Source organism: Panthera tigris, chromosome A3, assembly GCF_018350195.1.
Source record: "Panthera tigris isolate Pti1 chromosome A3, P.tigris_Pti1_mat1.1, whole genome shotgun sequence".
NCBI lineage: Eukaryota > Metazoa > Chordata > Mammalia > Carnivora > Felidae > Panthera > Panthera tigris.
Window position 1 is genome coordinate 44,413,356 of NC_056662.1, and position 1,153,433 is coordinate 45,566,788.

Consider the following 1,153,433-nt stretch of genomic DNA (forward strand, 5'->3'; position numbering starts at 1 on the left):
TCAGACTCCAAGGACCCTGGGGTAGGAAATCAAACCTGCCAAATGTGAGATAAGTCCATGAGAGGGTCCAAAGTTTTTGTCTTAATTTTTTTTTCTTGTTTTCTCTGACCACCTCTTTTATTTTTTTAAATTTTCTTTTTTTTTAATGTTTATTTATTTCTTTTGAGAGAGAGAGAGAGAGGAAGGGGAGGCAGAGAGAGACGGAGACAGAGTATCCCAAGCAGGCTCCGCACTGTCAGTGCAGAGCCAGACCTGGGGCTCGATCCCACGAACCGTGAGACCATGACCTGAGCAGAGATCAAGACTAGGATGCTTAACCAACTGAGCCACTCAGGTGCCCCTGACCACCTGTTTTAAATTGTAGCCTCCCCACCACCCTCTTTCTCTTTTTGAGTTAATTTTTCACCATGGCAGGTATCATCAACCTTGTTTGGTTTATTGTCTCTGTCTCCCCATTAGAATGTGAGTTCCATGAGAGCACAGCAGTTTGTGTGTTCAGTTTACTGCTCTAGCCCCACCGCCTACAATAGAACTTGGCACATAGTAGCTACTCAGTAGATAGTTTTGAGTGAATAATCTCCAAATCCATCTCTACAGTAAAAGAGGTTTTCCTGAGGGAGGACAGAGCCAAATGAGCTCCAAGTTTTAAAACAGATTGGGCCTGTAGGGCCATCCATGGGGTAATGTACACAAGATGAAGAAACTTTTCAAGAGGTTGAGTGAAACAGAGACAGGGGGAGAATATTTACTTGGGGAGCTTTGTATATAAAATTGAATCCTTTGGGGGCAGAAGGGACTGAAGAGGGAGCAATATGAAGCCAGGTGCGCCTTGGCCCACCTCTCCCTTTTGCCAACATATTCAACCTCTTAGGAATTTCTGACAGTTCTACCTTCAAAATAAATAAGAGTCCAAGTACTTCTCTATGTGTGCACTCTGTAACTCTGCTCTGTGTAACCTTTCTCTCAAGCCTAGAGTATGTCAATAGCTCCTAACTTGCAATTAACTTTGTGCACACAGCCGGCTCTCCATACAGCATCAAACTAAGTCTTCCAACAATATAGATCAGATCCTGTCACCGCCTGCTCAGACCCTCATGGGTGTCCACCTACCACCTCAGAGCCTTTGACCTTAATGCACCTCCTCCAGGTCCTTGCTGAAATCCCACCTTCCCAACCAGGCCTACTCTGACCACCCCACTATTCAATTCTACCCTCCACACCAGACACCAGCACTCCTTGGCCTCCTTATTTTACTTTTTCTTTTTTCCCCTATTGCTGACTTCTTCTAACATTCCAGGTAAGTGACTTACCGATGTTCACAATTTACCCTTTCTCCCACTCCTGCTTCCCAGAATGTCAGCTCCAACAGGGCAGGGAGATCTGTTTTGTTCCCCCAGGAACACTGAGCTAACATTATTAGCTCAGTGCCTGGTGCATATCAGGTGCTCAATCATTTATTGAATGGGTGACTTAGAACATTAAGAGAAGTGCAGCGGGTAATGATTTCCTGGGAGCTGAGCTGATTATGAAACAAATCTTTAGAAAGCAGGAATCGCAAGAACGAACACCAATGCTATTCTCCTCTTTGGCTACTTGTCTGAAGCAGACCTTGAATAAAAATAAGGACTTTGTTTCCTTTTCCTGCTTCTGTCCCAAACAGGTGCCTGAGGCTCCTTTTGCGACACCAGCTACTTCGGTAACTCTAACACTGTTAGCAATTTCCCCACAAAGGTGCTCTCCTTGGCAGGCAAGTGGAAAAGCACAGCCGCTCACCAGGGACGGGCCTGACTCGCAAGAAAAGACGACTGCAGATTTCTGGCAGGGCCGCTCCCAGCTCCCCGTCAGCCCTCTTCTCCATCCCTAGGCGTTACGAGGGTGGCTTACAGCTGAGCTAAACCACATCCCGCCTCCCCGCGGCTCTGGCTCCCTGGGGCCGGGGCGGGGCTGGGCAGCTCTGCACACTTAGGAACTGCTCCCGGTCGCCCGCTTCCCAGCGGGGATGCAACGAAACACCCGGGCCCCTGCAGCGCGTCCGTGCACAGGACAAAGGGCCGGAGCCCACGCGTGCCTCCCTGACAGGGGCTTCCCAGCACGCGCGGCTGATCCCGGGGTCTGCAGCCGGGTGGCGGGGCTGGCGGGGCTGGCTTGGGGGAGAGGTGTGCGTGCGGTTGAACTGCTCAGCAGTGAGCGCAAAGAAAGGAGACAGAGAAGAATATCCGAGAACAGAACTCCAGTCCTCCCCGGGGAGTGCAGAGGAGCAGGGCGGGGGCGCCGAGGCGCGTCGGGAGCTGATCCAGCCAAGTTTGCTCCGGGTTAGATCAACTTTCTCGGTCTCGGCTCGCCTGGTTGCAGCTAGGGTTCCAGGTCACCCGCAGGCTCCTAGACTGCAAGTCCCGAGGGGCGGAGGGTGCGCTGCACGAGAGGAGGGGGCGGACGGACCCGGGGTCGCGCAGGCGCCGTCCTCGCCCCCTCATCTCACCCCCGCCCCGTCCGTTCCTCGGGCGCCGGAGGGTGACTGGGGGAGGGGGATGGCTAGCGCCGGAGCCGTGGGAGGGCCGGAGGCAGACACAAAGCCTGCCCCTCCCCTCCGCTCCCTACTCCTCTTCCTCCTCCACCTCCCGCTCCGCCCCAGTGGGGAAACCCGCCCCGCGCTAGTCCGCGGGCCACCGCTCGCCCCCGCCTCCGAGACCTGCGGGGAGGGCCTGCGCGAGGTAAGGGGCGGTGGCCGCGGAGACCCCACCCCCGGTGTCCGCACCCAGCACCCGGGGAGGCTCCGGGGTGCCGGCGGGGGCTGTGCGGGGTTCGAGGCCCTGGGTGCTGCTGCTTGCACTGTCTTCCCCTCCGCAGGGGACCTGGGGGTAGAGAGAGAGAGCGAGTGTCCTCGAGGGGTTGTGGGAACGGGTGGGGGAGGAGGTGCTAGGGAGTGGGACGCCGGGACCCGGGTAGGGTGACCTTCCGGCGCCCTGAGGCGACTGCAGGTCCAGTCGGTGTCTTGGAGTATCCTTAGCCGACCTCTGCGGGGGTGGGGTGAGGGACAGCCGGAGGGTGCGGGCGCGGTGGCTCCAGGTGCCGTGTGTGTGAGTGCTCGCGTAAGGAGGGGGGGGGGGCACCTTTGTTGAGTTCTACCTTCCGGGCCGCCTACGGGGTGTCAAGTGCGCCTGGTGCCTGGGAGCGCGGGCGGGACTGGGGGTCGCACAGCCCGGGTGCCCAGCGCAGCTCCAGTCTATGCGCCCATTCCGTGCACCGGCAGACGCCCCCTTCCGAGGCTTCCTCCTCCGGGGGCACAAGACCCCGTGGGAGGGTCCGTGAGTCTGGCCCCGGGGCGCTGGGCTGTCGCGCTGATTGATGGCTGCGCTGCGGGAGGAGGAGGAGCCCGGGGTTCCTGCCGGGAAGGGACGGGGCCACTTTCCCACCCTCAGGCCTCTCCGCCCCCTTCTGGGCTCGGCCTCCACCCTTGGCCTGGGCTTCCACCCGCGCAGCGTCCGCCCACCCGGCACCGGGCGCCCGTGCATGGTCGGGGGACGGCAGCGTTTGCAGAATTCTGCTTTAAAGCCTGTGATTTGTTGCCAAGAAATACAGGGCAAGACCCGGCCCCCTGGGCCCTAAGAGGCGCCTTTCTTCTCGAAGATCTCGAATCCTTTGGGTTTTCCTAATTGAGCAGAGGAGGCTGCATACCGTAGAGCCGCACTTTGTTGCAGGCCTGAGGGTTTCGGGCACATTGGGGGTTCTTAGGAACGTGCTGTCATCAATAAGGAAACCTCAGAGCACTCTCCCACCGACAGGACTTTGTAAATAGTGAGCAAAAATAAACACTGGCAGTACTCCGTAATTATTTTAAGGCACTGTTTTAAAAAATAAAGTTTAATATAAAAAATCAACGATGAACAAAATACCAACATTTAACATAAAGACAGCTTTTGTTAGGCCCCTGCATTATTGTGCAATGGGAACAGTGGTTTCCAGTCACCCTCAGTTTGTCCGGTCCCCACCTGGAGGTTTATGAGGGTTGACAGTGGCCTGCAACAGATTAGGCAATGCTGGCTTTATATATAGTCTTTTTTTTTTTTTTTTTTTTTTTTTTTTTTTTTTTTTTTTTTTTACGGTGGAGCTTTTATTAACTTTTTACCCAGATCAAATATGGGGGGATATTTTGATAGGTGTATAGAGAAGTGTGCATTTTCCTTTTGGCCTCAGCTTCCAGTGTGTCTCTAGAGAACCCTTGCATTCCCTGTGCTGGGGTACTGGAGTAGTTCTATAGAGGGCGTCAGGGGTCAGGTGGGGCCTGGGACAGTGAGGGGTCCTTGCATCTGGGTCTAGAGAAGAAGGCTGGTGGTTGACAGGAGTTAAGAGGTTTACAGACTCTGCTCTCAGTAGTTGGAGACTGAGGACATGAGAGCAAAGCAACCAGGACCTCTTTTGTCTGGCCACTTTCTGCAGGTAGAGAAGGTTAGCTAGGTAGAGAAGGAGACCTAAAATGACCCACACCTGCTGCCCTTGCAGGGGTGGATGGGAGGAGCTTGACTCCCTCTGGGGCTCTGGGATGTGCTTGTTCACTAGAGCTTCCCAGCAGCCCTTCTGTCCTCACTTGAGGCCTTTCCTCCCCTTCACCAAAGTCAAGGGCTACTACCTACTCCAAAGAGGAGTTCGGTTCTCCAGAATCAACCTCTTTACTGGACTGAATCTACTTCCTCTGCATGGAGGAGACTGAGAAATCATTTCTATGTGCAGGGGCGTGCAGCCCTGGGAGGCCAGCCTTAATGGGACCCATTCTTCACATACTCCCCAGGCTATGTCATCTTGGTATTATGTCCCACTCCCCCCCCCCCCCCCCCCCCCCCCCCCGCAATGTATGTCCAGCCCTCCTAATGGTCTTTCACAGTTCTGGTGGTTTCAGCTGGGAAGGTTCCCCTGACATCCCTCCTCCTTTCCCTGATGAGACGTCAGGGCCACCACAGGTGTGGACTCCACTTGCCCACTGTCTGTGAACAAAATCAAAAGCCAGATCATAGCTCTTCCTGCCTCACCTCCAACACCAGGGACAGGACATTGAAAAGAATGAACAAAAGTATCCCTTGGTATATCCTTAGTAGATAGATGTATATCCTTAGCAGATAATCATTATTTTTATAGCACTTTGCAAAATGCTTTTACAGATAATACCTCAGTTGTTTTTCACCAAAGTACTGTTAATTCCACTTGGTAAGTGAGAAACAGAGGCCTGGAGAGGTCAAAACACCAAAGCTGGGACCAGAGCTCCAGGCTCAATACACATCTCCCTGAACCACAGCTGAGTTGCTAGAGGTGTCTGTGCTCAGAGGTACACCCTGGGCAGTGTCTGTCTGCAGCAGAATTTAACCAAGTTGTGTTTTAGGGTGCAACTTTACTAAAGAAAAAATTACTAAAGAGTTATAGTGGTAGAACACATTAGGACAAATGCCAATGTTAAACAGGGTTTCCTCTGCAGGACTTTTTAGTGCCTTTATTATTATAACGTGCGCTGGGTCTCTTTAGGGTGATGCCATAATATGGACTGTTTGCCAACTTCATTTGGCCACAGAACACTCTTTCTCATGAAGCATCTTTAGTATCCAGTGTTCTAAGGAGTCCGCTTTGGGGATTGTTTAGTTCACCCAAATGTTTTTTTAGTTCACCTCTGACATCTGGGCAGTTTCCAAGGACCATTAGTGCTTAGGACAGCAAAAAATCTAAATTCTGGACATTAAAAAGGCACAGTAATCCCCCATTGTAAATTGTTGGTTTGCAGCTGCTGTGGGCCAGACTAACAGGAGTCCATTCTCCAGGGCTTGGTCAGATTTGAGGGAACCAAAGGAGTCGAGTAAACAATGCAAACAGGCTCTAGGGAGCATGTCTTCAGGCAGATGTCAACCAGAGGCTTCCCTGAGCATGCCTCCCATGCGGCTGTGTATGTGGGATGGCAAGGTAGGGGTTCTTGGGCTGGCACACATCTTGTTTGATCACCTCCACTGAGTGAGAAGGTGCACCCCGGAGGTTTCAGTTGTCTCCCTGGGAGCTGGCAGTGTGGATTCTGTAGTGGGTCAAGGGCTACATTTCCTCCTGAAAAGGTAGCTACTGGATCTGGAACAAAGGGCTGCTGATGGCAGGGGCCACTTCACAGGCATCCATTGTTTGAAATCTGGTGTTTTTTTAAATAAGAGTTTGCCAGCATCCAACTATTCTGCGCTTTTTTCACAGATGGGTAACCCTGGCTGTTCAGCCTCTTTTGCATTTAAGACAGGAGATCAATGGGGGAAGCCAGGGTTTGAATTTCAGAGTTTGAGAGGACTCTGGCAGGCTAGTGGAGGAGCCTTGGGAAAGGTGATACTGACATCAGAGGGGGCGTGGCCACAAGCAGACAGTAACTTCTGCCTACTCGAATTTCTGGGTCTCCAGTGCTGAGGGAATTTATCTCCAGATTTTTTTCGGAGATTTTTCCAAAGCATGGAAAGGAAGTAGTCTCTGGGATTTGAATGCAATAGGACGGTATCACAGAAGTCAAGGAAACTAGTGTTTTGAGAAAAATGGACCTATCAGGTGTGTGCGTGCGTGTGTGTGTGTGTGTGTGTGTGTGTGTATTCACTCCTGCATTTGTGGCCAAGGAAGAAAGTGGGAGGGAAATAGTGTGATTTTTTTTAATTTTTAATATTTTGAACTTAAAAGTGTTGCAGAGGAAGAACTTCCTCTGCCCTTCAAGGTCCTTCTAAGGACTTGAATCGAATAAATGGGATTCTTGTGAGCCAGATTAACAGGAAAAAATCAAATTTAATGACATACGGGGAATCCACACAGACGTGGGATTCCAAGGACAGTCAGGCAACATAAGGATAAGGAGAGGGTTAGGGGTCTGAGGTTGCCCTATTATGCAGATAAGTTTCTTAGGTACAGAGACATCTCTGGTAGTAGCTCTCTTCCTGGTATGGACAGGCAGTTGAGGGAGAGGTAAAGAGCTTTTCCTCGAATCTGCTGGGTTTGATTGCTTTGAAGTCAAAATAATCTTCATGCCATGAAGATGGCATCTTGACCCATCTTAGGGTGGGCTGCCCTTGGCCCCTACAAAAGTTCTGGATGTTACCAAGATAGAAATTTTCAATAAGCAGCTGGAAACAAGGTGTCATTGGGGCACACTGGGGACTGAAAACAGGGAAGCTGTTTTACACAGGGAGAGACCACAGGCCAAGCAGGAAGGGGTCAAAGCAGAACCAGGAAGCCCACATCCAGGAGCAGAGATGGAGATTGTGAAGCCAGACACAGGGAAGGAAGAGGAAGAACCGATGAGCGGATAGTCCAGAGTTTTCAACCTGCTAGTTTGTGGCCAGCGTCTGTTCTGATTGGTCAGGGCCCAGGCTATCCCATGTCATTAAGTATTTTTAATATTCTTTTTTCAATGTTTATTTATTTTTGAGAGAGCACTAGCAGGGTGTGAGCAGAGGGAGAGGGAGACACAGAATCCGAAACAGGCTCCAGGCTCTGAGTTGTCAGGACAGAGCCCGACATGGGGCTCGATCCCATGAACCTCGAGATCATGACCTGAGCCGAAGTTGGATGCTTAACCGACTGAGCCACTCAGGGCCCCTGTATTTTACAATTTTTAATGAATTAACTATTTTAATTGAGTAGGATAACATAGTAAATGAAATAAACAAACACTTTGGTTTTCACATATATGATAGCATGTTCTAGGTCAGGAATACTAAATACAAAAATCAAAACACTTAACTAGTTTAAATAGGAAGCTAAATAAACTTTATTTGCTTTATAAGACATTTTTTTCTTTATTATGAAATCACCAGAGGTGTTTTTTATTTTTTTTCTCAAATAGCTAATGTCCAACTGCATTTAACTGCTTTGATTACAAAAATACTTCTTAAAAATGAATCAAGACAGGGGCACCTGAGTGGCTCAGTCGTTTAAGCTTCTGACTTCAACTCAGGTCATGATCTCATGGTCCGTGAGTTCAAGCCCCTTGTCAGGCTCTGTGCTGACAACTCAGAGCCGGGAGGGAGCCTGCTTCGGATTCTGTGTTTCCCTCTCTCTCTGTTCCTCCTCTGCTCATGCTCTGTCTCTCAAAAATAAATAAATATTTTAAAAAATGAATCAAGACAGATATTTCTCCTTTGTGGTAAGCAAAAGGCACCTTCACGGGTCGGGTTGCACAGGAACTTTTGAGTCCCCAGAAATGAGCCAAGATCCCACACTGGCAGGCAGGGCTGAAACCAGCAGCGGTGTCTTGGAAGGCACGGGGTTTGTCACTTGGACACATGGCGCCAGAGTGAGGTGGCATCCAAACAATACCCCTCATCTCACTATCCAGACTTTTCTTGTCTAAGTGCTGAGTGTTCATGACTTTTTTTTTTGTCCTACAAACACTTCAGTGTTTTGTAGAGTCAAATGCTTGTACTTTTCTTTTGGATTTCCTTAACGGTTCTTGTGCCTGGGAAGCCCTTCTGCATCCTCAAACAACTAACCATTTATGTTTCCTTCTAACTTTGATGGTGTCCATTTTACAGATTTAAAGAGAATCAGCTTAACTCTTAGTTTACCGAGCATCGTTTGGTGAATAGATCAACCTCTCCCCAGCTCTGTAATCTGTACTGTTTGGCAGAAAAGTCCTACTCTATCTGCCATGCTTTCATCTTTCTTTTTTTTTTTTTCCAAATTCTTTTGGTTATGCTATTAATTCTTCCAATCAAATTTCATTCTGTGGGGTTTGTCTGGAATTGCATTAAGCCGGGACACTGATACATTAAGACTTGATGAAAATTTTTGATCTTCCTCTAGTAAATTACAAATTGAATGCAACCCGCAGGCCTCGGTTATGCATATTCAGGCCACTCTGGTGTCTGGTTTCTGTGCTGCTGAGAGGTGTGGAATCCTGGCTGACTTCAGGGACTTCAGAGTTCCTTTGAGATCTGAGATCTGACTGGTGCAGATGCAGGTGTGTCTGTGTAATTGCTGGTCCTTTGGGCCCCCCAGCTTAGCAGGGGGTGCTTACAGATGCTGCTGAGGACAGGGCAGTGTGGTCAGTGCTTGATTCCGGAGACAGACTTGTGCTGAATTTGAACCCAAAAACTCCTAATTAAAGTGCTTTATTATTTTCCCATGCAGTTTTTCCCCCTGGCAGTTTAGGGATCTGAATGGGAACTAAGACAGAGGCCCTGTCTTTTTAAAGAAGATGTTTTCTTTTTTATTAGGACTTCTCTTTATTAATCAAACACACAGGTGGTGGGGGTGTATTTCAGAGGCTTCTCTGGATCAACACCCTGAAGGAAGGAGACTCCACCCCCAACAGTTTAGTGGCTTCTCAGAAAAGGAGCAGAAGGAGGGAGGGAGGAGGAGAGGGAGGGGCCAATGAGATGAGCAGACAGGAAGGCCCCCCCACCCAGGTTGATGAAGATATCCATGTAGGGTTCTTTTCTCAAAGCTTCTACCCCTTGGTAGGGTGAGGTCTGATGTATGAAGTGGCAGTCATATTCCACAGCAACCTGTCCCTCCCTTTTCCTGGCCATCTGTCCTTGGGGCCTCCTACCCATTCTCTCTGCATTCCTGTCCTGACACATACTTAACACATACTTGGCATTACACATAGTTTTCCCGTGGGCCTGTCTCATACCCCAATTATGCCTAATATTTTTAGCTAATGTCTTTCCCTAAACAGTGTACAGGGTGACCTTAGGCCATAATGTATTGTAAAGGATATAGATAGTCTACATTGTAATGTTGGCTTGAGCCAGCCCCTTCTCTTACACTGAATTTTCACAGGACTCTGGTACCTACTAGGGGTGGAGTCATATCAAAGAGCAGGGGTGAGGACAGGGCACAGTGACCTCTTTCTATTCAAGCGTGCCATTGGTTGCATATAGAAGGGGCACTTTATCTTGTCCCAGGCATCAGAAAAGGATTCACAGTGGAAGGGATTAGCTCTGAAAGGTAGATTATTTGGTGGACGACTAGTAATCATTGGGTTTCAGATAGAGGAATGTCAGGTGCAAAGAATGAGAATCAGTGTATGGGACCTGTGGAGGACAGTGTCATGTCCTAAAGATCAGACTGGAGAGATGGGGAGAGTCTGGGAGGGAAACCTATCATCCACTGCCCTAGCAGCACAGTCCTGTCACAAAGCCATGCTCAGGCTCTGTGGGGGATTGTGCCTTATTTCTGATTTAAGGAGAATCTCATCCTCCTTTGTCTACCAGGAAATAAGGGGAGGTCTTCACAGGAAAGTTCTGGAGACTGGCTAGGGCCCACCAGAGTGGCTAGAACAGAGGCCAGCCAACTGGAGTAGTTCTCCCCCTGCGTGGGTCAGCTTTTGGCCAAGGGCCACCCCCAGCACTTCTGCTGTCTCTGCGTGCAGGCACAGCAGGTCCTGTCAGCCTGAAGCCCTCCTCCCACAGAGACAGGTGCTGGCCTAGGCCAGGAAAATGGTAGAGGAGTCTGAGGGGAGATGGGCAGACCACTGGCAGCATCTGCCTGGGTCTGGGGAATGCTTGTTCTCAGCCTCACAGAAGCCGGCAGGGCAGATGGTCAGGAAGAATTAGCCCCCCTTCATTTCTCACTAACCCTCTGCCAGGGTTAGATCAAGAGTTCCTCACTAACCCTCTGCCAGGAGGGTTATGCCTTCATGCCTGTGAGCAGTCACCCTGGCCCCCCAAAGACCATCCCAGATGTTTCCCAACAGTGTTATTTCCCACAGTTTTACCGCAGACATTTATGCCTTCAGACCTTATTGGAAGCATTCATGGTAATCACAGGATGCTTGTAACTGTGTAAATGTCCTTCTTGGACATAGTTAACTCTTTGTTTCTATAATCGATCATTGGCTCTTGGTTCCTTGAAGACTGATGAGGTGTAGAATGGAGGACACCGAGAACCATGGGTCGAGGAGACGAGAACATCTGAAGGAGAATTTCTTAATCATGTCAGGTAATGGCAGTCTATACCCCTGACTGTCCAGGCCAGTCATTTGTCAAATTCTTCCTCTATAAATACATATAAGCATCTGAGAGCATATGCACCTCTTGCCTCCATCATTTCTGCCCCATAACCACCATCATCCCCTCCTCCTGTTTCTGGTGGGTGCAGCCCCCCCCCCCCAATGGAAGCACAAGACGGTGGGACATGTGATTTGTTTCAAACTAGCCAATCACAGGCAGCCTCATGGAGGGAGTAAGCTGTTACCAGGGGGTTGCAATCTAACATGTGGATCCCACCAGTGATGTCCCACCAGTAAGAACTCTATGCATCTGCTCTTCTGAGCATACAACACCTGGAATAATGGTTGAGACAGAGAAATCAGAATAACAGGCAGGACCATGTGGAATTTGATGAGATTTTAAGCATTGTGTTTCAAGATCTCAAGAGAGATACCTTGACAAAGTCTGATTTGGATGACTGATATGAGGTAGAAATCAATCTCTTTTGGTTTTTTCTTTTTTTTAAGTGTATTTATTTAGTTTGAGAGAGAGAGAGCTTGAGTGGAGAAGGTAGAGAGAGATGAACAGAGAAAATCCCAAGCAGGCTCCACACCCAGTGCAGAGCCCGACTGGGGCAAGATCGCACGACCATGAGATCTTGACCTAGAGCCAGTTGCTTAACTGACTGAGCCACCCAGGTGTCCCTCTTTTAGTTTCTCTAAGACATTTTTCATTTAGTGTAAGAATCAAGAAACCATTAAAATTGTAATTGCAAGAGGAAAAATATGATCAGCTATAAGAAGGAAAGAAAATGAATGGCACAAAAGTGTAACATTGTAGTGGCTCTTTTACCATGAATCCATTTAAACTTGTGGCTTTTAGTTCGTCTTTAGTATGGAGGGATTCTTTTTTTTTTTTAAGTTTTTTTTTCTTAACATTTGTTTATTATTGAGAGACAGAGAGACAGAGCATGAGCATGGGAGGGGCAGAGAGAGGAGGAGACACAGAATCTGAAGCAGGCTCCAGGCTCTGAGCTGTCCGCACAGAGCCCGACGCGGGACTCGAACTCACAAACTGCAAGATCATGACCTGAGCCGAAGTTGGACACTCAACCGACTGAGCCATACAGGTGCCCCAGTATGGAGGGATTCTTAACACATCCCATGAAAGACTATATAGTGAAGTTGTGAAAGGCTTTTAGGGAAAGCTATATTCAATTCTTCCAGAGAGGAAAGGGGTCTGGTGTAAGAACCAAGACTTCAGGAGTGCCTGAGTGGCTCAGTCGGTTGAGCATCTGACTCTTGGTTTTAGCTTAGGTTATGATCTCATGGCTGTGAGATCAAGCCCTGAATTAGGCTGTGTTCTGGGTGTGGAGCCTGCTTGGGATTCTGTCTCTCCCTTTCCCTCTGCCTCTCGAAAGAAAGAAAGAAAGAAAGAGAGAGAAAGAGAGAAAGAAAGAAAAGAAAACATAACCAAAACACATAAGACTTCATAGCTCTTAAGAATTATGATGCTTTTCTAAAATAAATATCATTCTAGAAATAGAAATAATAACTGATGAACATAGCAGAATAGTTGTTGAAGGTTGATTGAACTGAAAGTACCTTACAATGGGATGGTGAAGTATTATTTAATTCAACAAAACTGCCTTTGAGAGAAATTTCCTTTTGGTGAATGCTGGGAAAAGTGACCAAAATACGATACCATTTGACCTCAGATTTTTTACACACCATACCAAAGCCCAACACAGACACAAGGAGAGTGCTCTCTGACTCATAAAGCATTTTATGATAAGCCATTCAACAGAAAACCTCTGCAAATGAACATTGGTGAAGGAACACAATTTGCCTTGCCCTCAGTCTTGAGGAGGAATTAGGAAATCTTGTTTTTCTTGTAGAGTTGCTTTGGCTCAGCCACTACCATGCTCTACAATTCACCAACCATGCACCCTGCTCACTGTCCCTCTGCCTCATGTCTACATCTGCCTCCTTTCCAGTGGGGATTCCATGGTTTGGGAGTAGAACCCTTCCTTTGCATAACTGTCTTGACTGCCTCTCTCAAGTGACTCCCCTGACTAAACTCAACCCTGAGCCACACCTTCCCTAGTCTGTGCCTGCACCAGGCAGGTGGATGTGGATGTGGGTGCTCCATTTTTATTAACTCATCCATTCTCTTGCTCTGATCAGTCTTTGACAAACTTAAAAATAAAAAAAAAAATCACATCCATATATACAGGAATGAAATAAAGATTGGGGAACTAACACTGTGATGTTTTCCTTTTTCTCTGATCCTGTCCTGTTTCGTTTACTTAAAATGTGCCAAGGGCAACCTTCAAAATCAATTTTACAACCTATTAATAGGTTTTGAAAAAATATGTCTTGGATTATTTTTTTATTTGGATTCCTCCCTTCTCAAACCTCCCACACCCTCCTCACTCTCAGTTGATGATTTTACTTCTTATTTCACTGAGAAACTAGAATTAATCAGAACTTCCATCACTCCCAGCTTAAAACTGCCACCAGACCTGTACCTGTGCCCACATGCGCTACCCCACCTCTGCCACAAAGCATAAAACATTTGTGCTCCTCTAGGGGGTCCACCCCCTGCTTGTACAGTAGATTTCAACTTCTCTCACATTCTCAAGAACATTACTCCAGCAGTGTGGGGGATAAGCTTAGGAATCCCCCAGGCTTACACCAATGGGTTAACAAGGCATAAAGAAATGCAAAGTCATAAAATGCTTACATCCAAGTTTGGGTAAACCAGATTGGCACCCCAAGAATAAGGAGGCACAAAGGTGCCAGGAATAGGGAGGTGCAAAGGCACCCCAAAATAGAGAGGGCATACAGAACCCCCAGAATAGAGAGGGAGAGGCAAAGGCCTAAAGTAGGAACGGGCGCAAAGGTGCCCAATACATAGGTATATGAAATAAACAAGATTAGATATTCAGGGGGGAAGCACCCCCAATTTAGTACTACAGCAGAAAAGCTGTTTTCACAGAAGGATAGGGCCAGGCTAGGTAAACTGGTAAATTGGACTATGGACTGCCCAGAGTGGAGATGGTTAACAAAAGAAAAGTTGCCTTATTAACCCTGAGGTTATTCCCTCTCTCTGTCTTATCCCCTAGGCTAGCAAAGATAAACAGGCATGGCACCTCCTGTCTGCCATTGACAAGCATCTACCCATCTGCCTGGCACCAGGATTTTGTTTTATATTGACCTAAAGCCCAAACACTGTATATCTTCAAAATCCCCCTTTTCCTTCATGTCCCCAAGTTAATGTTCCTAGTTTCTTTGTCTCTTTGTACATGCCCATCACATTTGTAAGCCTTCTGATCTGAATAAATATGGGGCAAGGACCCTTACTCAGGGCTCTTGTCTTTTCCTGGACATTAACCATCTCTTGCTTTCAATCCCGAATCCTCTTTTTTGCTGGCCAAAAGAGAACTTTAGACTTAGAATCTATGACACAGCAATCACCCCCTCTCTGTCCTGGATCACCAAGTCTCCCCCTTCCCCTGTCTTGGGTGATTTCCATCCAGGCACAAGCATTCTGCCCATCTTTGGAGAACCTACCTTCATCCCACATCCACTACCAGCTCCTGCCTCCACAACTTGGCCCTACAATAGGGCCTTGCATTCTTTCCTACATTCACTCCGTCAAGACATTGCCCACTGAACTGATCTTGTCAAGGTCCCCCATGACCTCCATGTTGGCAGATCCAATGATCAATTTTTCTTCCCCATCTCCTTCAATTTTCCAGCAGCATTTGACACAGGTACCTGTCCTTCCTTCTTACAAATACTTGACTATGAAGACCACATCTTCTCTTGCTTCTCCTATTTCATTGGGGTCTCCTTCTTGGCCTCCTTTGCTAGCCTCTTCTCATTTCCTCGATCCCTAAACATCAGAGTGCCTGGCTCTGTCCCTAGGCCTCTTCTCTTCCCTACTGATACCTGTGCTAGGTGACCTCATCCAGTCCCACTGCTTTAAGTACATGCTGTGTGCAGAAGGTCTCCCCTGAATGGCAGTCTCTGCTGCATATCCAGTGGCCTTCTTGATATCTCTACTTGGTGGTCTCATAGCAATCACAAACTGAACATGTCTCAGACAGGTTCCTTGTCCTGCTCCCCATCGTGTCCCCATCAGGAAATGGCACTATTCTTCCAGGTTTTCATGCTCAGCACCTTGGACTGCCTCAACCCCCCGCCAACACCCCACATCCAGTCCATTGGCAGTGCTGTCAGTCCTGCCTTCAAAATAGATGCCTATCTGACCACCTCTCACCATCCCACTCCTGCCACCTCCAGGTCCCTGTCATCTCCCATCTGGAGTCTTGCAGTGTCCACCTAACTGATCTCTTGCTTTGTTCTTGCCTCCTGTCCATGTTTTGTTAGCAAGTTCACAGCCATCAGGACATTTCCTTTCCCTCCAATTTCCATCTCATTCAGAGTAAAATCCACAGTTTTCTTCACAACCTGCCAGTCCCCCTGAGCCAGGGGCTCTCCTTACCACACTCACCTGTCTGCCTCTCACCGGTCCAGCCACACCAGTATCCTTGCTTTAGTAAATAGGCCTAAACCCTCCTGTGCCTCCACACTGGCTCTTCCTTGGCTTAGAAAGCTCCTTCCACATACCCACATGACCCTCCCTTCCTTTCCTTCTGGTCTCCCCCGAAATGTCCTGAGAGAAGCTGGTCCTGACCACCCCCTATAAAATAGCAAACCTCAGTCCCACCCTCCTGACCCACTGCATCTACATTCCCTGCCTTATTTTTCATCAAGCTTTTATTTTTGCCTGATATAAATGAGGAAATTCAGATTTTGTCTGTTTTGTTCCATGTTGCCTCCCCAATACCTGGAGTAGCGCTGGCATATAAATACTTATTAATAAATATTTGTTGAATGCAACATTTAAGGAGAGAGATGCCTGAAGGCTGGGGCAGCGTGGCTAAAGAGGCCAAAATCTCCCTTTGGGCTAAAAATAAAAGTGTGCCTTGTTCTGAGGGAGCCTTCACAAGTGCCAGTGGGACACGTTTCATACTCAGGTACACCATGCAAGGCCCCAGGGTGCACGCCGAAGAATCAGGATGGAAATGGGCTATGAAAGTCCTTCCTCTTTATCCTTTTCTCCAAACCCCAGGAAAAATTCTTCAAGGGAGCTTTTTTTTTTTTTTTTTTAAGTACCTGTCGTATTCAAATTAAGTCTGAGACAAATTTGAAAATTTAAATGCAACCCACGTCTGACGGATGGCACTGGGGGACAGTAATGCTCTGAAGCTAGTAAAGAAGCTAGACTCCTGAGAGTCCCTTAACTTCTGAAGAGAAATTGCTCTTGCAAATTCTGGTGACAGATTTTTCAGCCCATGTGCATGGCTGGTGGAGCAAGGCAGGACCAGCTACATAATTTGTGGGCTCAGTGCAAATGAAAATGGGAGCCCCTTGTTTAAAAATTAATAATGGGGTGCCAGGGTGGCTCAGTCGGTTGAGCATCTGACTCTTGGTTTCAGCTCAAGTCATGATCTCTCTGTTCTGTTCATGAGATTGAGCCCTGCATCAGGCTCTGTGCTGGTGGTGTGGAGCCTGCTTGGGATTCTCTCTCCCTCTCCCTGTCTCTCTCTGCCCCTCCCCTGCTCACATGCCCTCTCTCTCTCTCTCTCTCTCTCTTTATCTCTCTCTCAAAAAAAATTATTAATAATTTCAAGGTGGTGTCAGCAGAGCATTAAACTAAGGGTGGAGCTCTTGTGAACGCAGGGCCCATGTGGCTACATGGGTCATGCACCTTAGAGCCAGCCCTGGAGCCATGCAGAGCTCATGTTGCATGAGTCATAAGCTTCCACTGACAGGGGGTCCAAGGTCCCTGTTAATAATCACATCAGCTGAGGGTTCCAAGTGCCCCCCATGTGGCAGCCCTGTGCTCAGTTCACACTTGCTGACCTCCTATCAGAATCTTAACAAGCCTGTGAGGTGATCACCTCATGCATCATACCCTGGTATCCATGAAATATTCTAATTTTTCCTCTTTTCTTCATATTGTAGAAACTGAGGCACAGACAGGTTAAGTAACTAATCTGTGGTCACAAAGCATGAAGTGGAAGAACCACAGTTCAAGCTAGGTCTATCAAATACCAGGATCTAAGCTCTTAGCAGCTACCCTATGATATCTTTCTAGGTATCCCCATGCAGAAATATGAAGGTGTATTAGTTTCCTAGGGCTGCCCTAACAAAGTGCCACAAACTGAGTGGCTTGGAACAACAGAAATTAATTGCCTCATAGTTCTGGAGGCCAGAAGTGGAAAGCTAGGTGTCTGCAGGGCCAAGCTCCCTCTGAAGGCACCAGGGAAGAAACTGTTCCTTCCTTGCCTCTCCTAGCTACTGGTGGCCTCGGGCATTGCTTGGCCTGTAGACCTAGGACTCCAGTCTCTGATCCTCACAGGGCCTTCCCCCTACATGTCTTCAGGTTGCTTTCCCCACCCACATGTCTCTGTCTAGATTTCCCCTTTTAGATAAAAGGGTCACATTGGAATTGTGAGCAAATGCACACAAAATTCCTAATGATACGGTGATTATGATCACAGTGACTGTAAAAAATAATGTCACGGGGTGGGTAAAAATAAACTAATAAAATATATTCTATAATAATGAATATAATTAAAAAGGAAGAAATCTAGCTTTATGTAAAACTCACAGTCATGCCCTTGCTTTCTGCTGAACAGCAAGCACCAGTCTCCATGGCCTTGGGGGTTCCTTCATTCTAACCCTAGGTTCTGTTTGTGGAATAACTCCTCTCACACACAGGCAGGGGTTGGAGACCTTCACAGGTTCCCTCTGTTTTTTCACAGAGAATTGGTAAAGACAAAGCTTGAATTCCTGAACTCAGGTTCCATAATGCATCTAAGCCAACTCAAGTGTCAGTTCTCCCTTCCTGAGCCCAGCACCCAGCACAGTTCACCGAAGCAGGAAGGGGAGCCTGGGGGTCCCTTGAGAGGACAGGGCCATAGGGCAACACATGGTGCTCTGCGGAACCAGCCCTGACTTCTGTTTCCAAAGGAAGTCAGATAGGAATGTGGGCTGGGCACATTGTATTTTTCTTGGAGCAGCAAGTGATAAAAGCAGTATTTTTGCAACTAGAGAAGAAGTGAGGCATCTAGAGCCATGGATTGCAGAAGATGGGAGAGGAATATTCAGTCAAGAAGAGTTGTGATTCCCACCTTGTCTTCTGCCTCTGTGGCATGTGAAGGAATTGAAAATGCCTCCAGAAAATCATTTTATTTTATTTTTACCCACTCCATGACGTTATTTTTTACAGTGACTGTGATCACAATCATGGTAACATTAGGAATTTTGAGGTTCTATTACTCATCTCCCAAATAACTGTCCTCTGGCCTCTAGCACACCCCAGGCCAGCAGGGGGCAAAGCTGTGGTTCATTTAGCACCCCCCCTCCAGAGGCCCCAGCACCTCCCAGGGCCGACAGGAGGTCACTGAAACCAGCTGAAGAGGCTGAATGGACAGAGCTTCTCCAAATCAATGGTCAGGAACCACCCACTCAGCCTGCCCATGTTTTTAAGCCGTCAGTGACCATGCTTGGCATTCACCCACTCCTGAGAGGGTGCTCAGGGCTCTGTGCCCTGGCACAACAGAGCAGGAGACAGGACATTCCTGTCGGGCACTCTGGCCGTGCACTTAACAATTTACTGCTGAACATGCCCATTCTGATTGTGTGCCTTGGTCACAATTCCCGGATACATGATCAGTCTCTTTACACCCTGTTACGGGTTGAATGATGCCCCCCTCCCACCCCACCGAAAAGACCTATGGGAGCCCTAATCCCCAGTACTGCAGATGTGCCCATATTTGGAAATGGGGTCTGTGCAGATTCAGTCAAGAGGATGAAGTCATGAGGGGGGTCTCTCATCCGATGACTGCTGTTCTTATAAAAAGGGGTAATCTGGGGGCACCTGGGTGGCTTCGTAGGTTAAGCATCTGACTTCAGCTCAGGTCATGATCTCATGGTTCATGGGTTCGAGCCCCACATTAGGCTCTGTGCTGACAGCTCAAAGCCTAGAGCCTGCTTCAGATTCTGTGTCTCCTTCCCTCTCTGCCTCTCCCCTGCTCATGCTCTGTCTCTCTCTGTCTCTGAAAAATAAATAAACATTAAAAAGGGGGGGGGAAATCTGGACAGAGACATGCAGGTAGGGAAGGTGACCTGAAAACAGATGGGGGGAAAGCCCTGTGAGGATCAGAGACTGGAATCCTAGGTCTGCAGGCCAAACAGTGCCCGTGGCCACCAGAAGCTGGGAAAGGCAAAGAAGGAACAGTTCCTTCCCTGGCGCCTTCAGAGGGAGCTTGGCCCTACAGACATCTAGCTTTCCACTTCTGGCCTCCGGAACTATGAGGCAATTGATTTCTGTTGTTCCAAGCCACTCAGTTTGTGGCACTTTGTTAGACAAGTCAGCCATCTATCAGATACAGCGACGGTATCACGTGACCCACCATTGTTTAGGTGAGTGTGGAGCTCTGTGCACAGGAGCCCATCCTCCGCATGTTCTCCAAGACTCCAGCTCTGCTCCTGCCCCAGCTGTAGAGAAATACTTGGGAAATCTGGCTTTACAGTTTCCCTCTAAAATAGAAATACTAAGTAGTAAGTATTTCTGTGATGTTTATATTTCATTAAAGACTTTACCAGGCATTCTCAAGTCTCTTCCTTTCTGCATCCTAAATTCTACCAGTAATTTCTTTGCAGTTAATTGGTGACATAGGAAAAGGGGTGTGGGAAGAAGACAGAGGTGTTAGGGGAAGGTCAGGGAGGGAATGTCCCCCTGCAATCTTTTATTTGTAAATTTTATTTTAGAGAGAGCGCACGCATGCACGTGCAGGAGTGGGGGAGACTGGTAGAGGGAGAGAGGAAGAGAATCTTAAGCAGGCTCCATGCTCAGTGCAGAGCCTGATGCAGGGCTCGGTCCCATTACCCTGGGATCATGACCTGAGCCAAAATCAAGAGTCAGAGGCTCAACTGACTGAGCCCCCCAGATGCCCCTATTTGTAAAGTCCTATTGCTAGTGGACTACCATATTCTCATCTTTTATTAACAAAGAATTTCAAATAAAAGATTGGTTAAAGTTTTTTTCTTTTTTTATTATTTTTAATAGTGGTAAAATATAACAAAATTTACCATCTTAACCACTTTTGAGTGTATGGTTCAGTGGCATTAAGAACATTCATACTGCTGGGGCACCTGGCTGACTTAGTCTGTGGAGCATGCGACTCTTGATCTCAGGGTTGTGAATTCAAGCCCCACGTTGGATGTAGACATTACTTAAAAAAAAAAAAAAAGCATCTTTAAAAAAAAAAAAGAACATTCAAATTGCTTTACAACCATCACCACCATCCATCCATTGAACTCTCTTCACCTTCTAAAACTGAAACTCTGTACTCCTTAAACTTAATTCTCCACCTCCTCTCCCAGCTCCTTGAAACCACCATCCCACTTTCTGTCTCTATGAATTAGATTACTCTAAGTTCCTCATCTAAGTGGAATCATAGAGTATTTGTCTCATTGTGACTGGCTTATTTCACTTAGCATAATGTCCTTAGGATTCAGCCATATTGTAGTGGGTGTTAAAATATCCATCCTTTTTAAGGCTGTATAATATTCCAATATATCTGTATCTATATGTCTATGTCTATATCTATATCTATATCTATATCTATATCTATATCTATATCTGTATCTATATCTATATCTATCTATATCTGTGTCTGCCACATTTTATTTATTCATTCATCCGTCGATTGGCACTTGGGGTGCTTTCACCTTTCAGCTGTTGTAAATGATGTTGCTGTGACCCTAAGTATTCAAATACCTTTTTGAGACGTGGTTTTCACTTCTTTGGAGAGCATACCCAGAAGTGGAATTATTGGGTCATATGGTGATTCTGCTTTTAATCTTTTGGAGGACTGCCATGCCATTTTCCACAGCAGCTTGCATAGTTTTACATTTCTACCAACAGTTTACAAGGGTTTCAGTTTTCTCCATGTCCTCACTAACACTCGTTATTTTGGTTTTTATTTACTTATTTTATTTTGAGGAGTGAGCAGAGGAGGGGCAGAGATAGAGGGTGAGAGAGAATTCCAAGCAGGCTCCATGCTGTCAGTACAGAGCCTGATGTGGGGCTCGATCCCATGAACCATGAAATCATGACCTGACCTGAAGTCAGACACATAGCTGACTGAGCCACCCTAGCATGCCACTTTGGTTTTTTAATAGGAGTCATCCTAATGGATGTGACGTGGTGTCTCATTGTGGTTTTGATTTGAATTTCCTTAGTGATTAGTGATGTTGAGCATCTTTTCATCTGTGTGTTGGCCATTTGTGTATCTTCTTTGGAGAAATATTTATTCAAGTTCTTTGCCCATTTTTAAATCCAGTTGTTTGTTTTTGTTGTTGGGCTATAGGCATTCTCTCTGTATTTTGGATATTAATCCTTTATCAGATATATGATTTGCAAATATTTTCTCCATTCTCTGGGTTGCCTTTTCACTCTATGGCTTGTGTCCTTTGAGGCACAGATATTTTTAATTCTGATGTAGTCCAATTTATTATTTTTTTTCTTTTGTTGCTTGTGCTTTTGGTGTTATATCCAAGAACTCACTGCTAGATCCAACTTGTATTTTCTTTGAAGAGTTTTGTGATTCTAGCTCTTATGCTTAGGTCTTTGATCCACTTGGAGTTAATTTTTGTTGTGTGGTGTAAGGTAAGCACCAACCTCATTCTTTTGCATGTGATATCCAGTTTTCCTAACACCATTTGTTGAAAAGACTATCCGTTGCCCATTGAATAGTCTTGGCACACTTGTTGAAAATCATTTCACTGTTTATGCATGGGTTCATTTCTGGGCTTTTTATTCTATTTGAGGGTCTATAAAGGACAGACAAATGTATGGCACTGTTTTGATTACTGTAGCTTTGTAGTAAGTTTTGAAATCAGGAAGTCCCAAGGCTTTTATAAATTGTTGATTCGATCTGACCCCACATAGCCTAGAGGTTCCAGGAAATGACTGTTTAAAACCAAATCCTCAAGTAAACTGGAGCTGTCTTCACTCACAGCAGAAACATTCACCAATATTCTTCTCTAACTTTATTAGTTTCTGACTGAGAACTGACCTTCTTTACCATAAGGAGGATTTTCCTGGTCATGTAAAATCTTTCATTTCTTTGGTGCAGTTTTCATTCCATGTGAGTTCAGGTGGAGTACAGTCTATTTTGTGACATCCTTGGGCTTTTATTTTGCTTTTTTTTAAAGTAAAATCTCACTCTTTTAGAAACAAAACCTTAATTGGATGTTGGGAGACTTGAGACCTACAATTACAATCAACATGTGCTACAATCCAGTTCTACAAGGTGTGATTTTCCTCTAAATCTAATGAAATTCTCAGAAAGGCAAATAATGCTACAGAAGCTATATTTACAATAGAAAAAAAAATCATGTCTCTGATATGGGATCTACCTGAATATATTTTCATTTATTGGGGAAGAAATATAAAGTCTCCTGATATAGAAGGGATTAATTTCAGAAATGCAAAGGGTATTACCTCTGGGCATTTATAAATTTACAAATTGTCTACATGAATGTGCTTCAGTGCCAGGTGCTATAAAAAAGGGACAGCATTCAGTGACCAAACAAGATGGTGAATTAAAGTTGCATGAGCGTCTATATAGACAAAGAGCTTTAGATAGCAGAAACATCCTACACCTCATTGAATCCTACCACCTACCTTTCCAGAAGGGGAGTCCTAGAAAAGTTAAAAGTATGTATCCAAGATCTTGTAACTAGCACACATAACATTTTGGGGCTGTTACCTATGTGCTGACACTGTGCTGTGTGGGTCATTTATTTAGATGTTGCTGAGGTGAATAACAGTATGTTTGACCTTAACCTCAGATCATTAGTTGCCTTTTGTTTTCTTTCTGAGGAGAAATCAGTCTGATGTAGAAGGAAATACATTTTGTGTTTTTTATTTATTGTTCTGAGATGCGTGATACTGTATAGTATACTTGTACTTTTATGACTGAGTTATTTTTAGACATTTGTTGCCCCCAGTGTGTTAGCTGCTCTACTTTTAAACTGATGATTTTCTAATTTTTTCAAATTAAACAAGTAAAATTTAAGTTAAGAAAAACCCCCATCATTTATGCTTTTTTCCTCTTGATGTCACAGAGGATGATTTCATATGAATAAAACCTGGCCATAAACCACTCCCAGTACGAGAATGCTCCAGAAGGGTTGGATTCTGAATGTGAGGAAGTTTTTTAAAGACATTAAACAATTAACTTGGCTTATATGTTTCTTTCTATGTGTTTCTGTTTATGTGTTTCTTTTCATGCCCAAGAGTGATATGCTTTTTAAAACTGTCTAATTAAGTTGAATAGAGCTTTTCTGATTAGAATAACATGAAAATGTAAGTTCCCACTGTGTTGAGAACTTCATCCATTTTATTCCATTTGGGGTCCCTGTACAGTTTTGTGAATTAAGTACCATGGTCTCCATTTTGTAGATAGGTAAACTAAGGCTCTGAAAAGTTAAGTGAACTTATCCCAAGTTGCAAAATTAGTAAGTGGTGCCAGAGCCAGGATTGCATACAGGAGCAGCAGATTGTAAAGCTCATCAGGGACTTTCCAGGACAAATCCCAAACGTGGCAGATGCTGGGCAGGGAGACCAGAGACCCAGGAAATATCCAGACTGGAGGCCAGTGTTTGGGCCACACCTAGCAATGCAGTGTGTGTGCTGTGGACATTTAGAGGAAGGGCATCTATTCAGAGAGCTGGGACCTCAGAGGACCCCTTGAGATGCAAGGGAAACTGAGGGTCAGAGAAGCCACAGGCATTGCCTGTTCGTGTCTGGGATTGTGTCTCAGGCCTCCTGACTTTTCTGTGACCCTAGGGGTTTCCCTTCTCCTCTCTTCACAGCCAAAGACCAGCAGTGGAGAATCTGGATCTTGGATTGAGGGAAAATTACAAAGTCAGAAGGTAGAAACAGCCAAAAGAAAATTATAAGTAACTTAAAAGAGAAAACCATGCCATGCAGCTGATCAGGTGAGGGTGCTAATGGGAATATTTTGGAGGATCCCTCCACTTGGATCACAGCCAAGCTGTAAAAGGAGACCTGGCGATATTTTTTTTTTTTTTTTTTTTTTTTTTTTTTGCAATTCCAGGTCTAGAGAAACAGTGTCTTGCCCAGGAGGACATTATAGCGAGGATCGGAGAGTCTTATTTCTGGCTTAATTCTCACTGAAATTCACTCAGTCCTAGTCAACAAATGCCGCATCCTGTGTGTCAGGCATCCAAAGCGCAGATAGAAATAACAATAATAGTGATAGTAATAATAATAGTAACAAGAGTTAGTCTTTATTGAGTGTTACCACACACAGAGTATTACCAGGCATGCATTTAAGGGCTTTTCTTATTATACTGTGAAGGATTGTGATAGATTTGAAAAAAGAAAACAGTCCGCAAAATCAGATGCTGAAGAGCAGTGTTCAAGGAAACTCCCAGTTTGTTTTTTCAGATTTGTTTCTGAGTACAGCCTGGCCCACAGTTCATGGGTCAGTAGAACTGAACCTCAGACCGGTATAATTAACTTGCTCAGGATCCCAGGATTAAAAGACTTGGAAGCTGGGATTTGAGTAAGGAATGTAATCCCAAATTCCAGGACCCATGTTTCCTCCCAGGATGAAAACCATTCATTGTGGGCCACACTTGTCAGAACTGTAGCCAAGCAGGGAGCCTCAGAGAAGTGTTCTCAGACCCAAACATGAGAAATATGAGTATTTTTACATACCGAAACATTTAGAGATTTTCTAAAATAAAGTCTTCACTGGCGAGATAATCCAGCGACACCATACTCTCAAAAGTGAATTGTGGACAGAACTCAAGTGAATGTGATTGATTTGGTTTTTTATTGGTACCTCTAGGGAAAGAATGCACCAAATCTGAAGTCTGCTGAAGCATAACAAAACCAGCCCACTGTGGAAGCCAGGGTGTTTGTCCTAAAGAGGCAATGTTATGGCTTCTGTATTAGTAATTGTATCATTAGTAGGTAACACCTTTTGTTTCTGATTATAAAGGTAATAGCCACTTGTATACAATTTGAACAATTTAGAAACATACAAAAACGAAAGGACAAAACACCAAAGCTCATTGATTGATTCTCTGGGCCCGAGTATAATGTGATTCAGAGCACGAATTGTTAATAGGAAAGATGTTTCTTGAGAAATGTCATCCATCACGCAGGTGGCTACATCACTTTAAAGCTACCTATGCCTAGAATTCTGTTAAAAGGAAAGCATTAAAATAGCCCAGACGGAGTCCTAACCTAGGGCTCTGGCGGAGACTGCTTCCCATAATGGTCATCAATTCGTGGCTTTGAAGAAGCATTGCCTCCCTGAAAATACTCTCACAAGGGGAGATGCTGCTTCATTCTCTGCTGGGATGTCACATGTCCTGCCGTGCTCAGAGCTCTGCATGTGATCTCTCTTACAGCAGAGCAGACCCAGTGTGAATGAGGGCTGTCACCACGAGGCCACCACGAATCAATGTGCTGTTAGGTGAGGTTTGCAGTGCTCCAGGGGGTGGCAGGTGTTGAAACCAAAGGCCAGTGGGAAAGACAGTTTGGTGTGGTGACTAAGCATGTGTTCTAGAGTTGTGGTACCTCCACTTAACAGCTGGGGATCTCTAGGCAAATTAATTAACTAACTTCTCGGAGCCTCAGTTTCTTTGCATGTGAAGTGGGGATAAGAACAGCCCTGCCACAAAGGAGAGTATCGAGAGAGTTATGCACTTCAGACTTCACTTTGATTGACATGTTCTTATGACCTGCCCATGCAATAAGGATGATAATAGGGGTCCTGAATAGGACAGGGCCTTTGTTCATTTTATTTTACATTTGCTCCTGATAGGGAAGAGTGGCTGCAACTTGGTTAGATGGTTGCATTTCTTATGAGAGATGAGCCAATAAACCTCCAACATTCAGGAGCTTACCACAAAAATAAACGTCTAGCCAGTGTGGGTCTGGTGGTTCTCCTCCAGGTGGTGACGCAGGGAACCAGCCTGTTCCCACCTTGTAGCATGTCATCTGGAAGGCACAGTTTACAGGGTCATTGCAAAAGGGGAGAGGGGGCCGGGGATGGCAGGGGGTGGTTTTAAACGACATGTTGGAGGGTGGAATACATTGCTTTCCACCCATATGTAGCTAGACAGAACCCAGTTACATGGGTGATTCCCAAATGCAAGAACCTCCAAAATAAAAGGCACATAGGGAGGCTTGGTGACCTCTACCACAGGGACTGCTATGTTATAAGTAGTGATGTAGAAATTGCTTATTATATCATTGCCAAGAGAGAACGTTGATCATGATTTTGATTAGGTGACTTTCTGGAGGTTAGGAAAAGTGGCATCCTGGCTTTGGGGATCTGTTTTTTTTTTTTTTTTAATTAACATTTATTCATTTTTGAAAGACCGAGCACCAGTGGGGGAGGGGCAGAGACAGAGGGAGACACAGAATCTGAAGCAGGCTCCAGGCTCTGAGCTGACAGCACAGAGCCTGATGTGGGACTCGAACTCATGAACCACGAGATCATGACCTGACCCGAAGTTGGATGCTTAACCGACTCAACCACCCAGGTACCCTTGGGATCTGTTTAAACAGCAGTAAGGTTGCAACACCCTGGTCATCTCACATCTATCTGCATACCCTTCACTGTGCTTTTAGCAGAGGCAGATGCCTACAGAAGATGATGTGCTGTTTTGTTTTGTTTTGTTTTGTTTTTTCTAGGTACTCATCTACAGCCAATCTTCCTTAACTCTGTGCTCACACTTAGAATGCTACTTACAGTTAAAACATATTCACTAAAGGTTATTGCTGACCCAGATCATCAAAGACAGGTTATGTTTCTCCTGATAGGCTGGTTTCTAAGGTAGGGCGATAGAACACATTTTTTTAAGCTTATTTATTTTGAGGGAGAGAGAGAGAGGGAGAGAGAGAATCCCAAGCAGGCTCTGCACCACTAGTGCAGAACCAAACATGGGGCTTGAACTCATGAACCGTGGGATCATGACCTGAGCCGAAACCAACAGTCAGACGCTTAACTGACTGAGCCACCCAGATGCCCTGATAGAACACACTTTAAATAAAGCCCTAGGGTACCTGGGAGGTTCAGTCAGTTAAGCGTTCTCTCTTGACTTCAGCTCAAGGGTCATGGTCTCAAGGTCATGGGATTGAGTCCTACATTGGACTCCGAACTGGGTGTGGAGCCTTCTTGGGATTCTCTCTCTCCCTCTTTCTTAAAATAAAATAAAATAAAATAAAATAAAATAAAATAAAATAAAATAAAGCAAGCCCTGTAAAAAACTTGTTTGATTCTTGAGGTTTTAATGCTTAAATGGTTAGCCATTCTTTATCTGGCCTCTGCATGTGACCAGAACCCATAGGCCCACATAAGACAAAATAGATATCTACAGGAGAATTATTCATAAAATATCCCATCACACCAGATTGGCTCATCTTTCTCACTAAACATCTTGAGGAAGGGTCCAGATGGAGCCTGCCTGTTCCTTGCCATGGGCCCAGCACCTAATCCAATGCCAGGCATGAAATGTGTATTTTAAAATGGTGATTATATAAAATAATGGAGTTTAAAAATAGCTGTTAATTTGGTTAACTGATCTCTCCAAGAATTCAAAAAAGCAGTGATCCCACTGTAAATATTTATATTTTTCTCCTGCATCCTAAATACTTCCCTGGTTTGTAGTAGGGATGAGCTTTGCCTGGCTTCTTCTAAAACATGACCCAGGTTGGCCACTCTTGTCTTAATCATTAAGGTGGGCCCCAGCTGGTGCAGAGGTGCATTTCCTTCATGGCCACTCAACAAGTATTTCATAAGACCTGCCACATGCATGGCTGCTGGGATGGAAGCTTCCAGGGCTGTCACAGGAGGGAAGCCTGGAATGCCCCCCTAGCTTTGTGACAAGGTGAGGGGATGAGAAGATAACCTTAAATCATTCCCACCCCTCCACGTATGACCACTACTTCTGTGTGCAACCTCACCATGAATTCACAGCTAAAGGTCGCCTGGGTGGCTCAGTTGTTTAAGTGTCCAATTCTTTATCTCTGCTCAGGTCATGATCTCACAGTTCATGGGATTGAGCCCTGCATTGAGTTCTGTGCTGACATCATGGAGCCTGCTTGGGATTCTGTCTCTCCTTCTCTCTGCCTCTCCCCTAGTCACTCTCTTGGTCTCTCTCTCAATAATAAATTTAAAAAAATCACAGCAAAGAGGCTGCAGTGCTTCAGTGTTCAGTAGTCTAGAACTCCCATGGTAGCAAAAGGGGGATGGGATTTTACAGAATTCAACTCATCCTGTGTCATAGACTCTGGGTCTAAAGTTCTCTCTTGTCTAGCAAAACAGTGGGATGCGGGATTGAAAGCAAGAGATGGCTAATGTCTGCAAAAATACGAGCCCTGAATAAGGGTCCTTGCCCCATTTTTATTAGGATCAGAAAGCTTACAAACATGGCGATGGACGTGCACAAAGGGGCGATGAATCTGTGAATATTAACTTGTGGATGGGAGGGAAAGGGGGTCTTGAGGATATTCGGGGTTAAGGGTTTTGGTTAATACAAAATGAAATCTGGGCACTGGGCAGTCAGGAAGAAGGTTGTTTACAGCAGACATGAGGAAGCACCTCTGTTTATCTTAGCTAGCCTAGGGGATGAGACAGGGGGAATAACCTGAGGGTTGACAAGGCACCCTTTCTTTTGCTAACCACCTCTGCTCTGGGCTGCTTTGCCTGTATAGTCCATAGTCCAATTCACCAGTTTACCTAACCTGGCCCTATCCTCCCGTGAAAGCAGCTTTTCTGCTACAGTAGTAAATTGGGGGTGCTTCCCCCTGAATATCTAATCTTGTGTATTTCATATACCTATGTATTGGGCACCTTTGCGCCTATTCCTATTTTAGACCTTTGCCTCTCCCTATTTTGGGGGTTCTGCACCCCCTCTCTATTTTGGGGTGCATTTGCACCTCCCTATTCCTGGCACCGTGTGCCTCCCTATTCTTGGGGTGCCTTTGCACCCCCCTATTCTTGGGATGCCAGTCCGGTTTACCCAAACTCAGGTGTGAGCATGTTATGGCTTTGTATTTCTTTATGCCTTATTAACCCATTGGTGTAAGCCTGGGGAATTCCTAAACTTATCCCCCACAATCGTGGTGGTCTTATTTCTTTATCACATCATGAAACAACAAGTTATAGCAGAGTTATATCAGAGTAAGAGTTAAACCTCCCCACTTCCTTCCTGTTTAACAGGGTTTACAATAGTGTGGTTTCCTCAAACTGAATTCCAACTCGTTCATTCATCCGCAAATATTTACAGAGACGTTATTATGTACACAGGTTTGGCCATGGAATGCAGAGGGGCCACCTCACCACTGTCCCTTTAAATAATTGGCCATGGCCACATCAGTGGTCCTGGGGACGAGGAGTACTCCAGGCTGTGCCCTGCACACTCCCACTAGGACCTTCTTCTGTGCATCCCTGGACTCTTACACCCAAGACCCTTCTCCTCCTTACTCTGTTTGGATCAGCGACCTGGTCTGGGGCTGTCTTCCTGGCTCTGAACCGTCTTATGTGGAGGCTCTGAGAGCCTGGAGAAGACAACCAAGCTAGGGGGCTGTCTCAGTCTGGGTTCCCCTAGAAGCAGGCCCTGAGCAAAGATTCAAATGTAAGTAGTTTGTTTGGGGGGTGGCCCTGGGAAGCACTGGTAGGGGAGTAGGGAGGTGAGTTGGGAGGGAGGCAGCTGATTGAGGGTGCATTATCAATCAAATCAGCCCTGTGGATAAGAACGTAACCTTGCCAGAGCATGAACTCTGACTCAGTTGTCCTGCCCATTAGGTGGGGTGGAGGCGGCTGAATCTTCCTAGCCAACTCTCAGAAGTCATAGATGAGGACTGTTGGGGCGTGGGGAGATTAATTCCCAGCACTTCAGGCTTGCTCTGCTCCTAGGAAGAGTCTGCTCCCATAGCCAGAGCAATCTTCGGCCAGAGCAGGCACAGGTGGCCTCTACTGTCTACCACAGGGGCCTGCAGTGAAAAGCCAGATGGATCTGATTAAAGCTGGCACCTGGAGCCAGGAAAACTCTGCTAGAACTCAGCGAATTACCTGCATTGCAAATGGGAAAGTCTCAAGGCAACTTAAAACACAAGTACAGCTTTTCTAGTGACTTATACTACCTACAGTTTCATTCTGGATGGCAGGTGCTGTCAAGAGCTCTACCCTTTGCCAATGTAGTTGGGGCAGGTTTGGCTGTTTTGGTGATGGCTGATGATATATAAGAATAAGAATTAGCTTTGGGTATGTATTATGTCATCAGAAAGTATTTTAAACAATCAGTTTTGTGTGTGTTAATTTTTTGCTTGCTTGTTAGTTATTACAAAGTTCCTTGTTTACAAAATTATATATAGCATTGTGCTGAGACATTCCTGTATGGTGAAGAGTAATCAGGTTTGGGTAAAGTGGATATATTTAATGCAGTAAATGGTATTATCATGTAAACATAGGGGCGCCTGGGTGGTTCAGTCGGTTGAGTGTTGACTTCGGCTCAGGTCATGATCTCATAGTTCATAAGTTCGAGCCCCGCATCAGGCTCCGTGCTGACAGCTCAGAGCCTGAAGCTTGCTTCGGATTCTGTGTCTTCCTCTTTCTCTACCCCTCCCCCACTTGTGCGTGTGCACTCTCTCTCTCTCTCTTTCTCTCTCAGAAATAAATGAACATTAAAAAATTAAAAAAAAATAAAGAGAGCTCTGAGTTGCAGTAGAATAATGGTGATTGCCTAGATCCAAATCACTTCGAATAACTTCTTCCCCAAATCACTCAAATCAATAAACAGAGCAAATAAAAGCAAAAAGAAGCACATGCATTCAATATTACTGGGAGACATCATTCTACCAACTTCAAGTTCCCTGTAAGGAGCGACAAACACCCAGGTCCAGCGAGGCTGCTCTGGAGCCCACCCGTGTCAGGAGTGCTGGGCAGACCACAGAGAACAAGTGGGGAAGAGGACAAGAGATGGGAGAGCCTGTGGTGACACAGCCCAGGCAACATCACCCCTAGAAAGTCAAGCCCCATCCCAACTGGAAATACTTGAATGCCTGTAGGACCCGCAGTGATAGTCTTGGGAATGATGAGGCTTCAGGACAGAAGGAGGACCTTGGAAGGGCACTTACCCCTTGGACACCGGGAGATGTGGAGAAAGAAAAGCGAAAGGGGTAAAATTAAGAACTTGCAGAGATAAAAGAATCACAAAATCAAAGGAGACCCTCTTGTCCCCTCTCTGAAAAGCAGCACTATTCACCAAGGAGAGTGCACTTCACTAAGTCAACAGCAGAGGGTGTGTTTGAATCAAGAAACCTAGTTAGCCACCCCAAGCCCAGTCCCTTGTCTGCATCAACTCATTGCTGGTCCAGAAAAGAAAATATTGTAGGAGGAGCGGAAAGCAGCAGACAACTGGCAAGCAAAGCTGCGGTCAGAAGAAAACCGTTTGAGAATCAAAACATTCCAGGGGATGAATGTTCTTACCCCCACCTCCCAAACACACACACACACACACACACACACACACACACACACACCCTGCCCCAAAGCAGAAGAAAAAACAATAGTTTCCAACATTAATTATACTAAGATTAAGCATTTTCACATACATACATACATACATACATATGCAATACATATACTAATATATATTTACATGTATATATGTGTATATGTATACACCCCAAACCAAGAATTCCAAAAATCAGAACTAAAATGGACAAAACCCTGGAAGATATGGCATGGGAGTTGGCTGAACTTGGGAGAGGAGATGAAGATTTTCAATTTGCAGATGCTAATTGGACAGCAGACTGGCTGATAACCTGGCATCTTTTGCAAGTTGCCTTTTCCATCCATGGTTCTTTCTTTTCCTGAGCTCCAGGCCAAAGCAAGTATTCCTTGCCCATAACTGTACTCTTTTGCAATGGGAAACATTTTGTGAGGCCAGTCTTGTTGAGAGTTTTAACTTTTCAAGTTCTCCATTAAATACAACTCTAGGAAATACCCAAATACTTTCCCAGGGCAAGTCAAGTGGTACTTGTTAAGTAGATAAAACATTCCAAGGAGAGCTTCTTCTGCCTTGATAAAATGTCAGATTTTCAGAGATAACAGGCTTTTCAGAGATATTTGCACGTTGCAATGAATGACCACAATAAAATAAACCATATTTTATAGGTCACAAAGTAATTTCTATATATTATGTTTATCTTTAAAGTTGCATGTTTAAACAGATGTGATAGTTTCTTCCCCTCTTCTGTGTAACCAGAAGTGGCTTAGTCCCCTTGGTTTATATATCTGAAACATGAGAATGGCATGGGCTCCCTCATATGTGACATTTGCAGTACATGGCTAACTTGGGACTGTGGGACAGATTGTATTTTTCCAAAGATGGCTACATCATTGCCCAAACTCATGTGTTAGCTCCCCATCAAGAGAGAAATCTAATCCCTTCCCTATGTATCTGGATACATTTGTGTCTCACTTGTAACAATAGAATGTGGCAGAAAAAAAATACTACCTTACTTCTGAGGATAATTTGGAAGAGGTAACAGAGTTTCAACTTTGCTTTCTGGAACATTCTTGTTGGAGCCCTGAGCTGCCATATAAGCAGTTATACCTGTCCAAGGCCACCACGCTGTGAGGAAGCCCAAAGTAGTCTGTGAGAAGAGACTGAATAGTCTGGAACTATAGGAAGTTAGAGAAAGATCCCCTACCAGTCTCCAAATGTGCCAGCTGTGCATCCTCCTCCTCCTCCCCTCCCCCCGCCCCAGGCTCTTTGTTCCAGCTCCAGCTAACATCGGGCTGCAACCACATTCAGGACTCTCAGCCAGACACCCAGCCAAACCCTTCCTGAATTCCAGACCCTCAGAAACCAAAAAGATAATAAAATGATTATTGTTTTAAGTCACTATGTCTTGTGGTGATTTATTATGATGTAGTTAAATAACTAGAATGAATGAAGCCTCGATATATAAGGAATAAGGATTCTTTGTATGCCTAATACCTTTTGCAGTAGTTTTGTTTTGGATAATTTTTAAAGAAACAGTTGATAGAACAGAACGTGTCTCTTTTGAGAAGAATTATGTACCTCTCTAGATTGAGCGTATAAACTAACATTTCCACTGGGAAACAGTTGAGTTATTTTCGGGTAATTTTCTTTCGTAGTTGCAGAGCTTTACCTATTGCTTTTGGCAAAAGTAAGTGATGGGACAGAATGCTGGAGAACTGTTTACTTTGTTCTTAAATGGGATAAAGCTTTAAAAACGCAGAAATTAAGAACATGGCTGCTATTTTCAAGGCCTTCTGAGGAAGTCCATGAAGTTCAGTAGCTTCCCTGTTGGCTATATAGTGAAGAGATGCGTCCAATGGTCTAGGCCTTAATTAAGAGAAGTGACCTCAAACAAAGAGTTGGGCAAGAAGATTTGATTCCTAATGGCATAGTGGCTATGTTATGGAGTCAGACTGCCTGCCTTGGTTGCTGGCTCCCTTGCATAATGGGAGCGTGACCATGGATTAGTAAATCCATTTCACTATGCTCTCATTGCTTCATCTGTTGTTACAAAAGTTGTCACAAGATTGAGTGATAATACCTGGGAATGGCTTAATACAATGTCAAGCATGTAGAGATTATTCAGTGCTGTCAGGATTTTAAGCTCAAGATCCAGAGACCTAGATCTAGTAAAAGGGAGGATAAAACACAGGAACTAAGAACCATCCAGAGATTAAAGTGTCTGACTCAGATGTGTGGTTAGTGGCTGTCCAAGGTGACAGCCTTGTCTTCCCCAAATAGAGAGGGGACAGTTCTTCAGTCAACAGAGTACTATGCTCCCTTCCTGAAATGTCCAAATAAGTTATCAAGATTCCTTTGTAGAATTTAACATCTAAATTTAAAATACTGAAAGCAAACTAGGATTAAAAGGCAACTGCCTTACTCTGATATATGTTATGTACCAGCCACATTTAATGGTAGAATCCTGATGCTTTCACTCTGGCGTAAGGAACAAGACAAGGATGCCCTACCCATAGTCACTCCCATCTTATATCACGTGTCATCCTATCACTTATTCCACATTGTCCTGGCTATTTTACCAGACATTAAGGCAAGGAAAAAGAAATGAAAATTATTAAAATTAGAAAATAACAATTAAAAGTGTCTCATTCAGAGATTAATATACTAGTAACAATTAGAAAAGTTAAAAAATATACATGGTTTACCATATAAAAATACCATAAAAAATACCTAGGAAAAAATTAACAGCAGGTGTGCAAGAATGCCACACCAAAAATTACCAAACATTGGGAGAAATTAATTAAGATCTTAAAAAATAGAAGCATGCACTCTGTTCATGGATTGGAATACTCAATATTTTAAAGATGTCATTTGTCCCTTAAATGACTTATAGATTCTTTGAAATTCCAATTAGAGTCCCAGTGTTTTGTCCTGTATAAGTTGACAAGTTGATTACAAAATTTAAATGGGAATGAAAACTAATTATAATATCCAAGGCAATATTTAAGAATCACAACAAATCTGGAAGTTTCATACTAGTTTTAAGACTTGCTCTAAAGCTAAATAATTGATATTGTAGCATTGAAAAAAGGATAGTCTAATAATAGATCAATGGATAAGGAATGAGAATCCAGAGACAGACCTACAGATATACACTCACTTGACTTACACGGAAGGCTACCCTACAATTAAAAGGAAGAGAGGAGAGTCTTTTCCATAGCTGATACTAGGTCAGTTGTATATTTGTAAGGAAAAAAAAAATTAAACTTGATCCCTGTGTCATACACAAAAATTATCTCAAGATGAACCATAGACTTAAATGTTAAAACTAAAACTTAATATTCTAGAAAAAAACAAGAATATCTTTGGGATCTTGTAGTATGCAAAAAGTTTTAAAAACAGAACTGGTAATAAATGAAAAAGCTAGATAAATTTGACGGAATAAAAATTAAGATTTTATTGATCCAAAGATGCTCTTAAAAGAAAAAAGCAAGCCACAAACTTTGAAAAGATATTTGCAATATCTTTTGCATATGCATCCAACCAAGGACTCACATTCAGAAGTGTGTATATATCAGGCAACCCACTTTAAGAATGGACAAGAGACTTGAGCAGACACTTTATAAAGGAGGGCATTACCATGGTTACCAAATACATGATAATATGATGTTCAACCACAGATGGCCTCATCTCTAGCAAAAGCTGTTCTCACCAGAGAAATTAAAATTAATAGCACAATAGTATATCGTGATACACCCCACAAAGATGGCTAAAATGAAAATGACTGACAGCATACAAAGTGTTAATGAAGATGTAGAGAAATTGTAACTCTCTTACATTGCTGGAGAAAATATATATTGGCACAAGATTTTGGAAAAAAATGGCTGTATTGATTAAAGCAAAATATATATATGTCCTATGACACAGAGATTACACTGTACAGATTACCCAACAGAAATGAGTGCTTATGTCCACATGTACAAGACTGTTTATAACAGCTTTATTCATAATAGCCAAAAGCTGGAAACTTCCATTGTCTACATAATGATGGGAAAGGATGAGCTACTCACACGTAACATCATGAATGAATCTCATGGACATAATGTTGACTTAAAGAAATCAAAGAGTACATATTGCATGCTTCTGTTTATATAAAGTTCAAAAACAGGCTAATCTAATCTATGCCACAAGTCAAAACAGTGATTATTCTTTGGGCTTATTGAATAGGGAAGGCTTGAGAGAACCTTCTGGAATGGTGTGAAAAATAATCAACCTTAACAGTAGTGCACTTTACTATATATAAGCTATGCCTCAATAATGTTTCCTCTTCCTTGTCTTTTGTTATGTGACAGTCTTTGAATTTCTTCCTACTCTTTTATGATGTTTCTGTCCGCACTAGCTTCTTTTGTCTCGTTCTGTACCAGATTCTTTTCCAGTTCACTTATTTTCTCTTGCTGCAATCTGTGTCTTGGGCATCCTACTTGTAGCTTCACCTGTCTGCTCTCTGTAAGTGACCCTTACCCATGCATCTGTTGCTCCAATCTGCCTCTTCCTATGGGGTCATAGGACTGATGGGGACATCTGTTATCGAGCTCTCCACCATATTGTTCAGCCCCCTCACTAGCATCCTCTGGAGCTGTTGTATAGTCTAAGCTTTAGTTTCCTTAAGGATGAGGAAATCACCCCATCCCAAAGTGCTGGCCAGGGAGTCCTTACCTTGACTTGGAATGAGCTTTCCCCTAGTATCTGTCCTTTGGTTCCTAGATCTACCACTTTGCTGTTGCTGGTCACGTCTGATTCCTCTTTCACATGACTGAAGAAGTCTTTCCTGCTTTTCCTTTTCTTCATGTCACACATTCAAAGCTCCTTCAAGCTTTTCCCCCAAGCCATGGCCACACATTTCATTTCTCTCCCCTTCTGGAGAGGCCCCAATTTTGTCACCGAAGTGTGGTACCCCGAATTAAATAGAAGACTTCAGCATGACCTGGCTTCTAGAGACCATTACCTCCTTCATTGTGGATACTCTTTTCTGGACATAGAGTTATCCATTTATCTGTGTTAGTGCTATAACTGCCTGTTGGATTTCTTAATCAGGATCTTCCCCAGAACCTCAGAGTCATCTCATCCAAAAATGAAATAATCATACACCTACTCACAGCAGCAATTCCTCTATCTTAATAAGCCCAGCAAGTCAGGTTGCTTCCTTCCCACATAGGCAATTTGACCTTGGCTTTATCAATCACAAGGGCAGCTGTCATACCACTTCCATATATTCTGTATTTGCATATGTGGGTTGGGGGAGGGGACTGTTTGTCCTGATGGAGATTATGCATTTAGCCCTATTCACTTTTCAATTAGTGTTGGACTTCTCCACTTAGACTCAACTTATCCAAACATAAAAAAATCATCCACCTGCCCGCACCAGCCCCTTCTCCTGACTTCCTCATCTTCTTGGTGTCCATAATGGATGCTTCCTCCTTGTATCTGGTGTAAGAGCTCTTGTGTCTGACATCTTCTTTCTGAGCAAGGTTATAGTTCCCTAGCTCAGCTCTTCATTAACTTCCCTAAGTTATCCTTCCACCTCCAGCACCCCTCCCCCAGACAGATTTCAGTGGCTCCCATCATACAATGGCAGCCCTCCCCTGAGTTCATGCCTTTCTCCTCCAAGGCCAGCCAGTATTCTCATGCCTCTGCCTTGGCACGTCTGCTTTTAGCCAGGTGGTTCTGTATAAACTAAATGCCTTGTCTCGTGCTCCCCTAGTTGAACCTGCACCCATCTTTGCCTCCCCTTCAGATGCTTACATCTAAAAATAGGACCCTGTTTGTGTCCCTACAGTGTCCATCTTAGACCTGGAACAAAATCCAGCAAATGTTTGTAAAATTGAATAAACACAGAATTACTTACCCCTTTCTTTAACTGGCAGAATAGAAATAGAAAGTGGTTGAAAAATCACTACAGATAGATATATGTTCCTAGAAATACTAGTCATTTCTGAAAATAAGGGGTTTCCAAAATAGTGAACATATTGATGAGAAAATTATTCAAAATAATCTTGTGGATCTTATTTCATTTAATCAAATGTATTTTTCATATTAGTACTACTTTATGTTCATCAATATTGTTATTTTTTTAAATTTAAATCCAAGTTAGTTACCGTACAGTGTAGTATTGGTTTCAGGATTAGAACCCAGTGATTCATCTCTTACATGTGACACCCAGTACTCATCCCAACAAGTGTCCCCTTAATGCCCATCACCCATTTAGCCCACCCACCTCCCTCCACCAACCCTCAGTTCTCTGTATTTAAGAGTCTCTTATGGTTTGTCTAATCAAATGTATTTAAATTTTTTTAATGTTTTTTTTTTTTGAGAGAGAGACAGAGACAGTGTGAACGGGGTGGGGGAGGGGCAGAGAGAGAGAGAGAGGGAGACACAGAATCTGAAGCAGGCTCCAGGCTCAGAGCTGTCAGCACAGAGCCCAAAGTGGGGCTCGAACTCACAAAATGTGAGAGAATGACCTGAGCTGAAGTCTTAACTGACTGAGCCACCCAGGAGTTCCTAATCAAATGTATTTAAACAAAGGTCAAAGAATTTAATTTGGAGATCCCGTGCTAAGGTTTAGATTGTTGAAGGTCAATAAATTCTGTAGCTTGTCCTTTGAAAGAAAACATTGCAGAGAAAAAAATGGTCAAACTGGAGAGAAGGTATGCCTCACGCTTGGATGTGAGTACGCTGAAGTGAGGAAAACTTCATAAGGACCCAGCAACCTGGCTTCTGAGGGAAAAATCCAGATTATTGGTTAAGGAAAATTAACCAGTATGTCCATTTTGAAGTGATCTGAGGTAACCTAAATTTTCTCCATAACACAAAAATCTTTGTGAGGAGAATGAAAAATAAATCAAATTGAATCCTTGTTTTTCATAGGTACTATATTTTTCTATTACCAAAAAAATATTTCTTTGAATATTGATGTTCCTAGAACTGTTACTAGGAGATGTTTTGTTGGGAAATGTTACTATTTTCATGCAAATACCAGCATTTGGAATGACTTATCAGTACAATTAGGGGTCTTTAGTCTGCTTTTATTGTGCCCTTTTCAGACAACAAATGGGGAAGGGATGAGAAGTCTTCTAAACTTACTAGAAATGTTGAAGTTTTGGAATTACCCCTAATTACTATAGTAATTCCTTCTCTCCCACCCCTATCAGTTTTTTTCTCAGGCACTGTTCTATGGTGGGGGTAGGTGGAGGGAGGATCTCTTTTAGAACGAGACCAGAGCAGAGGACAGGGTCAGCTTGACAGTATGAGCTGAGAGAGCAACTACTGTTTGTAGAGGAACCGCCCTGGGAAGGTCTTCAGAGGTTTACCCCACCAGAGGGGAGACCAGACTTCCAGCTAGTCTCTTGTTTTGCTTTTAAATTCCACCTGTCAGTAATGGCCATCCACATCCATATAACCAGTTCTTTTGTCAACAGCAAGATTTACATTTGTAAACGGCGTGAGAGGAGTGTACGATGTGTTTAAATACATAATATGCTGTACATTAATCAAATATTGACAGGTTTCAAAGTGTTATTTGCCATAAAGATTTAAATGAGCAAAATTCTTCTTGGTCTTCAGAGACAATCATGTGGATCACACACATTAATAATAGTTATAATACAATGCAGTAATCCATGCACTGAAAAAGATATATAAATTAAGATGCATTAGCTAAGGGCAGTAAGGATTCCAGGGAGTGAGGGATACATGTGTTCAGGAACTCAGAGCGGACTTAGGGCATGATGGCAAGGACCACCAGGTGGGGCAGTGGTGATTGATGAAGCAAAGATGAATCTGGGCTTTGCCACGGACAAGCTGATGGTGCACACCATGAGCACGAGCTATAAAATGAGAATCAAATGCTGTCCATTTCAGAAAGCAACTATAATGGCTTAAGAAAGTCACATGAAATGTACTTAACACGATGCCTTGCATGTAATCAATTCTTAATAAATGTCAGCAGTTGCCTGCTATATAGTTCGAGATGGATTTAAAGGATGGGCAGGATTATAGCCAAGAGGTGGCAGTAGAGGGTAAGGCGTTTAGGCTGAGCAGCCACTGTGTGTGTGTGTGTGTGTGTGTGTGTGTGTGTGTGTGCGCGCGTGTGTTGCACACCAGCCATGGGGAAGGGGATATCCATGTGGTGTGGTGACCCGTAAGGCGTTGAGGTCTATTCCATAAGGAAATGCTGTTCAGTAGTGAACCACATATGTCATTTTAAGTTTTCTAGTAGTTTTGTTTTAAAATGCTCTTAAAAATGAGGTAAAATTAATTTTAATAATGTAATAAATTCAATATGTCCATTTCAATATGTGACCAATGTAAAGATTTTTTAATGAAGTGATTTACATTTTTTTAACTAAGTCTTCAAAACCTGGTGGATATTTTCTACTTACAGCACAACTCAATTCAGACTCCCCACATTTCAAGCCATAAGTAGTCATGTAGGGCTATTGGCAGCTGTATTAGACATCCCAGCCATACAGGGTCTTATTCTGATAATAGCAGCACAGTTTTCTTTGAGCTCTTTCTTTCTGTCCTTCCCCCTAAAGAAATAGATGACAGTGCCTTTCTCTGACACAGTTACTTTAAAGGAAATGGAAAAGAGAGAGAAAACATGCTCCAGGTCACCATCTTTCACAGCTGGCCTAATCCTGAGATATTGACTTATGTTAAAGAATGTTGGGAGATATTGGAACATAACCCTTCCAGAGGCTCTAGAAATCTTGTAACAAAGAAACCTGTTTTACTTTGTGTAACTCCACATTTCCCAATTCATTAGGATTATGGAACAATGTTTTCTTTTAACACTTAACTAACTTTGGTAACATTGATTGGCAGCCTGTTTTCTTCAATCTGCTTTTACCTTGAGGGTTTCAGTTTTTAAATATTTTATAAGGGCTTTAGAGCTTCCGATGAGTATTTCCCACAGTGCAATCACACCTAATAGATGCTTCATCTATATTTGTTTAATTAACAAATAGTTGTGATCAAGACACTTCCTCACAAATTTAGCTTTTCTCCACAGAGAAATGAGATTAAAAAAAAAATTTAAGATGATTTAAAGTTGTCAAGGTGAGAAACACTTTAGTATTCCCTCGAGAAAGTCTGGTTTGCTAGGCAACCAATGCAAGTTTGAAATGAATTTGCATTTGTCTTAGGAACACCACCATGTTGAAGTTCAATAACCAAGTGAAAACAGATACCCTTTGCTGAGGAAATGCCTCTTATGTGCATACTCTGTAAAACCAACACAGCAATGCTGGGACAGCTTCCCAGATCCTTCCAGCTGCTTCGCTCCGACTGATGGGAAGCCTGAGTCAGCCTGCTGCTCTTTTTAATGTGCAGTTACATTTTTCTTACATAAAAATGATCTTTATGTAGCTGGTGTTTTACGTTTCTGTATGTAGGATTTTATAACATGTCATATAAGTCCACTGTTCATTCAGTTTAATATTTATACTTCCAAGATTTATTTGGGCTTGGTAAGTTAATTGTATTTTTCTAAGTTCAAAACCCCTTCGGAAGCTGGCTAATAGCATTTTGCCTGGTGGGTTTTTTTTCCCCTCAGGGGCTCAAAAAACATCTTAAGCACTTAGGGCTGCTGCTGCAGCAACATTAGTGAAAACTGAATATTGGCAGCAATACTTAATTCTATTTTGCTCATGTAGTAAGAGCACCAGCCACCTAAAACTCTAGTCTGATGTAAGAAGCACGGTAACTATTAAGATACGGTAGTGACAACATATCCCCATCTCCAGATGGCCAGATATCTTTTTCAGCCTCCCTGGTGTATTATTTTGTTAAATCAAAATTAGAAATAGATGCCAGAATGCTAGAACAACAGTATTAATGCAAATACTACTTCAGGCTCCATATTGTGTGATGCACCGTGGTGCATGAGCAAAGGAAGAATTAAGACCAGCAGCCCTGAGCTACACACATTGAAGCAACATAATAATTGAGCCCAAAGAACTGTAAATTTGGGGGTCCACAATGCAACTGTTTTAAGATTTTTCAAATAGATGAATACACAGGCATATGTGCATACTGGAGAGAATGTACGTATGAGTGTGACCTTTCCTGTTTTGTCAAATGAAAGATTTGGATTATAAAATCCAAAATTATAATTTGAAATATAACTTTCAAAATGGGCATCTGTAAATATGGACTTATTCTTAGGGCTTCACACATCCTCTTTGGGAAATTCTGAAATATATCTTTATCCTGAGGACAGCGTTTACTAGTTAAATATTCTGGATCATCTAAGGGATTGTGAAGTCGGAATTTGGGGCACATCCAGCCTTGTTTTAAGACAAGTTTAAAATACAAGTGAGTGGAATAGAAAACATCAGAATGTAAGAGCTAAGTATTGTTTTATAAAATGTTTGTTTCTGTTTTGTATGTATGTGTATGGTATAAGTCATGATGTGAAATGTATTTATTACTATGGGCAAAAGTCAAAAGAGTTTGAAAGCCATTAATTGCTAGATCACTGGTCCTTAACCTTCACTGCCCATTGTAATTTCCCAGTGAACTTTGAAAATAGGGCTGCATAGGTCCAATCCTCAGGTATTCTGTCATTGATTTGGGGTGTGACCAAAGCATGTTTGAGACTTCTTAGATGTGTAGCTGGGGACAAGAGCCTTGGAAGAGCCAAGCCTTCTAGCCAAGTTCTGTCAAATAATTCCACTGCCTGCCTTTGGGTTTGCATTTATTTAATTTGCCTTGGGACCAAGTTGTCCTACAAATTGGAATTGTGGCAGAGTACGGTGAAGGAGCAGAGAGGGCTTACAACGTAGATAACGTCTGCCCCAAGTGAAGGACAAGGGCGGTCTAGTGGGGTTAAAAAAAAAAAAAAGGAAAGCTTCACAGTAGTTCAGAACACAGAAATGTGGAGGGAGAATGTAGAGAGTGGAAAAGAGACTGGAAAAATTTGAATTGTGTGAGCATTCCACCTACCATTCCGCTCTGTGAGTGAACAGCCTGGAGTCAGCATGATATGGGCCCCCAGAGTCTGCTGTTTCCCCAGGTGGTCTGTTTATGGGTCGCTTCTCACTACTGCGAGCCTCTCCACACAGCAAACTGCATTTAAAGGTAATTTCTTTTTTAACTTTTTATTTATTTCTTGGTGAAGTAAGTTCTATTCCCAGTGTGGGGTTTGAACTCATGACTCTGAGATCAAGAGTCACATGTTCTACCCACTGAGCCAACCAGGCACCCCCTTTTTATTTTTTATTTTATTTTAATTCCAGTATAGCTAACATACAGTGTTATATTATTTTCAGGTGTACAGTATAGTGATGCAACAATTCTATACATTACTCAGTCCTCATCTCTTGTGTTTTTTATTTTAGCCATTCTGACAGGTGTGAGATAATACCTCATTGTAGTTTTGATTTGCATTTCCCTGATGATCAGTGATGGTGAGCATCTTTTCACGTGTCTGTTGGTCATCTCTATGTCTTCTTTGGAAATATATCTGTTCATGTCTTCAGCCCATTTTTTAATGGATTATTTGCTTTTTGGTTGTTGAGTTTTATAAGTTCTTTATATATTTTGGGTACTAACCCTTTATCAGATTTGTTATTTGCAAATATCTTCTCCCATTTCATTTTTAGTTTTCTTAATTGTTTCCTTTATTGTGCAGAAGCTTTTTATTTTGATGTAGTCCCAAATGTTTATGTTTGCTTTTGTTTCCCTGGCTTCAAGAGACCTATCTAGAAAAAAAGTTGCTATGGCCTATGTCAGAGAAGTTGCTAAGTGTGCTCTCTTCTAAGATACTTATGGTTTCAAGTCTCACACTTAAGTCTTTAATACATTTTGAATTTATTTTTGTGTATAGTGTAAGAAAGTGGTCCAGTTTCATTCTTTTGCATGTAGTTGTCAAGTTTTCCTAACACCATTTGTTGAAGTGACTTTTTCCCTTTGCATATTCTTGCCTCTGTCAGAGATTAAGTGACCGTATATATATGGGTTTATTTCTGGGATTTCTATCCTATTCCATGGATCTATGTGTCTGGTTTCGCTCCAGTACCATACTGTTTTGATTACTACAGCTTTATAGTATAGCTTGAAATCTGGAATTGTGATACCTCCACCTTTATTTTTCTTTTTCAAGATTGCTTTGGCTATTTTGTGTCTTTTGTGGTTCCATACAAATTTCAGGATTGTTTTTTCCAGTTCTGTGAAAAAATGTTGTGGGTATTTTGATACAGATTGCATTAAATCTGTAGATTGTTTTGGGTAGTATGGACATTTTAACAATATTTGTTCTTCCAGTCCATCAGCATGGAATATTTTTGTATTTCTTTGTGTCATCTTCAATTTCTTACATCATTTTTTTTTATAGTTTTCAGAGTACAAGTCTTGATTAAGTACCTCCTTGATTAAGTTTAGTCCTAGGTATCTTATTATTTTTGATGTAATTGTAAATGGGATTGTTTTCTTAATTTCTCTTTCTGTTGCTTCATTATTAGTGTATAGAAATGTGACGGATTTCTATACATTTATTTTGTACCCTGCAACCTTACTGAATTCATTTATCAGTTCTAGTAGTTTTTTGGTGGAGTCTTCAGACTTTTCTATATATAGTGTCATGTCATCTGAAAATAGTGAAAACTTTACTTCTTCCTTACCAATTTGGATGCCTTTTACTCCTTCTTCTCGTCTGATTGCTGTGGCTAGGACTTTCAATACTATGTTGAATAACAGCGGTGGGAGTGGACATCTTGTTCCTGACTATTGGGGAAAAGCTCTCAGTTTTTCACCATCAACTATGATGTTAGCTGTGGGTTTCTCATAAATGACCTTTATTATGTTGAGGTGTGTTACCTCTAAACCTACTTTGTTGAGTGTTGAGGGTCTTTATCATGAATGGATGTTATACTTTGTCAAATGCTTTCTCTGCACCTATTGAAATGATCAAATGGCTTTTATTCTTTCTCTTAATGATGTAATGTATCACCTTGATTGATTTCCAAATACTGAACCATCTTTGCAACTGGGAATAAATCCCACTTGATTGCGGTGAATGATTTTTTTTTAACATAGTGTTGGATTCAGTTTGCTAGTATTTTATTGAGAATTTTTGCATCTATGTTCATCAGGGATATTGGCTTGTAGTTTTCTTTTTTAGTGGTGTCTTCATCTGGTTTTGATATCAGGGTAATGCTGGCCTCATAGAATAAATGTGGAAGTTTTCCTTTCTTTTCTATTTTTTGGAATAGTTTGAGAAGGATAGGTATTGACTCTTCTTTAAATGTTGGGTTCTCTTTTCAAACCATCTGGTCCTGGACTTTGATTTGTTGTGAGTCTTGATTACTGATTTAACATCATTGCTGGTAATCAGTCTGTTAAAATTTTATATTTCTTCCTGATTCACTTTTGGGAGGTTATATGTTTCTAGGAATTTATCCATTTCTTCCAGGTTGTCCAATTTGTTGGCATATAATTTTTTATAATATTATCTTATAATCCTTTGCATTTCTGTGGTGTTGGTTGTTCTTTCTCTTTTTCATTTCTAATTTTATTTATTTGAGTCCTTATTTATTTGAATCCTCTCTCTCTCTCTCTCTCTCTCTCTCTCTCTCTGTCTCTCTGTTTTTATAAATGAGGCTAAAGGTTTTTCAATTTTGCTGATCTTTTCAAAGAGCCAGCTTCTGGTTTCATTGATTTTGTTTGTTTGTTTGTTTCTGTTTCATGTATCTCTGCTCTAATCTTTATTATTTCCTTCCTTCTGCTAGTTTTAGGTTTTGTTTGTTGTTTTTCTAGCTCCTTTAGGTTTAAGGTTGGGTTGACTTCTCTTGCTTCTTGAGGTAGACCTGTATTGCTGTAAATTTCCCTTTTCAAACAGCTCTTGCTGAACCCCAAAGATTTTGGATTATTTTGTTTTCATTTGTCTCCATGAATATTTTTATGTCTTCTTTGATTTCTTGGTTGACCCATTCATTCATTGGTTAGTAGCCTGCAATTTAAACTCCATGTATTTGTGCTCTTTTTTGATTTTTTCTCTCATAGTTTCATATGAAATTTCTAGTTTCATAGCATTGTGGTCAGAAAAGATGCATGGTATGACTTTGATCTTTTTAAATTTTTTAAGACTTATTTTGTGGCTTAATATATGATTTATCCTGGAGAATGTTCCATGCCTACTTGAAAAAAATGTGTATATACTACTGTTGTAGGATTGAATGTTCTGAATATATCTGTTAAATCCATTTGGTCCAATGTGTCATTCAAAGCCACTGTTTCCTTGTTGATTTTCTGTTTGGATGATCTATCCATTGATGTAAGTGGGGTGTTAAAGTCCCTTACTATTATTGTATTACTATTAATTACTTCCTTTGTTATTTTGTTAGTTTGTTATTAACTGTTTTCTATATTTGAGAGCTTCCATGTTGGGTGTATGTTTACAATTGCTATATCTTCTTGGTGGATTATTCCTTTTGTGATTCTATAGTATCCTTCTTTGTCTCTTATTACAATTTTTCTTTTAAAATTTTAAGGCAAGTTGATTTATTCTCTTATGTTAGTCTTATGTTAGCAGAAGATGAATCTCTGCTGTATTTATGTTAGAAAGAGTGAGTTTTAGCAAAACGACATCATCAAATTAACATTAAATTAATCTTGTTACTTTGAATTGTATTGGTTTACATTCGTGTTCTTACATGACTGATAATTGTATATGGGTTTTATAATTATGTAGGATCATGATAATCAGGTATTTATACCTAGTTATTTTATGTTTACATACTTAATATTATAATATAAATAATATAATGGAGGAAGCACTTGAATTTCTGTCCCTTATAAGGATAACCTTTTTTAACTCACTGGCTTCCTCTGCTGTGTGTGACTGTGTGGCTCACTGTGAGTACAGTGGGCCAGTAAATTAACCCCCTATTTCTTGCATATCTATTAGCAAAGATTAGGAGACATTGTGATGTGATGTGAATGGCCCTTAAAACTTATTGGGACTATTTATCAATAATCTTATCTAAGTGTGAAATAAGAGTCAGGGGAAAAACCTGAATTAAAAAAGAAAGTGAGATTTAAATTGTTACCCAAAAAACATGATGATGACCATTGATATTGGTAATGGTAGCAGCAAACATTTATTGAGCATTCACTAAGTAACCTGCAATGGGCCAGTGCTTTCCATGGATTACTTTACAAGCATACCCCTTTGAAGTAGGTGCTATTCCAGTCACCCCACTTTACATAGAAGGAACCCAAGTTAAGTGAATTGCCTGAGAAACACAGCTGGGATTCAAGATCAAATGTGTTGCCCTGAGGCCTGAGAGCTGAAACTTCTCAAGTGTGAGAAGAGGGTCAGGGAGGCTGTTCCGGGCTAGAGCCTAACTCACATCCAGAGAACGAAGACATGCATGTGGCATCTGCACAGGAGTGTCCTGGAGGACGTGCTGGCAAGGGAGTCTGTCCAGTTACACAGCCTGATGGAGAAGCTGAAACTATGAAATATTATCAAAGTGTAAAAAACAAAAAGAGAGAGAAAGAGTCTTCTTATACTGATGTAGGGAGTTTTATAGGACATCTGGAGCATGGAATAAGTGGATGTAGGATGACACACAATGAACATTTATTTAGAAAAGAAATATATATGTGTAAGTATGTGTGTGGGAGAGAGAGAGAAAGAGAGAGAGAGAGAGATTAAATCTTTGAATGCACAGAAGTGATCTGGAAAGATTTAATCCCAAACTTATAACAGTGTCTACCCCTGCTGAGGATGTGGGCTCCAGTTGTTAGTGGTGATGGTCAAAGGGACTTGAGCTTTGATCTAATATTTGTGTTTTGTTTCTATTTGTTTGTGAGCAGTTTGACTACATTTGTGTGCTTGGGTGATTTTGGAAAGATTAAGGCATTGATACAAAAAATGAGATATGGAGATAATTTGGAATTTCATATTCAGGCTGGTCCCATCTTCAAAGTCCCAGACTGGAAGATTGCATGACTCTGTATAAGCTGATATGATGCAAGGGATAATAGAAAACAAAATGACACTTAACTGAAAGAGAAGACAGCTTGGTTGGTAATTAGCTCCATTTTTTAAAGTGAGAGTATTTTGGAGTTCTAGCATTGGCATAGGGATTTAAAGAACATTCTGGTAAAGTCCTTTTTTTATGTCTATTTAGAGACGGGGGAGAGAGAGAATGTGAGCAGGAGAGGGGCAGAAATAGAGGGAGAGAGAGAATCCCAAGCAGGCTCTGCACTGTCAGCACAGATCCTGACACAGATTCTATGAACCATGAGATCATGACCTGAGATGAAATCGAGAGTCTATGCTTCACTGACTGAGCCACCCAGGTGCACCAGAAAGTCCTTCTTTAGGCCCAGGAGTAGGACTGAGTGTCAGAAAAGGAAGGAAAAGCCATTTGCTGGGCTCCCAGCTATGAGTGCATCCTTCCAGAACCAATGAGGCAAATCCGCTGTGCAGTTTTTCATGGTATTTTTTTAATGCTTCCAACCCTCTAAATGGCCAGTTCTGTGTGTTGTAGATGGAGATAAGAGATCCGGACTTCTGAACTTCTACTGGAAGAGATAAAATGTGCAAGCCCTTCGGGATGTTGGGGAGGCTGGGGTTGAACTGAAGAGGAAGACAGAGGCATGCTGATGTGAAGGGTATGTAATATCGAGATTATAAAACCCAGTGCATGGCACCCCAGGGATTTTTCTGGCTTCCGAGGTTCTACAATGCAGTTGGAGAGGTTGTGTGCTCTAGCTCTGATATGCTGGTATGGGTGTGACTTCTCTGACAGGGGCAGCTGCTTACCTGTTTCCAGGAATCTTAGGGATTCGGTGTATGATGCATTGGCCACAGGACCAAACCAACACCAAGGTGGTTGAGGAGAACATAAACTGTAGCCACTTACTTTATGGAGCACAAAATACATGCCAGGCAAGGCTCTAAGCCCTTTAATGGATTAATCCTTTTAATTTTCACAATACCACCATGAGCCAGGTACAGTTGTTGTCATTTTAGAAATGGGCCACCAGGGAGCACAAAGAAGCTGGTTACTCACTGAGAGTACATCGCGATGGTGGAGCTCCATCCCAGCATAAAAGCCTTACTCTGCTCCCTCTCTTCCTTTCTCATACATTTCCCACAACCTCTCTTCCTATCCCTGCTTTTCATCTATTTTTTTTTTTCATAGTATCTTAGGTTTCCATATGACAGAGAGTTAGCATCAGAGAAATGTCAGCATATGTCACTGGCAGATCGTATTTCCCCCAACTGGCCACAACAATATTGCTTAGAACCTTGCCATGCTCCCTCAGGCACAGAAGTTACTTTCCTTCTCCTGGAGTCTGGATGGAACTCAGTGACAGAGAGAGGGTGGTGGGAGTGACACTGAGTGACTTCAAAGCCAGATCATCAAAGATGACGTGGCTTGCACCTGGATCACTCATTCTCTAGGAACGCTTGCTTTGAGACCAGCCACCATTTTGTGAGGAAGCCCATTGGAATGGTGGCACTTGTGTCTTTCACCTTATATCTAGTCATACACATACCACTGCAGCTGCTTGACAACTATGAATAAATCTTATCTCTACATTGTCCAGAATGTGCACCATTTTACCCTACGCTTAGTAGGTGCAGAGCTCCAATAATAATGGAGGCGGCAGCAGGACCAAAATAGGAGGGTTTTTTTTTATTATGATTAAGGATAAATAAATGCATGTAAAATGTTAGACAAGTTTAATTTTTTAATTGTATTTTTTATTGCCTAATCCATCAGTTAACTTTTGCTGCCTGAAAAAACCACCCCGAGGGGCGCCTGGGTGGCTCAGTCGGTTAAGCATCTGACTCCTGGTTTCAGCTCAGGTCATGATCTTATGGTTCATGGGTTCGAGCCCCACATCGGGCTCTGTGCTGACAGTGCAGAGCCTGCTTCAGATCCTCTTCTCTCTCTCTCTCTGCTCCTTCCCAGATGATGTGCTCTCTCTCAAAACTAAACATTAAAAATTTTTAACAAACAGCCCCAAGATGTAGTAGCTTAAAATAGTAGCCTTTTTTTTTTTTTTTAGTTTGGGACTCTGCAGGTTGACAGCTGAGGTGGGGTTCTGCTGGTCTGGCTGGCTCAGCTGGGCTGACATGAGCATCTTCAGTCAGCTGCCAGGTTGGTGATGGTGGCCTCCCCTGGGATGGCTCCCCTCTGCTCTGCATGTCTCTCATCCTCCTGCATGTTAGGGCTCCGAGAGAGTGAGCATGCGTGGCTTCTTGAGTCTGGGGCTTGAAATGACACAGTGTGCATCTGCCAGATTCTTTTGGCCAAAGCAGGTCACAGACCAATCCAGGTTCAAGAAGAGAGAACTAGACTGCAGCCATTGGTGGGAGGAACTGCAAAGCTGTCTTGCAAAGAGCAGGCCTATAGGAAGGGTGGAGAACTGTGGCTGTCTTTGCAACCCACAATACCACGTGAAATGCTAATATTGTACTGCGGGTATTAACAGCATTACGATAGAGAATGGTAGAAAGGAACCCACGTGTATGGTTGATAATTTACGAGAAAAATGGAACTAGGCTGAGAAGAGAGGACAGCAAGAAGAAGCCGAGATGGGGAGAGAATAGAAGAGCCATGGGCCATTCTGTCCGTTCCCTTCCTGCCTAACTCTGTAAAAGGGGAATTGAGATGGGACGGGCATAGTAGAGCACAGGGAGAATAGTTGGTAGTAAAGACTTTCTTTTCTTTTGCTGTGCTCTTCTCCCCCATTGCCAGCTGGGGGTGGCAGGTGATGAAGGTGTGACTCTCATGTCTAACTTGGGGGAGCCAGCAGGGCTCCCCAGAGGAAGAAGAAGGGTCAAATGATCTGTCTACCTAATCGCTTTGTTCCCATGGGATTTCAGGAAGGCTTCAGCTTATGAACACTTGGCCCCTTGAAACTACCACAACATTTATTGTCGTATTTCATCATCATAATAGCCCTATAAGGGTGGGCTCATTATTATCCTTGCTTTACAGATTGGGAAACTGAGTGCTAAGAGGTCAAGTAGCTTGCCCTTAATCACAGTTGGGCAGTGGCAAAGGCTGGGTTCAAATCCGGGCTGTGCAATGGCTTCTCTAGCACACTTGGCTGAATCCTGTGATGCCAATGTGGCCTGAAGGTTTGACAGAAATGGTGGCCCCCATGCAGGTGTGATCAGAGAACATGGGGCTTACTCCTTTCCCTTCCCTTGGCCTGGCCTTCATTTGGATCCAGGTCTGAGGAGCATGCTACAGAAGGGCAGGGCTGGTGGGATGACATCACCAGAGGAGAATTTGTCAAGGAGCAAGTAAGCAGCTATCTTTGGGATGACCCCCACCTTCCCCTGGGTAAGCAGGAGTGGGTCATTTTCAATCCTACCTGGGTGATCCATTTCCTTCCACCCCCTCTCCACCCCCCCGGCTGAGTCCTGAGGCCCCAGGGGCTGGGATTGAGTGCCCTATTTCATGGCACCTAGAGGGTGCTTTGGAAGGGTCTAGAACAAACCTAGGTCTCTGCTCACCAGATCAAAATCCTCAGTCTACTACTGGGCCCATCCTAAATAGTTCCTCTGGAAATGCCTCCCATGCCTTAGCCAAGCACACCGAGGGCACAACCTGACTGGTGTCTTCCCCTGGACTCTTGTATCTTCTCTGATTCTTGGGTTTCTCCTCCATGTGACAGAGTCTCACTAATTACATATAATCAGTGGAGAATGCTTCATTCTTTCTGTTGCTCTCCCTGCTCACCGTTTAAAGGCTCATGCTGCCATCAGCTGGCTGAGAAATTTAAAGTGGTTTGTGAAGAATTTATCTCTTCTTGTCATTCTTTTTTCCTAGGTATTTTCCTCAGTCCTCCCTGTTCTTTCCAACATGCAGATGCAGCTTAGAAGCCCGATAGTAATAAAGAAAAGCGAGTCTTGCTTGAAAATAGTAACATTTCTTTATGGCTTACTGTGAATCATGTCCTGTTCTAGGCACGTAACACATTCTTTCCTCACACAGTCCTGAGAGGTAGAGAGGCACTGTTTTTGTCCCCGCTTTACAAAGGAGAAAACTGAAAGCAGTGAAGTCATCTGTGTATCATGGTCTCTGGGACATTCAAGTGCTTGATGAATGTTAGTTTTTATTTGTAAAAATGAGCCGTGCTTAGCTTGAGTCAAGAATTCATGTGCTGGGGCACCTGGGTGGCTCAGTCCATTAAGCATCTGACTGTGGCTCAGGTCATGATCTCATGGTTCGTGAGTTCAAACCCCGCATCAGGCTCTGTGCTGCCATCTGGGAGCCTGGAGCCTGATTCAGATTCTCTCTCTCTCCCCCCTCCCGCCCCTCCCCTGCTCACACTGTCTCTCTTTCTTTCTCAAAAATAAACATTTAAAAAATTATATATAAAAAAGAATCATGTGCAAATATTTATATGGGCATTGATGCTCAGACAGGGAAGGAGAGGGGTGGAACTGAGAAGGGGGAAGGCCATCAAGATGGACCATGAGTGGGTGACACTGAGAAACTGGGGCTTAATCCCGCTGGGGATCTGTGGGAGACAGTGTAGGATAGATCTTGGAATCATCCCACCAAAGGACATGGAAGCTGGGGTATTCTTGGAGAAATCATGGGGATCTTTTTAAAGTAATTGTGAATTTCATCACTCTATCCTGTGTGTTGCCACCCATTTGTCCAGGGAAGGAAACCGGGAAAAGCTATTGTGCATTACTCCCCTTGGCTTCCTATACTTCCCCTGTGTTCTCCGCATCAGCTGTCCCAGTCACAGTGCAGCATACCGCCCCCAACCTCAGTGGAAAATTCATAATAAGCATTTATTTAGCTCATACAACTGAAAGTTGGCTGGGGTTTGGCTGATCTGGGTTGAGCTCAGCTGGGTGGCTCTGCTTCTGGCATAGGTCCAGCTGGGCTTGGCCTCTCTTGGCTGAGGTCTAGGCTCAGGCCTGCTGCACCTGAGCATATTCTATGTCAGGCTTGTGGGCAGCTGGTACTCAATGGAAACTCTGTGTGTGACCGTGACAGAAGCATAGGGGTGCAGGTGGAAACCCAAGAGGCCTCTTAATAGACCTTTCTATATTACCTTATTGACTAAAGCAAGTCACACAGCCAAACCCAAGGTCAGAGGCAGAGAGGTATATTCTGCTTTTACTGGAGAAGCTTCTGCTACTGGCCGTGGCTTAGGATCAGTAAGGCACTCTACTGTGTTTCCTCTGTCAGGTGCTAAAGTGTGCAAATACAATGTGAAATTTAAAAGTTTTACCAATGCCAGTTTTCGTTATCACTTTGGGCAAAGTCCCAAATCTTTAACAATATTCTAATTTCCAATTAATGGGAGATGAAATGGTTCTTTAAAACTGCACACCCTCAGGTTCCAGAAACCTCTTTGCTGTCTCAGACCTCAGCTGGAGATTGTTGCCTTATCTCCTACGATGAAGTCTCAGTGTGGACTCACAAAGTGTCTGGAGCTGTTGAGCTCTGCTGTCCCACCGTGACAACTTGTTACCACCTGGGCAGCTGCCTAAATGGCATCTGCCCCTGCCAGTTGCTCAAGCTTGTCAGAATGAGATAAGAGCAGCAAGTGGAATGAATAAATTGTCAATTATATTGATGGGTGTATTTTCCTGCATTTCAGGAGAAGGATTGAATCCTGTAAAAATCTCATTTCTCTGCTTTTCTCAGTGCCTTGGCTCTCTCATCTGGCACGACTGCAGCTTGGCTGGAAGGAGAGGAGGCAGAGCTTTTATGTTGGTTGGAATTTGCAGCCATAAATTTGCAGGACTTTTTCCAAGTTAGCATGGAAAAGACTTGCCGTTTTATGCTTTTTGTGAGTTGTAAGTCATAAAGCATATGCTCAGGGTGGCTTGACTGTTGTGTTCTTGGCCCTGTAAAGGAGGTCTACTGAAAAAATAACCTAAGCCTTGAACGATTAAACGTCTTTGCAAATGCTCATAAGTTATTTTTACTGTGTCCATGTAGCAGCCGAGCAATCAAGTGAACACAGACCTTGATGCTAACGTCTTGACGATGGCACCTTCTTTGTCCCAACAGAGCATTCTAATTAGCCCATGAAATCATATGCTTCATTAATACTAAATCAAAATGCCTGTGAACTTAGTGGTTTGTTTCTGTTTTTATAAATGCACAAGGGTGGAGCAGAAAGTGCCGGATGTGTGAGCCAATTACTAAGTGTCACTTCTTGGTGGGAAGGATGGTGGGGGTGGGTAATTGAGACAGGGAAGGGAAAGCAGTTGTGTTAATGGGCAGATTACCACTGTGGGCAAGTGGGGCTCCATCCTGCAGGCGAGCTCTGGGAGAGTATTCGACCTCAACTCAGAGTTGCTTCACCAAGGAGTGAGGTTGCTGGGGTATTTTATTCACCAATTCCCATCCATCACTGGTGAGAAACATTTCAAGGGCCAGTGACTCACTGGTCTTCTGGTCCACTCATGGGTGAGTCAAGCCTGCTGCTGTCAGAGTCTTCAGAAAGAGTGCCACTGGTACTTGCTGTGAAAACCCTAGACAGCTGTGGAAGTGGTAGGTGCTGAGGGGACATGGTGAGGCGCTATTGGCATCTGCTATAGGGCACTCCAGAGATTTGGGGGAATGGAAGGAAGGAATTTGTAGCTTTTGAAACTGAGCACAGCAGAGGCTAAATACCGTGAAGGCCTTTAGACTGAATGGTGAGCATTCGTTTGGATGGTTATTTAATTTATTTACATTTGGCACAGACATACAATGAAACACTATACAACCATTACCAAAAGAGGGAGAGTTAATGTGCTGACATGAAACTCTATTCAAGTTATAGTTTTGGCTAGAAAGAAAGCACAGTGCAGAACAATATGTGTAGAATATGCTACCTTTTTTTGTTTTTTAATTTGACAGAGAGAGAAAGCTAGAGTGGGGGAGAGGGGCAGAGGGAGAGAGAGAGAATCTGAAGCAGACTCCATGTTCGGCACGGAGCCCAACATGGGGATCAGTTCCCACGACTGCAAGATCATGACCTGAACCAAAATCAAGAGTTGGATGCTTAACCAACTAAGCCACTCAGGTGCCCCTAGAATATGCTTTCATGAAAACATTGGTTTATAATTTACATGTCATAAAATTCACCCATTTTAAGTCTACAAATATGAGTGTTTGGGTAAATACATACAATTTTCTAGAAATTTCATGTAAATGGAACCATATAATATTTGGACTTTGTGTCTGACTACTTTCACTTAGCATATGTTATTAAAATTATTCACATCATAGCATATGTCAATAGTTTGTTCCCTTTTTTACTGTGGAATAGTATTTCATTGTATGGATATATCACCTTTTTGTTTATCCATTCTACAGTTGATAGAAATTTGGTTTGTTTTTTTGTTTTATTATTGCAAATAATGCAGTAATGAACATCCACATGCAGTCTTTATGTGGACATATATTTTAATTTCTCTTGGGTAGGTACTTAACCAGTGAAATTTCTGGGTTATATGGTAAGAATATGTTTAGTTTTTTAAGAAACTGCCACACTGTTTTCCAAAGAGACTGTATCATTTTATTGCATTCCCACAATGTATGAGGGATCCAGTTTTTCTATATCCTTACCAACAACTGGTATTGTCCATCTTTCTGAGGTTAGTCATTCTTTTTTTTTTAATTAAAAAATTGTAATATTCATTTATTTTTGAGAATGAGAGAGAGAGAGTCTGGGGGAGGGGCAGACAGAAGGGCAGAGGATCTGAAGCAGGTTCTGTGCTGACAGCAGAGAGCCCAATGTGGGGCTGGGACTCACAAACTGTGAGATCATGATCTGAGCCGAAGTTAGATGCTTAAGCAACTGAGCCACCCAAGTGCCCCGAGGTTAGTCATTTTGATAGAAGTGTAATGGTGTTTTATCGTTTCCTAATGAAACTTTATTTGCCATACTTTATTTGCCATTCATATATCTTCTCTGGGGAAATGTCTATTCAAATCTTTTCTCATTTTTCTTTGTTTTCTTATTGATTAAGAAGGGTTCTGGACTGTTGTAATTTTTTTCTGTAAGGTCAAAATTATTTCCAAAGAGAAAGTTAAAAAAAAAAAATCCCTGCCTCCATCATTGTCCCCGTGTCCCGTCAGAATGGTACACTCAGGAATTGTCTTGTGGTGTTACATCCTCAGTAAAAGAAATAAAAGGAAGGGCGAGATCAGATTTTTGATCTTTTGCCAAGAAGTGTCATTGGTAAGGACACAGTGGATCTTTATTTATTTTTTATTTTTAAAAATTTGTTTAAATGTTTATTTTTTTTGAGACAGAGAGAGGCAGAGCATGAACGGGGGAGGGTCAGAGAGAAGGAGACACAGAATCTGAAACAGGCTCCAGGCTCTGAGCTGTCAGCACAGAGCCCAACACGGGGCTGGAACTCACAGACCCCTACATCATGACCTCAGGGGAAGTCTGACGCTTAACCGACTGAGCCACCCAGGCGCCCCTAGGACACAGTGGATCTTTATTAAATCAAAATATACTTCCTCAACTACTTTTTCTCTGTGAATGGGAAATTGGTGATTTAAAAAATGTCCAGATGTTGGATAAAGCAAAACATGAAAGGGCTCGTTATAATCTTTCTTTTTTTCAGTCCCTGCAGAGGTCATCTTCCTCAGCCTTTTCCCTCCGCATATGGTAAGGTCAGGCACTTGGCTGTGTGTCCTACTGCCAATGTAGATAGATTCAGACCTGGGGAGCAGAGGAGTGAGCCGAGCTGGTTCGCCCATGGGCACAAGCACTTGCTTCAGGGCGCCAGCGTGTTCCCCAGTGGCGCCCCCATTCACATCTTCTCCGCGTTGACACTGTGCACAGCCAGCGGGTCTGTGGAGTTGCCTCTCTTTCACTTCCTGCCAAATCTGCTATTTCTTCTACATTTTCTCATATAACGAAAGTGAACTAAATATATGCCTGTAGCTAAATTTACAAAGTTCAAGCAGAAATGAATAAGCTAGTTACCTAATAGCAGATGGAGTATAAAGAACAATGAGATGGAACAGAGATAACGGCGGTCCGCATGCCATCTCCTTGACTTAATGGCTTTCAGGTTTTCAAATATTTAATGCGTACCAATTATTCATTCTTTCATTCATTCATCGAATCTTTAGGAAATCCTACAATGCATCAGACACTTTGTGAGGCCAGAGGGTGTTGGTAGTGAACCAGTGTGACAAAGTCCTCTGCTCTGAGATTCTCACACTCCTGGGAGAATTAGACAATATATAAGCAAGTAAATACACAACATATTCCAGGTTATACTAAACATTACAAAATGAAACAAAATACAGTGAGGAGGTAGAGACGGATGGAGTCATGAAAATTCTGGAAGGATGGACTACAGAGGATTAATAGATCTAATTGTTTAAATCTATTTATTCATTTTAGAATTTATTTTCAAATTTTCCTATAACAAACTTGTATTGCTTTTGTAATAAAAAGGTTATTCTAAATTTACAGTAAAACAGTAGATTTGAATTTTACTTGGTTAATCAGATCACTTGTTTGTATCCTAGTTTTTAACCAAAAATATTGAAAAAAATCAACTGGAAAATAAAACATAGTCTTTATTATCTGGGGGTGTGGTTTCTTAACATGTTAGGAATTTTGATATTTGGAAATACAAGATAAACAAATTACAAAAAACCAGGAGTGTTTATAAAATGCTTTCCTGATTGGTAATTTGAAATGATTAATAATCCCTTCGAGTCTTGGTAAATTGTAAATTTTGCTACTAGTTAGATCAAAGTAAACAATGGTAGCATTAAATGAAAGATGCAGGGACCAAAACATCTGAGCCCAAAATGCTGTTTCTGACCTTGTTTTGTTTTGTTTTTACTGGCAAATGGGAGCACAAAGGTGTTTCTAGGAGTTCACACAACAAAACATAAAGTGGAGATTTCAGCCACTTAGTTAGCTTGGCCCAAGAAAACTCCCAAACTTGGAAAATTCAGACAACGATAACGGATTTGAAGGCATGACCCAGGCTATTTCCTGGAGGCCCAGCTCCCCAGAACAGATGCCTGTGTGTATGGTATGTGAGGGGTGATCCTTCCTGCCCTCTGCCCTTCTCCCACCTCGGTGCTCCTTTTCACTGATTGGTGCCACTTTCCGAAAGAGGTGACATTTTATTTCGTAATACCACCACTTAGATCATAACAAATAACTAGTGGGGTCACACAACACCCCCACTCAAGACCCTTACCCCAAATCTTCCTGCCTCATACTGTCAAGTTGTTCAGTTTCTGGCTCATACTGATTTCAAAATCTATTTGGCCATCTCTGGTGCTGGAATAAACCAAATCTTATCCAAATATGATCTCCATTTTATGTTTTGTAAACTTGGTCATGTTTTCTTGTAACTAACCAATTCAGATGCATACTTATCCAGTTAAGCACCGACAAAGAAACTCAAAATTTGTGCCCGCATGGATTAGTCATTGGCTTGTACATTAAATCAAAGCTCTATGGCCCTACTCATTGTTTCTAATAATTTCCATTGTTTCAAAGTGATTGATTTCAACAGCTTCGAGGCTTGTTTTTTGTTTGTTTATTTTTTTACTTGCTTATTGATTGGATTCTTAAGGAGCCCAACTTCTACTCCCTTATTTTGTATTCCTAGGTAACTCATTACTGAAAAATTGAATGATGCTACTCCAGAGAATGCTTATAGTAATGAGGTAGGAATTTTATCTACAGAGATAAAGAATGCTCTAAGCAAAAGTTAACATTTTAGAGTTTTATAGTATTCAACAAAAAATAAAGAAGGTGTCTAAAGGACTATTTGTGATGGAATAAAAAATAACATATTGGCTCCTTTTTTCTTATAACAAATACCAACTTCACTAAAAATAATCCATTTATTTTCATGTAACTACTTTATGCACTATACTAGTTCCGTTTTTCCCCAAGTAGATGTATTGGGCTTTGTTTTGAAAATGTGCCCTCTTCTGCCTTCTTTGGACTTTGAAAAAGCAGAAGTTATACTGACATGCTCAGCGTGGTATTTGCTGATGTGTGAGTGTGTGTGTGGTTTTAATTTTTAGTTGTTTTTTTCTCCCTCAACCTTTTCTTTTAGTTAATGGGAATCACATTACATTTTCCACTCCTGAGCACTGTGATTCATTGCCATCTATTTCCTCCGGAGCTCACTACCCCACAGAGTCTTCTGGGAAATTGATTAGTCACCATCGAGCAAGGCACCTTGCGTGCCCGTGGTCAGCATCTACTCCAACAACTGTGTCATATGGAGGAAGATTAAAGTTTCTGTAGCATCTTCCTTTGGGGAAGTAATAGGGCGTCAGTTTGCGGGTCTGTGGTTTCATCTTTACAATGTAATATACAAGCAAGTTGGATATTACAAAAGACAGATGCCTCATTAGGTTCAGAAAATTATCAGGCACACTTCTGTCTCAGGAAACAGACATTAAGAGTTGGTCACAGCCCCTTGCACTGTGGCACACATATAGTGTTTGTGGATGGGTTGAATCTTAATATATTGATGCAGTTTTGAAAAAGCTGGAACTGATTCATTTATCTCAAATATATTCTTGTCTAACCCACTTGGGTCTAATGGCAGAAAGTTTCAAGCCAAAAGATTTTTCTTCATAGGTCAGACTTACAAAGACATTTCTAAAGTCCTACCTTAATCATATCAATTATGGTCTTTAGGTTTCAACTTGCATTTAGCATTGCTGATCGACAGCTTGTAATCACCTATCCATAAAATACAGTTGTGATCTTACCTCCATCTGAATACCACCTAATCTTAGGGTGCTTAGCTTGCTATCTATGCAGTCAGAAGAACTCTTTAACTTTTTTTAATCAGAGTAGCCTCTTCAAGTTTAAGGAACTAGACCAGTTGAAGAGCAGGGACAAATGGTTAACCAGGTAGATAGGCTGAGCAAGGTGTCAGAAAGTCAATTTCTGGGCTGAGCCCTGGGTAGCATTGGGAAACTACTTTTGCCTTGCTAGGACTTAGGCTTCTTATAAGTCTGTTAGCATGGAGAAGTAGAAGTGGACATACAGCAGAAAACAGTGCACCCACATAAGGGTTAGACATGGTTGACCTGTAATCAGAACTGGGTCACACAAACAAAAATCCTGACCAAATATTAGATGAACACAGAGAACTATAACTCCTTAACCTTTGCTATAAAAAAGTATTGCCAGTTCTATCTCACTGAGACGACAGAGTTCTTGTTTGGATATTCCACTCTTCCCTGTCATGTTGATCATCTGGAAGCTCTGGGAGAATACAGAACATAGTGACCTTCCAACTTGGAATTAGAAGGTGAGTGTTGACATGCTGTTGAGACAGTCAAGGAGAGCCATGTTCAACACCAGCTCTGACACTGGCCAGCTGCAAGACCTTGGAGAGGTTACTTAGCCTTTGAAAAGCCTCACTTTTTTCACTGACAGAATCAGTTTGGAGTAACCTCTACCTGAAGGCTTGGGGTGCTGCGTTGGAAAGGGTTCTGAGGTACCCCATTGGGATATATCACCACACCTGATCACCAGTGTCTGTGATGTCAGGAAGAGAGGAAGTCTGCCATGTGCCATCCACACAGTGATCTCTTTCTTCACTTCCCCCTCATACTAACAGCACTCTGAGATGTTGCGACTTACGACAAGTCCAGAGAGCCATATTTGTTGGTCCGGAGGGCCTATTTGTTGCTAATGTCATGGATAAACTAGCTAGCCTGAACGTTGCTCAGAAATCTTTCACAGGCACAAAAACTCAGTCAGCCACAAGGGGAGGCCCAGGCCATAGGTTGTTTCTCCTAATTGGATTCAGAGCGTGGTTTCCTGTAAACCACGGTGCCCGGATACTGCTCCACCCTGGGAGCTAGTGCCTGGTGGAGAAACTGGAATACTCCCTGCTGTTTTGGAATGTGAAGGCCAAGGAAAATATACTACTTTTTCAAAAGGTGCCTTTGATGAGCCTAGAGCTAGAAAGAAATTGAGTGGTTTCAGTGGTGATCCCCATGGATCACTATTCTGCAGTTGGAGGTAGTGGGGACCTGACAGGTCCCCTCCACCAACAACCAAGCAATCCAGGGCAGCTCTGATAAACTGATATTCATAAACCCTTTTTGTTTCTGTTTCCATTCCTGCTGCAGTGTTTAGTTTTAATTGTCTTGTCCCTTCTGGCTCTTACGATGAGGAAGAATTTGTTTCCATGTGAGTCAAATAATGTTTATTTTCTCTACCCTTTTATTTATTTCACATTTTACACATTTCATAGAACTTAATTTCGGGGACTAATTGGACATGGTGTGAGCTGGTCCCAGAATGTTGCTGCAGGCGGTATGGGCAGTGCTTGTCTAGAGGAATCTTCTGGCTTTATACCTCAGATTTCATCCATTTCATCCATTGGCCATGCTGCACACTCACTACAGTGTCTCTACTTCCTGACTGTGTGTCTGAGCTCCAAACTCGTATCTCTAACTCTCTCTTGGTCATCTCAGCTTGGGGACCCACTTCTCAAACTCAGATCGTCCAAAGGTGAGCTGTTTTGTTTCTCCTACTACACCTGCTATTTTTCTAGATGCTGTATTTTGGTAAATTTTACCACCTCTACCCAAGTTTCCCATTGCTGAAATCTGAATGTTGTCTCAGATACTTTTTCCTCTTCCTACCTCATACATGTATCAAATCCTATACCCTTTAAATAGATCTCACATGTATATATCTTCCACCCTTTATATTTGTCTCACATATGTACTAGCCCCACCTCCCACCTGATTGGCCCACCACATTGTCACTCTTCTATTAAGAAATATTCAGTGGTACCTCAACATGACCCATAGAGTCAAACCTAAATTTGTTTGCATGGCCTACAAGATAATCTGTTCTGTCCAACCTCAATTTCCCTTCCCCAGGATACTTCCTTTTCCCCAGGATACTCCCTCTCTAGAAATAGCAGTACTGGATTTGCAGTTTCTCCAAAGCACATCACCTCTCACTTCTATATGGCATTTCTCGTGCTTTTCTCTCTGCCTGGAACCCGTTCCACTGCCTACTTCCCCTTCCAGGCTCAGCTCAGATTGCCTTCCTCGTAAAGTTCTTCTGGTCTCCCTCGGAAGAACTTACACTTCTTACCATATGTTCCTATTGCATGGGTCACAAATCTCAATTTTAGCAGTGGTCTTGTGAGTGTCTGGATGCAGAGGGCAGCATTTTAATACATCTGCTATCTGCCTGGTACATTGTAGATGCCCACTCATGCTGGTTAAATAAAATGGTTGAATGACTTGTGGGCCAAGATACACCCATTCTCAGTGCCTAGGTTGGGAAAGTGAGACCTGGAAAGATGAAAATCAGGATTAGAGCTGGCTCATTCTTCTCCCACATGTTTTTGGAGGATGTTTCTGCACTACCCAGGAACATGGTCTCCAGAACCTTCAGGCCCACAAAGTCCATTCTTGTCTGTGTTCCATCCTTTAAGGTGGACCCAAGTGTATTTTATACCTATGTGGCCCAGAGGTCTGAGCTTCCTGGAAGCTTTGCAGGCTAGAAATGCTGCAGGACAGGTGTGGGACAGGCTGACCAGTTCTCCAGGACTGACAAAGAGGATGAGAACTGCCTAGACCTGATCAGTAGAAGTGGCAGCACTCATTTTTCCTTCTTGCATTTTATCAGAGCTTTTAGATAAATTTCCTATCATGAATCCAAAGAATGGGAAGAATTTTTAGGGGCTGGACCAGTGGAATAAATGGAAGAGCCCATATCTGTATGAAGTAAGGGACTCTAAAAGCCTCCAATAGATTCTAAACTGATATCCTAATTTCATCTTTCAAACTCTATTGTTCAGGTCCTATCCTTACTCCTATCCTGATCCTCACTAAGTACCTGTATTCTGTCAGGTGTTAGAATTATATTAATTTACTGTGATGAGCACAGGGTGATGTATGGAATTGCTGCTGAATCCCTGTATTGTACAGCTGAAACTAATATTACACTGTATGTTAACTAACTGGAATTTAAATAAAGACTAAAAAAAAAAAAAGAGTTACATTAACTTAGAGCACAAGTAATGGCTCAGCTAATGATGCTTATTCTCCCAGGCACAATAGGTGCTTGCTGAATTACACTAATGAGAGAGAGAAAGAGAGAGACATACACACAATTATAAATCCCAAATGCTAAAACACTGTATACATCTATTTGGATGAGCATAATGAATTTTTAATTATTTATGGCCACTCTTTATTGCTCATGCTAATATATACATTAATATGGTTATTTAATCTTGACAGCAAGTAAATAATTCCATTTAATAATTGAAAAGTGCTTTGCATGCATTTAACATATTATTTCTTCACAATGTGTCCTGTAAAAGGAGGTGGCTGTTTTCATAAATACGTCTTATCTTGGCCTAGCAACTTAGTAAACCAAACTTAAAAAAAATCTTTTAAATAATTTCTGGTGGTTCATAATAATCATTAGAAAACTAGCATATATTAAAGACTTACTATATTCCAGGCATTGTGCTAAGAAGTGCTTTTCCATAGATTTTTACATTGAATACTCATTTTACAGTTGAGGAAACTAAGGGATAGGGGGACCAACTGCTCAAAGTATCCCTCTTAGTGAATCCCTGTTTTAGCAGTTACAGAGCCATAGCAAGAAGATGTTGCCAGGAGATTTCTTACCTTAAAATCAAAGCTAACTGATAGTGAACGTGGTAAGAAAGCAGAAGGTAGTGAAAATATTTATGCTCTGAAATCTGAAGGCTGAGTTAAGTTCGATTTCACTGTTTAGTAGCTGTTTGCCCTTCTCTGAACACAAGTAAGAGAATGGTAATAACATCTTCTTTGTTCCCTGCTACAACCACCCGGAGACTAGTCTAAGCATTAGCAGAGTTATTAAAGTCCCTTAAAAGCTGGGCCTGAGTAAGATCCTACTTTGGGACCCTGAACTAGGCCTCCTTCCAGATGACACTTCCCTTCCTGGAAGAGGTCTAAGGCAGAGAAGGAAGCTTTCAGGACTCTTTCCTACCACCAGTTATCAAGGTGGGGGTGGTGGGGAACATCTGCCCTTGACTGAATGTAACTTGATTTTAGACTGACCAAAAATAAATAATCTTTTTTGAACATAGGGATTCATTATAAAATTATTTAAAATATATTAACTACCACATCCAATTATGATATCACCATGATTATTACTTGGGATGAGTTAGATTTGTCTTTAAATGAATTGGTTTTTTAAAGTAAATAACAGTACAGTATTACATGTATATGGCAAAAATTAATACAGGCAGACATAGATTTATGGTATATCTAGTTACTCAAGTGTTCTTCAAGGCCCTCCCGGTGCCCAGAGCCCTTCCAGGGGCCTGCAGGCATTTTGCATTAGTAATTTTGTATTCTTTCATATAAAGGGGGCTTCCAAAATAGAATAAACTTCATGCCCAGTGAAACTTGGATCTACCCCTGCATGACTTGGACTTTTTAACGGTTGTAGGACCTTCTTAGAATTTCAGGAAGAGTTTTGTTGTTGTTGTTGTTGTTATTGTTTGCAAGTTCTGGCTGTCAGAGACACAATAGGAGCCAAGAAGAAAAATGGTCTTGAGCAGTTTTTAAGCAACAACCTCAAGACATAAGGTACAAGAGCTCAGGTGTCATCAATCATTTCCCGATAGGAAGGAACACTCAAAGGCCAGCCTCTTAAACCACTGGATAGAAGCTATCCACCAAGGATCACCAGGCTAGTACACCCCTCTCCAGGAGGCCATGTGTGTTGAAGTCTAATTACATCTCAGTAGCCTCCTTCTCCAGAGACCTGCTCTCGGCTGAGAGGAACCTCCTTACCTGGGAAGATATACCCAGTAGGGCAGCCCAAGCCATTGACTGGCTGATACACAGATGTAAAAGGGAGGCCTTATGCCTCAAGTGGGATAAGTATGGTTTAGTTCATGCTACCACAGCTCCCTGTGGAGTCGGACTAGGGCTAGACTTTACCTGTGTTCACACAGACTTGCTGTCTCTGTTTTCCTCACTCCCTGACAAGACACTCCCAATAAGCTGTGTGCATCTGAATCCCCATTTCAGGCTCTGCATCTGGAGAGTCTGATCTAGGACCAAGTCTTCCTCACCCACCCCTCCAAATGCTTGAGCAGCCTATGCTTGGCTCTAGCACCAGCAAACAGGGGCTCTGTGCTTTCCAGGACATCCTTCTCAGTTGTAGGCAACTCTGATCATAGGTGTGTCATAGGCTGAGCCCAGCAGGTTGAGCCTAGTTTTATGAAGACAGCTCCCCTTCCTATTCTTTTCTTTACTCTGAACCTTACCAGGCCATTCAGCTAATCCTTTTGTGGGCAGGTTTCTGTTCTTCTCTCACTTCCTGGCTTCCCTTCTCACTGTAGTCCAGCATGGCAGAGTACCAGTGTTGGTGCTCACTAAAACTGAGCCCTATGAACTGAACAGCCATGTTCTCACTGAGAGCTGAGGACTCACAGCAGGGCTTCCCTCAGCGGAGAAACTGCTTTCAATGGGCCCACACAGGATAGGCATCAGTGATTCAGGCAATGTCAACATCCATCGTGGCGCTAACATTCAACTTTGATCCAGAGACCCTTACCCATGTGTTCTTGGTAGACCATACCTTCCTCTGGTAGGTGCTGTAGCAATGTGTTTTGTACCCCTACTCACAGGATTTCACATTTATTTCTGCCAAATTTCATTTTGTGATCCTACTATCTCAGCCACTTGAATTGTATTTTGTATACCAAATGTGTCATCAGGTCCTATTTTTCCAAAGCATGTTACAAATGCTGCTAGAGGTAACCCAGAAGATTCTTAGATGGTACTCAAATGAGCATTTTCTAAACTTTTATTTCATTGTTTCTTTTAATTCTTATGAACTTAATTTATACTGTAAAATATAATTAGCACATCAAATACGTGGATTCTTTTAATATAAATTTAAGTTAAAAATGAGTCAACTTAAAGAGAGTCCTTAAGCCCATGTGGTACATGGTAATGGGAACCGTGAGGGCAGTACGTGAATGACTGATGTTCAGGAAACACTGCTTAGAAGATTTGACATTTCTCTATACTTTAACCCATTTGTCAACTTCACCTTCACTCAACCCTTATCCTAGTTCAACTTACTAATAAACATCCGGAACAGGAAAGGCCTGGAGAGAGACTTGGGGCCTGCTCCACTTGTTGCAATCCATCAAGTAGGGCTCAATGTGTGTGGGCATTTAACTATCATACTGTCCTCCTCTTATGCACAATTTCTATCTTACTCAAAAGGTGTCATTATTTGTTGGCTCCTTTTATGAAATTCAGCCCCATTGGTAACAGGTTCTTACTAATTTCCTAGTCTAATAGCCCTGCCAAAAACATAACAAGTGTGGTTAAGCTGACGCAGCTTGCCTTTGAAAACCCAAGCTGACCCCTGGGGATGAACACTTTTTGCCAAACCATTTTGCCAATAATCCCAACTATAGTCATGAGTAAGGTGGCCCTCCAGCCCACAGCTGCATAGCTGGAAGAGTCCACTGCCTTCTCTGTTTTTTGAAGCCAGGGGTCAAAATTATTCACCAGCCTTGACCCAGCCCCTCTTCAATTTCCTATGAATGCTTGAAGATGACCACAAATAATCTCACGTGTGTTTTATTTTTAACTGTAGCCTGGCATGTGATCCTACCATATTGGGAAATGGAAATGCCTATGGAATATCCAGATCCTTGAGGATTCAGTCCTGCATATTAATGCTGGCTTCCTCTCCCCAGGCTTACAGTCTTACTTCTTTCTCTATTTGTTCGTATTATGGGTATTAAATACTCCAGTGGACAAGGATTTGAGTACGTTTGCTCCTCCCTTATTCTGCTGCCAGTCAACCTTACCTTGTTCCAAAAATACCTTTTAAAAGTTCCTTTATGGTTTTATTTAGCTGTGTTTTATTTGAAAGACATCTCTTCCTGGGTTTTAAGGCTTCTAGACGGTATTCACATAGATCCACCTCAGTGTGGGACTCAACCAGGCCTCTGGGACCTGTACCCATATTTTGTCCTTTCTGTCTGTGAGCTCACTATAGAGCTGTCTGCCAACACATCAGCTTGTTGTGTTTCTTCTCCTTCTAGCTGTGTAGTTGTGTTTGTGGTGTCAGAACCCCATTGCCAAGGATGTCTCACCCTGCTTGATGAGAAGGAAGACATTTTTTTATAAACCCCAACTCACCTGTAAACATTTTAAAACTCTCTGCTCATAACTACAAAATTCCTGGCCAGACTAGGTGTCTCACTCCGAACAGATGCAAATGTAAGGATGATGTGAGAATTCTTGCTCTTGGTGCTCATCACTGCCCCTTCTCCAACCAATTCCTCCTTTTGATTGGAAGTAAGATGAGAACAGTACCGCCTCTCACTGCTTGCTCAATCTTCTTAGGGTTGAGTCTGCCAGCGTGGTAGGTCAGGGGTGTGTCATATGCAATTTCTATCACAACGATACTGTGAGAATGTGGGTGCACAGTTGAATTTCCCATCAGTTCGGTCTTCCATCTTTCTTCCTGATTTCTGTGACAGAAATGAATCCCTCATTTCCTGTGTTTGCCAGGGGCTGTGGTATCCCGCCATTACAGAAGCACTTCTTTTTTTTTTTTTTCATTCATCTCCATTATTTCCCAACATGAAAACTCATGCATGGCTGCATAGATTTGCTAGCTTACTGACTCTCCAAAACAAATGAACAAAATCCACTTCTTATGAGCAAAATGTGACAAAGTTTGTCTTTCATTTGTTACGTTCTAATGAGGCCCACTCATGATCCTGTGAGGTTCTGTTGAGCCAACCATTTCCTCCTCTCCCTCTAGATCCAGTTTTGCTTCTCCCTGACTCTGCCCTCTATTGTACCTGGACTGGCCCAGCTACACTTTCTCAGGCCCCCTTTGTTAACTGGCTTCCTGCCAGGTTTGGCCAATGTAAAGCCCTGATGGATGGAAAGAAGGGAAGAGCCAGGGCAATTTGCCAGCCTTGGTGTATTAGTGATTCAGATTTGTGCTGCAGCAAAAATCACTCGTCACCTGGGGTCATCACTGGAGAATACTTACTTACATCAGAAAATGGTAGGCCCATGAATGGTAAGGACTAGTGAAATGACTAATTGCTGGATGAAAAGAAGCATTGGTGGGAGGTTCATGGAGGTTATGGTTGATCTGGGTCTTAAAGAGCACATGGATGTTTTCCTGGCAGTCACGACAGACATGCTCAGAAGAGGAACAAGTAGATGACTGGTTATGGAGAAAATGGGGAACAATCAGGTAGGACTGTAGAACAGAAGGCATCAATCATGAGAGATGAAACAGAAGAAAATATGTTGGTTTCAGTGCATGAAGGACCCTCTGGAATAACCTTGCTAAGGAGTTTGTACTTTCTCCTATAGTTGAGTTCACTGTAACCCTAGAGATCTAGAATTGGGAGGAGCAAGAAGACCAACTTATATTAGCACAACTTATATTAGCACAACTCCATTCATAGTCTACTTTGTCTACCGGGCTTCTGCAGAATATTGTATTTGATGAAAGTGTGCTGTGGCTTAGAAAGTTCCAATTAGCGCTGTTGTGGGTGATAGGAATGGATTGTTCAAGGTATTTTGATACATACAACTGAATCGCCTCTAACTGGCTTATGAAGGAAGGGATATTGAGGAACAGAGTTCTCAGAAGCATAAAAGGGTTCAAGAAAAGGGCTCTAGGCTGAGCTTCCCAAGTGACTTGCAGAGTGACACAACAGAGTCAGCCTGCCAAGTGTCAGTCAGCTGGTGAATCGGGAGATTCCCTCCCCAGCTGTCTCAGAGCCACACTAACTCTGCCACAGCCACTGGCCCCGCCTCTGTCCCTGCCTCACTCAGTTCCCAGAAAAGCCCTTCTGCTTGGCAGAAGCTAAGTCACGTGACTGAGTCCCAGCCGCAAGGAGGCCAGGAAATGAAGATTTTGCTTTATCTTCACATTCTATGTTACAAAAAGAGGGAATTATCCTGTAAGACATTAGCAAAGTGTGGGGAGTATGGTCAAAAGATTTGGGGCATACCCAAATGACAAGTGTCCACTTTGAGAAGGCACTAGTTTTTTGTTTTTGTTTTTGCTTTTGTTTTAAGGGAGAGCATACAAAATGATGTCTGTTCAAACTGCTGTAATGTAATACCACAGTTATTATAAATAATGGAAATTCATTTCTCACGGTTCTGGAGGCTGAAAGTCTGAGATCGGGTGCCAGCGTAGTAGGGTAAGGCCCTCTTCTGGGTGGCTGACTTCTGTTGTATCCTTACATGGTGGGAAGCACGAGGGAGTTCTGTGAAGCCTCTTTTATAAGGACACTAAACCCATTTATGAGGGCTCCACTCTAATGATCTATCACCTCCCACCTGCTAATACCATCACCTTGGGCATTAGGTTTTCAATATATGAGTTTAGGGGGACACAAATATTCAGACCATAGGAGATGAATTTTTCATTTAAAAATATCATTTTGATGAAATCACTCGGTTTTTCAGCCAAGGCCAATCCTGATGACTGTGTATAAGGTCTGTGACCACTGGTGTCTTTAGTTAGCCTCACATTTTATTTTACCAGGTTTTCAGAACGCAAGTTAGTTCCTTAACTTTTATGCCAGGTCACAAGTCCTTTCATCCTTATATGGCAAAACCCTGGAATCCTTTCCTGGACCCTTTCTAACTTGTCATTCTATTTTTTGTTTTGTTTTGTTTTGTTAAGTTCATATATTTGTTTTGTGGGAGAGCCTCGGAAAGAAGGAGGAAGGAAGAGAGAGATTCCCAAGCAGGCTCTGTACTGTCAGCGCAGAGCCTGACCCAGGGTTCTATCTCACAGACTGTGAGATCATGACCTGAGCCAAAATGAAGAGTTGGACGCTTAACCAACTGAGCCAACCAGGCGCCCTCTCTCATGTGTCATTCTTGTGCAGTTTGGTGAGGACCCTCTGCTACCCAAGATACAGAGCTCTCCTGTGTCACATGAGGAATACCCTCATAATATATCAGTCATCAATCCCAGCCCTTTGCAATATTGTTTCCCATTGGCTGTAACATACAAACAAATGTTTATCACAACCTATTCAGGCCACTAATTCAGTCTCCAGGACCCTAAACATGGTTTGGATGGAATTTCATATTCCTGTGGAATAAAGCATGTGCAGTTGCCGTATGATGTGTCTCTGAAGGAAGCCTTAAGGCAGCCTTAAATGTCGGCCCTTTGGTGCTTCAGCTGCAGAGAGCTGCCTGCCTGGTCCAAGGTCATTGTCATTCTTGGAGGCACCCACATCCAGTGACTGATGGCAGGGAGAATACAAAACCCAGCTATCTCAGCCCAACTCAGGACAACTCTGACCGTATTCTAGCTTCCTGTGGGGCTGGCTGCATCTGTCCCTCAACTCCACTTCTCCCTCTGCCTCTCCTGCTTCCTCCACTTCCATTCCACAGACGTCTATCTCATGGGTGCTCCTTAATAAACCTGCACAATGTGTCTCTGAGTCTGTTTCCTGGGGGCCCTAATGTACAATAGTTAGCATCTGCCTGTGAGAAGCACATAACGTGCCATGTGCCAAGCAAATGCTCCACCCACCAAGGGCATTCAATTCCCCAGAGAAATATGCAGCTGCCAACTGCTCTCAACCAGGTGACGTCCTGGTGCTCAGAACTGGTTACACTCATTCAAAAACTCAGTGTAAATTTTACATTAAAAGAAAAAATAACCTGGAAAATTTTTGAGCTCTAGTTAATGATACACATGATAAAATATTTAGGGAAAAGAATAGGGAAAAGAATAGGTGTCTGTAGTTTTCTTTGTAATGCACCCAAAATCAGATGGATGGATGACTGAGTAGAGAGATGGATAGATGGACAAATAGGTGATAAAACAAGCATTGTAAAATGTTAATGGTAGAATCTAGATGGTGTGTATGTGGGTATTCACTGAAAAAAATCTATTTTGCTCTGTTTGAAATTTTTATTATAGAGTATTGGAAAAACGACTTGGTATGGTTTTCCTAGGAAGGGTAGACTGGCAACCTTTTATGAATTTATTTCCAAAGTAAGGATACTATCTACTATTGAAGATCCTATCAGTGTAATTTCCCTGATAACTGAATCCATCATTTATTCAACAGACATTTATTGAGCATGTACTATGAGAATGTGTATACAGTAGATGTTCCAGGAAAGATAAAGGAATATAAAAGGTTTATTCTGCAATTTTGTTACAGTAGATAAAACAAATACATACAAAATGTTAAATAATAATAGTTTATATCACATTACTGTTAACATAGACTTTTAAAATGTATTTATTGGTTCTAATGGTTCTAATTGGTTCTAATCGGTTATGTTTCAAGCAATTAATAACAATAATAATAGCAGCCACTTACATTGTGCTCACTTTGTGCCTGGCCATGTTCCAGGGGCTTCATATGTTTTGATACATTTCATCCTTATACTTGTGTGGCAGAGTTCCAACTAAAGGGGGCGTGATTGACCAAGGAGCCAACTGCTGTACTTTGTAATCCATCCCTGAATTTCCCAGCTAGGGACCATGCCCCACAGGGATATTAAGACCGGCCCATTCCTAAGAGACACATAACTCCTACGACAGCTGTCGCTCCCTCCATGATTCTCTGGCGGCCTCCTCAGACTGCATGGTGGTCAAGGATGCTCCATCCTTCCCCATGCCTCTCCCAGCCTCCCCAGACTCCCTTCCCATCTCCCCCACAGGCATATCCCCTAATAAAATCTTCACACAATTGCTCCTGTCTTGGTGTCTACATCTCAAAGGCCCCAGACTAACACAATACTGTCCTATGAGCAGTACTATTATCATCCATTTTGCAGGTGCAGAAACTGAGACACAAGGAAGTAACTTGCACAGGGTCACACAGCTGAGGTGGAATGCTGACCTGTGTCTCTGGTAATTTATTTCTAACAAGAGGATACTCTAGGGCAGGTCTTGAATATTCTGAGTTGGGCAGGCAGTCTCTAGGGTTTATAATTAATAATGATAAAAATAATAATATTGACAACTCCTGCATGTTATTAGTGCAGGCATGGTACATTGCATACTTCAGCCAATTTAATCCACACATCCTTATGGTAGGTGCTAATATCTCCACCCACATCACATACCCACTAAAAGTATGGGTCCTCCTCACTGGAACTCTGCTTCAGGGTCTTGCTGTCTACCTGAGATGCAAACAATAGATATTCATTTTAGAGGAATGGAAAGATATTGGGCATCATGGCCGCCCCACCATTATTATTACCATTTATTGCTTGTCATATGCAGATATTTTTCTTAAAGCTTTATTTGTCCCCATTTTACAGATGTGGAAACTGAGCCTTAGAGAAGTTAAGTAATACTGAACATAAACCCTACGTGTGCACACATATACACACAAACATGCACACAAACACATGTGCACAAACGGTAAATTACAGAGCTGGAGTTTTAACCAGCTGGGGTTGCTGAGTCCAAAGCCTTTACATGTAACAGCAGCAAAAAAGGAGATGCTTGAGAATGAATTTAACTCAAAAACCATGAGGAACTATTCAAAGAAAATTAAAATGCCTCAGGGGAAAATAGAGGCACTGAGATATCAACAAATTTTAGCATTATCTCTTCCCTAACCTTTGTTAATTTCGTAAGTGAGAAACAGCTTTTCACTGTCAGTTCAATTTGCATTTTTATTAGTAGGAAATTTCAACAGCTTCAAATTAACCACATATCTTTTCTATCCTGTGGCGTGTGTGTGTGTGTGTGTGTGTGTGTGTGTGTGTGTGTGTGTGTTCCTGTTCATAACTTCTGCAGATTTAACTGTTGGGATTTTAGAATTTTTTATTGATTTATCTGAATTAATTATAAATTATTTGTATTTTGTCAAACTCCTAGTAAATGTTAAACCATCCTTTTACTTTGCCTTTTAATTGTGTTTATATGTGTGTTGATGTACGAATACTTAATTTTTCAGTGTAATTAAATTTATCAACCTTTTCCTTTTGATTCTTTTTTTTTTTTTTTTTTTTGCATGGAAGGGAGTGTATGCTGACAGCGATATTTCCTATTCAGAGATGAGAGAGATATATGCCAATATTTTCATCTGGTTTAATTATTTATATATTTAATTCTGTAATATCTGAAATGTATATCGAGTTGGACTGGGGGAAGAAAAAGAAAGGCTTTATTCAGCAGACTGAAACAATAGCTTTACAAAAAATCAAGTTTTGGTTTGGCTTTGTTTTGCCAAAAAACCTTCAGAGATTTTTGAAAATAAAATCACACAATGAGGCGCCTGGGTGGCTCAGTTGGTTAAGCGTCCAACTTTGGCTCAGGTCATGATCTCATGGTTCTTGAATTTGAGCCTTGTGTCAGGCTCTGTGCTGACATCTCAAAGCCTGGAGCCTACCTGCTTCAGATTCTGTGCCTTCCTCTTTCTCTGCCCCTCCCCTCCTCCTCATGGTCTGTCTCTCTCTCAAAAATAAATAAACATTAAAAAAAAGAAGAAAATCACACCTTCTCTCATTGGGAGGCTATTTTGTTCTTCTTTTAATATGAAGTAACTTTTGCTAGCTACCTTCTAACTTATTTTTAAAATAACAGATTCTGCATGGTCAGTCTTAGTCTTATCATACTACAGGGAGCTGTCTTTGCTCTATGTCTTAAAGAATAGAGGGATGCCCTGGGGGAATAGATGCTATGATTACTTACCTAATTTACTCAGTCAAGGGTAAGTCATTTCCTCAATCAAATCCAGTGACCTTAATAAGACCATAACTTTTTTTTTCCTTTCAAAAAATTGAGATATGATCCTCATGGCATAAAATTCACCTTTTGAAAGCATACAATTTAGTGGTTTTCAGTATATACACTAAGTTTTGCAACATTACCACTGTCTAATCACAGAACATTTCCATCACCCCAGAAAGAACCCCCATAACCATTAGCAGTCACTTCCTATTCCTCTTTTCTCCCAGCCACTGGAAACCATTAATCTACTATTTTTCCCTGTGGATTCACCTATTCCGGACACTTTATATAAATGGAATCATATAATATGTGGCTTTTAGTATCTGTCCTCTTTTGCGTAATGTTTTTTGAAGGTTCATCTATGTTGTAGCATATATTATTGCTTCATTCTTCTTTATAGCTAAATAATATTTCATTGTATGAATATACAGTAGTCCTCTCTTATCTATGTGTGATACATTCCAAGACTCCCAGTGGATGCCTAAAACTGTGGATAGTTCTGAACTTTATATGTACTACGTTTTCTCTATACATACATACCTATGATAAAGTTTAATTTATAAATTAGGCACAGTAAGAGATTAGTGACAATAATCAATAATAAAATTGAACAGTTCTAGAAATGTACTGTAATAAAAGTTATGTGAATGTAGTCTCTCTCTTAAAATATCTTAGAGTACTGTACTCACTCTTCTTGTGATGATGTGAGGTGATAATAAGCCTTCGTGATGAGCTGAATGAGGTGAATGACATAGGCATTGTGTCATAGCATTAAGCTGCTGTTGACCTGATGATAAGTCACAAGGAGGATCATCTGCTTCTAGACCATGGTAGACTTAAGTTAGTTGAAACCACAGAAAGTTAACCAAGGATGGGGGTGGGGGGAGGATGCTGTACCCCATTTTATTTATCCGCTCATTGACTGATGGATATTCAGATTATTTCCTCTTTTTGGCTATTATGAATAATGTTGGTATCAACATTCCTGTGCCTGCCAGCTTCTGTGTGGCCATGTGTTTTCAGTTCTCTTGGGTATATACCTCAGAGTGGAATTGATGGATCAATAGGGGAAATTTATGCATAATTTTTTGAGGAATTACCAAACTGGTTAACATTTGCACCATTTTATGATCCCACCAGAAATGTGTGAGGGTTCCAGTTTCTCCAGATCCTCAGCAACACTTATCATACCTCAGTTTTATTGTGGCCATCCTGGTGGGTGTGAAGTAGTATCTCATTGTGGCATGGATTTTCATTTCCCTAATGACTAATGATACCGAACATCTTTTCATGTGCCTATTAACTATTTGTATATCTTCTTTGGAGAAAGGTTTATTCAGATCCTTTCCCCATTTTTAAATTGGTTTATTTGTCCTTTTATTGTTAGAGTTGTGCAAACTTTTAAATAAATTCTGGATACATGTCTGTAATCAGAGATGTACTTTGTATTGTAGCTTTGCAGTAATTTTTTAAACCAGGAAGTTTCAAATTCAAAGTTGAGTCCTCCAAATTTGTTCTTTTTCAAGATTGTTTTGGCTATTCTGCATCCCTTGCATTTTGGTGATTTCTACAAAAAGCATTTTGAAAGGGATTGTGTTGAATATGTAGATCAATTTAGAGAGTAGGGGCCATCTTACTGTCTTACAACCCATGAACATGGACTGTCTTTCCTTTTGTTTCCATCTTCCTAAATTTCCTTCAAGGATGTTATGCAGTTTTCACCATATGAATCTTACACTTCTTTTGTTCAGTTTATTCCTAAGTAGTTTATTCTCTTTGATGCTATTCTAAGTGGATTTGTTTTCTTCATTTCAATTGTTAATATATAGAAATACAGTTACTTTCTGTGTATTGATACTCTATCCTGCAACCTTGCTAAACTTCTTTATTGGTTCTGATCTGTTTTATAGGTTCCTTAGGATTTTTTTATATACAAGATGTTCTCTGTGAATATAGTTTTACTTCTTTCTTTCCAGTCTGCATGCTTTTTATTTCCTTTTCTTGCCTAATTGTCCTTGCTAGAACCTCCTCTACAATGTTGGATAGAAGTTGCAAGAACAGAAATCCTTGTCTTGTTTTTGGTCTTAAGGGGAAAACTTTTAGTCTTCCACTATTAAGTATGCTGTTAGCTGTGGATTTTTTATGGATGCTCTTAATGAGGTTGAGGAAATCCCCTTTTATTCCGAGTTTGTTGAGTATTTTTATCATGGATTAAATTTTGTTGGTTGCTTTTTCTACAACTCTTGAGATGATCATATATTTTTGTCATATAATTGATAAGTAGAACTGTAAGATATTTAAAGTATACATATATGATTGGATATATGTATACATTCTGAAAGGATTCCTTCTATTTAATTAACACATCCATCACCTTAATTTTATCTTTTTTTCTTTTTTGAGGTGAGAACATTTAAGTTCTGTCTCTTAGCAAATTTCAGTTATCAATACAGTGTTATCAACCATAGTCATCGTGTTATATATTAGATCCTCAGATCTTACTCATCTTATAGCTGAAAGTTTATACTCTCTTACCAAATTTCCCCCTAATTTCTCCAATCCCCAGTCTCTGGCAACCACTTTTGTACTCTCTGTTTCTATGACTTTGGCCTTTTTTTTTTTTTTTTTTTAAGAAATCACATATAAGTGATATCATGTAGTATTTGTCTTTTTTTCATTCATCTCACTTAGTGTAATGTCCTCAAGGTCTGTCTGTGCTGTTGCAAGTGGCAGAATTTCCTGTTTTCCATGACTAATATTTCTTTTCATAAGCATACAAAATCGTCTTTATCCATTCATCCACTGATGGAACTTAGGTTGTTTCTATGTTGGCTATTGTGAATAATTCTGCAATTAGTACAGATATCTCTTTAATATCCTGTTTTCATTTCCTTTGGATATATACCCATAAGTTGGATTGCTGGATAATGTGGTGGTTCTGTTTTTCACTTTTTTGAAGAACATCCATAGTTTTTTCCATAGTGACTGCATCAATTTACATTGCCATCAACAATGCACAAGGGTTCCCTTTTCTCCCATATCCTTGTCAACACTTGTACATTGATTGATTTTTGTATGTTGAACTAACCTTGCATTTTGGAGATGAATCCTCCTTGGTCATGGTATTTAAACCCTTTTATGTGTTGCTATATTTAAATATAAAATTTTAAATATAAAATGATTTTATAGTTGCTATTATTTTGTTGAGGATTTTTACAGCTATATTCATAAAGGATAATGACCTGTAGTTTTCTTGTGATAACTTTGTCTGGTATTGGTATCACATAATGCAACCTCCTAGAATGAGTTAGATAGTGTTCCTCCTCTATTTTTGGCAGAGTTTATGAAGGATTGGTGTTAATTCTTCTTTAAAAAGTTAGTAGAATTCATCAGCGAAGTCATCAAGTCCTAGGCTTTATATTGTGTGTAGTTTTGGGTTGTTGTTTGTTTTTACTAATTCAGTGTCTTTTTGTTATAGGTCTATTCAGATTTTCTATTTCTTCTTGAGTCAGTTTCAGTAGTTTGTATCTTCCTGGGAATTTGTCCTTCCATCTACATTATCTAATTTGTTGGTAAATGTTCATAGTAATTCTTATTTCTGTAAAGTAAATGGTGAAGTCTCCTCTTTCATTCCTGATGTTAGTAATTTGAGACTTCTTTCTTTTTCCTAGTTTAGTCTAACTAAAGATTTGTCAATTTTACTTATCTTCTTAAACAACTTTTGTTTTTGTTGATTGTTCTCAATTTTTCTATTCTCTAATTCATTTATTTCCATTCTAATCTTTCTTTCTTTCCTTCCACTTGTTTTGGGTTTAGTTTACTATTAAAAAAAATTCTTGGGGTGCCTGTGTGGCTCATTTAATTAGGCGTCCAACTTGATTTCAGCTCAGGTCATGATCTCATGGTCAGGAGATCAAGCCCTGCATCTGTCTCTGTGCTTGGCATGGAGCCTGATTAAGGTTGTCTTTCTCCCTCTCCCTCTGCCACATCCCCACTTATGAGTGCTCTCACTCTCTCTTCAAAGAAAAATGCTTAAGGTGAAGTGTTATGTTTAGGATTTGAAATCTTTTATCTATTTTAATATAGCCATTTTATAGCTATAAATGTCTTGCTAAGCACTGCCTTAGCTGCATCTCACAAGTTTTATTATGTTGTGGGTTTTTTTCATTCATTTCCAAGTATTTTCTAATTTGCTTTATGATGTCTTCTTTGATCCATTGGGTAGTTGAATGTATTGTTTAATTTAATTGTTTAATTAAATTGTCAATTTAATATATAGGAATTTCCCAATTCTCTTTCCGCAATTGATTTCTAACTTATCTATTATGGACAGGTATTTGTACGATTTTAATAATTTTGAATTTCTTGAGGCTTCTTTTATGGCCTAGGATATCATCTGTCTTGGAGAATGTTCACTGTGCACTTAAGAAGAATGTGTATTCTGCTATTGTTGGATGGAGTGTTCTATAGCTATCTGTTAGGTCTGCTTGGTTCATAGTGTTGTTCAAGTCTTCTATTTTTTTATCTTCCAATTCTTCTACTTATTAAAAGTAGGTATTGAAATCTGCAACTGTTTTTTTGCTACTTGTATTTTGGGGCTCTGTTGTTTGGTGCATATTGTATGTCTTCTTGATGGATTGACCATATTATCTTTATAAAATTTTCTTTGCTTCTAGCAGTAATTTTTGTCTTAAATCCCACTTTGTCTGATATCAGTATAGCTCCTCCAGCTTTCTTTTGGGCACTGTTTGCATAGTACAATTTTTTTTCCATTTTTTTACTTTCAAGCTATTTGTGTCTTTTAATCTAAAGTGTATGTCTTATAGAGAGCATATTAGTCAGGGTTCTCCAGAGAGAAACAGAAATAATAAGGGATAGATAGATAGATAGATAGATAGATAGATAGAGACACATATTATTTTAGGAATTGGCTCATGTGATTTTAGAAGCTTAGAAGTCTCATAGTCTTCTCTATACAAAGTAGAAAACCAGAAAAACTGGTGGTGTAATTTAGTCTCAGTCTGAAGGCCTGAAAACCAGGGGAGCCAATGATGTAAATCCAAGTCCAAAGGCCTTAGAACTGGGGGGCTAGGAGTAGGGGTAACAGTTTAAATCCCAGTCTGAGTCTGGAGGCCCAAGAATCAGAAGTACCAGTGTCTAAGTGCAGGAGACGATGAATGTCTTGATTTAAACTGGAAAAGCATATTTGTTCTTCCTTCACTTTTTTGTTCTATTAAAGCCCTCAGTGGATTGGATGATGCCCACCCACATTGGTGAAGGTGATCTTCTTTATTCAGTCTTCTGGTTCCAATACTAATCTCTTCTGGAGGTATACACATAGACACATCCAGAAATAATACTTTGCCAGCTATCTGAGCACTTATTTGCCCATTCAAGTTTCATACAAAATTAGTCATTACAGAGAACATATATATTGATCTTTAAACAAAATGAGGGTTGGAGGCTGACCCCTCATCTAGTTAATAATCTGCTTGTAACTTTTGACTCTCCAAAAACTTAACTGCTAATAGACTACTGTTGACCTTGATGATAACATAAATAGTCAATTAACACATATTTTGTATGTGTATTAGATACTGCATTCTTACAACAAAGTAAGCTAGAGAAAAGAAAATGTTATTAAGAAAATCATAAGGAAGGGAAAATACATTTACAGAACTGTACTGTATTTATTTTTTAAAAAATCTGTGTATAAATGGATCAACACAGTCCAAAGCTGTGCTGTTCAAGGGTCAACTGTACTTGGATTTATGAATTTCTTCTGCCATTCTGTTTTATTGGAGTGAGTGCATTTACATTTAAAGTAATTACTGGTAAGGTCGGATTTACATCTGTCATTTTGCTATTTGTTTTCTACATGTCTTATGCCTTTTTGTTTCTCTCTTCCTCCATTACTTCCTTTGTTTGTGTTAAATAGATATTTTCTAATTTTTTAAATGTTTATGTATTTATTTTATTATTTTTATATGAAATTTTTTGTCAAATTGGTTTCCATACAACACCCAGTGCTCATTATTTATTTATTTTTTGATAGAAGGAGAGCGCAAGCAAGGGAGGGCAGAGAGAGAGAGGGAGACACAGAATCTGAAGCAGGCTCTAGGCACTGAGCTGTCAGCACAGAGACCGATGTGGGGCTTGAACTCACAAACCGTGAGATTATGACCTGTGCTGAATTCAGACGCTTAACTGACTGAGCCACCCAGGCACCCCCTAAACAGATATTTTCTAGCATACCAGTTTAACTCCCTTCTTGGTTCTCTTTTTTAGTTACATTCTTAATGTTTGTCCTGGGAATTACAATGAACATATTAATTTATAATAGTCTAGTTTGGATTAATGCCAACTTAATTTTAGTAATATGTAAAAACTGCTTCTATATAGCTCTGTTTTCTCTGTGTTAATATTGTCAGACATATTATATCCTTATGCTGTAAACCCATTGACACAGTTTTACAATTAGTGTTTTATGCAATTGTCTTCTAAATCAGATAGGAGAAAAAAGCTATTTCAAACAAAAAGACATTTGTATGGCTCTTTACATTTTTCTATGTAGTTACTTCTCCTGGTGCTCATTACTTCTTCATGTGGATTCAAGTGGCCATCTAGTGTCCTTTCATTTCAGCCAGAGGACTCCCCTTAGTAGTTTTTGTAGGGCAGTTCTGGTAGCAAAAGTTCTCTCAGTTTTCATTTATCTGGAAGTATTTTGACTTTTCCTTAATTCTTGAAGGACAGTGTTATTGGATATAGAATTCTTGGATGACAGAGCTTTTCTTTTGGAACTTTGAATATGTTATCCCCCTGCCTTCTGACCTGCATGGCTTCTGATGAGATCATATATCCAGGTCAACAGACAAGATAGGAGGTAGCAGAGCTTGCTACTTTTCACTTCTTCACCTTTCACAGAGAAAGGGCATGTTCCCTAGTAGTGACAAGAGTCTGGGGCTGCTCTTAAACGTTAGATACCTGAGGATCCCTGAGTCCTGGAAGAGCTTGCAAGTCTACTAGGGGGAAAATATGAGGCAGGGAGGGAGGGAAGGAGAGAAAGAGAGAGAGAGAATTTTATATATTAAGGATCCTGCAAAGAGGGATAAATTAATAGAAAGGATAATGTCTACCTCTTTAAGTATATTTAAGAAAGAAAAAAAAATGAAGAGGGAGAAAGAAAGAGAAGGAAAGAAAGAAGGAGAAGGAAAGGAAAAGAAAAGTTGGACACCCAAAGAGTACATACCATATGGTTGCATTAAATGCAATTCAAACAGGTAAAACTAAATATGAGGATAGAAGTCAGGATAGTGGTTCTCTTTGGTGGTGTAACTGGGAAAAGACAAGATAGAGGCTTCTGGGAGGCAGGGAGTTTTTAAATCTTGGTGTGCAGGCGTAAACATGTTTACAAATTTATAGAGAGCTGTTCACTTAAGACCTGTGCATATGTGTCACATCAATCCCCCAAATTCAGGGAAAAAATAATTTTGGAAAGATATATTCCAAACTATAAATAGTGAGGGGGCAGGAAAAGTAGAATTATGGGTGGAAACAGGATGGAGAATGTTACTATGTGTATCTGTTTGGAAAAAAAATTTTTCCTGCAATGATTGTGTATTAGATTAAAGGGATTTCTGTTTTGAAAAAAATATTAAATGAATAAATAAGTGCGGGGGGAAGGAATGCATTTAATGGGCAATTTGGTGCTGGGAGAATATGAAGAGGGAATGGGGGTCTTTGGGGCAGTGGATGTTGTGAAGAGCAGGGAAATTTCACAGGACTTTGGGGAGGACTGTGGTTGTAGCCACTCCCTTCCCCACTGGGCATCATCCGGGGGCCTGGAGCTGACTGTTTCCATTCAAGTCTCTTTCCCCTTATGACTAGGGGAAATCACACTCCCAAACATGGAAAAATGTAGAATGATGGCCTGGATAAGTCCATTGCAGACAGGTTTGACACTGTTTGTGGCCTGGGGGATTGTATAGCCCAGCATGTTTTGGCACACCCACATTCCAACATCCGTTTTTCCAAGGTGGGGTATGGCTCTGGGTTCAAGGCTGATGCTGGGGTGTCACCCCACCCACTCCATAAACTAGGTCCCTGGGGATCTCACCCAAGCCTTCTCCTTTTGTCCTGTAACTCCACTCAGTGACCTGACGACACAAGCTGGTCAGCTTGGTGGGCCTGTGAGGCCTCTGCCATCAGTTTTGATCTAAACATGAGTGGGACCAACCTGTTTATTAAGAGCAGGATTCCAGCAGGAACTGTTGGATGAGATTGTTTTCCCAGTGGGATGGACCCAATTCTGATTGAGTGCACGTGCCCACACCCATCACCTCATGATGTACCTGACATTTGTTCTTATGCCCTTGTCTGCTTTAACCTATGCCTTACCACCATGTGATTTTCAAGGGAGGAACAAGATAACAGGTGAGGAAAGCTGCTGTGTGCAGAGTCCCTTTTGTCAGTATATAACTGCCCTGATACTTATGAAGGAAATACAATAAAGGCAAGGATGGGGAGGGGCCTCCTTTCTCATGACATTGACAATAATGGCCCTTATACATGCTTTCGAGCTTGCCTACAGCTTTCATGATCCCTTTTACTGTCCCAACCCTGCTTTGTTTACCTGTTACAGATGAAGAAATGGAAACTCAGGGAGGTTCAGTCACCTGCTCAAAGTCACAAAACCAGTTCAGTGATGAAGTAGGACATGTCTCCTGGCTCTTGGCCTAATGCTCTTCCTCCAGTCGACCTTCTCAGAGTCTGCTGTGCCATAAGGAATTGTTTGAAGAGACACTATTCTGTCTCATCCTTCCAGTCAGCTGCTGGAGGATCTAGTTCAACCCTCACACCTGACTTCTCTCCTAGGCCTTTCATTTCATGCTTCAGACACCCATCCCTCCCATGCCTCCCACTTCTCCTGGTGTGATGGGACTTCCCCTTTGCCATTCATCCTCTGAATGAATCGTGTTGTTACAATGAATGTGTATTATTTCTATAATCAAGGGAGGGGAAAAATACCACAAGCTAATATAATATTTCAAGACCATCAATTTCAAGACCTCAAATTTCATAAACGAAGGCACTGAAACTCAGAGAACATGCCTGGTCCAAAGTCACACTATATTTTACCAGTAGAACTGACCGAGTCCAGATCTCATGGCTTTTGTCCCCATGGCTCTTCCTCTAGTGCCGTGCCCCGGTAAGAGAGCAATCAGGCTTGGCAGTTTTACCTGAGCAGGAGTTTGGAGTTGGTTGTTTCTCCATCCTTCATAAGGTGCCTGGGTTTCCCCTATGTAACAGGGAGCAGGCAATGTCTGGGAAGACACAAAATGAAGCAAATAAGTACTCCTGATTTGTTAGGTTTTTAATATACAAAGACACATCATCATTCCCTTTCCATCCTTTCCTTCCCTCCAGTTTCCGGGAATGTTTTAAAATTGTTGACGCAGCCCATTCATAGGTTCCTTTCAAGGCTAAGTTGCCGTGCTCCTTGGTCCAACCCAAAAATATTTATGAAAATTAAGGAGATGTTTTTACATATCTGGTCACACCCTGAATTGCTGGGAGAGAGTCTCCATCTGGGATGGCTAGCAGGTGGTCAAGCCTCAGACCCATACAATTGCATTCCCTGGGCCCAACAGACACGCCCTTCCATGCAGGTTTCTCAAGGTCCCCTTGGGCGTCTCACCGTGCTTGGGCTTTTCCAAAGTAACCCATCAGTAGATGCCTTTTTTTTTTTTCTAGAAACCTACAGATTTAAAGTCTTAAAATGTGGTTACAGTATTTTTGTTGTTGAGAGTTGACACATAAGTCAGATTCCAAAGAGTTCCCATCATCTCCAACATGGGACTTTTGTACCACTTTCTTCTTCTCTGGCTCCACCCATTCCCCAGGAGTTTTGTCCTTTGGGGGCATTTGGTCATATGGGCCATATTGAAGCTTTCATGCATACCAGGCAAGGACTTTTTCAAAAGGACTTTAATAGGTTTTTTGGCATTGCTGCCTTGAACATGAGTTGACTTTTGTTCTTTCAGTTCTGTTGAAATGAATTGACTCCATCCCTTCACCTGGATCTGGGGGCACAGATGCTGGCCCATAGGTTTTGCTGACATCTGGAATAAAAATGAAATGATTATTTGAACCATAAAGGTGAAGTTTCTTTTTCTCTACCAGTAAATGTTTATATTTATTTTGGAAGATGATCGAGTTATCCTCATTGTGAAGTGGCTTATCGTGTGATGAAGATGACCTATTGAAAGATCAGAACATTTGGGAGCCTCCCACACTGGAAAATCTGGGGGACACCCTGCGCCTCACGTGGAAAGCGAGGGTCTCAGAATGACAGGAGGCCATGGAACTCAGCTGGTGTTTGTCAGGAGCTCCTCTGTCCCTCCACCGAGGGAGGGTCCTGTCAGGAGTGTTTGTCAATTTGCTAATAAGGCCCTTGTGATGTAAGTGCTGGCAATGGAGAAGGGTACCAGGGAGACATAGGATCGGATGGCACAGTGTTTGGGAAAGCTTTCTGGAGGGAGGCAGGGCTGGAGAAGGCTCTTGACTGAGCGAGGTTCAAAAAAGCAGAAAGCAGTTGGGGAGAGTGGCACAAAGCATAGTCGAAGGCTGTGGAGGCTCCCATCAGAGGTATATGGAGCATTTTTGTGAGGAGAGTGAGCACGGTCTGTATCGTTCTGGAAGACATTCCAGGATACCCTAGGGTAAGTTTAATGATTGCTTCAGATACTCTGCCACCTGGAAAAGGATTGAGTGTGTCACTTGGCCAGTTGTGTTCAGACCAGTCAGGGCTGCCTTGTGAGTGGACCAAGGGGGTATTCCAGCTGAGTGCCTCACACTCACCCCCTTCAGCCAAAGCAGCTTTGCCCATATCTGGTGAACTTCCACATAGAATTTCACTTGAAAAAAGAGATGAGCTGCAACTGAAAAGGTTGGAATTCACCAAGCCAGCCTACTCATCATAGCTTAAATATAGGGAAACTGAGGTTCAGAGGAAGGAAGCAACTCCTTCCTAGATTATATAGCGAACCCAACACAGCTTCTCAATTAACAGAGCTTCTATGCTGTCCAGCTAGTCAAAGACAGCTTCTCTTACAACTGATCCAAGAATCTCATACTACCACACCCCACCGGCATGTTAAAAAATGAAATGGTAAGCAATATTAAAGAAGAGAATCACTTTCTTTGAGTTTCTTTTGAGAAGAACTAGTCTTAGAAGTAGAAAGTTATTCTGACAAAATCACTTTCAGTTTTCAAAATATTTTCAAACACAAGGTTTTGACTTCATAAAAAATTTTTTTAATGTTTATTTTTGAGAGAGAGCAGAGTGCGAGTGGGGGAGGGGCAGAGAGAGGAAGACACAGAATCTGAAGCAGGCTCCGAGCTGTCAGCACAGAGCCTGATGCGGGGCTCAAGCCCACATACTGTGAGATCATGACCTGAGCCGAAGTCAGATGCTCAACCGCCTGAGCCACCCAGGTGCCCCAAGGTGTTGACTTTATAAAGAATACATTTTTTAGGGCCATAAAACATTGCAATGGAGTGTCATGGCTCATTTATAATTTTCTGTACGACATGGTTCAGGTAAATTAACAAGAATCAGGGTACAGATAGCGTAAATGGGGATGCTGAAAGAATAAACTTAGTTTCCTGATTGTCAATCAGAGTTAAATCCTCAAGTATGTCAGGTTCCAAAGCCACAATAATTTAAGAGAGAATAACTCCAGAAGTGATGTCGATGGAGTATTTTTCCAGTTTGGCTGGTAAGACTGGAAATAGTTTGTAATTACAGTCCTGTGCTCTTGGGAGCTACCCATTAAACACTTCATCATCCCAGATATTTAAAGGATAAAAAATATTGCTTGCCTCTGAATCTGGGGTCAACTATTCTACCAAGATATACACTAAAGGATCAAAGCCTGTCAATAGTGAACTGAAAACAGTAGAACACAAGCTGAAACGTAATCGTTTTTACTTCTGCTGAATTCTTTTTCTATTGCCAATGGTGTGTAATTATGACATTCAACATTAGCCTGTCACAATTCCGCAGTTATCTTGGTGACTTAACGTTATGTCTACTGCAGGCGGCACAGGCTCCAAACCCAGGTAGGCATGTAAACAGGCACACAACTGGTGTATGACAACTGGGAATGGCAGAGACTGGCCAACTGGGAACATCCATCCCCTTCTGTGGGGGAGGGGATGTCTACTGTTCCATCCAGCTGACTGTTTGTCACTTGGGGGGTGTAGGACCTGTGTTCCCAGCCCTTGTAATTTTTCAGAAGTTACCAGAAATTCGGATTTGTCGATATTGGCAACGATTCGGTTTTTCTTTTGTTTCTTTGTTTTTGTATCACTGGGCAGACCAGAATTAGTATTTGGCCCTGCAGCCAACCTTCTTTTCTTGCTAACTAGAACAATGACATTGCTGAGTTGCCCAAGATATTCTGAAGGCAATTCTCACCAATCCCTCTTTTTTTTTCTTTCCTCCTTCATCTCAAGTGTTGTTTGCCATTTGTTTTTTAGCTTGTTTGTTAGTATCACTTTCCCCCCCTCACAAAAGTCCAGAGAGTCCTTCCAACTTATTCTGCTCTATCTCGTGAAGCTGTGAGTTTAGGTAGTTAGTTCTGTGCTTTCTGTCCTAGGGATAAGTTATAAGCAACAGTTGCACGATTTCTGAATGCAATTTTTCATTTCACATGTTAAAGAATCAGGGAAGCTGATGTAGAAAAATACCTCTGCATTTGAGGGAGAGGAACCCAGGCTAGCAGCAGGATCAGCAAGGGGTAAAGTTGCTGGAGCTCCAGCTTTGGAGAGCCTGAGGGTGTTCTAGAACTGTGCTGTCCCACACTGTAACCCTTGGCTACATGGGACTGTTGAGCACCTGGAGTGTGGCTTGCACAAATTGAGATGTGTTGTAAGTGTAAAATGCACACTGTATTTGGAAGCAGTATGAACAAAAGAGAACATATTTCATTCTTTATATTGGTTACATGTTAACATGATAATATTCTAGATATATTAGGCAAATAGAATATTAAAATTAATTTTACTTCTTTATTTTTATTTTTTATTCTGGCTGCTAGAATCTTGTAAATGACATCGGTGACCCTCATTGTATTCTACTGGGTAGTGGTACCCTAGAACAGGGGTCTGCAAACCTTTTCTGCAAAGGCCCAGGTAGTAAATATTTTAGGTTCGTCAGGCCATAAGGTCTTTCTTGTAACCGCCCACTCTGCCATTCTAGTGCAGAAGCAACCACAGTGTGTACATGAATACATGTGGCTGTGTTGCAATAAATTATAATTTACCAAAATAGGCAGAGGCAGATGTATAGATTTGCTGACTCCTGCTTGATGAGAAGATAAAGACCAGTGGGAAGGAAGAGATGGGGTTGCTTCTGAGGGTCTAGTGGCATTCTGCTTGTTGGTTTTGATGTGGGAAACAAAGGCAGAGAAAAAAATTAAATTTCCTTACAACTTACAGCCCATTGATAAGTCCTTGAGACAGGCAGAGTGACATTCCTCTAGGAACTCAGCTACCTGGATGATGACATTTTGCTAAGGGCAAAAGGCAATCTTAGTTTCACATTATCCTGACCTCCAGGATCCTGTAAGTCTTCTTTAACGAAACTTCCTTTATCTCTACTCCTCCAAGATGTATGTTGGCATTCATACTCCAAGCTTATGGCCCCCGGATATACATCTGAAGTGTCTTGTGACTAAGTTTTTACTAAACAGTAATAAATGACCTTTTCGTAACAGCAGCCCTTCAAGGTCTTGGAAGCCTTGTTTCCAAAATGTCTTAGAGACTTATGCTGTCCCTAACTCCCTCCCAACCTGAAGGTATATTATCAGTCACTCTTCACAACCCCAGTACAGCTCTTTCTGCCCATAGCCCCTATGCCCGTGTTTTAATAAAATCACCTTTTTGCACCAGATTGTCCCAAGAATTCTTCCTTGGCCATCAGCTCTGAACCCCACTTCAAACCATATCAGTCTGGGTACTGGTTAAATGGGTATGCTAAGTTTTTGAAAGTTCATCAAGCTGTTTCTGTGTCATGTGTTTATTTTTCCATATGCACATATAATGCTTCAATAAAAAGCTGACTTTAAAAAAGCCAGAGATGTGTATCTGCTCTTGTCAATCAGTGACAGTCCTGTTCCCACTTTAAGAGCGATGCTATTTTTCCTGTTTTCCACTGGTAGTCAACCATTAAGTTGTCCCACACAATTGGCTTTTCCCCCAAGCATCTGTAACTCCTGTCTTACTGTAACATTCCTTCTGTACCATGGTCGCTACCTTTGGGAGAATTGTATAGGGACAATAGTCAAGCCCCTGGCCATTTGGGGAGGCATAAGGGAACAGAATTCACTGGATTGCAAAAGCTTAAGCTTTTAGAGCTGCATATGCTTAAGCCACCAGATTTCACCAATTAAAAAAAAACAACAACAAAAAACCAAAAACTTCTGTTTCCCTATGAGCTCATCCTGTCTGCAGAATGAATAAATGGGTTTAATATTTTGTCATTTAAATATAGGCAGTCAGCAAAGTATGACTTTTCCTTCTGGACCTCGATGCTGACCAATGATCAAGGCTCTTGTGCATGCCTGCTCAGATCTAAGGAGAGAGCCTAAAAGATGGGGGCTGAGGCCTGGGCACAGGAGCTCCATACAGGTTCAGTAGCTGAGACAATGTCTTTCTACCCCTAGCGCTTTGCTCCTTGCTTCATCGAAGTCACAGAGAGAGAGCTTCCAGAAGTGGAAACATTTTTAAATAAATCTTTTAACTTTTCGCCTGTGGATACAGCTGCGTTGACACAAAGCCACGTTTGAGGCATGATGTCTCGGAAGCCTGGCACCACGGAGTGTTTTTCTACTGGGACCCATAATGGCTGGCTTTTAAGAGTGGTCCTGTGTTCAGTTTTATCAATGTGGTGCTTGAACTGGGCCTTCAGCTGACCTCCAAAAGGAAATAGTTTTAAAAGGAAGAATTTTAAGTCTGCCAAGAGTCAGATAATGGCACAGCACAGAAAAAAGCAAGGGTTTGTGTTTTATATTAAAATACAAGTCTCTTAATGGCTCAAAAACAGCAGCCTCTAGAAAATGTGCAGCTTAATATACGAAGCTAGAAAATACAGTTTTAAAGATCGAAAATTTCCCTCTTTTTTCCTTGTGATTTATTGGAAAGAAGCAAGTTCTTTCCTCCTGAACCTTCTCCTACCTTTATTTTTGGTTTTATACAAGCTGACTGTTCTCTTTAAAGTAAATTTCAGAGTACTCTGAAAAAGTCCATGCTGGGTTCATAGCCTCGTGCCTGATGAGTTTTCAGCCCAAGCTCTACAAAAATGTGCTTTGAGGACAAAGGCCATTAATATTTGGTTAATTCTGTATGATCAACTTCTTTCCCACCTGCACATCCCTCTTTTTCACCCAAAGAGTGATACAGTGAGGACCCTGGGAGACGAGGGGGTGGGTTTGCTCACTGTCTCAGTACATCAGGCGTGCCTTGGTGGAAGTTGTCGTCTCTCAGAGTGATCATTTATGAAGAGAAATAGTGTGTGTCCCCCTCACTATTGGTGTGGACTCTGGCTGGATGCTAGACAGGGGACATAAGCCGACATTATAAATCACTTCCGGGGAGATGTGATCTAGAGTTCTCAGAAACCAGTTGGCCTTGTTGGTCACCTTACTTTCTGTTTGTGGCAGTCCCATAAATAAGTGGAGCTGCAAAGAACAGCTTAGGCTACAAAAGGAGGTCTGGGAACCCTGAAATCAGTGGAATTGTCACCTACGTTTTATCATCCAACATGTGCCTCATGTGCTATATGTCCAGTTACAAGCAGTTCTTTTTTTTTTTTTTTTTTTTTTTTGATGTTTTTATTTACTTTTGAGACAGAGAAAAAGCAGGAGCTGAGGAGGGGCAAAGAGAGAGGGAGACAAGAACCAAAGCATACTCTGGGCTGTCAGCAGAGAGCCTCCATGTGGGGCTTGAGCTCATGAGCTGTGAGATCATGACCTGAGCCGAAGTGGGACGCTCAGCCACGTGAGCTACCCAGGTGACTTGCCTTTTTTTTTTAACTTTACTTATTTTGAAAGAGAGAGATGGAGAGCGAGAGGGAGAATGTGGGGGAGGGGCAGAGAAAAGGAGACACAGAATCCCAAGCAGGCTCCGAGCCAAGCCATCAGCATAAAGCGTGATGTGGGGCTCGAACTCACAAACTATGAGATCATGACCTGAGCTGAGATCATGACCGGAGCCGAGATCAAGAGTCAGATGCTCAACTGACTGTGCCACCCAGGTGCCCCTAATTGGCAATGCTTGTCCCACTAGATGGTATGTAAAATAATGGTGCTCTTACTATCATTGGTGACTTAGATGCTGTAAAATTTAGTATTTTTTCACTAGAGCATTCTATCGATTGGTCATCAAAAATGGAACTAGAATTATGAATGGAGTAACTCTAGATTTGCAGGGTGGCTAATAATGAAGAAACAGGAAGAGAAACCACTCTTTGGCTTTTTAAAGCCTTTATGTACAGTGGGGTATTTTAGCCTCTATCCACCCTCATTTAAAAAAAATGTTAACATATAATTTTCATACAGCAAACATAAAATCTTAGATGTACAGCTCCATAGACTTTATGCAGACAGAGCTCTGTAGCAGACCACCACTGTAACTAACACTCAGATCAAGGTAGAAAGCATCTGTATCACCCCAGGTAGTTTCTTTGTCAATAACACTCCCAAATGAGAATAGCCATTATTCTGACATCATCAATTCACTTCGGCTGATCTATGTCATAAAATACATACACTTTTGTGACTGGCTCCTTTTGCTCAACGTGTTTTTGCAATTCACTCATGTTATGGTATATATCAATATCAATATTGTTCCTTTTAATTCCTGGGTACTTACCCATTCTATGAATGTGCACAATTTTTTAATCCATTTTCCTGTTAATGGATATTTAAGTTGTTTCTAGTTTGAGCTATTGTGGAACTAAATTGTCATGAATATTCTTGTACTTATGTCTTTTTGTAGACACATGCACTCATTTATCGTGAAGTAGCATTCCTTGTGACAGGGTAGGCATAGATATTAGTAAATATTCCAGTTTGCAGAAGTAGCTGGACCCAATTTTACTCCCACTGGCAGTGTGTGAGAGTTCCAGTTGCCCCACATCCTTGCCAACACCTGACGTGGACAGTCTTTGAAATTTTATCTGTTCAACTGGTTATGTAGATATATCTCATTATGGTTTCAGTTGACATTTTCCTGATGAACAGCAATATTGAACACCTTTTCATATGCTTTAGACGTGTATATTCTCTTCAGTGAAGAGCTCATTCATGTCTTTTGCTCCTTTTAAACATTTCTTTTGTCTTTTTCGTATTGTTTTTCAGGCTTAAAAAATACATATTCTGACCATAGGTTCTTTGTTGGGTGTATGTATTTAGAATATCTTATCCCATTCTATGACTTGTCCATTCACTTTTTAATGATGTGTTTTCTTGAATAGTTTTTAATGTTAATGAAGTCTGATTTGTCTTTTTTGCATGGTATATCCTTTTAAACTGTTCTTGTTGTCATTGTTGAGATGGTTCTTGCTTTTTATGTCCTATTTAAAGAAATCTTTGCCTATCCCTTAGTCCCCTGGTCTGATAACCTGTTTCTCAGGCCAGTTCAGCTGCATGCCAGAGTCAATGTATTTTCTTGAATAGGGAGAATAGAAATCAGTCCAGGCTAAATCTGGGTGAAGCCCAAAATGTGCCAGAGGTTAAGTTAGGAAGGTGAAATCAGCAGATGTGCAGAATAGATTGAAGCAGAAAGAGGCCCGACACAGTTAGGTTTTTGGTCCAAGGAAAGAGGAATTCTAGAGACTTTGTGGTTGGGTTGAGCAGATAATTAATTATATTGCTTTCCAGCCCACATTGTATCTCTAAGAGTATTTTGAGAATCTTGTCAGACTCCTTCCTAAAATTAAACTCTTTGATGTTCACAGCTTCTAATTTATTGTCCAGAAACATTGAAAAGTTGACAAATTTCTGTTTTAGGGACATGTTAATGTCCGGTGGCCATCATTTTTCTTCTAAGTGCTCAAAACCCATTATCTTAATAATCCTTTTTTGGCCATATTCAGGGAGTAAAACCTCCACTTAGAATAACATTTATCCATCCAAAATCCTCTCACTCTCCCCCCATTTTTTATAAGTTTTCCTAAAAAAAGATCAATGTCGATAATTCCGTGATCTCATCTGTTTTCCTACAGTCCTGGGTAAATGTTTGGGTTTGCTTGTCATAATGAGACCCTGGCAGGTCCTGGACAGCACTGCCCAGGCAGAGGGGACTGGTGCCAAGTGGGAGTTAGCAGGAAGCATAGGACATGCAGAAGGAGGGTGGGCAGCTGTAAACTCTGTGAGAGACAGAAACCTATGTCCCAAACAAAGTAGGATTGGGATCATGTAGCAGCAGCTGAGCTGAGACCCAATGGCTCAGGAGATGAGCTCTGGAGGCCATGGGTCTGTGTGGTTTTCCTGGGAAGGGAGAATAGCTGTATACTGCGAATGTACCTCCCTGCCAGGCTATTCCAAGTGTTTTATCCTTGAAATGTTGGGACAACAGAAATGGAGCTGAATTTCCTAAATGACCGTAATTGGCAGGAACAAGATGGGAGTAGCCACTCAACATCCAAGAAGGTGAGCTGGATGAGGCTGCAGAGATGCCCTCGGCCGTGCACTCTGAAGAACAGAGTAGGTACGCACGGTATAGTAGAAAAAGAGGACTCTTGGGACTCAAACATACCTGGTTCTAATACTGGCTCTATGACCTATTAACTGTAGGACACTAGGCAAGATGATACCTGCATCCTGAGATCAATAAGAGGATCAAATAAGGTTGTATAAAAAAGTATAAAATGCGAATTTTCCCATTTTCCTCCTATTTCTTCCCTATGCTCCACCCAGGGGATAGCTTTCAGTCCTTGTCTTTCTTGCCCACTTTGCAGCACTGGCCCAATTGAACAGTCACAATATTTTGAAACAAAACCTTCCTTTGGCTCCCAGTTAGACCCCCCCTATTCCATGACAACAGTTACCATGTTGTATAAATCTGCTAGGCCTGCAATAACATGACACCACAGACTGGGTGGTTTAAACAACGTAAATTTATCTTCTCACAGTTCTGGAAGCTGAAAGTCCAAGTTCAGGATTCTGGCAAGATTGGATTCTTCTGAAGCCTCTCTCCTGGGTTTGCAGATGGCCATCCTCTTGCTCCCTCTTCACTTAGTCTTTCCTCTGTGTGCGTGCATCCCTGCTGTCTCTCCCTGTATGCTCTAATCTCTTCTTCCTATAAGGACCTTCTTTTTTTTTTTAATTTTTTTAACGTTTATTCATTTTTGAGAGACAGAGAGAGACAGAGTATGAGCAGGGAAGGGAAAAAGAGAGAGGGAGACACAGAATCTAAAGCAGGCTCCAGGCTCTGAGCTGTCAGCACAGAGCCCGACTCGGGGCTTGAACTCACAAACTGTGAGATCATGACCTGAGCCGAAGTCGGACGCTCAACCGACTGAGCCACCCAGGCCCCCCAAGGGACCTTCTTATCAGACCAGATGGATTAGGGCCCGACCTAACAGCCTTAGTTTAAGCCTCTTTAAAGGCACTATCTCTTAAATACAGTCACATTCTGAGGTTTGGGGGTTAGGGCTTTAATATATGAATTCTGAGGGACAAAATTCAGTCCATAACACATGGGTGTGCTGACAACTCCCACACTTGTTTCTCTAGCATGTTCCTACCCATCCTTAAAAGCCAGATCCATTGATGTACCTGCCTATACTATACTTCTACTATACTATACTACCCTGATCTTTCCTCCTGAATGTCCTGGCAACTCAAACTCAACAATTCCAAAATCCAATTCATTATGTTTTCCCTAAATCCTTCCATTTCTTGCTAACTTGTGGATTCATATAGGAGGAGCTGTATCTCATATGAGTCTTACCAATTTGCTGAATCTGTTTGAATAGGAAAAACCAAGAAGAGCAGCCTGGATGTCCCAGGAGAGGGTAGTACAAAATATAGCATGGTTTAGGCATGTAGCCTTTGGAGTCCTCTGTTATCTCTACCACTTACTCCTTGTTGACTTGGAGAACATTATTTTACATTTTTGTACCCCATTTCAGGCTGATTCGAATGGCAACCTCACCTGGATGCTGTGATAATTATATGAATCTGTATATGTGGTGCCCAGTTTGGTACCTTGGGCCTTATCTGTTCAGTTCTTACCAGCCTTACTTCTGGCTCCCAGCACTTGCATCTCTGACAAAAGAGAGCAGGAGCAGCCCTCAATCAATGACTGATGAGTGTTGGTGTATAAATACCCCAGCTCCCTCACCTTTCAGATGGGATTACTCTAAGGTTTGTGTTTGATGCTGTTTGCAAGAGTTTCCCTATGAAATTAAACTCCAGTGAAATTGGCTTGAAATCTATCCTGTCCTTCTGTGTGTCACTCCCCATTCACCTACCAGCATTTCCTGGCATCATCTCTCCTAGAAATTACCTGCTCTGGAATCCCTGACTCAGGATTTGTTTCTGGGGGAACCCAAGCTGTGACAGTGTGCTATGGTATGGATGTGTCCCCTCAAAAATCGTATGTTGAAATCCTGTTGCTTAAGGTGATGGTATTAGGAGATGGGGCCTTCAGGAATTGCTTAGGTCATGAGAGTGGAGCCCTCACAATTGGGATTAGTGCTCTTATAAAAGAAACCCCACAGAGCTCCTTAACCTTGTTGTCTATGTGAGGATACAACAGAAAGTCTGAAACCAGGAGATGTCCCTTTCCCAACCTAGCTGGCAGCCTGATCTAGCACTTCCAGCCTCCAGAACTGTGAGCAGCAAATTTTTGTTGCTTGATTTAGTGCCTAGCATCTAGCAAATGCTCAGAACTGTCATTTCTGCCATTAGTTAAGTTTTTTTTTAACCGGTAGAAAGCAAAGATGCCCCTGGGTGGGAATGCAGTCTTCTTCACGCTGCAAAGAGAGGCCCTGTGTGGCCATCATAAGCCCGCGAGAGCCCAGTTAATGATGGTCAGTTTATAACACGCATTCTCATTGGGGGCTCTCATGGCCCCAAGGAAGCAAAAATTGCTTTGGGGTTGGGTGCTGGGGAATGACAACAAATCTTAATCTTCCTGTTCAAATTACAGATGTCTGTGACCTATACATAAATATACTGTATATTTATAATATTAAAATTGAATGGAGGGGGTCATTAAGAAAAAAATGTGGAAAAAACCTCCTGGGAGAGGAGCAAGAACCTCGCTGGTTTATAATAGGCAAAAAAGTTACTATTGACATTACCCTGGCTTTGGACCATCCTGGGTGGCACTGTTTAGTGTGCTGGGTTCATGTCCTCTTTTCTGGAATGGGGATTTAGCAGTTGAACTTGAATAAAGTTGTTTAGTTCAGTTTGCCCAGGGAGGCACCAGGCTTTTTGGCAAAACATTCATCTGTTTGTGGTTAAGATTTTCCTGGTTCTTATTACAACCAGACTTGGTTACATTTTGAGAACCATGAGGCTTGGCTCTCAGAAACAAGACGACCGGTTCATCCAACATGGTGTGCTTTGAATCTTTCCTTCTGACTTCTCCAAAGCTTCTCCTCTTGGCTGACAGCACTGAATTTGGCAAGAAGAAAAAAAGGACCAAATTCCTTCGTTCCCACCCACGTTTCTTTTGCCAAAGTATTATTATTAAAGGGTTTTAAAAATATAGCTCTCCTGCAGGCGTATAATGAGCCTGGCTTAAAGATTTATTTTCATTCATTAGGAAGGCATCAGAAGGATGGTCAGGCTAGTTCAAAGTAGGCTACAGGAGACGAATATGGATTTATGATCAGTTCAAAGCAAGACTGCTGAAATATGCTCACCTAATTTAGGTACAAAACTAGTCGCCACTGTACAGGGCAATCAAGCCATAATCTTTGGAGTTATTCTCTGCTGGGAAAATGTAATTTCTGAATTATATTTGCATGATTCTATCTGAGTATTTGGGGAGTTTTTTAAAAATTATCATCTAGATTCACCTTGACGTTTACTATACCACTCTGTGTGGTCTATGAAATCTTAACAAGCTTTAATTCTACTTTCCTTTCAAGTATCTGAAAGGCTACCTGAAGAACTTGAATTAACTTGTCCCTTTTACATCAAAGGCACCTGGGAGCTAGGTACATTCAACAGTTTGCTGTGTTTACAACACCTTTATATGCCTAGACATCTGCTTATTTCCATGGTGTAAATGCTCCAGCTGTCATGAATTTCCATCTACCGATGCAATGTCATTGAAGGTGGAGTTGAGAAGAAGCATATAGTCATTATTGTGAGCCAGTATTCTCTAGTTCCAGAACATCATTGAGTGTGTGCTGCTACCTTTTATGGATTGTGGTCATGATGTTCAAATTACGTGCTAAGAATGTAGAATTGTGGTCACTAAGTATCTCTGAAGGGCTTGAAAGATCAGCTGAAACTATAGTCCCTGGAGCCCTGATATTCCTTGAGGGTTCTTCACAGGTTACACAAACTTTAATTCAATTTTCTTTTCCAGGGCCATTTGGGTGGCTCAGTTGAGCGTTCAGCTCTTGGTTTCAGCTGAGGTCATGATCCCAGAGTCGTGGGATGGAACCCCAGGCTCTGCACTGAGCTGCACTCCGCTGAGCATGGAGCCTGCTTAAGATTCTCTCTTTTTTCCCTCTACCCTTCCCTTCTGCTCACACATGCTTTCTCTCCCTCTCTAAAAAATAAATAAATACATTTCTTTTTCAAAGTTACATTTTAAAAAATACAATGAAAGAATACATATGTAGCAAACATATAGAGAGGTATGTGGGACTGATGAACACTGAGTGTAGAATTTTTGTGACTCCTGAGATAGAAAAGAGGCTATGGTGGGTGAGGAATTTAAAGGGGTTGTGAGTACAGAGGTGTGCCATACTATCTTTAAACTTTGTTGTAGATCTTAAATACTGCATAACAGATTAACAAGACATAAACCCACAAATACATTTTATATCAAATTTCAAACCTCTAAAATACGCTAATGTCAAATTTGCTGCCAGACTAAACTTATTTTGTACAAGTGATGGAATAAAGTTTTCTCTTGTCTTCTCTGTGTAATTACACATTTCCCAATGTTTCTTGGGGGAGTTTTAATGTGCAAAAGCATTAAACTGTTGCTGAGAATCTTGTTTTATTTTATTTTGTATAACGAGACAATGGAATCTGTTTTTAAAATTTGAAGCAATTTCATACTTAATAAATGTTGCAGGGGCACCTGGGTGGCTCAGTCGGTTAAGCATCCGACTCTTGGTTTCAGCTCCGGTCATGATTCAGATCAGGTCACGGTTTTGTGGGTTTGAGCCCCACATCAGGCTCCATGCAGAGCCTGTTGGCATTCTCTGTCTCCCTCTCTCTCTGCCCCTCCCCGCTCACATTGTCTCTGTGTCTCTCAAAATAAATAAACTTAAAAAAAATGTTGCAAATAGTTCAAAGAATCAAGTATGCCTTTCATTTATACAGATTAGTAAATTGTTAACATATTATCACATTTACTTTATCATTCTCTCTCTCTCCCCTACACACACACACACACACACACACACACGCACACACACGCACACACACACACCTTTTTCTAAATGGTTTGAGAAGAAGTTGCATGGATCATGTCTCTTAGTGCTTCAGTGTTTTTTGTTTGTTTTTCAGTAGGCTTCATGCCCAGCATGGAGCCCAGTGTGGGGCTTGAACTCATGACCGTGAGATCAAGACCTGACCTGAGATCAAGAATTGGACACTTAACCAACTGAGCCACGCAGATACCTCAATACTTCAGTGTTTACTTCTTAAAACAAGGACATATTCTTATGTCACTACAGTACAGTTGTCAAATTCAGGACATTTAATAATACTTTAATCTACAGTCCATATTCCAGTTTCCCCAAGAATGCCATTCCCCAAGAATGCCATTTGTAGCAAGTTTACTTTTTATTTTTTGGACTCAGCATCCAGTCCAGGATCGTGAGTTGCATTTAGCTGTCATTTCTTTTTTGAGTCTTTCAATCTGAAATGGATCCTCTGCCTTTCTTTGTCTTTCAAGACCTTGACATTTTTGAAGAGTTCAGGCCTATTGTTTTTGTAGAGTGACCCTCAGTCTGGCATGTCTGATGTTCCTCACAGATGGATTCAGGTTATGTGCTTTTGGTGGGAATGCTACAGAAGTAATGTGTCCTCCCCAGTGCCTGATATCAGGAGGCACACGTGGCAGGTAACTCTGCTGGCTGGTTATGGCGGTGTCATCCGGGTTTCTCTGCAGTGGGAGATTTTTTAGAGCCATGATTTGACTAAAAATGAGGGATGAATCCAGGGGGGCTTATTGAGACCCTCCTGGGCCATAGCTCCAGAGTTTGCTCTGAAAATGTCAGGCAGCTGGGTGAGCCAGCCTGCTTTCTAAGCTGCAAAACATTTTTGTGGCCCCAGGAAAGGGCAGCATCAGCAGCCTGAAGTGTCTGCATGTCTGGCATGAGGCATCCTTGTGCTCAAAGAGCTGAACTAAGTTCTGCGATAGGAACCTACACCAAGCTGGGCCTCCAGGATGGTTGCTGAGTGTGGTTGTTCCCCTGTTTGGTGATGTAATATTTGTGCAGTGTGGGTTTTCTGAGTTTTCCCCACTTACCCGTGCAAGATAAAGACAGTCTTTTCTCTGAGCCAGGGCTGCTGAAGTGCCAGGCCACAAACCATGCATTGCCTGACCCAGGCTGGAACAGTGGCCTCTCACAGAAAAACAGGAAATTAGAACATATGCACTTTCCACGTACTGGCTAAATTATGAGTTTCTCAGTGGTTCCATGTGGCTTGAATAACAGGGTAATTTTCTTTCACAGAGTAAAATATTCTAATTAAGATGTATTTTATTGAATAACATTTTATTTTAGTGACTTCTTTTTCGTGTCTAGTGCCATTTTAAGTTCTATCACAGATAGATTTTCCATAGATTTTCAGTAGGCCAAGGAAGCATGGTGTTAGCAGGGCAGATGTTATGTGCTTGTCCGTGTTTTATAGATATACTGGGCACACTCTAAATGTTAGGGAACATGCAGGGCCCTCTGGTGGCAAATAGAAACATGGAATTAGAATGTCATGGGAGCCTGTTCCCTGTGGCACCCAGAGAAGGAAAGGCTTAATGGTGGGGGCCAGAGAAGGTGGCACAAGAGGAGGTGATCTTTGGGCTGAGTCTTGAGTGGTAGAGAGTGTTTTAAACAGAGAGACTGTTACAGACATACAAAGGTGTGGCAGATGAGAGTGGGCTTGTGGGAGGGGCCAGAAATGGGAATAAAGGTTTGAGTCAGGTTGGGGAAGACTGTGTAGTATATGTTACATCAAAGAGCTTGGACTTCACATCCTAAATGTCAGGGTTGGTGTCTCATCCCGATTAGATTTTGTGCGTCAGAGCAAGAAGGGCTTCTCAAACTTGAGGGAAGCATTTCTGGGAAAGAAGACCCTCATTCACTCTTCCGAGGGAGCTTGACCTATCTCTGGATGTGTGGGTGTGGGGCTGTGAAGACAGGAGCTGATGCTGTCTTTCCACCACGGGGCACACTGAGCATGGACAGCACTGACCCCAGGAAGCTAGAACCTGGAAGCAGAAGAAAGCCAGGGAAACAGGGCCTTGTCAAAATCATGGGGCCATGGGACTGGCCTGTGCCTCCTGAAGCAGGACTTCAGTACCTCCCTTAATCACTTGTACTGCCTAGTGATTTTTAAGTTTTTATTTTGAAATGGGCCAAACTTCCTAAAAGTTGCAAGGAGAGTTCAGAGGACTCGTGTTTACCATTCATGCAGATTCACCAATTTGTACCTTTTTGCCCCTTTGGCTGTATCAGTACCTGAGATCAGGTTGTATACATCACACACCTTTACCACTTACTACTTCTGTATGCTGTTTTTAAGAACAGGGTGTTCTCTTCGTCCCCACAGTCCTATCAGCCAAGACTGAGGCTTAGTCATTGATCGAAATTACAGATACTAATTTTTTACTTATTTGAGAGAGAGAGAGAAAGATAAAGAGAAAGTGTGAGTGGGGAGAGGCAGAGAGAGAGGGAGAGAGAGAGAATCCCAAGCAGGCTCTACACTTAGCATGGAGCCCAACACAGGACTCAAATCCACAAACCATGAGATCATGACCAGAGCCGAAGTTGGACACTTAGCTGACTGAGCCACCCAGGCTAAGATACTAATTTTTAAATGTTCCCAATAATGGCCTCTATATATAGTTTGTTTCTTTCTCCAATCAAAGATCATGTGTTTTTTTAGAGGTTCAGGTCTTTTTAACCTGGAACAACTTTTCAGCCTTTCTCTGTCTTGCATGACATTGATATTTGTGCAGAATCTGGGTTTTTTATGTAGTGTCCCTCAGTTGGTGGGGTGTGTGTGATGTTTCCTTATGACTGGATTCAGGTTCCACACCTTCTGTTGGAATACGCTATAACTGACATTGTATCCCTGGGGCATCGGGTCAGGACGAATGTAGCATCTGTCTACCCGCACTGGGGATCTGAACTTTGATCAGCCGGTCAAAGTCTTATGTAGTTTCTCCACTGTACAGTTACTATCATTTCTTACGCAGTTAATGAGCAATCTGTAAGGAGACATTACTGTTTATTTTTAAATCAATTTGAATTGGATTTTCTGTTACTTATAACATGAAAGCTCCTCACTGATTCAAGAGCCCATTTATATTGCTGGGTTAATTGCTGGTGACCACGGGGAAAAAAGCAAGGGATTAGGATGAGAAAAATAGGAGTTTCTTAAAAGCTTTAATTGTGGTCAGGTGGTAGCAGAGCCAGACCAAGGTACATGGGGATCTCGAGAGGATAAATCATTTGGTGACACTTCTTAGTCTTTGAATGTATTTTGGAAAAAAAAAAGAAAGAAAGATTTTTGTATCGATAAAAATCACACCCTCTGTAACAAGTCTTTTAATTGTTGGAAATTTGCAACAATTTAAAAATAAGCCTTTCATTTTTTTATTACTCTTTTTAAAGTTCTATTTATTTATTTTGAGAGAGAGAGAGAGAGAGAGAGAGAGAGAGAGAGAGAGAGGAGAGGGTGAGAAGAGAATGAGAATGAATGAGCAGGAGAAGGGCAGAGAGAGAGAGAGAATCCCAAGCAGGCTCCATGCTATCAGCACGGAGCCCAATGCAGGCTCAATCTCATGAACTGTGAGCTCATGACCTGAGCTGAAAAGTTGGTCACTTAACCAACTGAGCCACCCAGGCGCCCCTTTTTTTCATTACTCTTAACTGGATAATGTTAGTTATGTTCACAAAGGATAGTGGTTGTTTACAGGGACACACAACATTTATTCAAAATATGTTTATGCATTTTTTCCTGGATTTTATATTGACAAAAATGTTCCCATTAATTATAAATTCAGTACTAGTTGAGCAGGATTCTTTAGACAAGCAGTGAACCAGGCTCACAAACAGAAATTCCATACCATTTACTGGGAGATGATCTCAGGGAATGCCAGTAGAAAAGTAGGGACAGGAGAGAGGGGAGGGAAAGCAGCCCTTAAAGTGTGTTATTTAGCAAATGTGTGCATGTTTTTTGTCTGCGTGGTGTGTGTGTGTGTGTGTGTGTGTGTGTGTGTGTGTGTGTGTGTTCATGTTTGCATCAGTCCATGATTGTCCATGATTATCCTGCTGTCCACACTAGGTGTGTGTACCCAGACCCTGAGATAAGGCTTCAAGTGCAAATAGTTTTTTGGGAGGTAAGGGGCATGCTGTTGGCAGGTTTGGAAGTGAGAAGAAAAGGCAGCCACTAACTGATAAGCCAGCCCCCACTGGGGCATCTGAAACCCCATCTCATGAGATAGTCCTGGGAAACAGTGTAGAGCGGGCACCTCGGAGTTCTCCCACCTGACAGATAAGGGAGCAGGGTCAAAGTGAGGCAAGTCACTATTGCTGGTGAGTATCGGTGCACCGTGCATGATGTGGCTTCAGAATCTTACCTACCTGGGATTGCCAATTTAGGCCACTTTCAGCTCACTGGTCTAGGTTGGGCAGTGTGGTGGGCAGTGACAGAATGCCTGGAAAAATACTCACCCAGGGTAGGCCGAAACTAGTCAGGAATGTTCTCTGTCTCCACTCGGGTGGGATCTCTGAGATCTGTGCTCTGGAGGGGGCAGTGCCAACCTACACACATGTCACTGCTGAGATTGGAAAATTGGATTGGAAACAGATCAAAAAGGGACCCTGAATACCTAACCAGGAATATGGATATTCAATTCTAAAAACTGTGCTGCGAGCAGGGAAGCAGGAAGCTGGGAAAGGACGGTCCCTTTGGTGTGGCATGTTTGGGCCGCGTGAATTGGAGCAGACGCAGCAGCGGGGGCGCACAGACATTAGGGAGCTGCTGAAACCATTAAGGCTGCCGCCGCCCAAGGTCTGAGTGGTTGTGGAGAATGGGAAGGGAGATGACAGCCGTTTCGGCCAGAAGACTCTGCAAAACTGTGCAGTGATTGATGGGTCGAGTCAAGCAAGTTTTCAAGCCTGGTGCCCTCATTAGCAGAGGGGAGCGGGGACTTCAGAGGAAAGGAATGTTAAGTGGAAAGTCAGCATTCAATATTCAGAGCTGCATTTCAGAGAAAGAAACCAAGAATGAGTGATTCTTTCTTTACTTTTTTGTAGACAAGTATTTTGGAGTTCAGAAAAACAGGTAGGAAAGCAGGAAGAAGACTCAAGATTGGGTTTTGTTTTGCTTTGTTTTGTTTCTAAATTGGAACCATACGAAATACATAGCTGCAATCCAGAAATCATGCACAAGTCTGCCAACTGAATGATTTGACTTCTGTCTACTCTCTTTGTACACCTCCCTGAACTAATAAAGGGGATAGAAATTAATCAGAAACAGGGAGCAGGAAAGAAAAGTAAACACTCAAGCCCTAAATGAGAAAACAAAGCCTTTGGTTCCTGGAGAAAGCTTTGGTTTTGGCTCAGGTCATGATCTCACGATTCGTGGATTTGAGACCCAGTGCGGTGTTTGCTTGGGATTCTCTCTCTCTCTCTCTCTCTCTCTCTCTCTGCTCCTCACCCTCTCTTTCCCTTTCTCTCTCAAAATAAATAAATAAACTTAAAAAAAATAGAAGTGGGGTACCTGGGTGGCTCAGTCGTTTAAGCATCCTTCTCTTGGTTTCAGCTCAGGTCATGATGTCATGGTTTTTGAGTTCAAGCCCCACATTAGGTTCTGTGCTGACAGCACGGAGCCTGCTTGGGATTCTGTCTCCCTTTTTCTCTGCCCATCCCCTGCTTGCTCTCTAGCTTTCTCTCTCAAAAATAAATAAACATTAAAAAAAATAGAACCTTCCAGCTGTAGGGGAGCCTCACATTTGTACATAGAAGTGCCATTTAGGGTGCCTGGGTAGCTCAGTCACTTAAGCATCTGACTCTTCTTTTCCGCTCAGGTCATGGTCTCATGGTATGTGAGTTCGAGCCCTGTATCTGGCTCTATACTGACAGTGTGGAGCCTGCTTGGGATTCTCTCTCTGTCCCTCCCCTGCTCTCTCTCTCCTTCAAAAATAAATAATAAATAAATAAATACTTCAAAAAAAATGCCATGTAACATAAGATGCTCTAACAGGCAAAGAAAATAGGGATATACAAGTAAAAGCCTTTTGAAAATCAAAATGCCATATGCCAACTGGGTCACTATCTCCATGATCATGGGGCATTAGCTCTGTTATATCCAGACCCTACCATTTGGGTTAGGCCAATGGAGACTATGAGAACGATGGTTTGGCCCAGCATTGAAGCAGGATAAAAGCATTAACCTCTAGTCTCCTTTTTTTGCTGGAGACCTATTACAGACACCCAAAAGATGGAGACCTTGTTTTGCCAAGATAATCAGCTTTGGGGTGATTCTAAGGCATGTTATGCAGTTTCCTATTATCTGCAGTAACTTGAGGTCAGTAGAAGCTGATTGGAGAAGGTCATAATATATCCTCAGACCTAAAACAAACATGCATTTGGGGGCTTGATCTAAGACACAGGGCTGAAGTGTTTTTCAGTGCTTACTCAGTGTGTTTTGACCTCTAAGATGATGGTGCTGGCAGGGTAAAGGCAGCTGGTTTAGGATTGAGATAGGATTGGAGGAGGAGTCCAAGACGGCAGACCCAGAGTGAGGGGCTGTAGTGTTTTCGAAGAGCCAAAGGAGGAGAGAAGGTGGAGGAAGGAGTACAATAGCCAGAATGCTTTTAAGGAGAGAGCATGGCCTCTTGAACTGGAATTAAGAGCTCGAGAGGAATTAGGACGTCTTAGGGCTGTTGGATCCAAGCCTGTCTCTCTTCCCCAGTACCACCAGGGTATAACTAGGGCCACTTGGGACTGAACCTTACACTTCTGCAAACCAAGTCCAGGTGAGGATGGGAGAAAACCAAACCAGTAGTGGAACCTTTGTCTATTCTCTCATGGGCCCTAAGATGATCCAACCTGCCCTAAGACCTAGGCAAGAGAGGCCACTGCCCTGGGCTATGTACTTCATCCCACTCAGCCTCATCACTCCCCATGGAAGAAGAGGTCCATGGAGGCAGGGGTTATGCCATTCTGGACCCTGCATTTCTCTTCCCTTATTGTTCCAGATGCACAGCACTCTGGAATCCCTGCCCACATACCCCAGGCCTGGTGGCATAGCCCACACAGGCTGGAAGTTTTGTGGGCGGAATCCGAGGTGACAGTTGGACAGGAAGGCTGGGGTGTCCACAGAGCTGTCAAGACAGAAGAGTAGAGTGACAAGCCATGGGATAGGTTCTGGATGCCCCATGTGTTCCGTTCAGCGCAGAACACTGAAGAGTCTGAATATTTAGACACTTTTTTTAATGTTTATTTATTTTTGACAGAGTGAAAAGGGATTCCTCTCTCCCTCCTTCTCTGCCCCTCCTCCACTTGTGCATGCACATACTCTCTCTCTCTCAAAATAAATAAACACTTTAAAAAGAGAGAGAAAGAGAATGAAAGAGAGACAGAGCAAGAGCAGGGGAGAGGCAGAGAGAGAGGGAGACACAGAATCCTAAGCAGGTTCCAGGCTCTGAGCTGTCAGCACAGGGTCTGATGCAGGGCTCGAGCCCACAGACCGTGAGATCAAGACCTGAGCTGAAGTCAGATGCTTAACTGACTGAGCCACGCAGGTGGCCCAAGAGTGAAAATTTTAAATGGAAACCTGACCTTCCAAGTCCTTGGAAAGAGAATAGAACACAGTTTGTCTTGGTAAGAGAATAGAACACAGTTTGTAATCTTGATTTATAATTAAAAAAAATTCAGACATAAATAATGTCAGCCTCCATTTGTCTTCTTGCCCCAGGCCCTGAAAGTATTCATGCCTACCTAGCATCCCCTTGTGAGGCATGAGAGTCCAGACAAGGTCAATGGCTCAGTGCCTCCACTATCCACTAAGGTGGATCCACAGGCTTATTTGACCCTGCATCCTTTGATCTTCTTTTTCTAGAAGTCGGACTCCAAGATCATCATTATTATGACCCAAAGCAGTCTCCCTCAGATGTGTGTTTGTGCTACCCTCAAATACTCCCAATGGAAAAGGGGAAATCCAACTGCTTCCCTTCCCCTCTTGGCCCCCATAATAACCATGGCTGCCATAAGCATGGGTCAGACACCTGCACAAGAGGATAGGATTTGGGTAGACCATAGTGAGGAAAACCCTGTGTTTCAAAGGGAGCCTGCAGAGCCTAGCAGAAACTACTTGGTAGTTTGGTAGTAATATGAGATTGGATTTGTAAAATGCCCCAGTCATATGTACTTGTCTCTCCCAGCAAAAGACATGAATGCTGTTGGTCAACCAAGAGAGACTAAAACATGCCTGAACTGCAAAGGCACTGTTTTCTGACACAAACCACCTCATTGGTGATGGCAACAGATATCATTGACAGCCTTACTATGAGAGCTTATGTGAGTTTCCACAACTCTTTTGTAGACACATAAAATATTAACTATTTTGGAGAGCAGCTGTTTCTTTATGCATCATCCTTGATAATTTCTGGATAGTGGCTGTAAGATGGTATTCATACATGGTAATTGGGCATTCACAATGTATAGAGGTGTTGTGGTATTTTTTTTTATTTTGATATTGGATGTTGTGCTTCTGCTGACCATCCCACATGGAATCTGCAAGCATAGAAGGATAATATTCTCCAGAGGAGGCTCAACTGTTCTCCAATGCACTTAAAAGCAAGGATGGGAATTTTCAGACTCTAATCCCCATAACACATGGATGTAGGTACATGCACAAACACAGAGAAGTCCATTTGCTCAGCCAGTTATATTTCATTGGGAGTTTTGCATCTGTTCTGGTGAATTTTTTGTTTTGTGGTCTCCAATGAAGATACAATGGTGTGGACACACACCTGGAGACCTCTAGAATTCTGATTTGTGCAAAAATGAAAGAGCCAAGAAACATTGCAGAGAACAAAGTGAGTCTCTATATGATAGAGAGGAAAGGCCTCCAGATCATAGACCCTATAGGAGAAATCCAACAGCAGAAAGAAAATGTGGATTAAACGTCCTTGTGTTTCAAAGTGGTATAAAGAATGTTTTTTCCCAGCATGTTATGTGGATTGACAGCAAGCTATCTTGTCATTCTCAAAGTTACAGTTCTTGTCATTCTTGAAGTTTATATCTTATTTTGTCATTCTCGAAGTTATAGTTCTTCCTATTATCTTACACTTTTGATGAAGCCATTCCTTAAAAGCCCTTCCTTTCAGCCTTGATGCCTTCTCTGTAAAATCTCATGCACTTACTTATCCCAGAGACACTTACTGAGCACAGATGTGCCAGGCACTGTGTTGAGTATTGGAGCTACTCCTCTGAATAAGGCAGATGGGATCCCCAATGTCTGATGGGCAAAAGGAAGATCTTTTCTTCTCCTCCTCTTCAACCTGTAAAGAAATAGAACCTACGGAGTCTCAAATAATAGACTGAACATGTGGCTTCCTTCAGGTTTTCCTGATGGGATCACTCAACTTGGTTGAGATGATAGCCAAACATATTTCAGGTCTTACTAGGAACAAATAATGTGGTTTCATGGCTAAAGCATTGCTTTCAGTCTAGAGATCTAGTTTCTTACTTTGCTATCTTGTATTACCTCGGTGTAAAAAGAATCAAATCAAAGCAACCTCTTCAGAGACGTTGGGGTTTCGAATGGGTAGATTAAATGAGTCGTGAACTGGAGTCACCCCTACCCTCACTCAGTAGAGCTGATAGTTAGATTTTCATCAATTTTGCAAATATGTTGATGTCCTGTTGGTAGCCTGAAATTATTCATGATGAGAGTATTTATCCCATAAAATAGGCAACTGCTAAAATTTGGGGCTTTTATTCCCCAGAAAGCCAGTTGTTAAGTATTTTCTAGCACATCCCTGTTTAAAGGGAAGGTAGATATCCTAATGGTGAAGTGGAAAATTTGGAAAGATGTCAACACATACAGGATCAAAATGAAGGGAAAAGAAGCAAATTAGTACATGAAATTCTAGGCAATTATTCCCTAGGGGCTAGTTTAATCTCTGTAGGGATGGTGTCCCACTTTTTGTGCTTCAGAGGTGGTTGTAATGACGTTTTAATCTAGGACTATTTTATTTTATTGTGACAAGAACACAAGATGAGACTTACTTTCTTTTAAAAAATTTTTTATATTAAATATAATTTATTGTCAAATTCGTTTACATACCACACCCAGTAGTCTTCCCAACAGGTGCCCTCCTCAATGCCCATCACCCACTTTCTCCTCTCCCCCACCCCCATCAACCCTCAGTTTGTTCTCAGTTTTTAAGAATCTCTTATTGTTTGTCTCTCTCCCTCTCTAACTTTTTTTTTCCCCTTCTCCTCCCCCATGGTCTTCTGTTAAGTTTCTCAGGATCCACATAAGAGTGAAAACATATGGTATCTGTCTTTCTCTGTATGACTTATTTCACTTAGCATAACACTCTCCAGTTCCATCCACGTTGCTACAAAAGGCCAGATTTCATTCTTTCTCATTGCCAAGTAGTATTCCATTGTGTATATAAACCACAATTTCTTTATCCATTCATCAGTTGATGGACATTTAGGCTCTTTGCATAATTTGGCTATTGTTGAAAGTACTGCTATAAACATTGGGGTACAAGTGCCCCTGTGCATCAGCATTGCTCTATCCCTTGCGTAAATTCCTAGCAGTGCTATTGCTGGGTCATAGGGTAATCTAGTTTTAATTTTTTGAGGAACCTCCACACTGTTTTCCAGAGTGGCTGCACCAGTTTGCATTCCCACCAACAGTGCGAGAGGGTTCCCATTTCTCCACATCCTCTCCAGCATCTACAATCTTCTGATTTGTTCATTTTAGTTTCTCTGACCGGCGTAAGGTGGTATCTCAGTGTGGTTTTGATTTGTATTTCCCTGATGAGGAGTGACATTGAGCATCTTTTCATGATGTTTATTTATTTTTGAGAGAGAGAGAGAGACAGAGTGTGAGCTGGGGAGGCACAGAGAGAGAGGGAGACACAGAATCCGAAGCAGGCTCCAGGCTCTGAGCTGTCAGCACAGAGCCTGACGCAGGCTTCGAACTCACAAACCGCGAGATCATGACCTGAGCTGAAGTCGGAAGCTTAACCAACTGAGCCACCCAGGTGCCCCCGAGACTACTTTCTTAAAGAGGACATTATGTAACCATTTAGACTGTGTGTATGTTCTTCTCTTTGGTCCCCTAACCACGGAAGCTGCTAGTGAACAAAACAAAACATATTAGAAGAATAAAGAACATTGAGTTTGGAATGACAGTAGTCGATTGCTGAGCAACAGAGTATTCCATGAGTGCCTGAGGATTATTGCTTCCACTTTTCTCACTGATTATCTAAGAAATACAAAACATCAGTATTGTAACCAATTCATAATGAAATAGGTGAAGCCTCACTGAACATCATTTGTGATTGATCCAAACCTGACTGGTGAATTGCATTTGTTTGGAATTTTTGAAAGTGGAAAGAAAAAACCTTGGTCTGAGAAAAATTGCACTGGCAGAAGAAAACTTTATTGTCTAAAAATGTGCAGACTCATCAAATAATCTTGCAGAAAGTATAGTCAAAATTTAATACGGAAAATTTAGTACTTGATAGAAATAATGAAAACAATTACCACCACCTTACAGGGCAGGAATGTTACACAGTAGTTTCATGAAGACAAAATTCTGTTTACTCAATCACATCTTTGATGTAAAGTTTACAAAGAGCAGAATTCATCTCTAAAAACTATTTTCTTTAAAATTAAAATTAAATGTGTATCTGTATGGAGAAATAAAGACTCCCAACCCCTTACCTCAAGCCGTACACAAAAATTAATTTCAGATGGGTCATAGATCCAGGCATAAAAACTAAGATGATAAATCTTTGGAACAAAACATATAATATTTACTAGCTTTAAATTCTTACATCCGGAAAGAAAAAAGGTACAAAATTAAAAAGAACTAAAGAAAGTTTGAAAACAGTTTAACTGCACTGTGTAAGAAACTAACCAAGGACTTGAGATGGTTTAACGAAGTATGCTCCAGAAAATATTTTCTCCATGAAAATGATCAATATTGGTATAATTCCAATGGAAATATTTGTGTGTGTTAAACATTGAGTTAAAACTTCCTTGAAGACACAAAGTCTGGATTAAAATAACAGGGTAAAAACATCTTTACAACAATCCACAACTCTCTCTCATGAGCAGAAAGCTGCATCCATTCCATTTTATTCAACTGAGGAACATAAATTAAAAAAAAAATAGAGGTAAACACCCAGCAAAGCTTCCATGCAACTTTGCAGTGTTGATGAAAGAAGTAGAAATGTACCTTTTGTTTGTCCTTTTCACCCCGAAATTGAAGCATCTTCCTTTAGATGGCCAAAGGTGTCCCTCTCCTATATTCATATAAAAAATCCCCATTGGGTCACCTGGGTAGCTCCGTTGGTTAAGTGTCTGACTTTGGCTCAGGTCATGATCTCGTGGTTCATGGGTTTGAACCCCACGTCAGGCTCTGTGCTGACAGCTCAGAGCCTGGAGCCTGCTCTGGATTCTGTGCCTCCCTCTCTCTCTGCCCCTGCCCCACTCGTGCTCTCTCTCTCTCTCTCTCTCTCTCAAAAAATAAAAAAAATAAACATTAAAAAAAATCAATCCCCATCAGATGTGACATCATTAAGTTCTGCTGTGGTTTGACAGGAGTTTGTCTTTATCGGCGTGTGCTTTATTCCAAGATCTTTGAATTAAACATTTGGTAAGATGCTAAAAAATATTTTAAAACTATACTTGCTTCTGAGAACTCGTGATTGTCTTTCTGAAGCATGCTGGTCAAAACATATTTGATGGAAAGGAACATAAATCCACCCAAACTACTAAAAGAAAAAAAAGGAATATTTATTGTCAGGATACAAGATGAGTTGAACCTTGGCCTGGTGGAAGCTCTAAGGCCAGCGGTCTGAGGCCAAGACTCAAGATGCTCCTTTACACATGTGCATTCACCCCTCCTGGCTCACTGTGGACCAGTAGCCCCTCGTATCTGCTCACTCAGGATGTATGTTTCCCATAAATTATTTTCATTATTTCTATCAAGTTTCCCATATGGCTCCAAAACCAGCTCTCAGGCATGAGCACCTACCTTGTGACTCTCAGCTCAAAATCTTGAAGTAGAGGATTCTACTTCATCTTAGAATGGTCAATTTTAACTTTGCTGGTCCAATCAGCTGAGGGGATGGCATGGGCAGAATCACTCACGTTGCATATCAGGCACAACGTGGGCAGGGCAGGCGTTCTACAAGGGGTGTGGGTGGCTCAAGCAGGGTATCTGAATGACGTGAGCAGATTCATGGGCACTGGTGAACTGGAAGAGCTTATATCTCATCTGAAGAGAACACTCAGAGTCAACCAGTTTGGGTTATGCTGGAATGATAGCCCGGTGTGACCAGAGAAGCTACATATCTACATTTTATGCAAAATGTCCTGATTTTTAAAAAGTTGCCAGTTGTAGCAGCCGCTGTCAAGCCCTTCCCAAATCCCTTGGGTACTTAACATTTCCATGGGTGCTGGCCTGATTTTCCACTGCCAACTTTGCCTAAGGCTCTCTTTGGCCACTGGAGCCCATTCTACACACACTAGTGGCATGATGGAAATGCTGGTGAATTAAGGCTTCCTGCGGGCAGTTGGACATTTCCTCAGCTCCCTTGTGCTTCTGTTGGAACTACTCTGGGGCATGGTCTATACTGACTTCCAGAGCTCCCCAGAAGAGTTGAAGTCCAGTTGCCCAGTAGTTGGTCATGCACTTTGTATTGGCTGCCCTTCTTCCCCATATCACTTCCCGTCCCCAACCAGTGTTTCTTAAAGGCACCTCTAATAAACGACATGGCCATAGATTCTTGACTCAGCATCTCTGGAGAGAGTTAATTCAAAATTTTTTAAAAAGTGTATCACTTAATCTATTGTATCTGCAGTGTTGACTCAATTCAAGAGCTGTCAGGTTATCAAATTAAAATTAACCACCTACACAAAATTCACCACCATATACTTTTTAGCATCATGGCCAGAGAGGCTTAGAAAAGAAAGGTTTAAGCTCAGGTGCTCACAGGTTGACAGGTAAACCCTGAGGAAGACCTGGAGTGTGTGGCTCCCTGTCCATGGCCTCCTTTGTCTTAGGAGCTAATGCAGCTTACAAGGCTTCCTCATTGTAGGTGTGAAATCACTGCAGGGTGTTACCACTTAACATGTGGAGCTTTTCAAGTAAGGAGGCTGAGAAGACACATACTTTTTAAAAAAAATTTTTTTTTCAAGTTTATTTTTGAGAGAGAGAGAGCACAAGGGGAGAGGGGAGAGGGATAGAGAGAGAGGGAGACATAGAATCTGAAGCAGGCTCCAGGCGCTGAACTGTCAACACAGAGCCAGATGTGGGGCTTGAACCCATGAACCTTGAGATCATGACCTGAGCTGAAGTTGGTTGCTTAACTGGCTGAGCCACCCAGGTGCCCCAAGACACATACTTTTGAAATGTCAAAAGAGACTGGCCTGGGAGGTAGCCACCCTCTCTCCCTTCACAGCCATGTTTCCAGGTGGGCAGAGTGCACCAGCCTTGAGGACTGAGCCATGCTTAAGAGAAGTGGTTACCTAGGGAAAAAATAGGGATGTCTGTAGGGAAATGCAAGCTGGAGAAGCAGGAAGCTAATCCTTGAATGGCCCAAGGAGTAAAATGAGGGTGATGGGTGGGAGGTGACAGAGGCAGTTTCCCATCCAAGAAAAGGAGGAGTTTCTTGACAGCTGAGCTTCCCGCCTGTTGCCCAAGGTGGCGTGCATTGCCCTTGGTGGAAGTGTTCACACCTTCACCATGGGGGCACCAGCATGTCGTAGACTCTGGGTCTAACGTTCTCTCTTGTCTAGCAAAAGAGCGGGACGCAGGATTGAAAGCGAGAGATGGCTAATGTCCGGGAAAAGACAAGAGCCCCAAATAAGGGTCCTTGCCCCATTTTTATTAGGATCAGAAGGCTTACAAACATGGTGATGGACGTGCACAAAGGGACAATGAATTTGTGAACATTAACTTGTGGATCTGAGGGAAAGGGGGTCTTGAGGATATTCGGGGTTAGGGGTTTGGGTTAATACAAAAGGAAATCTGGGCGCCAGGCAGTCGGGAGGAGAGTTGTTTACAGCGGACATTAGGCAGCACCTCTGTTTATCTTAGCTAGCCTAGGGACCAGACAGACAGGGGAAATAACCTGAGGGTTGACAAGGCACCTTTTCTTTTTTTAACCATCTCTGCTTTGCCTGCAGCGCAGCCATCCATAGTCCAATTCACCAGTTTACCTAACCTGGCTCTATCCTCCCGTGAAAGCAGCTTTTCTGCTACAGTACTAAATTGGGGGTGCTTCCCCCTGAATATCTAATCTTGTTTGTTTCATATACCTATGTATTGGGCACATTTGCGCCTGTTCCTATTTTAGGCCTTTGCCTCTCCCTCTCTATTTTGGGGGTTCTGCACCCCCTCTCTATTTTGGGGTGCCTTTGCACCTCCCTATTCTTGGGGTGTCTTTGCACCCCCTATTCTTGGGGTGTCTTTGCACCCCCCTATTCTTGGGGTGCTAGTCTGGTTTACCCAAACTTGGGTGTGAGCATTTTATGGCTTTGTATTTCTTTATGCTTTGTTAACCCATTGGTGTAAGCCCGGGGAATTCCTAGGCTTATCTCTCACACCAGCAAAGCTAATGCAGCGTGGATATGGCGAGAGTCTCTGGGAGGCACCAGTTTTCCAAGGATGCAAGGGGTGGACCTCCAGTGCAATTAACCCCATTGTCGGGCCGGTCCTAGGAGTGGCAGAAATGCTCCTTGATTAAAAAAAAAAAAATTATTTGATGGTCCTGGGAAATTACTCCTGGGAAAATTGAGGTACTGAATGTTGTTTCCAATTCTATTTAAAAATACACTTATTAGTAAGAGGGCTGGGAATACAGTTCTTTGCTTCTCATTTCTTCCAATAAACTAGTTTCTCTTTTCAATGAAAAAATTGCATAATCTTAAAACTTAAGAGAAAAAAAAACATTCACTATCAACTGAGGGAAAATCAGTGCTGGACAGTGATACAAAATGCTTAAAGAAAAAAATTTTAAAAATTCATGTAATTTGAATTGTCAAGCCAGAGCCTGGAATCGAGTTTTTCTGTCCAGCTTGTAAAATCCCTGGTAATACAAAGATAATTATGGAAATATTCAGAGACTTTCCCTGGATCCAGACACAGAGCCGCCCCACTGGCTTTTACCTCTTAGTAAAGAGGAAAAGCATTCAAAAGACAGACCTGCCGTCATTGGAGCCACTTAAAGAACCAGCAAAAAGGTGACGTGCATGTCTCAGGATTGGCCTTGACCTGACAGGTCCCCAGGGGTGAGTCATTTTCTCCTTCTTCAGTCAGTTTGGCTGTAAAATAATTATAATAACGAGATCTTGTTTACTAAGAGCTGAAGTCCACTTCGCCTTGTCTCATTCAGCTGCCAGAAAGGAGAGGAAGAGAGGTAGTGATTAGAAGGCTTTTGTGGCTAACTAACTGTCGTAGCAGCTCGGTGTTGAGAACCCATGCCTTGAATAAGCGAAGTCTCTTGTAAATTGGACTTGTGAGTAGTGGGTGCCCGTGTAAGTGTCCTTCTGCTTCTCCTGTGGGTCTGCACTTGTGACCTGAAGCAAACAAATAGGAAGGGTAGTTTGACTAAATAAATGGAGGGGGGACAGGGTAGGGGGGAAGGGGAGGAAGGAGCCTCCATCTCGGACCCTCCATCTTGCCAAGATCTGGCCTGTGGCCAAGTAGAGCAAAAGCTGCGAGAGTGCCAGTGGCTCAACCAAGCCCCACTGATCAGTGGCCTGGAAGCTGGGCACTCGGTGTCTCTCTCCCTGCAGCCAGTCTTCAGCCAGGGTCCGGGCAGTGGTGCCTCAGTACCTGTCCTCAGTGGCTCTCAGTTGAACGAGCTGGACAGTGAGCCTGGAGCCTGGACTGACCACTCAGTGAGTCCTTTACGCTGAAAATTCAGAACAGACCTTCACCTCAGCAGTGGCTCTTGGGGCCACCTGAGAAGCCACGGCTAGGTTTATTCTCCAGTGGCAGAGCCTGGTGTTTGTGTGAGAGAGGAATACTCACTTCCTGTCTTTGTCCCTTAGCTGACTGGAGCAGCCGGCTTCGTTTACATTCCTCTAGTGGTGTTATTGAAAAGCCTTGGCAGCTCCCAAATGTCCCACTAGGGCTTTTCCCCACCCCACCCCACTCCCCACTATCTTTTTTTTTAATTTATTTTTTTCTAGCTTTTAGTTAGCATCTGGAAAGGTCCACTGGATGCGATGGGCTCATTTTTCAAGAATCCGCTTTACCTTCAGGGAAATCAGGAAAGGAGCAAGCTCTCAATGTATAAATGTGGAGGAATTTTACAACCTCTCAAACTACTGCACCTTTTTTGTTTCAGTCCAGCATGTTACTGGAATGGTTTTAGGACGGAACTGCTAGTGTAACCCCTTGGGGTAGGGAGGGGTGAGGAGCCATGAATGGAAAGAAGTTATCCATTTTAAATTGTATTACAATCTGTCCTTATTGAGTTAAAGTCTTAGAGGTTATGGTTTGGGAAGGAAACTTGTTACAATGGTAAGGAACTTAAACCAGAACTTTTGGGGGGGATCTTAAGAACTATATATATATATATATATATATATATATATATATATATATAGTTGTTTTTTTTTTTTTTCAATGAGAATAATCTATGATGTGCTGCTGTCCGCTTGGATTTCATTCAACTGGAAGGACCCGTGGTCGTGCTTGGCAGCCTGCTCTTATCACCTGCTGTCATCTTCCTCCTGGAGCAGCCTTTTGAAGAAGGAGAGAGGCAACCTGCATTTTCCTGAAGAAATGTGATAGGTCTGCCTGCCTGGCACGCATGGAATCTACACTGGATGGTTCCCTGAGGACCGCTTGAGGTTGAAGTGCATGCATGCAATTTTCAGGCAGCTAATTAAACTAGTAAACTTCTGGAATCCAGACTGCTCCCTGGCTATAGGCGAAATGCTCTGCCTGTCGTGGCTCATCAGAAGGGGTTTGTCTATGGAAATCTTAGGAACAGAACAAAGAGACTTCGATCTGCATGAGGAATGAAGTCTTGGCTCTTGCCAGCAGCTCCTTAACTGCTGCATGATGTCAAATCCCTCGCCTAGAAAACGTCTGAAAGGAAAAGAATTGCACATTAGGCTTGGTTTCAGGAAGTGTTCTTTCTTTATGTGTGTGCTTCTGCATGGAAACAGTTAATCATGTGCTCCCCAGGGTTACGGTGTGGCTCCCTGTCTCCTCTTAGTTCTGAACACAGCCCTGTGTTTTCATTCTGGAGTCGCTCCAATCTGTGGACTTTGCTAGTAAGTGATGAACTTCAAAGGCCTTGGAGCTGGGGTTCTGTTCAGCTGCTGAGCCTGACAACCTGAAGATCCAGAGTCAGCAGAATTGCAAAGAAGAGCTCCCGTCTTCTCGGGAGGTTTTGGAATGCTCAGCTCCATCCCAGCAAGTGGAAAGCAACACAGGGAAGTCACCTCTGAACCTTTACAGAGAGGGAGCCATGGAGGAAGGACTAAATTGGCAAGGGTTCCCGAAGGAGGGATGGGTAGCACTGCGTTACTGTCTTCCTATAGATGAGATTCTACAGATCAACGGAGTCCCCTATGAATGTGAACATAGAGGCAAATCTTGAGGCCAAAATGAGCCTCTTGCCAAAAAGTGTTCTTCGCTAATGCACATGTAGCTCTCTGCTAAGTAATTATGCTTTTCCACTTGTTGAAATGTCCCTTTGGTGCTATTGGCTCTCTGCCCACCCCCCCACCCCCTCACCCCCCCCCCCGGCAATAATGAAATTGCTTTTGCAAATTGGCAGCAGCTACTGTGGCTTTGGCTTTGGTGCCTCCCGACCCCACCCCTGCAGCTCAACCCCCTTTAATATTCCTTAATGTGGCATGACCTGTTTTCACTTTATTGTCCTTATACCATGTTGGTGATGGTCAGGACGAGCTTCGTCTTGAGCATGTCATGGCAAACAGAAGAGATTGTGAGCAGGAGAACAGTTTTATACTTGCTCCTGGCCCAGCCTCCCTGGGTAAGGAAGGTTTAGGGATGCCCCCCTCCCCAGGTCTGCACTGCACGCTGGCTGGGGTAAGGCCAGTTGCCTGGGTGTGCGTGTGTTTTACTTAGGAGTGGACACTGAAGGCTTTGTAGCCAAGAGGGAAGATTATCGAGTTTTGATGCTCAAGTGAGGGAAATTCCAAGCTGAAATGACCACAGTTATGATTCAGAATCATATCATGCCTTTAAATTTTTCTCTGCATTCCGAAGTGCACTGCCCCCTCCCCTTGGGTTATCATGGAGCTGTTTCCGTGTTGTTTCTTATACAAACTTATCTCTGTAAACAGGGACGTAGGATTTCATCTCAAACTTTGATTTCTAAGGAGAAAAAAGAGGGATTTATTCCCAGTGCCCTTGTGTTGACCTTGCCTGGGGGAGAGGGCTAGCAGAGCTGATGATGACCTCATCTCATTCCGGCAGGATTTCCTGGGACATGCAGGGCCTCATTCTTCTGCTGTCCCTCTGTGTTCAGCCACATTAAGTCCATAAACTTCAGAGCAGATTACGGTGACATCTAATATCGGTCCCTTTAGGACTTGAGCATGAGGTCAAGCAAACATACAAAGCAATCATTATACTTTCCGCAGTCCCAGAGACCTTCTGCGTCAGCTGGAGAAACAGGAGGTGGGGCAGTGAGGTGGGGCACAGACTAGGAACTGAGCTGTCTGGAGCAGGAAATCAGCCTGAAAGGGGATGGAAGGGCTTTGGTGGGAAATAAATGGCACTGTGTTGTTGACGGAAAAAGATCTTGGCAGGACTGTTGTTGTGAGTGTTCTGTGGCTTAGAAAGGAATTTCCTACAGGCTGGACTAACCATTAAAAATATCTCTACCTTCAGGAGTCCCGGGCGTGCAATAGAGCATCGCTGGGGGAGATGTCAGCTTGGACCATGGGTGCCCGCAGTCTGGACAAGCGAGGAAGTTTCTTTAAGGTAAAAGGAAGCCTTGATTGGGATTTCTAATGGGCAGGCTTTCTCACTTTGCTGGGCTGCTTGAGGAGCTGCGGAGTGAACCCTGTTCTGAGCCAGCTCTGGAGGGGTGGGCGGGGGGGAGGCTTGCCTGATCCCAGCTGCAAGCTGTTACTGGGTTTACAGTAGGTTGGAGTTTTTGTGACCTAGTGATTCCAGACAGGCCCGGGATCTAGGGCCTGCGAGATGCAACCTTGTATAAAACAGTTGAGGCAATCTTTATCTGTTCCTTTTTCAACTGGATGGTTTTATGATAGAAGCTGGATTTTGCATTCCAGTCAATCGATGCTGTAGGCAAGTGTGTTTTGCACTTTACTTGACTGTATGAATCACGTAGGTCCTCTTTAAAGAACAACAACAACAACAACAACAAAAAACAGATTCCTGGGTCTCATCCTAGACTGATTGTTATTTGCTGGTGTATTTTATCAAATACCTAGAGGCCTCTTATGATCAGGCAAGAGAGAACCAAGGCATGATTAAAACTGTGCCACTCTCCATATGCATATAGATGTTAATGGGTTGAAATTACCTTGCTAGTTTAATAAGATTCTAAATGGGTATTTTATATACTCTGTGTGTATGTTGTAAATTAAGACTTGGTGGTCATTTCAAATTTGCACTTGGGAATTCATTTCCTTCTTATGGCTTTTGCTTTGTATAAAAAACAAGATCATGTAAAGGAGTAGAAAAACGGAGGTAAAATGTGCATTTGAAATCTGTCATAGGAAAGTGTTCAAACATCCTTTTTCCTCAAAGGAGGAATAACACAGGAGCCTCCTAATTACCGAGGAAAACGGACAATGTTTACTAATTCTCCCATCTTGATGGGTTGCAAGTGTGTATTAACTTGCATGTATATGCTTCCCATTTGCAAAAGACTAAACCTGATTTACTGTGTCAATTTTGGACTCCATAAAAATCTATCAGAAGAGCCTTGTTGATACAGCAAAGCTAAATTCAACAAGCCAACCACAGTAAGGAAGGACGTCACCAGGACACAGACCCAGTGGTGTACAAGTGGGAGGACGGGAGACATCTTCATAGGGTTCAGAGGTCTGGGCTTGGGTCCCTTAAGCTGTATTTTCCAAGGCAGAGAATTGATCGGATTTCAGCAGAGTATGTGGCATAATAGTTCCGGATTGGTGGATTCAGCAAGACAATGGTCTTGAATAGAATCTTGGCAAGTTAACTATTGTTTGATGAGCAAGCTTTTCCCAGGTGAGCAAACTGTTTGCCAGGACAAATTGTCTTGTAGGAATTTCCTGCAGCAAATAGCAAAGTGATTTGTTGGTTTAAAGCCTTAACATCCTGGGTACGAATATCCTGGAAGAAATAGTTATGTTGACACAGATGGTCTCGATTCTCCGTCCTCATAGTTATGTGATGTGGATGTATCCAGCTCTGTTCTTCATTCGTTTACTCAACTTGGAATAAAGCTGTACAACATCCACCCACTTGAGGCAGACGAGGGGCTTTTCAAGTCTCTTATAGACCAGGCACTAACCCACCAGGCTCCTGACTCATCTCCAGTTCCTGGATCCTCTGTTATGTGGAGATACTTACTTCATCCTGGTAGAGGGGACAAACCCACCCCCCTCCTTAGCCCAAGGCGCTGCCTACATCAGCCTAACTATTGGTTAGTCTGTAATTACCACCTTATGCTCAGGAAGTATGGGGCGGGGAGGGGGGTGGAATCTTACATAGCAGTTAGACTTTATAGTCAAAGCAAAAGAAGAAAATCAAGTATGGTCAAAATTGCCTTTGAAAATTCCTGAGGGAGGGTCCATATTGGACTCAATACCACCTGTTGATTTCATGGTAGCCAGTGTGTCCTGAAGTCCTGGCGAGAAAAAAATTTTTTTTCAGTTGGACAGCAGGTAAAGCAGTTAACTTGTATTTCTGGGCTATGTCCTATGAAAGAATCAATCAGGCAAGAAGTGAGAGGCCTGCCTGACCCCAATGAAGACAAGTCTTGCTCATCTCTCCTGCGTCACATGTCCTGGAAGAAAATGTTGGCCAAGATGTCTGCACTGTTTAACTTGGTATCATCTTTCTTTTTTTTCTTCTTCTTTTCTTCCCCAGAGCTTAAATTGTTTAAGTTACATACTCCAAGGTAATGGTACATTTTATACTTCTTTTCTTTCTTTTCTCTTCTTCATAGATAATATTATTCTTTACGATGACTATTCCATAATTAATGATGGAGTAGTATTAGTTATTATAACATTAAGTAAATAAATATGATTGTTAGTTATTATTAATGATTTCACAATTTAGGCATGTAGTTATCCGCAAGGATGAAGTCAACTGCCCTTTGGACACAGGTCAGGTGGGTTAAGGCACCTTTGTGTCTTGCAACTTATCTGAGTCATTTCCATGAGCCAGGATAGATAGAAAACCACAAACCGAAGCTTACCAGTTGGTTAGCAATTCTGATTTTAAAAATACAAATTGAATAAGGGAAGATAATGATGAAAAAGAGGCCTGGTGATTGTCTTTCAATTATCTACACTTTACACAAAATCACATGAGCCCTAATAGCTGAGAAATGTGTATGGAATTCATCTGTGAGCCAAGAATGTAACCAAGTATTCTTACACTTCATGAAATTGTCCTGTCTGGTTATAGGGCATCACTGATGTTTGGGAAGCACAGCATGGCAGTAAGAGTCATTCCAAAATTTAGCCCTCCCCCCACCTCCCTAGGTATATGGAGTCAACCTCAGGTCTCAAAGTCCACTTCTTCAGGAAAGATTTTTCGGGAACACCACATTGGGGTATATATTCTCAGAGCCCCATTTACTTCTCACATGAAACATTATTTTCTTTTATAACTTGTAATGTGTTTAGTATTGTGAATATTTGATTGGCTACTGAAGATTGTCTGAGCATTCTGGGGTGGTTGACAATGCCCCATGGTTATTATTCATGCGGAATCACATCCTGGAAGCCTGGCCACAGAAATCCTATCCTGGACAAACACATTTTCCACAGTCCTTCCCATCGTGAAGCACCATCGTGAATTTTTTCAGAAATGTGTCTTCCTGGTCTACAAGGTGTCCATTAAAACATATACGGGGAAGCAGGTGATGCCCTGGACAAAGCAACCAGAGTTATCTGCACGTCAATATAGAAGTGAACACCTGTTACTATACATTTCAGGATGTATTGTGTGAAAGAGCTCGTGTAAGAGAGACATCATCTAGGCTAGAAAAGCTCTAGGTGGTTCTGCACTAGCAGACAAACTCAAAGTTAGCTTTGATCCCTCCTTTCCTGAATAGCAAAGCTTCCTCCAAGCCACCCACACCCCTTCCCCATCCAGAGGCCCAGTTCTGGCAGATTCCTCTCAAGTCACCAAACTGCCCACTGTCCTCCTTCCTCTACAGACACTTTCCCATTTCTGTTCTCATTCTTTCATTTCTGGGCACTACAGATGATGCCTTTAATGTGTCTGCACTACCACCAGGCGTGTTTATTTCCAAACCATCCCATCATCCACTTTGCCTGCTTGCAGACTCTGGCTTTATGCTGGGCCCAGGACTGGTCTGTATTCTTGACCTTGACAGTTGAGGTCTTCTGGCTCTCCTTTCCCTGCTTCTTCCTCCACTGGTCCTACCACTGTGCCCTCTTGGGTCTGCTGCTGTGGTCCAAACCTGCAGGTGCCCAGATTCCAGGCTTGGCCCATCCTTCCTCCTCCCCCTCACCTTCCACCTCTCCCCACCAGGCTCCTAACTACCCTTCCAGGCTGACATAGACACACTGTATCCATTGACAAAGGAACTCCCATGGTCTGAGCTGATATCTACCTTTATTTTTGTCTGAAGATAAAATTGTGGTAGATGGCCTAGCTATGGCTCCAGCATGGTACCAGGAAGTAAACTTCAATTCATACATAACGTTAGCTCTGCCATGAGTGATTTCCTCTGTCCTTTTGTTGTTGTTTCCTTGTCCCTGAGGGGGCAGCCTCTTATGGCAGAGAACAATTCCAGAAGAGGACCAGTGTGTATTGCCCACTTAACAATCCAGTTTCTTCCAGGAGTGCCTGGGGAGCCTGCCCTGTGCCATGTACAAGTTTGTAGAGTTCTCTGTTTCTCAGTGACTGCTTCCCAGCCTCCTTTGCCTCCAGGACAGGAGAACAGTTGGGCTTAACTGACCAGGAAAAAAATACGTTTGGACTCCAGGGATCCTGCCCTCCTGTGTTTCCCAACTGCTCCCTTCTGCGGGGACATGCTCTGAGCCTGGGCTCACAAACCAGCTGGGAAGTTTGAGGGCATAGTTCAGCAGCAGAGGCTAAGTTTGAGAAATCCTTTTTTGGTCATTTTGAATGGTTTGGATAACAGGTGCATCATGTTTCAGACCTTTCAGAGAAGCCATAGAAGAGAGCTCTCTGGCACCATAAAGAATAGAGTGTGACTAGTTTTGAGTGTGACTAGTTTTGAAGAAACCTGATTGCTAAAATGTGACTGTACAAAATAGATAAACCAGAGGTGATGATTCACTTCACCCTGACTGCCTTCCCTTAACTATCAGTCTTTCCTCAGCATTTGAAATGTTATTCTGTTTTCAAAAATTCTGTCTGCAGGCAGATTTTCAATCATCCAGAAGTGGTGCAATCGCACACCTTGGGTGATTCCCAGCATTCAAACTTCCAGACTATTCTTGGTGTGGAGAGTCATTTCTTTCAGGCACAGTCCAGTACAGCAATTCACTGTTGCGTGACCGTGGACAGAGATGGCAGGGGCTTGAAAAGTAATGAATGGAACCAAAATCACATTTTAGTCAGTAATTTCATTGGACAAATCCTTATGTGGCTCTGTGGACACTTAAAAGCCAAAGATATGAGCGCCACACCCTTAATCTTTTAGCATGACCCCTGGACAGTGAATGGACATCACCTCACATGCCAGACAGCCAGGGAGGCACCATGTACCAATCTAAACCCAAGAAAGGACTAAGCACCCTGCAGTGAGAACAAAATAGAGATTAGAGATTTGGTCAGAGCAGATGACATATTGATAATTATTCATAATAATGTTGCAAAGTATAGCTGACGTCAGTATTTGGTGTATCTTTTGTTTTCCATAAATAAATTCTTCCCAGACGCTTAAACCTGGAGAGGGCTTAGAGAGGTGCTGTCCCCTGGAAATATGAAGTCAGCTACAGGGGTCATTTTAAATGTTCTAGTAGCCACATTTTAAAAAAAAGTGAAATTGATTTTAATAATATGTTTTATTTAACTTAGTATATCTAAAATATTGTCATGTAAATGTGTAATCGATATGAAAGTATGAATCAGATATTCTATATACTTTTTTTTTTGTACCATGACTTTGAAATCTGGTTTGTACTTTACACTGAGCACATCTCAATTCAGACTAGCCACATTTCAAGTGCTCGGTTGCCACATGTGGCTGGTGGCTGCCGTTTTGGACAGTTGGAGGGCTACATTTTATGTTGTCTAAACCACCTCCTGTTACAGATGGGTAAACTGAGGTCCAGGGTAAACTGAAGTGCCAGGACTGGTTCATCTATAGGACTGACGGGAACTGGACCTGACTTTTTCCTGAGGCACCCTACCCTATGTAGCCCACCCAAGGGGTCCACTCTGATCCCTTTCCCCTTCTTCCAGTGGGGTTTCCCAGGAAACTCCATCCAGAGAGGTCATGAGGACAGTGATGTCTCTTTGGAAGAGAGGTTGGCTTTTGGATGTACATGCTTGTCTCTCACCATCTACTCCAGATCCCTCCAGGACACATATCAGTCCCCCAGGGCATGACTTTCTAGGAATGCCATCAACTTATTAGACAGCAGTTCCCAGTTGTGTTTTCAAAAAGCGATGGATTTCATGGTTTTATTGGATAGCTTTTCTAGCACATTTTGGCCATTCATTTCTTTCTTCTTCTTTTTTTTTAAAGATTTTTTTAAATGTTTATTTTTTTGAGAGAGAGAGAGAGAGCACACAGACATGTGAGTGGGGGAGGGGCAGAGGTGGGGGACAGAAGATTAGTAGCAGGCTCTGTGCTGACAGTGAGCCCAATGCAGGGCTCATGAACCATGAGATCATGAGATCATGACCTGAGCTGAAGCTGGACGCTCAACCGAGCCACCCAGTTGTCCTTGGCCATTCATTTCTGATATTAAATATTACATTTTGGGCTGCAACACATTCTCACTTGCTTTAAGGAACTTTTTTTTTTTAAAGAACAAAATCAGAAGTAAAATAGATTTCCTTGGTTCCCCTCAACCACATATTTCTCCAGGATTACATATAACTCTGAGTTTTCATTATCAGTGGGATACCAAGGAGGGAGATGTAGATTTGAAGGAGTATTAAAGGACTATTATGTCAATATATAATTGTCAGAAAGTTAAAACATAACTCTCATACAATATGGAATGAACATCTGTCAAACCTTTATTCACCCCGTGCATGAAACCAGGAAACCAGCATAAATCTGGTTCAAAGAACACTTTGACAAGTGTCATATCTGTAGTGTATACTTGTTAAAAAGGTCCTTCTGTAATAATTTTACCAAGTTAAAAATCAAAACTGGTTAAAGTCCTACAGGCAATAAAACTCTAACCTTTGGGATAATCTTTTTTTTTTTTTTTTTGAACAGAAATCTCCAGGCTGACATGTAACCATCCAGTACCCAAGCTGTTCATTAGTTCCATGTAGCAAAGTCAAACATAGGTACATCCCCCTAGGTAATTAAATAATCTTTAGGTGATTTTGTTAAATAATGCTCAAGCACAGTGCTCAAAAACAAAAGGGCTCTTCTACCTGGAAACTTTAAAACCTTCTAATAAACAACTCTTGGGCAAAAGGGGAAATGCAAAATAGAATTACAGAATTTCTAAAAAATAATCAGAACACTATGGCAAAATGGAATTACATAATTTCTAAAAAGTAATTAAAACACTACCTGTTAGAATCCATGTCATATATTTAAAGCAGAGGTCAGAGGAAAATTCATAGCATTAAACATGTCAAAAAAGACATGTCCCACCCACCTTTTGGCCTTATTTTCAAGTTTTAAATAGTGTTCCTTATTAACACTGAAATGGCTTATTCCCTGCCTCTTCTATGACCCTCCCCTTTCCTCGTCCCCATCTTTCTCCAACCAGGGATTGTGCCTTTAAAGAGTGCATTTCTTCAGTGAGGTCATAGAACCATGGGAAATCTTGTTCTGACTTTGATTTAGAGGCGATTTCTCCTTAGAGGAGAAACTTCCTGTTCACTGGGGAATCAAAGATATATTAATAGCATTAATTTCTGGACTCTTTTTCATAATGGAAAAGCCTCACAATGATATTTTGGATATTGCTCTGATATCTAAAGTCAAATACCAGAGGCTGATAAAATCCTTGCGTGTAAGTTTTCCGGACTGAGGTGTCAATGTATGTGGAGCCTAATTTCCCAGGATAGATTTTCTTTCAAACATCTTTACATGGTAAGCAAAAACTATTTTCATAAAAAATTTGAAGCTCTATTATCTATTGCTATATAACTAATTGCCCCCACACCTTAGTGACTTAAAACAAGTGTCTGTACCTCACTGTTTCTGGAGGTCAGAAACCTAGGCTTGTTTAATGGAGTGCCTCTGGTGCTGGGTCACTACGAGATCACCGCCGAGTTGTTGGCTGGGCTGTATTCTCATCAGGTGGCTCAAACGGAGAGCCTACTTCAAACTCACTTGGGAGGTGTCTATCCCTCTCCACAGGGCTGGCCTCAGGACAAGGCAGATGGCTTCCCCCCAAGGTGAGCCATATAAGAGAAAACAAGAGCGACAAAAGCTAGAGTCTGTTTATAACCTGATCTTGATAGTGATGCCCCATTACTTCTGCCGTGTTCTGTTTGTTAGAAGCCAGTCAGGTAGTCCAGCCCTAACTCAAGGGGGCATCACTCAAAGGTGTGACTACAAGGATGTCTAGAGTTTACCAGCCATCTTAGAGACAAAGACATAGGCAAATGGTTTAGTTACAAAGTCAAAAACCTACAGGGCCAGACAGAATGATGGGAGTGAAATGAATAAGTGGGCCTGTCTGGTGTTGGGCAGGTAGTTTTGGTGGGAACACAACTGGCGGGAGGGCACCAGACCCTACCAGGAAGGGGATGCTGCTAACTCAGTTCCAGCCAGATGCTGTCACAAAAGAATGAATCTGGGTCCTCTGATGTTTTTCAAGAGAGGCCAGAAATCTAGATTTTTATGAAACCCAATTTGTTTCAAATTTTAAAGATTTTATTTTTTTTAAAGTAATCTCTATACTCAACATGGGACTCAAACTCACAACCCTGAGATCAAGAGTCACATGCTCTATGACTGAGCCAGCCAGGTGTCCCAAGAACCTTTAAAAGTACAGTGAGGATGGAAGAAAATGCTTCTGAGGGCAGGCTCTGATCTGGGGTCTATCAGTTTGAACTCCTACTTAGTTAGCTGGAAGAAAGATCAGGCATGTGGAAAGTTCAGTCTCCTAACACTCCACTCTTGACCCCCCAGGAGGCTCGGGGGGGTGTGCAAAGGATGCAGAGGCCCCAGCTGCTATTTCTCTTGGGGACCTCACATCCAGCAGTGACAGAGCCTGTGAGTTCTGACTGAACCCTGAGATACAGAGGATCATCCATGGATGGACTGAGGGAAACTTAGGCAAAGAGGCAGCAAGTTTCTCCAGGCCTTGAGTGCCTTGGATCAGCCCATGGTCACCAAGGTCTGTAGGGATCATAAGTTGTAGAAACTCCTCCTCCCACCATCAAGAGCAGCTTCTCATGTTTAGCTGACAGGGCACCAAGAGCCCACTATCCCAGATGTTAAAGGTGTCAAGGTGTCAAGGAAGGAGCTAGTTTGGGATACAGAGTCTTCTTTCTGCTTTGTCTTATCTTATAAAAAGGAGAATGGCTTGCCAAAAATATCTCTCCTTCCTTCCTTCCTGTAATTCCACGTGGAGACTCATTTTGAGTTAATAAGTAGCACTTAACTGGCAGAATGTCAGATGATAACATTAGTCATTCACAACTTAGTATAAAGTAGGGCTTTATGAACCACTAGCTGAGATCAGCCTAGAGAAGAAATTTGAGTTCATGTGCATTGAGGAGAAGGGGATAGAATACGGCAAATCGGGATTCCTGAGGGGAAGAATGGACCTCAGGGACCCACTGTGGGTGGGCCAGGCAGCATGGGCACCAGTCACCCAGAGTGGAGAGGATGTCAGGAAGTAATAGGTTGAGATACAAATAATCATATCTTTTGGATAGTCTCCAAACACCATTGCCCTGAACCTGGAGGCTGAGTGGTTCTACATGGGCCCTTTATTTAGGACACATCTTTTACCACCAAAAGAAAAGTGTCTCCATTCACAGCACACTGACACAAAATGTGTGAGCTTTCGCACATCAACCAATTTATTCCCCAATTCTCTGTGGACACTAGCTGGGCATTCAAGTCTGACACTAAATAAACAGAGTTAGCCTAGATGTCACAGGTTAAGGGCTCATTCCCAGAAGACTGCTCCCACTTCAGATACCAATCACAAGCAGTGAGTTCCCAGATTATCCCCACTTCTGTCCAACCTGACTATAAATCAGTGGCTCCCACAACCCCTCTTTAGGTACAGTAATTACCTAGAATGGCTCCCAGAACTCAGGGAGACGAGTCACTTACTATTACCAGTGTCTTATAAAGGATACAGATGAATAACTAGATGAAGAGATACATAGAGGAGGTTCTGGAAGGGTCTTGAGCACAGGAGCTTTTGTCCCCATAGAGTTTGGGATGTGCCTCTCTTGGCTTCAGCAATCAGAAGCTCTTCAAACCCCTGCATTCAGAGTTTTTATGGAGACTCATTATGTAGGCACAGTTGATTTAATCATAGGCCATTAGTGATTAGCTTCATCCCCAGCCCCACTTTCTTCCCCAGTGGTGGGGTCAGGGGTGGGGCTGAAAATTCCAGCTCTGTAATCACAGGGTTGGTTACCCTAGCTATGAGCCCCCATTCTAAAGCTATCCAGGGGCTACCTGCCACCAGTCATCTCATTACTATAAACCCAGGTATGAACCAAGGGGTCTTGCAGTGAATAACAAAAGATGCTCCTATCACTTCTATCATTTAGGAAATTCCAAGGGTTTTAGAGCTATGTGTCAGGAGGCCCAAGGAGAGTGAGAACCATTACAAAGACAAACCCTATAAGCACAAACCATTCCCCTTCAGGTGGCACCGTTAATGGACAGATGGGAGTTTTTGATGACAAATCCAGCCAGTCTGAAAGGCAAAGCACAACCCCATTAGCAATGTCCTGGGAGATACAGATGCTGACATTATCTTCCCAAGCCAGTGTCAGAGTAAAGGGAAGAAAGTGAAGAACAAAGGGTTTTATGTTTAGTTAAAATATGAGGTCTTGCTCTGAGGTCTTGGGAGGAAGAGTCTACCTCAATGTCAGCTTCTTCTCTTCCTTGTCAGTTTGAATTGGAGATTTGCATCATCTGTGCAGGACCAGATGTCGGGTGGAGGCTTCTTTAGCTATGAGATGCATATCCAAGGTTTAAGTTCCTGAAGTTTGGCTGTCATCTGAGTAGTAAGGGGGGCCTTGTTTAGTTCCTTCCAAGGAGATTCAAGGGCAGTCTCTGTTTTTACTGATTCCAAATCAGAAGAGTGGGAGAAAATTGGATACATTAGTTTGGAGAGTTGTAACCAGATTTTCGAGTAAACTAGAAGAAATCAGGATCCAGTCCAAATTATAGGTCTATAACAGAGCCTCAAGAAAATTAACAAGCTTGGAATCTAATATAGATAACAGTGTAAACATAATTTATTTTCTCTGCAATTACCCGCATTTTTAATAGGAAAACTAACTTGTTACATTCAACTTTGCCTGATTATTTATATAAGTGTAGCAGAGACTAGTGATTGAGAAAGTTTTTTTAAAGACTGCTTTGCTGGAACCTTGTAAATATGTTACCAGGAAGATTTTTACCTCTGTCTCAAATGTGACAATCCAGTCAGAGCCTTGGTAATATAGCCAATATTTCCAACTGTGTCCTTTTATAAGAACAGGTTCTCATTGAACTTACATAAATAATTATTTTGTCACAAAAAGAACACTCGAGTTTTTGAATTCTGGAGGAATCAGGTAGGGAGAAAGTACATGTTTCATCTTTCTTCACAAAGGTATATCTCAAGAAATTGTTAATAACTTGAGAGAAAAGAGAAAGGGATTTCCTAAAATCTGGAAGAGCAACACAATAGAAAACCAGTGATATTTTAAACAAGAAATCATAAAAACATAATCAGAATCCTCAGTTTATTTCTTGTTCTGCTTGAATTATTTCCACGCATTCTGGAAATTCTTACCCAGTTTAGTTGTATGATCTGAAAGTTATCTTGTATTCTAGGGTATAAGTCAGATTCCTTTCCATGGAATTTCTCTGAAGATGAAACACATTTGCAGGAATTTTGTAAAAGCCTCTGACTATAGCAATAACTGTAAATGACAAAAATTTAAACATGCCCATTATTAAATATTTGATGAGAATTCATTATAATGGAATTGACAAGGAAATTTGATTACTTCTGTGACATACCACATCTTGAAATAATAAATGACAAGTGATATCATATGAGGACATATCAGAGTTTTGGAACATTCATATTAATAACATTTACCCACATAATGTGACCTAAGAAGGTTTATCATTACTTATTTGACAATGCTTCCCTTGCATTTTAACACATGAAATAAACCTAATTAGCTTAACATCTCTTTTTGTAAGGAGAGAGAACAAATCCTTTGAAATATTCTAGTTGTTCTCTGGAAATTTTCAAAGTGAATTCAAGGTCAAGAAGACTTCATTTAGAATTTGACTTTAGAGAAGTTTGTCAAAAATATTAAAAGGTTTGGACACTTGGCCAAATAGGATCATAGGTCACCATGAAACAATACATAGTTATCCATTTAACCAAAATGACAAAGACTTCACAGGCAAATACAGAGAGTTAAATAGTCATAAAAAGCCTTAACTTTTTTTTAATATTGAAAAGACTTGGGTTTTTTTTTTTTCAAAGTAATCAAAGACCTGATAAAGACACAACAGAATCTTTGTTTTTCTAGCAAATTATGTTAAAGGTAAAGAAAACCTTTGTTTACAATTCCTTATTAAAAGCAGAGCAACAATCTAAGAAAACTGTGTCCCTTTAACAGAGAGAAAGACCAAATTCTAATTTTGTACCAGAGTACTTTTGGTATTAAAGCTCATTGTTAGATATATTTTCATCTTAGCCAGCTTGATCACATTTAAAAATTCCTTTTCAAAGATTTCTTTTCCACAAAACCTTTTTAAGTATTTTTTTAATGTTTATTTATTTTTGAGAGACAGAGCACTAGATGGGGAGGAGCAGAGACAGGAAGACACAGAATCCGAAGCAGGCTCCAGGCTCTGACCTGTCAGCACAGAGCCCGACGCAGGGCTCGAATCCACAAACCATGAGATCATGACCTGAGCCGAAGTCAGATGTTTAACCAACTGAGCCACCCAGGCTCCCCTTTCCACAAAACTCCTATAACATTTTTTTCTGTATTCAGAATGTTGTCTTAAGTTTTCCCTATGTAAATAACAAGCCTCACTTTAGGACAAAATTGCTTTTTTTCCCTCAACAAAAATGTATTTCCATTCCTCATACCTCCTCCCCCCTCCTCCTCCTTCTTCTCCTCCTCCTTCTTCTTCTTCTTCTTCTTCTTTTTCTTCTTCTTCTTCTTCTTCTTCTTCTTCTTCTTCTTCTTCTTCTTCTTCTTTTTTTTTTTTTCCAGCCCTCCTCCTTTCTGGCAGCTATCAGTTTGTCCTCTGCTGTTTCTGCTGGGCCTGTTTCTGCTATTTGTTTGTTTGTTTGTTTTAGATTTCACACATAAGTGAAATCATACAACATTTGTATTTCTCTGCCTGACTTATTTCACTTAGCATAATACCCCTTTAGGTCCATCCACATTGCTGCAAATAGTAAGCTCTCATTCTTTTTTATGGCTGAGTAATAGTCCATTACATATACATATATATATGCACACACACACACACACACACATACACACACACACACACACATACACACACACACACACACACATTTGTGGATGGACACTTGGGTTACTTCTATATCTTGGTTATTGTAAATAATGCTGCAATAAACATAACGGTGAATATTATCTTTCTTAAATTAGTAGAGGATTTTTTCTTGGGGGGGGGTGGGTAAATACCCAATGGTGGAATTACTGCATCATCTGGCATTTCTATTTTTTTGGGGGGGAACCTCCATACTTTTTTCCACAGTGGTTGCACCAATTCACATTCCCACCAACAGTGAACTAAAGGGTTCCTTTTTTGCCACATCCTTGCCAACACTTGTTATTTCTAGTCTTTTTGATTTTAGCCATTCTGATAGGTGTGAGGTGATATCTCATTGTGGTTTTGATTTGCATTTTCCTGATGATGAATGATTTTGAGCATCTTTTCATGTATCTGTTGGCCATCTGTCTGTCTTTGGAGAAATGTCTGCCCATTTTCAATCAGATTGTTTTTTCCTCGTACTTTCTTTTACTGACAGCAAACATCCTACTTTTCTTGCATATAGACATGTTTCCTTTATTTTTAGTAGCTTCAACTGAATCTATCAATTAGAATTCTTAACCCTTAGGAGCCTGAACTAAGAAGTAAATGGTTGTGAACTGTCTTTTAAACTAGCATTCTATAAATTGGCAAATTAATGCATACTTTTTATGATTTTTAGAAATATGTGCTTTTTTAAAAAAATTTTTTTAAATTTATTTTTGAGACAGAGAGAGACAGAGCATGAGCAGACAAGGGGCAGAGATAGAGGAGACACAGAATCTGAAGCAGGCTCCAGGTTCTGAGCTATCAGCACAGAGCCCAATGCGGGGCTTGAACTCACAGACTGTGAGACTGTGACCTGAGCTCAAGTTGGATGTTTAACCAACATCCAGCTACTGAGGTGCCCCGAAATATGTGCTTTTTATAGTACATTTTTTTAAAAAAAAGCATGAAACATGTTTACTAATGAATCCAAATTTATCTTTTAGTTTCTCTCTATTAAGGAAGCCAAAAGTAGATAAACTTCTGTTTGGTATTTAGTGTTTCATTATTTTATCTTACTTGGAAATGATGTAGATATTGAATGAATTTAACTTAACTCATCACTTAACATAGCAAAACTAAGATTCCAGGTTATCAGAAAGATTTGGGGAAACTATTTTAAAAGTTTACCTAAAAACTTCATCGTATTTACATCTATCCAATTTACTTATTCCTAACAATTATGTTTAGATTACCCACAAAACCTTTCATGAAACATTAGACAAATGTTTCATGAAACATTATTTCAAGTTATTTTTTGCTGGCAAATTTTGTAACGGGATAACAAGAACTTAGGAAACCTAAGGTGAGATAAAAGCCTTATATTCAACGTCGATAACTCTAAGACATGTCTTTATTAATTAACAAAGTTAAACTAGCTTTTATTTACTGAAAATTATCCTAGATCACATGAACTTGAAAAACATTTGTATTAGTTTCTATTGTATTTCTGAGATTTAGAAATGCTTTATTTATGAGTGTTTGTGTTTAAGTCAATTAAATAGAGTCATTTACAAATTAATTTTAACAATGCCATTCAGGTGTAAAAAAATGTCACACATCTGCAATAAACACACCTAAACATATAAAGGGAGACCTTATAGTGATTGTTTTAAAGTGTTTAGACATGAAACAGGTATGGTATTAAAAACTCACTAGTTTAAAAAGGAAAGTTGGATCCAAACTGTCTTCTGGTCAATGGAATAAGCTAAGGTTACCTGCTCAGATGGCTAATTTTTGTTTTTTGGTTTTTTGCTAATATTTATGGACAAGATATAGGATTTTTCATTCATCTAAATTTTAAATGACCTTTCCCATTTTGTTTCACCTCTGGTAAGAATTACTTCACTGAGGGTTATGCTTTTAATATTTTCATCTCAAAGTCAGAGGGAAGATGCAGTTTCCTCCAAGAAGAACCTTGGTTTCCTAAGGCCAATAACTTACAAACATTTTGAGATTAAAAAACAAAAGGGAGAGGTTTTGGAATTGGTAAAAGGAATAGGTGAACCTTGAATTACCTAAAGCTACATTTCTAGTTTTGTAAAGATTTGTAAGAGAAGGACAGTTGCTTTTAATTTCTCAGAGAACTGGGTTGTAGCTTGGACATTAAGGACTGTGATACCTATCCACCTATGTTGGAATGTTTTATTGTTGTGGTTTTGGTTTTGGTTTTGGTTTCTCTTAGCTATTTACGGGGAAAATGTAGCCGTTTCTCAGTAAATCTGAGTCATATCAATTCTGGGAGGGGCTCACAGAGGGCCCTCCTTCAAAGGTAGATATGGGGTATCTATAAGGTCATTACCTTGCTGGACTTTTGTTTATGATCCTGTAAAGGCAATTCAGACAGAGGATAGCTAGAATGAGTATTCAAATAAAGGAGGATATAGGGAAGTAGTAAGAATTAAGCTAGTCTTATAGTCTTTTTGTGTTAGGTAACTTTTGTGTCTTTTTAATTTTTTATCAGCATTTTGCAACAATTCAGTGAAGCTAGTTTTGGAATTTTTAAGCTTTTGCTTTAAGTGCATTTCTTAAATGATCTAGTCTAATTGGAATGTTTCCCATTATGGCCACTGTAATTCTAGGTTGTAATTCCCCTGAGGGCTGGCAGCAGTTTGGTAGGACCCTAGCCACAAATGGGATTTAATTCACATTTCTGTCCAGCTAAATCTAACCTCAAATGGAGGTGCAACTCACACTTCTGTCCAGTCTTATTTTGGGGTTCCCAACCTGACAGTTACCAATCCAAGTTCATTAGGACACAGAACAAGCTTAGTAAGATTTTACCATTTTTATAGATATTTATAGCTTCCAGGGCTATAGTTCTTAGATATAAAGTCAGCAGGTGTGCTGGAAGGTGGGACATGTAACTCTTTGGATTTTAAAGGATCTCATGTAAGCAAATTTTATTGACCTCATGCCTTCTGCTGGACCCAGTCCAGCTCAGATCAGAACCAGTCAGATCCTGGACCCAGTTCGGTTTTTAAATTAGACCCAGTTCAAGTCCTGTTGGTAACCACCACCAATTCCCAAAGTGGAAAGGGCTGGGGCTTTCCACTCTAAAACCTGGGAATGGCGGTCTGAAAAGCTAGGGACTTGGCTCTGGGCAGAAGCTTTCACCAGTTCAGACTGATCTGCCTTGTACTGGACCGGGAGCTCCACACAAAAAGAGAGGAGGAACTTACTCATGGTCTTCTTCAGAAGTCATGAGAGACACCATGAACTGAAAGATCAAGGCTACCACACCATGTTTATCATTGTCCACAGGGCATTCCCTTCTGATCCTATATCTGCCACCAAATCTGTTAAGCAATAAAAATTCAACTGAGTAATCTAAAAGACCAAATTGGCTGTATTGAATGATTCATGAATTGGGCAGCATCCCATGTAGCAAATAGAAAGGGGTCCTGTAGAGCTGCAGCAAAGGAAAGGTTTTGAAAGGTAGAGGGAGGGAAAAGGGAAATTATTAGCAAAGAATCCATTTTTTCAGGCAAGGTTGCCCTCCCAAGGGGAACACAGGGGATCCATCAGTGAATTTCTTAGTGCCGACCAGGAAAAATTCCATGTTGATTAGTTGAAGGTTACATTCCACCAGGGGTAGGGGTACAGGTCGCTGAAACTGAACTTAGGTATTAAGTCTTGGTTTTACTGATGTGGGCCCTTAACATAAATGACTCCATTTTGGACCTGTGGGTTGTTTTTTTTTTATTTTTTTTGGTAATGTTTTATTTATTATTGAGAGACAGAGAGAGACAGAGCATGAACAGGGGAGGGGCAGAGAGAGAGGGAGACACAGAATCCGAAGCAAGCTCCAGGCTCCGAGCTGTCAGCACAGAGCCCAACGTGGGGCTTGAACCCACAAACTGCGAGATCATGACCCGAGCCGAAGTCGGACTCTTAACCGACTGAGCCACCCAGGCGCCCCATGTGGTTTTTATTTTAATAGCATGTGTATTAGGTTAGGGAGGAGTTGATACTCTAAATGTGGTCCCTGGACCGGCAGCATTGGCATGGCCCAGAGTTTGTTAGCAAGGCAGTCTCGACTACTAGTTCTTGAGGTGTGGTGTCAGCTTCCAACATTGGCCTCACCTGGAAACTTCTTAGAAATGTAGATCGTTGGATTCCACCCCAGACCTCGTGATTCACACACAGGGGCGTCCAGCCGTCTGTGTTTTAATAAGACCGCCAGGGGATTCATGTTTGGGCACTGCCATACTCTATTTGAATGAATAGACAGGATGGTACAAAAAGCATGGAAATGTCTGCGTTCTAGAGCTGATTTCATGTTCTTGTCTGGAAAATGGATTTTATCACCTTCCCAGCTGGGTTGTGAGCATCAATCTGTTCAGAGGTAGTATTTTGATTCTTTCAGTCATTACCCCCTTTACAGGTGTGGGTGTGATTGCCCCTGTCTGATACGATGTTCTATTTTGTTTTCTGTTGCTTCCTCAAGACACCTCCACGTTTCATTTTCTCTCTCAAGAGTGGCTGCACACAGACACACTAGTGGAGACCCTCGGAGGCAGGATGACTCAGCTGCTCAGAGCTTTGTAATGGACAGAAGCAAAATCGCCCCACTGAGCCCCTGGTTGTTGCAACACCTGATGTTGCCACTTACCCTCAGGTGCTCGAACTTTCTCTGTTGTAAGGATCAGAGATGTGGGCCCCTCCCCTCCTCAGCAAAAGCTTGGGGAAATGAATTCAGACTCTACTGTTGGTATGCACTGCCATTTACCAGAGGAACAGAAGAACAAGCAGAAGCAACATGTCCTTTACTAAATGCCCAGCATTTTGGTGAAAACTACTGTTTTGGTGCCACTCCATAGGCACAACCCAACCTTTCTGCTTACTCAATGACTTTTTAAATTTTATGTTTAATTTCAGAAACAGTATTCCAGGCATTGTTCTAAGCACTTTAAACCCGTTTACTTATTTAATCCTCATGTTATCATTATGCCCATTTTACAGAGGAGAAAACTGAGACATGGAGAGCTTATGAAACTTGCCCAGGGTCACACAGTTAGTGGATTTTGTAGTGGTTCCATGGTTATTGTGCTTTAACTTGGAAGGAATTTCATAGAGATGCGACCTATCACCCTTGGGGCTTTAAAATTCTGAGTCTGTGCCTTGGCCACCTTTGAAATGAAAAACGGGTTCCCCTCCTTCCCCTACTTTCCATGTCATTGTCCCTGTGTTTGACGCTTATTCATGGAGATGTGAGGCTCACCCAACTTTCCCTGCTCCACACCCATAGCTGTCCCTTTCAAATAGCCACCACTCAGATTTTCTGCCTCTGAAAGTGGGCCTTGTTCTTCTCAAAGACCACCCCGAATACATACTTCATCAGAATTGGGTTTACTAACTTGCTGAAGCCAGAGAGGACACACCAGAAGGAGCATGGGGCAGGTGGGGTGGGGGTGGGGGGGTGGAGGATGTCTCAGTAAGAGGGACTTGGGAGGGGCTTATTATAGGATTTGGGCTTGTGCTGGCTAATTCTAAAGAAGGAAGGGTTGCAGATTTAGGGAAGAAAAATACAGGACATGCAGCTGAATTTGAATTTCAGATATAGCATAAATATATAATGCATTCGATGCAATATTGGGGACATACTTATGCTAAAAATTATTCATTGTTTATCTAAAATTGAAATTTAACTGGACACTCTGTGTTTTATCTGGCCACCCTGAGGAGAATTTGAGTGTTTTCAGGAAGCTAGGGCAATTCAGGGACCGAGTAGCTAAATAATTTTTATCTAGAAGGCAGGAGGAAGAAAGAGAGCCCAGGGTAGCTGTGGTAAAGCAGCTGACACTCAGTGTCGGAAGAGGGGGCCGTTTAGTCATTTTTGTGGTTTGGGCACCCTGCGTTCTGCCTTGTTCCAGACCTGGTGGCCAGTGGCCTTGTTGAATCCATTTGTTGACGTTCTGTGTACCTTATTGATGCTCACTTGGGAACCAGCCAGGAGCATTGCTTACTTTCACATTCCACTTCCAGATTCTGGGCTTGTTTCAGAGTCTCTCGAGATGCTAATGTCTCAAAGATGCAGGTCACTTGGGGTTCTGGTCCAGGACAGCCAGTTCGGTCTAGGCCACTGGTTCTCTGGAAATATTTTTGGTTGTTACACCATGTGGCTGGAGGTGTGACTGGCTGGCTTCCTACAATGCACAGGCTGCTGCCACAACAAAGAATGATCTGATCCCAAAATGCCATCGTGTGGAAGCGGAGAAATCCTGGTGTGCAATGTAAATTAGGAAATAACCCATTTCTGAGGTCTCCCTAACTATCTCTGGGGCATGCCTTCCAGAACTAAAGGAAATAAAAGCAAGAAAAGTGTGTGTGTGTGTGTGTGTGTGTGTGTGTGTGTGTGTGAGATTAGCACCTGCTGTCCTGAACTGGTATCATGTGGGACTAGTTCAGTGCCTGGTGTTTAATAGTATGTGTTCAGTAAACATGCTGACTGCATGAAAAAAAAAACATGTAATGCATATGTGTGTGTATTATACATGTATTGTTCATTTATTCAACCTGTATTGTTCCAGCACCTACAGTGGCAGGGCCAGTCCTGGGCACTATGTGTGTGGTGATGGGGGAAACAAGATAATACTTAGAGAAATCTGAGCTTCAAGGATGTGGAGGAGGGGCAGGGCTGCCTGTGTGGATGATCGGGGAGGACTGGAGTGCTGGCTGAGTGAGGAGTTGGCATTCCATTCTTAGTGCTGTTGGACCCCATGATGGGTTTTGAAGAAGGGAGCACCATGATCCAACATACATGCAACCCTCAGAAAGCTCACTTAGTCTTAACTCCCTGTCTACATTCCATCAACTAAGAAAACTGAAGTGCAGCTTGGATCCTGCCTGGGTTCCCTCAAAGGACCCAGAACCTCCTCCCACCCAGTCCACTTGCGGCCAGCTTGTTAGCCCTTCCCTGCACTTGTCCATATGTCCAGGAGCCCTCTCCCCACATCACTCTCTTAAAACTCCTCAGTGAGTCTCGTGGTCCCCTTCAGGTTTCTGTGCCTGGACAAAACATAACTGAGTGTGTCCAGAGGCCACCAGGGACTGCTGATATCTGACATTGGATATGACCATCAGAGCTTCTTTGCAGCTCTCAATGAGGCAGCAAGGAGTTTTCCTGTGCCCTCACCAGGAAAAGCTCATACCAGTCAAGCCTTCAACTGGACACTAAGCAGCCTCAGACTCCACTTATCTGCAGAGAGAAGTGCCCAGGAGTCAGAGAGGATACAGAGATACAGGAATGCTGAATTCTCAGAGGAGGGAGGTGGGTTTTAGGAGAACCCCAGGATCTGAGAGGAAGCTGCTAAGTTCATCCTGGGTACAGCCAGCAGAGGCTTTCCAGGGATGCACATGTCAACCTTTTCAGATGTAATAAAGCCCAATTTTACCTTTAGTACATCAAAGATATGTGCCCCCTAAATGCAAATCAAAACTACAATGAGATGTCACCTCATGCATTTTAGAGAGGCTAAAATCAAAAACACAAGAAACAAAGGGTGTTGGTGAGAATGTGGAGAAAAAGTAACCCTCTTGCACTCTTGATGGGAATGCAAACTGGTGCAGCCACTGTGGAAAACAGTATGGAAGTTCATTAAAAATTTAAAAATAGAACTACCTTATGATCCAGCAATTGCACTCCTGGGTATTTATAGCAGCATTACTTATAATAGTCAAGATATGGGAGCAGCCCAAGTGTCCATTGATTGATGAATGGATAAAGAAGGTGTGTTATATGTATATACAATGGAATATTATTCAGCCACAAAAAGAATGAAATCTTGCCATTTGCAGAAACATGGGTGGATCTACAGTATAGTATGCTAAGAGATGTAAGTCAGAGAAAGACAACCATATGGTTTCACTCATATATGGAATTTAAGAAACAAAACAAATGAATAAATGGGGAAGAAGAGAGAGAGACAAACCAAGAAACAGACTCTTGAGGCACATGGCTGACTCAGCAGAGCATGCCACTCTTGATCTCAGGGTCATCAGTTCAAGCCCCACGTTGGGTGTAGAGCTTACATTAATGGAAAGAGGGGGGCACCTGGGTGGCTCAGTCAGTTGAGCGTCCGACTTCGGCTCAGGTCATGATCTCACAGTTTGTGGGTTCAAGCCCTTCATTGGGCTTCATGCTGACCACTTGCTCAGATCCTGGAGTCTGCTTCAGATTCTGTCTCCTTCTCTCTCTGCCCCTCCCCCGCTCACACTTTGTCTCACTCTGTTTCTCACAAATAAATAAATGTAAAAAAAATTTTTTTGAAGGAAGGAAGGAGGAGAGGAAGGAAGGACAGAAGGAAGGACAAAAAGAAATGGAGTCTTAACTATAGAGAAAAAAACAGAGGGAAGGTGAGGGGGGGGGATGGGTGAAATAGGAATGCACTTACTATGATGAGCACCCAGTGATTAAAATAAAAACTTAAAAAAAAAAAGTGAGGGAAATACTGTGGAAAGGTCATGGGTTTGTAAGTCTGAGAATCCCAGCTGCCAATCCCTTCCTGCAAACATTACCAGCTACTTGACATGGAAAAAATGCTCAGAGCTTCAGTTTCTTCATCTGCAAAATGGGGTCACTAAAAGTCCCTGCCTGTTGCACCAGGACAATGTGAGGATTAAATGATATGAGGGAACCTACTTGCTGCAAAGAAGGCCACTGGTTATGTGATAGCTATCATTGGCTAAAGCTAACAAAGTGTATTTTTTTTTCTTCTCAAATTTTTATTTAAATTCTAGTTAGTTAACATACAGTGCAGTATTTGTTTTCAGGAGTAGAATTCAGTGATTCATCGCTTGCATACCACACCCAATGCTCATCATAACAAGTGCCCTCCTTAATACCCATCACCCATCTAGCCCATTCCTCACTCACTTCCCCCCATCAACCCTCACTTTGCTCTCTAAGAGTCTCTTATGGTGGGGCGCCTGGGTGGCTCAGTCGGTTAAGTGTTAGACTCTTGACTTCAGCTCAGGTTGTGATCTCATGGTTGGTGAGATTGAGCCCCAAGTCAGGCTCCATGCTGTGAGCTCTCTCTCCCTCTCTCTCTCTGCCCCTCCCTCCCTCACACGCTGTCTCTCAAAGTAAATGAATAAACTTAAAAAAAAAGAGCATCTTATAGTTTGTTTCCTTTTCTCTTTTTTTCCTCCCCTTTCATGCGTTCATCTATTTTGTTTCTTAAATTTGACATATGAGTGAAATCATATGGTATTTGTCTTTCTCTGACTAACTTATTTCATTTAGTATAATACATTCTAGCTCAATTTATGTTGTTGTAAATGGCAAGATTTTATTCTTTTTAATGGCTGAGTAATACTCCATTGTATATTTATACCACATTTTCCATTTGGAGAGATTTGTAGTCATTTGTGAGTACCTACTACTGTTGACCCTTGAATAACACAGTTTTGAACTGTATGGGTCCACTTACATGTGGATGTTTTTCGAAAAATATAGTATAGTGCTGTAAATGTATTTGCTCTTCCTTATGATTTTCATAATAACATTTCTTTTCTCTAGCTTACTGTATTGTAAGAATATAGTATATAATACAAAATATGTGTTAATTGACTGTTTATGTTAAGGCTTCTGATCAACAATAGGCAATTAGTTTAAGTTTTGGGGGAGTCCAAAGTTATACTTGGATTTTCAATTGTTCAGGGGGGTCAGTGCACCCACCCTTGTGTTGTTCAAGGGTCAAGTGTATTTGAAGGAGCTGGACTTAGGGCCTGGGAGACAGAAAAAAATACACACAGGGAACATCATGCCTGCTGTCACGTTTTTGCTAGGAATCTGCCAAAGGACATAAAACAAATACACCTGTCACCAGAGCAGCCCATTCAGTAATCTCCTCTGGGCCCCCTTCACTGTCTCCTCTAACCCTTCCACTCACCCCCACAGTCCTTTCCTGCCTGACCCCCAAGACCATATTAAATGCACTTAGAGTTTCCTAAATACTGAAAAGTTTTGATCCACCACCATTTATACATAATTAAAAATAATTTTTTATTTTTCCCAAGTGACACATAAGTTAACTCTGACAAAATTTAAATTGTTTCCTTTCCGGGGCGCCTGCGTGGCTCAGTTCGCTGAACGTCTGACTTTGGCTCAGGTCATGATCTCCCGGTTCATGAGTTCAAACCCCACATGGGGCTCGCCGCTGTCAGCCTGTCAGCAAAGAGCCCTCTTCGGATCCTCTGTCTCCCCCTCTTTCTCTGCCCCTCCCCTGCTCATGCTCTCTTTCTCAAAAAATAAAGAAAATATTTAAAAAAATAAATAAAAATAGATTGTTTTCTTTCTGGAAACAGAAAGATGGGTGGGCCCATCAAAGATGAGCATTTTTGTGTACGTGTGTGCTGCCAGGTGTGGGTACCGAAGCACATGTGCGGCAGCCCCATGCACTCCTGGTGTGGGCTGATTGTGGTTGGAGCTCTAATGCCCATGGCACCTTCTTTATGCTATTTCCCCACCATCCTCCCACCAAGTTACCCCTACCCCTTTTACAAATGAGGAAATACAGTCTGGGCCCCTTGCAGGAGGGAGGATCCCAAGCTGGCCTTCCAACCAGGCTTATGTGGTTCCAGGCCTCATCAGTAAGCTCAGCAGGCCTACTACAGCCCACGGTGGGCCACTGAGTGCTGGCTGTGCTGGGGGCTCTACTGGGTGCGGCCAGCAGGTGCAGTGGCCATGGCTCAGCCAGGTGTCACAGTCCAGCAGCCTTTGGGGGGAAGAGGTGCCAACTGCCTCAGCCAGCGCTTCCTTTGGCTTGTGTTCCAAGGGCACATCAACACAGAGTTTGAGGACAAGGAACATCGCTTACTGAGCTTTCCAAAGAGATTTCCCAACAGTAAAAATGTGATAGTGAGCTTTGGAGATGTGCTGACAGAAATTAGGGAAGTGGTTCCTGGCAGCTGGGTTTTCATTCTTGTGTGCATCGTTTTAACTTTTTCCCCCTTGGGGCTGGGGATAGAGGAGGGAGGTTATTGATATACTTTACAGAAGAGTTGCAAGAATAGTAGCACGAGAGATTCTTCATATTACATACTCTCATGTATGTATGTATAATAGGCTTTCATGTATATATATGTACTATATAATTTTAAATTTCCATAGAAGTTGCAAGAATAATTGTCTATACCCATTGCCCCGTTTCCAGATTCCTTAGCTGTTTACACTTTGCCCCATTTGCCTGATGGCTCTCTTTCTTTCTGCGCACACACATACACAAGCAATTGTATAAATCTGTAACTATTCCATAAATATATAAATTTTGCCTCTTTATATGCAATCACATATATTTTCTTATATATTTAAGAATGCAGTGGAGAAATCACACCCATTTAGACCCTTCTGTGTGTATTTCCTAGAAGCAAGGATATCCTCTTACATAGTCACAGTAAATCACAAAAGTCAAGAAATTGAACATGGCTATGACACTGCTGTAGCCCACAGTCCATCTTCAATGTTTGGTAATCACCCCAAGTTATGACCTTTTGTAATTTCTTCTCCCCTCATTCTAGATCCAACCCAGGCTCACTTCTGCATTTCAGACGTCATGATTTTTGAATCTTCAAATGGCACCATTTTATTCATTTTATTATATTTTTAACTTTTTATTGAAGTGTAACATCCATACAGAAGGTGCTCTCATCAGTATCCAGCTTGATGAATTCTCACAAAGTCAACCTACTTGATACTCATTCTAATTGGTGGTTTATCTATGATGTCAAAAACATCAGTCCCTTGGTTATCAGAATAGATAATTCTCAGCATGTGAACCCAGTGCATGGATGTGCAGCCAGCCACAGCCATGGGGCAGGTGATGTGGGCTGGCAGTGGCATTGATCAAAGGACCCACAGGGCTCTCTCTTTGGCTCTTCCTTCCTTACCTTTGGATGCCTGTGGCCCCCGGCACCCTTTACAGAGCATCCACTCATTGTGTCTTGATGATTAAATTAAACTGAACATTAAAAGCAGATTCTGAAATTCCAGACTCAACTCCAGAAGTCTTCCCCACACACTCATTAACTGGACTCAAACAGAAGTCTAGCCATAGACAACAGTGCTACCTATTTAGTGATCCGAATGGCTTTACTGAGAGTCAGGTGATTTATGTTGAGCAAATACAAGTTGTCGGTATTACTTCTGTCTGTGAGCACTCACCAGACATGTGTTCCTTGTTACTTATCCCTGTCTTACCTTTCCAATCACATTGTAAGCCCATTGAATCTTCAGGGACATAGGCCAGGGACAATGTCCTATACCTCTTTTGGTTTCCATTTAGCTCAGCACCCTAATAGGAACAGGTCTCCAATAAATGAGTTGACAGTGACTCTCATTCCAAGTTTACTTACCTACCTACCCATACTGTGCATTGACATCACTGGTGTCCCAGCATGTAATTTCCCACCACGAGAAAGATTTTTCTTTGCGAATTTGCACTAAACAGTTGTTGTTTTCTTGTCTGCTGGGCAGCTGAATTTTTAATTTTTAATTAGTGAACTGAATTATTAATAAAACAATTGCAAGAGTTTACTTCAACAATATATATTAGGCATCCACTATGTGGCCAGTTGGGTAAGATACTGAATATACTGACATCAAAAGCATTGATCCTGTCCTCTGGGCTCTTACAGGCCACTAGAACCTTGCTCCACATGTGGGCTGTCAATCAGCCGAGGAATTTGTTAGAAATGCAGAATCTCAGGCCCTACCCCAGACCTAGGAGTCAGAACCTGCGTTTTAACAAGCTCCCCAGGTGGTGCGTGGGCACATTCCAGTTTGAGAAACATTAGTCTGGTGGATATTATTCTGTTAGTTTTATTCTTAATGATAATCAGAGTTGAAAGCATCTTTTTTTAAAAAAAATATTTTTTTAATGTTTATTATTTTTGAGAGAGAGAGCCAGAGCATGAGCAGGGGAGGGGCAGAGAGCAAGAGGGAGACACAGAATCTGAAACAGGCTCCAGGCTCTCTGAGCTGTCAGCACAGAGCCTGATGCGGGGCTTAAACTCAGGGATGGAGAGATCGTGACCTGAGCCAAAGTCAGACACTTAACTGACAGAGCCACCCAGACACCCCAGAGTTGTAAGCGTCTTTATCACAGTGTGTGTGTGTGTGTGTGTGTGTGTGTGTGTGTGTGCATTGTGTGTGTGTGTGTGTGTGTGTGTGTGTGGAGGAAATGAGGCCAGGCTAGCACTGGAACACTGTGCCCAATTCTGGTCACATGACCTAAACCAAAGCAGAGTTTCAAGAATACTCTAAGATTCCCCCATATACCCATTACCTGGGAACACTAGGGAGGAGCAAAGGCTGTAAGGGGTATTGAAGGCACCTAAATGCTTGAGCTGGAGTAGATAGCCTGTGAGGTCTTGCTCTGAATTTATAGCAAAAAAGAAAAACATTGGTTCGGTTCCCCAGTAGCAGATTCAGAGACAGGATGTGAATGCCAGAAGTCTGTTTGATAGGTGATCACAGGGGGCTCAGGTACGAGAGTAGGGGAGTGAGACAAAGTAGGGAAGGCAGACTCTTGGTCCTGGGAGACTGAGTAGTGAGTGTCCATGTTGTCCCTCCAATGGGGAGGAAGCTGGGGTATTTATGCACCAGATCTCATCCTACTCTGAGCTCTTCTGAGCATCCACAAACCTTGGGGGGAGACTTCTAGGTGCTCGCAGTAGAAAGCCATTACAGCCTACGGGGGCGGTGGCCTCCATGGGTTAGGGGCAAGGCACTACCCACACCTGCTACACATATTACGCATATCCTATATGAAATCATGAGGTCAGGGTGCCTCTGAAGACTCATGCATCAGAGATTCAGTTCCTGATCAGGAGCAAACCCTTTGCATTTTAACAAGTTTCAAAGCCTCAGTGATTCATCCCCTCAGAGTTACTAATCGTCTTCACAAGACTGAAATGACCGACGTTCACATTTTCTTAAAATCCAAATTCCCTTTTCATAATCCCTCTGCCTTCTTCCTTCCCTAAACTAAATATATGTGCTCAGAAGACATTATCATACTCAACTTACAGAAAATAAGATTTTAATGGTCTGTTTCAAAATTCTTGCTTTCATGTTGCAAGTTGTAGATTCATGCTTCCTCTTCAGTTTGTTTCCTTTGAATCTATACTCTGTTCATATCTGGTGGGTTTTTCTTGGTTTTGTTTTTGTTTTAATTAAGACAGAGATTCTACATGCAGCAGTTGTTGTCCCCAGAGGCCATGTCAGTGTCCCCTTAGGTCAGCATTTCTTTGAGTTTCTCCAGAATGCCGCTTGGCTGAAATGGTCATCAGCGAAGAGTTGTAGGGCAGTAGTGGAATCCTGTGCACCCTGTTATCATCCTGGGGACCGACCCCGCACACCAGCATCTTAAAGATTCTGAGGAGCACACAATGACTTTGTTTGACTGAATGTTTATTCCAGTGTCATCAACTGTTTCCAGTGTTACTGGAACAGTAACCCTGTTTGGAAATCCCACCTGCTCACATCTTACATTGCTGTTGTTGGGCAAAAAACATTTGGGGAAATGCTAATTTGAACACATCTCCCAGCTTGTGCATTTGAACTCAGTAGGCACTTGGAGTGGGTTCAGTAGAAGCAGTGGTGCATAGGAAAATTACAGCTCAGAGCTTACTTCATTTTTTATAACTAGAAGAAAAGAGAGAACACTTCCCTATATATAACTGATGGTTTGGAATGAGGAATGCCTTCTGTTCCATATTGAGGTCAATGCCTGGCTTGTAGCTGAGTAGATCTGTCAAAAAAAAAAAGGTGCACTGTATAGGTGAGGTGCCACTTGTACTTGGCAAGGTCCTGACTTCAGGGAGTGAGGAACCTCATTCCACAGCTCCACCATGGCAAATGGCAGGCCATCTTATTTCCTTTGTTTTATCAAGACTTGCACCAGCCAGGTGATATATCATGGGCACTTAGGTTTAGCAAATATCAGCACCTATTGGCAGAGTAGTATACCACAGAGTCCATGTGCTCTCAAGAAAACATGGGGCACCTGTGTGGCTCAGTTGGTTAAGTGTCCCACTTTGGCTCAGTTCATGATCTCATGGTTCTTGGATTCGAGCCCCACATCAGGCTCTGTGCTGACAGCTCAGAGCCTGGAGCCTGCTTCAGATTCTTTATCTGCCTCTCTCTGCCTCTTCCTGCTCTCATTCTGTCTCTCTCTCAAAAAAAAAAATAATAATAAACATTAAAAACAGTTAAAGAAAAGACTTGTCTAATTGCTGTTCTGTTAACTCCAGGCTCTATGTGAATTCCACCCTTCAAATTACTCTTTCCCTTCTATTTTTCCCAAAATTAAGATAGCTATATTTCCTATGGAAAAAAATATGCTTATTGCAGAAAAATTTCAAAATGCAAAGAAGGAAGAGAATATTACCTATATTTTACCACCACTAAATGCTCCATCTGGAAATGGGCCCTGTGAGTATCTACATGCAAAGGCATCCAGAATTTTGCTGTTTTTCCTTTATAGTACATAAATCCACAGATAAATATATTGCACAAATGGGCTCAGAGAATACATGCCATTTTGCATCTTTTCTTTCACTAATTTATCACTATATTGATATATTGATGTATGTTGCACATATCAATTGATATATAACAGGATTACCGTTTTAAAATTTATTATTGAGATATAGTTGACATACAATGTTATGTTATTTCAGGTGTACAGCATAGTGATTTGACAATTCTATACAGTACTCAGTGCCTACCACAATAAGTGTAGTTACCATCTCTTCATATATCACATTATTAAATATTATTGACTGTATTTCCTATGCTGTGCTTTTATCTTCAGCACCTCTTTATTTTACAACTGGAAGTTTGTACCTCTTAACCCTCTTCCCCTGTGCCACCCATCTCCCCGCCCACCTCCCCTCTGACAACCATCAGTTTGTTTTCTGTGTTTTAAGAGTAACAGAATCACTATTTCCGTGGCCGTGTAGTAGTCCAGTATATTGCTGTACCATATTTTAACCAGTCCACTGTTGTTAGACATTTAGTTCTTGTTCACTATCATAAACGATGCAGCCAAGAACATTCTTTGATATATATCTAATTATTTCTTTGGGGCAGTTCCTAGAATTAAAAGTGCTGAATTCAATAGTTTTCATATATAAATTGATGGTATACATTCAGCTTGGCTTCCAGAAAGGGTGAGTCATTCTTTCTCCTCCAGTGCTTGTAGAAAGCCCAGCAAAGCTAAGTAGGAAGCTGGAAGTGGTAAAAGGGAAGTGAATGTGACAACAACATTCATGCCACTGCATTCTGAAAGGCACAGAAGGACAGCTAGGGATCAACAAGAGTTGGAGCCAGAAGAGGCATTAGAAATCCATTGATCTATTTAATGCTTGAGAAAACTGAAGTCCAAAGAGGTTAAGGACCCCCTGCCCAGCATACCCACATACATATACATGCACGAGTCCTGGGGCCCACAGTCGGCAAGTGTCTTAGGATGGATGGCCCTAAACCTCAGAGATAATTTTCAAAAATGAAAACCACTGTACAGTTCTCATATAAGTACTTAGTGAGTGTGTGTCAAAGATTGATTTCACTCATTAAAGAGAAAAGCAACAGGATGTTAAAACCAACTCTGGATGTCAGAGACTGGCTAATAGTCACTGGACAAAAGAATCCCATGTTGAACCAGCGATAACACCCACTGTTAGCCAGCTTTGTGTGTCTAACTTTGAAAGGTTAGATATAAGCTTGATACTGCTAATATTCAATAATGTTTTGACCTTCAAACAATTGCAATTTCATATGGTTAAACCTAATACAAAAGTGGATGAAGATGTCCAGGGCAAAAAAATTAAAACCTTTTTTTTTTTCTAATCTTTTCTGCCAAACAAGTATCATTTGCCATTTACCAGTTTTCTACATGTTCTGCATCTGACTTTATACACTCTGGGCTTTAATCAAAGGACAAGAGTCAAACAAAATGACATTCCAGACGACCCTTAGGTAGGCTTGGTATACAGTGTTCAACTATGATTTGAAAGGCAACTTTTTTTTGCATCAAGCTTTGCATAGTTTTGTTAACTGTAGGAATAAACCACTTGTGGTTGAACTGATCGATGGATGGATAAGGTTGATCTCAGTGGTGAATCTACCAAAGCTCCATTGGCCTTAGCATTCCTCTGAATGCTCGAAGGCCAGAAGGGCACCATACTCAGGTCTTAGTGCATATTTCCTATGGCAGTGGGCTTCAGGTTTCATGTTTCCCAGGGACCTGGGGCCAAAGTACCTGCTCAGGGTGCAGGAATCTGTTCTTGCCAGGCTTCCAGTCATGGTCAAGGTAGAATGCTTTCCATGAGAGCCATCACACCTAGTGAGGGTGCCAGGTGAAGCCCAACACCAAGCCTGCTGGTCATCTTGCCACTCCCTGTTTTACAAACTCCAGGATGCTAGTCCTCACACAGCAGATTTGCCACTGACAAGACAGCAAAACAAGCCACCAACAACCTCAGGCTTCTTGGTCCATGCAACCTTTGGCCTCTCCAACTTGAGCTCCATGAAGACGTAGATCAGTGCATTTCAATTCCAAGATTTACTGATTTCAAATATTTATCATGTCTGAAATCATTTGTATCCTATAGTCAGTGGTGTGTTATAATTTTAATTGGTAGCTCTTTTTTTTTGGTGGCATATAAAGTAAGAGTGTGCCTTATAATTATAGTATCAAAAATTTGATGGAGCTCACTGTGTTTGTGTTTTTCTTCCCTATTACAGACCCAGAGCCTGGTGCTTAATACATACTTTATAAACATTTCTTAAAAATATAAAGAAACAAATGTAATATCAGATTTAAAGCAAAAATGCTGAAACTAACCAGGGCTGCAGAAGATATCAGTGCCAACTCTTGGAAAGAGAAACTCTGTTCTTTGTGGCCCTTCTACCATTTATCTTGTTACTTAACCTTAAAACTCAAAGCCACAAGTAGTAATGTGGTGATAATGTGTGACTTCTGAGGTCATTGAAGAATTGAGCACAATACTGGCCTCAGACAACTGACCAAGTAAATTGGGACCTCAGCAGAATGACTGTTTTAAGATGCAGCCCCACAAGTTGTTTCCACATTTCACATATTGAACTACAGACACTGTGTATATCTGAAAAACTTTCTGTACCCCAAGGATACACTAAATTTGAAGTTATATCAGTGTTTGTAGAATCATTTCAAATATAGTGAAAAACAAAACCCAAAAAACTCTGGGCTTGTTTTCTAGAAGTTGCACGGAACTGGCAGCCCCTAGCCATCCTGGTCCCCCCAGGCCCTCACAGCCTGCACATACTTGCTATTGATTTTCTGGCAAGGTAGAGCCTACTTGGACCTCTGTTACTTTTTAGTAGAAGTAGTTTACAACTTAGTCATTGAAGGGATCATGTCTTAAAGCCAATGGCTTCTGCTCCATGACAACCTAACCATGCGTTCTGGATGTGCAACCACATGAATGGTTGTTGGTGGTAAATAGTTGACAAATCTCGAGCAGTGTCTTTTAGTGGCTACCACTGTGTCAGTCACTTCCCCACCATGTCCAGCTGAGCATGGACTGGTTGGAGCTCCACCTCCTCCATGTCCTGATTTAGCCCTGATCTAGGAGGAAAATGAACAGGGAAGTTACCAAGAGGAAGGCAGAGGAGGAAGAGCACTGGTTCATTCAACAATTCATGTGTGCCAGGGACAGCCTGAGCTCTGAAGATATGGTAGTGAGTAAAAAAACATAGTTCCTACCCTGTGGAATTTATACCCAGGTCTGGGCATTTGAGAGAGCCTCTGGCTCCAGGAATAACCCACAGGCAGGACCATCAACCTCAAATGGTGAAAGAGGGGAGCCAAGAGTGAAGGTTGGGGGCTGTCTTATGTTCTCCAGAAACAGGTCCAGAGCTAAAGACTTTTATGGAAGTGGCTTTTCAGGAAGTGCTCTCAAGAGAAACTCATAGTGGGACAGGGAAGGAGGTCAGACAAGAGTCCAGTTTCAAGCAAAGTCCCTTGAAGAAACTTTGGCTCCATCTCAAAGAGAACTCAGGGACAGTGTAGATCTTGCTTCTGAGTTGTCTTTACCAGAGAAAAGGGAGCTGGGGCATTTATACCTCAGTACCCATCTGGCATTGGCCAGGAATAGACCCTGAGAGCGCTTCTGGGTCTTGGTGCACCAGACAAAGCTCGTTCTAGCTACTTGAAAGCTGTGCTTTGACAAGGACATTGGGGATGGCTGTGTATGGCCAGGTTCTCTTCTCCTGGCCACTTTGGGAAGCATTAGAGGCCCCGTCTGGTGGAAGGACTGGTCTCAGGGGAGGCCACTGTGCTGCCTGATGTTTGCAGGGGTTTTCAGATCTGAGGAAGGTCCAAGAGGCTAAGAGGTATGAAATCCTGGTCCATCAGCATCTTGAGGTGTACCCAAGGGGTACCCAAGGGGGCCAAGAAGCCCCATGGAATTCAAGTCCCTATAGGGACATAGCATGTGGAAGTCTCTCTCAGGTGCATTGTTACAAAGACCCATGTCCCTCAACAGATATAATTAGCCAACGTATCCTGCTATCTTAATCCCACTCCACACTTCTAGCACCCTCTGAACCAGACCTCTGACTTTTTTGTTATGGATAGGTGATGTAAATTGGTGGGCACGCTCCCCACCAGCAAATACTAAAAGTGTACATCTGCTGTAGGCTTTGCCTGCTTTCACTTAAAGTGGAACCTTATGCAGCTCCAAGAAGCAGGCCTTAGTGTATCTTCAGTCCACAGATGAGGAGATTTAAGGAATCACATCATTTACTCAAGGACGCACTGTTGAAGCTGCATAGCCAAAGGAATTCCAAGTTGGTCATTTAGCCAAATTCTGCTCTTAAATATTAGATCTGTTCACTTGTGTTGGTTTCCTCTAAATACGGCTATTTAGGAAGCACAATTCAGCTCAGTAAACTTGAAGGTCTACTTGGCCATTGATTCATGAATGGGGCAGTGTCTTGTCCAGCAAGTAAAACGGAGCTCCAAGGAGCAGTTACAAAATGGAAGACCTGCATAGGCAGAAGGGAGTGAGGACAAGAAGTCATAAATGAAAGAAAGGTTTGTGTTAGGCTGGGTCACCTTCCTCTGGGGGAAGGGCCCAGGTCTGTCCTGCAGTTTATATTACTAGTGTTGATTAGGAAATTGCAGACTGGTTGAAAATGCCACTCCTGGGAGAGGCTGGAACTGCAATTAGGTTAGGCATTAAGTCCTAGTTTGCCGACACGGGGGTTTGCACAAGTGATTCTTTTTGGGACCTATTATTTCTATTTTTGACACCATTCTTTTCCACTTTGAGGTAAAGACAGAAAGTTATTCACACATCAAACCATTCATTTCACTTTACTCAGAAGAGGGTACAGGGGCAGGTTGCTTATTACCTTTTTCTCTATGTATGTGTGTGGTGTGGAGATTTTTTTTTCTTTCCACTCCAAAATAGAAAATGGAATAAAAATACAGTAAATGTTGTATTTTAGTAAACAGTAAGGTTCTGGCTATTACTAGAGGATGTTTTGAATCAGCAGGGCTAAGATGGGCCATTGCAAAAATGCTGTTGAGTTCATTTGCTCCCCATTTGGAATAAAAAAAAATCAAGGGCAGAGTTCTACCTCCTGCCTCATAGGCCACCCCCAGCCTTTGGGCATATTTTTAAATGGCAGCCCTCTGGTACATTCCTTGGCCTGCAGAAGGCAGGCAGATATAGCCTTGGGGCAGATATAGCCATCCCAGAGTGTAGGGTATAGGGGTTTGGGGAACCTAGCTTCGGCCATATTAGAGTTATCCCTCCCCTCCTTGTCCTGATTTCATACCACACATAAAATTTTGTGTGAATGAATGAAAGGACTACTAATAAAAAAGTACATTATATGGAAATTGGCAACACTATGTGTAAGTCTCAGCAGAAAATAGAGGAAACTGTTTTATAACCTCAAGATAAAGAATGTCTTCCTAGACAAGGGTCAATAAACAAGAGCTATAATGAAAACATTTTGATTCTATCAACATTAAAAGCTTAGGGAAATTAAAAGACAAAAAAAAGCATGAGAGAAAATCTTTTAAATATTTGAGACAAGAGATGCATATTCACAACTCATACAATTTAATAAGAAAAACCAAGAAATCCCAAGATAGGCAACAGATAAATGAACAGGCAATTCCTCAAAGGAAGAAATACAAATGGACAACAAACATATAACCCGAGCAAAGCACATTGAGACAATTAAAAGTCACTTCTATTCATCAGATTGGCCAAAGTTTAAAAGTTTGATAAAATGACACAATGACAAGTGAGAGGGAGACTTTCAAAGATGGCAGAGGGAGTACAGCTGGGCACAGCCACCTGAAGAGCAATGTAGCACCATCTCAGAACTTTGTATGTGAATGGAGCCCAGCATTTTCTGTGCGGTTTCACACAGTACACAAGGATGTTTAACAGAGTACTGTTTATGCCACAAAACACTGGAAATGACCCAAGTGTCTGTCAAAATAGAATGGCTACAGGGTGTATCCTATGTATTATCTCCATGTGGTATATCCGTAGGGTGGAAAACCATTGCCACTTAAAACGAATGAACTAGGGCTTCATGTATCAATGTGGATAAATCTTACATTTCATTGTGGGAAATAAGGGAATTATAGGACAATACATCGGTATAATTCCATTTGATAGAAAAAGCACAGAATGACACCATTCAAGAATGGTACACAGGAAACTGATAAAAGTGGTTACCTTTGGGTAGGTGAAAAGGATTATGGATGAAGGATTAAAGGTCAGGGAAGATTAGATTTAACTACAATAATTTGTTCAATGAGAATCTATTCATGTATGATGTCTGCAATTATAATTAAATTTCAAAAATATAAATGCAAACACCCTTGAGAGATGTAACACATAAAGTTTAGAAAACAAAAACAAACAAACAAACAACGGACAAGGTTTTGAGATGCTCCATCATCATTTTCTAGATACTCCTCTGCAAATGGAAGGAAGAACCCTTCATTATTTTGTTTGTTTCCACAGTGATAGATCCTGGGGGCAAAGATCATCTGAAAGCTGATAAGGAACCCATTTCCAGACTACTTTATTTATTTTTTATTTTTTAATTTTTTCTTTAATGTTTATTTACTTTTGAGAGAAAGAGAGCATGAGCAGGGACGGGGCAGAGAGAGATGGAGACACAGAATCCAAAGCAGGCTTCAGGCTCTGAGCTGTCAACACAGAGCCCAATGCAGGGCTTGAACTCGTGAACTGTGAGATCATGACCTGAGCCGAAGTCTGACGCTCAACCGGCTGAGCCACTCAGGTACCCCCAGACTACTCTAAAAGAGCCCCAACATGGGATGTACCCACCAGACCATGAGGCTCCCCCAGCTTGGCAGAAACAGACAGGAGAAAGATTATTTGGGTCATGTGGTTTTTCATGACCTGGAGGTAGGTCTCATCCCACAGGGCTGATGGGACTATAAAGGCCCATCACACCCCAAGGCCAAGTTGATGCACTGGGCAAATAGAAATTCCATAGCTGAGAGCTAAACACTTGACTTTTCCCACACCCTAGGTTTCAAGTCTTCACCATATCAGTAACACATCCCTTTTCAAACCACAATAACATTCCTGAGTTCTACTTGCCATTTGAAGAGCACTGTATCAGAACTTGCTTTATAAACACTTTCTCCTTTTAATTCCGCTTGGCCTTCAACAGACTTTTTTTCTCCTTTTATCTAACCCTAAAAGAAAGAACACAAGATTTGGAGTCCCTCCCTTTTCCCTCCTCCCGCCCCCAGCCTCCCATGTGTGAGCACGGATGGCATCAAGACTTCTGTCCCCAGTCGGGGAAAATAGGCATCTAGTGGGCAGATCTTGAGATTAGAGACTTCTGGGCAGCCGTCAAAGGAAGATTGGACTCCACAAACACTGTTCTTTTGTAGATCCAGGTCTGCCTCTGGTAATGAAATGGCCTCTTTCCAGGCCAGGAGGTGTATATGCCTATTTGAAGTGTTTTTTAGTATCACTCTGCTTCATGGTAATGCTCACAATTAATAAAAAGAGAGAATTTAAATAGGACGAGAAATGGGAAGCATTTAGATGCTTGTTGCAGTGTTTTAATCTCATTGTCTGTTTTTAACCCCCCAAGAGAGCTTCCCCTCAGTAGCACAAGCCTTTAGCATCAGGGATCCAACTGTGTGCCCAGACAGGTTCAGGACATAGCCAACAGGGGGGCAGTATGGGATTTGAAGGCAGGTCTTTCTGAGCCCAAAGCTGGTGCACTTACCACTGGTCCATGCTGCCAGATTACCAGGTAGTTGTCACAACTAGACATCCTTTAAACTGGACAGAGCTGCTTGAAGTGTGCCTTCTCAAATGAGGTCCCCGCCTGCGGAGAGATTACCAGAGTGATTACAGAATGGTACAAATTAGTGTAGGCTCCTGCTCTAAACTGGGGTGCTACAGGCCCAGCTTAGTCCCGGCAGAGCCCTGGGTATGATCTCATAGGGAAAGAACTTGGGCCTTCCTGAATTCTTCTCCTTGGCCTGAATGCCAGTTAGCATGAAAATCACCCAGGTGAACAGTTCAGGCTTTCCGTGCTTTGTTATGCATGAATGCTCATGTGTGAAGATATGAGTACCTTGGGTTCTGAGTAGAATGAGGGAGGAACCCAGAGACAGAAGCCCTGGCTTGACTTCCTCTCTTCTGTCTTTTACAGCAGCCCCCTCTCTCCCTGTATGGGAAGGTAGGCACACCACCCTTTCTTTTTCCCTGTGGTAGATAACAAACACAGGCAATGCCCTGGCTTTATCAGGTTAGACTCTGTGATGCCCAGTGCTTTTTGGTGTCTGTCTCTTGGGTTTGGGTCCTTCCTCACAACTTGAAGCTTTCTAGAAATGAGACAGATGCTGTATTTTTGGTAGAACCACTGTCTCCCTAGCTTCGTGCCCTGGAACCTAGTGTCCTGTCTTCCTCTCTGACTGCACTGAATAGTAGCCACTTGGCTCTGTGGCCACCTTCCCGGGTATCCACACACATCCTGGGCAGACAAATAGGGTTGTGAAGAGCAGTGCTTGCTTGGCAGATGCTTAAGCAGCCCCTTCCCCGTCTTGTAGGAATTCTGGACAGTTACAGAGATGTGGTGGGGTCTTGGGTTGCATAAGTGGATATGCAGAAATTTTGATTAGCAACACCAACTTTGATAAAGCACTTAAGCTGAAACTGCTATTGTCTGTAACCTGGGAAAGGTTAGCTGAGAACTGCCCCCCTTTAGTGGGTGGCAGGTTATCTGTGTTTGTCCTCAAAGAATTAAATTGGGAAGAGATGAGATAAGATCAAACATCTACAGGAATTAAACACACACACACACACACACGTACCTGGGAACAATGTGGGGAAGCTCACAAATCCAATCGTTGACACCAGGACAGACCTCAGGGAGGAGGAGATGAATGGGGATGACTTTGGCTGGGGGAGGGGTGTGGTGGGTGTAAAAATAGATCATTCAATGAGTCAGGCTTGACTCTGGAATGCTAAACTCTGGTCCCTTTCTTTGTCAGGTACAACCCCCTGCGACATCAGATGCATGAGCTAGGGCAGAAAGGAGGGTGAGGGGAGAGGTGGAGGCTGAGAAAACCCTCATGCAGCTGGGAAGGGTACCATAGCCACCCAGCCAAGTGCACCCTATGTCCTTGTCCACCTTTGTGTCTTAGGGTCACTGCACTTCTGCATTACAGATAAATCTGAGTGCTACTAAGTGAGAACCACAAATTCTAGGTTCTTTGTGTTTGGTCAGGGACAGAGAAGGAAACAAGTGTGGCATGTGGAGGTCTGGAGATGCTACCAAAGGTGTCAGCAAGACCAGTATCAGGAGGAACAATCTGGTAGGAGAAGATCAAGGGCTTCTCCTGGGGAAGGCTATTTTTACGTTCAAATTAATATGGTGGCTGTGAAGGTGACTGAGGGTGGAGACAGTGGTTGTGCCTAGTGACCTGCCTCTTTGCTAGGGATGGGAATTCTGTCTCCTAGGTTTGCCTGAGACTGTGGGTGACCCTCCTGTGTGTGACTCTCTTGTCCAGGACCATAGCCATGGCCCAGAATGGGACACTGACCCAGCCCAGATTGAGGAGCTTCAGGACAGACACTCAGATTGCCTTCATCACCCCACTCACTCCCACCTTCTCTGACCTTCCATCTCCCTCCATTTTCATACACTTTTTATTTTCCTAATAATTTTGATTATGAATAAACATACTGAAAATCACACATCCTGCTAAACACATATCATTCAGCTCTGTCAATCTTACCATTTTGCCCTTTCATTTTAAGAAATAAAATCTCGGGGCACCTGGGTGGCTCATGGGTTGAGCATCTGCCTCTTGATTTTGGCTCAGGTCATGATCCCAGGGTTGTGGGATCCAGCCCTGCATCCGGTTCCAAGCTGAGCATGGAGCCTGATTAAGATTCCCTCTCTCCCTCTGCCCCCTTCCCCCGCTTACTCTCTCTGGGTGGGGGGTGGGGGGGAAGGAAAGAAAGAAAATCTCACAGATGGTTGAAACACTGACCTGTGAACATCTCCATCCATTTCTCTTCCAGAGGTGACCACTATCCTGGATTAAGATTATAACCCCCATATTACACATTGGAGTAGTCTATCTATGTGTGTATTTATAAACACTATAGTATAGTACAGTTTTGAATGGTTTTAAACTTTTTATACTGGATATAACCCTTTTCAACTTTTTTTCTTGCTTTTATGAAAAAATTTTGAGCATTTGTGTTTGTATATGTGTTAATACTGATAACTCTGGTTCATTAACGTTAACTGCTATGTAGTATTCTATACCTCATTCTACCCATTCTCTTATTAATGGACATTTAAGTCCTTGTAATTTGGTATTCTTACAAATAATGATGCAGCAAATATTTTTATAAAGGTCTCCTTGCACCCATGGGCATGAATTTCTCTAGAGCACATACCTAGGAATCTGGGTGTCTTTGACTCTACCAGACATTCCCAAATTGCTCTTCAAAGTGGCTCTACAAATCCTACTCCTCTAGCAGCATTTGGGGAATTACTGTTTTCCCACATTCTCAAATATTTGGGATTGTCAGACTTGTATTTATTTATTTATTTTAATGTTTACTTATTTTTGAGAGAAAGAGTGTGAGCGGGGGAAGGGCAGAGAGAGAGAGAGAGAGAGAGAGAGAGAGAGAGAGAGAGGCAGAATCTGAAGTGGCCTCAAGCTCTGAGCTGTCAGCACAGAGCCCAATGTGGGGCTTGAACCCACAAACCATGAGATCATGACCTGAGCTGAATTCAGACACTTAACTGACTGAGCCACCCAGGTGCCCCGGGATTGTCAGACTTTTAAATTTTTGCCGCTGGGATATGTGTAAAAGGGATCTCCTAGTCATTTTCTCTCCCAAGTCCCCAGTGCTTCTAGAATGTTCACCTACCGCTTGCATCCCAGAACACACAATAGGGATGGATCAAGCATGGAGGACCTGGCTGGCTCCCTTCTTCTGACCGCCAGATATTGGGAGTGTACAGAGTGTCCCTATTTGCAGGGAGCCCTTCTCTATCTCCACTTTCCCCTCAGGTAATCTCTCCCTGTCACAGGGCTTTAGAATGCTAACACATATGCCAATGACTTCCAAATGTGTAAATCTCTCCATACTGACTGTCAAAAGCCACTTACCAAATTTGTTGATGGCCAATAAGAAAATCAAATAAGGCTTAACCTACCCAATATCCAACTCGATTTTTTCCTCAAACCTAACCCTTCCCCATGTCAGTCAAGGGCACTGCCATCTGTCTGATTTTTCAAGCCAAAAACATAGGAGTTGTCCTTGATTCTTCTCTTCTTACCCCTCCTACATTGAGTCCGTCAACTTCTATCAATTGCTGTATTAAATTGTTCCCCCCCACCCACCTTGTTTCTAAGTCCACTGCTAGCACCTTGCTGTAAGCCAGCTGGACCACTCTTGCCTGAATCACTGTAGTTGCCTCAAAACTGGTCTTGCTGCTTCTCCTCTTGTCCTTACAAACCATCTTTAGCCAGCAGCCAAAGTGATCTTTTTAGAACATAAAACAAAGAAAATGTCTTTCCATCCTAAAGCCCTTTGATGGTTCTTAGTGTAGAAATCTCAAATTTATGGATACATGATCTAGAATGCCAGTAGACCTGGTCCCTGCCTGCCTCTCTGCCACATGCCTCCCCACATGCCACATGCCACAAGACTCTGGGACTTTCTTTGTATGGAGGGGTCTTCCCATGATCTTTTCATGGTTCCCATCTCATTCAGGTCTCCATCACTTCCTCAAGATCTACCCTCACCATCACAACCTAGCTAGAGTAGTGGCCACTTAGCTGCCCCCTATGGCATCACCCTGTTCCATTTTCATCCTGGAACTTCTCAGTGCTCAGGGCTGTGGTCTGTGCTCCACCAGAGTATCATCTCCATCAGAACTGTCAACCTTATTCTGTGCTTGTATAACCTGGCATGAAGTGGGTGCCCATAAAAGTTTGTTGAATTAATGAATGAACAGATGAGGTCAACATTTTAGAACAGCCTATAAACTCAAAAGAAGTTTCTCCCAGAGTCTGGGTGGGATAAAAACTGCTTGAGGCAAGACAATACCTGTCTTTGGCTATAACAGCAATTGTCAAACTTTTTAGTCCTTAGATCCCTTTATACTATTAAAAATTATGGAGAACCCCAAAGAACTAGTGTTCATGTGGATTATATGTACAGATACTTGCTGTATTAGGAGTTAAAATGGAGAAATTTTTAAAATACTTATTTCAAAACAAGGATAAATCTATTATATTATGACATAAATAATGTTTATATAAAAAACAACTATATATTTTTAAAAATAAGTGAGAACAGCTGCTCTACACATATAATGCCTAGATAGCACCAGGAAGGATTCTGTTAGATAACTGATTAGGTGGCCTCAAGAGTTTAGACCAGCCTTCAGGTTCAGCTGGAGCCTCTTCCCAGGTGTATGGGTAGAGGATCTAAGCCCGCATAAGCCTTCTGCAAGAAGAAGATACTTTTCCCTCTCCAGTCCCCCGCTGCACATTCCATGCAGCTCTCTCTCTTCCTTTTTCCCAGTCTACTGTATTAAAAAGAATAAATAAAAAGCAAAGAATAGGATGAGTAGTAAACTTAAGGTCTGGAAATTGATTACAAACTATACAGGTCCTTTAAATATGCTTATTTCTGTAATCAGAACCATGATTCTATAAATTTTAATGCAGGGAATTCCTCTTGAGTTTTGACTTTGACAAAATGAATGTGGAAGCCTGGTTTTACAGGATTTGTTTATTCCTTTTTGTATTCATGTTGAGAAACCAAACTGGGTGTCATATCCTTTTTCTTAGGGCTGTACCGAAACCTAAGTTCTTCCTCTTTTTTTTTATTTTAGAAAAATCTGCTCCCACCCTCTTTATTTTTTTCCTCTGGCTAGAGGAAATTCACACAGCCAGGATTTAAAAAAAAAAAAAAAAAAAAAAAAAAGGTGGTCTCTGTGCTATTGAAGTGGCAGAGGCTCCTCTGGCTCTGGGCACGCCTCTTCCACTGTTGACGTCACACTATTTTTGTCTTTGAATAGCTCATTGACACAATCGCCTCGGAGATCGGAGAACTGAAACAGGAGATGGTGCAGACAGATGTCAGCCTGGAAAATGGCCTGGAACCCAGCGAAGCCCACAGGTGACCAAGACGATCAGGTGCCGGGCATCAGATGGGGGCTAAGCGAACCCTAGCGGCTAGGAGGACTGCCATCTCGGCTCGTCAGAAGTTTGGGAACTGGGAGTGTGGTGGCCTCTCCAGATGAAGCTCTCTGTAGGAGGTGGGAGTGGCCTAGGAACCACTTGTGTGTTTATTTTAATCACTTCGAAGGCACTTGAACTTTACAACCTCTCAATGCCTGCTGGCACCAGAACCCGGAAACCTAAAGTTCTAGCTGCCCTATCCACCTACTCACAGTGATGGAAACAATAACGCAGCAGGATCCTCCGCGTGCAAAATAGAATTCAGTGTAGCCGGTGTCAGTCTCCAGAAGGTTTAAAGGGGAGCCCTAAAGAGGATGGACTCGTTTTGCGTTCTCAGGTCAGAAAAAAACCCCTAGCACTTGTCATAGCTATTAACCTAAAATGTGACCCAGTGTACTGTAGTGCGGATGTGGTTGTAAATGATTAAGGAAAGGGGGGGGCATTTTGCTATGCTGGTTAATCGTGATGTGTTGTGCACGTATCGCACCTGATCTGAGTAATTTGTAAGGGAGTGGTCTTTATCAGGAGAATGGGAGTACAGAGGCCAGGGTTGCAGTGGCAGGTTGGAGGAGGTCACTAAAACCTCATCTTAGCTCTTGGATGCTGTCATTCATTGCTAGCAAAGGTAACAGAATATAATCACTACAAAATGACACAGACACTTGGTGCCTTGGAGCCCAGACTATTAGGTTTCCCCTCTTTCCCAGGAAATGGGTTGAGGCAGCCTGGTGTAGTGTAGGGGTGAGATTCCCCGGGGTAGGCTTTACTTACAAGTCATGAGACAGGCAGGAATCCTGCAACAGCAGGCGAACCAGGTGGTGCTGGTTGCCCAGGCAAGTTTCAAACCAGCCCAACTTGTTCCCTGCCATAGACTGCAGGGAGAGCAGGCAATTTGCAAAGAGGCACTTTGCAGCTGGAAGGGGGTGCTTTAACTCTCCTGTGTCTCTGGAGGAACTGTATTCCCTCATAGCTGTGGAAATGCTACATGCCCTCCATTTCCTTTCCTTCTCTACAAAATGTGGGGAGTAGACCACAGCTACTTGCCCAAGCTTCTTGCACAGCACCCTGGCATTCCATGATTTCCCTTGACCTTGGTGGCTAATTTTTTCCCCCATAAACTAAACGAATGCACAGTGATTTTTAATTAAACTCTCCACCTCACAGTCAGAATAGTGCCAAACTCTGTGGAACTTTAGCCAGAGATTTCTCTTTACCCTTTGCATTATTGAGCAAAAATTAAATTGGAAGTCCAGGTTGGTGACAGAAAGGCAAAGAAGAGAGGTTGAGGAGCTGACTTGTCCTACATCCAGGAAACGCAGTACTGCAAGATAGTCCCAAACTCTGCAGATGACAGACACCAACGGCAGAAACCAGCCCTCCGTGTGTGTAAGGCACAGGGATGTTAGGTTAGCTAGAAGACATGATAGTATGTCAGGTGCCATCAGAATCTTGATGTCTGACTGCAGTAGGTATCGGGGTGGGAGAGCTGGGCTGCCATTTACTCTTTAACATCTCTATGTTTTTCTTTTCAAGTTTGAGAATGACTGTAAGCATTCCACAAAAGCTATGTTTTACAAATTAATGTCACTTACTCTTGAATGCTGTGTTGGTTAACACTGAATTTGTGAAATTTCAGAGGCATTTTATTATTGGTGCTTTTTTTAGTGAGAAAGAAAGAGAAAAGGCAAGATTGTCTTTGGTGAACAATGCCTACGGTGTTTACCATGTGCCAGCCACTGTTGTAAGTGCGTCACAGCTGCTGGCTCATTGAATCTCTTAACCACCCTACGAGGTAAAGCTCCAGTATGGCCTTCATTCTACTAACGTGTGACCTGTGTGATCTGGAAAAAAGCCAGACTAATGAGGCTGTGGCTTCTGTGCTGGGGTCTTTCCCAGATTTTGTAGAAGTGTGGAGTGGTGACTTTGCTGTTAGTTCCTCTATTTTTCCCGATGATGTTAAGGTGGTCAGATATCAGAGAGGTAGGGCAAAGAGGACCTTACCTCAAGTGAAAACCCTGTAGAGAGAAGAAGCATCACCCCCCACCCCAGGGGCCTTGACTGGGCACATCCCAGTGGCTACACAGATGTACTGAAGTCACCTTCCTCTGTGGCATCCTCGGTGAGTGTGAGCTGTGATAATAGCCTCATCTACCCCAGCCACAATCACCATGAAGTGTCTATGGTCTCTTAGTTTGTTGGATGGCCGGTTAAGTGCCAAGCTGGTGCCCTAGGTGAGGAATGCTGTTCCTCTACTTGTGTTGGCTTTTGGTTGCTCCTTTGTGGTTAATATTGACGTGAGCTTGAAATTTTTAACTTTTTTGTGTGTCATGGATCCCCTTCTCAGAATCATATTTTAAATGCACAAAATAAAATAAAATATGTAGGATGACATAGGGAAAACAATTCTATCGCAGTAGAATGATCAGAATTCTTAAAATGCATGCTTTCATAGCACAGGTACTTCTTTATTAACACATTAAATAACAAGGTCTATCGGGCACCTGGGTGGCTCAGTCAGTTAAGCATCTGACTTCAGCTCAGATCATGATCTCACGGCTCATGGGTTCGAGCCCCATGTTGACCTCTGTGCTGACAGCTCAGAGCCTGGAGCCTGCTTCGGATTCTGTGTCTCCCTCTCTCTCTGCCGCTCCCTTGCTCGTTTTATGTCTCTCTCTCTCTCTTAAAAATAAATAAACATTAAAAAAAATAAATAAAAATAAATAGCAAGGTCTAGGAACTACTTTCATCTAGAAGCCAAGATAAGCAGAAATAGTACTTAGGTACCAGCAATGAAGATGTTTCGGGGTTTCTGTTGGTGACAGAGTCTCAGCTACTGTGGGAACCACTGGCATTTGTTGCCTGCATTCGAAATGGGAGGAGGTTAATTTCAAAACCAGGTTAGTGAAGGTAAAGATGTCATTTTCCTATCCAGTGGTATGTTTTCACCTATCAGCATCATCTGACCTATCAGCATCATCTGACATGGTTGATCTATCTTCCCTTCCAGGGACACTTGATTAGCTTGGCTTTGGGGACACCATACTCCCTCGTTTCCTCTCATCTTGCCTACTGCTGCTTCTGGTCGCCTAGCTGGTTTCTCCTCATCTCCCTCACCTCCTAACTCCAGAGCACCCAGAGCTGAAGCCTTCAGCCTCTCTTCTCCTCCCCACCCCCTGCTCATTCCCACTAACCTTGAGCAAGATGCTTAAAAGTCTCTGCACCGGGGCGCCTGGGTGGCTCGGTCGGTTAAGCGTCCGACTTCAGCTCAGGTCATGATCTCGCGGTCTGTGAGTTCGAGCCCCGCGTCGGGCTCTGGGCTGATGGCTCAGAGCCTGGAGCCTGTTTCCGATTCTGTGTCCCTCTCTCTCTGCCCTTCCCCCGTTCATACTCTGTCTCTCTCTGTCTCAAAAATAAATAAACGTTAAAAAAAAAAAAAAAAAGTCTCTGCACCTTGGAGCACCTGGGTGGCTCAATCAGTTAAGTGTCTGACTTCAGCTTAGGTCATGATCTCATGGTTCATGAGTTCAAGCCCTACATCGGGCTCTGCTGACAGCTCAGAGCCTGGAGCCTGCTTTGGATTCTGTGTCTCCCTCTCTCTCTGCCCCTCCCCTGTTCATGCTCTGTCTCTCTCTCTCTCTCTCTCTCTCTCTCTCTCTCACAATAAACATTAAAAATATTTTTTAAAAAAAGTCACTGTGCCTTGGTGTGCACATCAGTGAAATGAGGATAATAATAGAGATTGACTTCAGGGTGGCTGGAAAGATTTAGTGAGTTAATAGCTGTAAAACGACTTTGTACCATGTCGGCAGCAGGTGAACACAATATGTTGTTCATTTATTAAAAAGAGATCTCTAGTGTAATTTCATAGTTAATCCCATTCAGTTTTGTAGCTTTGATGCCCTGCATATACTGATGATTCCCAGCCTAGATCCCTAGATTGGTCTTCTTTTAAATCCAGATATTTGCATCCAGCTGTCCATTCAGCCCAACTTCTGGCATCTCAGACTCACAAAGACCAACACTGAGCCCTTGGTTTCCTTTCATGAATCTGCTTCCTCCCTGGTCTCCCCCATCCCAGTGACCATGCCTGCAGGTGCTTGGGCCTCACAGCCATCCCTCATGCCTGTCCGTCTCTTATCTCTGTGCTCCCATCTGTCTCCAAACCCTGGCAGCCCTACCTGTAAGAATCCCAATCGGACTACTTGTTCTTAGCACCGCTGCAGGACACACCTTCCCGGTGCCTCGGCTTTTACCTGTCCTGCCTTCCCTGGGCTGTTTTCTAAGCAGCATAGAGAAGGATCTGACTTTTGTCAACCTAGATCCAAGTCATGTCACTTCTGTTCAAAGCCCTTCAATATTTTTCATTTAAAGTTTATTTATTTATTTTTGAAAGAGAAAAAGAGCATGCAGGAGGGGCAGAGAGAGAGGGATGAGAGAGAGAATCCCAAGCAGGCTCTGCTCAGTGCAGAGCCCAATGTGGGACTCGAAGTCACAAACCATGAGGTCACGGCCTAAGCCAAAACCAAGAGTCTGATGCTTAACCGACTGAGCCACCCAGGTGCCCCCAGTATTTTTCATTTAAAACCAAAATCAGGGGCGCCTGGGTGGCGCAGTCGGTTGAGCGTCCGACTTCAGCCAGGTCACGATCTCGTGGTCCGTGAGTTCGAGCCCCGCGTCAGGCTCTGGGCTGATGGCTCGGAGCCTGGAGCCTGCTTCCGATTCTGTGTCTCCCTCTCTCTCTGCCCCTCCCCGTTCATGCTCTGTCTCTCTCTGTCCCAAAAATAAATAAAAAACGTTGAAAAAAAAATTAAAAAAAAATAAATAAAATAAAACCAAAATCATCGCCATGTCTTTTGAGATGCTCCAGGCTCTGACTCCTCACATCCCCTCACTGTCTTCTCTTACGACCTCTGCCCTCTTCATCCCTCTGCTCCAGACCCACCAGCTCCTTGCCTAGAAGGTTCCTACCTCTTGGCCTTTGCACTTACTATTCCCTCTGCCTGGAATGCCCTTCCTCCAGGAAGCATTCACCTTTGGACCCTCATTTCTTCTGTCACCTTAGCTGACTGTATTTTTTTTTCATAGTACTTGTACAGAGTTGACATATATGTCCACTTGCTTAAATTGTGCCTCCCAGTATGAGGAGGGAAGCTCATTGAGAGCAGAGGTTTGGTCTGTGTTCATTGTTTTTTGTTTTTGTTTTTTTTTTTTTTTCAGTGCCCTAGAATAGTGTCTGGCATGTAGCATACACTCAGTAAACATTTGAATGAATGAATGAAAAATGCCAGCCCTTTGGATATTCTATAGGTATTAAAGTATCAGAAGCCTCTTGCAGAAACAAGACATTACCCTGTAAAGCAGTTAGCGGACCCCAGCTGGTGCATAAAAAAATACGAAGTTGAAAATGTGTGATGAGCCTTAACCTTGCTCCCTAGCAAAGAAGAAGGACCAGGGCACCTTCCCACTATGTGCCAGCCATGCTTCCTCCATCATATCTGGGTTATGGGCTGTTGTAAATGTCTGCTAGTAGAGGAGCATCTGATTAAATCAACTGTGTGCCCTCTGCTAGCTTTGTACCAAAAAAGAAGCTAGGAAGCCAGGAAAGAGATCAAGGATTTCTTGTTCCTGCACTCTCTAAATGCTATTTCTTATTTCCTCTTTTTCTCCACTTCATTGCCCAGAGACCAGAGTGTGGGAAAATGAAGGCCTTGTACTTTCCTCTCCCTTCCCTATGAGTTCACAGTCCATTTTCAGTTGGGGGCAAGTACATCAGGCCTGATGTAGGCCAGTGCTCCACCCTCATTGCCATCTGGACCCATCACCTCTAGGCTAAGATAAGTCTCTAAAGTTTCCTTTGTCTTCAAGTAGAATAAAGGGATCAAACAAAGCAACTTTATGAGATGAGGCTCAGGCTGGCTTTGCAGGATACCGAGGGTTCTGGCTGGACCAGGTCATTGAAGGCAGTTGTTGCCTTTGTTTTCTCTCTTCCTCTCCTTTCCCTCCCTCACTCCTATTGTCACCTTGCAGGTACACTCCAGACTAAATGGATCACTGGGGATCACTGGGTCTTGAAACTCTACCCCCAACCCCACCCCACCCCAGAACCAAACACACAGAACTCAAAAATTCCTTGGCCAGCTCTGCCCAATATTGTAGTGTAGCAGTTGGTCACCTCCACTGACTTCTTCTGGAAGGGGCTAAGTGCCCCAGGAAGTTCTGAGCTTCCCAGCGCTATGCAGTGGCATTGATACCAAAACCAAAAGAAGCTCAGACTGCCAGTCCCTGGTACAACCCTTCACTTTTTCCACTTGACCAATGTTAGAACACGAGGTCAGAAGACAAGCTCGGTGGCTTACAGGGTGGGGAAGACATGCCCAACGTTTCACTGCATTAACTCCCCTGACAACAGTGACCATAGCTAGCTGCTCTGTGGCCATCCGGAGCAACCCATTTTCACTCAGTGCTGCTTTATCAAAAAACCTTTCCACTGAAATAAAACATGAATAAGAAAAAGAAATAAGAACACAGCTAGATGAATTTTCAGTGGTAAACATATACTACATAGGAGCACCCAGATCAAGAAACAGAACATTCTCAGCACCCCCGAAGTGCTGTGCACCCTGAGGATAACTACTCTCTTGACTTCTGTTGCCATAGATTAGCTTTGCCTGTTTTTGAAATTCATATAACTGGAATCGTACAGCATATGCTCTTCTAACCCTGACTTCTTTCGTTCAACATTTTGTATAGTATTCCATTGCATGAACCCAACACGATTGGCTTATCAATTCTACTGTTGATGGATATTTGAGTTGTTTCCCATTTGGGGCTATTTTGAATAATGCTGCTATACATTCTTGTGCATGTTTTTTGGGGACATGCCTCAGTTAGGAATATAGGAGTGGAATTGTTGGGTTGTAGGATGGTTAAATAATTCAAAACCAGTAAGTGGTGCCCCAAATTTTCCAGTCCTCCTATTCATTCACACTTCCACCAACAGTATATGAGATTTCTGAATTCTCTATTCTCCTGGTCTACACTTGGTATTGAGTGCTTTTTTATTTTATCCATTTGGGTGGGTGTGTGGATTTAGAACTTCTGGAAACATGATGGATGAAGACAGGTAAGGATACCTGTGTGTCGTGACTCAAGTACTGATGTTAATTCTGTGGGAGTCAGGAATGGGAACTCCTTAGTTTTAGCAGGGCGTCATTTTATAATTCTTACAGGTTTAAGCTCAAGGGTAAAGTCATGGGGCATTCTGAGCCCACAGTGAGTTCATTGGATGATATCTATGGAAAGGATTATTTGGGGGAAGGAGATAAAAACAGAAGACAATCCAGAAATTATGAGAAAAGTGTAAATATGTATGTACCTTTTATTATTTATATTTTTGCATATAATCTTAGATCATAAACCTGTAGCAGAAAAAACTGCCAATGAATTTCTCCCTGTGTCTTGGATTCTTTTGCTTTATGCTTTACTTTGTTCAGTACCTACATGTAGATATATTCAGCATCTCATGAATTGTTTTGGTCAAGACCATTAGCTGCTGCATCATAAAACTAAAAATGTATGTGCATAAATCTAATACAGCTATACTTACTTGGAGTTTTAATTCTTACATCTGCAGCCAATGCAATTTTCCATATTTTAAAAAAATGTACGTTCTTTTCTTTTTAAATATATGTTTTCAACTACAGTGAATTCAGACATGGAATTTGATATCAGTCCATATTATTCCTTTCCATCTTTTCCTCTTGAAAAGCCAGATACAAAGTGATCATTCTTCATTAATTTATACCCGCTTTCTTCTGAAGATGTCGGAGAGTGTATTCACAAGGTTGTCAGGAAAAAAGGTTAAGTCATCGGATGCAGAAATCAGTTTGTATTTTGTCTTCTCACACAGTGTCTGTGTCATAGGCACTGTTATCCAGCAAAATAAATATTTCCTCCTTTGCCATATTAGAATGCTCCTTGTACCATAGGCCATTAGTTCAGGGTTGAGGGCTCATCTTTAGGTTCCACAGCATCTGACAACAGGCCACTCTTCTAGAACACATGTGTCACAAAGGTTGGTTTTCCTCCTTTCCCGTGAGCTCCTGTCTGGTTCAGCAGAACATGGGAAGCTCACAATAATCTTTGGCTACAGAATATTGGGTATATCTTACAGTATCTTAGGTACCATGAAAAGAGTGTTTGGTGTTATCAAATTCTTTGGGTTGCCTGGCTGGCTTAGTCTGAAGAACGTGTGAATCCTGATCTTGAGGTCATGAGTTTGAGTCCCATGTTGGGTGTAGAGATTACAAACATACATACTTACATACATAAATATTTTTTAAAAGTTTATGGTTTCTTCTCACACATTATCTATTTCTAAGGATTGTAAACACACATTTCCACTAACTCTTGGATATTTCAGTGCCTACTTTTCACATTCTTTTCTTTTTTAATGTTTTTTTTTTTTTGAGAGAGAGAGAGTATGCATGTACACATGTGCACAAGCCAGGGAGGGTCAAAGAGAGAGGGAGAGAGAATCCCAAGCAGGTTCTGCACTGTCAGTATGGAGCCTGACATGTGTCTCCATCTCATGAACTGACCTGACCAGAAATCAAGCATCAGTCAGATGCTTACCTGACTGATCTACCCAGGTGCCCCTACCTTTCACATTCTTAAAGAATATCTGATGGCAGGGGTGCCTAGGTGGCTCAGTCAGTTGAGCATCTAACTTTGGCTCAGGTCATGATCTCATGGTTTGTGAGTTCAAGCCCTATGTTGGGCTCTGTGTTGACAGCTCAGAGCCTGGAGCCTGCTTCGGATTCGGTGTGTCCCTCTCTCTCTGCCCCTCCCCCACTCACGCTCAGTCTATCTCTTAAAAATAAATAAGCATTAAGAATATCTGATGGGAGATAGGAAAGATAAGCTCTTTGACTTGAGTTTACATTGCATTCTGAAAGTCAAGAATCCTTTCATCTGAAACTCCCAAGTGATACCATAGACATAGCTACTCTTTCCTTCAGTGGAGGAAGACCAGGTAGAGTGCTTTGGGGTCATGGCTTTGTTCATAGTTAGAGGAGATCACATAGTGATAACAGTTTTTGCAGTAAGACATTTTCCTATCATGCCCATTGAAGACATTCTGCTATGACTAGCTTGATTCATTTCCTCTGCTAATCCCTTAAACAGTTTCTTGATTTGAAGCCACTTCCAGGTCTTTGGAATATGGTTTCAAGGAATTCTATGAGGATTGACCAACTCTTTACTTGTACTGTTATCAGTGTAGCAACACTTAAGTCCAACTTCAAGACAATTTCTTGAAATTTATTATTGAAATAATTTATTTATTTGAAATACCTGGACAGTAGAGCCCGCAAGGAGCACGAATTATAAACGAGTATCATATAATGGAATGAGAATATAATAGTGGAGTATACTAGATGTTCCAGGACCTGAAGGAGGAAGCAGGTAAGTCCAGGTAAGATGTGGTTTTAGGAAAGATGAGCTCCCACATTAACCTTAAAAAATTAGCTAAGCCTCCAGGTCAAAAATTCCCCAAACAGCTGTTTAGTTTGTTTAGACTGGTGATATCTATTATATTGAGGAAGGTTTTTAAAAAAAAAAAAACATGTAAGAGTTATTTTTTTGATGTATGTTGCGGAAAAAAACACAATGCAAAATATAAAAATATTACCATGAACCCACTCCTAGAGATAGAACTGGTTTTGATTGTTTGTTGACTAGTGTATTTCTTTTCCTTGGTATGTATCCCTCCAATATTTTTCTGTGCATTTAAATGGCAGATCATGCATGATTTTCACAGACTTACAAGGGGTTTCTGATCATCCTGAAAATGCACAGTGTGTCCTAGATATTTATTCCATTTTTGTTGAGGGACAGTGCCTTCCAATTTAGCGGCTGGCTTCCCAATCCACGGTACCCTTGGGCACATAATTTTATCAACGGCATACTCTAGAGTTAGATATGCTTTACCCTTTACAGACCTTGCCTCACTATTACATTGGTAATAGTTGATTCGACCACAAAATATCTTATTGGTCACAATGCAGTTGTGATTTAGTCCATGAAATAGCACTAGTGTAACCAAAAGCACTTAAACACTAAGAACAGCAAATCCATGAAATGCTTGCCTTTCTGTGAAGACTCGTGCATGCTACTGCTCAGGGTCAAAGGTCAGTGGGCCAAGACTGAGAGCCTGCCTGGCTCCTTCTCCTGTTTTCAACTCCAAGAGCAGCCAGGACAACAGTTTCTTTGTTTCTGTTTCTTAGTTTTACAGGACTCAATAAAGGCCCCTGCCAGTATTGTCTCCATATCTGCCCTTTTCATCTCTAGTTGGAGACTCAATGACAGGAAGTTCGTAGGCCACAGAAGTCACCAGATCTTTCTCCTCTATGAAAATGGCAATCCCTCCTCCTCCCTGGAGGCAGATGTGTGTTTTTGTTCCCGTTTCTGCCTTGTTCATTCTTTCCTCCTAGTCCTCAGTAGGTAGAGTGGAAAAATCACCGAAGGCCCTGGAAGTTTTTCACAAAAATCCTCTGTGGATGTGCTTTTAGAATCCTTTTGAGGAAGCTCAGGCCCCCTCGCTCAGAGAGCAGCAGCCCTTCTTCATGTGAGGGAACAAAACCCAGAACCCAAAATATATTAGCCTTTTTCCTTTTGGAGTTTTAGGGGACAAAAAGAGGCCTCGAGGAATTAAAATATCAACTTGTATGCTTAGGGAGATGGCATGATTCAGAGAGCTGGACCCAGTTCTATCAGTTTCTAGTGTTTTCCCTCAAGTGGGGAGCTAAGCTAGACAGTCTCTAATACCCCTTGGACTCAGGTAAACACACAATTATCCTTACAGGGATATCCCTTCCTCCAGGCCTCCCCCATACTTTTGCCATCTTGAATGGTGGGTAAAATTTCCTCAGCTCCCCTGGCAATTTTTCTATCAACTGAGAGATTAGCCAGGGCCCTGTGCGGAACCAGAATCAATTTGAGCCTCCCTTTCTCTCCAGATTTAAATATTGCAGAGGGGTTTAATTCAGCTTCACAGACTCTAAAGAAATGTTTTAGATTTCAAATGATTGAAAGTAAGATATCATTGGACATCAACTACTAGTTATTTTTGAAATAGATTTTTCTGGGAATTTTTCATTTGCTCTATGTGGGTATGTGTGTGTGTATATGTGTGTGTGTATGTGTGTGTATATGTGTGTATATATATGTGTGTGTGTATCTGTGTGTATAACAGAAATTGGTTCCTGTGCCAACAAGTTTTATCAGATGGATCTTTTCAGTACAAGCAATTGTTTTTTCTGTCTCTCCACATGAGAGGCCTCTTCTACTAATATATTTTCAGAAACCATTGATGACAGATTCCTCACTTCTCTTCACCAAAGATTAAGGAAGCCCTTGATTCAGTTCCCACCAAGCTTGGCATGTTGGCCACGGTGTGGCTTTTGGGGTGTATTTGCTTCCCTTTTGATATATACACAAGGATCTAATGCTCCAAGAGAAAGACCATGTAGATGCAGGACTCTGACTTCAGTCTGGTCCTTAACTCTTTTTTTTTTTTTAATGTTTATTTATTTATTTTGAGAGAGAGAGAGAGAGAGAAAGAGAAAGAGAGAGAGCACAAGCAGGGGGAGGAGCAGAGAGAGAGAGAGGGAGAGAGAGAATCCCAAGCAGTCTCCACACTCAGAGTGTGGGGCTTGATCTCACGAGCATGAAATCATGATCTAAGCCGTAACCAAGAGTCAGATGCTCTACCACCTGAGCCACCCAGGTGCCCCCATGGTCCTTGATTCTTCAGATGATTCCTGCATCGGCCTCATGTAGCTAGAAGCCTGAGCCTTTGGGCAGTGCCATGCCCCGAATTGCACATTTCTTGCCATTGAGGCCCATTGAAGCAACATCATGTGAAGAGGCTTTGTTAAGGCTGAAGTCTTCACATGGGCAGAATGAGGAAGGGAGGACCCTTGAGAGACAGCATACACACGGAAAGGCCAATACAGAAATGTCAAGAGCAGAAGCTTTTCATCCTTTCTTTTTCCTATCTGTAAGTGGAGGATGGCAAGCACCAGAGTCCAGGTTGGGACTAGGCCCTAATGGTCAATGGAGAACATTCCAGCCACGAGGACCTGCCAGGGACCATCTGTTGAGCTGTGCTCAAACAGCTAGTACATGTCAACCTCTTTTGTTGGAATTAAATCTCATTCCCCATGTTGGAATAAGGCTTTCTGTATTTGAGAACCTTGAATGGAGCATGTATCACTAATGCCCTGCATCAGTGGGTGTCAGCTAAAACTCAGTGTTGGCTTTTATATCCAAAGCCCACCCCTTGCCAGCTGGTGGGAGGTTGGAGGGGCTGTCCAATGAAGGAAATTCATGAGCAGTGAGGAAGGAGCTGCTAACACTTTGGATTTGTTGTTCTGGAAGAATTTGGACTGCTTCCTTTTCTTACCCAGGCCTTAAGATGGCCAAAGGCCAGAGGGATCTTGGTAGCTGTGGTGATTTTTGCCACCCATTTCCTGATAAACACAGAGACAAGAACCTTTTGTCTCTTAAACTGGAGCTGAGCAGCCGGATTCTATTGTTGGGCCTGGCTGAGGAAAGGCCTGGATCAGAGGTTACGCATGGAGGACCCAGAAAGAAGCTAATGGAGAGACCCCAGTGTCTATGATGTTTCTTGTTGCCCACTGAGCTTTTCCTCTTCCTCACTCACAAGGATTAGACATGTTGTTTGCAGATGACCTCCTACCCAATCCCCCATCATGCGTACAGCAGGCATGAGGTCAATGCCTGCCTGGGGTAGAGCTAGGCTAGTAAGAGAAGTAAGTATAATGCAGAGTCAAATGGGCTAAGTGCCCCAGAGATGCATACACAGTGGGCTAAGGAATTCAGTGTGCTGAAAGATTACTTGCAGCTGCAGGATGTAGGGGAAGGGACAGGATCTGACCTTGGTTTTGACATGGGGGTTGGAGCCAGTGTCCAATGGGCACTCCAGAGTAGCTTGATCCCAGGCAAGGAAAGAGCTGAGTAATGGCAAATAGATGCTTTTTGGGGGATCATATTTTCCCTTGAGTCCAAGAGCAAGGTGTATAAACATTAATATGGGGGAAATATCCTTATGTTTTAGTCCATATTGTCTCAGCTCAAATCCCACCTGCTGCGGCCACATTTTTTTTTTTCTCTTATTCTTGCACCATCTTGCCTATTCTTGATTTGCCTAACACTTTTTCTTTAAATTTACTGATCTTTTACATATATTTTAAAAAGTAAACTTAGTAAGCCAGTCATGAAAAGACAAATAGTGTATGATTCCACTTACGTAAGGTACTTAGAGGAGCCAAAATCATAGAGACAGAAAGTAGAATGGTGGTTTCCCAGGGTCAGGGGAGTTACTTTATACTAGGGATAGATTTCAGTTTTGCAAGAGGAAAAGAGTTCTGGAGATGGATGGTAGTGATGGTTGTACAATATGGATTTACATAACACCATTGAACTGTACATTTAAAAATGGTTACGATGGTGAATTTTATGCTGTGTATATTTTACCACAATAAGAAGAATTGGGGGGAAAAAAGTAAACTTAACATCTCTGCCATAATTGGGAACTGCACTAAATAGATGTGATGTAGCTATTAAAATAAGAACTGGGCATTCAAAATTATGCCCCCATGGACTGCCTTGGTATACCCAACATTCTTTGGGAAATGTTGTCAATTTTAATAAGCCATAGAGAATTTATAAAGTATCAGAATTAATCTACACTATCCCATCAAGTATGGTTTTGTTTTGTTTTTTAGTTCTTTGCTTTGTAGCAGGACTACAGCTCTTTGTTAGGGAAACAGGCAGTATGACTCTTAAGCCATAATTAAGTCCTGGACAAAAGCATCTTTGGAAGCCAAGGCTCTGCTTTTGCTGTTTATTTTCATTTTCTTGTGTTTTATTGATGGGATCAGCATCCTGTTATTATAATTAACTCCATCGACTTGTCATGATTCATTCTATGACTGTTTATTAGATATCATGTAAACAAGGAAAAACTATTAGTTTTCTTAAAAGCTGGGAAGGTCCACCAAAGCTCAGTCTTCAGAAAGAGCATTGAGTCTTCCTAAAGTTTGAGTTATCAGGGAGCACTTTGCTGGAAATCCAGGTAAGACCTGGATGGAGCCTGCCACTCACCACTTCAGATCCAAACCTGAGGTAGCCCTTATGGGTTACTTAGCTCTAAGTGCATGACCAGGATTGGCATGGAAGCAAGCAGTGAGTCCCCTGCCAAGAGAGAATCACCTTCCATACCTTTGTAAAGCCTGATATAGGAGACCAGGGGTGGAATCTGGGTCCAGGAATTGGGGAGTAGAGAAGAAGCAGGCAAAAGCCAAAAGCCAAGCTGTATTTTAGAAGGTCCTGATAGTCCTTCCTTCAACCTCTCCTGCTGACTTGGTCATCTAAATGCCTCCAGATGTCCCAGTTTACAGGGCCCATTAATTCTGTAAGTGGAAGCAAAACAGAGTACCTAGATAAAATATAAGAGTGGCTTTTCCACGCAGGTAGATCTCACCTGTACCAAATTCCATGGCAGACGGGACAGTGTTTGTGCAGAGGCATATATTCTCACACATGCAAAAATGCAGAAGGGAGCCAGAGAGAACCATAAGAAGTGGTGTATGAGATCCTTGCTCGATTAGAGTCACTGCCTGCTTTACTTAATTCTGGAGGACTTGCCATTGATTCTATGAGATGTTTTTAGAAGTTGTTAATTCACTAAAGCCATCCCCTTTTTAGTTGAATTATGATCTACTGGTCTGCTTTAGAAAGAAAAATTCATAGCACATTTTGAAGTATTTAATTGTAACAGCTTTTTTCTTTAAAAAATAATCAAGGATAGCTTACAACAGATGTTGATGTAAATTGTCCATTTCAAAAATATAATTGTTTAGCTTAATGAAGGTGTGTTTTCAACGCACACAGAGGGGGGTTGGCTTTTCTTTTTTCTTTGCATTTTTATTTATCTTTGAGAGACAGAGCACAAGTTGGGGAGGGGCAGAGAGAGAATGAGACACAGAATCCGAAGCAGGCTCCAGGCTCTGAGCTGTCAGCACAGAGCCTGATGCGGGGCTCGAACTCACAAACTATAAGATCATGACCTGAGCTGAAGTCGGATGCTTAAACAACTGAGCCACCCAGGCACCCCAGCTTTTTGGTTTTTGTGTATACTTGTTTTGTCCCCATATCCTGAGGACAGAGCCATCCAGGAGGACACTGCACCTGTGCTGAGACCCTCTAGTCAAATGGAATGTACCACCTTGTTGATAGTAATAACTTGACATTATGCCTCGTACCTAGTCCCTTTAGGCTTCATTTTTGCTATTCAACAGCTGAATTAGGATTCTTATGTATAGAAGGTTGTTGACTATATTTACTGCCCCAGTATTTTTTTCCAGAGACAACCTACATCAAAATCTTATGTACTTTATATATTGCTTTGTTCTCTATGTCATTTACTTGAAAAGAGACTGGACTGTAAAGTCAAAGTAAACACACCTCCTATGTGGTGGTTGGGAGCCTGGTCATTAGAAGCTGCATTGATAGGTTATGCCACCCGCTGGAGTTCTGGATTGAGACAGGAAAGGACATCATTTGGAAATTCTGCTGCAAATTATTCGTTTCCCTTAGTTGAATCTGAGATCTGTGCAACTTAATAAAACTACACGTCGTGTCTTTCTGCCTGTCCTACATTAGAATGTGCTTTCTGGAGTCATTTATTCTTGCTCCTGTCTAGGTTACTAACGCTTGGCCCTGGGAATGAAGGGAATACAGCCAAGTAGAAAGGCGCTCTCATCCCACACTCAGAAGAGCTTTAAATTGGGTGTGACCACAATGTAGCTAGTGCTGGAGAGTCCTGTCTCCCAAGTGGGTGTAATATCCACTGGGCTGCTTCAGAACCATGAGGTCCCAGTCAGTTGGATTGAGGGCAGATATAGTATAGGCGTTTCCCAGAGTTTGTTCTCTGCCGCCAGAGGCACCTTACGTTTGTGGGGCATTCTGGGGTTTGCCCAGTATTTTCACACGTGGCTGTGGGTCTCACTGAATCCATACCTGAGATCTCTCTCCCCGTGAAAGCAAGCCTAGATGCTTGGAAATAGTAGTAAGAGTTGAATACATGAATTTTATACTCAAAATCCCAGGGAGATGGTAAATATTTTCCCTAATCTATTATTTTGAGAAATTTCAAACATTATAGGCAAGTTAAGAATAGTACTGTTCACCTGAATGCACCAATTATTGAAATTTTGCCACAATTTCCTTATTTCTATATCCCCCCTTTTTTGGAGGGGAATGGGGTGCTGACCATTTGACACTTACTTTCCAAAATTTTCATGCTTTGACCCTAAATTCTGCAGTTTGCATCTCTTAAGAGCAAGAACATTTTCCTACATAAATAAAATTACCACAGTCGGGAAATTAGACATTAATACAATATTATCTGTTATATACCCTTATTCAAATATCTCCAGTTGTTCTTTATAGCTGTTTTTTATTGATGCCATATGTGATCAATTCTGTGTACTCAATAGTTATCATGTCCCTTTATTCTCCTTTTATTTATAATAATCCCACAGTCTTTAAGAAAAAAATTTTTGTGACATTGATATTTTGAGGAGTTTAGGCCAGTGGTTTTGAAGAAAGTCCCTGACTTTGGATTTGTCTGATAGTTTTCTCTTGTGTAGATTCTGAACACATTTGGGGGCAGGGAGATGACCCAGGGGGTACTGTACCTTCTCAGAGTATAACATCTGAGGCTCATGATGTCAGGTGTCTCATTGTTGGAGGTGTTCATACTGATCACTTGATTAAGATGGTGTCTCCCAGGGGTGCCTGGGTGACTCAGTCGGTTAAGCGTCCGACTTCGGCTCAGGTCCGTGGTCCGTGAGTCTGTGAGTTTGAGCCCTGCATCAGGTTCTGTGCTGACAGCTCAGAGCCTGGAGCCTGCATCAGATTCTGTGACTCCCTCTCTCTCTGCCCCTCCCCAGCTCATGCTCTGTCTCTCTGTGTGTCTCAAAAAATAAATAAAAGTTAAAAAAAACATTTTTTTAAAGATGGTGTCTCCCAGATTTCTCTATTGTCAGAGTACCTTTCCTCTTCATGATAAGTAATCTGTGGGGTGATATTTTAGGACTGTGAATGTTCTGTCCCCTAATAATCTTTCACGTACTGATGTTAGCATCAGTTTTATACCTATACTGTGATGGAGAGGTTATTTACCACTTGCAGGTTAGAAAGACAAAGCTTAAAAGGGGAGGTGGGTCTTGTTTGCTGGCCATCCCACCGTGACCATGCCATATGAGAATCTCCTGGATTATATCATACTGGTTTATCTTTTATAAACCGCTCATTCTTTGCCACCTCCCCACCCACCCCTTACCCCTACCCCCACCCCTGATACATGCAGGCAGACATCTGTTTTAGGAATCAGTAGTTTCTATTCATATCTTCAGTTTCTGTTTCAGACTGAATTCCCTAAAAGCAGAGCCTGAGATGCAGATTCTTGTGTTGTGATTTATTGAGACAGGGTCTCAGGAGCAGCCTGTAAAGGAGTGAGGGGTGCAGTCTGGGACGAGCAGGAAACCAGGCAAAGATATGGAGGCAGCTGGAGTCTAGCCTCAGCCTGATCCCACAGGGAGTTCTGCAACATGAATAGCAACCCCAGAGTTGTCCCTCCTACAGGCAAGAAGGCCATTCCTCTATGACCTGCATCAGCATGTCATTAGCAGAGCGTCTCTCCCTGAGGAGGAAGTGACTTTCTGGGTATGCCCAGAAGAAGGGAGAAAGCTGTGAGCTTTCGGCAGCCAGTGCTCATGGCAGCAGGGACATGGGTACCTGGTCTTGTAAAGGGGGACTGGGCAGGACACCAACAGCGTGCAGTGCAGATTCAACATTTCCCACATTAGTTCTTCCCTAAAGGTTGTCTCTGATAAAAGCTAATGTCTTTTTTTCTTTCTTTCTTTTAATCTCTCTTATTTTTTTAAGTTTATTTATTTTTATTTTGAGAGAGAAAAAGAGCAGGGGAGGGGCAGAGAGAACATTCCAAGCAGGCTCTGTGCTGTCAATGTAGAACCCAACGTGGGGCTTGAACCCATGAACCATAAGATGAAATCAAGAGTTGGACACTTAACCAACTGAGCCACCCAGGCGCCCCTCTTTCAACCTGTTTTATAATAATATACTATAAATCTCAAAAGGCTGTTAAAGAAAAGTGTTAGCTTAGTCATAGGCAAAGACAAGATCTAATTAATGGTTGCTCCTTTATGAAGCCCCATGAATCTTATTCACTGTCTTCCTGACTGGACCCTAGATTTTTAGGCTGAGGTTGGTTGTCAAAACAAAGGCTCTTTAGCTTCTTGAACAGCTGAGGTATCACAGGATGTGCCCTTCTAAGGAAGATAAAAGCACCAACATATTTACTCACAGCACATGTGAGCGTTAGGATTGCCGTGCTAGAGACTGTAGAAATTTGCTCTTGGTAAAATATTGCCAACCCGAGATGGCAGGGATGTAGGGTTTATTTGGGTTTGGAGAATTCTTTCAGTGGCATGTTACCACCCTCCTCCAAACCCCAGTCCCCCCTCCCCCAAAAACCCACCCCACCTAATTGGATCTGGGTTCAAGTGCACATTTTGCTCTTAGGTCTCAAGCAAGTGTTCCTCAGACTGCAGCATCAGTGTCTCCTGGAGCTTGTTAGAAATGCAGAGCTCCAGCCCCCAAGCTACAGAATCAGACCCTCTGGGGCTGGAACCAGGAATCTGTAGCTTTACAAACCCTAGGAGATTTCTCTCTTAGGCTCCAGTGCCAATCCAATGCCATGGTTGTAAACTTGCCTTCAAGTTGGGTTTGCCTGGGGAAATTTTTTAAATTGTGATTCCTGGGTCCCACCCCAAAAGGTCTGATTTATTTGATCTGGGGTGCAGTCTGGCCATCAAAACATGTTGAAGCTCCCCAGGCAATTTTAATAGTCAGCCAGCGTTGAGAATCTCTGCTCTAAAGTGGCCTCATTTACCTCATGTGAAAGGAATTTTAACACCAACTTCATTTTGAAGAGGGTGTTCTTATAGCTGCAAAGATTCACTTCAAAATACCTGGAGGCCCTGAAATGGCATTTGCAGAATGGGAAATTGCTCTTTTTTGGCCCATACTCTCCCATCTGGAAAGTTGTAGCAAAGGTATAGGAAAACTTTCTGGGGAAACAAAATGTAAATCTTGAATGGAAGTATGATATTCTTTAGATCTGTACAAAGTCAAGAATGTGCAGAGAAGACATTAGCATGGCAGTCTCTGGCCAGCCCACACGCTGTCCTTGTGGGTATGTTACTGAGCCTGCTCACCCCAAAATGATTGCCTTAGGTTGGCTTCTTCTATATTCAATCCTGCCTCTTAGGAGTGGTATGCCCAAAAAAGCACATTTTTTTAAAACATTTTTTCACTCTTGCCTACAATGTGGCTTTATCTCCATCATTCGCAATGTTGAAGATTTCATTCAGGCCACACATTTAGGTTTCTTGGGGTTTAGATGTTTGAAGACCATTTGAACCCCAACCTGAATTTGGCCCTTCAAATGTGAGTGATCAGCTCTGATATTTTCCACCAGCCACTTCTAGACTGGTGTTGATGACCAGCTCATTGAGAGGCAGGGCGTGATAGAGGGAAAGAGAGCCCAGAGCCAAGCACCCTTGGACTGGAATTTCTACTTTCTCACTCTCAGAGGCACATCCTTGCCTTGTACAAGTTACTTAAGCTGTCTGGGCTTCCCTGTCCCCTTTATTTAAAAACACTGGATTCCTGGTACCTGCCTTTTGGGGCTGTTTTACAGGAAATGAGAGAATTTTTGTAAAGGGATGGCAGACAGTAGAAACCACATAGATAAAGCTCTCCTGTGTTCATGATCTTACTTGTTACCTGCAAAGTTGGAGGAACACCAGACCTCTTGAATTTCTGGCTCTGCCATTTCATGGCAATTTATAACTCTGGACATCCCAATACCTTCTTGGATGGGCCTCTGTTTTCTCATTCATAAAATGGGGATTAAACACTCAGTCACAGGATTAGTGTTGGGGCTCAAGGCAACTATGGAAATCAATATGACATCTTTTTATTGAGATTTCATTCACATATCATACTTTAAAGTGTATAATTCAGTGGTTTTCAGCATATTCACAAAGTTGTACAGCCATCCATACATCTTGGTCCAGAACATTTTCTTTACTTCAAAAAGAAACTCCATACCTATTAGCAATCACTACCCATCCCATCCCTGCCCCCGATCCCAGGCAACACTAATCTTTCCGTTTCTCTATTTTTGTCTAGTCTAGATATTTTGTATAAATGGAATTGTACCGTATTTGTGTCTAGCTTCTTTCACTTAGCATGAAGTCTTCACAGTTCATTCCATTTTGGAGCGCAGATCAGTACTCCATTCATAAAAAAGAATGAATATTATGGCTGAATAAAGTTCCATTGTATGGATATACCACATTTTATTTCTCCATTCATTAGTTGATGGAAATTTGGTCCATTTCCACTTTATGGCAATTATGAATAATGTTAGTATGAATAATTTTATGAATAGCACAGCATTCGTCAACTGTGAAGTTTTATTACAAATAATATTAGTAATAAAAATGCCTAGATGTGTGAAAAGAAATGAAATCCAATTCATTCGGGTGGAAAATGAGTGTGCATGAGTGAGTGTGAATGTTTTATCTTTGCTTTTAAATTTTTTTAATGTTTATTTTTGAGAGAGAGAGAGAGAGAGAGAGAGAGAGAGCGCACAAACAGGGGAGGGGCAGAGAGAGAGGGAGACACAGAATTCAAAGCAGGCTCCAGGCTCCAAGGTGTCAGCACAGAGCCCGATGCGGGACTCAAACTCACAAACCATGAGATCATGATCTGAACCAAAGTTGGATGCTTAATCAACTGAGCTGCCCAGGCACCCCATTTTTGTCTGTGCTTTTAGAGCATGTCATGCTTGTGCTTGTGATAAATCTTTTGGGGCTTTAGGACCTCATGCTACCATATGAAATTCAGCATTGAGGGTTCTGTGCTCAAATTGTGAAATGGTTTATGCCAGAAGACAGACCCAACAGCATTCAGGATGTTTAGAAGCTTTTGAAAACTGTGTTAGAAATAGAAGGTCTGTTGGATCTGTTGAGTATTCTGTTTAATACTGTAGATACGGAGTGAAAGCTAATATGGCATCTGCCCTCAGAAAGCTTTCTGGCTGGAAGGAAGACACGTGAGGTGGAGATGAAAAGATGGGGTATGTGCTACGACAGGCGTAGCCTAGAGACTGCACAATGATCTCCTTGGCAGAGAAACAGGGCAGCAGCCATTTGACACCTGCCAATTCTCTTTCTCCTAGCATGGTAAGACACAAGGACGATGGCTATTCTGAAGAAAAGGATGTGAAGACTTGTCCCTGGGACTCTGGCTATGACAGCCTCTCCAACAGACTCAGCATTTTGGACCGGCTTCTCCACACCCACCCAATATGGCTGCAGCTGAGTCTGAGTGAGGAGGGGGCAGCCGAAGTCCTTCGGTCCCAACCTCCAGGGGTAAGACTCAGAATCTCAAGGAAACAGTTTGAGACAAGTAGGGCTGCTGCTTTCTTAAAGAGAAAGACTTGGAGTTCCAGAAAGTTATTTCCCAGGCTTTATGGAGCATGGTGTCTGGTGCATACCTGGGTTGCAATGCAAGGAGATTGTGGAAAGTATGGAGGCAGCTCCAAGGAAAAGAGCCCCTTCATGGTTTGTCTTTCTGTCTTCATCAGCTCAGTTACCCAGGGAGGTCTAGGACTCAGCAGGATAAGAGGGCATCTGGGCTGACTTCTTGGGCCTCAACACTGAGAATGAGCCTGGTTATAGGGTCTTCAGTTGCCCCTGCTGTTTTCATTCTGAGCCTGGGAACACTGCCAGGACCTAGCCATCCAACTTGGGACCCAAAGTTCAAAAGTTCTGTGTCCATAGACTTGCCTACTCTGGCTGCTGATGTGTAATTCTCTTTCTCTTTGGGCTTCCTCAGTGGCTTCTCATGGGGCTCACTTTCCAATTATGTTTCTTCTGCTACTTCCTACCGAATACCAATCTCTTAATCAAGACCACTCCATGACTCTATAGTGGTTCCCCCCAAAATGTCACTTGGTGATTGATGTATCTGGTGCTGTTCAATGTGGTTGCCACTTGCCCTGTGTGGCTGTTTAACTTTACATTAATAAAATAAAATTAAATTTAAAAACTCAGTTGCTCAGTTGCACTAGCCACATTTTAAGTGCTCATAGCCACAGATGGCTGGAGGCTACCATATGGTAGGATGGTGCAGAATATAGGATGTTTCCACCATCACAGAGATTATATTGGAGGTCACCTGTGTACAATGTCTACTTCCCAAAAAAGGGCAAATACAATAAGTCACAGATAAAGTAAGACTTGGAACAACTCAGGACAAGAGATAGAAACTAAGAAATATATGGAGAAGCAAGAAAAAGAAACTCCATGGTAGCTGGTTGACAATATTGTAGCAATTGAGCACAAAAACAAACTTTTGAGTTTCCTATCAGCAAGAGCCTGTCTGTTACCATTTTTTGACCTCTAAGTGAGTCTTTGTTTCAACAGACAGAAACAGACAGGACTGTTGGAACATGCTCAGGGTGACTAGGCGCAATAGTTGATCATCTTTGTGGAAAATTCCTTGGCCAGCATACCAGGTTGTTGCCTGTAATCTGGGTCTGTATGATCAGACCTACGTCTGTGGGGCCCTCTCTTTTGGAGGTTGAGTTGTCTGCTCCTGCATTTCTGCACAGAAATTCTGGAGAGGGAGGTTGCCCTGTTGTTAGGCAACAATTCCCTACTCTGCCCAGCTTCCCTCCCAGTGTTGGGCACGTCCATTCCTGCTGAGACCTTGTGGGGAACAAGTCAGGCAGGATGTTCTATCTGTCCACCTACTTGATCCCTAGACAGGACCTGCCTGATGAGATGGGGCAGGCTGATGACAGGCTGAGGACAGGAGAAACACAGATCAGGAGAGGCCACAGTGCACCAGGAGCAAGAATGCTGAAGAGAAGGAAAAGCAGGTGTGAGAGGAAAGGACATTTGAAAGTCTGTCCATGGAGGCATGGGTCCTTGGGGTGCTGCCACCCTTATTCCTATGATAGAAATTAGCAAAGTTTCTGTAAAGGGCCAGAGTATAAATATTTTTGGCTTTGTGGGCCATACTGTCTGTCACAACCTCTCACAATCTCTCACAACCTCTGCCTTGTAGTGCAGACACACCCATCGACAGCATATAAATGAATGACTGGGATTTTGTTTCAATAAAACTTTATCTACAAAAACAGGTGGCCCAGGATAGATTGGGTCTACAGGCCGACTTTACCAACCCCTGCTCTAAAGCTGCAGACATTCAGGAAATAAGGTTGTACTCTCCCTGAACCCCAAGGCTCAAGGAGATTCCCAGCTGCACGAGGGAATAATACTTCGATTCCACCAATGATCAGCGCCCTCCCAGCCATGCTTTGGGCTTTTTTTTAAACCCCCTAATGTTTAGGAAATATCTGTTTCAGTTTTAGGGTGTCCCAGAAACATTGACTCCCAAAAGTGACTATTACATGTATTCTATTCTATGACTGCCTCCCCATGGGTGCTGGGGGACCAGAGAGAACTCAAAGGTCTTCCCAACTCCCTCCTTAAAAGACGCCCAATCCCCATAGCCACCCTCTCAACCCCCACCCCCCACCCCCCACCCAGATAAAGTTTCTTAGGAGCTATTGACTAGATATACAGAAGGAAGCGAAGATAAGGTTAAATAATAATAATAATAATAATAATAATAATAATAATAATAATAATAATAGTCAGGGAGCAGAGACCATGGTGTCCAAATGCAGAGGAAGAAGTGGCTAAAGAAGTAAGACAGGATAGAATCCTTGGAGAAGGACTGTGTACTACAGAAGGGAACCAGAACTCAGCCGGCTGCCCCACTGCATGCTCCAGGGAGCACTATTTGATTTGTAGCCTAGGTAATCGGTGCCCCCTGGAGTTGTGCAGTGCATAGAAGTACATGGTGTACTTGCCTCTGCAGTGTTGGAAGCCAAGATGGTGGCCCGAGATCAGCACTGGGATTTGGGCTGGTTTAAAGCACGCATCTGAAACTGTTGGTGGGAATGCTAACTGGAAAACAGAGTGTTTTCCAGCCACTCTGGAAAACAGTGTGGAGGTGCTTCAAAAAATTAAAAATAGGACTACCCTATGACCCAGCAATAGCACTGCTAGGAATTTACCCAAGGGATACAGGAGTGCTGATGCATAGGGGCACTTGTATCCCAATGTTTATAGCAGTACTTTCAACAATAGCCAAATTATGGAAAGAGCCTAAATGTCCATCAACTGATGAATGGATAAAGAAGATGTGGTTTATATACACAATAGAATACTACTTGGCAATCAGAAAGAATGAAATCATGCCATTTACAGCAACGTGGATGGAACTGGCGGGTATTGTGCTAAGTGAAATAAGTCAGATATCATGTTTTCACTCATATATGGAACTTGAGAAACTTAACAGAAAACCATGGGGGGGAGGAAAGGGGAAAAAATAGTTACAGAGAGGGAGGGAGGCAAACCATAAAAGACTCTTGAATACAGAACACAAACTGAGGGTTGATGGGAGGGGGGTGGAAATGGATGACGGGCATTGAGGAGGACACTTGTTGGGATGAGCACTGGGTGTTGTATGTAAGTGATGAATCACAGGAATCTACCACCAAAACCAAGAGCACACTGTACACATTGTATGTTAGCCAATTTGACAATAAATTATTTAAAAATAAATGAATAAAATAAAGCATGCATCCGAAGGCAGTATTAGAACCGGGAGCGAGATTGTCACAAAATGGGGTGAGTCAGGAGTAAACAGGCCTGCAGCTCCAGTGTTGGCTGTAGTGACGCTCGAGCACACCTTCCTGCTCCCTAATGGGGCAGCCGTTTTAATCTCCGGCAATTGTCACCATACCTGGCCTTGCCATATCATCCTGTTTTCCAAGAGAAGCTAGAAATTCTGGTTTTAATGTGAAAAACAACCAAAACTGCTTTTTCACTCTTAGAAACAAATTTAATTTTCTATCACAAACACACCCACGAGCCAAATTAGTCAGTGAACTCCCTGTTCACCACCTGTGGTTTAGTCATGTTACCCGTGTTTAGAATCTGGGTGTCATCAACCATGATGCCCAAATAAGACACGGGCTAGAGAACACTTAACATGCGCTATAAAACAATTACCAAACTGAAAATGCTTCTGTAGACCAAGGGGGCCCATAGCCTCATGGAGAAGGTTCTGTCAAAGGGAAAGTAGGATTCTTTTGAAGCCAGTTATCAAAGGAAGTCATCTGGGGCATGCTCTTTGATAGTCCCTTTTGCTGTCAGTAGAGCGTTCTGGGTTGAATCTTGCAGGACATGTTCGTTATGAAGGGCATTCTAGTCATGGACATTAGGTGTGCAGGAAATCATATGTCCAGGTTCTGACCTTCCAGATATTTCCTAAGCTTGAATTTCTTTTCCCTCTGTTAGATCTTCCTGGTTCGTAAATCTACCAAAATGCAGAAGAAAGTCCTCTCACTTCGCCTGCCCTGTGAATTTGGAGCCCCACTCAAGGAATTTGCCATAAAGGAAAGCACATACAGTGAGTAGTCACCTGATGGCTAAGTCCTGGTTGATGGGAGGGCCTCGGGTCTCCCCAACAAGTGGAAGTGGAAGGAGATTACCCTTTGAGACAGACAGACATGAGTCTGCATCCTGTTGCTGTTACTTACTCACTCGATGCCTGGGCAGGTAGCCTACCTTAGGAGCCTTGGTTTTCTTATCAGTATATTGGGGTGATCATAACATCAGAGAGCTATTAACAGTTTAATTAAACAACCTATGTACAAATTATGCAGCCTACTGGTTGGCATATGGCAGGTTGTCTTTCTTGCCCCCCTTCCAGTTAAGTAGAGCATGGATTTGATTCCTAGGTTTGCTGATGATTAACCTGTAGGACAGGCTGCAGCGATTCGGCCTTTTTATGGGTTCTCATGCTACAGCACGTGTCTGCACATCTTGTGAATAATCCTTGAGTGGACGTGTTCCCTCCAGACGATCACTGTTCAGTCGTCTATGAAATGCAGCTAATCAGAGGCAGAATCCAGCCCTCTGAAAAAATCAACTGGCAGAAGTTTTGAAGGGAGAGTGGTGTTCAATAGAATTGGTTTTCTTTTTGCTATTCTGCAATCATTGAAAATGTGAAGTCTTGGGAAGACACGTTTCACTTTATTTATTTATTTATTTATTTATTTATTTATTTATTTATTTAATCCTGAGAAAGAGAGAAAGCACAAGTCGGGAGGGGGTGGGTAGTGGCAGAGAGACAGAGGGAAAGAGAGAGAATTCCAAGCAGGCTTCACACCGTCAGCACAGAGCCTGACACAGGGCTTGAACCCATAAACTGAGATCATGACCTGAGCTGAAGTCAGACACTTAACCAACTGAGCCACCCAGGCGCCCCTGGACACATTTTAAATATAAAAGGGAACACACAATGCTGATGTATTGCCAACTTCCAAGGAAGGATCCATAGTGAATCTGTGCTCCAAAGGGGAAGGTTTCATTGAAATCACAGGTTAGCAAGTTGAGGAGTGAAGGCCAGGAGAAATAAGTTTGGAAGCATGTTGACTCTCTCAATAGTTAGACTGAAACTGGTTTGGGGGTGACGGGGTGGTGGTGCCTAGGTGGCTCAGTTGGTTAAGTCTCCTGACTTCGGCTCAGGTCATGATCTCACGGCTCATGGGTTCAAGCCCTGCTTCGGGCTCTGTGCTGTCAGCTCAGGCTCTGAAGCCTGCATCAGATTCTGTGTGTGTGTCTCTCTCTCTGCCCCTCTCTCACTCATTCTCTGTCTCTCTCTCAAAAACAAATAAACGTTAAGACTGAGACTAGGATTTTTGCTTGCTTCTTGATTTACACCTAAGCAAGCCTCAGTCTCTGCATTTGAAAAACCAAAGGTACTGAGGTCATTTTAAGGGCAAATAAGGGATTATACTCAACCTGGAGTTCATAGTCTCACTGAGCCAAATGGCCTTAATGGAAGTCTAGAGGACACATTTCTAGCAGAAGTGAAACCTGTCAGCCTCTTTGTGGTCAACCTCAGGTTCTTCTGTAAACCTGGACCTGGTAATGTCTTTCCTCCAGGCTTCACAAGGGCACTGATGCCAGGAAAGACTTCCACAGTCAGTGACCTGTGCATAGTTCATACCAGTTTATTTGCATTAGGAGGTAATCACAAGATAGATTTCAAGCCCTCCATTTTAAAGATGATTAAATATTAAGTAAAGAAAGGCCATGCTGAGGTGGCTTTTGAAAGTCAGCTTGCCAACAAGTGATAGATCTGTTTTTTTTTTAATTTAAAAAAATCTTTTTTAATGTTTATTAATTTTTTTTGAGAGAGAGACAAAGCATGAGCGGGGGAGCGGCAGAAAGAGAGGGAGACACAGAATCTGAAGCAGGCTCCAGGCTCTAAGCTGTCAGCACAGAGCCTGACGTGGGGCTCAAACCCACAAACTGGGAGATCATGACCGGAGCCAAAGTCAGACACTTAACCAACTGAGCCACCCAGGGGCCCTTTAATTTTTTTTTAAGTTTATTTATTTTGAAAGAGAGAGAGAGAGTGTGTGTGTGCAAGCAAGATAGGGGCAGAGAGAGAGAGAATTCCAAGTAGGCTCTGCACTGTCAGCACACATCCCAATACAGGGCTCAAACTCATGAACCGTGAAATCATGACCTGAGCAGAAACCAAGGGTCAAACGCTTAACCAACTGAGCCACTCAGGCGCCCCAGATCTAACTGGTTTTTAAATCCCTTCTAATATCCAAAGTGAAGCATGATAAGTTAGCCTGGAAGCCCCTTCTTTGCTCCCCTACAATAAGTACAGTTAATGTTTGTACTTTCCTGCTTTCTGGGTGTTCATCTTAGATTCCTCCTGGCTGAAGATTTTTCTTCTCTATTGTGTCAAGACTCAGATCAATTCCCTATTCCTATCTGGGGGACTTAAAGTGGTTGAAAGAGCTGGTCTGAGCAAAGCATTAACCTGACTGTAACTAATTACCACAGGTCTTGGTCTCACCATGATGGCCCCTTCCTGGCCAGGGCCTTGCTTCTCTATGAACGGAGGTAGATTGAGAAAGGAAGGACTTGCTCTGAAAACATAGATATTTTGTCATAACATCTGGACAATATGGTTTAATAATAAATATCAGCTCATATTTGTATAGACTGCTTTCACATGAATTACTCCATTTTTTTAAATTTCCCTTTCCACTCCTACCCTTTGGGGAGACAGGGAAAGTACTATTATTGTCCACTGTACAGAGGAGAAAACCAAGGCTCAGACAAGTTAACCTACCCCAAATCGGTTTCTTCCTACTTAACTTGCTAAATTGTGGTGCACATTTTGTGTGTATTTTTTTGTTTCTGTCTATGTCATGGTATGTGTGTAGAGGCATAGGTATATTTTGGGGGTGCTATAGAAATACTAAACAATCAAAATAATACAACATAAGCAAATAGCAAGCAACATAAATGAGGACATGAAGTGTGGCAATTGGGAGAAAAACTCATCTGACTGAGGAAATGAGGAAATCTTCACAAAGCTGAGGATGTTTGGAATATTTTTGAAAGACTGTCTGAATGGCATTTCAGCCAGCCTGGCATGAGGAGTGGTTGGCAAATACACAAGTATTTGAAGTTATCCACTCACTGCCCTGCCATTTGGAAGATGTGCAATATGGTACACCATCTTGCCAGAACATCTTCCCTAGGAGGCTTGTGCCCTTGGTGGTGACAGTGGTAGTGGGTGGGGGCATTCTAAGTAAGTGAGTTTTTGAAACTTTCACATTGAATTTAAAAACTAATTTACTGGAACCTTCTGTTTTCCTCCAAGCTGCCTTGTGTCTTAACCAAAGGTGGCCTGTTTTGGCAAAGAGGAGTGTGTCCCAGGAGGGCCAACCTAGGAAGGTCAAGGGTGGTGGGGGCTTGGGTGTTTACCAAGCTGTGTTGTGTGCCAATGGCCTCTCCCTCCAGCCTCACTGGCCCCTGCCCCCTGACCAACTTTGTGTTTGAATTTAAAAAAGAAAAAAGATAGTTGTAACTTTGAGCCTGCGCCGGTCTGTTTACCAAGCACTGGAGCACGTGCTCCCAGTGAGTCAGGGGCTGAACTTCTAGGCCGTGGACTCTACTGGCCTGTTTCTGGCTGACACACATCCTCCTCACAGCTGGATCTGATAAGCCACACGGTAGTTGGTTTGAGAGCTCAGAGATGGTCCTATGCACGCAGCAGATAACACCAGAGGGCCTTTCCTTTCCCAGAACAGTGCTCTAGGACACTCAGCTGGTTTCCAAATTCTCTCTTTTCCAGCCTTTTCCCTGGAAGGCTCAGGAATCAGTTTTGCAGATTTATTCCGGCTCATTGCTTTCTACTGCATCAGCAGGTAAGGCCTCTTTTCCTCTTAGGAGTTCGAGTGCCTGCTTGGTGTGTACCATATAAACAGCCCTGGGGTTTCTAGATTAAAGCAGGGTGGAGGGGTCTGGGAGGCTTGCCGCTGACTAGATGTCCCTGGAAGGATTGGTTACTGATCAAAATAACTACGCGAGTCCCTCCAAATTAATATGTCTGTGTCTTTAAACTGTCCCTATGGTTCGTTTCACCTCGACCCAGCAAGCAGGGGAACAAACACACATACACATACATGTACATACATGCAAACATGCACACACAGAAAGGGACCCATGGTAAAAACCTGGTCCCTGATAATGTGTGGTGCCTGGGTGGTTCAGTCAGTTAAGCATCTTTGGCTCAGGTCATGAGCTCACAGTTCATGAGTTCCAGTCCTGCATTAGGTGAGCACAAGCCCCGCATCAGGTGAGCCCTGCTTCTCTCTGTCTTTCTCTCCCTCCCCCCCCCGCCGACTCTGCCCCTCATGGGATTCTTTCTGTCTGTCTCCACTCACTTGTGCCCTCTTCTCTCTCTCTCTCTCTCTCTCTCTCTGAAAAAAATAAAAATAAATAAATGTCCCTGATACTGTTTCTGAAAATCCTCAAAGGATGTAGTTCATTCTAGAAATACGGGAGCCTTAAACCAGCCCATAAACCTTGCATCACTGTCCTACAGGCCCATTTGGTTCTCATGTCCTTTTCATAACTAAAGCAACTGTGTTAGACTACAAGTAGTTAAGCCAAAAATCATCATGTTAATAAGTGTGGGGAGCGTGTGAGTTGTTAAAGTCTTTCTCTCTTTTTTCTTCCTAGCCATAATAATTTTTCAAACTAACTATTCTTTTTTTTTAATGGTTATTTATTTAATTTTGAGAGAGGGTATATGCATGCACACATGAATGGGGGAGGGGCAGAGAGAGGGGGAGAGAGAGAATCCTAAGCAGGCTCTTTGCTGTCAGCATGGACACTTACGAACTGTGAGATCATGACCTGAGCTGAAATCAAGAGTCCGACGCTTAACTGACTGAGCCAGCCAGGTGCCCTCAAATTGAGTATTCTTTTGGTGATTAAGAATCCATACTCTTCATCTGCAGAGATTGACACTGCCCCCATGTAGGCAGTGGAGCTCAGTTGGCCTCTATGCCTTCTCTGTATGTCTGTTGCAGCCAATAGAACACAGACAGGCATGCATTACTAGGTTGTTTCCAAAGATCATGTCTTACAGCCATCATACTTTGAGACTGAGAGGCTTATTTGGGGTTCATTTCCTTTATGTTAATTTAAGGGTAAAGTTATTTCTCATGTGAGACATTTATTGTACCTGTTGGACTAGACCCTCCCAGGGGAAGGCACTGAGCTATTGACCCCTAGAAGTCACCAGGTTGGCAATGCCACATAATTAATGGCCTGAGATGGGGAAGCACTTCAGGGGGTTGATTACCAGGAGGAAGAAACCAGGGGATTTCATCTAGAATTGGACACAGCTCTATGAGGGGACACCACCAACAGCCCTTGGCCTGTGCAAGGATGGAGATCTGCTGCCCAAAGAAAAGAAGAGGACGGTGCAGATGTCCCCACCTTCCCCAGGGACCCACACCTGAACTGGTTTGAGGCCATCTAGTTCCCGAAAGTGAATTTCAACACTAACATGTTAGTCAGAGGTGAAGTTGGCCAATGCTTACTCTTCATAGTTAGCTTGTTGATTTTCCTGTCGTGAAAGATCATTACACCTATAAAACAGTATTTGGCATCAGCACACAAAAGATACCATCTCTCCTCTCAGTGTTCATAATAGGCTGGAGTACCTGCTGTCCAGGGCTGTTTGATGGTTGAAGGAGATAAAGCACATGAAAACCTTCTTTAATCTACAAAGCATGATACCGATATAAGGTGCTTATGGAAAAATCCCAACATTGACATTTTATGATCAGGGTGACCTGAGATTCATTTCTCTATTTTTTTCCCTCAAAATGCAAAGGTTCTTGGTGTTTCTGTTTCTCTTTTAATGTTCTATGTTACTCGTTTTACCCAAGTCAATGTTCTTAGTAATCAGTAATTGATTTGACCCAGTCTTAACCAAATGTTTTTGAAATGTTCTAGTTGGTTATTAGTACATGAGTATATTCATGTAGAGAAAGTGGTTGGATTGTCAGCCCTGGTATTCACCCAGAATTCATCTGCACAGGTGAACTAGACTAGAGAATTCATGAATCAATCAGCATGTGGTTTGCCACATCAGAGGGACACACTGAAGACTAGAGCTGCGGATATAAATGAGAGCAAACCTTGGTCACCAATGTCTAGTAGCTCCCTGTCAGTTTGTCATAATCAGTGTCATGGAGAGCACTTCCTTGTAAACTTTCATGCACACTGGAATCACCTGCAATCTTGTTAGAATGCAGACTCTGATTTGGGGGGTCTGGGGCAGCATCTGATGGTCTGTGTTTCCAACTGTCTCTAGGTGGTGAGACCAATGCTGCTGGTCCTACAACTGCATTTTGAGTAGCAAAGGGCTAGAGGAAATAATAATTATTAATTATTACTTATTAAGTATGATTATAATTTCAGGGGCTTTCTATATCTGTGCTAGGGACCATATATACATTATTTCTAATCCTCATGGCAACCCTGAAATTAGGATCATGAAGATACCATGGCTCAGAGAGTGAGATAGTTGTCTACAATCAGTCATTCAATAAATATGTAGCAAATATTGGATTTGAACCCAGGCCTGCCTTGATGCTAGAGCCCATATTTTGCCACTGTATGGCACAGCTCCACAGACTTTGGGATCCAGTGCAGCCGGGTTGCTTAATTCCACATTAGCTCTGTGAGTGGGTACAGGGACCTCCCCCTCTGTGCTCTCCTGTGCTCCTGATCCATGGAATGGGGGATATCAGAGCTTCTTCCAACGGCCTGTGTGGGTCCCACATGAGTTACAGAGCTTGGTGCACTGGAGGTGCTCAATAAAGTTAGTCTCCTGCCGTTTAGAAATACAACATATAGAGCAAGGGTCAAAAGTAGATTACGTGTGTACTAAAACTCTTGGGTGAAACATTTATACCTAAGATGGCTGTATTTTCTCTGTTATACAAGTTTTAGAATTAGGGTTCCTTTCCTTAATGAGAGGGAAGTGACCCTGTGGGGAGGGGGGATGGTGGTGAGATGCTATGTTATACCCTTAGATAGTGCAGTGGAAGAGGGCTCTAATTTTCCAGGAGATCAAAGTCTAAGACTACCCATTAGGCAATGACAGGTGTGGCTTCCTGTCATAGATGCCATTAAGAAAAACCAAAACCAGCTATGTGATGTTTAGGCTCCAGGTACTGGTTTGGGTAAGGTGAAATGCTTAAGGTAAACATAGGTTGGTTTTGTCATATGTGTCTTTCCCCAAATTGTCTAAAGAAAGAAGATTTTAATAAGTTTGTATAGCCGTAGAAACATATATTTATATGCTGCTTTGACATTACAAAGTTCTGCTTCCCATTAATCTTCATTTAAGATTATAATCTGAGTCATCACCTCTCCGGGGTCAGGCAGCAGCTATAACCAACACTGCCATCCCCTGAGGCTCCGCCTGCTTCATCCACGACAGATGCAAGTGAACAAGTAGAAGAAGGTACTCGCAACATTTGGAGGCAGACGATAGGGTCCTTGGAAGCAGGGGGTGACCCATCCTTGACACCTCGGGAAAGAGTAGCATCCTGACTGCCAATTACTAGTATTTATGTGAGCAGTATATTACAGCCCATGCCAAGAATCACATTCTATTCATATTTTGCTCTTTTCATTGACCTTACTAATTTGTTATTCATTGTCAACAGCTTCAGGGGTTTCCAAAATTCTCAAGTCATCCAGATTTAATCTGATTCAGTTAGAATGTTGCCTAATCTTATGGTAAACAACTAGTTGTTTGAGATAGTTATTCTCTTCAATGGAGATTTTCACAACATCTTGAGTAGACAAAATACAGGCAGAAGCTCTAGGTTTTGTCCCTCACTTACTCCACCCTAGGCATCATGGCCTCCTTGCTATTCTTCATGCATGCCAGACCCTCTCCCAGGGCCTGGAAAGTTCTTTCAGCTCCTTCCTGTTGGGCCTGTTAGTCTGTGATGTTGGATGCGTGTGTTTGCTGGTCTACACACGGTGCCGTGCTGCTTGAGGGCAGGGTTGTTCCATGAAGTCCTTTAGATTTGCTTCCCTACTCAGCGCTTGGTGCAGGGGCAGCAGCAGCAACATCGCCTGGGAGCATGGCGGAAAAGCCGAACTTCTGGCCTCACCCAGACCTCCTGAATCAGAGTGTGCAGTCAAACGAGACTCCGAGGGATTCACATGTGCACGTTACAGATAGGGAAGCACTACCTTAAAACACAAGAGGAAGTTTTGTCTTCAGCACAGAAAGCAGGTTGCATGGACTCTAGCTAGAAAATGTCAAAGTAGGGGCGCCTGGGTGGCTCGGTCGGTTGAGCGTCCGACTTCGGCTCAGGTCATGATCTCACGGTCAGTGAGTTCGAGCCCCGCGTCAGGCTCTGTGCTGACCGCTCAGAGCCTGGAGACTGTTTCGGATTCTGTGTCTCCCTCTCTCTCTGCCCCTCCCCTGTTCATGCTCTGTCTCTCTCTGTCTCAAAAATAAATAAACGTTTAAAAAAAAATTAAAAAAAAAAAAAAAGAAAATGTCAAAGTAAAACCAACAGATGGTGGTTGAAAACCTGCCCTGTGTAAGGACTTGGAATAATAAATCATGGTTTAGGATGACACATTCCTGCCCAATGAATTGGGGCCCAGTTTTCAGAACATGTAACAAGTTAGTGTATAATGTTTTACATGTATATATGTAAGATCCACCAGTGTAGCGATTCTGATATTAACACTAGATACATAACAGCCACCCAGGAAGGAAATTTGGTCCTCACTACAGATACTGAAGCCAGGCAGCCTTATCTCTCAGCCTGTCCTGACTGTGTTACTACAGGAAAGAATAGTCATCTTGCAGTCCTGTCACCAGTAAAGACAAGTTCTGGTTAGGTATGAGGTATGATGTAGCGTCTACTTAGGACGTTTCAGTCTAAGCCAAAACATCTCTAGGATGGACATGCTAGATATAGAAAGCAGACATGTAATTACAAATACTCTCTTTTTGAAAAACCAGGGACGTTTTGCCGTTCACCTTGAAGTTGCCTTACGCCATTTCAACAGCCAAGACGGAGGCTCAACTTGAAGAACTAGCCCAACTGGGACTAAGTAAGTGGGTCCCCCTGCCCAGGTCTCTCTTGGAATGAATCTATGGAACAGAGTCAGTGTTAGGCTGGCTGATGATACATTGTTGAAAAATAATCCCTATCTCCATGGCAAAACTTGGCCCTGAATCACACCTGCTGAGATTCTTTTTTCTAAGTCAGACATTTTACTGACTCTCAGAGGGGAGCGCTCAGTTTATCTGGGTAACCCCCACACCTCCCCAGCAGCTCCCATCAATGAGTTTCAGCTACCCTAAGTGTCCCGGTCCTAATGGAACATAAACTTCTCTAATGGGTCATGTCTTTCCTTTCTGTGGCATCTTGCTGGGGAAAGGCTGTGCTTGACAGAAAAGGAAATAGCACAGTACATCTCACGTGCATGAGTTTTGTTCCGGAGAAACACACGGGCATTGATGGCACGTCTGTGCTTTGAGGAATTTGACCGTGCAGACATCTAGACTAACATCTGTCTCACTTCCTCTCTTGTTCAATTTTGGTCCTGGTGTTCTGGGCCATGTCCCTTATCCTGCCATGCATCCTTGCCCTGGCCAGCTGGACATTTGCTTCCCTCTCCTGCCCCTTTGCCAATGCCCCTGAACACAATACCGTGCTTCTGGACAGTGGTTGATGATGGATCAGGATGTACAGTTCACCCAGTTTCACTTCCTCGTCCCATTGCCATGAGGAATTTGTGTGGGTTTAACTTTTGCCAAAAAAAAAAAAAAAAAAAAAGTTTCCCCCCTAGATTGGGAGGGGAAATTCTCTTAAGATTTTAGGGCTTCAGTCTTCCAAAAGATTGACAACCAGGCCATAATATTTGAATGGAAATTTGAGATTCCGAAATGCAACTCCTGGGACTCCTGGAGCCTATGAGGAGCCTGGAGGGAGATTCAGATTCCCTTCTCAAACTTAGATTCTTTTGAAAGAATTGCTACACGTGTCTGAGGCCTGTCTGATGTGTCCCTTCTGAAAAGTTATGCCATCTCTTGCAATGGTGTTTCACACACCTTTTGGAGAGAGTTTAAAACTTTTCCCGAATTTCAGTTAATATAACCAGCTAGACTGTAAGCCTCTTGAAGACCTGTACCAGGTGTCAGTTTTCGCTGGTGACCTCCACCCACTTAACTCCTGGTGCTGTGGTCAGTGTGCAGTGTATACTCTGTGGCAGGCCTGAAGGACTGAAGTATCCTGGTCAGCTTCCTGCACAGACAAATTTAAGAACACCTTGTTCCATGGCCACTGACCATAGAAGCAAATGATGTCCAATTAATATATACTCAATTCATAACGGCCAATGTATACATTATTCATTTTGGGAAGAGACAGCACTTTGTAAAACTCTGTGCCTCATTTATTTGTTCTTCCAACAAATGTTTCTGGAGGATCTGCTATGTGGCAGGCCAGGCTCCACACTGAGGGGTCAAAGGTTAATAATGTCCATAGCTGCCCTCCCCCACTACCCAGGTTTATAGTCCATGTGGAAGCTAAGTGTACTATGCCTTATAAAGTCTACCGGTGGTGTCAGTAGAAGCCTAAGAAGGACCCAAAGGTGGTGGAAACCATTCCACCAAGACCCAAACTGGGCAATAGAACTGCATATAAGGTGAGCCAATGAGTAATTTAAAATTTTCTAGTAGCTCTGTTAAAGACAATGAAAAAGACACAGGTGAAAATTAATTTTTATGATTTATTTTAATGTAATATATATGAAATGTTACTTCAACATAGAATCAATATATTTTACAAGTATTAATGAGATATTTTGCATTCCTTTTTTTCATACTAAATGTTTGAATCCAGCCTGTGTTATCCTTATCTCTTTTGGGGCATTAAAATTTCATCAGAAACACACAATCTGTATTTAGAACTGATTAAATTTATAGTTGAGAAACTGCATTCACATACCCAAGTTCCAAAACGATTGAACAGTTTTCCAGTGATTGAATTGCATGTCTGTTTTTAAACTTAAATGGACTGACGTGATTTAAAATTGAAGCCCTCTGTCGCGTTGGCTCACTAGCCACAGGTGACCATTGGCTCTTGCGCTGGACGACACAGAGCAAAGAGGAGAGGAAGGGCAGGTCACTGGGCCACAATATCAAGCATGTTTATAACAGAGAGGGCAGGGCAAGGGCTCCCAACGTCAGCCTTCTCGCTGTCCGCCATGATCAGCCATTCTGGGCCCATAGGGAAAAAAAATACATTTTAGGCAAACACCACAGGGCAGAGCTATAGAGAGAGAATAAACCTGTTCCAAATGGAAATTAGCAGCAGATAACATTTATCACCACCACTGCCTCCCTGGATTCGTGCGGAAAACTGAGCCCCGTGTGTAGGCGACATGGGCCATACAGTCAGATGCAGTAAGCCATGTGTGCTATGCCAAAGAGTGTTGGGTGTGTAAGCCACGGTGAGAAGGGCTAGGATTTGCAGAGTACGGGCAGCTAACCGCTAAGATAAACGGTTGAACTTGCACTTAGCATTTGCATCGGCCTGCTGTCCTTTTTTTTCTGCTGATGGGTTCCATGAGTGTATTTTTCCTCTGTTTGGGGTTTTAATGCTGAACGTGTAAAACCCTAAGCAGATTGTGTAACATCCCCCAGGCCCAGCTGCTGGTCCTGCCCATTAAAGGGGAACTGCCAGGTCCTCCACGGAGGGCACCTCCAGGAGAAGTAGATTGGGAAGGGTGGCTTGCTTTGCGAGGAGACTCAGTTTTTGTTAAGCGTGTCCGGGAGCCCCGTGGTCCTTTCCAGGCTTACACTGTAACAATTCCAATGCTTTCTTTCCTTACCTGTGCAAAGGCTGGGCTGGCTCTGTATGTTGGCCAAGCCATTTCTCAAGGGCTTTGAAGGTGAAAAGCCCCTTGAGCCTTCCTGTGAGCCCACAGCTGGGCCTGGCAGCATTTCCACCCTTTCCAGTAAAGGGAATGCAGTCCAAGCAAAAAAGAAAAAGAAAAAAAAAAACACTCAAGTGTGGCACCTCCCCCTTGAAAGACATGTGTTGTCATGCAAGTGTGCTTTTTTTAATTTGTGAAGGAATGGCCCAAGAGTACTGTATTTACATTCTTGTGTTCACTGATAATGACTTTCAGATTTTTGGAGCTCTCCAGCTGACAACAAACCCCCAAACCCTCCACCTCCCCATAGGCCTCTCTCCTCAGACGGTGTTTGTCCTGCCTCTCGTCAGCTCTGCCTTATAAATGGAGTGCATTCTATAAAAACCAGGACGCCTTCGGAGCTGGAGTGCAGCCAGACCAACGGAGCCCTGTGTTTTATTAATCCTCTTTTCTTGAAAGTGCACAGCCAGGACCTCAGTGGAGGCCTGAAACGGCCCTGCACAAGGACTCCCAACGCGAATGGCACCGAGAGGCCTCGGTCCCCCCCACCCAGGCCCCCGCCACCCGCTATTAATAGTCTCCACACAAGCCCTCAGCTGTCCAGGACTGAAACCCAGGCGAGCATGCCAGAAACAGTCAACCATAACAAACATGGGAACGTAGCTCTGCTTGGAACGAAACCAACCCCCATCCCTCCACCCCGGCTGAAGAAGCAGGCTTCTTTTCTAGAGGCAGAAGGCAGCGCAAAGACCTTGACCGGCGGCCGGCCTCGTCCCGGCCAGGAGCAGGAGCCGGAGGAGCCGGGGCCGGGCACAGCTGGCGGGCCAGGTGGGGCCCCGCCTGCGGAGCCTCCGGAGGATTGCACAAGGGCCGCCGGCCCTGAATCACGGCCCCCGTGGCATGGAGGCAGACAGAGGCTGAGCGACATGAGCATTTCCACTTCCTCCTCCGACTCGCTGGAGTTCGACCGCAGCATGCCCCTGTTTGGCTACGAGGCGGACACCAACAGCAGCCTGGAAGACTGCGAAGAGGAGAGTGACCAGGAGACCATGGCCCCCCCTGTCAAGTCCAAAAAGAAGAGGAACAGCTCCTTCGTGCTGCCCAAGCTCGTCAAGTCCCAGCTGCGCAAGATGAGTGGGGTGTTCAGCTCCTTCATGACCCCCGAGAAGCGCATGGTCAGGAGGATCGCCGAGCTGTCCCGGGACAAGTGCACCTATTTCGGCTGCCTGGTGCAGGACTACGTGAGCTTTCTGCAGGAGAACAAGGAGTGCCACGTGTCCAGCACGGACATGCTGCAGACCATCCGGCAGTTCATGACCCAGGTGAAGAACTATCTGTCTCAGAGCTCAGAGCTGGACCCCCCCATCGAGTCGCTGATCCCCGAAGACCAAATCGGTAAGTCCCCACTTTGCCTTTTTTTTCCTTTTTAAACATAAAAACTACTGTAACCTCACAGGACACTGTGTCCGATGGCAGTGATCTTGGATGAAGTTTTCTCTGGAGTTCAAAACAACACACTCCACCCCCTCCACCCATTTGAATGGGACCTGAGCTTCTCAAAGCAGACCTCACCTTATACCTGACTCCTGCTACCTGCCTGCTTACCTGCCGGGCTAGTTTTCAAGGAGCCCCTGATGGGAACCTCAGAGCAGTTCTGCTCAGGGGTAGAATTTGCCTTCCGAGGGTCCGATTGCCCACCTGGTCTTGTGCTGTGTGTGCTGAGTGTTTCCTGAAAGGGCATCTCTGCAGGCAGTGCATGCCTGGAAAGGTATGTGTGCTGTCTTCTGAGAGAGTGTTTTCTTCTGCTTTGTTTGGGAAGTACACTTTTCATTGAGGTACAGTGTATGTTCAGAAGAGTGCAGACATCACGGGTGTGCAGCTGGAGGAGTGTCCACAGTGAACACACCTTGTGACAAGTGAGAGCTCAGTAAGCACGACAGAACCCACAACCAGAAGCCCCCCTGGGACCACCACCCTGTCACCCTTCTCCCAAAAGGGTAACCGCCTTGCTGGCTTCTGATGCCAGCGAATTCCTTAAGTGGCACGGTTTGGGAGTAACTTAAAAAAAAAAAAAAAAGACAAGTTTGTGTACCTTTCAAATAAGTAACATATTTGGAGGTCACATGAAAGGTGTTTTCTCCGAAGTCAAGGGGAAATATTTTCTTTATAACCTCATCGAAGGGCTGAATTGTTAATAGTTACTTTGGCCAAGAAAAATTTGAATTTGGCAAGGACATCTTTTTTCCAGGGTAAGAGTGTTGCAAGGATTTTTTTTTTTTTCTTTTTTAATTTCAGAAGATTCTTTCTAAAGGGCTAATTTCAGTGTGGCTCATTCACTGGGCAGCCACAGCCGAAAGAGCTACCAAATTATTTCCAGGCAGTTCATAAAGCTAAACCCAGATTTCTTCTTTCTGATTGGGTCTGTTTGTTGAAAGTAGTAAACAGTATGTGGTAGAGAGTGGACTCTCTCTCTGTCTCTGTCTCTGTCTCTGTCTCTTTCTCCTTTAAGTGAGTTTCAGCAGCTCTTTGATTTTCTCACAAAGGAATCAAAGCCTTGTTTGTTTTCTCGGGGTTTGAGCCTGGTTGATGGGGCGGGGTTAGAGCTGGGTGTTGCTGAGGAGAGAGGCTGGAAGGAATGTGCCCTTGTGGTGTGCTTGGAACTGAAAAAGGTTTCTAGGGGAAGGCAGAATAGCCACCCAGGCCATCCTGTCCCATCCTACCAGAGCCCACCTCTCAGGGGAGACCAGTTCAGATGCAATATTAACAGGGACTCTGAACCTTCATGAGAAGCTTCCTCTGGGGGGTGTCCAGTGGGGGGAGCCAGGCAGGCGCTGATGTCAGCCCTGAGTTATGTGGCCCCAGCGCCAACCAGCCCACAGAGACAAGGCTCCCCAGGGAACAAGGGCCATCCCTTCCTTCCCTTCCTCTCTTTCCTTCCCTGCTGAGATTGTAAGCACCAACCAAAGTACTGGTCCCCAGTGGCTTCTTTTGAAGTGAAGTTCGGATATGATATTTGCTCCCAGAGCACAAGCGTTCATTTTCTTCAAAAACAAACATACGCTTTGCTGCTCTGGACGGATGCAGCTTTTAATTTAAAATCTAAAGTCATGACAAGAAGGGATGTTGACATCTATGGAAGCTCTAATAGGAGCCAGGATTCTGTCCAAGTGATGTAAGCGTGTCCTGACCTCGCCCTGGTGAAACAGGCACCAGCATCCCCTGTGGAGTGGAGAATGCAGGACTTTGCCAGGGGGAGCCCTTTGTCCCAGGGGCCACACCAGCTAGTAACCAGCAGGTGCGGCATTTGGAAGAGTAGGCTAGCCCTTTGTTGAGGCAGCTCAGACTAAAATTTTGTATGGAGGTGTGGGTGTGGCCAACTAAGCATTGCCCCACTTTTTTATTGGCTTGTTTGTTTTGGTTTTTTAAACTTTTGCATTAAAGCAGGAACTTCATCACATGTTGCTTCCCCAATGAAAGCATCATTCAGTTTTGAAAGTACAATAAATGTGTTGTTGGCCTTTTAAAATTAAGAGAAAGGTAAACCAGAGCAGAGGTTAACCTGAGAAACTCAACACTAGTTCAAATGCAGAGAAAGCGGTGACCCTAAGGATCAGAAAACTGATCCCTTTAAATGTGTAAGTTACTAGTTTAGGACTCTGACAAAAAAGTGGACTTATCTAATTGTCTGTTTTACATAGTCATAAATGAAGTGCTCATTGGTTTACTATAATCACTCCTTTGAGCCTTGTAACCAAATCAAGGTTGGTACATTTATGTAGATATTGTTCATGTTTTGCAAATTCAAGAGCAGAGGCCATGATGTAAAAAGTGACTTGTAGTGACTGCTGGTAAGTAGGGTAGCTTGGATTCAACCCAGATCTTTCCTCCATTGTTTGCTTATTCCCACCATATCTCACTTTCTGGAGGGAAGTAATTCACTTTTAATGTATTCATGGATTCACTTTGAATGCCATCTCTGGAATACCAAGCCTCAAGATTGTTCTGAACAGGTGTCTACTAACACTCCTAAGGCTTTTCAAGAATGCCAGTCTGGTCCTGTCCTCCTTTCCCACAACTTCTGAAGATGATAGCTCTATACTAGGAGGTGAGAATTTACATTTAAAACCTGCATTTACAGAATGACCATCCCAGAATCAAGGAAGCTGGAGGAGGCATTTCACTGGCTTAACCCATGTAGAATTAGAGCTGTCGTTCATATGTGAAAAATGACCATACGAATGCATGCGTGTATACACGTAGTATATGGAGATGTTGCTAATCTGTCTTCTTCAGAGAGTGGTTCTTCAGTTGCCTAGAGAAAAGCCAAGGAAGACACTAAGTAGCTCTCACCCAGTGCCACTTTATCCATATATTCTTGTCCCAACCCTTTAAGTCAGCACTTTCTAGATAAGGATAAAATAATAAATAAGTCAGTCTCAAAACACACACACACACACACACACACACACACACACACACACACAACCTGCCACTCTAAATGCTTGTGTCCTATTATGGAAAAGTTGCATCCTGTTTAGACTACTCTTTAAAGTTCTCTCACCCAAAAGCCCTGACTTTTAGAGGTTCTTGGATAAATATTGGTTGATTGACATCAGCTTTGCTCTCCTGGTTGGAGAACGAAGACAATGAGGGGGAGATGTGGTGGGCTCCCAGGGAAGTCAGGTCTCTGTTCATTCCAGGGCCACATATGGTTTCCCTTCTGGATAGCTCTCCACTCACCCTCACTCCCCCACCCCCACAAAGCGGTACATGAAAGGACAAACAGATGCTTTAACAAAAAGTGCACATAGTTTCAGGTCTTACTAGAAAGCCCTGGGATCAGTAACTTCATTGACAGTGAGATATACTCATTACTGGTGTGTCAAGTGTAGATAGGGTATGACATTACTCATTACTCCAACATGTGTTCCTCATTGGTGAGCTCCCACATGGTACCACTCTTGCTTCAGTCGTTTTCAACCAATGGGAGAGATTAGTTCAGAATTTCTGATCGTGAAATCTCCACTCTGCAGAACTTGTTGCATTTTTGTGGTTAGCATTTTGATTTTATTCAAGTAAAAGAACTTTTATATCTGATTTGATGTTAATCTTGGGAAAGCCCTCTGTTTTCAAGTTTTGTGTCAAGAAAAACAAAGTTTGTCCAACTCCAAAAATCTCAGTAATCCCAAATTTGTTATTTCATTCAAACAATCCACCACCAACTGTCAACAACAAAAACACCCCAGGTGTTTGTATTCCTAAGTCAATAACAAAAAAAAAAAAAAAAAAAACAAACAGGACAATAATGCTTATGCTTTATTTAATTGCTATATAGTAAAACATGTATTTTCTCTAAAGAGCATTTTAATTGTTTGAAGAAAAAGTATCTTTAAATTCAATTTATATTCATGTGATTTTTTTTAATAGAGAAACAATACTGAAAAGTGAGCATAGCAGAATAAGAAAGGGGGTTTGAAGTAACTCTCTAGGAGTTAAACAATTACAACTACTTTGCTTCATGAATCTGTCTCAAGCTTCAATATCTAGTGTGATTTGTTTTTTAATTTTTATTTTATTTATTTTGAGAGAGACAGAGATAGTGGGGAGGGGCAGAGAGAGAGAGAGAGTGAGAGAGAGAGAGAGAGAGAGAGAGAGAGAGAGAGAGAATCCCAAGCAGGCTCCACACTGTCAGTGCAGAGCCTGATGTGAGACTTGAACTCATGAACCATGAGGTCATGACCTGAGCTGAAACCAAGAGTTGGATGCTTAACCAACTGAGCTACCCAGGTGCCTCTTGTGTTTTTAATTTTTAATTCACAGTTTGGTTCAAGCCCTTGAGTTATTATCTGCTCTTTTTAATTTTTTAATTTTAATTCTTATGCTTTTATTTTAGAGAGGGAAAGCACAAGTGAGGGAGAGGGGCAAAGGAAGAGAGAGAGAATCCTAAGCAGGCTCCCCCCTTATCATGGAGCCAGACGCGATGCTCAATTCCACGACCCTGGGATCATGACCTGAGTCAAAATCAAGAACCAGATGCTCAGCTGACAGCGCCACCCAGGTGCCCCTCTTTTTCGGTTGAAGAGTCGCCAGAGTGGCATATTGGTGCCAAGTTGATTAGAACCTCAAGTCTGACTTCTGATCTAGACCATGTGACCATATCTCCTGCATGGAGTGAATGTCCTTGCACAGTTAGCAAAGGGTAGAGAGAAAGGAGAAAGGTTGACCTCTTACAACATGTAAAAAGAATATATTAGTTTTGAAAATTAGTTTAAATGTAAGACCCCAGCAGGAAGTACCTCTTTTTTCCATGGGGCATATTTTGTTGTACATTTTTTACCTTAGGGCATCGAAAATTGGGTTAATTATATCAACTAAGAGAAGGGTCACAACTCTGGAGTTAAGGATCTGTGTCAGGAGTCTCCAACTCCATAATACTCTGTGCAGGGGTACTGATAGCTCCGTAATTCCCACCGTTAGCAACATGGGAACTGAGATGGCATCACAAAATAAGGTTCATGGAGATATCTGTGCTGGAGTGTTTTCTGACTATGTCCTGAGAATCTTCCAGAGAGAGATCAGTACTTCCCAGGCAGGAAACATCACCAGGCAAAAGAATCTTACAGTAATTGAGTGCATGAACAAGGGGACACTTGAGAGGCTACATTGATTGAAATGGAGGCATCAGAATCTTTGAGGCTTGGACATGTCTTCCACTACTCCACTCCCACCAACAGCATGCCCTGATTGGCTGTCTTACTATGTAGACTGAGCCCTCACCATCCGGGGACCCACCCCCAGGCTAGCCTCGCTTACCCAGTCTGTCTACAGGGAACAGGCCAGTACAGTAGCACGCTCCACCTTACCTCTCAGAGGACGGTGTCCACTTTGGAGACTCTTACTTACCGTCCAAGCCCTGGGGCTTCTTTTTAGAAACCAGAACTCATAGCCTGCCTCCTTTTGTCAAATCCAAGAGTATGTGTTAAATGCATACTGTGTTTTTAATAGAAGCAAGTGAAAGTCCCCCTAATCCCTCGCTGGTGTGTGGTTCTTGAGGGTTTATGGAGCACTTTTATGCAGAGATTCCCCTTAATTCCCCTTAATGCCTTGGGGTCCCATTTATTAACCTCATTTTTAGAGATGAGGAAACAAAAGCTTAGCAAGGTCAAGCAGGGGTACAAGTGGGAGTGAACCAACTCATCTGGAGAGCTTTTCACACCACCCAGGGTGGCAACACTGCCTTTTGGGGCCATTTTATGAGGAGAGAAGAAGACCACAGTGGTGAAGTCACCCTACCAAGGGGTGCCTGCTTTCCACAAGACTTACCCTAGATCAAGTTCTGCTCTGTAAAATTAAGTGCAAGCCCTTCCCCTTCCCTCCATACTCTATTCTGCAGGAGCAGGACACTAAGCACTGTCCACACCCAAGGGATGAGGTTAGAATTCAGCTCTACCTCCCCAAGGCCAGAGGAGCTGCATCAATTATTTAGAATTTTTTAGTAAGGAAGATTGGGCTCTTCTCCACTGCTTTTGTTTTTGCTGGCCCTTTACTAGAAGGTACCGAAATCAGTCGGACAGATTCTATGCATAAACCATTACCTATACTTTTGCATAATGCCTTTCCTTCAAGCCCATCAAAATGAACAAACACCTGGGGCACCTGGGTGGCTCAGTCGGTTGAGCGCCCAACTTCGGCTCAGGTCATGATCTCGTGGTTCGTGAGTTTCAACCCCACATCCGTCTCTGTGCTGACAGCTCAGAGCCTGGAGCCTGCTTCGAATTCTGTGTCTCCTTCTCTCTATGCTCCTCCCCTGCTCACACCCTGTCTCTCTCTCAAGAATAAATAAAGAAAAAAATTTTTTTTTTTTAAAAATGAACAAAAACCTAAGTGAATCACCACCCCAGAGCTTGCCATCTTTATTTTGGTGCCATCTCTGCTGGGCTGGGGGGACCTTCCTGAAAATGATAAAACATCCTTTATTATTTATTGTTTATGGGCTGAAGCATGCATTGCTCACATATGTAAAGCAAACCCAGATTAGAGAACACCCCTGCAGGGCAACAGGAGACCCCTGCAGGGATGGGGCTGGCTGCCCCACACCTGGGGGATGGCTTCTTTGCCAGAGTCATGCTTCCTATATTCTGCAGGGGTAAGGAGAAAAGAAGCATAATTTTCATGTAGCCACCCAAAGGAAGGGTGAATTCAGTTCAATTCAGTGAATTCAATTCAATTCAGAAGTCACTTTTGGAGCACCTGCTACCTGTGGGCCTCTAGCTAGGGACTGCAGCTGGCTCACCTGACAACCAACCGTCAGGTCTGGTGTTCACAGGAGAGAGGTCTAGTTTGCTCTATGCCACAGTAGAGGCAACAGAGAACTCCAAGGACCCAGGGTGTGGGGAGGAGGTGGACAGGCAAGGCTGCATGGGAATCCATCCATGTTGGGAAAGGCGAGGAGCCCACCGGCCACAGGGAACAGCATGTGGAGAGGCACAGAGGCACAGAGGGCTGCAGTACTGTTGTCTTCAGTGAGAACATGGAACGAAGAAGGGAGGGCAAAGCAGGGGCGCTCCCACGGAAGCTGCTTGAGTCTTTAAGGTGGTAAAAAGCATTTTAGAAAACTCATCCCAAGCAGGGTAAGAGTCAAACTCTCTAACGATCTCTGGAGCCCAAGTACCAACCAATCGAATCAGACCTGTCCATAAACACCTGTAGGCCAGTGTGACAAGCTAGGATGTCAGAGACCTGGATAGACAGACACAGAGTAGGGACAGCAGTGTGACACAGGCCTTCACAATTAGTAGACCAGAACCTGTCAGCAATGAACCGAATCCACCCTTCATCCCTCATGATTCCTCATCTGAAATGGGGCTGTGGGGGCTCTCCACCTCTCACTTCCTCTTGCTCTGAAAGACATACCACTGCCCAAGATGTTCAGCTTATCTGTGAGTTTGAGCTGTTAGGTGGGGACACAGTGGGGCTGTGACAAAACACCAGCAAATTCAGGGCAGGAAAACCCAGGGGCTTCAGATCTTCTGCCTTTGTACCTACGGGTGGGAGGGTCTGAGGAAAAGTAAGAAGGCACAAGAGAGAGAAAGATGTACAGGAAACCAGGCAGCTTCTCAATTAATTTATCAAAGCACTTTTGGTTCTCATTTCAAACCAAGTAAACCACAGTTAACACAGAAGAAAACAAACCCAAATGGGCATGAATCACTAAACCTGGTGTCCCTATTCCAAGGCCACATTCAAAAGGAAAGAGGGAGCCAATGATTCTTGCCCATTTATGAGGTGACAGGTGCATGTGAAGTGCTCACCGAGTGGGATCTCACCTTACCCTCACAACAATCCCACTGGGAGGCTGTGAGTGATCCCATTTTGCAGATGAGGAAGCTGAGGCCCTGAAAGGTCACCTTCTCTCAAGGTCACAAAGTAGAAATGGCTCATTTGGACTTCACATGTAACCCAAGAGACACTTGGACACCAGGTGGTCTGCTTTTTATGAGTAGTTTGTACAGAGGATTAGCAAAGTTCTCTTGTGGCTATGGGGCATCACATCCCAGCTCTGCTAAGACAGGATGGATAAATTTCTCAGCCGAAAGGCAGAAGGCATGTGGTGGTTCAGAGCACATGCTCAGGCTGGACTATAGGGTTTGAAGTCCCAGCTCTACTGCTGCTGAGCTGTGCATACTTGATCATGTGTCTTAACATCTCTGTGCCTCTGTTTCTTCATATGTAACATGAACCAGACATCACTCTGCCTGCCCCACTGACACTCACTTACCTGTTTGATTTCCAACTCCTGGTGCCTGTGACATTTTGCCTGACACTTTCTCATGCCACCAGAGCCCTTGTCCAGGGCAGTTGGAAAGACTGGGAAATTAATTCCCTCTCTGCTGTCCAGGAGCCTGATAGGAACAGGTGTATAAATACCCCAGCTGCCTCCCCTCTGGTGGGACAGCCCTGAGGCTTGCTCTACACCATGCCTTGGACGTCCAGCAGGGTTGAGCTGGTGGAGCTCCAGCTGCCCCCAGTAATAACTGGATTACAATTACTAATAAAGCACATAATGTTGGCTGCCTCCTCTCCCATCTCATTCCCCTTGTCTGCTGCCAGTGCTTCCTGGGCTCACCTCCCAGATGAACCACTCATACTTGAGTCCTTGTCTCAAGGTTGGCTTCTGGGAGAACCCAAGCTAAAACAAATACGGATTCTATACTCATTTCAGCTAAACAGTTGTTTAAATCCATAGGAAGTGTGTAACAGTGCTTGGAACACTCCAGTACCCAGTCAATGTCAGCTCTAATCTTTAATCCAATTAAACAGTCAAAGGAAGATATGTTAGCACATAAAGAAAATATCAAACTCGTCTTGCCGTTCTCGATGGAGGGAGGCCCGTTGTGCCACCTGGCTTGTTGGCAACAGCGACAGGCTTGCATTTCGTCCCCACGACTCTGGGAGAGTCATTTGACTTCTAAGCCACCTGTGCATCTGCACGATGAGGGTGTCACTGGCTCCTGATTCTTGGGGCTGGGATGGGGGTTAACATTACAGCAGGGACACACATAGAGCCCCCTGGGAATAAGAACAGCACAGAGGAAACTCGGCACACTTTGGCAATTATGTATGTGTAACTTCACAATTTGAGATTTCAAACATTAGCTTCTCTTTCTGTCACTTTCCTTTTAAAGAAATAAATAATCAGAATGCTAGAAACCAAGTAAACCAAGAGGCCATGTGACCTCATCTTCTATCTTTGTCAACTAACTATAGGTTGCAACCTATTTTGTTTAGATTCTGGATACTGTTAGAATCCCCCAGAGAATGTCAGTTATTATTTTGTTTTGTTTTGGCCATCACTCAGGGTGCTAGTTCCGTCTTGCCTCCCACGGGCAGTGATTTGGATGGCAGTTCAGAAGTTCGAGGCAATGGCAGAGAGGTGAACCAACTTGGCCAAAGTTGCTTAGAAAGATAGAGCCAGGCTGGCTGCCAGGCTTCATGTTCCTAGTGTTCTTTCTAAGACATGTGCCTTCTCTGGACTTTACCTTAACCTCCCAGACTCTCACTTCCCCTTAGGCAGCAGTGGGTAAGCAGAAAGTACTCAAACCAAGCTGATGCATGAGCCAGTCTTGTGATGGTTCCCTGTCTGATCTCTGGCCTTCTCTGGAATCTGTGCTGTTGGCCAGAGTGAAGCAACAGAGACAGGGCTTCTGTCTTCCATTCCTAATAGAGGAGTGATCCCTTCACAGCACTAGAGGCCAATACATTGAATGCTTCCTATAAATGACTGCATCAGCTCACCCTAAGGCAAGGAGCATCTAAGCCCCTGCCATTCTCTTTACCATTTCCCACTTGTGCCCTGACCTTTGGGAACAATTGAAAGGATCTGTCTATAAATATTTTCAAAAAATTTGCTTCCAGTTTTGATCATTCACCTAACAATTGGTTTTGAATATTCAAAACATTGTAGCTCAAACATTTCTCTAGTATTGTTGTTTATATGCTCGTTTCTTCGCTTGTGGATACATGCAATTGACATAACCAGATCCCTTGGGTTCAAATCTTGGCTCCCTTTCTTGCTAGCTATGAGGGACTGAGCTCTTTGGGTTTGTTTCCTGATATATAAAATGAACAAATAATAGTCCTGCCTCCATGAGGTTTGTTTGAACATTTGAAAAATCAGTGCATATGAAGTATCTAGAATAGTATCATTTGTTCTTATGGTTTAAGAGATTTTGTTTTCTTGGATCTTAAACAACCACAGACAGTAGAAAACAACAGATAGTAGTAATTTATGAGAGATGTTACCAATCTGTTCTTTCCTTTTTTAAATTTTTTTTATTTTTGAGCTAACCATATTCTATAAGATTTTCTGTTCCTTTTGTTTTCCCAAATCATTTTTCCCTCTTGCTTTGTGCACAGAACCTGTTACCCGTTGGACGCCAGTGGGTTCCAAGTCTCATTTGACTTTATTTTTTCTATTCTTTATGCTTGTTAAGGATTGCAGGAGGGTGGGAGTTAGGAGTAAAGTCCTGGAAAAGAATGCAAAGAGACCAGTCTGATTTCTAAACTATGGCCGCTAAAAAATGTACTTAAAAAAAAAAAAACTAACACCGGTATTTTTTTTTTTTATCTTTTCATTTTGGATTTTAAGAGAATGGGCACTTGGCAATGAATCCCAGGTTTCAAGCCTCCTAACAAAAGATTTCTGCAGCACCATTTATTCCTAAGGGTGGGAGTCTGTGGCACAAAGACCAGTGTCTCTTCCTTGGTGGCAAAGATGAGTTGCATAAGGGTCCCTCTCAGCTCACTGGTAATGGTATTTCTGCTGTTGTCCCCCAGGAACAGCACAGAATCTTGTGTAGATGATTCATGTTAATGCTCTGCCTCAGAGATGACCAGGCTCACCCTGAAGTTAGAAGTTGCCCTTGGGGTTCAAGGTGAAAATCTCAGGCTGGTCTCCAGTTGTTTTCCATTGGCTTGACTTAAACATGGTTACTGTAACTTACATTCATAAAATGTGTAAACCTTACATGCTCAGCTCAACAGATTTTCACGTATGAGCTCATACATGTAGTCTCCACCCAGATCCAGAAACAGAACATTTCCATTCCCCCAGAGGGTCCCCCCACAGCTTCATTTATTCCTAGGAGTAATTGCCATCCTGACTTCTGTCATCATAGATGCACTGTGCCTGCTTTTGAACTTTATATAAGTGAAATGTTAAAGGAGATACTGTTTTATGCCTGGCTTCTTTCACACAGCATCGTATCTATGAGATTCATCCAGTTGTGTCTGGAGCTGCAGTGTGCTCTTTTTCATGGACTGAAATCTCCCGTTTCTGAATTCCATTTTCTGGATTCCACTGTATGAATATATCCTGGTCTCCATTCCGTTGGGATGGGCCTTTGGGTGGTCTCCAGTTTGAGGCTATTATGAATCATACCTCTATCCATATTCATGTACCGTCCCAATTAATGATTGGCAGGACTTCTGCCCCCATTGGTGACCTCATCCTAACAAAGTGGTGGTCACTTATAACCATGAATGGAGCTTGTGTAACCTTTAGACAGAGAGGATTAAACTGGTGAATGTTTATAAAACACCTTGAACTTTAGAATTAAGAGGCCATTTACTTTGGAAAGCAATGTGATTGTTGAAAACAGTTGTGCAGCCTCAAGCAAGCCATTAGACATCTCCAAATCTCTGCTTCCTCATTTGTAAAATAACATTAGTATTATGCAAAAATAAGAGAGTTGTTGGAAGAATTAGATGAGCTAATAAAATAAAGCACTTAGAGCCTAGCCCAACTGAATGCTTGGTGTCAGTTGCTATTATCGGCTTTTCAACGTAATGGTCATTTAGGGTAAAGTCAAAGATGCTATTAGGTCACACAAGTTTATTAACACAGAATAGCCAATGAAGACCAAGTAATTTGTTTCAATGCCAGATGTCAAGTGAAAATGTTCTGTTTTTCTTCTTACTTTATAAACTCTTTTGTTTCAATCTTGATTCCTATAGATATATAAAGCTCTACATTTAAACAAAGATCTCCTGGGGTGCCTGGGTGGTGCAGTTGGCTAAGCATCCGACTCTTGATCTGAGGTCAGGTCATGATCTCACAGTTTGTGAGTTTGAGCCCCACATCAGGCTGTGCACTGACAGTGCGGAGCCTGTTTGAGATTCTCTCTCCCTCTCTCTGTCCCTCCCCTGCTTGTGCTCTCTCTCTCTCTCTCTCTCTCAAAATAAATAAACTTCTTAAAAAAATAAAATAAACAAAGATCTCCTGGATAGGATATCGACTTGGAGGAACAACAACAACAACAAACTTGGGCTAGGGAAGCAGCTCATTAACTTTATCATGAGCTCTAATTCTGTATGGGAAAATTGTTTTTGGTGTTTGTGCATCCGGCCTAGATTTCTAATAATAGGTGATAATTTGGATGCAGTGTGATTTGATCCAGTGTCAGGAATCCCCAACGCCAGAGAGATAATGGTTTCCAATTTCATAAGGAAATTGGGCTTCCAAAATGGAATCACCTTAAAGTCTCATAAATGAAGTCTGGCTACCCAGGTGGCTTTGATGAAAATGTACAAACATTTGAGATTGGAAAACTGATGTTGCAAAAGCAGAGAGATTATTACTGTATAAATCATCTTTAGGCTGGATCTCCAGATTTATGGTCATTTTACTGTCAGCCAAGAAAGCGACTTCATTGGGCAACCATTCAAAGAGGGGGAAAATAACGCCTTCCACACCTAATGGTATTTCCAAACTCTGACCAGAAACACATTTCAGCGTTTTTAAAATTTTTATTTTGAAATCATGTCAGACATACAGAAAAGTTGCAAAAATAATGCAAAGAAATCATGTCTACCCTTTACTCTAATACCCTGCACGTTAGCCCCTTGTCACATGTTTGCTCTCCTTTCTCTGCTTACACGCACATGCAGACACACACATACACCCTCCCTTCCCCCGCTGAACCATTTCAGAGTTAGTTGCAGACATGGTGTCCCTTTACCCCTGAATGCTCAGTGCATATTTCCTAAAAGCAGAGACATCTTGTTACAAAAATACAGTAAAATTAACACAGATTGAGTGTTCACAGTATTACCTAACCTGCAGATTTTATTCAGATCTCATCTGGTGTCCCACCAATGCTCTTTGTAGCAGACAAAGAATTTTTGGTCCAGGGGCGCCTGGGTAGCTCAGTCGGCTGAGTGTCCGACTTCGGCTCTGGTCATGATTCTTGCAGTTGACGAGTTAGAGCCCCGAGTCGGGCTCTGTGCTGACAGCTCAGAGCCTGGAGCCTACTTGTGATTCTGTGTCTCCCTGCCTCTCCCCCGCTCATGCTCTGTCTCTCTCTGTCTCAAAAATAAAGATAAACACTGAAAATAATTTAAAGAATTTTTGGTCCAGAATTCAATCTAAGATTACACATGTATTTAGGTGAATTTATTTCCTCAGGAAATATTTTGAGAAATCTTGAATCTTTCCTTTTATTGTATTGTATTGTATTGTATTTTTATTTTATTTTATTTTTATTTGCGAGAGAGAGCAAGTGGGGGAGAGGGACAGAGGGAACGAGAGAGAATCTTAAGCAGGTTCCATGTTCAGCATGGAGCCTGATGTGGGGCTCGATCCCATGATCCTGGGATCATGACCTGAGCCAAAATCAAGAGTCAGACTCTCAACCAACTGAGCCACTCAAGCGCCCCTTGAACCTTCCCTATTAACAAATCTGTCCTTTAAAATAACATATTTACTAACCTGTCAACTGGATTATCAGTGGAGGACTGGGTCAAAAGAATGTCTTCTTGAATATTCACCTGTGCTCATGGAGGAGGAGTGTAAAAGTGGTTAAAACAAATATGTTTTGTTGTATTGACTGTCTGCAAAAGGAACTGTAAGACTTTATTAGGGAAGATTCACTTTCCCTGGCTTTACAGAAAACACGTTGGAGTGTGGGGGGCAGTAGCACTGCTAAGCTTTGTTGGTGGGCAGGTATGAAGTTATAACTTGTCTGCCCTATAACCAATGCAGAGTTCCAGGTGTCCATTCCGAGAAAGCAGACCTTGCATTTCTTCTTCCTTCAGACAATGGTTACAGTAGCTGCACTTTCTTTGGCAGATGTGGTGCTGGAAAAAGCCATGCACAAGTGCATCTTAAAGCCCCTGAAGGGGCATGTGGAGGCCATGCTGAGGGACTTCCATATGGCCGACGGCTCATGGAAACAGCTCAAGGAGAATCTGCAGCTTGTGCGGCAGAGGAACCCACAGGAGCTGGGGGTGTTCGCCCCAACCCCTGATTTCGTGGATGTGGAGAAAATCAAAGTCAAATTCATGACTATGCAGAAGATGTATTCGCCGGAAAAGAAAGTCATGCTGCTGTTGAGGGTCTGCAAGCTTATTTACACTGTCATGGAGAACAACTCAGGTGAGACTACCCGAAGTCCAGGCTTCTTGTACTCCCCACCACGGCCAGTGACGTGGCTGGTGATGTGGCCAGTGACACATCAGGCTTTCTGATTCCCAATTTCTCTTTCTTTCAACCTCTTGATTTCACCAAACAGCCCACAGTATTAGGCTGGTATCTGGCAAATTGGTCACTTGCAATAGATTGGTAACACCAAGAAAAGTAAGCGGTTGAGGAAACAAGATTCTTGTATGATACCAATTTGTTAAAGGTTTAGTTCAAGGCAGTGGATACAGATTCAGTCTCTGGAGACTGAATTCACATCCTCACTCTGTGAATGAGTTAATTAACTATGGGCTTTGGCTACCTTAATCTACTTCTAAGATGCAGTTTCTATACCTGTCACTGAATATGACCCTGTCCTTCATAAGATGGGGGTTATCTAAGTTGAGGCATTGCACATGTAGCCCCGAGCATGATGGAAATATTAGCAATTACTTATCATTACATTTAGGCCAATGAGGGTTTGTGTCCATGATCTACATCCAGCATGTGTCAAACATAGAGTATTCAGTAACCATGTGGGTTCATTACAGCTGTTTCATTGGTTCTTCCTTCTTTGCTACAAGTTGACATAATGTAATTGAATTCACAAAAGAATTACATAGTTCGAAAGTAAGCCCTCAGATTTCGTCAGTTTACTTCTTCCAGATGCAGAAGTAACCATATTCATGGCTAGTGACTGGACCCTGCATAGTTCCAGGGCTTCAGTGAGCTTGTTGTAATTCCATGGATGATTATCAACTTTTCCTCTAAGTAAAATTGCTTCATGGAGAAGCAGCAGAGAGAACACACAGGATATATTAACCACTGCTTGGGTAGATAGGAATGTGTGTGCGCTTTGCACATTGTTGGGCAGAGACATTAAAATGTGAGCCCCTCAGCTGGTCATGATAGCATATGAACATGACCTCTGAAATTTGCAAACATAGTTCACATACAGGAAGTATATTTTCTGTAGTTCAGACAATCACTTATGTAAGTTCAAAAATAGTGTCTTCACAGGATTATGTTCTTCCAAAGCACAGTGTCTCAACCTTAGCACTAATGACATTTAAAATGGATAATTCTCTGTTGTGGGGGCTGCTTCCTGTATGGAGTTCTTCAGCATCCCAGATGTCATTTGCACCCCACCCTCTATTCATGACAATGAAGAATGTCTCCAGACAATGCCAAGTCTCCCTGGATGGTGTCGGCACAATCACCCTGAGTTGAGACTCACTTTTGTAATGAAAAGTAGCAATAAGGACTGCATTTTTTTTGCTATATGTTAATCATATGTATCTATTCGACATATACTGAATTTTTACATTTAAATAAATTAACTGTGTGCTCATGTTGAATGCAAAGCAAAGCTTGTTCCTGGTCCGAGTTTGGTCCTGTCATTATGTTGATGATTGATTTGCACAGAAAATAACAGGGAACATAGTAGAATTCACAAAGGATTAAACAGAGTAGATACTTAGTAAATGTTTTATAACATTACTTGCTGAAAGTTAAACTGTTTACAGGTACTCTGTTCTATTGTATAACCTGTTGCATAGCATGAAAGCATGGAGGAAATCTTTCTTGTGTTCCTTGAGTCATAGATATTTCATTCTGAAATTGTGCGTTAGGGTTGGTCTCTAACATGAGCAGCCAGGAGGGTCACAGGCTGCACAGGATTCCAGAAACACCCACCTCTGTTTATGAATAGCACATTTCCCCAGATGACTCTTAGCTATCTAAAAAAAGCAGTCTGCGTAGGATATGAAAGAAAGAAGTGTTGGTAAAAATATTCCCATCTTCCCCTTTCTTCTGATTCCAGGGAGGATGTATGGAGCTGATGACTTTTTGCCAGTCCTGACCTACGTCATAGCTCAGTGTGACATGTTGGAACTGGACACTGAAATTGAGTACATGATGGAGCTCTTAGACCCATCACTGTTACATGGAGAAGGTAACAATTGCTTGAAGATATGGGAGGAAATGGGGTGTCTTTTTTCAGTTTTGTTTTCATGTTTTTCTTGAGGTGAAATTCACATAACATTAGATTAGCTGTTTTAAAATTTTTTAATGTTTTTTTTTTTTTTTTGAGCGAGAGAGAGAGAGACAGACAGACAGAGTGTGAGCAGGGGAGGGGCAGAGAGAGAGGGAGACACAGAGTCCCAAGCAGGATCCAGGCTCCAGGCTCCAAGGTGTCAACACAGTGCCTGCCTTGGGGCTTGAACCCACGAACCGCGAGATCATGACCTGAGCCAAAGTTGGATTCTTAACCGATTGAGCCACCCAGGTGCCACAGATTAGCTGTTTTATGAATGGTTCATCAGCATTTAGTACCTTCACAGTCTTGTGCCATCTACCACGACTATTTAGCCCCAAACTTTTTTTATCACCCCAAGATAAAACCCCATACACACTTGGCAGTCACGTGAGAGCTTTTTTGCATTCTTAAGGGTTAAGTATAGTTTTAATTTCTTTGTTGATTTAAAAGAATGTGCTAACTTTTTCCTGATTAGAAAAGTAATGCATATTCATTGTAGAAAATATGGAAAAGTCAGAAAACCACTAAAAATGTAACCCGGCCATAATTATACTTTGCCGAGATTGGTTAATTGCAATTAAAAAAAAAAATCATTCAATAGGAAAAGATGCCATTTTTAAAAAGAAGTGGTTTCCTTGAGGAAGAAGGAAGGTATAAACTTTTGTCAGGGAATATTTTCACCACCAGAAAAATATCCTGCTGTTCTATCAGTAAGGCGGATGAAGGCTGGCCTTTTGTTTTTCATCTTTTTAAAAAATTTTGTTCTCAAGATGAAAACAGCATTGATTTTATTTTCTCTATAACAAATTATATTGGCACATTGTTAGCATAAAATGCAGTGGAGTAAAACTGGGCAGTTTGCTTTCAACTTACCTTGTCAGTTCAGTCTCTTTCTTGCGACTGCCCGACCCCAACATGTCTTCGCAGAAATTCCTTCTCCTTACACATCAGTTAGGTATTTTATCCTGGAAATAATTGGGATGTTTGTCATTGTGGTGCCCAGCCTTGAAGGGCAGAAATAACTGGGACTCTTATGTGAGTTCGTTTTTTTAAAGGAGAATAAATCAGGGCCTGTGCATTGTGAATCCCATTAATCCATTTCCATGTGTCCCAGTGAGAGTCCAGATAGACCCTGAGTAGTGAATTGTTGCACAGAATTTTTTTAAGTCTTTTCTCCACTGAGTTTTAGTCTGGCCTTCAGTAGGAAGGTCCACGTGCTGATAGGATTCTGCAGGGAATGTGTCATACTGGCATTTGCAGAGTGTCTGTCCTCCCTGAAAAGAAAGCCAAGGTGTACCTCATACCTCGGGGTACACTTTCCCACCCCTCGAGGGATAGTGCTGACTCAGGATTAGTGATGGATATCTTTTCATCCTGTCCCCGCACCCCAGAGAGGTATGAATGAGCCCCTTTCATCCCTTTCAAATTTTTTTTTTTAACGTTTATTTATTTTTGAGACAGAGAGAGACAGAGCATGAACGGGGGAGGGTCAGAGAGAGACGGAGACACAGAATCTGAAACAGGCTCCAGGCTCTGAGCAGTCAGCCCAGAGCCCGACGTGGGGCTCGAACTCACGGACCGCAAGATCGTGACCTGAGCCGAAGTCGGACGCTTAACCGACTGAGCCACCCAGGCGCCCCTCCTTTCATCCCTTTCAACCTCTCCCTCATTTACCCCGCCCCACACCCCCCCACACACTAATATTCACTACCCTGCAACCAGACATCCCATGATGAGCCACCAAGATCCCGCCTGAAACTTTCCTCATTTGCTCTGCCCTTGGATTTAACGGGAGAGGGGAAAGTGTGTGGTTTTGTCCGAGGACCAACAGGAGCACACATTAGTCTCCATGCCCTGCTTTCTTTTCTTCTCTGCATTATCATTATAATTTCATAGATATCTGAGCTTTCTTCTAGTTTTAGTTGTTTTGAGCTCTGATCCTGCTTAATTCTAGAAATGACTATGTCAGACTCTTGGGGCTTTTAGGGAAAGGGCATGTCAGTCCCTCTCAGAAAATTACCATTCTGTTGCTGACAATGTATACTTAGGACAAACATATGCTTACATCGTGTGGCCTGGGGATTGAGACAGCCACTTCCTGCCACCTTTCCCAGTGTTTCCCCAGAGCAAGGCACTGCCCTGGGCACCGTGTTGGTGACAGATGGGCAGGTGGCTATCCTCACCTCCAGGAATCATACGTCAAAGAAAGCCAAGGATCCAGATAAAGTATAGGGCAACTGGTGAGCTTGTACTTAAACTAGAGCCTGCCTCTGGTTAGCTGTCTCGGGCTTGTTGGCTTCTTTCCTTGGGAAAGCAGGCTGGCCCAGTCGGGTTGGCTGTGGGTACAGACCAGGCCTACACATCAGGGAGCTGAAGCTTTGCAGACTGAGGGGAAGACATACCTTACCAATCCAGCCCTCTGTGGCCTGCCCAAAGCCCTCTTTGGTTTTGGGGGCAGCATCCCACAACTCTTTTCTGCTGTTTAAGCAGGTAGTTTCATTTACAGAAAAGGCGTCATAGAATCCCTCTTGAGTGCACAGCTCTTGTGGCAAAGTTATAGTTTTGCTGAAATGTAACCCTTTCTCTAATTGCATCCACATGTTTCAAAGTGTGGTCAACTTGGTGCTTCCAGCATTTTGACTTTTCTCCTCAGCGCCCTGAACATTTCAGAGCTGCGGAGTCTAAAATATGACATCCAAAGGAAAACCCCTCCCTCCCAAATTTGCCTAAAACTGTGCCTCCAAGTCCCAGCTCCAGTACTGACACCTCCACACAGCCTTTCTCGAATGCTTAAGTCCCTGCTGATTGCTGTTGAAATCCTCTGTGCGGCATTTGAATTCTGTACCACCGAGTTTCACACGCAGCCATGTGCTCATTTGTTCATGGGGAAAATGTTTAGTAAAAATCAGCTACTCAGAACTCTGTACCAACATGTGGGAGATTCCATAGGGAATTTAAACTCAGGTGGTGGGGCCCTAAGCAAAAATCCTGTTGTGTGCATAGAACCTGTATTACCCAGAGGGGGCTAGATGATGCTACAGTGAAACATAACCCCCCATATCTCGGTCAGTGACCTGAAAACCACAAAGGTGTGTTTCTTTGTAAGTTACATGTCCAATGCAGTTTGCAGGGGACTGTGCTCCTTTCTCAGATGGTGGACCAGCTGCCATTTCGAATGTTGTCACTTGTTGACCAGAGAGAGAGTTCTTCAGACACCCTGACTTTGTACCATGAAAAAACTCATTTGACCACAACTAACTTCTAGTCCTGCATGAATAAACCTGCCAATACCTGTTTTCTTTAATAAATTCATAAACTTCTATAAAGCAGGGACTCAGATACCATTTCTTACAAATCTAGCCCCCGCTATATACTTCCTTGGGCTCACAGTAGAAATTCAATATTTTGACAAGATTATCTCTCAAGTTAAAATATGCTGTGCCCAGGGGCGCCTGGGTGGTTCAGTTGGTTGGGCATCCAACTTTGGCTCAGGTCATGATCTCACGGTTTGTGAATTCGAGCCCTGCGTCGGGCTCTGTGCTGACAGCTCAGAGCCTGGAGCCTGCTTCAGATTCTGTGTCTCCCCCTCTCTCTGCCCTTCCCCTGCTTATGCTCTGTCTCTCTCTCTCCCTCAATAATGAATAAACGTTAAAAAAAAATTTTTTTTAATGCTATGCCCAGCTAGGGAATTTTTATTTCTTTTTCTTCCCAGTTTTTATTTAAATTCCAGTTAGTTAACATACAGTGTGATATTAGCTTCAAGTATGGGATTTAGTGATTCATCACTGATATGCATCACCCAGTGATCATCACAAGTGCCCTCCTTATTACCCATCCCTAATTACGGAATTTTTATACACATATTGGGCCCCCACTAGTGGTCTGCTAGCAAGGAGCTTACAAGTTCCACCAAAAGCACCTAATTCTAGTTTAGGACAAAGCTATGAACCCACTTCTAGGCATCTCACGGTGTTGCAAGTCTTTTAACAATCCTCAAATGTAAGAAATCATTCGTAAATGCACCATTAAAGAGACATCACTTGCTTTTCCTTGTGAGTTATTTCTTCCTAAGTGTCGTGTTACATTAGTCCCCGAGTAAAAGTAAAAAGGGGAATGAGGAAAGAAAAAGTTACTGTGAAGAATCCGTGTTATCGTGAACATATGTGTAGACTGTGCAGTTCTTTCAAAGTGTGTAGTTTACTCAAAATTTAGAAAATACTAATTCCTAAAAGAAAAGCCTAAAAGTAAGTATTGCCAAGAGATGTGTGGACCCCTGGTCGTGAAGTAAATGATTCTGGCTGGGAGTGGTCGACCCCACTAACCCTCATATGTCTCCCTGCCTCCATCAGGACTCAGTGCCCTGACCTTTCCCAGCAAAGCAGTTTCACAATTGCACTGAAATAATTTAGAGATTTTATACGTTTCACCCGTTGGAATGGAAATTCCATCAATGAAACCGGGGCGCTGTCAGCCTGGCCCGACGGCGCCCCCTAGCGCCGGCACAGGCCGGGGTCACTCAGTGCATCCATAGGATGAATGCATAAATGGTCGGAGAAAGGTAGGAAGGACGTGTTCTTGGACGCGAGCTTCTGGTCCCACAAGGAAATGCCTATGGAGAAAATAGGAAGCATGACCTCTGATTCCATTGTCCCCACCTGTTATCACTAGAGTATAAACCCCTGGAGAACTCATTCTTTCTGCCCCTTTCCAGGAGGTTATTACTTGACAAGCGCCTATGGGGCACTTTCTCTGATCAAGAATTTCCAAGAAGAACAAGCCGCAAGACTGCTCAGCTCAGAGACCAGGGACACCCTGAGGCAGTGGCACAAACGGAGAACCGCCAACCGGTCCATCCCCTCGGTGGATGACTTTCAGGTATGTGGCTGGCCGTGGCGACTTGGGGCCATGTGCTGCTTTGCCCTCCAGGGAGGCAGCGCTGGCTCACACTGTGGTGCCTGAGGTTCCCCCCTTTGTCAGGTCATCCAGTGGAAAAGGGATATTTTAAACCACCCTCTGACCTTGTTGTTTCGCTTCTCTGTTTTCTTTGAATTAAAAAAATTTACATATATAATATATAATTATTATATATATATACAATTATAATTATATATATATATATGATAATAATTATATATGGGTTTGGCCCAAGCTTTGCTGCCCTTTAGAAAACAAAGTCAGATAAAGTGGAGAATTTCCCAGAATATTCAGCATGGATGTGGAGCACCTGAGCAGACAGGACCTGTGCCTCTTGGCACAGGCAGTGGGTACTGTATTTCATCTGGAGACTGGCCTACTGGGAGTAGCGGTGTTAGGCACTACGGTTGACCTGGTGTCCCTGAGAAGAGGGAGAGGTGCAGTGATGTCTTCCCCACTCTCCTTTCTTTTTCTCTCCCCACCACCTCAAAACAGAAGACACCACAGCCTCATTGGCAGCCGGTCGGGGCCAGAGTTTCAGAGTCAGCATCTGAATCCAATCCTGCCCAGATCCCCATCCAGAGTTTTCTGTGGCCATGAGCGGGTGTCCGGAAGTGTGGGGTTCCCAAATTGCTGGTTTCTCGGGGAGGAAAGGCAGCTTAAGGCTGTAGACATCTTTACCCAATACAACACCTCTTGATTTGCTCACAGTCCATGACATGAATAAGTCTGCAACCGTCTTTGAGTAGTATTTTCAAAGTTTCAAACCGGATTCTAAAACCTGTGTTTTGTTTCTGTGTGTCACATGGTGAATTTCCAAGCAGGGTATATTAGTCTCTGTGTCCAGATTCACCTTTCCTGCCTTTTTGTCTTTTCGATGCTCTGAAAATACTCGGAGGTATGTCTGGTTCAAAGTCAGCCCATCGTGGAAAGGCAAGATCAGCAAGTTTTTCTTCAAGATAGCAATATTCTCAGAAATAGGTTCCCAAGTGCACAAATCTAAAAAAAACAAGAATGCCTACTATGTCCCCCTCCCCGACTCCTTTGGGTTGTTGAAGAACTATCCAGTGTTAAGTGATTTAGCATACGCAGGCTCTTGGATACTGTGATATTGGCTGGGTGCTGAGAGGTTTCCAAAAGTCAGTCCTACAGCCTCTGAAGAGGAGAACAGAGGAAATGAGAAAAGCTCATGTTTCCATCTCCCCGCCTGCCGCCAGCTCCTCCCTCCATCTGAAGCTTCTAACCCGGAGACCCCCAGATTCTGCAGAGCCCTTCCCCACTGGCCTCTCTTATCTTGGAGAAGCACACCTTCTTAGAATACAATCCAAGAGAGGAATTGTCAGTGCTTGGCTTGGTGGTAAAAGTGAAAGCTCAGAAGCAAAGCTCCACTTGGAACTCCTAAATCAGGGGTCACAGACACACACAATGGTCTCCTCACATTGGAGAGATGGCACACCACAGTGGTGAAAGTGCTAGAACACTGGCTCTCCCACTCACAAGCTGTGTGGCCTTAGGCAAGTTACTTAGCATTTCTGTGCTTCAGTTTCTTCACTGGTCCAGTGGGCATGGTGTAGACTTCCTTACATAGTTCTCATCAGGGGCACGTGGGTCCTCAGTCAGTTAAGCCTCCAACTCTTGGTTTCAGCTCAGGTCATGATCCTGGGGTTGTGAATTTGAGCCCCACATCAGTCTCTGTGCTGACTGCAGGGCCTGCTTGGGATTCTCTTTCTCTCCTCTCTCTCTGCCCCTCCCCCACTTGCACAGTCTCTGTGTCTCTCAAAAATAAATAAACTTCAAAAAAATGTTCTCTTCAGGAGTCATGGGTTAATGCATACCAAGAGTGTGAGCCAAGTGTTGGCAGTGGGATGGGAGAGGAGAGGGTTGGTAAAATGGAACATGTGTGTTGTCTCAGGTATTCACATTCAAGACTTATCTTCCACATGCAGAGCTCCTGTCCTTCCCAAGGGCCTTTCCTTCCATCAGCCCAGTAAGCCCTCAAGGTAGCCATGTGGGGCCCTGGGCCGAGAGCCCACTTCCCTTTGCTCCTGAGCAGGGGTGCCAGATTTAGAAAAGGGAAACATTTGTTTTCCATCTGGGCATGCTCTGTTTTATCTGGTAACCTCATTCCTGCTGAAGTGGAAAATTGAAGAAAGATCCCAAAGAGCCTAATATGAGCACGGGAGTCTCTACAGCCTGTCTGGGCTTTGTGTGAGGTCACGGGTTTACTGTACTTCACGATGGCATGTGCCTGGTGCCATTCGCAGACCCAAGCCTGCAAGCATGCCCTTCTATTTCCCTGAAACCGCACCCTGCACTTAACCAGAGCCATCCTCAAGGCCTTGTGCCAGAATGAACATTCTCCTCCTGCTGACCCTTTCCACATTGTTCTCGGAGCCGCTGGGAACCTCGGATCAGGTTGAACCACATGAAATTAACTGTCACTTGGGGATGTGCAAAATGGTTAAACATCAGCAGTATCTTGTGGTCCCTTGTAACATTCTTGCCTTTGCTTAGGCTTCATTAAAAGTAGTCCAGGGGCACTTGGGTGGCTCAGTCGGTTAAGCGTTTGACTCTTGATTTTGGCTCATGATTTCGAGGTTCGTGAGCTCAAGCCCTGCATCAGGCTCTGCACTGACAGTGCAGGTGCGGAGGAGCCTGCTTGGGATTCTCTGTCTCCTCTCTCTCTGCCCCTGTCCCGCTCATGCGCGCTCTCTCTCTCTCTCTCTCTCTCTCTCTCTCTCTCTCTCAAAATTAAATAAACTTAAAAAAAATCCTTAAAAAAATTTTTTTAAAGTAGTCCAAAGTGAGTACAGTACCTGCTCTTGTGTCTAAATATTTTAAATGTCTCTTCCTGCCAACTCCTGGTGCAGCCTCTTCTGCTGTTTGGTTTACTCTTTAAGCTGGGAATAAACCCAGCGGGGATTCCTTAACCAGACTTCATGAGGGACACTGAAAGATCAGAGCAGGGCTGACTGGACCTCCTGCTTCTTGTACTTATGGTGCATCGGTCCATATAGTTGTTCTCTCCACTGTCCAAATTCAGATCAGCCTCTCTCCTCACACTTGAGGCCTCAGGTCCTGACAGCACCATCCTGATGGGCCAGTGCCTGGAACGGCTCACAGGTTAGACCTCTCCTTAGTATTACTGTGCTTGCTTATTGCTCTGTCTCGTTTCCTCTTCTGATTTGTCTCCATCATCTCTCTTTCCCACCTGCAGAATTACCTCCGAGTTGCATTCCAGGAGGTCAACAGTGGCTGCACGGGAAAGACCCTCCTCGTGAGACCTTATGTTACCACCGAGGATGTGTGCCAGCTCTGTGCTGAGAAGTTTAAGGTGGGGGACCCTGAGGAGTACAGCCTCTTCCTCTTTGTTGACGAAACATGGCAGCAGCTGGCAGAGGACACTTACCCTCAAAAAATCAAGGCTGAGCTGCACAGCCGGCCACAACCCCACATCTTCCACTTTGTCTACAAGCGCATCAAGAATGATCCTTACGGTGTCATTTTCCAGAATGGGGAAGAAGATCTTACCACCTCATAGAAGACGTGAGACTTCCCAGTGGTGCATCCAAAGGGGGGTCTAGGAACCTTGCCTTCTGGCTTCCACGTGCTTGTGCTTGAAAAGCAGTCACCTCCTTGGGGACCCCTTGGTTCAGTGACTAAGCCATCCACAGGCTGACTTGGGCAAAGGCATCTTCAGCCACATTGCCCAAGCAAGGTAGCTGAGGTTCATGAAACGGTAGGATTCTCCTTCAGATATGGGAGAATTTCATTTGATAGTTTAGGTGTCCTGAGACTGTTTGTTTGCTACCTACCCCCAGCCAGGTTCTAGGTTGGCTCACATGTACGTATATGTCCTGAATAAACATTTAGGGTATAAGCTCTTCTCTTGAATTCGACAGCAGGTATTTGACAAGACTGTCCGATGCAGTGCGTCAGGTGCTTCTCCGTTCTGTGGATGGCTCCATCCTTTCCTTTTCTCTCTTTTGTTCTCTCTTTCTCCCTTTCTCTCTCTCTCCCTTTGTTTCTTTCTTTCAAAGAGCCTTTGTGTTTTTATATATTTCATAGAAATTTTTATAGCAGTTGCAGGTAAACTGTCAGGATTGGTTTTTAAAATATTTTTGTAACTTTAAAATATTCTATAATTATGCATGTGATTTTAACGTTTAATATTTTCAAAAAGAAATCTCTTGCTGGATTTGAGAGTATCTCACTTTTAAAATGTCTCTCTTCTATAACTGGATGTTTCAGCAACTTTTGTGGGGAAAGACTGCTGGAGTTCTTAAAGTGATGCATTATTGACACTGGCCACAGAATGCCTTGGAAATCTGATGTACTGTTGTTACCTTGTTCATGCTTAGTGGTATTGTGCTCTTTTGTGTTTTAACCAAGTGATGCTGAGGATCAGGAGAGAAATGAATGTAGAGAGAGGTCGAGAGAGAAAAACAGACTCTGACAAAGGACTAAGGAATGTAGTCTGCTGGTTCAGACTCCTTGAAGGAAGTGGTAAAAGGGAATGGAAGGATCCACTTACGCTGAAAATACTGTAAATACACAGTGACATTAGGCAAAAATATATCCAATGTTATTTGCTTTTGGAAATAATTTTGGAAACCCCCATGAGGAGAAAAAAAATAAGGATAATACTACCCCCTTTCCACATAAATCAAAACTAAGAGCATCAAATTATTTGCGGGCAGAAACCATGTATGTGTAATGTGACTTTCGTTGAGTTAAATAAGATGCTGTTTGGAAAAGAGTTTGCAATACCACCAAAAAGCCCTTCTGTGTTATAAGAATGTATGGTGAAGTTAACTTCATGTTTTATGAAACCTGTTTTGGGGGTGCACAAAGTATGAGGGTCTTGTATCCATGTGACACAGTTACCAGAACATGTGATTGTACTGTGTAGAGATGCGTAGTCATCTAATTTGGTTGGCTTTGTACCTTGTACCTTTTTTTAGCTTTTGCTGTCCATCTAGAACCCTCATCACATACTGTGTTGTACTTCCTTTTGTAAATGATTTTTTAAATGGAATTTTGCACATAATACATTGTAATACTGTATGATAATCATGTGTGAAGAGTTTTGAAATATCGAGTTGTCCTTTTTTTATTCAAGGAGCAGAGTACAATTATGCACCACACCACGTTATGCAAATCTGAAATGCACACCAGTGTTTGTGGTTAGATAATCCATGGAGAGGAAATGGCAAAGTTTGCATTTTTTCAGAAGACCGTATACACATAAGAGGCAAAAATCCAGGAGTAGAAGGAAAAGATAGTGTTCCAATCTGAAAGGATTTCCAGTGTTATCTAGGACAGAACACGACTTTGTTGGACATAGAGAAAAATCACTGTTAATCAGAAGGGCCCTGAAGACACCTCCCACCATTCTACCTCTGAAGTGCCCTGTCCGAAAGTTGAACACTCTTTCAAAACCAACAGGGCAGGCACTCTTTTTTGCGTCCATATTCCTGGTGCTTGGAGCTGTGCCTGGCAGATAGCAAGTCCTTGACCAGTCCTTGTTGACTGAATGAACTTTCTAACCCATCAGTAAGATGGATACTTAAGGATCAGAACTACAGCTAGATGAGCTGCCTGCTTTTTATATTCACAATGAACTAAACATGGGGCCAGTTCAATCCATATAGCCCTCCTCCTCACCCTCCAAATTCAGGTCATCGTCTTCCTTGTCCTTAGAAGTCAGTACACAGTGATTTAAAGCAAGCCCTAACGTCTGAATGGGAGGCAGCCTTCAGTGAGATGAGAGAGAGATCAAAACAGGAAAATTTCCGTGTGAGCAGAAGAAAACATCACAAGACAGCCCCTGGTTTTGTCATTGGGCAATGTTTCCCTGCTAAAATTACAACATAACATGTGTCTTGACTTTTTTCCCCCCACGCAGACATTCTCACTTCTCAAATTGCCAGGAAACAGATTTTGGCGAAGTTTGGAAGGAATAAGGGGAGAGTAAAAATATACATGATGGGTGGAGGGAGAAGATAATGTATTTCCAAATCTAAAATTATGTTATAAAAGTTGAATGCCGGCCAGAGGAAAAGATTTCTTTTTTTTTTTTAATGTAGGCACTGCCAAATATTCCCCCTCAGGGACACAGAATAGAAATAGAAACTTAATAAAGTAGTTCAGTATCATGTGGAAGTTACAACTTTAGATGTATAAGAAAACAAAAGGCAGGAACCCTAACCATGAATGTGTTCATTCATAAATGTGGCTTTGCCTCCATTGGGCATCTCTTACCTTCATCTTCTTAAAGAGACTAGAAATGAGAGCATCCTGGTTAACAGCACTGCCTGGTTACCCCTCAAAAGTCAGAGAGAAATGGCACAGTACATGGGCCATGGTTATTTTAATCACCTGGCCATATCTGATAGTAAACTCCCAAAAATCATTTTTCAGACCATGTTTGCGATGGTGAATTTCAAACCAAAAGTGTTATTGGTTATTTAGTTAACCCAAATCAAGTTGGAGATGTGAAAAATTTATATAACATTGCAGATTCATAAGCAGACAAGAAGGAAAAATGGAAGAGGTGGTGGGAGGGAGGAGGCCAATATCTGGTAGTTGTGTCAGAGAACAGGATTTATTTGAAAAAGATCTATTTGTCTCAAAGGATGGGTGGCTGATGGCCCAAACTTTTCCCACACAAACACCAGCTTTTCCAGGAAGATGGACACAGGAAGTTTTAAAATGATTCAGAAAGATCTGTTAGAGATTTAATGGAGCGGTACCCGAGGTCTGCCCTCAAACCCCCAACCCAGCAGGAAAATCAGGTTTGATAGAAGTGAGGCAGTTGAGCAGGGAATGGGGGCCACTTCTTGTCTGGATTGTAAGAAACTCTTCCACAGTGGAATATGCCCGAATTCTGAGACACTCCACATAACAGACCTTTATAATTGCATTACAGAAATGAATCTGAGAATTTCCCTTGACCAAACACAGCCCCCCTCTCTCTCGCCAGTCTGAAGGGGAAGGAGTCCAGAGCCCACAGCCCAGGGTGGTCGAGCCTGAGCCAGACTCTACTCAGGGCTACGGTTTTCCTCAGGGGTGTGCAATAGAGATGAGGAGGGCCTATACCTCTGTAATCAGCTCCCTGGGAAGCTTCACCTCCCACAAGTGAAGGCAATTCCTCTCATTCAGCTCTGTTCCTCTCCTTTCCTCCCACCGCCCCCACCACGGCTCTGGAAGGCGGGGCTTCTCTCCAGTAGGTTTCAATGAGGGCCATTTACAAGGCTCTTTGCCAACAGGCGGGCTCTGGGCATGTCCTTTCCTCAGCTCCTTCCCTACTTCCTACCAGAGACTCAGAGTGTGAATGAGGCCCCAGTGCAAACGCTGTCCTCCCACCCCGTCTGTCACCGAGACTCAGGGTCCACTGGTCCTATTTGGATCAGGTTCCCAGCTTTGGCTGCTTCTTCAAATCACCTGCAGGCCTTTAAAACTCTTAATGCCCTGGCTTCCCAGACCATGAGTCTCTGCAGATGGGGCCCAGACAGCCATTCTCACTAAAACTTCCAAGGTGAGTGTACTGTGAAGTTGGGCCTGATAAACACCAGTTTAGGTCAAGACACAGGTCTGAAGATACAAACACACCCAGGAGAATGAAGACCTTGTCTACAGCCACTAACACCTAACCAAGTACAGGTTCTCGATCTTCTTCGGCCGGCAGAAGACCATGGAACAGGGTACTTCTAGTATGGCATCATCCTATAGAAATATGAAGCAAACCACATAGGTAATGTTAAATTTTCTAGTAGCCACATAAAAAAAAGGAAAAAGAAATAGGTAAAATTAATAGTAATATATTACCATACTCCTAATTTATTTAAGTAACAGATTTGTGATATATTTTAGCTCATGATATTCCAAGTATCATACCTCAACAATTAACTTCAATATTAAAGATGTGTTTTATTTTTACACTGTCTTCAAAATCTTGTGTGTCTTTTGCACTCATTCCACAGTTCACAGTTCATTTCACAAATGTTCAAAAGCTACACGTGGCTAGTGGCTACCGTGTTGGACAGTGCAGTCCTAGCATATTAACTGAGAATAATTTAGAAAGCTAAAAATGACTATATGCGTATATAAAATTTAAAAAGCATCCACCACTTACATCCATTAAAAACCACATATACACACTGTCAAACACATACTTCTCACTGGCCGAGGTCATAACAGCATTTTGGCTCACAAGAGTGCCACTGGGCCTGCAGGAATTTATCCGCGCAAAGTCAGAACAGTGTCCAGCACCCCACGAGCATATTAAATATTAGTTGCTATTATCATTAGATAAGCAACTTCTTCGAAATTTTTCCACTACTGTTTATTCATACTTATCTGCTTCTGTTATTACCCACTGGCAAGTTTCTTATGAAATAGAAGAAAGGCAGTAACAGGTATTGAAGGTTTAAGCAAATATACTGGGGTGGGATGCCCAGTGTGGGAGGATTAAAACTAGAGTGAATGCCATCCTGTAACTTTGTCTTTGCTGATGAGCGTGGTGGTGGTGGCCGTGTGTGTGTGTGTGTGTGTGTCTGTGTATGAACTGGCAGGATTTTCTCAGTGTTCCCTACAGGCCAAGAGTATCGACAGGGCCCATAGCCAGTAGGGACTTTTGCCAAGAAGGGAGAAGGGGAGGAAGGAAGGTTGCAAGGACAAGTTTTGTCCGCTCCCCAGTCATGGTCTGAGTGAGATCCTGAGAGGAACCATCTCTGCAACCATGGAGTCTGCTGTAAACCTTCCCAGAAAGAAATTATTACTTAAGTAGAAGTGTAACTCTGGTCAGCAATTGTTTCAACAGCTTTTCCACTTTTTATTGTGTTTATTATATTCCCTTGTATATTTAGATATATTTATAGAAGCATGCATAATTATTTAACAGGATTGCGCTGAAAAGCATGATGCTTTACCCAAAAGAAAAAGGTGTTTGATGTGATCTTCTTTATCTCTGCTGGCCACAATTCTAATGTCTTGCCAGTTTTACAGATTATGAGAAAATGGACTCATTTATCAGATTGCGCTCTGAGTTAATTTTATCTTCCTCACTTGCTTTCACCTTTGCGGTCAGTAGACATGCATCTACCCTGAACAGAAAGATGAAAACCTGCCAAAAGCAATAAAGTGACAAAGACTCTTTAACCAATCAAAAGTAAATATATATGTGAACTTGCTAGGACATTGGAAAGGTTGGTTTTTTACCAGCATGATACCTGGCAAACTGCAAAATCTCATTACACAGATAGTTGGACATTCGGCTACAAAATACAGTCCCCGGGCCAAGAGTTGCATCTCCTTGGTGTGAATCTTGAGCCCCTCCCAGACCTGCTGAATCAGAGCCTGCGTTTTGGCAGAATCTGCAGATTATCTGTTGCACTTTGATTGAGAAGTATCAGTTTCAGACATACATGGGGTAATGGCATTTGTGCAGCCAATACAGTTACACAAGTGTAGGTGTGCTGCTGTTATAAGACTGGAGAAAGGAGAAGAAAATGGCTGTGAGGCTTACTTAAAAAAAGGAGGGTGGATAACCTCACTTAAAACCACCTGCATTATCACAGAAGGTTTAAAATACAGGTATTGGGAAATAAGGATTTACCTCAAGTTTTTATGTTATGTTCTTGCTTCTGTAGGAAAGAAAGGAGACCTGAAGGGTATGGGGAAAGCCTGGAAATGAGGTGGGTTTTGCTCGTTTTGTTGGGTGTTGTCTTCTTTTACCTCTTACTGTGTGAGAGTGAACAAAAACTGGAAAGGTTTCTTTCTGTCTGGGCCAGCTGCTCACAGACGTGTGTGTTTGTGTGTGTGTGTGTGTGTGTGTGTGTGTGCGCACAGACATCATCATGTAGTCTGGAGAATTAATTAGTTACACTGCACATGATGTAGGAAGTTCATGAGCTTTTTTATTATCTGAAAGGACAGACAACATTCTTTTAAAGACATTTTCTTCCCTGAGGATGCATTCATCAGAGGGCCATTTTACTCATCAATTTTGAAAAACGTGGAAGATACATTTAAGTGTTTTTGGTGACCAAGGAGTGAATTGTTCAAAATGGAAGAGAGTGGGCTCCCTTGGCCTTGCCAGCTGATTGCCGAGGGAAAGGATCAGAAGAATTGAAGGTGAAATATTTGAGGTGAAATGTCATCCTGGGAATTCTCCTTACCATTCTACAGAGTTAAATATCCTATTTCCTATAGCCTGTGTGCCCGCCACCTTTTTTTGCTTAGTTTTTTCACTTACCTCTTTGTCTTCTTGAAGCACACCATTAGGAAGAATTAAAGGTGAAATATTTGAGGCCTTACATATTCTTCTGACTTTTCTATCCTTACTGGTGCTTGATAGTTTGGCTGGATAGAGAATTCTATGTTAGAAATGGTCTCTTAGAATTTTGCAGGTTAGAAATCATTTTCCTTCATTTGACTTCTGGCTTTCAGAGATGCCGTTGAGAAGTCTGATACCATTTGATTTCTAATCCTTGCTTCTATCAACATATACCTTGTGTGTATCTTATATAGTTGACATAATGGCCCCCAAAGAATCGTATTTCACTTTATCTATAACATTGGATAATCTCTTTCCACTTTGACCAAGGGCCCAGCCATATGACCTACCTTGGTCAAAAACACGAGGCAAGTAAATGTTTGAAAAGTGCATTGGGCTAGCCCTGTCTTGCTGCTGAGAGTCCTCTCATCACCCTTGTGAACAAATACAGACTGGTTTTCTGGAAGACAAGAGATCACCATTCCAGGAAGTCTCAGACATGTGAGTGAGGCGGTCTAAGGCCATGCATCCAGTTCAGACCTGAACAATTACCCAACCAACCCACAAATTATTTTTAAGTCACTAAGTTTGAGTGGTTCGCTAATTAGTGAAAGTGAACTAATACACCTTCCTTACATTTCCCAGATCTTTTTAGAAACTTTTAGAATTGTATCTTTATCCATACTGTTTGGAATTGTCAGTGATGTACCTTGCTGTGGGTTTTTTTAAATCAATTGGAAGAGACTCCATGGTCTCTTTCACTCTGGAAATTCATATTTTTAAATTCTGAAGACATTTCTTATATTTTTAAAATGACCATTTCTTCCTCTCCATTTTCTTTTTCACTTTCTTGAATTCCTATTATTTGGATATTGGACCTATTAGATTGAGCTGCCTCTCTCTCTCTCTCTCTCTCTCTCTCTCTTTTTCTTTACCTTTGATCCTTACTTTCTGTCTGTCTATATTTCTTACACTTGGGGGCATTGCTTCAATTATTGATTTTTTATTTATAATAACATATTTGCAATTTCCCAGAATTTTTTTTGTCTCGGGATGTAATTTTTATAACAATTTGTTCTTTCTTTCTGTGGATGCAGTATCTTCTTACCTCTCTGTGGATATTATAAGATGATCTGGTTTAGTGTTTTTCTGTTCATCCAGTTCTATTTTTGTTTGATTGTTTTGATCTCTGTCTTTTGGGTTAGAGGCTCTCTTCAAATGCTCAGTGACTTTTAGCTATTCATAATTAAATATAAAGCACCACAAAGCTTGTTGGAAATCATGTATATGGGGTAGAGTTTGTGAATTGGTGGCCTAGAGTACCTATGTGGCAGTCTGTTCCTTTTGTCAGAGGACTGAGAAAACGTGAATATCTTTGGGACTTTTCTCCTGGGTCAGGAAGTTTCCCCACAAAAAAAATTCCCTAATGTCCGACTGGGGTCAATTTAGCTCCCAGCATTTGGAGGGAAAAGCAGGCAAAGGGTTTGCAGGAGGTCATTATTCAGGATGCCAGCTTTCAAATAATCCTCACTGTCAGTAGGATGTCTTACCCTCACCCTTCATGATTGTGTTCTGAACTCAGGCACACAACTTCTTGTGCCTCTCCAGGGAGTAAGGGTCTCATATTCTCCCTTTCTCATACCTGACTTGTCTATTTCCCCAAGCTTCCCCAGATTCTGCCCCATGAATTAATTGCCTTGCCTCTTGGCCTTTCCTCCTGCAGTCACTGACCTTTTGGCTTTATTCTATCTGCTAAATTAGTTTATTAGCATCAATAATTTTGTTGCCAGTTCTCGCTGGCTATTGTCTCTTCCTTCATTCTCTTTGTTCTTATGGATGTATACCTTGAAAAAAAATTTTTTTTAATACTTCTTTTAGTGAGGTATTGGTAAGGAGTAGATGTATGCAGTGTCCCTTGCTTAAATGGAACCCTGCAGTCACCTCTTAGTATGAACGGTGAGCGCACCCGTAAAACTTGCTTAGCAAAACCGAACATAATTACACTGATGGTCAGAGTCAATGCATCTACCCTGCTCAGTTATTATTTTATAAAAAATAAATTTGTTATCTGAAGGCAACCACCCACCCAAGTTCCTTTATTGTCAAGCACATTGCCTAGGATTTGTCAAAATATACATATGCACTGTGCTTTTTGTCCTTTTCACATGATCTGAAGGAAAAGAAACGGAACAACAACAGATGAAACACCAAGCCGTTTGCTTGTTTAAATGTGGAATTCTGCCATGGTGGATGTGAACCTGGGTCAGCACTGTTTACAGAAGAGCACATGGTGTTTTGTTTCAATGAGCAGGAAAATGTTTTGTGATAAAATGTGGTAAAAGCTTGTAGTTTTTTTTTTTTTTCTAACTAAGCAGTAAAAGGAATTACACAATGTAAAATAATAAATAAAAAGGTCTATGAGTCATCTTTAATGTGGGGAGAAACAGTGTTTTTCCTGCATGTTAAAAATAAAATTGAAACAGGAATCAATAACAGCATGTCCTAGAAGCCCCCCCAAAACTGTAAGACTTGATAGGGTTTAAAGTAGTTCATGCTTTTTATTGAAATGGTGGGGACAATAATGTAAGAACTATTGATTTTATTTTTTTTAAGTCATGTTTATTAAGATATAACTTACAGACAGTAAATTTTCACTCTCTTTAGTGTATGTTCTATGAATTTTGACAGAAACACTCAGTAATGATCAATCCCATGAAACTCTCCCATAATTCCCTTCTGCTCCCCCAACCCCAGCCCCTGGCAACCACTGATCTGTTTTCTGTTTCTATAATTCTGCCTTTTCCAGAATGTCACATAAATGGAATCACACAGCACACAGAATTTTGACTCTGGCTTCAACAATTGTATACAGGTTTTTTTGTGAATATAAGTTTTCATCTCTCTGGGATAAATACCCAGGAGTGCAATTGCCAGGTTAAATGGTAGTTGCATATTTAGGTTTTAAAGAAATCACCAAACTGTTTTCCAGAGAGGCTGCACCATTTTACATTCCCACTGGCTATGTGGGAGTGATCCAGCTTTGATTTTTTTGGTGTTTGTTGTAAATTTCATCATTTAAACTGCTGAAATGCATTAGGACATGTGCTACAGAGATTCACTAGGTTTAAAATGTATGTGCCGTTAAGAATGTTTTATTTCTGGGGGCACCTGGGTGGCTCAGTTGGTTAAGTGTCTGACTTCAGCTCAGGTCATGATCTCACAGTCCGTGAGTTCAAGCCCCATGTTGGGCTCTGTGCTGACAGATCAGAGCCTGGAGCCTGCTTCAAATTCTGTGTCTCCCTCTCTCTCTGCCCCTCTCCTGCTCATGCTCTGTTCTCTGTCTCAAGAATAAATAAAAATATTTAAAAAAAAGAATGTTTTATTTCTGGAAGTGTTATGACTAATGACACTCCAACATAAACTAAGTCACCCACGAAAGGGAAAACAAAAATCATGCTGGCCTACTCTTTTCCCCCAGAAATTAAACACCAGAAAACAATGAAGTAACGATGTTTACAAAGTCTTAAGCTTTAAAGGAAACCTTTAAGTACCCATATTTCTACAGTACTCTGTCATTTCTTTAGTTTCAATGCAGTGTTAAATCACACACACACACACACACACACACACACACACACAAGATGACTAGGTGTTTGGTACACCCTTCCAAGGTTAACTCTGTAAGCTGCAGAAAACTGATAGTAAAGACAATGACTCTAGTCCACAGAAACAGAAGTGCACTATGTGTGTCCAGAAGATGCAGTAGACTACCACTCTGTGGGTATCAACCAGTTTTACATCTTCCTGATTGCCTTGTGCACTTTAAATTCTCCTTTGAAGTGGTTGTAACAACTTACTGTTTTTTTCATTAATTAGTGAATTAAAATCTTTGTCATGTGCTCATCTTACATTTATTTGAAAATCAAATTTTACCTTTCCTAAAAATGATCCTTTAACAGTCATTTAAAATGGTGCATTAGGTTTTCCTGATAGGAAATTGCCTCTAAAATATGGCCCCGTTTAAATGCCTGGCAGGCAGTAGCTGAGATCATGAGCTCATATTCTGCCCTCCTAGTACATTTATAGAACCTGTGGATATGAGTTTGCATGCTCCAGGAACTATTACATGTGTGTTTACACTCACCTGTATTGTTGAGGTTTTTGGAAACAATGCCTGGAGATAAGCTTGGACCTAGGGAAAGAAACCCTTCTTTTTCTTTTCTTTTTTTTTTTTTTTGAAGTTTATTTCTTTATTTAGAGAGAGAGTGTGAATGGGGTAAGGGCAGAGAGAGAGGGAGAGAGAGAATCCCAAGCAGGCTCTGTGCTGTCAGCATGGAGCCTAAAGAATGGTGACATCATGACCTGAGTGGAAACCAAGAGTCTGATACTCAATGGACTGAGCCACCCACATGCCCTGGGAGATCATTCTTATGGGCTTACCTACTTCCTCAGCCATCTGCTCTCCTTCCATGCCTGGCCCACAAGTCTGGGCAATGGGCTGCTGAGCATCCCTGTGGAGCCTTGGGCTCCAGGGCAGTTAGATGTGAAGACCTAGGAATTCAGACTTATTGAGGAGTGGTATGGGTTAGTTTGACCTCTGCAATACGTCCCTCAAGACCAACTCAGTAATTGCTTAACAAAGGAGAGAGGGGTGAGAACCTCCATAAGTAGGCAGGACATTTCTTAGCCTTTGGACCTGTACTATCCAATATGGTGGCAGCCACTACCTATGAGGCTACTGAGTGCTAGAAATGTAGCTTATGCTACTGAAGAATGAAGTGTTTAACTTCGTTTAACTTTAATGTAAATTTAAATTTGAAAACTGATTATTCCTTTAGGTTATTTGAAAACTTAGTATGATTGGCACAGTTTGAGTATGAGAATCTGCTTTTTAACCATACATTTTATGTATACATTTGATGAAATCTAAACACAGAACAAGTATTTCCGATTTCAGTTCAGCTCCCAGATTGAAATATACTGCAAATGTAAAATACACACCAGATTTCAAAGACTTAGTCCAACAACAACAAAAAAGTAAAACATTTCATTAATAATTTTTTTTATTAATTACATGTAAAATGACAATATTTTTTATATGCTGGGTAAAATAACATCTACTATTACAACTCATTTCACCTTTCTCTTTATGTTCCTAAACGTGGTAGTAGAAGATTTGAGATTACACATCACTGGGACAGGCAGCGCTGAATCATGCATGAATTCTCCCATTTGGCTCCACTTCCATTCTCATTTATTACCGGGCACCCAAGTGGTCCTGAACCCCGCTTTTCAGTGGTGGCTTCCTAGCCCCGGTCAGCTTTTCGTTTCCTTCCTAGGAGATCACACTACCTATTTCTTTCACTCACTCCCGCGGAGTTTTGAGGTTCCAAAAGAGGAGAACCCGGCGACTTTACAAGAATGACACTGCAATTCCAGACGCCGGCCGCCAGAGGGAGCGGTGTTGCCACCTTGGTTGCCAAGCAACTCGTGGCCCGGAAGCAATTCCCTGCCCCGCCCCACGGTGACCCGCGCAAAGCGACTACCGGCAGGGCGGGCGGGGCTCGCGGCAAGCCGGCCTCGGCGGCGGCGGCGGCGTGATGACCACGCTCCGGGCTTTCACGTGCGATGACCTGTTCCGCTTCAACAACATGTGAGTGAGGCCCCCGGGGCTGACGCTGGTGGCTGCATCCCCTCTCCCGGGCCAGGGCCCGCGCCCGCGGGAGCCACCCCCGCCGGCCGCCATTGGCGCCTCCCTAGGGGCCGCGGGGTCAGAGCCGGGGCGGGGACGGACGTGCGGAGCTCCCCGCTGACCTTGGCTGAGGTGCTGAGACTTCATCCTGCATCCTTGCGTGCTCGTTGGGGCCGGGGCAGTGCGCGGGCTTCCTGTCGCGATGGCTGTCCCGACGCGCCCGCGCGAGTGGTAGGAGGTGGGGGGGCGGCCCGAGCCCAGCTCTAGTTCTGCCGCCTGCAGCCAACATCCGGCCAGCTGACTCGGCTTCGTCTTCTGTGCAGCGGACAGCACCGAGGCGCCCGCCGCGGAGGTCGTTGCGAGGTCAACAGCTAAGTGTTTTTTTGGGAATACGGACGTTGTGCAGCCCACCTGGTGATGGTTAATCAGTACCCGAGTGAAACCTTGTGATGGTGGCATCGACCGCCGCCGTTCCTTTCTCGGTCCGGGTTGGTTTTTGTGCGTTTTGTTACCAAAGCGGCGCATCCAGCCTGGAAAACTTTGTGTTGTGAGGAGTCGGGGCATAGGGCACATGCTGGTGGAGACCCTCTGTGTGTACTTTCTTTTAGTCCGTGTTAAGGCAGGACCTGTGACTTGCAGGCACATTTTTTTTTTTTTTTAAGAAAAGATTTTATTGTGGAAGTTTCTGAACATTTAAAACGTCGACAGAATTTTACCTTGAACATCTAAAGACACATCTGCTGGATTCTACAGTTAAGCGTTTTGTTAATGTTGACTTTCTCATACATCTATCTGTCCATCCACCCACCTACCTACCTACCTACCTACCAACCAACCAACCAATCCCAGATCCACTTTCAAGACAGCTGGGTGGGTCAGATTCAAGTGTCAAGAGAATGGCAAGAAGTTGAGAGGAGTTGGCTAGAAACCTTTCAAAGAGGGAGTGAGCCTTGAAGGATGGATAAAATGTTGGCAGTGATGAGGAAGTTCTGGAGAAGGAAGCAGGTGTGAAGGTGAGAAAACCTAGAGTGTGGCCAGACAACTGAGAGACAAGTGTAACTGTGGTAGGGGGTTTCTCTGAGCGGCCAGAGGAACTGGTGAAACTGGACTTTTGCTCCGTCGCTGGAGGGTTCAGACTTGTTTGTTAGTTGGGAAGAATTTTCTAATGAGCCTCTCCCACAAAGCAGTGTAACTCAGGTGAGTTGTGTTGAGCTCCCGCTGTGCCTGATGGGTGCTGGCACTTGTAATAACCCATGTAATCCTCACAGTTCTCTGAAGAAGGTGCTCTCAGTATCCGCATTTTTTTGTATGAGTCAACTAAGGTACTGAGAGTTCAAGTCAGTTGCCCCAGGTGATAGAGCCCTGTGGTGGGAGTGGGTGAAGCAGGGAATCTAATCCAGGAGATCGGCTGTAGAACAGTGGTTCTTTCAGAGTGGTCCCCGACCACCAGGGAACCCTTGGAAAATGCAAATCGTCGGCTGTTTAAGGGCCAGTGCTCTGGAGCCCTAGCTCTTCACCACAGAGCTGTGTGGAATGTGAGGCGATTAGAGGGGGTATACCAGGCAGGTGAGCCACTTAGGATGTCCTGGCAAGGGACTAGAGATGATGACTTGGCAGAGGTTTGGGTCTGGGAGGTGCCGTTGGTGGGGGGGGGGGGGGGGGGGGGGCAAGGCGCCTTGAAGCTTCAAGAGTGTACAGGGCAAAACCTTGTTTTAACTGTAGATCTGGGGAGGCTTAGCCCTAATTTTATATGAAAATGAATACAGAAGAAAGAAAATAAGCACGAACACTTACAATAAAACTTTAGATGTCAAAGAACTGTCTAGTTTGTTAAGGCCCCTTCAGAATATGCCATTGGGAACTCCTCTTCCCATGTCCTCCAACTGCACACTTTGATTAGGGCACTTTCACAGAGAACACTGAGAATCACTGGATGAGGGTGCTGCAGTAGGAAGTGAAGATGCCGTGGATGTAGAAGCACTGCGGTTAACTCAACAGGTGTTTTACTCATTTTTGGATAGATATCTTCATGCCTACTGTGCATCAGTGCTAGAGACACAGCAATGAACAAAGCAAAAAAATGTTACCTTTATGGAATTTACATTTTGGAGGGGGGGGGGGAAAGGAAGTACGACTGTAGAACTTATTATTCAGTCCAAAGAAAAACATGAAAACAGGGAAGGGAAATAGGGAGTGAGTGGGGATTCAGCTTTAGGGAAGTGTTTAGGGTAGGTGTCACTGCAGAAAGACCTAGGGAGATGAGGGAGTGAGTCCGGTGGATATTGGGGGCAGGAGAACTTCCAGGCAGAGGGATTGGTAAGGGCATAGGTACCTGTTTCTGACTGGAGGAGGCAGCCAGGGTGGCTGGAACAGAGTGAGAGTGGGAGCATGAGGAGATGAGGTCAGAGTCACAGGGCTAGATCTTGGAGAGGCTCTCCTAGGAGTTGGGCTCCTCTGCGAAGTGCATTGAGATACCCAGGTGGGGAAGTTTGGGCTAAACATAGAAATTTGGGTGGAGGGAGGCAACATTATGTAGATGGTATTAAAACCAGGAGATTAGGGGCCCCTGACTGGCCCAGTCAGAAGAGCGTGTGACTCTTGATGTCGGGGTTGTGAGTTCAAGCCCCATGCTGAGTGTAGGGATGACTTAAATAAATAAATGTTAAAACAGAAAACAAAAACTGAGAGGAGAGGTGACATCAGTGGTGGAATGACTGTGGATAGGAAAAAAGAGGCTCCAGGACGGTGCCTTAGGTGTCAAGTGTTGAAGGAGACCTGGTGGCCCGGTGAGTTGGGAGAAAAAGCCAGTACTGGGTCTGAGAAGCTGAGCAAGGAGAGCATTTCAAGTGGAGGGAGTGAGGAGCCATGTAAAGAGCTGCTGACGGCTAAATGTGCAGTGTGTGTGTACGATTATCCCAGGAGAGGAGAACTGTGGGAGCAGGAACCTGGGCACTGAGGGGGTGGATCTGCTCACCAGCAGTCCAGGCATGGGCACAGGAGAGCGAGTAGAGAGGGGCACAGACGCTTGAGGTACAGGTGGGTGGGTTTGGTGGTGGGATCTTGGTGAAGCTTTGTGCCTGCTGTTGTGTATTCTCTGTGTGAAACAGGAAGCAGCCGAGATTGGAAAGGGGTGGCCTTGGAGAGTTGAGGCAAGATGAGAGGCTTATAAAGTAGTCGTTGAGAGGTGTGGGAGAGTGTATTCCCACACTGTGTGGAGCAGTGATCAGCTGTGGCTGGGGCTTTTCAAGCTTCTGCAGGGTCAAAGTGATTTTCGGGATAACACTAAGATGGGTTTTTTGCCTTTTTCATTGTCTCACAAGTGCACAGTGGAGTTTCCAGTTGTGTGACTTGCAGTACCAAGCAATACAGACACAGATGAGAATCCATCTGCCTTCTCTTAAGCTAGACATTAAGAAGATCTGTAAAATTGTTAAAACCATGCCACTCTTGTCGCTAAATTTTGTACTTAAAAAAAAATTTTTTTTTAAGTGTTTATTTTTGAGAGACACAGCATGAGCGGGGGAGGGGTGGAGACAGAGGGAGACACACAGTCCGGTAGCAGGCTTGCTCCATGCTCCCAGCTGTCAGCACAGAGTGGGCACAGCACACCTGGGGCTCAAATTCACGAACCCCAAGATCATGACCTGAGCCGAAGTCGGATGCTTAACCGACTGAGCCACCCAGGTGCCCCTAAATTTTGCTCTTGAAAGTAGGATGACTTTTCAGTTAAAAAAAAAAAAAAAAGGTTTTATTAACATGTAATTGATTTATTATTTTAAAATGAATATTAAAAATTTAAATATCAATAGATATAATCCACATAAACAGAAGTTCTTTGGGGATCCTTATTAGTTTTTGAGTGTAAATTGGTTCTGAAACCGAAAAGCTTGAGAACTGCTGGCCTAGAGAAGTGCATTGGTAAGGGTCCCAAGAAAGAATCTGACTGGGTACACAAGAGGTAGATTTTCAGGTGGCTGGTTTTGAGTCTGGCAAAATAGTGGTTCCATTAACTGAATAGGAAAGTGAGGGGCAGAGCTCTTTGTAGACAGACCATAGGTGCATTGTAAGAACTGCTGATTTGGGACTGTTGTGATCTGATACACTAGAGAAACAAGTGCTGAGCGCACCAGAGTCAGATCCAGGAGTCTCCCTCCAAAAGTTTAGGGATGGGGTGATGGGAAGAGGAGGTGAGAATGTAGAAGAGAGGGGAGCAAACACCTAGTGGTGAGAGGCCCACACTGAGTAGATGGAATAAAGGAGAAAGGAGTTGTCAGGGAAGGCCTAGAGACTGGCTGGAGGGACCCCTGCCAGATGCTGCAGGAGCTGGTTTTACCTTCTGTTTGTGATTTACATGTCTGGTTGGGCTCCAGTTCCATTAATGATTTATTGTCATTTAGAAAATGGAAGGTTTTGATCAGATGTATTAAATAGAAAGTAATTTGTAAAGGAAGAAACAGTTAAATGAAAACGTATAGGTATCTTTATAGTGGCTGTGATGGCTCAGTTTGGCCATTAGGTAGCTTACACCATCCTCCTTACCCCTAAATTTGGTTTTAAAGTTGTGGATTTGGCATGTTTTGTGTTCCTTGTGCATGTTTTCAGTTTCAGTGTCTTATTTAAACTGGTTTTGTCAACACTGCTTACTATTGACATTTCTTTTGTTTCTTTTAGTAACTTGGATCCACTTACAGAAACTGTATCCTTTAAAAAAAAAAAAAAGTTAAATGAAGGCTTACTAGGAGTAAGGAACATGGAGGAACAAAGGAAAAAACAGGCTTGAGTATAGAAAAACTTTAAAACTTGTAATCCTGGAAACATAAGCAATAGTGAAAGCACTTAAAAAAAACAAACTGGGAACAAGAGTTGTCTTAAATCTGCCTGACAAGATGCTAGTATAATGACCTCCTAAATCTTCAGCAGTGCAGCAACACTGCCTACCTTGCCCCTGGGTAGGAAGAATGGCTCCATGCAACAGAAAGCAGTGACTTCAGCAAGATGGGTTATTACTCTCTGATGTGAATGAAGTCTGGAGGTGATGAGTGGTCTGTGGTGGTTTCATGAAGTCACCAGTGACCCAGCTGTGCATTTTAACCACTGTACCACTCCCAGGGTGGCCTTGGCATTCCTGTCTCAGCTGCCAGAGCAAATGGCATCACATCCATGTTCCTGGCAGGAGGATCAACAGAGGGGAAGGTGAGAGACACCTTCCCTTTCAGGAGTACCTTTGGGAAGTACCACACAGGACTTTCTGTATCCCATTGACTAGAACTTGCTTCATGCCACACTTACTAGCTGTAACAGTCTGGGAATGAGCCCAGCTTTAAACTAGGGCTTGTTACTAAAACAAAGAGAAGATCTGGGGTAATAATTAGCAATATCTAACATGTTCCCCAATAGAAGAATGGGCAAAAATGTGTGAAGTTGGGGTGCTCTGGGTTATGTCTCATTAGCAGACAACCCCACATTCTCAGTGGCTTAAAACAAAGTTGGATTTCTAGCTTATGCTCCATATCCATTGCAGGGTAGGAGGGTAATATTGACTGATAATTTAACAAAAGAGGGCACAGTTCAGGCTCACAGTTCGGTCAAAAGACATGGAAATTAAAACCAAAATGAGATGCCATGTTTTATTTTGTTGTTTAAATCTCAGTCCTCTGTGTAACGTTTATTCATTTCTGAGAGAGAGAGAGAGAGAGAGCGAGCGCATGCGTGAGCAGGTAAGGGGCACAGAGAGGGGGATGGGACAGAGGATCTGAAGAGTGGGCTTTGCGCTGACAGCAGCAAGCCTCACGTGGGGCTGGAACTCACCAACTGTGACATCATGACCTGAGCTTAAGTCGGACGCTCAACCATCTGAGCCACCCAGGTGCCTCTGATGCCATGTTTCATCTATCAAATTATCAAGGATTTAAAGAAATGATAAAACTCAGTGCTGATGAGGGTAAGAGCAACATTTTCATAAACTGCTAGTGACAGTATAAACTGCTTGCTGCAGTCTTTCTGGAAGGTGCTTTGGCAGTGTAATTAATACACAGTAATTCCATTTCCCGGAAGCTGAAAATAATAGTAGAGTCAATTATGTCAGGAATTGACAAACTAGGTGCATAGGCCAGATGTGGTCCACTGCCTATTTTTATTTTTGTAAATAAAATTTTATTGGACACAGCCATGCCAAATAATTTACAACCTGTCTGTAGCTTTGTCGAGACTGTCCAGTTTGAGTAGATGCAACAGAGAGCATATGGTCCACACGGCCTTGAATATTTAACTATCTCTCCCTTTATAGAAAATGTTTGTTAACCCCTGAGTTATGTGTTACAGAATTATAATATTAAAAATTTGCAATAACATTCATACATAACAATAAGGAAATGGTTAAATGAATTATACTATATTCATGAAGGAATTTAAAAAGATTTTTTGAGAAACTGAAAGTAACCCAGATGTCTCTTTCAAGAGATAGGATATTTAAAGTGTTCACACAGCGGAGTGCTATACAGCACTTATACACTATACAGCACTATACAGCTATTAACAATTAACTATAGGTATAGGCAACAACAAAGCTACATATCAGAAACAAAGTTGAGTGAAAAAGCAAAAATATCAAGAATTTCATTTGTATTTCAAAAATTATGACCTTTTAAAGACCCCTCCAGAGGTGCCTGGGTGGCTCAGTCAGGTAAGTGTCCAACTCTGGATTTCGGCTTAGGTCATGATTTCAGCGTTCATGAGATTGAGCCCTGAATCATGCTCCATGCAGTTCGGAGCCTGCTTGGGATTCTCTCTTTCCCACTTTCTCTGCTCCTCCCCTGCATGCACTTTCTCTCAAATAAATAAGTTTAAAAAAATAAAGACCCTCTCCGTGTTTAAAAAAAATTTTGTTTTGAATGGCCGAAAAACTTCCACTGTATAGTAAGGTAAAGTATTAGGATGCGAATCAACTTGCATGGTATGTGTCTAGTTACACTTAAAACTTACAGTAAAAGTCCCATTATCCAGGTGAGGCCATGTTTGAAAATAATCTGCCAGGTCTTCATGATTGATGAACAGCATCTGGGCTCCTCCCCTAGGAGAGGCAGTTATGGTGTGAGTCAGTGGCTGCATGGTGAGAAGACTGGCTGGCCTGCTGTGTTAAGGGTTATGTTTGAAGAGTGCTGAAAATAACAGCTGTCCTTCAGAGAAGTTTGAAGAATATATTGCTGAACAGGTTTTATGGGAACTTAAAAATGTGATTGGTGGTGGCCCCTCAGAATTGCATCAGCAAGCTTACACTAAGAAGAAATATAAGAATGAGCACATATCAGTAAGGACGCCAGGGTTGAAGAGTTACATAATGAGCAAATTATTCAGGCATTCACTCTTAGGTCAGCTTTTATTTGTAGTACCAGAAAATGAGAATTTGAGTCAATGGAGGGGAAACACAACAGGGTAACTGTTAAGTTGACTCTAGAAGTGATTAACTTTTAAAGTTATTTTCACAGTCACACAGCTGAAGCTAAAATAGGAACTAATCCCTAATTTTCTAGTGCAATTATGGAAAAGTAAATGTATTGAGTATCTACTTTGTGCCAAGCACCAGGGATGGAGTGAATGTGACATTCATATTCAAAAGGGAGAGAGATAGTAACAAATACCAGGTGATGGTAAGTGCTGTGCAGAGATTTATACTGTCACTAGCACACTGTGTACAGTGTGATCTGTATGGACACAGAAGAACTTGGGAGTCTAGGTTCTCTGCTTCGTATTACATGGTGTTGTCTCCATTCACGTTTGAAGTTATATATTCAGTCAATTTTGTTATAAATTATTAGTGCTAACCTAAATATTTAATGTACTGACATGGTTATGGTTATCAAAATTATACATATATAGGACTGGGGATAAAGTAATATATTTTTTAAAGGAAACTTTCTTCATAACACTCCTTTTATTAAGAATACTTCTTACTGTCAATTACTTTCCACACTCCTTAACAAGACTCTAGTATGGGATTCCTTTTTATTTACAGTACCTCGCCCACTGGCCAGAGTATTTCATTGTTGCAGAGGCACCTGGTGGAGAGTTAATGGGTTACAGTAAGTATAATACCAACCACTAGAACATTTTTGGATAGGCAGTTGAGATTTTAGTATAGGTTTCAACTGATTTAGATTGATTGCAGAATTGCAAGTATAATCATGATGCCTAGAATTCTATTTTTCAACCATTTGACAGCTTGGTGATGCCTTCTATGTTTGAAGCATTGTGCTAGGTAGGCCCCAGGGGGATACAGCACTGAACCAGACAGACATGGTCTCAGGCTTTTTAGATCTATGTTTATGTTACATTTCTACATGGTTTGTTTGGTACATAATATAGGGATGGTAGCATCTTCATTGAATTAGTAGGGTTACTAGTGAAAATTTGAGCTGTGCATTATCTATTGGTGTGTACATAACCTACCCACCTACGTAAAATGTAGATATTTTAAAAATATATGTTCTGATTCTGAAATGCAGATATTTTTAAAATGTATGTTCAGTTAGTTGTGTTTTTAGTGTTACTCTTTTTAAAGAAAAAAAACCTTTTTCTAATTCTCATTCTACAACTAGATTCAGCATTATAAGTGAGATTTAGATAAAAGCACCAATAACCATTAGCTAGATGACTTTCAATGTTACTTAAAAACTAAAATTTGTCATTAGTTTCCTTTATAATAATAATGTACCAACAGTCATTCTGTATTTTTGTGTAAATCCATGTGTTTAATTACTGAATGCAATCTTTTGTTGGCAGTTATGGGTAAAGCAGAAGGCTCTGTAGCTAGGGAAGAATGGCACGGACATGTCACAGCTCTCTCTGTTGCCCCAGAATTTCGACGCCTTGGTTTGGCTGCAAAACTTATGGAGTTATTAGAGGAGATTTCAGAACGGTGAGATCTTGCTTTTTAATTAATAATTTGACTATTTTTCTCATAGTGAACATTTATAAGATTTTTTCCATTCAGGCTGAATATTGTACTTTACAGTTTACAGGATTTTCATTTTCAGTCTTCAGTAGTCAAATATTCATAGTAGTAGTACAGTCCCTATTTTGCCACTGAGGAAGATTCAGGCAAAGTGAGTGACCTACCATAGGCTTATATGCTTGGCAATTGGTGCAAAGACTAGCTCTCAAGATTTCTTTTAGTGGCAGAATGTGGCAGATGTTCCTGAATTCGGTTAACATCATCCTTGGCGTCTCAGTTATTTTTTTCCACAGTGCCCCTAAGGCCAAAAAAATCCTCTAGTTTAATTTTGAGTTATGTCCTAACTGCTTAGTAAGTATTTATAGCCTGATAACCTAGTAGCTATTTGGAAAAAAATAAACAAATTGAAAGAAAAAATATTTTTATTTCATTGTTAAATAACTGGTTATCTATAGCCTTTTGAGCATTGAAGGACTTCTCATACCTTGGAAACCGATTTGACACAACCACCTGCATTCTTCTTTCATACTGATTTTCTGGTTGTATTGGGTTCTTTTAATCATAGGAACTGCTAAAACCTGGCTTCATAAAGATACTTTGTCACCAAAAGGAATGTAACACCATGTAATGCTGCATTTGTGAGTTATATCAAACTAGTAGTTTAGTTTGCCAGTGTCTAACATGAAAGATTTGTCTGTGTTTTCCCCAAACATCTGAAATATCCTACAGCACCTCTAAGAGTTCGGGCCACCTTAGAGCACAGTTTGGGGACTGCCAGCATTAGGGCTTTTTAAAAAAAAAAAGACCTGTTGTGTATGTGAAACACCTTCATTATACGAGATAAAACTAATGTAATTAAAAGACTCCTACCAGCTCCCATTGTAAAAAAGAGGTAAAAGATGTATATACGAGTTTAATCAGTTGTCAAGCTGCCATTTATTTTTTTCTCTTAATGCCTAGAAATATATAGGGAAATATAGGGAAGGGAACATTTGCTGAGAAAGGCTCTTGAGGCTTTCCACTTAATGGACTTAATAAAGGGAAGTTTTAAAGGAATAACCATGGCCTGAAAATGCTCTGGGCCAAGTTGGGGACAAGAGGAACTTGAGATCATTCAGGGAAGAGATAGCATTAGCTGAAAAAGAAGTCAATTGTAGTCCTTAAGAATTTAAAGAATTCTCCCTGGACTGAACAAGGAAGAAGAGAAAATTTTTAGTTTACACACATTTGTTAATGGCGTTAAAGTATTTGGCATTATTGTATGGTGGACAAGGAGTTAAGAAATGGGTTCTAATTAGCTATCCACTCTATGCATATGATTAATGTATTTATGGGATAGAATCTCTCTCAGAGTGGAAAACCACCAAGCTCCCTTCTTTTCTAGGTTCTAAATCTTCATTACTTTGGAATAGTTCAGATTTGTGCGTGTATGTGTGTGTACCTAGCTACATACACACATGTATTTTTAAATATATACATTAAAACAGAAACTATAATTTCCAAACAGAAAAAGTGGAATGAGAAAAATCAGTCCGTAAGGAGAGAAAAAGGAGATTAAAGTGGTAAAACAAAAAGCATGAAATAAGATGGTAGCTATGAATCCAGATATAATCAGTAAATACAACACTAAATGGACTAATTACTCTAGTTAAAAGACAAAGGAAGACATGCTAAGTAAAGCCAGTCACAGAAAGACAAGTACTGTGTGATTCCACCTATTGGAGATATTTAATACAGGTAAATTCAGAGAATCAGAGTGGAATGGTGGTAGCCAGAGACTGGGGGGCAGGGGCAAAATCAGTAAGCATAAAGTTGTAGCTAAAGAGGATGAATAAACTCTGTAATCTGTTGTACATTTACCTATAGTAAAAAATGTACATTTAAAATTTATTAAGGGAAAACTTCATGTTAAAGTCGTCTTACAACAGTAAAACCATATAAAATTGAAAAGACAAAGACTGTCAGAACTATATTCTATTTACAGGAAATATGTGTAAAAATTAAATATACAGGAAGATTGAAAGAAATTTTTTAAATTGTCATGTAAAATTCTAACCAAAAGACAGTTGGTGTACTTAAATTAACAATAGTCACATAGTTCAATAATTAACGGAGAAAAAAAGGGTCACTGGATAACAGGTAAAAGATTTCATGTATCAGGAAGATGTAATAATTATTAATTTTATGTACACGGTGACAAGGTAAAAATGAGAAAATTGATAAAAATACAAGGAGAAAGAATATAAAGCAAATCATTACTATAATGAGAAATTTGAAACATGCTTTCTGCTAGAATGATTAGAAATTAAGGGTATAGAGCAAGTGTCAGCACTTTTTCTGAGCCAGATAGATACCTAGACTTTACAGGCCAGCTAATATCTCATGTGTGTGTATGTGTATGTATCAAACACTCTTTGAAAATTTTAAAAACTGTTCTTAGTTTGAGAAGTCTACCAAAATAGGTTGCAGGCAGACCCCCTTCCTTAACAGATTACAATCAGTACCTAAAAATCTTTGCAGAATGTTAGGCTTCTCTGGTAAATTTTACCAACTATTTAAGAAATAAGTTCAGTTTTACACAAAGAAGGAACATTCTTCAGTGTTTGTTTTTTTTTTAAGACTAGAATAACCATGATAATAAAACCTGACAAATATGAGGAAAGAAAATTTGAAAAAAAATCACTCATTATAGATGCAAAAATCCCAGAAAAATCTTAGCAAAATGGATTCAGCAATTCATAAAAAAGGATGATTTATCAGGGGAAGGTTGTTTTTAACGTGAAAATCTGTAGATCTGTTGGACCATATTAATTAAGAACATTTGTTATTTCAGTAAATGCAGAAAATGCTTTGATAAAATCCAATTGATTAAAAACTGTTAGTATAGAAGGGGAGAACTTTCATAACCTAAAAAAAGAGTATCTACCAAAAACCTGTAGTAAATATTATTAATGATGCATTGAATGCTTTCTCTTTGAAATTTGGGACAAGGAAGGATGCCTATAGTTACTCCCTTTTTGGTAATTTACTGGAAATCCTAGTCAACACAGTAAAAGCAAGAAAAATATATGAGAACTGAGAAAAACCAAAACTCTTATTTTTATACATCTAAGATTGTACAAACAAAAACCACAAGAAGCTACAAATAAATGTTTAGAATAAAAGTTAAAGTTGTTGGATAGTCAGTATAAAATTCAATTTCATTTCTATAAAAACAGTAAAATTTAGGAAAAGATGCCAGTTATAATGGCATCAATACATTAAGCCCTTTGGAAGAATCTAACAAAAGCTCTGTTAGAGGTCTCTGAACTTTCTAACACGTTACCAAGAGACCGTAAAGATGACCTAAGTGTAGAGATAACCACCTGTAGTAACATGGAAGGCTAAACTGGTATTGATCCACAGAGCCAATGTAACGGCAATCAAAATCTCAAGTCCTTTTTGTGGGACTTGTTGATTCTGACACTTACCAGGGGAATGGAAGGAGTCAAGATTGCCTTGAGCAACAAAATGGGCGGGTTTGCCCCTCCAGGTATCAAGCTGTAATGAGTAAGCTGTGTGTTAGTGCTGGAGTACTAGTTTAGACTAGTGTAAAGAACTGGCAGACAGATGCAGGAATGTATGGATTGACATACCTCAGAGGAGGCAACTGAAGATCAGCAACGAAGGGATACACTTCAGTAAAGATGGTGGCACAATTAGCCACATGGGAAAAAATTTTCCCAGATTACTACTACCTTACAATACACAATTCCAGATTTTTTGAAAACCTAGATTTGAAAAGCAAACTATTACCCATTTTAAGATAATAGAGAGTTCATCCATGACCTCAGGGTAAAAAGAACTTAAACCATAAAAAGGCTAACTGTAAAGGAGGTTCATATTGCAACTTCATTGAAGTGAAAGAACTTTGTTCATCAAAAGATATATAATAACAAGTCAGGCCACAAATTGGGAAAAATTTTGCAGCAATCATTTATACAATGTCAACTATTCAGAATACATGGAGAACTACAGCTGGGGGGGGAGAGAGAAAAAATGTGTGAAAGACCAGTAAGGACAGTACGAAATGAGAAATCTAAATGGCCTACAAAAATACAGTTAGCCTTATTAGTAACGAGAACTGCCAATTAAAATTGCCCCGTGATACTTAAGAGATTTTCAAAAATAAAAGTGTCTGATAAACCAAGCCTTGGTACTGTGGGAATGGAGTCTTCCCCTCCTCTGGGAGTATAAGCTGATTGGGAAATGGGCATTAACTAAAGCAACTGAAGACGCCCCCATGAGCCAGTGACCACACCCCTAGTTGTAGACTGTACTGTACCATGAGACATACAATAAAAATACAGCAGCATAGTTTGTAATAGTAAAAACCGGATTATCTGTGGGGAATGGGCAACCTGTAGTATATATCCATCCATGCAATGGAATGCTAAACAAAGGGAAGATAAGTAAGATCCCAGCTACACCAAGGCTGACTCCTACTTACTGAGAGGCAAATCACCAAAGGATAAAAGTTCAAAATAGGAAAAGCTATAGTAGGTGGTGAATCTACAGCAAAAACCAAGGAGCTAATGAGCACAAGAGTCAGGACCTCTGGGTAAAGGAGGTGGCTGTCACTGACAGAGAAAACTGAGGGCTTCATGGCTGCCAGTGTCAGGCAACCAGTGTCCCGTATTTACACTTGGGCCATGGCCACATGGGTGCTTGTTCAATACCTTTAATTTGCACATATGGGTGAAAGTATTGTATCGCTAGTTGATAAAATGAGCATGTCAATTACTATGATATAAAATACACAGTAATTTAAGACAGAATTGTGGCTTAAAGATGCTTTTAAAGTTTGTCTTTTAAGAAAATCTAGGTTTTAAAATGTTAGTATGCAAAAGAAACTCATCTCTTTGTACTGCGAGATAATTGTCATAAATCCTCAGAAGTAAAAATTGGTATGAGGTAATCAGCTGCAAGGTTCTATTACTACTATTTTATGAATGGTAGTCAAAGCAAACTAAAAACAAGTGTTGTTTTTAAAAATAAGTATTTTCTAGGATTTCTCACATTCTAACATTTTCCTTTTTTTTTTTTTTTTTTTTTAATTAAAGAAAGGGTGGATTTTTTGTTGATCTCTTTGTAAGAGTATCTAACCAGGTTGCAGTCAACATGTACAAGCAGCTGGGCTACAGCGTATACAGGACAGTCATAGAGTACTATTCAGCCAGCAATGGGGAGCCTGACGAGGACGCTTATGGTGAGCTCCCTTCCGTGGCAGTATCCCCAAGAAGCCACCAGAACATTTACATTCATTCTACAGACTGAAAATTATTTTAGTAAATTTAAAAGAATATTTGTTGGACTTAATATTTTAAATTTGAGCATTATCTAATATTTAAATCTCCCTTAACTCCTTTATGAACCTATCACTGGTTAGCTTACATTGACTAACCAATGATTAATTACTGTCAATTGTTTTATTATGTTACAGGGATGTTAATTTTACTGAGATTCTCACAAAAGAACATTCGTTTGAAGAGCTGAGTACTTGTGACTAAGAGTCTCATTTAAATACATTTCTCTCAGGGTCTAGGGGACAAACCTTTTATGGGAACTTTACATATGTATACCCTTCAGATTTCATATATTTTGATATTTGGGTATTTACATTAAGTTTTGCTTCCTAACAGATATGAGGAAAGCACTTTCCAGAGACACTGAGAAGAAATCCATCATACCATTACCTCATCCTGTGAGGCCTGAAGACATTGAATAACCATGGGCAGTGGTTCTTAGGCTGAGGCTCCAGATATTTTATGGACAATATTGTTTTCATTGGATGATCCCGGAGCGCTATTAGGAGAAAAGTAATTATTTAGGTCTTGCAGATTTCAAGAAAATACAGGTTATAAATTTGAGTCTTACTGTTTCCAGTTAGCAATATCATAACTATTAAAGCTGTTCACTGTAATAAAATTCAGTCAAAAAGGCAGCTAGGTCAGATGGAAACATTTTAGTATTTTGGTTCATAATATTCACTATATGTTAAGGGGAAAAACTTGCTCCAGTCTCCTCCTAAATTCTGTGCCTGAGAACCACTGCTGCATACATATTTTTTATTTTGTATTATCTGTTAATTGAAGCTTTAAAAGCATATATGAAATGTATAAATCTAAAATGTATAATAAAACGCATTGTTGACCCTATGAATGTGTTCTGGAAACTTGGTCATTTATAAAATTCAATCTGGATTGAGAAAGGCCATCATTTAGGATATGATGTTTCTTTTGTTCCATAAGCCTTATTTTTTAAAAATTTTATTAAAAAAATTTTTTTAATGTTTATTTTTGAGAGAGATAGAGCATAAGGAGGAGAGGGGCAGAGAGGGAGACACAGAATCTGAAGCAGGCTCCAGGCTCTGAGCTGTCAGCATAGAGCCTGACATGGGGCTTAAACTCACGGACTGCAAGATCATGACCAGAGCTGAAGTTGGATGTTTTTAAAAGCAAACATGAAAATCCCTGCCCAGTGTACGTACGCATCCTTCTTATTGCATAGTAAATTCTTCCCAGATACTTGATAGTGTTAGCCCCACATCTTTTGTCTCCTCTCCTACTACTTTCCTTAAATCCTGCCTTTTCAAAATATAAAATGACATCGCAGTTTCTAATTCTTAAAGGCCATGAAACTATGTAATGGGCCAACCACTTACCTTCAGGTATAGTTTTCTTCAGCTGTAATATCTGAAAATATCCAGTGAACATTAGTAAAACCCCACAGAAATGATTACTAAACAGTTTTTCCCTCTGAAAGGACTTACTCTGGTGGAGTTGAGAGTAAGAGAAATGAATCTTTTATGTTTCTCCCATGAGAAGGTAACTTTTTCCTTCATGCATGACACTAATCAGAAAGTGGTATTATGAGCTGACGTTGGAAACATGACCAATTTTTGTTCTTACGTAGCATAAGAACAGGAAGCATAAGAACAGCGTATGTTCTAACAGCTTATGTAAGCATAAGAACAGCATGCAGCATAAACAGGAAAGAATTGTAGGAAGACTCTAGTCACTTATATTAGCATCTTGACCTGCTTTCATCTTACCCCTTGACTCTGCACTTAGCCAAAGGGTATTAAAATCACAAATGTTCCTCCTCACCAAGTAGACCTCAGGACTCCATAGTCAGAATCCATCTGATACCCAGCAGCTGGGGTGACACTGGTGCAGTGACTGAAGCAGTGAGGCTGAACACACGTTTGTCTTTTACCCTGACAGTCCTACGTTCTCCCTTCAAACACTAGCTTATTTTCAAGATAAAATTTAGTAATACACAGACTAGCTTTTTTATTCCTTTGGGTGAAATTTTTGCAAATTTAATAGGTTTACCCAATTAAACAAGTAAATAAATTTGCCAATTGCCTTTACCGGTGACAAAATATTCTTGAAGATAACAATTCTAGTCAGATAGCTCAGGCACTGAACAAAACAAAAAGCAGGCTTGAGAAATCAGGCCAGATTAAAGAAAATAAGATCAGTTAATTAAGGCACATATTATTTGCTTGAGGATATGAGCAATGTGTCCGCAAATATGTTACCATCTCTGCTTTTTCTTTTTTAGAATTATAGTTGGTTATCTACCTTGTTTCTCACATGTTCTAAACCAAGAGTAAATCACATGCATCAGGTTTTACAGTAGCTACTTTCTATAATAGCATACTAGAAATTGTGGTATTCTAGGCAGACGTGATTGCCTTGTCCAGTAAGGTTGGGGAACATGCCAGCATTGCTACTGGGGATTCAAAAGGTATAGTAGTATTTACAAGGCTCTGGGAAGCTGAACTACAAAAAGATTTGATTAATAAGACCTAACCCTTAATCTAGGATTTCCCAAACTTATTGGAGCAGGGGACACTTTTTCACAGCACGTTTTACTGTTCCTTAAGCCAATACAGAGCTCAACCAGTTTGGGAAAACAGATTACAGTTTAACTGAAATCTGACTAAAACGTTCTTGGTAAAGAGCCCTTGTTCAGAAATACACGAACTATAAATTATTTCCCAACTAGTGTTTTCAAAAGTAGGTAGCAAAAATGGCCACTGTTAAGAAGCTAAGGGCGTTTAGATGTTAAATTCAAGCACATTCAATTCTACAAGGACATAAGGAAGGGATTTAGGAAAGTGGCTTGGAATGAACACTTAACACTCACTATGTACCAGGTATATTCCTTTTCTAATTTAATCTTCAAAATGAGTAGCAGAAGCTCATTTTATGAGTAAAGAAACTAAAAATAAAGGTTCAGTTATTTATCACTAAGTGGCAGAGCTGGGAATGGAACTCAAGTCTGTGTAACTCTGAAGACAGGAAAAAGTTACAGGTTTCAGATGAGTGCATGAAATATATTTATGAAGACAAGCATGAAAAAACCATACAAGTTACTGTAGAACATAACTTAAAAACTAGAAAAAGACTTTCAAAAGTCTGCAGGTCCATCTAAAATAGATGCTAAGCATTACCTCAATTAGATTTCCTAATGCATGATGTAGACAAATGTTTGGACTGATAAATCCAGCAGTTACAAAAATTACTTGCAACCCCTAAGCCAAGAGCATTTTAAAAATTATTCAAAAAGTAGCTATCAAAGATTCCAATCAATTCATTACTGGTGAAATATACAAAAACTTACAGGAGTCACAACAGTTCCAAACTATTAATTTATAAAAATAGTAACACACTTCTCAATATGAACAAGAACATCAGGATTCACTCTCATCAATGTCCTTATCTGGGTCTTGCTCAGCAGCCTCCTTTTCCTGTTGCTGTTTCTTCCAAAGTTTGGCCATGGCCAGGAGCTTGAGGTTGGGTTGGTTGGCAGCATCTTCGGGAAAGATGTAATCATAATACTCTTCCCAGCCTGCATCAGACTACAGACAAAAAGTAAAACAATGAAAAGATAAGCCAACACATGGCTGAAATACTCAACTGCAGTTACTTTAAAGTGGAGAATTTTCACTGCCAAACCCAGAGTTCAAATTCATCTCATGTTCATCTTATGAAACAACATCAAAGCCCATCACAGCAAGAACAAGGGCTGGGCCTGCAAGATCGGGAGTGAACGAGTAGCTGTGGGGTTGGTATTGCCGCAAGGGGAGCTCGTGGAGAGCTAAAAACCAGTGGAAGAAGAGCCTAAAAATCAAAGCACAGCTCCTCTGTAGTCAATCAAGAAGATACTCTGTGTCTCCTCCTCCATCTTTCAGTCTTCTAAGATTTTAAATTTTTAAAGACTTACTTCATGTTTACCTGGTAGTGAGAGCTATAAATCTGTGCACTATTCCGACTCCCTGTCCTTACTGCCCATCTCCAGTCAGTCACTGATTTGGCTTCCTAAAGGTCACTGTAGTTCCAGCCTGTACCATCACTTGCTTACAACAGCCTCCCGACAGATTTCCTCTAATCTAAGCTCCTCGAGTATGCCTGCGGGAGATGCCAACTACTGGGGCATGTCATTTTGTGCAAAAGCGTCTGCGTACAGCTTACAAAGCCTCTGGATTAGGTCCGACTTAGAAGTTGAATTTCATTTCCCTCCACTCTGACCTCCTGCTTAATGTTCCAGAAATACCACACTACATGCAGTTCCTCGAATCAACCACCTCCAAGAGGCCTTTGCCAACTGTCTCCTATTCTCTAGCCTTGGGTGGACCATACACCCTGCTCTCTCCTTCCATGGTAGCCAGACTGCAACTGTCTTCTACTCCAGGCTGTCTCTTCCCATGGTCACATTGTAAATGGTACATAAAAGTACAAATTCAAAGTCAGATGCATTTTCGCTCATCTGACATGAGATGACCAGCTCCGAGGGCTCAGTTCTTACCCCATCATCAGCCTGGACCTTTCTTCTTTTCTTGACTTTCTCTGGCATGAGTTTGTCTACTCTCTCCTTATCTGATACTGTTCCAAATTCATCTTCAAAGCTTCGCCATGATTCTAGCAACATAAGTCTCTCTTCCTTTTCTTCGCAGTTTCTCATGGTTTTGTTAGCCTCTTCATAAATTTGTCTGCATTTAGCCAAACTTCCTTCTTTCCCTGAAGACAGCTCAAACTGGGCAAAGCTGATCCATACCTTATGAAAAATTATTATAGAACCAAATTAATAACCATGTCACCCAGAAAACATTCATGTAGTAACAATAACATGAATCTCTAGTTAATGATATCTGAACATACTAATAGTATTCCAAAGAACACACTGATTATATGTTTCAATAATGCTGAAGCAGTCTGCTTCTATATCCAAGTAAGTTTGAAAGAGTCTTAAAATCCTGAAAAGAGCTGAACTTTTTATTAAATCCTGTGATACTGAAGTTATTCCCATGCAGTATAAATACTGACTTGGTATAAGCTTTATATTGCAAAGTCCTCTGAGACTCACGGGCACCTTCTAAAAGCAAGGAAATCATTAAAAACAAAACCAAAACAGAACACTTAAAACACAGAAATAAAATATCTCCTTCAGGACTGCTGATTTAAGCAAAATCAAAGATCATTGACAGAGTGCAGGATACCTTGACATGCTGTGTTCGCTGAAGCAATCGTCGGTAAAGATTTCGTGTTCTCTCAGTTTCTTCCTGCTCAATTTCAAAGTCAATATATGATTTCCAAAGCACCTAATAAAGAGAACTTAGTCAGTCTTGACATTTAAAGAGCAACATGTCCCTAGCCAAAGCTGAGCTTAACTGCCACTCCAACCTAGGACATCCAGAAACCCAGGATTTCTATGAACAATTAAAGACTAGGCAGCATGTGGACACAATAAAAATACTGGCATTTACAAGCTGGCCAAAATTTGGCTACAATTCTACATTATGAGATAAAAGGCTTTGGATTCATTTGTGGATTCTCTTTCAGAGTTTTTCAAATGCTGGACTTACCACAAGAAGCTCAGAGACTTGCCAAGTCTCCCAGACATTGCCAAGATCCTGTCACATACAACCGACGTTGCCAGGGACATGCCTAGGCCAGGATATACTGTTCTTACCTCCACTGTAAATTCCTTCATATATCTGAATTCACTTCAACAACTATTCAGTAAGCAGCAGCCCACCTGCTAGGTACGGCCTGTCAGGGAACAAGGATGTAGTCACATGTGGCCTGGATGCCTGGGAGCTGAGGCCAACCGATGGAACCAATAACACATAAGGCCCTGACCTAGTGCGGCTGGTGGAGCCCAAGCCAAAAAATGCAGAGTCACATTAGGGCAAGACTAATAAAAGGGCTGGGTGATTTCAGTGGCTCCTGGGAGATTCACAGGGTGCTAGCTGTGGTTTGGCGCCACCTCGTGGCTCAAGTTTAAATACGGAAGGGATGATTTCAGGTCCTGGGGCAGGCCAGGACAGTGGCAGTAGTAATTCCAGGAATATCCTGCTTTACATACAGCTTCTTTTGCTGGCCCGATCTGGGCAAAACTGTGCTAGGAGAATCTGGGGATGTGCAGTCTCAACTTCCAGTTCTCCAGATGGGGCTGCCTGCTGCCTGTTTCCATCCCTTTAGTTAGCTTTCTGTTTGAGGAAAGGAGGCAGAGAGCCAGTCACAAACCCTATTATATCCCAACTCATCCTGGTGTCACAATGGGGTTCTGGGCCCTGGTATCCTACTTGAGGGTCCCCTCACCCCCATCCTTCTTCTGCTATCTCCCACACAGAAAGAACTAATCTGAGCAGACAAGACTACAAGTAAATTTACCTTTATAATGTGAAATGCACACACATTTAGATGGTTATCTAAAGCAATGCTGGAGAAGTATCTAAAACAAGATTATATTCAACTCGAGATCCTCACCTCCGGCATGTCTAAGCGTGGCTGACTGATGGCTAACTCATAGATTGCCCGGGCTCTCTCAATATCACCAAGGATTGTCTCTAACTCTGCAAACTTAATCCAAGAGGTACAATTTTCAGGTCCAAATTCCAAGAACTTCTCATAAAGCTTCCGGCATCTGTCAAATTCTCGAAGCTGCAGCTCCAATTCTATGTAACCTTTAAATAACTTGTTCTTTGGGCATTTGCCTATGGAAGTTCCCTGGAAAACAAAATGACCAAATCACTGGGATATGTGGGTTCAATCTGTGCACAGACATCACCAACCTATCCCAACAACTGTTCTCTGTTGCGGAAGAACATGACAAGCCACTCTTTCCCTCTGTGGTATCACAATGTCCACACTGGTTCTTGACAGAAGGCCAATGGAAACCCTCTACTTCCCCCACCAGTCAAGAGGGCCTATGCCCATTGGGGCCTGTTCAGCAAGAGAGTGTTTCAGAACTGTCTACATAAGTACTCTGGATTTTACTTAGTATCTCAGGAGCATGTAGGGAATATGGACGTCAAATGGATAAAACGTCCCATAAATGAAGTGGTAATCATAGAATGAAATCTGCCTTGCTGCCCACAGCCAGGGCAAGAGTGGCTAGTAGAAGGATAACTGCATTTATACACAGTATTTAATCTTATCAAGACACTTCAGAATAACTGTTAAGAGGAAGGTGCATGTAACACCCCTGAATTTTGCACATCAGTCTATTAAAGAGCTGATTTAAGACCTAATGTGAACTAAGATCAGATCTTTCCAGTCTGAGTAAAAAACTGGGAGCTACAGATAAAGCTTCCAATATTAATTTACATTTTCACCCAATCCTTCTTCAAAGGCCATGCATTTTCTGACATGTCTCAGGCTATAAAGGCAGAACAATTCTGTGGCATTCTTAGTAGGAACTGTCCAACTTGTAGGCACTGAAATTTAATTTTCTTCTCATAGAAGTCAATGATGCATCTCGATCCTTTCTTTACTCACCAAAGCTCTTCTGGCAAATGGTAAATTTTTCTGTCTTATTTCAAATTGTGCGTATAGTAACCACATCTTGGCAAATGTGAACTAGAAAACAAAAGCACAAAACACCTAAGAGAGTCATTTCAATGACACTGAAGTATGTTAAAAATTTAATAAAAGGCCACATGCGATTAGATTTCCCTACATATTCAGAGTGAAGACAGACGTGTTTTCTTGTTTTTAAGCAAATAGGATGTTTATTTCATAAAAGTTACAAACAGGAATCCAGGTACTTTATTGCACTGCATGGTCCTGCAGCCCCTGCTGTTTTGTGCGTATGCTGGTGAGCAGAGAGAACACACCACCTCTATTCTAGAAGGTAACTCGGCCAACATCTCTACTTGTTTCTCATGCTGGGAAGTAGGGCAGAGATAATGTCTCAACCGTTTCCAAAACATGCACGAGGTGTTCACCCAGGCATGCATGTGTCCACTCGGATGCCAACAAACACCTGTTTGTTGTTTCCTGCACGTGCTGTGTGCTCTCTGGATGTGCATCTTCCTCCATCCTCCTATGAATTTCTACATTATCTGTATTATTCATCACTTAACACAGGCTGTCCTCTCAACTAGACTGTAAGGTGTTTTCTGAGGCAAGGAGCATACCCAGTTCTCACTTGAGCCTAGCACAGCAAACTATTCAAACAGTAAGTATTACTCGCAAGAAACAGAAGTAGGATTTCGACAGTTTGGAATAGAACACTTAAAGCAAACATACCTTTTTATGAGGGATTAATTCCAAAGAAGCTTGATATACCTGTCTCGTCCTCTCAGGATCCTGTATTAGGATAAGAAATTTTCACAAAATATTGAAGTCTGTTACTAATACTTTCTACTGATATTAGTAAAAATGTATACCCCCAACACTGAATATGTTTTTGCAAGTTGCTATTTTCAAACTCTGATTTAATCATTTATGATCAAAAGCGAACTACCTTTAGCCATCAAACTTTGGTTAAAGAATCACCAACAATATAGCCATCAAACTCTGAGGCTTCTCTGTAGAAAGGCTTTTCGCCTGAGAGCACAAAGAAACAAAGATGTTTTATAGTCTCCACAGTAGAAAGCTAGTCTTTCCCAATTAACTTACACAACTGATTTCTGAAAATCCCACTTGATCTTTACTAAAAACAAAGATGTGCAATCTAGCTGTGATCCCTACTGATGAGACAATACAGGGTATGATATGAAATTAAGCTAAGGACTGGTTCATTGTTCCCTTTCAAGTCCAAGTACTAATCTTCTTGTGCCTCAGGTTTAAAACACAAAATACGACGGAACAACAACAACAAAAACCTTACCTGTGCCCACAACAGGTATACAGAGTTTAAAAGGTTACAGGGAGAATACGTAACTGTATGGCTGAGAACCTAAAACTAAATTCCTGTTTCTGGGACTGTACGTATCAGTTACCACCCATGGTGGCTGAGCTGTGGCCAAGCTGTACGCGCAGGGCTGAGACAGCCATCAACAGCTGATGTGGGATTCCGTTTTTTACCTTTGCCTCCAATTCCTCATAGAGCGCATAGTTGACCCACAGATAGATGTAGCGCTTCCAGTGCCGCTTCTCTTGAATGGGTGGCACATTGGCAATGGCTCTTTCATACACTTCTCGAACAGTTTCTGCTTCGGCATCACTTTCCACCAAGCGCAAGTAGTCAAACCACGCATCGTAATTGTGTGGATTAGCCTAGAAAGATGCCAAGTTTAATGAATAAAAATCAAACCAAGAGCTACACTTGCTGGACTCCATGAGGGTAAAAGACACTAGATTGCCTTCTTATATTTTAGCAACTGTTTTTCTAGATTCCTCATCCTATCTCATTAAAACAAACAAACAAAAATGACTGAGATTTTATAAATAGAAAAGAAAAAGGAATATAGAGGAGAGATTAGCCAGGTGTCTCAGAGCAAGGTTGCTTTCATATACAAACACCAGCCCTAAGATAAGTACTCAATAATTAGATGCCTATTATAAATGTTTTTGTTCACACATGTGACTGCATATCATTATGTCTAGATTTAAAATTACAGGGGAATTAAAGTTTATTTATTTATTTTGAGAGAGAGTGAGCATGAGTGAGGGAGGGGCAGAGAGAAGAGAGACAGAATCCCAAGCAGGCTCTGAGCTCTCAGTGAGGAGCCCGAGGAGGGCTCGATGCCATGAATTGTGAGATCATGACCTGAGCTGAAACCTGGAGTTGGACGCTTAACTGACTGAGCCACCCAGGTGTCCCAAAATTACAGTGGAATTATAACCATGGTCACAATTGTGACACCTGCTCTTTTCAGTTAATAATCATTTATCTTGAACATATCTTGCTGACCTCATTTAACACCAGATTCAGCCTTTTGTTTGGCCATATCCTAATTAATTTGACTAAGCAAAATATTTTAGATATACAGCAGACCGGTAAAGGAAAATGCTACGATCTTGAATTCAAATCAAAACAGTACATTACATGTGAAGAGATGAGAATGGAACTTTATCTATCTACATTTTTTGTTCAAGCAGTTAAGCTAAAAGGGAGTGTACAAAAACTCAAATCTCTGAGTTTGGCTAAATCTCTGAGTCTTCCTTCTTCAGAAAGGAGTTCAAATGGATTCCCAATTTTAATGTTTATTTAATTTGAATGAGAGAGAGAAAGAGAAAGAGGGAGAGAGAGAGGGAGGGAAGGAGAGAGAGAGAGAGAGAGGGAGGGAGGGAGAGAGAGAGGGAGGGAGGGAGAGAGAGAGGGAGGGAGGGAGAGAGAGAGGGAGGGAGGGAGGGAGAGAGAGAGGGAGGGAGGGAGAGAGAGAGAGAGGGAGGGAGGGAGGGAGAGAGGGAGAAAGGGAGTCAGAGTGTGAGTAGGCGAGGGACAGAGAGAAGGAGACACAGAATCCAAAGTAGGCTCCAGGCTCCAAGCTGTCAGCACAGAGCCTGGCACAGGGCTCGAACAAACCCACGAACTATGAGATCATGACCTGAGCTGAAGTCAGATGCTTAACCAACTGAGCCACCCAGACTCCCCAAATGGATTCTCAATTTCTGCTCAGGTTCTATAGTGCACAACCAGCAATCAACATGTGAGTGGCAGAGCAAACCTGAGTTGTGCTTGCTGGCCTTTTCCATCAGTCCTGCTTATTCCTACTGAAAGAGCTGCCAATTACTGGGGACACATCACCAAGGGCATGATTCCTGGAAGCTCTCCCTCGCTAGCCCTCGCTTTACTGTAGCTGCTATAGTTACCCACATAGTTCAGCATCCACGCCAGCACTCACCTTCACCTCTTCCTCATACTGGAATCTTCGTTTGCTCACAATGATGTCTTCAATACCCCGCCTATCACCAAATTTCTTCTCGAAGATGGTATAATTTTTAAAGAGTTCTTGGGCCTCCTGCTTTGAAATCCTATCCAGGGCATACTTGTAGATGACCCGTACCCTTTCAAACTAAAAGCAGACAGGATGATTATTTCTACAACACAGTATCCTCACTTTACTCACAACATGGAAAGTAATTATGACAGAATACATTACTTGGTGGATTCTGAGGTCTCCAAGTGTCCAAAATAAAGACTTTTCTTCTCCCTCTTGTTGAGAGTATTCATTTCAGTCAGGACAGACTGGCACCCTCCTTTGAGCTCCGTATTTAATACTGTCTACCTAAGGTTGTCGGTCGGATGTCAGCGTGCATCTCAGAATAAACAGGTCCAAAACTGACCTCCCGTTTCTCAAACCAAACCTGGATACCTCTGTCTTCCCAGTCCTGGTAAGCAACACCTACGGTCATGCACTTGCTCAAGCCCCAAACCTCCTGGGTCCTCCTTGATTCTTCTCCTTTCCTCATTCCCCACATTCACTACTTCAACGAGCCCTGCCACATCTGCCTCTGCAACAGAGCCCTTCGCTTCCTCCCTACACCCAAGCCATCTGCATTTCTTCCCTGGACCACTTCAAATGCCTCCTCACTTCCCCTTCTGCCACCTTCTTCCCAATATGATCTCCACAAATAAGCTAGAGACTTTCCTTCGAATATAAATCCTGTCCTACCACTCTTCTGCTTAACACCCTTCACACTTCCCACTGGCCCTGGGACAGGATCTGAAGTCCTTATCACGATAAGTGTTAAGACCCTGCATTTGGACCTCAGTGCATCTCACTCGATTGTAGTATTTAAGTTACTTTAAAGGATTATTTCCATATATAAGAATAGAACTGACTTATTTGTGGGGCAATCTTTGTTTTCATTTCAACTTCTGTTCTCTAAGCGCTCTGGGCTTTTGTTTTCCAGGTTTATTACCTGTAGAGCCCTTTAGTGTGGAGACCAAATGACGAACTCTCAGTTTACACATAATATTCTTATCATAGATACAAAAGCTTAATTTTCAAGCAAAGCACAACACAATTAGGACAGTTTAATACGATTTATAATCGCTTGGCTCCCAATCTGCAGCTAAGCCACAAACATATATTGTTTTCTTTTAGAGATTTGAAAACATTTTTTCCAAGGGTAAGATGGATGTGAACTCAGCGTGCACAATAAGTCATCTTTCCTAGGCTGTTATGCAATGTAATTGAGTTCTTCAAGTGTACTTACTTCTTTCTGATTTTCTTCAAATTTGGCAAAGGCAACATAAAGGTGTTCATCCATATGTTCATCTCCAAAGAATTCAACGGCTCTCTCGTACACTTTCCGTGCATGGGCAAAATAACCATGTTTTTCTTCAAAGCGGGCATACTTGATCCAATTCTTAACATCAGGGTGCACGAGAACAAGTTCAGGGGACTTAAGGAAATACCACGCAAGACAATGAGGCTTAAAAAAAAAAAAAGCCACCAAACCCAAACCCCCAACAATGCTAACTACAATGATAGGGTTGATAAAACATGGGCAAAGGCAAAGAAACACTAATCTGTACCTCTAGGAGTGGGCCGTGTCTTGTTCACCCGACTTCCTCTAGTGCTGATTCAGTACTTCAGTAATGGGTACAAGTGAGTGTGGAGAAGTGAAAAACCTGAAGCCTGTTTATCAATGCCATCCTGAATAAGTCATTAAATTGTCCAAGACTTAAGCATTATCATCTGTAAATAGAGAAAAAGACCACCAACCAACCTCACTAGATGACTGTTGGCCTTAAAGGAGGAAATGGGTATAAAGCTCTTAGCAGATTTGGACCAAAAGAATGTGCTCAATGAATGGCACCTACTGTATTATATACTCAGTAATGTTAATGTTTGAATTAATGATTAAGAAAAAAAAAGCACAAAAACAAAACTGCTAACTAGAGTCAGAAGAGAAAGGTTTTGCTTTATTTTTTAACTGAAATGTAGTTGACATTAAAAAAGTTTTGAATTACCATTTTATTTAATAGGATGTATCTATTTTTCTTCTACCTTGCTTGAGGAAATCGTGACTTCCAAAGTAGTAACACCTTCAAATGTGACAATGATGTTAAGAGCAAAGGCTCAGAAGCTGCGGCTGGGCTCTGAGCCCACCTCTACCACCACCTGCGAGACCCTGACCTCGCTGCTTAGCCACTTCTGCCTGGATTTCCCATCCTGCACACTCAAGTAGATCCTGTGCTCAGGGCTGTCCTGAGGACTGAATGGTGATATTTGTAAAGTGCTTCCAGCAAGGCCTGGCACATAACAAGTGTCATAAAAGCTTCCGTTAAACTGATGATATTAAAATGTGCAGAGGTAATGGAGACCTTAAAATTACATATTAAAGTTGATTTTTGTTTATCCTGGTATTTATGTTCATCGAAGTCACACTTACCACTTAATTTGCAAATACCAAATCACTGTTCCTAAGCAAAATATGTACACGGGCGCACATGCATGCACGTACCCACACACAAACCAGGCACATGCACACACGCTACCCACCACACTATACAGATTATAATCTTAACCTGAAACACAGCTAATCTTGGCAGATTCTATTTCATTTTCATTCTTGTTTCAGAGAAAACAAGGTTCAGAAGTGTTAACTGACTCATCCGAGGCTGCCCCACTAACACATGCCAGAGAAGGGACTCGAACCCATCCCGCTGGCCCCGGAGCAGAGCTTCTTGCAATACACTCTGTTTCCCTCTGGTCTCCATCCTTTGGCGGGGCCTCCGGTAGTGCTGCTAATGACCAACACCCTAGAAAAACCTAGGAAAAAAACCCTGGAGAAACAGCACTGGCTACAGGAGCCAGAGCCTTGGTGTGTCACTTTCCACAAGGAACCACAGCATTAACGCCAAAATACAAACAAACCCAAAGTTTCACTGGAAAAAAGCTCAATTACCCAGACTACGAACTTTTATTCTGACTGTCCTGTGTCTCTAGAAAATATATATGTAGCTTACGAAGCTGGCTGAACTTGCATCTTTCATTCCCGGCCCACGTTAATGACCGTCCATGCGCCCACACCATGACCACATTAACGACTGTCCCTATGTCCAGACCGTGACTGCACCTCCATGGGACGAGTGGCACCCAGGACAGTAACGGCGCCACTCGGACTGGCTGGAAGGATATATCGCTCGTAAATGGTGCGGGCCCGATCCACCTCTTTGTATCGTAGCTCAAAGTTGATGTAGGAGTGCCAGGCTTGCTCCTCAGGCTGCCACTCCATCCAGCGCTCAAACACCTGCCGGGCGCCAGCAATGTTCCCCAACATCTCTTCCATGTACGTGTACTTGTACCTTCAATAAAACCATCCCAAAATATGGGTCATCGTCAAAATGACTTAGGGAAAGAAAATAATCTCCAGCATTTGTAGTTTTAACTCTGTTAAATGTGAAGAAGACTTAGGCCTTTATGTTCCCCAACAGCTAAACCAAACATGTTTTCTTATCAAAATACAGATCTGCAAGGATGAACCATAGGAAAAAAAGGTAATTTTTTCTTAAAAAATTGCTTAGGTCAACAAGATATTTCTTACATATAAAAGATTACAACCCAAATTTTAGTTTTGATTACACAAGCTTTATACATTGTGATTATGACTACATACTACATACTACAAACATGAAAAAGCACTTACAGCATGTTTAAAGAAAAAGGACGTAAACTAAATATATACGATTACAACTACAGAAATAAAATAAATGCACAGAAAGGCAGAACTTTTCTAGCTTACAAAAAGCTGCTTCAGTAGATGAGAAACCTACCAGAACTGGTTGACTCGAGGCAGAGTTGTTATGGCCCGGTCCCAGATATTTCGGGCATGGTTGACCTGGCGATTCTTCATTTCCATTTCTGCGTATTTCAGCCAGAGTGTAATATTTCGGTAGTCTACATCTAAAGCACGTTCGTATATGGATCGAGCCCTTAAGAAGCCAGATTTGGAGAATGTCAAAGTAGCACACACAACATATGTGGCAACTATTTCAAACCACTTGTGGTGCCCTGCTATTTTATCAGGTGTCCACCATGAGCCAGGTTTTGGGCATATAAAAGTGAAAAGACAGGTTTTCAGGAAGCTACAGACTCTTAGAGAAAGACAGACATGAATGTAATTACAATACAATATAGTAAATGTTATAATCAAGCTTTACATCAGGAAGCAAAAGAGAATAAAAATATCTAGTGCAAAAGGCTAAATAATAGGTAACGCCAGAGTTGAGAAGTTGAGGAAAGCTCCAGAAGCCAAGGTAGGCGAGGAGGGGTGCTCGTCCCAGGCAGAGAGAAGAGCCTAGTGTAGGGCAAAGAGACACTGTGTCCTCAGGAGTGGCGAGTACACAGGCACAGCGGGGGCAGTGGGTGTGCCATGCCGGGAGAGTGCAGAAAGGCTGGGCAATAGGAAGAGCCAGGTGGTGACTTGTATTTTGTTGCCCAGCAGTTTTTGGAGGAACGATTTTTATTTAAAAGAATCCGAATACAGAGAAAGCAGAAGAAACTGCATTTCTCTGACTGTAGAGTGTGTGCTGGTGGTGACACCCACCTACAGCATCTCCTCTGTGGTCCCCCCAGGACTCTCCTACCATAGTGCCTCTGAGGCCCCTCAAAGGACCCCAGGGTTCCACGGAACAATTTAGAAAATTACTACCAGAGGTACACTCTTTTTCACTCATGCTTTACCTTTTCCTATTTCTTTTCTGTCTCTTAACTTACATCTTTATATATGAAACTATACACTCAGTAATTTTACCTTTGAATCTCCTTTAGACTCTCTTCCCATTGTGCATATTTTATCCAGTTACTAATCACAGTTCTGTTTTTTCTTATGTTATCTTCAAAAGTCTAGAGGAAGGGATAAAAGGGCAAATTGAAGGGAAAAATAAGTAAAAATGACATCTTCATTTGTCCATTAATTCTGTTCTTTTTTAAAAATGCTTATTTATTTGTTTGAGAGAGAGAAAGAAGGGGGGCAGAGAGAAAATCCCAAGCAGGCTCCATGCTGTCAACACAGAGCCTGACATGGGGCTTGATCCCACAAACTGTGAGATCATGACGTGAGCCGAAATCAAGAGCCCGACGCTTAACCAACTGAGCCACCCAAGCAACTCCATTAATTCTGTTCTAAAAAGATTTATTCATTTTGTTGTTATTTAGGAGAAATTACATCCTGGAATCCTTGGGAAATAAGAAACTCATAATGCAGGTTATAATCTTAAGTGTTTCTTTAAAGTCTTACATGCAAACAAAGAGAAAAACTTTAGATGTACAGAATTATTAGCAAAGTTGTTGATATCTTCTCTTATTACTGATAATAACTAACTGATCCTTTAATATACTCTATACTTGTTCCTAGTATAAAAATGTTTTTGACTATTTCACTCCTCTCAGTAACATCTCCAAATTTTCATACATCACTCTTTAAACATCACTAATAAGTAAATACAACAGGGTTAGTGGTTTAAAACTACTCTCTAGAGTGAGGATTCTAGGGTAAGGAGGTCAGATCCCCAAGTCTTTTCATGGCTCTTTCCCAGGTCTTAAATCCTACTGCAGAAAGTGGTAGAGTACACAACGCGGCCTTGGTTAAGTCCAGCCCCTTACAGCTGTCACATGCTTCACTTGTTAAACTACCACCTCTTTGGTTAAACTACCAAAAATTATGTCTCTGGTGGATTTAATTTCTTTCTACTTTTAAAGATAATTCATGGTATATTTTATAAAGTTAAGCAAAATGCAATTATCTGGTAACCAGAAGTCACACTACTCATGGGGCTAGAAACGATAAACTATTCTTATGCTATTGCCTCTCTAACCAATGAGGAACTCTGCAAACTCTGACAATGTTATTAACAGACTGGAAGGTATCACCTTGACTGACCTTCCGTTTCCTTAGTTTGTAATCATTTAACTCTTCTTCATCTGTGATCTTCTGTTGAGGTGGAGGCGGAAGAAGTTCAAGTTCTCTTTCTTTAGCTTCTCTTAAGAGTTGTTCGGCAGTTATCTGTACCTCAGCCGGGGCTTTGTTTTTCACCTTTTAAGACAGAAAACGTTTCCATTTTTTAATAGATGCTCATCACACAAGGTTAGGAAAACAGACATTTTTGGGGGTGTGAACTTTTTAAGTATTATTACCAGATGCTCTCTTCGTACAACATGTTTTCATTTCTCTATGAAAGTAAACACAATGTTTTCTTTCTTATGCATGGGATCTATTACAAAGCCACAGGTAAGTCTTAAGAGAAAAGATAGCAAGAATACCAAGTGTCCCCTTTTAGATTAGTATAATAATAAACTTTGAGGCTCCTTAGGTAAAATTCTCACTAGAGGTTTTATCAAGATGTGTGCCACATCTTATCTAGTGTTACAACCTCTATTTAAAAAATTTTTCTATTAATGCCCCAGGTGAACGATAATGTCTCAAGTTGCGTTTGGTTTTTCATGGCATTTCAAATCAAAGATAATATTCAGTAACTTCCCATCATTAGACTGTAAGTTTCTTGAGGTCTTAGAGCTGCCCAACACAACAGCCATGAGCTAATGCAGTGAGTCCAAACAGAGATGGGCTGTGAGGGTAAAATATAAACTGGATTTTGAAGACTTAGCACGAAAAAAAACAAAACTATCGAAATAAATTTTCCATATTGACTACATAATGAAACAGCAATATCTTGGAGATATAGAGTTAAAGATAATACACAGTTAAATTAATGTCACCTGTTTTGGCTGTTTTTTTTAATTTTTTAAAAATATTTATTTTTGAGAGAGAGCGAGCGCGCGAGCAAGGGAGGAGCAGAGAGAGGGAGACACAGAATCTGAAGCAGGCTCTGAGCTGAGCTGTTAAGCACAGAGCCCAATGCGGGTCTTGAACTCATAGACCATGAGATCATGACCTGAGCTAAGTCGGATGCTTAATCAACTGAGCCACCCAGGTGCCCCTTAACTGTTTAGTGTAGCTGTAGGAAAAGTTAAATTACAAACGTACCTCACATTATATTTCTATTGGACCACTGGTGACGAATCAAATTTTATGGAATTGAATTATAAGACACATTAATTGTTTAATGCCACATGAGGAATCTCAAAATGATGCTAGCTCATATGTAATCACAGATAATGTGCTATGTGATTTATACGCATTATCTCGGGGAATTGTCTAAATGAGTATGTAAAGGACAAGCTCAAGAGAGCCATCTGGGCTGGAGAAACAGACTAGAGTGAGGGCATCTGCAAAGGCTCAGGACAAAGCCTGTCACGTATTAAGCACTAAGTATCAGCCACCCATGGAAATACCAGATAACATCAAATTTATTGTTTAATTAACTTAATGCCGCTACACAACGCATGCCCTCTGTTTCCTTCAACAATCAGCTGGGCTAACTCCTTGTCAGCCACCAAGTGTCAGCTTAAATATCACTTCCCCAGCAAAGTTTACTCTGCAGACCCCTCACACAACTATTCCATGGCATATTCTACGCTGCAGCAGAGCATTTGGCAAGGCTGCAATTTTACACTAACTCGTGTCTTATTTGAGCACTGCTCGTCGCCCGCGTTAGATCATAGCTTCCCAGCTCCTAGCGCACTAATTTCTGCCAAATGACCCCACTCCTTCCCCAACAAAAACACCTCCCAGGACGAAGGCCACGACGGCTGGGGAATGCTCAGGAGTGACAAAAGTCTGTCCCCAACCACCGGCTGACCCCTCCTGGGGTAGGCCTGCTCCTGGCACCACACCCTCTCCCGCCGCAGGCCCCACGGAGGTTGAAACAGCCCCTCTCCCGGGCCTCCTCCCACAAAGCCCCTCGCGGTCGCCTACCTTGGCCACTTTGGGAATCCTCTGTTTCCCGGCTGCGGTGGAGGCCGCCATGGCTGCAGCAGCAGACCTCAGGCCAACCTGGACCCCCAAAATAGGCCCGAAGCTGGCCGGAACCCCAAAGCGTTCCGACAACAACCGGGATCCCGGAACAGGAAGCGGAACTAGCTGGTATGACCTTTGACTTCCCGCACGCATCGTGACGCAGTTGTAACTTCGTTTCTGTGGTAACCAGGCTGAGCGTCCTTCTCTGAGCGCCGCATCGCAGAGTTGCAGGTGAGATGGGTAGCGCTGGCCACCCAGCGGGATCGGGATTCAGGGCGTCAGGGACGCACCCCAAATCAGTCTCCGAGACTGGGATGACTGTGCGAGGACGGGTGGGTCTGTCGAACCGTGGCGCCAGGGAAGGGGAATGGGAACAAAGCTCGGGTCCGGACGCTTGGGGGCGGAGGGAGAGAGGCCGGCCAGAAAACTACCATTCCCAGCATGCTAAGGGGGCGAGCTGCTGGGTTCCTAAGTAGCCCGGCGCCGCGTTGCCTTCTAGGCTTTGTAGTCTCTGAGGTCCAGTCCTCTTCCTTTCTGGACAGTTGTGCACAAATAAACTTTAAGGCTTGTAATAAAAAATAACTGAAGGTATTTTAAAACCAGATAATAGAAAAAATTAAAATGAATCATCAGAGTACTGACAAATAAGCCATCCTTGTGGTCAGATAAACAGATGCTTAAATTTTCTGTGAATATGCCATAATTACGTAAATTCTCTTAGCCTCAGTGTCCTTAACCATGAGACTAAAATAATAGTATATATTTTATCAGCATTAAGGAGAAAATCTATGTAAAGTGCTCGGTAAATGATAGGTGGCATAATTCTTGACCTGTCTTCAAAACAGAAAAATTATATGCAAGAAAATGGTTGAGAATTAACAAAAAAAAAAAAAAAAGACTTTATCTTTTACAGTAGTTTTAGGTTCACAGAAAAGTTAGATGAAGGTACAGAGAATCCTATTTCTCACGCCTGCCATCCCTCCTCCCCCCACTGTCAGTATTCCCCACCAGAGTGGTACATTTGTTACAGCTGATGAACCTGCACTGACACATCATTATCACCAAAGTTCACAGTTAACATTAGGGTTCACCCTTGGTGTTGTAGATTCTATGGGATTTAATGCCCTATATTTACCATCATAGCATGGTAAAGAACAGTTTCACTATCCTAAAAATCCTTTGTGTTCCATCTATTTATCTCTCCCTCCCCCTTTGCCTCCTGCAACCACTGATTTTTTAAAAATTGTCTCCTTAGTTTTGCCTTTTCGAGAATGTCATATCATTGGAGTTGTGTAGAATGTAGCCTTTCCAGATTGGTTTCTTTCACTTGGTAGTATGCATTTAGGATTACTCCATGTGATTTCATGGCATGAAAAACTCATTGGCTAAGGAATTTTGACAGTTGCAAATCTCCTTTGGTGTTTAGGAAAAATATTTTTAAATATGTGTGTGTGTGTATATGTGTGTGTGTGTTTTATGTATCTAGAAAAATCATGTCTACCTCTATAAGAAGTGATTCTGGAAAAAAAAAAAAAAACAACTAGGCTGATTTCCCAAACTGAAGTCATTTGTAACCAATATAAAAATATTTTCCATAGCTTTGTACTACCTACATTATTATTTAAATATTTATAAGTAATCTCACTTTTCAAATTCTAAATGAACTGAATGTGATTTTATATCACTATAATAAAGTCACCTAACAAAATAAACAAATAGCTTTTAGGACAAAAAGATGTTTCCCTTAAGTAATTTCCCTTCAATTTGTAATTATGCATAACTGATTTAACAAAGTTTAATGTTAATCATCTCTAGCCTCCTCTCAGAGACATAAACACCTTAGAATGTTTTATTTCTGATTGCCCTCCTTGCATCCTACAAGTTTTTATTGTCTGGTAATTTAACGCAGTTTTTTGTTTTAATTTTTTTAATGTTTTATTTATTTATTTATTTATTTATTTATTTATTTATTTAGAGACAGAGGGACAGAGCACGAACGGGGGTGGGGGAGGTGAGGTGGGCAGAGAGAGAGACACAGAATCGGAAGCAGGCTCCAGGCTCTGAGATGTCAGCACAGAGCCGGACGCAGGGCTCTGACTGTGAACTGCGAGATCATGACCTGAGCAGAAGTTGGACGCTCAACCGACTGAGCCACCCTGGGCGCCCCTGCAGTTTTTGTTTTTTAAGCAAAATTTATCATTTTTACTTTTCTTGTTGCCATCAATGCTTCTTTAGATACACCTGCATGTTTACTTTTCTCTCTCCAGCCTTTTATCTTACGTTTCATTCCTCTCTGATTTTAATTTTATTCTTCCCAGTACATCTTATAGGAGTTCTTTCAATCAGATTCTTTGGTAATTTCTTTCTATCTGTAGTAGATTTTCTTTTTTTAACCTCCATCTTTTAATGATTGTTTAGCTAGGCATAGAATTCTAGGTTAATAGCTGTTTTTACCTTTGCTTGCACGTGCATATGCACATGTGTGCACACACGTGTGACCAGAGGAGGGGCAGAAAGAGAGAGAGAATCCCAAGCATACTCCACGCTGTCGGCATGGAGCCCAGCTCAGGGCTCCATCTCATGAACCATGATACGATGACCTGAGCTGAAATCAAGAGTCAGACACTTAATGAGCTGAGCCACCCAGGCGCCCCTACCCTTACCTTTACGGTTTTTTTTAATGTTTGTTTTTGAGAGTCTGCAAGTGGGGGAGGGGCAGAGGTAGGGGGACAGAAGATCCAAAGTGGGCTCTGCACTGAAAGTGGAGAGCCCGATACGGCGCTTTAACTCACGAACCATGAGATCATGACCTGAGCTGAACTTGGACACTCAACTGACTGAGCCATCCAGGTGCTCTCCCCTGCTCCCCGGCTTATCTTTACCTTTTTAAAGATACTATTCTGGTGGTTGGGAAGCTCTAGCCCATAAGGCAAATTCAGTCCATCGGCTATTTTGTATGGCCCATAAGCTAAGAATTTTTTAAAAGACATTTTTAAACAATTGAAAAAAAACCAGAAGAATATTTTAGGACACACTAAAATTATAGAAAAGTCAAACTGCAGTGTCCATGAGTAGAATTTTATTGGAATACAATCATGCTCATATTGTGTTCATATTGTCTCTGGCTGTTATCATGCTGTAATAGCAGAGCTGCATAGTTGCACAAAGAACATGTGGCTCATGAAGCCTAAAATATATATCATCTGGCCTTTTGCAGAGGGAGTTTGCCAACCCATGTACTACTGGCTCCTATTGTTGCTGATGAGAAATATACTCTTAGTCTAATTATTATTCTTGCATAGGCAGTTTTTCTTTTATCCAGTCATTTTCAGGCTTTCTCTATTTTTAGTGTTTTGTAATTCCACTACTATATATTCAGGATTTATTTTTATTTTCCTGCTCAGACTGAGGATTCAGGTCTTTCATCAATTCTAAAAAAAAAAAAAAATTAGCCAGTATTTTCAAACAATATTTTATTTCTTTATTTTTTGAATTCCTATAAGACATTAATGGAATTCCTCTAAGACACAGATAATCTTTTTCTTCTGTCTTACATGTCTCTTAACTGCTTTCCATATTCTCTATTTCTCTGTGCTTCGTTCTAGATAATTTCTTCATAACTGCCTTCCAGTTCATTAATTTTCTTCAATCTTGTCTAATATGTTTTTAACCCATCCAGTTAGCTTAAAGTTTAATGATCATATTTTCCATTTTTAAAGTTTCTGTTATTTTTCATAATTACCTGTTCTCATGACTTTTCTCTATATGTATTTCTAATAATTATAAAGATACTTACTTCATTGTGTCTTCCACAGTCTATTATCTGAAGTTCTTGGGGACTTGCACACTACACAGGTAGTGTGGATTGGGGTGCACACCTACTTTGATCTAGGATTTGGATTCCTCACAGCATTTTTGTTTTCTTCTGTTTTCTATCCAGAGCTATCAGTAGAGAAAGCTTCTTTGTCACTTCTGTAGGCTAGTAAAGTTCGTTTTTTTAGTCTTCTCATTTACCGAGAGGTCCGCCCCTCCAAAGTCCAGGTTGTATACATGGTTTGACTTTCAGTTCTCAGTTTTGAACGAGGCACCTGCTCTCCCCATGGGGGAAATTGAGACTCTTGCCCCTAGGGCCTGTATCACATTTGATCGCTCCCTGAGTCACTGCACACAAAGTCATTGACATCTGGGTGGAGGATTTCCCTTTACTCTCTCTTCCTTCTTTCCATGTTTCCTTTTCCCCCAAAGCTCAGCTCTGTAATTATACTTTCTTATTTTATTCAAATTTTTTGTATATTTGTAGCATCAACTAATGACATCATGTTTCACAAACAGGATGTCTCTTTCCGGTTTTTCTTTTAAGTTCAAACCAAAACCAGGAATGACAACATTTATGGCTAGCTTTACAAGAGTCTAGACATTATTAAGGTCTGTTTCCACCCAAAGTAGGTAAAAGATATTTGCAAATATGAAAATCTGTTGTCTCTACTAATGTCATGTCTTTGTAGGAGGCACCTAATTTCACATTCACAGGGGCTATGGAAAATATTACTGAGTGTTTAATTGCTCACATGGTAGTCAGTCAGGTTCTGATTGCCTCCTTTGAAATAATACCATCATTTTATTCCTTGGTAATGCTTCTCCCAGATTTGGAGTGAGAAGGCCTTCTGTTGAGACACCCTCCATGGATTATCTTCCTACTGGTCTATGGTGCCCATCCAATGTGTACTGTGTGTGTCTGATCCCTTAACGTAGAAGGTACTATCTGAAATTATACACATGCCAAACCCCAAAGAGAGGAGACTTCAGCTGGGAAAAAAGGATTTCACACCAGGATATCAGATGAAAAAGTTCTGGAGATGGATAATGGTGATGATTGCACAAAAATGTGAACTTACATCATGCCCCTGAACGGTACACTTAAAATGGCAAAAATGACAAATTTTTGGTTATGTGTATTTTGCCACAATAAAAACAATCATTATTTCAGTCATATTTTTATATATGTGTGTATATATATGTATGTGTGTGTGTGTGTGTATGTGTATATATACATATAATGTTTTTCATAGTGAGAAGGTATTATGCATTGAGAAGGTATAATGAAGAATGCATTGCTGTATTTCAAAATAATTTTTTAAAGTTAAATGTTAAGAAAGATTGACATTAGAGTTAGAACATGAAGTCAGGAGCACCTGGGTGGCTCAGTCAGTTAAGCATCCAACTTCGGCTCAGGTCATGATCTTGCAGTTTCTGAGTTTGAGCCACGCATTGGGCTCTGTGCTGAGCTTGGAGCCTGGAGTCTGCTTTGGATTCTGTTTCTCCCTCTCTCTCTGCCCCTCCCTGCTCACACTCTTCTCTGTCTCTCTCAAACATTAAAAAAAAAACAAAACAAAAAAAAACAAAAAAAAAACCCATGAAATCAGCTCATAATGGCAGCTGGGCTATGTAAAGCCCTCTTAGAAAGGAAATGTTGTCAGGTCATTAAAATTTAGCTGCCACTTTATTAAAGGTGTGTTCATTTATTTAAGAAAGAATGTGTCTTTGCAAAGGGGATCAATTGGTCCTGTGGGTGTCAACAATGTAGAGATGCCCAGGCAAACTGGGAAGATGCCACCTAAGCATTACCCATCTCTAGTTTCCTTGGCTTTAAATCTCTGCAGTAGATGAAGTTCCCCCAGACCTTAGGAGCTTTGAGTGACTTCTTTTTTTTTTTTTTTTTTTTACGTTTTTTTTTAATTTTATTTATTTTTGAGACAGAGAGAGACAGAGCATGAATGGGGGAGGGGCAGAGAGAGAGGGAGACACAGAATCGGAAGCAGGCTCCAGGCTCTGAGCCATCAGCCCAGAGCCCGATGCGGGGCTCGAACTCACGGACCGCGAGATCGTGACTTGAGCTGAAGTCGGCCGCTTAACCGACTGAGCCACCCAGGCGCCCCTTTGAGTGACTTCTTGATGTCCACTATTTTGAATCCTGAGAATGTCCATGCTCAATAGTAATAATGATGATATGGCTAATATTTACCAAGCACTTAACTACATGTCAAACACTACTTTCAGTGTTTTGTATATAATAACTCATTTATAAAACCCTTTACAGTATGTATAGTATCTCTGATTTACAGATAAGAAAACTGAGGCACAGAGAGTTTTAGTAACTTGCTCAAGGTTACACAGCTAATAGGCGATAGAAACTGGGTCTCATCCCTGGTACTCTGATTCCACAGACTGTGTTCTTGGCCTTAGCCCCATGTAAACCACCTTCCAATAACTGGGCTTTCCATGTGGTGGTCTGTGAGGACAGAGTGCATGGATGGCCTTGCCATGGCACAGGTGGAGGCTAAACCAGCTTAAAAGAAATGTTTATTTATTTCTATCTTCAGAGTATGAAGAAAATTTTGAGCCAATCTTTCTGATTTTGGACATGTTATATAAATATCAAGGTTTTCTTCCCTTGCAAATGTGAAGATCTGCCATTCTGAGCTCACATTTTCACAAGGCTGGAGCTGAGAGTACATGTGCCCCCAGTTCATCTCAGCCACCCTGATACCAAGGCTGCAAGAAAGTGGCCAGATAGCACACCTTGTTCTCTCAAAGGAGAGGAAATCAGACTTGTATTTAGCTTACATGACTTGTTTGTTAACTGTCTGGGCTGCAGAAACATCTAGACTGCTTGGCTGTTGACTTTCCCATTGTAAATGAATAAATTGGCATTTTGGACTCTTTTCAGTTTCAGTGAGCTTGGACAATGTAGGGCATCTGGGTTTGCTTTGCGGGTGCTAATGGAGGCCCCTGCGAGTTGAGGGTGGTATGAATTCACCAAGGAGAAAGCCACTGGGTAAGGATTCTTGGCTGCTACCTGCTATCTTTCTAAGTTCCCTTGCATGACCCCACACCTTGCACCCTTACCCATCTGAGTGTTGATGGTTAAGAGCAGTCAAACTGCAGTTAATGTGAGCACCAGTGGACCGTGAGGGCAGGGGGACCCTCACCCATAGAGACAGCCTGCAAGCTAGTTAAACAGGGGGAATGACAGGGAGTTGGACTAGAAGCACATGCCAAAGGTTCTGTTTCTGACCAAACATGCGTGTCCTGAGGCAAGTCACTTCACTTCATGGGCCTCAGTTCCCTCATCTGACGAAGGAGGAGCTGTCTCAGACCCCTGCAGTGCTCAAGTTCTTTGGTACCTTGGCACATTAAAAACTGCAAGGACATCTCTAAACAACAGCAATAACAAAAAGCCACATGATGTAACATTGTGTTTTGAAAGAAAACCATACACACTATGTAATCCCACTTAATGTGATGTACAACAATTGGCCAAGATCATCTATGTGATCGAAGTCCGAATTATGGTTACCTTTAGAGGGGCAAGTGAAATGGGGGCTGCCATGAGGTATTGGGAGTGCTCTATATTGTTCCTAGGGTCCTAGGGTGAAAATTAATGTGCCTGTTTTGAGCATACTGGCCAGTATCTAATAAAATTATTTTCCCTAGGAGAAAAGAAAGGAGGAGAAAGGAAGGAATGGAGGGACAGACAGAAGGAGGAAGGAAATAGACACACACACACACACACACACACACACACACACATATTGAGACATTAAGAGAATCAGTTTGTGGCCTGCTGTTCCTGTCAGCAGCATTCCCCAAAGTGTCCCTCTGGAACATTAAACTCTCCAATGTTGCTGTCATTAGAAATTTTTCTCAGAAAGGGTGTGGGAAAGTCTGGGAAAGGAGATACTTTATTATGGAACTTCTCAAAGACTTTTATGGGCATAGTGGTCTCTCAGGAAGGCCATCATAAACAGCATTTCCTACACTTAATTGACCAAAGAACTTTTTTTGTCTCAAAATATCTCTCAGGACTGTTGCTTTTCAGGGCTACAGTTTGGGGAACTCTATTTGGAACATGGGCAGAAGCTGTCAGTATTTCCCCTGTAACTCTTGACCACATGCCATGGGGGCCAATTAAATAAAGAGGATTCTGAATCAGTAATAACTCCTTTCAATGTTTTTCAATCCTATTGTTAGAATATTTTAAAGCAGCTTTGTTGGAAACAAAGAGTACAGTTGCAGACATTTCTAGATGGGCCAATTCTCAGAAACATCATTCTCCTGGAGAGACACACATTGGCTGGTTTGCAATGGCAGTCGTTCGTCATATCCAACCCCCAGGGGAAACTGTCCCATCAGTACTGAAATACCATGTTCATTCTGACCATACGGAAATTGAATTCACATCTAGTTTTGTAAGTACTGTAACTGGATGGGCTTGTCATCTCAGATTAACAGTGGACTGTTTTCTGTTTTTTTTGGGACAGGATAAAAAATGTCAGTACTCACTTCACCGAGAGGAAAGGTAGAAGTGGTTCATTGCCGAAGAACAGAATCACAGGATATTTATTGTATCAAAAACCTCATTAGAAAATTTACCCAGAAGCTGTTTGGGAGGCTAAATATCATCTATCTTCTGTAAGTATGTAGCTAAGTAACCTAGGAATATTTATCAATTTTATCACGCACTAGAAGGGACCCAACTCCTTTGTCTTTATGGGGCTTATGATCAGGAAGTGAGCAGCAAGAAAATCTATTCCTGTGGAGCAGAAGATCTCCAGGAACAACCAACCTCTAAGTTCCATAACAGCCTGCAAAATGAAAGGGTTTCTCGTGGGCTTTGGATTCAGGCAAACTTGGGTTCAAATCTCAACTGCCTGTCCCACTAGTAGAATCTTGGGGTAAGTTAATAATATCAGCTGCCAGTTTTGAGAATTTATTTTCTGTCAGGTTCTGTGTTTTGCCAATATTGTCTTATTTGCAACGCTGAGGTAGACACTATCCTGCCCATTTTACAGATCAGAAAATGGAGGCCTGCCGAAAGTCAAGCAGTTAGTAACAAAGCCCATATTTGCTCTTAACCATTGTTATTAAGTGTTCCTTTAAACTTCAAAATACACATAGATTTTTTTTCTGTTTTTTTTTTGGGGGGTGGGTGGGGAGGAAACACCAGAATATAAATATCCTATAATCTATTCCTTATTATTTTTATTGAAAAAGATGAAAAAAAGCTCAAGTATTTTGAATTTTATAAAGCTTCATATTAAATACAACTGAAATGTTTAAACAAAGGCCAGCCTAAGACATTAAAATTTGTAGTTTCTGGTGATCACACTGATGAATGTAATGTAAATTGACACAGTTTTGTGGTAGAGCATTAGGGCAACATGTATAAAATGCTTTAAAAAATATCTATATATCAATGAAATTATTCCATTTTTTGGCACTTTGGTGGATTGAAAACCTTAACAATGTCCTCTGGAGGGAAACAACATGTCGATACACCCCACACATGCCAACCCAAAAGTTAAGGACTGTGCAGAGAACATTATCAAAATGAAATCAGAAACTGTAGGAAAATAGCAGGAATCAATGCCACCCTCTCCTTGAGGATTTTTGCTACATTCTAGAAATCTCCTGCTTCTGTTTTGACAGCTTTGCAAAGAATGTAAGATAAATACTCCCTCTACCTAAGGAGGGAAGTATTAGATCCTTTTGTATAAAATTGGGTTGTTCATTGTAAGGATGAATGAGACATCAACTCACTCCTGAAGTGCGAAAGTTAGGAAACTAGCCTTTTCAACTTCAGCATGGAATGAAGGGGGACAAATCCTTCAAGAATTTGTAAGCATGTGTTGATTTGAGTTCCATGCTAATTATCTGTGTGGCTTGAAAAGCTTCAAAACTTCCTAAATAATGAGTCCATTTTCAGACAAAGACTATGTTCATTTACCGATAGACTGAATAAAGGGAATAAAGTGGTGAATTAGATTAAAAGTGGTCACAGATTAGTAGTGTGTCCAGGAAACTGGTTGAAATAATGAAAATCAGGTCTGAAGGATGGAGCTTCAACTCAGACTTTAAATAATGCTCATAGATGGAGTTGTAAGTGATACACGCTCGCAGTCAAAAATCACAAATATACGAGGTAACAGGCACCGTTAGTGAGAATCAACAATATACAGCAGAATCAGACTCTCAAAGACTTCAGATGTGAGTTCAGTCAATGAATATAAAATAACTATGTTTACTACATCTAAAGTGAAAAGATACGTTTAAAAAGACCAAAAAAGTGAATAATGAGATTTGAAAAAAAAGTCAAACCATCTAGAATAGTATAGTTAAAATTAAAAGCTCATTGGATGACTTAAACATTGTAAAAGACACAGGTGAAGACAGAAGTAGCAAATGGGGCGGGGAGGGGGGGCAAATACCAATAAAATATCCAGATTCAGTGCAAAGAGACAGACAAAAAAGTAAGAATGGAACAGTTAACAGTTGGATCTATTCAGACGTCTAGAAGGACATGATGGGCAGTGGAAAAGGCCAATATTTGAAAAGATAATGGCTGACAGCTGTAACTTTCCAAAATTGTTGAAAAGCACCAATTCTTAGATCCAGAAAACTGGATCCCGAACAAGATAAATACACAGAGAATTCCTCAGCTCATCATAATGAAACAGCAACACATCAAATCTGAAGAGAAGATCTGAAAAGTTATCAGGGAGAGAAGATAAATTGCCTGTAAACAATTGAAAATTAGGCTAATGGTGATTTCTTACTAGCAAGCACGGTAGCCAGAAGATAGTAGAATGTCTTCAGTATTGGAAGAAAATAGCATCAAAGTAAATTGTGTACCTAGTGAAACAATTTTTCAATACGTAGGAGAAAATGAATGCATTTTCAGACAAGCAAAATACTGAGTTAGTTTACCAGTGAAATCTGTATAAAGGAAATTCCTCAGAATATACTCTAGGCAAAAGGAATAATTTCTTAGCTGGAAGGCCAAGATATAAGAAGGAAAGTAAACAAATATATGTGTAAATATGTTGGTAAATCTAAGAAGAAACTCTAACTTGTATAAAGCAATAACAATAATGACTAATCTAATATAGATATTAAATATAAATAGTTATATGATATAAATAAGTTAGGTAAAATACACAACAAAAATAGATGAATTGGTTGGTGCGTGATTAGAATGAAAGTACTCTTAAGGTATTATTCAGAAGGAGGGTAGTATTCAGAGGTTCTCCCCCTCCCTCCCAGGAAGCACACATCCAAGCATGTTATGGGGTAAATTATCAAACTTTATTAAAAGACATCAAAGAAGACCTAAGTAAATGAAGAAGTATACCATGTTTTTGGACAGGAATATTCAATACTGTAAAGAAGTCAATTCTTCTCCAGTCAAAATCCTACTAGGATTGTTTGTTACAGTTGACAAAGTGTGTGAATTTATATGAGAGAGCAAAGGGCCGGAGCCATTTGAAAGAAGAAAAATAAGGTGAGGAGATTAGCCCAACTAAAGACTCATGGTAGGCATAGTAATCGGGACAGTGTGGTAATGGCCAAGGAATCAGAGCTCCCAGAGACAGACCCATGCATACATGAAAACTGGATGACCAAACCAGTGGGGAAAGAATGTGCCAGTCAATTAATGGTGCTGGGACAATTTGTTACCCATATGGAAAAGAGAATAAATGTAAATACGAATCTCATGTCATACAAAAAAAGGAAAAAAGCAATTCTGGGTGAATTTATGACTTAAATGTGGAAAGCAGCTAACATTGTTGAGAGAATCTTCTAGATTCCAAATTCATGTATCCAGCTTCTTGGTGGATGTCACCCCTTGGATACCTAGTAGGTACTTCACCGTTAGTTTGATCATCACCTGCCTCCAAACTACCCCATGTTTTCCCCATCTCGGTAACTCTAGCAACTCCAACCTTTCACTTTCTTGGACCAAAACCTTGGTGTCACCTTCATACTTGCTCCTACATCCCACACCAGCAAAGCTGTCTGCTCCACCTACAGAATATATCCAGAAGCTGGGCTCTTCTTTCTACCTCGCTTCTCTTGCCAAGGTCCGATCCGAGCCTGGTGCACTTGAGTGTTACTATTGCCCCTTTCTGGTTTCTGCTTCCACCTTGGCATCAGCCCTCACCCATTCCCCCTCCTGCCCCAGCAAATTATTCTCAACATAATAACCAGAGCGGCACCATTCACATCAACTGGTTCCTGTCGTGCTTCTGCTCAAAACCCTCCACTGGTCTGCCACGTCCCTGCCAGGATGTGGTGTGGAACCCACCCTTTTCCTTTCTGACCTCACCTCCCTTGAGCTCCACTGAATTCCTTTATTTTTCCTGGAGCACCCCAGGTACATCTGTGCCTCATCCTACAGTTATGGAGTAGTCCCCGTTGCATTTGACATACTTGCACGGTTCATCCTCTTTCCCCTATTTTTCTTCACAGCACTTGTCCCCACCTGACATTTTGTGCATCTTGGTTTAGTGGGTTTTTTTTTTTTTAATTGGCCTGCCTCCATCCGTTAGAACATCAGCTCCATGAGGGCAGGGATCTTGGCCTGTTCTCTGCTGTATCCATGGAATCAGAAAAAGCTTGGCACTTGGTATGTATTCAGTGAGTGTTTTTTGCATTAATGAATAAATCCACTACTAGGCATGTGATTGTGCAAAACCTCCCTAAGCCTGGAGGTTTTGCACAATCAGTTAGTAACCTCATCTGTGAAATGGACAGTTGTACTTCATTTATAGGGTGAGTGGGAGAGTGAAAAAAAGTTATTAAATACAGTGCAGTGCCTAGCTCATAGGAGGTGCTCATAGCTGCTGTATCCCCTTCCCTCTGGCTCTGCCTATAAGAGAGCAGGGACCAGGGTCAGATAGAGGCAAGCTTTTCTATTATTCTCCTGCCCTTCCTTTCTCAGCAACTCAGCAACCATAGAACAGGATGAGGCATTGCTTTATGAGTACAATGCAATTCTCTTCCATATATACATTAAAAGAAAGCAACAAGCATTAGAACATGGTACAAAAGGAGGTGTAATTGCCTCTGAGATGGAAAAACAAGTGTTAGGGGCCACTGTATGCCTTAATGAGTCTTGAATCTTTACCACGTGAATAAACTTCTGCATGTGAATAAATTATAATCCCCCAGCTTGGTAGCAGGTGTGCACGTCTGACTTGCCCCTCCTGGGGTGAAGTGTGTTACAGTTGGCCTGAGCAGGAGGGGATGTAATTTGGCTGTCCACGTGACCACCAGTGACCCATGTGATCAATTGCCAAGGGCCCATCCTTTTATGGGGTATTCAGAACATGGCATATGGGATGTGGGTGGGATTACAATTGAGGCCTTTCTACAGATTTTTTTTTTCAAGAACCTTCCACAAGTCTGTTTTCTCAAATCCTACACACAAACACATACTAATTACCTGAAAGTTTTTGATAGCCAGTTGTTTTCAAAGAGTTTGTACCCCTACTTAGAGTATAAGGTCTTGGAGTAGCTGTCAGAGTACCTCAAATTTACATGTCTAATGTGTTTGTATCTTTTCTGAATTGGCAGATAAGAAAAGCATAACTTACACCATGTGGGATGGAGTAGTGAAAGATTTTTTTTTTTTTAAGGTTAAAATCGTATCCTAATAACTAAAAAGGTTGTGACTTACCTCAGAAGCCAGCATATCTTTAGAAGTAAAAGTAAATTTACATTAAGGGTGCCTGGGTGGCTCAGTCGGTTAAGCATCTGTCTCGATCTCAGCTCAGGTCTTGATCTCAGGGATGTGAGTTCAAGCCCCGCATTGTGCTCCACACTGGGTGTGAAGCCTACTTAAAAAAAAAAAAAAAAAAAAGAGGGGCGCCTGGGTGGCTCAGTCGGTTGGGCGGCTGACTTCGGCTCAGGTCATGATCTCACAGTCCGTGGGTTCAAGCCCCGCGTTGGGCTCTGTGCTGACTGCTCAGAGCCTGGAGCCTGTTTCGGATTCTGTGTCTCCCTCTCTCTCTGACCCTCCCCTGTTCATGCTCTCTCTCTGTCTCAAAAATAAATAAACGTTAAAAAAATTTTTAAAAAAGGTAAATTTACATTTTCATCAGTGTCCTGGAGCTCGCCAAATAGCTGCTATCCAACCCATGCAGTCTTTCATTTTTCATGTTAGGTAAGGCCCATCACCTTTTGCCAGGCCAACCTCAAGGCTTAGAGCAGGTGGTTTCTTTTCTAGTTTATTGAATTTTGTTATATTAGCTGCCAGCTCAGTCACAGATACAGGAATGAATACAACTGACCTCACCTAAAAACCCTGCTAAGTGTTAGAGGAGAAAATGAGAAGATTCGGCATAGCAGATGAGTGGGGAAAAGGGCCAAAAGAATTGTCCACATCAAGTGCACATGTCACAGGACAGGGGGGCGTGGGGGCGGGCGGGTGGCAGAAACCACGATAGGCTTGGGGAACACGTGATGTTTAATAAAGTGGAAAATGGGGGTACAGTTTCACCAAGATTTCCATCAAGTGTAGTTAAATAAAATGAATTTTGGCTGAACTTGGAAAATTCTCTAAAGTGAACAAATGAGACATTAATGAAAAAAAAAAACTCTGATTTCACTTGCTGGATAATATCCTTGAGCTTTAATGTATTTTGTGTGAAATATATACGTGTGTGGGTGTATTTTTTTAATTTGGCATATTTCAAAGAATAATTCTAAATCCAACTTTTAAAAACAAGCCTCCCTCTACCTTTTTCCTCATCTCTCTTTGCTCTCACAATAATTTTGTCTGTCCCATAGAGGACTAATGTTAAGAGGTAATAAGAACTGGAAATTATGTATACAAAAGGATAATGCTACAAAAGTTACTTTCTTGCACTTGGCCATTTGGAAATTGAAGTGCATTTTCCCATTGAAACGAAGTTATTCATGTCTGGCTTCCCAGGCAGACCCACAAAAGTCTATTTAATCTACAATGTCTGTGTGGTATAGTACTGTGCTAATTGTACTATGGAGCCCAACCACCACCCTAGGTTCCCATGGATAAATGTGTTTCAAGTTCAAATTGGGATTCCAAGAACACATTTCCCTTGTTGCCTGAGGGGATGGCAGCTGCCTTGTCCCAGCTCTTGCCCACTTCCTCCTTCATCATCATTGTCAGGTCCCATTCCCTGGGCATTTTCTTATCTGGATTAGAGTGAGGACTATCACTGTGGAGTAGTAGGTCATGGCTCTGGGAGCCTCCGGCAGAGGAACCCTGAGGACCAGGAACTGGAGGGAGACACTGCAGGAGTGGGAAGAAGGGTAGGGCTTCAGCGAATCAGAATGGAGAGGTTGGGAGGCTGCATCCTTTTGCTAATGAACCCCCTGTATGGATAGTATATTCTTGGGACCTGAGGGCAGTCTACTGTCTTCTCTGCATGATAGCCAGGGCTACGGTGGGGTCTTTGGGGCAGGTGCACCCTGAGGGAGTCCCCCATGGCTGAAGAGTGGGCTTCCTATGAGAGAGGACAGTGGCTGTAAGTGCTGAGATTGACATCTCCAGCACAGTGTTTCCCAAAGATGCCTATGCCTCTGATAGTGCCGAAGGCGATTTGTCTCGATACACGCAAGAACAATTTTTGTTCTAAATGTTGTATATTTTTATAGTTTTATTTATGGCAAGGGATACTGGTTTTCCATTTGTGATTTTGTTGTACATTTCCTATTGAAATAGTCTTATTTAAGCCAAAGTGAACTGATTTGAAGAAAATAAGTATAGGAAGTGCACAAATGTGAGAGACTGCAGTTTGGTGATTGGATCTAGTAAAATGATATGCTGTCAAGTGGGGGAGAAAAGCAGACTACAAACAGTATGGGTTGTGTGCCTCCATTTTTAAAAACTCACAAAATACATTTCATTTGATAATTACTCTCAAAAAAGAGAGAAGTCTGCTGAGATAGAAACTAAAATACTGACACTGTTTGGTCATCTACAGGAGGTGGTATTAAGGATGATTTTTCCAATTGTTTTTCTCTTCTTGTGAGTACTTACTGGTTTTGATTGTAGTCACAATTCATTGCTTTTATGATGAAAATATAACTGGAAACCATATAGCACTTTCTACTCTGTCCATTATCTTTTCTCCTCTTCCTTCAATTACATGCTGTCTTCTTAGTTTTGAAGGAACATTTTACATCTTTTTCCTCCAACTTAAGATACCAGTAGATTTCACTCAGTTGAAAAAGTGAAAACTGCATCTCAATTTGTATACAATTGGTTCTCTGTGTAGTAAATCATATGCTGTCTCTAAGTCAGCACTCTTTCTGTCATGCCGGGCCACATGACAGGGTAGCAGTTGGGAAGGACCTGATCTCAAGATGTCCCTTTGGGATAGCCACCAGAATAAGAGTTGGAAGACCCTCGCTTCCCCTTCCTTGTGTTTACTAAACTTCCTCTGTGGCCTTAGCTTAAACCAGACCCCTCAGGGTCTCCATTTCTACAGCTGGGTCAGGTGATAGATTTTCATATCCCATAAGAATCCATTGGCCCAGGGGCATGGGCTTAGGGTTTGGAAAAATTGGCTTAGATGGCTGACAGAGGTGGGGCTGAACTCTCAGCCTCACTGTTTTGCACAGGTGACCAACTCATCCCAGTTTGCTCAGGATTTGTAGCCCTAATGGTCCCATGTTTGGGGACCTTCTCAGCCGCAGGCAATCATGGACAGTGGGCCACTCTAACTGTATATGTTTAGGCCAACACAGTGGAATTGGCAACATGGAGGATAAGGAAAACTGCAGTCAGTTTCCCCAATCTCAAAGGGAAGGGTATTGGACACTTCATGTAAGTATAACACCTTTATAATGAAATGTAGTTTTCAATAAAAATGTAGTTAGTAGCACAGATGTCCTGAAAGATCTGTTCTCAAAGTTGCTGCCATGTTGTACCTACCTCTTCCAGAGGTTTCATACCTTATGTAGTGGTTGCTAGGCTTCAGTAGCCAAAGAAGGGGGAAAAATGACACCTTTTTGTCTCCCTTTTGGTAATCTTAGTCATGTGTGCACTTTTAATCATTTCTACAGGGAAAAGGCAAACCTTGCTGTTACCCTCTGCAATGACAAGGAGGAGATAATGGCCCAGGCTACCTTTGTGGACTATCCCAACTGGAATGTCTCCAGTCAGGACAACTGGGTATCCGTGTTCCGGGAGCTCGACCCTGAAATCCCATGCACGGTAAGCAGTTACACACAATGCTTATTAGAACAGCCTTAATTTTGAAGGGAAGTTCTATGTTTGCATATATGTCTTTCCAGTTTTGAGACTAAGTAGTTGAAAACTCACAACAGAAGGTATGTGACATTATGACAGAAATGAAGTTAGCTGGCAGGGAGGAAAGATGAGTCCAAGAGCATCCCAAGAGGGGATAGGAAAAGGGAGGTAATAGATCAGTCAGCTGGTAGCAAGGCCGAGGTCATGCTGTGCTGGGAGGACTAGGAGGGAGCAAGGAATCAGTGGCAGCGTTAGATATGTACCTCTCAGTTCTCCACACTGCTCCCAACATCAGTGTCCAAATTCTTTGTTTTTTTAATTGTCTTTTTATTGAAGTATAGTTGATACCCGGTGTTACATTACTTTCAAGTGTACAGTATAGAGATTGGACAAGTCTATATGTTGTGCTGTGCTCACCCCAAGTGTAGCTACCACCTGTCGCCATGCAACTCTATTAACAGTACCATTGACTGTATTCCCTATGCTGTACCTTTCATCCTTATGACTTGTTCATTCCATAACTGAAAGTTTATACCTCACACTCCCCCTCACCCATTTTGTCCATCCCCTACCGCCTTCCCCTTTGGTAACTACCAATTTGTCGTCTGTTTCTGTTTTGTTTGTTTGTCCATTTGTTTTTTATATTCCACATATAAGTGAAATCATTTGCTATTTATCTTTCTCTGTCTGACTTATTTGACCTAGCATAATACCTCCTAGGTCCATCTGTGTTGTCACAAATGGCAAGATCTCGTTTTTTATGGGTGAGTAATATTCCACCATATATATGTACCACATCTTCTTTATCCATCCATCTATATCAATGGCCACTTCGGTTCAGTGTGTGAAGTCTTTGGAATGCTGGGAGGGTACCTGCCTTTACACTTTTTACACCGTGTAATGGTGATAGTAGAGCTTCAGGTTCCTGTTGCATTCTGTAACTTTTAAGGTGTTATTCTGGACTCTAGCTCATTCGATGTCTTCTAGCTGTGGGCACGTTACAACTTGTTGGCAACCCGACTTGGTAGCTGGTGCCAAGTCTGAGCTTTCCCTGCCCTCAGCCCGCCAGAGCCAAGCCAGCATGTGGCCCCAGTTCTGCGGAGAGCCAGAGGCCACGACTGTGGGTAGCATGTTTGCCTGTTAGTGGAATTCAAGAATGTGGCCCCAGAGCCCTAGGGAATGCCAGTTGTGTGAATGAGTGAGTTTTCCCCCCATATACACCTGTGTGCATGCACAGTACATCCCCCATGTGCACCCCAACACATTATCCAGCATTTATTCAGCTACATGATGTCTCCCCCTTGTCCTCTACTCCTCCTGTTCCTCACCACCCCAAACACCCAGTTATCATATTCACAAAAATTATCTCAAACTTGTAAATAAGCCAAATGATGCTTTCAATCCAAGGCTTGTATCTTTGACTTTCTGTTAACTGAGCTATTGTACATTGTACAGTTCTATAGGAACAGTGATTAGCTTTGTAGATTTTTGTCCATTTGAGGTGTAAATGATTTCTGTTTGGTGGAAGAGATAACCTCAAAGGCTATGGTTTATGGCCTCATAAGACATTAACCATTTTATATCTAGCCTAGCAACCTTATTCTAACATTCCCTCATTAAAATACCTAAAGTAGCCAGCTCCTCAAGTGCAACGAATTGTTTTTATCATCTTACTGGTTGCCTCATTAAATGATGGGTTGAATAAATCTCAGACATGTGCTCATTGTATGTTTGCATTAGAATCATGATTTTACCATTTTGAAAATTATTATAAATTAATACCATTATTCATAAATATTTCCTCTTTTGTCCCTTTGTTCTCTTAAGATAGTTTCTCTTTCAACTACTTTTAAATTCCGGGGTGCCTGAGTGGCTCAGTTGGTTGGGTGACCAACTTCAGCTTAGATCATGATCTCGCAGTTTGTGAGTTCGAGCCCTGCGTCGGGCTCTGTGCTGACAGCTCAGAGCCTGGAGCCTACTTCGGGTTCTGTGTCTCCCTCTCTCTCTACCCCTCCCCTGCTCGTGCTCTGTGTCTCTCTCTCTCTGTCTCTTAATAATAAACAAACATTAAAAATTTTTTTTTAAAAACTACTTTCAAATTCCTACAACAGTATAGAGCTTAGCTATCCAGTATGGTGGCCGTCAGCCATGTGTAGCTGTTGAGCACCTGAAATGTGCTAGTGTGATTGAGATGTGCTAGAAGTGTAAAACATACACTGAATTTTAAGTATTTAGGAGGAAAAAAAGAGTGTAAAACACTTCATTAACAATGTTTATATTGATAACTTGTTAAAATGATAATTTGAGTCTGTTAGGTTAAATAAAATATATTGAAAATTAATCTTACATGTTTATTCTTTTTCTATATGTCTACTGGGAAATTACATATGTGACCTGTATTTGTGGCTCAAGTTATTTTGTTATTGGACAGCATAGATATAGAGCCTTAAGGCCTAATGTATTACTAATCCCAGGGGTATTTGCAACAGAAGTAACTAATGATTTTTATCTTAAATCTAAAAAATAAATCTTGAATTGTAATATTCTTGGTGGAAGAGAGAATTTGGAAGATAAATCAGCCAAGTAATAAGCCATGTACTCCTAAGGCTGGTCCTATTCAGCATGTAAAGCAGATGTTAAGTAAGGTGTTGTGGGATTAGCTGATAACACATGGAAAATGCATACAGTGGTGTTGTGGCTGTTCCCATCTGGACTGTAGGGTTTGTGTTATTGGCCTTTTGGGAGTTTTCAACTCCTGAACCAAACTCATGATTCTTCTCTTCCCATTTTATGTTTGATATTCCTTCCAAGTATTTCTATTTTATTTATTCGTTCATTTATTTTGAGAGAGAGCACACACATGAGTAAGGGAGGGGCAGAAAGAGAGGGAGACAGAGAATCCCATGCAGGCAGGTTCTATGCTGTCGGCACAGAGCCTTACTTGCCTGACTCGGGGCTCAAACTCATGAACTGTGAGGTCATGACCTGAGCCAAAATCAAGAGTCAGATGCTTAACCAACTGAGCCACCCAGGTGGCCCTCCTTCTGAGTATTTCTAAGGCATGCGCTATCCAACAGGAGGGAGACCAAGGCACGGATGTGCAGGTGGTAACCCAAGGCTGTCTATAAAATTGCTCAGAAAACAGGAGGCACTTTCAAGCATTCCTGTCATCCTGATCTAGGTGCAACACCACCCTCACCAGTTAACTAGCCTCACATTTGTAGTATCTCTAGAATTTGAAGATTTTCCCATAAACACAGGGGTACTGAGTTGAGCGGACCAATGTGTGGCTGTATGGAACAGCTGCTCATTATTGAGGCTACTTAAAATGTCTTCAGAATTTAGGGGACAAAGTTCTTTAAAAACTTGAAAGATTTAGCCTGACAGTCATCTTCGAATCTTGCTACTTTGAGTTTCCAGCTCTCAGGTTTTCTGGATCCCAAGAGTAATATTTGATTCTGACTCTGGGAATGTTGAACAAAACAAGTCATTGGATTCATAACGTGGCATCTGCCTTCCATCCTTCAAATTCATAAGAGAATCTTTCTCTTGTGTCACTTGAATAGAGCAGCAGCTGCTGACTCAAGAGCCCTGGGGAAAGGGTGATTGTCTTTCACTTGGCATAGACACCCCCGAGGACAAGACTACTGAGTTAATAATCGATTTCACTCCCCTGCAGGCACTTCCCTGCCCATAGCCCGTTTGTGAGGGCAGGAAGATGGGCTGGGTGCATTGGACTCATTTACAGTCCCTGTTTCCTTGAATAATTCTAAGCTAGGAGGACAGAAGGCAGGGAATGGAGTCAGGGAGAAAGCTTGAATGCTGCCTGAGTGTCTCATCACTTCAGACATAAAATATCACCCACAAAAGGGGGCAGCTCTGAGTTTGCGGCCGCCCCCAAATCCTCCCCCCCATTTCCCAACCCTGTTCTGACATAGCCTGAATGGTGACTCAGCTTTTAATCATGTGCTCTTTTCTTGTGCAGCCTTTGAACACGTTGTTCATGCACCTCTTTGTGGCCGTGGATGAATATTCTGTTGGCTGCTGCAGAGAGATTATTCGGTGAGTGGCTGGGGTCTTGCAGATGGTGACATCAGGGGGCTGGCAGGCAGCACCATAGACAAGACACGTTAATGCCAAAATGACACAAAAGAGATTGTGTGCATAGTTTAAAAGTATTTCCAAAGGACGTGAAATTCTTTGAGGTGCTTAATTATCTTGTAATTCATGGCTGTATTAAAGCATCAATGTGGAATAACAGTGACATTTCTGAAAGAAAACAGTTTATTTCTTTGAATCGACACTCCCTCTGACACACATCTTTACTATCATTTGAGGCAAATAGTGCAGTCATTTAAAAAAATGGATTGGGGGGGAAATAAGGGAAGAATAAAGCATCACAGGTTTGGATTTTTCTAAAAATAGTTTTCTTCAGTCTTCTCTTTAGAGATGTTTATTAACCTGACAGAATGCAGAAGCATCCTGAATAATATGGTGCATCGAAATATGATCAGTTGGGCTACTGGGTGATGGCGATGTGTCTCTGACAGCCTGCACAGACATTTGGGGGTGGTGGCCTCAGCTTTCAAGGCACTTTGTAATGTCACACCAGACCATCCAGATGCCAGGTCAAAGGTTAATGTCAGCAGAAATCTGGTGTGCCACATGAATATGGCACTCTTTATTCTCTCTACCTCTGTGGAACAGACAGAAAAGAGGCCATTTGGATTATAAGGAAAAGTAGAGAAGGAAAGGACATTGCCCTGAAGATGTTCTTGCCATTACAGGCAAGGAGCAAAGAAGCCCATGTGGATCTATGAACATCTGATGTGTTTAGTGAAGGCATTTGCCTCAAACAGGTGCCAGCTAATGGGATTACTTTATTATTAACACCTGTCCCACCCTCTCTTCCCCTTGCCAGGGCTGTGTTTAAGGCCGTGCCAGAACTACACTTCATATTTCTCGTAGTGCCATCCTACATGAGCCTAGGTAAGGTCTGCTCAATTACCTCCTGTCCCCAGTCTCCAGAATGGGAAATTCATGCTTAAAATGGTGCTTTTTGGAATGGGAATAAGAATGGTCTCTAGGTCCTGAATGTATAATGTGACTATTTGATTATAATAATTAAAATACAATTTCGAATGGAAGTCACAGTTTGTTCTGAAGCCCTAAAAGTTATTCCTTGGTAAAGTGAGGCCACATTTCTTCATCTCTGTGGTTTAGGCTCGACTCTCATAACAGTGTTTGAACAAGTGGGGAACATTCCGAGTCTGATGTATGATGAGGACTTTGCCGTGCACATATGTTGCAGAGAAAATCATTACCCTCAGCTGCACATTCGCAATGCCAGGTAAGGCTGAAGCAGTGCCTTTTCCTACCTGAGTTTTACACGGACACTTACCTTATGCAGAGTTGCTAAAATGCCATTTCTTACTGTAAGTGATTAGAGCTTGGATTAAATTGTTTTATAATACCCATAAGTATTACTTCATTTGGAGATGTTTACAGTTCCCCTTGATGACATAATTTACAGGCATGAATATCTGATGAGACTCATTTGGTGCTATGTGGCCAGCAAAGTTGTGCATTTACTACTTACGGGTTTCTGAGAACACACGATCCTTGGCCCCACACTGAGTCAAATAATTTTCAAATAAACATAAAAATGAATCCGCCTATTTAGTTGTCCCAATAGACCCCACCTATTTTCCAACAGTCAGTGAAAGAGGATTCTTTAACATTCAGTGGGCTCCATGACATGCCCCAAAGTTTAGCAGTCTTAAGGAGATGGCAGTGGCAGAGAGTATTTTCCAAAGATGGCTACAACACCATCTTCTATCCTTCAAGCTCTCCTCCAATGTGGCCTTGGAGACTGGTGTGCCAGAGAGGCTATATGTTGGCCCTGGGGTCGACAGCCCCAGCTAGGCTCCCGCTGACAGTCAGCATTGCCTGCTGGCCTTGTGAATGAGCCATTGTGGACACCCAGCCAGGAAGACCCCCCCCGCCTTCCCCAGTAACTGGAGCCCAGCTGACATGTGACTGCAGCCACAGGAGAGACCCTAAGCAAGGACTGACCAACTGAGTCCTCCTAGATTTCTGACTCACAAAATTGTGGGCAAAATAAAAGGGTCTTTTTGAAATAAAAATGCATATGAAATCATTTCACAAAGGTGGTTGCTTGGTTTTATCAGTGGGGAATAAATTGCATCTTGTTGGGTCAATTGTTGCCATAAATTGTGGACTTCTTTAGAAAGTATTACATTTAAATTTTTAAAAGGTGAGAGCCTACTATTTACCAGGCATATACTATTATGGCATATTAAGAATTTATGGCATATTAAGAATGGCATCAGATCTCTATCTTTTAAAAAAATTTTTTTTAATGTTTATTTATTTTTGAGAGAGTGAGAGAGACAGAGCATGAGCAGGGGAGGGGCAGAGAGAGAGGGAGACACAGAATCGAAAGCAGACTCCAGGCTCCGAGCTGTCAGCACAGAGCCCAACATGGGGCTTGAACTCACGAACTGTGAGATCATGACCTGACCTGAAGTCGGACGCTCAGCTGACTGAGCCACCCATGTGCCCTGATAGATCTCTATTCTGATCTTGATTAGACCACTCACCAGATGCGTTATCTGAAAAGGAGAACTTGGCCTCTTCAGGCCTCAGTTTCCTGCCTGTCAGTGGGTGTGAGGGTATTGTCTACTGCCTGGGATTGTTGCAATGAACAGATGACCTGAGGAGAATCTAGTGCTTAGCACTTCCAGTCACATATAAGTGCCCAATGAAATGAAATATTATTCTTACTGATATTATTAAGTGGCTTGGAAGAGGAAAGGACAGAGAAGGATGAAGACAGCTTCATATAAAACCTCTCTGCCCCTGCCCCCAATCTAAATATCCATCAAGGAGTAAATGTTTACATTACAAATTGTGGTGCAGTATCAGCAGTGAAATGAAATGAACTACTTATAGATGCAATAAGGTGGGTCAATCTCAGTTCATGCTGAGTAAAAGAAGGCAGACATAGACACAAAGACCATATGCTGTTGACTCCACTTATATGATGTGCAAATGGCTCATCTGTAGAGACAGAGCAGATCAGTGGTTGCCTTTGGTGGAGGAAAGAGTGAGACTGGAATTCTGGGGTAATGGTAGTGCTCTGTGTATTGATTGGTGGCTTTGCAGTTGCCAAAACTCACCCAACTTAATACTTGGGCATTTTACTATATGTTATTATACCTCAATTAAAAAAATAATTTAAAATAAAAAAGTCTTCACAGAGAAGGTAGCCTCTGAATCTGGTCAGAAGGGACGAGCCGGAGCTTGGTCAGAGGGACAGATTGGGCAAAGGTGTAGAGGCAGGAAGGCACCTGGAGTGTCTATTACCAGGCAGTAGGCAGTTGTGGCTGCTGTTCAAGGTGTGCAGAGCAAGAGTAGGCCACTGGATGGCCAAGGAAGAATCACAACAAGAAGCCTTTACCCTGAAGCCGGCATGGAGCACTATATGGGCTGTGTGTGAAGGATAACTGACTTTCATGTGTTCAGTGGCTTATAAGGGAGGAACAGAACAGTATGGCCAAGAAATGATTCTAGCTGGAATTCAGGCAGTGACAAGTCAAAGAGATCTGGTTGGGGCAGGTGCATGGATGCAAAGAAATGTTTGAGGGGGAAAGTTGAAAGATGAGAATGAGTTCACGGTCACTCAGGTTTTCAAGTATGGGGGGATTCACTAGCTAAAAGTAGAAATAATAGCATTAGATGGACAGTTGGGAGGTAGAAATATAGGTCCTCTCATGAGTGAGGAGGTCAGGAAAATAAAGGAGATTGTTTAGTTGTGGAGATTTTATTTTATTTTATTTTTAAATGTTTATTTTGAGACAGACAGAGAGAGAGCAGACAAGGGGCAAAGAGAGAGGGAGAGACGGAAAATCCCAAGCAAGCTCTGCCCTGTCAGCCCGATGTGGGGCTCAGACTCATGAACCATGAGATCATGACCTGAGCCAAAACCAAGAGTCTGCCACTCAACCAAGTGATCCACCCAGGCACCCCAGGAAGAGATTTTAAAGTGAAAAAGCAGAGGCCTATGGCAGAATTTTGAATGGTGAAAATGAGCGTGAATAAGGAAGAGAACTAGAAGAGAGGGAGAGGAGTCTTGTAGAAGTCAGACTCTTATAGTGGCAAAAGATGTAGGGAAATCAAATAATTTGAGTCCAAAAAGAGGCCATTGCATTTGGAAATGTAAAAAGATACAGATGAGTTGAATAAAATTGATAAACTTCTAGCCAAACTGACCAAGAAAAAAGAGAAAATTACCACTATCAGAAATGAAAGAGGTGATATCACTACAGATCTTACAGACATAAAGGGATAAGGGAATACAGCTCTGTAAATTCATCAACTTAGATAAAATGGGCCAATTCCTTCAAAAACACAACCTACCAAAACTTATTTAAGGAAAAAAATTGTAAAAACTTGGAGAATTCTTCATCTATTAAAGACCAGTTGAATGAACTTTGGGTAAGAGGGAGGTGGCTCCCTGCCTTAACACTGCCCTTACCCAAGCCTCCAGCCTTAATCTTCCCCCATCCTCATTTGCTTCTCTTCTTCTCTTGTCCTTATGGCTCTGAACTCTGTCTTCCGAGGACCTGGGCCATTTCTCTCAAGCTCATCTCTTTGGTTCCTCTGTGCCGACAGTGGCCACTTAGTCACCAGTGCCTACCTCCATCCCCTTGCTTTGGGATCTGGCCTTGTCTGTCCTTGAAGGGCAGAGTTGAGTTTTGGAAATCACAATGCAGTGAACCAAATAAATGAGAGGTAAGGAAGTGAAGGCAAGGGGATATCCACTTTTCTCTAGAGAAGTTTGGTGATGAAGGAAAGCAGAGAAGGAGGCAGAACGTTATGCAAACAATGGAAAGTGATTCCATTTTTACTTTCCACATAGAGCATTTACTTTGCATTCTGAGATCCAGACAGCACTTGTCTAAAAAAAATATTACCAAGGAGCAAAATAAATTCAGATACACATTATCCCCTAATTTAGGACAAGAGAAAGAAAATTCCCCGTAGAAAACCATTTTTATTTACTTTTTGTATTCATAGCTAAATCGTCAACATTATAATTCTCTTTATAAAAAACCCCTTTGGTCATGAAACGAATGCTAATACAAGCCAAACACATTCTAAAGAGAAGGAATTCTGTGAGTGAAATCTTTTTTTTTTTTTTTAAATAACATTAAAAACATTTTTTTTAAATATTTATTTATTTTTGAGAGAGACAGAGACAGAATGTTGGTGGGTTAGGGGCAGAGAGAGAGGGAGACACAGAATCCGAAGCAGGCCCCAGGCTCTGAGCTGTCAGCACAGAGCCCGACACGGGGCTCGAACTTGCGAGCTGTGAGATCATGACCTGAGCCAAAGTCGGACGCCTAACCGACTGAGCCACCCAGGTGCCCCTAAAATAACATTTTTAATTGATTCTCTCACACCTCTCCAATCCTCCTTCCTGATTTATGAAGTTTCTCTTATAATCAGCGCAGGAAAATAGGTCCTCCTGCCCTTTAGGAAATTACATTCTTTAAATGTAAAAGTATTCACAGGTAGGCAGTTTTTTAATTATGTCATGAGAAATTTACATAAACTGGTTGCTTAAGTTCTCATAAGTAGTCTAATAATTGCTAAACTTTTGTCTTCATTCCATTTAAAAATCTCTCATTTTATTCTGCCATTTGCTAATTAGTTTGGGGGATGGGTTCACTTAATAAAACGAATTATATTTTCAAATTACAACATCTTTTCAAATGTTTATTTATTTTGAGGGGGGAGGATGTGAGGAGGGGGAGGAGCAGAGAGACAGAGAGAGATAATGCCAAGCCAGCTCCACACTGCCAGCGCAGAGCCCAACAGAGAGCTGGAACCCATGAACCATGAGATCATGACCCAAACCAAAATCAAGAGTTGGATGCTTAACTGACTAAGCCACCCAGGTGCCCTTAGAACATTTTTGCCAAATAAAGTTACTGGTCGCAATTTTCTATGTGAGTATGTAACTATACACACATATGTGTATAAATAGTTTTGTGGGGGAGGGTAGAGGAGAACAGCAGTTGAGAGAGGCGTATTTCCAAAAGTATTTTCTTGCCTTGTTTCTTTCTTTCTTTCTTTCTTTCTTTCTTTCTTTCTTTCTTTCTTTCTTTCTTTCTTTCTTTCCTTCCTTCCTTCCTTCCTTCCTTCCTTCCTTCCTTCCTTCCTTCCCTCCTTCCTTCCTTCCTTCTTTTCTTGCTAGGTCACCAGTCTATTATAAGAGGATGTAAGTCAGGAACAGTCAGATAGAAGAGAAGCACAGGGCAAGGTGTGAGGGAAGGGAGCGGGGCCCCTGTTCCCAAATTTCCATGCGTTTACCAACCTAGAAGCTCCGTATTGTCTTAAAGTGTGTAGGCAGCATACCAAATTTGGATCTTGTCATTTTCTTGAGGAATTTTAAAGCTTAAGTACTCCAGCATAGATATTCAGCAAGATGTTTTTCTATTATTATTTACTATTGTAATAGATAATTCTATAGAATTAATTAGAACATAAAATATCTACAGATAATTCTATATAATCTACTATTGTAATAATTGTATATGTATCCAATACCACATCTGACATGTACAGAGGGCATATCTAAAAATCACCAGTTTCTTTCACCTTTTAGTAAGGCAACATCTTTGTTAATCTACTCACTAACGCCCCACTTGTGATTCAGGGTGTAGGCTGCTCGAGAAAAGGTGTGGGCTGTGCCCTGCCCAGTGCTGGCTCCTAGTAAGCATGTGGAACTGGTAGTTTAGAGTTAGTCTCTCTCCTCTTCTTTCCAACCCGCGCCTTTATTCCTTTCCTTCTTTTACCCTTGAAAACTTTAGGGTTACGGACTACAACCTTCCAGGGGATGAGGCTGTCCCAGCCTGAACTAAACCTTCCCGATCCCTGACCCTGAGGTCTTGCTCATTCAGCCTCTGATGGTGAAATGTCCTGCTTGCCCAGCCTACAGAAAATCTGCCAGTAGCAGATCAGAGGAGGAATGTGGTCCTCATGGCAAAAAGATGACAGTGGATACTTTGTAAGGAGGAAGGGACATTTATAAAAGACAATTTAGCATATAGTGGTGAACTCATGAGGAATGGTGACATTATGATGGTTGATATTTTTGCTTGTTGGAAGGCAGAGAAATGTGATACATTTTAAGAAGCCCTCTGTCCAAAATGTTCACATTCGAGTTTTGGTACTAGCAGGTGTAGAATTTTAGGTAGCCAGAAAATGCACTTATGTGGATCATTTCCCTCCTTAAGGATGCAGGAAAAAAGCCTTTTCAGAAGGTCAGATGGGCGTGGCTGTACGTGTCCTCTTAGGCTGCTTCATTTCTCTTATTTCTCCCACATTGATTTTTTGACATCTGTTTTCATCAACAGTTACTTGCACTGATAATTAATGGTGAAGAACATAGCTCTTAAGACAGTAGACCAGGGAAGGGTTTGGGATGTAATTATCCTTCTGCCGTTTACCTAGCAACATGTTCAGAACCAGGGAATTAACACTGTAATCCCCAGTCCTGGTTCTTTGATTTACCCATGTGGAAAATTGTGCTGTAATCTTCCCCTCTACTTAGACACTAATTATTGACGTTACTGTTCTGTGATTTGCACAATGTTTGAAATAAAGCATGACTGCTTCTGGACATACCTTTATAATCTATAGTGGGCTTGATTAATACTCAGTGGTGGATTTGAGATGTTCTCAGACTGAGAAACTATTGGAATAGTACTTTTGTGGGAAAACCTACCTTTTTCAAGTCTTTTGGGGAGGGGGTAGGAAAGGGCTTGCCAGGGAATGATTATGTGCTGTCAGTCCGTGTTGTAGAATAACTAAAATGGAGTACTGCTTTTTTTGCTGATAATAAAGGCTAACCAAATTGTGTGAGCATTATTGCTATGTAAAATAGATGAAGAAAATTTAGGACTTTAAAACATAAGATTGGTGATTTTTTAAATACTAACTTTACACCTCTTAAAGCAATTATTTTTATTAAGCATTTGACAGCCTTATGCTTTTTTGGAATTCACTTAAGTGAACTTCTGAGTACTTTCATACAAATGAATTTTCTGATGCTTAGGTCATGAGAATCAAAGCACTCCAAGAGAAGGGACAGTGAAATTAGGAATTTCACCATTGCTCTTCTTGAGTCTTGGTAAGTGACCCAGCAAATAAGATCTGGTTAACAATTCAACTGGAGTGACAGCGTGCCAAGATAGACTTTTGGATCAGATCCTGGTGGTATAAACGGCAAGGGCCTCTTATTGGCCTTGAATATGCTTTGAAGTCATTTAGGGTTTAAAATCCTCCATAATTTAAAAAATCATGACATTTTCCAAGGAGTAGAAACTAAATGGTTCTAAAATCCATCCTAAAATTCTAAAATGGAATAGGTGATTGAGAAATGATGGACTTGATTTTCTTAAAGAGACCACTAGAGGTCGCAAGAGATCTTGGAAAGAAAAAGGTGCTTTGTTTCTACATATGGGAAGAAAAAGACTGACTTTGGGTTCCCCTGCCCCAAATTGACACAATGTTCATGGTAAAAGGTTGGTGTAACCAAAATACACTGCTTTCTTTAGGATTACCACTGAATTAGATTCTCTGTGAGAATCTTCATTCAGTGATTTCTTAAAACATAGGCACAGATACTCTCAGGTTTGAAGAAATACAATATTTATGGCATTTAATGTAACATCAGAATCACTTTTTCAATGGTACATTTTTAAGTCTAGCTAATGAAATGCAACTCCTCTCTGGATATGGAAAATACCATCAGACAGGAGAGAAGAAGCCATGCCAATATCCTGAATAGAAAGGTGGCTCAGCCCTGCTGCCGCTGCCGTTCCAGACCTTAAGTGTGAACTTTCCATCTGTGAATTTGCAATACTTTCTTTGTGGGCAAAGAAACAATCTCCCACACTCAAAGGAAGCTAGCCTGTAGATTTTCCTCTAGGATCGTAATTTTGCAGAAGAATGGTCTGGATGCTAAAGCTCTGAAGCAATCTGAGGGTCTAGCCATCACCAAGAGACCATGCCAATCAGCTGGGAAAGTTCTGTGGGTTCTAGGCATCATGATGTTCATTCAAAGCCCAGCTAACTGACATAGCAGAAATGATTAGAGTTTGTCCTCCCAGGAAGCCAGAGAGAGCCACCAGGTTCCTGTCATCCTCCACCTTGCCTTCTCTTGGGTTTAGAGGACATCCATACCCCAAGTGATGTGTCCTGAGAGGCTGTTGATTTTCTTGCATTTTGGATGCTACTCCATTTTCATATGGCACATTTTTCAGAGTCTGGTGGACATTTAGGTACCTGAGCAATCAATCAGTCTCTATGGGATGGACCTTTTGTTTCCTCCAAACTAGTTAAAATAAAATATTCTAGGGGCGCCTGAGTGGCTCAGTCGGTTGAGTGTCTGACTTCGGCTCAGGCCATGATCTCATGGTTCGTGAGTTCAGGCCCCGCGTCGGGCTCTGTGCTGACAGCTCAGGGCCTGGAGCCTGCTTCAGATTCTGTGTCTCCCTCTCTCTCTGCTCCTCCCCTGCTCACACTCTGTCTCTCTCTCAAAAATAAATAAAGATTAAAAAAAAGAATAAAATATTCTACACTAATTACATTAACAAGTACATTGTTGCCTCCTCCAAGCCACTTCCTGAATGGAAGATATAAAAGAATGTTGGTTTTTACCCAGAAAATGGTGTCATTCCCATTGCATTTTAAGTTGATAAATTATAACCTTACATAATCATAACTCCTGACATGCTCTGGGTCACAGAGGTGCTGGACATGTGGCTGTACCGTGCTAAATGAATTCATGTGAAGTCGTGGCTCTCCTATTTTCCCAGAGGCAGACAGTGCTCATTGCCTCAGAGTGCTCGAATTTAAGCATTTTACTGGATGGATTGTTTTTGGTAGCTGGGGTGTTTTGTTTCTGTAGGGCTAGACTTTGTCATATGCCATTTGAGACTCTGCAAGGCTGATGTCATACTTTATCATTAGCACTGGGGCTGATGCAAGATCATAAATTATCGATTACCCCAAGGAATGCATTTAGCAGAACAAGTTCCTCTTTATCCATTTTGGGGAGGAGCTGAAGCGAGAGACTCTTTAGAACTGCACAATTTTGTTATTTTCTTCCTATTTTCCCCAGAAGAATTAGTATTGAGGTATGATCAGGGATAACTTTGTTCATAGGCTGCAGAGGGCTCATGCATAGGTGTACAGCCCTGGGGCTCTCTGAGCCTTTATTTCTGATTTTTGTATCCATGGAGTATTATTTTTGTGTCCATCCTATGTAGATAAAAGCCCATCGTACACAGTTGATCTTAGAATTTTCTATATGACCGGTGCCTCGATTCTCTTTAAGTGACTAGGATATTGAATTATTTTTGTATTATTTACAAGTTACCTCTTTTAATATCAATGTGGAGTTTTATTTTTGGCAAAGCATTTGAAAATGGATTTCTTGGCTATTCTCTCCTAGAATCTTTTTTATTTTTTTTCAAACAAGTATCACTCAGGACTCTCTTTACAGAGAAAAGCTCCCCTCTGTTAGCAGCACTTCTTTGGCAGGTTAAGTAGGGAGATGGGTCCTGGAATGCAGTGGGGTGTGCTAGTAGGCTCTTTCAGCAGAGGTCCTGAGTGCTTGGAGGCAGGGAGCCAGCCAGCGGGTGTTTCCAGGTGGTGTGGGACATGGGGGCCGCATGTGAAGTCTCTCCAGAGTAGATTGTGCTGAGGGCTTACTGTCTACCAGAGTGTACCTTGTATCACTACATTGTACCCTCCCTGCTGTCCTTGTCCCTGCCTGCTTAGTAGATGAGAAACCAAGGCTTAGTATTGAAGTGACTGGGCAGGTGTCTCTGTCAGTTAGGGCTGTGGTCTCACTCTCCACATGAGTCCCCTCAGGCCACACATTGCTCACCTGGAAAACAGGCTTAGCAGTGGCACCCCTCGGTGCTGTGTGTACATGTGTCATACTGGATGAGGTCCTAGAATACGGTACGGAACCTATTCTGTGTCGCCTATCACTGTTGCACCTGTACTGCAGTCTACAGGGTATGCAAATGTCCAAAAGTTCAACAAAGCCAGTCTCTGGTTAAAGTGCTAAAGACAGATTTTAGTCAATAGTGACTATTATATAGGGAAAAGCATACGGTGTAAACTGAACTCAACTTTGGTTGAGTTAATTAAAGAGAAAATTAGAGAATTGAGAGGGGGCGAGGGGAGTCTCAGTAGAGTCAAGGAAGTGAAAAATGACAAGAAGTAGGAAGTGGGTTTGTTCCTTGTGAAACCTATCTGAGTTTGCTAGCTGGAGCTTATTGAAGTTAGGCTCCTACCCTTCCACAGAGACTGAGAGACAGGGGCTCTACCTTTAGGTGTTGGCTAGAACAAACAGGAAATTCTTTTGGCAGCCTTGCTTTCTCAGAAAGGCACTTCAAGGGGGACTGGGGTCATCCTAGGGATGTGGCCTTGGGCTATGAGAAACTATGTCGGTGTTTGTTCAAGTCTTTGCAAGCCAAGGTTGAAGTCTAGTTGAAAAGAAGGTTCAGAGTATCTTGGCTAACCTTTGTCATGGAGAAGCACAGAACTCCCTCTCTGTCCCCAAAGAGCATAATCCTTGGTTGGAAACATGCCCTGCTTTGACATTAACATCAAAAGTGGACAATAGATATCCAGTTTTGATCCTGTCATTAGTTCCTGGGAAAGGAGGCTGGGATGATGAGCCACTGGAGGGTATGGGGTGGAAGGATGCTGGAATTTGGAATAAGTGAGTGGGTCACAGTGCTGGATAGGGACAGAGGCAGAAGGAGGGAAGATGGTGAGGTCCCCTTCTAGGGAGAATGAGTAAATCACCTTGTGTGTCATTGTTGGTGATGATTATGAAAAGAGGCCTTAAAGATGAGGCTAAAGGGCTCTGACCCAGAAACAGCGGGGGCTAGCAAAAGTTTTTGAGTAAGAGAGTGAGGTGAAGAAAGCAGGGTTTTAAACAGATTAGTGATAGTGGATGGAATGGGACAATAGGCAACTAGCACAGCTATTCAGGCTTCTATAGTGATAACCTCTTCCATTCCATGCATTGATTATAAATATTCTTCGGTTGTCCTTATGGACCCTTCCTACCTAAGTAGTAGTAATGTTAATAATAATAGCACATCACACGCTATTATCTCAACATTAAATTTACTGTCTTTATGACAGATGAGAAAACTATGGGATGAGGGTTTGAGTGATATGCCCGAGGTCACAGTTATTAAATCCAGATTTAGGCATTCTGGCTTCCAGCCCAGACTTTGACCACTACACTGTATCATTTATCCTCCAATCTTTTCAGAAGAGCACCATGAGCCTTCAATGCATTTATTATGGAGCTTTGGTACACCCAATCACACCCAGCCACTGGTAGCTCTCAAAGTGATTGTGGACACACAAAAATAGATGGGCAAGTAGTCAAAGACTACTTAAAAAATTTAGTGCAGAGCTGAAACAGCTTGTGAAGTGGCTATGGTGTGAGAGTACAGTCAAGTCCATCCTAAAAACACAGTTGGTGTTTGTTTTTGGATCCATGTCATGAATATATTTTAAGTGTATTTGTTTATTTAGTTAGTCATTATTTTAATAATTCCAACATAATGAACACACAGTGTTATATTAGTTTCAGGTGTGTAATGTAGTGACTCAACAGTTCTATACATTTCTCAGTTCTGGCTCCATGTTTTAGACTCCCTACTAGACAGTCTCTCTGACGTGCTGGCATGTGGAATGAGACCGTTGGTTGGTGATGACATCATACCCAGGTTTACAGTATAATAAGCAAATATCCTGGTTGTCTGGATAAGGACCCTCTGCTGTCTCTCCTTCCAGAGAGTGCTGACAGGTTAAGAATAAGAGTCAACCTGGGGAGTTATGTTTAATCCCTGATGGTTGTCATCTTCTTTTTGTTTTTTCCTTCCTGTATCGTGGTCTGTTAGCTAGCTTTCCCCTTACTTCTGAGTTTTATATAGCAGAGATGAAGTTTTTCAAGTGTGTATTTCTCCCATCAAGATGTTTATTACTGATGAAAAAACAACATTCCAACAGATGAGGCTCACCAGAGGTAAAGCTTTCATCATTGGAACAAAGTGGGGATTTTCATCCAGAGTGCATGGAGCTGTCCAGTTTAAAGCGTTTAGACGTGGAGAGTGGAGCTGTTGCAGGATTGGGGGAATCCAGTCCGGGAGTTGGGGCAGGGCTGGGTGGATGAGCCATGGTGTTGACCCCTGTCCCTTGAGCCAGTCTCCTCTCAACTGTTTAGCTTGTGCTCATGCTTCTTGCTGCCCACTTTCAAAAGGAATGTTGAAGTAAAGGGAAATTTTTGAAGTGCATTGGTGACTTAGTGTAGTATGTGATGGCAGCGTCTAAGCTGACCTGAGTTTATAACATGGCTCTGTTGCCAACTATTGCTGTCATTTCAGGCAAAGCATTTCATCCTCCCTTTGAGCCTTGCTCTCCACCATCTATAGAGTGAAGATCGCAATCCCTACCTTTTGGGGTAGCTATGAGAAGTATACCAGCGGAGATAATCTGGATAAAGCCCTGAGCTTTATATACATACAGATCACTCATATGAGCCTACTGTTAATGTCAAAGAGAACATATTAAAAGATCAAATAGGATGATGAAGATGGCACAGTAATGAAGTAAAGGGGAGAAGAGATAAAATTTAGTAGCCAAATCAGATATAGCACAGAAAAACAACAACAAAAAAAACTCAAATGTGGAACATTTTAATGAGAAAAGTACTGGGGCACCTGGGTGGCTCAGTCAGTTAAGCGTCTGACTTCAGCTCAGGTCACGATCTCGCAGTCCGCGAGTTTGAGCCCCGCGTCGGGCTCTGGGCTGATGGCTCAGAGCCTGGAGCCTGCTTCCAATTCTGTGTCTCCCTCTCTCTCTGCCCCTCCCCCATTCATGCTGTGTCTCTCTCTGTCTCAAAAATAAATAAACGTTAAAAAAAATTAAAAAAAAAAAAAAAAAAGAAAAGTACCAGGAAAAAAAAGTATAAGAACATCCTAGGCAGGTAAAATAGAGTACTAAATATAACCAATAATGTACTAAAAAGAATAAAAGAATGTTAGATAATGTCAGAAAAATGGAGTCTAAGAGCCAGCATCACTGTGCAACCATAAACCTGGTTCTTGGTTCTCCCTCTCCTCCCATGCTGGTTGTCAAGATCACTGTGTAGGGTCCTGACAAAGGAAGTCTGAGGTGAATGTTTCCAAGGTGGTGAGCAGAGCTTCATTATTTTTAAAAATATTTTTTAACGTTTATTTATTTTTGAGAGAGAGACAGAGAGACAGAGTGTGAGCTGGGGAGGGGCAGAGAGAGGGAGAGACAGAATCCAAAGCAGGCTCCAGGCTCTGAGCTGTCAGCACAGAGCCCGATGCGGGGCTCGAACTCTTGAGCTGTGAGATCGTGACCTGCGCCGAAGTCAGACGCTTAACCCACTGAGCCACCCAGGTGCCCCAGAGCTTCATTATTTTTAAAGTAGCATTTCCTTCTTTATGGGAAATGTAGCGATGTGTCAGGAGTAAAGGGTAGACTTCTGGTCCAAGATGGCAATGTGGGAAGAACCTGAACTCACCTCCTCCATGGACACACCAAGTCAATTGCTGTTTTGGAGCAATTCCTCTTGAAGAACTGAGGACTGACTGAACAGCTTCTGAACCGCATAACAGAGGACAGAGTCACCGCATAAAGAATGGCAAGAGAGGCAGAGACCCAGGAATGAAGGGAACCCCCACTCTGGATGCTGTATACTGCAGTGGTCAGGGATATTACCTAGGGACCATGTGCAGACTCATCTGCTGTGGGGCACTGAAAAAAAAGCCTCGATTTAAAAGGGCAACTAGAGGGGGGTGCCTGGGTGGCTCAGTTGGTTGAGCATCCGACTTCAGCTCAGGTCATAATCTCGTGGTCCATGGGTTCAAGCCCCATGTCGGGCTCTGTGCTGACAGCTCAGAGCCTGGAACCTGCTTCGGATTCTGTGTCTCCCTTTTTCTGCCCCTCCCCCACTTGAGTCTCTCTCTCTCAAAAATAAACATTAAAAAAATTTTTTTAAGGGCAACTAGAATATAAAGGAACCAGCCCTAGAACCCTGCCAAATGGTGGGGGAGCTGCTGGAACTTCCTCTGTGTCAGAAGGGCTGGTGAGTACCATGGTTTCTGTTCCCCATTGATAAGCGTAAAGGGTACCATGGGTCCATGTTGGGTAAATGCATAAACAAGGTTAAATATTCATATTTATTCTAGTACTTCTCAGTCTCTAATATATAATTGTGACACTCCAGAGGGCACCTATACTAGGAAATTGTCTTTAGACAGTTGAATTCTTTTGGGAGGAAGAAGGGGATGCTAGGGACAATGTCATAGAAGTAGTGTCCTTTGGAACACATGTAGGAAATGCTGTTCCTAGCTTTTTGTCCTTTGTCTCAGAACAAATGATGCCCCACATTCCATACCCAAATATGCTGAGTGTGTTCCCTCTGACTAGAATTTTCCACCCTCAGTTCTCTTGACATAGCTCTCTTCCCTTTTCTTTATCCAGGTCTCAGCGCAGATGTCCCTCCTTGGAGAGGTCTTCCCTGACCACTTAACCTTTCACTCTCCCTCCCAGAGCAGTTACCATTGTTTGAAATCTTTGAAGTGTTGTATTTGCTATAGTTTCATTCTGTTTCTCCTGTAAGAATGCAAGTTCATGTCATGAGCATGTTGCTGTGTCCCTGGCATTTAGAACACGGTCTGGCACATAGTAGGTGCTCCGCTGAAGGAAGGAACACTGAAATTAATTAAGCCTTTTCATTAAACAGGGTAGAAGATCATGATGATCTCATGCCGATATTTTTGCGCCATGACACCATTCTGAAGGAAACTTACGGCGAGTACTTCCTGGCTGAACTAATCGAGGCCCAAGATGAAGAGAATCATGCTGTTGTGTGTGAGGTTGGTGATTTATCTGCCTGGGTTACGCTTACTAAGAGAAATGAGAGAAATAAGCACATTGCTTCTGGTTTTGCCCCACACCCCTACAGCTACCATCCCCTCCCTGCTTCCAAGGCCAGGCTCGCTTCTGAGCTGTGACATCACCCTCCTTCCCAGTGTGACCTAGCTTTAGTTTTAGGTTTTTGTGAGATGCTTCCAGATGCCAGGCTGCTGTGGGTTCTTTGCCCTGCTCCTGAAGGTAGAGATGGGAGTTAGGGTGAAAGGGAGAGATTCTTGAGGGTGTCTGAGGGGGATTTCTGAGACCCCAAGATCCTAGAGGCCAGAGATCACAGACCAGCATCCTGCTGACACATGGATTTTGTTTGACTTGGAAAGTAATATTTTTTTTAACTTTTTGTTCTGGCAAAATTTCACACTTACAGAAAACTTGTAAGCACCCAAGTTCCCTAAATGGTAACATTTTACCACATTTGCTTTATCATTCTCTTTGCTTGCTTTTTCTATATATTTCTCTCTTTTAATATATAAACATATATATTTGTATTACTTATGTTATATTATAAATATAATTATATAAAAATATAAATATTATACACATATATTATTTAAGAACTCTTTACGTTTATGTTTTTCTGAAACTTTTAAAAATAAGTTGTGGATGTAATGCCCCTTTACCACTAAATACTTCCATGGTTATTTCCTAAAAACAAGAATGTTCTCTTATGTAACTGTAGTACAGAGGTCAGGATTGAACATGATTCCTACACTCCTATTATCTAATCTACAGACCTTATTCAGATTTTACGGACAGTCCTTTAGAGCAGAAGTAAATCCATATCATTTTTTGCATTCAGGTGTCCCGTGTCTTCGGTCTCTTGTAATCTGGAACTCTCTAGTTTGCCTTTGTTTTTCATGACAGTGACAGTTATGAAGAGCACACATCAGTTATTTTGTGCAACATCTCTCAATTTGGATTTGTCCAGTGTTTTCTCATGATTTGATTTAGGTTGTAGATGAGTAAGTTTTGTTTTATTAGTGGCTAGCATTTACAAATTAAGAAAGTGTACATAACAGTTGGAATTTCTAGCTTCTCTAGAAAAATCAGAAGGCCTGCTGTTGGGCCTGCTCTTCTGCAGGTCCCCAGTGAGATGGAGCTTTGGAGCAGCTTTGGAGCAGCTGCTGTAGACAACGCAGGTGTCCTCGAGCCCACCATTGTACCAGCCTGGCCCTGTGAGCACGTCAGTGGTGACCACTGATTCAGAACATGCTCCACAAATGTCCTAATTCCATAGCATCCATCCTGGAAGGCTTTACTGAGATGGGAGGTAGGAATGGGAGTAAAGGAAGATGGAACCCACCCCCTGTGGTTTGCCAGCTGTAGACCTGAAGTCTACACCCAACAGAAGTGAGAAGAGACACAGAAGAGAGCTGGCAAGCTAGCTAGCTTTAGCACATCTCAGCTCAAAGTGGAGAGCAGGCTGACCTGGTGCCTGGGGCAGCTGCCGTGAGCAACCCTGCACCTTGTGAGATTGTCCCTCATCCTTGCCCTGACGCTGGAGGCATTCGTGGAGGGACACTCCGCCCTTACAGAAATTTAGCTAGTTGTGGCTTTCTTCTCTGAATCTGCACCCACAAGATTTGATAATTAGGATTTAAATCCTAGTTCTGATAGCGAAACATTAAGTGTATTGAGGTATCTTTAGGCCTTCATGTTGGTGCGAGCCTGTTGAAAATAGGCCTTCCTGAAAAATATTGAAACATTTAGGCCTTCCTAAAGCCAAAAATATTGTGATAGCTTTCTACCTCATGCCACTCCATCTGAAGCTTTGGACATTCTTAGGAGCTGAAAGTGCTGAAATTGGGATATTCATGGGGTCTGCTCTGTGCTATGGAGAAATTGACACAACAAAATTGGGACTCTGAGTGCCTCAGGGTAATTAGGGAGTGTGTGGTGACTGTTCAGCTTTAGGAAGGATAGGGTCTTAACCAATGGCAGCCGCTTTATGTGTGTATGAGAAATGTGAGGAAAGTATTCTAAAGAAGTAAGTACTCAAGCTTGAGCATGCATTGAAATAACTCTTGGGGTGATTAGAACACAGATTACTGGGACTCACGCTCAACATGATCTAGTAGATTTGGGATGGGCCTGGGAATGTGTACATCTCAGTAGTTCATGGGTGATACTGATGCTGCCGGTTTAGGGACCATGTTTGAGAAGTCTGTTTTAAAGGAATGGAGCTCCCCTGCAAATGTCTCATTATTGACTTGTGTACAGGGATCTCACAAGGTCAGGCTTTTGTTGCTAGTTTTAGGAATCAAGAAAAGAAAGCAATTCAAATGTGAGCTAAAATGTTCCCTTTGTATCGCATGAGAAATCTAGAGGACAATTTTTGTAAAGGCCTGTAAACGTGGTTTATGTAAGCTTGGACTGAAGATTGCTTTTGACAACAAGATAATCTTAGTCTGAATGAGTTTTTGTGTTCTCTTTTGCATATCGTAATTAGCAGACATGGATAAAACCCTTGCATGTCCAGCTCTATAACTGAATATTTCATTCATAGAATCCCAAGTTTCAGGCAAAGATGACCACAAATTAGCTTTTTTTTCAAGTGGCCAGTTTATGGAAAAGCATTCGAAGGTGGGAATTTAGCAGTTTTACTTCTAGGATGATTGTTCAGGGATTCTTCATACATTAATTTCTCTATTTGACAAAACTTAAGAGCTATTTAAAGAATATTACTTTTCTTAGAAAACTTGGAATCAAAAATTCTTTTATTCTGATAACATGATCTGTTGGAGGCTTGTTTCTGCATCAGTAGTTCTCAAGCTCAGTTTGTATGAAAATCACCTGATCAGAATCAGGTGATCCTGATGGGGATGCTTTTAGACTGTTCACATGACAATAAACTTATATCCAGAATATATAAAGAACTCATATGGCAATAAAGAGACAAATAATCCAAATAAAATGTGGGCAAAGGATTTGAATAGCCATTTCTCCAACAAAGATATACAAATGGCCAATAAGCTCATGAAATGACACTCATTAGTCATTAGGAAACTACAAATCAAAACCACAATGAGATACCATTTCACACTTGCTGGGATGGTTATAATAAAAGAGAAGGACAATAACAAGCGTTGGTGAGGATGTGGAGAAGGTGCCATCTCATACATTGCTGGTGGCATTATAAAATGGTGTAGCCACTTTGGAAAATAATCTGGCGTTTTCTCAAAAAGTTAAACATAGAATTACCATTTGACCCAGCAGTTCCACTCCTAGAACTGAAAATACATGTCCACACAAAAACATGTACATAAACATTCATAGCAGCATTATGCATAATAACCAAAAAAGTGGAAACAACCCAAATGTCCATTTGCTTGTTGATGAATGAATAAACAGACAAAAGGTGGTATAGCCATACAATGGAATATTATTAGGAAATCAAAGGGAATGAAGTACTGATGCATGCTATAACATGTTTGAACCTTGAAAACATTACACTAGGTAAAAGCAGCCAGATATCAAAGAGCACTATTATATGATTCCATTTATATGAAAGCCTAGAATAAGCAAGTCCCTAGAGACAGAAACTAGATTAGTGGCTGGAGAAGGAGGTAGATGGGGAATAACTAATAAAGGGTATGGAGTTTTTTGCAGGGGTGCAGGAGATGAAAATATTTTGGAATTAGTGGGTGAAGGTGTGCACATTTGTGAATATACTAAAAGCCACCAAATATATATACTGATTTAAGGTTTATTTTTATGGTAGGTGAATTATATCTCAATTAAAAATCCTGATGCTACCATGTACTTAGACGAAGTAGACCAATCTTTTGGGGTCTTTCTAAAAAGCTCCCCATGTGGTTCCAGTGTGCAGTCAAGGTGGTGAAACATTTATCTACATGATGGAAAACAGGATGACCTTCGAGAGATAAAGGCATTAGTTTCTTAAGGTGAGAACTGGCCCTAAAGTTAGATTCTGAGGTAGTAGTCCCTAATATTTATTTCTTCCCCATTGAAAAGGTTTTTGTGTTTTTTTTTTTCCATCTTTAGTTTTTTGCATTTTCCTTTAAGGACTTGCTTTTGTATATTTTCATTCAACCTATAGCTTCAGGCTAATGGAAAAAGGAAGAGTCAGGGAATATTTGGGCACAGCAGCACCATTTTGAAAACTACATCTTTACATGATGAGAACAAACTACTGAGAAGTAATGATTCACGCAGACCCCAGTCAGGTCTTAGAATGACCAAAATGGACAAACCCAGTTTAGTCAGGGATTTGTTTTTTGGAGGTTTTTATTTATTTGTTCCAGCTTTATTGAGATATAATTGACATATACCACTGTGTAAGTTTAAGATGTACACCATTTTTGGGCACCTGGGTGGCTTAGTCAGTTAAGCATCCGACTTTAGCTCAGGTCATGATCTCATAGTTCATGAATTAGAACCCCATATCAGGCTCTCTGCTGTCAGCACAGAGCCCACTTTGGATCTTCCGTCCCCCCCCCCCACCCTCCTGCCCCACTCTCTCTGCCCCTCCGTGGCATGTGTATGTGACCTCTCTCTCTCAAAAATAAATAAACATTAAAAAAAAAAAAGATGTACACCATGTCGAGTTGATACACTTATATACTGCAAAACAGTTGCCACCATAGCATTAGCTAACACCTCCTTATTGTCACATAATTACCAGTACTTTCTTGTGGTGAAAATGTTTAAGATCCACTCTTTTAGCAACTTTCAAGTATATAATACAATATTGTTAATTATAATCATCATGCTGTCCATTAGATCCCTAGAACTTATTTATCTTATAACTGGAAATTTTGTGCCCTTTGACTGACTTCTTTCCATTTCACTTACCACCTAACCCCTGGTAACCACAGTTCTGCCGTTTTTATGTGTTCTCCTTTTTTAGATTCCATATTTTTTTTTTAACGTTTATTTATTTTTGAGACAGAGAGAGACAGAGCATGAACAGGGGAGGGGCAGAGAGAGAGGGAGACACAGAATCTGAAACAGGCTCCAGGCTCTGAACTGTCCGCACAGAGCCCGACGCGGGGCTCGAACTCACAGACCGTGAGAACATGACCTGAGCTGAAGTCAGACGCTTAACCGACCAAGCCACCCAGGCGCCCCTAGATTCCATATTAAGTGATATCGTGTAATATATTGCCTTTCTCTGACTTGGCTTAGCATAATACCTTCACGGTCCACCCATGTTCTTGCAAATGGCAGGGTTTCCTACTTTCTTGTGGCCGAATAATATTCCATTGTATGCATATATACCACATTTTAAAATTCATTCATCTGTTGAAGGAAACTTAAGTTGTTTCCATATTTTGGCTATTGTGAATAATGCTACAATGAACATGGGAGTGCAGATATCTGTTCAAGATCCTGTTTTTGTTTCTTTTGGATATACCCCCAAAAGTGGGATTGCTAGGTCATATGGCAGTTCTATTTTTACTTTTTTGAGAAACCTGCACACTGTTTTCCATTCTGGCTGTAGCAATTTACATTACCACCAACAGTGCATGGGGATTACATTTTTTTTTAAAGATTTTGTTTTTAAGTGACCTCTGCACCCAACATAGGGCTTGAGCTCACAAACCTTGAGATCAAGTCACATACTCTACCTACTGAGCCATCCAGGTGGTCCAGGAGGGTTACTTTTTCTCCACATTCTTGCCAACACCTGCTATCTCTTGTCTTTTTGATGATAGCCTTCCTAATAGGTGTAAGGGGTATCTCATTGTGGTTTTGACTTTCATCTCCTGATGATTAGTGAGGTTGAGCCTCTTTTCATGTACCTGTTGGCCATTTGTATTTATTCTTTGGAATAAATGTCTATTTAGATTCTCTGTCCATTTTTAAATTGGGTCATTTTTCCCCTGTTGAGTTGTATGAGTTCTTTATGTATTTTGGATATTAACCCCTTATCTGATATTCCAGTATATGATTTAAAATACTTTCTCCCATTGTATAGATCACCTTTTTATTGTGTTGATTTTTCCTTTTGCTGTGCATAAGCTTTTTTAGTTTGGTGTAGTCTTTCTTACTAATTTTTGTTTTTATTGCTTATTAATATTTTTTATTAGTGATTTTGATGTCATATCCAAAAAATTATTGCCAAGAACAGTGTCAAGGAGCTTCTTCCCTATGTTTTCTTCTAGGAGTTATACAGTTTCAGGTGTTGTGTTTAAGTATTTGATACATTGGGAGTGGTCTGAGATAGGGGTCCAATTTCACTCTTTGGCATGTAGATACCAGTTTTCCCAACAGTGTTTGTCGAAGAGACAATCATTTCTGCATTGAGTACTCTTGGCTCCCTTATTAAATATTAGTTGCCTGTATATGCAAGTGTTTATTTCTGGGCTCTTGATTCTGTTCCACTTGCTTTTGTGTCTGTTTTTATCCTGGTATTATACTGTTTGATTATTACAGCTTTGTAATATGATTTGAAATCAGAAAGTGTGATGCCTCCAGCTTTGTTCTTCTTTCTCAGGATTGCTCTGGCTACTTGGTGTCTTTTGTGGTTCAATATACATTTTCGGACTGTTTGTTCTATTTCTGTGAAAAGTGCCATTGGAATTTTGATAGGGATTGCACTGAATCTAGAGATGGCTTTGGGTAGTATGGACATTTTAACAACATTAATTCTAATACTATTGCAAATGGGTTTATTTTCTTTGTTTCTTTTTCAGGTATATTATTGTTAGTGTATAGAAATGTAACTGATTTCTGTACATTGGTTTTGTATCCTGCAACTTTCCTGCATTTGTTTATCAGTTCTAACGGTTTTTTTGGTGGAGTCTTTAGGATTTTCTCTATATAAGATCATATCATTTTCAAACAGACGGTTTTACTACTTCCTTTCTAATTTACATGCCTTTTATTTATTTTTCTTGCTTGATTTCTCTGGCAAGGACTTCCAGTTTTATGTTGAATAGGAGTGGCACCCTTGTCCTGTGCCTGATCTTCAAGGAAAAGCTTTTAACCATTCACTGTTGAGTATGATATTAGTTATGGGCTTGTCATAAATGGCCTTTATTTAATTGAAACATTTTTCTACTGTATTCTATTTTTTGAGCATTCTTATCATGAAGGGATGTGATATTTTGTCAGATGCTTTCTCTGCATCTATTGAGATGATCATATGATTTTTATTTTTCTATTAGTGTGGTTTATCACAATTACTGATTAGTGTATGTTGAACCATCCTTGCCTCACAGGAATAAGTCCTGCTTGATCATGGTGTATGTTCCTTTTAATGTGCTGTTGAGTCCAGTTTGCTAATATTTTGTTGAGAATTTCGTATCTGTATCCATCAGGGATATTGGTCTATAGTTTTCTTTTCTTGTAATGTCCTTACCTGGCTATGGTATAAGGGTAATGCTTGGTTCATAAAATGAGTTTGGGAGTATTCCCTCATCTTAATTTTTTGGAAAAGTTTGAGAAGGATCAGTGTCAATTCTTCTTTAAATATTTGGTAGAATTTACCAGTGAAACCATTTGGTCTGGGGCTTTTCTTTGTCAGGAGGTTTTTGATTGCTGATTCAATCTCTTGTTATTGGTCTGTTCATATTTTCTATTTCTTCATGATTCAGTCTAGGTAAGTTGTATGTTTCTAAGAATTTATCCATTTATTCTAGGTTGTCCAATTTGTTGCCACACTATTGTTCATAGTAATCCTTATGATCCTTTGTATTTCTTTGTTACCAGTTGTAATGTCTCCTGTTTCATTTCTGTTTTCCTTAATGTTTGTTTGTTTGTTTGTTTATTTATTTATTTATTTATTTATTTATTTATTTATAGAGAGAGAGTGCACATGTGCACACAGGTGGAAAGGGGGCAGGAAGAGAGGCAGAGAAAGAGAGAATCCCAAGCAGGATCCACACTGTCAGTGCAGAGTCTGATGTGGGGCTCAAACCCATGAACTGTGAGATCATGAGCTGAGCTGAAATCAAGAGTGGGACACTTAACCAACTGAGCCACCTACGTGCCCTCATTTCTGACTTTGAGTCCTCTTTTTTTTTCTTAGTCTAGCTGAAGGTTTGTCAATTTTGTTTAACTTTTCAAAAATCAACTCTTAGTTTCATTGAAATTTTCTACTCTTTTTCTAGCCTATTTCATTTATTTCTGCTGATATTTGTATTTCCTACCTTCTACTAACTTTGGACTTAATTTGATCTCCTTTTCCAAGTTTCTTGAGGTATAAATTTAATTGTTTATTTGCAATCTTTTTTTCTTGATATAGCCATTTATTGCTATAAAGCTACCTCCTAGAATGGCTTTTTCAACATCCGATAGGTTTTGGTATATTGTCTTTCCATTTTTGTTTGTTTGAAGATATTTTTTATTTCCTTTTTAACTTCTTCTTTGGAACAACTGCACGGTTGTTCAGGAATGTTTCGTTTTGTTTTTTAATTTATACTTATTTGTGAATTGTCCAAAATGCTATGGACTTTTAGTTTTATAACATGTGGTCAGAAAAGATACTTGGTGTGATTTCAGTCTTCTTAAATGTGCTAAGACTTGTTTTGTGAACTAACTTATGATCATCAATCCTGGAGAATGTTCTATGTGTGCTGGAGAAGAATGTATAGTCTGCTGCTGTTGGATGGCATGTTCTGTGCATGTCTGTTAGGTCCATTGGGCTAAAGTATTGTTTAAGTCCAACATTTCCTTGTAGATTTTCTGTCCGGATGTTCCATCCATTTTTGAAAGTGGGGGTGTTGAAGTCCCCTACTGTTATTATTGTCACCTATTTTCCCCTTCTTATCTTTTAGTATTCGCATAATATGTTTAGGTGGTCTGATGTTGAATTTTTATATATGTATGATTGTTATATCTTCTTGATAAATTAACCCCTTTATCATTTATATAATGACCTTCTTGGTCTCTTGTTACTCTTTTTTGGCATAAAGTCTTTTTGTCTGGTGTAAGTATAGCTACCCCTGGTCTCTCTTGGTTTCCACTTGCATGGAATATCTTTTTCCTTCTTTTCACTTTGAGCCTGTATGTTTTCTTAAGCTGAAGTGAGTCTCTTTTAGGCAGCATGTAGTTGAGTCTTTCTTATTCATTCAACCACTTTATGTCTTTTGATTGGAGACTACAATTCATTTATATTTCGAGTAATTATTGATAGCTTAAGGACTTACTGATGCATCTTCTTGATTATTTTCTGGCTTTTTTTTTTTTTTTGTAGTATCCTTGTTCCTTTCTTTCTCTCTTGCTGTCTTCCTTTATAAGTTGATGAATTTTTGTAGTGATATACTTAGATTCCCTTTTGTTTGTCTTTTGTGAATCTACCATAGGTTTTTGCTTTGTGGTTACCATGAGACTTACCTAAAATGCCTCCTGGCTCTAGCAGTATATTTTACATTATTAACAACTTAACTTTGATCATATGTAACACTTTACCCTTTAACTCCCCCACTTTATGTTTTTGATATCACAGCTTACCTCTTTTTACATTGTGTACTCATTTTTTTTAATTGAAGTATAGTTGACACATGTTACATTAGTTTCAGGTGTGCAACATAATGATTGGACAAGTCTGTATGTTATGCTATGGTGACAGCAAGTGTAGTTATCATCTGTCACCATACTATGCTATCATAATACCATTGACTATATATTCCCTGGCTATACCTTTTATCCCTATGTCTAAATCATTCCATAACTGGAAGCCTGTACCTCCCACTCCCCTTCACCCATTTTGTTCATTACCCCCACTCTGGCAACCCTCAGTTTGTTGTCTGTATTTATGGGTCTGTTTTTGCTTTTTGTTTGTTTATTCATTTATCTTGTTTTTTAGATTCCCCATTTAAGTGAAATTGTACAGTATTTATCTTTGTCTGTGTGACTTATTTCACTTAGCATAATATAATCTCTAGTTTCATCCATGTCACAAATGGCAAGATCTCATTCTTTTTTATGGCAGAGTAATATTCCATTGTATATATATACCATATATTCTTTATCCATTTGTCTATTGATGGACACTCAGGTTGCTTCCATACCTTGGCTGTTATAAATAATGCTGTAATAAACGTAGTGATGCGTACATCTTTTTGAATTAGTGTTTTCATTTTCTTTGGGTAAATGCCCAGTAGTGGAATTACTGGATCATATGGTATTTCTGTTTTTCATTTTTTGAGGAACCTCCATACTATTTTCCTTGGTGGCTGTACCAATCTGCACTTCAGTCAACAGTGCACGAGGGCTCCTTTTTCTCCACATCCTCACCAACACTTGTTATTTCTTCTTTTTTTTTAATTTTAATTTTTTATTTTTTTAAATTTACATCCAAATTAGCATATGGTGCAATGATGATTTCAGGAATAGATTCCTTAGTGCCCCTTATCCATTTAGCCCATCCCCCCTCCTGCAACCCCTCCAGTAACCCTCAGTTTGTTCTCCATATTTATGAGCCTCTTGTGTTTTGTCCCCCTATTTTTACTTGTCTTTTTGATTCTAGCCATTCTGACAGGCATAAAGTGATAGTTCACTGTGGTTTTGATTTGCTGTTCCCTGATGACTAGTGAGGTTGGACATCTTTTCATGTGTCTGTTTGCCAGCTGTATGTGTGTATATTGTATATTCGTTAATAAATTATTAGAGCTATAGTTAGTTTTAGTACTTTCTCCTTTAACCTTTTTACTGGAGTTAAATGGTTCACATTCCACTATATTACAGTATGAGTATTCTGAATATGACAACATACTTACTTTTACCAGTGTGTTGTTTATTTCCATATGGTTTCATGCAACTAATTCGTGTTCGTTTCAGCTTTGAAGAACTCCTTTCAGTATTGTTATAAAGCAGGTCTAGTGGTGAACTCCCTCGTGTTTTGTCCATCTGAATAAGTCTCCTTTTAGCCTTCATTTCTGAAGGACAGCTTTGAAGGCAAAGTATTCTGGTTGGCAGTTTTTTTTTCTTTCAGCACTTTTAATATATCATCTCCCTCTCCCCTGGCTGTAAGGCTTCTGCTAAGAAGTCCTCTGGTAGCTTTAGGGGGGTTTCCTTGTAAGTTATAAGCTTTTTATCTCTTGCTACATCTTTGTCTTTGATTTTTGAGAGGTTTATTTTGGATATCCAAATCTTTACTCAAATTTGGCATGTTTTCAGCCATCACTTCTTAAAAAATCTTTCTGTCCCCTCTCCCTCTTTCTCCTTCTAGAACTGAAGTGATTTGCCAATTGGTCCCTTTAATGATATCCTACAGATTATATAGGCTTTCCTTTTTTCTTTCATTCTTTTTTCTTTGTTTTTCTCTGAACTGATAATTTCAGAGATCCTGTCTTCAATCTCATGGGTTCTTTCCTCTCCTTCGCCAAGTCTGGTGCTGATGATCTCTGTTGCATATTGTTCTTTTCTTTGTTTCATTCTCCAGCTCTAGAGTTTGTTTGGTTCTTTTCTATGATTTCTGTCTCTTTGTTAAACTTCTTATTTTGTTTGTGTATCATTTTCCTGACTTCATTGAATTCTCTTTTTGTGTTTTGTTTTCTTCCTTTTTTGCTGCTCTTTGAGTTTCCTTAAAACAGCTATTTTGAATTCTTTATCTGGTAAGTTAGAGACCTCCATGTCTTTGAGTTTGGTTCAGGAAAATTATTGTGATCCTTTGGTGATGTCACTTTCTTGATTTCCTCATGTTTCTTGGAGTTTTGCATTACTGTTTTCACATTTGAAGTAGTGGTTACCTCCTCCAGTGTTTGCTTTCTTCAGAGGAGACATACCTCTGTCAGCCCTGCTAGAGATCCTGAGGGGTTCTTAGATCTTCTATGGATACATCTGCTCCACCCATCTTGCTCCCTTTTGTGGCACATTTCTTAAGTTTGTATGCATTCTCTGGATCTTGCAAAGTACCAGGCTTGAGTGCTGACAGTCTTTCTTTTACTTTGCCAAAGGTAGCAGCTCAAGTTTGTCATCTCTCTCTGGCCACAGATATGACTGCTTTTCTGTGGTCCTCACCAGCCATCTGCTAATGTCTGCTCATGGTGCTGTCAGGAGCATGCACAGGAACTGGCCATGGGGTGGGATGACATGTGGGTGAGGCACAAGGGGAGCTGGGAGTGCTTGTGAGCCAGTTGAGGGGTTTTGCGGGAAGGGTATTCCCAGAAGTTTGTGGGCAGGCTTCTTGATGGAATTCACAGTGCAGTTAGGAACCGTGTCTCTTTATTGCCCTCCAAGAGTACTATTTGCTGCTCTCCCCAGCCTCTTTCTGCCCCCCAACCCACCCCAGTCATGGAGCTCCCGATTAAGTACTCTGGATGAGGTGAAAGAGAAATGAGCCCCTTTGGAAGCATCCCACACAGCTGGGGAGGCTGGGTGCTTACTCACACTTACTCCCTTTTTCTCATTGGATAAACCATGGGCCAAGGAAGATCTTTAATGCCCCTAAGCTGTGCCTCATTGGGGGATGGGTGACATGGGTAAGGTCAAACTGTTCCTCTTTTTCACTCCGGCACATCCAAACTCATACTTTTTTGCTTCAGTGGAGTCCTGGAACTTCTCTGGAAATTGTACTTTTACAAAGACGCTCTCCTCTGTAAGTGATTGTCTAAGTCCCTATTCTCCAAGGGCTTCTGGACCATGGCCAAGATGGGCTGGAGCCAGTTTGCAGTTTACAGGGTTCACAGTGAACACCGAGGTGTGTCTGCCTATTTCCTCATGAACAGTGGGCAAGACTCTTCCAGGTCCCTGGGGTATGGTGCTGGATCCCAGAGCTCCCTCAAAGGCCCTTTTGTTCATGGATGGATGCCAAGTGTTTGCTATTGAGCTTGGGGACAAAAATGATGGACATCCTTATGCCACTGTGATGGTGACATCACTCTGGAGAAGGCTTTTAATTCTTTGGTTTTAAGGTGCCAGTTTCAACCCAAATAATTTGTTTTGTTGTTGTTGTTGTTGTTGTTGTTGTTTTTAATATAATTTATTGTCAAGTTAGCTAAGATACAGTGTATACAGTGTGCTCTTGGCCTCGGGAGTAGATTCCCATGATTCATCACTTACATGCAACACCAGTGCTCATCCCAACAAGTGCCCTCCTCCATGCCCATCACCCACCCCGCACCTCCCTGTCAACCCTTAGTTTGTTCTCTGTATTTAAGAGTCTCTTATGATTTGTCTCCCTCTCTGTTTGAAACTATTTTTTCCCCCTTCCCTTCCCCTATGGTCTTCTGTTAAGCTTCTCAAGATCCACATATGAGTGAAAGCATATGGTATCTGTCTTTCTCTGCCTGACTTATTTCACTTAGCATAGCACTCTCCAGCTCCATCCATGTTGCTGCAAATGGCCAGATTTCATTCTTTCTCATCGCCAAGTAGTATTCCACTGTATATATAAACCACATCTTCTTCATCCATTCATCAGTTGATGGACATTTGGGCTCTTTCCATACTTTGGCTCTTGTTGATTTGTGTAAGGGCTTGTGAAGAGCAGCTGCAGCAACTACCCCCACATTCTTTCCCTCTCTAGTCACATGTCACACATTTGCAGTGCATGTAAACATCAGAGCAAAGTTTCAGGCTGAAAACTGCAGTCCCAACCCTGCAAGGATCCTTTGGTGTCTCTAAAGAGGCAAATGGAGTCCAGCCCAGTTTCTGAGAGGCCATATTATATCAGACATCAGACACTTCATGTTCTGTGGAGATTAGACCATGGACCTCGATCTTTAAATGGAAGGGCAGAAGCAGGACTCTCACAAGGAGGAAGCCAGCCTAGGATCTGGGAGCACATCCCTAGTCTCTACTGAGCCATATCTGGTGTCTTAAGCTTTTCTGAGTTCAAGATTAGTGCTGTTACTCCCTGCCCACCTGCTTCCTGGACCCTTCTCCCAACCACCTGGACTTCCTTCTGCTGGCCCTGCAGGCAGTGGTATATGGGAACTAGTTCATTCTGGCTTACAAGAGCCAAGTGTTAAATCTTCAAGAAATTTTTTTAAACTGGTTGTTAAACACAGGCATTATTAAAAATTAAATAATATAAAATTTCAATGTAATAAGTTACACTAAAAAACAAAGTTAATAACTACTCAACACTCACCACTTCCTAATTATTTTATTGTCTTTGGTCTTGAGATTACTTATGTCTAGGGTCTCTCTGGTAGAAATACTATATAATAGTGGCTACTGAGCATCTTTTCCCAACTTCCTGTTCAGTGACATCACATTGGTGGCTTAAAATTGGCCACAATGGAGGCGGGGGTTGGGGGGGGGGGGACGGTGCCTGGGTGGCTCAGTTGGTTAAGCATCCAGCTCTTGATTTCAGCTTAGGTCGTGATCTCACAGTTGAGAATTCGAGCTCCACATCAGGCTCTACAATGATAGTGTGGAGCCTGCTTGGGATTCTCTCTCTCTGCCCCTCCCTGTCTCTCTCTCTCCCCCTCTCAAAAGAAAGAGAGAGGAAGGAAGGAAGGAAGGAAGGAAGGAAGGAAGGAAGGAAGGAAGGAAAGAGGGAGGGAAGGAAGGAAGGAAGGAAGGAAGGAAGGAAGGAAGGAAGAGAGAAAACATTTTAAAAATTGGCCACCATGGGAATATTTGCACCACAGAGATTGGCAAATGATAAATTGGGGCTTTTGCCCCTGGTTGCTAATTGAGAATTTACGAGCAGCACAGCATGCTTGTGTGTGACTACAATTGACTAGAGTTAACAGAACAGAGTGCATCAAGTCTGTCCCTTTCCACACCAGCCCATGGTGGTTACAGGCCATGTGCATAGAATACCTGGGAGCTATGGTTGTGCCATGTAGGAAACTCTGGACTAAAGGTTTTTAACTGTGCAGCTTTCTTTGGCTTGATAGCTACTTTCGAGGAGTTTTGAGTTCACTTTGCTGCAAGTTGCCTTTCATAACTTTATCCTGGCTTACCTTGACATCTGGTGTTTACTCCAAACTGAGATTTCAGGGAAGGGTGGTTGGAGGCCAAGGGCGGCTCCTAGAGACAGATGGGCAGAACGTCTGCTTTGGCATCATCCACAGCATGGACAGCAGTGGTCCGAGTAGGCGCCACTGACCTGCAGGTGGGCAGAGCCTGCCAGCTCAGCCCTGCCGTTGGCATCAGGCAGAGGAGATCAAAGCTGGCAGTGGTCACAGTAAGGGCACCCTCCCTCTGAAGTACTGTCACCCAAAAGGGATGAGTGACCATAGGGCTTTTTAGAAGCAAGCATGAATGGTACAGTGCACACATGTCTCTAATGGACTTGCTTGTGAAGAGAAGGCCACTGCACATTGGAGTTTCTAGAAGTCAGAGCTTCATGTATCATCGTGTATATCCTCACAGGAAAAACAAAAACAATAAACAAAACTTTCAGTTTTTCTCCCTTCGTATGAGATAATCGAAGACACCTTTGTGGTGGAAAGTAACCTCTGTCACCGGGAGGATTGATAGCAGTCAATAATCAATGGCTTTTCATGGTTCAAGTAAAGAAAGTTCGCTGAATCTATTTTTCCAGAAAACACACACTCACAAAGATGCATTTGAATACTCCCACAAATTCATATTTGAGAATGGTGTTTATCATATCTGACTAGTTATTTGAAAGAAACTCAAAGGAAAGAGCAGACATTTCCACAATATGTCCTTGCTCGGTTGTGGTTCATAATTGTGAACTTTTGTGAATTGTCACAACCCGGGATGAATGATGGGAGTATAACAGGTTGTAGAATTGGAGAACGTTACATCTTTGTTCCTAATGGCAAAACATGTTTTTTCTCATTTTCATCAGAATGTGTGATCCATGCCATTTGAAATCAAATTCCAAACACAATGAGCCATTAGTGTAATAGCTCATTACTAACAGCAGTCTTATAAATAATACATTCTTATCATGCACATGCAGCTCGCCGTGAAGCCAGCAAAAGGTATTTTAGGCCATCGAAGTTTCGTTGCGCCAGCGTGGCTGTAGATTAGAAGGACATCTCCATGTGAACCAAGATGGATGCCAATTTTCCCTGCCGAGAGTGAGGCTGGCCGTCTCTTTCTGCACATATGGTAGATGGATTGGTTAATCAGCGTCTGCTGAGTCTTGGGCCTAAAATTACAGAGAAGCCAGACAACTGTGGCTACGCAGCCTTTGTTCATGAGTGCAAACAAGACAAACAATCACTTGTTATTTGGGAAAAAAATTAAAATGTTTATTTTGGACTTTTATTAAAGTGTCGATGGCTTTATAAGACAGCTGTGTAAATCCAGCCTTGTACAGCTAGTATCATTGTGGGGGGGGGGCAGCTCTAAAGAAAGGAGTATGCATGGAAAAATTAATTTTTAAGAATTTCTCTTGTATTTCAGCATTAGGGAGAAAACAAAGGCAGTCACATTTATTTTTCAAACACAAGTTTGAAAACAAATGACTTTCAACTAGAAGACACATTTGAGAACAAATAGTTTAATGCCTAATTTTTTCTGTGCGTCATGTAGAAGACTGAGCATTGTTGTAGCTTACTTTTGTGCTTCAGTAGGTTAAAATATTAACCATTTTCTCTGACATTTATGGGAAGATGCTACATTCTTGGGACTAGGGAATGCCTATGATGAGTTCTTCTGCTTCCTGCCTGGAATGGTTGTCTCAAGAAATACAGCCTAAGTGCTTGAAGGGTAGGACCTAATAATGCTGGTTTCTACAAGACCTGTCAGTCTCATCAGTCAGCCAGAATTTGCTTAAAACCCACATAATAGTTAATAGGAGGAGTTATTTATGTACAATTTAGTTTTCTCTTTTTTCTAATTTTATTGAGATATAATTGATACATAACATTGTATAAGTTTAAGACGTAAAACATGGCAATTTGATATATATATATATGTTTATGTATGTGTGTGTATGTGTGTGTGTATATATATATATATATATATATATATATATATATATATATAAAACACAATAATTATCATAGAAGGATTAGTTAACTAAAGAACTATGCATTCTCTCTTGTTTTCTTTTAAAATTTTAAATGCTTTTCTTGCAGGGAAGTATGACATTCAGAATTATCGAAGGGACCTCGTAAAGAATTTCAGTCATATATCTGAATGCAGACTGTGATAGAATTAAATTTCTTTAATTTGTATCTGTACCAATAATAGGTGCAGATCAGCTAATTACTCATTAGGAGATAACTTGTTTTCTCAGGGCACCTGGGTGGCTCAGTCGGTTAAGGGGCTGACTTCTGCTCAGGTCATGATCTCGCAGTTAGTTTGTGGGTTTGAGCCCTGTATTGGGCTCTGTGCTGACAACTCAGAGCCTGGAGCCTGCTTTGGATTCCGTGTCTCCCTCTCTCTCTGCCCCTCCCCTACTCGTGCTGTCTCTCTCTCAAAAAATGAATAAACATTTTAAAAAATTTTGTAAAAAGGAGATAACTTGTTTTCTCGACTCATAACACTTCGAATACCAAATATGTAGGGTTTTGCTTACACCAACCAATTTTTCATCTCCCTAGATACTGAGTGGGTGTCCTATAATTCAATTCTGACATTATGTGGAGTTGGTGTGGACCTCACGGGGTAAGGTCTCAGGCCCGCAAGACTGCCTCCACTTCAGATGCCAGTCACAAGTCCCGGGGTGTCACCTGGACTTCTAACTGTCTGGCTATTAATTAGGGGTTCCCACACCCCCTTCCTTGGGGTCAGTAATTTGCTAGAATGGCTCAAAGAACTCAGGGAAAGACTTTACTTACTATTTCCAGTTTGTTATAAAGGATACAGCTCAGGAACAGCCAGATGGAAGAGACGCATACAGCAAGGTGCAAGGGAAAGAGCCCTGAGTTTCTATGTCATCTCTGAGCATGTCAACTCCCAGCACTTCTATGTGTTCACCAGCCCAGAAACTCCTGATTCCCACTGTGTAGGGGTTTTTATGGCGGTTCCCTTAATGATTGATTATATATACCATTGGCCATTGGTGACTGAACTCAATCTGGAGCCACTCTCCCCTCTCCAGAGGTCAGAGGGTGGGGCTGAAAGTTCCAACCCTCTAATCAGTCACATACTTGTTTTTTCTGACAATCAGCTCCTGGTCTCCAGGAGTCACCTCATTAGCATAAACAGGTATTACTGAAAGGAGCTTATTAGGAAAAACAAAAGACCCTTCTCTCAGGAAATTACAAGTGTTTTAGGAGCTTTGTACCAGGAACCAGGGATGAAGACCAAATATGTATTTCTTGTTATATCACATTGTCACACTTATCTTCCCATCTGTATACTCCTTATCAGAGGCCTAAAATCATGAGACCAAGGTTAAGAACTAGTTATCTGTTAGGATGCTAGGAGGTGATGTATTTGCAAATCAGACCCACACGGTGAACCAGTGTTGCAAGTTTACCTCACTTAAACATCCCCACCAAACCTCTGGCCTTGAGTCTCCTCCCCATGAGACCATCGAGCCAAATAAATGAATAAATTCAAGAAAATCAAAGTTCCAGTCTGATAAAGAGTAGGTGACCATGAACATCTCTAAATCAAGGGTCAATTGGATGGACACTGGAACGATGGCTAATCTTACCAAGACTGTGCATTGTGGAGGGGAAGAAAGTGGACAGGAAGGCTGGGCTTGCAGTGGCATAATAAAAAGGATATGGGGCAGGTTGGGGGCACTCCCTAGGCAAAGAGGGTACATGTTCTTTCCCTCAAGAACTCTAGCAACTTCCTGAAGTTACGTATCCATTCTACGATTGTCCACAGTGGTCATTCATTGGATGTTTTTTTGGAGCACGTTGTGGGGGCCATGCATTGTTCTAGACACTAGAGCTTCTAAAGAAAGATACTTCTCGCTTCCTTAAATATTTCAAAGTGCCTGCCAAGTTACCAACTGTCCCGATGTGCTGTGGGCTCATGGCAGTTTCATGATGAGAATTCATTTGCAGTCTGATAGAGTAATGAGATGTTTTGGATGTTTCAGGTGGAAGGTGTAGCTGTCGGGTTCATGAGTGTGTGCTCAAGAGTGAACATGCAGCTTCTGCATGAGTGCTTTGACTTGGGGCCCTTCCATGGACTCTGCGTTCCACATCCTGATGATGTTCTGCAACCACCTCCAGAGCTAAGCACTAAAGGAAGTGAAGGTACAGTGGCTATCACAGTAACAGGTCAGGAATTAAATCCATGCCTTCTACACAACTGTGCCTTTTGATGAGTGATGGGACTAGATGGCTTCTTTGATATCTCCTTTTCCAGTCCCCTTTAAGGTATGGTTCCCATGGTTAATGAAATCCAGTGCACATATCTGTGAGCACAGATGGTCAGAAGTGCACAGGTATAGTTTGACATGATGGCCCTATAGCTTAAGGTTCCCTAAATTCAGAATGTTCGTTGTGAAATAATTGGTAGTATTTCAGCATTTTACACACACACACACACACACACACACACACACACACACCAAAATATAATGTTTTTTTCAAGTCAATAACTTGAGAAGTTCCATATGCTTTTAAGTTTTAATCCCACCCATCAGTGCTTTTGTGTTTGTGTCTTTGACAAACTATTATATATTATGGGTCTATTGCAAGTAGTCATTTTTAACTTGCTTAAATTATTTCTAGCCATACGATTTAATTTTTTTAACGTTTATTTATTTTTGAGACAGAGAGAAACAGAGCATGAGTGGGGGAGGGGCAGAGAGAGAGACACAGAATCTGAAGCAGGCTCCAGGCTCTGAGCTATCAGCACAGAACCCGGCGTGGGGCTCGAACTCACAGATCGCGAGATCATGACATGAGCCAAAGTCAGACGCTTAACCGACTGGGCCACTTGGGCACCCCGAGCCATATGATTTAAAATGATTTTAAAATATTGTTGTATCAAGTTCTTCACGAAGTAAAGTTAAGTAATCTCAGACTTTGGTATTTTGATGAGGTCTTGCTGCATCTTTGGGTATCTTTGCAGGTAAAGTGTTTCCATTCTTAAATCAGATAGATGCAGAGTATGTTAATTCATTTCTCTAAGCCTGGGTTTCTTCCTTCGTAAAATAGGAATAACATTAATACTTGCCACATAGGTGAGTTGTGAAGTTTCACTGAGATTACCCATGTCAAGGGCTTTACTCTGTCTTGAGCAGACTCTGCTCAGTAAATGTTGACCATCATTGTTAGTGATAGTTATTTCTTTGCAACTGGACTTTCACCTACTTGAGTCTTCCAAGATTAAAATCAGGGCATTTTGAATTGCTCTGCTTTGTCATGTCTGAAAGATGATACTAAGATTGTTTAAAAATAGGAAGAAGAACACACTGGGTGGTGGCAAAGGACTTGTCAGTGTACAACAATGGCAGTTGTCTCTCAGGCTGATCTTTTGCCCTCGATGGGAAACCAAGCACATGGATGTATGGAGCTTATCTGAATGTTCACACTCATTACAGAGAACTTACAGAGCCACAGATGGAGAGGTGTTTCCTCTTTGTACTGACAACAACACTCTTCCCAAAAGAAAGATTTGAGGCCATTATTTTTTAATAGTGAAGGCTGGCTTGCCTGTGCTTCTCAGCAAAGAGATACTGGAGTGTTCTGATGAACTTTGCTGCATGAGACAATGCTGAACCATAAGTTGTCTTTCACTTTCAAGTGCATAAATTCTTCTCAAAGGCAGCATTAAATAGGCTTTATAGCTCGATTTTTTCATTTATAAAATGTAGATATAAATAGTATCTAACCTAAAAAGTTGTTGGGAGGATTAAATGTTAGAATCTACATTATGTGCTTAGCTCAGTGCCAAGCAGAGTAAATCCTCAAAAAAATTTGTTGTTTTTATGTATGCCTGTGACTATTATTGTTATAAAAAACAAGTTAAAAAGATAAAGTCCTTTCCAGTGTTTTCCTGAATAGCCCTGAGGCTACCGATATTCTATACATAGAATGAATGAAAAATTCTTATTTTAGAAACTTTATGGGGAGAACAGAATTTAAAATTTAGGCTGAACCCCAGACTTTATTTTTTTAAATATTTATTTATTTTTGAGAGAGAGAGAGAGAGAGAGAGAGAGAGAGAGAGACAAAAAGCGTGAGTGGGGGAGGGGCAGAGAGAGAGGGAGACACGGAATCTAAAGCAGACTCCAGGGTCTGAGCTGTCAGCACAGAGCTGGATGCAGGGTTTGACCCCACAAACCGCAAGATCATGACCTCTGCTGAAGTCAGACGCTTAACCGACTGAGCCACCCAGGTGCCCCAAACCCTGGACTTTAAAACATACACCATAAAGCCCACAGAGAGATGGAAGCTAAAGGAAGTCCTACTCCTCTCTACCACCTTTAATATTTTTACTTAAATTTATTTATCTAAAAGAAATAGGAAAACTTCTCTTGTTATCTTCTGCACCTTGTTTATTTTTGAAAATCCAGCTTTATGTTCACTGATACAAAGATGATTATGAAATTGTCATCAGGGAGCATTATTATAGGCTTCCAAATAACTCAGGGATGGATTCACAAATCATCAGCAGCCTATTATATGTAAGAAAAGAGTCATCAACACATTTTGCTGCCATCATCCTTCAACAACAACAAAGAATGAGGCTCCAGAGAAAATTCTAAATGTGCTATGATCTATACTGTTCATTGTTTCTCTGATGAAAGTCTCAAGTTAAAAGAAATATAATTTCTCTAAAATATGAACTAAAATTCTTGTTTCAAATGAGCACACATCATTGTGCCTTATATGTTGTATTTTGTTTAGTACTTTTTACTTTTCAAAGGATTGTCAAATATATTATCTCATTTTATCCCCATAACTTGACATAGGAGACTAGGACGGGTGACAATGTTTCCTTTTTATACCTGTCCAAGCTCATGCAAGGTTGTAAAGCTCATCAGGGGCAGATGGACCCAGAACCCAGCCCTAGCGCACTCTCCTTGGCAAGGTGTCTTTTTATCTTGGATGGCTTTGACTGTAAACTCCAATGGTGTGTCTATGACACTGGATACATGATCAGTTTTCTTCACTTTAACACATTATGTAATGAGTTATCACTTTAATGAGTTCTCAGTGGCCCATCCATTTACCTCAGGGGTGTGTGTGTGTGTGTGTGTGTGTGTGTGTGCGTGCATGTGTGTGTGATTATGCTCTGGACAACTTCCATGTGCTGCAGTCTTCACCTGTGTGTCTGTAGGATTTGCCAGAACTGTCGGAGGCCACTCTGCCCCATGCAAGAGGCAGGCTGGAAGTGCCAGGAAATTAGCACTCCTGGAGCAGCTTCTGCTTCCCTGTCTTACATCCCTACCCCCTGTACCTCTTTTCTCATTCAACTTCCAAGTAAATAATTATACTGGAATCCTTGACTCAAGGTCTGCGTCTGAGGGAGTCCACACCAGGACGCTGCTTGTCTAGTCTTTTCCCACCAGCTGTGGAAACATTTATTTTTATACAACTGCCAGGAGTCGGGGTATAAATACCCCAGTTCTCTCATTTCTCAGGTGGGATAACTCTGAGACGTTAGTTTTATACTGTTTCCCAAAGTTGTTCCATGGGATTCAGTTCCAGCATTCCACAGTGGTAATCTGTGTAATGACATGTGTTTACTAACTGCCTTTTCTTCCCTTTCTCTCTTCCTTACCACCCTACTGGTGCTTCCTGTCATCACCTCCCCAAATAAAGCACTTGTTCTCAAATCCTTGACCCAAGGTCTACTCTTTCCCCACCAGCTGTGAAACTTGCAGTATCACACCAACCTCAACCCTTCTCAGCAGATTAATGTCAAGTCTCAATATTCTTAAGTTAGTATAGTGGCCCTCCCTGTTTAGAGGCTTACATACATTATAATCAGCCTCCCAGTCCTTACTTCAGCGGTATCACAAGTTTCTGTTGGTTCTGAAAAGTTTAACCATGCACATTCAATTTGCATTTTACTTGAATAGCTTGTATATGTGTCCATTTCTCAGCTGCTCATTTTGCTTGCATAACCTATTACATGTACTTGTAAATTTTGGTTTTTATGTACTAAACCTTGGGACTAAACTGGGACCATAGGAACAAAGTCTAAGGATGCAGATTTTCTCCCAATATGAGGAAACTCTAGTAAAAGTTTGTTTGTTTACTGAAAATTGTAGTTTAGGAGTAGCAAGCTCCCCCAATATTGGACGAATTCATAAAGAAACAGTCATAGGTGTTTACAAAAAGGTTTTCTTCTTGTGTGAGAAACTGTACTAAATGAAATTTAAGATTCCCCCCAAATGCTAATAAGACTCTCCGAAAGCTTAGTGAACATGCATTAGGACATTGTATATGCCTGATAGCTTACATGTATTTCCTTTCAGTAACAATAAAATGGCTCAAAACAATATTATTTTCCAGTTGGCCCCACCACTGGCCCTGCCCAGCATTTGAAAATCAAGCTGTGTCTTTTATTCACTGCATCGTTACAGTAAAAACTTTGGATCAGAATTGAGGTGGCAGTCTTCTTGGTGACGCATAAAGCAAAAGAGGGCACAGCCTGCATTTCCACAGCTGTATTGGCATTGCCACATTTACTAGTTAAAATTTAAAAAAAATAAATAAATAAGCAGAAGGCCAAACTTTTGTTTGTCATGTAGGCTGGTGTGACCTGGGGAGCAGGAGTCTCTGTTTTGAAAGAACCCTTATGAGAGACGCCCGGCTGGCTCAAGTGGAAGAGCATGTGACTCTTGATCTCAGTGTTGTTAAGTTTGAGCTCCACCTTGGGTGTATAGATTGCTTTTAAAAAATGAAATTTTGAAAAAAAATGAAAGAACCCTTGCGAGGTTCAGATCTGTGAATCTCATTATGCACCCAGGGCCCACTGGACCAAATCTCTGTGGAACTGATATGCTCTTGGCAGGGAGAAACTTAGTTGTATATAGCAGATTTGTGGCCTTTCAAAAGAATAATCTGTGTAGCCCCTTGTAACCAAACCACCCAGCAAGAGTGTTGCCTACTTTATATTTAAAAGGTCCTTCAAAATATGATTTTCATAACATCTGCATATAAAATATAGCAATGTTGTCTTAAGTTTTTTGTTGTTGCTATTAAGTAGGCTCCATGCCTAGCATAGAGCTCAGTGCTGAGCTTGAACTCATGACTCTGAGATCAAGAGTCAGATGCTTAGCTGACTAAGCCACCCAGGCACCTCACCTTTTAAATGTTTTAAAAATATTTAGGAAATGTTAGGAAATGTTTCTTTATGTCTTTTAAAAATATTTTTTAATTAATTTATTTTGAGAGAGAGCATGCACGTGTGCATACAAGTGGGGGAAGGGCAGAGAGAAGGGGATACAGAATCCCAAGCAGGCTCTGGGCCATCAGTGCACAGCCTGATGCTGGGCTTGAACTCACAAACCATGAGATCATGACCTGAGCCGAGATCAAGAATTGAACACTTAGCTGACTGTACCACTCAGGCATCCCTGTTTCTTTATGTCTTATTTAAATTTCTTTTCATTAGACTTACCTGAGATTCTCTCTATAGGAGGAGGAAATACCTGAAACCAGTTTCCAGTGCCAAAGCTAAGAAACAATGGCTAAATCAAATCTTCATGGTGTATCAAATAGCTTTGTAGCTTGTCTTCCTAATGTTCTGTTTCATATGCTTGGGTTGCCTTCTATTTTACTTTATTTTTCTTTTAACATGGATTCCAAAAATGGATGAAACACTTATGTTTACAGCATAACAGTATTCCTGCCAAAATATTTGCATTATATATTTCAGAACAGTATTTAAACACCCAATACATTCTGTAGTTATTTAGTGACCCACTAGGACTGTATTAGTTTGCTGGGGCTGTCCTAACAAACTACCATAGACTGGGGATCTTAAACATTAGAAATTAATTTTCTCACAGTTCTGGAAACTAGAAGTCCAACCAAGATCAAGACGTAGGCAAGGTTAGTTTCTTCTATGTCCTGTCTCCTTGGCTTGTAGATGCTGTGTCTTTTCCCCATGTCTCTACATGTTCATCCCTTTGTCCCTGTTTGTGTCCCAATTTTCTTATAAGGACTCCAGTCATGTTGGATTAGGGCCCACCTATAGGACCTCATTTTACTTTAACTATCTCTTTAAAGACACTATCTTCAAATATAGTCACATTCTGAGGTACTGGGGGTGAATACTTCAGTATATGAAATTTGTGGGGACACAATTCAGCCATAACACTTAGGGTCCTATGTTAATAGTTCCCTGGAGCCAAGTCTATAAGGCCAAGTCCCCGGCCAAGACTATAAGCTATGGCAATAATGCAGATAATGGCAGCAAAGTCTGTTCTACTTGATGCTCATACAAAGCTTGATATACCAATTCATATTTATCACAATTGACTTTTGTCTTTTTGTAACCACTTAATATGTGTTTGATATATGAAGATAACAAAATTACATTTTTTCAAAGCTTTAGACACTCTTACCAACTTTGGTTTTCTACAGTTAACCATGTGAGTTCTGATGCTTTGATAGAGATGTTGATAATACAGATATATAATAGCAGACTTATGCCCAGCTCATGTGATTATCTCCAAGGTTGACAGCATATACTCTTACAGGGGTTCTTAAGGTGGAGCCCCTGGACTGGTAACACACCAGGAAGAAGATGATCCAAACTTGAAGCCCAGTTTTATTGTCAGGAACACTGACTTAAAAGTCTTGCTTGGCTAGCCTTTTGATTACAGCTGACCCTTGAATGACATGGTGGTTAGGGGCTCTGTCTGCTCCTCCAGGGAAAACTTTTGATTCTCCAGAAATGTAGCCATAATACCTTACTGTTGACCAGAAGCCTTTCCAATCACATAAACAGTCAATAAACACATAGTTTGTATGTTGTGTGTATTATATACCACATTCTTACAATAAAGTAAGCAGGAGAAAACAAAGTATTAAAATCGTAAGGAAGAGGGGCACCAGGTGGCTCAATCATTTGAGTGTCCTACTTTGGCTCATATCAGATCTTGCAGTTCGTGAGTTCAAGCCCCGCATCGGACTCTGTGCTGTCAACTCAGAGCCTAGAGCCTGCTTCAGATTCTGTGTCTCCCTCTCTCTCTGCCCCTTCCCTGCTTACACTACAATTGTCTTTCTCTCTTTCAAAAATAAATAAACATTAAAATAAATAAATAAATGTAAGGAAGAGAAAATATATTTATAAGCACTGTGCAGTATAATATATATATATATATGAACCACGTATACATAGACCCATGTGATTCAAACCCCTGTTGTTCAAGGGTCAACTGTACTTAACAAAATCTGTTGCTGATTTTTCATCTTAATTCAAATACTGGTTTCTGTGTCCTTTTGAATGCCTTTAGAAACAGCAGCAACAAATGATGGCACCCAGTTAAGAATGTTATTTTGCAGAGAGCACGATGACTGGGCACTGCATTCATACCCTCCTCTTCAGCACTGGGAAGGACTTGTATTATGACTGGCATGCTCACCGCCAGTCAGATTCATTTCATGATGGTGGAAATGCAAACACATTTTCATATAGGGCCTTGCGGTCTTTGAAAGAAAAGTGGCTTTATTTATGTTCGTTATGATCATTATGTGCTGGGATTATTTTCTCAGTAGGTGATGTCTGTTTTGCCCATATTTATGATGCAGGGGAGAAGGCATTTAATGAATTTCAAGAGTGTATTTGACTGTAAAACACATCTCTGTTAGTATATTCACATGTAAATAGCCCTTTTATTTGTTCTCTTTGGTGACCTTTTTTCTTTCGGGGGTAGATCACAGTTTGTTGTTGTTTGCCATTTCCAAATGGGAGGATGAATGATAATAATGAAAGATTATGCAAAAAATCCACGTTTAAAATAATGTTGATATGCCACTTGTGTTGCAGGATAATTATAGTAATTTGGCTATTACACTATATGGAGTCAGGAGTTAGTTGCTAGAAAACACGGTGATAGGGGTGATTCAGGGGATTTTCATCCCAACAGGCTGTTTGATCCTGCTGACTTTTCTCTTGAAAATCAATTGCTTGCGGTGAATACTCTGAATTCCCCCTTGATTAAATTGGCTGCCGGTGGGCTGCACCCATTGCACTGGGGTCACTGTGAGTTCTGTGTCTGTTTACACAGGGTTTTTGACGACTCTTAAAGTATCATGGACCAAATTTAATCTGAGCAAAGCAACTAAGGAAGCAATTACTAAAAATCACAGTCTTTGCCCATGACAACAAACAAAGGAAAGTGTACTAATTCTAAACCCAATGCGAAGACAGTTATTTTGCTACTGGTTTGCAAGCCTTTTCTCCACCGCATATTGCTGTGGCTTTGCTGTTTTCAGTCTTCAGGAATACATAGCTAGCTTAGTGGAAAACCTGAAACAGTCCTTCTGGAAGCTGACTCCCACTTGAGGTTTATCTTTGACAATGTTCCATTTCCCCCTCAAAGATAGTAGTAAATTCAGATTTTCTATTTCTTTTGAATCAACTTTAGGAGATTAGATTTTTCTAGAAAAGCATCATTTCATATACAAAGATTTAAAAATTATTGGAATACAGTTATGTGTATATATATATATATATATTCAGTGTGTATGTACATATGTATATACACACATACATATATACTATTAAAAATGATTAAAGAAGACAAAGTTTATTTGACACTTCATGAAGTGGATTGTCCCCTTTTGGAGAACTGTAAAATAGGGCAGAAGCTTTTATAGAATAAACAGTAAAGAACAAGGAAAAGAAAAACAAAATAGATCTGATGGGCTGGGGCCACACAGTTAGCCTTGTTTGGGGCGAGAAGGCCCCACAGTTGGTTTGGCTTTTGGGGACTGATTGACTGCATATACTGCCTCTGTGGTCAAGTGGAACACTTAACAGGAACATGAAGGTTATATAAGTTTCAGTTAGCTAGCTGATGGGGCACCTCAGGCAGGAGCAATTCCATCTTGGGCCTAGAAAATTTTATATGTATATGTGTGTGTGTGTGTATAGACATATACTTATATAATATTCTATATTATATATAATAATTATTATTAAATTATAAATAACTTATTTATATTTACTTGGTTTTGTTTCTATAATACATCTAACTCTATGTGGAAAAAGACTTCTTTTTCTTATTGAGTGCTTATTTCATTCTTGAAATATTTTAGAGAAAAGAAAAGCATCACAAAACTATGCAAAAAGTATTATTTATAGTAAATATGAGAAAATATTCAGCTTCCCTAAAACTGAAAGGCACGTTAAAACCCAATATCTGTTTCTCCCCCTTTTTGTGTACTTAGTTATAGGTATGTATTGTAATTAAGATGCTTCGTCCTGGGCAAGGACCTTGGTAACTAGCACTATGAGTTTCTGACAGACATGAAGGTTAGCTGATACAATACAGTGTAGAAATGGTTTCTATTCTTTGATTTCAGCTGTAGCAAGTCTGAAGAAATAACCCTAAATCTGTAAGGAGATACGTATTCAATACTATTCACTAAGCTTAATCATAATACTAAAAATGAACACATAAAATGATATATAAATCAATAAATTAAAAAAAAAAACAAATCTCCCACAAGAGAGGGATGGCTAAACTTGTGGCTATCCATGGGATGCCTGTGCAGAAACATTTTAAAAGGTTACAAAGAGTGAAGAGAAGTGGTTATGATATAATTTATTGTGAAAAAAATCAATGCAAAACGAATAGAACTGTGAGTAAAACTACCTAAGAGACATGTGCTATGAAGAGCACTGGGAGGTAATGAATTAAAACAACGGAATTAATGGAGTCACAGAAGTAACACTAGGGCAATGCTTTTATTTCCCCCCTCTATTTTTTAAAATGGAAAAACAATCTTAAATTTACATAGAAGTTGCAGGTACTTTTTTTCTTCCTGAACTATCTGAAAATAAGATGCTGATGTCCTGTGGAGCCACTTGTGAATACTTTAGTGTGTGTTTCCTACAGAGGGACACTCTCCTTTACAAACCTAAACATACATCAGTATCAAAGAATTCCTTGAATATGTTACCTCCAACTAATCCACAGGTCATAAACCTCATTCAGGTTTCTTCATCTGTCCCAGTAATACCCTTTACAGTGGAAAGATCCAGTCCAGAATGACGAACTGCATTTAGTTGCCCTGTTATCTTTCATTTTAGGACAGTTCCTCCGTCTTTCCTTGAATACGATGTCTAAACATTTTTGAAGGTGATAGGCCCATGCTTCTGTAGTTTTTCCTTGAATTTATGTTTGTCTGATGTCTCCTCCCAATGAGATTCAAGTTCTGCACTCTTGGCAGGACTATCAGAGAAGGGACTGGGTTCTCATTGCATCCATTCTGGTATTACACACTTTCAGTCTGTCCCATTACTGATGATGTGTGGTCACTTTGATCACTTGATTAAAGTGACTCTTGTAGGTAAAAAATTAAAATTATTTTAGCTTATTCCAGTCAGTGCAGAGATCTATAATAATTTCTCCATTCCTGACCTTTATATTGATTCTGTCCTGATTCTTGGAATCTACAGCTTCACTGATGCTATTTTAACCCCCTCATAGAGTTTTAGCTTCACTCTACCCAGCTTCCCAGCAGGCATCTGCCATTGCTGCAGATGTCTCCTTGGGTAGATAATGCTCCGGGTTTCCCAGTGAGTCGGTCCTGTGCACTGTCTGTCTTTAGCCTCCAGTAATGGCTACTATGTGGTCCATTGCAGGGAAATTGTTACTGACTCTGCTTGTAACCAAACTAGACTTCACCCTGGTGGGCACTACTGTCACCTCTAACTAGGACACTTGAGATCTACATGGACCCAGCTTCCACGTGCCCAGTCTGGAGCTTCACCTGTAATTTCTTCTCTACTGTACCTGGTTATAGTTCCTTCTTCCCCTTTGCTTTTTTGCCCTCTCTTAAAAAAAAAAAAAAGAATCTTGGGGCACCTGGGTGGCTCAGTCCATTAAGCATCTGACTCTTGGTTTCAGCTAAGATCATGATCTCACAGTTAGGGGGATCAAGCCCCATGTCATGCTCTGCACTGACAGCATGGAGACTGATTGGAATTCTGTTTCCCTCTCTCTCTGCCCCTCCCCTACTTGCACGTGTGTGCTCTCTCTCTCTCTCTCTCTCAAATAAAGTTAAAAAAATTAGCTTCTTTTGTTTGATTGATCTTTTCAAAGAGCTAGCTCTTAGATTTATCTACCAAGTCTGTGGCCTTCTTTTTGAATTTATTTCAAAAAATTTATTTGCTTTTATTTCTATGACCTTTTTCTTAAAAATTTTTGGATTTGTTTCGATGTTCCTATTCTAGTTGCTTGATTAATTTATTTATTTTTCTTGTTTGATATAAAAAGTATTTGTTGAGAAGAAAAACTTTTTCTCTACCAACTGAAGTTTGAGTGGTCAGGGACCTGCAAATTTATTGACAATTGACAGGTTGACCGGAGAAAAGTTTATTTTGCATGCAGAAATGCTCTATAGCCAGATATATCGAATAGCCAGATATAAAGATGTGTATACCAATTTAACAGTGGGGAAAGGGTTAGGGTTTCAATGGGAAAATATGGAAGGTTCTACTGGTTTTTTAATGCTAATCAGATTGTACCATTGAACTAGCCATTGATAGAATCATACTGCAACATGTAGGCTTTGTAATTGAAGTCAATGAAAGAGTCATTGATGGTGATAATATCCACTTTGCCAGAGTTGAAAAGAGCTCTGGCAACCAGGTACCCAAAATGGCTGAGAAATCTGTTTTCTCTAATCTTCACCACTGTGTCTTAGGAGTGCTGCTGGCATTGCAGAAAAAGATGCATCTTTTTGACTTGGGAGAAGTAGAGAGCCTCTTTGCTAGAATTTTATAAGAAAGTTAGACCTTTAAATGCTTCTTGAGGCTAGAATGCCAAGCCAAGAAGTCACCACCATGTTTCAGTTGAAGTACCTATAGATTTGGGTGAATTTCTTTCTTCCTGAAGAATATCCAAAATATCTTTTCTTACTCACCTGTAATGCTGGAAACTTTATAATCCAGGTGCCAAATACCTAAGAGGGCTTTATAAGCATTAGCTCTGTAAAATCAACCTTATTTCCTTAAAACTGTCTAGTTGTATTTGATTCTATACATGTCATTCTTAAATATGACATTTCAGTCAAAGCCTTGGTCATATAACCAATGTTTCCAATTATGTCTTGTTTACAAAGAGGAAAGATTCTTATTGAACCTTTGAAAATAGCTATATTGCCATGAAAATTAGAATATTCAATAAGTTAACAAATTCTAGAGGGATGAGGGAGGGAGAAAAAGATAAATGTTTTCAAAGGTATAATCTACTAAATTTTGTAAGTTAAAAATAGCTTAAGAAGGAAAAATAAAGGGGCACCTGGGTGGCTCAGTCAAGTAAGCATGCAACTCTTGATTTCACCTCAGGTGATGGTCTCACCTGATCAAGGTAAGATCGAGCCCCACATCGGGCTCTGCGCTGAGCATGGAGCCTGCTTGGGATTCTCTCTCTCCCTGTCTCTCTCTGCCTTTCTCTCTCTCTCCTCTCTCTCTCTCTCTCTCTCTCTCTCTCTCTCAAAATAAATAAATAAACATTTTAAAAACAGAAGCAAAAATAAAGTGGTTCCTTAAATCCAGGAGCAATATTTTAAACAAATGATGTAATTATCCTTCATTAATTCATTTAGTACCATGTAATTAATTTTTGTTCTGCTTGATCTTGGATTAGCAGTTTCATGAACCCATCAGTTTGCCCATTGGAGATTTGTGACTCCTTGTTCAGTCCACTGGTATGGTGTCAATGTTACTTTGTCAATGCTACCAGAAGCCTAAGCTCTAGGGTCCCTTGCATAGTCCCTTTTCCATGGGTCTTTGACACAGTTTCTCTTGTTGAAGACACACGTTCTGGCTTGTAGCTGAATGCAAGAAGAGCTTCCATGGAAGCATCAGGGCAACCAATTCCTGTCTGTGGAGGGCAAAAGACTTAACTGGCTGTGGCTGAAGATCTTATGAGCGTTTGTTATGAAATTAATACAGTTGACAAGGAAATGTTGTTGTTTCTGTGGCACACTGCATTTGCAAGTAATAACTGGAATGTTGATAACATTATATTATTGTTGTGTCTAATATCAGGCAAAGCAGTACCAGGACACATATGGACAGTGAGGACATTGACACATTTCTAGGACCTTCATATAATCCCTGAAATATTTGTATTAATAACATTCACCCACACAAATATAACCTAGGGAAAGTTAAACATCTCTTCTTATTTGACAGTTCTTCTTATGCAGTTCAATGTATTTAATGAATTTTAGATATCTCTCATTTTACAAGGAAAAGAACAAATCCTTAGAGATTTTCCAGGGACCCCCTGGGAAGTCAGTTAAGGATCACGATTTTACTTAGGATTTTATTTTGGGAAGGCAAAATACCAAAAGTTGTCAAATATCTTAAAAGGTTTGAACCTCTGATTTTAATAGGATCACAGATTACTCTGAAAAAATACTTAACTATCTATTTAATCAAAGTAACCATAAAGAACTCAGAAGTTAAACTACAGGAAGTAACATAGTCATAACAAACAAACAAACAAATAAACAAACTTACCTTAAAACATTTTGAAACCAGTTTCTCTGTGGGGCACCTGGCTGGCTCAGTCCCTGGAGCTTTGCACTCTTGATCTCAGTGTTGTGGGTTTAAGCCCTACATTGAGTACAGAGATTACTTAAAAAATTCTTTAAAAAAAAAATTAAAAACATAGCTTATCTGATTTCTCACATAAACTTGAGAGCTCAAAAATAATAACTTGAGGGGTCATTGGGTGGCTCAGTCGGTTAAGTGTCTAACTCTTGATTTCAGCTCAGGTCATGATCACGTGGTTGTGAGATCAAGCCCTGCATGGAGCCTGTTTAAGATTCTCTCCCTCCCTCTCCCTTTGCCCCTTCTGTGCTTGTGTGAGCACGTACTCTCTCTCTTCCTCTATAAATAAATAAATAAATAAATAAATAAATAACCAAGAAATAATTTTTAAAAATAATAATTTCAGATCTTGAATGGGATTGATTTGAATCTATAGATCAGTGTAGGGTGAATTGACATCTTTACAATGTATTGAGCCCTCTAATCTATGAATATACTATATTCCTCAATTTATTTATGTCCACTTTCCACAATGTTTTATACTTGTTGCAACAGATTTTTTTTCACATCTGTTATTAGATTTATTCCTAGGTGTTTGATATTTTCACACTTTTGGAAATTTTATCTTTAAAAATTTTGGCTTTCAAATTATTTATTGCTGTTATATAGAAATGCAGCTGGTTTTGGATATTGACCTTATATCCAATGATCTTTCTACACTGATTTATTAATTCTATGATCTGCAGATTTTTTTGGACTTTCTCTGCATAATGTAAATTTTTATTTTTTATTTTCAAATCCTTATTCTTTTTATTTCTTTTTCATGTACTAGCTAATACCTTGGGTAGAAATGGTGTTAGCAGGCATCCTTTTGTTGTTCTTAATATTAAATGGAAAGTTCTGAATACATTATCAGTAAGGATGACTTTGTGAATACCCATGACCAGTATAAGGAAGTCTCTGTATTTATAGTTTGCTAAGAAATTTATCAATAATGGTTGTTGTTTTTTTAAAATTGAATTTAATTCTATAAAATGCTTTTTTTCTGTACTTGCTGAGATGATCATATGATTCTTCATTATTCTGTTAATGAGGTGAATTACATTGATTAATTTTTGTATGTTAACTATTTTGTTAATAATATATTTTTCTTTATAGGCAGTACTGGATTCTTTGCTAATGTTTTGTGGAGGATTTTTGCAGCTACATTCATGAGTGAAATTGGTCTGTAATTTTCCCTTCTTGAAACATCTTTGCCAGACTTTGGAAATGAGGTTCTGTTGGCCTCATAAAGCAATTTGAAGAGTATTCTTCCTTCTTCTATTTTTGGAAGTTTATGCAAGGATAGAGATGTTTATTCTTTAAATGTTTTATAGAATTTACCAGGGAAGCTATCTGAACCTGGTGGACTTTTTGGAGGAAGGTTTTTGATTGCAATTTCAAATAAATTGTAGTAGAACTATTCTTCTTTGTCTCTGGTTAAGTTTGTAATTTTTTATAAGAATTTGTACATTTCTTTACATTTCCAAATGCATTAGGATAAAGTTGAAGGTATTCTTCATTTTTTCTATTATGCTTTTACTGTTCATAAGCTCTGTAGCAATGTTGCCTTTTTCAAAATTCCTGACCTTGGTTATTTGTATTTTCTCTCTTGAATAGTCTTGCTAGTGGCTTATCAATTTTTTTAGTCTTTTCAAAGAACCAATTATTAGCTTGTTTGGTGCTCCCTATTTTATGTTTGTTACTTATTTTATTTTTGCTCTTTTATTATTTCCTCCTTTTTATTTTTAGGCTTAATTTTTTTTTTAACTTATTTTTGAGACAGAGGCAGAGCATGAACAGGGGAGGGGCATAGAGAGAGGGAGACACAGAATCCGAAGCAGGCTCCAGGCTCTGAGCTGTCAGCACAGAGCCCGATGCGGGGCTCGAACTCACAGACTGACCTGAGCTGAACTCATGACCTGAGCTGAAGTCGGACCGACTGAGCCACCCAGGCACCCCTAGGCTTAATTTGATGTTTGTTTTCCTATATCTTAAGATGGATTCTTAGCTCATTGATTTTCAGTTTTCTTCCTTTTTTCTATGAGTTTTTAAACTAGAAATATTATTCTCTGCCTGGAATTAGCTGCAACTCACAAGTTATGTAATATATTCATTGTCAATATATTTTTTTAAGTTTATTCATTTTGGAGAAGAGAGAGAGACAGGCAGACAGACAGAACATGTGGGGAGGGGCAAAGGTAAAGAATCTGAAGCAGGCTCCACACTGTCAATGCAGGGCCCTACATGGGGCTTGAACTCACGGTTCAAGCTGTGAGGTCAATGATCTGAGCTGAAATCAAGAGTCAGACACTTAACTGACTGAGCCACTCAGGTGCCCCTCGTTATCAATATTTTTGAAATTTCACTTCATTTATTCTTTGGCCCATAAATTATTTAAAAGAATATTTATTCTCAAACATATGGGGATATCTGTTATGTATGTATGTATGTATGTATGTATGTATGTATTTAATGCTTATTTATTTATTTTGAGAGAGAGAGAGAACACAAGTGTGGGGAAGGGGTGGAGAAAGGGTGAGAGAGAGAATCCCAAGCAGGCTCCACACCATCAGTGCAGAGCCTGACACAGGGCTCCATTCCATGAACCATGACCATGACCTGAGCTGGAATCAAGAGTCGGATGCATAACTGACTGAGCCACCCAGGCACCCCGAACAGTCTTATTTTTGAAGGGGTTGTATGTTGGCCCTAATCATTTCTGGAGAGCGACCTATCTCCCTTTGTTTTTCTTTTTTGTAGTGTCTTTCTTTTGGGTCTTCTTTCACTTCCTAAACAGGGGTGGTTTAGGTCCAGTTACCCGTATTGATTGAAGGCCTTTGGAAGATTTTTAAAATGTGAATTCCACTGGTTCTTCTTCTTTTAAGCTTCTAAATCCTTCCATGAATAATTTGCTTTGGTGCACAAACACATTGACTGGAATATCCAAGGGGCTTCCCTCTCGGTTTATCATGGAGATGAATCCAAATCCCATTTGCACATTGAACCACTTACAGTGGCCAGTTCCGTGCAAAACCTGGGATTCCTCCTCTACCTGCTCTGGCAGCTTCCCAGGCCCTTCACCACCACCTTTGTCTGCCCTGCCTTCGGCCATGTTGCCCATGGACCCTTTGCTCCAAACTCGTGGGATGAAAACTTTCCCTTTGGAATGGAGTGATCTTCTGAATCAATCTAACATCTTGATTTTGTGTGATCACAAATTTAGCTTGCATGGTCTAATGTGCTTTCCCTCTTTTTCTGTTATGTATTTATTTTATTTTATTGTGTTAAGAATACTTAACATGAAAACTACCTTCTTAAATTTTTTAAGTGTACAATACAGTTTTGTTAACTGTAGCTACAGTGTTGTTCAGCAGATCTCTTGCATGTATTCATCTTGGATAACTGAAACTTTATACCTGTTGAATAGCAGCCAACCTGCCCCCCCCATTATCCTTTCCTCCCAGCCCCTGGCTTCACCATTCTGCTTTATGCTTCTATGAGTAGGACTGTTTTAGGTACCTCATATAAGTGCAATCATGCAGTATTTGTCCTTCTGTTACTGGCTTATTTCACTTGACATAATGTCCTCAAGGTTCATCCATGTTGTTAACATATTGTAGGATTTCCTTCTTTTTCAAGGTTGAATAATTTTCCATTGGATGTATATACCACATTTTCTTTATCTATTTGGGATGTTCTAGTTATCTTTTTATTACTGTGTGTTAGTTTAATTGCATTGAAGTCACAGAACCTACTCTGATCTTAATCTTTTAAACTTTGTTGAACATATGGTCAATTTTTGAAAATGTTCCTTGGGTCCATGAAAAGACTATCCTGTAGTTGTTAGATGCAGGGTTCTATATGAATCAGTCACATTTGATAATAATGTTGTCAAATATTTTATCCTTATTGACTTCATCACTTATTTGATCAATTAATGAGATGTGTCTTAAAATCCCCTGCTTTGATTGTGGATATACTGATTTCTCCTCAGAGTCTAACATTTTTCATTATATATATTGAATCTGTGTTATTAGGTGCATAATTTTTAAATAATTATATCTTCTTTGAATTAAAAAAATCAGTTATAACGTGTCCTCTTCATCTCTAGTGATATTATTTTGCCTTAGAATTACTTTTTCGTTTTTTCTTTTTTTAAGAGACAGAGAAAGAGAGAGAGAGAGAGAGAGCACTTGAGTGGGGGAGGGGGCAAAGGGAGAGAGAAGATGAACATTAAGCAGGCTCCATGCTCAGTGCGGAGCCTGACATGGGCCTCAATCCTATGGCCCTGGGATCATGACCTGAGGCGAAATCAAGAGTCGGACACTTAACCAAATGAGCTACTCAGGTGCCCCTAAAGTCTACTTTTTCTGATTTTAATATGGCCATACATGCTTTCTTTGATTCATATTTGCATACCGTATCTTTTTTCCATCCTTTTATTTTTGTTCTTCCTATTTCATTACATTTTAGATGTGCCCTTTATAAACAGCATAGAGTTTAAGTGTTATTTTTTTAATGTTTATTTTTGAGACAGAGAGAACATGCAGGGGAGGGGCAGAGAGGGGGGGGCAGAGGATCCAAAATAGGCTCCACGCTGACAGCAGTGAGCCCGATTCAGAGCTCAAACTCACAAACTACACAATCATGACCCGAGCCGAAGTCAGACACTCAAACAACTGAGCCACCCGGGTGCCCCAAGTGTTCTTTTTTTTTTTTAATTTTTTAAATTTTTATTTATTTTTGAGAGAGACAGACAGAGAACAAGCAGGGAAAGTGCACAGAGAGAGACACAGAATCTGAAGGGAGCTCCAGGCTCTAAGATGACAGCACAGAGCCTGACATGGGGCTCGAACTTACAAACTGTGAGATCGTGACCTGAGCCGAAGTTGGACACTTAACTGACTGAGCCACCCAGGTGTAATAATCTAGAGTGACAACTGTTATCTTTTAATTTGAATATTTAGTCCATTTATATTTAATGTTCTTATGGATTTATATCTACCACCTTACTTAATAGATGTCACCTGTATTTTTATGTTTCATTACTAGTACTATTTATTTGTGTCTTTTCCTTTCTTAATCTCACCAGTGTCAATTTAATTAGTATTTTCAAAGAACCAGCTTCACGATTTGGTTAATTCTATTATCTTTCATGGTTACATCAATAACCCATTACCACACTAGTGCTGCCAGCAAACAGCTACCAAACCACAGTGGCATACCACAATAAGGATGTTTTGCTGATACAACTGGGGTTATTTAGGCAGCTTTCTTGATCTTGGCTGGGTCTTCTCACATGACTTGGGGTTGGTTGCCTGTTGGCTGATCTAGGCTGGCCTTGGCTCTGCTCTATGTGCCTCTCATCCTTTCAGTGGGCTAGATTGGGCAAGTTCTTATGGTGACCACAAAGGTGCAGGAGACCAAGTGGAAACACACAAAGCCTCTTGAAGTCTAGGCTTTGAACTAATACACATTATTTTATCTAAAGCAGATCACACAGCTGACCCCAGAATCAGAGGGAGAGGAAATTACATAGCAAGGGCCTAAATACAGGGAGGGTAAAAAACCAGCATCATCATTTCAACCCTTATTCCCACAAAAAAGAATAATGCTAATGATTTTGATCATGACCTCTTTCTCCTCTTCTATTGGAGACACAAACTCCAATTTAGCCTGGAGGAGGCTAAAACCTATGGTCTCATCTCAAGACAATGACATGGGAGGGGTGCCTGGGTAGCTCAGTCAGTTAAGCATCCCGCTTCAGCTCAGATCATGATCTCACGGGTCCGTGAGTTTGAGCCCTGCATCTGATTCTGTGCTGACAGCTCAGAGGCTGGAGCCTGCTTCAGATTCTGTCTCCCTCTCTCTCTGCCTCTCCCCTGCTCACAGGCTGTCTCTCTCACTCTCAAAAATGAATAAATGTTAAAAAAGTAAAAAAAAAAAAAAAAAGACAATGATATAGGGATTACCAGGGAATTAAGCTCAAGTTCGTCATATTATATGGTGTGGAGTCTGCACTGCAGTCCAGTTGGGAAAAGTTTCCTTGAAAAGTAAGAAAAAAGTCCTTTCTTTTCCTTTAATGCAGCCTGCCTAGTGTTTTTCTTTGTATCATTGTGAACTTTATCATCAGCCTCTTGCTGTTCATTCAGCCATTCAGTAAACACTGAGTACTTCCCATATAGTAGACATTAGGAACCTAGTCTATAGTCTAGTACATGGTGAGTCTAGTACTGTCTAATGGCAGGATAAATATGCAGGACAAATTAATTTGCAAAAAGTGAAGTGTTTTGAAGGCTAGAAAATTGTGGTGGGACTATAGCAGAATTACACCTAAGTCATCTTGAGAGCATCAGCATAGAATTCACACACAAAAAGCTTTTGAGTCAAAACTTCAAAAACTAATTGGAGCTTTCTAGGTGAATAAGCAGAAAGATTTTCCTAGTAGAGGGAACAAAATGTACAAAATAAGGAGGTATTAGAAACCATGGCTTATTAGGGGAAAGTACAATTTCAGTGTTTCTAGAGCTTTAAGTGAGGTAGTGACAGGAGATGGAGCAGGACAGGAGATTGAGGGGAGACAAGGCTTTACATGCCTTGCAAAGGAGATTAGATTGTATCTATTCACAACATACCTGAAGCTGATCCATGAGGAATTTTCAACTAGAAAGAAATCCATGGTCAACTTCTGGTTCACAGGAAGACTTTCCAAGGGTCACTGGAGTGTCCAGGAAAGAGATGAGGAGGGACTGAACCAGAACATTGATTATGGATGAAGCCTGGGACATATTTTGGAGAATTAATTGAATTTGATGTTTTACTACATATGGAGAGGGCAGGTTATGGAAAAGGGAAAAATCAAGGATGACTGCAGAAACTAGGTAGATGGTGGAACCACTTTGCAATATGGGAATAGTAAGAGTGAATTAATTATTTGATGGAGATGCTGTGATTTTGATTTGGACAAGTTGAGTTTGACCTTCCTAGTAAGTATTTGGATGGTCACAGTACTCCTTCAGCAACAGGTGCCCATTGAGGTACACTGAAACATTACCTCCCCAAAGATGCTCGCATTCTGATCCCTGGAACCTGTAAATATTACTTTAGTTTTGGGGAAAAGGTATTTGTAGGTGTGATTAAGGATCTCTAGATAAGGAGTTTGTTTTAGAGTATCTCAGGGGCCTGACATCCCATCACGAGTGTCCTTTTGAGAGAAAGAGACAGGGGGAGATAATACAGACAGAGAGGAAGAGGCATTGTGACCATAGAGACAGAGATTGGAGTGATGTGGTCACATGGCAAGGGATGCTGACAGCCGCTATGAGCTGGAAGCGGCAGGAAGAGCTTCTTCCCAAATCTCTGGAGGGAGTGTGTCCCTGCTGGCACCTTGATTTCTGCCCACGGATACTGATTTTGGACTCTATCTTCCAGAATTGTGAGAGAATACATTTCTATCATTAAGCTACCAGGTGACTGTAATTTGTCACAGCAGCCCCAGGAAAGTAACATAATTACAAAGAAGATCACAGGATCAGAGGCAAATCAAGGAAGGAAAACTGTCAAGAAATAAGGAAGTCTTTGCTCTTCAGCAAAACTCCTAGAAAGAGTTGTCTACTCATTGTTTCCATTCTCTGTCTCTCTTTTTTTTTTAATGTTTTTATTTATTTTTGAGATATAGAGAGACAGAGCATGAGCAGGGGAGGGGCAGAGGGAGAGGGAGACACAGAATCTGAAGCAGGCTCCAGGCTCTGAGCTGTCAGCACAGAGCCTGATGTGGGGCTCAAACTCATGGACTGTGAGATCATGACCTGAGCTGAAGTCAGACGCTCAACCGACTGAGCCACCCAGGCTCCCCGTTTCCATTCTCTTTTACTGTCTCAAGGCTACTTCTTAGCCTTCGGGTCTCAGCTTAAATGTTTGGAAGGACTTCTCCAACCACTCAATCTAAAGCAGCACCTGGGGTCTCATTTTCTACATGTCATCTATCATAACTTAATGTTTTCTCATTCACTAACTAACTTGCTTTGGCAGTGCAAGTTAGTCTTGTTCATTGCTGAAACCCCTAGAATGTTAATGTCTAACAGATGGTAGGTGTGAAATATAAATTTTTAAATGAATGAATAAATAAATGAACACTGCGTGCTTTATTCATATGCCTTCTTTAGCAGCTTTCACACAGAGAGATAAGGGTGTGTGTGTGTATGTGTGTGTGTATGTGATCGCTTGTGAGCCTTGTAGAATATGAGGGCCTACATCTTATTCATTACTCTGAGAATCTCAAAGTGCTTGCAACTCGTCGAAGTTTAGTGGAATGATTTAACTTGAACCTCTAATCTTTCCCCTTCTTAAAATTAAATGATTTAAATTCATGTGGCAGGCTTTTTTGAAACCATTTGTAATATTATAATAATAAATAAAAATGGCTATTTTGTAACACATTGGACAAATATTTTGGACATTTAATAATTTAATTGGACATTTAAAAAATCTTGATTGCATTAGTAACACATGAAACTGTCCTTCTTTGAAAAATTAAAATAATGCAATTGAAGCTGAGTTCCCATTGAACCACCTCCAAGTCTGGTTCTTCCTTTCCTCCCCAGAAATAGCCATTATAAAAAATTTAGTGTGTGTTCACCCGGACCTCTTTTTTATACTTAAAAAAAAAAACATTTATTTATTTATTTTGAGAAAAAGAGAGCTTATGAGCAGGGGAGGGGTGCAGAGAGAGAGAGAGAGAGAGAGAGAGAGAATCCCAAACAAACTCTGTGCTGTCAGCGCAGAGTCCACTGCAGGGCTCTCTCCCACCATGAGATCATGATGTGAGCCAAAATCAAGAATCGGACACTTAACCGACTGAGCCACCCAGGGGCCCCACTCTCTTATACTTTTATATGAAGTCCATATATTGATAGAAGAAACACTACCCTTTTGTGGCAGTGGTTTTTTTTTTTTTTTATATAAATGGTGTCTTTGGGGTACGTGATATTTTGATATTTGCTTCTTCACTCTTTGAGATCTAATAATGTTGGTACACATAGGTATAAGACACTCCTTTTACCTTCGGGGTAGTATTCCATCCACTGCATGGAATGTGCCATATTTGTTCTTAGATGGACACTTAAATTGTTTCTGCTCTTTTGTTATTGCAAAGGGTGCTGCAGTGAACATCCCAGCGCATGTCTCCTTGGATCCCTTGCAAGTTTTCACAGGCTCTGTTTCTGGAGTTCTTCTTGCTGGGCTTGGAAGTACTCACATGGCCACCAAACATGGCCAAACCAGTGGTCTTTCTCCAGACCCTTTCACAGTTCTTCATACTCAGTGTCAGCCTTTTAAACCTTTGACAATCTGATAAGTGTGAAAGGAGAGATCATTGTTTTAATTTTATTTCTCTGAACAATATTGAGAATGAACACTTTTATGTGTTTATTGGTCATTTAAATTTCCTGGACATTCATTGCCTTTCCTAATGGGTTGTTTCTCCTTTCTGTAATTCAGTTATTCCATGAGGTGTGTTGCAAATATTTTCTCTATGTATCTACTTTGGGGGAAAGAGGAGAGAGCGAGCATGTGCATGTGTACATGCGAGCAAGGGAGGGGCAGAGGGAAAAGAAGAGAATCTTAAACAGCCTCCATGCCCAGTGCAGAGCCCAATGCATGGCTTGATTTCATAACTGTGAGATCATGATCTGAGCCAAAACCAAGAATTGAATGCTTAACTGACTGAGCCACTTAGGTACCGCTCCCTGTATCTACTTTTTAAAAAAACTTCTTTTTAGGGTACTTTTGACAGACCTTTTAGATTTTGATGTGGTCAAGTATATATGTTAACTAACTAGAATTAAAATAAAAACTTAAAGTAAAATAAAAATGCCTGGCATACACACAAAAATAAATAAATAAAAAGTAATTTGCTTTTCATGACTTCCACCCTTTTGCAGAAGGATTTTTAAGGAAGAATTTCTCCACCACTGAGATCACAGATTATTCTCCTATAACTCAAACATATTTTTAAAAAAATTAAGGGGGCACCTTGGTGGCTCAGTCGGTTGAGCATCTGACTTCAGCTCAGTCATGATCTCACAGTTCGTGAGTTTGAACCCCACTGCGCAGTCAGCATAGAGCCCACTTCAGATCCTCTGTCCCCTCTCCTTAGCCCCTCCCCCACTTTTGTGCATGCGCGCTCTCTCTCTCTCTCTCTCTCAAAATAATAATAATAATAATAATAAACCTATTAATGTATTGGAAGTGATTTTTATGTATAAAATGAAATAGGGGCTCAAATTAATTTTTTCCCATATGGTGAGCCAGTACTATTTATTATATAGTTTATTCTTTCTTCACCAATTTGAAATGCCACCTTTAACATATGTCAACATTTTATAATTGTCTGGCTCTTTTCTGAATTCCATTCAGTTCTGTTCCTACTTGAATAACACATTAACTATGGCTTTATAACATGTCTTAATATTCATTAGGAAATTTGGCCTACTTTTTGTTCTTATTTCTTAAAATTTTGTTGTTGACTATTTCTTAAAATGTCTTAAAAACTATTTCTCCATATTTATTCTTTATTTTTCATATTTACTCTGTTAGAATCCGTTTGTTTCATTTCACTAAAAAATTTTTCTTGGGAGTTTTGGTCTATATTTTAAAAAATGTTAAAAACCACCAGATTTTTTACTATTATTTATTCCTGCAGCCATCAAAATGTACTAGTTAGCTTTCCACGTGTACTATCACTATTGGGTAAAGAGCTGGGCAGATCCAGGTCTCGTGGGACCCAAAGTCTATACAATTTGAGAGCCCTCTTTGAGAAAACAAATGTAAAATTATGAATGCAATAGTAGATGCTGTGCCACGGGAGGGGCCTTTACTGGGAGAGGAGGCCTGAACCTCCAGCTTTATTAGCTCCATGGTAAACCCATCCCATTTTAGCAATCTCAAGAGCAGGAACATAGAAAATGGTGCCTCTACTCTCACTAGTTTGTAGTTTCTAAGCTGCATAGGTAGTGGAAGCAATAAAATAATGGTTAAATTTGCAGCCTCAGTGGTGGTGTTAGTTGAGTGTTATGTAATACGAGTGCCTTGACTTTTCCCTGGGATAGTACCTCACATTTGAGAATCTCAGGACACATAATCAACATTAACTAATTAAACCTCACAAAACTCTGGAGACACAAGAACGAGAGATATTGCCTCACCTCACCCAGTTCTGAAATGCAGCCGTGTCTGGGGACGGTGCGGCTACTGCTTGCTAATAAGTTGCAATACCCCACGACAGTTTAGCCAAGACAGTTAGCTGTTGTAGTTGGTAATTGTCTCATGAACATTAGACTATAAAACACTGAAGTCACTGGGATTATCAGCTCATAGCGAATCTAATCCATTCTTTAAGGTTTCTTACTTTTTGGTAATTTTGTCCTAATTATAAAAGAAATATAGGGGGGGCACCTGGGTGGCTCAGTTGGTTAAGCATCCGACTTCGGCTCAGGTCATGATCTCACAGTTTGTGAGTTCAAGCCCCGCATCGGGCTCTGTGCTGACAGCTCAGAGCCTGAAGCCTGCTTCAGATTCTGTGTCTCCCTTTCTGTCTGCCCCTCCCCTGCTTGTGCTCTGTCTCTGTCTCTCAAAAATAAATAAACGTTAAAAAAAATTTTTTTAAAGAAATATAGGCACAGCAAAGATCTGGTATGTTGTTTTTTAGGGGGGTAGTTCTTCAAATTTAAAACAAAATAGAAAAAAGCTGTCTTTTAAAAAATAAAGTAGAACTTAAGAATAGGGAGTTATTGATATATATGTTTTTTAATTCCAAAAGTTTGCTGCTGAACAAAACAGATCGAGGGTATAAGACGGAAGAGCATCTGCCTTTAGGTACTATATTGCTGGACAGGGGGATCAGGGAAACTTCTGGGTGCTGGGAATGCTTTAGGTATTTATTTAAGTGATTGTTACATGGGAGTAGGTATATGTAGACGTTCATGCATTTTTACCGTACGCACATTATATCTCAACTACAAAGTAAATTAACATAAAAAGCATGTGACTTGTCATCATGAGAATGCCGTATAGACTTTCTGAAAAGCTTTGCAGGGAGTAGCACATATTCAGGAGTTAGAGACTTGAGACATTCCCCATGGCATGTTTCTTCAGAAGAGGGATTCTAGGTCCTTTGCTCCTCTTTCCAGATTTTCTCTCCATGCCAAGAGAGCTACCCCTAATGCTGGGATATGATTCTCAGTCATCCTACCTTCAATATTATGTACCTCTTTATCTATATCCTTTACACTTCCCTGGGCATCTAATTTTTCTCTTAGAATTTCATTTTGTTTCACTCAGCTACATCTTTGCCAGAAGTAAGTAAAAGGTGTGCCATAATCTGGGGACTGGGGGTTGAGAGGTATCTACAGGGGCCATTGCCCTGACTGGCACTGGAAGAGCAGAGTGGGAGAGGAGGGAGCAGAGAGGAGAGGCTACCTCTGGCCCCACGAGGTCTGATGTGACCATTAGAAACAAGAAAACGGAGGGGCAGGCCCATGCTGGCAGCGTGGAGGGGCAGCCCTTGGGCACAACCTCCCAGGGCGTCTGTGAACAGCTGTCAGAGCTGAGAGTCTCCAGCGAAGCAGACACAGGGCAAACCAGAAAGGAGGAGGTGGGAGAACGGAGGGAGGAGGAGGGGGAAGAGAAGAAAGATCAACAAGAGAGTGGTTGAGAGAAAGGGGCAGAGAGACAGGAAGAGAAATTCAAAGGATGAGAAGGAAGATGGGCAGGAAGAAAGACAAGAATGCAGAAGGAGGAGGGAGGGAAAGGATGGGGATAAAAGCTCTGTAGACAAAATGGGAAAGTTTTTTTCCTACTGTAATTTTTAGTGAAGGTTAAATACACAAACACTACCCTGATTATTGACTTTCCAGAACAGTTAAAACAGTACTTTCTTCCTTAGAAAGTAGAGAAGTGAAAATAGTGGCCACTGTCCGACTGCATGCTATAATATTTTCAAACAAACAGAAAGCAGCCCTTATGCTAATTTTCAGCGCCCATGTTTCCAAATCATTTCAAAGCCTGCTGCCCAGAAAGTTGCTAATCGATTGTTTGTAAACTTGAAAGGGGGTTCCCATGAAAAGACCAGTGGTTCAGGAACCTCAAGGGTGAGGGGCCCCTGTGGGCAAGGCCAGGCCTACAAGGCCAGGCCTATCGCTGCCATCACTTTGCTCCCACAGCTCCTATAGGGGCAGGTATCATTTTATCTCCATCACATGCATAAGGGCACCGTGAGGTCAGAATTGGGGTGGGCTATGCTTCCCACCTCATGGTACTTCCCTCTGCACTACAGTTCTTCAGATGTGCTGCATTTTAGAAACACATTAATTACCATGCTGTCTTCAACGTCCTGTGACTGTGCAGATATTTATTGTCTATTTTCTGTCCTCATGCCACTCTTTCTGTCAAAGATGCTAAGCTCAGTAGTAGCAGCCACAGTTTCCTGAAAATAGCGGAGGAGCCACAGGAACAAGTCATTCCAGAGACCAAGGAAAGCATTCAGGTAATGGAGGTCATTCACCCACGCCTGGGGCCCCGGGGTGGGCCTAGGAGCTGTCTGTGTTGTGGGGTCAGGGGCGTTCTTGGTGCTAGGCTCATCATCAAGAAGTTGTGATCTGATGTGGAAAAGGTCTCACTATCACTAAGAGCAGGGAGACAGCAGGCAGGAGGAAATACTGGGTGCATGTTTATAACAGACAAATCAGAGCCTCACCGCTAGCTTCAAGAATACAGGTCAGAATGGAGTTTCATCCTTGCTCTTCCTCCCTTCTCACCCATTCCCTAACTTCAGGAGGCTGAGGCAGATGAAGCTGCTCATTTAAAGCCAGGTGGAAAATCCAGACATACTGAAGAGACTTATACACTGCCCACATAGTCAGATGAGGCCCTGTTTTCTTTCCTGGAAGCTATAGAGATGCCCAACACAGCTTCCTGGAGAGCCACTGGCTCCACTTGTCTTTGGCCTCAGCAGGAGCCCCACCACCACCTGCACCCTCCTGCTTCCAGGATGACCTGCACCCTACTGCTGCCAGAGTTCTGCATGTGCTGCTGCCACCCTAACCTAAAGAAGGAGTTAGACCCACACCAAAGGAGGCCAGTCAGCCACGTAATAGATTACATAGGAAATGGCGGACAAGCCAACAGATCCAGCCATTGGCTGGATTTATACTGGATTTTATATATATATATATATATATATATATATACACACACACACACACACACACACATATATATTATACATATAATTATTATATATTATATTTATTATAATTATAGTAATACAAAACAATATATTAATATCAATTAATATTAATTAATATATAATAATTGTATATTATAAATATACAATTATATTTATCATAATTATATATATTATATAATTATTATATATTTATATGTAATATATATTATATATTTATATATTACTGGATTATATTTATACTGGATTATACTACTGTGGTATAAATGGCCAAATTTATCGGGCCCTGGGTCCTCACATACTCCTGCAGGACCTCAGGGCATGTCTCTTGTGTCCTTAGGAATAAGGCCTCACCTAGTGGGTGGGACAGGAAAATGGTCTCCCTTTTAAACAGGCTAATGTTGCTGGCCTAGTCCTACATTGGCACTGTGTGTGGCCAGAATCCCAAGGCGTGTTTCCCTACACACTCCTTCAGCTTCTGGTCTGCCTGACTTCTCCGTCCAGCTGGGCCCAGAACCCCTCCTGAGCCCAGGATTGGGGGCAGGTGCTAAGCCATTGTTTCTGGACTTCAGCCTCCAACTCTCTTTTTTTTCCTCCTTTTCAGCCTTGGGTGAAACAGTATTCCCCCTTGCCCATCAACTTGTGCAAAGAAAATCTTGGGAACAGGAGGATGGAGGGAGGACTTTTATCTTAGCACTAGGCCACCTGGCTTGTCCTCCCAGATTTCCACATTGTCTCTGCAGAAAATGCATTCTTATGCCCCAGACCACAAAAGGACCCAACCTGTAGCTGGTTGGCTGTTATATTTCAAGTGCTGGTTTATTTTCTGAATGGAGGTTGGGCATGCACAATGGTCAGGCACTCTGCTATGTCTGAGTGTACTCAGTGGGGGAGATGAAAGCCCTAATTCACTATGTGGGAAGGAGGATGGGAAGCATCCCAGAGGAGGGGAATGAGGGACACCTGAACCTTTTTAAAGAAGGTTGTATGACATGGATTAAGTTGAGGGAAATGAAGCTGATGAATAGAATTAATAATAAAAAAAGAAAAAGAAACTTAGTACAAAGAACTTTTAATTTTGGCAAAAATGGAGTAACAGAGACCAGATTTATTCTCCTATCGAAACAACCAAAAAGTGGCCAAAATGTATGAAATAACAGTTCTTAAGACACTGCTTATCAGGTAACCAAAGAAAGTGATGGCCGAGAGATGGAAAATAATCCAGGTGAGCTCTCTGATTGCCCCAGCCTCCTGTCTTGGGAGAGTTTGAGGCCACGGCACAGGGCAGAAGAACCCAGTGGGAACCTGATGGACTCTCTGAGTTGAGGAGGCAGATCTGTAAATCCATGGAGACTAAAGCCACTAAGGTTTGCAGGACAGAGTACCAGAGAGGAGAGAGCTGCACAGAGACGTTAGACACCAGCAGAGGGTCACCCCTGTGTATTCAGTTGAGGACTGATCAGCACAGTCATGTAAGGAAATAGTGAAGGTCAGGCTGAGGATAGAACCTCCCCAAAGGAGTAGAGTTCACAGTGCCAGTGCTCATCCAAAGCTGGAGCTAGTGCCTGTTCCCATCAGCTAGACTGGAGAACCTTAGGACCCACAAGGCACTGGGAGAGTGCACAGAAGAGTCTTGCCTGCATCCGTAGTAGGGAATAATTAGTTCTAGACAGAGCACTGCTCCAGTCATGTCTAACCTATCTTTAGAGCAAGAACTGAAAGCATCAAACTGCTCCCAAGTGACTGAATCCCAGAGCAAAGTTCAAGAATAGGTGTAGGAGTACAAAGTTATCTAACACCCAACTAATCTAAGTGACTGTGTTTGGAATCCAACAAAAAATTAGCAGGCACTCAAAAAACTGGGAATATATGATGCGTAAGGTGGAGATAACTCATCCAATTGAAATTAACCCAGATCTGAAGCAGATGTTAGAATTAGTGGACAAGAACATTAAAGCAGTTATTCTAACTATCTAAGTTTCAAAGGTCATCAAGAGACATAGAAGATATAAAAAACACCCCAAATAAAACCTCTAGACATAAAAACTACAATTCATGAGATGAAAAATACACTGGATTAACCATAGATTAAACATCGCAGAAAAAAAGGTTACTAAACTTGAGATAGAAATGGGAATTAAAAAATAAAAAAGATCATTGTATCAGTAGGCTTTGGGTTAATAAGTAGCTAATATGTGTGCAATCAGAGTCCATAAAGAAGAAGAGAGAGCAGTTGGAACAGAAAAAAATATTTGAAGAAATGAGGACTAAACACATTCTAGATTCTATGAAAACAGTAAACCCATAGACACAAGCTCAGTAAACAGCAGGCACAAGAAATACTAAGACAACTAGACCAAAACTTATCATAATCAAATCATGGAAAACCAGTGAAAAAGAGAAAATCTTAAAAGCAAGCAGAATGCGGGGGTGGGGAGACAAGTTGGGAAAAGAGGAACCAAGATAATGATTACAGCAGATTTCTTATTGGAAACAGTGCAAGCAGGAAGACCATGCATTGCATCTTTAAAGAACTGGCAGAAAATAAACTTTCAACCTAGAATTATATGTCTATGAGTATCTTTCAAAAATAAAGATAAAATAAAGATTTTCATCTACACACAAAAAGTGGAAAAATTCATTAACAGCAGACGCATACTACAAGAAATGTTGAAGTCCTTCAGACAGAAGAAAAATGATACCAGATGGAACTCTGGATCTACACAGAGGAATGGCTAGCCCTGGAAATCATAACGGTAAATGTGTAAGATTTTGTTCTTCTTATTTGTATCTCTTTAAAAGATAATTGATTATTTAAATAAAATAAAAACAACACAGTGTGGAGCTTATATAGAAAATGTAAAAAATGAAATGTATGGCAAGACTAATACAAAGACCAAGAGGGGAGAAATGTAAATATATTATTTGAAGGCTTTTCTACCATACCTGAAGTGGTATAATATCACCTAAAGGTAGATGTGATAAACTAAAGATGTATACCATAAATTCGAAAAAAATATTGACGTTACAAATCAAAATCAGAGAGTTATACTTAATAAGCCTACTGAAGAGAGAAAGTGGAATCGTAAAAATATACAACTGGGGCACCTGGCTGACCCAGTTGGTAGTGCATGTGACTCTTGATTGCAGGGATGTGAGTTTGAGCCCCATGTTGGATGTAGAGATTACTTAAAAATAAAATTCTTAAAAAGATATATACAACTAATACAAGGAAGGCAAAAATATCGAAAAAGGACACCTAGTAAACAAATAGCAAGTTGGCAGACTTAAACCTAACCATATTGATAACTACATTAAATATAGTGTACATTGACTATCCCAAAGATCATAAAAGGCAGAAATAGATTAGATGAAAAAGGAAGACTCAGTTATATGCAGACTACAAAAATACAAACTACAAATACAAAGATACAATAGGTTGAATACAAAGATACAAATAGGTTTAAATTTAAAAGATACAAAAAGACACAGCATGCTAACACTAATTAAAAGACAGCAAGACAGCTAGTAGCTTTATTCACTTCAGACAAGGTGGATTTCAGAACAGGGAATATTACCAGAAATAACAAAGGTCAAAAAGACATAATAATCCTAAATATTTATGCATCTAATAGAATTTCAGAACACATGAAGCAAAAATTGATGGAACTGCAAATGCAAATGAGTAAATGACCATATTTGAAGATTTCAGTATCCTTCCCTTAGTAATTGATGGAACAAGTAGAAAATCAAGAAGAATATAGATCCTAAGAACACCATCAACAAATTTGACCTAATTGACACTTAAGAACACTCTACCCCCAAAACAGCAGAATACACATTCTTCTCATGTGCACGTGGAACATTTACCAAGATAGACTGTATTTTGGGCCACAAAATAAATCTCAATAAATGTAAAAGGATTTAAGTCATCTAAAGTATGTTTTCTGACAACAGAAGACATTACAAGAAGGCAAAACTCCAGATTAATAGCTCTAATGAACATCAGTGGAAAAATCCTAATAAAAATTTTAGTGATTTGAATCAATATATAAAAAGATAGTATATCATGACCAAGTAGACTTTATTCTGGGAATGCAAAGTTGGTTTCACAGAAAAAATCAGTCTATGTAACTCACCCTATAAACAAGCTAAAAAAGATAACCTATATGGTTCTCTCAAAAATACAGGGAAGCCGTTTGAAAATTCGACTTTGAAACTCTCAGAAAATGAGGAATCAGAAAGAATTTCAATTCCCTAGACTTTATTTTTGAAAAACCTGTATGCTAACATCACACTTAATGGTAGAAGACTGAATTTTTTTACACCATGGCCAGGAACAATGGTCTGCTCCCACCACTTCTATTCAAAATTATACTGGAAGCTCAAGCCAGTGTAAAAAGACAGCAAATAAAAGGCATCCAGATTGGAAAAGGAGAATTAAAACTGTTCTTTATTTGCCAATAACATAATCATCTAGAATCTACAACACAGCTACTAGAACTAGTAAATAATTTAGCAAGTTGCATTTAAAATTAATATTCAAAGTTCAATTTTATTTCTATATAATAGTAATTGACAATCAGAAATGGAAATAAATACCATTTACAACAGTACAAATATACAAAATACTAAGAGATAAATCTGACAAGAGATGTTCAAGACCCGTACACCAAAAACTACAAAACATTTCTGAGAGAAATAGGACCTAAATAAATGGAGAGATGCCCCACGTTCCTGGTTTTGAAGACTTGATGTTGTCAAGATGTCAACTCTTCCCAAATTGACCAATGCATTCCCAGTCAAAATTTCAGAAATTTTACAGAAATTGAAAAATTGATAAATGGAAAGGACCTAGAATAGCCAGAACAACTTTGGAGAAGAACAGTTGTTGGATGAATACCACAGATTTCAAGATTTACTGCATAGTTCTTGTAGTTAAGCCAGTGTGATGATGATGCCAAGGACAACAAGTAGATTAATGGGACAGAATAGAAGATCCAGAAATAGACTCAGCCTATAATCTGTAGTGACCAAAAGCAGATCATTGTTTGCCTATGGTTGGCCAAATAGCACAGGGTGGGTGGGAGGGGCGTCTAGAAACACGGAAGCTTTTGGGAGTGCTGTACATATTCATTGTTTTTATTGTGGTGATATTTTTATGGATGCATATATAGGTTACAACTTTTCAAAAGTTATTGTCAATAAAGCATTTGAAAAAAACAGTGTAGCTTTCAAGGTACACAGAAGAATAAGAATAACGAAGTAATAACTACCATCTACAGGGAATTCGGAGGAGCCAGCACTGAGCTGGCACCTATCTCCTTGTTCTTATTTTATCCTCATAACAACCCTGTGAGGTAGGCACTGCTCTTAGCCCCTTTTTACGGATGAGGCCTCAGAGGTTCCATGACTTTCCCAAGCTAGTAAGCCATGGATCCAGGATCTGAACCGAGGCAGCTGGTCCCAGAGCTTGGGTGCTGAACCACTGCAGGTGTTGATTAAATGTCTTGCCTTTGTCACCTGCAGGGGGAAGTCATAGAAGAAGCCCCAGCTGAGGAGATGTCATCAACAGTCCGAAGCGGAAATGCTAGTGAACTGGAGGTAGGGCTTGCCCAGGGCCTTGCGCGCCTGCTGCTTGGCTCCCCACAAGGTTCGCTGCTCTGTGCTGAGTGTTGGTGTGCCCGTTCCTCCTCCAGGCCTCCCTGCGTCTCTCTACCAGTTCATATCTGCCACCTTCTTTAACACCTGCTCCACAAAGCCTTCCTCAATGAGGCCTTCCTCCACGGTGATGAATCCTTTATATCCCATGTACAGCTTAGTCCTAGAAACTATACTCTCTATATTAATTATTGGCAACGATTTCAGTAAATACAGTTTTTCCTCTTCTTCCCATTGTCCAGCAAGAAAGCATTTTGGAGGGGCAACACATTTGTAAGAGTTTTCTCTAACTATGTGTGTCACCTGCCCACAAACATGCTCATCCACACACCTGTATGTATTTTGTATTGTTGATATATGTATATGTGTATATATATGTATATGTATATATACATATGTGTGTATATATGTATATATACATGTATGTATATATGTGTGTATATATACGTATACACATACACGTATATATACACATATATATATATACACATATACATATATATACACGTATATATACACACACATATATATATACACACACATGTGTATGTGTGTATATATATATATATGGTTCCAGGTTCCAGGAACTGCTCCCGCCTGTTACTGATTCAGGCCAAAGGGTGGTAGCATCTTCCACCAGCTGCCATCCCTGGGACACTTCCTCATCCTTTGTTGGTTTCCCTTCACCCTGCCCACACCTTCACCCATTGTCCTTTGTTAAACCTCCTGTGTCTGCTCCATTGGAGTGAGCCCTCTGTTTCCTAGTAGAAACCTAAGGATTCACATAGTTTGGCAGGGCTCTGTGGACCCTACTCAGGATTTTGAATTTTTCCTAAGGAGCAAAGGAAGGCTTTGAAAGTTTTAAGTGGGAGAGTGCCATAAAATCAGACACGCTTCATTTTCCAGTGCGGAGCATAGTTGTGAGCTTTCAGTGGATTCCCTGGCATGTCTTATGGACTCATGAGTCAACCTGAGAAGTCTGGAGAGCCCTTGAAGAGGGGACAGGAAGTTGAGTCATCTCCATGGAGGTTCTGGGACACATTAACACTAAGACAGGGGAATTCTGAGAGACCGCCAGCTTTTGATACCCCTTTCTCCTCCAGATTCTGAGCAATTAGGAAGTCTACACAGAAGACAGCTGGGGATTAAAGTACCATTTTATAATGGCTAAAGCTGAACTGGAGAACAAAGCTTGGACCTGTAACAAGTGGATTTCCTATTTCCCCCTCCTGAATTCAGTGTACACAGCCAGCTGGAGGCAGACTTCACCCTTGGATCAGGGTCTGCCCTCCTGGGCAAGTGTGGAAGACTGGAGAAAGCAGGTCAGGAGCAGGATGTACTGTTAGGAAGAGAGCGCACCAGGCAGGCACAGGTCCATTTTCTGAATCTCACTTTAGCGTATGCCATGGGATCCCACCCGTATCCTTCCAGCTCTGCTCATTCCTCAGCACCCAAGGATGAGGACTTCAGGTACCTGGTCATTCTCCAGTGCTGTGCCTGCAGGCAGGTCAGAATCCTTGGGGAGCAGCCATCAGACAATGACTGAAGGCAGTTGGAGAATCAGCACCCCAGTTTCTTTGCCTTTTAGGTGGGACAGCTCTGAGGTGTGTTCTCCCGAGTCTCCCAGGGATCTCAGTGGGATGGAGTGGGACACTCTGTATTGGTGTCTTTCCCTTCCTTGCCTCACTTCCCTACTCCTCTTGCAAAATTTCCTGACATCACTCCCCAAATAAACTTAGCTCAGAGTTTGCTTCTGGGGAAACCCACACCAGAGCACTGACTCCTTGGGCCCCAGGGAGGAAAGAGTGAGGCATACAATAGGGGGTGAGGCATGCTCTATTTCCAAGAGGGCAGCTATTCCTGCAGGGATCCAAACAAGCATGTGCAGGAGGGGACAGGATGGTCCCACTGCGTTAGACATACTGGAACCTCAGAAGGCATCTGGGTCAACAAGGTAGATTGATGTCTCATGTTTATCTCCTCTCCCTTCTGGAAAAAGACACGGAAATGACTGTAAAGCAATAAGAAGACTGCAAATCCACAAAGACAACAAGAGTAGGAGAGGAGATATTGGAAGGTGAGCCCTTTCAAAATGTTTACAATAAGAAAATCGATGGAGGAGTTTACACTGGCTTAGCACAGCAGAGAAAGAAGAAAGTCCAGCACCACTGTGAGGGGAGGGACTAGCAGAAAGCAAGTCCCTTCTCCTCCTGTGTCCACAAAAGTCCCAGGGCCTGGGCCTTCTGGAAGGCAGAGCGAGGACCAGACTGAAACAAGGGGTCTGACAGTCTCCTATGCAGTGTTGGGGACGCTAAAGTCCTTGCAGACAGCACTTGGCTCATCAACCGTATTCAAGTGAAGCAGCTAGATGACTGTTCTCTGGACAGATGAAACAGAAACAGCTCCCAATTTAGGTTCAGCCCACACCGTGTGAGACTGTGTAATGGGGAAAGACAAAATACATGAGTAAGTGGAACTCTTCATCAAATGGAGAAACCCTTGCCCTCTCCTCCCACCATCTTCTCCAAATACTGGAAGCCAGGTCTTTGTATTAGTTCTTTTTTTTTTTATCACTATTGTAACAAATTACCACAAACTTAGTGTCTTAAAACAACATAAATTTATTATTTTACAGTTCTGGAGGTCAGAAACCCCAAACTGGTCTTCTGTGCTAAGATCCAGGTTCAGGCAGGACTCTGTTCCTTCTGGAGGCTCTAGGAAAGAAACCATTCCCATGCCTTTTCCAGCTTCTGGAAGCCATTTGCATTCCTTGGCACGTGGCGCCTTCCTCCATCTTCAGAGCTGGTAGTGTAGCATCTTTCAGTCTCTGACTCTGACTCTCCGGCCTCTATTTTATGAGGACCCTTCTGATTATATTGGGCCTACCCAGATAATCCAAGAATCTCCTTGCTCAAAATCCTTCACTCAGTGACCTCTGCACAGTCTCTTTTGCCCTGTAGAGTAACATTCTCAGGCTCTGGGGGTTGGGCCATGCACATTTTGGGGAGCCACTCTTCTGCCTATCACAGTTTCTCATGCAAGAGATTGGAGAACTTAATTCCTCCCCAAACCTGACAGCCCCAAGGAAAAGGCCTCCAGGTAATGTTCCTGGAGGTGGCTACCCCATAAAATGCCAGGTCTGTGTCTGATCACCCCATGAAGTGCCCCAGTTAGCCAATGGCTGTTGAGTTTTGCTACCTACATAGCACTGTTTATTTTATGGAGCTAGAAATGTGCTCCAGTGATAAAAAGGCATGACCATGAACAAAGAAGGGATTGAAAAGACCAGAACTTAGGAAACAAGAGCTGGAAAACAAAAAGGCAGGTAGGGCAGCAGACAGATAGAACAAGGCTCAATCAAGGTGGCAGGTAGGGGGGTGGGGGAGAAGAAATGAAGTTATAGATTATTTCAAATGCCTGGTTGTTTAGAAAATAATACTGACAAACACTTAGCAAATCTGATAAAGTGTGTGAAAAAAATAGAAAACTAAGTGAATTAAAGCAAAGTACACAAATAACAAGTCCTGTTATACATCTTTGCTCAAAAGCAACCATGATATCTACATAATCATAACAATGTAAGTACTTACTGATTGAGCCCTGAATTGTGCTCTAATTATATTGAGACACAAGGAGATAGGATATGGGGAAGAGGGTAGCGCAAGGTTACATCTACCTACCACATCAGTGTCCAGTAGGGAGTTTCAAAAACTGAGGAATTAAGAAAGTGCATTTAACACACATTCAGAAACATGGGGGTAAATGCCAAAGAAATGAGAAAGTTGAAAGGGCTACCCAATGGGAAGAGCAATGGGAAGGACAGGGGACTCCTGATTTTCATTATAGGTTTTTAGTGCTGATATTATGTTAATGTTTAATGTATTGCTTTGATTTAAAAGAACTCCAAGAAGGCTCTCAGAATGAATCATTTTCCTCTAACTGAACTATAACATCTTCTTGGGTGCCCCTAAAACAAGGCTGGAAGGTCCAATGCTAACTTTCTGGGTGGGTCCCAGCAAGGGGCTGGGCTCCACCTCATCATGAAACCACCCAAAGAGTCCGCAGATCCAAAGTTCTTGTAGCACAAAATCACAGTGAAAACACTTTGGTGGACAGAGGTATTTTGCTTGTGGAATTAATATATATATATTACTACCACACTCTAACTTCTAGCCAGTGTTGTAGTTAAAATACAGATCCTATATGAAAGACCAATGGAAACCATTCGTTTTCTGATCTTCATATGAGGACTTCTTTCAATCCCTTTATAAATCTTGAACATCTCGTTGAGAACATCTCCTTAAAACTATGCCTGGCTCAGGATGATTCGATTCAGGTGAGATTGTCACATTTGTCCTAGGGAGATGGTATAATGTAGAGATGATGTAACCACTAGCCCATTAAATTGCAGAAAATGAATAGAATTCCTATTTGGTTCCTCCTGTCTCCTTGCTCTAGGACACAGAAAAATTCAGTCAGCAGTCCAGTGTCGGTGACACAGATTACTGCATCAGCAGTTTGAGCTTGGGATCCCTTTCGCTGCCTGAGGAGAGCAGTTCCTTCCGCCCCATCTACAAGGGAGCCTCAGACGCTTTTTGTATTCAGCTCTTTTGTATTGAGGAGAAGTATGAAGCAAGGTAAGTACCAATCCCAGGTTGTCTATTATGGTAAGACTTCTTACAGCATTGGTGGCCTCACGTTTTACTCTTGTGGAGCCCATCATGTCCAAATCTGGCCTCACATTCTAATTTCCTGGGGATTTTTTTGTTTGTTTTTTGTTTGTTTTTTTAAGCACAGGTTTCTGGGCCCTATTTCTAGAGATTTCTGTCCCTAAAATTTGGGTAAGGGCTACAGAACTGGGCCAAATCTACAGCGCAGATTTTGGCTCACCTGTGTAAGAGGAAAATCTTCACTTATGAAACTGTATGCTACCCTCCATTCTCTAATGTTTGCATTTTGAAGGGGGCTTTAGATTTAGGTTGCTGCTTGTCTGGAGTCTTTTGGTTGCACATAACAGAAAATCCAACCCAAACTGGATTTGAAAAAAATGGGATAATTGCCTTATATAACAAAGGATAAGTCCAGTGGTAGGATTCATTTTTCAATGTGGCTTGATCCCAGATAACCCTGTCACATATGAAGTTTCTCTCTCTACCTCCTAACTCGTTCTCTGCTGCTGGTCCCCATTCTCAGAGGACTGTCCCTACCTGGGGCCAAAAGAATGGACAGTGGGCTCAGGCTATGTGCCCAAAGCTAGTGAGGAGGACATTTTGGTTTGAGCCTGGCTTCCTAGCGACAGCCCCATCGGGCCTGATCGGACTGTGTGCTCATTCAAGCTGATGGATGGGGCCAGGCCAGGATATGATGGTAGCTTACTCCCTGGCCTCATGCTCCCCACCCCAAATTTGGGGCTGGAGCCTTACCCAAATGTAATCTGAGAGGGGGGTTAGTAAACAACAATCCAGGGCAGCTGCTAGGAGGGGGAGGCATTGTGGCAGACAAAGTCGGGGTACCCACCAGACCACTCAGCCACCCGACTTCCTGTCCCCATGTGTTCAGTGCTCGCTGCCACCTGTAGTCTGGAAGTGGACCTCTGTCCTTGGTGCTAGATTCCACATCTTCTTTAGAATCCCCACCTACTCCACCATTTTATCCACAGAACAATCTTGAAGAGGAAAGGATTGGCCCATTCTTATAGACTGGAAAGTTCTGGAGTATCCTTTAGATGACCAAGAGTGTTGCTGGACATTTCCTTTTTAGAAGATGTATTGAAACACATTCCCAGTCTCCCAGCCTCACTTAGAACCATGTTTTACTTGTACTTTTTTTCCTCTTAAGTTTTCGATTTATTTGGAAATCTTGGGAGTTGAAAGGGGAAATCTTTTTTTTTTTTTATATTGAAGACATCTAAAAAGCCTATAAACCCTTCTAGAGTTGTGTATATTTATTTTTCCCTGTGCATTCAGATATGAGTGTGCTTAAATGAGGCTTTTGAATTTTCAAACAAATTCAGTGACCCATTATGGTTTGCCTGTGACTATAGCTCTGCAGCTGGTCAGAAAATCTTTTACATGTAAAAGAGAGAAAGATCAGAGTTGCTTGTAATATACCCACGTCTCCCCCACAGCTCTAACAAAAAGGAAGGGAGGGATTACAGTCACAGAATGACTATGTTGCTTTTTGCATGCGCAGATTATTAGTTACTATAATAATGTCTTTAGTTCTAGAAAAAGACTTTGTTACTGACATCTGAAGCTTATGACTTTCTGCAGCTGATTAATGTTCAGTCAGACCCAAGTTCTAACTGGTGGTTGCCTATCACTGCCTGACAGGAAGAGAACCATAAATCTCCTTAAATATACACTGATGCTGCACCTGCTTGCAGGTCAGTGACCGTGCTTACTGTTTTGTTTATAGGTCACTGGACTTTATGAATTTTGTCTTCAGTCTTTTCCCTGTAAGTACATACTGAATTTTGAGTAATATAATTGGTTCTGTAAGCTAGAAAAGTTATAAAAAAAAATGAAATGCCATATACACTGTCCAAACATTTACACTGCTATGAATGTTGAGGTTTGAACTGCTTCTGTGTTCTGAAAATAAGGTTGAATGACATATCATGAACTCTTAAAAATAGAAAATATTGTCATTGCTGTTTTAATAGTTTCAAGGTACATTTTTTTTAGAGATAGAATCAAATCATTAATAGAATGCAGGTAGTACATTACAATGTCAAAAATTACACTAATGTGGATTGGACTGCTGTATCACTTTATAGCTTACATTGGTTCAAAGAATTCTGAAACCATTACGTTGCTTTTCTGAGAGTAGGTAAGCAGGAACTTGTGGTTGATTTCCTGGTTGGCATTGCCTGACACAGTGCCTGACACATAGGAGGCGCTCAACCCACTACAACACATTTGGTGAATGAGTGCCAGGTAAACAGGCCAGTGCAAACAAGACACTCTACTCCTGTCCTCTTCCTCCATTTTTGTTTCATTGTTTTCAAGGGATGGAGATTCTGATCAACCTCTTATCACTTTATTGGAGGGAAGAAAGTGGTGATGGAAGACAATTGAGGAACAAATTGGATTTTTATAAAGACTTTTTCTGTGGCCCACCTATCAGTTAAGTCAAGTCAATAACTAGACTTCTTCAGTTGGCTAATTACAAGGAAAACATCTATTGTTTTATTTTTCCTTGATACCCTTTCCACTGAGGCAAGAAACCAATATGATTTAATGAGGTTTCCTGAAACTTATGTAATCATAGATTGTATTTCCTCATTTTGTTAATATAATGCAGCCTTGCAATAATGTTCTGCATCATAATTTTTTTCGGATTAATTTTAAGGTATTTTGAAGCTCATAAAGCAATATAGATACCCTAAGGTAAGATTTTACAAAGCCAGTTTCCCTTAGGGATGCCTCAAAGTAATTTCCCTAAATTTAAATTCACTCCTGTTTTGAAATCCCTGTGAAGGCAGATCTTCAGCATTACAAAAGCAATGCCACCTTTAGAAAGTCAAAAGACACCTTTACTGTTTAATTTTACTTCATTTCAGGGAATGAGGAGAGAGGAACAAAATACCTTTATTATTCACCCTTAAATCCTTCAAATCTAAGTCAAAGCAATTCATTACAGTGTCCTCCTCCCAGAGGAAGCCCACTGGGACTAGGTACCCATTTCTTATTTTCAGCTTGAGTATTTTAACAACTTGACTTTCAAGTTCCCCAAAAGGAACTGCGTTATTTTGCTAGAAAGAAGGAAGATAAGGTCAAACAACAATTCACTCCTTCGGTTTGCACAAATGTCCCCAGGGTTTTGGATTAACACAAGTAATGCCTTCACAGGGTTCAGGAGGAGGGGAGATCCCAGAGGGACAAATTAGCTCTGGGAAGAGCAGGCTGCTCCTGCAGGCACCTGGCAGAGGGTCAATCAGGATGTATGGAACATAGATAGTGTAGGACAGCAATGTCCGAGAGAACACAGATTCGAGCCACATAATGAATTCTAAATATCCTAGCAGCCACATTTAAAAGAAAAGTAAAAAAGACACAGGTGAAATCAATTTTAATAATATACTTTAACTGAATATGTCCAAATTTAATCATTTAAACATGTAATCAGTATGAAACATTATTAATGAGATCTGTTACATTTTTTTCCCAGTGTTTGAAATCCAATATGTATTTTACACCTGTAGCACTCTATATTTTCATCAGAAATACTTGATTTGCCTTTAGATTTCATAAAACTTAGAGTTGAATACATAGATTCCTATACCCAAGTTGTTCCAACATACATAAAACTTCTCCAGTAACTGAATTGAGTATCAGTTTCAAATTTAAATGTAAATTAACTTAAATGAAATAAAATAAAAAATTCAGCTCCCCAGTCACACTAGCCACATTCCAAATGCTTAGTGGCCAGACACAGCTGCTGGTTACCATATTGGGCAGCGCAGATCTCAGAGGTCAGCGGTAGGTGTCAGGACATGTGGACCCTCCTATGCCTGCTAACTAAACCCACTTCTCAGGTGAAACATGTCTTCCTTAGATCTGTTCACCTCAATGGGATCATGTCATGATAAAATACAGACATCCATTAATGTGTAACCACAGGATTTTAGAGAAGAAAAGCCTGGAGTACCACCACCCTCTTATCTCAGAGGAGGGGACCACAGCTGGTGCAGTGTCACTTAGTAAGCATAGGGCCTTTGCTATCACACAGTGATTTACTTCTGGATGCAAGTGAATTTGCAAACACAAATGACCTTACTTTAAAAACCTACTTCCATCAAAGACCTATAATGAATGGGTCCCATTGCTCACAATATTCATTTGTTTAGGTTGGCCAGACTCTCAGAGATTTTTCTCTGTGTTCTTACAGTTCCTCATCTTCTTGAACTTATGATTACTTTCCAAATTATAGGAAAGTTGAACTTGAATACTCTGTCCTTTATACATTTTGCTCCTTTTTTTCTGTAGTGTTTTGCAGCAGGAATTTGTTCAGTGATAAATGGGTTCTAATTCTCTTCCTGTGTGCCTGGTTGCCAATCATGTTAGGACAAGAACTTCTGCATCATCTCTCTGCCGCACCTCACCCCTGAGTTTGTCCTCATCCAGAACTTCGTGAAGATTGTCCCCTTCAACAACTGCACCCTAGAGCAGGATCTCTATGTCTTCCATCGGGCTGGATTGCTCAAGTAGGTGGACATATGTTTGGCCAAAAGACAATCTATGAAATTAAGAAAAGAGAATGGAGCAAGGAGCTTGCTACCATTTTAACTTGTCTCACTAGTGGTGGGCTTGATCAGTGATTTTAACCAATACATTTAGGGAAAAAGTTATATTGAGAAGTTACTTGTCCAGGCAGATATTAAAACATAATATAACTCCACAACAATGAAAACAATGCCAGTAGAACAGTGTAACACAAGAAGGGAGTTCCAGTATACTCCCAATATAGAATACTCCCAATATAGAAACTCCCAATATAGAAAGAATGAAGTGTGTGTGTATAAAGGTGTGTATAAATGTACATATATGATATATGATAAAATTTGTGTCATAACACCAGGAAAAGGAAGAATGATTGTAAATGGTGGGACAAAATAAAGATAGAAGCATTTCTCATATTCTGCAGTAAAAGAGATTCCCAGATGATTGAAGAGTTAAATGTGAATATTGAAAATAAAAAAATTAGAAAATGTGTAAGTGTTCTCTGCCAGATTCTGAGAATACAATGGCGAAAGACATACAGATGTATTTCCTCTCCTTTCAAAGCTTATAAACGTTCATACAGAAATGTAAAGCTGTAGCTGTGAAGGGCATACCAGCAGCAATGGGCATGTGGTACTATGAACAGGTATCACCGGGACATTCAGCCCAGGCAGGGAGAACCTTCCTCAGGAAGAACACTGAGTGATAGACAAGGAGTGTCAGTGAAGATTGATCTTCAGTAAAGACACAGTGAAGACCAATTGTGTCTCAGGATGGGGAAGGTCTTTTTAGAGCATGGAAAAGAATATTAAGATTTTTTTCTTTTACTATCTAAAGTTTCTGAAACACCCTAATTTAAGTAAAATGCAACTGAGTAACAGAGAGATATTTTAACAAATATGGCAGACAGAAGATTGGTATGTTTACTATATAAAGAGCTTTAATAAATCAGTAAAAGACCATCTGATACCAAAGTAAAAAAACTGAGAAAAAAAAAAAGGCCAACTATTTGCATATGAAAAAACAAACAAACAAAAATCAATAGATATTTTAAAATCTTCAAACTTATCATTCATGGGGGAAAAGAAACTAAAACAAGAATGAGACATTGTTTTTGATCAGTTGGCAAGATGTGAAATAGAGAAATGTTCAGTTCTAATGAGACCTATGTAGCAATAGTCTGAATGTAATTGACATGAAATTTCAAAGGGCAATTGGCCAGAATGCTACAGTAGTTCATATCCTTCAATCCTTTAATTCCACTCCTAGAAATATATCCTAAAAACTGGTTGCAGAGGTGCAAATAGAAATTTATGTATAAGGATTAAAGATACTGGAAATACTCTAAATGTCTGATAGTAAGAGAATGACTAAATACTTTATGATAACTATGTGAAAGAATTATAACTTGTTTGCAATTCATTAAATAATGATTGGAAAGGGGCACCTGGGTGGCTCAGTTGGTTGAGCATCTGATTCTTGATTTCAGCTCAGGTCATGATCCCAGGGTAGTAGGATTGAGCCCTGCATCAGGTTCTGCACCGAGTGTGGAGCCTACTTACAATTCTCTCTCTCCTGGCACCTGGGTGGCTCAGTTGGTTAAGCATCTGACTGCTGCTCAGGTCATGATCTCACGGTTTGTGGGTTTGAGCTCTGCATCAGGCTCTCTGCTGTCAGCGCAGAGCCCGCTTCAGATCCAGATCCTCTCTGTCTACCTCTCTCTCTGCCCCTCCCCTGTTCTCTCTCAAAAATAATAAATAAACATTTAAAAAAATGTTTTAAAAAAGATTCTCTCTCTCCCTCTGCCCCTCTCCCCTATTCACACACACACTCTCTCTCTTCCTCTGTCTTTGAAAAAAAAAAAAAAAAAGATTGGAAAATGCTCAGAATGTAATGCTAGGCTCATACCAATATATAAAACAGCATTTAAATATGACCTAAACCTCTAAAGAAAGAAAAAAACATATGAATAAAATAAAGTAAAAGGAGACATGCAGATGTGATGGGGGCTGTGCCACACAGACCCTTCTTGTTCAGGACTAAAGAACTCATTTTCTGACTGTGGAATGTGTGAGTACCACCAGCTGGAAGCTGGGTCTCCCTTGAAAGAGATTACCCTGGACTGAAGAGAAGGGCTTTGCCTAAAGTCTGCCCCTCCCAAGGCAGTCTGCATCCAACGACTAGTCTTGTGTGTGGGGAGGGGAGGAGAAGCAATTTAAAAGGCCAGCAGCTCTCTACCTCAAGGAGAGGCAACTCTAAAGGGTCTTCCCAGGGCCAGAACTCCCCATGGGATCAGCTGGGTGTTTGTTGTGACCCTATTGCTTGCAGCTTAACTTCTCCCTCTGCCCTGTCCTGCTTCTGTCACTGCTCATGGGGGTGGAGGGTCCCAAGAGCTCACCCTAACAAACGCCAGCAGGTAGAGCTCTGTGTGAGGCTGCCTCCCAGGGAACCTGGCCTACAACTCTAGAGGTGGTCAGTGTTTGCCCTGGGTGGTAGGAAGAGCATCAGAGATGATTTTTAATTCCCTTCTTTACATTGCCTAAAATTTGGAATTCTTCTACACCCAGCTTGAGTAGTGGCTAGACTTCATTTGCTGGCAAGTAGTAAAAACCCATCTAATTGGCTTAAGTAACTGGAGAATCTATTACTACGCAGAGTGAAGTGAAGAATCGTGGGGATGCTGGTTTCATACAGGGTTTAGTCTGTATTAATCTGTCTCTTTCAGGTTGACCTTTCTCAGACCATTGCTTCCCCTGTGGTTACAGGACGGGTGAGGTAGTTTTCGACCTTATATCACTTTAAGTCCAATGGGAAGAGTGGTAGTTATGCTTTTTTTCGAAAGCCCTATCACAGAAATCTATTTGCATCTCATTGGCTCAGATTGTGTCCTGTGCAGACCCATCACTGGGCCAGAGGCTGCTAGTTGGCATTACTTAGGGATGTTCTGGAAGCTCAAGGGTTGGAGGGGTGCATTGTCAGACACAAATCTGGGGGCATCACTGAAGAAAAGGGCAGTTGAGCTGTTCCCCACAGCTGTGTTTCAGGACAGGACCATCTCAATCAATAGAAAGTAAATGGTATATGTGTGATAGGAATAATATCAATACCTTGCATTTTCTATAATTTACCTTTCTCAAGCTGTCTTATACATGTAGTCTTATTCTTACAAGATATTACAGAGTTCATCAAACTGCATTTAAAATGGGTGCATTTTACAGAATGTAAGTGAGACCTCAGTAAAGTTGCTGCAGAATCTGTGATAAAGGGCATGGTGGAGTAGCTTCAGAGAGCTTTCTCTGTAATTGATATATTAACCTTTTAAGTGAAACTTTGAGAAACATCCTAAATGATCACTGTATTTGGGGGCTGGCTACATGAATTTTGGCATATTCATTCAGCACATTACTATGCAGATTTTGAGGAAATAGAAACAGATTTCTATATCCTATATGGAATGATGTCTGGGATGGTGAGAAAAGTGTGGAGTCAAACACTAATAGTAGTAGTAATAAAATGTTGTATAGTTGGGATCACACAGTATGCAGCCTTTGCAGATTGGCCTTTTTCACTAGTGATACACATTTTAAAGTTCCTCCGTGGCTTGATAGTTCATTTCTTTTTAGTGCTGAATAATATTCCATTGTCTGGGTGTACCATAGTTTATCCATGTACTTACTGAAGTACATCTTGATTACTCTTAAGTTTGGGAAGTTATGAATAAAGCTGCTATAAATATTCGTGTGCAGGTTTTTGTGTGGATGTACGTTTTCAGCTCATTCGAGTAAATGCCAAGGAGCACAAGTTTGGGTTGTATGGTAAGAGTGTTTAGTTTTGTAAGAAACTACCAAACTGTCTTCCAAAGTGGCTATACCATTCCACATTCCCACCAGCAATGAATGAGAGTTCCTGCCGCTCCACATCCTCGCTAGCATTTGGTGTTGTCAGTGTTTTGAATTTTCACCATTCGAACTGGTGTGTAGTGGTGCCTTGTTCTGATTTGTAATTCCATAATGGTGGATGGTGTGGAGCGCCTTTTCATATGCTATTTGCCATCTGTATATCTACTTTGGTGACCTTTCTGTTCAGATCTTTTGCCCATTTTTAATTGCCTTGTTTGATTTTTTTTGAAAATCATGGGCACGCGTTACTTCTATAATAGAAAAGCTAGTTATTTTTGCATATACTGAGATTTAAGATTTTTATTATGATTCAAATGGAATTTTTATTAAAATATACTTTACACTCATTGCATTCTTAAGTAGAGTGTGTTGGTGGCATTTTCTTATGACTTGGGATTCTCTTTATAAATAAATATATACTGGAGATGGAGAGCAACCAGATGACACGGGATCAGGAATGGGTCATGGGTCTGGCTGGAGTAGTGGCCTCGTTCTCAGTGGCTTCATATTCTTTTTCTCTCACACTCTCTCTTTTTACTATGAACATATTTTGCTTTTATTAAAAGTTAAATCTCATTGTTTTAAATAATGAGACTTTCAACGCCTGTCTGGAAATTAGTCATGGTTTGTAGCAGGGCCCTCGTTTCCCCTCGTACACTCTACTCATTTGCAGTGTCAGCTTCATTTTTTTTTATCACCCACATATAATGTTGGGGAAAATCACGTACATCTGGGTTCCTCTCTGAAAAATTAAAGGCTCGCATGCCAAGTAGTATTTGCTGCCCTAGAAAATCATCTTTTGCCACTGTTCCCATCTCAGCCCTCATCAGGAACCTTCCTCTGTTCTTCTGTGAAGAACAACCACTCTACACTGCTTCTCAGCTTGTCTGCACATGTAGCCCCTTTTTGCTGTTCCTCTTGTTCCCATACCCCCTTCCATGAAGAACCTGTTCTTGCTTGTGCAGGGAAAGACACCCCTCAAAACCCACATGTTTGTTACCACCAGGGGATGTCCCTTTTGTGAACATGGCAGCAGGCCAATGTTTTCTAGAAAAAACTCAGATTACTTATTTAATTTTAACTTTAATTCCAGTTAATTAACATACGGTGTCATGTTATTTTCAGGTATACAATATAGTGATTCAACACTTCCATACATCACCCAGTGCTCATCACAACAGGTGCACTCCTTCATCCCCATCACCTACTTAACCCATCCCCCCATCCACTTCCTCTCTGGTAGCCATCAGTTTGTTCTCTGTAGTTAAGAATCTGTTTCTTGGTTTCTTTCTCTCTCTTTTCCCTTTGCATGTTCATTTTGTTTGTTAAATTCCACATGAGTGAAATTATATGGTATTTGTCTTTCTCTGGCTGACTTATTTCAGTTAGCATAATACTCACTAGTTCTGTCCATATCATTGCAAATGGCAAGATTTCATTCTTTTTTATGACTGAATAATATTCCATTGCATCTTCCTTGTCCATTCATCAATCGGTGGACACTTGGGGTGCTTCCATAGTTTGGCTATTGTAAGTAATGTTGCAATAAATACAGGGGTGCACCTATCCTTTCAAATTAGTGTTTTTGTGTTCTTTGCACAAAGATGATGATGCAATTCCTGGATCATAGAGTAGTGCTATTTTAAAATTTTGGAGAAACCTCCACACTGTTTTCCATCACGGCTGCACCAGTTTGCATTCCCGCCAACAGTGCATGAGTGTTCCTTTTTCTCCACATCCTTGCCAACATGTGTTATTTCTTGTACTGTTGACTTTAGGTATTTAGATGTTTTCTTTAATTCTTTAACTAAATTGTAAACGCAAAGAGCTTTTTAGAGAAACTATACATTTAATGTTAGAGGTGGTAGTTTGGCCTGTCAGGATTGCTCAGCTTCTACAGGGAATATGATCTCGAGAACTGCCTTCTTCCCTCTGCTCTTTTAAAAAAAGCCCTGTACTTCAGGCAGCTGAGCTTGGCTGGATGAAAAGGAGGAGGCCAGCTGGCTTGAAGTTATTTCTCCAAAAATGTGAAAGAAAGACGAACTCACACTCTTACCTTCCAGAGATATTTGTATTTTTGAAATATGATTGGTGTTAAAGACTAACTTTGGAGGAATTTCATATTTTATAAAATGAAGTTCAGAAATGTGAGTATAGCAGTGAACTCCAAGAAGTCCAACTGTCACCTCAAATTGACCTCTGACTGAAATCTTGCCCTTTGCAACAACGTGGATGGAACTGGAGGGTATTGTGCTAAGAGAAATAAGGCAGTTAGAGAAAGACAGATATCATATGATTTCACTCATATGTGGGATTTAACAAACACAACTGATGAACATGGGGCGGGGGAAGGAAAAATAAGATAAAAACAGAGAGGGAAGCAAACCAGAAGAGACTTTTTTTTTTAAACTTTTTTTTAATGTTTATTTTTGAGTGAGAGAGAGAGAGACATAGCACGAGCACAGGAGGGGCAGAGAGAAAGAGGGAGACACAGAATCCAAAACAGACTCCAGGCTCTGAGCTATCAGCACAGAGCCCAACACAGGGCTCAAATTCAGGAACAGTGAGATCATGACCTGAGCCAAAGTTGGATGCTTAACTGACTGAGCCACCCAGGCGCCCTTGAAGAGACTCTTAAATACAGAGAACAAACTGAGGGTTGATGGGGGTGGGGGATTGGCTAAATGGGTGATGGGCATTAAGGAGGGCACTTGTTGGGATGAGCACTGTAAGTGAATGTAACTGATGAATTACTGGAATCTACTCCTGAAGCCAAGACTACACTGTATGTTAGCTACTTTGAGAATAAATAAAATAATAAAAATAAATTTCTCTGGCTTTGATTTTCCTGAAGTAACACTGCCTTTACAGGGCCCCTGTCTCCCCACAGCATTCTCTAAAAGTTCTGGGATGATTTCATAGTCACTCCTCTGCTCCTGTGCGCTAACACCTGCATCTTAGCCAAGAGTGCAGGAGGGGTCCAGGTGCAGCACTGGTGTCCTCTGTAAGCCTGGGTCTGTGCAGTGAAGCTCTGGGACACAAACCCCTCGTAGTTGTGACAGGGACACTCAGCTTTTAGCGAGTAAGGGTTTATAAGGGTTTGTTTGTCCCTATTGTCAAGGAAGACCATCCAGGGGTGCCTGGCAGCTCTCCAAGGCCATCGCGGACGCAGCATCTTGTACCTTCCTGCCCCAGAGCACCTGGCTTCCCCTCTCAAGTTCACCTCTGTTTACTCAAGGGGAACTCTGTTTTTCCTACACTGTTCAGTTCGACTCCAAGCATGGCCCCTAGATCAGCAGCATCAGCATCCATGAGAACTTGCTGAAATGCAGAATCTCGGGCCCTGCCCCAGGCCTTTGGATTGTGTTGTTCACAGAACAATCTGTGTTGTTCACAAGTGTGCCATAAGCGTGCATAAAGTTGATTTTATGCATGTTGAAGTTTGAGGAGTGCTGGAGGTGCTTGTTTTTTAATACAGCTTTCCCCCCTTATCCAAAAGTAAATTGTTGTTATGAAACATCTCATACAGTTAGAGCCAAAAGTATCCCCACACTTTCTGGAAGTTCACATTAGGGCCACTTCCCTTCCCTGAAAGACCTACATTAGTGTGATAATGACTTTCTTTGTAAAAGTAAACATCTTCAGATTTATTTCTGTTAGCAAAACATGAAGTGGTATAATGCAAACTTTCAGAAAGTGGGGGGGTCCCTGTATGTCTCTTGGTATGAAATGATAATGATTCTGTCTCCTCTCCAAAGACAGATTTTCTAGAACCATGTAAGCCACATCTACTTTAAACCTTTTTTTATCTGGTAATTTCTGGTTCTGTTGAGGTGTGAAGACTTCTTTATATCATGTAAATAGACCTTTGGGCTAGATCTTACAAGAATACATGAACTATGACAGTCTTAGGGATTTTTGTCCACTTATACCAAGTAATGTTCATTTCTCTTATCTCTAATTCTTGTCTTTTCATACACACCCTTCCCCTTAACCTGTGTTTCCCTAAAGCTATCTTCTCAAATTTCAAAACATAGATTATCAGTGGGAATGCTTTCTGTTAGAAATTAAAGAAAACACAACTCAAAATGGCTTCAACCATAGGGCATTTATTGGCTCATAGAACTGGGAGGTCTGGAGACAGGCCGGGCTCTAGGGTTTGAATCTTTGGGGTTTGGGTTTCTTTCCCTTTTCCACTCTGTTTTTCCTGGTGTCAGCTCCAGCCTGAAGCTGGCTTATATCCCATTGGCAGAATGGCTGCTGCTGTTCTGGGCTGACATCCGTGCACCACTGTGGAGAAGGGGGAGCTGGCTGCAGGCGCGTGTTTTCTTCCCAGATGCCCCAGCAGGCCTGCCCTATTCATCCAATACATCATGTTGACTGTGTAGTATGCTCAGCCCCCATTCCAGGTACTGGGCAAGCAGAAGTGACTCAAACAGACAAAAATCCTCGCCCTCATGGGGCCTGCATTCTAGTTAGAGGAGAAAGACACAAAGGGAAGAGATAAAAATAAGTGTGTAAGTGATGAGGGTGAATGTGAAGAATAAAGCAGACAAGGGGATGAAGACATGCTGGGCTTTGGGGTGTGGAGGGAGCCCTCTTAGGGAAGGAGGTGATGGGGGAGCCACGTGGGCACAGGTCCATGACATCTACTCTTTTTTATACCATGGTCTTACAATTTATCGTATTCTTCCATTTTTTGCTTCACTTCTCTTGACATTTGGGATGGATCATTCTTGCTCTTAAGTTTGGTTACTTTAAATTTCATGACCTCATGTTCTGGTCTCCCACCCAATCTCGTTCTTCTTCCCTTGGGAAATTATATTTGTGTCTGTCATCTGCCCTCCGGCCATGCTCGTGAGCCCTGGAACAAATCATTCATTCAATTGTTAGCGATGTCTACCTCTTCTGTCAACAGATTCCACACTAAGGTTCCCTCTCATTTGACTTATGACTGCTGGTCTTTGAAAAGAACATAATATTTATGTTAACTTCCAGTATAAATGTATATAAACTAAATGCTTTTTAACACTTGTTACTTTATACAGTGATCTCTAGGATGTTTCCAAACTTAATATGGGGTTAGAATGTAGTATAAATGATTCTTTTTCCTTTCGTTCCTGCTCGCCCATTCTTAACCTTCACACTGGCTTTCCTTCCTCTTGTTTATTCATGAGTGGAGACCACGTTTGGCTGAACTTGCCACTCATTCCATCTTCCTTCTCTTCCAAACCACGTTTTTCTGAAATTTGCCATTTTTAATTTGGAGAAATATGTTTCAAACTTATTTATTGTGCTAGAAATTATTTTCTACACATGAATATTTACTACTAAATTAAATCATACCACCAATTGTCAACTTTGCTCAATAAGTGAAAATGCCTCTGGGTAGTTGTCTTTTAAATGATTCATCCCCTTGACATTTTTCTTTTATTTGCTTCTCTGTGGGTGATTCATGCATGCCTGGTCGTCATTTTTTCTAGCATGTCACTTATACCTATTTCTGGCCCGTATATCATCAAGAGTGTTGTAGTGATATCAGTCCTGATGCTCTTAATCAGCCTCCTTGAATAGAACCTAATAGAAAACTTGATTTTGTGGTTATTGTTTTATTTTGTTTGTTTTTGGTTTAAGCTGAAATATTGATGACTGTCAAGTTGTTTTAGGTTTCTACTACATAGATCACTCCTTTGGAATTCAGAAAGACTCAACTTACTTTTTCTTCTTTCTGTCATTTTGTTTTAATTTAGTGGCATCAAAAAGTTGCCGGGTATTCTGCAAGGCACATACTCTTGCAGGTGTCTAAAACATTCATTCAATTTGGGATTGAAAAATTAACTATTAAATCTTTTTCCTTCTAATTTTATATATGATTTTCTATTTTGTTATGTGTACAGTCTGATTAAGTCCTATCAATTCCGACCTTTGAGGTCAGAGTCTGCCAAAAATGGGGCAAAAATAAAAACTCACTGGGAAGCAGGTGACCATGGCTGCCAAACTTTCAAGACCCAAGAAGGAACCAATGAGCAGGGACTTCATCATTTCTTCATGGAGAGGTGACATTTCTTAGGGAATCATGGGCCTGGGCATTCAAGTAAATCAGAGAGAGAAAGTATAAGAGAGAGGTGACCTGAGAGCTTGAAGGCCTATGGAGAAGGGTTAAGAAACAAGATAGACCCATGTAGGACCCCCTTACCTACGGGATGGAGGAAGCCATGAGGATAGGTAAGGAGAACCACAGCTGATCTCTCTGATTCAAGGTGACTTTAGAACCATGCTGAACCCTTGGGAAAAGAATGGTTAAACTGTCCCAGTTACTGAGTATAAGTTCACTTCTGGGAAGGTTGGGCAAGATGACAGAACAAGTAGAGGGAGGTGGGAGTTCCCTTTCTGGTTAGACACCATATGACAGCAGGAAAGGCCTAGCCTAGAGATGACAATGAAAAAATGAAGATCAGAAACTCTTTGTTTGAGACTTACGAGGAGTTTAAGAAGTGGGCCCACATTTAGATACCTACAGTGAACTCATCATCTTTTGCAATCCTTCCAGGCCCAATTCTGACATGTAAACATCAAAATAGACTTTGTATTTTTGGATGTTGATTTAGCCTGTTAAAAGTTCATTCCACAGAAGGTCTTAGCATCATTTTGTAAAACCTCAATTAATTTTCTTAATCTTTAGATTTATCTGAAAATATGGCAAGGAATAAAGATGGCTTCTTGCTAATTCAACAGTAAATACAATCTCCCTTTGGTGTGTGCATGTGTATATGACACCCATACATATTTTTAGATAATTTCATTTAATTAAGGATCACACATGTTGGGAATAAAACACTAAGCATCCTTACAACTTTGTTTTGAAGCTGGTTTTATTTTTCAAGGGCTTTCTACTGAAACACAGGCCAAGAAACACAGGCCAAGTTCTCCATAACTCCTGGTCCATCTCTAACCTCATATACATTATCTAAAACCTTAAGGAATTTCACAATTATTTCTCAGAAGATGGTTCTGGAATCAATAGATCAGCTCCATAAGAGCAGGAGGTGTGGACTGTCTTGTTCTCTGAAGGATCCCCAATACCCAGAACACACACCGGGCATTCAGTAGGTGTTTAATCAGTATTTGTTACTGACTGAATGCACCATTCTCAATAAAGCCACTTTAATAATTGATTTTTTAAGGAATACATTTTAAGTAAGAATCTGCCTCTTATATATATTCATTTTTTACTTTTTCTGGAGTTCCTGTCAGTTGCTGTATAAAAGCAATTAGGCCATGTGAGTATTGCCCCATTTGTATTTCCTATCAGGTGGCCACAGGTCCCTGTCCCCTTATACCATTAAAGGCAAAACGAACAAGCAGCCATTCCAATCTGTAAGCAGTCATATGCACACTGGCCACTTGCCTCAAAACGCCTGCTGAAAAGGTCACCTGTGGAGGAAACCTACATTGGCTTTTTGAGCTGAGCAAAAAAACAATGGAAAAATTGCTCTCAGAGTCAAACACTAGGCAACAGAGAGTAGCCTTGCCCAATAAAAATACAGGGTGAGCCACAGGGGTAATTTTAAATGTTCTGATAGCCCTATTAATTAAAAAGCTTAAATATTGAGTGAAGTTAATGGTGATATTTATCATTTAACCCCTTATATCCAAATATTATTGTTTCAACATATCATCACTATAAAAGAAGTATCAGTGAGATACTTTATTTACATTCTTTTTTTTGTACCAAGTCTTCAGAATTCAGTGGGTATTTTACGCATATAGCACATCTCAATTTGGAGATGCCCCCTTTCTTTTTTATTTTTTTAATTTTTTAAATGTTTGTTTATTTTTGAAAGAGAGAGAAACAGAGTGCGGTGGGGGAGGGGCAGAGAGGAAGAGACACAAAATCCGAAATAGGCCCTAGGCTCTGAGCTGTCAGCACAGAGCCCAATGCTGGGCTTGAACTCATGAACTGTAAGATCATGACCTGAGCCAAAGTTGTATGCCTAACCAACTGAGCCACCCAGGCGCCCCAGAGATGCTACCTTTCAATTGCTCAGTAGCCATGTGTGGTTTACGGCTGCCATATTGGACAGTGTACCATTAGATTAGAGTAGTGCACAAACATACTGCTATTGCCCATTCCTCTCCATGGAAGTCTGGGAACACATGAAGGTTGTGAAGTGTTCCTCTTTGGCAAACTTAAATAGCAGAGATGAGAGCCTCACAATGCAACAAAATGGTTGTGTCCTCTAATCAACAATACATTTTCATGGACAAACTGGTGAAATTATGTTCGTGTTTTTGTGATACTTGGCAGTAAAACAGCCTCATATTCCATTAAACATTATTGAGAAATTCTGTGGGCTAGGAAAAACCCTGGCCTTTCAGAGTGGACCACCAATAGAAACGTGGAAAAAAATGTCACATGCTCACTCACCTCCTGGTTCCACAATACTCTTTGTTTGTTTGTTTGTTTGTTTGTTTGTTTGTTTGTTTGTTTTGAGAGAGAGAGCACGAGCAGGGTAGGGGCAGAGAGAGAGGGAGAATTCTAAGCAGGCTTTGCGCAGTCAGCACAGAGCCTGACGTGGGGCTTGAACTCACAAAACCGCAAGATCATGACCTGAGCCCAAATCAAGAGTCAGATGCTTAACCAACTGAGCCACCCAGGCGCCCCTCCACAACACTCAGCAATGCTACTGTAGCACTGACCATATACGGAAGCATGGGGGAAACTCTCTGGTCATCTGCATGAAAGCTTCATCGTTCATTCCTTTAGTGGATGTTTATTGAGCTCCTCTCTGGTTCCAAAACATTTTCATCACCCAAATTAGCAGTCACTCCTATTCTCTCCTGCCACCCCAGCCTCTGGTGGAAGCAAGTCTACTTTCTGTCTCTATAAATTTGCCTGTTCTGAACATTTCATATAAATGGAATTGTACAATATATGGCCTTTTCTATATGGCTTCTTTCACTTAGCATAATGTTTTCTAGTTCATCCATGTTGTGGCATGTGTCAGTACTTCATTTCTTTCTGTGGCTGAATTATAGATTCCATTACAGATAGATCACATTTTGTTTATCCCTTCAGAAGTGGATAGAGATTTGGGCTCTTTCCATCTTTGGGGCTATTGTGAATAATGCTGCCATAAAAATTCAAGTACAAGGTTTTGTGTGGCCATATGGTCTTCATTTCCTTGAGTATTTTCCTGTATTTTTGTCGTGTTGTTTTTTACATAATCCTTCTGAATTAGATCTTGGCATAAGGTGGCCATATCAGAACAAAGTTCTTATCCTTCACTTAAAAATTGCTCAAAATATTTATATTATTAAGGTTATATTAATTGATCATCTTTATATCAGTTAATTATAGATGTAGATTGTTCTTTGTAAATATGCTACCTGTCATGCTATATGGAAGCATGCATTAAAATTTAAGCACAAAATATTCACTGTAATTGACAACTAAGTGGGTTAGAATATGTCACTTTATTAATGGGAGGAGGAACAGCACTCCTTCATTTAGTAATAACACCCTAGTGACTGGAGAGCATTCAGTGCCAGGCCAGCTATATAATATGCAGCACATCTTTAGATGGAGAAGTCGTCTTCCCATGGGCTCGCCACTCCAACCTGAGGCAAGTAGGCATTCTCCAGTGGCCTGCAACCTCTGCACTTGGCTGCACAAAGTACTTGGGTCAGGGGCAGGCAAGATCCACACTGAGTTGCCAGCTGAGGACCCATGGCACTGCCTGCCCTGGGTGGTCATGGCCACTAGCTTGCTCTAACTAGAGACTCAATGGGGCTTGTACCTGATACTCCACCCTCCCCATGCCTGTGTCCAGGACCCCATGAAGGTAGAGCATAATGGCTGCATGTGGGCCTCCCCCACCAATGCAATCCAGTTGTCACTTCTGTCAGAGGGCCACAGTAGTCATGGGGCAGGGATGGGGAGGCCCTGCAGGGCCCAAAGTTCTGGAGGCAGGAAACAAGTGGGAGAGAAGCCATGGAGCTATGGTGGGAGGTAGGTACCATGCATGAGCTGTGGCATCAAACCCCTGGACACGCTCCATTGTCTTCTTGACTTCATGTAAAAACACAAAATCAAAGATTAAATCATTAGGAATTTAAAGACTCATGAAGCCAGCCCAGGTTCAATGTCATCTCTTAAGTTTTTAACACACTTTATTTTGTTTTAATTTTTTTAAATTTATATATTTATTTTGAGAGAGAGTCAGCACAAGTGGGGGAGGGGCAGAGAGAGAGAGAATCCCAAGCAGGCTCCACACCACCAACGCAGAGCCCAATGTGGATCTTCAACCCATGAAGCTGTGAGATCATGACCTGAGCCAAAACCAAGAGTCAGGTGCTTAACTGAATGAGCCACCCAGGCACCCGCTTCTTAACATACTTTCAACATTTGGGGAAGAATTTGACTTTACACATGAAGTAAATATGAAATAAAGCATGATCTCAACTATTATTATTTTTATGTCTGTCATCTTTTTTTTTGAGGTATAGTTGATGCAACATTATATTAATTTCAAGTGTACAACATAATGATTCGGTATTTGTATGCACTGTGAAATGATCACCACAGTAAGTCCAATTACCATCCATCAGCATGCAGAATTATACTTTTTGTTTTCTTGTGATGAGAACTTTTAAGATTTACCCTCTGGCAGCTTTTAAATATGCACTGCAGTCTTGTTGAGTATGGTCACAGTGCTGTGTTCATTACATGCCCATGACTTTTATTTTGTAACTAGAAGTTTGTGCCTTTTGACACACTTCACCCATTTTACCAACTCCCAACCCCTTCCCCTCCGGCAACCACTTTTCAGTTCTCTGTATCTTTGAGTTTTGTTTCTTTGTTTTGGTTTTTAGATTCCACAAATAAGTGAAAGCATACAATATTTGTCTTTCTCTGACTTATTGCACTTAACATAACACCCTCAAGATCCATCCATGCTGTTGCAAGTGGCCAGATTACATTATTCTTCATGGCTAAGTAGTATTCCATTGTATATACACACCACATCCTCTTTATCCATCCATCCATCAATAGATACTTGTTTCCATATCCTGACCATTATAAATAATGCTGCAGTGAACATAGGGTGCATATATCCCTTTGAGTTAGTGTCCCCATTTTCTTTGAATAAGCACCCGGAGGTAGAATTGCTGGATTATATGTAGTTTTATTTGTAATTTTTTTGAGGCACCTCTACAATGTTTTCCATAGCAGCTGCATCAATTAACATTCCCATCAATAGTGCATGAGTGATCCCTTTTCTCTGCAACCTCATCAACACTTGTTATTTATTTTTCTTTTCTTTTCTCTTTTCTTTCTTTTCTTTTTTTTTCTTTTCTTCTTTTTTCTTTCCTTTTCTTTCTTTCTTTCTTTCTTTCTTTCTTTCTTTCTTTCTTTCTTTCTTTCTTTCTTTCTTTCTTTCTTTTATAATAGGCCTCCTAATAGGTGTGAGGTGATATCTTACTATGGTTTTGATTTGCATGTATCTGTTGATCATCTGTCTTCTTTGGAAAAATGTATGTTCAGATCATCTGCCCATTTTTAAATCAGATGATTATTTTTTTGCTATTGAGTTGCATGAATTCTTTATATATTTTGAATATTCACCCCTCATCAGATATATAATTTCCTATCAGATATATATTTTCTCCCTTCAGTAGATTGCCTGTCATTTTGTTGGTGATTTCCTTTGCTCTGCAGAAGATTTTTAATTTCACGTATTCCCACTTGTTTATTCTTTGACTTTGTTGCCTTTCCTTTTGTATTCAGTTCCAATATATCATTGCCAAGTCCAGTGTCGAGGAGCTTACCATGTATGTTCTCTTCTAGGAGTTTTATGGCTTCGTCTTACACATTAAAGCCTTTAATGCGTTTTGTGTTGATTTTTGTGTGTTCTTGCCTCCTTTGTCACATATTAATTGATCATGTAAGCATGTCTTTATTTCTGGGAAATCAATTCTGTTCCATTAATCTATGTGTCTGTTTTATGCCAATACTATACTTTTGTGATTACTGTTACTTTGTAATACAGTTTGAAATCAGGGAGCATGATGCTTCTGGCTTTGTTCTTTCTCAAGGTTGCTTTGGCTATTTAGGGCCTTTTGTGATTCCATACAAATTTTAAGAATATTTGTTCTATTTCTATGAAAAATGCCATTGTAATTTTCTTAGGGATTGCATTGAATCCGTATATTTCTCTGGGTAATAAAGACGTTTTAACAATATTGATTCTTCCAATTCATGAGCATGGGAATACTTCCCATTTATTTGTGACTTCAATTTCTTTCATCTATGTATTATAATTCTCAGTGTGCTGGTATTTCACTTCCTTGGTTAAATTTATTCTTAGGTATTTTATTCTTTTGATGCAATTGTAAATTGGATAGTTTTCTTAATTTTTCTGATAGTTCATTGTTAGTGTATAGAAATGCAATAGATTTTTGTGTAGCGAATTTGTATCCTGTAACTTTACTGAATTTGTTTATTAGTTCTAGCAGTTTTGGGGGGAAGTCTTTAGGATTTTCCATATGTAAAATAATGTCACCTGCAAATAGTGAGTTTCACTTCTTCCTTTCCAATTTGGATGTCTTTTATTTCTTCTTCTTGCCTAATTGCTCTGCCTAGGACTTATAGCAATGTATTTAATAAAAATGGTGAATGTAGGCATTCTTGTCTTGTTCCTGATCTTAGAGGACAGTTTTACGCCACTGAGTATGATCTTAGCTGTGGGTTTGTCATTTATGGCCTTTATTATGTTGAGGTATGCTCCCTCTATGCCTACTTTGTTGAGAGTTTATCATGAATGGATATTGAATTTTGTTACACGCTTTTTCTGCATCTATTGAAATGACTGTATGATTTTTGTCTTTCATTTTGTTAATGTGGTGTATCACATTGATTGATTTGATTTGTGGACATTGAACTATTCTTGCCTCCCTGGAGTAAGTCCCCCTTGATCATGGTGTGTGGTCCTCTTAATGTATTGTTGAATTCAGTTTGCTAATAGTTTGTTGAGGATTTTTGCATCTATGTTTATCAAGGATATTGGCCCTTAATTTTCTCTTTTTGTGGTGTCTTTGTCTAGTTTTGGTACCAGGTAATGCTTGCCTCCTAAAATGAGTTTGCAAATATCCCCTTCTCTTTAATTTTTTGGAAGAGTTTGAGGATTGGTATTAAATCTTCTTTGCATGTTTGGTAGAATTCACAGTGAAACTGTCTGGCCCTTGACTTTTTGTTTGTTGGGAAGTTTTTTATTACTAATTCATTTTCCTCACTACTGATCTAGTAAGATTTTCTATTTCTTCATGATCCAGTCTTGGAAGAGTATATGTTTCCTGTAATTTATCCATTTCTTCTAGGTTGTCCAATTTGTTGGCATATAATTATTCATATTCTTTCATTTCTGATTTTATTTACTTGAGCCCTCTCTTTTTTTCTTGGTAGGCCGAGCTAAAGGTTTATCTTTTTAAAGAATCAGCTCTTCATTTCATTGATGTTTTCTATTGTCTTTTTAGTCTCCATTTCATTTATTTCTGCTCTGATCTTTGTGACTTCCTTTCTTCTATTAACTTCGGGCTTCATATGTTCTTCTTCTAGTTCCTTTAGGTGTAAGTTAGATAGATTGTTTATTTGAGATTTTTCTTGTTTTTTGAGGTAGGCCTATATCACCATGAACTTCCTCTAAGAACTGTTTTTGCTGCATTCAGTAGATTTTGGTATGATGTATTTTAATTTTCATTTCTCTCAAGGTATTTTTAAACTTGCCTTTTGATCTGTTTGTTGACTCATTTGTTGTCCAGCAGCATGTTGTTTAATCTCCACATATTAGTGATTTTTCCAGTTTTTTTATTGTAATAGCTTTGTTCTTTCATACCAGTGTGGTTGGAAAGATGCTTGATATGATTTCAGTCTTCTTACATTTATTTAAATTTGTTTTGTAGCCTAACATATGATCCATTCTGGAGAGTGTTCCAGATCCACTTGAGAAGAATGGATATTCTGCTGCTTTTGGATGAAATGTTTTGTATATCTGTATGTTAAGTCCACATGGTCTAATAAGTCACTTAAGGCTGATGTTTCCTTTTTTATTTTCTGTCTGGATGATCTATCCAGTGATGTAGTAGGATATTAAAGTCCCCTGCTATTGTTTTGCTATAAATCTCTCCCATTTAGGTGCTCCTATACTGTACACATAAATATTTACCTCTTTATCATTATTTAATGCCTGTCTTTATCTTTTTTATTAAATTTTTTAATGTTTATTTATTTTTGAGACAGAGAGACACAGAGCATGAACAGGGAGGGTCAGAGAGAGAGGGAGGCACAGAAATTCTTAGCAGGCTGCAGGCTCTGAGCTGTCAGCACAGATCCCAATGCGAGACTCAAACCCACAAACCATGAGATCATGACCTGAGCTGTAGTCTGACGCTTAACTGACTGAGCCACCCAGGCACCCCCATGTCTTTGTCTTTTAGTTTAGTCTTTGTTTTAAAGCCTGTTTTGTGTGATATAGCTATAGCCTTGTCTGATATAACCCTAGCTTTCTTTTAGCTTCTATTTGCATGGAATATCTTTTTCTATCCCTTCACTTTCAGTCTGTATGTCTTTATGTCTGAAGTGACTTTCTTATAGACAAGATGTAAACAGATTCCTTTAAGCTGAAAAGAAGGGGCACTATTTATATATATGCATATATATAATATAAAATAGTCTATTTTAAGTTGATAGCAATTTAAGTTTGAACACATTCTAAAGGACTACATTTTTACTCACTCCACCCCCATGTTTTGTGTTTTTGAGGTCACATTTTACATCTTATTTTGTGTATCCCTTAACTAATAATGAAGCTATAGTTATTTTTACTACTTTTTTTTTGTTTTTTAACTTTCATACTAGCTTTGCAAGTGATTAATTCACTACCTTTACTATATATTTACTTTTACCAGTGAGATTTATACTTTCATATGTTTTCTAGTTTCTAATTAGTGCCCTTTCTGACATTTCTTGTAAGGCCAGTTTAGTGGTGATGAACTCCTTTAGTTTTTACTTGTCTGGGAAACTCTTCATCTCTTAATTCTGAGTAACAGCGTTGGTGGGCAGAGTCTTCTTGGTTGGAAGTGTGTTCCTTTCATTACTTTGTATGTATCCTGCCACTGCCTTCCAGCCTGTAAAGACTCTGCTGAAAATTCTGCTAATAGTCTTAGGGTGGTTCCCTTCTACAGAACAAGTTGTTGTTTTCTTCCTGCTCTTAAGATTCTCTCGTTATCTTTAACTTTTGACATTCTAATTATTAGTGTGGATCTTTTTGAGTTCATCTTATTTGGAACACTCTGTGCTTCCTGGATCTGGATGTCTGTTTTCTTCCCCAGGTTAGGGAAGTTCTCAGCCATGGTTTCTTCAAATACATTTTCTGCCCTGTTCTCTCTCTCTTCTTCTGGGACTCCAATAGTGTGAATGGTTTTCTGCTTGATGTTGTCCCATGGGTACCCTTAGGCTGTCTTCACTTTTTACATTCCTTTTTCTCTTCCCTGCTCTGTGTAGATGAGTTCCACTGCCCTGTCTGCTGGATCACTGATTCTTTCTTCTGCTTCATCTAGTCTGCTGGTAACCCCCTCTCGTGTATTTTTCATTTAATGTATTCTTCAGCTCTGTGACTTCTGTTTGGTACTTCCTTGTATTCCCTATCTCTGTGGAAGTTCTCACTGTGGTCATTCATATTTCTCCCATTTTTGGTGAGCATCCTTATGACCATTATTTTGAACTCTTAATCAGGTAAGTTACTTATCTTCATTTCATTAAGATTTTTTCTGAGGTTTTATCTTGTTCTTCCATTTGAAACATATTTCTTTATCCATTCATCAGTTGATGGACATTTAGGCTGTTTCCATAATTTGGCTATTGTTGAAAGTGCTGCTATAAACATTGGGGTACAAGTGCCCCTATGCATCAGCACTCCTGTATCCCTTGGGTAAATTCCTAGCAGTGCTATTGCTGGGTCATAGGGTAGATCTATTTTTAATTTTTTGAGGAACCTCCACACTGTTTTCCAGAGTGGCTGCACCAGTTTGCATTCCCACCAACAGTGCCAGAGAGTTCCCATTTCTCCACATCCTCTCCAACATTTATAGTCTCCTGATTTGTCAATTTTAGCCACTCTGACTGGTGTGAGGTGGTATCTGAGTGTGGTTTTTATTTGTATTTCCCTGATGAGGAGTGACATTGAGCATATTTCATATGCCTGTTGGCCATCTGGATGTCTTCTTTAGAGAAGTGTCTATTCATGTTTTCTGCCCATTTCTTCACTGGATTATTTGTTTTTCGGGTGTGGAGTTTGGTGAGTTCTTATATACACAATGGAATACTACATGGCAATGAGAAAGAATGAAATATGGCCTTTTGTAGCAACATGGATGGAACTGGAAAGTGTTATACTAAGTGAAATAAGTCATACAGAGAAAGACAGATACCATATGTTTTCACTCCTGTATGGATCCTGAGAAACTTAACAGAAGACCATGGGGGAGGGGAAGGAAACAAAAAGTTAGAGAGGGAGGGAGCCAAACCATAAGAGACTCTTAAAAACTGAGAACAATCTGACGGTTGATGGGGGGTGGGAGTTAGGGGAGGGTGGGTGATGGGTATTGAGGAGGGCACCTGTTGGGATGAGCACTGGTGTTGTATGGAAACCAATTTGACAATAAATTTCATATTAAAAAAAATAAAAAAGAAAAAAAGAAATATATTTCTGTTTACTCATTTTGTTTGACTCTCTGTGTTTGCTTCTATGTGTTAGGCAAAACAGCTACCTTTCCCAGTCTTAAAGGAGGGAAGGAGGAGCCTATTGTTTAAACTTGTCCTAGCTCTTGGTTGTTTCTCTATCCTTTGTGATTGTCTAAGCAGCCTGATTAATTCGTGATATGTCCCATTTATTGAGAGAGTATCCATGTTTCAAAGAGAGCATTCATTCAGCACTTACTTCCAGGCTGATTCTAAGCCAGACCTTCATGCAGCAGCTTTCAAAGTATTCAAATATATACAGTTCTGTGGGACTACAGTCATAAATCCTGCTCATCTCCAGATCAGGTGACCTGGAGCTGCATCTTGGGTGATATTTAAAAATTTGGGGGCTTCAGACAAGTGTATAAGGTCTTTTCTGGGAGTTACTGGCAAGCTGTAGCAAAGCTAAGGGAGAGCACAAAGTTGGCACCCTCTGGCCTACTTTCTTTGGACACTCCATAGCTGCTAGATGTGTAGCAAACCTGAGGCCTGCCCCTCAGGCTGCAGCTCCAGGACAAGTACATAGGCCTTTTTCACAGAAAGACCAGGGTGTGTTTCAGTCTGCAACCTGTGCAGTGCCCTAGGGGTGGTAGCCTCCCAAGAACTGCCTCTGTGATTGTTACAGCCCCATGGGACCCAAGAACACAAGCCTCCCTGGCTCCCAGACCCAGGTGATCAAGGAGAGCCCCCTGTGTGGACTGCACCCCTCAGAGTTTTAGCGAGGCAGAGAGAGGGTAAATAGCTCCATATTTGTGAGATCTCTCCCAATCGTGGGTCACTGTGCTAGGGTGAGGTTTTTTGGCAAGACTGAATCTCTGCCTCTTCTACCATCTTGATGTGGCCCTTTAGTGTTTGTTGTGAAGGAGCCATTCAGCTAATTTTGAGGTCTTTTGCAGAGGGAATTATTCCATATGTAGCAGTACATTTGGTGTGTCTGTGGGAGGAGATGAATTCAGGATCTTCCTATGTTTCCATCTTAGACTGCCCCCTCTTTCTGCACATTTCAAAATAAATGCATCTAGAATGTGACTTTGTGTTCTCTCTGGTTAATGAAAATACATTTCTAGAATGAAATGAGTTACTTTTATAATTAATCAAACGCTAATGTTACATGAACATTTTTGCTGAATATTATTTTATGTATATGTGATACATTATAATTCTGTTCATTTTGAGGGGGAAGATATATATTTTAGTACCTTAACCTAAAAAAAAGTATCTCTCCTCATCCAGGTCTATTAAAATAAGATTAGCCTCTTTGTCGGATACTCCTGGTGTTGAAAACCTTGTTAGCACTCTCATGCTGAATAAAAGTATATTGGAGGATTTAAAGCAATACAATGAGGCTCACAGAGACCCTGTAAGTACCTACTATGACCCTATTGGCTTCCTTTCCCTCGTGATATGGGACCATTATGACCCATGTAGTTTCAGCCTTGAGGTTTCCTTGGATCTCAGTTGGAGAATTGTGTGGTGGGGAGGCAGAGGTGGAGTTGGAAGATGGGAGCAAGAAAAGAAAACCTGGGAAACTGGGGTTTAAGGAAGTGAGGGTGTTCTCCTCACTGGTGGCCCCAAGGCAGAGTGCTGGTCAGATATTCTAAATCTTTATCACAGAGATAGAAAATCTGGACTTGATCCAGACAAGTATCCTGAAACAGGATAGATCTCAGGGCTTGGAATAGGAAGATCTGACTGAGGTTAGGGAATGGTAGCTCCGGAACCTGTGGTGCTTGGTGCTTAACCAGCAACACTGGATATTAGACCTATCCAGTCTGATGGAACTCCATTTGACCCTACTGGATGGTGATTCTGTCTAGAGGGGTTTTTTTGTTGTTGTTGAGCTGGCTATATCCTCAGGGAATGGATGAGCTAGGAAAGATCTTGTATGACAAATGTTGGGTTCTCTTTCTAGGAGTCCTTATGTTAACACTGCTTTCTTGAGGACCATGACAGTTAACTTAACCAGACATGGAACAGCACATGTAGTTGGAGAAATGCTGTTACATTTTTGATAAATTTTATTTAAAAAAAAAAAAGTCTTATTGAGCTATAACCAATGAACAGCTTGATAGATTTCACAATTCAAATACACCATGTAATGAGTGCCTGTTTCAGGAAACAGACTAACCCCTGCCTGAAGACTAACCCAGCCTGCCTGAAGTTCCTCTCATGCTCCCATTCAGTTACTGTCTCCTCATGTTAATACCACCTTGACTTCTAAGATTATAAATTAGTTATGCCTGTTTTTGAACTTTATTTGAAGGGATTGTACCGTATGTGCTCTGATATCAGGCTTTTATTGCTCAGCAACATGTGAGACTCACACATATTGTGGTGTAAAGTATTTCATTGCATGACTATTCCACAATTTATTTCTTCCTTCCACTGTCATTTGGGAAGGTTTCCAGCTATTGGATCTTTTGAATAAGCACTTTAAGTTTTAAGTCATCGAGAGGGAGACACCTAACACCTGAACACAGTGAAATATTTAATATTTATCAAACAAGTATTTGATAAGGTAGCAAATTAAAAGAAAACTTCTCTCCAGAACATGTTTTTTTTGTTTTGGTTTGTCTTGATCTGTTTTTTTTTTTTGTTTTTTTGTTTTTTTTTTTTTTTTTTTGCTACTTCCCTCCTGGCCTGCTAATGCAGCGTGATGTGGGGTCCTGTTTCTCGAAATGTGGTTTAAGGAGCCATAGGGGCCTCTGAGACATAAATTTTCAGGGGCGTCCACGAAGTAACAAAAAAACTGTTTCTGTAATATGAATAAGAAAGTATTTTCCTTTTCCACTGTATTGATCTTCACACCAATGGTGCAAACGCAGTGGTGAGCACAGCCTTGGGAGTCTCAGTGTGAATCAAAGCAGCGGCACCAGAGTTCGTTGAGTTCTTCATCGCCACTCACTCATGTTAACATCAGGAAAAGAAAATCTAGTGAGGGCATCGTTGCACAGCAACACAATGGCCAAAACAAAAAGAGTGGTACCACTAGATGCTGGGGAGGATGCAGGGAAACAGGATCATTCACATGTTGCCAGTGGGAATGTAAAATGCTACCATGCTCTCTGGGAGACATTTTGGCTATTTCTATAAAAACTAAAAATGCAGCAACCATATGACCTAGTAATTTCACTCCTGGGCATTTATCCCAGAGAAATGAAGTCTTGTACGCGAATGTTCATAAACTGTCAGAATCAGCCCAGATGTCCTGCAACAGGTGAATGGGTAAACTGTGACGTGTCCATGCCATGGAATAGTACTTAACAATACAAAAGAATGAACTGTAGGTTTATTCATCAGCTTGGATGAATCTGCAGAGAATTATGCTGAGTTGGGGTGCGGGGAAGCCAAGCCCTAAAGGTTACATACTGTATGATTCCACTTACATTACATGTTTGAAATAACACAGTTTTAGAAGTGGAGAAGAGATTATTTGTTGCCACAGGTTAAGGGCCAGAGGAAGGCAGAAAGTAGATGGGTGTGGTTATAGCAAGGTAATTCAAGGGATCTAATTCAAGGGATCTTTTGTTGGAACTGTACTGGTGGATATATGAACCTACACATGGATAAAATTGTGTAGAACTTGATACACACACACACATCAATGTGCATTCGCTGCTTGTCATATTATGCTAGAGTTTTGCAGAATCTTACTATGACAGGATACTGGGCAAAGTGTAGAAGGAATTTCTCTGTATTTCTTTTTTTTTTTTTAAAAAAACATTTATTTGTTTTTGAGAGAGAGACAGAGACAGAGTGCAAGCAGGGGAGGGGCAGAAAGAGAAGGAGATACAGAATCTGAAGCAGGCCCTAGGCTCCAAGCTGTCAGCACAGAGCCCAACATGGGGCTCAAACCCACTAACCGTGCGATCATGACCTGAGCCAAAGTTGGCCGCTCAACTGACAGAGCCACCCAGGCGCCCCTGTCTGTATCATTTCTTACAACTACTTGTGAGGCTACAGCTATCTCAATATAACTTTCAATAAAAAAAGAAAAAGAAAAGCCAGTTTCACTCGAAGTGGTAAAAATTACTAACTTAATTAAATTTCAATCCTTAAGCACCTGCATTTTCAATATTCTGTTGTGGCAAAATGCGAGGTGCACATAAAGGTCTCCTACTGCAGACTAAAGTATGTTAGTTGTTTCAAGAAAGAGCATTTCTGCAATTGTTTGATTTTCATGCAGAACTAGCCCCTGTTCTCATGGAACACCACTTTTACTTGAAAGAACAGCTGGCAGACAAAATATGGTTATTCGGTCTCGGTCTCGAATACTTGGCAGACATTGTCTTAAAAATGAAAGACGCAAGGCTGTCACTCCAAGGGAACAACTGACAGTATTTGTTCCCTGTGATAATATCCAAGCTTTCAATAAAAAAATTAGAATTTTGGAAAATCAGTATCTTTCATCATGAGCTTCACAGCTTCCAAAAATTTTAAAAAGTTTTTCTGATGAGGCTGGTAGCAATGTCACCAAATGTGATGCTTTAATATATATTTTTTAATTCTTTTAGCATTTATTCATTATTGAGAGACAGAGCATGAGTGGGAGAGGAGCAGAGAGAGGGAGACACAAAATGTGAAGCAGGCTCCAGGGTCTGAGCTGTCAGCACAGAGCCCAGTGTGGAGCTCGAACTCACGAACTGTGAGATCATGACCTGAGCCAAAGTCAGACGCTCAACTGACTGAGCCACCCAGCACCCTGATGCTTTGATATTTTATCATAAGTCAGCATTTGGAAAATCTGTGTAAGCTTGGTGAACCAATATTTTGTAGATAAAACAGGATGTTACAACATCACACATAGGTAAAAAGTACTCACGTGAGTACAAAGTTTACTGATATGGTTTCAGCTTCCACATTGCAATTGATCTTTTATTTTTTTTATTTTTTTAAATATCTATTTTTGAGAGAGACAGAGCATGAGAGGGGGAGGGGCAGAGAGAGGGAGTCACAGAATTGGAAGCAGGTTCCAGGCTCTGAGCTGTCAGCACAGAGCCCGACGTGGGGCTCAAACCCACGAACTGTGAGATCATGACCTGAGCCAAAGTCGGAAGCTTAACCAGGCGCCCTGCAACTGATATTTAAAACAGTACCACTTGTTGAGCATCAGAGAAGAATATCCATAATTATCTGAAAGAGTATTTAAATACTTCCCTGTTTTCTAGCTCTGTATCTTTGTGAAGACAGATTTTTTTTTGTATATTTCAACCAAAATAACATATTGCAGCAGATTGAATGAAGAAGCAGATATGAGCATCCAGCTGTCTTTCATTAAGCCAGACATTAAAGGGATTTGAAAAAATATAAAACAATGCTACTTTCCTCTCTAAATATTTTTGTCAAATTTTGAATTTTGTTTTAATTAGTAAATTCAACAAAAATGAATCAACATCAAAATTTTCCCAATTTTAATTTCTAATATAGAAAATAGTGATAGATAGATATTACACACATAAACCAAGCTCTTTGGGGTCCTCAGGGAATAGGGGTCCTGGGATCACAATATTTGAGAACCACTAATGCAGAGGTAAGGAAAACAGATTCCAGGTCAAAGGGACTGTGGTTTGAATCACAGATCCAGCCCTTACTAACTGGAAATCTCAGCATGTTACTCAGCCCCCCAAGCCTTATTTTCTGGTAAGTGAAATAGAGAAAATGATAATATTCATAGGAGTGAGGGTTCAATGAACACGGGGAGGACATTTAACTTAGTACATGGTCCAAAGGTAGGTACTGATGGATGTTGGCTCTGACCGTCATTGTTGTTAGTTACAGCCGACTACTGACTGCTTACACAAACCTTGATGGTTATATTTTAAGAGCCTTAAAATATATGCTTATCTTTTCAGGATGGAACACCACTGAAAGCATTTGTAGCTGAAGTTGCAGAACAAATAGTCGGCATTGCAGTGATCAGAGATGAAATGGTAAATTGCAAAATAGACATTGATTTCTTGGATTGTGCCTTTTTATATCATGAATTAGCACACAATACCTCTTTTTCATTTTTGTTTATTTAATATGAATGCCTCTTTTTTTTAAGGATTTCATCATCTGCTTGGTTGATTTTCAGTTTCCCATTTTTTCAGTTTAAACTATTTAAAATATTACAGAGAATATATGAAAAATTCACATTTTGTAAATTCATATAACCAGGGTGCCTGGGTGGTTCAATTGGTTGAGCGTTCTGACTCTTGATTTCAGTTCAGGTCCCGATCCCAGGGTTGTGGGATCAACCCCCACATCGGGCTCTTCCCCGAGCATGGAATCTGCTTGAGATTCTCTCTCTGGGTCCCTCTGCCCTTCTCCTCTACTCATGCTCTCTCTCTCTCTCAAATAAAAATTAAAAAATTAAAAAAAATTTCAAATAACCTTCCACCAGGACCACCACCACCAAAAAATCAAAACAAAACAAAAAACAAACAAACAAAAAAGTCCCAGTGCTCCCCAAAGAATTACTACTGTTAATAGTTAGGCATTTATTCTTTCCTACATTCTTGCTTGCACATAATTAATTACATGCACTGTGTGTGTGTGTGTGTGTGTGTGTGTGTGTGTGTATGGTCAATTGGACAAGTAATTTTTTTTTTCCTAGTGCACAGCCAATTCTTCCGAAGTATTTATTGCTGAGTAGTTCATTATTTTCCTGCTGACTTAAAATGTCACCTTTATGTGATTCCATATGCCTGTGTCTATTTTTAAACCCTCTTTTCTGTTCTGTGGATTTACTTGTTGATATCTCTTGTATTATTATGTGCTTTGGTATCTGATAGGGGAGTCTTCTCTCATTTGTCTTTTTTTCTAAATTCTCTTGGTTTTAATTAGATATTTCCTTTTCCAGATAAGCCTTGTAATACTTACTATATGAACTTATTTGCACCTTTGTGGTTTTTGTAGAACAATATAGGCAGAATCAACAATTAAAATATTGAGACTTTCTCAGGGCATCTGGGTGGCTCAGTTGGTTAAGCGTCCTACTTTGGCTCAGGTCATGATCTAGTGGTTCGTGAGTTTGAGCCCCAAGTCAGGCTGTATGCTGACAGCTCAGAGACTGCAGCCTGCTTCTGATTCTGTGTCTCTGGCTCTCTCTGCCCCTTCCCTGCTTGTTCTCTCTGCCTCTGTCTTTGTCTCTCTCTCAAAAAATAAATAAACATTAAAAAAAATTAATAAATAAATAATGAAATATTGAGACTTTCTAGGAACATGGCTTTCTGTATTGGTGGTGGTGGTGTTGAATTATTTCGGGTTCTTCAGTAAAGTTTTGTGGCTTTTCACGTACAGCTTTCTTGTGCCAGATACTTTGCCCCTGTAGGTTTACTCTCTGCTCTGTTCTGTTTACTTTCTGACTCTAATTGGATTTGGCCAAAGGGGAACCCTGATGAGAGGAAGGGAGGAGAGTGAGATTGGGATGCCCTCAGCTGGCTGGTCTCTCCACTGAGTTTTCTGAGCTTTTCAAGGTGGCCTTTTCTCCAGCACCCTCTCATTTTGGATTCCAGTAACTAGCACCTCCCATGCCACCCACCTAAGGTGGTGTTAGCTTGCAGTTGCTGCTACACTGTCCCCTACTGGTTTCCCTACCCCCTGCCCCCTCCTTGTAAGTAGTCTTTTTGCTTTAACCCACCTCCAGTTATCCTAATTTGAACATACCATCTGTTTCCTGCTGAGACCCTGACTGATACAGTCCTGAACATTTATGATTTGTTTCTACTTGTTTTATATTTTTCTGGGTATTGGAGTGCCTCGGTGGCTCAGTCGGTTAAGCCTTGGACTTAGGCTCACAGTTTGTGAGTTCGAGCCCCGGGTCAGGCTCTGTGCTGACAACTTAGAGCCTGGAGCCTACTTCAGATTCTGTGTCTCCTTCTCTCTCTGTCCCTCCCCCACTTGTGCTCTGTCTCTCTCTGTCTCTCAAAAATAAATAAATGTAAAAAAAATTATATTTTTCTGGGTATTATAAAGAGATACTTTTTTTTTCATTGTTCTAAGTGTTTATTTTGGTATGTGGGAACAATAGTACTTTTTGTCTTGTGATCTTATATCCAGCCACCTTTTTGAAGTCTCTTTAGCTCTGAGAGTTTTCAGTTGAATCTCTTTTCTGGCACAGTGTCACTTCTTCCACATTGTCTTGACCAAAGCAGTTATAGGGCATGCTCAGATTCTAGGGATGGAGAAAGTGACTCCACCTCTTGATGCTGAGAGTGTGGCAAGGTCAGTCTGCCAAAGAGCATGCAGGATGCAAGTTAATCTTGTGGCCATCTTTGGAAAATAGCCTTATTTTTAAAATATTTATGTCTTATTTCTTTTTCCAGTTTTGTTATATGTTTAGAATAACATTGAATAGTAATGTTTATAATGGATACTTTTGTGGTGTTCTTAGTTTTAATGGGAATGATTCTGTATTTTCCTCCATTTAGTATAATATTTGCTGCAGGTTTCTGGGAGGCATCCTTTATCAAGCTATAAGGAAATTCTCTTCTATTTCTAGTTTACTAAAAGTTTTTATTATGAATGAGTGTTGAATTTTATCATCAAATATGTTTTGGCATTTATTGAGATGACCATACGGCTTTATTCCATTAACCGTTAATGGAATATAACTTACACTATACTTGTTCTTTGGTTTATTTCTCTTTTTGATTCAATGTATCTTTGAGTGATTTTTAAAAATTTTTGTTAATGTTTATTTTTGAGAGACAGAGTGTGGGTGGGGGAGGGGCAGACAGAGGGGGAGACAGAGAATCTGAAGCAGGGTCCAAGCTCCAAGCTGTCAGCCTAGAGCCGAACGCAGGGCTCAGACTCACAAACCATGAGATCATGACCTGAGCTGAAGTTGGATGCTTAACCCACTGAGCCACCCAGGCGCCCCTTGAGTGATTTTTTTAGAAAGGGTGATAGGTGGTTAGGTCTCTGAGTGCATGCATATACAAGAAGTTTTTATTTTGTTCTCACCCTTTAATACTCATCAGGCTGTATATGGAATTTTTATGCCAATTACCTCTCAACAGATTGTTGACATTTTTACTGTCATGGTTTTCTAGTGTCCAATGTCACTGGTAAAATGTAATGTTATATAAATAAATGTATATTTGTTTGCTTTCTGTCTTGAGAATTAGTTTGTTTCTTTTGTATCCCTGAAACTCTGAAATTTTACCAAAAAGTAACTTATGCCTTTTATGACTCATAGGAATATCTTTCCTCTATGATTTCATTATTTTTTCCCTTTTAATTTATTCTCCTCTTCTTGAATTCCTTTTAATTCAAGGATATTGGACCTTTGGAATTGCACCTTCACTGTCTCTTAACTTTCTTCTCATTTCTTTATGTCTTGTACTTCTTTTTTTTTAACTTCCTTTTTTTTTAGTTTATTTACTTATTTTGAGAAAGAGAGAGCGAGAGCACAAGGGTGAGTGGAGGAACAGAGAGAGAGAGGTAGAGAGAGAGAATTCCAAGCAGGCTCCACACCATCAGCACAGAGCCTGATACAGGGCTGGAACTCATGAATCATGAGAGCATGACCTGAGCTGAAACCAAGAGTCGGATGCTTAACCAACTGAGCCACCCAGGCATCCCTTCTCTTGTACTTCTTACTCTTCATTCTAAGAGATTCTCTTGATTTTGTCTTCTGGATTTGTAATTCAGTCTTCAGCCTTGTCCATTCTGTTATGCAGACCTTCTATTGGAATTGTCATTTGAGGGTTCGTATGTTTAACTTCCAAGTCTTTTTTGTAGCAGCTTGTTTGTTATGTTACATGCAAGGTCCTTCTTGTTATCTCTGAGGACACAATAGAATTTTTTTCTAAAAAAAATTCTCTTCCGTTCCCTGACTGACCTCTGTGTCCCCCTAGAGGAAGTTGTATGTTTCTTTCTTCCGATCTTTTGCATTTGTCAGTTTTCCTTGGAAGTCTGACCATGTCGTACCTGAAAGATTATAACATCAGTGTGGCTGGCTGGCTTCAGTATCCTCGACAGTTGTGCTTCTTGCTTCTCCCCTGCGTCTCTCAGTCACGAGGAGAGCTACCCAGCCCTCTGTCAAATTGGGAGGTGGCATCGGTTGTCTGGCTTGCTCTTGTGGCCTTGAATGTAGATAATCCCGGCAGACAGTAGGCCTTTGAGGGGCCCAAGGTAAGAGGGTGTAAGCTAGTGTTAGAAAACTTTGACATGTTTTCTTCCAAGGTGAAGAAAACTATCTTACTTCTGCGTCCCCCATCATGCCACCACCTCATTATTTAATTTTTGTTGTTATTTTAACTGGTTTGGGATGGGAAGAAAATTAGGTGCACATGGCCCATCTGCTGTTTTGAGCCAATAACATCTGTTGGCCCTTTGCTTCTTGTTTTTCAATGATTTCTCAGCCCTACGCTTATTACTCATTTTATTTTATAATGAGGGATGCCTCCTTGGTAATTAAAGAAAGGTCTTAGGTGCTAAGGCAGTTGTAGGGTCAGCCCAGATGGAAAGGTCAGGCATTACCAGAATTGCCCTCAGATACCACCACTTCCCTGGTTATCCTGAGCCCCATTTCCTCTGTGCTTTATAGCAGAAGCTTTAAAGACAAAGGACCTTGATAGGCTTGGATACAGACTTCCGTTTTCCTGAATTTTCTAGTGCCAGCTTTGCCAATCACAGAGCAACTCAAGTTCCTTGCATTCTCCAATCCTTCTTTTTGAAAGTATGCTTTTAGGACAGTTCTACTGTGGAAAATAAGAAATGTAAGTAGGTGCTTTCCAATCTGCATATAGTTTGATGTTTCATGCGTGTCAGGTGTGTTTACTGCTCTTGTCATGAAAGAAAGTCACACTTGCTCAGAACAGCACCCCACCCCACAGTGTCCACTACTGGGAAGTGAAGCAAGACAGGCTGAATCAGTACACAGTTAGCATGGTTGAGCCCCTGCTTCCCCACCCACAGTGCGGGGGCCAAAGAGTGGTGGTCAGAACTGGACCCATAGAAGCAGGAGCAGAGTGCCCGATATTTTCTTTTATAAGTAAACACTCACTAGTCTTTAAAATTACCTTCCACGATGTAAAAATAAAATACCTCAGAAGCATAAGATGTTTAGGGAATGCCTATGGACGTGGCCTAGCCTTGCAGTTTTCCTGTAGATCAGTCTAACCACACGTGCCAGTCGAAGGATGTGACCGGTGAGGTGACATGTTGCCACATTAATAGTGAAGAGAGAATAGTAATGAGTCCAGAGAACATTGGTGGCTGTTGCTTGTCCCACTGCCGAATTTTGTACAGGCTCAGTCAGTCGCACTGACAAGCTTGTCCTGTGCTTGTCCAACACTGGGAAAAAGGTGTTGTCCTTTCCCCTGGTCCCTAGCAGAGACTCAAGGCTCTCTGGGTTTTTAGCAGCCACGGCTCTAAGGAACAAATTCCAAAGCTGTGTAGCCATCCTTCAGAGACAAGCCATCAGAACTTTCAGAAGACCTAATTTTCAATTTTAAAAATTTGAACAATCAAAATGAGGTAGTAAATCACTGGAGAGATAAGCACATTTCTTACTACTATACCTAAAGTAATTAAAATTTTTTCTTATCATAAAATGCATGCCACTTGTTTAAAACATCCTTTAATGCCCTTTCCTCACCTCTTGTTTAGGATATAGAGTACATACGATCCCATTACAACATTGAAGATTTCATCTACTTCAGTCACCACCAACGGGAAGAACATGGGCACTTGTATCACTTTGCCCTGAACCCTATTTTTCGGCACTACACCAAGTTTTTTCTGAAGGAGATCCTCCGTTTAAGCTATAAGTCCTGTCTCTACTATCCTGTTTACCCACAATCCAGGGAAGACAAGGTAAAAGAATATCATAATGCACTTTTCCAGCACATTCACGATGTCATTGGTGTTGTGTGCCATATTTTATTCCTTCCTTGCTCAATGGATTTGAATTATAACAGGGCTATGAATTTCAAATGGCCATATTGAGTTTGGCCCTTTTATTACACTATAGAGAAAGTCCAGAAGACTGAATGTCTGAAACACTCACAATCATAATTAGTAGAACAATTTGTTGGCTTTTCCATATTGACAAAGCAGAGACTGGAAAGTCTGCAAAAATGCTCTAAGGGACATGAAAGTCAAATGATTTCTTATGGTGCATTAGTGAAATGCCATAATGATCCTATCATGCTCTTTAAACAAAGAGCATTTTGGTTTGAACTCACAGAACAAATCAGTTCAGTCCTATAAGATTGCTGTGCTATCACGGCATTCCAAATAGGCACTATAACCACTGCCATAAGAGTGTTGGATAAAAAATGGAGATGTGTGGTGCTGACATAGCCTTTATGTAGTAAATACCTGTATAAGTCTCCCTAGCATGTTATACTTATGAAGACTCATACTTTGTAGTAAGCACTGTCTAGTGTATAAGGTCTAGTGCACAGATAGCAAGCTCTTCTTCCTGTTTCCATCTTGCCTCTACTTATCCCACTCAGTCTTCAGAGCACTTTCCACTAGTTAAATTATGCCTTTTGCCATGAAAGCAGAGGTGTCTGTCTTGTTCAAAGCTGCATCCCAGTGCCTAGAAAAGTCACACACATGTACACATGCCTGTCACTGACAGCTGGTCCTCAGCCTGATACAGATTTGAGAAGCGATTAGGTTCAATCACTAGATCATCTAGTTGTCCCATCGTATCCCATTAATGACCAAAAACTTTCTCATGCTCTGCCCAGAATCCTTGATGTGGTCACATTTTTTCTTTGTTTCCACAAATGAGCCAAGCAGATTTTTAAAGTAAGCTTATTTATTAAACTTCAAACCAGTCTGAAGCGTATCAGTAAAATTCCCTTAACAATAATTTTGCCAATGCATCTTATTTAACAAAAGCCTTTGGGGGAAGAAAAGAGGGAATGGGGAAGAAGAAAAAACATGGAAGGGATTTTCAGTGAGATGCACAATATGCTCTAGTGATGATCATTTTTCCTACCAAAGTGTGGTGCCGTAGCCATGTGAACGCCCTAGATTTGAACCTCAGGAGATAGAAAGGTAACAATTCTGGAAGATCCTGATCCTCCCCCCAACCCCCCATTTCTTTTTACTATTCATTTGGCCAGTGGCCAGTGTGGTGACCTTCAGGATGTGATACTAAATTCTTACTTTTTATTCATGATGTTACCTGCATGTGCCCAGTTGGTATGAAAGTCCTTTTGCATCCATAATAAAAAAAAAAATATCTTTGACATTTCATCAAACATTCACATATTTATCTCAATCATATAGAATTTGGAATGTGTTATACAGTATTTCACATAGGATATAGAAACACATTTGGAGACAGATTTCCTCACAGTCTGCACTTGCAGGTGATTTACACACATACCTTTCTTTAAACACGTGTAAGAAGCTGTACCAGATAAATTAGGAAAGAGTTTCCAAATTCTGCTATAAATTCCCAGTTGACTATAATAAAAGTGAATGTTAGGCTTGCTTTATCAAGATGATTTTCTCCACGCCCTCCTGTGAGGACATGTATTAAGAGCTCCTCCAGGCATAAAATCAGAATTCTGGCTAGGAACTCCTGGGCTCTATTTTTCAGTGTATACAATCAGGGTGTGAAGTTCAATGGTGAAGGATTTTAGAAATCCCTTTTAGAAGCTCTTAGAAATGCCTGGGGGCTGTTTTTCGAACAGCAATAAGTCATATGTAAACCATCTTATTTATTAAACTACACCTAATTTTAGTTCAGTTTTATTTGTTTTGCTTTCCATTTTAAATTCAATAAACATACTAAAATTTTGGATTCACAGTTTAACTCTTGAGGTTTAAATGGTTGAAATACCCTGAGTTAGTTTCACCAGAACCCCTGAGGGGGTTCATAAATGTGAAAGAAATAAAAATCACCGTGTTCAGTTTTCTCTGCCAAGTTTTAAAAGTGGGGTAAAATGTATATTTTGACGCATTCTCCTAAAACATGGTTTATCATAGTCTATTTCAGTAAGCATAAATCCAGCTCATAATTTAGAATTAATATAAGTCAAAATAATAGGATCCAATTTCTGCACCCGTACCCCACTTTCTGATTTCATCTTTTTGTTTTAAAACGCTTGTTTTATCAGCAAAGGTCCAGTTGAAGTGGCTGTGACTTTCACAGACAGGAAGATTTCCACATCTGCACTCAGCCTCCTCTCAGATGACATTTTTATCTATGTGCCTTCTTAAAGCAGCTTGTGCCAAACACGCAAAGGTTAACAGGACGCAGATAACACAGCTTAATGGGGTCAAATCAAGCTGATTCATGATCACTATGGAGAAGAATATCCTCCTGGGGAAAATACTTGTACTGAAAAATCCCATAAACCAAACCACTTGTTTATCTGTCATTCCCACAGAGATAGTAATGTAATTACTCTCGTAATTATCTTCATTAGTGTCAGGCATTATCTACAATTCATTCCTCTGCTCGAAGAGTATGTTTGTTTATTTGCCGACTTTTCCCCCTCCCCGGTTTGGCCGAGTTCAGACTTTTGTGTTTGTAAAGCCGCATGCACGCAGGCGTCTGTGCTGCGCGGCTCTGACATTCTCTCCCCTAAAACAGAGATCGCTGTCTTTCAGTTCCAGAGCTCCTATGCCCACTCCCTGACATCCGCCCTTCATTACTTGGTTCCCGTGCGGCCGCGACGACAGATTGTCTATCCTCTGGAAAAGCTTGGCATCAACGCTCCATCAAAGGCGGTCTCCAAGGACGCGGTGGGTAGCCGGGCGGCAGCAGGCATGGAGGCTCTGAGCCAGCTCTCGCGGGCGTGGCAGATGGGGTGGCCGCGCTGTCTTCTCGGGAGCAGGCTGCTTCTTAATTACAGGGATCCTGGCGCTCATGCCCTTACAGGGGCGCCCTGCGGAGGCTCCCCTGCAGCCCTTTCCCTCAGGTGGTTATTGCACAGAAACCTGACACAGGGGTGGCCTGATCCCTGGATGACAGACCCCACAGGGACACCTTGTGTGCTGTGTCTCAGCACAGGCGGCCTAGGGTCAAACTCCCAGCATATTTCTGTTTCCTTTCTCCTTCCTCAAAAGCAGATTTCCCCTTTCCATTGATGTTTTGTTTAGGCAAAAGTGGGCATTCACAAGTCAGACAAAGCGGACAGAGAAAGTAGAGCTGGCTGAGTTTGAGATGTTTGGGTCCTAAGCTGGGTTTGTTAAACTCCTCTGTGGGGAGTCAGGATGATTAACAGGACCATATTAGCTGCCCTGGGGGTGGCACAGGCTTAACCTTAAAATGAACAACCCTGGGATGCTTTTTCTACCAAAACAGGAGAAGAAACAAAAATAGAACCTAGATTTCACTTTAAAAATGGAAATGTACATGTGTGTGTACACACGGCCATGTTCTAACTGGAAAAGCATGATTTTGTCAAGTTTACTTCCATATGTAGGCTCGTAGTATTTAATAAGTTGAAAAAAAATTCCCTTAGTGTGCTGATGTTTGTACATTGTGAGAGAGGAAAGTGGAAGGTTTAAATTCTCCAAAATGTTAGCCAAGGAGTTGCTAGATATGGTGCTCAAATAAACAGCTTGGGCAACCCTGGTGCTGCAGGAAGCACATCATTCTGCTGCCCCTGGCTCCCACTTTGCTGGGTGGGGCGGGGGCGGGGTTCCACCAAGACCCAGCTTCGTGGCACCTGCTGGCTGTACCCAAGGTTGCTTTAGTTCTACATTCATTTCTATATTTGTAAAATAAACAAGAAATTCTAAATTTATATTTGAGTAGAGACTGAAAATCAGTAGCAATTCTTTCCCCTCCTAACTCTCTATGATGGGAAATATCGAGCATATACAAAAGTGGAGAGGACCAGATGAAGCAGGGCTTCTCATTCTGTGGTGCTGACAGACCTTATCTCCTTTTTTTTTTTTTTAATCCATCATAGGCTGATAGTTTTATAAAAGGTGAATTTCTTAAAAATGAATTTAAAACAAAGATAAGATTCAAGTCCAATTATTTTATTATTAGATTTAACAGACACAGAATTACTCTGTCCAATTGTTGTAAAACTGTTGAATGCCTCTCTCAGTCTCTGCACTTACTACATGGGCACCTATCTCAGACCACACGTTGAGTAGCACTGAACTCCCAGATAGTTGGTACTGAACTTCAGAAATTTCCAATTCTTGGCCAATTTTGGATCTCTACCCCCCGCCCCCATCACTTCCCCTTCCTCCTTATCATTTTGAAGCAATTCCCAATATATATATTTCATCCAGGGCCAGCGTGAGTTTTTAGGTAGCAGGGCCCAACGCATTGCAGGGCACCGTCTGTCCACTCTAAAGATAAGAGTGCCCGAGCCGATCTGGAGGATCATTGGGATGGCCACCAGATGGTCTGTTTTGTGGTACAGATCCTGGGATTGGACTCCTTTGGAATGACAGCAAAGACCTACAGATTTGGCACAAAGACAGTGCCTTAGGGTCAGAGAGGGTGGCTTCTTCTATAGCTCAGTGAAACACAGCTTCCATAGAGTTGTGCTGATCCCAGGAGAAGGAGCTGCAGGTACCAAGTATAAGGATGAAATTTCTGTGTCGGATCAGGGTAAGGATGAGAGATGCCGCCCTTTTACAGTGACTGCTGACACTCCTTCCAGTATGGAGAGACCATACGACGAGGCCAGGAGAAGCCCTCATAGGGCTCTGGCACCTTGAGCCAGCCCTCTGGTGGCATGAGTTCTGTGGCTGGACCAGGAGGGGAGGAATGCGGAGCTGTCACCTGGTTATCAAGAGCAGTGTTTTTCTGAGTACCAGAAGCTTCTCTCTACCCTCACCCCCAGGAATCTCCAGAGCCTGGAACTCCAAGTAGGGAAAAGGCCAGAAAAAACATTTTGTTTCATTAAAAATAATCTTATCATGACTTCCCAGGTTAGTATGAGTTGCAATTGTTGCTTACATGTAGTGGCCTTTTCTATAGTGATCTTGGCGTGCTATGTACTCACCCCCACAACACAGAGCCGTGGCTCATTTCAAGGCACAGCAGGGGATGGATTGTTCACATCTCTGGTCCAGGAAGGCAGCCACTTACCAGGCAGGTGGAACTGATGCTTGGTACCTGCTTCGCTGGGCTGCATTGTTTATTATACCTCTGAATTTTGACTTCTGAAGAAACACCTTTACTGCTGCTTACTGTACTCCTTCTTAAGGTCTTAGTCAAGATTTAGTTCAGCAAATAAGATTTAGTAAAAGTTTTAGAAATCTTAAAAGTGTGGTGAAAAGATTTTCAAGAGCATAATCCACATGGGATGGGCCTGGACATTTGAAAATTAAAATGTGGAATTATATTATCTTAAATTATTTTTTTCTTTTCAACATTTTCATTGGATTTAATGTTTTAGGCTGATGACCTGAGACAGGGTGAGCCAAATAGAAATGTTTTAGGAGGAATTTCTATAGAGCCCTAAGAGCATTGTTTTCTTAGCAGAGCAATAGTGTTGCAGCCATTGAACTGAGTGAAACTGAGTGACTCATTACTAGATGAATGCCTTCTATTTTCCCTTTAAGTTTTAATGCCGCCTCTCCCCACCCCCAACCAGCACATGGAGGTTATATAGCTCCCTCACCATGTCCGCACATTTCTCTGGCTGGGCACTTGCCTTTCATACCTTTTACCCTACTTAAACCATCTCAGAGTGACCATCCATTCCCTCGCCTTCACCTAGGAAGCCAGTCTTCAAGGGAACAGATCGTTCCAGGCATGAGTAATGGGATAGAAAGTGTTTCATCTCTGTGGGTTGCCAATTTGAATCTGGCACAAGCCAGCAGTGATTGAAATTCATCACTGCGTGGCAGGGAAATATGCCCCCTCCCTACTTCAAGGCCCTGGTGGTTTCTGCCTGGTTTGGAGGATAGGTGACTCTGCCATAATACCTTCCCTATGGCTTTCATTAATTGACAGCCCACCCCATATTGGGTCATAAGAAAGGACCTGGGAAACATACAAATGATTTTCATCCCACATTACAAAGGTACGCCCCCCCAAATTCGTCGTAATATCTCCATAGTCAGCCAGTACAGATTATGGATAAGAGAGAAGATGTTTTTCTGATCAAGACCATGATCATGTGGGATAGGCCTGGAAGACTCATTTCTCAGCTTGAATTGGCCATCTTGGTCAGTGCATGTACATTCTGGGAATTATTGTGGTGGGAGTTTTTTATTAAATGAATCAGCATGGCCCACATACGTGAAAACTATGATTAGGGAAACACTTAAATTTGGCCGAATTAATTGAATGGCCATATTAAGGACTATGGAGCAGTTTGACCCACACTTACTTCAGGGTGGTTCCAGTTTCTTTCCTTTTCTGCTCCTACACAGGGATTCGGAGATGACTGTGACACCTTCCCATCTGGGAACTTACAGGCTAGTGTCAGTATTAGCGTGGGATTGCTTGGTCTGATTAAACAAGGATGGGAGAGGGCTGCATTGGTCCCTGGTACTGAGAGCCAGACTCAGAAGGAGTAGCCACAATGGGTTCTGCACAATCACTTGGTAGGGAATGAGTTTGTTCTGAGGCATTGTTTCCTTTCTAAGAGTGGGATTTTAAATGAGTCCTATTTGTGAAATGAAATCCCGGAAAATCTTCCTTGAGCTAAAACAGCTCCTACCCTTGCTTCAGTATCCTAGATTCTCCCTGTCATCCACTTCAGTGTCTCTAATTCTTCATCCTAGTTTATGTGATTCATAGAATTAGAGGGTGAACTCATCTGTCTGTCGGTCTGTCTCTCTCTCTCTCTCTCTCTCTCTCCCTCTCCCCCCCCCCCCGCCAAATTTTTGGGACTAAACCAAGCCATCATCTTTCAGATGACAGAATCATTTCAGGAATCATACTTTCAGGGCCATCAATGCCTGTTGTTACTTTTTTGTGGGGGTTTATTAGTGATGGTCTGTTTAAATCTTGACTAATGAATTCTTTGAGGCCTCCGTTTTCCCTTTGTCTTTCTACAAAGGAAAATGACAGTTTATTTAAACCCCCATTCTCAGAGCTAAGTGCTGGCTCACTTTTTGCTGGTATGTGATCTCTCAGGAAGATGTCACTCACTGGCATTCAGTTACCCTTGGAATTGTCCCTTTTCATCTCTGCTGTTCTTCCCCAGTCCAGCTATAATTACCATCTGATGGACTGTTACTGGATACTGTTTCACTTGTGCATCTGCTGCCCTAGGAAATTGCATTATTCTCTGAGCACCTGCTAGATTTTCCCCAGCTTGATTGTTCCCCAACCCCCCCCCCTTCAAAATTGGAAACTTTCACTGCCCATGGTTAGACTTCCCTTGGTTGTTCTTCTAGTCGGGATGTATGCATGTGTTTTAGAATCAGCCCAGTAGCATCTCCTTGGTAGAGGTTTCTAAAAATGTGTACCCACGTTTTCAACATCGTATATGCACTGATCACCTTAATGTGACCATGGCGATATTATCTTGAAATGAAAGTAACCCACTTTACAGCCCATGGGTCAAGTTTGCTTTTTCAAGCCATTTCTCAGCCATTTGTTCTACGAACAGGAGATGTATTTGCTCTTATTTAGGAACTCTTTTCTCTGACATCCTTAGAAAAATTTACATGAGTTCTTTTTTTTTTTCTCCAAATAGTACAAGTTCTGTGGTCATTTCCTTCCAATTCTCTGAACACCATCTAGTTTAGTGTTATGTGTAGTATACATGTGTACATAAGAATGACTTCTGTGACATCAGTGATTTATTCTCATAATCCCTTCCTCTTAGAAAAGGTTACAAAATAACAACAGCAACCACTTCTATTGACAGTATAGAGCTCTTACTAAAGGCTTCCCATGAATCATCTCATTTAATGCTCACACTGGCACTTGTAAATAGTCAATTCTACTACCCTCCTCAACATATCTAAAGAAAACAGGCTTGTAGGGAAGGAGGGTAAATGACTTGTCCAAAGACTAATTCATTGGCAAAGCTTCAAATCAAGGCATTTGGATGCCAAATCCCTACCCTCAATCATTACGTGTGTACTCTCTTATCTAAAAAGTAAAGTACTGCTGTCACAACTCATTGTAGGAAAACCAAACCGCAGAGAAGGAAGATGGCTTGCCAGAGTCCTTTTGGGATCTCCCAGATCTTTGGCACCAGCTACTTAATCAAAAGGTGACCCACAGATAATTGGCTTACCCCCAGAACAGTTCGGATTTTCCTCTTGGCCAAGTCCTCCACTCTTGAGTCTGATTCGGGGCCAGCCTGACCCCGGCTGGGCTTGGCTGGGAAGGAGCAGACTCATGGGGCCAAGGTGGTATGCCGAGGTCAGTTTTTAGACACCAGCTGATCAGGCTGTGTGCACTTCTCTATCCAGGTTATTGTTGCAAATCTTTTGAAATTATATTGGCAGCTGCCAGGAAAGGAGGGAAAAAAAACTAGGATCTCATGCATAGGTTACGTTACAAATCTCTCAATATTCAGTTCCATGCTGCATGTGGCTTCACATTGTTCTGAGAATGTGCTCAAGTAGGGATGCCTGGGTGGCTTAGTTGGTTAAGCATCCAACTCTTGGTTTCCACTCAGGTTGTGACCTTACATTTCATGAGATCGAGCCCCGAGCCCCATGTCATCAGGTCTGCACTGACAATGTGGAGACAACTTAGGCTCTCTCCCTCTCTCTCTTTCTCTGTCTCTCTCAAAATAAATAAACATTTTTTAAAAAAGATTTAAAAAAGAAAGTTCTCAAGTAAATGCCAAGGCTGAGTAACTGAAGGTTTGCTCAGGAGGCCAGGAGTGGAAAGGGTATACACTGGTGGCATAATCGACAAGCCTGGACATTGTTTAGAATTTGGGCTGATAGAATGCCAAAAATGCCAAAAGAAATAACACACCCTTCAGGGTGTGATAAGCTAAGCAGCTGTGAAAAGTAAAGTTACTTCTTGACACCTCAGAATCATCAAAAACCAATCCTACATCCTATACTTATTTTCTGGAATAGATATTGTAGGATAGTCAGCATCTCTCTCCCTTCCATCCTCCCTCTCTCTCTCTTCGACAGCTTTATTGAGATATGAATCGCATATAATATAATACAATCACATATAATACAATTAAATACCATTTAAGTTGTACAATTTATTGGTTTTTAGTATATTCAAACAGTTGGGTAACTATCACCGTCAAATTTCAGAACTTTTTTGTCTCCCCAGCCATTAGTAGTGACTTCTTATTCACCCCTTCCCTGAGCCCTAGACAACTGCTAATTTACTTTCTGTTTCCATGAATTTGCCTACTCTGGACATTTCGTATAAACAGAATTATACAGTGTGGCATTTTCTGACTGTCTTCTTTGACTTACCGTGTTTGTAAGGTTCACCCATTTTATTGCGTGTATCAGTACTTGATTCCTTTTTATTGCTGAATAATACTCTATTATATGCATGTACTGTATTTTATTTATCCATTCATCAGTCAGTGGACATTTGAGTTGTTTCCATCATGTTGAACATTCCTGCACAGGTTTTTATGTGGCTATTATGTTTTCATTTCTCTTGGGTGTCCATACCTAGGAGCAGGATTGTTGGTTCATTTGGTAACTCTATGTTCAACATTTTGAGGAACTTCTGAACTATTTTCCCAAGTGACTGCACCATTTTGCACTCTCTCATTCTTAGATTAGACCCAGCATTCCTGGTAACAAGTGGTAAAGTGCTGGTCAACTCAAGACCAGGGATGGGCAGTGTACCTAACCATTCTTTCAATTCAGGAGCGGAGCTTTCCCACCAGTCCTGGAGAGCTTCATGCTTGGTTGACTGAACACCCCTAATAGCAGCTTCGGTTATTTTGAAAACAGATTTTTCTAAAATATAATCTCCCCTGATCTTATCTTCCATGCCTGACCCTCTCTGGCTCATCAGCCTCCTGTAGGCCTGCATGCACATTTAGATGAGCTCCAGCAACAGGAAAAAAAAAAAAAAAAAAGCCCATCCAAACCACAGGAGTGAAATACAGGACTTCCTGGTTTTTAAGCTACCAGCATGTCCTTTGTTTGAGTCCACCTTTACTAGTGTCACTGCTTTTAAAACAGCTCCCAACAGGAAAAAAAAAATCCTGAGGCTTTCCTGAATATTGATCGGGTTCTTGCCACAACCCAATAGGAAGAAAAAAAAATGCATCCTGTTCCCCGCAGAGCCAGAGTAATGAATGCCGCTGAGGTCCAGAAAGGCCTCAGGATGTATCAGCTGCCTGCACTGCTGTGCTGAGCTGGGAAGGGCTAGGGCCAAGCAAGGCTCCTGGGTGGACCTGAGCTCCCGGGGCGGGAACTGGCCTTCACAGCTAAGTGGCTTCTTTAGAATCCGCCTTTAGGGAGGAAAGGCATGGCTGCACCAACAGGAGGCTTTGCTTTGTGTATTTTAAAGTAGCTGGGGATATAAAATGACAAAGGGCACAATTAGAGCTACAGATGCTGACTAGGAAGTTACATCTTTTCCTCTTGATTGAAAAAAGTTCCTCGTTACAACAGCAGTGCATATTTCTGATAGAGATTTTAGGAAAAATCAATAGAAAGAGAAAATCCATAAAAGCTGCAATAATCTATCTATAGATTACCTTTGTTAATATTTTGGTGTTCTTACTTTGGTATTCTTTTCTGTGGAAAAAAATACATGCAATTAAACATGATGTTTTGAAACATACTTTTTCACTTACTATGTTATGAATGTCTTTGCACATTACTAAGTATTCTAAAGTGTCCTTTCAATGGTTGCACATGTCCTGTGAGCAGCCACCCCTAGCCACCCCTAGCCACCCGTGAGTACTTTCTGTGCCGGGCTCTGTGTTACACGCTTGCATGGATTGCCTCATCGCGTTCTCCCAGAAGCTGGGCATCATTTTCTCCATTTTGCGGTGGGGGAAACTGAGGTTAGGAGAGGTATGGTTATGTAACAGACAGAGCATTAAGCCCAGCAGGACTTGTGGGAATAATGATGAAGCCACTTGATTTCTGTCTTCCGTCACTCTGTAAGTATGCTCACTGTGGCCGGCTTCTCCCCAGTACCCAGGTGGAAAGTGGGCAAATTACCCTGTGATTTTTCTGTTTACTTTTAGGTAATTAAAGTTGTGTGAGTCACTCTAAATCACAAAACATCTTCATTCCACGAAAGGTCCAGTTTCATTTCATGTAATAATCAAAACTCAATTTTCATCTGAAGTTTGGAGTTCCTCCTCCCCCTGCTGAAGCCTGTAGCTGGGGAAGGAGGGCAGGGAGGACCTTTTCTCTCTAACTTACCATGCCCCCGACTTATGTAGCACCTATTTAGCTTATTATAGTTAAGGGTGTGTGTGTGTGTGTGTGTGTGTGTGTGTGTGTGTGTGTGTGTATTTAAACCTGTTAGTTTCTTGTTATTTAACTATATTCCCAGTCCTTGTGAAACTGGGGCAGGGCAGGGAGGAGCAGCTAGGGGAGCAGGCAGGTCTGGACTTGACTGCTTCTGTCATAGGATGGCTCCTGCTCTGCTGACCAGCCTCCTCTTTTTGTGGCAGGTGCTTGGTTTCCTCAGAGATTCCTGTCACTGAGGGCATCCTGCCTGCTTTCCATAGCACAAGGTAATGCACCCTCCCAGCTCTGCGCCCTGGGTCTTCATTTCCCCCAGAGGCGGCCCTATAGGAAGAACGTACAATAAAACTCACACCTGTGGTCAACAGCCAGCCACTGTGGGCCACCTTCCTGTCCATCACCCAGCAGCAGCTGGCCTGCCTATTGCATCCTTCACATTTCTTGGGCAGAAATCACACACCAGTCCACTGAGTCCATTAATGGTGGCAACTCATGTGAGGGTCTCTGAGGGCCCCAAACCTTTAGTGGAGACTTAAAGTGAAAGAAGAGACCATCTCCATGTGTCTTCTTTGGGGTGGAGTGACATGCGACCAAGAGCATATCAACGTTTCTCAGTGAGGAAATCTCCAGAAAAATCCTCTCTTATACCTGTTCTTCTTGCCCTTTGATATCTTCATTGTGAATGAGGCATTTAAAAGTCATTTAACCAGTGCTTGCCCACCTGCTCTGACATTTTTCACAAGAGGAGCTTCTTTGGAACGTAGCATCCATTGTCTTCATGGCTCTGACGTCCTGTGTGACATAACTTACCCAAGGCCAGACAGCTGCTAGGCTGAGGCTTTGGGACTACAGCATCCTGGTGCCAGATCACAAGATTCACCACTGTTGTTTGTAGCCATTCCCTAATGTTGGTCATTGCAGTTTTTATCCAAATTGTATCATTATAAGCAATGCTGTCATATCCATCCTTATTATTTTTGAGCACATTCATCGTAATTTCAGTAAATTCCTAGAAACTGTTTTGTTTTGCTAGGTCAAAGGTAAAGCTACTATTTCTTTAATCAGAAAACATGAAGTTTTAGAATTTGAAAATGAAAGCTGTGATTCCCCAGTTTAAAAAGATGGTTTCTTTTTGCATTGTGTTTGCTTTATCTAAGCAAATAATCAGCATGCAAAAAAGCCCTCTTTTTTTATTGTCAGATGTAGATGTTTTGAGTCAGATAATCAGGTCTGCAAAATGGCAGTCTTCCATTGGCCCGTGTTTTTATTTCCTCTGACTCAGTTGAATCTCTGCTTGGAGTCTCCACTTACCTGGTGGGAGAAGAAGCAATCTCCATCAACTCCAAGTAAATTTTACAATTAAAAGTTTAAATGGAGCCCATTCAGCAACTTTCCCTTTTTGGGGGGACAGGTGGTGGGAAAGGCATTACAGTTCTCAGGAGCCCATGAAGCATCATGGCATTGTGGAGGTGGGGGCTGCAGTTTTCTGGTGCTTGGGTAGTGCCTGTCCTCACAGGCATCCACTGGGTTTCAGAACGTCAGCTTGTCCTCAACCATCCCTTATTTTGGCATCCAGGTTCCCCAAATGGCACTTGCTACTTACATTGGGGACATTTCCTCTTCACAGCCTTGAGAACTCTTTGAGCCCGACGTCATGTTGGCTGGAGCATGCTCTTTCTCACTCTCCTTCTCAATATATATCCCTTTCATCCACGCTCCTCTCTCTCTCTCTCTCTTCCCTTCACCCCCTCTGCTTCCCTTTCTCCTCACCTCCTGCACCACTTTGGGCTTTGGGAAGCTCATGACCTGCCTTATCTTCTTTCTTGCCCTGGCACCAGCCTCAGTTATCTCTACCCTTCTCAGAACAGGTGGCAGGGACTTCTCTGTGAGGCACAGATCTCTCTGCTCCCATATTCTCCAGAACCTCTGTGAGGATCCTGTCCTTTTCTTCCACTTTTATGGCCTTAACCAGAGGGAAGGAGAGGCCTGTGCTATACTTGTCTCTCTTTCCCTCCAACTCTCTTCCTCTTTCCAATTTTGGGACAATAGACTTTGCTATCACCGTGTGTTCTTCTGAAATCTGTCATTTGAGGCAAATGCTTTTAATACTCAAAAGTCAGGCTTTTTTCAGACTTAAAAACCTCCTCTCAATCTGCCATCAGCTTTGAAATGAAAAAAAAGAGAACTGACCCACATACTCTCCTGCGGCATGTCTGCCCAATGGCTGGTGTCCCTGGATGCTGCCTGAAGAGTCAGGAGGGGTCTTGAGTCAACAAGGATTTGTCAGGAATTAAATACAACTGCTAATGTAAAATAGTAGCCCTCCCCCATGATGATAACAGTAATATGCACACAGAGTACAGACCAAGAAGGCTACTCGTGGGGCTGGCCCACTCCTTCTGGACCATGGAGGAACTATAAAAACATAGGCTCCATTCATTTTTAAGTGATTTTATGTCAATGGATACACCTATTACAAAGTATTATAACCCTAACTTTTACGTCTTTTCATGAAAGCTTTTAGATGTTGTATCTTGTTAATGAATTCTAGCTTAAAAAGGAAAAAAAAAAAGAAAGAGAGAAACAAACCAAGAAACAGACTCATAACTATAGAGAACAAACTGATGGTTACCAGAGGGGAGGTGGGTGTGGGGATGGGTGAATAGGTGATGGAAATAAATAAATAGATAAAATGATTTAAAAAATAAATAAATTCTAGTTTTATAAGGTAGGATATGCTCTCTTAGAAGATGTGAAAGACTAGGGAAACAGGGAAACCAACCAGGAACCTAGAGAGATTTTACACTCACATTGAGCTCAGGTGGATGAAACATTTTCCACAACTTAGTAATTTTTATAAAGCCATCTGAGTTTAGTTGTCCTTATTTACATGCTCACCAACTCTGAAGGGAAAATGGCATTTGTGTACATCAGAGGCAAAGGATCAAGTGGGCCTTGGAAAGCAAGGTGATGGTTGCCTTCCTGCCCGTGCTGGGGTGCCCTGTGCTGCCTCGGATAAGGGAGCCTGGTATGCCTGCTCCCAGCACAGGAGGAGCTCCACTGGAGGAGCAGCTGGAAGTGCTCTGCCCTCAGTCCTCACACTGCTGTTCCTGGGGTTGAACCTCTTTAAGGGAAAATAAAAACCTTTATCCTGTATGTTGCCTCAAGACCATTAAGCTGAGTCAAGATTACTGATGTCATGATCTCCATGGTAACCAACTTAATAAGCAAGAAGAAAACAAAAAGGATGGCTTAAAAACGGGGGGGGGAGGGGGGAGATAGAATAAATAGGTATGGAAATAACGTGGGAGCCATAAAGGTTTTTTATTGTTACTTGTTTGAGATGTCAAACATGACTCAACTACAGTTCAGGCAGGCCTGAGCCATTCAGGCAGTTGAAACCCTGGTAATAAACATAAATTACATACTCTACCATAGTTCCTACTTCTCCCACTCTTCAATCATGTCCCAGTTTTTGTTTGTTCTGTTTTTTTTAATATAATTCAGTGCATTGAAATTATCACCATGGTAGTTGTTAGGTTTTTATGGTAGTTTATGTGTTTAACTGAAAGGAGCCGTGCTGCCAGAGAGCCAGTGTCAGGCAGCACTCTCCGGTCACCACGGTGAAGCTTTGCTGGCCAACACCATTGCCATTTTCACCACTGCTCATTGACCCTCAGTATGGTGCTCCAACGAAACCAGAGATAATTGTTGATTTAAAAAATTGAACTGGGATTTTTCTATCACAATTTTTAATTTGTGAGCAGGTCACAAAGATGTCTGATAATGTCCCGTGGAATTATACACAATTGGCAACCATTTTAATTAGTTTACTAGACAGCCTCCCTCCTCGCACACTGGGTCTGGGGTCACTCTGTGTTGGTAGGACCCCGGCTAGTGGCCCCCTGGGCCATATGACTCCCAACAACTCACCAATTGAGAGATAGACACACAGATGGATACACACCTGGGTGATCTGATTGACCCTAAAGGCAGGAGCAAATGCCAGACTCTGAAGGCATTTGAGTAGCTAAATTCAACTCATGCCCAGTACCCTGTCCATGACCATGGTTTATCATTTTGTCTTGTCAGATGTTGGTGCCTGACTCTGCTCTTCATGGGGAAGTTCCCACTGTCTTCCCTCTCCCCTCTCCCTACGTGTTCTGCTCTGCAGGAGCTGTTTGCTCTGGAGGATGCTGCCTTGGGCCCAAGAACCCTTGGCCCCTCTCAGGACAGCCATGCTGAGATCCCGGTTCCCTTGAGCTTGAAGTGAGACAGGACACCAGTGGCTTGGCTTTTCTTTCCCAACGTGCCTGCCCTCTGGCGAACCACCCCAGTGGAGAGCAGATGGGGGATACAGCCCCCCAAGCCCAAATTCCAAAAGAATCTCCTTTGCAGAATAAAACATAACAAAACATTATGTAATTCAATAAAACTATTCAATTTGTCTCATATTTTTTTACAAATACAAAAACATGCTAAAAGTAAGAAAAGCCAAGCCAAGTCAGGAGAAGTACTAATGAGAGTTAACATTCGTAAATGTTATATTCCATATTCTTTATAAGAATGAGCTCACTTAATCCCCACAGCCACCTTTGGTCTAGGAGCTCTTTTTTTTGATAAACCACATAGTTAGATTTCCAGTTCATCTTCTCAAATGCTTTTTATGAACCATCCTCTGTCTCTCTCACTTTATCTCTCTTTGTCTCTCCCTATCCCTCCCCACCCCCATCACATACACACAAATACACACATGCACGCACATACAAAGAGTACACATAATCACCATCCGAACATTGTCCTGGAGAAGTGCTTGAATTCCAGGCATGTGTACTACACATAATCAACTCCCCGAGCAGTAGATGACCACTGCCTGCTTGCCTGCTTTTGGAGTCCTGTTCCTCACCCCTGCCTCCCCTATCTAGGTTCTTCCCAAGAGCCAAGTGGGTTTGTCCTTCCCTAAACCTGCCTCTCTACCCTGGCACATCACTTGTCCAGGTGCTGTGTTCTTTGTTTAGACTCTGATACACACCGTGGTTTGGACCTACATTCATACAGTCACCCCCTGCCTGTGTGGGCAGACTCTTCTGCCTAAACATGGGCCTGGGGCCTGTTCTGCATCTCTGGTTAGGAAGCTCAGAGCTGGAGACTTCATTTATAGCCTTTGAATGTCGTATCAGGATTTATTATGTGCTGACCACATGGCAGGCCCTGCTCTTAGCACCAAGTCTGCAGCAGTAAAGTAGGCAATTCCTGCCATCCTGGTGCCTGTGTCCTAGTGAGAGAAGTGCACGATGGACAGAGACACAATGCCAGGTGGTGGCAAGAAGAAAGCCCGAGAGATGATGGAGGATAAGGGGTGGGGGGTGGAAAAGGCCTCTCTGGTAAGGGTCACTTAAGCAGAGACCTGACACGATGGGACAGTGGGGGCCAGGAGGAAGGAGCTGATTTCCCTTCTTCATACCTGTCAGAAACCCAGGCTGTCCCTGGGCCTGCCCCTTGCCCCCATGTGAGAACCGCCTCCACCTTGCCGCAGTCCCATGGGGACACACACCCAATGACACAGCATTGATGCTTTGCCTTTGATTTCACAGTTATTTGAAATGATTCGCATGACAGAAGCCCAACTGTTGCAGTTCGAACATTTCAAATTTTGTATGTAAACCTTCCTTTTCTTTGTAACCTTCCGTAGCTTTTTGCTCAAAGAAGACCAGAGCTATGTGGTGTTGTGACTCCCTTGAAACATGATTTCTATTTTTAATAAAGGGGGAAAATACCCAACTCAGAAAAGAGCTTAGAATTTCAGGTATCCAAATGGTTGGAAAAGGTTAAATATTTTACCTAGATGGCAGTTGGCCTCTTAGGAATTCCTGGGGAAGGCATTGTGTCTGTTTAAGAAAAAAACGACAAAGTAACTGCTATTTTGAAGGCTCTACTTAACAGATGTGTAAAGTATAGAAATCTATGTATTATTAAATAATTCTTTATAATATGCTCAAGAATAAGCAATTTGTAAGCCTGTTTATGTTCTCGCCATCTGGGCGCATTCTGTCACCCATCTGTTTCATGTAATTATGTAATTATCAATATAAGGAAAGAATAGGTGATATAATTAACAAGAAAAACCGATCCACACTGAAGAGTAAAAATGACATGCATCTGTTGAATTGCTTTTTGTTTCTCTTCCTTCATTGTTAACTGTTTTTTTCATTTCACAGTTGTATTCAGGCTGGCGACTTGGATCGCACCCTTAGGAGAGCTGTTTTTGCCATGGTGTGCTCTTGCATGCTTTCTCTCTCTCTCTCTCTCTCTCGCTCTCTCTCTCTCTCTCTCTGTCACGCACACACACACACACACACACACACACACACACACTTGAAGGAAGAATGATTAATAAAGTGTATGGGAGCTGGCATAACTTTGACAGAAATGAGCAAGGTCTTCTTGGTGTTATTCATTGATTCTCTACCTCTGGGGAGAGCCCTGATTGTCATTTCCAGAACACATAATATAACAGCTAGAACTCTAGGAAATATTTAAATTAATTAGTGACAGATGGAAGGACTGGGCCAGTGTGTGGCCCTCACATAGGATATTGGAGAGAGGAGCTGCTTTAGAAAAATTCCCCTACTTGGTATTTTTAATGACACGGCTCAAGCAATACATGTCATTTTATGATAGTACCCAATGGATTGGGTTCACTTCCACACAATCCCACTAATTAACCATTCATTCGTGTAATGGATAAAACGATGATGCCTTCCTGGTCTTTACAGATAGCAATGCAGAGCAAGTGGCCACCCACTCTTCCGTCTGCCCAGGAGAACTGACCTTCTCCCTGTGACTTGGGATAAGCAGAGGGGTGCACGTGTATATCCGTGGAAGGACATTGCAGTGATTTCTCCATTTCTGTACACCCCCACTCCTGTTCTCCAGAGAACAGACGCCCCCCACAGGGGTTTGAGGAAGCCCTCATCATGACAAAACCTTGGATTTCAGTTCTAAAGTATACAAAGAGGAGGCAACCCCCTGAGCCACTTAGATGACAATGGTTACCAGAGATGAAGATCTCCACACTTCCTTCCATTGATTTAAGGATCAGGAGCAGGGCTCCCATGCAGGCTTCTTGATGTGCTTTGCAGACCATCTTGCCCTTCCTTCCAGGGCTACCCCCCTCCTCTCCTCCCCCACTGCCTGTTCAGGGTGTGTGCACTGGAGGGGGCAGGATACTCAAGAGGGAAGTCCCAGTGTTGCAGACCCATAAAACTGCACAACAGCTCCCACCAAGGAGTTAAGCTTCACTCACAAACTAGAAATCTCTAATTCAGTCAGTTTTTGATATCTAACTAAAACTGTTTTTTAAAACGATGCCACACACCAAACAGGGCTGGCTCTGTTTCCCCTTGCTAGGTGATCATTTTACGCATCGAGATGGTGTTGTTTTAACAACCTGTCCTCCTTGTCGTGGCCCACGACAGAGCCTCCTGAGCCCACTGTGTTGGTCCAGGTCTGGCTTGCTGGTTGACCTCCCACATGCGGAGGCTTGTGTAAGGGCAGCCACTGACTTCCCGCCTCCCCTGGTCTGTGATGTAGAAGAAAATAAATAACTGGCTCCCACCTAGGTTCCTCTTTGTTCCTTTGAATGGTTTTCTTTGATAAATTCTCCATAAACGTAATGCGAAAAACCATCCCCCAGTCTATTTGTATTTTGAATTATTCTGTGAATTTATCTTAAGCTATGGGCACCCAATGAACAACTACATAAGAGAAAATCACTAGGCCCCCCGTGGGGAGAGTATTTTAAAGGAGTAAGTAATAGGGACAAATGCGGCTAGATTACTTGAGGGATTTAGTGTGCTGTGACTTAATATTTACTTATTTCCTTAATTCCACGTTAAAATGATTTAATTGCAACCATACTGACTGATCCATTAAGGATTTTAAAGGGAAGAATACAATCTGATTCCTAAAGAACCTTTCTTGTGTCATTTCTAGTTTTGAAAAGGTTTTATCAATGATTTTTTTTAAGAAACATTTCAGTTTATGTTTCTTAGTCTTTTTTTTTTAACAAAAGAGCATGGGGCGGTGGTTTTCCATGAGAAAATTATTATAAAAGAGCTATTTATATATACATCATATTCAGCTAAAAAATAAAAATGAAAAAAAATCCTTCTGTTTCATACCAAACCAAATTAAAAATCATTAAAGCTTAGACTAAATGGTTTTCATTTAACCCTCAAACGTGGCATTAATTTTTCAAGTGGTAACTGTTGCTTAAGATGCTATTGTGCCTGTGTGATAAATGTTTAATGATTTGGTAGTACATGCATGGCTTAAAATCCATTATTTATTGCACCTTCGCTTGCCTGGCAAAGGTGATGATTTTATAGCCCCAGCAGTCATGCAAACACATTTATACCAAACCGATGACTGATAATAAATTTCCTTACTGTAAATGTCAGTGGGTTTCATGTGTTGCTGCCATTACATCTTGTTTGGAAGCTGAATGCTACACAGTTATGGGAGGCGCCAGATGGTGTCATTAACACGAACGCTGGGACTGTTTACCACTGACGTGCATGTGAGAAATTAGAAGTGCCGGCCTGTCTTTGCACTGAAGCATGATGTCAGTGGTGCACAGGTGTAAAGACAGGGCAGTATGCTTGCCTATTCCCTTCCGTCCCACCAACAGGGATTTTAGGGGGTTTCTTTTTGAAAATAGTTTTGTGTTTGAACATAGAACAGAATGAACCAAAGGGGAATACTTTCCCAAAGACTCCTGCTTGATTTTGTGTGTGGGGTCCCAAACACCCTGAAAGTCACACCTGCCATCCCATAGGTGGTTCCCAGCTATCAGTGGCAAGCCAGCTCCCCTTCCAGGCATGGCAAGGCCTTTTGTACTAATTAATTACAGCAGGATTGTTATTGCTGTGTGTGTGTGTGTGTGTGTGTGTGTGTGTGTGTGTGTGTGTGTGTGAGATAACTTCAGATATATAAATGCTTATTTTGGAGAATTTTCTGTTGAGAGCATGGAATTAGCCTTTCCAAAAAGTGTTGTCAAAATCATTAGGAATTGATTCAAAGAATGAGGAAAGTGGGAATGTTCTGTACTGATTTCTTCCATGCAGTAGGCACTTCTTTTCTTTTTTTTCTTTTCAAATTTTTATTTAAATTCCAGTTAGTTAACATACAGCACAATGCTGGTTTCAGGAGTAGAATTCACTGGTTCACCACTTACCTACACCCAGCTCTTCTTTTTGCAAGAATTCGCAGTGGGACCAAGACCTTTACTTTCCCTGCTCTGATATGAAGTATCTGAATGACTGAGATTAGCCTCCCTGTGTTTTATTAAAATATCTCTCTACTTTAATTGGGCAGTGGCCACTCCCATTTATAGTATTTCAGCTTCTTCCTGCTGAGGTTTCTGCCTAGCCCTCTTCTTTTCAATTTAAAAAGAGTCTGGATTTATTGTCTTCCTTCCTGCAAGTCCTTCCCTTGAATCATTGATTCTGACCAAATTCCTTTGAACTTTGTCTTTAGCCTTAGCATTCTCCACAGGAATGTTCAGAAAGGCTTCTTCCTTCAAAACAATCATTGTGCATTGCTCTTACAAAAAAGTCCAATGAACATTTTGGTGTGCAGAATTTTAAAGTCATGTGAAAAAGAATACAAACCATTGTTTGCTTTGAGATGAAAGAGATATGCTTAATTTCTTCAGACTCACCCAGAGATACAATTGGATGTCAACAGGAATAATGAGCCTAATTGAAAGACTGAAAACATGCTTGAAGGCACACCTTCCAAACGAAAATTAGAGTCAGGACATGCAGGCCGTGTTGAAAAGAACCAGGGGTGAAAATAAAGAAATGTTGGGGAGACGGCAAGATTGAAAAGCTGTATCTGTGGAACAGCACTCACTTGGACAGAGATGCTCAGGAAAATGACTTCTCCTCCACAGGTGTCATTTTCCTAACAAATGAACCCGAGGCCTAAACCAGCAGTGCAAATATCCAGGTACTCAACCTGAGCAAACAGCTTATCCCCTGGGAGAACAAATAGAAAGTTCTCATCTTATTCTGTGTCCAAAGGTGGGAGATGGCAGCATGAACACAGTTGGTCATTGGCTTTCTCTCCTAGCTTCCTCTCCAGACCCCTGCTCCACTCCTTGCATCCCCTTCTGTGTCTGCTTCCTGTATTGTCCAGGCAGGACCATCCTGCCTTCTCGGGACATCACCTGAAAATGCATTAGTAAAGACTGATCTGTATTTCAGTGGGATGTGTCACCCTTGCAGACCCTTGTCCTGGCTTTTCACCTCTCATCCAGAAAGTTGTTCTCTCCCTTGTCCATCTGGACATATTGATCCTTTCAAATCCAGCTCAGCCAGCACTTTATGTAAGAAGATTTCCTTGCCATCCTAGACCACCCAAACATCAGCTGATCCGACAGCCTCCCAGCTGGGTCCAGAAGAACTGCCTAGCTCAGCACAGCCCATACTGCTGGCCCACAGTAACCTGAGCTAAAGAATGTTTTGTTCTTTCGATTCACTCAGTTTTGGGTTGGTTTGTTACACAGCAATAGCTTCCTGACACATTACCCTTATCACTGCATTTTATATACTGTATTTTATTTGTTTACAGGTCTGTCATCTGACTTAATGAGAATTAAAGATGGGAACCATGCCTCATTCTTACCTCAACACACTGGTCAGTGTTTGGCACATGGTAGATGCTCAATGTGTATTTGTTGAGTTGACATTGTTGCATTAAGCTCTACATTAAAGTTTTGATGGCAGAATTTCAGGCAGCAGGATACTGAATGGGCTTATCTTAATGCCCTCAGAATCATTCCACGTATCCACCTGCCTTCTCCACCAAGTTAGACTGGCTTTGGAATTTTATACGAATACTTTTTCTAATTATTTCTCTGACTAGGGACAGGACTCTGTGACATTGTAACTCTCTGCTATGTATATGTAAGTTCCTTCTGTAGGTATGAGGGAAGATTCCAGTCTACTTCCATGATATTAAGTGCAAAATATTTTCAAGCCAGTGGCTAAGTATCAACTGTTCAGGCATCCCTGATAAGCTACATGTCCCATCCTTTATGATGTGGAATGGAAAGAGGATGACTGGAGGTCCTCTTTCTTTAAGCAAGTAGTATTCAGATGGATGATACCCCATACATTCTCCATAACCCTCACTCTTACTTTTTTAGAAAAGGAAAACAACAAACAATACAACTTTTTTTTTAATTTAACAAAAATCTCAAGAAAATTTATCACAGATTATTTTTCTGATTCCTTGCCTAATTATTAAGACATTCAGAGTTAAATTCTTTATTGTAAACACATTCAGATATTCAATTTTCATTTAATACCTGGAGGACCATTCTTGTCTTCAGATACATAAAAGAGAATGTCATCACTCCAGAAGGGCATTATTTAACAGGAGGAGTGCCTTCCTTCACTTTTGAATTTGAGTGTTTGTAAAACCTTTGAGGCCATACCTTCATTTTATTTTATCACAAGTGGGTCTTTCATGGAGATATAGAAATTGAGAATAATTAAGCAGCAATGAAGTTTCTCAAGAGAGACCTATGCACTGTAGTAGTAATTTGTGCTTTGAAAACAATACAGGATCAGGTTATTGATCCTGCAAACCATTTCCTTGCCAGGGATTTGCTTCATTCCTGCCTTTCCCTGTGTGTTCACACTGGAGAAGTCATTTCTTCCCTTTGTAGGGGACACTGTATGAAAGATGATACCTGGAGTGTCAAGTAGCTGAAACATGCCAGACAAGATTCAACTAAGGTGATGCAGAGGCTCTGGGGACATTTCTAAACACGTGACATGAGGGGCGCCTGGGTGGCTCAGTCGGTTGAGCGTCCAACTTCGGTTCAGGTCGTGATCTCACAGTTCGTGGGTTCGAGCCCTGCGTCGGGCTCTGTGCTGACAGCTCAGAGCCTGGGGCCTGCTTCAGAATCTATGGCTCCCTGTCTCACTCTTTGTCCCTCCCCTGCTCATACTCTGTCTGTCTCTCTCTCTCTCTCTCTCAAAAATAAACATTAAAAAAAATTAAAAAAAAATAAACATGTGACATGACCCAAGGTAGGAAGGAAGGGATATGGAGCCATTTGAGGTTATCGTGGTACACGTGCCAGTGTGCCTGACATTGGGGATCAGTGAATCTTGTGTCTCTGAAAAACCATCAGTGGATCTCCCTTGCCAATGCTCATGTATGCATCAAAGCAATAATACTTCTTTTTACAGTTTATTTATTCATTTTGAGAGTGAGAGAGACACAGGGTGGGAGGAAAGAGAATTCTAAGCAGGCTCTGCACTGCCAGCAAAGAGCCTGATGCAGGACTCAAACTCACAAACTGTGAGATCATGACCGGAGCTGAAATCTAGAGTCCGCTCAACCAACTGAGCCACCCAGGTGCCCCAACGCAATCAAACTTTTAATGATTTTATGAGCTGCTTGTCAGGGGCAGTTACTTAATTAAAAACAAGTAAATCAATTTATCAAATCTAAGACATTATCATTTATAAATTGTACCTTATTTTATGTACCATGAAGGAAAAAAAATGGCAAATTAAGCTATGACACAATGTTTTAATGGGAGCCTTGAATAGAATATGAATCAGTCATATAAATCTCATTGCTTTGAAATTTCTTTCATCTATTCAGAGAAGAGAGGCAATTTACATTCCCTTCAATTGCACTGTTTGCTATGTGATGGGAATAAAACTTTTGCCGGTGTCTCAGTAACAAATGTAACACAGGTATCTACTTGTGGGTATCTGTCATCCTTTATTTGCTCCTATAAAGCACTTGATTTTTGCATTGCAAAAAAATATGGAATGACAGCCATTCCTCCAATGACTAATATTTGATTCACTAATATCAAATTTGCACCCTGCCGTTCAGTTTTCAGGCCTTTATGGGAACACAGTAAGTGTTCATTTTAATGCCAAATCATGCTGCAGTCTTTTTGAAGACATTGTCAGTAGCAGTTACACACATAACACACAGGATTCTCTGGAAGTTATGCCAGTGAATAGCCATGAACAAGTCACCCACACCCAGGAAAGGAATTGTGACACTGCCGCTGCCTGCTGACTGCAGTGATTAAGATGATATTGACTGTGAGGTTGATTTCAGGGATGCCAAGATGTGAAAAAAGTGTGCCTCCTAGAATCGATGAAATCCAGTAAAGGTCACTCAACTCAACTCCCAAAACACTTTTCTTCTAATGTAAATGTGTAAGAATGGCCAGAAGCGAGTGCCATAGGGTGGCAATGATTTTCACTTTTTATAATGTTTGCAAAATAATGAGAATATCCAGATGAGGAATAAGGGTGTACAAAGGATTGGTACAGATGGAGTTGATAAGAGCAATATAAGAAAAATGCAAGTTGAAGAAGTTTATGCAATGTATTATAGCAGTTTAAGGAACTATGGCAAAGGCCACTAGGTTGCCCCCAATAGCCATTGCTCCCTTTAGACTTAATAATGGAACCTCGATTTTATCCAAGGCAGCATTGCACCCAACTCTTTCCCAGCCTCCCTTGCATCAGGCATAACCATATGATTCAGTTTTGGCCACTGAGATGGAGGCAGATGTAGTTGGAATGGGAATTCTGGGAAGGACGCTTAAAGGGAGTGGCTCAGCTAGGAGGGAGGCTCCTTTTTTGTTCCCCCTTCTCTTCTTTCTGCTACCTGGAGTGGGGATGTGATGTCTGATCTCCAGCAGCCATCCTGGGCCATCTGTGAGGATGGAAACCTTGCACTAAGATGGGGAGTTAGGCAGGTAAAAGTCTGGGTCTTTGATAAGTTTATGGTACTCAGTAACCCTGGACTTCATATTTCCAGATTCCCTTTGCGTAAAAGAGAAATTGTCTTCCATCCTGTTAAAGCTATTTTCTGTTTAAGCTAGGTTTTCTGTTGTAGGCAGTCAAGCCCAACCCTAATTTATACAGGAATCCTCTTTCTTTCAGGTAGGATTCAATCTATGTGGGAGAATGCCACAAGAATCTATTATGCTCCCACTGTCTGCCCTGGATAATGTGAAGAATGTAAAGAAATTAAAGATATATAATTATTTAAACAACAATTCTTCATGGGTAGTATCAACTAATAACTTTGCAGAGGGCTTCATTCGCCTCCCACATATTTCATGAGTGCCTAGAGTGTACCTGGAGTAGATCATTCACTAACCACAGCCCACTCTGCCCATGTAGCATGATTTGGGATATGCTCTTTATCATGCTAAGAATGCAAGCCAGGGGAGCCTGGGTGGCTCAGTGGGTTAGGCGTCCAACTCTTGGTTTCAGCTGAGGTCATGGTCTCACAGTTTGTGGGATTGAGCCCCATGTCGGGCTCTGTGCTGACAGTGCAGAGCCTGCTTGGGATTCTCACTCTCCTTCTCTCTCCTCCTCCCCCCCACCTTCTCTCTCTCCCAAAATAAATACATAAACATTAAAAAAAAAAAAAAAAAAAAGAATGCAACCCAGAGGGGTGCCTTGGTGGCTTAGTCAGTTAAGGGTCTGACTTTTGATCTCAGCTCAGACCTTGGTCTCACCGTTGTGAGTTCAAGCCCCATGTTGGGCTCCATGCTGTTCATGGAGCCTACTTAAAAAAAAAAAAAAAAAAAGAATGCAAGTGAGAACGTGTCCTTGGGTTATCATTGCTCTCAGCAGATACCATAGGCAGTTCACATTTTTCTGAAGTGCTTGGGCTACAAAAAGTGTTGGGAAAGTTAAGAGAATCCTTCATAAAGCAAGGCTCAAAATCATAGCATCTTCTTCACAGTTTTTTCTTGCTCTGTCAGGATATTGGCATTGGTGTTCATATCAGATTCTTGAACACTTCCAATGATTTTAGCTGAAAGGCTTTCCAAAATTGTAGTTTGTATCTGTGGAAGTGATTTCTCACTTATTAGTTCTCTTTTACATATCTGTTCCTCTCTACCCTTTCTTTATTTGGTAAATAATGGCAATACTTTGCCCCAAAGAGGGTAACTTGTGAACTTTGAAATTTGAAACTGACACTGATATCAATCTGTCATTTATTTTGATCATATTGGGAAACAAAGAGCCTCAAAAAGAGAAAAAAAGGGAATACAGAAGTATAAGAAAAAAAATTACATTTATGAAGGAAAAGGAGGCCTATTAAGAATTTCAGAAATTCTATTCCTAATGGCTTTGGATCTCCCCATCTTCCATTTCCTTGCATGGACAGAGCTCCCTTTGAAGTCTTTGGAAGCTTTCTGTGAGAAAAATATATATACATGGGTGTGGAGCTGAAAATTGAGCTCATTGTTTTGCCCTTTTAAAATGTATTTTTCGAAGATTTGCCTTTCATATTGCAGATGGGAGAGAGGATGTGCAATTTTACCATGTGTAACATCTTTGCCTGAAAAGCTCAAAGTATTTGTAGATGTTGTTTAATGAATAGTTCCCATGTTTGCCTGCTGAGGAAGGCAGAGGTTTGTGTAATTTACTTCCATTTTACACCTGAGGAAACTGATATTTAAGGAAAAGAGGCTCAGAATTTCAACCAGTAGCAGAATTAAGAAAACAAGCCCAAACCTTGCCACCGGGCTAATGGTGCCATGTCTAATGATCCTGGAAGTTGAACATAACCTCCAAATGAAATGGTATCATTAGAAAAAAATTCACCATAGACATTATCATATTCCATTTTAGTATGAACCTTGCATTTATTATGTAGCATCATTTATATTTATTTTGACTGCTTCCTAGTTTATTGGCCTATTTGTAATTTCAGTAACTTCTGATTTGGGATCTATTACTGAAATTGAGTTTTAATAATGCTTTTGTAGTCATTCTAACTCATTCTAAGTAAGTGCATAAGAGAAACCAAACCGGATGTGGAAACACAGAACTAAAGTCTATCAGACAAAATTGCATTTTGAGCAATTTTACACAAAATAGTTAACACAAATTTTAGTTTTAATTTTAACACAAAATAGTTAACAAATATGCATGAAACTCCAAACTATGAATTTAAGGTCTCTTGGTAACTGTATGTGAATCAGGGCATAAATTCAACTGACTGTGTACATCAACATCATTTTTAGTAAAAAGATCAGATTGAATCCCAAGTAGTTCTGATTATGTCTAAATCATTTGTTTGCTCATTTAAGCAACTGGCAAAGAGCCAACTAAAATAATTTCAATCAGTGGAAATCATGTCAGTACTCTTTAAGAAGGGCTCATGAAAAAGTTAATATATCTTTACCATTATCTTTATGGTATATTGGTATATGGTATATTATTTTATACCGAAAGTTAATATATCTTTTACCATTTATTGAATCTCTAAAAATGTATGGCAGGAATCATTTAGATAAAATAAGCAAATCAGAACCCAAAGAAAACAAATGCCTCAAAAAACAAAAATGTAGTTCCTGACTTCAGGAAGCAAACTGTCTCAGTGGAGGGCAGCAAACAAACCAACTAAATTAATAAGAGCAACCAAAACCTCCTCTGACGGCTCATTCACGGACAAGTCTTGCGCTTCGGAAGGTCACAGGAAATTACAGACAAATATGTCACAACTTAAACTTGTGCCCATTTCTGTTCCCTATTTTCTCATCTCAACTCCTGTCCCCCTTGACATGATCTTTGTTGTCATTTCCCTCCCCACCTCAAGCTCAGCTCTAGAATTTTCTACCAGGAAAATCCCATAATATTCTTTCCTCTCCTATCTGGGACTGAACGGAAAGTCTGTATTTTAAACTCATTATGGGACTCACGGTCAATTTCAAGGAACATTTCTTTTAGCCTTAGAAGGTCTGTGTATATACCATAATAGGTGTTGTATTCCTTCATGCTGGGATACATGTTGATCTCTACATTTAAAATTATCCCTAGAGGTGCTTGGGTGGCTCAGTTGGTTAAGTGTCTGACTCCTGATTTTGGCTCAGGTCTTGTTCCCAGGGTCATGGGATCAAGCCCTACTTCCGGCTCCGTGCTGAGCATGGAGCCTGCTTGAGATTCTCTCTCTCCAGCTGCCTGAGTGGTTCAGTCAGTTGAGTGTCGGACTCTTGATTTCAGCTCAGGTCATGATCTCACGGTTTGTAAATTCGAGACCCTCATGGGGCTCTGTGCTGACAGCGCAGAGCCTGCTTAAGATTCTCTGCCCCTCTCCGTCTAGTGCTCTCTTTCTCTCTTTCAAAAATAAACATTTTTGTAAAAAAAGATTCTCTCTCTCCCTCTGTCCTTCCCCCACTTGCGCATGCACACTTGCACTCTCTCTGTCTCTAAAAATAAAAATAAATAAAAGATAAAATAAAATAATCCATTTGTCTAAAAATGCTAACCTAGTATCATTAGAAAAAAGAATTATAAGTGTCTTCACAAGACATGGAGGTAAGAACCTAATTTCTCACCCATATTGTCATCACCAGTGTGGTATGTAGTTAAATAGCTTACAGAATTTCCTCTGTTTTATCTTTGAAATGACTTACTATCACAAGGCACATTTAATTTCTGTCTATAAAATATAAGCCAGTAGATAAAGCTTTATTTTTATTTCACTATTAAGAAAATTAAAAAGCAAGAATAAAAAATTAGGTCTCCAGTGTGTTGGGCGTTTTCGGTGGATCTTCAGACAAAGAAAGGAAAAGCTGGCTTGACTTAGAGGATCTTCCATACCTGATGGTATGGTTTATTTTGTTTTGTTTTGTTTTGTTTTTGTTTTCGGTTTTGGTTTTTTTGCTATGGAAACCTGTGGCTTGAAGGAATCTAAAGGGAGGAAATATTCTGCTTTTCTTCAAAAAATGGTACTCCTGCTTATGGGCAAAATAAACCCTTTATAAAGCAGCAGAAGCCATCTTAATTTGCGGTCATCACTGAAAGACATTTCCAGGCTGGGAAGAATTTTTTTCAAGGTATTTAAAAACCATCTACCCTAACAAAAGAAAAATGTGTTTTTTTCAGGTCACTTCACCATACCTGACGATGAATATGTTTTTAATTAAAGCCTGGACACAAAACTAGCTTACTGAAAATCATTGTGATGCCTGATCACTTTCCCGAGACACCTACCATCATTGGTACTGATGGCTAACTCTTGACACCCCTGAGGCCACTTTATGTGTTCAGCAGTTAGAAAGGTGATTTCTGAGGCCTGGCAGCTGTTGGTGTTAAAGCTATTGTGTGGGAAACAAAAACCATTCTGTTCTGTTCCCCAGCCGCCTTTGTATCATTGATACAGGAGCTATTTCATAAATGGGTTATAATTCTTTACCAGGGAATTTCATTACTGCCTATGCTTCAGTGTTAATGTGCACTTCCAGATAGCGGAGGGGAATGTCTGAACATACCCCTGTGGAAGGAATCTTGGAGTTCTGACCTCTGTCAAGATGCTGGCATTTTAAGTCTGTTAATTGGACCTGTGACTAAATGCCATCATACTGAGGGGGTTTTGGGGTGATAGTGGACTTTGGAGCTGACAGCCAAGAAAGAATTCTTGAAGACATCTTTGGTGCAAAAAGATGATTTTATTAAAGCACAGGGACAGGACCCGTGGGCAGAAAGAGCTGAACTGGGGTTGTGAAGACTGACTGATTATATACCTTCAGGTTGGGAGGGGTTAGGGACAGTGTAAGTCTCTAAGGAATTTTGGAAGCAAGGTTTCCAGGACCTTGAGGGGCTAGCTGTTGTTAGGAAAACATCTTTTATTACTGTCTAGTAAAACCTCAGTCATGAGACCCTTCAGATGTACGTCAGGTGCCATATGCTTGGAGTTAGAACTGCCAACATATACTTGGAGGTTAAAGATAAATGAGGCTTGGAAAGTAATTTTTATGTGTTTAAGGAGACACACGATCCTGGGGGGTCAGGCATAATGTTCAGCTCTTTTGCCCCTAGCAAAGTATCATCATCAAGGCAGCTGAGCTCCTACAGGGAGGTCACTCTGCCTGTTTCAAGGACTTGTCAAGGGGCTGTAGGCAGTAAGGAAATTTAATTTTTCATTTGCCTTTGTTTCCCACAACTCCATGGCAAGCACTTAAACCCCCTTACGTCTTGATGAAGGTGATATTAGGAAACAGAGTCTATAGGTTGGTTTCTGGAGATTAGGCTATGGATAAGATTGCCTTTTTCTTCCATTTTACTAAGTTATCTGTAAACTGAAGGAGATTCCTGTCCTGCATGACTGTGATCTCTATCAGTCAGCCACTTGCTTTCTTTCCTTCCCCCCTGTTCTTGGGCAGCCAGGAGTGTCCAAGGAATAGCGTACATATCCCCCCTGGGGGAGGGGTTGCTGTTAGTCTGTACTTTGCCCTCAGCTTGCCCCACACTCTCTCATCAATACCAACTTCTATGCTCCCAGTCTCCCTTGCGGTAAACCACCAGACCCAAGGCTGGCTGGAGTGTGAATCAGCTGCCACCCTACCTGTCTTGGAAATAAATCAATCAAAACACAGTTCATGGTGGCACCCACATATACTGGAATTAACTGCTTTTCTCAAAAAATTCCTCATCGACCCCTCTTGGGAAATTCTTCTAGGCCAGATTAGCGTGACATTTATTTGGAGGACAGACATTTTTCACCCTAACGATACATTCATTATTGTCATTTGGAAAATGTGTCAGGTTAGGGAACTTTCAGTTGCATATCCAAGAAACAAGCTGTCCGAAACAACTGAGGAAACGTGGTAGACTGCATCCTTCTCCCCAGCTATTCCTCTCTCCCTGAGCTCTGCCCTTTGAGGTTCCTCCCACTACAGGTGAATCTCCTTCCCCATCTCATGGGTAGTGGGCTCAGCCCCATGACTTGCTTTGGCCAGGCTGAAGAGGTATTGCTTAGTCTTACTTTATGCACTTCTACCATTGCCAGAAGAACATTCGCCAGCTATCTCTCATCAAAATAAAGACAGGGAGATGTGAGGCCAATCTGGAATCTGCAAGTTGGAGCCAAACCCAGCTGAATCCAGCCTTCAGATGTACTGTAACCCAGAGATGCATGAGTGAGGAAAAACAACAGCTGTTTTAAGCCAATGCCTTTTGTGGTAGTTTGTTATGTAGCACTACTGTGGTAATAGCTGACTGATATTTATTGCTCATATAATTGAAGACTCCAAAGGCAGTGTGGGTTTCAGACAGAGTGTGAAAGGAGTTTCTTTTTTTTTTTAATTTTTAATGTTTATTTATTTTGAGAGAGAGAGAGAGAGAGAGAGAGAGAGCGAGCATGAATGGGGGAGGGGCAGAGAGAAAGGGACACACAGAATCTGAAGCAGGCTCCAGGCTCTGAGCTATCAGCACAGAGCCGGATGCAGGGCTTGAACCCACGGACCATGAGATCATGACCTGAGCCAAAGTTGGTCACTCAACGGAGCCACCCCGGTGCCCCTCTTTTTTTTTTTTTTTTTAATGTTTATTTATTTTTGAGAGAGAGAGAGAGAGAACAAGTGGGGGAGGGGCAGAGAGACAGGGAGACACAGAATCCAAAGCAAGCCCCACAGAACCCAATGTGAGGCTCAAACTCACAAGCTGTGAGATCATGACCTAAGCCAAAGTCGGAGGCTCAACTGGCTGAGCCACCCAAGAACCCTGAAAGGAATTTCTGTTCCATGTCTTTGTGATTCTGTTGGAGCTTCAACCAGGATTGTTTCCTGCTTGGTGTCATGATGACTATACCATTTCAGGCTTCACATCTATACCCCAATACTATCTAGAAGGCAAGAGGTTTCTCTTTTTCAACCACCATATAAAAGTCCTGGGATTCAGTCTGATTAGGCCAACATAGGTCATGTGTCTATCCTGGGCCAATTATTGAGCAAGGAGGGTATGGTTATGTGACTTGGTTTATGTCAATTGGAGTCCCCTCTTAAAGATGGGAGCAAGCTCAATCTCTTCCAGAATTCATGGTGTGCCTCATTAAAGGTGGGAGCATGCTGAAAGGCACCAGCAGCATTAATTATGGAGAGTCTAAAATATCCAAACATTACATTATATTACATTATTTGGGTCAAGACCTATTCTACCTCCATATTGCTAGGCTAGCTAGAGCTAGAGATAAGGGTTCTATCCTCTAAATTTCACATGTTCCTTGGTGGATGGCAAAGCATGTGGCCACATCCAAGCTACCTCAGGCACTGGAAGGTCAGTGGGAGCCAAGCTTTACATAGGACTTTACCATTAGCCTACTGGATTTCCAAACTCTTAGTAACTCACGATTTTAAGAAAATTCAAAATAGATTTGGTCTATTGGAATTTGAATATCTCTGAGCTGTAGGATGAGTTAATGCTGATGTGATGAGAATTTAACTGAGTGGAGTGCATTGGTGTGGCTGTCATTCCACTGCCTTATGGACTCCATTGTAACTGATGAGAAGTCAGTTGTAATTCTTCCAGACATCAAATAAAAATGTATGTTGAATTAATGAATTAAAAATAGAACTAAGGTCAAACTGAAAAAAGGTGGGGGTAGGGAGCACTCCTAGGTAGCTCAGTTTGTTAAGCATCCAACTCTTGGTTTTGGCTCAGGTCATGATTTCATGGTTCATGGGTTCACTGACAATGCAAAGCCTGCTCAGGTTTCTCTCTCTCTCTCGCTCTCTCTCTCCCTCTCTATGCCCCTCCCCCACATGCTCTTTCTCTCCCTTTCTCTCAAAATAAACAAATAAACTTAAAAAAAAAAATAGAACTAAGGACTATCGACACAATAGAACATCCTTTCAAGAATACCCTACTCTTTTTATCTTTGTAAATCTTTCCTTCATACATTTACTGCTTCCACTGAAGCCTTTGCAGGAAAGTGAATCAAATAAATCAACTCAAGAAAGTTTTCCAAACATGGGCATTAAAATGATCACCAGTAGGGGCGCCTGGGTGGCTCAGTCGGTTAAGCGTCCGACTTCAGCTCAGGTCACGATCTCGAGGTCTGTGAGTTCGAGCCCCACATCAGGCTCTGGGCTGATGGCTCAGAGCCTGGAGCCTGCTTCCGATTCTGTGTCTCACTCTCTCTGCCCCTCCCCCATTCATGTTCTGACTCTCTCTGTTTCAAAAATAAATAAACATTAAAAAAAAATTAAAAAAAAAAATAAAATGATCGCCAGTTACCTTCTCTTCTTCTAAGAGTTCTCCTTGACCTCAGAGCATCTGAAAGTTTGAATAACTCTTAATCATCCAACATGTTTTTGTCATTCAACTAAGGTTTGTCATTCTACAAATTACTGAACACATGTGTGCAAGGCACTGTGCTAAGTGGTGTGAGGGACGCAGAATGGAAAGAATTAATATTTGCCTTAAATTATCCAACAATTGTAATCTCATTGTTGTTCAAGTTTTCAGGGTGATCTTGGACAGAAGGAAAGGTTGAGACCTTTCATAAAACTATGGATTCTTAAGGAGCAACTTGTCTATCTTCTTGTGGGATTATTTACCTCATTGTTTCTAATCATAAAGGGCCTCAGTTTTGTAAGAAACATCCATCAGCAATAAGAAAAAAATTATGTAAACCAAGCATTTTTATGTGAGCCAGACTAGGTATTAGGTATTTTCCCAAACTCATGTTAATATCTTAAAAATTATTTTCCATAAATTTCACCATGGCTGTGCATGGGCATTTAGTCTGATTTGCCAGTAGTGTCCTGGTTAAATAACTCTTCTACGTAATTGCCAATCTGGAAGCACAGACTCAGCTACATCTTCTTTAAGTCTCTCTTTTTCTTTGTATCTTTTATTCCAGTTGGGTTACGCCTTGAACCATACAAATAGAAAACTAACATTGGAACCGAAAATAACTGTCAATGCCAAGATTGTTGTGGTTGGTGCATCCAGTGTTGGAATTTCCTTCCTAGAGACGCTGGTATTTTGGTGAGTTGTTTTACTTTATTTGTTTGTTTTTAAAGAGGATCTTCTCTTCTATACCTGAAAGGTTGTTTTGAAAGAAAAGACCTGAAGTTTTTTTGCCACCCCATATACCTTGCCTAGGTGGATTGATGAAGCAGTGAAATATTCTAGACTGAGGGTTGGCAAACTATTGCTCCTGGGTCAAATGTGGCTTTCTACCTGCTTTTGTAAATAAAACTTTATTGGAACACAGTCACATTTATTTATATGTTGTCTCTGTTTTCTTGATACAGTGGCAGATTTGAGAGACCGTGACAGGGACTGTTTAGCCTGCAATGCTCAAAATACGTACACTCTGACCCTTTCTAGAATTTTGCCAACCTTAGTCTATACTAGTGTTTCCCTCATTTGTTGAATCATAAGAATCACCTAGAGCATTTGTTAGACTCCCAGACTCAGCACCAGACAGGAACACAGAACACAGAATCAGGAACTCCCAGGGAGGGCTCTGGGGATCTACATTTTAGCAAGTGCTCCATATGATCAGGCAGATTTGGGAACCGGTTTTGACACTGCACATCACAAATAGGCTTTCTGAAATGGCAGACAAACCAGGACCTTTCTTCCATACCCTGCATTTTAGGTGCCAGGGAACAGAGTAAAACCCCCCAGGGAAGACTGAGGCCTTCGCATCCCTTCAGTGCTGTTTTTTTTTTTTTTAATCCTCACAGCACTAAATGGGTTTCCTTTCAGAGCACATTTTACTGATAGGTGATTCCTGAGAATTCTCAGCTTCCCCTGACTAGCTCTCCATCTGCTCACTGAATTTCAGCCCCTCATTGACAGGAAGAGCCCTGGGTTATTGTCCAAGAACTTGGGTTCATGGCCTGGCATCACCAGCACATGATGCAGAACCCTAGATGTGTTACCTCATTTTCTCTCAGACTTGGTTTCCTCATTTATTTTTTTTTATTTTTTTAAAGTTTATTTATTTATTTTTTGAGAGAGAGAGAGAGAGAGAGAGAGAGCAAGGGAGAGGCAGAAAGAGGGAGAGACAGAATCCCAGGCTCCAAGCTGTGAGGAGCCCGACGCAGAGCTCGAACTCAAACTGTGAGATCATGACCTGAGCTGAAATCAAGAGTTGGATGCTTAAGTGACTGAGCCACCCAGGCATCCCTGCTCATTTATTTTTTTAAAAAAACTTTCATAGATGTCTTTTTAAAAAAATTTAATGTTTATTTATTTTTGAGAGAGAGGGAGACAGAGTACAAGTGGGGGAGGGGCAGAGAGAGAAGGAGACACAGAATCTGAAGCAGACTCCAGACTCCGAGCACAGAGACTGATGCAGGGTTCGAACTCACAAATGGTGAGATCATGACCTAAGCCAAAGTCTGATGCTTAACCAACTGAGCCACCCAGGTGCCCCAATAAAGTCTCATAGTCTCATAGATGTCTTAAAAGAGCTTGGCTTTGGAGAACCACAGACTCCTGAATCAAGAGTCCAGTTTTTTCTAAATCTCTTGCTCAGGATCACATGAGAAATTTTAGCTCCTATTCAAAACTGTAGGTGCTAAAAGATAAGCAGAAGATGGGAAAAAGCTCCCCACTAGCACTCCTCCAGAAGCCAGCAAAAGTACTGGTCCAAAGAAGATGGGTGAGGGTTAAGGGTTAGACAAGGAAAGGGGTGGAGGAAATGACCCCTCCCAGGTGTTTGCACTTAGTTGATAAGGAGACAAGCTAATCCCGAATGGTTACTTTGCTCATTTGACATCACATTAACCAGATAAAGATTTTTTTCACTTTCCAGCCAATTTGTTCAGTTATCTGGATCATACCCCTAGTTAATCAGAAATAAGTCACATGTCATTATTGAAATTAGCAACAGAGCTCACATGCTTTAAATATTGTGGTCAGTCTATAGCAATCTTTCATTGCAAGAAAGAAATAATGAGAAGCACCCAGGAACATCCATTTTCCCGTGTGTGCCACACTACAGTTTGAGGGCTCTCCTCATTCTGAGGGGTCTCTTCATCTAAGACTCTGAGCAGCAAGTCATATGTGACCATTTCTGAGTGATTTATCAGTGTGGACTTGTGAAATAGTAGTCAAGAAGTTACCAGAAACAGGTCTGAAATCTTCATTCAGCTACATACTTAGTCATGGTCTTATTTTAAATGATTACATTAAGATATATACATATCATTTTCTTTTTGTGGAATCAACTTAGATTTAATAAAGACAAGAATAAATTTGGATATAAGTACTTGGTTGATTAAATTCCTCAATCAGACAGACCTTTTTAAAGCATTTTAAAGTACTCACAGTTCTCTGTCATCGTTACAGATTACGTATACTAAAAATAGACTGGTATCAGTTTACGGATCTTGAATCCTTCACAGAGGAAATAGTTTTCTCATTATTTTCCCTAATTATTTTAAATTAGCAATCACCATAGTAACCTACTACATATTTTACTTACCAGCTTAACTGCATTTGAACTAGATGTTATAAATGATTTGACCCGAAATGAAATGGAAGTGATCACCAGACACTGACCCCCAATGAGGATTGAATCCAGATTTTAGAGGCAAGATTTAGAAAAATTGCCCTCCTGAGTTCCTGCACCACACTATCAGACTCAGCTGAGGCACTTCAGTTCCTGCAAAACCCATCTGAGGCCCAGTACAGCAACCTCTTTTTCCAGAAAGCCTGATAATCCTGTCATCTGGAATCTAAACAGACAACCCTTTGTCCTCGTGTTGTGTGCATGCAAAAAAATTAGAAAGCATTTGTCCTCTTCAAAGGACACCAAAGGCAATCCTTGTACAAATTCTTACCCCTTGTTACATCCTTCTTTCCTCAAGTGCTAAGGTGCTACTGGGGGAGCCGAAGGGATTTGCCCTTAGTCATCAACTAATACAGTAGGACAAGGCTCTATGCAAGGGGGGAATAGTGAACATGATGTTTCAATTGTTTTTTTTTTTTTTTTTGGTAAAGCATTCTATCTGGTCCTTTGCTGTTACCCATCCAGTTACATCTGCACAGACACACCTTATCTCTGGTTGTCAGGCCTGTGGGTCCCCCTGCATCTTCATGTCCTTACCCGGTCAAGGTCTCCTGGGCCCCCGGTTCCCAGTGACATGTATGACAAGTGTTTTCTTAGGGACACATACCAGTATCCCTTGGGGTGCTCCCACCCTTCCACCCCTATTCAGTCTTCCAGGGCTGAGCTAAAGAGCGGTAGCCCTGCTCTCACAGCTTCCTGCAAACTCTGTCAGGCTTCCTGAGGCTCTTGACTGGCTGATGGAGAAGGGTGGGGGTGTAGGGTAACTCAGGGTCAGGGTGAGCCTCAGCTCATTTGTTCCCCGTGCCCCAGGGCATATGCATTTATCTTCTCAGGATACTGTGTCCAAGAAACTCCAAGAGGAGCCCAGGAGGGAATGTGTTTGGGCCCCAACACCCCACCCTATGGCTCACCCTATGTGAGCTCAAGCCACATGCATATCCTGGCCTTTCCTGATAACCTTCCCTGCCAGGGCATGGATTTCCATGGTGATCACCAGGAGCTGAGTAGGAGACCAACAGCTGGCATCGAGTCAGGACCAGGGGAACTTACTTGGTGTAGGGCATGAAGAGGAGGAAACCCCCACTTATCCTATGGTGTAGAGGGCAGTGAATTGGAAGGGAAAGGCAGTTCTTAAGACATTTTATTGTGAATTATTTAGGTTCTTCAGCATCCCAAGACATTCACATGATGGACCTGAACTATTTTTAAATTATGGTTCTCATGATTGATAGGTCATGTTCACTTGGCTGCCCCACTTCTTTGGGAATGAATGTTCTTGGCTTGGACAGTATAAGTATTTCATATATATTATCCTTCTCAGTACTTGTATTAATAAGACTTGTCTAAAACCCCAATCATGGGGAAAAGCAGAAAGAACCTGGCCTCAGCTGTCAGCCCCCTTCTGCTGCCAATCAGTGCTATGGCCTGTCTTCCTCACTGTGCTGAGGTCATGGCAGGGACTCCCATGGTCCTGCCAGCCCAAAGATCTGTCACCCAAGGAACACCAATCTTATCTGAGGCCTAAAAGGAACTTCATCTTCTTGGTTCACAGCCAGGCCTGGAGGTGAGCATCTATCACCTGTCAGGGAAACACTATTTCCTGGAGGAGAGCTTTGCAACGAAGTCTGAAAGCTCTTTTCAGAGAGCAGGAGGCTCTTTCCCACAAAATGTTAAGAGGTTATATTTTCACCAGCCACCTCATGCATGAAGTCCCTCTCTGCCGAACCCCCAAAATGTCATGCTTTGAATACTTCAAGCTTTCCGCTGAAGTACTCCAAAATCATTTTTTAAAGAGAAAAGGAGAAATGCCATACCCCAAAAAGGGTGGGTGGGAACCAGGTCTGTGAACTCGTCTTACGTTTCACGTCCTTCTTATAGTGTGGCCGGTGGAACAGCAGCGTCACCATCACCTGGGAGCTCGCTAGCAATGCAGAGCCCCAGGCCCTGTCCCAGACAGTGTCCCAAGTAGATAGCACCCCCCCCCAAACAAATTACACAGAACGGTTTCTTCGCTATCTCTAGGGCATGAACTCACTGAGCTGAAGCAGTTACTGGTTTATTCTGTTTCAGCTCTTGTGTCTCCCTGCTTCAGTGCGTTACATTATTTACTCCTAATTATGGAGCAGCTCCTTTTAATCCATTGTTTTAAAATCCTTCCTAATTAAATTCTGAGGTAAAGAATCTCTTGAGGAGCCTGCAGTGGCATCCTGGGATGACAGTGACTGAAAGCAGCCCCGGGTGGTATCCCAACAACCCTTTGTGCGCCTAGAGAAACACACACTTGGATTCACAGAAAGCGCTGGTGGGCGGGAGGGCCCAGGCCCACCTCTTCCACTTCTACCACCACAAAGAGTTTTCTCAACAAAAACAAAACAAACAAACAAACAAACAAACAAACAAAGACAAACCCAAAGAATCTCATCAAGGGGTAAAATCTCTGATTTTCTACCTAAACATGGATCCCTCATCAGGTTGGGTGCGTGGGGGCCACTAAGAATAGCTTGAACTGAGGAGGTCACGTTTGCAGAGCCGCAGTTGTGCCCGGATGACCAGGTCTCCTGTTATGGGGCTGCATATCCGGCACAGCTGTGGGATCTGGCAGCAGCCAGCCCAGCGCTTGCAGCTTAATTAGACTTTTTTATCTTTACGTTTGTCTGAGGACATCTGAAACCTTCAGTGTGGCCTGTCACTAATTAGGTGACTAATTAAATAGTGCTTACTTGCTGAGCTCAGAGCTAAACCCCAGTGAACAGGTTGGTGACTGCCATTGTTCTCTACTGTTGGTCTCGGCCCCATGAACGGATGGACATGTGCTCTCCCTGATTGTCCTTTTGAGACGAGGGCAAATGCAGCATGGCGGCCAGGCCCGTGGCACGTGCAGCGCTGCCCTCCGAGGTGCCTGGGGAGGAGGCAGACTGGGCAGGTCGCGTCTTGCCGTATTGTTGTGTTGGCATCACAATGGGACCTGTCAGGAGCCCATACGGAGGCCCGTCTTGTGGCTGGAGTGGGGTGGGGAGGGTAGGGACAGCTACGTGTCAAGCTCAGAGGGTCTGGCCTTCCCAGGCAGAAAGACCTGACATTCTGCCACTGGAAAATAATGACCAGACTCCCTGGTGTTGTGAATCACAATCGAGTTTCCTAACTGAATCCAGTATTTAAATGTAATTAATTATAAATGAAAAAAATCTTCATTTATTGAAATTATCCACTCCTGTTCATTTCAGGATAACTCTTCTTATCTCCTACCTTCACCACTTTAGAGACTCAGAACAAAAGAAAAGCAAGACTCTTTGAGCAATATTAGGCCGTTTTTGGGATCAGCTCATTGTCATTTTTTGTGGGTTTTTTTCATGATTCTTTGAGGCTAAGGATGTTAATTAGGGAATGTATTCTTCATGATCACAAAAACATAACCACAGGTGTCAACTGAGTAATAAACTCACGCACTCCGTCTCCACCCTCTACTACTGTTTCATTTTCAAATGATGATGTCGGCACCTGCCTTCGGTTACATTCCTTCAAAAGCTGAAAACAAAGAACGTGGATGCAAGCAGTTTATTTGGGGGCCATCCCAGGAAATCACCTGAGAGAGCAGGGTGGTGAGGTGGGAAAGGGAGGGAAGTCAGCAACACCCCCAAAAAGCATTTGTCAGCAGGTTGCTGTGGGCAACTGAGACTCAATCCTATACTGGGACCCTTCAAAGGACACAATGGAGATTGGCCCCTCTTTGTGTGAGGAAGCTGTGGTATTTACCCACCAGTTCCTGTCCTTCTGGTCACATGGTCACCCTGAACTGTTCTTCCAGCCTGTCCCTCCAGCTCCCATGGTCAAAAGATGTCCCCAGGCAGACAGGAACAGGAAAGCAGTGGGGTGGGAGAACCTTTTGCGGTTGATATAGGTAGGCTCCCTACCATCCCAATTTCTTTAGTCAGTTCTTTCTTTCTTTTTCTTTTTTTTTTTTTTTGTAAATGTTTATTTATTTTGGAGACAGAGAAAGAGACAGAGTGTGAGCAGAGAGGGGCAGACAGAGAGGGAGACACAGAATCCAAAGCAGGCTCCAGGCTCTGAGCTGTCAGCACAGAGCTTGACGCCCACGAACTGTGAGATCATGACCTGAGCCTAACCAACTGAGCCACCCAGGTGCCCCTAGTCTTGTTCTTAATTAATATTCAGTTGTCCTTTGGTGAAATACAGGGGCAGAGATGAAGGCAGAGAAAAAGCAAGGCTAGATAAGAAGACTGTGTCAAGAGGTTTTCAAGGCCACCTCTCTTCCCAGGCATTTTTGTAGCTCTAAAGAGGATCCAGTGTACTCCACCAGAAACCTTGGCTGGAAGAAAAGGTGGCCTTAAAAGCATGTGTTGGCAAATACTTTATTTCTAATTTGGGACAGAGATAAGGTTAGATCAGTAGTTTTCAAACTGTGGTCTGTGGACCAGCACTTCTGCATTGCTTAGGGATCTGTTGGAGATGCAGATACCCAGATGCCACCCTATAAGGATTGAATCAGAAATGCAGGGGGAGGTGTGGGAATCTGTGTTTTCACACCCCTGGGGGTCAGGATCCAGGAACCACTGAGTTAGAGAGCTCTCCCATGACTGATGGGGCCCAGGAAAATCATCCAAAGTCTGTGAACCTGTTTCTTCACCTGTACAATGGGGAGAGAACCCAGAATCTCTCCTCCTACACTGGCACGAGGGTTAAATCAGGTGATAACACACAAAGCATCTGGTAAAGCCTATCACTCCAAGCTTATTAGACTGGCACCTCCCCACTAATTAAATTTACATATCTAGTTTCCTTGTGGGAGCCTCACATTGTCTCTAATAGGAGGGAAGAGCCTGGGGAGGTAGGGTCTTCATATGGAAGATACTCTCTCCCCTGAGGATTAAGGATGAATCAGAGGTGTTTCTTGCCAGTATATGTGTTTGCTCCCTGCTAGAGGTCCTGGTCTGGCAAAGATGCTCTCTTGAAATTCAGTTAGGGGCGCCTGGGTGGCTCAGTCGGTTAAGCGTCCGACTTTGGCTCAGGTCATGATCTGGTGGTCCGTGAGTTCGAGCCCCACGTCGGGCTCTATGCTGACAGCTCGGAGCCTGGAGCCTGTTTCAGATTCTGTGTCTCCCTCTCTCTCTGACCCTCCCCTGTTCATGCTCTGTCTCTCTGTCTCAAAAATAAATATGTTAAAAAAAAATTAAAAAAAAAAAAAAAGAAATTCAGTTAAAATGGCTACTATCTCTGATTTACCATCAGGAGTACCAAGCAAGCCGACCAATGCTCTGTGGTGTTTCTGTTTTGCAAAAGTGCTTGACTGCAGAGAAAACTGGTGTTATGCCCTGCCCTGTTAGCTGTCTACCCAGGCTGAGGGATAGAAATCCCTTATGGACCAAAGACTCTCATGGTCATAATGGCCACATCTTTGGCTCCCACTGACCATCACTACCTAATGGGCTGCCAATGGATGTTTCTTAAGCCCTTTCATGATACTTGGATGCTTTTCAAACATTAATCTGGACATATTTTGGGTCCTCTCTTTTGCCACTAACCTCAAGTTTATCATGTACGTCTTGAGGGGGCTCTGAGTGCACCCCACACCCCAAATCCAGGAATTCCACTGCATTAAAAACAAAACAACAGGGGCGCCTGGGTGGCTCAGTCGGTTAAGCGTCCGACTTCGGCTCAGGTCATGATCTCTCAGTCTGTGAGTTCGAGCCCCGCGTCGGGCTCTGTGCTGACCGCTCAGATCCTGGAGCCTGTTTCAGATTCTGTGTCTCCCGCTCTCTGACCCTCCCCCATTCATGCTCTGTCTCTCTCTGTCTCAAAAATAAATAAACGTTAAAAAAAAATTAAAAAAAAAAATTTAAAAAAAAAACAAAAAAAAAATAAAACAACAAAACAAAACAAAGAACAAGGCCAAAACAAAAAATTCACTTTTTACTTATGTGTCTCAAATATTTAACGGATCATATACTTCCTTCATTGAAACTTATATTAAACTCTACCCACCTTTCTTATGCACCCAAAATCACTGGGAGCCCCTCACTTTTCTGTGCCTAGAACAGTGGTTCTCAAAATGGAACACCAACATGGACATCATTTGGGAACCTGTTATAGAAATACAAATTCTCAGGTCCCACCCCAGACCTACTGTATCAGAAACCTGGAGAACGGGGTCTAGGGATCTTTGTTTAAACAAGCCCTCCAGGAGTGACTCGGACTTTAGTGGCACTAGGTCAATGCCAACTGTCCCCATCCTACTGTCCGCACCTTTCTCATGTGCAGCCTCAGTTCCCAAAAGACAAAAGACACCGTACACACTCAGTCACAGCTCCCTGACCCCGACTCAGCTCTGAATCCACTAGTCACTTTCTTGCATCCCTGTACCTTCAACCGATTACAGAAGTGACTACAAGCACTTTGAGGGAACAAGGAGGTGTCAAACTGGCCCTTCTCGTACAGCATTTGATATTGGGTGGCAGTTGGGAGAAGCCTGGAGACATGGGAATGGTCCTTCTGTAGAGGTGTGAGGTAGTCATACCCTCTGGGGGATTGGAGTGCTTGGAGCCACAGTTGAAACCCAGACAAGGCAAGGCCAGTTCCTGGGCACATGGCTTCTGGAGACCGTGTTAATCCCTAACTGAAATTCTCTGAAGATAATTTCTCTCAAAAGGACAACCAGAATCTTTCCAATCCTTACCAACATAGTAAGGCACTTGTGCAAAAAAAAAAAAAAAAAAGCCCTGAGTTTCCTTTTATTTTAAGAACTAATGATGGAGAAACATGTTATGATCAGCATCCTAGACATGAGCGTAATGTTGAGCAACTTTTTCTCTAAGCAACAGATTGTGAAAATTCCAGACTTAACAACTCTGTACATCAGAGCTATTTGTGGGGGTGGGGCTGGGATGGGGGTGGAGGTGGAGGTGATAGTGATAAAAAGAGTTTCCTGGGCCCCTATTCCTGATGCTACAATTCCAGGAATATGTATTTTTAAGAATCCCCAGGTAATTCTAACATGCACCTGGGTATAGTAACCATTTGTGTAGACATTTCCTCAAAATTGGCAGCTCTTATCTGTAAGGAAACTTATTTCCCCCTATAATTGCTCATTGTAATTAACCTGTTTTTATGAGCTTGTTTTCCAAACCACATTTTCTAATTCTCAACAAATCATATATAACTTCTATGTCATATCATTACTTCAGGGCTTACTTACTAGGCATAATTATTAACTTATCATTAAACATGACATAGCTGAAGTCATTACCCCATATCATAGTATTTACACACTAAATTGGACCTAGTAGAAAGCATCTCATATACTTCATGCTTAAACTATCACCATTAAGAATAAAGGTTCAAGAATATATAAATGCCATGCATGAGGAAACCTGACCATATGGTGTCTATAAAGCCTTGTAACCACGAGCATTTGCCCCAAGCAGCAAACCTGTCCTTATCCCCACTCCACACCTCCACAAGTGACCTCATCACTTTTGGATCCCCACAATGCTCCTTTCCAGTCTTAGGGAACTGATTGATTGGTGTCTTACATGTTGCCATCTCTTGTGTGCAGAGGCTTTCCAGCTGGTCTTTCATAGCTGCTGTCTTAGTATTTACATCTTCTATATGCTCCATGTATATAAAAATATGATCAGAGTACAAATGTGTAACATTTTTACTCTTATGTACATAATCATTTCCCGTAAATTATAAAGCAAAATCCAATTTCATCTTAGTTTGTTTTGCCAGACTTCCAAATTTTATTCTTATTCGTTAAGTGACCATTTCAAACATTACATTCATTTTCATTTTTTCAGTTAGGATTTATGTGTTATTTTTATGCAGAGATACACAAGCTTTTCATCTGAGTTCCTGAATCCCCATACCTTCCTTCCCCTCTCCCTCCCCCCACCCCCAGTCCCTTACCCTGGCCACCACCCCCTCCCCTGAAGGGTCCCTGAAGAATTCACAAAGCACCGGCAAACAGACATTGTTGGGTTCAGTGTTGATTCTAGATCCTTGTCCCAGGACATAAGCCTGGATTCAGGCAGGTTTGAGATTTGCTTCTTGGCCCCTTTCTCCAGGCCCCACCCTGGTTCCTACTGGGGCTTCCATGAATAGGAGAGCCATGCAATATGGCACCAAAGAGAAGAGAGAAAAAAGGTCAGGGAGAGAGATTTGAACTACTTCTTTGCCCCATGAACACTCCCCCACTTTTAGAAGTGCTCAGAATCCTTGACCCCACCCTCTTCAGGTCTCTCTTTCTTTGGTCTCCCCCTGGAGGTCCGAGTGTGCCACTACTGACAGCCAGGAGGCCATGGATGCAGCTGTTGGGCTATTTTTACTAAGACAAGAAACAGGAAGTGGCCAAGGACATTGTCAAACAAATCTCTTTGTGAGCTAAACAAAATAATATTGCTGAAGAAAGTTAACCATTTTTCAGGGAGAACCTGGTAAATTCTCTTAAACAACTTATAAATATTTTGACTTGTTTTGCCCTCCATTTTTCTTTTGGTATTGGGAGTTCCCAACTTTTAGGTTCCATCTATAGCATGTCACCATTAATTTTGTGACATTATGTGATAGCATTAAGACTGAATCAGATCGGAGTTATTTTTTGACTATTTAAATAGCAGTTAAGTTAAATAGCTGTCTTGAGCTAGGATTTACTGTAATTTGGTAAACATTTTTGTCATTGTTCTGAACAATTCAGAAAGCAGAGATTTTAGTAAATTGTAACATTTAGATTGATGTGGGATAATTATTTTCTCTCTCTACATTATCTATTCAAATAAAAGCATTAATGAAAGCAGTTAATTAAATCACTGGCTTTGGTTGCCCTTGCTATGCCAAAAAAAAAAAAAAAAAAAAACCCACACACACACAAAAAAAAACCAAAAGACCCAGCCAGGAAAAAATTAAAAATAAAAGTAATAAGCATTTACTTGGCAGGCTGACAGGTTTCTACTGCCCAGAAGGGTAAGCAACATGAAAAGTTTTATGTTTCTTTTATCATGCTCACAGTAAATTGGCAATGTGACCCTTTTATTTGAAGGATAAGGATGTTTAGACCTAATTTTGTAGCTGTCCCCCTGAAGCATGGAATGAAACGCAATACCTTTTACTTATTTCCCTGGATACTCTAATCCCTCCCTGCTTTACACGTATCTCTGAGCTGTTCCTCCCCTTGTATCCACAGCAACATGAAATCCCCACTGGAATTATCCGCTGCGAAAATGCAGGTGCGCTTGTTTAATGTTTCATTGGCTTGAGCACTTCACTTGAACTTTTTTTTTTTTCCACGACACAGTGACCTTTGATTTTGGAGCAGAGGACTCACAGTGATGTTAGTATTGTTTATATACAGTAAGCCAGCACCACTAGATCTGAGAACGGTGTTGTCTCTGTGGTCCTGCTATTCTGCCATTTTGTCTACTGTATGCCCAAATCCAAGATGTACCCTGTGACTCACTGTTCTGTTTGTAGGAACTTCTAAAATATTCACTGGTCATCAGATTAAAAGTCTTAAACATTTGATCTCCATATGTCACCCTCAGAAGAGCTAAAATCTACTAAAACTGCACATTATAAACTTTATGATTTTGGACCAATATTCTTAGATAGTTATAAGTTAAGAAATATTTGGATGTTTCTGAATCAGATTAAAAAATTAAATTAAAAAAACACAAGGTTGGAGGAAAAAGTGGACACATTCATAGAAAGGCATGAAAGAGGGAACCTTCACTGAATAGCAAGAAGTTTAATGAGGTTAGTTTAGTCCCCAATACAAAGGCCTTATATACCGTGCTCATGAATTTGGACTTAATATCTTAAATCACTTTAATTAAATAGTTATTCATTTAAAATGTTTTATGTAGCAGGCAATATTCTAAACATTTTTACAGATACCGTCATTTAATCCCACAGCACCCCTATAAGGCATTAGGTTCTATTATTCCCATTTTACAGACTAGGACACTGAAGCACAGAGAGGTTAAATAACTTGTCACTCACCCAAGGTCAGAAACCTAGTATGCTAGAGGCTGGCATCCAACTGAGGCTATCTGACTCTTGAGCCCATAGTCTTAGCCACTCTGCTCTGCTACTATCAAAGTGGTGAGCAAACATGGAAACTTAAAACTAGGAACGATTGAGATTGGATTTAATTTAAAAAGAGGTTTTCGGGTCCCCTGGGTGGCTCAGTTGGTTAAGCATCTGACTTCAGTTCAGGTCATGATCTCGAGGTTCATGGGATTGAGCTTTGTGCTGGTGATGTGGAGCCTGCTTGGGATTCTCTCTCTCTCTCTCTCTCTCTCTCTCTCTCTCTGCCCCTTCCCCATTTGCTATCTCTCTCCCTCAAAATAAATAAATAAACTTTAAAAGAGGCTGGACGTGGTGACCAGTTGTGGAAAGTGAGAAAGAGGGTGGGAGTCTGAAGTAGGCTCTCAGATTCCTAACTTGAGAGGTGGTTAGTTGATCATGCCTTTGACTGAAATAAAGGAGCAATGGAATGGGACTACATACTGATTTGGGGATACTTGTGAAGCAGCCACATTAGGACCGATAGGCCCTTGGAAATTGGGTTTTGAGCTCAGAAGGAAGCTTTCATGCAAATACGTAAGAAGAAGTCATGGTGGTAGATAACATCACCCAGGGAGATAGGCATGAATACTGGGAAGCTTGTGAGCAGGGAGATGGGCAAAGGAGGAGGAGCTGGTGAGAAAAGCAATAATAAGAGTGAACCTGAAGATAATGTTGCCCCAGACAGCATGTTCTATGGCTGCAGCTTTTGGGTAGGGCCTCCTTCCTGGCCCCAGCTGTCACCATTTCTTCCATTCACATCAGTAATGGCATCCGACCATTGCTAGCTCCTGGATGACTCCCCCTTCCCCTTTCAGTTCCCAGCACCCTACACATACATCTGCCTTTTCTCATTTGAACCACATGGTGTCAGCCACCTATTTCCTTCTCCAAGCCCACCTAGCCTTCCTCCATGAGTCAGTATGAGTAGAGATTTCTAGTTGTTTCCCAGTATTTATTCTGCACTTTGTCCTTGGTAACAGAACATTGGGCAATATGGTTCTTTAAAAAAAACACACTGTATTTCTCTTTGAAAAACCATATTTTCCAGGCTCCCTTTCTGCTACATGTGGCTGTGTCCCTGAGTTCTGGCAATGTAAGCAGAAAAGTCACATGGGATTTTAGTCTCTTCTTAATGGACAGCCTTTTCCAGCCATTCCTCCTTCCTTCTGCCTGTAATGTGGATATGGGATATGATGGCTGGAGCTCCAGGAGCCACCTTGGGCCTGAGGAGACGTTGAGAATGGAAGCCCCCTTAGAGTAGCAGATAAGCAAGGCCATGGCCCCTGTTGACTATATGGCTCCACCCTATCAGCAAATAAACTGGTTACTTCCAGGTTTATAAGTAGTGTTGTAAGGACAATTTGCTGGCATAGAAATAGGGAGAGGGTGCCCCGGGTGACTCAGTTGGTTAGGTGTCCAACTCTTGATCTCAGCTCAGGTCTTGATCGCTGGGTCATGAGTTTAAGCCCTGCATTGGGCTCCATACTGGGTGTGAAGCCTACTTAAAAAAATAGGAAAGATAGAGGAACATGAAGAGAAGACAGTGTTAATGGAGAGAACCTGTCTTTTGAATTAGAGGGAATGGAAGAACGCTCTTATAGATGTTTCTGGAGGTTATAAGGGAAATGGGGAGGGGGGGGAGGCCTGGTGGCTCGTCTTTGTTTTCTTTATGGTGTGAGAGATGCACTAACTTGAGAGTGAGGAAAGGGGATGGGAGGGAGAACAAGAAAGGTTAAATTAGTGACCTTGAAGATTGGATAAAGGACCAGAGTAGCCACCATGAAGAGTGCATAAGGAATTTGGCTAAGGCTAAAGAAAAGGAGTAGAAAGTTTGGTGCCCTTACAGATAAAAATCCAGAAAATGCCCCCCACTCAAAAGCTTTTGGAGAAGTCTTTAATTGCACAATTGCGTAATTCAGTATATTATAGTGTGGCAATTTGGCAATTTAGAAGTCATTTGATCCATGTTGTTAGATCATTCAAATTATTCAGTGCCAAAGGGATTGTTTTTGTAGTAAAAGATATAGCTGGATAATTACTAAGCCGCCTGTTCACAGAGAGCTATAAAAATGCCCATGTATAACTATTATTAGTATAACATAAACCACATTTCCATCACATAGGCACCAAAGCCAAAATAAATTCTAACTTCATGTGAGCATCAACATGTATTATTAGCTGCATTTTGCACTTTCCATTAAATGTAAATAAATTAAAGACCTGTCATCAGTGTGCATTTGCAGACTGGGAGCCCTAAGTAGCTGGGGTTAATTGTGACCTTTATGTTATTTGAACATATTCAAAAATTTTATTCTTATGATTAGAGGAGAAGATGTGCTGGGTTTTCTTTGTATCAGATAAGAATATTCATTCTTAAATGACATGCATCCTTCGAGACCCTAGAGCACAACCTTTCATAATATTTAGCTGTTTTTAAATGTCAGGTGCAGTTGAATTTATTACATTGCCGGCCCATGCCATTACCGAAAGTCTCCTGCTTGTAGTGGTACTTAACAGATTGTCAGTAAATTGATAGCATTTCCACATTTGGAAAATTTCCAGTTTCCTCATGGGAAAGGAGGGCAGGTGTTTTCCTCGAACTTGGTGAAGGTTTCTTTTTTGGCATTTGGTTGCTTGAAGGGGAGGTGTAAACTCAGAAGAGATTTTAGAGAAAAATATCTTTCTCACCATCCTATGAAAAGATCAACTCACCCATAAAATTTTGCTGACTTTAGCTGAAGGGCAAATTTGCAGCAGGAGTATTTTAATGCTTAAGGGAAAACATGGAGTGAGTCTTAAGCACATCCGTTCTTCAGCAGCCTCTGCTTATGCTCCTGGGTGTCCTACTTAATGTCACTCACAGGACGTGGTTATAGAGGGCAGTGAGGTGAGTGCAGAGGGCACTGCTGGGGGTCAGAAGAGAGATGGCTCTCACTTCCAGCTCGGCTGCCCATGAGCTTCAGCTGTGAACAAATTACCTGTTTCCAAGCTTGATTTTTGTCTGTATGAAATGAGGATAATAAAACCCTGCCCCCGACTTCCAGCACAAACTATCTTTAACACTAATCCCTATGATGATGCCTATGAACATGCTTCGAGCCCCGGAATGTTGATGCGGGGCTCCATCCCACGATCCTGGGATCATGACCTGAGCCAAAATCAGGAGTTGGATGCTCAACCCAGGTGCCTCCTGAGAGGCAATTAAAAAAAAAAAAATGAAATGGTGTCTGCCATGCTGGTGTTGTGGCTTCTGGACGTTTCTGCAGTTAGAGGCTCCAGAGCCATCTCCCTCCTTTCATTGACATGGTCAGTTCTGTTGGAAAGTTTGTGCAAAAAGAGTTGCTGAAAAGAAAAGTTCAGCAATTGGATGATACATAAGGTAAGGTTAAATTGAATTATAATAAACCTTCACCAAGTCGAGCTTTACCTCCTTTTTTGTGTGTTTTCTTCTCTCTCCTCAGCTCTCACCTGAAGTTTAGTAATCTCACCCTGATTTCAACCCATGGACTTCCTGGAAAAAGGCTTCTGGGCACTGAACAAAGGAAGTTTTTAGCAAGCGAGTAAGAATTCCATTTGATTTTTCATTCTGAGGCCAAACGTCCTCATTTGGGTGCATTTCTATGCAAAATACAGTTGACCCTTGAGCAACACAGGGTAGGGTGGGGGGTTTAGGAGCTCTGACCCCATGCATTCCAAAATCTGCATGTGACTGTTGACTCCCCTAAATCTTAACCCGTAATAGTAGCCTATTGTTATCCAGAAGCCTCACCAATAACATAAACAGTCAATTAACACATGTTTTGTATGTTACCTAGAGAAAAGAAAATGTTATTAAGAAAGGCACAAGGAAGAGAAAATACGTTTACAGTCCTGTACTGTATATATTGAAAAAAAGTCCATGTGTAAGTGGAGCCACACAGTTCAAACCTGTGTTGTTCAAGGGTCAGCTATAGTAGATTTCAGACTGGCAAGGGAAGGGTGGCAGACTTTTCTTTCGCGGTTCAGACTCACTTAGAAGATACAAGTACAGGGGCATCTGGGTGGCTCAGTCAGTTAAGCATTCGACTTCAGCTCAGGTCATGATCTTGCAGTTTGTGAGTTCAAGCCCTGCATCGGGCTCTGTGCAGACAGCTCAGAGCCTGGAGCCTGCTTCAGATTCTGTGTCTCCCTCATTCTCTCGGCCTCTGCCCCAGCTTGTGCTCTCTCTCTCTAAAATAAATAAACATTAAAAAATAATAATAATAAAGAAGATACAAGTACAAACCTGTTAATGAGGGAATGAAGAGTTGGGCTGCCATTTTGTATTTGTGAGAAGATGTCTGCCCTCTTCTAAACAGCTGGGATGGAGCCTACTAACACAGCCACCTCCTGCACTTGACTTCAGAGTGTCACTACAGCACAGGGGAGCTTGGTGACTGTATTTGCTTCAGACCAGGGGACTCCCCCCAGGTTCAGAGTTGGGAGATACAGGCAGGGCATTTCACTGGGGTGTGGGTCTCCCACCCCTACCCCCTGGGCCTTTGTCATGAGGGGCTGATCATACTACGACCTTCTTGCCAGTCTGGGCAAGCTTCATTGGTTGCATCCCAGTAGAATCACTATTTGTCAACATCTGTTCTAGAAAATGCCATTTCATTATCACACAGCTTCCATTAATTTTAATTTCCTGTAGCAAAGCATGGGTACAAGAATTATTAGGCTCCCTGCCTCTAGAAACAATGTCCCAATTTTTCCAACAAGGAGGAAGGAAATTGTTCCTTCTCAGGGTGTTCATCTTAGAATCCATGATGAAGAGATCTTCAAACAGTGAGAAAAACAGCAGCTTCCTTGCAAGCAGAACGAGGCTCATTTTGACCTAATACTTTTATTTATGAGACTGTGAACTTCTTTTTTTTTTTTTTTTTTAAGGATATCATCAGGACAGTAAAAAAGTCATGGGTTTTTAGCCAGATGGATGCAGATTCAGATTCAGGTGGATTTCCCCTATTACAAAAGGGATTTTATGTCTCTGAGTGGAGTTTTTGACTGTGAAAAGCAGATGATAAGCCAGCCTTGCTGGAGTTTTTTGTTAAAATTACTATAACAGCAAGTTCTGATACGGGCTAGAGGATCAACACATGTGTGTCTCTTTTTCTCATTGCCCTTCTTCTAAATTAGATGATTCCCAGGAAATGTTGGTCTTATTGATTAACATCTCACAAGGAACTTAATTCAGTCAGCTTGATAAAGGTTTCGGTCAACCCCCACGTTAGTTAGGCTACAGGAGAGAAGAGCTAGCAAATGACTTTGTGCTGGTGTGACTGCCTGGGATCTGCATGTGGCTAGATGGGAAGTCACCTGGTGACCCCGCTTCTGTCCTCGCCTCTCCACATTCTCAACACAAAAGCAGAGCAATGCCACAAAAATTTGAATCAGATCATGTCAACTACCGAACAGCCTGGAACTGTACTGACCAATGTGATGGCTACTAGCCACACAGGACTATTTGAATTGAACTTCAGTAAAGTTAAATGAGATTAAAAATTCTGCCTCTCAATTACATTAGCCATGTGTGAAGTGATCAGATAGCTACATGTGGCCAGTAGCTGCCATATGAGACAGCACGGCTACAGAACATTTCCATCTTCATAGAAACTTCTAGAATGTTCCCACCTACAATCCATCCCTGTCTGCTTACTTCTCTGACTTCATCTTTGACCATTTTTGCCCTTGTTCTCCCCAATGTAACCACTACAGTCTCCTCTTTGTTCGTGAAACACAGCTGGAAGGTCTCCACCTTGGAGTTTTTGCTTTTCTTTTTCAAAGTCTTTGTTTAAATGTTAACTTTTCAATGAGACCTACCCTGGCCACCCATTCATTTGCAACTAACACTCCCAACACACTGCAGTCCTTCCTCTGCTCTATTTTTTTCTTGCTACTGAAATTCTTCTAAATATTATCTAATTTTCCTTTCAAAATTGCTTTTATTTTTCATATTCTGAATCCTTAACCTACAATGTGAACTCTACAAGGGCAGGCATTTTTTTGTTAACCAATGTGTCCCTGACATCTGGGACAGTGCTTGGCACATAGTAGGTGCTCAATAAATAATGTCAAGTGGACGCAGGTTGCATCTAAAGGCACCTGCAAAAGCCCTCTCAATCAGGTTACATAGTTGGGACTAAACAAGACAGCCAGATGCCTCTGGGTGGGTAACTGCATGTTACCGTAATTCTTAGAAACCAGAAATTGAAACACAAACAGGATGTTGCCTTTCAAAAGGTCCTCCTACCTCAATAAAGGAAATTATCTCCGTCATGGAGTTTAAAATTTTTTTTAATGTTTATTTATTTTTGAGAGAAAGAGAGAGCTTGAACAGGGGAGGAGCAGAGAGAGGGAGACATAGAATCAGAAGCAGGCTCCAGGCTCTGCCTGACTGGGGGCTTGAAGTCACAAACCACGAGATCATGACCTGAGCCAAAGTCGGCTGCTTAAGCACCTCTGTCATGGAGTTTAAGAATAACTATTGCATTGACATCCATAAATTTCATAATTTAAATTCCTCATTCTAAATACAAACTTCGAACTTTGCCGTAACCAGTGTTTTGATTATTGCTGTTACTAATTTTTGAATAGCCATTTTGTGTGTCCTCACCCTTCCCAGTCCAGTGTCTTGTAGAGGTGCTAATGACATGCCAGGATACAGCAGAGAGGAAGGCAGTGGGAGGAAAGGAGAAACAGGAAGCAGGAGAAATCCACTAATTGGACAATCAGCCCTGAATAGTGAACGTTAATTGTGATGCTCCTTCTTCAGAGAGTGTCACAATAAATCCTTTATGAAAGCCTCCAAGTTTTTTTCCAGTTCTGAAGGGTTCTGATTCCATGAAGTGCATGGATCTATCCTGCTTGTAATTGCCTCCCTGGAGTTTGCTTGTAATTTTGCACCTAGAGCTTTGGGCTAAATCTTCTGACCACTGGGTGTTGGGGGCAAGCTGGCCACTTTACACATATGTTCCCTTCTAGAAATTTCCCCATCCTGCATTTCTGCTTTTTCCTCCTCCTTATTACCTGCTTCCAGAATGTTCTGTGAAGGCAAATTTTCACTTTATTTTTGAGTCAGGGTCAAGCTCACTTGAGACTTCAGAAACATGAAGTTTTGGGGTGCCTGGGTGGCTCAGTTGGTTAAGCGTCCAACTTTAGCTCAGGTCATGATCTCACAGCTTGTGAGTTTGAGCCCCACGTTGGGCTCTGTGCTGATAGCTCAGAGCCTGGAGCATGCTTCAGATTCTGTGTCTCCCTCTCTCTGCCCCTCTCCTACTCTCTCTCTCTCTCTCTCTCTCTCTCAAAAATAATTAAGCATTAAAGAGAGAGAGAGAGAGAGACATGAAGTTTTATTGATATTTCCTCTTTGGTTCTTTCTCTCTTTTACAGAGAACTCTAGTGGAGATACTTCTCTTGTCACCAAGCCATGAGGCAGTCCCTGCCATGTTAGAATCCTAATGCTCATTACCTCTGCTTAGGAAACAATTTTGGGAAAGTATCACCATAAGTCTCCAATGTCTAATTTCACCTACCTGATGGGTAAAGCAGATCCAGAATGGATTGTAATCACCTACACAGTGATACTTTAAATGGACTATTATCATTCAATGTAGTAACAGACTATAAAAGCAAGAACCCCACATATTCCAATGTTTCCAAAGGTTCCCCAAAATACCATGTTCCATGTGCCATTTCCACTGGACAGAACTTCAGATTTTAACTCTGAAATATGCATTCTGACATTATAAACACTACTGTCCTGCTGTCATTAAAAATAACACTGTCTTAACCTTCCCCAGATTTCCCCTGAGAACTTTTATCTTTGAGCAAACCCTCATAAGACTAATCCCTGTGCACTAACTATATTTAATTTTTCCTCATCTTGGACGGCTGACAGTGTACCATTCCTATTATGCAGAGACTGTGTAGCAAATAAGGGCAGTCCTCTGTGGGTCTCTCATGAATGTGTGAAATCAACAGAGTTTCATGTGTTCCTGTTAAGCTACCAAAATGATTTTTTTTTTAAAGAGAATTTCATCCCATTCTCTGTTATATTGCGGGGACAGGACAGCCCCTGATTTTCTTTTCTTATTAAAAAGAAACGTTCTTGTTTTTAAATGTTGTTTCATGGAGAGATACAAAACTCAGAGCTCCCTTCTCTTTCACAGGCCCTTGTAACAGGGTCTAATGCACATCCATTATGAGAATTCCTTTTGTGTGGTGAGAGCAGACTCATGTATGGATCAAAAAGAAAAAATGTTCTCCCGTTACCACTTCACAATCCCGTTGGCGTCCAAGGAGGGTAAACAGGATTATGCATCATTAATATTATTTAGGATAATACCCTTCATGTACACATCGCAACTGACAAAACAGCATCTTTTATCTTCTCAGGTTTGTCCTGTACAATGAATAAGCCAGTCACCTCCTGCTCAGAGGTGAAGAAACTGAACTATTGAAAGGTCATGCAGAGTCCCCAGGGTCCAGTCGCACTGGGACACACACCATGACTCAGTTAAGCCTTGATTTAAGTGAAACACGTACTGGGGTGCCTGGGTGGCTCAGTCTGTTGAGCATATGGTTTCGGCTCAGGTCATGATCTCATGGTTTGTGAGTTCGAGCCCCGCATTGGGCTCTGTGCTGACGGTGTGGAGCCTGGAGCCTGCTTTGGACTCTGTGTCTCCCTCTCTCTCTGCCCCTCCCTCACTTATACTTGGTCTCTATCTCTCTCAAAAATAAACATTAAAAAAAAATTTTTTTTTGAATGAAACACATACTGTTCTGCCACCCTACACTCTGGGTCTTCAGAACAGTATCATTAAAAGGTCACGTGCATGAGGTCAGAGCTTTCAGAAAATTCTGGAAACCATCCTCAGAGAACTCTTTAAGCCCAAATCTACCAAAACTCCACTTTTCTCACACTAGAGTGCTCAAACTAGAAAAGAAAACCTGTCCACCTTGGACCCACTGTTTGCAGAACTACTAGTTCCCCGTAAATCACCTTTGCCCTATAGAGCAAATCCCAAAAGTCTCCAGGGACTGTACTCACTGCAAACCTAACTCCCTAATTGACATCTTCTCTAAATAAAATGTGTAGTTGTTTTGGCCTGAATCCATACACTAATTTTAAGAATGAGTCATTTACTGTAAACATTAGCAAATATGAAGGGGTCTCAATATTCAGGACCTTGACCCCTGCCTTTGGGAATCCTCCACAATGTCACTTTCTTCTTCCTCTTTCCCTTTGAGTCTGTGGTCAATATGATAACTCAACAGCTAAAGTAAGTTTACACCCACCATGAAATAGAAGCAGAAGAAAGAGTGTACGTTAATGATTTCACAGAGGCACTCGCACACACACACAGTCACCCTCCCTGTTGTGGACTGGCCTATGCCAGCTGGAACGATTTAGCTTTAATGGGAAGATGTCAGTTTGTGACTGTCTCATAATGAAAAATCCAGTATCTAGCCACGGTCCTAGTAAAGTCACATCAAGAGCACAGACTTGGCCCAGGAGGGGACTTGAACCAGCTCACCAGATGTCTAATTAATGCCCACTGTCAGCTGCTCAAATGTCACTGACGGAGCCTCTCTCTTTGCAGCCACTGTTTTAATGATAAAGATTATGCGTTGATGTCACTGTGCTCCTGGGTCAATGTGGTGGTTGGTAGAATGACTGCCATAGACCGAGTAGCCAAGCATGTGGTAGTTTCCAAAGAGGAAATCGTGCTCTATGACCACCTCATCCTCTGCACCGGACAGCAGTACCAGGTGAGGCCGCACACGGAGATCTTAGTGATTGATGGTTAATGCGTTTACTGGGGCACACGTTCTAGGGGTTAAGAGCATGCCTTCCTACCAGGACAGCTGCCACTCTATTCATAAAAGTGCCCACAAGGCCTGCACACATGACCAGAATTGTGTCCGAAACCCCTCCTGGAAATCCATTCCAAGAAAAACATTCTGCTCAAGGGTAAAAATCACAGCAAGTAGGAGAAATGTCATTCTTTAAGCTGTTGTCCAAAAGTCTAACACTTACTGCTCACCAGAGCAGAATCCAGACACAACCCGGCATGCATTTGTGGTAAATTAATTTATGCCTCAAGAGGCTAACATTTGGCGGTGGTGACGGGCTCATGCAAAAGTATTTGAAACATGCGCACCTTCTGTCAACCCTTATTTTATTTTGTCTCTCAGTTATAAAACTAGGAAATGTGACTGATTGACTACCCAGTGACCGTGCTTTCCATTTGGATTAAATTCTCAAACCACATTTGAGGAAAGCATTGCTGGATACAACTGAAGCTGTTCAATGTCTTAGGGAAGCAAATTTTAATATTCATTCTTTGCAACAAGCATTAGCATTTGATGTAGTTCACAAAAATAGGACATTTCTTTAATGAAAAGCAATTTACTTTGTAACTCAAAGATGGTGTCTTTTTTTTTAATGTTTTTTAAAATTATTTTTGAGGGAGCACAAGCAGGGGAGGGGCAGAGAGGGGGACAGAGGATCTGAAGTGGGCTCTGCATTGACAGCAGCGAGTCTGGCGCAGGGCTCGAACCCACAAACCACGAGATCATGACCTGAGCCAAAGTCAGATGCTTAACCAACTGAGCCACACAAGTGCCCTCACAGATGGGATCTTTTAATTACATTTTCTCCCAGGAACCTGGATAAGCCTTCCCACGGTGGGTTTGTTTCTGACAAGTATGGAGTAATCCACCCCCACCCCAGGCACTGCCATGTTTTATCTGGTACTGTCTTAGGACATTTTGTGAATGATTGTGGATTTGACAAGGGGAACTATGTGTAGGTTTTCTTTATAGAGCCCAGCCAGGAGGAGGCAGCACGTGGTGGGGGACAGACAGCTGAGCAACTCCCAGCATCACTCAATGTTCCAAGCCTTGGCCACACATTGATGTCACCTGGGACACTTGAAATATACCCATGCCTAGACCCCACCCCCAGAAGCTGTGCTTTAATTATTCTGGGGTGGAGCCCAGCGATCAGCATTTTTTAAAGCTCTAGATGGTTCTAAGCTAAGGCTGAGAACCAGGACTTGAAGTTTCTTGACCTAGAATCTCTAATCTGTACCTTAGAGTAGCACTTCTTAAACCATAATGTGCACACACAGCCCCTGTGCATCTCATTAAAATGCAGTTTCTGATCAGGGGATGGGGGCTGCTGATATGCTGCAGTTTTAACAAGCTTCAGGGTGAGGCTGGTGCTGCTAGTGAGCAGGCCACACTGAATATGGATCATCCTCTGAGTAATTGCTTTTATTCTTTTCATCCTGCTCCTCCTCCTCCTATGACCACCACTACTACTGCTGCTACTAAAGACATCCAGTTCTCACAGTGTAGAAAAGGATTTTTTTTTTCTGACTAAAGGATAAACACAAACTGGAGGAATACTTTATTTTGATACTTAAGTATTCCTCTTTTTAAACATTAAATCAGAAGAAAACATCATGCACCCCTCAACTTGCCTGCCCCCCTCACCTGCCCCACCGAGTTCCAGCTGCTGCCTGGGACCGTGGACTTTGGAAAATGTGAGTGGAAGACCCGGCCAGCTGTCCAGAGACTCGGGCTTCTGCCCATGTGTGTCCAGCTGCCCCTACAGCTTTAGTCTGTGGCACGTTAAGCTCTTGCCCTTTTTACAATGGGAAAAATGAAATGAAGAAGTGATAAAGGGAGTTCCGATTTAATTTTTCCAGAAGGACATAAAAATTAAAGGTACATAGAGTGATACAAAAAAAGGCTGCTGAATTCACTGTGGAGGGCTTCCAGTTCTTTTTTATTTTCCTGTTTCCTTCTCTTTAACTCTCTTGTTGTTTTGTCCCAATTTTGTGATTTAGAAATAAATTGAAATGATGAAAATAAAGCTTAACTCCAAAGCAAGAAGATAACTGTTATAAAATATCATTACAAACTTGAACCTCTAAATAGAACTTTAAGTGGCATGTGTCATTCTAAAATATTATGCAATATTTTTGATATCCAAATACTTATCATTTAATTTTTCATCATAAAATCCATGCACAGGGTAAAAGATTAAATTGTGCCTTGGGACTGCGTGTGAGGCAGGCTGGTCTCTCCTTCCAAGTCCTCTCTCTCTAGGGATAACCACTTTGAGGCATTTCTGTTGTTAGTTCCTCGGTGATTACCCCCAGAACTCCAAATAATGTGTTTATAGAAGTTTTATCTTTGATCTGTCAACCCCTGACATTATCTATGACCTTTCCATTTTGGAAGACGAATCATATTCAGTACCCTCTAACTAACTCCCTTCCCCACCCTATCTATAGATTGGGTTCTTTTGATTGGCACATGCTGGTGCCCATTGACAAGTTCTGGGATAGCTTACACCTGAGGTCCTGGGCAACTCTCCATGGCGCATGGAGAGCCATGGAGAGACCACCTCCCCATGCCTGGTTTTGGGTCTTCTCAACAAGAGAAAGAGTAAAAATGTGTCCACTTGCAGGGACTCTTAAAGGGGTGATTCTCACTAGAAGCCAGCAGGTGGGGCAAGAACATCCCACCAGGTGAGAGAGTAAGTTGGGGATGTTAGTTATATTGAGCTTGATGTGGTCAGCAACATGATGTGGTCTTCACAGAGGCTAATTACATCCTTGATGGGGTAAATAAGAGCCTGGCATCTAGTACGGTGCAGCTGCAGGTGAGAGCCTGCTATAAACAGCTGAAAAGAGCTACAGACACCACTTTGCCTCTTTGGACGTAAGACCTCCCCAATGTCATAGATGAGCAGTTATCATGAAGAGACCTCACTGTGCTTGGGGATGATTAAAGGGGAAAATAACATGCCAAGAGATGGGGTCTGCATTTCCTCCCCTTGAACCTGGGCAGACTTGTGACTGTCTTGACAGATACAATACAAGGGAAGTGATGTGGTGTGACTTCTGGGGCTTGGTCAGGGGCCAGGCAGTGTCTCCTTGTTTGTGAGAACAGTGGCTCCTGGAGCCCCGAAAGGCCAAATAAGTCCAGATACTCACCCTGTGATTGGACATGCCACACCTGGGTTCTCCAGTTGGCAGTTTCGGATGAACCCAGCCTTCCAGCCATCCCTGACAAAGCACCAGACATATGAGTGAAGCCATCTTGGATGCTCCACCAGCTAAATATCACCAAGTGACTTCTGTTGCTAACACATGGAATAAAGGAATTTCCCAGCCAAACCCTACCCAAATTTCTGGCCCATGAAATCATGAAAAGTAATAAAATGGTGGTTGTTTGAACCACTTAGTTTTGGTGTGAGTTTGTTGCTTAGCAAAAGGCACCTGAAACAAAAGGATAACATAGGGTAAGGGAAAGGGAACAACATCTGGAAAAATCAGAGAAAGAACATACTCTTGACAATATTCCAGGAGTCACACACACACACGCACACACATGCATGCATGCACACACACACTGCAGAAAACTATTCATCATCTTCAGTACAGTTTGATCAGCCAGACTCTGAAATGGGAGCTGAAGCCATCAGAAGAGCAAAAGCTGAGCTGAGTAGGCTACAGAATTAGATGAAAAGGAAGATGGGTAAGAAAGGATTGAAATCCAATCCCTGTCAAGAGAGAGAACTGCTACTGAACAATGTTTGATGCTGAAAACAAAGCGCAAAGCTCCCCTGGAGGGCAGAGGGCAAAGGGCAAAGGGTAAAGGATACATTTGGCTCAAGACACGAGAAGGTGTGATCAACACGGAGGCAACATATAGATCACTGGTTTTTCCAAAGAAGAGGCTGTGATGAATGGAATAGATACAACAGAGACATGCTAGCAGAGAATTTTCCTTACCTAAATACCATATTGTCCAGTTGAGCCCATTCCAGGCAAAATCAAAGAAAAATTTACTCACCTAGTTATATTCTGATGCAATTTTAGTTCTTCAACAATGATAGGGGAAAAATATGAACACATTTCAAGAGAAAAACAACAGATCACCACCACCACCACCACCACCCCTACCACCACCCCTCAAGAACAAAAATAAGACAAGCACCCAAAATTCCCCTTCTAGGATAAAATGGCATAAAAACATGAAACTAGCCACACAGTATTTTGAAGAAAATATGGCAGTTCAGTAAGTATATGTGCACCCACGTCTCTCCTATTTGAAGACAGCAAAAAGCTGTTGTTTTGTCTGTGAGGCCTCAGAAGAATGATCTTCCGTGTTCTTTAGTGTGTATTCTGAATAACTAAGGCAGAAAGGAAAATTTAGAACTTTATGATAGTCTAAAAAGGTAATTGGCAAGCACCAAACAATTCAAAAGCTTATAAGTCTGAGAATAAATGCAAAGTAGGTAACACTGAAACTTCATCTAAATCTAATCAAGAACCAAGTTGTTCGAAAATAGGGAGAGGTGGCCAGGGAGAAATAGGAATTCTCTTAAATGGGGAAAACCAAAGGTAATATTTTGGTCTTGACTCTTACATATAGAAGGAATAATGTAATGAATGCTTTTGAACAGCACGAGTAAATCCGCCTTCCAAACCCGGGAGAAGATAAGACCGGAGAAAACATCATTTGTGTAACCACAGGGAAGGAAACAAAGGAAATAGCCACAGTGCTTTAAACAAGGATAAACCAGAATGGCATTGAGAAAAACAACAGTCGCAACAGTGAATGCCATGGTTTTAAACTGCGCTGTTACAAGAGCAAGGCTCTGTGTTTGCACCAAATTCAAAATACAAGAGAACTACCAAAACAAAATGACATCCAAAGTTTCAAAATGAAATGTTAGAAGCGCACCAGCAAAAGGTGCCACACAAATTCAACAGCTGTCAGAAGCAGCAGCAATATTAGTATCCAACAAAGCGGAATTAATTGGAGAAAGAGAAGCATTAATGTTGACAAAGGGCACAATTCGTGACAACAATACAGAGGTGATGAGCTTGTTACGTGCGGAACATGATCGTGTGAAAGAATACATCACAAAAACAGAGGTGCCCCTGGAGTGTTTGCTTCTTGCAGTCACGTTTAAGACAGGAAAAAACAAGCTGAACCACATCCAGAGACTTGAAGTCACCCCAGATGTTGAGCCACAGAGGTGAAGATTCAGGATTGCTGTCCTCAAATACTCGAAGGGTATGTACATGCAGAAAACAGATCAGACTTGAATGTCATGGCCTCAGGAAGCTGATTGAAGACAGACCACCAGAAGTGATGGGAATACAGTGCTTATTCACCCTACCAAACAACTTCCTAAGAGTCAGGGTCTCCTCCAAGGGGGAATGTCCGGCCCAGGAGACATGAGCATGCCCTGGCGGGGCCCTCATAAGGCGGTAGGAACACCTGACGGAGGTCGAGGGACTGCTGTGTGTGTTAACTGCTGTAGTCCTTGCAGGAAATCTCCAAGGTCCATGCTGCTTTCTTCCCCATTTTATGGATGAGGGAGCCAAGGTGCAGTGAAACTGAGGTGATTTGTCTAGGGTCAGGCGATGACAAAGTGACACGCCAGGATTTAGACCCAGGCTCCAGACTGAGTTCTTCACCATTGCCCTTGTCTCTCTTCTCTCTCCCTCTTTCTCTGTCTCTTTCCTCCCCTTTCCCCTCCCTGCCCTCCCTCTCTCACTGATATGATCCAGAAATTGCACTTGGTGGCTTTTAAAAATCCTTACAACACAGAAATTCTAGAACTTAATGTTTAGAGTTAGAGTCAAATTGAGTTTCTTTCTCTCATTAAAACTATCTGGAGAAAAGCTAATCGGGTCTGGTAAGTGGCTTCACAATACCGTCAGGAGGGGCTCCCACCAGTCAGCGATGCTGGGCTGTTCAATCTGACAGAAGGATCGAAAAGTTGTCCGTACTCTCCAGTCACTAGTGGCAGTTTAGTTAATGGCAGAACATTCCAGTGGGGATGGTGAAATACACCCATGCTCTCCTATTAAACTTGACTCTCTCCCTTACTTTGATGATGTAATAGGATTTTTTTTCCCATAGATCTTTTTTCATTTATTAAGCTCTGCTGAAGTCTGTGTGGACAAATTAATTGGCCTTGGGATTTAAAATCCTAGCTTTGGTTTTGCCTACTTTGTGAAAATGCCATTGCGTGAATATGAAAAATACATTATCCCCTTAATTTTCCTTTAATTTTTCTGATCTTGTGCAAAAATGATCCCACACACGTAAGTGCACACAAGAATAATACAGGTTATCAGAATGCCGTTACATTTTAGAATCACAGTAGGTAAGCTGATTTTCATTTTGGAACTTGTTCTTTTCCCCTCTCCCTTCCTTGTTTTTTTCATCTAAGAACTTACTATTTGGGGATAGTAACTCATTGAAAGCTTTATAAATTGAATAGTTCTCAATTTGTTCTTTAGCCCTACCACTTTCTGCAAAGGACTTTCCCCGATTCATTAAAGCATGGGGTACTAAAATGGGTGTACTGTTACCTAAATTTTATTTTCTTTTATACGACAGTGCTCATTGGAGTTCTGGTGAGGTTTCTAACCTACAGAGCATGGCATTCAATATTATGCACTGTAAATCATTTACCAGATGATTGGACTGTGGACTGCTTCATACTACCTGTGAATATAAAAATGCCAAAATTTGCTGTGATTTGCTAAGCAAGCTATATTGCTAAGAAGAAAAGTTTACCTCCACAATTGTAGTTGCAGTAAATGACCACTACTTCCTGAATTGTTCTTTTTTACTAAATATAATTTTACTGCAGGTTCTTTATAGAGAAAGTAAATCCAGCTTTAAAAATTGATTGTTTTTTGGGACACCTGAGTGGCTTAGTTGGTTAAACGTCTGACTTCAACTCAGGTCATGATCTCGCGGCTCATGAGTTCGAGCCCCCCATTGGCCTTGCTGATGTCAGCCTGTCAGCACAGAGCCCTCTTCAGATCTTCTGTCTCCCTCTCTCTGCCTCTCCCCTACTTGCACTCTCCCCCAAAAATAAATACTAAAACAAATTGTTTGTTTATTAAGTTAATTTAATTCAGTTTGAAAATCAATTAAATGCATCACAGTAAGGTACAAGGCTTATTTACCATTTATACTGAGGAAGGATAGAACCAAAAAGTTTCCTAAATGTTACCTGAGGTTTAGTGAAACCCCATTTATTCAAATACTAGCCAGTATTTACCCCTACCCCATATAAAAGGCATTTTCTGCACTTGTCAAGGGTGGGAGAACTTTCTCTGCACCCACATTAGCATCTACTGCAGGTGAACTTTTTGCCCATCATTGCTGTATAACGATCCCTGACTCACAGCCCATGGGCCTTATATCACGAATATGCAAGGCAGCTGGTACAGGTCTTCTATCAGAGACCTTCCATTGCCTTTGAATCTTGCTACTGATTCCGGTCTCATTATCTTCCACTTAATCTCACCTGGTTGCCAAATAAAAATCAGAGGGGTGAAATGCTGGCCCACTGGGCAAACTCATGCCACTGTGCTATTGTACTTGGCTTTCACAAGGGCATTTGTTTGATTCTAATTTGAAACAAAATATTGAAGAAATCAAGAGTCCACAGGTAAAAGAAAAGTGTCTGGCATTTCTTGAGAAATCAGATCTGGCCACACTGAACCCATGCTCTACTCTGGCACCAACTGGATAGAATTGAGTTGTGGCCAAACTCTGGCCAGGGCATGGGCCTTCAAGTCTGCCACAGTATCCTTGACACTGAAGACAAGTGTCATCTTTTATTATGTTCTCACTGTCGCTTTCCTTATACTAGAGGAAAGTGTCTGCTTCCACTCATGTCTGTGTCAAAAGTGAGAGAACAGAAGTTATACTGGGAGGGTTCTGTGTTCGGACAGAGACAGAGAGAAGGAGAGGGAGAGAGGGAGGGAGGGAGAGAGAGAAATAGAGAAAGGGAGGGAGGGAGAGAGGTGAAAGGAGAGGGAGAGAAAGAGTATTTCTCTGACAAAGTGAAGAATAATTCTATAGTTTTCATAAGTGTATAGTAGTCCACTTCCCTCATTTTCTTTTCTGCCTAGCACCTCTATGCACTTGGATTTCAACCCCTGATATAATTGCTTCTGTGCAAATTGCTTTTGCCGAAAATGGCTATGTCAGATCCCATTCCCTGTGCTGTGTTCTTCCTTGGCCATGCCACGCCTACATGAAGAGATGGATCCTGGGTTCCTCTGCCTGATCCTGGCCAGGCTTTTATGATGACCCCCATGAATAGAACATGGTGGAAAAGACACTGCCCAATTTCCCAGACTAGGATGGAAAAGAACATGGAGCTTTTTATACTGGTTCTCTCAGGACACATGTCCTCGGAACCCGGATGCCTTGTTGTGAGGAAGCCCAAGACACATGGAGAGGCTGCATGTAATGTTTTGGCCAACACCCCAGCCAAGATCCCAGTCACAGCCAGCATCAATTGCTGGACATATAATGACAACTTGCTGTCATTTTTGAATACCTGGCATGTTTTCGTGGGGGGAGAGGGGAGGAGTGAGATGGTTTATCACCAGATGAATCAGCCCCCAGCCATGAAGTCACCTGCAGCCTACAAGTCTTCCCAGCTGAGGCCTCCAACATTATAGAACAGAGACAAACTGTCGCCCACCTTGCCCTTGCTTGAATTACTGATCTACAGAATGTATGGAATAATTTGTTATGTGGCATCAGAGAACCAGAGCAACCCTTTCTGAGAATTGTCTCTAAGGGGTCATTCCACCTGTTTTGTTTTATTTTTATTTTTTAAAGTCAAACCTGATTGTATTGCAGGACTGAAAAAGGCACACTTCTACTGGACATTTCTATGTGTATTTAATTTAATTAATTAATTTATTGCTGTGTCAGTGCTTCCCTTACTACCAGTGAAATAAGCATTTCTCTGTAACGTACCTCTCAGGTCCCATGCCCTACAGGGGCTGATATTAGTCAACACCTGACAAACAGAGAGATTCCGAGCAGCGGGAAGCAGCGATACACTGATCAAGTTCCTGGCAATCATTTCACTCTTAACGATGAAGAAGATTGCTGTAAGGCCCTGCGTTGGATAAGGAACAACCCCATAGTCACAGAAGGTAAGGATGTTGGTAACTGTGCATTTTTTCAGAATTGCTTTTTATTTTTATAATGAGTCTCATCCTTCATCTAGTTCCAGTGTATAATTAGTGCCTAATTAATTCCAACCAAATCATTCATCTGTCATGCTTTGTTTTCCAGATTAATTTACAACTTGTTGTCATTTTTGGATACCCAGCATGTTTGCTGGGGGAAAGAAAAAGGCTTGAGATAGTTTAATTATCTATAATTATTTTATTACACAAAATGAATATCTGAAGAGCAAAGCATGGCTAAAATCATTAACTAATTAAAGAATAATTTAATAAGCAAACATGTTTAGCAATTATATGGAAAATATGTCTCCTTTTGTGAAGCCGAAAAGACCTAGGAAGGAAAAGAAAGGTCTGTGTTGGAAGGGCTCTTTTCTTCCCTTCCCGATCCATTGTTCTCTTTCTTGGTGTCGTCTGCACAGTCCTTCCCACAAACACACATATTCAAGTTGCGTGCCACTTTCTGAATCAAAATGAGAGAGTAAAACATTTGAACAAATGCGTCTGCCACTCAAAAGTGTTTTCTCCAACATCTCCCTCTCTATTGCTTGGATTAAATTGAAATTGTTTGACTAGTAAGACAACCAGAACAGGGCCTGCTTACCTACTCGTCCTTAATGGAGACCTGGCAGTCAAGTTTGGGAAAGGACGAAGGGTGGCCCCTCAGTTTTTACCTAAAACAGTGACTCGGTTGGGTTATACAATCACCCGTGGCACCCTGGGATGCTAATCCAGATATTCTGTGCAGCCCAGGGATATCAAAAAACACAAAGTGCCTATACTATGGGGGTCAAGATGTAAAGTTAAATATAATAATTTATTTAGTGTACTTATTTAAATACAATTTATAATATTATTATAGTTAATATATTAAAATTAAAGAGTTTCTTATGATTTTTGGTGGAAGATTTAGGCATTAATTAACTTTTTGTTAAGTTACTACATTTACTCCATTAAAAATAAAAAAATAGGTATCAAGTGACATTCAAAACATTGCTGGATTCAATTTGCTAATTTTTTATAGGTTATTTGATCTAAATTCATAAGTGAGATTGGCCTGCAGTTTCTCATATAAGCTTTACTTGTCCATTTTTGGGAATTAAGGGTATGCTAGTCTCACCAAGTGTTTTTTGGAAGCTTTCTGTATTTTTCTGGGGTCTGAAATATGTCATGTAACCTAAAAGTTGGGCTAAGGTAACCCACAAAACCAAGTGGGTGTGGCACCTTTGGGCAAAGGTGGAATATATAGATATACACTAGGGACCTAGATTTAAAACATGTCAAAGTATTTTCATATTTGCCTCATAACTTGGTATTATTTTAGATTTTGCATCAGTATGTGTTTAAACCTGTTTTAACATTTTAGTCATTTTTTTAATCACTACCCTGTGACCTACATAGACTTAAGGAATTCTTAATTTGGACATCAGCAAACTTTTGCTATAAATGTTCAGATAGCAAATATATTTGACTTTGCAGGCCATATGGTCTCTTTCCCATCTACTCAGTTCTGCCATTGCAGCAAGAAAGACAGAACACAAATAAATGGGCAAGGCTGTGTTACAATAAAACTTTATTTACAAAAATAGGTGATGAGCCATAGTTTGCAGAACCTGCTTTTGTGCATATAATTTGTGACAGGTCATTACCATTTTGTCAAGTCTGACCTCAAATTGTAACTTACACTCCCTGAAAGCACAAGAGTCCATGGCTCAATACAAAATACCCAGTGTGTTTTATTTTAGGACTTTGCCCGATCGTGTTATAAAAGCAGTGTTTTAACTTCAAACAGCTGCCTATTTTGGATGTTAGAAGTAAGGAGCATTTTGACCAAAGAAAGGGCCTTTGAAAGTGACAATGCAAGTTCTTGAGGTTGAATGTTTGTAGCAGAGAATTTAGAAATCCCAAAAACAACATACACTATGCCCTCCTTCAGATGGAATTTTTTTTTCTGTGCTCTTGGTTGCCAGATGGGGGAAGAGCATCTGTGCTATTCTGATGACTTGACTGGTTGTCAGAGATGGTGTTACTCTGCTGCCCACTTAAAGGGAAATGAATGCTTTTGCAAGATTTAAGAATGTCTCCCATCAGCCACTGCATACAACCCCTCTGAGTGCCTGCTTTTGTCCATTGAACTGCCAAGATAAGAAGTATGTAGAAATTCACTTATTGTCTTAAACGTAGGTTATTTTCCCAGGTCTCGTGCTAATGACACTCCTAGGGCATGTCTCTAGTAGATGCTCATAACACTCAGATGCTAGGCCCAGGCTCCAGAGATATCTGAGAAACCCAGCCCAGCCAGATTAATTCAACTCTGTGTGGTGCTCCTTTTCCAATGACTTTTCGTGAAAGAAAAGTTAGAATGAAAAATGCTAACCTCCTGCCTGAAGGAAGATTTCTCTTTGTAGTTTTCCACAATTAGAGTCCTATTCAGACTTGAATTTGATTAGTCCCATTCCAGATAATATCTTCCTCACATGGGTTGCTGTGAGAATTAAATGAGATAAATAAGATAATATTACATGTCCAACTCAGGATAGTGTCTCATACACAGTGAGAATTCGGTAATACAGGCTTCTATTAGCATTGCTGTTACTACTGCTACATGTGATGGGGTTATTGCTATGCACAGAAGGTTCCCAAGGCTGTAATCTCAGCCCCTGGTGATAGCACAGTCTAGGACACCATCTGCACAAAAAATCAGAGATGGCTGGGTAGCTCAGTAGGTTAAGTGTTCGATTCTTGGTTTTGGCCCTGGTCATGATCTCCTGGTTCATGAGTTCAAGCCGTGCATCCGGCTTTAACCTGATGGCGCAGAGCCTGCTTGGGATTCTCCCTCTCCCCCTCTCTCTGCCCCTCCTTTGCTCTTGCTCTCTCTCTGTCTCTTAAAAAAAAAAGTAAATAAACTAAAAAAAAATTTTTTTTTAAATGGGGATCCACGTACACCGGGGGCTGGTCCATTTATAGACAGGCACTATGTCCTTAATGAGAGCCCTGAAAACTGAAGTTTGGAAAAGGAGGATTGGGCTCAGCCTTAAAGAAGAGCAGGAGAAGTAAACAGACGGGTTGGGGGTGCTTGAATTGCACTGGGCAGACCCTTGAAGGGCAGCAGTGGGAAATGAAAGTGGATTGGCAGGTGGAGGACCTCAGGGCCCAGCCATGTCTGGGTTTAACTGGTGACTTTTTAGGGGTTGGGGAACTAGTGAAAAGGGATAACCAGTGCACCAAACAGCACTTCAGGAAGGTGAACCTCCCATCTAGTAGAGAGAAAGCAATCCAGAAAGACCGGGTTGGAGAAGACTGCATAACCCGTTGGAGGGGGGTGGCCGTGGCAGGTGAGGGCTGGTGCAGCCACTTCTGGCTTATACCAAAGACAGTTATGGGATGATGATATTTGAAGCTAGAAACTAGAAGCCTGGCACTTCATGAAAAATGAGCAGGGCTGCGTTTGTGTACCTACTGCTATCACTCCACCTGCCAGCCCTTTTTCCTCTTCATGTCACCATAATGACACCAGGAAGAATGTGGACATCTTTCATGATAGTTAGCTTTTTTCATGATAGTCAGTGCTAATTTCTCCCTTTCTCAATAGCTCAGGATGGGGTTAGCAGGAAAGAGCTGAGGACAGGGCTCTTCCTACAAAAAGTCTGAGAAAAAAAAATCTCCTGTGTCTCTGTGGCTATGATTGGGTCACATGTCCATCCGGCAATCACACATGGAATCCTGGGACATGCCAGGCCTAACTTAGCTGAAGTACAGGCACTTGAGGGGAAGGGCTTGTTTGTTGAGGATGGTGGGGAAATTGTTCTAGAAGGACAGGTGGATGCTGGGTATGAGAAGCAATGGATGGCCACTGGGAGGAAGTCAGTTCCGGAATTTCTGCCCATTAAAACCATACAGATACAGCCTCAAAGCATCACCACTGTCCCCCCCACACCCGCCCCCATTCTCTGTTTTATCCTGCCTGCTTCGGCTGCCAAAGGAGAAATGATTGTTCTGTGATGGAATTAGCCCAGAATGAAGGACATTGTTTTCTGGGCTCTAGAGTTGGATAGGTTTATAGATGTAAATTATCCTAAATGATCAGAACTGCTCCAGTATCGTGGAGAATAGCTGACATCACCAGCTCAAATGCTGCTTTCAAAGGCAAACAAAACCTGGAGGGTTCTGCCCCGGGGGTGGGGGGGGGGGGTTCAGATAGAACCGGGCAACCTAATACATTATAACGGTTTATGGCATTAATTGAAACTAATTGAAATTCATCTGCTATTACCTCTGTACTTTCCATGAAAATGAAAAGTAAGATGAAAGTAAAGTAAAAAAAAATAAATAAATAAAATGGCCTTAATGGCCCGAAATGGATCAATTATTTTCATCTTTAGCTAAATGCAGTTTACTGCCTTATTAAAAGCATGTTTGTTAGGAAAAGTATAACATTAAAATTCCAGTGCATGAATCACCAAGCAAAGCCTTTGGTATGTTATATCTAATATAGTCTTCCCTTTTAATTTGGCAGAACAAAATGAGACAGGTCAGGCTTGGGTCATGGAAATCTTAGGCTTTGACGTATAAAAAATAAAAACAGTCTCTGATCTATTCATGGATGTGATATGGTTTTTAAGTGAATGTTTATTTCATAGTTTACTAATATTCTGTGATATCTATTTTAAATTCTTTAATTTATCTAGTTATTTGCTAAAGTTCATTACACAGATTAAATGCCAATTAGAGTATTTTTTAAGGAATTTATTACATATCCATCTGCAAATATAGTGTAGTGGTGTGAGTCCAAAACCAGACTCAGGAGGTCTGAGTTCTGCTGAAACATCTACCTGCTGTGTGATGTGGAGCTGGGTCCTTTAGCCCCTTTGTCCTCTGTTTTCTGGAGAACATACAATCTCTTGGGGCTGTTCTGAGGATGAATGAGGTCATACATAATCACACTATGTCTCTTTTGAAGTGGAAAAAGGAAATATAATTCTTCATTAAAATACAATGGAATATGTAAATATACATAGACATAATTAAAATACATAAATTATAAAATTTAGCATATAGTTTTTGTTTTCTCTGGCCTTAACCATAATAACTAGGAAGAAAAATTCAAATTAATATCTGTGTGCATAAATCTTGAATTGATTTCTAATACAGACTGTATGCATACATTGAGATGTGATTTTAAGGCCAAACCAGAAAATCCCTTCCTTGTCTTCATTTCAGAAGATGGTTTTCTGGAGAATCTTCATCTTTAGAATATTGAGCATGACTATGAAATGCATACCTTCTAGGTGATTAAAATTAAAGCACTCAGTTCAAAAGAATAAAATACTATTTTAGCATCTATTGAAAAAAATTATTTAAAAAGGCTGTTCCCTTACTCTTAGGGCAAATCTGTGTCTAAGAAAATTAAGACCATATTTTGTTTTTTGAGCTTAACAGGGAGATCAACTTAAGTATTTAATTTCTCTAAAGCCATGTTCCTTTTAAATATTAGTAAAATGTCTAGCTTCTAGAGGAGATAAATAATAGTTTCAGAATGATGAAAACTGGCATCTTTTCCCCTCTGATTAAGATAAATCGAAGAATCTCCTAAATCTGGGTGCATTATGAGAGTTGAAATGCTAAACTGTCATTGCCTTACTTTGGTGATCACAAAGTTGTTAGTGCATTCATTTATATCATCAAAGAGCATGTATCAAAAAGCAAAAAGATCACCTTTCCATATCTGCCGACATTTTAAATGACAAGTCTTAGTGCTTTTTTGATCTGAGGTGGAGAATTGACAGCTTATAGAGGGTGATTTGAGACCTCACTTTCCCTCTTTCTCCCCAGCCTGGATGTCGACACCAAAATCCCTCTCTCCTCTTGGCAGCCCCCTTGCATGGTTCACCTGGAAAGTTACTGCAGGTTAGCTGTGAGGAAATGAGTGTTCCTCTTGCCAACCTTAATTTCGGGTGCTTTCACACGGTCCTCTTTCTAACGGTGCCCTCCTTGTGTTCTGCTTCCTGTTTCAGATCTGTAATCTTAGTAATGCATAATTTATGCCCTAAAAGGAGCAACAAATGTTGGCCTTCCATGAAAACTGCTATGGTTATATTCTATTATCCTGTATTGAAAATTCACCCAGACTGCTCTAATCATCCATTACCATTTGCCATTTCAGAGGATGGCAGCCCACCATGGTACCTCTGTCACCTATCAGATCAAATGCAAAAACGGGCCGTTTCTTATCTTTAGATTAACTGAGCTGTAGAGTGGCCGGATTTTTTAGCATAAAACTGATATCCAGGGGAAATCCTCAGATTTCCCACTCTATTTGCATCATATGTACATTGAAATGTCAAAAGAATGTATATGCTATCCCAATTATGTGAAGGATGCCCCTGCGATGTGTTATGTCCTTATAAATATTTGCAAAGACTCCATGAGTTACAAAGTACCTAACTGGTGGAAATACATTGATTAAAATAAATCTTTGACTAGGGGATCCTGGGTGGCTCAGTGGGTTAAGCGTCTGGCTCCTGTTTTCGGCTCAGGTCATGATCTCACAGTTCATGAGTTCAAGCCCTGTGTCAGGCTCTGTGCTGATGGTGCAGAGCCTGCTTGGGATACTCTCTCCCTCTCTCTGTGCCCCTCCCCTGCTCTCTCTCTCTCTCCCTCTCACTGCTTTAAAAGAAAAGGTAAATCTTTGGCTGATTGAAGTTGTCTGACATTAAAAGTGTGTCATACATGAAGGGCACCTGGGTGGCTCAGTTGGTTAAGCGTCCGACTTCGGCCCAAGTAATGATCCTGTGCTTTGTGGGTTCAAGTCCCACGTTAGGCTCTGTGCTGACAGCTCGGAGCCTGGAGTCTGCTTCAGATTCTGTGTCTCCCTCTCTCTCTGGCCCTCCCCTGCTTGCACTGTCTCTCTGACTCCCAAAAATAAATAAACATTAAAAAAAAAAAAAAGCATGTTGTACATGAGTATATATCATGGGTCCCACATAACCTGGGGCTGCCTTACTCCCTCTGTTTAGTGGTCAGGGTGATCTGTTCCAATGGAACCCCATCTACCCCATCTTATATATTTTGGCTGGGATAAAGCTGTCAGACCCAATGCTTTCCTTAGGGAAAGTCCTTTTCAGTACTACTATTCATGGCTTAGTTCATCCATCCTCTCCCCTCACCTGGCAGCCAGTTTGTTTCACCTATTTTCCGTCTCTTAAGTGTCACTTATCCAGTGATTGAAGAAAATCTGTATCTCCAAGGCTCTCTCTGTTCTTTGTCTCTCTGCCCCCTCTTTTTTCTCTCTCCATTTCCTTTTCCCCCATCTTCCCTCTGTGATTCAGCTAAAAATTGACCCAACTATCACAACATGATAGTTATACAAGGGTTAACTTTCTTATAAAACAGTCCTGTTTCCTTGGGTTGAAGTGCCTACCAATATGGCAGAAGTATTATTTTATACTATTGTGTTGTAGACACACACAATTTTGGTTACGTTTAGGATTATGTGGGGAAACCTACATAACCAGATCTAACATTGTGAAGGGAAACATGTTTCTATCGTATAGATCTCAGATATACAATTTATCCTGTGGTTGGATAAAGAAGTGCCAACTTTATAGGGAATACCAAGTAGAAATATGTAGTAGGAAATCTGGCCACAGGAAGGTTGTTCTGCAAAAAAATATTTTAGAAGGCTCAAAAGTAAGATCCAATTAACATATGATCAACAGTATGATAACCTCAAACATTCATCCATATGTTCAGTCAGGAAACATTTTGTCACACCCGTTGTTGGCAAGATACTGTGCAAGGCACCAGGGGTAACATGGTGGGCTATACTTTATGCTGTTGTTACTTATGATTATGAATGTAATTATAGATTGTGTCTATAAGTGCCTGGCTTTGTGCCTGGTATACAGGAATCATGCAATAAACATGAATGGACTCTAAAAATTCTTTACAAAGTGAGAAATGACGTAGAAAGAACTCACAACTGTGCAAATACCATGGAAATATCATAGTGCAGACATTTAAAAGGCAAGAGATGGAACTGGCAAAGCTGCCCTTGTCACATCAGGTCTTTTTGTATTTGTGGAGGGATGTGAGCTGACCTGTAGCATGTTCTTATTTCTGTAGTAAAAAATTACAGTAAAACCTTGGATTGCGAGTAACGTGTTCTGCGAATGTTCCGCAAGACGAGCAAACATTTCTAATAAATTTTAACTTGATAAATGAGCGATGTCTTGCGATAAGAGTGGCACATGATGCTGAATGTCACATGATCACAACCGAGCTGATGGTTCTTCTCTCTCTCTCTGGGATTATGCATGATCATCTCTAATGCTCTGATGCTCAGTCTCAGGCTACCATGTTTGGCAGAAATCAGTGATTTTTCAGAACCCTGGAAGGTGCCTACAACTGGCACTAGTGTATTTTTTTGTCACTTCAAAGCACCTATGGACATTCCTTTGCTTTTCCATATAAGAGTAAGCTTAGGAATGCTTTGCTTCATTCGAGGTCAGGCTGCCTGCAGATATAGACCCTTTCCTCTGCTGCCTTATTGCCACTTACATTAAATACAGTATATGACAAGAGTTTATTAATACTTTACTGTAGTCAACACCCATGCAAGTATATACAATGGCCCCCATGCAGAAAAAGATTCCATTGAGCCAATAGATAGCAGTGATTCTGTTAGTGATAGTGAAAGTTGTCCTACACAACAACCCTCCTCTCTCTGGTCTCCCTCACACCAGCCACGAAGGTTTTCAAAGGTAAGTGCAAGTTAATTTGTTTATTTTCTCTATATTTTGTATTTTGTTTGTTATTTTGTATGACATTACAGAATTGTAATCATTTTTATATGAATATTTTTGGGTCGTGGAACGAATCATCTGAGTTTTCATTATTTATTTAAAATTTTTTTTTAACATTTATTTATTTTTGAGAGACAGAGAGAGACAGCGTGAGCAGGGGAGGGGTAGAGAAAGAGGGAGACACAGAATCTGAAGCAGGTTCCAGGCTCTGAGCTCTCAGCACAGAGCCCGATGCGGGGCTTGAACTCACAAACTGTGAGACCATGACCTGAGCCAAAGCCAGATGCCCAACCAACTAAGCCACCCAGGCACCCCTCATTGTTTCTTACAGGGAAATTCGCTTTGATATACAAGTGCTTTGGATTACAAGTATGTTTCTGGAACAAATTATGCTTGCAAACCAAGGTTTTACTGTATATCACAATGAGATTCTACTCTATTTTGTGAGTAATGAAAGAGATATATGTAAATAATCTTAAAAAACATGTTTAGGTGAAAATTTTAGATGGCATCATATAAGCATTTATTTACGATGCCCAATATAGCTGATGGTTTTGGACTGTTGTTCAGCAAATATCCACACTGTTCCCTCTCCTACCCTGGGCAGAGTGTTTCCCACTCCTTTGACCACATGCATTGCTTTGGTCAACAGAACGTTAGTGGATGTAATGCAAGGAGAGGCTTGAAAAGTGAGCAGTTGCTCTTGCCCTCCCATGCTCCTACACTTCTCCATAAATAGAACATGCCTCAGGTATCTCCGTCCAACCAGGGTGCAAGACACATGTGCAGGCACAATCCCAACCACAATGTGGAGCCGGATCCGCTGATACCAGCCCGCCCGCAGATGTGTGAGCTGACCTACAACAGTAGGTTGATTGTTGTTTGACACTAAGTTTTGGGGTGATTTGTTATGTTGCATTATTGCAACTATTATGATAACCAAAGTCTCATATTGGGGGGGGGTGGATTTTGTTCCAAATTGAACTGTAGGCAAATCTATTTTGCAATTAGAATATCTATCAGTAAACATCTAATTTAAATACTAGAGATTTTATAAAATATATTACCTTTTGAAATGAAAAGCCTCATCCTCTTCAGCTGCCTATAGTCTGTGGGCAACCCTTGCTAGATAGTACCCAGCAGCATCGCATTGCCCTGGCTTCCCTGAAAGCCCATCTCACAGTATAGTTTCTACAAGCTAATATGAAAGAGACTGGAAAAATATTCAGCCCTGAATTCTGGGGGGGGGAGGGGGGGGCATAAACACTTAAATTTGTTTCCCTGAAAATGAATGTTGTGTTGACATGCATATTTTAAAAGGGTGGAAGACCTCAAACCTGTGACAGTTTTAGGTTCAAGTTTTGGCTTTCCTGCCAGGCTGAGTCTTTGTTGTGCCAGACAGCTAGGATTCATGTTTCACAGCAGGTGGAAGCAAAATAATTTAAGCAAAATGTTGGCTCTTTCAGACAAGGAAAATGCAGCCCATAGAGGAATGTTGTATTAGAGCATCTGAATAGAGAGATGATCCTAGCCACAAAATTAGAGCATCCTAGTGAAGGCAGGAAGGACCCTGCCCGCTTGCCTCAATGCCTTCTTTCCATTCCATATTTGAGCAACAGGAAGTATAGGAGAACTTTCTAGATGCTGTTACCATCAGAGAAGCAATCTGAAAGGTGTTCTAGTTCCTTTTTTCTTCCTAAGCAAATAAAACCAGCCATTACACCTTCTTTCAGTTTAGGATGGAAATAGATTTTTCCTTAATTTATGCAATGAAATTGAATAAAATAGACTTACCATTTATTTTGCCTTGTAAAACTTCTCTTAATATCATTTCATAAACAGGAAAAAAAGAGAGATTCAATGAATCTATCATTTTGTCATAAAATTGTTACATGCTGCCTGAAAAGTGAGTCTATGGCAGTTCCTTTCTTTGTAAAAAAAAAAAAAAAAAAAAAAAAAGGTAAAAATGCCAATTCAGTGTCAAAAATAGCATATACTGGATTTCACTCATTTGTTAGTTTGATCTTAAAACATGTCACATGTAATTATTTCTGTAGTATTTTTAAGAAATGTAAATAGCTTAGACTGTTACTGTCTAAATGCTTTTCCCGGGGGAACTCTTTCAAGATGATATTGTGCTTTCATTCTTACCGACTGAAAGAACAACTTGTATTCCCTTTTGCTAGGTCTCGACCCATTAAATCTAAAAATCAGAATTTGAATCTTCATAAAATTATCCATTGAAAAGCAGAATGTTTTAGTCTTTAGTTCTCAAAAAAGGAAACAGTTTCCTTGAAATCAACCCAGTTCAACACTTAAATATTAAAATGTTTGTCCTAACTCATCCATGATTTTTTTTTACCAGCGTCCTGCTCATCACTTAGGAAGAACTTGTAAATATCACAAGCTTTATTATTACTTTTTTTCCTTAGTAAGTGTTGCGACTAGGGGAAAGGAAAAAAGAAAAAAAAAGATAAAAGGTTTTATTCCAGATGGTTTCATTTATCATAACTTCAACTTTCATATTACAGGACCATAGATGAATGTCCTACTTCTGTGTTAAAAGTACTTGACTACTTTGTGGGATGTTTTGTGCCAATTCTTTACTAAATTATCTTGGTCGCCGTTGCTAGGAAACACCGCTGACTTCCTGCAGCTGAAAAAAGGGGAAGGTTATAGGGAACAATTCGGTATTATTAGCATTCGACTAACAAGGTTTGGGTTGTTTTTTTAAACTGTGCATCTTAGCATTTGCCTCCTTTTCTAGGGAATGTCATTGTCTATGGGAATACAATTGACACTTACACCACAGTGGAGACGCTTTTAAACCTTGGTGTGAGGGGCGGCTACATCCACCTGGTGCAGCCCCCACCCACCTCCACCATCACCTGCATCAACAACTACTCGGTGGAAAGAGCGGTGGAGGACGCGCTCAGAGCTGCGGGGGTTGCCATTTACCGCGACGCCCTCCTGGCTCAGTGGAACGATGGCCAGTTCCCAGACCCCATCCACAGCGCCTGCTTCACCACGCCCACCAAGCCTTTCAGACTTCCGTGCTCCGTAAGTAGGTCCCTGTGAACTTCACTCACCACCTCCAGAGAGCCTTCACCTGCCACGGACTTGGGGTCTGAGAGATGACGGGTCGGGAATTCATAGCCACAGGTTTTGGGGGTTTTTTTAATGGCCAGATGCTCTATTGCTGAGGGTCAAGCCACCCCAAACTCGGTGGCATATATTATTTTTCTCTCTCTGGGTCCTGGGATTTGAGCCTGCCCATCTGGGCAGCTCTCACTTGAAGTCTCTCACGTGGCTGACGTCAGACTGGGGGTGGAGCTGGAGTCACGTTCAACCCTTCCTCTGACTTTAGATGCTAGATCATCTTCAGCTGCAATTTTGTCCAGAACACTTCATCTTGGAAGAGTGGCTTGGTTCTAAAACCGAATGCAAGAGAAAGGGAAAGAGAGAGAAAGAGAAAGAATGAGATACTGTATCATCTGTCCATATCCAAAGGGAGGGGAATTAAGCCCTGCCTCTTCATGGAAGGAGTGTCAAAGGTTCAGAGAGTGCTAACATGGACCAGGAGCTCACCATGTCCCAGGCACCATGCTGCATGCTTGCAGTATCGTCTGTCACCTGGTCACAACAGGTCTGTAAGGGGAAGCATCCCCATTTTACAGATGAGAACACTCTGCCTCCAAGTCAGTGGTATGCTGGGCTCCCAACCAAGGTCAGAGGGCCCCAAAGTCTATGCTGCTGTTAACTTTTTAAGACTCCAGAAACAGCAATAGTGGGTTTCTCTCCCGTGAACCAGAGACTTAAAAGACCTCTCTCTCCTATTTATCTATCTATCATCTATCTATCTATCTATTATCTATCTAATTATCTATCTTTTGAGAGAAGGAGAACTTTTCTCTTAGGCTGTGTAATAGCTTGATTTACAACCCGTGTCCTTGGATTTGCCAGTTCAGGAGATTAGCAGAAGCTAGCAAGCAGGGAGATAGGGAAGGGCCCAGTCAATCTAATAGAGAAGCAAGGGACCCTTCCTTACAAAGTGGAGGCTTAGTACAGTGTGAATATGGAATATGTGATCAGTTGTGGTAAAGAATGCCACATTCTTGGGGGAAGTCTGTGAGGGGTCATAGCAATTCCTTACCTGAGAGTAGGGGGTAGTCAGCCTAAGTCAGGGGTCTGACCCAAGTACCCTTACAGGTAAATGATGGTGACCTTTATCCACCACCACCCGCCCCCCCCCCCCCACACACACACACACACGCACCCACAGTCTGGACAGGATCTCAAAGCACAGAAGAGATTTCTCTGGAATCCCTCATTTTATCCTGATAATCTACGGAAATTTTGCATTCTGCTCCTTAATACATTCATTTATTCATTCATCCCACAAATTTTCGTTGAACACCTGCTAAGTCTTAGGCTCTGTCCTAAGTGTGAGGGACACAGCAGCAAAAAAGACAGGAAAAGTTAATTTTATTTTAATGTATGTCACATGTATGTTGCAATACCTATTTAGGTTAAGAAGAATCAAAATGTTTTCACCCAAAATTTCTCCCCAAAATGATAATCTTGGAAGATATGCCACATTTATCTTGGGGAGCCACTGGAGGTAAACACATACCCTGCTTAGGAAGCAGGGATATAAGAAAACCTCCCCTGGGGCGCCTGGGTGGCTCAGTCGGTTGGGCATCTGACTTCGGCTCAGGTCACGATCTCACAGTTTGCGAGTTCAAGCCCTGCGTCGGGCTCTGTGCTGACAGCTCAGAGCCTGGAGCCTGTTTCAGATTCTGTGTCTCCCTCTCTCTGACCCTCCCCCGTTCATGCTCTGTCTCTCTCTGTCTCAAAAATAAATAAACGTTAAAAAAAATTAAAAAAAAAAAGCAAACCTCCCCAAATAAGCAACAGAATACAGGTTCTCTAGCAGCCCCCTCTGGCTTTCATTTCCCTATTGAGATCAAAATTGAAATTGTGGCAGAGACATTTTGCAAATACTCTCACCTGCCTTGTTCCAATACACCTTCCTGCTAAAACTTCATCCTAAAGCAATCTGAGTTAGATAAAGCCTCCCACTTCCTCCACTGTGCTCTGCACCACAAGGAATGGCCTGTGCAGATAATATTTCCCAGCGCTGGTTGCTCACTGACCTTCATCTGTGCTTGGCCAACAATAGGTACTGGCAAAAGATTAGAAATAGCAAAAAGGAAGAAGTCAGAGCATTTCTCTCCTCTACTGTCAGCTTTGAGTAGCATCGCTATCAGGCATTAGGAAATTTTGGTGGGGATGAATACATTCATTATTTTGACTGTGGTCACAGTATTGTGGGTTGAACTACATCCCCCCAGAAAGATATGATCTTAATCCCCAGTACCTTTGAATGTGACCTTATTTGGAAATAGGATCTTTATAGATGGTATCAACTGAAGAGAAGGTCACGGTGGATCTGAGAGGGCGCTAAATGTAATGACTGGTGCCCGTCTATGGAGAGAAGGATTTGACTCAGAGGAGACACTTGGGGAAAGAGGCCATATGATGGTAGAGGCCAAGATTGAAGTGATGGCAGCTACCAGTCAACAGAAAGGATCACTGGTAACTTCCAGGAGCTAGGAAGAGACAAGGAAGGAGTCTTCCCTAGAGCTTCAGAAGGAAGCATGGTCATGACAACAACATGACTTCAGACATGTCATCCCCAGAACTGTAAGAGAATAAATTTCTGTTGTTTTAAGCTACCCAGTTTGCAGTACTTTGTTACAGCAGGATGGGAAAACTAAACAAAAACAGATGGTATCATACTCAGAGCACCTGCTAAAACTAAAATTTTTATAACGGGAATCATACATTATGTACTAGTTTGTATTTGGCTTCTTTCACTCAGCGTAATGGTATTGAGATTCATCCATATTATTCCATGTATCAGTAGTTCATTCCTTTTTATCACTGAGTGGTATTCCATTATATTTCTCTATCACATTTGGTTTATTTGTTCAATTGCTGTGCACATTCTTGTGCACATCTTTGGGTAGACATATTTTCACTTCTCTTAGCTATCCACCCAAAGAATGGCTAGGTCATATGGTCAGTGAATGTTTACCTTTTTAAGAAGCTACCATACTGCCTTCTAAAGTAGACGTATCATTTCGTATTTCTACCAGCAACGTATGAGAGTTTCAGTTATTCCGTAGTCTCTGCTAGCACTTGGTATCGTCAGTCCTTCTAATTTTAGCCATTCTGTTGGGTATGACATGATGTATCATTGTGTTTTTAATTTGGGATTTCCTGATGGTTAATGATGTTGGGCATCTTCTCATGTGATTATTGGCCATTGGTATATCTTCCTTTGTGCAGGATCTGAGCTATTATAAATGGCTTTTTAAAATTTTGTTTTCCAGCTGGTTGCTGCTTGTACTGTACATCAGTAATCTTTTACATTCTAGTTAGAGTTCATATTGTGCCATCACATAAAATATAAAAACCCTGCAACTGTACAGGTACCTTCTTGCCACTTTCTGGACACCCTTTTCTGTTACACTTGTCATGGGTATTATATCTACACACATTGAAAAACCCAACAAAATTGTAATTTTTGTTTTAAACAGAAAGAACTTAAGAAGAAAAATAGACTTTTATATTTACCCCAATATTTTCCAATTTTGTTGCTGCCTTCATTTCTGAAGATCCGATTTCCATCCAATTCAATTCCCTCTCATCCTGAACAACTTCCTATTGCACACACAGTTGCAGGTCTGCTGGCAATGGATTCTCTAGTTTTCCTCTATTTAAAAACACCAATCTCACAGTATAGTTACTAAAAGCTAACATGAAAGAGACTGGAAAAATAGTCAACCCTGAATTGTGTGGATATAGGATCCACTGGATATAGGATCATGGCCTAGAACATTGTTTGTTTGTTTTTTTTTTCCTTTCAGCTCTTCAAAGATGTTTTTTTTCCATTGTCTTATGACATCCATGAGTTTTGGTTTTAAAAATCTGTCATCATTCAAACCATTGTTTCCTTGTACGTAGTGTGTCATTTTCCCCTGGATGCTTTCAAGATTTTTTCTTTATCTTCAGTTCCCAGAAGTTTGATGCTGTGGGGGTTCTGTGTTTATTTTGTATCAAAACATGTTTTTTCTTGAATTTATCTTGTTTGGGGTTCATTCACTGAGTTTCTTGAATCTATACACTTATAACTTTCACTAAATTTTGGCAAGATCTTGGCCATTAGTTCTTGCCTCCTTCTTTTCTCCTCTCCTCCTGGGTCTCCAGTCACACGTCTGTTAGACTTTCTCTTGCTGCATGGGCCTTTAAGGCCCTATTCATTTGTTTCAATCTCTTTGTTTCTTCTCTCTCTATTCTTCACACTGAGTAATTGCTACTGATGTGACTTCAAGTTCACTGACTCTTTTCTCTACCATCTTTATTCTTCTGTTAGTGTATAAAATGACTATAGTCCATCCTCTTCCAAAAGCCACCAAAATAAGAAAATTACTCTCATGCTGGTCATTGTTCCAAGTTTTTACTGTCCTGCACCATCTATCTACTTTTAAATGCTCATCAGAATACTTGGGTAATAGTTTTTGTACTTTGACCAGAGTTTATAGTTGTATCAGTGAAAGGATTAACCTGAGGGGATCACACCGTTACACTAGAAGCAGAACTCTGGAGTTGGATTTTGGACTCACATCAACACCTGGCTTCCTTCCGCCGGGTGGTAGTGCCTCCTGGGTGCCTACCAGATGGTCCAGTCTCCAGCCGGGTTTCTCCCTTTTCTACACAGCATTCATTATAATCTGAAATCCTCTGCCTGTCAGTGTGATGACTTTGTTGATGTCCATTTCTCAAATTAGATTATAAACTCCATGTTTATCTTCTTCACCAAGATATTGTATGAATGCATAATGAATGAGTTTTATCAGATCACTGACTCCCGATCTGCTAACCAAGGAGTTTTGCTCTCCATAATCAGAATTATTAATATAAGTAGTCTTAAATATTTATTCAACAACTTCAATGTGGCCAGATATTTCTACTTCATATTTTCATCCAGTATGTAATGCTAAGTTGGTATTACAAAAATGCATGAGTTGTACTTGAAAGATTTGTAACTTAGAACACATGTTCCCATGAACTGTGTTAGATTTGCTTATTCAGTTTTCAGTCTGGTTCACAAACTCCTGTGAAATCCCAAGTGCAACAAAATTGTGAATTCCTACACCAAAAAAATATAAAATAATAATAATACTGCAGTACTAGTAATCTTTAAAACCTGGGAAAATAAGAAATAACGTATTTAATATGCTACTCAATTAAAAGTAGGTTTAATTAAGAAAAATCTGGGTAGGTAGAAGAACTTTTTGGGGAATGCTGAAGGGGGCTTCTGAATATTTTCAAGGGCTCAAGAGGTTGATGGTACTTTTTCATGTATGATTTCAATTCAGATCAAACAGCTTTCCATATTTTTATATGAGTGGGAGATCTATTTTTATAATGATGGGAACAGAATGGAGGAGAGAGGGAAGAGTAGAGAGACAGAAAGATCCAGAGTCAGAGACTCAGAGAAATGTATTTTCCTGTGGTCACTAAGAATTATAAGACAGAATGAATTCTAAAGAGACTTGAAGCTGCCTGGGATAGGAGTAACTGGGATAGGTTAGATAGCTGAGTGAAGAAACAATGAAAAGGGCAAAGGCCTGGTGGCTCCCTAAGGGAGAACAAAGGACATCACAGAGGTGATGGATCCAAGTCTTACACCGTCCAATAGAACTAATGGAAATGATCTGTATCTGTGTTGTCCAATATGGCAGCTACTAGCCACCTATAGCTTTTGGACATTTGAAATAGGTACTACAATTGAGGATCTGAATTTTTATTTTCTTTTAATTTTAATTAATTTAGATTTAAATGTGTATAGTCACATGTGATTAGTGGCTACTGAGGATCATTCATCATTCATGCACCATTCATGGGTGTAGGGAAGGGATATGGAAAGGAAGTATTCCTGGCCCCAGAGAGCTAATTTCTGTACCTAATGAGGCAAGTGAGGTACATAAAGCAGGCATGTGAAGGAAGCAGGGAGTATGATGTCCATCACAATGATGAGGACCCACGTCATATGTTCATTTTGTAGCATGCTTTTAATAAGGTGGCAAATTATATTTAGGTTAAGATAAAAATGACTAAACTTACTATTTCAATGACAACTGAAGACTTAAAAACAACTAACTTGGACTGCCGTAATGACTTTCAACATCACTGTTGAAGAAGATATCCAGATAATCACAAGAAAGCATTGAAATTTGGGCAGAGAATGGAGGAACCATACAGGTCACATCTAAGGAGCATGCAGAGGTGTTTTGGGCCCTTCTATAGCACAGTGCCTGTCATAGGATAGGTATCCTGAAAATACTTACTGTCTTCCATGCCAGGGCAGGAAGGAATAAGGCAGGAGCCCAAACCTGGTAGATACTGATACTGATGGGGCTCTCATTCTCTGGGGCATCCTTCAGGGATGGGCTTTCTGGTGTAACAGGGCAGGAACAAGGCAATCTGAAGACTCAAGACTGGATTGGGGTGACCCCAAGAAGGAACCTGGAGAGACCTAAGTGTCAGACACAAGAAGAGGCAAATAGGAGGAGGCTGAGATAGAGCTATCTAAAATGCAGGTGAATGAGGGGTAAGTGGTGTCTCTATGGATATAAACCATTTTACATGGAAAAAAATTACTTTTCTAATAGATACTCCATCACTTGGCATCCTTCTCTCCATTGGATGTCTAGATTGAGTGATTACAAAAAGGAGTAACATTAGGTATCTTAATTTGTCCTTCATACCAAAAACAGATGCTCCTGTCTGTCTCTCTTTCTCTCTCTCTCTACTCACACACACACACCACACCATTATGACATTTTGGTAGATTTAGTGTTGTTGTTGTTTTGTATGCCCCCAAAGATAAGGTGCTCTGGAGACTATTCACACTATTGAGAATGTAAAATGAAGAGTGATGACTAAGTAATAATGTGAGTGTTTGTTTTGTAGATGTTCTTTAGCTTCTGTGAGAAGAACGTGGATTATGAAACATTTAAAGCACTCAATGATGCATGTCTTGTCTATGACGGCCGACTTGTGATTGATACTAATTTCCACACCAATGATATAGCCATCAGAGCTGCTGGCTCCCTCACCAAATTCTCCAATAAATATTACTCAAATGAGTGGACTCACAGCAGCTTTAATTCCAAAGAAATTGGCTTCCAGCTGGCAGCAGCCATGCTCAATCTTTTTGACCCAACCCTGGAGCCTGTGACTGAGCCACCGGCTGATCTTGACCGACTCATCCCCATGTACAAGGGAGCCAAGATCCAAGGTTTGTAGTAGGCCACCTTCTTCCCTCCAATTAAACCACCCATTGGATCTGGGTCAGTGCTCAGGGCTGCCCTGTATGTTTCTCTTAGGCTTGGTGAGGAGGCTCCTCTGTCCCTCAGTGGGTTTGCACAGAGATGGGGGAGGGCTCAGTCTCATTTTTAAGCATTTATTATGGACCTGGAATTATTATTGTGGTCCTTTTTATTTTGAGCATGTATTATGGACCACATCATAACTGTGGCTCCTATTTTACTGGTAAGGAAATTGAGACCGAGAATAATCATTAACTTGCCCAAAGGTCACTCACAACTGGTTAGTGGTGCAGTACTCTGACATCTTGCAAAACCTTCATTCTCACTATAAGCTCAGAGATAAGGAGACCCTTCCAAGTATCCTTGGATAGAGGCCTTGGCCTCTTATCTGGATGGATAAACGAAACCATTCACAACTGTAAAATAGTTCACTTTTCATCCCCTAAGCCATATTGACCCCTGAGAAGATCATCATATAAGCAATACAGTATTTATGTTTGGGAGATGAGAGATATCTTTGAGAATAGTGTCTTTGAATGTTGTGGACCTTCTACCACAAAAATGTGCATATTTACAGAACTGTGTGTTCATTTCCAGGAGGTTGATGGACCCACCTCTAAAGTCATCCATGGACCCCTAGGGCATCCATGGACCCTAATCCAGTAAATAGAATATGAGATAAAGAGACAAAGCCCTACATTCCAGTCCTTGTTGTTCTCTACCTAATTAAATGGACTCTGATAGATCCTGCTCTGCTTCTCATTTTGGATGAAAACTTAGGAAAGGTGTGGCCATGGGAAAGGAAGAGAAGGGATGAGTGTCAGAGACTAGAGCTAGATCAAGCTCATATTTATGGGACAAGCTAGAAATAGTAAGGATTTCTTAATGATAATTTTCTAAGTGTTGAGCAAGAACTTTGTTGATTTTCCTTAATAACAGCCACTTTAATATTTTGAGTACATGTTGAAAGAGGACAAGGAATGGGAATACCACTGCATTACCATTTAAGGTCTCTCTAGGTCTTGGTCTGGCTTTGGCAGGCATAGGTTAGAGTGCCAAGGGTTATGGGAAATCACAGGATACACAGGATGAGCTTGGCACATCTTCCTGGAGCATTGGTGACTGTATTATGGGTATAATGGCACATTCACATTGAGTTTTTAAATAATTTCAATCTCAGGGAATTTCTTACTAATAGTAGTACTTTAGTGGGATAGGTGAGTAGCGTATACCATGGTAGGCATCTCTGTTTATCCTATGATACAAATATATAAAATATCACCACTGCGTCAACAACTAAACTAAAATGTGCAAAACTTGCTGTTTCCTATAGGAGGCATTCTACCTGGGTCTTACCATTATCTGCATATTGCCAAACCTGCCATTCCAACTCCCTTAGAGGTACAAATGGCCCAGCCTAATTTTGTAAGTATTACTCTTGAATTTCATTTTACTTTCAAATATAAAACTTTATTTACAGGAGGTTGAAATTCTTTATTCAGAGTCTTTAGTATATTGTACTGGTTCATCAGAAAACCACCATGATAGCTGGCCCCCAAGATGGCCCCATGATTCTTGCTCCTTAGTATTCATGCCCTTGTGTGGTCCCCTCCCACACAGAATGTGGCTGACTTGTGTTGCCAGCAGAATATTGTGGACATAACACTGTGTGTGACTTCCAAGGCTAGGTCATGAAACATATTATAGCTCCAACTTGCACCTTCCTGGATCACCTCCTACCATGTTGTATGGTCACCCAGGAAGTCCTTTGGAGAGGCTAATATGATAAGGAATTGAGGATTCCTGTACCAGTCATTAGCAGTTTGCCAGTCATGTGAGGGAGCTAGCTGCCTTGGATGTGGATCCTCCAGCCCCAGCCAAGCCTTCAGGTGATGCAGCCCCAGCAGACATCTTGGCTACAAACTTATGAGATACCTTAATCCAGAGTCCCCTAGCTAAGCTATGCCTAATTTCTGACTCCCAAACACTGAAGAAATAAGTTTATTATTGTTTTAAGGCATTATGTGTTTTTTTTAATGGACTGTTTTTTAGAGCAGGTTTAGGTTCACAGCAAAACTGAGAAGAAAATAGCAAGATTTCCCATGTACCCCCTACCCCCATTTATATATAGCCTCTTCCATGATCAGCACTCCCCACCAGAGTGGTATATTTGTTATAGTGGAGGAACTTACACTGGCACCTCTTTGGCACCCAAAGTCCACAATTTACTTTAGAGTTCATTCTTGGTGTTGTACATTCTGTGTGTTTGGGCAAATGTATAATGACATGTATCCACAATTACAGTATCATACAGAGTAGGTTCGTGGCTCTAAAATTCCTTCCTCTATGCTCTGCCTATTCATCTGTCCCTCCCCACAACCCCCAGCAACCACTGATCTTTTCACTGTCTCCATAGTTTCCAGAACGTCATATAGTTGGAATCATACTGTATAATTTCAGATTGGCTCCTTTTACTTAGTAATGTGGATTGGTTTCCTTCGTGTCTTTTCATGGCTTGATAGTGAATTTCTTTTCAGTGCTGAAGAATATTCCATTGTCTGGGTGAACACAAATTATTCATTCACCTACTGAAGGACAGTTTGTTGCTGAATTTTGAGGTAACCTGTGATGCACCAATAGATAATTAACCACCTTTGTGGCAAATACATTGCTTAGGGTCCATCCAGACCCCACTGTTCTTCTGCCCTGCCTGAATTACACTGGAAGGGCCATCCAGGAGAAGCAGAAGCTGTGGGGTGGGACACCCCCTGGATTCAAAGTAACTGGAAAGGACACTGTGTGGTTGGTCAGTTAGCAAGCTCCTCAGATTAGATCCTCTAGCAGATGGTCGCAAACTGGGTTATCATTTGGGGGTTTCCTTTCAGGTGTGTCATGTTTGCTTTTTTGTCAGTGAGGCAGATACTGCAAATTGCCTATTTTCTTTAAAAAAAATTTTTTTTTAAGTTTATTTATTTTTGAGACAGAGAGAGACAGGGCATGAACGGGGGAGGGGCAGAGAGAGAGGGAGACACAGAACCGGAAGCAGGGTCCAGGCTCTGAGCCATTAGCCCAGAGCCTGACGTGGGGCTCAAACTCACGGACTGCGAGATCGTGACCTGAGCTGAAGTCGGACGCTTAACCGACTGAGCCACCCAGGCACCCCAAGTTGCCTATTTTCTTATCCTGAATATTTTTGAGAGGTAACAGTCTGATCAACTTATTAAAATAAATATATTTCCCAGATTTCCTTGAGAATAGGATTAGCCATGTGGCAGGTTTTGGCCAATGAGTTGTAAGTAGAAGCTGTTGGAAAATTCCTCAAAGGGAGATGGACTCAAAATGGCACAGGCTATTCATTCCTCTCCTTTCTTCTTTCTGGAAATTGGAATCCCACTCTCCCATGTACTTCCCATGGACTTTGAACAAGTCACCCAACTTCTCTGTATTTCACATATAAAGTAGGGATCACATATAAAGTAACAATGCCTTTAAGGAACGAAACAGGTAACCAGTCAGGGGTGGATGTTGTTGTTGATCATAGTTCCAGATAAATAATGAAACTTGGTTTTTGCAGGGGAAGGATAGATGCCACATATTAAAATCTATTTCCCTTGGGCCTCTCCTAGATTCTTTTAGGTATGTCCCATATATGCAGTCTGATTCTAGATTTTCTTACAAATAAAGATGGGGTCATAGGGAATAGTGTTACAGTGTCTATTGCTGCATAAGAAAACTTAGCAACATGAAACAGACATTTGATTCTGCTCACAGGTTCTGTGGGTCAGGAATTTGGACAGGACACAGCGGGAATGCCTTCTCTCTGCCCCATGGTGTCTGGGGCCTCAGCTGGGAAGACTAGAAGGATTCGTTGTGACTCAGTGGTTGGATCCTCTGAAGGCTTGTTGTACACCCCTGGGCTGGGCTGACTCAGTCACAGGGAGCACTGACCAGAGCATCATACCCAGCCCTGGTCACCTGGGCTTCCTCACAGCACGGCAGCCTCAGAGTAGTCAGACTTCTTACCTGATGGTTCAGGGCTCTGAGTATAAGTGTCTTCACTAGCAAGCTGGAAGCTGCAATGCCTTTTATGACCCATCCTTGAAAGTCACACAGAGTCACTTCCCCAAACCATCTGTTGGAGCAGTCACAGCCCACCGGGATTCAAGGAGAGAGGACATAGAGGTCATCTCTCCATAGGAAGAGTGTCAAGGCTATACTGCACATGATTATGTCATGTGGGGGATATTGTTGTGTCCATCTTTGGAAAATACAATCTGCCACCAGTGATGTGGGGCATTAGATAAATAGGATGAAGCCAGATGTTGTGTTCAAAGGCTGAGCACTTTGGTCATCATAGATAAATAACTGGAGCCAAATATTATGTTCAAGAGCTGGAAAATATTGGACTTGGTTTCAAACAGAACCAGATTCTTCAAGGACACTGTAATTTCCTACATGCAGCGTCATTTGTTTCTGAACCACTGGTTCTCTCTCTGAATAAAGTCAGAGGAGGTTTTTAATAAAAACCCCTTAAAAAGGCGTTTTTTTAGATAACGAGTTTTAATAAGAATGCAACTTAAATAGATTCTTTGGCTGGTGCTATGACAGTATTTGAACAGGACCCCTGACTTTAATTAACTATTTTGCCAGGTGGGCCTCCTTTTTAATTAGTACAGAAGATCTAAACAGATTTTTTCCATTTTATTCTCCAAGAAAAAAAATGTAGGATGGTTCCATGGCAATCTTTTGGGGTTGGAATTAATTTGATTAAGTAAAATTGCTGCCAAAATGGTCAGGCAGTCACCTAAATATAGCCAATTGATGGAGAAAGGAGCCCATTGAACAATATTTCACTTGAGAAACTGAATTGCCATTCCTACAATAAATGTCATGCAGATGAATTTTATCAGACTTTTATAGCACTCACTAATTAGAATATTTAAGTAAGAAGATACTTTAGTAATTCATGAGCTCTTTGAGAGGTAACCTGACAAAAAGAAGACAGGGGACCCCTACATAATAAACTAATTTACGGATTCCAGTCCACATGCTTTGTTGGCTTATACACCATGGAATAAAGAAATTTGTCACAACAAATTCTGCCTTGGATACCATCAAATTTAAAATTGTGTGTTCATCATGAGAGCTGGGGACTTGATTTCTTGCACACCAAGTCTCATTACTCCTGTGTCTTCCATTTGGCATGAATTCCACAGCCATTTTCCAACCTTTGTCAAAATCATAAAGGAACTCAAAAGGATAATTGTATTCAGGAAAAAGGGAAGGGAGGAGGGGGACTACACCAGAACTAGTTTCCCCATCAAAGTCTTAAATTCAAGATCCACATTTTAAAAACAAAAACAAAAAAAAAAGATCCACATTTCCTAACAATTTACTTACATACTAAAAATAAAGGAAACAACTAGACACATCCCACAGTGTTGGAAAGTGTATGAAATCATCATTACCTCAAGATCCCTTATGGGGTGGCAGGGATGGAAACTGCCTTAAGTCATCATTTAGTGGAGTGATTTTCTGTGATGGTAGACAGAGTCCTGGACTTCACCGGATTTCCCTGGTCTGTCAGTAACCATGACTAGGAATGACCTAAAATTTTTAGAGAAGTCTGCTTGGCCCTACAAGAGTAATTTATGTCTAAGAAACCCATCTGTGGGTGACTTATCTTTAATGTCAATGCAAAATATTTCGATGCATTCCACATTCCCAGAACGTTCCCCTGGTTATGCTAACACAGTGCCAAATCTCATTAAAATGGGCAAAATTACTTCCATAGCTGAGATTAGCTATCTTAGCACAGTGTGGTCATTTTTTTTTCTCTACAGTGTGGCTGTTTTCTGTACTCTTTAAGCCCTCATAGCTATAATGTGCGGAAGCATACAGAAGCAACCCCAAGATTTTAATTCAATATTTAAATTTAAAAAATAAATAAAACTACCCCCCCAAACAGATACCATGACAACAAATCATTGAAAGCCATGCTGACTATATCGGTCTCCTGGAGCAGGCTGACCCCAGAGGGTACCCACTGCTCTGACTCTCAGCCAGCAGCCTGGCAGGGCTCCACAAAACCTTGTCAAGACACCACCAGCTAAGTTTCTGTGGCCCTCTTGTTGAAGTGCTCAGCCTTGGCCAAATCAGCACTCTTAAACACAGAGTCCTTGTGGGCGGAAGTGAAACCCCTTTGCAAAGTCAAAAATTTTGTCCGTCACATGGACAGAACACAAGGTGTGTCCCTCGATGCCTGGTTTCCCTTCCTTAATCCCTCAGCTCAAAGAAATTTTAAAGAGAATGTAGAGGGGCTGAGACCTTGTGGGATTATGGACTCTGCCCTCTAGTGAGCCCCAGGGAAACCTGATGCTAAATCTATGCCGGAGCTGTTGCCAGTGCCCCCACCCCCACTCTCCTGGACCCCCAGCCACCCTACTGCCAAGGTGAGAGAGTGACCCTTCCTCAGAGACTCACTCAGCTTTCCAAAAAGACATCCCTACTGACAAGGGGCTTCCCACCCCTGCAGGTAGAAGAGGGGTGGCTAAGCCTAAAGCTTCTGGGGCCAAACTCAAATGGCCCTTAATCTTCAAAACACACATGGCAGGCACGTTCTTCACTGTCATAGCTGCATTGTGTATTTAATTCAGAAATAGCTTTTACTGTGATGGGCTGCCAGGTAAAATTGACCCTGTAATGTCACATGCTGCACCCTGGGAGGGTTCATTGCTCGGTCTGAGAAGTCAAGACTTGAGGAAACACACCTGACAGAAGAAAGACTATGGAGCTACCTCTGGCTAGAGAAATACTTGTGGCAGGAGCAAAGGGGGTGGGGATGATCACATAAGGAGAGGGCAGTCTGCAGCCAGTGGCTCAGGCATGGCCTTTTCCAGACTCTTCTTGGGTCCAGACAAGCCCCACTCTTCCACACCAGACTCTTCCCTCCCTCCATCCATCCCCCTTTCCCTCCTTTCTTCTCCCTTGCTCCTTCTGCTTTGTTTCATTTCTCTCTCCATTTGTTCATCAGATGTCTGGTTCCTTACCACAACACAGCCACTGCAGTTAAAAATAACTTTTTATCATGTTAGAAGTGATAGTCATTTTTAAAAAATAGAAACTACAGATAGTTAAATGAGCATAAAGGTAAAAAATGACCCAGTCTCTCAACCATGGAAATTGACCATTTGAACACTTCGTTAAAGTGCTGATAGAAAACAAATAGAATGATACTGTGTATGTTTATAAAAATAGAATGATAAAATTGTGGTTTATATACACAATCGAATACTACGTGGCAATGAGAAAGAATGAAATATGGCCTTTTGTAGCAACATGGATGGAACTGGAGAGTGTTATGCTAAGTGAAATAAGTCATACAGAGAAGGACAGATTCCATATGTTTTCACTCCTATGTGGATCCTGAGAAACTTAACAGAAGACCATGGGGGAGGGGAAGAAAAAAAAATGGTTAGAGAGGGAGGGAACCAAAACATAAGAGACTCCTAAAAACTGAGAACAAACTGAGGGTTTATGGGGGATAGGAGGGAGGGGTGGGTGGGTGATGGGTATTGAGGGCACCTGTTGGGATGAGCGCTGGGTGTTTTATGGAAACCAATTTGACAATAAATTTCATAATAAAAAAATTTAAAAAATAAGAAAATAAAAATAGAATAATACTGTGTAAGTTATAAAATATAACTTTTTATGCTACTGTAGCATCAAATGTACTGTGAACATATTTTTCTGATGTGAATTATAGTTTACTAATAATTTTTGTGGGATGTGTTGCATCCCATTTTGTGGATGTACCATTGTTTTGTTAGCTGATGCCTTCCATGTTGCTCTGGAGGTAGATTGCCTGTCTGTATGCATCCATCTCCTTGAGTGATGGACCATTTGCACCTCCCTTAAGGTGCCAACCCCAAACGCTTTCCAAAACTGTATCTGCTCTCTCCCAGACCCCCAAATACCCAGTTTCACACACATAATTGGTATTGGCCCAGAGTTCACCTGACATTCCTCACCTTGTGCCTTTTCTGCTGGCTGATTCCTCCCCAGGGCTTCACCATGTGATGCCCAAACACCCACAGGTTGTTTCGATTTATTTAAAAATTCAGTTAAGTCATGTGTCCTTGTTTAGATAGAATCCCCAGGAGATGTCCAGGACTAAGCAAATGTTTGGGATCAGTGTAGTCCAAATTGCCTTGGATTTCTAAAATGCCACATTGAAGTTCAGAGCAAAAGCTTAAATCTATATGCCCTCAGGAAAGCTTTATTGAATGTAACTGTGTACTAAGTTCAGAGTTTAAGGGCAAAGTGCAGGTTCAGCCACCACCAAAAGAACCCATATTTTTCCACTGAGGTTCTCTGTTTGGTTGCCTGAACTGGTAGGGAGCATGTCTCTGGTTGGTAGGTCAGTAGCCATTAAGGGCTGACATACAAAAAGTGGTTGTGACATGGGATTTATCTAGCGGCATCTCTCCTTTTCATCTGGGTTCATGCGGCAGTTTTAGCCAGATTCTAGGGGGCATAACACCATGAATCCATACCTTTGACAACTTACAAACTAACAAGTAACCTGCAGAACAATTGCAGGTATACTTCCCATAAACTTGAACCTTCTTCTTGGGAACAGACATGACCAAACAGCTGAACCTCCCCAAAGCCAGCTTGCAAGGATTCACTTTTCACTTGTTTCTTTTGCTTACATCAACTATTAAAAAACTGAAATTCTTTCTGATCACTTTTGACTAGGAGGTTTTTCTCAAAATGCTGCTGTGAAAAAATTTACAAAATGAACAGTGTTAACACACCTCATAGAAGAGAATAAACCCAATTCCTTATACTAGCTGTGCATGGTATTGAATAGTAGAGACTTGGTTGTAACCTAGCAACTGATTTTGAAACGGGGAACAATGCAATCGGAGTTTAAAATATCTGAGGAACATTTAGTCATTAAGTCCAAGTATGCAGTTTCTGACACAAGGTTAGCTTCTCTTGAGTTTAGTCAATATCTGTTACTATTATTTGCAATATGTAATAAGATGTAACCTGTCTGTTATATTTGAAAAATAAATTGCTATAATAAAGTTCCCCAAATCCAGAAATGTTTCTAATGTTGTTTTTCTGATTCCCCCCTTTGTCTCCCGGCCCCTACCCCTGCCAGGGTTCAGAAATAGTAACAGGTAATGCAAAAAATGGGACTTACTTCCGGATACATATTGACAAGTATAAAATGGTGGAAACCATTACGTGCCTTTCTAAAGAGCCTTTCCCTGTCTCCAACTACATCCGCTTGTTTGGCCAGCATGAGCAACTTCTCAACAACCTGTGCGCTCGGTACGAGGACAAACTGATCCCAGATCTCTACAGGTAAGTTGGACATTACACTTTGCTAAGGAGAAATGCAAACATTTATAATGTCTTGTGAATGAGGGATGTGTTTCTGGATGCACCAGAAAGCAAAACAGGAGCCCATGGGAGAAGCTAGAGTGGCAGAAATTTTATTCTAATATACCAAAGAATATCTGACCACTAGCATTGGACGGAGAGTAGAGGGTCCTATGGAGAAGTGCATAGACTCTTGATGCATCCACATATGGTCCGCATGGCCATGCAACAGGCCTGGATCTCAGATGCATCCAAGCACAGCCTTCACACCACAGACAGGCCCAGATGAGATGATATTTGAGTGCCTTTCAACATTGGCCTGCCAAGAGTAATCAGAAATCAAAGGAGGTAGATTTGGGAGCAGGATATGGAAGCACTTGGTCCTGGTGGGAATTCCACAGCCATGGACAGGCCCTTCATGACCCCAACCGTCTTCCTAGCACATGCTCAGGCAAAGGTGGAGGCTGTTTGCCTAAGATATTGTCATGGGAACTCTGCACTGTGGGATGGTTAGATTGGGTGATCTGTGCCTCTGTCTTTTCAAATACGAAGATACTTTTTCATTCTATACCTCTGGGAATGCTAGAATTTTAGAGTAGAAAGCTACTGCTGGATATAGTCTATTGGTTAGAAAGGTTAGGAAAACTTACTTCTTTACACAAAACAAGACGATGATAGACTCAGTGCCAGGTACAGATGTAGGACATAAGTCATAGAATTCCAGGGTCCTCAATACCCATGGGCATGACTGCTAGGATCAGAAGCAATCTCTCTTTCCTCCTAAAGATATTTTTAAATTGTAGAATACATCATACAAACAAAAAAGTATATAAAACATGTATGTACACTTTAAGGGATAATAGTACTAGAATTCTATGTTAATAATTCCTTCATTAATAATTCCTTACTTCAGGATGTTAGAAGCCCTCTCTCATCACATCCATTCTGTGTCCTTGGAGTAACAACTATCCTGACATTTGGTTAACCATTCCCTTTCTTTCCTGTAAAGCAGGGATCAGCAAACTTTCTCTATAAAGGGCCAAGTAGTAAATATTTTCAGCTCTGTGAGCCATACAACCTCATCACAAGTACTCAACTCTGCTGCTATAGTGTGAAAGCAGCCACAGACAAAACGTAAACAAATGGATGTGGCTGTGTCCCAATAAAACTCCATACCAAAGCAAGGGCCAGGCCAACCCTTGTTTTAAAGGTGTACCACATATATATGACTTCCAAATAATAAATTAATTTGTTTTGCTTACTTTTAAATCGATTCTGTGGCCAACTAGAGAAAGTCAACACTCCATGGAGCACCATTTCTGAGGCCCATTCATGTGATGTACGGAGCTGGAGTCCATTTGTTTTCCCTGCTGTATAATACTCCCTTATACAACTGTCCTAGTTCATTCATCTGTTGATTGATTGATATTTAAATTGTTCCCAGCTTGGTGCCATTACTAACAATGCCGTGGGCATTTTGGGCACACCTCATGTGCGAGAACTTCTCTTGGGTGTACTAGATAGTGCTGAAATTTTCCCCAAATTGGTTGTATCTACTTAAACTCCCTCCAGTCTTGTCAGTCTGTGGCACTGTTAGACTTTAAAATGTGGCCTTCATGGGGCACCTGAGTGGCTCAGTCGGGTTTAGTATCCAACTCTTGGTTTCAGTTCAGGTCATGATCTCAGGGTCGTTGAGTTTGAGCCCCATGTCAGGCTCCACACTGACAGAGCCAGGCCTGCTTGGAATTCTCTCTTTCCCTCTCTCTCGGCCCCTCCCCCATTCATGCCCACATGTGTTCTCTTGCTCAAAATAAAAAGATAAACTTTAAAAAATAAAAATAAAAAATAAAATAAAATGTGGCCTTTGTGGGGTACCTGGATGGCTCAGTCAGGTAAGCATCCGACTCTTGATCTCGACTCAAGTAATGATCCCAAGATTGGTGGGATCGAGCCCTGAACTGGGCTTTGTGCTGACTGCATGGAGGCTACTTGGGATTCTCTCTCTCTCCCACTCTGTCTGTCCCTCCCCCATTTGCACACACCCATGCACTCTCTCTCTCAAAATAAATAAACTTATAAAATAAAAATAAAATGTGGCCTTTGTGATGGTGTGAAAAGGTATCCTCCTGTGGTTTTAATTTCCTTGCCCTGTTTAGTAACACAACTCAGTATCTTTTCATTTGTTCTCGGGGCATTCATGATAGTTTCTGGGAAATGCCTGTTTGTGATATTTGTTCATTTTTCTTTTGGTTTGTCTTTTTACTCACCCGTATGAGTTGTTTATATTCTCTGGATAGAAACTCAGTTATGTATTTTTAACATTTTGAAGCTTGTCTTATCACTTTATGTTGTCAATTAGCAGAATTAAAATTAACTTCTTGATTTTAATGTAATCTGTTTGTCTTCTTCAGGGTGCCTTGGATATTTTTGTCCCTTTGCTCTTCCAGTAGTTTTATAGTAAACTTGTGAAGTCCCATGAAAAGCCCCATGGATTTGATAGGAAATGTATTGAACCTTAGATCAATTCAGTGAGAGGTGACATCTTTGATATTAAGTCGATATGTTATAATATAACATAGTACAGGTCTTAGTTTATTTAGGTCTCTTTAATATCTTTTAATAAGGATTTAAATTTTTCTCCATGATGGCTTTCATAACTTTTGTTTGATATAGTCCAAAGTGCTTTATATTTTTAAGTCTGTCAAATAATCATTTTCTTATTGATTGCTGCTATATAGTGCATAGAAATACACTTTTTTTTGGTATGATTTTACTTCTGCAAATTTGCTAAACTTCCTCATTTATTCAAATAATTTATATATTGTTTTAGATTTTACACACAGAAAAATTATATTATCTGCAAATAATTACAGTTTCGTTTCTTCCTTTCCAATCTTTGTCACTTCTGTATCTTTTTCCTATTTACTACAATAGGTAAGCTTTGCAGTACAAGGTAGGACAGAAGTCGTGAGGGGTGGTACCTTTGCCTTATTAATCTTAAAGGGAATGTGTTCAATATTAAGTATATGACATTTGCCATACATATTTTTGTGGATTCCTTTATCAAAATAAGAAAGTTTCTTTTGGGGAACACCTGGGTGGCTAGTGAGTTAAGTGTCTGACTCTTGAGCTCAGCTCAGGTCTTGATCTCAGGGTCATGAGTTCAAGCCCCACACTGGGCTCTGCACTGGCCATGGGACCTACTTCAAAAAAAAAAAAAAAGTTTCTTTTTATTACTGGCTTGCTAATAAACATTTTTATCATGCTTGGATTTTTATTGTTTTTCCTGAAACCTTTTGTGTTTGAGGATATCTTCCTATATGCTTTTAATTATAAATTATATTTTGGTGTAATATCAAATTTGGCAAAGTGTCAAATTTCTTCATATTATTTTTTTAATGTTTATTTTGACAGAGAGAGAGAGAGAGATTGAGAGAGAGAGAATGCAAGCAGGGAGGGGCAGAGAGGGAGAATCCCAAGGAGGCTCTATGCTGTCAGCACAGAGCCTGATGTGGGGCTCGATTTCATAAACCATGAGATAATGACCTGAGCTGAAATCAGGAGTCTGATGCCCAGCCAACTAAGCCACCCAGGCTCTACTAAGGTATCAAATTTCTTAATCACAAGCTTTCCCTCAAATCTGTGTAGACTTGACTCCAATATTTATTTAAAATAAAGAAAAATACAGAGCGCCTAAGTGGCTCAGTCGCTTAAGCGTCTGACTTCAGCTCAGATCATGATCTCACAGTTTGTGAGTCGGACCCTGTGCTGACAGTTCAGAGCCTGGAACCTACTTTGGATTCTGTGTCTCCCTCTCTCTCTGCCCCACCCCCGCTCATACTCTGTCTCTGTCTCTCTCAAAAATAAATAAACATTAAAAAAAATTTTTAATAAAGAAAAATACAAGTGTTTAGAAAACGAACACATTTGTTCCTTAGCTTGTGCAAAGGATTTTATTGTTGCTTTAATCTTACCCAAAATATTTGAATTGGAGGGGAATCAATTGATAATTAAAGAAAATTTTTACGTGATGTGGATCAATATGTTAAAGGTCTTTTCTGAAAAGAAAATGTTTTCACATTTGACGCAATTCAAAGCCCTGACTGATTTGTTTTTCCCTGAGAAGAAGGTGGTGTTGAAACAGAAAGACTTGGTAAGCTTGGGACCACTAGTCGGGACACAGCTGTTAACTGATGATAGTAATAATTTTAAAAGTTAATTTGATTTGCAAAGAGTGAATATTTGGGATGGCAAAATGAGACAAACCCTAGAACGTGCCAGATCAAGATGTTCCAATTGACCTCTGTAAGAAAGAAGCAAGGTGGGCAGGAAGATGGTAGCTGATCATCCGAGGTCACTGATCATGTGTGAGTGTGATGTATCAAGGGCATCGCCGTGCCTCGTCAGTCACTCCCATACGTGTGTTAGCATGTATGTGCAGCTGCGGCCACATTCTTTTCAAGTGCCATGAAACACTGCCAGGCCCCAGTGCTAATTCTTGGCCCACTGCTGCCTGCCCTGTCTGTTGTCAGACAGACTGGCAAGGCTCTTTGCAAGCAGACAGGGCAAATGGTTTAGCTTATTTTGGCCGCAGTATGATTACCGATTGTTTCCCTGACCTCAACAGCAGCAGCAATATCTCTTGTTCCAATCCAGGCCAGTTTCCGTCTACTGCATGTGGGAGCACCATCCTCCATGCTGCGGGAGCTGACTGTCAACCAATCACTCCGTCTTCTGCAAGACAGACATGATGTCAAGATCAGGTTCCTCCTCGGGTCCAAAGAAACCCTCAGGATCCTTTCTCTCCACTTCCCCAACCTATTCTCACCCCCAACAAGGGCCAACACAGAGCGAGCACTGGCGGTGCCAGAGGGAATGGTGGCAGCCACAGGGCCAGATGCTATAGCAGTTGAGGCCTCACAAAGCAGTGACTCTGGCTGCCTGTGGAGCAGCTTGCTTAGAGCCATTTGGAGGCACGAGGCTGAGCAGTCACCCACCACGATACACGGTTGGACAGCTGCCACAGGACGGCGGTGCAGCTGAGGGTCTGGGGCCCAGGCTGGCTTGGATTCCACCTATACTTTATTCTTTGTTTTCAGCTTGGAGTGCCAGGACAAACCATTAACAATGAAGAGAACAAATCCACCACCAGTGATTGTGTGTGTACGTGAGTGTGCCTGTGTGCGCACATATGTGTGTGTATGAGACAGAGATACAAATTCATCAGTTGATTGCTTTACTACTTTGGAGAAAGAATGGAGCTCATTTCAGCAGTCAAAGTCATGTCACAAATGTGTGACTAGAATGTACTCTTCCCCTTATGAGCACTTGTGTCCTGCAGTGTTGCATGTGCAAGCCTCGCAGTCCCCTGCCTGCTGAGTCCCGTGACGGTGTTTAGAATGAGCACCCTGCTGATAGTGTTCCTCCCTCGGGACACAGCAGGGAGAAGGAGCTTCCATGAGGGTGGTGAGCAGTCACAAAAGGGGGACTCTGGAGGGGAAAGGCAAGGCTGAGGCTGCTTCCCAAGAAGTCTCTGCTGCGGGGCTCTAACCAGGCATGTCCCACGCCTTCTTTCTTAACTGCCTCATCTTCATTTACCACACTTCTGGATGGCCCTGCAAAAACAAGGTCTTGCCTACTGAACCACCCCCCACCCTCCAGCATTAATTAACAGCCTGTAGCATCCTTTTTTCCTCACGGCGTGAACAGGTCTTGCCCTAGCTTCTTTGTGTGAGCCCATCAGATGCTCGCAAACCTTGATTAAATCACCTCTTTTCACATCTTAACATGCTCGGCTCTCAAAGGCTGCCCTCACATGGCCCTCTCCTCCAGTGAGCACCGCCGCCCGCCACACTTCCCCGAACACTCGAATGGCCTATTTTTAGTGGGTAAGTGCCGCTGTGCACAATATTCTAAATGGGATTTGAGCAAGCCCTTTAAAAGGCTGCCATTACCTTTTGAACTATGAAGCTCCCGAACTTACTCCCTCAGGAAAGCTGCCTTGCGCAGTCTCTGTCTCCGAAGCTGTAAAGCAGGGCACTGCCAATGCGCACTGTCCCCTGACTCACTTATTAGGCTCCAATTATAGTCATTTAAGCATGACTTAAATGTTTTTCTGTCCCTCTGTAGTCAGTGGCCTCGTGCTGTGTCCAACAGAAAGTCACACACTAAATTCTAGGTGCCCGTTTTTCCGGACTTATCAGAATTCCTTGAAATATGACTGCCCACTGCAGCTTGTCAATTTTTTCTTTCTATGTACCTAAAAATTGCTGGATAATCATTCTTCCAAAATGCAAACTTTCCTGTTGGCCACTTACCAAGTCACCCACCTGCCTTTCTGTGGACTGCTTAAAGTGTTTCTGCTTGTCTGTTTCATTTCAGCAAATGGCAGTTCCATTTGATAGCCTTATAAATACGATTATTTTTTCAGATGATTTGCTGAAATCAAAGTCCGTTCTCTTCATTTTGCTTCCCGATCATTTAATTGGTCCTTTTCTCCACCCTCTTAAAGGTGATTTCAAATGGCCGTGCCCACACGCTCCGTCCAGGGCTCCTCACAGGTCATCTCCTGTCCCCCTTGCTCTAACAGGCAGCTCCCTGCCCAGTGCTGTTTCTCATACGATCACATAGCCTGTGAAGCTGAACCCACATTTTTGAACATCCCTTGTTACTGAGACAGTCAGTCTTAGGTTTGGAGCTATAGACCAATGTGGGGACCAAATTCCATGTGACACAATATATGTCCATTTTCATTCATAATATTGCTCTGACTAGGGTTTTTGTTTTTGTTTTTTTCTAGTATATACCACTTCTCTCCTTCCCACTGTGACATTTGCATAGAATTAACCCTTCCTGGGATGAAAGGCGAGATTTGTTTGAACCATCCTAAAATTATAGCCAACAGACATCCCTTTACATATGCATGCCAAAAATTATAATGTGAAGGAAAAATAAACACCCATTCACATAGTCAAGAATGAATGTTAAAAGTAATGAACATCATAGAGCTTTGTGTAAAGTATGGAGCTTTTTTCATTATTGTTATTGAAGTACAACTGACATACAATATCCTATTAGTTTCAGGGGTACATCATAGTGATTCGATATTTCTGTACGTTATGAAAGCATCCACACTAAGTCTAGTTACCGTCTGTCACCATACAAAGCTATTATAATATTATTGACTGTATTCTCTGTGTTGTATATTACATCCCCATTACTTCCATTGTACGTATATGTAACACATATTTATCCATTCATCTATGGATGGACATAGGTTGCTTCTATATCTTACCTATTGTAAATAATGCTTCACTAAATGTAAGGGTATGTATATCTTTTCAAGTCAGTGTTTTTATTTTCTTTGGGTAAATACCCAATAGTAGAATTGCTGGGTCATATGATAATTCCGTTTTTAATTTCTTGAGGAACTTCTGTACTGTTTTCCACAGTGGCCACACCAGCTTGCATTCCCACCAGTAATATCTGAGGGTTCCTTTTTCTCCATATCCTTGCCAACACTTGTTATTATTTGACTTTAAAAAAAATGTTTCTTTATTTATTTTGGGAGAGAGAGAGAGTGGGGAAGGGGGGAGAGAGAATCCCAAGGAGGCTCTGTGCCAACGTGTGGCCCATCCCACAAAACACAAGATCATGACCTGAGCTGAAATCAAAAGTTGGACACCCAACCAAGCCACCCAGGTGCCCCTGTTTCTTGACTTTTTTTTTTATTGTAGCCATTCTGACAGGTGTGAGGTGATATCTCCTTGTGGTTTTGATTTGCACTTCCCTGATGATGAGTGATACTGAGCATTTTTTCATGTCTGTTGGCCATCTGTATGTCTTCTTTATAAAAATGTCTGTTCAAAAAAAAAATGTCTGTTCATGTCCTCTGCCCACTTTTTAATTGGATTTTTTTTGGTGTCGAGTATAAGTTCTTTATATATTTTGGATATTAATCCCTTATCAAATATATCATTTGCAAATAGCTCCCCCCTTTCAGTAAGTTGCCTTTTTATTTTGTTGATGTTTATTTTTTGATGGTTTCCTTCACTGTGCAAAAGTTGTTTTTTTTTTTATTTTGCTGTAATCCCAATAGTTTAATTTTGCTTTTGTTACCCTTGACAAAGGAGATGTATCTAGAAAAATGTTTCTATAGCTGATGTCAAGTAGATTACTGCCTATGTTTTCTTCCAGGAATTTTATGGTGTCAGGTCTTAAATTTAGGTCTTTAATCCATTTTTTAAAAAAATTTTCTTAATGTTTATTTATTTTTGAGAGATACAGCATGAGCAGGGGAGGGGCAGAGAGAAAAGGAGACACGGAATCTGAAGCAGGCTCCAGGCTCTGAGCTGTCAGCACAGAGCCTGACATGGGGCTCAAACTCACGAACCTCGAGATCATTACCTGAACTGAAGTCAGACATTTAACTGACTAAGCCACCCAAACGCCCCCAGTCTTTAATCCATTTTGAGTTTATTTTTGTGTATGGTGTAAGAAAATGGTCCAGTTTCATTCTTTTGCATGTAGCTGTCCAGTTTCCCTACATTATGTTGAAGAGACTATCTTTTTCCCATTGCATATTCTTGCCTCCCCTGTCATAGATTAACTGACCATAAAAGGATGGATTTATTTCTGGGCTGTCTATTCTGTTCTATTGGTCTATGGGTCTATTTTTGTGCAGTACCATACCATTTTGATTACTACAGCTTTGTAGTATATATTGAAATCTAGGATTGTGATACCTTCAGTTTTGTTCTTTTTCAAGATTGCTTTGGCTATTTGGGATCTTTTGTGGTTCCATACAAATTTTAGGATTATTCTACTTCTGTGAAAAATGTTGTTGGTGTTTGGGTAGGGATTGCTTTAGGTAGTATGAACATTTTAATGATATTGGTTGTCACAAATCATGAGCATGGAATATCTTTCTGTTGGTTTGTGTCCTCTTCAATATCTTTCATCAGCATTTTCAGAGCACACAGGTCTTTCACCTCCTTGGTTAAGTTTATTCCTAGGTATTTTATTATTTTGGGTGCAATTATAAATGGGATTGCTTTCTTAATTTCTTTTACTGCTACTCCATTATTGGTGTATAGAAATGCAACAGATTTCTATACATTAATTTTATATCCTGTGACTTTACTGAATTCATTTATCAGTTCTGGCAGTTTTTTGGTGTAGTCTTTAAGGCTTTCTCTATATAGTATCTTGTTATCTGCAAATAGTAAAAGTTTTAGTTCTTCCTTACCAATTGTATGCCTTTTATTCCTTTTCTTGTCTGATTGCTGTGGTTAGGACTTCCCACTACTATGTTGAATAAAAGTGGTGGGAGTGGACATCCTTGTCTTATTCCTGACCTTAGGGGTAAAGCTCTTAGGTTTTCATGGGAAGGTATAAATTATTATTTCAAGTGCTGTAGTCTCATTCATGTTAGTTAGAATCTTTGCCTTGAGGGTACTGCCTGTGAATGAATAGAAGAGAAGTGAGTACCCCTTCTCATGGCCAAGATTTTTTTAATGTTAAAGGCTTTTATTCATGAGACTTTAAAGCCAGCAAACTCAGTACCCACGAACATCAATCTAGCATGGGAAATGAGGGGTGGGAGCTCACATTTATTAATGGATCACTCTACCAGATCTCTCTACCCACCTTGTCCAATGTGAACTCCCAGAGTCCTTGTAGCACCCCTTCCGAATGGCCATTATTACCTCATAAAACAGAAGAACTTTATAGTCTCCCTACTATAAAAGAAAACCAGTGCTTTTGTTATCTGAAAGGAAATGTGTATATTTAAATGACATATTAATACCTGGGGAGACAAATTTCAGTGCAGGGATGACCCTGCATGCCAAAAGACTGTGCCGCATGTGAACTGTACATGAATACATCTCGCAAAGTGTAAGACATAACTCACATACATGTCTGTTAGACCACATTATTATTTAAATATACAATATTATTTAAAAATTCAAACTTTTGGGGCACCAGGGTGGCTTAGTCAGTTAAGCAGCCAACTTCTGCTCAGGTCATGATCTCATGGTTCATGAATTCGAGCCCCATATCGGGCTCTGAGATGACAGCTCAGAGCCTGGAGCCTGCTTCAGATTCTGTGTCTCCCTCTCTCTCTGCCCCTCCCCTGCTCACACTCTGTCTCTGTCTCTCAAAACTGAATAAACATTAAAAAAATGAAAAATAAAAAATAAAAAAATTCAAACTTTTCACCAAGCTTTATAAAAACAAGGAAATGTCTTGTAGAAAGGTCACCACAGCCATCTACAAGTTATCTGTAGCCCCTACTCTATAGCCATTCCGCTGGCCACCATCTTTGTCATGCTGTACCTGTGTGGTCTTGGTATATATTCTAAGAGAATTTAGTTCAAAATTCTGACAGTGCTTACAAGTGAATTGTTACTCCTCTTTCCTTAGAGTGCAAAGGACACTAGGCTAGGACAGAAGGTTCAATTCTTGCACTGATGCTTATTAGCTTTGTGAACTTGGGCAAGCCATCTTACCTCACTGAGCATCAATTTCCTCATCTATGAAGTAGAGATATTATTTATGATAAATCTTCCCACATCACAAGGTAAAAGTAGATGGTGATGTGAATGTATTTTAAAATGTAAAGTACGATAAAAGTGCAAAGTGTTGTACTATAATTTAGTTCAAGGTTTCGTGTTTGCTACAAGTCCATATTAGCCTTTATGGAAAGGAAGATACTTTCAGCCTTTTATGCAATATTCCTTATCCCTCCAAAATTATTGTAAATCTAGGAAAATTTAGTGTTTCTTTTAAAAATTCAAGTTAACAAATGTTTTCAAATTGAATTAATGTATACACTTGCTATATTTTATTTTTAAAATTATGTATTTGGAGGCACCTATGAGATTTCATATTCTTTGTCTCAGGGGGACAAAATGTCTCAGGGAGAGGTCATTATCAAGAATTAAATAAGTGTGAAATCAGGTGCTTTCAATCAGTAATTCAATCAGTAATGTATGAAGACTGGACTCAATAGCGTACCTCCCAGGGTACTTTATAGTAAAGGAATGGATCCGATGTTTCTATATTAGCAACACTTAAAGACATTTCATTTCAAACCACTTGTACCAAAAGCAACCAAATAGGTTTGGAATATCATTTAAAATTGAAGCTATGGATTATTTGAATTACAAAGAAGGTGGAGAATCTAATATGATGTAGTTTCAAAAATTGCTTTGGAAAATTGTTCCACACATTGTCAAGAGTCTCAGACACCTTAGACACGCACCTTCCAAAAGGATAGACAATTGTCAGATGTGACTATTTAAATTTTATGGGTAAAAGGATTAAGTACAATTAGAAGTTTAGTACTGCAGTCATACCTGCCGTATTTCACATGTGGCTAGTGGCTACCACACTGCACAGCACAGAATACATGATTTCCATCATTGCAAAAAGTTGTTGGACAGTGATACTATAGACCAGTCACATTCATGGAATTTGTAATTGGCAGTGTTGGGCCTATCTGTGGAAATCCTTTCCTAAAATGGTAATCACCAGCCCCATTTGGTTGTGAGCCCCTGACGTACAGATATGGTACTAATAATGGGTGCTCAGTGAAGGCCCAGTAAGTAGAAGGAGGAAGTGATTTCTGTCTATACCAACTTCTGCCCTGTGTTCAACTGGGCAGAAAATTCTCCCCAGATCACATGCCAAAGGTGAACAGATGGAGAGAGATGGCAGCATGGGAGAAGGGATAAAGCAGGCAAACTCTCTGGGGTATTTGGTCACAGTTTGGGCAAAGCAAGGGGCACCACATATGTCCTTCCTACCCATTTATTCTTGTGGACAGCCCAGCTGGCCAAGCCCCAGCCAGCCTGCCACTTCCTTACTAGGTATGCATGACAGTCTCAATTACAAACATCCTATCATGTTATCAGATTGCAGGTCTTGGTTTGGGGTTCAGGGGATCTGATTGGTATGTTCAGAACTGACTTATGTCCCTCTGAGCATCTTTGTAATGTCACTTTACTTTTCAAAATTTTGCTGCAGGAGTTAAAGTTCTTCATAGATTTCCTTCTCCTTATCTGGCAGCGTGTTGGTCCAAGGTTATTATTTATGAGTATAAAATAATAGCAGGTGAGCCAGTGGTTATCTACAAGGCTACTAAATTGCTTTAGTTAAATGCCTCTTTACTAAGCTCCAGGAAGCAACTGAGTTCTTCTGTTGTTACTGGAATTGTTAAAATAAATACATTTCAGAAATCATGTTTTCACTCTACTGAACCATGAGAAGAAACTGGCCTGTCTTCCTGAATTTTTTATGGCAAACTAACAATTGCAAAAAGATGCTTTGAAGCCAACTGGCCAGCATGGAGCCATCATGCATGAAACATTCTCATTCCTTTCCTTCTAAGCCTGGATCTTTTTATGTTTCTTTTTAAGGATTATTTTGTACATATTTGTTTACTTTTTAGTATTTTCCATTACAAAACCAACACATGCTTATCATAGAAAATTTAGAAGGGTGCCTGGGTGGCTCATTTGTTAAGCATCCAACTCTTGACTTCTGTTTAGGTCATGGTCCCACAGTTCGTGAGTTTGAGTCCTGTGTTGGACGCTGCACTGACAGTGCAGAGCCTGTTTGGGATTCTGTTTTTCCCGCTCTCTCTGCCCCTCCCCTGCTCACACACTCTCTCAAGATAAATAAACTTAAAATAAAATTAAAAATTAAAAAAAGAAAATTTAGAAAAATATTTTACAAGCTAAATAGAATACAAAACCCATACCTAATCCCACTGCCTAGAGCTTGTTTCAGATGAGGAAGCTATTTGAGATGAGAAGAGCTGAAGGATCACTGCCACTAGCTCCTAGAATTAAGACGTACACGACTTCATAGACAGCACAACTTGCCACTCTTGGAACCTAGGTGCTCAGAAAGACCTTCACTGCAGACCAGCACACTCACCTCGGAAATGAGAAACCCATAGTGGCAGGGCTTGCCATGGGTCACAACCAAAATACTAGTGTCAATAACACTGGAACTACAGTCCCTTGACTCTAGAATCCCTTTATACAGGGACAAGAGGAATACGTTTTCCATTGTGCAGAGACATCCTTTAGAGAAAGCACTTGCATAGAACATGAAGATAATTTTTCTTCTCTAACAAAATACTGCAGAAGATGCCCGAGATAATAATTCATGTGTGTAGGAAGAAAATATTAGAACCTCTATTCGTGTTTTTATTTTTTCATTTATTTTTAATGATTTTTGAGAGAAAGAGAGAGAGAGAGAGAGAGAGATTTTGAGCAGGGGAGGGGCAGATAGAGAGGGAGACACAGAATCCGAAGCAGGCTCCAGGATCTGAGCTGTCAGCACAGAGCCCAACGCGGGGCTCAAACCTACGAACTGTGAGATCATGACCTGAGCCTAAGTCGACGCCTAACCAACTGAGCCACCCAGGTGCCCTTTATTTTTTTTTTTAAGTTTATTTATTTTTGAGACAGAGAGAGACAGAGCATGAACGGGGGAGGGTCAGAGAGAGAGGGAGACACAGAATCGGAAGCAGGCTCCAGGCTCTGAGCCATCAGCCCAGAGCCCGAGGGGGGGCTCGAACTCATGGACCGCGAGATCATGACCTGAGCCGAAGTCGGACGCTTAACCGACTGAGCCACCCAGGCGCCCCCCCTTAATTTTTTTTTTAATAGAGAGGAATCACACTTTATTACTATTCGAAGCACAGATACCGAGCGGCATCCTCTTGGGTCAGGTGAAAGACAGATGGGTGCCCTACATGGACTCAACACAGCCAGAGCTGCAGGGAGATGTCATGGCATAGAGGGATCAACCTTATTAGCAAACTTGGGAATGGACTATAGCTTTTGTGTATCTGGTTCTGTGGATTTACAGATACTATATGGTTTTAACTGAACCAACCTCCACAAAATGGACAAGATCATTTAAAAGAACTCGTCCAAAGAAACCACAAGTTGAAAATCCTGGTAAAGCATGCATGAGTGAACCTGGAAATGGCAGAGCCAATGTCTCCTACACCTCAGACAGGCTCCTTGCCAGCCTCATTATGAATATATACAATGATTAACCTATCAGAGTTCAGTTGCAGACAACAGAATCCTGTCTGGCTGGTTCAGACAGGAAGCAAGGTACTGCTAGTTGTGGGTAGTTTATAAAAATTTCTTAAATGGGCTAGAGAAGGCTTTAATCTGACTTCCAGGAAAATTTTAGAAAATGGCTTTGCATACCTGGCCGACCTCTGCCACAGTGAGGACCAGCTCCATGACCACACCCTCTGCCACAGTCTACATCAGCAAAATGGGTACCCTAAGTCCTGCCTTTTTACTGCCTATATGATTCTGCTACAGCTAATGTGAAACAACACCATAACCAGGCTTGGCAGGAAAACCAAGGGGAATAGTGGAAGCAGGGTCTCCACTTCATGGTGTCCACATCCACCTTCAAGTCTTACATGAAGGTGTCTTTTTGGAGGAAGCTTGACCCACATAGAACCCAGACTCTAGACCCAGTCCCATGTAGAACCCAAGTTTCCACTGTTTGGGGAACATAGTCTTTCACTTTCCTGCCTGTGATAGTTTAGGTAAGTCATGCTACAAAGTGTCTGAGATACAGCTGGCTGAGCTAGTCTACAATATCTCCAATAACAAGCTAATCAAACTTACCAGAAGTCTGTCCCCCAGATTGCAAAGTGATCAAGAAGCCACTTAAAATGTGGGTTTATGCCCCAGAGGTACCTGCGTAGTTCAGTCGGTGAAGCGTCTGACTTCAGCTCAGGTCATGATATCACGGTTTTGGGTTCAAGCCCTGCATCAGGCTCTGTGCTGACATTGTGGAGCCTGGAGCCTCCCTCTCTCTCTCTGCCCCTCCCCTGTCTCTCTCAAAAGTAAATAAACATTAAAAACTAAATAAATAAAATTTTTAAAATTTGGGTTTATGCCAGTGTCAATAAGGATGAACTTTGCCCTAATTATACACAGATCAATGAGCCCTTATCCAAAATTGTAGGAGCAGATGTTGTGGCATTCCATTTTTTAAAGTCTTTATAGTTTATAAAGTATATACTTTATAGAGTATACTATATAAAGTATATACTTTATACTTTATTTGAGTATATTTATACTCAAATAAAACATGTAAAAAATAAAATAAAATCGAGAAAAAATTATTTGGAAAGTAGATTTACCCTTTCACTTGAAACAACTAAAAACTGCACAAAATGTAAAAAAAATAAAATAAATAAAAGGATACTGAATATAAGGCAATGAAAGACAATGAACTCTGAGAGACTGGAAGCCCATAAGGTGCACCCTGCATTTAATACATTTGCTGCCTTGAGAGAGTTTGGGGGCCTAGGCAAGGGGTGGAACCCAGTGAACCCCTGCATTAAGGAATGGAGCTGTGAGTCTGGAGAGGGACGGGGGGCAAGGTTGTTGGAATTCTCAGTACAGGATCCTGGGGAGGAGAGAGCTGCAGAAAGACCACCATGGAGGTCTGTGGGAGGCCCCCCTTGAGAATCCAGTCGAGTACTCAGCAGTGCTTGCAGATGAGGAAACTACCCAAAGTTCAGAAAGAACCACTCAAAAGGATTAAAGGTCACAGTACCTGGTGCATACACAGGCCTGTTCCCACAAGCCAGCTTGGAAAAGCTCCAGATTCATGGGGCAGTGGGTGGAGTACACACAATGGTCTCCGCTCAGTAGTGAGAAAAACCAACAGGCATCCAAAGAAGTGGGAAAATACAGCCTATCACGAAGAGGAAAACCAATCAATTGAAACCAACCCAGAACTGACACAAATGTCAAAGTTAACAGACAAGCATATTAAAAGTTACTATAGTTCTGTTGCACATGTTCAAAAGTTAAGTAGAGACAAAGAAGGTATCTGTAAGACCCAAATCAAACTGCTAGAAATGAAAACCATGATGTCTGAGATGAAAAACTACATTGGATGGGATTAATGAAGATTAGACCTTGCTGAAGAAAAGAGTAGTGAGCTTGAATACATAACAGTTGAAACTACCCAAAATGGTATGCAAAGAGAAAAATGAGAATTTAAAACTATGAACAGAGTGTCAGTGAGCTATAGGACAACTTCAAATGGCCTGAAGATTTAATGACTTTTTTTTTCAAATTTGATATAAACTATAAACTCACAAAGCAAAGAAGCTCAGTGAATCTCAAGCATGAAAAACATTATACCAAGTTGTGTCACAGTCACATTTGCTCAAAACCAATGATGAAAGTCTGAAAAGCAAAAAGAGAAAACAGAACTAAATACAAGAATGACAACAGATTCCTCATCAGAAACAATGCAAGTGAGAAGTCAGTGGGACAACACCTTTAAAGTACTGAATATTTTTTCATATTTTAGTACACATTTATTACATATTATATAACATCTCCAACCTAATACATGGCTTAACACTCCCCTCGTATTATAAAGACCACCATATCCCACCGCCCCAGCCACCATCTCTGAATCGTTCTCTAATCTTACCCTGTTTAAACTTTTCTGTTGGTCTCTCCCAGTTGATAACCCCACTATAACCCCAGTGCTATAGACTGAATCATATCCCCCCAGAATTCATATGTTGGAACCCTAATCCCCAGTGTGACTATCTGGAGATATGGTCTTCAAGAGGTAATGAAGGTTAAATGAGGTCATAAGGGTGCGGCCCTTATTTAGTAGGACTGTAGTCTTATAAGATGAGGAAAAGAGAGATCTCTCTCTCTCTCTCCTTCATGTGAGGACACAATGAAAAGACAGCCAGCCATCTACAAGCCAGGAGGAGAAGTCTTGCCAGAAACCAACAACCGTCGAAACCTGGAAACCATGGCACCCTGATCTTGAACTTCCAGCCTCCAGAACTGTGAGAAATACATTTCTGTTGTTTAATACCAGTCTGTGGTATTTTGTTATGACAGCCTGGTGCAAACTAAGATTTACACTTGAAGTTTGGTGCTGCCTTGTCTCCTCACAGTTCACTGGGCTGCCATGCACTCAGGCAGAGGATTTTGCTGTTTCCAAGGGCTACTGGGCACTCCCTTTCAGCCACCTTGGGAATGACCTCCATGTCAACCAATCCTTGGTTCAGCCCCTGCTCCTGACATCACACCGGTCTCAGGTTCCTTACTGGGGCATAAAGGGACTCTCCTGGTTCTCACCGGAGGTGCTAACATGCGAAGGGAGAGTGCACTCCTCAGAAGACATACCCAGGGGAGGTCCTTTGGACCTTGCCAGCCAGTGCTGCCTCACCTGCCAGGCCACTCCATTCCTCTGTTTCCCTTACCTGTGAAAGGGGGCTCCTAATTGCTTCTTCGGTCTCTGCGAAGGCCTCACGAGCTGATGAACAGGAAAGATGTGGCTCAGAGCCTGCCCTGGAGGACATACTCCACAAAAAGGTCACAGGGCTATGCTTCTGCAAGAGCCCTGGGGTCGCGCTGCCACATGCCCTGTGCACCCCCAGACCTGGCTGTGTGCACGCTGCCCGGCAATCACTCAGGACAGCTCTGCCGAGCGGCAGATGGCAGAGCCCCAGCATGGCCCCAGACACCTTTCCTTTGCTCTACAGACACTCTTTGTCACCCACCCAGCAAACTCTGAGCTGTGTTTTGTGACTTATTATTCCCTCTATCTGGTAATTTGGGGAGAAGACAGCACCAAATGCCACCAACGATGCCCCCGCAGCTGCTAATAGGAGCCGCTGTTTGGATCCCACGGCACTGTCTTGGCCCCAGCGGCTCCGACAGCTGCCGAAGCACTGTCTGCCAGGCCAGGCTACGTGCTGCAGGCTCCGAGGGCAGAATAGAACCCAGCACAGTCACGCTGGGATCCTGGAGGCTCGCAGCATTAATAATCTATAGTTCAATCATTAGGAGCAAATCCAAGTGAAATAGGAAAATATATACCACGCTGGAGGCCGCGAGGCTGCTGGGAGGTGGCTTCTCTGCTCTGTGGCAGGCTTAATGATTAGTTCCCAGCCACTAGCAGCCCCAGCTGACAAGCGGCGCCTGCAAGCTGTAGGCTTCCTGCACGTGATAATTGAACAAAGCTAGGATTCATTCAGGATATTAACACAGACTCTCCACCAGGGATCTGCTAGGCTTGCCAGGCCCCTGAATTCAACCCTCTACGGTTCACCCTAGAAGGCTGTTCATTCGGTCAATTATTGCCCTCTGGACAGATCTGCAAGTGGATCTTTCCAGATGCAGGATCCAAGGCTGCCGGGGTCCTGGCAAGGGTTTAATATATAAACTGATATAACCCCACCCTGATTTCTCCAATTACGTACAGGGCCAAAGAGCTAACCTAGGTCTTTATTGCAACAGGTCAGCCCATAGCGCTCTAAGTAGAAAGATAGTTGCAGTGGAAAACCATTTTTAACTTCAGGGTTTAAAAAAACCATTTATTTCAAGTTGTTAGTGGATAAAAGGTTTTTTAAAAGGCTTTGTTGATTCTTCCTGGTCATAATCATCAGTCGGAAACCTCTGTCTGCATGTGACAGAAGCCCAGCTCAGACGCAGAGAAATCCCAGAAGAGACCAGGACGTCCCACAAAATTATACCCAGGGCAGGGCTGTTGGCACCAGAGCCAGGGCCTCCCAGAGCCAGAATTTGAAACCCCGTCAGAATTCGGCTTCTTGTCCCTGTATGTTGGTTTCCTTCTCTCAGACTGGCATCCCCCTAGGTCAAAAGTCACAGGAAGCCCTAGGCACATACACCTCATAGTTTTGTATTTAGAGAGTAGGGGCCTCTCTTTCCTAGTGCCACTTTGAAACATTCCTGAAGAAGAACTCAGAATGTTCTGGCTCCTAAAATGAGCCCATCCATTCAGACGATCAGCATGGCATGCCCCAGCCCCGAGGCACACGACCTTAGCCTCTCCCAGCCTCACCATCCCCACCACCCCCCCCGCCCCTCGAACCTGGGTTCCAGCTCCTCCGTCCATTTGTAGACTTGGATAAATCCCTGGGCCACAGACCATAGGATCTGGCTTCCCAAGCAACTATCAAAGAGGTTGTGTGATGCGAGGCAGAAGTGGGGGGACCTAATTCTCTATGGAGAGGAGGGAGCCAGAAAAGATAAATCCCCTTCTCCTGCCTCTGATAGACTGTCCCAGGACCCAGTATCTCCATATACCCCATCCAGAGACGTCCTGCAGGACTGAGTAGGTGCACATAGTGCATAATTCTGCATTGCTCCCCATCTTTCAGGACTTCCATTCCCCTTCTCTTACTCTGACTGCTTTTGGGTTATACCTCCCAAATAAAACATTAACACTTAATCCTTACCCAAGGCTCTGTTTCCTTGGGAGGACAGGGAACACACTAACAAAAAATGATGAAACTCATGAATGCAGCTTCTTTTTTACTATTATGCCAAGCACCCCCAAATCCATGGGAACAAATAAGTCAGGCTAATCGAGAGGCAGTTTCCAATAAATTTATCTCAGAATTAGGATTCCATTAGGTTCAGTTTGGATCAAAGGTTGGTGAGAAGGCTGGCCATTTATGAATATATTGAAAAATAATTTAGGGGCTTCTGGTTGAATATGGCAGACTGAGCATACAAGTTTACCTGTTCTCCCTCCTGAAGCCCCCATAAAATGAGAACGAAACAAGAAAAGAAATGTACAAATCTACCCATAAGGAGAAATAAAACTGGAGAGATGCCGGTGGATGAGAGATGACAACTTATTTTGCGAAGCTTACTGGAGCAGAGCAGAAAGAGCTGCAACTTAAGTGCCTATAGAGGGAACCCTGGGAGACACAAATGATGACAGAAGGCTGGTATGAGACACAGAACTGAAAACCAGGCAGATTATTTATTTATTTATTTATTTGCTTGTTTGTTCAGTTACATCCAAGTTAGCATGTAGTGCAACAATGATTTCAGGAGTAGATTCCTTAGTGCCCCCTACCCATTTAGCCCATCCCCCCCTCCCTCAACCCCTCCAGTAACCCTCTGTTTGTTCTCTATATTTAAGAATCTCTTGGGGCGCCTGGGTGACTCAATCAGTTGGGCATCTGACTTCGGCTCAGGTCATGATCTCACAGTTTGTGGGTTCAAGCCCCGCATCTGTGCTGACAGCTCAGAGCCTAGAGCCTACTTCTGATTCTGTGTCTGCCTCTCTCTCTGCCCCTCCCCTGCCCATGCTGTCTCTCTCTCTGTCTCTCAAAAATAAATAAATGTAAGAAAAAAAAAACGAAAAAAAGAAAAAAAAGAATCTCTTCTGTTTTGTCCCCCTCCCTGTTTTTATATTATTTTTGCTTCCCTTCCCTTGTATTCATCTGTTTTGTATCTTAAATTCCTCATATGAGTGAAGTCATATAATATTTGTCTTTCTTAGACTGACTAATTTCAAGGCTTAGCCTAATACCCTCTAGTTCCATCCACAGAGTTGCAAATGGCAAGATTTCATTCTTTTTGATTGCCGAGTAATACTCCATTGTGTGTGTGTGTGTATATATAGATGTGTGTGTGTATATATATATATATATATATCACATCTTCTTTATCCATTCATCCATCGATGGACATTTGGGTTCTTTCCATACTTTGGCTATTGTCAATAGCGCTGCTATAAACATTGGGGTGCATGTGTCTCTTCAAAACAGCACACCTGTATCCCATGGATAAATGCCTACTAGTGCAATTGTTGGGTCGTAGGGTAGTTCTATTTTTAGTTTTTTGAGGAACCTCCATACTATTTACCAGAGTGGCTGCACCAGCTTGCATTGCCACCAACAATGCAAAAGAGATCCTCTTTCCTCTGCATCCTCACCAACATCTGTTGTTGCCTGAGTTGTTAACATTAGCCATTCTGACAGGTGTGAGGTGGTATCTCATTGTGGTTTTGATTTGTATTTCCCTGATGATGAGTGATGTTGAGCATTTTTTCATGTGTCAGTTGGCCATTTGGATGTCTTCTTTGGAAAAGTGTCTATTCATGTCTTTTGCCCATTTCTTCTCTGGATTATTTGTTTTTTGGGTGTTGAGTTTGAGAAGTTCTTTAAAGATTTTGGATACTAACCCTTTATCTGATATGTCATTTGCAAATATCTTCTCCCATTCCATCAGTTGCCTTTTAGTTTTGCTGATTGTTTCCTTCACTGTGCAGAAGCTTTTTATTTTGATGAGGCCCCAATAGTTCATTTTTGCTTTTGTTTCTCTTGCCTCTGGAGACATGTTGAATAAGAAATTGCTGCGGCCAAGATCAAAGAGGATTTTGCTTGCTTTCTCCTCGAGGATCTTGATGGCTTCCTGTCTTACACTGAGGTCTTTCATCCACTTTGAGTTTATTTTTGTGTATGGTTTAAGAAAGTGGTCCAGGTTCATTCTTCTGCATGAAGATTTCCCAGCACCACTTGCTGAAGAGACTGTCTTTATTTCATTGGATATTCTTTCCTGCTTTGTCAAATATTAGTTGGCCATACATTTGTGGGTCCATTTCTGGGTTCTCTGTTCTGTTCCATTGATCTGAGTGTCTGGTCTTGTGCCAGTACTATACTGTCTTGATGATTATAGCTTTGTAATACAGCGTGAAGTCTGGAATTGTGATGCCTCTTGCTTTGGTTTTCTTTTTCCAGATTGCTTTGGCTATTCGGGGTCTTTTCTGGTTCCATACAAATTTTAGGATTGTTTGTTCTAGCTCCGTGAAGAATGTTGGTGTTATTTTGATAGAGATTGCAAACAGAGATTTAAAGTAAATAATATGCCTCCACCCACCCTCCTGCTCCTCCCTCTCTCTTGACCATAGGGGAGGTTTTTCTCTGGAAAATGCAACCTGGACAGATTCCAGATGTGGGAACCCCAGATCCAACAGAGGGAAAGTGTGAGGTGTGGGGCTAAAAGGAGAAGAAATTGGGTGAGAGCCCCAGTCTAGGATGGCAGGAGCCAAGAGTTGGAGGGATTGACAGATGGTCAAGGAAATGTCATGAAAAAAGAGAACAAGGCCCCTATCTGACTAGCGAGAATTCCAGAAAGAGAGCAGAGAAAATAGAATGTAGGAGTCTTTTAAAGGCACACAATAGAAGACAAAATTCCAAGAACTGAAAGACCTCAGTCTTCAGGTCAAAAAATCTCCCAATAAATGACCAATAGCTGAAAGGTGTTCTATCATGAAATTCAAGAATATGAGGGATAATGAGAAGCTCCTCAAATCTAGTGAGTAAAACGTGTCACTTAGAAAGGAATAGAATGAAAATGGCATCAGGTTTTTCAATAGCAATCTCAGAACCTAAGAGACCACAGGGCGATGTCTTCAAACTCCTGAAAGGAAATAATTTCGAACAATAATTCTATGGCCACCCATCAAGGAAATGCCACAAAGATAAAACTGTCACTGCTCGTAAATGAAGGACGGATGGGGTCATTAAAGCATCACTGTTTTGCAACTCCTAGTGGGTTAAAGAGCAGAGGTGTTTACATGGAGAAGACAACCAGATACTGATACTATGTGCTTCGTTGTTTGGAAAGCACTGCCTTGAAAAAAAATTCCAACCTGAGTCTGACCAGGACCTTAGATCCACCACCAATCTGTAGGAAATAGAGGAGATAGAGGAATATGTTAAACAGTATCAAGGGGCTGCAGTCCAAAAAATTCAGAGTGTGAGAAACAGTCTGAGTCCAACAAATAGATTACAAGAAATGAAACCAAATTGGAGGGGAGCCTGTGGATTAAAACAGATTCTAAAAACATATCATCTTATTTTGATCCTGATTTCAAATAAGCTGTAAAAAAAAAAAAGGAATCATGCCATATCTGACTTTATTGAAAATTTGAAGACTGGATATTTGATGATGTTAATAAATTATTAATTTTTACATGTAAAGACAGCATTGCAGTTATATATGTATTTTTAAAACAGAATCCTTATCTTTTAGAGATACAAATTGAAACACCTGGGATTTGCTTTAAAATAACCCAGGAGAAAGAAGAGTATATGGAGGTAGAGGTGACACAAGATTGGCCATGGGTTGGTTAGTAACTATCCAAACTTGGTGATGGGTAATGGGAGTTCAGTATGCTATCCTTCTTTTTTTAATTTTCCAATTTTTAAAAAAATTTTAGTGTGCTATCCTTATAATTTAAATATTTTCTTTTTCTTTTTTAAAACCAATGTATTTAGAGGTGCCTGGGTGTCTCAGTCGGTTAAGAGTCCAACTCTTGACTTCAGTTTAGGTCATAATCTCACGGTTCATGAGATAGAGCCCCACACCAGTCCTGCTTGGGATTCTCTCTCCCTCTCCTCTCTGCCCCTCTCTCACTTACGCTCACATTCTCTCTCTCTAAAAATAACAAACCTTTAAACACTTAAAAAAGAAACAATTTAAACTAAAAAACAAACAAACAAACAAACAAACAAACAAACAAAAACAGGTCACTGAATTCCCCCAGCCCTTGCCCTCTGCCTCTGGCAACCATCGATATGTGCTCCATGTTGGTGAGCTTGATATTTTACCTTGTCTCATTTTGAGATTCCACATACAAGAGAGACCATACAGTATTTGTCTCTCTGACTTATTTTCTTTAGCATAATGCCCTTGAGCATATTTTAAAATTATTTTTAAATCATTCTTTTAATTTTTTTAAACATATTTTAAAATTCTGCATAATAATGTGTTATAGAAGGCCACACAGTTTCTGACTTGTTTGCTGGAACATCCTGACCTGTCATAATAAAAAGTTCAACCATCCTCGGGCTGCCATGCTGTGAGGAAGCCCAAGCCCTGTGGAGAGACCATGTAAACACTCTAGCAAGAGTTCCAGGTGAGCCAAGCCTTCACATCATCCCAGCCCAGGTGCCAGACACGTGTGCGAAGAAGCCTTCAGATGATTCTGGCCCCCAGCCATCCGAGTGGCCCGAGGCATTTGTTTTCCCATCTGAAGCCCCTGCAGTCACAGAGCAGAACAGAGCCATCATGAGCGTAATAAAATGGCTTTTTCTCAATGCCACCAAATTTGGGGGTGGTTGTTGCACATCAGTATCCAATGCATGGATCAGATGACTGTCTCTGCTGCATGGAATCATGAACTCACAGCATGACTGCTGGGGACCTACCCCTCAGGGAAGTAGGGACAGCAAAGAGTGGAGCAGATCACAGCAAACTATGGCTTGGCAAACAACCCTCAAGGTGTTCACTACATTTCTTGTTTGGGTGTTGCAGCAGCCTGTTTCCTCCCTAAGCGGCTGGGGGGGAGGCACATGGATTGAGAACTCTTGACCTCTTATATTTGAGCCAAGTTCTCAGGTCTTGCTCTCCCACATAGTAAGGCAATGAAAAGGAGGGAAGAGTGAAGAGGTGTATTTGCCGTGGTAAATGGCACCATGAATTACCTTCCCTCCCAGCCCTACAGTGGTCTTCCAGCAGAAACAGTTGCCAAGAAATGGGAAATATCCTCACAGCTCTGGCATCTTCCCTCTGTGGCCTCTCGAGTACAGAGGAGATCATTAGAGGGTCCTCGTGTTGCCTAGCAACCCGCAAATGCTGTTTGCTATCATGTCATTAATATGATATGAAAGTGTTTCATAGAAGACATTCATCTTGCATTAATGAAAATCAAATTTGCTAATATGACAGAAAATCTGTTCTTCCTTGTGACTTTCTATATACTTAAGTAGCTTATTTATTGAATTAGACTATGAGTGGTTTTCAGGCTTGAGACTGTTAAAGAATCATAATAATGACTTTGTTTTCAATAATATCAGATGGAAGTTTAATGATGTGATTATGCAGCTATAACCCTGCGATCACCTTCCTAGACTAAACCCCCTCCTCAGAAGCCCAACCCCAATGCCAACTAACTATTTGCTGCCCAACTTCTTACTGTTAAAACCTCAACTAGGAGAGGATTCTGATTTGAGCCAGTATTCTTTCTAGATTGTCCATGTCTTTCTTTGGAGCTCAGAGACAGAGGACTAAAGAAATGTCTGTAGCCTAAAGAAGGCTCCAGTGAATAAATGGGTCTTATACTGTCTTGAGCATGAGAGGAACTACCAGAAGCAGCCATCTGCTTCTCTCTAAATAAGGGTAACAAAATATATCAGGCACGAAAACACAATTGTGTACTTTCAAACACAGTTTATTCCTGAAAACATGTATGGAATTCAAATGTATAAAAGGCAAATAATAGACTAATGTCTTAAAAGGGTGGTTCCCTTCCCAGAGAGTTAAATTACAGTTGCTCAAAATGTCCCTTAATATTGGAAAGTCTGAATTCAGCACACAGAAAGGAGTTTTGGGGTGTCAATGGCTAAGATATGAACAGACAAGTTGCATATTATAGTCAAATACACAGAATCAACATCTGTAAGTCAAGGGCTGCTTCTAGAGGCATTCAGAAAGAAAACTTTCAAAAATCTAACTGCAGAGCTGTATTTCTATTTTTTCTATTTACAAAAGTAATGTATAATCATTGCATAACTGAAAGGGGTGGGGATAAGAAGAAACAAAAAGTTATCCATAAACAATAACCCAGAAAATGAACATCGTAAATTTTTTTGGTGTGTGTCCTTCCAGTATTTTTATCTGAATATATAAATATTTGTATATGTTAACAATATTTAACATGCTGATTTATGACTTGCTATTTTGGCTTATTAAGATATTCTGAACACTCTGCATTTCCTGAGATATTATTTTAATGGCATTATTTTTAATGACTTTAAGAGGGTATACCATACCAATGTATCTTACTAAATCAGGTTGCTTCTGACTTTTTGTTTTGATAATTAACACCACAGTAAACATCCTTAATGGTACAGCGTTTTTGTTTCCCTGATGGTTTCCATTGTAGTTTTTTAAGTGGCATTAATTCTTTTTCACTCAACATGTATTCACTGAACACCAGTGTGCTGGCTGGGTACAGCCACCAATGAGAAAGCCAAGTTTCCTTCCTTCACAGAGCTTAAAAATGAGTAGTAGAAATAGAAGATTTTAAACAGCAGTTAAAAAAAATTCTGCCATCACCCAAGTGAGTGTACCTCTTCTCCCAATCCTGCTCTTCCCCCTGGCACTGAGCACATTCCAGATGTGTGAATATGTGTGTCCCATATAGACTGCACATATTTTCTTCTTTCACTTAATGATACCCATGGAAGATCGTTCTGTGTCTGTACACATTGATCTCATTCTTCTTAATGGCTTCTTTATATTCCATAGAATGGCTAAATCCCAGCTGATTTAACTATTTTCTTGTTAATGAACATGTTCATTAATCTGTGTGCATCAACAATGGAATTTCTGGATCAATGTGTATGCACATTTAAATTTTGATCAAGGGGTGCCCGGGTGGCTCAGTCTGTTGAGCGTCCAACTTTGGCTCAGGTCATGATCTCATGGTCTGTGAGTTCCAGCCCCATGTCGGGCTCTGTGCTGACAACTCGGAGCCCGGAGCCTGCTTCAGATTCTGTGTCTCCCTCTCTCTGTCTCTCTCTCTGCCCCTCCCACACTCACTCTCTGTCTCTCTAGCTCTCAAAAAATAAGTGAACATTAAAGATAAATAAATAAAAATAAATTAATTAATTAATTAATTAAAAATTCAATCAAGAAAAAAGAAGGAAAGGAAGAAAGAAATGTTGATCAAGACATTAGCTTAAATTGTCCTCAAAAAGGGTTATTTCAATTTATATTCCCATCAACAGTTGTGCCAGGGCTCGTTTCTCCCCTCCACCCACAACACTGGATATATTCCAGGTTTTAATTTTTGCCACCCTGCAGGAAGAAGGAGTAGAAACACAGTATCATACTTCCAACTTGCATTTCTTTAGTGTCAAATTACTTGTTTCTATCCTTTATCCATTTTCCTATCATTTGCCTTTTTCTTTAACTTATGGGTGTTTACAAATAACATAAGACTAATAGTTCTTATTATATATATATATATCTCAAATATTTTCTAGAATATCATTTTAAGGTAATAGACTACTTTTTTAGAAAAGTTCTAAGTTTGCAGAAAAATTGATCATGAAGTATAGAGAGTTTCCATATATCCTTCCCACCCCCCAACATACAGTTTTCTCTGCTGTTTACGTCTTTAATTAGTGTGGTGTATTTGTTACAGCTGATGAACTAAGCCCACAGTTTATATTACAGTTTATTCTTTGTGTTGTACATTCTATGGGTCTTGACAAATGTGCAATATGTGTCCAGCATTACTGTATCACTGTCCTACTAGTCTCTTAGGCTCCACCTATTTACCCCTCCCTTCCTCTCTACCTTTAGACTCCTTATAACCACTGATCTTTCTACAGTGTCCATAGTTTTGCCTTTTCTAGATGTCATATATTTGTATCTATACAATATGTAGCCTTTTCCGTTAGCAATATGCACTGAAGTTTCCTCCATGTCTTTTTGTGGCTTAATAGCTCATTTTTGTATCACAGAATAATATTCCATTGTATGGATGTATATCACAGTTTGTTTATCCATTCACCTGTCAAAGAACATCTTGATTACTTCCAAGTTTTGGCAATTACGAATAAAGCTATAGACATCTGGGTGCAGGTTTTTGTGTGGATATAATGTTTTCAACTCATTTGAGTATAATCAAAGGGGTACAAAAAGCTCAGAGCCTGGAGCCTGCTTCGGATTCTGTGTCTCCCTCTCTCTCTGGCCCTCACCCGCTCATGCTCTGTCTGTCCCTCTCTCTCTCTCTCTCTCTCTCTGTCCCTCTCTCAAAAGTAAATAAACATTTAAAAAAATTTTTTTAAAGATTCTAATGGACTCCTAATGATAAGACCCAGTATAGTTTTTGGTCCATGGTTTTAATTTACTCACCCATCCATTCAGCAAACCTTTATTAAGCACCTGCCGTGTACTCTGTTCTGCAGATACAGTTGTGACTAGGACCGAAAGAGTCTAGCCCTTCTGGATTTTATATTCTAGAGGAAGACACCCGACCACAAACAAGTAAATTAATATGCAAACAAGACCATATCAAAGAACAATAAGGGCTATAAATGAACTAAGAAAAGGCGGGCAGGAGTTGAGGTGGGTGGGGCAGATGCTCTGAGGAGGGCATATCTAGCAGAATGCTGGCCAATGAGACACACGTGGGCACAGGCGATCTGGAGAGAGAGGAGGTCAGCCAAGGGGACCAGCAGGTGCAGAGACCCTGAAGTGGGAGAAGTCTTGGTGTGTGTGAAAGACAAAAAGAAGCCCATGTGGCTGGAGCAGAGTAAATTAAGGTCAGCGGAGCTGTAGCATATAGATCTTTGTAGGGAGAGGTTTGGGCTCTTGGTACCTGTTTCCACATGTGCAGAGTAGTAACATGCCAGTTCGTGTTTTTAAAGTTCACTGCAGGTATGGTGGAGGATGGATTGTAGTGGTCATGAGGAGGCTCCTGCTGTTATCCCAGGTGAGAAATGGTGGTCTGGACCAGATGGATCCAAGTTGAGGTGGTCAGATTTGAGGTATATTTTAGCAGCAGAGTGTGCAAGACTTATTCCAAGCAAAGTAGTCACCTGCTCACTCGACTCTCAAACTTAACATGGCCAAACAGAATTCATGATCCACCTCTGTAGTGGGCACTGTGGGTGGCCCAACTATACTTGGTCTGGTCATTAGGAGTCCATTAGAATCTTCCATCGGTCCACTGGCCCATCCCATAGGTGTGTGAATGTTGGCCTGTAACTCATGAACAAAGAGTAGGAAAGTTATGCTTTGCCCATTCCTGAGACAGCCAAAGACAGTCATGGGCTATAAGTTGCCTCAAGGTTCAGCCAACTCTGAACCTCTGGGGACAGTTCACACCCCAGAGCTCCCCTGGACCCAGACTGAAGCCACACTCCAGTTCAAACCCTTTCTCACTCAGCTCCTTCCCTGCCCCTCCTGTTCCCTTGGCCTCCCTTCTGTCCTCCCTGTCCCCCTCATGAGCATCTTGGGAGACAGTGTGTTCAGAGAAAAGAGACAAGAGTGTCCTAATATTTCAATGTCCAGCAGGAAGTGTGGTTCAAAAAGTAGAAAGCAAAGTGGGATTTCCCAGAAGCTTCCAGGGAGAAATGGTGGTCAGCTGTGTTGGATTCCACTGGGGGGCCGAATAAAGTGGGGATAGGTCATGGGATGTGGCTTTCATAAGAGCTGCTTCTGAGGAGGTGGCAGCTGGAAATAGCTTGAGAGATAGGGTACAACCTGAAGAACTGGAAATGCAGCAAATAGAGCCAAATTTTGAGACGTTTTGCATGAATACAGAAGTGGGGGATACTTAGGAGAGGGAAATGATAAATGCTGTTTGTAAGCAAATAAATGATGCATGTGAAATCAGAATAGTGGCAGAGCTGGGACAACTTTTTTTTATTTGAGAGAGAGCAAGTGAGTTGGAAGAGGGGCAGGGCAAGAGAGAGAGAGAGGAGAGAGAGAGAGAGAGAGAGAGAGAGAGAGAGAGAGAGAGAGAGAGAGAGAATCTCAAGCAGGCTCCATGCTGTGCTCAGAACCCGACATGGGGCTCGATCCCACGACCCTGGGATCATGACCTGAGCCGAAATCAAGAGTTGGATGCTCAACTGATTGAGCAATTCAGGTGCCCCTGGGATGGCTTTTCTATCCTAAAACCTGCAGAGGCAGAGTCACGGGAGAAAATAGGCAGGTTGGGGCATTTAGGGGTAAAAACATGAGGCAGTTCCCAACTGTTTTCTCAGTAAAGCAGGAGGCAAGCTTGTCACCTAAGAGCAGACAAGCAGAAAGGGGACTTGAAGGTTTGAGGAAAGAGAAAAAGTCATCTCAGAGAGGAAAAAAGAAATGAATTCACCAGGGCTGGGCTTGGGGTCATGGGGCAGTGTTGAGAGCACATCAGAGATCTTCCAGGGTGAATGTGAAGTTGGATCAGGAGGTGGTGTGAGGTTTTTTTCCTATCCATCTGCGGTTTCTCGGGTACAGAAAAGAAGCAGGCAGACAGCGGGAGACATGGAGGGAAAGGGAGCAAGGGATTAAGGGTGTTTGCAGGGGAGGGACCCTAGAGCCTCATCTCTAAGGAGCAGCTGATGGTGTTGGCCTCTGACTCATCCGGCCTCACCTCAGCCTCCCGGCTCCACTCTGAGAAAGTGGAAAATGGCTCTAGAAGCTGGCATCCGGCAGCTAGGCTGTGATAAACAAGGCTCAGACAATATAAACAGTGGTTGGCCCAGGCCTCTTTGTCACCCTTATGAAACAGGACAAAGGGACACGGCAACCAGAAAAACCACCCTCTCTTCTGAATCATGAGGGACTCTAGCCCAGCTTTCCAGCCTCCCACATCTTGCGTGGAAACCACCAACAGAGCCAATCACCAGACTGCTGCCCTTCACCCTGGCCCTCTTAGGGACTTCCCCACCCAAGCCAACATCACGTAGTAAGCACCCTCCCTCCCCCCCCCCTTACCCAGACACCCCTTGGTGCTTTGCTCTTTTGCAGCAGGAACAGAAACCTAACTTTGCTCTACCGCCACCAGGGTTCCCTCCTTCATTCATTCAACTCCCACATTTCTACAGCACTTAGCTTCTGACAACTCTGAAGAGTTGTCCCTTCTCTTCCACTCATTTATTCACTTACCTATATCAGTGTGGACCTAGGGATTCTTACACTATCTCCTGGGTTATAAGCCATTACCCTCATTATTGTGTTTTTGAGAAGAACTAGGAATATATAAGCTGATTTTTTTTTTTTAATTTAAAGTCAGCTCTATGCCCAACATGAGGCTTGAATTCATGACCCTGAGATCGAGAGTCATACGCTTTACTGACTTGAGCCAGTCAGGCAGGCACCCTCTGTTTGTTGAATCTTACTGCTTGATTTTTGGAAACTACCAATCCAAAAACATAAAAGTGACAAAGAAAGTGAAGGAACAGTTTGAGTTTGTCATTATATCTGGTAAAAGCCTCAGTTTAAAAAAATATAAACACATTCATTAGAAAAGCCTGTTATGACAGGGAATTATTTTAAATGTGTATTAATTACTTAATCATTACAAACACATATTAAACATGCCATATATTCTGTATTCATGAGTGATGTTTCTACTAAGTACTCTCAAAATTTAAAGGGCAATTAATTTAACCAAAGGAATAATGAGGCAGCTTGCTTCTCTGACGTTGGCTGGTTGTTGTGGCCTCGGCCTCACAAAAGGTGATCCCACCTGGCTCCTTTGTTTCCCCTACTCTCGGACTTGTGGGGGTTTACATGTGCATATACACACTTTTTTTTCTTTTCCTACAGAAAATAGATAGGAAATGGCCATGGCTGTGAGCGTGGCTGAGTGGCTGAGTGGCCTAATGCTAGCCTGTGCTCTCTGCAGCCTAATTAAAGGAAAATGGTTGTGCTTTCTATGAAGAGAGACACAGAATAACAAGAGAGGAACATAGGAAGGGAAGCTGAGCACTAAGAGCTTTCCCTTTGCTGCAGAATTAAATGCTAACCTTGCCTCATATTCTTAGGCCTGAATTTATATAACAAATCAATGTAAATAGCTGGACAACTTCCAGGGCAGTAGATTTATCGTACAAGTGCAATTAATGCAGACCCTGATAAACCAGCGATGTGCAAGGAGATGCCACAGATAGAATTAAAGGGCAGATACATAGCACTAGATAGCGTAGACTCATCTCCTTACTCTGACGCCAGGCGCAGAGGCATCAGAAGGGACTTCCAGACCCACTTCCCCACCATGGTGAAAGGTCTGGGCAGACCACGCTGCAACTGTGCTTTAACTGGTAAACTTAAATAGAAGGGAAATTTGTTAAGTTTATAAAAAAATTATACTCTTTCTACAAGAAGACTGGTTTGCTCTGCCAGGTCAGGCAAAAAGTCAGATAGGTAAGAAGAAAACCTGGCCCAGCTGGGCTTTGAGATGACTGCACCTTAATCCTGCCTGGCCCATTTTCCTGACTGCCTTCCTAATACATCCCATGAACAACTGGGTTGGCCATTTTTGTCCCAATTGGCTCTTTCTTCAAAATAAACTAGCAGAAACAAAACTCCACCTTTCCTCTTTTTTTTAAACCTTTATCAATTCAGACAAAAAATACATACATCGAATCCTCAGTTTAACTGTTTTTATGTAATTTTTATTGATTCCCACATAGCTCTTTAGTGCATGACAAAACATCATGAAGGCTTGTTATGAAGTCTCTCTTACCTTTAGTGCAGCTAAATTTAATTGCTGCCATAAAACTACAGCTAAATTAGCTTATGCAGACACCCTTGAATGTAGGAAAAGCAGTCCCTGAGGAGAAAAATTGTAGGATTCGGCCAAAAACAGACTTTCTTACAATCAAACAACAAAGAGTGCTTATTTTAATTAATTATTTCATACCAGAAAAGATCTGAGGCAACTTACGCAAATATATAAAATAATATATAATTAAGAACAAGAATAATAATCATAGCAACACAATACACATGGAGCCCTTCTCCTGTGCCGGTCATAAAGCGACCTTGTTCCTGGATTGTCTCCCCAGGTTCTGATAGTGAGTCTTGGAGGGAAGGACCGTTGTTTTCCCCATTTTACAGCTAGGAAGACCAAGGCTGGGAGAGGTTACATAAGCAATAAGTAGCACAGCTGGGCCAAAAATAAAAGTCATCAGTAAATGGGAATCTAAGGGCAGGACACCTGGGTGGAGCTGAGCTGCCGGGTAGAGGGTGGGTATTTGAGCATAGGTGTTTATTTAGAAAATCCACACATTTGGCTTTGAATTCCTTCAAGGTCACAAGAAGGAGGGAAATATCCGTGGTTGGATTTGTAAGGGTCATAAGATAAATGCATTCCATTTTCTAAGGTGAAGCAGTTTCTCCTGGTCTAAGTATCCAGAATTCAGAAAAATAAATGGAGGCAGACAGATCTTTCAGATATTCCTTTATGGCATTTCCAAAAACCAAGACTTAGTGGCAAGGGTGGCAGGCAGTCTGTGCTCTGTCCTCAGCATGATCTGGGTGCTGACACTCACTCAGGACAAGTGTGTTCTTTGAGATACTATGAAGCCTAAGAAAACTTTTGTGCTTGAGAGAGCATGGCCTTCCCATGTTGGTGTGGGGCGTGCCAGGGCCCATGGGCTGGTCAGGATCTCCCTCTAGAGACAGTTATGCGTGTGCCCAGCTCACAGATAAGCCACACCAGTTCCAATGGCCTGCAGCAGACGGCAGCCTCTGTGCACTGAGCAGAGAAAGCGGTGCAAGGCAATGTTTTCTAGCACCTCTGCGGCCAGCTGACTGTAAGACCAGCCAGGACACTGTAAGATGCCAGGCTTTAAGTACTGTTAGCTTCTGGTTCCTGGGTACACCGTGATAATCTGCTGAACACCACCTCTGTGGATCCCTGAGCGGACCAGCCATAGGAGAGAAGTTGATTACAAGCCATTCAGAAGATGGCTGACTTCTGCCCCAAATTAGAATTTTGGTTTTAGTGCTAGTGCATCGTAAGCCATTCTTCCTTAGAGCAGTAAACACCCATTATCTGTTGAGGCCAGTTCTAGACTGTGACAAAAAAAACATAGCCAATCTTTAGCAGGTGACAATTACAAGTGGTTATCAAATAGCTAGTGGGTTTTGCTTTCAAAATCATTAGTCTTACCTTTCCAGGTGTGCCCCAATGCAGTAAGTTGACTAGATAGAGATTCTGGCAAACTCAGGTTGGACAGGAAGCATTCATAATTAAACTTTCATTTCAGTCTGCAGGGTTCTTTTGTTTTTTTTTTTTTTTTCTGTTTGCTTTTGCCTGCCCATGTGATATATGGCATCCCTGAGTGAAGTCCATTGCCCCAGAAACATGTAATTTAATTTCTGAGCAAACCTAGGGTTAACTGGAAATACTTATTTGTTCCTATTATTATTTTTAAAAATTATATTGAAATGCATGAATCCACTTTCTTTCATGGGCAGAATAAAATTATCAGAATACAGCCTTATAGTGTGAACACAATTTGTCCCCTGTTCGCTGCATTTAAGCCTGCTTGAGCTGGATGGGGACATGTAGGACACCAGGGCTCTCCCACGGGCTTGAAGGTGGCTGTCACATATGTAAAATGTTTTGTGTGGGTTTTGTTCCAGAGTGTTTAATTTGGGGGCATGGTTGAATCTAGAGTAGTAGATAGGTTCTAGTTCTGGGAATGTCAACAACACACATTCTCCCAATTTTTATGAACTTAACTATAAGAAAAGAATTTTGTTAAATCAGATGCTGTAGAGTCTTTGGGCTATCATAGCAGACACAACATCCATTCACTCATTCCTCCTCAGAAACAGGATCCTGATTTATAGGATGTTACATTGTATTTAAAATAAATGACAGTGATTCCCAGCCTTCTCTGCAGCCAAGGAAGCCATATGACTAATCTTTGGCCAGTAAGACATAAATAGAAGTGCTATGTGAGATTTATAGGAATTGTCCCTAAACAAGAGGGGAAGGAACCTCTTTTTCTCTTTATCCATCTAAGAACATATATGTGAAGACTGGAACTCAGCAGCCATTTTGCACCATGAAGCCAATTGTCCTATGGATAGTACTGTGATCTGATGGCTGTGGAACCACCATGCCCATCCTGGACACTCCACCTAGCCTTTTTTTTTTTTATGTGAAAGAAAAAGTACTGATTTAAAGATTTTTTACAGGAAATGAGATTTGGTTGTGCACTTGTTCAGAGCATGAACTTTGAGGTCAAGCAGAATTATGATTAAGACCTAATTCATCCTCGTTAGTTGTGTGACCTTGGGCAAGTCATTTAACCTTTCTGAGTCTATTTATTCATCTGTAAAATGGACTGGCAAGTCCCACTTTAGAGGACTGGAATCAGGATGGAGTGAGATAATGCATAAAAACTGTTTAGCACAGTGTCTGTGGGTTTATGTCCCCAGATGAATACAACAGCACCTCCCCATCAAGCTGTAATAGAAACTTCCCTGTCCCAGAGTGCACTAAGCATCTGCCAGGCTGTAAGCTACCTTAGGCAGTAGAGCCACACACCGACTAACTATGGAATGACTTTAATAAGAATTAGAAACACTGGGCCGCCTGGGTGGCTCAGTCGGTTAAACACCCGACTTCGGCTCAGGTCATGATCTCACGGTTCATGAGTTTGAGCCCCGCATCAGGCTCTCTGCTGTCAATGCAGAGCCTGCTTCAGATCTTCTGTCTCCCTCACTCTACTCCTCCTCCAGCCTCTCTCTCTCTGTCTCTCAAAAATAAATAAACATAAATTAACGAATTCGAAACACTGTACAAACACATCACATCTCTGATTTCACAGATATCATTGCTTAGGACAAGGCAGAAGTAGTTGTTTCTTTCCTTTCTTTTTTTCTTTCTTTCTTTTTTTTTTTTTTTTGAAGGATAATCAATCTAAAAAATTTTGAAGTAATGAGCAATGTCCATGAAAAACTGATGGGTTCCGAAGTGACCAAAAGTTGGCAAACACTAGCAAAAGAGAGGTTGGCAAACAGAAATGCAGCGAGAAAGAACTGAGGACAAGCAGATGGCAGTTTCACTCCTGCCGAGCTCCTCCCCAGCCTTGCTTTCCCACAGTGTACCCCTCCGCAGCCTGAACCCACCTCAGTGTCCCTAATTCTACCCTCCGCACTTCTAGGGTGAGGACCACGCTTTCACACTGGTTCCCTCTGTGCCCAAAAGCGTCTGGCTGTAATTGATTAATGGCAAAGAATGACTCCGGAGGTGTTCCCCCTCCTTCCCATTTTATAGCTATGGAAGTCAGGAGCCCTGGAAGACACCTAGGACAGAGAAAGGGGGAGAGAAAAGTCCTCACAGGAGCACAGTGGGGAAGAAATGAGTATTAAAGGACAAGTGAATTGAGCCAGCAGAGAGTACAGAACCAGAGGAAAATAGGTGCTAGAAATAAACAGGGTTTTGAAAGGCCTCATTGAACCTGTTAGGATGGATAGATGAATGGATGGATGAATGGATGGATGGATGGATGGATGGGTAGGAGGATGGGTAGTTGGGTTGGTGGGTGAATGGATGGATGGGTGGAAGAAGAAAGGAAGCTAGAACATAGCATGTGTACTTAGCCGAAAACATGTTTACAAACCTGCCTTCATCTCACCCAGACCCCTTCACCAGGCTTTGCACACCCACATGCCTTTGTGACCCATAGGTGAGCAATACCATCCAGGCTGGTAACCACAGTGATGAGCCAAAGGGGGCATCAATTGAGCTGATTACTGCCACATAACTACAAGGACCCAGCATTGCCGAATATGATTTTTTAAGGAAATTCCCCAAATCCAATTTCCAAATGTTGTTCAGGCCAAAGCAGCCACATCTGTAGGTCATGCCTGGCCCCCAGGGTATCTGGGCACAAAGTTGATTACATACCCTGATGTCCATCACTTTCTGCCTTCTGTGTATGGAATGTAAAGAGGAGAGACAAGGCCCACCGGCCACACTCCAGCCCACACTGCCACAAGTCTGAGGCTCGCTGCTGGGTGTGACCTACAACCAGGCATTGTGGGAATTGTCTGTCCTCCGTGTTGAATCTGAGATCCTGTCAGTACAAGAAAGGACTTGGACAGTGAGGATTTCATTCTCTAAGTCAAGCCTGCATGTCAACCATCTTCTCACCTGGAGAAAAGGTAGTTTCCAGCTCAAGCCAACCTCTGTGCAGTTGTGAGTGGCAGCTGGGGATCCTCTTAATGAGTCTAAGAGCAAAGACTATTATCCCTCCAGGATAAAATTGGAATGATTTTCACTAAAAAAGAATAAAAATAAGAATAAAGAAAAAGAAGGAAAGAAAGAAGGAAAGAAAGAAGAAAGAAAGGAAGAAAGAAATAAGGAGAAAGAAAGAAAGATTTTGGAGAAAGGTCTGTGTTTCTTCTCTGCCCACCTGCCTCCTTTTTCCTAACTATGGGGTCATGGAGCAATTTTCAGTTGAACTTCCGCATGCAGGGAGTGCAGCCCAGCTCTTCAGCACCTCTCCTTCCCTCGCCGCCTGCCTTGAGGTTAAGATCCAGGACTTGAAAAACAACATCGTCTACCCTGTTCTTTTCGCTTAGACACTTCGGACTTTCCCCCAAGGCCAGTGAATGCGACTTCCTCCATCCAGTGTGTCTTGTGGGGTTGCTTTTCTCGGCATTCAGCGTGGCCAATGGCTAAGCTAGTTACCAGATCCCCACCCTGCTTCATACGATTTCGTCAATAGAGTTGGCTGATTGACCAGATGAGGATGAGACTTCTGGAGAAGTCTGATCAATTGCTTAATGATTGGGCTGTATCGACCAGGAATGGTTAATAGAGTTCCACAAGTCAACATTTCCCGGGGCTTCTGAGAAAAGCGTATCATTTGCAAAAGTGATGGAGAATTTAAGTTCCCCCAAGGAACCCGGGCCAGCCATTGGCAAGATGAACAGAAACAGTAATGTCTTCTGTCTGGACCCTGGAGAATGTGTGTCAGCTTTTCCTCACAGCTGTGTAGAAACCATTTGTGTGATGTTAACACCGAAATCCACACAGCCATTGAGAAATCACATTATCCTCGTGTTCTTACCTGACGTTCTCTCCTGAGGATTTCTAGGCAACCAGCTATGAAGGTTACCCAGTGGCTCTGGTTAGTCTTACTTTTTTGAACATAAATTGGGAAAGAAGTTAATATTTTTCTTGTTTTTAAAAATTCACAGTATTCATGGAAATAGAAATTTCCCAAAAGCTTATCACTAATGCTGAGTATCCACAGCACTTGGGGTGGTCAGTGCAGACCTGACCACAGCCTTGGCAGGGATTCCAGATGCTCCTCTCCTTTCTATGGAGAAGGAGAAAAAAAACAAAACAAAGCAAAGCACAGATATCTTTCAGTTTGTAGGGAGAAAACTAGACCTAAAACTGTTCATAATGCATAAACTTCTTTCTAACCCCCTTATATCATCTCTGTTTGATCATCATGTTTGACTCCACACATTCTTATCAATTGCAAAATGAGTCTGGTTAAGTTCAGAGCTTTTCTAATTTTAATAATGAAGGCTGCTGTGTGTCTAGAATGATTTAAAGGAGGCCCATAGGGATCTGTACTGTTCTAAACCCCCCTCCTACCTAAACTGGGTCCCAGGAGCTGGTGCAAAAGCTCTCCATGGAGAGGAGGCAAGGCGGCCTGAGTCTGACCCCTGCCCTCACCTGCAGGTGTCTTCAGGAGCCTGGGCCCCACCTGCTCTTTCAGTCTCCTAGGGGCCAGCCTGTGCCAGATGCTGTGGGGACCCATAGCCCACAGTGTGTATGATAAAAGGATAAGTGCCCAGTTAGCTTTCCTGCAAGAACTGCCCCCACGCAGTGAAAACAGTGCAGAGAAAGTAAGTGAAAGCCATCAGGCCAGGAGTTAGCTTCAAGGAGAAGGTTCGTGTTGGGCTTGAGCATTGGACAGCAGTAGGGAAGACACAGGTGTGGAAAAGGCTCCTCTGGGCTGCAAAAAAATGCACAGAGCCCATCAGGCAGGAAGGGCAAGGTAGAAGGTATCTGGAAGGGGCCAGAGGGGGTGAGAATCTTAGACTCTCCACAGAGAGGAGGCAGCAAAGGGAGCATAGGGCAACCGAGGTGCAGTTTGGAGTGGGGAGAGCCTGAACTAGAAACAGACTCTAAGGATGTGCCCTCAAGCTGCCTGTCAGTGGCCCTCCCACTTGCCCTGAGCCTCCCCCACCCACTCTGAGCATGCAGAGAAGGGACACCCAGAAGCTCTGCAACCCACAGCCAGTTCAGGAAGGGAGTTGACCATGGCTTTGCAGTCCCCGTGCCGCTGAAGCAGTGAGTGTAGGAAATTCTCAGCGGGCTGCGCCGCCATTAAGGTTGGCGCAGTCCTTCCCACGAAGGATGGAAAAAGAAATACAATGCAAGCCCATTTCATTTTCTTCCATAATGGGATTGAATTGGCCTACTTTGAATAAAAAACATTGGCACCTGCTGGAAGGAATCAGGTCCAGACTGCCTGCCATTTGGGATGCTTTTGCCCACCTGAGAGAGTCTTGTCTGCCTAGGGTTTGTGAACTAGGATTCTCAGCAACCTTCAACCACGACAAATTGGGTTCTGAAATTTTCAGTGAACAAACCTCACCCCAGCTTTATACATGCATTTTGTTTGGTTTGGTCACCGAGCACATGGATTTTTAGCAAGTAGATTATAATGTCTGCATATGAAAATTTTCCCCTAAAAAGTATAGCCCCCTGCACATTGCAGAAAATAGAAATCCAAATAGCTTTCATCCTAGGCTGATGCTCAAATTCAGGAATTTAGAAAAACAAGTCTTCAAGCCACACAGCCATTGGCCTGAGGGGCAGCTGGCACGTTTGAAAGGCACCATGTTCTGTGATGGGAGACTATTACTTTATTTCTGAGGAAATACTGGACTAGAGGGTTACTAAAAATTTTTATAAAATTGTTACACAGCCCCATTTTCTGTACAAGTCAATTTCCTAAAATGTTACTTTGCCCAGGTCCAGAGAGAGGGAGGGATGGACAGGCAGAGCACAGGGGATTTTTTAGGACAGTGAAACTCTCCCACATGACACTGCAGTGGTGGATGGTAGGGTATATAGTGCATTTGTCAAACCCATAGAATGTTTGTCACATGACAAATGAAGCCCAGTGTAAACTATGGACCTTAGTTCCAAATAATGTATCAATATTGGTTCATCAGTTGTAACAAATGTGCTTTACTAATAATGCAAGGTGGGGATGGGAGGAAATGTATGGGAACTCCGTATTTCTGCTCTATTTTTTCTGTACACCTAAATCTGCTCTAAAAATAAAATATATTAATTAAAAAGTTAATTTACCAGAAGGAAACAAGTTTCAGGGGGAACATGGAAGTGAATTACCGACAGGGATACAGCTACTTGGGGATGCTGTGAATGGTAAATGACCAAGGACCATCACCCAGAGTGTGGTTCCTCATCACAGTGCTTGCTGTGAGGTCATTTTGTGAGCCCCTTAAAAATCACCACCAAATTAAGCAGTTTTTGTAAGAACTGGGGAAGAACTTGCAAATGAGATTCTTCTCTGGGTAGATTTTTTAGTCCATTTTTTCCCTCCTTACCAAAGGGACTAATTCCTTTCACCACTATCTAAAACACCTTGTCTCTAATGCCTGCCCTACAAAAACAGCAGCTACTTCACCTAACAATGGAGATGTTGCTAATTATCCACCCACTCAAGAGCCTGACCTGAATCCTTTAAACAGAGCAGACCGAGGGCATCTCGGAAACTGCAGATTGTCTGCTAGTCATTTTCTTCCTAAATCCTGTTCAGTGCCACATGCTGTCTGATCAGAGTTGCCGTTGGAATATGTGACCTTCTAGTGGGACTTCTGTTTAGGGACTGACTGAGTCTGAACTCCTTCTTGTTTTACCCCTGGCTAAGGGTTTTATGCATATTTAGCCTGATCCGTGTGGCAGGCTGTGAGCAATCTGGTGTTGCAGACAGGTGTGAAGAAGCTCTCTAGGCGGGGTGGGAGCCTACACACTGCTCTCGGTGATGCACCAGCTCTCCCTGCTGTGAGAGCCTTAGCATTCCATGACCCTGGTGTAAGTTGCCCCTAGGGGCCGCCACTGAAGCTGCAATAAAATTGAGAAGGAGCCTTTGGAAGTCAATTTACTCGTTTGGCTTCCAGGGTATTGTGTGTGTGTGTGTGAGAGAGAGAGAGAGAGAGAGAGAGAGAGAGAGAGAGAGAAAACAAGTGGGAGATGGGCAGAGAGCAAGAGGGAGAGAGAGAATCCCAAGCTCTCTCTCTTGCACTGTCAGGCTCTTGTACTGTCAGCACAGAGCCTGACGACGGGCTCAGTTTCAGGAACTGTGAGATCATGACCTGAGCCCAAGTCAAGAGTTGGACACTCAGCCAACTAAGCCACCCAGGCACCCCTGAATAGAGTTCTACAAACCTTTCTCTTTTGTATGTAAAAATGGCTGTCACAGATGAAATCCAGGAATATGGGTAACAAATAGTTTGCTACAGATTGTTACCTTCTGGAAGAAGGTCTCAAAATGTTTTCCCATAGGAGACAATGTTAGGAAGTGTTAAAGAAATAAGATTTCAGGTCTCCCAGATCTTTGGTTTCCAAACTGTTCAGTGTATTTTGATGAGAATAGAGGTGGTCAAATACCTAGGTGCTGTTACTGCTGGACACTGCTGTGAGAGGCATGGAGAGTTTCAAAGACAGCAAAAGAAATAATTTGCAAAAACATCCAACTTCTTCTTCATGCCCCCCTCCCCCACCCCCTACCCTAATCCTCCACCCCTGCCAAGCACTCTACAGATGGGCTCAGCAACTATCTTTTCAGAGGATTAAGGGTCACTTGCTTCTCCAGCCATCTGTGTTCAGCTTTGTGGACAAAGGCTGCGGGAATGTGGGTGTTAGATGGTGGGCCAGGGCCCAGGCTGGGCAGGCTGTGACCTTAGGGAAGTGGGGTTCCCCCACAATTCCCTCCGTGAAGCCAACAATGAGGAGGGCCAAGTAGTGAAGCCTGCCTGAACCGTACCTGGGCTGTGGGAACAGGGCCATGCAGGAACCAGGAAAGCAGAGAGAGGATGTACCACCTAGAAGGATGTGGTTGTAGGCCCCGGAACCAAGAGGGAGGGCACTCCTGATGGTACTGTGGAAACACACAGGGGGCATCTCAGCAACTGGGGAAAGGAAACCACAAATTTAAAAGGGCCCACTGGGGGGCGCCTGGGTGGCTCAGTCGGTTAAGACTGTTTTCGGGTTAGGTCATAATCTCTGTGGGTTTGAGCCCATTGTCTGGCACTGTGCTGACAAGCTCAGAGCCTGGAGCCTGTTTTGGATTCTGTGACTCCCTCCCTGTCTACCCCTCTCCTGCTCATGCTTGCTCTCTCTCTCTCTCTCCCTCTCTCTCTCTCAAAAATAAAAAAATAAACATTAAAAATATTTTTAAAAGGGCCCACTGGTTCCTAACTTAAGAATTATGATAGTTTCAAAATTTGCACAGCCACAATTCCCTGAAGCTTTTCTAGAAGCTGTTTTGATCTAAGAGGTAGGGACCATCCTAGCAAATCCGTGCTTGAGTGTCTGGACATAGGCTGTAATTGACGTTTTGGTCCAAGAAGCTACTCTCTGAGGAGATGTGTCAAAACATCACCCCAAGGTGCTCATCCTTGCCAACGTGGCCAGCCCTGCACCAGTGCCTTTGCTTAAGGACTTAGATGGATGTTGGATGTTGGCCAGGGTTTGTAGGGGCCCAGAAACCCAGCCACAATGCCTATCAATTTGGCTCCATTCATTAAGAATTAGGTGGCCTTGAGTAATTTCAGAGGCGAGCAGTCCTCTGACATTTCTGGAAAGTGCCCACCTGACACCCTCAGCCTTGCTTGCTGCGGGGCTTAGCAAGATCATCCTGGAGCTCTGGTTTCACATACAGCTTTCCCAGTCTTCCCAGTGATTCTCTTTTTCATAATGCTTCCCGTCTTGGGGCATTTTGCAGAGTTCTGTCACCAATTTATTTAGCAGAACTTTATTCTATATTAATGAAAGACCAATCCGAGCCAGGCAGAAAGAATGTACACAGTGCAGTGTACATTCATTCATTTGTGAAGATTCATAAGATGCTTTTCGCATGCAAGTGCTGAAATGGATGGCCATGGAGCGATTACAGTGGTCCCCCTTTCCCCGCTGGAAATATCTCCAAGACCCCCAGTAGATGCCGGAAACCGTGGTTAGTCCTGAGCCCTATATGTTTTCTTCAGCACATACACACCTACGATAAAGTTTAATTTGCAAATTAGGCACTTTAATAGATTAGCAACAATAACATAATAGAACAGTTATAGTCATACACTTAATGAAAGTTATATGAATGTGGTCTCTGTCAAAATACCTTATCACACAGTACTCACCCTTCCTCTTGTGATGACGTGAGCTGATAAACTGCCCACATGATGAGACGAAGTGAGGTGAATGACATAGGCACTATGATGTAGTGTGAGGCTACTACTGACCTTCTGACAGTATGTCAGGAGGAGGGTCACCTGCTCCGGAGTACGGTTGACTGCGGGTGACTGAAATGCAGAAAGTGAAATCATGGAGACAGAGGACTGCTGTACACAACAGCTCTGACTGGGCTGCTGCCTCCAGGAGCATCTTTCCCACCCATCGCCTTCCTGACCTCAGCTCCCTACCAATCCCTGCTCTTATCTCCACTCTGCCTCACAGAGTGCTCTTAGCACACTCCTGGCTCCAGGTGTTCACATCTGCTGTTCCCTCTCTCTGGAGGGCTCTTCCCCCAGATCTCCACATGGCTCTCTCTCCCTGCCCTCAAGCCTTTACTCCCTGAGCTTTTCTTTGGCCCCCCCTATCCTTGCCTGCCTTGTGTTTTCTCCTAAGCAGTTCTCATCATCCAACAGGCCTTATGTTTACTTATTTGTCACTTGAATATAAGCTTCACAGTGGCAGGGATGATGGTCTATTTTGGTCCTTGCTGTTTCCCCTGTGCCCAGAATACTGCTGGGTGCATAATAGATGTTCCATAAATATTAGTGGAATTCATAGTTGAATGGAAAATAGGTAATTAAGCATGAAACTAGGTCTTATTCTGGTCAAGCAAATAGGTGATAGGTAATAAGTGATATAGCTGAGCGCCATGCTGATTGTAGCACAGACTTTTATTATACTTGTCCTTTAAGGCCTCAGTCGTCCCTGGGTCTCGTCACTTCCTTCCCTAAGAATTAACTTCAGGTCTGGGAAAACAGAAGGTGCTCGTCTGCACGTGGGCACCAGGTTTTCCTTCCCTGGTGCACACACATGGCATCCATTAGCAGTAATGGGAACAACAAACTCACATCCAGAGAACAGTGAAACCCACGTGATCAACGTGTCTCCAGCGTGAAAGAAGTGATGTTTCCCATCCCAAGACACTTAGCATTAAAATAAAATCAGAGTTAAAATAACAGTAAATGGTCTTGGTTCTCCAAGAATGCATCACAAAGCATTTACTCCAATGGTTTTCAGTGAAAAGTTAGCGAATATAAACACCGAAAGAGCTGCTCTCCTAAAAGATGTTCAATTAAGCATCAGTGCAATTGTATGGAGACTATGTTGCAACACCACCGAGGTGGCCTGTTTTTCTGGTCATTATTAATCCAGAAACCTTAATGATGAACAACATTTGTGTTATTGTCTACCCAAATGTAATTTGTTTATGCAGCAGTTCAGTTAATCCTGCAATCTGTTTTTCTCAAATGAGGGCAGATAATGGAGACACCGTTCTTTACAAGTCTTCAGGCTTTTAAATTCTGATAAAATCAGGATTCTTCACTGGGTCTTGCCCCAGCTCTGAATTAAACCACTTTAAATGTAATTATGGAACCTGGCCTTACATCAGGAACATCCATTTAAAAAATTGATTGGCCAGGCTGTTCCACAAGGCATTTTATGAGCAAACGCTTGTGAAGGGGCCAGAACTGTAATTTATAAAGGCAAAAAGCAGGTAAATACTTTATTAGTGGTAATGAGAGCGTTTCCAGCTAACTGAATCTTTTCTTTCCTCACTAGCTACTTCATGGAGCCATGGTGCATGGCCCTGTTTCACGATCGTTTTATTGATCTAAGGAAAGAGTTACGCCAGATCTTGACCTCCAAGGAGGTAAGAGTGATTAATAGATATGTGAGTTATTCCTTGCAGATTACAAGCACTTTGTAGTTGTTGGTCATTTAGACTTTTCTCTACATTCCCCCTTTTGGTTTTACTTACAACTGTACTTCTTATAAACAAGATTTGGAGTATGTGAACATAGACAGTGATATTTCAGGAAAAGTGGATTATTTAAATCCTTTTATGAGAGGCAGATTTCTTTTTCCTTTTTACAAGTAACTGTATTTTCATGATCAGTTAACAGGGATGTTGACTGGGAACCGGATCTGAGTTTTTTCGACTTGCTCTCAAGAATGAACATTGCATGCCTTTAGTTTCTGCCCTATTGCCCACCATTCGCTAGATATTTGTGTGTCTGTGTGTTATTATAAAAATGTAAAGGGAAGGTGTAAGATGCCCAGACACACCCCTTGTATAACCCAAACTGCTTTCTCAAAGTGATAGGGAATTAACTGGAAGGTTACATTTCCCAAAGACTCCATGCTCAGCAAGAAATTTGACTCTGCAGTGTAAGTAGTGAAATATTCGTGAAGCTTTAAATTAAATTCTTTCTTGCAACACTAGACTCCTTATTGAAGCTGTGGAGAGTTACTGTCTGTGCTCACAAAGTAGTCAGATATCCATCGCAGACTCTCCCTTGCTCCACTCAGATAAGGGCTGGCCCCAGTGGGCACAGCTTAGTTTTCCACCATGTTTTATTGTCTAAAAGGGCAAGTACTGCGTCTCTGTTATCACCTCCACTTGAGAGCACCTGTGACCCTCAAAGGTTCCTGTGGTGTGGGCTCCATATTGGGCAGCATAGATACAGATCACACACTGAGTCCGTACTTCCTGCACCGCCTTGCTTAACCATGACACTATTGTCATGGTCTTGACTTTACCAATGAGGAGGCTGGAGCCAAGAGACTTTAAAGGCCCCTGCCATGGGTTACACAGCTAGTCTCTGGCCAGCAAGCTTCAAACTCAAGGATGCCTCACTCCAAAGTCAGGAACATAGGCACTGAGCCATACAGACTAAACTGTGTGGCTTGGTACCTTCTCTTCATTGCTCGCCCCCTTCCCAGTTTTATTCTTGGGATCCAAGATGGGAAGATTAAATAATTTTACTAATCTGAAGTAGATTCAGATTGGGAAAGATAGGTTTAAAATATAAACCAAACTAGGGGCGCCTGGGTGGCTCAGTCGGTTGAGCGTCCGACTTCAGCTCAGGTCATGATCTCACAGTTTGTGAGTTTGAGCCCCGCATCAGGCTCTGTGCCGACAGCTCAGAGCCTGAAGCCTGCTTCGGATTCAGTGTCTCTCTATCTCTCTGCCCCTCCCCCACTTGTGCTCTGTCTCTCTGTGTCTCTCAAAAATAAATAAAAATGTTAAAAAATTTAAAAAAAATATATAAACCAAACTCAGTTGTCTTTAGGATCCACATAGATAGGAACCAGGCAAGTAAATGTACATGAGGGAGGCAGAGGGGACTGTAACTATACAAAGGTCATCCATGCTAAAGGCACTCAAATTTGTATATATATATGTATATAGAGAGCTACGGGTCAGATGGGTCCCTGCACTTCATCCTAAAACTGTGAGGGAGTCAGCTGAGGTTGAAATATGAACCTGAGTTGTAAGCCTGGTGATGACTGAATTTCACTTAACTCCTTAGATCCCTCTCTTCCTCTCAAAATGTAATCTGCAGCTCATTACTGCACCATAGTAAACACTCATTAGTTTTCTAGTTAACCCATCAAAATTCTGTGCCTAAATCCTTCCAAACCCCAGAATCGAGCTCCTCAGTTAATATTTTACACAGAGCCAAGGGGTTTTAGGTGCCATGCTTAAAAGGGAAGCTTTCCTCTCACCCTTCCAAGTTCACTACCAAACCCAACAACAGTCGCTTTTCATGGCCCTCACTGAGATACCCTCAACCTTTTATCCATGGAGAGACATTTGCTCTGGGTCAGTTTGCTATGCATGAAATCAGCATAGACAATAGGCCCTTTCAGTAGATCAGAAGTGGCCATGAATACTTGTGGAAGACACAGTAAGGACTTCCCCACCATCTTGTGGCTTTTCTAGATTCCCATAAAGTGAAACCTCTGGAAGGGATCTTGCTCTGCTTTCTGCGTTTACATGTGTCAAGTGGGAAAGGCCACAGAAAGAGGTGCTGCATGCAGTGGTGTCTGCCTCTAGCTCAGATCCTTGTAGAACAGGGACTACCTGTTCCCAACTCAGTGAGCGTGGGAGGAGTGAAGGAGGGGATATGTGCAAGTACACAGCACAGAAGAATGGCTCCCAGTAAGTGCCAGCCCCCACAGGTAATGGTGGTGGGGACAGGCAGACAGTGGGAGTGGTACTCATATAAGCAGATATGCAGGAGTTCATTTGAGAGCCTGGTAATAGGAAAATAAAGAGGATGGCCTTCACTAAAGAATGATGGTAATTCCTTTTCTCAAATATTGAGATTAAGTAGCCCATTTCATTTTACTTTCCAGATTGTCTATAGGAAAGTACAGCAGTCCAGTCCCATTGACTATGATATCCTATAGCTCAGCATATCAGTTTTCCTCTACTTCCACATGGAGAGAAAGGAATAAAAGACTATTATTTATGACTGTTATTGTAAGTCATCTCAAATCTATATATCACTTATTTTAAAAATTTTAAATCCACTGACACTGTGTTAAATCCACTTATTTTAAATCCACTGACACTGTGTTTACTTACCCAAAGAGTCACTGACCAAAATGAAATTTTATATAGTCAAGATTATTCTTCAAAAATGTAACAATTATAAACATATATGCACCAAGCAACAAAACCCATATATATATATATATATATATATATATATATATATATATATATATACATATATATATATATATATATATGAGGCAAAAGTTGATAGAATTGAAGGAAGAGATGGTTCTAAAATAAGAGCTGGGGAATTCAATATTTCACTTTCAGTAATGGATAGAACAACCAGGTAAGGAAATAGGGGACTTGAACAACAGGATTTCAGTACCCCACTTACAGCAATGGACAGATCAGCTAATCAGAAAATCAACAAGAAAACAATGGCTTTGAATGACACACTGGACTAGATGGACTTAACAGATATATTCAGAACATTTCATCCTAAAGCAGCAGAATATACACTCTTCTCCATGGAACGTTCTCCAGAATAGACCACATACTGGAACACAAATCAGCCCTCAACAAGTACAAAAAGATTGAGATCATACCGTGCATATTTTCAGACCATAATGCTGTGAAACTCGAAATCAACCACAAGAAAAAAATTTAGAAAGATAACAAATACTTGGAGACTGAGGAACATCCTACTAAAGAATGAATGGGCTTAACCAAGCAGTTAAAGAGGAAACTACAAAGTATATGGAAGCCAATGAAAATGGCCACAACCCAAAACCTCTGGGACACAGCAAAGGCGGTCATAAGAGGAAAATATATAGCAATCCAGGCCTCCCTAAAGAAGGAGGAAAGGTCTCAAATACACAACCTAACCTTACGCCTTAAAGAGTGGGAAAAAGAACAGCAAATAAAACCCAAAACCAGCAGAAGACAGGAAATAATAAAGATTAGAGCAGAAATCAATGCTATCAAAACCAAAAAAAACAAAACAAAAAAAAACAAAAAACAACAAAAAAAAAAAAACAGTAGAACAGATCAATGAAACCGGAAGCTGGTTTTTTGAAAGAATTAAAAAAATTGATAAACCACTAGCCAGTTTGATCAAAAAGAAAAAGGAAAGGACCTAAATAAAATCAAGAATGAAAGAGGAGAGATCACAACCAACACACCAGAAATAAAAACAATAATAAGAGAATATTATGAGCAATTATATGCCAATAAAATGGGCAATCTGGAAGAAATGGACAAATTCCTAGAAACATATACACTACCAAAACTGAAACAGGAAGAAATAGAACATTTGAACAGATCCATAACCAGTAAAGAAATCAAATTAGTATTCAAAAATCTCCCAAAAAAACAAGAGTCCAGGACCAGATGGCTTCCTAGGGGATTTCTACCAAACATTTAAGGAAGAGTTAACACCTATTCTCTTAAAACTGTTCCAAAAAATAGAAATGGAAGGAAAACTTCCAAACTGTTTCTCTGAAGCCAGCATTACCTTGGTTCCAAAACCAGACAAAGACCCCACTAAAAAAGGAGAACTATAGACCAGTTTCCCTGATGAGCATGGATGCAAAAATCTTCAACAAGCTATTAGCCAACCGGATCCAACAATACATTAAAAAAATCATTCACCATGACCAAGTGGGATTTATACCTGGGATGCAGGGCTGGTTCAATATCTGCAAAACAATCAATGTGATTCATCACATCAATAAAAGAAAGGACAAGAACCCTATGATCCTCTCAATAGATGCAGAGAAAGCATTTGACAAAATACAACATCCTTTCTTGGTAAAAACCCTCGAGAAAGTAGGAATAGAAGGATCATACCTCGAGATCATAAAAGCCATATACAAAAGACCCAACACTAATATCATCCTCAATGGGGAAAAACTGAGAGCTTTTCCCCTAAGGTCAGGAACAAGACAGGGATGTCCACTCTCACCACTGTTATTCAACATAGTATTGGCAGTCTTAGCCTCAGCAATCAGACAACACAAAGAAATAAAAGGCATCCAAATCGGCCAGGAGGAGGTCAAACTTTCACTCTTTGCAGATGACATGATACTCTATATGGAGAACCCTAAAGATTCCACCAAAAAACTGCTAGAACTGATTCATGGATTCAGCAAAATTTCAGGATATAAAATCAATGCACAGAAATCAGTTACATTCTTACACACCAACAAGGAAGAGACAGAGAAATCAAGGAATTGATCCCATATACAATTGTGCCAAAAACCATAAAATACCTAGGAATAAATCTAACCAAAGAGGTGAAAAATCTATACACTGAAAACTATAGAAAGAAATTGAAATATGAAATTGAATATGAAATATGAAATTGAAAAAGAAATTGAAAGAAATATGAAAGAAATTGAAGAAGACACACACACAAAAGGAAAAATATTCCATGCTCCTGGATAGGAAGAACAACTATTGCTAAAATGTCAATACTACCCAAAGCAATCTGCATATTCAATGCAATCCCTATCAAAATAACACCAGCATTCTTCACAGAGCTAGAACAAACAATCCTAAAATTTGTATGGAACCAGAAAAGACCCCGAATAGCCAAAGCAATCTGGAAAAAGAAAACCAAAGCAAGAGGCATCACAATTCCAGACTTCACGCTGTATTACAAAGCTATAATCATCAAGACAGTATAGTACTGGCACAAGAACACTCAGATCAATGGCACAGAATAGAGAACCCAGAAATGGACCCACAAATGTATGGCCAATTAATATTTGACAAAGCAGGAAAGAATATCCAGTGAAATAAAGACAGTCTCTTCAGCAAGTTGTGCTGGGAAAACTGGACATACAGAAAAATGAACCTGGACCACTTTATTACACCAGGCACAAAAATAAACTCAAAATGGATGAAAGACCTAAATGTAAGATAGGGAGCCATCAAGATCCTCGAGGAGAAAGGAAGCAAAAACCTCTTTGATCTTGGCCGCAGCAACTTCTTACTCAACACGTCTCCAGAGGCAAGAGAAAAAAAACCAAAAATGAACTATTGGGACCTCATCAAAATAAAAAGCTTCTGCACAGTGAAGGAAACAATCAGCAAAACTAAAAGGCAACTGATGGAATGGGAGAAGATATTTGCAAATGACATATCAGATAAAGGGTTAGTATCCAAAATCTACAAAGAACTTCTCAAACTCAACACCCAAAAAACAAATAATCCAGAGAAGAAATGGGCAAAAGACATGAATAGACACTTCCCCAAAAAAGACATCCAAATGGCCAACAGACACATGAAAAAATGCTCAACATCAGTCATCATCAGGGAAATACAAATCAAAACCACAATGAGATACCACCTCACACCTGTCAGAATGGCTAACAGTAACAACTCAGGCAACAACAGATGTTGGTGAGGATGCGGAGAAAGAGGATCTCTTTTGCGTTGTTGGTGGGAATGCAAGCTGGCACAACCACTCTGGAAAACAGTATGGAAGTTCCTCAAAAAACTAAAAATAGAACTACCCTATGACCCAGCAATTGCACTACCAGGCATTTATCCAAGGGATACAGGTATGCTGTTTCGAAGGGACACATGCACCCCCATGTTTATAGCAACACTATCAACAATAGCCAAGGTATGGAAAGAGCCCAAATGTCCATCAATGGATGAATGGATAAAGAAGATGTTATGTATATATACACAATGGAGTATTACTCGGCAATCAAAAAGAATGAAATCTTGCCATTTACAACTACATGGATGAAACTAGAGGGTATTATGCTAAGCGGAATTAGAGAAAGACAAATACCATATGACTTCACTCATATGAGGACTTTAAGACACAGAACAGATGAACATAAGGAAAGGGAAGCAAAAGTAATATAAAAACAGGGAGGGGGACAAAACATAAGAGACTCTTAAATATGGAGAACAAACAGAGGGTTACTGGAGGGGCTGTGGGAGGGGGGATGGCTAAATGGGTAAGGGACATTAAGGAATCTACCCCTGAAATCTTTGTTGCACTATATGCTAACTAACTTGGATGTAAATTTTTAAAAAAATTAAAATTAAAAAAAATGTTTTAAACAAAACTTTTCCATTTATAATAACATCCAAAAGAATAAAATACTTGGGAATTTGGGAAGTGGGCAGTGTAAGATTTGTATACTGAAAACCTCAAAACATTTCTGAAAGAAGCTAAAGCAGACCTAAATAAATGGAAAGCCATTTGTGTTCATGGACTGGAGACTGAATATAATTAAGATGGCAGCACTCCCCAAAGCCATGTACAAATTTAATGTAATCCTATCAAAATCCCAATGGCGTCTTCTGCAGAAATGGAGAAATTCATAGGAAAATGCAAGAGACTCTAAATAGCCAAAACAATCTTGAGAATAAAAAATAATTGAATGACTTACACTTTGCAGCTTGAGAACTTACCACAGATCAGCAGTAACCAGGACAGCATGGTACTTGCATAAGGATAGATCCAGAGATCAATGGAATAAAATTGATAATCCAGAAGTAAAAAACATTTACATGGAAAGATTTATGTCATTCATCACTAGGGAAATGCATAGCAGAACTACAATGAGATACTACTTCACACCCACTAGAGTGGCTATAGTAGAAAGAAAAAAAAAGTAACAAGTATTGGCAATAGATGGTCACACTGAAGGGGAGCTGATCACACTGAGGGACAGATGGTCACATGGGGAAAGACGGTCACCCTGAGGTGGAGCTGGTCACACTGAGAAGGGAGATGGTCACATGGGGGAAGACGGTCACACTGAGGGACAGATGGTCACATGGGAGGGAGATGGTCATACAGAGAGGACACACTGTGAGAGGCAAATGCACAAAAATCTGTTTACAGTCTAGAGCGGTATTTGTCTTAGGTAAACTTAAAAGCTCCATTTTGTGATTTTACAGTATTTACCGCACTGTCAGAACAGCACCATACACCATTCTACAATTTTTGTAAAGTTGTTGTTTTTGTTTGCTACGATTCTCCTGAAAAACTAAGGAAGAAAGAACACACCTCGTGTGTGTTGTGGAAGATATGTTGGGGACATGCTGGCAGCACCTCTTTCATCCTGGGCATCAGGTGCCTTTTTCTGTCACTGTTTCATTGAGCTGATTTAAATCCGAAGTCCAGTGAGCCTCACTGACTGTTCTCCCAAGTGATATGTGTGTAATCTCCAGGACTTCTGTCAGTGTCTCACTGACAGAACCAAATAATTCTGTTACGCTTCCATATAGTTTGAACCTATTTTCCCATCTGTAAAATTCTTACTGTTAATAAATTAATGATCTGCAAGTCGCCTACTTTTTTTCTGTTGAAAATAAAAATTATTGGAAGTTCAAGGAAATATAGCACCAAAGTCCCCGTGAGTCTGCTGTTAGGGTCATTTGGAATTATTGTGGTATTCAGAACGTACACAGCTCAAACCTTGGTGGAGTGCATTGTAGAACAACTTCCTATCGATGGGCAGATACGTGATGGAGCAAATAGGGTAAACCTCAACCGTAGAATCTAGCCATGTGTGTGTGCTGGTGCTAAATGTACAATTCAGCCAACTTGCCTCTATGTTTGAGTATTTTTATAATAAAATGTTGGAAAATTCCCTATTATATTTTAGATATGCACGGCATGTGATTATCAACATTAAATAACTTTATTCTCTCTGAGCCTTATCTTTAAAGATGTCAACAAAATTTGAATTTACATATATACATATATAACACCCAGTGCTCATCCCAACAAGTGCCCTCCTTAATGCCCATCACCCGTTTAGCCCATCCCCACACCCACCACCCCTCCAGCAACCCCCAGTTTGTTCTCTGTATTTAAGAGTCTCTTATGGTTTGTCTCCCTCTCTCTTTTTATATTATAAAATCCTATTTCTTGAGAGAGGACTGTAACCATGTAAAGTAAACCATCTTGAAGTTTTCATGTAAAAATGCTTAATCACTTCCTTATTTTTAAAACAAGCGTGATCTGCAGATAACTTTTATCTGAATATTAAGAACTTAAAGTTACTATTCTTGCTGAATCTTGAGGACATTATTCCAAGTCAAGTAAGCCAGCCTCAAGAAGACAAATAATGTTTGATCCCACTTACATGAAGTACCCAGAGTAGTCAGAGTCACAGATAGAAAGTAGAACGTTGGCTTCCAGGGGCTGGTGGAGGCAGAATGGGGAGTTAGTGTTTAATGAATACAGAGTTTCAGTTTGGGAGAATGAGAAAGTCCTGAACATGGATAGGGGATGGCTGCCCAACAATGTGGATGTCCTCATTAAAACAGGAGCACCTGGGTGGTTCAGTCGGTTAAGCGGCCAACTTCAGCTCAGGTCATGATCTCACAGTTTGTGAGTTCTAGCCCCATGTCAGGCTCTGTGCTGACAGCTCAGAGGCTGCAGCCTGCTTCAGATTCTGTGTCTCCCTCTCTCTCTGTCCCTCTCCCATTCACCCTCTGTCTCTCTGTCTCTCTCAAATATAAATAAATATTTTAAAATTTTTAAATGGTTAAAACAGTAAATCTTATGTATATTTTGCCATGATTAAAAATAATTTTTGAAAAGTTAGGGGACAAGAACAAGCACCCTTGAGAAGGTGATCACTCTTTTTCATTTTAGTGAAACTGCCCTCTTATTGTCCAAGTAATTTCCATATCTGGCCACTTCCTCTATTTTCCAGGAGGAAGACCTTCCTTCCATAGAACAGTTAGCCCATCAGATAGAAGATGAAGAAATTAACCTGAAGGAGAAGCCCAGGAAATACCTCAAAAGAGTTTTCCAGGAAACTATCTACAAGGGGCTGGTGGAGAAGAGCATCCTTGACTACCTGCAGTATAATCACTACCACCTGCCCATGTATGCGTGGCCAGGCATCATTTAGTGCGTGGCCATACCCTCCACTTTGTTTTCACACATGTAGTTTCTGGAAGTGCTGAGTATAAATGGGAAACCTCTCTGAAACCTGGCTTGACAACCAAGCTTATGCCTGTAGTTTTCTATGGTTCCAGTAGGTGGCGCACAGCCATGGGTCTCTATTCTGGAAGTTTTTGAACACCAGGCATGTTCCAGGGCAGAATAATCCATTTCAGCAATAAAATGAGATATACTGTATTAAACTTGTCTTTATGTTCGGTGTGATTCTGATATATTTCCTGAAATGACCTGCTGCCGTTAGTTCTTCACCTGTTTACCCAGTAATACTCCTGGGCAATAAAAAAGAAAAGCATGTGCCCAGAATGGAAAATAGGCAAAACTGATGATGAGAAATTAGCTCTATGATCCAACATCACAAGAACTGACCGCGCAGGCAAGTTTATGTGAACTTTGAAATGAGGCAGCTGCTATCAAAATTTCTCTACTTCAATATTGTGAGAAAAATTCAAGGATCAACACACAGGCTCACACGCAGGTTTTATATTAGAAAATAGTAGTGCGAAATCAGTCTAGTTCATTTCTTTTGCCCCTTAGCACTGTTGCTTTGCACCAGGGCCTCTGGTACATGTCACCTGTAATGTGGGTCTGAATCTCTCTATAAGATGTATATAGCAAATTTCATGCCTACTAGAAAACATATGGATGCAGGAACAACAATAGTTTTCATTTATTTGGATCTCTTTTAATAGATAGTGTGACACAATTCGTGACTGAATTTTTGATCAACAGGCTTTAAAATTGTTTTTCATGGACACATTTCCAGTTTTTCATTTTTTAAAATTTATGTTAACATTTAGCACAAGTTGACACCCTCACCAAGGTCACACAGCTATCAGGAGGAAAAGTCATGGTTGGCATTACAGAATTGTGTACCCATTATCAAACTGATATCTCTCAAAAAGAAAACTGTTCCAGAACACTAGATTCTTGATTTTTCTGAGGCAGGCAAAAGCAAGCAATAAACTCCACTAATTCCTTCACACGTATGTTTTACACAAATGCAGGGGTCATTTAGAGGGAGGCCCAGCTTTGGCCATATGCTAGAAACTATGTGACTGGAATGAAGAACAATCCCTACCAGTTCACTCTTAAAACTGCAAACCGACACATGGGGAACCGTATTTCAGGGGCTGGCAAATAGGTCAGCTTGCCACCCCTTCTGGCCTCCTTCCCCTGAGAGGTCCTAGGTCAAATTCATCAGCAAATGGAGTGGGTTTGTGTGACAGGCCCTGGGACCCTTGGATGGAGATGAACAGAAAAACCTCAAAGGATCAACAGTTAGAATTTGAGACCCAGTATTATAATTAAAAGGCTTCTAGTCACATAAATGTGACCCCAAATGACAACTGCCAACCTTGATGTTGAATGATGGCTATATGTGGTAGTAAGTTTTCCTTTGCAAATGTCCAGAATGGGTTTTAGTCTACAAAATGTATGATGAAGTCATTCTCACCATCGTCCTGTATTCACAAAGTGAGTAATTTCCTGAGTCTAGGCAGGAACTTCGGCATATATGTGCTGACTTCAGCATTTTACCACCGACCGACAACGTTAGTAAGACAAGGGAAGAATCCAAGAGTCACTGATTGAAATTGGCTGTATTAAGGGCTTCGGGAGAAGAACGATATTTACTCCTCACCGATGGTAAGGCCTGGCAAAAAAAAAGGGGGGGGTTCAGAAAGAACAATATTTGGACTTCTGTCTGAAGAGCATAGATCCTGTAGAGACAGGTGAATGCGTGAATTCCTTAACGTATTACAACATTTGTTGGGATGTCTTGGGCTGTAAGGCTCATCTTGAAATTCTATAGTTTTGAACAAAGAATAGTGACAAGAAAACACCGAATTTCCCCAAGTTTTATTCCCGCAAATCACATGCGATGACCATGCTTCGCAGATGCCTCTAATGATTGTATGTGGGTTTATAACGAGTGTGCTCACCCCCCCTCTGAAAATGGCTCCTTATAAGCAAAATATCACAGGAAGGCCAAAGAAAAAGAAAAGAGGTGATAGGGGGAAGGGAGCACTGCAAGGAGGAGAAAATGTAAAGCCAGCCAGTCAATATTTACCCTTAGAAGAGAGTCTGTGTGTGTGTGAGAGAGAGAGAGAGAGAGGGAGAGCGAGCACGCGAGCGCGCTGCACCGGGTGAGGGAGTGTGAGCCAAGAAGCAGGGAGAGGGGCTCGAAAGTGGCCGCGTGTGAGGAGCTGTTGATTGTTTTCTGGTTGAGAGAAGAGGTGATGATAAGGCTGGGATGCGGCGGGCGAGCGCAGGGGCCGGGGCAGCGAGCAGGCAGCTGTATGCTAATGCTCACAGAAACCAAGCCTCCGCATTCCCCATTAAAGCTGGCGGCCAGGAGGCCACACATCACTGAACAAATAGGCTCTCTCTAGACAAATAAAATAACACACGTTGGCCTGCGGGGAGGGGGAAGAGCCAGAGGGGAAGAAAAGTGGGGGGGGGGGGGAGAGGGGAGGGAAAAGAGAAGGGGAGAGGAGAGCCGGGGAGAAGAGGGACCGTCGGGACGACGGGAGGGGAGAAGTGGAGGGAGAGAGAGAGAGAGAGAGAGAGAGAGAAGGGGAGGACGGGTAAGAGCCGCAGAGAGAGAGCAAGGGAGAAAGAAGGAGATAGTCTAAGGGAGAGAGAGTCTGAGACTGAGAGTGGGGAGGTGGGAGACCTGGGGGGATGCGGTGAGAGCTGAGGTGAGACAGGAGGGAGGGATGGGGAAAGAGACAAGGGGAGGGAGGAAAGGGGGGACAGGAGAGACTGGGGTGGGACAGAGGAACAGGGAGGCCAGAGGTCACAGGGAACGAGAGGCGGGGAGGGGAGGAATAGTGGGCATAGGGAATGAACACTTACACCCAAACCCCAAAGCAGCCACAAGAAAGGGGGCACTGAGGCCAAGGCGAAGTGTGCGCCCCTTCTGGCCCCCAGGGGCCTGGCCACCTCTTGGTCTCCAATCGGGCGGGCACCGAGGAGGAGAATTGGAGTCCGGTGGCCTTTTCGGTCAGTTTTTGCTGGGGTCGTGTCGCTGCCACTTCTGAGACCGCGGCGCACGGGGAGCGGGGTCGCCGCTTCACAGGTGCAAGCAGTTCCCTCGTGCTCCCCACGTCCAATTGGGATCCCGGTGCCTTCAGTGTCATGCCAGTCCTAACGGGCAGAATTCTCTACTTATGGCTTTCCCACATTTTCTGGCTTCGCCTTTGCCAGCTTTTGCCAACACCACCCTTCGAGTCGCGGGGCCGGGGAGCCTCCTGCCTCCCTCTCCTCCCAGGGTCCCACCCAAGGCAAAAACAAACAGCCCCGAAGGCACTTCACGGAGCGTGCAGTGGCCCCGACGGCACACTCGGGAGGATAAAAGAGGCGGCCAGCCACCCCGTCGGCCCCCGGTCGAATAATGGGTGCGCAGCAGATTGCCGGGGGCACTCGAAACTCGAGGGGAGGGAAATACTTGAGCGCGGTCCCTCCCCGCGCCCTGCGGAAGGCGCAGCCTCGCGGATTCTCCCTTGTTCGCTCTCTTTCATGCACTCTCCTTTTGTGTGGAATTATTTAAACGAGAGATCCATGGCAGCTTTATGCTAATGTGCCGAACAAAGGCAACGGCCCGCGGGCGGGGGCCCGGAAGGTGCCTGGAGGCCGGACCGGGCCGGGCGGGGCGGCGGGCGGGCTGGCTGCGCGTGTCTCTCGCGTGCCCCTGGGACTGACACAACAACCCCTCATTCCTGCAAACACAAAGCCTCTCCCCGGCTCGGGCCCCGCGCTCGCCCCGCGCGCAGGGGCGCGGGCCCCTGCAAGACCTGACGGCGGGCTCGGCTGCGGTAACGCGCGGTTCCTGCCGGCTAGCGGCTCTAGGACTGGGAGGGCCTGGGGGTGGGGCTTCCAGGAGGTGGGGGTCACCCAGGGGGTGAGTCCAGGAGAGGGGTCCACGGCTGAGTGGGGATGGGGGTGTTAGGGGGCCTTGTCAACCCCCTCCGAGTGTCTCTAAACGCGCCGCGCGGTGAGATTGAGGACCCTCCTGTCTTCGCCTCTCAGGAGCTCAGGGGCTGTCTGGACTCTTCGACACCCCCCGGGGCAATTCCTAGGCCGAAATACCCTCTTTGGTACCTATTTCCAAGCTTCGCACTTTCAAGAAAATCCCCGGAGCTGGACACGATCTGAGGTTCACAGTGAACCCCGGCGTGCTCCCCGACGGCTACCTGGGACAGGAGGACAAAAATATTAAAAAATTAAAAACATAGAAACATTAGAGCGCCTGCGGCCTCCAGCTCCGCAGCCAAAGGAAGAACCCACAACGGGGTCTGCAAGGAAGAGAAGCAAGGTGGCTGCCGATTTTTTCCAAAGTGTTGCCCACGACCGACCCCACAGGAAGGGGAGGAGCCGCCTGAGGCCTGGGAAGGACGCCTCGGGGACCTGCCTTAGATCCCTGTGCTCGCCGAAGCCCGTGAAGCAACTCCGGAGGGAGGCAAAGCAGTGCTCAGTGTTTCCCCGACCCCACTCCACGCGGCGCCCTCTCGGAATCGCAGCGCGTAAAGGCCGACCGCCGGGGCGTAGCGTGGTGGCGCTTTGCTCTTCCCAGAAGACTACAAATGGTCTCGACTCGAAGTCCCCATCCCTGCAGGCGCGCAGATTTTGAGAAATGAGATCACTCAGAAGACAACGGAAACTTAAGGACCAGGTGCAAGACTGTACCTACTTGGAGGGTGCTGGTGTGTGCGTGCGCGCGCTCAGCCTAATTCTTCTCTAGCCGAGTTATGAAATTTGTTTCTAATTCTAGTACCTTTCAAATTTCCATTTATTTTGACCGTACTCGTCTGAAAGCAGATTTCATTTTCGCTGGCAAGATTAAAAACCACAAATTAAGCAAAAGGGCCATTGAATCTCAGTAGTGTTCAATAGATTCTCTTAACTTAATTCAGAACCCCTTTGAATTCGCTGCATTCAGGCAGGGGTCTTGTTTTGTTGTTGTTGTTGTTTTTTTTGTCCCCCCTCCCACACCCTCCTTACAATTATGGGTGTTGTTATTTTTAAAGGACTCACAAGGTGACTAACTCTCCCTGTTATCTGTTGAATGAAAGCAGTGTTACACATGCAAGACCAAATAACCCCGCAGTCAGTTGCGGGCCGTGGGCCGAACCCCACCCTGTTATCCCACAATCCAGATGGGATTCGTGATTAGAAAATAAAATTGGCCAAAGCTGTCCCGGAATCCCTCTCCTACTTCTAATTTCATCAGCAGTATTAATCAGCGCTCAAAAGAGCAAGGAAATAACATCAGTTACTTTTAGATTGAAACATATTTATAAATTTCAGATAAACTCATTTTAGAATTCCTAACTTTTTGAGGACTAGCATTCACCGCAGTTAGCAATTTTAAAACGAGGGTGAGAGCTTTCAAAACATATCGCATGATATGTATTCTTCTGTTTTTAGTCTGAGTTAAATCACAAAGAAAAAATCATAAACATCGTTCCTTTTGATTAACCAACTTGATTAACCCTTTGATTAACTAAGCCTAACAATTGTTCTCATTACAACTTCTTACTCATGTGGAAAGAAAGAAAAGAAAGGGAGAGGAAGGAAGGAAGGAAGGAAGGAAGGAAGGAAGGAAGGAAGGAAGGAAGGAAGGAAGGAAGGAAGGGGTGTTCTTAATTTCCCTCCTAGGGTATTTTCAGAGGGAAAATCCAAACACAATTAAATACCTTCAGTGGCATTAAGCATAAGCAAAACTCAGTATAATCTATCTAGGTGCACAGAGCTTTCCAGAAAAATGTCTATGTCCTTCTTTCTCAATAAAGTGACATTTTCCTCACAACATAATGACATTTTCTGTGGCTTTGCTATTTGTTCCCTAAGTGATGGGTGATCAGGCCCACTACGCACTCTTGAGGTTCTGTCCCGGTCCCCCGGAGATTATGTCTTTTGTGTTTCCTCGGGGCTGGGCAGGGAAGAGGATGAAGGCAAAGGGCCCGGTCTGGGTCCAAACAGGGCGGCGGGGGTGGTGGGCAGGGGGTTGTGAGTGTGTGGATCTTCGCTGTTGTCTCTTCTTGGTGGCAAGGGGGGAGGCAGCTTGTCTTCTCCGAGGCTGCAGCCTGCCTCTGAGGACAGATTGCCCCCACCTCCCCCCGGTCGGCAGCACGCGTCTCTTTTGCGTCCAGATTGGCCGCGACCAGCGCTCAATAGCGGGAGGTTAATTTCCTTCACAAAGGTGAAGGGGGCACGGCTCCGGGGGGGCCCCGCGCCCAGACAGGCGGCCCCTTTATTCCGCTGCGCCTTGATTGGAGCCCTTGATTTAGCATCTGATGTCAGCCGGCAGACAAAATGCCCTGCTCCGAATGAAAATGCATGAGGCGGCGCAAGAAGAGCGGAAACCAACTTCAGTGGGGCGCACGCGGCCGACCGCGCGTTTCGGCCTTTAGCCAACTCCTTCCGAATCAACCCAGTCCCGCGCCTCGAGGCGGCTCAGAGTGGCCTGGGCTGGGCTCCTCCAAGGATGCCAATCTTTGAGCCTCGGAGAACTTAAAAAAAAAAAAGTTCAGAAATCCAAGTGCCTTTTGGAACCCAGCCCAACTTGACCCCCCGCCCCCCGTCTGCCCCAGGGCCGCGTCTGCTGGCGATTAAAGAAGTGCGGTGCCAACTGTTTCTAAAAGTCGAGATAAAACCTTCCAGTCGCACGCACGCGGACGCACGGAGGCCTTGGATACAAACGCCGCCCTCGGCTGCAGCCATAAGACCAGAACCTCTACCTAAGTTTGCAACTCCGGGGTCCCATTTTCGCTTGGGTCCTGGGTCCCAAGGCCCACCCGTCCGAGCCTCTCGGACGCCCGGGCTTTGCCACTATTTTAATTTTTTTTATTATTTCCCAAACACCAGGCGGAGTCCCTGCGCCTCCCCCGACTCCTCTCCCGCCCCAGCAGCCACACTCAGATCTCCCCCGCGCCTGCTGCTGCCCACCGCCGCCCCTACCCAATCAGCGCGCACAACTTCCCCCTCCGCTCTGGCTCGCGGATTGAACCCTCCTGACATATTTGGGGCCATTCTTCTCCTTTGTTGCTATTTTGCTCGCGACCCGCGGGTAATCCCCGCGCGGGAGGGGGGCGTGCATTGTCGTGCTGATGGACGGGCCCATTTGGCGGCTCCGCGCCCCCCGGAGGAGAGACACAAAGCCCAGGCACGTGCGCCTCCCCATAGAGGAGCAGTAGACCGTGAAGGGAGGCGGGGCCGGGCGTGTGCCTGGGCCGGGCGGGGCGGCGGCGCCGGGCGGGGCGGCAGCGGGGCGCGCGCGGGGGCCCAGCGCCCTCAGGTACATCTGCCGCACCTAACGGGCGACCCCCGAGTCCCGGCCCCTTTTTTGCCGCCCCGTAGCCCTCCCACCCGACCAGGCGGAGGAGGTGCGGACGCTCTGATTGGCTCCGGAGGAAGCGGGAGGCGAGAACAATGGCCCCCTCCCCCCGTTAAAAGGGAGCGGCTCCCGGGCCCGGGGACAGGGACGCGCGTGCAGGGCGCAAAGCCGGGCCGAGCCGCCGCCGGCGCCACGCGAGTCCCGTAGCCGCCGCTCCCGGGCCATGGGCCGGGGGCATTGAGGGCCGCCCGGGCCGAGCGCGGAGGTGGGACCGAGTCAGTGCCTTGCCCTCGCGCTGCGCCAACATGCCCCGCGGCTTCCTGGTGAAGCGCAGCAAGAAGTCCACGCCCGTGTCCTACCGGGTCCGCGGCGGCGAGGACGGCGACCGCGCGCTGCTGCTCTCGCCTGGCTGCGGGGGCGCCCGCGCGTCGCCCCCAGCGCAGAGCCCGGGGCCGGGACCGTTGCTGCCGCCCGCCGAGCGCGCCCATGCGGCGCTCGCTGCCGCGCTCGCCTGCGCGCCGGGCCCGCCGCCGCCCCCGCCGGGCCCGCGGGCCGCGCACTTCGGCAACCCGGAGGCCGCGCACCCGGCGCCGCTCTACAGCCCCACGCGGCCCGTGAGCCGGGAGCACGAGAAGCACAAGTACTTCGAGCGCAGTTTCAACCTCGGGTCGCCGGTCTCGGCCGAATCCTTCCCTACGCCCGCCGCTCTGCTCGGAGGCGGCGGCGGCGGTGCGAATGGCACCGGCGGCGGCGGCGGCACCTGCGGCGGCGACCCACTGCTCTTCGCTCCCGCAGAGCTCAAGATGGGCACGGCGTTCTCCGCGGGCGCTGAGGCGGCCCGCGGCCCAGGGCCCGGCCCCCCGCTGCCCCCCGCCGCCTCCCTGCGGCCCCCGGGCAAGCGCCCTGCGCCCCCCGCCGCCGCCGAGCCGCCCGCCAAGGTAGCCAAGGCCCCGGGCGCCAAGAAGCCCAAAGCCATCCGTAAGCTGCACTTCGAGGACGAGGTGACCACGTCGCCTGTGCTGGGGCTCAAGATCAAAGAGGGCCCGGTGGAGGCGCCTCGGGGCCGGGCGGGGGGCGCGGCGCGGCCGTTAGGCGAGTTCATCTGCCAGCTTTGCAAGGAGGAGTATGCCGACCCGTTCGCGCTGGCGCAGCACAAGTGCTCGCGCATCGTGCGCGTGGAGTACCGCTGCCCCGAGTGCGCCAAGGTGTTCAGCTGCCCCGCCAACCTGGCCTCGCACCGCCGCTGGCACAAACCGCGGCCTGCGCCCGCCGCCGCCCGCGCGTCCGAGCCTGAAACCACTGCCAGGGCTGAGGCGCGGGAGGCGACAGGCGGCGGCAGCGACCGCGACACGCCGAGCCCCGGCGGCGTGTCCGAGTCGGGCTCCGAGGACGGGCTCTACGAGTGCCACCACTGCTCCAAGAAGTTCCGCCGCCAGGCCTATCTGCGCAAGCACCTGCTGGCGCACCACCAGGCGTTGCAGGCCAAGGGCGCGCCGCCCGCGCCTCCGGCCGAGGACCTACTGGCCTTGTACCCTGGGCCCGACGAGAAGGCGCCCCAGGAGGCGGCCGGCGACGGCGAGGCGGCCGGAGTGCTGGGTCTGAGTGCGTCCTCCGAGTGCCACCTGTGCCCAGTGTGCGGGGAGACGTTCCCCAGCAAGGGCGCCCAGGAGCGCCACCTGCGCCTGCTGCACGCCGCCCAGGTGTTCCCCTGCAAGTACTGCCCGGCCACCTTCTACAGCTCGCCTGGTCTCACGCGGCACATCAACAAGTGCCACCCGTCCGAGAACCGACAGGTGATCCTCCTGCAGGTGCCCGTGCGTCCGGCCTGCTAGAGCGCGCCCCCCATCGCGGCCCCCCCGAACTGTGCCTTCTCTTGGAGACCCACGAGGAGAGCGCGCCCTGCGCGCCCTGAACCCGCGTCCGCTCCGGGGGCTCCCACCCCCGGTGAAAGTGTTGTCTCCGCTTCTCTCGGTGTGGCGTGACGGTAACCCCAATCCTCTCGTTGTGACTCCTTTCGGACCCCCCCCCCCTTGCGTTGTGTCCCCTTCCCCTCCTTGGCGCAACAGGAGCCAATCTCTTTCTCTACAAGAGAGAAAAGCTGTAAGCGTTTGTCTCGTGGTTGGAAGCTTCCCCTTGGAGGGGAGAGCTGTTTTTCTTGCTAGTATTCGCTGTGTTCATGGTCTAGAAATGCGGTTTGCTCTCGCCTACCAATCTCTGCTCTCTATGTATGTAGCGTACGGGTTGTTTTGGGTGAATCTTGAGGAATAAATGCCTTTATATTTCACAGGCTGTAAATTGAACTTCCCACACGATTAGCTTTATTATGGCTTGTGAACTGCTGGAGTCTGGCTTTACCTTTTTGTATGTGAACAAATCAAATTGCTTAAAAAAGAGTTTTCTTTAGTATAGCCACAAATGCCTTGAACTGTTGTCTGGGATTGTTTTGGGGAGGGAAGGGAATTTTCAGAAAATGCTGTAGAAACTGCCTCAATACTTCACATAAGACTCTTTGGTTTTATCATCTTTGTTGAGGTAGGACTATATAAGTTCTCTCTAAATGTATATGTTGATTTATGAGTAATTGTTATTTATTCTTTATTTATTTATATTAATTATGAAGATTATGCTATTATTTGATTGCAGATCTTTTTTTTTTTTTTGGTACGCTTTTCCCCCTCCCTTGCCACTCTTGACATTTCACTGTGCATTTTAGAAGAGAGCCTTTTTCTAAAGGGATCTGTTAAAAGTTTTAACTTTTATACCTATCTGAGCGAATTACAACCTACCATTTTATTCTGCTTGGAGGGCCCGTGAGGCCCCTGTACAACCAACAGCTCTTACTTTTAAATGCAATCTTTTTTCTACATACATTATTTTCTTAATTGTTAGCTATTTATAGAAAGCTTCAATAGAACTGTTTCAACTGTATAACTATTTACTATTCAAATAAAAATATTTTCAAAGTCAAAGTCAGATGGATTTATTTCCGCATCGCGTGGCTTCACTAAGGATTTAAAATGATTTCTTAAATGTCTGTTTTCTAGTAAAGGAAAAAAATCCTGCCACCTTCACTAGGATCATGGGTTTTTAGAGCTGAGCCTGAACCTCTGGGTCCTGCCCTTCTAGCAGCTCAAGGGTGTACCCTCAAAAACTGGTGAACTGGAGCCAAAGGCTTGCTAGGGGTGTTGGGAAAGGTAGTGGAAGATGGGGCTAGAATGAAGGCCTGGGAGACTCTTCCAGAGAAATCTACATAAGTGCCCACAAGAATCTATCCTTTTGATCAAGGGGGTGTGAGACACACTTTAACTTAACAGACCCTGCATTTCCTGACCATTTGGGGCTCAGTGTAACAGTAATTCCTCAAATAAATAAGGTGGGTAGTGGTCTCATGGTCAGATTTCCCCAGTAAGTGAAACAAACCAGAACACTCGTGGCTACAACAGAAGTTAATGCAGTTTGGGGTAAGGGTTCAAAAATGCTTTTTCAATCAGGTGAGCAATCTGCTTTTGGGGGAAAAATGGAACACCATCTGTTTAGGGTATTAACGTTAATAACAGGTCATTACAATGTTTTCCGTTATGTGTCACTTAGCTCGTTGAAGAACAATTCTGACGCCCACCAGTTAATATTTCGAGTTGTTTCCCTCTCTGAAACAGTCCATTGCAGAGCTGTGCTAAACATCACAAGTGTGCATTTCCTTTTGTGGTATATTTTGCTACTTTTTTCCTAAGGCCCTCTAAATCAAATGTTTGTCCATCAAAGAGATTTTAGACATCTGCCCAGTAAAGGGCTGCATGTCTGAAGGATGTAGGTGGGATGGGGGTGGGAAGGACAGTCCATGAGAAACTTGGAAGGAACAACTGAGAGAGATCGGTTTGTTCAGACTCTGAGCCTGCAGTTTTGTGTGGGAGAGGGGTTAGAAAGACTGAGCTGTCAGGAACATTGAATATTCCTCCATTTGTGAAGGTCTTGCAACAGACCCAGAATGGCAGTGAAGGAGAAGCCACTACAGGTAAGTTGCTCCCTGGACAGATCGCATTTGCCTTTTATTGGTGATGCCTATGTACTTTATCAGTTTGGAGAATGTATAAGCACAGGGACAAAACAGTAGTTATAACAACCTGGAAACTGGATAAAACAAAGGAAAACTCCAATTTGCAGGCTGTTGGCTGTCTCTGAGCAACATTAACATGAGAATTTTTAAATGTCCTCCCCGAATTACACCATACGTGAAAAGACTGAGGGTCAGGGTATGTTCTATGCCCATAAAAAGTTTCCTGGAAAACCTGATGGTTGGCCACACATGACAAGTCGAGGCTTGGCTGCAGGAATGACATCTTGTCGTCTGTGTTTGGCCCACTGGTTTTCATGTCCATAATCATAAAGCATAATTTCTAAGATCCACTTTCATGAGGGTAAAGAAAATTTGGTTGTTTGCAAATGTGCTCTTTCATAGCCGGTGGAAATGTATTCCCAATGACCAAATAATACCTTTTCTAAACTTAGAGACCAGAATTTCATTTGTGTGAGATGTTCAGTGAAATTGCATACAAATTTGACCCCACTGAAGTAACGGAATGGTGTCCAAGAATTAGACAGGTTTTGTCTATTTATTTCAAAGTTACCTTCTATGGGTCAACAAGATATTCCACAGAAAGGAAATCAGATTCTCTCTCCATCTCTCTCTTTTTCATCCCTCCCTGGATAATAAGTTCACAAGGGCTCCCGTTTTAGAATACCAAGTGGAGACGTGCTCACCTTCTTTATAAATATGCAAAGGATGCTGAGAACATCCTGTGTCTCTGAGGTCACTCCAAGCTTGGACAACCTTCCCTGGAACCCACTGGCACAGCCACGCCCACTGCCGCAAGGGATTGTTGCTGGGAGGGGTTGGTGGGTTAGGGAATGGGACAGGACCAAAGAGGGAGGAGCTAAAAGAAGGGGCTAAATAAAGGAAGGGACTTAATTTTTGCCTGTGGTGTCCACACTTTTTCTCCTCCTACACGAGGGTGATATAATAAAAGTCAAAGGCTGCTCTGAGCTGCCTGGTTCCGAAGCGAACCGGCAGCTTTGCCCCTTTCTCCAGAGTTGATCACGTCCTCTTGACTCACGTTTCCCTGGAGGCCTGGAGAAGTCCGGGTCTGACGGGAGCCCTGGCTTCTCAAAGGCCTGCGCTGTGGAAGCACGTGCTCCGCCCTCAGCCAGAACCAGGGCCCAGCGGAGGAGTCCCCCAGTCACACAGCACTCCAGTGTAACTTGCGAGTGCCAGCAGTGAAGCCAGAGGCCCCACAATTGCCCATGATGAGCAGTCAGGGAGCAGAGCAGAACTGAAGCCTGGAGCCCGGCAGGACTCTAGCTGCTCCAGGGCACGTGGGAGTATGTGGGGGCCCCCGGGCAGAGACGAGGGCGCACAAGATTGGGCAGGGCAATGCCAGTCTCCAGGTTGCCCAGCCCATCTGTGCCAGATGCTGCTGATCACAAGGGCACACTGTTTCCCATTGGCCCCCATTGCTCTGCTGCAGGCACCCGAGTGGACCTGCCATCTCTTTCCACCAGCTGCCCCTCTGTCCCCGACCCCTGGACTTCGTTCCACAGCCTCCACAATGTCTTCGAACAAAACGAAGCAGAAACTCTCCAGAGTCCTAGTGAACAAAGCACATCATGGTATTCTTCACCCACCAAATGTCTTGCTAAAGAGAAAGGGTCTAGAATGCACCTCAGGCAAGCTCCTTGGCTCTACTGATCCCTTGGCTTGCTGCAGGCCTCTGTCTCCTCATCTGTGAACCAGAGAGAGTGGGGCTCTGCAAGGTACAGTGAGACATCTGAGGAGGGTTCCCAAGACTGTGAACTGAAAGGCAGCAAGAACCCCAAAGGGAGCAGGTGTCCTCAGTTTAGGCAGGAGAAAACCTATATCTCAGAGCATGTTCTCTGGTGTTGAGGATGTTATGAATCCACTGGTCTGTGGAAGGCAGGCTTTGATCAAAACTTGCTGTCTTCTCACAGAAGGGACATTTTGGTCTTGTGGAGAAAGTTTCTGGCAAATAGACCCTAGCGCGTGGGGTCATTTATAATGACATATATACATACAGTGTCACCCAGTTAGCTTATCCCAGGGCCAGGTTAAACTAGAGAGGCCTGTAAGGTCTGGTGGTTAAAGGCATGATTTGTGAGGTTGGGAGAAGATCAAGGTGAAACTGAGTTGTAGAGAGAACCCTGCCCCCCTCCCCCCTGCCAGGTGGCAAAGCATACCAATGTGAGAGAGTGGACTAAAGAACATGCAAGGGTCTTGATCCCCTCTGATTACCAAAGTGGTACCAAATCATGGAGCACAACACAGAAGTCTAAAGACACTTAGGATTCTAATCCTAAATTATGGAAATATTTGATTAATACTTTGGCAATATAACTTGAAGGTAATCGCCTGAAAATCCTGCTTGGCTGAGAAAGCCTCTGCATCTTCGAGTTATATAGATCTTATATATTGAAAGAAAAATTGTTTCTTTATTACCAATCTGTAGCATTAAGTGACCAATACTCATAGGGAAAGCCTGGTATACTCATTACTCCTGGATTGCAATATGGCCACCATCTCTAACAGGCACGTGCATCAGCACCACAGAGGAAAGTTCAGAAGTGAAATCCGGTCCCAGGCCCACAATTATCCCCATCCAGTGGCTCTGGGGGAAAGAACTATTCCCAAACACCCAGAGTAGGAAGGCCATCCTCTAAGGGATTGTTCAAGGTCCTGGAGATGCCTCTGCTGACCTGGCACCTTGGTCAGCCAAGTGAGGTCAAGTATGTGGAGTCCACAGGAAGAAAGGATGAGAGAAGACAGCGCCTACCTGCCCAGGGATTTCCACAAACAGGGAAATCTTTTTTTCACCAGGAGAACTACAGAACTCCTGCTTCCTACTGAGGTTGCTAAGGAAACATAAATAATTTCCAACCGATTCATCAACATCTTGTCTTGTGCAAACAACCAGCTACATGTTTTGATGTCACCAAGGCGATTTCCCAGTCAAGAGGATTTTCTGCAGGAAAAATGAATCCTGTTTCTTTGGAGACTCCTTATGAGGAGCTGCAGCGGGGAAAGTACTACATGCCAGATTCAATCCCGGAAAGTGACAGAGACCAGTGAGAGGCGTCACCAGCAAGACACCTCTGAGGGACCTCCGTGGCAAAGAAAACTGACTTCTCACTGCCAGTGAGAGAAACAACTTGGCTTACAAATTTACTATCCACAACCTTTTTTTTTTTTTTTTTTTTTTGGTCATCACTGTGGACCGATATGCTTCTCAAAATCATAGAACGTATTTGAGCATATGACTTGAAGTCAGTTAACATATTTTCACCAGCCCAAACACACACCCTTTCATCCCTTAACTGTCATCATTTGTCTAACACATATTTTTATTGTGGGCTTGGTCTGTTGCATCTGGAAAGTGAAATGTTCAAGATGTGATGATCCCTCTGGCAATATATATGGTGAGCAGATGGGTTGAGGGGTAAACGTGCTCATGTTTGTCTTATTTGAAGATTTCTATACTGTGTGGATTTCCTGGTGGCATTTCTACACAAAGCATCAATACTGATGATGCTTTTCTTTAGCTCATTGCATGAGCCTGTACTACTGAGACAAAGCGATCTTAGGATGCTTACTGTATTGAAATGAAACCTATAGGAAATTTACTGCCAGTCAGAGCACATTCAAACGTGTGATTATTGGGAGCCAATAATTCGAGCATGTCAGATTCACGCTGTGCAGCATCCCCAACATCTATTAGAAGCTGGTCCCCATGGTTTGCACTCCCAGTTTACAGTGCTGCCTCCCTTCATCAGAACTCAGGTGTTCACTGTTCCTGCCACTCGGTTTGAGCCAGTAGAAAAAGCATCACACAGCGGGAAACAAGAATGGCAGAAACTTCCACCTGAATGCGTTGTTCTCCTATTCCACTCATCAGAATAAAGGCCCTTTTATTCGAATGCAACATCTGCTTCATCTCTGTTGTCCAGGACCAGGGCCTTGATGCAATGCCCCTTCTCAAACGCTACAGTCAGGTGTCACACCTGATGGTGACAGGATGGACAGACTGAGCCAAGAGGCTATTGTCTGCTGAATCTGATAGGAAGCAGAGGAGGTGTTAATGCATGGAAGGGTTTCAGAGAAGGCTCTTTTTACAGGAGGAAAAAAAATTAGCGTAAAATTTCCTCCAAGCTCAAAGAACAGAAAGGGGTGTGGATCTTAGCTGAAACCCACATGTCTAATATTGCCATTTAAAAGCTTGTCACACCAGGTGCCTGGGTGGCTCAGTCAGTTGAGCGTCTGACTTTGGCTTGGCTCATGGTCTTGCGGTTCATGGGCTGGAGCCCCACGTCGGGCTCTGTGCTGACAGCTCAGAGCCTGAAGCCTGCTTCAGATTCTGTGTCTCTCTTTCTCTCTCTCTGCCCTTCCCCATCATGCTCTCTCTCTCTCTCTATCTCTCTCAAAAATAAATAAACATTGAAAAATTTTTGTAAAGCTTGTCACACCAGGGGCGTTTGAGTGGCTCAGTTGGTTAAGCATCAGTTTGAGCCCTGTATTGGGCTCTCTGCTGTCAGCGCAGAGCCTGCTTCGGATCTTCTGCCCTTTCTCTCTCTGCCCCTCCCCTTCGCTTTCTCTGTTTCTCAAAAATAAATAAGCATTAAAAAAAAAAAAAAAAGCTTGTCACACCAATTGATTGTCATTCTTTCCTACTGCAATGTGTCCCACTTTCCTATGTAAAATGAACCTTGATCATTCCAGAATGCAGCTACAAAGAGGTTATTATTGGGAGATGGGCAGAAACTGATAGGTACAGTGTACATAAAAATGAACTGTCAGGGACACAAGGCAATGAACCAAAGTGCAGGCTCTGTGTGTCCAAATCCAAACTGAGTCATGTTAGATCTCACCACATGTGTTACAAACATAAAGGAATACGCTCTTTTCTCACTCCTCTCTATAATAAAAGACCCTTATTGCTTCTTTTGAGCAGTGTTGTTATCCTTGATATCTTCTTGAGGGTTTCCGCACGAATTATCTTGATAATTCACCAAACCCCAATTATAGTTTTAAATCATTTTAGTGAAACATTTACCTAAGTGAAATTTCATATTTGGGGGCACCTGGGGGACTCAGTCAGTTGAGTGTTCGACTTTGGCTCAGATCATGATCTCAGAGTTTGTGAGTTTGAGCCCCACATCAGGCTCTCTGCTATCAGCATGGAGCCCTCTTCAGATCCTCTGTCCTCCCTCCCCCTGTCCCTGCCCTACTCTCTCTCTCTGTGTCTCTCAAAAATAAACATTAAAAAAAAAAGATTTCAGACTTGTATCAGAAAATTTTTTGCTATATTAGCCACAGAGAAAATCATGATTTTCTCCTTTGCATTTTCAAAATTTCTTCAGTCAGTTCCAAGAGAACTAAAAAAAATTGAATAAATATTATTATAGCTACCTTGACTTGTTTGTTGCAGCAACTGTGATCTTATACCTTCTAAGGTGGTACTGAGATTCCAGAATTATTGCCACTGTGGTATTTCACAATTTCTACCATTATAACTTAAGAGGCTAACCCAGGGGTCAACAAACCAGGGAGTCAGGTGGCCAAATCTGGCCATGAGCCTATTTTTGTAAATACAGTTTTATTGGAGCATGGCCACACCGTTTGTGTACTGTTGTCTATGGCACCACTTAAAAAACCCTGAGTGTTTAATTGAGAAAGTTAAATAAGTAGGAAGCTGCTTCCAAGACAGTTTTCTTAATACTGTGCATGTTTGGGGCTCCTGGGTGGCTCAGTCTGTTAAGTGTCCAAGTACAGCCCAGGTCATGATCTCATGGTTCATGAGTTTGAGCCCCGTGTTGGGCTCTGTGCTGACAGCTTGGAACCTGGAGCCTGCTATGGTTTCTTTGTCTACCTCTCTATGCCCCTCCTCTGCTTGTGCTCTCTCTCTCATTCTCAAAAATAAATAAACATTAAAAAAAAATACTTTGTATGTTTGTCGCGTCAACTGGAGTGGCTCTCAGGCAATACGTACAATTTCTCACCTGTTATGTCATTCACTGAAATGTACACAGAAGAGGAACATCATCTCCTGGTATGAAAGTTGTTTCCTCACTGAAATAATGGCTGAATTTATTGAGTGAAATGACAACTCTTAGGCTGAATCATAATAAATAATAAGTAAAAATAGAAACTAAAAATAAAAAGTTTTATATCAAAAATTTTGTATGGTTCAACCTGACATTTCAAGGGTTTTGTTAGTCATTGATTTAGCAATTTTGTGAAAGCCAGAAGATAACTTTAATTTGGCATTTGTCAGTTTTAAAATAATATTAATTGGAAAACAGCAAGCACCTTCATGATAACTGCTGGCCTCATTTAATTTTGCAAATACATGAGCATTTGGGGCATTGAGATCAACGTCCAACAGTGGAGAGGCAGCTCTGATTAGAAGTTCCCAACCTCTACTTGAAACTTTTTCTAAAGCAATTTTCTGATCCAGCTTCACAGGCGTATCAACTGTGGCAGCTACAGTGGAGAACATTCCTAGTATGTGTTTTTGGGATGCTGGTTACTCAAAGTGTGGACCGTGAACCTATAGCATTGGCACCAACTGAGAGCTGGGTTAGAAGGGTGGAAGTGCAGGCCCTTCCCCAGACCTGCCAGATCAGAATCTGCACTTTCATAAGATCCCCAGCAGGTCTGTGTGTACATTGCTGTCTAAGGTGAGTGATTGAAAGTGTGAGGTCTTGGTCATGTATGGTATTCCCACTTGTTGACACTGGCAATAAGTGTGGCCTGGGAAGAGTTGATGGCTTGAAGTCTTAACCAGAGACTACTACCCCCAATTAATGGTGGATTTGTAACAGTAATAGCTAAAATTCTTTGAGCCCTAATTACTCACCTGGTCTATGACCTTAACATGAAATACTCATTAATTTCTCATGATTACTCTGTGAGGTTGTATTGGTTAGCCCCATGTAACAGATGGGGACATGGAAGGTTTTAAGAGGTAATATGACTAGTAAGTGGTGACATTCAGGTGAGAGCAAGGAGGAAACTGGCTCACAGAGATAAACCTTGAAGGGAGCAAATGTGCCAAACCTTGAAGTGAGAATTCAAATGGATAGTGACATACAATCTTCTTGTCATTGATAGGGGCCACCAAAGCATGGAACATGACCTTGTGGTATAAGAACACATACAGTTCTAGTACCAAATCATGGAAACACCTAATTTATGTTTTGGCAATTTGACTCCAAAGTAAAAGCCTGGAATTTCCACCTCAGTGAGAGAGGAGCCATGCATGTCACCATTTCAAGTTCTCTCTTTCTTGTGCATTGGAAAAACTTCTTTTTTAACGTGACCCAACCTACAAACACAAATAACCCGTACTCATGGGAAATTGGGTAATTCAGCAGTCCGTGATTATAACTAAGGCCCTCACACTGGCATCTGTAGTATCAAATTTGTAGATTCTGAACCACTTTCGCTTTGCTTTAACAGGCTGAAGATGCGAGCCATAAGAGAGAGAGAGATGTTTGAATTCTTTGTGAACAATGGAGTTTTAGGCTGCACCATAGTGAAGACATCACATGGGGCCAGCACGCTCATGTACACGTCTTCTTTCAGTTCTCTACCTTCCACCTCGGTTCTAAAAGCACTTGGTTGTGGAAATCGCAGCTCTATACCTGCCAGCAAGTTAACAGGCCATCCCAGAACCATGGCAACCAGCAAGAGTGAGAGAATGAAAGGTCCCTGAGCACATGTCGTTAAGCACTCCCTGCTTAGCCCCAACCAAGGGCAGGCAGAGGGACACCAGTGCTGAGAAGAAAGGGGGCCGATCCCAAACCCCAAATCTGAAACTCACAGTTGAGTCACTTTAAAGAAAACTTTTCTTTTCTTTTTTTAATTTCTTGGGGCGCCTGGGTGGCTCAGTCGGTAAAGTGGCCAAATTCAGCTCAGGTCATGATCTCGCGGTCCATGAGTTCGAGCCCCGCGTCAGGCTCTGTGCTGACAGCTCGGAGCCTGGAGCCTGTTTCAGATTCTGTGTCTCCCTCTCTCTGACCCTCCCCCATTCATGCTCTGTCTCTCTCTGTCTCAAAAATAAACGTTAAAAAATTAAATAAAATAAAATAATTTCTTTATGTTATTTATTTATTTATTTATTTTTGAAAGAGAAAGAGAGAGAGACAAAGCATGGGTGGGGATGTGAGCAGAAAGAGAGGGACATACAGGGTCTGAAGCATGCTCCAGGCTCTGAGCTGTCAGCACAGAGCCCCACACAGGGCTCGTACTCACAACAGTGAGATCATGATCTGAGCTGAAGTTGGCGCTCCACCAACTAAGTCACCCAGGCACCCTTAAACTTTTCAATAAAAAAATTAATTTTGTGCCTCAATAAAAAATGTAATTTCCCACCAAGGTGGGATTTCACAAGCTCACATGCAAAGGGACCTTGTTTCTTCTCCAATATGCCATAGACTGCCAGGCACCAGGAGCTCAGATAACAAATGCCTTTCATCATCTTGTCTCTGCCATTTAAGAGCTATGTGACCTTGGGTGAGTTAAACTCTCTTTGCTGTTTTCTCACTGATAAAGTGGAGGAGTAGTACCTACCTGTACTGGACATTTATTATGTTTTCTGCATACCCTACAGCTTTTGAACACCCTTCCTATGTTTGGCTAATTTGCCATCCCATGAGTCTTGCCTCCCCATGCAGGATCCAGAAACTGGTTTCTTCAGCCTCCCTTGCAGCTAGGCTCTGCTGTAAGGAAATGGAAATGACCATTGTTCTATAGTAAGGTCACCCTCACAGCTTGGGTTAGAAGTGCTCACCTCTAATAAGATATCTCGGCAAGGCGTGGTTGCAGAACAGCGATGGGAAGGAGGTGTGACAGGTGCAGTTAGCACCAGTGAGGGGAGTGGAGAGGCATTTGTGGGGATCTCAGCCTCCATGCTGTGGCGAAGGCCCAGGGCCATGGTGTAAGCTGAAGGTGGGTTTGGCAGGCTGATTTAGGTGTTGTTTCTGGCTCTTTTAGCCCTGAAACCTTTCACATGGCCCTCCTGGACAGTCTGTGAGGTAACCAAGAGCATTCAGTAAGTGATTTATCTACTTCAGCTGGCTAAAGTGCATTTGGCTGTCTGCAATTAAGTACCACCCAAGGCTGTTGTTGAGGACAATTTATTTAGGTCAAGTACTCATGAGAAAGCATTCTTGTTATTTTGAGATCTTTGATGTCTATCTGATCCATCCACAGGATGTGACAGAATACAGATTCTGAATTTTGTATAATGTTAATGCCATGTGGTGCAGTTTTAAAACATTTCTGCAAACACTTTGACATTGCTTCCATTGAGAGGTAGAGTCTTTGTCCCTCCCTTGAAACTGAGTGACCTTTGTGACTGTTCCTCAAAATGTAGTAGGAGTGACACAGTGTGACTTCTGAAACTAGATTAGCAAAGTTTATGTGGCTTCTACCTGAGTCTTTCTTGGGGATCTCAATCTTTCTGTGGGGTAGCCCAAGCTGTGCACAGAGGCCACATATATGTGTTCTGCTGACAGCGTAAGGTGAGATCTCAGTTAACAGCCAGGACTGACTCCAGACACACAAGGAAGCAGGTGAGCCTCTGAGGTGATGCCTGCGCCCTGTACCACCTCAGAACACTTGTGGGAGAGCTCAGGGGAGAGCAGGGGAGAGTATGTAGTTAACATATGGTGTTATATTAGTTTCAGGTGTACAATATTCAGCAATTCTATACATTACTGTGCTCATCATAAGTGTACTCTGTTATTTTAAATCACTAAGTTTTGGAGGGATTCTATAAGTAACAATAGATGTCTGGTTTTCAGAGTGTGCATTTTTCTATTTGGTCTTCATATCAACCCTGAATGGGAAGTATTATAACTCACTACTTTGAATGTGAGGAAAATGTCTGTGAATGTTGAATGCCTTGCTTTCATCATAAGGCTCTTTGAGATGTGGAGAGATCAGATGCCAGGTAACTGGCTCCCTGGCATAGCACTCTTTATATAAAGTGATGTGGTCAGGCTCCAGAGGAATAGGGGCCACACTCAGCCATGACACCACTGAAAGCGTCATTAGAACATGCTGTTGTGTGCACATGCCTTTTGGACACTTTCCTCATCTCATATTTAGAACAGCCATTAGGTCAATTTTTATGACTGTGTAATGACAAATCACCCACAAACTTGATGGCTTAGAACAATAGTAATTTACTACATTTCATTGTTTCTATGGGTCAGGAATTCCGAAGCAGCCTGGCCTGGTGGTTCTTGGCTTGGGCTCCCTCATGAAGGTATGGTCACATGTTAGCTGGAGCTGCAATCCAATGAAGACTGGAGGATCCACTTCTAGAATGTCTCTCTCCCATGCCTGTCAGTCTGCACAGTGCTGCTCAAGTGTCCTCACTGCATGGTGCCTGACTTTCTCCAGAGCAATCCATCCAAGAGGCCATTATCTTTATGACCTAATATCAGAAGGCACACTCCATCACTTTTGCTGTGTCCTCCTGGTCCAACAGATCATCTCTGAATCAGCGTGGCAGGGACTGCACAAGTGGGAGGATACTGGTGATGATCACTGAGTGGGGCCATCTTTGAGACTGGCCACGAGTCAGTAGTATTACCTCAAGACACAGGTGAGGAAGCGAGAGTTGGGATGGTTAGCACTCAAGGGCTCAAGGCCACAATGGGGGCTGTGCAGCTGAGATCTGTAGCTACTCGTCTCTGCCCTCCAAGCCTGTGTTCCTCCCCATCTACAATGAAAGGTGAACTTATAGTGTATTTTGATGCACTGTTAGTTTTTTCAGGAATTTCTTCAAAATTGGGAAATTCTTCAGAATGTTATCATGGAAAGAAACATGGGACGTGTGGGTTGGTCAAGCTGAACCGGGGGCCTCCCTTTTTCCCTGAATGAATACCTCATTTTGGTGGGGCTGAAATTCTACCTTTTGCCTGGGTGCCCCTTTTTAAAAATATTTTTTTCTTTTCTTAAGCTGATGGGTAATTTAAACATGGGAAGAAATGGATCCTAGCTTTGTGTGTTTTTTTTTCTAATGCAACTCCAAAACTGACTTTATAGAATTTTGCAATGATCAAATAGTCTATTAGGGATAAAATTACGTAAACTCTGATTCAGTAATTTCCCTTTTGGGAATTTATCTTACAGAAATAGAGACAGTGGTATGTCAGGCTATAGGTGTGATGGCGTTGGCCGCAGGCACTTTTGTTACAGACAAACACTGGAAATCACCTGAATGTGCACAGATGGGGGTTGAGTAAAGAAAGGTATGTCTATTCTAAGGAACAATATGCAACTATCACAAAGTGTAAGTTGGAGGGAGAGGTGCCCGTGATGTACTGCAAAGTTTAAAAAAGTTGTAATGATATGTATTGTATGATGCTATTTCTGTAAATAGGAAAGTCCTGTATCTTTGTGTGTATTTGCATTCATCTGGAAAGAATCTGCTTATCAACTGGATGGGGTGGGTGTTGCGATGAGAACAGATCATTAATTTTAGAAGGAAAAAAATACAGAATACATGGTGTAAAGTACAAATCTATACTTTGACTGTTTTATTAAAATGGTGATTAGTAAGTAAGTCTTCCCTAATCTGAGTTTTCCTCTTGGCACTCTGCCCTCTTCTTCAGGTTGAAACAATTCCAGGGGTTCACTTTTTCTGGTGCCTTAAAATGGAGATGCCAAGATTTCCCTGAAGGAAGGCTATAGAAATAACTGTTTCTAGGGGGCCCATAATCACCCATCAACTTGGAAGACAAAATAGGGTGATATTTTTTAAAGGGAGGAAAAGATGATGCCATTAATGTGCAGCCCTTGCTGGTTCAAACTGTTCACTGAAGATTTGCAGCAAATGCTCTGTAGGCTTGGCAGGAGGGAGATCTGTTATTGAGGCCCTCTGCCTGCACTTAGCCCAGCGGCCATTTCTCAGGGAATATTGATCAAAAGTACTCACCTCCACCATCTCAGGAGCATAATGCAGTCCCTGAGTATTCATGGGGGAAAAAAAAAAAGCTTTTCTTTGCCAGGCTATTTTCTGAAGTCAAAAAGATCCTTTCAGGAGCTATAATAGCAAGACCCTTCCCACTTCACACCCTTGGTGAGAGGCACACTCCAATTTTCAGACCCCCAGGACCCCACGTCAAGGTGGAAGCTGACAAGTGTGACCTCTTTATGTAAAATATTCTCTGTCAAACTCAACAAGCATTTTGCTAGAGGGACAGGTGGTACATACAAGTGGAAGATTAAAAATTACAGCTGGACACATAGGGAAAGGGAACTCTTGTCCTGGAGAGAATTTATTCATTTATTCATTTATTCTTTACTTCACCAAATAATGTTTTAAATATAATTTTTGATTACATACACAATGTCCTCCGATATCTGAGGCAGCAATATCTTGGTGTGAATGTAAAAAAAAAAAAAATCTAGTCAGTGTTTTTCTTGTCAGACATAGTTAAAAAGGGAGGATGCTAACTGGGACTTCCTAATTTCTCATTTGTTCTGTAAGAGGCAGAATCTTCCAGACAAATATTTCTTAACACGACAGCTTGTTATAAATTCTCACCCCCTTCACCTTATCCAATTTAATTTAGGATAGTAGAGACTTGGGTATTCAAAGTACTTTTAATTTAAAATGATAGCAACAAAAAAGCAATCTCCAATTCCAGAAAATTCTTTTGAATGACTCAGAAAGAGTATCATTTCAGAGTTCCTGCTGTTTGGGCTGCTGTCATTTGCTAGTTTTGGAGGGCAAGTGTGAGAGCATATTTGGGGCAGGGAGAATGTCACTTTTGTTTAAAATTCCCCTGATTCCCAGGGCTGTCAGCTGGGCTTTCTATGTTGTCTGGGGGTGAAGATGTGGTTTAAGCTGCAATAGGCAGTGGGCAAAGAGACTCTTCAGTTTTGGGAGCAAGTCTCTTTTCATTCTGTTCAAGGGCAGTCTTTGGGGGCAAGTAAGGACACAGATGTGTCTTCACCTTCTTAACTCCTGAAACATAAAACTTTTCTCAGGGAAGAATGAACAGAATATTGTGGCCAAAGCTAAATCACTCTGTGGATCTGTGTGTACAAAGTGAAGGAGGACATCCTGGAATGTGGCATCAGCATGTATAGCCTATTCTTGCTCCTGGTTCTTTGCCACAGTCTGTTTTTCAGGTCTGAAAACATGAGCAATTTTTCTTTCCAGATGTGTATTATCCAAAAAACTTCCAGAATAATAGATAAAGGTCAATAATAGCATCATCTTCTTTGTCCTTTGGGAGAATATTCCAGTAAAACAAGCTCCCCAGTTCTGGAAGACCCTGATCTGTTTGTGCCTGGTCCAAGTGAGAGACAGGTCAGGGTGGCCCCAGGGAAACCTTCAAGGTAACCAGAAGGAGCATGAAAACTACCAACAGTCCATGCACTGGTGAAGTAAAGTGCTGCTGATCGGGGGTGTTGTCACAGAACAGGGCCCAGGAAACGTAGTTTCTCCTTGGAGCTCCACTTTGTAGCTGTGTGAACCCCAGGGAGCCATCTTTGGGCTTCGGGTTCAGTACCTGTAGAAGGAGGTGGTGGGAGTGTGGAGACAGTCCAGCTGATAGTCCTAGGTAGACCAGAAATACAGGGATGAAATTGACGGTGTGTTCCATCTTAATTACCTTATTAGTTTTTTTATTTGAAATGCAATTAAAACCATTTCCATTTATTTCTATAAATAAGAGCAAATGATAATAGTTTCTCTTGACATAAACTGTTTAATAAATCAAAGGAGCCTCAATTTGGTTTCTACACATACACAGATCTAGAACGCTAGCTCAAATGTGTACAGACGTGACCAAATATAAATGTGTGAGTCTTCTTGCTGAGAGATACCCTGTACTGCAGCAAATGTAAAAAAACTCTGGCATGTTTCCTGTAACACTCAGAATATTTTGTTATGGCAAGGGTATACCTTAAAGGTATTCTTTCTTTAAATTCTGGCACCTGGCAAAAATCCTAGAGAGGTTGAGGAGAGCATTACTTGCAGCAATGGTCTTTTTGGAACCACTGGAAGTTGGATTCTTTTTGGAATTCTGCTGAAGGTCTTGCATGATCTGGCCTAACATTTGATGAATAGTTTTTGAAAACGTGGATATACGATGACTGGAACACCCTCCCCACACCCCCCACCTCATCGTTTTGTTATAAATAAGACAATAAACTGCTTTATGAGACTTTCATAACAATATCCTGTGAAATTCAAGGACTATTTCCGGATCTGAAAGGAATCCATAAATCATCCTGGAGGGAACTGGGACCATCTGCAAAGTGGAATCATTAGGAAGGGCAGGACACTACCCTGAGCAATTCCTTGGGAATGTTCACTCCCCTTCTCTCCACTCCAGGGTACACATGCAGGACAGGGAGTAAGGGCTGCCCAAAGCATCAAAAAATGGGGCTGGTCCAAGCCTCTCAATCCAAATCTATCTGCAAGTTGGAATCCTTGAGAGGGTGAGGGGGACTTTAAAAAATAGATGCTGGGGTTCTACCCAGATGTGGTGGATCAGAATCTAGGTGGAGGATGGGAAACATCTTACGAAGCTTCCTGAGGGATTCTGATGCATGACAAGGCTCAAACCACCACTTCTAGGAAGCAAAGCTCTAAAACTCTGCATCAAGCTGCATTCCATGAGGTACCAAGTAGTAAACACATTTGCTACCAGTCCAAGGCTTTAAAAAGCTACATCAATTCAGGATCTTTTTGGCTCCTGGAAAGGCACCTGGACCCTTTTTGAGGTCACCAAGATGTCTCATAAGTAATAGGTAATACCTATTCACTAAATGGACCAAAGAATTAATTTTAGGCAGCTTGACTGTCCAGTATGTTGAAAGTTCCCTGGTGTCCAGAGCACGGGAGTAGCTCAGGACACGGGTAGAGACCACCTGGCCAGGCCTCAGAATGTGATGGTTGAAGGCCTGAAGGCCATCAACAGGGCTTCAGCCATGCCAACAGGAGGCTGGTAATTACATTTTATCTGTCATTTATTCACAAAGACACACCCTCAAAGTTGGCCTCTTGCTCATCAGAGCCAGGGACACCTGACTGACTGAGAGGTCAATTTGACATAAACACATTTGTAAACTTCCCTGGATTGATACTAGTACCATTCTGGATACATAATTACGCTTTGGTTAAAAAAAGATGCTTTTGAGGAACTCTGATAAAAAAGCAAGCCATCTTTTGTCAGATGTCAGGATAAACTTTATTTTCCTAGAAGTGATAATGAAAACAAAAGAAACATATGGCACATAAGTGTTGTGTTTCTACTTTATTAAATCATCACAGTAAATCAGAATTAAAGACAAAAAGAGGGTAAACTGGAGAGTCGAGTGGTGGTCATCAGTGGAGTTGTGTGCTTTTCTGGGTGTAGCACACACGTGTCTGCAAAGGTGGGTTGTACGTAGGGGTCTATACCACCTAGGCATAAACCCAGATGTGGGGCATTGGGCAAATTAAATATGAGATAGCAAAATTAAAATCAAATGACATATTATAACTTAATTTACTATATTTATCAATTTTTTTCTTATTTACATGTACTAAATGTTGTAGACCTGAAACCATAAGAAAACATTCACTTCATGTGTATGTCATACATAGATACTGAGCACAACTAGAACGATGGTTGTTTCATGGTGAACTTCCCTCCTGATGTGGACATTCTCCTTCAGTAGATCTAGACATAACGCACTTACATGTAAGACATCACAGTACGTTTTAAAAGATCCCTCAAACCCCCAGATGACACAAATGTAACAGGAAGTGAAGCGCAGGTGGCCACACCGGGAGGAAGGTCAGGAAGACGTGATTTGCATTGTCTACGGATCCGCATGATCTCTTGTTTGTAAGGCTGAGGGTCTGATCAGTCAGCCCCTCTTATGAAGTCAAGGCTTAAGTCCCGTCCCTCCCTGTGGCTCTTAGCAGCTGCAGGCTTCACTGCATGGAGACCCTGTGACAGTCACCCAAGCTAGACTTCCTCACTATGGTCTACTTAAGATTTAACTATTTTTAAAAAGTCATCATTTTGTTTTTTTAAAGTACAAAAACCTTAGTGAGACTGTGGAACATCAACGTTGCTTTGGACAGAAATCAGTGTGCAGAGAAGTGAGGGGACTGGCCTGGCCCTGCCTGGAAGCCAGCAAATCTTATCCATTTTGGGCTGATTAGGGCCACTTTCACATACAGATGGCTGACCTGCTAATGTGAGGAGTCAGCGTTGTGACTCAGGTGGGTCCCCGCTGGATGAGTGACCCCCCACAATTTTGCTGAAAGGCATTTATTACAAAAGCACAATATTTGCTTTTCTAAGTGAAAAAAAAAAAGGAACTTGATCATTCCAATTTTCCACCCCAAATAACAAAAGCAATTCAAGTCCACGTGATTGTAAGCAAACGTGGTTGCTAGATTCCCTGGTCCCCTCTTCCAGACCAAGGCTGCTGCTGACAACAGTGGGTTCAGATGAAGCTCCAGTCCCCAAGTGGCTGGTTGGAGTCTGGGGTCACAGGGATGTTAAAATCAGTAGGGCTTACAAGAAGTCTAGTTATTTGCTGCCTACAACTGAATTTCCCAATTTGCAGGTTAGGAGGACTGATTCCGGGAGGTAAGATGGAATCCTGGAGCAGAAGTCCACAGGAGTTCAATGTGACTTCCAAGTCCTGACACTTCAACCAAATCTGAGAATTCTGCCACAGGGGTTTCTAGAGCCTGGAAATGACATGTTCTCCCAGAAACTACTTGCCATCAGAGCCTAACTGGGACTCTGGAGCCCAGGAACATGTGATGCCCTTCCCTGCAGGAAGTAGGTCTGGGCACTCGGTAAATATGCAACAAAGCAGACTCAACAAATCTTGAGTCTGAGCCACTGGGGACATCCCAGAAAGCCCAAATTATTATACAGGTGGGGGGTGGTGGGGCAGGAGTGGGAAAGATAAGAATCGTGGCATTTGCCCACACAACAGAAAATGGCAGGACTTCCAGTCACCCTTAACAGTGCCATTAAGCCCCCAGTAAGTGAACCAACTGGACGGGTTTACAGAACAGCCCAAAGTGACTGAGGCTTACTTCTGTTTCTCTCAGGTTCGGGTGATATCCAAGCTGCTTCTGTCTGTGGGCTTGGACCTCATGCTCTACGTAAGGCTTTCTACAAAGCTGAAAAACAAATTCTCTCTAGAATTAGAAGGTCTATCCTTTGAGTAGGAACTTCTCAATCTTTCCCCATTGTCCCAGAAGCAAGTCTGGTTCCTGGGACTTGCTTGTTTCTCCTGCAACGGTCGGGTACTAGCCAAACCAAGCCGATGGCTGATGGACAGAACTGACTGGTCAGTGAAAACAGCCACTCTGATGGAGTGAGGGGGCTCAGAGGACTCCCCAGGAAGGTGACCACAGCCACTGAGGGTAACAAAGTGGGCACAAGAGCAGAGAAGTAGAGAGTCAAGGGAGGTGGGGAAGCACCCTCGCATGGCTGATCCTTCTCTGGGCCTCAGTGGCTGCTGCCCCCAGTTCTGAGTCCCAGGCTTACTCTGGAGCAGGCTGCAGGCCTAGGCGAGAGGCAGAGGGCTGAAGAGGTCTTCTGAACTGACTGATTTTTCTGTCACTGACACCCTCAAACCCCCAGCAAGGATGCTGGGAGAGTGCAGATAGAAGGTTAGGTTTTTCTTTTTTCTTTTTTTTTCTTAAACAGGCTCAACATGCCTTCCTTGGAGCCAAATGTGTAGAAAGCACCCATTGTGCCATGGCTCTGTCTCAGCAGCGGGCAGGAGAGCACAACTGCAGGGCGAAGCTTCTGGAGGCAGAGGGACATCGTAGGGGGTGCCCGTCTCAGTCGAGTGCCCGCACGGGTGCATTCCCTGTGCGTCAACTTAGTGCTATCCTGAGCTGGGCCCTCGAAGCTTCCTGACCTTAAGGAGCTTTCACAGGGATAGGACCCTGTTTCTAGAGTCATCTGAGGACCTCCAGGAGGATGCTTGGGAAAACCTCTCCCCAGTTAGTGGGCATTAGGCACCAGGTGGAAAACACTCAGCGACTCATATAAAATTTCTCCTGGGCAAAAGACCCTAGGGAAAGCCAATTTCCATGATGATGAAATTTTTGAGTAAACCATAAATCCTAACATCAGCACTAGTGAAATCAATGTGGAAAAAATTCCTGTTTGACAGCTATTTTGCTGGCCCTTCTGTGAATCATGCTTGGGTTTATAAATGAGAGGAAACAACTCGGAGTACAGAAACCAGCTACCCCCCACCCCTTCCCCGAACGCCCAGCATCTTCTCCTGCTGTCCCTGCCCTGGCGCAGCCACACCGATGCCCACAAGCATGGGTTTGTCTCTGGTTGTTGGTGACTTTCCCTTTTTCTTGTTTGAAGCCCAAGTTTCGTGAGGTCCTAGAGCAAGATGACACAGCCGAGTGAGAAAGTCCAACCCTCAACATCTTGGGGGGTTCACCTTCAACTTCGGAAGTCCGTCAATGGGAAGATGTGTGGAGGGCATTAGCAGAGCAGTGATGTTTCCTGGAGTCTCTGGGTTTGGGGTTCTGGGGTCGGGAAAGAGGGAAGTCTCATTCATCTCCTCCTTGCCAAAAGGCGCCGCGAGGTAGGCACTAGGGCTGGTGGCCAGGGCCCTGCAAAGAAAGCAGAGAGAGGCTAAGTCACAGTGCCCTTGTGGGCACAGATTCATGAAAAGACTTGTGGCACTCAGAACACATGGAACCACGTTCCCAGAAAGGGGTTCTGATGACCTCCCCATGTCACCAGTGCAGAGATGTTTGCTGAACGAATCAACACGTGAATGCCTTTCCTCCGGGTCTTTGCTGTGGACTTCCCTGCAGCATAAAACGAGCTATGAATCTTTTCAGATTTTACTTGGCCTCACTGTCCAATCCACATGTAAAGAGTGAAGAGAAAAGGCATCTGACTGCAGTAAAACAAAGAGGAGCCAATGAAACAGTAGCATGGCCCAGAGTCAATGAAGAAGCAAGTAAAACTTGATGGACAGCTTTGGGGATCCCTGCCCTAGTTATTATTTATGTGTATTTACATATTGATACTTCACCCGATGAGTTACAACTCGATTATTCCCCAAAGGGTCTGGGGGAGAGGTTAGGACTAGGTTGCTTGTGTGAATGAGTCCAGACAAGCATAGTGCTGTTTAGCACTGGAGGGAAAAGGAGTAAACTCAAAGCCTGTGAATCTGCACCTCTCTTCCCCTCTCCCGGGTGGTTGCGAGCGTGCTCAGAGGAATCCAGGAATGCCTGCTGCAATACCCAGCCACTGTTGCTGCCAAGGCCTGCCCTCCCCTGGGGCAGTTCTTCGAGGGAGAGGATCTTTCATCACCCCTCTTGCCCACTGTAAGCTATTTTTAAGCCCTGTTCTATTATACCCCAAGCTTCCAGGCTTTGAACAAACCTCAGAAGCAGGCTTTCTATCCTCCTCCCGGCATGCTCCACTTCCAGGGGTTTGGTCTTTGAATTTTTTATTATTATTGGCATGGGAGATTAATTTATTTAAGTTGTCTTATTCACAGACAACATCTTTTCTCATTTTCTGACCTTACCTATTGCTTCTAGGAAAAGCCTCTGAAATCAGTGCTCAACAAACATGCATGGACCTGAGAAGATAGCTTTCTCCGGTGTGTTCCCAATGCCAGCACTGGGGGCTTTACCATCCCTCCTCCCTGCTGGTCGCTGTAAGGCTGGGCAGAGACAGGAAATGTCCTGCAGCTCTCTCATGCTAGTCTCATCTTTAAAAACAGGCTACTTTTGACAAAGGCAGCCCAGCTATATTGCCCTCCATGACAGAGATGGCATTGGTAAAAGGTCTCTCCCTGTCCCCTTGGAGCTGGATATGGGGGTGAACAAACCGGATTCAATCCTAGATAACATTCTGTTTTGAAATACCTTCACTTCAAATTGTCTAAGATTTCACATTAGTCACTAGGAACCACTCTACCCAGTATTCTAATCAGATCAATTGGGAGAGAGAAAGAAAAACATAAAAAGCAAGTGAATGAAAGAGATAAAATGATGCTTGAAGATATGCTATTAAGTGAAAGAGCAGTTCTGGATTAGAAAGGAAACACTGAACCCCTCTAGCTGGGGGGCAAGGAGGGAGAGGGAGGTGCATGCTGCATTCCAGAGGCTGGGCAGGATGGCAGGCAGACAGAGGGACGCCAGGCAGGTGGGCTCTGAGGAGCCGCATGAAGCTCTGGGGCAAAGCGGCCCCCGTGCATTTGAAAGCAGTGGCCCCAACTGCTGGGGGTGCAGGGAAGCCCCCCCCCCCAACAGCTGCAACCTGCATGGCAGTGCCCCCTGCATTCCTCCAGTCCCCGACTTCCTCCTGGCACACCCCCAGCCCGTGATGGCTCCTGCAGTGCCCACTGCACCCTGTAACCGATGGGGAGGCGGCAGCTGGGGAATGAGCTGGCAGACCACAAAGGGGGGTGGTTCCACTCGCAAGCTGCCGGCAGCCGCTCCACTCAGTTGGCCTCTTCCTCCTGCTGGAAGCTGGGGGTCTGTTCAAAGGACACTTGAGCCCCATGTCACCGTTCTGTGGCAGGAGCAGGAGGATCCCCAGGGATATGGGGTCCCAGAAATAAAGACTTCTGCAGGACAGGACTGTACAGCTCCACTCTGCCCCACCCAGTAAGAGCACCCAGGTGTGTGGGGCTTGTCGCCTCTGGGGGCTCAAGGAACTAGGCCCCGTTTGGAACAGTTCTGGGACTGGGCCAAAGCTGTGGCAGAGGGAGAAAGAAAGGGTAGCTGGGTCGGAGGGTCTGGCCTGCAGGTGGAGGAGGATGATGTTTTGGATAAATCCAGAAGTCTCCAGGCTAACATTCCACCTGCATTTTTCCCAAGATGGTGACGGGCATCTGTGCCATGCGTTCCACTGTGGCAATATGGTTAATAAATGACAGCTCGCTGGTGTCCTCCAGTATTATTACTGTTAGCATCGTCACCATCTGGTGTCCCTTCCACCTGTGAGCCCATGAATCGGTGCAGCCTGGGCCACCCCCAGCCGGCACTGCCACAGGTGGCACGGGGCAGGGCCTGGAGCCCAGAGCCAGGGCAGAAAGGAGAGGCCTACAGAGGTCACACCTGCTGCAGCCAGCCTGCCCTCTGGGTCCTAAACTGCAGCCCATCCCCGGGTTCCTCACCCTCTGTGCTCCCCCAGCTTTTGTCTGCTCTTCCTCCCCCAGCTGTTCCATTCAGCAGTCCCCCCTCCCCCCATCCGGATGACCTGCCCTCCCCGCACCGAGGCCTTGGAGGCACCCGTTAAGGCGAGCGGTCAAAGGCCGGCCCAGCACGTGCCACGTCTTATCGGCCCATCTCAAGATCCTGCTCCTCCTGGCTTGGGCAACAAAAAAGGGGGCGGCCCCGGGTCCACTGGCTCCCTGTGGCCCTTCACACAAAAGGGCGGGCGACAAAGACATGTTCCAGGATGGCAGGTGTTGGTGTCGGATTCCGCCCAGAGTGCACGGGCAGAAGAAAGGCGAGTCTGGGTTTCCCCGGGCAGCACAGACATGCAGGGGCATGAGTGTGGGCAGGGCCCCTCGGGAGGGGAGATGGGGACAGCAGGAACTAGAGGGGCATTTCAGTGCGGTGTTAGCCACAGAAGGAGGCTGGTTGGTGAATTTACACCCCCTTCCCCAAAAGCAGGGCCGTTGGGCAAATCCAAAGCGTCAGTCTTACCTTGCTCAAACATGGCAATGAGACCTTTACGTATTTTAATCTGAAGGGAAAGAACATAAAATCAAATGAACACAAGCCCAGCACACCCGTAGCCCAACTTGATAATGAACGCAGTGCTAATAAGACATTTATTCCTGTGCTGCCTGAGTGTTGTCACCGCCTTGGAGATCATTACCAACTGGAAATTCACTAAAAATTCTACTTGGCAGGACAGAGTTCTAGCTGCGGTCACATTTATAAATGTGAAATGAAAGAGACAGCGGTGCTCCTAGCGTGTGTTGTGTAGACGCTGTTGGGAGCTCTACAGACGCAGAGCAACACTGACCACCGTGTTTCTTTTCCTGTTGCCCTGTATCTGCTGACAGATTTGGTCTAACATATAGTCAAAGGTATTAATTTTCAAGATGAGCATTTGGAATTCAATGGATGACCTGAAAAAAGAATTGGCAGCCTCTAAGCATATGCAAGTTTACATGCCTCTTAGTTTCATGTCACTGGTTTCTGAGTGTACACAGTGTGTGAACTCAGTCCTAGTGTCACCTGCGATACGATGGTACCCAGGGAGGAAGCATGCAGCATGCTGTGCGGAGGGCAGCAGGGAAGGGGACCCCACAGAGTTGAAATGGGACTGTAAGCTCACCCTCACTCACGAAGCTGGAGGATCTCAGCAGTCATGCTGACCCCGAGAGACGATCTGAGAATCACCGTACTTTGTGACAGGTTTTCTAGATCCCCGCCCCCCTGCCTCGCCCCCATCCCTCCCACAGACATCCAATTTCCTCTGTGGGTTTCCCTCAGCAAATCCTCACCCTCGTTTTGTACCAGGCATAGCTCCTCACCCCAACCCCCACAGCAATCCTGAATTCAGTGTCACTCGGCCACCATTAAATCTGGACAAAGGACATTCGTCAGTGACACGGCCCGTTGTCTGCACGGCCACAGTCATAAACTTGGATTGTCTGCTGACCCCCTTGCCAAGGTTGGCACAGTGACCAGGGCCAGTTTCTAAGTCGGTGGTTCAGAAGGCCATCAGAAGAACCAATGACATACTCTTAGGTGGGGCTCTCCAGAAGAAATGTGCACTTTCTATGATCTATTGAAAATATTCCCACCCCGGCAAAATTACTTGGGGTTTTGAATTTCAGGATAAATAACTGATTGTGGATGATAAGTCTTATTTGATTTTCAACCACTGTTACTTGCTCATTCTCTATACATTGACTGTGCTCTAGGGCACAGGAGACTTGTGACTGTGTTGATTGTTGGTAACAGACTAGAATGTTTTCCATGGATCCTTGATAATAGGATTATCTAGATTTCCTGTTTTCTCCCAATGCATTGTGCTGTGGCACCCCACTTCTTCTCATGGAAGATGGCATATGTACAATGTCTCTCAGCGGGTCTGTCTTCCTTGAGTTGGGGAGGCCCAGCTTTTCAGGGTACCATGCTACCTACTCTTTCCAGGGTGAGCAAATGGGGTCTCTTCATGAAGGGGCTCCTTGGTCTCCCTCCCCTGCAGCCCTTCAGCCCTGGTTATGCTGGGCGTACCAAGAAAACAGATGGCGCAGCTAACAATGGAAGACTTGTTTGTAATTGCTGATGAGGACTGGTTTGCTCCTCTCCCCAGTGTGTCCCCAGATGCAGCCTGGTGTGGTGTGCTGGACCAAACAGAATGTCTCAGTGACTGCCAGTCCATGGGTGAGTTAAGGAGATGCAAAGACAGAGACAGTTGGGGGCTGCCTTAATTATTCCACGGGGCTCAAATGTCACTTGCCCTTGACACACAGGCAGTGCTACCAAAGGGTGGGGGCCCACACATGGAACACAGGAGTAGGCTGTCAGCTTCCTGATATATCCCTGGGGGTGAGTGTGAGACACCAACTAGCCTGGGCAGTGCTGGAAGGCACCAGAAGAGAGCACAGTGCTTGGAAGACAGGAGGCATGTGATGCTTAGGGGTGTTGGGCAGACACACAGAGCATAATTATTTCATCTTTTCATCAGTTCGGCACCTGAGATGTGCCAGGTTCTGTTCCAGGCTCTTGGTTATAGGCATGAACAGAGCAGATGAAGCTCCTGCCTATGGGAGGCTTTGGTGGAGGACCTATGGCATGCATTCTAATTGGGGGGCAAAAATACCATATTTTTTATATGAAGAAAGCCCAGATACCAGAATGGTAAATAAACAAATATACAGTATTTGTGGAGTGTTTCGGTGGGGGAGGAGACCAATTAGGAAATCCAAATGTCTTGGGAACCTCCATAGTGGGGTCATAGTGAAAAAGACATTGAGCCACATCGGGTGATAGGGTTAATATGTGCATCAGATTCAAAGTTTTCTTATATGTGTTGGGACTCGGGAGTAGCATTTAGACTTCTAAGGGCAGCGGGGTGGGACCCCTCTGGAGAGAGCCCTCCATGCATCAGCCCGACACCAAGGGCTAAACTGTAGCCATTCAGCGGCTCAGACACAGAGCTGGAGCCCAGAGAACCCAGAAGTCACTTTTAGAGAAAGATGTCTTATTTCTTGGGCCTCATGCAGCTTCTTGGATACTCTGGATATCAACAAGGATTTCATAAAACACAGGACACAATAGTCTTGATTGGAGATCTGCTGTGTTCCCCACAGCTCTGCCTAGTGGAGGCTTTTCAAGAACTGGTGGGTCTTTTTGTGGCATGTGTTCTCTGGTGGGACTTGCTGGGATAGCAGAAGAGCAAGGATTTGAACGGAGCTTCTTATCTCTGAGGAAAGGCTGCCATCCGGGACTGCCACCTGGGATAACACTGGGCAGGGTCAGACAAGAAAAGTGGCTGCTTCTCCCTGGGTCCTTGTTACTGAACAGTCAGTGTGGAAAATGATTAACTGGTTCAAGATAATTAGGGAAGGGAATGATTTTGAGAGCTGGCATGGCTGAGGGAGAGAAACAGTGGACCACGGTTCCAGCTTTAGGCGAGCGCTAAATATCCTCCCAGCAGGAAGGCGGACAGAGCCGGAGATCAGAGAGCAGTCTGAGCTATTCAGACCCCTTGGAACGGCTCTGAGGAAGGGAACAGGTGCAGCCATGGATGGGGTAAGCCTACATGCTCAACTCAACACTGGCAACTCAAGACCAGTGGGAATCAGCCAGCCTAATTAACATTTCCAAATGGCCCAAGGATGGCTCTCAGTATTTCCAACCCAGCAGCAGTGGCTGTGCCCTGGCGCTGGCCCTGATACTGGGCTTCCTTTTTTTGGTCGTTGGTCTTGCCCATCGACTCTGGTTCTGAATCAGAAAGCTGGGACAGCTGGACCAAAAGGAAGGCAGGCATCGTGTGGATTGTGTGCCTGCACGAGCATACGCACCTGTGCAGGGGGCTAGGCAAGTGGGTGGAAGGCTCATTCTGGCATTCTTCTTTCCCTTCCACAGCTATAATATACTTATATGGACCTATGGCTGAATTTAACTAAACTATAAATTGAAGATTACTATCTGGGTTTGAACTTTTCTTGTCAGGCCCTCACGGAGACAGCAGTGTCTAGACCCTCTTGCTATTTCACAGAATGTGAATACTAATATCTCAGTTACATCTTAGCCATGGCAGGGCTGTTCATCTTACCAGACTGAATTCATATCTCGAAATAGCAAAACAGCTCAGGAATGTTGATAGCAGGAATATTCCTAATATAGCCAAAAAGCAGAAATAGCCCAAATGTCCACCAACTGATGAACGGACAACCAAACCATGGCCTACCATGACAATGGAATGCATATTTGGCAATAAAAGAAGAGAAATACTGACATAGGCTACAACATGGATGAACCCGAGACCATGCCGAATGAAAGAAGCCAGTCATCAAAGACCATGTACTGTATGATTCCATTTATACAAAATATCTGGAATGGGCAGATCCATAGAGACAGAAAGTAGACTAGAGGTTGCCATGGGCTAGACGTAGGGTAGGGGGAGTGGGGACTGACAGCTTAATGGGTACATGGGTTTTTCTCTCTGTTTTAGGATGAATTAAAAAGTTCCAACATTAGGTTTGAGGTGATGGTTGTACAACCTTGCGAATGTACTAAAAACATCAAATTATATACATTATTAAAACAATTTTTTTAAGGTTTATTTATTTTTGAGAGAGTAGACAGAGCACAAGCAGGGGAGGGGTAGAGACAGAAGGAGACAGATTCCAAAGCAGGCTCCAGGCTCTGAGCTCTCAGCACAGAACCTGATGCAGGGCTGTAACCCATGGACCATGAGTACATGACCCGAGCTGCAGCTGGACGCTTAACTGACTGAGCCACGAAGTGCCCTGAGACTATTTTTCTAAGAACAAAACAATGCCAAGGAAACTTACCCTCATATCCTAGCTCTTCTGGATCACCACTGTCATTTTACATCTCTTCAAACAATGTTCTGTGTATCAGGGAGTTATCTCCCATGATTCTTCACACCAGCCCACAGGTTCCTGACCACTGGATTCTGGCATGAGTCTGGTTGGGGGCTTGTCTTAAGCAGGTCTTGACCTGACTGCAAGTCAAAGTTCTGCCCATCTCCTTTTTACCTTCTTCCTCCCACCATGCAGACCCAAAGAGGTGGGTGTCACCATGCTCCCCTCACCTGTATAGTCCCAGTAAGGGGCTGTGTTCTGTGGCACTAGGGATATGGGAGTCACTAGGGGGAGGGGAGAGGTAGGCCCCTCTAGCGGTCCCATGGAGAATGTTCAGGGGGAGCATCTCTTCGATTAGTGCAACATTTATTCATTAGTCAACATGTCTTCTATGCCTGCTGTGTGGCAGGTGGTGGGAATATGTAGGGAATGAAATATTATCTAACTATTATCTAACTATCCCTGCTGCCCCTCCCCTAGAATATCCTCCCCATAGAAGTCAGTGATCTTTTTAATCAAGAATTGTATCGTGTCACCCCACTGCATAACACCCTCCAGGAGCTGCCCTGCTCACTAGTGTAACAGCCAAAGTCTTTCCCTAGGTCTGTGAGGCTGTTTTGATCTTCCTCCTCCTCCTCACCTCCTTGCTTGCTTTGCTCTAACCATGATGGGCCCTTCACTGTTCCTCAAACATACCAGGAAATGCCTGCCTCAGGGCCTTTGCACTTGCTGTTTCCTCTGCCTGGAGTGCTCTTCCCCCAGACTCTAAATGGCTTGCTCCCTTACCTCCTTCAAGCCTCTCCTCAAATGTTTTCTTAGTGAGGACTTTCCCACATCCCATGTTGAAGAGGCTATCACCCCAGTGATGCTTCTCAGTTGCACTCCTGGTCCTCCTTCCCTGCTTTTTTTTTTTTCTTGGCACCCCTCAGCTTCTGAGAGGCCAGCATCTTTCTCACCCATCTAAAAGATAAACTTCAGGGACGCCTTGGTGGTCAGTCGGTTAAGCGTCTGACTCTTGGTTTCAGTTCAGGTCATGATCTCATGGTTTGTGAGTTGAAGCCCTGTACTGGGCTCTGCGCTGGCGGCCAGCACAGCACCTGCTCTCTCTGTCTCTGCCCCCCACCCCCTCAAAATAAGTAAACGTTAAAAAAACTAAAAGATGGGCCTCATGGAGGGTGTGGTTGCTGTTCTGCCCATTTCTGTACCTTCCATACTAGTGCACAGTAAATATTCGTGGAAGGAATGCGTGAAGCCCTGACCCTCAGGGGGCTTATGTGATGATCTTAGAAGTAAGGCCACAGTTCCCATCCACTTGGGCTGTACCAAAGGTCTGTCCCCAGGGCCCAAGCTGGACTGAGCTTTAATATATAAATATGGCCTCTAGCAGAGTCACCAGTTTTGGGGAATTGGAATAAAGAACAGAGGCAGCCTAGCGGCCTGCGGAGTCTCGTTTCTGGCTTCTTCTGTGGTCGTCCCTTCCCTCTGGGACTCTCGCCCTGATGTTCTTGGGTTGGTTCACATCCCCTGGTCAGGAGGGCCTGGACTTGGAAAGCCGCTCTCCCAGGTGTTACAGAGGGCTCTGCTGTAACAGTCAGGCTGTTCCTCTAGCTGCTTCCCTGAGCCCTGGGGACAGAGCTAGGGAACAGGGTTTCCCTGACTACCACGCACAGGCTCTGGGACACGAACCAGCTGCAGGGTCTGCCCAAACATACTTCAGCAGCAATAGCAAGGGAACCTGCACTCCTTGGTTTTGCCTGGGATCAGGGCGGGGGGAGCAGGACCCTGCCACCTGAGTCCTGGAAGACCCACAGCAGCTGTCCTCACCTTCGGGCAATCTCAAGATCAGTCGACCCTGCTTGATAGAAGAGATAGGCTGGGTGACCAAGTAGGCCGAGGACCCCACTACAGGTAAGGGCTCAGCACTGCAGGGGGAGGTGGGAGGGGTCTGGTGTGGGGACACAGGCAGGTAGAATGTGTCCTCTATGCATCTGGGATTTCATTGTCTCATATTCCTGAAGTGGTCAAAAAATAGGGTTTTGCCTGTTCTTTCTCTCTGTACACTCTACAGAGATGCTATTAGGTTTTCCTCTGTGCTGAGAAATGAATTTTGGCCAGTGAATGCTGTAAATACATTATGGTGGGGTAGTTTTGTTTGTTTTTTTGTTTTTTACAAAGTTGACTGGCATGTTTCCCTTTTTTTTTTAGGGATTCCCTTCCCCCCCCCCCACCCCAGCCTTTTGAGGGCCTTTGTAGGTTAACTAGAGAAAAGGAACCAGCTTTTCTCTTTATTATGCTATGTAGAGGTTTACCTCCTGGTTATCAGCATATATACTTCTGGAAAAGGAGACAATGTAATATTCTATTTTCTGTCAGCAGACTTAAATGCTAGTAAGAGAGCTTCCATTCAGCCTCTGCTTTGGCTTGGTTGTTGCTAGAAACTTAAGCAAGGTCATGGAGTCTTCAGGAGCCCACCTTAATGGCTGTGGTTTGCACATGCTCCACCCTCTAGAACCAGGAGAACACTACGGTCACAGTTGCAGTTCACATCCCAATGTGAACATGGGGTGTCAGAAGCTCCAGGTTCTTCCGAAACAAATCCTCAATGTTACTTCACATGAGCTTTAATTAAGAGTCATTTCCGAAAATTGCCTCTGAGAAAAATTCTTGGTACCTGCCGGCCATCTCTTGGCAACTGCAAAAGTGTCATGGGAACTGTAATTAACAGTTAGGCAGGGAGGAAGATGCCACTTGCATTTAAAACCCTGTGAAGGCTGCAAAATCAGAACTAAAGTCAAGACAGCTCACAGAAAAACCAGCATCTTCAAGTTCTTCCAAAGGAACAATTTAGATGTGATGGCAATACTTTAGAATGAATACTCTTGGGTCCCTTCTTTTTCTGGGAATCTGTGAACATCCCCTAACCTCAGCACCAGCCTCACGGTCGGGGCGGTGGTTCCCCACGCTGGCTCTGGAAGGAGTCATTTCTTCCTCTGTGTTCTTCCCATGTTGACTGTCCCCTATTTTATTCTTCTTGTCCATGGCCTTCCAGTTGTCATACATCTCAATTTTTAGCCAACGTGGGAAAGTTAAAAATTGACTGGTGGGAGAGGTGCCTGGGTGGCTCAGTAGGTTAATTAAGCATCTGATTTTGGTGCAGGTCATGATCTCACAGGTTGGTGGGTTTGAGCCCTGTGTCGGGCTCTCTGCTGTCAGCACAGAGCCTGCTTCTGATTCTCTGTCTCCCTCTCTCTGTCTGTCCCCCACTCGTGTGCATGTGTGCACTCACACGCCCTCTCTCTCCCCACCCCCTCAAAAATAAACATGAAAAAAAATTTCTTAAATGACTGGTGAGGGACTTAGTAGTGTATCTAATACATGTTAGGTAAGTTTCCATTCTCTTCCAGGCTCACAAGGTAGATGGCACAGCCCACTTCAGGAAAATCTCAACCCAACAGACCCACACTTTGGCTCACTGTATCTCTTTCTCCCCCGCCCCCCCCCCCCCCACTGTATCTTTTTGATATGTGATTATAGTTCAGAAGCAACTAATCTGGGCTTATTCATAAGTAGCCATTTTTTTAGTGGTTCCTGAATATCTGCTCTTCCCTAACAAGACTGCAAGCTCCAGAAGGGTAGGAAAGACATGGAAAATGAAGCTTCCAGAATCTTTGTGTTCCCTTAAGATGCCTAGCACAGCCCTGGGGGGAGGGGCAGGGTGAATTTGGAGATGGCAACATTTGACAGGTAGCACCATTGTGGTCTACTGGACCAAATGGAACAAATGTTTGTCTCATCTCTTTCTTTCCCCTCCTGGAGCTGACACTGAGGACAACAAAAGCATTTTAAGAGGAAAAAGAGATGAATAAGCATGAAGCAAAATCTGGTGCTAAACAGGGCTATCAAGAATTCTCTTTAAAATCTACAATACCATTTAGGAAAGGATGCCAAATCACATATCAGTTATTCAAACCACATTATCTGGTCTGTGGAGTACCCAGGACTTGTGGCTTCCCCTGCCTTTTTCACACCAGGTTTTGGTCATATTGCTTATCACTGGTCCACTTTCACTAGGAGACCAGGGAGAGAGGGGACAGCTGAACAATCACAGGAGTCTGCCCTGCGTCTGTCTCAGGCCCAACACACGTCTGTGGCCTCAAGACACCTATGCCACTTCAAGCAACAGCCTGAATTATTCTGTCCACATTTCTATTTTATTCCTGTTGCATATGTTTTAAGAAAGAAATTACATGTGTCATTCTCTAAAGAATTTACTGCCCATTATAGATAGAATACGTGTGCACACACACACATGACTTACATAGGCTAAGAAAAACCAAGATAGAAGTAATGACAAGTTAAATGGCACATTAAAATGAGGATCCAAGCATTACAAAGATGCCTTGACAGTGGTTCTCAGTCCTGCCTGCATAATAAAATGCCCTCAGGAGTTTTTTTTCAAATGTTTATTTATTTTTGAGAGAGACAGAGTGCAAGGGGCCAGGGGCAGAGAGAGAGGGAGACACAGAATCTGAAGCAGGCTCCAGGTTCTGAGCTGTTAGCACTGAGCCTGACATGGGGCTCGAACTCACGAACCTGGAGATCATGACCTGAGCTGAAGATGGAAGCTCAGCTTACTGAGCCACCCAGGTGCTCTGCCCTCAGGAGTTTTTAAAAGAAAATTCTCATGCTCAGGCCACACCCCAGACCAACATATGCACATCTCTAGAGGAGGGATATAGCATAAGGATACACAGGGATTCGCAGGTGAATCACAAGCTGGGGCCAGCATTACTGGGTGTGGGTGATGGCATTATGGGTGGTTTAAGGAAACCCAATCTTCATCATCTTTGCAAGATGAATACATTTTAAGTTTTAAAAAATATGTCATATGAAAGGGGTCAGAATTGAGCTGGTTATGTGTAAAGGAAGATTCGGGCTGGCTCTGGGTGGGACTGCTGGGATAGAAACTCTGTGTGGGGCAATTAGCTCTTTGTAGGCCATGCGGCAGCACCTGGTTGGCTACAGCCAAACGTGCTGAGGTTGCTGAGTGGGGGTGGCCTGAGTTCTTGAATAGACAATGACCTAACAGAACTTGTCTTTAAGGGAAAATTCTGGATGATTTTATTGGAGTTCTGAGCTTTCTTCTAGATCTTTAACTAACATTAATAAAAAGCCAGCAGCCATGGCTTTCATTTATGGGACTATCCCCACGGAGGGCGCCAGGATAACATTTCCACAACTGCGGTCCCTGGCTTGCACTCCCCTTCCAGCAGACAGGTAAATGGGTAGGCAGTAGTATATTCCAGGATGAGAAAGGAAGAATCGGGAGGTGCATGTTCCAAGAGGATGACAAAAGGAAGATGGGCTGGAAGAAGAAGAGGTTTGCATAAGATGGAGTGAGGAAAAACATGGACAGACAGGGTGGGTGAGCATGATAGCCCAGTAAACACCTGCTGAGGGTTCTCTAAGTGCCAGGCACTGTGCTCATCTCTTTACACATATTAACTTGCTGAATCCTTATGAATACACTTAAGGAGGTTTCTTATTAGACCCATTTTACAGAATCAGACTAAGCTGTAGAACCACAGGTAACATGGCTGTGGCCACACACTGGAACGCAGAAGACACTAGCCCACTCAAGGGAATCCATCCTCCCTGCAAAGAGCCTCCAAGGAAGCTGGGGAGGCTGGTGTCAGTGGAAGGCTCTGGCCTGTGTTGAGCCAGGAGGACAGGAAAACAGTGGAGTTGAAATGATTAGGGTGACTGTATGCAAGAAAGAGCAAAAGAAGGCAAGCCTGGGCTGTGTTAAGTACTGATGGAGGAAGATCCATTAACCCTGGCAATGAATGGGGTATGAAAGGTCAAAGGTTTGCTGATGGGCACTGCCATCTGCCTTTATTCTAGGCTTCAGCAGCAGCGTGTGGGTACATAGGCTCTGGGCCTGGGTCCTGGCTGTGTTCCTCCTAGCCCCAGAATGTCAGAGGCCCCTCCAAGTGTTGGGATGGCCTGCCTGAACCCTTGGGACCTGACTTATCCAGGGCATGTGGGAGCCTCTAATGCATGTTTGCTCACTCCATGAAGTCAGAGTATATTCTGGGCTTCAGTTCCCTCCTCTGTTTGATGTGGTTGGTTAGAAGCAGGAGTGAGAGGGCTCCTTAAAGGATTCTGCAGCCACAACTACGAGGCCGCCTTATACACTGTCACAATTATGTGGGTGTGCTGGCCAGTGAAGTGATTGACTGTCATTAGAACAACCATAACCTGAGTTTCTGTGGCTTATGTTTCCAGCACTACCACTTCCCTAAATTTCATTCTTGTCTCCTGAAGACTTTCTGAAGAGCAATGAGGAAGGTACAGCTTTCCTGAACAGACTCTGTTTGAAAAACATTAAGATAGTATTTGCTTCTCTCCTCCTCAGGGAGGAGGAGTTTGTAGACTGACAAACTCTTATAACTGGCTGGTTAGGAACTCTGTGACCAATATAACTGACAGCCAGCATTTGGTGACAGCTTACCAAGTAGGGGATGGTGATAACCATCTGAGTCTTGGATGATGTCACTAAAACTGGACTCCACTTTGGGAAGAAAAGAAAGTGTGGAATGAGGGGTGAGGACCCCACTGCCAAATTGCCCATGGCCTTTTGGTTGTCCCTTTATAGCTTGGTCTTCAGCTTACTCAAAATTGATGTGAAGCAGTTAGGCTTCATATCCCCTGAAGCTTCTTCTAGTTCCATGTTCTCCAGTGTTCTTTGCTGGTTTCAGCAAATTTAATAGGAAGGTGAACACATAAGAAATGTTATCAATAGAAACCTTATGAAGAACACTTTAACATGGAGGGAGGAATGGAGGAAGGAGAGGAGAGAGGAGTGTGGGGGAGGAGGGTGGGAGAGAGAGAGAGAGAGGGAGAGAGAGAGAGGCTGAGTGAATTGGTAACATGACCACCCTCAGTGAATGGGCAAAATCTGTCATCTTTTGGGGGGTTACAGTTAGAGTCTCCCTTGTGCAGTTTCTGGGGATCAGCCTGATTGCTAACTGCCAGGAAACTGGTCATGTGGGGGATCTGTGTGCAGAATGGCAAGCCTGCAACATCCTGGCACATGTAGCCACTGTGTATGGTTCGGGGGTCCAGCCGGTGAACTCCTCTAGGTAAAGGCTGATGAGTTACAAAAGTAGTTTGTGTAGCATCCACTTGCCAGCTTCACTTTGGGACCAATACACCTGCAGTCTTATGAGGGTCACCGGAATGATCCAGTGACACCAGGCAGAGTCTTCTGATAGGTTCTATGAACTTAATTTGATTTTGTTGTAGAAGAAAATTACAAAAGTCTTTTATATTAGGTAGGTGAGCACAATAATCCTCTCCAAGAGGGCACATGTGCACTTCCTGAGCGTGACCGCTGAAAGCTTACGGTTTTGTGAATAGGCATGGTGGTGGCAACCTCCTAAGACCGACTCAGACTAATCTGGGTTAAGCTCCAAATATGACCTACATCAAGAATGACAGAATCGGGTGGAGCCGCATGAGGAGTTTCCTCCCACTTGCTCTAAACTGGAACCTTTACCACCTAGCCTATCATAAAGGTGAAAGTATGTCTGACCACATCTTGGAGGAATCAAATGTGTTTATGTAGGGCTCACAAATAAACAAAGATTTGTGCTCCCTCTGCTGGTTTCCTACAGGAATATTAAGGTAGAAAGGAACCAAAAACAGTGTTGGCATCTTCAGCAAACACTGTTGATTTGTGTATACTGAGAACAACTCATTTAACTTGGTTTTGGGACATTCTTCGAAAAACTCAGCCTTTATCAGGTTCCAACCAAGGCACTTGGAAATTCTTAAAATCAGATATTAAATCAGACATACCTGTAGTCCTCCACTACCAAATTGCTAGCTGTGACTGTAATAGTGATTTGGGGATTCATTTATCAACAGACACAAGTGGATTCCTCCAAGGTTTTAAGATCTAGACACAACCTTTAAAACAGTTCTTGGAAAAAACAAAATCTCAGGTCCAAGCTAAAGTTTCTTTTTTCTCTTCTTGTGTATAAGACCAGCTTCCAAAAGGTAAAGATTTATACTATTTATATCCTTTCCGATAATGTCAAACATTAGACTTGATTTTCCAAATCATTAGCATGCAGAAGAATGACCTCATGGTGAACAGATGCACTTGGCTGTGAGCTGCAGTGATTACATCAGCCCCGCCCAGCAGTCGAGGGTGCCCATTCCAGTTAACCCTTTGAAGGCCTCTCTGCAGCCCCCCCCCCCTTCCTTAGGAACATGCATGAAAACACAAGCCAAGTCCCTCACCCCAATGTGTGTATGTGTTAAATGAGTACGTATACCTGCATAAAACATATATGTATGTAAACACACACACACGTGTGTGTGTGTGTGTGTGTGTGTGTGTGTGTGTGTTAACTGCAGCAAATATTTTAACACTGGCTACCTTTCAGAAATTGCTGGTCAATAAGGAAGGAATCAAAAGGAACATAAACTACAGGGCTAAAAAAAAAGGCAGCTCATATACTTATTATGTACTAGGTATTATGAGTACAAGTAGTAGACAGAATATGTATGTGGTAGGTGGTGTTTTAAAATAACATTTTCTGACTTGGAAAATAGTTTCTTTTTTAAACCTCTTTTTAAGAAGCAGAGCACCCACCTATCAGCTAACAATTAAAGACCCTACATCCTCATCAGTGGTTGACAGTGCATCATGAAGAGAAACACATTTACTTGGCTGGTGTGCCCCTCTCTGGCTGCCTCCGGTGACAAGGAACAGCACTGGGGCAGGGGGAGTCTGAAGAGAAGGCATTTTCCAACAGCAGCGTCTTTGGGCACAAGCCACTCCCACTGAGCACACTTCCTACTTATGCATAGGACTCCAAGGCTGATATCACAGGCCTTCCCTCTAGAAATGGGAGCTGCTTGCTGCTACAAACACAGTGTGGAAGGAATACAGGGTTCAGGTTACTCTGCCTCCGCATTAACAACAAAGCCCCTTGCATGGAGGATACAAAGAAAACCTGGGAGCCCCTAATTCCTCAGATTGTGCATATGCATGTGAGCAGGAGCCCAAGGCCCTGCTTTGATGGCACTGCTGGCCGAGAAGGTCTGATTGGGTCCTAAGTGCACTGTGGGGGCTTAAGCGGCTCAGGGTCAATTTTTCCAGTTGGCTTGCGGCTTGGAAGAGAAGAGTTCACCTCTGTTTCTTAGTTTAAGCTAGCTGGCTCATGTGGGTTTGACTGTACTTGTCCCGAGAAAATAGGAGACACCGAATAAATGAAAAATGTTTTCATCTGTAAAAGTGGTAATAGGCTGGGATAGGGATTCCTCAAAAGCAAAACTGCTATGTGAAGAGCGGAGGATGTGCTTTTGAAAATGTGCCTATTTATGGTCTGGAAATGCTCCGCCCTCACTGCACTGCCTCCAGATTTCAGTTCACATCAAGTTCCTTTCCAGTTCCTTCCTCATCTTTGGTGTGGGCAGATATGCAAAGTGGTGACAGAGAACATGCCGCCCAGACTTAAAATTGCATTCATGGACTGGTGTGATATGTGTACAAAAATTTTTATCATTCAACACGGAATGCTCTAAACCCTAAACATTATGAAATGTAATGTGGATGCGAACAATTTGAAAGGAGGAAGAAACAGCATTTGTCTTGATAGCCCATGTTTGGTTTCATGTTCCTTTTGTATGGGTCCCAGGGCCCACTCATGAGCTGTCAGACCCTTATCTGCTAAGTGACCTTGGCAACGTGATGCTCTCGAAGAAGCCTGCTAGCCATTGCCTCCAAATACCAGGTCCTGAAAAACCCAAATCACTTCTGGAGACTCACTTAAGATATTACCTACACACTAGCTCATTCGGATGGATTTAAATAATTATGGACTTTGGAAAAGATCAAACTAATTTACATAGATGCTAAAGTATGCATGGAAAACAAAGCTCATCAATATTTGTTTCAGGAACATCTTAATCTAGAGCCTTAAGAATGTAAGAGTTAAGGAATGTCAATACCTAGTTATTATTTCATTTCTTCTAATTATAAGAAACAAAAACCTTTCTTAAGAGTTAAAAACAAACAAACAAAAAAAACCCAACAACTCACAAAACCCTGCACAGAAAAACTAAGTCCCAGGACCTCATGAGGATGAAAAAGAGCTGAATGCGATCTTTAAAAAATTTGCTTTGCTACAGATCCTTCATGTTCTTTCACCTACACACTAGAAATGATTTTCAACCTCTAGCCAGAGTGGTGTGAAATCTCCATTTCCCTTGAAACTGATTTTTTTTTTTTTTTTGGTTTTAGATAGAATGTTGGCAGAGGGTATAAAAGAATTCAATTCACAGCTGTTCTACTTTTTTTTTTTTAATGTAGGAAACATTAATCAAAGCTTTAAGTTATAAGCTTTCTCATGTTGTTTAGTATTCCAGTTCAACAAAGATCAATAGAGGCCATCCCTGTGTTTCTTGACGCCTCACCAGGAAGCAGAGGCGTGATTATGTAAATCGCCCGGCTCCAGCACCTCGGCCAGCTTGCTTATCTCCCCGGCCTTCTGCCTGCTGCTCCTGGCTCCCTGTGCAAAGTGCAAGCCTCTCCTTCTTATCTCCCAACAAAGCTCGGAGAGGCAAGGATTGAAGCCAGCGATGTTAAACAATGATGCATGGCTGATTTTATTTGTAAGTGATTTATTTCACTGAATTTAATTTTTTTTCACTTTGTGTGTAAGATATTTAGTAACAAGTCAGAATCGCAGAAGTAAGGCGGTGTTCAGAGACAATTGACACAGGTTAGAAATCTATTAAGCATGCTAACAGTTGTGTCTACACCGGTGGAAGAAGAAGGAAGCCCCTCATTGAGAATTTCAACATGCATTGACTAAATATCCCATTTACTCTCTGAAAAGCAATTAATCTGTAATTACATGCAGAAATTCACAAGTAATTCTATTCTTTGGGAAAAAAAAAAAACCCACAGTAATCATATAATCAGTTTAAGGGGTAGTACCCTTTTTTTTTTTTTTTTTGAATTGGAAATACAAAAAGAGTAAAACCTAAAAACAAGGACATTCATGGAAATTTCTGAAATATTCCATTGGCATAATAAATGAAAATGATTGAAAGCCAGTTTCTAAACAGGTTCCACGCCAGGTGCTGCGCTGGTTGGCAGCCTGTCCGTGTGACACAGGCCACTCCAGAGAGAAAGGGTGCACGCAGCTCTGCTGTAATGATGGACCAGGGGACACTGTCCTTCCATCTCTCCTGCATTAATCCCTGACCCGAGTATCTCGGCAGCATAATCCCCATTTAGCATTAGTAGCAACGGCTTCGACTGTGAGGAACACTTTTTTGATAAGTAAGCACTGATTCGGGCATCGCTTTTAAACAACATATTCCCAGCTCAGCAAGAAACCTACACTCCTGAATGAACCGGAGCACATTACTGAGAAAAAGTTCATTAACCTTGCTAGATTCGGGGGTTAACAGGATAGCTGAAGAAAAGCACTGAGTGAACAGCTCGGATACAAAACAAATTAAAATGAATGTCATCATTCCTTTTGATATTCATTAGTTGATTCAGAGGGAGAATGCTCTTCTTAAATTTGCAAGCATTTATCTGTGAAAAACAGGTGTACATCTGCTGCTCGAGTGCGTCCTAAGCGCGGGAGGGCAGAATAATGCAGACACTCACCCGTTCCGCCGAGGGAGGGGCTGGGCGAGGGAGAAAAGACTTGGGCCGCGAAATCCTCAAACGTCATTACTTCTCGGTGGTTCTGAATTATTGCTTCGAGGTACAGAGCTCTCTCTTCGTAGCTGCAGTCATTGATTAAGGAAACAAGTGCACATGTGGAACGACACATATAACAATGACACGGTTCACTCTGGTTTGAATACGGTTATGCAACTTTTATGTGTGTGTGGGGTGGGGGGGAAGAAAGTACCTTCCAAGTCTGTTAACCTCTTGCCAGGGAATTAAATAGAAGTCATAATTAACGGTAAGATTCTGATGTTGAGACCTGTTTGTCTTAGACTTCAGTCAGTTACATCCAACACCAGTGTTACTGAAAAATATGAACATCAATAGTTATAGAATCATAGCAAAAAATCATTAAGGTTGATCCAAACAAACAAAAACAGAGGCATTGATTGTGACGGCATCTCTTTCCACTGACGGCTGTGTGACGATGTCGGACCTTCCCTTCCTAGGTCAGTGGATAGAATGTTCTTCTCAGCCCCTATCAAATGAATTGACACTTGAAGCAAGAATTGGTGTACACTTAAAAAAAAAAAAAAAAAAAGACCCTGCACGGAAGAGGGAAGGCCAGGAAGGTATGCTCCAAGGGGGCACCAGTGCCTCAGGCCAGGACAGGCTACGAGCATTAGAAAATAGGAACTAATAAGTGGGGGACTCTAGCAGAGAGTGCACAATGCAATTTAAAAAAGAAAAGACTATTGCCTTTTAATTAAAACTGCAGTCTGGAACACACGCATTCAAATGTGTAATCAAAAACCAGTCACCAATAAAACTTACAAGCGTAACACGCTGAAGCAACTTTCCAGCTGTCTTAATAGGACCCCTGCGTGTGGCAGCCTTTCATAGGGCAGAAAGCAAATCTTCCCCTTTTGTGTATGGCTTCTGTTTCCTCGGAAGGTGAATCATGCACTTCCAATAACAGGATAACGTCAGAACAATTCGACAACGGATGGAGGCACCGCGCGTATGACTTTATGAATTAACAGTTGGGGAAGTCGGCATGACGTCTCATTTTCCCCTTCCTAGTTATCAATGCAAAAGTTAAAAGATGTGTTTTAGTCGTTTTGAAAATCATGCTAATTCTCCAGGAACACAGGGAATGTGGATCACCATCAATCAGTTCATTATTTGCTGCTCTGGAAGAGCAAAAGTAATTCTAGCATTTCTCACCGTATTTTAAAACTATCTTTCCAAAACAGCCTCTTTAAAAATAAAAGTTGGTGACAATTATGCTTTTCCAATTAGCTTTCAGTAAGCATGTGTTTTAAGATTGGAAAATGTTTTTCTATTTTCTTTTGTCAAAGTATGCATATGGATTTCCCAATGCAGGCCCTTCCTCTTCTGCCCCCTTTAATTATATTCAGAGGAAGATTTTTACACCAGGAGACCAGAGGCATCTTGGGGCTGTGCTGTCTACTGCGGTAGCCATGAGCCGCATGTGGCTATCTAAATTTAAATTTAAATTAATTAAAATAAAAAAATAGAAATTCAGTTCCTCTGTCCCACTAGCTGTATTTCAAGCACCCAGCAGCCACATGCAGCTGGGGTCACTGTGCTGGATTGCATGGATGTGAAACACGTCCTTTGTCGTGGCGAGAGCTATGGGGCAGCTCTGTTCCAGAATTTCTCTTTACGCTTGCTCTATGTAACTTTAAAAAAGAATTCAAAAGTGGCCCCTCTGATGAATTTACAGTGTTTTATGCAGACAGTCACGGCAGCCTAAGGCCTGGGTGGTGGGAGTCTGAACCGGCTTCTCGAATGCAGGCTGAACTCCCAGTGACTTGCCCTGATGAACAGGCTGCCAAACTTCCACAGTGAGAGGCATCCTCTCAGGCCCAATTCTAGAGGGACCCACTAATGCCATTCACGTCTCATTATGAACACGCTTATTCTGCACAGCACTTGGCTGTCGCACAGCTCGGCCCTCCGTGCACGGCCCCAGCAAGCCGCTGGTCCAGGGAACAGCAGGACGTTAGGCCTGAGTGGCCGTCTGGCGAACAGGCACTCTGACACTAAGCTGGCACGTGCTGGCCCAGCAGGGGCCGAGCGAGGCGTGACAAATTACTCAAAGAGCTGAGCTAAACTTATGGCTGACAACCACCTGAGCCTTAGGACAGCCGTGGCCCGCTGTCAACACGCAATTCATGGCTCCCCCTTTCAGACCGCAGTCTGCTTGAGGGCCCGGGTTAGAGCAGGCGCGGCCCTCTAAAGACCTGTCATGCTCTGCCTAGAATGGTCCTGCTGTTTCCTGAAAGGCCCCACTGCGTCCAACACATCCACATACAGTGCTTGGGACAATGGTGAACAAAACAGAAGAGTGGATGCATTTTGCTAAATGTGCTATGGAAGCCACATATCTGTAAGAGTGGCTGCGATGTTAATCAAGCTCGCAGTCAACCCTACAAAGAGATGTCATGTATAATACCACAGAAATTGACCTCAGACAGCAGCTCGTCATCCTCTCCCTGAATGACACTATCCAGTTGGTAAGCTTGTCCCTGTCAAGGCTGAGAAATCTGGGCTCCTAAGAGCAAGTCCAGCACTTGAGTTACCGGGGGCGATAATCAAGTTTTGAGATTCTCTGACTTGAACATTTACGGTCTGACTCCTCAAAGAAGGCACTGTGGGAGACAGCACAAAAAGGTGCTTCCAGAACTGGATACCAGAGGAGGAAGTGTTTACCTCACAGAAGATTCCCAATCTCGCATTCACGCCCTTGTCACACGTAGCACACACTCCCCCACTCCCAGGCTGGTCCTATGCTGTCATTGGAGCGTTAACAGCGCTAAACTGGGTGTTGTCATCTAGACAAACATCCATTAGGGACTGCAGGGAGACCAGGAGATCACCAAATGCATTTTCACTCAAGGCCCACGCCAGGGCATGTAAACACCATGACAAAAAGAAAACAAACACCACCCCAATCCTGGCACTGTTTAGAAACAGCAAAGGAGCTCAGGGTGCCAAAAATCATTTCTTTTAGTAGCTTTAAAGAATGTATGTAGCTCTGGGATTTAACTGAATTTATTAGAACTACTAACAAGGGCAATTAGAAGCAGCATCACCTGACATTTTCTTTTCTTTTTCTTTTTTTTAATTTGCATATAAGTGGACCCGTGCAATTAATGTTTGTTTATTTTTGAGAGTTACAGGGTGCTAGTGGGGGAGGGGCAGAGAGAGAGAGAGAGAGAGAGAGAGAGAGAGAGAGAGAGACAGGATCTGAGGCAGGCTCTAGGCTCTGAGCCATCAGTGCAGAGGACTTGAACTCACTGATGCAGGACTTGAACTCACAGACTGTGAGATCATGACCTGAGCTGAAGTTGGTCACTTAACCAACTGAGCCACCCAGGCACCCCTGACATTTTCTTATCTAATATCTTTAGGGCTTCAATGCTGGTTGTTTTCTACATAAATAAAAAAAAAAAGGCATTTATAATTTAGACATCGAAACGCTATTCTAAGGTTCCTCTCCTGTGTAAGACATGTTAAGATATGAACCGAATGCTGTAATAATGCCAGGCAGTGGATGGTCAGTGCCTCTGGCTGAAAGCAGGCGGCTAAAGAGACACCTGGTCACAAATCCAATACCTGTTTTAATACAAGCCATTGCTCTGTTGTTCTCTCAAAAAGTCCACTAACAAATGTAAAACTTCAATTCTGTTCTAAATTACTATCTCATTAAAAACCACACACAAGTATTTTTTTAAAGAGAGAATTTTCCTTTTGATTACTCAATTCGGAGAACATTTAAATTACTACCTAGCAATCCATCTTGGTTCCTAGATATTTTGAGTTTTTTCAGTGACCCGCTGTGTCTATGTTTTGATGTAAGAATTTTATCAATTACTGATATCCCTCTACTTGAATAAATATGTATTTGCCACTTTTATTTTATCAAAAACTTCCAGGAGAACTTTCTGAGACCCTCAAGACAAATTCAACTGGGTTACAAAAGCCTGAGAATACAAGTCCAACTCCCCAACTTTATTCTGATTATTTGTTTTTATGTTTAGAAATGGCAGCAGCTGTCTGACAGGAAGGTGCTTGCCTTTTGGAGACAAGAGGGGCTTAGGTTTGAGTTCCAGCTTTCTCCCTGCTACCATGGGGGGACCCAGGACAAGCTGTTTCAATAGCCCCAGCCTCGGTTGCCTGATGTGTAAAGCGAGGACACTGACATCTGCTCTTGGGGCTGTCCAGAGGACCAGATGGAATCACATATTGAAGCCTCAACGCGACCCAGGTTCCAGAGCACAATAGAAACATGCGAGATGTGGACTGCCCGCTCCTTCCCCCCACTTAATATGGGCTTAGGGGTTCATCTCCCAGAAAGAACATAGTGGATAAGCTGGAGGAACCTCTGTGTCTCTAGGACAAGCAAGCCTCCTTTATGCTAGACCCTCGTGAGCTGGGGTGAGTGTCATGGCTTCCACATTACTGATCAGCAAGTGGAAATGTGAAGCGTTCAAGTGATTTTCCAGAGTCACAGTTACTCAGTGGTACAGTTGAGACCAGAACCGAGGTCTTCTAACTTTTACTGCTTTCAGCTTGATTTCTATAGTACACAGGATTAAGTTTGGGGTTTCATGCAAGGTTGGGAGCTAAACTACTGACTTAAATCTATATGGGTGTGAAAATCAACCTGAGTCCATAGGCTTAAGCTGCATCGACACCCACAGACTATGCTGACTTTATAAATTCAGAAAAATAACAATTACTTCATTTTCATTTCTTTTTACTTAATCATGCTATGTGTTTGCTGACTGCTGTTTAGGATTTTCACCCTTTTCTCTGCTTTATTTATTTATTCCTTAAATTTTTTTAAAATTTTATTTATTTTTTTGAGAGAGACAGAGCATGACCGGGGGGGGGTGGCGGGGGGGAGACAGAGGGAGACACAGAATCCGAAGCAGGCTCCAGGCTCTGAGCTGTCAGCAGAGCCAGATGTGGGGCTCAAACTCACAAACTATGAGATCATGACCTGAGTCAAAGTCGGATACTTAACCAACTGAGCCACCCAGGTGCCCCTATTTTTTTTTCTTTTAAGGAAAGACCTTCCCTAAATTTCCCAGGACTGGCCACTAGGCCCAGCCTGACAAAGCAGCCTTGGAGGAGCCTTCTGATGTCATATCTGTGTGTCCTGCAGCAGTTTTCCTACCTATCCCTGGTTTTCCTTAACTCATGCAGCCCCTCATCGATGACACAAGCCCACCCAGAGCTGGTCGCACTTGTGACTCTGTAGACTCCATTCCCCATGGCAGTGGTCTATGAGGGGAGGGAAGCCAAGTTTCAGCACTGCCTGGGAGGCTCCGGCCAACCCCATGTGCCTCTGAGAAGTCGTGGCACTTGCAAAGTTTGCCACCATTGCTTGCTCCATCCATCCCTTGAGGGTGTGACAGTAGAATAAAGAGAAGCCCTGACTGTAGTTACGTAGTTACCATGGAGGACCATCTCATCTTAAATATCCTTGCATTTGTTTCCTGTGGCTGCTGTAAATGACCACAAACTGGTTGGCAGGGGGCAGGGGGCGGGGGGCAGGCTTAAAACAACAGAAGTTTGTTCTCTCACACTTCTCGGAGGCCAGAAGTTCAAAGTCAAGGTGTCAGCAGGGCCTTACTTCCTGCAGAGGCTCTATGTGACTGATCACTCCCATCCCTGCCTCCTTGGCTATACTGCCTCCTCCTCTTCATGTGTCTCTTATAAAGACACTTGTTATTAGATTTAGGACTCACCTGGATAATCCAGGATGATCTTCTCATGTCAAGATCCTTCACTGAGTTGTAAAGACCCGTCTTGGAATAAGTTAACATTCACAGGTTCTGGGATTAGGCATATCTTTCTGGCACCCACGACTTAGCCCATTATACTCCTTATGAGTATACCGTATTATACTGTATGGGTCAGGTTCATCCTTACATCACTCATACTACCTAGCTTATAGGTGCTTTATGCAATATTTATTGAATGCCTAGGATTTGTGCCCATTGCTCTGGGTTATGACACTGCTAGATATATTTCAAGCAAAGGCAGCTTATAAGGAGAGATTAGGGAGTTTTCAGTTTGAAGTAAAAATCTGCATAGATAAAAAAAATAAGTGATACAAAACTTCCAGAAGAAAAGTATAGGGCAAATTCTTTATGACCTTGGGATTTGGAGTGATTCATTAAATAAGAAACAAAAACATGAACCATAAGGGGGAAGCCTGGTACATCTGGGCGTATTCAAATTAAAAACTACTACTTACCACAATACCATAAAAAGTGACAAGGTACAAAGTGGGAGAAGTCATCTACAACACACACAACTGACAAAGGGTAAATGTCCAGAACATGTAAAGAACTCCCAGAAATCAGTAAAAGAATCAAATCTAATCAAATCTATTAGAAAAAATGGACACCTGGGTGTCTCAGTCGGTTAAGAATATGACTTAGCTCAGGTTATGATCTTGCAATTTGTGAGTTCTAGCCCTGCGTCGGGCTCTGTGCTGACAGCTCAGAGCCTGGAGCCTGTTTTGGATTCTGTGTCTCCCTCTCTCTCTGCCCCGAACCCACTCTCATTCTGTTTCTGTCTCTCTCAAAAATAAATAAGCATTAAGAAAATTAAAAAAAAAGTTAAAATGGGCAAAATACACAAGCATTTCCAGAACATAAACTACGAATGGATATTAAGGTGCTTAACATCACTAATAATCAGGGATTATTACAGCCACAATGAGATACCATTTTATATATACCAGACTGGCAAAACAAAAAAATCTAATAATGCCAAATGTCAGAGAGGATAGGCAGAGGAATTCTCAGAGCCTACTGGTAGGAGATAATTGGCTTAACTTCTCAGGAAGGCAATTTCACATTATCCAAGAAACAGCAGATGTGCAGACTTGTGGGCCAGCAATCCCACATGTAACAATGTTTATAATATTCTATAGACAGTGGCAAAGTCAAAAAAGAGAGAGAAACTATTTTTAAGTTCTACTGATAGATGTAGTCACATAGTAGAATATTATACAGCAGTGAAAATAAACCACAGGTGTGTGGATTAGTATGGATGAAACTTAAAAAACAATGTTAATGGAAAAGTAACTCACTGAAGAACATGTACAGTGCAAGTCTATCTACATACATTTATATTTATTTATTTATTTATTTTTAATTTTATTTTTTTATTTTAACTTGTTTTATTTTTTATTTTTTTTAAATTTACATCCAAATTAGTTAGCATATAGTGCAATAATGATTTCAGTAGATTCCTTAATGCACCTTACCCATTTAGCCCATCCTCCCTTCCACAACCCGTCCAGCAACTCTCAGTTCGTTCTCCATATTTACAAGTCTCTTTTGTTTTGTCCCCCTCCCTGTTTTTATATTGTTTTTGTTTCCCTTCCCTTATGTTCATCTGTTTTGTCTCTTAAAGTCCTCATATGAGTGAAGTCATATGATATTTGTCTTTCTCTGACTAATTTCACTTAGCATAATACCCTCCAGTTCCATCCACGTAGTTGCAAATCACAAGATTTCATTCTTTTTGATTGCTGAGTAATATACATATACATATATGTATAATATACATATACATATACATATAATACATATAATATACATATACATATATGTATGTATACATATACATACACACACACACACACATATCACATCTTCTTTATCCATTAATCTATTGATGGACATTTGGGCTCTTTCCATACCTTGGCTATTGTTGATAGTGTTGCTGTAAACATGGGGGTGCATGTGTCCCTTCGAAACAGCATACCTGTATCCTTTGGATAAATGCCTAGTAGTGCAATCGCTGGGTCATAGGGTAGTTCTATTTTTAGTTTTTTGAGGAACCTCCATACTGTTTTCCAGAGTGGTTGTGCCAGCTTGCATTCCCACCAACAATGCAAAGGAGATCCTCTTTCTCCACATCCTCACCAACATCTGTTGTTGCCCGAGTTGTTAATGTTAGCCATTCTGACAGGTGTGAGGTGGTATTTCATTGTGGTTTTGATTTGTATTTCCCTGATGATGAGTGATGTTGACCATTTTCTCATGTGTCAGTTGGCCATGTGAATGTCTTCTTTGGAGAAATGTCTATTCATGTCTTTTGCCCATTTCTTCTCTGGATTATTTGTTTTTTGGGTGTTGAGTTTGAGAAGTTCTTTATAGATTTTGATACTAACCCTTTATCTGATATGTCATTTGTGAATATCTTCTCCCATTCCATCGGTTGCCTTTTAGTTTTGCTGATTGTTTCCTTTGCTGTGCAGAAGCTTTTTATTTTGATGAGGTCCCAGTAGTTCATTTTTGCAGTTGTTTCCCTTGCCTTTGGAGATGTGTTGAGTAAGAAGTTGCTGCGGCCAAGATCAAAGAGATTTTTGCCTGCTTTCTCCTCAAGGATTTTGATGGCTTCCTGTCTTCCATTGATGTCTTTCATCCATTTCGAGTTTATTTTTGTGTATGATATAAGAAAGTGGTCCAGGTTCATTCTTCTGCATGTTCCTGTCCAGTTTTCCCAGCACCACTTGCTGAAGAGACTGCCTTTATTCCATTGGATATTCTTTCCTGCTTTGTCAAAGATTAGTTAGCCATACATTTGTGGGTCCATTTCTGGGTTCTCTATTCTGTTCCAATGATCTGAGTGTCTGTTCTCATGCCATATTTTTATTTATTTTTTTTAAAGTTTATTTATTTATTTTGAGAGAGAGAGAATGAAAACAGAAGTGGGGGGGCAGAGAGAAGGAGAGACAGAATCCCAAGCAGGTCCTGTGCCACCAGCACAGAGCCCGACGTAGGGCTCAAACTCACAAACTGTGAGATCACGACCTGAGCTGAGATCAAGAGTCAGAAGCTTAACCAACTGAGCCACCCAGGTGACCCTCTACATAAATTTAAAAAACAGGCAAAGTAAAACATACTGCTTTAGGAATACACACATATGCAGTGAAACTATCACCCAGATTATATCTGGGGTGGGGGAAGAGGCTGCATAGGGAAAGGTCAAATATATTGGTCAGTACACATGGGGGACCAGTACAGAGGCATGTTTTATTATTCTTTAGAACTTATGTAAATGTTAGCCATTTTCTAGTATGTGTAAAATATCTCATAATATAAATAGGCAATCTGGTGAGAATGGAATATAGTACTAATCAAAGGGATCTTTTCTCACCTATTGTAAGGACAGAATGAGCTTCTTTAAACCAATGGCAGTGGGGCACCTGGGTGGCTCAGTTGCTTAAGTGTCTGACTTAAGCTCAGGTCATGATTTCATGGTTCATGAATTCAAGCCTTGCATCAGGCTCTGTGCTGACAGCTGAGAGCCTAGAGCTGCTTCAGATTCTGTGTGTCCCTCTTTCTCTCTCTGTCTCTGCCCCTCCCCGCTTGCATTCTCTCTCTCTCTCTCTCTTTCTCTCTCTCTCTTAAAAATAAATAAACATTAAAAACAAAACCAAAGGCAGATATAAAAAATACAGTTAGAGATAACAATGATAGGTCCATCTGATTCAGACACAGAAAAAGCAGAAAAGAGGCAGTGCTATTTTTAAGGCCTTAGTTCCAGAAACAGACCAAAATATGAGAGCTCAAAATTTCCAGAAAGGTGTGAAAAGCTGTGGATACAAATGCCATCCATGGGGTGGGGGAATATTGCTCCAGGAGAAAATATGTCTTCCTACAAAGATACTTTTGCTAGAATTACCTCACACTAAGAATGACAAAACGGGCTGAACTAGAGAATGGTGAACACACTACATATATACACAGGCCTGTGTGCATGATTTCTATTCAGCATCCTACTCTGCTCAGTACACTTGATTTCAAGGGACTCTGCCATTTTCAGAAAGCAAGTCCACATTCACTCAAATGCTTATCCGTGCAAGAAATATGCGCTGAGTGCCCACCAGTGCTTGGTGATGGGCACACAACTGGGAAACAGGACAGGGGCTGCCCCTACCCTCAGCAGGCCCACATTCCAGCAGAGACAGGTGCACAGAGTAAGGGGAGCTGTCCTTACGTCAGTGCCAGGTAGAGAGTGAGGACAGAAAGGGCAGGGAAGCCTCTGAAGCGGTGGCCAGAAAGGGGCTAATCAAGAGGGGGTGGGGGCGAGCAGCTGTGAGAGCATTACACGTGCAGAGAGGCATGAGTTGGAAGGAGCCCCAAGGAGTTTCAGGACGTGAAAGGAGATTGGTACCCACCCCAGGGTGGCAAGAGGGGGCAGGAGGTACATTTGAAAGACTGGCTGGGTCTGGGTGACAGGAGGTCTGAATGGTTTGAGGCAAGGGAGCAGTGTGGCCTCACTTAGGTTTCTAGATCACCCTGAGAAGATCTGCCACCACTAAGGAAAGTCCAGCACGCCCTCACGTTTTGAAGAGGTCAATGCTGGCATGCATCTATATGATTAATCCCTGGGCTTGTACAGTACTTGTTCTCTGCCTATTTCCAGGATATATATATGTTGAGCAAGTGGAAATGGTACAATGGCTACCTGCAGATTTGAAATGACCATAACTTCTGAGAATGGTCTTGAAGAGAAGGGGTCTGGTTGGATGATGTGCCTGACTTGGAGGGAAGAGGAAATGGAGCACAGGCAGAGGTGGAAGCAGCCCTCCAGGATGAAGCAGAGAACAAAGTGTTACGGACAAGATGGCAGGCACATTCCTCACACAAGAACAGATAATGTGCTCACAGAAATCTGGTGAAAAGGAGACTATTTAAGACAGCTGTGGATTGAGGGATGTTACCCTGAATCAAATGTTTTAAATATATCTATAGATATACTTTAAACCTAGTAAAAAGATGCATCAACAGTTGCAAAGAGTCTGAGCTCAGAGAAGGGATAGCTAAGAATAATTTATGAGACGAGGAAATTAATGAGATGATTTCTTCCATCAGTCCCACCACCAGAAGCTTTAGGAGGAGAGGATGCAGAGGATGGTGATAACACATTTTCATTTCTTAGGCAAACAGCAGTCAAAGGATAAAGCTTTAAAATGCTCACTGGTCTCGGATATGACAGCAAAAGCACAAGCAACCAAAGACAAAAAATATGAAAATGTATCAACAAAGTGAAGAGACTGGAAAAAAAAAAGTGAAGAGACAACCCACAGAATGAGGGAAAATATTTGCAAATCAGTTACCTAATAAGGGTCTCATACCTAGAATATGTAAACTCTTGTAATTCAATAATAACATGACAATTCAATTAAAAAAATGGTCAAATGATTTGAATAGACATTTCTTCAAAAAAGACAAATGCATGGCCAACAAACATATAAAAAATGCTCAACATCATTAGCCACTAGGGAAATGGAAATAAAAACCACTGAGGTACTGCTTTAACCCTACTAAGATGGTTATCATCCAAAGGGACAAGGATGACAGTGTTGGCGAGGGTGTTGAGAACCTGGAATTGTCGCACTCTGCTGGTGGGATGTGGAATGGCACGGCTGCTGTGGAAAACAGTGTGGCCATCAGCCTCTCAGGAGTCAAACACGTGACCCAGGAAATCTGAGGTCTACACCCACGAGAACTAAAAATGCACGTTCACACAAAAGCCTGTCCACAAGTGTTCACAGCAGCATTCTCTGTAATAGGCAAAAACTGAAAACAATCCGAATGTCCATAAACTGAAGAATGGATAAACCAAATGTAGTCTCTCCATACAGTGGAATATTATTCAGCCATAAAAAGGAATGAAATATTGAAACAGCTACAACACAGACGACCCTTGAAAACACTGCTAAGTGGGAGAAGGTAGATACAAAAGGCCTCATATTGTGTGACTCCATTTATAGAAATGTCCAGAAAAAGAAAATCCAGAGTCAGAAAAGAAATTAGAGCTTGCCAGTGACTGCGGGCAGAGTGGATACAGGGTTTCTTTTGGGGATGATGAAAACATTCTGGAATTGGATGATGCTAATGATTGCACAATCTGGTGAATATAGTAAAATCCATTGTAGTACACAATTTAAAAGGGGGAGTTTTATGGTATGTGAATTATATCTCAATGAAAAACTGTCCCCACAAATGCCTATGGTATGCGTGGTACACCCTATGCACTGTGGGGAGGGTCTTCTAATGCAAAGGTCCTCACTGAGCACACTCTGGAACAGATGGAGAGGTGGCCTGGCAGAGAACAGAGCCCTCCGGGCACTGTTGCTGGATCATTTATTCATGGAAGATGCCTGCAGAGGAGCAGACCGTGTGCCAGGGACTGTTCTAGGAGCTGGAGGGAGCAAGGTGAGAAAGGTTACAGCATTCACAACTTATCTGGGAGGACAGACACCCAACCTGCAAGGTGGTAACTACCCTGTGGACTGAATGGATCCACAGACTATGTAAGTACCCATGGACAGAGAGTGGTGTAGGTCAGCCTGCCAAGGGTCTGTCACGGCAGGAGGGGCAACAATAGTCTCTAGCATCTGGGGATCACTGGAGGCTTTTAAGTAGATGAACAGCAAGATATGGCCAGTACTTGAGAGATAATGGCAGGGGAGGGCACATGTTGGAAGGGCCTAGAAGGGAGAGAGACTAGAGGAAGAGGAGCTAGTCAGGGAGAAAGATGTGAGATGGGCCTCAAGAAAGCAGGGTTGGAGGGAAGGGAGAGGAGGCTTCAGGCTGTAGGGCTGCTCACTCTTGGTGAGAGAGGGAAAAGGCAGGACAAAACTTAGGGGTTCAAGGCTCAAGTGACAAGGGGAACTGTCGAGTCTGAAGGGTCCGAAGGGATGTCAGGGGAGAAATACTGGGGAGATGACAAATGTGTCCTGGCAGAGAGGCCTGGGCTGCAGACAGGGAGCAATGAGTCATGGGTCTGGAGACTGCCGTAGAGGAGAAAAGGAGAGCATACACTGCTGGGAACTCCTACCTTCCCACTTCTGCAGCAGGGGCAGAAGTACATTCGCAGGAAAGGAAGATGGAGGAGGGACTGGGGAGGGATGAAGAAGGTTCTGAGCCACATCGCAGAACCTTGGGAGGGGCATTTCTGGAAGGAGGAAACTCTGCTCCGATGGACTTCTATATCCTTCACATCTTCCCTGGTATCTGCCACCCAGAGGAAAATCCATAGGTGGGCTGGGTTGGCACTCAATAATCCTAAATAAATGGATGAAATTCCATAATCATCAAGATAGGAACAGATGCCAGATACAGCCTAAAGCCATACATCATTTTTTACAGAGATTCTGTTTGTCTTTCAATATAATGCAAATTTAAATTCTAGGACGGTTTAAGATCCCAAATAAATGAATCATTCAAAGTAAATGTCACAGCCTAGTAACGGATAAAGAGGATGACTTTACTGAACAATGTAACCAAATAAAACGGATTTTCGGGAAAAGGAAATTAAACACATGGAAGTATAAGATATTAGATTAGGTTTCAAACACTAATGATACACTCCTTGAAAGGAAAGCAGTCCACTTCTGCTAAGAAAGAAGAAAACAGCCATATGACCAGGTTTAAGAATAATTCCAAGGAAATGATAACACTAAGTGGAAATGTGATAGAAATAGGTTTGCTTCAGGCTATTAGATTACAGACTTTTGGAGATCTTCTCCCATACTCCCTTGTCCTTCTGGCACAGGGAACAAATGGGTCTCCCTCTTAGGATCTTGGGACACTCCAAGGGTGCAATGGATTTGATCTCTGTTCAGATCAGTTCTTCTTAGGGGACTGATTTGTTGAGGAGCACACCCCTAATGACCGCATTTCCTACTTCCATCTCTGGTGCCACGGGTACACCTCACCTTCTGTAAGTCACCATGAAAGAAAGAAGCCCATGACAGTAAAACATCAGCGATGAGAAAACCCATCACTCAGCCTGTTTAACGTCTAGAGAACGTGCCGTCAAGTGAGCGAGCAGGGATTCCACAGGCTGCTTCACTGATGAACATGACCCAAGAAGTGACGGATCAGTGTAAACAACAGAGAGCCCGAGGGGTCTGCCGTGCTTATGCCAATAACTTGGTTTCTGGGAGGAAGGGAGTCAATGTTGCTTGAACTGTTTCTCTTTCACAGATTTTCATTCACTCTAAACATATGGCAGGTGAGGGGCTAAAAAAAATGTACTCTCAGCCTCGGCTAGAGAAAATGGCTACCGCTGACATTCTGCTGGCATTCAACATCCATGTAAAACTCACAGCTAAATGTAAAACAATTACAAATGCAGAACCATCTCTAAATGTCTGGAGTCCTCTGTGTGGCAAGGTACAAAAAGGGCAGACGATTAAGATAGCGGTAAACATGGAGTTTTAAGCTCTAACTTTATCACCGCCAACCGAAAGAGGAAAGTTATTATGAATACATTACAGGTATTATTTAGTGAATGTAATTTGAACTGAATCATCCAATATTTATGCTTCAACCATTCTCGCTTTGGAGGCAAAGGCGCGTTCCATGTGACCTACAGATTAGTTTATATCTAGGTTGATTCTAAAAATAAAACAGATTCATGATGATATATGATAATAAGAGAACCAAATCAACAAGGATAAAAATAATCTTCTATGGCAGATATTCTGGTTACCGTTCTCCTGAAATATGCTCTCTGTATGCCCATCAACAACCCACTGGGACCAGATGAAGTAGGACAGGGCTTGGGCATGGCAGAAGTACCTTTTCTGGCCCAAAGTATTTGCACCAAGCTCTCTACAGATTTTCTTGATTTTTCAATACTCCTTTTGAGGATGTTTACAAGTTTGAGCTATGTTTGTTTTTTTTCCCTCTTTTAAGCATTTAAAAACAAACACAAATATATCTGAAACAAGGAGCATTTCTATATTTCTGTAAAATCATTACAATGGCTTAATGGCATCTTATTTTCCAGGAAGATACTCATCTTAGTACTAATGATCAGATGACAAGGAGAAACTCCAAGAAAAGTTAGGGGGTTACCAAAGGCAAGCAACCTAGAAACCAAAAAGCAGCTCGTGTTAAGGGTGCCAAGTGGCCTCCCCTGGCCTGTGTAGACTCTGCTTTACTGGGTAAAATAGGGCATCACAGCACACCTGAGGGATAACTATTGCTGCTGACCAGCACTTGAAACCCAATCCACCCACAGACTTATCAGTTAGAAAAAAGAAATACTGTCACAATTATCAAAACCTAGCTGGAAATTTGGGGGAATTCTAATAATACAAAGCTCCTCCGTGATCAGAAGTAGCAAAACTATGTTTGCCACTTAATATTAAAGTGACTGGTTTGTGGCAATTAAAGACAGCGTGTGATGTAAATGGTTCACTTAGGCAGAAGCTACACAAAGTAGATGTGAGAGTTGAGCCATCACGCTAGGTGGCACCAGGTGGGGACATGTGTGGGTGCAGCTCCAACAGTAGGCTTGGCCAGACCCACCTGAGCGAACCCCAAGTGGTCAAAGGAACACAAACAACACTAGTTTCATTAACGTCGTGACTGGGGAAGGGGTTCTGAGCAGCTGGAAGGCAAAAAGCACCTTTTAGTCCTTTTACATCTGTCCCAGCAATTGGGTCACAGTCAGGTAAACAAGCAATGATTAGAATGTATATACAAGTTAAATAATGTAGTGGGAAATTTTTATGTTTTGCTTTCAAGATTGGTCACAGAAATTCCCAGGGGATGATGGAATTACTCTCATTTCATTTCTGTTAAAAACTGTTTGCCTGGATGAAGATCTAGCTGCTAGTGTGGACTAGGAGAGGTGGCTGCACCGGTGTAGATGAAAGTGGTAGGAGAAACAACCTGTTTCCACTGGGCCGAGGACCCTGCAAGGTGGTTGTCGTGTGTGTGAGAGGCATACTCCTGCTTACTGGGGAAGAAGGGAAACTCCCTATGAGGAACCCGGCAGAAGTCTCAGGAAAAGTCCAGTGTGGGGGTCAGGCACAGTGGCTGCATACTCTCGGAGACACACAGTGTGCAGCATGCCCTATTACAACAGCCCCATCCTGACAGCCCTCTGGGTGAGGCGTCTGTCTGTGGCACGTGAATCAAACTGCATCCTGAGTGGAAGCTACCCCAGGCCAGGGGCACCTCCACCAAAGTGGCATCAACCACAGGTTATACTGAGATAGTGATACCAACTAAAATGGCCGTGGGATTTCCACGGGCCAAGCACCATGCTAGGTGTGTTATGGGCTGTATCGTATCTCATCCTGGCAACTATGATTTGTTCTATTGCTCTTCTCATTAGGGAAGGAAGCCGAAGTGCAGAGCACAGAGGTACTCTGCTCCAGGCCCCTCGCATGGTAGATGCCAGGGTCCCGAACAGACACCCCAGCAGCCTGACTTTGGAGCCTCCACTCTCAGCTGTGGTCCCCCCCTCCAAGAGAAAAGCCTAGTGTGGCCACAACTAATAGAAGGCACAGCTCCGTGCCCTCACTGGTGCTTGTATGGAAACCTGAAGGAAGAAATGGAAGACCTTCCATTCCTGAAGGAAGAAAGGGAAGACCCCCTACAATTCAGACACTGTTGTTTTTTTTTATCTTTTTTTTTAATGTTTTTATTTATTTTTGAGACAGAGAGAGACAGAGCATGAGCAGGGGAGGGGCAGAGAGAGAGGGAGACACAGAATCTGAAGCAGGCTGCAGGCTCTGAGCTGTCAGCACAGAGCCTGACGCGGGGCTCGAACTCACAGACTGTGAGATCATGACCTGAGCTGAAGTCGGACGCTCAACCGACTGAGCCACCCAGGCACCCCCAATTCAGACGCTATTATCCAACAACTTCAGGAGAAAGAAAATTCACTCTGTCTCAAGAGATTTTTCCTCCTGCCAATTTGATAAACTGCAATGCTTGGATCTCAAGTAAGTATTTCTAGCCATAACACGTCAGTGAGAGAAATTCCTGTGGGTTAGGGCAGGGGCAGGGTGACTTTTTTTTTTTTTTTTTTTTTTTTTTTTTTTACTAAATCCCACCGGTGCAATTCCCCTGTCTGCAGGGTAAGACTTCTGCAGCAAGGGTACCCCAGGTTGGGCCGTCCTTGCACTTGGCAATGCAGATGCCTCTATCTGTCACTCATTCCTTCATTAAAACTACCTCCCAACCCTGGCAGGCTCACCCATATGCTGGCATCCCCATCCTCCCAGGGCCTGGCACCCTGTATCTGGCAGGGGCCACTGTGGGGTGACCATGTGTGTCCCTCATACTGCTGGTGTTGTTCCCATTCACCTGCTGTGGTATCTCCCATGGCTTTCAACCTGACAACAGACAGGGTCACACCAATGACCCTACAGGTTGTCAGTTATAGGAAAGCAATTTTCTCCATGAGATATGGCTAAATCTGGCTCAGGGTAGACTGACAGAGGGAAGAAGGAAATTTTTGTTTGTTTGTTTTCTCTCATAATTGGAGAATATATGTCATCAGGTGCAGAATGGAAATTCAATCCCATTTGAGTCTAACACTTGGATAACACATTCAATATCTATAATATATTTCAGTAGGTACATTTGAGTATCTAGAAATTTTCCATTTTTCAGAGTAATTCAGAAGGAAATGAAGAAACAAAGCTGACCCAGTGGGAACAAAGATCAGTATCAGAAATTCTCTCGTGATAACACATGTTCTAAAAAGAAAACGTACAGATAAAAGTGATGGGTGTCTGTATCTCAGTTTTACATGTTTTTATATTCTGGGATTATTCCACTTCACACTTGAAGGGAAAACTGCCTGCTTTTCTTTCTTTCTTTTTTTTTTTTAATGCAAAATTCCCTATCAGAGATCCTGTTCATTCTAAAATATATTTGTCACATTACAAACAGAAATGGCCCTGAATGTTGTTAAAGATAAAATTCCCAACTCATACAATTCTCTGGGACTTTCCACATTTGAGCCCCATAAAGGCACTCAATATCATCTTCATGACTAAAAGTACAACTGCAGTATTACTTAAAATTATAATCAAATCCTTCTGCAAATTAAGACACTTATTCTTGGAAAAATAGCCAAATTAAATTAGGTGTGTCTTTTCTTAATAGATCAAAAACAGCTCCATTAAATCAGCAGTTTTACATTAATGGCATGAGACATGGCCCAGATGAGGAAAATGTTCTTTGGAGTGACTTTGTATTTTATTTAAAGAGAGTTGGAAATGTTCTTCACAATTCAAATGTGAAGCAGAACTGTATTGCAGGTCCCCAGATCAGGAGGGCAGTATGAGCCCTATGAGGTAGCCTATCCATACCAGAGGGCCCAGGTTCCTCTTTTCCCAATTCTTTAGCCTGCCACTCATCCTTCCTTCCTTCCTTCCTTCCTTCCTTCCTTCCTTCCTTCCTTCCTTCCTCCCTCCCTCCCTCCCTCCCTCCCTCCCTCTCTTCCTTCCTTCCACCCATCCATCCTTCCATCCATCCATCCATCCATTCATCCATCCAGCTGGTATTTAATTAATGCTTCCTATGACAGATCCATTATTTTTCCTTCAAATGTAAAAATAGAAAAAGTATTTTCTTGCTCCTCAATCCTCTTTTGGGTCTTGGCTTCTATAACATAAAATACTCAACCACCACAGTAAGTGTTATAGTATTTGGGGGGGGGGGTTCTAAAACACATTATGGTTCTGAGTTTACATTATAATCAGCCTGAGTTCTACTGGGGCAGTACCTCACTTAGAATAAAAGACAATCCTTACGAAATAAATAAGAACAACTTACTCAGTGTTGGCACACTGCTGCTCTCCCTTTAGTAGCCATAAACCCACAGGATGCTCTTGGAAATCTCAAACCATAGATGCTGAAGCAGAAACGGAACGGAAATGATTCTTCCTGAGGCCACCCAGCTAGTGTTGAGCAGGGTTTGAACTCAAGCCCAGGGCAATTTGTTTCCAGTGCTGGCCCTTCTACTGTCTTATGCTGCCTCAGTTTAATTTGAATATTATTTTAGTTAAGAGTTTGCAATAGTCACGCTAATTCCCAAATACTGTTATTTGCTGACAAGGACGGTGAAAATAGACAAATTACATCCTCCTCTCTCCCTCCAGAACCTATTGAGTAGCTATTGAGTAGCACAGAATAAATTGGTAATTTTTATAGCTAAGCTGGCATAAATGGTGACTACTAAGCCGGATTATTATCTATATGATTGACATTAGAAACCAGAATGTAGAATAACAAACTATATTAATCCAATTCTTTCATTTATATATCAGGGATTGGGAAGTTTAAATGAGCCCATTTAGGCGAAATTGACCTTACTAAGCTTATTTCTAGTCACATCTATAAAATAATCAGTATGTAATTCTAAAGTTTTATTAATTAGTTATTTTGAATGAACATTTTCAATGAGAGCATTTGTTGTCAACAGATAGGTATTTTGAAGTTGCAATATGCTTCAACACTGGCAAATAACGCAGCTTTTCATGTAAGATCCATTTGGCTTTTGCTCCACAATCAAAACACTGAGAGGCAATAAGAATGGATTGTTATTCTTCAGCTGTTATCTTTTAAGGGTAATAAAGCTTCTGACAAATCCTTATTTTTTAATTACATGCTATTCAGTGTCATTAGAAACCACTGAAGAGGGTAAAATTGTCTTTGCCATGACTCTGAGCAAAAGAGGGACAAGAGACACAAGTATGATACTCTATGTGTTGTGAGGGACAGCGTGGTCTAAGCCAACCCTGTGTTTGGGGCCACATGGCCCTAGGCAAGAAGCATGCCTCGCAGAACCCCAGGTCCTCATCTGGGAAAGGGGGTTAAGGGCTGCCCTGCAGGGCCATGTTGCAGTGAGGGGAATGACGCCATATGGGTGCTGAACCCCGGGGACAGGTGTGGTGGTCAGACATCTGGCCCAGAGCCATGTGCCTTGATTACGGCTAAGGCATCTCCTTGTCCCTTGGCCTGAAATTGCTTCCTCCAACAGTAGGAACCATTTCAAGGGAAATGTTCTTCTCATCTAGACACTGAAATAGGAGGACCAGAAACTAGGATAGCAGTCATTTTAAATTATGGAAACTTGAGTGCCACCTACAGTGGATTCTGACTCTCATCAAGTATGTGGGTGATTTCCTTGTGACCTTATGTTTCTGACTGTTCTTGCTCAATCCCCATGACTATTTAGAAATGTCACTTTACAAATTCCCTTTGTATTTCTCCATTGCTTTTACTTTCCAGACTTCCCCACGCCCACATGCTGATAGTAGAGATGGGGTCCCCTTGCTTTCATGGGACATCATGTATGCATGTCACTAGGGATCCCCTGTCCCAGTATGTATTTGACTTGGACCCTCGGGGTCAAGGACGGTGTGCAAATGAGAGAATGTTTTAAAGAAAGTCTACCTTTCAATCAGGGATAATTACTTTTTGAGTGTATGGAGACAATAAAAGACATCTAATGCACGGTCCCTGTCTTTTCCCAGCTTGCCACAGGTGCAGCATGACTGACATGCAGGACACACTTCCCAGGGTTCTAGGTGGTGCATATAAATCCAGGTGTTGCGGGCAGGGAGCCAGCTGTGCCCTTGGTGGGTAATTGGGATGCTTTGTGGGGTGGATCCTCCCTACAGCAAGGCTCTGAGACTTGGGTGGAGTCTGTATATGCAGGGAAAGAATGAGGGAGGAGGAGGTGGGGGGCGGGCTGGGCTGGGGCAGTTCCCAAGAAGACTGTATTATAGAAATACAGAACACAGGGCTCCTTGGAAATAAAACTGAGGGAAGTCTAGAAGTGACTGGTAGGAGGTGTGGTGGCCCCCAAAGAGGAAAGCCTGAGTGATGATGTAGGGAGGTGGATCTGGCAGCCAGCACACAGGTTGAGGGGAAGTGGGGTGACACAGTACAGGGGTCTGCACAGAAAGCCCCTGACACAGCCCTAGGGCTGCCTCTGGGTGAGAAAAAGAGCAGGGCACGGGGCAAGGAAGCCAGACAGGCAGAGGACATTCAGAAGCAGTCAGGCCTAAGGGATGGCACAGGGAAAACTAACCATCATGCACCACATTTTATAATTTTTAAGTGTTTTAGTGAATTTGCAAGAATATTTGCAAACTGGCAACGATTACTCTAAAAGTCTTCTTAAGAGGGGGGACAGGAAATATGCAAAACAATTTTAAGCATCTTCATTTCTGAGATTCTCAAAATGAGTGTGCCCCCACGTCATAATGCCACATACACAGAACACGTGCTCTTCTCTGGGTATGGCAGTAGTTTCTGGAATAGGACTGTGTCCTGGGTCTTCCCTCCACGTGCAGTTCAAGTGGAGAATACCTTTAATGAAGGATATCTACTAATGTTGCTTGTACAGATTTAGTAAGAGATATAAATGGGCTACCTTGTAACTAATAACAAGTTATATTTAAGTCACTGAAATCATGTATCTTTTGGAAAAAGCACTGGATGAGAAAAACTCTCAGGGCTGGAAAAAAGGAAACATTGTTACATGAGGGTCAGAATCACTTGTCACTGTCAGAAGTCACCATGAGAGGAAACCACTTTTTCCCCTTGATGATCTGACTACTAGACAATAAGATGCCTGGGTCATTTTCTACAGGGATGGTCCGAGAATGTGATTGTCTCACTGAATCTATCCATGAATGAGTGGCAGGGCTCTCGTTGGATGATTATAATTAGCTGCCTGGTGTCATAAGCCAGGAGATGCCAGGGGACAAAAACTGGGGGAAGGTCAAAAGTTACCAAGTGGTGGTTCCCCCAAGCTTTGTGACAGTGCTAATCTTATTAAAGGTGAGCAAGAAGCCACTGAAAGAGCTTTTCCCTTTGAACTTTTTGAAGGACAAATTAAAGGCACATACTTGGACTTTTTATCACTTAGTAATACTAAGTGTAAAATTCCCTTGACTAGGAGAGAATTAAAAATAAAGGTCATTGCATTTCCTTAGAAAACAGTTATGTAACATTAATGATTATGGAGAGACTAAATACACTAATTCACCATTGTGAAAAATAGACTCCATCACATTACATGTACATGGGAAAGCAAAGAATTCTTTATTTACTTAGAATGGCTTATTTTGAAAGAACAAACTCTGTTCTCTCTCCAAATAGCCTTGTCCCTGGGTGTTTTGTTTTGTCTTTTGTTGTTGTTGTTGTTAGCTGGCCTCCTGTTTCTGCCAGGGAGGATCATTATCATTGTTAAATGCACGAATTCCTCAAATTGCCCATCCCGGAGTTGCCCTATGAAAAGCAGCTGTTCTCTGCCAGGGCCTCTCTGGCAGGGCATGGCCAGAACCTCCACCCCAGCTGTCTGGAGACCCACATCTGGCCTGTTGCTGTGCCCCCAGCATCTCCTAAGTGGATTCTGCTCATGCTAAAGAGCCTGTATTTTAAGAAAACACCATCCACTCTTAGTGACAATACATTTGGCTGTTTTCCCTTTATGCCAGGAAGACAAACATTCCTGTCCATCCATTTGTCCATTCACGAACATAATTATTAATCTTGTTCTGTGCCAATCGTGTGTCAAGATTATTTGGAAAATTCTCAGGAAATCCTATGAAGAAGGTATTGCCTATTTTCACTTTAAAGCTGAAGAAAGTGAGGCTTTGAGAAGTTAAAGATTAGGCCAACATTGGCAACTTCATAGCTCAAACTAATAATTTGCCCTGAGCCAGATGGAGGAGAGGGAGGGAGAGAGAGAGAGAGAGAGAGAGAGAGCGAGCAAGGGACAGTGAGCCTGCATTCTTCCCACAGAATAATTTGAAAGAGGTGGAAGGAATTAGGAGAGACACCTAAACTCAGCCAGGAGGGCTGGGGGTTGGGAGAAGCTGGGGCTGTGCATGGGATACCACCTCTAGAGGCTGTTAGTCTGAGAAATCAGGAACAAGTCCTATGATGTAAGTAATAAATAGAAATTCAATTTTAACACACAATATATTTCTATACAAGATGTACCACCAATGGTCTGACTTATCTTACAACGGTTGAAATACTTCTTAGATGAGGTCTGGCAACTGTAAATATTCATGAACAAACCCACTCGGCCCACTTAAAGCAAGCTCTTACCAATTAATTTCATAATTAATGTGTTCTCACTTAAACCTAGTTGGACTTATGCACCCAAAGGACTACAGAGACGAAGTCATCTAAGGAGTTACGCAGTCTGGATGTCTCCTTGATAACAAAGACAACGTTCACAAAGAAACAGGACTGGAACGTCTGTTTCGAAGTGTAACAGGTAAGTGCAAAAATAGTTTAGAAATGCAATGCAGTCAATGCTGATGGAATTCTGAAACTTTTCAGAACAGACTGTAGATCAAATAAGAAATGAAATATTCCATAATGTGCATTGCATATAGTAAAGAGAAGTACACCTATAAAAATGTACGTAAAAGTTTTATGTTTTTATGCAAAAAAATGGACTCTATTCTGACCGTAGCTTGTCAGACATGGCCTGCAGGTGGGAAGAAGAAAAAAAACGGTGATGTACTGGGCGGGGGAAGGGGAGGGGGTGTTCTCCATGACTTGGTGTCTCAAAAAAACTCCTGAAGAACCAAGCTTTAGTCACTTAGCTAGTCAGGCGGTCAGGAATGAAGTGTATATAAGCAAAATGAAAGCAAAAAGGAAGGCAAATTTTAGTAATGTGGTTAGCCTCCCTCAGACAAAAGCTGCTCTTATCCCTGCACAGTGGCCTTGCGTGTCGATTCACAACAAGTGCCAGCAGCTCCTCTCACTGAGGGTTAGGACAGTCTACTCTGGCTTTTAAATGAGAAAGTTCAAAGCCAGAGTAGATGGGAAAGAGTAAAAGCATGTCCACACAAGTGGAGATGCTTTTAGCCCCCTCTGAGTTCTGAGTTTCAAGTTGTAGTCAGAAGTTGCTGAGAGCAAGTCTCAGACATCCCGACATAAGGATACAGAGATGTTTTAGGCTAAATGCTCTGAAGTGAAGACCAGGCAGGGGAAGGCCATCTCCTTGATGGGATGCACTTGTTTTAAAGCAGTGTGTCATCTTATGTGGCTGGAGTACTGCATTTACATTCCTTCTTAGGGAAAGCCATTCCAAGTGAACTCCCAAGGAATAATTCTACAAGTTCCTCTTAATGCTATTCTTACCCTGTGCCCTGTATTAGATAAGACATCATGGAGTGATGGCTCTGGTGTAGAATCTGGTCTTCATCTACACTTACAGAATTCAATCCATCTCAACACTTGAGGTGCAAGAGGGCCCACCCAAGACCCGGGAGCAGTGGACACTGCAGCCCCATTTCTTGGCAGGAGGCCCGGCAACCTGAGAGCTGATGCCACTGAATACAGAAGCTGTTATTGCTGTTGGAGGCTGCCAGCAGTCAACTCCACCCCAGACAAAGGAAACAGCCATGGGAGGTGGTGAGGGGGAGAGATGAAATGTGCAAGAAAATGGAACTGAATTCCATGATGGAGAGGCAGGGGTAAGCCTGCAATGTCATTCCCAAGCAGGCATTGCTGGGAGGGATGACAAAGGGGATGGACAACAGCCCTGCTTTCAATGGCTTCCTCTTTTAGGGAGGAAAACATACACCGACGCAGATAATGCAGAGCCACAGGGAAAGGATAGTAAAGAATAAACTCTTTAATCAAATGTAAGCTCACTAAATTATATATGAGGGAGAAGAGCAGGGAATCGAGGGGACCTTGCTGTAAAGGCCGTTGCCGTAAAGGGCTGAGCAGGCTCTCTTCTGGCGAGGAAGGGGGCGGGGGCGGAACTCTGCAGCAGAAGAGGCGTGTGGCATGGCACCATTTTCGGCAAAGAGGGAGACGGGTGGACGGTGGAGCTGTTGAGGGGCTGCCAGAATCCCAGTGTGGTGAAATTAGGGGGTTCTGTCTCTTCCTTAGGGGACAAGGGGCCCTGATGCTAGGATGGGTCTGCAGAGCTCTCCACGGTCAGGGGCTGCGTTGCTTTCCCCTTCCAGGGACTGCTCTGGATCGAACCCACATGGACGAGAATCAAGATGAAGTCTGTGGCAGGATTAGTGAAAGTTTTTGGAGATTTCTTGTTCCAAATTCTGTTTAAGTAAACAACTCAAGAAATACTGTATTGTAGCTGTTGGAGTCCGAAAATGGAGTGACTTACGTATTAGGTTGAATCATGCAAAATGGCTGGTTCTTGACCTACAAAAGTGGAAATTTCATGTGGCTGCATAAGTTCCCTGACTTGGCCTGGGCTACAGCCCCGCTTATGGGTATGTCTCTCCTTACTTCTCAGGCCACAGGCCACTTGCTCGCCAGGGAGCTAGATGGCCTCCAGCCTGCAGTGCTTTCTGAACCCTTCAAACCACCCCACAAAGGAGGCTCAGGACTACTAAAATCCCCAATGCCTCCCTGTCCGACCAAACCAATTCCAGACCTTCAACAGGTGGGTTTGCATGAGTTTTCTGAAGATACCTCAGTCTGTAAATACCATTTGCACAACACCAAACAACAGGGCAGATCCTTCCTAGCTCAGAGGTGATATTTACCTATTCCCTCTTCTGATGCAGTTCCTAACACAAAGGAAGAAGGAACTGGGGGCTGGCAGAGAAGCTGTGCACAAGTACCACAACAGTAAGTGAGTAATGGGGCCAAGTGTGCCTACCCAGGGCACAGAGACACAGAAACAGCAGCATGGCAGCCGAGGACGTGGCTACTTCCTCCAGGGAGGCAAACACAGGGATGGCTCACAAAGATTAAAACCAGTTGGCCGTGTGGACACTGCCACCATAAAACTGGAGGCAGAAGAGACATCCAAGTGGATGCTCTGAATCTTCATGGTCCAGCCTGTTGGCTGGGTGACTCCTCCCACTAAAATGGAAGCTGCAGGAGGGCAGGCATTGTGATCTTTCTTGGTCAGGGTTTTTTTTTCCCAGGCCTCCTACCCACAGGTATCAGTACCCACTCCTTGCATGGCTGACTGGCTGGCTGGCTGAAGTAACATGGCAGTGACTGACTAGCTTTTTATCCCAGTTCTGAGCATTGGGATGAGGCCGGGGTGAGGAGAAACCTGCCCCCATGGTTCTTGTGAATCCCTAAAGGAAGGTGGACCCAGGGGCCTCTTTCAGGTGATGATCAGAATTCAAGGAGACCTTGGACTTTTATGGTACAAACTACATCCTTATTTTCACTTCCCTCTAACTGAAATTAAGCAATTCTTTCCATTATGAATATGGACAATGAACCATAGTGGTACTACCTGTGACTCTGTCACCAGCAGAAATTAGATATTTTCATATCACATTATGGTGCTGCCAATGTCAAAATACTAATTTTGCTCAACGCTGCTTCAAATCACAGTAGTTACAATACTCACTGCTAGAGCTAGTATTTAATACATGAATAATGGTGGGCATATATTACCACATATGTGCTTGATTTGGAAAGGATTTCACTATACCTGACTTACTTTGTGATCCTATGTCTTTTATTTTCTGCATTTATAAACATTCTGAGAAGGGCAGGAGGTCCACAGCACAAAGGAGTTTGAGATCCTGTTGGTGGGACAGCCCTTAGTTAAGTTCTAGGATATATGCTCAAGGTTGAATCCTCAGAGGGAGTAGTAAGGGTGACAGCCCCTAGGGACCATGAGCAGTATGGTTCAATGCTGTCACATCTGTCCAACCTTCCTATCTATGACAGTATCAGCTTATCTTACAGATGTGGAAACAGTCATGGAGAGAGGGTACTTCTGAGGTCCAGCTGGGAGCAGGATTCAGATCTAGGTTTCTAGCTCTAGAATTCTGAGACAGCATCAAGAGGGGTTGCCAGTAAGACTCTGCAGTCTGAGCAAAACAAAAAGGACCTCCAAGCTAGGGTGGAATATATTATCACACAGATACATTTTTTCCCAAACAACTAAATTCAAATACATTTACTTTGTCCTTGCAGAGTACTTGTGTAAAACAGAGACTGAACAATAAATCCTTTAGGGAAAAGGGGTATGATCTGGATCATTTGCCACTGGAAAAGACCCAGTGTGTGGGAAGGAGGAAGGGGCAGACCCTGTTACACTAATAGCTTTACATGGACCATTGTATTTACCATCCCTTTTCACAGATATGGAAACTGACGCTAGGAGAAAAGACCTAACTTGGTTCAGGTCACTGTCCCATTTTATAACTACGTGGCATGACTGCCATTTGCTAACATACTGAGAAACACCGCAGTCCTAACACTTGTCCTTCCAAGCAATCCTGGTACGTCTTCACAATTAGTTACCACTGGTCAGACTAAATACTCGACTGGAAACATTTTTCTCATTTCTGTTTTCTAATGGTTGGTACCGACCTGGGGGTAGGGGTGGGATTAACCAATAGAAAAGCTCCAGGCAACAGTTACAGCCCCTCTGAATCAACAGCCACATGCACAGCTCCAGAGCGATACAAAACAGGTAATTTAATTTCATAAAAGGATCTTTCTACAGTTTGTTTTTTTTCCTCCCAGCCTATTGAAATGTACACACCACGGGTACAAAGTACAAGGTAGTGTTCCGCTGTAATTTCACTTCTGCACATATTTAATGTGCTGCTGGGGATGAAACATTTCATGGTTCCTGTGCTCAGCAAATGAAATAAATCAATGTGTTTAAGAGAGAGCGATTTTTTTTTCCTTGCTATTTGGGGGAAGAGCTCTTTACTTTTCTATTAACGTGAACTTAATGAACCATTTCACATTCAAAACCCCTTAGAAAGGTCGTAATGCCTATTTCCTAATTAAATTTTTTTAAACTCAAATAATGCTAATTTTCTTTTATATCTCCACATGGGGAGCAGTGCTTAAAAAAAAAATTACTGGAACAAACAACAGCACAGAGCGAGGACTATTTCAGTTAGCTAAATATCAATGATTGTAGCACTTTCTAAAGGAAGACAGAAAGAGGAAAGACCTGGCCCAGCATTTTATTAACTATAACCAAAGGACCACAGAATTTGGGTTGCCACGGAACTTGGGCCTAAATAAAGTTTATCGTTTGGTGGCAAGTTGGTGTGGTGCTTCAGAACGAGCCGACATAAAGCCAGTGTGCTCTAAGCAACGGAGGTCACTCCGCATTTAGGTTCCTTTGCTTGGATTTCCTTCACATTGATGCTGAAACTTCACTGCCTGCATTAAAAAGGCTGAGGCTTCGTGTGATGCAGGAACAGGTACTTGAGGCCCACTGCTGCTGCGTTCTCAGGCTGCTCTGATTTTTTTCCCCTCCTAATTGCAGCAGACAGCATCAGAGCTTTGTCAGTGTTACCTGCTCTGAATAGAAGCACTCTCGGGCTGCCTCGTCAAAGACGAGGGAAGAAAGCAGGCTCTCTGGCTGGCAGCGGTCTTGGATTCTCGCCCCCGGCCATACTGTGCAATCACGCTGTTTATTCCACTGTAACAATCAGACGGCGCGAGCGGAGCACCTGGTCCTCCCGGCCGGGCCTTCCTTGGCAGCTGACGGGCAACCTCACTGCCAGGTGGTCACGCTTCAATTACATTAGCTAGCCATTCTAGGGTTAACGAGGACCCACTTTCTTCAGAACGCCCCGGGAAAATCAGTTCTTCATAAAGGACAGTATGCCTTTTGTTGATCACTGAACAATGTTGCTGAAAATCCATTAAATTAAATTCTCTTTATTGGACTGAATAATGCAGTCGCGATAGCCCCAGTGAGAAGTTTGCACGTTTATTTACCAAATTTCTGAATAATTTATACACGGATCCTGGCTCTTCTTTCATTTAGTGGCCACATGTTTCTTCGGAATGGAACAGTGTGGCTTTGCCTTCGTTTTAATATGGGTTAATGCTCACTTGCAAATAAAAAAAAAAACAAACAAAAGCTGAACTGAACTGAAAACTGGAAGAGTAAGTCTCGTTGTAACTCAGAATTCATATTCCTATTTTCTTTTGCAGGAGGACTTTCCAAATATATTGGCATGATTTATGTAAGATGTTTTTTTAAAAAAAATACATTTCATATGATCACCATTTTTATAACAGAAAATGAAAGAGATGGAAACAAGGGTAGGAAGGGAGAATGGCCACTGAGCTGTAGGTCGGGGAACCGTGGCCAAGGCTTGAGTCAAGGTGAGTCTGGATGGAAGTGTGCATGCACAGTGGTTGAATTAGATGGGTGGCTGGGGTGTCCTCCCACTCATCAGAGCATCCCCTGCAGGCCCTGCAGGGCAGGCGGGCAGGATGGCTGCAGAAGGGAGCTCCCTTCCCTCTTCTCCCTTTGCTTTTCTCCCCCCAGATTGACAGGGGGTCGGTGGAGGAGCCCTCCTTTCTTGTCCTGGTGGGTACTTTAAGTTTCTGATGGTTAGACACCCAGGCCTGCAGCCTTGGACACACGGCTGCACAGTTTGAATATGTTGGAAGAGCATGAGGTGGAAGAAATGGAAGGAAAACAAAGGCACAGAGAGCTCCAATGATCATTTAGATAATGTTGTGCCAGGAATTTAGCCTTAGCTATTTGGGAGATAATTTAAAATAGGATTTTTTTTTTTTTTAATTCAGAGGAAGTATTAACAAAAACATCAACAACAACAAAAAAATTCGATTATCCTAAAGTACATATTAGGTATCAAGAAAATGTAAGCCAAGCAAAGCAAAATTTCTGTTGAATTTCACTTTTCTTTACGGCAGGGGAAAGCCCTGCCTCTTATTTAGAGGTGAGGAAGAATGCCCAAATAAATTTAGGGAGAAAGGTGTAAATTTTAGTTGATATGCAAACTCCAAGTACCATGTGAGAATATCTGTAGCAATTAGTGACAGGGCAGTCAGAGATGGAAGGCGTGAGAGAACACGGAGGTTAAGGGGGTGTGCGCTGGCCTGGGCGTGAATACTTCTCCACTTTCTGCACTCTTTCTGGGCCTCTGTGTCCTGTCATGTAGAACAGGGCAACACCCCCATTCTCCAGTTGTGATTAAATGCACATAAAGCAGCGCATTGCTGTTTTACACACGGCCCCGGCGCTCATGTTAAGGATGGCTGGCTAGTAGACGTTTTGCTAGAACGTCACCAACTTCCGGTTCTCTGAGGCACCTCCACTAGGCCCTCTGTCATCTTAGCCTGATTCAAGCAAGGAGCATGCACTCAGGCCTTCTTGGCCCTTTAAGGTGACCACTTCACTGATGTCCTTTGTACTCAAATCTCCAAAGCAAAAATAAAATTAGAACCCAGTGCCAGAACAAAGCAAGCACCAAAGAATAACCTTCTGTTATATTGCTGATGGAATATCAAGAGCACAGATTATAATCGGACATTCAGAAATAAATGTTTTAGTTTTTGCTTCCTGATCATTTTCGATAAACGCTTTGGCTTTGCCTTGGCATTTATCTTCCCGAGGCAGGCTGGTGTCTGGTCACAATGCGTGGTTCTAGTAACATTATCTCTGAATTATAAGATCCACCTTGAACAAGGCTCCAACACAAAGGTATTAGAATGTGCTGGTGACAAGCGGACGCTCTTTTGCAGCTCAAAAACAATGGCTGACGCTTCTGTATGAATAGACAGAAAGCACATCAAAGGCAGCCTTTTATGGAGAAAAATTGTGTGATGTCCACTTTAATCTCTCTCAAAATCTATGCACAAACTGAACCCAATTTCATTTTTCACAGAAATGCTAAGGCTTGATAACAAGGACATCTTTTTCTTTACAGTTAAAAGACGAGGAGACAAAGATATGCTAGCATAGCCTTTGAACTTTTTAAAGCTATCTCAATGGGCCATGATACTTAACCACTGATACAAGGGCAGGGATTTTACAATAGCTGCATTTAAAGCATTCTGACTAAAACCATTCATTATTATAGATTAAAGAATAGCATTAATATCTACATTTTCTTTAAAGCTGAATAGTTTTTATACTTTTAACCCTTTGATCAATTCACAAAGGTCTAAAAAGGTAAGGCGGTAATATCACAAGGGTTTACAAAATTACAGTGGCACACAGATATAATTTGAAGGGAGTCACATTCATTTCTTGGATGATGAAAGATGCAGAAGAAGCACGTTTGGGGGTACAAATGAGGGAGATGGTACTCTGACCAACAGATGCCTTGGAATGGAGATACTCCAGGCAGTGACTCTTCTGACACTGAGTTACTTTGGGGGGACTATAAAATGGTGTCTCCAGATGCCTCCCGATCTCCCCTTTCCTCTCCTTGTATTTCTGGGTCCCTCTTCAGCCTTGGGTGTCCCACAACAGCTGCCCAGATTGTGAAGCTGGTGCTGTGTGTCTTTTCCAAGTTTCCAACCAGCATCCCAGAGTCCCCAACTTCCTCTTGCCTGCCAGGCTTCTCCTTGTCTCAGGGGACGTGTTGTGGGTGAAGTCTGGGCCCTGCGGTCAGACTGTCGGTGCTCAGATCCTGCCATCATCACTCATTCAGCTGTGTGCTCCTGAGGAAGTCAGCCCACCTGTCTAGGCTTCTGTCTCCTTGGGGAGACAGAGTGAAAACAGCGATCCTACACAAATTGCTTAAGTACAGTGCCCAGCAGAAGCTAAGTCCCAGATAGATGTCTGCCATTACCTGCCACTCCTGGCTCAGAAAGAAACCATGCAGGTTCCTGACCCCTTCTGCCACCAAGCAGCAGCTGGCCTTTCTTCCTATTCCTTGGGCATCCACGAAGCCCTGCTAAGGGGGCTGCTGATGCCTCAGGGTAGCAACTCTCACTCCTGGTGGCACATTAGAATCACCTGATGATTAATCAGGATTGATTAAGCCCCACTCCAAACCAAGTCACCAGATTCGTGGAGCAGGTCCTGAGGATCAGGATCAGTCTATACTGCACTCCCCATGTGACACTAGGGTTGAGAACCTGGGCGATGGCAGGATGACACAAACATTTCCCCTGGAGTCCTCCCTCTCTGCACAGGGGCACAGAATGGGAGGGTGCGATCTCCAGGGCTCTGGAAGCCAGGCCTGGGGGGCTTGCTAGCAAGGAATGTGTTCAATTTCTTATCTTAAAAACAATGCAAATTCCTGGTGTGTGTTTATGTTAATAAAAAATGTTGTAAATGACAAAACGCCAAGTACAGATGCTGGTCTGCAAAGATGTGTTAGGTTTCTCATGGGACTCAACTATAACTGGCTCATCGCCTGGCTTCCCAATTTGAGAAGCTCTAATGTGATGTGTAGCTATCCCAGGAGTGTTTGAGTTTTGAGAGGAGGTTCATGAAGACAAAGAAGACTGTTATACCCAAAGGGCTGAAGTCAGGATGGCAGAAGGGCAGGTGACAGGACGAGCATACTGGGTCTAGGTCGGAGGGCCACTACCTGATACTTGCTCTGCTGCTCGAATTGGAAGTTCAGGAGAACCTTTAACCTAGTCTTGGCTGTGGCTCAGCTCGTGGCCTTGACTAGTCCACATCTCCCAGAAAGATGCTGGGCTGCTCCAGAAAACTCTTGTTTTAAAAACAAACCAAAAGCAAAAAAGACCCATCAATGATCCCTCTTCCCTAACAAGGCTACCTTCCCCGTGGCTAATGTGGCAGGGATGTGTGAGAAGAGCCTCTCAAAGTTGCTTCCCCTGCACAGCACAAAACACTTCCATCACCTTGAACTGTCAACCAGGTCATTAAGACTGACATTTCAGTGTGATTTAATTATAAATAGATTTTATCAGCTTGTCCAATGCCTTTACCATCCTTAAAGACCAGCCTGTAAGAAGCATACTCTTGAAAAGAAAGATGGCAAAATCTAGCAATGGCTTTGAATGACAATATAAGAAGATCTGAATTTATAGGTATTTTCTGAAAAGCTGAAATCATGACACAGCCAAAACTAGAGGAGCCTATTAGCCCTGAGCCACGTACATCTGTTTTGTGGAGAAAAAAAATTTTTTTTAATGACTGAATTTACCAGCAAAGTCTGTTTTCTTCTTAGAGCCAAAAGTATCATTTCTCCTCCTGAAGGACCATTCCCCACTCTTCAACAAGAGCTGTGGTCAGTCAAATTTTATACTCTTATTTAACTACTTGTTAGTAATAGAAATCAAAGCATAAGCTCCTCTGGTTGTTGCATGGATACATGGGTCTCTGGCTGACAGGAGTGGACAGTTATAAATGGAGAGCTATAAAACAACAAAATTTGAGATTTCTGTTTCCTCTCAATCTCTCCATTTTGAGGGTTTCACTTAAAAACAAGTGAGACCCATTTAGAGAAATGAAAAACAATTCTAAGCTAATTTTACATTAAACACATATGGTGGCAGGTTATAAACCTTTTTCTGGAATTGATTTTTAAAGCCCTTATCACAAAACAGGGTTGGAGACACTGTATATAATAACAATAATAAGATAACACTCATTGGGCACAATGCCCAGAGAAACCAGCTACGCAAATACAAGGCTAAAGGAAAAGGATGGTCTCAGAGAGAGACCAAAATGGTTCAAGATACAGAGACATCAACACTCGGGCTTCTATGGAATGAGTGGCCTCACAGACACAGCCCTGGGCTCTGGTACATGTCCTGTGTGGCAGTTAAACCCTCTTCACAGCCTCTCCCTGCATGCACGCAGATTTCTTTGCAAAGTCAATGGAGTTCATATTCACATATAATATACATTTTGACAATACAAAAAATTAGGCTGAGCTACATGAACATGCTTTTTTGACTAGGCCCCAAATAGTCAAATATCAGCAATTTCATTTACTTCAAGTCAATTTAAAACAAGGAGTGGGGAGTTAATCCCACAATTGTCTCTCATGTCTTATCATCTTTATAAAGCAGTTTTCTGAGCACTTCTGGGGGGAACGGAAGGGACAGTTCCCGATCAGGCCACATCAACAGAGTCAGAGGTGTCTCCAAGGAGTGGACTCTGTCCCCCATTACATTCTGCTCACCAAAGTTTCGGGGACGGAGAGTAAAGGGTGATGTTCTTCCAAGGGTTACAACCCCTTGTATCCACACATGAGCACCCTGCAGTGGCATTCTAGCTGCCTTTTGCCACAATTATTCCACCTCCTAATCCTTTCTGTTTTCATGCTTATTGTGCATGGGGTACATAGTTTGGAACAACTATAATATTTATTTTGAAATTTATTAACTTTTAATTGTTAAATGGGAACACAGATATAGTTTCACCTCCAATTCTGATGGGGTAAGTAAAATATTTTCAAAAAGAGCTAATATTGTGATGAAGAAATACAGTATGAGGGGCGCCTGGGTGGCTCAGTTGGTTAAGTGTCCGACTCTTGGTTTCAGCTCTGGTCATGATCTCTCAGTTCATGGGTTAGAGCCCTGCATTGGGCTCTGTGCTGACAGCGTGGAGACTGCTTGGGATTCTCTCTCTCCCTCTCTCTCTGTTGCCCCTCCCTGCCTCACGCTGTCTCTGTCTCTCTCAAAAATAATTAAATAAAGTTAAAAAAAAAATACAAGTGCACCTGGGTAGCTCAGTTGGTTGAGTGTCTGACTTTGGCTCAGGTCATGATCTCATGGTTCGTGGGTTGGAGCCTCACATTGGGCTCTGTGCTGACGGCTCAGAGCCTGGAGCCTGCTTCAGATTCTGGGTCTCCCTCTCTCTCTCTCTGCCCTCACCCCCCCACTTACACTCGGTCTCTCAAAAATAAATAAACATAACAAAAAAAAGAAATATAATATGAATGTGGGACTCCATCCTGTGTTAGCACAGAAAGAGATTCTAAGTCTTAGGAACTGACAGGGTAGATTTGAGTTTAACTCCACCAATATTAAATAGTCTTTAAGAAAACGCACATGAGGGGCACCTGGGTGGCTCAGTCAGTTAAACATCTGACTTTTGATTTCGGCTCAGGTCACGATCCCAGGGTTGTGGGATACAGCCACATATTGGGGTCTGTGCTGAGCATGGAGCCTGCTTAAGATTCTTTTCCCTCCCTCCCTCCCTCCCTCCTTCCTTCTCTCCTTCCTTCCTTCCTTCTTCCTCTCTTTCTTCCTTCCTTTTTCTTTCTTTCTTTCTTCCTTCCTTTCCTTTCTTTTCTTCCTTCCTTTTCTTTCTTTCTTTCTTTCTTTCTTTCTTTCTTTCTTTCTTTCCCTTCCTTCCTTCCCCCCTCCCTCCTTCCCTTCCTTCCTTTTCTTTCTTTCTTTCTTTCCCTTCCTTCCTTTTCTTCTTTTTTCTTTTCTTCCCTTCCTTCCTTCCTCCCTCCCTCCTTCCCTTTTCTTTTTTTTTTATTTTCTTTTTTCTTTCTTTCCCTTCCTTCCTTCCTTCCTCCCTCCCTTCCTTTTCTTCCTTCCTTCCTTCCTTCCTTCCTTCCTTCCTTCCTTCCTTCCTCTCTCTCCCTCTTTGTCCCTCTCCCCCACTTGTGCACATGTTCTCTCTCCCTCTCAAATAAAAATTAAAAAAAAAAAATTAAAAAAAGAAAACACATATGAACCACATGTATTATTTTTAAAAATCAGGATTAAACACCTGGTCTTAGTTTGTAATAGATTTTTTGAATGAACATGGCTAGTTTTACACCACATATCATAAAATATCAAATTTATCAGGTCTCTGAATAGATAGTAACAAATCACCTCTAAGTCCAGACAGAATTTTACAACACACTAAAAATTAAACAGATATGGAAGTTTTAATATTTTTTTGAGTGTTACCATTTTTCCAGAAGAAACAAATTCAGTTGTTATTATATTACTTTTAATAAAATCCATGTTAAAAAATTTTAGGCAATTCCATAAAGGAGATTCTGGAAAAATGACATTTTATTTTTGACATTCAAGCATTTCTAGGACTTTGATTTCAGAAGAGAAAAGCTCAAAATTTAACAGGTATATTTTCACTGCATTGACAGTAAACATAGCTTTTTAAAAATTTGAATGTTTACTGTCACTTAAGAAAAAGAAATTATAAAAATGAATTCACTTATTTAAAAGGGATCTGACTGGGTTTATGAACATATAATGAAGGAAAAAGTAAATCTGCTTTCAAGTGAAGACTTAACAGAAGTTTGTGGAGTCCATAATTAGCACCTCCCAGGGCGGGCTTTCTAGAATCTCAACAAGGAAAACGTGGAATGCAAGTCCCATTCAACAACCTGAGAAGATGGCGTGCTTTTCACAGGCAAAGAACACATTACCAAGTTCATTAATTAAACAGTGCGGGTGGAGCAGATGGATGCTACCTACGCTCGAATGACGCTAAATTGGGACAGAGGTTTGCAGTCCTTAATGAGGCTCCATAAAATGAATGATTACATAGTGATCACAAGTAAACAAGCCTGCAAGGAGAGCTGCATTATCAGGGCAACAAGTCCTGCAACATGGTAACAAGAAGACCAACGTGAGTGCAAGTATCCAATACACAAAAACGCCTTTGAGGTCATTTGATCCCAGAACGATTCCAGGGGCTGAGGAAGGCTGGACAAGTCTACCAAGGGTTAAGCATGAAATGACAGTGGGGCAATAATATGAAAATGCCTGGCCATGGAAGTGAATGGAACAGAAACCTTTTTGTCACATATTAAGTGCATTATTGAGAATGAGACTCTCGAGATTCCTTTTATCTTGACAGAAAAACAGAGATGCAAAACGTCAGGTACTAGGGCTTTTTAAACTAAAAGGCTTAGCAGAAGCAGCTATCCAGAAAAGGTGGCATTAATATGATTTTTTAATGATATTTTTTTCTCTCATCACTAATTCTTTACTTTTTCAGCTATGTTGAACCTGTAACTTTTTGGGGGCGGGGACTCCTAATTAGCCTTTGCTACACCTGGACTTGTGGACCCATGCAAAAGAAATTTTTTGGACTCATAGGTAGAACAGAAACTTATTTTGATATTTAAAATTTGCTATAAATATTTGTTGTTATCTGGAACTTAAAATTTTGCAATGAAGAATATACTTTTTTTTTTAATATGCAATTTATTGTCAAATTGGTTTCCATACAACACCCAGTGCTCATCCCAACAGGTGCCCTCCTCAATGCCCATCACCCACCCTCCCCTCTCCTCCACCCCCCATCAACCCTCAGTTTATTCTCAGTTTTTAAGAGTCTCCTATGGTTTGACTCTCTCCCCCCCCTTTTTTTTTCCTTCCCCTCCCCCAGGGTTTTCTGTTAAGTTTCTCAGGATCCACAGCAGTATATTCTTTCTCATACAGAGAAAGAATATACTTCTTTACAATGATATTTTCCAGTTTAGACACAGTATAATCCCATTAACAGTAATTGAGGACTTTGGAACAAGGGTATCCAGAGGACACAGGGTAGCTATGTATTATATATAGTGCAGCTCAGAGGTCAGTTGTAGTTAAAAGGGACCCCCTGCTTCTGTCCCTGTGGCTCCCATTGGGATGCCCTACATTGTTATGCCTGATCTATATTTCTTGGCTTTGATTTTCTCAGTACACATGCCTTTACTGTAAGTTTTTGGAAGAGGTAGAATTTAAATAGATTCAGCATATACAAATCAATGTCTTGCTTCCAAGACCAGAGACATCACTGTGATGGAACTGTGCCCTCAACTATTCATCAAGGTAAAAGTATCAGGAGCCACACCAATCTGGTCCTGGTTTTGAGCTAGACTCTGTTGTGAACTATGACATGGAGAACATTTACACTTAATGGTTTCACTGCTGTTTAATTTGGACGTGTTTAGGTGTAAGTGTTTAGGTATAAGTGATATACATGTGGTATCAAAATGGGAATCTTTCCGTTCTAATTTACAATAGTTTTGTTTTCATTTTTATTTCATAAAATCAAGGTTTAAAAGGGCTCAGATCCTCTTGGTAAGAATAATGATAGGATAGGCTAAAATTAGGTGGAATTGCTTTATTTTCTCAAAGCTGTGTAATTTTGATGGCCTCCTGTTCTTAGGTCAAAAGCATCGACCAGTGAGAAACAGTGGGGGAGGGGGGGCTCAGAGTCAGGCTGCCCTGGGCTCCCATCCTGGTCCTGCCCTGGCTGTGGGGCCAAGCCCCCTGCTTCCTTGAGCTTCATTCTCTTCATCTGTGATATTCTGCACAGTTGTCACCAAGAGTGGGAATAATGGACCAATGGCTCTCATCTTCTGTGTGCCTCTGACCAGCCTGTGCTTCTACATGTTATCGGCCACTGTCCCAAACTGCCTTTTGGATGCCAAGTGTGGCCTCCGGACCATCAGCTAATGAGACAGCATTTTATTGGTCACATGCAGACAAGAACTACTGAGTTCAGTAGTGGAGATACTGATTCAGATACAGATTCAGATACATGGCAGTGGCAGCAGAATTGGAAATCCTTTACTTGGTAAGCTTAAGTAAAGTATTTTTAAAACTTCAGTATGTGTTAAAATCAACTGTCACGGTGAATTTTAAAAATGTCTAATGGATTTTTAGGCTCACCAAATATACACTCGCTGACTTCTGGTGGCAAAGGGCAAGAACGTTAGAGAACACGCTGGAAACATAGCATCAAACACTAGGATCTAGAAAGTGAGGCACATTTAGGAATTTTACATATTTTGTTTCATTATGTGAAAACAGAATGCTCTTTATAAGAGATTAGATGCACATTTGAATTCATATCTGTTGGTAAGAAAGCAAAAACTTTCCATTTGAAAATGGAAGAAAAATATCAATATTAAGAATATGAGTCTCCAAGTCCCCCCCTCCCCCAACACCCAAAGAAATCTTTTGGGGGTAGACAAAATAATCTGCTAAAAAAAAATCTGCATTATCCTCCTAGGTTGCAGTTCCTTTAAAAATTTATGTATTCGTCAAATTCTGATTGCAAAAGCTCTCATGTGCCAGACAGACTACAAAACACTTAGTGATTAGGTCCATAATTAGAAACTGTCTAATCATTTTCTGTTGGCAATTCTTGACTCTGAAATGCTTAAATAAAATGTTCAATAAGGATTATTTATAAAAGAACCAATATTTTGATCACGAATTCAAAGGGAGGCCTGATTGTACAAATGCAGATAACAGCCTTATTTTAGTACATAAAATCTCAGATTGAATTTAGACATCTATTAGCACAACTGATCCTAAATAATTTAGTAGAAACATTGTTTTAGAAGATCCCCATGTATTTATTTCATAGTTTGAAAAACTGTTCATTCTAATGTAAATTTATAATCTAGATTTGTTTTGGTAGAATTTGATTATTTAAATGAGCCATGCATTTAGTACACTAGGAGAGACTATGCAATATCCAATTCTATGAAAGAATCAACATTCTTTTATAACTTTAAACTATTCTAATGTGAAGAGCTTGAAATGCTCCACAATTGAGTTGATATACTCTCAGGCACTAGTTTCTATGGAACTTTTAAAAGAGAAAACTAGTGTTAAACTCTCCCATTGTGAGAAAGGAACAAAGTACAAGCTTAACAATTCCCCTTCCTGGAGGAAAAAAAATAAAAGGTCCAGAAATTTAAAAGAACTTCAACCCAAAGCAAAGCCATTTCATATACTTTCGATTACAAGTGTAACACATTTTATATAACGATCCAGAAGCCACCTTTCTAGAGCCTTGCAACTAAAGACTTTTTAGCTGGAGGGGTTAAAAGTGTGGGTGTGGAAGTCAGCTTTTGTTTGAAAAATTAGCAATGCTATGAGTCATCATGCATTAGCAGCAGAAGAGTTTTGCATCTTGTACGAATCCAGACACCATATGCCATGCGAAGGCCTATTACTTTATTCGGTGCCACCGCTGACAGGCAGCCACGTGGGTATCCCCAGTGGAAGGGCTGTCTCCTCCCGGCGGCGAGGACAGGAACCCAGTGAGCTGAACACATCCGACATTGTACGGAGCAGCAGGAACAGCTGGTAAGCTAGCAAGCAGCAACGGCCGAACGGAGCGCGGATGCTAATGAGCCTGGCGACAATGCAGGCCTTCAGAGGGACGACTGCAACGTCCACATGTCCCCACAACAGCCTCGAGAGTAGAATCTGCTCGTTCATGCCTTCAGTCTCATTAAAACACAATACTGGTATTTGTGGTTTATCAAAACCAGTTGTAAGTCACAACTTATAAATCCACCCAACAGATCCAACATACTTTAAAAAGTTGCACTGAAACGTATGCACGATTTCCACAGGCATCTTTAGATATTGAGGGGAGTTGGGGGCAGTGGGGTAACAGTATGGCCAGAGCAGCTGCTACTGGGTCCAGGTCCTTGCTCACCCCTAACATGACTGTGTGGCCTCAGGCAAGTTATTTAACCTTCCTGGGCCTCTGTGCCCTCAACTAGATTTTTTCAAATATAATAAAATATATAACAGATTGCATTATGTAAGACACTGTACTGTGTTTGCATAACAGACTGAAATAAGGTAAGAAATGTACCTTCCTCATAGGATTGTGGTAAGTATTAGCTGAGTGACTCTATGTGTGAGGTTCCTGGTGCCTGGGGCAGAGCAGGTGCTGGTGAAGTTAAGTGAACTACTGTCTCTCCAGGTGCCGGAGAGTTGAGCTCCATTGCTCTTCCTGGAACCAAGGTAATAGGCAAGTTCCTTCCTTAACCTCCTAGGCCTTATTTTTCTCACTACTTAAAAGGGTAGCACATCTCCCTATGCATGAGAGGCCTGCTACGTGGGGGTGGGAAAGAGGACTGGTAGATACCGTAGGACCAGGCAGGGTTGATGAGGGAGGTGGGAGTGGGGAGTCCTTTGGACACTGGGTATGATGTCTGTAGTGGGATCTGGGGTCCCCAGGCCAGAGATCCTTGAAGGTTCCAAGTTTACTTACGGCTCTGTTTTGCTGAAAGAAGCTCAGTTCTTTGAATGCTCCTTGTTTTGATCAAGTCCCTGTGACTGTATTCTCCAAAAGCCAGGTGGAAGGCCCCTGGTCAGGATGCCTTCTTTGGGGCTCTGGGCTGAGCTCTGCATCATAGGCATTATGAAAATGCATGGACCTCTATTTTCCTTAATGTTTTCCATACTCAACAAAGGGCCCTGTGAGGATGGGGACCATGCCCTCCCTCCATTTGTGTGCCCTTGGCAACAGCATGGTTCCTGGCATACAGGAAGTGACCAAAGGATATTTGGTTGAATGAGTACACTCGTGGGAAAAATGGCTTTTAGATTTGTCATTTTCAGAACTGGTGTCTAGGAGTGTGAATGAGATGATCAGAATCTGTTGATCACTTTCTTGCCAAGATTTTCTTAAGAGCTCTAAGAGACACTATTGAAAAATCATCTCTAGCAGCAAGTGCATTTTCCATGTCTATTCCTGGGGTTGGGTGTGTATAAACACAGTGGGAGAATAGACTAGTACTTGAAGGGAAACTTTGTCTCCTCGGAGTCTTCCCCCAAGCTAAGCTCGACTCGGGATTCCTGAAGGTGACATTGGTACTTTCTGAAAAACAGAAGGTGTGAAGTTGCCTGCAGAGTGTGGGTCAGTGAGATCACCTGCCTCGGAGTTTAGAAGGCTATGAAGATTGATATAAAGACTAAGTACCAGGAGAGTTAAACTTGACTTTAAAGAAGTACAATGATAAACATCCTAAGGAACTTTGTGTGTGTGGAATTCATGATGAATTCAAGCATGTTTTAATCTGGAAACCCACGCTCGTGGAGGCAATCTCTCTGGCTGGCAGCTGCCAGGGCTCTCACACGCAGCAGGCATTAGGCCGTCGGCTCTGTTCCCACTGGCCGTCTGCTCCTGGTACAGTGGGTTTGCACAGTGGTCAGTCCCGACCCTGATTTGAATTTGTTGTCTCCTGTATATCTGCTTTCTTTATAATCTGCTCTCAATTTCCTGTTGCTTCCAAAATTCTACAGACAACATCAGGATTACTAGACATGGAAATGAGGACTAGAAGGTGAGGTGAAGAACTGGAACTCCCACCCTGCTTGTGGACAATGCCCAGGAGCAGTTTGAGAGCAGATCCCCAGGCAGAGGCCCCTCCAGGCCTCAGTGGTCCTGGAAGAGCTCGGTTTTCAGCCCTGAGTCTCTCACATGGTCAAAGTCTTTTGAAGAGGAGGGTGACACACAGTGTTCAGTATCTTCTACTGATCTTTGTGAGGAAGTAGTTGCTAGAATATGAATGCTGTTTAGTCACTGGGATTTCAAAGATTTTGAAAAAAATCTTTAATGTTTAAAAAATACCCAGAACAGAAATAATTGCAGTGCTCAAGAGGAGACAAAACTGCCCAGGATACAGTTATGATCAGGAGCAGCAACAGAACGGAGTTAGTAGGGTTTGGGATAGGAGTGAATAAGGTGCCTGAAATTTACACACAAACACACACACACACACTCCCCCAAGCATTCCATTTTCTTGAATCAAGTTTCAGAGGAATGGTGATCCATGCAAGAGATGGGAAGACGCATGCTTTACAAATGGAATGTGCCCCTAGGAAGGGTGCTATGAAATCTGAGCCACAAAGCTGCCGTTTCCACGGTCCCGTGTAATGTCACCTAAGCGCTCTGCCTTGCATGACTTGCTGCAGGCTGCTGCAGATCAGAGCTATCGATCGCTCTGTGCAGAAGGGTCTCACTGTGTGAAAGGAAGGTAAGCGGCAGAGACGGACAGCTCTGGTATTGATTGGCTTCGGCGGGGGGCTGCGCTTCCAAATGAGGGTCAGCACTCCTTCACACCACCTAGGAGAGTCACTGTGATGTGCATCTGGGTACAGAGGGATAGGGGAGTCAGGCCAAATGCCAGAGTCTCAAGGACACCTCCTCTTGTGTTAGCTGGTCACAATACCTCTCAGAGAAGCCAAAGATGCCATGTGAAATCTCAGGCTTTTTGAAAAAAAAATCATGGCAACAGAAGCCTACGATGGGCACTGGTGCACTCTAACTGCCAGAGGCCATGTCAAAAAACTGTCAGAGCAATGTGCATGCATCTTCAAGAATGCCCCTCTAATGTCTGAGTGGTTCACCAAAGCCAGGACAGCTCTTATGATAAAAGACAAAAACATTTTCTACACTAAAAGTTGACCTCTCCCCACCGCACTTACAGCTGAACGTTAAAAAAAAAAAATTGGCTCAAACTGACATTCTACTTAAGGAAATTTCAATGATATAAAAATGATTCTGAAAAGATTTTTACGGAGATAGACACAGAAACATAAACTCATCTAAAAAGCCAAGTACAACTATGAGGTATATCACAGTTCGTGATTCTTGAAGGCAATGTAAAATTAAAGGATTATGAAGGCAGATTAAAATGAAAATAAGGAACCCAAAGAAATCAAGCTAAGAACAAAATGCATCCTTTAAATGTGTTTCTGTGGATGTGGAAGCACAGTGAACTCAATTCTACTGCTTTTGTGATTCAAGTCTTTGGACTAAGAAGTCATTATTTAAAATCAGTTCTCTTTTTGGTATCTGTTACAAGTCATTTCCTCTTATGCAGGCATAAAGACACCGTATGGTGTAATTAAATAAATGGTGCTGCAGTCTATTTTAACCTAATTGGAGATTCCTTAAAATGTTTGCATTTCAGATTTTAAGTCAAATAACACCTACTGAGTTTTTACTACATTGGATGTGGGAGACTGAAAGGCCAGTAAGACTAGTCTTTGCCTTCAAGGAGCTTGCTATCCAGTGGAGAAGGCAGGTACATCAGAATGAGCCCTGCCCTGTGTGGTCGGCACCATGCTGTCTGCAGAAGACAGCAGAGAGGTCCACAGGCCTTCTACCCTCCCTGAACAGATGGGTTGCTGCCTCCCTCAACAGGTGGCTTCTCCTCCCTTGAATCTGGGCTGCCCTTGGGACCTGCCGTGGCCGACAGTTCCGGGACGTCCAAGATTGTACTGTGAAAACCTGGTACCTTCCGCCTGGGTCTCTGGGAGCACCGAGCACCCATGTATGAAGTGCAATTGCTGTGAGGTTACTTTGCTGCAAAAAGACCCAAGCTAGTCAAGTGGGGAGGCTGCCCAAGAGTGAGGGCTGCCTGGGAGCCCACAGGTGCTCCCGCTATGCTTAGCGCAGGTGCCATACAGATGAGAGGCCTGGGTGAGAGCCACCCAGCTGAGCCTAGTCAACCCACAGCACCGTGGGAGGTCTTCTCTCTACCATCTCTCCTTTAAAAACCTCTGCACAAGTCTGTAGACTTTATCCTGCAGGTCTCCAAAGTGGGAGGGGAAAAGACAATGCTTGGATGTCTATTCACGTGTTATCTTTTTATCTAAAATTAAGAAGATAATTCAGCTTTACTGAGACTTACCACCTGGCACCCTTCTTGCTCAGTTGTCTGTCAGACTGTCCCGGGTCAGGATCAGTCCTGAGGGGGAGATGGGGGACGGGGTTCCCTCATTCACTCTTACCATTCTGTGATGTATTATGGTTTACATGACCCTTAATACTGAAGTTTTGAACTTTATTATCTCATAATAGGATCGCCTTTCTTTCTTTTTTTCAATGTTTATTATTTTTGAGAGAGACAGAGTGTGAGCAGAGGAGGGGCAAAGAGAGGGAGACACAGAATCCAAAGCAGGTTCCAGGCTCTGAGCTATCAGCACAGAGCCTAACTTGGGGCTCAAGATCACGAACCGTGAGATCACGACCTGAGCCGAAGTCGGATGCTTAACTGAGTCCCCCCAACTGCCTCAGGATCATCTTTTTTTTTTTTTTTATTTAAAAAAAATTTTTTTTAACGTTTATTTATTTTTGAGACAGAGAGAGACAGAGCATGAACAGGGGAGGGTCAGAGAGAGGGAGACACAGAATCTGAAACAGGCTCCAGGCTCTGAGCTGTCAGCACAGAGCCCGACGCGGGGCTCGAACTCACGGACCACGAGATCATGACCTGAGCCGAGGTCGGCCGCTTAACTGACTGAGCCACCCAGGCGCCTCCAGGATCATCTTTCAAATACACTGTACTGAAGCAGGTCACGACCATGAAAATCTTTCATACCACACAAACATTTGCTCTTTATCTCACAGGAAAGTTCTTATAAAAGCTCTTCAACATAAAGATGAATTACTCATCTTTTTTTTTTTTTTTTTATAGAAAGACAAGTGTTCTAAATTTGGTGACCATTTCTGTGATGACAAGGGGATGAATTTACTCATTCATTTAACAAGTATGTATTGAACAAATGTTTACTCTGTGGCAGGTGCGGAGGCTATATCCAGGGTTGGTATTCACCTGGAAAACACCAGCATGGGCAGCATCCTGGCCAGTGTCTGCTGGTGACCTTGCGGTGCCCAAAGTTAAATACTTCAACTATCATCCTTGGAGTCATCAGGAAACAAAACAGACAAAAATCCCTGCCCTCATGCAGGGAGCAATGAGTAAGTGAATTATATAAATTAGAGGGTGATAAGGGCTGTGGAGAAAATAAAGGGTACAGGTGTGCTGTGGGAGGTCATGGGCAGGTGTGTGCAGGTGTGGGACCGCTATTCCCCAGGGAGGCTGGGGGGCACTGTGGAGGGAACGAGCCAGGTGGACATCTAAGGAACAGGGTTTCAGGCAGAGGTCATGGAGCATTCAGGCCTCCCCTGCAGGACTCTGGCCTTGGCTCTGAGTAAGATGGAGGCCCCTGGAGGCTGTGAGCAGGGCAGCGATGTGCTCTGAACCACGTTTTAGCAGTCTGACTCTGGCTGCTGTGTTGAGTATCATCATGGGCACAGGTGAGGCTAGAAGCAGAAAACAAAGCCAGGAGGCTATGGTTGGTCAGCAGTACATCCTTAGCTGTTATCCTAGGAAAAATAGGAAAAAAATTTGCCTAGGAAAAATTCCATTCCCTCAAAATGACATTCTGATATCGAGTGAGAAGGTAACTGCTTTTATAGGAAACACGCCATGGAGAGAAGATCTTGAAAAGAAATGCTGGAAAACGCTGACTTCGGCAAGGGAGTTTACTGTTGAAGATGGTATATGTTTTCAGAAAGGTCTCCGATCTGTACCACCAATTTTGTAAGCTGTTTCTAACTTTCCCAGTGAAGACTTTACTATGTTTTCAATCTGTTTGTTGAAAAATACAATCAACAACTAATATGAAATCAGGGAAGATGGAAATTTCCTGCCAAATGCCAAGAAGAACCTTCACAAAGGTTAAGAATGAGCTTGAGCATCAGTAGGCCAAGACAGGGTCTTTGGCTCCCATGGGTCTATGTATCTTTGCAAGGTTTTGTTTTCAGCTATAAAACCAAGTATTAAAATAAACTGAATTTAGAGGGGCTCCTTAGAATCACCAATTATGGAACTGTTATGAAATCAAGATTATAAAAATAACATAACACATTTAATTCCATTGCACTCGCTGAAATACTATTTATATTGTGGTAAAAGCAAAACAATTTTGTATTATTAAATATAAAATACTTTAAATTATTGTTTATTTCATCTTTAGCACATCCTCTCAAATTCTCAGTAAGTATACTTTATAATGCCATAAAATATTTGTATAGTTGAACCTGTGTATACTTTAAAATAAATCAATATAGGGATGCCTGAGTGGCTCAGTCAGTTGAGCATCCAACTCTTGATTTTGGCTCAGGTTATGATCCCAGGGTTGTGGAATGGAGCCCTGAATTGAGCTCTGTGCTGAGTGTGGAGCCTGCTTAGGATTCATTCTCTCTCTCTCTCTCTCTCTCTCTCTCTCTCTCTCTGTCTGTCTCTCCCCCTTTGCCCCTCTCCCTGCTCATGTTCTTTCTCTAAAATTAAAAAAAAAAATTAAAAGCATACATAAATTAAAAAGAATGAATCAATATATGTGTGTTTAAATGGCATGCTTAAAAGTTTTCTTTCTTTTTCTTTTTTGTCTTTTGATGGGGTATGTAGTAAGACTGGAGATGACAGAGGTAGGAAGTAGGTTCGAGGTGGGTGTCCTCAGCCACTGCAGTAAGGACTGTCAGGTCGACTTCCACCCTTCCCTCTGGAATGGACTGAGTGGTAGGTACATATGTTCACAATGAAAGGCTGCTCACCAGGAGCCTCACGTACTTAAGAAATCCCTCAGCACCTCGGAATAGGCTATGGGCATTTATGTAATCAATTCTAATTAGCTTATGGCTACCTTTTTGTCAAACAAACAAAATGAACAAAATTGTGAGATTTCCAGCCTCGAGTTGTAGATGGCACACACAGATACACACAAAAAATGAGACCCATTTGGAGATGCCACCAGGAATAATCTTTTCCTGTAGAGCTCTCATGACCTTCTGATTTTCTCTTTTGTGTGTGACTCCACAAATGCCCAGTAGGCACTAACTGCATGTCTCTCCTAGAGTAAGGGTCACATTCCACCCTCTGTCACAGTTACAATCGCCCTATTGGCTGGGAGGCATCTCAAGGGCAAGGCCACTCATCTCTGCATCCTACAGTGCTGGCTGCGGCCGCGCCACCAATGCTGGCGGAGGGAGGAACGTGGAAGAGCCACTGCCTGGAGCTAACCAGGCACGTGCCAACAGTCTGGGCCCTGACTTGTTCTCCAGAGCTGTGGGTGCAGCGCGGCTGCTTCTGGGTATAGAGAATGTGCAGGGTGCTGGCCCTCCTCTCCACTTTACGTGCATCTATCAGTGTGCTCATGCAACGTACACGCATTTCTCCTGCCAGGTCTCATCCTGGACTCTAGGTGTGAGCAAAACAAAGATCCTCCTCTCACACCCTTTACATATGAATGGGAGAAAGAGACATTAAGTAAATGGTAAGCACTAAGGAGAACATGGATGAGACTGCCCAGAGGGCTTGCTAACATAGACAACTTTCTGATGCGTTGACTGCTGAGCAGAGACCTAAGGGAAGGGAAGGGGTGAGCTGTGCAGATGTTGGGCGGAGGAGGGAGCATTCCTATGCAGTTCCTGAGGCTGGAGTGTGTTTGCGGATCCTTGTAAGGATTCTGGATTTTTCTGTGGGTGAGAATGGGAAGTAACTGGCGAGTTCTAAGCTCCGACATGCTCCTTCTACTTGAGGAGCAAAACTCTGGCTGCTGGAGAGTATTCCAGGGAGAGCAGAGAGAAGCAGGGAGACTGGGAGGTGCTGCCACACTGGCCCAGGATGGGGGCGCCTAGCCCAGCACAAGGCACTGGGGCTGTAAGCAGCAGTAGCATTTCCGTTATGTTGTGTGGATTATTTTATATACGTATATTCATTTCATAAGTCCTTATAACAATATGTGAGGGATTACTGTCCTCGTTTTACAGATAAAGGAAACTGCTAGAGGTAAAGATACTTGTTCAAAGCCAAAGAGCCAGTTACTATTTAAAATACAACTGAAACCACCCAAGGTCTTTCTGAGGCCAGCTACCACACATCACTTGCTACTCTGAGCACAACTGAGAGATACACCTTACAACTTCTCTGGCTCTTGTAGGAAAATTGCTGCTGAGGAGGGAATGTCCTTAGATGCTTCTCAGTGAGAACCGAAGCTTGAGCAGGAGGGTCCATTGCCACTGTGTCACTGATAACTGCCTCAGTGAGATGTGGGGTTTAAGGTGCTTTCATGTGGCTTCTTAAATAAATAAATAAATAAATAAATAAATAAATAAATAAATAAATGCTTACCATCCTTTATCATCAGAAGTTTCAACGACTGGTCTGACAAACCACTGGGGGCCCCTAACGTGTGTCACTTGAGCATGTCACAAAAGCATGGCTGATCTGCTCCCTTATCTAGCCTTTATGCCTAATGTGTGATAACTGGAGCTAATGAATCCAGAGAAAAGAGAAAAGGAGTAATGAAATAGTATGAAAATTTAACTCAGAGGGGTACCCAGGTGGCTCGTTCAGTTGAGTGTCTTGACTCTTGATTTCGGCCCTGATCATGGTCTCGTGGTTGGTGGGTTCGAGCCCCATCTCGGGCTCTGTGCTGGCAACTCAGAGCCTGCTTGGGATTCTCTGTCTCCCTCTTTCTCTGTTCCTTCCCTGCTCGCTCGCTGTCCCTCAAAAGTAAATACATAAACATAAAAAAAGAAAATTTATCTCAGAGGAAGCCAGTACATTAAAAGGTGAGAACCTCTCATCCTGATCTGATGTGAGCTAAAACCAACACTCGGAGAAGTCTGAAATTCTACAGAAAGTGGAGTAGTTTATGTGAGGTGTTTATGCACAACTATATAGACATTTGCTAGACAAAATTATAATGCATATAAACAGAAATAATCTTCATGCAAAAAATTTAAATGCTGTTTTTTGATACAGACCTCTGATGTGCATCTATGTTGTTATATGCAGAGAATGTTTATCCTGTTAGGTCTAAATTCTATTTTCCCAAACTAATGAGTAGATAGTAATTCTAAGACATTTCTAAAGAGGCTTTCTTTTATTTAAAGGAGTCAAAAATCCTATGAAGATAACCCTTAAAGTTAAAATTAATTTATATTTCTTCTCATATTCATATTAAGATTGGTTTCTTGGTAGTATACATTTACGTTCATTTAATTATAATTCATTTGATTCTGAATATATGAAAGAAAACACACATGCTATTTCTTTTGTTACAGCGAAGCTGAACCCTCACCCAAAAAATACAACGTGAGGACAATTTTCATCTTCTTCTGGGGGAAAGTTATGGTTCTGGGAATGTTAAAGGCAGAACATAATGATAAGTAGCAGCAGCTCCCCCATCAATTCCACGCCTTCTTTAAATTCCACTGAGGATGGCGGTTTGGATGGAGACCCCAAAATCTATTCTGTCCATCTGTTTTATTATTCTTAGAACAACTGTCAAAAGTTGCCCAGGGATCAAGTTGCAAACATACTAATTTGCCTTTGAAAAGTAGGCCCTGGGGGAATTCTGGAACTCTGCTTATAAATTCAGAATCCCATCAGCTAGCGAGCCTGCCTACCCTTTGTGGAGGTATGAGACTTTGCACTTCCAGGCACACATCTGCCTCAAAGCCAGGATGCACTGATATTCTTACATCCCACTTCATAGGCAAATGAAGGGAAAAACCAAAGGGACTTGGCATCTTTAAGGGCTGGCTTGTCCCATGACAAGCAGACCCTGAGTTTTTACGAGGCAGTCCCTTCATTGATCACTCATGGATTAAGACCAAAGCTTTGTGCTGGAGAGTTTAAATGAGTGGGCACGGCAGAGGGACACATATTCTGTACTCTTGTACGTCCTATGACCAAATTAGGAAGACTGAAAAGAGACATGAAGCAGTAGAGGAAACAGGCTGAAGATAAATATCACAGGCCTCTAAGTATTGTATTGTTTCATTTCTGTGATGCTGAAGAAAGTGACAAGATCATTTGGACATACATAACATTGGATGTGGATTTGTTTCCAAAGGAGGTGTCTGTTTAAAATATTATGTGGCATTTTGGAAACATGCCAGTCTGTTGGAAACTAAAGCAGCTGTGCACTTCTCAAGTTGGCTATGTTAAAGGCATGTGCAAAATACAACGTAAACATTAAAATGAATCTTCACTGCCTAGTGACTTGCACACTGGACACCTGATCACAGGGGTGGGAGGGGATATGGAGGAGAAAGGGGGCGGGCATTAGCACTGGTTCTCCAGCTCCCATCCTTCCCCTACCTGGCCCCAGTGGTCTCTATCACGTCTCAGGAAATAAAGTCAAATGCTTTCAAAGCACAGGGCCCCAGAAACATATTTAAAACACAACATTCAAAGTGCCAATTTTAGAGTTTGGTAAAATGTCACTGTAGTAAACTAGAAAAAAATTCCTTTTCAAGGCCAACAATGAGGAATGATGGCATTTGGGTTGTACTCACCCACGGGTTACCAAAAAAGTATTCTGCTTTGATTAAAAAATTTACTTGAGTGTGTTGCAAATTACTCTAGCTCAGAAACCTGCAGGGAGCTCGCTGCATACAGGAAGGCGAAGGCAGACAGGCACAGAAGGGATCACCATTTGGACTTGCCTGCTTTGTCCTTCTTTGGCTTTGCACAATCTCTTATTATAATAAGGCATGTATTATCCTTTTTGGAGATTTGAATAACAGAAAGTCTCACTTTCAAATATATTGCTTATAATCCCAGAGTCTACTAAATGTTCTGCGGATGCTGTTTATGGCATTATGCTCCTTTCAAAATGGGACTGATAATTAGTAAACTGAAATTTGATTAATGTTGGATTAAGAGGTTCTGATGTCTCGCTGCAATGTGTTATTTCAGTCTGTAGGCACTGGTAGAGATTGTCCTTAGGAAACTTGTTTCTTCCCCCTTTCCAGCATGGGAAGATTAATTTAAACCCTGATTTAAAAAAAAAAAAAAAGAATTCAGTTTCATTCAACAGTTTGTAATGCATGACTCAGTTTTTTCTCACTCTTTTTCTGTTTTCCCACTTTGAAGCTGGAGCCAATGAATTAACTATTTGAGAGGGAACAAAATAAACTAGAAATCAAAGTCTTCCTCCAAAAATGCCAAGGGTGAGCCCTTCCTGGTTATGGCAGAGTAACTTGGCATGGATAAATGATTCAGTTTCAGCTCTCACTAGATTCAAGTACAGAATTTTGAAAATATGATGAACTTCTCTAAAAACAAAGGACCTACCTGGTATAAATATCAAAGCCTGTGAAAATTACCACTAGGTAATATTCGAAGGAAAAATTTAAAATTAATACGATGATGTGCTTTTTAAAGTTAAGGTTAGGGATACCTCTTTCAGTTTTGCCAGGATTATAAAAAGGGCTGTGATTTTCAGAAGTTTTTCCATGCTCTGTGGCCAAAAGATTCCATGTTTCTTCCTCGCCTGTTTTTAAATTAATAATCTTGTTTGCTTACTACTGAAGAGTGTGGGAGAATCAGGAATAATGGGCTCCCTTTGATGCTGTCGCCATTCCCAAAGTGGTCATGTGAATGCTAAAGAAATATTGTCATTTATGGAATGACCTTTTGCTCTTTGAATATTCAGACACTAACAAATGTTAAGTGCCCAGAAATCGACGTGGCACTATGAAAAAAGGTAAGTAGGGTCAGCAAATACCCTCTCGCATGCTTTTGACATGATGACCATTTCCATTTTTGTAATAGCTTTCTAATAGCAAAATGTATTTGGGAACAACAGTGGAATTTGTGTCATCATGACCAAATGATTACGGTGCAAACCCGAGATTCTTCTGGGGCCCAGCAGGCTTCTGGTCCCTATGGAAACGAAACCTCAGATATTGTCCTCCACTCAGCTGGAGGACGGAGCGAGGGAGGCTTTTGTGTTCAGTGAGATTTCTTCCCCAACCTTCCTGCACCAGACCTTAGTGCTTCCTCCCGACTCTTTTCTAATTGAGATGCAAATTAATCTCTCTGGCTGATTACACTTCCCTTAAAGCTACTGACAAATGCAGCTGTAACCAGAGTTTGCGGACTTTCCAACAAGTGACTTCAGCTGTCAGCATTTGCATGTGCCGCCAAGGCCCAGCCTGCTCCAGGTCTCAGACACGCGGAGAGCTTCCCTTAGGCACTGCAGGCGTTTTATTTACGTGTATAAAATTTACATACAATTAAGAATTTTTTAAGCCCCCCTACAATTATATCCCTAGGATTTAGAAGGAGACTCTGACACCCACATTATTTAAGGCCTTTCCGGACACTTCTTTCTTCCTCAGACTGGAGTGGCACTACTCTCCTAGGTGGCCATGGCTTTCCTGGCAACAACCTGTTTTTCTCACTTTCTTCTTGTCTGTAAATTTTCTGTCTTTGACACTCTTTGAATTCAGTCTGTCTCTCAAAAACTAACTAAATACATTTATCACTCTAGTAACATGGGATAACTGAATAGCCACTACTCTTCACGGCTCTCAGTAAAATTCCATTAATTTAAAAGCCAAATATAAAGTCACTATTCTAATTGTCAGGATTTCTACACAAATATCCTTCAATAACTTTTTGGGAGTAGTGATGAGTGGATTATTATTTAGAATGCAACAGAAAAGTAATATGCACAAAACACTGTATTATTCAACATAAAGAAAAAGACACATGGAATCCAATTTTCAGTAAAAGTTCTAACACTTCCAGGGTTAGCTTAAGCTCAGTTGCTTAAGTGTCTGACTCTTGATTTCGGTTCAGGTCATGATCTCACAGTTGTGAGACTGAGCCCCGAGTTGAGCTCCACCCTGAACATTCCTACCCACCCCCGCCCCCCCCCAAATAAACAAACAAACAAACATTAAAAAAAGTCCAACACTTCTTTCCTCTCGAATACTACCATCTATGTATTTTTGACAATATAGTTCACTTAAGAAGTATTTATTGAGTACCTGCTATGTGTCAGGTGCTGTTATAAGTGTGTGTTGGGGATCCAGCTATCAACTTAAATATGCAAAAGTGGAATAAAAGGAACTTTGAGAATATATCTATATCTACATACATAGATACATATTCTACTTGTAGAGCTATATTTCTTGGATAAATGAGGTTTTCAATAAAAAAATCTATTTTATAAAATATAATTTATTTTTGTCTGTTTTCCATTTTTTTTTCTTTTTTAACCAAATCAATCTCTTTCCCTCCCTCTCTCTCCCTTCACACACACTCAGATTTATGATATACTAGGAGGTATGAGACAGGGATAGCAACTAAATTGAGACAAGACCAGTGTTGGGCAGCTCGTAGTATAATCAGGAGAAAGAAGAGGATAAAGGGAGGCCCAGTCTGGCAAAAAGAGTGTCAGAGGGCTAAATGGCTATGGGAGGGTGAGGGATCTGTATCACAGGAGAGACCCAAGAGGAATGTCTAGGGTCAGCAGAGCTCACCGTATCCAAAGGTCCCACAGTGGGAAGGAGCACAGGCCTAGGACGAGCTGGCTACACGTGACCCAACAGCCATGGATCCAAGAGGGGCAGAGTGGAAAGCTGGGTTGCTGCTGCTATTTCCCTAAGCATGACACCACCAACCTGGTTTCTGCACAGATTGTGAGATTTATGCTAACGTTTCCAGAGGGAATGGTCTTTTGTCTAATAGTGATAAGACACTTTACAGCAAAAAGTAGCAAAAAATGATTTCTTTGTCCCACTCCCTGAAGATCTCCCCTGTTCCATGTGCTTCTCACAGGCTTCTTCGCCAGGCACCAAGGGCACCAAGAGCAGCCCACACCCCAGGGAGCCATGCTTTCACACCAAGGAGGACCTTCTACATGTCACTGAGGAAAGACAGTCTCCAGCCTTTAACACCTGTGGTGGGAAAAGGTAAATACTTCCTTGAATCCTAACTCCACAGTTGGGTGGTTCCAGTTTTTTACAATAGAGGTTTAAAACTCCAGCTGGTAATATGATAAAAATAACTGCATTAACACTTAACTGATTCCTTACCAAAGACTAGCACTGTTTTACCTGCTTGGCCCACTAACCCTCTCAACCCCCAGAGGGAGACCATCTAGGCCTCAGCGCTGGAAGGTACTGTGGTGAACAGGAGAGCACACAGCCTCTTAAGGAGGCTGATTGCTGCCAGCAAGAAAAGAGGCCCAGGGGAGTCAGAGGTTCTGATTCTTCAAGTTAGAAACCTAGATTTTTTGAAAGCTCAAAATCTTCCAAGTTTTCAGTGAGGCTGACAAAGTCAATCTTCAGGAGTAATACTGGAGGCCAAGTGCAGTTCAAACAAAACCCATCTGGGGGCTGGATACAGCCCACAGGCAGCTGGTTTGTCGCTCTGGTTTTTGAGCACTGGCTTTGACTTTTGAGTTAAGAGGTGCTTCTGTTGTCTCTGTTTATTGGTCCCAGTTTTACAGCCTCGTCTCCTCTTTTAGAAAAATCCAGGCTCCTGAAACAACTCCTTCTTGATTTTAATGGCTCCCTGAGACCTCACGTACAGTGGTCACTACTTGTGTGGACATGCTCCAGCTTGGTCAAGGTCTCTCCTTACAGTGTGGGCCCCAGGGCAGCACCCACATTCACAGTGAGGGCTGAGGCTGTAGGGGCAGAGGTGCGATGCCTTTGTTTCTGTGACCCGGACCTCTGGTTCCTCACCTCAAATCTGTGCTTAACCAAAATCCTCAGACATCTCTCAGTGACTTGCTGTCATGCCCCATCCTCCCCATCCTGTACACACACAGCTGATTGTCTAAACCCAGGCACATGGCATTAGTCTACCCTGCTAAATCTCATCTTGTTGGTTTGGGCCTAAAAGCCTCATCTATTGACGTAATCCTGGTTTCTGATTTTGCCCTCTGTCAACTGAGGTGAAGCTCTCAGCTTTCTGAAAAGTACTATTTTGGTAAACATGTGTTCTGGACCTTTGAGAAAGTTGCTGATAAAAAAGTTGTTGCATGGCAGAGGGGTTGAGCAAAAGCTGTGGTGCAGGAGACACAAAGGTTCCCCCCCCCCCTCAACTGGCAGTCCATGAATTAATGCCCTGTAGCTATAGTGAAGTCACCCAGCTCCCATGGGCCCATATTTCCCTCTCCTATTTGCCAGATGACTATGATACTTAATCTTGTGTTTTACGAAAATTAAGATTTTATGTTTATAAGCTTTCTCAATCTCTGAAAATAGTGCTCTTATCAAATATAATGAGTGTATTTGGGATATTGTACTCTTTTTAAACTCCTTCTTTTCTGAAGGCTCACAAGTTATTTAGTAATCTAGTCTAACAATTTTATGAGGGGCCCATGCAACATTTCAAAATTCATCCTTTAATCCTATTTGCAAATAAGGAAAATATTTTCCTATTTTCAGTTCTTGGTGCATCCTTTATTTTACTTGATTTCTAAATCTTGTGAATCTGACACTGCTGTAGGAAATTTGTTCTATAACTAGAAATATAATGGCCTTGAAGACTGGACCTTACTTCCTAGTGCTTTTTTTCCCTTCTTAAGTGTTCTCAGTGATTTGGATTTTATTTTTTTATTTTTATTAAAAAATTTTCAAAGTTTATTTATTTATTTTGGGAGAGAGCAAGCAGGGTAGGGGCAGAGAGAGAGGGGAGAGAGAAAATCCCAAGCAGACTGCACAGTCAGCATGAAGCCCGATGCGGGGCTTGAACTCATGAACCGTGAGATCACATGACCTGAGCTGAAATCAAGAGTCGGACGCTCCACCGACTGAGCCACCCAGGCGCCCCCCAGTGATTTGAGTTTCAATTCATACACTTTTCAGACACTTTTCTGTCCCTTGGTATATGAAGATGGAGGACAAGTGGGATAAAGGTTAACGCAATGGCCTTCTATCAGGGCAGTGTGGAGCTCCTCTTTGAGTCTGGATGCACACCTGTTAAATATGCACTTGTTGGAACCCACACCAAGCAACTACACTGGCTACTCTTCCACGCATCTCCCAATTTAAAAAAATCCTTCATTTCTTATTCCCTTTTACAGTCTCAACCCACCCACAGGAGTATGCCAATTCTTGATCTGAACTCTTTTTCAGAATTTTTTTTTTTTTTTTTTTTTTTTTTTTGAAATGCGGTTCCCAAGTGTCAGGGTGCAGGTCTACTTGTTTCTCTCCCATTCTTACACAAACTCTAGTACAAAGTCATTACCTTCTGCAACATTCAAAGTCACAAATCCCATCCTTCAAACTGCTAAGGAATAAGATCCAAATAATAGTTCCCCTCATTTGCTTCCTCTGTCTTCTGCAAGAGATTGTTTGCCTGCCAAAATTTTATCAAATGCTTGTTGCCTTTAGTAGAATGTACGTTGGAACTATATCGAGTGGTGTAAATCCCCATCACAATGACACTTTGCCTTAGGGCTGGTTTAGAAGTGTGGATTAGGAAAGCACTGTCCATGCCCTCCCCTCTGGAGCATTACTCTGTTCTGGAGGCTGCTCTTGAATTTGGCCCCTCATATGCATTTCCAGTCCTCCAGCACTTCCAGCCCACCTAGAAGTACCTTCTTTCTTTTCAGTGCTGCTATTACCTAATACGTTTTTCCTTTTTTTATGAAGTCATTCCGTTCTAGGTCTTATCATACCCAATTCCCCAGGTGAAGACTTGAGGCTGCTAGAATAAGCTACAGATAAGACCCATCAGGAGGGTGTGTCCTACCGACCACTCTGATGAAGGTGACCCTTCATTTCTCTGCTCCTCACTTTTTTTGTGATACTATTCTCTCCTGGAAATTTTCCTCTGCCTCCCTCCCTCTCCCTCTCTCTCCTCCCAAGCCAACTCCTCAGATGTGATACTCTGGAGTGGTCTTGTCCCTGACTGTTTTCTCATTAACCTCTACACCCCAGGAAATCTAGCAGGTCGCATGCTGAATTAGTCCACCTGCTTTACGTGGGGATCCAAACCATCCCCTGCCACTGCCTATGATCAGGCCCTCACTTCCTCCCACTGCCCCTTAAATGCCTCCATCACCTCCATTCTCACTGTGTGTGTACATGTGCGTGTGTGTCTCACACTCTGCCATGTGGAAGCTTTTGTGGTTCTCAAATGTGATGTGCTCTTTTAGAGCTTGGTCCATGAGCAAACACTGTCCGCTCACTTGCAATATCTTATTCATATTTCTACTCCCAGGGGCTAGGACAGTGCCTACCACATGGCAGGGACACAGTAAATGATGACAAATGCACACTGGTTTTGCATGGCAAAACATACTACATGGTACTGTCTGACTCCTTTTCCTATGCTCTTAAGTGTCTTAAGACAAATGGAGGAAATTAAAGATCTTCCCAGGAAAAAGAACCAAAGATTCCACCAGAGAAGTCAGAAATGGGACTGTTACAGCTTTAGGGAGAGAGGCCACTTTTTTGAAGGTGTATATAATTTGAGAATAAAACTTAATAATGATATTAGGAAGTCATGAGTCTAAGAGAGAAGCTATGGTATTGTATTTATTACCAACTATATCTGTTACTTGAAAATAAAACTAAATTTCACTGGTGAAAGAATGAGGTGTAAAATTACTTTTCCTTAGGCAGCCCAGTTCTCTCCATCAAATGCTGATAGTTCCAGAGAGGAGAGATGGCGAATGCCATTGTGGCTATTGTTCTATTGAAGTGGACGTTTATTTCAAAAAGCCACCATCTGTTTGATTCAGGGTGAGTTCTTCCTAATGGGCACACTGTATGTTGTGTGGCCACCTTTTCCCTGAAACAAGTTAGTTGAGGAGGAGAACGAAAGCCCTGGCTCCAATAATTTGGGAACTTCCATCAGTCGAGCATGGTTTAATTTTGGAATCTTTAGTTGGCTTCGGAACTGTAAACATAAAATGTGGCAAGCTTCCCATTTACAACATTCTAGGCACGGGAATAAGCCCCCTGATTGCCCATGAGGGACAGAAAAAGCAGATGGCAGGTGACTTGGCCCTCGTCACTCAGAAGAGCAGTGGCCATAGGATGAGGGCTCCACTTGAAAGATTTGATTTAGCCTGCTGAGGAAGATACCGGAAAACTCAGGAAGGACAAAGGGGCTGGCCTGAACGGTTACTGAGGGTGCTTTCCAAATACATCCCTATCGTGTTCACTGTTTTTTTCTTGATCGTGTATGACAATGGTATTTTTCAGTCTTCTGTGAGCCTTCACCACACAGTTCCAACTGTTTGATCATTTAGCCAAGGGTACCCCAAACAAGAACTCCTTTGATATTGATTCTAAGCTGGATTTACTGCTTAAAAAGGTCCCAGAGAGGCAAATCCATTCCAACAATGTGCCCAGTCCTCTGTTTAGTAAGAACTGGTGTGCTTTCTTGAATGTTACTGAACAAAATTGATACATTACTGCTCACATTTCTACTTCTAGTTAAATATTATATAAAACTGAATCAAAACTGACACTATTTAGGGTGCTTAAGTATCAACCATTAGGTGGGAAGAGGACAGGAGATAAGAATAACCATTGCAAATTAATTCCATCGGCTTTTTTCTTCATTTGTCTCAGGTTCAATGCTTGGCTATCTATGGTCAATATAAAAACAAAACAAAACAAAACAAAACAAAACAAAACAAAACAAAACAAGTGCTTCCTCTCTAAAGGACTGAAAGAAGGTCTGAATTAAACAACATGTCCCTTGTTCATAAAATAGTCATTCTGGTACCCGAATGACGTTTGGATGAAATGAGCAGTTTGGTGATGTTCTACTTCACAACTGTAACCTTAATATTAGAAACAAAATGGGGACACAGAAATGCCCACATAAAATGGCTGGTATTTACAAAGAAATTTCCCGTTCTTTGTCAGCACCCACAACTATATGTAATATCTCAGGGAAACAGATAATAGCAATGCTTTATCAGAAATCTGTTCTCATAAATGAATTGTGCCTTCTAGGCCCATACATGCAAGCTGCTTCATTCCTTATTGGGTCTTGGTTCATATGCCAATGAAATGTTGCCAAAGGATATACTGCCTGGCTTTAGGAAGGGAATGAAACATAATAAATACCTAGGAACAGAATTCCCCAACTCATACTGGGGGAGGGAGGTGGTCTGGAATGGGTACCAAGGAGGGCTTCACGGACATGTGACCTGAGCATCTGCACAGTGCTTACAACGGGCCCTGCTTCGTTGAATGCTCTGTTGTTGCTCTCCTGAAGTACTCAATAATTTTATCTTTGATATCATGTTCTGCACTTGAAGTCTGGTGAGACAATGGAGCATGCTCATGGGCAGAGGAAATACATACAACATATGGTTGTTGGAACCATATGGAACCATAGAACATGCTGGTTCCTTGCACAGCCTTAGCAGTGTCCCAGGAGCAAGACTGTGGTGGAGCCACAATGCCTGGTCAGAGGGACTCAGAGAGGGCACACAGGCAGTGTGTCACCACCAAGACTGAGTAAGTGGGGAGGCTGACTATCTTGAGAGGCCATACTTTCCACCTGAACTGGAACTTGCTTTGAGCACAGAAAATAAGCAGTGTTGTCCTAAGGAATAAGAATAAACAAGAACCCCTACAGATCCTTAGTTGTATTACTGTGTTAGCTAACAATTTACTCTGAAAATGATGACAGAGATGGAAGGGGAAAAACAGAGGGACTCCCAGTTCTTTTTTCTGTCAGTCCTTCCTTACTCACCAGTAAACTGAAGGAAGACGGTTGGTTACATATTGCATATGAAGAATGAAGTAAAAATAGGTAAGTTAGTTTTGTGCTGTGTTTTCACTGTTCTGTTAAGAGCAAAATATATCCATGTATGAATTACAAAATATGAACTGTGTAATTGTGATTCCATATATGAGCTAAATACTTTTATATTTGCATATTAAACTGGGATTATACAATATAAATACTGATAAATATTAATGCTAATAATTTAAAATTTTAATATTTCTTGACTTCAATTGGCATTAAATAGCAAATAAAAAAACACCATGACAAGTTGAGAGAAAAACTGTGAAGGAATGGAAAAAGCTTTATATTGTAGCATCTTTTAAGGCACTTCTCCCTCCCTGCTTTTTGAACGAGGGCCTCTAGATTTTCATTCTCTACTGGGAGCCCTGGGTTATACAGCCAGCACTGGTTTCAGATATGTCCAAAGTATTACTGATCTTCTCAGCCCTAGGGAGGACTTGCAGGGGTTGGGGTGGTTGCCCCTAGTACCGGGCAGACTTGATGCTGTACTAAGATTAGAACTTTCAAGGTGGGCCACGAGGTGACAGAGTTAGGGAAGCTTGGCCTCCTCAGGTATCCCCCAGAAACCACCTCTGCTGGAAGCTTGCCCTTGTGTCTGTCACGGGTACTCTGATGGGCTCAATCATGCATTAGATCCTAAAAAACCCGAGCTTACCACTTGAGAACACTCTGACGTCTGCGCTTGCTAGAGTGCCCTCTTCCTGGAATGCTATCCTCCTCCCTGGGTACTGCTTCCCTGTCATCCCTCCAACCTCAGCCTACATGCTTTCTCTGCAGAGAGCCGTTACCCTGGCCCTGTTTCACTCCCACTCTCTATTTAGTTGCTTTATACAATGGTATTAGTTTGTGTGTCTTCTCTGTGAAGTGCGTGACAAGAACCCCATCTGCCTTGCTCCTTGTGTATCCCAAGCTCCTGGCACTGGGCTTGGCAGTTCGTGAGTCCACACGGTTAGCTAAATGAGAATACAAAGGGACACTTGCAATTAGGATGTATTAGGTTATTCAGTGTTTTTCAAAATTCAAATCTAAGACTTATCTCAACGAAGCAGTAAATTCCAGAACTCAGCTGCTACACAAATCAGTTCAAAAATTTGCCAGAGCATGTGAGGACCAGGATGTTTTAACAAAATGTTAAGGGAACAGTTAATTATTAATAGCCTCAGCTGACATCTATAGGTATTTAAAAAGTTTAAAAATTAGTAACCAGTAATGTTTTAAATAATAAAAGTACAAAAAACCCTCTTTTTTCTTTTATTTTTCTCAACTATTCTTATTATTATACTTTTGGTTTCTGGCCTGAGTATTAGAACTTTTATAGGCAGAAATTACATAATAGAGTACTTAAGTGATTGCAAAGTTTTCCCTATATTTTTATAAAAATTATATATAGTATTTTATTTCTTAAGTACTTTATTTGAACTGCACAAATTAAGTCTTCTCAAACTATAAGATAAAAGAAAAATACTTAAATTTTTAAAATAATGAGCAACATAATAGGTTTTGTTACTTTTCCTGTCTTAACTTCTACCAACTTGTCCTCTGAGATGTCAACCTGGCTATTTTATGAGTTATTGAAGAATACAGTATTTAATAACCCACATTAATAACATCAGTAGCCCTGGCTGGCATCCACATTTATCTAATGTGATTCCTTGAAAAGTTTTTCAAGTGACAATGAATCCTATCTTTTGAAGTTTTAACAGTATTGTTTTCCTTAAACCTGATTACTCTGATGCTATATTGATTCTTCTTTGAGAAAGCGGTGTTGAACAAAATAACGAAGCATGTATTTTGTAATGAGAAGTTTGATAAGTGGGGAAAGTGGCGTGACAAAAATCACAATGGACTTACATAGAGTGGAATTTTCTTCTTTGCAAATGATTTTTCCTTGCTTTGGTCCAAAATACTTGACTGGTGAGTGTCCGGCTCATCCTAGTTGACATGCAAGCTGACAAGCCAATTGCTGAATAGGTCTTTCTCATCTCTGCCAAGAACCTCTTTCAAGCGTTTGTGAAATAAAACCCCCCATGCTGAAGGCTGAATCGACACCAGCTATAAGATTAAGTCTAGAGTGCTGTGGATATCACTTCGAAGAATGCCATCTCCCAAACACGCACCACCAGCCTGGACAAAGCGCGAGGGAGCACGCAGAATGGAATAATGCTGCCCTGGCCCCCGGGGAGGGACCAGATGGGACCTAATAGCTCTTTTCTACTACTAATTTCTATGATAATTCCAAGTTGCCACATGGCATATGTATTTTTTTTTTAAATCTAAAGACAGAATATCAATCAACACAGTGACCAAGATTTTAATGAAAGGTATTTTTCATGAACTGTACCTATTCACACATGATATTTCTCACCTACCCTCGACCCCCCTTCAGCAACACATCACTAATGGCTGGAATGGGACAAGTATAGAGAGAGTTCAAACACAGTATGTTCATATTCATTGTCAATACCAATTAGAAACAAAGAGATTCTAAGTTTTACTAGGAGGTCAGATGCCTTTTGCATCAATTTTAGGAAGTCACCTTAGTTTCCTTTTGTTATAATCAGACATTATGCCTAGGCATAAATACTATAGCATGCAACTTATGTCTGAGAAAAAAATTACAATAGTGAAATTTCTCCTGGTTTTAGAGCGATCAAGGGTTGGTGAAGATTTGGGAAAAATTACAAAAGGATTTTTAGCCATTCTCAATGATAAGTCCCCATGCAACTTCACTTTGCCTTTCCCTGTACCCTCAACCAGATGCAATTTCCCCTGCCTCTGACCTTCTAGAAGGCCATTTGTACTTCTCCACTGGTACTTGCCACATTCTTTGATTGATTAGAGTCATTTCATTTGCTGTTGCTTTCGGGTAGGTACTCTGGGTGACCCTGTTACATTTTCCTCGGCATCCTACCTTCTCCACACAATAGACTGTAACCCACAGGGATGGGCAGAGGGGATCCTGACCTCAGGCAAAAACACCAAGAACAGAGGAGCCACTCTTGACAGTCACAGCTTCTTGGCACAAACCTATGTGACTAAATTATGAAAATAAACTCTTCTGGAGGTTGGTGAAGCACAGTGTTATTATATTTAATATAAATTGACAGACGGTCTGAAGATCATACAATGTCATTTTCAACACACATTAAAAAACTTTCTCTCTTCCCTTTTCAACCCAGGAACTACTTACCTCTCATGAAAAACTGCCAGAAATCAGGATTCCGGGAAGGTTAATAGGTTACATACTCCAAGCAAAAAGATACAAGCTCTGGTAGAGTGGGATGAGGCACTTCACAGCCCTGCTGGCATTGATGCACGTGGCACATATAAGGCTTGGCAATAGCTTTCCACTCACTATGGCTCCATCAAACAGAGGCCCAAAAAATGGAACCTGTTAATTCAAAACAAAAAAACACTTACTTTTCAAAAACCAGTAAAAGCCAAACCAAAGACCTGAGAACAGCTGGTGGATGTCTTGGACCTGTCATGACCACACAAACTGTCAACCACAAAGAGATGCTGATCTTAGCAGGATACACGTTGAGGGCTTCGGATCAAGCCACACAGGTCTGCTCCACAATACTCCTCCACTATGAACTCTTCAGCAAAACTTCTCATGACAAATTATGACTAAGTTTTTCCCCCCTTGTGTTGCCATTTAGAGAAATAGCATTACTCTTTCTAAATGTCTACATCACGTGGATTATGCACAATACACCTCTGTACCTCATCGCACACCTCTAGCCTTGCATCCTTCTGAAACCAGCGTGGAACTGGCAGTGTTTCTGCATGGATCCTGATGCCTATTGACACTTAAAGGAGATAATGACTATCGCTGGTAACAGCTACAAAGTCCTACTTATAGTCCTCATTCTTAAACCTTCTTTCCTCTGCTTCTAAGATAATTGTGTTATCATTTCTTTCTACTTCCTTATTAGAGGCTTGGCTTTCTTTCACTGGACCCACTTTTACAATGTGAGCAACCCACAAGGTTCTGGTGCCTGTGTTTTCTGGATTTCTTTCTTCTCTTCCTCTCTCTCTCTCTCTTTTTTTTTTCCATTAGAAATTCATCAACTCCATTTACCAATATGGAGATTGTCAGCTCCATGAGGTCAAAGACTGGGTCTGCTTTGTAACTCATGTATTTATTCACTCTTGCTTGTTAATCATTTATTAAAAATATTTATTATGTGACAGACACTGTTCTATTCCCTGGGAACACAGCAGTGAATAATAAAATTCTTTATTTCGTTGAGCTTAGGATTTATTGGAGGTTTGAGAGGATAAAGAGTACATAAAATAGAAAATATAAATATAAAATATATACATAAAATATGTATCAGGTAGTAAAAGAGCTAAAGTGAAAAATAAAGCAGGAAGAGCAATAGGATTCCTTTTGAGGGGGGAAGTCCTCCAATTTAAAATCACATGACTAGGGATGGCTTCAAGGAGAAGATGACATTTCAGTAAAAGCTTGATGGGAGAGCACTCCAGGCTGAGGAACAAGCAGATACATGGCCCTGTGGTGAGAGTGGAATTACCATGGTTAAGAAAAAGCAAGCAAGCCACAGAGGATGTAGCTCAGTGAGCAAGAAAAAGAACAGAAGGAGATAAAGTTGGATAGGTAATAAGAGGGGTCTTATAGGAAATTTTAGAGATTCTGGATTTCTGCTGTGCACAAGATTAAAGCCTTCTGGAGGGTTTAGGGAAGTGGGAGATCTGATCTTATCTTCATTTTATTTATTTATTTAAAATGTTTATTAATCTATTTTGAGAGAGAGAAAGAGAGACAGAGAGAGGGAGAGAGAGAGAGAGAGAGAGAGAAAATCCCAAACAGGCCATGTGCTGTCAGTACAGAGTCCGATGTGGGGCTCAATCTCCATGAATGGTGAGATAATGACCTGAGCTGAAATCAAAAGTTGGATGCCCAACCAACTGAGCTGCCCAGGCACCCCTAACCTACATTTTAATGGTATGTTCTGGCTTTTGTGTTGGGAAAATTGCAAGTAGTAGGCATTATGGAGACCATCTAGGGAACTAGTGAAGAATCTAGGCAAGAGATGATGATGGCTTAGAACAGAATCGTGGCAGAAGTGGGGAGAAGTGGTTGGTTTCCAGAAATAGTTTGAAGGGAGATAGGATTTGCTGAGGATTACTAATGAAGTGGGAGATAAAAAGAGGCATCAAAAATGATGCCATGGTTTATGCCTGGCAATAGGAAAGTTGGAGCCACCTTTTCCTGAAATGGAGAGGACCAAAAGGGAGGGTCACTGTTTCAACTTTAAACATGCTAAGTTTGAGATGACTAATAGATATCCAGAGGTGATATATGGGGATGGCAGCAGATATATCAGGCTGGAAGTCAAGGGAGAAGCCCAGATTGGAGATTTTTAAGAGTTATTTATTTATAGATGGTATTTACAGCCATGAGATTGGATGATCAGATGAGTAAGAAAAAAGGTTCAAGGACTAATCCTGTGGGCCTCCAATGTTTAGAGGTTGAAGACATGAGGAAGAATTATCAAAGAAGATTGAGAAGCAGTTGCTGGAGATGGTGGAGAGAAACCTCCAATGAGTAGCACTGTGCCTGGCACATGGTTGGGATGCAAATACTGGATGAATGGGTTAAACTGTTATTTTAAATTATTTAAATTATTTAACAAATACAGGTCTCCAGAATAGGTCTTTTAACTTGTGTTGAAGACTATTTACTTGTGGAATACCTTTTCTGTGGTTGGCACTGGGAGAGGGGCTGGGGAAAATGGAAGACCCTTTGCTCAAAGGAGAGGACATGTGAAGCTGACATAAGAAAACTGTGAACTAACATCCCTCAACAAAGATGTATAAATAATTTACAAATTCTCAGCAAATTAAATACAGCAATATATATAAGAGACACTGTATCTTGACCAAGTAGTATTTTCCATAAAAAGCCAAGATTGGTTAAACAATGATAAATCCATTAATACAATTTACTACATTAATAAAATAAGGAAGAAAAACTGTATGACCTTCTTGATACATACAGAAAAAACATACATAGAATCAACTCTCATTCATGATTAAAAAAAATTCCCAAAAAACCGGGAATAGAAGAGAACTTCCTCAATTTGATGAAATCTTAAAGGAAAAAAAACCTGTAACATAAATGATGGTGAAATATTAAATGTTTCCCACCTAAGATCTGAAAAGGCAAGGATGTCTATCACATTTTCTATTCAACGTTTTTGAAAGTCCTAGTTATTACAATAAAGAAAATAAGAGAAAGAAAGGAAGAAAAAAAAGGAACCTAAAGATTAGAAAGAAGTAAAGTTATTTATTTAGATAACATGATTATGAACATGAGAAATCCAAAGGAATTTAACTAGAACAACTGGATTTTGAAAGGTCACAGTATATAATATACCCTCCAAATCAATTATACTTCTGAATGTTAGCCACCAACAATTGGAAAATGACTTGAAAAAAGTGTTTATTTATTTTTGAGAGAGAGAGAGAGAACCCAAGTGCGGGAGGTGCAGAAAGAGAGGAAGACACAGAATCTGAAGCAGGCTCCAGGCTCTGAGCTGTTAGCACAGTCTGACGCAGGGCTCAAACTCACAAACTGTGAGATCATGACCTGAGCTGAAGTCGGATGCTTAACTGACTAAGCCACCCAGGTGCCCCAGAAAAAGACTTTTAAAAATAATAACAGCATCAAAACCATAAAATAACTAAGAATAAATTTGATAAAAGATATATATATATTATCAAACATTGATAAATTAAAGACAAAGACAACCTAAAAGATGGAAAGATGTATAATGTTCATGGATTGGAAGTTTCCACACTGTTAAGATGTCAAGTCTGCTGAAAGAGAGCAATAGATACAGCACAAAGCAAATAAAAATCTTGGCAAGCTATTTTTATAGACATAGATAAGCTGATTCTAAATTCATATTAAAATGAAAAAACTTAAGTTAGCCAAGACAATAAGATTTATATTACCTAATTTCAGGGCATACTATAAAATTATCCTAATTAATATATAATAACATTGGCACTAGGAAAGACAAATATATCAGCAGAACATAATGCAGGGCCCAAGAATTGATCCAACTGATGTGCAATAAAGGCAGCACATCAATTTTATATGGAAAGGGAAGTCTGTTTCAAAAAAGGTCCTGAAACAAGCAGATAGTCATATCTAACCTTGACTTCTACCTCATATCACACACAAACATTTAGATGGATTATATATCAAAACAGTAAAGCTGAGACTACAAAGTTTCTAGAAGAAAATATATGAGAAAATCTTCACAATCTTGGGTCAGGCAAGGGTTTCTTAGGGTATAAAAGGTGCCAATCATAAAAGAAAAAAAATAAATTGGACTTAATAAAAATGTAAAACATTCTGCTCATAATGAAAGTGAAAAGGCAAGTCACATATATTCACCAAACTGGACATACCCTCAGTGTTCATCAACAGGAGAATGAATGAAAAATTTGTGGTATATTCAACTAATAGAAAATTCCAAAGTAATGAAATGAACAAACCACAACTACATGTAACATCATGGGAATGACCCAAATATTATGCTGAGTGAAAGAAACAAAGAAGAAACAGAGACACAAAGAAGTTCACATAATGTAATTCCATCTATAGTTCAAAAACAGGTATAACCAATCAATGGTGACAGAAGTCAAAATAGAAAAGTGGCTACCTTTTTGAGAGATTAGTGATTGGGATGGAGTGTAGGGAGATTTCTGATGGCTGGCAATATCCTATGTTTACATCTGGGAAGCATTAAATAATGTGCTTTGAAAACATCAAGTTGTACACTTATAATTTGTACCCTTTTCTTTATTAATGCTATATTAAAAATATTTTGTAAAAAACAAGCAAGTATATAGAAAGTTTGAACAACACAATAACAAACTCATCCTCATGGATACATACAAAATATTTCACCCAACAATTGTAGAAGACACATCCATTTCAAGCATGCACAGAACAGTTTTAAAAAACTGACCATATTCTAGGCCAACGATCCACAAATACAGACTATGGTGCCTATTTCCAAGCCTGGTGCCTTTTCTGTAAGGCCTACAAGCTCAAAATGGTTTTTCCTTTTTTCAACGGTTGAAAAAGATATTTTGTGACATGTAATAATTATATGAAATTCAAAATCAGCCAAGAATAAAATTGTACTGGAACAGAACCACAGTCCTTCACTTACATATTGCCTATACTTGTTTTCACACTGCAATGGCAGAGTTGAATAGCTGTGACAGATACTCTGTGGGCCACAAAGCCTAAAAGATTTACCACCTGATCCTTTATAGGAAAACTTTGCTGAGCCCTGTTCCAGGTCATAAAGCAAGTCTCAATTTCAAGGGGCTGAAATCATACAATCTATATTCTGTGCCCAAAGACACATTAAGTTAAAAAAAATTGCAACACAAGAATACCCAGCACAAACATCTATGTTTAGAAATTAATAAACATACTTCTTAAAAAAAATTTTTTTTACATTTATTCATTTTTCAGAGACACAGAGCACAAGTGGGGGAGGGGCAGAGAGAGAGGGAGACACAGAATCTGAAGCAGGTTCTAGGCTCTGAGCTGTCAGCACAGAGACCGACGTGAGGCTCGAACCCATGAACTGCGAGATCGTGACCTGAGCCGAAGTCAGACGCTTAACCAACTGAGCTACCCAGGTGCCCTGAAACATACTTCTAAATAACTCAGGAGTCAACAAAAATACTAACTTAAAAGTATGTCAAGTTAAATAATCATGAAAATAGTAGATATTAGATGTTGAAGCAGTACTGACAGGGAATATGTGGGATTAAATGCTCATATGAGCGAGGAATAAAAACTGAAACTTAATGAGATAGGCACCCACCTCAAGAAATATTTAAATCTAAAAGAATAACTCAAAAGAAACTGGAAGGGAAGAAATAATAAAGACAGAAGTAGGCTTCAATGAAATAGAAATAAACACACAACAGAGAGAATAACCAGGATCAAAAGCTGGCTCTTTGGAAAAAGGCTAATACAATTAATAATCAGAACCATAACCTGGCATTTCATCCATCACGCATGTATGTTCACAACAGACTAAAGTTTCTGACTCATAACTGCCCTCTCCCAGCATGATGACCAGAGCCTGAGATTAGTAAGATTTCCCCACCAGTTGCAAGTTAGGAGATGCCTGTGGAGCCCTGATCACTAAAGGAAGCACATCTGGGAGAGGCAGCACAAACGTAGAAAGTGTAGCCCATGTGGTTTTCTCCTTAACAGGCCTGCGTCCAGGCACAGAACCACCCAGGTTCTCTCAGCCAGATATCATGAAAGTGGAGAAAGCTTTTTTTTGCGGAGAAGTGACGTCACTGAAGTTCATCCTGAAATATTGCTTAGTGTGCCAGCACGAGGACGTATCCAGCTGCTGCAGCCAGGGCAAAGGAGAATCTTTGGGACACAGAAAATGAGCTGGAATCTCCAGTTGATTTGTGGGAATTAATATCTCACAGACTCAGTCCAGACATCTTGATGTTCCAAAACAAGGTAGTGAACAACTGAGCTCTCTTCAAGTTCCTCGTGGATAACTCTAGCTTCCAGAACTGCAACACTGCCACGTGCAGATCTACTGAGATCCAGGCCACACTGGGGGCTATACATGCAGAGTATGGGTGGCTTGACTTGTCCAGTTTGGCCAGTTATACAACCCGTTTTGAAAACTGGGGGCTTGTGTTCATAACAAAAATATGGCCATGATTTTTGCACCCAGCTTTTTGGCACTGCTTTTATTAGGCAAGAGGAGGGTGACAATGCACAGGGTCAGCTTCGAGTTTCTGCTGGACTCCACACATATGCCTGTAAAGTGTACACAGGATGTGTACACAGAACCACAAAAATGTAAACAGCCTTTCATTAATGAGCATCCACATACAGGTGTGAAAACGAACACCTTTCTGGGCTCAAAGACGTCGAGACAACCAGGAGTCAAATTCTGGACTTGGTTTGGCTGCCAAGAAACCAAGTCTCCTTGGTAACTTACTACACTTACATATATGGACATGTTCAGAGCCCAGGAGAGGCGTGGTATGTCCTACTCCCCTCACAGAGTGGCTGACACATTCAAATGCTATATTAATCCCTGAAGTGGCTTGCAAATAGTACTATCTTAATGATAGACAAGGTAGGAAAACCGTATAATATTGAGATAAGGGTAAAAACTTTAAGTATAAGGTATGTTTCTGAGAAAGAGACTTTATTTCCATATATTTTAATCTTTATATTATACAAATACATTTTCTATTAGCAATAATCACGCCTCGGATAAACCTCATTGGCTACGATACTGCCACTGCGCAAAGCTACATTTTCTAAATAACAGAAGATAATTTTGGGGGAAAATGGATTATAGGACTCCAAACTCTTGCCTGAAAAATTTGAAGAATACATAGAATCTTTCTGGGTCAAAAGGGAAGAGATTTCAGATTTCCTGTTTACTAGTTATGTATTTGCCTGCTTTGATCAAAGCCCCAGTAAGGCTGTAGTGGAATACAGAGGTAAATAAGTCAGAACTCTTAAGCATAAACAGTTTGTAGGGGAGATAAAATTATACATTCAAGAAGGCCAATAAAGGAAAAGGGAAAAAAAAAAAAAGCTTTAGGATGGGTACAGATACAATGTTCTGGAACAGCAGAAAGTCCTCTTCTAGCTGAGAGACGCCACAGAAGCCATAGTGTGGGAGGTGGTCATGACTGTGGGTATTGGCAGAGATGTGTGAAAGGAGAGGGACACTCAGACAAATGGTAGAAAGCAGAGCCAAAAGGGTGAGGGGGCACTGGCTCCCTTTGCTAAGGTGGTGTCCCCACAATGTATTCTGGGAGGTGCTAATCTTGCCGAGCATTAGTTGGTGTTAGATGCATTATAGGGAAGTAAAGACAAAGACTGTGGCTGGATGAGGCAAATGGCTGCACACAGAGGTGGAGGGACTTTCTGTATCCCAGTGGGAAGTCAGAGGCAGGGCCACTAAAGGGAGAAAGGCAGGCGAGGAGGCTGGAAAGTGCACTCGAGGACTGGGAAGACCTACAACAGGTATCTAGGGGAATGTGTGGAGCATCAGTACCACTCAGAGAGAAATGAAAAGACTCAAGAATAGCCATGAGGCTAAGCTGACCAGTGCTGGCTTTCCATGTCATAGCATGGCGTGGCCAAGGATATTCCTCTGGAGAAGCTCGACTCCAGTTACTCCAAAGCCAGAAGTGCCTGGTCAGTAAGGGATTCTCCTGTCAAGAATTGATCTGTACAAGACCCATGGAACCACAGAGCACATGAGAGTGCTTAGAATTGAACACATTTTACTTTTTATAAAATTTTAATAAAGTTTTCAGTCTATGGACTCAGTCTTTCTGGTGAATAACATAACTACTATTGTTTTTGCCAGTGGGAAAATTATTGTACTTCAATGCAATTTTTTAACCAATCTATCTGTCACTGATGCTGACATCTGAAGCATAACTTTATGGGTCCAAATATACTCTTTCAGTCCATAAGTTCATACTACAGGATTGTGAACTTCCCAGAGGGAGAAACTGTAGCAGGTCCTGGAATCCTTGATGGCAGAGGTAGAAGAGCCCTTAAAGATCATCTGTTGTTCCCTTAGAACAGATGAGGAAAGGGGAAGGCATGGCAGTGTCCTCTGCAAACGTGTAACTCTATAAGGGCAATGCTCTCTGAGGAGGGACCAGCTGGAAAATGGCTCATTGGACTTGGACAGGTTTCTTGAAAGATAAGCAAAAACAGACTTACACTCTATTTTGCAGAGCCTGGGGTAGACACAGAAAAAGAACTTCCAAATAGGGAGAAAGTCCCCTTAGGGAACAATCATGGCATATCTATGAATGTCTTTTATAGTAAGTTGATTCATTAACTGGGCCTAAAACTTCTCCTTTGATGCCTTTGGAATCTATGATTTTTAGTAACTGGAGATTAAAGTAATATACATAATTAACTGATCTATTTTGGAATTAATTAAGAGGTTATATCAAGACAGAATAACAAATGAATCATAGAACAAGAGGTTAAAGAGCCCAGGAATATTTGATTTTTAATGATAAGCCCAATGGCTGGGGCTACTGTTATTAAACTCCCTCTTGTGGGCCAGGTTATGAGCTCAGTGCTCAATGTGTGTGTGTGTGTGTGTGTGTGTGTACACGTATGTATAAAGTATATAATTCCTGCAACAATTCCATGAGGCTGACACTTTGTCCCTGTTTTACAGAAAAAAAAAATGTGGTTAGACTGCCTGCCTTTCTAAGCTCATCAAGGTCAGCATCCTCACCATGGGGCCATGGAAGCTCTCAGTTCCCCCAGCCTTCCTCTCCCCATCCCAGGGCCAGTAGATAGCTTTCCTCACTCACGAAGCTCATGTCCTGTGTAAGGACTTTGTTCTTTCTGTCCTCTTTGGTTGATGCTCCTGCTCCATTCAGGGTCACCTCTTGGGGAGCTTAAACATCACCCCCTAGAGGAACTTTCTCTGCCCACTTGTAATGCCCCTCTTCATCCCTGGTAATTTTCTTGCTCTGAAGACAGGGTTTGTCTGGCATTAACACAGTTAGTCCTGATCTGTGTTAGTGTGGGATATCTTTCTCCATCCCTTTACTTTTAATCTGTGTCTTTATAATTTAATGTGGGTTTCTTGTAGACAACATAGAGTTGGGTCTTGTTGTTTTTGTTTTAATCCACTCTGACAGTCTTTTTTCTTTTAATTGGTACATTTAGACTCTTGATATGTAAAGTGATGACTGATATAGTTAGATGAATATCTACCATATTTGTTACTGTATTTCACTTGCTCCTCTTGTTTTCTACTCTTTCTCTGCTTTCTCTGATTTTATTGAGCATTTTATATAATTCCAGTTTTTCTCTTAGCATATCTATGATACCCTTTTTTTAAAAAACTTTTTTCAGTGATTGTTCTTGAGTTTGACATATACACTTACAACTAATCCAGGTCCTCTTTCATAGCACTATCCTGCTTCACGGGCAGTGCAAGTACTTTACAACAGAGCATTGCCAATTCTTCCCTTCCATCCTCATAACTGTCGCTGTCATTAATTACTTATCCAATCACTGAATACATAGTTGCTATTTTTATTTGGAACAGTTATCTGTTAGATCAATTAGGAATAAGAAACAAAGATTTCATTTAGCTTCATTTATTTCTTCCCTAACGCTCTTCCTTTTTAAAGTAGATCTCTGTTTCTGATCTGCATAATTTTCCTTCTTGATGAGTTTAACTTTTTTTTGTAAGGCAGGTCTATTGGCCACAAGTTTCCTAAGTTTTGTCTGAGAAAGTCTTTATTTTTTCTTTCACTTTTGAAGGACACAGAATCCTAGGCTAGCAGGTTTCTTTCTCACAACAGTTTAAATGTTTTAATCCACTTGCTTCTTGCTTATATGATTTCTGAAGAGAGGTCCACTGTAATATTTGGGCTTGCTCCTCTACAGTTATGTTTTAACTCTGGTTTCTTTCAAGATTTTCCCTTTGTTTTTGATTTTTGGCAGTACCTTAGTCTGGGCTGCTATAACAACGTATCATACACTGGGTGGTTTATAAACAACAGAAATTAGTTTCTCACAATTCTGGAGGCTGGGAAGGCCAAGATTAAGATGTCAGGAGACTTGGTGTCTGGTGAGAGCCTGCCTGCTTCCTGGTTCACAGATGGCTGTCTCTGTGTCCTCACATGGAGGAAGTGGCAAGGGAATGCTCTGGAGTATCTTTTAAGACTGATCTCATTCCTGAGGGCTTCACCCTGATGACCTAATCACCTCCCAAAGGCCCCATCTCCAAATACCATCACACTTGGGGGTTGAGTTTCAAAAAATGAATTCTAGAGGGGCACAAATATTCAATTTATAACATATAGTACAAATATGATATACCTAGGTATAGATATTTTAGTATTTACCCTACTTGGTATTTATTCCCTATGTTTTCTGCATCTGTGGTTTGGTATCTGTCATTAATTTGAAAAATTCTCATGTATATTAAAATATATTATGTAAAGTATATTTACTTATAAATTCAAATATTTCTTCTCTACCATTCTCTTCCTCTTGGTATTCCCATTAGGTGTATATTACACCTTTTACAATTGGCCCACGGGTCTTCAATGTTTTGCTCAGCTTTTTTTTTTTTATCCTTTTTCCTTTTGTAGTTCAGTTTCAAGGTTTCTACTGACTTATGTTTAAGCTCACAGTTCCTTTCCTCAGCTGTCCAGTTGACTGATGAGCATTCTTCATTTCTGTGTTTTTTTCTTCTAGCATTTCAACTCTTTCTTAGAGTTTCTATCTCTCTGCTACATTGGTCATCTCTTCTTGCATGCTGTCCACTTTTTCTATTATAAGCCCTGACACAGTAATCATAGTTATTTTAAATTCCTGGTCTGATAATTTCAAAATCTCTGCCAAATCTGAGTCTGATTCTGATGCTTGCAAGCTCTGTCTCTTGAAGCTGGGTTTGTTTGTTTGTTATTGACTTTTAGTATGCCTTGTAATTTTTTTTTTTTTTTTTTTTTTGTGGAAAGCTAAATAGAATATACCATGTAAGAGGAACTGAAGTAAATCAGCCTTTAGTGTGACACTTTACGTTTGTCTGTCTCGGAGTTAGGCTGTCTTTATTGTCTGCTGAAGCTGCAGATGATGGTGTCAAAGGCTAAAATCTCCTTGTATGCCTGTGTTTTTGTCTCCCCTGTCCCTCTTAAACAAGGTCTTGATGTGCGGTTCTTTCAGTTGTTAGTGTACAAATGTCCTTTTGATGTAGTGATAAGGTGTGGGGGAGAAGTGTTCCACAGACCTATTATCAGGTCTCAGTCTCTCAGTGAGCCTGTGTTTCTGGGCTGGGACCTTCACAAGTGCTTCCCACTCCCTGCCAAACACACACACTTCCTCCTTATGTGAGACAGCAAAGCTAGAGGGAGCTTGAGTTGGTTCTGGTAAAACCCCAGTAGGTAAGGCTCTGGTAAAACACTTCTTCTTGAGGACAGATCTCATTCAGAAGAACAGAATGCTCTAGGTGTATTTCAAAATGGCTTCTTTCCCTCCCTCTACTGAAGCATGATGGGTTTTTCCTCATCATGTGAGAAAAGTGGTAGGTTTTGTGAGAAAGTGGTAGGACTCCTAGAGGGAAAACACACAAAAGTGTGGGGGTCTCCCAAAGACCAGGCCCCTCTTGACTCTAACTCTCAAATTTGTGTACATGGAGCCTCCAGCAATCGGTAAACTAGAGCTGACATTTTCCTATCTTGTCATTGATTCCCCAGGGGTTTCTGTTCCTGGCCTTCTGCTATGGCAAGTTGTGACTCTCTGTCACCACAATTTTGGGAGCAGTGATTTTCCTTGTGACTTCAATTCTCTGATGCATCAAAGAAGAGTTGTTGATTTTCAGTTTGTTCAGCTTTTCTCATGTGGTCAGAATGGGAGTGATGACTTCCAAGTTCCCTACATGCTGGATTGGAAACTAGAATTCACCCTACATGAATTAAAGCAGCCACCTTCTGTCTATCCTATCACTCTGTTTTATCTTCTTTATAACACCAAAGCTCCTATCTGAAAGTCTCTAGTTTAACCGTTTACTTACTTACTTGTTGGCCGTCTCCCTTACTAAAACTGGGATTCCGGGAGTATGAGATTGCCAGCCCTTGACACAATATCTGGCATGAAGCAGCCTTAATAGATATGCTGCCTGAATGACTGACAGAAGGCGTCCAGATCCTGAGGCTCTGACCACTGGCCATTAACCAAGTCTGTTGTCCCCCCTGTACATTTCTAGAACAAGGTCACATTGTGACTGGCTATCATTTGCTTCATGGAGATGCCTGAAAGGCCAGGATGAAAGGGCTATGGTGTGGTCTTAGGTCTTGAGCAGGCTTCTGCTGCTATACCTCTTCTTCCATTTAGTGGGTCTGAGAAACGGCTCCACAGTTAAAACACAGAGATGTAAAAACTGCAAAGATTGGCTAAACCTATTTTGAGATCAGCACCTAGAAAACAGAGGAAGAGTCACACCTGAGGAGACTCAGACAGGAACAAAGAAGGATGAAACTATTAGTTTTACTAATTATAACAAATGAGTGTCTCTCCTCAGTACTTGCAGGGTTAGGGGAAGTGGGCATCTTTATTCCAAAGAGGAAAATCAAGGAGCTATTTTCAGTCTAAAATTATTCAGGGTTGCCCAGTCCAGGTGACAATTATAACAAATAAAAAAATAAGAAAGAATAACCCTTCCTATTTTTAGTAACACCACACTTAAAAGAATTTTAAATATATTCCTTAGATAATAAGTGCAATTCTTTTTTTTTTTAATTTTTTTAAATGTTTATTTATTTTTGAGACAGAGAGAGACAGAGCTTGAGCAGGGGAGGGGCAGAGAGAGAGAGGGAGACACAGAATCTGAAACAGGCTCCAGGCTCTGAGCTGTCAGCACAGAGCCCGATGCAGGGCTCGAACTCACGAACTGTGAGATCATGACCTGAGCCGAAGTCAGACACTTAACCGACTGAGATACCCAGGCGCCCCAATAAGTGCAATTCTTCCTACGATTTATGCTAAAAGCAGTCCATAATCAGTGACACGCAGTTGTAATGGAAGTATGTATGAAGAAACCCAGACAACAAAACCCCCTACAACAACAAACAACAAGCTAATGAATTTCAAGGACAGCACAGAAAATAAGCCTTTCAGGATAAGTTCTTGGATTCCAGGGGCAGTGGCCTTGTTTCCTTCTCACAGAGGAGTTCTGTGTGCTTGTGACACCCTGACCAAAGGATGGGGAGAACACGTCTGGTCTCTTGTCCAGAAGGCCCTTCCTACAGAGGCAGCTCAGAGGTCTTGGTTTCTGACACAAAGCGGGCTCTACCATTTGCCACTCGGTGTATGTTCACGTAAGCTGGCTCTGGCTGCCGAGGGAGGGAGGATAAGGATAAGGCAAAGGAGAGAGAGACGTATATATCAAAGGACAACTGAAAAAAAAAGGGAAAACAATGCCAACTTTTGAGAGAAATCAATGCAGAAAGAATTCTCAATAGCCAAATTGTTGTAAAGGATAAAACAGGAGCTCAGAGTTAATAATAGGCTATAGATTTTTTTTCCATCTGTATTGAGGCTTATCTTATAAATAAATGTTCTTTATTATTCTTTGGCAACTGCTTGTGGGTGACTCAGATAGTCTTTCAAAAACCGGACAAAAGAAATAATATAAATCCCTTGTATCCAGGGAATTCCTCTAATTAGGAGTGGCAATGAAGTAGCGAAGAAATTTGTTTTTGATATAACATCTGCAAATGACAGCTGCCTTTCCCCAAGTTCCCAATGTCATTCCTTTACTAAGAAAGCCCCAATAACAATTAACAATAAATTACCAAAACAGAATCTATTGCAGTAACCCATTTAATAGCGTATCTTAGGGGTGCCTGGCTGGCTCAGTCAGTAGAACATGTGATGTTTGATCTCGGGGTTGTAAGTTCAAGCCCCATGTAGGGTGAAGAGATTATGTAAAAAAATAAAATCTTAAAAAAAAATAATGTATTTCAGTAAATTCTGGTTATTCAGTGTTTTCAGTTATCTTTTTATTTATTTATTTATTTTGAGGGAGACAGAGACAGCATAAGTGGGGGAGAGGCAGAGAGAGACGGGAAAAGAGAGAATCCTAAGTAGGCTCCACAGTGCCAACACTGAGCTGAATGCGGGGCTCGAACCCATGAAGCTGCAAGATTATGACCTGAGCTGAAACCAAGAGTCAGATGCTTAACTGACTGGGCCACCCAGGTGCCCCTCAGTTTTCTTTCAAAATAAATGCTTCTTCACATATTAGGAAGTTAACAAGTTATTTTCCCTGAGAATTTCCCAGAGTGTTTTAAAGGATATGACTTAATCTCAAAAAGGTTATTTGGTTGGGGTTGAGACAAATATTTAAGAAAATTACACATATGAAATAAAAAGAAATTTCCATAACCATGTTGCAGTGAAACATAGTCCATACATAATGAAGCCACACTAGTAAAAGATTTCCTTTCAAACACAGGTGCAAATACTGGCCATTCTTGACCTTGCATGTGCAAATGCCCTTATGATTTCTGGTGGATCAACCTTAACCAGCATTTCTAGGCACTGGCTCCAGGTGAAGGTCCTGGGCTAGCTGCCTTCCTAAAGAGGGATGCGCACACGCATGCACATGTGCATACAGTCACACACTCCCAGTAGCTGCTGAGCCTGCAAGGAAGCCAAATACCACCTTGACAGCAACGTGGTGAATTGGGGCAGCTTGGGGAAAGGACAGGCATCTGGGAACAGGATGATCCAACAGGGCCCATCATCTTAAAGGGGCACTTAAAATCCCTAAAAAGGACTGCAGAGAGACCTCCGTCCCCAGTGAGTGTTACAGCTGAGGAAATAAAAGTCCGAAGAAATTAAGAGACCTGCCCAAGACACCCCACCCACTTGTGGCAGCACAGGAAGTGGAACTCTGGCCCCTTACCCGGTCTCCTAGCATTCTTTCCTGCCTATACTGCTCAGAAGTGACTGAATCATCCATTTTTCTCCCATGTCCAAATCTACCAGGGCCAAGAAAGTAGAGGTTGGAGGACATTAACACGTCTTTTCATTTACAAAACCGACATTCTGGCTGAGGTGGTGAAGAGGACCCTTGGCTTCACCAAAGCTGCCTCTTGTCTTAACTGCTCCAGGTCAAGGCTGCTTCAGCACATCAGCCCTCTGGCCAGTCACTAGCCAATCACTAATGTGCCTGGAGGTAAACATGACAGAAACACTGAAACCTACCTTCACAAATTCATAAAGGCAAAAATGTTTTGAGCATCAAAATTATTTTCAGTTACTGAAAAAGAAAAGCAACACGGGTCCTCACTGCAATATGGAAGCTTTATGAACCCCTTTTTTACAGAACAAACACTTTTAGGCACTCATGTTCTGCTCTATATGCAAATCTTCCCTGACTTAGTAATAAAAGTAGAAGTAAAAAAAAAAAGCCCAATCTGATAGCAGCACATTTCTTTTCTGTGACCAAAGACTACTGTGTCAATGTTTATAGAGGTGAACTTACTTTGAAAGTAATTTAGCAATGAAATCATGTGGCTAAACACACTGATATTTATTTATTTATTTGTTTATTTATTTATTTATTTATTTATTTAAGTTCAATAAAAAGCTCAAGAAGTGAGTGGCCTCTCAGATGCAAGGGTTTTCTGTGCTCACACAAGCACACCCACATTTCTTCAACATACCATTTCGCAAGTGCTGTGTATTATTAAGAGGAGGCGGATTCTGCCAGGCACATAATTTGTATATTTAAGGGAGGTGTATGGAATGAAAAAGCGAAATATGTTAAATTTCAAAGGACTTGGAAGCAATGCTGCCTGTGAGCTTGTATTACAAATAGCCCTACATTATTACATACGCTATTAATGAGGCTGAGTGAATGAAAGTACAATTTGAATATGCATGACTCTACCCAATGAGCAGGACTTTTGTGTACTGATGAGGTTTTTTTTTTCCCCCCTCCTAAAAAAGGATTAAAATTATTCTTAGAGAAGTATGGCTGCCCAGAGACCAGTAAAATAAATGGACTTAGACGAGAGTCATACTATATTCAGCTGAAATATACAGGTGCTAAAAGAAATGCCTTTGACTCTACCTACAATCTTTGAAACTTGTGCATAATCCTGTCCTCCTCCAAAAGCATATTCCTCAATTTCAAGTGGCTGCATCAATACAATTTCTAAACAAAAATAACAATTTTGGTGGAGATCCCTAAAAGTAGGCAAGGTTAAATAAACCTTTTGAGTACAAAGCCTTTACTTCCACAGTGAGGAGCACTAGTTAAAAGACTGGGGAATGGGTAAATTATTGCACCAAATGGCTGAGAATTAATCTCTGCTGACTAGCTGTAATCTAACGAGGCGTCTGTGTCCCAGGGAGCCCGCAGCATGTCCCTGGCGGTATGTGCAGTGTGTCGAGTCTGCGTGGCACCCTTTGTCCTCGCTCACAGGCGGCCTTTCCCCTCATTGTCCATAATATCCTCATGCATCTGGGACGCGTGGAATGCATTCATACTAACAGACTTACCATTGTTTTCTCTCAGAAGCTTTGTTGAGCAAAGACTGCATCACGGTTACTGATAATTATATTGCTTAATTAATCAAGACAAAAAAAATTTGCAAATCATTGCCTGGTTGCCAAGCAGGGAGATAAAAAATGACAACAATACAAGCTGAAGCAATATAACAAAAGTAACAGCTATCTGATCAGAAATTCTTATATAATGAAGCTATTAATGCTAAATCGGTTAATGTTAACATTGCTCCAGGTGTCTCTACTTAGATGCAAACAAAAAGGCTAACATTATGGATATAAAAGGCCAAATGTTGCCATGGATTCTGTAACCTGATAGAGAGGACAGCCTTTTCATTTGATTAGGGAATGCAATTTAAATACCAGGGACTGAAGCCAAACAAACAGACTTTCCCTCCACAAGCCTCTTGCATTCACCCTGGGGTCAGTGGTTGGTGAACAAAAGGTCAGCCACACTTGCCCTGGAAATGTCTGGATTAATTTTATTACATTGTAATGGTTTGTACTTTAAATGTGGGGATAACGCTAAATTTCCAGTTGGCCATTATTCTCTTCTTCCCTTTAGGCTTTTTGAATTGAAATATTAAGACAGCGATTTGCTCAATTCATCTTGTCAAAATTTGTGACCAAATTTATAAAACTTACATTCTCTAAAGAAATTTTAAAAAGGTATGTTAGTACTTGTTTTCATGTGTTAAAAGTTTAATACCTTTTTAAAAATCACTTTCAAAGAAAGTTTAAAGTGTCACTATTCACACTATAAAATGAATTGAAATACCTTTTATATTTCTTTATTTACTACAAAAATAAAGGAGACGTTTTTAGGATACTAAATGATGTTTTACAGGGCCATGTTGAAAATGAACTAATGAAGCCAGTTAATCCATACTAAATATTAAAGAACCACATTTTCCCGATTTGGAAGCTATAGGACACTGAATCTAATATTAATGTTTTCTGCTGAAAACGTTAGTGTTCTTCCTGGACAGACACAAATGTTATTAGCACTTAGAGCCATTTTCTTACACGAGAGTGAAAACTTCACACACACAAAAACGTGAATCAAATATAACACCAAGGGGTCGGTTAAGTGTCTGACTCTTGATTTCAGCTCAGGATATGATCTCATGGTTTGTGGGATCAAGCCCCACGTCAGGCTCCGTGCTGAAAGCATGGAGCCTGCCTGGGATTCTCTCTGTATCCCTCTCTCTGCCCCTCCTATGCACGCATGTGTGCAGTCTCCCTCTCTGAAATAAATAAACAATAGAAAAAAAAAAAAAAAAGAAAGATAACACCAATATTTACTATGAAGAACTTGAGGCATCTTCACTCCCTGAATAGAAAAGAGGATTTTCTTTCTGTCAGGCGCCTCACCGGCCAGAGTGAGACTTTCCTGAATTCAGAAGGTGACCCACACTGTGTCTAGACTGAGAAACGATAAGCATGTTACACTTGGGATTCATTATTTACTCTCTTTTCATGGTAGTGACTGTAATAGAAAAATAACAGCAGTAATAGTAATAATAACAATAACAGCAACAACCAACAACTCCAACAGCTTTTACTCTGAGCCAGCTACGGTTTGAAGCACCTTTCACTTCTTAGCTCTTTAATGCTTACAGCTTTAACACCAAAGATTATATTAAAATCCCAGTAAATGACAGTTACCACTTATTTTAAAGCACAAAAACAGAGGGTTTAGAATGGTAACTTTTAACCTCTTTTAGGAGAACAATTTGGAACAAAAATGAAGATCACACTTAATACCAAGCTAGAGCACAAAGTTGTTTTCTTGAGGAGTGACTTAACTATGCCTAACATTTAATTAAAAACTTAAAAATGAACCCTTCTATTAATAATTCCAACACAAAAACAAGTCACTATATAAAGCATGGCTAAAATACCAGTAAAGGCATGGCAAGGATCGAAGCCCCAGCCAATTTACTACAGGGCACATAACCATTGGATTGTTCCAGCCATTCCCATGATCGATACCAATTGACATGGTTGCATTGATCCGGTGGCAAGGTGCTTCAATTGTTAAAAGTCATCACATGAGCTGTGCTGCAGAGGCCTAACCTCTTCACAGACATGCCTGCAATCCTTCAGGATTGACCCCTATTAGCAGCAGTCAGAGGCTCGGTGAGCAGTGCCTGTTTGTCATGCCAGGTCGAATTCTGTACCCATGGCCAGCCACAAAATGCTTGATGTGACATGGGGTTCTTTCAACTCTTATTATTATTATTATTATTATTATTAATCAATGTGTCCCAGATATAAAATTAAAATTTTTTAAATTAAAAAAAATTAAATTTAAAACATTTAAAATATCATGAATGTGTTTATGTTCTAATTTTTAAAGAGTCTAGTAATAAAATACAGAATTCTGTGCTCATGAGGAAAGATACTCTGAAAATCTCAATTCATACTGAATTTCTTTATAGCATGTGTAATTCAGATACATGTGAGACATTCACCAGTTGGACAAAAGTCCCCTTTAACATATTTATATCATTGTTTCTCAAAAACAGTGAATTGTATGGCAAACGCTGTATGAGTCAGAGCGATAATGCGGTGAAAACATACCTCGGGTTTCTTCGTGATCGCGATAAAGAACATGTGATTCTTCACTGGGTAAATAATGATTGAAACGTCTCCAAAGGCAGTCGGGATAATGCCCCTGCGGTAGTCCCTGGAGTGTTCAGACCAGACGATGTGGACCTCGTCATTCCCCAAGTGACGAAGCTGCAATGGCCAATTGGCTCTTTATTAATCAGAGTGATAACAGCAGTTTATGAGGGGTCGTGGCTTACAAATTGAATTATAATACTCAGAGGCAAAAGTATTTCACTACCAAACAAAGGTATAACACTGCTGTCTTCTATGAGGATTAAAAAAAACACAAGTACATGAAAACACCTCTCACTTTTTATGAACTACACTAGCATTGAGATGATGCATAGAAGCACAGAAGGTACGTTATGCCTGGATGGGGACAAGACCTTTCCGAGGATTTTGTTAAATTGAATTTTACTCTTGCATTAAAGCCTTATGTTTCATATTGCTGAGCGTGTTTCTAAACAATTAACAACATGATCCTTTTATTCCATATTACAATACGGCTTCATAACATTCTTAATTCGATGGTTATTAAGAAAAAAATTTGAATACAAGAGAACATAAGCCACTCTAACACAATTACCAAATGTATAAGAACTAGATTTGTGACAAAGGTTTAAGAAAAAGTTTGCATAAATTACCTTTGTTTAAGAAACTAATAAATACGACTTCAATTTAATAAGAACACTAGTACCTAGCCTTCAAAGAGTGCCTTCCTATCCAGAAAGTATGTTTGCATGTATTATTTTCTTTAGCCTTTCCGCGTACTCTCTGCGGCAGGAGACATCATCTTTCTGTTATGTGACAAGGAGGAGATGGGGCTCAGGAAGGCAAAGGCAGCACCTATACAAGGTACATGAACAGTGAGCAGCAGGGCGGGCCTGGGGACCTGGCCAGGCCTCTCAGTGCCATTCCTACTGCTCACAGCCACCTAAGCCAGGTGTACTGCCACAGCTCAGATAGCGTGGCCCACTGTTTTTGTCATTTTATACACAAAGAGGCCATCAAGTCCAAAAACAAGTCAGAGACTCCTGGCCTCTCTGAGCAGGGGAAGGGGCTCTTTGAGACTTCCTCCCGGGCCAAGCTCTTCAGACACAAGAACGTCCTTGATAAAGCTCCTGCATAGTGACTGCACATCCTGGGCTGGAGAAAGCCACAGATGAAATAAGCCTGAAAATGTGACTAAAAGAAACTAGATTATAAAGACTAAAATGTTGGCCAAAATTGAAGTCCTACAACCATAAAAGCTGACTGGTGAAGGTCCTTGGACACCTATGGAAAATCTAAGGTTTGGTTCTCCCACACACTGCAGGAGAAGAATGCTATCTACCACCACGAAAAAAGTATTTCTGGCTTCCTAGCTTATTTAATAGACAAACCCCCCCCAAACATGACTAAATTCAGGGGCACCGTTAATCAAACAGGGATGTTGTGCCAAAGGTAATGTTTTCATTTTGTGTTAAGATACAAAACATGAAAAAAAATGCAAAAAAGGGGATGCTCTGGAATACCATATATTTAAAACATGATCGCATAAATACAATTTTCTTTATAGACTATTTGACCACAAAAGAAAAATCCAAGGTGACCCCCAACATGGCCTCCTTTCCATTTACAAAGTTAAAGGAAGTTGGTTTGCTGCAATGCTTTCTTATTCTTCACTCTTTCATGTTTCTGGGAATGACTGTGTAAGTCAATTTTTTTTTACTCTCAATTTTTTTAATGTTTATTTATTTTTGACAGAGAGAGAGAGACAGAGAGACAGAGCATGAATGGGGGAGGGGCAGAGAGAGAGGGAGACACAGAATCTGAAACAGGTTCCAGGCTCTGAGCTGTCAGTACAGAGCCCGACGCGGGGCTCGAACTCACTGACAGTGAGATCATGACCTGAGCCGAAGTTGGACGCTCAACCGACTGAGCCACCCAGGCGCCCCTAAGTCAATTTTTTTTAAAAAAGACTTATGCCAGTACCTTTGCTCTAGGGAGGTACAGGTGCATCTTCAGGTGGCCCCTACAGTGAGGGGTGCCTGATTCAACTATTCTGAACATGAACTCTGGGACAAATTTAACTGTGGGTATTCAGCATGAGTCATGATGATCCAGAACAATTTAATGGTGCCTAAGACTTTCTAAATATAAAATTATCTAGTATGATTCTTTTTTTCTTCTTCTCCCCCTCTGACATGTAAAGGCTAGAAGGGTAGCAGGTGAAAGGTGTAGCCAACCCATTACTACCCATAAATAGTTAAAAGAAAAAAAAAAGACACTGGGTTCTCACAGCAACACTGAACATCTCTCTATGTTTCTCTATTTCCACCTCTCTTTTCTCTTTCCTTTTTAATAGAACATGCCAGGCCCTCACAACACACTCCTGAAATTCAATCCTTTTGGAGTAAAAACATGGTAGCCAGCATCACCAGCAACACAGTAGAGGCATGTTTTCAAGGGAAATAGGAATAGTATCAAACTGAAATTTTGGGAGGAATTTAGACCGGCAGAAGGTAATTGTGATAGTGGGGCTACTCTCATCCTATAAAGAGAAGCAACCTTCTAGGTGGTTATGTGCCCCTTGATATAATGCTGGCACTAAAGTCAGAATGGGAAGAACATATCTACTGAATACCCTTCAAATGTGGGGCTACCACCTAATGCCAGCACCCTAACGCCTGTGATGGCTCCTCTCAATCCAGAAGTATAAGCTGCAAGGCATTAGGTAGTACAGTGATTACTGAACTTTAGCACTTACTGTGCCTTTCTCAATTAGGTTCCTCAATTATATAATCCAAGCAAGTCTTTCATAACTCTGTTTGGGCTGTATTCTCACAACCACAGCCAGGGAGACCTGTCCTCCCAGTGTGGCATTTTTGTAGGTAAGGAAAAGCTATTTTTGTGTGGCAGTGATACAATATTCATTCTTTCAAAGCTGCTTTCAATGTCATGTGCCCCAGATCTCTGGACAAGTTATAGTTTCATTAGCTAACTCGCGAAACTCAGAGCTAAGGCCACAGGACCCACTGACTGCTAGATCTGGAGCAAGGAGCAAACACATGCTCTCTTCCACCTCAGACAAGAACACAAGCAGGTGAAACAAGTAAAACTAACCTGGCCAAATTGTCCACCATGTCAGAATATGAAGGAACACTCTGGAAACTTCCATGAAGCTTCTGGAAGCTCAGTTTAAAGGGGCTTTCATTACAGAGATGTCATTTTGTGAGTTTTGGAGAATTCAGAATCGAGGCCCCCAAACTGAAGTCCACCAGTGAGTTTGTTGCGTGCACTCAAGTCAAGCTGGCACGACTCGTGTAATCTGGGAGAGGCTGATGAGTCTCATCCTGGGATGGAGCTGTCATTCATGCCAGCTACTGCTTCAGTTGCACAACAGGCTCCAGAACGCGCGGATGCTTAACAGGCTTGGAACAAATGCTCGGTTCTTAAGTCTTAAGAAATCAACCCCATGTCCTGCCACTTCTCGTCCTGACAGAGTTTTAAAGTCCCTCTGCCTGGCCCATTCTGCCTGCTGCTGCCAGGCGGCACGCACTGGTGACACTGGTCATGGTACACACCTAATAGGCTGACCTCCTTTCCCGACTAATTGCATTACATCGCCAGCTGGCTCCAGAAGGAGTCGTCTGTTTGATTGAAGAATTCCTGCTCCTCAGTGGGCCCGGCTGCTACTTTTACTAAGTAACAGTCAGGCCTGACATCCCCATTGTTCAGCTGACAGTGTGCCCATCCTAAAATCTAAGTTTTATTTGTAAATTAACCAAGAAACTTCCTGCCAGAACAGTGCTGCCTAGAGACTGATAATGTGGGCCTTTCATCCCTTTTCACTCGTACTGTATCACTGCCAATTTGTTTTTTATGCGGCTGGCCAGCCTGAGGCTATAAAAGCCTTGTAAGACATAAGTGCAATTATAGTCCTGGAGTCAAATGAATTGGACAAATCCAATAGCACAGCTCTGTCCCCACTCTGCAAACCCCTACAGCAGTTAGATTAGCTGTGAAAAATCTAATCTAGCTAGAGCTAACAAATTTCTGCAGTGAAGGATCAAGAGTTCAGTATGGGGTTGCAACCGGATTGCAGAATTGAAAAAGTGCCCCCATGACAGGGGCAGAAGAGAGCATGAATCACTTTAGAATTTTGCAGCTCATTTTTAAGCTGTTAGGGACAATTTAGTTAGAATAAGACAAGGAACTGTGGGCTGCTGTTACTGTGACTGATTTTCAGTCTGGCTGTGAGACATCCTGATAAAGAGAGTTTGTCACTAATGATGCTAAATCTAGGAGCTGCAAAAGGTATCAGCTGAATTTTGATTATTACAGTAGGAAATCTTTCAACCAGGCCAAGCCTTGCAACATTATTTATATAGTAAGGCACTGTATCAAGAAAACACGATGTCTTTTCTCAAAATAAATAAGAGAAAGAAAGAAAGAAAGAAAGAAAGAAAGAAAGAAAGAAAGAAAAAGAAAAAGAGAAAGAAAAGAAAAAAAGAAAGAAAAAAAGACAATCCTATTTAGGAAATAATTAAAAAATAGTTTAAGTAAACCTATTAACAACAATAGTTCTCAGTCATAAAAAAATCAGAATATGGCAACACATTTGCAGATTAGCAGCAATTTACAAGGTACTACAAATAAAAAGGATGTGTAAGCCTTGCCTAAGGTCTTGGTAATCTGAAATAGAGCAGGGTCTCCTTCACTAAGAACGCCACCACCAGGGAGGCCAAGACCTAAGGCAGCTCCTCCATGGCTGAGGAAACAACACATGGCCAGTGGAAGGCCATGCTAACAGGTGGCCCAGACAGTGAAAGCCCATCATGCTTTGCACATCCCAGACACTTGGACACTGTGAAAGTTGTCTGTGATTGTGCCACAGGCTGAGTTCTGAAGTTTTATGAGCACCACTATCCCCGATGTAGGTGGTCTAAACATTTGGGGCTGCAGTGAGGAAAAAACAAAACCGCAGAGAAAAGAGATGAGGCAGGTAATAGTGGGGTCTGCTGGCCAATGTCAATCACCTCCTAATGAGTCAGGAGGAAAAAGACTCAATTAGACTGGTGGGCAATGATGAGGGCTGACCATTAGAGATCTTACACTAGGCACCATGGTAAGTAGTTTCACAGGCATTATCCATTTATTTCACAACAACCTTGGCACACAGGCTGTTTTCAATCTCGTTTAGTAGATGGGGAAACTGAGGCATGGGCTAGTAACTGGATACACAGTTAAGCCCAGGTCTGTTGGTCTCCAGACCCTGGCTATAACCAACACAGTAGGTCCTCCAATGGCAAACTTAGCTCCCGAATAAACTGCCTTCCCATCCACTCAGGTGCTGTCTTCAGTTTTCGTGCATCCTTGCAGGAAGAGAGTGGGTGTGAGGTAAGGATTCCAGGCTTGCTCTGCCACCCACTAGCAAGCTAGCTACAGTTGTTCCTTTCATATGGAAACTCACAGAAGTGGGTCAGATTTCTAGGCTTGCTTCGCAGACTAAGATTCCTCTTCTGTTAAGGAACTCCTCACCTCTAAGAGAGAATCACCTGAAGTGAACACCATGGATATCAGAAAGTTCAGCATCATGTTCCCCTGCGGGGGGGGGGGGGGGGTTCCTCAGAGTGGAGGAGGTTTCCTCTGAATTCTAGAGAAAACTATCCAGAAGGTCCAAGTTGAAAGAGAGACGAGGTCAGTGCCGAAGGTGGGACCCTTAGACTGCAGCACACTTGCACTTGTCATTTTCGCAGATGTTGCCCAATTGCCCCCCCCCAGCAAGCTTGAGAGGTGCCGGCCTTCTCAGCTCTCCATCAGTACAGGGTCATCTTATGACCTCTGCCAACCTGAGAGGTCAGCTATGTTATTTTCTGTCAGTTAATAGTCAGGTGAGAGAAGACCCAAAATTAACAACATTTAAGCCCCTTTCTTTTCCTAAATCTTAATCTCAGCATTTAAGACTCAAATGATTGATTGCTTTTCATTTGTTTCTTTATCCAGTTTGCGCCAAGCTAGATATTACAGATTAAACTACAACTGTAGCTTGAGAAGAGCAATACTGAAGCTGCATCCAGAGGAAAGCAGTCTCAGTGCATAGTTATGTCAAGGCCTTCGATCCGGACTAGGAGATCCTCACCCACAAACCAGGGAGGCTAAGTGTGGTCTTCAAAGAGGCTCCTTACCTTTTTGGTGAGTGAATCATCTGAGTCTGATGGCATCCGAGTTGAAACGTGGAAAATCACTTCCACAGTCGAGGTAGCATAGTAAGGGGCAGTCTGCCCCGTGCTGCCGTTGCGCTGAAGTCCACCCATGAACCCACAGTGGGTTGAGAGATCCACCTGATGAGGGTAACAAAGAGGAAAGAATGAGAGTCAAGCATCAGTTATCCTCGTTCACCTAGCAGGAATGCCCATTTTTTGAGCAATCTAATTACTTTCATTTTTATAGCTTCCTGATGACAAACAAATGTAATACTAAGTTAGACAAAATTAAAATATGAAAGAAACATTAACAATGAAAGTGCTTTGAAATCCTACCAGCTTAAGAAAATCACCATCAAAAGTTTGGTGCATATTTCTTGGGGCGCATGGGTGGCTTAGTTGGTTGGGCGCCTGACTTCCACTCAGGTCATGATCTTGCGGTTCATGGGTTCCAGTCCCACATTGAGCTCTGTGTTGACAGCTCAGAGCCTGGAGCCTGCTTCGGATTCTGTGTCTCCCTCTCTCTGCCCCTCCCCCACTCATACTCTCTCTCACTCAAAAATAAATAAACATAAAGTTTGGTGCATATTTCTCTAGTTTTTTTCCCATCCTATACATATGTGTATATGTATATATGCATATATATACACATACATATATGTATTTACATAAATACACACACACACACACACACACACACACACAAAGAGATACCCTATTGATGGATTTATGGGATTTTCTGCTTTCTCAAACACAGCTGGTGTGGTCAAGCCACAAGGACCATTCCAGCAAATGTTTTGCTGGGATGTTATATTAAAGGGCACAGATGTTTTAAAATTTAACAGCCATTGATCAACTGTCTTTCAAAGGGGTTGTTCTGATTTACACCACTACTGCTAGTCTTGGAGTTATTCTTTTTCAAGCTGTGGTGTGAATGCTCACTTCTTAGTGCCTAGGATCTCTCTTTTTTTTTTTAAACTTTTCATAAACTAGAATTCTTTCAGTAAAGCACCTGTTGTAACACAAATGAAAAAAAAAAGCAATAGAAGGATCTCTTTTGTGCCAAATACAATCAATATGTACACTAAATTAATGTTCAAGTTTTTTCTAAAAACTCTAGTTAAGAATGTGTGGTTTAAACGGTGTATTAGTTAAATGATTAGCTATAGTCTACAGCAAATAAGAAGTCACCTTATTAGTAAGAAGGACAATTTACTGAAGTGCAATAACTCTTTTAGACTGAAATCAACTTTACATTTTATAAAGTACATGGTTTTCACCTAGATGTAGGCTTCTCCTGTACCCATCTCCATATTAGTTTCCTTACTAACATTCAGCTCTCAGAGACAAGTCTTATTTAGGCATACAGACAGTTTCTCACAGCACAGATAACCAAGAAACCAAAATAAAAGTAAGGAAAAATAAGAAAATTATTTCAGATATGCTGTTTCCATTATAACCACTCTGAGTTCTTTTAGATTCTAGAAATATATTTTCCTTTAGATTTATGTTCCTAGAGACTCTGTGTGTGTGTGTGTGTGTGTGTGTGTATAAATGTATATGTCTGTATGAGCATCATTTAGCAAAGAAATAGCATATTCTTTCAATATCAGTCATCCTGGGATCTCCCTAAGGGAAACAGGTTGGCTGCTGAAGCATCAAAGCTACTCTACTCTATTTTCATGCCAATTTTTTACTTCATCAGCTCTTTCTTCATGTTTTCACCCATCAAGCCACTGCTTAATTCTCCAATCTCTACACTGTGGCCAAAGCCATTGCTTTTTTACCCATATTTGTCTTCTCTTACTACAAACTGTCTATGACTGAGTGAGCCAATCTATTTGATTCTGACAAGAAGTGAATAAAATATTATGAAAAGTTAAAGGGAAACAAAAGTTCATGTATGAAGTACTGAAGAGCAACTAACACAAGATGTCAAATTCAATACATGTAGCACATGCTACATGTGCTAGATTTGAATATAAAACTTTGTACAACTGGTGTCCAGCTTATACACGTCCTTATATAGTGCTGGCCAATAAACACCTCTGAAATGAAATGAATTACCTCCCATCCAAGTCCAGCAACAAAGTCTTCATATGCTTGGCTTCCTCTTACGTTGGAAAGGATAGAACACTTGTCTTCTTGACCTTCAGCAATGTAAAACACTGCAATTTTGTGTGTTTCACGGCTATAAATTTTTAAATTTAAAGGAGTTAGAATTCTTAGATTTAAAATTTTATTTCTATACAACCGCCAGCATGACTCCTACTATAAAGCTTATATTTATGGAGAATTTACTAGGGGTCAGTCACTGTTCTAAGGAGGTTCGACACGTGATCTCATTGGCTCTTCACAACCACTCTAAAGAGACAAATGATTATCACCACTTCCCTTGTAGAGGTGGTTGAAAGGAGGCACAGAAAATTAAACAGAAAGCACACACAGCAAGCAGGAGACAGGGAACTGAAGCAGGGCAGTCTGATTCTTGAGATCACTCTTTCAAACATGTGATATACAAAAAAATATATGTGAAAGCACTTCACATAGATATCAATTGAGAACAGATCTATGTCACTGCCCATATTTTACTTACCACACTTTGAGATAAGGATATTGGTTCCCTGATTAGAACTATAAGCTAAACTATAAACTATTATAAGAAACAGAAACTTCTTCCAAGCAGAACACTTTCTTTGTGAAGAGGTACCCACTCCTTGCTCTGACTAATCTGAGGGAGTAAGGTAGGGTGGACAGATGTCCAGGGAAACCTCTTAGGTCACATAAACCCTTCACCCACTTCCTCCACGATGGACTCTGGGCACTTTGCTATTAAATCAAGTAAACATGGCCTGCACTTTGAGGAAACGAGTCCTGCCTTTTTACCTTTTGTACATCTAGCATGGTCATAGGCACATAGTAGCTGCTCAGTTAAATCTGTTGACCAGTAATCCAATGCTATAAATATATTAATAACCAATTTCTACAAATTATATCCTGCAGGGAAGTTTCAAAATAACTAGACATTTGCCCAGCAATTTGGTGATAGTTTAGGGATGAAGGCACTGTACTAATTCAAACAGAGTTTTCATCAATGAGAACCACTCATTCCATGGCCCATCATCCCAAGAGTTTAATTCCAGTCTCTATTTTCTAAAATTTTGGATTACCACCTCCAGAGCAGTTCCATCTTTATTATTTTTGCATTGCATTCTGAAAAACTTCATAGGAAAAACTATCAAGAGCTCAAGCAATATGGAAATGTTTCTATGATTGTCTTAACTGTTCAACATCTCAACACTATAATCTGATTAGATATCTATACTGGTGGAATTTGGGCTCCAGATTTTAATATAGTCACAAATATCTCCTTCTTCAGGAGTTATGTTTCTACTTAATAAGCAGAATGAAATGAAACTCAACTAAAAAGTCATAAAAATAAATCAAGGAGGAGAACACTTTCCTTCTATTTATCTAGGTAGCTTATTCATTTTCCCCATAGTTTACATAAAATAAGCATACTGAAAAGAAGAACTAGAAAACACAGAAAGTGAAGAATAAAAAATTCACTATGTTCTTGGCCTAAATGTTGAAATCACAGCTGTTACTATTTCAGGATGTGTTTTCACATATTAAGTGAGAAGCCACTATATCCTGTTTTGGAACTGATAAGTTTCACTTAAAATATTTGTGAACACTAATTTTTATCGTGTAAAATATGTGTAACATAAAAGTCACCGTGTAAGCCACCGTTGAGTGGGAACACTTTTATACCATGTACTTGTATGACAAAATTATTAGTGGTTGTATAACATTCCAGCATATGAATATACCTTACCCCAAATCCTTGCCATTGGACATTTAAGTTGCTACCATTTTTAATGACATTGTCATATTATCTCTAATATGTCCTTAGAATACATTCATAGAAATGGAATCTCAGTCATTGTCCATTTTGAAGGCTTTTGATAAAGGCTGTCTTGCTGCCCTTGGAGATGGTGGACATCCTGAATGCCCTGACTGGCATGGTGTGAGCACACAGGTTGGAGACACCTCTCTTCACAGGTACAGTTGCTGCTGGAAGGGGGAAGTTTTGTGGTGATGGATCCAAGGGGGCTGATGCTCTAGAGTAGAGACCTTGAGCTCTCACACTGTCAGAAAACTTGTCCTCATGCAGCATGGAAACCCTGAAACTGCCACACCATATATTCCCTGAGTTACAGGCAGGACGCACCACACTTGCAGTCTATAATCTGCCTGGCTTATATTCTAGGAGCTATAATAACTTGGGGGTTTGGGTCTTGGATGATGACAGAGATCATAACCTATGACCTAAAAGACTCTTTCAACAAAAGGAGAACATGTACAGTTACTCAGTTTTTTTCTGCAGCTCTTTCTGCATATTGAAAAGTCCTCAGCATTTGATTGTTCTCTATATGTATTTATGCATATATAAAGACCATCTCAAGTTTATCTGAAACATTTCTGTTGACGCTCCTCAAAGTCCAAGCTTTTTAAATTGTAGCTGTTCACAGGTCCTTGAGTCCTCATTAACTCAATGTGGGAGCACAAGAGCTAAGCCCCAGTGACTGCCTGACTGATGTAGGTGTGAGGAAAGGTGACCTTTAGCTGTAAACATTCATCAAATTTCACATCCTCCAAAATGTTAGCACCACAGAGAGCCTGCTAGGATCAGACGCTGTGTCTGGTCTTATTAGAGCCAGGCTTTTGAAATGATAATTAGCAACAGCACTTCATATCCATAAGCTGCACCACCAATGCATGAAGGAGCAGGTAATTCAGGAACACACGTACATAAAATCAACAATTTCCTCTTCTTCATTAGAATGCATTTTTCTTTCTTATTAGGAATAGACTAGAATGGCTCGGTTTCCTTCTGCTGTCACATTAAAAAGCCTAACAAAGAAAAAAGATGATTTTAACTTTCACCTTACCATGGGGTGACAAGAAGCATTAATATTTAAAAGAGGAGCCCACTGTAATTTGCATGTGCATTCATCATACTTTTTACATCTTTGCTATCTTCACAGTATAGAGATGAGAGTTGCAAGACAGACGCCACACTTTTCCTAAGAACATGCTAAGCAGGAACTATGCCTTGACAGCAGGGAATAAATTGGTCTCAGAAATAAATAGAGTCACACAAACTAAAAGCTGAGGGACAAGGTACGCTTTTACCTGCTAACTAACCAATACATGGGACAGTCTAGATTTCCCATAGGTAGAGTCCCCAACTTTTTTTTCAAAAAGAACCTTGAAAACACCCTTTACAATAAAGTAAGTTGATACCTTTTTTAGATGTCAAGAAGACACTAAATCCAGGAGTTGGGGTTTTAAGGGAAGGTTAATCAAAGGACAGAGGATTTGCCAATCAGCTCCTCCAAAGCCATATTTTACAGCAACAGCACCCCAGGGAGCTCATTCAATTGTACCTCATGCAACTAAAGTGCATTAACACTCAACAAATTGGCCACAATTACAAGATACCAATGTATTCACTTAATACTAAGAAGCATGGAATAATTCAGCATATGCTTGAAAAGCTGAGTTTGGAACCCAAGTGACTGCTTGTTTAATACTGGAGGACAAGAGGGAGAGAGAAATGAACCCCCGAGCCCTTCACAAGAAACCCCTCACAGAGTTTCCACAGAGAATTTGGTCTCTATTTCTCCAGAGAAAAAGAAGCGTAACAACAACTGGGAAACTGAATATGATGAAGAGCAGTGTGAGGAATAATGGCTTCAGGTTTTTCATCTGTAATGAGATACCTAATGATATTCCTGTGGGGACTAAAAGAGGAACAAAAAGCTATTTCTTTAAAAATGAGTTTTTTTAAAAAAATTAAGATTAAGGAAGCAGTTTATTCAAGACTTTTAATCACCTGTTATGTACCAAGCACTACACTTACTAGTGTCTGAGATGTTTTTGGAAGCACACATTTCCCCAAATCAAAAACTGGTCATGAGTTCATCTTTAGAATTGCTTCTAAGACTACAGAAAAAAGGGACAGATCTGAGATTTGACTAGTTTTGAGAATAAGGCTCACTACCAGGAAGTCACTAATTAAAACACACTGGTTTTAAGCTTGCCAACATTGTAGAGCAGAAACTACAGAATGCCAGTGCATAGGCACACGGCATGGGTTATGAGGTCAGACTCACTTGGTTCAAACAACATGGTACGTGTCGGCAAAGGGCACATGTAGGTAGGCTGTTTGATTTAGGCAAGCCTCTGTTCCTCACTGGAAAAAGAGGTAGCTGCAGAGACTAAATGAGAATGAATGTCCACTGGCTGCCACTGTCAACCAAAGACACAGATTAGGTGGGAACAATGAACTCTTCTTAGCGTAGCAAACATGTAAGGTTATTCCTTGAGAGTAAAAACACCAAAGGTACAGCATATGCAGATGGCACCAGATTCTAGTTACAGAATGACTTTTGGGTGTCTCGGAAGGTGCATTCATTCCTAAAGCTGTGTCATCCAAGCACATACAAAAACAGACAGGAATGAAGTGGTCTGATATATTTTCACATACCACTGACGGGAGTCCAGATTTTTTAGCTCTCTCAATAGTTTTGAATTTTTCTTCAACAGATGGAAATTCTTTCTATAAAAAAAAGAGATGGAAGAAAAGTCATGTAATCACAGACCAATTATGCCGTTTCCAATCAATCAACAAACCCACCTATTCATCCATCCATCCATCCATCCATCCATCCATCCATGTATCCATGACCCTCTTCATTCACGAAAGGTTTGTGATCTAAGCCCACCGAACGAACTCCATTCTCCTTAAAGACATTCAAAGGCATCAAAATTCACCCATCACCATCCATTGACACTGGATGGTGCTGTAGGAGATGAGTGTGTCACTTATATGCTTGTGTCTGTGTCTGTTTTCACTATCAGCTCTGCTATGAATACCTTTACCCTACTTCTGTTCTTAGAAACCCCACTCCACTGTCAGGGTCCAGCTCAAACCAACCCCCGTCCACAGTCTTCCCCACCACCCCACACTACCCACTGGATTAACTGTTCCTCTTGGCCTCGTGTGTCATGCTATCTTTCATCAGAGTTGTGCCAAATCTACCTCCCTCACTGGACCTAAGGTGAGATGGTGACTTACTCATCTTTGTAGTCCATTTGCATCTTTTGTGATGACAGAATCAATGATGGACAGAGCAGTAATTAAAACACACACACACACACACACACACACACACACACACACACACACAGAGAAAATGTCCAATACCCTTTAAAATATACAAGGACTGGCTGAAATTCAATCTGTGCATCAGCATAGCATGATTAGTTCCACTTCTAGCTTTAACTTAGCAGCGGAAAATAAGCTGTAAATGCTGAAAGACAAATCTCCATTTCTATTCTCTGCTTCCCAAACCTCAAATTGAGAACAAGAACAATCACACAAAGATAATGATAAAATAGGTGAAGGTCTAGAAAGAATCGTTACCTTCTGTCCCAAGAATTCATCCCCAAGTCATCGAGCAACAACCTGCAGAAATAAAAGGGTCCTCGTGGCTCCACTGGTGAGGGCTGCTCCTGGCTGGTGACTTTCATGGCTGAGTCAGAGTTACACCTCTGGATGTAGTCGTCTTCTTGGGCGTTCTGGCGCAAAATGACCTCGATGATTTCCTTCTCTTGGTCACGGGTCATTCCTCGCGGGGGTGGGGAAGGCTCATTTAGATTTAGCTGTGATGGTAGAAGGCATTCGGGACTCGTGTGGCCAATATTTTCAAGTAATTTGTCAAGCACATCTTCTCCCTCCTCAGTTTGAGAAAAATCTTTCTGAGCTCCCAAAGCTTGAGGATGCCAGCCAGAAATCAGAAATGCAGGATTTCTGCTGCTGGGTGCTAAGCAGCCTTCCAAAGGTCCGTATAAAACCTTTCCATCCCAAGAGTACTTCCCTGAGATATCCCGCACAATTACTCTGACATCAGACAAGGCGCCCCCCGGCGAGCCACTTGCTGGCCCTTCTGCGGGTGTCTGAAGGTAGGAGATGAGGGTGCTGTCATTCAGCACAAAGAGCTGCAGGTTTGGGCTCCGGAACACCTCAGAGGACAGCTCGGGAGCCTCGGCGTGTACATTGTCATGGTTCTCACTGACCAGACTGTGCAGCACGGCAGGACCCCCACGAAGTGGGAAGTGCCCCAGGTGGTTCACCAGGTGGGCCATCACCATGCGGGCGGTCAGAGGGATCAGCTCCAAACTCCTCCTCTTCCGCTCTGTGAGCAGGGTAAAGCAACATACCAGACAGTGGGGAAGGAAGGTTAAAATCTGTACTCGGGATACTGGATTTGTTTTAGTCTGGGAATTTTTTTCATCTATTTTCTTTTTTGACACTAATTCTATTTTAATTAAAAGTACAATTTAAGTAGATTGCTAAAACAACCAACTTCCACGAAGATCTCATTCTGAAAGGGACACTTAAAAATATGTAGACGTAAGGGCGCCTGGGTGGCTCAGTCGGTTAAGCGTCTGACTTCAGCTCAGGTCACGATCTCACGGTCCGTGAGGTCGAGCCCCGCGTCGGGCTCTGGGCTGATGGCTCAGAGCCTGGAGGCTGCTTCCGACTCTGTGTCTCCCTCTCTCTCTGCCCCTCCCCCATTCATGCTCTGTCTCTCTCTGTCTCAAAAATAAATAAACATTAAAAAAAAATTTAAAAAAATATGTAGATGTAGCAGGAAACAAAAGAGAAAGTTCCTTGTCCTGAAAGATCCTATGGTTCTGGGTCCAGGCCCCAGAAATTAACCTCATTCCCCTCACCAGGGTAAGTGCAGATGCTGATAAGTAAATGAATCAAGTCTGTGACGTCTTGGATTTGAAGCACTGTGCTTTAAGATCTCTGTGACAACTTATGTTTTGTTATTTGGGTATTTGAAATCTTTAATGGAATCGGATATATTAACTAACTCATGGAAATACTTGGAAGGTTTAAGTAAATTTGCAGTTGATGATTAAATGCCCAGGAGCAAGTGACTTACAAAATTTTTAAGGCTGTGTAAAAAGACTAACACAGCATGTAAAGATATGCCCTGTGAAATGTTGGAGGTGGAAGGAAGAAGCAGAGAACCTGATCTATGGTCTTGGAGTGAAGCAAGTACTTAAGCTTCAGAGTGGTCAGGGAAATTGTACGCTGCCACATTTAGAAAATAACTGTGTATTAATGCAAGCACAGGTGAAAATGAAATCTTTTAATTTCAACAAAAAATATCACTAGATATTTAAACAAAGTAAGACTTATACTTTGGGCTTAAAGGTTTAGGAAATACTTGGTTTCTAAATTCACAAAATGAAAAATCAAATATTAATTAAACAAAATAATTATAAGATGCTTTCTCATGCTAAATACCTCCCCTCTCAGACAGTAAAAATTCAACAGACTTATCTATAAAACATCAAGTGGATGATGTATAAATCCCAGAAATATACAATCATATTCTAGAATATAAGAAATTCTGTGTGATGACTGAGGAGAACAAGATTGTCCTGACTTTTCTTGAATTTCTTCTTAATTTTTGCTATTCAATGAACAAGAAATCATCTGTCTTCAATGCAAAATAAAACTTCACATAAAAACTTCAGTGTTCATAAATAAAGGTCATCTACATCCATCTCTGACACTGAACTCTCCTTCTTGACACTAGTAGAAGAGTGTATGATTTCCATACAGCTGAGAAACTTAAACACCTCAACTAATTCCCTTGAAATCACAGTTATGAATGCTTTTGCTTTTGTGTCCATATTAACTTTTTCAAAAGTTACAGATGCTTTTTATTCATGCTTATCATTCCATATGAATATATGCTCCATCAGAAATGTTAATGCCCCAAACAACAAAGGTAGGGCCAGCTGGGGGCTCAGGAGTCCGTGGTGTAAGACACTACATGGTGATGACAGGATGGAGCAGGCTCTGGAACTAGTGACAAAGGTCCAATTTGGTAAAGCCCAAAGCACACAACTGGAAAGGCAACTTTCCTCTGCTTCCTCTTATAAAGGTCGTGCTTTCAATTTGAGATAGATACAAATTTGTATTTTAATAAATGTGTTTGAATTCTACAGTGGGAAGTTAACTGGAGTCACACCAATCAACTCATAAACCATGACACACCCAGTAAAAAAAAAAGAAGTATCTTTGGCACTGAAGAGTAAGGAAAGGGAACATTTGTTAAATAAAAATTGTTCTTCCCTGGCCAACTTCAGCTAAATTCACTGCCTGTGAGTTCCCTGGAAAATAAAGAGAAAATCTAGACTCCATTTGTGAAAAAGCAATCTTGTAACTTCCAAAAACAATTAAAAAAATATAATCTGGGACATGCTCAGTTGGTTAAGTGTTTGACTCTTGATCTCAGCTCAGGTCATGATCTCATGGTTTGTAAGTTTGAGTCTCAAGTTGGGCTCTGCGATAGCAGCATGGAACCTGCTTGGGATTCTCTCTCTCCCTTTCTCTCTGCCCCACCCTCACTCACACTCTTACTGAAAACTAAGTAAATAAACATTAAAAAAATATAATCTAAATATTTATCTTATTTTGCTAAATTTACAAATGAAATAGAAAAGCAGTAATTTCAGTATGTCTTTTAAGTTTCATTTTTTACAGTTCCTCCCTTTCCTTCTTTTTAAAGCAATTAGGCATTAATAATGAGAAATTTGAGCACCTGTGATTAGCATCAGTGTCTTTTCCTCAATCTGGGCCAGTAGCCACTTCAACTGCGGGGGAGCAGATGTGTCTCTTGTCTGTGACTATTTGAAAGTAGTATTTATGTCAAATAGTAGATAACAGTGGGTGAAAGGGTCATTTGAAAACAATAAATAAAAATATAATATTGCATCTCAGAAACATGGGAGAATAAATAGCTTGGTTATGAATGACGAATTATGACATCGAATGAAAAAAAAAACTCAAATATGAGCACATTTCTGTTTAACCTAAAATACTTCAGGTGTCCTCTTTAATTGTTCTCCCATTTCATAGAGGATGTACCTATTCAGCAAGGGTGTGTGTGCCAACAGGTTTTTAAGCTGCTTTGCTTTTGTATGTAATTAAACTGTTGGTGAATTTTCAAACTCGTTTGCCACCGAAATTCAAATAATTTTTTTTAGCACCAGAGAACTAGGGTAGGACAAGACTGCACAAGGTCCTAAGGTTTTCTGGAGAATACTCAAGTCAAAGAGTGTTGTACATCGAAAGAAAGGCAGTACAGAAAATTTAAATGTGCATTTTTAGGTTTCTTGTTTTTCACTAACCTATCAATCTCCCACTATTTTCAAGAGACAGATCATAATATGTGCTGAACTTATTTTAAGGACAGTCATGTGGGATGAGACTATAATTAATGGCTTTAGGAAAAAGTAAGTTCTTTTTCTTCTAAGACATAGACTGCATGGTAGGAACCAACAAAAAAAAAAAAACAGATCATGGGTCATTTTGATTATTTTTTTTTAAGATATGGTTTGAATTTCTAACCATGGGGAAAAAAATCAAGAAATATTGCAGTCTAAAAAAACTGTGGAAGTCCAGAAAAAGACAACTAAATGATTATGCAAATGGAGGTAAACAATAGTGTGAACATGTGCCGTGTACTGTCCACCAGCACAACTAAATGTAAGTCTTTACTCTGTGGAAAAATCTCAGTAAATGCTGTGCTATTTCAGAACCTGGTCATTAAATCTTTGATTCAAATTTCACCTCCATTACTTCTGGCTTCTATACCCTTGGGAAAATCCCTCACCTCAGTGTGCTCATTTATAAAATCAGGACTGACTGATTCCAAAGCCCTTGCCCCTGACTGGTGCCCTCACTTCTGTTCTCTTCCTTGTCACCTTGCTTGTGCCCTTCCCCTTGACCTGAACCATACTCCAGATTCCGCAGTCTTGCAAGCACTACCCTGGACTCCATGCTCCTATTCTGGCTACTATTCTTCCTTTGTCCACCAAAGGCTCCAGCAGGAATGTCTGCGGGTTCTGAATAGACATCCCCAAATCACCTGCTCCGGCTATCAGGCTACAGACTAACTGCCATGCCCAAAGTACTCAGCAAAACCCACCACCCAGTGCTTAGTTGGGAAATAAAACAGCTCCTGTTCTGGCCCCACCCTCCCTGATGTTTCTGAAGCATGGAGCATTGCTGACCTTCCTTGGCTCTTTATTCCCTTTCTTCCCTCAGAAGTGAATTCTTCACTTTTCAGAACTCTTTCATGGTTCTTTCTCCATTTCCCTGACTGCTTTCCTGGTGACATTCCCTCATTCTTTTTTCCTTAAGGATGTTTTTACCCCCAAAATTCATTCTTGGGCCTAGGTTTTAACTTGCAAAGTCCATACCATTTTCATGGATGATCTAACACTCCACACCCACATTTTTTTTTTTTTTAACTTTTAACTTTGAGACAATTAAAGACCGACATACATTTATAAGAAATAATACAGAGAGATCCCAAATATCCTTCATCCCCCTGGTAATATCTTACATAGCCTAGCTATAGGACAGTATCACAATTTGGAAATTTTGACATTGATACACTTCATTAATATTCAGAGTCTACTCAGTTTACATGCTCTTGTGTGTGTGTATGTTTGGTTCTATGCAATTATTTCACATGTACAGATGATACACCCACATTCTAACTCACATTTCAAGGCCTGGAGATAGGCTCTTGTCATTTCAGGAAGAAGCATGGATGAGGAGGACCTACAGCATTCCCTAATCCTGACAATACCCATATATCCTAAAACAGACCCTCTGGGGGTGCCTGGCTGGCTTGGCTGGCACAGCGTGCGACTCTTGGTCTCAGGGTTGTGAGTCCAAGCCCCATGTTGGGTGTACAGATAACTTAAAAACAAAATCTAAAATAAAATAAAATAAAATAAAATAAAATAAAATAAAATAAAATAAAATAAAATAAAATAAAACAGACCCCCCGCCATGAGCAGAGCCTCAAACTGTGGCACATAAATCCCCACCTCTCTCTTTCAATGCTCTCCTAGTCTATAACACTCGACCAGATCCTTTCAAAGTCTGTTCATCCTTCTAAGTCTGGCTTAAGTCCTTCCCCATGGGAAGTCCCCATGGTGCTACTGATCCACAAATGAGTCCTTCTGCATTTATCCTGTCTCTCTAGTTACATGTTAAGTTCCCTGGGGATAGAAAATGAGCTGTTTTTGTGGGTCTCATAGGTCTGACACAGGTCCTCAATACAAAATTCAACTAAGATGGGAAAAGAGAAGAAACAGAAAAAAAGAAACAAGGAAAGCGTAATTTGCTATCACATAGGGGTCTAGAAACCAGAATTTTAATAACTAGATTTTAAAAAACAATGTAGCAAGCATGGGCAAAAGATTACAATCTTTCCTTTTCCTGCCCATGAGAATTAATGTTCTGAAGAATCTTACCCTCTTCCACTGTGAGCAGGTTGCCCAAATCTGCTGATGAATGATATTGGACTGGCTCCGAATTCTTCACATTTGCCAGTGGCAGGAAGGGGTCGTAATCCGGGGATGACAGGTCGGCCAGGGTCAGTGTGTAGTGACTCTGTTGAGTATATGTGCTTGAGCCACACACACAGCAGTGCAGAACCTGTAAAAAGCAATGTGTGCCATGGATGCCACGAACATCCTGTCCCTGACAATCTGCCAACAGCACTTTGAGAGGTAGGACTCTCGTTTGGTAATATCTGAGAACATAGAATCCTTTCCGTTCTAAATTATCTTCCTGCTATTTGCAAGGTTATTTTTCTCCTTTTATATCAATACCAATAAATATATTTTCAACACAAAAGGAAAGTAAAAGTTAGAAAGTGCTTATTTTGCCATTCTGGGTGATCGCACACACCCAAGTCCTGCTTCTGTCCACCAGAATGTTCACAGACCTTCTTTTTCCAGTTCCAAACTCTACTACCCAAATGTCCAAATAGATACCTAAATCATGGCGTACTCTTACTATGTAATACTAAAGAGCGATGAGTGAAAAACTCACAACTATTCCCAACGGTATGAATGAATGAACGCCTTGAAAATAATGTTGAGTGAAGGGCGTCAGACACAGAAGCACATACTGCATAAATCCAGCTACACAAAGTTCAAAACAATCTACACCGTTACACAGGTTAGTTGCTGCCCCAGGTATGCGTATGGGGATAGTAATCAGCAGGGAGCCAGCATAGGTCCTTCTGTAATGCTGAGACTATTCAGTTTCTGCAGCCAGGATCTGGTTTCACAGGTGTGCTCGCTTTGTGAAAATTCATCAAGCTCTCACTTATGACTGGATGCATATTATACTTCAATAAAAAGTTTCCTTTACAGATAAAACCACGTTGTTCAATAAATTTGTGACTCATGTTAACTAGGAGGGGACATTTTTATTGGTAAAACAATTTTAAGAGAAATCTTTTAAGAAAAGAAATGTTAGAAAAGAGACAAATTTAAATGACTGTGGCTACTTTAGGTTGTCAAGCCAAGCCTTACATAGGTTTATAAACCACAGAGATGACAGAATATCTAATGAATTAAAATCTTTGAATGAATTAAAAATAACATAGTTATTAAAATCTCTGACCACTAAAAAAACCATTTAAAAGTACAATACTTTTTAGTAGAATTTCAGCTATGTTTTATATTTAATACATTTCAAAATAAGGCAACACAGTAATCAGTTAATGACTTGGAATATTATTTTTTTAAAGGTTACTAGTAAAGGTTTCTTACTAAAACAATTAAAAACAGGGGCACCTCGGTGGCTCAATCGGTTAAGTGTCCAAGTATGGATTTCAGCTCCGATCATGGTCTCACAGTTCGTGGGTTTGATTTTCACACTGGGCTCTGTGCTGACACTGTGGAACCTGCTTGAGATTCTCTCTCTCTCCTGCCTTTTCTGCCCCTCCCTGCCCTCCCCCCCTCAAAATAAATAGATGAAATTAAAAAAAAATAAACAACAGAATTGTCCCTGAGTACTAATTATTCAATTGATACACAAATGCCAAATTCATAAATAAACCTTTCACAGGACAGACTGTAAAGCCAATATAGAAGGGCAATATAAAGGATCCAGAGCAAACACCATATACCCAGTCATCAGTAGAGGTTGAAATTTGAATATTTTAAGTACCATAAAAATGATGAAGCTAAAAACTTTGATGTGATATATTTCCTTAGTGTATTTCTTAAGATCTTGTAAAGCAAAGGGATTACTGAGACCTTTATACTTATTGATAAACAACTGATAAAACAATTTTGTCAAACTAAGACTGTAAATATTCCTAAAATATAAACATTTCTTTTAAAAATTAAGTAGAAATAGACCATGTTACATGAAAATTGGGGATTCTGATCAAACTGCAGTTGTTTAAAGATGGCAGTCATGTGAAAATGCATGTTTCTTTCACTTGGTAACCACTGCTTCTCTACAATTACTTCTGTCCTGTTTTCACTCCTTAAATTATTCATTTCTTTTAAAATGTTTTACCTCTCCCCATATCTTTTCCAAAAGGGCACAAATAAATAAATAAATAAATAAATAAATAAATAAATAAATACATGCACAGACATATTTGGGCGATTCTCTGATGCTTAAGTCTATACTCTATGTCCATGAGGCACAAATGGAGACTCACCCTATAGATATAATCCAGCAAAGGGGCTCTGCACGAGTGCTGCTCCTCCAGGGCTACTGTGGACACTGGGTGGAGAAGGGTGTTCACTGGCAATGCCATGCACCAGTCCAAGAGGCAGAGTAGCAAGGATACAATAAACTGGAAGAGGAAATAGGCCCAATACTGTACACTGCAGTCTTTTAAACTTCACTATATGTCGCAGCAAACAACAAACTGTCCCTGCACAATAGTAATTACTCAGTGGACACACAAATGCAGAAGAAATGAATGAGTAAATAAAGTTTTCAAAGGGGAGACAGTTAGGACCAATACAAAAGAATAATAAAGGATATCCCTGCGTGTAACATTGTTTTTCATTTTATCTTACATTAAAAAAAAAAAAAACCAGACTGGGGAAAACTTAGCTGATGTGCCACCTACCTTCTTATCTGTTTCCACTGAGGAGTACTCTGCACTTGGTAAAAGAAAAGCAATTGTGGCCACAAGGATCTGCATAAAGACAAACCTCTAATCAAACAGACCATAGTAATAGTTTACGAAACCATATGATAAGAGTCTCAAGATGGCCTTGCACTAAACCCAGCTTGGTGCCAGTTCACTTGAGGAAGGTGATAAGAAGCCAAGAGCCAGTTTAGAGCTCTGTGTGATCCTGAAAATCGGGAGAAAGTCATAGAGCCATGCCTCGTCTCTATTCCACTCTCCTGGTGGTGAAATTGGGGCCCCAGAGGAAGGGACATTTCTCTCTGAGGTCACACAATCCCCATCATCAGTCTCCGCACTTAATGCAATGAAAGTAAAAAAAAATATTTTCAAAAATAACTATGAAAATGCTCCCATTTGATTTTCTTATAAACCACCCCAGGTCTCCACCTGTTATCCTGGTATAAAAGCACCCCTTTCCTTCTCAAAGCTATTCCCCTTTCAATGATAAACTACAATCGACTCTTGAACAACTCAGCCTGAGAGGTGCTAACCCCCTGACCTTGCACAGGAAGAAATCCATGTATAACTTTTGTCTCCCCCCCCAAATTTAACTACTAATAGCCTACTACTGGCCAGAAGCCTCAACAATAATATAAATCGTTGATTAACACATATTTTGTATGTTGTATGTATTGTTGTACTCTTACAATATAGTAAGCTAGACAGAAAAAAAATATTAAAAAAATCATAAGGATGAGAAAATACATATATAGTGTACTATATTTATCAGAAAAAATCCACATATAGATACATGCAGTTCAAACCCATGTTGTTCAAAGGTCAACTGTGTACAGTTGCCCTAAAACCCAACTTTATAACTTGCGGCATCTTCTATCCCTATGTCCAAACCTCTGTTCTGCCCTAGGTCACCTAAGCTCTTGGGGAGAACAGAGTGATCTCGCTGGTGAAATCTGTCTAGGGCTGAGAGGAAATAAATCAGTATCACTTCTTCTCTCCCCCTGTAATACCACGCAGAGACAAATCACATTTCCTTGAAGAGTTACCACTGGATGTGCAAAGAACAGGGCACGTTTTAAAAAGTGTAGTTTTAGGGGTGCCTGGGTGGCTCAGTTAGCTGAGCATCTGATTCTTGGTTTCGGCTCAGCTGACAGCCTGGAGACTGCTTGGGATTCTTTCTCTCCTGTCTCTGCCCCTCCCCTGCTCATTCTCTCTCGCTCTTTCTCTCTCTCTCAAAACAAACAAACTTTAAAATAAAATAAGAAGTGTAGCTTTAAAAACTAGCAGGAATGGATGGGCCTTATATTCAGGTACGTACAGAGGTGAGGGTAGCTGCTCCTTTACAACTAAGCACCCTCAAATGCAACCAGCCTCCGGGATATCATCACTGGAATGATTCTTCCTGTTCCTTCTATCTTTCTCTCCCACCAATTACCACCGCCCTTCCCCCCCCCCCCCCAAGAGGGTATTACAGCAGTAATCTCATTACAGCTGGGTAATCATGCTATGGCAGAGAGCATGATCTGGGGCTTCGGTCTAGGAGAGACTCCTGTTTCACTCAACAGTCCCCCCACCCCCCGCCCCTGCACGGAGGGCATCATAACCAGCTGCCTACTCCTTGTTGGCACCATCCAAATTACTCTCGATGAATGAAGCCCAATCTACAAAAGGTCTCTTTGTTGTGGTCGTGTCTGCCTTTCAAACTCCCCAAGTGTAAAACTCTGCCCTGGAACACTGGTGGCTTCTTTACGTAGTGCCTGAAATCACAGCTGAGAAGAGCCGGTGCAATTTAATCTGAAAATGAATGACCCGTATGGCAATTTAATAGTCAGTACTCTAACAATTATTTGAGTATCTGTAATTAATTAAACACCAAATACAATAACTGGGAAACGCTTACGTGTTAGCATTACAGGACAAAGACTTACTTCTGAAATTTTCCGAGGCAGAGAGGTTTCAAACATCTGAAGCTTTTCCCAGTAGGAAACCAGCAACTGAAGAACATCACAGGCCACCTGAGCCACGACTTTGTTAGGAAACTGTAACAGGAAACAGAACCCCAAACTAAAGGACTGAACTTAACACGTGCATTTGTCCTAAGGAAGAACAAAACATGTATTTCTTTCCAGCGATGTTTAGGATACATTTCCTTGTTACGCATTAATTTTTTGAAAAATGTGTCCTGGTCCCACATTGCACGTGTACCATCCTTTAACTGCCTCTTGTCCACATGTATTAATTTCCTTAACATTCTATAGAAACAAAGAGCTGTTGTTCAGTCATCTGAAAATTAAAACCATAATTTCAAGTGCCTCATTCAGATTGCATAAATAATAGTTTTGAATTGGAGGAAATTAAAAGGTAGTACATTACTGAGTATTCCCTGTGTGCTGGCCCTTTTAGAATTCTCCTCATTTTCGCATTGATGTATCTTCATTAACACCTCTGCAAGGTAGATATGATCTTCATTTTATAGAAACATGAAGTGATCAAGTGATTTCCCACCTTATAAAATTAAACTTCACCCACATGTGTAATGTACTAAGAAATGTGAAAATTTGGGAACTGTGAGAATATAATCCTATGTTATGATGTATTTATTCAATTACTTTGAGTGTGTTTTTGGAGTCTGGTGTGTGTACAAGGACCTTTGGATGCTCCCACTTCTTGCTAGATGGCATGTCAAAGGGGAGGGACGGTACTCACAAAGAACATTGGGTTGGATGGATGAAACAGATGAAAGACACCTTGTGCCTCTCTCCCTGCCCAGAACCTGGGGCTACCCTGCTGTCCCTACCTTATTATCTAAAGCCGAAAGGTTTGTCGCTGATTTTGGGTGTCTAAGGAAACCCCTGGATATGTAGCTTAGTTATTTCCACACCAGGAGCTCCAAGTCACATAAAGCAGGTACCAATTGACCTCAGCACCACACAGACATGGAAAAGTCAACATTTAGCAGCTCAGTGCAAATGTACAGGACGAGGAAGAAGGTAAGGCAAAGGGGATTACTTTGAACTCTGTAGAATAAACACTTTCCAAATACTCCTTCCTGATAGGTGCAAAGTGCACCCAGGGCAAGAGCGTCTGCCCTCAAGGGGCTCTCAGAGCCTGGCCTCTAGGCCTCAGATGACCTGATGCTCACGAGCCTCTTTCAACCCTGCAAACACTCTGGCTTGCTTCTGTCCCAAGGCCTTTGCCCTTACTCCCTGCTTTGCCTGGGATGCTGGCTTCTGCCACATCTCTCAGATCATGGCACTAAAGGCCTCCTCCGTGAGGCCACCTTGCCTATCCCAAGGAGTGGCAGTCTATCTGCTCCAGCTCTTCGGCTCCATCCTGCTTCGCTCTCGTGCTTTCCTCATGGCATTAAGGGCTATCAAGCCGATCATCTGTATTTGTCTGCCTGTTCTTTTGTGTTTGTTTTTCCACATCTTGTTTACCATTATGTTCCTAATGCCTTGCACACCCCCCGGAGAAGTAACGCATGACGAGTCTAAGGTGAAGAACAGGAATAGCCACTGGATGTGTTTCCACTGCATCACAGGGGTCAGGTCGTGGGGTGGAAACATAAGGCTGGCATGGCTCTTACATCTAACTAGAAGCTGGGAGCAGACAAGAGGACAACGAAGAAATGAGAGCTATGGTAGACCAGACAAAGAGCCTCTGGGCGGAGGGATGAGGTGTGAGAGAGGGGGCAGGTGGTAGAGAGAATGGGGGAAGGGTGGAGGGAGAGCTGAGGTTAGGCCAGAAGAAGGCAGAGGGAGAGTGTTTCCTTTAAGGCAGCAGGTGGTAGGGCACTGTGGAAGCAAGGTCAGGCTGGAGGGCTGCAGGTGGGATGCTATTACTGACACGTGAATGCTGTGGGTGGTGGTGGGGAGAGACAAATCACTCATTCACTCACTCACTCACTCATTCAGCACATATTCATGGAGTAATGACAATGTGCCAACACTGAGGGTGACACGTGGTAGCTACAGTTGTGAGGAGCACAGCAGGAAGGATAGGTTGTTGAATCGCTGTGTTGTACACCTGAAACTAACATCACACTGTGTGTCAACTATACTGCTTCACTGCTCAACACTGCACTCTGCTCCAACATGCCAGCATCTTCCTGCTCTTAGGATATATACCAACTCGTTTCTACCCCAGGGCCTTTGTACTGGGAGCTCCTTCTGCCCAGAGTGCCCCTTCCCTACACACTGCTCAGCTTCTTCTCATTACTGCTTTCCCCACTCACATGCCTTCACCTTTTCCTTTTACAGAGCATCTCTTGCTCTCAGTCCTCTCTATGGTGCACATGTGTGGTTGCTTGGCCAGTATCAATTCCTCCCTCACTCCTTAACTAATAGATCTATTTTGAGGTGCCTTCCCTCTCCCATGCAGGCCATCTCTCCCAGCTCCAGGAATGTGCCCTAACAGGCTTAAACGAATCAGAAGATTTTATTCCCAGTCTCAGTCGCTGGTACAGGGATGAGCGAGAAACCTCGACTAATGCATCTCAGTACCTCTTAGGAGAATGCTGTGATGGAAGTCCTGCAGAACACAAACAAGGACACATGGGACCCTGACTCCTACTGGCAGATATCCTCCAACCCTGCAGGCATCCCACCCTAACATGAAGCCACCTCTGTGGACTACAGAGCAGTAGAGTTAGACAATTAGGTCAGTGTTGAGTGTTAATCTCCTGAATCAACCAACCCTGACCTCTTCCTTACCCATGTATTTTCCAGCTTTATGAATCAATATGTTCCCATGTTGTTTAAGCCAGAAAAAGAAAGAAAAAAAAGTATAGGGCACAAGATGAACAGGGCAGATACAGTCTCTACTCTGAAGGACTAACAGTCTTGGGAACAGGCAGGGACCTGTTCACATATGTCCCTGAAAGCCGTGCAGAGTGCTCTAGTCTGTGGGCTACTTGGTCAGACCCTGTGCAGACAGATTCCTCCGGTGGCAGGAGGGAGGACAGATCTGTGGGGGCCAGACTAGGGCCAAGGAGTTGGAAGGCACCAGGAGGCTCAGTTATTGGCAGGGGGAGACAGGATGGGTAGGGATGGCCCTAGGGCAGCAGGACTCTAGGACTGAAGTAAGGAGGGCGGGGAAAGTCAATGATGTCTCCTGAGATAGGGTAAGAGAAGGAACGACAGGTGAGGCTGAGGGTGGGGCTCGGGTTGGGCCTCCTCTCACTTGGGCTGCCAAGGAGACAGGGTTGGCAGCTCACCTGAGCCAGAGCCGAAGCTGCCACTCTAGTGCCCTCGGCCCCCACCTTGGAGGGGACACCTAGGTCTGTGACTACAGCTCAGGCTTAGAACCCTCCGCCCCCACCCACACACTCCCCCACCAGACACAACTAGCTGAGTAGAATTCTCCAGGCAGCTAGGCAGTGCTCTGCTCTCACTGTTTTTCATGGATACCTCCTGGGGAGCATTTCCCAGCCTTCTCTGACCATGCCCTTCCTGCATCTGAGGGAACACCTGAATCAGCCTCATCAAGTGTTCCTGAAGGGCAGGGTCACAGCAGAGTGGTGCCCAGAGCCATGTGGAATCCATAAGACGGGAAGCCCTTTCTGGCCTCATGCACCCTGTGCTGCTGGGGCCGGGCCTCCTTCTCTAGTCCGCCAGATGCTCCCCCTCCTAGCAGAGCCCTGAGCCTCCCTGGGGCCCCTCTTCTTAAGAGTTGTTGCTGTCCCCCTTGCTCCCCGTGGCAACTCCTTCCCTGATAGCTCTCGGTTCTCTTAGATTCATGTGCTCCCTCCTTCAGTGAAAGTGCCACTGGCACAGGAACACAGGCTTCGGAGGGAGGCAGGCAGGGAGTTGCCCCAGCGTCCTGGAACTGCATCCATGAGTTTCCCTCTGCTATTCATACTGGTTAAAGGAAGGTTGATATGGCTGATCTCGGCCCTCTGATTTCTTAGCAATTCAAGCCGGAGCAAGGTCCTTGGCCTTCTTTAGCTGTGCTCTCTTTTATTGCCAAAATGGGGGGATCAGGAGCATCCTGGGGTGCAGGCTTCAATGGGACAGCCCCCACACTGTGGCGGGATGTCCCCTGATAGAGCACGGCTCCAAGCATGGCAGCTACGTTTTTTCTGGTACTCTATGTTTTCCTCATAACTGTAGAAAAACTATAGAGATTTTTGAAAATGTGGAGAACTACAACAGGAAAACGTAAGCCGTCATATATCCTTCTACTCTTGTTATCTATACTGCATAGAACCACATAGGGTAGAAGATTTATCTACAGATCTCCTTCACTCTGAGACACCACTGAATTATTAACAGCTTTTCCAGGAAGGGAGTAGGGGTGGGGAAGCCACAGCACATGCAATATACCTTTCTAGATTTAGGGAAAAAACTAGGATTGGAAAAATAGATCTTAGAATTGAGAAAATAGGATATTAAAAAGCAAATTATACTCTGCATAGATATACAATTGATATCCAACTTTTTTTCACTGTAATAGTTATATGTGAATATTTCACCATGGCTTTTGGAGTGTCTTATACACTGCAATTAGGGAAAAGCCCAGACATGGGGACAGGGTGTCCTGGGTTTGACCCTGGCAGACTCTCTATTTCCCAATCAGCTCATTTTCCACATCTGTGATGCAGAGGTTGCAGTAAGCCTTCACACAGAGGGTGGTTTTAAGGATTAAAAGCAACAACAAAGGTCAGCACCCTGCTCAGGCCAGAGGGAGGCCTCCTAAGTGATATTTTGGTTTGATCAATTTTCCATTCCTCATCACAGGGATCAGCAGCAAGTGTTTCTCCAGCTCTCCGGATCTGACTGGCACTCCCAGGTGTTGTGGAGGAGAGAATGGGGGATGGGGTGCACAGGTGGGAGGGGGTCAGAGGACATAAGACTTGGTCAGGAAGGGGAGTAGGTGAGGAGCACTGCCATGAAATCCGGCTGCAAAGACAGGCAGGGGCTAGACCAGAGGGCCGGATGCCAAGCCATGGGCAGGGGATGTCCCTGGCTGGTTATCCTGTGGGCTGAAGCACAAAGGTGACACAGCTCTATCGCTGGCCTGGTGATGACTGTCCCAGTGTCAGCTAAAATGGTTGTTACTATTACAGCAACACATGACAGGCAGTAGAGAAGGGCAGGCATGAGCCTGGATGCTGGTATCAGATGCACAGTTTAGGGTCTGAACTTTGGCTTGACCAGGCTCTAGAGCCTGGAAAGAGCTCCTTGACCTTCCTGCACCTCAGCTTCTCCACTGTAAAGTGGGACAAGTGCCTAGCAGCTGAGAACTTCCACAAACCCCAGTACAGTGCCTGGCAGGGACTAGACACTCACCAGTTCTGGGGGGTATAATAACAGCAGTGCTAATTATTACCACCATCTCTAAACAGGAGCCAGAAAGGGACCTGGCAGGTTTTGAGCCCTGGTTTAGGAAGTGGCCTAACAGTATATATAAAAGTTCAGTTTTGTTTTCCTGTTACATAGATCTGCTCTCAGTGCTGCTTCCATCCTTTATACCTGTGTGCCTGTGTGCTTAGGACTGGATTTCTCTGGGCCTTGCTTTCCTCTGGTGGGACATAGTGATTGTACCATCTACCTTGCAGAGCTGTTCTGAAGTATTGACTTTGCAATGAATGTGGGCCAGCATGTGAACCCAGTCAATGGCAAAACAAAAACAAAAAACAAAAAACAAACAAACACAAAAAACCCCAAAAAACACTCCCTCTTTTCATTAACAAAGCAAAGGAAGAAAGACATCCTAAAAGTGTGAAGGCCCAGTCAGGTGGCGAGTACTCAGGTCTCTCCCAGTCCCACTGCAGAGGCCAGGGCATGAAATCGCACTTTCTTGTCACTATTACCAACAGTGGTGTTGCTTGCCACAGGAAGTGCCCGGCCCACAGAGGAACCCCACTCAGGCAAAGGGGTCAGTCCAGGACAGCTCAGCCACCAGTGGGGAAGCAGCTATTGGTGGCCTCTTTTGTGAGCCTCACAGAACATTCAGCATGGCTCTCATAAAAACAATTTTTGATTTAAAACCCCTCTCTGATATAGGGAAAAAATAGTGATGGCGCTAATTCAAACTAGAACTGGTTGAATATCTGGGATACAGATTACTGTCAAATACACATCACGAATTGGTAATACCTTCAAAGTGACACCTATCACATTGATGGCCTCTTTCAGCTGAGGATGGCTCGTGCACTGGGCAAGCTCTTCGCATATCCAGACCCCGAGGGAGCAAATGGCGATGCATCTTTTGGAAAAGAAGGAAAAGAGGAAAACTCTCAAAAAATTTAACATGTTTTCTTGGTATTTTCATGTGACAAAGTATTTTAAATCTTTTTTTTACAAAGTAGCAAAAATTACACATACACTAACAGAGTGTCTTCCTGAGAAAAAAAGGGTAAGGACAAATAGAAATACTGATATTGGTTAGTAATTATTTAATGAAGTAAATGATATACTTCCTGTTAATAGTCACAGCCCATATATCAGTTATTTTTGCTGACATCTTCTTTAAATTTGAGAGAGAGAGAGAGAGAGAGAGAGAGAGAGAGAGAGAGAAAGCATACCCACGAGTGGAGGAGAGGGGCAGAGGAAGAGAGAGAGTATCTTTTTTTTTTTTTTAATATAATTTATTGTCAAATTGGCTAACATACAGTGTGTAAAGTGTGCTCTTGGTTTTTGGGGTCGAGTCCTGTGGTTCATTGTTTGCATACAACACCCAGTGCTCATCCCAACAAGTGCCCTCCTCCATGCCCATCACCCATTTTCCCTCTCCCCCACCCCCATCCACCCTCAGTTTGTTCTCTGGACTTAAGAGTCTCTTGTGGTTTGCCTCCCTCCCTCTTTGTTTGTAACTATTTTTTCCCTTCCCCTCCCCAGTCTTCTGTTAAGTTTCTCAAGATCCACATATGAGTGAAAACATATGATATCTTTCTTTCTCTGACTGACTTATATAATACCTTCCGGCTCCATCCATGTTGCTGTAAATGGCAAGACTTCATTCTTTCTCATTGCCAAGTAGTACTCCGTTGTATATACTTGATCTTAGCCAAAAGGCCGAGAAGCGATACTCCGTTGTATATATAAACCACATCTTCTTTATCCACTCATCAGTTGATGGAAATTTAGGCTCTTTCCATGATTTGGCTATTGTTGAAAGTGCTGTTATAAACATTGGGGTACATGTGCCCCTATGAATCAGCACCCCTGTATCCTTTGGATAAATTCCTAGTAGTGCTATTGCTGGGTTGTAGGGTAGTTCTATTTTTAATTTTTTGAGGTACCTCTCCACTGTTTTCCAGAGCGGCTGCACCAGTTTGCATTCCCACCAACAGTGCAAGAGGGTTCCCATTTCTCTGCATAGTCGCCAGCATCTGTTGTTTTCTGAGTTGTTCATTTTATTTTTGCTGACATTTTTAACTACACTGTATTGCTTCAAGATAGTTTTGACGAATAATCAAAGACATGAATCTCAGAAAATCGTTGGAAATTGAGTTTGTAATTGTCTTCCCTACAATAAAATACACAACACCTACTACAAACAGAATACAAACCCTATATTCCATTGTAAAGAATATTTGAACACAACTTCCAGAATCAGCTGCACTGTTATCTTTTAAACAATAAGTGAGGACAAAGCTTTCTTCAAATTACACAGTCCTTTAAAAATTACCTTTCTCAATTATAAATCATTTTTAAATGGTAATTCTCTTTGGAACTGATATATTCCACTATCTTTTGCAATGATCAAAAAGTCATACTCCTGTTAATTTTTTCTGAATGCCCACATATAAAATTAAAATACTTGCTCCCAAACCTGGTCAGTTTCAGAACAAAAGGGGGGTTCAAGTCCCTGCTTGGAACCAGAAGTTAACTGTAGGATGTATATGTTGTTCTTTGTAATAAGAGGTCACATCCAGTACCAATTAAACTGAACGTACTGCTCAGCTCTCCACAGTAAAAGTTCTTTGTATTCAGTATAATTCAGCAATTAAAATAAATATATTTTGAGGTTTTAAAACCACCATATTTCACTGGAATCTCACCTCTTTAAATTAAGACAGACTAAGGGCTTCAGAACACGTTTATTAAAAGTCCTTTGGAGGCTAGGTCACCTTCTACTTAAATGCACTCAGTATAAATGGGCAGCCCAGTTTATAAGGTGTGCCTGGCCTTCTTTGGTTCTCTGACAACAGCATAATACATGAATTCCACACGCTTTGAACCCTCGACTTCCCGCACTGTATAGAACTGTCTCCTCTTGCCTCATCCCTACGCTTATTCTCAGTCTAGAAACTGCACTTTGTATTCTTAGTTTGCGCTCTTTGCCATGTATTCTACATGTTTTCAAATAGCCTTTTTATCTTCCCCCAGCTTAACTTATTATTTAACCCACTAAAATCTAACTTGGAATTATACCCCCAATCATATTTTTACCACTTCAAGAGCCTCTCTTCCTTTGCATGCTTGAATGTGTGTGTGTGTGTGTGTCTATAAATACACATACTTTTTTTTTTACAACCCATTAACCTTTCTGTTAAATGTAATTCATTCAGAGCAAAGATCTCTCATTTCTTACGAACACCTGCATTACTCTGTAACTATTAGCCCTGCATGACAGAGAACTTTTGTGACCCATAAAGTGGTTTCCTAATGTGAACCACTCTCACCTGCCTTGAGTTTTAAAGCCACACTAGCTTATAGCTGCTCTTCCATGCTATTTTTTCTCTTTCCAACATATCATTTAGCATCCCCATCTAGCATCTTCCGATTCTAATACTCTGTTACCCCTTACGTGTTTGAGTTCCTGTCAGTTAGGTTCTCTGTATCCCAAATGTGTCCTTTGCGGTCCTTTGTGAGTTCTATCTCTCAAAACTCTTTTTTTTTAGCTAATGGCAATGCCACCTTCACTCTCCTTTGTACACCAACGCACTTTCTGGAACTGTTTGCTACCATCCCATCTCACACCACCCAATTTACGTAACTTACTCTTTTTTCTGAACTCTTCTACATTATTATCACTCACAATTATAACTATCTTCTCTCGTGATTCTCCTCCATTTATTTGGAATCTTGATCATATTTCTGCTTATCTGCACTTGCATGAACTCAATTTCATTGTCTAACTCCTCTCATACTCAGCTAATAAAGACTGAGCATATCATACACATTCTATTCCATTTTTAACTCCACAGACATTTGGCTTTCTACAGTAAGGAAAAAGTGGGAGAGGAAGGTATTGCTAAGACATGTTAAAGGTTTGAATGTGGTGCATATGTGAAAAGGAGAAATCAAGGATATTCCCCAAGTTTCTGTACTGAAAATCTGAGATGATGGTGCCCTTTACCAAGGGGGGAGTCTGAGGGATGGTCAGGAGACTCAAGGATTCATCTGTGGTTGTGTTAACTTTGTATGTGTTAAGACATCCAAGTTGAGGTATCAAGTAGGCAGTTTAATATATAAGCCTGAATATATGAGGGGTTCACAGAAGAGGCCAGGTAAATAAATTCAGTATCATTAGTAAGTAGGTGGTATTTAAAGTCTAGTTAGAATGAATAAGAGCACCTAGGAGCATCATGGAGGGAGGAGAGGACCACCCCTAAACCTCGAGTCACCAACTTGCAGAAGTTAGGTGCAGGAGGGAGACAGAACAGGAGAAGCGTGGTAACATAGGAATAAAATAAGAAGGTTGTATTCTAAGGCCTGACATTGTTTAGGAAGAGGGTAAAGACAGCCTTATTTCAGAATTAGTAACACAAGTATGCATATTACAATTTCTTTTTTTTAAATGTTTATCTATTTTGAGAGAAAGAGAGTATGTGTGTGCTTGAGCATGGGAGGGACAGGGGTGGGGAAAGAGAGAGACAGAAAAAGAGAGAGAGAGGGAGGGAGGGAGAGGGAGAGAATCCTAAATGATGTGGGATTCAGCACAGAGCCCGATGTGGGGCTCAATCTCATGATCCTGGGATCATGATCTGAACAGAAATCAAGAGTCAGATGCTTAACTGACTGAGCCACCCAGGTGCCCCATTAAAATTTCTAGGGTAACTTTTAAGAAAACTGAAAGAGAGTCTATGACTCCTAAGAAATTAGAGAAAAAATGGAATGTGGGAAAAATCATCTGGAAGGGAGGAAGTTAGGAAGTTAGGAAGGAAGGAAGAAAGGAAGGAAAGGAGAAGGGAAGAATGAAGGTGAGAAAAGGGAGAAAATGAGAGAATACTGAGGACAAGTAACAAAATATAAAGATGAAAGAAATACATCCAAATATGTCAGTAATTGCAGCAAATGTAAATGAACTAAAGATTCAGCTAAAAGATAAAAATCAGACAGTATAAATGTATAAAATAAAATATGTACAATTTTTGCAAAGACATTTAAAAGAGAAGAATATAGAAAAGTTAAATTTAAAAGGATAGAAAATATTGGGGTGCCTCAGTGGCTCAGTGGGTTAAGCGTCTGACTCTTGGTTTCAGCTCAGCTCATGATCTCATGGTTTATGAGTTCGAGCCCCACATAGGGCTCTGTGCTGACAGAGTGGAGCTTGTCTGAGATTCTGTCTCCCTCTCTCTCTCTCTGCCCCTCCCTTGCTTGCTCACTTGTATTTTCTCTCAAAAATAAATAAAAATTGAAAAAAAATAAAAATAAAAGGATAGAAAATATCATTTAAAAATATCCATATCAATATCAGATAAGTAGTCTTTAAGGTAGGGGTGCCTGGGTGGCTCAGTCAGTTGAGCATCCAACTTCGGCTCAGGTCATGATCTTGAGGTTTCACAAGTTCAAGCCTCATGTTGGGCTCTGCTGGCTGACAACTCAGAGTCTGGAGCCTGCATCGGATTCTCTCTCTCTGCCCCTCGCCTGCTCATACTCTGTCTCTCTCTCTCTCAAAAATAAATAAAAGAGATGGGATTCTATATAGAGATTTGATAATTCTATACTTCTATGCAGCTAATAATATAGCTTCAAAATATATAAAACAAAAATTGACAGATATATAAGGGAAATAGATAAATGTACCATAATAGTGGGATATCTTAATCCATCTTTCTCAGTTAATGATCAAGATGATGAAAAAATTAGAAAGGATTTAAAGTATTTGAAAGACATGATTAAAAAATTAATCAAATGGACACATCTAGAGCACTACACCCAACAACTGAAGAAATGGTATACACATTCTTTTCAACCATATACAGGACATGTGCAGAAAATGACTACATACTGAGCCATAGAGCAAATCTCAACAATTTCAAAGATTGTTACTTGGCAGGCAACATATTTAATCTACAATGCCTTTAAGACATCAGCAGCAAAAAGATAAATAAAAATAACCATGTGTTTAAAAATGAAGGAATATATTTCTAAATAAATCATGACTCAGTGAAGGAATCATAATGGAAACTGGAAAAAATTTCAGTGGAAAAATATTACATATCAAACGTAGAGAACTCAGATAAAGTGGCACTTAGAAATAAACATAGGGACTTAAATGTTGGTATCTGTAAAGGAGAAAGGCTGAATTAGTATACTGAGTTAATATACTGGCATATATCAGAATTAATATACTGATGAAAAGAAAATGAGTGGCAGAATGTAAAGAAAGCAGAAGAAAGAACATAAAAAAGAGCAGAAAGTAGAAAATAAAAACAAATACAGAATAAAGAGGCTGGAACAAAGACAAAAGTATATTCTTGGAAAAGACTAACAAAGTTGACAGACCTTTGGCAAGATGTGTGAGAAAAATCAGAGAATACAGAAAAGGATCAGAGATTAAGAAGTGCATAGAGCTACGAAAAGATAGCGAAAGGATAATGGAGCCATCATGAATGCAAGGGTATTTCAAAACTTAGAAGGAATGGACAAATTTCTAGACTTTAGTTTATCTAAGCTGTCAAATAAAACAAAACCTTAAAATTCCTAAACAATCATGGAAGAAAACAAGTCAGTGGTTAACCCTCTCATAAATAACCAGACTTAGATAGTTTTACCATCAAGGTCTAAATACACAAGAGCACGAACTCCCAGTTTTACAAAAACTCTTGCTGACTTAAGAGAATGAAACAATACTTCACTCATTTTGGAAGAAGACATAACCCTGTAATCAAGCCTGATAAGGATAGGATGGGGAAAGAAAATTACAGGCCATAAATATAAATGGAACTTTACTCAACAAAATGTTACTCAAATCAGATCCAGTACTGTATAAACCACATTGAGTTTATCCCCAAATTCAAGGTTACTCTAATATGAACAAATTGATAATGAATTTATAGCTTCTGGTAATGGAAGACTAGAAAACGTGTACTAAACCATCCACCAAAGCCACTGAAGAAGTTAGTAAAAAAAATAACCTCCCCCCCACCAAAAAAAAAAAAAATCCTCTTAAATTCATCAAAGAGCTGACAAGGTGGTGATGGTTGATGGGCTGTTAGAAAGAGAACAGGGTAGGAGCTGATTCCCGGGCAGCAAGAGGCTTAGCTGGGCTTAGCTGACCTTATGGGGTTGGAGGCAGGGGATAAGAAAATGGTGTTTCCCTCCACCAGTGTTCCCAGCTTTGGGCTTCACCCTGGAAGGACAGGTTGCAACTTTTCATTATGTAGGTGGCCCAGAAAACCTATCTTGGTAACAGACTGCCAGCGACCTTAGATGCTTGGCAGAGGCAACTAAAATGTTTCCGGACATTGCTAAATGTCTCCTGGGGTACAAAATCACTTCTGGTTGAGAATCACTACCCTATACATACACCATTTGTATAAGTTTTTGGTTTATCCTTCCATTTTCTTCTTCATTAAAAATAACAGGGAGTGCACATATATATTTGTAATCTTGTTTTTTCTTTCACAAAATGTAATAATAACCTTCTGCACCTTACTGTTTTCACTTAATAACGGCACACTTTTAAAAAATTAAGTAAAGCACATTCTCAACATAATTCTTACTACACTTAAATTTTTTTTTTTTTGAGAGAGAGAGAGAGCGAGCGAGCATGTGCACACAAGCAGGGACAGGTGCAGAGGTAGAAAAAGAAAGAATCTTAAGCAGGCTCCATGCTCAGAGTGGAGCCTGACACAGGGCTTGATCCCATGACTGTGAGATCATGACCTGAGCTGAAATCAAGAGTCGGATGCTTAACTGAGCCACCCAGGTGCCCCTTTACTATACTTATTAGTGGGTGTATGAGTAATGTGGAAAAAGTGTTGTTTTTTTTAACATTAACTGTTCACACATAAATTTGTATTTTAAAATCCTAAAATAGTTTACCTTTTTGTCAACATTTACCTTGCACATTCATTTGGTTCCTCTGTGGCATTCTTCAGTAAAATATTTATGAGGTAATGCTAAAAACAAAAAATTAAGTAAAATAAAAACTTTGTTTAGTAGTTGGTTTCCCACATGTTCTGACTGTGTTCCTGGAAGTCAGGAGCTCCTGAAGGACCAGGGAGGACCTGGGGGGAAGAGACATAGGGCTCGGGGGAGCAGCCTGGTTGCGGTCTCAGCCAGGGCCTCCCTGGGCAATTAAGCCAGCATAGGGAAGAGGGTTTCTGGGTGCACAATAAAAACTTAGCAAAGTAATTGAGACTTCAGATAGGAAAAGCTCGGTTTTCTTTTACTTTAATTAGGTTATATATTGTACACTAAATTATATATTATAATTATGTACCGTAAGTAGATAAGATAGATTCTGAGATTTGAAAAGCATATTTGTTTGCCTCAAAGTCAGTTGAGGAGAGAACAAATGCTTACTTTTATTCTCTAAGGAATGAATAACCTGACATTTCAAATGATTAGTAGTATTTAATCAGGCTAACAACAGGACTGAATATTTAGTTTATTTCAATTATTCCTTATAAACTCATTGGATGCACTAATGCAGCACAATTGAACCTAAAATTATTACAAAGGATGATTCATTACATAATTAGGATCCATAGGCATGATAAACAGACCTAATAAAAAACACCCAAGGAACCTATCAGTTATAACTGCGATGTGCTCTGATTCGGATACATTTAATCCCCTGAAAACAGCCTTCTGAAAACAAAAACTACTGAAACATTTAAACAATAAAGCAGAACTTTCAGGGATAAGGGGATCAATGCACAATAATGGAAGCGATGGCCACAGAGCTGGAACTAGAAGATGGTAAACCTGAGAGTCACTCAAAGGCAGCAGGTACCTTGACGTCTTCGGTTCCTGTGATGACTTCACTGACTTCCGGCACAGACTGCAGCAAAGGGATCTCCCGGTAGGTGTTTGGAAAGCAGACAAGAGAACCAAGAATGGTGAGAGCTTCTGAATGAGGTGCCTGCACACAAAAAAGTGAAAGTGCTCATTTTTCTTTTGCTAAGCCAGAAACTTTACTTAAGCAACAGACTTTACTTTTTCATGATTTCAAGAGGGAATCTTTATTTTATCCTAGATAAGAAATATCAAACTATGCCGGTCATTTTCCTCCAGGTGAACAGTTAAACAAGACAGGTTTGTCTAAATGAAAAAGCAAATTTCCAAGGAATGGAAAATAACGTTATACTTGAATACAAAAAAGCACTGTGAAAACTGGTCTGCAGATGCATTCAGATTCAGAAAAGCAAATGACTCAATTATGACTTTTACCTTTTATTTTTATGTGTTTTTAGTCTTAATGTTCTTGACAAGGCAGGGTAAGGGATATCAACTTAATATTATTTTTGCTGTGAAGACAGTTAACAAAAATTCATAAGGGAGAAGGGTTGGCACTGAATTTCAGAAGGCAGGGAAAGAGCACACACCACCCACCAAATTTCCTGTCTCACCAAGAACTACTTTGCAAAATAACACATAGTGATTGACATCTAGTGATACAAAATCACTTGTTTGTCCACTACTGGAATTAGGACTATATCAACCTCACGCCAGTCAGAGTGGCCAAAATGAACAAATCAGGAGACCATAGATGCTGGAGAGGATGTGGAGAAACGGGAATCCTCTTGCACTGTTGGTGGGAATACAAACTGGTGCAGCCACTCTGGAAAACAGTGTGGAGGTTCCTCAAAAAATTAAAAATAGACCTACCCGATGACCCAGCAATAACACTGCTAGGAATTTACCCAAGGGATACAGGAGTACTGATGCATAAGGGGCACTTGTACCCCAATCTTTATAGCAGCACTCTCAACAATAGCCAAATTATGGAAAGAGCCTAAATGTCCATCAACTGATGAATGGATAAAGAAATTGTGGTTTATATACACAATGGAGTACTATGTGGCAATGAGAAAGAATGAAATATGGCCCTTTGTAGCAACGTGGAAGGAACTGGAGAGTGTTATACTAAGTGAAATAAGCCATACAGAGAAAGACAGATACCATATGTGTTCACTCTTATGTGGATCCTGAGAAACTTAACAGGAACCCATGGAGGAGGGGAAGGAAAAAAAAAAAAAAAAAAAGAGAGAGAGAGAGAGGTTAGAGTGGGAGAGAGCCAAAGCATAAGAGACTCTTAGAAAATGAGAACAAACTGAGGGCTGATGGGGGGTGGGAGGGAGGGGAGGGTAGGTGATGGGTATTGAAGAGGGCATCTTTTTGGGATGAGCACTGGGTGTTGTATGGAAACCAATTTGACAATAAATTTCATATATTTAAATAAAAAAAATCCAGTAGAAAAATAAAGGAATATATCAAAGGAGGCATTTCACAAGATTTCAATTCAGCCAACACTTACTAGCAGCTATGATTAGCAAGAATAGGGCAGACACCACGATTACAGAGGTATGTCATTCGCCCACCTTCCCATCTGTCCATCTTTTTTTTTTTTAAAGTTTATGTATTTTTGAGGGGGGGATGAATAGGAGAGGGAGAGAGAGAGAGAAGGCATAAAATCCCAAGCAGGCTCCCCGCTATCTGCGCAGAGCACAAACTGCGAAATCAAGATCAAGAGGCAGATGCTTAACCGACTGAGCCACCCAGCCATCCGTTTTTCTGTCTACCTACTACTATCTAGCAATTATAATAATGGTGGCAAACACAGAGCTCTCACTCAGTGCTAAGCACTGTTCTAAATGCTGTACAAGCATTTCCTCCTAGAATACCCTCAGCAACCCAATGACCTAGATACTATTATCATTTCTACTTTACAAGTGAGAAAACTGAGGCTCGGAGAAATTCAGTGGCTTTTCAAGTGACAGACCCTGATTTGCACTGAGGCCATCTAATTCCAGGGTCCACACTGGGCCTATATTGTTAAGCACCTGGGGTAGGAAATGAAAGGGAGTCTCCCTCCCCCAGAGAGATGGCAGTGTAGCATGTGGAGTGTGGGAGGAAAGGCAAATAGCGGTTATACGTAATTCAGGAAAGCACTTGCTATGTGAGCCATAGAGTAGGGATATCACAAGAACGCAGAGCATTCATCTTTTACCTCGCTTGGTTCTCATCAGCACACAGGTAAACAAAAGACAATATAAAACACACAGAGAGATATTCTATGGGAACCAAAACGAGGCAATGATTTGTTCTGTTCAGGATAGTTAGGGACACTAAGACCAACCGCTGCTAAAAGTCGCATAAGCCACAGGAGCCAGCCAGGCTAGTGGAGTGAGGGAGTGAGGTGAGGGGTGAGAGGCATGGTACGGGCAGTGGGAATAGAAAAGGCAGAGGACCCGGGCACCCATGGACCTGAAAAAGGCCCCAGGTGCACAAAGCCGGGAGGCCATACAGGCCCTGGAGTTCCCCAGGGACAGAGTCTGAGAAAGACACCCAGGGCTCTCAGGGAATAATCCCCAGGGCCATGTAGCACAGTTCCCATCTCATTCTGCCTGAGCAGTGATGCCCTCAGAATGGAGCAGGAGTGTGGGGTGATGGATGCTCTCAGGGAGAGCAGAGTGTCAGTCACTGAAGCGCAGTACAGGCCAGAGTGAAGGCTATGAGTGCAGCCATAGCATCAGGGATGAAGTTGCTGTATCTTTAATGGTTTATTTCATTTTTTAAATACGAAGATTTGAAACCACTAGAGCAAACTGAAAATGTTAAGACTAGCCAAAGTCCGTCAGTGAGTACAGTTCCATGTTACATGACCTGTGGTCACCACCCAGGCCTTTCCTCACCTGACCCCACGCCAGCGACGATGTAGGTGCTAGCTCCCTCGTGCCTGGGAACACCTGCACCATTTGGCCCTGGGACACCTTTCTGGGCTCCTAAGGTCGTCTGACAGTCTCAGTGCTGGAACGCCTTGTTTCCTCAGGATCTAAACTCCGGGACACTGAGTGTGGTTCTGTGCCCTCTTCTCTTTCAGATCTATACTCACTCCCAAAGGATATTCAGCCCCAAGATTTCAATGCCTCCTAAATGTTGGACTCCTCAATATTTCTGTCTAGACCAGACTTCCCACCTGAAGTCCAGGTTTGTATGTCATCTCACCTCAGGGGTCCAGAGGGATCTCACACTGACGAGCTCCACCTAGACCACGGTCCTGTCCTTCTGTGTAACCCTACCCCATCACCAGCACTCTGTCCCCTTATCCGAGGCCTTTCCTTTCCTTTATTTTATGTTAAGAAGCAAACTCAAAACATTGTGTCATTCCACCCCTGAGGTCTCCAGCATCCCTGCTTTGGGTTTTTTTCTTTGCATACATCACTTTCTGAGCTGTTAGTCACTTAATATTTATAACCCCACAAAGGCAGGGGTTAGGTGGTCTTCATCACTTCTCTACCCCAGTGGGTGCTCAATAAATACCATCCTGAGATAAGGAGAGGCTGCTGCTGTCCCTGTTTATCTGATGGACACTGATGGTCTTTCGGGTCTCTGCTTCAGCTTCACTTCTTCCATGAAGACCTTTCTAATGTATGCCTTCCCCTCCACCTCTTACCCGGCAGAATGAACACTTCCTCAGTTGGTGCCCCCGTGGGTTCTGGATGTGATTTTACTGTGGCTGCTAGAAACTCATGCACAAATATTAAACACTTGGTGTACCCATCTGGTTCCTTGAGGCTAGGGGCCCTGTCATACTCAGCCAGGCCAGGTCCCAGCATGTAGTAGGCCCACAGTAAACATTTCTCAAACAGCCTTGCTTTGTTGGCCCTCATTATCTGCTGCCCTTTATCCATCAGACAATCTTTTTTCTTTTTCTTTTTTTCTTTTCTTTTTTTTTTTTTAGACTTACCCATCAGACAATCCTGGTTTAGACTTCATTGAGATTGATACCTTCCCGAGTGGCTTAACTATCGTGTTGTACATGAGCCTGGCTTGAACTGTGGACTTTTAGATTGCGTGCTAGGCTATATAACAACTAGATATAAAACATCAGATCTTAAATAAAATTAAGGAGTTTGTTACACAGCTTTATTCAATGAATGTGGTAAATGACAATACTTTTTTGGCCTAAGCACTGAGCCTAAGGTGAGTCCCAATTTACACACAGGAGAATGAGGAGAATGAAGAGAATGAGGCTCATGTGTATAAGCATATTGTCTAAGGTTAGAGAACAATACAAGGCAACACTGGGATGGAACCCAGGTCCGACCCTATAGAGTTCCAGGGTAAAGCATGGGAAGGGGAATATATGCAATACTCTGTCCTATGTGCACACAACTGATCTGTCCCACTGGTGATGGACATTTGGATTAGTTCTAGTTTTAGGCTACTGTGAAGAATGTTTGCTGAGCACAAGCTCCAACCCATATTTTGGTGACCTGTGTGTGCATTTCTCTTTCCCTCAGCAGGGCATAGCAGGGGTACTTCAAACTTGTATTTAACTTGTGTTAGCCAAAAACTTGACTGAGTAGGTGTGCCCCATCACCAGTTCCCCTACAACTTTAAACTTCAAGTTTAAACTAAGAGAGAAATTCAAGGCAATTTATAGTTACTATTCTTTCATGTAACTTTTACATTCACATGATCATATTTTCTTTCTCTTTCTAAAAAAATATATTTTGGAAAGCTACTTTAATATCTTACCTAGCCAAGAGATAAGTTTTCACAGAGAATGACTGCCATGCATGGCATCATCTCTAGAAAGGGTGTGGCATTTTTATAGGAAACCCTAGTATCAAGTAAGGAAACTATTAATAAAGAAGTATGGTTTTCCTTCCTGTATCTTGTGAATTTGTTCAATGTTGATCTGAATGACAAAAAATAAATTTGAAGGTTCTTTGAGAATGATTATCCTAAAATCTTTTTCAGAAACAAAGAAGTATAAAAATTTCCTATTCCTTAAAAAAAACAGTTGAACAAATTCAACATCTTTCTTCCTTTTTTCTTCTACCTTTCTTTTTTATCCTTCCCTTTCATTGCTCTCTCTTTTCCCTTCCCTTTGCTTTTTAACTTATCCTTATAAGAAAAAGTTAGCACATGAAAATGCCAGCATGAAATACCATCTATACATAAGGTATTAAAAACAACTTAAATTAAAATCCAGGGTTGGAGTTTGAATTTACCCTGCAGAGGAGACAGAAGTAGAGTGAAAAAGTAGCAATATATCAAACAAAATTTAGGTAGCTAAATACTCATATTGATTTCAATACAAGTCCCTGGAAAACAGTAAAGCTAATTTTATTCACACCATTTGAAAAGGAAAACAATGAGTCTGAACAGGTAACAGGTGTACAGAGCACAAAAGTGAGAGGCCCTTTATGTGTAAATGTATAAGAGTGCTCTACCAAAAGACATTAACACATTGCGCTAATAGTGGAAGTAAGTGTGGAGATTGCAGATAATCTTTTTGTAGCCATGAATGTTCATTTAGTCCACTCGATTCTCATTGTTTAGTGTAAGAATTTTGCCAGAGTTTTACTGCACAATTAATAATATGTATTCATCATCTGCTTAAAATTTAAGTGTTCTCACATTAAAAAATATTTTGTTAGACTTATAAAAACCAAGATAATAATTTAAAAAATTATTGACAATGTACACTTAAAATTCTCTCTTTACTACAGACATCTCTGTGCCACCATTTACTGGAAAATGCTAATAGACTCTAAGAGACAACTCCTGCTTCTGACTGTGTAAATGTACTGAAACATTAGTGAGGATATGATTTTTCACACTCTGGCCTTTTGATGAAACGCCTTCCCAATACCAGTGTGTCATCTTATCCTACAATTTCACACATCAGCTGCCAGGGCATCTACCCCAGAGCCCAGTTTCACATTGCACTAATGAGTCAACACCTGTTAAGAGTGGAGAAATCTGAACCTTGTTAGCGATTGTGAAGTCTCCTGGGAGTTTGGATGCTGAGCATTGTCATACTCACCGCCGGCGTGTCTGTACTGAGGACCCTGGCAGCAGCCGTGATGAAGTCCCCCACCAGCATTGAGAAGCCAGGCAAACCCAGGGAGAAAAAGCGCGGTGGACAGTGCCTTATAATGGTATTTAAGATATCCTAGAGGCAGAGATAAGAAAGCACAACTGTAATTTTCAAGAACAAAATTCCAGAGTAGACAGTTCATTTGTATATATGGCCACTTAGATTAGATTATATATATAATCTAAGGGAACGAGGGTCACAGAAATTTTTCAGTAAAATGGGTACTGGGAGATGACTTAGTCCAAGTGCTATTGCACCCATTGTACAGGTAAGAGAAGGGACACTAAGTTGTAAGATGACGTGCCCAAAATCTAAATCATGGCATTGGGACTAGACACTTCTGTCTTTCACCTTAAGGTGAAAGCTTCAGACAAGCTCCAGGGAGTATTCAGGTAGATATATAAATAAGACCTGCAAACACCTATCACTTTCAAAACTCTCCAATTTTCAAAAGTTAAAGCACACTGTTTCATTAAAAAATCTTTAAGTAGGCAAAGAGATGGAAATATTAACTCTTCGGATAGTTCTATGTGTTAAACAATGGGAATGAATAGAGCACGGTCACACTCTAAGCTCGGGCAGTCAGTGTGGCTCTGGGTACAAGTGAGAACACCAGGTAAAAGTGCAAATGTAGCAGCTGCCATTTACGTGGTGTGCAACATGAAGACCCCCGACTGCTGAGACACCTGGTGTTGCCGTGTCTGGAATGGCCTGTCTGTGGTGGGTGGCAGGCTGGCCCCTGCCCCCAGCTCTGTTCTGAGACAGCCACCACATTCCAGCCTGTGGCAGAGCAGGGCTCCACCACCAGATAGTGTTCATGCCACCCACAGCCAGGCCACATCTCTGAAGCCACCTGTGCGAGTGTGTGTGTGCACAGGGAATTAGTCAGAAAACCACAAACTTCTCTTACGTACTTCTAGGCCATGCACATTAATCAAACATACTCAACTACTAGAGGTATGTGTCTTGTAGTTATTCAATCTATAGTTAGTCTCAAAATACAAGCCAAGAAGCAAAATTTTAAAGAATCTGATTTCTTTTCTATGGCTATTTTAAAAATCCTTTAAAATAATCCTGGGGCACCTGGGTGGCTCAGTTGGTTAAGTGTCTGACTCTTGATTTGAGCTGGCCCAGGTCATGACCTCACGGTTCATGAGATCAAGCCCGGCATCAAGCTGTGCACTGACAGTGTGGAATCTGTCTGGGATTCTCTCTCTCCCTCTCTCTCTCTGCCCCTCATCCACTCACACACACACACACACACACACACACACACACACACACACACTCTCTCTCTCTGTTTGAAAATAAATAAACTTAAAATAAATGAATAAAATAATCCTGATTCAATTTGATTAAATTAGAACAAAGTAGTAGCAACACACTAAATCCTAACATGTTAAGTCCTTTACCTCAATTCACAATCTGTTAATCTTGAAAGAGAATTTTTATGTTCACAATACATTTTTTTTCCCAAGACTTGTTTTTGTCCCTATGTAATGGATTTATTTGGTTTCTACAAATTGTGCTGTTCATATCCTTAAAATGACTATTCTGTGCTTACTCCATTAGAGCTCATATGTGGTAGTTTAGCTAGTACTAATTTAAAGTTTTAGCGTTTCAGCAGAGTTTTTCCTATACCAAAAATACAGAGATAGGTAAACAGACAGATAAAGGAGGGGAGGAAAGAAAAACCTGAACCACACTTCTCCCAAGTTAATGTTTAACCCTGCTTTAATCATGTCCTTTGATACACTTTAGGGTCCATATCAGCCAAGGCAAACATTCTAAGGGGCTGAGCAGATGGACGCTGTAGTTTAGAAAGTGTGTAGTAAACTCATGCTCCAAGAGTGGAACAAAAGATCCACCTTTTTCATAATTAAGCCTCTGATTAATGCCCTGGGCTCCTCACCACACACCTGTAATTACTCACAGAGGTGCGCATTGTGCTGGGCCTTGTCTAGGAATATCAGGCATCAAGCTACCCGGCAGCAGATGGAAGAACATTTCTGTTGACATATGCCACACTGAAAGGATTCATGTCAACCTGGCCAGCAAGGTAGCAGAATGCTGTGTATCTGAAGATTAATAATGCAAACAACCACCATGTTAACTTGGTTATGTTTGTGTTCATTCCATCTGTTGAGATGAGGAACTAAGCCTTGAACCCTGAAGATTTTTAAAATCTTTGGCACAAACTTAAATAAGCCATTTTCACCACTGGAATTTAGAATTTTAATTAAAAAAAATTTTTCTGTGACAAGTTTATGGGAATTAGGAACTAAATCCTTTAACAAGCAGAGGCCAGAATTTGTAAATGAAATCATTTTGCTTCATAAGATTCATGTGTATAAAGGTGAAATGCTCTGTAAATGGGGCATTCACCAAAAATTACTAAGTTGCCACCAATGCTAAAGACAGCAGAAACACATGGAGCCGAGATAGAGTCACACGGCTCCCCGCCTCTGGATCTGCGCCAGTCACTTCAACGGAACCTGTTTCTATGGGCAAGAAGATTGGAAAGAGAGGGCAAAATAACAGATGGCTAGCCTACCCTACTATGCCACCCACGTAAGACAGAGCCCTGAGGAGAAGTGGGGCCTGGGTAGCTGTCGCCAGTTAAAGGCAGCACTGGGGTAGGGGTAATGTGGGAGTCAAAGAGGGAACTGTATGGTTAGTCAGCCAAATTATGGCCATATGCCTGCTTATTTTGCTTGTCCACACTGAAATGGAACAACCCAAAGATTCTGTCTTTGTGATGACATGTTAAAATTAGGAATGACTGTGTGGTGCTTAAAAGAGAACAGCTGCATATACTCAATGGAGGGACATCCATTGAGGGCTCCACTGGTATCTAGTAGAATCTTCTTTCACCTTCTCCTCCCACTTTTTTTTTTTAACGTTTATTTATTTTTGAGACAGAGAGAGACAGAGCATGAACAGGGGAGGGGCACAGAGAGAGGGAGACACAGAATCTGAAACAGGCTCCAGGCTCTGAGCTGTCAGCACAGAGCCCGACGCGGGGCTCGAACTCACGGACCGCGAGATCGTGACCTGAGCTGAAGTCAGCTGCTTAACCGACTGAGCCACCCAGGCTCCCCTCTCCTCCCACTTTAATCACAGTAAGATCATAGCTATTGCTGGAATCTCTGAAAAAATAAAAATCTTGAGACTCTGAAACTTTTTGCACAGACTCCAAGGCTTCATATATAGACAGGACTGTGCTTCCCAAATGGTCAAATTATTCATGTACAACCTCATGCCTTCTGCCAAATTCACATCCAAAGTGAACATTATTTGTCTCTTTTTCAAAGCAACTCATTTTTTTTAAACTTAAATAATATTATTCTGGAAAACCAGTGTCCTATGTCACAAGTAGAAAACAGTCCTATGTCAATACAGTAACAGTAAATCAAGGCTACTCAATTTTTGCTACATATCACTATCTGATGGAGGCTCCCCTTGTTACAAAGGGCGGTTTGGTCTTCAGGGTGGTGTGAGAGTTCTGTACCTGCTCCAACTGGCCTGAGAGAGTATCAAGGACTGATGGAGGTGAGGAAAGGGGCCATCGTTCTTCCTGGGTGACTGGAGGCTGTTTAGTGAAACCTCTCCTGTGACTACCAGTGGGAAATGCCCCTGCACTCAAACCCTGGTGTGATGAAAAGTGCACTGGGACTGGGGTCTCAAGGCTTAGGTTCAAGGCCGAGTGTATGTGACTGCAGGCAGATCATGTCATGCCTAGAGCTTCATGTTTCTCTTCCATTAAATGGGATGACTCCCTCCCACAGAGTCCTATCTAATGACATAGATGTGAACACATGCCTTTCTAAACTGAACTGAAAAGTACCATACAGGAGTAAAGACGGTGACAAGTAAAAAAATGATTTTTTTTTTCAAAAAGGAAGGACTCTGAAGGATTTTACTTTCTAGAATTTACATTGTAGGTTTTGTTTGTAGAATTCTGTGGACTATTATTTTGCTGATATTCGGAAAGAACATTTTAGAAGATTTTGAAGGTGGCATAAATAAGACTCTTAGTTGACATTATCCCAGATATTAAAAACCTCTAGACATTAGTGCTCTCAAATAACATTCCTAGCAAAGCATTATAGCCATTATAATGTATATAATTTCTAAGGCAAATAATAAAATCAAAACAGGAAAATGGTATTTTTAGATTTTCTAGCTTCCATTTTTCTAAGGAGTTCTAGAATTTGCCTGAAACAAGTGACTCTGGTAGCAAAAATTAGTTTCTTTTTCCATATACTAAATAGACTAAAAACAATAAGCTACACAATAAGTCCAATGAAAAATGGACTCTAAAACAGGAATTAGGCGTATTTTTGAGAACTGACAAGTGTGAAGCACAAAGTTCTTTCACATGTTTTTTTCAAAGGAAATAAAATTCATTCTGCAACATGCTGCCATATAGTAAAAAGACCACCAAACTAGTATTTTTCTCCTGTTTCTGGTTAAAAGTCCACATGCATGCTACACAGTGAGTGTGAAAGCTGCACCTTAAGATGATAATTGTGAATTTGCAGCTTATCAAAAGATTCCAGCTTATGAGAAAGTAACTGGTGAGAACATCTGTCTCTTATCACTGATCTTACAAAAAATCAGGTAATTCAAATAGAGGCGTGTTGTTTCCTCTCCTCCAAAGCACCGTTCTATAAACACAAACCGCATTCAGCCTGGTAAATGAATCGCTTTAATTGAATGCTATGTACACAGTAACTGGAAAAACCATAAGTGATAAGAAAAACATATGGTGATGGCAACAGAAATTGGTTTATTCATTTTGCATAGTGTTGTTTCTTTAGTTCTCTTATAATTGACCTTTAGAACGATAAATGTGTAAAATAATTTTGTTTATTATGGCTCCAAACCTTCCAACAATTACACAAAATGAAAATTTAAAAGGAAGGATTCATTCTGGAAGCATTTCCATTGTTTACATAATTGCACAGCTATAATTTAGTGCTCATGTTGTTATGGAAAATAAAAAAAAAAGGGCCATTACAGGCCATTTCAATTCAAAATATTGCACAGTGGTGTCAAAAATGGGGGAAAATGTTCACTTTAAAGCAGTTTAAAATGGATTAACCCTGTAAACAAAAACATTTCAATATAGTGTTCTATGAAACAGAAATGTTCAAGAAGTAGCCATCGTTCAAACGGAATTAGAAATGTTGCAACTGTACTTTCACACCAATTACATATATATTATTCACTTAATATTTGCTCATGGCCCAGCAGATGATGGTTGTAACACAATAGCCTACCATCTGTCTCCCTGCCTTTCCTTAGTGGACTCGCGCCTGCTCCTCAGGGGCAGACGGGTCCGGTTATGCCACCTAAAGTCACTCAGACCTTCCAGGAAGCCAAACAGAGCTGCTAAGAAATAAAACTCATGTATACAGAATCACTGAACTGCTTCTTTAATTTTTTACTTTAAGAAAAATAAAATGCTGCGTAATAAATAACCACCATTTTTCAGGGAACGTACCTGCCTTTTATCTAGAAAATTCTAGAGGGAGCTCTTTTGTTTGGTAAAAGGGAGAATGTTCAGATCTGGTTATCTCATTAATCTGGTTAATGAAAAGGTTCAACTCATTCCACACCCAAGTGTAATTACTAATTATCAAAATATTTGAATGTAAAAGGGTACTTTTAACACTAACCCTGAATATAAACTTTAACAATCAAAAAGGCAGCCACAATCCTGCAGTACCTCAAGAACATATTTGAAAGTATCAATTATCTCTCTATTAGCAAAGCTCAGAAATGCTGAGTGACCAAAAAAAAAAAAAAAAAAAAAAAAAAAAAAAAAAAAAAAAATTAGTTACCAGAAGAACAGATCCTTCAAAGTCTCAAGGCCTGGGCCACTTGCTTCTGCTAGTAGGACTTTGCTCCTTCAGCTCTGTGCAGAAGACACTCTTTACATACCTCAAGCTGCTACCTGGCTTCTTCATGGTCTACATTGGTTCAGGTAGGATTTTTGTTGATAAAAATAAAGCCTTTATGATTATGGCCTTTAAAAGAAGCATGGCAGATCATGTCTTAAGCACTGAGCTTCCAGAGAAGTCACTGACACTAAACACATAGCAGGACAAAGCTAAAGATTACTTTCAAGATCTGAGTCAAGGAATAGGTAGTATGTGCTATACATTATCTGTTTAAAAGGGCCGAGTATGCTGTGATCTGTTTGGAGAAGAAGCAGAGACTTGTGTAAGTGTTGGAAAAATGTGACCTCTCTGGGTGTAACTACATTATGAAGGCCAGGAGAAATATGACAGGACAGAGTAATTGGGTTCTGTAGCTGGAGAAACAAAGTCACCTAGTACTTCTCACCATGAAATATACTATGGAGAAGACACAGTTTCCCTGACAGCAGTGTACAAAGGAAAAAGGGAGTGAGAAATGTGAAATGAATTTCTGATGGCCACTTGAGTGGCTCTGACTATTTGTATGACATCAGGATTTCAGGAGTGACAGAACATCAGGCAGAGGGCAGAAAAAGTTGCTGCAACCCTCAGCCCTAAGGAGAGAGTCTTGAATGTTTTTTTTATGACTGCTTGCAATTAATTCTGCATCTGTGAGGAAGAATTTTGCTAGCCTTTAAACTCATCAGGACTGTCTGCTTCAGGAAAAAAAGAGCGATTGGTTGGCTGACTGAGTTTAAGAAACACTATATGAATTTTATTTTATACTAAAGTTGGTATGTCACCAGATTGTCTTAACTGCTTCTTTTTCACTTTGTTGTCTGTAAGAGCTTTATTGAGAGTGCTGAATCCTAATCACTAGACCACCAGGGAGAGCTTTATTGAGATATAATTTACATGTACTAAAAAATCACCCTTTAAAGTGTATATTTTAGTAGTTTTTGGCATTTTCATAAAATTGTGCACTATCACCACTATCTAATTTGAGAACATCTTCAAAATGAAACTGTCTACCCATTAGCAGTCCTTCACCATTCCTGCCTATAGGCAACCTCTAATCTGCTTTTCTGTCTCTACAGATGTGCCCATCCTGGACATTTCAGGATACGGACACATACACCACATGACGTTTTTTTGTTTTTGTTTGTTTTTTGTTTGTTTTTTTTTTTAACCTGGCTTCTCTTATTTGGGCAGGTGTTTTAAGTTCATACATATTGCAGCATGTAGCAATACTTTATTTCTTTTTGTGGCTAAATAGTATTCCACTGTGTTGATATACTACATTTTGTTTATCCAATCATCAGTTAATGGATATTCAGGTTGTTTCCACCTTTTGGTGATTGTGCTGCTATGAAAATCTGTGACCCAGTTTTTGTTTGAATAGTTACTGTCAATACTTTGGGGTATATACCTAGGAATGGAATTGCTGGTTCATAAGGTAATTCTATGTTTAACTTTTGAGGAACTGTTTTCCACAGCAGCTTCACCCTTTCATACTCTTTTGTTTATTTTTGAGAGAGACAGAGAGAGAGAGAGAGAGAGAGTTGGGTAGGGACAGAGAGAGAGGGAGAGAGAGGATCTGAAGCAGGTTCTGAGATGACAGCAGACAGCCTGGTGTGGAGCTCGAACTCATGAACCATAAGATCATGATCTGAGCAGAAGTTGGACACTCAACTGATTGAGCCATCCAGGCGCCCCACCATTTCGCATTCTTACCAGTAATATATGAGGGTTCCAATTTCTCCACTTGCTCCCAACATGCTACTTTTTTGTGTTTTTTAAAAATTATTATAACTACTCTAGAGAGTATGAAGTGGCATCTCAATGTAGCTTTGATTTCCATTTCCCTAGTGACTAATCTTTTAGTCTTTTCACATCTTTTCACATGCTTTGTTGGCCATTATGATATCTTCTTTGGAGAAATGTCTAAGTCTTTCACCCACTTTTAAATGAGGCTGTTTGTCTTTTGGTTATTTAGTTATAAAACTTTTTTATGTATTCTGGGCATTAGACCCTTAATCAAATATATGATTTGCAAATATATTCTACCATTCTGTGGGTTGTCTTTCACTTGCTTGATGGTAAACTTTGTTGTGCAAAAATTTTTAATTTTGATGAAGTACAATTTTTACATTTTTTCTTTTGTTGCTTGTACTTTTGGTGTCATATCTAGGACTTCTATAGTTTTAGCTCTTATATTTAGGTCTTTGGTCCATTTTGAATTAATGTCTATATATGGTCTGAGGCAGGAATCCAACTGCAGACTTTTGCATGTGTATATTCAGATGTCCCAGCACTGCTTGTTGAAGAGACTACTGTTTTCCCACTAAGCTGTCTTGGCACCCTTGTTGGAAATCAGATGACCAGAGATATATAGGTTTATTTCTGGACTTTTAGTTCTATTCCATTATCTATATATCCAACCTTTTACCAGCACCAGCACCATTTTGATTACTGTAGCTTTGCAGCGAGTTTTTTTTTTTAAACTTTTTTCATCTTCATTTTTGAGAGAGAGACAGAGCATGAACAGGGGAGGGGAATAGAGAGAGGGAGACACAGAATCGGAAGCAGGGCATAGGCTCTGAGCTGTCAGCATAGAGCCTGACGTGGGGCTCAAACCCTCAAGTCATGAGTGAGAGTATGACCTGAGCCAAAGTCAGATGCTCAACCAACTGAGCCACCCAGGTGCCCCTGCAGTGAGTTTTGAATAGCGAACTCTGAGTCCTCTGGCTTTGTTCTTTTTCAAGATTGTCTTGTCTATCCAAGGTTCCTTGCAATTGCCTAAGAATTTTAGGATCAGCTTTTTCCATTTCTGTAAAAATTGGAATTTTGATAAGGATCCCATTGAATTTGCAGATGAATTTGGGGAGTATTGTCATCTTAACAATATTAAGCATTCCAATCCAGGAACACGGGTCATTTTTTGACTTATTTTGGTCTTCTTTAATTTCTTATAGCAATGTTTTTTGGTTTTCAGTGTATCTCTTTCATTTCCTAGGTTATATTTATTCCTAAATATTTTGTTCAAATATTCATTTGATGCTATTAATGAAACTGTCTTCTTAATTTCATTTTCAAACTGTCCACTGTGGTGCATAGAAACATAGTTAATTTTCTATATAGATCCTGTAATCTTGCTGAATTAATGAATTTATTCTAATAGGGGATTTTTGTGAATGTTGCAATTCCTTGGGGTTTTTATATACAAGATTATATTGCCTGTGAATATAGATAGCTTTCCTACTTGCTTTCAAGACTGGATTCTTTTTATCTCATTTTCCTACCCGAATGCTCTGGCTGTAATCTCCAGTACACCACTGAATAGAAGCACTGTGAATGGACATCCTTCCTGATCTTGGGAAATTGTGGAAGTCTAAAATGGAAAGACCTGTTGTTTCCAGGGTGGGAAGAAACCCAGAGCCTGTGATGTGGTATCCACACCTCAAGTAGCCTTTTCTCAAAATATTTTTGGGGATTAGCAAATTAGAGCAAGGATGTTCAGGGTGCTTGGAGATCAGATGCACTGAGTAAGAACTCACCCTCTGTCATATGAACTGAGTTGTTCTCTCAGCCCTAAGTCCTCAGCAATATGAACAGAACATAAAGCCCCTTTTACTCTGACCAACACAACACCCTTCTTGCAGCCCATGGATGGGGGGAGCTGCTTTCAATGTATGCTTCCTATAATGGGCATTTCACAGCTCACTGGGGAGACTAACAGGGAGACAGCAACCCCACCAGGAAATTCAACACATTCATTATTCCATAAGGTGAAAAAAACTGCTGGAGGGTTGTAGACAGAAGTGACTTACCAGCTGTACCAATCATGCCTTGAAGACACCACAGCCTGACTATGTAATGACTGTCTTAGTTGTGACCCTGATAAGCCTCAAATCTCCAACATTACAGTTTGTACAACAGGCTGGTTTAATGAGATTGATGCAGATGCTCAGAGCAGTTATTAACTCCTGACATGGGACTTCAGCAAATGAGGTCTGCTGGTGAGTAATGACAGCAAAAGTGTCATAGCTGCATCTGACTCCCGTGTGTATGAGGTGCACTCAGAGCAAATAGATGCAGCACTCTGAAATGAGACAAAACCTGGGGGCCAAGTTGACGCAGAGAGGTGTTTGTACATCCCAAGAATTTATAAGGGCCCGGGAGTGGGGTGGATGGGGTGGGATAGGAGGATGTTCAAATCTGCTTTTTCTGAGGCAGCCAGCTCAAGTCTCTCCACTGGCTCCTCCACCCCACTCCTCCTCAGCTTTTACAAGGTTCTGCAGCAGAAGCAGAAGCAAAAAGTAACTGACACCACAGGTAACAGGATAGTTAGAAGTGTGCTTATAGAGCATAATTGTGCAAGTAATATCATTAAGGTAGGAATTACTGCAATGAGTAAAACATGCACTCCTATAATTAATATAGGTACCACAGGAACAGGCAGCCATACTCTCCCCAGGTATACTGTGCATCCTGTCTCAGGAATGCATCAGCTGGAAATATATTCTTAGAATATACAAAAGAAATGTGGTTTAGATGAAACCACAGGCTTATTAATATGTTCAGGTATAGCCTAATGCCATGGCTGCAAGGTGCAGTGAAGTCTCAGTCAACACTGCCAATGGTGTCAAGAAGAATACTCATGTCACTCTCATGCTAGAATCCAGATTGTACACTTGCACTACCTTAGCATAAAGTATGGAAAATTCAGTAGGGAAAACATCTCTCTACTGAATTTGGGTAACAAGGATATTTCTTGTGTTCCTCTGGAACTGTGAATACCTAGAGAAGAAAGATCTAAGAGATCATCATTCAATTCTTTCACTTACAGAGATGGAGTAGGAGATCAATGAAGGCCAGAAATTGCCCCCAAGGTCTGGACACAAACCCAAGCACGCTCCTCTTCCTTAGGAAGAGAAAATGTTAATGCAGGGTCAGTGAAGCACCATTTGACATCCGTGAATAACGGGCCTCATATGTAGACCCAGAGCATCATCCTGAGGCCATTATTTAGCTCTGAAACACAAATTATTCTTTCATCTCATTCACTTTGCCTAATAATCATTTATAAATGCAGTTAATACTTTTTAGAGCTATACTTTCAAGTGAAGTCATTAAATGCTCTGGCTTAAACATGTGCTTCCAAGGGACACCTGGGTGGCTCAGGCGGTTGAGTATCTGGCTCTTGATTTTGGCTCAGGTCATGATCTCACCATTCATGGGTTCAAGGCCCATACTGGGCTCCACACTGATAGTGTGAGGCCTGCCTGGGATTTTCTCTCTCTCTCAAAATAAATAAACTTTTTAAAAAATGTGCCTCCAAAATATACACAGATCATTCTCAGAGAAATATTATCAAATGAGGGAACTGGGTATAAAATGCTATGCTCTAAAGAGAAATGAGTCTCCCATCAAAATATTCTTAGGAAACCCCTGGATAGAAATTGCATGGGTCTGTGCATGCACCCATGGAAGTGAAGCATACGCACTGTTAGAAGGATTCTATGGAAAAAACACCAAGAAATCTCCCAGGATTCCAACAAGAAACCAGGATCCCTATTTTTCCCACATAATTTGTGACTTCCGTGTTCATTTACTTGAAGCCTCAACTCTGCTAAAAGCCTTAGAGCTTTTGATGCTGTTAAAGATGAGTGTCTAGTGAATTTAAAAGTATTTCCTTCTCCCTTGCTGAAATTGGGAAGCCTGGCTCTCAAGTGTGGATGAAGGTGAGCCTGCCTGGTGGCATGGAATTCTCCATTCTCTCCTAGCCCATGACCAGGAACAAGTTAAAAAGGAAAAGCTATTCGGTGTCTTCTGGTGTGTTCTTATACTGGAAAGGAAATAAGTTTTGGAATATGATTATTATCCATTCTTTTCATTGTAGGATAACACAAAATGCACACTCTCTAGTTTGCTTCCTTGTAAGTAAAATTACTCCACCTACACGTGGGAGCAAAATCGAAGCTTTCCACATTTTGTGCTCTATATTAAAAAAAAAAAAAGAAAAAAGAAAGGAAGAGAAATATGGGCAATGTGCTGGTCATTCAATTCTGGGGGTCTACAAACCTACTGCACCAATGTGTTGGAGGACTGGACATAACATGTAGAGCAGTCCCAACAGGTAACGTTTTAGTTTCATCTTGGGAAACAGACATATAACGTGTTCTTCTTCTTTTTTGCAATTTAATGTGTTTGGACAATGAGCTCTCAAGAATGGCTTAAATCTGAGAGAAAATTCCCCAAGGGAGCGAGCTGTCCACCCACTTCTGAGGAAACCACGGGTTAGAAGCATTAACAAAGCAGTAGTTTCAGCAAACCTGAGACAGCCCCTGGCCGGTTTGTTCATAAGGGAGAGCCCAGTGCACTTGAATCCCAGCACAGCAGGAAGGAAAGAGGTAAAGGAAAGGAATTAGACCATCTAGAATAATTCCAATACCTCTAATGGGTTGACAAATGGCTCGGTGCTTCGAATTCTAGGAATATCTGTTTAACATTTTGGTTTTTGATTTACACATAATGAAATTCACTTGGGGGGGGGCTTCAGAAGTACTTTCTTTTTTTTAATGTTTATTTATGCTTGAAAGAGAAAGAGAGAATGAGAGAGAGAGAGAGAGAGAGAGAGAGAAAGCAGGGCAGGGGCAGAGAGAAAGAGGACAGAGGATCTGAAGTGGGCTCTGTGCTGACAGCAGAGAGCATGATATGGGGTTCGAACTCACGAAACATGAAATCATGACCTGAGCTAAAGTTGGATGCTTAACTGACTGAGCCATCCAGGTATCCCGAAAGCACTTTCTTTAAACAAAGTTGCTTTTAGGCAGATGTTGGGAAGAATGAGGAAAAAGGAAGAGGAGGGATTTGGATAGAAAACTCCTAAAAGGTACAACTACTTTGCTCTCTGATCTTGGGCAGGTAGTTTGTCTCCTGGGCAGCAATTTCAACACCTGTAAATGGTAGTGAAAACACCACCTGCCCCACGGTGCTCTCACAATGCAACAGAGACAGACCAGAAAGGATTTTGTAAATTCTGAAGCCGTATACATCGGTGTTTGTATTAAATTATAGTGGGCCTTTTAAATTATGGTCTTATTAAAATATTAATTTTTCTAGGATCAGCTGAAAAATAAAACTTGGAACAGATTTAATACCCACTCATTAAAAAGGGAGTCCGAAATGAAACCCATATCGTTTTGATAATCTCAAGAACATTTCACAGTAAATTGACAAAATTCTTGAGTGCTAACTAACTCAGTTGCAGGTACCACATCAGCTGCTGTGAGGGGAATGAGGTGGAATAAAGCATAGCCCCTGCCTTCCAGCAATGACCCCTCAGGGGTAGAGGACAGCTCTGCGAAGCTGAGACTGAGGGCGGACCAAGTACATAGTGCTCCTGCAGGGGGACAGCCTAGCACTCCATGGGGATCCAGAGGAGGGAAGCAAATAGGTGACACAAACGGCCTGGGTCTTAACAAAAGGACCATGCTGCACACATTCAATGTGAGACTCTAGTAGGGGGTGGGGGAAGGCAGGTAATTTATTTAATGTCTTACTACGAAAAGATTCTCTTCTTCTAAAATTTCTCTAGCCCAAAAATACCTACCAAAGAATATTTTTCTTTGGGGGGGAAGGCAGGTAATTTATTTAATGTCTTACTACGAAAAGATTCTCTTCTTCTAAAATTTCTCTAGCCCAAAAATACCTACCAAAGAATATTTTTCCATGGGAGAACAAAAGACAAGCCATTGTTTATTGTTTCTTCAGAAAACAATGTTCTCTCTAAAATGTGTTCCTGTAAATAGCATTAATAGCTGAACAATCTGCAATTACCACACTCCCACTTATTGTTATGTATGAAAAAGGAATTAACAGACAAAAAGAGATTATTCCCCACAAGGAGAGCACTTTCTCACAGAAACAAAACTTGCAATTTAGAAGGCTTTTTTGGACATTATTTCCTTGTATCCAAACCTATCCTTCATGGATTATAAACCACAGTCATGATTTAAAATCTCTTATATTCAAAAATCGATCCTTTACACATGGGAGTTAAGACCTAAGTACAATTTGGTATTTGTAATGCCTCTAGAAGCCACCTCTCTGTCTCAGTTCTCTGCCTGAAGAAAAATGTGAATTTCTTAAAATCTTAATGGAATTCTAAATGGGAAAAGACGCTCTTGCAGGTCAACAAGTGATTTTCCAAACAACAAGAGAATCCCTTCTGTAGTGACCGTACTAGCACCTACTGAAGGCATAAGTGTCCTCACCTTTCCAGAGCTCCAAAGAGAGCCATTACAACCCCATTTCCCAGATGAAGCAGCTCAAGCCAGAAGAGGCTATGTGCTCACTGACTCGAGGAGGCAAGGCCAGGGCTCAAGCTCTTTTCCCCAGGTTGCCAGTAGGTGGCCCAAACAGCTGGCCTTGGATGAGACAGAGCCTGAGAAGCTTATAAACCCCCAATCACATGCCAGGTCTGAACAGGACACCTGGTTAGAAAGGGCCTCTGGTGGTGAGCTGGAGTCTACCATCAGTCCCTACTCTGGAAGTAAGACAGCCTGACCTCCCTCTCCCCGCAGGCAGGGCTCCAGACATTTGAAAGAAGGCAACTCCTCACCACGCAAGCTGTTCTCTCGCCATCCTTCCTCCTCTCAGTCACTTGGCAGCGTGCACAGGGGAGCACAGCCACCCCAACTCCTCCCTGCCTCCCTGCCTCCACTCACACTTGCAGTGCTTCAGGCTCTGTGACTTCAGACCACACCACTCATTCACACTGGGCTTCCGGACCAAATGCACCTCAGGCATTTGTCCTGGTAACTCTGAATTAATGTGATGGCTCCATGCTTGAGTTCTTAAATTGTTTTTCTTTTTTAAAAATAAATTGAACCCTATGAAATCGAACCCCACTTTTGAAAAACAGTCCACTACTGGCAATTTTAATAATGTTCCACCTAAAACATTCGCCTCTCTTTAATCTCCCTGGTTAAATTTTTGTAGGGTTTAATTTCCCTGGTTAAGTTGAGACAGCTAGTCTTTCATTCTTGTTTGATTGCTGGGTTTTGTCATTTAATTTACATAGGCTGGCTCTTCTAGTCTGGTGTCATCAGCACAGGTACTATTGTAGGGCAGGGTTCCCCCAGCACAGCACTATTGACACTGAACCGTAAATTCTTTATTGTGGTCCTGTACATTGTAGAATGTTTAACGACATCTCTGGCTTCCACCTGCTAGATACCAGTGCATCCCCTTCCCCTCTTGTGACAACCAAAGTATCTCCAGACATTGCTCTGTGTCCCTAGACGGGACGGAGCAGCAACCACCACCACCCCTGGTCCCAAGAATCATTGTTCTAGGGTAATGAATGATGGCTGCATCACCACTACAGAAAGTTCACGTCAGCCCTGCAATTAATTGATCGTTGGGGCCAAAGTCTCAACCAGAACGGTTCAGCTCAGCTATTTTGGTCATCCAATCTTCCCCATGATGCCACATGGATTTAAGGAAGTCTTCCTTTTGTTTCTAGTTTCAATCAATCAACATATTTATTGAGTGTTTATTCCATCTGGGAAAAGACAAGATGCACTCCAGTGAGTCTACTAAAGGAGATTCTGGTGACTTGGGCCTTTTAGAGGCCACAGTAGGGTTTCCTTCCAAAAAGAGACCTCAGGGCACAAGAGAACAATTTTTTCTACTGAAGGATGTAGGTCAGCTTATATGCTTTACCATATGGTAACAGTTTAGTAAGAACAAAATCTTTCAATTTTCCACATACACTGAGTTGCTATTATATTGCATTTTTACGCTTTAATTTATTTTGTGTAGCATGTGCTTATTAAACACATATGGCTAAACTCGTATTTAAAATCATAATTCATATTCTTCACTGATAGCATTTATTTGAAAGAAAGTCTTTATACCTTTAACTCCAAAAAGGGAAATCAAAGAAAACTCAAGTCTCTGGCCTCAGGTAAACCTCTCCCTCTCCAGGTCAGCCTCTGCTGCTATCGTCTTACACTTTTTAAAGCTGTGAAGCAGGCTCACTGCACATGTGTTAGACCTCCTAACTGAAGCCTCTCCCATCTGTTACCTTCTACATATTTCTACTTTCCTTAACTGCGGTGTATGAGGGGTAAGTGAGCTCAGTCTACAGCTTAATGAAAATAATTACTGGTTTTACAGCTGTGAAAGAAAAGAACAAAATGCTCCGTTTATTATTTTGGTTCAGTCATCTGTCTTAAGTCTCCATGGTCAGTGATAGCTAAGCAAAGTTATAATAAAATTTTCTTTGGTAAAACTTGACTAATCTATGGCTTATACATTCTCATGAAACCGTATGGGAAACACACAGGAACCAGTGGATGTTACTTGGTGGTATAACACTAACTATGTGATCGAGTCTACATTTTATTACTCTGAATTTGTACAATAAGCACATAATAAGAATTATTATTAACTTATTAATACATGTCAGGAGACGGTTCACATATATCACCTATCCTTGTAAACATTATTCTTCCATCAAAACTAAGTCAAACTTACAGTTTTAGTTTATTTATTCCTGTAGTAAACTCTTCTATTCAATAAAATCCCATTAATTAAAAAAAAGTAAATTCAAACTCATAAATACTATTTTTAGAAAAATAAAAGCTTTTTTTAAGTGTCAAAGTGCTTTCAAAAACAAATAGTAACAAAATTAGCTAACAAAAACGTAAGGTAATAGAGACCTTTAGAAAATCTAGGTTAATAAGCATAAATAAATTTGTAGTTTGGACATTTGTAGTTCAAATTCCAATAGATGATATGATATGTTCTCTTAAGAGGAGAGGAAATGTGCCTGGAAATCTTTCCAACACATTTCTATTTCCTAACACCTACCTCAGTGTATTCTCCATACACCTGTTTCACCTGACCTTGTGCTGCAGTGCCCATGACAAAGAGAGGGGTCCCATCCTACCTTGCCCCCACTTTTTCTCAATTCATCTTCCTGCCTTTCTGAATTAATTTTTGCTTTGAGATATAATGGGAATAGTGCCAGCAGGCTCTATCTTCTCAGGCACTTGCCTCTCAGCACTATATCCAACCTGTCTGCAATACTTTCTCTCTCTCTCTCTCTCTCTCTCTCTCTCTCTCTCTCTCTCTCACACACACACACACACACACACACACACACACACAGAGAAGTATACACATTACATATATATGCACATATAAATAAATAAGTTTATTCACACAAACGCCATCTGTTTCTTAGTCCTTGTGAGGCCCTCATTACCTTGCCTTTGGCTACGACAGCAATTCCCTTTCTGTGTTTGTTGCCATCACTCCTTCCTGACTATAATCCATCCCACGTAACCACTATGGTTTAGGCTTCTTAAAATGCTTTTTTGGCAATGTTGAGTTTTGTGCTTCAAAACATTCAATGGCTCCCCATACCTATGGGATGAAAATGAGGCTGAATCAAGGTTCCCTACAGGGCTGCCTAGATTTATGTCCATACATTATTTCCAAGCACATGTCTGGCACTACACACAAACCACTATGGTCACTGTTCCTTGAACATGGCTTGAGAAGGTCTGTACCTCAGACATGCGAAATTCCATCCTGCTTCTCATCCTACAGTTTAAATCCTATCCATCCCTGAAAAGTCTGCTCAAAACGATTCCACCTCCTCTGTGAGCTGCTTTCGAACCAATTCGGCTACAAGGGTATTCAACCCAGTTCAATTCTTATAATGTGTGTACCACTTATTTGGCTCTTGCACAAGCTGAATGATCCTGTACCTACTCACTTACGTGTATCAGACCGCTGTCTACACCCTTAGAACCTGACTAGGTAGTTACAATGGTGAGAAAAAATACTCAACATGTAAAGATTATCGAACCTTTTGCTATCTTCAGGAAAAAACAATGTGACCCTAATAACAAAATGCCTAAAAATAGATCAGAGGATCCAAGAATGCTCAATAGGAGAGGGCCTGAGAGGTCCTCTAGTCCAACTCATTCATTGGTCTCGTGTGCTCAGGCAAGGGCCCCATGGCCAGTGGGAGATAATGCTGAGTCTATCTCCCAGGTCTGTCATCTCCCAATATGTGGTCTGTCATCCATAAAAGTCAAATGTTGAATATATTTTGAAGCTACCTTATATCATTATGTCTTAGAAGATGCATTTCCCTGTTCTTAAAAACCTTAGGAATAAGGTCTGGGATTAGTCCTGTTTCTACTCACTGTACACCCTATAGTTTTAAAACATTGTTTTCAAATGAAACTTTTAAGTTAGCCTTCTAGAGTTCCTCCTCTGATATACACCAAGGTTACCATTTAATCCCCTAAACATCAGTTAGACCTTTAAATTTATAAATATGCAGTTTATCTTGGTAGCACTGACTCCAAATATCAAGAATTTAAACCTTGGTAAGAATCACTTGCTGTAGAGAATAAGTGCCTTAAAGGTTTATTAGAATTACTTCCTTGGATATGAGATAAACAAGGTTCCTAATTTGCCATCTTAATTCTGCACTTTTCCTGAAATCGAACACTCATTTGTTTAGCTTTAAATATATTTATAAATGTATGTGTATCCAACACACGGTTCTAGTTATAAGTCTAACTTTTCAGCAAAGAATAACTCTTTGTCTGAGAAAAGGTGATGCAATTATTACATATCACTGCATGATACAGGCTGTCTGGGGTTATTAAAAGAGTCAGGTATGGCCAATTTACAAGTATCACCCCTGCACCTTGCTTTCATAGCTCACTGCTGAGTCTTATGCTCATTGAGGGGCCCCTTGGGATCTTTTTACAAACGACTGTTTATTATTATATTATTCCATCATATACCTCAGGAGAGGAGGTTGTTACATCCGTTAAGAAAATCAGGAGCTATTTTGACTTCTAAGAACATTACTCCATATACGATGTTTAAAATTATGTTTTCTGGTATGGCAAAAGGTTCAGTAAAACATAAAGTTAAATAAAAGCAAAAGGTTCCTGAAACAAGTGAAATATTCTTGGCTACAAAACAAATGGCTAAAATTAAGGGAGGGCAAAAAGAAATGCTACAAGTGCATTTAGCGACTGAAATATGAACAGTTTTGATCACGTATCACCAGCACCCAGCATGGTAGCATGCAGAGCGCTCCCTGCCTGAGCCACGTTTTTACTTGCAGACAACAGAATCCACTCGGCTGAGATGAGGACAAAGGGTATTTATATCAGGGCACTGGATGGCTTACAGAGTTTCTAGAAGTGCCAGGGAACCCAGCATGAACGCTTCATGTCCAGGAACAAGGTGGTGAGCAGAAACATCCAGCTATACCATAGAGCGGTTCCAGGAGAGCTACTGTCTGCCCTTGCTGCCATGACACAGGTGCCTGAGCAGAACCCCCGTGACAGCTGCCGCTCACCACTCCCTATGCGTACTTTCCAGAACCACCATGTAGGTGCCCCTGTTGGACAGGACCATAGTGGGTGTCAACCCAGCCACAGGAGCTGGGGACACGCAGAGTTCAGCTTTTTAGTTCCCATCATACAGATGGCACACTGGGCAGGGTGAGGAGTGGGTAGAAAGTGAGCCAGTGGCCGATGATTCTGAATCCCAAGAGGGTTAAATCAACATTTTACTTAGGTCTGACCCACAGCAAGGGGAGAGGATATTTCTCCATCTGTTCTGAAATTCCACAATGCCTAATTATATCTTTTAGTCAAACGAGTATGTTCAAAAGTGAGAAAATACACAGGGAAAGAAAAATATTAACATTTTACGATAACAGAGTATGTTCTTTTCCTCATACTCTTGTCATTACAAGGGCTCATGTTTACTGAGGGCTGTTTTGTCCAGGCTCTGAATTGAGTACGTTATATATTTTAGCTCCACAAAGTCTTCAAATAACCCTTATGGTAAGCACCACAATTACCTGCATTTTACATATAAGGGGAGAAAGGCATAGTGAAGTCAAATGATAAGGTATAGCCAAGGCTGGAGCTCAGACAGGTTGTCTTGAAGCCCATGCTCTTAACTATTACACTATATCATACTATATTACACTAAATCATGACTTTATCCTGTTACAATTCAAATTTGTCACTAGATGGTTACCTCAGGGCTGAAAAATACACATTTTTCCACCTCAGGCCCCATGCTTTTTTGTGCATTACAAAGTAGGATAATACAAAATTATAGATGGAAATGACAAAGACCTATATTTCCCAAAATTTCTATATGCAAATTTGCAATAATTTTACATTAATGTAGGCTTTGCACTTAAAAGAGAATTTAACTTTGATGTGTAACAAATTACATTAAGACATTAAATCTGTAAGTCATTGTTAAAAAATAGTTTGCTTATTTTAAGCAAAGAAAACGTTCCAGTCTTTGATATATGTTCTTAGAAACATGAAAATAAAATTCCTTTCCTCAACTGTCCCTCTCCATTTTACACATATTGATCTTTCCATATGTTTTAAATAACGATGAAATTAATAGGAACTGTTTTTAATAAATCTAAATCATAGCTCATTTCATGTCCAAATATTTTGGGGAAGACTGAGGTGAAAAAGCTGCTGAGGCTTTAGGAAAAACTAAGAACAACGAGGAACAGCTTTAGAAGAGCAGTTGAAAGATGGTGAGGAGCTGGGGAGGCAGCTGTGGAAACCTATCTCGGGTTGGAAGTGGGAGGGCGCTCTAGTCAGGAGGAGTCTGAGGTGGGGGGGACCAAGGCTGGAGCCCAGGTAGAACAAGACAGAAGGAGGAAGGAACAGAACAAACAACTGTCTGACAGGCCTGTTAGCTGTGAATCAATGGGGAAGACATACCCTGTGGAATAAACCACGCCTTTCCTGTGAATTCTAACAGCCTTTTTAGTGTGTGGCATTGGGCAAAAGTTCTTGATATTTTTTGAACCTTTGTTATTTAAACAGTGTGTTATGATATTTATCTAACTGAATTGCAGAGACAAACCAGTGGGAAAACATCACGCAGGTGCCAGCACAGAGTCTGGCACGGTGGGAGTCGGGGAAATAAAGACCCTCTACCCTCACCAGCCAACCAGATACAAAGGAGCTGGGCAGAAGGAAGCCAAGTGGAAGACCCTTCACAGGAAGGCTGGGCAATCAGTCCCACAAGTCACCCCAAATTTTATTCATGATGTATAGTTATTTTGAAAGTCCTTACAATCCAAATTATTTTCTTTCTAAACCAGTAACAGGATCAATTTTTTTTTAATTCAGAATGGAGGAAAAGTACAGCTATTTCAAAGCATTTTTTCAATCATACTAATAAAACTATATGATTTTTCAATCATACTAATAAACTAATAAACTCAGACTACACATGAACTTGGGAAAATACTACTTGATAAGGTCACTGTTTTAGCTATTAAATTATTAAGTTAATAGACTAGCTAAAACTGGTCCAAACAAAAACGTTGGTTTGGAATGTGATGCATTTTGGCTGTTCAAAATGTATTACTATTAATATTTGAAATACAGAAATGACTATATTTGTTTTCATAATGAATTGGCCACCATATTAAATGTAACCATGGTTTTATACGATTGTATCATAGAACACAGTCTGTGAGACATCTATTTTACAAATAGGTTTTTAAAAAAATTTTTTAACATATATTTATTGTTGAGAGACAGAGAGAGACAGAGTGTGAGCAGGGAAAGGGCAGAGAGAGGGGGAGACATAGAATCTGAAGCAAGTTCCAAGCTCTGGGATGTCAGCACAGAGACTGATATGGGGCTCAAACTCATGAACTGTGAGATCATGACCTGAGCTGAAGTCAGATGCTTAACTGACTGAGCCACCCAGGTGCCCCACAAATAGGTTTCTTTAATTAAAAAAAAAGTTTTCAATTACTATAAGGACCCATAGGTCTGGAAATAAAAGATTTTTAACATCTTAGAGCTTATTTCCACTTCAACACTTTTTTAGTCATTGCTGACATAATTTTGATACTCTCATATTTAGGGAAGCATTTGTAAAATGACTATGCCACACAATCATGCTCCCAGGGCCATGGGCCTTGGGGCCATTTCAAAGGCCAGTGGTGGAGGGTGAGCTACACAGTGAGTTATGCAGGCAAGTGTGCCACCCAGAGGTGAAAGGAGGAAATTCACCTTGGATTTTTTTCTAAGATAAAACTAATAAATGTTAGAACATTTTAAATTATTTGCTATTACTTACCTTACTAAGAAATAAGGAAGATTTTTATAAGGTTCTCTCTGCAGGAACAAAGTCTTTTAGCACCGGGCTAGTGACTTTTTGAGAACTCTCATAAGAAGGAAATGGTACTAGTCACAGGTGCACAGTTCATGGATTAAAAAACTGAATTTAACTGTATTCTCTACAGTAAGTGCTTTCTTGTTTTTTTATAATTAATGTAATATGTGTTTCCAGAAGAACATATAAGTTCTGGGACAACCACCATGATCCATTTAGGCATGTGGACCAAAAGTTAAACTAATTATCAGAGACATTTCTTACTTAAATGAGAAAAGTTTCTTTCATTAGAAGGTTTTCTGTGCAATTTTCTTCTGGAAAAGAAACAAGGTTTACTTACAGTAAGTAATTCTTTTGGCAGACAGTCAGGGCTTCTCAAATATATACTAATAATTGTTAAGGTTGCAGGATACAGCCACTTCTATTAAGCACACATAAAAATTCAAGCCTCTAATGGCTAGACAATAGGCTGATTATAAAAGAGATTTATGATATCCCTGTTTTGTCTTACAAGTCTGGATGTTGGGATCACTTTTAGTAACAGACCAACATTTAAGACTTATGTATTTTACAATGAACCACAAAAAAATCAAACTCAACTGAAAACATGACATATATTAAAATGGGAAAATGATTTTAAGTATAAAATATGAAAACTCCCTTTTCTACCCTGTAAAATCATATTTTTTAAATAATATTTTGGGTTCTCAAAGTCTTATTTCTTCTCACTTGATCGTTTCATTTCCACTCTGATAGACTTTAAAATAGAAAGATGATCCTAAATTTACATACATTTATGTTACTTTCTAGAAAACTCATTCCAGGAATACCCCAGTGTTGGCTGCTGACTTCTAATTTGTTTTTATTAATTGAGAAAATTCTACAGTTGATTGTTATTTCCAAGTAAATTTTTCTCCCTGCAAAATCTTAGCAAAATACTGCTTTACAGTACTGTGTTGTTAACTAAGCTTTTGTCTCTTCTGTCACTGAGGGATCTCGTCATGATCCGTGGGAGTTAATTCTCTTCCCTATTTATACACCTCAATCTTCCACCCACCTGAAGCTACGTCATTCTGTGAAAGACGCTTCCATCTGCAATGATGGCTACAGATATCTGAGCACAGGACACAAACGGCTCTACTTTCGCACCTCTATTTCTGCGTTTATTTAGGAAATCAATGAGACCGTGGGTACAAGTCCAGCCTATCATATAGGGATATCCTCCATGCATTGTTGGAACGGGCAGATACGACAAAGACAACCCAGTAGGCCAGTACAGTTACTGCTTCAGATAAAAGCTCAATGATGAAAGCTCCAGGGTGTTATCAGGGATATATTGCGAGAGTTTTAAATAGGGCTAAAGGGTCGAGAAGCTTCAAGAAACGCGTTCTGAAGCAACAAGGGAAAACTGGCTACTCAGGAGACTGACCTCTTAACACATACCCTAAGTTTATCATCAAGGTCTGTGTGTCCGTATTATACTTTCAAAGAATAAAACAGAAACACAAAGGATGACTGCTTATAGCTCACGAGTGATTCAAGTTCAGTGATGAGTAGCTACAATTTCAAGGGTAAGTGCTGAAACATTCTCTATACCTCTTATTGCTCAAGAAGACCTAGTGATAACATTCAATGCTTTGAAATTGCTTAAATCTCTCCTCTTCCAGTATCCTGCTCCCAGTGCCATCATCTTACTGCTCATCATTTTTAAATTCTATATTCGTTTGACTACTTCCTAATTAATCTGTCTCCAGGCCCAACCTCCCACTCTACACTACCACTGTTACATTTTCAAATCCATTCGGATTCCAGAATAATCCTTGGAAGGAGTCCAGAATAATCTCTGTGAAGTACAAACCAGTCATATCACTCCCTTGCTTGACATTCAGGCAGAGAACCAGGACTCTGGGTGTCCCTGCTCCCCTCCTTGCTCTCTGCCCATGGGCAAGGGTAGGGAGGCGTGGGACTAGCCATATCCTTCCTACCCTGCACATCCAGGATCTACCAGAAGGGGCTGTCACTACTGACTCCTCTGACCTTTCTGTTTCAACTTAACCCACCAATCATATTCCTTTGGGAGAAATGAGAATGACTCCTCATCAAGAAATGTCAGGACCCCTAATTTACGCATGAGGTCTTTTACAAAAATATCCTAACTACTAAAATAATACTTTTCAAACATTTTTAAATGATCACAATGATTTTGTTCAAATAATATCTAATGCAGAACCCCAACAAAAAGTGGCTGAAACAGCATTTTTGAATTTGACAACATAAGCTGAAGCTAAATCATAAAGCACTATGTAAGCCACAAAATAAAGTTCAAATTTGGTTGGCGTAATGCAAAGTCAGTGGAGAGAAGCAGGAATGTGACAGAATCTGATTTACGTTTTTGAAAGACCAATGTGGTTGTTGTGTAGAAGAGCTGAAACTACTGAAAATTTCAACATGTTTGATGTCTTTTCATGAACCCTAATTTAACCTGCAAATAGCGAGATGCACTTTCCACTTGGTGGGCTACCGTGATAAGGGAGTCACAGAATACCTGATCCTCGCTGGTTAATCCCAGGTGCATCACAAGGTAAAAATGCACTAGGAAGTCCCTGTTTGGCAGAACGTCCTGGCGTCTGGTCATCATGGCGCAGATCAGTCTGTAGGCTTGCAGTTTGCCTTCCTTATATTCGTTTGGCAATGTCGTCGCCTGCCAAGGAGATGAGGTTTAAAGATTTAATCAGCTCCAGATGCAGAGCATTTTGACATTTCATTTACTTCTCAGTATTCCATAAGAGTTGTTTATGAAGACGAAGGATGCAGTTAGTGGCTTTAGTAAGATTCAGCTTGTCTTCAAAACGTGCAGTCTTGGCCAATTACATTTTTTAAACTCAATTTCAGAAAGGAAGAGGAAATTGCAATAAAGGAATAAACACATATCCACTTGCCTTAAATAGCCATGATGCAAACATTCTGAGTGGTGGGATCAGCACCGGTGGAGACGGAGAAGACTGGTTATCCAGGCTTATTGCCAGATTATCCCGTATCTAATTCACAAAGAGGAGAATTTTAGGAAAGGCCACACATAGTTTATCGCAATGATATTTCAATATTGTGTTCCATGGCCAAATAGCTACTTCTCATTAAATTTCTACATGTTGAGCGAAAACCTACAATATGTACAAGTTTTTCTTCTATCATGAGATCTACTGCCATTTTAAATTATGTGTCTCACTTACTGTACATGGTTTTAGATTTAATACAAAACTAGGGCTTTGTTTTCCCTTGAGTGTTAATGCCTCAAAACATCTTCAACTCCAAATGATAAGGAATGGCCTAATAAGTTATACTGTATAAATATGAATCACATTTTCTAAAAACAAGAACAAAATCCAAAAAACTTAATAACCTGGGGAAAGCATAGATTATAATCAAAACCCAGAATGAAAACTGTATGTACTCTAAGATTCTACTTTTGTAAAAAATATGTTTATCCACAGAAATAAAACTATATATTTATACTGGTTATCTCTGTGGAATGGTGATGTAAATTTTCTTATTCATACTTTTCTACATTTTTTAAATCTTGTACAATAAAACTGGTATCACTTTTATCAAGAAAATAACAAAAACTACTCAATACCCTACCCCTTAATATCTTACAGTAATATTCTACATACATATGCATTAAATGAAATAGCTCTTTTGCATTTATGAAATGACCAAACTACAAGTTATTTATTATTTATTCTGTGACAATCAAACAACTTTGTCTAAACACCGAATATATGTTCCAGATTACATTCAGTAGTTGACTGCCAACAGGGTTTTGATGTTAAATCAATGATAAATGATAAGTCAATTTTCCCCTCTTAGAACAAAAGGGAATGTGGCAGGACGTACCTTTGCTAGCTTGTACCAGAGTTCATAGAGATGGCCAAAAACTTTGGCATGAATCTTGGGGGACTGGATATTATTCACATCCCCGAGGATTCCCAGGACTCTTCGCCATAACACAGCGGCAGAGTCTGGGTGCCAACCGGTAAGGTTCCCTCCAGCAATTATACTGCAGTCATCTGCAAGGCACTCACTGCTATCTATGGAGGAAAACATGTCTGTAAACACAATCTTGATTTCATCATTACAGCCCTTTCTCTTCAGTGCAAATCACTGATGCTTGACAATTTATGTATTCAGGGTAAAATAATTAAAGATTAAAAGTGTGCAATGGCTGATGATTCCAAAGGATGGAAAAGCAGAATCAGTAAAGAAAGGTCAAATGACTTTTCATTCTTCAAACTAAAAGGGCAACAACCTAGAGATGAGAAAAAAGTTCCTGGAGATCCTGTGAAAGGTTTTATACAGCAGAGGAGGGGAAGGAGGAGAACCCTGAGCAGGATTGGTAGGGAACAGGGCCATGAAAAGTAGGTGGCAAGGGACAGCCTCAATGCTGGGGTGATATTTGTAGTGGCTGTTATTAACTCAGGCTTATTGGGGTATAATTTGTTTACAATAAATTTTACCCTTTTTAGACTCAAGGAGTTTTAAGGAGTGTATACAACCATGTAACTGTCACCAAAAACTGCCATGAAAATTAAGATACGGAACAGCCTCATCACTCCAAAAGTTCCCTTTTATAGTGAGTCCCCTCCCCTTATTCTTTGCCCCTCACAAGTACTGCTGTTTTCTTTTCCTAGAGTTTTGCCCTTTCTAGAATGTCATATAAATCCTACAGTATGATAATGGTGTGAGTGGGTGGTGTAGGTAGCGGTGTGGATGCCATCACCTAGCTTAATGCATGTGAGATTCATCCATTTGGGGGCTTCTTATTGCAGGTTAATCTTCCATTTTATGAATATACCATAGTTTGTTCATCCATTCACCTACTGAAGGATATTTGGATAGTTTCCTCCTGTTTTCAATGATTATAATAAAGCTACCATAAACATTTGTGTATAAGTGTTTGTGTGAATGTATGTTTATAGTCTATTTTGTAAGACCAGAATCACAAAATGGCAGACAGTATTTCTTTGCTTATTTCTTCCTTTTAGTGGGCCATATCTCCTAGTGGTGCTTGAGAAAGGGGCATGTCCCTATAGATCTCTAAGTGTTTGTTCCCTGACTTGTAGTCCATAGTTTGGTTGGGTATAGAATTCTGTGATGGAAATGCTTTGCTTCAATTTCTTTTACTTTCCTTTGTTATTAATTTTTTTTTAATGTTTATTTATTTTAGAGAGAGAGAGGGAGCAAGAGGGGAGGGGCAGAGAGAGAGGGAGACACAGAATCTGAAGCAGGCTCCAAGTTCTGAGCTGTCAGCACAGAGCCCAATGTGGGGCCCAAACCCACAGACCATGAGATCATGACCTGAGCTGAAGTTGGTTGCCCAACTGACTGAGCCACCCAGGTGCCACTCCTTTGTGATTTTAAAGTCAGCAAGCAGTATTTTGAGGCTTGAAATTATTTTATGGAAAATTATTAAGTTGGCAAAATTTGTATCCTCTTTGTACCTAGTGTTCTGAAGCCTCCTGGTGTCACCTGGTCTATTTTCAGCCACTGTGTTTGCCAATTCATTAGGTCCTTTTGACTACAATATCCAGGTATTGTATTGACTTCCACTGATTTGAATTTATTTCTGCTGCCATATTTCTATTTTATTTTATTTTTAATTTAGAGCATGAGCAGGGGAGAGGAGTAGAAGGAGAGAGAGGGAAAATCTTAAGCAGGCTCCATTATCAGCACGGAGCCTCACATGGGGCTTGATCCCATGACTCTCAGATCATGACCTGGGCCGAAATCAAGAGTCAGATGCTCAACCAACTGAGCCACCCAGGCGCCCCTCTGTTCATATTTTCAATATCCAAAAGATCTTTCTTGTTTTCAGTCTATTTTTATACTCTTGGTCCTTCTTTCATGGATACAGTATATTCTTACCTCATGAAGATATTAATAGCTTTTTAAAATTTTATTTCTTCCCAGCCTTTTTTTTTAAACTCTAAGGTAAAAAATATTTATAGTGTTATATTAATATGTTTTAAGTGTACAATATAATGATTTCAAGAATTCTATACATTACTCAGTGTTCATTAAGATAAGTGTACTCTTAACCTGTTTGGGGGGGATGGGTTAAATAGACTTTTTTCAGACTCCTTTTAAGATCTGCTCCATTCTACTTCATCCCATATTCTTTTTTTCTAATAATTTTTTTTAAGTTTATTCATTTTTGAGAGAGACAGAGCATGAGCAGGGGAGGGGCAGAGAGAGAGAGAGAGGGAGAGAGAGAGAGAGAGAGGGAGACACAGAATCCAATGCAGGCTCCAGGCTCTGAGCTGTCACCACAGAGCCTGATGCGGGGCTTGAGCTAACGAACTGTGAGATCATGACCTGAGCCAAAGTCGGACGTTCAACCGAAGGAGCCATCCAGGCGCCCCTACTTCATCCCATATTCTTATATTTGTCTTGTGTTTTCATATTAGATACCTTTTTCAAATGGTTGGGGATCCTTGGCTATCTGCTCATATTTAAGAATGGTCCACAAAAAGCTGAATGGAAGCATAGTGCACAGGCATTATCTTTGGAGAGTTTCACCATGTTCTCAGAAAACCTCAGACCTACGTTTTCTTTGGGGCTTTTATTCCTAGAACCCAAATTCTAGGAAAAAGACTCTCTACTGCTCAGAGAGTATGCAAATTATTCCTTAGTTCCTTTGTTTTCAAGACAGCACCTCTATACTTAGCTGTTTATTGGTGACTCCAGGCCAGAAACCTCCCAATTTATTTGCTTCCTCTTCTGGGATGAAGTTCTAACTACTTCTTAAATAGACTTCCAAACAGTCTGCCTGTTTTTAGCCCCACCATTTCCTCCTACTTCTATAGCTACCTCATATGGACAATTTTTTAACCCTTTTAGGAAATCTACAATAACTTCAGTCAGCTTGCTTCGTGTCTCTCCCCAGTACCAACACAGGATTCAGTGCCCTCAGGTCTGCTGATGCCTTGGCCATGTGTCATCTGTTACAACTTTTAAAAGTTGGTTACTACTGCCTTTTTTCCTGCCGTCCCTGTCCTTGTGGATTTATGTCTAACTTAACATTAGACAAATGTCTAATTTGACATCCCCCATTGCTCATACCTTATGTAAGTATGGTACACCTACTATAATTAATAGACCAATATTGAAACATTATTATATCAAGTCCATACTTTATTTAGACCTCTTTGGTTTTTAACTTAATGTCTTTTATTAATTTTTATGTTCCAAGATTCCATGCAGGATATCACATTACATTTAATTGTCATGTTTCTTTCACCTTCTCTTGGCCATGTCCTTGTTTTTGATGACCTTAACTGTTTTGAGGAGAACTGATCAGGTATTTAGTAGAATGTTTTTCAGTTGGGATTTGTCTGCTGTCTTTCTCATGATAGACCTTTCTTTTGCATCATTGTTATTATTTGCTTTTGCATTTCTGAAGTGAACTTCTCTTAGCTCTGATGTATGTATGATCTTTTCCTAATATTCTTGGATTTCATTTGCTAATGCTTTTTTTAGGATTTTTGTTTACAAAAATTTAAGTTTGTTTATTTTGAGAGAAACAGTGCAAGTGGGGGAGGGGCAGAGAAGGGGGGGGGGGAGAGAGAGAGAGAGAGAGAGAGAGAGAGAGAGAGAGAGAGAGAGAAATCCCAGGCAAGCTCCATGCTGCCAGTACAGAGCCTGACTTGGAGCTCAAACTCATGAAGCTGTGAGATCATGACCTGAGCCAAAACCAAGAGTCAAATGCTTAACCAACTGAGCCACCCAGGTACCCCACAGGATTTTCATTTATATGCTTTTAACTGAGACAGACTCTAATTTTCCTTTTTCAATACTCATTTTGTCTGGTTTTACTGTCAAGGTGTCACAAGCTAAATAACAATTTTGGGAGCTTTCTTTCTAATCTCTGCAACAGGAAAAGATAGCTTCTCTTTTATTTGAAGCTTCAGTAAAACTGGGAATTGTCCTTTATTTTTATAAATCTATTCAAATTAACCTACTGTATTATTTTTTAAAGCTTACATTGTTTTTGTAGTTCTGTTCCTTTTTACCCTCATTATTTTTTCCTCAATTAATCCTGCCTACTTGTCTATTTTATTAATGCTTTTGAAGAGTTGTTTTTGATCATCTTCACTGCTTTCTAGTATATATGTGCATTCTCTTAACTTTCTTAGTTCATTTTTATTAACTTCTATATACTATTCTGCCATTTTTTCCTAATTTTTTGAATAGAACACATAGATCAATAATTTTCTTTTTTTTCTTTTAAGAGAGAGAGAGAGAGAGAGAGAGAGAGAGAGAGAGAGAAAACACATGAGCAGGGGAGGGGCAGAGAGAGAGAGGGAGAGAATCTTAAGGAGGCTCCATGCTGTCAGTGTTTGATTCCACAAACCTATGAGATCATGACCTGAGCCAAAATCAAGAGTCAGACACTTAACTGACTGAGCCACTCGGGCACCCCAATAATTTTCTCTTCTAATATACACACCTAAGGCCATATATTTTCCTCCATATAACTCTTCAGTTACAATCTAGACATTGTGGTATGTAACTTTCACTGTAGTTCTGTTTGAGGTATTTTCTAATTCACAGTTTCTTTTGGACTTAATTTATTTGGGGTGTAGTTTTTAGTCTCTTAATTTTGTTAATTTATTTCATCATATTCACAGGATGTGGTATAGTTTCAAAGTATGGACATGTGTTGAGACTTAATGATCTAATTGGTCAATTTCTGTAAATGTTCCATGTGCTTTTAAAAATCACACGTATTTTGAAGTTCAAAGTTTTTTATATATATCCATTCAATCAGGATAAATTGTATTGTGTACATCTTCTCTATTCCAATATTTCTCTGCTTGACTGATCAATTAATAAGAACTCACATTAAAATTTCCCACTATGATTATGGTTTTATTAGTAGTTCCTTGTACTTCTGTCAAATTTTGCTTCATATATCTGGAGGCTATGAAGTTCATATAAATTCAGAGCTATTACTGTCACTAATAAGGATTTCTGCTTTAAAGTTTATGTAACTGACATATATTTAGTTTAGCTCAGTGATCTTTCTTCCCAGCTACCAATGTATGTACTTACTTATGGTCTTCCTGAACACAATGTATTAGGGTTACCTCTGGTAAACATCATATGGCTCGGCTTTAGTTCTTCAATGTAAATGAGATTTCTGATTCCATGAGTTTCTGATTTCAACTGCAAGTTTATATGGTTTATATTTATTGTAGTTGCTGATTTGATTCTATTTCTAATACCTTACTTTCAGCTTCCTGTTGAAGTTGCTTTTGCTTTGCTTCTTCTTTTTTTTTTTTTTTTTTTTTTTTTTTTTTTTTAAGTTTTCTTGTTTGTTTAAGCAATCTCTACACCCGGTGTGGGGCTGGAACTCACAACCCTGAGATAAGAGTCAGCCAGGAGCCCTGCTTTGCTTTGCTTTTGAACCTTTGGAGGGAGTTTTAAGAGCTGTGTCTTGCCTCCACCACTAATCCTCTTTCTCTATTGTCTTATTACACTTTTCATTAACATAATCATCCCCAAGTTCTACTGCTTACCCCACACAAATGAAGACAGACTGATTTCTAGGCAATTAACCCCTCACTGGGTGTCATTTTGAGTATATATGTTGCTGGTGTTTTAAGGCCTAATCAAAGAAATGGAAGTACAATATATGGATGTGAGGAACTCAAGTAGAGAAATGACAAGCTGGCCAAAAGGAGCAAGGAGGAGTGAACCTGACAAGGAGCCGGGGCAGATCCAAGAACAGTTCTGTATCCTTCCAACACTGCACCCATGACAGCTGCTGAGAGCTTATTATATTAGTTATGGAACGATCCCAAGACACTGAAACAAAGGATTTAATAATGATGGCATATAGTGTCATGGAAGGGCCTTCCAAAACACAGAAGCACTGTTCCTTCTTAAAGAAAAACACATCTGTATTTCTTTCAGAGGAATCATATAATCAGTTAAAGAGAGACATTATAATGAGCAGATATAGTCCAAGCTGGAATTCCTACATACTGTACCTGAAAGAAAGTAGAGATAACAAAAGCCTAATGACAGACCTTCTAGGTTCTCGAACGTTTACAAAACCTCAGAAGAGACACTCACCTTCCTAATGTTTAATCAGTAAAATAAGTACATCTGTCAGTCTGAGAAATTATGTTGAAGGCTTAATGAGTACTTATAAATCAATATAAGCCCCCAAGTGAACAAATAATATGGCATTTATGTTTCTCATAAAGAATGTCATGATGCCTTTAATGCTTTGAGGATTAAAAAAAAAAAGGTAAGGGGAATAGGTAGATGATTTACAAGCTTTGTCTCATCCTCTACCACCACCCAAAATGCAGCCATCCAAAGAGAGATCAGCTCCCAGCATTCCAATCACACTGGAACTCTGGCTGAGTAACAACTCCAAGGAAATGTAGGCCAGGTACCTTGTCACCTGTACCTCCCTGCTACCAGCCAACTAATAGATTCTCAGTTATGAAAGAATCCCATGTAGAATGTCTGTTTTAATACTGCTTTGCTCTCAGAAAAATTTATGCCTCAGTGATAAAAATCCTAGGAAACACCCCTTATCACATTATCAAATTATGTTGAGTCCTTTAGAAGTATACGAAAGGACTGCATGCTCAATATTAGTGTCACTTTTTTAAACGAATTGAAATGTTTTTGCCCAAAATTACTTCCACTCATGGCATAAGTAACAGAACAGATGCTGACATTTTACATGTAGATGGTTCCTCAGTGAAGCAGCACTTAATTAAAAATGGGGATTTGAGAGATTTCAGAAAATTTCATGCCACCCTAAAAATACCAAGTACTTAGTTTATTTTCTTTTTCATGAGCAAGCTAGCATACTAGCCTAGTATCTTTCTGTTTCATTATTACTAAATGCTACAAGGCATTTAAAACATTTTATTGAAGTAGAAAGTCTTGCAAACCAATAAAATCATAATTTTTCTCCAAACACACATGATTTTAACAGAGAAATCTAAAGTATAGAACTGTTCAAATACGCAAAGGATTTTAGTCATGAAATGTCTTGGTAATTGGTAAAACAGGCACTTATGACCAGATGGAGATTTCACATGGTTGCAATTTTATGTAGACTTGGTAGAATGCTGATGAAACATTGCTGGCGCTTTGTAAATAAATTTCCCTTTCAATTTGAAAACTAAACAAAAGGCACAAACCCAAAGGCTCAACTGAAACACCTTCATTCTGAAACCAGAAAAATCAGGCCTGGATTCTGATGATCAAAAGTAGAGAAATAGCCGGTTGGCATTCAGTTGACCACCACTACGGCCTGACTCCCCTCTTCTTCCTCATCTGCTTTACGGACATACATTATTCATTTTAAAGATTTTAGAAGGTAAGCAACCAATCCCATGGTAGTTTGGATGTGCCCACATGTCGTGCCATAGCCCTATTTCTAGGAAATATATGAATGTGAATATAAATAACTTCTTTCACAACAATCATTTTCAATGAACAATAAATTTAGCTGTTATTTTCAGCAAATGTGTAATAATGTAAATGAGAAAAGAAATATAAAATTGTTAACCTGCTAGTGATGGATTCAAGGTTTTAGAAGCAGTTTGTTATCCTAAACATTTGGTAATTGGTAGGATTATTCAACAAGAAACAAAGATACACTCAAATTGTTTGATCATTCTCTGCATGTCCTGAAGATCAGGCTAACATGAATTTTATTTTGTACATTTATGAAGAAATTGTTCTCTTAAGAACAGAAAGTTAAATTCAGAGCTGTGATAATCCTTAAACCTTATCATATTACAGTTTGTCCTTTTCACAGATGACAAGATGAACTATTGAACTGAGTGTACCGATTCTCTATATTAGTATTTCAAAGAAAAACTAAGTATTTGGAGGAGTTAATCACAACATAGAGTGCATCATGTGAAATTACCTCACACAAGTTTATTAAATTGACCTGTCCCATGCATACTCTGAAGTAGGATCAAAACTAATCTTTCCAAAGGACAGACAAAAGAAGTAAGCGCCCAATTTTCTTTCTTTTCAATAAAAATAATTAAAACTAGTTCTTGTTTTAGTAAATTCAACTTACTGAAAATTTACTATTGCCTTTGACAGTACCACGCTGATGATTTCCCTTGAATAATCTGTATATTGGACCCAAAGAAACCATTTATTCCATACATGCATAAATAATTCTCAAATAGTTTAAAGGGTGTTGCAATTGTAATTTTAACAGCAATGCAGTAGAGAGGAGTAGACAGCACTGCACTAAATGCAAAACACTTTGGAAGCCAGTTCCAGCTGTGGTAATTACTTTAGCTAGACAATATATTTTCTCTGGGTCTCAGTTTCTCCATTTCTAAAACAGAATTGAGAAGACTTGGCCTGCTTACAATAAAGAATCAGAAAGGATGCCTCAAAGTTCTTTGTAAACTGTTAAATACTTTATAAATTTACAGTATTATTATTTAAAATCATTACATGTATCTCTATGTCATTATATATATAAAGAATTGTAAATCATTTTTAAAAGAATCAAAAATTTGAGAAGCACAAATTGCTACCCGATAATTTATGAAACTAAACACATGATTTTGCCAATCATTTTCTCACTGACTCTGCAAGGCTATTCTAACCACTGGCAGATTTGAATACATAGATCAAAGATGTTTCCTGTCTTTTAAGGACAGCAGTGAAGGATTATAAGGCAATGCATTATTCACTTATAGCTAAATGGTTTGTTTTTCTTTGTTCACGAATCTAATCTAAATTAAAATACACACATTAAATACACATTAAGTTCTTACTTCTTAGTCTTACCTCTCTCATAGATAAAAGATTTTATTCAACACCATTTTTCTATGCAAATTTTATGAAGTTTTGATGTAACTCCATCAGCAATTTCCAAAATCATTAGAGATTCATTAAATTTTATATCATAATTAATGAAAACCAAAGTTTGCTTGGTTAAAAAAAACTAAGGTAAAATTTAAGCCTTTATTTATCATTAATAAATGATTTTTAGCATTTTCAGGGCACCTGGGTGGCTCGGTCAGTTAAGTGGCTGACTCTTGATTTCAACTCAGGTCGTGATCTCATAGTTCCTGGGATCAAGCCCGTCATCATGCTGATAGCACAGAGCTGCTTGGGATTCTCTCTCTCCCTTTCGCTTCTCCTCCCTACCTCGTATGTGCATGTGCTCTCTCTCTCTTAAAATAAAATAAAACAAAAAATAATGATTTTTAACATTTTAATAATACTTTTTACTCAATTTGTGCTTTCTAGTTTGTTGTTGTTTTCCTAAGAGATTATCTGCCCATAAGCATGAATATGGTGGACCAGGAAGGACTTTGTGTGAGTGTGTGTGGGTGTATGTGCATGTGTATAGCTAAAACTGCAGAGCACTTCCATATGCACTGTTCTGTGCACTTGACTTACGTGTTCACACATTTATTCCTCCAACAACCCTTTATTGGGGACTATTACTACCCACATTTTACAAAAAAGAAATTGACAGAGAGGTTAACTTTCTCAAGGCCACACAGAAATTCCTTGGCAGAACCTGGATGCAGACCAGAAAGTTTGCCTCTGTAGTCCATTCATGAATCTTAAAAATATAATACTCTGGGGGAAAAAGTAGCAAAAAATACAGATTATGATATCATTTTTTAAAGTCTTAAAATTTAAATTAAATGATACATTATTTGAGGACACAGATACATGTGGCAAAACTATAAAGAAATCTACGAAATTATTACTGAAAAAATTGGGGATAGGCTGACAGGCTGATGAGAGAAGGGAAGTGACTTGAGAAAGGCCTATAGGGAACTTCACTGGTGTGGGAGCCATTCTATTTCTTAAGTTGGGTAGTAGATTCACTGGTGATCATTTTAGTACTATGGGCCATAACTTACAAATATGTCGCAGCTTATCTTATATGTCAAATATTTTATTGTAAAACTTAAAGAAAATATTAATCAATAAGCTATTCAAACTCTTTAACTTATTCTGTATTTATGATACATGTGAGTTGGATAAATTACTCTTCTCTGTTTCCAGAGTAAAGCAAATGTGGTCAGGGATGGCAAAGGCTTGGCATGAATATCACCACTTCCTCTCATGATGGACAGTGGTTCGACATGGCTTGCTCCCTCCCTTATCTGGCCAATGTTTTAGAATGTGGAGAGGTCCACGTAGGACTCTGAGAATTCATGACTGATTAGGAACAGGTGGTTGGGGCTACTACACCAATTTGGTTGGAGGTAGCACCCCATCATCATTGTGCTAACGGATCCCTAGAATTCTTGCAACTGGGAAACTCTGGGATTCCCAATTGGTAACACTGATGCCTTTCAAAGATGCAGTTACCTGTTAAGTTTGAAGCATCAGTGGGACTCAGTTGTAACCAGTGGCGGGCATCAGAGTCAGTCACAACATCTGTGGGAGTGCTCAGTTCCGGGTCTTCGTCACAGGTTGGCCATGGGCTCATGGACAGCTCTGCCTCGTTGTTATAGCCCAGAGCTGTGTCACTGCTGACACTTTCACCTGGCACAACAGAAGAATCGAAGTCTGAAATAACAAATTGCTGGAAATCAGAATGCTCCCGATTACTAACATGCAAGTAACTAAACAGTTGACGCAGCAGGAATCTTTCAGGGGATAGGGGCTCAAAAGGTGACTCTGTAGGGATCTTTGCCAACAAAACAAAGCTCCCAGGTACAGGGCATTGATAGTCATTACAAGCTCCATGAATGTAACATGTCACATGAAGTGACATTCTTTTCAAGGAAGTCTTTAATTCAGTTATCCCATATACCCAAAAGATTATATCAGGTCCTTAAGCTTTCTATTGCAATATACACAGCTACAAAATAGGAGTGAGTGGAGGAAGAAGGTGGGAATTCATTTCACCATGAATGCAAGTTTATTCTCCTAGCTATAAGAGTCTAAGGATGCTTTATACATTGAGCTCAATATTTAGTCCTAAACCCAGAGTCAATCACCCACACTCACTGAGGGATGAAGTGTCCAACTGCAAAAGATTTTCTCCAAAAGAAATTTTTTTCCCCTTTAAACACTAAAAAGTTCTAATTTGTCATCATACAATGACGCTTTCAAAGGCTATTAAGCCGTATAGAGCTATTTAGTCTGACACAAAACAGACCTAGACAGTCTACTCCTCCAAGTCTCCTGTCTACTTCATAACAGTTTTATGTGTCTACCCTTCCTGTCTGCCTACTCTTCTGTCTGTTCTTTGTATTTGCTGCTGACCATCCCTCAGCCTTGTTGCTTGGGATTTGCTGTCCTTTCTTCACTTGCCAAGAACTACAAGTTGTCCCAGCCATCAGATAAACTGAAAGTTGCCCTAGAAACCAACCTGTTAGGTCCCTAACTTCATCTGCCACAGAACTCCAAGCCCACAGGGTCTGAAGGTGGAGCCTAAGAGGAGCTCCTCTGCCTCTACCAAAACCAGCCTCGATTTGCAGGAACTGCCTGTTATGCAATCTGAGAAGGGCATGGCCAGGTACCTGACTTCATGGAAGCAAAGTATTAGGGCCACAGTTTACAATATATAATATATCCAAGGATTTGAATCAGATTTCAGTTTTCAGATACTTATACCATTGACTTCAATGTGCTTCTGAAGCTTTTTGTTCCTAGCCTGTGAGAACTTTCTGGAGAAGATCAGTTTTCCTTCTGGGTTTGTTTGCTCACCCAGCCATTGACCTTGGTTGTGTCTCTTACCTGGAGAAAGACCTGGGGTGGAAGGACAGGCCTCTAAGGCACACATAATGGACTGGACCTGGTTTACTGTATGTGTCGACTAACCACCCATCAATCCTGGGATTCCAGGAATAAAAATGTCCCAATTCACAACCGTGACTCTTCAGAGGATAAGATACAAGTTATAAGAGAACAAAATAGATCCACTCTTAAGTGGGACGAACACAGACCACATTTCCTGGAACTTACTCTTCTGTCTTTCCTTACATTTTCCTTGTGTCTGCTGCAAATCATCTTTTAAATCCAATTCAGCAGGGCTGCTGCTTCTTCTGACTAAGATCTTCAGACAAAAAGAAATATTGCATTTGTTACAGGAAAGTTCTAATTTTTACAAGACTAAGTTTCTAGTCCACATTTATAAAGAAAAAGAAACAAACAATAATAATAGCAACAAAAAAATTGAATGATGTTTTCCACTTGAAGGATATGTGTTCACAAATTACTATAATTGAATTATAAAATTACTCAAGATCTGAAATTTTTGGCTTCTTCTTTGTCAAGTGACATCCAATTAAATTGATCTACCAAGAAGGGATGCCAAATTATATGGAAATAATTTATTTTTAAAGTTTTATTTGTACTTCTGCTTGAGCACACATACATAATGAAGCCAATTTGCAGAGGGCCTAAGTTACCCAGGAATGGTGAGTGTGCAAGCAGGGAATGTGTAAATTCTATCTAGGCATCTAAAAGTCACTCAGTGCCTCTTTGTGAAATACGCAACAGACTTTCCTGAGCACCGCCTCAACACCTAAACCTTGTGTTAAATAGAGACGACTAAAAGATTTGGAGGCAATCTGCATCCTCTAAAATTTATAACTTGCTTGGAGAGACAAAACATACACATTACACATAATGATTACAGTGTACATAAGCAAAATGTGCAAGCAAACTCTCTCTAAAAGGTATGCAGAGTAAAGTGTTACCTTAATCGGCTCACAGTTACAGGACAGCTGTTCAAGAAGGCAACAGACATGAAGTGGTAGAGAGAAGGCAGGAGGGGATTCAAGGCAGGAAGCACTGAGTGGTAATCAGCAAGTTCTATGTGCAGGAAAAGAAGCTGATTATAGCAGGCCATGCAAGGCAGTCAGGCGAAGAAGGAAAATGTTAAGAAGAAAACGCAGACCACCTTCTAAAAGAGGTAGCTGCCAGTGGGCCTTCAACATCAGGCTTACAAATTTCAACCCAATATTGACAAAACAAGCAACTGTATGTTCCAGATAATAGTTTACTGTGATTAAAAATTCAACTAGAAAGATAAGTCTAGTAGTCATCTGTGGGATATATTAAAATTAAGAAGAAAACCGCTATGAACTGTTAGACTGAATAAGGAATGAGATGATAAGGCTTTTGATGGTGGAAAAGGAGAAGAAAAGATACATAAGAAAATGCTGTAGAATGACAGACAAGAGCTTATATGAGACCTGTATATGGGAGTGGAAGAAAATTAAATCACAAAAGGATATGGACCTAGGGAACCATAGGAATGATGGTGATGAAGGAAAGGAGGGAGGGAGGGAGGAAAGAAGGAAGCATAAGCAAAAAGGAACTTGAGAAGATTTCTGATGTTTTAATTTTCATATTTAGGCTAAATATCCAAAGCAAATGTACCGTAAGTGGGCAATAAAAATCTAGGAGTGAAATAGAGGATTAAGTCAAGAATGAAGATGTGAATTTAAGGTCCTCCAGTGCAAAGTGTGTAAGAAACCTAGGGTTCAATGAGCCAACTAAAGGGAAAAATATTAAACAAGCAAACAAATGAAAAGGAGGGGCTGAGATATACAATTAAAAGACAGGACAATTATTAAGCTAAAGCACAGAAGTAGGTCATGGATGAAATATCTAGAAGACTAACAGTACATGAAAAAAAATACTACCCAGCCTTAAAGAAGGATGATATATACCTAATGTGATAACAGAAATATACCCAGGATCTTTCCTCAGCTAAAAAGCAGAATGTGGGTGGTTCTGACTATATGAAAGATGTTTGGAATTTCCTCCAGCTATAGAAATAGATTTTATGTAAGAATTTCAGGCTCACAGGGAAGTAGAATAAATCTCCCAGTGATCCATACTCCCCCCACAAAGTGAGCAGAAACGAGAGCAGTGAAAACAGGGCTGCCATAAGGGTAAATCTACTATTGCCACTGCCAGTGGCAAAAGGACTGAGATTCCGGGATTAAAGGAGCACTCATTGGTTCTTGGAAGAAACAAATGCACATTGTCCTGGTGAAACTCCATCACTTCAGACATCCAGATTTCCTGTAGATTAAGTCCATCAGCTAGGAACTCATAATCAAAGATCACTGAATACCCAAGGAAGTAAATCATCATGTACAAGAGTCTCAGAAACAACAAATACTAGATTTAGACCCCCCTCCTACCGGCCCCCCCCGCCCCTGCAAGGACTTCAGACAATCAGAAAAAGAATTTAGAATTGTAATTTGTGACTATTTTAAAGACAGAAAAGATAGAAATCACAAAAATGAGCAATCACAAAAATGAGCAAGCAACAAGAAATTATTAGAAATTACAAGAATGTTTGAAAAGAATTAACCTGAACTTTCAGAAGCACAAGTTATCATTGTTGAACTAAAAAACTCAGTGGAAGTATTACATAGCCAACTCCATATGAAAAAACAAAGATCTGAAAAACAGATCTAATGAATCACCCAGAATGTACCAGAAGGTCAAGAAGAGTGGCAAATGTGAAAAGAGACATAAAAACATGGAAGACAGAATGAGAAAGTCTAAATATATTTCTACTCAAAATTCCAGAAAAAAAGAGCTGAAAGAACAAACGAGGCAATATTTGAAGAAATGACTACCAAGAATTTTCCAGAAACAATGGAAGAACAAGATGCAGGGCACATAGCATATACAAAAAAGGACAAATGTATAAACCAAAAGAAAATGCACCTAAATATAATGCAAGAAAACTGAAGGGCAAGGACAAAGAATAGCAAGGAATGACAACTAAACAGAATGGACAGAACTCTCAAAAACAACAATGAAAGACAAAAGATAGTAAAAAAATAGCTTCCAATAGAAGGTGGGGGGAAGGGATAAAGAAGTGGAGGAACTACAGTAATTAAGATGTTGTACTACTGGCCAAAAACACAAAGTAACCAATCAGTCAAGGTAAGTATATATGAGAGAGAGGTATAATTTCAGATCAATGAAGGAAAGATGAATTCAATAAATGGGACCAAGGACAAGTGGTTACCCATGTGGGAAAAAATAAAATAAAATTAGATCCCTACCTCCATAAATAAGAATCAATTCAAGATGGATAAAAGACTTAAATGTGTACAGCAAAACTGAAACACTTAAATATTCTTATCCTTGTAGAGTTGGCATTTTAATATTTCATAAACCTAACTATAAATATAATTAATAATCAAAAATACCAAAATTAAGAACTTCTGTTCATCAAGACACCATTGAGAGAGTGAAAATATAAACCACACACTGGAAAAAAATATTTTCCAGAAACATAACCAAAATAGGATTACTCTTCAGACTATATAAAGCATTAGTACAAATAAGAGAGAAAAAGAAAAAAAAATCAATAAGAAAATGTAAAAGACGTCACATGAAACACACATGGTCAATCAACATGTGGAAATATTTTAAACTTTATTAGTAATCTGAAAAATGCAAAATAAAATGAATTCCCATTTTCACCCACCTAACTCACAATCTGACAATAGCAAGTATTGACAAAAATGTGGATGAATGGGAACTCAACACATTGTTGGCAGAAATATAAGTGGTGTAATCACTTTGGAAAACATACAGTCTCTTGTAAAGAATATTCTTCTACTTTATGTCTCATTAATCCCATGCCTAGATAGTCACCATAAAGAAAAATCTCAAACATGTAGGTCTTGAAACATATACAAGGGTGCACATAGCTACATTTTTCATTGATAAAAAAAGATGAAACAATCTATCCATCAACAACAGAATGGAAAAATAAGTTGTGACATATTCACAATGGAGTGTCATATGGTAGAGAAAACAGGCTACACGCCACAGTGTTGATAAATCTTAGAAATATGTGAGTGAACAAAAGCAATAAAATCACTTAATAAAGTTTATAAATAAGGAACACTAAAGAATATAATGTGGAAATACATACATATAGAACAAAACTATAGAGCAAAGCAAGGACATGATAAACACAAAGCCAATATAACATTCTCTGAGGGGACAAGGAAGGAACATATATAGGCCAAAGCAACAGCACTAGAAAAATTCTAGTTCTTAAACTGGGTGGTGGGCATATAGGTATTTATTTGATTATTGAAACATACATATATGTATGAAATATACATATATTGTCAAAATACACATGCAGGTATATACAGAACATATATTTATTAGTATATAAGTATACATAAACATATGCATGTTTATGTATATATGACATATATACAAGTATAAACAAACATATATAAAAAGATACATGCCCTTTAAAAATAAAGACAGAAAATCTTAACACTGGTTATCTTCTAGGCAGGGAGGACTAGAGAGAGATTTTCTCTGTTTATTGTGCACCTTTCTGTTATGTTTGAGTTTTCTATAAATATATATCTACATATTTTTAAAGAATGACTAAGCAGGAGTTACATGCATGCATGAAATGTGGGCTACTTTTTAATTTTTCTTCTTTATACTTTATATTCAGTCTAAAGAGATAAATGCTATTTTACATTTTTCTAAAAAAGAAATCATAACTGATCTTTGCAAAAAAAAAAATCACTTATCTAGCAACTCATGTCAGGTGGAACATGCTACCTTAAGCAGTTTCAGGAACAGGGAATCTGAATATACGTCTGACAGGCAAGGATACCTGCTTAAAAATATAGAATGCCAGGTACAGACCAGAAGGTAAATTCCATTTTCATGCTAATTTTTTTTTATTTTTGTAGTGTGACTATAATTTTACACAGAAAGTAAGAAAGCCTTTAAGAGCTCTCAGGGTTGTTCAGGGCAATAACACATCTAAATGGAGAAATGTTTTAAAAGAACTGCCACTAATAAGCGTATTTATTATGCTAATAATTTATATGTTTATTTTTAATTACAAACTGATATAGTTTGAAAATATCTTACTGTTATTCCTTCATGTTCTTTCTTCACATATCCTTTATTTTCTTGAATAGTCTTGGACTCTGAAGAACTCAAAGTCTGTGTATTTTCTACCTTTTGACCTAGAGATTTTGGGGAAAAAATTAACAAAATATTTTAGATGATAAAATTGGAGAAAAAAAATTATATGTAAGTAATCAAATTTAGATATCCTAAGGTATGTAAAAATAGGAGTTACGATCTGGCAAACTGATAGTCTATGGGTCAAGTCTACCTATAGAATCTTTGACCCACAGATAGCTTTTAAGAGACTGCATTGAGTGCAGCCAATAGGTCCACCTAGCACATTATGTCAGTACAGGGGAAGGTAACAAGACTCTCCTAGGGGCCTTGAGAATGGGATCTCAGAGGAAAGCTGCCTGAGTTTGCCAGGTGAGCTGACAGGAAAATAGAGCAGGAAGGTGGTTCAGTATTGCTCAAGAATAAAGACTGACGAGAGAAAGCATGAATTTATCACTATCAGTGATAAAAAAGGGAATATCACCACATAGCCTATAAACACTAAAATGATCATAAGAGGGTTTTATGAATAATCTGGGGCCAATAAATTTGAAAAGATTACATGAACTGAACAAATTCCTAGAAAACCACAACTTATCTGAATCAAAACAGGAAAAGGAAAATTTTAATGGTCTTAAAATGATTTAAAAATGTGAATGTTTTTTTGAAATCTTCCTAGAGGAAAATTCCAGGCAACTGGTGAATTCTACCAAATATTTAAGGGGAAAAAATTTAAAACAGTCTTACACCAAACCTTTCAGAGAACAGAAAATCTTTCAGATAATACATTTCTCAAATTATTTTAGTGTATCTTCTTACTTCAAGAAAATTTCTAAGAGGGAATACTTCCCTATTTTGATGAGGCTATGAGATAACCTGTTGATAAACAAGATGGTTTATCTCTTACTTAACTGATGAAACTAAAACTAAATAATAAGCATATTCACTGCCACCAGACACAACTGAAACATGCACTTTCCCTGTAAAACACATCATTCATTGTTTACAGATCTGACCATCTGCCTCTCTGCTTTGCTCGAAGGTGTCAGAGACACTGTGTAGATGGATGCCATCAGCAGTGCTTATTTTCAGCCTCAGCAAAGTTCACAGGCTGCTAATAAACTTTTTCACAAGTCCAGCCAGCCCTCCATTCTCACTGTCAACTTTTATGGCTCTCCTCACAAGACCCTTTCTTGCATGCCCCTACCCTGCCTCCTACTTAACTCTGCTGCTCGCCCTGACCCTGTGGTGTGGCATTCTCTGCTTCCCACCTACTCCAGCCACCACTGGACTTCTCTCTAGTCCTCAAACAGGCTACTCTTAAAAGAGGTGCACCTAGAGGCACCCGGGTGGCTCAGATGGTTAAGGATCCGACTTTGGCTCAGGTCACAATCTCACAGTTTGTGGGTTCGAGCCCCACGTCAGGTTCTGCATTTGCAGTTCTGAGCCTGGAGATTCTGTCTTCTCTGTCTCTAATCTTCCCCTGCTTGTGTTTTCTCTCTCTCTCTCTCTCTCTCTCTCTCTCTCTCTCTCTCTCAAAATAAATAAATAAACATTAAAAAAAAGAGGTGCATCTAAGTATATATAATTTTAGATAAGTGTGTTAAACAGTGAAAATATTTCATTGCCAGAAACCACATCCTTGCTATCAACTTAAAAAGCAAGTTTCCTTGAAATAAATTGAGTGGGGTTAGAATAAACGCAGAAAGCAATACGGCGTGCAGCTCCTTCCCAGCCAGGATCCACAGTCCTATATTGTTTAACCACTGCAGCTACTCCGTACCCTGAGAGGAATCTGGGCGGGGCGGCTCAGTGACGTCAGGTGTGCTGCTGCTCCGAATGATATGCTGCTCTGCCCCCAGGCAGCCAGATTCCATGGCAGGTGCATTTTCTGATTGCTGACATTCTTCCACTTCTGTGGGCATTAACACAAAACATGCAGAGATGTATTCAAAGATTTTTAAAAATAATTTCACCACTTGAACCAACTGATTCTAAAAATGTAGTCTGGGATACTTCCCCCCCCCCCAAATTACACAATAAGATAATCTGCATTTACATACTAAAGTTTTCTTTCTACACTTGTTAACAAGTAATATTCCACTCTAAAAATACATTTTAAGTTCTGCAAAGCATTTTATTTTCAAAATGGAGAAAAAAAAAAGAGAAAAAGCTGCAGAAATGGTTGAGAACTGTGAAAGTCACTTGGAATGTCAGAGCCGGGCATGCCAAGGAATGAGGGAACCAGGAAATACACAGAATAGGTAATTTACATTTGAGGAGAGTAGAAAGTCACACACACACACACACACACACACACACACACACACACACACACGTGCACACACACACTCTCTTATAGGAAGATAAAAGGAAATGGGAATTTCAACTCTATCATTCCTTTCAACAGATAAATGCACAACTGTCCAAAATAAAATACTACAATTATTTAATAGCTTTTACCACCAAATGCAATGCTGAATTAATCACTAAAGTACAAAAATGATCCACTGGCATTTTTGGAGAATTAATACATAATTATTATAAAATAGAAAACCATAGGTGAGTACTGGCCACTGGATAATCTCAGCTAGCATTATTACAAACTATATTCTCCCAGAGAATGAGTTCCCTATTCTCTATGTGGCTCCAGAGAGGTCCCTCTAAAACCAAGATCTGACTGCACCACTTCTCTCTTGCCGAGGCCCCACATCATTGTACAGCCAAGCCTGGGATCCTCACAGTGGACATAGGGCTCCCCCTGACCTCTCCCCACAGATTTGATCCCCCACAGGAGCTCTGACTCACTTTAGTCTCCAGCAATCCTAGCCCACCTGCACCTACTGCTCTCTCCTTTCTGCGGCTCACTCTTCCACACTACCCTCAGACCTGTTCCTGCCTCCTTTCCTCCCTCCCTTGCTACCTGGACACCCCTCCTACAGGACTTGCCATGTGGTCCCTCAGCAGACTCCACACTCACTCCTACAGTCATAAAACTTTACATCTACATAGCTGTAACATATTTTCTAAAAATTTTAATTTAGCTAAAGTTTCCTTCCTTCTAAGATAAAAATTCAGCCTGTATTATCTTACCCGGCAGTGTCAACCACTTCCTCACCTGAAATGAAGCTCACTGCCCTTGTGCCACCCTCAGTATAACCCTTTACTCCGAACATAAGCCAAAGTGCTGGCTCTCCCTAGTCAAGTTGTATGTATGTATTACTCTACATGTAACACACAGGACTTCAAGAGAAGGGTGCTGCTTTATTTTTACTATCCAAACAAAAATTCTATTTTAAAGTACACTGATACACGTAATGAGACTTTAAAACTATGAAGTTTGTGTGACCCTTCATTTATAATTCAGAATACTGGGCCATAGTCTAAATTTAGGCACTGACGGGAAGCTGAACTTAGGGCATAAGCAAAAGACGGTCAAGGTAGCAAGACAAGAGCACACAGACCCATTAAAGCCGCATCTCTTCCAGGTTGTCTTTGCCCTTATCTTCTCTTGAATAGTCAAGAACTGTTCATTTTCCCACAGAGAGACACAAGACATGTGTACATGTTTGTGATCTCCCCACACATCTGCAAGCATAGACTAGGCTCTTTTCACAGGTCTGCTTCTAGGCTCCTCAGCATTAGGCAACAGAAGCCAGATGATACCATGAGACCAGACCCTCCCTGCTGCCTTCGTTCATTGTTTATTCTAATTATGCAAGATACTGAAACCTTCTGGGAAGCGTTTATATTCGTTAATGAACCTACTTGTTAATCTAATATCAGTAGAGGGAGCCCAAGAGCTTCCTAATTCTCTAAAAATGATTGGCAAGTGCCAGTTTTTATGGACAGTGGGAAGAGTGGCTTTTATTCACTTAAACTTGATGCCAAAAACTGGTAGATATTGGTTTCTGGGCTAGGAGCAGAAACAAATAAGAGCCAGGCCAACACTGGCAGCATCTTTTTAAAGATAAAGAACATCGCCATCTGGTGGGATACCGTACAGTCACAGCACCATGGTTTCCAAATTCGAGTGTCCCCACTGGTCCTCAACACAACAGACGGACGAAGAGCCTGCCATCACCAGCTGGTGTGCCTTCCCAACAGGCTGGCCTAATGCAGCTTTAAGGCTTTGTTTTTGTAAAACTGTTGGTAGGAACTTCTCTGATGGAGAAGGTCCAAGCCCACAGAAATCACCAGAAATGGTGAGGATGGGAGCATCCATGATGAGGGTGGAAAGAAAGGAGAGAATCATAATGTCAAGCATACTGTGAGGACTGCTATGCTATTGGTTCCCCGAACTACTGCTATAGTTAGTTGACTGTTAAGTGATCTAGTGTGGAAAAAGAATTTAAAATTCTTATCTCACAATTAAAATCCAATTTCCTGATTTGTAAATGTACAGTTCTTGGCCTTTCTCACACTTTATACTAAGTATATAGTCAATATATGCCTTGCATAAATGAACAAATGAATACCAAAAATATTTTCTTGATACTTTTTTTCTTAAACAGCTCTTGAGCTCCCTCTGCTGGCTTTTTATTTGTTAAGAAAGGGACAAATGTCAAAACTGCTCCCATTCCACAGTGTTGCTGTTTCATAACAAATTAAGACCATTTAATACTGATATGCAAATATCAAGATACAGGATTATGTGATACTCAAAGCATGAACAATCTAAGTTATATAAAAATTACATTATAAATTCTGGTTAGGTCTAACACATTCTCTGTTTTGAGTACCACACAATTTGTTCAAATCACTTCAAAGAGCTAAATTCTATCTCAGATTCACCAAATCATTCATTGTCTCGCAAGCATTGCTACCCTAGTAACTCAAATTTTAAAAGTTCTAACCTTCTAGCTTCTTGATAGTGTCAACTACACAGTACCATTACAAAATCACTGCTTTCTAAGGCTCCACTCAAAACACCAGGAAAATGATCAAATTAGAATTACTTCATTTTTCCCACTGAGAGAAAAATCCACATGATTAAATTAAATTAAGAGTGCAAAGTCTTTAGAAACTTCTATTTATTCCAGACGTCTGACCACTTTTCAAAGCAATTTCACTCAGTCTTTAATCTAAGGCTTTCTTAATCAATCTTATTAAATGAAGTGAGACTCATTCTTCAATTACCAAAATTCTGGGTTCCATTTATCCCTCATACAAGGTTGCAAAGGCAAATAGTTTAATTTCTTTTTAAAAGCATTGTGCATAAGACCAACTTGAGCCTATTAAAAAGCACAAGAGATAGAAGTCAACTCAACATCTTGAGGTTTCTTAGGAGGTCCAAAGGTGAACCAGCCCAGACCCTGACAACAAGCACTTCCTGACCATTGGGTACTACCTGCAAGCCTGACAACCAGAGGCAGAAGCAGCCAAACAAGGCTTTCAGATTGGTACCATTAAGTCTCTTTTAGAATGAGAGAAGATCACTGAACCTCTAATTGCTACAACTACAATGGCCCTAAAGGAAAAATAAAATCTATCATCAGCATGGCCTATAAGCACTACAGACTGATAAATGTCCCAACATAAAAGCAGTTAAAATTGCAAAACAGCTGGAAAGCATTGTTCTCACAAAGGAGAGGAAGGAAAATCACCAAACTGCCAGTTCTACTTCCCACGTGTGTGTTCATGTAGCTATTCATATAAATGGGATACAGGTGGTTATTAGTTTCCCCCAAATCTGCTGCCACCAAATAGAGTCCCAAAGGGACCAGAATAAATATAAGAGTGGCTGAAGGTAAGTAATCCTCTATTGTTTAGATTATTAAAGCAATTTTTACATATAGACAAGAAACAAAAATAAGAAATGTTAACAAATGAAAACAAAATTAGCAATCATTTTTATAGTAAAGACCTTGTGGCCAGAAAGTCAACATTAAAAGTGTCTGCATACTACGTATAGGTGGATATACATCTACCTATATCTAAACTTAGCCATAGGTAAGCAATATATGCCAACACACTAGGATTTAAATTGGGGCAGAAATTTAATACTCTCGTGTGCCAACCGGTGAGAATGCACAATCTAAAGTAGGATTGATATGCACTGTTCCTGGCCTAGTCTCTCAATAGGACAGTTCCAAAGGGAAATGGCATCATACTAAGGAGGAGTTCACTACTGAAGCTGTCAGATAAAACACAAGGAACAGCAGACTGTTCTCAGTGTCACTACATGGCTAAGTCCCTTTACCCTTCATGCTATAAAACCAGGAATAAAGATGGCAAAGGCAGGAAAATACTGACTTGGCATGGCCTGCTTTGCTTCACCCCAAATCAGGGTCTTTCAACCTCAACACTACTGATATTTTGGGTCCGACGATTCTTCATGGTAGGGGCTGTCCTGTGCAGCCACTGTCAGGTGTTCAGCAGCATCCCACTAGGGGCCGGTGTTTAGGCACCGTCCCAGCTGTAACAACCAAATGTTCCCCGGGAGGCCAAATCATCCCCAGTTGAGAACCACTGTTCTAAATCATATTTAACTTCTGTTGGAACTGTGTGTGTGTGTGTGTGTGTGTGTGTGTGTGTGTGTGTGTATGAATCAAGAATCTGAATAAACTAAAATATAATAGTGAATGAGAAAAAGGTTTCCAAACTGAGATTGTGAACAAAAATAGATTTCTTAAGAGAAAATATTCTGGACAAACTAGTAGAAACCTTGATCAAAGGAAACAATATGGGGAAGAAAATGCACTGTGAAGAACAAAAACTTTCACCATGAAAAGAATGCCTTTTGGGTGTATATTAACTATATACCAGCCAAATAGAAAACAAAACTATTTTAGATACTTTATTAATCATCTCTAGGCAGTAGTACTTTTTTGACAACCAGATTATCAAGTAGTTGACGCTCATCAGTAACTTAATTGACTGGGGATCATGTTACCATTCGTATTGCTTTTCACCTTTGGTATCTACTAGAGAAAAGTATTTTCTGAGAAGTGTAATCCGTAGTCTCAATGAAACAAATTTCTTCCTTCATATTCTGTGAATTAAATAATATGACATCTTACATGCTCATCAGGGGAAGTAAGATTTAATTATGCTTTACTACACTACATCATCATACAATATGCCATGATTTAGTGCTACAGAAAGCCACACTCAGGCTATCTCCGATAGTAAATAAATACTGATTTACAATGCCGTCTTTCTGAAAATAAGAACATGAAAACATATCCCTCTTAGCATGAAAAGTCAGTTCATTTTAGAATCTCTGAACAGTAACTGGACATAGGCCTAATTATTCACTGCAGAGCACAGTAGACCCTTTTTTTGAGGGGTCTATGCCAAAAATCACCATTTTTGATGCCATAACGTTTCAGTAATCCAGAAAATACACTGTGTACAAACTACAAGTGGGTGAACTCAATTTTAATTGGCTAGAGCACAAGAACAATGTTTCCTTGTTCTGAAAATTAGCACTTTTTAGCATCTTTTTTTTTCTACTCAAATCAATAATCAGTGTGACTGATAAACATAAACATTACTTTACACATGATTACAATTTATTAATCCCAAGGAGGTATTGCCTACATGATTTTTCCCGTTTATCGATTTTGGGGAGGCACAGCAAGCAAAACTTTTGTGCTGCAGGCATTGTATAGAAGGCGCCCATCACTGGTAGAAACTATGGATCAAAAGGTCCTAGAGCAAAGACCAGTGGTGCTGCAGAAATTTTCCTTGACTAATTGCTGCTAAACATTTAACTGCATAAAAACAATTATTAATATTCACTGAAAATAAATGCAAAGTGCAATGGCCAGGCATGCATGCGCAGTGTGGGGGGTATTAACAAAGGAAGCAAGGCCTACAGGCAAGCAGGAGAAGCCCAGGGACACTGACGGACACATGAGACAGCGTTACAGTACCTGACAGCCTGTGAGAGCAAGAGGAGTAAGAGAGACCAGGTAAGAGAGCGCTCACGGTGTGAAGGAGGAGCGGGACGCTTTTAGTGGCAGGCAAAGCCTCAGAGAGGTGGACACAGTTGCTGATAGACTGGCTTCGCTTAGCTTCCAGGAGAGATAAAGTAACAATTATGTCAGAAGCACATTAGGATCTTTCACTTCTTTTCTTTTCTTTTTTAACTTATTGCTATTTTTCTGGGCTTTCTTTCAAATTTAAAAAAGGTCTTTTAAACTTTAAAGGAGGTCAGTACAAAGTAGAGTATTTAACTGTAGTCTCTAAATACAGCCAACCTTCAGTCATTCTGATGACATGGGAGAATGGACACTCACACTGTATCACTTTGTATCACACTCACATTTGGGTTGTTTATTTGGGAAGACACTATAATCCATTTCCCCTTCCTAAAGGACACATACATGAAAAGACAACGGGCAGGGAGGGGAAAATCTAGCCTAAGATAAAAACTGTTCTATAAATAATAAATAATTTAAAAATTGGTTTACTGAGAGCTGACTGTATCCAAAAGCAAATCATTTAGTAAATTAAATATCCTAAAGCACAGAAACACATGAAAGTCAAGTTGAACATTAAAAGATTTGATATTTGAGGGTAAAAAGGCAAAAATCTCCATGAAACCCATCCTTGTATATCACATTTCATGCTTGTTAAATCCATAATTTCTTAGGATGAACTTTATGATGTTCTCAAGTTTTCTACAGACCACTATTTAAATAACCATTTGAGAAAACAGATAAACACAGGAAGAGAATATGCCTCTATATACGAAACCACCATCAGTGGGATCAGTTTTATCCTTAAAACTAAAATATAAAGGTTGACTTGTTGTTTTATTATTTTTACATCACTTTATTTCACATTCACGGAATACAAGTACAAACGGTAATGACACATTTGCAGAGGGTGAAACAAAGTTTTTACTTCCTTGCCCCTCCCCCCTCAAACCCCCCTCCTCTGGCTGTCAGTATTCCCAGGTCTGATTCCCACAGGGAATCCACAGGGACTACCTGCAATGGGATTACAGCACACTCTTCACAAATGGTTAAGATGATACTTCAAATGACTTCCATGCGAATGTCAAACTGACTTACTTCAAATTTCCTAAAAGATGTGTTCATCTCTCAATGTCAGAGGGCGTCTGAAAGAGCTTTCCTTTTATGAATCAAATGTGTATTTTTCCAAAACTGATCACTAGATATTTAGAAATAATAAAACTTATAATTATTATAATTATAATAATTACTTTGTGTGGAAACTGACTTGCTTTAATCACTCATTTTAGACATCTAAAATTTTAGCATCATTCACACTCAGAAGCAAAGTTTTCCTTTATAATTCTTTAAGACTCTCCTTGCCAGTTCCTTTTAAGTTGCAAACTAGTTCCTTCTCTGTTAAATTGTTCTTTCTCTACTCTGCAATTGCTTGTTTTATTATTTCTGTCTTGCCACCATCACTGACATTTTCTCAATCATTTTCTTAATCTAGATTAAGTGTAGTCACTGGGGCAAGTTATAATAATCTTTTCCTTTAATGTTTATTTATTTATTCTGAGAGAGAGAGAGAGAGAGAGTGGGGCAAGGGGCAGAGAGAGGGAGAGAGAGGATCCCAAGCAGACTCCACGCTGTCAGCGCAAAAGCCTAACACAGGGCTCCATACCAAGAACTGCGAGACGATGACATGAGCCAAAATCAAGAGCTGGACACTTAACTGACTGAGCCACCCAGGCGCCCCTATAATATAATAATCTTAAATTATTCTCGTACTGGGATTAGAAAAAATAAATCACTTTCAAATGGGTCTTCCATGATAAACACCTTAACGCTAAAGGTGACAAAAACTGCCTGAGCTGCTATTCTCATTAAAAGGTGGCCTCAGGGCGCCTGGGTGGCTCAGTCAGTTGAGCGGCCGACTTCGGCTCGGGTCACGATCTCGCGGTCCGTGAGTTCGAGCCTCGCGTCAGGCTCTGTGCTGATGGCTCGGAGCCTGGAGCCTGTTTCAGATTCTGTGTCTCCCTCTCTCTGACCCTCCCCCGTTCATGCTCTGTCTCTCTCTGTCTCAAAAATAAATAAACATTAAAAGGTGGCCTCCACACTATCAACACCTACCATAAAAGTATTCTGGGCCTTTTTAAAAGATGGAAAGGCAAGTTATTACACAATGTAAAAATAACAGAACTGAGTAAAACCACTAATAGTCTATATAGATTAGTTTTATAAAACAGCATGATACAATAAAATCTTCAGAGACCGTTGTTTTCACAGGCAACTAAAAAGAAAAAATGTGAAGTAAAACAGGAAATACATATGTATTGCAAGATACATGAAGATAATAGATTGATCCAACTCAATAGCTCTTATCCCATTATCTTTTTAAAAGTTATGGTTCCAAATGTTATTAATTTTTAATCCTCTAAAGGCCAGGTTTATGACTTTTAAGCGACATACTCTAAACAGACTTTTGTAAGAGTTCTTACTGATGCAATACCATATGTTTCCAGATGCCTAAGAACACTGATAAAACAGAAGCTCACTGGCATAAATGCACCGAGGATTATTGAGAACAATAATGGTGCCACCTCCATGGTGTTGGTCTAAAACACCTGCTGAGAAACTAAAATGCAATTTCTTCTATGGCTGTGTTTTGGCCAAGTAGGGGAATAAGGAGCATGCAATATACAATAGTTTGCTGCTCATTAAAGTGTGAAAGTAAAGTTTTACATAGTGTTTTGAATGATTAATTTTATTATCATTACAGTTCAAGGGCTGTGAAGGGTAGCACGGAGTCTGGGCAGTTCAGGAATGATGACACTTTGTTGCAAACTTCTGCTCTGATTCAATGAGGAAAGAAAGGAGTTTCTAGGAGTTGGGATGAGAATGAAAGTCAGTGCGTAAGCCTTCCCCAAAGTTGCCTGTTACCAGGAACAGAGTCTCTCCTCAAGGAAGGGGATGAAGGAGAGAGCAGGAGAAGTGGAACAGGAGGTGAATGTAGTAAGGTGATAATTACCAACAAATGCTGTAGCAAAAAGCATTAGACAGGGCTAAGGCATAATGTATTTTCGTAAAAGCTCCAACAGGATTCTAAGCCATCTCTATGAAGTCTTTACTAAGTACTGTAAAATATGCTGACTGTAAATGACTCTGATTTATGACCAGAGGATATTGTGACTTTCTGCAGTCAGCATGCTGAATATCGATTAGAACAGTGTGGTAGTACTGATGTGAAAAATGACAGGAAACTCAGATAAATTTGTTTTAAACCTAAGTTACAGCCTCAAAGTCACTGGAGGGAAGGGGTTTTATTTGTTCTTATTAAACACTGGATATAAGCTTACTTTTTAAAGATTTCTCTTTTGGTTTTAAAAGTGTAGGAAATAAGTCCAAAAAACCGGGGGTTCTTGGTCAAGTTCTTATTAATTCTAACAGGCTAGGAGGACAACATCCACAGGCATATAAAGCTCAATTTCCCAAAGAACCCCAAAAACGTAAATGTCTCCCTCCAGTCCTGAAAACTAAGTGCATTATTCTCTCTTCCTGTGTGGGAACAGTTGCCACACTAAGATTACCAATGTTCAACAACAATAATGCAACTAACTGTGTGATTACTAAGAATCTATTTTCTCTAAGGTTCAAACAAAAACATCTATTTTCTCTTTTGCACAAATATCTCACTCAATATTAACATCTCAAGTTCTTTTTCACAATGGACTCAGAAATAAGTATCAAAAATGGATTTGAAAAGTATCAGAACAGATAATTAAAAGATACAGAGACATCCCATTTAACCCTGAGTGGAATTTTAAAACCTTTAAAACATTTTATTCCTATAAATCCATTTTAGATAGCAACTACACCTTACAGAAAAAATTTAAATAAATGTTTACCGGTTGCTTTTTGGCGAACAATATTTCTTGCCTTCTCAACTCCTGGTGCCCCAGATGTGGTGGCACTCCTAGATCGCATTGGTTCAGTCACATCTGGGTGGCTCCGCCAGCTGAGAGAAAAGGATCTCCCCACAGTGGTTCCTTTCTGAGAATCTAGAACACAACCTGATAGAGGATAAGACGAGAAAAATAATCTAAAGGCTGAAGTCATTATCATTCATTGCACAGCCTGTGTTGCTCAGCAAATTTCGTAAGTACAACTATATTTATTACAGACTCTCTTGTTGCATAATTAGGTACCATTTCCTTATACTTCAGTACGAAGGTTTGCACATAACAGTAATCCAGAAATTCCTGTTGCCAAAGTATTTTTCAAGCATCTCCAACAGCTTCATAACAATAATATCGTCACAGTACTCATTCCAATATAAAAAAAAAGTGAATAAAACTTTCTCAGTAAAAGAACAATGTCAAATGAAGTTATACCACTGCTGTCCGGTCACTCCAAAAACTACTTTTATAAACCACAAAATTAGAGATCCTGGCTTTGGAATAATGCTCCCTCCTGGAGATGCTAACCTCTCCACCAATTACCAAGAGAAATTTGTGCCCGTTAACTCTAATCAGAGTCAAGTGAAAATCTATGAATAATACAAAATCCCATTTTAGCAAACCTCCAAAACAATAAAATACTGCAGTTTGTAACCCAACTTCTCTGCTTTCCTCTCATATTGCCCTGGTCAAATATTTCAAATGAGTAGTCAAGGTACCAAAAGAAATACAGGGGCAAAGAGAATGAGACAGAGATTTCTGCACAGGTATGATGTGGCTGGTGGCTGCCACAAACTGTGGTTTGTTTTCACCTCCAGGTTCCTGAGAGTGTATTTTGTTTCCACAAGTCCAGTGCTTAGAAGGCAAGTATTTCCATAGTGAATACTTAAAGCCATTTTTAGAATAAAGCAATATAAGAGAGAAATCAGAAGTATTTGCCATGGGCACTGATTAAATGATTAAATTCGTTCTGTATCATTCCATCAGGAGTGTTTTTTGAAGTGTTTACCTTCCTATAAATAAACACAGCCACTCACAGACTGCAGTGAAGATGTAAGAATCAGTCACGTTAACTGTATGTCTGTATGGTGAGGTAATCACTTAATTGGCTCACAGCTCCCCACATTCATATCCTTTGCTGTCCTCTCCCACACCGACCCTGGGCTTCATCACATGACTTACTTTGGTAGCAAACTGAGCAAGCAGAGATCTGAAATGCACTTGAAAATCTGGGCTTGCCCCATTGCTGCTCCTGGAACCTTAAGTCTTTGAACAAAAAGCCTGAGCTGGCCTGCTGGGCGATGAAAGGTATACGGCCAAGTCCCTCCCACAGCCCCAGCTGACAGCTGGCCAATCCCTAGAGCTGCCTACATGATTATTTCACAGCCTAGCTGACTACAAACACAGGAGTGAATCCAGCAGAACTGCCCAACTGAGTCGAACCCAAACTAGCAACTCATAAAATCAGTATCTAAACAACTGTTATTTTAAGCTGCTATGTTTTGGGGTGATCTGTCACCCAGCAAAAGCTGATACAATCTATAATAAGGCTATTATTGAAGCTGTGGTCTACTACAGCAAGCAACATACACTTCATGAATCTTTGGAGCAAAAATTCTTCTCAGGTCTTAGGACCAGGAAAAGCTATGTATCACCTAAGCTGTGGACTGTTTTCACCTTTTGTAATCTGTGATCCTCTGCTGTAACCCTGTGAAGATCAGAGTCAAATCCAAGCCTGCCACCCCTCCCCAACAAGCAGAGGAGGCTCTCTGGCATGCATTCTGGCATTTATAACTGCTCCTATAATCCCACCCCCTTTAATTTTGCCCCCGTGTCCTTATGTATTTTATCTCTCATATTATAGGTGCTTCTATGAACTGCCTCAAAATCTTTAAATAATAAATTGGAGTACAAGTGAATTAACCCAAGGACTGTGTCACAGCCTTAAAGCAGTAATGACAACAAATTGTTGTCCCCAGTAGAAAACACCGCTGATGTTTTCAACCTTGATCTGACTCTAGGTCTCAAAACAATTTTTACCCAGAAACACAACAAAGCCAAAAGGCCTCCTAGCTGACTCACTCAGAAGTTTTCCACTTTCTGCCTTTCCTAGGCAGGCAGTGGAATAAGTCCTTTTAGTGTGGTGCCTTGAGACGGACTTGCCTAGCTTTGATTTCCGGCTTTCTCACGTATTAGCTACATGACCTTGAATGAGTCCATCACCATGGACTCTCTGTACTTCAGTTTCTCTGTCTGTGACATGGGGATGATAGTATCCACCTCAGAGGTTACCATGAGGGTGAAGACAGATAATGTGTACAAGCACTAGCCATTATATTATTGTTGCTACCACTGCTACTCCCTTTCAGCATCCTTAAGAGGTCAGCGTGCTATGAAACACAATCCAACACCATCATTGAAAAGATACTGCCCACATGGCTGGTTCAGTTTATTGTAAAATTCCATGTGTTAATTGCCTCCATCTACAAATACACACTCCTCCCCAGTCTCCGACATCGGGTGTTACCCTGTAAGAGTAGAAGTACCTTTGCCTCGCTGCTTCTTTTCCTTTTGTTCACTTAATTTGTCCAGAGGTAGGTTTGTCATCTCAACTCCATAAACAGTTCTCGCGAGCACTGCTGTCAAGGAGTCCATGATGTTGGCCCACTCAGTTATGAGCTCCTCCCATTCCGTGAGGGAGGACAGCACACCAAGAAAGTCATCCCAGAGCTCTCGAGAAATGTATACACAGAGGTTTGCTCGGATCCATGCCACCATGAGCGTCTGAAACCAACCAGCCAATTAGAGACTTTAATCGTCCTCGTTTGGAAGAAGAATTTTTAACAAAATATTTTAAGTTACTATTACTAAAATGAGCTTTAAAACAATAAAAAGCACTTTGTCTTGTTTTTCTTTTAGTTTCTCAGAATTCATTTGATCAACTGAAACCAGGATCTGAGCTCGTGAGAAATTAGTTACCATTAAGAACAAAGCTCCTGGGGCGCCTGGGTGGCTCAGTCGGGTAAGCGTCCGACTTCAGCTCAGGTCACGATCTCGCAGTCAGTGAGTTCGAGCCCCGCGTCGGGCTCTGGGCTGATGGCTCAGAGCCTGGAGCCTGCTTCCGACTCTGTGTCTCCCTCTCTCTCTGACCCTCCCCCATTCATGTTTTGTCTCTCTCTGTCTCAAAAATAAATAAACGTTAAAAAAAAAAAAAAAAAAAAAAAAAAAGAACAAAGCTCCTGACTGAAAATCCCTCTAGTGCCTGCGGCTGGTCCTGGCCATAATCGGGAAGAAGACAAAGCTCTCAGTACTACAACTATTCTGCTTCTTGGACAGCTCTCTCTCACTCTCTACAGTAGCTACTTCTAGCATCCTCTTCACAAAGCATCCTCTATGTAAACCTCCAGCTCCACCAACTCCTCCCTGCTTTCTAGCAGATGAACTCACTGCAGATTTAAGAGAAAATAAAACCCATTAAACAAGCCCCACAAGCCCCATGTGTTTGCCCAGCTTCTCCTCCACCTCCAGGCTTTAAGTGAAGAGAGTCTCCTGCTCCTCTCTGCTTGTTCCCACCTCTGCTCTGAACCGCCTCCTTGCTCTTTGTGTTTCCATGAACGCTGCCTCCCCTTTTTCTCCAATCTATCCTACTAACCCAGCTTCTCCCCATCAGCATTCAAACATTCTCCAAGTCTACCTCATCTTAAAAACGAAAAATAAACAAAAAAGTTCCCTTGACCCCAGATTCCTCCCTCTAGCTAGAACATTTAAAGCCAAACTTCTTGGAAGAATGTCCCATACTCACTGCATGTATACCTCCTCATCTCCCTATTCCACCAACTGCTCTGGCTTTCTCCCTTCCTATGCCACCCCATCTCTGCTGGGGTTCTGGTCTCCATTCTTGTGGCTCTAGTTACCACCTGTAAAATTCTTCTGAGTCGCCATGGTTAGCCCAGACCTCTTTGGTTTCCTGACCTTGTCGATCTGGGTACTAGACAGCTCTACTTGCAGTCACCTGCAGGCATGATAGTAAAAAGAATTCAGCACTTCCACTGAGATTCTTCCAGTTCCTTGACCTGGTCTCTCCTGCTCCTGGCCTTTGCATGTAGCTTTCCTTCCTCTCTTCCTTTCTTTTTTGGCTTTTTATCTCCCACTCATTCTTCAAGTCACAATGTGGACATTACTTCCTCCAAGGTGTCCCTGACTGCCACCCCACCCAGCCTCTAGTAAGTGGCATCCATTCCCACCATTGTCTGCATTCCCCATTAGAGCACTTTCCTTGAGCGTCTACTCACTTCTCCATGTCCCTCCTCTAGCCTATGTCTGTCTGCAGCACTACAATTGGTCACATGGGCAACCCCACCAGACAAGTGTGCACATATTCTGGATATCTCCTCACCTTGAAATTGCCTAGTTCCCTCTCTCTGCCCAGATATTCCACACCCTTTAAAATTCACATCAAAATACATCTCCCTTGAAAGAAGTGCCAAGTCCATGTCAGGTGAGCCCCAAAGGCTTTCTTAATCTTACTACAGGGCATCTTTATACCCAAAGTTTGTGTGACTTCCCCAATCCATTGTCAGAGCTTAATGTTCTTGTTAAGGTGCCAACCTGCAAATATTTCTGCCCACCCCGGATGCAGACAGACCCCCGCAGTTGATGGGGGTTGTCCTATGCATGGGATAGGGGTAAGCTGGCTTTTTAATTAAACAGAAATTTTTCTTTAAGATACACATAGGAGGAGACACGTAGGTGGCTCAGTCGGTTAAGTCAGTCCAACTTTGGCTCAGGTCGTGATCTCGTGGTCCGTGGGTTTGAGCCCCGTACCAGGCTCTGTGCTGACAGCTCAGAGACTGGAGCCTGCTTCCGATGCTGTGTCTCCCTCTCTCTCTGCCCCTCCCCTGTTTGTGCTCTGACACTCTGTCTCTCTCTCTCTCTCAAAAATAAACATTAAGAAAAAAATTTAAGGAAATCTCAGGAAAACTCTGAGAACTAGAAAATAGTCTGTAATTATGCAGGCCTGTTTTGACCACTTGAAAAATCATATTTAAAGTGACTCCTCATGCAATGTACTTTTTCTCTATGTTTCAATTCATGTTTACCATACTTTTTAAAGGGGGGAAAATGTGAAAGTTGAGCTAAAATCATTAAATATATTGAGAACAAGGTTTTAAATTTTCATACTTACAATCTGATTCTAAGATGGATGAATTTTTTAAAATTAAGAACAGTGCAAAAGAAAAAATAAATAATTTTATCATTCATTATTACTAATATTTTTTAAGTATTATTTATTATGATTACAATGCCATCTTCTGTTTATTCAATTTTATACTCCTTTTTTCAAAATGAGTTTGAGGGCATTACCATAAAGTGCATATACACAATAAAATTAATAAATAGTAGCTCAAAAAGATAATCTTAGCAGAGTAAGGGGAAAAAGGAGAAACTGGCAATGTTACCAGCACTCAGTCTCACGTCTGGTTACAGCACTAGCTTCAGATTAAAAGCAGAGTTTTTGTGTGGTAAAAGACACCCTGTATTGGGAATCTTGCATTGGCTTCACTTTATTGACTAATTATAAAACAAGCACAGAACAGTGACTTCCCACAGCTTATAAAATTCATCTTAGCAAATCTCACAAACATGTATACACAGACCTGGTGAATCGTCCCCATCGTAAGTCTCTGCTGACAACACTTGAACCCAGAGCAAAACAGTAACATACAGTGTGTGGGTAAGGGGTGGCACCTGTGTGCACGAAGGCAGGGTGCCCTTTGAATAAGTTACCCTTTTCGAAGAGGAGGAGGGAAAGGCAGAGCCCCAGACTCTGGGTTCTGTCACTAACTTGATTTGTGACCTGGGCTATTTACTTGGCTTTTCTGGAGTCATTTTCTTTATCATAAAAAGCAAAAAACCGAATAAGAGCATCTCCAAAGTTCTTCCAGTGCTGAAATTCATGTTTTATCAAACTATGTAAAAAAATACATGTGTTCATAAGCCACTCCTTTTCTTACATACATTTCCTGGCCAACCACTTGTTACATTTCTCTACTCACCACACTCGGGGGACTATGTAATTTTAAATACTATACTACTTCTAGTAGAAGGAGCATGGTCCAAGTTTCCTGATATACTTCGAGACCTTCAAGCATAAGGCCCTGTTTAGCACTTATAACAGGTTAAAACATCATTTCTGACAAACACCATTATTTGGTAAATATCTAAATAAAACTTAACTCATTTGAAGGAACTGTGCCAACCCAAGTTATCTACTGATAGAGAAAAAACTATATGTTAGAGGAAAAATTTGAAAAAGATAAAAGGATAATGGCAACTCAAAATTTCCTGTCCCCTTTAATACTTTCCTTATTCAAATTTTTAAAATCAAGCATCTGGCTATTGTAGACGTCTACATAAGTGAACAAATAATAATTTGATGGCACATTTAATTTTAGAATGGAATTAAGATGATGCCCACTTCATTGCCTGGTAGAGCTGTCCAGACCTTTCACATTTTTCTCCTCCCTTGGATCCCACAAAGGGCTTGGGAGGTCAACAGATGATCATAAATCCCAGATGAACCTGCTCTGATTCTTAGGACAACCCTGTCCTTTCCTGACTGTGACAGATTAGGGAAGAGACTCAGAAAGGCGAAGTGATTTGCTTAAGGCCACACAGCCAGGAAGTACCAGAGCTCGGTACTCTGTGTCTACCTCCAAAAAGCTCTTCTTCTCTCCACTATTTTATGGCTGCTTCTTAATTTAAACATTCTTCCTGATCCATGGCCAAAATAATGTCATCAAAATCATTAACAATCACGGACTTAAAACTAATTTTCAAGATCTGACAAGATCCTCCATTAATAAGGGAGATTTTTCTCCCAAATCAAAACTAATCAAACAAACAAAAAGTAGAACTCCACGATAGATTCTTGCTTAATTCAGTGATAAGCTCTTGCTCCAATTCCAACACAACCAATAGATGCAGGGCCAGGCAACTGGTGAGGAATGAGGCCCAAGCACTCACTACCCTAAGCCTGACTTCTGCCCACATCACTTGGCAGCTTCAGTCCTATCAGGGCTGGGAGACCGAGAAGAAGGTGCCGACAGTGAAACTCTCCATGAGAGTTACAGCAAAGTGAGCAGAGTGTTTGTATATCCAGACGGGCAGCAAAGCAAATGGTCTGCACCACGCCTGAGGCAAGGTTGAATACACACAAAAGAATGGGTAGACCACTTCATATATCTAATAACTAAGCAAGGCAATCAGAATAAGAGTGATTATCCTATTCCGAAGGCAAGTGAGGACATGCCAATTATTTCTGCAGCCTCTCATGTATTTCTCATCAAGCCAAAATCATTCAATCCTATTAAACTACTAAAAATTAATATGAACAGTTGGGTTCTCCTGTGTTAACAATAGGAATACATAACTTTATTTAAAGAACTAGTTTCTCTTTGTGCCACCTTCACCGCCATATCCTACCTTTTTCTAGATATGCTCTTTGTATACATCTCCAAATCCACCTTCGAGTCAACTGAGGAGGGAGGTTGACTTCTCCTCCCTGCATCTATCACTTCCAGCTCATGATCCACAATGCTATCTCCTACTAATTCAAAGCAGGCCCATCTATTGTATGAATGCCTTTATTTATATAGAACATCACAGTTTTCCAGTCTTTTCACACTGTTCTCTTTTAGAAATGCTTCATAAATTCTGAGCATCCCATAAATACTAGTGCTTTCTAAAGCAATGTTGCAATAGTCTACCACCCTCAGGACCTTTAAAACTTCCATTTCTTATGCAATTAGTTCATCATCTGCCTCTTTTCTTCCCCTGAGGGTGATGTCAGACTACTCGCATTCTTGACCCTTCTCACCCTGTGAGATGTAAGAAACACCCATCTCCTTGGCTCTCTGCTCCCACCTAAGGCCCTGTTCACCTCATTCACAACTTCACTTCTGTAGTTCTCCTCTCTCTCCCTCCAAGGCTGTCCTCACTGGATGATGCCCACTGGCAAGCAAACAGACTTCAAAACCACACACCTTAAACCTTGTCCTCCATGTATGCTGCCCACTCAGCTGGCTCTCCTTTTCCTCCTCCCTTCCACCTCTGCAAAGTCCTGACTATACTTGCTACCTCTATTGCCCAGGTCTCATTTTCTCCTCCATCCACTCTAAGTGGGCCTCATTCCCCTAGAACATTTACAACCACCAACATCTTGTCAAAACCAATGGTGAACTGGTCATTCTCCTCTTACTCAATACTTATCTCCAGGCATCCAGACACATACTCTGCTAGTTTCCCCCCCAGCTCCATGGCCACCCTTTCTCAGCATCTTCGGCTGCCTCCTCTCCTCCACCAATCATGGAGATGGATGGCTCTTTCCTCTCTAGGACACCTACTCTCTCTATGGTGACCCTACCCAGTCCTGTGACTTTAAACACATAGCCCAACATACCAACAGCTCTCACAGTTTTATGTCTAGCCTGAACCACTCCCTGACCTTATCCCCATTCCCATGCTTCCATTTACCCTTTACTTCCTCAAATCTACCTGGCCCTCGACCAAGGACATCAGCTCTTGTTATCTTCCTAATTTCTACCAACCTCAACAAATCAAAAGAAGTAGATGGCAGACAGGTGGGAAGGCCTAAAAGAAACCTAGTTCTAATTGTAAAAAATAGATTACAACCTTCAAGACAAAGCTAAGAAGGAAAATTTCTAGAAGTTTAGTTTAATGTTACTCTTAAAATTTTCAATGATTAAAATTATTTTGCTGTAAAATATGATTCATTTCTTACATTTGCAGTGTTTTAATAAAGAGACTTACCCTAAACAGTAACCCTGCCAAGCTCTGGGCAAACAAGTCCTTTATTTGTTTATCCTTTGGCTTCTGCATGACAGCTTCTGTTATCCTGAGTAGTATTTGCAACATCTGTTCCCTGGGCCACCCAAAATAAAAGCTCATATTATTAATCATGTCTCCAAAGCACTTTCATTTATAGGTACAAGAAATTCTCTTAAGAATTCAGCAACATTGGTAATCAGAGTAGAAGTATTAACAATCTGAATGCCAACTTTATAACGAATACCATATTTTATCAAAACAAACCACCTTATGTTACAACAGTTCTAAAAATATGTGTCCTGTGCCCACATTGATTGGCAGGATAAAACAGGTATCATCCTAGCCTGATTTTATCCCCGTCAGACAGGGAGGCAAGACTGTCTCTCCAACTACACCAGTCTGTTAAAGGTGTTCAGTGAATAGCTATGCCCATGTGAACTTACGCAGCACCCTTAAGTTTTCCCATCCATTCTTTTACTTAACCTGTGAGGTCTCCATATCTATCTTTGTGGTAGGAAATAAAATGGGACATTCTGGTCCTCATTCTGGGGAGATATGCAGTCAGTATCATACTATGACTAAACTCCAGAGGAACTCACAGGTAGGGGGGTTTGGAAAGGTCACTGTTGTTCACTATGAGGCATGGAGCTTTGTGCCTGGAAGATGCTGAGTCTGCAACACAGGGCATGAAGACACCAAATAACACCGCTAATTAGGGTAACAGCAATAAGTTCTTCAGAACAGCCAAAAGGTATTTTTCTTTCTCACAGCTAAGTTACACTCTTCATATTAGCGTGTTTGCTCACTTTTTCTTTTCTTCAATTCTCTACAAACCAAGAACACTGTATCTTTTGTATATAAGGGAGGTCCTTTTGTTCTGAGGGGAATCACCCCTTTTAACTTCTCCTTCGAGGTCTTATACACTAACTGCCTGTTCACCTTTATAAATTTCTCCTTGGTCTACATGCTCTTTAGTGATAAAATCAGGAACTGGACAAAGTAATCTAGTCTAGGTCAAATGAACAGATCTCCAAATCATAGTTACTTTATACTTTTCGCATACCCCACATATTGAGACAGTGTTTTCCCTTAACATGACGTTGAATCTCATTAAGCTTCTCATGGTACAATGACCTCTAAGGGTTTCCTGACATATTTGTAGCTAACCATTTGGTTTTCGTCCCAGAGTTATCCATTGGTATACATTCATAACTCTGCTCTAGTATTTGCCTGTGCTGCATGCTGTCTACGGGTTCTAGATGGAATAAGAAGAGCTGGCAAGCCATGGGAGATCTTGGGCACATGTGTGTGGAGTAGACAGCTTAGAGGAGAATGAGGGAAGAAATGGTGCAGAGCTGGGGGCAGCATGACCCTCACCATATTCAGGGTACCCAGGCCCCTGTCACAGGCCCTGGTGTCACCACTGCCTGCTCACATTTATGCGATGCTTAAGACAACAAAAAACAATCCTTTCCACATGAATGGTTACATATCCATCCTATGAACATGAAGAGAACAAGAGACATAATTTTCAAATAAAACCTCAGTCATGGGAACTGCTATCAAAAAAATGCAAATCTGACCAAAGCAATGACTGACAAAGACACAGGGTTAATTTAATTTCTGAACCCATGAAAACCTGGCAAGCCATGAAATTCCCACACAGAGTCTTCTGGAAGAAAATGAGGGTGAAAAAATTGTCTCCAGTTTGGAAAAAACATTTCCTAACAGTTTTGACAGTTTTAAGTTTGGGTTTTTTGTGTTTTGTTTTGTTTTTGTTTTTGTTTTTTTTTTATTTTGTGAAACACTGACTTTTGGTCTCTCCTCCTCAAAGGAGAATTCCACGAGTATAAAACTTCTCTGGAAGCATGTGAAATCATGCGTGTGCGCTGTCCCTGCCCTGAAGAATAAATAGGGTTTCCTGCGCTCTTTAGGACTTACTTCGTCCCCATCTTCTCACACATGTGGTACTGTTACCCATTCACACAACGCTGCTCACTGTCACTTCCACTTCTTGGCACTTCCCTGGCTACAACCCTAGTATAAGCTGCCAGCAGCTATGGCCACAAATTTTGTGCCCCACCGCATTCTCTCCTCCAGAGGAAGTCAGAGAAATCTTCTGGAAACATAAACTGGATTGTGTCCTACCCTTATATACATAGAGGGGTAGCCAGGGTTCCTCCTGTGGTCTGCCAGGCCTCACAACCTGGCTCTGGCTGGCCCCCATCACACCCCCTCCCACTCTCCCTCTCCTTTCTCTGTTCCACCACACTGGCCTACAAGACACCACACTTTCAACCTGCTGTTCCTTCCTTAGGGAGCCCTTCCCTCAGAACTCCCAGTGGCTCATCCCTCCCTTCCCTCAGGGCACTGCTCATTTAGGCCTTCTCAGGCACCTGGTGAAAAACACTCCCCCACCCTCCACTCTGTCCCCTTGGCCAGCTTCACTGTTCTTAGTGCTTAATACCACTGAAATTGCTTCTTTGTTCATTATGTCTCTCAGTCTGAGGACAGAAACCTCACAAGGGCAGGAACACTGTCTGTTCAGTTCGCCCTACGTCCTCACAGCAGAACCTTAGTAGTTATTTACTGGATGAAAGAAGGGAGGAAGGGAATTCAGGCATTGTCTGGCACTAAAATACATAAGGAAATCTGCTAGGGAAACAGGTCACACTTCTTTTTATGTTCTACTGATTATTTTTTGGTATTTTCATCTATTTCTATAAATTGGGTTTTTTTAAATACTTTAACCTGCAAATTTCTGAATTATTAAAGATCAGAGAAGAATTGCTTAACTTTATCTCAGAATTTCCACCAAAAAAAAAAAATTATCAAGACAATCAAAATACTACTGGTACTAAGATATACTGAACTCATCGTTTTCAAAGAAAAAAAGCCATCAAAAATACTATTGCTGTAACTGTGCTATCGTGGAGCAGATGGTTCTGTTGACAGCATACCAGCATTTCTCATTACTCTCAATGTTACTGACACAGCATTTAACTTTGTTTAAGTCATACTGTTCATCACAGTATTTCCAGCTTTAACAACTGCTTCTTGAGGAAGCAGGAATTTTGAGGAATTTATGCCTTGAAATAATCATTTTGATTCCCATGGTCTCTGTATTAGTGAACCTTCTGCATGATGGGATTTCTCTAGGCCCACCCTTCCCTCACTGAGAAAGAAAAGGACTGGACTCTGGAGCCCTAGAGACCCCTGTCAGCTCAGTCCTGTCTCATTTCTATGCTTTCCACCAACTGCACACAGACCTTTCCAAAGTACCCCTGGCACTGACTCAAGGCCACCCAGAAAAAGCATCAGACAGGCTTGGTCACAGGGCCCCACTGAGGATTTCCATGAGGGAAGTGGGCACCAGTGCTGGTCTGCAGTGGCCTCCGTGGACTGAGCACAGAAGCCAAAAGTCACTGACAGTGACACTGACCACAGCCAGGCTGTTCCTGGGCAGGGCTGGAGGGGAGGAACATGCAAAGGACAGATCGGAGAGACATTTTACAACCAGAACTAAGAGACACGAAGAAAGGGGACTCTGAAACCCCCTCCTAAGCTGGGGTGATACATTCACTGTGGGACAAGGGCCTGGGAAAAACCTAAGGCACTGTTTTTAAAACAGGCAATGTTTTTAGGGACATTATAAACACACAGACACCAAATAAAAACAAAGGATGAAAATGAAAACACTTCACATAAGCACATTTTCATGACACCACTGTATTTCTGACTGCATTATTTATTCACTCATTCTGACAAGCTGTCATTTAAAATAATTGTTTTTTCCAAAGTGAGTTTAAAACTTCAAATTTGAAGCAATAAAAATAAGTTAACAACATTTCAGAGCAATTAACAACCTTTCCTAGGCTTACAAAAAATGTTTTTATAAAACACCAGTTATATTGTTTCTCCACAAAACAGTCTAATGACAGTTTAAAATGGAAAAATCTACTAAGTAATATGACTACTTTTAATTCAGGAATATTTTTAAAACCAATAATAGAAATAAATAAACTATCAAAGTACTGGATACTTACCTTCTTCATAATTCACAGAAACTGTAACCAAAGACTATCATCTTATTGTCAACTTTGTAAAGCCATTTAATAAATGGAGGTCTTAACATTTTAATTATTATTTTGAAAAACAAAAACATCTGTTTTACAATATTAATTTGAAATAAACTTACCATGTCTTTTTATTCATTGTAAGCTCCATTATCATACGCCTAAAAATAATCAAAACAGCTTTACAGGCATCGACTTGTTCTTTCAAGAGCATGGGAACCTCAGCACATGGTTCCAGCAAAAAGACATTTGCAGCATTTGTCAAAAATACCTTGAAATCAACAAATTTTACATTAGAAAGTGTAATTAAACATATGAATCTGAACAAATTTTTCTTAAAGATAATGATATTAATTTTCCTCTACCAATGAGTCACCTTTGAGTTATTTCAATTAAGGCAAGTGGTACCAACACATACTCAAGATTTTTTAAAATGCTTCTCTTAGAATCACTTAAACAACTGAGACCCCTGAAAGACCTTTCCTTAGAAAAAAATTATTAATGCATATTAACATTGCAACTTTAGAAAACGTATGAATCGGAAAAGGTTTTGAAGGCTTCTTTTTGACATTCCTTCATGGGAAAAGGGGGAAAAGACAAGGTAGGCTCACTACCTCTGGGTGAGACATTTGGAGGTGGGGGAGGGGGAGAGGAAGACGAGCAGTGATTGGCCAGTGGCTGGAGAAAAACATCTGATTGTTGTTGGACCTCCCAGAACATGAACTCCGCTGGCAGTAAGCATGGCCAGCAGCATACAACAGAGGTGCAGACCTCCAGGGGCTCTAGGGAGCCAGGAAATGGCCAAAGCCACGTGATCGACACTGCATAGCTTCTTGGTGCATATGTTTTTAATATGAGAACTTAATAGGTAGTAAGATATAAAACCTAAGTGAGTTCTCACAATAAAAACAGGTCTTAAAAAATTTAATCAGCCAACCACTCTATACTCTGCCTCAGACCTTTAGGATTCCAGTTCACTGTCCCCTTCTGTCAGTGGTATTTCAGTAGAAAACTGTGAGAAGCATGCATCTAGGCTGTTATGCAGTAAGTTACTGCTTGGGGCACTACAGGAATATAACACTGTGTTACCGCTGACAAAGATGACACCAGTGACCCCTCAATGTAGGAGATTCTGAGTTGTCAGTCTGGTGATGACTGGATAGATGGATGTGTACCATCTATCTAGATCCTATGCTTTTTAAGTCTCCTTTGTATTCAACAGTACAAACTCAAAGGATCTACTTCTCTGGCTCACCTGTAGATGAAACTCATTAACACAACATCTCAAAATGGATGTACAAACTGACTAGAGAGATTAAAATAAACGCGCTCAAAAGTCAAGTGGGTGAACTAAAATGTTGAGAACCTATAAGATTATCTTATGCAAGACTAGAAAGGTGTTATGACCCAATTTTTTAGAAAGATTACTAAATAAGCACTATAAAAGTTGATAATGGATGATAACAGCAATTGCAAATAATTTACTAGCCCTCAAGTGGGGAAAAGGAAAACAAAGAAGTTTCTGACTAACCAACTATAGTGATTTTAGTGTAATTTTAGTGGCTGTCTTTTTTGAAGTACATCATAGATGATCCATTGCAAGACAGATCCTTTTAACTCAATGTATTTGGCTTCTCGATTTGAATTTGAAACTTTGCATATTCCCAAGTAAAAGTGAGGAGTCTTCATATGTTATACACTTCTTTCATTTTATTTTTTAAAAAAGATCAAAATGCCAGGTCCATGAATATTTCTTACTACCATGTTAGTATTGGTTAAGGTAAAAATAAAGAAAAAAGGGGCACCTGGGTAGCTCTGTTGGTTAAGCATCCAACTCTCGGTTTCAGCTCAGGTCATGATCTCACTTTTCGTGAGATGGAGCCCTGCGTCGGACTCTTTGCCAACAGTGTGGAGCCTGCTTGGGTTCTCATTCTCCCTCTCTCTCTGCCCCTCCCCTGCTCATGCTCTCTCTCAAAAATAAATACATAAACTTAAAAAAATAAAAAAAAATTAATATGTTCAAATTGTACTTGTAAACAGCAACTGCAGAAGAAGATGATCTTATCAAACCTGCCATTTGGCCATTTTTTCCTAACAAAGCAAGTAAAGGAGCAAAAATGTTGGACACAAAGAGAACAAAAATAGCTACTATAAAAAAAAAAAACAACAACCAAAAATAGCTACTATAATCCAAACTAAACATTTTAAAAATTATTGTGCTATAATCAAGTGGAATTTTTGTTTCTTGGTTCAGCCAAGTAGATGTAACTTAGCCTTTCAGAAAACAAATTAACACTCTTCTGAACCTAGGGAGACACTGGCAGTGGAATGGCTAATGACAGCAAATGGCAACCTACTTGGAGGACAAGGGCTAACAAGGGACACAGGGAAGGGACTCCTACACATACTTCTCTGCTGGCAGAGGGGGGAAGGGGAGGGGGGGCACAGATTATACTACCGACTGGCACCAAAGCTCTTTGAAGCTACTCAAGTAAAATCATCTTGTTTTTTTTTTTTTTAGTTAATTTAAAATTATTTGCTGATTTTCATTGAAAAATGAGAAAATTCAATAGTTATAGTAAACTGCTAATGAATTTGAAGCAAAAAGGGTTTCATGATAAGAAATCCTATCAAGAGACAGATGACAGAAGCAGTGTCAGCAAAAACCCGGCAACACACAATCCATGCCCGTGCCATCACCAGACCTCATGCCTGGCCTCTGTGTGGGAGGCCTAACTGGACACAACTAGAAAGGTGAGTATGGGGGGGAGGATGAGGCACCAGGGAGCAGAGGAAACAGATGCACTCTGTGTTTTCACTTATACTCCTAACAATCTTTACCCTAGATGGACCCAAGAGGTAATCTCCTCATCCCCATTTCTGAGATAAAATCCTGAGGTCTGGGATAGGATTAAGTGATCAGCCAAAGTTTCTCTTTCCAATGTTCCCAAATGGCATTTGTTCTATTGGTTATATATTCATTCAGATAAATATCTAAAAACTGGAGCATTTTTTTATCATTCTTCATAAACAGGCAATTTTTAAGAATAATATTCCTTTTAAGACTATATAATCATCATGATTATCTTTCAAATTAGAGTCCAGGTCACTGACTAACTACCCATATGTGTTCAGAAAATATTTTTTTCAGATTGAGATCTCAGCCATTTCACTGCATAACAATCCCTCTGAAGAAACTGCAACCCACTCGTAGGTCTCCTTTGACTAGAGAAAGATCTGTACAAACTGAAGGTAAGAAATCAGGAAGAAAACTCAGAGAACTTGAGAGCGGTTTACTGACAGATGGCTAAATATATCACCATACTTTATATGTCACTATCGCAATAAACAAATGTTCAGTGGACTCCAACTGGGGGCCTTTATGTCTCCTGCCAGATGCATACCTGCAGCATAGCCTGGGCCCCGGCTTTCACGTTCTTATTTTCCTCTTCTGTCACACAGCCTCTGCTCACTGCACTCGTGAAGGAGTATGTGCGTCCCCAACTGGAAGAGCGCTTATGACGGGAACTTTCCGAGGAGGTCTTCAGAAGATAAAAATCAGTTAACAGAGGGGGAAGAAGCACATGTTCGCATATTTAATTCCTTACACTCACCAAAATTCATGAGAATGTAGGTTTTAGTAGGGCAAGATTTTTTCCATTTTGTTCACCACCTCCAGTACCTAACTAAAACAGTGCCTAGCATTTAGTATATGCTGAATAAATAAAGGTCCAGACTGAATGAGCCTGTAACACAGACCTTTAAAATGTGTGATAAATTCCATTTGTCTATCTATTTGTCTTGGCCTCATGACTAGTTATTAAAATGATTTCACCAATATTGAAAAATTAAAACTATGGAATTAATATAGATATTTAAAAGTGATATGCCTTCGGCCGCAAATATTTTTAAATTTTTTCTTTCAACGTTTTTTTATTTATTTTTGGGACAGAGAGAGACATAGCATGAACGGGGGAGGGTCAGAGAGAGAGGGAGACACAGAATCGGAAACAGGCTCCAGGCTCCGAGCCATCAGCCCAGAGCCTGACGCGGGGCTCGAACTCACGGACCACGAGATCGTGACCTGGCTGAAGTCGGACGCTTAACCGACTGCGCCACCCAGGCGCCCCTGCAAATATTTTTAAATGTTTGTTGTTAATTGCTACAACAAACACCCACTTTTAGAAATAATTTATCAGACTAGATTTCAAAATAGCATGCCAGATATATAAATATGGTATTAAGTTTCTTTTGTGTCTCAGGAAGAGGTCCCACTGTTTCATTTTAGATTTCTCCAGCTACTAGCGTTACCTAACCAGGACTAAAAGTTCCATTCACATAGCACCCACTCTGAAGACAGCAGCCAGCCCTGTAGTGAGGCTTATTTATGGAGGAGACAACACTCATTATTGGGTTAGTCCTTGTAAGTGTGTTAACATCCTAACTGCTGTAGAACAGTCCACTGCACGAGAAAAGGCTGCCCAATCATTCTAAATTGAGTTTCTCATATGCTATTTATTTAAACACGTCAATACTTAGGCAGTGACATTTTCAGTCTCATACAGAAACCCGTAAAATACGATGGTTTATAAAACAGCTCCGAGCAATACTGAATAACGAAGCTGAGATATACACATGGACTTAGCCTGAAGGTTAGGAGATGACCTTGAACAGAGCACAGCAGCAGCCTCACTGAAACGGGTCCTCAGGGAACTCAGCAACTGGAGAGCATCAGCTATGACAAAAGAGATCCACCTGCCTGTGTCCTACTGACTGGCCCCTTGGCTGACCAGGTATACTTTGCTATAATATGTGTATTCCCAGCTGAAATAACTGGTGATAACATATTACCTCTTTGCTCTCAGTCTCTAAAAATCCTAGTTTCTCGGCATCTTCTTGGGCAACGTCTTTTTTATCTGGTTCTTCCATGAACACAGGTTTGTCCTGGAGGATCCACTTTCGGTACACTTGAACTACCTTCCTTGTTACAGCTATGTCACAGGAAGGCAACAAGAATGCCTAAAAGGAAAAAAAAGAAGACTCTCTTTAACTCCACACCAGCTCAGATCACTATAGAGCCACATAATAGACATTTCCAGTCAGCACCAATTTCAGATTTTCCTCTGAAAGTTACGGGGCCAGGTATTTTTGTGCACACCAAACTTGTCTGAGGAAAAAAAGCATTTCCATAATTGGGCCAGAAAAAAACATGATGCAACTTAAAATTAACTTCTGTATTCTGAATAAGTTTTTCACAAAATAACGACCATGCATACATACACAGATATGCTATTTGGCTATATAAACACTATACAACTGGGAACCTTTCCCAATGAATCAAAAACCGATTATAAGACAGCCATCATACCACTGCAGCCAGCTGCAGCCAAGTGTCACCCCTCTTCCCAGCTCCATGTTCAGGGATGTTGTGCTGGTGACAAAGGGAATATTTACAACACAGAAGTTGGCAAATGCTGCCAATTTAGAGCTTTTCTTTTTTCTTTTTTTGGCTTTTCCCTTTCCTTGACTTTCCCTTCCTTCTTTCTTTTCTTCCTCTCTCCCTCCCACCCTACCTTCCTTTATTAAGAGCCAATTGTTCAACATTCACCAGCACACCAGTGAGTACAGACACCAACGTTAACAAGAGCCCCTTGTGCACACTTATGTGGACTTTGTAACATTACCAAATCTCCTATACATATGCACTAAGAATTTTGATTTAATATAAGATTCCAAAAATACAAACAAAAAGCTAAAGGGAAAATGTATTTCCTTTTGAGTATCTGCTCTAAGGAATATTTCTGTCTGAGGGGTGAACACAAAGGAAAAGTATTCAATACTACAACAAATGCTTTCATTCCATAGATGAGGCATTAAGATGAGACCCAGAACACCTGAGATATTTTCCCAGGGTTACAAAGTTAGCTAGCAATGATTCTAGGTTTTGATATCAAGGTTCAGAGATTTAATACTGTCCTTAATGTTCATGAAACAGGATGCAGTTACAGGCAGATTACAGTGTAACAAAGGTTTAGGCAATATACAAATTTCCATAGATGGTGGTTATGTCACATCAAATTCCAGAATAAAGGAATCTGTGTTACAAGACTGCAACATATCAATGTAACAAATATTCTGACTTGTATCTCAAGAAAGATCAACAAAGACAGGGTGCCTGGGTGGCTCAATTGGTTGAGTATCTGACTTTGGCTCAGGTCATGATCTCACGGTCTGTGAGTTCCAGCCCTGCATCAGGCTCTATGCTGACAGCTCAGAGCCTGGAGCCTGCTACAGATTCTGTGTCTCCCTCTCTCTCTGCCTCCGCCCCCAATCTCTGTCTGTCTGTCTCTCTCTCAAGAATAAATAAACATTAGTTTATTTTTCTAAAAAAGAAAGATCAACAAAGACAAAGAAGAGTATGACAAGGTACAATGGTGTCTGACTCCAATTTTGTTCCAAAATTTTATTACAAATATTTTCACACATACAAAAATGTTGAAATAGTTTTACAGTGAATACCCATATATTACCTCCTAGATTCTACCATTAGCATTTGCTAGATTTGTTTACTACACATCTGTCTAACTACCCTTATCTTTCCTTCTTTCAATACATTTTATTTTTGATGAATTTCAAAGAAATCTGCAGACATCAGTTCATTTCACCCTTAAACATTTCAACATGCATATCGCTGACTAGAGTTCAAAATTTGTTATGGGGCCTTGGTTAAGATGGCGGAGCAGAAGGGGGGCCCTATGCTTGCTTCATCCCTCAAACACAGCTAGATAAATATCAAATCATTCTGAACACCCAAGAAATCAACCTGAATGTCGAGAGAACAGAGGTAGTAAAGAAAACACATCATGGAAAATAGGAGCTTCAGAAACTTAATTCCAGGGAAAAAAGAATCATGGTGCTGCAGAGGGGAGGGAAACTTGATCTCTGAAAGGAGAGAAAGAGATAGAGAGAAAGTAGCACCCAGGGGATTGCACAAGAGAAACACTTCCCCAACACGACTGACTAAGAAAACCAGAGCAGCTGATTATTAGTGGCAAGTTTTTACATACAGCAGGGCTCTAAGTCTGAAGTTTTAGAAGTCTGCACCACTGCTGGGCAGAGCCTGTCAGGCATAGTGATGCTCCTGTGGGAAAGGAGGGCAGAGGCCTGGGAGCAAACCGTGTGCTTTGAGGATCTCCTGGGTCACACTGGGAGAGACAGTTTCCCTTACCGGAGTGCATTTGGGAGAGGCAGCAAGACTCTCAAGGGACAAAAGAGCTGGCAGGCGCTGGCAGCTGTGCTGCGCCGTTCATTAGCATAGGAACAGAGACACCAGCCAAAGACAGCAAACCCTGATGCCAGCTTTGAGACACCACGTGATTGTGCAACTGCTTTTCTGGGATTAATCAGCACTAGTCACAGTGTGGTGAGATGCTCCCCCAAAGGATAAGCATAGGTCTGTGCCATGCCATGTACCTAAAATTTGGAGTTTTGAAACCTAATCAGGTGCTTGAGATAAAACACAGGGGTACTGTGCTGCCTGGCCAGCACACAGCTCAGACACAGAGAGAGTGAAGGCACGATCTAATGGAAGCCAAGGACACAAGACAGGTGATGGTTTGCTCTTCAATGAGGGCTTCCTGAACAGCGGCAGGTGCAAACTACCTGCTCAGGAACAAGAGAGTGGGGTGACGCCATTTTCATCTCCTGCCCACCAGCACTGACCAACCTCAGTAAGCAACACAGCACCTCCCATGGAGGCTGGAGCCACTTACACCAAGCTTCACCCCACTGTGCCCTGCAGGTGCATCTTTACTAGGGCAAGTTAGCCTGACAACCAGTGCAGCAGGCGCCTCCCCCAGAAGAACAGCAAAACCCCTTGCATGCATGAAGTCTACTGACCATAGAGTGCTCCAGGATCAGGCTTATTTTAACAAGCAGATCAAAGCACACCTACTTAAAACATCATAAACTAAATAGGGTCCAATAACTTCACACTTCAGGTAAGGAGAAAATTCTGCAAAGGACTGACCTGAGGGAAAGAGCAGACAAAACACAATACACACTGTGAAACACTTCCTAAAATGCCAGGCCCTGGAAAGTATAGAACCCCTTCTTAATTATAGCCATTACTCTCAGTAGCAGGAATATAACAGGCTTTCCTAATACATAAAAGAACAGTGACTTAGACAAAATGACATGAATAGAGGCAATCACCCCAAAGGAAAGAACAAGAGGTCATGGCCAGGGATTTAATCAAAGCAGATATAAGTAATATGCCTGAATCAGATTTTAAAACAATTATAAGGATACTAGGTGGGCTTGAGAAAAACACAGAAGACACTAGACAATCCCTTATTGCAGAGATAAAACAACTAAAAGCTAGTCAGGCTGAAGTAAAAATGGTATAAGTGAGATGCAAAACCAACTGGATGAAATGACAACAAGATGGACAAAGCAGAGGAACAAATCAGTGATTGAGAAGATAAAATTATGAAAAATAATAAGGCTGAAAATAAGAGGAAAAGAAAAGTAGTGGACCCACAAATGTAGATTTAGGGAACTCAGCAACTCCATAAAGCATATCAACATTCATATTGTAGGAGTCCCAGAAGAAGAAGAGAGGGAAAAGGGGGCAGAAGGTTTATTTGAGCAAATTATAGCTGAAAACTTCCCTAATCTGGGGAAGGAAACAGATACTGAAATCCAAGAGGCACAAAGAACTCCCACCAAAATCAATAAAAGCTGGCCAACACCAAGACATATCGCAGTAAAATTTACAAAATACACAGACAAGGAAAGAATCCTGAAAATCAGCAAGGGAAAAAAGTCCTTAACCTACAAGGGAAGAAAAACCAGGTTCAAAGCAGATCTCTCCACAGAAACTTGGCAGGCCAGAAGGGAGTGGCATGATATACTGAATATGTTGAATAGGAAAGATATACAGCCAAGAATACTTTAGCCAGCAAAGCTGTCATTCAGAATAGAAGGAGAGATAAAGAGTTTCCCAGCCAAACAAACACTAAAGGAGTTTGTGACCACTAAACCAGGCTTACAAGAAATATAAAGGGTACTCTTTGAGTGAGAAAGAAAGGCCAAAAGCAACAAAGTCTTGAAAGGAACAGAGAACATCACCATACACACCAACTTTACACATAAAACAATGGCACCAAATTCATATCTGTCAATAATCACTTTACATGTAAATGGAATAAATGCCCCAATTAAAAGATATAGGATATCAGAATGGACAAAAAACAAGATCTATATGCTGCCTATAAGAGACTCACTTTAGACCTAAAGACACCTGCAGATTGAAAGTGAGGGAATGGAAAACCATCTATTATGCTAAAGAGCATCAAAAGAAAGCCAGCATAGCCATACTCATATCAGAAAAACTAGATTTTATATTTATTTATTTTTGAAAGACAAAGAGAGAGCACAGGGCAGGGGCAGGGGGGTGGACAGAGACAGAATGGACACAGAATCCGAAGCAGGCTCCAGACTCTGAGCTGTCAGCACAGAGCCGGACGTGGGGCTAGAACTCACAAACCATGAGATCATGACCTGAGCCGAAGTTGGACGCTTAACCAACTGAGCCACCCAGGTGCCTCCAGAAAAACGAGATTTTAAACCAAAGGCTGTAACAAGAGTTGAAGAAGGGCACTATATCATAATTATGGCATCTACTCAATGAGAATGTCTAGCAATTGTAAGTCTCATGCCCCCAACTTGGAAGTGCCCAAATACATATCAATTAATAACAAACATAAATAAAATCATCGATAATAATGTAATAAAAGTAGGGAACTTTAACATCCTACTTAGAGCAATGGACAGATCATCTAAGCAGAAAACCAACAAGGAAATAATAGCTTTGAATGACACATTGGACCAGATGGACTTAACAGATATATACAGAACATTTCATGCTAAAGCAGCAGAATACAGATTTTTTTTAAGTTCATATGGAACATTCTCCAGAATAGATCACATACTGGGTCACATATCAGCCCTCAACAAGTACAAAAAGATTGAGATCACACCATGCTTATTTTCAGATCACAACACTATGAAACTTGAAGTCAACCACAAGAAAAAATGTGAAAAGAACACAAATACATGGAGGTTAAAGAACATCCTACTAAAGAATGAACAGATTAACCAGGATATTAAAGAAGAAATTTTAAAAAACACATGGTAGCTAATGAAAATGAAAACCCAACAGTCCAAAACCTTTGGGATGCAGCAAAGGCAGTCCTAAGAGGGAAGTCTATTGTAATACAGGCCTACCTCAAGAAGCAAGAAAAGTCTCAAATATACAACCTAGCCTTACGCCTAAATAAGCTAGAAAAAAGAACAGAAAATAAAACCTAAAGCCAGTGGAAGAAGGGAAATAATAAAGATTAAAGTAGAAATAAATAATGTCTACTGTCACCATTATTATTTAACATAGTACTGGAAGTCCTAGGCTCAGCAATCAGACAACACAAAGAAATAAAAGGCATCCAAATTGGCAAGGAAGAAGTCAAACTTTCACTATTAACAGATGACATGATACTCTATGTAGAAAATCCGAAAGACTCCACCAAAAAATTGCTAGAACTTATACATGAATTCTGCAAAGTCACAGGATATTAAATCAGTGTACAGAAATCTGTTGCATTTCTATATGCCAATAATGAAGCAGCAAAAAGAGAAATCAAGGAATCAATCCCATTTACAACTGCACCAAAAACAACAAGATATCTAGGAGTAAACCTAACCAAAGAGGTAAAAGATCTGTACTCTGAAAACTATAGAACACCTACGAAGGAAATTGAAGAGGACACGAAGAAATGGAAAAGTATTCCATGCTCATGACTTGAAGAACAAATACTGTTCAAATAGAACTATCCAACGCAATCTACACATTTAATGCAATCCCTATAAAACACCACTGGCATTTTTCACAGAGCTAAAAAAAACAATCCTAAAATTTGTATGGAGCCACAAAAGATCCCAAATAGTCAAAACAACCTTGAAAAAGAAAAGCGAAGCTGGAGGTACCACACTTCCAGACTTTAAGCTATATTAAAAAGCTGTAGTCATCAATACAGTTTGGTACTGGCACAAAAACAGACACAAAGATCGATGGAACAGAATAGAAAACTCAGAAATGGACCCACAACCATATGGCCAACTAATCTTCAACAAAGCAGGAAATGAATATCCAATGGAAAAAAAGACAGTCTCTTCAACAAATGGTGTTGGGAAAACTGGACATTTTTCCAAAGAAGACATAAAGATGGCTATCAGACACATGAAAAGATGTTCAACATCACTCATCATCAGGGAAATACAAATCAAAACCATGATGAGATACCAACTCACACCTGTCAGAATGGCTATAATTAACAACACAGGAAAACGACAGATGTTACACTGTTGGTGGGAATGCAAACTGGTGCAGCCACTCTGGAAAACAGAATGGAGGTTCCTCAAAAAGTTAAAAATAGAACTACCCTATGACCCAGAAACTGCACTACTAGGTGTTTACCTAAAAGATACAAAAATACAGATTTGAAGGGGCACATGCACCCTGATGTTTATAGCAGCATTATCAACAATAGCCAAACTATGGAAAGAGCCCAAAAGTACATCAACTAATGAATGTGGTATATATACATAAAGAAGATATGGTACATATGTGTGTGTGTATATATACATGCTCACATATGTATGTACCTACACACACATACTGGAATATTATTCAGCCATCAAAAAGAATGAAATCTTGCCATTAGTATCGATGTGGATGGAGCTAGAGTGTATTACACTAAGCAAAATAAATCAGTCCAAGAAAGACAAATACTATATGATTTCACTTATATGTGGAATTTAAGAAACAAAACAGATGGACATAGAGGAAGGAAAAAAGAGAAAGAGAGGGAAGCACACCATAAGAGACTCTTAACTAGAGAGAACAAACTGAAGGTTGAGGTGGGCTAAATGGGTTATGGGTATTAAGGAGGGAACTTGTTGTGATTAGCACTGGGTGTTACACGTAAGTGATGAATCACTAAATTCTATGCCTGAAACCAATTTTACCATATATGTTAACTAACTGAATTTAAGTAAAAACTTGAAAAGAAAAAACTTTGTTTATGGTACTTTAAGTAAAATTTATAAATAACAAAAAGCACGAATCTTAAGTGGACCACGTGATGACTTTTGACAAATGTAGACAACTACATAACCCAAATCCAAAATCAAGGTATACTATGTTACTCTCTTCCCAAGAAGCAAACAGAAATTTTCTTTGGTGAAAAATAAAATCAGGGGTGCCTGAGTGGCTCAGTCAGTTGACTGTCTGACTCTTGATTTCAGTTCAGGTTATGATCCCAGGGTCATGGGATCAAGCCCCACATTGGGCTCTGTGTTGAGCACAGAGCCTGCTTAAGATCCTCTCTCTCCCTCTTTCTCACTCATGCTCTCTCTCTCTCTCTCTTAAATAAAAACATTTAAAAAAAGAAAATAAAATCATAGTAAAACCCAAATTATTTGTGCAGTATGGTTAATATGATATGTAGCTTATTAATTAAAAAATCCAAAATATGAGAAAAGAAGCCTATATTAACAAAACCACAATAAAAAACAAACAATACTTCACCTGTTGGGATGAGCACTGGGTGTTGTATGGAAACCAATTTGACAATAAATTATATTTAATATAAAGAAAATAATAAACACATAGGAGATCAGGATAAAGAAAGTTTCAAAAAGAAGTGTAAATGTAATTGAAAAACAAAATAACCAAAATTTAAAACTCAGTCTATATGGGTTGACAACAGAATGGACATGGCTGAAAACTGGATAAAAAATCAGAAGGAAACCAAAATGAAACACAGCAAGACAAAAGATGGCTAACTCAGAAGGCAAGGGAAGAGAGAGAACACAATGAAAAGGTTATCCTATGCATGGCTGCTGATGCAGAAGGAAAGATTGGCAAAAGGGGGCAGAAATAATATTGAGGAAAGAATGGCTGAGAATTTTGCTGAAATTGGTAAGAGATACCCACAGATTCAAGAGTCAAAAAAAAAAACACCCCAAAAACAAAAGCAGGGTAAATACAGAGCATATTACAGTAAAACAGCTGAAAATCAAGAACAATCAGAAAATCTTAAAAGCCGCCAGAGGAAAAAATGAACATCTCCTTTAAAGGAGCAACCACATGACCTAGCATGGCTTTTCAAGGAAACAATCGAACAAATATCCAATGTGCAGAGAGGAAATAGCTGCCAATGTAGAATTCAGTATCCAGAAAACATGCACTTCTAAAATGAAAGCAAAACAGAAATTTTCAGATAAGAAAATGAGAAAAACTTTTACTAGGAGATCTAACTTAAAAGTTATTATTCTTTAAATTTTTTTTAATGTTTATTTATTTTTGAGAAAGAGAGAGAGCAGGGGAGGGGCAGACAGAGAGGGAGACACAGAATCTGAGGCAGGCTTCAGGCTCTGACCTGTCAGCATAGAGCCTGATGTGGGGCTTTGAACTCATGAGACATGAGATCATGACCTAAGCTGAAGTTGGACGCTTAACCAACTGAGCTACCCAGGCACTCCTTAAAAGTTATTCTTTAGGCAGAAAGAAAATAATCTTGGGCCAGAAATTAGTAAAGAGATAAAATGTAATAAAAGGGTAATTATTTGGATGAATCTAAATGAATGCAATGTACATATTAATATATGTGAACAAAAAGAATAAAACTGGGCAAAATAATAATAGGGTAAACAACTGATACACTTAAACCCTCTATATAACCTTTGTTTTCCACTCCCAGTATGGTATCCAATAAAGTACAAAATATTTAACACTTTGTTATAAGCTAGGCTTTGTGTTAGATGACTTTGCCCAACTGTAGGCTAAGGTAAGTATTCTGAGCATGTTTAAGGTAGACAAGACTAAGCTATGATGTTTGGTAGGTTAGGAGTATTAAATGCATTTGTGACTTAAGATATTTTCAACTTATGATGGACTTATCAGGACATAATCGCATCATGAGTTGAAGCAGATCTGTACATAGCAGGGGCATATGAACTGGAAAGGAGTAAATGGAACTAGAGTACATACTTATGGGATAAAAGTTGAAACTACCTTAAATTAGGGATGTGAACAATTAAAATATTACAAATGAGTGTAAAAATACCAACAAGAGTAGAAAAATGGGATGCTAAAACAACCAGCCTGAGAGACTTCAAAACAACTAGAAAGCAGAAAGTAAAACAGTAAACTTAAACACAATTACAACAGTTGTTATGTCAAATATAAAGGGAATAATGCTCCAATTAAAAGACGGAAACGTGGGCCACCTGGGTGGCTCAGTTGGTTAAGCATCTGACTTCGACTCAGATCATGATCTCACAGTCCATGAATTCGAGACCCATGTTGGGCTCTGTGCTGACAGCTCAGAGCGTGAAGCCTGCCTCAGATTCTGTGTTTCCCTCTCTGTCTGCCCTTCCCCTCTGACTCACTCTCTCCCTCTCAAAAATAAACATTAAGAAAAAATCTTAAAGACAGAAATGATACAGTTTGATTTTAAAAGCTATTAAAATGACTATACACCATTTATAAGAGGACATCCAAAACATACGGATTTGGGATAGTTGAAAGTACAAAGTTAGAAAGATATACCATGCTACACTAACCAAAAGCAAACTGGTAGAGCTTTATTCAGAATAGGCAGGGCCCCTGGGTGGCTCAGTTGGTTGAGCGTCCGACTTCAGTTCAGATCATGATCTTACCGCTCGTGAGTTCGAGCCCCGTGTCAGGCTCTGTGCTGAGAGCTCCGAGCCTGGAGCCTGCTTCAGATACTGTGTATGTCTCTCTCTCTGCCCCTACCCTGCTCACACTCTGTATCTCTCTCTCAAAAATAAATAAACATTAAAAAATTAAAAAAAAAAAAAGAATAGGCAAGATTGGGGCACTGGGGTGGCTCAGTTGGTTAAGTGTCTGACTTCAGCTCAGGTCATGATCTCTCAGTTTGTGGGTTTGAGCCCCGCATCAGGCTCTATGCTGACGGCTCAGAGCCTGGAGCCTGCTTCAGATTCTATGTCTCCCTTTCTTTCTGCCCCTCCCCTGCTTGTGCTCTCTTTCTCTCAAAAATAAACATTAAAAAAAAAAAAAAAAAAAGAATAGGCGAGATTGACTCTGAGGAAAAAGAAAGCATTATTAGAAATCAAGAGAAAAAATTCTTATAGATGAAAGATTCAATTCAAAGGAACATACAACATTTGTACTGAGACTAATAATTTTGCCTCAAATATATATACATAGCTAATACTGACTGACTTTGAAGAAGAAAATAGACCAATCCACAGTCAGAATAGGATATTCTCAGTAACTTGCAGAACAGTAGACAAAAAAATAATGACAGAGGAGAGTGGAATACATGCTTCCTAAGTTCTTGCTGTATTCTCCATGTTTCAACCTCTCATATTTTTCATCTTTATCTCTCTGAGGAACATTCAGGATTATTTCTTCAGATCTGTCATCCCATTTATTCTGTCCTAAACTGTATCTAGTCAACTATTAAGCTTACCCCAATTTGAGGTTCTCCTTTGCTATTTCAATTATTACATTTTTTTTCGTTTTTAGAATTCTATCTTCTTATTCATATCTGCTTAGTCATCTGCTACAATTTCTTATTCCCCAGAAACATTTTCAAGCTTGTCTTTTATTACTTTAAGCATGTTGAAGGTATTCATACTGGAAGTTCTAGAAAAGTTTTTACTTGCACGTTCCTAACTGGAAGAAAGAGCTACCTGAAATTATTATACCTAGCTAAACTGCTATTCATGAGGAAAGACAAAAGGAAAACATTCCTCATCATAAAGAGACTCAGAGAATAGAGCCTCAAAATACCTTGAAAACACCCACTCAGTGACAAAAGAAGGCCATCTAAGAAGTCAATCAAAGCAAGTATTTTAAGACTGAGGACACAAGGAGGAAAGAGTCTATCTAAATTCAGAATTAAGACTAAACAACTCTGCACATTAGGATTCCCACACCAACTACAAATAATGATACATTTATGCTATAAATTTATAATATAATAAAATAAGTAGATGGGGAGAGGAGGCTGAAGAAACTACAAGGCTGATAAGTTCTTCATATTTCTTAAGAAATCTACCATGGTGTAAATCTAAAATTACACCATGCGGCTAAAAAAGTGATTCCAACACCTTAAAGTGATTATAATGTTTTCATTATAGACAAACCTTTTAGTAATTAATATTTTTCATAAAAGAATGTTTATTTGAATTTCAGCAATTCTTTGTTTCACTTTCTTTTCTTCTGTTAAATTCAAATAAAATTCAGAGCTTTTCATTAAAAATGCATTAAGAATCATTAAGAAATAAAGATGCCATGGTCATGAAGTTCTCTGTCAGCCCCTCACCCCCACCCCAGCATTTCTACATACGCTCTCTTGCACCTGCTTTCACCTCAGTCAGCCTCTGTCTGATTTTACCTTTATCTGTCTCTGTCCATGGTTGGCTGCCTTCCTGTCCACCTACACCTGCCTGCCAAATTCTCTGTCTGCCTATCTGTCTGTATCTATGCACCTGTCCCTCTACACCTCCCTGCTCACCTCCATCTCTAGCTGGCCTGTCTACCCCATCTGTCTGCTCTTCTATGCCTGCCTGTCAGTTTGATTATATCTATCAGCTCATCTGTAAGCCCTTCTGTGTGCCAGGCTGCTCTCTGCCTGTTTGTATCCTGCCTTACCCACCACTTCTCTGCCAATCTCTTATCTGTTTATCTACCTAGCCAGGCCAGTAGCCAAATATAAACATATATAAATACCTGGAATGATGCTCTTCTTAAATTAATAGTGAGTAGTGCTTTGAACTTTTTAGACCCATGACCTAAGTAAGCCATTTTATAGAAGGATATACTATTTGTGTATAGTATATACATAAATAAATTTTTTTTTGTAGAAGTTTCACAGAGAAATACTAATCCTTACAACATGCAGTACACTCTGAAATGTTCTGGTCTATTCTATTACATTATTTTAAAAAAATACCAGTTTTTGAAGGGCTGATTTCATGACCTACAAATGGTCACAAAAGGTAGTCTGAAAAACACCAGTAATAAGACAAATTTCCAGTGGAGTGACCCTGAGAACACAACTGCCCTACCTGAAGCTTCTACCATTCACTGCTAGCTGCCTGCTGGGAGTAGCAGTACACTGAGGCTGAATCTCGTCTCTACTGTTACCATCTATTTCCACTGCCTGCAACTCACTGAACCATCCAGTCCAAGGAGACTTGCACAGTTAGCCCCTGCCGCGAGCCACTCTGCCCCCATGGCTCCTCATCTGCATTTATTTTCAGGCCACATACATGGACATCTGATCTTCTGCCACCACCACGTACTGGTCTCCAGTGTACACACACATCTTACCTCCCCACTGAGAACATGCACTTCCTGAATGTACATTTTAAACTTTAATGGCCTTTAGGCTTAAATGTTAATCTTTGAATACTTTAAAACTGAAAAAGAAATCACAAATATGAAGGAAGACACATTTTGCCATCCATAAAAGAAAAATTCATCATTGACCACAAGAGGGCAGTAGAATGCAATGTTAAAACTCCCGTCCCTTCAAAGTGTCTCTACTTCATATTTTAAAATGTGCAACATTCATATTTTAAATTTCACATATATGCTTTCAAATTAGATTTGATGAAGAATATAAAATGTAAAAAAATATTATTTTGGCTTCACAGCACAAAGATGTCTCAGAAGTTCAATCATAAGTAGTCTGCAGTTGCCTACCAGACCCAAGCTACTTCAGAACGGAATTTAGATTGGACTTAGGACTTAAATGGAATTCAGAATTTAGAGCATGCTCTTGCCAGGGGTGAAATACCAATAATGGAGGCAGACAGACTCTGGGTATAAAAAACAATTTACGTAACAAAGGTAAAATCACATCAATTTAGCATGTATCTCTTGTGTAAAATTTAAAAGCTTTGTCAATAATATCTAGCTTTTGTAGTAAGCACTAGCTTCCAAGGGTTCAAAACACTGTTACAAATTGGGGTCTGCAAAATATGTCCTGTCATCCAAATTCAGACCACCACATGATTTTCATAAATAAAGTTCTTTGGGAACACAATCATGTTTATTTGTTACTTGCTGTCCATGGCTGCTTTCTCACTATGAAGGCAGAGCTGAGCAGCTACAACAGAGCCCACGTGATCAATAAAGCCTGAAATATTATCATCTGGTCCTGTACTATATAAAGTATTTGATCTCTATTCTCAATTATATGCCCTCTATGCCCTTGATGATTTCAACTCAAATTGAAGTGTTACCAAGCACCTTCTGCAAGTACAACAGGAACACAACAAGGCAACATTAATGGAGGGAATAGGGTAGATTTTCAAATCATGGACTATTATGATAAAAGAATGTTTCAGCAGCAGGACATGTATAGTCAGATGACACAGCAGGTGTGGGCTCCAAGGAGCACACTGGTCAAAGGAAAAGGAGGGAACAGGAGTGAGAGAGCCCCCTGCATGACTTACCCGGTGACGGTTCACAGAAGGAGCAGGAGACGAGGAGCCCAGGAGGGCTAAAACTACACACATGAACATGAGTCTGCTAAAGAAGCATTCAAGTTGGGAGAAGCTGAGGTTAGGGAAGAAAATAAGCTAAGCTTTGTCCTCATTATCATTAAAACACCTCTTAGAATGTCAGATGAGATCACAAGTGGGCATTTTAAAAGGCAAATGTGGAAATAAGAAGCAAGGTCTGGACAAAAGGCTTGAGTGGCAGTTGCATGTCACCGATGAAGGCCCTAAGGAGGCAAAGTGTGCAGTGACAAAAGAAGAGGCTTAAGCCCAGAACCTTGGTCGACTCCTGCAATTTGGGGTCAAACAAAAAAAAAAAAGGGGGCCAAGAAATGAAGACACAGGAAGTGAGAGGAACCAAAGCAGTGCTGAGCCACAGAATCAGAAAAGTATTTTACAAGGGGAATTTTCACTACAGTTTAAACTAATATTTTCTTAAGTCAAAAATTTTTATTCATTAAAATTCAAAATATTTTAAAACCTCTAGATTGCTGTGGACTATGCTGGGACATTCATTCTTGGTTGATTTTTCTTTAATGAAAGTCTCAGAAGTGAAAGGGGTCAATCACTACCTAGAAGTCTCGCCCCTCCACAAAAAGCTCTTCATGCCACACACGCATCATTCGTGTGCGTGTACACAATCCCTCCTCCCCACCAATAATGGGTCTCTGCCGTTCGAGGGCCTCACCCTCTGGGTGCACGGACTAAACCACTACCCCCCCATCACATGCATATGCCCACAGAAGAGCCAGGTTCTGTTTCCCAGGGCACTAGTACCAAGGTGCAGGTGGCCAGTGGCTCCACCCCACACCACAGAGCTGCTGTTTGCTCCACTGCACTGCAGGTTCTGCTTCCTCTGTCAGAGTTTCTCTAAAGCAGCACTACTGACATTTGGGGCCAGATGTTCTCTGTCATGGGGTAGCAGGGGCCCTGTCCTGTGCTGGTAGGGTGTTTAACAACATCGCTTGCTACTACCCAGTAGATGCCTGTAGCACTGCCCCCTCCCCAGTTGTGACAACCCAACATGTCTCCAGACAGCACCCAATGTCCCCTGGGGGGGCAGAGCCAGCCCCAGTTGTTGTTCAGGGCTGCTAATCGTTGCCTGGACTCTGATCTATGCTGTCTTCTTCCTCACCTGCACCTACTTTCTTGTTTACATTTCTCCTATTCCACCCACCACAGTGTCCACCATAGGTATGCTATGTCAGCGTCTTGGCCTCAGCCCTTGCTTTCCTTTTATTCCTCTCCCCACTCAGCTTATTTCTCTGAAGTCATAAATATTTCTATCATATGCATTATTTGGTGTCATAAATATTTCTATCATATGCATGCCATGCATATGTGTAGGGAAAGTACACGTGTTTGCAGAAACGTCCAGAGAGCTCCCTCGGACCCTGGGAACACCACCAGCCTGAGGCTCTTCTTTGTGATGTTCATTTGTTGCTGAGTATTCAGCAAGGGCTTTCTTCCCACCTACCACTGGGTTTATGGAAGCACAAGGGTATTTGTGGGATGATTTGTTCATATACAGAATTTCCTCTCCATGTGTAGGAATTTTACAAGAACAAAATTTTAAAAAATCCTAAAAGAAAAATATCACAACACTCCACATGACTGAAATTCATAGTGGGATTAGAGGGATAATTATTCAGTCTTGTAATGTAGACCAACACATCCATAGTATTTCTTGCAGTACTATGAGCAAAAGAACAAGAACAAAACTCTTCAATTTCATGAACTTACACCACACACACACACACACACACACACACACACACACACTAACCTGGCGAAAGACTTCGTTCACAAAGTTGACATAACCTCGTGTTGACAAGAGAATCCGCTGCACCATTTCATACACTGTGCGGTGCTCTTCTTCAATACTACAAAGGCTGGAGTTGCTGAGTCTTCGGTCAGACAAGGTGCTGCTGTTGGAATGGTTTCTGTCCTGCTCTGTGGGCCCACCGCCATCCAGCTCCGGTGCTCTCTCTTGCCCCGCACCACCACCAACAGTCTGGAAAAAAGTCATTACCACTTCTGAGAGAGCCTTGTCTTCAACCCTCAAGAACACCCAGTGAACCTGAAGGCTTGTTTCATCTTAAAGAACTCTGGACACCGTCAGCTTAACAGCAAGCTGGACAACAGCATTGCTCGGAGCACAAGGGGTTCCAGGACCTGTACTCACCAATTTTCCAATTCACCAACTAACCCCTCTCCAACTCAGTTATGTTAACAGGAAAACTACTAAATTATTCCAAGGAGGTGAGACTGTGAAAGTCCAGCAACCTACAAACTTTAATTTACATTTGTAAAATCACATAACAAATTGTGTCAGTGAATTTACACTATGATCACCTCTGGCCTCTAAATTCAGCACTTACTCTATGGTCACAGAGATCTTAAAGTTCAGTGGAATTTTTGCAGCCACAATGTTGGAAAGCATCATTTGATTCAAAAGATTAAATGATATCTGATAGAAGAGTGTCAAGATCTTTAGAGGGTATTTTATAAGAAGAATTTTGATCTGAGTTTTATATTCAGAATCTCAGACTGAACTTAACTGAAATATTTACAAAACCTTAAATATTTAGAAGACTTTATGAGCACAAGGAAATAAAATAATTCATGCAATGACTCACAAAGTTTAATGTTGAATTCTGCTCTCATCTCCCCATAGAACTAAAGGTTTCCTCCAAATAAAATACACATATAATTTTGCTTTGTTTTTATAAATTCCACTATTATTTTTTAAGTGTCAAAAATGTATAAGCCAAATACCACTAAACTTCTACCCACTGTGAATATTTTTTACAAAAAGTGATAACATATGAGTAGTACAAAATAATAATTTCAGTAACTACCAAGGACAGTTTGAAAGCAGATATCCAAATAGCAATCTCTAGGGAAAATTAATGGAAGATTATATTTATAACAATTTTTCTCTTCATGCCTTAGCTATTTAAGTCTGTGTGGCTTATCAAAGGCACTGTCATACTGTGAGATGAGCTGTCCTATAAAAATTATTTCATCCTTATGACGCATCAACTATCTTCTGTAGAAAAATAAAATTGTACTCATTTTTCTGATATATATACACACACACACACACACATACATATATACATACATATACATATATATCCATATGTATGTATATATGTATGTGTGTATATATAGATAGATATAGATATAGATATATAAAGGTTGGATTAAGTTTAATGTTTCTTGTGGCTCAATAACCTGTGACTTTTTGATCAATAACTCCCATTTTCCTCATAGGCAAAAAAAGAAGAAAAAACCCTCATGTATATATACACATTAAATTATACACAGCAAATTAAAAACTGCCACAAATTTGGGGCGCCTGGGTGGCTCAGTCAGTTGAGCGTCCGACTTCGGCTCAGGTCGTGATATCACGGCTCATGAGTTTGAGCCCCATGTCGGGCTCTGTGCTGACAGCTCAGAGCCTGGAGTCTGTTTCAGATTCTGTCTCCCTCTCTTGCTGTGCCCCTTCCTCATTCATGCTCTGTCTCTCTTTCTCTCAAGAATAAAACATTTAAAAAAATTAAAAAAAAAGGCCACAAATTTGATCTACACAGGCTGTGTGACTGTGTTAACAACTGTAATAGAGTGGAAGAGACCTGTTCCAGTTTCAGGCCCAGGCCAAAAGGCTGACAGTTACCACTTCCCATCTCTTGGAACATTTGCTAATAGAGCCCTGAGTAGCCAGGGAAGAAGTCTCGCGACCCTACCAGAGAGACTGCATGAAAAGAGAGGCCCTGCTGAACCCCACTTTCCAACTGCATCCAGGCATTTGAATAAAGTCATCTTGAACCAAGATGCCACCAGCTGAAGACCACCACCCACTGACCTCACTTAATACCACATGAAGCACAAGAATTGCCCAACTAAATCCTGCCCAAATTCCCTACCCCAAAAGTATAATGTTTAATATGACAAAAGGGCTATTGTTTTAAGCCACCAAGGTTTGAAATCATTAGATAACTAATTGGATAACACAACTATTAGGTAATTTAAACAGTATAAATAAAGAAATATGTTTAAAGGTACCAAGTCATTTAAAAAATGTACTCTGAACAAACATACAGAAAACCAAAAACAGACCCATAAATACAAAGAACTGGTGGCTGCCAGCAAAGGGGATGACAGGACAGGCAACATGGGTGAAGGGGAGTGAGAGGTACAGGCTTCCAGTTATGGAATGGATAAGTCAAGGAGATGAAAGGCACAGCATAGGGAATATGGTCGATGGTATTTACTAGCACTGCATGGTGACAGGTGGTAGGTGAGCACAGCATAACATACACACTTGTCAAATTCTATGTTGTACACCCGAAACTAATGTAACATTGTGTCAGCTGTGTTTCAATTTAAGAAAATTAAAATAAACTTTAAAAAATGAAAAGTGAGTTCTGTTATCCAAATAGAACACCAGAGATGGATTTCCCATCATACTGTAAACTGAAAGCTACTTCTCTTGATAGAACAATGCTTTCCTTAGCCTTAGTCCCCACTCTCCCCACAAAAGGCCACTTTCTAAAAACATCTTTATGTTCTGACAGACGTTTATAATGGCAGTGAGTGATGGGAGAGAAAGCAAATTGATAATCCAAGTCTCCTCATTCCTTATCTCTTTTGTGAAGATTAACAGTAAAAGCATAAGTAAGAATTAGTAATGGAGAGAGTCCATTTTCCACCCACTACAACCAAGCTGGAATTCTCAACTACTATTTGGTATTAGTTGATTCTGGTGGCAAATGCAAAAGTAGTTTTTACTTCTTCGGCACATGATGAAGCCTCCGTTAGTGAAACAGACCTATCTGAAGCAGACCAGGCCTGTACTGCCAGGACTCAGGAAACTGCACGATGCAGGCTGCCACTTAATCCTTCCCATCACCCCTCCCCAACATCCTGGTTTCTTCTCAACCGACAGCTCATACTGAGACTTGTTCACTCCCAGGGTCAAACTAAACGGGGACACCCACAAAGAAGGTATGGAACGAGAGAATGCAACCGCCCTTCTATTGGTGATGCCTGATGCCACTCAACTTCATTGTCATGATTTGCCTGCATGGTTGGGGGCAGACTGCATTTGCCTTGGCAGAGCTCTAGGACACAGAAAGTACTAACGTGGTAGTCAACAAACAAATGAGTTTGTATAACGTACAAACTCGTATAGGGTTGTCAATTTGTGTAATTCACTTTTTCTAATTGTTCATCCCACGAAATACAACAATTTCAGGAAACCCACAGCCCATGAATCTTTATTGAAGAACTGATTTACAATTAGTAAAATTATAAATAAAAGATTATCATACAAATAAATGTGATCAACTGATACCATCTCAAACTTTCTTTTACATTCCCAAATGGATTTTTATGGGTTATAATGTCAGTTAATGTGCTTATAGAATTGGTAAAAAATGGTCACTGCTGACATTTTAAAATCACCCCTCTGCTTTCTCTAATGTATACTGAAGTACTTTTATCTCATACAAAAATGAATTACTGGGGCACCTGGGTGGCTCAGTTGGTTAAGCATCCAACTCTTGACTTTAGTTCAGGTCATGATCTCATGGTTCGTGGGTTCAAGCCCTCCATCGGGCTCTGCACTGACAGTGCAGAACCTGCTTGAGATGCTCTCTCTCCCTCTCTCTCTGCCTCTCCCTCACTTGTGTGCTCTCTCGCAAAATAAACAAACTTAAAAAAAATGAATTACTAAAGACTAAATAACACTTCACTAAAAATATTTTCAGCTGAAATGATGCACCAAGAATGTTCAGGTTTATGCTGTTGTTGCCAACACAATATATGGGATATGAGAGCAACTATATTTTCGTTCTCCCTGAATGATGCCACTGAACCAGAGTATTTGTTAAACCAGACTCTCCAAGGTGGTAAGAAAACTAAGTCTAGACGATGTATTGATTCCTTTCCTCCCTGATGAAAACTAATGTCAAAGGTATTAATTCTAGATCCAGAAGTAAATTCACTTTGGAAAACACACACACACACACACACACACACACACACACACACACACACACACAATCTCTCATCTATGACCTTTAACACAGTCAGAATGGCAAAAGTGTGAACTCTATTTGGAAGCAGCACTTAAAATACTGTTTTAAAGGGATTTTTACAACAGCAGCATATTCTTTGAAAAGAGATTTTGGATCACCTCATTTAGTGATATTCACTTTACACAGGCAAAATTATATTACATTTGAAATTCCAAATAAAAAATTTCAGGAGACAAAATTATATGTGCTTTTACTCCCGCAACTCTGCCCCCCAAATCTAATATTCAGGTGCTTAAATTGCCTTTTCTCATGTACACTGTAAACGAAGAGAGGAACACAGTGGACACATGTGAGATGAGGTGGGAACACAGCTGTACAGGCACAGAAAGGACTACAGGAGAAAAGTGGTCTGCTGAATAATGACCATGCCCTGATCTCTAGAACCTTAGAGTATCTTACACCTTTTATGGCAAATGGGATTTAGCAGATGTGGTTAAATGAAGGATGTGAGAGGGGAAAATTATCCTAGATTATCTGGGTGGTCCCAATGTAATCACGAGGATCTATAAGGAGGCAGGAGGATCAGACACAGAGAGAGCAATGTGAAGATGGAAACAGGGACAGAAGGTGTCATGATGAAGGTCCATGAAACACAGAATGCAGGTAGTCTCTAGAAGCTGGATGAGAAAAGGAAATGGATTCTCCTCTAGAGTCTCCAGAAGAAACACAGACACCTTGATTTTACCACACTGACACTGATTTTGGACTTCAGACCTCCAGAAACTCAAGATAATACATTTGTGTTCTTTCAAGCCACTAAAACTTTGTGGTAATTTGCTACCATGGCAAAGAAAACTTACAACAACTTACTGTGAGGCATATTAATAGTCTACACAATGGCAGTGGCCATTTCTAGGTGCAGCCATCTGCAGGGTGTGGAAGCACTGGGCCTGGAGAGTTGTCTTCCCATCACCCATTCCCTTCCCTAATGGATGCATGGTGCTCCATGTGCCTCCTCCCCTGCAGCCCAGGTGACTCACAGGAAGCTGACCCCATCTACAGCACCAGGGATTGGAAGCCAATCATGTCCCTACTGGGCCATTCACATTGCTTTAACGCAATCAGTGCCTTGTTATTGTTCTAGGAGAGGCAAGTAACTAAGTTGTTCCACTCAGACAAAAGGGAAGGGATGGGCTTTTTTGTTTTTTTTAATTTGATTCAAGTTAACACACAGTGTAGTATTGGTTTCAGGAGTATAATTTACTGATTCATCACTTACATGCACCCAGTGCTCATCCCAACAAGTGCCCTCCTTAATGCCCATCACCCATTTAGCCCATCCCCTCCAGTAACTCTGAGTTTGTTCTCTCTTTAAGAGTCTCTTATGGTTTGTCTCCCTCTCCATTTTTATCTTTTTTTCCCTTCCCTTCCCTTCCCCTGTGTTCACCTGTTGTGTTTCTCAAATTCCACAGAGGAGTGAAATCATGGTATTTGTCTTTCTCTGACAGACTTATTTCGCTTAGCATTATACCCTCTAGTTGCATCCACATTGTTGCAAATGGCAAGATTCCATTCTTTTTCATTGCCCTGGCAGCAACTTCTTACTAGACATGTCTCCAGAGGCAAGGGAAATAAAAACAAAAATGAACTATGGGATCTCATCAAGAGAAGGGCTTTTTATTTTTGGGTTGTCTCTGAATATGAACAAAGAGGGCAGTGCCCCAGCTGTTGGCAGCCATCTTACAATCCAAGGGGAAGCTGAAGACAAACCTGCCAGAGAGAAAGGGCAGAGGAGGGAAGACTGTAGAGAATCATGGAAAGAGTGTGAGTAAACCATATTCTCTGCCAGCCCTGCCATGAGCTTATTTTATGAAATTAAAATGTTTCTTTTTTATCTTTAAGACAGTTTGAGTTATGGAGTTTTGTTGTTGTTGTTGTTAGGGTGATATAACCATCCTAATTGCTTCAGGAGGTCAGGCTTTTATGACACTAAAAAACCAGATAATAAAAGTAGATGACTCACAAGTGTGAATGGCCACTTAAGGAAAAAAATCAGAATCTTGAAGCAGTGGTTAATCTGCTATTCTTGTTACTTCTCGGCAACCAAATGTATTTTTCAAGAATGAGAAACTTATTTTCAATAAATACAGGTGATGGTTTTCTACAATTTTAAAACCAGGTAGGAAAAAGTCATAGCCTTTAAATAGACTGCTCTGAGTCGACCTAACAACACAAGATGTAATACAAAATTTATCAAGGGTGTGACTGAGTTTCTTATATATGATTTCATACAAATTTTTTGTCTACTGATAAGTTTTAGTTTTTGTCTACCCGATGGGTCAGTAAAGGTCTCTCAACGGTCCAGAACCGTGTTCCCCTGACTGATGGTGAAATCTTGGCTCATTTTTATTTCCTCTTCTGTGAACTTCTGTTTTATCTCCTTTTGTCTGTTTTGAATTGTTTTTGAGTTGAACTGTTTGTCTTCTTGTCAATTTGTAGGCATTCTCTCTATATTAGAGGCATGAACTCTTTTAATAGCTAAGATGTCATGAATACTTTTCACAGTCTGTGTGTGGCTTTACTCTATATTTGCACATACAAACCTTTTTCACATTTTTTAAATAAGGTGGAACCTCATTTCTTCTATGGCTTGTGGGTGTTGTCTCTACCTAACGTAGTCTACCACTTCCCAAATGTATATGTTCCCCTAGATTTTCTCCCAAATTTATTGCTTTGTTCTTATATTTAGACCTTAAATCAATTTAGAAATTAAATCAATCTGACATCTGACTATGTATGTGATACAAATCAAGGTTCAGAGAGAAAGACAGAGAGAGAGAGAGAGAGAGAGAGAGACTGAGTTCTTTGAGCTCCCAGGGCTATAGATTAGATTCGATATTCAATGTTATGCAGTCTCATTTCCTAAAAAGAACCTGTGGTTTCTGTCTGGAAGGCTGTATAATTTTTTCTTAATCAATGAAAGCCAAATGTCTGTTAGGTCTGTGTCTGTTTAGCTAGATCTCTCTGGCACTCGAAGGTCTTTTTAGTCTAAATCATGACTTTTTTTCAGCTCAAGTAAACATTTCATTAGATCAATTATCACTTCTGAATTTTTCTCCTTTTGTCCTCATGATACTTGCAAGGTAGGTCTGGGCCTGTCCTCAGATCTTATTTATTAATTTCTGATTTTCATCTCTTTGAATTTCTCCTCAATATTGTGGGATATTTCTTTGGAAAATCAACTTTGTTCTCAGCAGAGATCATTACAATCGCCAGTTTATCTATTAAATTTTTAAATTAATGAATTTATAGTTTTTTAAATTAATGTTTTTTTAATTTTTTTCAAATTTATTCATTTTTGAGAGACAGAGAGAGATAGAGCACAAGTGGGGGAGGGGCAGAGAGAGAGGGAGACACAGAATCCAAAGCAGGCTCCAGGCTCCCAGCTATCAGCATAGAGCCCGACGCAGGGCTCAAACTCACAAACTGCAAGATCATGATCTGAGCCAAAGTCGGATGCACAACCGACTGAGCCACCCAGGCGCCCCTAAATTAATGTTTTTTTAAAGCTTTCTTTTAAAACTTTCATTAAGTCTTTTGTTGTTTTTACTGGAATTGTATCCCCCTCAGACATCTTTGAAACAAAATTCTCCAGTTCTTCAGTCAGTTCTTATCAATGGGGCCACACGCTCTGGACCTCAGTTTGGTGCTCCTTCATCAAGGTGCTAATAATCACTCAGCTGTGTGCACTCTCCCAGCTCAGGCCTAGGTCACACTTCTGGAAACTCCAGAGTATCAGCAAACCTGCTCTAAGTGGACCTCACTTTCTGCATAAAACCATTACCCTGCTGTGGAGTGGCTGCTCTCAAACTTCCCCACGTGGTCCTGCTCTACCTGGTGCAAAGTCTCTAAGTAACTCAGCCTTCTGGTAAAGTAACTCAGCCATTTGTGCAGGACTAAGGCTGCAAAAGAGAGTAGGTACACTACAGGCCCCATACAGAAAGAGGTCTTCACTAAAGGCCTCGGGGAGAGACAGATTTCTCTTCCAGGGATTCTATCAGGGCTTAACAAGCACTCTGAAATCCTGAGAGGGTCTTCCACTCCTTCCCCTGAGATCCTAGAGGGCATTTGGCAGTCTCATGGGTCCTCTCCATGGCCCACCTGTGTGATTCCTGAGGGTCTTCTTGTTGTTGGGGACTGGGGAAGCCAACACAGGCCCGTGGTCTTATGCTCCAAGGTCACTGGTACTTGAGCAAAAGAGGGAAAATGAGAGAGCCAGGAGTGTGCACACAACAGCCATCTCTCAGAATGTCTCCTTGGCCCCCAAGGTTGCCTTGTCATGGCAGTGTCAACAGAGCACTGAGAGTGCGGCCTCAGAGCTTCCCCTGACACCTCAACAATACAGACAAAGCCACCAATAAACCAGTCCCCATAACCAACATCCCTTAAGAACCAAGAACCCTAATAACCAATTACTTTGGCATGTGTTAGTGTATTCTTACCTAAGTAAAAGAAGATGATGAATGGCATACCTGTATGATTTTGGGCAACACATCAACTCCATTTTTAGTGTTTTGTGTTGTAGTTAAATACTTTTTTTCCAAAAAGAAAGTGACAATCCACTTAATAAAAACAACGCGAGCTGCCATGTATGGAATTTTTGTACTGTAAATGTTTTCATTGTCTCGAGTCGTAGTAATGTACACTGGCTTTGGTCTCAAATGGGGGATGTCTGAAAGAAAAAAGAGCACATATCAGGTTAGTGAATGTAACCCCCACAGAAGATTCAATTTAACCAAGCAGACAAATATCTGTTTGAACTGCGACTAAAAAGAACCAGAAATTATTAGAAATGACATCTTTTGGTAGGCTTGTTTCTGATTCTGCCTTGCAACCTGACCAAGATGGGATGGTGGGTACTGCTGTTGTGTGCTTGTTACAACTGTGGTATATAGCTGTGGATGTACTAAGCTAACAACTCTTTTTAACAAATTTGAGAAATGACAGATTATAAGCCTAAAAATATTTTCACATATATTGTAGTTTATTTTATCTTTATTTTATGACAAAATAATTTAATCTTATTTTATGACAAAAAAATATAAAAGCACATATACACATTTTTTCATCATTTTAGGTATTTTAACATCCAATACTACACTAACCATAATCCACTGGACTTTTAGTCTTATATCCTTTTCCCTTTAGATGAATCCAAAGAATAAAATCAATACAATCTACGTTATGTTAGAAAGAATTCATCTTTGAGGTATCAGACAAATTAATAAGAGGTCCATTCCTCAATCTTTAAATTCCATAATCAATACAAAAAAATTACATGGTGTTGGGTTTGAGATACTACTTGTTGTATGTCCAATTCTCGTACTAACTTGTATCCACTTGGAGAAACCTGCATGAAGCAGTTCTCAACAAATAACTTTTAATTTCAGCACATTAATAATATGTTTTCTACATGAATATAGACTATAAAATCAGAAACAAATTCTGAAAAAATATACCCACATATAGTTAACAAAATACACATCTCAGTACCTCTAAAGTTTAGTACTTCTACATCTTTCAAAATGCACCAAGTTTTTGCTATTTTTCCCTTCTCCAAGCATGCATGTGTGTTTGTGTGTGTGTGTGTAAATAAACACCCAAAGACAACTGAATTAGTAGTCCACATTCTCCAGATGGATTAACGTCTGTCGTGATCTTCCCCTTCCAAAATTGTTCCTGATCCCGGGTGCCTGGGTGGCTCAATTGGTTAAGCATCCGACTTCAGGAAAGGTTATGATATCAAGTTCATAGGTTCAAGCCCTGCATTGGGCTCTGCACTCACAGTGTAGAGCCTGCTTGGGATTTGCTCTTTCCCCTCTCTGCCCCTCCCCCACTCTTGCTGTTTTTTTCTCTCAAAATTAAATAAATAAACAAAAATAAGCAAAATTGTTCTTGATTATTCATTTTAACTAATTTCAACTGCTTTAAAACAATAGGGAGAGAAAAATTTGCCCCCCACTGCCACCAATCTAAGGGGTGCTTCTGTCCTATGAGCCCTCATTTCTTTTCCTTTTTAAAAATTTTTTAACATTTATTTTAGAGAGAGACAGACAGAGTGCAAGAGGGGGAGGAGCAGAGAGAGAGAGGGAGACCCAGAATCCGAAGCAGGCTCCAGGCTCTGAGCTGTCAGCACAGAGCCCGATGCAGAGCTTGAACCTACAAACTGTGAGATCATGACCTGAGCCCAACTCAGATGCTTAACCGACTGAGCCACCCAGGTGCCCCATGCCCTCATTTTTTATAGAAGAAAAACTTTATCAGCTAAGTTAGAAACTCCCTTATGTTTCCTTCCTTTCTGGAGCTTACTGTCCCTGGGGTGCCTAACTGCCCTAGCATCGGTCCCGCCATAAGCTGTAAGCAGCACCTGCTGGATGGAAGATCCAGTATAAAAGGGCTTACTGTGGGCAGCTGTGTAGCCTGGGCTGGCTTGCCTAGCCACTGAGCAAGGTCTGGGGTCTCACCATACCCCACCACTCCTAAGAAAAGACCTAAGGGAATGCAAGTTTTTTTTTTTTAACATTAAAAGTTTTCAATATAATTACAACCAAAAACCCATAACACATGTCAAATTATTCTGAGTACAGGAGCCATAGTCCCCTTTATTGCTGTGAGATGAGGTACCTCTTGAAGCTTGTACAAATAGGTAAAATCATTTACTAGGAAACTTTAAGCCTCTTACAATAAAGTTACCATTAAATATAAGAATAAAATGGCTATTTTACTTAAAAATAATCAAAGGCCACTTTGAAAGAGACTGGACAGCTTCCCTGTGGACATCCTCTAGATACAACCCAATGTACTTACCAAGTACAGGTTTGTAGATGTTTGTTAACTTAGTAAATGATGGAAATAAATGAGGAAGATAATACTTTCGAAACAATGTAAAAAGAAATTTAAAACCAGTATCTTGATTCTCCTTATTCTTCCACTCCAAGCTTGCAGCCTTTGGATAATATGTGGAAAAGAACATATGTACATTTACATTTCAACTTAATGTATACTAAACTGAAATGCTGTTATTAAAATTCCTATTCTAAACACACAAAAAAATATTTTGACAAATAATGTTGACAATCATGTAATGAAATTGTATCTTAAAACTCAAACAACAAGAATGAAAGCTTCAAAGAAAAGACCTAAGGGAATGCAAGTTTTTTTTTTAACATTAAAAGTTTTCAATATAATTACAACCAAAACCCATGACCAAAATGGTAACTACGTGAAACACGTTTTTACTGAGTATTAAAAAAAAATCACACAATGATATCATATCTTTTTAAACTGGCTCTACTACATCATGCCCTTATTTTTTCCCACATGTTCTCTATAAGGATTTAATATTCTTTCTGCCCTTAAACATTTAGTCAGATGTAATCTGGTGGGTTTTTTTTTTTTAACACAAAAAAGGCCATTTATAATAAACAGGAATTTTTTAAAATTTTGTTTAATGTTCATTCACTTTTTGAGAGATGGAGACACAGCGTGAGTGGGGGAGGGGCAGAGGGGGTGGAGGAGACAGACTCAGAAGCAGACTTCAGGCTCTGAGCTGTCAGCACAAAACCCGATGCGGGGCTTGAACCCATGAACTATAAGATCATGACCTGAGCCGAAGTCAGATGCTTAACTGACTGAGCCACCCAGGCACGCCTATGATAAACAGGAAATAAAGAAATAACCCCTTGCAAGGATTTCATGCAAAATCAGTATCATTAAAAGGCAAAGCTATGGAAATTTGGAAAGTGCATTCTCCTTATTAAAAGCACTCCACAGGCTAAGATAAGCCAGGCCTGCCAGTCCACCTGTACCTGTTACTAGTTCTTAGCACTTGTTAGAACACAGAGTGCTCTAAAGCAGAGCTTCCCAACTTCCTTCATGATGCAGCCCACTTAGAAAATGAAAATACTTTGTGCAGCATCTGAGGTAAAGGGATGTGGAACTTTGAATGCCCCTGGGGCAGAGGGGCTCAGTGTCTGTGACCTGTCAGAAGTTCTAATACACAGAGTGTATCAGAAGTTCTCTGGGGTGAGCCAGTGGAGAAAAGGGAGAGAAAAAGAGAGGGATGGACATGAACATACAATTCTGCACATGATTTATGCACAATCTGCATAAAAACCACCACCTTATATCACCGGCATCCTTCCTCCACTGGGATTCTGGGGATTGTGTGACTTATCTGAGGTCACACAGCTCATTAGTGACATATCTAGAATGAGACCCAAGTACACCAACACATCCAAGTTCTCAATACTTCATGCTGATCTCCTGGGACAGATGGAATGCCCTACCACTTCTGAACAGGTGGTTTGAGTTGCAGGTGGAAATGCAGAGTTTCCAGAAGACAACAGAATACGCCAGCCTGCTCTTAGGATTTTGGAGTCCTTGTGTTTCTGGTGCTGGCTAAAGGAAACGGGAGAGGAGAGTACACAAGATTGCCCAACAGGACAGAGTAGTCAGAAAGGGAGCCAAGGACTGAATCTTGAGAAACAGCAGAGAGAGACAGTCCCCAAAGAAAAGTGGCAAGAAATAAAAGAAAGGGAGGAGGAAAGCAGGAAGAAAATATGAGAGGAGAGAATATCACAAAGAAGGGGCAGTCACTGTCAAATCACCTGAAAGATGATTTGAGTAGGGCAAAAACTAAAGTGTCCTTCCTCTAGACTTGACCACTAGACCTCCTTCACGATCTTGGGCCTCCGTCTTAGCAGGGACAGGGCAGAGGCAGGTAGCAGTGAGTGTCAGGTGAGGAAGTGGATTTAGCAGAGATTACGACATCAACAAACTTGGTTGTGGAGGACACAGAGATTGGACAGAGTTCCCAGGAAGAACTCAGGGATGACCAGTGTTCGCCAAGAGAAAGGAATCCAGTCGTTTTGAACCATATCAATGCTCAGAAATGTAGACCAAGAGAAAGAGATCGCCTACTGAAATCATAAACTAATGATATTAGCTCTGTTTTCAGCTGGTAAACATCAGAGAAAGGAGCCTGTGACATCAAGCAGACCTGTGCTGACAGCACAAAGAAACACCTCTATGTGCTCCCACCCAAATTTTCCTGCCTGCTCTGGCTATTATTTCCAGATATGCCTGTTCAGCCTCTGGGCCTGCCTCCTCCTCCATCCACCTTGCTAGCCTAGGGATCAGGGTTCAGGAAGGGGCAAAGAGGCAAAAATAGATTAATACACTATGAGATAACAGAAAATATATATGGCTCTCTGCCCCCACTTCCTGGCATAGAGCCCCTAAAACTCTTGTCATGTCCTAAGAGGTAAGAGCACTGGGAGCATCTTTTGTTCTAGTAAAACAACTCTGGGTGGGCTCCTGGATGGCTCTTGAGTGAGGGCTGGTCACCAGAAAGACCACACTGTGATTAGTACTTGGAATTTTCAGCACCCCCACCCCAACCCTTCCATTTCTCTAGAAGGGAGAGGGGATAGAAATGGAGCATGTCTATGTAAGGAAGCCTCCAGAAAAATCCCAATGGCAAGGGTTTCAGGGACCTTCCAGGTAAGTCAACATATCCATGTACTGAGAGGGTAATGAACCCCAACTCCACATGAACAGACATTCCTGCGCTTGGGACCCTTCCAGGCTGTGCCCTTTGTATCTCTTCATCTGGCTGCTCATCTGTATCCTTTATCACATACTTTAATAAAGTGGTAAATGGAAACAAAGGTTTCTCGGAGTTCTGCGAGCTACTCTAGCAAATCAGTTGAACCTGAAAAGGAGTTGTGGGAACCTCTGATTTGTAGCCAAGTTGTATAGAAGCAGTGGGTAACCTGGGGCCTACCACTAGTAACTGGCACCTGACTGTGACAGAACCATCTCATGGGACTGAGCCCTTCTCCTGTGGGATCTGATGCCATCTCCAGGCAGACAGCCTCAAAGCAGAAATAAACTGTAGGACATCCAGCTGGTGTGGCGGAGTTGTCTGATGGGGGAAAACACTTACACGTTTGGTAACCACAAGTGTCAGAAGTGAAGTGTTCTGTGTGAATGTGGTAATGATCTAAAAGTCGGTGGAGAACTGAATTCTTCCTGTGACATAAACACTTACACAAAATAGTACATATGCCAGGTCTCTGCTGATGTGACCCGGTACATACTCTATTTTTAGTATCATATAAAATCACCTCAAAGTAAAAAGCAAAGGTACAAATGCTTTCTCTTTCCCACAGAGAGTAAGACCATTACTGAATTATCCCACGATTTTTCTCTTACCTGAATAACCATATATTTCAATAGTATTTGAAGAAAAAAGCATGTTTGGTCCTCAGCAATCTTTTCCCCCGATATGGCTGGTAGGAGTGGAGTGATTTCTTCTGGATATACCTTTGCTGCAGAGTGGGGAAAAAAAAGCAGGGCTCTTTCACCGAAGTTAAAGAGGGTTTTGTTTCTGTTTTTAAATGGTCTCTATTAACATACATCTATCCCTCCACTGGAACTGCTGAGACTATACTCCAAGCCAGTGTACATGAAGGGCTTAGAAATATGGTACAAATGCTCATGAAACCACCTCTCCCACTAAACCATTCTTTTCTCTTTCAAATTCTGCTTTGGTCAGCCTAAGATCAAGTACATGTCATTGGGCAATAAAGTAACATGCATTAATAAAGCAATGGCCCTAACTGGCAAGTTCTTGAAAACTCACAAGACACAAATGGCTGCTATTAATACTCCCAGGAGGCCACTATTGTCCTTCCATGAATGCTGCATGAAATACACAGCTGGCAAAAAAGAGCCTGGGTGAGCAGATGAATGTCCGCTCATGAAACAATCTGAGGAGGACAATAGACAGTAGTTTTGGATGGCGGATTTAAATCTCATTAACAGCCACAAAAACACTCCAGACATACCACGCGTCTCTACTCTCTGCTATTGCCAACATCTGTCCCCTCCCTTCCATTCTTGTTTCCACCACTTCAGGAAATTTCTCCTGTCATCATTTCATATAAAATAGGCTCCAATTCTTTCAATTCTAATGTCTTTAGACTTTACTATGAATATGAGCAGAAAATAACTCCTCCTCTGAACCATCTGTGAAATAAAGATTTCTATGTAGGATAATGACAAACCAAGGAATTCCTCAATGTAACTTCAAGAGTCATTTCAGCCTGTAAGATCTGCTAAAGTTACTCACCATCAGCTCCACTAGGGCTAGGACTGATGAGTGTCTCCAGCGTACAGGGCCCTCTGGATGACATGATTGCTGGGAAACCAGGCACAAGGCAAGCAAAAATCAGCACCTGCTCTTCTGCACAGTTTGTCTGAAGTGCTTGAAGCCACAGAAGAAACAGCCTGATCCCTTCACATCTTATCTAAAAGCAGAATTAAAGGCAACAAAATTAAACACCCAAATGTATATGCAGAGATGCACTGCAATGCAGAATCAGTTCTGAGAAAGAAAAACCAGAAGTTAAAGGTACTGTTGAATTACGGCACCAAGCTCTTCTTAGTGACTAGCAGGCATGCTGCAATAAACACAAGGGTTAAGAGTGTGGGTTCTGGAGCCACAGGGCCTGGGTTCAAATTCAGGCTCTGCTACTTTAGCTTAGCTGTGACCAGTGGAGGACTGCTTAACTTCTCTATGCATTAGTCTCCCCCTCTGTAAAATAGGGATAATAGAATTTACCACAAAGTACTGGTATAGGGTTAAGAGAGTTATAACAGTGCCCATATCATCAATTGGTTACCCATGAAAACAATGCAAAGATAATCCTCCTCCAAGTTTACACTATGTTTTGAATAGAGTTTTTGTCATGTCACTACAATATGTACACGTATAATGTAATGTTCTTGAAAATCTGAACACTTAGAGCTAAACAAGACCCTGAAGACCTGGCTCAATGGGATTGGGCAGCTCTCCAGCTTCCCTGCCTCATGTCCCTACTCCATTCTCTCTACCACCTTCATTGTGCTCTGAAGAGATGAAAAAAATGTCAGATGAAGCTGTAAGATGCAGTGAGCTCCAAATGCAGGCAACTGAGGGACTCCCTGATCTCCTTTCAACTATACCAAGGTAGTGCAGATTCTTCCAGAGCAAGTGTTTAAGCCAAACATGAGGCTCTGCAGGAAAGACGAAAGAAGTGAAGTGAAGTGAAGTGAAATGAAAAGAAAAAAAGAAAAAAAAGCAAGTTTGGCTGACTCCCCACAGAAGTAAAATACACCGAGACAGACACCCTGTCTGGAGACAGTTCTACACATCAACAGTAGATTCCAGGGCACACTTTCAGACATGCCCGTGGACACATCACTGCTGTGTACAAACCTGCATGACCACTCACACCTGTCCACTTCTCCCCAAGCAGGCAATATAAGTGGGGACATTGCTGAACACATAACAGACAAAACATGACATGGCTCTACGTGTATCTAACCAAATTGCAGAAAATTTAACAGGAGGAAAATTACAAAATTCTATCACGTCTCCAATTTTTTAGGATAACTGTATTTAAGTTAACGAAATACAAATAAGGCCAATAACAAACATAAAGTCACAACCTGATTAGGTTTTAACTATAAGACTATTAATTAAAATAGGAATAAAATGTGGGATCTGTTGTGAAGCTAGGAATAGCTCATTCCCTTTTTTCAACATGTAAGAGAAGTAACACACCGAATTTAAGTAGCTATGAGTGTTTAAGCTGGTATAAAACAAAAAATATACAGACTTATTATTTTTTAGTTGTCTTCAATGTTTATTTTTTTAATATAATTTATTGTCAAACTGACTAACATACAGTGTGTACAGTATGCTCTTGGTGTGGGGAGAAGATTCCCATGGTTCATCGCTTACATACAACACCCAGTGCTCATCCCAACAAGTGCCCTCCTCAGTGCCCATCACCCATTTTCTCCTCTCCTCCAGCCCCCATCAACCCTCAGTTTGTTCTCTGTATTTAAGAGTCTCTTATGGTTTGCCTCTCTCCCTCTCTGTTTGTAACTATTTTCTCCCTTTCCTTCCCCCACGGTCTTCTGTTAAGTTTCTCAAGTTCCATATATGAGTGAAAACATATGATGCCTGTCTTTCTCTGACTGACTTATTTCACTTAGCATAATACCCTCCAGTTCCATCCATGTTGCTGCAAATGGCATGATTTCATTCTTTCTCATTGCTAAGTAGTATTCCATTTAATATGAACTTATTAAAGTCACACACATGACTCAATTAGCTATAAGTGAATCACCTTCCATAAAGTATATATCCCCAGCTGGCTTCTTTTGTCATTTATGTTTTAGGGTCATCTTATCTAGCATCAAATGGTATTATATATCATTATAAAAGGTATGTTTGTTTTAAAATAAGCCAATGTTAACCTAAAGTTATGCTGCAAACAAATATTCAAGAGTAAGGCTCTGCTGCTCTTTTCTCCCAGAATGGCTCTCAAAACCAGCAAAAGTAATTCAGAGACAACTAGAATTTTAACAAGATTGCTGGGGTGAACGGAATCTAGCATGTTAGCTCGGAAGCTTGGAGAGGAACCCTTGCCTTTCCTGAGGATAAAACTGGAGCAGTGAGCGCCTTGCTGACGGTTACCTGACTGTACGCAGTAAAATCAAAATTAGAACTCCAAATTCCAAACTCTGAATCCTAAGCCCTTCTCCCCAAATGATATTTAAAATGTATATCACAATAAGTTTTGATGTAAGAACAAAAACTCCAACTAATAAACTCCATACTAGTTTTAATCAAAAATAAAGAGTAAGTCAAGTGGTTTTTAAAGATCTTTTTTCTCTACAAATGGCCTCATTTTGTCACTTTATGGCACTAGTAAATTTAAGAATGTTGCAAAATGACATTGCACATTCATCTAAAATAAATACCTTAATAGAATTTCCAGTGTGTAGAAGCTTCTTTAAAGTTGAGCCTGAAAGTTTAAAACACTGAGTTAGAAAGAGTATATAAATTTATACCATACACACAAAAAAAAACTCAGAGTGGATTAAGATGTATTTTTAAAAGGTCAGTTTTAGAAAGAAAAATTATACTTATGACAAAAGAGAATTTTTTTAAAAAGAAAAGAAAAGCAATGTCACAGAAGGAGAGATATCTTTAAGATAAAATTGCTTTAAGTGTGAAACTCTTCGAAACTCTTAAAATAGTCAAAATGACTGATATTAAGTAACACATATACCCACAGTAGATCTAGTGCAAACATCTCATCATGAATAAAATAAATGATTCTTTTCTAATCTCCAAAGGTAAAAATAAATAAAACTACTGCTTATAAAACATTTTTACAAGAATATTTTGCGAATATTCAAGATAGCATGTTTCCTTGCAGTGACAATCACGTTTATATGTTCGGGCAATCAATAAATCCTTTAGCAGAGCTCTTTCGTCACTGTCAAGGAGGAGGAATCAACGTTTACTCAGAACTACACCATTCAACTGCAAAAACTTCAGTGCTGCTGCCCACTTTAATTAGAAAAGTCTCTCTTACAAGGATGGAAACATATTATTCTATAACATGTTCATGTCTTAGTATGGAGTTGGCTTGGCAACCCACCTAAATATCATATGTAGGCTCTAATCTTAACCTTAAAGAAGGAAGTAATCTTTAAAAATAAAAAAATGTATTGGAAGTCAGGCAAGAGAACCTTTTCTAAAATTTTGGGGAAAAAAATGACTTCAATCTCCTGATGATAAGTTTTATGCAATAATTAAAACTCACACATCAAATCATATTTACTCCAGTAATGTATTTCAAGAGATGTTCCACTAAGAAATAGAGCCAGTCTCAACAAATTTCTACAGGTCATATTTAAGTGGATAGATACAACATGTTAGTTAAATGCACACAATTTTGTAACTGCTGTTGCTATTTATAACACTTAACACTAAGATTCAGTGGAAAGTCACCATTGTTATGACTATGTTACAACACTAAGTCACCAACAACACTAAATCACCAACGGTTGTGAATGAGTAACAGAAGTTAAAGTGCCCTCTTCCCTCTACTTCTGTCACCAAACCATATCCAGTATTTTTTTGGTCTAGAGCCAGCATTTATTGAGCTAATCTCTCTCACAACTAAGGTTCAAGTGTCTGCTCTCATGGGACTATTTTATCCCACACCTCTCCTTAACCTGGGGCCTTATCCCTTGCCTCCATGTTCACCCATTCTTGGACAAAGGTTGGTCTGCCTCAGTTTAATATTGACTCCAGTATGCCCATGAGGACCTCATGTGGTTGGCAGGGCCAACAGACACTCCACTCCCCAAAAGACTCGAGATAAAGTCCGCTCACACAGCTCTTCTCCTGGACATCTGGCAAATCTATCATTTTGCAACACATTCTTGGAACACTTTCTCCTGGTTATTGTGCGTGACCACTGAGGCTTATCAGCCCCTCCCCTACTTTGAATGGGTCCACAGTTTTATTTTTAATGTTTGGCCTACCCATAGTTGCCCATATCCACTCTTCTCTACAACGGAAAGAAGAAAAATACTTATAAATAGGACAGACTTTACAAAGAGACATACAGAATGTCTTGACCCATATCGGCCAACAGTCCCTGACTTTTTTTGAAATTAACCTGGTAATTTGTTAGAGCAGCAATAGAAAACACATACATGTTTGATGTTTCCATCTTGCAAGAAACTCTTGTACATGTGAAGTAGTATAGCTTGGCATTTACGAGCCAGATTCAGAAGTCAGATTGTTAGGGTTCAAATCTAGGTTCTGCATTTACTGTATAACCTGAGTCAGTTACTTAATCTCACTATGCCTGAGTTTTCTCATCTGTGAAATGGGATAATAACAGTGCCTACCATGGGGAATTATTAATGAAGTTTAAATGAGTTAACATATATAAATGCTTAGAACAGTGCCTGGTATATGAAAAACACATTTTCCCCACAAGATAAGGCATCAGCTATTCTCTAAGAAACTCTTTTTAAATAAGAACAGCATTAGAAAGAAAACTTGTGCAGTAGGAGCACACAGAATAGTGTTTCAACATGAAAACTGGTGATAAATACCGGAGAGCTACTTTAGGTATTTCCTAAGGTCCAAAGTTCACAAAGATACTGCTACTCTAACTACCATTATGAAATCTTTTTCATTTTAATTTCAAAAAGTTTCTCTCTCTATATCACATCTGTTTGGAATTTTAAATACCCCATCCAAACTATAATTATACCCACTCCCAAATTTTAGGTGCCTCTTCAACCCTACTGATTGCCACTATGTTGATTCATGTGAGGGAAGAGTGAATAAATGAGTAAATAAAATCTAATTAGTTGGACTGACTCTATGAACTTCTAACTTCTACTGGCTTTTATTGTATTTTATAAACATCCTTTTAATGTTAAGTCTTATTGCTTTTAAGGAGGGCTGGGTCTAGGACAAGAAGAGTGAGGGGTCTGCACAAGAAAACTCAATAATAAAAAAAAATAATATTTTAATACAATAGTTTCTAAAAATCAAAATTAGTGCCAAATAATCCATGATGAACATTATTAAGGTTTTAAATAAGTATCAGTGTTCAGCTAAGTCATACTGGAGCCTAACATAAAAGGAAAACTGTGTACCACTATAGATATGTTTTCATACATTTTTAATGGTTAATTTTTTCCCAGAACATTTAAGCATTTAAAAAACATTGAAAAACAAAAAACTCAATATTGAACAATCGAAAATTATTAAAACTCACATTAGCTTAAGTTTTGTTTATAACACAGAATGTATTACAATTTTACTCTCCTGGCTTTAACAAAACAAATTCATCAAGATTTTCAAAATCTTCTTTGCCTATGTCATTTTCAATTGTGAGAACTGCCTTGCTTGACAATTTCTCTTGATGAAGTGGCAATCTTTTAGACACCTTTTTAAGGTCACTAGTTCATAAAGATAGTTCTAATATAACTTTAACATTATAAAACTGATTCTTGTGTGGTTTTTATTTTTAAAAAACTCCCTCTGTATATCATGCCTCAAACCAATTAATAAGCAAAGACAGTATACCACCAGGAAGGGTACAAGAACACAGAGAAACACCCTTTAGGGTGCTGATGGTGTGTAAGCCGTGCTGCCAGCTGCCAGTGGAGCAGGAACACAGAACTTCCTGGCACTATAATATTTACAATAAGCACAAAGGAACGCAGTCCACTGGAGGAATTTGAAATTAATCTCAAAAGGAATCAGGGAACTAAATATGAAACATATAAAGTACAGAATTTCTAGAAGAAAACACAGAAGATCTTTGTGATCTTGGGTTAGGCAAAGATTCCTTAGACAGGACACCAAAATCACAATCCATAATAGAAAAACCAATAAACTGGAATTTATCAAAATTAGAAACTTTGAATCTTTGAAGGACACAAGTAAAGCAATGAAAAGACAAGTCAGAGATAGGGAGAGAATATTTCCAAGTCACATATCAGGTAAAGCACATAAATCCAGAATTCGTAAAGAACTTTTAAAATTCAATATTAAGAAGACAAACTAAATTAAAAAAAATTTTTAATGTTTATTTATTTTTGAGAGAGAGAGAGAGAGAGGGAGAGAGAGAGAGAGACAGAATGTGAGCAGGGAAGGGGCAGAGAGAGAGAGGGAGACACAGAATCTGAAGCAGGCTCCAGGCTCTGAGCTGTCAGCCCAGAGCCCAACGCAGGGCTTGAACCCATAAACTACGAGAGATCATGACCTGTGCCGAAGCGGGATGCCGACCGACTAAGCCACTCAGGCGCCCCAAACTAAATTTTTTTTTTTAAAAGTGGCCAATCAATTCACACGTACACTTTGCCAAAGACATACAGATGGCAAATAGCAGAGGAAAAATGTTCACAGTCATTTGTCATTAGAGAAATGAAAAATTAAAACCACAGCAAGGTAGTACTACCACTGAAATAAAAAGACTGATGATACTAAGTGTTGATAGGAACGTAAAGTAATTGGAACTCTCATACTACTGGTGGGAATGTCAACCACTCTGGGAAGCAGTCTGTCAACTAAACATATAATTTTATATGATTCAGCCATTCCATTCTCAAGAGACAGGAAAGTACATGTCTACATAGAGACTTGTACACAAATGTTTACAGTAGTTCTACTTGTATGCAAATACTAGAAACAGCCCAAATGCCCATCAACAGGTGAACAGATAAACTATAGTATAACTATACAATGAAATACTATACTACTCAGAAATGAACTATTAAGATATACATCAACACAGATGAATCTCAAAATAATTTTATTGGATGAAAGAAGCCAAAGGAGAGTATATACTGCATGATTCTATTTCTATGAGACTCTAGAAAATCAAACTAATCTATAATGATAAAAAGCAGATCAGTGGTTACCTGGGAACTTGGCAGGGGGGTGGGAAAAAGGCATGAGGAAACCATTGGGAATGATGGCTATGTTCATGATCTTGACTGTTGTAATGATTTCGTAGGTGTACACCTATGTCAAAACTTATCAAAATTAACATCTTCTCTACATAGAGTTTATTATCATCAATTATACTCCCAAAAAAGACCAGCTTTGTAAAAAAGCAAAAAACAGAGCAGGTGGCTTGAGAGTGACTAAGTGAAAAATCGGGAGGACACAGGTTTTTCTCAGATACAAATCTGCATAATGACAAGTGTCCAGAAGATAAAGTCAGGAAGCCACAAAGGGTGAGGGGGTCAAGGAGCTGATGGGTAAATAGCTAAGCCATTAAAAAAAAAAAAAAAAGGCAAGTAAGCAGGAGATCAGAAGACGTGGTGGCAATGAGGAGGGACAAGGTACAGTTGAGGGAAGAGAGGTTTCCACAGAGGGGGCAGTGGATGAGGTCTAGAATGGGTCTTGGAGAAAAGAAAGACCACGATCTCACCCCCACAGCTCTGAGGGAGACAGAGAAGACTGAGAGAAAAGCCAGGTATTAGATAGCTGAGGAGGTGAAACAATGAGGCTGAGACTCTAGGGCTGTGGCTTCACCCAAGAGGATTTCCAGAGGGCCATGTCCAAAGTGGGAAGGAGAGCAAGAAATGCAGGGCAATGATGATGAAAGCATGCCAGAGAGGACCCTGGGAAGACACCAAGTGGGCTGAGGGGGCATGAGGGTCAGCCATCCGCTGATGGACATGGAGGCATGCAGGGTCCCTGTAGCTCAGCCTGGCTGCAATGCACCTCTGAGGAAGTCCTAGTGTAGAGTGCATGGGAGACCCTGTTCCCTAGGGAAGAGGCAGCTGTGGTGTGGCCTATGATGGACCCAGGGAGGTTGTCAGACTCAGTGTCTGGAGGAGTAGTTAGAGCCCAGTGAGCTGTAGAAACTTTGAGAAATAAGGCTGCTCAGAGGTTGTGTTCACATCCTAAGCACTGTCAGACCACTGTGAAGCCCAAGGCATAAAGCCAGGGGGATACTCTTAAAAAGTCACAAGCAAATCTGCAGTTTTTATAACCAATGCAAATCTGCATTGGTTTTTATATTATATATAAGAACCTAGTTGAGCAAGCTAGATTAATAATCACTCATTTATAAAAAACACATATGAGGTACTATGTGAATTTTCCATTAGTTGAACCTACTCTTTTAAGCCCAAGAGCTATTTATTTGGAGAATTTTTTATATAAAACATCTCTAGTAAAAAATATTTCTTCCCACCCCTCAGCAAACTTTTACTGCGTACAGGCATAGCACTGTACACTGAATGGGACAGGATTTGCTTTCTAGAGGCTCATGAACTGTAAACCCTCTTAAAGGAAACACACATATAACTTCAGTCCTATACTAATGATGCTTGGGCACATGAAAAGGGGCCACAGCCTGCCCCTGCCCCAAATATCCTTGGTTTACTATTGTGCCATTCTTGGTCATCTCCTCACATCCTGTGACCTCTCATTATCACACAGAGATAAGGCTTTGAGTGGCCACCCTTGTCCATCGTGATTTACTGAACTAAAATGGAGGGACTGTGGGAGGGGGGATGGGCTAAATGGGTAAGAGGCATTAAGGAATCTACTCCTGAAATCATTGTTTCACTATATGCTAATTTGGATATAAATTTTTAAAAATAAAAAAATAAAATAAAATAAATTAAAAAATAAAAAATAAATATTACTAAAAAAAAACAAAATAAAATGACTTCAGGAAAATTTTCCCATTTGTAATCAGTAATGGAAATTTATAAACAGTTAAGTAGCAGGTTAGCATATACCATAGTTCATGAATCATGGGATTCAAGCTCTGTGTCGGGCTCTGTGCTAAGTGTCGAGCCTGCTTGAGATTCTCTCTCCCTCTCTCTCTTACCTTCCCTCTGACCCCTCTCTCCTGCTCTCTCTAATAAAAATAAATAAATAAAATAAAACTTAAAAACAATTTTGAGAGAAATGAAATGTCTCTCTTCACTATAGACAAAACAAAATGGCATGATAGGAAACTGACTTCAAACAATGTGTCAGGTGGTATTTCAAACTAATTTCTTCCTTCCCAGGATAAAACCTGGCTATCCGGTAGGTCTGAGAACTTTTCAGACTTGCAGAATGTAGGAGTTGCTCTTATTTTAGGTTTCTATACTTGGTGACACTATTTGTAGTGCGAGACAGGAAACATACTGAATCAGTGGTGTGCAAACCCAGCTTTAAGATCCTAACCCAGTATTTCAGAGAACCCTGGCCACTACCAACCACAGTAACATTTTATTACAAAGTTTATACAGTAGTGTTCTTCATATTAGTAAGAAATACTAGGTATATAGAATGTAAAAGATCTAAAATAAGGACTATTAGATACCTAGAATGTCTGGCACTGACTAGTGAAAAGCTTCCTCTCCTTGACTCAAGAGGTTTTGCAGAAGTCAAGAAGATACCAATGCTACGGAAATATTTAAGACACGTTCCTTTCCTCTGAAATCTGGTGTTTCCTTAATATTTACTTAGTTTTTACAACTAACTTCGTCAAGACCTTCAGTGACAAATGATAACCATTTTAACAAATCCGAATAAACTGAAAAGAATGCAAGAGAGTGAGGTATGTCAAAAAATGTGTAAAGTTACAAATCCACAATCCTTTATTGGCAATTTCAAAATCCAGAAAGCTATGAAAACTAACGCTTTTTGTGTGCAATTCACTAGTGGACAGGACCTGACTTGAATCTGAACTCATCTGGTGGCCACTCCTGACTAACCTGACTGAGGCTCTTTTGGATTTAGTTATGCCACTGTTGCTGAATATTCATATCTTAGGCTACAGAAATAAGAATCCTCTTGGTTACAGGGCAGTGCCCAGTCCCTGGGGTGTTACCTATAGACATCAACATTGTGTTAATGTCTGTCATACATCAGTACAGGATGATTTTATATGCAAATGCCCATATTTCAGCATTCTGAAATATAACTCATTCTATACACTAGATAAACTAGCTTATTCTACATACTAACGAGGTAAACAACACCTGCTCTTATGCTGGTTCAAAAGGACTATTCCTCTGCAATCCCAGTCCAAGAGTCACTGTTCATGGTCAGATGCTATTAAACTGGGTAAAAAGCTACTTGTACCCACAATTTTAACCAGTCCATGTGGTAACAGCAGCCAGAATTAAGGTAACATCACACCACCCATGAGGCGCATAAAGTTGCACAACACAAATGGCAAATGAATTTCTACACCTAGTTCTAGTAAGCTCATTCAGGCTGAGAAGGGGCTATTAATCTACAGACATTTTAAAGTACTATCTGAAGAAAACAAGTGTGGTTTTCCTGTAAGATACGAACAAAATGGAAGGATTATATCTAGCACAGATAAAACATACCGCATGTTATTTCTCATTTTCATCCATTCCCACTACACCACAGAGCACTACAAGTCCTTGTGGTATCTCTTCAGATTATACTTAGCATTTGATTTTTAAGTTTTTACTTCAAATACACAAGGTTGAAGTATCAACAGAAATGCTATCAATAACTCTATAATGTAAAGGAAAATCTTCTTTGTGTGTTTGAAAGATTTAAAGACCAAGGCACTACCTTAAAGTGAGGATTTAATCATTCAGTTCAGTAGATGTATTTATTATATATACTTTACTAAGTTCAGTTTATATAAGGGCCAGTAACATTTTTCACATAAATAGTACTAAATTAAATTTGGGATTCTGAATTTTGAAATATTCATCGAACATGCCATGTTCTTTCAGGTCCTGTGTCTTTCACACTTTGATCTCTCATCTAGAAAACCCTTTCTGCACTCATATTTCAAGGCTCAGGTGGAGATTTACCTCTCTTGGAGCCTTCCTCAGGTCTTCTGAATAGAATTGTTCAACTTTCTTTGTTGCTACCAGTATACTTTTCATAGCGACAGTTATACTCTAATTATTTTATTCTCACCTACCCCTCACCCCAGGCAATCAGCTTACACAATACAAGGATGGTGACATATTCTTTGTTTCAGCCTCAGAACTTTGTTTCTCCCTCAATAAATATTTGAATGAATGAATGATCAGATAGTAGGATGCCATTATGAGGTTATGCTCTCCACAAATATGATCATCTGGCAAGGTATAAAAATTATAGCAACTAGAAGTCTTCTAAGGCAGACAGACCAAACCAGATACTCTTTAAACAGAAAGGTTCACCATCAATATCACAAATTATGCCAGCTATGCCATGAATATTAAGTTGAGAGGAAATGTTTGATGTCAAGAGCTGCACAGAAAGGGCAGCCGTGGTAACTTGGCTATATTGCAAGTTCCCTCCTGCTGCCACACACTAACGTATTCAAACACAATAGCTCTGATCAATGATAAAGTCATGAAGAACAAGATGTTTTTGTAAGAAAAAAATGAAGTCACTTAAGAAAAATCCTCCAGATCAAAATGTTTCTCAAACAATTTTTATCCACAGGAATCCCCTTGGGCTCTTGTTACAGACTGCAGACTGTCTTGAGACCTGGTTGAGTGTCGACTTTGGCTTCGGTCATGATCTCACAGTTTGTGGGTTCAAGCCCCGCATCAGACTCTGCTGTCAGGATCCTCTGTCTCCCTCTCTCTCTGCCCTTTCCCCACTTGTGCTCTCTCTCTCTCAAAAGTAAATAAACATTTAAAAAAATGCTGACTGTGATTGGCAGGTCTGGCTGGGGCCGGACATTCTGCATTTTCTAACAAGCTCTCACGTGAGGCTGATGCTACAGATCTATGAACCATTCTTTTTAAATAGCACTTTTAGAGCAGGGATAGATATTATATTTTCCTCCAAAGTCCAGAGTGGACTTGTCTTGCTTTTGACCAACATATCCTTGTTAGCATTCTTTGTTATAACCTAATCTTGATGGTGCTAGTTATATAAAACATTACTAAAAATTTGACTGGAAAAAAAATCCATATGATTTTAAAAATCTTTAAATTGTTCTTACCTATACTCTGGTAATGCCATCGAAAGAAAATTCGTTCAGGTAGAAACTGCAGTATTTTCTATAAAACAAATTTAAAAACTGGTAAGATAAAGAGAACATAAACTACACATTTCATGATAGTACTATGTGTGAAAAGTATATACATAGTTCAGAAAAGAAAACAGAAAGAAAACAAATGATTTATAATAATGTAAATAGCACACTTGACCCTGTAGCCCATGGGACAGTGTCTTACTTGCCCCAGGCAACCTTCTTTACCTGAGTACCTTAAAGACATCACTGTCCCAAGTTTAATTCTTCCTAAAAGAAAACAAGGAAAAGAAGGGGGGAAAAAACCTAAAATGATAATTTTATCTTAATTAAATCATAGCCATTGCTTAAGAATTAAAAGAATAATTTCTCAAATGCTAGATGCCCCAGGTTTCTGCTTTTTGGCCTTCAATTTCCCGTTTGCATTATCATTACTAGTCTCTGGATACAGACCAGAGTTGCGAAGAAATATGAACAACAAAGAAGAGAAGACCTTGAACATTCATTCAGTGAAATAACAAAATGAAATTGCTGCCAAGAATTTCTTGAAATTAATAGCTAAGAGTAAGTTTCAGATTGCAGACAGGACTTCCACCTCCTTCGCCCCAAACACTGGAAGGTACGATAAAGAATGAATTTATGACACACAAGAGTATTTGGCTAATAAAAGCAAATCCCTCCCCAAGACCCAAAGGACCTTTTTCTTTTTTCCCCACTCTAAAGTAAGTTTTGGCAAGTTACTGTTGGATCATAAGATTCCTTGTACTTTATTTGCAACCACCTTTTTAAGAAATGTAGAAATTAAAAAAAACAGTCAAAATATTTTCTTGTTATTGAAAGATATCACTATTTTACCACGAAAAATCTTCTTTCTAGGTTATCTAAGCTAATATTCTAACATTTTAAAAGACGAAGGTAAAAAATTTATATCCAGATCTCCCGAATAAGTGTATTTCCAGGCAGCTAATAAACTACCTCCTCCATCTAAACCTGCCTGGGGTTTTGTTTTGTTTCGTTTTCTTATCTTAACTTTCCAAGTGGGTCAATAACATACATGTATCGCATCATTCGTTCTCAGGTGATGACAGTAAATGTATAAGAACGTCTACTGAGAAAAGGCACAACAGGTAAACTTGCATCAAACGCAGGTGATTCCAAATGGCACAGACTTCACACTCGGCCTGGATGCTTTTCCACTCACAGCCTGGCACCGATGGCACCACCTCACCATCCGGCTCTCACTGCAAGCGTCACCTCCCCATAGAGGTTTTTCTGGGCGTTCCTTCTAGAAGAGCCTGGCTCCCTCCCCACTGCTCTGATGCTTTCTCTACTGCCCTGTCCTCTTCATAGCCCTCATCCCTCACTGAAGTCTTCTTCAAGTTCACTCATTTGAAGGCAGTATTTCTTCTACCAGAGTGTAAGCCCTGCAAGCGCAAGAACACCTCTGTCTTTTCCTCTTAAGTACACCCAGCACCTAGAGCATGGCTGGCACATAGCATGTGCTCAATAAATACTCAGTAGAAGAATTCTGCATTCATTTTATTTGTAAAACCATGAGTTTTACAGGTCATCCTGACCTTTGCTTTGTCCCTTTGTTCACGTTAACATAAAATGTACCTTTGTACTCCTTATATGTCATTGACTGATGACCGATATTTACGTTAAAATGTATGGGCAGTTTTTAAACCCTGAACTTAGTAAAGAAAACTCAAAGAATAAAAGCTGTATGATTTAAAAGAATTTTTCAAACTCTGACAAACATAAATAAAAAAATATAAATATATTTAGTTATGGTATTTCTTACAAATTCTTCATACCACACATCTACACGGATGAAAATGCTATAAAACTATATCGAAGACCATTTCTGATTATATATATTAAAAGCTGTATGTGGCTGACCACATGGCTGACAATCACTGACACGAGCTCTCTCCTACATTTCCACTTTTGACTTCCTCTAGAACATGTTGACTTGGTATTTCTTAAGTCCATAACTCTAAAGTGTATCCTATATCCTGTTTTATTCTGTATTAATGCGGACATACTCCCAAACACACTTACACACACACACACACACACACACACACACACACAATGGACAATCAAATCCCATTTAGTGAAAAATATCTACACACTTGATACCAAGCTTGGTGTCTGAAATGCAAAAATAAGTTCATATTCATAAAATACTTAGTTCTTCCTTCTAAGGGTTTTGTGATTAGTGGGCAAGAGAGATGATAAAGAAAATATCATTCAAGAGGAAAAGAAAAAAGCCCAATAGGAGTTTGTATGAGGAGGTGTAGAGGTGAGGGGGAAAGCACCTCATCTCAGAACCTTCACAGAATGGTTCCAGAAAAAAGGGATGCTTGAGCTGAGACTTGTAGGATTAATTAAATTAGCCTAGTGGAGAACAGGAATAGAAGGAAGAGCATGTGTGCAGGCTAAGAGGCAAAAACAGCTTGATATCTGAAAAGAGCAGCAGCAGTTAGAGGTTCTACTTGGTTAGTAGGTAGATGAGGATGGGAGGAGAAGGAACTGGAGAGATAGGTGAGGCCATGATCTCATGAAGCACTGAACAGGTTCAGTCCCTGAACAAGTTCCAGCTGGGGGGGGGGGGGATTTAAGATGACTGAGACGAGAGGCAGAGACATCAATGAAGAGGCAATGGTAACATTTCAGAGAAGGAATGAAATAGCCTGGACAAAGCTCAGCACGGTAAAGAGGAGATGCATATAATGATATTTGAAGGTAAAACTGTTGAGCTGGCAGTCAGACAGAGTAGTTGTGGTGAATGGAGTACTCAAGAAGGATTTCCTAGTGGCTCAGTATGGCAATACCCCTATCTAAGACATCAAATCCAGAAGGAATCCCAGAATTGAAACATGTCCAATTTGGTTCTGGACATCCTGGAATTGGAGGCGTCAACAGACTTCTTAGAGGAGATGTTCTAGGCAATTAGATATATATGGGTCTGGAAGGCAGAAGCAGGACTTGGGTGGTAACAGAATATAGGCAACAGCTGAAAATATGTATGCATAAGGTCCCTCCGAGAGGGCTTAAAATGACAGAAGATGAGACCCTAGAGACATCAGTGCATTGAAGCTCTCTGAAGACAGTAAGGATGAAGAAGGTATAGCAGAAGCTAGAGACATGTGTGCACAGGTCAAAAAAGAAATTTTTGATGTGCCAAGTGTTTGCACATTTATTTATTTTAAAGATTAAAAACACTTATGACTATTTATATGCACAACTAGTTAGAAAAAGTTAAGGATGATGGAAAATATAAGAAACTGATTGCCACCTAACAAAATAACTTCAGTATCAAACCAAGTAAACTCAACGTTATCTGTTGCTCGAAGAACCCATAACCTTCGTCAGCCAGACACCAAACACCAGGCAGGATGGATCAATCTATACATTGCGCAAAGGCAAGTAAATGGTTCTTTGGGGGGAAAAAATAAAAGCAGGTCTTCCCCTTGCAATATATATCAATGTGCGTATAAGATGAATAATACACAAAAGGAAGTAAGTGTATCAACTGGGTTATCTGTTAAGATCCACTATATTAAAAGGGAATCAGAAGTAAATATATCAGTTCTCTATGGAATATTTTAAAAGAACCCATGCAAACGCTGTCCTACCAACAAAATGTAAACCTGAACATGCCCAGGAGCTACAGACAAGGCCACAGACAGGAGTGAGAACCCAGAGAGCTGTCTACAAGTTATAGGAAAACATCACAAGCAAAGAGGTTTGTGTGAGAAAATCAACAACTCTGGATCTGAAAATAAAGATCAGGGTCTCAGCAGTCTATTGCCAACCCAAAAGAGCCGCTCTATAGCCCAGAAAAAGTACGACCTGGGGATGGGTTACAAGTCTCCAGACGGAAGAGAGAAACAAGGCTTCCATTTACATCTTAGTTTTACAGTTCAAACTCAAACTTTCCCTTCACTAAAAAAATGTATTACAGGGGTGTCTGGGTGGCTCACTCAGTTAAGTGTCCCAACTTTGGCTCAGGTCATGATCTCATGGTTTGTGAGTTCAAGCCTTGCGTCAGGCTCTGTGCTGACAGTTCGGAGCCTGGAGCCTGCTTCAGATTCTGTGTCTCCCTCTCTCTCTGCCCTCCCCCCACTCATCTTCTGTCTCTGTCTCTCTCAAAAATAATAAACATTGAAAAAAAGTTTAAAAAAATGTATTACAAAGGCTAATTCAGCATGTTTGATAACAGATGAATAACACTCGTTGCAGGTGGAGTTCTCTGGGAGATGAATGCTGTGGTGGAGTTAGCAGTGCCCTGGTTTACTGGAAAAGTAACATCTGTGCAAGGGAAATGAAGCAGTAGGAGGGGGCTGGGAGCCTCAGACCACCATACAGAGCTGAAAGTATCTGCCAGCCTAGCAGAAGCTCCAGAGCAAAGATGGCACATTAGAGGGGCCATGTGTGCCTGAAAATGGCGAGGTCCTTGTACCACCACCTTGCTCCGTCACTGGCTGGGCATCATGATGAGAAGAGAGCGACTGTGGTTGGAGAGCTGAAGGCACTTACAGCCTCGGGCTGCCAGCTGGCCCTACTCCTTGCAGCTAGGTAGCAAATTCTTTCTTGAAGGGTGATGTGAGCTGCACATCACTCTGTCAGCCACAATAATCTTCCAATTATTAATTAGAATATTCTCATCATATTAAGAGGCTGAAGTACTAAGAGCAGTGAACCCTATTTCAGGGGCATCCTGTCTGCTGGCATTGTTTCTCGTCAATGGGCTGCCGCCACACATAGACCAAAGCCTCGGTCCATTGAATGCTTCCTGTCCTTGTTCTGCCTCCTCCTGTGTAGCTCACTCTTCCTGAGGGAATGGCACGGCAAGGACTCAGTGTCCTACTTCCTCGTGCATTCTCTGCCAAGGGTACTGGACGCCCTGGCTGCATTCTGAGATCATCTTCTGATCCCATTCTGCCACTTGATTTCAAAACGTCGTATAGAAGATGCTGAGAAAATTACCCCACAGATTCAGGATAGATCTTATATTGGGCTATACAAATGCTTGGCATGCCTGTTCTTCAGACCTTTACTTTTAGTCAGGAAATTCAGCACTGAATCACGCTTTTCAGCTTTCCAAAATACTTACCCTATCTCCTTAAGTTTCTTTTCTTACTGTGCAATAGAGAAAAATGTCTTTTTACTATAAAGAAAATAAAAAATGCAGTGGGATGATGTGTATCTAGATGGTTGGATACTGTCAGTAGGCCACTAGTAGTCTCCAACTTGTTCTGAGGTCAGGTCTATCATCATCACCACTTCTGGATAAAAGTTTTCAGATTTATAAAATGGATGGACTTTAAAGACACTCAAAAATAAACTCGGTAAGGTTTGGATATGAAACACCATGCCCCAATCTGAGCTACTAAAAACATTCCAAAATGGACAGAATCTTACACAACCACTCAAAGGTTGAAACATCACCTACACTGATGCTTCTTTTTGTACCCAAATATTGCCAGGACCATTTTTTATGCATTAAAGTCTCTGAAGTCAATAAAAATAAAGCCCCACATGACCATCTGTGTCTAAATGCTAAGCCTGTCCCTCAGAAAGTACCAGATGAAGCCTACCTTTACTGAGGCAATTATGGCATTTCTACTGCAGCTGATATTCTAAGCTACACTACTGTGAATGCCACATAAGCTATTGACATCTTGTTTGTAGTTTCACTGGAGAGTAAAATAAAAAAAAATTTCAAGAAAGCCACACAGTGTGAATAAATATTACTTTTCTGAAAAACACATGACTCTGTTTAATGCTCAGTGCTCAGCTGCATCTATATGGTAATCCATTATAGCACACTTGAAATCAAAATTAGGTATTACTACTGATCAGCACATCAGGGAATCTGTCATTCTTTTAACTGATTATCCATAGTTCTTTTTTCTTCAGAACCTACTGCATGACCGGGAATAATGCGAAATGTAAGCTGGAGTTCATACAGGATGCTATAGTATACTTTAAAACTGCTGATCTTCATTTAATTTGTATGGGAAACATTTTTTCCCCAAATTATTACCAGATGATTGCAACATATCCCAGTAGATTCACACTTGATTTCAATTCCACTTAGAAAGGTAGGGCGGTGAAGAATGAGGACAAGATAACATCCTAACTCACGTGAGGTAATCTACCAAAACAATGACCAACTAAACCTGTTATGTCCAGAAGTAGGGAACACGAGCTGCAACTCTCCCTGAAACTAGCCACATGACACAAGGGTGCAAGGTAAAGGAAGTGTTAACTATGGAAAAAATAGGGAGTTTTATCTAAAAGAACATAAGTCTTAGTTCCTTGACCTTTTGAGTAATAAATGAGAAGAAAACTTCTGACATCTGGGCAGATGAGTTTAATGGAAATACCATGAAGGCCACAAGGACAGTCTGGTTTCAGAAGGACCCATGGGAAGGGGAGGAGGAGGCTGGTGGCATGGTCACTTCCAGGTAGACCTACAGAGAGGACAACTTATTCTTCAGCTGTCATGGGCCTAGCCATGCATCTCTTACTGACAATGACTCAGCTTTCTGGTGTAGACAAAATATGTACATTGATCTCTGGGTGTCAACACTTGTTTCAGAACTAAAATTTAAGAGAAATGAGTTAAAATAAGGAACTGCATAATGTTAAATATAAGATAGCTACATTGTTAGCTTTCTTTAGCAATTCCTTCTCCTTCTCCTTCTATGGCAATCCCTTCCAGAACAGTACGCTATCTACCTAATCACTAGCCATGCTGTTACTGAGCAAGGAAAGCACAGTTCCATCTTGTTACATCCTCTTCAGTCTTTAAAACTGAAGCGAACCATCACCTCTTCAAAAGGGCCCACATTGACCATATCTCTCACCACACCCCTCACCAGCATGCTTCCCAGTTAGACAAACACAGGACCTACCCTACCATTCGGTGCTAGATTCCTTGCTAGAAGGGACCCTCTATTAGCCATCTTGTATCCCCAACCTCAAGAACAGCACTTGGCATGTCATGTTTCCTAATAAGCACTGCATGCACAAAGAGAGGGATGAGTTAAAAATTAAAAAAGAGCAAGACAACGGGAATTCTAATTTTAGTTCATGTGTACAGGCAGACACAAGGAAATGTTCTAGTTTAAGGAAGGTGCTCATACTCTAACACAGTAGAAACACAGAACCTCGCAAGTAGGCACTTGATAAAGATAAGAAAGCATGGGGGGAGCTTGGGTGGCTCAGATGGTTAAGCATCTGACTTTGGCTCAGGTTATGATCTCACAGTTGGTGAGTTTGAAGCTCTGTGTCGGGCTCTGCGCTGACAGCTCAGAGCCTGCAGCCTGTTTCGGATTCTGTTTCTCCCTCTCTGCCCGTCTCCTGCTCTCTCTCTCTCTCTCTCAAAAATAAATAAACATTAAAAAAAAATGTAAAGGGTGCCTGAGTGGCTCAGTTGGTTGAGCATCTAACTTCCACTCAGGTCATGACCTCACAGTTCATGGGTTCGAGCCCCATGTCAGGTTCTGTGCTGACAGCTCAGAGCCTGAAGCCTGCTTCGGATTCTGTGTTTCCCTCTCTCTCTGCCCCTCCCCTGATGATGCTCTGTCCGTCTCTGTTTCTCAAAAATAAATAAACGTTAAAATTTTTTTTAATTAAGAAAAAGATATAACAAAGCATGGAATTGTGTTTCCAAACATTATAGGAAACCTTAATGCTTGATTAGGTCATCACTTGAGAGGCAATACTTTTCTCAGCTAAGGAGAAAATGAATAAAAATATTTCAAAAGAGAGACTAAAATACAAGACAAAGACCCCTGAAGGAAATATGGGATGTAATAAAAATGGAGGGACATCTAATTTCTCTCTCCTGTATTTTAGAATTCAACCAATATTAAAATGTTGAAAGCCACATTAAGCAATTAAAACCCAGAAAGGGTAAAGGATCCTATCCAACAAGCAAAACACTTAGAGGAATTGCTGCTTAAAGCACAGATGAACCTGCACGGAATCATGTGGGGTGGAGGTGGTGCCCCTCCTGTGAGGGCAGAACACACCAGAATATGCAATGAAGGAGGAGATCATCCTAGAGAAATATGGAAACTCCTCCTTCTGAAAGAGATTTTCTGAAACAGGGTAATTGTTTTAGAATTTCTGAGTCATGTTCTTAAAAGATCCAAGAGGACCCTGAATTTTTTTTTAAGACCTAGGAAAATAAAGAAAACGATGACACACAAATAAGTAACATTCTGAAATGAGGAAATATTACATGAAGATGAAAATACGGAAAGCATGAATCTAGAGTCTGCCACAGAGACCCCCACTGCAACCCTGTGTATCACAAGGCCTCCCAGGAACTAAATAGGTTGAACAGAGAGAAACAGCTAGACAGAGCACATTAAAAGTTGTAAATTCAATATATAACTAAAATTCCTACACAAATCCAAAAAATCAGAATATCCACAGAGGAACAAAAGTCGGGCTAATCTCAGTCTTTTTCTCTGCAACATTAACTCCAGAAGACAGTGCAGTCCATGGCTCATTGTAGGCCAAGGCAAGTAGAATGCACCCCAGAATATACACCCATATGGAGAACAGAAGCCCCAAAGTAGACCAGGTGCCATGGTAAAGATAGCTAGAGTAAACAAACTATAGCTATTTTAAAAAGCAAACAAATCCAGAGTTTTGAGGGAAAAAAAGAGTACAATTTGGAAAGTATATATACAGCTATATATGTTTGAAGCTAGAAGAAAAAATGTTATAGACCTGGAAGTGTACCAGCTGCATATCCCCTCTTCAACATACTAAGAAAATTCACATTCTGGAAAATTCACATTCCAGCAAATACAGAGATTAAACAATCCAAAAACAAAGATGCAGGGGTATAAACACTGTGACAGTGAGCTATATTTATATAATTGGAGTTAATATGGTTATGAAAAGTAGAGTAAATCCTCAAAATGATTAACATAAGAGAAATAACATTCTAAAAGTATTATATATAAAAAAATCTGGATACAAAATACTTAAAATAGCTGATAAGTGAGAAGTACAAAAGATATATGTGGTTAAAGTAAAAGAAGGGGGCTATCATCAAATACTGTTGTTTTTTATTAATATGAATAATTACAAGAAAGAAAGTTTTAATACTATTTTATTAATTTAAGGATAATTATTGGAATGACAGAAAATAGAAAGTATATTTTATAATCACAAAGTATATTCCATGAAGTGAAAGTGACCTCTTTCCCAAAAAACAAAAGTAAAAGAAAAACCAAAAATGTTGATTATCACACACAAAAAAAATATCATAAATACAAACAGGTTAAATTCCTCTATCAAAGACCAAGTCAATCAGAACTGGCTTTCAAACACAGAAAGATTAACAATAAAATACAAAAAACAACATATCAGGCATGCATAGGTACAAACACACAGCAAAGCAGTATCAATATCAAGTGAAAAGGCTTTAAGGGGGACAAAGGGAATCATTTCAAATAGATTAAAAGTGTAATTCACAATTTAAGGATAATATGAAACTTTATGCAACCAATAACATAGCATGAAAATAAAACAAATGCAGAAACTGAGAGATTTAATACACTTATAATAGGAGATTTTAATGCACTCTATCTTTGCAAGATATAACAGGCAATACAGTGCAATACAACATCTTTGAATATAGTTAAGAGTTGTTTCATAGATAGATGCAGAGAGGCAAGTCTGTAGAATCACTTCATAGATTCTAACATTCATGAAAATTTATTAAAAGTTATTTTTCTAAACCATGTGAATAAAACCATCAAAGTAGGAGTTGCACAAGTCACAAGAAAACTCAATGCATTGCAAGCCCACCTTTGAGAGTTTAAACTTAAAAAAAATTGCAAGTACTTGAGGGATTTTAAAACATTCTTTTGGCAACACTCAGGTTAAAAAAAATCCATATAATTATAGACTAAAGATTATCAACAACGTGAATGCTGTAGAACAAAAACTGGTCAAAGCTGAAAGAGGCAAATCTGTATAGGTATGCCTACAAAAAAAAAACACTTCTAAATTTTAAACTCAAAAGGTTGAAAAAAGGTGATTTTAGGAAGAAATCAATTTTTTTTTATAGTAAGTTTTGTAAGAATGAAAACATCTCCAAGCACTGCAAATCAGTGCAGGTAATTAAAACAAATACCTTCTAAATCAAACATTTATTTGACTCATTAGTAAGTATTCTTAAGTGCCCCTTTTGTGCCAGGTACCATGTGAGGGCTCAGAAATAAAGTGATATAGGAAACTGTTCCTGCTCAAAAAGTGACAGCCCTAAAGGGTAAAGGCAAGAACATCAGGGATGTCAGTACGTGCACAAGGGAGTGAGTACAGACAGGGCACACTTCCAAAGGGAGATCACCCTTGAACTGAATCCTGAAGGATACACAGGAGTACGCCAGGCAGTGGAGGGCATTTTTAGGCAGACTAAGCAACAGCAGGAAAAAACAAAAACAAAAACAAAAGCAAACCCTGCTGCTTTGTTGCCAGTGGGAACAAAAGTAAGGCGAGTAACAAGGAATGGAGAGAGGTAGAGGCCAGATCAGGAAGGGCCTTGAACATCAGGGGAGTTCAAACTTCATCTTAAAGGCCAAGGGAACCAGAATTACATTATACAAACAGCATTCTAGGTGTGAGAGGGAGACACAAGGGGCAGAGATCATAGACCAAAAGACTAGTTAGTTAACCAGGATACTCAAGTAGGAGAGAAGATTGAAACTCTGAACAAAGGCTGAAGTAGTTATAGGAAAAAGAGGGTATTCAAGAGCACCAGCATGAGATGTACAGAACCATGGAGTAAGAAAAGTATTATTGATATTGATCAAAATAGACAGCTACCGATAGGAAAGCATTTTCATCGGGTACTGAAAATGCAAATTCAAAAACTTAGAAGTGTAGGCACTTGATAGATTGTTAAGAGGTTATTTTTTTTTTACTTTGTTTAAGATCATGCAAAGGTCTAATATCTTTTTAAAGAAAACCAAACTGCACTAGACTCTTTGCTTTTAATGAGAGAATATCCAGAGACCTTCACAAATCCCCAAATTAGTACCATATAGCAGCACTGGGTGGCTCAGTCAGTTAAGCATCTCACTTTGGATGTCGGCTCAGGTCATAATCTCACAGTTTGTGAGTTTGAGCCCCATGTCAAGCTCCATGCTGATGGTGCAGAGCCGGCTTGAGATTCTCTCTCTCTCGGCCCCAACCCTGATTATATGCTCTCTCTCAAAAAAAAAAAAAAAGTAGCACATAATTCTACCCACAATATATAGTTTTGCTCTGAGTGAAGCACTCACTAAAACAGATTCTAAAGGAGTCTTCTTTTCACACAAGGATCTTACATGGGAGATCTCAGTCACAAACAATTACTCCACACTTTTCTTCAGTTCATATAAGATTCTATTTTCTGGCTAAAAACTGCACTTTTCAGGTCTCTTTGATTTTGGTACCAGCACAGCTGGTTGGCTGTGTCATATTTCATAAGGTGAAAAAAAAAATCACTTCCAAAGAGTTTAGAGGTAAGTTATGAGTAGAGAATTAACAAAGCCTCAGTGAGATGCCACCTTGTGGTTTCTGCCATCCCCAAAACTTAAAGAATTTAAAAAGCTTGTCTCAACACAATTAGAAAGTGTCGCAGACCTGCAGTCGGCTCAGGACTGGCCACTCCAACAAGTTCACTCAGTGAATGCCCAAGAACAGCTGGTGCATGGCCCACTTCCAGGCAGATTCCCCTTTCAACCTGTCCAGTGTCACAAGCACATCAAACACTAGGTGCCGCCACACCACATATCCAAACAAAACAATAGCCGCCACACCACATATCCACAATAGCCGCCACACCACATATCCGCCACACCACATATCCAAACCATACAATAGCCGCCACACCACATATCCGCCACACCACATATCCAAATAGCCGCCACACCACATATCCAAACAAAACAAGACAAAATTTACAGCATGTGTTTGTACAACTCTCTCCTAAATTTATAAAAAAGAAACCAACTCATTCAAATTATGTTAACACATTAATTCCAATCAATCTAAAGGGATAGAAAAAGCTCTTTATATATCTTCTGCTGTTCTAACAATAAGTACAACATGCTGGAGTTCTATTGTGAATTTTCCATATATTTAGCCCTGATGCTGTTTCTACTATCTGCCCTTAAAGGGTTCTTGGAAGCATTTGCTAGTGCTGCCTTCCAGGGGACCTGTTTCTGAGGGTATCAGTTACCAATGAGTCCAGCAGCACACTATGTGAGAGAGGCCAGAATGCCAGGAAACTCAGGGCATCTGGATTGCAACAGATAATCACCAGAATGTAATTTCAGACTTCCACAAACATGTCTCCAGTTTCCCTTCCCCAAGGTGAATTGAGTAATTCAGTATATCCTGTTGGGTCAATCCCAAGTTTCTCACCTGTAAGTCTCAAGGCGTAAGGAAAACTGTAGTCTTAAATATTAAATTTAGAAGTTAAAACATCCACTGAAAATGGCTTTCAACTTAGACACTTGCAGTCCATTTCAAATTATTACCATGCTGTAATAAAATAATCAAATTTTAACCTCAAGAATCTCCAGAAGGGACTTTATATGTATATTTTGTTTGCATCTTCCCATTTGTAGAGATCATAAACATCTCATGATTCAAAGCAGACACCAGTATAACCAGAGGCTATAGGAATGAAAGGCCTGGGCTGTATGTTAATTATTATTCCTCCAGTATCCATTATAGGGCACAGAGCTGAGGAGTGATTTCTGAGCTAATGCATCACTACCAGCAACACGTGAGACAAATGAGAAAAGGCACAACTGGCCATCCAGGCCTCTTCTGTAATGTGATCCCTGCAGGGGGGCCTCAAGGAATATTGTGAAGCAGATCACACTATGCTGTAACAATACTGCTATCATCCGGAGCTGTTCCCAACCAAGGGCTCAACATTAATAAAAACAAGTATGACTAACGTTAACAAGCCAGAACAATTACATACCTACCTGTATTATCATTTAAAATATATATAACACATTAAAATATACCCCTGATGTCATAAAAGTGACATGACATTCTGGTCAGGATAACCAGTGGTGCTGATTTTGTCAGCTGGAATGCAGGCAGCTTTGGGGTGGGAGATGGGTGTCTCTATCTGCTCAGTTCTTTTTAAAATGTTCTCCAGGAAACATGAACTTATACTGAATTTGTTTGTTTGTTTGTTTTTCCAGTTCCAATCAGTCATTTAGAATTATGGCAGTGACCCAGGAGCTGCATTCAAAGTTGGCATCATTCTTTTAAAAGAAAAAAAAATCCATGGAAGCATCCAAATATTTGAAATCCTCAATAAGAACTTAAATTCAAAGGATTTAAGAAGAATCTGTCTTTCTTGCTCATTTTATTTCTTCTTGTCCCTCCTCCACTCAATATCAGTAAAGTGGTCCTTATGGAAAAAATAAAAGGCAATAACCTGAGAGGTTTATGGAAGGAAGTCCTTCACCTCAACATGAGAAGGAGGGAGTAGCATTGAAGTATGCTTGCACACTGGACAATCTGAAATAAGTAATGATGAATCAAGCAAAGGAAAGCAGGGAATGGGGAAACTGGTTAGTTGCAAAACTACAGTTGTGCTGTCTTGCTCTGTGTTATTTGCTCGTAAGAAATGGCATTAGCCATTGTATAAAGAAAGCAAAAGGATTGTGATGGAATCCTGCTGGATACCGGCCCTGGATGTGTTGGTCTATGACTTGGCCCAAGCTTTTCCCCTGTACCTCTGCAGGAGCTTCTGATTCGTTTTCATCAGCAAAGAGTTATAAAAGATATACAGTTCCACAAAAGAAAGGACCAAGAAGGTGGGGGAAGGAAAGTGAGGTGGGAGGGAGGGGAGAAATGGAAACAAACATCTCAGAACTGTTTGTAATCCTATTGTATTCATAATTCTAGTTTTTCTTCAGGAAATTCTTCTCCATTATTTTTTTTTATGTTTATTTATTTCTGAGACAGAGAGAGACAGAGCATGAGTGGGGGAGGGGCAGAGAGAGAGGGACACAGAATCCGAAGCAGGCTCCAGGCTCTGAGCTGTCAGCACAGAGCCCGACATGGGGCTCAAACTCACAGACCGCGAGATCATGACCTGAGCCGAAGTCGGAAGCTCAACCGACTGAGTCACCCAGGTGCCCCTCTTCTCCATTATTAATATCTGAAGTAGAGAGATGCTATTAAAGTGTGAAAAGTTACAATTTCCATATGTATTGGAAATAAAATGAAAGCGCCAATTACTGATGGCAAATACAAAGTAACTATACAGAGGGGAAAACCAGCCACTCATTTCACCTTCTTTTACACGACTCTGGGCACCACAATGGATCTAGTTGTGTTATTATTATCAGAAAAGCTAGTAAAATCCTTTCTCCCTATTTTGAGGAAAAGAATTAGAGGCTAAACCCACTATCTATATAAGCTCAGTTGGAACAATAAAGAACACCCAGTGTTGAATTCCATTAAAGTAAGACAGCTTCCACCACAGCCCTGGATTTACCACCGGTCAGTTATGACTCCCAAACATAACTATAGCCAGCATGACTCTACAAGCACGTCCTGCCTCCAATCCAGCATTACCTCCACACAGGAAGGGAAGGGAGATGGTAGGTAGGAAGTCTACAATACATTTCAAACAAGCCAACTTCATCTTCAATAGTAAAGAAAAAACAAACACTAGTGACCATAGTTATATTCCTGTTCCTCTGACTGCCCTTGAAGAAGCCCACAGATCATCTACATTCTCTGGGTAGCTCATCTGCTATTGTTTGCCTCTAGTGCCCATGCCTCTCCAACCTGAATCTCCCCCACCAAAGGAAGGGAGAAGGAGAAACAGCATACATATCCTGAACTGACACCATAAGTGTTTTTTTGATACTGTGGGGAGGGAAGTGGGTGCAGGGAAGGCAGGGGGTGTGATGGGGAGATAAAGTAGTACTTAATTTGGCCATTATTTGAAGTCTTATTTTCATCTAAAAACAAACATAAAAAGAGTAGAATGAATCTGTGTGTGGCTTTTCAATTTTGTGTTTGCATAAGACCACTCTGGAGCCATGCTTCTCCAACTGGAGGAGGAAAAGGCATAATCTCCCCCGGCACTTTGGTAACTCTGCCTGAGAAGCCCAGGGAAACCATTTCAGTAAAACCCTAAACCTTAAGTTAAGTCCCCTGCAACACAATGTGCACCATGCTGAGGATTTAACCAAGCATTTAACAAAAAGATGTAAGTCTTTCAAATGAGGTACCAAAGCTCTGTGGGAAGACTATTGAGCTTCTCTGTCCAATCAGTGGCCACTAGCCACAGGTGGCTATTCTAAAATTTAAATCAAATGAAATTATTTATAATTAAAATTTCAGTCACAGCATCCACATTTGAAGCACTAACCAGCCCATGTAGCTCATGGTTACCTAACTGGGTAGTACAGATACAGAATCTTCCCATGATCACAGAAAGTTCTATTGAATAGAGTTGCCCTAGAGAAAAAGCAAGTGAGGTGTTTAGATCTGCAAAGGCTAGTCAGAGTCAAGTCAATTTAATATTTAAAACTAAACGAAAGCGTGAAATTAAATTTCAAGCTAAAAGACTTACCCGTGAACTTCCTGATCTGTAGTGTCATGGGTTGTTAGGGTTGGAAGAGACAGACCCCAGAGCTATCCAGTACCTCTCCTTCACATCACATACAAGAAAGCCCAGGTAAAGAAAGGGCGAGTACCCAACTCAAAGCCACACAGCTTGTTAGCGTCAAGGCCTGATCTAAAGAGACCTTCTTCCTATTTCTTTTATCCAGAGAGAGATTTAGGTGAGGAAGGAAAATGTTTTTAATATAAAAATCACAAATAACCCCATGGGAAATAAAATGTGCCTTCAAGAAGCTTTAATCCAACACTAAATATAAACAGGTGCAAATCAGGGCAGGGGGTGCATAGGAGGGAGAATACAAAGGATTGTATGGAATGGTTGCAGGCCTCAGGAACTTTATAGTCTCATTAGGAAGCTAAGACACAGCCACCTTCAGGGAAAACTAAGAACACCTGGCTATAATGAAATGGTAACTAGCCGGAGCATATTTATACAAGTTCACAGGAAAAAAACGGGCACCTCTAGCTGGAGTTGCCAGAAGAAATCAGTGGGTCTGAACGGAGCCTGAAAGTATGGGCCAGATGACAAGGAGAGCAAAGGGCAGTCCCTGAAAGCAGAATTGCATAAACCAGGAGGCCAGAAGTAAAATTACGCAAAAAGAGGTAAAGGAGCAGTAAGCAAAGCAGTATGTGTGTGAGAGAGCACCTTCGCAGAACAACACCCCCAATGACCAGTGAAAGAAAGCCACACAGGGACCCTGGAGAGGCTCGAAATGTTAGCCCAGCTCACACCACACTTTACAGGTTATAAAGAAACTGCTCAGGTCTCTAGGAAGAGAAAAAACAGGACTTACTTAATCTGGTGGGGTAATTTGGATAAATCTAAAAATAAGGAATCTAGAAGTCAAATGTTCTGTACATCTGTGATTGCTAACTCTGTAATTACTTGACAAATAGATAAATGAGTAGCATTCTGAGGCCAGAACATTTATAAGCTTTGAAATTAAATGCCTTCTGTCAATGTATATGTTAATTGGGGTGTGGGTACGGGGGTGAGGAAATACCTTGCTATCAAATTCTAGAATTTTCTTAACCATATATAAGTAACTCCAAACTACTGCATTTCTGTACTAATGGCATACAATATGGCAGACAACTCAAAACAACATCTCTGTATTAACTCTATTTTCTTATTTTCTGTATTCTTGATGCTCTGACATCTGGGGCTTGCCCGCATGCCTCTGACAGGCAAACCAACAAATCCCAAATCCACTCCCGTAACCACCTCCTCTTATGGGCTCTCATGCTTGGGACACTATCCTCCTCTTAAAATCACCAGGGGATTAGGTACTGGACACCTAGGGACCACCTCTACAGCCAGAGCCTGCCAAAATTATCCAAACTATCCAATCCTAAACTTGTTTAGCTTGCTTACCTTGCCTTACCCATTCCTTCCTTCCCACAATAAAGGCTCTCCACCTCAGATCCCCCCTCTGCCTGCTCTCTGTATGCTCTCTGTGGCTTCTCTTCATAGTCCTGCTAACATGTGATGACTCCTGTTTCTGTTGTACTCCTGTGAGTACAATAAAAATTTCTTCCTTCATGGCAATCATTTTCATGTCTGTGTGTCTGTCTTACCATACCTGATTAAAACAAATTCCACGTACCATTAAAACAGCCTCTCAACTACTGAATCCAAAAGGTTCTCAAAGTCAGGTGAATTATTTAGCCTTGAAGCCCATTTATCATGTATCTTACATTTCTATCCCAGCCCTCCTTTTCCCCTATGCAAGTAGCTACCTCAAGGGCTACCACCAAAGTATCACTTCTACAAGGGGCCATTCAGAATTTTCTGTGACTCAGAAAGTCATTACTGGAGCTCTGGCATAAATCCATTGTTACCAGTGGACGCTTCAGTTAGTATGAAATGTAACATATGCTCAATGAGGCAGGGGGTTCTAACTTACCCACTGCCACATCTCCAGCACCTAGAAATGTGCCTGACACATAGCTGGTATCCAATAAATGTGCATGAACTATACAAGAATAGATACATACTGGTATACATGGCCTGTAAGATACAGCTTCAGAAGCAGGAGAATATTGAAATTCCTACATGGAAGGTGCCATGGCACCTTAAGAAAATGGGTTCTACAGTCAGACCAGAGGTTAAATCTCTATGTGCCATTTGATAGATGTGCAATCTTGGCCAAGTCACCCAACATAATAAAGGCCCCATTCTTCCACTGACAAAAACTGGGAAGACAGAACCCACTTCAACAGGAAGGAATGACACAGGATGGCCATGTAAAACACTTATATTCTCATCAAGATGGCAATGTAAATTCATTTGATGGGGTCCCACACTATCATCCCCACTCCCATTTGAAACACATGACAATGATCGATGAAATATATTTTTTTTGAAAAAAGAGTAAAATTAACAAGTGAATCTCAGTAAAAAAAAAAAAAAAAAAAAAAAAAAAAAAAAAAGACAGACATCCCCATGAACCAGCAACCACAGAAACTCTAAGCGATGCACAGATTTGCAGCCACAGGCAAAGGTGTCTGGAGGTCAACTTCAAACAGTACAAGTCCTCCCACTGGAGATAAAGGCAGATGGAAAGGTGTGCTCGCTGCCTGAAACCACGACTTCAACTGAGCTAGCAGCCTTGATTGCACACCACTTGCTTCATCAGAGTGCTGTAATGTCTCCAGTAGCTCATTACATGCAAACACTACTGCTTCCTTTCCAAAGGTTCCCTTCCAGATTGCCCCTGACTTACAGAGGCACGCAGCAGGTCTCCCTGCATACTCTCCTTCTGAGCCTTCTGAACTCTCTCTCACCTCTGTGCTTTCTTCCAATCCACTTCGTATTTATAGACTGTCTTTACACAATATCCCTTCTGTGATTTAACATGTCTTAATAATTCCACCTTTTTTAAAGGAAGCCTTTCCCAATTATTTACACCTTGATATGTATTTACCTCCAAATCCTTGTAAACCATCTCTTTATATGGCACTAACTTGTAGAAAGTAGCAGTGAAGTTACTTAATTCTCAAAATGAACCATACAAATTACAACCTACCTTCTATAGCCAGAGACAGAAAGAGAACATAAACAAAAGTAGTGCAGTTCATTATTCATTCATATTTACTATGCAAAATGAAAGTTTTATGGAGCTTTGAATAATATATATTTGTTCTATTATATAGGCAACTAATCCTCTGTAGACGGTAATGTATCTGTAATAACACCCTCCCTAATCTAGAATTTTTGGACACAAGAAGGTATTAAAACCTCCTCTGTGGGAGGTATAGGACTACGGTCCCTGATGGGCTTTCTCACTGCAGGACAACTAGATTTGCAATCAGTGGCAGCAAATGTAATTCTCAAAACACATTTGGGCTTTAGAGGACACTGGGAACCTAACAAAAGACTTAAAAAATGGAAGGAAAGGAAGTAGCAAGAAGGAAGGTGAGAGAAGAAAAGTCAGCCAAAACCTGATCTGTAAGCCACAAGCTCAAGAGAAACAATTTGAGATACCAGAGAACTAATGCCAATTCTACTACAGGATCTCTGGATCCCTGTGCCTTCCAGACTCCAGTTCCCACCACACCTTAAGTTTGAGGAAATGAACTTGAAATTCCATTTATAAACCAGGATCCTCAAATGGAGCCAAAGTGGTCCCAACCGAGAACACTCCCAGCCTCCTGGCAAAAGAAAAATAAACCCTCCAGAAAAACACAGGCTTGAAACAGATTAAATTGTTCAATTAAATCTGATTTCAAAATCCTACCACAAAAGTATGCAAGAAAAGAAGCCATGTTGAGAGATAGCAGATTTAGACAACTGAAGACTTTAAATATTGGAATGATCAGATACAGAACATAAAATGTTACATTGTTAAATGTTCAAGAAAACAAAAGAGGTCTAGAAAGGAACAAGGATCAAAAGTCTATCAAAAGCAACTAGCCACACATGAGCACCAAACTTAAATAAAAACATGAAAAAAAAAATTGTGATTTAAAACACAATAGAATGGTTCAGCAGCAGATGAGACCAAGAAACTCCCTGGAATGCAGCACAAGGAGGCTGGGAAAGAGGGTGAAAGCATACTGGAGACGCATAGAGGAGAGAGCAAGAGTTTTAAATAAGAATCCTGGGAAGTACACCAGGAGGACAGAAAAGAGTCAACATTTGATCAGAGACAGCAGCTATTTTACAGAAATGATACACGATCTGAATCCGGAAATATAGGAAACACAGACACCAAGCAAGACAAGAGATCTTCCAGTAGACATTCTGTGGCGAAGCTGCAGGACACCAAAGACTAAGAAAAAGACTTTAAGAGAAGCCAGAGAGAAAAGGCATTTAGAGGAACAAGTAGACAGGGAACAGAGTTTAAGGCTGCTGCAATGGTAACCAGAAGCTAACAAAATGGTATCTGTAAAGGGTGACACAAGTACTTTTATTTGTCGCTACTGCTAATACTGTGTCTAAAATACCTAACAACCGAAGACAATGAAGATCAATACGGAGTAGATAAAATTGAAAGAATTATGACCCTCAAAAGAAGGGTCACACTAATAAATTTTAAAACTCTGGTGAACAGAAATTCTTAGAATTCCTCAAATTCTTTTTTTAAAGCTTACTTATTTTGAGAGAGAGAGAGTGCAAGCAGGGGAGGGGCAGAGAGACAGAGGAAAAGAGAATCCCAAGCAGGCTCAGGATGCCAGCACAGAGACTGATGTGGGGTTTGAACCCATGAACCATGAGATCATGACCTGAGCCAAAGTCAGATGCTTAACTGACTGAGCCACTGAGGCGCCCCTAGAATCCCTCAAATTCTTAAAAATATATATATAATTTGCCAAACCTGAATCAAGAAAAAATAGAAAACCTGAAAAATCCTAAAATGATTAAAGAAACTGAACGAGTGGTTAAAATCTTCCCAGTAAAAACAAAACAAAAAAGCACCAGTTTCAGATGGTTGTTACAAGAAAGACTAAAAAACATTCCAGGAGCACATCATTCCAATCTTATGCAAACTATTTTATATAACAGAAAAAGAAATATTTGACACCAGGTTCTACAACCTTTATAATAGGATCATTCAAAAACAATGTGAGGAAAAGGAAATTTAGGCCAACCTCAAGTTTTGAACATAGATCCAAAAATGGCAACAAAGTATGTGCCTCCCCCAAATTCAGAACTGCAATTTACTACATTAATATTCATGAAGGATCATCACATGGTTATCTCAGTGAATGCAGAAAAAAAAAATAGAAGTGAACTTAATCTGATAAAGAGTTATCTACCAAAACTTTAAAGAAAACATTGTCCTGAATAGTGAAACATTAATAAAACTCTCTTTGAATCAGAAGCAGGATGACCATCTTTATCATGTCTATTTACCAAGGGACTGGAGGGCTGGGTTGGCACCGTAAGACAAGAAAACAGACTAACTGGCAAGCTTGTCATTATTCACAACCAGACAGTCCACCAAGAAGACAACAAAAAAAATCTGTAAACAAAATGTTGAAATTAAATAAATCATGCATATTCACTTAATCCAGCAGTGGGAATGGAATGAACTTGAACAAAGTTCAAAAACATGGATAAATCTCAGAAATAATGCTGAGTGTAAAAGGCAAGCCACAGATGATTATGTCCCATGTGAGACCATTTTTATTACACTCAAAACCAAACCAAACTACACAATGCATTGTTTAGGGATACAAATACTTGTGGTAAAACCATTTTCAGAAAAGAAAGGGAAAAGCATAATGCAAGGGAGCGGCTGCGTCCAGACAAGAGAAAGAACAGGATCAAGGAGAAGCACCCAAGTACCTTCTACTTCTTAAAATGTTGGAGGGGGAGGGAATCAAGAGAATGAGCTTTATCGCCATGCTTCAAAACTTGCATTTATGTTATAGATGCTTTAGTAAATATATCAAATGCTACATGTATAAGATAATTAACGGAATAGTTAAAACAAATGATGGTCAGTAAAAACATATTTAAGTGACATACTTAATCAAAGCTCCTGTTAAAAAAACTCCTCTGCACAGGTTTCATTCACAGGAGGGTTACCACAGAAAATACATAAAATGCAGTTATTGTTACTCTGGGGAAGGAGTACAGCCCTTAAAGGAGAGAAAGAGGAACCACAGTTACTGACTGCCAGTCATGAGCCAAATACTGGGTGGGAGAGGTTTTCAGATCTGTTTTATTTCATAAATCCACAAACCCAAAAAGTCCATGGAAGCCTTCTCCCCTGGCCTCCCCCTCCAGCCAGCTCTGCAACAAATATGTCCTTTAGAGTCATAAAGTTGACCTCACACCAGCCTAAGCACATGTCTCTTCAAATCATGAATAATTTCTAGATAACCAACAATTAACTTTTAGAACTACAATTTTTTTCTATTATAGATCCCAAGTTATCAGTAACCTGGCCACTTGTCTAATACATGTAGACAAGAATGACTTTAAGCTTAATAGGTCAAGAACTACACCCAAATATTGTTTCAACTTTTAAAAGAATATATGATCCAGGGTGCCTGGGTGGCTCAGTTGGTTAAATATCCAACCATGATTTCAGCTCAGGTCATGGTTTGTGAGATCAAGCCCCACGTCCAGCTCTGTGCTTGACAGCACGGAACCTACTTGGGATTCTCTCTCCCTCTCTCTGCCCCTCCTCAGCTGGTGTGCACTCTCTCTCTCTCCCAAAAATAAACAAACTTAAAAAAAAAAAAAAAGAATATATGATCAACACACATTGACACACAGACACATACAAAGATTGCAATCTCACTAGTGGTCAGAAAAATATATTAAAAAGAATAAGTTTTTGCATGCCAGTTTGCATATATTTAAAAAAAAAAACTATCACCAGTGTTGGCTGGGGAAACACACACATGACTTCAACATAAGTTTACATATAACTTTACATGACTTTTTTGAAAAGCAATTTGACAATATCAGTATTTGAAATGTGTATACATTTCTATCTAATAATTTCACATCTAGGTAACCATATAGGAAAAATTCTCCCACGTTTCCAAAAAAAAAATTCTTTACAGCAATGTTTGTAAAAGAGGAAGGAAAGAAATACATGCCCATCACTTTTTTATGTCTTCAAATGAAATTAAGGTCTACAATATCATATTTTCAGCAAAAATCTTAAAAGCTAAATGAATTAACAAAAACTTACTTCAAAAAGAAAGAGGATGGAGTCCAGCTCCTCCCTTTGTGACTTATTATTCCCTGGAATACATAAAAAAATTAATTATCATGACAATGTATAAATTTTAGGATATTAAAAATTATGTTACCTTAAAAACATTTAAACTTCAACATATATTCGTTTATTCAAAAACTACAAGGAGGCAGTGTGGAACCCATGACAGGCATGTAGACAGACACCAAGCCAGACCACCCGAGCCCACATCTAGCAGAGTTTCTCCTCGCTAACTGTTTAAACACAGCTTCCATATTTTCTAGGTCACTATCAACCCATGGAAGGAAATTTATTCATTTCTCAATTAGTTACTTCTGAGTTCAAGTTATGATGGACTACACAGCAAAAGCAAAGAAAGAATTCTCATTTTTTTTATATGAAGGGGCATAGAGAAGTCGTAACTATAAAAAGTCATGTATCTCTTTAGGCAATTGCACACTGTCCTCTTGATAATAACTAAATAATAAAAACTAAAAACCTATAGCAGCAGTTTCCATTTATTCTCCAGTCTCTAAGTAGTGAGCCCTGTGCTAAGTGTTTGGCATTCAGCATCTAACTTGGAAAACTGTTTCTGTAAAGGGCTGATAGTAAATATTTTAGGCTTTGTAACCTGTCTTGCAAGCATTCAACTCTGCCATGATGGGGCAAAAAGAGCCACGGATAACACATGAATGAACTGGGTATGGCTGTGTCCAAAAAATTATTTATAAAAACAGGCACTGAGCTGTAAGTTGTGGACCCCTGAGGTAACTGAATCCCCACACCTCTGTGAAGTAAGATACTATTCATTCATTGAACAAATACTAAAGAATGGCTCTATGTCATTCTAAGGATTCTTCCAGGACCTGAGGATGCAGGTGAACAGAACATGACAATCTTTGCCCTGAGGAAGCTTATATTCTGACAGGAGGAGGCATCCAACAAATGAGAAAAATAAGAGGGAAGGCAGATGGGAATGTCAAAAGACATGGTATGCAATTTTGACTAGGGAAGTCAGGGAACATGGTGCTGAAAAGATGACATCTGAGCAAAGATCTGAAAGAAGAAAGGGAAGAAGCCACATGGAAATCTGGAGGTAAGCAAACAAGCCATATGAAAATTTGGGAGAAATGTGTTCCAGGCAGAGGGACTGGACAATGCAAAGTCCTTATGTCTGAACAAGTATGGCATGGTCAGGAAACAGTAAGAAGGCCCTTATGTCTGGAGTGAAGGGGGAGAACTGCATCAGGTGAGGTTAGAAAGCAGTAGGATAAAGGCAGGCAGGTAGGGTCTGAGGCCATTGTAATGACTTCCAGAATTGAGAAGCCATTTAAGGGTTCAGAGTGCTGAGTCATGATCTGACCCATTTTTAAAGCGTCATTCCAGCTGCTCTTCCAAAGAGACTCTCAAGGGGGTGCAGGGCACAAAGGTGGAAAGGGAAAGACCATTTCTGGGGCATACAATAATCCAGGTGAGCATAATGGGAACACTGGCATTACCAGCCCAGGCAGTGAGAAAAAGCCAATGATTCTGGATGTATTTTGAAGGTAGAGCTAATAAACTCAGGTTTTGGCCTGAATAACTGGAAGGCTGGTTATCACAAGATGATTTCATCATTTATAGCAAACATCTTCCTTCATTCTGTTGTTTTGGTATACTTTCTTCCTAGTACTCCAATCAAAACACAGATTGTATTAACAGCAAGAAACTGCAAAATCTCACCCTATTTTTATTGGTTCTTTACTATGATTCTTTGTAGTAGACTGCAAGAATGAAGTTTTTCCTCTCCTATCAAGAGATACCTATTTCTCTATATGTTGCATCTGAGATGCCACATAGCTTGCTCTGGCCAATGTGACATTAGCAACTGGGAGGTAGCAAGTACAACCTTAAAAAGCCTTTTGCACTTGCTGAGCTTACAATCCTAAGGCCAGCATGTAAAGAGCTCAAGATAGCCTGCTAACATGGAGGAGAACTAAGACGCCCTGGTCAATAGCTTGCCAACTACAAGACATGTAAATGAGGCCATCCACTACTAGCTGATGTTAAGAGGCATGAGCCAGCCTAAACCTGAAGAACTGCCCAACAAACCCAGAAAATTATAAGCTAAATGACTCATTTTAAAGCACTTAGTCTTGGGATGGTTTATAATGTAATTTGTTATGCAGCACAAACTAACTGATAACAGTCTTGAGCAATGAGATTTTTCTAAAAGGACAAAGAAAGCAAAAGGGGGAAAAGGAGGCACAGAGGAGCCTTTAAAATGGGGCTTGGGGTGCCTGGGTGGCTCAGTCATCTGACTTCAGCTCAGGGCATGATCTCACGGTTTGTGAGTTCGAGCCCTGCATCGGGCTCTGTGCTAACAGCTCAGAGCCTGGAGCCTGCTTCAGATTCTGTGTCTCCCTCTCTTTCTGCCCCTCCCCCACTTGTGCTCTGTCTCTTGCTCGCTCTCTCAAAAATAAATAAACATTAAAAAAATAAAGTGGGGCTTTTTGGTTGTAGTGCTTTTTTTAAGGTAAGAGATTTTAATATTTTTCTTTGGTGTTTATTTATTTATTTTTTTTTTTTTAACTTTTATTTATTTTTGAGACAGAGAGAGACAGAGCATGAACTGGGGAGGAGCAGAGAGAGAGGGAGACACAGAATCTGAAACAGGCTCCAGGCTCTGAGCTGTCAGCACAGAGCCCGACGCGGGGCTCGAACTCACGGACCGTGAGATCATGACCTGAGCCGAAGTCGGACGCCCAACCGACCAAGCCACCCAGGCGCCCCTCTTTGGTGTTTTGATTACCCATAATATCACACTTTTCTCTTCCACACAACTGCAAAAAAAAGTTAAGTGGAGCAAAACTGGAAAACAGGTTAAAAATCAAATCGTTTCATATTTGAAATATCTACCAATTTGGAAAAAAATTAAGCTCAAGATTTATATCAATTTGTAAATCACAGGGGAAAAAACTGAGCAATTCATTGAAAAACAAAATACAAAACTACCTGTTGGCATCCTTGGACACATGCCCATATTTGATTTGTTGACCTTCCAGAGCCTGGAGCATTCTGTAAAACTCTGAGGCATCTGCTATATGTCCAAGACAACCACAGTGCATTGTCCCACATTCCTTCCCCTCTGTGCCTAACATCTGCCTCAGGTTTTACAGAAGCAGTCAGGGCATCTATACACTCCTCTCTGCATCCTCTTCTGTATACCTGACCCTGTCTCAACACACGTCCCCCAATACCCTGTCATCAGTTATCTCCCTCTTGTCAGCCTGCGAACAGGCAAGTGCATCCTTCAAAACCCTACCATGACCAAGCTACTCCTTGAGATACGATCCTGTCTTCATCATCAAACAGATGAAGAAAACCCTTCTAAAAGGGTATTCTTGTGCATAGCCTTCACTATCTCACCCTGTTACTCCATTTCTCCCCATCTGGCTTCTGATCCCACTACTCACCTAGACCTTTCTTTCAGCACTCAGGGACAACCTCCTCGATGCATTGCCACTTCCTAGTCCTACTGCTCAACTTTTTGCATCATCAGACGTTGCTGACATTTCATTCCCTGAAATTCTCTTTTCTCTGCGCTTCTGTGACAAAACACTTTCCTGGCACCCAACCCCCTTCCCAGCCCACACGCTACTTCTTTATCTTTCCTCTTTATCTGCTCAATGAAAGAATGGATTACCCCAAATCCCTGATTGTCACTTTCTCTGCAAAGAATTTCTTCCTTGGCAACAGCATGATTGCCCCCTCTTCTCCTAAGCTCCAGTCCCTATATTTTTACTGTCCAGCCAGAACCAACACCTGGGTGTCCCACAGGCACCTCAACCGAGACTTCCCAAAGCTACACTCATCCTCCTCCTTCCCAAACCTGGCTTCCCTCCAGGGTTCCCACTGCTGTCATGGAAGCTTACAAACCAGACTCAACATTCTGAAAGCATATATGTACCCCTATGCCTACTGCAGTATTACTTACAATAGCTAAGGTATGGAAGCAACCCAAGTGTCCATCAAAGGAGGATGCAGTAGTGTGTGTATATATATATATAAATATATATATATTTGTATATATATATATTTATATATATATATATAAATATATATATATTTTGCAACAACATGGATGTATCTACAGAGTATAATGCTTAGCAAAGTAAGTCAGACAGAGAAAGACAAACACCGTATGATTTCACTCATATGTGGAATCTAAAAAACAGAACAAATGAGTAAACAAGCAAATAAAAGGCAGTATCAAACTATAGATGCAGAGAACAAACTGATGGTTGCAAGAGGGAAGGTGGTGGAGGGAGGGATGTGCAAAATTGGTGAAGGGAAGCGGGAGGTACAGGCTTCCGGGTGTGGAATGAGTAAGTCACAGGGATGAAAGGCATAGCATAATGAATACAGTCACTGGTACTATTAACAGTGCTGCACGGTGGCAGGTAGTAGCTACACTTGTGGTGAACCTAGCACAATGTATACACCTGAAACTAATATAATGTGTGTCAACTATACTCAAATAAAAAAAACACTTGTTTAATAAATAAATGAAACTGAGGTAGCAGTAAGGGTGTTAACATGTAAGGATTTCCAAAATACATGAAAATAAACAAGGTGATGATGGCAGCCAATACTTACTGAGCATATACTATGTGTCACACTCTGTCCTGAAATCCCAGATACATGTTAACCTGTTCAGTGCTGATAGGAAGTAAGCTGAGTCAGAGGGAGGTTGCCCAAGGAGAAACAGCTGGAAAGGTAGGGCCAGGATCCAAACCCAGGCTGGATCCCCAGACTACACTATCCTGTCACCTAAATAGAGAGCGGATTGTGCAGTGTGACTTTATTGGCTTGGTTTTTCAAAGAATATTTTATGTAAGTAGATATTGGTATAACCATAAACCGATAGAACACATTAATAACATATACAGAAAGAAATACATGAAACTTTTAATAGTGGTTGCATGCAGAGCAGGACTGGGGGTCTAGGAAAAACATATGGTTCAATTTTCATTTCAAACCCTTTAATGGAATCTGAATTTTTTTATAATGTACACATATTACTTTTATTTTTTCTTTTTAAGTAAATTATTCCTGTGGAACTCATGACTTCTGTGGGTTACTTCTTCCATTTTCCCTTTAGTCATCTGTTGTTCAAATAACAGCTGCATAAGTGAAAGCTCAAGGGAAACAAAGATGCTAACCACTGCAATCTCCCACCAACTTGTGGCTCACGACACATACAACCTTTTACACTTTATGGACATTAACAACAACAAAAAAAAAACTTTGTACATAAAAAAATTGTTTGGTAGAAATGCTTACCTTTTAATTTCAAACTATTTTCCAGTGTTATAAAATTTTCATAGAAGATGAAATATATCTGAGAATAGTTGGTCTCAAAAAACTGCTTAAGATCACTTGCATCCACATTATCTGAAAAGAAAAAGTTTCCACAAGGAAAGGTTATGACGATAACCTTATACAACTATCAGATCTCACAAACAACCTTTTCAGAAATGAAGGATAATAAAAACTAGCTTTATCCCCCTATGAGACAAAACAGAACAACGAAAATAGTATCCATATCCATTTGTTCTCCACTAAGAGACCTTAATAGGTCTGGGGCCCCTCCCCCCCCCCACAGACCCCTGCAGGAGATTGATTCAAGGGCATCAGAGCCATGGCGGCACTGCACTCACAGACCAGCTAGAAGGCCAGCGATGAGTGCAGGTCTGGAGAGGAACAAGATTCCTTCATGTTGAGGGTAAGGAATAATAGTTCATACAGAGGATGTGGCTTTTGACATAGGCCATAAAGAGGGATGAGTTTGTACATGTGAAAAACAATTTTGCTGCCAGAGTCCAACATGAGCCAGCTTCTCCTCCATCCCCACTGACCTGAGAGCAGCTCAGGAGAACTAGCAGATGTTCCCCAGCACACTTCCGCTTGGGCCACTGGTTGCAGCCTTCTCTCTCACTCCCAGGTGACCTGTTCCACTCCCGCTTGGACACAGGGAGACCCACCATGTGTTCCTAGAGTTTCCCTTAGCAGTGTTTCTCCCTGTTGCACTAGTTCTGCTAAACCAGGGACTGCAGCTATATAGGAAGGTTATGCAGGGAGCTTAGCCCAATGACACGACAGCAGCAACAGAACCACTTCTTCCGGAGGCCCAACTGTGCCTCCCAACTCTGGTCAGAGCAGTGATCCACTGTCGACACACCTGTGTATGTTTTCCTTGGCAAACAAGGTGCTTGTGCCATTTACCACAGGGTCCTGAACAAAGTATTAGCTCTTGGGAAGAATACACCAGTAAATCTTGGGAAAATTAAAAACAGCTTCTTTAAATTCTGCAAGGATTATCCAAGATTGCTATTCAATCTACAACAAAGTGGATTCAGTTCCTTTTGGGGTCCTAGTACTGTGAATATATGTGAACACATCCATTATGATGTTTAAGTTCTATAAATTTAGCACTAATGCTGGTGAACTAAGGAGTTGTTGTCCTCAGATAACTACATAATTCTGATACAGTTCTTCAAAATAATGCACATAAGGTGTTTGTAAAGTCATATGAGCTGTCAATTTCATACTGTATTTTCTGCCCCCTCCCCAAATAGCACAGAGCAGTGGAAGTTTCTAGTAACTAACAAATTTACCCATGTGAAAGCAGTAGCAATGACACTAGTATGATCATTCTTATACATGACATAACCTTGCCAAGGAACCCTTGAGTACCTTCCACAGAATGTGCAATTCCCAGAAAGGATTCTGTTCATTTTCGCTCCAATACAAACTGTTGGCCGACCCACCACTAACTGTGCCCTCTGAAGCACACTTCACCCGCCAGCTCCTATTAGCACTCACTGGTAGCTGAAACATCCCGAGCCCACCTGGAGACTAGGTCAGTGCCTCTGCTATTGCCCCACAGGCTGGTTCTCCCCAAGTCATAAAACATACACTCTACTTAATACCTGATGGAATCCCTCCTGATGGAATTCTTGACTTTATTTTGAAGGAATGATCTGTCTTTTCTGTTAGAGATACTACCAAATCTACAGACCCCCAGTCCATCCCACGCATCACTATGTCCCCTACATCTAGCACCATATTTATTTAGTTCAATATTTTCTTGAATGAGTTAAATAAAAGAAACAGCCTATAACATACAATGATAGGATAATGACCATAACATGTAAACCATTATATCATATGCCTACAGGAAAGGAATGGCCTAACCCACTTTTAAATCCCTGGTACTATCAAGAGAGAGGTTTCACCCCTGTGCTGAGGACTCCAGATTTCACCCTGCAAGCTCTGCCCTCCAGGCCTGCTGCCAGCTGGGTTTCTCCACGTGAGGGTCTACAAGGCTCCTCAAATCAAACATGTCCAAATAAAAGTATTGTTCTCCCCTCAAATTCTGTTCCTCCCTCAGGCCCCACCACCCACCCAGCTGCTTGTCATCCCAGGTCCTTCTCACTCTTCACAGCACATCTCCGGTGTGTCAGCTCCACCTCTGTCATGCGCCAGCCCTGGGCACTTCTCGCCCTTCACGGCCCTGCCTAGCTTATGTCACCACAAATCCTCGCCTACCTGCAACATGCCCTCTGCCCAGAGTCTGGCTTCCACTTTTCCCCTCCACAGTCCATCCTCCACCATGCAGTCAGCAGAAAAATTTAACAATGTAAATCAAACCAGGCCATTCCTTTGCTCAAAACCACCCAGTAGCGTCCAATCGTACTTAATAAAATCCAAACTCTTGACCATGGCCTATAAGGTTTTCCTGCATGGTTTCCTCCATTCAATGCCAACTTCATTTCACACCACTCTGTCCTTCACACCCTACACTCCAGCCACAGCAGCTTCTTTCTATCCCTTAAACTTGTCAAACATATTCTCCATTTGGGGAACCTCTAGTCTGCACTGCCCCCCCCCCCAGACCTCTATATAGTTCATTCACTCCCATCCTTCAGAACTGGGATCATACATTACCTCTTCAAAGAAATCTGAAAATGCCCCACATGTCATTCTTCACATATCATCTTATCACCATGCCTTCTTCCTTCCCAAGTTCTGCAATGGATAGATGCCTGACTGCTCACCAGTGAAGGGGCCTCAGACACAGAATGCCATTAGCAAGTGAGCTGGTACCCTGGCATTGAGGATGGGAGTGCACTAATGCAGCAAGGTGGCACAGCAAGGTACTGGGATCGATGAATCCCTCATCTTTCCTGGGTCCCCCTTGGTCTATCAGAGATACTCAAATAGAGCAACCTGAATAAAGAGGGTCCTAGCCAAGGTTGAGGAACACTCATACAGACTGAGATCCTCTCATGAAGCCAAAAGTCCAGATAATAGCCACCTTCCTCCTCAGCCATTCATCATCACTTGAAGTACTCACTTGAAGTACTCACTATCAAGACCATTAGATACCTTTAAGGTAACTTGATACACAAGGAAACTAAGAGCATTACATCTATAACATATTCAGTTTTATTTATGTATGTGAGGACTCCTCGCTGGCCTGGGAGTCCTCTTCACATGATTCCCCCCACTACAGCACTTAAGATTAGTTGAAATTATCTCATTTATTCATTTACTTCTTCACTGACTGGCACTCAACTAGAATGTAAGCTGAATAAGGGCAGGAATCCCATTTGATTTGTTTATCGCTCTAGTTCCAGCCCCAGGAATTGAGCTTGGGACCCAGAAGGTACTCAATACATATTTGTTAAATAACTAAAAAAAAAATAAGCACTAAATATGTTATATCTCTAATTCAATAGCTAGAAGAATTTACTTGTCTTATTGTTAAAAAGCAAGAGTATTTATAAAGTAAGCCTAGATCTTGGAGAAGGAAACCACAGGTACTGGAATTTAGCATCCTGCAAAAAGGAACACAAGAAAGCAAGAAAGGGCTATATTTTTAAAGTTTATTTATGTATTTTGAGAGAGAGAGAGAGAGAGAGATCACATGAGCAGGGGAGGGACAGAGAGAGAATCCCAACCAGGCTCCCCACTGTCAGCACGGAGTCTGACATGGGGACTCAAACCCACAAACCATGAGATCAAGACCTGAGCCAAAACCAAGAGTTGGATGCAGAACTGACTGAGCCACCCAGGTGCCTCAAGGAAGGGCTGCTTTTCAATACGACCAACTCCAAGAAGCATAGAGAGAAGGAGGAAGACTTTGTTCAGAAAAAAAAAAAAAAATGAACAACAACAACAAAAAAAACAACTATGACCAGAAACATCCGTTAGACAGACATTCATTCTTTACCCATTCATTCAAACATTACTGAGCTGGTACCCAGGCCGACCAGCCTTGAGACAAGTGCTAGGAAATTCAAAGAGAGTAAGATGCAGGGCTCTCAAGGGTACAGAAGTAAACAAACAAGTAATGCAAAAGGCAGCATGACCAAAGCTAATGAAGAGCATCAAAGCAGGGAGTGGACAAGGCCATTTGAGGAGGTTGAGAATATTAATAATGCTATATATTCATGCTTTAAAAGACACTTTAAAAAATTTCGTTTATTTGACCCTCACCCATAACCCTGTGAGGTAGATGGGGCAGGTGTGATCAAGATAAAGAAACCACAGGCTCTGGATCTTACATAACCTGCCCAAGGTAACACAGCCAATCAGGGATGTGGGCAGAACCCCTGTCCAGGTCTTCCAACTCCAATCTGAACCACACAGAGGCCTCAGAGACAAGAGGGAATAAATTAAAACTAGAAATCAGGTCATGAATGTATAAAAATAATCATCACCTTGGGGATTTGCAGAAGAGCCAGATAAAAAAGAGCAGGAAGATAAGCAGACAGGTGAGAAATAATGGGAGTGAGTAGCACTGAAAATGGGAATAGCCAATTTCCCCAAGAAGGAGCCACAGCACTTGGGGTGACCAGTAAGGAAGGGTGCTGAACTATAGAGCTCAGGTGGTAGTGTGCTTTTGAGGTGATGATTTTCAGTGTCTTTGGCACAGACATGAGCACACGGCCTAACGATAATAACAAAGCTCAGGGAAGTATGTTCAGACTAAACACAGAGAGGCAAGCAGCAGACAGCTTTACAGAGCTAGAGGGGTCATTTCTGAATTTTTAAAGAAATCCTTAATTTCTCATTCTCCTTTGCAACCAACCAAGAGCCAATAAACTGTTTCTATTATTTTCTCATTTTATCTCAAAAGTATTCTTCTATAATCCATACCAAAAGCTACCCCCTCCCACTCCTCTGTCCAGCGAAAACCTCTTGTTGACAATTCTTTCTCCCTATCTAGCTGAAAGGCAATAGCAAAGGTTGAGGTCAAAAACATCCAGAGCAGACTGCCTGGGTAAAGTCCAGAAGCTATAGGACCTTGGATAAGTTATTAAGCACTCTCTGCCTCAATTTCAATCTCAGAAATGGGGTCAACAATGGTTCCCATATCACAGGACTGCTGTGGTGATAAAATGGGCATGTCAGAGTGTCAGTTGGCATTATATAAATGTTAATTGTTTTACAATTACTTAGCTCCTGACAAAGGCTATCTCACTAGGTGGGAATAACCAGCTTCATTTACCTGTGAAGCCATAAAACTCAATGACTCATGAAACTCATACACTTAATGAGACTGGCCCTTATTAAATGGCACTTGATTCCAATACAGCAATAAGCACTACCCATAAACAAACCTATGAAACTAATGGGATTATCCCCCTATTTCCTTCCACATATAATCCTTTTCAATACCATTTCTACTACTTTTTAATTGACAGGATCATAATAGAGCCTCACAAAAACCTGCTTCAGCAGACCAAAGGAAGGGGAAAAGATCGTTATCCCACTCGGGAGCCCCAATGGAAACCCTCAAATGGAACAAGGAGCTCAGTTCAGTTCCTCCCTAGGAAGGAATGACCCCCCCCCCCAGTGCTTCCTACTCCTCCGTCCCTCCAGTGCCCCCTACCAGAACTAAGAGTCTTCCAAGTCCTGCCTACACATCCAAGTGCAGAGGAAGATGGTATCATTTACCACGTTACTCAAATTCCCTAGACAATGGCACTGAAAGCATGATGCTCAAGATTACAGACTGTGATACGGACAAAGGGGAAATAAAAATTCAAGGTGAACTTCACAACTTAAATAAACATAATTTAGAAACTGAGAACAAGGAAAATAAACTAGTCAGATGCAAGATGGAAAACACTGACCAAGGATAAATGTCATTAGTGTTGCACTGTTACTTAAAGGCTCAACTGCCTTGGTCCCTGTCCTCTTTCCTTCTTGTGGTAGTTTGTAAAAATGCCACAAATTATTCCTTACCTGAATCCACACCTTTGGATGGTGCACACTCACAATGATTTGGGGCTGATTTCCTGACTTGCTTTGGCCAACCAGTCATTAGAAATATGACCCGGTGGTGGCTAGAGAACCTCAGGTGGCCTCTGGTCAAGGGGCCAGAGGAAGTTCATGGAGCAGAGCTGGACCGACCCCACAGTGGAACCAACACCAAGCAACCAGCAGCCAGAGGCAGAGCCACCCCAGACAATGCAGTTGGGTGAGGAAGAGAAATAGACACGTGTTGCCATAGGGCCCATGTAAACCGTGAGGTTTGGGATGGGCTGTTATTCAACATTATCATGAAAATGTTGATGGGGAGGAAGAAATTCATCACCAAGCAACTTCACTGGCCATGAGGGCCAGCAAGCCCATGAAGAGATGCCTCCAAGTATAACACATCTTCACTTCCATTAAAGAAGAAAAAGCAATAAAAAATGGAACTAAATAACAGAGGCTGCCCCACTGATAACAAACTTCTGTCAACAGTAATCTATGCTAACCAGGATGCAGGCAGGGACTCCTTTTCCTGACGTTAGCAAGTAGGTTTTAGAACCTCCTGTGTATGCAGTACTATGCCAAGGGCAGGTAAATGACCTGGAGCTTCGTACCTGGTGAGGAGGTAAAATCTACACAATGAAGCCCTTTCAAGACTCAGCAAGTAATCAGGTCATAAGACAGCAGGTATGCTGACTGTGCCTCAATGGTAAATTAATGCTTTCATCATTATTACTATTATAGAGAAACACACATCTAAAAAATGCATCTATTTACGGACCTAAAAATATCCCTTATACTGATTATATACAAATACAAAATCCTGGTGTGAATGAAATGCTAAATCACATAGCAGATGAAAGGTTCAGCTCCAGTGCTTCAGGACTCTGAAACAAGATCTGGTCAAGGACGTGATGTGAAAAGTCTGGTGGAAAAGGATGAGTTGGCAGTTGGGCCTAGACATCCCCCAAAGTCAGCTTGCAAGTAAGGACACCTGGCCTGACACCCCACTCGCCCCACACCCCACCAGGCGAAGTTATTTCTAGAAGTTCTGCAATGTCTTGAGAACTAAAAGATCAAAGTCCATCTGCAAGCATACTTTTTCTAATGCCATAGAGAGTTCAAATTTCAGAAAAACTCTCTCAAGTGCCATGTTTTCAATCCACATCCACTTTTAGGTATAAACATCACTGGACATATTTGACATAAAATTATTCCTGGAGTCATCCAGAAGTTAAGCAATAATGTACTGAAAATAACCCTTACTCCACCCCACCCCACCCTTGCTCCTATACAATACCCAGCCCCTACTCCCTACCTCCCCACCACAAGCTGCTTGACACCAGACTCAACAAGAAGACAACCATTAGATTAGGCACACACCAGGGATGTCCTTTCTGGCAGTCCACCCTGGTTTCCATCTATGTCTGTAGAAATCCAAGCTTCCCACATGACCCACATCTCTGAATGTCACCTCTACACGGCTCTGGGAATCACCTAATCTCACCCCAGCTTCCTAGCCACAGCTTTTATACTCCCTATATCCAATAAAGCTTACCAGATACCCCTCCTCCACCACATCTGTAAAGGTCTCCTTCCGTTCTAGCTCTACCTAAAACCTGGAGCCCCTTGAGGAGCCTGCTTCCCTGCAGACTATAAAGTAAGCCTCCCATTCTCCTCCACCACCACTTACCACTTGGCCTAAAATGAGGTCAGTGTCCTCCCTGCAATATCCAGACCATTGCAGTGCTTCCCCTCACATACATGGATACTTCCTTGCTGCTCACACAACCAATCCACACACCAACTAGCCCACCCACCCAAGCTGCACAGACTGTTCCACTCACCCCAGCACACTCTCAGAAGATTTCAGAACCTGGATCACTCTTTCTCTTGTAACTAGCACTAATTTTGGCATTTATAGAGGTGATACCTGACCTTCTCACCCCTAATGAGACTGTCCTCCAGTCTGACTCTGGCTATGCATTCCCCCCCCAACAGCCTAGACCCACTCATTGCTTGTCACTTCCCCACATCTGGGTTCTCCGTCTCAGTCCTTTCTCCTGCAGCCTGCCATTTCTTCTCATCCTGCTCACCCCTTCTAGAAACCTAATTCCAACAACTTTTCAACCCTACTGGGTCCTTGAACCCAATGACCCCACCATGCAGTCACTATCTATTCTCCGTCTCAAGTCTTCACTTCTTTTTTTCCCCCTAATTTGGTTTCCATAACCCATCTTTGCATTTACCATTCATGCCTCCCCTTTTCCCTTTCCATATTCACTCAAGAGAACCCCAGTCTCAGTTTTGACCTCCTTAAATCAATTGAATGTATTTATATGAACACAGGCCATGTGCTACATAGAAAAAAGGATTTTTAAAATTGTTTTAAATACTGAATATATGTGAAAGAATAAGTTTCATATATATGTAACTTGTGATATATAATAATAAAATGAACACTTTAAACCTAGTCACCCAACAAAGGATCCAAGCCAACCAGGCTTTTGCTCCACCATTCAAGCGAACCCCATTCACACTGTTAATCCAATTTTGAGTCTTCTCCAGGGCCAACAGTAAATACACACGTGCTTCTATGCCCAAGCACCATCAGCCTGGCCCAAGAGAAGGAAAAGGCCACTAGAACCCTGGCATAGCTTCTAGAAGCATGCTGGGGCCTAAACTACATATTCTTATTTGCAGAAAACGACACAAACTCATCTTTCAGCTTTGCTGATAGTTTTGTTTCTTATATATGTTACAGCCATGTTGTATACACCACTTACTCTGTAAAAAATTTTTTAAATTCTTCCCTAAAAATATATATGTATTCAAAATTTTATTATACTGGATGATTTACTTCCATAGATGTTCTCTATAGCATTTAACCTGAAAAGTAAAATTGGCCTATAGTGACACTGTTGGTTTCCCTCCAGCCCCCCACCCCAGTCACTTCCAATTTCCTCTTTCTGACAGAGCCTCTATTTGTTCAGGGCTCATCCTCCCCCACAAAGTCATGTCCTTCAGAGAGGCTGGCCTGTCCCCGGCCCCAGGATGCCAGACTTGATGCTGCTCAGCCAATTATGGTGCCAACATACCCCTTGCCAGTGATATGTTTAGGCTCCAGCCTGTGACCCAACACTAGTCAATAAGAAATGGGAAGCACTTGGATGGAGAGGTCTGGAAAAGATTCGTTGTTTTTAAAGAGACACAAAGAAGTATTTCTTTTTTTCCTGCCTCTGGATGTTGTTCTATTTGGGTGCAATGCTTGTAATGGCTGCAGACATTTTGCCACCTTGAGGACAAACCTGCCACACTGAGGATACCAAGGATGGCAAGGCAGGGAGGCAGAGAGAGTCTGATCTGTCAACACCACAGAACTGCTGAATGAACTAGCTGACTCTCGGGCCACTCTGCCTTGGGACTGCTTTTACAGGAGGAAAAAAAAAATCCTTATCATTTACATTTATATATGAGTTTTCTGTTACTTGCATCTGTTACTTGGATCCAAAAACATCCTTGTAAGTACTGAAATAAAATCTGACAGTTGAACAGGAAACAATTATTAGTATGATTGAAGAGGCTGGAAAAGATATCCATCCTACTTCATTTCCTAAGATGTACAATTTTCATTCCTTTATACCCATAAGGTAAACTAGATATAGAAAGCAAAATTCTTAGAAGTCAGGAAGCTATTAATACTTTGTTATCCAGGACTGATAGTCCCTGTGTAAAAGTAATTCTGTATAAAGATGTACCCCAATTACCTAGTGCTAAAGTTTTTAAAAGTAGAGCTATTTTATTTAAATATTTTAACATGTTTCTCAACTGCAGGATTCTAAGACTTGGTTTTTAACTGATATGAAGTACCAAGATAATAAAACATAAACATACACCAATGAATTACACTATTTAACCAAATGTGCTTTACACACATTTGAATATATCTTTTCCTTCAGTAGGAATCAAGTTTCATCAAACTTTTTAAGTCAGTGCAAAACTGCTTTTACTTTTCTTGATCTGAATTGGGGCTAGCCTAAATTACAGTCAAAACCACTCACCAGGGAGTTAGAGACAGAAATAAAACAGACAAAGCAGGAGCTAGCTGGTAACCTCTACCTCTCCTCTAATAACTAAGGAAGGAGAAAAGTGGTGATGAGGGCACAGAGAACCATCTTACTTAAGTCTTCACTTCCTGATGTGGAATAATGTCCAAGGAGTTTTAAGTCCAAAATTTAGGATTAGACCATGTATAATGACTCTTCATGTAAAACTGTTTATGTATGTTGCACACCCAAGACAGACACACAGAGAGAGAGAAACAGAGAGAGGAGGATGCACATAAGCGAGAGAGAACACAGAAAACATACCAAAATTCTAACAATGGTCATCATGAGACTGCAGAATCTGAAGAGCCTTTGCATACTTTGATTATTTTTTGCTTATCTGTATCATTCAAATGTTTATAATGAGTACATTAAATTTCATAACCAAAAAGTTATGCATGACAGCGTGGATGGAACTTGAAGGCTTCATGCTAAATGAAATAAGTCAAACAGAGGGAAAAAATGTATCCAATGATCCTGCTTGTATGTGGAATCAAAAAAACAAAAAAAACAAAAACAAAAACTAGCCAAATTCATAGAAAAAGAGATCAGACTTGTGGTTACTAGAGAGGGGATGTGGGGGTGGGGTGAGGAATTGGAGAAAGGAAAAAATATATAAACCTATCTTTTATTTTGGGGGAGAAAAAGTTGCCATAATGTTTTGGAAAAAGATCTTTTTCAGATCTTTTTCAAAGTCTGACTATTTACCATAAAAAAAGAAAAGAACAACCCAGCAGACATGACACCAGACCATAATGTTCTTCAAACGTGTCATACTTTCCAACTTTGAAGTACACTCAAGACCCACACAATATATAAAATAGTATCTTTTCCAAGACCAAAATGCCCCAAAACTGCAAGTAATTTAAATTTCCCCTGCTCAACACTATAATGAAACTTATTCTGTAATAACATATACATTGTACATAATGCCTTGTAATGATCTAGTTATTGAGAACTTTTGCTGTCTTTAAGGAAAGCTGTGGTTCTGTCATTTACCAAAAACTGTAGAAAAATAATAGAGCCAGGTAGGAAGAAATTATCTCTGCCCAGCCACTCAATAACTTGTACTGAGTAGGGACAAACAAATGTGTGACATCCCCAAATGGAAAAGGTGATGAAATTTCAAATCCGGATAAGGTTCATTTCTAAGACCTGGTAGTCTTAGCATACATTAAGTCATGTTTCTTCATTCTGTGTAAACCTGGAACTGACAAGCAACTGCCAGAACAGAATTTCCATCTGTACACACCTAGCAACATCACTTCGTAAAAATCACGTGTTTTCAATTAACACTGAGCTAGCGATCAAGGCTCCCTCAGGCCTTTCCATGAAGAAACACAATATAAAGTACAAATGGGGCCCTAACTTAGCCCGCACCTGAAATGGAGCCAACCACTGGCTTTTCTTGGCAATCATTTATAAAGATAAATTAATATTATACTGACAGATCAGCATTATCCTGTGCTCATTCTTTTTCAGCTGCTGGCAGATCTCCATTTTTTGTCAACATCAGGGGTACTCTCTAATGTCTCTGCTCTGTGCCTCTTACTAGAATTTGGGGTAACACAGCAAGCCTGCCTCCATACTGTTACAAGCTTGGGCTGCTGTGTGGGCCCCGTCACATGGCCCCACTGCAGTCTAGCTTCCCTGTCCCATGGGCTGCAGTGTTCTCCTCACTACTCACTTCTGCAATAAGGCCAGACACAGGCCACGTGTGCTCTACCTTCCTCAGAACCTGGGACTACCCTGTCATGGCTTCCACAGCCACTCACTTTTCTTCCCCGGCACCACTTCTTTTTCTTACCTCTTCCTTTTTCTGTCTCTAGCCACTGCTCAGTATTGGGACAAAGGACAGGACTTCTAACAAAATGAGCCAAAAGAAAATAAAGCTTTCTACAAAGAAAGGTCTTAAAGGTCAACTCAGGTCATACCCCTGCTCTTACTTCCCATGGGGCTCTCCATTTTATCTTGTAAGTCCTCCCTGAGACCTACAAGCCCCACCTGGTCCTACCCTTTCCTCCCCCACTCCCAACTCCTCCAACTCTATAGACTTCCACTAGATTCTCAAGCGTATTTATGACTTGGAGCATGCACACTTTCTGTGTGTGCAGATTCTTTCCAGGAATTACTGTTCCTTCTGGAACACTATTCCCAGAAACAATCACCAAGCTATGCCCTGCTTAACCCAGGTCTTGACTCTAAAACCCTCTTCAGAGAGGCCCTCCCTGACCCAGCTGTCTAGACCAACATACAAACATCCCTATCAAGCTTCATTTTCCTATAATCATTACTTGCAATTATATCATACATTTACTTGTTATTTGTTTCTTATTCATCTCCCTTAATAGAATCTCATGAAACTGGAGCTTCATTTGGCAAATAGCAAGTCCTCAGTAACTATTTGTAGGAATGACCTAAAAACAAGGTATACTGTCTAACACAGACAAAACTCAAGGGTGGTCAATCCATTTATTAGAACAGTAACCCTTACTTCCCTCAAATTAGATAAACCTTCAATTGTAACTCCCATAGTCTTAAGTAGAACTTACAGAATGTCATGTAAGGTTTTCTCAATGATCTAGGATTATTAACACAAAAGGCAATGCCCTTGTGACATACATGGGGATGAGCAGAGATATTAGCAGTATTATTTTCTGTGGGAATGTATCAGTATGCCTTTCCAGAACTATTCTCAGAAATATAGGAGCCAGAATGAGACTCAGTCCTCAGGAAAAGGACAAATGATATACAGGCCAGCCAATCAGAGTACTCCATCTCCCTCACCCAGTGTTGGTACAGGAATGGGCACATGACCCAAGTAAAGCCAATCAGAGTGGTCTCAGGACCTGGCGCCCTACGGGAGGAGCCACTAGCTTTCGGGGACCATCTCTCTTGCACCTGGCAGAGTCAACCTAAGAATGAAGCAGAAGCACAGAAAACAAACAAACAAACAAACAAACATGGAACCAAGAGTGGAGAGGAGTTATTTTTCATCAAGGGAGAGTAAAAAAAGAGAGTGGACAGGAGAATGAGTGAGTTCCCTGGACTCCACTCACCTCCCTGTCAACAGTCATACATACTTAAAGATAAACGTTCCCCTAGAGTAGTTGTATGTATCATTAAGTCCCCCTTTTCTCAAGTTAGTTTGAGTTTCTGCCACATGCAACCAAGAGCTCTGACTAGTATAAATATGTTCAACATATATAGTTGACCCTTGAACAGTGCAGGGATTGGGGGTATCTACTCCCAGCATGTAACAAATTTTGACTCCCCAAACTTAACAGCCTGTTAACCAGAAGTCTCACTGATAACATGAACAGATAATTAACACACATTTCATATGTTGTATATATTAAATACCATATTTTACAATAAAGGAAGATAGAGAAAATAAAATGTTACTAAGAAAATCATAAAGAAGAGAAAAGACATTTACAGTACTATTGCACAGTTATCGGAAAAACCCCACGTATAAGTGGACCGACGCAGTTCAAACCTGTTGTTAAGGGTCAACTGTACTACCATTCTGGTGGAGCAGAATAATTTTAAAAAGCAAAAAGATCCCCCAGCTAGTTACACACCCAGGTGGTTGTCAGGGGCTGAAGAGAAGAGGGAATAAGTGACTGCCTAATGGTTACAGGGTTTTCTGTTGAAATGATGAAAATGTCTGGACTAAATAGAGGTGTGATGATTGCACAGCACTGTAAGTGTCCTAAATGCCACTGAATTATTCACTTTCAAATGATTAATTTTATATTATGTGGAATTCACTTCAATAAACAAAATTTTAAACAAGAAAACAATGCTGCAATGCATTTCTTAATAGCCGTTAATTATATCATAATTTCTTACAAAAGGAAATTAAATCAAATGATATGTACATTTTTTTCATTCATTCAGCAGCTATTTATTGAGCACCTACTATGCACTAGGAAGAGGGCCAAGGGATATAGGGAGAACTAGGGAAGGAAGGGAATCAGGAATTCAGCCTGAGGCTGCCAAGTGAACCTGAAGACATCTATCCTCACTGCCTGAGTCCCAAAGAAGCCACACGTACCCCCAAACTCCCTCATTTTGAAGTCCAAATATTCCTAACAATGAAAGGGGGCACTGGGCTTAAAAATGGACTTGAGTTTTTAGGATCTGACCACAGGTAGACAGGGGTCAGTAGTACCAGGAAAAGACCTGCAGTTTCCTATGTAGTCATGGTGGATCTGAGTCCGGGACCAGCTGCTTCCTAAGGCAGTACCTATGACTCTCTACCCCAAGCCTCCGCATGTTCATCTTTCAAATGTTATTGTGATTAAGAGAAAGCTCTGTCATCAGGCACACCTGAGGTGGAATCCTGACTTGGCTACCACAGGGCCACCAGCCTGTTTCTGTTATGGGGAATGTGTGTCTATAATTTTTCTGTAAAATGGGAACAACAGGCTACCAACCTCATTTAGTACTGGGAGGGCAAGCACTATGGGGAAAACTAAAGGAGTAGGAAGGGGACAGTGAGGGAAGAAGAGTCTAAAGGCCCCCATCTGGCATAAAGTCCTGCCCTAAGTCTTATCTATTCATGTTTTAATCTTCTCTTTTACTGTCATAAAATATGCATACTATTCAAGTGCTTTCCCCTCTCCAGGCCTCAGTCTCCTCCATTTAAAAAGTGAAGGGTTGGCCTAGAAGAAATTTGTTGCTTAGCCTCTATTCAAATGCAGCTGAGTGTAACATTGGAGGATTTTCTGTACTTCTCTTGAGTGTGACTTAGCAGTTTTTTATTTGCAGAGCATTTTAACAGTCAGTCATCACGGAGCAATATCCAGGTACGCATTTTATCAGGAAGTTAAAGGAGGGGTGGGCAGGGGACACAGGCTGCAGCCAGGAGGGGACAGACCAGGCATGGAGCATAGCATGGCAGGAGCTGCAGAGGCTGCTTTCCAACTCAAGCACCAAAGAAGCCTATTGTATGGCTCCCACTGTACCTAGAAGTCTCGTTAAGTTTGTTTTACAAGTCTTTTTTGACAAGTGAGGCCTTTAAAACATGTTTCCTCATTGTGCAGAGGGTGAAGTTCAATCCAAACATTTGTCTACAGAAGAAACTGGGAGGATCCAACTGCCAGGGGACCATCATAAACTCCACTCACACCCGGGGGCCCCAGGAAGGAGTGCTTCTTCAGGTGGCCCTGATGGTGGTTCTGCTCTTTTCTCCAAATGTAATTGCTTTTGCCTTCTGAATTTAATAGAGGTTCCAAAATTGATTGCTGATTTAGAGCATCTCACAGCGTTATGTTGAATAGTGAAGATAATGCACTGAAAATAATCGACACAATGGTTCGGTGCAATGGTTAACAATGTCCGTTTCAGTAGGCAGGTGTACTTGCCCTGAAGGGTAGTAGCAGCTGGCTCTGAGGATGCCTTCAAGACCACAAGTCTCAGGCAGATGGAGATGGAAGTCTGCAGCTGGGCAGAGTTTCAGGCATTTTGGCCAAGGAGCAGATGGCAGCCAAGGCCAAGGAATAGGTAGCAACTGGCACACAAGACTCCTGCCATAGCAGAAACCTATAAATTTGACTTCAGCAACATCAGCCTTGTGCATCTTGAGGCATAAACCTGCTGGGTAGACATGGTCAATTAGATGTCTGGGCTTTAGTGCAGCCATGAATATAAGGCCAAATAGTCTGTGTCCTTCCCCTTCTTCTTGTGATGATGTGAGGCAAAAAGATGCCCATGTGATGTCACAGGTGAGATGGATGACACAGGCGTTGTGATGTCAGGTCACTGAAGGCTACTACTGACCATCTGACGATTCATCACATGGAGGCGCATCTGCTTCCTGACCAGGGATGACGTGGTTACTGAAACTGTGGAACGCAAAACCGCAGACAGAGGGAAGACTATGGGCTCCTGGGTGGCTCAGTTGGTTGAGCATCCAACTTCTGCTCAGGTCATGATCTCCTGGTCCTGCACTGGGCTTGCCGCAGCTTCTGATCCTCGGTTCCCCTCTCGCTCTGCCCCTCCCCCACTCACTCTCTGTCTCTAGCTGCCTTTCCCTAGACTTCAACCTTCATCTATCCTTAGGGGAAGGAATAAAGGCCAGTAGCTAATCTTGAAGAATCTGGAATCAGATTACTGCATTTAAAACCTGACTTCACCGCTCACACTGGTCTTGTGATCTCAAGCAAGTGTCTTAATATTCTGGTCCTCAGTTTTCCCACCTTTGGATGGGTGTGGAGTTCTGAGCCTGGGGCACTTGGTTGGCTCAGTTGGAAGACTGTGTAACTCTTGATCTCAGGGTCGTAAGTTTGAGCTCCATGTTGGGTATAGAGATTACTTAAAAAAGAAAGAAATAGGGGCATCTGGGCGGCTCAGTCAGTCAAGCATCCAACTCTTGACTTCATCTAAGGTTCTTGATTTCATGGTTCTGTGCATTTGAGCCCTGAGTCAGGCTCTGCTCAAATGATTTGTACATTTTAAGACCACTGGCATATTCCAACAAATTACTCTTCAGAAAGATCATACCAAATTATAGTCCTGTCAAAGGTGTGTTGGAAACAGGAGAAATCATTCAGGGAAACACACACACACACACACACACACACACACACACCAGCAACTTTGCTAAAAATAATAGGTATATACATTTTAATTTATAAGTTTATATATTCTGGGGCACCTGGGTGGCTCGGTTGATTGAGCGTCCAACTTTGGCTCAGGTCATGATCTCACAGTTTGTGAGTTCGAGCCCCGCACTAGGCTCGCTTCTGTCAGTGCAGATACTGCTTCAGATCCTCTGTCCCCATTTTCTCTGCCCTTCCCAGGCTCATGCACACTCCCTCCCTCTCTCTCTCTCTCTCTCTCAAAAATAAATAAACATTTATAAGTTTATATATTCTAGATAACTGAAGAGTGGCATATAAAACAATGGGTCTTGTCATTTCTTCATCTGTGACATATATACATACATTTTAAACATTATAATTTTTCTTGTTGATATGTAGGAGCTCTCTGTGTATTGACGATATTGAGGATATAACTATATCCTCTAAGTTTTAAATATTTGTCCAGTTCATTACTTTTTACTTCAGTTAAAAGTGATGTGGATGTGTCCATGTATATATTTATTTTAGGAGCAGGAAAAGAGGAACTGAACCCTTCTCTCAAACATAAACAGCTGTAATATGATACACACACACATACACAAAGACTAGGTGATGTTTTTACTTCTACCTAAGACTTCAGCATAAGCTCTACTACGTCAAGCCTAACTAACACAAACACATCTCCACCTTATCAGATATAAAGTCCATGGGAAAGAGAAGTCTACATTGTTTGCACCAGAAATGTGACCAGACAGAAAACACATCAATCTGTTTAAAAAGTTGCAAAGAAGCAACATGTCATCTGTTCCCCTCTCTTCCATGCAGTCTTGAAAATACTATCAAAGATTTCATTGAAAGAATTTTCACTAGTTATACGAGGTCCATTTTTGGGATAGTGACTCAGTTTTGGTTTTTACAAATTTACAATAGTGTAAATTGTAAAATTTTAAAATAGTGTCTTTCAAATTGTTTCCAAGAAAGAATATCTAGGGTACTTGCCTAAGCCTTCCCCAAGCCCATCCTTACCAACAGCCTCCTTGTCCTGCTGCCCTCCACCCCCAAACTCTTTTCCCAACCTCTTCTCCCTTTAGTCCACACAAACAGTCCTTTCTTACAGCTGTTCCCCCTTGGGATCAGAGGGGAGGGTCTGATAATGAGTACATGTACACAAGGGAGGAGGTTAGGGGACTCTCTCAGGAGACCTTAATTCATGGTCTCAAATAATTAATTTTTTAATGTTTATTTATTTTTGAGAGACAGAATGTGAGCAGGGAGGGGCACAGAGACAGGAGGAGACACAGAATCCAAAGCAGGCTCCAGGCTCCAAGCTGTCAGCACAGAGCTGGACGTGAGGCTTGAACCCACAAACCGTGAGATCATGACCTGAGCTGAAGTAGGACGCTTAACTGACTGAGCCATCCAGGCGCCCCTTGAATCATTACTTTAATGATGGGAACATCTGGCTTGTGAAAACAATCTTTGGGTCAGGAAGGCTTTTAGGAATTTTTCAAAACATCCACACAGGTGGCTGCTACAGACTTACATCCATCTATGTGGGAAATCACATTTTGGTGTTTGTTTTTTTTTTTTTTCAATATTTATTCTAGATTTGGACTGCAAGCTCTGGCATCCCCAATGCTGTGTATAATGCCTAACACATGTTGTGTCTAAATAAAAAATAACTGTTAAATGAACAAGGGGACTCTGGAGCCCAGCTGCCTGGGTTCAAATCCTAACTCTGTCATTTATCAGCTGTGTAAACTTGGACAAGATTCTTAACCTTTCTGTGTCTCATCTGTAAAATGAGGATGATAATATTACCTATCCCACTTGGGAGGACTGCATGAGTTAATGCATGTGAAAGTATTTCTGGCAGTGTGTGGCACATGGAAAGTGCTGATTAAATGTTAATTATTATGACTATAAATAAGGAAGTATGTTACCAAAAGGAATCAACATGAACAAGAAGCTCTTCATGTTCTCAATGTATTTATCATCTAATAGAGGAGATCTGGCAAAACACAACAAAGTACAATAGGCAAGCAACGCCAATGAGAGGTTCCAAGTGCTATGGGAATTCCGAGAAAAGATCATTTCGGGACAGAGGGACAAAGAAAGTTCACGTGGAAGATGTAGTGTGCTCATGCTGTTTCCTGGAAGGGTTTTACATGGTAGGATGGGCAACACCTTCTGGGGAAAGGGATGGTATGTCAGTTGGGGCTCCCTAAGAAATAGACACCAAGATAGGATTACACCTGCAGGAGATTGATTGGGGGAACTGTCTGTGAAGGGGGAAGACCTGAGAAGGCAAGGAGAGGCTTCACCACAGTGAAGGTCTGACCCCTGCAAAGGAGAGGAAAAAGAAAGAGGGCTGGGGAGGAAGAGTCTCAGATCCAACTCAGTTGTGAGACGGTCTTGACCACACCAATGGGGAGTCCTCAAGTCAAGGCCACTCTTCAGAGGCATCTGGGTCTTGCAGGAATTAACCACATTAGTAATCTCTTGCTCAGTAATTGCAAGTAGCCCAAGAGAAGCTCAGCTTTGGCTGAAATGTTGTGGTGAATCTAGAAGGCAGCAGCTAGATATCAAGTCAGTCATGCTGCCCCCAGTAGGGATGTGAGTGGTGCATTCTCATAGTTGCCAAACTGGGCACAAGAAACGTCACTAGTACCTATGTGTCCTTGAAACCATGGTTGAGTTTCAGTGAATATGTGCCATCACTTAAAATCAAACGCATGACAATATCAAAGGGCTCCTTATCTTTTTAAACTAAACCACATTTATAAGAGCGAAATTACGTATCTACAGTTAAAAATTAGAAATACTTTTAAAATATCTTTCAGATGTGGTTTCAGTTTCTAAAAGAAGACACAAAGCTGGTTATGAAATATCTCTTCTGTAAAAATCACAGTTAAATCACAGTTAAAATCTTGAATTGGGCATTCAGAACATACTCAGAAACAAAGCTTGACTAAGAATCTAGAAGGTAAATCCTTTCTGAACTGGTTGCTTAAGGAAGCATATCGATCCAATGAGAATGTGAGAAAACATTTTGCAAAGGCGTAAGGTGCCACATGAATATGGGATATCAGTGCAATCAAGTTACATCTTGTGTGAGGTTAGGTCACATTAAAGGCAAAAATGGAGATCAAAATTGCACCTGACAGGTCAGATGGTCCCGCAGTGAGAGATGTGAGGGAAAGAAGACCACTGAGAACACAGTATGTCCCTGGTCCTGCCTGATGCTGCTCTGGGGTACATGGCCACTGAGCAGAAGGGCAGGCAACATCTGCACTACACACACACACACACACACACACACACACACACACACACACACACACACACGTACATTTCCCCATTTGTGGCCAAGCATTTAATACAGAAGTTAAATATATTTATGAGATGACTCCACAGAAGAACAATAAGAACAGCAATCTTACAGATTACAATATTTCCTTTATTTAAGGGGAAACATGGCACAGGAAAGGGAAGAAGACATCCTCAATTCCTATCACTACACCAGCAAGAAAACTAACTCAGCAGTTGACAATACCTCTTACTTTCCCAGAGAAAACAAAAGCCATGGCATGAGAGCTCCCACTGCAGACCATACTTTACTCCATTTTTACCCCCTTTCTCTCCACAGTTTCTTCAATTTTACTCTTTTATTAGTTCCTTCTCCTACATATGTAAGCTCAACTTTGCTCAGCTCTTAAAAAATATAAGAAGCATATCTACACATATGTACCCACCCACCCATCTCTGATCTGGGATTTCCCCCTCTCTTTCAGGCATATTAATCTGTATTCTTTCCATTTCAAGACCCAGAAATATGACTCAAACTGGCTAAGCAAAAACAGGGTGTTACCACCACCTGCAGCTGAGAAGTTCAGGGGTGGAGATAGCAGACATGGCTGAACCTCTCGCACAACAGGGTCCAGTGGGCTCTTCTCGCCCTCCATGTCTCTGCCCTGCTTCTCTCTGAGTATGAATTCAATTTGAGGCAGGTGCCCTTGACACTGGGGAAAGATGAACACTAGCAGCCCATGCTACACCCTAATGGTTTGCAATCCAAAAGGATGGAAGCTCTCACTCTCCCGGCACCCGTGTTCCAAATCTCAGGAAGACTGAGACTCCCAGGCCATTCACCAAGGGGACACATCGGGGACTCCTATTCTATACTCAAGTCTTCCTGGTTCCCAACATCTACCCACACCACAGGATAAAAGCCACTGTACTTAACTCCATGTGGCCACACCATTACCCTCACACAAGTCCCTCCCTCTGCAGTCCCCTTGTCCCCAACTTCTCCTCCTGGGAAACCCTGTATTTGTTATTCCGAACCCACCTCAGACCTCATCTCCCTCAGGAAGCACTGGCGACCTCTCCAAGGCCAAGAGGCCTTTTTGCTGTGCCTCTTCTGCACCTTGTGTGGCCACCTCTGCAGCTTTACCTGCTCTATAGAGGCACTAACTCCTTCATACCAAATGTAGTTGTTTATGTGTCTGCGTGTCCTATTAAACCGTTAAGTTCTGGGCTTGTGCCTTATTGACCTCTGAATACACAGCCCTCCCGCAGACAGACAGACACATACACATCCTTACTCACTCACACTGTTGAAAACATGTCTGTGGAACTGAAATTTTTTAAAATTCCAAAGACAAGATAGATCTTTACTACATTTATATGTTATTCTTAATTTTACAGTACAATAACTTATATCCCTCCTTTAAAGGATAATTTTAAAATCTGGGGCACCTGGGTGGCTCAGTCACTTAAGCATCTGACTTCGGCTTAGGTCATGATCTCATGGTTCACGGCTTTGACCCCCCCCATCGGGCTCTGTGCTGACAGCTCAGAGCCTGGAGCCTGCTTCAGATTCTGTGTCTCCCTCTCTCTCTGCCCCTCCCCTGCTTGTGCTCTGTCTCTGTCTCTCAATAATAAACAAATGTTAAAAACATTTTTTTAATAAAAAAAAAGAATAATTTTAAAATTTAAATTGATGGGCACCTGGGTGGCTGAGTCGGTTGAGCATCCTACTCTTCATTTTGTCTCAGTCTATGTTGGGCTCCACAAAGAGCCTGCTTGGGATTCTCTCTCTCCGTTTCTCTCTGCCCCTATCCCGCTTGCATGTGCAAACACACTCTCTCCTCTGTCTCTTAAAATAAACATCTTTTAAAAATTTAAATGGAATGAATTTGCTATTTTGAAAGTGAAATTTTTTTAATAAACAATTCTCTACAATTTTATCTATGGAAAGATAAGTACTCTAAACAGCTAGTAAAAGTATTCATACCCAATTGCCAGTAACGCACTTACAAAATAAATAAATAAATAAATAAAAATAATAAAAGTTTACATCAAAATACGCTAGGCTTATCAATGATCTCTCTTCCCGGAAGTGGTCCCAAACAAAACATCTGAGCTCAATCAGACTCTTACCCTAGGTTCTTCCTTCTCACATCAGAACTACAGACATCCTCAGGGCACATGGGTGGCTCAGTCGGTTAAGCGTCAGACTTGGGCTCAGGTCATGATCTCACAGTTCGTGGGTTCGAGCCCCGCGTCGGGCCTTGTGCTGACAGCTCAGAGCCTGGAGTCTGCTTCGGATTCTGTGTCTCCCTCTCTCTCTGCCCCTCTCCCACTCGCACTCTGTCTTTATCTCTCAAAAATGAATAAACATTAAAAAAAATTAAAAAAAAAAAAAGAAGAAAAAGTACAGACATCCTCAAGCCCTAGAGGCAGGGATTGGTATATCTGCATTTCACGTATGTGTCTAAAGTTCATTTTATATTCCAGAGGATACAGATACTAACAGATACTAACATTTTAATGTTAGTAATTGATAAAAAATTAGCAAAGGGAGCATATGGCAAAATCACTTTGCTTCAAACAAGGTTAAATGAGGGAGACCACACTAAGACTGGCTGAAGAGCCTGAAATTGCACCTCCGACTTTGCTCTGGTTGTAGAGTGTCCTTTGGCAGTAATGTCCATGCAATACTGTACCACCTGTTAGGCCTGCCAAGGGCACAGAGAGGCCAATGAACAGAAAAACACAAAAGGAGTCTCTTTATCTTCTGCCATGCTGAAATCAAATACAGCCTCAAGTCTCTCTAGAAGAATCTAGTAAAACAGAAGAAAGCAGCACAAGTCAAAGCAACATTTTGGGGGGACATGCAAAAACCCTTGGGCTTTTGTTTTTATGTTAACATTCACTGTGGTGGGTAAATATATTATCTGATATGTAAATATACTTCTGAGTCAGGTAACTAGCAGAGGCATAAAATGGGCTTCATAATCAGGAATCCTGGCTCTGCTACTTATGGGCGGGGTGCTAACAGACAAGTAGTTAAGCGCACTGAGCCTTGGTTCCCTCATCTATAGGTTGAGAGTAAGAGCCTCCTACCTTCATCAGAGGTTGTGGGAAGATTCGATGGAACCATGACGACGATAGACAACCACATCGTAGCTTTTATCCTCTTATTAAGCTCCAGACCCCATGTCCAACAACCTCCCAGACATTTCCACTTGGATCTTGCCTTTTGCTCAGACTCAACACCCATAACACCAAACTCATCTTCCCCTATCATCAGCCAGGATCTCCTCCCAACTCCTCTGGTCCTATCCCTGACACTCTTACTCTCCAAAATGCCTACCGCCAATTATCAAATTACACAAGTGTGTTTATTGCTTGTCAGACAACAGTGGAAATGGTAGTCTCAATCCTTGCTGTTAGCAGGCTCATTGGGAGCAACACTTAGGAAAACACAGTGAATCGAGTTATAAACATGTTCAAACCCAGCAATTTGACTTCAGTGGAATCTGTCCTGAGGAAATAACACAAAATACAGAAAAAGCTGCTTCCCAAGGTGTTTACAGTGGTATTATTTACATCAGAGAAAGAAAGAGAAAGGAAGGAAACAATTTAACCATCCAGGAAATGGTAAGCTAACTTACCCTGCACAGTTTCAACAATGTTTGTAGTTAATAAAAATGAGAGGGAGAAAAAAGGTACGAAAATGTTAATAAGAAAATAAGTTTAAAAGGCAACATTTAAAATTCTAAGTGAGGGGCACCTGGGTGGTTCAGTTGGCTGAGCGTCCAACTTTAGCTCAGGTCATCATCTTGCAATTCCTAAGTTCAAGCACCACACTGGGCTTGCTGCTGTCAGCCTGTCAGTGCTGAGCCCACTTTGGATCCTCTGTCCTCCTCTCTCTGCCCCTCCCTGACTTGTGCTCTTCCCAAAAATAAACAAATATTTTAAAAATAAATAAATAATAAAAATAAATAAAATTGCTTAAGTGAACTTGTCCCTACCTAAAACAATAGTTGAAATATACCAAAATATTCCATGTTACTCTGTCCATATATAGAGAGCATTTGAGAGAGACTGCTCTCTCCTCTCTGGTTTCAAATATTTGGCCCAAACCCTGATGTCTCATGATTAGACTTGACTGACTATGGCCTCTCATCCCAGATCTCTTCTCCTTCAGATTGATCACTCCTCACCTGGCTTCTGCAAACCTCAGTTTCATTTCTTTACTTAGACAATCACTAGTTCCTGCTGCATTGGTCCTTTGTAATCCTGCCCCTCCTCTCCATTCGTGGAGCATCTCATTTCAGACCCTTATAATCTGCTTCTTCACTGCCAGTAGTGTCACCCCTCCCCTCCGGTCCATCTTCCTGACTCTGTTGACAGGCAGCTCTCAAGTCTTATCATTTGACCTACTAAGAGTTCTTCAAGTGGGCCCTCTCACCTCCAAGATAAGACATGAGTTTCCAACTCAGACAAACAAGACCTTTTCTGATCTGGCCCCCCAACTGCTCCAGCTTCTGCCAGTCAGGCCACCACTCCTTTCCCCCACCAGTATCCCCCAGTCCAACTCACCGTTCTGCCCCCACCCCTGGCCTACACAGCACTGTAATCACTCATCTGACACTGTGAACACCCTCGGGGCAAGAGTTCTAGCACTCTATCTCAGGACCAACATTACTCGATTCCCTCACCAGACAGGAGGAACTGGCAGGTTGGTTGGTGTTCCTCACCTTTACACATCATTGCCATGCATATTTTCACTGCCAGCTTCCAGGTCCCCTTGCTTGGAACTGTCCTCCCCCTGCCCTTCCCAAATTCTAACCTTGCTCTGTCCAGTATGTAGCCACTAGCCACATGTGGCTGCTAAGCTTTTAAAATACAGTTGGTTTGAAAGGAGATGTGCTATAAGTATACAACACACACTAGATTTCAAAGACCTGGGGTAAAAAATATTATTTTATATTGATTACCTGTTGATATAATACATATTAGATCTGTGGGATGAAATAAAATGTATTATTAAAATTAATTTCACCTGCTTCCTTTTACTTTTTTAAATGTGGCTACTAAAAAATTTTAAATTAAACATGTGGCTCACATTATATTTCTATTGGACAGAACTAGTCTAACCATCCTTAGGGCCCAGGATGACTAAAACCTCCTTCAAGATGTCCTTCTCTTTGTGCCACTCTTAATGATCTTTTTTGACCCCTTGAAATCCTATATTGAAGTCCACCATAAAAGCCACTATCTAAGTACATACCATACTATATGCTTACTAATTACATCAAGTCTTCTTGCTACATCAATGCCATTTCTATTTTAGGACTCAGAACAGACACTCAACTTTCAATTAAACATGGAATCTTTGCTGGGGCAAGATAGCAATACAGAGAATTTTTTTGGTTTCTGTTTTGTTTTGTATACTCATTTACTTTTCCACCGATAATGTCAACAATGCAGGGAGAATTGGAAGTCAGGGGACCTAAGGGCTCATGGTTCTGTCTGTGATTAACACAATATATACAGATCATTTAGTACATCGCTTGGCCCCTTGTAAGGTCTGCCTGTGCCTCAGTCTCCCCCTTTGTAAAATAAAGTTAATAATATCAGACCAATCTACAATATGTAGCCAGGTTAAAGTAGCTAAGCAAGTTCTAACTTGAACCATTACCATGACTGAGAAAATTCTACTTTCCACAGTTCATTGTGTGTTTCTTAGCCAGTTTTAGACTAATTTTTATAAAGAGAGAACAAATTCACAGCAATTATCAAAATACAAAGGGGGGAGTGGGAAACTACCTATCAAAATACTTGTCCTATCCTATTAATGATGGGAGGAAAGTAATGGGAAAGGGAACTGTTATATGCCTGCTCCAAGCTGAAGTAGTTTATATATTAAATCATAATAACCTTTACAAGGCAGACATTACCATACCCATTTGACAGAGTAAAGAAACTGAGGTTCAAAGACAGGCTAGGTAACTAACCAAAGTGATGAAGCCATAACTGCAAATCCAGGTCAGTGGTATCATCTTTCTATGTAAAAAAAAGAACACCTTTATTATCACTTGATGATAAAATATGTGAAATGCAAGAGTATTACCTGAATATGCAAATAAAAATACAAAAATAATGTATATTCAATTCCTTCAAATAGTTTTCTTAATCTTGGCCAATTCCTATCTTTCAGATCAAGAGGCCATTTTTTTCTAAATAGGCTTTTTCTTAAAGTAGCAAACACGGGGCACCTGGATGGCTCAGTCGGTTAAGCGTCCGACTTTGGCTCAGGTCATGATCTCACGGTCCATGAGTTTGAGCCCCGCGTCGGGCTCTGTGCTGACAGTTCAGAGCCTGGAGCCTCTCTGACCCTCCCCCGTTCATGCTCTGTCTCTCTCTGTCTCAAAAATAAACATTAAAAAAACTTTTTTTAAAGTAGCAAACAAATAGGGTATATGATATGCTAGCAACAAGTACATTAATGTACTGTTTTTCTTTAAGGCTTTTAATTTTTTATATATGTATCTATTTTGAGAGAGACAGAGAGAGAGAGAGTGAGTGAATGCACAATCAGGGGGAAGGGGAGAGAGAGAGAGAGAGAGAGAGAGAGAGAGAGAGAAAACGAACCCCAAGCAGCCTCCACACTTGGCACCGAGCCTGATGCAGGGTTTGATCTCACAACAGTGAGATCATAACCTGAGCTTAAATGAAGAGTAGAAGCTACACAGGTGCCCCTTTCTTTGAGGTCTTTAAAACATAGTTGTTAGCAAAAGTTTACATTAGACATTACAAGTAGAATTCCTCAGACACATTTACAAAAATCTAGTCCCTATGGATAAAGATTGCAGCAATAAAGTAAACTGGATCATTCCACAAACAAATGCATCAACAAGAAACCTAATATCAAAGAACCTCTCTTTGTTACAAAACTGAGGTCATTATGAGCTCAATGAAATGAAAAAGAAAGTTCCTCAAAATAGGATATGCGCCTTAAAGTGAAACCTCAATTACACAGCCTTGAAAACTAACTTTCTCAGAATGGTAACAATGTATTGTATATCTCTAAGAAACCAAACTGATCTAGGTTTAATTGATTCTGCCTTTACAAAATGTAGCCAACTTAATCCTGCAGACTTGGAAAGAACAAAAGTTCAAATTCTCTACCACAGGAAAACTTCCAGAGTATCAAATGCTTTAAAATACTGTTCAAGTCTCCTTTATCAAAAATGTCCCTGCAGTAGGTGTTAATCAGTCACTACTAAAAACTCTGCACAATGCAAGCTGTGTGTGCATGAGATTTTACTACAGGAAGCAGACAGTTCAGTTTACCAAGGACACCACATTTCACTTTCAAAAGTCTTGAAAACTAATCCCTCTAACAGTAAGTAACTAATTTATATTTCATTCCAAACCGAACAAGATAGTGTAATCTCAAGGAATTCAAGATTGTGAATAACTTCACTTGGAGAAACCAGGTAGGTGTGTGTTTTCTCAGAGGTGCTTCACAGAATATAAATAGAAATACTTAGCAACTTTTAATCTCATGAACAAGATCTTTATTTAAAATTCTCACATATAAAATGAATTCTTTTACCCCATATCTCAAGTGATAGGCACATTAGACTATGTGTCCTAAATCAGGTGATTTTTGCTCATTTTAAGAATACAAAAGACATCTAGAAGAAACAAGGTGTTCTTTTCTCACACCCCCACCCACGCAAAACACTATAGACAGCACAGGTGTTTGGTCCTTAACAAAAGTTAAGACTAAGTAGGTAAGAAAACAAAACAAAGCACAGCCTAGCAAAGCAGCTACAGATCACATGCAGCAGGTGACAGGAAGCCTTGTGGACACCTCACACCCACAAGGATGAGCTTCATCACAGGTCAACTGCAGGGCCCCCAGGGCTCCACAGAACCTCCATCCAGCAGTCCATAAAAACGAAATAAGGCAAAGAACTATCACTGTCATCTTGGCAATAAAGAAGCAGCAGCCTCCTTGAACCCAGGAAAGCCACCCTTCCCTCCAAGAAGACAGGAGGAGCCCCCCTTCACACCAAGGACACAAAGAAACCTAAGCAGTCAGACCAAAAATAAAAATAAAAATAAAAAGAGCATGGGAAGAGGGATGACAGCTAAATTTAATTTATCCTGGGAGCACTTCATGTCTCAGTCTATTTGAAGACTCCAACTCAAAAGTAAAAATAAAATTTAAGGGGAGCGGGCCCACGAAAGAGATGACAGTTCAATTAAGTCTGTGCTGGGAACACTTAGGAGACTCAGGGTGTCAAGAGTCCAAAATTAAAATTAAAAAATGGGAGAGGAGGAGACAGTTCAGTGTGTGTGTGTGTGTGTGTGTGTGTGTGTGTGTGTGTAGCACCTGGAGTCCAGGATTTGCTGGGGAGGGAAGAGTCAAGGCTCCACCGGCCTCGGGGTGACCCGGCACGAATCTGGGGTAAATTTACACTCTGGGCGACAGGGCAGAGCCCGAGGGCCAGAGTGCCCGCTGTTGGGGAACAATGCCGGGCGCCAGAGAGGAGGGTCTGACGCCGCCCCCCCAACCCCCGATGCCGTCTGCATCCCAGTCCCGACCCTCGTCCGGCCCGCGTCTGGGCAGGTGCCCCCAAGCCCGGCGCCCCGGCTCGCGCCTCACCCAGCAGCGCCCGCAGGTGCTTCAGGCGGGTCAGCACGTCCTTCTTGGGGTCCAGCACCTTCTGGGTGGACTTCTTCACATCCCCGTGGCTCCTTCGGGAGAACATCCCGCCGCGGGAAACCCGAGCCCCGCCGGCGGGGCAGGAGGCGCCTGCGCCGCGCGAGTCACCGCATAAGGTCCGGGCCGGCGCGTGTCGCGCGGGCCACTCGCCGCCCCCCGCCGGGCCACCGCCGCTACCGCCGCCGCTTCAGCTGTGGCTCCAGGAAGAAGGGGCGGGCCGGGTCCGGCGAAGGGCGGTGCAGGAAGGCGGTGTCGACGCGGAACCGACGGCCCCGCCCCGCGGAGGTGCGGGCGGGCCCTCCGGGCGCGGCGCAAGCGCGCGCCTTTCGGACCCGCCTCACGGGGACGCGCCCGGAGCGCAGAGTCGGCGCCGCGAATCACAAAGAAGCTTGCCCCTTGCACAGGCTGTACTACAAGTCCCAGAATGCACTGCGAAAAAGTCCTCCAATCAGGCTGGCGTGTCTTAGGCACGATGGGAGTCAATGGGTTAGGTCTGAGCACGTTCTTCCTCTTCAACAGGCCGTGTGCCGCAAGTTCTCCAGGGAAATGTAGTTGTGCAGGGGGAGAGGCGACGCGACTTATGTTTCCAGGGTTCCCCAAGCCGCTGGACAGCATCCGCCAACCCCATCCAGAGAGGCCCAGAGCTCCCACACTTTCACTGCTTGGTGTGTGCTACCCACCCAGTTCACTCTAGTGCAACGTGAACCACAAAAACATCTCAGTAAGAAAAGTTTCAAGGCTTTTAAAATGCAAACCATTTTCCGTTTTGGCTCAGGATTCACACCAGGAAGCGAATCGATGTCCCTCGACAGTACTAAAATTGGAGCTCCAATTTCACACTAAAATGAATGGCTTTGACAGCAGGAAGAGCATCCCCAGACTCTGGGTGAGGAGTCCAGCCAGTCCCCTTGGTTCCTGGGACCCAACTTCACTTAGGGTATAAAGTTCCCTTGCTCCTCAGGATCTTGTCTCTTGCTTTATATAGGAAGTGCACATTCTCTGTGTTGTGCAAGGCTGCATAAGAATCCAGTAGCAGAACCAGAAATAGAACCTGAGGGACCTGACTCTCAGGCCGGTATGCTTTTTAAGGCTAAGTGCCTGTAACCTCAAGCAAAACTTTGAGATGAAGGATGGCCTGGAGATTTCTTACAAGAGATCTGTAGCGTTACTTACTGGCATCTGGATCCTTTGATGCTCCAAATTTTGACAAAATTTGAGCAAGTACTTAAGCTGGCTGTTTAAAACCATGTGGTTTCCATCCAATTAGGACAACACAACATTTTCTCATTCAGGGGAACCTGTAACTTGGGGCAAGATCTGGAAATTTGCAATGCTTTGTATTCTCATAACTAGCATGATATTTAGACTCGAAGCAGTCAATAAAAGTTTGTTAAATAAGATGAATAAAGAGCTAAAATAGTCCTATTTATCTCATCCAAGCATGCAAAAACATATCTTCTGGTTGCTAGAGCCTCTCTTTATTTTTAGAGTTGTCAAAATAGCATTGATAGAATGAGAACATATTCATGCAAAGAAATATTATTCAGCTATAAAAATATATATTCAGCTATAATAAACCCAATAACATGGGTGAACTCAGATCCAGAGATGGAAGCCCCGCACCCAGGATGATGTCAGCCTGGGTACCCAGAGAACATCTCAAAAAGGGCCACAAACCCTCCAAGACTGTTGCAAGAGAGAAATAACCTTTTCTTTTAAAGCATTTTAGGTGTCTTTGTCACAGCAACTTGGACTGTACCTGGTTGTACATAGTATGTCAGAGTATTCACTGCCCCATTCCTTTAGAAGAAGATACCTTTGATTCAAAAAAATAGGATGGACTTAGGGAATTCAAACTTTCTATTGTAGAGCAAGCTGTCATTGTAATCAAACATTTATGGAGCATCTGCTGTGTACAAGGCATGAATCTAAACCTTGAGGATAAAAAGATGTATAAGATACAGCCTCCTGACTTCCAAGGCTTCCAGTCTAGTCAAAGGGCAGAACAACTGAATAAACGAAGAGATAAATGACAACGTACAGTAAACACGTGACACTGCCAAAACTTGGTAGTACCAGAAGCAGGCATTCATGCACTAACTTCATCTCATCCATTATATCTAGCCTTTATTTGATGATGAAAATGTAGAACTCCAGATCTTCTCTAAAAAATGCAAGAAATATAAATTATTACTTTGATGGTTTTTCACCCACGTGTAATATTCCACATGAAACAAAAATAAATAAAAATACTGGTCATATTCTGTTGCTCTCAAAAATCATTCCTACTGGATGGTGACCTCCTTGAGGTCACTACCCTCTTTTTAATTAACTCTTTACCCCTGGAGTTTCAGAGTGCCAAGCACTTTACATACACTTACATGCTATTGAATAAATGCCCCACTTTCATTAATAATGATAATGAAATCAAGAGTTAAAAACTTGTAATGCAAATTAAAACTACCCTGAAATACCACTTGGATTAGTAAACAAAACAAAACAAAACAACCCACAAAATTTGACAGTACACTTTGGTAGCAAAGCTGCAGAAAACCATACCTGAAAGAAGTATAAAATAATAGTACCATTCCTATGGAGGGGAATTTGGTGAAATTATATATTGTTTGCCCTTTGACACAGAAATCCTACTTCTAAGAACCAACTCTGCCCCCACAAATATAAAACCACATGTGGAATGTTATTCCTTCCGCAAGTGTTTATAATAGCCAATGTATTGTGTTGAATAGATATAGCCATATCCTAATCCCCAGAACCTGTGATTGACTTTTTTTTCTTTTTTCAGAAAAAGGATCTGGGGCACCTGGATGGGTCAGTGGGTTGAGGTTCCAACTCTTGATTTCCACTCAGGTCATGGGACTGAAGGTCGTGGGACTGAGCCCCACACCGGGCTCCGTGCTTACATTTTCTCTCTCTGTAATAAAAGAAACTTAAAAAAAAAAATAGTAAAAGGATCTTTGCAGATGTAATTAAGTTAAGGATCTCAAAATGAAATCATCTTAGATTATCTTGGTGGACCCTAAACCTATTGAGTGTCTTTATAAGAGATAGAAAAGGAGAAGACACACAGAGAAGGCCATGTAGAAATGGAGGCAGAGATGGGAGTCATGTAGCCATAAGCCAAATGATCCCTGGAACCACCAAAGCTAGAAGAAACAAGCAAATATTCTCTCTGGGAGTTTTCCAGAGGGAGCCCAACCCAGCCATCACCTAGATTTCAGACTTCTGAACTTCAGAACTATGAGAAAATACATTTCTGTTGTTTTAAGCCACCTAGTTTGTGGTAATTTGTTGCAGCAGTCCTAGAAAATGAATACCATCAGATACTGGAAAGAGCCCAGTGTGACTGTCTAGCAAGACCTTGTTGGATATAGTGCATATATACACAGCAAAAGTGGCTGATTGAATCCTGTACACCTATGCAATGTAGTGCTGTGCAGTCATATGCAAACATAAGAAATAATGAGAAAATTTCCTACATCCTCATTTTACTTAATCTTCCAGATATATTGTTAAATATAAAAGAAATAGAACATAAAATACATGTTTATTTGCTTTTTTTTTTCAGAAGGAAACATGGAAAGGATAAATCAAAAACCAACCAATGCCGACTTAAGTGGGATGGTAGATGGGATAGAATGGATAAGAGATGGGAGAGTCCTCTCCAAGTATACCTTTTTATATAATTTAGACTTTTGAACCATTTAAATGTTTCACATAGTCAAAAAAAGAAAAAACAAACCTTATCATTGAAAATGAACAGATATATAGAATAAACAGATGAACCCAACATATATCTAATTGGTAACATAACTGTATAAAGAAAATAATCATTTCAAGTGACTTTTAAAGATAGTATTCTGATTATAGACCCATAGAGGGATATATTCTAAAGGCAAAAAGATCTGCAAAGAAATATTAACTGCTGTTAAGACCATGGATTGTCAGTGTAAGAGAAAAGAGACACACAAATATCAAAAACAAAGAAAGTCAGTAAAAACTCTGTAAAACTAAATTTTACCTGGAAATATCAATTTGAGCTCATGGTTCAAAAATGCATTCATGGGCCAAAGATCATCATTTTCCATACAGATATGTAGTTCTTCCTGAAATATTTATAGAAAGACTTTCCTTTCTTCCATTGAATTAACTTGGTACCTTGGTCAATTATCAATCAACCATAAGTGTGTATCTATTTCTGGACCCCCTGTTATGGTCCATTGATCTAGTTTAACTTTAAACCGGTACCTCTCTGTCCAGATTACTGGAGTTTTGTTCTAAGTCTTGATTTCAGGTAGTGTATATTCTTCCTGTTCAAGATTATTTTGCCTATTTAGGTCTTTTCCAATTCTACGTGAATTTAATTTAATTTAATTTAATTTAATTTAATTTAATTTTATTTTATTTTATTTTATTTTTTGAGGGGGGGGGGGCACCATGAGTAGGGGAGGGGCAGAGAGAGGGAGAGAGAGAATCCCAATCAGACTCCACACCCAGCACAGAGTCCCACCTGAATCTTGATCTTATGGCCATGAGAATATGACCTGAGGTAAAATCAAGAGTCCGACACTTAATGGACTGACACTCAACCCAGGTACCCCCATATGAATTTTAGAATCAATTTATCTATTTATTTTTTAAAATCTGCTGTATTTCCTACTTTTTCTAATCTTGGGAAGAACACTAGAAGCAGTAATGCCCAGTAGCAATGAGTATACCTAGCACCTAGATCTTGGTTTGCAAATATCATTTCCACTCAAAGTAATTAGGGTTCTTTAGAGAAATGGATGATTCCGGGTCTGGGAGAGAAAAATATAGACTGAATATAAGACTGTGTCCAAATATCAGTAAGAAAGTTTCTAAAACATAGGAGCTAACTTGAAGGGGCTTCTTATGGCAAAATGTAAGATAGTCTGATCATCAGAAAGAAAGACTTTATTGATTATAATACTTCGAATAAATGAAAATTCAGGAATCCATAATTATATTCTAAAGAATTATTTTCAATATCCTAGCTGGGTGTTTCAAGCAGAAAACATTGTTTGCATCTTTGATTATTTGGGGCAAACTTCAAAAAAAAAAAAAAAAAGAATGTAGGAGCCCTCAGGTAGCTAACACCCTTTCTCAGTAACAAATGGAGAACCTGATCTGAACTGGGTGTATGTTTCAAGATTCTAACCAGGGAAGAGTGCAGGATTTTAGAGCTTTATAATTTCCTGCATTCATCACTTACCAGAAAAGCATCATGTTTTCCTGATGACAGAAAATTGAATTCAGGTGTTCAGGAAGACAGACCAAGTAACCATGACAAAGTGAAGAAAATGAGATGTGAGAATAATAGGGACCAAAGAATAAAGAGAAATACTTATCAATTCCTGGTGTTGTCTGTAAAATTTTAGAATTTTTTATGGTTTTGGTTTTATGGTTTTATACTATATACATAAAGTCCAACCAACACATATTTATTGAAAAACTACCATAGCTAATTTGCAATGACCATAGTTTTGCACTTTCCATTTTTTCCTATGGTACTAAAAATTGGTCTTTCAAGGGCCTATGGGGAAACTGCAACTTGTACCATCATTGATGTTAGATACTCATCAATTATACAATTTATCCTTGTTGAATTTATGCCCAGTACAGGGTGGAGGGTCAACATTCAATCAGTAGTTGCTGAATAAATTCAGTCATTCATTTTTTTCATTAATTTATCTCAATCAGCATTATTAGGGCATGCTGTTTAGTATGATGTTTTCAATTTAACTAATGTGTTACGCACCCAAATTTTAAAATTCTACCCTTCTTTCCTCAGAAATCTTTCCAAAAAATAGACAGACTTGCCCATCTTCTTAAACACCTTATTCATTATTTATAAAACTGTAATTTATCCCCCTCCTGACACACTGTAGTCCCATTCATCTCCTCCCAAATTGGTGTTACTAATAGACACAAAGGAGAAATACCTGGTAGATCTTCCTCATCTAATTTTGACCACCTCTTGCCCCCAAATTCAGTCCTTGCTATCAGAGACAATTTGCCTTTTTAACTTCCATAGTTGGAATCTTTTTAGATGCTTAGACCTGCCAGCTCTTAGTTTCCAGATAACTTAAATGTTACTATATTTTACTTTCTAATTTTCACTCATCAGAGTTTTTCAGTTTGGATGAATTTTTTTTTTTTCAGATTGACTAAAATATCTTGTGCCCGCACATTAATCCTAGCTGTCATGAATGTTATGTTAATTTTAGTATATGGAAAAATTCAACTTTTAGCCACAGATTTTCCTATAAGATAAGATTGTTGCCTCTGTCCTCAGGAGTAAGATCTTTTGGTACATTAGACATACTGTGGATCTTCATTTGGATGCCATTGCCACAGGGAGCCAACCCCTATGATCTCGTGACACAGCTTATTTTTATTGATCATAGGACCTTTCTTTGCATCCTTATTTTCTTTAAAAAAAAAAAAAGCTACAACCTAATAAATTCGAGTTTTTTTCTTATATCAGCTTTTATCCTGAAATGTTGACTTATCCATTCAATGTGCAAGTTGAGCCCCTGAGAATCTACACCTACCGAAAATTCCTAAGAGAGGATGGTCCTTCATAAGAATGGAATGCCAAACTCAACGCTTAAGCAACAAGAAACCTAATATCCTCATTTTTCAGATGACATATTACCGTAGACACTGAAAGTATATTTTTTCTCCTCCAAAAATATTTCCTAATAGTTTCTTTTCTTTCCAAATATGTGTCAAATAAGGAGATTTAATACTTGACTTTAAACTTCACTATACATCATTTTATATGAGAATTTCACTTCAGGACAGACTTGAAAAACTTTTTGAAAATGTACTAGCCATTTTGATATGTCTGATAGACGCTTGATAACAAAGCAATGCCTCAAGGAAAAAAAAATTAATCGTTTTCTAAATTTAGTCAAACAGATGTTTTCACAGCTATGCATTTCAACCACAATGTCATCTGCCTTGGATATATTTTCCTTTTTTTAAATCATCAAAACAGTGTTGAAATCTCAGTATCGAACCATGAAAACATGTCAACATTAGAAAAATATAAGCCAATTACTATAAGCCCATTAATAAGTATCATAAGGTCTTATATAAGTTAAAAAAATATCTTTGAAAGATAATGTTGGAAAAGTCGAGGAAACTATCTAAATAGTAAATACAACTTGAATAGAAGGATGATGCACAAAGACTAAAGAGAGATGAAGTTTCATAAGTGAGAAGCCTGTGAAAATGTGCTCATTACCTCACCTCTTTCCTCAATACACAAAATGCCACCGTTAGGTTTAATATTAGATCAGATTTACTCCCTTATTTAGAACCAGGTGCTAAATTTTCTAAAAGTGAATGTAGATTATAGAATGTCAACAAAAACTATTCATTCAAAATGGAGAAATTCATCACATAGTTTTACTTATAAATTCCTGTAATTTTCTAGAAAATGAATCTCAAAATAATTCTTAGAGAACAGTAATTCTTATTAAGCACAAAACAAGAATACAAATGATTTTACTAATCTACATATAAATGTGTGTCTTAAATTGAGAATTTTTACCTGGTATTTTAGACAGCATTTTCAGTTTTAAACAACAGAAATTGGCTATTTAAATACAGGTGATTCATGCAGAGAATGCCAGGCTCACAAAAATCAATGGAAGTTTGGAGATCCAGGTTGGAAAATAACACAAAAAAATTAGATGCCAAGGCAGCTCTGGGAGGCCTGGACAGGTCATAGAGCAGAGCACATGAGTCAGCCTGCTAAGGCTTCCATAACAAGGAAGGACCTCCCACCATCCCTCACAACTTCAAGTTCAACATCTCAAGAACATCCAATTGACTAAACCTTAGTTGGATGCCTAGCTCATGTGTCCACCCACCGGCTGGCTACCCTGGGTCAGAAAACCTGAGGTATTAATCTTCTTTGTAAGTAGGAAGTAGGTGCTATCTTCTACCAAGACTATACAGGATAGGACATACCCCCCAAAACAATGGAGTGTATTATTGAAGGAAGGGATGTTAGATGTTGAGTAGCTAAAATAACAATGATAAATCAATATATCTTGCACAGGGCAATAAAGAAAACAGAATCATCATCACTGATGATTTGCTTGACATAAATTAATATATACCCTGGGATATGAAAATAATTCATCCATTTGGCTGATTTATAATTAAGGTCTTGTACTCTGTAAGATGATTGAAAGGCATGGTTTACTGCTTTCAGTACATCTTTAATGAAAAATTATATTTGATAGGTTTTTTCTCCCCAAATTTTAACTGGGAAACTCCTAACGTTGCTTAGACATAGGGTATGTGTGAATTACACAATTATTAAAATGATCATAATGAATAATTAGAAATAATGGAATCATATTTTTGTTTCTGTTTAACTCAAATTGAGGAATTCGAATGCCACAGGGAACATTACTAAGTACCTCCCTTTATATTATCTTTCCTTCTTTCTATATTCTTCTTTTTCCCCTTTTCTCTGAATTGAAGTACCTCTCTATGACCTACACTTTTATCATGTTTTAATGTCCTTCTTGGCAATCTTTTTGATCCAATCAGTAGACTCAACTGAGTCCCCGCTTTGTGCTAGTTTAGGCACAGCAGTGAGGTTACAAATAGAATGAGGACACACTCTCAAACCCCAGGGAGGTCATAGTCTAACTGAAAAGACGGACATGGCCCTGTCCTCAGAGAACTCACAGTCTAATGCAGGAGATGGATACCCAACTAGGTAATAGTAATTAACAATAGCGACACATGCAGGGCGTTGTGGGAAGGACTGGGCAGTAGAGATGAGGGGAAGACTCAGAAGTCTTTCTGGAGGACGTGACACTTGAACTGGGAAAAGGAGCTGAACACACTACAGGCAGGGCAAGGAGGAAAATGCAATGAGCTGTGTGAAGACCACCAGAAGCAGTTTGGTTTTGTGTGGTTGCCACCCAAGTTTGTGCTTGTGGTTGTACTCAGCACAATGGAGGGGTTGCAGAAATGTGTGTATGTTCTTGTAGACTTATAAAAATAGAGGGTCAGGGGCACCTGGGTGGCTCAGTCGGCTAAGCGTCTGACTCTTGGTTTCAACTCAGGTCGTGATCTTATGGTTTTGTGGGCTCAAGCCCCGTGTTGGGCGATGCACTGGCAGTGCAGAGCCTTCTTGGGGTTCTGTCTCTCTCTTTCTCTCTCTCTCTGCCCCTCCCCTACTCACACTCTCTCTGTCTCTCTCAAAATAAATAAACTTGAAAAAAGACAAACAGAGGGCCAAATGATAGTAAAGGTGATGATATCAAAGCAGGAAGAGACAAGTGAACTTCTTCGACTCTGTAGAAGGCTGGATGGGATGACAGCAAAAGCAAAGGCTCCCATTCTTTCCCCCCTTACTAGCTGTGTAATCTTAAATGGGTGACTCAATTATCCAAGCCTCAGTTTTCCTCATCTATTAAGTGGAGAGAAACTTGCATTGGGCTGTTTATTCTAAAGAGTAAATGAGTATAAAAAGAATTGAGCACAATGCTTGGTACAAAAATATTTAATGACTATTATTTTTGTTTTTCTCTTCTCCTCTATTCCCAGAAAATACAAACAAGGCAATTTCTGTGTGTGCTTGATTTCTCAATGTGTTGACGAGGAGGGATTTACACAGCTGTGGTTTCTCATGGCTTTACATAATTGAATCTGAACACCATCAGAATAGGTCAAAGCATTAGCCTAGAACCTTCCGTTTCATACATTTGTTGCCTGAACTCCTTGGTCAGGAGGGATATATTCAGTGATGCCCCCATCGTACCAGGTGAATATCTGCTCTTTTCTGAATCTTAAATGATACTGGACTAGGAAAGCTGGCTAAGGGATCAAGGACATAACGTGTGACTCAGCAGTTTGTTCTAGGGCATATTTTACTTCCTCTGGTTCCTGTAAGACCCAACCTGTGAATAGTTTATGGATCCTTTCAAAAGTTAAAGTAATAATTCAGATTGTTATAAATCAGATTATAGTAAATCAAATTAATAATTTAGCTATAACCATCATAAAACAACAAAGTATTGCCTTGCAGTGTGAAAAGTTTGGTTTAAATAATCTATTCAAAAGATACCAATTAACATTGTTCTCCATCACTTAAGTGTTTGTTTTTAAAATCAAAATAATAAGCCTCTTGTTTCTTGAGCTTCTTTACAATCTGAGCCTTTTCTCACTCATTCATTTATCCAAAACCCATTTATTGAGTTTCTTTCAGCCAGGCACTTATTCTAGTCACTGAATATAGAGGTTAAAAAAAAAAAAAAAAGACAAAATCCTTGTTCCCAAGATACTCACTATCTGGTTGGGTCAACTCTCTGAAGATGACATCTTACAAAATAAATATAAAGGTTTTTTTTTTTTATTTTTAACTTTCAGAAAGTATTAAGAGAAGCCCCTTTCTTGCTTTGCTTCTATATAATTCTGCCCCACTCCACCTCAGCCCTGGTTGTGATACTGTCAACTGTAAATCCAATTTAGATAATTTTACCTAACTTATCACCTGTTATTAGCAAGAAAATTCTGGGGTCATAGAATGTTTTGAGAGGCAAACGCGACTGACAGATGTATTCCCTCATTATAAGTAGGAGAAATAAGAATCAAAGTTGGTTAGTGATTGGTTGTCACAAGAACTGGGGGCGGAAACACACCTGAATCTGACACGATGGATCTGGTGGCATTAGGCTGACTGGAAAATGCCATCACATCCCAGTACCATTTTGCAAAGTGATTTTCATGTACCTTCTCCCATCTGATCCTCACCACAGCCCATGAAGCTGCGGTTCTTATCTGCAGTTCATCTAGACTTAGAGAAGCTATGTGGCTGGCCAAAGGTCATCCAGCTCACAAAAGAAGCAGGTCAAAAGGACAAATCAGAAAGGCACAGATCAGCAGAGTGTAGGAAGTAAATAAATGATTTGGTTAGTCTCCTGGTAGCTGGATGGAGATCAAGACAGACCAGTTCAAAGAGAAAGGGAAAGACTCGTGAAGGAAAATGCAAAGCCTTGCCTGGGAACCGAAACCTACCAAGACCTTAGACTCTGTTTTTAGAAATGGAGGCTACTTTAAAGTTTATCCAGACAAACTTCAGAGTTAGGGGAATTCTCCAAGTCTCTAATGTTAATTAATAGTCAAGCTAGGTAAGAAGTTCAGGTCTCCTAACTCTCAGGCCAATGCTCACCTAGCTACATTATTTACTGGCTAGAAAGGTCAGTGGAAGCTCAATTTTTAGTAAAAGCTGGAAAGAGAGTGGGCTAATCTTTTACAATGGTTGTTTTCAATGAACCACAGTCCCGGTGTTTATATACCCCTGTATTTTTCCTTTCCCCTTGAATCTGGGCTGATTCTGTGACCTTCTTTATAACCAATAGAACATAGAGGAAGTGACAGAGTGCCAGTTTCCATTCTAAGCTTTAAAAAGGCCTTGGCTTTCATTTTTGCACATTGGAAGAAGCCAGCCACCACGTAAGGAGTTTGGCTATCCAGAGATTGCCACCCTGTGAGTTGTCTAATCTAGTCCATGTGAAGAGGCCACACAGAACAGAACAGAGGCCCCTGGCTAACAGCCTCAGCTGAGTTCAAGTCAACAGTTAACACCAACTTCCCAGCCATGGGAGCAAAGCCATCTTGCAAGTGTACCCTTCAGCCCTAGTCAAACCTGTCAGCCATGTAGAGCAGAGATGAACTGTCCTAGCCAAGCCTTACCCAAATTACATGATTGTGAACAGATAAACAAAATGGTTGTTATAGCAAACCACTATAATTTGTTATAGCGAGATAATATTTGTTATAATGAGCTATATCCCAATAAGTAGCTAAAACAGAGGTGTGTGTGTGGTGTCCCCAAGGATCTGGACCTAACAAATCTTGAAGACTTATCTGCTCAGCTAGTCAAAGCCATGGGCTATATCTGGTGGCTTATCTGTAACATCCTTCTCGTTCTAGAATTCTTTGAACCTGTGACTCTCTCTATGGCTCATGTCTATGACCCTAAATAAGCCTGGTGTCTACATGATAAATAGATTTTCCCCCCAAGAAGGTGACTGGCCTGACAGTGATTGCTTTTCTCACCAAGGAGTAGAAATGTAGGTGACAAGAAGGGAGGGAGAGTGGTCTTCCAGAGGTAGAGGCAGACAGAGAAATCTTCAAGAATTTGAAAAGGAAATTGTCAAATTTCCTTGCTGGTGACAAGGAAAGTAATCACATGGTGTGCCTCCATAAAGGACAATGGGGGTATTTACAGGCTAATTAAACAAATATCCACAGGAGAAGCACCAAGCAAGCATGAGATAGGCAGGTCAATAGAAATTGACTTGAGAAATTAACTTTTGATTCATTCAGTATTACAAGAAGCACTTAAAAATATACTGGAATTGTAACTAGTTTTTTGTAGCTGGTGAACAGGTAGGAACATAGATGGAGTCTCCAGAAGAGTCAGGAAGAGAGCATATCAATTATCTCTACCACTAAAATGTTGCATGGTAACCAACCACAGAACTTCAGTGGTATACACCAATAAACATTTATTCAGCTCATGAGTCTATGGGCTTTATCTGATCTGGGTCAGGCTTGGCTGCTCTTGGTTGAGATCACTTATCTAGGAGTTCACTAGTTATTGGCTGATCCACGGTGGCCTTTGCTAGGATGACTGAGGTAAGTAACTCTGCTCTGGTCCATGTTTTTCTCAACCCTCTCCTGGGACCAGTGGATTAGCCTGGGCATATCCTTCTTCTGTTAATGACGAAGGAGCAATCCCAACTGCACATGCAGTTTTAAGCCTCTAATTGTGACATGTTTGCTATTATCCTATTGGCCAAAGCAACTTACAAAGCCAAGCCGAGAGTCAGAGGAGGAGAGTGAAAGGAATGGATAGAGAGAGGGGTTAAGAATTATGAGCATTTGCAGGGTGCCTGTGTGGCTCAGTCAGTTAATTGTCCAACTCTTGGTTTTGGCTCAGTCCATGATCTCACGGTTTTGTGGGTTCAAGCCTCACATTGGGCTCTGCACTGATGGTGTGGAGCCTCCGTGCAGAGCCCGCTTTGAATTCTCTCTCTCTCTCTCTCTGTCTCTCTCCCCCTCCCCCACTCACGCTGTCTCTCTCTCAAAATAAATAAACTTAAAAAGAAAGAATTATGGGGGGCAGCGGAGTGGCTCAGTTTGTGGAGCATCCGACTTTGGCTCAGGTCATGATCTCATGGCCCATGGGTTCAAACCCCACATCGAGCTTTGTCTGGACAGCTCAGAGCCTGGAGCCTGCTTCGGATTCTGTGTCCCCCCTCTCTCTGTGGCCCTCCCCTGCTCGCACTCTGTCTCTCTTTCTGTCTCAAAATAAATAAACATTTAAAAAATTTAAAAAATAAGAATTTTAACCATTGGGGCTGCCTGGAGTGGCTTGGTCGGTTAGGCATCTGACTCTTGATTTCGGCCCAGGTGAGGCATCTGACTCTTGATTTTGATTCTCATGGCTTGTGAGTTGGAGACCCAAATCAGGCTCCATGCTGACAGCACAGAGCCTGCTTGGGACTCTCTCTCTCCCTCTCTCTGCCCCTCCCCTGCTCATGCTCTCTCTCTCTCTCTCTCTCTCCCTCAAAATAAATAAAACAAAAAAAAAGAATCATGACCATTAATCAATCTATCATGGGAAGTAGTTTGTAAAAATCATCCTTGACAGTGGAAAAAGGAGCTTTTTGAAGGATCAGGACCTTCCCCCTGATTAGGCAGCAGCATCATTAGCCCCTGAGGACTTGAAGCAGAGGAAACTTGCTTCTTCAAGGAGGAGTGACCTCTGCTCTGCATGATCCGCACTCATTTCTTGACACTGACTGTCATGAGCACTCTCTGAAGAGTCTTTCAGACTCTTTCAGCCTTTATTCAGTCATAAAGCAAATTTATGGAAAGCATACAATTTATGCCATAATTGTAAAGCAGGTTTAGGATTCCAAACTCAATGACATTCCATCACATACTTTAACTTGTCACCCAAGTTAAACACAAAGCAAAGCTTAAGACAAGTCACTCAACAAACAAAGTAGAACAGGGGGTAGGAAGTCTATGAACCAAACGTGAAGTCAGTCTGCCAGTGTGGTTGAGATAAGGCCTCGGTTTGGTCCGGATCAGCTCTTGGCACGTGCTGTTTGTTATGTTCAGGCAGTGAAGGGTCTCTGTTATGTTCAGATATCAATCTGGCAGACTGTTTGGCAGCAGCTGCCCTTGTGATATGATCAGATAGGAAAGGGTCAGCATCTAGAAAGTCAGTTTGCTGCAAAAATCCTCCCCTTTTAAAGGGATTTAATGAGTCTTGGGTCTTTGCAGACCTCCTCTGGTTCTGCTGGTCATCAGTTCCGGGTGTCATCAGCTCGTGCTGGTTTTGGCAGTAACTGGTCTTAGCTGCGGTGCCCTTGGTTGCTTGCATCACCGCTTGACATAAGCTACTGCTTGACATGAGCCATCTTGCTGTCTACAAACATTGAAGGAATTCATATTTCTTCCTGGTTTTTCACATGACTACCCTTTGGTGACCAACTTGCAATATCCCCTGCCTTTTTGAAGGCACAGAGAGACTACTGGACTTTAGAGTCGGGAAGGAGGCTGTCCTGAGGGGTAGGGAATAAATGCACTAATGGCAATACTAGTGGGTTTTCCAAGTCTCTATTATGAACCCCAGGTGTGTTCTTAGGAAAGGACAGATGAGAAGAGTGCAATAGACTTAGTTAAGTTACACTCTCCCTATTATCAAGTAAGGGGGACTTGGATGATTTATTAAAAGGCAAATTAGATAGTAAGACATTGCCAATGTTTATCTAAGACTTCCAAGGTGGGGGTAGGAGGACAGTGCACCTGTCATTAACTAATGACTATCAAGAGGAAAACTGCTGGAGGGTGGGACGTATCATTCAAAAACTGCCAATTCCCAATGCTCTGATTGTGCCTGACTTTACATATAAAGTCTGTTATGAATTGGATGGTTGGTATGGGCTAGTTATCCAGATCTTGAAAACCACAAACAGACGTGATAGCACTGTTTCTGGACCTGAATAACCATACTCCAGAGATCAAACACACGGTGATACCACTGATAAACTCAAATTTTGTGAGGCACTCTGGGGAGCAGCACTCCTCCCCAGTTGATATTTCTTTAGCTACAAGAAGCTACATTAGAAGAGTTCCTAATGGTAGACTCTCCACCTTCTGGAAGCCTTGACCTCTGGAAGTGTGTTCAGTACCCTGACATAAATGAATGTTTTTCAATAAAAGTATGGCATTCAATGCAATATTTATATGGTATATATGATTCTTGCTTTGGAAAGTGAAATCCTAGGAAACAGCAGCTTGTATTTAACTGGTTCTGGTAAACCACAGGATAAGTTAGAATTTGACGGGGAAATATTGGCAGATGTAAAACATCCCCTGGTAATCTTCACTCAAGATGCTGAGTAGATGTTTTAGGTGTTCCACCCAACCTCTTCTGCACTTACCTCTGCATCCAGAGGCCACTTACTGTGAAACACTGTGAGTCCCTGCCCAAAAGCTTTTTTTTTTTTTTCATTATGGGAGCATATTTGGTCCATGCTATGGACATACCAGAGAGTTAACCCACAACCAGTGACAGACAGATGGTTGATGGATAAAGATCCCAGTTCCCTCACCTTTGGAAGTAGAGTAACTCTGAAAAATGCAATGGTTGATATGCTTGGTAATTAACCCCACCAGACCACCTTCTCTGGCGTGTCTCACTTTCCTACTCCCCTGCCAGTGTTTCCTGGGATCCCTCCCAAATCAACTACCTCCTCTCAAGTCTATGTTTCAACCTGAGACAGCACGTGGTCTCATAAGACAACACAGTCAAAATAATGAGCTAAAGTTTTAGCAGAATAATTCCTAGGATTTTCATAGTTGTTCTGTGCCAGTGTTGAATTCAGCAGACTAGGAGCTGATATGAAAAGCTAAATGAAAGTGAATTCAGTTTATGAGATTCGAGCAAGACAAACCTCAGGGCTTCTAGGGAGGTGACAGGTAGACAGACAGACAGACAGAGGGAAGGATGGCTCCAGCCATCTATACCTATCACTCAAGGCCTTAGCCTGGGGGAGGGAGGTGGGGGGTGGGGGTGGGGGAGAGGCAGGCAAACTGCAAACCTGAGGAAAGACTGTCCCTTTACCAGCTAACCCCATGAAATGACATAAAGCTGTATATAAAGGAAAACGTCCTTCTCTAGGGCTTCTCCTGCAACTTGCCTTTCTTGCTTAATATTACATTTCTGAGATTTTTTTCCAGTTTTATTTTAATTGCTTCATTGTAATGAATACAGCACAATTTATTGATTGGTTCTCCTGTGGGTGAATGCTCAGACTGTCCTAATGTTTCAGGATTGAGCCCAGCTGTGACAAACAATCTTGTCTGTGCTTAGCCCCAATGTGTGTGCATGTATATTTATACACACACAGGATTTCTAGGGCATGTATGTGCGAGTGGACTGGGAAACACCAAATCCAAAACAGTAGTCACCTCTGGCAGTGGGCTTCGTGACAGCGTGGTCCTTGGAAGGAGTGTAATTGTTCAATGGGCTTTTGTCTCATCATTGCTATACATCGGTGTGTGTCCAAAGTACATTGTTCATAATTTTAAAATATTCGTATCCACCCTGCCTTTGAATCAGCCCAGAAACAACTCTTTTCTGTCTACTTTGTTGCCTTGACTTGTAAACACACTGTAATTACTGATGCCTCCAAGAAGCATGCACTAAAGAATAAGTCCCGTGCAAATTTAGCAAAACAAAATTACTTAATCTGTGGCTAAGGAAGGTTTTATCCCACTTTAAGTTTTTTCTTTGTCTCCCAACTTTTTAAAATGTCCATTTCCAGAATATTGACTTAAGTAAACAGTCCTCGCCTCTCGGGGAATTCCAGGATATGCACTGAAACCCAGAAGCTTTGTAAGAAAAGTGATCTAGGTCATTTCAGGCTTTCATCCTTTGTTATTTCAAGTCAATAAAAATAGTTGGCCAGGAAGGTGACTCAGGATTTGGCTTGTTCGGTCTCACTGGATTAGAATAATAGCAGGTTGATTTGGCTTATCATTTGTTTTCATTTCTTTTATTCTTGCTTAGAATTAGATAAAATGGCTATTATTCCTTTCCCACCTCCAATCAGTTAACTCTGAGCAAAAAATTACTTTTGCCAAATTGACGTGATCACACACAAGATTTCTGAATTAAATAGCCCTGGTTCTTCCTCACTTCCTCACCAAAAATTCCATCCATGAAGGTATATTTCAAAAATAGAAAGTGAGCACAATGACCATGTGAGTTTCCATCAGGAGGAATCAGGGCTGTGATTCAGCTGTTTTTTGGGCACTGATTACCTAATCAAGGCAATGATGACGGCTGCTATTTAGAGGTGCTACCCTGAGGAATGAAATCTTTCCCTTTCTGAGCATTTCCTTTAGTGCAGAAATCTCAAAGTATTTTAAAAATATGAATGAGGGGTGCCTGGGTGGCTCAGTTGGTTAAGCATCCAACTCGGCTTTGGCTCAGGTTCGTGAGATTGAGCCCCAAGTCTGGCTCTGTCTGAGAGCACAGAACCTGCTTGGATTCTCTCTCTGTCCCTCTCTCTCTTCCCCTCCCCTGCTCTCTCCCACTCTCTCTCTCTCTCTCAAAATAAATAAATTAACATTTAAAAAATATATGAATGAGACCTGAAGACACTTCTATGCTAGCAGATATCAGGCCATCAATAGTTTATTTTACCCACCCCAAAAAATAATACTTTAAAAATACCAATAGCTAAAATTTATAAAGTGCATAATGTGTATGAGGCACTATTACTAAATGTGTTTTGTTTACATTATCTCATTTAACCTACACAGTATCATTATGAGGCAGAAATTATTAGTATCCCTATTGTACAGATGAGGGGGCTGAGGTACAGAGAGGTTAAGTAACTTGCCTAAAGTTGCACAGCTATTAAGTGCTAGAGCGGAGATTTGAACCCAAACAATCTGGCTCCTCACTTCCCATTCTTAATTCCTTTGCCATCCTGAGACTCAGAGCAAGTAGGTAACTTGCAGATGGTCACATAGCTATTGAACAGTGGAGCCAAGGTTTAAACTCAGGTCATCTTGTGAAGCCTGAGATGTTAATTACTGCTCTTCCAGAAAGAAAAAACGTCCTTATTCAAGGTCCTTCTTTAGATTAGTGGCAATGCACACAAGAATCCCATTTCTCCTAGTAACCAAGCCACTTCTGAAGTGCTAGCTAACAGTTTCAAATGATTTATAGGTCATGGGTTGTATACATTTAAAGGCTCTGCCTCTGAAGCAGAAGTAAGGATTTCTAAAGATCAAATAAGTTAGAAGGAGGTAAAATATGTACTTGAGCTCCCCCCAAAAGAGAAAAGACAAAATTATCAGCTGTTCTTGGGTAGGTTGGAATTAGAAATGATCCAGACTTTTCTACTTTAGAGCAAAGAGACAAGAAAAGGTAAGTGAAAAGCCATTGGAACAGACACTGTAAGTAAGATGCTTTAAGAGCCTAGGTTCTTAAGATACTTTTTCTCTAGCAAATTCACCAGCTCTCTTACCAGACTGAGTGTAATTTGTCACAGAGGAGGCATCGTGGGTGAAATCCCAGTTTGGGCAACAAATAGGAAATAGCCAGTGGGGAGGTGACAAAGGCACAAGGTTTATGAGAGACTCACCCTCTTTCAAGGCCGTGCAAGTGCTCATTCGCACAGGACAAAAGTTGAATCATTTTTCCAAGTCAAACTGTGGAGTGCAGTTAAAGGCCAGTTTCCCTGAAGTATTCAGCCTAAGGTCACAAGAGGTAGAGAGAACAGAGGTGGAGAAAGAGCTGAGCCAGGGTCTGGAGAGCTCTGTGGGGGTGTTAACACAAAGGCACTGCTAGCATCTTCAGTTCGTCCCCAGTGGGCCTGTGAAGAGGCCAAGTGAGGGGAGGTGGGGAGAGGGAGGGGCCCACCAGGTAGGCTGCATCTCCAGGGACAGCTGCCTTCTCCTGAGAAGCTTCTAGGCAGTGAAGGCCAGAGTATGGCTCCAGAGTCCTACACGTCTGACATGCCCTAACCCCTTGGAAGTTTTTCCTTGCACTCTCTCTCACATTTGCTCCACTTAGTCCATGCTGGTTTTCTCTCCCAGAAATGTTCCACCTCATGGTTTTACACTTGCTGTCACCTTTGCAGGAAACCAGTCCGACCTCCTCTCTAGCATCACCACTTCAGGGGCCCTTCCCAGCTCCCCCAAACTAAAGGAGCACCTGGCCCTCCAACATGCTGGAAATGGTCTTGTTCAAGTACAGACAGCTCTCCCTAACAAAAGCGCCCCCCTGTAATGTGAGCTATGGGGCAGCCAGGGTATTGTTTATTTAGAGTGGCTGGCACATAATGGGTACTAATAAATGTGTGTTGGATTAACTCCATCTGCCTATTTCAAGCAGACAAGACTGTCCTGTTTATAGTTTGTCATGCTCCTCTGTCATATATTTATTATGTCCACCCTCTCTGATGATCATCTGTTTGACAAACCAGATCTGTGATATTATGGGAGTTGCACTGGACTCTGTTGAATGAAAGAAGCCAGACCCAAAAGAACACATAATCTATGAATCCAGCTATGTAAAGTTCTAGACTGGGGAAAACTAATCTCTAGCTACAGGAATCAGAACTTGGTTCTGCATGGAGGGTTTGAAGATTGGCTAGAAAGAGTGTGATAACTCTCCAAGGTAAGACATAAAGATTCAGTATTGTTTTAGGCAGTTGTCACACAGGTATATACATTTGTCAAAAATCATTGAACTGGGGGCGCCTGGGTGGCTCCGTCGGTTAAGCATCCGACTTCGGCTCAGGTCATGATCTCCTGATTTGTGGGTTTGAGCCCCGCGTCGGGCTCTGTGCTGACAGCTCAGAGCCTGGAGCCTGCTTCGGATTCTGTGTCTCCCTCTTTCTCTGCCCCTCCCCTGCTTATGCTCTGTCTCTCAATAATAAAAAAATGTTAGAAGAAATTTTTAAAAAATCATTGAACTGAATATTTAAGAATTGTGCACTTTGTTGTCCGTAAAAAAAGTTATTTTAAAACACTCACTTTCAACAAATCCATGGTAAAACAATGAGATAAAGCTATTATTTAATTATAAGGAAGAATTAAAACAACCAGAACTATATTTGGAGTAAAGCAGCATAACAGCATCGGAGAAGATTTTTTCCAATGCAACTCTGAAGAAGCCCAATCTAGTGGAAGAAAGAAAAGGGAATTTTTTTTTGTTTCATGCAACCAAGAGGTCAAGGCATGGAGTTGGCTTTAGGGATCAAGGCTGACATGTCAAGGCCTCCCCAGCATTCAGCTACATTCTGCTTTCTCTCTCTATATATATATATATTTTTAACAGGACTTTCCCTTAGTAGGATGGACACAGCAGTTCAAAGGCTCAAGCAAAAGCCCCAGACTGACTGTCACTGGGCCCCCATTCAGTGTAGCTGATGGATAGAGGAAAACCAAGCTGTTGGTGAGAGGGTGAGATACAAGAGGTCCCCCCCAAATTTATGCACTCTCATAGGAGCTACAGGAAATATCCATGGAAGAAGCAAAAACATCCCACAAAGGCCACTATAGTATTAGAATAAAATGATGGACGAAGGCCCAGTTCCTCATGAACTACTTAAATGCCACCATTCACTCTATGATATGCCAAGGAAATTAATGTACTGGTATCAACTAACAACTTTCAATACGGTCAGCTGGGGAATTTTTTTTGTGTGAGAAATGTTTTTTGAATGTTTACTTATTTATTTTGAGAGAGAGAGTTTATTTATTATTTGAGAAAGAGAGAGCACAAGTGGGGAGGGGCAGAGAGAGGGAAAGAGAATACCAAGCAGGCTCCACACTGGCAGGACAGAGCACAACACAGGACTCTATCTTACAAGGGAAGTATGTCACTACCAAAGAACTAGAAATTTAAACAAAATTGGGATGCCGTTTTTCTCCTGCTAAGTCAGCAAAGTCATTTTTAAATGAACAGTTAAATGAACACATTGAAACATCACTGGGTAGAGTATAAATTGAGACAGACTTTAATAAGAAGTTTGGCTTTAAATAAGTCTATACTCTTTGGTTTTATAATTCCCCATATAGGAACATTTATTTTCCTCTTTCATTTTATTTGTTTATTTATTTATTTATTTATTTAATTTCTTAAATTATTTTTTTTAATTTAAATCCAAGTTAGTTAACATATAGTGTAATAATGATTTCAGGAATAGAATTTAGTGATTCACCACTTATTTATAACACCCAGTGCTCATCCCCAAAAGTGTCCTCCTTAATGCCCCTTGCCCACTTAGCCCATCCCCCCCACCCAAAACCCTGCCAGCAACTCTCAGTTTGTTCTCTGTATTTAAGAGTCTCTTGGGGTGCCTCCATGGCTCAGTCAGTTAAGTGTCCAACTTCGGCTCAGGTCATAATCTCATGGTTGGTGAGTTCGAGCCCCACATCAGGCTCTGTGCTGACAGCTCAGAGCCTGAAGCCTGCTTTGGATTCTGTGTCTCCCTCTCTCTCTGCCCCTACCCCGCTCATGCTCTGTCTTTCTTTCTCTCTCTCAAAAATAAATAAAAATTTAAAAAAAGAGTCTCTTATGGTTATCTCCCTGTCTGTTTTTATATTATTTTTGCTTCCCTTCCCTTATGTTCATCTATTTTGTGTCTTACAGTTCTCATATGAGTGAAGTATTATAATATTTGTCTTTCTCTGACTAATTTCGCTTAGCATAATACATTCTAGTTCCATCCAAGTTGTTGCAAATGGCAAGATTTCATTCATTTTGATTGCTGAGTAATATTCCATTGTGTGTGTGTGTGTGTGTGTACATATATATGTGTGTGTGTGTGTGTGTGTGTGTGTGTATCAGATCTTCTTTATCCATTCATCAGTCAGTGGACATTTGGGCTCTTTCCATACTTTGGCTATTGTTGATAGTGCTACTATAAACATTGGGGTGGATGTGTGCCTTCGAATCAGCACACCTGTATCCTTTGGAGAAATACCTAGTAGTGCAACTGCTGGGTTATAGGGCAATTCTATTTTTAAATTTTTGAGGAGGCTCCACACTGTTTTGCAGAGTGGCTGCACCAGTTTGCATTCCCACCAGCAGTGCAAAGGGGTTCCTCTTTCTCTGCATCCTCACCAACATCTGTTGTTGCCTGAGTTGTTAATTTTAACCATTCTGACAGGTGTGAGGTGGTATCTCATTGTGGTTTTGATTTTTATTTCTCTGATGATGAGTGATGTTGAGCATTTTTTCATGTGTCTGTAGCCATCTGGATGTCTTCTTTGGAAAGTTTCTTTTCGTTTCTTTTGCCCATTTCTTGACTGGATTATTTTGTTTTTGGGTGTTGATTTTGATATGTTCTTTATAAATTTTGGATACTAACCCTTTATCTGATATGTCATTTGCAAACATCTTCTCACATTCCATTCCATTGGTTTCCTTTTAGTTTTGCTGATTGTTTCCTTTGCTGTGCAGAAGCTTTTTGTCTTGATGAGGTCCCAATAGTTCATTTTTGCTTTTGTTTCCTTTGCCTCAGGAGACATGTCAAGTAAGAAGTTGCTGCGGCCAAGGTCAAAAAGGTTGTTGCCTGTTTTCTCCACGAGGATTTTGATGGCTTCCTGCCTTACATTTAGATCTTTCATCCATTTTGAGTTTACTTTTGTGTATGGTATAAGAAAGTTGTTGAGGGTCATTTTTCTGCATGTCGCTGTCCAGTTTTTCCAACACCATTTGCTGAAGAGACTGTCTTATTCCATTGGATATTCTTCCCTGCTTTATCAAAAATTACTTGGCTGTATGTTTGTGGGTCCATTTCTGGGTTCTCTATTCTGTTCCATTGATCTATGTGTCTGCTTTTGTGCCAGTACCATACCGTCTTGATGATTACATTTTTGTAATATATCCTGAAGTCTGGAATTGTGATGCCTCCAGCTTTGGTTTTCTTTTTTAGGATTGCTTTGGCTATTCAGGACCTTTTCTGGTTCCACACGAATTTTAGGATTGTTTGCTCTAGCTCTATGAAGAATGCTGGTGTTATTTTGATAGGTATTGCATTGAATATGTAGTTTGCTTTGGGTAGTATAGACATTTTAACAGTATTTATTCTTCCAATCTGTGAACATGGAATATTTTTTTCATTTTTTTGTGCTTTCTTCAATTTCCTTGAAAGCTTTCTATAGTTTTCAGCATATAGATTTTTCATATCTTTGGTTAGGTTTATTCCTAGGTATTTTATGGTTTTTGCTGGATTATAAAAGGGATCTATTACTTGATTTCTCCTTCTGTGGCTTCATTATCAGTGTATAGGAATGCAACTGATTTCTGTACATTGATTTTTATATCCTATCACTTTGCTGAATTCATGTATCGGTTGTAGGAGTTTTCTGGTGGAGTCTTTTGGGTTTTGCACAGAGGGTATCATGTTATCTGCAAAGAGTGAAAGTCTGACTTCCTCCTTGCTGATTTAGATGCCTTTTATTTCTTGGTGTTGTCTGATTGCTGAGGCTAGGACTTCCAACACTATGTTGAATAACAGTGGTGAGAGTGGACATCCTTGTCGTGTCAACAAGAAAATTTAAATATGCACATAGATACCCATCGCAGCACCTTTTTTAAAAAATACAATTTACCTTCCAGGTGGCAGGGTGGGCCATGTCAGGCAGCCAGCATGGGTCTGAGCTTGTGACAGAAGGGAGAACAAAGAGCCTGGGTATGGAAGAACACTTTGGCTAAGCAGACCTCTGAAAAAAACAGATTGCAAAAGTACTTGCAAGAAGAAGCCATGGATTCCCTCAGGACTCAGAGGGGAAGATGGTGGCGTAAGAGGATGCTGGGCTCACCTTGTCCTGCTGATTGCTTAGATTCCACCCACATCTGCCTAAATAACCCAGAAAACCACCAGAAGACTAACAGAATGGATTCTCTGGAGCCAAGGGTAGACAAGAGGCCACAGAAGGAAGGGTGGAGAGGCGGTGCGTGCTACATGGACTGGCAGGAGGGAGCCAGAGAGGTGGAGGGGCAGCCCGCCCAGCAAGGCAGAGCCCCAGAGACTGGCTTGCAAAAGCAGAGGGGCCAGACTGCATGAGTTCTGATGGCCAGCGGGACTTAACATCTGGAATGTTAAAAGTCAACAGCTCTGCTCTCAGGGAGTGGGGTGGGCAAGAGGACACCAGGAGGGAGAGTTGTTCAGCCCCAGAAGACAGAGCTCAGCTAAGCAGGGGAACAAAGGCGCTGGCAAGTGCCATTTCCCTCTCTCATCCCCAGCCGAAATTCCAAAGGGAACCAGTTCCCCTCACTGAACTTGCTTACACCACACAAACGCTGTGTATGCTGTGCTTCTGTGGATCCATCCCTCCCACAGGCTTGCCTCCCTTCCGGTGCTTCAGGGCCCCTCCCACAGGGGACCACCTATGGCAACGTGAGCTAAGCCTGCTCCTCCAGCCCCTGTACACCTTGCAGATCCACCCGCTATTATGCCAGATCCCATCGAAGCAGCACCACAAGTCTGGCAGTGTGAAAGTAGCCCAGACAGGGGCCACCCCACCCCACAGTTAGTCTTGCCCTTGAGAGAGGGGAAGATAAGGTACACACCAGTCTGGCTGTGGCCCCAGTGGTGGGCTGGGGGCAGATATCGGATCTGACTGCAGCCTTGCCCACCAACACAAGTTTCTCTGGAAAGCACAGGAGAAGTGCCCTGCAGTTTGGAGCCACCAGAGGGACTACCCAAATGATGAAATGGAAGAATTCTCCTCAAAAGAAACTCCAGGAAGAAGCGACAGCTAACGAATTGATCAAAAACGATTTTAAGCAATATAATGGAACAATAATTTAGATAATAGTCATAAAATTCATCGATGGGCTTGAAAAGAGCATAGAGGACAGAAGAGAATCTATTGTTACAAAGATCAAGGGACTAAGAAATAGTCATAAGGAGCTAAAAAATGCTATAAATGAGGTGCAAATAAAATGAGGTGACCATAGCACGGATTGAAGAGCCAGAGGAGAGAATAGGTGCATTAGAAGATAAAATTATGGAAAAAGAGGAAGCTCAGAAAAAGAGAGATAAAAAAATCCAGGAGTGCGAGGGGAGAATTAGAGAACTAAGTGATGCAATCAGACAGAACAATATCCATATCATAGGAATTCCAGAAGAAGAGAGAGAGAGAAAGGGGCTGAAGGTGTACTTGAACAAATTATAGCTGAGAACTTCCGTGATCTGGGGAAGGAAACAGGCATTGAAATCCAAGAGGCACAGAGAACACCCTTCAGACATAACTTGAATCGATCTTCTGCATGACATACCATAGTGAAACTGGCAAAATACAAGGATAAAGAGAAAATTCTGAAAGCAGCTAGGGATAAACAGGCTCTAACTTACAAACGTAGACCCATAAGAGTAGTGGCAGACCTATCTACTGAAACTTGGCAGGCCAGAAAGCAATGGCAGGAAATCTTCAATGTAATGAATAGAAAAAAATATGGAGCCGAGAATCCTTTACCAGCAAGTCTGTCATTCAGAATAGAAGAAGAGATAAAGGTTTTCCCAAACAAACAAAAACTGAAGGAATTCATCACCACTAAACCAGCCCTACAAGAGATCCTAAGAGGGACTCTGTGAGTGAAATGTTGCAAGGACCACAAAGTACCAGAGACATCACTACAAGCATGAAACCTACAGACATCACAATGACTCTAAGCCCATTTCTTTCAGTAATAACACTGCATGTAAATGGACTAAATGCTCCAACCAAAAGAACATAGGGTATCAGAATGGATAAAAAAAAAAACAAGACCCATCTATTTGCTGTCTACAAGAGACTCATTTTAGACCTGAGGACACCTTCAGATTGAAAATGAGGGGATGGAGAACTATCTATCATGCTACTGGAAGTCAAAAGAAAGCTGGAGTAGCCATACTTATATCAGAAAAACTAGACTTTAAATTAAAGGCTGTAACAAGAGATGAAGAAGGGCATTATATAATAATTACAGGGTCTATCCATCAGGAAGAGGTAACAACTATAAATGTCTATGCGCTGAATATGGGAGCCCCCAAATATATAAAACAATCACAAACATAAGCAACCTTATTGATTAGAATGTGGTAATTGCAGGGAACTTAAATACTCCACTTACAACAATGGATAGAACATCTAGACACAGGATCAATAAAGAAACAAGGGCCCTGAATGATACATTGGATCAGATGGATTTGACAGATATATTTAGAACTCTGCATCCCAAAGCAACAGAATATACTTTCTTCTCAATTGTACATGGAACATTCTCCAAGATAGATCACATACTGGGTCACAAAACAGCCCTTCATAAGTATAAGAATTGAGATCATACCATGCACACTTTCAGACCACAATGCTATGAAACTTGAAATCAACACAGGAAAAAGTCTGGAAAACCTCCAAAAGCATGGAGGTTAAAGAACACCTACTAAAGAATGAATGGGTCAACGAGGCAATTAGAAAATAAATTAAAAAATATATGGAAACAAAAGAAAATTAAAATACAACAATCCAAATGCTTTGGGATGCAGCAAAGGCAGTCCTGAGAGGAAAATATATTGCAATCAAGGCCTATCTCAAGAAACAAGAAAAATCCCTAATACAAAATCAAACAGCAAACCTAAAGGAAATAGAAGCAGAACAGCAAAGACACCCCCAAACCAAGCAGAAGAGACATAATAAAGATCAGAGCAGAAATAAACAATATAGAATCTACAAAACTGTAGAGCAGATCAATGTAACCAAGAGTTGGTTTCTTGAGAAAATAAACAAAATTGATAAACCTCTAGCCAGGCTTCTCAAAAAGAAAATGGAGATGACCCAAATAGATAAAATCATGAATGAAAATGGAATTATTACAACCAATCCCTCAGAAATACAAGCAATTATCAGGGAATACTATGAAAAATTATATGCCAACAAACTGAACAACCTGGAAGAAATGGACAAATTCCTAAGCACCCACACACTTCCAAAGCTCAAACAGGAAGAAATAGAAAACTTGAACAGACCCATAACCAGTGAAGAAATTGAATCAGCTATCAAAAATCTCCCAACAAATAAGAGTCCAGGATCAGATGGCTTCCCTGGGGAATTCTACCAGACATTCAAAGCAGAGATAATACCTATCCTCCTCAAGCTGTTCCAAAAAATAGAAAGGGAAGGAAAACTTCCAGACTCATTCTATGAAGCCAGCATTACTTTGATTCCTGAACCAGACAGAGACCCAGCAAAAAAAGAGAACTACAGGCCAATATCCCTGATGAATATGCATGCGAAAATCTCAATAAGATACTAGAAAATTGAATTCAACAGCATATAAAAGAATTCTTCACCATGATCAAGTGGGATTCATTCCTGGGCTGCAGGGCTGGTTCAACATTTGCAAATCAATCAATGTGATACGTCACATTAATAAAAGAAAGAAAAGAACCATATGATCCTGCCAATCGATACAGAAAAAGCATTTGACAAAATTCAGCACTTTCCTAATAAAAACCCTTGAGAAAGGCGGGATAGAAGGAACATACTTAAACATCATAAAAGCCATTTATGAAAAGCCCACAGCTAATATCATCCATCCTCAATGTGGAAAAACTGAGAGTTTTCCCCCTGAGATCAGGAACACGACAGAGATGTCCACTCTCACCAATAGTGTTGGAAGTTCTAGCATCAGCAGCCAGACAACAAAAGGAAATCAAAGGCATCAAAATTGGCAAAGATGAAGTTAAGTTTTCACTTTTTGCAGATGACATGATACTATACATGGAAAACCTGAGACTCCAACAAAAGTCTGCTAGAACTGATACATGAATTCAGCAAAGTAGCAGGATACAAAATTAATTTACATAAATCAGTTGCATTCTTATACACTAATAATGAAGCAACAGAAAGATGAACTTATCCTATTCACAATTGCACCAAGAGTCATAAAATACCTAGGAATAAACCTAACCAAAGATGTAAAAGATCTGTATGCTGAAAACTATAGAAAGCTTATGAAGGAAATTGATAAAGATACAAAGAAATGGAAAAACATTCCATGCTCATGGATTGTCAGAATAAATATTGTTAAAATGTCCATACTACCCAAGCAATCCTAAAATTTGTATGGAACCACAAAAGACCCCGAACAGCCAAAGTAATATTGATGAAGAAGACCAAAGCGGGACGCATCACAATCCCAGACTTCAGCCTCTACTACAAATCTGTAATCATCAAGACAGCATGGTATTGGCACAAATACAGACACATAGACCAATGGAATAGAATAGTGATTCCAGAATTGGAACCACAAAAGTATGGCCAAACTAATCTTTGACAAAGCAGGAAAGAATATCCAATGGAAAAAAGACAGTCTCTTTAACAAATGGTTTTGGGACAACTGGACAGCAACATGCATAAGAATGAAACTAGACCACTTTGTTACACCATACACAAAAATAAACTCAAAATGGATGAAGGACCTGAATGTGAGACAGGAAACCATCATAACCCTAGAAGAGAAAGCAAGAAAAAACCTCTCTGACCACAGCCACAGCAATTTCTTACTTGACACATCTCCAAAGGCAAGGGAATTAAAAGCAAAAATGAACTATTGGGACCTCATGAAGATAAAAAGCTTCTGCACTGCAAAGGAAACAATCAACAAAGCTAAAAGGTAACTAACATAATGGGAAAAGATATTTGCAAATGACATATCAGACTAAGAGCTAGTATCCAAAATCTATAAAGAACTCACCAAACTCCACACCCGAAAAACAAATAATAATCCAGTGAAGAAATGGGCAGAAAACATGAATAGACACTTCTCTAAAGAAGACATCCAGATGGCCAACAGGCACATTAAAAGATGCTCAACGTCACTCCTCATTAGGGAAATACAAATCAAAACCACACTGAGATACCACCTCATGCCAGTCAGAGAGGCTAAAATGAACAAATCAGGAGACTATAGATGCTGGCGAGGATGTGGAGAAATGGGAACCCTCTTGTACTGTTGGTGGGAATGCAAACTGGTGCAGCCACTCTGGAAAACAGTGTGGAGGTTCCTCAAAAAATTAAAAATATATCTACCCTAGGACCCAGCAATAGTACTGCTAGGAATTTACCCAAGGGATACAGGAGTGCTGATGAATAGGGGCACTTGTACCCCAATGTTTATAGCAGCACTTTCAACAATAGCCAAATTATGGAAAGAGCCTAAATGTCCATCAACTGATGAATGGATAAAGAAATTGTGGTTTATATACACAATGGAATACTACTTGGCAATGAGAAAGAATGAAATATGGCCTTTTGCAGCAATGTGGATGGAACTGGAGAGTGTTATGCTAAGTGAAATAAGTCATACAGAGAAGGATACCATATGTTTTCACTCTTATGTGGATCCTGAGAAACTTAACAGAAGTCCATGGGGGAGGGGAAGATAAAAAAAGAGGTTAGAGAGGGAGGGAACCAAAGCATAAGGGACTCTTAGAAACTGAGAACAAACTGAGGATTGATAGGAGGTGGGAGGGAGAGGAGGGTGAGTGATGGGTATTGAGGAGGGCACCTTTTGGGATGAGCACTGGATGTTGTATGGAAACCAATTTGACAATAAATTTCAGATTAGAAAAAAATTTTGTAAATGTATTTTTCATACCTAAAAATAAAAAAAATATATGATTTAAACATTTTTAAAGTTTATTTTATTTATTTTAAGAGAAAGAGAGTACAGACACTGGGGGTGGGTGGTCAGAGAAAGAGTATCCCAAGCAGCCTCTGCATTGTCAGTTTGGAGCCTGATGCGGGGCTCCAACGCACCAACCAAGAATTCATGATCTGAGCCAAAATCAAGAGTCAAATGCACACCCAAATGAGCCATCCAGGCACCCCCATCACAACACCATTTATATACAGATGTCACAGCACTGTTTAATAATACTAAAACTGGGGAGCCTGGGTGGCTCAGTTGGTTAAGCATCCAACTTGAATTTGGCTCAGATCATGATCTCATAATAGATTGAGCCCCGAGACAGGCTCCTTGCTGGGTATGGAGCCTGCTTAAGATTCTCTCTCTCCCTCTCCCTCTCTCTTTTGCTGCTTGCAGGCACACATGCACAGTCTCTCTCTCTCAAAAAAAAAAAATTAAGAACTATAATTAGCTTAAGTATGCAATAAGAAAATAAAGAGATTATAGCATATTTATTTAATGGAGTATCACGTATGTGGCTGCTAAATGTATTTTACAAAGATCATGACAAGGTAAAATGTTAACATTATAATACTAGATAAAAAATATTAGAAGACTGTATATACAATATAATACAGATTTTATAATGCTGTATAAATACATGCATGCATCTGCCATTCTATATAGTGCAAGAAAAAAAGAAAACACAAGACCCCAAAATGGTTATGCAATGATTTCTATTTTTAGGGCTGTGCCTTTCCAGCTTATTATGTGAGTTTGTGTTACTTCTGACGACCAGAAAAAAGTCATCTAAAGTAAAACAGATGCGAACTTGAGTGGTATCCTCTTAAGGAAACAAAAAAATTGTAAGAGTAAAGTTTTGCAGCTTTCTACCTGGATTATTCAGTTTCTTTGTTAAAATATTTTCATTTTCAAGCCCATACCGGCCCATAAGGCAAACTAAACACTTCCAAACAACTTACTAGAGAAATTAAGTGGATACTAAGAGATTTATATTAATGGCTTCTGACAGGAGGTGTCATGACTAACTGCCAACAGGGTAATTAGAGTCTACTCCTCTGTGGCAATCCTTCAGTAGTTTGGGCTCGTTATGCTTGAGTTCCTGAGTTTGCTCTTGGGGGAGTTTGCTCTTCACCATCATGAAGGCCATCTCAGCTGGGTGTACAGCTTAGCTAGGCTGGACCAGAATCACAGGGAGCATCTCATCTCTAGTTTCTCAAATTTATTTATTTTATTTAAATTTTAAATTTTTTATTTTTAATATAATTTATTGTCAAATTGGCTAACATACAGTGTGTGCAGTGTTGGTTTCTCAAATTTAGAGAGTCATGGAGGTAAGCAAAATCAAGTGCCATCTCCGAAGGGCTATGAAGCATAAACCTGACAGAAAATGAAGTTAGATGTAGCCCCTTCCATCAGAAACAGAGAGAAAGCCTAAGGCATTTGTTTACGTGCAATTGGTAGAAGATCCCCCTTTCCCATTGGGATTCTCCCCAAAGGCAGGCTCCGAGACTAGGATTTGGATGCAAGACATTGATTTGGAAGGTCACTCCAGAAAGCCCAGTGAAAGAATGTGACCATGATTAGGGAAGGGAGGACACCCAATATAAGGTGTATCAATGAGCAAGTTATCACCTTAGGGAACAGGAGTTCAATCCTACTGGAGACCATCTGAGGAAATGTGTGGAGAGCAAGTCACTGTTGTCCTACTGAGGGACAAGGAAGCTGGGATATTTTTCTACCAGTTCCCATCCCTCAATGGGTGAAGTGTGTGCTTTGGGCACTAACTCCAAATCACTGGCACTTGCAAACTTCCCTGTGATAGTCACCCTTCTGGCCAGAAAAGACTGTTGGGCACAATTATGCAGAAAGCTATAGAAGGAACTATCTGCAGGTGACTCAGAGGAGACAACGCACCATCTGCTACATCAGGCCACACCTCAGCCACCTCACAGTGCTTCCACTGGGACTTGTCCCCTTAGTTTTTTCCCTCAAGAGATATACCATGTATTGTGAACTCCTTGAGATGGTCCTGCTTTGCTTCCAAATGGTGACGGATTCTCATTAGCCTCTTTCTTTGACTTTTGGAGTCTTCCAAACAGCTTCTTTCCCCTGGTCTAGTTTCCCCAGTCTGAGCTTCAGGTCTGCCCCAGGTGTCAGCTTGGGATGGTTCTTTGGCTTTATCCATCCATCCATCTACCCACCCATCCATCTATTTTGATTGGAAAAGAGGGGAGAGATACAGGAAGGAAAAAATAAGACAGGGCTATATCTCTGAAAGAGATAGAGAAGCAAAGAGGAAGAGTCTTCAAGATATTATCATGTAAATAGTTGTGAGATCTGCTTCTTGTAGCAAATTGGAATGAAGAGACGGATCATGTGAGGAATGGACAAAAACAGTGTAAAGTTACTACCTTTGCCTTTGCCCTTTGAAATGAATAATTCTCTTGTGGGAAGGTACTTTGAGACTATGCAAATAATTTTTTTATACTTTTGCCACCAATTTTTTCTTCTGTTGATGTTTCTTATCTGGAACAATTGTTACTGTGGTGCTTGCCAAAAGGTGACTCTCCAAGTCCATCTTTCCTTCTACATTTATTAATTGGAATTTTGCTGTAATGAAAAGCTTTCCCTTCTCCCCTATTTATTCATTTATTTACTTATTCAATTGTTTTTATTTATATCAGTATGGACACCTGGATATTTATTGTATTCTATGATTATGCATAGAATGATCTATTGTTATCATTATTTGGTCACTCAAAATGTCCCAGACCAAGAACCAGGGTTTTCAAGTCTTTTAGCCACAAAAAGCCATGTGACACCTTTTCATGTTTCCTGTGGTTTACAGAAAGATACAAGTCCCTGCAAGGTTGAAGTAAAGAGGCACTAGGGTTGATGAGACAAGATGCACAGCCATATTCTTTTCAAACTCGGAAGCAAGATTTGGAAGGAATAAGTCCAAAGTTATAGGACAGGAACTCTTATTTGCGTATTTACCTCTGTGATTCTTCTGCCTTTGACAGCAAAGTTCTGACCCAATTGGGATATGGGTTTAGCAAAAATAATAAACAAATGTTGAGTCCCACGCTATTCCCAAGGCGTGGGGGTCTTCGGAGATTATTGTGGCTTGGGTCCGACGTGGGGACAGGTCTCACTCACCAAAGTCAGCTCTCCAGCAGTGTGACATGGAGTGTGACATTTTTATGTGTGATATCCTCCCAGGAAGACAACAGATGAAACCCAAATCAGTCTGTGGTTTGACATTTTCAGAGTAATCTATAGTGAGTGGCAACATGTCAAAATTACTTTCTTGAACAGAAAGTTGGCCTGACAAAAAGACTAGGGGCTCCAAACTGCTTGTCACAGAGAAAAGAATACATTTGGACAATATCCAGAGCTCAGATTACCTGGGTCTGAGGGGGGAAAGTGCAAGGCCATGGAGACGGCATGGCAGAGTGCCTTAGGCCACGGACTCCTGAGACAGACAGCCTGGTTCTGAATATTCAGCTTTGCCACTTCCTAGCCCGAGCACATTACTGAAACTCTCTGAGGCTCAGTTGCCCCATTTTTTCCATGGGCATTTTACGTGGAGATGAAGACAAGAATATATGCTGTGTGGGTTTTTCTCCATTTGCTTCCCCAGATCCACTCTCCACTCTTCTCTTTCCTGCTCTGTGCCCAGGAAACCAGTCTTTCCAGGCTAGTTGGATGTGGCTAATGGGAGCCATTCATAGGACATTTGAAGGTGGTAGGAGAGAGGGGTCATGGACATTTATGCCTTTCTCCCTCTTCCCACCCTTTCACCTGCACTCCCTTCAGGCTCTGCATGTGGCACGTTGTTGGCAACTTCCCCTTATGTGACTCCACCTCTCACCAGACTATTTCCTCTCTTGCTCTGGCAAGCCTAGGGTAGCAAAGCCTTCCAACTCCTGCTTCTCCCTGGGTGTTTCCCATTCTATGTTGGCTCCTTAGACATGCCCTCATTCTTGTATATGTCCCTTCATTAAACTATCTTCATTTAAGCTCTTTGAGTGCTACCTGTTAACTGCCAGATTCAGAATGACATATGCAACATCGAGCTGCTGGCAAGATTCAATGAATGTCCCTCTAAAGCATGTGGTGTGCTACCCTGGATGTCAGAGGTGTCTCAAAAATGTTGTAGTACTATATTATAGACCCTTCCTTCACTCTTGGAAGCCACATTTGGCTGGTGACAAATGCATAGTTGCTTTAGAAGGAAGCAAGGGAGGGTGACATTCTGGAGCATCCTGGTGTAAATGGGCCCAAAACAGGATCTCAAAAACCAAGCATTGCAGGATTAGAGTTCACACTGGAGGAAGTTATATCCTGGCATCCAGGCACTGTGTCAAAAGCAATGAGTGCAGATACTATTGCTATGGACCCAAGAGACTTAATGGTGATATTACATAACCCGATTTATGAAGGAAAGTCCAACTGGGTGATTAATACTTTACCTTTTAACAAATACTTAGTGGGGTGCTTGGGCTGTTCAGTCAGGCATCTGACTCTTGATTTCAGTACAGATCATGGTCTCAGGGTTGTGGGATTGAGTTCTGCATTGGGCTGTGCACTGAGCATGGGGCCTGCTTAGGTTTCTCTCTCTCTTCCTCTGCCCCTCTTCACCTTCCTCTCTCTCTCTCTCTCAAGTAAAACTAATAAAAAAAAATATATATCTTTGAGTAATTTTGTCTGTATTTTTATCCAGAAGCCATGAAAAAAATCCAGCAGAAACCCAAGCAGTGGCTTTTGTTCCCTAAAATACACAAACACTTTAATAATAGCTTACTAGATCAATTTGTTTCTCAGAACCAGTTCTGAGAGGTGGTCCTGCAGCTGTGGTGATAGTGGGCACATGGAAATAAGGAGTGTGACACAACCACCCTATGGGACACCTCAGTGAATGTGGGAGTACAGAAAACAAATTCTCATTCAGTAACCTTGCTTCTATATTCTTTCAAGATTTGGTATGGAATGTGCATATATTTGCAGTATGATTGCCATGTAAGATAAAACTGGTATGATTGGAACCAAACTACAGGTACAACCTGTAGGGTCTGAAGTATAATTTGAACTTAATAATTGAAAAATGTTGTAAAGATACAGATAATTCAGCATTCATTAACCTTGTCCGGATGTTGAGGGGAGAAAATGCACTCAATGGAATGCCTCTAAAGACCTCCCTGTTTGTCAGAGTATTTCTGGAACTGAAACAAGAGTCAGTGCTGAGAGGTAAGAGGAGAAGTTCTGTAAAGATAGATTCAGCATCTCAGAGGCTTCAAAGAAAGGTCACCTTGCTTGTTTGCCAACATGAGGGGAAAGTGAGTCTGTGCACAAAGGTTCTACTGAAACAAATCATTTAAATAAAAGTGAAAAATTTCAATACACCCACCTTGTGCCTTGTGCCAAGCACGAAACCAAACCACAGCAGGTGACAAAACACCCAGTTTGCTGAGCTAGTATAGTATAGAATTTTGGAATATTATTTTATTTTTAAATAATGTCAGGAATGAAGTGACTTGATTTTAGAACTTTGGGGAAAGATTGTCAACAATGTGTCTCCATTTTTTATTTGTTAAACCACAAGTCTTAAGATAGCTCCATAGGAGAGAAAGGTGAGAGAAAGGTGAGAGAGAGAGAGAGAGAGAGGCAGAGAGAGAGAGAGAGAAATATAGATAGAAAGCAGTTTAGCGAGTAGAGCTGGATTGTAATTTGGGCTTGCTGGCTCAGTCACATAGCAGTTTTAGGATTAAAATCTGAGGCAAATTACTTCCCTTAGCCCAGGTGCCCTCAAATGTAACATGGGACCATGACACTAAAGGATTGCCCTGGGTGCAGGGATGATACCTAATGAGGCCTGGCGTGTAGAAGGGGCTCAATGCACAATGTCTACCATTGGTGTTGTTCTTGTAGCTACTATGGTTTTGTACCCAATCCCCTTCCCCTTCAATGTTAGCTGCACAGGAGCCTCTGGCCCTTGCATTTTGAGCTTATCCTTATGAAAAGTGACTATTCTGCCCGTAAAGGAAATGGCCTGGAGCCCTATTCTCAGACATTGTTCAGAACATAGGAACCAGTACTCACTGTGTGTTTACTCAAGTGAGAGGCCTCAAACTACTTCCTCTAATGGCCTCAGAGAAGGGCTAAAGCTTTGTCAGCTGAGCATTTGTGATCTGGCTGGCTGGGAATGAATAATTAAACTCCTGCCAACACAAAGTGCCCTGTAAATTCCTTAGAGCAGCCTCCTATTTCCTCCTTAATGCATGTCTCTCCTCACCCCGCCCCAACCCCCCCCCCCCCAAATAATCATATCTGTGCTGTTGTTTTAGTCAGAAGCTCCACTGGTAAGGCTTAAATGCTGTCTTTTCCCTCGGGTAGTTTCTCAATAGCAGGGTGTATCAGCCTGTGCCCCCCACCCCCAGATCTGGCTGAGAGGGACTGTAGTGGGTCCACCAATCTGAGGCCAAGCTCCCATCTTAGCAGATTCAGAAAAGGCCACTCCATCATAATACAAAACAGGCAACCAGTGCCTTTTTGCATATCCATATCCTCATGGAAGGAAAAGCTGGCCTAATTGTATAATATCCTGTTCCTTCAGGGCCAGTATTCAAGGGTGGAGAGGTACAGTAAAACAAAAAAATTGCACCCTTGAAAGTGTGCTGGGATTGAAATGGGACCCATTCAAATCCAAGCCTGTTCCGAAGATACTGTGTACTGTGTTTCCCGACTCTACTCACCAATGGCAGCATAGGATTCTCCAAGATCCTTGAATCCTAAGGGGACTGACTCAATGTAGATGCCTGCAGCTCACTGCCTCAGGCTGTTCCAGTGAAATCACACATTTTCATGCACAACATTAAGGGAAGACTCCTCCCACTGGGAGTGAGAGAAAGCAATTTTAATTCTGACAGTCTGATCATTTCATTGTTTTATGAAGCAATGATCACTCTTTCAGATTTCTCCCTCTTGTGTTTCTCTCCCAGAATCTTTTGCAAGATGGTTATTTGGATGTTTGGGGAAAAGATTTGGGATCCTTGGGGATGATATCCTCTTTCACCTTCCTGGGCCAAAGACGCTTTGAGCCTCTGGCTCTTACCTTGCTGGTCTTTGGGGCTCCCTTCTGTGGCTAGAGGACTCAAGGTCAGCCTCCTGCTCACAGGGAACCCCAGCTAGCTTCCCTTGGCTAATCAGCATAATCTCAGCTCTCCCTGATGGCAGACCTTTAAACCATGACAACTATGCCAAATCCTCCAGCAGTCTTCTGCCTGAATCCCCACCCTGATCTCTATGGAGGCATAACCTCTTTCCACTCAGCAGACCCCCAGGTAGTTCTTAAATCAGAACTCTCAATGCATGGGGCCCATGAGTAACTGGGAAAACTGCCTTTCAGGGCCCCAGTAACCACAGTGACTCAGCTGAGCCCCTGACACAAGAGTGTGGCTGCAAATCGTTTATTTGGGAGGTGACAGTTGGAAACACTGGCAGGGAGTGAGGAAGGAAACAGGGAAAGGAGAAGCTATTAAAGCTTGCATTAGAAGCAAATTGCCACTGTGGGCAACTGGGGCTTAATCCCCCAAGGGAACACTGAGCAACAGTGTAGAACATGCCTCAGAGATATGGGTTTGTTAATAATTCATAAAGATAATTGTGAAGATTACATGGAATGTGCATGTGGAGCAATTAGCACAGAACTCAACATGTAATAAGGGCTCAATAGATGTGAGCACACCCTGTTTCGCTATAAGTTCTCCTGTTTGCCAGTTCTTTCCATGGCTTCCTTGGTTCTTAGTGTTCCACCCCCACCCTTATGTCTTTGATCACTTCTTCTATTTCTCACTCATTTTTATTTTTATTCCCTAAACCCAAGGCAGGTATTTCCCAAGGTCTAGCTTGAGGTTTTCACCCTTTTCCTGTTCAGTGAATCCATCTGTATGCAAAGTTAATAGGAAAAATTACTCAAGTCCCTTCAAATGCTGAATCAAAGAGATCCCTCTGGAGTACATATTCTGTCCCACCCCTAGCCTGAAACAGTCTGTGTTAAAATAAAACTTTGTTACTTCAAATGTTTTAGAAAGTGTGTGAATACTGAAAAGTTTGATAATATGAAATGCTGTAAGGTACTGTGGGGAAGTGAGTACTCTCATACCATTTTAGTGGGAGTCCCAATTTACATGGCCACTTTAGAGGACATCTTGATAGAACTTATTAAAACTGAAAATGCACAGACTTTTTACCACCCTGCAATTAATCTTCTGCATCTCCATTATAGAAACTCATTCAAAAGCACACAACAATATTCACTGTTTTTTGCTATATTAGAAAAAAATTAGAAACAACCTAAATGTCCATCAGTAGGGGACTAGATAAATGAAAAACCATATATTTATATGATGGAATAACTATATAGCAGTTAAAAATGAATGAACTAGAACTCTACATATCAACCTGGATAGATCTAGAATAAATTTTTAAAAAAGCCACTAGCAACCACCAATATGTTTTCTGTCCTTATAATTTCGCCTTTTCCAAAATATTATATGGATGAAATTATACGCTATGTGGTCTTTTGAGTCTGGCTTAATGCATTTAAGACTCATCAATGTTATTATAAATATCAGTAGTTCCTTTTTATTGTTCAAATATTTTGCCTAGTTTTTTTTTAATTGGGCTGTTATGTAACACTGTTTGAAGAAATAAAATGCAATTTTGGCTAGATAGATACCAAACTCCCAGTTACAAACTCTGGAAGAATGGAGGGAGCCAGGATTGGAGAATGGAATGGTTAAAGATTAAGTTTTATCTATAATGCTATCATTTAAAAAAATAGATTTCTATCTTAACATATGTAATTGCAAATTCTACTTACAAAGGCAGTAGATGAAGTTGATAATTGCACTGGTTATTACAGGATCTCTATTCTTAGATAATATACACTGGAGTCTTTAGGAGTAAAAGCTATGATATATACAACTTACCTTTAAAAGGTTTAGGAAAGAGAGAGATGAATTGAGAGAGATCATTTGAAGAAGAAAGGGAAGAACATTCTAATTGATTAAAGTTTGAAGTTTATGGAGGTTCCTTAGATGCAGGCTGCTAATTGAAAGAAGAGGACTGAGGAGGGCAGATACCCAAATTCCATGAAGCAGGAAAAGAGACCAAATGGGAGCAGCATCTATGTTCCAAGTCAAAAGGAGAAGAGAGAAGAGGAGAGGAAGGCATTGTTTCTCCTGAGACATGGTGGGGATGCAGCAGACTCCATGTGAAGAAGGAAGGGAGCAGGGTTCAAGGCTTTCAACCTGTCCTTCCACCTATGATAGATGGCTGGGTCCATAGCTTCAAATTCATTTGAGCCTGAGTGATATGAATCATACATGGGAGATACTTAAGTGATGTAACTGTATTCCCTCAGACCTTGTGACCAGAACAGTTCATGCCAGATAATGGAGGTAAGGTATACAATAAGGGAGCCCCCTAAATAACTGATAAGAATAAGGGCAAGAGCTGGAATTTCAGAGTTCCCCATACCATTCCTATACCATTGGCCTTCATACCCTGTCATTCTACTCTTGACTTGTGAAGGTGAAGAGCAAACCCAACATGGTCCAAGAATGTAGTGGGTACCACCACTGCACCAGTACAGGATATCAACTCTCAACAAGAGATTTACTCTTTAATGTTGTTTTACCTAACTTCTCACCCCATCTCTTGACCCTTCTAGATATTCTTACCAGAGTGCCAAGTGTTAACTTATACTCAGTCTATGTGTTATTTGGCTTCCCTTCCAAGCTAACCTTTCTTAACTATGTCCCTGTCTCTGTCAATGGCCCCAAAGATTTCAAAACCCATTTCTACTCTATGTTTTCTCCTTTTATTCTCAATTGAAAATTTCATTAAAGACTGTCTCTGCTTTTGAAACTTTCTCTGAGATATCTCTTCTTCATGTTAGCATATCCACCAGCCTGGATGAGGAAGTCACTGCTATTTAACTCACCTTGCCTTCACTCTGGTCTCTCCCTGTGCATTGCTTCTGCCCACTGCCACCAATCATTTCAACTCCTCTCCTCTCTTCCCAAGAGCTCTCAGCAGCCTCCTACTATCTATCTCTTTAGTCCACTTATTAGTCATCTTTAGCTTAACTTCCAAGAAGTCACTGCCTTTTAGATTTTTTCCTTCAAATTGTCTCATATCCATCCTTTTCCCATAATTTACATTGCAGCCCCCTTAGTCCTAGAAGTCATCATCCATGAATCCAGTAACCATTAGCCACCTTGATTTTAATTCCTCTACTTTATCCTACTTTCTACCTCTGCACTTATCTTATTTAAACATCATTTCACCAGGCCACACCTCTACTCAAGAATGCACAGTGGCTTCCCACCTCTTATCACAATAAATCTCAACTTCTTTGTCTGGCTGTCATCATTGGGCCCTACACCCCAATTTTCTTACCCATCCCCACCTTTTTCCTTTTCCAAGCCAATATTCCTCCACTCCCTCTGTTCTGTAAGAATCCTATTCCTTGTCCTAATTGTACAGCCTTGCCCAGACTCTTCATTCTCTGTTTAGTCAAAACCCGTTTAACTTGTTAAGATCTATGGAATCTCTCATGGCTATCCATCCACTCTCATCCCATCCTCTATCAATGTTAGAACCCAAGCATTGGGAGCAATAGATCAGATCCCACATAGACAGGGTGGAACTAAGAGTTCGTGAAACCCCACAGAGGAAATTGGGTTTCAGGGCCCTAAGCATAGGCCTGAGAGAGAACTCATTACACTAAGGATAATTCTGTGGGTCCGGGATGCAGGAGATAGTCAAACGTGGGAAGTAAGTTTATGCCAGAAGACTTTCAATCCCTGGAAAAATGCAGGCATCCCAAATTTAGAATGCATTTGGAAGTCATAGGTTCACACAAAGGAAGAACAGGTGGGAAAAAGATTAAGAAAGGAAACTGGTAGCAGAACTGGTAGCAGTGGCTCTGGCAGGCTGACCAACATAAATATCTTACATTTACCACACGTATCTTGTGCATTTGCTTGACTTCCATGGTAGATGGTGTTCGCCGATGGCCACCATAAATTCCTTCCCTCACCTTTATGCACATATCACTCTGCCATTGAAAGGTGACATTTATTTCTCCTCCCCATGCACATGGGCTAGCAACTACATTGGTCAATACACTATGACAGACAGTGGTAGTCTGGGACTTCTGAGCCTGAGCCTTAAGAAGCCCAGTGGCTTCCATTTTCTTATTCCTGAAACAGTATTCATACGGTAAGGAGCCCAAGTCACATGGTGGAACACTGAGACACTCAATCCGTGGCCCCAGCCAGCTCCCAGCCAAGAGGCAGCACCAATCATGGGAGTTTTCCATTGTGGGCATCCAGTTCAGTCAAGCCCCCACATAGTTGATTACAGTCCCAGCCAACAACACGTGAAGCAGAAAAAACACCCAGTTGAGCCAAGTCAAACCACAGACTTGAAATATCATGAAATGACTGTGTTTCTAAGGTACCAAGTTCTGGAGTGTTTTTTCTGCAATGTCTTAACACAGACTCCACAAATTTTTTGGCTTTACTGAAAACTTTTCCTTAGCCATCATTCATGACAACAAATATTCTAAGAATCCAGGAGGCAAGGTGCCTGGCATGTCCTTGGGGGGAGCCAATTCCACAATGACGTGGGTTCATATTGATAATTCCCTTTTCTTCTAGGTGTAGCACAACTGATCTCATGTATCAGTTGGTTATATTCCACTTAGCATTTTATTTTAAATTATATTTAATGTTTCTCTGTTTTTATCAACAAATCTCATACACTCCAAAAACAAGCTCATATTTGTATCTTTTTTTCTCTTCATTGCAAACATGCAACACATATTATTGAGTTGAAAGCTAGTTTCCAAATATTCCTTCATGCATATTGGATTGTCTTTTAAATCTAGCTCATTATCAAGAGACAACATTTATCTTAATTCAGACTTGTGTGCAACAGATTAGTCACCTGAAGCTTCCTTGGAAAATAAAACACAAAATTGCTTAAAACACATGCTTAAAATATTAAAAATTTGCTAAGATAAATTTGGAAGAAAATAAGAATATTTTTATTCAGAGGTTTTATAAGAGTGAAAATGGATAATGGCTAGTGACATATAAGACAAAACCTGGTCCAGAAAGGAATCTTGACTTATTTATAATGCCAGAATATTTACTAATAAAAGCTTCAAGCATTGTATGTCCAGCACCATATTTATTTCCTTTGGTCACGTGCCTCATTGTGGGGCAGGGGTCAAGTTTGAAATGAAGCCACACACAAGACAAATAAGGTCATCAAGATTCCACAGCTTTGTCTGAGGTCCTTTAAATCCTTTAGAACACAGCGTTTTCTGGAACGTAAATATAATTAGAAGGTTATTATATTGCCAATATAGGAGTGTTAGAATTCAACTGTTCATGAGAAAAGGGATACACAGGTACCGCTACAATAAAAATCAGCAAATTTTTGAACTTGTGAGTTATAATTAAGGATAGCTGAATCTATTTAGTCAAAGAACTAGCCTAAATACTTGTCAGTTCTTCAAGCCAAAACCTAATGCTTTGCTGGGGATCTTCTCTTCTCACTGTAAGGATTAAGGTATTGCTCCTGATGGCCTTAAATGGTTGGAAGATTAAAAGCAATATGTATGGTTCCTTAGCACTTAAAGAAGTCTTGGGCCAAAGGAAAATGGAGATTTACATGATGTTAAGGCCCATGTATAGCTTGGCAAAAGCAATTAGAGTACACAGAAATCCGCATTCCTGGGTTTCTACAGCCAGAGAACTCCACTGATGGAATTAGGGTCACATAAGAGAGACTGGACAAAGTTGGAGGTGGTTTGTGAAGGTCATGAGTATGCTCTGGGTCAAGATGGCCTACACCAGTCTTCTAGAAACCACTGTCATAGCCTTGGGTGGGCAGGTAAGCCATCTGCTCTGTTGAGCCTGTTTTCCCATTTATGAAAGCAGAAAATTTCAATAATAGCTGGCCTGCTTACCTCACAGGATATTATAAAGCTCAACTGAGATAATTTATGGTAAAACATATTGAGAACACAGTGTGAAACACTATGAAATATAATATTTCAGGTACGATTTCAACATGAAGAGGTATAGACAAGAAGAGAAACGTTGAGCTGGCATGCAAATTGAATGGATGATTGATGTGATAAGCGTATAGTAATGTGTGTTATTAGAACTCCGATTTCAGGGGAAACTTGATATGTAAACCATATCTTATGAAAAATTGTCAAGGCTTTACTGAGGAATTGGATTTTGGGGGCCTACAGGAAGCAAAGAGGCAGGATGAATGGATGAAATGAGGAAGGGGGGGGCACATCAAATTATCTGGAATGTAGGAGACATCCCAAGCACTATGTACAAAGGAACAAAAGGCAACAAAATGTGCCATTTGTGAACAACCAGATGCCTTTTGTACTTTGTCTCATTTAAGCCCCCAAACCACCTTATGCGGTTGGTTGGTGTTACCTTCTCCAGTTTATGGACGACAAAACTGAGGCTCAGAGAGCCTCATCTGGCTCAAGACTAGTCATTAGTATATAGAACTTAGGTAAAAGTTTTACCTTCAGAAAGAGGCTGATGTTCTTTCTCCTATGCCATATTTATAAAGCATTGGGAGGTCCCAAAAGTCCCAGTGGAGGTGGATGGGGGGGGGTGAGGGGGTGAGGTGAAATGGGAGAAATATAGTCCAAGAAATAGGTAGAGAAAATTCTTCCTTCTCCACAATCTCATTTTGGTTTTGAAAGACCTACTTTTCTTCAGATTACTTTAATATGCTAATCTTCTAAATCATAGAATTTATCCACAGTCCTCCCATCTTCCCTCTCCCTCTCCTCCCCTCCCACTACCCACCTCAAAAAAGGAGAAGATAATTACCTTCAGGCTAAGCTGCCCTTTTTAAACACATAAGAAATAACTTCTTAGCTATCCCCTTCTTCTCCACCCAACCACCTCCTCTGGCAATAAGCACATTACCAATGCCAAAACTGCTGCACAACCAGAATTACAGGACAATCAAAAAATAGGAAATGATAATGCAAATACAATTGAGGGCATAATATACACGAGAGTCTTGTCAAACTCCTCTTACAAAACTTCCTCTTACAAACATCTTCTCATAACTGTGGTGTGATGCCATCAGCTGAAGTGTCTCATCAGGGCTGAAATAGAGAGCCCCCTGGTTCTCATTATAATTAATTGGCTGTAATAGAAACTTTAAACAATTGGGCTCATGATGTAATTCCAACACAGGCTTCCTTTGATGAAATCTTCCATGGGCTGCAGGAAATACCTCAGTGGGGAAGGATAGACACTGGTCACACGGGATAGACTGAAACTACCAGTTTTAGTTTCTACACATGTGTGCCAACTGTTTTTGCTGCACCCCTGTTCTAAAGAGAACTCAATTAAGAACTTGTTTCCAACCAAACTAAATCTTTAAGAAAGCACACAACGTAATTTCACTTAGGACTTAAAACCAAGTTTTCAGTATGCAAGGAATCTCTTCCAGATCTCTCTAGATCTGGCATTTGGAGCCTTTGGTGATATCAACACTGACTGCACAGATCCTCAACCCCATTTGGTCCTCTCTCTTACTAAGTTTCTCATAGCAACACCATAACTCTGGTTAGGTCCAATGCCCCGTTGGCATTGTACCCAGGCCATTGCACCCAGGCCATTGATTTGTGCTGCACCCAGGCCATAGATTGTGGCTGGACAACTAACTGGTCTACCTTTAAATGCATGATTATGTACCTCAAATGGGCTGCTAATGCTGCTTGGTAAGATGACCTCTTGCCTCAACTCTCCCACTAAGAAAATGGAAGTAAACAAGCAAGAAGTTACGTACCTTCCAACCACCATGCTTACCTGCTTACTTGCATCTGTGCCCACAGACTCTGCCTTCCTTTCTGTAACTATGAATAAACTGTCCATGCTCAAGCTAAAGCCACTCCCTCCACCTATGTCACATAGTCACAGACCCCAGACCCTCTTATCTCCCATGGAAGTGGCTTCAGAAATTCTCTTCTTTCTCTTTTATGTTATCCATTTCCCTCTCTTTACTGGATCATTCCCATCAACATTCATACTATTGTGTCTTCCATATCAACCAGAGCCTCTCTCCTGACCACTTTCCTCTCCAGCTAGTCCCATTTCTCAAATTTACTTTTTAGCAAAACTCCTTGAAAGAGTTGTCATGATGGGCTTACATCACAATTCAATTCCCATTTTTTCTTAAACCCATTTCATCTCAGCTCTGCCTTTACCAATTTTCAGTGTTTTCAGTGCCTTTTACATTATTTCCCAGAGTTCCATTCTCAGCCATCATCTTATTTTACCCACAGCAACTTTTGACATAAGTGAGAACTTGTTTCTCTTTGAAACTCTGTTTTCACTTGGTGTTCCCATTATTAGGACAGCATAACAAATTATCTCAAAACTTAATCACTTAAAACAATGAACATATTTATTTTGCTCATGAATCTGGAAGGTGGACAGAACTTGTGGGGACGACTCATTTATTTTTTTGTTTAAATATTTTTAATGTTTTACTTATTTTTGAGAGAGAGAGACAGAGAGACAGAGCACGAGTAGGGGAAGGGCAGAAAGAGAGGGAGACAATCTGAAGCAGGCTCCAGGCTCTGAACTGTCAGTCCAACTCACAAACTGTGAGATCATGACCTGAGCCTAAGTCAGAGGCTTAACCAACAAAACTACCCAGATACCCAGGGGACAACTTATTTCTACCTCACTCCACTTTGGCTGGGGAGACTCAAGGGCCAGGGGCTGGAATTATCTGAGGCTCATTTAGTCACATGCCTGATGCCTTGACTAAGACTCAAACACCTAGGCGCTTGAATGCTTGAATTCCTCTGGCATCTCTCTCTGGCTCTTTTTCTGTCTGTGGTCTCCCCAACATGGCAGCATCAGTATCAGAGTAATTCTCAGACCTCACAAGGTATGCATCCCAAGAGAGTGAGAGGGCCAGGAAAAAGCTGTATAGCCTTTTCTTTTACTCCCTAATCTTGAAAATTATACAGTTTCACTTTTGCCATAGTCACAGACCCCAACTGTCGAAGCAACAGTGTTAAGATCATGGTGTAGGGGCGCCTGGGTGGCTCGGTCGGTTAAGCGTCCGACTTCGGCTCAGGTCATGATCTCACGGTCCGTGGGTTCGAGCCCCGCATCGGGCTCTGTGCTGACAGCTCAGAGCCTGGACCCTGTTTCGGATTCTGTGTCTCCCTCTCTCTGTGACCCTCCCCTGTTCATGCTCTGTCTCTCTCTGTCTCAAAAATAAATAAACATTAAAAAAAATTTTTTTAAAAAGATCATGGTGTAAAGGAGATAGTGTAGAGGCCATCTTTAGAGAATAGGATCCACCACACTTGGCTTCCAGGGTACTACCTCTTTCTGGGCTTTTTTCCTGTTTCAGTAGCAGCTGCTTCTCACCCTGCTTCACTGATACCTCTTCACCTTCTCCACTCCTTAAACTTAGAGTCCCCAGAACTCTGCCCTTGGGCTTATCTTTTATTTTCTTCTCTCTCTCTCTTTTTTTTTTTTGGTGATATCAAAGAGTCTCATGGATTTACTTATCACCTATATGCTAATGACTGAAACTTATATGTCTAGACTGGACCTCTTCCATGAACTGCCAACCCAATTTCTCTGCTTGGATGTCTAATAAACATCTCAAAGTTAACATATGAAAACTGTGCTTCACTCATACCTTTCCCCATGTAGTTGATGGCAGTTCCATCCTGTTGTTTGATCATGTTCAAACCTGATCTTTGCTTCCCTTCTTCTGTCACACCACCACCAATTCATTAGCAAACTGTTGGCTTTGCCTTCCAAAACACATCCAGGATCTGACCACTTTTCTCATCTTACTTCTGTTGGCCTGGTCCAAGCCACCTATGCTGCCTCTCAAAATTACTAACTTTTTTTTGACTTGATGCTAAAACTCTCTCTTTGTTGCTGCTGGGCATTCTGCCATCATTTCAACAGTCAAGCTGAGAACAACTTGGAAAAAATGACTGCATGATATGTATGTTCCAGAACTGTTCCAGTTGCCTTGATTTGTTTTTCCTTTCTGGTCCCTAATCTGCCTCTGATGGGTTGTAGTAAGGTGAACAACAGCATCTCTTATCTCATGTCTTGAGACTGGCATGACAAGAAACTAGACCAAGGTTCCCCCACCCCTAGTCAAAGCTTGTACACCATGTAAACAAAACTGGGACATTCTGTTGCAGGGGTTTTTATCCCAATTCTGAGTATGAATCCATTTGAGAATCTGGTAAAAACCACAGAAACCCGTCCCCAAAAAAGACATGTACGCCATAGGAAAAGAGCCTAAGGAGATCTATGGTGGAATTCTGCCATCCATTCTTGAATTTTTATGTCCAAAGCCCTTGGCTAAATACGTGGTTCCATAAAGACCATGAAGTGGGAGCCACTAATTGGGTTAATCATTTTCATTCTTTGACAGCGCTGTTACCTTATATTCATCATGGCTAGGGATAGGGAACAGGGAATAAGAACTGCCCCTGAATTATCAAGAACTCACTCTTGGGGCACCTGGGTGGCTCAGTTGGTTAAGCCTCTGACTTCGGCTTGGGTCATGATCTTGCAGTTCATGAGTTCAAGTCCCATATTAGGCTATCGGGCTCTGTGCTGACAGCTTGGAGCCTGGAGCCTGCTTCAGATTCTGGGTCTCCCTCTCTCTCTGTCCCTCCCTGCCCATGCTCTGTCTCTCTCTCTCAAAAATAAAAATAAATAAACATAAAAAAAAAGAACTCACTTTTCAGAAAAATAGTTTGTAACAGTGATTAATCACCTAGCTAACTAGTTCTGTTTTAATTTTTGAGTTGTGAGAAAAAAGCATTATGTTGAGGAGAATGGCCCTGTTTTTGTGTCCTATTTTTAGGCATGTTACATCTGTTGTAGTCTCAGGGACCTAGCAATTACTTGATTTGTCGATTATTTAAAAATATATGACAAAAATAGAAGTTGAATTATTTACACTAAGATTTATCCAATTATTCCTCTCTATTATTTTGGGGAAATTTAAAAAGTAATTACAAAAGTAAGAATTCTTTTTGATGTTAAAAATTACAAACAAGGTTGTTGTGTAAAGTCTCCTGGGCTTATTAAAACTGAAACAGCCAGTCATCTCTATTAAGGGATATTGTGAAGTCAAGATCATTCCTTATAAGTAAATGTTTGATCATAGTTCTCCAAGACAGTTAAAGTATTTTTTACTATACATTTGCAGTTATGCACATGGGGTGAAAAATGGCCAAGAGCTCTAGTTTCTTTATTACATACATTTTAAATGCATGAGTAGTGATGATTCACCTTATATTTCAAGTTGCTATGCAGTTTTGTAATAACAATGCTTTATAATAGCACTGGACTTGCAAGACCTTGATTGGAAGGATGTATATTTATGCCTCCAACCCGACAGAGGTAAATTAGGTAAGTAGCTTAGAGTTCCAACACTTTTGCACTAAAAGCTATTTTGCAGTTATATATAGTCTACCATGCAATGGTATACATTTAGTGCTGACACTAAGTTGACAGCCCAAAGGTGCTGAGTGTATAAAAGGGAGTGTGGGGGAGTTAGAACTGAATTCTTGCAAGAGTAAAGAGACTGGAGAAAAATATAGTGATGGTGAGCGGGCTTCAGCTCCTGAGCACCTTCACATCTTAATACTGATGCTCCATTTGTGAAACCCAAGTTACAGGTGACTGATTAGGATTTGGGGTCAGATCTGATCTTAGTTCAAATTCCCCAGAAGTAAACCCTAAGATGATGATTTATGTGAAAGCAATTGATTAAGGAAGTACCCCCAGGGGAGACACTAAGGAAGTGGAGGAAACAGTGAGGGGAGCAGAAAGGGCACAGTGTCTGGGAAGGTCCTGCGGAAGTAGCTTCAGCCTGATCCTGCAGGAACTCAGAAGCGAAAGTCACACCTCAGAATTTGTTTCAACTTGCGACAAGAGAGCTGGGCTTTCAGAGTCCTGCACCCAACAGTTGCTGGAGGGGAATAACTTCCCAGGTCTTTAGACTGACTGCATATTTAGGCAAAATGGTTGCCCAGTAGCTGGAGAACATGCCCCAAGTAACAGCTTAGGTCAGGATGTTGGAAGGAAAAGAACAGTTTAGGGGCGAGGGGGCAGAGAGGGAGGCACATAAACACAATGGAAAGCATATGCAAGGAAATCTAGGCAGAGTGCCAACAGTGTCTGCTCTAGGCCACTTCAACTTCTTAACTTAGTGGCTAAGGAAGATGGGGACAATCTGTGTAATGGAATTCATCCAAAAACAACCACAAGCAATAATTTTTATGATCTCTACAGAAAGAATAAGCTGCTTAGCTCTAGATTCTGTGATATGATTTTTATCAGTCCCTCTCTTGTTTTCTTGTATGTGTGAGCTTTATCTAGTGCCAGCTTTCTAGGGTGGAAGTTAAAAAAAAATAAACTGGAAACTAATTGTGCACGCAATTGAAAATAAACATAAAATTTCCCAGCATTCTCTGTCTATAGATTTTTATTAACAAGCATTTTTAGTTCACTGGTAATTCAGGGGCTTGACATTTCTTTTCTTTCAAATGGGTTGCTGAAAAAGGAAATTGCAATAATCATACCTTCAAGATTAATTTCATAATTTGTCTACATTTTTCCATCCAACAACCAGCAGAACATAACAAACTGATTAGTTTTAGTAACACAGCTGATGTTTTACAGAAAACCATGTAAAAATCTTTGCAAACATATTACAAGAAAAATGTTAATCAACCTGTTTCTCACCAGATAGTATCTGAGCAAATATACACAAGCAAGTATTGTAGCATATTTGTAATTGGATAAGGACATTTCGGATGATAAGGTAGTTAAAATATGTAACATCATAGAGCATCCTATATGACCCAAATCATTAAAATCAAATAACTTTGGCAGTGAGATTACTATCCATATGGCTGAGAAATAAATCATGCTTAGTAAAAACTATCCTTCTTCATTATTGTTCATCCTGAGAGATTCATATAAAACAAATTGATTTATTAATTATCTAAATCAATTGTTTTCTAAATTGTTTTCTAAAAATTTCTTTCTAAATGCAGTTCAAACTATTGGTGATTGTCTTTCTTTGTTGTCATAATCCCCATAATCCCTTAAAATAGTCAAGAATAAGTCTGAATTACAGATATATTACTTGCAAAATAGTAGTCATAAGCTACCACTGTGTGCCATGTGGTTTTTACTCAATTCTTTAATTTTTTTTTTTGCTTTATGTATTTACTTTATTTATTTATTTACTTCATGTTTTTACATACAGCAAAGGGCAAAAATAGCAAGCATACAGCCTGATATATTTTTCATATGTCTATACCCACAAAAGCATCAAAATATAGAATATTTCAAGCACCCAGAAGACTATCTCATGTCCTCTCCTATAGCCCCTCAAAGCAGCCACTATTCTGACTTCTATCAGCATAGATAAGCTTTGTCTGTTTTTGAACTTCATATATGTGGAATCCTTCTGTATACAGCCTTTTGTGTTCGATTTCTTTTGCTTAACATTATGTCTGTAAGATCTATCCATGTTGTGTTTCTTTAACTATATAATTTCCTCTTAAGGAACAAATAACCTTAATAATTAAGGCTGACCTTTTGTGTTACACAAAACTGGAGAGCTGAAACCAGGCTAAAATTCCATGCTTTGACTGACTTGCTCCAAAAATCCTGCCATATCAAGTGGTCAGAGGAAATGTAATGTTTTGCAATGCCATCATCCTTTTGCATAATTCTACTTGCAATTTCAGTAGTGTTCTCTATTTATTGATTATTAAATCAGATTGAGTTTCCACTTCCAAACTAGAAGACAGATGAAAAGATACACAGTTAAATAAAGCCTTCATTGCATAAATTCACTGACTTGCCTGAGGCTCTAAATGCCAATTTAACATCAGCCTCATTTAACAAACCACTCTATGGGTTGATATACAAATATCTCTTTCTTATACACCAATAACTCAAGTGCAGTTGATAAGAGAATAAGGCATCTGCCTTAGATGGTCCCAAAGCAGAAAAGAGATCTAAAGTCCCCCTGAGGCTCTTTATGAATGAAAGTGAACTCAGGATCTACAATGAAGAGCTGCAGGCACAGATAGGAGAAACCAGAGCAGTGAGCAAGGTCACCTGAAGTTGGCCATCAGTCTGCAAAGGAGTTGGCTGGTGCAGTTGGCCTTCCGGGTTTCCCTTTGGCCTAGGCAACACTTCCTGGCATTGAATTTCTCTACATGGCATGACTTTTAATGAAAACACTCAAATAGGTGTAGAAATCAAGCCTGTCACTGAAGCTCAAAGGAGCTCCATTTCTACAGGAGTCTCCATTTCAACAGTGTTGAAATAAATCATTAATCAACTAATATGCTCTGGTCACACAGAATAAATAATGAGTAGGGAAGTAACAAGTAGGTAATAAGTGGTAGAAGCTACCTTACTCAAGTTAGCTGAAACAAAACAGATACACATACATAAGGGGTTCTTTAGTGGAGATATCTAGAAGTGAAATTACTGATTTTAGGTTGTGCATGTTTTAGGTTTGAATGGCTACTGTTACATTTTACAGTGATTTTTTAAAGTTTATTTATTTATTTTTGAGAGAGAGGCTGAGCGAATGAGGGAGGGGCAGAAAGGGAGGGAGACAGAGAATCCCAAGCAGACTCTGCACTGTCACTCTCACCATCTGTGAGTTCATGGCCTGGGCTGAAATCAAGAGTTGGACGCTTAACCAAGTGAGTCACCCAGGCACCCTTGCAGTGATGTTTTTTGATATATCTGTTCCACCTTCCTTCATATTTGGTTAGCATATAAGGCTGGACCTCTGCCTTACATTATTCTTCGTGTCTTCAGTACCGTGGTACATTTTGTGCCACATCAATCTTCCCTGATGGTGCCTTGCATCTAAATTGCTATCTGCTGAAAAAGAATGGAACTTCTGAAATCCAGAGTAGCTTTGTCTTTTATTTCTCACTGGGTACTTTTTAAGGAAGCAGAAAAATATTTATAGGTGGCAATATAAGATTTACTAGGAGAGGTTTTTAACTGACATCTTGTTCTCCCTAGAAACTTTAGGCCATAGTTTACAAACTCAAATGCCTTTGTATAGCATAATAGGAAGTGGTGGGGACCTATGGGGACCTGGCTAGCCCATCCTGATGAAGATGGCAGGAGCTCAAAAAACAATCTTGAAACTAAAAGGAAACTTATAGACTGTTTAGGCAAAACTCCCCTCTACAGATCTGGATAATGAGGCTCAGGAAGGTTATTTCTCTTCTCAAAGACACAGAGCTAGTGAGTGACAGAGCCCAGGGTTTCTGGGATTGTGTTCTTCCCCACCCCCCACCCTGCCCACTGCCATACCTGCATGCATTGGTTTGATCTATTTGCCCCACCTCCATCCCCCACAGTCAGGTCCACTCCACTCTATTGTTCTCCTTCCCTGGGCCCTGGGTTGTATCATCAGTGCTCCCTTGTTCTCTAGACTCTGGTTGGATTGGCCAATGGCAAGTACCAGCAAGGGAGTGAAGGGCATGGGAAGATAGAGGTTAAGGTATCTCTTCCCCATTTCCTCTCACTCTGGGCAATGTTTTATGGCAGTGGCTATATCCCTCTACAATTTCTACCAGAAGGCTCTCCTCCCTAGAGCCATTCTTAGTGGGCTCTTGGGACACTTTTCCATCTCTTTGCCTCTTTAAGACTGAGATGACAGTGGCTCCTCACTCCTGTGGATTCCTGGGTGCTTCTTGGTCCCCTATTAATTCTGCCTGCACCACTATAGAAGTCACTTCATTAATCTATCTAAAGTTAGATTGTTTCCCATCAGCAAACAGATATACACCTGTGTGTGTAACCTGGATAAAAAATTAAGCAAAGGCAAAAGCTTAGTTCTGCATTTTGAAAATGTTTCTTCTTCCTTATTTTATAGCACAAGCAAACTCTCCTTGGAAATATTAAAAATCTGCCCCCTGAGGAATATGCAAATGGTCAATGAACATATGAGATATTCCAAATTAATTAATTCATCAGGGGTGTACATATTATAGCCACCATCAGAATGGCTAAAATGAAAAATATAGGTAATGCCAAGTGTTGGTGAGGATGTGAAACAACTGAAACTCATGAACCACTGGTAAAAGGGCAAATTGACACATCACGACCTTGGAAAGCAGTTTGGCAGTACTGAGTACAGCTGAGCATGTACCTACTCTATGACCCAGAAATTCTATATTACATATATTCTTTAGAAATGAGCATATATGTGCATCCAAAGTTATGAACATCCAGAATGTTCATTAGTAGCAGAACTATTTGCAATAGCCAAACACAACAACCAAACTGCCAGCAACAGTAGAATGAATTGTAGTCAATTCACATCATGGAAATGCAGGTCTCTGCAGCAATAAAAATGAATGATCTGCAAGTACATGCAACCAGGGCATTATCACAAATATGATGTTGAATGAAAGAAGCCATTCTCACAGAGTACAAAAAAAGAAAAATTAATGTAAGCTGTTGGAAGTCAGGATACGGTACCCTTGCTGGAAAGTAGTGTCTGGGATGGAGTTTGAAGGGTTTGGGGGACTGGGAATTTCCTGATTCTTGATCTGGGTGCTGGTTATAAGGTGTGCTCAGTTTGAGAAATTCAGCAAAGCATTTACTCTTGACATGTACTTCTTTTTTACACTTCAATAAGAGTTGTTGTATTTCTTTTCTTTTTTTTTATCTTTTAAAAACATAAATCCTTTATCATCAAAAACAGAATAAAAGGTCATTTTTTAAATTTTGTTTTTAATTTTTTAAAATTTACATCCAAATTAGTGAGTATATAGTGCAACAATGATTTCAGGAATAGATTCCTTAGTGCCCCTTACCCATTTAGCCCATCCCCCCTCCCAGAACCCCTCCCGTAACCCTCAGTTTGTTCTCCATATTTATGAGTCTCTTCTGTTTTGTCTCCCTCTCTGTTTTTACATTATTTTTGTTTCCCTTCCCTTATGTTCATCTGTTTTGTCTCTTTTTTTTTAAATTTTTTTTAACGTTTATTTATTTTTGAGACAGAGAGAGACAGAGCATGAACGGGGGTGGGTCAGAGAGAGGGAGACACAGAATCTGAAACAGGCTCCAGGCTCTGAGCTGTCAGCACAGAGCCTGACGCGGGATCGAACTCACAGATGGCGAGATCATGACCTGAGCCGAAGTCGACCACTTAACCAACTGAGCTACCCAGGCGCCCCTATTTTGTCTCTTAAAGTCCTCATATGAGTGAAGTCATATGATTTTTGTCTTTCTCTGACTAATTTCACTTAGCATAATACCTTCCAGTCCATCCGTGGTAGCAAATGGCAAGATTTCATTCTTTTTGATTGCCAGGTAATACTCCTTTGTATATATATATACCACATCTTCTTTATCCGTTCATCCATCGATGGACACTTGGGCTCTTTCCATACTCTGGCTATTGTTGATAGTGCTGCTATAAGCATGGGGGTGCATGTGTCACTTCGAAACAGCACACCTATATCCTGTGGATAAATGCCTAGTAGCGCAATCGCTGGGTCATAGAGTAGTTCTATTTTTAGTTTTTTTGAGGAACCTCCATACTGTTTTCCAGAGTGGCTGCACCAGCTTGCATTCCCAAAAGTCGTTGTATTTCTATAAAACCTTCTTCTCCCCTTCAAATCTGTACTCCAGCAACTCCCTCAATTGACATGAAACATTTATTCTAACTGGTGATGGTGTTTAGATCCTGTAGAAATGTCACCTTAAATGGTTTTAGGAAATATAGTGTCAATAGCTGATAGTTCAGGAATCACCATGGTGGGAGCACCTGGGTGGCTCAGTCAGTTAAGCACCTGGCTCTTGAATTTGGCTCCAGTCATGATCTCACAGTTTGTGGGTTTGAGCCCCATGTTGGTCTCTGTGCTCAAAGCATGAGCCTGCTTGGGATTCTCTCTCTCCTTCTCTCTGCGCCTCCCATGCTTGTGCTTGCACATACTCTCTCTCTCAAAATAAATAAGCTAAAAAAAAAATAACCATCGTGTTTTGATGGGGTTCAGGACACAATATCCCCAAATACAGCTCCTTGGCATGTTGAATATTTTAAGCTGAGGAGTCTGAGAAAATGACAGGGACAGGAAGGCCACTTTGACTTCCTCCTCCAGCCCTTCTTCCCCAAAATAGTCCATAAAACCCTTGTGTGAGAGGTGTCCTCCCTAGACCTGTAAGAAAGGAAGCTCTTTATCTCTGAAGAGAAAGGAACATTGAAAGAATCCTAACAAGCAGGACTTGATAAGTTTCCCACAGTTTACTCCTTAACCTACCATACTCCTCCATGACCATCTACTCTCCATCAAACCTAGCATAAAGGTACATAGATCTCATGGTTTCTTTGGGTCTTCACTTCCTTTTAAAGTCTCCTATGTCCCATAAAACGTATGTTAAATAAACTTATATTAAATAAGCTTGAATACTTTTCTTGTGTTAATCTTCATTAATTTTTTAAAGTTTATTTATTTATTTATTTTTTTGTAATCTCTACTCCCAAAGTGGGGCTTGAACTCACAACTCCAAGATCGAGAGTCTCATGCTCTTCTGATTGAGCCAACCAGGCACCCCCAACCTTTATCAATTTAATTTCCAGAAGATCAAGAATCTCATGCTCTTCTGATTGAACCAACCAGGCACCCCCAATCTTTATCAATTTAATTTCCAGACCCAGCCAAGGACTTTAAGAGGGTTGATAAATATATACTCTATGACCCAGACAATTCCCTACACTGGCAAATTACTCAAAAACAGAGATACCAAATTGTTTCTCTCACAAACATCTGGATATTTTGAATCTTGTTGTAAGTGTTATTGCATGTAAATGGCTATAGTGGAACTAGTAAGCTATTGGGAATGGACCTAGTTGCAACATGTGCACTGTTTATAAATTCTGGGTGTCTACTGCCAGAATAAATGGAATTTGTTGGATCCACTTGCTCATTGAATGTACCTATACAATTCCTGCTGTGTTCATTGTATACAAAATGGTGAATATAAGGGCTCAGATATCGTTTTTTAGAAGAAGTGTTAAAAGATTTGGTCTAAATATCTGGAATATTCATGCCACATGACTCAGTCAATGCTTGGACAGGAGGAAGTCTGTAGAAAGTTTCGTTGGGGATCAGAGCAAGGAGCAGGCAGGCAGTCAGCCTGCAGTTACAGCAGTGCAATGGTCATGTTCCAATGGCAGGGATGCTGGGGTACAGGGGTAGCCCCTGAGAGATGTAATTTTCTTAAAGACAACTCTTAGAAATGTTTAATCCAAATCACAGTTATCAACATGCCCGCCATGTCCAACCTCAGAACCATGGAAGGGAGAAAGGAAGACAAGCCAACTTGGCTCAGAACAGAGAAGGAACTATGTAGCTTCTGTAGGAAGGCCAAAAAATGATTGCAACCACATGCGTATGCCAACTTACACTGGGATCTATTTTTTACAACTAAAGATGGAAGCAGAGCCACATAAGAGCGACAACAAAGGGTGAGGTCACGGCTCACCCTGGGATGCAACAGTTCATTAGGAGAACACTTCCAATGACCACTTTAATTAAAGTATTAATTAGTGATGGAGCCTCATTATACTTCCCCCCAAATCTTGCTGTAGCTTTCCCACATTCCTATTTGCAAAAGGACAAAGGCTAAGTAAGAAAATCAAGGCAGGACAAGAAGGACAAGAGAAAATATATTGGAGAGTGTAAGTAATTGCATTTTTACCTTTGAAAAATTAACAAAAAAATTGCCTGCTAAATACTCTCAATAATTTAAGTGTTATGAGAAATATAGTAGTATGAACACAAGTGATTAATGATTCTTTTAATTTTTAGTCAGAAATCAAGGGAGGAATGGAGGGAGACAGGGAGGGAGGAACGAGAAGTAGCCATAAAAATCCACAATTGTTATATGGGAGCATCTTACTAGATATTTATCTAGAATATAAAGATTTCATAAATCCAATCCTTCTTTACATGCATTTGGGGCACTGTGGCAACTTGGTTATAGATCAAATATCTTTGGTGGTGTGACTTCAGCGACTATCATTGTAGTACTGCTGGCTAGCAGTCTTTTTTGGACAGCAAGTTTTACAAAATTCTTACAGGAGGAAAAATTAAGATTCTGAGTGAGCATATATATTACTTCACCAAAATATATACATTGAATTACTCGGACATAAATGGCAGCCTCTGCATAGGCATAAACGCATGTACTTAAATGTCTTACGCTTTTGATTTTGCATGTTAACTCAAACTTCTTTATAAACCATTTAGTTTTCCTCCTCTTCCCAGTGAAAAGAGCTTTAATTTCCTCCCTTGACATTTGTTAGCAGTACTTGTTCATTCACTACCTTTGCAGAGGAGCATCTGAGGTTGTTAGAAGGATATTGAAATCAGTGGTAAGAAAGGTGACCTTTGAAATTCCCATTTGACTGCATTTCTGAAGAGTAAGAAGGAAGCAGGAAAGACAATATCATGTATCTTTGTCAGTTTAATTTGCTGACAACTGGTGATTACTGCCAGGAAATGGTTATATTGTTCTCAGGAAACTTGAAAGGGATAGAGTGACTCAAAGTTTGGCCTCTCACGTGGGGCAAGGGAATCTTCACAATAGAGACCAGAGGCTCAGCTTCCAGACACAGAAGAGAAGAGAGCAGACCCCCTGGCTGCCCACAGCCAGACAGTCAAACTCTCTAAAACTGTCAGTTCTTGGAAACTGGACTTTCTTTGGTAGCAAAGAAGAAATCGAAAAGCAAGATGTTCAAAATAATTCAGAGGAAAAAAGTGCACTCATAGTGATAACAGCCCTATGACACTTCTGTAATATGATCCCTATTATGTTTGTCATTTTTTCTTCCTGCCTTTTTTTTTTCTTGTCTATTTTCTTAAAATGCATCTTGGTAATTGTGGCATCTATTCAAGTTTGTATTTTGTTTTCTTTTTCCCAAAAGCATTTCTTACATTGCTACATAGTCATCAGGGCCATTATTTTAAGTGGCTGTGTAAAATTCCATGGAGTGGATTACCAAAATTTAGTGCACAGGTGCTTTTCCCAGAGCATATTTTTTTTCTATCTTCTCCAGTCTGCACCAGAGAACTTCACTGTAGTTGGCCAGAGAGAGCCAAGCTCATGGACGTTAAGTCCAATGAAAAATTCCCATTAGAACCAGCTGGATCTACCCCTCCTGCCCAAGGACTGGTGCGAGAGCTGGGTGGGGTGGGGGTAATGAGTATCCATAGCTTTCTATCCCACCCCGAAGAGTTTTGGTGACAAGGAAACAACCGGTGAGTGTCCAGCCCCGAGCAACTCATCAAATGCCAGTTCTCCCTTCATGCTAATCAGTGAGAACATTTTATATGTGTTGACCTTAAAAAAACAAAAGAGCCAGCTATTTTACCAGCAAAATGAGTTTATTCTCCAATAGCAGAAAATTGCAATTTGGGACAAGCAAACTATGGAGAACCAGAGGCAAGTCTGGAGAACAGAAAAGAGGGGTTTGTTTTTATAGGGGAAAACAGGAAGCCGGGAGGAGCTGTATGGCTTCTCCTTGGCTGAGCATGGCAGTTTCTCATTGGCTAGGCTGTTGCTGGGCAAGGGGAAATGCTTCCTTCTTGTTGCTGGGTTATGTAAAATAAGCTTCCTCCAGTTGGGGAATGCAAGGTATGCTTCTTAAGGTGAGGGGTAGTATTTGAGCTCCCTATCAGGGATTCCAGACTCCATCTTTAATTAGGTTTCCTTTATTTTCACATATGTGAGTCAGACTGCTTTAATTAATTGTTTTATAGACTTTATTTTTTAGAGCAGATAAAAATTCATAGCAAAATTGAGCAAAAGGTACAGAGATTTCCTATATATGCCCATGCATGTATAACCTCCCTCGTTATCCACATCCCCCACCAAAGTGGTATATTTGTGAAAATTGATGAATGTACATTGACACATCACTATTACCCAGAGTCCATACTTTATGTTAGGGTCAACTCTTGGTGTTGTACATTCTATGGTTTTGGACAAATGTATAATGGCATATACCTCCCATTATAGTATCATGCAGAATCCTCTATATTTCCCCTATTCATCTTTTCCTACTCCTTAATCCCTGACAACCACTGATGTTTCTACTGTCTCCATAGTTTTGCCTTTTCCAGAATGTTATATAGTTATAATCATGCGGTATGTAAAATCTTTTCATTTGAGCTTCTTTCACTTAGTAACATGCATTTAAATTTCTTCCGTGTCTTTTCATGGTTTCATAGCTCATTTTTTCAGGGCTGGGTAAAATTCCATTGTCAGGGTGTACCACCATTTATTTACTCAACTACTGAAGGACATCTTGGTTGCTTCCAAGTTCTAACAGTTATGAATAAAGCTTCTGTGAACATTCATATGCATGTTTTTGTGTGGACATAAGTTTTCAGCTCCTTTGGGTAAATACCAAAGAATATGACTGCCAGGTCACATGGTAAGAATATGTTTGGTTTTAGAAGAAATCACCCAAGCTGTCTTCCAAAGTGGCTATACCATTCTGCATTCCCACAAGCCATGAATGAGAGTTCCTATTGCTCCACACCCTCACCAGCACTTGGTGTAGTCAGTGTCCTGGATTTTGGTCATTCTAACAGGTGTGTAGTGGGATCTCATCATTGTCTCAGTTTGCATTCCCTGATAATATACATTGTGGAGCATCTTTGCATATTTTATTTGCCACCTGTATATTCCCTTTGGTCAGGTCTTTGGTTTATTACAAATCAGGTTTGGGCTCCCTGTTAAAGTTAGTGTCTCACTCTCTGAGGCCATGTATGTGGATTAGAATCATCAAATGCAAAGAGGCATTTGTGGGATATGTTTCCTGGTGTAAAGGAGCCCTTGACTCTCTCTGAATTGCACCTTTGGCCAGCTGTCAGAAGTTCCTTCCATTATTACTACCCTTAAAATGAGCACACTAAGAATGAAGATTAAACACCCCTGCCTCCCCACTGCCCCCACTCCCCTCCCCAGCCCAGACTATTCTCACAGTTGCCCATGTGTACATGTTGAAAAGGAATTCATATCACACCATTCCTCCATCAAAACCCTGCAGCGGCTCATCCCTGGCCACCCCAGCCTCTAGCTGCAGCTCTAACAGGTTTGGCACACTCCCACCTCTGGGCTTTCACACAAGCTCTCGCTGCATAAAGCAGAGTGGCAACTGGCTCTCTCCCACTTCCCTCCAGACCCAGCTCAAGTATGACTTCCCTTGTCCACACTATTTAACGTTGCAGCTCCCAACTTGACTACATCTAGCTCTTATTTGCTCAGCTTTGTTCTTTTCCATCTGACACCCTGTTCTTATTTATTCACTGTCTGTTTTGCACAAATAGGTGATACTTTCACCAAGGTAGAGTCTTTGTGGATGTGGTTCACTGCTATATCCGTAGCACAGAGAATAAAGATCAGCAATTACAAGATTCTCAACAAATATGTGCTAAATCAATGAGTATTTGAGGGGTGCCTGACTGGCTCAGTTGGTAGAGCACGTGACTCTTGATCTCAGGGTCTCATGTTCAAGCTTCACATTGGGTGTGGAGTCTACTTACTAAGTATTTGAAACAAGTGACTTAGTCATCATTTTGATACTATCATTGGGTCATATCATGTTTAGGAATACATTAAATTTGTCCTTGAAATTCGTGTTTTTGGGCCATCTTTTAAGTGAGACCATACAAGATGCTCTGATTATTTCAGTAATACAATTTCCTTGGCTGTGACCCCAAATACAACCACAGTAAGCCATAGCCTATTCTATAAGAAATATAATTTTTAAATCTCCCATTTTTTGGCTCTTATTTGCTTAGGACAGTTGTGTCTACCTGCAATGAGTCATCTCAAGCAATGAGGATTTTTTTCTGAAAGGCATTCATATGAAATACATATAGCTACTTTTTCTTTTGTCTAGGGAAACTGAAGTTGAGGCCAATTTACCAGAAGTTAGGAGGTAACCCCATGGCTGTGTCCAGAAGTGTCCATCCCAAGCTCTGTTCTCCTAATGGGAGTGTAGCTTCAAGGCAGAGGATTCAGGTCACCTACATCTGGGACATTATAGCAAAGTATTGAAATCAATTCAAGTCAAGCAAAAAAAATCCAGTATCATTGTTTTCCTTTGAAGTACCAATAATAGAGGTTTATAAGAGGAGGAGGTTAAAAAGAAAACTGGGCAGACAGCTGTGGTTCTCTCAGTCTTCCTATTTCATACCTATTGGCCTCATTTCCAAGTGGCACTCACTGCATTTCCACTGAGCATCTCCTTGCAAAGGACCAGAAGCGCCAGAGGAATTAAGACCCCATGGGAGTAGCTGTCAAACAATGGTTACCTTAAGATGGTGTATAAATAGGCCAATCGTTTGCCCTCAGGAGGGATACTTCTCAGGTGGGTCTTCCACCCAAGGCCTAAGCTCCATCTGCCCACCGTGGATGCTGGCTTAATAACATCTTTGATTGGCACCCCTCCTGTCCTGTATCACTTCCCTGCTCCCTCACCTTCACTACTGTGAAGTGTAAATTCTTTGCACTCTGATGCTTATCCTGGGATCAGCTTCTGAGGGAATCCACATTGAGACAATATCCATTTCAAAAGGGTATCTACCTGTGCCAAGGTACACTTTCATGTAAAACCTTTTATCTTGTTGCTTTCAATCCCCTTCTTTCTTTCTCTCTCTCCTTTTTCCTCCTTTTCTCTGGATTCCTAAAACCCCACATTCTTCTCTTCTCTGCTCTTTCTTTTCATGCTCTTAAATGACAGTTCACCTACCTGATTGCAAACCCTGTGTTGCTGCTAAAACCGAATGGTCAGTTTTACAGAACCTCTCAGGCCATTGAGAGGTCTTGGAGGGATTAGGACATTATTAACATATTCAGACAAGGAAAAATATGATCTCCTTGCCTGTGGAAGCTTCAGTTTACTGACAGCATGCTAGGGCAGCCTCTGGAAACTTGGCACAACTGCCTTTTAGACTCATGGACAGTCTTGCAAAGGCAGAGCATATGAGAGTGCAGTAAGAAAGTCGATAAACCAAGGGCAAGACTACTCCGACATGGCTCAGGACTCTTCACTGAATGCTACTAATGAGCCCAGGCAATCCTTGCCCTGGGGGCTTCCATTTGCATCATCTTGTGGTGTGCAAGAAGCTAAGAGTGCCAACCCAGAAAGTTTCGTGAAAGTTTGACAACACCAAGGGAGGTTACAAGCCACCTACTACTTGATCTCTGCATAATCAAACAAGAACTAAGTAATTTCAGCCTAGAGCAAAGTACTCACCCCCGTTACATGTTGCTTGGGTGACTTGCATTGCAGTTCCTATGCTTTTATTATCTATCTACTTATTTAGTTAGTTTTAAAGGTTATCAGATTTTTTCTTTAAGTTTATTTACGTGTTTAGAGAGAGACAGAGACAGCATGAGTGGGGGAGGGACAGAGAAAGAGGGAGAACAGAGAGAATCCCAAGCAGGCTTTGTACTGTCAGCGCAGAGCCTGATGCAGAGCTGGAACTCACCAACAATGAGATCACGACCTGAGCCGAAACCGAGATCCAGACGCTTAACTGACTGAGCCACCGAGGTGCCCTGAGAAACTATGCTTCTAAAGCCACTCTTTTGTAATCTGTGTTTTCAGAGGTGCAGATTTGGGAAGGATAGAAATATATGGAAAGAAATTATTGGGGTGATAGCTCTGGTCAGAGTGCAGATTTGAACTTCCAGATGTTAATTTCATACAGTGTGTTTCTAAAGACATGAATGGTCACTAGAGCACACACTGCTGGTGTCTCCCCTCCTGACACCCCCATCTTCTCAGCACTCCCATCTCTGGGCATGCCAACCCAAAATCTTCCAGTTATAAGCCCCTGAGGACCTTCTGAGGCCTCTGGAGCCACTGTGTACTTAGGAGTCGTCCTCCACCGACTGGTGGGACCTGATGAATAAGTACTCTGGCAACCTTGCCCACTCACTAAGTAATGCTGAGGTGCGCCCCATAAGCCTCCCAAAGTGCCTGGGAAAAGCAAGCTGCACATGCCCATCATTAACCTGGTGGATAATACAGCATTCTCTGGCTGTTTCCCTTCCTTGTCTCTCTCCCTCTTTCTCCTACCAATGTTACCTGAAGTCATCTCAAAAGTAAACACCTGCACCCTCACCCTCATCCTTGTCTCAGGTTCTTTTCTGGGGTCACATGCTAAGATTGACACAAAACTCAGAAGTCCATTGAATATTGAAATTATGCTAAAATTAAAAAGCTAATGATGGAATGAGTTAAAGAATCTTTTTCCTGATACTTTGGTTTAAGCTTAGATATTTTCTGCAGGAACAGCAGCAGGCAAAATGTGAAGCAACAGGAAAAATTTGTTTTACAGGTGTCCTTGTCTTCCTTTTAATATGCCAAGCACCCTGCTTCCTCATGACTATAGTGACCCTCCGGTTGTACTGAATGTCCTCTTCACTACTTAGACCCTTCTTCCTAGTTCCCAAATCATACCCTGAATCTTCTCAGAACTCCCTCTGATTCAGTCAATGTTTACCATCCTATATCTATGAGTCCTGTGGACAGGGCATAGTATGTGAATCCCCTAGACATTCCTCCCCTCTTGTAGCCCTCGAGACATGGGAAGTATGGCCACAGCTGCTACTCCCTGGTCCCCTAACACCTCTGGTTGTCTCAGTGCCCCCTGGATGAGACAGTCTTCATCAGAGCCTCATGCTGGGGCAGGAGCCACAGCAGGGGTGACACCCACACAATCTGACCTGCTTCTTCCCACCACTACTGAATTCCAAAGTACTACACCATATATAGTAGGTTCAATATCTACGTGCCTATCAATAGCTAAATTCTATTTCCCTTCTCCCTGATTCTGAGCCGGCCCTGTGACTTGCTTTGACCATAGAATGTGGCAGAAGTGATGTGGACAAGTCCCAAGCCCAGGCCTCCATAGCCTTGCCTATTTCTATTCTCATCATCTTCCATTGGCCTCTTCCATGTCCTCATCTGCTGGGAAGATTAGGATAAAAGACACCAAAGAGGGAACTGCAGTCAAACCAGCTGTCCCAGCTGAGCCCTGCCTCAGACAACCAGCTGGCTGAATGTGGCCACATGAGTAAGTCCAGGAGAGGCCAGCAGAACTACCCATCAGCCTATAATTGTAAACAAAATATATTAAGTTGTTTTAAGCTCGTAAGATTTGGGGTAGTTTGTTGTGAAGCAATAGATGATTGAAACGACACTGGACATGGGATTTTTTTCTCACTGGCTACCTAGTGGGTTGAGGTAAGACCACCAAAAATGCAGGGGAATTAACATCTTGTGAGGGAAACGTAGGTCAGTGAGAAAGAAGAGATGAAAAGGAGTCTCAGTAAATGCTTCTCCTTTCTTCCTCTTGACAGACTGTCCCAGGGCCAAGTGTACTTCACAGCCTCTCTGAGAGACCACTGGCAACACTGAGCAGTCAGCTATGTTTTCTTAAGAAACTATGAGCAGCTCAGTAATGTGTCCCACCCTCCCTGCCCTGCTCCTCCTGTCCCTTCATTCTCGCTGCTCTGTGATTGTACTTTCCAATAAAGCCTGGACACACAAGCTCCAACTTGGATCTGATTCCCAGACAGTCCAGGTTAGGACATCCTGCTATCTTTTCCCCAGGAAGCAAGTAACTATGGGGCACCCTCCAGGGTCCTTATACCTTTTACAGAGGCAATTTCAAAAAAGACACTACCCCCAAAGAGTAATTGTAACCGCAGTACAAAACTCTACACTTCCAGACAGATGTAGTCTTTTGTCATTTACATCACTGTAGGAGGCTATTGACTCTGCTTCTGAGACTAGCTTAGCCCTGTTGTTTGTATGTGCAATTGAGCTGAAAATAGCAGAAGGGGATTTGGACTTGAAATAACAAAATAGTGCCGATTTGTTTAAAGTGTGTGTGCGTGCGCGCGTGCACACACACACACACACACACACACACTACCCTTAACAAAGAAACTAGTTTTTATTGGTTTCCCAGGGTTGCCCTAATAAGTACCACAAACTGAGGGGCTTAGAACAACAGAAATTTATTCTCTCACAGTTCTGGAGGTGAGAAGTCCAAAATGAAGGTGTTGCCGGGACCATGCTTCTTCTGAAATGTTTAGGGGAGAATCCTTTCTTGTCTTTTCCTAGTGTCTAGTGGTTTGCTGGCAGTCTTTGGTGCTTCTTGGCTTGCAGAAAGCATCACTCCACTCCCCTGTCTTCACTTGACATTCTCTGTGTCTCTTCATGCCATCTTCCTTCTTTGCATGTCTGTCAATGTACCTAACCTCGTTTTTGTAGGGATATCGGTTAGACTGGGTTAGGGTCCAAACTAATGACTTCATCTTGACTTGATTACCTCTGTAAAGACCCTATTTCCAAGTAAGATCACATTCTCAGGGGCTGGGGGTAAGGACTCCAACATATTATTTTGTAGGGACACAATTCAATTCATAGCATAGTTTGAGAAACATTTGGAAATAGGAAACTATCTGACATAACTTCAACAAAAACTGGATTGGTGTAGTTGCTTTTAATTCCCTTCTTTAAAAAGTGCAGTTAAGCTACATAAAACACAACTGCATTAACTTCCAACGAGTTTCAAGTTAATGCTAAAATGTCTTTCATGCCTGTAATATATGATTTATTAAAAGAATTCTATCTGTTAATAGAGGATATGTTTAGGTAATTGAGGGTGTGTAAGCATGACATGATAGAGGATAATAGAAGTGGCAGTACATAAAATGTGTAAATTTTCAGAAGTGAGAGTTGACATGAATAATTGGTCAAGATTGTACTTTTGACACCTAAGAAATTTGATTCACAATAGATGAAGAGCAACATCTCACACAATTTTATTCAACAGGAAATTTAAAAAATTAGTTCACACGAATTCAAGTGGTCACAATGATTGTAGTGTACTTAGTTCTTAAGCTACAAAAGACTAATATATTTGTGCCAAAAGTAAAGTTCTGTGATGATATAGAGCTGGAAGGTAAAAGAATGTGAAATTTCTGGAATTTCTATAGAGAATGAAATGGAAGAGTGTCTGTCATCAGAATGGTCAATAAACACAACGTAATTTTTCACACATACATGATGCAATGTGGAAGTACAGACGTATTTTTTTAACGTTGGCATAATTCAAATACCATCAAATTTCATCAACAGTTGTTATTTTTGGTCACTTGATTATACCCATCCTAGTGGGTATGAAATGATATCTAATTGTGCTTTTGATTTGCACTCCCCTATGACTAAAGATGTTGAGCATCTTCTCATGTGTTTACTGACCATTTGTATCTTTTCTTTGGAGAAAGATCTATTCAAATTGTGTGCCCATTTTTAAATTGGGTTAGTTGTTTTATATTATTCAGTTGTAGGAGCTGTTTATATATTCTAGATACAAGTCCCTTATCAGATACATATCTTGCAAATATTTTCTCCCATGTTGTGGGTTGTATTTTCACTTTTTCAAGAGTGCCTCTGAAATACAAAACTTGTAATTAAAAATTTTTTTTAAATTTAATTTTGATGAAGTTCAATTTATTTTTTTTCCTTTGGTTGTGCTTTTGCTATCAGATCTGAGAAACCATTCGCTAACCCAAGGTTACAAAGATTTACATGTATGTTTTCCTCTAAAAGGTTTATACTTTATCTTTTACATTTAGGTGTTTGATCCATTTTGGGTTAATTTTTATATCTTATTTAAGGTTAAGAGTCCAGCTTCATTCTTTTGTATGTGGCTATCCACTTGTCTCAACACCATTTGTTGAAAAGACTATTACAATGGCATCCTTGTCAAAAATCAATTGATTATAATGTATGTATTTATCTCTGGACTCTTAATTCTATTTCATTGATCTATATATCTGTCCTTATGCCAGTATCACACAGTCTTGATTACCATAGCTTTGTAGTAAGTTTTAAAATTAAGAAGTGTTAGTCCTCTAACTTTATTTTTCTTTTTCAGCATTATTTTGGCTATTCTGGATCCCTTGCATTTTCATAGGAAGTTTAGAATCCACTTGCCCATTTGTGGAAAAAAAAAAGCCAACTGGGATTTTTGTAGGGAAAACAGTAAATTTGTAGATCAGTTTTGAAGAGTATTGTCATCTTAACAATATTCAGACTTCCAATTCACAAAGATGGGATGTCTTTCCATTTATTTGTCTTCTTTAATTTCTTTCAATTATATTTTATGGTTTTCAGAATACAATGAGCTTGTTTATTAGCTCTAGAGTGTGTGTGTGTGTGTGTGTGTGTGTGTGTTCCTTAGGATTGTCTATAGTCAAGATCATGTCACTTACACACAGAGATAGCTTTACTTTTTCCTTTCTGATGTGAAATACTACTTATGCCCTTTTTCTTGTTTAGTTGCCCTGGCTAGAATCTCCAATACATTGTTGAATAGAAGCAGCAAGAGAAAGTATCTTTGTCTTTTTTTTTGACCTTAGGGGAAAAGATTTCAGCTTTTCACCAGTAAATATGAGGCAAGATGTTGGTTTTTCACCAAGTTGAGGAAGTTTCCAGAATGTATTTTTAATTTGTTTGCAAAATATACTTTATATTAATTCATATACCATGTCTGGAAACTTTCTACATATAGGAAATCAAACATGTGCTGAAGAGCTGATGCACTGTAATCTCCTATCCTTGAATTTTTTGTGGAATCCCAGATTACAATGAGCCTGTGACCAACCAGCTCCCATTTAAAGGAAAGGGAATGTTCTCCAAGGTTGCCTGCCAGAGTTGGAGGAAAAGGGACTGAAGACTGTGACTCCCTGAGGAATTCTTCCAAGATTCAGAACTCAATAGACAAAGTCCATGTTCCAGTAGCAGGTTCTGAAAAGAGTCTCAGTGGTTCTTTTTTTCCAGAAGGAACCCACAGTTATGAAAGGCCTTCATTTATGAGTCTATCATGAAAACATTTTGTGCTAAGTATGGAATAATGTTTTTTAGGAGCTGCAAGGAACAGGAATTTTGCCCAACATTTGGATACATTTACGTGACTTTGGAATTAAATGAGAAGTATGATATACATATCATAGATCTCAGGAAATCCCAGCCACGAGCAAGTATATGCTGAGAGTTTGAGTTCACTCATTTTGTCATAACAGAGAATGCCAGTTGTAACAAGCCATCCTTGAGTAGCCATATAAAAGAATTCAAAAAGTCAAAAAGACATTACTTATGGGCAGTATTTGTGAAAGTGTGGTATTCATACTGCTGGTGGTGGGCAAAATAATTCTAGATGTCAAACTACAAGAGTAAAACTCACCAAGAACAACTGCTCAAAGCTAGCTTACTTAACTAAGCAGTTAGAGACTTCTTTGAGATGGCAGGCTCCTTTTCAGTCATCACTTATCACATGTTGATACTTGGCCATTGGTACAGCTCAAATACTTTTGCTTTTGAATTGGCTGAATTTTTGTTGCCAATTTGCAGGTGTCTCCATACTGCTCCCAGGAATAGGAGAAAACCTTGAGTTTTAATACAATATATGTCACAAACTTATTTGTATAAGGAAACATGGAGCAAATACTGCACATTGACAAGTAACTAAGGTCTCCCTTTACCACATAGTGCCCCACTCAGAGCTTGAGCTGGTCAACCCAGTAATTTACTGTATGCCTAGTGATAAAATCACCAAGAACATTGGTTTATCTCCACTTTTGACAGCCAGACATATGCTTAGTTCCAGGACCACAGATTCTATATTTCATCATGCAAATGCCTACAATTACTAAAAAATAAGAGAGGAGAGTGAATATATTTATGGATTATGTCAGTATTTCTGAAAATGTGGTATTTATATCTGGTATCTGGTGTGGCCCAGATAATACAAGGGAGTCAGAAAGATCAACTTAAAAAATTTTACTAGTTATATACTTATGCTAATATGTATTTAATATAAAACTAGCACACAAAGTCTATATTTCATTATTATAGCTTATGATAGAGCTAAAATAGGAAATTAAGTTTTTAAAAGTGAGCCCATTAAAAAAAGTGATAATGAGGCAAAAAAATCAAGAAAGTTGTTAGTGAATGTCTCAGATATCAACATAGTAGTAATTACAAAACAAAACAAATTCAGTGGCATGCAACAATAAGCATTCCCATGCTATCATGTGGTCAGTTGGCACAATTCCATGCTATGTTTCTCACTGCAAGGCAGGTCTACCTGGGGCATGATTTTCTCATTACAAAAACTAGAACGTCCCAGAGGGATGAAAACATACATGTGTGAAAACACATGATGCCTTTTTAAAAATATTTATTTTTGAGAGAGAGAGAGCGAGAGAGCGCACAAGTGGGGAGGGGCAAAGAGAGAGGGAGAGAATCCTAAGCAGGCTCCACGCTGTCAGCACAGAGCCTGATTTGGGGCTTGAACTCACAAACTGTGAGATCATGACCTGAGCTGAAACTGAGAGTCGGATGCTTGACAGACTGAGCCACCCAGGCACCCCAACACATGATGCCTTTTAAGGCCTAGCCCTGGAACTGACACACTGTCACTTCTGCCCAATTTCCATTGACCCAAGCTAGTCATGCGGCCATGACCAACATCAGTGGGATGGAGAAGTATGCTGTTCCCATGAAGGTTGGAGGTGGGGGAATGAATACCTGTTAAGCAATAATTTAATCTAACCCAACCACCAGAGTAAATGATTGAAGTTTTAGGGTACCTAGGTTAGTAAAGCCCATCACCTTAATGAAGAACGCATATCAAAGTCATACCCTCATTAGTGTTGTTTTATACTGGAAAGGTTACATGTATTAAAAATTGTCAAATAATATTTTATCATAGCAAAAAGTTGAAAAAGAACAAAAATATAGAAGATTAAGATTGCACATCACTATTCTAATTTTCTAATCCTGTTCCCAAGAAGTAAATCCCTGTTAGTTTATAGTGTTTCCTTGGTTGTTTGTTTGTTGTTTCCAACAAATGTAAAGTCATACCACACATACCATTTCTAAATTTTCTTTTACTTAATACACTGTTGACATTCTCCCATAGAAGTACACAGTATCTATGTCATTATTGTTTTTTTAAATATTTATTTATTTTGAGAGAGAGAGGAGAGAGCATGTGCATGTGCAGGGTTGAGGGGAGATGGGCAGAGAGAGAGAATCCCAAGCAGGCTCTGTGCTGTCAATGCAGAGCACCACAAAGGGCTCAATCTCACCAACCATGAGATCATGACTTGAGCTGAAATCAAGAGCTGGACACTTAACTGACTGAGACACCCAGGCTTCTCTCTACATCATTATTTTTAATGGTGGTGCAATATGTCATAGTATGAACATAACATAATATATTAAAGAATTTCTATGCTGACAAACATTTAGGTGGTGCCTAATGTTTTGCTATCACAAACAAGAGCAAAGGAATGTATCTATATGAAAATCTTTGTATACTTAGGAATTTCCATATTATTATTCCCAAGAGAGAGTTGCCATGTCAATGCACATTTAAAACTTTGGTGGCTACTTTTGAATTACCCTCCCAAGTGGCTGTACCAACTTCTATTCCTTCCACTGAGTTATGATTATTCATGGAAAACGCTTGAGCCTTCAGCATCATTACATTTGGGAGTCTTCTGATATTAAGTATATAATTGACTGTCTGAAACCAGAAAACTTTTCTACACACTTAATTCTGTAGGAAACAAAATTTGCCTCATGTTGAGAACATATTTATGGTGACTATTCTTTCCCAGCTTATGATTTTTGTTTTTCTCAGAAGAATTTCTAACCCATTGGAATGACAATAATGAAAAAGATTCAAAAAATCAATGCTGGTGAGGAGGAGGACCCTCAACTGGAACTCTTGCTAAGGTGGAAGTGAATGTTGCTACAGCCATTTTAGAAAATTATTTGGTAGAATCTACTAAAATTGAACATCTGAGTCAACAATTCAGCTTCTAGATTTATACTCAGCAAAATTCTGCACATGTGTTCATCATCCAAAGAAATGTACTAAAATGTACACAGCAGCACTATTCATATTAACCCCAAACTTGGAACAATCCAAATGTCAAGCAAGAGTAGAGGCATAAATTGTGGTACAGTCATGGAATGGAGTATCATACAACAATGGAAGTCAATATTTACACCTATAAGTAAAAATACAGATAAATCTTGCAAACAGAATTTTGAATGACATAAACCAGACACAAAGGAATTTGTCTTGTAGGATTCCAGTTATAAGAATGCCAAGGAGAACTGAAATTATTTAATGCTGTTAAAAGTTGGGATAGTAGTTACCTTTGGTATGGTGTGTAGAGACAGTGACTGGAGATGGCAGGAGGGGTCTTCTGGGACGCTGATCCTGTTCACTTCTTAACCTGGATGCTCACCTAGGGGTATGCTATTTGTGATAATTCATCAGTCTGTTCCAGTATAATTGGTGCACTTTTTTTTTTTTTTTTGTATATGCTATATCTCAATACAAAGTTTGTTAAAAAGGAGTTTTGGTGAAAATTTGTGTCTGTTTTTTTTAAGATTTTTCTTAAAAATGTGCTTATATCTTTGAGTTCTATTTTTTTGAAGTTTATTTATTTTGAGAGGGAGAAAGCAGGGGGAGGGGCCGAGAAAGAGGAAGAGAGAGAGAGAATCGGAAGCACGCTGGCAGCGCAGAGCCCAATGTGGGTCTCGAACTCAAGAACAATGAGATCATGACCTGAGCCAAAATCAAGAGTTGGACACTTAATCGACTGAACCACCCAGGCGCCCCTGAACGCTACTATTTTTGAATTAGCAGTGATGGAGTAGTTCCATCTACTCATGTCCACGGCAGCATACGATAAAACTAGCAAGAGTGAAGCAAGGCCTTGGGCATGTGCTGGGCATGTCCCTTCTGGATGCTAGCAAGATTTGTTCCAGGTTTGATGCAATCAACACTGCCTCATTAAACACTTGCGCTGATAGGGGGCCATCAAAGCCTGCACACCAAAGCGGACACTGAGCTGTGTTCGTATTAGAATATTGAGAAAACTTAGTTCCTGAATAAAGTGGTGAGGAACAAAAGTAGGGCTCTGACCAGAGGGCATTTTCTTGCGCTGCTTGAATCGGAGGTTGCAGACACCATGAAAACAGTAATCACTGTAATCAGCTGAGACTTCCTCATTCACGGTTACTCAACGCCTCCATCTGGCCCTGCTGGCTCAATTGTTTTCCCATGCAGCCAGTTGCCTATCGACTTGATTGCCAGGCCAAGGAAGGTAGAGCAATACCTTTCTTGTCACAAAGGGGCGTTTGTGCAGAGCTGTCTCTAGAGCTTGGCTGAAGCCTTCAGGCCTTGTCATCCCGCAAGGTGCCAACTATCTGGAAACTAACCTCTTGAAATGGAGTTAAAAAAAAGTTTTGCTTGGAATTTGGGGGGAGGCTTTAATACAATAATAGCATGCATGTTGTCAGGATTAGAATTTCATGAGTTTTTGAAAGACAAATACGTTCATGAAATCATGGCCACAATCAAAACATTTTCTTTTATTTTAAAAAAATGTTTATTTTAATTTATTTTTAAGAGAGAGAGAGAGAGAGAGAGAGCATGAGCACAAGTGGGGAAGGGGGCAGAGAGAAAAAGAGGGAGACACAGAGTCTGAAGCAGGCTCCAAGCTGTCAGCTCAGAGCCCGATGTGGGGCTCAAACCCGTGAATCCATGAGATCATGACCTGAGCCAAAGTTGGATGCTCAACTGACTGAGCCACCCAGGCACCCCACAATCAAAACATTTTCTTTATCCACAAGGTTTCTTCAAACCACATTGCAATCTACCCCTCCCTCCCCCACTCCCACCTCATTGTCACAATAGGCTAGTTTGCATTTTCTAGAATAAACTTGCTTTTGAATAAATGAGTGTGGCAATGGCCCAAATCTAAGCATCTTTCACACATGTCTGTGTACACACATACACACATGCACATAGGCACACACGTACAGACAGCAAGTACACGTGTGCACACACATGCACACACACACAGTCCTTTCTAAGGGGAGTCTTTCTATAGTTTCACACCAAGGTAAAGAGCCTTGGGTAGTTTGGGAGCATATCCTGTGACCTCCTGACCACACAATTGGAAGAAGGCAGGAAACCTGAACTTTCAGTAGCCTTTCAGAGGGTTGGTTTGAGTACCCTGCCCAACAGGAGGGGCCATGAGGCTACAGCAACTACCAATAAGCAGAGGCTTTGGGTCAGCACAAACCATGGTCTAGAGAACGGAGGTAAGATGGCAGGGGGTAAGACAGGGGTAAGATGTAGCAGCTACAATAGCAACTTCTAGCAAGCACCTAGTTCTAGAGGCTGAAGTCCAAGATCAAGGTGTCAGCAAGATTGTTTCCTCTGAGGCCTCTCTCCTAGGCTTGTAAACATCCTCTCTCTTTCTTTACATGATCTTCCCTCCAGAGATGTGTGTCCTAATCTCTACAAATAAGGGCAGCAATCATATTGGATTAGGGCCCACCCTAATGACCTCATTTTAACTCAATTACCTTTTTAAAAGCCGTCTCCAAATAAGATCACATTCTGAGGTACTGGGCATTAGGACTTCAACATTTGGGGGTAGCAGACACAATTCAGTCCATAACACCCATAAAGACCAGGGATGGGCTGACTCCTCCTGTGGGCTGGGGGTTAAGGGCCACAATGGACCTGAATCCTGGGGGCAGGAACCCCTCTTGGTTCCAGACAAAAACCTTACATTTCAGTGAGTCCCTCACTCTGTACAACTGTCTGTGAGTTCCCAAAAGATTCCTCTTGTCCTTGTTCATCTTTTCTTGGAATAAACCCCTGTTACTTGAGGATAGCCCAACTAGGTAGCTTTCCTTCGAAGCTAAAAGCATACATCACTGTGAATGATAACAAATGTCTGCTTACAAGTAGGTATATACAAGGATAAGAGGTTGAGAAATGAACTCTCAGCTTACATGGGAGGGAGAAAAGGAACTAAATTCCCTTTTTTGCTATTCATAATAACCTTTTTTTTTTAATGTTCTGGCATCTAAGGTAACAATGAAATCAGGCAATTCCAATTAATACAAAGAGGTATTTATTATGCTCTTTTAAATCTGTGCTTATAAACTTCTCTTGGGCAGAGTACCCAAGCCAGAAGTACCCAATTATATGTTTAATAAAAAGTCCATCAGAGGGCAGGCAGAAATAGTAGGATGTCAGCTCTGGCTCCTGTGGGATCACGGGTTTTAGTGCAGCTGATAGGGGAATTTGCCTGGCTCTACATTTTTCTAAATATAATCTTCTGCCAAGTTTTCTCAGCAAAGTAGACTTGTTGCCCAAAGCTATGAGATAAAGGCAAGTTCTTCAAGGAAAAGGATTCATAAGACATAGAATTGAAATAGGGAAATATTCCTCTAGATCTTGCCTGGGAGGGAAAAGTTCACATGTCAGAAAGCAGTTTTGGGGCACCTGTCTGGCTCAGTCAGTAGACCATATGATTCTTGATCTTAGGGTTGTAAGTTCAAGCCCACCCTGGGTGTAAAGCTGATACACAAAAAAAGCATTTTTATTTATATTTAATAAATCAAACTGAACACACACAAAGATTTGGGGAAGTGCCATTCTCAAACAGCAACATTTTCATGAGGAAAGAATGAAGGTCAAGGGTTAATTTTTCCCCCAGTTAGCTTACACAGAGGCTGTAACTGGTGGTCCCAGGGCCATGGCTAACCCACAGACAGGTTTTTTTGTTTGTCTTGCTAAAATTAAAAATATGGGTATTGGAATAAGCTACCAAAAGTTTAAAATTGGGAATTTTTGTGCAAATGTCTACATTTCTAGCTTTTCTTCAGCAGGTGGAAGACTTGGCAATGTTGGGTCCTAAATGGTAATAATTATTTGAGCTAAACAGTGGACATAGCTTTGAGATTGACTAATATCCAGTCCTTGGCCAAATCCTAGCTAGGCTCATCTGAGCCCTCCTCTCTACCAGGCTCAACCCTGGCCTATAAAGAGTTGAAAAAAACACTCATGGTTTCTAACAGCTCAAGGCCATATACCTAGGATGACCCAGCCCCCCTTAAAGTGCCTGCCTGAGAATTTCCTGTTTGTTCCAGCCACTACCTGAGGGTAGGGCCCTTGCCTCCCAGTCTCTGTCAGAGGACAGGAGCCTAATTTCCCCAAGTGTCAGTTAACAAACTCAGATGCATCTCACATACATCTTCCCTTCCCACTTTTTATAATTTTTCACTTGCCTTACTCTACTGAGACACCACTCACTGCCCCCCACATTCCTTCATTCACCCCTTAAAAGGCTAGTCCCCTCATACAAGTCAAATTTGAGTTCAGTTCACACTGCACACTGCACACTTTTCCCTATTGTAATAGTTATTACTGATTAAAGTCTGTCCTTACCACTTTAACCAGACCTGGCTTTGTTTATCTTTGACAAAATGTAACACACCACCCCCAGTTTACCCTGGTTCCCACCCCCGCACACTCCTTTCTATGTGTCTAGGCTGCATATAAGTTGTCAATTATCACCTTGGTTGCTCTGTTATTTCACATAGAAGGAAAGAGAAAATAAAATAATTTTTATGCCCACATGTCTCTCCCAAAGAGGGAAAATGATAGATACAGAAAGCCATATGTCTCAACAAAAATGGGAGAATGCACGATCTTTTAGAAACAAAGGCCATGCCTACTTAATATGGAATACATTGCTCTCACTACTTTACTCCTAGACATTATCTGACTGCTTCCTGAAGGCACCTGCATTTGTGTATCAGAATCTCAAGTACCCACATCAGGCCAATTGTTGAAGGTCTAAGTGGCTAAGCCATGGGGACAACAGTAATGAAATTACAGGCTTGAAAGCTACCTAGGGTATCTCCCCATACACTTTAGCCTCTATTTTAGATGATCCTCAGGTATTAGGTTTCCATGTGAGACCAACCATCCTCAGTTTTCATAACCTGATTTCTTATCCCTTCAAAGCTGAACCCCCAAGTGTGTCAAAAGGAAGCATTTTAGAGACACTTGGTGTTGGACAAGCAGGTGGTCCTGCAGGAAGGAATGGTCCATTTTTCCCTGTGCAGCTGCATCTATGGGGTCGGCAGGTAGTTGAGGACTGATGTTCTGGGACATCGTGTCCAAGATACTGAAGAGAACAAAGCATTAAGACTGTCAACATAAGTTACAAGGCAGCGTCAGCTTCTGGCTTCAAGCATCATGAGCTGTACTGTACTTGCCTGCTTATTCTTATTAAAACTTCAATTCCGGGGCACCGGGGTGGCTCAGTTTGTTAAGCGTCTGACTTTCACTCAGGTCTTCGGCTCAGGTCCGACTTTGCTAATGGTTTGTAGGTTTAAGCCCCACATAGGGCTCTGTGCTGACAGCTCAGAACCTGGAGCCTGCTTCCTATTCTGTGTCTTCTTCTCTCTCTCTCTGTCCCTTTCCCACTTGTGTTCGCTCTCTCTCAAAAGCAAATAAATAAATAAACATTAAAACAAAATAAAAAAACTTCAATTCCAAGTAATATTTATTGTCTCAGGCCAAGGACCTGATGACTCCCTGATCAGCTAAAAGGATTTGGTTTTATCAGTGTCCAAGACTGTCTTGACAAAGGATAGAAAATATTAGCACTTTTCCAACATGAAATGGTCCAGGCATTTAAGCTTCAGATAATAATTCGTAAAGGAATGATTTTATCTCTGGGGAGAAGTTTGGAGAGTTATGGGTGGCCTAATTTTTTTCCTGTTTTTTTTTTTTTCTGTTTGTAAGACTGTGTCTAAGAGTCTATAGCCCTCCATCATTAAGAAAGAATGCCACAGTCATAGGAATTCTTGACAAGACCTTGCTTGGCAGGAATTGGTGAATAAGGGTAGGGGCCACCCAAGAGGACTCTAAAAAGTAGGGAGATTAACCAGACTTATCGTTCCTTTAAGACCAAGACACTACTTCCACATACTTCTGGAATCCTTGGGTACCAGACCAGTGAAAGAGAGATATATAAATGACAAACACCAAGCCTCTGCTCAGTGGTGATTGTGTGTGTGGACTGAACCATGAATGCAGGGTGTCCTGGAAACAATCAGAATCAAGTGGGTTCATTCCATCAACTTTTCCAGGAAAGATGGGTTTATTTATTTAACTTTCTATTGTAAGGAATTTGAAACATACACAAAAGTCAACAGAACCATATAAACACCCATGTACTGACCACCAGCCCTAACTTCCATCAACCCAAGGCTGGTTCTGTCTATTCACACCCCATCCCATATTATGTTTGTTGCAAAATTTAAACATTATATGAGTTCATTCATAAACATTTAAGTATATAGCTCTAAAAATAAGCACTATCTTGAACATAACCACAATAATGCCATTTTCTGACCAAAAAAATTAACAATATTTTCTAATGTTACTATTTAAATTTCAGACCATCTCAAAAATGACATCATTTTTTCAGTTTGTTTGAATAAGGATTCAAATAAGAGTCACACCATGGTTAGGTTGCAGTTCTGTGTCTCTTAAATCTCTTTTAATCTGTATGTTTTCCCCTCCATTTCATTTTAAATTTACTTAATTTATTGTGTTGTATCATATTTATTGTATTTTAATTCCAGAGTAGTTAACATACAGAGTTATATTAGTTTCAGGTGTACAAGATAGTAATTCAACACTTCCATATATTACTCAAGTGCTCATCAAGATAAGTGTGCTGTTGGGTCTCCTGGGTGGCTCAGTCCGTTGAGTGTCTGACTCTTGATTTCAGCTCAGGTTACAGTTCCAAGGTTGTGGGATGCAGCCCTGTGTTGGGCTTTGTGCTGATTGTGAAGGCTGCTTGGGATTCTCTCTCTCCCTCTGTCCCTCTCCCCTGCTCACTCACTCCCTCTCTCACTCAAATAAAATTTTTAAAAAATTTTTAAAAAGCTAAGTTTACTTTTAATCCCCATTACCTATTTCACTCATCTCCTACCACCACCTCCCCTCTGGTAACCATCAGTTTGTTCTCTATAGTTAAGAGTCTGATTTTTGATTTGTCTCTCTTTTTTCCTTTTCATTTGTTTGCTTTGTTTCTTAAATTCCATGTGAATGAAATCATATGGTAATTGTATTTCTTTGACTGGCTTATTTCACTTAGCATTATACCCTAGATCCATCCATGTTATTGCAAACGGCAAGGTTTCATTCTCTTTTTTTATGGCTGAATTGTATTCCATTGTGTGTGTGTGTGTGTGTGTGTGTGTGTGTGTGTGTATATATATATATATATATATATATATATATATATACCATATCTTCTTTATCCATTCATTAGTTAATGGACATTGGGCTCTCTCAGTGGACATTGGGCTCTCTCCATAGTTTGGCTATTGTTGATAATGCTGCTATGAATATTGGGGTGCACGTATCCCTTCAAATTATTATTTTTGAATTTTTGGGATAGATATCCAGTAGTGCAATTACTGGATCATATCTTTATTTTTAATTTTTTGGGGGATTCTCCATACTATCTTCCTCAGTGGCTGCACCAGTCTGCATTCCCACCAACACCATCTTCTTTTTTTTCCTTGCTCCATATCTGTTGAAGAAACTGGAGGTTATTTTTCAAACTGCATTTGGAAGTAAAAGCAGAACATATAGATGAATGAAAAAAAGTCTTTCCACCAAATCTCCCAGCCACTATAGCACTTTGCCTTGTCCTTTATTATGTCCCCTGCTGTCTTGCATTAGAATTGTTTGTCATGTTATTCTTTCCACCTCTCATGTACCCTGGAGCCAGCAACAGGCTCTTACTTATTTCTGGGTCCCCAGACCTAGCACATTGTCCCATAAGTATTTCCGTTATTAAACACAGTCAAAAATTCTTGTACGAATGGAAGTCCATGACACACATGGAATCTGAATGGGTCTGAGAGGAAGGTTTGTTTGTATAGAGCCTGTGAGGAAGTGGTTCCCACCCAACAATGTGGGGTGACCAGAGTGTGTCAGGGTCCCTGTGGCAGAGGGAGGAAATGTGGGGAATTAGAAAACATTCCCACAATGGCTCTGATACTTATCCCATGACAGATGGTGAGAATGGCCTCAGAACTCTACCCCTCCCTGTATCCAGGCCCTCTGTCATGTGCCTTTTCAGTTGTCTCACTAAAAAGGTGAGTCTCTGTTCCCATCCTTTGATTTGGCTTTGGCCAAAGGATGTCAGCAGATATGATGCATGTAGAGAGCACTTTTCCATTTTCTCTTCCTGTCCTGCTCCTGTGCCTTCACCATGAAAAGATGCTGTAGCTAGCCTGCTGGAGGATGAGGAGTGTGGAGCTGAGTCCAAATGCCCCAGTCATTCCAGCTAGGTCCATGGCCATTCTGATCAACCAACACCAACTGTCCCCCAGATTTGTGAGTGGGTCCCACTAAATCAGAATTGTCCAGCCTAATCAAGTCTGAATCACTGAACCTCAGACATGTGAAAAAATAAATGCTTCTTTTTTAAGGTGCTAAGTTTTGTAATAGTTTGTTATGCAGCATAATCATGGTGGTGGGTAACTGATACAGCTTCTCTCTCTCTCTCTCTCTCTCTCTCTCTCTCTTTCACACACACACACACACACACACACACACACACTTAAACACACTCATTTAAATACATATATAAATATATGCACACATATAACCTCTAAATTGAGAGCCACTGACTTCAATCTACAGAGGAAAGACTAAAAATGATAAAGATAAGCTATAAGGACATCAGGGCAATTAAATAATGGTAGTTTGGGTGATAGTTCTTGTGAAAAAATTTTTTATATAGTCCACTTCTTGACACAAATGTGAGAGTGACATGCCTGGGTGGCTCAGCCAGTTAAGCATCCAACTCTTGACTTCAGCTCAGGTCATCATCTCATGGTTCTTGGTTTCAAGCCCCGCATTGGTCTCTGCACTGATGGTGAGGCACCTGCTTGGGCTTCTCTTTCTCCCTCTTTCTTTTCCCCTCCTCCTGCTTGGGCTTCTCTTTCTCCCTCTTTCTTTTCCCCTCCTCTGCTCTCTCTCTCTCTCTCTCAAAATAAATAAATAAACTTAAAAGTTATTTAAAAAAAACAAATGGGGGATTCTAATGCTATAATGAATAAACTCAGGTTGGAAAGGGATAAGACTGAGTGAAAGTGAAATGTTTTTAAATGATTCCTTTTGGGTGACTCTTCACTTCGTAGGTATAAAGAACTTATTAAGTAATCATGTATTAGGCCTATTGTTTGTCTTTCTTACAATTCTAGAAGTAACTAGAATGAATTAGGAGAGGGTTAAGAAATAAGATTTTGCCTCCTTATGAAAATCTTTTTGCATTGTAATGATCATGACAAATATTGTACTCTCTTCTTAGCAGCAGCAACAATAAGAGCAGCTAATAGTTACTGAGTGCTTTCCTTGTGCCAGACCCTGGGCTTGCCACCTTGTGTCCATCATTGCATGTAGTATCAACACAAACTCCTGAGGAGGGAACTAATGCCATCCCACTTTACAAATGAGGAAACAATCTCAGAAAGATCAAGTAACATATCCTAAGTTCACCTAGATCGAAAATGGCATGCTTAACCCTAACATGTGTGACTCCAAAACCAGTGCTCTAAAGCATGTCACATCATGTCACAAGACTTTAAATTACATTATATTACTAGATACAATTTCCTGAAAGAAGGGACCCTGACTTTACTCTCTGTAGTATCTATCCCATGTCTATCTCCCATGCACCTAGGCAGAATACTCTATGTATAATACATATCAATAAATAATTATTGAATTGAAAATTAAAAGCCTTAATTTGTATTCTACCATACCTTTGGCATCCTGCTCTTTCTCAGGATAGCCAACTTTTTGGGTGCCTGTGCCCATCTCTGATGTTCTTGCAGTGACAGTGCACACCAAGAGCTTCCTGCTTCTGCCATCATAGCACCTTTGCACTTTTCTGCCCCAGCTTTCTTCAATGCCATGGAAGCCCACATAATACACAGCAAGTGCTGAAAGGAAAAGGAGTAGGGGAAGTTCGTGCCTCTAGCAGCACCCCTCCACAAAAGAGAGTAGGGGCTGGTGGGTAAACATCCCAACCCCTTATCCTTTGGTGGAACAACTCTGAGGCATGTCCTACACAGAGAATCCAAAGTAGGACTGAATTCAGTGACCCATAGTGATGACTCATCCCCATAGGTCATCCCAATAATGGCCAAATGACACATCCTTTCTAGACTTCTCTTTCTAGATCACTAATTCCTCACTCTAGTTTCCTGGGACCACCTTCCAAATAACTCTGGGCACCTATGTCCTTGTTGTAGGCTCTGCTTTCAGGATTATCCAAACCAAGGCCCTCAGTCTTCTCCCCACAGTAAATGGCACTACTATTCTGGCACCTGGTTGTTTAAGACAAACACTATGTATTATCCTTCACTTTTTTCTTTCTATCTTATAGCTCATCATATCCAGTGGCAACTAATCTTCTCCCTCTTCTCCTTGCTTGACCCCATTCTGCCCCTATCCTTCACTCAGATTTCTAACAACAATAGCCTCTTAACTTCCTACCTTCAGTTTCCAAAATGATCTTTTAAGGTGTTAATCATGCCACAGTGCTCTTCCACTGAATACTTGTTGGTGGCAATAATAACAGGGGCATTTTCTAGGTGCTATTATCTGTTCTGAGGATGCTAGGTGTATTAAACTCATTTAAATCTTACAAAAACCTTGAGAGGTAGTGACCACTTTTATCATTTTATGATTCAAAGGAAAGCTGAATACATAGTTACATAAGAATTAAACAATTTGTCAATCTTCTTAACACGTGACCTGCTTTACACCTTCCAACTTTTTTATATTGCTGGATTACTGGTGAAAATGATTTTGCTAGTTGTGTTTTCTGTTTGATGCAATCTGAAGGGGAGAGAAAAACTACTTCAAATTTACAAATCTGACGCAAATTAACCAGAATCCCTTTATCTGATGTGTCTTTTGCAAATATCTTCTCCCATTCCATAGGTTACCTTTTAGTTTTGCTGATTGTTTCCTTTGTTGTGGAGGAAATTTTTATTTTGATGAGCTCCCAATAGCTCATTTTTGCTTTTGTTTCTCTTGCCTCTGGAGACGTGTTGAGTAAGAAGTTGCTGCGGCCAAGGTCAAGGAGGTTTTTGCCTGCTTTCTTCTCGAGGATTTTGATGGTTTCCTGACTCACATTTAGGTCTTTCATCCATTTCGAGTTTATTTTTGTGTATGGTGTAAGAAAGTGGTTCAGGTTCCTTCTTCTGCATGTTGCTGTCCAGTTTTCCCAGTACCGCTTGCTGAAGAGACTGTCTTTATTCCATTGGATATTCTTTCCTGCTTTGTCAAAGATTAGTTGGCCATACATTTGTGGGTCCATTTCTGGGTTCTTTATTCTGTTCCATTGATCTGAGTGTCTCTTCTTGTGCCAGTACCATACTGTCTTGATGATTGCAGCTTTGCAATATAGCTTGAAGTCTGGGATTGTGATGCCTCCTGCTTTGGTTTTCTTTTTCAAGATTGCTTTGGCTATTTGAGGTCTTTTCTGGTTCCATACAAATTTTAGGATTGTTTGTTCTAGCTCTGTGAAGAATGCTGGTGTTATTTTGACAGGTATTGCATTGAATACATAGATTGCTTTGGGTAGTGTTGACATTTTAACAATATTTGTTCTTCCAATCTGTGAGCATGGAATATTATTCCATTTCTTTGTGTCTTCTTCAATTTCTTTCCTAAGCTTTCCGTAGTTTTCAGTGCACAGATTTTTCACTTCTTTGGTTAGACTTATTTCTAGGTATTTTATGGTTTTTGGTGCAATTGTAAATGGGATTGATTCCTTGATTTCTCTTTCTGTTCCTTCATTGTTGGTGTATAGGAATGCAACTGATTTTTGTGCATTGATTTTATATCCTGCCACTTTGCTGAATTCATGGATCCATTCCAGCAGTTTTTTGGTGGAATCTTTTGGGTTTCCATATAGAGTATCATGTCATCTGCAAAGAATGAAAGTTTGACCTCCTCCTGGCCAATTTAGATGCCTTTTATTTCTTTGTGTTGTCTGATTGCTGAGGCTAAGACTTCCAATACTATGTTGAATAACAGTGGTGAGAGTGGACATCCCTGTCTTGTCCCTAACCTTAGGGACAAAAGCTCTCAGTTTTTCCTCATTGAGGGTGATATTAGCATTGGGTCTTGGTCTTTCATATATGGCTTTTATGATCTCGAGGTATGATCCTTCTATCCCTACTTTCTTAAGAGTTTTCATCAAGAAAGGATGCTGTATTTTGTCAAATGCTTTCTCTGCATCTATTGAGAGGATCACGTGGTTGTTGCCCTTTCTTTTATTGATGTGATGAATCACATTGATTGTTTTGTGGATATTGAACCAGCCCTGCATCCCAGGTATAAATCCCACTTGGTCATGGTGAATAATTTTTTTAATGTATTGTTTGATCTGGTTGGCTAATATCTTGTTGAGGATTTTTGCATCCATGTTCATCAGGGAAATTGGTCTATCCAAAATCTATAAAGAACTTATCAAACTCAACACCACAAAAACAAATAATCCAGTGAAGAAATGGGCAAAAGACATGAATAGACACTTCTTCAAAGAAGACATCCAGATGGCCAACAAACACATGAAACGATACTCAACATCACTCATCAACAGGGAAATACAAATTAAAACCACACTGAGATAACACCTCACACCTGTCAGAATGGCTAACATTAACAACAGATGTTGGTGAGCATGCAGAGAAAGAGGATCTCTTTTGCACTCTTGATGGGAATGCAAACTGGTGCAGCTGCTCTGGAAAACAGTATGTAGGTTCCTCAAAAAATTAAAAATAGAATTGCCCTACAACCCAGCAATTGCCCTACTAGGTATTTATCCAAGGGATATAGGTGTGCTGTTTCGAAAGAGCATATCCACCCCAATGTTTATAGCAGCACTAGCAATAATAGCCAAAGTATGGAAAGAGCCCAAATTGTCCATTGATGGATGAATGGATAAAGAAGATGTGGTATATGATGGAGTATTACTCAGCAATAAAAAAGAATGAAATCTTGCCATTCACGACTATGTGGATGGAACTAGAGGATATAATCCTAAGCGAAATTAGTCAGAGAAAGACAAATATCATATGACTTCACTCATATGAGGACTTTAAGAGACAAAACAGATGAACATAATGGAAGGAAAACAAAAATAATATAAAAACAGGGATGGTGACCAAAACATAAGAGACTCTTAAATATGGAGAACAAACAGAGGGTTACTGGAGGAGTTGTGGGAGGGGGATGGGCTAAATGGGTAAGGGACATAAAAGAATCTACTCTTTAAATCACTGTTACACAATATGCTAACTAACTTGGATGTAAAATAAAAAAATAAATTAAATAAAAATTTTAAAAAATTAAGCAGAATCCCAAGAGAAAATGTGTACTATGACAAGAGAATCTAACTGTACTATGAAATCTATGAATCTACCTAATATGAAATAACTTCACTGGAGAGAGTGTTGGGGGGGGGGTGGTGGTGTAAGGGAAGGTGTTGACCTTAGTCACTTTAGAGATGAATGGAGTCTGTAATTCTAAAGGGACAAGGAAATGCACAAAACCATTGTACTCTATTTGAAAAACTTGTTTTCCATAGGGGATAGTTTAACAAGTCTGATACTGCTATACATGTATATGGAACTGAACAATTAAGCCAATGCATGGTGATGATGGGAGCCAGTTTCTCATTGTTGGAGTGGGAATTTACAGATGAACAAGAAGAGGAGGCTGGAATGAGCCACATGGTAATAGCTTGTAGTTAAAGAGGTCAGTAAAAACTCATGTTTGTTTGTTTGTTTAATGTTTATTTTTATTTTTGAGAGACAGAGTGCAAGGAGGGAAGGAGAAGAGAGAGAGGGAGACACAGAATCGGAAGCAGGCTCCAAGCTCCAAGCTGTCAGCATGGAGCCCGATGCAGGGCTCGAACCCATGAACCGTGAGATCATGACCTGAGCTGAAGTTGGACACTCAACGACTGAGCCACCAGGCACCCCAGAACTCATGTTTTAACTCAGTATAAATACACATGTTTACATATGTGTTTACATGTATTTCTTTGCTCTCTCCACTTGAGATGGCCTAGAAGCAATGATACCCTTAATAATAAGAACACCTATTGCCCACATCTTGGTTTCTAATACCATTCTCCAATAAAAGGAATCAGGGCTCATTTTATAACTGGGGTGGGAAATATACCAGATGAGTCTGGAGCCTTGTAGTGCCATAAAATAAGGAAGCATATGGGGCACCTGGGTGGCTCAGTTGGTTAAACTACTGATTCTTTGTTTCAGCTCAGGTCATAATCTCACAGGTGGTGGGATCAAGCCCCGTGTGGGCCTCTGCACTAACAATGCAAAGCCTGCTTGGGATTCTCTCTCTCTCTCTCTCTCTCTCTCTCTCTCTCTGTTCTCTCCCTCCCCCCCCCACCCACACTCTCAAAAGCAAATACATAAACATAAAAAAAAAATTAAAGGAGACCCTGGGTAATTCTGTCAGTTGAGCATCAGACTTTGCCTCAACTCAGTTTGTGAGTTCAAGCCCCCACCAAACTCACTGCTGTCAGAGCAGAGCCTACTTCTGATCCTCTGTACCCCCCTCTCTCTGCCCCTCTCCTGCTCCTTCCCTTACCTGCCTCTCAAAAAAATGTTTTTTAATTAAAAAAAATAAAATAAGTAAGCACTAAAAAATATAACACGCTGAAGTGGGAATGTCAAAAGACCATAGAAGACAGCTGAAAGCTGAAAGAGCCCCCAGTGGCCAAAGCTACAACAATATGAGCAACAAAACAAATAAAATGGTATTAAATAAAGCAGTAGTAAAATAAAAAAATAAGTATCTGAACCCAAACTGATATAAGTAAATGATGAATCAACTAATTAATGGGTGAGAAGAGACAAATCGCCCAGGCAGAATTCCAAGTAGATTATGTAGATATACCAGTCTCAAGGTGGTGGAGACAACTCTCTACTCCTTAAGTATGGGCTGCACACAGCACTTCCTTTCAAAGAGCACTGTGTGGAAAGAGGAAATAAAAGAGGAGCTTTGCAATGGAGAAACCTGACACACACTGCCTCAGCTAGGTGCTCAAAGGCAATATCAGCAATCATATTTGTGATTATAGTGTGTGCCCTTGATATGAGGTGAAGAAAAGGGCACTTCATCTCTGTGACCTTCCTCCTGAAAACCCATAATCCCATTCCAATGATGAGAAAAACACCAGACAAATCTTAATAGGGGGACATCCTACAATATACCTGGCCAGTAACTTCTCAAAGCTATCAAAGTCATCAAAAACAAAGGAAGTCTGAAAAACTGTCAGTCAAGAGGAGCCCAGGATAACAGGATGACAAAGTGTAATGTGGTGTCCTGGATGGGATCTTGGGACAGAAAAGAGATGTTAGGTTAAAAATTAAGGAAATCCTGATAAACTATAAACTTTGTTTAATAAGAATGTGTGGGGGGCACTTGGGTGCCTCAGTCAGTTGAGTGTCTGACTCTTGATCTCGGCTCAGATCATGATCCTAGGGTCGTGAGATCCAGCCCTGAGTCGGGCTCTGCACTGAGTGTAGAGCCTGCTTGAGGTTCTCTCTCTCTCCCACTGCCCCTCTCCGCTCACACTCTCTCTCTCTTTCTACAGTAAAAAAAAAGAAAAGAAAAGAAAAGAAAAGAAAAGAAAAGAAAAAAGTGTCAATATTGGTTCATTAATTGTAGTAAATGTCTAGTACTAGTGTAAGATGTCAATGATCAGGGAATGTGTGGTCAGAGGGCTATATGGGAATTCTTTGTACTCCTTCTCAATTATTCTGTATATTCAAAACGGTTTTAAAAAATCAAAAAGCAAATAAGGAACAATAAACAAAATAAAAGAAAAAGCAGATTGAGTTATACCACATGTGCTTATATAGTACTCGTGGAGATTTGACAATTTCTGGTGAAGCTCACAAACCATCCAGACAGATAACTGGGATGTCAAGGGGGACAGCATTTGGATCAATTATCTGGTCCCACTATCGACAATGATCAAACTCATTGTAAGAAATCCAGATCTGATCCTTGATTTGTGGTGCAGAGACATCTTTGATCCATTTCCCACTCCTACAAGAACTTAAGAAATAAGAGATCTAAAATTTCTTTCTGGAAGCTTCTATCTAGAGATCCAAAGGGAAAAACATCGAAAGGAAGAAAACTAAGTCTGTAAACAAGCTTCTGCAGTATTACTTTGAGGTAAAGCCTTTTGAGAATAACTTCTGCCTGTTGAAGTCACTGATGGACTTTGTTTTTCACAACCCAAAGGCCTCACCAAGGCAAAGTCCATTACTGTAACTATGGGAAATACATTGAATTTGTTCGTGAAACAAGTGGCTTCCCATCCACCCCCTTGGCTTATTTGCTTTCCATAGATATTACTCTTCAAGGAAGACTCTGACCAGTCTTTGTGTCTGCATGGCCCCTCCAATATCTCAGGCAGGCATCTCACCTGTATTGAAGTATAACTAACAAATAAATGTATAGGATACTTAAAATGTGCATTGTGGTGATTTGATATATAGATACAGTGTACAAGGATTCCTACCATCTAGTTAATTAACACATCCATCAATTCAAATATTTATCTTTTTTTTTTTTTTTTTGGCTAGAACATTTATGCTCTGCCCTCTTAGCAAATTTCAAGTAAATAATACAACATTATCAACTGTAGTCCCCATATTTTACATTCGATCTTCAGACCTTGTTTATCTTATAGCTAAAAGTTTGTGCTCTTTTACTAACCTTTCCCTACCTGTCCCTGGTATTTTTAAAGAAAACTAAATGTCAAGATTGACTTTTAAGTGAATAGTTATGCAAACGTTAAAAATTATTTGTTCCATTCTTGATTTTCCTTTTCTGCCTCAATCATTATAAATTTGGGTTTCAGTCTGGTTTGGGTGTTGTCGGAGCTCCTTGGCCCTTTACGTTTTCAAGCACACCTACCCTTGAGATGTTTTCACCTCCTACAGCCAGCCTGAGTCTCTGGCAGGGCTGTTCCTAAACTGTGGGAACTCACTTTGCCTGCAGAGCAGAAAACAGAAGTGCCTGGGAATTTACTGCCCTTAGGGGCAGCCCTGACAAGTGACTCACCCAGGGCAGGCACGGGGTGGTGCAGGGGTGGAGACTGGGTCAACTCTCAGCATGCCCTCACCAGGCCTGAGCCAAGTAACCCTCAGTGGGATTTCCCCCGAGAATTCACCTGGTTTAGCTTTGCTCCCTTCTGTGGTGTACTATCCCACTTCCAGGTTTTTCCTGGGAATCCTTCATCATAAATCCTTTTCACACAAAACCCTGTCTCAGGGTCTGCTTCTAGGGATCAAGCCTGGGACACAACTCAGTTCCCCATTTAGGAAAGGAGATGCTGTGCAGGAGTGTGATTGGCTTATAAGCTATTCTGGAGGTGGCCCCTGGCCAAAGACTGAGCAAGGCGCAGGTGCCAGGTCTGGCCTTTCCTTTCAGGGTGGGGCTCCTCCAGCAGGCAGTCCCTTGCTCTGGGGCTCCCAGCCGGGCTGCATCTTTCTCAGCTTGCAAAGACAAGGTTGCCAAAGTCCCCAGGTTGCCAGGTCCCCAGACAACACCTACGGCATCTGTTGTTTGTTGGGGGTTTTCATGTTTTACTTTTCTTTTAAAAATTGTACATTTTACTTTAGCCACATCAGAGTGAGGTAACCCCTGAAAAATCTTTCTGGAATGTTCCCGTTTCCTTTTCCCCCCTATAGTTTGCCGGACTAACTTTTTTCTCAGATTCCTGTTTCCACAAGGAAAAGTAAACAAGTCACAACTTCGATGGTATCTGCCAATGTGCAATGGACTTGTGATCCCGTGAGCATTGGGAATCAATTTCTTTCCTTTTATGTTCAGATTCAGGGATGAGGAACAAAGAGGGTCTGTAAATTTCTGAATCCCCATTCATTTGCTGACAGAGAGAGAAATGGGGCCAGGCGAAAGTGAAGGATGCTTTTCTCAAGGTTCATGGTAAGTCGTGGTTTTGGCCCAAATATCCTGTGCTAGATCTGTGCTCACGAAGCTAGAGCAGAGCTCCTCAACATTGGCACTACCAACATTTTGAGACAGGTGGCTCTGTGTTGTGTGGGATTGTCCTGTACATTGTGTGATACTCAGAAACATCCCTGGCCTCTACCTGCTGGATGCCGGTAGTACTGTCCCTCACCCTCTAGCTGTGATCCAAGTGTTCCCAGACATTGACAAATATCCCCTAATTGGCAAAATCATCCCCTTCTTGAGAACCACTGACACAGAGGTTGCTGTAGTCTGAATGTGTCCCCCTCCCCATATGTTGAAACTTAACCTTTGGTTAGGAGGTGAGGCTTTTGGGAGGTGATTACGGCAGAGTCCTCGTGAATAGGATTAGGGCCCTTATAAGAGAGATCTGAGCAAGCTCCCTTGCGCCTTACACCACCTCATGATACGACAGGAAGTCAGAGACCTGGAAGATGGCCCTCACCCAACTGTGCTGGCACCCTGATTTCAGACTCCCAGCCTGCAGAGCTGTGAGAAATAAGTTTCTGCTTATAAGCCAATCAGACTCTGGTATTTTGTCATGGCAGCCCAAATCCACTAAGACAGAGGTAAAGCATCCCAGGAAAAAAATACCAAAATAATGATGGCAAATTCTTCCTTTTCCTCTACCGTTCTCTTCTTCCTGGTACTTTTGTTTCAATCCCCTTTTGCTGTGTGTCTTCTTTTTTCTAAGGGAACAAAATTCTCCCTTCTCCCCTGAGAGTCCCTGACCCAAGTGGCTGTACCCAACATACTGCCCAATCAGAGCACCTTCCATGGCAACTTTGTTCTCCACAGAGCAGACTTATGGTCCAGGAATGTGGGAAGGTTACTGAGTGACTGAGAGACTGAGAGAAGGAAGAAGCTACAATATCGGTGCCATTGGATTGTGGGCGCCCAATTTATAAGCATCTTAATGGCATTGTAAGTGATCAAGGGGGCCACAGAACAGCCTGCTCATTAGAATGACATATGAATTAACAACCTTGCCACCTGGCCAGCTGTGTGACTTTAGGAAAATTATTATGCCTTTCTGAACCTCAATTTATTCATCCATATGGTGGCAAGGTTGTTTTGTGGTTTAAAGGAGATATGAATATAAAACTGTGAGGATAGTGCCTGACATTCAAAAATTGGTCCATTCCTGGTTGGCATTATTATTGGTGTTGGTTGACATTCTTATCATCAAAAACAATTCTGCCCATGCCAGTAAAAGAAATTGTATTAAATTACTTAAATACTTGAACTTTAATTTTTCTCCATAAAAGCTGGTGGATAACCATACTTACTCTGCACTGTTTTTGATTGTCTTTTGTAAAACACCAGTATTGTCTTGGTTGCAGTGTGGGCTGGGGAGGGGTTGTGGGCACAGGGTGGGGCAGAAAGGAAGGGCCTACTTAGCCCTGTGGCTGGCGAAACACTCAAAGGGGCTGGTATTTTTGTAAATCTCTATTCCAAAATAAAATCCTTGTTTCTCTTGAATCTTTTCCTCAAGTGGAGTGAGTATAAGTCTTTCTCCCAGAAAGAATGGAACTTCTCAGTTCAGATCAGTCAGCATTACACACTCTTACTCAGACACTAATAAAACAATCACCACCACTCGCTCATTCTTTGGTCCTTTTACAAGTCAGGCTGCCAGATTTCAGACTATTTCTCTATTTTTTCCATCAGCTGCCACAAGCTGGGGGATCCTGATTCTGTTCATCTCACCCACATGCGCACTGCCTACTGCATAATAAGGGAAAAATGCAGGCAGAGACATTTTAAACTTCCTCACCTCTGGATTTACCATAAAGAATGCTGGTTCTTTCCTCTTTTACTTCCCATGATTGACCTGGCTTCTGGGGGGAGGCCACATGTGTAAAAAAGAGCACGTTCTCCTGAGAAGGAAGGGCCTTGTCCACAGAGCTGGGTCTCCTGAAGTCTTGACAGGTAGGCAACAAACTACCTATGAAAGTCATCCTCAGTTCCCTGGCAAGTATTTAGTATTTCAGGTGAAATGGTGTTGTGGTTAAGAGGAGGGTTCTGGAGACAATCGACTTGGGTGCAAATCCTGGCTCCAGGGGGACCTGAGCAAGTTTTCAATTCTCTAGGCCTCAGTTTCCTCCTCTGTTGAATGGGGGTGATATAATAATGACATAATAACAGTAGCCCCCAGGTTTGCTATAAAGAGTAATGGCTGCAAGTACTTGGAAAGCACCTAGAACCATGCCTGGATTGGTTAAACATTTAATATACATGACATACGATTATTATTAAGCCCCTTGCGTCTTCCCCAAGGAAAGAGAGAGATGGCTATGCTTGGGCAGGGCAGGTTGTGGGATCTCATTATAGGATAAACGGTAAGATGGCCGTGGAATATGGTTAGACCAGGAGCTGTCTGGAAGCAATTTCTTGACTGTAGCACTTTTGACATTTTGGGCCAGACAGTTCTTTATTGTGGGGCCATTCTCTGTGTGGTAGGACATTTGGCAGCATCCCTGACCTCTACCCACCAAATGCCAGCAGCACCTCTGTATCCTTAGCTACGACAACCGAAAATGTCCCCAAACACTGCCAAATGTCCCCTGGGAACAAAATCTCCCTCAGTTTGGAGCCTCTGGTCTAGAGGGAAATGAGGAAGCAGAGCAAAGGAGAGACCCCGAGAATAGTGACGTTAACTTGACTTCTCCTGGAGAGTCATAACTGAGTAATGCTTGGTGGAGATGGCATCATATGAATTAAAGTTTTCCCTTCTATTTCTCTGGTAGTCCATGTTGACTGTATGTATTTGGATATGTGTGTGTGTGTGTGTGTGTGTGTGTGTGTGTGTGAGTGTGTGTGTGTGTGTAAAAACTGGTCTAAAAAGAGAAGGAACAAATACCACCTCTGTAAAGGGAAACATTTTAAATAGAAATGTTTTCATGGCATGTGATTGAGGTTTATTAAGATTAATAAAAACAGCTGTCACCTCCAGGAGTTGTGTGATGGGTGACTGCTGGTGGCTTTTCCCAAGGCCATGGAGGACTGATATCAGCTGTGGCTTTCCTATGTCACCTGACCCCAGCCCTAAATACACACTCTGTGTCCCAGACTGGACGGTGTTCTTTACTTTCTTCCCACCAGGACCGCTAAGGAATCAACCCTTTAGGAAATTCTAGAATGCTAGAAACTGCCAACAAGGCCCAGAAAACCACAAGCCCTTTCCCATTCGTTGTAACAAGCTGGCCAATTAGCTTTTTAAGAAGATCTTCTCAGGCTCTGATCTCCTGGGGATCTCCTTAAACTACAGATTGTGATTCAGTAACACTAGGAAGGGACCTGAGATTCTGCCTTTCCAACATGCTCCTTGGTGATGCCAATGTCACATGTCCACAGACAACACTGAGAAACAAAGTAACAGTGGACAATTCGACACAAGTTTTTTCAGCATCTAACACAGAATTTTCAGCAACAGTTTGGAAACAACAAAGAGGCATTTTTATTGTCAGGAAAATAAACAGCCAGGGCAGGGTTTTGTCTGCACAGGCAGGCATCTCCTCTTGTTTTCCTCCTATGTCGAGGCAGGATGGAAGGGGGTCAATACTGTATGAGTTTCATTAGGCTGGTGGCTTTTCTCTCTCATGTCCTCCTGTATTTCTGTTATGTGTGAAGGACATAAACACCTTTTAGGAGGGATGACAGAGGCAGAAAGGGAATATGGCAGGAGCCTGAGCCCCTGAGTCAGACCTGGCACGTGGGCAGAGGCAGGCGCTGGAGGCCACTCTGTGTGTGGTGCGCAGGGTCACTTGGAAATCCCCCACGAACAGCCAGGAGGAGCTTGAGAGAGGAGTGGCATAAGACACTGCTGTAAACTACACTGATTTCCCAAAGGATTTTACAAGTGCTCACAAAAGTAGAAAGGATAATCTGAACCCTGTGGGTCCTTTATGAACAGGGAGATTATGGTTGGGCTTCGCCACAGCCTAAGGGTGTAGAACAACAGGGCTATTGTGGAGCCAGGCATTCATATTGAAGACAAAATATTAGCTGGGTGGTCCAGGATAATGAAGGCATTTATGACTCCGGCTAAGCATATGTATGTCAGACTGATCCACAGATTACTCGTACAGAGTCTGGGCTCACGAGGACTCCAGAAGGGTGAGACTGGCTGGGTATAGATTTGGGATAAAGGCACCAATGATCAAAGCGGCTCAGAAGGATGAAAGAGCTGTTTATCTGTGACCTGGGGATACAATGGAAGGAGGAATACCATTACACTGAAAATGGAGACTGGTTTCCAAGAGCATCCTTAAAAACTCTGAATTTTAGAGAAAATGGTCTCAATCCAGCACTCAGAGGGAAAACACACACCAGAAAAACAATGGACAGTACGAGGAGCTTGGGAAGCCAGGTGACCAGGTGGCCAGGGCACAGGTCCACAGTTGGGATCTGGGAAGACAAACCTTTGGGTTGGTTGGCTGTGACCTGGTAAGTGACCTTGGACTGTAAGGGTTGACTTGTAGTGTAGGGCTAACCTGTAGCCTTAAGAAATAACAGCTTTGTTTTAACACTATAGGTTAAGAGATAACAGCCTTATCCTATCAATCAAGGGATGTGATTAGTGTTTGATTGGATTGGGGCAAGGGCCTGTTTGAACTGTTTCCACCTGGGAACTATTCCTTCATTTTGTTCCCAGGTGATAATAAGATGATGTGGTCAGCTATAAAAACTCTGTGTCCTGGCTGTTCGAGACCGCACTCTGGTCAAGGGTGTCGGTCCCGATCGATAGGTTTGCCTTACCTCTCATTGCAATAAACTTTGTTGTGACTGTCACTGGTGCCCGTAGCATTCTGTTTCAGGAGTCGTGTGGATGCAACATTTGGTGCATTGGCTGGGAAAGTTAAAGGTCTGAAACAGGGCCCTTTCCTCGGATTGCTCTGCTGACCCCTGAAAGGAGGGTCAGGATTGGGAGAGGTAAGGATTGGGGTGTGCCATTTGAATGACTCAAGAAGGGTGTGCCAGATGCAGCTATAGACCCAGAGTCAGGGTTCCTACCAGAATGCCAGTGGGTCCCATTTGGTTTGGTTTCTGTTAGAAAGGATCCTACTTTTATGTGGCTGCTGCGGCCTACTGGCCTCGAGATGTCGAACTTGTGTTCTCTTCGTGTCTTAATTATTTTCTTTCCGTTGATTGTGCATCATTCTCGGTTTTGTCTTAATTGTTTTCTTTCTGTTGATTGTGCGTCCTTCTCAGTTTTGCCTATCTTTGTCATGGGTCAAAATCAGAGTACCCCCACCCCTCTGAGTCTCATACTAACCCATTTCCAGGACTATGGGAAAGCTGCCTCAATTCTCGGCTTCCATGTCAAGAAGCCAGTCCTTCGAACTCTCTGCGAGGTGGAATGGACCAGCTTTCAGGTTGAATGGCCTCCGCAGGGGTCCTTTGACCTTACTCTGGTACATAAGGTTCATGCTATTGTCTATTCTAGGCACGAAGATCAAATGCCATACATTGAGGCATGGAGAACCCTCATCGAAAACCCTCCAGATTGGCTAAAACCTTTCTTTCCCCCTCACCTCCCTAAAGCACAGGTTTTGCCACTTAAAGGCTGTCCACTTGATAAGAATATTGATGGGACTAAGCAGCCACCCCCTTTACCATCTGCACCGGAGGAAGAATAAGAAACTTGTAAATGGCCCTATAGTTCTCGCCTGGAGAATACGGGTCCGGATGCTTCAGACCAGGAGGCAAGCCCAAGTCGGGACACTCCCCTGAGCCCGTCTCACACCTGGTCAGGAACCTCCTTCCATCCCCCCTCCCGCTGCCTTACCCCTTTAGCCAGGGCCACCCCTGCAGGGTGATGTCCAACCCTTTATGGTTTGTGTGCACTTTTCCACTAGCAACCTTTATAGTTGGAGGCTTCAGGGCCCCCCGTTCTCAGAAGAACCCCAAGCATTAATTTCTCTCCTTGAAACTACGTTTGTGACCCATCAGCCAACCTGGGATAACTGCCAGCAGCTCTTGCAGGTTCTCTTCAGTACCGAGGAATGGGATGAGATCCGTCACGAGGCCCAAAAATTGGTGATGGGGCCAAACAGGCATCCCACCAAGGATCCCGCCTTACTCATGGAAGTCTTTCCTTCCTTGCACCCTGAAGATTGGGATCCAAACACTCCTCACGGTAGGCGATCATTGACCCTATTTCGCCAGACTCTACTGGGAGGTCTCCGAGTGGCTACCCGCCGGCCCACAAGCATATCTAAGGTAACTGAGGTAGTTCAGGGGACCGAGGAGAGCCCCTCAGCCTTCTTAGAAAGGCTCATGGAAGAGTACCGTACCTCTATCCCTATTGACCCTGAGGCACCTGAAAATAGAGGGGCATTAAACCTGGCCTTTGTCTCACAGGCAGCCCCAGACATCCGGAAGAAATTGCAAAGATTAGATGGGTTCGAAGAAAAAAATTTATCTGAGTTAGTTGAAGTAATCCAAAAAGTTTTTAACAATAGGGATTTGCAGGAAGAGAGACAGACAAAAAAATTGACTCAGGTGGTAGCGGCCATCCTGGATGCCCGCGAGGGAAGGGGACCCCAAGTGACCAAAGAATTCTGGTCTGGCAAAAAGAAAAACAAAAACAAAAACAAGTCAGTTGGGTTAGAGCACCACTAGGAAAAAAACCAATGTGCATATTGCAAGCAAGAAGGACACTGGAAAAAGGATTGCCCCAACTTAGCCCAGCGTAAAACACGGCCACCCCAGGCGTCGATAATGAAAGTTGATTCTGACTGATGGGGCCACGCTTGGTGGCCCCTTCTGAGCCGTTGGTTACTGTTAATGTAGGGGGCCAACCTAAGACTTTCTTGGTGGACACTGGGGCAACATTTTCAGTTCTAAAACAAGATCCTGGCCCCACCAGGCAAGGAGCAACCCTGGTGCAAGGAGCGACTGGGTCCCAAACTTGTAAAGGGACCATTGAAGGACAAGTAGATTTAGGCCGTAAAACTGTTACACATTCTTTCCTAATCATGCCTGAATGCCCCTACCCTGGATTACTGGGTAGAGACTTATTACATAAACTGCTTCTTTGAGATTCACTGAAGGGGGTATGCATGTTAAAATCGGCCAGGATGACCCAACAATAGGGATGGTGACTGTGCCACTTGGGGAAGAGGGCCTACTTACCTCGGTGCCCAATGAAAATGTTCACACAGTCAATCCCCTCCTTAAAAGTCTCCAGGCAGACTTTCCCCAGGTATGGGCCGAGACCAATCCACCTGGACTGGTGATTCATCAAGCCCCAATAATTGTGGAACTTAAGGTGTCCACGCTTCCAGTAAGACTAAAACAATATTCTATGCCCCGGGAGGCTAGGTGGGGAATCGCTGTTCACATCAAGCATTTGCACAACTCGGGCATTCTGACCCCATGCAAGTCACCATGGAATACTCTACTTCTGCCTGTCCAAAAGTCTAACTCTTCCAATTTTCAGCCAGTTCAAGACCTGAGAGCAGTAAATGCCAGAGTAACCAGTGGCCTATTTATCCAAAAGGCTAGACCCAGTTGCTTCTGGGTGGCCCACATGCATTCAACAGATTGCTGCCACCGCGCTACTAGTCAAAGACGCAGATAAACTAACCCTGGGACAGACGTTGTCTGTTATGGGGCCCCATGAAGTGGAGGCCTTACTGCGGGCTCCCCCAGAATGGTGGCTATCAAATACTCGGATTACCCAGTATCAGGCATTGATGCTCAACCAGCCCCAGATACGTTTTTGTGCCCCCCGAGCCTTAAACCCAGCTACTTTGCTGCCTGAAGGACTAGGTCCCCCTCTACATTTTTGCCTTCCCTGGGGAACCTCAGCCCAGCGCACAGAGCTCATCGCACTAACTAAAGCCCTGAAACTCAGTAAAAACAAGTCAGTTAATATTTATATGGACAGCCGCTATGCCTTTGCAACTGCACATGTGCATGGGTCCATCTATCAAAAGCGTGGCCTCCTCCTCACGGCGGAGGGCAAGGACATCAAAAAGCCAAAATTCTAGACCTTCTAACAGCCATCTGGGAACCTGTGAGACTCGTGATCATGCACTCCCCGGGACCTCAAAAAGGCAACTCCCTAGAGGCAGTCGAAAACCGCCTGGCTGATGCGGCAGCCTGGGAAGCTGCCTTAACTGAAAGTAAAAGTGCTTTGGCACTACTGATCTTGATAGACCCCCTGCTTCCGCCGGAGCCCAATTACACTCCTAAAGATTTGGAGTGGATTTGAAGAAAAGCAGGAAGTATAATACCGGGACGAAAGTGGTTTCAGGATCCTGAAGGTAAGCTACTCTTACCCGCGGCACTTGGGTGATGCATGGTGTGTCTGCTCCACCAAGGGACTCATCTGGGAAAAACAAAGATGGAGGAATTGGCGCGGGGAAAAAGTTCAGGGTCCAAGGCCTGGGAAAAGAGATTGAGGAGATGGTTGAAAGATGTGTGAGTTGTGCCCAAGTAAATCAGGGTGCAAATAAGCTTTCAGAGGCTAAAAGAGAGGAACTGAGCCAGGCTGGTTTTGGGAAGTAGATTTTACTGAAATTAAACTGGGGAAATACAGATACAAATATCTGCTCGTTTTTGTGGACACCTTCTCCGGGTGGGTTGAGGCGTTCCCCACTAAATCAGAAACAGCTCAGGTGACAGTTAAAAAATTACTAAATGAACTAACTACTAGATTTGGGCTGCCTCTGAGCATAGGATCGGAAAATGGCCCGGCCTTCATGGCACAGGTATTGGAGGGTCTAGCTAGAGCATTGGGAATAGATTGGAAATTACATTGCGCATATAGACCCCAGAGCTCGGGTCAAGTAGAAAGGATGAATTGGACTCTAAAAGAGACCTTAACCAAATTGTCCCTTGAGACTGGCAAAAATTGGGTTGATGTTCTGCCTTTTGCCCTTTTGCGTGCGCGTTGTACTCAAGGGATTGTCTCCTTACGAAATTTTATTTGGCAGACCTCCACCTACCTTGCCGAGGCTAGGGTCGACATAAAAGAACAGCTAGAACAGGACCACTTGTTGGCTTCACTCATGGCCCTGCATCTTGTACAAAAGGAAACAACTAAGGCCTTGAAAAAAGCCTTCACCCATCCTCCTGTTCTTCCCCACCCCTTTCAACCAGGAGACTGAGTTTGGGTCAAGAGGCATGAGCTCAAACCCTGGAGCAGTGCTGGAAAGGACTGCACACCGTGATCCTGACTACACCAACAGCCATGAAGATAGACGGTGTCCGAACCTGGATTCGTCACTCTCAGGTTAAGAAAAACTGCGTGGAGGCAGAAACACCTAGGACTGATACGGGGCCAGAGAATGAACAGTGATGGAAGGTCAAAAGGCACCCAGAGGATCCTTTAAAGATAAGACTGATGCAGGAATAATAATACTTGTCTGGGTTTGGATAATAAGCTTGGGAGACTGTGTGGAACTGCACCCCTTGTCTTTTTGGCCATACCAATGGGAACTCAGACACTGTCACAGGGAAGGTGGTAACGTCTAACGCCTCTCGTACTATGCCTCATTTCTTGTTCGACCTGTGTGAACTGGTAGGAGAAGAATGGGGGTTGCAAACCTGGGCAAGAGCTCTCAGGAACATTGGGGAGAAAAATTGCGGATGTGGAAATAGGGCACTAGAGTGAAATTTGGCTAAGATGCAAATAGAAGAAATGAATGTGAAGGAGAGGGCCAATACCACTGTGCCAAATGGGGTTGTGAGGCACTAGCCCCCTGGTTAACAGGACAGGACCTTGACACCCTAATTACTCTCCTTAGAACCCTGAACCCCCAATGTGAGGCCCAAGGAAAATGTAACCCAACACCAGCTCATCTATTTTCTCCTCATTCTGAGCTACTGGGCACACTTGGGGCCTCCGAATGATATCATTGTGCCCTTGGGGTTCACAACGAATTTTAACCCTAGGGGACCTCTAAGGGCAGGGTTGGTGCATAATGTCTCATGCCAACAATTCCGGAGCAATTTGAGACACTCTCAGTTTAGTAAGGAACAATCTTAGAGCCAGGGAATGTGCCAGGGAGGCCAGCAATAATTGGTATCACTCTTGGTCCCCCTGGCTCACATCACTGCTTACCACCATAGCTGGGCCACTACTATTGTTACTTCTTGGGTTAACTATCGGCCCATGCATTATCAATTGGTTAGTACAGTATGTCAAGAGGCAAGTTGGTAAATGATTAGGTTCAACTATGTCCGCTTAGTTCCTAATGAAGAATCAAGGGATTGATTCACGGACAAGAAAAGGGGGTTAACTTGTAGTGTAGGGCTAACCTGTAGCCTTAAGAAATAACAGCTTTGTTTTAACACTATAGGTTAAGAGATAACAGCCTTATCCTATCAATCAAGGGATGTGATTAGTGTCTGATTGGATTGGGGCAAGGGCCTGTTTGAACTGTTTCTACCTGGGAACTATTCCTTCATTCTATTCCCAGGTGATAATAAGACAATGTGGTCGGCTATAAAAACTCTGTGTCCTGGCTGTTGGAGACCGCACTCTGGTCAAGAGTTTCGGTCCCGATTGATAGGTTTGCCTTACCTCTCATTGCAATAAACTTTGTTGTGACTGTGTCACTGGTGCCCGTAGCATTCTGTTTCAGGAGTCGTGTAGATGCAACAGGATGAGTAATATTGCCTTTCATTTTCCTCATCTGCTGGGGACAGAGGTTGATTCTAGGTTCCAAAGTTGCCAGGCCTACAGCAGAATGCACCTCAAAAGACAAAGTTACTCCATTCCACTTTGCTACAAAAGACAATTTGGAAGCCTTGGTGGGATACCTCTCTAAGAATTCCAGGTAAGGATTGGAATTTTCCAGAATAAAAATATCAAGTATGCCAGGTACCACACCCTTTTATCAGCCTGAGGAGGAAAAATTTTTTTTACATTTATTTATCTATCTATCTTCATGCCCAGTGCAGAGCCCAACATGGGGCTCAGACTTCATGACCCCAAGATCAACACCTGTGCTGAGATCAAGAGTTGGATGCCAAACTGAGTGAGCCATCCAGGCACGCCAGGAGAAAAAAAAATTTTTTTTTAACAAACACCGTCAGATGAGTCTGACAATGTATATACCCATGAAATCATCACAATTATGATAATGAACATAGACATCCTTCTCAAAAGTTCCCTGATGCCCTTATAATCCTTCTCTCCCTCAACTATCTTGTCACCAGGTAACTACTGGTCTGCCTTCTGTCAGTTTAAGTGAATTTTGCATCCCCTACCATTTTATATACATGGAAACAGGATGTACAGTATGTGTAGTATAGCTTCTTTCACCATAATTTTAAGATACAACTTTTTGTGTATCAGTAGTTTGTTACTTTTCTCTGTTGAGTATTATTCCCTTATATGGATATACTAAAATTTGTTTATCTATTCACGTGTTGATGAACACTTCAGTTTTGTACAGTTTGCGTCTCCTAGATTAAGTTTCTGTGAATGTTCACGTTTGTATCTTTGCATGGACACATGCTCCCATTTCTCTGGGAATGGAAAACCTAGATCATATAGGAAGCATATAACTTTTTAAGAAATGGCCAAAGCATTTTCCCAAGCGGTTGTACTATTTGCCAGTTTTATCAGCAGAGTGGGAGAGACCCAGTTTCTTCATATCCTTGCCAGTACTCAGTGTGGTCAGTGTTTTTCACGTTAGCTGTACTTGTGGATTTGTAGTGGTGTCTCCATAGGATTTTTCATTTGTGTTTTCTTAATGACCAATGATGTTTCACATCTTTTCATGCATTTATTTTGCCATTTTTAAACCTCTCTGGGGAAGTGCTTGTTCAAATTTTTGCCCTTAAAAAAAGAGCTTGAGTTGTCTTAATATTGAGTCACGAAATCTATTCTAGATACAAGTCTTCTTCATATACATGTTTTGGAAATATTTTCTCCCATTTTATGCCTCATGGAGAATTTTTCAGAACCAAGATGTTACAGTTTGGAGGTAGATGGTACTACCAGGCTGGTGTATTTCATTCTGGAGTCTCTGGTATTTTAGTAGCTACTTCTGCTGCCAGACCTTCCTTTGGTTCTCTCGCATCCCATTGACCTGGCACCATCAGATCACCTCCACTTAAAAACTGCAGGTCAACACTGGCCTCCACCACTCACCCTCCACCTCATTTGAAGCAGTGGTGCTCTCCTTCCACAATTTTCTTGTTTGGTAACACATAGGGGCATTTTTTCTTTGTATATCTGATTATCACACTGTATGCTTTAAATACATGTGATTTTTGTCAACTATATCTCAGTTAAAAAAAAAAGGAGTATATGTAGCAGTTACCATTGCTTCTTGTGGTCCAAATAACCACCCTTTGTTATTGCTCCAGAAGCCTACAGTTCTGCTGATCTCAGGTGGGCTCACTGGCACACCTGCAGTCAAATGGAATCTCAGTCTCTCTGTCTGCAATTGGCTCAACAGAATTCAGCCCCCATATTACCATTCTTGCTGTTTCTGTCTCTATGGTTCTGGTTCACCTCATTGTAGTACTAACATGGTTTCCACCAGACTCTCTCTTGTCGGAGAGTCTGATAGGAGAACTCTCATGTGCTACTGAGCTCAGAGGGTTTGTAGACCTCTGGGACTATCTTGATTTGGTTCTCTGAGAATCAGACCCTGAGAAAAATATTTCAGTATAAGCCGCTCATCCCAGGAAGCTAAGAAGTGGAAAAGGAAAGGAAAGTAGAGGGGGAAGCCAATACAGTGTGTGTTTAATGAAGAGGCTACCACTGTGGGAAACTGGGGCACAGTCTCAGTAGGGACATGCCTTGGGACTGTCCCATCCAAGGACAAAGAATGACACCTTTCCTGAGACTGAGAATCTTCTGGTGAGTGCTACATGAACCCCTGTCCTCCTTAATCAGGACTTTGACTCTGAGGGTTCTCCCTCAAGGAATTTCTGGCCCCTGAGGCTGGGTTTAGTCTTATCAGTGAGGTTCCCATTTACCTATTTTAAGTCTACTACAAATAGGTAATATTTGCCATATTCAGGGACCTTCTGCATAATCACAAAATACAAATGGACTCAAACCACACCAGAAGTAACTCTGACCTGTTTCCCCTTGGGGCATAATCATCTAAAGCCACTTTAGAGGGACTGTGGGGTCTGGATCCCTGTGTTTAAGGGTCTGGTGTGTCACTAGTGCGTTGGCTGCACCTGTTACAACTTCGCCATGGACCAGCAGGATGGAAGGCCCATCATAAGCCACCACTCTGTCATCTTGTGCATGCGTCACCAAACACAGATTTGCTTTTAATGAAGCAGCAGATATTTTTAGTGATTTATCATGAGATGCTTTATTGCATAGGATGATGGATTACTGCAGAACATTAGAGTAATCCCTTGCAGCCTCATGATTTGAAAATCTATGAAGGAAGGTAAGCAGTTGGGTGCAAGCTAGCTTAACAGTGGGATGAGTTTAAAACAGTCTAATTTATCGGAAGATATTGTGTCAAACCTTGCACATTGTGTATTCTGAGTCTGCTGTGCTTCAAAAATGAAGAAGGGCTGTGACAAGTCCCTGCTTCAGATTCACAGATTTTTTCCTAGACCTTGGCTAGATGTTTCTGAACCTGCATAGTTTTCTGCCTTTCAGATTTTCACCATCTCGCAGGGCTGAGTGGGATGACTGTTTTGCTCTTGTTTTCAGTCTCTTGTACAGATTGATGCCAATCTGAGTAACTTCTTGTTTTCCAGGCTGAATAACTCTAGCAGTATCAACATTCATATGTAGATTAATTAACATGTTCATTGATTTCAGAAAGTGGTATTGAGAGTAACTGTGACCAGTATTAGGGGCTCAGCAAACACAGAGCTCTGATATTTACTTGCACCGTCTCAATGTCAAACATTCCAGTTCAAAGGCAGGGGAAAAGAAGCATTGTCCCAGCTCAAAGGCCAAGAGGCAAAAGGGATTCTCTCTAAGTCAGGAGAGGCTCAGCCTTTTTCTCCTATTCTGGCCTTCAATTGATTGGATGTGGCCCACCCACGTTGAGGAGGGCAGTCTGCTTCACTGTCTACCAATTTAAATGTTAATCTCATCCAGAGACACCCTCACAGCCACAGCTATAATAATGTTTGACCAAATATCAGGGCACCTATGACCCAATCAAGTTGATGTATAAAATTTACCATCATAATAGTCTTCATTTCTTTTAGCAGCTCCATTTATGGATGTGCCTTAGTTTATTAAATAAGTCTCTGTTCATGGACATTTAATTATTTTTAATCTTTTGTTATGGGGAGTAGCTCTGAGATAGATAACCTTGTGTACACGTATTATGTTCACTTGCCATTGCATTGGTGGGATTTCTGAGTCAAAGGGGAAATGTATATGTAATTGCACCTCTCTGGGGGGTTGTACCATTTTGCATTCTACCAACAATGTCTGAAAGCACTTGTTCCATGGGGAAACAAGGACCCACATCTGGTCAAGAAGAATACTACCACCCTTGGTTATTGAGATTGGTTTAGGACCAAACTGACCAATGGGAATGATTGATGGGAGTTTTTGTGAAAACTTGGCAACAGAGAAGCTATTTCTTCTTGGGGATTGCTTAACTAGCTGTTGTAAACCTCCAGTGTCTAGGAACAATCACATAGGGAAAGCCTGATCAAAATGATACCAACCGAGAAGGAGCAGTGCCCACAGACACAGAAAGGAAAGTAAGATAAGAATCCTGATGGAGTAATAGAGCCCCTTGATCCAGCTGGACCTGATTCAGAGGCTATTCCTGCATTTTTCAATTATGAGAGCAGAAATTCAGTTTTTAAAAGTCAAATATGATTTCATGTATATGTGGAATCTAAAAAAATAAAACAAGCAAAAAAAAGCAGAAACAGCCTCATAGATACAGAGAACAAACTAGAGGCTGCCAGAGGGGAGGGGGCTGGGAGATGTGCAAAATGAGTGCAGGGGAGTGGGAGGGACACCTTCCAGTTATGGAATGAATAAATCACAGGGATGAAAGCATGGCATAGGGAATATCATCAATGGTATTGTAATAGCATTGTATGGTGACAGTTGGTGGTTACACTTGTGAGCACAGAGTAATGTATAGACTTGTCCAATCACTATGTTATATACTTGAAACTAATGTCACAGCATGTATCAGCTATACTTCAATTTTAAAAATTTGAAATGAATCCATTTTTTCTACAACTGAGAGAGTTCTGCCAAATTCAGCATACTGCACAAACACGATTTCTGCCTTCAAGGATGTTTACAGTAGAAATGGAAGATAGGACTAAGGCATGAAAAACAATGAGAACAAGAAGATGGAGTCATATGAAGTGCTGTACTTTACTTATAGATGGAGTCCCGTTAGTCCTTCAGAAGGCAGAGGAAGGGCAGGTAGTGTACCTTGAGAGGACAGGATTTGGTTGGGTGGAACGTTGACTGGCTCCACAATCCTACACCTGCAATTTAAGATCTGGTATGGTCTGAGAACCAAAAGTTATTGTAGAGTTGGGGCAAACGTGTTCAGCATGAAGATGCAGAAATTTTAAACTGTTGAGTTAGGGGATACGGCCTCATACTCTGCCAGGGATAATAGATATGTCATATATGGTATATATGTAAGGTTTTGCGTTCCCAATGTCTGAACTGTTTAAATTCTGAAACACTATTGGCCCTACAGAGTTTGCCTAAAAGACTGTGCCACTGTGCTTCATGTCTTGATGAAGTGAGGGGATGTGTTTTCCAAGGCCTGGACATTGGGGTGAGTGTCAGGGGACCCCACAGGCATGACTTGAAAGGTACCCATCCCATGGACAGCAGGAAAAAGATAAAACATCTGAAGTACTTTAGACGTACAAACTCCCCAGGTCCTTTGTAAGTCTTCACAGAGGGACTTCTGTGTAAAACTCATCAGACTGTCACCTGCACAGAGTTGCTTTTTCTTTTCTTTTTTTTTTAATGTTTTAATGTTTATTCATTTTTGAGAGAGAGACAGAGCGTGAGTGGGGGAGGGTCAGAGAGAGAGGGAGACACAGAATCCGAAACAGGCTCCAGGCTCTGAGCTGTCAGCACAGAGCCCGACGCGGGGCTCGAACTCACGGACCGCGAGATCGTGACCTGAGCCGAAGTCGGCCGCCCAACCGACTGAGCCACCCAGGTGCCCCCAGAGTTGCTTTTTCAAGGGAGCGGGTGGGGCATCATCCAAGCTGGGCAACTCTCTGCTGACTGTGTGGGCACCCCTGGCACTGGCTGCCCAACCAGCATGTCAGTGCTATCTTCTAAGTTGTTCAAAAGTGCTATGTGCCCTGTGCTATTTCAGATCCTTAGCCTGAGACAGATCAACCCCTAAAGGCAGAGCCTGAGACAAGGATTTGAGCCAGGCAGCTAACTGGGAGGTAGTCCAGGATGTGCTGGAAGAAGTGCAGAACTGAGGTGGGGACATCAATACAGGAATTGTCAATGGGTGAATTACTGCTATGGGTAATTGGGGCTCACTCCTGTTGGGGGCCTCTAGGAGACTGTGTGTGGCATGCCTCAGAATTGCCCCTCTGAACAGGAAGGAAGCCAGGAAAACTACCCAGCAACTGGTTGAACATTGCACTACAGGCAGTGTCTTGCAGCCTTCAGGTTAAGAAGGGAGAGGCAAGCAGGTACTGGAGCTAGGAAGCTGTTAGTGTGCATAGAAACTGGTGCCAGCTGCAAGTGAGCACAAGGTAGGCCGAGAGGATGTGGCACACAATGTCCACTAAGAGCTCCCACCCAACATGGCTGATCTCAGTTGGCCACACTGTTCAGTGACTCTCTTTTCTTGCCAACTAGAAGCCCCGTGGGGTCAGGATCTGTTTCTACTCAGAGCTGTATCCCCTGTGCCTAGCATGATGTGTGGGTCAAATCAGTGTCCAGTTAGGAGTTACCAAATCAACAAATACCACTGTATTTGTTTTAGCCTCTTCCTGGGTTTTTTACTGCAATTGTTCTCCAAAGAGCACATTGCAAGTAAGATGTAGGTTTCCCCTGCTACTACTGACTGAAGGCAAGAATCCATACCATGTCTCCACATTAACCACTCTTGGCCCTCCCTTCTTGATGCTGAGGAAGGAAGCCTGTGGGACTTGACTGAGCCATTGCCCTCTTCCTATCCACTCCTGGCAGGAAGCAAATGTTTGCTTTAGGTGTCATGGCAGGGCTGGGAAGGGTTCTCACTTATACTCCAGACAATGGCTCTCATCCTTGCCATCATAAAAGTTTTAGAGGTTGGTTGGCTGTCTTTGGGTTTCCAAAGACCAGCAGACTCATTGCTGCCCAGATGTCTGGCTAGTGACTGGTCCTCAGGTATGCTCATTCATCAGCTTTGTAGTGATGTAGAGATAAGCCTCTTCTGCCAGCTTAGGATAAATTAAATCCTCTACGTAAGCTGGGCTTAGGGGCATCCCTCTGGTTGGAAGGGGGATCAGGGGACTTATTTTTTTTAATGCTTGTTTTTGAGAGAGAGAGAACATGAGCAGGGAAGTGGCAGAGAGATGGGGACAGAGGATCTGAAGCAGGCTCTGCACTGACAGCAGAGAGCCCAATGTGGGGCTCAAAATCATGAACTGTGCGATTATGTCCTGAACAGAAGACTGATGCCACCCAGGTGGCCCTCAGGGGACTTATATTAGAGCTACCTTAATATGGCAAGCACATCAATATCACTTGGGTGCTATGTTAATTTGTGATGGCTTTGTGGAGGAGTTGGTATGTTACAGAAAGCCAAAAGATGGCACCACTTGGCCTCCTATCCCTTGAAAAAGATATTCTACAGATAGAATTTGGCGTGAACGTGATGGGTGAGGGGCAGAGCCAAGCCAGAGAAGAACTCGACCTTCAGCCACCAAAAATTCACCTGACCTCTGCTAGGTTTTTTGTTTTTTTTTTTAATAATGTGAGTGTTTTTGTCAGCAACTTGGATTATATCTGTTAGAAAGAATAACCATCGCTCTTGAGAATGGATAAGTATCTGCTGTGTTTACTGCTAGAATTTGCAATAAAATCCCTTGGAGCGAGCCCTGCAATCCCAGCCCTCGCCTCTGCAGCTGTTGGTGCTGAAGAGCTGCCTCCATCTGTCTAGCTGTGAAACCCTGTTTACCACATCATTAACTGATCTGCAGAGATTTTGGAACTTGTAAATCTCAGTTTTTCACTGAATGAAAATAGACTTTGTGCCAGAAATTCATTGTCAAATAGAATCATTTAATATTGATAATTAGCAAATAAAAAAGAGACCAAAGTTCCCATCTCAAACCAAGACTCTTCCTCACAGGATGGATGTGATTGAGTAAAGTAATGAACAAAATTCTTTTCTACTTCTACGTGTGTATTTGGAAGTGAAATCATGTCCTTTCACAAGAGACCTGAGTTTTAAAACACAAAAGATAAGATGCCTTTATGGGTTGAAAGTATATAAGTCTTACTGAGGTGAGGGGATAAGTCAGTGGCAGACATGAGGTGTTGTATGGGTTGATTTATTTTATTTTTTTTAAGTTTATTTATTTTGAGAGAGAGGGGGGGAGGGGCAGAGAGAGAGGGAGAGAGAGAATCTAAAGCAGGCTCCATGTTGTCAGCACAGAGCCCAACATGGGGTTCAAATTCATGAACTGTGAGATTATGACCTGAACCAAAATCAGGAGTTGGACGCTCAGCCAACTGAGCCACCCGGATGCCCAGGGTTGATTTATTTTTTGCTGACATCTAAAGTGCCAACATGGAGATACCTTTTTCCATGTAGCTCAGTCCCTGAAAGTACTCAGAGAGTTTTGTGATCTGAACACCATTTCTAACTATCCTTTGAAATAGTGCCAGTCTTTTGACTTTCGGTGTTTATGACTATGAACAACATCATACCACTTATGTGTCCCTTTACAAAAGAAAATTATTGTAATTCAAACACAAATCCTTCAATTTCAAATATCCGTAGTGTGGAGAGCCAAGGCAGGAAGCCATCGCCATTTACAGAACAACTCCAGTTTCAAATATTTCATCCTTTTGTCTCCATAAACCACTGAGACATCTCAGAAATCCCAAAATTCCAAATCCAGATAGTAAATCTTGAAAGAAATCTGTAAGCATTATAATAATTGTATTCAAAAGTCACATCAGATACACACGGATTCCATGATTTGTTGTAAATGTGCACATTAGCCCATACTCTTTATTTATAACTGCTGTGTTTATTTTGTTCATTTGGGCTTTGTTTTTTGAGTCATAAAGCTCGTGAACATCTCACTAACCCAAATACCTGTTCAATTGTGACTACAAATTCCATTTGAGTTGGTGTTGATGTGTTAAGGATGACAAAATTTCTGAGTTCAGTTGTAGAGTTTAAATTGAAGAGGGTTTCAATATTATTCAATTATAAAAGATTTTATTGGGGTCAAAATGAGTGTAAAGGACAGAAGAGAATGTGTTTTAGGGTAGCTTTATGGGAGGAATTTATGTTTTAATAGAAAGATAAAACTGCTAATCACATGATAGCTGACGTTCTTCATATTCTATCTGAAGACATTCAGTTAACTGTCAGGCGTTTTAACATCAACTGCTACAGGGAAGACATTTCTTAAAGCAGTACCATCCAGCTGCCTCAGTTTCCCAGGTGGCTGTGAATGGTTGGAGTGTATTTGTCCACTTTCCTTTCCATGTCCATTCACACAGCATTGCCCCCCATTCACCCCTTTCCACTTGCTCCCTACACACTCTGCCATTTCATCTTTTTGACCCAATCCCCTTCTCTCTCTCCTCAGAATGCTCTACCAACTTCCCATGGCCAGAGAAAATGGTCCGTACTCCTTAGGCTGGTGAGGTCAAGACTGGCACCCAATATGCCTACCCAAAAACCATTCTTCATTCATGTCTTACAACACTGAGTTTATCCAGGAAGCAATACCCTGTGAAAAGATGGCGTTTTCCAGCCGGGATCCCTTGCAGCCAGGTCTATGAGCTATATGTGGAGTCCCTGGGACCTTCATAAGAAAACTCTTTTAGGGGTGATAACTCACCTGGAGGGGTGTGACCTATCACCCTTTCTCTTCTCAGAATCAGACCTACAACATAAACAAGATGGCGGGAGCTCCTACTGCCAACATATAGCTTTGAGGGTGGAGAAGCAGAAAGACAGATAAAGCCTGGGTCCCTGAAACTGTTATATCAGTGCTAGAGAGCTGACCTCCTGACTTCTTATCCATGAGAGAATTATCACCTAATATATTCACAAGCCACAGGATTTAGATCTCTTTTAGAGCTGCTGATCCAATTGCTAATGGATATGGTTGGCATTGAAGGGTCCATGCTTGGCTCCAATCTTCCTTTTCAGCTTTTGTGTCACTTATTTTTTAGTCCTAACTTAAGATAATACCAAATAGGCACTTATCTCAGATTCCTATCCAGCTTTGACAGCATGCCAATTCCAATGATCTGTATCTTCTACTTCCTCCCAGAGAGAATCTATCATCAAGCCTGATCGCTTTCTCCACCCAGCCTTTTAGCATGGTTAAGGACAGGATTTCTGGCATCAGACTCTCTAGTTCTACTTCTTACTATTCTTCAGACCTTGAGCAACGTAACGGGCAAGGAAATGTCAAACTCATTGCAAGGAAAGAGATCATATTTCATTAATTTGAAAAGTAGACAGTGGACTGAACTCAGAAATCCAGACAAGGCTCTTGATAACCCCATTTCCAGGAGACACTGGAACGATGTTTGAAAAAATTTTAGGAGATACATTCCATTTCTCTGCTTGGGTTTCCTTTCCACAAAGCAGAGACTGATGGTTTATTAAGGTTTGAAAATGATGGGAGGGGAAAAAAGGGAGCATTTTAATTTTTAAAAATGTTTGTTTTAGCCTGACAGAATACATGGATATGAAAGCCCTGAAAACCATCCAGGAACTGGTAAGAGAACCTAAACTCGAATATATTCATAGATGTGAGCCTATAATTTTCCTCTTAAAATAGATAGCTTGTTCATTCTGGTTTGTGCTGAAACAGTCACTCCTACCTTTGTGTACATTTCTAACATCCAGCTAATTTATTGCACTTTAGAATCCCCAGACTCATTTTCTCAATTTACTCTAACACAAGAGCAGAAAAACAAGGGGGCAGTGATATATTTTCGTTTGGTGGATTTTAAAAAGCTCTATAATGATCTTCAATGTATATGCACCAGGAGTCAGAACAAATGGACAGGCACCTGTATGGGGTCTGACCTCAGCTGCCTCTGGGCACCTGGCAGGTCACCATAGTTCTGAGCCACAGTGGCACAGCATTTGGATGTGACACAGCCTCCCTCTAGGCACATGGACCTTTATTTTGAAGATGTGATAATTTGCAGATATTATCTCAGTCCCCAGGAAGAGAAACATCTTTACAAACAATGTAATGATTGGATTGGTTTCTCCCAGAGACCCCTGGTCACAGGAGTCAGGCTGTACCTGCTAACCTTAGTCTTGCAAGCTCCCATTGCTAAGAAAGCACCTTATAAAATAGACAAAAGCTGCTTTAAAGAAAAAGTGAGTCTGTGGGTGAATTAGCACTCTATATGAATGGCTACAGTGCTGTATTTCCTAAGAAAAGATGAAAGAAAAGAAATAATTCAGTTGGATAATTAATAGGTGAAGGGATTAAGAGTACACTCACGATGAGTGCTGAGTAGTGTGTAGAAGGTGTTGAATTACTATACATTGTACACCTGAAGCTAATATAACACTGTATGTTAATTACATTTGAATAAGAAAAAAAATTTTAAGTCCCTCTAATACAATGATGAGGTTAGAATTTAAGATAGGATGAAAACATGAGGCAAACTTTTAGTGATGTCACTTTAAGGTTTGACAGATATGCCATTTTTCTATTATTCTTCATAATCTCTAGCAGTCAATTAACATAACTTCTCCTTATTCAAAATAGGCATCTTTTATATTAAAGACAGGAATTCAGTCTCTCTCTCTCTCTCTCTCTCTCTTTGTTTTTATCCCTCTTTTTAATTTGTTAAATCCTAATTCAGGGCTTTATATATAACAACTATCTAATAAATCTTTGGAAACAATCTCCATAATTGAAGTTCATGCCATGTTCAGAAGTACCATTAGCGTATTTAACAGATGGGCAGTATGCACATCAATCAAGTTTAATGAGTTGCCATAGGTCAGAAATCAAGTCCATGTTTGAGATTTCAAGTGCACTGAAATGTTTTCATTGAGTCAAGTTTTTTATAGTGCTGTCTGCTGAGAAACAGGTAATCATTTGCGAGTTCAAAGGTGTTTACTAATTTGTCTGCTTGCTTTTCTCTCCCTCATAAGTAATGATATAAATAAGTAGTCACATTCATGAACATTAACTCATGTGCTTTACTTAATCACATGTAAGCCTTTCTCAGTTAAAAACAAATGGTATCACATATAGGTAGTTTGTCTTGTATGCTTCCTAACTTCCAAATGAGGTAAAAGTTTAATAGTGCAAAAAAATTAGATAAATTTACCCATAAAATTAAAGAGACCTAGAAAGTTACTGATGGGTGGTAGGTAGAGAGATTCCAACAGTTTTCTTGGAACTGGCAAACACAGGAAGTGTGTGGACTGACAAAACAGAGTGATAGAAGCAGTTTCCCACTCACCCTAAGAGATCCTTGTTGGGAAGTAGGGGCCAGAATGGTTATTGGTATTCCAGGGGTTTCGGTCTTGGAACTGGAAGGTTTGGTGGAGGTGGGGACAAAGTGGAAGTGAAGGAATATTTACATAACTGTTCCTGAGAGTCCCTATCTCACAAGAGCAGAATCCCTCTCAAAACATGGGGACTCTTCTCTGAAAAATCTGCATGTACAGGGAAGGGTGTGCTCTCATGAGTGGATGTCAGTACCTCTTGAGTAAAGCCTCCCTAATTCTGGCCTCTGCAGAGTGTGTAGCTTGCCGGTTGGCCCAAACCTACTCGACTGTATCATCAGGTCCCGACATCCCAATTAGAATAGCGCACGGTGGGTTTACCTGTAAGGAAGCTTACCAGACTCCTCTCATGCATCTGCTTCAGGTCCTTTGGGCCCTACATGTTTTTTGGTTTGTCCACTCTTGCAGTGGCCACTTGACTGGCTCCAACCTCCTTATTGTGGGTGCAGTTCAATAATGTGTGGAGCCAATCCTTACTAGCTTGGGAGAGTTAAAATAGCCATAATTTAACAAATTAAATTATATAAACTTGTGACTAAATAAATTATAATATAAACAAAGGTAATAAATATTCCAAACTCATTACTTTCTACCTATTTTACTAGTCTATATATTCTAGAGTGTATTCTATTATATCTGTATATGATTCTATTGTATCTGTGTGACAAACACACCTTATAGGGCACCCTTCTCCACATCTACATTGAAGTCAACCATGGTGAGTATTTACACCATGGAACTGGGAGAGGCAGTTGTCAAACATTTAGTACCACCACACTGGTACAATCTGCCAGCACTTACCCTCATACCTGCATAGCACACCTTTTACTTCCTACCCTAGTGTTTAATTAGCATACTGAGTTGGAACACCATGAGATCATGTTTGGAGCCCACCACATGCCTCCTGAAAGTGCAGAGACATTAACATCTAGCCGAGTTGCTCTTTGACAAATGGAAGCTGGGAGCTGGTGGCTAAATTCTTGCCTTTGTCTTCCCCTGGTCATCCTGACCTACTTGTATCCCATCTAAGAACACAGTCCTGTGAAACTGAGCAACCAGCTGCACTCAGTACCAGCCGGCACCATCATATCTCCTAGTATTGGCTTCCCCTCTTTAGCCCAATTTCCTTATTTCGCTGTTCTAGGATTGAGCTCTCTAATAAAAATAGCCTGTTGCCTCAGGCTTTGCCTCCCAGGGACATCAAGTTAAGAGAACTCCTAATAAAGAAAATGAATGTGGGGTGGTGCGAAGACAAAGGATGGTGCTGGTCCCAAGGCCAGAAGCAGCAGGGCTGTCATAACCCCTGGCTTGAAGAGACAAGAGCAGGGAGCAGTCAGCCAAAGGTGGATGTTGGGTCATTTTGAAAAGATCTGAGATCTTCTGTTGATGAGTGCAGACAACCTGAAACAATACACAAGGAGGAAAACAGGAAAGTACCCAGACTACACTCTGTTCCTTCCCTCTCATCTCTTACCAGCGTGCCTTGTTGACCAAACACAATTGAGAGGCAGAAATCAGGAGGGGATTGGGACAGGGTAGAAGGAAGGGCAAATGGAAAATGTCCCTCACAGTATCCTAGAGCAAAATCTGTCCATTATCATTCATAGCGCTCAGGTGCACTTTCCACCCAAGAGAGAGTCTGGTCAGAATATTGACCAGCCGTCTCAACAGCAAGCAGACAGAAATCAGCTGTATGCATGAGAAAAGCCAAAACAAAGGAAAAACTGACTCTGGAAAAAACAAAGAAAGGAACTTCAAAACAAACAATCCAATGAACAAAAATGGGCAGAGGGGCAAGCACGTGGGTGGCTCAGTTGGTTTAGTGTCTGGCTCTTAATTTTGGCTCAGGTCATGATCTCGTGATTTGTGAAATTGAGCCCTGTGTCAGGCTCTGTGCTGACAGTGTGGAGCCTGCTTGGGATTCTCTCTTTCTCCCTCTCTCTATCCCTCCCCTGCTCTCAATCTCTCTCTCTCTCTCTCAAAATAAATAAATAATAAAAAAGGGGGGGCAGAGGACCTGAATAGATGTTTTTTTCCAAAGAAGACACATCCAGATGGCCTGGCAAACACATGGAAAGATGCTCAACATCACAAATCATCAGGGAAATGCAAATCAAAATTACAATGAGATGTCATCTTATACCTGTTAGAATGGCTAAAATAAAAAAGACAAGAAATAACAAGTGCCGGTGAGGATGAAGAGAAATTGTACATTCTACTGTTGGTAGGGATGTAGATTGGTGCAAACACTGTGGAAAGCAGTATTGATGTTCCTCAAAAAGTTAAAGATAGAATTACCACATGGGCCAATAATTCCATTATTAGGTATTTACCCAAAGAAAACAAAAACACTAATTTGAAAAGACATATGTACCCCTATGTTTATTGCAGCATTATTTACAACAGCCAAAATATGGAAGCAACCTAAGTGCCCGTCAATAGATGAATGGATAAAGAAGATGCAATGTACACACACACAGGAATATTACACAGCCATAAAAAGAATGAGATTGTGCCATTTGAGACAACATGGATAAAGGCAAAACAGGTGAAGGGCAGTAGGAGATACAGGTTTCCAGTTATGGAATGAATAAGTCACTGGAAGAAAAGACACAACATAAAGAATATAATCAATGGTATTGTAATAGTGATATACAGGGACATATGGTAGCTATTTGTGGTGAACTTAGCATAATGTATCAACTTGTTGAATCACTATGTTGTATACCTGAAACTAATGTAAGATGTGTGTCAACTATGCTCATTTTTTTTAAGAAAGAACATATTGAAAATAAATAAATAAATGAATGAATGAATGAATGAATGAAAGGGTTCCAGGGTTAAAGATCTAAGTCTTCAAAAGGGCTAGACCTTTGTACCTCTTTACTGACAAGTCACTGGAGAAGGGCTGCCTTCAGGGAGTGTTTGTAACCTCGGGCAAAGTGGCTTCCTTTAGCCAAGGCAACTCCTGGAGAGACATTTAGCTGTTAGCCATTGGCAATCAATACCTCTAGCAGCAGGGAAAGAGGCCTAGGTTTTAAAGGGAATCTGATGGAGTGCCTGGGTGGCTCAGTCACTTGGGTGTCCAACTTCAGCTCAGGTCATTATCTCGTGGTCCATGAGTTCGAGCCCTGTGTTCAGCTCTGTGTTGACAGCTCAGAGCCTTGAGCCTGCTTCAGATTCTGTGTCTTCCTCTCTTCCCCTCCCCTGCTCTCACTCAGTCTTTTTCACTCTCAAAAATAAACGTAAATTTAAAATTTTTTTTAAAAATAAATAAAGGGAATCTGATGGTGCACCACTTTGTGCTGCTCAAATCCATTTGCTAAATGAATAGACATTCACCCCATCTAGGAACAAGCTTGTCTGGGATTCTGGCTGGGCACTTTTCCTGGGAAAACATAGAAAAGGAAGGGTAGTGATATCAGCTGTAATACCACTCCAACTGGTCTTGAGGCTGTAGCTGATTCTCAGCTTCTCTCTCCTCTATTTTATACCCTCACCTCTTGTTACCTCCAGCACTTCTGCTGGCCTAAGATTGCTTCTCTGGTGTAGTGACCCAGACTCTTTCCCTGAGGGCTCTGAGCCCTGGTCTTGGTTTTTCTTGGGTATGGATGCATTTTCTCATTTACCATCAAAATTAGGATGGGTGTAGGTAACCAAGGGATGGCCCTGTAGATCACCTGGCTGTCATACTATGCCCTGCCCTCAATTGTATAACAGCATCCCTGTCTCTGTGGAACATGAATAGTCTGCCTTCCAGGACAGTGACCTCTTTTCTTGCCTGTTGGGCTCTTGGCACATAGAATTCAAAGTGACATGGCAGTAACTGCAGCTTAAATTTAGTGGAACTCTTACTGTTTCTCCTAGAAGAAGTGCTGCCAATCTGGGAAACAAGATCTCCAACCAGTGCTATCCAATAGAACTTTCTGCAATTATGGAAATGTTCTATACCTGCACCACCCAATGTGGTGGCTGTTAACCACATGTGGCTATTGAGGAGTTGAAATCTGGCCAAAAGGATTGTGAAAATGAATTTTAACTTTTATTTGTTTAATTTGAATTTAAAGAGTTACATTTGAATAGTGGCTACCATGTTGGGTGGTGCAGTTCTAGATCATGACAGTCTAAAGTTTCAGGTTTAAAAGCACAAAATCCCCAAGCTGCTCACTGGAACACATGCCTATGTTCATCCCTTGGCTGTCTATAGGGGAAACGGTGCCATGTAATAGTCTTTGATTCAAGACATAGACTGTACCCTAGAGACAGGAATCCCATTGTAGTAGGGCATCCTCTCCAAGCTGGAGACTTAGATGTGCCTTCAAAAGTCTCTTGAATCAATTTATGGTGGTGGTGGGGTGGTTAGATATCAAACACTTGTCCGATTTTAAAATGTCACGATTAGACAGGGAGGGACCAAGATGACAGAACAGCATGAGTTTTGTTTTTGTTTTTTTGTTTTTTGCCTATCGCATCCATGAAATACAGCCAGATCAACACTAAACCATCCTGCACACCTAGAAAACTGCACACCTAGAAAACTAGTTAATCTGAGGATTAACACAACAATCTGCACGACCTGAACCACGGAACTCAGCACGTATGCAGCATGGAGAGGTGAACTGGGACAGAGAGAAGCTGCGGTGGGCAGGGAGCTGTTTTTGCTTGTGAAGACAGGACAGAGATGGGGGGGTAGAGTATGGGAAAAGCACCCCCCCAAAGCACCTGGAGAGAAAGTGGAAAAGGGGAAACAGTCATAGGGACTGAACTACAAAGGAAGAAAGGATAAAGGAGAGGGTTTAAATTCCATTAAGACTCTATCAACAGGGGAAGTGCAGAGTCTGAAAATCTGTAGCTCAATATCTGGTGGTGCTCTGGTGAGAAGGGTGAATCCCCAGGAGCAGAGTGGGGTCCAGGAAGTTCTTGGGCCACACAGGGAGAAGCAGTCCCATTGATGGAAAGACATGTGGTAGAGGATGTGTGGCCACCTGGTCCCAGCAGACCCCAGAGAACAACCACATTCTCTGGTGCTGGGACAAGGTCATTAAGGGTGAAGCCTGGTGCCAGATGTGTGTTGTGATTTTCCTATATCCCTGAAATGCTGCTGCTACATGATTGTATGAACATTTTCTGGGGCTGGCTGACACCCAGCCACAGCATCTAGGCATTGACAGCAGCATGGTCTCATGAACGTTCCTGGGTGCAGCCAGCACCTGGCCATTGCTCGGTGAGACCCTCCCGCAGAGGGTCAGAACGGGTTAAAGCCACAGTCCCTCAGAAGTGAGGAGTCAGGAAACACAGCCACATTTGAGATAAAACTCAAGATGCAGGAGCTGCCTGGCAACCTGACAGATTGGACACGGACAGTGTAAAAACAGGGAGTGGATGGAAGCTGGAGACAAAGGACAGGTGCACAATTGCTGGTCAAGGAGAGCAGAGTTCCGATACTAGAGACTGGGTAGCTGGGTGACACCATTTTCACCCCTCCAGAGCATGCGGATACACACCTACAAGCCCCATAATCCACCCCAGTAAGCTAATCAGCGCCATCTAGTGGAGAACGGAGCTGTTACAGTAAGCCTCACCTTACTGGGCCAAACTCACTCTTCAGGAACACCACAAATCTCTCTGCCTGCTTAGTTTTTGGACTATAAAGTGCTTTATAGTTGACTTCTAAGGGAAACAGATGTAATTTCAATTGTATTTCAATCTGCTGATCCATCTACTCAATTTTCTTTGTTCTCTTCTTTTTCATTTCTTTTATTTTTCTTGAATACAGAAAGAGAAAAAAATCTATTTTTATTTTCAATTTTTATTAAAAATATTTTTCTTTATTTTTTCTACTATATTTTTTACTTTTTTGTAAATTGTTCAAATTCTATTTACTTCCATCATTTCATTTTATTATATTTGATTGTATTCATTTTCTCAAATTTTCAAATGTTTTCTTTTTCTTTCCTTTTTTTCCCTAATCTATCAAGCTCCTTTAAATAACCAGACAAAAACACACCTAGAATCAACCCTCATTTATTTCACTTTTGTGTTTGTGTGTGGTTTTTAATTTTTTAGTTTTAATTTTTTTTACCTCATCAATTCCTTTTCTCCCTTCAAAATGGTGAAATGAAGGAACTCACCCCAAAAGAAAGAGCGGGAAGAAATGACAGCCAGGGACTTAATCAACACCCACACAAGCAAGATGTCTGAACCAGAATTTAGAATCACGATAATAAGAATACTAGCTGGGGTCAAAAATAGATTAGAACCCCTCTCTGTGGAGTTAAAGAAGTAAAAACTAGTCAGGATGAAATAAAAAATGCTATAACTGAGCAGCAATCTCAAATAGATGCCACAGCGGCAACGGTGGATGAGGCAGAACAGCAAATCAGCGATATAAAGGACAAACTTATGGAGAATAATGAAGCAGAAAAAAAGAGGGAGACTAAGGCAAAAGAGCATGATTTAAGAATTAGAGAAATCAGTGACTCATTAAAAAAGAATATCAGAATCATAGGGGTCCCAGAAGATGAAGACAGAGAAAAAGGGGTAGAAGTGTTATGTGAGCAAATCATAGTGGAAAACTTTCCTCACCTGAGGAAAGACACAGACATCAAAATCAAGGAAGCACAGAGGACCCCCACAAGATTCAACAAAAACTGACCATCAGTGAGGCATATCATAGACAAATTCACAAAATACTCAGACAAGGAAAGAATTATGAAAGCAGCAAGGTAAAAAAGAGTCCTGAACCTACAAGGGAAGGCAGATCAGGTTTGCAGCAGACCTATCCACAAAAACTTGTCAAGCCAGAAAGGAGTGGCAGGATATATTTAATGTGCTGAATAGGAGAAACATGCAGCCAAGAATTCTTTATCCAGCAAGGCTGTCATTCAAAATAGGAGAGATTTAAAAAAAAAAGTATCTCAGACAAACAAAAATTAAAGGAGTTTGTGACCATTAAACCAGCCCTACAAGAAATTTTAAGGGAGACTCTCTGAGGGCAGAAAAGATGAAAAAAAAAAAAAGACCCAAAACAACAAAGACTAGAAAGGACCAGAGAACACCACCAGAAACTCCAACTCTACAAAAAACATAATGGCAATAAACTCATATCTTTCAGTACTCACTCTAAATATCAATGGACTAAATGCTCCGATCAAAATACATAGGGTAACATAATGGATAAGAAAACAAGATCCATCTATATGCTTTCTACAAGAGACCCACATTAAGCCTAAAGGCACCTTCAGATTGAAAGTAAGGGGATGGAGAACCATCTATCATGCTAATGGTTGACAAAAGAAAGCCAGAGTAGCCATACTTATATCAGACAATATAAACTTCAAAATAAAGACTGTAACAAGAGGTGAAGAAGGGCATTACATCATAATTAAGAGGTCTATCCACCAAGAAGACCTAATAATTGTAAACATTCATACTCCAAATGTGGAAGTACCCAAATATATAATCAATTAATCACAAACATAAAGAAACTCTTCGATAAATAATACCATAATAGTAGGGAACTTCAACACCCCACTTACAACAATGGACAGATCATCTAAACAAAAAATCAACAAGGAAACAATGGCTTTGAATGACACACTGGACCAGATGGACTTAACAGACATATTCAGAACATTTCATCTAAAGCAGCAGAATATACATTCTTCTCCAGTGCACATGGAACATTCTCCAGAATAGATCACATTCTGGGACAGAAATCAGCCCCCAACAAGTACAAAAAGATCCAGATCATACTGTGCATATTTTCAGACCACAATGCTATGAAACTCGAAATCAATCACAAGAAAAAATTTGGGAAGATTGCAAATACTTGGAGACTAAAGAACATCCTACTAAATAATGAATGGGCTAACCAAGAAGTTAAAGAGGAAATAAAAAGTACATTGAAGCTAATGAAAATGATAACACCACAGCTCACAATGTCTGGGATGCACCAAAGGCGGTCATAAGAGGGAAGTATATAGCAATCCAGGCCTTCCTAAAGAAGGAAGAAAGGTCTCAGATATACAACCTAGCCTTACACCTTAAAGAGCTGGAAAAAGAACAACAAATAAAACCCAAAACCAGCAGAATAAGGGAAATAATAAAAATTAGAGCAGAAATTAATGCTATCAAAACAGAACAAAACAAAACAAAGCAAAAAACCCCAAAACGGTAGAAGAGATCAATGAAACCAGAAGCTGGTTCTTTGAAAGAATTAACCAAATTGATAAACCACTAGCCAGTTTGATCAAAAAGAAAAAAGAAAGGACCCAAATAAATAAAATCAAGAATGAAAGAGGAGAGATCAAAACCAACACAGCAGAAATAAAAACAATAATAAGAGAATGTTATGAGCAATTATATGCCAATAAAATGGGTAATCTGAAAGAAACAGACAAATTCTTAGAAACATATAAACTACCAAACTGAAACAGGAAGAAACAGAAAATTTGTACAGACCCATAACCAGTAAAGAAATCCAATTAGTAATCAAAAATGTCCCAAAAAACAAGAGTCCAGGGTTTTCCAGGGGAATTCTACCAAACATTTAAGAATGAGTTGACACCTATTCTCTTGAAACTGTTCCAAAAAATAGAAATGGAAGGAAAACTTCCAAACTCTTTCTATTAAGCCAGCATTACCTTGATTCCAAAACCAGACAAAGACCCCACTAAAAAGGAGAACTATAGACCAGTTTCCCTGATGAACATGGATGCAAAAATCCTCAACAAGATATTAGCCAACCGGATCAAACAATACATTAAAAAAATTATTCACCATGACCAAGTGGGATTTATACCTGGGATGCAGGGCTGGTTCAATATCTGCAAAACAATCAATGTGATTCATCACACCAATAAAAGGAAGGACAAGAACCCTATGATCCTCTCAATAAATGCAGAGAAAGCATTTGACAAAATACAACATCCTTTCTTGATAAAAACCCTCAAGAAAGTAGGGATAGAAGGATCATACCTCGAGATCATAAAAGCCATATATGAAAGACCCAACACTAATATCATCCTCAATGGGGAAAAACTGAGAGCTTTCCCCCTAAAGTTAGGGACAAGACAGGGATGTCCACTCTCGCCACTGTTATTCAACATAGTATTGGAAGTCTTAGCCTCAGCAATCAGACAACACAAAGAAATAAAAGGCATCCAAATCGGCAAGGAGGAAGTCAAACGTTCACTCTTCACAGACGACATGATACTCTATACGGAAAACCCAAGGATTCCACAAAAAAACTGCTGGAATGGATCCGTGAATTCAGCAAAGTGGCAGGATATAAAATCAATGCACAAAAATCAGTTACATTCTTATACACCAACAATGAAGGAACAGAAAGAGAAATCAAGGAATCAATCCCATTTACAATTGCACCAAAAACCGTAAAATACCTAGGAATAAGTCTAACCAAAGAAGTGAAAAATCTATGCACTGAAAACTATAGAAAGCTTACGAAAGACATTGAAGAAGACACAAAGAAATGGAAAAATATTCCATGCTCACAGATTGGAAGAACAAATATTGTTAAAATGTCAATACTACCCAAAGCAATCTATGTATTCAATGCAATACCTGTCAAAATAACACCAGCATTCTTCACAGATCTAGAACAAACAATCCTAAAATTTGTATGGAACCAGAAAAGACCTCAAATAGCCAAAGCAATCTTGAAAAAGAAAACCAAAGCAGGAGGCATCACAATCCCAGACTTCAAGCTATATTGCAAAGCTGCAATCATCAAGACAGTATGGTACTGGCACAAGAAGAGACACTCAGATCAATGGAACAGAATAGAGAACCCAGAAATGGACCCACAAATGTATGGCCAACTAATCTTTGACAAAGCAGGAAAGAATATCCAATGGAATAAAGACAGTCTCTTCAGCAAGTCGTGCTGGGCAAACTGGACAGCAACATGTAGAAAAATGAACCTGGTCCACTTTCTTACACTATACACAAAAATAAATTTGAAATGGATGAAAGACCTAAATGTGAGTCAGGAAACCATCAAAATCCTCCAGGAGAAAGCAGGCAAAAACCTCTTTGACCATGGCCGCAGCAACTTCTTCCTCAACACACCTCCAGAGGTAAGAGAAACAAAAGCAAAAATGAACTGTTGGGAGCTCATCAAAATAAAAAGTTTCTCCACAGCAAAGGAAATAATCAGTAAAACTAAAAGGCATCCAATGGAATGGGAGAAGATATTTGCAAGTGACATATCAGATAAAGGGTTAGTATCAAAATCTATAAAGAACTTCTCAAACTCAACACCCAAAAAACAAATAATCCAGTGAAGAAATGGGCAAAAGACATGAATAGACACTTCTTCAAAGAAGACGTCCAGATGGCCAACCGACACATGAAGTGATGCTCAACATCACTCATCAGCAGGGAAATACAAATCAAAACCACACTGAGATACCTGCTCACACCTGTCAGAATGGCTAACATTAACTACTCAGGCAACAACAGATGTTGGTGAGGATGCAGAGAAAAAGGATCTCTTTTGTACTGCTGGTGGGAATGCAAACTGGTGCAGCCACTCTGGAAAACAGTATGGAAGTTCCTCAAAAAATTAAAAATAGAACTACCCTACGACCCAGCAATTGCCCTACTAAGTATTTATCCAAGGGATACAGGTATGCCGTTTCAAAGGGGCACATGCACTGCAATGTTTATAGCCGCACTATCAACAATAGCCAAAGTATGGAAAGAGCCCAAATGCCCATCAATGGATGAATGGATAAAGATGTTGTGTGTATCTATATCTGTATCTATATCTATATCTATATCTATATCTATATCTATATCTATATCTATGTCTATACACGACGGATATACGATGGAGTATTACTCCGCAATAAAAAAGAATGAAATCTTGCCATTTGAACTACATGGATGGAACTAGAGGGTATTATGCTGAGCGAAATTAGTCAGTCAGAGAAAGACAAATATCATATGACTTCACTTATATGAGGAATTTAAGACACAAAATAGATGAACATAATGGAAGGGTAGCAAAAATAATATAAAAACAGGGAGGGGGACAAAAACATAAGAGACGCTTAACTATGGAGAAAAAACAGAGGGTTGCTGGATGGGTTGTTGTAGGGGGGATGGGCTAAATGGGTAAGGGGCATTAAGGAATCTACTCTTGAAATTATTGTTGCACTATATACTAACTAACGTAGATGTAAACTAAAAAAATAAAAATTAAAAAAATAAAGAACACAAAAAATAAAATAAAATAAAATAAAATAAAATAAAATGTCATGATTAAACATGAGCTGGTCCCCACTCCCTCCTCCTCTCAAAAAAGGCCAGCAGTTTCTGAGTGGTGCAGACAGGACTACTGGATCCCACCACCAAGTGTCTTTCCTCTGCTACAAAGTGGATCTCTGGGTCTGAGGTGGTATAATGTAGTATTCCATGTTGGTAGATCAAATAATGTAAGATGGATACTGGTGCTGACCAAGTTGTTCTACAGACTGGAAAAAAAAATTCATACCGAGAATATTTTTGCTTCCAGTCAAGATGAATCACTGCTTTTTCAGAGTAGGGTCAAATGCAATCAACTTGCCACCAACTATCTCATTGGTCACTTAGTAATGGTGCCAAAATGGGGACTCAGCTTTGGTTTATATGCCTGGCAAATTGGACATTTGGCTTTGGCAGTAGATCAGCCTTTGTCATTTGGAACTCTTGCTGTTAGGCCCATGCATAGCTTCCATCCCTGTCACCATTATTCATTCATGTACCCATTATGCTAGCACCGGGATGGCCAATGACAGAGGCTGGAACTGATATCAACTGACTGAAATATACTTGGTAGCTTAGTGCCTTTTCTAGGTTGGATGCTCTCTGGTAGATATTAATATGTGATGCAAAGATCTTCATACTTGGTGCCCACTCCTGTGTGCCCACCTACATGTCTGTTCCCCGGAGCTCTTTATTCCCAATCTTCCTCCTTATAGGTCCTGACCTATCTGCCAAATCATCTACCACTGCCATAAGCCCATGTATATTCAAATTTTCCCAGGCTACTTCTCTTTCCACACTGCCTGAGGTTCTGCTTATTGAAAGAATTTCCCCTCACTGACGTCTTTCAAGACCATCCCGAATGGGGCTATAGTATATGTGCAGCCAATTTTCATCTTGCATTCATATTCAAGTCCATCCATCCATGAACCAAACTCAATCTTCTCCCTCTTCTTTCACCTGGAAAAATATTGAGTGACATGGGAGTGTAGTCCACCACACTTGTACAGTTTGCTTGTGCCCTCTTTCCTACTCATGCACAGTTATGTATGTACCAATCCCATCTTACAACGGATTGTTGTTGGGACCAGCCTACCTTATGACTTAGTAGGTTTGACAGATCCCAGCTCATGGTGACCTTCTCTAGGCCACATGTCACTCAACTTCTACTCAGGCAAATTTGCACACCAGGATCTCTATTTGAATGGTATATGGATCTCTACTGCAGGTGATATGGCCTTACTCCAGAACATAGGAATCTACACTGTGGTCATTCCATTGGATCTTACCATGAATTTTGCATGCCAGCTTTTCCACAGAAAAGTGAGGTTTACTAGGTTGTATGGTAGAAGCTGCAAAGTGGCTTGCGTTGCAGATTTCACCTGCTGCTAAGTCTTTTCCTGTTCTGGACCACATTCAGAGTTGGTATTCTTTCACAACACTCAATAAATGGATCAGAGAAAACTACCAGTTGTGGAATATACTGTCTCCAGAACCCAAAGAGTCCTACAAGGCATTGTGATTTCATCGTAGTGATGAAGGGTGTATGTTATAATGGTTTCTATTTTATTTTGAAGGTTATCTGGGCATGCCCCAGACCAATGGGCCATTAACAGTTTTATAGATACAGCAAGATTTTGACTCTTCATATATTTTATCTGTCACCCTCTGAGATGTACCTGTGTAACCAATGCCTTGATCTTCTTGCTTGACTAGTCTGATTAATATTAAATTATTAATATCAATGACAAATTTGATGCTCTGCAGGATGTCTAGATTTCCTATATTTCTTCAGAGGGTAATGATAGATGGTGGGAGAATTAACACTGCTCCAGGGCAAAACTGTAAATGTATAAATTATTTGTTCCTTGTGAATGCAAGGAGTTTCTGACCCTTCTTTGAATAGAAGTGGAACAGAACACATTTCCCAGATCAAAGGTACATACCATGTACCTTAGCCTGAGCTAATCTGCTCTAGGAAAATACTACATCTGGCAAAGAACTATAATCATGGTTACTATTTGGTTAATTTTATGTTAGTCCACAGTTACCCTCCAAGACCTGTCTGCTTTATTAAGTGACAGACTAATGAATTAAGTGGGAATATCGTTGGGACCACCTACACTGCATCCTTTTGATCTCTAAGAATGGCATGAATTTCTGCCTTTATCACTGGAATGTGGGTATTTAAATTTTCTTTGATCAGCCTGAGACAAGGCAGTTTTCAGGTCTTTCCCTTGGTCTTCTTCACTATCACACCTCTTGCCCTACAGTTCAAGGAAGGAATCTGAAGGTTCTGCCAACTACCAAGTGTATACACGCCAATGATACTTTCGGGGACTTGAATATGACCACCATGTGAGTCAATGGGTCCAGTGGACCCACCTGTGAGCTGGATCTGTCTTGGACTCCATATGTAGCTGGGTCCCTATGTGCATCCTCTCTAACAAGGATCCATGGTAATGTTTTGGGTCCCCAGGTATCAGTGCCAATTCAGACCGTGTTTAATAGTCCTTTAAAAGTTTGGTTATTTCCTTTTCTCCAGTTTACAATTACCTGAGTTTAAGTGGCTGTAGATCACTTAAGTACTGGCATATACAATTGTCATAGAGTAGAAGAGTCCTTCCACCCAGGGACCTAGCCTCTTCTTTGTTCAGTGTGCTTCAGGATTTAGAATTGGTCCAAATCCTGAAACTGGCAAGAGATTGTGACCTTTCTTTGGAAACCTATTCTCAGTCTCCTGATCAACCATCTTTGCTTTCTTTTTAGCTGTACAAAGTAAGCGGGACAACTCTTGGCCTCGGGTGCAATAATAGGTTAACTCAGCAAGTTTGGAATGTTCAAACTGCGCATATTCCAAAGAAATTGGTCCTTGGTTGGCTCTTAGGAGATAACCTCTAAGCCCTGGGAATATTCTGCCTGGTAAAAGTGTCTTTATTCTGGGGCTTTGGTTCACCAGTAGTTTGTTTAACAATGTGACTTATGGTGGGGGTCTTAGGCAACATTGTATCAATTTGATTGGGAGAGGGGCTGGAGACTAAGCAAGTAACGTCCCAGTCATGTGGGCACCCCAGCCCTACATGACCGACCCCCCCCAGAAAAAGTCTAGACATCAAGGCTCAAGTTTTGGTTGGCACAACTCCATATGTGTTGCTGGGAGTATTAAGCACTGCTCCTATGGCTCCACTGGGAGATGATGACTGGGAGCTCTCACATGGTCTCTCCTGCACTCTGGCCTATGTGCCATTTCCTGCGTCTGATTTTAATCTGTATCCTCTCACTGTAATAAACTGTAATCGTGAGTATAACAGCTCTTCTGAGTTCTCTGAGTCCTAGTGAATCACTGAATCTGAGGGTGGTCTTACAGACCACCGACACATCTGTCCAATTATTTCACCCCTCAAAACACCATGTTTTATTGGTCATCCCCATGGCTCTCAAGGGACCCTGGTTGCCCTGCCAGTCGTGCCACTCACTACAATAATTGGGCCCACCTAATAACTTCTAATGCCTAAGTGCTGCCACCTGGCTTCTGTCATTTCGGGATCCCTTCATCATCATTGCTATCAGGGAGCCCATTTCTGTAAGATCACTTCCTGCCATCTGCCCTGCCCTCCGGGGGATAGCTGCTATGAAGCTTCCTGAAGATTCGGGGTCCCTTTCAGCAGCACACTCGTAACTGCTTTGGTAACTGGCATGTTCCCTGGGCTGGTCCACAGCACCTGGTCATCTTGTAGGTTTCTGACTTTACACAGTATATATGCTCCAGTGTGATCACTTCACTGAGCCATTCGATCCTAGTTCTGGCATTTCTACTGCACTTAGTATGGGAAACCACTTCTTACAGACTTCTAAGTCACCCTAGCAGTGTGTTAACTTGCTGGGATCCTTGCTGGATGTTAAATCCCATGTCTTGAGTGAGCATGCCCATGCAAATGAAGTCTCCCTTATCCAAATTCATGAGCTACCCACCTGGGTCCAGTCTCCTCAGGGCACAGTCCCATGACTAGCCTCCTGGCTCCTGCTGGTACATAATGGCTGGGTCCTGCAGCTCCATTACTAGCTAGTGCCTCTCTTTACCCAGCAGACCCAGCACTTTCTCCACTGGATCATGTGTGACTTGACCCTAGTTCTTCTTGTGGAGGTCAGGTGGGAAGGTGGGCATGTCCTGGGAGTAGGGTGGGGTAGGTATTGTCTGGCAAGGCCGAGCCTCAGCTGATCCTACAGGGAGTTCTGGAGCTGGAATGTCTCTTTCAATATCATCCTGAATTGAGGAAAGGTAACCCAGCCTTCTACCTCCAGACAATGGATGCAAGCTGCCTTCAAGAATAGTCCCTTTGGCAGAGGTCAGTTCCCAGAGTGTCTCAGCTGTGAGCAGTGACAGCAGTTCTCCCAACCTTTGGGGGAACAAGCATCTTGCTCCTGAAGGGGAGGCACCTTAGCATTCCCTTCAACCACCAATAATGGAGAAAATTCTGCAAGCCTCCAGAGAGAAAAAGACAAGTTAGGACAAATAAAATGAGAAGACAATGATTAATTTCTTAAAATTCCTTCCTTCTTGCAAATGTTGCATAAAATCATTGATCATCTGCATACATTAAAGTAAAGGAATCAGGAGTGCCTGTGTGGCTCAGTCAGTTAAGTGTCTGGCTTCAGCTCAGGTCATGATCACACAGCTCATGAATTCAAGCCCCACATCCGGCTCTCTGCTGTCAGTGAGGACCCCGCTTCGGATCCTCTATCTCCCTCTCTCTGGCCCTCCCCTGCTCTTTCTCACTCTCAAAAATAAATAAACATTAACAAAAAATTTTAAAGGAATCAATTCAAAGAATAGTACTACTTGAGATAATAATACTATCAGGGTATGTCAAAATAACTTACTTTATTAAGTGAAGATTTGAATAATCCTTCTAGTAGTAGTATTTGGTGCTGTCCTACATAGCTACTTTCCCCTTTAACCCCCTATTTTTTCTCAAAGGAGAGAAAATAAGAATAAGAGAAAAGGCTAAGTTGGTAAAAAAAAAAAAAAAAAGTGGGAGATTTACTTTGAAATATGTAGCGAAAGTGTGATCTGTGGAAGATTGAGGGTGCCCATGGATCACCATAAAGTGCTCACCAAGCAACAGTTCAAAGCCTTACCCACAAGGCAATGACTGTCATTTATAAACACGATACATGTTTTTGATTCAGAAAATGTCCCAAGGTCTGTTTCCTGCTGTGTCGGACGTGCAAGAGCAGGGCTGGAGGGGCTGCATTCTGAGGTGGAAAATTAGGAGGGGCCGGGTTGGTGGGGAGAAAAAAAGCCTTGGGGAATGAGACTGCATTGTTGGTTTATTGAATTTGATTTTGGTCATCGGTTCCCAGACTCTCTAGTGCCCTCTGCTGGAGGACAACTAGAACTACTTACTACACATGTGTAATGAGCATTTTTCAGTTTCTAGACTTTAATAGTGATGGATTCACAGTGCTCTCTCCAAAGCCCAGCACCTCCCACAAAGGATCAGGTCGCGGGCTGGCAGGAGGCATTCTAGTGGGTAGGAAAATTAACTCTTTCTCCAGTCTGATCTCAGGAGGTGCCTAAGAATTGCCAACCTGATACCGTAAGAGGAGAGGTTGACCAGGTGCACGACTTTGCCTCCCTATTATTTGGCTCCCTATTACTGATAAATTAGTCACCCATAAAGGAAGTACAGCTCCTGATGTCCCTTGGGATTCTGCCTCTCAATTCCCATCTCTCTTCCAGGTTAAAAAACAACAACAACAACTTATTTTTGAAATTTAAGGGGTAAAGTATATTAGATCCAGAATTTATTTTTATATTTTTGTTCTCAAGTGTCAAAGAAGTGCTATTCTCCAGGATCGTCACTCAATATCATGCGTATGATAACTTTGGCCCATAACAAGATATCTCCATGTTAAAATACAACTCTCATACCATATTTACTTGCCTGTTTCCCTCATGAGGCCAAGTTTCTTGAGGTAAAGATACCTATGCCTAGTTGGAGCTCAGTGTTTGATTATTTGATGCATGAATGGGTGGACAGATGGAAAAACAAATAAATGACATAACCTTTTTTTTCCTCATTGTTTCTTTTTTAAACATTTCTTTATGCATAGAAATGTGAAAAATAATAATTTTATGGCTTGATGAATTTTCTAAAATTAAAGTCACCCCGTCAATAGCACCCAGGTCCAGAAAGGGAATATTCCCAGATGGCCTCCTCATACACCAGTCACCACCCATCGCTGGAGGTGGCCACTGACAGCATGAATTGCTTGGTCTTCTGTTGCACTTAAAGTAGAATCACATAGTGTATTCGCTCTTGTGTGCTCTCTCTGTTTTAGAATTATTATGTATTTACATTTTCTTTTTTCTTTAATGTTTATTTATCTCGAAGAGAGAGAGACAGGGCACAAGCAAGGTAGGGGAAGAGAGAGAGGGAGGCACAGAATCCGAAGCAGCCTCCAGGCTCTGAGCTGTCAGCATAGAGCCTGACATGGGGCTCGAACCCATGAACTGCAAGATCAAGACCTAAGTTGAAGTCGGACGCCCTACCGGCTCAGCCACCCAGGTGCCCCGTTATTTACAGTTTCTTATTTGTTCTTATTGAAACTCTTATATCAGTGGGTGTGCCTGTGGTGGCGTGTGGCCTCTTTTGTATCTGGCTTCATTTGTTCCATATTGCGTGTATAAGATTCAGCTGTATTGTTGAATGCAGTTATGGATCACTCATCATCACTGCAGTATAGTATCCAATTGTATCAACACACCATGATGTAGTTTGGGTTCTCCCCAGACAGACACTGAGCAAGGATCTGAGTGTAAGTAATTCATTTTGGAGATGAAGGAAAACCCCTGGAAGGTGAATGAGGGAATGAGACAAAGAACAGAAGACAGGCAGCAATGGCTGTGTTACCAGGTGAATCATTGTGGGCCTCTGGAGCTCAATCTTGCTGATGTCTCTGGGGAAGAGTGTAGCAATGCTCCAGAGGGATGAGGGGTTTGGGGTATTTATACTCTGACACTCTTCAGTCATTAACAGGACTGCTGAGCAAGGAATGGGCTGTGCTTATTCCCAGGCTCTCCTGGCCTGCTGGGGGCAGGCAAAGGAGCTCTGGTGCCGGACAAAGCTTTTAGACAAAGAAAAGCAGGTGAGGGCAATTGGAACTCAGGCAAGCAGTTAAGATTTTTCCTTAGACCTACATGGTCTTCTAATATCTTCCTCTTATTGACCATATTAAGTCCGTGCCCTCCCAGCAACAGATGCCAAGATGAAATTAGATTTGTAGGAGATTTATTGGGGAAAAAAATGGGAAGAGAGCCAGAGGAGGCTGCAGGGCTGACCCCCGTGGAGGAGAGAGGGAAAGAAGGAGGGAAGGGAGATTGGACAGGAAAGATCTTTGCACTTCAGCACATCTGATGGGGAGTCTGTCTTTAAGCTCAAATTACGTTGGTCTCAAGGAAGAGACCTGCCTCAGTGTCCCTGCTGTACCTAGTCATTAGCTGACACAGGACATGGAGTCAGCTGCAGTACCTGGAGCTCTCAGTCAATTATGCTCCCCGAGACAGGACACCTGAGAGGCACACGGTCCCAGGTGCCGGGTTGCCTAAGTTAATGGGACAGCAATCAAACAGCACTATCCGACCCAGCACCCTTGCTCTTTGGTGCTGTTTCTTTTAATACTAAATGTATAATTTCAAATGCAAAATTCAAATGCAAATCACCTTCCTCCCTGAGTTATCTTTTCTCTATGTGATGTCCACTTATGCCACTCTCACTGTCCTCTCGAACTAATTAAGCCAGTTAAAGATTACTTTTTTTTTATCTGAAACTCTGCCCATAAGTTCTGTTTTTAAGACTCAAATACTTCTGGGAAGAGTTAAGCTCTTTAGTTGTTTATTTAAACTTTGGAAAGACTAGTGGTGATTTAACCCTATTTCCTGGCTGTGGTAGCTTGGGCAAGTCTTGGCTGCAGTTTCTTCATCTGTAACACCTTCGCTCACAGGCTTGGGGCAAGAAACAAGATATGCATGTGACATTCCCAGCACACAGTTGATTCTAAATACTGGTTCTCCTTCTTTCTTTTTTTCCATCCCTGCATCCTGGCTCCTCTTCCTTGGTTGCCAGGATTGCTTTCCCCCTAACACTGAGATATATTAAGACATAGGGATGCAATAGGGGTCAGTGGGGAGGGGAAGTGGAAAATAGAGCTTGGTCCTATTCACAAGGCATTTACTGAGGCTGAGGGCCCACTAGTTAAAGCACTTTCCATGTTCTCTCGTTATGAACAAATGTTGATTACTGTCAGATCAGATGGCTCTCAGGGTGGGCAGGGCTCTGCAGAGGAGAACCTAAAATGAAGAGGTTCTCTGGAGAGTTGTAGTTCAGGGGAAGGGAGCAGAGGGAGCCCCAGAAAATACATGCCAATATTAAGTGACTGAGAGTTGGGAGGAAGGTATGAAAAATGAAGTTGCAGATCTGCCTGGAGCCTGGGACTTGTCTCAGCTGGGGATGCAGTTTCCATAGTAGGTGTCCCCTCAACATACATGTACATCACACCCTGGCTCCCTTTTCTCCAGCCCCTGCTCCACTGAGCCTCTGAGAGCCCATGTACTGTTTTGTACCCATCATTCTTTGAAGTTACTGGGCTTTTAATGCACATGTCTATCTCTGTGTAAGATCCACATGCCCCCAGAACAGTTGGCAGGGGCCATTGCTTTTCAAAAATTGTCACAAGGGTGTCCTTTTAGAAACCTCTGGGTAAAGTATTGGGTTTGCAAGAATTCTTCTTACAGAGAAAATTTCCAGGATGCTTAAGTTGTGTACCATGAGCTCTACCTAATTGATCCATGGGAAAAATAGAGGTGATATTTCATTGCTGATTTGTTTGTCTACAAGTGGGGAATGGTTTTACCTGGAGCTACCCATCCTATTCTGTCTAGTGCCTCTTGTGGTTAGTGACAGGCATGTATAAGAAAGCTCACCTGGGCTGGGAGACAAAGCTGGATGAGGAGTAAAAGGCAGGTTGGAATGGACAGTGCCAGGCCAGTGGTCCACATCCTGGACTTTGCTTAGAGCCTCAAAGACCTCTCTGTGCATGCCCCGCAGGTTGGAAATGCCAGGGAATCAACGCCCCCCCCCCCCACCCAAACTGTGGGATCGTTCTGGGGAGAGTGCTCTAGGCTGCTTCCCAACTATCCCTGTAGGGCTGCCATGAGGAGCCCAAAGCTTAACAATTGTACCTTTTATTTGCCAAATCTCCATGCCATTTCACTACCCACCTACCCCCTGCCATCCATAAGGACACCCTTGTGACAATTTTTGAAAAGCAATGGCCCCTGCCAATTGTTCTGGGGGCATGTGGCTCTTTCACAGAGACAGACATGTGCATTAAGTAAAAGCCCAGTAACTTCAAAGAATGATGGGTACAAAACAGTACATGGGCTCTCAGAGGTTCGATGGAGCAGGGGCTGGAGAAAAGGGAGCCAGGGTGTGATGTGCACATGATGTGCCCTGTTCTCTGCACACCCCACCCCCTCCAAATAAACCATTTGCACTGGAATCCTTGTCTCTGGAGAACCCAAGCTAACATGCATACTACTACAGTCATGGGGAAATGTGTGAAGATTCAGTCTGGTTTGACACACTCAGATATGATAAATTCAGGGAGGCAGTGTGGTGCACAATGGGGAGTGCCTGGCATTGGCAGGGACACCACCTTAAAATCTGGTTTTGTTGCTCCTTAGCTGTGTGACCCCGGTGAAGCTGTTTATTTACCCTAATGGGATCTCAGTGAGCTCATCAACAATAGAGAAATAATGATGATAAAGGTCTTGCCTCCTTCCTGGGGCAACTCTGAGACTCAGATGGGAATTGGAAGAAAAACACTTTGTAAACTGCAAAGCATTATATGAAGGGAAGTGAAATTTTAAGTTGACTGTCTTAAGTATTTCTTCTTCTCATATTCTAGATAGGCGTTAACACTGCTTGTAGTCTATGGTGAGCCAAGCACTTTTTAAATGGCTACCTAATTTTACATGAATATTACATGAATATTTTAAGAGTCATCCTTCCAGGGCATGGAAATAATTCCATGCCCTGGAAGGATGACTCTTAGGTAGATAAAAGCTTGAGTGGCTTCAGGGTCCCTTGACTTAGAATAATCATATAAATTGGATCAGAGAGGGAAGAGCTAAGAACTAGAATATGTTAGTTCCAGGGTGGCTCAAATGAATGAAATACTCTAAAAAATTCCAAACAGTAACCTCAGGAGCTAAATTATACACAGATATGAGGTCAAACCCTTCTGTTTGCACCTTCTCATCCTTGCAGGCTTGCAGAAATGAAGGATGGCATCAGCTGGCCATCCACAGAAGGTGACACGACACAGAGGGTCTTGGGCCAGCCAGACCACAGGGTGTTGCTTGCACAGGGTGCAGATCAATTCTTTGTAAGATTATAGAAATAGTATTTGTGAAATAAAAATAATGTGTAAAGTTAAAGAAATAGTTATTTTGTCACATCTGACTTAGTCACTGAAAGATATGGTGGTGACTCAGGTCTGGAAATGGACAGAGGGTGATTTCAGTTCCAGGATGCCACCTAGTTGTCTGAGTTATGGCAGATGGGGACCATCAGAAGAAACAGGCTTGGGGAAGAATACCATGAATTCCACTGGGATTATTCTGGATTTGTGGTGCCTTGAAAGCACCCAGTGGAGAAGTCACATGACCAGCACAGCTGGTCACATGAACCTGGAACTGGAAGGAGGGCTGTGCCAGAGATGCACCTGTTGTCTTTGTTACTGTGAGGATGTTACTGTGAGGATTCAAGCTGAAGTCAGAGATGGGAGTGCCCAAGTGTGATTTTTGGACAGCAGCAGCAGCAGCAGCCAGAAAATGTGTTAGAAATGCAGAATTTCTGGCCCCATCCCAGACCTAGAGTCAGAAACTGCTGGGTGAGGTCAGTCGTTTGCATTTTAACATGCCCTCCAAGGAGACTCAGATGCTCGGGAAAGCTTGAACTTTGTTTCACGCTTAATTTACGTGGGAGAGGCACCTGGGTGGCTCAGTCAGTTGAGCTTCTGACTTGATTTTAGCTCGGGTCCTGATCCCAGGGTCGTGGGATCAAGTCCCATGCCAGGCTCTGCAATGAGTGTGGAGCCTGCTTGGAATTCTCTCTCTCTCACTCTGCCCCTCTCCCCAGCACTTGCTCTCTCTCTCTCTCTCTCTCTCTGAACACAAAAAACAAAACAAAACAAAACAAAACAAAACTTACCTTGGGAGCTTTTTAAATCCCCAATGCCCATCCTGTACCATTACATCAGAATCTCTGGGGCCAGGATCTGGATAGGGTAACCAACTTGTTCTAGCTTGTCCAGGGCTGTCTGGGACTTTCCCAGATTTGCTCTGAAAGTCCTGCATCCCAGGAGATGCCTCAAACCCTGACACGTAAGATCCAGTCACCAGAAACTTTTATGAGTCTCCAGGTGATTCCACCTGTTCAGCCAACTTTGAGAACCAACTTTGGGTCCTTGCCCAAAAGAGCTGTGAGTTTTGGGCCACAGGACGGGGTCACTGCTGAAGTTCTGCTAATTTTAGAAACTGACAGTGGCTTGCTGATAATCTTAGTGTAAATGGGGAAGAGCCCAGGAGTTCATGAGTTCATCCTGGCTGAGTGTAAGAATCAGCTGGGAAGTTTTAAAAAATATTGAGATTTACCAGGGATAAGTAGATTTAAAAAGACCCCAGACAATTCTAGTTACAGACAGGGCTGGAACTTCTGGTCTAGGGAGAGGGTGCCCAGTGGGAAGCAAAGGGTCCACCAGATTATGACCAGGTGGACAAGGACATTCCTTCCAAATAAGGATGAAGAGGGAAACGGAGAAGCAAGAGGAAACCAGGGGCACATGGGGCCTCAGCCGTGAAGGGGAGATGTGGCTGGACAGTCAAGAGCAAGGCTTACAGAATGTCCATTGGATCGAGCTGCATGGAGCGCAAGGTATGAGAGAAGAAATGGATGCTAAGGAGTGAGCAGAAAATGGGCAAACTGAGAGCAAGAGGCAACTCTTTTTGAAAGCAAGGTGGTGGCAGGGTAAGAGCGATGATGTGCTGTCACTGGCAGGGGAGCTAGAGGAGACATCCTTGCATTTCCACTTTTTTTCTCTGCTTTCTTCTCACTTCTTTCTTTATCCATGGTTATACATTTCTTTTATCCTGAGGAGAAGAAGAAGGATTTTTTAAATTGTATTTATTTGTTTTGAGAGAGACAGAGACAGCGCAAGCAGAGGAGGGGCAGAGAGAGAGAGAGGGAGAGAGAGAAAGAATCCCAAGCAGGCTCTGCACTATCAGTGCAGAGCCTGATGCAGGGTTCAAACTCACAAACCATTAGATCACTTCCTGAGCCCAAACCAAGAGTCGGACGCTTAACCCACTAAGCCACCCCAGCCTCTCAAGAAAAAGAATTTTTAAAAGGTCCTCTTGATGTAAAAAGTGGTGCAGCTACTTAGGCTGCTTTATTCTCACTGTTGAAGAGCAGGGGCACAGTAATAATTCCAACTGATGGCATGCAGGAATGGTGCAAGGGCACACACTATTCCTGTCAGAGCCAGGAGTGGAATCCAGCGTCCTGGAGCCTCATGCCCATCTCCTGCACACTGTGTCCCGCTGTCCAAAGGAGCTGTGGGTTTGGGACAGCAGGACATGGCCTCAGCTAAAGTCATGCTTCTTTTAGAACTTGCCAGTGGCCTGTTGATCATCTTAGCATAAGTGGAGAAGGATCCTGGTCCCTTTGGCCGTGTAGTTTCCACCTCCGTTAGCAATCATATCACTGGGGCACATAAAATTAGGGGCAGCTATTGAAGAACCAGTTGTCCCTCTGAAGATCTGGTGTCTGATCATTTGAGAGCCTACGACTCAGTCAAGCCACCACTTCTTTCTCCCCTGCCCCACAAACACACTTAGCTTTACACATGCTGTGTATTCACCAGAGACTATTAGAAGCTCTCTGTTCATTGAAAACACTTCCTGTATTTTTTATCTTGAAAGAGTAAACACAGGGATATCCAAGTCCCCCCACCCATCAGAATATATTATTGAGGGGGCTAGGGATTTCACCTAAATGTACACAACGGCTTGAGAGTTACCCCTGGGAACCTCAGGAGTGTGTTTTTCTTTTTTCTCTCTTTTCCCATCCCTTTAACCCTCCTTAGTTTCTTTTCCTTTATTTATTTAGTGGTGAGAGGCAATAAGAAGAGAGAGTAAAAATAAGGCTAAAAGGGGGAGGACAAGAATAATTAACCTCTGAAGGACTTTGCAAACTCATTATGTGTTTGGCAGCTACATAGGTAAATTATTCAAAAACCCTCTGTAATGGCTTTCCAAACACATGTTGACAGTTTCCTGACTACCTGTATTAAGTGATGTCCCTGAAGTAGTCCGTGCTGATGATAAATCGCTGCTTCTCATGAACCTGTTGTCTGTCATCCAGAGACATTTTCGTGTTAAATATTTATTTGCATATATAAAAACCCCATAACAGCCCACTAATTACCATGGAGCTCCAGAGGAACGACAAGAAGATGCTTAATCAACAGGCGTTGTTAACCCCGTCCACAAACAGATACGTACCCATCAGATTTACCTGTTTAACTTAAACTATAATTACTGGGCAATCAGACAACCAACAAGTGTAGGTATTAATTATCCAAATGAGACTTGGGATGTTCAGAGTCAACTATTTCTATTTTGAGCTTCATGACTGTTATTTCACTTCACATCCACAGTCCACATGAGTAACTTGTGTTCCATGAATTGGTTTATCAAGTGCTTTCCTTAATGTTATGGGAAATATAGTGAGGTAACACTTCTGATATATGAGTATTTGAGTAAAATATAAACGGCTGGATCCACAGGGAGAAAACGACAAATGTTTAGCGTAGAGAGATGGCCAGACCAGCAGGTGGCAGTGTGGACCAGAAAATGAAAGAGCCTTCTTTCCAGCCATCAAGCTTTTAGGGTAAAGACACTCTAGGTTTATTTACTACTCCTGAAGAGCTTTTGAATTAAAAGGCCTTTTAGTCATCCATGCAGAAGTCCTTCTGATAAGGGGCTCAAGAGAGTATTGCTATACCCAAGGCTTTCAGGTCTGGAAAGGACCACCCAGCAAAGCAGCTAGCAGAGACTCAAGGCTCAGAAGGCCTGAGTTATGAGGGTGGTCTCCCTGAGTTCCTTCCCTTCACTGGACTTGGATGGCTCATCGGGCCCAACCTGGTGGATTCTGCTTCTGGATCTTTCTGGTTTCTTCCCATCTCACTCCCTTCTTGGCAAACTTGCTACTCTTCAACTCAAAGATTTATGGCAGCTGTATTGCAATCATTGGGGGGAAAAAAAATCTTCAATTTAAAGGCAGTTTAGGGGCACCTGGGTGGCTCAGTCGGTTCAGCGTCGGACTTCAGCTCAGGTCATGGTCTCGCAGTCCATGAGTTCGAGCCCCGCGTCGGGCTCTGTGCTGATAGCTCGGAGCCTGGAGCCTGTTTCAGATTCTGTGTCTCCCTCTCTCTCTGTCTCAAAATAAATAAATGTCTCTCTCCCTTGTTCATGCTCTCTCTCTGTCTCAAAAATAAATAAATGTTAAAATAAATAAATAAAAAAAGTTTACTTTTTTTAAAATTTTGTTTCCAAATCTTGGTTACCAGGATGGTTGAAATGAAAATAAGGTCATATATATTTTAATGTTCATTTTTGATTCCCTGTTCTTGGCAAAACACATGACTTACGTGTAAGTAAAACACTGAGTCCTTGGGGAAAATGTCACAAGAAATCCCATTTTTAAACAATCATTCCTATAATAAAGGAACAAACATAAAGTAATGGGAATAAAAATGAAAAATTTTTTAACGTTTATTTATTTTTGAGACAGAGACAGAGCATGAATGGGGGAGGGACAGAGAGAGAGGGAGACACAGAATCGGAAGCAGGCTCCAGGCTCTGAGCCATCAGCCCAGAGCCCAAAGCGGGGCTCGAACTCACAGACCACGAGATCATGACCTGAGCTGAAGTCTGACGCTTAACCGAGCCACCCAGCCGCAAAAATGAAATCATAAATAGGTCACATCATCATGACTATCAATGTAAAATATCGTCCCTTGGCTTTGATTCACTTCAGTTATTTAACTGGAATAATATATGAGAATAGAATTTACAAATGTTTTCTTTCTGCTCTTCTTCCTTCCTTGTGCACATTTTTTTTGTTTGTTTCTTTCCCCTATTAACCTACTAAAAAGTAGTATTTAACTCAGGATACTAGAAATGTTACTAGAAATTTTTAGATCCAGTTCTTAAACTTATTTATTCTTATTATTTATTTATTCAGAATCCGGGGTAGTATGATGGAGCTTATTCTTTCACTGTTTTCATACCTGTCTTAGGGTTCTCCAGAGAAACAGAACCAACAGTGTGCGTGTGTGTGTGTGTGTGTGTGTGTGTGTAGACAGAGAAAGAGAGATTTTTAAGAAATTGGCTCACATGATTATGGAGTCTGGAAAGTCTAAAACCTGCAAAATCTGCAGGGTAAGCCAACAGGATGGAGACCTAGGGAAGATTTGCAGTTTTAGTCCAAAGGCAATCTGTTGGCAGAATTCCTTTTTTTTTCTGCAGAGATGAGTTTTTTTTCTTTTAAGACCTTCAATTGATTGGAGGAGACCCACCCACATTATGGAGGGCAATGTGCTGGACCCATAGTCTACTGATTTAAGTGTTAATCTCATCCAAAAATACCTTCTAAGAAACATCCAGAATAATGTTTGCCCAAATACCTGGGTACTATGGTCCAGCCAACTTGACACATAAACTTAACCATCATAACCTATAATCTTTTTCCTCCTACCTTTCCTGAATGCACAGATAGACCTTGGGATGGGCAGGCACTTTCTGTATTATCTTACATTCGGGCATGAAGCTTTTACACAAGACAACATGGCAGAGAGCAGACAGCAGAGAGAGGGCACTGGGCTGTGAGGCCGCTCCCATCTGTACAGACCACTCATGTGACATTGGGAAGTATAAGGCCCTTAGAGTCCATGATTTCCTCCTCCAGGAGAGTAAAATCTCCAGAGAGCCACAAGTCCTCCTGCACAAGGTTGTGAGCTAGCAAATGCCATAAGAAGGTCAATTAAGCCAGAAGGTTCCAATTAAGCCAGAAGGTTCCAACCCAACTCCTGGAGGACCCAGGGAGGTGGGAGAGATGCTTTGTGGGGATTGAGGTCGAGCTCTTCATTTTCATTATAGGGAGGGAGCAGAGCTCACTGGTGTGAACCAGAACTTGGGATATATTGGGGGTTGAGGCTCTGGTAAATTCCTTCCAAAAATGGCTGCAATTATTCCCCTCCCTGTATCCGTGCCCTTTTCACTGTGACTTTGCGACTCTTCCCACCGAAAAGCAGAGTCTGTTTTCCCATCCCTTGACCCTGACTGGTCTTATGACTTGCTTTGATCAATAGAATGTGGCAGAGCAATGGTGTGTCAGTTCTGAGCCTAGGTCTCAAGAAGTTTTGTATGCCTCCTTTATCCCTCTTAGAATCCTACCTTATCTCCACATGAGCAAGCCTAGGATAACCTGCTGGAGGACAAGGGATGTTTGGCTTGGGTACCCCCATTGCTCTGGTCACCACTAAGTTAGGGCTAATTTGTTAAGCAGCGTAAGAATGAAATGGCTGACCAGTTCCGGTGAGAAATTTCTTTACCCAGAACCTTGCTAAGAGGAATAGCTCCAGTGGATGGGTATCCGGTCCACTCCATACCACTAGCTAAAACTAATTTTAATGGGCACAGTTACCTTCTTATGCAAATAAAATAAATGAATATGTTTTCCTTGCCAGTCATAATACCTTTAACTTGCTGGGAGCTCAAAATCAAAGATTTTACAATATAAGGCTGCAATTCAGTTTCTGTGGTCTAGTGATCTTTAAATCATTGCATCCTCTTTGGGAATTAAACCTTGTTTTGAAATTTCTAGTAGACCATTGCTTGTTAATATCACTTGTCAGAAGTCCTGCCTCAAGCTTCTTAAGTAAATCTACTTCTCAACCTACCCCAGCCATGTCTTAGGTCCCAGACCAAACCCAATGAGAGGCAGTATAAGACTTGCCTTAATAGCCTGAGTTCTCTCTTAAATCCCCCATTCAGACCCTGGCCTTCAAAGCCATTTCGATTCTAGTTAGACTGAGGGACAAGACCCTCTAAGTGATAAATTCAGGGAACCTGAATTGTACCCTACATGAGTCTCCTTTCTTGCTATCAATCCAGCCTTGGAATAGACCTACATTCCAGCTTCATGTCCAAGTCCTTCCTGGGTCAAAGTCCAGTGCTGCCTGCTCCCTCTCTGTCTGCAGTCCTGACACTGATTCACCTTCCAGGTGGCACTCTTCTCTCTCCTCTCTGGCTTTCAGCGATTACGTTTCAGGACATAAAATCACTTCACCTCGCTGAGAAGCCATGACATACAAGGTGGTTAACAGCTCATTCAGATCTATAAGGCTCTGAAATCTCAGGGCACTCTATTCCTCTTGGTAAATAAAAATTGGACAGTGGGTAGGCACACTGCCCTGAGTGAACTATACCCATAGGATAACACGCTACTCTCCAGTGTTTTCACTGGGGCAGTGTCGTGATACACAGAGCACTCTTCACATGAGATTACTTGTGTTTTGTCATAGTCCTATGAGCTACATAGCACAGCTATCAACATTTCTGTCTTACAGGTGGGGAAGCTGAGGCTTGAGATCACATGGCTTATAAAGGATGGATCTGAGAACCAAGCTCTGCTTTTCTGATTCCAGAGCCACCTTCCTAGAGTGAGAGGGGAATGCAAACCCCTGGCAAAGTCCACAGTCCCAAAAACTCATTTTCCCCCTTCAAACTCTTTTGCAGGGTTTGGTATGGTATGACAGGTGCCACGTTTGAATGTCTTTGAATAAAACACAAATTTTACAAGAATGTATTACTATAGAGGAAAGTATATTACAACAGCTGAAAAACAATGTGGGATGCTGCTGAAGATACAAGAAAAGACAAAAGAGATCCCCTGTGTCTGAGAAGCTTACACTGTAGCTGGGGAGGAAAAGTGTGCATTGCAAACAGCCAAGTATTCAGCTAAGGAACATGCCCACCTATGCCCCATGCCCCACTCGGTGTCATGTATTAGAGGAGGGAAAGGGAGGGTGGGCTCCCCAGGATGTTTCCTGGTAGGGCAGGAGCTTCAGAAGACTATGAAGATGTGTGTGTTACAGCTTACATTTCATGTACATTTTGCATGATAAAGAAATGATTAAAAAATAATTTCTCATTTCTGGTTTATTATGGACAGAAACGTGCCCACTTCCTCTGCCATTTTCTGGGCTTTGCTGTCAATTACTTTATCTTGTTTAAATGGAGGATTTGTTGTTCATTTAAATACATGTTTAGGAGCACCTGAGTGGCTCAGTCAGTTAAACGATAGACTCTTAATTTCATCTTGATCTCGTAGTTTGTGAGATTGAGCCCCGCGTCGGGCTCTGTGCTGACAGTGTGAAGCTTGCTTGACATTCTCTCTCCCCTCTCCCTCTCTGCCCCTCTCCTGCTCTTGTGTGTGTGTGTGTGTGTGTGTGTGTGTGCACTCTCTTTCAAATAAATAAATAAACAAATAGATAAACAAATAAACAAATACATCTTTAGACATAGTATTTCTTAAGCTTCCTTCCCAACCAGAAGAAAACATCATTTGTCAATATTTGAATCATTTTACAAAGGTTTCCAGGCCACATGGAAATTAGGAGCAATGTCTGGAGTGGGAGGAATCCCAGGACCCCTGGACTTAGGACAGAAAAATACAGGCACATCCCCAGTGATGTTGTGTTGGGTGACGACAGCACACATCCCCTTTCTCCTGGTTGGCTAAGCAACTCCCCCAAAGCCTTAGCTCTCCCGGTTCTGGCTCAGTCCTTGGCTGCACTCCACTATTACAACCCGAAACCTCACAAGGTTTGACAGTGAAGCATTAAAATAATATTCCATCAGTATGAAGTTTGAAAGTTAACAAGGTTTTAGACTTCAGGTTTTAGACATTTCTCAAAGATATTATGGAAGTGGGGATAATTTATTTTCCCAAACTGCAAAAATGTTCTTGCATCCTCTGACTTTGTGACAGAGTGCCTGATGGGGGTACTGGAGGCCTTGGGCTGGCGTCAGGCTCCCCAGTTGGAACATTCTAGAACATTCTCCTTTTCCCAAGGAAAGGTCAGGAGGGGAAGCTGCAGGACAGCACTCTTCAAGTCCTTCCTCCTGCTTCTCCCATCACCCAACCCCCTTCCTTTACCTACTTTTAGAGGGAATGACAGGTCTGCCCATGGTGGACACCCACTAAGTGGCAGACATTATTACAGTCATTAATACTTTCCCCCGCCAATCCCTCCACATGCCATCTTGACCCCTGCCCCCTATATCCTGGCAGCCCTTGCTTCCCCCTGGGTGGTCCCTCCCCAGCTTGGAAAGATCTTAACTCTCCAGACTGGGTCCTTCAGGCTCCACAAGTGATCCTCTAAGAGGGTCAAGGGAGAACACACAGAAAGTCATAACTGTTGTGTATTTTATAGAAAAGCTCAAAGAATTCTCATCCCCTGAAAAACACCCCTTGAAGACTATTTCTCTGCACTGTTGTCTAACCTAATTTTCAAGTTGTGTTTGTAACATTACTGGTTTGTGTGTTTGTCCCTTTGTTTCACAATTGGAGTTGCTCATTTGCTGTGTTGGGAAGAATGCCCCCCTTGCCCAAAAGTACCAGCAAAATAGTTATACAGCCTGAGAACAGGCTGTCATGAACCCAGGGATGAGGAGATGTTATATAAATGTAACAAGCATCCAGACAAACAGTGTCATGTGTCTACATAAAACAATGAAAAAGAGAAAACAGTGTACTGGGCAATGAAATTGTGAAGGGTTCTGGGTTATCCTTCCTGTGTGAAATTCCTTCTTGCTCCAGATAGCCACCACATAATCATGTTTGCATTTTCCCCTTTAATCCAGAAGGTAACCTCTTTGGTCTGAGAAGGCCCACAACAAAACCGGCAGGGTGAGCTTTGCAGGATGATGTGACCTATGTGGTGTCCCTAGGCAGCTTTCTTATGCCAGGTTGATAGAGGTACCTATCTCCCAACAGTTATGACAAAGAACAGGGACCCTTCACCTGGGGCTTATGGGACCCAAGGTTGGGCATCTTGGAGCCTGTGACATGCTCTGCGTGTGTATCCCAGGCACAGTCTCTGGGGAGAGAGCTCTGAACTGCATAAGGTTATCAAAATGAATCAGTGACAGACAAAAAATTAGGAACAACTGCTAAAGGAAGGAGAAAGAGATGAAAGAATCCTTCTTATGCATGCAGAAAAAGTCCTGCCCCAACGTGGCTGGAGTATTTTGTAGATTCGTTAAAAAAAGTAACTTCAGACATCCTCTATCCACACTGGCAGCTTTTTCCAACAGGGAGGCTCCCCCAGAAACAAGTAAAAGGTTTCTGAGGAGCTTCTTGAGTGGGAAATTGAGGTATGGAGCTTCTGTTCAATGACTTGGTGCTTTAGTCTTCAGATGCTTTGTGCAGGTTCAAGGTCAGATGCCCTATTAAGCTAGAAAGAGGGCAGAAAAGGCATTCATTTTGTGCCTTCATTAAGGAAAGCCGAGAAAATATAGACCCTGGTTTAGTCCTGGTGGACGGTCCAGGCTCTGGAACAGATTGGTAAACTCTGGTTAATGGACAGGGCAGGGGACACTACTCGGCTTTCCCAGGAGAGGTGACAATGCAGTTCTACTTGTCTTGTTTGTCTGTGAGCACTGCCGGCCAGGACTGGGGAGTTTAGAGATTTTTGTTTTAAGTACTCAAACGATTTATAGTTGCTTTAACCATTCTAGAAATATTGCAGCATTTCACATCAGAATGTACACTTATGGTTTTTTTTGTTGTTTTTTAAGGTGGCTTAACCAACAGAAATTTCTTTTCCAGCAGTTCTGGTGGCTAGGAAATCCAAAATCAAGGTACCAGAAAATTCACCTCTGGTGAGGACTTTCTTCCTGGCTTATAGGCAGATATTGACCCACTGTATGCTCCATGGCGGATAGAGGTAGAGAGAGAGAGAGAGAGAAAAGGAGACTGGTTGAGAGAGAGACAGAGAGAGAGAGATGGAGCTCTCCAGTGTCTGGTCTTTTTTGTTTTTTTTTAATGTGACTTATTGTCAAATTGGCTTACATACAACACCCAGTGCTCATCCCAACAAGTGCCCTCCTCAATGCCCATCACCCACTTTCCCCTCTCCCCCAGCCCCTATCAACCCTCACTTTGTTCTCTACATTTAAGAGTCTCTTATGGTTTGCCTCCCTCCCTCTCTGTTTGTAACTATTTTTCCCCTCCCCCTCCCCCATGGTCTTCTGTTAAGTTTCTCAAGATCCACATGAGTGAAAACATATTTCTCTGTCTTTCTCTGACATATTTCACTTAGCATAGTACCCTCCAATTCCATCCACTTTGCTGCAAATGGCCAGATTTCATTCTTTCTCATTGCCAAGTAGTATTCCACTGTATATATAAACCACATCTTCTTTATCCATTTGTCAGTTGATGGACATTTAGGCTCTTTCCATAATTTGGCTATCGTTGAAAATGCTGCTATAAACATTGGGGTACATGTGCTCCTATGCATCAGCACTCCTGTAGACATTTAGGATTTTTCTTTTAATGTAAAATGCCTTGACAGTGTGAGCCCCATTCCCCTGCAGGGATGCTATTCTTGATATGTGACAGATGTATTCAGTGACCTCCCAGCCTTGATGGGAGGAATCAGGGGTTGGAAAACCCCCAAAGTCATTAAATGGTGAGCTTCTCCCTGACCATTTCCCCCATTTCCTTCCTTTGGTGTTTCTTCTGTGTTCCTGCAGTGGGTAGTCACCTGTCTTTCTTCCTTCTCTCAAAATAAGCCACTTCTTTTCTGATGTAACTGATATAAACACATGCCTATCTTGCCAGCAACCTGAACTTGTCATTTTCATGGTTAAAAGCCAAAGTGTGGATTCAGAAGGATTATTTAGAATCTTCAGACAATCTTGCTTCAGAAAACAGCTCAGATTCACAGTAGCAGATCAGCAGATCAAATGTCTTCTAGCAGAAGCTATTGATAGCTTTGTTTTTCTATTTTGTAAATATATCTGTATATACCTTTCTTCGATTAAAACTATTTCCAGTGGCTAGTTTCTATTTTGTGATATGAAATAATTTTAGTATTGGGTGCTGCTTCTTTGACCATTAATGGATTGACAAAACATTTTCTTAATTTGTTTTAAGAGGTTCTTTTTTAAAAAATTTCCTTAGGAATTCCTTGTGTGCCTTTTGTACCATCTACTTTGTCATGCAAAGCCTCTGATTTTGCTTGTCGTCAAATGTCGGGAAAAGAATTACATACTACAAAAAGAGATGGAGAGGCTCCTTTTGTGATCCATTTCTTGGTAGGTGATGTCCTTCAGTTCAAATGATACAGCAGTATTATTATACTGAGCAGGTTATTAGAATGGGTTCTCTTACTGTTATTTATGTAAGGATTTTATCTCCTGAAATAGATGGATGCAGAATGGGGGGTTGGGGTGGCCTGGGAGATGAAACCAGGTGGCCCAGGTGTTGAAGGGCAGGGACAGACCCAGGACTGTGGATGACAGGAAACCCATCTGGCTGGTAAAATACGGTGCTAGGCAACTAGCAGTCACCCAGGCAACCAGTGGGGTTGGGGGATGTCCATCAAGGGGTGACTATGGGCCCAGATGATGGGTAATGATGTGCACACAGAGGCAGGCCATGCAGGCAGGCACTATTCAGACACCCAGGCAGGGTCGGCACTGGGGACATCTGCCAGCTGCAGAGACAGGATGCCAGTCCATGGGAAGAGCAAGAGAGGGACAGTGTTCCCTTAATAAGAAAGTTACTAAAGAGGAGGTGGCACAAGGGGAAGAGATGTGGGTGCAAGAAGGTGAACTTGAGATCCAGGTGGGGCAAGACTCTTGAGGGCAAACAATCCAAATTACCTTAAGAATTGCAGAACTATGAAGTTGTTTAAAAATTTTCTTAGGACTTGAGGCACCTGGGTGGCTCAGTCAGTTAAGCGTCTGGCTCCTGATTGTGGCTCAGGTCATGATCTCACGGTTGGTGAGTTCAAGCCCCATGTCGGGCGCTGTGCTGACAGCATGGAGCCTGCTTGGGATTCTCTCCCACTCCCTTTCTCTCGACCCCTCCCCACTTGTGTGCACATGCCTGTAGTCTCTCTCTCTCTCTCAAAATAAGTAAATATTAAAAAAATGTTCTTAGGACTTTTAAGTTTCCATCCTAGGAAAGCCTACTGTGTGGTTTTAAATATGAAAACAGTAGACAGAAGTAGGGACCCAGATGGGGCATTTTTGTGTTGGGGCACCTGGTTGGACATTACTGGATTTGAAAGTCTGTGGTGTGTGCACAGAGAATGTGTGAAAATGAGAGTGCGTGTAAGGGAATGTGTGTGTGCAAGGGTGTGTGTGAGTGTATGCAGGGATGCGAGTGTGCATGTGTGTGCATGGATGTGTGTGTGGCATGTGAGTGTGTAAGCGTGGGCAGAGATAAGTGTGTGCAAGGGTCTAAATGTATATGAGTGGGGGCAGAGATGTGTGTGTGCAGGGATGAGTGTGTGCAGGGGTGTGATTGTGTCAGTGTGTGTGGGGCAGTTTGGATGTTGGTGTCCAGAAGACAGAGAACAATAACCCCATATCCAACAGTGGGCTGTATTTATCAAGAGAGGAATTGGAGTCCACTTTCATTTTCTCAGAAGACGCTTGCCTGTGTTTAATTTCCACCTGCCAGATGGGCAAACTGATAGGTGAGCTTTGACAAAATAACTTCCTTCTCCCTGAACAGAGAGCTCCATAAAGGGAAGCCATAAGATGCTTTATATTTGTTTTTGTCTTTCTGGGGCCTCCATCTGAGTTTTCAAGACACCAGGAGATTGAAGGACCCTGTGCCCCACAAAAGGGGGCTGGGCAGGGGAAGGAAATAAGGCCCTGGCTGTCAGAGAGGATGGGCTCCAAAGTAAGCCAGAGCTTTGAGTGACCTCAGACTCAAGTGTCCCTTCTGTGGCCTCACAAAGGGTGAACACCCTAAAGGGTACCATAAATCTGTTCTTATTTCTCCAGCCGGGATCATCCAGCAAGTGGGGCAGTGGCTTCAACAGTCCGGTGACTAGAATAAATAGTAGGGCTGAACGTGGAAGTCAGCGGGTCTTTTCCAATGAATGGAGCTCTCAGTGTCTCTGATGCAGAACTGTTCTCCTTTTGTCTCTCTCTCTTTAGCTCTCTGTTGCATCAACATCTGGAGGGCCGAGTATCATTTTAGCCATAGTAAATAGCTTAAAGGAAGAATACATCTTATATTTCCCCACAAAGAAGCAAAATGGTGTGTGGGCTGCACCAGCAAAGGAACTGGAAAATCTCTGTGTGGAGTGGATTTGAAGGACAATCACTCTTCATGTATGAATCACTTTTCTCTTCTTCTTCCAAACATCTGTGAAGCAATGAAATAATATGTATGAAGACTCAAGATTCCCTTCCGGATCAATCTGAGTATATTTGTTTTACATCAATGGTCATAAAGAAACAGGTTAAAATGTCTAATGGGCATGAAATTGCTTCCATATAATTTTTCAAACCCTATTTTTTCCCCAGTGTATTAAGCAGGCTGACAACTACCAATCTGCTTATTTCTGTATTTGGAATAATTTCTCTTGTGATGATATGTTTCTGTACTTTCTGGAGTTAGGATATCTGGCAAAAAAAAAAAAGGAAGAAAAGAAAAAAGAAAACAATCAACTTTGTTATCTGGTCAGCCTTCTGTTCTCAAGATAAAATAAAAGATTCAATTATTTTAAAACATTGTTTGGTTATCTACAGCTACAGCCTCACTACTCAAAACGTGATTTACAGACCAGTGGCATTGGCATCCTCCATGACCTTGATACAAATGCAGAATTTGGGGCACTCTCTGAAACACATCCTAAATCAGAATCTGTATTCTAACAAGATCTCCAGGGGATTCTAGTGCACACAAAAGTGGAGAAACATGGGTCTAAAGGCTGTGTCTGGATGGCTGGGTTTCTTTTTTGCAGACTGACTTTGCTTAGTGCTCATAGCTGGCACAGATCTGTCTCAATTTTCCTCATAGTCTGCTTGTCTGTCTCTAGATAGTTAGATAGATGGATAGATAGATCATTTTGTACTTAGTTCAATAATTTTGCATAGTTCCCTATCTTGTGTGAAATATGGGGCGGGGGTACTGATGCTCTGTTCGTTGATCACAATCAGTCAGCAAGTTTTGATTGAGCACCTACTGTGTTCCAGACACTGTCCTAGGTGCTGAGGACACAGTGATAGCTGAGACAAAGTCCTGCTTTCATGGAATTTAAGTGCCAAAAGATGAAGACAGTCAAACAAGCAAATTACAAGGTTTAATATGGCCTCATATCAGAAATAATACAAAACAAACTATAGAAATAAGACCAAAAAAATAGGGGAAAGTTACTGTTTGTGTCCATGGAAATCTTTCATAGCTGTCCATAGAACCACCTGTCAGATGGATTAAGAGCAGGTGGACCAAGGGGCAAGAAATGAACTAAGAAATCTCTGAGTTTTCAACTTGTCTTGAGAGTTTTTATATTAGTAGAAATCCTAGTTGAGATTTCTATTGCAGGAAAACCCAGGGAGGAAGTGAAAGATGGGGAGAGAGCAAAAACTCATTTCCTTGGGTTTGATCTAAATGCCCATCACTGTTTAGATCAGGAGGGGCTAGGAGACAGGCAGAGATGATTCAACCACAAGAACAGCTGCTACATCAACACCGACTCTTCCAAGTGGGTTCTTGACCCAGCAGCAGGTGGCTCCTTCTAGGTGTGCATCCTAGCCATGACAGGACAGGATAGTGGAATCATCACCTTTATGAAGTAAGAGTGGCTGTGGATTCAAGCACCACATTTAAAATAGGATTCTGTCAAATCCTAGCTAACTGTCCTCCAGTTGGTGAAAGAATTCCTGAAAATCAGTGTTAACAGCGACAGACATGGGAACTATGAGTCAAGGCAAAGGCTGCTATACATATGGAAATTTTTTCCAGTGGACTTATGTTAGGAAAAGGGATTTCCTGCTGGAAAAATGTCTGCTCTGAATTATTGTTTTTAGTTCATTATTACTAGTTTTTTTTTTAACCAAAGGGAATAAAAGCCAAGTATTTGTTGGCTTTTTAACAAAACATTTTTAAAAAAAATTTTTAGAAAAATACTTTAAAGTATTTTTAACCAAAGGGAATAAAAGCAGAATAATGTCCACAAGAGCCATTTTGAACACGAACCCTTTGAAATAGGTGGAATAATTCTTAGATGAAGGTAGTCAATGTTCTTCCCACCTGAGCTTCCTGTTGGCTCTGACCAAGGCAATCTACAACTCCTCTTTTTCATGAGCTTAGAAAACCACTTTTTCTTATCCTTCATTTTTGTCACTTAGCTTCCTAGATGGGGAAAAATGAGAAAAGAAACATGTCTCTTTCAATTTCTTAGTAAGGTCATCTTAGTTCAGTGCATAAGGACATTTGTGGATTGAGATGCATACCTGCCATTGTGTGGATGGCATTGCCATTTGTAGGTGTGCCCTTTTGTTCGCTTTTGGGATGAAAGGAAGACGTTCATGTCAGAGAGCATCACCTAGTGACTATTCTTCCCTTTAGCAAACAATTATTAAGATGATGAAGGCTTCCTGAGTAAAATACTGTGGGCAGTGGTGGTGGAAACATATAAAAATGTGGCCTCTAACCGTGAAGGTGACTACTCTCTAAGAAGAGAGGCAGGTGCACAAAGACCATCAGAGGGTACCACTGAGGAATTTGGGGAAAACCAAAGAAAGCAAGAAATTCATGCTGAGACAATAGGGGAGTTGCTTGGAGGAATGGTTAGTTAAGCAAGACTTAACCCCCTGTCCAAGAGATATCTAGAGGTGCTCAATCATAAGTGCTCTCAGTTACAACATAGTGTCTACCATCAGGGGGAGATAAGACTCCAAAGGGAAAGACTTATAAATGAGAGGTAATGAGTTTCTTTTGGAATATAGGGATTAGAAAGACAGATTGTGACCAGTCTGCAGAGAGTCTTGCAATCCCAATCTGCAAACGGATTGGAGCTTATTAAATCAACAATGGGATGTTATTGAAAGTTTTTGAACAGGGGACCTGACCAAACCATAGAAGAACTACACTGCATTAATCTGGTGGTTTTATGCAGACACGTTGCTAGAAGAAAGAACTGAATTCAGTAAGATCTGTTTGGATGTATTTTTAATGAATTCCCAGGAGGTGGCAATGGTAATGAAAAAGAGGAGGTGGATGTGAGTGAGATGTGGAGGAATTATCCATAGGACCAGTAGGATGAAGGAAGCAAGAAACAAATCAAATGTAATATCCAGCCTTCTTGTTGAGAGATGGGTCACATCATTAACCGAAATCAGACAGTTGAGGGTGGACTGTGTTTGGAAAGGCTAGGTAATGAAAGTGTTTTGACATATTGAGCTTCATGTTCTAAGGGAATATTTATAATGTTTATAAATCACTTTATATATGTATAAATATTTATATATAAATATATAAGTATATATAAATTTACTTATAAAAACATTTACAATGTTTATAAATTATTATTATTACCTATGTTTTACAGGATACTTGTTAAAAGAAATAATAGCAATATGACACTTCAGAGCATACTGAGCCCTCCTCCTAGGCTTGGAAAGACCTTTACACTGCTCATCTCTTTAAAAAATTTTTTTAAATGTTTATTTATTTTTGAGAGGGAAAGAGAGAGAGAGAGAAACCCAGAGTTAGAGTGGGGGAGGGGCAGAGTGAGAGAGATACAGAATCTGAAGCAGGGTCCAGGCCCTGAGCTGTCAGCACAGAGCCCAATGCAGGGCTGGAACTCATTAACTGTGAGATTGTGACCTGAGCTGAAGTTGGATGCTCAACCAACTTGAGCCACTCAGGTACCCCATGTTGCTCATTTTTTTTAATTCATTTTCTGTTTTTCTCTTAAATAATTTGGTTAGATTGATACAAGAGATTACAGCCTTGTGGTCATCTGGAGTCTTCTCTGTGTGCAGTTAACTGGACCTTTGGTACCCAGAGCACAATTCAGGATTCATGCTATTTTGGAATATCACTGGAGTTGGAAGCAGGGTAAAAGGGGTGGCTTCTCTTTTTAAGAGACTCTGGATAATAGAGGAGGTGCCATGGAGGCTGTCATTCTTGCCAAGAAGAGGAAAGAAAAGCTCCAGCAGGCCTCATTCACAGTGGATCACATAGGGAAGTGCTAAGGGCAGTGAGATGGGTGAGATGGTAGTTTCTAGTGTCTACACTGGTGATGTTTGGAGCAAATCAGTTGGAGGACCCCAGATTGGTCTCTTTCTGTTATCTCTGATTATGCCAGAGACAATCCTACTAAATTCTCTAGGAAATATGAACAAGTTTAATGTGACATAACAGTGTACATTTGACTCTGACAATGTTGTTAAGGGTTCAGACAACTTATTGCAGCTACCATGAAATATATGAGGTGAAGCAAGGAAACCTCTGCCCCTCAAGTTGATATGACATTTAAATAACAAAGGATCTCTAAGAAAAATACATTTGAAAGACTCTATAATGTCCCAGAAACATAGGTTATAAAGAGGATTGAGATACAGTTAAACCACATTTTGAAGTTGTGAGCATTTTTATGCCTCAATCAGTTGAGACAATATCTCAGCGACTCAAAGCAGGCTTTTGTGGTAGGATCCCATGGATCTACATTGACTGAACTCCTTGAAGCTCATTGAGCCTTTGTTGTTCATTCTCTAAACTGCTATACTCCTCTCCCTATGTTCTAGTAAAAGAAAGATACCTGTTGCTTGGTAACTTGAAATGCCCACTCCTAAAATCTTGGCAAGCAATAACGAGAAGCATAAGCATATTTCTTGGAACTCTAGCCCTTGCCAGGGAAATTTCTGGAACTCCATTCCTCCCAGCATTTCTTCACACATGGCCAAGAGGTGCCTGAGCTCTGCTCAGCATCAAGTTCTCCCAGCTAAATCTTGGTGCCCGCCATCTTTCTTCATTCCTGCTCTGACCCCACTTGGCAGTGTCTGTGGCTGATTATTTTGCTGCCAATAAAGCCACAAGAGTAGGAAGCTGGCTGCTGTCACCAGTGTTCCTGCCAAGGCAGCTCTTTCCTGTATGTAAGTCCCAAAGGGGCTGGTGCTACTTGTTCTTGGCACTGCCTCTATGCTGCTGAAGCTATGCATGCCACCACCTGAGTTATTCTTTTATTTATTCAGTAAGTAGTTATAATTATTGATAACCTACCAGGCTCTGAGGTAGGTACTGTGGATATAGTGACTATATCGACATAAGGTCCCTTATGGACCTTAGAATCTAATGTTAGATGCACTCACAAAATAAGCAATGCAAACAGAGGAGGCTCTTTGGATTTGAGAATGATTGGAAAGATAAATCTGAGGCTTCACTAGCCTTGTGAGCTAAGGGTTGGGGATTTTAGTCTTTATTCTAAAAGCAATGGAAATCCTTGAAAAGTTTTAATCCAAAGAGTGAAATGATTGGTTTGAGTGTTTTGAGGAACACTCTGACTCAGAGTGGAATTGCAGGTTGCCAGGAGGACAAATGAAAATGGAGAGAACAATTGTGAGGCTGTTATTAGGATGCAGTAGACATAGTGGTAGCATGCACTGGGGTGTGGCCACGGTGGAGATGTAGAAGCTGCCACTGCACTGGGCCCTGCTGCTTCACTGGAGCAAAACCTGACCAAGCACTGGATGCCATATTAGTTCTACATCAATTCAAGGAGTTTCTATTTTCCTACTGTGGCAACCTGAGGCCTCAGCCCCATAGGAGCATTGACTTACACTACCAATGTCTAATTCCAGCGTGTGCCTGCCATGTTAGTCCTCCATGTTCTGAATGTGCCCAGGAGTGTTGGAATCCAGAGATGAACATTTCTTGGGTTTCAGCCAACTACCTAGAGGTGGGATGTTCATATTCAGGGAACTGGCTGGTTACCAGAGCGTAGCTGCTTTGGAAGATGAGCAACGTTTTGGAGGCACATGGAAATTTCAGAGTCACCATTTGGCCACATTTCTATTTCATATAACTAGACAGTTAAACAGATATTTTTCAATACATTATAAGTGGGGTGGTGGTCCACAGTTTCCATCTAAAAGCAGTCGTCTGACTGGAAGTGGCAGTGGTGGAAGTAGGGGTCTTGGATGTGCATTTGTATAACACCCTATAGAAGGTTGAGGAAATGCTAGTTGCTCATATTTAAAAGAAATGGAGGAGCTGATGGAAATGTGGGAGCTGGACTACATCTCTTTCTCCCTCTCCCTCTCTCTCTCTGTATCTCTCTCTCTCTCTATCTCTGTCTCATACACACACACACACACACACACACACACACACACACACCCTGCTACCTCCTCTATGCCCAGGAGTCCTGCTTAGAGCCTCTGTCAAAATAAATATTAAAACAAGACCAAATTCCTTAACAGCTGTTACCATAAACTAAGCCAGCAGGGGGCGCACAAATGCAGTCATGGCAAAAGTAGAAACCCTGCTTATAATTCTACCTCTAACTGCAATTCTCTCCTGCCTCCATGATTCAGGAGGGAACAGCAGTAATGTCAGTCTGTACGTGGACTTAGAATCCTAAAAAGCAATGCAAGTTCTTTTTACTGTTGGGACTAAAGACCATTATGTAGCATCTCTTAATTGTTTTTAAAAAATTAGAAATCAACTAAAGCTTCCAGTACCATTAGTTTACAAATTGACCAGAGCACTAACTTAAAAGAAAGAAAGAAAAAACTTGTTATGGCTCCCAGCAGACTCATCATGCACATTTGGGGGAAAAGATAAAATAATCATAAATACCAGATTCTTTTCTGAAAGCTCGAAAAGGCAAGGAAAAAGATGAAGGCAGAAATGATACTTAATAAACACATTCAAGTAAACATATCAGTTTCTGCACACTCCATTCCCATTGGCATCTGAGCATGGATCTTAATTCAAGAGGTTTAACCTACTCCAGGGAAAACGAATAAAAAAGAATGCAGCATAATGCTTGAGGATCTTCACATTTATAGACTGGTATGAACTCTCTCCCCCACACACTGTAACTTGGGGGACTTTCCTTCAAAACTATTAAGGAATCTTCATGGAGCTGGGCAATTCTCAGCAACACTAATAGTGTTCTCGATGTTACTATAAGTGAGATAAATGATAGCTAACTTGTCTGAGCAGACTCATCTAATAACAGAGGCATAGAAGCATAATATGGAAAGAACAGAAATGTTCAATGGCAGAAAACAAGAGCGCATGGAATCACTATGAGCATGTTAGTGTGCGGTCGGTGAGTGAACAATACGTGTGTCTCATCAGTTTTGCCCACATCTCCGTCTCTCTCGAGTGGCCAACTTCTTCAAGAGGTCAGAGTCACAGGGAAAGAGAAGCCCTTTTGGGTTTCAGGAAACCCCAATAAATTTCTAGTGGAGGAATAAAGAGAAAGTCCTTGAGTTATAGGGCATGCAATGGGATCCAGAGATTGAGTCTCTAATATCTACCCACATTCAAGGAAGTGACAAATGTGTTGATTTCAGCCTCAATTCTTACACACCAAAGAAAATCTAAGACAAATAGTCCTGGCTTACAACATTGTCCCACCTAATTAGTTTGTTTGCTCCCTTACCCACTCCCAGTGTGGTTGATGTTATACATTTTCTCCTTATCCACACTGGAAAACTCCCACCACTCAAGAAAGAGATTTCCTCAAGAGGAGGGAAAAGATGGAGCCAGAACAGTTTGGGCAACTATTTTAGTCTTTGGCATAGAAATATAATGGAAAGGAGAGAAAAGACATATTCAAAACTAAAGGCACCATCTTTTGATATCTAGTTCTCAACATTTTAATATTATGTCTTCACATGACCTGACAGAAACGAGCCTAATGCATGGTTCTGTGTGGGCAGTCACTTGCCTGGTTTGCTCTGTACTCCAGAATTGAGCATGGCTCATTGAATCCTGGTAGCCACACATGGCACTCTTTTACAAGGTTCATCAACTTGTAGTTTCCATGAAGATGACAAATGCCATGACAATAATTGGACCCACACCCAGAGAATTAGAACAATGTGCATTTTACCATACAGAGACTAAACTGGAAATATAACCAACTAAAAGATTTTGATGTGAACTACTATTACCTTCTCACAAAAGAATTGGTGATATTGCAGAGGCTGGGCAGGAATTCCTCTTTTCCTGACGTGTTCAGAGAGTTAGTGCCATTTTCATTTTGTCCCGTCCATGCTCTCAATCTCATATGCACAGTTAGCTTTCTGCTCTACTTGAGACCCTGAAAATGGCAGCCAGTATGGCAACCTGCTTCCTCACACCTTCTAGCCTGGGCACTGAGAATTTTCTGCCACACCTCAATGGAAGAGTGGGCATTCCAAATTCCTTAGAGGGAAACAACTTCTTCCTGATAAGAGCTTAAACTGAATATGGTTTCCTTCCCTGGAACCACAACATTTCCTATATGGCACCACTGAAATTCCCTGTTGCTTAATCCCTCTGCGCATGGAGTGGGGAGGCCATCTCTGTTGATAATTTCATGCCCAATGATCCACGGGCCAGGACTTCCCAAAGGCTGACCCAGTTGCAAGTGTGTGGTGACTGTGGCACTGGAGAGCTCATCAAATGTAAAGATTTGGGGTATCTACCTCAGCACATTCTGATTCATCAGGTCTAGGAGGGACCCTGAGAACTTTGTTGAAGGAGGAAACCATGGGTAAGCGCTATACCTATATCCCTTAGTAGGGTTCTGGGCTGCAGAGCTACTGGAAATTTTTCCACCTGGACAACAGAGGCTGAATGATAAGTTGTTTCATGGAGTGTTAGGTAGCTTGAGTCTAGTTAGATAATATAGAGGACGTGGGGAAAAAATGTAGCTCCTGAAAAGACTTTAATTGTGAACCCCAAGGTTCTTTCTGCGATGTTTGCCTACTGAGGTTGGTTTTTAGTAGGGTGGAGGGTGTGTTTATAAAGTATGTCAGTGTGGGAAAATTAAAATGAGAAATGGATTAGCATATAGAAGCCGAGAGAAGGCAGAGAAGAAGCAGTTTGTTTCAGACACATCTGGTGGAAACCATCCTGGTCTCCTGTGGCAAAATCCTGATTCAGTCTGTGTCTTTCCACAAGACTACTGAGATTTAAACTGATTAAAATGAAAGAAAATGAGAAATTCAGTTGCTTTGTCCCACTAGCCTCATTTCAAGTGCTCTAAGGGCCACACATTGTCAGGGGCTACTACAGTGCACAGCACTGATAAAGAACATTTCCATCACCACAGATGTTCTGTTGGACAGTGCTGGTATAGAATATCCCCAGGGGTAGATATAGGGTCCCACAAGCAGTGTGATCATGGCTTGGGTGATCTTTGTTCTCTGATGTTGGTGGAGCTTACTGAAAGAGTGTCACGGTAGAATCCTTCACTCATTTAAGCTAAAGCCTGTAGACCTTGGTTACAGGACAAAGAGAAATGTGCATCGTTGGAATACCTCAGTGCTGGTCTGAGCTCTTCTGAGATTATTCAACTGTTAACTTCACGATCTTCTGAATCCCTAGCCAACACTTTTGATGTGGAGAGACAAACGTGTAGAATCCTCAAATCTTTATTATTGCTCTATTTTTTTCCTCCAGAATTGCAGTTGGAGATCTGGCTCTGAATCAGGTGTTCAGTGTCAGCTGCATGGTCTGGAAAGACCCTTAAAAGATGCCTGCTCTTCAGAGAATTTCTTCTTCCCGCCATTTTCTGATGTCTAGGGGAAGCAAATGGCCTGAGACTGGCCTTAAGAATCAGGCTGTTGGGGCGCCTGGGTGGCGCAGTCGGTTAAGCGTCCGACTTCGGCCAGGTCACGATCTCACGGTCCGTGAGTTCGAGCCCCGCGTCAGGCTCTGGGCTGATGGCTCGGAGCCTGGAGCCTGTTTCCGATTCTGTGTCTCCCTCTCTCTCTCTCTGCCCCTCCCCCGTTCATGCTCTGTCTCTCTCTGTCCCAAAAATAAATAAAAAACGTTGAAAAAAAATTAAAAAAAAAAAAGAATCAGGCTGTTGTTTTTTTGTTTTTGTTTTTTTTTTTTTTTTAATGGGGATATTGCTGAGGGGTTGGGGATGGAAGAAATGAAAAAGGAATCACGGATGAAGTTGCTATAGGGTGTGCTGTTTGGTCCTATATCCAAAAAGGGCTGGGCACTGAGGCGAGTTTTGCATTATTTCCTGAAGGTGGAGATGTTGGAGCTTGGATGGGCTCTGTGGCTGTGAGGAGAGGCCCAGCCAGCCTTTCCAGAATGAGTTCAGTCTCCAAGTAAAGAGAGCTGATTCTATGATCCTACATTGCTGGCTGGGTGATGAGCTAGGGGTGGGTCACACTTTAAAACAAAAACAAAACTCTTTCAAGTTCTTAGAAAGGAAAAACTGGATCCCAAGCCTGTGGTCTATGACCACATAGACGTTGCTTGCCTGGGAAGAGTTACAAAGAAATCATTTGACAAAAAATATATTTATAAACTATTTATGCCCCTTGTTACCTTGTTGTAGAAAGGTATTTATGGCTGGTGATTTATGGCCACTACTTTGGCATTTTTTTAAAATTGGCTAGCTTTCCCAACTTGCCCCAGGGACTCTGGTTCAGCCCATCAATGAATCAATACCCATTTATTTAATGCAAACTGGAGCCAGTGTTTCTCAGCTCAGCATGTTCCTTAGTATACAATTCCTAATGCCTTGAATTCTAATTTACACTAGTACTTAGAAAAACCAGTCTCTGCTGCTTTCTCTCTATTTTCCACTGTACCCTCTGACTCCTAGATCAAAAGCACAGTATCAGGCATATGAGTATTTGTTAAATAAATGAATGAAGTTTAAAAATCAGGCTTGGAGTAGGATGTCCTAAGTTAGAGTCAGTAAAATGTACTTAGAGTGTGGTGGTCAAGACATCATAGGGCACCAGCATTCTTCATAATAACGTCCTATATTTGGGTAGTGCTCTCCACTCCTGCAAAACTCACACCTATAATTTCATCTGATTTGATGTTAAACCCTAGATAATGTTATTAGCCTTTTCATGCCTTCAGTTTTCACCCAAGGCACATAATAAGACACACAATGGATATACCATTATCTTTTCATCAAGATGCTGTAATAGTTATTACTGAGTAATTCTCTAGAATATCTGAACATAAAAAGTCAATCTGAATATAAAAGGGAACATCATCACTTTTGAAAGTTTTTTTTAAAGTTTATTTATTTATTTTGAGAGAGACAGAGAACACACATGAACGGGGAGTGGCAGAGAGAGAGAGAGAGAGAGGGAGGGAGGGAGAGAGAATCCCAAACAGGCTCCATGCTCAGTGCAGAGCCTGACATGGGGCTCTATCCCACAACACTGGGATCATGACCTGAGCCAAAATCAAGAGTCAAACGCTTAACTGCCCCATCACTTTTGAAGTTTTTAAAGCCTATTTGCTATGGTCTAAATGGGAAAAGCTACCTCCACTAAATTAGTACAATTCAAATACAAATATCAGGTTACCTCTGACTGGGACTCAGCAGAATGTCAGAAACTTGGGCTTTAAAATCCTGCCGAGATGCTTCTGGAAGCCAAGCCACAAACAGATCTGCTTATTTCAAAGCCAACCTATTTTCTATATCTCCAGACTGCCCTCTGAGTGTTTTCCAGGTGGGTTACATAGTCAGCTTGTGTGCACATAGAGTTTTATTCCCCAGGCTATGTATACATTTCTTCAGGACAGAGGTTATGTGAGGCTCCATGGTCAAGACCATAGGTTCAAACCCTAGCTCTGCCACTTACCAGCTATGGGAGTTAGAATTCTCTCATCTCTTTGAATCTAAGCCTCCTTGTGTCTAAAATGGAAATACTTACCTCCCAGAGGAGCAATAAGAAATCAGTGTGAGCAGTAGTGCCTGGCACGTAATAAATACTCAATAAATGGTAACTAGGGTTATATTTTTATTGAATTTTTTTTCCTCATTCATCCCTCAGTGCCCTACATAAAGGTTAAGAAGTTGGAAGGCAATAAGTAACCACCTACCAACTGAAGTAGAATGGTTGTTACATGGTATTAATGATCTTGATCTTTCTTTCATTGATTTTTGATCCATTTTCTATATGTGGGTGGGATATATTTAGTACTAATGGTAAGATGATGAAGGTTCAGCATATAATGAAAACATACGTCATTTTTCTTCAGTGGGTTGAGAGGATTCTGGATAAATTAAATACTAAACTTTGCTCTCCTAGAAACAGCTGTTAACATCACAGAAAGCCAAACTAAAGACAACTACAATGTTAATTTAAAAAGCCTCAATTTCATTGACTTGTTTTACATAAGTAAGCCTAATTTAATCGATAGGAAAAAACAATAGCAATGCCCTGAATACTTCATCTCAGCAAATATAGGTGGTTTTTAAAATGAACCTCTCACTCTGAAAATCTAGAAGGGAATCCTTTCTTTGGTAGCATTGTAGGGCAAGCATGTTGGCTGTTGGTGGGAATTCCAGGATCCCAAAGTTAGATTTTCACCTGACATTAGCATTTCTTTGGGGAAAATTATGTATGAGATCACATTTTGGGGGAAGGAGAGTGGGTAGCTCAAGAAACTCAAAGCTTCTCTGGAAGGTGTGTCCTCATTGTCAAAATTAACTCTCTGCTGACAATGCTTATCATTTTTCATCTCTTATAAAGTTCTTTCTGTTGCAATGCTCCCACCTCTTACCATAATAATAGATTTTTAAATTTTTACTTATTTATTTATTTTTAAAATTCCAGTATAATTAACATACAATGTTATATTAGTTTTAAGGTGTACAATGTTTCAAACAATCAATTTTGCCAGACTAAAAATAAAAAAGAAGGAGGGGTGCCTGGGTAGTTCAGTCTATTGAACAACTGACTCTTGATTTTGGCTCAGGTCATGATCCCATGGTCATCGGATCAAACCCCACATTGGGCTTGAGCTAAGCATGGAGCCTGTTTAAGATTCTCTTTCTGCCCCCTCCATCAAAAATAATAACAACAAAAGAAGGAAAACACAGCAATTTACATAGCACTGTGATATTTGAATCAATAGCACTGTTCCTATGGAGAACAGAATAATCACCAATTAGTTCAGCGTTGAGAACTCCGATTTATCTCCTTGTGATTTTGTTACTGGAACACCAACAGAATCTTTTTGTTTCTTATCAGTCACTTGCTCTGATTCCCCCTCTCCTGGATATTTGGGATTCTTTCTCTGTGCCAGAAACTTAGCCTCTATTCCTTGCTGATAAGTTGGCATTGGTTTAAAAATGTTTTCTTTTTTTTTAATGTTTATTTATTTTTGAGAGACAGAGAGAGTTAAAGCATGCATGTGCATGTGCATGCATGTGTGTGAGTGGGGGAGGGGCAGAGAGAAAGGGAGAGAGAATCCCAAGCAGGCTCCACACTATCAGTGCAGAGCCCAACAAGAGGCTTGAACTCAATGAACCATAAGTCTTGACCTGAGCTGAAATCAAAAGAAAAACGATTAACTGACTAAGCCACCCAGGTGCTCCTGAAAATATGTTTTCAAATTGATATTTTCATAAAAAATCTAAAGAACAGAGCACAGCATTTTTCAGATGAGGAAATTGACAATGGTACTGTTTCTAGAAGGAGCTACCTAACAAAAAGGGAGGTGGCATGGATGATTGTGTTTTGGAGAGAGGAAGAATGGCACTTACTTTACTGGTCACTATGTTTAAGGCACCCTTCTGAGTATATGCGTCATGTCATGGCTTCATTTCATCCACCAATGCCACTCAAGGATATGTGCGACTATCTAGTTTTTACTTCTGTGGAAATTGAGGCTCAGTGAGATTCAGTTTTTTGAACAGACCATGTTTTTTTTTTCTTTTTCAGAAACTCAGCAACCAAAAAAACTTTTCTGTCAGAGCTTCTGATCAAGAGTTGGGAAAATTTGAAATTTCCAGGCTCAACAGTTATTCCAGAAGGAACTATATATGTGAACAATGTTGTTTTACTTTATTGCCATGATGAAATGATTAAACTTTCCAGATATTTCCAATTGGTGAGGTTGGTATGCCATGGAGAAGTGTTGTCAACATTTATGATTAGACACTTTTGCCCCATTGGGGGATGGAGACTGAGTAGAGCAGTGTTTCCAAGATGACCTCCATGGGGCTTAGTGGGAAGGGCTTACACTTACGTCATGGAACAAACAAGTGCCTGGTGCCTTCTTTAAAAATAAAGGCAGCCCAGGGGCACCTGGATAGCTCAGTCGGTTAAGCATCCAACTCTTGGTTTTGGCTGAGGTCATGATCTCGTGGTTTCATGGGTTCAAACCCTACATTGGGCTCTGCTGCTGGCAGTGCAAGGCCTGCTTGGGATTCTCTCTCTCTCTCTCTCTCTCTCTCTCTCTCTCTCTCTCCCTCTCTCTCTCTCTGCCCCTCCCCCATTCGTGCTGTCTCTTTCCCAAAATAAATAAACTTCAAAAAAAATAAATAAAAGCAGGGCATTAGCTCAGTAAATGTTGCCTTACAAGAACTGCATTGCTTTTTAACCTGAGGTCTACGGGTCCTTGAAGAGAGAGGTCCATGGCTGGAATTCAGAGAATCTGTGAACCTGAATGAAGGAAAAAAAATTATATCACTATTTTCACAAAACTGTGACTGAAATTTGGCATTTCCTTTAGTTATGAATGTAGAAGACAAACTACATTAGTATCAACAATGCCTGTGACCTGTCACCAATAGATATCAGACATTTTCGCATCACATTGTGGTTGTTGCAGAGATATCAAACCAACATTTGTGCTCATCGCTTTGTCAAAATGATGGACATAACTGAATTTATGACTAGGTACTATTATTTAATGCACTAATAAAGAAGTATGCACATGCCATATCACACATCTGTTTTTTTTTAAATACTTTGATAACTATTGCAAGGTATTGGTTCTCTTTGTAGTTCTATGTATTTCATGCATTTAAAACATTATTTTGAGACTATTTTCAACAAAATGAAGTCAGGATCCCTGCTTAGGAACAAGTAACAAAAACGCACATTTAAAATTATAGCTATCTTGCAGTTTGTTTGGTGATCTTTGGACTTCATTCAGTGTAACTCAATACTTCTTCAAATTCTATCCATGTGCCTGTTTTAACTACAATCTGTAACAAACTTCAGAACCTATACCTATTAATATTTTTTAATTAGCCACCATTTTGTATTGAGATGATTAAATAAACCACATTTTGAAATTTGCATATATCTTACAAGGAAAAAATATATCAGAGTCATTTTTCTACGTGTCGAGGTATTCTGGGGAGGGAGGGGGAGGGACGACAGATTTGAAACATCACTTGTCTTTGAGTGTTTGTCACAGTTTCAGCCTTCCTTGAGGAGCTGGAAGCCTTCTTTAGGGTCCTTTAAACTATAACAGAAAATGACCCTCTGTCCAAATATCTTCCCCACCAGCCTGACATTGTGCCTGAGATCTCCGCTACTAATTTGATTTTGGATTAAGGCATTATAGCTTTAGAGCCACTGCTCTAAGAAATAATGCAGAAAAGAGGCACCATTTCTCATATTTTAGGGGCATTATAAAATAAATGCCCCTTTCATCCTCTCTTCTGTATAAATTCTTTCCCCACTTCACCCACTGAATAATACAGATTCCTGTGGAAGAGTTCAGTTGATTTTGTTGTGGAAAGCAAGAAAAAGAAAACATCACCACTTCTCAGTGCTGGTTAACACAAAAACAACATGATATGTGTTTTTTCCCTTTCGCTGAAATTTTGATTATGCGGGTCGGTCCCAGCACAGGCCTATGAAGTCCTGGTGGTGGTGAGTCTGCTTGTGGACTTCAACTTCTTTCACTGAGTAAGCATCAATATCTCTCTGGTAATTGTAGATTATCTGGTAGGCGTTTGTTGGTTTGTTCCACCAGCATTTCCCAGCCTAACAGATGTCTCTGGACTGAAGTGCAATTTCCAGGAAGCCTGGATTATAATGGAATATCTCTCCCAAGAGGGACGAATACATTGACAATTGCTGACCCTTTACTGGGGGACCATAATCCTGTATGTCTGGCAGAGTCCTAGCCCACCTCAATGTCCTGGTGTAATATTATAGTGCTTTCATTCTTGAAAGTGTCTCAGTTGGAAGACAGATTATACAGCTGCTTGCTTATTGGGAATAACTGTCATGCAGGCAGGTATAAGAATGGAGTAGAAGACGGACACCTGGGTGGCTCAATTGGTTGAATGTCTGACTTTGGCTCAGGTGATGATCTCGCAGTCCATGAGTTTGAGCCCTGTGTCAGGATCTGTGCTGACAGCTCGGAGCCTGGAGCCTGCTTCAGATTCTGTGTCTCCCTCTCTCTCTGCCCCTCCCCCACTCATGCTCTGTCTCTCTCTGTGTCAAAAATAAATAAACATTAAAAAAAAAAAGAATGGGGCAAAAGAAATGGAATGTGGTGAAGTGTAGTTTATGTGTAGAGGAAAGGTCCGAGACAGAGTCGACTATCGTTAGGAATATCACTAATTGGAGGACATTGGTAAAAACACTGGGTGCCCTTTGGTAATGGTGTACGGGAGAGCATGGAGGACCAAATATGTGAAGGGGCCAATGAGTAATTTGACCTCCTTCCAGGTTTCCTGACTGCTGAGACCATCGTGGTGATTGAAATGTGCACATATGAACATTAAGGCCTCCTCTATACCAAATCTTGGGTTTGTAAATCCTCATGTGGGCAGGTTTTGAAGTGACTTTCCGACATCTTACCCACAGGAACTGGAAGAACTCTCCAACTATTTTTGTCAGTCTTCCTCTCTTCCCTGCCTTCTATTTCCTATCTTGAAATCCACATCTCTGCAGCTCTTGGAAACCTAGGGGTGTGCTGGTGGTGCTTGCTCATTAAAAAGAAGCCCCCAGACCATGCATCACCAAGGAGAATGAAAAACTGAAGACATCAGTGCTTCGGTAATCCACACTTATTGTTACTTTGTATTTTGAGCATCACCTTTTCCACTTACAAACAGTTATATTATTAAAAAGATATTTTCCGAAGATAGTAACCTTGGCAGTAGTTGTCAAGGCTAATAGTTTGACATTTCAGATCACCCACAACTAATCAACTGAACATGGCAACACATTTGAAAAACCCATTATAGGCGGAAGGCCCTGAAGTAATATGTCAACGCTCGCACTAACAGCTGTTATGTAAACGGGCTGATTTTTCTCTGCTGAATGGTCACATGGTTGGAGGGAGAGTGGCTTTGAAGGACGCGTGCATGTAGCTGGGAAGGGAGATTGTGTTATTGAATGCCACATATTTATGGGGGAAAAGTCCCTATCACTGATGATAAAAACACTCAGTCATCTCTCACAAATGCTTTTAGGGATGTTTTCTCTTCTAAACATAACACTCCCTGAAGGGCGTGGAGAGCTGTTACACCATTATTGCCTTCTGTATTGGGGAAATGATCTTTAGGACTGAGCATCCCAGAGCTTTTTTCCCAGCTTCCTTGAAAGATAAGAAAGAAAATAAGTCAGTGTCTCCAGCTTTCAAAAACTCCCAAGTCCAGATGGGCAAATAAAGAAGGAAACTAATTTTGTTTCCATAATTCCTATAGATTTTCAGGTTGTTGAAGGTATTTGAAGAACCTCACTCTGAGGGCAGTTCTCTTTATCTCCAAGCCTTAGGCTAGATTTATTACTGAAGGGTCTTAAAGCTCTTTGTGTTTTTTGAAAAACAAAATAAGTCAAAGAGGACTTACATATTACTCCAAAATGACACAGAAGGGTTGAAAAAAAGGGGCTGGGAAAGACCCCGGCTTCGTACTAAACCAGAGAAAGCTGGTAGCTGTATTCATAGCAGACAACAGTAGACTTTAGGGTAAAAAAGTTTTCATACAGGAAAAGATAGACATGCCAGGTTTTTAGAAAGGAAACATCCGTACGTATGATAAAACATTCATGAATCTAATAATTTCACCTTTAAATATATAAAGCAAAGGGTGGCCAAGATGCAGGGATAAATAAATCTACTTAATGAGGAACTGTAACCCAACTCTTAGAAGCAGAAAGATTAAAGCAACCTGAAAATCGCTCAGGATAACACAAATAAACAACGCAAATAAGCTGTATCTGAGAGATGCGCACAGACGTCTCAACAGTACAGGGAATATGCTTTCCTTTTTCAAACATATACAGAAGATTTAAAAGAAGAAATTCTCAGCAAACCTGAAAGAATTGAGAGGTTGGAAGCCTATTCTCTAAGATAAACCTCAGGTTGAAATTAATATGAAAAAGACAGCCAAAACCTCTTCAACTTTTTGGAAACTAAAAAAAAAACCCACCTACCTTCTTCTTAAAGAAAGAATAACAGTGAAGATCCACGTTATAGTATTCACTATTACAAGAACAGTGAAAGATTCATCAGACCAGAGTAATAAAAAGACTACAGATCACAACAGGTGTGGCAGAGCCAAGGTTATACTGAGAAGATAATCTTTAAACTTCAACGTAGTTACTAGGAAATAAGAAAATAAGTGTATCTCACTTATTAGAGGAAGAATGGCAAGATGGAAAGAATTACAAAAGAACCAGGAATTAATGAAATGAGTCATTTTATGTTTCTCCATGGAAATTATGGTTACTGAGTAATGGTTTATGCTAAATGGTTTATTAAAAATCATGTATTCAAACCATGATTGGGGAGTCTTTTCAAAATAGCATTTCTGTTTGTTTAATCATAAAGAAGTTGTACGGTGAACGAGAGTTTCAGCTGGTCTGCGTCTCACTGTCATGATGCTGGAGTTACAAAGTGGAGACAAAAGTGGAGGAAGGACAGCCTGTCACTGGCCCTTTTGCATACCTAGGTCAAGCTGGGAGTGCACAACTGACCAGCTTCAGTGGCTTGGAATGTGGCAGATTTTCCTTAAAAACTGGACTCAGAAAGTTCCTTGTTCATTATTTAACATTCGTCCATGTCAGCAAGGCACTTAGCCCAATCAAGACAATTTCTCACAATTTTCTGGTCATTAGAAATATACTTTAAAACCTTGGACTTCACTTGAGGGCTTTCTTGGTGCCATTGAATCAAAGTTGGAAGTCTCATGGCATTCCATTCATTTCATCGCTCTTTTGATTATTCTGGCCAGCATCAATGCTAAATCTGAGAGACTGAATTTTGTGCACAATTAAACACAGAATTAAAAGCTCAGAAAGGCACATCCATTATCAAAAATTGAGTCCTTTTACACCATACATTCACTCACAACATTTCCTAGTGAACTAAAAAACCTCAGCTGGTTGTCATTCCAGCAGTGTGCTGTGCCTGTTTGCAGTGAAAGGTTTACAAGTCTGAACAGAATCCAAAATAGCTCAGTTCCTGTGGACTAATTGAAAACCAGGTAAGTCAGGACTCATTTTCAGAATTAATAACATTGCTTACAGCTTTGGAAATCTTAACTTTCAGCCTGGTCAAAAATGGTTCTTGGGTTGGAAGAAGAGAATAAGGCAGGACACAAAGGTAGAATAAAATCCTGTCTAATGCCATTCTCTTTTCTTTTTGCTATTTCCCCATTTAAATATGTTAGATTCATACGACAAGAGGAATATGAAATGCAGTGAAATGTATTGAACTTTCACATATGGCCATAATAAAAATCTGTTCTTTTATAAATCAGGACAAAAAAGTAATCAAGCTCAAACACAGGCTGGAGGTGGAAACAGATAATTAATAATTAGCTATTATTCTTGGAAATTCTATAAAGCAGATCTGACTATATGACAGGCAAGCTAGGGTAGGAAGAGACTATTTCATCTGTATTAGAATAAGAAATATATATATTGAAGTATGGAGACTAAGCAAATTTAGAGTCTCTCTTATTTATGCAGGGAGTTCTGATTTCCTTGGTGTATGTCCCTGGCATTTCTATCTCCTCCTCCCAAATTCACTTACCTGAGTAAATATGTCATATTTAGAGTTGTGATGGAGTATGAATGGTGAGTGGTAAGAAGAAGCAAAGTATGGAAATGTCCTGGTCCCGCCCTTCAGGAAAACTGGGGGAGTCCCAATGAATCAAGCCACTGTGTCCCTTGGTAGGTTAAGAACAATCTCGTCCTAAGCCCAAACTAGGAAATCTAAGGTCATTGCCATGTTGGAAAGCAGAGGTTCTGAGTCTCTCCTAGTCAAATAAATGTGTAATCAGAAAGTTTGATAATTTGAGGTCATTCCACATCATCTCTCTTAGTCATTCCAGAGGTGTCTTGAAGGTCATATATATTAAGACCTTGGGGTGCCTGGATGGTTCACTTGGTTGGCGTTCAACTTCAGCTCAGGTCATGATCTTGCCGTTAGTGGGTTGGAGCCCAGTGTTGGGCTCTGCACTGACAGCTCAGATCCTGGAGCCTACTTCAGATTCTGTGTCTTCCTCTCTCTCTGCCTCTCCTCCCCCTCCCCTCTCTCTCTCTCTCAAAAATAAACATTAAGATAAAAAGATGCATCTTAGAACAGTATACTACAACAGGCAACCTGTTTAGTCTCTAACGTGGACAGACGCACCTGCCGCTTCAAACAATACAACTATTGCTTAATCTATTGGTGTCATGACTTTTTTAGACAAGACAGACTTGAAGGCCTGAGAGTCAGGACTGTGGGTGTCAGTTGTGGCTATACCACCAATCAGAGGTCTGTCTTCTCTAAACTGTCATCTTCTCCTATAAAGAGGTTAAGTGAATGTCTTCTCCAAATTTCTTTCCTCTCTCACAAGTTACATATTGTTGCTCCTTGAAATTCACTCTAATATATGTTGAACCTTATAATCCATTTTGAAGGTTAATTTTTGTAGGAAACACTGCAAGATAACAAAGAAAAACCCTGGACTCTGAACTCAGTCAGACACAAATTTAACTTCCTGCTCTGCCGTGTGACCTCAGGAATTTGACTGAGCTTCAGTGTTTTCAAGGGATAAGAATATCTACCTTCCAGGTTATTCAAGAACAAAAATGGGGCAATGTATCCAGAGACCAAAGCCTGGTATGCAGTAAACAGTCTGGAAATCATAGTTTTTACTGTTTTATTTTCTTTGCTAAGATTTGCAATTGCCTTTTGCCATAAGAAACACACATTTTATATACAAAAAAAAATCTGTTAGGCTGACTCTAAGCCCTTGGTAAGTCAGTCTTCTCATCTTACTTGACAGAGCTTTGCTACATTTCCCAGCACCCTTTGCAGTGACGTGTGCATATGTGACTGCATTCTGCCAACGAGATGCTAATAGAAATCTCCCACTTAAAAACAGCCATGTTCTGTTTCCCTTTTCTAACTTGATGCAGACAACTTCAGAAGCCACATGTGGAAGAGTCCAGGGATGGAAGGATCCTGGGCCCTAGATTTACTGCTTGGAGGACAGATGCCTGATGATCAGATCACTGTTTTTGGGCTTTGTGCATGGGGGAAAAACTGTGTAGTCTTCAAGTCGTTTTATACCTTTCAGCTTATTTATCATAGTAGATAGCTTTGTCTAATTTGTCTGGAGAGAAAGGTTATGATTAATACACATATTATAATATGATATATTATTATCTGTAATTATATATCATTATATCATTGTATTGATATATATAAATATATATTAAATTATATAATATAATTGTGCACTTTTAACTAACATTTATCAATTACTTATGATGTTCCAGACCAGGCCGGGTGACCTACAGGGAGAATGATGAAGACTAGGACCTATTGTGTGTGGGAGGTCACAGCAGGCAACAAGAGAGCCATTTGGCTTAAACTGCCCTTTACAAGACTTTATATTTAGCTTCTTGGTGTTATATCCAAGTAAGGCTATACACATAATCACAAAATTAACCCAACAAGATTAAAAGAGGACATTCATCATGCAACACCCAAAATATTTTGAAAATATTTTTTGGCATTTCCTACTTTTTTTCTTATTTTTCAATATACCAGGAATGCTGTGAAATGGAACAGGTCTTGTAATCCCTGCTCCCAAGAAGTATCCAGCTACGAACACACACAATTACGTTAAGTATTGCAATGGACATATGGAGCAGATATAGAGAAAAAGAGAGAGAAAGAGAGAGGTTTATTCCATTGGGGAGTGAAGTTCCCAGAAGAGGGGTCTGAACCAGCTGATAAAGGATGATAAGGAATGTCCAAGTGGAAAGTTCAGGTGGGAAATGAGTTGGGGAGGTGGATTCCTGACAATGACATTCGGGCACGGAACAATGTCAGGGAGCCCTTGAAGGACTTTGAACTAGAGATAACCTCCCTAGATTTCTGATTGAGAGCTATCTTTTGAACAATAGCCTTAAGAATAAACTGAGGAGCGAATATAACATTGCCAAAGAAGAGTGGTAGGGAGTGATCCTGATGCTCTAGAAAAAAAGGTGATGGGTGTAGGGTGCAAAGGATGGGGCAGAATCAAACATCTGGAAGGTTCAAGTCACAGAGCCTGGCTGGCTTTGGGGATGAGGGAAAAGGCATCTTGGATCATTCTGTGGTTCTAGCTTTAATGGCTGGCTGGCTGGTAACCCTTTTGGTGTTCGGGTCAGTGTAATACACTCTTATCATGACCGGTAAAACTAAAACTCAGAGCTTCTCAGGTCATCTCCTACCTGCTTCCAGGTTTTGCCCAACAGTCTCTTGGCTTACAAGAAATACTTACTTAGCTAAATCATGGGCCAGTTGTATTTGGGTCTTGTGTGTGTGTGTGTGTGTGTGTGTGTGTGTGTGTGGTGTGTGGATGTTTTCCTACAAGGCTTAATTGAAATAACATTTATATCACATAATATAGTGCACTGAGGTTGTAATTTTCCTATCATCTAAATTGCAGGCTGAAATTGTGTTAAGGAAGGACTGTAGAGAATGAATTACTGCTTTCAAAATGACTACTTTTAACCAACAATGTGACTGGCAGATGAATGCCAGAGACAGAAAGACATTTTATATTTAACATTAGTCTGCCATACCCCAGGACTTTTTAAGTGTAGCTAGCTCACACCATTTACGTTTTAAATTTATAACTGGTACCTGGTCTACCTAAAACATCATTTTTTACACTTAATATTATATTACTTTTGTCTAGTAGTAATTTTTGAGGATGTCATGTGGACAGTTCAACCTGTCGATTTCTTTCAGACTCTCCTGCTGGGTTGGCCTGAGTTTATTCATAAAACCCAGAGCTGTGGTGTAAATTAGAGGGGACACAATTGGCCTCTTGCCAGTAATGAAATGAGCAAGGGAAAATTCAGCATCTTAAATCCACCAGACTTTTTTTTTCTCATTACACACAGTGACATTGAGAAACAGGTCTCACCAGTGAGCAGGCATAGTAGGTATGAAGGTGGGTGCTGGGTTCAAATTCTGCTCCGCCATCAACTCCACCATCCACTGGATGACCTCAGCAAGGAACGCAACCTGTCTGAGACTCAGCTTTCCCATGTGAAAAATAGATATAATAATTAAGCAATGCTCACAGGGTGTGGGAAGGTGAAGGAGACAGTGTCCATAAAGTAACTGGTTAGGGCAAGTCCTCAGGGAAGGTTAGCTATTTGCAAGACTGTGATAGTTCTGGATGACAGTTTAGTTTGAAACGAGATTCTGACCCATGAGAGAAATCAAGGTAACAAAATAAACCAAAAATCAGAACATCTCTGGAAGCTTCCACAGTCTAAGCTTCCAAACCAAAATGGATCAGAGAGGGGAAGGTGAGTCACTGAAAAGGACAGGGAGACCAGATGCCTGCAGAGACAAAGGTCCCTGCTCCCAAGCTCTTCATAGACAATAGCTCACTGCATATAGCCTTACAGCCTGGAGCCTGGGGACCAGTGTACTTTTATGACTCTTCCAATTCTGCAGTTAAAGATGTGGTGATTAGTTGGGGGCAGCAAATTAGAAATGCTAGCTGTGACCAGCTGGATGCTATCAAGTCTGCAGGGAACTTTTTGTCACTTCAGAGCCACTGACCCCAAGCCTCTCTTCCCCTGGTGACCTGAACTTGGCTGTTAACCATAAGGTCTGGGACACAAGCTCAGGTTTGAGTAGAAACGGCTGCTCTGTGGTGCCCCTTGCAAATCGGGCACACGCTTGCTGGGCGTGCTCCTCATCTGGGGTGTGTTTGGGATAAGGGACATGAAGAGGAAAGTGTAAAGGTTTGTCTTCCTGTCTCTATCCACCACCCCCCTTCCTTTTCTTCCCTTCCTTGCTCCCAAAGGCCCTTCTTAAGAATGGGGCTTTTAATCAGTGGTGCGGGACAAACTGAATAGTTTTGGAAAAAAATAAAATTAGATCCATATCTCACACTATATGCAGGAATAATTACCCCCAAGGATTCAAGAGCTGAATGTAAAAATGAAGCTATACCAGCATTTGGAGCAAATGCATGAGTTCCCATATGATTTGCAGTTCAAGGAAAGGCCTTCTAACTGTGTCCCTAAATCCAGAAGCAACAGAGGACCACATCAATAACTGATTACGGAAAAGAATTTTGAACTTTTTCTGACAGAATACACTGTAACAAAAGCCAAAAGACCATGGCACACTGGAAGAAAGTGGTTTCAACATGTATTACAGACATAGGACTGGTGTCTCTAACATAGGGACATTTCTTAACGTTTGAAGGAAAAAGATCAGCATTGAATAGAAACATAGGTAAAAGACATGAATAGACAATTCAAAAGAAGATGTAAAAATGGTCTTTAAATATAAGATGTTCAACCTTATTCATACTAAGAGAACCATGAATTAAAATTACACAGACACCACTTATCATCTGTGAGATTGGAAAACATTCAAAAATTCCGCAATACAGTTAAGGAGCCTGTGGGGCAAGTAGATAGTCTCCATGTGTCGGTGAGAATATAACTTGCTACCACTCTGGAGCAGGGAAACTTAGCAATAGCTAACACACTGTGTAGGCCCTTGCCAGTTATGCAGCAGTACCAACCCTATGAACTCACACACTTTTAACAATCCAAAAATACATATACACAAGATTATCCTTTGTAGCATTGTTTATAATTGCAAAATATTGAAAACTGCCTGGTAGCTTAATCATAGGAGACTGCTTGCATCAACTGTGGCCCATCTACACAACGCAGTACTAGGAAGCTGTAAAAATTATGGAGAAAGTTTACTGTGAACTGCTATGCCGTGATTTCCAGGGTATGCTGTTTAGTGAAGAAAGCAAAGTGCAAAAGAGTATCTATCGTCTACCTCCTTTTGTGTAAGGAAGAGAGAGACATAAGAAAACATGCATTTATTTGCATTTTTTTTTTTTGGCAGAAAGGAATACAGGGAGGATAAAACCAGAAACTGACATGGCTAGTTACCTACAGGGAATTGGTTGGAACAGGGTGAAGGAGCTGGTGGGGTAAGAATGGAGTGGAGGGGTGGGGGTGAGAGAGAGCTGGAGCCATGGGAGCCGGAAATACCACTTTTTTTTTAAAGGATATCTTGGAGTATAGGTTTGACTTTGGAAACATGTTAATTTTTTCATACTCAGGGGAAAACATTAAATGAACAACAATGTGTAAAAACCCTAAAATGAAATATAAACAGAAACAAATAAACATAACTGCATTTCAAACGAATAGCCCAGCCACGGTGAAGGGCGAAATGGTGGGTCCAAACCTGTTATGGCCTGAAGTACTTTATTTCCCTACAAGCCCACTTTAGCATGGGAAATGGTACAAAAAAAGCTCTGGAGGAGGGGAAGAAAAACTTGGTAGTACAGATTTTTGAAATGATCCTTCAAAGCTCTTCTTGTAGCACATGTTTTCACAGGTTCTTAAAGTAGGGGCAATCGGACATGGATTCAACTTTATAGGTAATAGCATGAGGGTAAAGATCACAGCAGACATTTGGTTATTAAAGGTGAGTGATACTAAGATTTTACATACATATACATACATATAAATTATATATATATATATATATACACATTTTATTTATATATATAAAATTATACATATATAAAAATTTGCCCTGCATAAGGTCAAATCCAGTGGACTAGTTTGCTTGCTGCCACCATAAAACAGAATTTCAATAGAGAACCAAGAAATATCCAAGTAAGCCCCAAACAAAACTGTCAAGTGGCTTCTCCTTATCTTCCAAATAGAGTTGTCCCAACAAATATTTATCAAGTGCCTACTATGCACCAGGCATTTTTGTTCCAAGAGAATAAGGGACGAGACCTTCGTTGACAGACAATGCATGGGAAGACAATCAGATAAGACAAATTGAAAGAGGGAAATAAGTCCAAGACAACAGAGTGGGGTTAGGAGCTCATTGTGCTATGATAGTCAAAAGTCCTTTTCAAATAGGAGGCATTGAGCTGAGACCTGACTGGGAGGAAGAGACACCACGTGGCGATCTGGGGAAAAAGAGAGGCAGGCAGATAGAACAGCAAATGCAAAGGCCCTGGGGTGGGATCAGCCTTGGAGTGGCCATAGCAAAATGAACGAAGAGGAGCCTGGCATGAGATTAAGTAGGTGTGCATTATAAAATAACAAACCCACTCAGATAAAGCTATATTCTTTAAAACACTGACCAAAATTATATTCCAGTTCCCTGAACCTGAAAATTGTGTTTCTACTTCATGAAAATTCCTACGCCCAAGATAAAACTTGAAAGGGATTTAATGAAAAACCTTTACTCTTTTCCTTATCTGTTCTGGTTTAGCTATTTCCTCGGAGGTTGTCAGGCAAGGAGAGGAAGCAAGCTTAATGTTTTAAAAATGCCATTGCTCTGTGAAGAGTGATGCTGTTTTGCTAGGTCATGGGTGGGGGGAAAGCTACTTTAGGTTGATGAAAACCATGATATTTATTTATTAAATAATTATTTAAAGCATATGTGGCTTTCTGCAGAAGATGCTTCCTGCAACCTTGCATAGCAAAATGGGGAGGCACAGGCCATGAGAGCAATTTCATGGTTCATGCTGCCATTAATGCCCTGTCGTAACCTATGAGAGCAAAACTCATTTGTTCAAGTTTGGTCAAGGAAGGGTTTAAGTTTTAAGTTCTGTCCGATTCCATCATCCAAATGAAAATGGTGCAGCTTGGCTGGCGTGCCATGAAGGTTAATATTTGAGCAGCCCTGGGGAATCTGCCTTTTGGCCATGAGGGAGAGCAGTTTCAGTAACCACCATCCAATGCTTTGGGTGGGAAGGCCCAACACTTTGCTGTCCTCCTCACAGAGTCTGGTCCAGGACAATCAAACCACACAGTCATTTTCTGCATGAGCTCACCTTCTCCTTGTTACAGCCAGAGCCAGTGCTGGCAATGAGATGCTCAGAAACATAGAATTAACACACCCTATGCGGGGCTGTAAATTCACAAGAGGGCCGAGGAGAGTACAGGAGATCATGCCACCATTTGCACATTACTTAGCTCCAGTCAGGCTCTCCCCTGCACAGAGAGGGAAGCAATGCTCTAGCAGGCATCACTTACCCATCCCCAGCCACTAGCCCCCTGCTGGTGCCATGAGTCCTGCTGAGTCCTGTCCCTACAGAGATAGGGAGGGAGGAGCAAGAATACCTTAGATGAGCTCTTGAGAGGGCTGCTCCAGATGTCCTCTCCTAGAGCCAAGGATACCACCAATGTGTGGTTCTGCGTGGTACCTGGGAAACAGATGCTCAGCACTTTCCTGTTTGTTTCTGTTTGCAACCCATCTTGGATCATGGAAGAAGTTAGATTTGTTTTGGAATCCAAAGCAGGCTCCAGGCTTTGAGATGTCAGCACAGAGCCCAATGCCGGGCTCAAACTCACAAACCGTGAGGTCATGACCTGAGCCAAAGTCAGAGGCTTAACCTACTGAGCTACCCAGGTGCCACATTTTTGTGCTTTTTTAGATTTAAGAACCATTCCCTCACCTCATGCCTGCCTTTTATTTTCTTCTCTCAGTTATACGGTTTCCTTGCATTATTTGTTCCAGCTCAACAGATTTAAATGCAGCATTTCATCGTTTCTTTTGAGAAGGAAGGAGAGACGGAAAGAGAAATAATTGATCACCAGCTCTTTCCTTCAATAGGAAATCTACGTGTCACACTGGGATTGTCATCATCAAGCAGGTGGGCAGAAATGCTGCATTGAAACTCCATTACTGTGGAATAGCAAACAACACTGGTGAGACTTTCCCTTCTTCACACACGCACACACACACATCCCACATGCTCACACTTACACACTCACACACACTCACGCTTGTATACATGCCCACACAGGCATATATACTCACACACAGGCTTACATTCACAGTCGCGTGCTCACACATGTTCACACTCACACACAAATGTGCATAGACGATGATACACACTCACGCACATGTGTTCACACAGACATACATTCACACTCATGTGCTCATACATGTTCACACTTGTATACATTCACATACAATCATACATATTCGTGCACATACATTGACACAGACCTGCATTCACACTCACATTCTCATACATGCTCACACTTGTACATGCTCACACACACATTCTCACGCACACACCCACACTTTACCTCTGCTTACATGAGTGGGTCCAAGTGGCCATCTTCATATCTCCAGTGAAGGAAGAAATTCACTGCCAGTTTAGGTACCTTGAGATCTGAATAAAACACCTAATTATGCCAAGGACACTCTTGACAATCTTTTCAAAGATGCCCACAGTTTGTGAACAAGAAAGCCCTCACTCCTGGCCCATCTCCTGGACTTTACCACCTAGATCATGTTCGGCCCATACTCAGGACCAAGAGTCGCCTAGGCATGTCTCCAGGCTCTGTCTACTCTGTGGAAGGTATAGTTAGCTTCCCAGGCGGTCCACTCAGAGCTATGCTGGGCTGAACAGTTCCCGAATGCCCTGGGGCAGGTGACATGCCCACAGTCAGTGTCACTCAGGTGCCTGATCCCTGGGGACCAGATGGAACCAGAGCAGGGCTTAGAGACCTTTTGATCACATGGTTAGCTTCCAGCATGGGAAGGCAGCAAAGTGGGGTTTCGGGACGATATTGATATCCCTCACGGGCCCTTCTGATTCCCCAGAGGGTCATGAGGCCAGGCTTGTATTTAGTTAGCTGTAATGATCTCGTTAGGGGTATGAAAGGGCCGCCACCAAGACATTCACCCTTGCCAGCGGGCCTCCCCACCCAGCTCTGCCTCTCCTGTGTGGCCTCACATGGGACATGAACTGTGATTAACAGACTTCCAATGCTTAGTAATTTGAAAAACAGCATTAAACAAGGGAAGTTGAGGACAATGGGAATAGGACACTGGCCAGGTGGGAGGTGGCTGCCAACAGAGCCAGGACAATCCCTCTGGCAGGGAACAATGTCACAGCTGGCTGCTGGCAGGGTGCCTGGTGACAGAGCCTCCTGCCGCCCAGGTGGTCGGGTTGAGCTGGCCTTTTAACTTCCTAAGTTTTTTAGAAAGGGAAGAGGGAGAGAGACTAAAAAAAAATCCTCTCATCAGGAGAGAAAGTAAGAGGAGGCCATTGAGCAAGAGAAAGAAAGAGATTAAGGAGCAAAGAAAGTGACAAGCTGATCGTAGAAACCCCTTTCAATAGTGGTAATCCTGGACATACAGGGACAAATATGAATGCTATTGTTCTTGAATTTAGATTAACTTGGCTGCAGGAGGGAAACCAAAATGAAAGTTGGTCTGGTGGGACCTCCTGTGAAGCTCAAGAAAGCGAGCTGACTGCAGATGGATGAGGCTGCTGGAAAACTGCCTCTTTCAGGAGTATTTCCCAAAGACAACTGCGGCCAGTCAGTGTCTGTATTAAACCACAGTGGTGGAAGGCTGAATGGGCAAATTATTAACTATGTGAGACGTGAGGGTGTCTGCCCTGTCTTCTTTCTTCTCTCCATCCTGCACACCGCAAGGTCACCTCGGCCCTGTGGACGCTGCTTAGCATTCAAAAATCATAGAAGTTTGGTATTTTTAATATCCATCGCATGCAGAAAATCTGATTTTTATCAACGTGTATTCAAACTTCCATGTATCAGAGCCATTATCCACAGTTCTCAGAGCAACAGGAAGTAAGTTTTATAGGAACATCAAAATGAGGAGACTTGTTTGATTCAAAAAGACTTAATGACTTATTAAGACCCAGGGAAAGGACGTAATAAACCAAGAATTGTCTGGGTGGGATGTATTTTCGGCTTCTTGTAAGCTCTGTGTCTGCACCTGCTGCAAGAGTCCAGCATTTGGCTTAGGTGATGCTGATTTATCTCCCATCTACTGATTGGAGTAAACAAACCCGATGCCTTTTTCCAAGGAGTTCACCTCATTGCTAAACGTATTTCACCATTGGAATAGTCAGTAATGCCGCTGCCAACCCAAATAGTGCACTGTTTCCTCAGGCAAATGCCTTCATGGCTTTGAAAATACAGCACCAGCTGGAACTTTGGACATGCCCATGGGATTCATGATGGGAGTTTGCAAAATGGGTTCTTGGTTTCATAAAGAACCTGTCTGGAGTGACAATCAGAGACAGGAAAAGGGACATGCTATCTGTAGGGAAATATGCAACACATGAGGTGTTTCAGTGAGGGGGTATCTGTGCGTATGACTGCTTATAAGTCAAAATCGCTTCTTACAATTAAGGTCAAGAGATAACATTTCTTGGGAAGAATGGTGCCACGCAGCTGGGCCCAAGACCACAGCAGTGTTGGTGATGGAGGTGCCAGAAAGGGGGTAGGACTTGGCAGGGGGCATGGTGTGTGTTATCGGGCAGTGACACAGTGACATTTCATGGATGTTGTACTTTTAGGGCCACATGTCATCCAGTCAGGATGACTGACAGACTTATTCTGTGATTTACTTAGGATCTTGGGATTTGTCTTGACAGCATGTTGATGTGTCCCTCTCCAGGACTGGCAGGCTGCAGAAAAAAACCTGGAGACTCCCACCCGGGCGCAGGCCACAGCTTGTGCTCGTCCTGCTCCTACTCAGGGTTGCCATGTCAGTCTAAGAAACCCCTGCCACAGGCTTTCCCTTGGGCCCCTCAGACCCTCTTCCTGATTCAAAGAGAAGAACAGAATGGTTTTTTTAATGTTTTATTTATTTATTTATTTTGAGAGAGTGAGAGAGAGCAGGGGAGGGGCATACAAAGAGGGAGAGAGAATCCCAAGCAGGCTCCACGCTGTCAGTGCAGAGCCTGGCACAAGACTCGATCTCAGGAACCGTGAGATCATGACCTGAGCAGAAATCAAGAGTGGGACCCTTAACCGACTGAGCCATGCAGGCACTCCAAGAACAGAACGTTTTTGCTAGGAGTTTTTTTTTTTTAAGGGACCCTGCTTTAGCCAGCCTGAGCTGCTGTGCCATAACACAATACCACCTACTTTGGTGGCTTCAACAACAGAAATTAATTTTCTCACAGTTCTGGAGGCTGGAGGTCCAAGACCAAGATGTCCGTAGGGTTGGTTTGCAATGAGGACTCTATCCTTGGCCTATAGACAGCCATCTCTTTGCTGTGTCCTCACATGGCCTTTCCTTTGTCAGTATGAGGAGAGAGAGACAGAGATATTTAGTGTCCCCTCCTCTTCTTATAGAGACCCCAGTCCTATCAGATCAGGGCCCCACCTTTATGACCTCATATATCCTTAATTACCTTCCTAAAGACCCCACCTCAAATAGAGTCACATTGGGAGTTAGGGCTTCAACATACAAATTTGGGATGAGGACACAAATCAGTAAATAACAGACCGTTTTCTGGAAAGGTGCCAAAGCAGACACATTCTGGAAATTCTGGAAGAATTAAGGGGAATTTCATTTTCAGCCAAAATAATTGCTTCGGGAGAATTGCTTCTTCCTTAACAAATCAAAATTGGATTCGTATTTCTTTCAAATTTTCATGGGAAGGGCCTTCCTGCGAGAATAACTAAAACTAGCAGTTTTGAAACAGCTTTGGGAGTTCTGTATGATACAGTAATGACAGATATATGCCATCACACATTTATCAAAACCGATAAAGTATAGAACACAACGAGTGAACCCCAATGTAAACTGTGGTGAACACTAATGTAAACAATTCGTGGTCCAATATTGAGGCATTATTAACTAAAGTTATGAACTAAACTAGTTATAAACTAAAGTTAATAATGCCTCAATATTGGACCACCAATTGTGACACCTAAATCACACTAATAATAAAAATAATAGGGGAAACTGTGGGGAGGAGCTACTGGGAACTCTGTACTTTCTCATCAACTTTGCTATAAACTTGCCATAAAGGTTCTGTATAAGTTCTGTAAACCTTTCTGTAAACCTTCTCTTAAAAAATGAAATCTATTGGGGCGTCTGACTCTTGACCTCAGGTCAGGTCATGTTCTCATGGCTTATGGGTTCGAGCCCCACACTAAGCTCTGCATTGGCAGAGCTTTCCTGCCTGGGAATCTCTCTCTCTCTTCTGCCCCTACTCTGTCCATCCCCTGCTCCCTCTCTCTCTCTCTCTCTCTGTGTCTCAAAATAAGTAAATAAATAAAAATTAAATAAAAATGAAGGCTATTATTTGGTTTTTTCCATTTTATTTTATTTTTTTAAATATGAAATTTATTGTCAAATTGGTTTCCATACAACACCCAGTGCTCATCCCAAAAGGTGTCCTCATCAATACCCATCACCCACCCTCCCCTCCCTCCCACTCCCCATCAACCCTCAGTTTGTTCTCAGTTTCTAAGGGTCTCTTATGCTTTGGTTCCCTCCCTCTCTAACCTCTTTTTTTTTCTTCCCCTCCCCCATGGACTTCTGTTAAGTTTCTCAGGATCCACATAAGAGTGAAAACATATGGTATCTGTCTTTCTCTGTATGACTTATTTCACTTAGCATAACACTCTCCATTTCTGTCCACATTGCTACAAAGGGCCATGTTTCATTCTTTCTCATTGCCACATAGTATTCCATTGTGTATATAAACCACAATTTCTTTATCCATTCATCAGTTGATGGACATTTAGGCTCTTTCCATAATTTGGCTCTTGTTGAAAGTGCTGCTATAAACATTGGGGTACAAGTGCCCCTATGCATCAGCACTCCTGTATCCCTTGGGTAAATTCCTAGCAGTGCTATTTCTCAGTCATAGGGTAGATCTATTTTTAATTTTTTGAGGAACATCCACACTGTTTTCCAGAGTGGCTGCACCAGTTTGCATTCCCACCAACAGTGCAAGAGGGTTCCCGTTTCTCCACATCCTCTCCAGCATCTATAGTCTCTGATTTGTTCATTTTGGCCACTCTGACTGGCATGAGGTGATATCTGAGTGTGGTTTTGATTTGTATTTCCCTGATGAGGAGCGACGTTGAGCATCTTTTCATGTGCCTGTTAGCCATCTGGATGTCTTCTTTAGAGAAGTGTCTATTCATGTTTTTTGCCCATTTCTTCACTGGATTATTTGTTTTTCGGGTGTGGAATAATCATCAAGATAGCATGACATTGGCACAAAAACAGACACATAGACCAATGGGATAGAATAGAAACCCCAGAACTAGACCCACAAAAGTATGGCCAACTAATCCTTGACAAAGCAGGAAAGAATATCCAATGGAAAAAAAGACAGTCTCTTTAACAAATGGTGCTGGAAGAACTGGACAGCAACATGCAGAAGGATGAAACTGGACCACTTTCTCACACCATTCACAAAAACAAACTCAAAATGGATAAAGGACCTGAATGTGAGACAGGAAACCATCAAAACCCTAGAGGAGAAAGCAGGAAAAATACCTCTCTGACCTCAGCCGCAGCAATTTCTTACTTGACACATCCCCAAAGGCAAGGGAATTAAAAGCAAAAATGAACTATTGGGACCTCATGAAGATAAAAAGCTTCTGCACAGCAAAGGAAACAATCAACAAAACTAAATGGCAACTGACGGAATGGGAAAAGATATTTGCAAATGACATAACGGACAAAGGACTAGTATCCAAAGTCTATAAAGAGCTCACCAAACTCCACACCTGAAGTCTATTATTTTGAAAGCAAACAAACAGGGGCTCCTGGGTGGCTCAGTCGGTTAAGCATCCAACTCTTGATTTCCGCTCAGGTCATGATCTGGAGGTTCGTGAGTTCAAACCCCCCATCAGGCTCCACACACTGACAGTGCAGAGCCTGCTTAGGATTCTCTTCTCTCTCCCTCTCTCTCTGCCCTTCCCCCACTCACTCTCAAAATAAATAAATAAACTTAAAAAAATAAAAGTAAACAAAAAGCATGGGGTTGAATTTCAGTCAAGGTAGAGAATTTTTATTTTTAATTTGTAGCTACAGCGTGCCAGCTCACACTGTTGCTCGTCCCCTGTACCCCCTTGGTGCTCCTCACAACTCACACACCCAGCCCATGCCTTCCATCTGCAGGCATCTGCTCCTCTTGGCTGGGAATTTTCTGGTCCATAGTGTGAGGTAAGCCAGAAATACTAAGCAATTATTTCCTCTTCCCTGGAAGCAGCCTTCAAATAACAATGGAGAGGTGTTGGAGAAGAAACGCCAGCTCCTGTGCCCCTGGGTAGGGGGCTCCGTGTTTTCTACACCGTCACGTGGGCCTCCCAGAGGGATGGAGCCCCCACTGCCCACTGTGGAAACCCTCTTGTGAATGCCCCTTTACTAAGTCCCTTCCTCTCCTTGGTTCACTTCCCCATGCTCTCCTGATGTTTCCTTAGTTCACTGTCAATTACTGTTCCTCACTCATATCAGTGTCTGGGAGAAAAGCAGATGCAGATGTGGATTTATGCTAGTTGGATCCTGTCTCCCATTATCTTTTTTTAAATTTTATTTTAGAGACAGACAGCAGGGGAGAGGGGCAGAGGAAGAGAGAGAGAGAGAGACAGAGAGAGAGAGTCTCAAGCAGGCTCCACACTTAGCGTGGATCCTGATGTGGGGCTTGATCCCATGACCCTCGGATCATGACCTGAGCTGAGATGAAGAGTTGGACACTCAACCAACTGAGCTGCCCACAAGCCTCCCCATAACCTCTGATGGAAACCAAAGCACACTTGTATATGCTTCTTGACTGACTGTCCTCACACACATGGTGCCTGTCCCCATGAGAGCCTCTGAGAGGCAGTAACATTAAAGTCCTTCAACTGGTTATTAATTTCCTGATCAAAACAGTCTACAGGTGGGGTGCCTGGGTGGCTCAGTCAGTTGAGTGTCTAACTTAGGCTCAGGTCATTATCTCACAGCTCATGGGTTCAAGCCTCGCGTCAGGCTCTGTGCTGACAGCTCAGAGCCTGGAGCCTGCTTTGGATTCTGTATCTCCCCCTCTCTCTGCCCCTCCCCTGCTCATGCTCTGTCTCTCTCTCTCTCTCTCCCTCAAAAATAAATAAACATTTAAAAAAGGTTTATAGGCATTTTATGATAGAGTTATTGAAAATCCCTGTTTCTTATGCAGGGTTAGGATTACAAAGTAGGACAAACTGCACTCCCCCTTCAAAGGCTATTTTGGAGCCACAGAAAGACACTACCATATAGCATTATTCACTCGCTTTACCATCAGCACCCTCACTAGAAAGTCAGATGTAAAAACCAAATATATTCCCAAATTAGTCAACAGGACAAATGTCCTAGGTGCAGCTTTAGTTGCACTGAATACTCCACCTGGGAAGGACTTAAAATTTGAAAAATACATGCTAAAAAAATGAGAACATAAACATTTGCATGTAGGAAGACAGTCTCTTTTTCCCTTCATTTTATTTATCTTAGAGAGAGAGAGAGAGAACACAAGCAGAGGAGAGGGGCAGAGGGGGGGGGAGAGAGAGAGAGAGAGAGAGAGAGAGAGAGAGAGAGAGTCTTAAGGAGGCTCCACCCTCAGCACAGAGCCCAGTCAATGTGGGTCTTGGTCCCATGACCCTAGGATCATGACCTGAGCCAAAATTGAGGGTCAGACACTTAACAGACTGAGCCACCCAAGTGCCCCTAGGAAGGCAGTCTCCAAAATGAGACACCAGCTGGGGCACCTAGGTCGCTCAGTTGGTTGAGCATCCGCCTTTGGCTCAGGTCATGATCTCACAGTCTGCAAGTTCAAGCCCCACATTGGGCTCACTACTGTCAGTCCAGAGCCCACTTTGGATCCTCTGTCCCCCTTCCTGCCCCTGCCCCAACTGCTCTTTCAAAAATAAATAAACATTAAAATTTTTTTAAAAGGTTCTGTTAAAATGAGACACCTGCTCATCTAAGATATCTTTCACCTAGCTTTGGTGAACTGAGGAATGTGGGCACATAAGAAGTTGTTGCCTTATTTTACTACTTTGGTTTGTATTTAAGGCAGCTACAAGCACTTAGAAAGACTTTTCCAGAGAGAAGCCCTTGACAGTTGCAAGTCCTCTTTCCACATCATTAGGGGCTTGTGTCTACACACTCAGGCAGGAACCTACTGGGAGAGGCCATGTGCCCACCCTCCTGCAACCTTTTCTCTGGGACAGATCAATGCCACACTGTGGGCTCCTGAGAGGACAGTTCTCGCTTTCTAGAGAAGACCCGAACCAGCTAATCTTATTCTATTTGGTTACTTCCTGTGAACAAGTAATACACGAATATGATACAATAATTCAAACAGGAATAATAAAAACAGCAGAGACATCCCCCTGCTCTGTTTCCAGGTTTCCAGTTCTGCTTTCCAGGACAAGCCTGGTTTTAGTTTCTCCTGGACTCCTATAGATATATTTTATATATATTCAGTATACGTTTCTCCTGTTTGTTAAAAATAACCATTAGTGTTACAGGACCCTGGGTAATCCCCTTTGAATGTGGCCAACGATGAAGATGACAGATGTCACTCCCATGATTAGGTAAGTCTCCTTACCTAAGACTCCGCCATAGTGGAGCAGAGGAAGATGCTCCTGCTGGCCTTGAAGCAGCGGCTGCCATGTGTGGGAGAAGCACATTACTGGGACTAAGGGTGGTCCATGGGAGCTGAGAGCAACTCCTGACTGTGTGCCAGCAAGAACCATATTCTGCTAACAACTAGTGAACTTGGAAGAGGAGCCTGAGCTTCAGGTGGGATCTGGAGTCCTGGTTGGTACCTTGATTTCAATCTGGTATCAAGAGACCCTGAACAGAGGACCCAGCCAACTCATACTCTGTCTCCTGGCCCCTGGAAACTGTGAAATACTAAATTTGTGTTGTTTTAAGCTGCTACCTTTGTGGTAATTTATTACACAGTAATAAAAAGCTAATGCAAGTAATGTACTGTGCATACTATTTTGTAGCTTTCCTGTTCCCCTCCCCCCGACTCACTTAAAAATCCATCTTGGAGATGATTACAATCAGTACTTCCTTTAGCCCTGCTTATGAACAACTGTTTGTTTGCCAGCTGATTAGTTGAGATCTTTCCGAAAGAAGATTATGTTTCACGAATCAAAGTTCAGTAGCAGCAGCACTTGATAATGGTCTTAGGCTGTCAGCTAGGTGATGCCAAAGTAATTTGACCAAAATAATTTCCTGACCTTTTTTTTTATTAGTTGGTTTATTGGTTTGAAGATCAAATCCATGAATACCTCCTTCTCTGTTTTTATCTTATTTTATTTTTCCTTCCTTTCCCCATGTTCATCTGTTTCAAACCATAAGAGACTCTTAAATACAGAGAACAAACAGGGTTGCTGGAGGGGTGTTGGGTGGGGAGATGGGCTAAAGGGTGATGGGCATTAAGGAGGACACTTGTTATGGCAAGCGCTGAGGGTTGTATTCAGCAACCTCTTTGACCTTGGATGCAGCAACTTCTTACTAGATACATCTCTGGAGGCAAAAGAAACAAAATAAAATGAACTATTGGAACTTTATGAAGATAAAAAGCTTCCAGTTTTGTTGACTGTTTCCAGTGCAGAAGCTGTTTATCTTAATGAGGTCCCAAATGTTTATAGCAGCACTTTCAACAATAGCCAAGTTATGGAAAGAGCCTAATGTTCATCAGCTGACAAATGGATAAAGAAGATGTGGTTTATATATACAATGGAATACTACTTGGCAACGAGAAAGAATGAAATCTGGTCATTTGCAGCAACATGGATGGAACTGGAGAGCATTATGCTAACTGAAATAAGTCAGGCAGAGAAAGACAGATATCATATGTGTTCACTCATATGTGGATCTTGAGAAACTTAACAGAAGACCATGGGGGAGGGTTATGAGTTACGGAGAGGGAGGGAGACAAACCATAAGAGACTCTTAAATACTGAGAACAAACTGAGGGTTGATGGGGGTTGGGAGAGAGGGGAAAGTGGGTGATGGGCATTGAGGAGGGCACTTGTTGGGATAAACACTGGGTGTTATATGGAAACCAATTTGACAATAAATTATATTTTAAAAAAAGATAAAACGCTTCTGCACAGCAAAGGAAACAACAAAACTAAAAGGCAACCAACCAATGGAATGGGAGAAGATATTCGCAAATGACGTATCAGACAAAAGGCTAGTATCCAAAATCTATGTAGGACTTATCAAACTTTATCAAACTTTATAGAACTTATCAAACTCAATATCCCCAAAATAAACAATCCAGTTAAGAAATGGGCAGAAAACATAAATAGACATTTCTCCAAAGAAGACATCCAGATGGCAAACTGACACATGAAAAAATGCTCGACATCACTCATCATCAGGGAAATACAAATCAAAACCACAATGAGATACGACCTCAAACCTGTCAGAATGGCTAAAATTAACAACTCAGAAAACAACAGATGTTGGCAAGGATGTAGAGAAAGGGGAACACTTTTGCACTGTTGATGGGAATGCAAACTGGTGCAGCCACTCTGGAAAACAGTATGGAGGTTCCTCAAAAAGTTAAAAACAGAACTACCTTATGACACAGCAATTGCACTACTAGGTATTTATCTAAAGGATACAAAAATACGGATTCGAAGGGACACATGCACCCGATGTTTCTAGCAGCACTATTGGCAATAACCAAATTATGTCCATCAACTGATGAGTGGATGAAGAAAATGACACACACACACACACACACACACACACACACAGAGGCCGTCAAAAAGAATGAAATCTTACCATTTGCAAAGACATGGCTGGAACTAGCATATCATGCTAAGCAAAATAAGTCAGAGAAAGACAAATACCATATGATTTCACTCATTTGTGGAATCTAAGAAACAAAACAGATTAACACAGGGGAAGGGAAGAAAAAATAAAAGAAACAGAGAGACAAACCATAGGAGACTTTTAACTATAGAGAACAAACTGAGGGTTGCTGGAGGGGAGATGGGTGGGGGGATGGGCTGAATGGGTGATGGACATTAAGGAAGGTGCTTTGTTGGGATGAGCACTGGGTGTTATATGTAAGTGATGAATCACTGGGATCTACTCCTGAAACCAACACTACACTATATGCTATCTAACTTGAATTTAATTAAAAAACAAATCCATGAAGACCCTTAAAGATTAATTTCCAATAGCACATACTTCATAAATGAATTTGGCTTATTACAATTTTAATATGCAGATGCATTTTTTTTCTCTTAGGAAAACCACAGTAGAGACATTTAGGATATTTAGCAGACACTGGTGAGTTTTTCACTGACTCATTTTCCCTTTCCTCTGGCAAGTAGCTAGTGTGTCTCAGCCTTCCTTGAGTTCAGTTTGGTTGTGACTTCTGGTGAATAGAAAACTGTAGACATGATGTATGCCTTTTTGGGTTTGGCCCACAGAAACCTCCCACTGGATCTGCCACATTCTCTCCCTCCTCCCACCTACCAGCTGGTAGCAGAAGCGTTGAGAGAGAACTTCAGGTTCTCAGGGATGGTGAAACTACAAGCTGGAAGGAGACTAGTCTCAGAATCACCAGATAGAAAGCTGCCTCTATGGAAGCATTATGTGAGTGAGAAAAAAAAAAAAACTTCCATTGTGTTAATGTGCTGAAGTTTGGGGGGTGTTTGTTCCAACAGAGAGCCTCTTCTAATGATAGTGGACTGAAGATTGGCTTTCAAAAAGGATTTTCTTACCTTACAAGAGGAATCATGCTGGGATCTTTTTAAATTGCAGGATGGCCTTACAGGAGTGATGCCATTTATTACAAAATGACTTCAGGGCCACATGGGTTGTGCAAGCTACCAGCGCACTCAGGGCCATGCTCAAAATGGATGTTCGGCAAAATTTATACATTGAGCTCCAGGGGTAAGATATACATAGTGATACCTGTGGTTTGTTCTGCCTAACCTCATGATCTCCCAATAATTAGTTGCACACAAATGCTAGGTCTATATTTGTTTTCCTATACATATTAACCCCAACTTGTTCTCTTAGTTTTTGTCCTTAACCTCCTGTTTTTCACCTTATTATTTGAATTTCCCCATAAGTAGTCTTTGAATTCAATACAAAGCAATAAAAAGGATTCCCTGCTAATTCTGTTTTCTTCCCCCCACAGGAATAAACACACTCTAGGAAAATCAATCTATAAGTGGCTTCTGTTGAATTCAGAGGACTTGACCTTTTGACCAATGAAATATTTTTAATATCAGTTATATTTTGAGTGGATAGTTTGCACTCCATGGGATTCTGGAGGTTTATATGCACTTTTCTTCTGGACTATGAGCTCTGTGAGGTCAGGAAGCATGGCTCTTCGTGCTTTAGCCCAAGCTTATGGCTCAGAGCCTCATATAATTTATGATCAATAAATTCCCACTGAATATAAGAATACTTCATTCAAAGACCCTTTGATTTTTATGAACACATATATGCTAATTTAACCCACATGCAGAATATGACCTTAAGCGATGTGTGTTGGAGGTAGTATAGATTCAGCTGAGCATCCTGGTTTGATAAATTTGAGATTCCAGTTCAATGATTCATCTTTGGTCTAAGGTCATGGAAAGAGGACTGGATGGAAGAAGCCTGGCTTTAGAGTCTGGAAGAATCAATAAACTGCCCATGGGATGAGAGGAAAACTTGACGCTTTGGAGAAAGTGGGAAGCTTCTACTTAGGAGCAAGAAATACTTGACATGAAGAGTAGAGGGAATTACAAATATCGTCCGAGGCCAATTTTTCTGAAAAGCTTCTGTTGGCAGCTATGAGAATTCATTTGACTGGACAATCCTGTGAAAATGAACAATCAATTCCAGGAAACCTGGGAACACTGCATCTTGCCTTCTTTTAAGAAAAGATACAACAAACTCAATTGGTTTGGCAAGGAAAGAGGAAGAGGAAGGAGAAATGTCCCCGCTCCAATTGGAAATTGCCAAAGCAGCTCTAAGTGTGGCCAGTATGGCCTCATGGTTGTGGCAGCTGAGAGCTTGAGTTCATGGGGTGGTGTGCACAACCACTTGGGAAACCCAAGTGGGGGGGTTGTTGGATTAATTGTGTTTTGATGAGGGCACATTTTACAGACTTCAGGAGTAAGAGAATAGGGGGAGGCAACATAGTAAAAGATTACAGACAATACTAGGATGAAGGAAGGTACATAGAACTACATTCAAGGACACCCATGCTTTGGGTTGAGTCCTGCCTCTACTGAACCCTGTGTCACTTGCCTACATGGATTAACTGAAGGTTTCTTTCCCATCTATACCTCTTTCATCCTAGAAATCTGGAGGAATGGTTAGTTAACCCAAAGAAATCTTCGTGGTTCCAAAAACTAGAGTCAAAGGATCTTTGTTAGGGTACTGTAAGTTGAAAAGTAAGATATTGGTCTACTTTTCTCATGAAAGAACCTCTGAACATTTCCAAACTCACTCCTGGGGCCAGGTTGTACTTCCCCCATTTTGCTCTATTTGGTAATGACTTTGGCTCTAGATCCCCATTAATTTCTATTGAAAAGGAAGACTGTGCTGTTTCATTTCAAGACCTTACGGGATGGCAGGGATTCCTATTGGGAATAAGTGTGACCAACAAAGACACAAAGTACCTAAGAAAGCTAGTTACAAAGAAATGTCATTGTTGAAGCTGAAGAATAAAAGTGCATGTGGGACAGGGGTGAATTTTGCAGAAGGAAATAGACTATTTGGGCAGGTCTGTGTGATTTGTTCCTATTGCTACTTTTGGGCAACCGCCATTGGCTGAATTCCCAACTATTTCCTTCTGTAGTCCCTATATATGGACTGAATATAATGACTTTAGATGTTTTCAATATAGAAAAGCATGGTGAAAAAAATCAAGTGATTACCAAAAAAAAGCAAAATAAATAAAAGTCACATTAGAACTTCCGTTCCCCATCTCAGACTGATTATTAGTGTGTGTACAAGTGCCTGCCTTTGTCTGGAAGAGAGTAGGTGTTCATTAGATGTGTTGAAGTTTCCTTTAATATATCTGTTTATTAAATATTAATCTCCTAAATATTTTCTAGCACAAAAGAACATTTTTTTGATAGGCAAATTCTTTCAATGAATGATCACGATGGTACTTGTTCTTCTTAAATTCCTTGAGTTAAAGAAAATGTTGACTGCCAGATAACCCAAGTCTGAATTTTAATGGCCTTCACATCATGAATACAACTACAATAGAAAATAAACTCATCACTAGATCTCAATTTACTTACAAATGATCCCAGCTGTCACCCAATGCCAAAATGGGTAGAGATGGTTTGGTTCACAGGACTGTATCTCGGGCTATTGAAAAAGCATTTAGAGGCATTCTTAGCAAGAAGAATCAGCCTAGTGAATAATACAATTATGAGCTATGGTTCAGATGTTCAAGTGCAAGTGTCCAGAAGGTGATGTAGCAGCTAATCTCTGAGGGTAGTTTTGAAAATAATGACTTTTAACCTATTACAGCAATTGTTCTCATAGAAAGTGTGAACTGTTGTAATGAATAATAAAATCCAGCATAAAAATTACATCCTGGCAGTAGAAATCATGAAACTGAACACAGTTGGTTTTGTCATATGAAGTTGCCTATGTGGGAGAAAAATTATCAATGCGTTTACAAGTACTTAGGGAACTTATTAAAAGAGAAAAAAATACTAGGACACCGTTATTTCTTCTGTGCATTTCTAGACAATGCTTTTTGCCAAATTCTCTAAGAATAATTTTGATGATTATTCAAGGCATAACATGAAAGACAGCAGTTAATCTGATTACGGTAATGACATTTCGAACGTATTTATTTGGAGTAGCGATTGCTGAATTGCACTGTTATTAGCAAGCTTACCCTGTTTACTGGAACGCTGATACATATTTAAAAATCTGCCTTTGAATAATTCAGCTTGAGCATGTGGACAATAGACAGGGTCTTTTGCTTTCCTATCTTCCTTTATGTATTATCTGATCTGCCTGCCTTGATCTGGAACTGCCCCCCCCCCGCCCCCACCGGCTTTGCTATTGTTGATGCCCCTGCTCTCCCCTACCTCCTGGGTTTGGCCTCATTGGGCTCTGATGTCTGATACACTTGTGACACCTTGGAGGAATGCAGCTGAGAATTCATTGTCCTTCTCTTTGCTTTTTAAACATCTTCATGAAAGCTCCTCTTTTTGCAGAGTTAGGAACCATTTCCCAGGCTTGATAAGTTAATTGACCAACCTTAAAATTATTGCATCTGTAATTTGTGAGTAGGATCAATTACCTAAGACATTCAGCTCATAATACTATCATTCCCATGTGAGACAAGCCAGAACAAAGACCCTCCAAACCTGAGGCTTTTTCTAAAATAGTGCTATCTGATTTGTGTCCAATCTCCATCCCAGCTTCAATCCCTCTCAAATGGTAAACTCAACTGTACTACTTTCTTTAATTTGCACTTCAAGAGCCCCCAGTGGAATTTGAAAGTTTAAATCCATCAGATGTGAGAATAGGATCAGTGCACATTTTTATCTTATTTTTATTTAATTTTTTTAAAGTTTATTTACTTATTTTTAAGAGAGCAAGAGTGAACGGGGTGTGGCAGAGAGAGAGGGAGAGAGAGAGAATCCCAAGCAGGCTCCACGTTGTCAGTGAGGATCCCTACACGGGGCTGAGTTTCATGAACCGCAAGATCATGACCTGAGCCAAAATTGAGAGCTGGACATAATTAACCGACTGAGCCACACAGGAGCCCAAATAAATATTTTTAAAAGACTGCAGTGGAGGTCCAAAAGGAAAAGGAGAGATGTAATCCAAGCCATTAGGTATTGGCAGCCTCTCCTATAGGAAAGACTATTGTTTATAAGAGAGCTGAGTGAACTTGAAGATTTGGACAGACCTGTAGCTAAACCATTCTTCTGATGCCATTGAATCAATGAGGTGAAAGTTGTGTCAATCAGTTGATTGATGTCTGTAGAGCAACAGCTACATTCCAGGCTGTGGATACCAGGGCAGCTAGGACAGGGGACATCTATCCATGCTCCCAGGTGGTTTTCTAGCATATCATTGACCCCCATATCATTTTATCCTGGGGGATTTAGAGGTCAGTAACCATCTGGATCTGCATAAAGTTTGCATGTGAGCACAGGATGATATTTTACAAAAAGCATCAGACTCCTTGCATGGATGATTATTGAAATGGTTCCAGTCTGATTGACATAAAAGTAACTAGATTTGGCCATGGGTAATAGAACCTGGGAACAGGTCTCCAGTGGAAGTGGGTGGCCCCTGGCAACTCTGTGTAGATTAAAGGGGGAATAGCAGCAAGGCAGCAGGGGCTGGGCCTGTCCATTGCCCTGGGGTGAACCTGCATGGTGGGAACTTCAGGGAAAGCAGATGGGTAGTCTTGTTGTCAGGAGCTAAGGCTCCAGGTTGTGGCCATGCCAGATACGCAGGCTAAGGTACAATGTTCCCTCCAACTGCAAAAATGACCCAGTGCTGGGTACCTAATAGCCACCAATTTAATAAGAGAGATTTTGATGAGCTTTCTGTGTTATATCATGCAAAGGCTATCTATATATGAACCTTGTCTATCATTTCCACTGTAGAATTCCCAGCACCTACTGGAATACCTGAGCTGGAGCAAGTGCTCAGTAATATTTGTCATGTAGCTCGTAACAGTTGACTTAAACAAAGGGTCACACAAAAATTCCAAAATCAGTAATAAATTATTAGAATGACTTAATTAGCTCTAATTATTATAGTTGGCAAGAACTTTTATTGTGAGATATAGAATATATTATATATCTAGTATATTATGAAATAGATAAATATATAAAATACATAAATATAACTTGTTTAGGAATTTTTAAAGATTTGTATATTAGTTTATATTACTTACCAGTTCTTAGAATTCTCACTTTTTTTAATTCTCTCTTTTTTTGGGAGAGAGAGGGCACACATGGCCAAGGGAGAGGCAGAGAGAGAGAAAGGGAGAAAGACAGACTCAAGCAGGCTCTGTGCTATCAGCATAGAACCTTATGTGGGCCTTGATCCCATGAACCATGAGATCATGACTGAGCTGAAATTAAGAGTCTGACACATTTTTCAAAATATATTTTTATTAAATATATATTTTTTCTCTTTATTTTTATTTATTATTTTTTAATATGAAATTTATTGTCAAATTGGCTTCCATACAACACTCAGTGCTCATCCCAAAAGGTGCCGTCCTCAATATTCATTACCCACCCTCCCCTCCCTCCCACCCCCCATCAACCCTCAGTTTGTTCTCATTCTCTAAGAGTCCCTTATGCTTTGGTTCCCTCCCTCTGTAACCTCTTTTTTTTTTCTTCCCTTCCCATGGACTTCTGTTAAGTTTCTCAGGATGCACATAAGAGTGAAAACATAGGGTATCTGTCTTTCTCTGTATGACTTATTTCACTTAGCATAACACTCTCCAGTTCCATCCACATTGCTACAAAGGGCCATATTTCATTCTTTCTCATTGCCACATAGTATTCCATTGTGTATATAAACCACAATTTCTTTAGCATTCATCAGTTGATGGACATTTAGGCTCTTTCCATAATTTGGCTCTTGTTGAAAGTGCTGCTATAAACATTGGGGTACAAGTGCCCCTATGCATCAGCACTCCTGTATCCCTTGGGTAAATTCCTAGCAGTGCTATTTCTCAGTCATAGGGTATATCTATTTTTAATTTTTTGAGGAACCTCCATACTGTTTTCCAGAGTGGCTGCACCAGTTTGCTTTCCCACCAACAGTGCAATAGGGTTTCCGTTTCTCCACATCCAGCATCTGTAGTTTCCCGATTTGTTCATTTTGACCACTCTGACTGGCATGAGGTGATATCTGACTGTGGTTTTGATTTGTATTTCCCTAATGAGGAGTGACGTTGAGCATCTTTTAATGTGCCTGTTGGCCATCTGAATGTCTTCTTTAGAGAAGAGTCTATTCATGTTTTCTGCCCATTTCTTCACTGGATTATTTGTTTTTTGGGTGTGGAATTTGGTGAGCTCTTTATAGATTTTGGATACTAGCCCTTTGTCCGATATGTCATTTGCAAATATCTTTTCCCATTCCATCAGTTGCTTTTTAATTTTGTTGATTATTTCCTTTGCAGTGCAGAAGCTATTTATCTTCATGAGGTGCCAATAGTTCATGTTTGCTTTTAATTCCCTTGCCTTTGGGGATGTGTCAAGTAAGAAATTGCTGTGGCTGACGTCAGAGAGGTTTTTTTCCTGCTTTCTCCTCTAGGGTTTTGAAGGATTCTTGTCACATTCAGGTCCTTTATCCATTCTGAGTTTATTTTTGTGAATGGTGTAAGAAAGTGGTCTAGTTTTATTCTTCTGCATGTTGCATAACTCCAGTACTCCCAGCACCATTTGTTAAAGAGACTGTCTTTTTTCTATTGGATATTCTTTCCTGCTTTGCCAAGGATTAGTTGGCCATACTTTTGTGGGTCTAATTCTAGAGTGTCTATTCTATCCCATTGGTCTATGTGTCTGTTTTTGTGCCAATACCATGCTGTCTTGTTGATTACAGCTTTGTAGTAGAGGCTAAAGTCTGGGATTGTGATGCCTCCCACTTTGGTCTTTTCTTCAAAATTACTTTGGGTATTAGGGGTCTTTTGTGGTTCCATACAACTTTTAGGATTGCTTGTTCTAGCTTTGAGAAGAATGCTGGTGCAATTTTGATTGGGATTGTTTTGAATGTGTAGCCTGCTTTGGGTAGTATTGACATTTTAATGCTATTTGTTCTTCCTATCCAGGAGCATGGAATGTTTTCCCATTTCTTTGTATCTTTTCCATTTTCCTTCATAAGCTTTCTATAGTTTCTATCATACAGATCTTTTGCATCTTTGGTTAGGCTTATTCCTAGGTATTTTATGCTTCTTGCTGCAATTGTGAATGGGATCAGTTTCTTTATTTGTTTTTCTGTTGCTTCATTATATTAGTGTATAAGAATGCAACTGATTTCTGTACATTGATTTTGTATCCTGCAACTTTGCTCAATTCATGTATCAGTTCTAGCAGACTTTTGGTGGAGTCTATCAGATTTTCCATGTATAATAACATGTCATTTGCAAAAAGTGAAAGCTTGACTTCATCTTTGCCAATTTTGATGGCTTTGATTTCCTTTTGTTTTCTGATTGCTGATATTAGAACTTCCAACACTATGTTAAACAACAGTGGTGAGAGTGGACATCCCTGTCGTGTTCCTGATCTCAGGGAGAAAGCTCTCAGTTTTTCCTCATTGAGGATGATATTAGCTGTGGGCTTTTCATAAATGGCTTTTATGATGTGTAAGTATGTTCCTTTATCCTGACTTTCTCGAGGGTTTTTATTAAGAAAGAATGCTGAATTTTGTCAAAAGCTTTTTCTGCATCGATTGACAGGATCATATGGTTCTTATCTTTTCTTTTATTAATGTGATGTATCACATTGATTGATTTGCGAATGTTGAACCAGCCCTGCAGCCCAGGAATGAATCCCACTTGATCATGGTGAATAATTCTTTTTATATACTTTTGAATTCCATTTGCTAGTACCTTATTGAGAATTTTTGCATCCATATTCATCAGGGATATTGGCCTGTAGTTCTCTTTTTTTACTGGGTCTCTGTCTGGTTTAGGAATCAAAGTAATGCTGGCTTCATAGAATGAGTCTGGAAGTTTTCCTTCCCTTTCAATTTTTTGGAACAGCTTGAGGAGGATAGGTATTATCTCTGCTTTGAGTGTCTGGTAGAATTCCCCAAGGAAGCCATCCAGTCCTGGACTCTTATTTGTTGGGAGATTTTTGATAACTGATTCAATTTCTTCGCTGGTTATGGGTCTGTTCGAGCTTTCTATTTCTTCCTGTTTGAGTTTTGGAAGTGTGTGGGTGCTTAGGAATCTGTCCATTTCTTCCAGGTTGTCCAGTTTGTTGGCATATAATTTTTCATAGTATTCCCTGATAATTGCTTGTTTTTTGGGGGGATTGGTTGTAATAATTCCATTTTCATTCATGATTTTATCTATTTGGGTCCTCTCCCTTTCCTTTTTGTGAATCCTGGCTAGAGGTTTTCTCAATTTTGTTTATTTTTTCAAAAAACCAACTCTTGGTTTCATTGATCTGCTCTACAGTTTTGTAGATTCTATATTGTTTATTTCTGCTCCGATCTTTATTATTTCTCTTCTTCTGATGGGTTTGGGGTATCTTTGCTGTTCTTCTTCTAGTTCCTTTAGGTGTGCTGTTAGAGTCTATACTTGGGATTTTTCTTGTTTCTTGAGATAGGCCTGTATTGCAATGTATTTTCCTCTCAGGACTGCCTTCACTGCATCCCAAAGCGTTTGGATTGTTGTATTTTCATTTTCCTTTGTTTCCATATATTTTTAAATTTCTTCTCTAATTGCCTGGTTGACCCATTCATTCTTTAGTAGGTGTTCTTTAATCTCCATGCTTTTGGAGATTTTCCAGACATTTTTCTGTGGTTGATTTCAAGCTTCATAGCGTTGTGGTCTGAAAGTGTGGATTGTATGATCTCAATTCTTTTATACTTATGAAGGTCTGTTTTGTGATCCAGTATGTTATCGATCTTGGAGAATGTTACATGTGCACTCAAGAAGAAAGTATATTCTGTTACTTTTGGATGCAGAGTTCTAAATATATCTGTCAAGTGCATCTGATCCAATATATCATTCAGGACCTTTGTTTCTTTACTGATCTTGTGTCTAGATGTTCTATCCCTTGTTGTAAGTGGGGTATTAAAGTCCCCTGCAATTACCACATTCTTATCCATAAGGTTGCTTATGTTTGTGATTAATTGTTTTATATATTTGAGGGCTCCCGTATTCAGCGCATAGACGTTTATAGTTGTTAGCTCTTCCTGATGGATAGACCCTGTAATTATTATATAATGCCCTTCTTCATCTCTTGTTACAGCCTTTAATTTAAAGTCTAGTTTTTCTGATATAAGTATGGCTACTCCAGCTTTATTTTGACTTCCAGTAGCATGATAGATAGTTCTCCATTCCCTCACTTTCAATCTAAAGGTGTCCTCAGGTCTAAAGTGAGAGTCTTTTAGATAGCAAATAGATGAGTCTTGTTTTTTTATCCATTCTTATACCCTATGTCTTTTGGTTGGAGCATTTAGTCCATTTACATTCAGTGCTATTATTGAAAGATATGGGTTTAGAGTCATTGTGATGTCTGTAGGTTTCATGCTTGTAGTGATGTCTCTGGTACTTTGTGGTCCTTGCAGCATTTTACTCACAGAATCCCCTTAGGATCTCTTGTAGGGCTGGTTTAGTGGTGATGAATTCCTTCAGATATTATTTGTTTGGGAAAACTTTTATCTCTCCATTTATTTTGAATGACAGATTTACTGTGTAAAGGATTGTCGGCTGCATATTTTTTTCTGTTCATCACATTGAAGATTTCCTGCCATTCCTTTCTGGCCTGCCAAGTTACAGTAGATAGGTCTGCTACTACTCTATGGGTCTATCTTTGTAAGTTAGAGCCCGTTTATCCTTAGCTGCTTTCAGAATTCTCTCTTTATCCTTGTATTTTGCCAGTTTCACTATGATAGTCATGCAGAAGATCATTTCAAGTTATGTCTGAAGGGAGTTCTTTGTGCCTCTTGGATTTCAATGCCTTTTTCCTTCTCCAGATCAGGGAAGTTCTCAGCTATAATTTGTTCAAGTACACCTTCAGCCCCTTTCTCTCTCTCTTCCTCTTCTGGAATTACTATGATATGTATATTGTTCCATTTGATTGCACCACTTAGTTCTCTAATTCTCCCCTCATACTCCTGGATTTTTTTTATCTCTCTTTTTCTCAGCTTCCTCTTATTACATAATCTTATCTTCTAATTCACCTATTCTGTCCTCTGCCTCCTCAATCTGTGCAATGCTGCTTCCGTTTTATTTTGCACCTCATTTATAGCATTTTTTAGCTACTCATGACTATTTCTTAGTCCCTTGATCTCTGTAGAAATAGATTGTCTGCTGTCCTCTATGCTTTTTTCAAGCCCAGCAATTAATTTTATGACTATTATTCTAAATTCTTGTTCCGTTACACTGCTTAAATGGTTTTTGATCAATTCATAAGCTGTCGCTACTTCCTGGAGTTTCTTTTGAGGATAATTCTTCCATTTCATCATTTGGGTAGTCCCTGTGGTGGCTCCAAACTTCAGGGCACTTCTCTTGTGCTGTCTGAAGTAACTTGTGTTGGTGGGCAGGGCTGTAGTCAGACCCGATGTCTGCCCCCAGCCCATCGCTGGGGCCACAGTCAGACAGCTGTGTACCTTATCTTCCCCTCTCCCAGGGGCAGGACTCACTGTAGAGTGTTGTGGCTGGGCTACTTTGACACTGCCAGGCTTTGCAGTGCTGCTTCAATGGGATCTGACGTATTAGCCAGGGTGGATCCACAAGGTGCACAGGGATGGGAGGGGCAGGCTTAGCTGGGTTTGCCATCGATGGTTCCTTGCTGGGGGGGGGGGGCCTGAAACACTGGGAGGCAGGCAGGCCCATCAAAGGGATGGATCCACAGAAGCACATCATTGGGCATTTGGACAGTGTAAGCAAGTTCAGTGAGGGGAACTGGTTCCCTTTGGAATTTTGGCTGGAGGATGGGAGAGGGAAATGGCACTTGCCTCTGCCTTTGTTCCCCACTGAGCTGAGCTCTGTCTTCTGGGTCTCAACAACTCTCCCTCTCCACATCCTCTTGCCCTCCCTGCTCTCCGAGATGAGAGCTGTTGACTTTTAACATTCCAGATGTTAAGTCCCGCTGGCTGTCAGAACTCACAGAGTCTGGCACCTCTGCTTTTGCAAGCCAGACTTCAGGGGCTCTGCCTTGCCTGGTGGGTTGCCCCTCCACTGCCCCAGTTCCCTCCCACCAGTCTGTGTAGCACGCACTGCCTCTCCGCCCTTCCTACCCTCTTCTGTGGGTCTCTTGTCTATTCTTGGCTCCGGAGAGTCCGTTCTTCTAGTCTTTTAGTAGTTTTCTGGGTTATTGAGGCAGATGTGGGTGGAATCCAAGCGATCAGCAGGACGAGGTGAGCCCAGCGTCCTCCTACACTGCCATCTTCCTGTGGAGCCAATGGCTGGGTATAATGCTCAGCTTCACTTGCAGCTCTCAGACCTTGTGCTGTGGCCAGTAGTCAAAGCTGATCGCTGCTCAAGGCCTGTGCTGTCCTGAAGAATCTAGTCTATTGTCATGCAGTTCAGAAACCCTTCTTGTGATGTGAGATGATAAAATGCCTCAGCAAAACTAAGCAAAGTAATGATGCAGCATTCTTAAGAGTCCGATACTTGGGGAGCCTGGGTGGCTCAGTCGGTTAAGCAGCCGACTTCAGCTCAGGTCATGATCTCGCGGTCCGTGAGTTCGAGCCCCACGTCGGGCTCTGTGCTGACAGCTCAGAGCCTGGAGCCTGTTTCAGATTCTGTGTCTCCCTCTCTCTGACCCTCCCCCGTTCATGCTCTGTCTCTCCCTGTCTCAAAAATAAATAAACATTTAAAAAAATTTAAAAAAAAAGAGTCCAATACTTAACCAACTCAGCCACCCAGGCACCCTACCAGTTCCCAAAATTCTTAAATCTTCTGAATGTTATCTTCTGCCTATATATGGATTTTTCAGGAATGTATAGCCATGGCTTCTAGTAAATTTTCAAGTGGTTCTAATGTTGCAGAGCCCTGCACAAGGTACAGATGTTTAGCTATTTAAAACTTGCAACAAGCTTTTGATAAAGTGTGTTTATCCTCTAACCTTGAAAGAATACTCCTCCTGGAAGGCCAGGTTTGCATTTACAGTTCTTGGACTCCTCTGAGTTCCTGCTGGCATGTGGCAACTCAGGAAGAGCTCACCCCTAATCCTTAACACATGGCCACCTCTCCTTTTATTTCTGCCTCCACCTTCCTCCTTCACTGTGGAATGGCTGGATGTGAACATGGAGACCCATCCACACCCACCTGCAGGCTCAAGGTTATATGGACTATGAATTCCGGGTTCCTGGTTATTCCCAGCATGATCCAATCCAGAGGAGAAGACTCCAGGTAGGGATGTGCCTAAGACCTCATGCTTCCAAGGACTACTCCCAAGCAAAGTTGAGCACTGAGGAGGGGCCACTAATTCAGGCCCATTCCTATGAGATGGAAGACTCCTTTAAGGAATAACTTTGGCTCCAGGACTCCCCATGGGTTTGATTGCAATTTCCTGAGAACTGCAATACAGTCTGTGCCATTCTTCACCAGCCCTCCTACCTTCCTCTTTCTATCAATGATTGGGTCTTTATCGTGGTCTGAATGCTCTCTTAACCTCCTGGGCTGCCTACCCTTTATCCTTAACATGTGTTCTCCCCAAATCTCCTGCACATCTGATCTCATATTGGTATCTGCTGCTTGGAGGACCTGAGGAACACAGACCATAATTATTGTGAATCTACATTTCTGGATCTTCCAGAATGGCTGAAATTTTAAGAACTTTGTCACATCAACCTTTTTTTAAATTTTTTTTAAAATTTTTGTTTATTGTTGAGAGAGAGAATGTGTGAGCAGGGTAGGGACAGAGAGGAGAGGGACAGAGGATCTGAAGCGGGCTCTGTGCTGACAGCAATGAGCTGGGTGTGGGGCTAGAAGTCATAAGCCCAGAGATCATGACCTGAGCCTAAGTTGCACGCTCCACTAGTATCGAAGTTAGATGCCACCCAGGTGCCTCACACTATCCTTTTTATAAATTTATCCCTAGGATATCTTATCTGGACCCATGTATTTTATTGTTAACTTTTGTTTTGAAATAATTATACAGTCACAGGAAGTTGCAAAAATAGTCCTAGGTACCCCTTACCCTGTTTCCTCCGATGGTGACATCTTATACAGCTTTAGTGCAATATCGGCCTATGGATCCTACCCAACTACCTGCTGATGATATCTCCATTTTATTTCTAGCTCAGACAGACCCCTCTCTCCTGAGCTCTTCATGCATATATTTCTATCTACTCAGGATTTCCATCTGGATGTCTAACAGTCATTTCACATTTCATGCATTGAACATAGAACCCTTGATCCCTGACTTCCTTAATTCAAACATTTGTAAGTCTTCTTCATTTAAAAATTTTTTTAATGTTTATTCATTTTTGAGAGACAGAGACAGAGCTAGAGGAGACTGGCCAGAGAGAGAGGGAGACACAGAATCCAAAGCAGGCTCCAAGATCCAAGCTATCAGCACAGAGCCTGACACAGGGCTTGAACCCATGAACCATGAGATCATGACCTGAGCCAAAGTCAGATACTCAACCGACTGAGCCACCCAGGTGCCCCAAGTCTTCTTCATTTTAGTTAATGGCACTGCCAGCCACCAAGTTGCTGATATTAGCAATAATCTCATGATATGTTTGCTTACTTGTTCATGTTGGCCCATCCCCATGGGCATGGGCCACACAGAGACCTTGTCTGTCTTCTTCACTGTGAAATTCCCAGCACCTCCTACAATACTGGAACAGATGCTTAGTAATATTTGTTAAATTAAATATTCATTTAACAAATGCTTGCGTGTTAAATGAATAGATGATTTTGGCAGAGAAAGTATGGCAATGTTACAGTCTCAGAGGACACCAAACCTTGGGATTTGGTTTTCTGAATCATGGTTTACATGCTCATGGGATGGGCAGCTAAGAAGGGATAATGTGTATCTCACAAATTGATAGAAAAGAAATATATTGACCTGGTTAAGAAAGCTTCAATCTGAGAATTTGGTGAAAAGCAAAGATAAAATGAAAACCCAATAGCCTCCCTCCCTACCCACCTTCCCTCTGTTGATTCCCCCAGAGTCCATTTTCATAGCTTTTTGAGGATAATACATTGGACTTGTTCTTATTTTTGCATATTTGGCTTTCCATATCTTTCTTTGACTTCCCTTACCAAAGAAAACGAAACTGAATACACCCTGTTCCTTCAGCATTTTGTAGATACCATTGTCTTCTGGCACTTCATGTGGTAGTGAAGCGAGTTCAGCTGATATGCTTTTCTCTTTCAATCCCTGTCTACATATTTGAAGAATATAGCAAAGTGGTTAACATTCATGTGTTCTAGAAATTAGCAGTTTGAAATCCAGTTTTAACTTAGGACCCCGGTCGAATTAGTTCATTGCTCTGAGCTTCACTTAGCTCCTCTGAAAATGTGGATTACAACACCTACTTCATGCAGTCACCATGAGAATCAAATGAACTACAGTGTCTTAGATTAGTGCCTGGCATATAGCATATTTGGCACATAGCTCAAAAAATAACAATGCTTTCTTTACTTTCCCTTATAATGGAAAACACTTGCCAGGAGGAGGCCAGATATCTGTTACTTTTGTTGATTTTTGCCTGACGTACAACCTACTCAGATTTTGGTCTTGTTTATCTTTGCTTTTGTTTCTCAGTATATAGAATTCTCTGCTTCAAGCAGTGAGCTTGCATCAAGCCTATCTTGTTCAAGGGGCTGCTTTTAGGCCTCTCAGGCATGGCCATTGCCTCCTTTGGGACAGTGGCTCAAGAAGCTGGAGGCCCCAGCTGTATATGTGCTGTTTTATTTCTTTCTTATTTCTTGTTTGCAGAGATGAACAGTCATTGTTCATCTCTTCGTATCTTGTGCATCACTCACTTCCCTGTGTTTGGAGAAGTGATGATTATTGAAGTGAGAACTCAGTGCTCATCTTGGTCAGAAGACCCATTTACCTTGAAGCCTCATTTTTTTCAAATTTATTTATTTAAGAGAGAAGGAGTGTGAATGCATGCATGTACACACATGTGCACAAGTGGGGGAGGAGCAAAGAGAGAGAGAGAGAGAGAGAGAGAGAGAGAATCCCAAGCAGACTCAGTCCTGTCAGCCCAACCGGCCATCAAGCTGGATCTTACAACTGTGAGATCATGACTTGAGCAGAATTCAAAAGTCGGATGCTTGTCTGAACTACCCAGGCATCCTTCAACTTCATTTTTGCCTCTAGTTCCTTGGCTTCTCTGGGCTCCTCTTATGTCAGGAACTTGTGCAGCCTTTATTCTCCATCTCAAATGCTCTTACCCACCCCACTCTCAATGCATTACTTCATATGACTGATTCTTACGACCTTCAGATCTCAGCACCACTCACTACTGCAGTGGACCCAGTCTGCGCTCAGTCCAGATCCCCTCGAGCCTTTCCATGGTATCTGTGTGCTTCTCTCCAGCCTGTCCACAGTGCCTGAGTGAGCTCTTCTTCCAACCACTCATGCCAATGACTTTTATTCAGAGGATGGCTGTCAAGTTACTAGAGCCACTTTGTCCCCAGAGAACCACATGCCTGGGAGCTGACAGCCCCTAGGCAGTGACCAATGTGTATGACAGCCCAGCCCCTTTCCACCAGCAGCACAAACTCTCAGCCACACCTTATACTCCAGAGTCTCCTGGAGTCTCCAGAGTGGAATCAGGCTGAAAGCACCCGCTGCAATGCTTTGCTCTAGGTTGCCTGCTGTGGGGCTCTCCCTTGCCTCTCTGTCTTGCTCCTCATGCCTTGCTGATTCCTCCTGGGACCACTTCCCTAATAAATCTTTGCACAATCAGTAATTAGATACTCATGTGTTTGTTTGCTTAGTTTATTTCAATCGTTTCCCCCAAACTTTAAGTCCCAGGACAGGAACCATATTTTAACAGTGAGTGTAGGAACTGACATTCAGTTATTCAATAAATTAAATTATTCTATTCAATAAATTAAAAAAGCCACAGAGGATTGAGCAAAATCATAAATGCATGTATGCAATTGGCTTACATCTGAGTTTTGGAATCCAGTCCCCTCCTCCCAAAGCCTGTAACCCTTTATAGCCAATCTATAGAAGCCTTGTTTAAAGATATAAATACCCTTCAATATCAAAGTGACATCACACATACTCAAGCCTCCCTCTCTTGGTTTATTATAAGGCTAGCTGAAGCCTTCAATGCAGTTATTTCACCATTACTTACTTGTTCTTTATTACCTCCATATGCATTATGTGAGTTTATGCTTGTATGTTTATATAAATTCTTATTATTCAGGTTCATAAAATATCCTTTATAAGAGGAAATATACATGGCTGACCCAGATGAACAAGAGATGTTTCATTTCTCAAGAAAAGCCTTCTGTGCATCTTGCCACCTCCCTGCTCCATGAGGTTTACCCGCGGGACATAATGGTCCTAAAAATTGGAGCAGCTGCTTGGTTCATAATTTATTGACCTACTGTGCGCATACCACGTGGGTCTTAACTATAACCAGCTGGAACTGTTTTTGTCAAAATCAGATTTTGAATCTTTCACTTGATGAAAGATTCTAGGATGTTTTTCTGATGCTCACAATTGTGTGTACCTGTGTCTATATACCTGTCTGGTTGTCTGTCTGTCTGTCTGTGTATGGAAAAAAAGGGACAGAACACATGGAGAGGAACTCAGGTGAGTGGATTTCATACTTTTTATTAATCACAAACATATTTTCTTCTTTAGCAAAGTTGGGCTGGCATATCCAACACTTGTCTGAAAAGGAAAAAGTTGCCATTTATATTAAACCCCAATTCCAAGGTCAAAAGCAGCCTGAACCTACAAAAGATTATATTTTCAAGATAAAAAGCTGTTAAAAACTGGTCTAGGAGGAATATGTTATCTCTGTTGGGTAACTACAATTAGCACATATTTTATATCATTTAAAAATAAATATTAAGTGGTTTTAATCAAGCCATTCTTAATCTGAAAAGGTCAACAATTGGGGAATATGGCAATGTTCTCTCCACAGCCCTTCTCCTGAAGTTAATAAACAAACAAGCTGTAAAGAGTGGTTGCTAACTTTGGTGAGGGGTTATGGACTCTGGAAATCTAATGAAAGATATGAACACTCTCCACAGGAAAAAAACCCCACAATTTTACATACAATTCCCAGGGGTTCGTTGACCATCTGAAAGCTACCCATGAGTCCCACATTAAGAATCCCTTCTCTAGGGGTGCCTGGGTGGATCAGTCGTTTAAGTGTCCAACTCTTGGGTTTGGCTCCAGTCATGATCTCACCGTTTGTGAGTTTGAGCCCCTGAGTTGGGCTCTCTGCTACAGCATGGAGCCTGCTTGGGATTCTCATTCTCTCTGCCCCTATCCTCCCTCAAAATAAATAAATAAACTTAAAAATAAAGAACCCCTTCTCTAAAGGAGACACAACATGTGACCATGATTTAAAGGAAGTCATGGGGGTTTTAACTTATTAAAGAACCTTTGAAATTACTTATTCCAAACTCTCATTTTCTAGATGTGGGCAGAAATCTTGTTGAAAGTCACAGGACAAGTTGGTGACAGAATTAGGAATTTGAATGCTATTTTAAATCCATTTCCTTAGAAGCAGACCCTTCAGGGACAATGTTTTGTAGGAAAGTGATTTATTAAGGAGGTGCTCCCAAGGAAGACAGGCAAGGGTGTGGAGGTCCAGGACAGAGAAAAAGAGGTCAGGCCAGGGTGCCTCTCAGGCAAACACCTGTTGTAGGAGGTGGGGTACCATGGGGAGCTCTGGAATGTAAGACATCCCCAAGGAATGAGTCAGCTTTCCTACCTGTACATCCTCATCATGGGTTAAAAGGGAGGAAGAAATGAACTCACAAGAATCAGTAGCCCAAGAACACTCCTCCAAAAAAGAACTGTATATGTCAGGTGAGGACAGAGCTCAGCAAGAGTAAAAGGGGACCCCAAAGGTTGCCAGGTGGAAGGTAGCTAATGTGACAGCCAAGCTTTCTTGAACTCATGCTGCTTCCCCCACCCCCAAAGAGACACATATAAGCTTTTTAGTAAGTGACTCAATGCCTGCTTTCCCAAGATTAAAAATTAATGGATGCATAATATTTATTTTAAATTTTAGTCTGAAGCATGATAAAAGTTCCCAGGCCTTTAACTGTAAGCCCTGTGCAGAGTGACACCAATGACAAGGACTGCCATACAGATAGCTTCCTTCTGAAGGATCCACCATACTTGGCGACCCAGGACCGCATTCTGCCCCAGTCTGTAAAGCCGCCATAAACTCTGCCGCAAATAGCACACCACCTCCAACCTTACATATGCCTCCAACAAAGGCCAGACAAGCTTACTTTGTTTCTGCAGAGCACTTTATTTTCTGGGGTTGCAATTCCCTTTTCCCTCCTGAGCAACATAGCTGCATTGCGGGAGAGACCCTACACGGTGCTTCTTAGTCTTGAAACGTCTCCCCTCACCTACCGCGCCAACAGAAACGAAGTTTGGCTTTACTTAAGTAACAAAATCCTGAAGACCAAAGCCATGCCATTGGAGTCCCTGCTCCGAGGCTACAAACTACCAGAGAAAAAGATCAACACCCCAATAGAAATCTAGGTAACAGAAATGAAAAGACGGTTGGGAGGGTGAATAGACTCACCGACAATGGCCAGACCATACATGAAAATAGAAATCGAATCCACGTTGGATAGCAATCAGTCCAGGAAGCCAAAACCACTATCTCTGCAGCAGCTGACCCCAAACAGCCAGGACTTAATCAATAATTGATAGCTTCCCTAATTTATGCCCCTGCATCTAACTTAGGACCTACCAGAGAAAGCCAAATATGTGCCCCTGACCAGTCACATAGGATGCTGGCTACTAGTTAGCCAGCTGCAGCTTCCCCAGGCCAACAGCCTGTAGTCAGGGCACACCTGACCTGAAGCCTTCCTGTTTTCCCACTACAAATCTTTCCAATTCCTCTGCCTACCTTTGAGTCTCCACCAAACACAACAAATGGTGGCCGGTTCCCTTGCTCTAGCAAGCCTTTACTTGTTCTCCCTTGGGTAGTCCTTGTTTATTTACACACAGTTCACAGGGAAAATACAAAACGTCAATAAATGTGGGGAGCTTAATACAGCCATGAAGTGTGCTTTTTTTTTTTTTTTTTGCTTGATTGGGAAGGCGGTTTGAAAGTATTAAGCAAAAGGTGAAATATGCATGCCCTTAAACCTAATCCCAGTAACTCATTTTGCAGAAATTGTCTCCTAAATACACAAAGGTATGTGCAAAGATGTCCCATGTTTAAATATTTGTGCAAAATAAATGTCCAAAGGGGGCTGCATAGAATGTGGGAGAACCATACAGTGGAATTCTGTGAGATAACCCAAAGAATAAGATGTCAGAGATGAGTAGATGGCTGGGAGACATAGACGGCAGAACGTTGTGGTTGTGTGCTTGAGTACACCTCTCTGGCTGCTTCACACAGCACCGATAATGGTGCATCCCAGAAGTGGGGCTGGAGAATGGGAGAGGGCCTTTCACTTTATACATTTCTCATTGTTTGCGGTTTTGAGATGATCATGTATTACCTTGGTAATGAAAATATTAAAATAAAAAGAATCCGCTGGGAAATGCAGTGGCTTGCATGAAATGTGGTCCTGAGAACATTATTCACTCTGTCACCTATTTTCTCACTTCTCCACATATTGTGGCTGAGTTATGCAGAATAAGGCATGGGCATTGATTACAGCTTTGATTCCTGGAACAATAGCTGAGATAATGAGGAGCCCACTTCATTGACAATACCCAGCCACACCTTCTTGGCCTCGAGATAAACACTGGTGCAGGTGCTGGAACAATCACATCTCATTTATCTGCCATTGTCCAGGAAGGAGCCCTGGTGAAATTTCTAAAATAATAGAGGCTTACCATCTGTTTAAAGTGCCAACATGTTTTTTTTTTAATGTACTCATTTTGACAGAAATCTTTCTTAAAAAGATTCAAACTCTTACTTTCTCCTAGAGAGTACAGTGATCGTAATAAAGTCAATTCTTGATGATTTGGAGCATAGTGCTGACCACTGAGCCCTGAGCAGTGACATTTCAGCGCCCTATCTGGGAGAGATCCCAGTGGACGGGGAAGCTTCTTTTACTTTGAGTCCTCACCAATCCCCGTGATGTTAAATTCTTTTCTGATTTGAAAATTTCTGTGGCTTTTCTCACTTCTAGCTGTCCTTTAAAGATAATATACCTGTTGGATCCTGCCCTGTCTGGAGGAGCTCTAGCTATTGTTTATACCTCATTTCCTTTGATGCTCCATCCCAAAGAGGAGCCAGAGTAAAGGCACAGGTGAACATAGTCTCTGGGAGGTGATCCCAGGATACAGAGTGAAAGAGAGAGGAAAGGGAAGGCAGCCAGCAAGAGGGGGTGTTAAAGAGCAGGTTACCACATGGACAATGATAACTTGCAATCGCAATGGGGACACAGCCTGGGGATACACCTTATTACTGTGTCACTGAGGAGTGAGGAAATTGGAGTATTTTTTCACCACCTAGTATCCTTCCTATCTTCCCTGATTGAGGATTGCTGCGGGGATTGAGGGAAAGTCCGATCTTCAGCACTTTGGGTCTGCATCTACCTGGCTGTGCCAGGTAATGCCTTCAAGCAGAAAGACCCAGGAACCAGCCAAGATGATATGAGCAGAACACTAAAAGTCAGCTACACTCTTATACAAGCAAATGAAGTCAGCAATACTACCCCTTTTTACATATTAGGGAAACAAGGTTATGAAAGGTTAAACTATCTGTCCAGGGTCACACAGTTAGCCAATGACAGAGCTAGGATTCTATCCTAGGTTGAACTGGCCCCAGAGTTTTTCTCTGCTATCACAAATGGCTGCTGTGCACCCAGGGGCCTCTGGGGACCCTTCTAAGTGGTCACCTTCTGAAAAATCAGCTGACCCAGACTATTAGACCTGAGAAGATATGACTTTTGTTTCCTGATGTATCCTGGTTCCTAGAACATTACCTGACATGTGGCATGCACTTACAAGTGAATGAATGAATGAGGCTAAACTCTGAAATGTCTTCAGGGGTCTAATTGCAGGTGTTAATGGGACTGGGGAGGATTACAGTTCATTGCCTAGTAGTGTAGCCACTTACTCCTAGGTTCCTGTGTGTATTTCCCATTCATTCATTCTTTCTTTCAACTAATATTGGTTCATTCAACTATAGATACTGAGTATCTATTATACACAAAGCACCATGCTACATGCTATATTTTCAGTTGAGAGACAATTATTCCTGAGCCTGCCTCCATGGAGTTCACAGTCAAGAGAAGGGGGCAGGCATTAATCAAAAGAATCATGCAAATTACATCTGAAAAAGCCTCTTTTTCACATTTAAATTTACAGAAAAAAAAAAGGTAAGGAGAGTGGAACATGTTAGACATGACCCAGAGAACTGTCAGTGAAATCCAGACTCTATGAAACTCTATAGGACAAATAATCCACTTCAACAAATAAATTTCAATGGGAGAAAATGAAGGGGTGGAGAGAAACACCTACAAATTAAGAGATTTAAAATACATATCAATTAATCACACTATGTGACTCCTATTTTGATGCTAATTCAAACTAACTATAAAACTTATGTAAGATAACTAGACATTTGGAATGATTGGATATTTGTTATTGAAGAATTATTGTACTTATTTTCAGTGATAGTGTTATAGTTGTGTTTAGAAAAGAAGAGGCTTTCTTATTGAAGAATTATTGTACTTATTTTCAATGTGATAGTATTATAGTTGTGTTTAGAAAAGAAGAGGCTTTCTTGTTAAAAGACATATAATGAAGTATTTATGGATGAAATAGGATGTCTCGGACTGGCTTCAAAAGGAAGGAAAGATGTGGATATGACTAGATTTCCCATGAGTTGACAAAATGTTGAAACTCATAACAGTGGCTTGGAAGTTCATAATACTATATTGTCTACTTTGGTATGGTTGAAATTTTTCACAATATAAAATTTATAGAAAGGATCACACAAATATTTTGTTATAAACCAAGGATCAAGGATGAGGAACCATGAAGATTGGAACAGGTAAACCTGATAGACAGGCAGGCCCAGGAAGGTTTCCCTGGCAAGAAAGGGTGTTTCCTTTTCTGTATTGATTCTATTTATTTAAAAATAATATTTTTGGAAATATATTTTTGAAACCATTTTCCTTTCCTCCCCCCCTTTTTTCTGGTAGAGAAACTCTTCAAAGTACATAATACTAAGTGGGAATATATTTTTTCTTGTCTCTATATTTGCAAAAGTGCTTATTTTCTTTCCTAACTTGAAATTTGTTGGCTTGAGTGGAAAACAGAAGGAGATCCAAGGATGTCATTATCCTAATAAAACCTTATTGCCTGAATATCCATCACACATTAAACAATTACTGAGAGTGCTAGCTTCAGCAGCACACGTACTAAAATTGGAAGGACACAGACAAAGGAGGTAAGATGGCGGCGTAGGAGGACGCTGGGCTCACCGCGCGTCCTGCTGATCACTTAGATTCCACCTACACCTGCCTAAATAATCCAGAAAACTGCCAGAGGATTAGAGGAACAGAGTCTCCTGAGCCAAGCGCAGACAAGAGGCCCACGGAAGAGGGTAGGAAGGGCGGCGAGGCGGTGCACGCTCCACGGACTGGCGGGAGAGGGCCGGGGCGGAGGGGCGGCTCACCGGCCAGAGTCCCCGAGTCTGGCTGGCAAAAGCGGAGGGGCCAGACGGACTGTGTTCCAACAGCAAGTGCGACTTAGCGTCTGGGAGGTCAGAAGTTAATAGCTCTGCACAGAAAGCGGGAAGGCTGGAGGACAAAGGGAGGGAGAGCTGCTGAGCCCCCGGAGGGCAGAGCTCAGCTTGGTGGGGAACAAAGGTGCTTGCCAGCGCCATCTCCCCCGCCCATCCCCCAGCCAAAATCCCAAAGAGAACCAGTTCCTGCCAGGGAACTTGCTCGCTCCGCGCAAACACCCAACTCTGTGCTTCTGCGGAGCACCTCCGGCAGCGGATCTGACTCCCTCCCGCTGCCACAGGGCCCCTCCTGAAGTGGATCACCTAAGGAGAAGCGAGCTAAGCCTGCCCCTCCTGTCCCCGTGCACCTTGCCTACCCACCCCAGCTAATACAGCAGATCCCCAGCACCACAAGCCTGGCAGTGTGCAAGTAGCCCAGATGGGCCACGCCAACCCACAGTGAATCCCGCCCCTAGGAGAGGGGAAGAGAAGGCACACACCAGTCTGACTGTGGCCCCATCGGTGGGCTGGGGGCAGACATCGGGTCGGACTGCGGCCCTGCCCACCAACTCCAGTTATACACCACAGCACAGGGGAAGTGCCCTGCAGGTCCTTCACCACTCCAGGGACTATCCAAAATGACCAAACGGAAGAATTCCCCTCAGAAGAATCTCCAGGAAATAACAACAGCTAATGAACTGATCAAAAAGGATTTAAATAATATAACAGAAAGTGAATTTAGAATAATAGTCATAAAATTAATCGCTGGGCTTGAAAACAGTATACAGGACAGCAGAGAATCTCTTGCCACGGAGATCAAGGGACTAAGGAACAGTCACGAGGAGCTGAAAAGCGCTTTAAATGAAATGCAAAACAAAATGGAAACGACGACAGCTCGGATTGAAGAGGCAGAGGAGAGAATAGGTGAACTAGAAGATAAAGTTATGGAAAAAGAGGAAGCTGAGAGAAAGAGAGATAAAAAAATCCAGGAGTATGAGGGAAAAATGAGAGAACTAAGTGATACACTAAAAAGAAATAATATACACATAATTGGTATCCCAGAGGAGGAAGAGAGAGGGAAAGGGGCTGAAGGGGTACTTGAAGAAATTATAGCTGAGAACTTCCCTGAACTGGGGAAGGAAAAAGGCATTGAAATCCAAGAGGCACAGAGAACTCCCTTCAGATGTAACTTGAATCGATCTTCTGCACGACATATCATAGTGAAAATGGCAAAATACAAGGATAAAGAGAAAATTCTGAAAGCAGCAAGGGATAAACGTGCCCTCACATATAAAGGGAGACCTATAAGACTCGTGACTGATCTCTCTTTTGAAACTTGGCAGGCCAGAGGGCTTGGCACGATATCTTCAGTGTGCTAAACAGAAAAAATATGCAGCCGAGAATCCTTTATCCAGCAAGTCTGTCATTTAGAATAGAAGGAGAGATAAAGGTCTTCCCAAATTCCAACTGAAGGAATTTGTCACCATGAAACCAGCCCTACAAGAGATCCTAAGGGGGATCCTGTGAGACAAAGTACCAGAGACATCGCTACAAGCATAAAACATACAGACATCACAATGACTCTAAACCCGTATCTTTCTATAATAACACTGAATGTAAATGGATTAAATGCGCCAACCAAAAGACATAGGGTATCAGAATGGATAAAAAAACAAGACCCATCTATTTGCTGTCTACAAGAGACTCATTTTAGATCTGAGGACACCTTTAGATTGAAAGTGAGGGGATGGAGAACTATTTATCATGCTACTGGAAGCCAAAAGAAAGCTGGAGTAGCCATACTTATATCAGACAAACTAGACTTTAAATTAAAGGCTGTAACAAGAGATGAAGAAGGGCATTATATAATAATCACAGGGTCTATCCATCAGGAAGAGCTAACAATTATAAATGTCTATGCGCCGAATACCAGAGCCCCCAGATATATAAAACAATTACTCATAAACATAAGCAACCTTATTGATAAGAATGTGGTAATTGCAGGGGACTTTAACACCCCACTTACAGAAATGGATAGATCATCTAGACACACAGTCAATAAAGAAACAAGGGCCCTGAATGATACATTGGATCAGATGGGCTTGACAGATATATTTAGAACTCTGCATCCCAAAGCAACAGAATATACTTTCTTCTCGAGTGCACATGGAACATTCTCCAAGATAGATCATATACTGGGTCACAAAACAGCCCTTCATAAGTTTACAAGAATTGAAATTATACCATGCATACTTTCAGACCACAATGCTATGAAGCTTGAAATCAACCACAGGAAAAAGTCTGGAAAACCTCCAAAAGCGTGGAGGTTAAAGAACACCCTACTAACGAATGAGTGGGTCAACCAGGCAATTAGAGAAGAAATTAAAAAATATATGGAAACAAACAAAAATGAAAATACAACAATCCAAACGCTTTGGGACGCAGTGAAGGCAGTCCTGAGAGGAAAATACATTGCAATCCAGGCCTATCTCAAGAAACAAGAAAAATCCCAAATACAAAATCTAACAGCACACCTAAAGGAAATAGAAGCAGAACAGCAAAGGCACCCTAAACCCAGCAGAAGAAGAGAAATAATAAAGATCAGAGCAGAAATAAACAATATAGAATCTAAAAAAACTGTAGAGCAGATCAACGAAACCAAGAGTTGGTTTTTTGAAAAAATAAACAAAATTGACAAACCTCTAGCCAGGCTTCTCAAAAAGAAAAGGGAGATGACCCAAATAGATAAAATCATGAATGAAAATGGAATTATTACAACCAATCCCTCAGAGATACAAACAATTATCAGGGAATACTATGAAAAATTATATGCCAACAAATTGGACAACCTGGAAGAAATGGACAAATTCCTAAACACCCACACTCTTCCAAAACTCAATCACGAGGAAATAGAAAGCTTGAACAGACCCATAACCAGCGAAGAATCAGTTATCAAAAATCTCCCAACAAATAAGAGTCCAGGACCAGATGGCTTCCCAGGGGAGTTCTACCAGACGTTTAAAGCAGAGATAATACCTATCCTTCTCAAGCTATTCCAAGAAATTGAAAGGGAAGGAAAACTTCCAGACTCATTCTATGAAGCCAGTATTACTTTGATTCCTAAACCAGACAGAGACAGAGTAAAAAAAGAGAACTACAGGCCAATATCCCTGATGAATATGGATGCAAAAATTCTCAATAAGATACTAGCAAATCGAATTCAACAGCATATAAAAAGAATTATTCACCATGATCAAGTGGGATTCATTCCTGGGATGCAGGGCTGGTTCAACATTCGCAAATCGATCAACGTGATACATCACATTAACAAAAAAAAAGAGAAGAACCATATGATCCTGTCAATCGATGCAGAAAAGGCCTTTGACAAAATCCAGCACCCTTTCTTAATAAAAACTCTGGAGAAAGTCGGGATAGAAGGAACATACTTAAAGATCATAAAAGCCATTTATGAAAAGCCCACAGCTAACATCATCCTCAACGGGGAAAAACTGAGAGCTTTCTCCCTGAGATCAGGAACACGACAGGGATGCCCACTCTCACCACTGTTGTTTAACATAGTGCTGGAAGTTCTAGCATCAGCAATCAGACAACAAAAGGAAATCAAAGGCATCAAAATTGGGAAAGATGAAGTCAAGCTTTTGCTTTTTGCAGATGACATGATATTATACATGGAAAATCCGATAGACTCCACCAAAAGTCTGCTAGAACTGATACATGAATTCAGCAAAGTTGCAGGATACAAAATCAATGTACAGAAATCAGTTGCATTCTTATACACTAACAATGAAGCAACAGAAAGACAAATGAAGAAACTGATCCCATTCACAATTGCACCAAGAAGCATAAAATACCTAGGAATAAATCTAACCAAAGATGTAAAAGATCTGTATGCTGAAAACTATAGAAAGCTTATGCAGGTAATTGAAGAAGATATAAAGAAATGGAAAGACATTCCCTGCTCATGGATTGGAAGAATAAATATTGTCAAAATGTCAATATTACCCAAAGCTATCTACACATTCAATGCAATCCCAATCAAAATTGCACCAGCATTCTTCTCGAAACTAGAACAAGCACTCCTAAAATTCATATGGAAACACAAAAGGCCCCGAATAACCAAAGTAATTTTGAAGAAGAGGACCAAAGCAGGACGCATCACAATCCCAGACTTTAGCCTCTACTACAAAGCTGTAATCATCAAGACAGCATGGTATTGGCATAAAAACAGACACACAGACCAATGGAATAGAATAGAAACCCCAGAACTAGACCCACAAACGTATGGCCAACTAATCTTTGACAAAGCAGGAAAGAATAGCCAATGGAAAAAAGACAGTCTCTTTAACAAATGGTGCTGGGAGAATTGGACAGCAACATGCAGAAGGTTGAAACTAGACCACTTTCTCACACCATTCACAAAAATAAACTCAAAATGGATAAAGGACCTGAATGTGAGACAGGAAACCATCAAAACCTTAGAGGAGAAAGCAGGAAAAGATCTCTCTGACCTCAGCCGTAGCAATCTCTTACTTGGCACATCCCCAAAGGCAAGGGAATTAAAAGCAAAAGTGAATTACTGGGGCCTTATGAAGATAAAAAGCTTCTGCACAGCAAAGGAAACAATCAACAAAACGAAAAGGCAACCAACGGAATGGGAAAAGATATTTGCAAATGACATATCGGACAAAGGGCTAGTATCCAAAATCTATAAAGAGCTCATCAAACTCCACACCTGAAAAACTAATAACCCAGTGAAGAAATGGGCAGAAAACATGAATAGACACTTCTGTAAAGAAGACATCCGGATGGCCAACAGGCACATGAAAAGATGTTCAACGTCGCTCCTTATCAGGGAAATACAAATCAAAACCACACTCAGATACCACCTCACGCCAGTCAGAGTGGCCAAAATGAACAAATCAGGAGACTATAGATGCTGGAGAAGATGTGGAGAAACGGGAACCCTCTTGCACTGTTGGTGGGAATGCAAATTGGTGCAGCCGCTCTGGAAAGCAGTGTGGAGGTTCCTCAGAAAATTAAAAATAGACCTACCCTATGACCCAGCAATAGCACTGCTAGGAATTTACCCAAGGGATACAGGAGTACTGATGCATAGGGGCACTTGTACCCCAATGTTTATAGCAGCACTCTCAACAATAGCCAAATTGTGGAAAGAGCCTAAATGTCCATCAACTGATGAATGGATAAAGAAATTGTGGTTTATATACACAATGGAATACTACGTGGCAATGAGAAAGAATGAAATATGGCCTTTTGTAGCAACGTGGATGGAACTGGAGAGTGTGATGCTAAGTGAAATAAGCCATACAGAGAAAGACAGATACCATATGGTTTCACTCTTATGTGGATCCTGAGAAACGTAACAGAAACCCATGGGGGAGGGGAAGGGGAAAAAAAAAAGAGGTTAGAGTGGGAGAGAGCCAAAGCATAAGAGACTGTTAAAAACTGAGAACAAACTGAGGGTTGATGGGGGGTGGGAGGGATGGGAGGGTGGGTGATGGGTATTGAGGAGGGCACCTTTTGGGATGAGCACTGGGTGTTGTATGGAAACCAATTTGACAGTAAATTTCATATATTAAAAAAATAAAAAATAAAAAAAAAGAAGAAAAAAAAATAAAATAAAATTGGAAGGACACAGAGAAGACTAGCATGGCCCTTATGTAAGAAAGACATACAAATTTGGGAAACAATGCATATTTTGTGTCTACGTGGGAAGATGGATGTTTGCTGAACCTCTTGAGGTAACCATTTCACAATATGTGTAAATCAAACCATCACACTGTATGCCTTAAACTTATACCATGATGCATGTCAACTATTTCTCAGTAAAACTGGAAAAAACATAATTAATAGATTCTTTGTGGAAAGAGGGTTAAGGAGTTTTAAATTAAGGCCACACATTCTTTGAGGCCCCTCCCATCTAGAGATATAGACTGTATCCCCTCCCCTTTGAGTCTGGACCAGCTTGTGATTGCTTCAACCTGAAGAATGCAGTGAGAGTGGTTAAGGTGTGACCTCTGAGGTTGGAAAAGCCTGGGAAGCTTCACCTGTTTCTCTTGGGACATTCACTGTGGGAGCCATAGCTGCCATATAAGGAGTCTGATCAACCCAAGGCTACCATGCTGGGAGGAAGCCCTGGCTGTGTGGGGCGGCCCCATGTGGGTGCTCTGATTGACAGTCCCAGCTGAAGTTCTAGCCTTGCTAGCATCAACTACCAAACCTGTGGGTAAGGAGGCCTCTAAGTGACTCCAGCCCCCAACTGGTTAGTTACCCTTAGCCATTAAGTCTTCATAGCTTCATTCATCCCACATCATAGAGCAGAGACAAGCCATACCTACTATGCCTTTTTTTGTGTGTAAGCAAAATAAAATTATTACTTCATGACACTAAGTTTGGGAATGGTTTGTTATATAGCTATGGCAACCAGAACAGAGGGCCAGCAGGAGGACTGGTAAGCAGGTACTATTAGAATGCATTTAATAAGGGACCTCAGTGCTCACAACAGCTGTGGAAGAGCTGGAGGTAAGGAAGGCAGGGGCTACCACTGGACCACACTGCTGCAGCAGGAGGTCATGAGACTATGTTCACTCCTGCCCTCACAAATGCCACCAGAACAGTCTTCTCGCACACATCACTGCAAACTGGGAGGTCACAGGCTGCCTGTCAACCATCATCTCTGCAGAGGTACCCTCCACATCCCTTCCACCATCCAAATTTTGCATGAATAAATAACACTGGAAAAAATTGAATTTAGAATCCTAGCTGCAAGGGAGCCTGGAGAGGCTAAGAAGTTTAGTTTTCAGACTTCCAGCTTCTACAGTGCAGTGGGAGTGGGACAGAATTAGGTGAAAGTAAAAAACCTTGGCCCTGGAGAGTTCTTTCTCTTCTTGGAGGTAGAAGGAGAACCAAGATGAATTCAGGTTTTCCATTTTGATATTTACGAATGTAAAGCATTTATTTAAATCCCCTTTAGAAAATAATCAAATTTTCATTTTACAGAAGAGGCAGGGCTTGGAGAATAAACAATCTGCACAGTGAGAACACATAAGCAGAACCAGGACCAGGTAAAATGGCAGGTGCTGGAAAGGAGACCTGGGTCCCCAGCTTAGAGGAGGAGGTGACACTGGAGAGGGGCAGAGCAGGGCTGGCCTCCATCACCACCATCACACCTGTGAGGTCTGCCACTTTGCTATTAGGCAATCCCAGGGTCTGGGGAATAGGAGTTCACCTTAAGGACTGGATAGGACTAGAGGTAACCGGTACTCAATATTTCCTTACATCTTCGTTGTCACACCTTCTCTCTGAGCCTTAATTCCCTTACTAATAAAATGGAGGATAATAGCTTATAGACTCATATTATAGGAAAGCATACGTGAAACAACATAACAGATCATCCTCTATCCTCTCTGATAAGTGTCCTTTCCTTCCTGACATGAGGCAGTAAATGGTTGTAAATGAGATATCTGACATAAAGAGTTTCTCTTTTTTTAATTTGTTAAAATTTATTTTAAAAATAAAATAAATAAAATTTATTCATTTTTTGAGAGACAGAGACAGAGCATGAGTGGGGAAGGGGTAGAGAGAGAGGGAGATATAGAATCCGATGCAAGCTCCAGGCTCCAAGCTGTCAGCACAGAGCTTGAACTCACAGACCGTGAAATCATGACCTGAGCCGAAGTTGGACACCCAACCAACTGAGCCACCCAGGTACCCCAAAGAGTTTCTCTCTTAATCGTATTTCTCCACTTCTTGAACACAAATGGTAGCATTGTGGTGTCTTTTCTCTTTTCAATCCTTCCCATGCTTTTTCCTCCAGAAGTACCAACATGAACTTGTAGAATCTCTCCTTTGAAAAAAGTGTCATGGAGCTGGGCACACATAACTGAACCAATAACTTTCAATTTGCTTTTCTAGTAGTGTATCTGAGGTCCCAGATAATTTTCTCCAAAGCTTCTCTAACCTCTCAGCAGCTGGTGTTTCTTATAACTCCATTATACACCTGGATGGGTCTGCTTGAGACTCTTCTATCTTCAACTACCTAATGAGCCATTGTGATCAAGAGGGCACCTTCAGCTGGCCTTACAACTCACCATGACGGTAAGTAATGCTTAGTCAAGTTGTTCTCATCATCACCTTGCAACAAGCTCTTGAAAAACATGAGGACTCTTAAGTGGCTATTGACTTGAAAGTGATAATAATGTGGCTTTTGGTGAGACCACATCAGTACCCCTTATGTTGGTCTAAAAGTTGATGAAGATTTTCTACTTGTGCAGCAGTTTCCTTACATAAAATGGGCATACCTGTACTTTCTGCTTTATGAAAACCTCCTGGCAAGCTCTGATTAGACACAATCCTCCCCTCACAAAAATCTTAGTGACTTCATGAGATAGTCAGAAATTAATCTCAGTTCTCTGAATTCTCTCCAAACATCAGGATGTCTCCCCAACTCAGGCCCATACTAGAGTATGTGTAGAACACTTTCAATGTTGTATCTGGACAAAAGGGTAATCATAGCCTCTTTTTCTCTACTGTAGCATCGCTGTCAGTGACTTTGAGTGAAGCTATTTATCCAACTATTTTGGTTTGAGCTCCTCCAACAGCTGACCCTGAGACAAGAATTTGGGAGCAAGTAATTTGAGAAGCAATTCCAGGAAATACCATGGGGAAGAAAGGAAGTGAGGGAAGAGAAAGAACCAATACAAAGTGGTGAAGAGCAGGCTAATGCTATGAACAACTGGAGTTCAATCTTACTGGGACCTCTGGGATCATCTCAAACACTTCAGAGTTGTCCTCCTGAGCAAGTCAGGGTATTATTCATTAACCTCCACCTATCATTGCTTGAGGGCTGCTCCTGGGAGGATTCATTCTCCAATACTTCCAGCATGACCACCTTGTAGGCTAAGACTGTCCTATAACCAGATGAAGGACTCAGGAAAAGAGTTTGAGGTAGAAAGCCATCAGCCTATATAAGAAGAGTTTACTCAAGCTACAAGTGACTGCTAATGTGAACCAATGGGCTATGAGCAGAGAGTATCAGTATCACCTACTACACAAACCAATAGCTAACATTAAGATAAACTATTCACACTTGAAGATTAAAGAACATCCTACTAAAGAATAAATGGCTAAGCCAAGAAATTAAAGAGGAAATTAGAAAGTACATGCAAGCCAATGAAAATGAAAACACATCCCAAAACCTCTGGGATGCAGAAAAGGTCGTCATAAAAGGAGAGCATATAGCAATCCAGGCCTTCCAAAAGAAGGAAGAAAAGTCTCAAATACACAACAACCTAACCTTACACCTAAAAGAGCTGGATAAAGAACAGCAAATAAACCCAAAACCAGCAGAATAAGGGAAATAATAAAGATTAGAGCAGAGAACAATGATATTAAAATTGAAAAAAAAGGGGCGCCTGGGTGGCTCAGTTGGTTAAGCGTCCGACTTCGGCTCAGGTCATGATCTCGCGGTCTGTGAGTTCGAGCCTCGTGTCGGGCTCTGTGCTGACAGCTCAGAGCCTGGAGCCTGTTTCAGATTCTGTGTCTCCCTCTCTCTCTGACTCTCCCCCATTCATGCTCTGTCTCTCTCTGTCTCAAAAATAAATAAAAACGTTAAAATTTTTTTTAAATTTAAAATTGAAAAAAAAAAAGAGTAGAATAGATCAATGAAACCAGGAGATGATTCTTTGAAAGAATTAACAAAATTGATAAACCCGTAGTCAGTTTGATCAAAAAGAAAAAGGAAAGGACCCAAATAAATAAAATAAATAATTAAAGAGGAGGGATCACAATCAATGCTGCAGAAATACAAACAATAATAAGTGAATATTATGAGCAATTATATCCCAACAAATTGGGCAATATGGAAGAAATGGACAAATTCCTAGAAAAATATAAACTACCAAAACTGAAGCAGAAACAAATAGGAAATTTGAACAAACCCATTACCAGTAATGAAATTGAATAAGTAACCAAAAATCTCCCGAGAAATAAGAATCCTGGGCCATATGGCTTTCAAGGGGAATTTTACCAAACATTTAAAGAAGAGTTGACACCTATTCTTTTGAAACTGCTCCAAAAAAAAAAAAAAAAGAAAAGAAAGAAAGAAAGAAATGTAAGGAAACTTCCAAACTCAAATTCTATGAGGCCAGCATTACCTTGATTCCAAAACCAGGCAAAGACTCCACTAAAAAGGAGAACTACAGACCAATTTCCCTGATGAACATGGATGCAAAAAGTCTCAACAAGATACTATCAAACCAAATCCAACAATACATAAAAAGAATTATCCACCACAATCAAGTGGGATTTATTCCTGAAATGCAGAGCTGGTTCAATATCTGCAAATCAATCAATGTGATACATCACATTAATAAAAGAAAGGATAAAAACCACATGATCCTCTCAATAGATTAAGAAAAAAGCATTCAACAAAATACAGCATCCTTTCTTTTTTTTTAAGGCTTACTTATTTTTGAGAGAGAGAGAGACAGACAGAGTGCTAGCAGGGGAGAGGCAGACACATACACACACACACACACACACACACACACACACACACACAGAATCTGAGGCAGGCTCCAGGCTCTGAGCTGTCAGCACAGAGCCTGATGCAGGGCTTAAACTCATGAGCTGTGAGATCATGACCCAAGCCAAAGTTGGATGCTTAACCAACTGAGGCACCCAGGTGCCCCTACAGCATCCTTTCTTGATAAAAAAAAAAAGGCAAGAAAGTAGGGACAGAAGGAACATACATCAAGATCATAAAGGTCATATATGAAAGACCCACACTAATATCATCCTCAATGGGGAAAAACTGAGAGCTTTCCCCCTAAGGTCAGGAACATAACAATGATGTCCACTCTCAACACTGTTGTTCAACATAGTGTTGGAAGTCCTAGACTCAATAACCAGACAACACAAAGAAATAAAAGGCATTCAAATCACCAAGGAGGAAATGAAACTTAACCTCTTCGCAGATGATATGATACTCCATGTGGAAAACCCAAAAGACTCCACCAGAAAACAGCTACAACTGATACATGAATTCATCAAAGTGGCAGGACATAAAATCAATGTATAGAAATCAGTTGCATTTCTATACACCAATAATGAAGCAGCAGAAAGAGAAATCAAGAAATTGATCCTATTTACAATTGCACCAAAACCCATAAAATATCTAGGAATAAATCTAACTAAAGGGTGAAAAATCTATACACTGAAAACCATAGAAAGCTTATGAAAGAAATAGAAGAAGACACCAAAAAATGGAAAAACATTCCAAGCTCACAGATTGGAAGAATAAATATTGTTAAAATGTCTCTACTACCCAAAGCAATCTACATATTCAATGCAACCCCTATCAAAATAACATTAGTATTCTTCACAGAGCTAGAACAAACAATCCTAAAATTTGTATGGAAGCAGAAAAGACCCCGAATAGCCAAAGCAATCCTGAAAAAGAAAGCCAAAGCTGGAGGCATAACAATCCTGGACTTCAAGCTATATTACAAAGCTGTAATCATCAAGACAGTATGGTACTGGCACAGGAACAGACATATATATATCAATGGAACAGAATAGAGAGCCCAGAAATGGACCCACGAATGTATGGCCAACTAATCTTTGACAAAGCAGAAAGAATATCCAAAGGAAAAAAGACAGTCTCTTCAGCAAATGGTGTTAGGAACTGGACAGCAACACAGAGAAGGATGAACCTGGACCACTTTCTTACACCATACACAAAAATAAACTCAAAATGGATCAAAGACCTAAACATAAGACAGGAAGCCATCAAAATGCTCGAGGAGAAAATAGGCAACAACCTCTCTGACCTTGGCCACAGCAACTTCTTACTTGACTTGTCCCTGGAGGTAAGGGGAACAAAAGCAAAAGTGAGCTATTAGGACCTTATGAAGATAAAAACTGCACAGCAAAGGAAACGATCAATAAAACTAAAAGGCAACCAACGGAATGGGAAAAGATATTTGCAAATAACATAGCGGACAAAGGGCTAGTATCTAAAATCTATAAAGAGCTCACCAAACTCCACACCCGAAAAACAAATAATCCAGTGAAAAAATGGGCAGAAAACATGAATAGAAACTTTTCTAAAGAAGACATCCAGATGGCCAACAGGCACATGAAAAGATGCTCAACGTCGCTCCTCATCAGGGAAATACAAATCAAAACCACACTCAGATGCCACCTCACACCAGTCAGAGTGGCCAAAATGAACAAATCAGGAGACTATAGATGCTGGAGAAGATGTGGAGAAGCAGGAACCCTCTTGCACTGTTGGTGGGAATGCAAACTGGTGCAGCCACTCTGGAAAACAGTGTGGGGGTTCCTCAAAAAATTAAAAATAGACCTACCTTATGACCCAGCAATAGCACTGCTAGGAATTTACCCAAGGGATACAGGAGTACTGATGCATAGGGGCACTTGTACCCCAATGTTTATAGCAGCACTCTCAACAATAGCCAAATTGTGGAAAGAGCCTAAATGTCCATCAACTGATGAATGGATAAAGAAATTGTGGTTTATATACACAATGGAATACTACGTGGCAATGAGAAAGAATGAAATATGGCGCTTTGTAGCAACGTGGATGGAACTGGAGAATGTGATGCTAAGTGAAATAAGCCATACAGAGAAAGACAGATGCCATATGTTTTCACTCTTTTGTGGATCCTGAGAAACTTAACAGAAACCCATGGGGGAGGGTAAGGAAAAAAAAAAAGGTTGGAGAGGGAGAGAGCCAAAGCATAAGAGACTCTTAAAAACTGAGAACAAACTGAGGGTTGATGGGGGGTGGGAGGGAGGGGAAGGTAGGTGATGGGTATTGAAGAGGGCATCTTTTGGGATGAGCACTGGGTGTTGTATGGAAACCAATTTGACAATAAATTTCATATATTAAAAAAATTAAAAAATAAAAAGCGTCTGCACAATGAAGGAAACAATCAGCAAAACTAAAAGGCAACTGACAGAATGGGAGAAGATATTTGCAAATGACATATCAGATAAAGCATAAGTATCCAAAATCTATAAAGAACTTATCAAAATCAATCTGCAAAAAACAAATAATACAGTGAAAAAATGGGCAAAAGACATGAATAGACACTTCTCCAAAGAAGACATCCAGATGGCTAACAGACACATGAAAAAATGCTCAATGTCACTCATCATCAGGGAAATACAAATCAAAACCACAATGAGATACCACCTCACACCTGTCAGAATGGCTAACATTAACAACTCAGGAAACAATAGATGTTGCTGAGGATGCAGAGAAAGAGGATCTCTTTTGCACTGCTGTTGGGAATGAAAACTGGTGCATCCACTCTGGAAAACAGTATGGAGGTTCCTCAAAAAATTAAAAATAGAACTGCCCTATGACCCAGCAATTGTCCTACTAGGTATTTATCCAAAGGATATAAACATGCTGTTTTGAAGGGGCACTTGCACCCCAATGTTTATAGCAGCACTATCAACAATAGCCAATTTATGGAAAGAGCCCAAATGTCCATTGACTGATGAATAGATACATAAGATTGGTAGATGATATAGATATAGATGATATAGATGATATAGATATAGATGATATAGATGATATAGATATAGATATACACAATGGAATATTACTTGGAAATCAAGAAGAATGAAATCTTGCCATTTGCAATGACATGGATGGAACTAGAGTGTATTACGCTAAGCAAAATAAGTCAGTCAGAGAAGGACAGATATATGATTTCACTCACATGTGGAATTTAAGATGCAAAACAGATGAACATAAGGGAAGGGAAGCAAAAATAATATAAAACAGAGAGGGAAGCAAACCATAAAAATTCTTAAATTGTATTTAAGAACAAACTGAGAGTTGCCTGTGGGGTTTGAGTGGGGAGAAGTGCTAAAGGGGGGAAGGGCATTAAGAGGACACTTGTTGGGATGAGCACTGGGTGTATACGTAAGTGATGAATCACTAAATTCTTCCTGAAGTTATAATTACACTATATGTTAACTAACTTGGATTTCAATTTAAAAAAAAGATAAACCATTCACTTTGACTCTCATATGATTCTTGTGAACACTAAATGATTTGTTTGTGAAAGATTTGATGTATCAATGTAACCACTGGTCTTACACCCTAGAAATAGTAGCAAATAACTCAAAATAGAAAATCTAGAAAAACTAGGGACAGTGCAAGGTCAAGAGGAATTAACAACTAGTTGGAGAGCTAAAAGACCACACAATATCAAAGACCAAAGTAAAGGATAAGACACAAAGGCAGGTGGAAGTGAAGGTGTAACCAATGCCCAAAGATCAGCACAATATTGGTGCAGAATAGATGAGAAGAGATAGGCTAAATCTTTAATTTTTACTAAACTATGTCTCTTTCTTCTGAAAGGAGTAAACATTCTTGAAAAATAAGGAGAGTTTTGTATGCTTGTTTCAAGAACAGTATTACAGAGAAAGGTGGAAGCGATTTTCTTGGTCTTCAGCAGCTCTGTAGGAAGAGGACCCAGGCAGAATAAAAGAAAGGGCCCGAGGAACGACAGAAATGTGGGAAGAGAGTGCTAGCCTAGCCCTTAAAGGAGTGCCCTGAAGGTTGTGTTTCTAAAAACAAGTTTCCAGAACATGCATGAGAGAATGGGGTCACTGGTGCAGAGGGAGAAATTAACTGTGAAATCTGTACTAAAAATGCAAGACTACCTGCCTTCCTTTTCCTTGCCACTACCTCCCAACACAACTCTTGTATGAGACAAGGGGTCAGGGGGCCATATTTATACATGGTCTTCCACTACAAATATAGATGACTAGTACAGAGTGAGTCATTCTATTGCCTGGGATGTTTCAATCAGATTTTCCTTTTTTTTTAATGTTTATTTATTTTTGAGACAGAGAGAGACAGAGCATGAACAGGGGAGGGTCAGAGAGAGGGAGACACAGAATCTGAAACAGGCTCCAGGCTCTGAGCTGTCAGCACAGAGCCCGACGCGGGGCTCGAACTCACAGACCCTGAAATCATGACCTAAGCCGAAGTCGGCCGCTTAACCGACTGAGCCACCCAGGTGCCCCTCAATCAGATTTTCTATCACAGCAATTTGAACTAAGAGACTCAGAAAATGGGAATGACTAGCACAAGAACTGTAAAGTCATTTAGCTCTGCTGGAAGTAACAGGGCACATACAACAGAGGAGTCGACTGATGTATAAAAAGAAGTAGAGACAAAAATGGTGTCAGTGGGAGATGGCAGAGTAAGGATATCAGAAAGTTCAACCCTCCATAAACACAATGAATCAAATGGTAAAAATTGTCAGAATCAAATTTTTGAGAACTCTGTAAGTTAACCAAAGTCTCTAGCATCCTTAGGAACATAAAAAAATATTGCTGAATCTTGGTAAGAATAGAAACCTTGGGCATTTTGATCCCCAATTCTCAGCTCCCCAGCTCAGTGTTAGCCTCAGAAAATAATAGTCTGTATTCCTGGTACCAGAGGGAGTAGAATGAACCTTAGTTCCAAATAACTGTGATTATTTGTCATGGTGGTTCACTGAAAAACTCCACACAAATGGCTTGTCTTTATTTGATCTCACTTGAGGAATTCTGAGGAATCTAGAATGGTACTTGCCTCTTAGGGTGGGTGCAACTGTAAGCATGCTCAACAAACACCTAAGAAGGCTCTAAGCTCTCACTTCTGACCAACCTGGAGGCTCCACACAAGCAGGAAATGACTAAGGCAGAATTGTAAACTACCTGGCTGGGTGATGAACTCATGTAACAACACACACACACAGCGGCCCCACGCAAATACTTGGAGACTTATAGGCTACAGGCATTTGAGAAAATCGCTATCTAATCGTTAGTCTACCATAAGCTCACTGAGTAGAGATTTCAGTATCTACACATAACAAAGATGCAGAGATTAGAGAATTTATTCAAAAAATTCATTAAACAAACAAACAAACAATAATTTCAACAATGAGCAACAAAAACTAATCCTGAGGAGAGAGGGAACCTAATTTTCAGAGTTTCCACATTATATTCCTTTAAGTGTCCAGTTTTCAATAAATTTTATAAGGCATGCAAATAAAAAAGTATGACCGATACATAAAGTGGGGGAAGCAATCAGTAGAAACTGTCCCAGAAGAAGCACAAACACAGGAGTTATTAGACAAAGACTTATATCAAATATTTTAAATATGTACAAAGAGCTAGAAGAAAGTATGACAATGATATCTCAATAAATATAGAATATCAACAAGGATGTAGAAGTTATAAAAGGAACCAAACAAATTCTGGAGTTGAAAAGTATAACAAAAAAGGAAAAATTAACTAGAGGTATTCAACCACAGATTTCAGGAGACAGCAGAAAGAATCAGTGAACCTGAAGATTGTCAATCTTCAAGTCGATCAAGTCAATCAAGATTATCCAGTCTGGGAAGCAGAAACGAAAAAGAAAAATGAGAAGAGCCTTACAGACCTTTGAGACACCATCAAGATACCAATATACACATAATGAAATTCCAAGAAAGAGAGGAGAGAGAGAAAAGGGACAAAGTTGATATTTGAAGAAATAATATCTGAAAACTACCGAAGTTTTATTTTTAAAAACTTTAATCCACACATCCAAGGATCTCAATGAATTCCTAGCAAGATAAACTCACAGAGATTTGCATCTCAACACATTAAAATAAAAGTGTCAAAAGCCAAAAGCAAAGATAAAAATCTTAAATCTAGCAAGAGAGAACTCATCATGTACAAAGGATCTTTAATAAAATTATCAGCTGATTTATCATAGGAAAACATGAAGACAAGATGGCAGTGGGATGACATATTCGAAGTACTGAAAGGGAAGCAGCCCAAATATCCATTGATAGATGAATGGATAAATAAGATGTGGTATATATGTGTCTCTGTGTGTGTGTATGTATATATATACGTATACACAGACACACAAACATACACACAGTGGAATATTACCCAGCCATTAAAAATAATGAAATCTTGCCATTTGCTACAACATGTATGGATCTAGAGGTTGTAAAGCTAAGTGGAATAAATCAGTCAGAGAAAAACAAATACCATTTGATTTTAGCCAGATGTAGAATTTAAGAAAGAAAAACAACAACAAAAAGAGATAAACAACAACGACAATATCATATTCTAATATACAAAGAACAAACTGATGGTTGCTAGAGGGTAGATGGAGGCAGGGAATAGGTAAAACAGATAAAGGAAACTAAGAGTGCTTATTCTGATGAGCACTTAAAAATATATAGAAATGTTGAATCATTATAATGTATACCTGAAACTAATACAACACTGCATGTTAATCATACTTGAATTTTAAAAATGGTATAAAAAACCATCAAGTGATGAAACAAAAAAATTGCCAGTGAAGAATTCTGTCTGACAAAATTATCCTTCAAAAATGAAAAAGAAATTAAGACATTCCTGGATAAACAAAACTGAGAGAGTTCATTGCTAGCAGATCTGCCTACAAGAAATTCTAAAGGGAGGCCTTCAGACTAGAAATGAATGGAAGGCAAATCCTTATGAAGAAAATAAAGAGCAACAGCAAGGGTAATTACATAGGTAAATATAAGACAGTATAAATGTATTTTTAGTTTGTAATTCCTTTTCTTAGACTTAAAAGACAACTGTATAACATAATAATGAAAAATGTAAGTTGTTGGGTAATGTGTGAAGATGTAATTTGTTACAATAAAAACATTAAAAGAGAGGAGAGATGGAACTTTATAGGAGCAAATTTTTATACATTACTGAAATTAAGTTGCTATTAATCCAAATTACATTGATGTAAATTAAGATGTTATTGGCAATTTCCAAGGAATTAATAAGTAAATAAGCCAGAAATAGAAAGTATACAAACAGCAAAGGCATCAAAATGGTACACCAGAAAATATCTATTAAATGCAAAAGGCAGGAATAGAGTAATTGAGGAATAACAAAAACCCCACCTAAGACATATGGAAAACAAAGAGCAACTTGGCAGATATAAATGCTCCCATATTAACAATTATATTCAATGAAAATGGATCAATTTTTCCAACTAAAAGTCAGAGGTTGGCAGAATGAATTAAAAAAAAAACGTGATTCAAGTATATAATGCTATCCACAATAGACACTGTTTAGATTCCATGACACGCTTGAAAAACTACAACAAACAATATAAAAATCCAGCAAAGAAGATACGAAATTAATGCGTAGAAAGCAGCAACTTTCATAAATACAAATAGCAACCAGATCAAATACATAACAGAAGGCCCTGCTTGTAAAAGCATTAGTACAGGTGAACCACTTACATAAGAAATGTTCACGGCCTCTTTGAAGAAAACTAAAATATCAATGGAGGGTAAAGAGAAAACTTAAGAAATGGAAAGATAGAAATGTCAGTATTATAAAGATGTCATTTCTGTTCAGATTAATTTAGAAATTTAACACAAAGCAAATAACATTAAGGTTTTTAAAAACTAGATTATCTGGTTAATTTTTAAGTTTATATGTAAAAACAATTTCTTAAATAGTGAGAAAAAATCCAAAATGTATTATATTAGTTGGGGATTAGAGCATATGATGTTTGATCTTTTATGAAGCTTCAGTAATTAAAATAGTGTGATACTGGCATGCAGATCCAGAATAGAAGATCCAGTAATAGACTCCCAAATATAAAAGAAAGTAATATGTGATCAGGGAGGCATTTCAGATCAGTGGCGAATAAGTGAACTATGCAATAGTTGGGACAACTGAGTAGCCATCTGAAAATAAATAAAGCTTGATCCATCATTACCTTACATCAGAGTTAAATCCAAATGTGTCAAAGATTTAAATGTTAAAAAAAATTTAAGTTGAAATACTAAAAAAAAAAAAAAAAAAGATTTTTAAAATAACTGTAGGAGATGTTACTTTCCTAATGGTGACTCAAAATCCAGAAGTTAAGAAAAAGATGGAAATGAATATAGTGAAAACCATCTGCATGACAAAATAAGTCAAGTTAAAGGAGAAATAATATTTGTGGCTCATATCAGGGCTTAAGCTTTAAAAAGTAGTTGGGGGGAGCCTGGGTGGCTTGGTCGGTTAAGCATCCGACTTCGGCTCAGGTCGTGATCTCACAGTCTGTGGGTTTGAGCCCCGCGTCGGGCTCTGTGCTGACAGCTCAGAGCCTGGAACCTGTTTCAGATTCTGTGTCTCCCTCTCTTTGTGACCCTCCCCCATTCATGCTCTGTCTCTCTCTGTCTCAAAAATAAATAAACGTTAAAAAGTAGTTGAAAAAATGTGTATAATGCAGATTAAACTTTAGTTTTCTCTGTAGCCATTACATTATGAACTGCATAGAAAAACTGAGGACGTATTCTTTTATCTTTCAAAACCTAGTATTTGATTCAGAAAGAAATCACTTATGTAATTGATAAATGAGAAAAGTTTCAATATACATCTCCACTGTTTCATTTTCATCTTAAATGAAAATATCCACACTCTTCCATCAATTGCAATCAATTGATAGTGGTACCAATAGCAATGAGATGAAGCGTTGACCCAAAGTCACAGAATGAGGAGGGACAGCTGAGAGCAGTAGGTCAGAGTTTTTAACAAGCACATATGAGGCACTTCTCTGGGAACCCTCTGAAATAACTGACTCTATTCCAAACAGAGTCGTAAAGTTAAAGAGATTGAACCTAATTGCTTGCTTAATTGGCTACTAATGTCAACATGACCTCATGTATACCCACAGCCTGTGAGATCTAGGGACATCCAGGTTCAATTAGTTATGGATTGAAGATGATATTTTACACCACAAATATCAGAATAGCTAAGCAATGCATACCATAAAAGGGGTGAGGCTGTGATTTCAAAGTGAATGAAACCAATTGACATACCCATAGCCCAGTGCTATCAGTGAGGTCTTAGGAGAAAAGCCCTGTGCTGCAATATGTATCTGAATATTCTATCCCTGATTCCAAAAGTTACTAGCCTTCTGACTGGGGCAGTCATAGAACTTTTGATATGCTCTTCGGCAAAACAGGCTATGGTGGTGAATGCTGTTGGTGCCCCACTCAGATTCCCAGTACTGGGAAGCACACGCAGCCTTGATGCTGTTGGAAACATGAGCTGCTGACCACCCACAGCTTCCCGCCTTCTCTGGAGAACTGCCTGACTCTGATAAATCTGCCTCACCTGGGAAGTTAGAGCCTTCACTTCCTATCCCAGGCAGCTCCCAACTAATGAATGGTTGTCATATAGGCACAAAAGTCTGACCCCTTGCCCCAAGGGGAACGATACTGCAGTCTAGATAGTGCTCCAAAGCCCCTATACCCATCCCATGGATCAGGCCACAACTGAGACCACATCTTTGGTGGGCTCCTTCCCTTTCCCTACCTGTCTGGCCCCCTCCCTTATTGAGAACCCTCCCTCAACCATTCATATGTGCCATAATGCCTGCTTGAGGCTCTGCCTCTAGAGGACCCAAACTAAAAGAGAGTTTTAATTCCCAAACTGTCCATTGTATACGGTTGTCATTGTCTGAGACCAACTTGTAAGACCTGTTTAACTGAAGCCTGCTGTGAGCCATGGCAACTTTTGTGAGGTACAAGGTTCAGGGGACTGGGCTGGGCTGGACCAGGCAGGGTATTAGAAGGGCAGTCTAAAGCAGTATCATATCAGGGGTAAATAGGGGTTGTTGCCAAGGAAGCAAGTCAAGAGCAGACACAAGTCAGCTCCAGCTTGAGGTGAAGCCACGAAAGGCCACCGTCATTGCTGGCCTGAAAGGGCAGCACAGAATCCTCCAAGAATAGTAGCTCAGGCAAAGTGTGAACCAGGCAGGCTGGTCAGGCTGGACCAGACCATGAAAAGGAACAATTAAAATAGAGTCAAATAAATCCATGGGAAAACAACCTGAAAAGAGAAGTGCTGTACAGATGAAAGGAGGCATTTTGGTTCATGTTCAAGTAGATGGGGTCCTAGGTATTCACTGTGATCTAGATTGTATTCTGCATTCTGAAAGCAGGATGAGGAAACCTCCTTTGAGGTCCTCTAGCTCTTAGCCAACAGGATTGCATATGGGTAAACTTAAGTCACAGGAATCTGTTTTCAGAGACCAAAATCCTTTTGCTGGCATTTAAGATAAACCATAATCCATGAAACTTGCAGGATGCAACAGAGCCTTTAATTCATATAGTAGAAAAGAAGAAGGGCTGAGGCCCTACAACTTAAGCTAACATATCCAGAAGTCATAAGAGGAACCACAAAATGAAGGAAAAGAAATAAGATGAGAAAAGAAATCAATAAAATGGGAAATAAAGGTGCAGTACAGAAAATCCAGAAAGCCAAAAGCTAGCTATTTGAAGACTAACAAAATTAATAAAACTCTAGCAAGACTGATCAAGAAATGAGAAGACAAGATGAATTTCCACCATCAGGAAATTAGACCCATTTGGTGTTAAGTGCTCTTGGAAGAGGGTGGAGGTTTCTGGGGAGCTGCCTTGGAGATGCATTCCAGATATTCAGTGGTTAGGAGCCCTGAGTTGACAGGTCACCAGTTTAGCCTCCTCGTGCTCCAGGTCACTCAGCTCTGTTCATGGCAAATTCTCCACTGTAGAGTTTGTATATCATGTTAGAATAAGTTTTTTATAAAATCATTTGCCTTCCTAAGTTGGGATTGAACACTAGAAAAATCAAGAGTAAGTCTAAAAACAAGATTTGCCTGCTTGAGGTTGGGGTCCCCAGAAGCCAACCCTGTGAACAGGCTTCTAGTTTAAGTGGGACATAGCCCTAGGCTGTAGGACTAGCCCTAAGCTGGTAGTAAGACTAGCCCTAGGCTGGTGGAGAAGTGGGGCCCTTATGTAATCTCCAAGGACAGGCACCATGACCACTCCCTCTAGCCCACCCTCCTTCCCCAGGACCTGAGCAGGCTCTGTAACTGCCCCAACCACCAGCATGTGCACAAGCACCATTCTGGGACTTCTGAGTTCAGGCAGAAGAAGGCTGGTAGCTTCTGCTTTCTCTCAACTGGAGAATCTTTCCACCCAGCTACAAGGCAGCTCACGCTGCACAACTGACAATGAAACACCACAGGAAAGAGAAGCCATGTTCAGCAGCACCTAGGGATCCAGCCTGAGTGAAGCCAGCTGGACCTTTCAGTTCAGTGCTGTCACCAGCTGAATGCACCAGAGTGATGACCCTGATCAACACCACATGGAGCAGCAGAACAACCCAGCTGAGACTTGGTCAAATTTCTGACCCACTGAATTGAGAGAAATAATACATAATTGTTGTGATCCCTGTCTTTGGGGGAAGGGATCATTGTACAGCAATATATGACCAAAGGATATCAATGCCAGTGGAATGAATGAGCAGGTTCCTGTGTGGGCTCCATGAGAGATGGTGTGGGGCATCCTTCAGAGGTGTCTCAGTTGAGAGGTAAAGAAGTTGGGATATTATTTCACTAATACCCATTAGTCATGGGTAGAAGACTTCTCCTTGGGGTGTCAACTCCATTTGTGTAAGAGCAGTGTCTGCTCCTATAGCCAGTGAGGGGCAGGTGCTTGCTGGAGGATATTGTCAAATGTGCAGGAACTATGAGGGTCCTAGAGCTCTGAGCAGGGCACAAGCAGCATGGGCCACAGGCAACATGTCTAGTCCCTGAATGCAACACCTAACTCATTCCTCCTAGTCAAACCCACAACCAGATCAGATTTCTTGGGTTCTTTATCTGATCCTGACAGTTCATTCCATTTCCTCCTGGCATGATGTAGCATTTTCCTTGGGGGCCCCTTCCCCTTCCATTATTTTAACTCCTACTGTACCTTCAAAGGTCAACTTGAACATGACCTCTTCTTGGAAAATTTCAGTATCAGTTAAATCTCTTTCAGTCACACACTTAAAGCAATAACACTCAATTCAAGTGGGCTTCAATGAAAATTATTGACTCATTTATTTGCAAAGTCCCATAGTAGAGCAAGCTTCAGGTTCAGCTTGACTACAGTTCAGTTGAGGTCATCAGAAATAGCTTCTCTTGGTGTCTGGATTTAGCCCTATTCACCTCCACATAGTGACTTTATTTTCAATAGCAAATGACTGCCACAGCATTGACCCACCATCTTCAAGACAGAAGAAAGAGATTTTTTTTTTCAGCAGCTCTTAAACAACTCCTGTAATTTGCTAGCATTAGACCAGCTTAAGTTATATATGCTCATCTCCAAACCAATCAATGTAGCCAGTGGAAGAAATATGCTTTTGCCTTTGGCCTGGATCATTTGCTCTAGTCCTGGGGCCAGGGGTTTGGGCCTTCTTTGAACCAATGGGTGATAAATTGCTCCACAAATAAAACTCAATGATCCTGCCTAAATAGGGTGAGGGGATGTTGAGGGACATAAGGCAGCAAATGCTCTCTATTCCTTTCCTAAGCATCTCACCATACCCACCTAGCTTGAACCAAGCACCCTTCCTCTGTGAGGAAGCACTGGCCACATTGTACTGTAACAGCTACTATTTGTGATTCTCTCCACAGATGCCTTGTGAAAACCTTGGGGCTAAAGATCATGATTGATGGGTGTTTATATCTTCACACATACCCACGACCATCAGCATTACAAATTAATTAGGTACTCAACAAATGCTTGTGGAATGAATGAATGATCAGACCTAAATTATCATGTAGCTACTTACATTAGAATAAGCACTAACAAGGGTGCCTGAGTGGCTCAGTCGAGTATCCAACTCTTGATTTTAGCTCAGGGCCTTGATATCAAGCCCATGTCAGACTGCACTGAGCATGGAGCCTGCTTAAGATTCTCTCTCTCTCTCTCTCTCTCTCTCTCTCTCTGCCTTCCCCCAGTCACTCGCATAGGCTGTCTCTCTTAAAAAAAAAAAAAAAAGAATAAGCACCAACACAAAAATAAAAGCAAGTCTCTAGCTAACAGAGTTTTTGTTTTACAAATTTTATTAAAATATAACATGCATAAAAGTTTCATCAATCATAATCAATAAATTTTCACAAACTGAACACATTTACATAACTAGAAACCAGATCAAGAGACAACATTACCAGAACCACAAAAGTTTTCATTTACTACCCATCTCTAAGGATAGCTATTATCCTGACTTCTGGCATCATAGGTCAGTTTTGCTTGTTTTTGAACTTTGTAGAATGTCCATTCTCATTGCTATACATTATTCCACTATGGGAATATTCCATAATTTATTAACCCATTTGACTGTTGATGGGTATTCAAATAGTTTCCAGTTTGGGGCTATTATAAATAGTGCTGCACTGAACATTCTAATATGTGTCTTGTTAGTGAACATGTGGACATATTACTGTTGCCTCCATACCTAGCAGTAGAATTGATGTCATAAAGTAGGCATGTATTCAGCTTTAGAAAATGCTGTAAATTTTCCAAAATGGGGTACCAATTCACTCCATCCAGAAGTAAAATTCAATTGATTGAATTTTGCAGTGTTCATCTTTACACTCCATAAACACATTTTGGGTATCTTCACAGAGCTATACACACAATAGATGTCTGACAAATACTTACTAAATAGATGAATGAATGAATGAATGAATGAATGAATGAATGAAGTAGCCCACTGAAGAATTCTGAGGAGCCACAGAATTTGCTGAAAGTAAACTTTCTCCTTCCTTGACTACAATGTGAATTAAACGGAAGACTTTGTGGAGGATTTCATTCATAATCCCTTCAAAATGAGTTAGTCCTGCTATGTACTAAATGGATTATGCACGAATCCCAAAACAAATCCGACTGCAATTAATGTTTTAATAAACCGGTTGCTAGTGTATGCAATACCCACAACTCGTCAGGAGGGATTTTATTATATTTATAAACATTAATTAGGTGTTTGTTATTGTCAAACTAAATTTAAAATAAATCCACAGCATCACTGGCCACTTGGGTGAAAAAATCTCAGTGGTGACTGTAATTAGAAAATAGATGTGAGAGAATAGCATTAATTAGTTAGCTAATGGTGAGCTTTCCACTAATTGAAATGAGAAGGCCCTATCTTGCAGGATGATAAAATATCTTAGGTGTGAGAGTGAGTAAAAAGTGAGCTCCTTTGGGTTTTAATAATAAGCCAAAATTTCATTTAACTCTTTCCTCTTAGCATTTTCATATAAACTCACAATGCTCATTGCTAAATAGAATACAAAGTTATAAAGTTTTTTTTTAAGAATAAAGACAGAAAAAAAGAATAAAGACAGGAATAGGAGGAGTTTTGCAAAATGTAATGGAATCTGCTCTTGCCAAATAGGGCATGGGCTCCAGATGGCCAGATTTAATTTTGGTCCTTGTCTTTTTTTAATTAATTTATTTAAATTCAAGTTGCTAACATACAGTGTAGTATTGGTTTCAGGAGTAGAACCCAATGATTCATCACTTACATACAATGAGGGCTCATCCCAACAAGTGCCCTCCTCAATTCCCATCATACATTTAGCCCATCCCCCACCCATCTCCCCTCCAGTAACCCTCAGTTTGTTCTCTGTATTTAAGAGTCTCTTATGGTTTGCCTCCCTCTTTGTTTTTATCTTATTTTTCCTTCCCTTCTCCTATGTTCATCTGTTGTGTTTCTTAAATTCCACATATGAGTGAAATCATATTTGTCTTTCTTTGACTGACTTATTTAGCTTAGCATAATACACTCTAGTCCCACCCATGTTGTTGCAAATGGCAAGATTTCATTCTTTTTGATGGCCAAGTAATATTCAGTGTGTGTGTGTGTGTGTGTGTGTGTGTGTGTGTGTGACGTTTTCTTTATCCATTCATCAGCTGATGGACATTTGGTCCTTGTCTTTTTAAAACTCTTCTGAGACAGGGGCACCTAGGTAGCTCAGTCAGTTAAGCATCTGACTCTTAATCTTAGCTTAGGTCTTGATCGTGGGGTCATGAGTTCAAGCCCCATGTTGGGCTTCACACTGGGTGTGAAGCCTACTTTAAAAAAGCACCCCCAATGACACAGGTGATCCCCTATTTTCCTGGTTCTCCTACTTCTTTGGATGCTTGCTCTCAATTTTCTTCCTTTATCTTCTCTCTCCCAACACTCAAGCATTGATGCTCCCCAAAGTTCTAGCCCTTCCACCTTTTATTCTTGCACACTGTCTCCCATAACCATCTCCTGTCCTATGGTAGCTTCAGCTTCCACTGTTGTGCAGAGTCATGGGTCTGCCTCCCTCAATCTGAATTGAGCATTCAGGTTCCAGACTCAAATATCCCATCATCTGCTCACTTTTCCTACTAGCTTGATGCACATGGAATGTGTAACAGACACTGTTTGATGCTATGCCCAAATGCTCTTGGATCCCTTATTATCTCTTGTTCTCTTTCTCCAGTTTTTGTGTGGTTCAGCTTCTATCTGCCTTCCACACTGAGAATGCTGAAAGTGCCAGAATTCCCCTATGGGACCAGACTGAGAATGGGATCAACTCAAAATATTATCCCTGTTCAGCTGATTCCCTGGGCTGTCCTGTTTTCTCATTCCCTTACTATTCTCCCCTGGGAGTGTGTCCTTAATAAGTTACGTGCACACACATTCTCATCTCAAGGTCTGTTTCCAGAAAGCTTGGCTTAAGATACATACCCAGCAAAACACATCCTCTTTCCCAAAGAAATATAGTTTTTTCTCTTATCTTTCAACTGTCACATGGTATTGCCACAGTCTAAGTCAAAAAAGAAAATGTAACACCCTTCCCCATTTGCCTGCTACTTTCGGCCGAACAGAAATCCTCCCCAAGTCTCACCAGTATGACTCCTCCATGTTTCTCTCATCTGTTGCAAGGACATCTAGCTGTCCTCCAAAACTTCATACTTGCATCCAAGGTACCAACCTGTGGCTAGGTCAGTACTACAGATCCAAGCCATCCTTGTATTTGAGTGAGTGGTGTGACCAGTTCTCATCTATCAAACTGGAAATGATGTGTGTCTCCTCCCGACCAAGGTCTCCAAGAAGTATGTGAGCCTCTCCCACCTTCTCTCATTCCCTCCTACTCAGGTGCAGAGAACCTGAGGTCCTCAGGACTGTGGAGCCACTAGAAGGAAAGGGTCAGGGCTGCTGCACTTCCAGGTGGAGGAAAGCCCTCCAACTGAACAGGAAACCACCCCATGGACTGTGATGTGAGAAAGAAATAAGTTTGTATGGTACTAAGCCCACTGAAATTTGGGGTTTTGTGTGTTATGGCTGCCACCATGCCCTTGATTATTATACCAGTCCTGCTGCCACTACTTAAGTCAGATTTACCATTATTGCATTAGCTCCTGACCTGATCTCCATCCTCCCTACCCTTCACAGGCTGGCCCTTTACCTATTCACTGGAATAGAACAACTACATGGAAATGCAAATCTAACCTTGCACCTCCTTCATTCTTTAACCCTCTTGAACGTGTGTCCTGTTAGGTATAGAATAAAGGTCAAGTTCCCTGGCATCTTAAGATGGGTGGACAGTTCCTCTCTGCCTTGTAATTTACAACCCAGATGTTTCTGCCTACTTACAGCTCCATGAAAGCATCACTGTTTCACTCATGCCTGGCCAGTCCTTCCTTGCATTTGTCTGATTGGTTGCTAGTGGTCCTTTCAGATTTAGCTTGGACAAGAAGCCACTTTTGGATTCCCCCAGCCTGTTAGAAACCTTCCTTGGGGGCTTCTCTTAGAGCACATACATATGAGAGGCATGGAATCACCACTCCCCATCCCTTTCCTGGACCAGCCTGCATGCTTCCCAAAAGCAGAGATCTCAGCTTTCCATTCCAGAAGTTACTCTGTTCTTACTGCCAATGAAAATCATGTTGAACCAACTTTTCAAAATTATTTTTAAGTTCTGAGATCATTTCCAAGTTCAACAAGTTACATATAGCAGAATAAAGCCCCACATTTTATCATACACATGACATCGCTGTGGTGGGTTGAGGAACACTTTGGCAGTTACAGGGTGGAGATACTACTAAAAGAGCAGGCAGGGAGGAGCGGAGGGTTGGCAGATGGAGAAGAGAAGTCAAGAGCATGGGAGTGGGACTGTGGCTCAAAATCCTATTTTAGCCCCAGAAGGAAATGTTCCAGTTCAGTTGATCCAAGTGTCAATTGCACATTGAGAACATGGAGCCCTGCACTAATGGGCTGTTTGTCTAAGTGCATCCAGCCCCAGTCCCAGGCCAGTCTACACTAGGATGCTGATCGCCCACACCCAGGTCTCTTTCAGCCTTACTTTCTGCTGCTAAATTTGGTCCAGATGAAGCCAGAAACTTCCATTAATTAGTAATAACTTGTTTTTCCAGCAGAGCTCTAGGGACCAAACAGCAAGCGTGAGGTTAGGAGAGGTTAGGAGAAGAGTGTGTCTGAAAGGGAAAGATTCTTTCTTAGCCCTAACACTGAAATTTTAAAATTGTTTCACATCTCTCATTTTGGCTTTGATTTCATGAGAACCCCCTCAGTCTGTGGGTCTTATAGAAATAAGCATTTGAAGAAAAAGATGTGCATTGGAAAGAGCATATAAATAGTACTGCTGTTTTCACATGGTTTGCTATTGCAGGGGGAGGGGTGTGCTGCTTTGTGAAATGTAGCAGACAAGGAAATTTCTGTAGAGGCCTCTAAATCACTTAATGGCGAAAAGGATTCCCAGAAGGCCTTATCAGCGTCTACGTAAAATTGTTAGATATCAGCGCCAACTAATAAATTTGAGTTCAGGCTTGGTTTTCTGACATTTGCTCAAATCCTCAGAGAACCGTAGTTACTGTATATCCTTGTACAGTATTTGAATTCTGAATTGCTATGCGTGGTTGGCTGCCCGCCGGGACAGGAAATAAAACTCCATAATAGAATGTCATTTTTTAAAAGTCTGAGCATTATGAGTTGCAGTGATATTGTATGACAAACTCATGTTTCTTTTTTGTCTCAAATGTTTTATTCTCCAGTAAAACTCATTTGCATTGTTGTCCCATATGGGGATTTGTACATCCTGGTACATGATAAAGATGCAGAAGGGAATTAGGTCACTAGGCATGCTCTTTTTTCTTTTAATAACCCCATCCAACCTCCTCCTTCTTAATCCCATGCAGACAAAAGCAATAGAAGCTAAACCTTCCAGAGCCGTGATAGGAAAGGCGGACGAGCAAATCCAACATGCACCCTTTCACTCACTATGGATGTATTTAATTAATCCCATGTGGACTGGTCTTATTCAAATAAAACTGTATTTTATAAGATTGCCGCCTTGTTTTCTGGTCTGTGTGGTGACCCCTGATGTAGGCAGCTGGGCCATTTTAAGCAGTTATTACAGATCTGGGTTTCTTTTTGCTAATGGCGCCATGCTGGAAAGAATCTGTATTCTATGCAGGGTAAAACCATCCCCAGTGGGTAAGGAATTAGGAGAACATTAGAAGGGTATGAAGCAGCAGCGGCAGCAGGCAGAGAAGGGGTGGGAGAGCAGGGGGAAGTAGGAGGCAGCTAGGTCCCAGATGTGCCCCTGGGCAGGTGGCGAGCTTGGATGTCTTCCACAGGCTGGCACCCACGTGGGCAAGTTCTCCCTGTGCCAGTGGAGTTCTGAATGGTGATGTGCTACTTACTACGTGCTGCTCTTTACCCAAGACAATCCCATGATGGTGAATTAGGAGTCAGGTTGCCAGCAGAATGACAATATGAGAGAACTCTCAATTAGAGCTTAGTATGCGTCAAGACTTCTCTGGCATTGACTCATCCAGTCCTCATAAAAACTCCAAAGCCAGCTGTTGTCATCATCCCCTATGAAAGAAGTGGAAACTGAGGCACAGGATGGTTAAATAGGGCATCCAGTAGCACTCAGGTAGCAGATGGCAGAAGCAAAAAACATTAACCACTGGTGCCCCCTCAAACCTCTCTGTTGGTCAAATATTTTGGCAAATATTAGCTAGATACTCAGTAGGGTCTAAAGCAGGTGATTGTTGATATATGATGAGGAAGAAAAGGCAGGCCTGTTGGTCTTGAGAAATGGAAATTTTATTTTATTTGAGTTTTGGAATGTGTCCATTTTACCATCAAAATCCTCTATGAAGGAGTAAGTATAAAAATCCCCTTTTATTTTTATGGTGGATAATATTGCTCTGGAAACCCTCAAGATAATAGCAAAATTTTAAGAAAACAAATCAGAGAATCCTCTCTGGCTCAGCTTTCTCAATATGTTTTTTGAGAGAGAGGGAAAGCACGAGTAGGAAAGGAACAGAGACAGGGAGAGAGAATCAGCACAGTTCAAACTTACAAACTGTGAGATCATGATCGGAACCAAAATCAAGAGTCGGATGCTTAACCAACTGAGCCACCCAGGCACTCCATCTTTCTCAATATTCTTAAATTATGAAGGTGGAGTTTCTTCTGCTGTGTCTGTTTTGGAAGTGACTCCATAATAAACCAGAGCATAACATAACAGTTGAATGTCAAAAACAGGTGTGTTTCTTAACTTGCAGTTGTCATTCTTTTATGAGAATTTTGCAGTCTGAGGATGTTTACTTATGTTCTTTATTTAATAACTTCCAGCATGTTTCAGTCACATGAAATATGATTTTTTGAGGGGTTTGTGTGTATTCAAAAGTAGGATGATGAATTTCCACCTGATTTTTTTGTAGAGTTTTAATTGGTTTAACAGATGTGAAGGAAGTGCACAAATGACAGGTTTGCAACCCAGTGAATTTTCATAAACTGAGCAAGCATACCATGCAGCCAGCACTTAGCCCCTCTAAACCTTCTCCACACCCCAGCACCCTCCCTTCATCAAGGAAATGTGTTATCCTGACCTCAACAGTGGAGTATTCATTTGATCCATGTTGAAATTTGTATATCAGTGCAATCATTTATCATCTACTCTTATGCCTAACTTTCTTTTCCACCCTCGGCTTGTGAGGTTCATCCATATTGCTGTGGTGTAGTAGTGGTTTATTTAGTTCTGTTGTCATGTTGGATGTTGTTATATGCATATGCCCTAATTTCTTTACTCATTCTCCTACCCATGGATAAGCTGACTTGTTTAAGTTTGGGATTTTTTATGAATAAAGCTACTCTGAACCTTTTTGTATGTCTTTTGCTGGGCAGAGGTATTCATTTCTCTTGGGTACATACCTAGGAGTGGAATTTGGGTCACAAGGTACGTGAATGTTCAATTTTAGTAGATATTGCTAAACACTTTTCCAGAGGGTTGTACCAGTTCACACTCCCTGTCCTGGAATCTCCTTGCTATTTTATTGCGTTACACAAAGACCACAATGCTCTATCATTTATACTGTGTACAATGGTATTGCTTTCTCTTCCTGCCTACGTTTTTCAATCTTCTGGCTCATCACTCATTGTCCTTCCAAACTCAGACTCAGCCTCTGGGGCACTGAACAGCAAGTGAAGGTCAAGGTATATCAATCATTCCACTGTTGATTTGCCTGTTAAAGAGGGAGACTAGGAAGACTAAAAACAGGTCTGGAATTATTTGTACTTTATTCCAACAAAGGTCTCCTTACACTCCATCCTCATGGGCCACCTAGAAACTCACCCATGCAGAATGCTGGTAGAGATAGTTTGAGAAGGCTAATAGCACAGATGAAAATTTAGAAAAATAACCCACAATGCATTATTTTCTTCTTAAGGATCAGCTCGTGGATTCATACGAATGAAATTTTTAGCAGTAGATTCAAACTAACTTCTACTAATAGAGCTGGTTGGATCTTAAGCACCATTCTGGTGTCCTTCCATTATTTGCTGATGGTTAAGATAATCAGAATAAGTACAACCCAGGAGTAAATAAACACCAATCATTTTAAGTTGCCCCTCCACTGAAACAAAGCTGTCTCTTCAAGCGGGTGGGTACTAAATTCTACCCTTCCTTTCCTTAGTTTTCACAAAAGATTTTATTTTTCTTTTTTATTATTTTTTAAAGATTTTTTAAAGTTTATGTATTTATTTTGAGAGAGAGAGTGTCTATGTACCCATGTGAGCGAGTGGGAGAGAACCAGAGAGAAAGGAAGAGAGAGAGAATCCCAAGCAGGCTCTGCACTGTTAGCACAGGGCTTGATGTAAAATTTGATTATCATGAACCACGAGATAATGACCTAAGCCCAAATCAAGAGTCAGGTGTTTAACCGACTGAGCCAATTAAGCCCCCCTCCTCCACAAAAAGATTTTATTTTTGAGTAATGGATGACAATGAAGGTAGTGAATGGATGGGGAAGTAAACAAAAGAAATTGTCTTCTATCAGTGGATCATGAAAGAATAAGACTCAGACAGAAGGAAGGAATCTACTGTATATGAATGGGTTTAGGGAGCTCAGAGCACCCCAAACTCACCCCCTTTGGGAAGCCTCCTAAATTAGTCAAAGAAACGTTTTTCCCTAGTCTTTTGATCCTTCTCTACCTTTTGCTGAAGACTATGGGAAGACATGGTTTAAGAACTGACTGCTCCTGCTCAGTACCCCTCCCCCTTCTTAGTAAAGCTCACACCAAAGCAGAACCTTATAAGGACTTGAGTGTCAGGGCTACCATTGTTTTCCTAGGATGGTCATAGCAAAGTACCACCAACTGGGTGGCTTAAACCATAAAAATTTATTCTCTCATAGTTCTGGAGACTAAAAGTTCAAAATAAAAGTTTCATCAGCGCCATGCTCTTTTTGGGTAGAATCCTTCCTTCCTTGCCACCTCCCAATTTCTGGTGGTAGCTAGTGGTGACTGGTGTTCCTTGGCATATAGCTGCACTACCCCAGTCTGCCTCATCTCCTCCCTGTGTGTCTCTGTCTTCACATGGTGTTTCCCTCTTCTCATAAGGACACCAGCCATACTTGATTGGAGTCCACCCTAAGGACTTCATCTTAACTTGATTATATCTGCAGAGGCCTTATTTCCAAATAAAGACACATTTGCAAGTACAGGGAGGTGGGGGCTATAACTTCAATGTATCTTTTGAAGGGGACACAATTCAACCCATAACACCATCTGACTTAAGTTGAATTCCCCACAAGCAGAGCTTGAGATGAGGATTTTTGTTCCAGTGATTTCTTGAGGGTGTTCCCTCAAGAAAAGGGGAGGGAGGGGAGCAGGAGAAGACAGGAGAATTGTCAAGTGAGGACATGGCTTCAGGTGAAGACTAGCTTCAACCGCATCCCACAGGGATCTCTACAGAATGAATTCTACCACAGTCCAATCTCTGGGCAAGGGGCCCAGCTTCTTATGCCATCATATCAGTCAGTCGCTGGTCACAAGACACCCTGGGTGTATCTCCTGGGCAAAGCCTTCTGTTTGCTGAGAAGAGTTCCCTGAAGAAGCAGAAACTACACTCTCAGAAGACAATTCTCGAACACTTAGGTGAGGAAGATGGTGGCGTAGGAGGACGCTGGGCTCAACGCGTCCTGCTGACCCCTTAGATTACACATCTGCCTAAATAACCCGGAAAACCACCGGAAGACTAGCAGAATGGACTCTGGAGCCAAGCGTAGACCAGAGGCCCACAGAAGAGGGTAGGAAGGGCGGAGAGGCAGTGCACCCTACACGGACTGGTGGGAGGGAGCCAGGGCAGTGGAGGGGCAGCCCGCCTGGCCAGGCAGAGCCCCCTAGTCTGGCTTGCAAAAGTGGAGGGGCAGAACTGAGTGTGTTCTGACAGCCAGCGGGACTTAACATCTGGAATGTTATAAGTCAACAGCTCTGCTCTGAGAGCAGGAGGGCTAGAGGACAACGGGAGGGCGAGTTGTTGAGCCCCGGAGGACAGAGCTCAGCTTGGCGGAGAACAAAGGCACTCACCACCGCCATCTCCCTCACCCATCCCCCAGCCAAAATCCCAAAGGGAAGTGGTTCCTGTCACGGAACTTGCTTACACACAGACACCCAACTCTGTGCTTCTGTGGATCCATCCCTCCGATGGGTCTGCCTCTCTCCCGGTGCCACAGGGCCCCTCCTGAAGCGGACCACCAGAGGCAAAGCCAGCAGAGTCTGCCCCTCCTGCCCCTGTGCACCTTGCGGATCCACCCCGGCTAATACACCAGGTCCCATAGAAGCAGCACCACAAGCATGGCAGTGTGCAAGTAGCCCAGACAGGGGCCACACTACTGCACCGTGAGTCCTGCCTCTGGGAGAGGGGAAGATAAGGTACACACCAGTCTGACTGTGGCCCCAGTGGTGGGCTGGGGGCAGACATCAGGTCTGACTGCGGCCCTGCCACCAACACAAATTACTCCAGACATCACAGAGGAAGTGCCCTGCAGTTCTGCGCCACTCCAGGGACTATCCAAATGCTGGAATGGAAGTATTCTCCTCAAAAGAAACTCCAGGAAGTAGCGACAGCTAACGAACTGATCAAAAATGATTTAAGCAATGTAACAGAAAATGAATTTAAAATAAAAGTCATAAAATGGATCGCTGGGCTTGAAAACAGTATAGAGGACAGCAGAGAATCTATTACTACAGAGATCAAGGGACTAAGAAACAGCCAGGAGGAGCTAAAAAATGCTATAAATGAGATGCAAAGTAAAATGGAGGTGACCACAGCTCGGATTGAAGAGGCAGAGGAGAGAATAGGTGAATTAGATGATAAAATAATGGAAAGAGAGGAAGCTGAGAAAAAGAGAGAAAAAAAATCCAGGAGTATGAGGGGAGAATTAGAGGACTAAGTGACACAATTAAACGCAATAATATAAGCATAATTGGGATTCCAGAGGAACAAAACAGAGGGAAAGGTGCTGAAGGTGTACTTGAAGAAATCATAGCTGAGAACTTCCCTGATCTGGGGAAGGAAAAAGGCATTGAAATCCAAGAGGCACAGAGAACTCCCTTTAGACGTAACTTGAATCGATCTTCTGCATGACATATCAGGTTCAAACTGGCAAAATACAAGGATAAAGAGAAAATTCTGAAAGCAGCTAGGGATAAACATGCTCTAACATATAAAGGGAGACTGATAAGACTCGTGATGGATCTATCTACTGAAACTTGGCAGGCCAGAAAGGAATGGCAGGAAATCCTCAATGTGATGAACAGGAAAAAAATGCAGCCAAGAATCCTTTATCCAGCAAGTCTGTCATTTAGAATAGAAGGAGAGATAAAGGTCTTCCCAAACAAACAAAAACTGAAGGAATTCATCACCACAAACCAGCCCTACAAGAGATCCTGAGGGGGATCCTGTGAGACAAATTACCAGAGACATCACTACAAGCATGAAACCTACAGACATCACAATGACTCTAAACCCGTATCTTTCTATAATAACACTGAATGTAAATGGACTAACTGCTCCAACCAAAAGACATATGGTATCAGAATGGATAAAAAAACAAGACCCATCTATTTGCTGTCTACAAGAGACTCATTTTAGACCTGAGGACACCTTCAGATTGAAAGTGAGGGGATGGAGAACTATCTATCAAGCTACTGGAAGTCAAAAGAAAGCTGGAGTAGCCATACTTATATCAGACAAACTAGACTTTAAATTAAAGGCTGTAACAAGAGATGAAGAAGGGCATTATATAATAATTACAGGGTATATCCATCAGGAAGAGCTAACAATTATAAATGTCTATGCGCTGAATATAGGAGCCCCAAATATATAAAACAGTCACACACATGAGCAACCTTATGGATAAGAATGTGGTAATTGCAGGGGACTTTAATACCCCACTTACAACAATGCATAGATCATCTGGACACAAGATCAGTAAAGAAACAAGGGCCCCAAATGATACATGGGATCAGATGGACTTGACAGGTATATTTAGAACTCTGCATCCAAAAGCAACAGAATACACTTTCTTCTTGAGTGCACATGGAACATTCTCCAAGATAGATCCCATACTGGGTCACAAAATAGCCCTTCATAAGTATAAAAGAATTGAGATCATACCATGCACACTTTTGGACCACAATGCTATGAAGCTTGAAATCAACCACAGGAAAAAGTCTGGAAAACCTCCAAAAGCATGGAGGTTAAAAAACACCCTACTAAAGAATGAATGGGTCAGCCAGACAATTAGAGAAGAAATTTAAAAACATATGGAAACAAAGGAAAACGAAAATACAACAATCCAAATTCTTTGGGATGCAGCGAAGGCAGTCCTGAGAGGAAAATACATTGCAATCCAGGCCTATCTCAAGAAATAAGAAAAATCCCAAATACAGACTCTAACAGCACACCTAAAGGAACTAGAAGCAGAACAGCAAAGATACCCCAAACCCATCAGAAGAAGAGAAGTAATAAAGATCAGAGCAGAAATAAACAATATAGAATCTAAAAAAACTGTAGAGCAGATCAACGAAAACAAGAGTTGGTTTTTTGAAAAAAATAAACAAAATTGATAAACCTCTAGCCAGGCTTCTCAAAAGGAAAAGGGAGATGACCCAAATAGATAAAATCATGAATGAAAATGGAATTATTACAACCAATCCCTCAGAAATGCAAGCAATTATCAGGGAATACTATGAAAAATTATATGTCCACAAACTGGACAACCTGGAAGAAATGGACAAATTCCTAAACACCCACATACTTCCAAAACTTAAACATGAAGAAATAGAAAACTTGAAGCCAGCGAAGAAATTGAATCAGTTATCAAAAATCTCCCAACAAATAAGAGTCCAGGACCAGATGGCTTCCCTGGGGAATTCTACCAGACATTCAAAGCAGAGATAATACCTATCCTCCTCAAGCTTTTCCAAAAAATAGAAAGGGAAGGAAAACTTCCAGACTCATTCTATGAAGCCAGCATTACTTTGATTCCTAAACCAGACAGAGACTCAGCAAAAGAAGAGAACTACAGGCCAATATCACTGATGAATATGCATGCGAAAATCTCAATAAGATACTAGAAAATCGAATTCAACAGCATATAAAAGAATTCTTCACCATGATCAAGTGGGATTCATTCCTGGGCTGCAGGGCTGGTTCAACATTCGCAAATCAATCAATGTGATACATCACATTAATAAAAGAAAAGGTAAGAACCATATGATCCTATCAATCAATGCAGAAAAAGCTTTTGACAAAATTCAGCATCCTTTCTTAAAAAAACCCTCGAGAAAGTCAGGATAGAAGGAACATACTTACAAATCATAAAAGCCATTTATGAAAAGCCCACAGCTAATATCATCCTCAATGAGGAAAAACTGAGAGCTTTCTCCCTGAGATCAGGAACACGACAGGGATGTCCACTCTCACCACTGTTGTTTAACATAGTGTTGGAAGTTCTAACATCAGCAATCAGACAACAAAAGGAAATCAAAGGAATCAAAATTGAGAAAGATGAAGTTAAGCTTTCACTTTTTGCAGATGACATTATATTATACATAGAAAATCCGATAGACTCCACCAAAAGTCTGCTAGAACTGATACATGAATTGAGCAAAGTCACAGGATACAAAATCAATGTACAGAAATCAGCTGCATTCTTATACACTAATAATGAAGCAACAGAAAGACAAATAAAGAAACTGATCCCATTCACAATTGTACCAAGAAGCATAAAATACCTAGGAATAAACCTAACAAAAGATGTAAAAGATCTGTATGATAGAAACTATAGAAAGCTTATGAAGGAAAATGAAAAAGATACAAAGAAATGGGAAAACATTCCATGCTCCTGGATAGGAAGAACAAAGTGTTAAAATGTCAATACTACCCAAAGAAAGCTACACATTCAAAACAATCCCAATCAAAATTGCACCAGCATTCTTCTCAAAGCTAGAACAAGCAATCCTAAAAGTTGTATGGAACCACAAAAGACCCCTAATACCCAAAGTAATTTTGAAGAAGAAGACCACAGTGGGAGGTATCACAATCCCAGACTTTAGCTTCTACTACAAAGCTGTAATCAACAAGACAGCATGGTATTAGCACAAAAACAGACACATAGACCAATGGAATAGAATAGAGACCCTAGAATTGGGCCCACAAATGTATGGCAAATTAATCTTTGACAAAGCAGGAAAGAATATCCAATGGAAAAAAGACAGTCTCTTTAACAAATGGTGCTGGGAGAACTGGACAGCAATATACAGAAGAATGAAACTAGACCACTTTCTTACACCATTCACAAAAATAAACTCAAAATGGATGAAGGACCTGAATGTGAGACAGGAAACCATCCTACAGGAGAAAGCAGCCAAAAACCTCTTTGACCTCGGCTGCAGCTATTTCTTACTTGCCACATCTCCAAAGGCAAGGGAATTAAAAGCAAAAATGAACTATTGGGACCTCATCAAGATAAAAAGTTCTGTACTACAAAGGAAACAACCGACAAAACTAACAGGCAACCGAGGGTATTGGAAAAGATATTTGCAAATGACATATCGGATTAAGAGTTGGTATCCAAATTCTATAAAGAGCTCACCAAACTCCACACCCGAAAAACAAATAATCCAGTGAAGAAATGGGCAGAAGACATGAATAGACACTGTTCTAAAGAAGACATCCAGATGGGCAACAGACACATGAAAAGATGTTCGACATCACTAATCACCAGGGAAATACAAATCAAAACCGCACTGAGATACCACCTCATGCCGGTCAGGGTGGCTAAAATGAACAAATCAGGAGACTATAGATGCTGGAGAGGATGTGGAGAAACAGAAGCCCTCTTGCACGGTTGGTGGGAATGCAAACTGGTGCAGCCGCTCTGGAAAACAGTGTGGGGGTTCCTCAAAAAGTTAAAAATAGACCTACCCTATGACCCAGCAGTAGCACTGCTAGGAATTTACCTAAAGGATACAGGAGTGCTGATGCATAGGGGCACTTGTACCCCAATGTTTATAGCAGCACTCTCAACAATAGCCAAATTATGGAAAGAGCCTAAATGTCCATCAACTGATGAATGGATAAAGAAATTGTGGTTTATATACACAATGGAATACTACGTGGCAATGAGAAAGAATGAAATATGGGCTTTTGTAGCAACGTGGATGGAACTGGAGAGTGTTATGCTAAGTGAAATAAGTCATACAAAGAAAGACAGATACCATATGTTTTCACTCTTATGTGGATCCTGAGAAACTTTACAGAAGTCCGTGAGGGAGGGGAAGAAAAAAAAAAGAGGTTAGAGAAGGAGAGAGCCAAAGCATAAGAGACTCTTAAAAACTGAGAACAAACTGAGGGTTGATGGGGGGGTGGGAGGGAGGGGAGGGTGGGTGATGGGTATTGAGGAGGATACCTGTTGGGATGAGCACTGGGTGTTGTATGGAAACCAATTTGACAATAAATTTCATATTTAAAAAAAAAGAAGACAATTCTCACAGTAGCTGGGGCATCTGTTGTCGGGCACTAACATCAGCCCTCTGCTGTCTTTAAACAGCTCATATGTAGAAGGCGATGGCACTGATGGGTTTTCTCTTTTCCTTCTTCCCATGCTCATTCTCCCTGCTCCCTCACTCTTGCTTCTGAGCTCATCTCCTAGATAAACCACTTGTATCCAAGACATGTCTGAGGCCCAGCTTCCCCAGAAGTCCCTGGTAAGACAGCTGCAAGGAAGGGCATTTTACAGCCAGTTTCTTGGAAGAGTATAACTTTCCCAGGATTGGCCAGGGGCTGTTGGGCACTTTCTGAGGAGTCCAATTATGGCTGACATTGGTACTGAGTTAGCCAGGTTCAACACACAAAAAATTGGGTCTTGGTAGTCCAGTCTGTATAGGCCAGACTAAACACAAAATTTCACTTTTTAGTTTTTTTGGTTTTTTTCTTTTAAGTAAAGTAAATTTACACACACTGAAATGCATATTTTTAAGTAAACAATTTGATGAATTTTGGCAAATGTATACATCCCACATAAGCAGCATCTCAGCCAAGATAGAGCATTTCTCATACCCTCAAATTTCCCTCCTATCCCTCCTAGTCAAGGGCAATCACTTGTTTGATTTCCATTACTTTATGTTAATTTTGTCTGTTCTTCCACTTGATATAAATGTATTCATACTATATGTATTTTTTAGCGTCTAGCTCCTTTCACTCAACATAATGTTTTTTAGGTTTATACTTGTTGCATATATTGATAGTTTATTCCCTCCATTTCTGAGTGATATCTCATTGTGTGAACATACCACAATTTTATTGCCCATTCTCCTATTGATCAATATTTGAGTCGCTCCCACTTTGGGGCTGTTATGAATAAAGTCACTAGGAATACTCATGTACAAGTCTTTGTGTTATTGTATACTTTCATTTCTCATGACTAAATACCTAGCAGTAGATAGCTGATAGTTTAACTTTTAAAATCTGTTTTCCAAAGTGGTTGTACCATTTTATAATCCCACAAGAGGTATCAGAGAATTCTAATTCCTCCACTTTCTTGCCGATATTTGGTTTTGTCAGTCATTTTAATTTTAGCCTTTCTTATCAATGTGGCAAATTTTGAGGAGAATGTGATGGTTTGGATTATTGTTTAGAATGAATATTATTGACTCTCCATTGGGGCCAGTGTACACTTCCTCATCCCACTGATATTGGGCTTGGCCATGTGACTTGTTTTGACCAATGGAAGATTAATGGACATGATAGAAGCAAAAATATATAATGTCCTTGTGCAGTGAACTTTGCCTTCTAGCACTTCTGCCAGTGGCATGAGAAAAACATGTGCCAGCCAGCCCACCAACAAAGTAAGGAGGTGAGATGTGAAGAAGAGCTGGACCCAAACTACTGTCTAGAGCTAAACACAGTTGAACCGGCTACCTTGGACATTTTGAGAATAAATTGTCATTGTTTTAAGCCAATGAGCTGTGGGAGGGTTTGTTACACAGCATTAGTGTGGCAGTGATTGATTGTCACATTATAGACAATTGTCCTTGTCAAACTCATCAAACTGACTAGAAACATAACTCTCAGCTAGACTAATAAAGTCTGTGTTTAGCTAACATGGTGAATAGCTGCATTCGAACCACTCCAGGCAACCTTGAACTCCCTGCCACTCAATATTTATCAAAGGCTGATTAAAAGAAACAATATTTACAAAGGACTGCCTGAAAGTTATTCAATCCATCCATTGCCCACCTTCTCTAAAACATCTCTCTGCAGTAATCCCAGGTGGCAGAGAGCTGTGACCTGGGACTGAATTGTTTTCATTCTCCCAGAGCAGCTTCTACTAGGTTGTGCTTTGGCATTCGCCATCAATGTATTTTAGAGGAAATCACGTAAGAAATCTTCATAATACTTGTGGTCATATCTGGTGTAAGGACATTGTTGGGGACAATCTATGAAATACGGGTGTAGGACATAAGGGTGGGGTTATTTCTGGTTTCAGTACCTGGGACAGTTGAAATCTCCTCAAGAACTGAATTTTTATTATATCGCAAATCATGTGACTGGTCCAGTTTCTTTTTTCGTATTGGCCACCACAAACGTCAGACCAACTTGGTGGTCTACTGTATTTATCCTTTTACTATGAAGTTTAAAAACAATCTTTACATCTGGCTGCTCCCTAATGTTCTCCCTCAAGTCATTAACATTTTTTTAGTCTTCTTTTTGTGTGTGTGAGTTTTGGTAGGGATTTGGTTGCAGAATGTGGTGGCCACCATCACTGGTTCTATGATCTGCCCAACTGCCTGGTTTCATCACAGGGTCCTCTCACTTAGATACTCCCATTGGTTCAACCTCCAATTATTATCACCTTGCCCTCTCTAGTTCAGCAAATGTATGTGTACTGAGCACACACAACGTGCCAACTCTGTCTTAGGCATGCAGAAAAATTATGAGCACCATAGGTTCTTGTCCTCAGGGCACTTGCAATATATGGAGGGGGTCAGACAACTCTGTCCTCAACTCTAAATTTGGAGTCACAAGAGTACCTGCACAGTGGGCTACTGAGGGGATCAAGTCAGAATGTCATAAATAGAGTGCTTGGCCCTCAGCAATTGCTCTGTTTTATTATAATGATACTGTTGCATTCTTATTTCTTAATTATTTCAACATTGTCTTACCTACCATTCCTGTTTCCAGTTTCTCATCACAACAAACTGTCCCTTACTGTTTTTGCCAGAATAATCCTTAAAATGTAACTTTTCTTATTTCATATATATATATATATATATATATGAAAATGTGTGAAACATAGACAAACATACAGAAAGAAATACAAAATTACTCCCTCTGCTCAAAAATTTCTGTTTAACATCTTGGTAAGTTTATTCCAGACTTGTCCTTTGTACATGTGTATGGAACAGGTGAGAAGAGAAATTTAGAGTCTGGGGTCTGAAACTACATTATCAAGATTGGAATTATTTCATTTTTCTTTTCCACTGGGTCCTCGACTTTAAAATGGGATCTAACAAGATATTCAAGTAGGTCTTAGCCCAGGACAATCATGCTCCTTCCAAATGAGTTGCAAGACCATGATGTAAGTTTTGCAAAAGAAGTGGTTGACACTGGCTATGTGAATCTTAATTGTTCACCCACAGAATAGAAATAAAAGGGTTGGGGGCTATTGAAGAAGAAAGGAGAAAAGTTTTGAAAGAGTACTTACTGCTCTGAGTCCTGCATTCTCACATTGGAGAAAGGGTTGAGTGTTCCCCTGTTCACTTCAAGTCAAGGAAGAAGCCTGTATAGAGAAGTCAAAGGGCATGGTAAGGTCTCCTGAAGCCATAGAGACACAGTGGACTGGTGTGACCTGAGCAAGAGACCCTAAGAGGCAAGGGTCAAGCCATGTATTCTAATGGCAGAAGGAACCCATGGTGGCTGTCCTGGGGACATTCACTCCCAGGGTCTGGAAGGACAAAGGATGTATCAGTCTTTCTCGTGTGTCATCCATGAAAGAGAAACATCATGAGATCATCCTAAAAGCTTCCTCTGAGTCATCTGGATAAGAAAAAAAGTGAAAGAAGGTAGAGGTACTATCAGGTGACTTTTGGCTGAGGAAGGAATCATAAGAGAATATCTAAAGAGAGATCCTTTCATCAGTAATGAAAGAATCAAAGGTGGCAAGTCCCAAGGCAAGTGGGAGAACCCACAAACACTGCCTTGTGGAAAAGTGTTAGACTTAAGACCTGCTACCCCAGAGAGTGCCAACATAAGTTCTTCACATTATCCAGTGACCAAGTAACAACCTTCCTGCCTCTGTTCCTCCCATCACCAATCCAACACTCCACCTACTCCCTGGAACTCAATCTCCCAGAATGAGAAGGGGGAAAAAAATGTAACCATCAATCATGTGTAAAGGATTGGCTACACCCTGGACTAGCATATTAATTATTGACCCGGTGGTATTTTATTACATGAGGTGGCCAGAAAATGCATGAGATATCCTAAGTTTCATCCATGCACAAGAGGAAAATGAGTCCAAAAAATTAATGGCAAAAAGCAGTGGCACAAATGAAGCTAATTTGGCATTACAACCATGCTTAAGCCATGCCTATTCACCATGTTGGCTACAGGTGGATGATAACAACATCTACCTCATGGGGTTGTGATAAATAAATGAGCTAATGCATATAGAGCACTTAGTATAGTGCTTGACAAAATTACACTACCAGCAATTCATTACCACTTTGATTAGTGGCTTAATCATATCTATTAAAGTTTTAAGTTTAAAGTTCACAAGACTTAAAATTTTATATGATTTAATAAAACTAGAATGTGGATTTATATTATTTTTAGCCATTTAATTATAACCTATGTCATTAAATGATTTTCTTAAACAAATTTTTTTTTATTACAAATATTCTATCCCATGTGGCATAACAATATGTTGTCATTTGGCTGCTCCTGAATAATTCAAATCATTTGTTAAACCTCAATGCAGTCTAGCAATATTCTTCCTTTCTGGTCTTAAGTCCATCTGTATCACATCATGCTTCAAGCAAATCAGGATTTTTGCCTTATCCCTAATAGGAGCAGTAAGTTTAGCTTCTTCATTTTTTCTCATACAATTAATAATGACTGTCTTATTCACCAGTTCCTTTTAATATCCTCCCCATCCTTTAAGCCAAGTTTAAATGCCACAACTTACAGGATATCTTTCTGGATTTCCTTGCCTCCAGATAGAAATAGTTGCTTTGTCATCTACCTTGGTGGAACTTAGCACTTTCCATGGCACTTTTTATTGTTTTCTGACGTTGTTATTTGAATATGTATCTTATCTCCATAAGTAGACAGCAAGCATCTTGAGGACAGAGAATGCCCTTTTTTAATTTTGACATACATTCATTTGAGCACACATACTAGATGCCAAATATTGTTCAGGGTGATGAGAATACTAAATAAACAAGACACAATCTCTACCACTAAGGATGACTCTGTGTTGTATGGAAAACAGATGTTGTTGTAGGTTGTATTGCTTTTTCCAAATATGTGCTTCCCTTCCCAGTAAAAGGATTATATCCACTGACCTTGGGTTTTGTACCTGATTTGCATGATGTATCAGTTTGCTTTTGCAGCATAACAAATAGGTCCAAATCTTAGTGGCTTAAAACAAAATCATGTAGGAGCTTATGAATCTATGGGTTAATGATCTGAGCTGAGCTTAGCTGCATGGTTCTTCAGCTGCTCCTGCCTGGGCTCACTTGTGCTACTTTAGTCAGCTAGGGCTTCCACTGTACTGGGTGGTTCAGGATGGCCTCACTCCTATGACAGGAGGTTGGCAGGCTATTGGCAAAGGTCCTTGGTCATCGTCTGCATGTCTCTCCAGTAGGCTAACTCAGGGTCATTGACAGGGTGATCAAAGAGTTCCAAGAGCAATAAAAGACAAACCCTAACAATATGCAAGCACTTTTCAAACCTCTGTTTGCATCACTGAAAGAACAGAGAGAATTTGCCAGACATCAGTGAAAGCAGAAAATTTATGGTCATGATGTGCCAATTCAAACTGAAGGTATAAGAGATTAGAAACTATGAATAGGCAAAAACTAATGAGATTGAAAAAAATAGAGAGAGAATTAACTAGAATCAACAAATGAAAGAAAAGCAGAGGAGAGATAAAGAGAAAAGTCAGGGTTCTGAGAGAGTTCAAGAATTCCTGATGGCTTTGAATATCATTCCAAGTTCAACTTCACATCATAATAAGTTACAATAAATCTCTTTGTTCCTAGTTCATTCAAGTGAGCCTCTGTTTCCTGTAATCAGAGAGCCTTGCTATAACAAAAATTAGTGCCACGAGTGGGGTTGCATGGAAACAGACGTTCATAAGAAACACAGGGTGTTTGGAATAGACAATGAGGTATGTGAGAGAGTCTTTATAACTCAGGATAGATTCTATTTTAAACAACAATGTAATGAAACATTAAGTTACTGTTTGTGGTTCCTTATGACTTACACCATCTCTGCAGGTCAGGCTTTGAGAGCTTGGGTACCCATAGAGCAGTTTAAAGAGGAAAGGAGGTACTGGACTACAGGTATCAGATGAGCTGAAGATAGCAGTGAGGCATTTCCAGTGGCTGGAGAATGAGTATTGTATCCGGGTAGTGCAGCTGGAAGACCTTTGGAAACAGTGACCCTACTGAATGATGCCCTTCCTGTTGAGAGCTGACACAATGAGTCCATTGGAAAACAAGTCTGAAAATGATAATGTGCATTGATGAATTGCAGCATAGGCCAGACTCCCAATATTACCATTTTCTATGACCCAGGTTAAGTATATGATTGATAAAGACTGAGACTTTGCTATGAATATGGGATATCTGGAAGACACCCAAATATTGGAGGCCCCCTATATCC

At 41.5% G+C, this 1,153,433-nt stretch overlaps 6 protein-coding genes, 1 long non-coding RNA gene and 2 pseudogenes across 29 annotated transcripts; 6 read left to right on the forward strand and 3 right to left on the reverse strand.

Annotated features, from left to right (window-relative positions):
- Positions 1-2,640: 2,640 nt before the first annotated feature.
- Positions 2,641-224,662, forward strand: RIN2 (Ras and Rab interactor 2). 7 transcript variants are annotated; one of them, XM_042980975.1, is made up of 13 exons: positions 2,641-2,711; positions 48,142-48,265; positions 116,971-117,063; positions 158,874-158,974; positions 180,461-180,653; positions 184,662-184,773; positions 188,536-188,608; positions 193,762-193,853; positions 196,941-198,080; positions 212,314-212,619; positions 214,466-214,597; positions 219,393-219,556; positions 222,813-224,662. In XM_042980975.1, exons 3-13 carry the CDS (start codon positions 117,007-117,009, stop codon positions 223,134-223,136), a joined length of 2,694 nt encoding a protein of 897 aa, XP_042836909.1. In that variant the 5' UTR covers positions 2,641-2,711; positions 48,142-48,265; positions 116,971-117,006; the 3' UTR covers positions 223,137-224,662. The 7 variants fall into 7 exon arrangements, with proteins under 7 accessions (XP_042836909.1, XP_042836908.1, XP_015399500.2 ...); XM_042980974.1 differs by lacking the exons at positions 2,641-2,711; positions 48,142-48,265 and adding an exon at positions 83,921-84,105; XM_015544014.2 differs by lacking the exons at positions 2,641-2,711; positions 48,142-48,265 and adding an exon at positions 113,359-113,378.
- A 10,743-nt stretch (positions 224,663-235,405) lies between these two features.
- On the forward strand, positions 235,406-250,713 carry NAA20 (N-alpha-acetyltransferase 20, NatB catalytic subunit). Of its 2 annotated transcripts, XM_042980977.1 has the most exons (6): positions 235,406-235,527; positions 240,238-240,262; positions 243,554-243,644; positions 244,345-244,480; positions 249,619-249,764; positions 250,198-250,713. In XM_042980977.1, the coding sequence occupies exons 1-6, from the start codon at positions 235,475-235,477 to the stop codon at positions 250,281-250,283; spliced, it is 537 nt and encodes a 178-aa protein (XP_042836911.1). In that variant the 5' UTR covers positions 235,406-235,474; the 3' UTR covers positions 250,284-250,713. The 2 variants fall into 2 exon arrangements, with proteins under 2 accessions (XP_042836911.1, XP_042836912.1); XM_042980978.1 differs by lacking the exons at positions 235,406-235,527; positions 240,238-240,262 and adding an exon at positions 241,396-241,507 and having other exon boundaries at positions 243,578-243,644.
- Positions 250,714-252,888: 2,175 nt separating this feature from the next.
- CRNKL1 (crooked neck pre-mRNA splicing factor 1) lies at positions 252,889-268,743 on the reverse strand. The gene is made up of 14 exons (XM_007099240.3): positions 268,573-268,743; positions 266,638-266,790; positions 265,510-265,601; positions 264,530-264,688; positions 263,895-264,061; positions 261,964-262,142; positions 260,646-260,816; positions 258,883-259,074; positions 258,103-258,162; positions 257,350-257,430; positions 256,339-256,578; positions 255,066-255,167; positions 254,375-254,623; positions 252,889-253,427 (listed from the first exon to the last, which is right to left on the reverse strand). The coding sequence occupies exons 1-14, from the start codon at positions 268,621-268,623 to the stop codon at positions 253,260-253,262; spliced, it is 2,064 nt and encodes a 687-aa protein (XP_007099302.2). The 5' UTR covers positions 268,624-268,743; the 3' UTR covers positions 252,889-253,259.
- A 15-nt stretch (positions 268,744-268,758) lies between these two features.
- Positions 268,759-548,885, forward strand: CFAP61 (cilia and flagella associated protein 61). Of its 9 annotated transcripts, XM_042980979.1 has the most exons (28): positions 268,813-268,845; positions 275,342-275,449; positions 276,936-277,086; positions 285,508-285,658; positions 289,680-289,756; positions 290,616-290,683; positions 290,918-291,044; positions 305,604-305,736; positions 324,642-324,801; positions 351,748-351,839; positions 358,068-358,142; positions 362,658-362,836; positions 364,617-364,656; positions 367,268-367,407; positions 389,354-389,480; positions 393,973-394,050; positions 399,722-399,928; positions 402,692-402,826; positions 434,123-434,250; positions 450,334-450,432; positions 456,496-456,664; positions 465,738-465,912; positions 477,517-477,809; positions 484,794-485,121; positions 486,486-486,577; positions 494,325-494,530; positions 539,021-539,111; positions 548,450-548,885. In XM_042980979.1, the coding sequence occupies exons 3-28, from the start codon at positions 276,944-276,946 to the stop codon at positions 548,648-548,650; spliced, it is 3,714 nt and encodes a 1,237-aa protein (XP_042836913.1). In that variant the 5' UTR covers positions 268,813-268,845; positions 275,342-275,449; positions 276,936-276,943; the 3' UTR covers positions 548,651-548,885. The 9 variants fall into 9 exon arrangements, 7 of the variants coding, with proteins under 7 accessions (XP_007096624.1, XP_042836918.1, XP_042836917.1 ...); XM_007096562.3 differs by lacking the exon at positions 275,342-275,449 and having other exon boundaries at positions 268,759-268,845; XR_006215618.1 differs by lacking the exons at positions 275,342-275,449; positions 434,123-434,250; positions 450,334-450,432; ... (6 more) ...; positions 539,021-539,111; positions 548,450-548,885 and adding exons at positions 411,604-411,666; positions 422,036-422,101; positions 425,398-425,471 and having other exon boundaries at positions 268,759-268,845.
- Positions 548,886-556,344: 7,459 nt separating this feature from the next.
- INSM1 (INSM transcriptional repressor 1) lies at positions 556,345-558,040 on the forward strand. Its single transcript, XM_042979742.1, has one exon. The coding sequence runs from the start codon at positions 556,345-556,347 to the stop codon at positions 557,869-557,871; it is 1,527 nt and encodes a 508-aa protein (XP_042835676.1). The 3' UTR covers positions 557,872-558,040.
- A 17,337-nt stretch (positions 558,041-575,377) lies between these two features.
- Positions 575,378-897,918, reverse strand: RALGAPA2 (Ral GTPase activating protein catalytic subunit alpha 2). 8 transcript variants are annotated; one of them, XM_042980992.1, is made up of 41 exons: positions 871,683-871,999; positions 869,016-869,126; positions 868,329-868,391; positions 863,685-863,737; positions 840,796-840,853; positions 831,284-831,327; positions 828,600-828,777; positions 827,681-827,796; positions 824,270-824,408; positions 821,935-822,134; positions 813,142-813,369; positions 797,583-797,750; positions 796,136-796,273; positions 792,854-793,002; positions 788,638-788,749; positions 782,352-782,589; positions 779,755-779,919; positions 769,723-769,854; positions 767,904-768,001; positions 762,972-763,062; positions 761,367-761,567; positions 750,858-751,051; positions 749,903-750,001; positions 749,509-749,664; positions 724,750-724,878; positions 718,702-718,830; positions 717,804-717,862; positions 710,664-710,772; positions 704,493-704,603; positions 702,544-702,612; positions 702,124-702,261; positions 699,908-700,091; positions 693,972-694,743; positions 693,033-693,104; positions 688,544-688,667; positions 686,459-686,614; positions 680,259-680,417; positions 660,796-660,923; positions 597,877-597,998; positions 581,806-581,845; positions 575,378-578,739 (listed from the first exon to the last, which is right to left on the reverse strand). In XM_042980992.1, exons 3-40 carry the CDS (start codon positions 868,333-868,335, stop codon positions 581,841-581,843), a joined length of 5,430 nt encoding a protein of 1,809 aa, XP_042836926.1. In that variant the 5' UTR covers positions 868,336-868,391; positions 869,016-869,126; positions 871,683-871,999; the 3' UTR covers positions 575,378-578,739; positions 581,806-581,840. The 8 variants fall into 8 exon arrangements, with proteins under 8 accessions (XP_042836926.1, XP_042836923.1, XP_042836921.1 ...); XM_042980989.1 differs by lacking the exons at positions 868,329-868,391; positions 871,683-871,999 and adding an exon at positions 897,674-897,918 and having other exon boundaries at positions 761,367-761,543; positions 762,990-763,062; XM_042980987.1 differs by lacking the exons at positions 868,329-868,391; positions 871,683-871,999 and adding an exon at positions 897,674-897,918 and having other exon boundaries at positions 762,990-763,062.
- Positions 667,780-667,896, reverse strand: LOC122237564 (annotated as a pseudogene).
- Positions 897,919-997,570: 99,652 nt separating the features above from the next.
- On the forward strand, positions 997,571-1,045,682 carry LOC122236996. The gene is made up of 4 exons (XR_006215187.1): positions 997,571-997,652; positions 1,007,697-1,007,745; positions 1,043,168-1,043,301; positions 1,045,162-1,045,682. It is a non-coding gene; the product is annotated as an uncharacterized LOC122236996 (long non-coding RNA).
- Positions 1,045,683-1,113,406: 67,724 nt separating this feature from the next.
- On the forward strand, positions 1,113,407-1,113,494 carry LOC122237493 (annotated as a pseudogene).
- The last annotated feature ends 39,939 nt before the right edge of the window (positions 1,113,495-1,153,433 follow it).

Excerpts from the sequence above, each read along its gene's own strand:
- RIN2 (XM_042980975.1), top strand. The coding sequence starts at position 117,007 with ATGTCAGCTTGGACCATGGGTGCCCGCAGTCTGGACAAGCGAGGAAGT. Across the intron at positions 117,064-158,873 it reads AGCGAGGAAGTTTCTTTAAG|CTCATTGACACAATCGCCTC; the intron begins GTAAAAGGAAGC and ends GTCTTTGAATAG. Across the intron at positions 214,598-219,392 it reads ATCACTGTTACATGGAGAAG|GAGGTTATTACTTGACAAGC; the intron begins GTAACAATTGCT and ends GCCCCTTTCCAG.
- NAA20 (XM_042980977.1), top strand. The coding sequence starts at position 235,475 with ATGACCACGCTCCGGGCTTTCACGTGCGATGACCTGTTCCGCTTCAAC. Across the intron at positions 244,481-249,618 it reads TTAGAGGAGATTTCAGAACG|AAAGGGTGGATTTTTTGTTG; the intron begins GTGAGATCTTGC and ends TTTTAATTAAAG. Across the intron at positions 249,765-250,197 it reads GCCTGACGAGGACGCTTATG|ATATGAGGAAAGCACTTTCC; the intron begins GTGAGCTCCCTT and ends GCTTCCTAACAG.
- CRNKL1 (XM_007099240.3), bottom strand. The coding sequence starts at position 268,623 with ATGGCGGCCTCCACCGCAGCCGGGAAACAGAGGATTCCCAAAGTGGCC. Across the intron at positions 258,163-258,882 it reads ATGAGGAATTGGAGGCAAAG|GATCCTGAGAGGACGAGACA; the intron begins GTAAAAAACGGA and ends ATCCTAATACAG. Across the intron at positions 254,624-255,065 it reads AGCGAACACAGCATGTCAAG|GTATGGATCAGCTTTGCCCA; the intron begins GTATCCTGCACT and ends ATTTTTCATAAG.
- CFAP61 (XM_007096562.3), top strand. The coding sequence starts at position 276,944 with ATGTCAGTACTCACTTCACCGAGAGGAAAGGTAGAAGTGGTTCATTGC. Across the intron at positions 351,840-358,067 it reads AGACCAAGGAAAGCATTCAG|GGGGAAGTCATAGAAGAAGC; the intron begins GTAATGGAGGTC and ends TGTCACCTGCAG. Across the intron at positions 465,913-477,516 it reads CAACCCCATAGTCACAGAAG|GGAATGTCATTGTCTATGGG; the intron begins GTAAGGATGTTG and ends CTCCTTTTCTAG.
- INSM1 (XM_042979742.1), top strand. The coding sequence starts at position 556,345 with ATGCCCCGCGGCTTCCTGGTGAAGCGCAGCAAGAAGTCCACGCCCGTG.
- RALGAPA2 (XM_042980986.1), bottom strand. The coding sequence starts at position 897,779 with ATGTTCTCCCGAAGGAGCCACGGGGATGTGAAGAAGTCCACCCAGAAG. Across the intron at positions 831,328-840,795 it reads ATGGCATTACCAGAGTATAG|GCTCAACTTTAAAGAAGCTT; the intron begins GTAAGAACAATT and ends TTAAACTTTCAG. Across the intron at positions 686,615-688,543 it reads TTGCTGGACTTGGATGGGAG|GTGGATCTCTCAACCCACTG; the intron begins GTAATTCATTTC and ends TACCCTCATCAG.